Here is a 1,024,729-nt window from a genome sequence, read left to right on the forward strand (position 1 = left end):
TTATTTCTTTGTGTTGTCTGATTGCAGAGGCTAAGGCTTCCAATACTATGTTGAATAACAGTGGTGAGACTGGACATCCCTGTCTTGTTCCTGACCTTAGGGGGAAAGCTCTCAGTTTTTCCCCATTGAGGATGATATTAGCATTGGGCCGTTCATATATGGCTTTTATGATCTCAAGGTATGCTCCTTCTATCCCTACTTTCTTGACGGTTTTTATCAAGAAAGGGTGCTGTATTTTGTCAAATGCTTTCTCTGCATCTATTGAGAGGATCATATGGTTCTTGTCCTTTCTTTTATTGATATGATGAATCATGTTAATTGTTTTGCAGATATTGAACCAACCCTGCATCCCAGGTATAAATCCTGCTTGGTCATGGTGAATAATTTTTTTAATGTATTGTAGGATCTGGTTGGCTAATATCTTGTTGAGGATTTTTGCATCCATGTTCATCAGGGAAATTGGTCTATAGTTCTCCTTTTTAGTAGGGTCTCTGTCTGGTTTTGGAATCAAGGTAATGCTGGCTTCATAGAAAGAGTTTGGAAGTTTTCCTTCCATTTCTATATTTTGGAACAGCTTCAAGAGAATAGGTGTTAAGTCTTCCTTAAATGTTTGGTAGAATTCCCCTGGAAAGCTGTCTGGTCCTGGACTCTTGTTTTTTGGCAGATTTTTGATTACTAATTCGATTTCCTTACTGGTTATGGGTCTGTTCAAATTTTTATTTCTTCCTGTTTGAGTTTTGGTAGCGTATATGTTTCTAGGAATTTGTCCATTTCTTCCAGATTGCCCATTTTATTGGTGTATAATTGCTCATAATATTCTCTTATTATTGTTTTTATTTCTTCTGTGTTGGTTGTGATCTCTCCTCTTTCATTCTTGATTTTATTTATTTGGGTCCTTTCCTTTTTCTTTTTGATCAGACTGGTTAGTGGTTTATCAATTTTGTTAATTCTTTCAAAGGACCAGCTTCTGGTTTCATTGATCTGTTCTACTGGTTTTTTTGGTTTTGATAGCATTAATTTATGCTCTAATCTTTATTATTTCCTGTCTTCTGCTGATTTGGGGTTTTATTTGCTGTTCTTTTTCCAGCTCCTTAAGGCATAAGGTTAGGTTGTGTATCTGAGATCTTTCTTCCTTCTCTAGGAAAGTCTGGATTGCTATATACTTTCCTCTTATGACCGCTTTTGCTGCGTCCCAGAGGTGGCTTTCTTTATCTGACATATTTCACTTAGCATGACACCCTCCAGGTTCATTCTTGTTGTCACACATGGCAAGATTCTTTTCTGCAGCCGAGTAATATTCCATTGCGGTGATATACCGCATCTTCCTTATCCGTTTATCTATTGGTGGACACTTGGGTGGCTGCCAGATCTTGCCTGTTGTAGATTTGTAAATGATGCTGCAACAATTACATTCCCACCGACAGTGCCCTAGCATCCCCTTTTCTCCACATCCTTACCGGTACTTGTTATTTCTTGTCTTTTAAAAAAATATTTTTTATTTTTGAGAGAGAGAGAGTGCACGCGCGAGCAAGGGAATGGGAGGGGCAGAGAGAGAGGAAGACAGAGGATCCGAAGTGGGCTCTGTGATGACAGAGGAGGACCTGACGTGGGGCTCTAACTCACAAACCATGGGATGGTGACTGGAGCCAAAGCCAGACGCTTAACTGACTAAGCCACCCAGGTGCCCCTATTTCTTGTCTTTTTGACATTAGCCATTCTGACAGGTGTGAGGTGATATCTCAGTGTGGATTTGATTTGCATTTTCCTGATGATGAGGGATGTTGAGCATCTTTTCGTGCATCTGCTGGCCATCTGGATGTCTTCTTTGGAAAAATGTCTGTTCAGATCCACTCCCCCCGCCTTTGTTTATGTTTATTTATTATGAGAGACAGAGATTGCAAGAAGGGGAGGGGCAGAGAGAGAGGGAGAATCTTAAGCAGGCTCTGCGCTGTCGGCACAGAGCCGGACACGGAGCTCGAACCCACGAAACTGTGAGATCATGAGCTGAGCCGAAATCAAGAGTCAGGACGCTCAACCGACTGAGCCACCCAGGCACCCCTCCACTGCCCATTTTTTCATTGGTTGCTTTGTTTTGTTTTGTTTTGCTTTGGTGTTGAGTTGTGTAAGTTCTTTATATGTTTTGGATGTTAACTCCTTATCGGATATGTCATTCGCAAAGACCTTCGCCCATTCACCAGGTTGCCTTTGTGTTTCGTTGATGATGTCCTTTGCTGTGCAAAAGCTTTGTATTTCAGTGTAGTCCCAGAACTTTATTTTTTGCTTTTGTTTCCCTTGCCTGAGGAGACAGACCCATAAATATCTTGGTAAGGCCAATGTCCAAGAGATTACTGCACCTGCTTTAAAGATTGTTAAGAGGGTTATATGAGTTTTAAACAATGAAAAGACCTAGATTAGTGCTGGGTGTATAAGAAACACTCAATAAATAATAATAATCAAGTTCTTTTTTTATTGTGATGAACTATACATAACACGATTTACCATTTTATTTATTTATTTATTTATTTATTTATTTATTTTTTAAGAATTTTTTTTAACGTTTGTTTATTTTTGAGACAGAGAGAGACAGAGCATGAATGGGGGAGGGTCAGAGAGAGAGGGAGACACAGAATCCGAAACAGGCTCCAGGCTCTGAGCAGTCAGCACAGAGCCCGACGCAGGGCTCGAACTCACAGACCTCGAGATCGTGACCTGTGCTGAAGTCGGACGCTTAACCGACTGAGCCACCCAGGCGCCCCTACGATTTACCATTTTAAACATTTTTAAGTGTACGTTTCAATGACATTAAGTATAGTCACATTGTTACACAGCCATCACCACCACCATCACAGAAGTTTTGATCCTTCCCAAATGGAAACTCTGTCTCCATTAAATACTAGCTCCCCACCCTCTTCTTCTCCCAGCCTCTGGTAACTACCATCCTGTGAGTTTGACTACTCTTGTTTCTTCGTGTAAGTGGAATCATACAATGTTTGTCCTTTTGTGACTGGCTTTTTTCACTTAACATAATGTCTTCAAAGTTCAGTCGTGTTGTAGCAAGTGTCAGAGTTTTCCTTCCTTTTTAAGGCCAAGTAATATTCCCTTATATACACGCACACACACACGCACACACATGCACCACACTTTGTTTATGCATTCATCTATCAATGGACCCTTGGGTTGTGTCCACCTTTTGGCTATTGTGAATACTGCTGCTGTGAACACACGTGTACAAATGTCTGTTTGAGTTCCTGCTTTCACTTTTGGGTGTATACCCAGAAATGGAACCGCTGAATCATGTAGTAATTCTATGTGCAATTTTTCTGAGGAACCACCATACTGTTTTTCATACCGGCTGCAACATCATTCTCATGGTTTTATATACTACAGGCTGACAAATTCCGGCTTCATGTCTACAGCTTTATGTCTTTTCTGAGCTGTAGAGACATAATTGCCTACATGATCTTGTCAGTGAGATGTCTCACAGGCATCTTGAGATTAAACAAGCCCCAGACTAAACTTTTACCCCACCCCGTTTTGGTAAATGGCAGTAATGAAGCATGTAGTTACTCAAGCTGGAAACCTTCAAGCAGGGCCAGCTTCATAATTTGCCAGACCCGGTGCAAAATGAAGGCATGGAGCCCCAGCTTCCCCTGGGTCTGTCGCCCCATCCCCTGCTGCCTGGAAGGGCTGGCACCCTCTAGGCTGGGATGTGCTCAGTACCCGGATCCAGGGTGGCCGAGAGCCCTCCACCGAGGTCACTGCCAGCCCAATGTGGGGACTGGCATTGCACCAGTCATGCACCTGTGTCGCTGGCCCTGCCTTCGATGGATCCTTGATTCCTGTTTCCCTCACCTTCCACATTCACTTTGTCACCAGGACCCACAAGTCCCACCTCTAAAATAAGGCTCAGTTCGCTGCTTCTCTATCTCTACTGCCATGACCCACGTCCAACCTGCCACCTCCTCTCTCTACTGTCAAACCCCCCAGGTGGTTTCCTTTACTCACATTTGCTCCGTCCACCACATTCCACTTAAGAGCCAGAGTGGTTGTTTCCACAAACAAATAAGTCCACGTGAACTGCCCGGTTTCAGAACACCCGTGGGCTCCTTGCCACAGTTAGAACAAGATGGCAGCTCCTTGCCTTGGCGTGCAAGGGTGCGTGCTGACAGCCTCCCCCTGCTTCCCGAACTTCTTCACAGCCCTGCCCCCTCTTCTGTTGTTTCTCCAGGCACCATGTCCTGCTTTCTACATGAGGAAGGTGCCAAGCCTTTGATGGCCTCAGGGCAGGGTTTCTCAACCTCGGCACTATTGACATTTTGGGTAGTTCTTTGCCTAAGGGTTTGTCCTGTGCAAACTGTAGGATGTTAATTTGCATCCCTGGCTTCTAACCATCAGATGCGAGGAGGACTGCTCCCTGCCACCGCGTTGTGACTACCCAAAAGTCTAGATGTGGCCAAACGTTCCCTGGAGGGCAAACGTCATATTCTTGAGAACACTTCCCTTCAGCCTTGGCGCACTGGCTCTTCCTTCTGTCTAGATCATTGCCCCCACACGCCCCCAACGCTACACTACCTTCCTGCTTCTAGAGCTTTCTTGTCCTTCAGATATCAATTTAATGTCACCCTTTTTATACATTAAAAAAAAATGTTTCTTTTTGACAGAGAGAGAGGGAGGGAGGGAAGAAGGGGGAGGCAGAGGGGGAGGGGCAGAGAGAGAGGGAGACACAGAATCTGAAACAGGCTCCAGGCTCCGAGCTGTCAGCACAGAGCCCCACGCGGGGCTTGAACTGGTGAACCGTGAGTCCTGAGCTGAAGTCTGACGCTTAACCAGCTGGACCACCCAGGCGCCCCTATTGTCACCTTCTCAAGGAAGCCTCCCCTGACCAACCAATATGAAGTGATTTTATCTCTCTCTCTGTCTCTCTGTCTCTGTCTCTTTCTGGTTTAAGTTGTGTAAGCACTCAGCAGTCTCTAATAGCTCTTTTGGGCAGCAAGTCCCGTAGTTTTGTTGAGTGCTGTGTTCCTAACACCTAGTGGGTGCTCAGTACCTATTTGCTGAATGAATGAATGAATTCACTACACTTTGAATCCACTGTCTTACTTGTTAGGCAAGTACTTGTTAGGTCCTTTCCAAGTAGTTCTAGGTCTTCCTCTGCTTTCCTTTTTTGTTAACTTGAAGTAGCATCAACATACAGTGTTCTGTTAGTTTCAGGTGTGTAGTTTCAGCACTCTTAACCCCCTTCACCTATTTCGCCCACCCCTCCACCCACCTCCCCTCTGGCAGCCATCAGTTTGTCTTTAGTTTCCTTTGTTTATATATTTTTTTTATTAAATTCTGCATGTAAGTGAAATCATATGGTATTTGTCTTTCTCTGACTTATTTCACTTAGCCTTATACACTCTAGCTCCCTCCATGTTGTTGCAAATGGCAAGATCTCATTTCTTGTTTCTGGCTGAGTAATATTCCATCACAGACATACACCACACCTTTATCCATGCATCTATTCGTGGACACTCGGGCCGCTTCTGTATCTTGGCTGTTGTGATCGATCTGCTTTCCTTTTTACAGCCTCCACTTTCCCTTTCTCATCCCCATGTCTGCTTCCTGTTATCTTTTTCTCTCTCTTCATCGTACGACAGGTGATATTTCCCTCCATTACTTTGATTCAACATCTTTCACCACAGAAACACAAGCTAGAAAAATAGGACACAGATAAGGTTTTGGTGAAGTTATCCCTAAGGGGCAAGATCTGATGGTAAGGGCTTATTGGACTGTATATGACAGGAGGGTCTCCCAGGACACAGTGGCCCAGGAATTTACTGGAATTGGAAAGGACAGCCCTGGTAGGAACCTTGGTGGCCCTCTTGCTCTCTTTCTTGTCTTTCCTTCTCCTTCATGCTGAGTCTTGGCTTGATTCTTTTTTTTTTTTTTTAATGTTTATTTATTTTTGAGAGAGAGAGTGTGAGCAGGGGAGGGGCAGCAAGAGGGGGGTGGGATAGAGGATCTGAAATGGGCTCTGTGCTGACAGCAGAGAGCCCAATGTGGGCTTGAACTCATGAACCGTGAGATCATGACCTGAGCCAAAGTCGGTCGCTTAACAGACTGAACCACCCAAGTGCCCCAATTCTTTTTTTTTTTTTAATTAATTTATTTATTTTGAGAGAGAGTGTGAGCAGGGGAGGAGCAGAGAAAGAGGGAGAGAGAGAATCCCAAGCAAGCTCCTATCTGGCAGTGCAGCACCCACCTAGATGCAGGAACCTAAAGATCATGACCCGACCCAAAATCAAGGGTCAGATGCCTTTGCTGGTGGGAATGCAAACTGGTGCCGCCACTCTGGAAATCAGTATGGAGGTTCCTCAAAAAATTAAAAATAGAACTACCCAACGGCCCGGCCATTGCACTACAAGGTGTTTATCCAAGGCATGCAGGTGTGCTGTTTCGAAGGGACACATGCACCCCCATGTTTATAGCAGCACTATTGACAATAGCCAAAGTATGAAAAGAACCCAAATGTCTATCGACGGATGAATGGATAAAGAAGATGTGAGATATATATATACACAATGAAGTATTACTCGGCAATCAAAAAGGATGAAATCTTGCCATTTGCAACTATGTGGGTGGAACTAGAGCATGTTATGCTAAGTGAAATAAGTCAGCAGAGAGAGACAAATATATGACTTCACTCATATGTGGAATTTGAGATACAAAACAAATGAACAGAAGGGAAGGGAAGCAAATAAAAACAAGGGGGAGACAAAACATAAGAGACTCTTAGATATAGAGAACAAACTGAGGGTTGCTGGAGGGATTGTGGGAGGAGGATGGGCTAAATGGGGAAGAGGCATTAAGGAGGACACTTGTTGGGATGAGCACCGGGTGTTATATGTAGGGGATGAACCATTGGATTCTACTCCTGAGATCATTATTACACTATATGCTGACTAACTTGGATGTAAATTAAAAAAACCAAAACACAGATGCTTAACCAACTGAGCCTCCCAAGTGCTTGGCTTGATTCTTTATAGACCAATCCCCTAAGCCTCTGTTCATCTGGTGACAAATGTTACTGCCATCAGCATGTAATAGACTGTATTAGTCTGAACTAAAGCATCTTTATCCCAAACTCAAACCACTGGGGAGAAGATTCCTTGGCTCACCCTTGGCTCATTCCTTGGGGTGGGAGTTGTCCTTGCTGAGTGTCTACAGGTGGCCAGGTGCTCTCCAGGTGATGAGGATCCAGGAGACAACAAAACAGACAAATCCTATTGCCACAGAACTTACTTTTTTTTTTTTAATGTTTATTTATTTTTAAGAGAGAGAGAGAGACAGAGCATGAGCAGGCGAAGGGCAGAGAGAGGGGGAGACACAGAATCAGAAGCAGGCTCCAGGCTCTGAGCTGTCAGCACAGAGCCCAACGCAGGGCTCGAGCTCATGAACTGTGAGATCATGACCTGACCCGAAGTCGGATGCTTAACCACCTGAGCCACCCAGACGCCCCAGAACTTACATTTTTATATTCCTTACTTTATGTTTATTACTAGACACCTATCAAGAACCAGCCCCTCACCTTGTTCCCAGGATACAACAGTGAGCAAAATGCACAAACCTAATCACATATGGTGATAAATTCATTCATTCATTTAGTTAATTTTCTAGATTGCTATATGAATGTACCGTAAGGGGGCTTGAACTGGTTGGGGGGCTGGGGAATTTTTTTTAATGTGAATTAAGTTAACTTTATTTTTCAGAACAGTTTTAGATTTACAGAGAAATCGTGAAGATACTACAGACAGTTCTCAGCTGTTCCGCATCCAGTTTCCCCTTTTATTAACATCTTCCATGACTGTGGTACATTTGTCACATGTCATGAACCAATATTGATATATTGTTATTAACTAAAGTCCACGCTGTATTGACATTTCTTTAATTCGTACCTAATGCTCTTTTTCTCTCTCAGGATCCCATCCAGGATATCACATTATGTTCCTTTGTCATATCTCGCTTAGGCTCCTCTTGGTTGTAAAAGTTCCTTAGACTTTTCTTGTTTTTGATAACGTTGACAGTTTTGAGGAGTTCTAGCTAGTTCCATGGATGCATGGGGTTGGTTAGACCAGGGTTATGGTGTCTGGGAGGAAGACCACAGAGGTAAGGTGCCATATTCACCACATCGTATCAAGGGTATATACTGTCGACATGACTGATAATTGTTGATGTTGACCTTGATCACTTGGCCAACGTAGTTCTTGTCAGATTTCTCCAGCATTGGGGTACTTCTCTTCCCTCTTTCTCTTTCCATACTGGAGTCTTTGGAAGGAAGTCACTCTGTAGCCCACAGTTAAAAGGGAGGTTTATGCTTTACCTCCTTGACAGCATTGTTGGCTTTTTAAACATAGCTATAGTGAGGTATAATTTACACACCACAAATTCAGCTGTTTTAAGTGAATAGTTGGATGAATTTTGGTAAATTTATATAATCGTGCCTGAGGGGAATGGTCTTTGAGCTGACATCCAAAAGATGAGGAGAATTTAAGTAAACAAAGGAAGGGAAGGACTGTTCTGGGCGGAGGTAACTACATATACAAGTTTCTCAAGGAACTGTGGAACAGTCACAGAGCTTGGGTTAATCCTGAACCTCCTGGAAAAGGTAGAACATGTCACCATCCTTCGTTTAATATGCTTCATAAATATTTTCTTCAAACATCTAAAAGTCAACAGCACTTTATCGCCTAAATGTATAAACTTTAGTTCTTTGAAACATTTGTCTGTCTAGAAGAGCTCAGCCCCTGATGGTTTATCTAAGGTTTTACTATAACAATAAGTAAATATTAGGGTAGTAAAATGCAGACTGGTCCCCGAGGAGAAGAAAATGTCATAAAATTTCCTTCCCTTTCAGGTCTTGTTTAAACAAGAATGTAAAGTGCGTGTACTATTTCCTTTCCGATAAGCCCTTGATTTATTTCCCGTTGGAACAAACACACCACAACAAAGTGAGAATGAGGAGGTAATTCAGACGTTGAGGAAGAGAAGGGGACTATATTCAGAAATATGTCCCCACACAGACTTAGAATCTGAAGAAACCCAGTTAGCAAAAGCACAAAAAGCCTCTTTCTATGTGTGAAGTAGCTAAGAGGCTCTCTCAGAACTTCACGGGTCACTGAAAATTCCTGGCGTGGAGGAGCATGTTATTAGTCAGGATAGGCAGGGAGCGGTGCGGTAACAAGCAGACCACAGATCTTAGTGGTTTAATAGAATAGGTCGTTGTTTAATGGAGGTCAAATGGCTCTCCAATAATTGACTCAGGGATCTAGGCTTCATTTATCTTGCCATGGTGTCATCTTAAACATATGTCCTCCAAGTTTGCCATGGAAGAGGAAATGTGAGTGTGGTTGATGACCTAGGGAATACTATGATATGGAAATGGTATATATCACTTCTGCCCACATCCGTTCAGGCAGAACCCAGTTACATCACCCCACCCTAAGTGCCCGGGAGGCTGGGAAATGTAGTTCTCTCGTGTCTACAGGAAGGAGAAAATTAAGTGGGTTTTGAGAAATGTATAGTATTTGACACAAGCTCTTAAATTTTTAAGTTTATTTTTTTACTTATTTCGAGAGAGAGATAGAAAGCAAGCAGGGAAGGGGCAGAGAGAGAGAGAGGGAGACAGAATCCCAAGCAGGCTTGCGCTGACAGCGCAGAGCCCGATGCGGGGTTTGAACTCCCCAACCATGAGATCACGACCTGAGCCAAAGTCAAGAGTCGGAAGCTGAGCCACCCAGGTAACCTTAAACTTTTTTTTTATTTGATGCCTTTCAGATGCTAAAGTAATACATGCTTGTTATAGCAAGGGGTATATAAAAGTGGAACTAATTATCTCCCAGTGTCCTATCATCCTATTGGCTCTCACTTCTCTTTGTGTCCTGTCACACCTTTTTCCTTGTTCATATGACTGTATCCCACATGTATGTGTGATGCAGGAGACATGAACTCTGAGAGACACTTCTGAACCGGCTGGTTTCATGATAGTGCTTCTAAAGTTGCTAAGAAACACTTAATGAAATCTTCATCCAAGAGGTACCTCATACTGACAGAGTGAGAATCTGTCAGTATCTTCATCCAAGAGGTACCTCATACTGACAGAGATAGAATTGTGCTGGATTTTAAACTGATGACAACAGATACCACACTTGATCTTAGCCAAAAGGCCAAGAAGTGATTGCTGGATTTTAAAATTGAGTGCTTTTGTTTATGTTTGTCTTGGCTTTCTACAGTTCTTTGGCATTTACTCCTGCCTCTGGGAAGACTTTGCGGGCTCCCCTTGTCACTATTAGAGGCTCCACCTCTGAATGATGCTAGTTGCTGTGCCATCAGAAAGATCTGGGTTCAAATCCTGACTCTGTCTCCTACAATCTCTGGGACTTTGGACAAGTAATAATTAATTAAAATTAAATAATTAACTAAATAATTTAATAAATAATTAATAATAAATAATAATTATAATAATAATTAATAATAAATAATTAATTAAATAATTTAATAAATAATTAAAAAATTTTAATTTTTATTTATTTATTTTTTAATTTTAATTTGTGTGGGAGGAGGAGAGGGTGGGTGAGAGAGAGAGAGAGAGAGAGAGAGAGAGAATCTTAAGCAGGCTTCATGCTCAGCACAGAGCCCAACATGGGGCTCGATCCCATGACCGTGGGGTCATGACCTGAGCTGAAATCAAGAGCCAGATGCTCAACCGACTGAGCCACCTAGGTGCCCCGATAAAGTCTGCTCTTTAATCTTCCAGGTTACTGGGTATCTATGACATCTTAACATCCACAACTAGAGACCAGGGAAACTGGCGTTTAAAATGTGTACAATGTGACCAAGAACCTGGGAAAATCCTCTACAAAACAAAGTACCATAAGATGGGAAAGAAAGGAAGAGAAAATACAGGCTGGAAAATATTAGTGAGCCGAAGAGGATTTGTAGTATTCATTTAGGAAAGAAAGAAGATATATAGGGAAATGAAGATCAGATAACGTAGAAGTTATTAGAAACATGTTGAGACTGATCAGCCTGTTTTGCTAGCAATTTTCCTCTTCATTAGTTATGCATAGCTCCCATCAACAGGGGCAGAGTCCTGCTGTGGCAGACCTTTTTGTTAATGACCCAGTGGAACAAAAGGTTCCCTGGAACCTGGAGGTGTTCCCAGAGGAAGGGATTGGGTCCGCTCAGGGTTTTAAGGTTGTTTTGCTGTTTAATGTAACGGGGTCTAAAAGCATAGAAGCCCGATTAGGGACCATCATCAAATTTTGCCAACGTTGAGAAGGTCGTAGAAATATTGACAGCCACCAAAGTAAATGCGCAAAGATCTTGTTGAAGAATCACTCCATGGACAAAGGACAGGGACCCAAACACGAAAACTTGGGTATTGACACAAATATCCAAAAGAAAAAATGTGCAAAAGAAAAAAAATATCGAAGATTCACCAGTACGTATGGCCAGAAAAACCAGAAATCACTTTAGGTATTTCAAACAAAGAGGGATTTAACACAGAGAATTAAGTCTTAAAGCTGTTGGAAGGGCTGGGAGAGCAAAAAGGTGGAAGGTATTGTTACCCAGAGATCAGAAATGCTGGAAGTTGGGACCTATTCCATGGAGTTCAATTCTGGACGTTGAAAGATACTGATCACCTGCTTATTTAAGAAGAGCTCTGTAGCTTTCTGGTTTTTGCACCTTCCCTAAGTACGGCTTGGGGTAGGATCCCAAGCCTTAACTGTATGCAGTTCTCTGTAGGTGCTCAAGGCTATGGGAGTGATAATGTAGTAACAGCAGGCTATGAGACCTAGTCCATGGTGCCTGAAAACTTTGGCTTGCTAGTCGCCATTTACACGGATAGGCTGGTAAGAATTGCGCGCTTCGTTTTGCCTTTATGATTCAGGCCAGGAGTGTGTTTGCTCTGTATGACTGGCTGACATGTGTAACTTAAGGGATTGTACAGGCTTCCTTTCCCTCTTCGGTGCCTTTCAGAGGGAGAGTAGATCAGTGTTCCAGGTGCAGAGTCTAATGTACTTAACCAGTCTGACAGCTGGGTTGGTGACCATTTTCATGGACTGTTTGTGTCCCTGAGTTTTTGAGAGGAGCATGATGGTGACTTTGTGGAAAGGTATGGTGTGGGAGGCCTTTGGTGGTTCTAGGTAGTTTCCTCATAAGCATCTTTGTTGCAAACATTTTTGCTGTATAACTGACTATAAGTCAGTTTTTCTGTAAAAGACAAAAAAAAAAAACTGGTTTTATAGTTTGTTGGTTTCATCAACTGGTTTTATTTCTTCATTGATGCAGTACTCCCGTTTTTATGGTATATAAATCTTAGCCCTCATAAGGGTCTATACAGTGCTGTGAAGTTTTGAACCCACATTTCCCATAGAACTTTGGACCAGTTATCAGTGGACGTGTGACAATATGTAGAGAACAAACACCAGCGTAGAGGCTTTCACAATGCAATCCAAAGCTCAGGTACAAACATGCATTCTAGTATTTGGAAACCGATACTGCTCTTAATGAAGAAAGACATTTTAGCAAAAGAAGAAAACAGTGTGCCGACAAACTGGGAAACGAATCAACATACCAAAAAAAACCCCAAAAAAACAAAAAACCGAGAGAGAGAAGAAAGCAAGCAAGAAAAGAAGGAAGGAGAGAAAGAAAACGAAAAGAGAAAAAAGAAAAGAAAACAAAAAACCCCAAATATAATAGTTTGAAGGAAAGGCTTCGAAGGCAAGTGCTTAGGTACAGTCCACAAAATAAAATCCGTTATTTGCCCAGGACTGGCGTGAATCTACACACATGTTAAATGTGTTCAAATATTTTGTATTTTGCAATGAAGTCTTCTTAATTTTGTTACACAGGTTCATGTTTCATGAAGTTCTTTTGAACGAAAGACCCGTTCGATTTTCGGTGACTGTCTTTTACGGCACGTTTGCTTTACGGCCGAGCCGGCTGCGAAGATACTCGTCGCAAAGACGCCGGCGGAGGAACGCGCGGCCGCAAGCGGGCCTGAGGTTGACCCTTTCGGGGTCCTGGAGCATCGCGTCCTCTTTCTGCTCCCCCCCTGGGTCGTCCTGTCCTCTTTTGCGTCCTTGGGCCTGTCCTGCCAGCACTGTCCCTCCTGCCGTGGCGGCAAGAGCGGCTCTCGCATACACGCTTCTCCGCCCACAGCTCCACTGCCGTGTAGGCACGCGTTGTGAACCGAGAGCCCAAACAACCCAGCTGATCCGCCATTGGCGGTAGCTCTGTTGGCTGAGGTTGTGGCTCCCGGGAGCAGGTGCTAAGTGCCAGGTTTTTCTGCTCCGAAGCCCCTGCTTGCAGCTCCGGAGGAGGCTTATTGGGGCATTTTCACAGCCATATGTGTCTTTGGCCCTCACCCTTCACCTAAGATCGGAGATAATGTGTCAAAAAACAGATGTCACTGAATCCATTCTCAACGAGCTCTCCAGTCTCCCCAAAGTAGGATCTAGTTCCTAAGCCTGAGAAGTTGGTTTCAGACTCAGTGTGGTACCCAACTTGTTCTGGAATCTAACCCCAGAGCACACTGGGCTGTGTTTTGAGGTTGTTTTTATTTATTTTTTTGAGAGAGAGAGTGTGTGAGCTCGGGAGGAGCGGATAGAGGGAGACACAGAATCCCAAGCAGGGTCCAGGCTCTGAGCTGTCAGTACAGAGCCCGACATGGGGCTGGAATTCACGAACCGCGCGATGACCTGAACCATCCAGGTGCCCCTGTTCTAAACGAATTATTTAGTAGGGTTCTTCCCCCCACCCCCATCCTCTGCGATGCCCCATTTAGTTCTCTCCTTCCCACACTCTGCTGCTGCTAAACACTTAGTCAGCAGGGAGCGTCTCACTGCCGCCTTCCCCTAACCCCAGCCTGCCCAAGGAAGGCGGCATTCTGGCTAGCTTTTTAGCGAATAGGTTCAGGAAGCTTGCAGTCACCTCTCCTGAGTGTGATCGCTGGAAAAGCCAAGACCCAAGAGTCCTGTCAGCTGGTGAAAGGCACACAATTTGTCCCATGCAGAGGGATTTACAGTTTGCAATACATCTTACATCTTCACACACATTATTAATTTGATCCTTACATTTATTATTCTCCACAGGTGATGAAATTGAAACTCCGGGATTAGCGCACTTGTGCCTGGTCACGTAGATGAAAGCTGGGTGAGAAATCTCCATATCTTCAGACTTTGACTTCTAGACCCTTCTCCCTATACCAAACAAGGAACTAATCTATAAAGCTGCAATGAGTGTGGGTATTTACAGCAAATTTGCCCTTCCAAGACCAAAAAAGATGGATTTACCCTTCAGAACCTGGTGAGGAAGGAAAGGAAGAAGATGAGGTGGAAAAAGGAGAGGTTTAAATGAGCCTTGCTTTTCCTGGGCCTTCATTTCATTGGCTCCACTGCTCTGAGAATATTCGGGGAGAGCTGTCAAATAGGTGTGTTTGGGTCTTTGTTCTCTTCCTTGATCTAAGCATTTTGCATCTCTGCTGTAAAAGAGTCTTGTTTATTCTTTTTAAATGTTTATTTATTTTGAGCGAGAATGCTCCCATGAGTGCGAGCAGGGGAGGGGCAGAGAGAGAGGGAGCCCAATTTGGGGCTTTATCTCATGACCCTGAGATCTTGACCTGAGCCGAAATCAATAGTTGGACCCTTAACTATCTGAGCCACCCAGGCACCCCAAGAACCTTGTTTATTTCAATGCGTGATGTGTTCCTATCTCTCAGTCAAATTGGGAGACAGAACGGTCTAGTGGGAAAAAAGACAAAACAAAACTATGGGCTTTGGAGTAATAATAGTAGATGGCCTTTGCTGACTTCTGACTATGTAGTGAGGACAGTTGACGTGTACTAACTTGTAGTAATCCTATAAGTACTACCGATGTTTTATTGTACAGATGGCAAAATGAGGGTTTAGAGAGATCAGATAACTCGACTGAGGTCAGGGGTGCCTGGGTGGCTCGGTTGGGTCAGCACCTGACTCTTGATCTCAGCTCAGGTCTTGATCTCAGGGACATGAGTTTGAACCCATACCGGGCATGGAGCCTACTTTAAAAAAAAAAAAAAAAATGAACTTGCCCGAGGTCACACAGCTAGTAAGTAGGGGGAGTTAAAGAATAGAGCCCGGCAGTGGGACTCCCCCAGAGGGTCACAATATTGCTCAGTCTCTGAGCCGCAAGATCCTCATCTGTAAAATGGGGATAAATACGTATCATGCCAAGTGGTCAAATGAAAGAGAATATATAAAGAATCTGGCAGGTAATAGATACTTAGATATTCGCTGTCATTGTTACCATGTTTGAAGCCTGCCGAACGGTTCCTCTGATTGCAACTGGGGTGTGGACCCTGACAGCATGTAGAGAAATAAACATCTTGGCCTCTCGACAAACAAGCTCTGTGATAATTGGGGAAGTCGCTTAATATCCCTGAACACGTACCTCATTTGTAAAGTGGAGGAGATAATAATAATACTTCTCTATTAGGGTTGTTGTAAGGATCAGATGAGATCACGTGACCATGCCTGGCACACAGAACATGTTCAGTAAATGTTAACTCTTACTATTTATTAAGGGTACGTTTTTTGTAAAGGAAGGCTCTTGTGAATGGTAGTGCTGGGGTTGTGAAAGCAGGGTATGGCGGTGGAGGTCCCCCTCTATTGGAGGGGCTGTTTCAGAACGTTTTCCAAAGGCAGTTAGTGTCTTTTGATTTAAAAACAAATACTAGAAAAAGCAGGTCTGTTCAATATATGATGGAGAGAATAGTGGTTTGGCTCTAAAACCCCCAACAAAGGTACTAGAACATTGTGTAGTTTTATGCTCTAATCTCCCAAACCAGGTTCATCCCTCTGATGCTAAAACTTAGGTATTCTCTCAGAGGAGAAGGCAAGGGAGACTTGAAATGTATTGCTCTTCCCCTGCTGTGACACTCCTGACCCTACACTATATGTCAAGAACTGCAGACCAAACTCCAAAGTCTCCAGGATTCAGGCCTCATGTGGATCTGCCTGTGGGGCTGGTGGGGCTGGTTGGTGCTAGGCCTAGCACCAACCCTGAAGGGCAATTTTCAGCACAGCAGGGCCTCACATCCTCCTCCTGGACACTCCTCAGAGAATTTAGGGTGCTTGGAAACCCACACGGCGGCCCAGCACTGACGCGGGTAGGTGATGATGATATCGGGCTCTCTCTCCTCGAGGGAGAATGCGAAGAGAGACAGGTGGGCCGTGTCAATGTCCTGGGTATTACAAAGCAGCTCCTGCTTGCCTGTAGACATGTGGCCAGGAGACAGGACTAGGGTGAGGCACCTTGCTGGGGCCTTCAGGCCTTCAGAGGTTGGGGTAGCACCTGTCCTTACAGGGAAGCAGAGTTCGGGTTGGAGAAGGTAGTGCATGCCATCTGGCTGTGAGAGGACACACAGATACCCACGAGATGTTCCAGAAAGGATGAGAGGCCTTTGCGGTGGCTGGGTTATCCTACAGTGGCAGGCAGGGTCAGAGCCAGACAACTATTTATGACTTGAATGTGGAATGTCTTGTTTGGGGCCTGTCCTTTGCCAGGAGGCAGAGTCCCCACCCTCCTGGCGAGTGGCCACTCAGAGGCAGAAGAGCTTAAGGCCACCAGTGGGCAGGTGTTACAAGAGATGGCTTCAGGGCTCAGAAAGCTCACCTTGTGAGTGTCCATGTTTGGCTTGGCTCAAAAGAAGGGCGTTCTTTCTGCTCAGTAAACCCCAGATCAAGGGCTCGATATCTAAGGCATGTGTGGCAAAGGTGGCGAGCCATCTGTCTTTCATTAGGTTTCTTGGGGCAGAGCCACGCCTGGCTCACCTTTCTGTCGCCGCTCACGTATGCGGTTTGTAGCCTCGGACTGGATTGGACAACAAGGCCCGAGATCCTTCTTGGCCACATGGGTTGGTCTGTAACCTCCCACCTCCATCCCCTCTGTGCCCTGCTTGAGGACTCCAGTAAGCCCCACCTACCGGTCGCCAAGCACACTAGGGAGTGAAAGGAAGTCCCAGAGAGGTAAGGGAGACAGTTCGAAGCAAGGGAAGAACAGAAGAAGTGGGAGGGAGCGTGCTCAGTGAATGTCAGGTGAGGAAGTGTGGGTACTGACTGCTCCCCTAATTATCAGCCAAGGGACTCAGATTCCTGCTCCCTCTGCCCCCCGGCTACATATGTCTGCCCTGCAAACAGTACCAGCCGGTTAAAGTAACGCAACTGATGGGGAGAAAAACATCCCATAAACATTGTCACCTCCGGGGCTGACATTGCAAGGTCTCCTGAGCTTTGAACCTAGATCTTGTACTTAATCTTTAGAAGGCCAGGGAGAGCACGGGTAGCAGTGGGGAAGGGAGGGCTCTCGATTTTTACCAGCCGTGTTGAACACTGAGTGGATTCTGGACGCCGGGCAGTTTCAGTAAGTCTTCTGTGACCCAGATGTAGCACTCCTGGTCTCTAGAATGGGGCACGCCACCTAAACTGGACAGTCTCTGTCCTCGCAAGCAGGCCTGGCTTCACACAGAACCCCGTGCATGGAGGGGTCCTGCCCTTGATTAATGCTCTGTTGCTGCCTTGTTGAATTTCTTAATTTTTCTCATTTAATCAGTTTTGTTCTAAGATTTAACTTTTACGTTATCTCTACACCCAACTTGGGGCTTGAACTTAACCAGCCCAAGATCAAGACTCGCATGTTCCTCCAACTGAGCCAGCCGGGTGCCCCAATAAATTTTCTCTTGTAAAATGTATATAACATAGCATTATGCCATAATTAAAAATGAAACGTACCATAAAATCTGCCATTTAAAAAAATTCCAGTAGAGTTAACATACAGTGTTATGTTAGTTTCAGGTGTGCAATATAGTGATTCAACAATTCCATACACCACCCGGTGCTCCTCGTGGAAAGTGTACTCTTAATCCCCTTCATCTGTTTCACCCATCCCCCCCCCCCACACACACACACGTATCTCCACTGGTAACCACCAGTCTGTTCTCTATATTTAATAGGCGCGCTATTTGTTTGTGTCGTTTTTTCTTTGTGTCTTTTTTTTTTATATGTTTATTTATTTTGAGAGGGAGTGCAAGCAGGGGAGGAGCAGAGAGAGAGAGAATCCCACACTGTGCAGAGCCTGATGCGGGGCTCGATCTCACAACTATGAGACCATGACCTGAGTTGAAATCAAGAGTCCACGCTTAACTGACTGAGCCACGCAGGCGCCCCCATTTGTTTTGTTGCTTAAATTCCACATATGAGTGAAATCATATGGTATTTGTCTTTCTCTGACTGACTTATTTAACTTAGCATCATACCCTCTTCCTTTTTTTTTTTTTAATGTTTATTTTTAAGAGAGAGAGAGCGTGAGCAGGGGAGGGGCAGAGAGAGAGAGGGAGGCACAGAATCTGAACCAGGCTCCAGGCTCCGAGCTATCAGCACAGAGTCCAACGCGGGGCTTGAACCCATGACCTGTGATATCATAACCTGATCTGAAGTCGGACACCTAAGTCACTGAGTCACCCAGGTGCCTCAGCATCATACTTTCTAGATCCATCCATGTTGCAAATGTCAGGATTTTGTTCTTTTTCATGGCTGAGTAATATTCCTGTGTGTGTGTGTGTGTGTGTGTGTGTGTGTGTGTGCGCGCGCGCGCACACACACATTGGCTATTTTAAAGTGTGCAATCCAGTGGCATTAATTACATTCACAATATTGTGCAACTACCCCCACTATCTATTTCCAAAAGTTTTTCTTCACCCCAGATAAACTCTAAAACCATTAAGTAATTCCCCTCTCCCTTCATTCCCCTCTCCCTTCAGCCCCTGATTACCTCTCATGTGATTTCTGTCTCTGTGAATTTGCCTGTTCTGGATATTTCATGTAAGTGGAATCATACAATACTTGTTCTTTTGTGTCAGGTTATTTCTCTTAATATAATGTTTTAAGGGTTCATCCATGTTGTAGTCTGTGTCAAAACTTTACTCCTTTTTAAAAAAAAATTATTTATTTTTGAGAGAGGGAGAGGGGCTAGAGGGGGGGAAAGGCGGGGGGTGGGGGGTGGGAATCTCAAGCAGACTCCATGCTGTCCGCACAGAGCCTGACTCAGTTCTCAAACTCTCAAACTGTGAGATCCCGATCTGAGCCGAAATCCAGAGTTGCACACTTAACTGACTGGCACCCCGAACTTTATTCCTATTTATGGATGAGTCATATTCCATTGTATGTATGCGCACCACGTTTTGTTGATCCGTTCCTCTCTTGATGGACACTTGGCTTGTTTCCACCTTTCGGCTTTTGCGAATGATGCTGCCTTGAGCGTGGGTGTGCAGATGCGTGTTCGAGTCCCCATTTTCAGTTCTTTGGGTAGTATTGCTGGGTCGTGTGGGAATTCTACGTTTAGCTTTGTGAGGAGCTGTCAAACTCTTTGACATTCGTCGTTTTTGAACAAGGGGCCCTGCATTTGCGTTTCGCACTGGGCTTTTCCAGTCCTGTAGCTGGTCCTCTCTCAGGGCTATTTCAGGGGATATCAAGGTCGAAGACACACGCGAATTACCTCTCCCTTGGGTGGGTCAGCCCTCTATAGCCAGAAATTAGCCACCACACCTATCTCAGAGCCTCTGAACAAACAGGGCTTACTTGTCTGTTTATGTCATACTATGGAAGGAGAATGGTTTATCTACGTCTTCAGCTTGAGGACTGAGACCAGCTCCCACATAGTTTACTTACATCTACATCAACGTGGCTACGACATAGACTACTGTGCAGTCTTCACTAAAGACGTGATTCCACTGTCTTCGCCAATATCATTGTACTGTTCTGGAAACGCTCGCCCAGGAAGATAAAAGTTGCAACCAACTATTGCTTGAGGAACTTCCCCAAACCCCGCTTAAACCGGCTTCGCTTCGAAAGATAGCAGTGAATGACTGTGAACACACCTTGCCGTGCCCACGATCCTGAACTTTTCTGTCGTGAGCCTTATTCAATCCTAATCCACTGGACACTGAAACGCTCACCTTAAATGGGGAATATCCTGACTTCACCTGCCCCACTCGAAGACACCGTCACGACTGCCAAGAAGTGACCTCTCCTATTGCCAATTCTTCTATTGAATATGGGAGCCCATATTCAATAAACTACACTTTTACCTTCCACACTATGCATTTGCTCCAATCCCATTTTTGGAAATTTCAGCCAGCATCCATTCTTCCACTGATGGGTTGAGTGCCTGCTATGTGCTAGGCACCCGTAGACACTAGTTCCGTGACGACTGGGACAGACTCGGCTTTCATTTTTATAGAGCTCACCCCTCCTTGATCCTTAAGTCCCATTCCTGCAGCTAGGGAAAGTGGAGACAAAGGGCCACTTCAACTTGAATTTATTTGAAAATGGAGCTTCTCCAGCAAACAAGCTAGATCTCTGCTTTTTAAATCGGGATGTCTTGACATTGTCGGGGAGGAAAAACTTTGCTTCTACCCTCTTAGGTTCAGTGCCTGGAGGCCTGCAAATTTGGCCAACAAAAAACAGACAAACAGGAGAAAAGGAATACAAATTGTATTAATATCTTACTTGGACAGGAGCTCACAGAAAAAGAAGTGAAACTCGGGTCATTAGACTTGACTTGGGGGCTTGTATACCATCTCTTTCAAAGGAAAGGAGGTTTGTGCTTTAAGGCACCACACACTATGAAATGACTAGGCTACGTATGGGAAGATGAAGGTTTTTTTTAGTAAGGTCTGTTTACACAGACTCATCTCAGTGAGGACTGTCTTGGTGGCAAGAGTCGCTTTCTTCCTAGTGTGGGAGATGGAGACACTTTCACAAAGGGAAGTTGATGTCCTGCTTTTAGGCGGAAAAGAGGAGGGAAGAGAATTCTTCCTGCATTTTGTTGAGTCTCAGATGCCTTCAGCTTAAAATAATCCTTCTGCCAAGGTAGTATGTTTTGGGCTAACATATCCTGATCCCCTTAAACCTTATCTTTACAAGGCCAGGCAGCAAGATGTTCTTAGAATGAGTTTGTTACTCGTAATGATTACTTGTCACTGCTGGGTTCCCTTACCTCTGAGGTACTTCTTGTGTCTGCTGCCACTCCATGCCACTATTGCAGGGACAGAGCCGAGGGCTTGCGAGCCATGAAGTGGCCCGAGCCTCCTCAACACGGCCTCTTTCAAGCCAAGCCTAGCGTCCAGTTGGTGAAATGACCCACAGGAGGCACAGGAGAGCCCCCAGGGGGATATTTCCAGGCTATGCGATCAGCCTGGTCAGTAAGGGGCCCTACCAAAGGCTTCGCCAAGAGCTATGACCTGCCAAACCAGTTTGTAAACCAGCCCCAGCCACTTTGGGGTGACGGTTGCACGTCGTCGGGATGAATGCAAGTCTGGATGCTCAAACAATTCTCTCAATGTTTGGTTTTCTTTTAACTTAAGAAGGGCTTTCACTTTTCTTCCCATTTATCTATTTTTCAGCTGGTTCTTAGATACGCTCCAGCCCGGCCTGTTTATCTCGTGAGCTTCAGAAGGCAAGCCGCCCCCGCCCGCCATGGCTCCTTCCCCGTGTGATTACATCTTTCCTTGGTAATGGGGTTTTGACTGGCCTTTTGTATAATGCTCAGCCACAATGGGACAAGAATATTCTCCCCTTATTTTTATCAGGCGCTTTTATTTCCTGAGCTGTTTTTGTAAGTGTGCTTGTTTCTGGTTTTGCTCCTCGTCTGGAAAGGGGCCCGGGATTCTGGGATAAGATTAGATGCCCTGGTGTGTCAACTGGTCTTTAAAAGAAAGAAGCGAAAGTTGATCACATGCTGAAGCTCAGGGCCAATGCAGAGCTACCTCCCAAGAGACCAATCAATTTCAATTAAGGAGATTAAAAGCCCCGAGCACAGAGAGGCCCGGTCACGGGTTTCTGAATGCCCTGCTCTTCCCGCAGCCTAAAAGCAGCCAGTGGACCCCAGAAGCACTGGGTATTGTCCTCCGGGCCAGTGTCAAGACAGCAGTGAGGGAGCGAATGCGAAAGAAGTGGCCAGCTGAAGGGGCTCGGTGATTCTTCACGGGACCCTGCTGGCATCTGGGGCAGGGCTGACCTCCAGCGTCCTTGACCCCGCCAAGCATCCAGACCCAAATTACTGGCCTAACCCAACCCAGTCCAAACTAACAGCCCCCACAGTTCCCAGGGGCAGAACCACCCCAGGCGCCCAGCAGCCGCGTCCGATGCGCTTTCCGCGTGGAGAGTTGGTCCTCGTGGTCTGTCCACTCCCTTTCTGCTGGGCCATTGCAGAGGCTCTGAGTCTGCTCCCCCCCGCCCCCCCCGACGAGATTCCAGGTTCCCTAACTGCTCGGGCATCCTCGAGCCCACACCACTGCAGGGGAAGGGCACAGGCCAGAGCAGGGGTGCCTAGTGGAGGAGAGGGGCTTTAGCGTGGCACGGGGGCACGGCTGAGCCCACCTCTGCCTTTTACCGGCTCTGCACCGCCCCGGAGTCAGCACGTGACCAAGTTTCTTTTCAAGACCAGTTGCCACACCAGGGCACCCACTTTGCCTCCAGGTACCTAAATGAGCCTCACTTTTCATGTTTATGAAAAAGGAGCTATAGGGGCGCCTGGGTGGCTCAGTCGGTTGCTCGTCCAACTCTGGGTTTCAGCTCAGGTCGTGATTCCAGGGTCGGGGGATTGAGCCCTGGGTCGGGCTCCTGTACTGAGCGTGGAGTCTGCTTGGGATTCTCCCTCTCTCTCTGTTTCTCTCTCCCCATCCCTCTGTCCCTCTCTCCCTCTTTCTCTGTCAAATTAAAAAAAAAAAAAAATGGAACTACCACCTGCCTCTCAGGGTTTGCCGGGCTCACAGGAGGTAATGTGTGCACATCAAGCCCTGACATCCCCAGCCACTGTCCGCGGGCAGGCTTTCTGCTTACAGCGGCACCGGGCAGGTAGGGGAGGTGGGGGTAAAAATCACAGCACCCCAGATCTGGTGACTTTTGTTCAGAAGCCAGTGAATCTGTTAGGATCGGATGAACATGCTCTGTCCACTGTGAATGCTGTGGAAATATCGAGGCTTTGTCACGGGATCGGGGGCGAGTGGCAGGAGAACGGGGTGGGGGGGGAGGCCTGAGGCAGGGGAGTGTGCAGGGATGCAGGGGAGGGGACCGAGGCAGCAGGAGCCAGCACAGGGCAGGAAGGAAGAAGGGTGGGAGGAGCAGGAGGCTGACACAGTTACTTGCTGGGCAGGAAGGAGAAGTGGTCGGGGTGTCAGCTGTGTGCACCGAGCCGCTACAGAGACCCTGTTGAGAGAACTGCAGGGGCCCGAAGCCACTGCTCCCCTGGCTTTCTCTCTGCGGCTTATCTTCTGGCTGCTTTCCTCCCACCGGGCCGGCCCGGAGAGTGAAGGGGGTGGAGGGGAGGCTCTGTCCAGGCCGCGTGGCTGCTCGTCTGGTCACCTAAAGGACAGGGCGGGGCGCTGTCGAAAGCAACTGCATCCAGAAGTATGGGGTCACAGCGCTCCCAGCCCTTGTGGGGTGCATGCACCTGCCCAAGGTCACTTCAGTTCATGGCAGGGCCATCTCCTGTCTTCCTCTCCTGCACCCCCCGGCCTCCTGGGCCTGCTTTCTTCCCTGACCTACTTCTCCCAAGATAATTGAGAAACGAATGACTAAAGCTGCAGGCTCAGGCCTGTTGTGAAAGGTTGGGATGGCTGTTCATCAACGTTAAAACATCTGGACCTTTTTTCTAAAACAAGAAAAATAAGTCTTGTGCAGATTGCGTTGTATCAAGATCGCCTTTTTCTTGATACAAGTTTTTTTTTACAAATGTAGAAAAATGGAACTTACCATTTCTGTCAAAGAGGAACAAACTATTGCAGTATGGAGCTTAAAGGAAGCTTTTAGTTGCCAAGGAAGGAGGCGATGAGCTTCCTGGAGGAAGCCTCGCCTTGAGGTGGGACCAGCTTTATGGGATCCTGAGCCGCCAGCCCTTCCTTCTGGAGACAGAAATCTGTCGGGTGGCCTCCCCATCAGGCAGTAGGAAGGGACTGGGGTGTGATGTGCCCTGGGACCTGCCTTCACACACAGCACCTGTATGGGCGGGGCCGTGTCCTTCGGACGTGGCTTTGTCGTGCCGTGGCCTGGGAACCCAGGCCATTTCTGATAAAGTCCCGAGAGAAGACACACTACCCCTGGAGGTGGCCCCAGACAGCAGGAGCCGGCCTGAGCCACAGCGACTTGGGCTGTCAGTAGCAGAGCCTGGGTCTCGGTCGGTTGGGGCTGTCACAACACACACTGTGACAGAAGAAGCCACTTCCTTCTCAGAGTTGTGGAGGCCGGAAGTCTCAGATCAGTCAAGGTGCTGGCCGATGCAGTTCCTGGTGAGGGTTTTCCTGGCTTGCAGACAGACGCCTTACTGTGTCCTCACTTGGCAGAGAGAGCAAGAGATCTGGTGGCTTTTCCTCTGACAGGGACACTAATCCCATAGTGGGTGCCCCACCCTCATGACCTCATCTCAACCTGATTCCCTCCCAAAGGCCCACCTCCAAGTACCATCAAGTTGAAGGTCAGGGCTTCAGTCTTTAACTGCTCTCTGTGCCTCATCATTACCTTTATGCCTCCTCAGTCGCTTACGCCGACCTCTGGGCTGAGCTTCTTAAACTATCCGTGGGGAAGTTTTCTTATTCGCAATGGGGGAGGATGTGTGGTGAGAAAAATGAAATTATTATATAAAAAAGACATGAAATACAAGCTCATTCCTTTCTTTCTTTTTTGTTTTTATTAGATCCCACTGACCGAGCATTGCTGTTGGGTTGGTGTGGATGCTGCTGAATGCCCACTGTCACTTTCTGTATTCATCTTGGGGAGCAGTAACCCAGCCTGTCGGGGCCTCCTGCACAGACCGCCCTTTGAATGGTACCGTCGGGAGCCCCGTGGGATAGTCTGTCAGCCCCCACGTCAGTGGGACTCTGCCACTTCCAGAGACAGAGACCCAAGATCGGATCCCAGTGAAGAGGCGGGACTCCTCCCAAGGGGACAGAGCAGACTGCTTTACGAGAGCCAAGGGGCCCTCTTTCCCAAAAGCACTGGATGTCAGAACAGAAGGGCTGGGAATCTGAACACGAGTGAAGGTTTCCCAGGAGAAACTCTCCTGGCAAGGCCGCTGGAGAGAGAAAGCTCACCTCAGCCTCCGACCAGTTGACCAAGTGTCAAGTCTTTCATTAAGATTTGCTGACCAAAGAGGAGAGGGACGCAGGTTCCCTCTGTTCCTCCATGGTGTCCAAGCTCAGCATGGGGCTCGGGAGCACCAGACAGCTGGGATGTCTGTGCTCTCTGGGCTGTAGCTCCGTAAGCCTCGCAGGCACGACCCTGGGGCACTGGGCTGTCGGGAGACCAGGGGTCTCTGATTCATCATCAGTAACGCGGCGGCGACAGCCCTGCAGTCGTGGTCATTTGCTGGGGAGGCCCTTACAAGACCCCACAGGATGAGTGGTATAGACAACAGAATTTTCCTTCCTCACCGACCCTTCCCTCCCGGCCTCAGAAGGAACCAGCTCTGCCCACACCTTGACTGCAGATTTCTAGCCGCCACAGCCGTGAGGAAAGAAATTTCACCTGCAGTGAAATGAGGGGTGAGCCTGCGATCCCCCCAGGTTCAGCCTGATTGTAAGCAGATTAAGGCTCAGCGTAGAACTCTTGTGGTGCGGCCTTCTGACGCGGCTGAATGTGGGACTTCGACCGTGTAATCTTTCCAAGTTAAAATGTATTTATAAAGCGCAGATAATAAAAATAACATCTATTTATCTCCCTAGGTGTTCTGAGCCTTCAGTGACGCTGGCAGCGATGATGCATTACAAAACCAAACAAATTAGTCCTCGGGACAGACGACCCGGGGGCAAATCAAGCACCACAACAGAAAAGACAAGCTTTCAAACCAACGAGAGAAGACAAGATTGTAATGCCTTCCTAACAACCTTGCTTTATTGATGCAATGCAAGGAAAACTACATTAGATTCTATTGATTCTCTTTGAGATCTAATAATATGCTCTATTCAGATCTTATTCACATACACTTCCTCCACAGTCTTTCTCAGGAGCTGAAATTGGCCAGTTACAAACAGAATTTGTTCTCCTGTCCTTTGAAATCACAGAAGCGGACGTGTTTTCGAACACAAAAGATACGAAGCTTTCTTTGGGAAACAAAGCATAGTGGGGAAAAATATCTCCCCTCTAAACAAAATTGAAAGCATGCCTTACTTCAGATTTATTTGATTACAGAATCTTCCTCGGGGCTAATCAGTTTTCGAACCCATTCCTATTGGCACCAGTGAGCTAATAAAAAACCCAGAAGGAGAGAAGTATCACAACAACTCAGAGAAACAAGGTTGTTCATTTAAAAAAAAAAAAAAAAGCATTGAATTAATGTTTACACTGCTGAGTCAAATTATTTATATGTATGCTATAGGTTTTGCATCCCCAGAATTTGTTAGCATTCAGAGTATGATAAATTGTACCTGGCTGACTTGTGAAAAATCATCTCGAGAAAGATTTTTTTTTTTTTTCCAGTGGGAAAATATATGGATGACACATGGTGGCTTATTGAAACTGTTCTTTGGGTGAACAGCCAGAACAATTCAGCAGAAGGGAGAGGCGGATTTACAAATTATTATTTTTTATTTTTTGAGAGAGAGAATGAGCAGGGGAGGGGCAGAGGGACAGGCAGAGAGAGAATCCCGAGCAGGCGCCACACCGTCAGCACAGAACCCGATGCAGGGCTCGAACTCACGAACCATGAGATCATGACCTGAGCCGAAACCAGGAGTCAGACGCTCAACTGACCGAGCCCCCCAGGCGCCCCAAGGAGAGGCGGGGTCTTGGATGTCACAGTGGATGATTAAGAATTTTGGCTTTGGGGCAGTGTTGTAATAATGCTCATCAGGTAACTTCTGTACCTCGTCTGCATCTCTACAGTAGGTTGGAAACTCAGGGTTTTCTGCAAATATTCAAAGCAATAAAACACACAGTACTACAGGAGCCCGTCCAGAGTCAAGAATCTAATAAATGTCAGCTTTTGTATCCTTATTATTACAGAGAATCTCTTATTTATATTTCATCTGCAGAAAAATTACAAAAAGGATTAACTATGTTGAAAAAAATAAATAAAAGTAGGTCTCGGGCCTCCTTAACGCCCGCGCCGTGTCAGTTTTAAGAAGGGGTGTTAACACGGGTTAGCAAGCCTGTGGAGAACCCAGAGCCCTCGTGTGTTGCTGGCAGGGAGGTTAAAGGGTGCGGACCCCTTGGAAAACTGGTGGTTCCTTGAAAGTTAAACACGGAGTTTCTATCTGGCCCAGCAGTTCCACTCCTGATTGTATATACACCCAGGGAATTAACAACACGCATCTGTACAAAATTGTATACCGGTGTTCGTTGCCGATTTAGTCACGACAGCCAAAAGATGGAAACAGCTGAGGTATCACCATTGGCTAATGAAAGGATAAATAAAATGTGGTACGGCCACGCAATGGAATGTTATTTGGCAAAAAGCAGCAATGCTAACACTGATACACGCTACAATGTGGATAAACCATCAAAACACTATACCAAGTGAAAGAAGCCATGTGTCACGAAAGCTACCTCTTGGATAATTCCATTAAAAAAAATTGATTGAAAAGCATTTATCACTTACAAATTGCATTTTCTCTTCTTTTTAAAAAGTTATTTGTTTTTTAAGTTATCTCTGCACCCAGTGCGGGGCTCAAGCTCACGACCCAGAGATCAAGAGCCGTATGCTCTTCTGACTGAGCCAGTCAGGTGCCCTTTTCTGATTTTTTATACAATGTTGCTCATTTCAGGTGTATAACATAGTGAGTGACACACTCTTTGCATATGTTCTGAAATGACTACCCCAATAAGTCTAGTCACCATGGATGACTCCGTTTATTTGAAATATCCAGAACAGGCGAATGCGTGGAGACAGAGGTATTAGTGGTTACCTAGGTTGGGTCAGGGAGCAGTAACGGGTGTGACTGCTAATGGGTACAGGGTGTCTTTTTGGAGTGATGAAAATTTTCTGGAATTAGGTAGTGATGGTTGTATGACTTCGTGAATATACTAACACTCACTGAATTGTACACTTTAAAATGGTTAGTTTTATAGTATATGAATTTTTGTTAATGTTTATTTATTTTTGAGAGAGAGAGAATGCAAGCAGGGGAGGTGCAGAGAGAGAGAGAGAGAGAGAGAGAGAGGGAAACACAGAATGGGAAGCAGGCTCCAGGCTCTGAGCTGTCAGCAGAGAGCCCGACACGGGGCTCAAACTCACAGACCGCAAGATCATGACCCGAGCCAAAGTCAGATGTTCAACCAACCGAGCCACCCAGGCACCCCTATGGTATATGAATTTTATCTGGGGAAAAAACTGATGAATGCTTAATGTGTCAGAAGGTAACAAAAATTGCAGCATCCAGAGATAATCACTGCAAATATTTTGATGTAGATCCATCAGACTTAGGCAAATATACATAAAAAATAAAATAAAATGGGGGGCACCTGAGCGGCTCAATCTGTTGAGCATCCGACTTCAGTTCAGGTCATGATCTCACAGTTCGTGGGTTCGAGCCCTGCATCGGGCTCTGCACTGACCGCTCAGAGCCTGGAGCCTGCTTTGGATTCTGTGTCTCGCTCTCTCTCTCTCTGCTCCTTCCCCGCTCATGTTCTCTCTCTCAAAAATAAATAAACATTTAAAAAAATAATAAAATGGGATCATACAGCGCAGGCTGCCGAGTGAACGTTTTATATTACTATCCTCTTAGGAAACTGCCTCGAACCATCGGCGGCTTCTACCTCTCAGTGTCCCCCAATGCCTGGCATTTCCACATTTCTCGTCATGTTCCTGACTTTCAAACTGTTCCTCGGATCATCAGCGTACTTTGAATGCTTTGTCACAACCCGCCCTGTGTTATGAGATGCTCCATTGACACCTATGATTTCAATGGCACCGATTCCGAAATCCCTATTTCTACCTTGACTTCTATCCCATGTACTCGTCCTGCGTCTCCAAATGCCTACTGGAAATTCCCACTGGATATTCATCAGTGACGTTATCATAGGACTAAAATCGAACTCATTAAACTTTTCGATGCCACAGCCTGGCACAGCAGAAGATGGGCGGAGTTCTGAATCTTGAGAGACGAGTTCATGCCCACACTTAACCTTTCTGATTCAAGTCAGGCTTCCTGGAAGTTACGGAAAATGTACTTTGGCTGATTCAGACAGAAAAGGGATGTGAGGAGAGACATGTGGCAGCTTTCCCAACAGGCCGGAAGGAGGAGCCAGCCTGGGAAAGGCAGCAGGCAGTGCGGCGTTCCAGGAGCTAGCAGGTCTTAGGGATGCGAACGGGAGCTGGATACGGGACAGCCCCTGTCCACTCTGCCTAGCCTCGATTTCCTTAAGCCAAGAAAAATGGGGATAATTTGACCACCCACCTCATGGGATTGTAAGGAAGATGGAGCTGGTATTCCGGAACATTCTTTGTAGACCATGAGCCCCTCCACAGGTGTAAGGTTGTTTATACTACAAAGTGAGGTTTTTCCTTCCCATCTCTGTTCTGTTCCTGACCCTTTTTACCTCTGTGCCCACTCAGTGTCCCTCCTCCCACCCCCTCCGTCCGTGGGTGCCCCCTCCCCCTCAGGGCCCCTTTTCCCACCAGCACCTCCAGATCCAAGCCCCGGGGTTTCTTCATCCTTCCTTCACCTTTCTCCCACCTTTCTCTTCCCCTCACCATTGGCACCTTAGAATTCAGGGGCAACGAAGGAAACCAGCCTCTCCCAAGCTTGATTACACATTGGGCTCGCCTGGGGCAGACCTCCCAGGCCTCGTTCTTACACAAGCTTCTCGGGAGAGCACGGCAGGAACGGGCCCGCCCCCAGGAATCTACAAACCGAGTTTCTCTCGCCCAGAGCGCTAGCCCCCAGAAGAGGGTTCCGAATTGAAGCAGGTTTGGAAAACGCCGCATCCGTCTCCCTCGAAAAGAGTCACAATTCAAGAGGTCCTGCAGGTAAGATACCTGTGAAACAGTGCAAATGTCTAAGACCACGAGGTTGCGAAGCTGTCTCGTCCTGTGATCCTGTGATTTATACTAAGAGATACAGATTTGGTCTTGTTTCTGGCACGGAAGTTCCCCAACCCTTGGAATTTCCTAAATGATGAGAGCCACAAAGGTGTCGTTTGTTATGTTAAGGAGGTGACTTTCGGACCCCACCTAAAGTTAGGGCTGGTTGGCAGGGGAACCCACCCTGACCCCCACCCCCACCCCTGGCCACCGCCACTTTGGGTGAAGGGCCAGGAGCTGGAGATTGAGTTCAATCACCAATGGCCAATGAGTTAATCAGCTGTGCCTGTGCAATGAGGCCTCCATGAAAACCCAAAAGGGGGTGATACAGAGGGCTCCCGGGTTGGTGAACAAATGGAGGCTGGGGGAGAGTGGTGCACTCAGAGAGCGCGGAGGCTCCTGGCCTGTGCGTCTCCTCCCTCTGGCCCGTCCTGAGTCCTATCCTTTTATAATGAATTGGTCATCTAGTAAGTAAAATGATTCTGAGTTCTGTGAGCCCCTCAAGCAAATTAACCAACCTGAGGAGGGGGTCACGGGACCCTCAATTACAGCAGGCAGTCAGAAGTGTGGGTGACACTTCTGGGCTGTGACTGTCGTTGGAAGGAGGGGTGAGTGGGGGGTGTGGGGAGCAGTCTTGTAGGACTGAGCTCTTACTCTGGCTCCGATGCTATCGGGATAGAAAGTGTCAGAACTGATGAGTTGTAGGGCCTGCAGCTCGTGTCCCAAGAATTGCTTGTTGGTGTGGCGACACTCCCCCCCCAGTGGAACCCATTTAGTCCCATGACGTCTGTTAAAATTCTGCAAGGAGAATATTCTGAGAAACACATACATTGGGAAACCGTGGCCTATAGAATAAATTTGCCAAGGTTTCTGACCATTTGGCTCCAAGCTTTATCTCCTGTGCCTCTACACACACTTCCAACTGTTGCCAGACTCTCTGCCCTCCGACAGAACAGACTTCTCCTCCTCCTCTTCCTCCTCCTCCTCCTCCTCCTCCTTTTTTGAGAGAGCGTGCAAACAAGCAGGGAAGGAGGGCCAGAGGGAGAGAAAGAGAGGGAATCCTAAGCAGGCTCCACACTCAGCGTGGAGGAGCCTGGCTCAGGGCTCGATCCCACAACCCTGGGATCACGACCCGAGCTGAAATCAAGAGTGGGACACTCAATCGATGGAGGCACCCGGGCGCCCCAACGTAACAGACTGCTAAGCTCCCTGAATGCTGCCCTTTGTCCCGCCGAACCTTCTCCGACCGGCGGCTTTGCCGGTGTGACTGCCGTCCCCGCTCCCTGCCCGTGCACGTACTCCTCCCCTGGCCTCAGCTCAGGTCCCTCTTCCTCCACAAAGACGTCCAACCCCATCTCCACCCTCGGAACTGCTAATTTGGTTGACTGGTACCTCCTTGTGGCCCAAACGCCACGTGGTGCCTTGGGATCTACAGTTCGGAGCTTGAATTACCTCTGTAGTTGTGGGGGTTTATGTTTTGTCTCGTTACCGACCCTTTGCAGGCAGTGACCACGCGGAGGTTCTTTTTGTCTCTCTTCCTGGTGCGGGGCCCTCTGTACAGTAGGTGCCCGGTGCGCAGTTGTTGGCTTGCTTCGGGTCTCTTGGGACTCATGGTTTTTGGATTTTCTCAGGCTGGTGCTGCCGGACCTCCTGGGACATGACGTCGGTCATTCTGGCGGGCAGAGTGCCAGGGCGGAAAGGGGGGACTCTGCTGGCTGACAGGGACCCAGGGAAGCGAGGGACAGGCTGAGCGTGTGGCCCAAGGAGGTGAGTTCTGGTGTGTCAGTCCCCCCTGTGGCCCTCTGGGGGCCGCGGTCTCAACAGCCAAAAAAGAAGGGGCTGGGTTTCAGCCTTGCCCCATCGCGGCACCCTACTGTCCATGTTCCCACCTTGCCCCCGCCCCCCCACGGCCTCTTGGAGACTTTGGCACTTCTAGTTGCTTCTGTAACGCCACCCACTTGTCTCCAGTCAGAATGTGACGCTCTCGCAGGGGAAGCTTCGAATCGGCTCTGATCCATCAGGGGAGCGAGTTCACACATGGGTCTCGTGGCTCACAAGTTGTGGGTAATCCACCTCAGCTCTGAGGGTGGGGGCCTACCGTGTGTCCCGGGGGCTCCAGGGGCTCCCAAACTCCAGCGTGCGGCAGGAGGGTCTGCAGGACTTCCTAAAGCGCGCCCGGGTCCACTCTGGGAGATGTTGCGTGTCTGACAGGTTCCCAGGCGTCATCGGTGCCGCTGGCCTGGGGAGTTCGCGTGTTGAGGACGGTGTTTAGGCATCATCACCTCCTTCTGGCTCCCCCAGCCCTGTCACCTGCGGGCAACCTCTCCCTGCCAGAGTAGGGGGTTCTCCGCGACTCCAGTGACTTCCCTCATTCTGGAGACAGTTTGACTTCCATTTAGTCTCCGCTAATCGCCGTGTGGACGGATGGACAGTGGAGAGAGGGAGGAAACGAGGGACAGAAAGATACCAGAGCTGAGTAAATGGCAGATCCAGTATCAAGACCCTGGTCGCTCTGGTCGCAAACCTCTTTCTTTGAGCCACTCTGTCTGCTATGTTCTCTTGGAAACTTTTTAATACAGAACCTGTTGGCGGCTGAAGACACCGGCCACTTCTCAGCCTCTTTGCTGGCAGGATGTTGGGGATATTTCAGACGAAACGATTCAAGTGAAACACTTAAGGCCTGACACAGAACAAATATCCAACGCCTTCACATGGAAGCTCATCTTAAAGCAAAGGGCTTAGAAGCACGGGCGCTAGGGGCGCCTGGGTCGGTTAAGCGTCCAACTCTGGGTTTTTACTCCGGTCGTGATTGAACAATTCGTGGGTCTGAGCCTCACATCAGGCTCTGTGCTGACAGTGCAGAGCCTGCTTAGGATTCTCTCTCTCTCCTCTCTCTGCCCTCTCTCCTGCTCATGCTCTCTCTCTCTCTCTCTCTCTCCCTCCCTCCCTCCCCCTCCCTCCCCCCGCACCCCACCCCACCCCACTCGTGTGTGCATTCTCTTTCTCTCTCAAAATAAATAAGCGTTAAAAAAAAAAAAAAAAAGCATTGGAAAGGCACATCATATAAGCCCATCTCATCGGGGTTATTCTGAACGCTTCCTGCACCTGAATGTGGGAGTCAGAGTCACAGTCCTGTGTTACTTTTTTTTTTTTTAAGTTTATTTATTTTTGAGAGACAGAGAGAGCATGAGTGGGGGAGGGGCAGAGAGAGAAGGAGACACAGAATCCGAAGCGGGCCCCGGGCTCCGCACCGTCAGCACAGGGCCCGACGCGGGGCTCGAGCTCAGGAACCGCGAGATCGTGACCTGAACGTCATCAGGTCAGATGCTGAACCGACTGAGCCACCCAGGCCCCTCACTGTGTATCAGATCTTGACCAAACCTAGTCCTTAGTTCTGTGAGCTGAAACAAATGATCTCACTTTTTTTCATCTGTTAAGTGGGGATAATGGTAGTATCTACTTCGTAGGACGGTTTTGTGGATTACACGAGTGAAGCTGTTCTTGCAAAGCATCACAACCGTGCCCAGCACGCACCGTGTGCAGGAGGTATTAGCCGGTGCTACACGGGGACTTGACAGCCACAAATCTGTTAGGTGAGCGCAAAACTGCACAGAGTAAGAGCCCTACGAGACAACAGACTCTCATGGCCTCAACCGCTGAAGTTCTTGGCCTCGTTTGCTACGGCAACGCACCCCGTGTTTCATTTTTCTCAGGTAGCCATTCTCCAAATCCCAATGGCCCGCATGGTATTGTTTTTGAACTGATGTGTCAGATGCACTTACACCTCAGATGGGCTTCTCGTTGTCTGGCAGCTAATACATTTTTTATAAAGCATCGTCTCCAGTTTCCTCTCAAGCTACCGAGAGGATACCTTTTCCTGTCACGCTGTTGAGCGGGTTTTTCTCTTTTTCCTTTCAAAGGAGAGCATTAACGTCCAGAGTCCAGTAAGTAGGTTCAACGTACATACCGTTGGAGTAACGAGTTGAAGTTTTCACTGGAGCTTAGGTGACATTTCAGAGGCCTGTATTCCAAGAGGCTACAGTGATATTTCAGGTATTCCTAACAGTATCCAAGGGGGCAGGCAGGACATATTCACAGATACGTAGACCACTGGGCCTTTTCTTTCTTTACCTTTATTTTCCTTTTAGAAAAAGATACCTGTGTACTTTGGAAAACATACGCAAATAATTTCTTAAAATCGCATACAATTCTATCACCCAGAGATAACCACTATAAAAACTTCTCTTTCCTGTCTACGTGTATAAATACTTCTTTTTCAAAATGTGAGTAGGCTGACAATAACACATCATCTGTACCTTTTGATTTTTTGTATTTATTTTGAGAGAGAGAGAGAGAGAGAGCCCGCACGCAAGGGAGGGGCAGAGAGAGAGAGAGAATCCCAAGCAAGCTCCACGCCGGCAGCACAGAGCCCGGCACGGGGCTTAGTCTCACGACTGCGAGATCATGACCTGAGCAGAAACCAAGAGTCAGACGCTCAACCGACTGAGCCGCCCAGGCGCCCTCGTCTGCATCTTTTTAAAGCTGTTGGTAGCTGTAGATATACATATTTTGGAAATGCTGCAACTTGTCTGTGTTTGTAGTTACTCACAGCTACTGTTAGTTCTCACCTTATAACTGTGGTTCTGAAATTAAGTATGAACAGGCCAAACGTACTATTTGACGGCGATTCGCCACTAACATTCCCCTGGGGCCTTAACTATTCTACACTACTAAAAAAAAAAAAACCTTTAAAATAATCTCCCTTCTCATTGCGAAAGCAGCATGTGCCCTAAAGGAAAATTATTTTAGGTAAACAACAGGAAGAACGTTTTAAAGCACCTGTAGTCTCACCGTCCAGAGCCAACTGTCACCAGCACTTCGATGTGTGTTCTCTTAGACTTTTTTTCCTACGAGTTTGTGTATTTGAAAAGAGAAAAGGAGCTCCGACGGTGCCTATTGTTCTGGGACCTGCATTCTTTCCACTGATTGATTGTGGATCTCCAGGCCCAACATTTAAACTGGCTGCGTAGTATTCCGTCTTAAGGGTGTATTGGAATTTAAACTCCTGTTGGACACTGTAAATTGTTTCTTTCTGTTGGTTGGTTTATTTTAACTATGTGTGATGAACACCCTGTGGCTTTGTGGCTCGATCTTTGGGCGAATCTTTATTGCTTTCAGAACAGTTCCTTCAAGCAGAATTGCTGGGTCAAAGGTTTTAAACCAATTTGATTTATGTTGCCAACCGCCCTCAGAAATACTGTACTAATTAACATGTCTATTAGTGGTGTCTAAGTTCCTTTCAATACCAGAAACACTCCTGCTACTTTTCTTTCAAATTCTCTCAATTGTATGAATAACTACAATATTTCAGACTACTCTTGTAATGTGCCTTTCCTGGTTTTTTTTTTTTTTTCTTGGTCTAATTTTAGCATTTTAAGAAATTTATTTTGAGAGAGAGAGACAGCAAGCACATAAGCACGAGCAGGGGTGGGGGCAGAGAGAGGGAGAGAGAGAATCCCAAGCTGGATCCATGCTGTCAGCTCAGCATGGGGCTTGATCCCATGAACCACGAGATCATGACCTGAGCAGAAATCAAGAGTCAGATGCTTAACTGACTGGGCCACCCAGGCGCCCCAATTTTAGCAGTTTAATATTTATTGGCTATTTGATTTATAAGAGTTGGGCATGCGGTAAGTATCGTCTTTCTTAAAAACCGTTTATTCTGCAAATATTTTTCTCATGTTTGTCATTTGCTATTAAATTTTGCAAAACTTTGAAACTATGATTTTACTAGGATCTTCATGTTTGGGAAATCCTTTCCTCAAGCTTAGATAACTATTAATTTACAATTGCCTAGTATTTTTATTATTTGTTTTGCTTAAATCCTTGAAGTATCTGGAATCAATTGCCACATACAGGGTACGGTAGGAGGGTCTAATTTTATTACTAGTTGTTAACAACATCTTTATTGGGATAGAATTCACCTACATAAAATTCATGTGCTATATACTGAATGTTCATGTAGAAGTCTTTGTGTGCACATGTTTTCAGTTCTCTTGGGTATATTCTAGGTCTTACAGTAACTCTATGTTTAACTTGTGGAGGAATTGCCAATCTGTTTTCCAAGGAGCCTGCACCATTTTACATTCCCACGAGCAATGTTTCAGGGGTCCAATTTCTCCACATTCATACAACACTTCTGTTGTCTGTCATTTGATTACAGCCTTCTCTGTGGGTGTGAAGTGGTTTTGATTTGCATTTCCCTAATGACTGTGATGTTGAGCATCTTTTCATATGCTTATCAGCCTATTGGCCATTTATATATCTTTCGAGAAGTCTGTTCAAATCTTTTGCCCATTTTTAAATTGGGTTATCTTTTTATTTTTGAGTTGTGAAACTTTTTATATATTCTAGATACCAATTCTTTATCAGATCTATGTTTTGCAAATCTGTTCGTCCCTTCTGTGAGTTGTCTTTTGGTTTTCTTTGCAGCACAAAAATGTTTCATCTCGGGGCTCCTGGGTGGCCCAGTCAGTTAAGCATCTGACTTGATTTTGACTCAGGTCATGATCTCACGGTTTGTGAGATTGAGCTCCATGTTGGGCTCTGCACTGTCAGTGTGGAACCTGCTTGGGATTCTCTCCCCCCCCAACCCCCACTCCACCATGCATGCTCTCTCTCTAAATAAGTAAATAGAGACTTTAAAAGAAAGCGCTTCATTCTACGATGTTCCACTTATCCACTTTTGTCGCTTGTGCTTTTGGTGTCCTATCCAAGAAACCATTGCTTGACCCAAGAATATGAAGATCTACTTCTCTGTTTTCTTCTTAGAGTTGCATAGTGTTGGCTTTTACATTTAGGGCTATGATGCATTTTGTCAATTTTTTTTTTTTTTAATTTTTTTTTTCAACGTTTATTTATTTTTGGGACAGAGAGAGACAGAGCATGAATGGGGGAGGGGCAGAGAGAGAGGGAGACACAGAATCGGAAACAGGCTCCAGGCTCTGAGCCATCAGCCCAGAGCCCGACGCGGGGCTGGAACTCACGGACCGCGAGATCGTGACCTGGCTGAAGTCGGACGCTTAAACGACTGCGCCACCCAGGCGCCCCATTGTCAATTTTGTTTTTACAAATGGCTGGCCAGTTGTCCTCGACACTATTTACTGGATCATTTTTCCTTTCCCACCAGGTAAAATGGCACTGGTGGAACCAACAGCTAATTGCCCCCAGTAATTCTCTGCAGTAGTAGAAGAGATACATGCCCAAGATGACATTTTCTTCAGGACATCGTTTCCCTCCACCAACTTTTTCCCACCATCCCATAGGCTCAAACAGAAACCTATGCTGGTGAACCACATTAACCACATTAACCACATTAGCATAAACCTATGCTGGTTGACCTCATGGATGTGGATGTCTCCTAGGGGGTGCAGAAGGATAGGACTGGGTTTCTGGATGACCTCATGGAGCAGAGCTACCAACCAACGCTGTGGACCACCCACCCGCTTCTGGGCTGTGATGAGTTAGAGAAAAACATCTGCATGTCATTTGAGCCAGTTTATACTTAGGCCTTTTTGTTACTACCCTTAATATATGCTGTATGTCGATCTAGGCGAGATTTTCCTTAAATTCCCATAATATTTTATTGATCTAAACTACAGCTGCAATTTCTGAAGTTTTATATGTTTAAATGAGGGAACGAGGGGAAGGGAGTAAATCTTTCTCAGTTTCCAAAGCATTTCTTGGCTCTCCTGCGTTCAATCTGTCCAATGAATTCAGACTAATTTTGTCAACTTTCACCACCTCCTCCTTCCCACCTCCAAAGTCACTGGGTCCTTTCCAATCAAAAGTCGTTTCTTGGTCTTTGAGAGTTTGTTCGTTTTCGAAAGTTGTGTGTTGTTACAGTAGCCGAGGCGTGACCAAGGCTCTTGTCACTTAATACGGGCAGCAGCCAGTGTCTAGGGGGTCAGCCCGATGTTAAAGCATGCCCACTCCACCTCCACTGGGAGCCGGTCTCATGAGGACACAGTGAGGGAAAGACCAGCTGTGGGTGTCGCCCACACAACGGACGCGGGTAGGACAAACATGCTCGAACAGCATTTGACGCGAACCATAGACACAAAACCTTCGCCACGAGGGTCAAGGCTGCCCACAGCTGTAGGTCTGTGTTACAGGGAGAGTCGGGGAGAGGAGGGGAAGGAGGCGGCATTGCTTCACGCAGTGAAACACCTCCCTCGGGGACCACGCAGTGTCACAGCATTCATTGCAAGGGGGGACGGGGTCAGCGCGGGAGTCGTTAATTGAGTCGCTCCTGATTTCCCTTATCCGGTGGTTAGAAACACATCTCTTTGGGAGGACGCTTAATTCAGTAACAGATGGAGAAAATGCCGTCCGCTGTACCGTATTCTCTCTTTCTCTGCATTGCGAGAGTACAGCAGAAAGTAGTTTTTCTACCAGAATATGCATTTGGTCCACCACTTCATTGAACCAACTTAGGACGCTCAATTTCCTTTGTAAAATTGATTTTCACTCCACATTCACATCGAGGGCCCTCCACTTTCTGGATCTGTTACGGCATCGTGGTGGAGAGTATGAACAACCGGAAGTCGAGAGAGCTAGTGTCTGAGCAGTTTCTCCACTGCGCGTGCTCCCATCAGCTTCATGTTTGGAAAGTACTTAAAGGAATTATCTAAAGTAGCTGGGTTTCAGAATTTAGGTTTGAAATGTCCCTCAATTTCTCAGCATTAGCAGATAAAAATGGCCAAAAAGAAAAAAAAAAAAAAAGCAATTGAAAAGGCCCTTAAGTATCAAATCTGTTTGTGACATCAGCGTGCTGTCCCGCCCCGGCCTCATTCCTAGACTGTTGTTTGGCTTTTCCACAATGATTCCTTTATGTTCTTTTAACCTCACTGATTACGAAATAGAAATAGAGAATAAATACACACATAGATGTATAAATGTGTGTATACATAATTTAGGGGGATGATCAGTGTCGTACTTCGGAGGTTACAAAGTACAGACATTGTTGATTTGTGTGGATTCAAAGTGTTGTTCTGCATCATTAGAGCTACCAAATTCTCACGGGCCCCCACGCAGCATGTCTTGTGCGGACCTGTTGATGCAGTTTCTCCGACGTTTATGAAGAGTGTCGATACCGGGACAGAGGAAGGGTCCCGGAAGGGCTCATGATCTAGGACTAAGGGACAGAAGAAGGGAGAGGGCAGCACCTGACAGCCCTCGCCTGTCACAGTCCACTCTTGCTCGGGGACAGGGATGTCCTGACAGTGTTTTCACCAGGGTCTGAAATCTTAATGGCCTTACAGATAAGACCCCTGACCTCACGAGGCTTAGATGCCAGTGGAAAGTAGACAGTAAACAGCCATGTCATTAAGCAAGACAATGTCAGAGGGTGGTACGTGAGGAGAAGGGACTGAGCCTGTGACCTGACGGAGACCAGTGGCCGCCCGTGAGCCAAAGGTTAGGAGTCGCTCCCTGCTGATGTTGAGCTGAGACTCGAATTCTGCTGAATGGATGGTGCTTCAAATCTTGATTGCCTCTCGCCTGGGGCAAAGCCCCTGGTCTGAGATTAAGTTCCCTTCTACAGCTCTGGAACACTCTGCACCTTCTGTGCGGCCGTTTGCTCAGGGCTCACACCTTGTGACGGTCCTGGCGAGCCCCATGCCCCAGGGCCCGTGGCTCACTGCTCTACTGGTCCCTAGAACAGCACCAGGCACACCCTCAGTGTCCAACAGACACGTGAATGAATGGAATAACATCTGTACCTGAACTCGACTGCCATTCTTTGAGCGGCCCCTCCCCGTGCTCCCCCCCTGAGCGCACACAACACCCTGGGGCTCCCCAGCCCGAGCCCCCTCCCCTTCTTACGGCTGCACTCCCCTCTGCAGCCCAAGCCAGAGAGTCACCGAGTCCCCTTGGTTCCCTTTCTCACGCTTGGGCATTTGGGGTTCCGTCCTCTAAAGAAGTAAGTAGCCTTGGCTGTTCTAACAGCTTCTTGATGGAATGCCTTGCTTCAGGCTCGCCCCTGTCCAGTAATGTCCGTACTTCTGCCAGACAGGTCAGTACCTTCATATGATGATGATCATATGATGAATCATTCATATGATGACCATTCAGAGATCAAGACCTCTGAGGGTGCCTCAGTGGTCCCCCAACCCCCGGTCCTCCCAGTTTCTTGGGATGGTCTACACAACCTCTCCACTCTTTTCCTCTCTTCCCTGCCAGACTGACCCGACACGGCACCTGCCGCAGTGGGTGTTCAGGAAACGGCTGAGGCTGGGCCTGCGGGAGGGGACACGGCTCTGGTCTCCGGGGACAGGACAGCTCCCTTCCGGTGCAGCCTCCTTTGGTACCCCGGGCCCCCTCACGCTGCACTGGAGGGAGCCCTTTAGGGCTGTCAGTTGGATGACGCCCGAACGTGTGGGATCGAGGGCGTCCTGGCCTTTTGGGAGCACCTCACCGCGCGGCCTCCTCACCAGCCGTCCAGCGGCTTTCTCCTGAAGCGGGAACAGCTCGGGCCTTCCCAAGCGAGGCCCCCAGAGAACCGGCAGACCAGCCGAAGGTGTTCCAGGCCAGGGGTGCTCCAGGCAGGGGGGGCGGCGGCGGGGGGGGGGGGGGGGGGAGTGCTGGGAATGCCTGCGGGGTGGGGGTGGGGCGGGCGCCCAGTGAGGAGCAGCGCCCTCCCGTGTTCAGAGAGGGGACTAAAGCAATTACGTTTTACCAGCCACTTTGCATTAAAGAAGATTGATTTGTCCTTCTGATGTGTTGTTTCCATAGAAGCAGGGCTTAACCTTTTAAGTGAAGATTATAAAGCTACCTAATTCATTTAAAATTAGGCTTCAATTCTATCAGCGCTTAATGCTCAAGTGTTACTGTGGGACTTGAGGCAGACAGTGATCTGACTCCCAGGCGGCGCCTGCGACTTTCTCGATTTGAAGCCGCTCTTCCTGATGGCTATCTAGTTTGTTTCTTTATTTTTAAAAAATTAACTTCCTAAGGAGATACAACTTTCTGCGTAAGACCACCAGAGTATTAATAAATACCTTTTAATTAGTCGTTAGCACTGACTCCATAAACACAGGACTGGCACACAGGCACGGAACACAGGCATGTTCGATTAAAGTAATTTATTGTATTCTTCTGGAACGGACATAAAGAGCATCTTGGGAATTGATAGCACAACACAACATTATACACCATTTTCACAACTAGCCTTGTGTTGAATTTTTTTTTTTTTAAAGAACATAGTAATTTTAAAAAATCTAAATATTTACATATTAATAAAACATATATACAGAAGATTGAGACATTATCCGTAGATATGGAATTTTTCTTTTTACTAAGAAAGCCTATAAAAAGGATTTCTGAATAAAGTCTGAACAGTAGTCACAGTAAGTAAACACAAACACAATTCGAGTGCACGAAATGGGATTTCACTGGTGTGGTTTTGTGAGTACGTGGCTCCCATCTGTGGACGCACTGCACGTATTTGTGAGCTGAACAATCCCTACTCCTCCTCAAGTATCGAAACCTCCAAGCTGTTGCCCCATCTTGGAAGGAAGGGCTTTGGAAGGTTCACGATGTATAATTAACAGATCCCACAGTTGTAAGGTAAATGTTTCTACCTGCATTAGCAATGCACTCATCTAACTGTAATAGAGTGGAAAGGTCACTAATTAATCTTTCCAGTTCCCTTGAGCAGTATTTCCTTCCGAGGGGCAGAGGACAAATTCCCAAACCTAAGCTGCAGGAAAACAAGAGCCCTGGTGTGCAGTGTTCCGTTAGGACCGGTCTCAGGGAAGGGGCTACTCACCGGCCTAAAACGTAAAAGGCTAATAACCCTGGGATGTGGTGGCAACGGTTTCTCGGGACCTTCCTCCCCGCCTCAGGAATAAGACAGGAGACGCACAGACGGGAGAGGGAGCTGTCTAGCGGTCGGGCTGAGTCCATAAGCCGCACCGAGAAGCAGTGTCGCCACATTTCAGGGACGCCTCCAACCGTCTCCCTGCGGTTGATGAGCTGGTCGTCAGTGGACCACCGAGTCGGCCCGGGGGCCCCCTCCTGGCTCAGGTTCAGTGCGATGGGGCGCAAGTGCCTCGGACAGGGCGCCTCTACAGTAACTCTGAGCTCTCCCCCTCTGACTTGGTTCCAGTGCTAGGCAAAGGTAGGTAACGGTCAGCACAACAATTTCTCCCCCTCTGCTTTGGCATTTCTACCGTCCAAGTTTCTTTCCAGCCAACTATTTGGCCTCTGGGTCGAGTGCTAAAGATTTCACGGGAGTTGGCTTTATATAGTGAATGAGGTCTACACGCAGTGTTTGTGAGGAAAACGGCTTAGAGTCACCATCTTTTTGGAGAAGGGAAGCTGGAGGTAAATATTTCTGTACCACAGATACCCACACGGCAAGATAGCGCTTTAGTATAAACCCATATTTTCGTATGTTGGTTTCATATGAAGCGGAAGGCAGGTGTACCGGGAGGGTGAAGTATGTAATTTTAAGGACATTTGTGGCTGGCTGCCACACCACGCCAAGACACTGACGGCTGAGTTTAGGCCATCTGTGAAAACAGTGGTTACGTATCATGTCGGTCACCGGTTACTTTGAGTTTCTTGCCTTTTCATTTTTTTTTTTATGTTTATTTTGGAGAGACAGAGCACGAGCAGGGGAGGGGCAGAGAGAGACAGAGAGACAGAGAGACAGAGAGACAGAGAGAGGGAGACCCAGAATCCAAAGCAGATTCCAGGCTCCGAGCTGTCAGCCCAGAGCCCGACGCGGGGCTCGAACTCACGAACCGTGAGATCGTGACCTGAGCCCAAGTGGGACACTTAACCGACTGGGCCACTCAGGTGCCCCGAGCGTCTCGCCTTTTAACTAGTCATTTTGTCACTGTGTTGATACGACCCACGCGAAAGGTTTTTCTTCCCTAGGAATTCATAGCTCATTTGGGCTTATTCAGTTACAAGTGGCTATTTTTGGAGGAACTGATGTCACAGATGATTTTGTCTAATAGGGCAGAGCTAGCTTATCTCCCCAGTCAACGGTTTCATCTTCCGGGCCGCTGAAGGCCTAATTGACGTTGGCCTTCCCAACTGCTCCCTCAGTGCCGAGAAGAGCTCTTCTCCTGCAGGCCGCGTCTACGCGGCGCACATTAAAATAAATATGCGTCAGAACTCTATATATTCACCTTGAGCTTATGAGGAGAAGAACAGAGAAGAGAGGACTGCCTTTTAGTGAACAACGAACTGACCGGATCATACGCTGGACTTCTAAGAGGGAATGAATGCATGAGTCAACTCTTAAAAACGATTTCTAAAACTCCTAGGGCAAACTGGAGGCTTGATGATCACATACTACAAAGAAAGTAGGTGACGACTTTTCAGGTATGACGGGAAAGATTCACAGAACACCCACACTTGGCAGGAAGTAACCTGAAATGCTACGTGGACCTTTGAGGGGATTCAAACGGGAGAGTCACGTGTGCTCGTGGACACTGTCACTAAAAGGGAAGTCTGGGCAGTGACATCTGGCTCTGTGTCTTCCGTGTTTTCTCTCCTGGTGTCAGATACACTACCTACGACACAGACAAGACAACGAAGGGGGGGGGGGCACTTCTCCAAAGAAGAGCTGCACAGTTTTCTGTGACAGGGCTAGAGGCGAGGGTGCCAGGTGGGGAGAGAACCTGGCCGAGGAAGCCTCGGTTTTCTTTTTCTGTTTTTAATGTTTAGTTGCTTTTTGAGAGACAGAGACAGAGCGCGAGCAGGGGAGAGGCAGAGAGAGAGGGAGACACAGCATCTGAAGCAGGCTCCAGGCTCCAGGCTCAGAGGGATCAGCACAGAGCCCGACGCGGGGCTGGAACTCGGGAACTGTGAGATCGTGACCTGAGCCGAAGTCGGAGGCTTAACTGACGGGGCCACCCAGGCGCCCCGAGGAAGCCTCTGTTTCATATTTAAATCCCTAAGTTCTCAGCCAAGGCTTTAGTTGGTTGTGCTACGCGAGCCGTTTTAGAAATTTGTAATGATGACTTTTACAGGGAAGTCCGTGAACGTGGGTTACTACTGGAGTATGTCCACATATTGTCCAGGAAGAGACAATGGCTACACAAAATACAGTTTACCTGTAACAGAGATCACGATGCAGCTATTAAGGTAACGTGTATGAAGATTTGTGAAAAATGGAAAATGCTCGTTAGGTTAAAAAAAAAAAAAAAACACCCAGAAAACAAAATTTTATCTGTTTGATCTCCAACTGTGTAAATAAATAAATTTAGAGAAAAGTCTGGGGGAAAACACCCAGTAATGGTCGTCTCTGAGTGGTAAAGTTAATTTCTGTTTTCTTCCTTGTACTTTTGTTACTTCTTTGAAAGTATGTAAAAGACTGCCAATTCGTGACAAACACCGCTGGGCTCGGCCTGGGGGGTGGGGGGCTAGCTCTACCCTATTTCCAAATGAGAAGCCCCCTTTGTAAATTTTAGAAAGCACTGCTTCGATTTCACTTGCTCTTTACTGATTTTTTTTTTTTTTTTCCCCCAACACAAAGTGTTCGCCCGTCCCGGGCGCTTTCTCGCGGTTGCCAGAGTGCCCTCCAACACCCGGCCTGCCGCCAGGGACGGGGGGGGGGGGGGGGGGGGGGGGGGGGGCTCCCCGAGGGCGGGCGTTTGTGCCCATGACCCAACAGTGCGGGTTCCCGCGAGCTGCTCACACGCACTTACCGGCAGGGGCGTGAGGGCAAAGAAACGAAGAAAACTACGTTTTTCCGCTGCAAAAGCCGTAGGCGCTCTTGTGGAAGCTAGACAGACGGAAGGCTGCTTGCCTGTAATGGATGGACGCGAATGTCCCTGGACTGCCTGACTGTCCCCCTGACCTGCTCAATCCCAGTTCTTGCAAACGCTTAAGGATTTACGCCCCTCTCCCCGCCCCTCCCCAACACACGTGGGTTTGGGAAGAGGAAAAAGACCTTAAAAAGGTAATAAAGGCGTTGTTAGATCTTTAGAAACAGGACCGACCGCTGCCAGCTCAGATCGAGCAGACCAGGAAAGTCTGGCCGGGGAGTCTCACACGTGCAAGAAGGGTGGACTTCACCTCTGGGGCGGCCTCGTTAGGGCACAGGCGAGGGAAGGGTCCGAAGTGGCGCTGGGTTCAAAGACGCTGCCCAGACCCGGGGTTTTACTTTCGGGCCCATCAAGACACGCTAGTCCCATCACTGACTCCAGTCATTCATTGAGTTTAAACTGCAGGAGGATTTCGGGCAGACTTAACGACGGACATTCTAACGGTGGAGACAGACACGGGAATGGAATCCTAAAGGGATTAGTACATCCATCAGCTCTTAGGATCTTTAAGAAACATGCGGAGAAAAGCTGGCTTTGGCTTAGGTATGAGAAAGCTATGCGGTGTAATGGCTGGAAGTCGAGAGGCCTGGGCTCCGGCCCAGCCACCAACCAGCTGTGAGACCTTGAGAAAGTCATTTAGTGTTTCTGGGCCTCAGGCTTTTTTACCTGTAAAATAAAAGGACTGGATAAAAAGAAGGGATGGGACTAGATGATCTCTAACGTTCCTTCTTTCTCAGATTCCTTGACATTCTTTTCAGTTCCATGAGGTGGTTCTACCATCCCGTGTTCAATTTCCTCATCTGAAACATCTCTCTGCCTCCATCTTCGGACAGGAAAATGCAAAGGTATTATTTCAAGGGGAATGGTTTTCAAGTGATTATAGTAGTACTTTCAATAACAGCAAAAGTCCAGGGTGTCAGAAGACAGTGAGGACGGGCGGCCCAAATGCCCCGGGGCCAGCGGGGCTGGGGCAGCCGGGGGAGGAAGTCTGCCTCCCGAAATGCACAATTTCGTTACTGGTAGTGATACTTCCTGCATCTGCTGGGAGGGGGCCAGGTGTGATAAGAACAAGGCTAACCCGAGTTGTCCTGACAGACGAGGACACGATGGGAAGGAACCATAGAGATCATGCATTTCAATTATCTTAATTCATAAATGTGGAAACAGAGCCCAACAAGGAGACGGCCGTATATGGGAAGAACTTGATATAAGCAGGTCCTTTTTGCACCAGGCGGCTCATTTCATTTGTTTGTCCATCGATCTGTTGCTTAGCTACGCGGTGACCGAGAAGGTTCTGCATCGTTCGCACGGTTGAGCTTCTCATCGTTCTGAGGCTCGCTCACCCGTGTCTGTCCTACCTGCGAGCTCTGCTTTCCTTGCCGTCCCGGGACAAGTGCCATCAAGGAACACGTGACCTAGCCGAGTTCCTACACAGACTGGCTACTGTACTGAGATTTGCCGAATTTTATTTAAAACTTGCCACCCCAAATCTGGAATTGAGCATTTTCACTTAGAGGGTTTTTTGGGGGTGTCTGGGTTTGGTGGGCAGAGAATCTCCAGGTAGTCTCGTGAGGGCAGTCAATAAAGAGCCCCCACAACTACTGAGGGAATAAATTATCATGTGGCAAACCGATCAGATCCCGTCTCTTGGGCTCTCGGGGAGGAACCAACGCAGAGGCAGGAGGCCAGGGTCACAAAGGATGGGAACCTGGAATTATGTCTATGGCTTACCATGTTCTATGCGGCTGATCTGGTTCGGGTTCTAGGAACGTGCACCCGTGCTAGACGGACTGGCTGCTTCAGTCACTCGCTTAAAACACCCGTATTCGTCAGGTGCCCGTTATAAGAAGAGCAATGACTGACTGACTGCCTCTCAAAACCCTTTTGGGGGTGGAGGCGGTGGACGGGGACAGAACGGACATGAATTTCACCACAGAACTGGTGATCCTTGTTCTAAAAAGAAATATCATTTCCTGTTAAAGTACTTTCAACGGCGGCAGGTTTGGGGAGGCACATGTTGTGACACCAAGGTCTTAGGGCTTGCTGTTCTGAGGTTTTTGAGACTAGGAGACAGGGCGCGAGGCAAAAGGAGCCTTTCGTACTCAATGTAAAAATATCTCTGAGCACAAGGCACTGAGAAGCTCTGATTCCTAGGGCCGGGGCCAGGAGCAGTCTGCTCAAGCCTCTGCACCTCTGACGTTACGCACATTTTCAATGCCAGTGTTTTCAGGGGCTGTATTTTCCAGCGCGCGTCGGAAATGGAAATGTGTTTTACCTGTTGGCGGTAGAGAGATGCCGTCCAGTCTCTCATCACCGTCCGCTGCCTCTGCTGGTGGCAAACAGAAAACACAAATCTCGTCAGTTTCGGGGAGCGTGTTGATTTTACGGAATACAGTAATACAATTTAAAAATTCCAGTATGCATACGCTCAACTTTCTTTCCCCTTTTCGGCGTCTGTTGGTTCGCGTTACAGATTTTAGTACCATTATTTAAATCAAACATTGTTTTAAGATAATGATAGGAGGTTTGCTCCTGCATTTTTTTTTTTTTTTTTTTGCTATCTTGTGACCTTATTCTATCAATCATTGACGATTTCAGTTCATTTTCACTTGTTTGCATGGACTTAAAATCTTCGCCCAGAATCCGGGGTGAATTGTTCAAATATGATCTTCAAAGGCACAGAGGTCGGTGAATCGCTGTGGCAGAATTTTCCCCGGTCATCCCCAGAACCACCCTAACCATCCCCGCGAGCGAGGCTCAGGAAATCCTGAGAATCAGCCCTTCTTCGGAGATGACTGGAAATTGGCATCAATTTAGTCATAGAGAAAGTCAGAAGGAATAAGTGTATCTTCAAAAGCTTTGTCACGTCTCCGTTTCAAAATGCAAACCTTTGCTCACGTCTGCTGTGTTTTAATCTCCTTAAGGGTTTTCCAAAGGCAGATCCTCAGTCAGAGAAAACCTTCCGCTACATGTAAAAAAGAAAGCGCTCGTTTGTCTCCTGATAACCGATGGGGCCCGTCAGTCTCTCTGGGCAGATGCTGTGGACAGGTCAGAACATTTCGTTACGGCCAAGTGGAGAATTTCGGCGACTGCTCCCTCCATCCCGGGGCTGGCTTCCTCTCCCGGCCACCTTCCAGCCGCGGCACACGCGCGCGTGGGGCCAGCCACGTGGGGCTGCCCTGTGCCACCGGGCTGTAATGCTGAATTGGTGGGAAGCGAATACCATGCCCCCGTTTTTATCGCTGTGGCTTTGAACACAATCAGGGGGTCGGAGACGTTCAAAGATTTCGACTCCAGTTCGTTCTCTAACACCTTGTCCTCAGATTGCTGCACACCATTGTCTGCTGACCTGCTACGTCCACCGCAAAGAAAATGCCCAGCGGAGACACCACAGTCGAGACCAGCTTGGGCTGGAGAAGCGTGTCTACTCTTCCCCTCTAAAATGATGCTGTAGGTGAATATTTAATAACGTAAGACATTCGACTCAAGCGCTAGGACAGACGGAAAAGATTAAACACTTTAAAATAGGCTTATCGATGAAGTACAGGACATACTAAAATGTTAACAGCGTTCCTCTCTGGATGAGTTGTCTAGGATTTTAAAAAGTCTTCAGTAGGGGCGCCTGGGTGGCGCAGTCGGTGAAGCGTCCGACTTCAGCCAGGTCACGATCTCGCGGTCCGTGAGTTCGAGCCCCGCGTCGGGCTCTGGGCTGATGGCTCAGAGCCTGGAGCCTGTTTCCGATTCTGTGTCTCCCTCTCTCTCTGCCCCTCCCCCGTTCATGCTCTGTCTCTCTCTGTCCCCCAAAAAATAAATAAACGTTGAAAAAAAAAATTAAAAAAAAAAAAGTCTTCAGTAATAATAATAGCAACGACTGCCACCACCGTTTATTAGATGTTTACCGTTTACTGAGCAATTTACGTACATCGCGTCATTTAACTCTTAGAAAACCCTACAAAGGGGTGGGGGGGAGGAGTTGTTTTTATGCCCATTTAAGCAAACGGAACTGGGACAGAGAGAGGCTAAGAGGCTAAGGTAATCTGGAGCGCCCGGCTGGCTTGGTGGGGCGTGCGACTCTGCTTCTCGGGGTTGTGGGTTCGAGCCCCACGCTGGGTATAGAGATTATGAAAAACAATAAATAAACTTAAAAAAAAAAAGAGAGAGAGAGAGAGACTAAGGGAATACAGCCAGTGAGTGACGCCGTCCCAGCTGTGAGTCAGGTCCATGCCTGGGCTCTTAATCTCCCTCTTTGCTGTTAATAATCCAAATGTACATCCCTATGCATCCCTATGAGCTTTTTTTTTTTTTTTTTTTAAATCTTCAACTTCTAGTTCATTTTCTACTTCAGTAACTTTCTCTACTTTACACGTAAAATGACTTTCTATGTAGTTATAACAAAGCCCTTCTCTTTGTAACTCCGTTATCCCCACTTTCATAACCCAGGCCTATGCAATTCTGGGCTTTAGCAAAAACAGAACATATGCATCCGAAAAACAGACAAATTATTATATGTAAATTAGTGTATGTTAGCTGCACGCACGGGGCCAAGTGTCACGGATGAAGAACGTGGCTGTGTTACTGAAATTTAATTATAACATCTGTCTGTAACCACAAGCTCACGGTCTTCCTTCCCCGGTGACAGTCAAGTTGTGAAATTTAGAAAAGATTGAGCAAGTCCAATAAAAATTTAATAGCAGTGACAGTTTTACTCTTAGATCTAACACAAATAAAAAATTGTGATTTCAGCTCTGAGGAAATAATGTAATGAAAATGATAAAAATCCACACCGGGAAAGGAATCATTCCAGTTACAGAAAAAAATTATTACATGTGATGGGAGCCCCAAATGAATTTCTCTTTGGGTTTGCACAACAACCTCTCAAATCTGTATGGAGCACTTCTTCCTAGAGGCAGTTTGGGCTTCCTCGAGCACTGAGTTGATTTGCCCAGTTAGCGTCTGTCCCTAATTCCAGGAATTGAGCCAGATATGATGAATAAGGTTGAAGCTGTGGGAACATCTATGAGACACTGTTTGTTGTTATCGTTTGGACTGAGTAATCAAGACAAAAAACACGAGAGGGAGCAACGTCATTGATGTCGGCCTCTCCGTTCCTATCAGCCTCAGGAAGGAAAGGCAAGTGGCTCTAGTCTCAATCTGCAAGGGTCCCACTTTGAAGCCGCTTGAGGAGATATTAGTGTAATAGAATTTGACAAAATCAGGCAATAGAGCCTATGTGGCCGGTCACTGCTGATAGGCTGACATCTGGTCTAGCTGGGTCTGTACTTCAGGGCTACTTTTGTCCTCCAGCCACCTCCACCTTCTCAGATGCACAAGGAACCTGCCGAAAAGGCAGAGGAGAAGTGCCAAGGCACCAATCACAAATATCTAGGCAGATCAGTGGTCAGACGTGAAAATGTCCCGAATCGAATACGATGATGACCAAAGACCAGGGCGCTCCCGCAGGAAGGGAAGGGTCTATGGTTGGGATCCCGCTGGGCACAGACAGGCACGTGTGTGTGAGATGTGTGTGTCATGTGAATTACTAATACAAATGCTGGATGGTTAAGAAATGTGTTCAGTGGCCAGTCGGTGGGAAAGAGAACCAGGAATGTGGAGGGACGTCCCCACCGTGTGCACGTGTGTTCACTGGGGGGAAGCATGGAAGGGAATGGATTCCAGAGCTCACAGTAATTGGTCTCTGCATCTAGCAGTAGGAAAAACAAAAAAAGGTGTGGTTATGTATAAAAGATAGAGTATGAGGAAACACAGTTGTTTTTAATTTATCAAACACAAATTTATATCAGGATTAACTTTTTTTCCAACCAGCTTTTATACATGGATCTTTCCCTCTCTTTGTTAAAAAATGAATGGTATAGTCCGTTAAGAATCCAACTCCTGACTTTGGCTCAGGTCACGACCTCACGGTTCATGAGTTCAAGCCTCATATTGGGCTCTCTGCTCTCAGCACAGAGCCCGCTTCAGATCCTCTGTCCCCCTCTCTCTGCCCTCCCTTGCTTGTTCTCATTCTCTCTCTCTCAAAATAAATAAACTTAAAAAAAAAAAAAGTATGGTATAGAAACTATACGTCAAAGAGGTTTCCAGAATACCTCACAAAGAGGAAACAAAATTTAAGCCAAATTTCCCATTTTAGTCACGTGGCCCATTTCCAGCGTTAAAAACAATTCAACTGGGTAAATGTGAAGATCGAGTTAGCTTTACCAAGTGATTCATGAATCACGCAGCGTCCCCTCCGGCAGGCAGAAAGGAGCTCCAGCAGACTGAAAGGTTTTAGAAGATGGGACAAGGAAGTCATCAAGAGAAAACACGATTATTTCGGGTAAGGCCACCTTCCTCTGGGACAAACAGAAGATTCCTCAATGACCAGTTCAAACTACATTTCTGGAGGAGGTTGAAAGTGCAGTCTGGTGATGTGACCTAGCACAGGAGACTCCATTTTGGGCCTCTGGTTTTCCTTTTAACACCAGGAAGGCTGTTTCTGTGTGTCTGAGACCAGCCTTCGGCGGTGCACTCCATATATACTCAGTATTCTCTCTACTTTTCATGTCTTCTCCCTTCAGAGGTTTCTCTTCAAACTTAGACTTTTCAGGTCCCCTAGGGACTTGTAATCATCTCCTCAGCGAGAGGCACGTGTTCTGGAGCCCAAAGCCCTCTTCCTTTCTCCGAGGTCACCCTGCGGTACCTGAACCAGTAGACTCCGTACTCTGGATTTGTACACTTCTTTTCCCTCAAGCTCCCAAGTTGTTCCAGGCATGTTTCACATTCCACCCTGTGGAGGAGGCCGACACCAGGCAGCTTCTGTGGACCCTAGGCAGAGGTGCAGGAATATGCGAGCCGACCTCCGGCTACAAGTTTGCGGCATCACTGGGACCGGGGTGTGGAAGAAGCCAAAGGAAGTCGAGTGGCTGGTTCTTGGGGTACTTTGGCCCTTTTCCTCTCTTTTGGGCTCATGGAGTATTAAATTCAGGTCTCATCACTATGGCAAATTTTCGATTTCTTTCAGGCCTGCCTATTTAGCATCTTTGTGTCTTAGGCTTCAACCATTTCCCCTGGCAAATCAACAGGTAAACAAAGTTATTCCGTACCCAAACAGGCAAGATCGCCAAGGCAGATTTTAGGCAACACAAGACCAAATTAATACTTACTAGCAAAGACACCATTCAGGCTTAACAAATGACATTTGATTTGGGATATAAAACTGAGGAGAACACAGCACCCAACATGGCATCAGGGCTCAGTAAGGGGTTAGTTGCTGTGTATCTACTGGGCAGTTATCTTTGTAACACCTGTCATTCAACTGTAAAACAAGGCTTTCACCCCCCAACCCTTTCCTGGAGACTGAAGTCTAAGGAGGCTTACATAATAAAAGGGGGCCTTTGTAAGGCAAGTAAGGCTGAGGCAGCAGACACCTGGAATAGGAAGGGAGGAGGGACCCACTAGCAGGAAGTTACTCTTCCTATGTGTTATTCAGTTAATCTACCCTGAGTGAGGTCAGGCCGCCATGACACATGGCTCTGAACCTTTGGGAGAAGAAGGGGGAAGAGAGGAAAGTGGGAGGGGACTAAGGAGGTGGGGTGTGCACAAGGAAATGAGAAAACGGGCTTGAGAAGGGGAAAGGAAGGGACGCCAAGGACTAAGGGACACCATGTAAGTGGTCACAGGCATCCCCAGGAGTCCTAGGGACCATGTCCCTGGGGACAGAGCTCGGGGATGTTGCCACCCTGTGAATAAATATTTGAATATTTGAATGTCAGGTAAGGTACACATAGAATATTATCCAGGATCTAATGCAACCAGATTGAGCTAAACGATAAGACCTTTTTGTTGTGGATTATCGTCTCTTCTTTTTCATCGACTGATTCGTTGGCTCATTCAGCAAACACTCTTGTGTGTCTGCAATGTGCCACATGCTGTTCTAGACATTTGGGATAGAAACACGACCCCGATGCAGACTCTGCTCTTGAGGGTCTCGTGGTCACTGGAGGAGCCCGGAGTGTCACCCTGGCAGAAGACCAAAGCACTGGGGCCACCAATGAAGGCTCCAGGAGGAAGTAGCCTTTAAGATCTGTGACAAGAGGAGGTGTTGTTTTCTGGACAGAGGGAAAGCATGAGTGTGAGAGCCCAGCATTTCTCAGAGTAAGGAGGCGCTGGTGAGGCGGGCAGGCACAGACCTCTGGCAAGAGAAGTGGGGGAGGAGGGTGGGGCCAGCCTGTCAAGGACCCCGCTTGCCGTGCTGGAGGGGTGTGTAGAAGGGGTTGTGTTTGGGGAAGACAGGAAGCTAGAAGTGTCTAATCAGGGATGGGGCACGAAACAGATGTAATTCTCAAAGAATGAAGTCTAGGGTCTTGGGACATGGCCACATCTAGAGCTGCACACTGGTGAGTCAGCGATGGTGGGACAGTTCAAGTCCCAGATGAGGCTTTAGAATGAGAACAGCACCAGGAATGGAAAGCGAACCACGTGGTTTAGACCGTGGATTAGACCGAAGGAGGAGGAGGAGGCCGTGGATTAGACGGAAGGCAGTGCGGGAGAACCGGGAGGAGAGGCAAAGACAGGGAAACCCCAGAACCCAAGGGAAGAGACTTTTAAGAAGGATGAGATCCGACGGAGTCAAAATCAACATGCAGGTCAAACAGAGTGTTGGTGTAACAGAAGGGGAATCTGATCTCCGTGGTGACTGTAGGAAGAGTGTCTGTAGAGGTGCAGGGCCAGAGGACAAAATGCAATGGGTTCTAAACAGGTCGGGGAAGCCAACTCAGGGAATGCAAGCCCTTTGGGAGGAAATTTGACCAACACCTTCCAGAGAAAGAGACGGTAGCGGTTTTAAGAAATGGCAGGGATAGGGGCTCCTGGGTGGCTCAGTTGGTTAAGACACTGACCCTTGATTTCGGCTCAGGTCATGATCTCACGGTTTGTGGGGTCGAGCCCCACATCAGGGCCTGAGCTGACAGCAAGGAGCCTGCCTGGGATTCTCTGTCTCCCCCTCTCTCTCTACCCCTCCCACACACGTGCTGTCTCTTAAATAAATAAACATTTAAAACATATTTAAAAAAAAGAAATGGTAGGGTTGAAGGAATAGTTCTGCTTTGTTTTGGGCGGCAGAGGGAAGGAGGGGAGGGCATGAACATTTTTTGAGCATTCCGCGTCAGCTCTATATTAGTGGCAAAACTTACATTGTCTGATTCTGACACCGAAAACACCCAAGAGGGTAGGTATTAGCCTTGTTATATATATGGAAAGCCTGAGGCTCAGAGAAGGTCCCAGGAATTTGTAAATGGCAGATGGGAGCTGGGAATTCAGACCTGTTCTCCCCAGTGTACCTCACTGCATTTATTTGCGATGATTTGTAGATTACAAAAAAGAAGGCAGAGAAACGGAGAGAGCTGGGGGAAGGGTGAGGGGATGATTTATCACCCAAGCCCCAAAACCTCTGTGGGTGAAGAGGGCATCAGTAGCAGTTATGCTGGGACAACAGGAGCAGAGGGGGGGCCCCCGCCGGGCACAGAGGGGGCGCTCGGCCCTCTGACTGGGACACGGGGAGGCTCCTGGTGCCGCCGAGCACCAATACAGACGTTTTCAGAGGGCACGCTCGTTTTGTTTATGAAGACATTCCCGTATGACAGATCTGGAACCTCATGACAACTGTGAAGCAGACTTTATTTTTCTGTCTGCGTCGTGAGAGAGACACAGAGGACTGGATGGGTGGAGTGACTTGCCTGAGGTCCGGGCCTGGTAAAGAGCAGAGAGACCGCAGAGCCAGGTCTCTGGACTCTGCTTCACCTTGTTGCCTGCAGGCTACCCAATACGTTTCCACCAATGACAAGAAGCAGTAGTCCACTGCTCTTTATAAAGAGCATCAATTAGTACAAAAGGAAGCAAACGGTTTAAAAAAAAAAAAAAAAGAGGAAGGGAAGATTTTAATTAAAAAAAAAATCCTCTACAGCTAAATATGTGAAGTCCTGATGGCTACTTTACAGAAGCGAGCTGTAAGGTTTTTCACAGTGAAGATGCACTTGGTCCCTTGCGGCCAAGTCTTGCAGCCTCGAGGGCGCTCCCAGCCTGTGCCGGGAGCTCTCCCCCGGGGCGGGCGCTCGCTGACTCAGGCCGCTCACCGCTCTAGTACATTGTGAGTTCACATAAAGGATCTGGTAGAGACACAGGCCCACGCATCTGTGCTGCTGTTCTCCGGGCCTCTGTACCAGCCAGATGTATGACAGTCCCTGTCTGGAGCCCGTCTCCGAAACTGGGCGTTCTCCAGCTACAGAAACACGGAGGCTCTTAGCAGGCCGGGTGTCCTGAGGTTTGATCAGAATTGTTTGCTGTATTTATTTTTTATTCCGAGAGAAGTATTTTGAGACAGGGGAGGGGGGGAGTGCAGAGAGAGGCAGAGAGAGAATCTCAAGCCGACTCCACACTCGAACTCACGAAATGTGATAATGACCTGAGCCGAAATCAAGAGTCAGACGCTTAACGGACTGAGCCACCCAGGTGCCCCTGAATGCTTATTTTAAAAATAGTACCTAGAGGTTTGTGGCCTCCTAGAGATGATTATTCTTACATGATGGCAAAAAACTGGCCTCAAGGGGATTCTTCACTGGTAAATTGGCTGTCATTTGAGGCCTCAAATGACCAAATCCAAATAGTCATAATTCAACTAAAATAATCTCAGAATCCCCAAAGCCAGATTTGAAAAATACACACTTGACTTAATTTGTTTCATGTGGTGTTTCTGATAGGAGGGTTATTGTTATTTTTGTTACCTTAAGCAACTGGTATTTTTTATGAAAGTCATGCAGATCCAAACAAACAAAAGTCAATAGCAAACAGAAGGAAGCCACACAAGAGAGACCCAGTTTCACAGATAAGACACATAAAGCCACAAATAAGATTAGCCATCTCCTTCGTTTATACTGTTAAAATTGAATGGTCTGACAGAATTTTTACTATTTAATCTTCAGGTGAATTTCCAAATTCATTTGCCTAAGACTTTAAAATAGAAACCACAGCACATTAGGTAGAGCTTTTCCTTCAAAAGACAAAAAGACGGTGAAAATACCCTAGAGCAAAGAATTGTATTTTACAACGTCCAAGAGTTCAATTGAGGGCTTTGGCAATTATTTTCTCACGGCTTATTCATACCTGAGCCTCTTTTTAACCTTCTTCTGGCCAGTTTAATTTGATCCTGTAGAATCTGTACCCAGTCTCTCGGGCCAGGAAGTTTATCCACATGATTAGCGGTACAGTATTTTTCTGTGAAGACTGAAAGAAAATGTGAAATAGTGTTAAATACTTCAGCAAATAAAAAAACATGCAGATCTGAAATGGGAATATATCCCAAGAATAAAAAAAAAAAAAAAAAGGGCGTATTTCTAGAAGACGTCAGTTCCGTAGTGCGTGGCTTCAATCCCCACATTACATTCCTTTGGTAAGGACGGAGGTTGGCAGGGGCCCTGGTCATATACAGTGAACTGTGCTTCGGAACGAAACCGGCTATAAAATAGAAGCAGTTCTATGGTACTGCTCTTTCCACTTGCGTATATGTGTCTTATGGGCAGAGAAGAAAACGCTTCCTATGGTTCCACTGGCCCCATGAAAAAATTCAGCAAATGTATTATTACTGTTGTTAAATCTAATCTCATGCAAGATGACACAGAAAGATGGTGTTCTCGTGGTGATTCCTACTAAATCAGTACTCAATAATAATGCAGTTGTGTCTTCTTACGTTTATTTATTTTGAGATAGAGAGAGAGAGAGGGAGGGAGAATCCCAAGCAGGTGCAGAGCCCGGCACGGGGCTTGAACTCACAGTGAGATCATGACCTGAGCCCAAACCAGGAGTCGGGAGTTTAACCGACTGAGCCACCCAGACGCCCCTGTGCAGTGTGTCTTAACGAAAGCCCCCATTTGTACTTTGAGTCAGCCTCCTGCGTGCTGTGCCAGCACCTAGGAGAGCTACCTGGTAAGCACAGAGGGAACTCTGGAGAGAATCGTGTGACAGGACGAGAGGGAGACGGGACAATGGCTTTACGAAAGCTCCACCGTGTGTGGCTGCCCATCTCAGAGCTGCTGTGGACCTTTCTGACTCCCTCCACCGCCGAGCGCCTTCACACCCCGTCTTTGCTACCTGCTGTCTGTAAGGACAAGACCTACACTCACGTTGCCTTCTTGGTATTTAAAGTACTGGTGGTTTTAAAGCTTTAAAGGTTTCTTTTTAAAAAAGAAATGACCGAGGAAAATGTTGACAGATTCAATTACATAAAGCTAATTTTTTTTAAGTTTATTTATTTTTGAGAGAGAGAGAGAGAGAGAGAGAGTGTGTGTGTGAGCAGGGGAGGGGCAGAGAGAGGGAGACATAGAATCCGAGGCAGGCTCCAGGCTCTGAGCTGTCAGCACAGAGCCCGACGCGGGGCTCAAACTCATGAACTATGAGATCATGGCCTGAGCCCAAGTCAGATGCTCAACTGACTGAGCCACCCAGGTGCCCCAAAACTGTAAAATTTCTATAGAATGAAAAAGAAACATTTCCTTGGAATGAGAAAAGCTCGTTGTGCTAAATACGACCAAAAAGGTTCAATATCTACCCCCCGCCCCAAAAGAGTTCGTTCAAATAAAAGAGCAACTTCAAAAGTCTCTACAGATGAACAAGTGTATCTAGGAAAGATGTTCAGAAAACATATAAACCAAAGAACTGCAAAACACACTTTGTCTCTACTAAATTAGAAACACAATGAATGTTAAGCTAATAACACTGCTAAAATGGTGGGGACCCGGCACATTCAAACATTGCTGTTGGCATAAATGGCAGAACCCTTCTGGGAAGTGAGGTGGTCAATACAGAACGAGGGGCTTGATACCTGAGAATCTTGCTCCTAGGAACTTAGCATCAGGAAATCATTTGAAAGAAGGAAGAAGCCCATACACAAGGGTAGCCCATCCAGTTGTGGAGGACGTGGTAAAGAGGGGCAGTGGGGGGTCTAGGTCTGGGAGTGGAAGCAGGCAGGGGCTCTCTGCAGGAAGCCACTGCTGTCCTCTGTGTAAGGGCAGCGAGAGTGAAGGCGGCAGGTGACTGGAATGGTATCTAGAACTGTCATTTCTGGGGAATCCTATGACCCGGTAAATATGGGAGCAAGGGAATGTCTGAGGGGCAAGGCAGGCTGGACTGGGTTTGGTTTGGGCCATGCTGATTTGGGGTGTTGGCGGAGCACCCATGGAGGGGACAGGATTCGGGGAAGGGGTCCAGGCAGAAGATACGGGCCTGGGAGGCACATGATTCTTTTTCTTTTTTAATTTTTTTATTCATTTTGAGACAGAGACAGAGCATGAGCTGGGGAGGGGCAGAGAGAGAGGGAGACACAGAATCCGAAGCAGGCTCCAGGCTCCGAGCTGTCAGCACAGAGCCCGACATGGGGCTCGAACCCACAGACCATGAGATCATGACCTGAGCTGAAGTCGGACACTCAGCCAACTGAGCCACCCAGGCGCCCCGGGAGGCACATATTTCTATGTGGTGATTGAGGCAACAAGAAAGAACGTCGGCCGGTGAGAACACAGCGACGGAACAGCACTGGGTGGGCCGAGTACAGGGCCGGAGGGAACCCCAGCTGGAAGGAGATGAACGCACAAGCTTGGCTTCTGAGGGCCAAGTCGGGGGAACCGGAAGTGAGGTCTCGTAAAGAAGGGCGAGTGGTGCTAAAGAGGACAACAGACAACCGTCTGAAGTGCAAGAGAGGGTCGGGCAGGGCGGTTCTCGCAGTGTCACGGGAGGCCCTCGAGGGAGCGGCAGGGTGGCCACAGATGGCATTCCAGAAAAACCCGGGTTCCGTGGGGGAAGGAAGAGATGAGGGGTTGGAGGGGAAGCTGGGGGAGGGCTGCAGGCTGGGGAGACACGGGCCTGGTTTACAGGCTGAGGGAAGCAGCCAGGATTCTGGGGAAGGCAGGAGGCAGTCACGGGAACCACGGCTGAGGTGGCGGGGTCCAGAAGTGGAGGCTGTCCTTGGACAGGAAGAAGATGCCCCCTCTGAGCCCAGACGGGATGGGGAATGGGGTAGATTTAGAAGTGGCACAGGCTGGGCCAATCACTCCCGAGACTCAGTGGCTCCACAGTGAGGGGTACGGAGAGCGTGGGGAAGGTCCGGAATTGCGTCTGCTAATAAGAAGAATAGGAAGGCAGCCGACTGAGGATGTCAGGACGCCAAGCACAAGAGCAGGCCACGATCCCGTGGCACCTCGCAGCTCCGAGCTGGGTGTGGTACCACCGGATGGCAGGACCGGCCCAGGGTAGGACTCTGCTGGACAGTTCTGGCAGAAGGACAAGGATACAAAGCGCGGGAAGAGGTCAGCTGCAATTAACTACCTCTGCTTTCTTCGCTCCCTGCCTCCCTACACAAATCTGGGAAGGAAGTCAAGCCAGAAAGAGGCTCACACACTTGGAGAAATCTCTGGGGATCGGGGAATGGCCTAGCAGTGGGGTTGGCAAGGAGGTGACAGAGTAAGGGCAACTGAGAGTGTCAGGCTGGAGTAGAAAGCATCAGCAGCGGAGCTCTGTAGGAGAGCGCTAAGGGGCGGTCACCGTGGATGAGGGCCGGGCATGATGTGGCTGGAAGGCCAGGCGGATCTTTCATGGGCACAGTGAAGCCACTCAAGGTGCCAGCAGGACTTGAGAGTGAGGGGAAGGTGCGTAGCTGTGATAAGAGCCTTGATGGACAGGGTCCACCCCAGCCCCAGCTGTGCGGAGGAAGGGTGATGACTGGGAAGTAGAACTAAGGGTCAGGGGTCGGGGGGAGTATCCCCCAGGCCCCCCAGTACATGGCATGTGAACGTGGGCGAGCAGGCGGTCTCCCCTCGGGAGGGATGCAGGGGACGCGATATCCCCGAGGTAGGTGTGATCTTGAATCTCCTCTGCCAGACTGTAGACCACTTCAAAGGTCTTCATTAATCTGGTCTCCCTCAGAGCACTGACCACAGTGTCCCGTACTGAGCAAGAAGTCAATAAATATTTGATGAACAAGCATATTTTCCAGTTTGGTTTCTAATGGCAGCGATTACAAGAGCTCATGAATTTAGACTAATTGGGGAAGAAACGCCTATCTGCATTAGTAGGAAGTTTTAAATTCATAGAATACAGTTAAAGAAACAAGGTTGTATCACATCCAGATGCCCACAGTAGCATTTCCTAACCAGAGAGTTGCCAAAAGGTTCTCGAAGTCCTATTTTAACAAACAGAAGAGAATAATTAATTGCATTTAGCATGCTATTAGTTTATATGAAAATGTGTACCACAAAAATGGTCTTACATATCATCTTGCCAGGTAAACATCTCCCTCCCTGTAATATTATTTGTATAATTCATTTCCATAGTAACCCCTCTTTTCTTAGATTGCGAGATCCATGCATCCAAATTAGCACACACTAGAAAGTAGTGGTTCCAAATTGCAAAGTTGATGTGGATTATGCAGAATGACTCCCAGCAACCACATATGTCAATGTCAACAACCAAGTTTAGGAGAACCAAACGGAAGGCTCTGGAATATTTTCTCCCATTCTGTGAGGGGCTTCTCAGCAGATCTTTCCAATCTAATCTTGGGCCCAAATACCGTCACCCACTAAAATGGCAACAATTTCTGGCTATTTTTTTTTCTTTTTTTCAGTTAAAATTTATCCAGGTACAGGGGTGCCTGGGTGGCTCAGTCGGTTAGGTGTCCGACTTTGGCTCAGATTGTGATCTCGCGGTTCATGGGTTCAAGCCCCGCGTTGGGCTCTGTGCTGATAGCTCAGAGCCCAGAGCCTGCTTCGGATTCTGTGTGTCCCTCTTTCTCTGTCCCTCCCCCACTAGAGCTCTGTCTGTCTGTCTCTCTCTCTCAAAAATAAATAAACATTAAAAAATCAAAATTTATCTGGGTAAAATAAAAAGAAGCCAGAGAGGTCTGTCTCCCAGATCTGTGTCTGAGACCTTTGAAGGCACAGCACTAGGCTTCTCGAAAAATACCTATATAAACAAATATTTCCACTGTGAGTATTACTGACATTCTGTTTTATGGATTACATTCAAACTTAAAAGAGACTTTTAACTTGAATCTGTCTACCGAAGATACAATCCTATACTGTGTAACTTGTGCAGATGAGACCTTAGAACAAGGCCAAAAGATTGTCATTGTATTGATCCGAAAATGCTCAATATGCTATGTGAATAGAGGTATCGAGTAAGCAGAATATATTTTGCTGTCTGAATCTGTAGCGAAAGGTCAAGCTATTATCCTGGTAACAGTTCCATTAGGAGTAATGATGTGAAAAGAGGCATTGCATTAATGCACTGGGTTTCCTACTATGTTAATAGTGGGTCATTAAGAATCATAGAACAATTTGCATTCATCCTTAGAATGCAATAGGTACTAAAAAGAAATTTCCCTCTTCTTCCATTCTAATATATTAAGGAGAAGCAAGGGCTAATTTTAAACAAGTCCAAATAATCCCAACAAGCGGACTAAGGCCAACAATTAAACTAAATAAAAGAGTTAAAGCATCTCCGGTGCTTAATATAATTTGAGGTCCCAAGGTGCAGAGAGTACGTGAAGTCACTAGGGAAATGACAAATGTTCAATCTGATGTGTACATGAAGAATGGCTTTTCTCATACGCTCGTGTTCATTCGAAGCGTGCCCTTTAATTGTATATAAATAATGAATAAGCTAGTGGTGGCTGAGCAGATCCTTCCCTGGGAACGCGGCATTTAATGTAATCATCAATGAACAGGCGGTATATAGTGTGTCTGAATGTGACATGCTGAGAACAGAGGGGATTGGCCGCGTTCCCCAAAGAGCTATCTGTTCACACAATGGTTCCTCGAGGACCCTTAATTTGGATTCTTCTGGCTCCCTTTGCTGGGAGAAACAGAATATGGTGTGGCTTTTTGAAGGAAGTCACTGGATCGCACACTCTGAGAAGCAAGAGGGGACCTACGGAGTTTTAATGTCGCTGTGGAGCCTTCTACCTAGGCTACACCTGGCCGGCAGTGAGAGCCCAACCTCTGCTCTGATGACGCAGTTCTAAGTTACGGTCAAACGGACGAGTGGAAATCAAGGTGGACGTCAAGCAAAACTGAAGGCCGGGGCCTCGCGGGCGCTGCCAATCTCCCAGAGCGTGAGAGGGGCCGGGGACAAGGGTGAGAAAGAGAGCTCCCTGCAGGAGGGTCCTGGGGCTGGGCCGAGGAGTGGGAGCGCTCGGACCAGCCCTCAGGCGGAGGAGACTAGGTTTCCCTGCAGGCTGTGCACCTTCCCCCTGCTCACCTGGGAGCCGCTGGAAGGCCACCGGCACCTTCCTCTTTCCTTTACTCTTTATTCGGTGAAGCCTCCCACGAGCTAAGCACTTTACACATCTATCTCATTTAATGTTTGCCGTAACCTGATGGTGCAGGTATTTTCAATCCTGCATTATAGACACAATCAAGGTACAGGCAGGTTAAACAACCGGCCCCAGACCGCACGGCTCATAGGGATTGTTTTGTGCATAAATTAAACTTTTGTTTTTGCTCTTTCCTTTTTTTTTTTTTAATTTTTTAATGTTTATTCATTTTTGAGAGAGAGAGACACACACACAAAGCGTGAGCAGGGGAGGGGCAGAGAGAGAGGGGGAGACACAGAACTCGAAGCAGGCTCCAGGCTCTGGGTTGTCGGCACAGAGGCTGATGTGGGGCTCGAACCCACGACCCGTGAGATCATGGCCTGAGCAGAAGTTGGATGCTTAACCGACTGAGCCACCCAGGCACCCTAAATTATTTAATTTTTGCTTTAAAGTTATATATGAGCACACAGATCTTGTAAGAGAGTAACGACTGAATTCTAAATATAAGCAAATCAATAGGTAAGTTCAGGCTTCCCTGCGAACGCTGTGAACGCTGGTCTCGCTTTCATTTGCCCAAAACAGAAGCACAGTGGACAGCAGGGCAGAGGGCCAGGTGGGTTGTGAGATCACCTCCCTTCTAGACCAAAGGGGCCGCTGGCCTGAAGCAAGGAAGGGAGAAGGAGACTGGGCCTTGGGTAGGATGGGTCTACAGGTATTTTTGGCTTGGAGACTGATGACTCTGGCCCACTAGGACTCTAATAGAGTATCTTTCCTTTGATGATATTATGGTGCTTCATTTACCAAATTCATGGGGACAGCTGAAATCCACAAGTCATGGGCTTGCTACCCGTTCCAAACCCATTGTGATTTATTGAAGTCACAAGAAGTGTAGAAGTTCAGGTACTAGGAGGGAAAGGGAAAGAGCTAGAAGAAGGGCTGGCTGATGGTGTGGGGTGGGCCGATGCTCCATATCTTGGGGCAGGTGTTCCTGGCCTAGGGACTGGCTCTCCGCCGTGCAGGTTCAAACTCTGATTTGACCAGACCACCCAGGGGTTCACGCCCGAGAAACCAGCTCACGATAACCAGACCTACAAGGGCCTGATGGATAAGCTATGATGCAGCTAATTAATGTGTAAAGGGGGGAGGGGTTGTCTTTCCAGTATCTGAAGCATTTGATGTCACAACCCAGTACTCTCACTTCTTGGAATCAAGATGTTGGAACGAAAAACTATGCAGAAGGTCTGAGTTGAACCAAAGGCAGCTGGATGGTGTGGGGCTGGCCAAGCTCAAGGACGCCTGTGGGAAACGGCCCACCCCAGCCCCCGCTGCCGAACTGGGCAGGGATGTTTCATACCTGTGCTCTCCGCAGCACAGCCTGACCACAGCAGCGATGGGCACCTGACCTAAGGCTAAGCTGCAGATTGCACAAAAGGCTGAGCTCCTCAGAACAGCAAACAATGAGAGGATGAGGGCTTTAGCAATAGTAGGCAAAGCCGAGACCTCCTGGTGTTGAGTGGCCCCGACACACCTTGCAAACCGGAATTGTGGCAGGGGGGAGGCGACAGAAACCGGGCAGAGGAAGCCGGTAAGGAGGAGGACGAAGCAGACTGCAGAGAGAAAGGAGCCAGAGAGAATGAGTGTTACCTGGGAGGAAGGCAGGCAGCGTGCAGGCAGGCTGTTTCTATCCTGCAGGTTCACAAAACAGCTTCTTCCTAAGGCAGCGATAGTAACACTGTGTTTTGAGACCAAAAGAGCCTTCCCGAAGAGAGCATTTTAAACCCCCTGGAGTAGAGCCTGATTCTTAGCCCACCGTCGATTACACGTGAATGACCACCGAACCCTGCTCTTACGATGACAAATTAGACAACCCAGCAAATTAGTAAAAATATATAGCAAGAAAGAAAACAGAGAATACGGAAAGCAAAGAGGTCTTGAAAGCAGCCAGACAGATAGGACGGTTTATCTATAAAAGAACAACGGACTCGGAGCAGACCCACAACAGCAACAAAATCTGGAAGACGGTGGCAGGTTTTCAAGTTGCCCTGCAGAAACAACCCTCAGTCCAGAACAGATTACCCCCCTAGACTCCACGTCCTTCGATACTGAGGGTGCCACAAAGAAACGTCCAGAACAGAAACTGAAATGATACACCACAGAGACCCTCATTCAAAGAATTGCTACAGGCTGTAGCCGAGGAGGAAGAGCTCCAAACACCCACCGGAAGCAGAGGGGAAGGGCGGGAGGGGACACAGGGAGGGAGGACAGGAGCTGTAAGATACTAAGAGCTCGCGCAGTGCTAGACGAATGAAAGCTGGGTAGCGCAGGCTCAGAGGCAGACAAAAGACCAAGTGCAAACAGGTAAAGCGTGAGCTCGGTGTACGACTGAGAGGGGTTGACAATTCGTGTGAACGAAGAGGATGAGGTTAAAATGACTGACTGCCCAGAGAGAAAAGCAAATTAAATCCTTCCCTCACGTTTTAGGCAAAAGTAAATTCCAAGTGGATGAAAAAGATCTGAATATAAAAGATAAAACTTGGGCTGGGACAAAGAAGCAGAGAACACCATTCTATTACGGTCGGGAGAGTTTCTTAAAACGGGCACAGAAGAAACCACAAAGCACAAAGCAGTCCATCTGGCTGTTAAATCGAAACTTTGGTGTGACTGAAGAGGTCACACGCAAAGTTTTCACAGGCTAGAAAGTAAGAGAAAACAAACATCTGTAACACAGGCAACCGACAAAAGAATTCATAGAAGTCAATAAGAATACAACAGCCTAATGGAAAAAACAGGCAAAGGACGGACATTCACAGAGGCAAATAACCAAACGGTAGTAAATATGAAATGATGGTCAACCTTATTAATGATCAGGGAATCCACCACTGAGGCACCATTTGAGACTGGGACAAATTCAAGTTTGTTAACACCACGTGTGGGCAAGAACGAGGAAAAATAGGATCTCTTTTACATTGCTGGTAGATATATAAATGATATGTCACGTCAGAGAGCCATCTGACAACGCTTAATGAGGCTGAAGTTGCTCATACGCTGTGACTCCATTCCGCTCCCTGCGTGTCCCCTGGAGAAACTCCTACATGAGCCACAGGAAACACAAAGGTGACTGTTGCCATAGGCAACTGTGCACAAGAACCACCCTAACTGTCCCTTAGAAAACTGGAGAAAAAAATTGCTTTCTTTGTATGGTTTCGCAGTTAAGATGAAAAAATGAGATTTATAATATACCGAGATGGATAAATCTTGGGGAAAAAAAGGACACAAATTTGCAAAAGTACAGTATGAGGCTGTGTATGTAGGTTCATAAATTCATAAGACCATAGTCAATGGGATTTCCGGACACACACCTAGGCAATAACGTAGAAAAACATAAATGGGAGAGATTCACACCAACTTCAGGTTACTTGGAGCGGGAGGAAGACAGACAGGATATAGAAGGCAGAACGTTTTGATTTTTTAAAAAAATAAAGAAGGTGGGTACGAACTAAATGTAACATCTGTTTTTAATCTCGGTGGGAAGGTGGAGAGAAAATGAATCTTGGAAAATGTCTTCAACACATTCACGATGAAGAGGAATACTATTATTCCCACTTCTGCTAACGGGGACAAATGCCAGCCTATGAAGGAATCAGAAAGTTTCTCCTAGGACAATGCCGTGACATCAATCCTGACCGGACCTCAATCCACTGCTTCCATCCGCTCTCCCTCAGGGTCAGCAGGGAGAAGGCTTCGGCTTGCATGCCTAAAAGCGTCAGTCCATCACCCCCCAGGTCTCGGCTGAGATGTGACATTCCCAGGCAAGTCCCCCACCCCCCCCGTGCCCCGAGTTCGTTAACCCATGGTTTTCAAAATAATAACGCTTAGCGATCACCGAGACGCCGTGCTTGGCAGGGGCAGAGATCACGGCTGTCTCGTGCGTGGCCGGCACAGGTCAGGCAGCAGTTGGTGACAGAATAAACCTGAAAATCATTTTGCTCTGGTCTGTGACTTAACTTGAAAGAAGTCAAGAATTCCTTCGGTAAACGGCCACAGGTCTTGAGATGACCCTGAGCCCTCAAAGTTCATTTCGGATTTCATTTAACAATGAGATTTAGCACAGTCTGTCAACTCAAGTGCCTAAAAATGAAATCTTTAACTCACACGTGAAGAAAATACAGTGAGGCCAACAATAACGTGTTTATTGATGAAATGAGAATATCCTACCGAATTATCTATGCCAGAGACTGTAGGGCAGTCAGCTGGTCGAGGAGAGCGAAACCTGACCATGCTGACCGTCAAATTGTTGGTCCCCTAGTGCCGATCCCTGTGTGGGGCTGTGATTTTCGGTTGGTTGTTGTCATGGAAAGGGCCCTAGCTGTCCAGAAAATTGATTCCCAGTTATATTTATTTAATTCTCTAGGTTTGCTTCTGAGAATCTGGACTAACATGATGGAAGCATGGAATTTCTGAATTTCTGAACTGGGAGAGACTTTAAAAATTAGCCAATCCCCACCTTTTTTTTTTTTTCTCCGAGAGGTCATGTTTCAAGACCTTCATGGCAGAATCAGGAGTAAATCTACACCCACAAGGCTTCTTTTCAGTACCCCCCAACTGGTGGGACTTTGAGGTCTGAGCAATCTTGTTTAATCACAGCGGTTCTCAAAGATTTGAGGCCACGGCAGTCTGGCGGAAAAGAACAATACTCTTGTCTTCCTTTTGCTACAATGGCATCTCTGTCTACAAGAAAGTGCCTTTAGTTGTTTCTCAAATTAAACAAAGTTAATTTTAAATTTACTTCGACTTAAGAGAGCCCTCAGCAGGGCTCATTTATAACACGGCTTGGTGGGAAATATGATTAACACTTTCCCCTGGCTTGCTGCTACAACACATGTTTGTTTAACATGTTTGCTATATTTCAACGGAATAAATTATATCTGCGAGATATTAAGGTCTGGATAATAACAAGTTCTGATGTCATGGTGTTTTACTATTTACTCCCTTTTCTGGGCAAAGAAGAATGTTTCAGAATCACAGATTTATAGAAATGCTACTTGGAAGGCATCTTGGAAATATAGAAGTCACTTACTTTACAGATCAGAGCTGAGAGGATCATCCGTTCAAAGAGTCAGGCGAGTGGCAGAAGGGCCACACGGACACCAGTGCTCCCTCTGCCTGAGCTTGGCCACTCACAGCGCTTCTGTGTCTGTCCGCTCTGCACAGACACGATGAGGAGAAAGTACTGAGTTCTCCTCTCCGTTTTTAAAGCTTGGGTTCCCTGCAGTAGGAACTTTCAAAGTCACTCCGTGAAGTCCAGAGTTCACGCCCTGAGCAGTAAGGCTGGAAGGTGTACTCACAGTCCTAGAGTCCGTTAGGGCACGTTCCAGAAGTTCAGGTACCATCCTGTCCCTCACTACCACTCAGGGACGGCCGAGGTATGAAGACAAGAGCAAGGAGCTAGGAGGGCAGTGGCAGCGACAGGGTCTCGCCTATGAGGATTCGGTCACCAGATCAACCCACTTGCCACCATCCCTGCCCCTCCCCCCCGTGGCTGTCGTGTGGCGGTGTGACCTCAGGGTGATGACACTGGGCGTCAGGACTGGCCCGATGCCTCAGAGCGAGGCTTTTGTTTTCTGTTGTGTTTTAATGGTGACAACTCCCTCCTCATTGAGGTCAGTTATAGGAGAGCTGGGAGCTCATATTTTGAGGCTGTCGAAATAAAAGTTCTCAGAGTTCTCTCTGATACTGTCCTGGAGGCGCCACGGTGCCATGATGCTGAGGGCCACAAAACCACATGGATGGATAAGCATCCTTAGGTATCACGAAGTCTTGAGATGGCCAAAGCAGGAAACGGCTTACCAGGCCTGCTTATGGCTTCCATTATTGGGTTTATTCACATCATGGTCCCGTAATACCATTATTATACTTAACGTTTGGAAGAGAATTACTCTCCGGTGTGAATGGAAGCCTGACCCACTAGTCTCTCCACATTACCTACCATGGAGGCTGCTCTAGGACATTCAGCAACAATCAAGAGTTTTCAGAGCCTCCCCTGTGCAAACTGGGTTTAATATCCGGGATCACCTTGATGCAATCTGGCCGACTGCTGGGTACCACTCGATTTGTCTGTTGGTGTTTCTTTGCATCTTCAGACTTATATTCTGCCTTCTTTGATTTCAGCTGACCTCCTCCAAGTCGTCATGGAGAAGCTGTGTCATTATCCCATTATTCGTGCCCTGTGTCCATCCGATGTAGTGGAGTTGTATTTACATTTTTAAGAAGCCACGTTTTTCAGTGAAAGAAATTGACCGCCTCATTCCTTCTGTCTCTCTTTCCTTTCTTCCTATATTCATTCATCATTAATTATGTGAGTGGCACTGTTTCATGTGACAAGGCATATGCAGAGCAAATACAGAACATGGTCTCTGCCCCACAGGGGCTTGCGGTCTTGTTGAGGAGACAAGATGCCCAAACATAAACAGGATGACCGCGTATCCTGATTTGTTCAGGACGGTTCAAAATGCCCGTTTTCCCGGTGAAATGGTTAAGAGGACCATTTTCACTCTCCAAAGTGTCATGCTTTGGGAAACAAATGACCCTGTCATCTTCCACATAAGCCACGAGTAGCAAAGTGAAGGGTTAAGCCTTGGTAACGTGTGCTCTAGGAATGCAGGGAAAACAGAAATCAGTGCAGGCTGGGACCTGGAGAAAATCTCGCGGTAGAGGTCATGCGAGGTGGCTAGACCATGAAGAGCTGGATTCGTTCAGAGAGAAGGAGCAGAGCATCGCAGCCCTGGGAACACAGCGTAACTCACGGTCCACAAGGAGGACGGGATGCGTGAGAAACAGCGCCAGCACTGGGCTGGTCACCTGGTGGGAGGCAGCGCTCAGACATGTAGTTGCAAGGAGAGAGAAACCCAGTGATGGCGAGTCTGGAAATGGCCGGAGTTTGCACTTGACGTCATGGGCAAAGAGGGGCTGGGTGGGGAAACGTCAGGAAATTTTGTTTTACAAGGTGTTACTTGGTCACATCCTAATACAGCATGCACTCGAGGGGGAAACGCAGGGCGGGAAGGATATTTACAGAGGTTTTTGCAGAGCATCAAGGACGAGGTGATGCCCAGCTGGATTAGGAGGGCGTCAGAGAAGCGGAAGACCAGGGGCGAGGGAGCAAGGACAAAAAGAACCGGCAGGGCTGGGTTAGGAGGGGGATTAGCGGCAAAGGCAAAAAGGCACTGATGAGGATTCCGAGCTTTCAGAGGTAGCAAGCAGAATGTAGGCGCCTCCGGGGAGTTCTGTTAGAAGCCCTGTGCCACCGTTCAGGCTGTGGGGGTAGGAGGGGCACACGTGACTCTTTCAAAAAAAGGCCAGGCCGGGCCCCAAGCCCTGCGATTGAGCTGGAATGTTCTGCGTGTCTTAGTCCCCACCGTCACCGGTCTCACTCGCTCCTGGCTTCTGTGCACATTCCTAATTAGGAGCGGCCCTCACTGAGCTGCACATGGCTAGGCTGATGGTGTGGGCGGTGAGGAAGAGGCGCGGTGGGAGGTACTTAAGGAATACTGGATTTACTCGGTGATCAAAGGAAGGGGTTGAGGAGGGGAGGCTAAGGTTCTGAGAAATACCAGGAGCCGGCCATAGAGAAGCGTCAGAATCGAACCAAGAGCCAGATGCAGGGAAGACAGAGCCTGGAAACGCAGTGTAACGGGAGACTTGAGTGTAGGGGTGCAGCCCCTGGGAAGACTGGGCTGCTTCCCAGAGGCAACACCTCTCTCTTCTAAGGGCGCTGTTAACAGGATAGACACAGCCACGCTTGCTTTCATACAAAGATATGTCTTAAAGGCAGGCAAAATCGATGACAGCGCTCGGTTCAATTTTAAGTGAAGGTCTATGGATTTTCAAGGGGTTTTCTTAATGGAAGCTGACTTATTCTTAGTTTTTTTCTTTTCCTTTGTTGGTTTGTTTGTTTTTTGGGTGGGCTTACCATCAGTCCACAATACTGCAGGGACTGTATGCATTCCATGATCATTTGCATACGCACTTCTAGGGCAGAAATTCAAGTGAGTATCAATTCCTGCGTCTCTCAGATTTTTGAGGCATACCTCATATGAGATCGTAAATGACCATTCATGGAACTGAACTGAAACATTTGCCAGATTATGGGCACCAACTATAGGCCCAGGAGAAAAGTGATGAGGACCATAATTTCACCAATTCTGGACTTCTTATGCAATTCTGCTTCCCCACGATGGGAAAGAAAACAGATGTGGCATTACATTGTGACGCTGGCGGGAGGGGTGGGGAGGCGTCTGAGATCAGCCAATCTGTTGCGGGATCCACGGAAAAAGGAGATGGGCTACACAGAAAACACTGCTTTCTATTTCCGGAGCCCTGGCTGGCCCGTACAGTGCCACTGGGCAAACCGGGAAGGCACCCCTTCCTTGCGACATTCTTACTTGAATCTGCCAGAAAACTGTCATAATAAGTACGCAAGTCGACAATGTCAACAACGGGAAGGGGGTACCCGTAACCCTGTGCAACCCACAATGACACTGGAGTGGCCCTGTTTGTGCTACAGAAACTGATCTCTCTTGACAGGAGGCTGTCTTTGTCAACCCCAGCAGGGGTGTTAAAACGCAGGTTTTGTAAGAATTCGGTGACTGGGAGTCAGAGCTGAATCCTTGCAAGTTAACCTACAACTGGTTCCTGCCCATTACGTGAGAGGCTGGATAAAGACCCCAAAAGCCGTGACCTTCTTAACAGATCTCCCCACACCTCTATTTGTGCCTTACGTGGCAAGCAAAAGGATGTGTAATTTTGAGGAGGGTGAGATTCCTTTTTGAGCTTATGGAAGACCAGGGACAAAGCAGGAACAGACTTTGGACTTGCTGTGGCCCCAATCCCCCAAATTCTGCTTCATCAGGTCCGGGATCTTGCCTTCGGAAGCTCAGGAAGAAGCTTTAAAAAGCAGCTTCTGCTTGACCCCGCCCCCCCTCCGGGGGGGTAAACTGGCGTTCATCCGGGGCCCATTTCGCTGGCGTTTATCTTTATATTCACACAGTTAAATGCTTCCAGGTAAACAAACAGGTTGGTGAGGACTCAAGGCCCATCAACTTGAACAGACTTCAAAGAGTTCTGGAGGCGGAAGGCTTTCACCCATGTTTTATTTAACGTAAACTTCATTAAACCTATTCTGCAGTCAACTTTTTCATCCCTTTGCACGGGACACACTTCCCATCCTGTAAAGTCTGGCTCAGAGTCACCTATTGTGTGAGGCCTTCTCTTCCACGGCTCTCTGTCCTCTGTGCTTTCTCCCTCCATTCAGGAACGGGCACTTTGACGCTCATTTTATTCTGCCTCGTGGCTCACTGTTGATGCGTCTGAAGGTCAGAGGCCGTAAATCACACGTTCCTGGCTCACAGCGGATGGGCACCAAGGTGGGGGCCGTTAACAGAGCTTTCACGCCTGCTGATGATTTCTGCGTGTGCGAGGTCAATGATACTGAGAAGGTTTTAGTTGTTCTCATGACTTATCCAGGCGTGGAGAAGCAGCAAGGACAATGTTTTTTGGTGTCACAATGTTTGGTGAAGAAGCTGGCGAAGTGAGTGCTCTAAACTTGCGGCCCAGGAGACTGGCCGGGAACTTGCCCACAAGGGAGGCCACGCTTTCTTCAAGCCTTTAATAGGGACAACTATACAGCATTTGTTCTGGGATCCAGATGTTCGAGTCGTGCTGAAGTCTGGAAAGGCCTTTCGCCCGCCTTGGTAAACTAGGCAGTTTTTCAGGGAAGTCCTGGTGAGGTACCACAGGCATGTCTGAAACGAGGACCTTGCACAACACAGCCGGCACGAATAACGTCGAACCCCAGAGGTTTAAAAGGATGAGAGGCGTCGACACGCGCTATCGTCTCGCTTGTTCCAGGAGACGAGCGGGGCAGCCTTCAGAAAAAGGGCTGTTCTTAAGGAACAGAGGAAGGAGACGGTTTCCCAGGAGGGCTGTCGTATGTTAGAATCGGCCATCAGCATCAGGAGCTCGATGGCTCGGATTCTCCAAGAGTCATGTCAAACCATCTGCCTTGTTCAAAGGCAGATTCCTGGGACTACCCTACACCTACTGAATCAGTCTCCGAGGGTGGGACCTAGAAATCTGAATTTTGAGCCGACACTTCAGGTAATCCTGATGCACACTAAAATACGAGACCCGCCATGGAAGGGGTTGACCGTTCAGGGCTCTACACATAGAATGGCTAAGATTCAATACCACCTACTTGTCACGGGGCCTCCATAAAGAGTGGGGAAAAATAATCAACAACTGTGTAAGAGTCACAAAGCCGAGAGACGGGCTGTGTGTGTGAGAGAATTATAGACTTGTTACGTATTATTTTGCTGTTATACATTATGCAGCGTATCCTGTTTTAAGCTGATCTGATATGTCAAAATACGAACAGATAAATTAACAAACGGTGATTTATCTTCCAAAAGGATTCTTGCATTAAAGCATTCATCAGTTGGTTTCAACTGCCAAACAGTGCAGCTAAAATTTAATTTACAGGCAACTTTGAAAAATTACTTACGTGCAGCGTGACTTTCAAGCTCTTTCTTTGTGGTCCTGTATGCTGCAAGAGTCTGAGCCGTGACTCTTTTCCTTGGGGAAGGGATCACACTTCTGTTCTCCCTAGCATGATGGGACCGACGATCACTAGCTTCCGGGGAAGACCTGCCTAGAAGCTAGAGAGTAAATTGAGGTAAAGCTACCCTTTTACCCAGAAATTCACTCTGAATGTGCTTTGCGTACACAGTGACTGACTGAGTCGTTTTAGGTGATTAGTATGGTGACTTTCCTAGGGGAATTTATAAAGAATCCAAAATGATGCATTTTGAGATGGAAATTTAAAGTTGGGACACCTTTTCTTTTTTCCTCCCAGATACTCCAAAGCAATGAGCTGTGCTAAACAGTGGCTTTGGAGCCAGACAGGCCTGGGGTTAAATCTCGGCCCTACCACTTCCTGTGTATCTTTAAGTTAAGGAAGCTGACTTGACTTCTCACAGCCTCAGTTTCCTCTCGTGTAAATGAAGAGCACATCACCAGCGCTGTTAGGATATTCAAGCCCAAGCTGACGTTCCCTCTCCCTGGTCTTACAGAAAGTTCTCAGGATACACACAACTTACTGTCAAGAAATGAATGATAGAGTGGACGTAAATTCTACCCCAACCATATTAATTTACATCCCTGTGAGGTCAAACTGAAAACAGAATGGTGACGACGTACAATAAAAATGGAAGGTGACAGTATCGTGACAGGACTCACACAGACCCCACAGGTCCCCAGAGTTGCTGGAATAAGACGCGAGCTTTTGGTGGTCGGCTGGGCAGAGCCTCTTAGGGGGTGATGCTGACTGTGGTCGGGCTCTCTAACCCTGTTAGAGGCACAGTTCAGTTTCTGGAGGAGCACCAACCAAGAGCTCCCTTCCTTCGCAGGGAGGTTCTGACCCCTGCGGACCATCGGCGCTGACTACCCTCCAGGGGAGCCACAGTTTGGGCTGCACACGGGGGTTGCACGGAGTAAACAAAGTAAACTAAGTAAGCAGTCGACCAGGTCTTTCACTTGACAGGTGCACATAATTTCCTTTGAATGCAAGAAGATTCAAGAATCTAGCAGAGTTTGATAGTAATAAAACTTTCTCAACTAATCACTATGAAGCTGAATTAAAAACCCTAACCCGGGTTCTAAAAACCGCTCCACTGCGGGGCGCCTGGGTGGCTCAGTCAGTTAAGCGTCCAACTTGGGCCCGGGTCATGATCTCGCGGTTCATGGGTTCGAGCCCCACGTCGGGCTCTGGGATGACAACTTGGAGCCTGGAGCCTGCTTGGGATTCTGTGTCTCCCTCTCTTTCTGCGCCCCCCCCCCCACCCCCCGCTTTCACTGTGTCTCTCTCTCTTTCAAAAATAAGTAAACATTTAAAAAATTATTACAAATTGCTTCCCTGCAACTATGTCTTCTGAAGAGCACCAGATCCGAGGATTGTATCAGTATTCAAATAACTCTCAATAAGGCACACCGCGTGGTTTCCTGACATCTGATATCAAGAATTAGCTGGTCTTGAGCAGGTGTAGCACGAAGTGAGCACAGCATACCTGGGTACTGACCTCCATTCTACATCCTGGTCATGAAATCACTTCTGAATGAAATTCAAGATACTAAACCATCCTTGGCACTAAAATCTGAGACTCCACTTAATAAGATCGTAAGTTGCTTCTTTCCAGAGTTTGACTCAAAGTGCTCAGGTGATTGTTTCTCATTAAAGACCCTTTCATCATCAATACCTTGCATCGTATTTATAAATGACTTTCTAATGAATTACCAGAAAGTGTTAACTACCATAAAACAGAGGAAAATATGTCAAAAATGTGATCTCTACAAAGAGGCTTATGTTTTATTTTCAAGATACTGTCAGGGGGAATATTAATTATCACTACAAAGAGCTTCGTTAATAATCCCACAAGAAATTCTTCTTCAGTCCATTTCTGTTCTTATTATAAGCGTTTTACAGATTTTTGTTTGTCTCCCCCCGCACTGCTGCTTTAACCAACATAGTGACTTCATTTGAAACAAAGTCAGCATCTGCTGTTATTTTTAGTTCTAATATTTTATAAAATTGACCAGTCTTGTATATTCCGAGTTGCAGGACTTTTGAAACTAATACAGTATTGGTGCACTATCCCCTAAAGGATAGAGGAAGAAAGACAATACTTCATATCTATAAAATTTTGTTAAAGTATGTGGTAGGGGCACCTGGGTGGCTCAGTTGGTTGGGTGTCCGACTCAGGTCGTGATCTCATGGTTCGTGAGCTCGAGTCCCTCATCAGGCTCTGTGCTGACAGCTCAGAGCCTGGAGCCTGCTTCGGATTCTATGTCTCCCTCTCTCTCTGCCCCTCCCCTGCTCACGCTCTGACTCTCTCTCTAAAAAATAAACATTAAAAAAAAATTTTTTTTTAAAGTAAGTGGCAGACACCAATGGTAACATGAGTAGCTTTGCTGCTATTGTGTACAAAGAAACCATTTTATCACTTTCCCAGATTACTCAGATTCAAAAGACTTGGGCTGGGGGAAGTAAATTTCCCCTTTTATCTCTACCAATAAGTAGCAAGAAAAACCGGGTAGAGTAACCTTCAATTACTAGCTGCTTTCAAAACCACTTTATATCGTAATATGTGGGTTAATAAACTTGCAGCTAAAGGAAAAAAATATCAAAGGAATTAAGGAAATTAAGGAAGAAAGTATCAAAGAATTAAGAGAGTTGTACCCAAATTTATACTGAACTTTGGTTCCCCCCCCCCTTTTTTTTTTTGCTTTCATTGGCATTTTATTAAAACTGGGAGAAATTTGGGCGCCTGGGTGGCGCAGTCGGTTAAGCGTCCGACTTCAGCCAGGTCATGATCTCGCGGTCTGTGAGTTCGAGCCCCGCGTCGGGCTCTGGGCTGATGGCTCAGAGCCTGGAGCCTGTTTCCGATTCTGTGTCTCCCTCTCTCTCTGCCCCTCCCCCGTTCATGCTCTGTCTCTCTCTGTCCCAAAAATAAATAAACGTTGAAAAAAAAAAAAATTAAAAAAAAAAAAAAACTGGTTGAAATTTATAACATTTTTGATATCTATCATTTCAGACTGGTTGGGAGAAGACATAAGGATGGGTATTTAGTACCAGAACTATTAGGTCAATGAATTAGGGCCAAAGTCAAAATAAAAAATAAAAACTCACCCAACATGTACTGATGGAAACCCTACTATATGTAAAGCTCTCAGTGAAGCACAAAAGGTAATAAAACATATTTAAGATTACAGCTTGTCCTCAAGATGCTGACAAGAAATTATCAGAATAAATCAGGTAAAGATGTTGGCTGACCAGTATAAACAGAATGTCCTTGTTAAGAAAGACAAATCGGATACTCTACCCATATTGTGAATAAAGATTTTAGGGAAAAAAAAAAAAGTGTAGGAATGTATGCAATAAGTTCTGAAGAGTGGGACTATGGAGGCCTTTTAGCTTTCTATACGTTTTTATGGTTTGGATTTTTTACAAGCAAGTACTATTTTTGTACCCAGGGGGAAAGTCTAGATCAAAATATAGGTTTATGAGTAAATCCTGCAAGGAAACAAGTGAATATACAATATTTGTTGACTTAAGTTGGTGGCTTATGGTTGGGTTTCTGTCCATTTTAAAGTGTTTTTGTTGTTTCAATAGAATTTTAATGCCAGATTTAATTCAACAAAACAGTGTATGGAAAACTTAAGGTCTTCGATTTGAATAATCTGCTTTATTGAGTATGAGGAGCAGAAGCCTTATTATCCTTTCTTAAAAATGTTTATTTATTTTTGAGAGAAAGAGAAAAAGAGAGGGGAGGAATGAGCATGAGCAGGGAAGGGGCAGAGAGAGAGGGAGGCACAGAATCTGAAGCGGGCTCCAGGCTCTGAGCTGTCAGCACGGAGCCTGATGCAGGTCTCGAACTCACGAACCTCGAGATCATGACCTGAGCCGAAGTCGGTCGCTTAACCGACTGAGCCACCCAGATGGCCCACCTTGTTACCATTTTTATTTCTAGCTAAAGAGTAGGGCTGTGAAGGAAATTAAGGCATGTTCTCTATTTCTCTGTGCAATACACTTTTTCAAACTATTGTATGATGTCCAGTCTCAACGGAACATGGCAGAAGCAACCCCTATCACTCTACTTGTAATGACATGTTTCATTACCATCTAGTATTAAGGTAACTCCTCTACTGTCATTTCAAATGGGACACGGTCATTTACAGTTCCCTCATTTCCCAATACTTGCATACTGTTAATACACTGTCCTGAAAAGAAGGAAATTAAAACAATTCCTAGCTACATTTCAATGTGTTTAAAAGCTGCAGCCTAAAAAGCGTCATCAGCCTGACCCTCGTGTTTCTGGAAGGCTCCAAACATATTAAATGGAAATGAGACCCTTCTCAACTTTAGCTGGTCTCAGTTACATCACTGACCATTCTTCAAATTCTGTAATCTTGTTTTTAGTGTCACTTCAGGCTGAATCATCCTTTTCAGAAATGACAGGGATTGTAATGTCTCTGTAGCTTTTCTTATTTCATACAACTCAACTGTCACTTTAAGTGAAAAAACTCTGTTGGAGGATGATAAGTTTTCTGTTACTGAAGGCTTACGTCCTTCCGGCCACCAACAAAGGCTGTTTGGTACTTGCTAACTCTGTTTAGAAAAAATCACAATATTTTGTAAAGTTAATTGTGGGTTTCCAAGTATCCTTAAAGCGCTATTAAATTCATTTACTCATTTTGCAAGATAACAGGAAGCAGAAGTGAGGCAGGAAGGCTCTCTGGGTCCAGTCCCAGCCCACAAGCCACGCGAGGCCGGGACTGAGCAGTGAAGAATCCTTATCAGTGATTCCAGTGTAAATTAAGGCCTGATCCTCAAATTCCACTTTCATGGTAGCTGTGTTCATATTTGAGAATTCATTTACATTAAAAAAAAATAACATTTAAATATTTCTATTACCTGAAATTACATTTATCAGAGTCCTATCCACGGACATTTTAAAGTTAAGAAATAGGTCTATGATGTGGAACTGGATGTAAATGAACTCATACTTGCACCTGCCTGGCTGCTGTGACGCAGTGGAATTCAGGCACCTGCTCATGAGCGCTAAGGGGGGGTGGGGAGACTCATGGTTTTCTCTGCATGTAGCTGGCATGACTGCATACACAACCAGAGGGAGCAGAGCAGGCCAGGGATGGGTGGAGGTACACAGGATCTGCCTTCAGAGTGGGGTCATTGACATTTAAAGTATCTTTAGAAGGGCGCCTGGGTGGCCTAGTCGGTTGAGCATCCAGCTTCAACTCAGGTCATGGTCTTGTGGTTCGTGAGTTCGAGCCCAACATCGGCTCTCTCCTGTCCATGCAGAGTCCACTTCGGATCCTCTGTCCGCCCCTCCTTCCCTCCCCTGCTCATGCTCTGTCTCTCAAAAATAAGTAAAACATTAAAAAAAGTTAATGTTTGTTAAAACTTCCTCACTGAGCCTTATTGGAAAAAAAATGAAATAAATAAATAAATAAATAGTCTTTACAAGCAATGACCTCATAAAGCAACTTCCAAACGTGGGAGAGAACTGTTTTCAAAAAAGCATCAGAGCCTTATTCTTATTTATAACTAACAATTTAGGTCAAAATCATATTCTGGTGAAGTTCTTAGTTAGAAACTACTACGAAGAAAGATACTTTCATGTTAAGAGACAATGAAGAGAAACACTTCTTTTTGGTTCTGCAGCAGATCAAACTGGCTCTGAAATGATGATTTTAACAAGCCAACATCACCCTTGAAATACCAAATTCTAGTGATACTTGGGGTGGTGAGTGTCAGAGGTCATACCGGAAAGCCACACCAGTGGGTGAAAACTGCCAAGGGCAAATTCAATTCGCTTCCAGTTAGCTGAGTACAATTTCAGCTGCGTCTTTATGAAAAGAAGGCAAAGCTCAACCAAGAACCCATAAAATGAAATGATGGAGACCAACCTTTTATTGCACCCACAATATTTTGGTCTAGTCCTTTCCGGTTGTCGTTGAGTCCTCTTTTCCTCTTCCCGTTGGGTAAGGAGTTAGCCAAAGTCTTGTCGTCGAAAAATGCACACACCAGCTTTCTAAACAGAAGGCTTCCTGAGCGAGTGTAGTTTGACAATATAGAGTCCAGCTGTGATTTAGGCATGAACACATCAAAGCCTTCAGCAAGTTGCACTTCTGGCTACCAAAAAGAACATAAATATTTCATTAAAAGCAACATTTGAAGCGTGTGCCTTTGGGCATATGTGCAACAGAAAAACATCACTAGCTACTGAAGTGTCCATACCCTGCATACGATATGGTTTTGGCTTTTGCGTGCCAGTATTTGCGACTTATAAAACCAGTGACTAGTTATTACAAAATACGATGCTCTAATTCCAGCATTAAGTCTCTTCGAAAGCAACGGAGAGGAGCACGCTGAAAATGCATTCTTGTCTCCGAAAACAGTCAAGAGAAAGAGGATCATCACAAACTCCTGTAATTGTAGAGCTACACGGGATGGGAGATTTCTAGGTGGAACACCCTCATTTTTTAAGTGAAGGCACTACGGTCCCAAGAGATGGTAACCAAATGACTTAAAAATAATTTAAACGTGCTCAGTGCATTACACTTTCCAGATTACTTTCCCCAACATTAAATCATTTCATTTGCCTACGGACACAAACATTGGACTGCCCCACAGGCCCATGCCAGTGGTTTCCAGCTGTGGAACTGTATTTTTTTTTCCTCCAGTGAAACCTTATGTAAACTAACCCATAAAATAAATAAAAACAACGAGCAGGTGCCCAAGGTAATTCAATTCCACCTCTCACCACTACTTTTGGGAGAAGAATCTGAAGCTATGTCTCAGAGTGCCACTGGAAAACCGATGCTCTGGTCACATTGCTTCCCCATCAGGGATTTTCCGATTGGGATGTTGAAGCAGAAGACCTGGCAGGCGCCTTTCAACTCGGACTTTAAGTAGTGTGAAATACGCTCAGATAGTAATAATATCTTGTCTGTCAGCACTCGTGGACGCGGATAGCTTGTCTTTTCATTCGGCAGCCCAGCGAACATTTAGAATAAATGCCTTCCCGTGGAGGTGGCCATCCACTCTTTGTCACTGCTATTTATGGGTGTATTTATTATACCGTATAATTAGTTATCAGACTGTGGCCCTTCCTGATGCCTGTAAGTCAGACTCTGTATCGCTCAGGCCTGGCACATCGTAAATACTCAATAAGTTCTTGTTGAATGGGCAGAAGTTCATTAGTCATAATCTAAGCTATTAAGTCATCTGCTATTGATTATGATGATAACTCTAAAACAGTAACATGATGAGATGCACTTGGTAAACTTTGACTAGGAAAAAAGTCAGAAGAACATCTCATTTGTTCTAAGATGTGTTACAAAAGCTTGTTCTTGGATAACCATACTTAATCACTTTGCAAGCCCGGCACTCCTTTGGATTTTTAAAACCATATTACAAACACGAGGATCCGGGATTAGTTTTTCTCCTGGAGAATAGGAACTATCACTTTTGTTTGGCCTCGTGCTTCCCAGAATGCCTAACACACTACAGTCGGAGTAAAGAGGGTTCAGAGGAGGCTGCAAATGATTCTGATGACGTGGGAAGTTTGGGTCCTGCCTTTTCCAAATGCAATTCTCGACTGGATTATCCACCAGGTCGTCTCATTTCTCTGCCTCACGTTGCCTTTCAACTTTTAGTCCCTGGATGTTTGGTAAATATCACCGTAAGGGCAGTGGCGTCAGACTGATTGCTGAGTTTTGGGTCTTGGCAGCTGGTAAAAGTGTGTGTGTGGGGGGGGAGGGGGGGGTGTGGCTGGGAGCCAGAGGCTGCACCGCCAACTCCTGGAAAAGAAGCTGTCACACACCTGAGGCTCAATGCAGGTTTGTTGAATGATTCAATGTGGAAATATCACATTGAGAGACTTTTATCATCATAATCTAAGGGGAAGTTTTTATTCATAACCAGAGTTTTGCTCTGCATATCCTATGGCTGGCTGCATTTAGACCTTATTCTAAATGAATTGATCTCAGATTTTTGCTCCGTGCTCCTATGTATCATTTACAAGCCATTTAAAAAAAAAAAAAAAAAAAAGAGTCCCAATTTCCTTTACAGAAGCAACTATCTGAGGGGCTAGGGTGGTACTGAAGCTTTCAAATTTTCAGGAGTCAAAAGGGGGAAACACCAACTGAACTCGTTCATCTATCTCTGTTGAACTTGGGAAACCATTCAACAGGTGCTTAAAGCTCAGCCACCTGAACTGAGACTCCCAGAACTTGCCCTTGGGACTCACCCTGGAGGACGTGACCCTGGGTTGAGGAATAGTGACCTGAACTAGCCATCAGGCGAAATGAGCCCTCCTTCCTTCACATACTCAGCCTTGTCTATGAACTGTGTTTCCGGCACTTTCCACACTGCATTTATTTGCTTGGCAGTTTGTGCTTTTCATCAGAATGTGTGCTTGTTTGTATTCACGGTGCCAAACGCCCAGTCACTGCCCAATAGCTATTTGTCAGAATACAGAATAAACAAAACACTGTGTAAGAATTCACTCAAAATTCATCCATTTGAAAATAATACTGATTTAGAGACCTTTTATCCCAAAACACAGGAAGTGTGGGTGAACGTCTGCCTCGGGGTGAGGGGTGGGCATCATCGAGGAGGGGACGGGATAGCATTTTATGAGATGCAGTTACTGTTTCTAGCATTTGCTGCGACTCCTAAAACTAAGCATCTGGAGGTTTCTGTGGAGCCCAGAGATTCACTAACGGATAATGGTATCTTGATTTCTGAGAGGCTGTCCTAATGCAGAAGCTGTCAGTGTGTCCTGGTCCGCTTTCTACTGACGGACAAACATTGTTATTTTGAAGTGTTCTCTCCAGATCAAGGAATGTGAGCTCACCCAGTTATGAGCCTCTTACAAAGGAGTCAGTTTTACCAGTTGAGGCAGTAGGAGCAGCGGCAGGAGCAGAGGTGACTAACCTTTGCCCCCTTCCTGGCTGTCCAGTCCTTTCTCATATGCCACCCAGGTGCCCCTGTTCTGTCCTTTCTCATATGCAGATTTCGTAGTAACGGGTGCTAATGCTATGTCTTACAAGGTGCCGCAAAGCAGCAAACTAATTGCTTAAAAAGAGAGGGTAGCTTTATTTTCTGAGACATGAAGAAAACTAATCTCAAACTTTCACTATGAAATTTTTTGATCCCCATTTTATAAAGACAGTGACAGTGTCTTACTACCACGTAACGATCGACAACGTTGTGCATATATTTTTAAAAACAGGTTAAAACTCCATTGTATCATCGAACCCCTTCTTTTTGTTGACTGGCGCTACTTTAAACGAGACCTCTCTGCTTACTAATGATGGCTATGCTAGGAGCCACACTCTTCCAAATGAATTATCATTTTACAAACTAGGCATCCTCTGACAGAATCGCTATTTGACTCCAGCGAAGACAGATGGCTAATACGCTAATTTACGGATTCTGTTGATTCCTGAAGTCACATGATCTTTAAATGATGACATCCAAAGGATGGGGCAGAATTTATGACACTTGGAGGCATCACTTTAAGAGTTAGGAGTCTGAATTCGCACTGTAAATTTGGATTTTCGTGGACATCTTGCTTATTTTCAGGACCGCAGCTACTTAGCACAATAGCCTATCAAATGTTGCCTTTTCCTTATCTAGTGGCATCATATCTTGCACTGGGTAAAGTTCTGAAGGCAAAAACTACATGTAGTCATAATGACTCTTGAAAATGTTCACGGACCCGGGCCTGTGGACGTTAACACTCTTGTTTCTCTTTGCATTTCAGTTGTGGCCTCCCTCTGCTTACTAGAAGTTGGGGTCAAGCTCTAGTTTGAGTGGGGGAATCCCCTAACCAGGTAAATCAAAAGATTTCCCCCTCAGTCCCTATGAGCATATCATGTGATTCCCCTGTATAATCTAAAGGAAAATATGTAAAACAATTTGAAAGAGATCATGTCAAGTAATCACAGAGGCAACATTTCTGATACAGGCTATTTTACATCAGGTATTAACAATGCCGAATGACAGTAAAACATGTTTATAGCTACATGTGGTCATTGGTTAAAGAAGTAAAAAGAACTGTATGAGTATTCATATTGGACATTAGTCTCAGGTTTTCAACCGAAAAGTAATAAATTACATACAGTAGTTTGTATACTCAACTGGCTAACTAGTTAAGTTTAAGACTGGCTCAAGGAAAAAAAAAAACGTGGATGAAGAGTCAGGATTCTGTGGAATCCTAACTGATTTGGGGCTCAATGCACATAACAGAATTTATAAGATGGCTGAAAGATCATGAGGTTAAGTCTTTCTGCTCGTAATACTTCTGTGTATAACGATCCTTTATTATTGTTTACTATTTACTTTGCAGCACGTCAGATGTATTTCTAGGAAAATGAGCTTTAGTTCACGAGATGAAATTTTAAAAAGCCACCAAAACCCCCTCCTAACTGATTTTATTGTGCTCACAAACACGACCTGCTTCTATTTGAGAAAAACTGAAATCATTTCCTAGAACACAGGTCTGCTCCAGGTAGATTTGGCAGGAAGCACCGTTACTATTTATTAAATGCAATGCCCAGAGCACGGCCAGTGAGCTGGGAACCCATGAGAATACCCTGGATGGGAGGGCAGGCTTGGTCTAGCTAGTCTACCTGGAGCTGAGAATCCGTGTTGATGAGGCTCTACATTGGATGTACTATGAACAGAACTGTACTGAAAGGTAGATGCTCTGTATTAAGTAAAAAATGCTCGGGCAGAAGTTCTATCACAAAGTATGTGTAAGCTACATCCTGGCACATATTTAAGGGTGAATCAGATAAAAATTATAGGAAGTCATTAAAGGGCCAATCCTTTGTAGATTTTTTATTTGATAAAATTTTGGTAGAACTAAGTGTTTAATTTTAAAAGACTTTTTTTTTTCATGTTTATTTATTTTTGCGAGAAAGAGAGACAGAACAGTAGCAGGGGAGAGGAGGAGAGAGAGGCAGACACAGAATCGGAAGCAAGCTCCAGGCTCTGAACTGTCAGCACAGAGCCCGACGTGGGGTTCGAACTCATGAACCGTGAGATCATGACCTGAGCCAAAGTCGGACGCTTAACCAACTGAGCCACCCAGGCGCCCCCCTCTCTCTCTATTTTTAATGTTTATTTCTGAAAGAGAGAGAGAGCAGGGGAGGGGCAGAGAGAGAGGGGGACAGAGGATCTGAAGTGGGTTCTGTGCTGTCAGCACACAGCCCGACGCGGGGCTCAAACTCACGAACCACGAGATCATGACCAGAGCCAAAGTCAGATGCATAACTGACCGAGCCACTCAGGCACCCCTAAGTGTTTAATTTTAGAAAATACAACACGATTTGGCTCCTCAAAATTTCTCCATGCTCTTGCATAATAAGATAGTGCAAAGTGTTTCAGAGATGTCTTTAAGCTTCTCCTTCCTCGGGCAGCGAATTAACGACTCTGAGCACTATGGCCTGATTTATGCTCAAGGTATTTGAGCCCAAATGCGTAAGGTGGAAGATCATGGCCACTACTGTCTGGATTCTTCCACCCAACTCCAGTGAGACTGCTGCTCCGAGAAGATGTCCACCTGTGAGAGCCTGTCCTTGACCCTCCAGGCCGCGGGCAGCTCCCGCTGTTCCCGGCTCCCCTGTGGTCTTCCGACAGCCACTCCTAGAGCCCGTGTCCCAGTACAGTGTCCTCACTGCGTACACGTCTCCCTCCCTAAGCTCCTTGCAGGGCAATGACTCCTGCATTCATCTCGGTGCACCCTGGAAAATGGGGATAACAAGGAACATTTGTTCGCTACTTACCATGTGCCAGGCCCTGGGCTAACATGCATGAAGTGGCTTTTCTCATTTCGTCCTCACCCTCTGGAGTGACTATTTTATTATCCCTATTGAGGAGGGGATAGGAGAGTCCCCCTATGACTATTATTATTATTTGCAGATGCAAAAACCAACGCTTGGAGAGGTTAGGTAACTTGTTGAAGGTTATCCAGCCAACTAGTGATGAAGCAAGGATCTGACCCCAAGCAGTCTGTACCAGAACCTACACTCTGAAGCATATGCTGCTTGAAGTTCAATGAGTCAAGGAAGGAATAAACAGGTGCTTGCTCGACTGATTGCCCGCTTTACTGTTTCCCAGCGGATTACATATTTATTGGGCTAAGAAGGTGTTAAGAGAACAGGTTCTGATTTCAGAAGCTACTTCTGTGGAAAGCAACAGTACATTTAATATTAGTTATTTTAAGAAGAATGACATACTCGGGAACCTGGGTGGCTCAGTCGGTTGAGCGTCCAACTTTAGTTCAGGTCATAATCTCCCAGTTCGTGAGCTCGAGCCCCGCATTGGGCTGGCTGCTGTCAGCACAGCGTCTGCTTCAGATCCTCTATCCCCTCTCTCTCTGCCTTCCCTGCCCCTGCTCGTCCTCTCTCAAAAATAAATAAACATTGAAAAAGAAAAAGGAAGAAAAATGACATACCACAAACATCAGTGAACTAATCTTCAGTTGATGGGTCACCATAGATTTATCTTCTGATAACTTCTAAATTTGTGTCATCTAGGATTACTGGGAAATATTCACAGTAATCCTAACAAAGAGAAAAGGGTTTTCTACTCTTAAAAATTGTCATAAATCTGTTTTTAAAAACTGATCGGAGTGTTTCACTAAAGCCAAGAAACAAGCCAAACAAAAAAGCAATGACAATGAAACAAGCGTGGGCCGGGTGTATCTACCCAGAAAAAAACCAAATCACTATTTCCAACCAAGTCAGAAAGAACGGTGATGGCAAAAACTCCCCAGCCGCCTCGTCCGAGTGCCGGTAGACTACTCAGGTTGTGAGCATATGGAGAAAGAAGGGAATACTGGATTTAAATGTGAAATATGGTTCTGGGTTTGGGGCTCCCGCTTTTGCTTCCGTGTCACTGAGGCCTGGGTTTTATTTAATTTAATGTGCTAGTTTTAAATGGGTCAAACAATACTGCCCAAAGTGGAAACATTTCTGGCCACTCTCTTTTTTATACTCACTAGTTACCCATGGGTATTTGTTCATTCATATGTACACTTAAGTTTTATTTAACATTTATGTTTGTCCCTATAAGGTACTTAGCTAGGACTGCCGAAGTTTAAAAAAAGAACCAATATTTATTGAGGGTTTACGTGGACCAGGATCTATTCTAACCGCTTCACACAGATTACTTCAGTTAACTCCTCCAGCAGACCAGTTCTAGGAGGTTCTTTCTTTCTTATCATTATTCCCATTTTATGGAGAGAAAAACTGAGGTGAGGGTTACACAGCTAAGCTTCTGGCTCAGGCAGCCTGACGTCAGAGTTTGCATTCTTCACCATTAACTTCTCCTCCAGAACCTTCCAAGTAAACAGAGTAAACTGCTATGCTCCAACCTTTCAGTTCTCCTCATACAGCCATCATCCTGTGACTGGTTCCTGAGCGTTGGTCACGTGCAGGAACTGAGCTAGACCGGGCACCCGAGTCTGTCACGCGGTGGATGATAAGGGCAACTACACTCGCGGGTGTGAGGACCAGCTCACCTTTCTGGCTGTGACCCTGAGCAGGCTACGCAAGCCCTTTAGGCCACGGGGTCCTCGTCGACAGCACGAGGACAGTAATGCTGCCTCAGAGGCACATTATTTAGCACAGGGTGGCACAGAAATACTATTATCATATGGTCCCTGCCCTGGAGAGACCGCGGTAGACGGAGGGGGAATCACGTGAATAGTTACAAACTAGTTTAGAAGGTTCTATGAAAGAGAACTGCCCAAATTATGTTGGGGCCTGGGGGCTGTGGGAGAGGAAATGGGGGTTAAACTGAAGGGAGGCTTCTGACGAAAGCGGAGTCCTAGGCCTAAAGTTCTGAAAGTTTATTGTGAATATTGTGCTCAATGCAAATGAAGACGTTTTGTCAGTGGCGGACTAGCTCCCGTGTATTGAGTCCCCGCTACGTGCCAGGCTCTGCGGGAGGGGTTTCTCGCGTGCCCTCCATTGTCTAGCGTGAATGCTTCGAAGGCGATGGTGCAGCTGGTTGTGATGGGAGCTCAGTGTTTTTCCACATCTGAGTAGGGGCGGCCACGATGGCTCGGGTGGCGGGTGGTCTGCCCGCAAGGCCCTGCACGGGCCCTACGTGAATTTGTGTGGCAGCGATGCTAAAAGTCACAGTGCAAGGCAGATAACTTACACCGTGAATTAGAATTAATGTGAATGTTTACACATTACAAAGCAACGGGAGCCTAGGTTTTACGTGTCCTCTTCTCGGTGCTTCTGGCTCTAATCTTTCTCCTGTGCTCCAAACATCTAGTGACCGCTTTGCGGTAGCAAACTTGTACTTCCCATCCAGAACTGAAGGCTGCTTCCGCCCTTGCTCTCCCTGCCTCAGTTAAAGAAGCTGCCGCCACCCGGCAACGCACCTGGTTTTCCAAGAGAGAAACGTGGGGGGTGTTTTCTCAGCCACCACGTCCTCTGTGTGGGGACTTCCTAAGTGCCCCATTTCTCTTTCTTCAGGCTCACGGCTCATGTAGACCCTCCCATGCCTGACTGATGGTACTTGTCTTCCTTCTGGTCTCTCTGTCTCTACTACCTCCTCTCCATCTATCTATCACCCACAAGGCAGTTCCCCTTTCCACTCTTTAAAGACACAAGTGTGATTAGTCCTCTACCTGAAACTTGCCATGGCTCCCTAGCACCCACAAGATGAAGGTAGGTCAAGGGCACTGGCATGGCATATTTAGGGCTTTCACTACCTGGCCCCATCCTACCTTTTTATCATCATCGTTGGCAACCGATGCTGGCCAGACAGCTCTTCTAGCAGCACTGGACCACTTGCCCAGTCCTACAGTTTTGGACCTAATCTTCCCACTCCCAATGCTGGGTATTTCCCAGGGCCCATCTTCAAATACACAAATACAGAGTTTCCATCCGCTCATATATATCCTGTGGTATTACATTTTCTCAAGTCCATTTCAGACAGTAATTCCTACAAGATTATTATATATTTTCTGTTTTCTCCTCTGGACTTCTGCCAAAATTTAAAAGGACCATGGCTAAGAAATAATAAAACACTAGAAGGGCACCTAAATTTGGAGGCCTTTAAATCAATGGTTCCATCACCTGAGGGAGTCGATCCACACACCCTTAACCCCCACAACCCCCCTGGCCTGCCCTGCCCTGCCCTGCCCAGGGACTTCAGAAGCTAGACTCACTAATGCTGGTGAACGCAATCTGTGGACAAAACTGCCTTATCCAATGATGGGATTCACTGCACGGTCCTCTAGGTGTGGTTACACTTTCCCTTGAACAGATGAATCAAATGGCCTATCAGTTGGATAATGCAAAGATAATTATCTCTCTGTATTTTTTGCTTTTAGAAGCATGTTATTCTTCAATCAAAGATAATCAGCACCTAACGGAGTTTTCAGGGACAATTCCAAATGTGCTTTGTTAAACTGAACAGCTCTTGTTAGCAAAAATAATCATGAATGAAAAGCGAATAATTTTTATGGGGCATGAAAACAAAATTATGCTGATATTGGTAAAGATAAGAACAACTCTGTTCTACTTCATTAATGTACATAAGGCCTTAATCAGATCTTCTTAAACTTATCTCTGAAGTGTATTTGGAGCTTAAAAAATAAAGGAGAAAGTTTGGTTATTAGCATTAAATTGACCCATTTAGGAGATGATTTATACAACCCAAATGATTGCTCCTGATATATTAATGTCTATCTGAAAAGAATGCTTACAAAATACAAAAAAATGTAAGTATTATGAACACTGCTTAAGGTTCAATGTACTTTGTGTTTTAGAATAATTTACCTATTTCCGAATATATGATTTACCTGGGTTCTGACACCAGGGCCTTCGCGGCAATAATCATTTGATATAAACAAATCAGCTGACTGGCCTGGGGTAGAACGTTATCATCATTAATGACTTTTTTAAAGCTAAGTTTCGAGTCTAGAAGAACATTTTAACATGTGTTCAAAGATAAAAAGTTAGAACCCCTTTAACACCAAGGATTGGATAAGTTCAAATGGTTTTCTAGTCTAAAAAAGTCTCCTCCATTAACTAAAGACCCAGTGTGGAAACGTGCTACCAAACTGTCTTTCTGCGATTTGAAAGGGAGGGCTTTTTAAAAAAGAAAATAGCAGTTATTTTTTATTTAAAGTTTAAAAGGTAGGGCCAAACTCCAATCCCATATAGGCCTGTGGGTGTTCTCGGCAGGATTCTCATCCTATGCAATCTGATAATAATAGATCACTCCCTCTCGTTTATTTTAAGAACTCCCCCAACAAGATGGGGTTCGCATCAACGTACGTAGATAAAGATACTGTGAGGAGAGTTTGCGGTTGCAAAGACGGCACGTTTTTAAAGAAATTCGTTTATGGTCACGTGGATATGAAATGGCAAGCCACAGCAAGATGGGTATCTTAGATGTCATCCAACATCTGGGACCGCAACAACTTTCTGGCTAGGATATTAAAATAGAAAAACCTTTGCAGAGCGTTAACCTATCATTACACGGAGTAAATGGCATGGCGGTTACCACCTAATTAGCAGTGTGGTTTGCCTCTATAAAATAGAATTAGCACTCCTGCTCTTTTTTTTTTATTATTAGTTTGTGTTTCTAGAAAGGTGTGACCTTATCTGTAAGGTTCTGTTCATGTATGCCCATTTACAAAGGATTTAATTATGTTCTTGTAGCTCTCTGCACTGAGGAAATTGAAAACGGCCACTTCAGAATTAAAATGGTAAAGAAATTAGTGAGCAGGTTATTTACTCCATCACCCTCCTTCTCTCAGAGACAAAGAACAGAAACCCGTTCAAATAAATAAGGTAGAAGATTTTCGGGAGAGGAAATTCTAGGCGAGGAAATGATTAACAGTCGTCCTTTCCTCTTTCCCACGCGTCTTTTTGCAAGTTTCTCTAGTTTTCTGGGCCCGGATGAGTTCAGGGGAAAGTGTATTCATACGGCAAAATCCTGAAAGTTATGTCACATTCGTGTCAGCAGCCAGAAAACATCGACTTACATCTGAGGCCGGCGATTCCAGGACAATGCCGAATCCGAGGACGCGGCTGTCCCCGGGGGACGGGTGCTCGGCCGCGGGGGGACCAGACTGCTCAGAGGCCACGGCTGGCTTCTCGGTTCCCAACACGCCGGCCTTCTGTTTCACGGGCAGAGGCTCGACAGTCTTCGGGGGCACTTTTTTCTTTTTATTTCTCTTGCGCGAGGCAGCGGTTCGCTGGGAGCACATGAGGGAAATGGGGGGTTGTTGTCTGTTTTGGGCTCCAGCTGTGAAGAACAAACAAGAAATGGGCTTCAGACACCTGAGTCTCACTGAGGAAGAGTGATCACCCCTCTGTCTACACGGCCCAGAACACTGAGACCGAAATGGAGTTCAGTCCAGAAGGCAGACCAAAGTCCATCCCCCGTGGGGCCTGTAGGTCACCAAATGATGTCTCTGGAGCACTTTGAAGTTCGACACACGGAAAAGCAGCTCAGATAAAACTGTGTCCCTGCCACTTGTGGGCCACACTGACTGCTGCCCCTGTTTCCGTGGAAGAAAGGGCATTCTGAGCTGTAGCAAAACACCTGAGCGTGATTTGACCAGTTGCAGGACATTTTTATATAAGCGGGAATTCAGAACTTGAGGTAAGCCCAACTCAGGAATATTCCGACCGTCCTCCGAGGGAAAGCTCCTCAGCTGTGAGCAGTCTACAGGCACTGCAACTGACCAGGGCTGAGCGATGATGTTCATTTATCAAAGAATCAGTCTGGGATGACCAGGAAGCACGTGGGCAAAAGCCCGCTGGTCATTTATCGGGGCCAGTTGCCCCTTCCTCACGAGCCAGTGCCGTCCGCACGCAGCTACCTCCACGACACCACACTACTGGCTTCTGACCGGGCTCCACGCCATACCTGGGTTTCAGGTAGCTACAAAATAGGAATGATACAATTCTGCGCAAGTCAAGAAGACTAGTAAAATCCAGAAAATCCAGGTGGAGTTCTGGAGATGAAGAGCACTGAGCAAGGACCAAGTACTAGTACTGAACATACACTTAAGGAAACCAAGGATGATAATTCCAGTTTTCACAGATGTACTTTGGCAAGTAGCGTTCGTGAACCACTTAAGAATATTCTGATGGGAAGTGTAATAGAAAAATACGGCATCATTATTTAAATCTTCATGTATCAATATGGCTTACTAAATATGATCATAGGATACGCCTGCCTTTTTACAGAAATAAGCTGAATGAAAACTAAAGATCTTTAAATGCGCATAAATATGGATCATCTCCTATCAGTTTGCAAATAAAGGATATTTATACTTTGAACTTGGTATTTGCATTTCCCAGACTGGCAAGAAATTTATTAGCATCAGAAACTAACTACTTGGGGTGCCTGGCTGGCTGAGTCGGTGGAGGGTGCCACTTCTAAACCCGGGGTTGTAAATTCAAGCCCCACGTTGGGTGTAGAGATTACTTAAAAAAATAAAATAACAAGAAACAAAATACTTGCCTTGCATAGGAGCACTGAAAAGGCTTTTAACCACCTGTATAGTAATTAGTCTAATTCATTGGCGCTTGACCTTGGCTGCATGTTAGAGTCAGCCGGGAGCTTTTAAAAAAAGTCAGTGCCTCGCAGCCTCACCCCAGACTAAGTGAATTGGAATTTGCAGGGGTGGTTCCCCGGCACTGAGTTGTTGTTTTTTTTTTTTTTGAGCTTCTCAAGTGATCCACTGTGCAAGCCTGAGTAGAGAACTTTTCTCTGTTCTCCAGATTTTCACCCAAGGCTAGCCCTCCATGCCCAAGGTTAAATGGACAATGGAAGCAAAATAATAATAATAGTAAGAAGAAGACTCACTATTCTACATTAAAAGTGAAAGTGCTTTTGGTTTAACACAGGCACTATCTGAGTTTTTCTTCTCCGTTTGCAAGTCTAGACACAGTCTCTTGTATCCAGATCGTATCGCTTCATCTTATTCCTTGCCCTTTCTCCCTAAAGTAAAGGCAAAACTTTCTAAATATAATTTAAGTCTAAGTTTTATAGGCAATAAATCTTAAGTAAATCTACCCACACTACACAAATTCTTAAGTTTACGGAAATTAAAGAGTAATAGTTTATCCTTTCTGCTATCCTACAGCTCTGGCATTGCTTACCGCCCTCACCTACAGACGTTCAGAAAGGGAAACACAGTGACAAAGTGGCATTTACCTAATAGATTCCAAAAGGGCTTCCGTCGAGGATTTAGATGGTTGCAATTTGCAGTTTGCCATCTCAGTAGTAAGGAGCTTAAGTAACAAAATAAATCATTACGGTTTCATATGCATATTTTCTTAAGTGCTAACACACTCTTCCTCTGAGAAAAGAACCTGTCCGTCATGAAGGAACCTTTCTTTCTGAGCTCCTTACTTGGGAGATGGTACCTTCTGCCGGGTCAAGGAGAAGACCGGTTACCGTGGAAGAACAGGGGGAGTTGCATGCTCGCTGGCCTGACCAAAATGCTTATTCTTTCCTTGGGCTAAAACCAAATTCAGCACATGAAATTAGATGTTGCTTTTCAGATGGCCTTTTGCAAACCTTACTTTCTTTCATGTGCTCTTGGGTGATGGGTGTGCTTAAGTATTAAGCTTTTTATATCAAAACCACATCATTGAATATTCAAATTTTACTAGAATTCACTAAATGGCACCAGGTACGATTTCTGAGCGATGACCCTCCTGAATCTCTTTACAGGGGAGGGGTGGGGATGCTGGTCACATACGACTGTGCTATTACCTGCTCAAGGAGTTTTCCCTCACCAGAGGAGGCCTTCGTGAAATGATTTATTATTTTCTGTACCTGTGACAAAAAAGTTCCGTGCCCCCGCCCCCATGTGTGGAGATTAGAAACAGCAGCCGCTGTCATGATGCCCCAGCCTTCGAGATGAACGGCTCCTGGTCTCTAGAACAACACCAGAGCCTGGATGGTCCCTTACAGAGCTCATTGCATTTACCAACCCCTTCTATTTTGAAAACAGTCCTGTGAATTAGGTATTAATGCTCCAGCTACACATGAGAAATTGGAGCGCAGAGAGGTTACACAGCTTCCCGAGGAGAGCCGGGACTCGGACCCCACCCTGTGGACTCACTGTGACAACAAGAGAGGCGTCACGTAAATAAAGAAGACGAGATGTGAGGGGTCCCTGAGCTTCCACATCCTGAATATTTATCCAGGAGACAAGCCACAGGCGGGAGCTCGGAGTGCTCATGCTCCTAAATGTCTCCGCCAGGAGAGCCCACGCTCCCGAGAGGGCCCCCCCCCCCCCGGCACTTAGACAACAGTGCGTGGCTTCCCTACTGTCACACAGCGGCCCCAGAAGGGGTGGGACGGGCGTGGGGGTTGCCGACCAGCACACAGCCCCCACACAGAGCACTTCAGGAGGTGAAGGTGAGTCAGCCTCACTTTCTTTCCTGATGTGAACTTCCTTGTCGACTCACAGTAGGGAAGGGAGCTGGAGAATGATGCCCACCTTCAAGTACGACTGTTTGAAAATTCAAATAACTGACACTTGTGAAGTCCTAGGAGACGAGGGCATGAACGATGTGGAGCACACGTACATCGGCACGTGAGTAGCACGGTTAGCAGTAACAAATCTGCTAGATTTGCTAAAGGAAAAATGCGTTGTAGAAAAAGCTGAGAAGACGGACACTTGGAAAAGCATGGCGAGACAGCGAGGCGGGAAGAGCTCACCACCAAAAACAAAACAAACATCCTGACGGAAGATGTCAGATACGCATCCGTACCTGCCTGAATTTGCATTAATTTCCGCATGGTCCTGAGTTCTTGGAGGATGGCCTGCAACGTTGACTGGCAGTTACAAGTACAGCAGTTTGATCCACCTGACGAATTCACTGCTGGAAGTTCTCCTGAGCATCAAAGAAAAGAATGGCATACTCCGAATGTCAACACCAAAATTATAAAGAGGGAAAAATACTGAGAACATACTGAGGGTTGATGGGGGGGGGGGTGGTGGGAGGGAGGGGAAAGTGGGTGATGGGCACGGAGGAGGGCACCTGTGGGATGAGCACTGGGTGTTGTATGGAAACCAATTTGAAGATAAATTATTAAAAAAAAAAAAAAAGAAGGCATATTGACAGCATTTTGAAGCATGTAAGGAAAACGTATCCAATAACTGTTACCACCTAAATGCTGGGGTCTGACTTTACCTAAATTATCCAGGCTTCTGCACTGTAAGGTGCCTGGCGGCTCATGGGGCGGGAGGTGGAGTCTGCCTGACTGTGCGCCCACGATGCGCTGTGGGCAGGCCTCCCTAGTGCCAAACTAGTGCATCTCAGGTCACACCCCCATAAAAATTCACTAGAAACACACACTATGTTGCACGGAAACACCAGCTCTGAGAACAAGCCTTCCAAAAAAAAAAACCTGGTCGCTGCATGTTATAAACGTTCACCTTAAAAATTAAATGTGTCTGTGGGGTGCCTGGGGTTGAGCGGCCAACTTTAGCTCATTTCATGATCTCACGGTTCGCGGGTTCGAGCCCCGCGTCGGGCTCTGTGCTGACAGCTGGGAGCCTGGAGCCTGCTTCTGATTCTGTGTCTCCCCCTCTCTCTGCCCCTCCCCGCTCACGCTCTCTCTCTCTCTTTCTCTCAAAAATGAATAAACATTAAAAAAAAATTAAATGTGTCAAACTATTAAAAATAGTTTTGTAGTATTAAGCACGTTTTCCCAAGTTAGGAACTGTCACCACATTAAAACTGTGAGAGTACTCTCTGGGGGTGGTATGCGTGGGGCGGGGAAAAGCCGGGGGAGCAGGGTGTCTATGGGAGGACGTATTTGAACTTGGTGGGTTATAGGGTGTTGGGCTGCTGGCTGTTCTCCAGCTCAATCTTCATGCACCTTTTTTTCCATTCCCCTATCCTACATTTCCCTCACTTAACTCTCTTTATCTCTGTTTAAATTTAGTTATCTTTTCCTTAATAAAACGATCCTATTTAGGTAAACACAGATTGTCCCATTGTCCTTGGAACACGATGGAACATTTGGAAAGTTGCTCTTTCCGCAGCGTTCCCTCCAGCATCTGTGTCCAATCCGACCACTGTGACTGCTGTCGGAGGTGCAGGGGGAAAGTTCTAAGGCACTGATCCAATTATACCTGTTGTTATACACTACAGGTAATTTTAATCCCACCGTATGCATTATTTGTGGACGCTGTAAAAAAAAAATTCACGGCAAAACCATGGCATACATACGGATAACTTAATGCCTAGAGGAATGCAATTATTTACATCCAAAGTTGTAGCAAACTGAGATGTTACAGCTTTAAAACTGCAAATAATTTCAATGGAATTCTAAGTAGTCACAGTTCTATGTGATGGGTTTCTACTGGAAATAATGCAAACGACAAACGCAAAAATCTATTTTCAAACCAACCTGGGGGAACTTAGGTTTGTAACTTTTAACGTACGACAAACGCAAAAATCTATTTTCAAACTAACCTGGGGGAACTTAGGTTTGTAACTTTTAACGTTAATAACATTTTCCAGAGTGAATCCACCATGCCTGCTGTGGACTGGAAAACAGAACGCTCTGTTCACCCACAACTGACTGATGTGGCGTTTATTTAGCCTCATACACACCTAGGGGTGTTCTGTTTCTCTTACTGTTTCTTCCACGGCAGTCAAATTAGGAGGGCCTTAGAGAATATTCCTAGTCACTATTCTCAGTGCTGTCTTTATCATTTTTAGAGGACAAAACCAACCGTTTCCAACTTGTTATAAATCATTTTCTAATTTTAAGGAGAACTGACTTTTCATTTTCATGGAGGAGTCTTTCAAGAGCCATGTCCCCTAACCTGGAAGCGTGCCAGCAGGTGAACCTGATCCTGGCTTATGCAATATTGAGAGAAAGAGAAGACGCCATACATCTCTTGGGGTCCCTCATCGGCAGTGTCTCGGGATGGCTTTTTATGCCTGAACTGGTTACTGCAAATTGTGTTAAAAAAAATCAAAACAATTCTCTTCTTCTTGAAGGAATAGCGAACGTGGGAGAAAAATCCTTAACTTTTCAAGGAAACTGAAAATGCAGTCTTGCTTTTTCCTTGTTCTCTTTGCGAAGACTACAGATCTGCGCATCCATATGTTAATTTATGGAGCAAGTAACTGGGTGGTAAGTTAACACGTCCAGAAAAATATCAATTCTTTTCCCTTAAGGGAAAAATTGCCATTTTTTTTTTCCCTGAACAATTAGGAACTTAAATTAAGGAAATGTAACTCTAAAAGGGTAATTTTCAGCCCTAATTGAAGCAAGTCTTACGACATGGATCATCCGGTTCAGTTACTGGGATGTGAGGTTAAAGCAAAGGTATCACTAGTCACTAGGATGCTGGGACAGGTGTCTCCCACCCCCTTCTTCTGACAATGCAGAAAAGCGAATAAAGCAAGAGGATGTACTAATGACATACCGTATGACCAGAAGCTTCTTTTGATGACAAAGTGAGCTCCTTCTGCCCTAATGTTGGTCTTTCATGGCAATAATATCTGTATGTTGGCAAATGATAGCTTTCACCTCTCGAGGAGCTAAAATCTCTACGAAGAAACCGTCACTTCTAATATAAAGCCTCAGTCTCTCTTATTTCTCAATTCCAGTTTTTACTCTTTTAGTGTAACTCAGCTAAGGCAGGTGACTAGGGGAGGCTTTAATGTACTGAACTCAAAAACCATGCTGAATATTTTGGGGCACCTGGGTGGCTCAGTTGGTTAAGCATCTTACTCTTGGTTTTGGCTCAGGTCAAGATCCCATGGTTCATGAGATCAAGCCCTGTGTCCAGCTAGCTCTGTGCTGACAGCATGGAGCCTGCTTGGGATTCTCTCTATTCCTCTTCTGCTTCTGCACGCATGCGTGCGTGCTCTCTCTCAAAATAAATACACTTAAATTAAAAAAAAACAACAACCCACGATGAATATTTAGAAATATAAAACATTTGGACAGCCCTCTCCTCCCCTGGCCCCGAGCATTCTCAATGTCTGATAAACCATACCGTTGGAGCTCCCAGTGGTGTGGGGCTGACTCTGGAAGGTTCTAGAGCGGGTGCCATACTGCCCTGAGAACTGCCCGCTGGAGGGTGGTAACTCGTTCCACGCACCACGTGAAGAAGGGTGGAGGCTCTGGGGGGCCTCAGCAGTGGAGTTCAAGCGCGGAGGCCAGACTGAATCCAAATCCTGGGGTTCTTCTTTTAATTTTTCTCCTTCCTTGCCGACACGCTGATAGATCCTCCCAGTGCTGTCATTCAGTAATCTTCTCATTCCTGTAATTTGTTTTTTAATTTCCATGCTTTCGTTTCCTAATGGTAACAGGGCCAAAGAGATCACTGTGCATGAGCAGAAAAAATAATCCACTACTAAAAAAAACCACGCCCCTTCTTTGGAAATGGGAATGATTACTGAGTCTAGATGCAAGCTTCTAGAAACTTAATCTATAAAAATTAAAGGCAAGAAAATGGCTAGCACCATTGGCAGAGGTCACACCAGTAAGACACTGTCAGTGGGGGCATCACCTTCAGACATGACAATGTAGGAGCACAGACACATCCAAGACATGGGAGGAGGGCTTTGTCCTTCTCTGGCCCTGACTCACCGTGGGGAGACACCCCTGGAACTATGTCTCCCTGGACGGACCTGCCCAGACCACTGCCACCTCCACTTTGTAACTACAGGCACAAGAGAACCCCACCTCACCTTTGTTGTTGTTTTTTTTTCACTGTGGTTAAAAAACACGTAACATAAAATTTACCATCTTAATTGTTTTTAAGGGCACCATTCAGTTAATGCTATTTGCACTGTTGTGCAACAGACCTCCAGAACCTTTACATTAAGTAAGATCCCTTTTCCATAAGGGGATTTTTTTTTTTTTTGAACTAAGGTATCTCTGTACTGCACTAGGGGTACTTAATAAATATTATTTAAAGATAACTCTCGGGGCGCCTGGGTGGCGCAGTCGGTTAAGCGTCCGACTTCAGCCAGGTCACGATCTCACGGTCCGTGAGTTCGAGCCCCGCGTCAGGCTCTGGGCTGATGGCTCAGAGCCTGGGGCCTGTTTCCGATTCTGTCTCCCTCTCTCTCTCTCTGCCCCTCCCCCGTTCATGCTCTGTCTCTCTCTGTCCCAAAAATAGATGAACGTTGAAAAAAAAAAAATTAAAAAAAAAAAAAAAGATAACTCTCAAATTATACAGACGTAAAATATTTTCTGTAAATAATGACATTACAGGATGTTATTAGGAGCTTTTTTGAACATCTTATCTTACTAAACTGTGCATCAGCTGGTATCTTCACAAAGACTGAGAAAAGGGGATTTTTTTTTTTTTTTTACCTCTAATCTGGGTGTTAAAAGCCTCTCACAGTCACTCTATTAAATGCTTGAAATTTAAACTATGATAAAAAGAAAAGGCTCTTTCTACATAGCTCCTGCAAATAAATACAGCACATTTAATATAAATGATGTTTTAATGCACTTAGCATCGTATAAGCCAGGTTTCTCTGTAGAATTCGTAACTACACAATGAATCTAGGTATTTTTGTGTTGCCTGGTTAGGTATTTAGCTAATTAATGTATGGATACATTACTGACTATAAAGAAACTTTTATATACTGTTTTGAAATAAGTATCCCCAATTTTCAAAAAGGTAATAAAAATATTAATTCTGCCTTTGATATCCAACATGGGTGAACACAGAAATGACACAGATTTCCAAATTTACAGTATTGTTATGTGTTGGTATATGCTTGAGGAGAGGAGAGGAGAAATATTTTCATTTGTAATAAGACTCTTTTCATATCAAACACCTGTGAAAATTACAATACAGAAACACTAAGTGATACTCCAGATTTTATGGGAATGGATGACTAAGCACAATTTAAATAATGCAGAGCCAGCAAAACTTGTGACCTCCTCAGGATGTGCAGGGAGCAGGGTGTGTCTGAAGGGCTCCCGGAGGAATTCGGAAGGAAATGTACAGGCAAACTGGTGTCAGTTTCAGCACCCAAACACATAACTTTCCTGGCTAGTGAACAGCACCATCTGGGCAAGAAGCTTCTTTCCTGTGGGGTTTTTACCCTCCATTTTCTAGAGCAGGGAAGTCGTGCACGCATCACAGGCTGCAGCACACTGATCGTAGCTGGCAATGCTGGTGGCTGCCACTCCCCTCCCTCCTGGCGCCCGGGCAAGAGCCGCGCCGACTCGGCCGCGTTCTGCCTGGGTCTTGAGTCCGTGCCAGCTTACTTCTCCACACAGACCCTGACACTTGAAGCAAAAGGGATGCTGTCTTTTCAAAGCTTCCACCTCTGCTCTGGAGACGGAGCTCTATGACGATCAAGTGCTGTCTTTAGGGGGAGAAAGAAAGTCACAGGATTCTGGAAGTTTCTAAAAGCAAATCTGCTTTGTTGCAACCTTAGTTTCTCGGTTCTGAAAATTACCAGAATGAACATACGATTTCGAGTTTCACATACGTTCTATGTTTGTGTGGAGGACCAGAAGCTTATGCCGCAGGGTGAGTCCAGGGGAAGAGGTGAGACTTTAAAGGGTGCCTCTGGGTGTGGGCTGTCCCAGCAAACGTTTAGAAACATGTCTTCCAAAGTCAAAACAAAACCCGACCAAATGACAAATCAGGAGCTGGCAGGGCCCAAGGAGGAAATCACGGTGCTGCGAAGGAGGCCAAGGCAGACCCGACTGACCTCACTCAGGACACGGTGCACGGTGTCCTTCTAAAGCACAGAATAGAGTCAGGTGCAGAAGTCAGAGCTGTAAAAGTCAACGAGAGGACAGTGGAGAGACTGGGGAAGGTGGAGGAAGGGGTGACCTAAGAGGCTTTCAGAGGCGACGGGCTGGGCATCCCTAGAGGACAACCTGACGTGTACAAACGGTCTCAGGGTAACCACTGGGAACTGTCCCTCCTTTGGCCAATGAAGCAGGGAGCAGCCCTGACCATCCCCCCTGGGGAAGAGTCCTGAAGCCTCATTGCACCTGCAGGCGACGATGGGCTTCGGCAGAGAGAGGGGAAACGCTGCCTTGCACGTTGGGGGCGGATGGAGCAGAGGGTCAGAAATGAGACCTGAAGGCCAAACGCAGGAATGGCATAAGAAGCTGGGTGAGCGCGCATACACTGGGATGGACTGGGTGCCCAACACAGGCAAGCGGGACGAGCCGGCTGAGGCTCAAGCAGCAGATGCTGGTGTGGTCCAGCGGACAGGCCTGGGCTGGACTCCCCTCAGCTGGACTGACCTGCTGCTTAACAGGAGACAAGTCACCCACGGGCCCCCCGACTTTGGCCTCCTGAATCACAAAAGGAAGGTCTGAAGGGGGACGCACAGCAGCACCGAGGGGCGATGTGGGATGTTCACAGAGTACCTGATGCCTCTAAGGTCACAAGTACCCTTCTCAGAACCGGCGGGCTTCTTCTGTCCTCACATGGGGCCCACTGTTTTTTGTTCTTTTTTTTTTAACTGAGGGGGTGCATGCAGTTCTTTGACTTGAAATGGTGGGAAGTGTGTAAGATTGAGATTGGAAGTGTTAGTTGACGTCTACTTGTCCTTCCAGTTGGAATCAGTCAGCATCTTTTCCATGTATAAGGCTGGGAAAAGGAAGCTCCCAGGAGCCACAGGCTAGTTCCAGAGCATGATTCTATAAGGAAACGTGTACCATTTCCTGATTTCTTTCCAAATCTATGTCTTTACTTATACTCAACTCCAAGAGGCTGAACGTTTTTAGGAAAGACAGACAAAAAGAAATCTTACTAAAAGGTAAAACAACCTTAACTGAAATCCTTTTGAGAGTCTGGACAGGTCTACAACTGCAGGCTGAATTCTATCTTTGGCTAAATTTCAAGGCTCTACCAGATCATGTGTCTTTACATAACACATACAGATACATGCACAATATGCACAATAATACATACAGAATAAGTCCTCATACATGAACTCTCTTAACTTGGCCAGAACTCTCTTAACTTGTATATCCTCTTAACTAAGGATATACAACACAGACCATCACGGTCTGGGATGATAAAAGATGGTGATATATAAACATATAGCGAGAGACTGTATGTGAACATGTCAGGTCTATCTAGAAACGTCTTACGACGAAGATTCATGAAACAATCATATCTTTGCCCTACAAATGTACTGGTGTTGATGTAGAGTAGGTATTCCATAAAACTTTTTTTTTTAAGTTTATTTATTTTGAAAGAGTAAGTGCACTGCAGAGGGGCAGAGAGGGAGAGAGAGAGCAGGAGACAGAGAATCCCAAGCAGGCTCCATGCTGTCAGTGCAGAACCTGGTGTGGGGCTTGATCTCACAAACCATGAGATCACGACCTGAGCCAAGATCAAGAGTAGGACACTCAACTGACTGAGCCACCCCGGCCGGCGCCCCTCCAGAAAACTTTCTTAAGTGAAGGCAAGAAATGGCTTATCCAAACCAGAATGAATCCGGGAGAATTAAATGTGATATTAAGGTTATAAGCAAACAGCGTGTTAATAGAGCGGAGTAAAAAGTAGAATAAAATTGCTCAACAAGCATTTAGCAAACACCTCATGGGCTCAAGAGGTATAAAGATCAGCCAGTACAAATTCGAAGGTAGCCCCTGTCCAAATGTGTCAACATTTCTTACCCAAATCCCTTTAGATCGATTGGCTGTACTGAAAAATGATCCTGATTTTTCTTGGACTGTTGGCTGACTCCAAACTGTTAACTGTGCACCCTGGGATGCCAGGGCGCAAAGTGCCCTACTATTCGATGACCCTGCTTCCTCCTATAGCTGAAGACCTTCCCTGAGGGTCCTGCTTTCCCTGTAGCCACCAGGTGAAAGCTGGGCATTCCCCATTCCCTTGGGGCTGGGGATGGTGGCTCCCCAAAATGTCATGCTTCCGGCCCCAGGAGAAAGCTCACTGTTGTTTGAGTTGATGTCACAGAGCTCTGGCATCTTCCCCCTTCTTCCTGAACAGCAGTTCTGTGTGCCAGGAGTTCAAGCTCTCTGTGGGGAAGGACAGGTGATGGAGCTGAAATGGACACTGAGGTCATCCCATTATGGGCCACACATGCCAGGCGAAGGAAGAATAATTTTACACTGGAGATACTGGGCTATTACTCTGGGCAATTTTAGATTCATTATCTCTTTCAACACAGAGCTATCTATTAGAAAAACAATTCTGGCAAAACTGTGGTGAGCTGTGGTGTGGGGAGAGAAAACCAGTTACGGTGTCGTTGCTAAAGGCTGGGGGAAGGACTGAGGGGGTGCGGCTGGAGAGAGACACTTAAGGAACTTCACCAGACGGACCTGGTGAGGGACTGGATGTGGGGCCAGGGGCGAGGGTGGTGAACAAGAAGGGTGCGTGAAAGATAAAGCCACGGTTTCTGGCTTGGATACTAACACCGGGCAGAGTTAGAGAAAAAGGTTGCTGCGGAGTCAGGTTATAATGAGCCTAGTTCTGACAAAGAAGATCCAGATAATAAGCAGGCAAGCGGGGCTGCAGCCCCGTGGTACATGAAGCTGACCCCAGAACTGTTCTACTACTGGCAGTAGTTGGCCCTCTGGACTGGGTAAGCCCCTGGGGATCACTAACAAGTCAGGGGCTAGAAGGACACCCTATACAGAGATGCCAGATTTCCTATCAACCTATCGTGCAAAGGGTGCAACCCACCCCCCCCCCCGCCCCCTTTCAACATTAAAAGAACCCTGAGCTCATTTGTTTCCGAGACAGCAAAGTGGGTCACCCCATCCCTCCTAGGCTCCCTACCACGGGGCAAGCGGCAGTCGCCTTGGTCAGAACTGAGTCACCTCCAACCCACCCCGCCACCCCCCCCCCCCCCAACATCCAGTCCACCGCCAAGGTGCCACACCCGGTCACGTGCCGCAACAGGGCAGAATCTTCACGAACCGAACCGAGGGGCACTTTCCCCACCGTATTCAGTACCGGTCGACTTTCATTACAGTATCGTGTCCAGTTCTGTACTGTTTTAAAGAGGCCGTCGAGAATCTTTAGGAGATCGTGAAAAGTCAACAGGAAAGATTCAAGGGACGAGGACAGGCTACACAGGTTGGGTGTTTCACCGAGAAATAAGTTTATGGTTACTGGGTGACTGGTCTTCACCTCTACTATGGGTTGGTGTGGGGGAGGGACACAGTTCTTCATCCCAGGAGACTGGGCAACACATGGTCTTAAAGGACCCCCGCAGTCAGTCCGTAAACACCAACAACACAGCAGAGCAGCGTCCGAGAACACGTGCCCCGGCAGTGACAAGAATACTTTTCTCTCTGGGATGACGAAAAAGTTCTGGAAACAGTGGTGGTGGTTGCACGGCATTGAATATACTTACAAAGAAGAATGCTTTCAAGCAATGCTTTGCATTTTTCAGGTAACGACATGTTAAAGTAGGAAAAAGTTGAGGGCATCGGTTGAGAAATACTAAGGGGCTCAGGCTTTGTACCAGACAGTCTAAACATCTCCTCTCAAATCCTAGTAGAAGCAGCGTGCAGCCATGTCGTAGAAAAGACGCGCCCACCGCCGGCAAGATGACAGCGGTGACAGGAAGAGCAGGAAGGGGGGACAGGGTCCTTCCCACCAGCGCTACAGCTCTCGACGAACGGGGCTCAGAGTGAAGGAATGTGAAGCAGACTCTGTGCTCTGAGGCCTGAGGTTGGCACCCTCCTCCCAAGGCCATACTGACGTGCAGATGCTATCAAGGTCCCACCTGGCCACCCTCAGGGACAAGAGCCATGTTTACAAGCGACACGCAAGGCTGAGATTCTAACTCAGCAAAAATGGTCTGAAAATGCATTAGTTTATAGAACAGAGCACTGGTTTCCAAGGGCGTCCTTTTCTCTAATGCAACCTTCAGCGAAACCCCAATAAATAAAGCAGGGCAAAGCGTGTGGAGGAGAGTGTGCCAGAACCCACATTCCTGAGCCAGTCCCTGGAGTGCATTCAGGAACTCCAAGGGCAGCACACAACATATTCTAAATGCCACCGAGATGGAAAGAGGCAAAGAGTGGCTACGGAATCATGTAACTGGTTGAATCAAATACTATGATAAGAAGTATCTCAACTGTGTACATGTTGGCACAGGTTCGAGGACCCTGTTAAACTGGAAGTTATAGGTGGAAAATAATTTAGCAGCTCAGTGTATACACGGCATTCTCATTTAAAGGGCAGCTGAGTTCCTTTCAAGTCCGTTTAGATAACATCAGGTTCATTCATCCATTCAATAAATATTTATTGTACTAGTGAATATGAGACACTGTGTGCGTAAAAAGAGGAAGAGAAGTATAAGCTACAGTCTCTCCCCTTGAGGAGTGCACAGTCCAGCAGTGGAGACACAGGACTGTACGGGCAGTTCTAAGGGTATGATGTCGCTCTGCTGATGAATGGCAGGCTTACCCAGTGCGAACACCTGCTGCCAGGGTGGGAGGCTGGGGCTCTTTCTGTCCAAGGCTGAGCATGCGAGGCCAGGACAAGCACCAAGAGAGAATGCCATGGATCTGAGCTGGAAAATAGGCCTTCAAAGCAAAAAGAGCTCGAGACGCCTATTAAAGGCCAAACGAGCAAAGATACACCAGGAAATGAATCAAGGACTCGAGATTCAAAATGGGCCATAAAAAAGAATGAGATCGTGCTGTTGGCATCAACACGGATGGACCCAGAGGGTATCGTGTTAAGTGAAAGAAGTCAGAGAAAGATAGATAGCATATGATTTCACTTCTATGTGGAACACATATAACACAAACAAAACTGAAACATACTCTTAAATACATAGAACTGGTGGTTGCCAGAGAGGAGGGGAGTTGGGAGACACAGGTAAAGGGGATTAAGAGGTACAAACATCCAGGGGCACCTGGGTGGCTCAGTCAGTTAAGCGTCTGGACTTTGGCTCAGGTCATGATCCCTCCGCTGGCGAGTTCGAGCCCTGCATCGCAGAGCCCGCTTTGGATCCTCCTCTCTCTGCCCCTCCCCCACTCTCTCTGTCTTTGTCTCTCTCTCAAAAATAAATCACCATAACGAAAGAGGTACAAACGTCCGGTCACGAAAGTACAGCCTAGGGAATAGAGTCAATAATACTGTCGGGTGACAGATGGGGACTACGCTTACCAGGGTGAACCCTGAGTCACGTACCCAGTTGTCAGCTCGCTATGGTGGTACACCCGAAACTAACATAATGTTGTATGTCAACCATACTTCAAAAAAATAGAATCCATTGGAAAGCTGTAAAAAATGGGTTGTCAAGCTGCTTCTCAAAGGTGTCCTCAAAGAACACCTACAAGGAGAATAAACACCTACAAGCAGTTCGAGGGCAAAGTCCCCAAGGGAACAATCTTCTTTGATGTCTTCATGTTTTACCTTAAAAAATAAATGCCAGTATTATACTTTGCTCTCCACCCACCAAGATGTGCAGATTCCCGCAGCCCGTGGAACACCACCGGGTCCCAGTTACAGTCTGCAGTTGAAAATGCACTGGCCAGCGGGAGGAGTGGCTGGCCCATTACAGAAGGCAAAGGGCTTAGCTTTTTCAGTCAGGCTTTTGAATGGCCCCAGCTACACTTTCTAGGAGAACATCTATAGTGTCTGTGACTGAACTGACAAAACAGACAAAATCAAGAGGATGTGTGATAAATGCCTTGGACGTTGTGTAAATGACAAGTGTTCAGGAATTGGGAGGAAGAGATTTTTTTAATGTTTATTTCTTTCAGAGAGAGAGAGAGAGAGAGAATATGAATCTCAAGCAGGTTCCACAACATCATCCCAGAGCCCTATGTGGGGCTTGAAGTCACAGACTGCAAAATCATGACCTGAGACAAAATCAAGAGTCAGACACTTAGCTGACTGAGCCACCCAGGTGCCCTGAAAGGAAGAGATCATTTTAAACTGAGAGGATTATGGCCAGTTTCACGAAGACGGTGAGATGTGAGGTGGTCAGTTAAAGATGACCAGCATTTCCACGGGCACTTTTGGGAAGAGAAAAGAGTTGGAAAAGCATTGAACCAAGTCTAAAGGCAGAGAAAAACACAAGGGGCAATGGTAAATAAGCTAACTTGGAGTTAAGGCACTGAGTGGGTAGAGTGAACAACAGAAGGGCCTTGGATGGTTTTACTTTGTCCTGCAAATGACAGGAAGTCAACAAAGGTTTTCCGTGAAACAGTGACATGTAACAAAGCTGAAGTTCCTCGACCAATTCAAAGAGTGGGCCTGCTTCTTTCTCCCCGAATGTTCTTATATCACAGAAAATAAAATTTTATAATAAATATAACGTGGCTGCCCAACTGAATATTCCTTGGATAAGTAATTCTAGCCATCATGAAGTGAGTAGGTCAGAAGCCACCACTCTAAGCAATGTTCAAGAGTAACTGAGCCAAAGAGTTAAAATCCCAAATACAAGGGAGAGGTCTTGTGAATCAACGAGGAAGACAAATACTAAGAATAAAAAACAAGGCAAAGGACACGGCCATGTAATTCACAAGAGAAATAGTTTAAATTCCTTTATCTCCATAATTATTAGTATAATGGAAATTAAATACTGCGAAATTATTTGTCTATTAATTTGGCAAAGGCTATAGATTCATAAAACCCATTTTTTTGGTGAAGGGATAGAGTTACAGTCACTCTCATATGCTGTTGGTAGGGACCTTTTCTGGAGGGAAGTTCAGCAATTCAGCTTCCAGGAATTTATCCTACAGAGACATCCCAACAAGTACCAAGGACACAAGTACAAGGCTATTCACTGCAGCAGCATCCTACTGGTGAAACACTGGGAACAGTCCAAACATTTATCAATGGAGCACTAGATAAATGAATCATGGCATGTCGGTATAATGAAATTATGGCGTATGTTTACGTATCTGTAAAGAATGAAATGACCCTTTTATAGTCATTTAGAGGTTACATGCCAGACAAACTGTAAACTCATGATGGCTGACATCACGGTGACTTCCTTCACTACTTTACAACGAGGGTCTACTGCCTACCTCAAACTAGCCACTCGATTCTTGTGGAATAAATGGGGACTCAGTTATGTAAAAAAGTTACAAAGCCTTATATTACATAGCACGATCCCATATTTCTTTCATTGTAATACACACACACACACACACACACACACACACACACACACCCCTCTATTGTTAACAATGGTTGTTACTAGAGAGTATGAAAGGGACAGGATGCTTTCCTTTTTACTTTATACCTCATTTGCACCTTTATAAATTTTAACTTTAAGAGTGGTTCTGAGGGGCAACTGGGCGGCGCAGTCCGTTAAGCGTCTGCCTCTTGATTTCAGCTCAGGACACGGTCTCACGATTGTGAGATGGAGCCCCTCGCTGGGTTCTGTGCTGGGGGTGGAGCCTGCTTGGAATTCTCTCTCTCTCTCTCTCTCTCTCTCTCTCTCTCTCTCTCTCTCTCCCCCCCTCTCTTCCCTCCCCTGCATTCGCTCGTGCTCTCTCACTCTCTCAAAAAATAAAACTTAAAAAAAAAACAAAAAAAAATTATTTTTTTTTTTGGAAGAAAAAGATGACCTAAAAGAATTATGTACAATCTTCTCCCTGTGGCACTGGACGCAAAAACATCTTCTGTAATGTCACCCAGGAAAGACGAAGTTGGATGGGAACGAGTGATAGATAGGTGGCTAGGGAGAGCAGTGAAAGCAAGTCAAAGGAAAGACGGTGCTGGGTGTGGTCTGTTTTGCAACCCTTGGTGTACAGGCCTAAGATTACCTTCTGTTGAAGCTTATAGAAGCCGTGCATTTTTTGTTTTTATTAGTTAATTTATTTATTTTTATTTTTTTATTCTGTAAGTTTATTTATTTATTTAAGTAATCTCTATACCTGACGCAGGGTTCCAGCTCATGAGCCCCGAGATCAACAGTCCCGTGCTCTTCCGACTGAGCCAGCCAGGCACCCCAAGCCGTGTGTTTTTTTTAAAAAGTAATTTGGCAGCAGGCAGGGGTAAAAGTGTTACAGCCACCATTTACAGAGCACTCACTATGTACCAGGCCCTCTGGCAAACGCTCTGCCAATTTTTAATCCTGATAACAAACTAAGAGGTTCAAATGCTGCTGAACACATTCCACCCAAGAGAAAACAGGGACTTTGAGACTGGAGAGTTACACCAGGTGGGTCAGGCTCCAAGGTCCTCGAGCTACTCTCCGGAGGCGCTCAAGGAACGGGCTGACGGGCAGGACAGAGGCCATTCACACAACAGTCCAGCTGCGTGGTATCCAGGAAGCGGTCAGGACACACACTCCGTGCTGTCTGAACCAGCTGGCATCTTAACCACCCGGCTATGTTAACACACGTGGTAGAAACAGTGAAATCACGGCCCCAAACGATCCGCGGATTCCAACTTAGTTGCACTGTTTCTAACTAATAAGGCTCAGATATTTCTTTTTACTCTGGCAGCATGGTTCACGTGAACCTGTTAGTTCTACCAAAGCCACATATTAACACTTAGAAGACATGAAGTAAGAATTTATTTACGTTCATGATTCTGTGAAACATATAGCAAAGGTCTTCGAATACAGGTAATTCACATAGGTAAAATACAAGACTGTAGGTTAAGAGCAGCTCCCATATGCCTCTGGTAGTATAACCAACGTCTTGCCTTCATTCAGCAAGAGAGAAAATGTTCATAACTCACTGCCTGGAAAGAGACGATCCTTCTCGTTATAACTTGAAATGCTGACCCTCTGCTCTCCTGCACAGAAAACTTCTAGAAGAATACTATACAGAGGTGCAAATCTCCCCTAACCGAGCTGTTTATTTGCATATCTACATCTTGGATCAGCTAAGTATGAACTTGATTAAGTACTCGCTGTATTACATTTCTTCAGCCATTTAAAAATTTTAAATATTCCAAGTTAAGGGCGCCTGGGTGGCTCAGGCGGTTGAGTGTCCGACTCTTGATTTCGGCTCAGGTCACGATCTCATGGTTTGTGGGATCGAGCCCCATGTCAGGGATTGGGATTCTCTCTCTCTCTCTCTCTCTCTCTCTCTCTCTGCCCCTCCCCTGCTCGTGCTCTCTCTCTCAAAATAAATACATTTAAAAATATATTCCAAGTTAAATATACATGCCATTGTACGGTTTCATCTTCAATGTAAATAGTGTTACTGACAACGAAGAATGGGTCACATTCACAGCACCTTTTTCTTCCAAGGATTTCAGGGAACTCCGATAACTCTGGGTCCAAAAGCACTTAGAGACTGGCAGTCTTTCCTGAGTCAGACTAAAGACAACTCTCTAGGGGTAAGACAAACGCAGCTTAGGTCAATGGGTTCCAAACTTTTTTGACCATAGTTCACAGCAAGAAATATATTTTTCATGATGATTTCACGCACACACACACACACACACACATACACGTATACTACATATATAACTAAAAAGTTTCACGAATTTATCCTTCCTGCATGCAATGCATTCTGACATTTTCTTTTCCACTCTGTCTTTGTTATTATTATTATTACCACTATTGCTCATGCGGGTGACAATCTGCTAAATTGATCTCCTGACCCATTTACAGGTCACAACCACTGGTGTGAAAAGCACTGCCTTAAATGTCTAACGTTTTCAGGATGCTGCCCGAACAGCCTTCTCACTCCCCACACACCTTCTGGATCCCCCGATCCTCTCTCCTGGCCCCAGTGACCATCTGTATGTGAGGACTCCAGCCCTGATCCCACTTCAGGGCTCCAGACCCACATACCCAATAGCCCCACTTGTGCATTTCAAAAGCAACCTTAGTATCATGTCCCCAAACTGTATTTAATGATGACCATCCCTGAGCCTTACTAACAGCATCCACCCTGCCGTACAAGCCAGAAAGTTGGGGCTCCTCTCTCTCCTCGCCCTCCCAAAGCCAGTTAATCATAGAGTCCTGATTATTGTGACTTCCAAATCACTTCTGAACCCTCTCATTTCTCTCCACACCCACCGCCCGCCCCCCGCTTCCATTATCACTTGATGGGGCTACTGCCAAAAGCCTCCAGTGTTGAGCCCCTCCCTCCAAACCCTCTTCACCCCGAAGCCAGGGCGATCTCCAAACACACAAACCTCATCACGTGACACAGCTCAGTGGAATGCCAACCACCTCCGATGCAGCCCGGCTCTGCATCTGGCCTTCCTTGCCCATTTCTCCACCTTAGCCCTTGCCATGTTCCCTACCCCCCCCCCCCGACCCCCCTTATTCTAAACTGGTGGCTCTTGGGTGTGGCTGCATGCACATTAGACAACTTTCTCAAAGGACCAGTGCCCAGGCCTCACTTCAGGACAATTAAATACCAACCCAGCTGGTGGGTGTAATGGAAAGCCAGAGGCCCTCTGCTTTAGCTGGAAGGAAAGTCTGGAAGCACTCACTTCCTGGCCTTCATACCTCCTCAGCCCCATCTCCTACTGAAATGTCATCTCCTCAAGGATCATAGTCCCTAACCCCCCTGGGCCTGGTGAGGCCCCTCTTTATGTTCCCATAGAACCCTTCATCCCCCTGGTCGCTACCTCCTGAGCTTTAAAATCTCTTAGCCTAACCCTAATGGCTACTCGATAAAGACCTACAAAACAAATACAAGAATTCAGCAAATTCTAAGCATCAGTTATGCCAAGAAGTTGGGATAGGCTGAAGAAACACTACAGTTGAGGAAGGCTGAAAAAACACTACTGACAATGGGTAAGACGTAAACCAAATCTGTGACATCCTGGAAAGAGATTCTCGTTTCCATGGTGTAGGGCTGGCAAACAGAGGCAAACACTTGGTGCCTAAATTCAATCGTGCCTTCTTCTGAAAGCTTTCCCAAAGGCACATATCTCATCCTCGTCGTCTTCCTAGCTCATCAGAGATGATAGACAGCGACTCATTTTCCCCATTTAGCAAAGGATGAGAGTAAGTTGCTTGCCCACATGACCAAAGTAGACCAGAGGAAGACGAATCAGCTCTGGGCCCGTCTGTGTTGCTCAAGGCACCAGGCTCTCTCCTGTAGAGTGGTTAAGGCAAACACACCTGCAACAACTCCTTTCCAACCATATTTCACACAAGGCTTATTAAGGGACCCATTAAAGTCTTGCTAGTAATTGAAAAAATTATATATGTGCAATGAGAATGAGTTAACGTTAACAGAAGAACCTTAACTTTTGCATCTCCTGACTTTTTAACTTTTAGCTTGTACCTTAACCTTGCATTTTTGTGAGGTTCTTTACATTTTCCCTGGAGGTGTAAAGTCATATTTGAGATATAATTCCATTAGCCATACAAGCAACTTCAGAGGCTATTATGTGGCATCAACTTTTTCTGTAAAAATAAATTGTTAAGGATATTATTCCTGGAACAGAATAAATTCTTGGAATTACTGAGTAACTTATGTACCGTACCACTGTTCCAAGAACACATTACTTATTTTATCATGACAAAGTAAAGTTATTAATCTTCCGGCTTCCATTTCAACAATGAGAAATGCCGTGAGATGTACAGACACCTGCATTACATTTCAGTTCAACTTTATATCATCCATAAACATCTCTGTGTTGGACACCTCATCCAAACAAATGCTCACAGAACACTCCATGTACCATTCGATTTTATGAAACTATAAAAGTTCCTTGCTGTTAATTACAGAGACAAATGTCTCATCACACATTTGGTTACCAGATCGCATAATTAGTTTTCCCCATTAACCTTTCAGATATAAAATTTGATTTCTGAGTAAAAAAAACATTGTAAAACCCTTGCAGTTCAAATGGTATAGTATATTTGTACGTGCTTGAAAAAAAATGCAAAACTAAGAAAACAATTTTATGGATTCTTATTTACTAGGATACTCATTGTCTGCAATGCTGAAAGGAAATCTGTCTAAACTTCTTAATGATTTTAAAATATATGATCGAGTATGCATGTAAGAAGCTGTCCTTTGCATAGAAAGGAGGCTCAGGAACCTGGCCGTGAATGGATGTGCTCGCTCTGGGTATGGCGATGTGGCTGGCTGGGTCCACCCCAACCCCTCGTTTCTGCCCCCCTTCACAAGGGCATCTGGGAGACAGCTGGGGAGGGAAGGGCGTCCAGCCTATAGCAATGCAATCGTTTTTCTCGGCTCAAAGCTAACTGACCCCACAACTGTGGACTGCAGAAGACGATGCTCTAACTCACATGTGTAGGGGGCATTTCTGATGGTCACAATGGCTGGGGGGGGGGGGTTGCTCCTGACATCCATGTACATTTGTCCCACCCACACTCAGACCTCTTGTAACATGTGGGACAGTCCTGCACAAGAAGACGTTCTCCCCTCAACAGACTGTCCCGCTCACATCAGATGATAACTACACTTTTAACATGTTCCAAACAGGGGACTCTTTCCTTTATTCAGAAACAGTTGTTGTGAAATCTACTCCGTGTCAGGTACCGGGCACCAGGAACACGGTGGATGGAGCCTTGCCTGCAGGAATTCAAAATGAGACTTGAGCAATGAAGGCTCAAACAGCCCGGGTGGCAGACACTGTTCCCGGCAGAGCCCAGCAGGGCAGACGCCAGGCCCATGTGCGGCCGTATCCAGAGATGCCCGCACAGTGCGGTGTTATATGCAAGGCCCTGGAGGCCAGGGGCTAGAATACACACAAAGGCACAGTGGTGCGTCCTCTTTCGGGGTTAAACTTGAAGAGGGGGACCTGCCATTAACCTAATAAAAAAGAAAAAAAAAAACAAATGAAAAATATAGCTTCGATAGCCAGTGCTGACAAATTTTACGCCTGGTATGTGAGGTCCAGTTAGGTACGAAGAAGGATGTGTAAATTTTCACCCTTTGAAGCCAGGGCAGGACTTAGAGGTAAAAGAGTTGGGTAATAAAGTTTCAAAATGGCTGATTCCACCACTTTATTTATTTCTTTAAAAATGTTTTTTTAGTGTTTATTTTTAAGAGAGAGAGAGACAGAGCATGAGTGGGAGAGGGGCAGAGAGAGAGGGAGACACAGAATCTGAAGCAGGCTCCAGGCTCTGAGCTGTCAGCACAGAGCCCGACGTGGGGCTCAAACTCAGAGACTGCAAGATCATGACCTGAGCCGAAGTCGGACACTCAACCGAGTGAGCCACCCAGGCGCCCCCACTTTATTTTGAATTTCAAGTGGACATCTTATTCACTCCCTGAGCATGTACTTATGTGACCATCGTGGGGCTGGGCAGTGGGGACACGGAGATGATTCTCAGGGAGTTTACACCCCAGTGCGGGGAGAGAGAGAGAGAGAGAAGAGAAGAGAAGAGAAGAGAAGAGAAGAGAAGAGAAGAGAGACAAGCAAACTGGCTTTGCTGTGATAGCACCCAGCCCTGGATGCTGTGGAAGGAGAGGTGAGGGGAATCAGGGAAGGATGCCTGGAGGAAGCTGCATCAACTTGGGAGTCTTCAGGGATAAGAGAGAGCCACGGACAGAAGAGGGAGGATGGTTCAAGTGTGAAATTCCAAGCAGAGGAGGTGGTATGTGCAGCCACCCGGGTGACAAAGTGCCTAGCCTCAAAGGCAAGGACAGAATCCTGCTGCACGGACGAAAGTGGTGTGGCATGGCCGAAGCCTGGGAGGTGGAAGGAAAGCCTCAGCTGCGAGCCCAAGGAGGCAGGTGGCAGTTCGTGCAAAGTCTCATCCATCAGGCCTAAGAGTCTCAGTCCTACCTAGGAAGCCACAGACGGTGAAGAGGTTCAGGCAGGCAGGCCCTGGAGCCGCACGGGGCCCCTGGGCGAATCCCTGCCGGCGTGGGCGTCTGCTCCCTCCTGGCCCACCACCCCCTGCTTCTGCACACACATTCCAGTCTAGGTGGCGTTCTCTCCAGTAATCTGTGACTTGTAAGAATAACAGAGTTGCTTTGTAAATGTCCTAGGTCTATTTTTAACTTGGAGATGCAAAACACACTGTTCCAAAATCTTTATTTTATCTTATAGATAGCCATGTTATTCTCTTCCAAAAGTAAAAATCCATATTCCCATGGGAACCAGAGAGGCTAAATTGTTAATACGTCTCCTTAGAGTCTGTCCTTCGTGGAGGGTTTTTTGTTTTGTGTTTTTCTTTTTTTTTTTAATGATTTGGTCACGATCAGAGTAGGAACAGCAAACCATCAAAACGTATCATGCATTTCGCTCACTCCTGAGCCACACCAAGTCTTGATGGGAAACGGAAAGAGGCAACTTTTTCTCAAGACACGGGCCTAGGGGAGCAGGCCCGGCTTGAGTGTTCCCTCATAGCGGCACAAGCCTGTTGCTGAATGCACAGTTTGCTATTTTTCTGAAACTTAGGTCGGTAAACTTGCTTCCCACGGAGCTGGACAACCAGACCTGCCAAAGTCAGTTGATAAACAGGTCAATACTATCTCAAGCGCCTCTAGAAAGCTGTGCCCACGTTACAGCACAATACCGAGCCAACAGAGCATATACTATTTTTCAGTTTTGGTTTTTAACATGTCGCTGGCTTTCCTAGGTGAGGTCCTCTCCTTTTTGGTCTTTTCTAGATGTGAAGGAAAACAAAAAGATTTCAAGTTCTATCTCACACATCAACATCAGAAGTCCCAAGTTTCCGTGCTGCTTTAATGTATGATAAAAGATTCTTCTGGTTAAATGAGGAATATTTTAGTTTGGCTCGCTAAATGTCTCCAAAATCTCAACAGTGTGGTGTGAGTATATATATTTTAAAGTTTACTTATTTCTTTTGAATAAATAAGAGAGAGAAAGAGGACATGAGCAAACATGAGCGGAGGAGGGGCAGAGAGAGGGAAAGAGAGAATCCCAAGCAGGCTCCCTGCTGTCAGCACAGAGCTCGACTCGGGGCTCAATCTCACAAACCATGAGATCACGACCCGAGCCGATATCAAGAGTCGGATGCTTAACCTACTCTTGGCGCCCCCACAGTGATATATTTTAAAGCAAGTCTTCAGAGTTCTGTACGACATTGTCCAACATACTCACACGTTTAGATACTTGAGTACCTGTCATCTGGGTTCCTACTATGAACACAACACCGTGCTGGGTGCTTCAAAGGATACAAAAAAGAATCCAGGTCACCCTTGCTCTGTCATCTTACAATTTACATGAGGAGAGACAGTGCGAATAAACAACCACAATTCAGTGTGGTAACTGTTCAGGTTTGGGGGCGACAGGGGTGTCTGCAGGTTGACCTGGAGCGCCATAAAGCTGGGTACAAAACAAGTATTAGGCAGTATGTGGCAAATGCTAGATGACATTATTTAGTGCTAAGGTGTTCAGAAGAACAGAACTTCTATTTCAGGAGAAGAGGATAATAAAAATAAGAATACAGCATTTTCTACTCTGAAAAAGTGTTTTATCATATAGGATTTCCAAGACGCTGAAGGGGAGCCTACTGGGGAAGTCAGGGCCAACATTCCTATTCAACTATGGAAGATAAAGAAAGCCTCTCAAGAGTTTCGTGCAAGGTGCTATTAACCGTTAGCCTGAGATTCAAACCAAGGTTTTCTGACTTCAAACCTGAGTTCTCTCTATTGTGCTATACGAACTGAGAAGGCCTCCAGGCCTAGGTAATGTTGGAATTGGGCTTCAGAAACCGATAGGCGATAGGCTGGTGATAGATGGGGTCTGGAAACGGGCTAACACGTGGGAGGGCCTGGAACGGAAGGGATGGTGAAGAGCCCACACACAGACAGGGAAAGGCGCCCCAGGAAGTTAATGCTAAGAGACCAGTCTGATGCAGGCCAATATTTTCAGTAGGAAGAAGAGGGAGAAAAGACTGGAAAGGTGAGCTAGAAGCTAGAAGCAGAGAGCGAACAGCAGAGGGAGGAGGCGAGGGGCCCCGGCTTTCTCAGAGACCACACCGCAGAGCAGAAATACCGCGGGAGCCGGGTCCACGGCCAAGCTCTCGTCTGCGAACTCTCTGACCTTGAGCAAACTGACATTTCCAAAGGCCTGTATTTTTCATTTAAAAATGGAAATAACAATACTTCTCCAGTTTGGGAAAGTGCCCAGCGTACAGCAGATGTTCAACCAACTTTACTTCCTTTCTTCCCAAGTGGGTCCCAGGCTCTGCCCACCCCTCCCTTCTACCGACGGTGCCCCCTCTCATGTCTTGAGCCCCACTCTGTCGGTGGGGGGGGGGGGGTTGGCGGGGAGAGGATGAGCAGTCACACACTAAGATGAGCCCGTGTGGGCAGAACGGCACAGGTAGGCAGGACCGCAGGCAGCCCCCACGTGGTGAGAGAGGGCAGAGCTGGACATCAGGAACCCGGGTTTTAAAGCACGCTCAACTACTAACTACGGTATAACCTCGCGTGAGTCACTTTCACCTCCGAGCTCGGCTTCCTGTCTGAATGACGGATGGAACACCTGCCTCACACTGTGGTTGTGATGTTGGCTAAATGACCAATCCAAGAGTGTGACGGGCCTGACTGCAGACGCCTCCCGAACTTTAGGCAGCGAGTAGCATCGAAGCGGTCTACTGCTGCGCCTAGGGGTACAGAAGCACACTCACACGTGCGCTCATATTCAAGGGAGCCGTCGGTGGTCAAGAGCCTCAGAGGCTCTCTCGGCTTTGACTTTGCTTGGATTTGTGAAGCCGTTTGTGCACCTACAGGATAAGGATAAGCAGATCTACTTTTAGTGCTGTAGGAAGCCTTAGAAACCACTTTTACGTGGTGGCAAGGGCACCCTAAAAGCTGTGCGGAGTCCCGCAGACGTGGGGCATGTTGCATGGCGCCCTGCCATTACACGCCAAGTTCTTAGCATAGTGCCCTGCACGCAGCAGCCTCTCCAAAAATGACACCTGCTGTTATCGGCTCTATTTCTAACCCCAAGAAACACTCAGGTCTGCTGGGCCCTTCATTTTATTTGAGGTTGTTTCTCACTCATGCAACTCTAGCCACAGATGAGGTGAAAACATCGGGGCCCCCCTCCCTGTTGGAAAGAAACAGGACCCGGGTGGGACCCAGGCCGCCCCCCCCCCCATTTCACACATGCACCTGCTCACTTCTCCAGGGAGGAGACTTCCATTGTCGTTAGAGGCTAACTCCCTAACCTGGAAAAGTGGGTAGGGATTGTTCGAGTGTGTCACCTTTGAAAAGACTGGGGACCCTGGTGGGGGCAGCTGTCATCAACAAAGTCACTGAAAAAAAGATTTAAAAATTCAGAGATCTCAGGGGCACCTGGGTGGCTCGGTTGGTTAAGTGTCTGACTTGATTTTGGCTCAGGTCATGATCTCACAGTTCATGAGTTTGAGCCCCGTGTCGGGCTCTGTGCTGTGAGCTTGGAATTCTCTGTCCCTCTCTCTCTGCCCCTCCCCTGCTTGCTCACTCTCTCTCTCTCAAAATAAATAAAATAAACATTTTAAAAATTCAGAGATCTTGACCGTGCTCATCTGGCATGGCTACTATACCCTGTGGTTCATCTTCTGAAAGCTGTATAACTTAGTGTCAAAAGGAACAACAACAACAACAAAAAACAAACAAAAAAAAAAAAACAAAGAACCAGAGAGGACCAAGAGGGCCAGGGCCTGACCCCATAATTGGAGCTCAATAAATATTTGTTGAATGAATAAATGAAAGAGAGTGAACACCTGAAAAACAGACATGTTTCAAATTTATATATTATAATGGTAAATCCAAAAGAAAATCCAATGTAGAAAAAGAGATTTCATTAAATGTTTCCTTTAAAGCTATGAGTAATAAACTCACTGTCTCATTAAAATACTTGCCAAAAGTGCTTTGCTACCAGCTAAGGTCTCCTGATAATCCTTGAATTGTCTGGCCCAACACGACAGAGGGAAAAGATCTTTGGACAGAAGACGTGGGTTTCTGCCAGGTTCCACTATTTATGAGCAAGTCACTTCACTCTGAGCCTCAGTTCCCTCCTCTAGGTAATGGGAGTAGGAACATGTGCCCCAGTGACCTCACAGGACTACTGTAAAAACCACAGGATGACAGATGTGAAAACACTTTTCAAACTACATGTGTGACCTTCACTTAACGTCTGGGTCTTGTGACACTTAGCCCCTTCTTCACCTCCCCTCTGCCTATCCAAATCTTCCCCAAGTTCAAGGTCCAGCCCTTCCAGAGCTCTCCACTTGACCTTGCGTTTGATCCGTCCCTTCCAACGCCGCTTTTGCTCGTTGCCCTAACGGATCACATCTGCCAATGAATCATCGTTCACACGGAGAGGCATGCGGTGGGGTGTTTCCAGCACATGGAGACGTGCGCTGGGATCCCGGCTATGGCACTTGCTACTTGAGAGGCCTCTGGCAGGCTATCAAACACCTAAGTCTCATGTACAAAACAGGGATGATAACGACTCTGGCAGATTTGCTGTGAGAAGTAAATGAGAAAATTCATGTGAGGTACTCAACACAATACTGGTGCACGCACAAAGTGTCCAAACTGTTATTATTGAATACTGCTCCTTGATGGTGTTCTCAATTTGTCCTATCTCCCCAAATGTCTTGGTCCTATCCATTTCCCACCCCTGTTCCAGAAAAGTGCTGAGTACACAGTATTTTCTTAAAAAAGACATCTGTTGGACTGATTAAAACGAGTTGCTGTTCCTCTCCAAACAGGTGCTCAAATTTTTATTGTAGGCCCACCGCAGCCAGCTGGGCCACATCAATGTCCACAGGGCAAAATACCCTCGTCTGGCCCTATTATCACATTGACACTGTGTGTGTGAGTCGCAAAGCACTCAGCCAAGCCATTCACACCAGTGAGCTACCCTGCCTCACTCGTGGGCTTCCTTAGTCAACAGCCTGAATATATTCCAAGGAAATAGATTTCATGTGGGAACTCTGCCAAAACTTGGAGCGCTCCCCTTCCCGGAGATATGAACTTTAATCTTATAGGTGCAGATAGCCCTAGGGATTATACCTACGTCTGAACACAGAAAATCCTACACAGCATCTCGGGGCCACGTTTTAGGACTGCATTATAGGTGAAACAGTTCTTCTGGTGTCCTGCTAACAAAGTCCCTTGGGCGTCAGAAACTTCACACAGAAATCTGCACCCTAGCGAGTAGTGTTATGGGAAGACTCTAGCAATTTACAAAAACAAACATGATGTAAAGCTATGTTTTGAGAAGAGTACCTACAAACTCCTAATGCCTATGTCTTATAACATCCTCAACAACCAAATTCTTAAGTTCATAAGCTGTCGGTAACTATTTCCAATCGCTCTCATTTGCTTTTCCACTTTTTAAAAAAAAAAAAATGGACCCAGAAATCACAAAATAAAATTGGTCTTTGGGAACCATATCACACTTTTCCCAGGATGAGCGAAAGATTGAGAAGTCACCCAGGTACACGTTTCCACTGTTCAAACTTTTGTCTCTTGATGTCTGAGGCCTTCTTGCCTAGTAACTTGGAAAGCTGATCCCCACCCTGGGCTTTCGCTGATGTTCTCTTATCTTCCTGGACTCGAGCTGGGAAAAATGAAAGCAGCGATGTCTGCCCCCTTCAAGAGTGTACAGTTTACCGAATTCTGACCACTCGCATCTTCCTCCTCTTCATCCCCCACTTTCTCACACCCAGAATTACTGTTTTCCAAATACACAGCACAAAGGGGGAAAAAGGCCTGCTTTGTTGGACGTTAACTGAACCAAGGACATGATGTTACATTTTGACGATAAATGTAAATTTTCTACTAATAGGCAAATTCCTCATTTCAAATGGCTAAGTCGAGTGGTACTTAGATACAGAATTCCAACTAATAAGGTTAGGGAATGGAAAGTACAGAATTCCAACTCATTAAGTTTAAGGAACTAAAGAGAGTACAATCCAAGAATATTCTCCTTCTGGGTCATGGCATTTCACTTGACTATTAACTTTTTGGTTTTTAGTCCTCTTAACAGTAAACAGGTGGTGAGTGTAGTTTTTGGCCTCAGTAATATTCTCCCCTAGGATGGAAAGATCTATGCGCCTTCAGTGGTTGCATATGTAAGACGTGCTGATACTCCCCTCCGATTTTACCTCCATCAAGTATCCATCTGATTTCTCAGTCCTTTGGCAACCCACCCTTTCTCTTCCTCAAAGCAAAAAAAGAGAGATCTCAGTGACAGAATACTACGCCATCTGGCTTTCACGTTGTTCGGCTTTTCAGTACCCCTCACACTGGGTCTGAACAGCAATCCTACTTCCTTCTGCTCTCAATTCTCACCAGAGGTCTGGCAAGTCTGGCCTCGGCTTTTCATCACTCTCGCCCCGACGGTCTCCCATTTTCTGCTCCCTTCTTGTGCGGCACCCGCTCTCAACCTACTTCTGGGGTGGTGAAGGTGTTTGCGATGGGCAAGGCTGAAGCCACAAGCCACCATTTGCTCTCCGCTCTTACTTAAGGGGGACTGCAACTCTTAGTGGCAAAATCTGAAGTTGTTTAATTTTTGGTTCGTGGTCTGCAACTGACAAGCTGCACATGCCAGGTCCTTCACGTATGGTATCTGTAGCAAACGCTGCACTTGGAAAGAGTGGCAATGTTTTGGACTCCCTGCTCATTCACCAGGCGGCCACCCTCGTCCGATGGGTCTCACAGGCGCTGCTTTGGCTCCGTTTGACCCTGAGGTGAGCTGGCAACGAGGATGGTAAAGACAAAGCATGGCTAGTCTCTCTGACCAAAAACATTGGTGTGAAATGCCCACAAATCCAGGAAGGGGAGAGCTGGAGCTATCAAGAGGTGGTTGGGCGGACAATCGCACTTTGATGTTCCTTACGCTTTTTTGACTGTAGATTTAATTTAATTTTGTCATGGCAGGATTAGCAACCAGGCCACAGAGGTGAAGGGACATTATAATAAGACAGCATATTAATCCTCTATCCCACCCAAGGCAGAAGCAAAACCAAACAAATAGCGGCTTCCTGGAAATTGAATTTCTGTTATCCAGATGTCAAAGATGTAATACCCCAATTACACAAACTATTGCCAGTGAAGCATGCCAGCGAATATGCAATGGAAATGGGGTGAGCACAGAGCGACAAAACTGCTCAGTCAGCATCTGGCTCTGGGAGTGAGCGATAATTAGCACTGTGTGTAGACACTAATAAACATTTATGTCTGAAATTACAACTTTTAGCAATGTTAATAAGGGATATATTGGCAATCTGTAAAATAAAAGGTCTTGAAAAGAATGTCATACATTAAGCAATGGCAGACATTTCCCGTTCTGGCACAATCTTTTTTTTTTTTTTTTTTTTCCCTTCCCCCTAATTGCAAATGGCCACACTGTTTTGCTGAGAAATTAATTGACATAGGAACCTACCTAAATAAATGGGTTGTGTTTCTTTGGCCTCCCCATTAACATCGTTGCTGAATTCTGAGATCTTATATACCTCATGGTGATAATCTGGGATGAGAAAACAACCAAAAATTACAATTCTAATGGCGAGCAAGATATGAATAAGCAATAAAGACGAGACTCTCGTTATAGAGAAGATGTATAATCTATACTTTAATTTATAAACATAATTTCCAAGAACTCAGTTAGTCACGGAATTCATAGTCTTTAGTAATCCCTAAAACTTTGCTTACTCTGAAAAAGTACGCAAACTTGACCTATTACTTTGACTTTAGAAAACGGCTTTGCTGATCACATAGTTTTCCCAGTAAATTTGGCCCACAGATGCCAATTACTAGGCCTCTTTTCTTTCAAATGACAAGCATGTTTATAAGGAAAAGAAAAACCTTGCCCAATCATAGGCCGGGAGGGCGGGGGTGATTCCAAAATTATCTCCACAACCCATTTCCATGAGTACAGTATATCAACAGCATGCTTTAGGGTAACCCGACACTCTGTTTTCTCAGTTTACCCAGAAAAATACCAGCCTTTAAGCAGCTTACAGGAAAGCACACACGAAAAAACTGATTTGTTATTTCAAACATAGTATAGCTTAGATAAGAAAGCAAGATTCTCATCTTTCACACAAGTGAATCTTTTGCATTCAGCTATGGCACTTTAATATGCAATAGTTTATTTTCTAAAAACGCACCTGCAGAGCAGAGAGAAGAATCAGACCCGTAATTTAAAGAAAGAAAAAAAAAAAAAGGAAAAAGAAAAACTTGCTTCGTCAGGCAAACTTTAAAATACAGTACTTTAAGAGCTTCTTTCTTTTCTACAGAGGCTCCTGTACTTGCCAATGGTCTATTTCTGAAAAGTAGGATCGTTTAGGTAAGAAAATAGAGGTTCCTTCTTAAAAGCTATTCCTTTTTGGTTTTGTTTTCTTTGGTGGCTTGAGACCTGACAGGACAAGGTCTACAAAACCACTCTCACTTTTCAGATAGACTAGTTAAGTTCCCTGAGGTCATAAATAAGGAAAGCAGCCTACCTTCCCGAATGAATCAATAGACCAACAGGCCGGTCACATATGGAGATTTTTAAAGTACAAATGACTGAGTAATCAACACGGAAACAGAGGGAAGAGCCAAATATTTTGAATACGTAAAACTATGTCAGGCCTCTTTCATGAAGCAGTATCCAAACTAAATCAGGGAAAACAGGTATGAGGCGATCTTCAAAATGTCTACAATCAAACCATTTTCAGGCTTGCCGAAAACAGGCTTTATTGAATCTACATCATAGGTAGCTCAGCTTAGCTTGAAAAGCTCTATTACTTGGAATTGCCCTCTAATGTTCATCAGCTCACATGTGACTTCCCCAGGTTGGTCGCCTTGCTCTCTCTACTCTGATGCCAGTGCTCTCTCTACTCTGATGCCAGTGCTAGATAAAACAACAGAGGAAAAAAGGGACACGTTCTGTGGTTTGCTTTTGACCTCAAGTTGATTCAAAGAAGATTATTTAAGCAAGGTGGTTCTCAACTCAATATCGGGACCCGGGACGTTAGGACGAAAAAAGTCACCTGCCTCTAATTTAAGGTGACACAATGCATTTGGATAGACATATTTTTATGTCCGCTCTTAAGTTCTCAGCGTTTTTTTAAAAAGTCCTATCAGGAAAATGAAGGCTCTGACAAGTAACCGAACATAGACAAGACGGTTCAACTTTCCCCTTGCCCCATAAAACATTCCTAAGCCCGAAGACCGTGATGTACACCTGTTAAATCGTCAGGAACCGGCTGGATATATATATATATATATTTTTTTAAGGATACTTTTCTGACCGATAAGTGATCTATTCCAAAACACCTTTCCAACCCAAATAACGTCTCTAGAAAAGACGCTGGAGGTCAGCAATTCTCATTTTGGGCTCGTGCACCTCATGAGCTTCTTTCTGGTTCTTAACAGAACCACCACCTTTTTTGCTTCTGTTTGGGGGGGAAGAAAGCAAACCCACAACCATTGGTCGGGATTCGTGTGTGCACGGCCTGACGGAGCGGCAGCTCTCCCCCACCCCCCAACCTAGCCACAGGAGTGGAATACCAAAGAAGGCTCTCGGCTCCCCAAGTGTCATTGTTTGCTAATTTCCTGATGTGCCCTCCGACTTGTTTACGCTGAATAGCATCCTGCCTCCCCCCGCACAACTTTGCCCGCCGCGCGGCGTGTGCGGCCGCGGCCCCCCCTCCACCGCGGGAGGGGACTCGGGGGTCCCGGAAGCCCGGACCCCTGGAGTGGGACGCGCGGCCGCGGCGCGGGGCGGCGGGCCGGGCGCGGGGCTGTTTACGCGGCGCCAAGTCCTCCCTCCGCCGCCCGCACGCCCCCCGCCCGGCCCGGCGCGGCCCGCCGCTTACCTCGGCTCACCAGTTTGAAGCTCTGGGATTTCCTGCTCCTCTTCCTCTCGGAGAACTCCATGGTGCTGGCAGGAGGCAGGAGGCAGGGGCTGCGGCCGGGGGGCGGCCGGCGGGCGGAGGGAGCGGCGGCCGAGGCGGCGGCGGCGGCGGCGGCGCTGGCTCTTGTCACCCGGCAGCGGGAGCGCCAGGACCAAGGTCCGCGTCTTGAATCCGCAGGGGGAGGCAGAGGCAAGGGAAAAACCACCTCGAGCCCACTCGGGGGCTGCGGCTCGCGGGGTCGGCAGGAGGCGCTTTCCCGGGAGAAGTTGCCCCCGCCTGGCCGCCGCCGCCGCCCGGTCCCCTCAGCACGCCCCCCGACCCCTTCTCATTCCCGGGCTCTGTGCCTCGCGCAGCCGGAGCCGAACTTTCCGTTGGGGAGCGAGTTGGGGGCGGGGAGGGCGCGGCGCGGCGGGCCGGGTGCTGCCGGCGCCCTGCGCGCTGGCCGCGGGCCGGCCTGGGCGCTGCTCCGGACGCGGCGGCGGCGGCGGCGGCGGCGGCGGCGAGCGCGGCCCCGGGGACGCGGCGGGCGGGCCGAGGGCGGCGGCGGCGGCGGCAGCGGGGTGCGAGCCGGGTCGGGGCGCTGACCGCCCCCGCGGGAGGAGGGGCGCCGGGGAGGAGGCGGCGCCGCCGGGACCCCGGGGCCACCTGCTGGTGGAGCGCGGCCGCCGCCATCCCCGGGGGCCCCGGCCGCCGCCACCCACCGGCCTGGCCGCGCGGCGCCCCGAGGAGGAGCCGGAGGCCGCGGCGCAGCGCCCTCGGCCCGGCCGGCCGGCCTTCCCGCGGGGACGGCGGGCCCTGCCTGGCACGGGGGGTCGGGGGGTCGGGGCGCCGCTGTTCGGGGCCCGGCTCTCGGCCCCGAGCTCGTCTGCCTCTCGCCGCCGCCGCCCCCCCCCGGGGCCGAGCTTGCTGTACGTGGTGCGGGGTGTCGGGGACCCTCCGGCGAGCCCACTCCTTGCCTTGAGATCCAGGAGGTCGGAGAGCCACACTCATGGGCTCTATGCAAGTTTTAGGAAACACACACACACACACACACACACACACACACGGGCACACACACACACACACACACACACACACACACACACACACACACACAACTTACCCCTCTGCGCTCTGCAAGGAAACGAAGAGATCTGAGAATTTACCGGTGAGAAGAGTACAGGAGAGAGTGAGCTTCAATTCTTTACATCAGTACAAAGGGGTTTGTAGGAAGATCCGGAGTTATATTCAAGGAGACAACTTGGAATGTGGGGCTTGGAGAGGGTGGACGGAGTGAGGGGCGCAACGTCAGTGGGTGCTTGTGTCTCTGCTGACTCTTAGGCAAGGAATGGTCAAGGCAGGCGCAGGGGACTCTGCGACTTGGTGTAATCGTGCCAAAATAATCGACAGCAACAGAATGCTTTTATTACTTTTATATAATCTTCCCTGGGGAGCTAAGAGCACGCCATTTCTTTCTCACAACATCCTTAGGGTGGGAATGCAAGAGAATTTTACACCACGTGGGAATGGCCGTACAGGACTGCGAGCTGACGTCCTTGAAGGTGCCTCACCAAACTGATGGTTCCTAGACCTAAATAAAAAGAGAATAGAGAAATGGACGACCCATCCAGCACCGTGGCAAATTCAGATGGCCCCAAAAGAGTGGAGAGGAGTATGAGAAAAGGGTATGTTGGTAAATATGACAAGTTTCACCCTGGGGTCTCTCTCAGATAAGGAGACAGCCATCTGGGTCCACTCTTATTTAGCTGGGATACACAGAATAGGACAACTTGGAGGAAGGGAGAAATTGGAGGCAGCTAGCATACACACGCCAGGAAACAAAACCAAGGCACAAGGTCATTAATTAAATAGTGGAAGCAGGGCCTGGTACACATTCTGAGGTCTTAGGTGGTATGCATCAAGTGAGGCAGCTGGTTATACCTGGCCAGGTTCAAGGAGAAATGTTCATGCAGGTCACTAAAGTAAACTCTTAAACAGAAGTTCTTAACCTATTTTGGTCCCTGCCTCCTTGGAGATTATGTTCAAAGCTCAGGGTCCTTTTCCCAGAGAGTATGTGTAGGACAAACAAAATTTTGTGGAGTTTTCTTGGGGTACTTGGACCCATTGGAGCTCCAAAAGGTGGCAAAAGAGACTAAAGTGATAATAGGGATTAAATCAACTGTGCTATTTGGTTCTCTTCCATTTCCCCCCTCCTCTTTCTTTCTTTACAACAGGCAGTAGGAGCACCTGGGTGGCTGAGTCTGTTAAGTGTGTGACTTTGACTCAGGTCATGATCTCATGGGCTGTGGGTTCAAGCCCCACAGCAGGTTCTGTGCTGACAGCTAGGAGCCTGGAGCCTGCTTCCGATTCTATGTCTCCCTCTCTCTCTGCCCCTCCCCCACTCACACTTTGTCTCTCTCACTCTCAAAGATAGATAAACATTAAAAAAAAGTTAAAAGAAAACAGGCAGTAAACATCTGAAGATGTTTTGAATGTTTCTAAGGAAACAAGCACTCCATTTTGTTTCCTTTCTTTTTTGTGATGTCTATTATTATGTATAAATTATTAAAAAAATGTTTATGTTCATTTATATTTGAGAGAAAGAGAGCCAGAGTGCAAGCACAGAGTGAAGGAGACAGAGGATCTGAAGCAGGCTCCATGCTGTCAGTGCAGAGCCCGATGAGGGACTTGAGCCCGCGAACTGTGAGATCATGACCTGAGCTAAAGTCGAACACTTAAACAACTGAGCCACACAGGCACCCCTGTGAAGTCTAAATGTTAGTCCAAAAGCCACAAGGTTGTGTACTACACTGGTTGAGGAGCTTTTAGGATGCTTCCTGCCTTGGAGCATAAAATGAGATTTTATTATGCTCAAACTGTGGTGAGACCATTGAAAGTGCCACCAAGAAGCAAATCCCTAGGGGAGAGATGAACAACTTTGCATTTTTGGTTAGAATGGAAATATAAATTCCGTTTACTGAAGAAAATATTTTTAATCAAGGATGAAATTTTTTAAAGTAATAATGTTTTTAAATAACATTCATTTTCCTTGACCCCTTTCTCCTGGCTCAACAAAGATGGTCTGTGAGTGAGTGGTCTACAGAGGCCAGAGGTCAGACCTGTCCTGTTAACGTCTAGAGAAAATCAATACTTTTTTATTCTTATTCATCACAGGGTGCAAATCACCATGCTTTACATAGCAAAATGTATATAGGTAAAGATTAACGATGACATTTAATAAAAAAGATTGCTTTAAGCAGTAGGTCTCTGTGTTAGTTTGCTTGAGCTTCCATAACAAAATACAGTTGACTGTGAATCACAATTTATTTTCTCACTGTTCTGAAGATTACAAGTCCCAGATGAAGGTCTGGCAGGCTCGGTTCCTGGTGGGAGCTCTCTTCCTGGCTTGTACACGGCTGCCTTCTCACAGTGTCCTCCCTGTTGCAGAGAGAGAGAGAGAGAGAGAGAGAGAGAGAGAATTCTGATCTCTTCCTCTTCTTTTTTTTTTATGTTTATTTTTTTTGAGAGGAAGAGAGAGCGTGCAAGCAGGGGAGAAGCAGAGAGAGAGGGAGACAGAGAATCCCAGGCAGGCTCCACGCCACCAGCATGGAGCCGGACTCTGCCTCCAGCTCATGAACTGTGAGATCACGACCTGAGCCGAAATCCAGAGTTGATCACCCAACCAACTGAGCCGCCCGGGTGCCCCTCTTCTTCTTCTTATAAGGAGTCTAATCCCATCATCAGTACCCTGTCCTCATGACCTCTTCTAAACCTAATTACCTCCTCCCAAAGTCCTGCCCTCTAAGTACCATCATATTGGGGGGTAGGGCTTCGGCCTGTGAATTTGGGAGAACACAATTCAATTCATAGCAGTATCATTTTTGCTTGATTGAATATAGCTTTTGGGTTAGGGTATCCTGGAAAGTCATGTTGGAGATCTGTTAAGGTCCTTTCTCTGCCTCAACGGTACAAAGCCCCCAAACGTTTTAGAACTGCAGGTTTACGTATTATTTAAGGTTCACGGAAAACCAGTAAATGTTCTGTGACTTCATGGAGGTCAAACCTCATATAACCATCCTAAAACTCAGTTGATTATAAAGATTAAACATAGATTATAATCTTTGACAAAGACAGGTAGTTTGGCCGGAAAACATTTAAGCAATCTTAATCCTAATTCTTAAAACCCTTTCGAAAACTCTGTTTTGAGATGAAAATTTCCATCTTTCTTTAGATCCCTGCTGTCCAATAGAAATATAATGCAAGCCTTACATAGAATTTAAAGTTTTCTATAAGCCATATTAAAAATACTAAAAATAAACAGGTTAAATTCATTGTAATATATTTTCTTTAACCCAGTGCATTAAAAATAATACCATTTTGACATGTAATCAATATGAACATTAATGAGATATTTTACGTTCTTTGTTTGGTACAAAATTTTGAAAATGGTGTGTATATTATACTTGGAGGGCAGATCACTTCAAATAAGCCAAATTTCAAGTGCTCAATAGCCACATGTGGCTAGTGGCTACCTCACTGGACAGCTCTGATTTAGAGGAACTATGATTTGAACCATGCTATTTATATCCATACAGATGATTGCAACATTGTTTGTTTTATTAATAACTTTCAAAAAAGGAGATAAGCAGGATGGTATTATTGGATTTAAAACTTTATAAATCTTTGCTTGGAGTGTCTGGAATTGAAAATCCTGTCCTAGGTAGATTCTGGAATCTTTCAGGAAGCTTTAATAAAGATAAATATTGACTTTTCAATTTAATGACAATTCTCCATCAGAAAGGTCATGGAAAGAATGGGCAACCCTGCTTTGGTCCCAATTTATCAATTTGTTTTTGGCCTAACTCATAGTTCCTCTTTCATTTACTTTATGGGTTTTAGTTTTTACATTTTATTTTATTCTTTTACTTATTTATTTATTTATTTATTTATTTATTTATTTATTTATTTATTTATTTATTTTAGTGCTTTATTTTTGAGAGAGACAGAGAGACAGAGAGACAGAGAATCCAATGCAGGCTCCAGACTCTGAGCTGCCAGCACAGAGCCCGATGTGGGGCTTGAACTCATGAACCGCGAGATCATGACCTGAAGTCAGACGCTTAACCGACTGAGCCATCCAGGCACCCCTAGTTATTGTATTTTAAAGGAAAGGAAGAAGTATCTCTAAGAGATTACTTAAGTGAAAATGAGATCTTAGAACACTCCACGAATACTACCTTATATTTATATAGGACTTCTCTTATAGGAGTGCAAAGATATTTATACATTGTCTAATTCTCTGAATTGCTGTATGAGGCTGGTAGATACTGCTATTCCAATTTTGCAAATGAGGAAAATCCTAAGACTAATTTTTAGTGCAACTTGGGGATGGTATACTGGTTTTCTGACAATCTTGAATGTGGTGCATTAACCTTGCTACATTTCTGTCATTTCTTTAAAATAAATACTTAATGTTCTTTTTTTTTTTTTGAGATCTAACTTATATGCAGTAAAGAATATAAATCTGAAGCATACACCTCAATCAGTTTCTTTTATTTTGATATACATCCATGTAAATTCCCTGCCCCAGATTAAGATACAGAACATTTCCAGCCCACCAGCATGCTCCCTGTGGTCCCTCCCAGCAGATAACCCCTGCCCCCCGGGAAACCACAGTTCCAAAACCACAGCTCAATTTGTACCTGTTCTTGAACTTCATATAGATGGGATCGTAGTGTATGCTATCTTGGGTCAGGTTTCTTTTGGTCAACTTTACATCTGCGAGATTCATTCATATTGGGTGTAGTGGCAGTTCTGTCTTCCATTGCCGTGTATAAACCTACCAGAATATTTTTTACCCATTCTGTTAATGGATATTCTTGTACATTTTTTTTTCTTTTTTTAACTGAAGTATATTGACATGCAGTGTTCCATCAGTTTCCGGTGTACAGTATGATGATTTAACAGTTCTGTACATTACTCAGTGTGCGTAGGATAAGTGGGCTCTTAATCCCTTTTATCTGTTTCATCTTTTCCCCGACCCATCCCTCCTCTGACAGCCACCAATTTGTTCTGTTTTTAAGATTCTGTTCTTTTATTTGTCACTTTTCCCCCCTCTGTTTTGTTTTAAAATAGTTTTTTTTAAGCGTACTTATTTTGGGAGAGAGAGGGAGAGAGAGAATCCCAAGCAGGCTCCACGCTGTCAGCACAGAGCCTGACATGGAGCTTAATCCCATGACCTGTGAGATCATGACTTGAGTCTAAATCAAGAGTCCATGCTTAACCGGCTCAGCCACCCAGGTGCCCCTGTTTGTTTTGTTTTTTAAATTCCATATATGAGTGAAATTATATGCTATTTGTCTTTCTCTGACTGACTTATTTCACTTAGCATTATACCATCTAGATCCATCTATGTTATTGTAAATGGCAAGATCTCAATTTTTTATGGCCGAGTAATATTCCATTGTATATCTATACCACATCTTCTTTATCCTTTCGTCTGTGGATGGACACCTGGGTTGCCTCTGTATCTTGGCTGTTGTAAATGCTGCAATGAGCATAGGGGTGCATATGTCCTTTCAAATTATTACTTTCATTTTCTTTGGGTGAATACCCAGTAGTGGAATTACTGGATTATATGGTAATTCTATTTTTAATGTCCTGAGGAACCTCCATGCCATTTTCCACACTGCACCAATTTTCATTCCCACCAATGGTTCATAAGGGTTCCTTTTTTTCCACATCCTCGCCAATACTTGTTTTTCTTTCTTTCTTTCTTTCTTTCTTTCTTTCTTTCTTTCTTTCTTTCTTTCTTTCTTTCTTTCTTCTTCTTCTTCTTCTTCTTCTTCTTCTTCTTCTTCTTCTTCTTCTTCTTTGAGAGAGAGAGAGAGAGAAAGAGAAAGAGAGAATCTCAAGCAGACTCCATGTTCAGCATGAACCTGATGCGGGGCTCTGTCCCACAACCCTGGGATCATAACTGGAGCCAAAATCAAGAGTTGGGTGCTCAACCCACTGGGCCACCCAAGCGTCCCACTTCTGTTTTTGATTCTGACCATTCTGACCGGTGTTAAGTGATATCATGTTGTGGTTTTGATTTGCATTTCCCTGATGGTGAGTGATGATGAGCATCTTTTCATGTGTCTGTTGGCCATCTGGATGACTTGTTTGGAAAAATGTCTATTCAGTTCCTGTGTCCATTTTTAAATTGGATTATTACTATTATTATTACTATTATTATTATTATTTGGTGTTGAGTTGTATTAATTCTTCATGTATTTTGGATATTAACCCCTTATTAGATATATCATTTGCAGATATTTTCTCCCATTCAGTATGTTGCTGACCGTTTGATAGATGGTTTCCTTTGCTGTGCAAAAACCTTTTATTTTAGTATAGTACCAATAATTTAATTTTGCTTTTGTTTTCCTTGCCTGGGGAGATCTATCTAGAAAAACGTTGCTAAGGCCAATGCCAAAAAGATTACTGCCTATGTTTTCTTCTAGGAGTCTATGGTCTCAGGTCTCAATTTAGGTCTTTAATCCATTTTGAGTTTATTTTGCATATGGTACAAGAAAGTGGTCCAGTTTCAATCTTTTGTATGTAGCTGTCCAGTTTTCCCAACACCATTTTGTGCAGAGACTGTCTTTTCCTTGTTATATATTCTTCCTTCTTTGTCATAGATTAATTGACCATAAAAGCATGGGTTTGTTTCTGGGCTCTCTGTTCTGTTCTCTTGATCTATGTGTCTGTTTTTATGCCAGTACCTTACAGTTTTGATTATGACAGCTTTGTAGTATTTCTTAAAATCTGGGATTGTGATAACCCAGCTTTGTCCTTAAGATTGTTTTGGCCATTTGGAATCTTTTGTGGTTCCACACAAGTTTTAGTATTATTTGTTCTAATTCTGTGAAAAATGCTATTGGTATTTTGATAGGGATTGCATTGAATCTGTAGATTGCTTTGGGTAACATGGGCATTTGAACTATATTAATTCTTCCCATCCATGAGCATGGACTATCTTTCCATTTGTTTGTGTCGTCTGTAGTTTCTTTCATCAGTGTTTTGTAGTTTTCAAAATACAAATCTTTCCTCATTTTTCCTTCATTAAGTTTGTCCCTAGGTATTTTATTCTGTTTGATATAATTATAAATGGAATTATTTTCGTAATTTCTCTTTCTGCTTTGTTATTAGTGTATAGAAACACAACATATTTTTGTATATCGGTTTTGTATCCTGCAACTGTGGAATTTATTTATTGTTTTGAATAGTTTTTTGGTGGAGTCTTTAGGGTTTTATATGTACAGTATAACGTCATCTGCAAATAGTGCTGTTTAACTTCTTCTTTACCAATTCCGATGTCTTTTTATTTCTTTTTCTTGTTTAATTGCTGTGGTTAGGACTTCCAGTACTATGTCGAATAAAAGTGAAGGGAATGGACATTCTTGTTCTTGTTCTTTATCTTAAAGGTTTTAATGTTGAGTATGATGTTAGCTGTGAGTTTTTCAAATATGGCCTCAGCATAATGATTCAACGTTCCCTTGAAATCCACTTTTTTGAGCATTTTCATCATAAATGGATGTTGAATTTTGTCAAATTGCTTTTTCCACACCCATCATGATGATCATATGATTTTTGTCCTTCATTTTTTAAAATGTAGAATGTCAGGTTGATTGACTTACACGTACTTAACCATCCTTGCATCCCCAGAATAAATTCCACTTGAACATGGTGGATGATCCTCTTAAAGTATTGTTGAATGTAGTTTGGTAATATTTTGTTGAAGATTTTTGCATCTATGTTCATCAGGGATATTGGCCTATAGTTTTCTTTTTTCTAGTGTCTTTGGATTTGGGCATCAGGGTAATGCTGGCCTTGTAGAATGTATTTGGGAGCTTTCCTTCCCCTTCTATTTTTTAGAATAGTTTGAAGAGCATAGGAATTCAGTCTTCTTTAAATTTATCTGTGAAAACAGCTGGTCCTGGACTTTTGTTTCTTGAGAGTTTTGTGGTTACCAGTTCAATTTCATTACTAGTAATTGAGCTATTCAGATTTTTCTATTTCTCCCTTATTCAGTTTTGGAAGATCTTATGTTTCTATGTAGCTCGTGTTTTCATTCTCAATGGTCTTAACATCCTTCGTTTTTAATGAAGCTAATTTCATAAAACTTTATGTCATGTTTAGATATTATTTTCTATCTGTATAAACTTTTTTTAAACTTGAATTTGTCAGTATATTAATTTCCTGAGGCTGCTGTAAGACATTACAACAAACTTGGTGACTTAACACAGTAGAATTTGGTCTCTCTGGAGGCCAGGAGTTGGGCATCAGTAATTCTGGGCTATTGTCAAGGTGTCATCAGGGCTGTGTTCCCTACAGAGTCTCTAGAGGAGAATCTGTTCATTGCCGCTTTCTGTGCCTTTCCTCTTCCAGCTTCTGGAGGCTACTTGCATTCGTTGACTTGTGGCCACATCATTCCCATCTCTGCCTTTGGCTTCACAACCTTTTTTCCTCTCCGTGTGTGAAGTCTCTCTCTACCTCTCTTTTCTAAGGACTTTTATGATGGCATTTAGGGGCCACCCTGATTTTCCAGGATAACTCCCTCTCTCCCCTTAATGTAATCATATCTGCGAAGATCCCTTTTTCCTCTAAGGTTATGTTCACAGGCCTCAAGGGTTTGGACACGGATCTTTTGGAGATCCACCATTCAGTCTCACAGTCAAACTGACTCCAGTGTAATGAAACCCCAAGGTAAGATAGTGACCTTATAGACAAAGTTCTGGCTGGGAGCTGGAAGACTTGAGTGTGACCGCTTGTGCAAAATTTTACTGTCTGTGGGCCTCAGTTTCCTTACCTATGAGAACAATAACATATGCCTTTTCAACTCTACAGAGTTGTCTAGTCGTGGAATTCTGCACGTAAAAGGGTTTTGAGCTATTAAGATTTAGGGTCGTGTAGTATTAATCCGTGTCGTACCAGAGGAGACGTGATTCCGTGTCTGGCCCTTGTAATTGCAGTTCTCATATCTGTATCCTCAGAGGTGTCCGGGCTGTGGGCGGAGTTAACCTGGATTCTCTCCCCAAATTGGAGACAGTGTAGTATCAGAGTTTGGAGCGTATCCTCTGGTTTCAGACTTGCTGCGTTTGAAGCCCAGCCTGATCGCTTCCCCGTGGTACAATCTGGAGCTCTTTGGGGTCTGAAATAATAGAGTACTGTCCCAGCGCTCTATCCAGGCACAATTGAACCTAAAGAATTGTCAAGTAGTGGAAGGAGGTTAGCTACTTAAAGGAGTAAAAGGCGTGTAAGGGATCCACAAGGCGCACCCACCACATCTTGGCTGAGGAGAGGGGACAATAAAGGAACTGAGGACCCGGCCGGGAGTCAGTCCTCTCCAGAGAAGCCGCGGGGACCTCGGGAACATGCAGCCTGCTGGTGGGAAAGGATTTTCCAGAAGGTAGCGCCATTCTGCAGAAGCAGCTATCTGTGAGGACGGTGTGGCCCCGGGGTACAGCTGGGGACTCGCCCAAAGCTGGCTTCTGGTTTCCCTTGCTGCCTAACAAACACGGAGGGCCAGGGCCTGTCAGGGAGGACCATCCTGGGGCTGCTGCCTAACATTCGGCCAGTCCCAGCTCACAAAGCCGGGCAAAGGAGGGTGGGTCTGGAGCTGAGAAACCAAACATTGATAACCGGCAGTTATTTACTCCCTTACACTGTGTGTTCTTCACCTGGGAGCTGGGGGGAATCGTTGTGCCCCCCACATAGAATTATCGTAGAAAGTAATGAATTCACGCAGGCGAGCGCTCAGACGAGCGGCTGGCACAGCCTCGGTCAGTTGTTCCTCCGGGATCTTATTTCTCAGGTCCGAGTCATGAGCTGACACGGAGGGACAAAGACGATGTGGCCCCTGCCCTCACAGGGCCTCCCCTTTAGTTTGAGGCTGGTCAGATTTGAGATACTTCCTAGTTTATATTTTAAGGAATAACACTGTCTCAAAGCCTACCTCCAAGAATTTTAAAAACTTCTTCCCATAGTAGAACAATTTTTTTTTTTTTTTTCTGGAGCTTTTTCAGCAGGGACATATGCGTGCTATTTTTCTGTCTGACTCTGTGAATGAAGAAATCGGTGCCAAATCAGCGACTTCCTTGATCCGATACTTAACTGGCTGCCGTGGGTCCGGCAGTGTCCTAGGCACAGGGGATATAGATGCAAACAAGGCACAACCAAAGGTTTCTGTCCGCGTGGAGCTTAGATTGCTAGGTGGGGGCTGGAGGCGACAGGCAGTAAGCAAACTAAATAAAACTACGGTCCAAGTGGTAAACACTCTGGTGAAAATTAAAACCGGGAACAGGGACCAACTCGATTCTTCTTCTCAAGTCTCACTCCTCGAGAGGAATTGTGTGCGTCTGTGGTTTGGTGCCAGTCCCTGGTCCATTCTTCGGTTCCGTATCATTGGTAGAAACTAGAAACCCGAGGAGCCCAGGAAAGCCTGTGCCGGGACAGTTTGGGGTTAAATGTGAGTTGGGTTCTTTGTGCCAATCTTCTCTCCATACCGAAGACAGGCGCCCTTCTTCAGTCCATTCAGGCTCGTCGTACCGAGTTTCACAAACACTCTGTGGGCAACGAAGCCCTCTCCCTCAGTTCTCTCTTACCTGCCAGACTGGTGGTGATGATGTCTGGTGAGTTGCTGAACCCCGTCTTTTTCACTTTATGTCTGAATGGCAACATCTCCTTAAATCTGAGTAAGCCCTCTGTGTTAAGTTCTTTTTTTTTTTTTTTTAGAAAATTTTAACACATTTTTTTAAAGTTTATTTACTTATTTTGAGAGAGAGAGAGAGAGAGAGCACGAGTAGGGGAGGGGCAGACAGGGAGGGAGAGAGAGGCCAAGGCAGCATAGAGCCCGCTGCGGGGCTCGAACTCACCAACTGTGAGATCATGACCTGAGCCAAAATCAAGAGTCGGACGCTTAACCAACGGAGCCACCCAGGCGCCGCTCTGTGTTAAATCCTTTAAAAAAAAATCTTTTCTCTTTTGAATATTCATGGGAATGGCTGCTCTCCAACCTATGAATTGAAAGTAAAAGTTTTGGACTAATCTCTTCCATTTAATTCCCCCGCCGCAGAGACTTCAGAAACAGGTCTGAAAATTATAGGAACCACAAATTTAAAAAGTGTTAGTTTGATATGTCTGAAATTAATGCTTTAATTTATTCACCACAGAATGTCTTCACACATCGCTGTTTTGTGTAATTTATACCATATACTGTCTACTCAAGTTAATGTGTGAAGCATGGTTAAATTACGCCTAAAAAGGAATATGAAAACTATCTACAATATGGTGACGGGAAAAGGGCCTAAGTAGGAGCAATGGGGCAAAATTTAAATAAGACAAATTGAAATAGAAGCTTCAGAAAAACTGTCAGGTGTCTTAAGATGTGCCTAACTAGAACACGCTCCTCAGAAAAGACTTTAAAACATCCAGAGAAGTCTACTGGGAAAGGGGCAGACAAAGTTCTCGAAAATATTTCTATAGGGAACACGTAACTGTACATGTGGCCTAAAAAATGGACTAGATAACCTAATAGGCTTTTGCGTGTCTCGTACCTTCAGCTTTCAGTGTTTGGTTAATCTTGTCAAAGTAGGTTTGGGATAAAGATCAAATGAACAATTGTAGAGAAGAGGGAGATGTATTTTTTCAGTATTATTTCATTTGTTCTTTTCACCAAAGTGTATGGCATGCTGACAGGACTGTCATCCATTTTCTTATGGCTAATTTAAGGCTGGTAAAGGGTGCCAGGCCCATAGCTCGGGAGGCCGCCATTTGCCCTACACTCCCCTGACCTTGTGCTCAGCCTCATTCTCTGAGGGAGAGAACCAGAAAGGCAGGATGCTCTCTCTGTGATGTGGTGTTGTTTTGTTTTTGAGGTTAATAATACAATACTAATGAGCATTTTTGAATGTTAGCAATTTGGAGATTGCATTCGTTAATTCCCTGAAACTCCTCCTTATGTGCAAAGCCCTTCTGGGTTTTAGGCTCCGTAGAAAATCAAGATCTCTGGGAGACTGCTCCTGCCTTTAGTGAGAGTACAGTTTGGTAAGCTGCTAAAATGAGAAACAGCTGCTGTCTTTTTCATTTTTTAATGTTTATTTGTCTTTGAGAGAGAGAGAGAGAGAGAGACAGAGAGACAGAGCACGAGCAGGGGAGGGGCAGAGAGAGAGGGAGATACAGAATCTGAAGCAGGCTCTAGGCTCCGAGCTGTCAGCGCAGAACCGGACGTGGGGCTTGAACTCATGAACCACGAGATCATGACCTGAGCCGGAGTCAGAAGCGTAACCGACTGAGCCACCCAGGCTCCTCAAAAGAGCTGCTGTCTTTACATGGGCCATCACTTCTAAAACAGTGAATGCTCAATGGGAAATGGAATTCAGACAGGTGAGTGATGAGGGGCTGGGGAGAAGGGGTGTGCAGGAAGAGATCACCAGGTTGAGTGGGAATAAGTTTATTTCCCCCTGTGATTATTTAATGGCCTTGTTTTTACTCTCCCATTAATCAAGGTTCTCCAGAGAAACAGAATCGATGGGAGATAGGTATAGGTATAGATATAGATATAGATATAGATATAGATATAGATATAGATATAGATATAGATATAGATATAGATATAGATAGATAAAGAGATTCCTTTAGGGAATTGGCTCACATGATTGCAGGTGGTAAGGAGTCCCAAAATCTGATTCTGCAAGCTTGACACCCAGGAAGGCCAGTGGTGTAGTTCAGTCCGAGTCTGAAGGCTGGAGAACCAGATGGGCTAATGGTGTCCATCTCAGTCCAAGGGCAGGAGGGCACTGATGTCCCAGCTCAGGCAGGCAGGGAGGAAGCAAAAGGGGAGAATTCCTCCTTCCTCTGCCTTTTTGTTTTCTTTGGACCTTGAATGGTTGGGGTAATGCTCACCCACATTGGGGAGGGCGATCTGCTTTACTGGGGCCACCAACTCACCTGCTAATCTCGTTGCAAACACCCTCACAGATGCACCCAGAAATAACATTTACTTTGAGCTCCCCATGTCCCAGTCAGGTTGACACATAAAATTAACCATCACAACTCTTAAGTCGTATTTCAGCGTAAGTTTTCAGTCGTGAATAGCATAAGTTTTAGGCTTCCTTAGAGGAGACACCTGTTGCTGTCTAAGCCTTCACTTGAGCCTCATCCTGTTTCACACACTGAAGGGCTTCTCTCTCCTTGTTCCCCTGCTCTGTTCTCCCGGAAGCTCTGCTGTCACATGGGCTGAATCTCCTTGACCCCATCCCCCATGAGTCCCCCACTGTACAGGCACAGGAAGAGGTTCTGTACTCCCCACCTCCTGGGCTGCTGCTGTCTTGAACTAGCACAGACCCAGTCCAGCCCGATGGGGCCAACCAAGGGTCTTTCATTGCCTCTGCAGAATCCTGGATTGTTAAAACTTTGTTAAGAATGCTTGCGTGAGGGGTGCCTAGGTGGCTCAGTTGGTTAAGTATCTGACTCTTGGTTTTGGCTCAGGTCATGATCTCATGGTTTGTGAGTTTGAGCCCTGTGTGGGTCTCTGCACTAACAGTGTGGAATCAGGGCGCCTGGGTGGCTCAGTCGGTTGAGCGTCTGACTTCGGCTCGGGTCACAATCTCACAGTTTCTGAGTTCGAGCCCCATGTCGGGCTCTGTGCTGACAGCTCAGAGCCTGGAGCCTGCTTCGGATTCTGTGTCTCCCTCTGTCTCTGCCCCTTCTCTGCTCATGCTCTGTCTCTCTCTGTCTCAAAAATAAATAAACGTCAAAAAAAAATTTATAACAGTGCGGAATCTGCTTGGGATTCTCTCTGTCTGTGTCTCTCTGCCTCTCCCTCCCTCTTGCTCTCTCTCAAATAAATAAATAAATAAATAAATAAATAAATAAATAAATACACAAACATTTTAAAACATTGTGTACAAAAAAAAAAAAAAGAAGAATGCTTGAATGAGATCTGTCTTTTGGGGGAAATGTAGTTTTTAAAAAAGCAAAGCAAGACAAATAAAATTGGATGTCAGCTATAAAACTTAAGTGATCTGGTACATCTTCTGGTTTCATAATTTGATTGTTAGTAATTAATAATCCATGTAAATACATTATACAACTCTAGTAATTTTTACTAATTTCATTGAAGTCATTGCTAATGACATTTTAAATAAGATGTAAATCTATGTATACAATTCTAGTAATTTTTACTAATTTGATTGAAGTTGTTTATAATTACCTTTTAAATAAGATGTAAATATATTCCATGTTTGCTTTGAAAGTAATGACCCACCCCCATGCTGCAATAGTTTCAGTCTCTGAAGAATTAGTCTGAGACTCCTTTTCCTTTTCTTAAGAGGATGAGCAGGACTGAAGGTAGGCACATGAGAATAAGCCAGTTTAGACAGTGTTTATCACTGAAAGTGTTTACTTTTCGACTCGGTCTACAGTAGCGTTTTGCAAGACAAAAACATCATGAGCTTTTGAGCACTTTGGTTGACGCCTACCCTTCACCCCTCAGTTTTCCAGGTCAGCATGGTTCTCTTTTACCATAGTGTCTTTGATCTATTTGTCTTCTCAGTTCGGTAATGCAGATTTCTTTCAGATTTTTAAACAAAAATGTTCCTGCAAGCAATTTGCCTTGAAATTCCCATCTCCCTTCCAGAAACGGAGAAAAGGCTGTGCACTCCTCTGTGCAAGCTGAGCTGACAAATAAATTGTTACCTGGCTACAGCGTCGTGTACACTGTGAGGACAAGCTGACTTGGTTTCTATGTCTAGTACATCAACAAAACATTTCTAGCTACTTAAGCATCTTACTACTCCAGATTGCCTCTGCCTGATCCTGCTGTTTTCAGAGAATGCCTTTCTTCCTACCCCCCCACCTTTTTTAATATTCTGATGTTTTAGGTACATTTTTAGTGGGCAATTCAAGAGAAAGTGTATACCTAAGAATTCTCATTTTTAAGCCTAAGATATTCACTTGTGGTTGATATTCTCCTCACTGATTGTCCTAAATTAGGGTTACCAGATCTCCAGAGAAAAGTCAAACAGGACCACCCAGTTAAATTTGAACTTCACATAAAGAATGAATACTTTTTTTTTCAAGTGTAAGTATACCCCATGCAATATTTGGGACATATTTATACTAAGTAATTATTCTTTATGTGAAATTCAGACTTAATTCAGTGTACTGTATTAAAAATCTTTTTAACTTATTTTTGAGAGAGAGAGACAGAGACAGAGACAGAGACAGTGTGAGTAGGGGAGGGGCAGAGAAAGGGAGACACAGAATCTGAAACAGGCTCCAGGCTCTGAGCTGTCAGTACAGAGCCTGACATGGGGCTCAGACTCACAAACTGTGAGATCATGACCCGAGCCGAAATGAGATGCTTAACCGACTGAGCCACCCAGGTGCCCCTAGTGTACTGTATTTTATTTGGCCACCTTATCATACATGGGAATTTCTGCTTTGCAGTTTCTCTACCCTCCAATCCCCAGTGTTTCTTTTGGGGTTCAGAGTCCAAAGAGAGGGAGAGGGAGTAGGGATATAGGAATGGATCCTTGACTTTCATTATCAGGTCTTTGGCAGTTTCTGGGGCTTTCACTCCCTTTTAAACCTAGAAAAGTGGTACTTAGGTATCAGGTAAAAGGAGAGGGACCCCAGGAATAATGTAGCTCCAGGGATGAGGTAGCTTCTTATGACGCTGTTTACGCATCCATTTAAATCAATACCAAGTTATCCAGACCCCAGCGGGCCTGCAGCAGTATATACCAGTGAATATGTGGTCCTTGAACTGTTCATCTAGAGTCTATAGTCAGGTCATGTTGTACTTTATGCTGTCCTGACAGTTTATCTGGTTGAGATCACTCATCACACGACTGCTATTTAGTGAAATGGAATTCTGCTTGTAAGACATTGGTATGACAAGGAAAAAATTCATATTTCAGGATTCACAGCTTCTTCTCCCCTTCCTCACCTTGAAAAAGAGAGTTTCTTTTTACCTGTGCTGTGTCCCTGGTCCTAGGATTGCACAGGACCAGATTAATGCATGAGAAAGGGAATCAAATGCAGCCAAGGCCAGTTCATTTGATCTCAGGAAGCAGTATGGTGAGAAAAGAACAGATAGGGAAGATAAGAGTGGTAGGCAGAAAAAGAACAGAGGGGTATGTGTGTGGAAGGGGTCATAGGGGAAAGAGCGAAAGGGGGGGATTTTAGATGGAAAGGAGGTCTGGAGGGAGTGTTCCTGCCCTGCTCTGTGAGATACCAGAGAGGAGAAAGAAAAGATTTTCAGGAAGCTGTGCTGTGTGTTGTAGGATTCGTCACCCTCTTGGCATTTTTTGAGAGACCGTGGTTAATATTATATTTATCTAATGACTCTTACTTTCTCAGAGATTTCCTCTGGATGGGAATTATCCTGAAATACACCTACATGCAACCTAGCTTACGCAATTTACACAACATGAGGCAGAAGGAAAAAGCAGGGCAGTAAGGATCCATTAAATTCCAATCAGACACCTATTTTGGCAGCAAAACTGTAAAACTAGTACCTCACTTATTTCATCATTACAACATTCCCCGGGAAGAGCTAAAACGGTTATTCCCAATACGAACACTAAAACATAAATTGACGTTGTCTGTTCATGTCTTTATGACGTTATGGATTTTCTCTCTACCTTCCTCCCTTTCCCTCACATAGTTACGTACACGTGTGACATGACATACATGTGACATAGGATCGTGAGATAAATACACTTTTATTTTTGTCATGCAAGGTAGAAGTTACATCCCAAATTACTGTTTTTTTTTTCCTCCCAAAGTTGTCGATACGGATGCTACAGTCTTTGCATCTGTGAGTCATTGTCTCAGATTGCATTACATTTGAACATTGCATTGTTCAAAACCATTGGGATCTCCTGTTGTGGCATAACCTTCAGAGTTTTGTCAAGTTACTTCGAACATCTTCAGTGATGGAAAACCTTCATCCTTAACGATGTATTTAACTTCTGGAAACAGCCAAGGATTATTTGGAACATGCCTTGATGGATAAAACATGTAATGATAATAGATTACACTTCTGGATAAAAACAAGATAGGAAAATTGATGACGCTTTTCGTATAGCTCATAAACTGAAAATAATTATAAAAAATAAGGTATTCTGAGTTATTTTTGAGCAATGGATTGTGTTGAATAAAAGAGTAGTCTACTGAAAAACTATCTCAAAATAATCATTTGTTTGCAACTGTGTTACTTTATTTGTTCATTCATCTCTTCCTTCAACATTAATTCAGTAGACACGCCATGAGGACCTACCCTATCTTAAATGGTACCTCTGAAAAGAAAACTTTGTTCTTGTCCCAAAGAACTTCTATTTCTATAGAGAAAAAGATATACAAGCATGATTTTAGTATGCAGATCTTATCTGAAACCTTTGATGGGTTTTAGAATTCAGAATATTCCACATTTTTACAAAGTAAATAGGATAAGAGGCCAGTCACTATAGCTGTAGAACATTACCCAAAATTTTGTGCCTTAAAACAACAAAAACATTTGTCTTTCTCATGAATCTACATTTAGATTCATGGCTTGGCATGAATCAAGCCTTGGCATTCGAGGCTTGGTATCAGCTGATCTTTGCTCCATTCAGCCAACAGTGGGGGGCACTTGAGTGCTGAGGACAGGCGTCAACTACCCCCTCATGTCTGGTAGTTGATGCTGGTTGGTGGTTAATAATGGCTGGTGGTTGAGACCTTGGCTGGGGTTGTGGGCTAGAACAGTTTCGGGTGGCTTCACTGTGGCTGAGCTTCCTCACAACATGGTGGCTGAGTTCAAAGGGCAAGCATTTTGGGGGAGAAGGGAAAATAGGCAGAAGCCATATCACCTTTGATGACCTAGCCTTGGAAGTCAAGCCATGTCACTTCCACCACTTTTATTCATAAAAGCACTCCCATTTTCAAGGGGGAGAGGAAATAGACTTCCCCTCTTGATAAGTAGTAAAAGTTCTAGAATAACTTCTGGGATGAGAAATGCTGCTGTAGCCATTTTTGGAATAGTGCATATACTCTAGGTGTGTGTACCCTGTGTTCCAGACCATTATCAGTGCTGTCTGAGGCTTCACTGTGCGATGAAACCCATGAATAGTTCGGCAACAAAATGAATGAATATTAAAGTGGACTAAACTGAGATTATTTAAAAAATTTTTTCAATGTTTATTTATTTTTGACAGACAGAGAGTGACAGAGTGTGAGTAGGGAAGGGGCAGAGAGAGAGGGAGACACAGAATTCACAGCAGGCTCCAGGCTCTGAGCTGTCAGCACAGAGCCTGACGTGGGGCTCAAACCCACGAACCGTGAGATCATGACCTGGGCCAAAGTCGGACGCCCAACTGACTGAGCCACCCAGGCACCCCTAAATTGAGATTATAAATATAGATAGTTCAATTCAGGTTCTGTCAACAAATGGGTTTCCAAAAAATATTTCCCTTTTAAGAGATTTCTGGATTTTAGACTTTCTAGTAAGTGGTTTTTGAGTTGTAATATAATTTGTGCTGATGGAGGCGATAGGCATTTACAACACATGTTGAAGAAGAGACTGTAGGAGAACTAGAGGAGAAAGAGATCTTTACAGAACAGGTAACTGAAAGTGGATTCTTTAGGAAGGGTGTTCCAAATCAAAGAAATGCCAACAGAATGGAGATCTGAGTGTGGAGAAAAGCAAGATTCAAAAATAGGTAGAATATATACATGAGAGAGTTTTAGGGGCCAGATCAGCAAGAGTCTTGGATGCCATATTACGGAATTTGGATTTTAGCCTGTAGAGACAATATGAAGCCAATTAGGGATTGTAAGCAGGAGAGGTACATGATCATATTTGTCCTTCAGAATGATTATTTTGGTGACAAATCGTAGATTGAGGGGTATGAGGATCTCATTCACTCAGGACACTCTTCAGTAGGCAGCTAGAATTTATGATTGCCTGAAATGAGAGCAAGGAAGAGGGGTGCCTGGGTGGCTCAGTAGGTTAAGCATCCAACTCTTCTTTTTTCTTTTTTGTTTAAATTTATTCTCAGAGAGACAGAGAGACAGAGAGAGCACATGTGTGCAGGGGAGGGGCAGAGAGAGAGGAGAGAGAGAATTCCAAGCAGGCACTATGCTATCAGTGTAGAGCCCAACACGGGGTTTCATCCCACAACTGTGAGATCATGACCTGAGCCAAGATCAAGACCCAGGCGCCCCAAGCATCTGACTCTTGATTTCGGCTCAGGTCATGTAATCACAGTTGTGAGACCCTCTTAAGCCCTGCTGAAGATTCTCTCTCCCCCTCTGTCTCTGTCCCTCTCCAGCTCTCTCTCTCTCTCAAAAGGAAAAAAAAAAAAACTTTAAAAAAAGGAGCAAGGGAGAACTGTTGAATTTAGCCGCCATTTCCTTTTGTGCTAGGATCAGAGTTAATCAAGAAAACTGTGATGTGGAGATGGAGAGGCGTTGTCAGATTGACTCTTTTCTAATTAATTTTTTATCCAAGTAGTGTATATGTCTTCTTTACGATATAAAATAGCACAAGGCATAGAATAAAAACCAATGTGCACGGTACCACGTCTCATTACCTCCAGTCTTACTCCTTAAAGGCTACCACTTTCCCCCCTTTTAAATGGTTTCTTCTGGGATTTACTTCTATGTTCTAAATAAGGTACTGTGTCTGTGGAAAGTAACAAAATAAACCAATTGAAAATGACTTAAATAATACCACTGATTCTCACAACAGGAAGTCCAGACTGGACAGGCTTCAGACACCATGTTTGCTTCCATCTCAGTTGACTTCTCATCATGATCACGAGATCAATGCTTCTGTTACAACAGTCACATGAAAAAAAATCCAATGTAAGAAGAGGCACTATTCTTCTGGTGAGTCTTTGTGTGTGTGTGTGTGTGTGTGTGTGTGTGTGTGTGTGTGTGGTGTTCTTGTTTTCGTTTTTGTTTATCAGCAAATAAATTTTTTTCCAGAAGCTCCAAAGCTCTCTGCCCCTCCCGTGCTTTTGGATAATTTGGGTTGGGTCATATGCCCCGTGTTGGATTATCTTTGGTCAGCTTGGCATTACCACCACCCCTTCTATGGTCTCCTTTGCTTTGGAGAGAAGCCAGGCACTACATTCCTCTTTATTGTATGGTTTTAGCCTAGAGCGTATTCATGAGAGGCATCCTTGAGACAAAATGATGGAGAGATCATTATTCTTCAGTCAGTTGCAGCCAGAATTGTGAACAGGTGTGATACTCCTAGAGACATTTTTTTGGGGGGGTGGGGGTGGGGATAAGCCATCAATTCCCTGTATTAAAGTCATTTATAGCTAGACTGCAAAGAGGAACTTCTGTTTTCTGGACTGATATGTGACCCTTCCTGAGCATAGCACTGATGCAAGGGAAATGAATTACAGCACTGACATAAGACAAATCAGGATTTAGATATGATTTCAGTATGGAGCACAATGGTAATATGGAGGAAATTTGACTTCTAGTAATGGCAGGGTAGCTTGGTCAGGATAATCTTCCTACAGGCGAGCATGATAGAGTCTGGATGGGAATATTAAAAACCAACTATCTGAAGACATTCAGCAGGAACTAAAAGCAGGTGGATATTGGAGAGGAGTCTGCCCTTAAAATATGGGAACTACACAAATGTGATTTTTGGCTTTGCAGTTTATGTTCAGAGTTGTTCACCAATCCGTTAGGTGGCTCAGAATGAAGTTGTATTACTGAATAATTCAGCTGAATTACTGAATACTAGTGTCAGAGTATAGAATTCAGGACTGGAAGAGCAGCTGGGCAGCTAGAAGGGGAATCCTAGAAAAGAGGAGGTCATGGAGGTGGTACACCCCAAATTTGCATATAAACTCTTCTCAAATTCATGTCCAGCCACTGAAATATGCATCAGTGGGAGAGACCACATAGAGTACAGAGAAAAAGTGACCATTAGGAGCGGGAAGAATTGAGCAGAGATTTCAGCTTACACCCAAAACAGAGGAGACAGACCTAGGAGTTTGAGTCTAGCCAATTTAATTCCTTACTAGAAGAGAAATCACACTCTTCTGAGCAGTATAACAGAATCACAAATGTCTACAATGTATAATTCTTAATGTCTAGTATACAGTAAAATTGCCCAAATGTACAAAGAGATAGAAAATATGACCCATATGCAAGAAGAAGGAAAAAACAATCAGAGAAAACCGAACCTTTGGTGGTCCTTAGTAGACAGAAACTTTAAAGCAGCTATTATAGATACGCTCAAAGACTTATAGGAAAACGTAGTCTTAATGAATGAACAGATGGAGAAACAGCAGCAAAATAGAAGGAATGAAAAGCTCCCATTTTACTCTGTTTAGGCTGCTGTAACAAAAACACCATAGACTGAGTGGCTTCAGTAAACATTGATTTCTCACAGTTTTGGAAGTCTGGGAAGTCCCAAGATCAAGGCACCAACAGATTTGGTCTCTGGTGACGTTCTGCTAACTGGTTCCTAGGTGGCCATCTTCTCACTGTGTACTCTCATGGCAGAAGGAATAAGGGCACTCTCCGGGGCCTCTTTTACAAGAGGGGCACGAATGGGGGCACTAATCCCATTCACAGAGACTCCACCTCATGACCTCGTTACCTCCCAGAGGCACCACCTCCTAACACCATCACATTTGGGGTTAAGTTTTCAACATGTGAGTGGGGGGAGAGACACAAACATTCAGTCTATAGCCGACTCAAATGAAAATTCTAGGTGGAAAATAATGGCAACCAAAATGAAACATTTACTAGCTTTGCTTAATGGCATATTGGAGATTGGCACAAGAGTCCATGAATTTGAAAGCAGGTAAATGGGAATTATCCAAATTCAAGAAAAGGGAGAAAAGAAGAAATGCGAGTAGATTCTTAGAGAGCTATAGTTTCTGATATATAAGCAATCTGATACATGTGATTTGGAATACTAGAAGGAACCAAGAGAATAGGGAAGAAAAAATTTGGAAGAAATAATGGCTGAAAACTTACCGATTTAGTAAAAACACTAATGGGTCCAAGGTGAGTGAACCGCAAGCAGAATAAATACTAAACCAACCAAACAAAAAACAACAAATAACATTAGGCACATGACAGACTGTTGGAATCCAAAGATAAAGAGACAAGAGCCTGGAGAAAAAAAAAAAAAAGCCTGTGTATCACTTGGAGAGAAACAATAAGACAAATGATGGCAGACTTCTCATCAGAAGCAGCACACCCAGATCACATCAGTGGAAGGATTGCCCCAGTTGAGAGGAGTGTCGTCAGTGGAGTACCTTCAGTTTTCAGCCCCTTTCAAGATTGCCTCAACTGTAGAGCACTGACTCACTTAAGATCTTGCTTTTTCCTGGGAAACCTATAGCCAGCAATTGATCGATCAGTGCCCGAGCTGACCATCTTGGCCCAGTGCAAGACAAATCTGAAGGGCCATTCTTGCTCTAGCTCCCCCAGGGCATCGGTCGAGGCTGTCAGAGGATGTGCCTCACAGCTCAGTTTTTCCTTCTGACTACTCTCGCTTCCTTCTCCTTCCTACAGGTTTTGATACCCAGGGGACTCCTTAGGAAGCATTCTGCTGGCTAAATTTCAGCTCAGAGCCTACCTCCTCGGAAACCCAACCCATGACAACAACTGAATAATACCTTTAAGTGCCGAAATAAGTAGAACTGTCAACCCAGCATTCTATATGCCGCAAAATTGTCTTTCAAAAATGAAGAAAAATAAAGATATTTTCAGGCGGATGAACGCTAAGAATGTGTATGTTGTGCCATAAGAAGGACTGAAGAAATTCTTCCAGTGGGAGATGAATCACACCAGACAATAACCTGGACGCAAGGGGAAGAATGAAAAGCACGGGAAGTAGTAAATATTTGGATGAATATAAGGGAAGGTACACAGTTTCTTCCCCCTTTTTTTTTTTTTAGATTTTATTTTTAAGTAATCTGTATACCCAAAGTGGGGCTCGAACACAAAACCCTGAGATCAAGAGTCGCGTGCTCCACCAATTGAGCCAGCCAGCTGTGCCACGTACACATTTTCTTAATTTCTTGAAAAAAATCACGTGATTGTACAATACAACCTATAACACTGTATTGGGTTTGTAACATAAGTAGATGTAATAGATATGGCAAAAATCTCCCAAAGTTGGGAGAAGGGTAAATAAAACTATAATATTAGAAGGTTACTGTATTTTATGTGAAGTAGAACAATATAAACTCTAAGTAGCTTGGGATAACTTAAAGAGGCATATTGGAGGCTTTGGAGTAACCACCAAAATTATGAAAGATATACAGTTAAAAAGCCAACAGAGAAATAAAAATGGAATGCCATAAAGTATTCAGATCACCCAAAAGAAGGCAAGAAGGGAGGAAAAAAGAATGAAGTAGACAAATAGAAAACAAACGGGAAAAATGTATATTAATGATAATGGCGGCTCGTTTTCTTATTGTCAGAGAAGGGAGTTACAAATGTAGAAGCAAGAATGAACCAGTGGTGTTGGAATTACCCATATAAGTAATACATAAATATGGATGTAATATGCGTATGTATGTATATACATACATACCTGTGTTTATGTCTGTGAATCTCTCTATTTATGTGGATATCCATAGATATCCATAGATGCACACAACCATATGATTTCTAGCTGTGACCACTGACAAGGTTTGAAAGCATCAACCAAGAGCATATTTAGAGGTCCAATCTTGATTTCTGAAAACCCTTCTCAATGTAAAAGAACCAAGGCTTTTTGGAGAAGTGACTGACTTGAGGACTGGGGTAGGGAATGTACAGGATAAGCCTGGAACATTTTGTGCCCCAAAGTAAGGAAGTCCCCAAGGAATGATGGGGATCTGTCAAAGGCTGCAGAATCTGGCTTGACTGGGCTTTCACTGGGGAAATCTGGAAGAATATGACTTCAAAGTAAATAATGGTAACAAACTGTAAGCCACTGAATAAAACAAGAATCCATGAGTCCACATCCGCTCTAAGTAAATATGTGAATAAATTGCAAGTTAGATGATAAACACACCTACATAGTCTTAAATTACCCCTTGTAAAGCACTTATTGATTACAAAGGGAAAACGTAACTTGATAGTGGAGAAGCCTGGCAGACACCCTCTTAATCAAATGAGCCAGAACAACATCACTAGTAACAGGACAAATTGAAATCAGAACCACCTTCTAGAACACAATGAGAAGAACACACAAAACATCGCTTCTGTGAGAACTCCTGCCAAAGATTCATAAGCTGAGTCTAATCACAAAGAAACATCAGACAAATTGAAGGGCATAGTACAAAATAAGTGTTCTGTTAATCTTTAGAATTGTCAAGGTCACGAAAAGACCAAGGAACTATTCCAGATAGAAAGAAACAAAAGAAAAGTGACAAATAAATGTAATGTATTAGCCTGGTCCGGCTCCTTTTGCTATTAAGATTGTTACTAGAGCAATTGGTGAAACTTAAATGAGGTAGAAGGATTAAATGGTAGTAAGGTGTTAATGTTAATTTCCTCACTTTGATGATGGCGTTGTGATTATGCAGGAGAATATCCTTATCTTTAGGAAATAGACACTAAAGTATTAACAGGATGTTAGCAACTTCTCTCAGCTGGTTTGGGGGGGGGGGTGGAAGTACTTTGCACTGTACCCACAACTGTTCTGTAAGTTTGAGATTGTTTCCAAAATAAACAAATACCCACTGAGGAAGAAAACCCACAAGATATCGTTAGAATGGCTAAAATAAATACAAAAGGATGATAGAAATGTCGAGAGGAGGATACGAAGCCACCAGAATGCTCATAAATTGCTAGTGTAATGTAAAATTACAAAATCACTTTGGGAAAGCTTTGGTAGTTTCTTATAAACTTACCCTTCCTTGGAGCTAGCAGTCCCTCTCCTAGGTATGTACCCAAGAGAAATGAAAATGTATGCCCACGTGGATACTTGGATGGGAATACTTACAGCAGTTGTCTTCCTAATAGCCAAAATCTGGAACAAAATATGTATCAGTAGGAAAATGGATTTAAAATTTTTGATTTAGGGGCCCCTGGGTGGCTCAGTCGGTTAAGGATCTGACTTTGGCTCAGGTCATGATCTCACAGTTCAAGTGAGTTCGAGCCCCGCGTTGGGCTCTGTGCTGACAGTGCTCAGCCTGCTTACGATTTTTTCTCTCTGCCTCTCTCTCTCTGCCCCTTCCCCACTTGTACTCTCGCTCTCAAAATAAATAAATTAATTAAAAAAAATTTTGAATAATCATATAATGTAGTGTTACTCAGTAATCAAAATGTACTATTTATTTATTTATTTTTTTTAATATTTTTTTTCAACATTTATTTATCTTTGGGACAGAGAGAGACAGAGCATGAACGGGGGAGGGGCAGAGAGAGAGGGAGACACAGAATCGGAAACAGGCTCCAGGCTCTGAGCCATCAGCCCAGAGCCCGACGCGGGGCTCGAACTCACGGACTGCGAGATCGTGACCTGGCTGAAGTCGGACACTTAACCGACTGTGCCACCCAGGCGCCCCTCAAAATGTACTATTTAAAAAAAATTTTATGTTTGCTTTTGAGAGAGAGTGCAAGCAGGGGAGGGGCGGGGGGCGGGGACCAGAGGATCTGAAGTGGGCTCTGCACTGACAGCAGAAAGCCCAATGTGAGGCTCGAACTCATGAACTAGGAGATCTTGACCTGAGCTGAGGTTGGATGCTTAACTGACTTAGCAACATGGGTGCCCAAAAATGTGCTATTTATACATGTAACAGTATGGGTCAATTACATAGAACATTATGCTGAGTGAACAAAATTAGAGTACATAATGCATGATTCCATTTATATGAAGTTTTAGAGGAGGGAGAACTAATCTATGATGGAAAAAACTCAGAACAGTTACTGCCTCTGACAGTGCTGGGATTAACTGGTAAGGGATACTGGGGATATTTCTGGGGTATGTAGATGTTCTACATCTTGATGGAGTGTGGGTTACACAGGTGTATCAGTCTAAACTGTAGACTGTTTACATAGACAATCCTAAGGAATCCACAAAAAAAGATAAGAATTTAGCAAGGTTACATACAATATAATTTATATATATATTATATATATAAATTTAATATACAAAAATCAATTTTAATTTTATATACTAGCAGCAAACAATTGGAAATGAAATTAAAACAAATTTTTTTAAGGTTTATTTATTTTTGAGAGAGAGGAGAGAGTGATCAGGAGAGAGGCAGAGAGAGATAGAGAGAGAGGGAGAGAGAGAATCCCAAGCAGGCTCCACACTGTCAGCGCAGAGCCAAAAGTGGGGCTCAAACTTTCGGAATGTGAGATCATGACCCGAGCCGAAATCAAAAGTCGGACACTCAACCGACTCAGCCACCCAGTTGCCCCGGAAATGAAAATTTTAAATTCCATTTACAGTAATGTCAAATTTACAACATTTAGGAAGAATTTAGCAAAAGATATCCAAGACACCTATCCTGGAAACTACAAAATACCTTTGAGAAAAAAAAAAAACAATGAAAATATCTCAAGAAATGCAGGCAGATACCATATTGAAGAATTGGAAGACCCAATATTGCCAATATATTACTCTTCCCCAAATTGATTTCAATCCCACCAGGCTGTGTGTGTGTGTGTGTGTGTAGAAATTGAGTAGCCAATTATATTTAGGTAGAATTGCAAAGGACCTAAGATATTCAAAGCAATCTTGGAAAAGAACATTAGAGGAGATCCTCAGCTAGTGATCATGGGCTGTCCTTTTACCTATAGAAATAAGAGATTAAAAAAATAATTAAAAGTTTAATGTGTATGAATAGGGCTTGTTGTCTGGCGGGCTTTACTGTAGGATAATTGACAGGCACAAAGTTGTTTTATTGGACAACCACCAAATGCAAATGTTTCTGCACGTTTCTCCAGGAGAATAGGGGTGGGTGAGGGGTGCTGGTGTGGTACAGTGGTGGTTGGTGGCAGAAGCTTGCGAGATGACAGTGGGAAAGGGGACCTTGGATGATACCATTTACCGTGCAGACTTTATTGCAAAAATGTTTCAGGGACAGTTCTTCACCGCCTTCCTCTACAATGTTTAGTGTCCGTGTCCAGAGTGTAGGGTTAAACTTCTCACCCTTTCTGTGGGCTGGTAAAGGGTACCCAACTTTTTGAAGTATGGGAGAGACTGTCTATAGACACTTTAATCCCATTGTCACATCCACTTTTTGTCTTATTTGGTGCCTCTACTGTCCAGGCCTTCCCAGGGTTCTTTTAGGTGAATCAGATTGCTTCCTGTTGGCATGCTATTGCCGACAAGCCTGGTTGGGTTTTCTTAAGCTTTCTCCTGTCTGCTAGGAAAATCTCCATTCCACCATCTGTTTTCCATTTTCCAAAATTTCATTGATAATACTTATCTGTTGTTTCCTTCCTTTTCCCTCTCTCTTTCTCTCTCTCTCTCTCTGTCTCTCTTTGTCCCTTTTTGTGGTTTTGCATTTTTAAATTCTTTACTATCATTTTTGTTTGGTTTCAGGAGTCAGCAGGTAAAAATACTTTAGTTTGATCTTTAGTTTAATCTACCATGAAAAACTGGAAATCCTTCCGTGCTTTCCTAAAAGGTAGTGTGATTTGGAGCTGTAGAAAGTGCAGGGTAGGGTATCACAGCTGGAGAGAGAGACCGCAGATGGGGAGAGGAGACAAATACAAAAGATATCTAGATGTCATTTTTTAACCCAGTCCTGTTACTTTATATTCTTGAATCTATAGTCCCAATTAGCATGACTATTTAATCATTCTGCTATGCAAAGGATGTAAAAAAAATTTTTTTTCTGCACAAACCCGTGTGGATTTTTATAAAATAATGTGTTTCACTGCTGCTCAAAAATCAATTCCTCCTTGACAAAATATTAGCAAATCAAATCAAACAATGCATAAAAAATTATACACCACAACCAAGTGGGATTTGTTCCGATTATACAAGGCTAGTTAAACATTTGAAATCAATTAATGTAATCCATCACATCAATAGGCTAAAGAAGAAAAATCATATGATCGTATCAATAGTTTCGGAAAAATAAATGGACAAAACCTGACCCTTATTCATGGTATAAACTCTCAAAAAACTAGGAATGGGGGGGAATTTCCTTGAGTTGATAAAGAAATGTCTATTTAAAAAAACCTACAGTTAACATCATACTTAATGATGAGAAACAAAGTACTTTCCCACTTGATTGGGAACGTGACTGGAATGTACTGTCTCAACACTCCTATTCAACGTCATGCTTGAAGTCATATCTAATGAAATAAGACAAGAAAAGGGGGAAAACATAAACAGACTAAGAAGGAAGAAATAAAATAGTCTTTGCAGACGACATGACCGTCTTTGTAGAAAATCCCAAAGAATCAACAACAACAAAAAGATACCTTGCAATTGGTCATAGCAAGGTTGCAGGATGCAAGGTTACCTGACAAAAGTCAATTGCCTCTTTATGTACCAGCAACAAGCAAGTGGAATTTAAAATTAAAAACTTAATACCATTTACATTAACACCAACATTGAGATAGAGACCAAAGCAGATCTAAGTTATGGAGAGATATTCCATGCACATGGGTAGGAAGGCTCAATATGTCAAGAGGTCAATTCTTTCTTTTTTTTTTTTTTTTAACGATTTTTTATTTATTTTTTGAGACAGAGACAGAGCATGAACGGGGGAGGGTCAGAGAGAGAGGGAGACACAGAATTGGAAGCAAGCTCCAGGCTCTAAGCCATCAGCCCAGAGCCTGACGCGGGGTTCGAACTCACGGACCGCGAGATCGTGACCTGGCTGAAGTCGGACGCTTAACCGACTGCGCCACCCAGGCACCCCAAGAGGTCAATTCTTTCTAACTTGATTTATAGATCGAATGCAATCCTAATCCAAGAATAGAGAGCCCAGAAATAGACCCACACAAAAATAGTCAAGTCCTCTTCCATAAAGGAGCAAAAGGCAACTTAATGGAAAAATAATAGTCTTTTCACCAAATGGTGCTGGAACAGCTGGATATCCACATGCAAAAAAATGAATCTATACAGTTTTCACAAAAAGTAACTCAAAATAAACATAAGCCTGAATATACAAAACTCCTAGAAGATAAAATAGAAAATCTAAGTGACTTTGGTTTTGGTGATGACTTTTCAGATAAAGCATCGAAAGCATGATCCATGAAAGAAAAAACTGATAAGAGGGACTTCATTAAAATTTTAAAAACTTCTGCTCTGCAAAGGACACTGTTCAGAGAATGAAATAATCCAGAAATTGAGAGGAAAATCTTTGCAAAGTATATATCTGATAATGCACTGATATCCACAATATATAAAAGACTCTTAAAAGTCAACAATAAGAAAACAACTCAAATTTTTTTTAATGAACAAAAGATCTGAACAGTCACGTTACCAAAGAAGATATAGAAATGGCCAGTGATTATATGAAGAGGTGTTGAACATCATATATAGAAAAGAACTGCAAATTAAGACAACAACGAGATACTACTATACATCTGTTAGAATGGCAAAATCCAAAACACTGACAACACCAAATGCTACTGAGTATGTGGAGCAAGGGGAACTCATTCATTGTTGGGGGGAAAACAAAACGATACAGTGAGTTTGGAAGACAATTTAGCAGCTCTTTTTTGCTTTTTGTTTTTGTTTGCTTGTTTGGTTTGTATTTTTTACAAAACCTTACCATATGATTCAGCAAGTCATGTTCCTTGGTATTTTCTCAAATGAGTTGAAAATTTACCATTCACACAAAAATCTGCACGCAAATGTTTATAGCAGCTTTATACAAAATTGCCAAAACTTGGAGGCAAACAAGATGTCCTTCACTGAGGGAATGGATAAATAGACTGTGGTACGTCCAGACAATGGAATATTAGTCAGCGATGAAAAACTCATGAGCTATCAAGCCATGAAAAGACATGGAGGAAATGTAACTGTATGTTGCCAATCTGAAAGACTGAAAGACTGGAAACTGAAAGAAGCCAGTCTGAAAAAGCTTCACAGTGAGTGATTCCAAATATGCAACAGTCTTGGAAAGGCGAAACTATGGACAGAACAATACCAGTTGTTTCCAGGGACGAGAAGGTGGGAGGGAGGGAGGGAGGGAGGAAGAGGTGGAACACAAGGGATTCTTAGGACAGTGAAACTATGATACTGTAACGGTGGATACATGCCATCATACATTTGACAAAACTCACAGAATATACAACACAAAGTGTGAGCCCAACTGTACATTTGGACTTCAGATAATCATAATGTATCAATATTGGCTCATCAGTTCTGGCAAATGCACTCTACCAATGCAGGATGTTAATAATGGGGGGAAACCAGGTGGGGAAGAGAGGGTATCTAGGAATTGTGTGCTTTCCGCGCATTTTTCTGTAAACCTAAAACCGCTCCAAGAAAGAATGTCTCATATATGTATATATATATATACATATAGAGAGAGAGAGAGTTTTGTTTTTTTTAAGTAAATTACACTCAACATGGAGTCTTGACTGCAGATCAAAAAAAAGAATGTCATATATTTATAAGTATATATATAAATATAGTAAACAATATAATATATACGTATACATATAATAAATATAAATATATACATATAAATAAATATAAATATAACAAATACATAAATATAAATATATATGACATGTATTTATACATATAATATACTTTTATATATGTCATAAAATATTGTCCAAATATAGTTTTTATGTATATGTCATGTATATTTATATATATAAAATATAGTTTTGTTTTGTCCGTTTAAGTAAACTACACCCAGCATGGAGTCCTGACTGCCAGATCAAGAGTCACATGCTCTACTTCATGAACCAGCCAGGCGCCCCAGTCTATTATTTACAAAAAAGAAAGAGAAAGAAAAGGGAGGATATTTAAAAAGCCAAGTCCATGAGGAAAGAGCTGTAGTGACAGAAGGGGTGTCTACACATGTGTGTGGCTTCATGGAAGCTCATTTCATCACGCACTTAAGATCTATACGTTCAACGGCAAGTAAATTTTACCTCGGTAAAAAAATCAACTCTATATTATTACCTGTTCTTAATTTGGCTGATACAACACTGAAGAGTTTAAAGGAAGCAGGACTCAGCTGTACGTAAGTGTTGTTGACCTTGGAAAGATGCTGCCGTGTCACGAAGAGGTGGAGAATGGCTCTCTCAAATGCATTTCCTTGCGCAGCTAGTCTTTCAGATTAGCTAATATGTAGAGGGAACAATCCTAGCTCCATATTTCATTCTTCCATGGCTTTTTTTTTTTTTTTTTGATGCCTGATTATATCTTTTCGTTCAGATTTAGTCAGAGGGGAAATGCCACCTGAGGTCTGAGCGCACATGTGACAGAAATCCTGGGAGAGAAGCACCGTCGTGAACTTGTTCTTGAAGGAAGTGAAGGGTCTGCATAGGCCGAGAAATTGGGATTCGTGGCAGCAGGAGTGGCCATGATCTAGGGATGAGTGCTAGCGAGCAAGAAAGAGGCAGAGCTGACCGGACTCTGCAAGAGGAGGGTTGTATTTAGGATCCATGAGAAATAACTACTTAAACATAAGAATGAGAAATTGGGGGCTGGTCACATAATCTTGGAATAATTGGGAGAAGATGCATTTATCTTTCTCCCATACTCAGGAGTTGGGTGGCCTGGATTCGTTTCAGGGGCAGTAACAATTCATTTTATATCGGCCGGGCCATGGCACCCAGTCGTTTGGTCCAGCACCAGTTTAGAGGTGGTTTGTTCTGTGAGACTAGCATTTAAGTCAGCAGAGTTTTGAGTAAAGCAGGTACCCTCTGTAATGTTTGGGCCTCATCCAATCAGATGAGGGCCTTAAGAGAGACTGGCTGAGGTTCCCCAAATTCTACCCCCAGGCTGCCTTTGCATCGACTGCAGCATCAGCTCTTCCCGGGGTCCAGCCTGTTGGCCTGCCTGCAGCTTTTGGACTTGCCAGCCTCCATGAGCCATTTCCTGAAAATAAATCTCTCTGTGTATTTATTTAGGCTGCTGTTCTGCTTCTTTGGAGAACCGCTCTGGCCAATACAATGGCTAATAGTCCAGTTCCAGCTCTGAATTCCTCTTGCCTCCTTCTTGCCCTCAACCCAAATCGGCTTCCAGCTAATTCTTAATGTGTGGAAAAATAGGCAATTTATGTTAAGGTGTTGTTGACGTGAAGTGGATAGGGCATTGTAGTGCCTTTTAAACAACCATAATACCTTCAGGCCAAAAGAGAGGAGTGCTAAAAGGTTAGCGGATTGTACCATACATATGCATCGGTTATCTGTACACAGGTATGTGTTTTTACTAATTTGGGTTTTGGTTGGAGTCGCTTTCTGGAGGTCAGTCTCTGCCAGCTGTGGATGGTCGGCGCTTGCAACGGCAGGCTGTCTTCACAGTCTGGTAATAGATTTTCTCAGTCCACGGGTGGTACGTTAAGAACCCAGGTCCCCTAGTTCCAGACGCAGTCTGCTGCTGTCAACCAGACATCTAATGCGGTGATCTCCCCCGCCCCCCCCCCCCCCCAAACCTGATTGCCTACAAGCCTGCCTGCTTCTTGCAGACACAGCCTTCCCTACCGTCCCTTACAAGGGCCCGGTTTATACAACTGGGACTCTCCCCTGGTTCCTTGTTTGCACTGTAGTAATCTGGTACTTCTGGAACCATGCCACAAACCAAGACCTATTTGGCTGGGCTCTGATCCCCTGCCCAATGTATGCTGGTTCCTATGCCCCAGGGTGTCTGACGCCGCTCACTCCACTAAGTCTTGTTCAACCTGGATAAACTTCTCTTGAACTTTGATTTCTGGTTCCACTTGACTGTGTGTTACCACCCCTCGGTGACCATCAGTGCCGTGTCCTTACTGAGTAAGATCTTCTGAGTGGGTCCAACTTTAACTGGACCCAAGTTTTCCTCGCTGCAGTGGACGCTGACATGCGTTTAGGGACCCAGTATTGTTCCTGTGTTGCTACATCGTGAATCTAGTCCCATCGTCTCCAGTTAATTTCCTGGTTTCTTCTGGTTAGCCTTTGGGGGCCCAACACGCTTCACATTTTGGTCTGTAAGTAATCCAATCACACCACATGGAAGACAGGCAAATACAGATTCTTAAGTAAGAAAGTGACATGATGAAAATGGTATTTTAGGGAATTTAATCTCTTAGCGTTACTCAGGATAGATTGGAAGAAGGGGAGACTGGCTAACATGTTAACCTATTAATTGAGGAATGTGATGCTTAAGTGGCATAGAGTGGTAGTGAATATAAGAAGAAGTAAAGAATCTAAACACTCTATGCCAATAAAATTTTATTTGCATAAAGATGTTCACTGCAGAATAATTTACAATAGCAAAAACTTGCAATGGCCTAAATATCCAACAGCAGGAAATGATTTGGGCAAATTTTGTTATAGACCGCTTCATGAAATGTTACAAAGCTAACTAAATAAATTGTTAAGAAGGTTATTAATCAAAATGGAAAAGTGCGTATGATGAAATATTAAAGAAAAAAAGGCAGGATCCTGGAAATGCAGGGTAGAGCCACTGTGGAAAACAATATGGAGGTTCCTCAAAAAATGAAAAATAGAATTACCAGGGCACCTGGGTGGCTCAGTTGTTTGAGCATCTGACTTTGGCGTAGGTCATGATCTCATGGTTCATGAGTTTGAGCCCTCCATCAGGCTCACTGCTGTCAGCACAGAGCCCACTTTAGACTCTCTCTCCCCTTCTCTCTCTCTCTCTGCCCCTCCCCTGCTCACGCTCTCTCTCTCTCTCTCTCTTTCTCTCTCTCTCTCTCAAAAACAAATAAAATATAAAAAAAGAAAAAAAGAAAATTACCATGTGAACCAGCAATTCCACTACTAGGTACTTGCCCTAAGAATCACAAAACACTAATTTGAAAAGGTATTTGTACCTCTATGTTTATTGCATTATTTACAATAGCCAAATTATAGAAGCAGCCCACGTGTCCATCAATAGGTGAATGGATAAAGAAGATGTGGTAAATATACACAATAAATACTACTCAGCTATAAAAAAGAATGAGATCTTGCCATTTGCAGCAGCATGGATGGAGCTAGAAGGTATGATGCTAAGTGAAAGAAGTCAGTCCGAGAAAGACAAATACCGTATGATTCCACTCACGTGGAATCTAAGAAACAAAACAAATGAACAACAAAAAAGAGACAAACCAGAGAATGTAGTAGAACAAACTGAGGGTTACCAGAGGGGAGGTGGGTGGAGGGATGGGTGAAAAAAGTGAAGGGGGTTAAGAGCTCCCTTTACGAGGACTGAGTAATGCATAGAATTGTTGAATCAGTGTATCGTACACCTGAAACTAATATAACGTTGTATGTTAATTATGCAGGGTATAAAATAGGCACACAATTATTACAAAATCTGAATATGCATATAAAATATGTGTAAAAGTTGTATGAAATGGTAACAATGATTGTGGTGGAGGTGGACTTATGTATGCTTTCATTTTCTCTGTTTTCCAAATTTCTATAACATGGTTATATTAGTTTTAAAGATTCTGGGATTCCAGCCTCCTACTGAGGCTAATTCTTTCTCTGATTTAAATGATTATTTTGACACATTTATTGGTGTTCTCATGTCTCCTACGTCCTGGAATGAGCCTTGAGTGAGGATAAAGCCAGCCACTTTGAAAAAGTCATCGTTTTGTTACCAAAAGCAGGTTTGGCCATTGATGAAAAATAAAAACAAAGAAGCAACAACAACAAAAACATCTTTTTCCAGGCACTTCAAGAAATACCTGTTTACTGGAAATAATTGGATTTATATTGATTTCTAGCATAGCTGGGCTTTCTACCTTGAGGCGGTGCTAACTTAGTTGGTAAGATCATGCACTTTGAAGTAAGGCAGAAATGGGTTCAAATTCTAGGTCCTCTGCTCATAGCTGTGGGACTGTGGGCAAGTTACATAATCGTGCCATGTCTTCATTGGCTCAGAGGGTGATGTTACTGACCTTTGGAGATGGGAGGGTTGTTGAAGCAAGGCCAAGTTGAGCCATCACTCAACTTTACCAAGTTGCTGCTGAGGGAGAAGGGCCTTGGCCCCTGAATGGATCCTGTAACCCCCACATCCTCCATTCAGGGGAGGTCAGGGCAGGACTGTGCTCAAAAACCTTATGTCTTTTGACACAATGGGCTCTAAAATACCATCTGCATTAATGATTCTCCTGGGACTGTTTGGAAGTCACCATGCTCTAGTGCCCAGATATTCTTAGGCAGCTACAGAATTTATTGAGGATAATAATTTCCAGAGGAGGCTGTGGAGGTGGCACTCTTTGTACACCTTAACGGTGGCAAAGATGAACAGATAAGTGAGTAGTCCACAAATAACCCCTGAATTTATATATAATAGCTCTCTGAACACATCTCCCCTGAATGCCCCCTTTGGTGGTATTTATTGCTTTACCACCACCTCTTCCGGCTATTATCCTGAACCTCTGTGAGCCCAGCTACTGGTCAAATCTATGTCGTAGCTCGGGCTGCTCAGCCTACAGGACACCCTCTAGCATCACAAGGGACATTATAATAAAGGCCATAGTCAATAACTACCAAATAGCAAGGTGAATGATTCAGATGGGAGATGTCCTGCCTGTCCTTCTACTGCCCTCCTCATCTGTCCTTGTCATAGAGTCTGGACCCCTTTGTAATGACAAAGTTCATAACTCTGGTTGCCTCCCATATTCAGTTCCCCTATTTATACATTTCTACCTCCAATTTTAGCACCTGTTCTCTATTCCATACTCTGAAAGATTCATCCCAGCAATCGTACATGGGCCCCCAAAGAAGTGATTAGTGAGGATGTTGTAGAATAGTTCAAGAACTATTCCAAGAATAGTTCCAACTTTGGCCCAGTAGGAAGGGCTCAGATCGAAGGATGCTCAAAGGATATTCCTACACACCCCAGAGAGCAACTCCATTTCCATCAAGAATCCCAGATGGGCAACTCTGGGGCTATCCTGTTTGATGGAAGGGACCTTTTGGAAGAGATTAACCTGACTTTGTGTCCTTAAACTGGCCAGGCACCCCTAACACATGAGTCCAATTCTCAATGTAAATGAATTCCTACTCTGACGCATTGTGCACAGCCAAATATTATTTCATGATTGCAGTCTGCTTGAGGAAAATATTTCTAATGCCTTTGGCTCTTGATCCCTTGCCCTACCTCCTGTTTATAGGCATATACTTGTCCCTCTGATCTCATGCTTGGTGCTGTCCTATGGGCATGAACTTCTTGTTTCTCTTTACAACAACTTTCACTTACCCTTAGGATTACCTCTGCTTCTACCTCTCTGAGTCAACACTTTTGCCTGGCCCAGCCCTCCCCCCATAACACCTGACATTACCGTCTCATGGCAGGTATTTTCACCCTAGCCCTGTTAATAGGAACCACACATAAGAAATTAACATATCAATCTACCGCCCTACTGTAAGGACTATAGTTTTATAGCCATTTTCACCCCTTTTACCCTGCAAAGCCCCAATCTAGTAACCCTCAGGGGCAAGGTTTATAGAGAGCAGAGTCAGAAACTAGTCAAGTGCGAACACTTTAAGACAGAGTACAGCAAAAAGAAGTGTGAAGAGCAACTAGAAAGCTGTAAATAATATATTCATCTGACTGTCTTGCTCATGGACTCTGATCTCTGCACTTTGTTACCTATGTTACTTCTCTATCTGTCCCTGACTCTAACCTGTTTCCTCTTGGCTGGATCCATGAATTTGCTGGATCCATGAATAAGCTCTTGGCTTACCTCTTCTACTTAACATTCCGCCTGTCCTCCACCCTGCCTGCCCAGTGTGGAATGATTAGGTTCTCCTCCGCCAGCTGCTACACTTTTCATTGTTTTGGGGTCTAGCGCTAATTGAGCACCTCACCAGAACTGACCAGAAGCAATGCTCCTGAGCACCCCAAATCCATCCCATGGACAACAGATACCTTCGAATAGGGTTAATACCCCCTAGAGGGAATTTAGAAGTCAGGTGGTTACGTGATAGGGAGAGGGGATGAGGAAGTGGGAAAGGGTAAAAATGCCAGGGAAGCGCTATGGAGGGAGAGGAAGAATAGTAGGGCTGTTCAAGTAACATTTGGGGGATAAAACATTTGAAAGAATGAAGACAAATGGGGGTGCCTGGGTGGCTCAGTTGCTTAAGCGTCCAACTCTTGATTTTAGTTCAGGTCATGATCTCATCGTTTGTGGGATAGAGCCCTGTGTTAGCCTCTGTGCTGACAGCATGGAGTCTACTTGGGGTTCTCTCTCTCTCTCTCTCTCTCTCTGCCCCTGTCCGCTTGTGTTCTCTCTCAAAATAAATACATAAACTGGAATTCCATGAGAACAAAAGTAAAGTATGTAGAGGTGAGAGCCGAATACAGGAAAAGAAAATAAGTGTGATAGAGAGGAGGTACATGGCAGGAGTGAGGGCTGCGATGGTGAGATACAGGGCCAATCCAAGGTGAAATGATAAGAGTGGGCAACTAAAACACCTAGCAGAGGACTCCCATTAAAGGGCACTGTCATAGTTCTTCTCTTCAAGAAAGGGATATTCTAAAGTTAGTTTTTTTAGTAACCTCTATACCCAACGTGGGGCTCGAACTCATGACCCCAAGATCAAGAGCCACATGCTCTTCCAACAGAACCAGGCAGGCACCCCAAGAAAGGGATATTCTAAAAGATGGTTTAAATAAGTACAAAAATAACTACAACAAGGCGGGCTATTAGCCACAAGAAAAGTACAAATAAAGGGTATGGGGATCCAGAAAAAAGGATGCCATGACAGTCAACACTTAGTGCTATGCCTTGTATGGAGTACGTACTCAACAGAACCGTTTCAGGAGAAAAGCTGACATTGGAAAGGGTACACATGTGCTTTTCAAATTGCATAGCTGATATTTAATTCTTTACTAGTGATTCTCAACACTGGATACACGTAAGAATCCCTTGGGAAACTCTTAGAATGACCAATGTCCGGACCCCACATTCAGAGATTCTGATGTAATGGGTCTGGGGTCAAGCCTGGGCATTAGTGTTTTTCTGAAGCTTCCAGATGATTCTAATGAGCAGCCAGGATTGAGAAACCTCTAGTATTTGTGTATGTCTTTTTCTTTTGAAAGGTTGACAGCCATAGTATCCAAGGGGAGAAACACAACTTTGGGAAATAGGAAGTACAGATTCTAGATTTAGCATGAGTGCCCATTTATACATCTTGGACAATGTCATCAATACAGTAACAACTCGTATATAAACTCAGGGTAATACATCGTTTCTGTCCCTTGTTTCTCTCAGGAATTTGGAAAATTAAACATGGGGACTTTTTAGTAGGAAGTTACTAAGTAAATACATTTAATCACTACATTTTATCCAGGGAGATGGGCTAAATGGGTGAGAGGCATTAAGGAGGTGAGCATTGGGTGTTATATGTAAGTAATGAATCACTAAATGATTTCTATTCCTGAAATCAGTGTTATACTATATGTTAACTAACTTGGATTTAAATTTGAATAAATAAATAGAAATTAAAAATGAGATATAATTGACAAATAACATCAGTTTCAGGAGTATGTTACTTTGGATAACAAAAACCTATTATGATTAAGAGTCTATTCATAATAATAAATTTATGCATTTTGACATCCATCATCTCATTTGTTTCTCTCCAAATCTTTGCCAGTGAAGTATTATTTTTATTTTGCAACTGACTGACCTACAGGCACACCTCCTTATGTGACAAAGCCATTTTCGATTTTTCTTTCTTCAGTCTTAAGTATCTTTTTAAGTCATTGTTGACACTGTATATTTTATGATGAGTCAGTAGTATTGGTTTTAATGTAAAGAGTAAAAACCTCTGGCCCTGTGCTCGATCAATTGCCTAACTGGCAGGAGGACGAAACAGAAATAAATATATTGAGGAAGATCAGTAAGAATCAGGAGGAATTGGCATTTACTACTGGCCATCGCTAAACGAATTAGTAAGACATAACGAACAGTAGCGAACAAGACACTTTTCAGATTTTAGCATCATAACTGCTAAACAAATGTTGAAAGAATGAATAAGTGAATGGATGCATTTTCAGATAGTTATGGAGGGGCACCTGGGTGTCTCAATCAGTTAAGTATCTGACTCTTGATTTCAGCTCAGGTCATGATTTCACAGTTTGTGAGTTTGAGCCCCATATCGGGCGCTGCGTTGGCAGTGAGGAGCCTGTTTGGGATTCTCTCTCTCCTTCTCTTTCTGCCTCTACCTTACTCTCTCTCTCTCTCTTTCAAAAAAAATAAAATATTTACGAAAATGACCATAATGGTAACGTAAAAGCATTGAGTACTTACATATGCCTGGCCCTGTTTTTAGCCTTTAATTCTTTTGAACCAACACACCAATTCTTTCAGGTAGGTATTACTATTATTCCCCATTTTCCAGATGAAGAAATTGAAGTCCAGAAGGATTAAGTAATTAAAGTACTGAGCCTCTGTTCCCTAGTCCACTAGCAGCACAGTAACAAGGTCCCTAGTTACTGAATTTCACAGTGCACTTAGCTGACCCCGCTCTTCCTTGAGTAAGCCAGGCCCAAGTCCATTATATCTGTCTTTTCTGTTTGTGATGCCACCTGCTGGAGAGGCGACCTGCTCTTGTTACCTTGCCCGACCACTATCTCTTCCAGCCACTTCTAGTAGTGACTTCCTGTTCCGAAGTCTGTTGGCACCGTTTGCCAGGGTATCCCCTTGGCCTTAACCGGGGACAGAAATAGGCGGCAACAGGGCTGATGATTCCATACGTGACATGGAGACTCCGGCCCAGGACGTGGCTTCCAGTCTTGATTCTGCCGTGGCTCCCATCTCTGCTATCTTACCCTTGTCAGCCACAGCAGAACCCTGTGCGTCCACTGCCCAGCCATTCTGCAGTTTATGGACTCTGTGGAAGCCATCAATTCTGAGGTTCACCATTACAAGAAATTTACCACTAAGAAAAAGAAACACACCCAATTTTAATGGCATGGTGTCAGCAACTAAAAGGTGATGCGTCCCTGTTTCAGAGAAGTTAAAATGTGTATATATATGTTAAAAAAAGAGCATCTTAAAATTGATGAAATACACCATATAAATGTGTTTTGATAGATTTTTCTAACACTTGGGGGCTGTTTGTAGCCAGCTTTTCTCATGACCACTGCCATTGCCAACTCACAATGTTTGTCCCTCCTTTTGGGTGCTGTGGACCGTAGCAGCTATTGTCACAAATAGGGCCTTCCTCCAAATACTGGTGAAGTGTGTATACTTTTGGGTGTGGTGATTCAGACAAGAGAAAAGAATGGTAGTGAATGTTAAGTGCGGTCGGAGTGTGGAATATATCAGATGATAGGGAGTTTAGGGAGGTTCTAGAAGTGTCTCTTCTACCTTTTCATGATATGTAATATTTCCATCCTCCCCCCCGCCCCCAACTCCAGAAATTTCTTCCTGCCCCTTTGTATTCAATTGTCAGCCCAAACCCCAGCTCCTGGCAATCACTGATATGCTTTCTATCACTATTGTTTTAACTGTTTAAGAATTCATGTGCATGGGCACCTGGGTGGCTCAGTCTGTTAAGCGTCCAACTTCGGCTCAGGTCATGATCTCACAGTTGGTGAGTTTGAGCCCCGCATCCAGCTCTGTGTTGACAGCTCAGAGCCTGGAGTTAGAGCCTGGAGCCTGCTTCCGATTCTGTGTCTCCCTCTCTCTCTGCCCCTCCTACACTCATGCTCTATCTCTCTCCCTCTCAAAAATAAGTAAACATTAAAAAATTTTTTTAAAAATTCATGTGGATGGAATCATGCAGTATTATGGTATTTTGTGTCCAGGATATTTCACCTAGCACAATGTTTTATAACTTTTGCATGTTGTTGCTTGTCTTAGCTATTTGTTCCTTTTTTATTGCAGAATAGTACTCCTTTGGATTGTACCACAATTTATTCATCCGTTTATTCGTTGGTATACACTTGGGTTCTTTCTCCAACCGAATGGGGAACCATTCAGTCTTTCACCATTTAATATGATATTAGCTGTAGTTTTTTTGTAAATGCTCTTTTTCCAAGTTTGCTGTCTTTTGGCTTTGGGTGTTGGATTTTGTCAAATGCTTTTTTTCTCTTTGTCAATTAAGTCACATGCTTTTTCTTCTTTAGCTGAATGGTATGGTGGATTATATTGATTGATTCCTGGATGTTGAAACACAGCCTTACATAGCACTTCATTAAGGTACGTGATTCTGTTTACACATTGTTGAGTTCCATTTACCAACATTTTGTTAAGGAATTTTGTGTCTGAAGTTTATGAGAGATACTGGTTTATTATTTTCTTTTTCTGTACTGTCTTTGGTTTTGGTATCAGGGGAATGCTGGCCTCATAAAATGAGGTGGGAAGCTTTCCTTCCTTTTCCATTTCTGGCAGAAACTGTCCCAAATTTGTGATAATGCTTCTTTAAATATTTGGTAACTTCTCCAGTGAATCTATCAAGGCCTGCAGATTTCTGCATTTTTATGTCTTGTGTTTTAATTTTCATTCAGTTTGAAATACTTAAAAAAATTTTTTTGTATGTTTTCATTTTATTTTTGAGAGAGAGACAGAGAGTGAGTGGGGAGGGGCAGAGAGAGAGGGAGACATAGAATCTGAAGTGGGCTCCAGGCTCCGAGCTGTCGGCGCGGAGCCTGATGTGGGGCTCGAGCTCACAGACTGTGAGATTGTGACCTGAGGCGAAGTCGGATGCTTAACCAACTGAGCCTCCCCAGCGCCCCTGAAATACTTTCTAATTTCCCTTGTGATTTCTTCTCTGACTCTATGAGTTATTTATAAGTGTATTTAATTTCCAGTATTTGAGGATTTTGCTAGTTATTTTTCTGTTACTGATTCCTACTTTAGTTTGTTATCAGAAAATATACATTGTATGGTTTTAATTGTTTTGAATTTATTCAGACATGTTTAATGTCCCAGAATATGATCTGTCTTAGTGCATATTCCAAATGGACTTTAAAAGAGCACGTGTATAGGGGTATCTATCTGGCTCTCTTGGTAGAGCGTGTGACTCTTGATCTCAGGGCCATGAGTTCAAGCCCCATGTTGGGTGTAGAGCTCACGTGAAAAATTAAGTCAAAGAGCATGTATGCATTCTGAAGCATTCAGGCTACAGCATTCTCTAAATTTTGATTGGCTCATGTTAGTTGGGTAATGTTCAAGCCTCTTGTATTCGTACTGATTTTCTGTCCACTTACTCTATCAATTACTGATAGTAATATAGGGAAATCTCTACCTACAATTGTTGACTTGTTTACTTTTCAATTCTAACAGTTTTTGCTTATGTATTTTGATGCTATGTTATTAGATACATGTACATTTAGGATTGTATGTCGTCTCAATACTTCAACATCTTTATCATTATAAAATATCCCTCTTTCTCCTTAATAATATTCCCTATTCCAAAGTTTACTTTGTCTGATGTTAATATAGCCATTCCCAATTTCTTTTTATTAGTGGTGGCATGCATGTATCCTTTCACCTTTAACTTATTTGTGTTTTTATACTTAAACTAGGATTCTTGTGCACATCATATAATTGGGCCTTGGGTTTTTTTTTAAGTCCACCTGATAATCTCTACTTTTCAAGTATGCTGTTTAGGCAATTTATATTTAATGCAATTATTGATGTAAATAGTCTGTTGCCTTCCTTTTACTTATTTATTTTCTTTTCAGATTTTCATTTATATTCTAGGTAGATAACATACAATGCAACACTGGTTTCTGGAGTAGAATTCAGTGATTCATCACTTACATACAGTACCCAGTGCTCATGATAACAAGTGTCCTCCTAATACCATCACCCACCTAGACCATTCCCCACCTCCCTCCCTCCAGCAACCCTCCGTTTGTTCTCTACCTTTAAGAGTCTCTTGTGGTTTGTTTCCCTCGTTCTTTTTTCTTTTTCTTTCCCCCCCTCCCATATGTTCATCTGTTTTGTTTCTTAAATTCCGCGTATGAGTGAAATCGTATGGTATTTGTCTTTCTCTGACTGACTTGTTTTGTTTAGCATAATACACTCTAGCTCCATCCATGTCATTGCAAATGGCAAGCGTTCATTCTTTTTGGTGGCTGAGTAATATTCCATTGTATATATATATATACCCCACATCTTCCTCATCCATTCATCAGTCAATGGACATTTGGGCTCTTTCCATAGTTTGGCCATTGTTGATAATGCTACTGTAAACATTGGGGTGCAGGTACCTCTTTGAATCAGCATTTTTGTATCCGTTGGATAAGTCCCTAGTAGTGCAATTGCTGGATCGTAGGGTAGCTCTATTTTTAACTTTCTGACAAACTTCCATACTGTTCTCCAGAGTGGCTGCACCAGTTTGCATTCCCACCAACAGAGCAAGAAGGTTCCCCTTTCTCTGCATCCTCGCCAACACTTGCTATTTATTGTGTTGTTCATTTTAGCCATTCTGACAGGTGGGAGGTGGGATCTCAACATGGTTTTGATTGATATTTTCCTGATGATGAGTTGAGCATCTTTTCATGTGTCTGTTAGCCTTCGGGATGTCTTCTTTGGAAAAATGTCTATTCATGTCTTCTGCCCATTTCTTAACTGGATAATTTATTTTTGGGGTGTTGAGTTTGATGAGTTCTTTATAGATTTTGGATACTAATCCTTTATCAGATATGTCATTTGCAAATATCTTCTCCCATTCCGTCAGTTGCCTTTTAGGTTTGTTGATTGTTTCCTTCACTGTGCAGAAGCTTTTTTTTTATCTTGATGAGGTCCCCGTAGTTCATTTTTGCTTTTGTTTCTCTGTTGCCTTTTTTTAAAGAGATGTTAAAAAATTAGGAAACATCTTTTATATTTTATCCACACGTTCAGCATTTCTGTACTATTCTTAGTTCTTTTGCTTTATTTTTCTTCCATTTGAAGAACTTCAGCATTTCTTGTAGTGCAGGCTTGCTGATAAATCTTTTCAACATTTTTTTTTTGTCGAAAAATAATCTTTAGTTCATTTCCATTTTTAATAGATACTGTTGCTGAGTGTAGAATTCTAGGCTGGCAGTTTTTTCCTTCAATACTTTAAAAATGTTATTCCTTTGTCTTCTAGCTTGTGTGATTTCTAACAGGAACTCTGCAGTCATTCTTTTCTTTGCTCTTTATGTAATGACTTCTGGGAGGGCAGCTTTAAAATATTCCTTTATCACTGTGTCTCACTTGATTATGTTGGGCTTTGGTGTGGTTTTCTCCTGGGTTCATGAGCTTCTTGGATCTGTGTGATTTCTAGTCTTCATCAAATTTAGAAACATTCTGCCCATTGTTTCTTGAAATATCCAGCCCCCCCCCCCTCACCTATGACTTCCTGAGGCCCCAATTACAGATAGGCTAGACTGCTTGATATTGTTCTACTGGTCACTCATGCTGTGTATACTTTTTTGTTAATTTAAGATATTGTGTTTTTCATCTCTAGAAGTTCCATTTGGGTCTTGTTTTCTTCCATTTCTCTTTTTATTATGTTTATGTTTTCCTCTGGATTCTTGAGTATCTAGAAGTTATTTATAATTGCTGGTTTAGAAGCTCTCCCATTTCATCATCTCTGTCATTTCTAGGTGATTTTATATTGATTGGTTTTTCTCCTGGATATGGATTATGTTTTCTGCATGTCTGGCAATTGTGTTTGGATCTCAGGATGCTGGATTTTTATGCTGTTGGGTGTGGGATTTTGTTGTATTCCTTCAAAAATACAAGCCTTTGATCTGACGGGCAGTTAAGTTACTTAGAATTAGTTTGGTCCTTTTGAGGCTTGCTATTCTGCTGTGTTAGGGTAAATCAAAGCAGTCTTCAGTCTAGGATAATTTAGGCACACAACTTGTGTGATTCCTTTCTGAAGATTTTATTCTATGTCTGGAAAATGTCCATTCCTGTGTAGACTCTGGGCATTGCATGGCCCACTGCTTTATGGTGCTTCTTACTCAGTCTTGGGAGTTTCATCCAAACATATGCAGATCAGGGGCACCTGGGTGGCTCAGTTGGTTAAGCGTCTGACTGCGGATTAGGTCATGATCTCCTACTCTGTGAGTTCGAGCCCCACATTGGGATTTGGGCTGACGGCTCAGAGCCTGGAGCCTGCTTCGGATTCTGTGTCTCCCTTTCTCTCGGCCCCTCCCCCACTCACACACTCTCTTTCTCTAAAAGTAAACATTAAAAAAAAATTTTTTTTTAAATCCAAACATATGCAGATCAGGATTTGATCTGCCAATGATTTGAAGGGTCCCCTCTGCAGATCTCTCGAGCTCTCCCCCTGGACACCTCTCTCGTCTCTGGTGCTCTGCCCCACGAATGTAGCTTCCTCAATCTGCCAGCACTTTTTCCTGATCTCAGCGAGACAACTTGGCCCTGTTTAGGTTTCCTGTACCTGTGCTGTATCCTGGAAACTGTCTCCAGGTAATAATCCAGGGCTAGGGCTCACCTCATTTGTCTTCCTTCTCTTAGGAATCAGAGCCTGATTGTAGTCTGTTGTCCAATGTCTGAAAAACAGTTTAGTTTACAACTGCTTTTCTAGTTGTTTATGGTGGGACAGCAGTCCCTAGAGCAGTAAGTTCTTCAGGCCCAAAGCAACGATCTCCTATGCTTTTTCACCATTTTCGTGACCATTATTGGAAACGTCTATTTCCACGTGATCTTTAAGATAATTATCTCCCATTATGAAACCCCGCTCTGTGAAAATTATAAGTGAAACATGGAATTTATATATTACCTTTCAAAAGTTGACATTGGCGCTGAATTTACAAAGGCAATAGCGAGGTTGCTGGTGTGTTGGTAGGAATCGAACGAGGTCATTAAATTGCACAGGGAGTCATATTCTACATCCCCATGTGGTCACACACACAGAAGTCAGTTTCACTTAAAAATGTTCTTAAAAAGGGGCACCTGGGTGGCTCAGTTGGTTAAGTGTCTGACGTGATTTCAGCTCAGGTCATGATCTCGCCGTTTGTGGGTTCGAGGCCCGCATCAGGCTCTGTGCTAAGAGCTCAGAGCCTGGAGTCTGCTTCAGATTCTCTGTCTCCCTCTCTCTCTCTGCCCCTCCCCCACTCTCACTCTGTCTCTCTCTCTCTCAAAAATAAATAAAGATTGAAAAAATTAAAAAAAAAAAAAGAATAACCAATGGTCAAATACAGTTATTCAGATTTGGGTATTCAGATTTGGATATTTGGCAGATGTTTACTTGCAAATCAACAAAGTGAGCCTGTCGCCTAGAGAAAACAAAGGGCAATATTTGTTGCTAGTGATAAAATATGAGCTTTCAGTAAAAATTAGCATTTTACAATTAGTAAATTGTGTCTGCCACCATGAGCTTAATAGCTTCCCAATAATTAAAAGGCTTTTCTGATGAGATGGAGGGGTGATATTAATGGATGTGGTTTTAAAAATATTGTGTAGTAAAGAGTGTCAACATTTGGAAGGTTCACCTGAATCAGTGAACTAATATTTTCCAAATGACCAATGCATGATGTTACAAAATTATGCACAACTAAAAGATACATTCAAACTTCAAGATGGGCCAATGGATTTTAATGTAAAGGAGTATGAAAAGTTTATCAATATGGTTTTTGATGAATTCCACACTGCAACTAACTTTTGGGAAACTACCACCTGTTGGGGTGTCTGGGTGGCTCAGTCGGTTAAGCATCTGATTTTGGCTCAGGTCATGACTCGGGGTTCGTGAGCGCACTCTGTACCCACAGCTCAGAGCCTGGAGCCTGCTTCACATTCTGTGTCTTCCTCTCCCTCTCTCCGCCCCTCCCCTGCTTGTGCTCTCTCTCTCTCTCTGTCACAAAAATGGATAAACATTAAAAAAAAAAAAGAAAACTACCACTTGTCGTGTTTGGGTGTACCATCAAAGAAGAATGTCCACAATTATCTGATAAAGACACTCTTCTTGGGGCACCTGGCTGGCTCAGTCAGTAGAGCATGTGTCTCTTGATCCGGAGGTCATGAGTTCAAACCCCACGTTGGGTGTAGAGCTTACTTAAAAAAAATAATAAAGATATTCACGTTTCCACCTACATATCTGTGTGAGAACAGACTTTCTTCATGTAGTTCGAATAAAATAAGATATTATAACAGATTGAATGCAGAAGCAGATATGAGAATCTGGATTTCTTTTTTTACTTAGGACAGACATCAAAGAGGCTGACACTAAAAAAAAAAAAAAAAAAAAGGAGGGGCGCCAGGTGGCTCAGTTGATTGACAGTCCGACTCTTGGTTTTGGCTCAGGTTGTGATGTCATGGTCGTGGGATCATGCCCTGCTTTGGGCTCCTCCCTGGCGGGCTCCATGCCGGTGTGGAGCCTGCTTGGGATTCTCTCTCTCTCTCTCTCTCTCTCTCTCTCTGTCTCTCTGTCTCTCTCTCTCTCTCCCACTGCCTCTCCCCTGCTCTCTCTGTCTCTAAAAAAAAAAAAAGGGGGGGGGATGTACAATAATGTAAAAGATGCCATTCTTCACTTAAAATTTTTTGAAAATATTTTTCACAAAATGATTTATATGAATATGTCATCTTTTTCAATGAGTTTTTTTTCCTGTTTATTTTTTTTTATTTTTTTTTCAACGTTTTTATTTATTTTTGGTACAGAGACAGAGCATGAACGGGGGAGGGGCAGAGAGAGAGGGAGACACAGAATCGGAAACAGGCTCCAGGCTCTGAGCCATCAGCCCAGAGCCCGACGCGGGGCTCGAACTCACGGACCGCGAGATCGTGACCTGGCTGAAGTCGGACGCTCAACCGACTGCGCCACCCAGGCGCCCCTTTTTTCCTGTTTTAATCTCTAGTATGGTATTGATAGGTCTAACTTATGTAAACAAAGCCTTTCTGAGGTCCTCAAGAATTTTTAAGAATAGAGAGGGGCTCTGAGCCAGAAAGTTTGAATTTCTGTTCTTTAAAGATCACATGCAACGGACACATCAGGATCTGGTGCTTTTTAAATTAAAAAAATTTTTTTAATTGGAAAAGTTAAAATTAAAAAAAATTTTTTTAATGTTTTTATTATTTTTTAAATATAATTTATTGTCAAATCGGCTAACATACAGTGTATACAGTGTGTTCTTGGTTTTGGGGGTAGATTCCTGTGGTTCATCCCTTACATACAACACCCAGGGCTCATCCCAACAAGTGCCCTCCTCAAAATGTTTTTATTTTTGAGAGAGAGAGAGAGAGAGAGAGGCAGAGCACGAGTGGGGGAGGGGCAGAGAGAAAGGGAGACACAGAATCTGAAACGGGCTCCGGGCCCTGAGCTGTCACCACAGATCCCGATGCGGGGCTCGAACCCACGAATGTGAGATCATGACCTGAGCCAAAGTCAGATGCTTAACTGACTGAGCCACCCCGGTGCCCTGGTTCTAGTGCTTTTTGAATGGGGAATCTATAGTCCCCTTTTCTTTCTCTCTGCTGCAATTGCTTATTTCTGTTTTTTACTTTGGGCAGAACAAATTTGGTAGCTTAAGTTTTTGTTGAGAAATCGTATCTTTTGGGTTTTTGGATTTATTACCATCGTGTCGCAGGTGGAATTTCTCATATTTCCTTCAGTGCTTTTTGTATCCTAGGTTAATTCTCCTTTCTTATTCCTGGTCTTGAATTTTTTTTCTCCTCAGCCCTCTATTTCATTTGTTGTCCGCACCCCACTAAGGAAACAGTGCCAAGAGAATACGCAGGGAGAGCACAGCGGACAAGAAGCAACCGGGAAGAAGGGAAGGGGGCTGACGGGGTGTATGGACTGTGCCCTCTCGTGTGATCTCGGCACAAATTCGAGACAGAGACATCCGTGGGCATTGCCAGCGGGTCTCCCAGCCTGGGCTTCACAGCGCCATGGGTATTCGTAGCCCAGTCAGGATCTCAGCCCTTCCTCCTAAACTTTAGCATCCTGAAATTCAGGTTTGCTTGTGTTGCCAGGTTTGGGTCAGGCTCTGGAGTGACTGGCTAACCATATTTATGAAAATGACTCCTGTAAAAACTGGAATGCCGGGTTAATAGTCTCCTAACAAATGAACCAAAATACCTGTGCCTACGGATCAACGCATTTCTTTCTTCCGCATACAAGTGTTCGTGGTTTCCTAGAGACTGTTCTTGGAGATGCAGCTGGGAGGGAACGAGCAGCGTTTGGCAGATCTCCTGTGACCCCATCGAGAGCTCTGCAGTGAGAAGGACCCTTTGAGATACTCTAAATCGAGGCAACCGAGCTGAGCCTTGGAATCTCCCGTGTCCGTGGGTTGCTCGGTCTTTGGGTATGGACGCCCTGCTGGGAGGGCCTGGAGCCTTGGCTGAGCCCCATAGCCCCAGGCTGTGCCCGGGGGTGGGGGGGGTGGGGGGTGGGCTGTAGCTGTGCGCCCCCTATTTCCAGCAGATGGGCGACAGGTGCCTTGGCCCTGAAGAGAGTTTCTGGGTAGAGCACCACAGCACTCACTACAAACACATTGCTTGTAAGATACATCCTGAATTCAGAAACGTGAAACGTGAAGAAAGTGCACCTTTGCAGGGTAGAAATACCGTATAAGGATTCAGTAGTGTTTGTTTGTTTGTTTGTTTGTTTTGGTATGGAGGAGCAAGCTGGACTTGTGGAAGAATTCTCGTAGAGAATTGGAACTCCAGAGGGTCTCAGGGACTGTTTTCCACTATCTGTCATTCACGGGTCTTTTTGCAAATCTATTTTACTCTTCCTTCTTGATAGCACAGCCTTCTTTGCTAAACAGTTTAGCCACGCCCCCGTAGGACGTGGATGATGGCCCGTACTGTGCTGGTGAATGCTTCAAAATTGTCTCTCTGGAGGAAGAGAAGTGTGCACATGTATTCATGTAATTTTTACTGATCTAGGGGATGCGGAGGACACAATTTTAGGTAATGATGAGCTATACAGCACTCTTAGTGTAAAGCCCATATAGCCCGTTGAATCTCACCGAATGCTTTCATTGATTTCTGTAGAACTCTTGCCTCCCCAGCCAGTCTGTGGGTATAAAGGATGAGCGAGTCTAGCTCTGACATGAATGCTGGTTGATATTTTATTTATTTATTTTTAAATATTTTAATGCTTTTTTGTTGTTGTTTGTTTTTTGTTTCTGAGTGACAGAGGACAGAGCATGAGCAGGGGAGGGGCAGAGAGAGAGGGAGACCCAGAACCCGAAGCAGGCCCCAGGCTCTGAGCTGTCAGCACAGAGCCCGATTCAGGGCTCGAACCCACAAACCGTGAGATCATGACCTGAGCCAAAGTTGGATGCCCAACCAACTGAGCCACCCAGGCACCCCTAGATTATGTAGCTTTTTAAAAAGTTACGTTCTATCCGTTAGGACAGCAACAAAAAACCCCAGGTCATTCTGATTACTTTGGTATTTCTTCCACCCTTCAGAAATGACAAATAATCTTTTTTTTGGAAGAGTTACTCCACCAGAGCAAGTCTCATCCATCTTAGGTTGGTTTTCACTACCTCTTCCCATAGACAATGACCAGTCTCTCCTTTCTTCCTTTTCTAAGTTTTATTTTATTTATTTTTTTAGTAACACCTACACACAACGTAGGGCTTGAGTTCACGACCTCGAGATCGCAGTGCAGAGCTCACAGAAGACACTTATGAAGATTTATGAAGATTTACACAATTATGGAGATTTACACAAATGTTTTTTTGTCCAGTCGTTTGCTTTCTTTTAACGGCATTATTTACAATTTATCATACATAATTTCTAAAGTAGATATGCTAGAAAAATGTGCAATGAATGTCAATAATTAAAATATGACTGCTCTCTGGATATTTTCTCCACATTATGGAATTTGTGTCAAATTATGGCATGAAGAAGAAAAGAAGAATCACCAGTGGTTACTCTTGACTGATAACAACCTGACATTTTGATATGTTTCCTGCCAGTCATTTTTTTCTAGGTATATATGCTTTTCTATCCAAAAAGAGACCATATGCTATATTTCTAGTTTTATTAGTTTACTTTTTTTTTTTTTTTTTAATTTTTTTTTTTTCAACATTTATTTATTTTTGGGACAGAGAGAGACAGAGTATGAACGGGGGAGGGGCAGAGAGAGAGGGAGACACAGAATCGGAAACAGGCTCCAGGCTCTGAGCCATCAGCCCAGAGCCCGACGCGGGGCTCGAACTCACGGACCGCGAGATCGTGACCTGGCTGAAGTCGGACGCTTAACCGACTGCGCCACCCAGGCGCCCCTACTTTTTTTTTTTTTTACAAAGCATTATATCACAAGCATTCTCATATAAATGAATGTTTTGTGAAACCTGGTTTTTAATGTTCCATATTATTGCATTGTATGTGTGAACTACAACTTATTTAACCATTCCCCTGTTTAAGATATTTGGGTTGCTTCTAATATTTCACTTTTTAAATAACTGCTGTTATGGAATGGGATGCATATTCCGAAAATGGACATGTTCTCCCTTAGAGTTTTTTTCCCCTTCTCTATTGAAAATCTTACTTGTCAGGTTTTTAATTTTTTTTCACGTTTATTTATTTATTGTTGAGAGAAAGAGAGACAGAGCATTAGCAGGGCCAGAGCAGAGAGAGAGGGAGACAGAATCTGAAGCAGGCTCCAGGCTCTGAGCTGTCAGCACAGAGCCCCCTGTGGGGCTCGAACCCACAAGCTGTGCGATCATGACCTGAGCCAAAGTCAGACACTTAACTGACTGAGCCAACAGGGTGCCCCAAAAAGCTTACTTGTCAGTTTGCTTGTTCAAGTACACATCTCTCACTGTTCCATCTCAAGCTTTTATCAGGATGTAGTGCACATGTTTACAGAAACATCAAAATCAGTGAAAGTCTAAAATGTAAAAGCCTGTTTATGGTAGCTAGTTTTTTCTCTGGTTTAACACTTAACTGTCTCCTATTGGCCAGCTAACCCTTTGCTGTCAACTTCCGTTACTGTTACAGTCATCTCTGTCTGTCCTTCATTCAGATTTTTGTATAATAATCCCTAAAACAGGAAAGTGCTAACAAATTATTTGCTTAGTGAATTAAAAGTGACTCAGGAAATAGATATCCATATAAGAGTGTTGTCATGTTTATTAGTTCAAGGACCCTTTTTCTGTAAAATATTTTAAGCTTTTAAAAGCCCTAAAAATTAGCAAAGCCTCTTAGGTCAGAGAGTCAGTTAACTTCCTATTGTCGATCTATTTCTGGTAAAACCAACATACACATGTATACAAAACTTTGTAAACTGAACAATTCTCTACCATCTTTATTTTTATAAATCATCTTACCTAGTATGCTTGATGGAACTGAATGATATTTCTTTCCTTTTTGAGTAGGAAAAACTAACATGTCAAATATTTTCAGTTATGACTTAACTAGAATTTCAAAAACAGCTTCAATGGCATAGAACCAAAGATAAGTGCTTTGTAAACAATTCTTAGGGTCTTTTTAAATTAAAACCTTATGGGTGCCTGGGTGGCGAAGTCGGTTAAGCATCCAACTTTGGTTCAGGTCATGATCTCACAGTTCGTGGGTTTGAGCCCCACGTTGGGCTCTGTGCTGACAGCTCAGAGCCTGGAGCCTGCTTCGGATTCTGGGTCTCCCTCTCTCTCTCTGCTCCTCCTCCGCTCACGCTCTGTCTCTCTTTCTCAAAAATAAAAATAAAACATCAAAAAATTATAAACATAAAATTAAAATCTTAGATATAATTTTTCTCCACAATTTAATTTTTCTTCTTGGGTTGGACTTAAAAAACACGCAACTATTTCTGATTACATCTCCAATCATATCACTGAAAATCTTGATTGCTGAGCACATGACCATAAAAATGATCTGAGTTAGCTTAGGGTAAATGTTCAATTATGACCAAGGTATGTAAGCAATCTAGAACTGAGGAAGAAGAGACATTTACTTCCAAAACGACTTAAATGGATGTAGTTGCTTAACTTTACAGGAAATTTAGCGGGCTGGCAATGAACCCTGCCCTTTTATTCTGTACTTATGAGCTAATTGTATTGTTCAGGTTTTTCCCACTCTAGTGCATTCATATTGGTGAGCAGGTAACTTGGAACTCTGATGTGAACTTCTGGTATAATGAGTGAAGATCTGGCCCTAGTTAACTTAATTGAAATGTTCTACGAGGAGGCTTTTGCACCTGAACTAGCAAGTACAAGCAGGTGTGATAACTTCTCATTAAAAATGCGCCACGACTCGGGTTTCAGCCCGCTTTCAATTCTACTAGCATAAACGGCAGGCGCGCTTCCGGAGGGCGCCGCCAGGGGGTGCAAATCCAAGCGGCTTCGTCAACAACAGGGGCCCTGGAGCGCTTCCTTCCGTCCTCTCGCTCACCTCAGCTTCCGCCGGAAGTGGTTCCTGTCAGTCGTCCTCCGGCGTTTGAGCTTGTTTGTGTTGGTTCGCGGCGCCTGGCCGAGTGAAGCTCGGACGGAGGAGCTGGAGAGGGAAGCTCGAGCGTAAACCCGGGCGGCGAGATGGACGTTCTGAAATCGGAGATCCTCCGGAAGCGGCAGCTGGTGGAGGACAGGAACCTGCTGGTGGTGAGGATCCTCGGGGGTCGTGGGGCTTTGGCGATCGAAGACGCGTGTGTGTGTTGGGGGGGGGGGGGCGGTAAAGGGGTCCTGGTGGGGATGGAGCTTAACGAGAGCCCGCCAGTACCCCGGAGCGGCCCCTTTAGACCCACCCCTCGACACCTCCCTGGGGTGACTGAGGAAGTGGGGAGTTGCAGCAAACCCCCCACATTTTGGCAAATTTCCCCCCAGCTGTCCCTTATTCCTCAAAGCTTCCGTATCTGCCCCTTTTGTCCACTCTGATCTGTCCGAGTTCTGCGAACGTGCCCCAGTCCTTGTGCCCAGCTGGAACTGAGAAAGGGCAGGTCCAGAATTATTTAATAAAAATCTTTGACTCCGTCTTGCTACTAAAACCTGGGTTTTTATTACCTTCCCCAGCCTCCTTCTCCCAACGCATAACAAAAGTCTGTTGGCCAGCTCTTCGCCGATGGGACGGCTAAAAGCGATGTGGGCGAGACAGTGGAATAAAGGGAGAACGAGGAAAATTACTTCCTTAACTTGATCTTCATTGCTTTGTTGCGTAACTAACTAGACCAGCTGTTCTCAAAGCCGTGGGCCTCGAGAACCCTTTACACGTTTCCAAATTGTTGAGGATCACGAAGGGCTTTTGATTACGTGTTTATCGATGTTTACCGCATTAGAAGTCAAAGCTGAGAAGTTTTTCTTTTTTACTGTAGTTGACGTACAAAATTATATTAGTTTCAGGTGTATAACAGATTCGGCAATTACAAACGTTAGGAAATGCCATCGCAGTAAGTGTAGTTAACATCTGTCACCATACAAAGGTGTTCAGATATTACTGACCAGGGGCGCCTGGGTGGCTCAGTCGGTTGAGCCTCTGACCTAGGCTCAGGTTATGATCTCACAGTTCGTGAGTTCAAGCCCCACATCCCGCTCTGTGCGGACAGCCTGGACCCTGCTTCGCATTCTCTGTGTCCCTCTCTGCCCCTTCCCCGCTGTTGTTTTATCTCTCTCTCTCAAAAATATACATTAGAAAATACGATTGACTATATTCCCAGTGCTGTACTTTTTATCTCCATTTCTAATCAGTCTTATAACCGGTCGTTTGTATCTCTTAGTCTCCTTCTCTGCGCATCCTCACCGCCTCCGCAATCACCAGTTCTCTGTATTTATTAGTCTCTATTTTGTCTGTTCCTTTTATTTTTTTAGGTTCCACATACAAGTGAGATCATATGGTATTTGTCTTTCTCTAACTTCAACTAGTGTAGTACCTTCTAGATCTACCCATGTTGTCACAAATGGCAAGATTGCATTCTTTTTTGATATGCAGCTATGTAATTTTATATAGAACCTGTTGATTTATAGTCCTTATCTTTCTGCATCTTGGTGTCCCACAGTAGTTTTCACATTTTTCACGGCCCCAGTCACAGTAAGAAATTTTTGTATTTTGCTGTGATACGTATTTGGAAAAAGTTTCATGAAAACGCTTCTTACCTTAACTACATGTGATTTATTTTTTAAACTTTTTTTAAAGTTTACTTTTTTATTTTGAGAGAGAGAAAATCCCAAGCAGGCGCCAGGCTGTCTGCACAGAGCCCAATGTGGGGCTCAAACTCACAAACCGTGAGATCATGACTTGAGCCAAAACCAAGAGTCAGACGCTTAACTGACTGAGCCACCCAGGTGCCCCTAGGTGTGATTCTATCATGTGTTTTATTTTAATTCGTTCTGTTTGATTAAAAAAAAATACTGGTTGGGGATCAGTGAATTGTTTCCATTACCTTATCTGTTGCTGGAAAACACCTGTCTGTGCTACATTGTTCTTCCAGAAGAGGCGTCTCAGTTTGGTCTTTTCAAGTGATGTTGCAGGTTTTTATTGTTAGTCTGATAGTTGAAATAGTAAATGCTTCCTGTGAGTGCCTCTTTGTTAGATTAGAGAAACTCCAAAAAACAGCCTCCTGTTACCTGTCCTACATGTTCTGCCTGCTGTGACTACTCAGGTAAGCGTAGGCCCTGCGTGGCTCTAATACCCGTGCTTTGGAGTCCTGGTGTTGGTGAGTCTTCATTAATTTTTTTTTTTTTTTTTTTTTTTTAGTATTTATTTACTTTTGAGGGAGACAGAGTGTGAGCAGGGGAGGCGTAGTGCAGAGAGAGAGAGAGGAAGACAAAGAATCCGAAACAGGCTCCAGGCTCTGAGCTGTCAGCACAGAGCCTGACTCAGGGCTTGAACTCATGAACCGCGACATCATGACCTGAGCTGAAGGTGGATGCTTAACTGACCTCTGGTGAATCTTGATTTAACACAGAGCTTCATTTATGTGGAAAACACTTTGCAGCAGTTTTAGTTGTAGTTATGAAGATGGGCTTTGTGTAGACTTCTGGCTTTGTTCCCCACCCCCCCCCCCCAATATATTATTGAATGTTTTCTCTATGTGTGACATTATACTCTGCCACAGAGAATTAAAGAAAAAGTAATGCTTGATTCTGTAAGGAACATACATTCAGTTTCACAGAAAATAAGCCACCAGGCAAGATATTCCTCACCTTTTCTCCTGTTAAAATGGATGCAGCACCAGTTAAGACTTGGGTCCGACCTCCCACCTGCACACTGGATCCCAGGTCCTGTTTTTTAGCATCGTGGACCTTAATGTCACGTCCCGTTTCTTCCTGTGCCTTTAGTCTGCTGACTTATTCCCACCAGCACTGAAACATCCTGATGTCTCTTCCATCTTTAAGAAAAAGGTTTTTTTGTTTTTGGGTTTTTTTTTTTTTTATAACCAAGCTTCTTAAAATGAATTGTAATTCCTACACTCTTCCTTGACATGATGCAGACTGGTTCCTGCCCCGACAACTATACTGAATCTATTCTAATCAGGGACTATAGTGCCCTCCACGTTTTCCTGACCTCAACAGCACGTGACACTTTTGACCTGGCTCCTTTCTACATAAGCCCCTCTGCCTCTCCTCCTGTTGATGATAGTACTCGAAGGATCTTGGACTTAAAAAGGTTACGAATTAGTGGGGCGCCCGGCTGGCTTGGTGGGTGAGGCATGCAGATCTTGGTCTCGGGGATGTGGATTTGAGTCTTAGGTTGGGTGTAGAGATTACTTAACAATAAAATCTTAAAAAACAAACAACCCCCCCCCCCCAAAAAAAAAAAACAAAACAAAACTAGTAATTTCTGTGCTGGTGAAAATCTGTGCCCATTACACTCCAGCCCCAGGTCGTTTCGGCCCTACTGAATCTTTTTGCATTTTTTCACTGCTTTGAACTTGGCTTTATGGTTACTTATCCTTTTCTTTGTAGTAGTTTTCTATAATTCTCTTCAGCTTCTATTTACTGGTCAGTGAGTAGCCTTTGAAGGTGTTTTTTTTTTGTTTTTGTTTTGTTTTTTTATTTAAAGTGCAGCTCAAAAACAGTGCGGTAGGGATTTTGCTGTCACGTTGATAGCATCCATATTTTGACATCTTTAGAGTAGATTCTTTTTCCAACATTTTACTATGAAAATTTTCAAATGTACAGAAAACTCAAAAATAATTGCACAGTAAACACTCATGGCTACCACCTAGATTCCACAGTGAAACCTGCATTAACATTTTACTGTATTTGCTTTATCATGTAATTGTGCATTCATTAATTCATCTGACATTTCAGAAACTACTTTAGAGGGCTTGTAGCAGTCAGCTTTTTAGATTCAGTGATAGGCTATTTTAGTAGTTTCTCCACAGTTTGATGAAGGGGCACCCAGAAGCTAAGTATTTATTATTTCAGCCGTCATAGATTAACCCTGAAAAGTTGGGACACCGCATGAAGCGACCAAAGATGAGGTAGCTCTTCTGGAACTATATAGACAAGCGTTTTTCAGCTGCAGATGGGGTAATGAAAACAATTTAACGATCTTAATATATTTCACGTTAAGTTGCAGACATTGGTACACTTTACCCCTAAACAATTTGGCGTGCTTATCATTAACCAGAGTTCATTATTTATTCTTTTTGTGTGTATGCACAAATTCATATATTAAGAAATACACGAATCAATGCATTTTGATACGTGCCCATGCCTGTGTAATGCCATCTGTATCAAGACACAGAATACTACCTCGTTCCATCTTCCAGTCATGCCCTGGGCCCACAGAAGCCCCCACCGTTCAGATTTCTTTCCACCATTGGGTAGTCCTTCCTGCTTTAGAACTTCACGTAAGTTCTAAATCATACTGTGTGCTCTTTTGTTTTCCACTGTCTTTAATCATAACGTTTTGAGTTGGTTGCCTCTTTCTGCTGAATAGTATTCCGTTGTGTAAATAGACCCAGTTCTTTTGATGTTGGCACTGGAGCTGTTTCCACGATTTTGCTCTTAAGGTGAAAGCAGCTGCGAAACTTCATGTAGAAGTCACGGGTTTTCATTCCTCTTAGGAAGATGCCGGGGAGTGGGATTGCTAGGTCGTAGCGTAAGTCTGTGTTTTTCTGAAAAGCCACCAGTCGTTTTTCCAAAGTGCTTGGACCATGTTTTCCATCCACCAGCAAAGACCATTCAGATGCCCTCTGTTCTGGTCAGCAGTTCGTGTTATCCGTCTTCTTACGTCCAGCAATTCTGGACGATGTGTCTAGACACCGCAGGGTGGCTTTAATTTGCATCTGTCTGATAATGATTTTAAGTACTTCTCGTGTGTTTTTTGACCATTTCTATCCCTCTTCTATCCCTCTTCTAAAGTGTTAGAATTGCTTGCGTATTTTTTAATTGGGTTGATGGGTTTTTGTTTTTTTTTTTTCTTACTGTGTTGAAGGAATTCTTCATATACCATGGATGCCAGGCCTTTGTCAGATATGTTTTGTGAATATTTTCTCCAAGACTATGGGCTTTTTATTCATTTTCTTAACAGCGTTTTTGATGAGCAGGGGCTTTGAGTTTTGATAAAGCCCAATTTATCAGTTTTTTTGCGTGTGTCTCTTGGTCTGTGTTGTTCTGCCTGGGAATGTAAACGAGTACAGTCATAGGTGGAAAAAAGTTGGGCAGTTTCTTAAAAGTTCAGCGTACCTCCATTGTACACTCCAGTCACCCTAGGCTTTTACTCAAGAGCGTAAGGTGTTCTCCTAGGTTTTAAAAGCTTTGTTTTTATTTAATAAACAGAGTTCTAAACAATTCTGAATCCTTTTTTTTGTGTGTGAGATAGAGGTGTGGTTTGCTGCATTCCCGGTGGGTATCCAGTCCCACACCGTTTACTGAAAATAAGTTTCCCTTTGGATGGTTTTAGTGTCTTCAGAAATCAAATAATTGTGTTGTGTGGCGCCATTCTGGGTGCTCACTTCTGTTCATGTGAACTCTCTGTTGATCCTTAGGCCAGTGCCACGCAGTCTTTTTTTTTTTAACATTTATTTATTATTGAGAGAGAGACACTGAGCATGAGCAGGGAAGGGGCAGAGAGAGGGGGAGACACAGAATGCGAAACAGGCTCCAGGCTCTGAGCTGTCATCGGAGAGCCTGATGCAGAGCTCCAGCTCGCGGACCGTGAGATCATGACCTGAGCTGAAGTCGGACGCTCAACCGACCGAGCCACCCAGGCGCCCCCACAGTCTTTTGATTCCTATAGCTTTATGGTGCGTTTTAAGGTCTGGCAAGGTAAAAACTACCATCAATACTACTAGTTTTTCTTTTTCCTTTTTTCCTCCTCCTCTTCTTAGTCTCTGGCTGTGATACTTTATTTTGGAGCAGCTTTATTGAGGTGTAATTGACATACAGTAAACTAGAATATACAGTTGGGTGCATTTTGACATGAGTATACACCTGTGAAACTTTCACCCCAGTGAGGATAGTAAACATGCCCATCTCACCCCAGAGTTTCTTTTTGCCTCCTGGTCATCCTGCCTTCCTGCCCCTCCCTGCACCCCAAAACCACCCTGCTCACAGGCACCCACTGATATGCTTTCTCTTACTTTAAATTAGTTGCCATTTTCTAGAGTCTTGTGTGAATGGAATCATTCAGTATGTTTTCGGTCTTGTTTATCTTCTTTCATTCAGCCTAATCTTGAGATTCATTCTTGTGGTTCTGTGTATTGGTACTTAATTATTTTTTACACTGAACAACATTCCACCATTGAATGGGTATACCCGGTTTGTTTATTCATTAAACTATTGGAAGACCTTAGGGTTGTTGGCAGTTTTGGGCTGTTAAAATAGAGCTACTATGAACACTGGCGTATGGGCTTCTATATGGACATAATGCTTTCATTTCTCAAGAGAAGGCCAAGGAGTGGGATGGTTGGGTCATGGAGTAGGATGTTTAACTGTTTTTTTTTTTTTCAAGAGGTTCTGTTAGATTGGGTGTTATTTCTTGCATACAGTTTTATAAAATTTAATGTTTTATAGTATATACAATTATGAAACATTTCATCTGTGCAAAGCATATTTTTGTGTAGATTTCTGCTTGGGATGTTATCAGTGGTAAAATACAGCCAACAGGGATTCGTTACCACTTCATAGTTCTTTCATTTTGAAAAGCGTTGTGTCTTTTTTTTTTTTTTCCCCTTTTGATGAGGACTTCTAAGATTTACTTTCATCAATTTTCAAATATATAATACAGTATTTTTATTTATTTATTTTGAGAGAGAGAGAGAGAGAGAGTGAGTGTGTGAGTGTACAAGTGGGGGAGGGCCAGCGAGAGAGGGAGAGAATCCCAAGCAAGCTCCATGCCACTGATGTGGAGCCTGATGCAGGCTTGAACCCACGAACTGTGAGATCATGACCTAAGCCAAAATCAAGTGTCGGGTGCTTAACTGACTGAGCCACCCAGGTACCCCTATAATACAGTATTATTAACTATAGTCACTATGCTGTACATTATATCTCTTTGAGTTCATTATTTTATAACTGGAAGTTTGTACCTTTTGATCGTCACCCAAGCCCCCTAACCCCTCAACCTCTGCCTCTGTGTACCTATGAGTTTGGTTTATTGTTAAAATTCCTCATATAAGTGAGATCATACATTATCTTTCTTCTAACTTACTTCACTTAGTGTAATACCCTTGGGATCCATCCATGTTGTTGTAAAAGTCAGGATTTTATTTTTTATGGCTGAATAATACTCCATTTTGTGTGTGTGTGTGTGTGTGTGTGTGTGTGAGAGAGAGAGAGAGAGAGAGAGAGAGAGAGAGGGATTTTTTAATCTATTCATTTATCAATGGACAAGTTTTTTCCATACCTTAGCTATTGAAAATATTGCTAAAATGAATGTGAGGGTGCATATATCTTTTCCAAATAGTGTTTTCATTTTCTTGGGATAAATACCCAGAAGTGCAGTTGCTGAATGATATGGTGCTTCTCTTTGTAAGTTTTGGAGGAGCCTCCACACCATTTTCCACAGTGGCTGTACCAGTATACGTTCCCGCCAACAGTGCACAAGGGTTCCTTTTTCCCCACATCCTCACCAGCACTTGTTATTTCTTGTCTTTTTTTGATAATAGCATTCTGACAGGTGTGAGGTGCTATCTCTTGGTTTTGGTTTGCATTTCCCTGATGATGAGTGATGTTGATTAGCATTTTTTTCATGTATCTGTTGGCCATCTGTACATCTTCTTTGGAAGAATGTCTATTCAGACCCTCTGCTCATTTTTAAAGTTGGATTATTTCTTTTTATGCTATTTAGTTGTATGGGTTCGTTGTATATTTTGGATATTAACCCTTTATCATGTATGTGATTTGCAAATATCTTTTATTTTGTGGATTGTCTTTTTGTTGATGGTTTTGTTACTTGGCAGAAGCTTTGTCGTTTGATGTAGTCTCACTTGCTAGTTTCACTTTTGTTGCCTTTGGTTTTGGAGTCGGACCGAAAAACTCGTCAAGACTGATGTCAAAGAGCTTACTGCTGGTGTTTTCTTCTAGGAGTTTTCTAGGTCTTAAATTCAACTCTTTAATCTATTTTGAATTACTTTTTGTGTATGGTTTAAGATTGTAGTGTAAATTCTTTGGCATGTGGCACTCAGTTTTCCCAGCACCATTTTTTGAACAGACAACCTTTTCCTGTAAATGTTTGGCTCCCTTGTACATTAATGGGTTTTACATGCATGGATTTATTTCAGGGCTCTCTATTTTGCATTCATCTATGTGCCTGTTTTTATGCCACTCCCATACTGTCTGGATTACTGTAGCTTTGTATCATAGTTCTAGATGCAGGTGCTTGATGCCTCCTGCTTTGTTCTTTATCAAAATTATGTTAGCTGTTGGGGTCTTTTGGGGTTCCATACAAAGTTTAGGATTGTTCTATTTTTGTGAAAAATGCCGTTGGAATTTTGATAGGGATTGGATTGAATTTATAGATTGCTTTGAATAGTAGGGACATTTTCACAGTACAGGCATACCTTGGAGCTTTTGCGGGTTTTGTTCCAGACCACTGCAGTAAAGCAAATATTGGAATAAAGTGAGTCAGATGAGGTTTTTCGTTTCCCAGTGCATATCAAAATTATGTTTGCACTGTACTATTAAGTGTGCAGTAGCATTAGGTCTATGAAAATAAAACAACTTAAAAATATTTTATTGGTAAAATATGCTAACCAGCATCTACACTTTTGGTGAGTTGTAATCACTGATCTCAGATACCATAGCAAAAATAATAAAAATGAAAAAGTTTGAAGTATTGCTAGAATTAGCAAAATAGGGCACAGACACAAAGTACACAAATGCCGTTGAACAAATGGTGCCAATAGACTTGCTCAATGGAGGGTTGCCACAGATCTTCAGTTTGTAAAAGATGGAGTATTCGTGAAGTGCAATAAAGTGAAGGTCAATGAAACGACGTATACCTGTAACTAGTTCCTGCAGTCCAGGGGCATGGACCATCTTTGCATTTATTTGTGTCTTCAGTTTCTTTCATCACTGTCTTAAGAGTTTTCAGTATACAGCTCTTTTATTTACCTCCTTGGTTAAATTTATTCTTAGGTAGTTTATTCATTTTGATGTTGTTGTAAATGGGATTGTTTTCTTAATTCCTCTTTCTCATACTTTGTTATTAGTGCATAGAAACGGCGTTTTTTGTGCATTGATTTTTGTATCCTGCAGGTTTACTGAATTTATACTGAATTCATTTCTGACATCTTTTTGGTGCAGTCTTTAGGGTTTTCTGTGTATAATATGTCATCAGCAAATATTGACGGTTTTACCTCTTCATTTTGGAATTTTCTTGGATGGGTTGCTGTGGCTACGACTTCTAATACTATGTTGAATAAAAATGGTGAGAGTTGACATCCTTGTCTTGTTTCTGACCTTAAAGGAAAAGCTTTCAACTTTTCACCACTGAATATGATGTTATGTGTGGGCTTGTCATATTTGCCCTTTTTATGTTGGTATGTTCCCTCTATACCACTTGGACAGTTTTTATCATAAATGGATGTTGAGTTTTGTCAAATGCTTTTTCTGCATCTATTGAGATGGTCATAAGATTTTTTCCCTCCATTTTGTTAATGTGGTGTATCACATTGATTTGTGGGCATTGAATGAGCCTTGCATCCCTGAAATAAATCCCACTTGTCATGGTGTATGATTCTTTTAATAAATTGTTGAATTCAGTTCATTAATACTTTGTTGAGATTTTTTTCATCTATATGCATCAGGAGTATTAGCCAGTAGTTTTCTTTCCTTGTGGGATCATTGTGTGGTTTTGGTATCAGGGTAATGTTGGCCTTAAAATGAGTTTGGAAATGTTTCCTGCTCTATTTTTTTTTTTTTTTTTTTGGAAGTGTTTGTAAAGGATGAGTTCAGTTCTTTGACTGTTTGGTAGGATTCACCAGTGAAGCCATCTTGTCCTGGAGTTCTGTTTTTTGGGAGGACTTGGATTACTGATTGAATCTCCTTACTAGTAATTTGAAATTTTCTATTCCTTCATAATTCAGACTTGGAAAGTTGTAGATTTCTAGGAATTTACCCATTTCTTCTAGGTTGTCCAGTTTGTTGGTGTATAATCATTCATAGTAGTCTCTTAGGATATTTTGTGTTTCTGTGGTATCATTGTAATGTCTCTTCTTTCATTTATGATTTTATTTGCACACTTTTTTTTTACTTGATAAATGTTGCTGAAGGTTTGTCAATTTTCGGAAAAAAAAAACAAAAACACAAAAACAAAACAAAACAAAAACCCAAAACCCAAAACAGCTCTGAGTTTAATTGATCTCTTTTTAGTCTCAGTTTCATTTATTTTTGCTCTGGTATTTGTTAATTCCTTCCCTCTACAAACTTTGGGCTTCATTTGTTCTTTTTCTCAGTCCTTGAGGTGTGAAGTTAGGTTGTTTTGAGATTTTTCTTGTTTTCTGAGGTAAGCATTTATTGATAGGAGTTCCCCTCTTAGAACTACTTTTGCTGCATCCCATACATTTTGGTAAGTTGTGCTTCGATTTTTATTTATTTGAAGGTGTTTTTTGATTTCTCCTTTGGTTTCATTGACTCATTGTTTGTTCAGTAACATGTTTTCTTTTTGTAATTGATGTTTAGTTTCATATCATAGTGGTTGGAAGAGATGGTTGATGCGATTTCATTCTTAAATTTATCAAGACTTGATCTGTGGCCTCATTCATGCTTTGTCCTGGAGAATGTTCCATGTGCACTCGAGAAGAATGTCTGTTCTGCTGCTTTTTTCTTTCCTTTTTTAATGTTTATATATTTTTGAAGGTGAAAAAGAGAGACAGAGCATGAGCAGGGGAGGGGCAGAGAGAGGGAGACACAGCATCCCAAGCAGGCTCCAGGCTCTTGCTGTCAGCACAGAGCCCGACGTGGGGCTTGAACCCACAAACTGTGAAATCCTGACCTGAGCCTAAGTCTGACACTTAACTGACTGAGCCACCCAAGCAACCCCCTTCTGCTGCCTTTGGATGGAATATTCTGCATACATCTGTTAAGTATGTCTATTCTAACATGTCATTTAAGGCATTGTTTCCTTATTATTTTTTTCTATGTGGATGATCTATCCATTGATGTAGCATTGTGTCTCTTTAAATTGTGTGTGTGTGTGTGTGTGTATCCTCCCATATGGTATATTACTTGAGGGATTTTAAGGCTTATTTTCATAATTCAGCAAGGTGTTAACCTTGCCACATACTTTGATCTCATGTATAGTATCTTTGCATATTCAGGCTGTATATTTCTATTTGTTGGCTTTCCAGTGTGTTTTTTTTTTACAACTCTTGATGATGTTTCTGTCTCATTTATCTAAACACTAAAAACCTTAACATGATTGAGGAATGATGATTCTAAATTAATGAAATGCTGACAGTCATGGGTGAATGTTTTAAATTTTGATTTTCCTTTATTAGTGTTGGCAGACATTTCAGGTGGTACAGTAGATACGCTTCTGCACTTTAGACCTATGGAACTCAGTTTTATCTTCCAGAAAGTACAACGTAGAGTCCAAGGATAACATTTGTAAAGCAGCATGTAGGAATTAGGTTCTGACTTAAAAAGGAGAAGTACTTTTGTATGCCCTTTGCAGGTTGTCTTTAAAATCAGGGAGAAAGGTTAGGTGCTGGAAAAAAAAAAAAAGTTAGGTGCTTTAGGAGAGAATCTAAAGAAATTTAACCATCAGTCCATATGCTGTCTTAAAATGTGTACCACCCACTTTTATTTAGACTTTTGTGTTTGTAGGTCTTTATTCATTCTGTAGTGAATTCAACAAACTTAGAGCTTGAGAATTGTGAATACAGTTAGAAAGGAAAGCAGATTTGTGAAATGAATGAACAAGCCCTAAAATCTGATCATGGCCACGTTTCTCGATAGCTCTGTAACTTTGGGCAAGTCGTCTAACCCGCCTGAGTTACCTGTAAAGGGGCTGAATCACTGATTCTCAAGTTTTAATGCTGTACAATTTTAATTGTCATCAGTGTGTCCCCAGCACTTTGTATTTCAAAGTGCATTTTCAGTGTGCTTTATAAAACAATGTTTTACAATTAGAGAAGTTTTAGTTGCTCTTTTAAACTCTTCTGTTTTACTAAATATAAGGTATCTAAAGATGACATTTGAAACATGGTAGGGAACCTTTTGTTTTAGACACCCTTTGATGTCATGAAATAAAGGGTCATGTAGTACAAAGCAAAATATTTTTATTTTTCTCATTATAATTCTAAAATGAGAAGCAAATTTAACAATTTTATCATTAATAATTCATTCAAATGATTCAAAATTCCAAACCTACTGAAGAGTACAATAAAGTTTCCGTCTAACCCTTGTCTCCAGGCCGCCCAATTCCCCTCCTCCACAGCAGCTAACAGTTAATTCATGCACGTGAAACACACGTGGAAAAGGATCCAAGTGGGTGTATAGTTTTTCTTCCTCTTCTTCAATATAATGTAGCATAGTAGATCTCTTCTGCACTTGATTTTTTTCATTTATCACAATATAAAATCAACTTAATGTTTAAAACTTGTTTAACAGAACTTGACAAAATTTTGAAATAGTAAAGGGAGAAACTGCCGTTACTAAAATGGAAGATGCTGGAAATAAAATCATTAGGGACAGTAATGCCTTAATATGTTTAAATAAATTGAAAAATCTAAGTGAAGTAAGTGACTAAAAGATAATATTAAAAATACAAGAATTAGAAAATCTGAACAAATGAGTAAATGAGGAAGAAATAAGAAAAGTCATGTGACAGCCAAGAGGGTAGCTATTGAAGGAGGAGTTAGCAGTTGAACTGAAGACTGCCTAAGATCAGTCACAGAAGATTCTTTGCATTTGCTCTGTGGACATTGTTGATGACCTCAGGATTTTTCACTGGAGCAGTAAGAACGGAGGCCAAGTTGTGGCAGGGCTGCAAAGAGAACTGGAAGTGAGGACGTGGGTACAGAGGAGAGAAAACATGTTCGTGTAGTTCTGTTGTAAATGACACTTAGCATCCTATCTCGTGCAGAGCAAGGAATATTTACGGTTGGAGTCTTGAGCATATTTAAGTGGTAATGGCCAGGAGCCCAGTACAGAGGGAAAAGGTGCAGATGCTGAAGAGAAAATAGTAATGGGTGATGAGAAGTCCCTGAGGAAGGCGGGAGGAATTGAGAAGCGGGGTGCATCTGGAAGGGACTGGCCTTAGGCAGGAGGAAGACTTCCTCTTTGCTTCCGAAGGGAAGAAAGGCTTGGTGCTGGGCGGACTTCCTGTTCCATGGCTTCCGTCTTCTCTGTAACAGAGTGGCTGAGTCATTTGCTGAAAATAAGGGGAGAGAGGATGGGAGAAGAGGTTTAAGTGAGGGGAGAATATGTACTGGTCAGTGTAGAGAATATATTGGAGAAAAAAACTAAATAGATCGGTGGGTGGCATTGAGGCCCAAGTGGTTTCCCAACATTGCCCAGCACCCTGGGTGCAGGCATGGAGAAGGCCAGCAAGGGGGTTCTACTCGGCCCCGGATTGTCACTTCTTGATATCAGGACCCCTTTGTGTACTTAATTGTTGGCTCCGGGGAGCTTTTTGTTTACGTAGGATATGTTTATTGATAATTACTCTCTTAGAAATTAAAACTGGGAAATTTAAAAATACATTCTATATTTACTTGTATTTCATACGATAATTAGCCCATATGTGTTAACATAAATGTTTGTGTGAAAACTGTATTGCGAAACAAAGAAATTTAGCGAGAAGATTGACGTCATTTTAAAGTTTTGCAATTCTCTTTAATCCCTGGCATATTAGAAGGCAGTTGAGTTGTTCCGTTTCTCCATTCAGCCTGTTGTGACGTGTTGTTTTTGTTCAAGTATATGAAGAAACTTCATCCTCAAACAGGTATTTGGAAAAGGTGTAGTATTTTAATAGCCTTTCAAATAATTGTGGATATTCTTTGATGCTGTACCAAAACTACACAATTGGTAAGTTTCTTAAAGATTAGAGTTTGGATTCTGACCCATATCAGTGAACTTTTTTTTTTTTTTAAGATTTTATTTATAAATAATCTCTACACCCAGGTTGGGGCTTGAAGTTAGAACCCTGAGATCAAGAGTTGCACACTCCACCAATGAGCCAGCCAGGTGCCCATCAATGAACTTTTTTGTATATTACAATTTATTGATCTATTTTCCAGATCTTTTCTGAACTATTCTGCTTGTAGATCTTTTGCCTATGCATAATCTTGAAACTTGTTGATTTTGTACTGTCATGGTTTGCTGAGCTACATAGGTCTTCTACATGTTATGTTCTTGAAATGATACATATCACCACTGATTGACCAGAAAAACCTTTTAGCATTGGGAAACCATCAAGTTCACAGTGATGGCTGCAAGTTTACCACCATTCTGATCTTTGCTTGAAGGATGGAATTTTATCATTGGCAACAAATATTACTCTTGTCCTTTCAGTAATGGGCTTGCTTTGTTCGGTTTTGAGAAAATGTCTGCCAAATAGGAGACAGCTATCATAGTTCATTACGTAGCAGAACTGCTTGTATGTTTGATTTCATCCTACCATATATAAAAAGATAATAATACTCAGGGGTTGAGATTTAGTGGAATTGTACTGTATAGTGATACTGAAGAGGAGTGCCTGGCTGGCTCAGTCGGTGGAGCATGGAACTCTTGGGGTTGTGAGTTCGAGCCCCATGTTGGGTGGAGAGCTTACTTAAAAATAAAATCTTTTTTTTAAAAAGTTTCTGAATAGACACTGGTGTTATTATTTTTTCTGCATGTGCTTGCTGGGAAGAAGACGGTGAACTCTGAGATGTAAATAAAAATAATTTTTATTTATGCTGAGGTTCCAGTGGCTTTCCTCACCTTGGCTTTTGTACCATCAGTGAAAGTGAAAGTGTGAGCACAGTGAAAATGGAGCACATAACCTCTTAGTATTATTATGATAATGTGTTTGACCTTTTAGAACCCCTGACAAGTTCTTTAGGACCCCTGGAGGTCCATGAACTACCTTTGGACAATTGATACTCTAGGCTAAGATTTTGTTGGGTATAGTCAATGGAATTGAGATGTGGTACTAAAAGATACTGTAAAGATTGGACCACAGACTGAGGCTTGGAGAGTCCTTTACTTCTTCTGAGAGGATACGAGTATGTGCTTGTCAACTTGTTTACGTGACATAAGACAGTTAATGCTTCGTGGTCATAAGAAACAGTTGATGCTGAGATAAGATTTGGGGAGTGAAGAACTGTAGCTTGCAATACTGGATCCGTTCAAAGACTTGAAGGACCTGAGTTCTAGTTGTGCATGTTACTTACAAGGCTCAGTAAGTTGTGGGGGTGTCGCCTGCCCTTTCCAACTCTCTGCTCTCTCACCTCTAAACTGGGATTAGTATTATTTTGCTCCCACCTTTCTCAGGGTAGCTTTGATGTTTGCATGATGCAATCAGTTCCTTACCCCAGGTCATAACCTTCAGCTTTGCATCTGTAAAGCTGTTCGTTTGTGGTGGATGAGTCAGTAAATGTTCGTTGAGTTAATGAACTTTAACAAAACTGTTGATCCTGAGGATTCTAAACATACACAAAAATGGAATTATAGGATGAACCTCCATCTATCCGTGTCTCGTGCTCTTTTATAAACAAGATAGGATCACACCCAACAAAATTACATTTGGGTCCTTAATACCATTAATATCCTCTCACGTTCAAATGTTCCCAGTTGAATTAAAATATGTACATAGACATTTTTACAGTTGGTTTGTTCAAATCAGATCCACACAGAATCCACTTGCTTGTTAACTTTGTTAACTACGACTCTTGGTTTCTTTTAATCAAGAACATTTTCATTCTCCCCCATTTTTTATGCCAGTAACTTGTTAGAAAAACTGGCTACCTTGATAAACATCCCAGTATTTGCTTCCCAGTGATGGTGTTTCGCTTATTTCCCGATTCCCTACGTTTCTAATAAACTGTAAATTAGACCTAAATGGTTAGATTCACTTGCAGCTTTTTGGCAAGAATACTTAGTATATGTGCTGTATACTTCCTGTGTGTATCACAGGGGAGACACACAATGTTTTCCTGATGCCAGGCTTGATCAGGGCATTCAAGTGTAGCAGTCTAATCTGCCCGTTGTTCACCATCAACCTTTCTTGTCATGGTCCTGGCATCCATGATCATGGCCGGAGTGAATGAGCTTGGGAACTATGAGGTACTGAAATACATGTATGGAGGTACCTTTGAGGTACCCTTATAATTACTACTAATAAAGTAGGGCAGTATCTTTATCTGAGCTAAGTCATTACTAGAATAATATCCAAATGGCACAACTGTAGACGGAACAATGTCCAAATTAGGGAATGTAGATTTAACAGCAAGAATGATTTTGTATATAGTATAGAAAGAACTTTTTTTTTTCTCCTACAGACTTAGAGCTGGTCTCATAACATTGAATCATATAAAACAAATAACTTTAAACGGTCTTGCTAGTTGCTAATAAAGACTCTCACACCATTTTATGTCTAGATTGAGAATTAATATGATTTTAAGAATTGATCAGTACAAATATAATTAATTGGTACAGAAAGATTCCAAGTGACAAAAAGATTTTGGACACACCCTAGGAGCTCTCTGGGTAATGGCAGTTAAGATGTCAGATAACAGTTAACCATAATCTTTGATTGTTTCTGTTGGAAGAAAATAATTAAAGCATCCTGTTTTTTGTAGTTCCTAATGAATTCATTTATAGAAATTATCATTGAACCTAAACATTGGGGAATTAAATGAAAACAACGTGAACATTTGGAAAATATTGTTGGTTTCTTCTCTTTGCTGGATATGCCTGTTAAAATGATACTGCAAGAAAAAGACTTCATATTTAGAGCAGATAGAAGGCAGATGGCATGTCGAGGGATTCAGTATAACATATCCGGCTTTACCATGCTCTTGATAAACTCAAGTGTTGGTAGGTTGCCTACGGAACATGAAATTTTACCCAGGGACCTATTAACGTACTTCTTTCTTCAATAGGAAAATAAAAAGTATTTCAAGCGTAGTGAACTTGCCAAAAAAGAAGAGGAAGCGTATTTTGAAAGATGTGGCTACAAGGTAGGTCTCTCTGCTTTTGTGTTAAGTCGTATATTTCTGAGTTTAAATTTATATAGCTGTTGTTAAAGTGACAAAATTATTGATCTCTGTTCAATTTATCAATGTTATACGTTAGCCTATAAATGAGAAGCCATCGGGAGAGGTAGGAGCTTTTTGCTTTTTTCTTTCTTTTTTTTTAAATCTTGAATTCAGGCAAATACATGCATGCCTTCTGGCTTGGAATGGTTTGGCTTTTGTGGACAGCATGAAGTGGCTTGAGATCAAAGCTTGAATTTTGTTTCTTTGAATTTTTTGGGTCTGATTCTGCCTCATCTTCATCTCCACCAACCACCAGCTCCTCCCCCCACCTCTCCCAATAAAAGTCCATTTTAAAGGGTTTCAAAACATTTTACTCATTCGACCACAACCGAGGTGGTAGCACCTTGTGGTATTTCCCCACTTGCACTGGAATATTTTAAGCCACTGTTTTTATGTTTGCATTGTTAATAGTTCCTTTTGGCCCCAAGTACCTCTGCCTGAGGCAGAATGCCATGAAACACTGTGCTTTTGTGTGATAAGGTCTAGTGTGTAGAGAATGTATAGAAATATTAGAAACGAATGAGTGGCCTGGAGGACTGTCTGTTTTAGAGGCATGACTCAGAGTGTCCTTGAGGTTACCCTATTATTATCCTATCCAAGTCTTCTCCTAGTTGAATAACATATTGGGGTTTTTATTGGGAGGGGTTAAATGTTATGAGGTGAAGTTGAGGTTTAAATCGTTTTAAAAGAAGACTGTATCTAGTTTAATACTTTCTTAAACAAGACCGAGAAATTGTGTTGAAATACTTGTGCCAAATCCTAAATTTGACAGTAACTTTTTGCTTGTGAACCATGTGTATAATATAATACTCTTGTGCATGTAATGGGGAAAGTCTGGAGATCAATTTATCTGGCATAGCATTTATAAAAGGAAGCATGAGGAATGCGAATGGTATGTATATGCATTTGGTTTTATTTCATAGTGTGGGCAGGGGGCAGGTATTGGAAATGTAGTTTTATGTTTCTGATGGATGTCTAAAATACAAAAGTTTGCATTTTTATTTTGATGTTTTCCATAAATGTATTGATTTCATTCGCTTTTAGCTTAGGAAAAATAAAATACATTTTATGTAAATAGCCAGCGAATGGATACCAGGACAGAAGAATTCTCATCTTTTCTTGTCCATTGTTGTCTAACTCACACTTGGTCTGGAATGCGAATCGTTTACCATGGATTTAGTCTGCTGACTTGTTGCTTTCCCAGATGCCTAAATTTGAACCTTTTCAACGTTTTGGTCAAGTAGGAAAAGAATTAAAACCAGGCGGTTTTGCTTTGTTTACATTGCTTCAGTTATAGGTCAGTACTTTTTTGCTTCTGTAGAGAAAAGCACTAAAGCAGAGGAACTACCGTAGAGACACTGCTGGTGGCATTGGGTCCAGCGGACAGAATGTAACTGGCATTCTGTAATTAAGAGTGCTTGTCATCCCGAGAGTTGTGGAGAAATGCCTGTTTTTATGCTTAAAGAGAAGGCACAGGCTTTTCTTTCTAAATCGTGTTTAATATTTCCTTTTTGGTAGTAATGAAAATGCAGCATGTATCACTTCCATTCTCTTATGAAAACTGGGTTCCATTTTTAAGGCTTGATGCCGATTTTGTTTGTGAAAATACAGGAGTTGATTTTTGTACCTCAGTTTTCTGTCAGCACTGTTAACATTAACATAACAGTTAGCCATGAACTATAGAATCAGAAATGATAGCATTTTTAACCATTATAGCCTTCTTAATGGAATGTGAGTATTTCTTTAATGTTGGCCTTCTATTTTTTATTTTTTTTTAAATCTTTTGGCATTTGAAATTAGTCCCATGATCAGGTGGGAAACCATGTTCCAGTATCTTTTTACAGACTACACCTTGGGGCTTACGAATTGTTGAACTTAATTTCCCTAAACTGTGAGCTGGACAGCAGACTCAATACGTGAAAAGATCCCTCCCTCCCCACCCCGCAGGTTCATACATACAAGAATGTCCATTCTTGGGAGCGGGGGTGCGGGGGTGCGGGGGTGGGGTATGAGTAGAAAGGTGCTGTTGTGCTGTTATTTCCCCCCAAGGTTCAGAGCTCGGTCTGTTGGCAAATTGTGTGTAGCTTTGGGAGTATTTCCATACATCCAGCAGTGGTCTCGGTGCTCTTGGAATCCTCCCTTTCAAAAAGGAGGGTAGGAAAAAGCAGGGGCTTGTGGCTTCACAGATTTCTTAGAAAACACTTTTTTTTGTTGTTTGTTTATTTCATTAAAACCCAGAACAAGGATCAAACAACCCTATGAGGTGGTCTTCTCAAAGAGGAGAAGCAAGTTGATGGTTTTTAAGAAAAGAGTTTAACTTGTTTCGAGTCTAGGGAGAAACGAGCCTAAATTTCAGCCCTTGTAAGTTTTAGATTTTGGAAATCATTATACATCTGTCGCTTTTCAGTAGCAAGAGTGCTATCTCCTTGTGTGTGTGCTTGCTGGCTGTGTCCCTGAGACGGCGAAGTTTGATGAGTTCTCAAATGCAGGCACATTTATTAGGAGTTCCTCAGTGGAACATTTAGAAAACCTCCAATATTTAAAACCTGTTTATTTCCATGAGCAGTTAATGCATAGAATGATCAGTACTAGCTGTATTATACTGTAAAAGCTGAATTTGATTTCTTTTGGCTATTAATATAGATACAGCCAAAAGAGGAGAACCAGAAACCATTAACTTCTTCGAATCCTGTGTTAGAACTTGAACTTGCAGAGGAAAAGTTACCCATGACTCTTTCTAGGCAAGAGGTAAGTTTATGTATGAGTGTTTCATGAAAAAAAGAAAAACCTCCAGAGCATTTGCATTTCTTTCCATTTCTTTCCAGTAAGTTTTATGTCATTATTGCCTACATAACGTGACCTACTGGATTAAAATACTGTGCAGTATTCATGAAGTTCTAAATCTTTGCTTTTCTTGTTATTCTTGAACTTTTAAAAGAATATATGTTTCTAAACTTTAGAAACTAAACACATTGTTCTAAATAAGTGTATACATTCTAAGTAATTATACTTAAGTTACTTGTCTAAATTATTTTACTTTATTTATTTTTAGTTTTTTAAATGTTTATTTATTTGGAGAGAGGGGAGGAGAGTGCAAGCAGGAGAGGAACAGAGAGAAAGGGAGAGAGAGACTCCCAGCCTGCGCTAATGGTGCAGAGCCTGATGTGGGGCTCGATCTCATGAACCATGAGATCATGACCTGAGCCGAAATCAGGAGTCAGGCACTTAACCGACTGAGCCACCCAGGCACCCCTAAATTGTTTTAAAAATACTGTTTTATAACTTTCTCTGAATATGTCTTAATAGGTCAGAACACAGAGATCTGTATAATTTTTTATGACTACATAATTTCCCATAATATTTTTAAAGCCAGTTATTCTTTTAAAAACCAAATAGTAATGGTCCTTTAGATTGCTTTAGCACATCCCTCTTAGAAATCATACTAAGATGAGCATCCTTCTACAGATGGCGTTGCGTGCATGCTAACGTATGGTTATTTCTTTTGGAAGATTTGTGAGAAGCATGGTTTCTGCAGTCTGTTGAGTAAAGACTGAACGTTTCTACGACTTGGGGTACATAGGACCGCCAGGCTGTGTAGACAGGTTATGCTACTTGGTGCTCTCAGCTACAGTGCTTTTTAGACTCTAGTCAGGACCAACTGTTCTTTTTCTTAAAAAGCCAAAAACAACAACAAAAAAAATCTCAAGAAAGTCATGTGACATAAAGAATTCAAACTATATAGAGCGATACAAAACAAAAATGAACTATGAGCAAAAGGAAACTTACAGAGGAAAGGATGATCTGACTCTAAAAGCTGTCATGTGAAAATTAGGTGAAAGGAACTTGGAATACCTAGCCCCAAGAGAAGAACATTGGGGACATAAAAGAAAAAAAATCCATTGACAGTAGCTGTAATTTTGGAAAAGAATTTAGTGTTCTTGTGGTTGCATAAAGTAGAACTAAGGCATATTGGTAGAATTCTGAGGGAGGGTGGTTTTAGTTTATTTTGAGAAGTAAAACATATGTGAAAGTATGTGTCCAAAATTGGGACGGCCTGTTTCATGACGAGGTGTGATCCCTGGCATTTGTCCGACGGGCCTGGCAGAGGTGTTTTGATAGTCATGTCTGCCTTGATTGGAGATAGCGTTGGATGGCCTCTTAAGCATCTTTTTAATACGAAGCTTTGGTTAATTCAGTGGGAGCCCTACCAATGGTTTCTGTGCCACTATTTATGTTTCCAGATAAAATTCTTTCTTGTTACTTGGGAACAATTTTGGATCAACCTTTATTTTTCACAATTAAAATGTATTTTTTTCTTATGAGATGCAACATGGATACAAAGAGTGTATAAAACATGCGTGTGCAATATAATGGGTGATGACAAAACAAAACCCAGGTAACGATCACCCAGGTCAAGAAACAGTATTTCCAGCCCCTCAAAAGCCTTACCGGCGCCCTGCCCTGATCCTAACTCCCATCTCTTCTGAGGGTAAGTTTTTGGTTTTTAATGTGGCATTACAGTGCTGACTCCAGGCTCTGGTCAGTGAGTTCTTGGATGACTCTAGACTTTATTTTCCTTCTGTATTTAAAAGTTACCACTCCCTCCCATCTTCATGCTTTTCTTATGTATTCTGTCTGTATTTAAAAGTTACCACTCCCTCCCATCTTCATGCTTTTCTTATGTATTCTGTTATCCAGATGGAGCCTTTGCCGAAACAGCCAAAGTACGCAAAACACGTTAGAGATTTTCAGATGTGACAGTAACTCACTAGATCTGTTCACGGAAAATTGAAGAAAAAATAAGGACAACTGACTTTCTATTTCAATTTTGAAATAATGTATTTGGTAACCTAAAGGAGGAATTATTATTACTAAAAACATAGGGATTACTATTATTACTGATTTTTTTACTAGGTTATCAGAAGATTGAGAGAAAGAGGAGAACCAATCAGACTATTTGGAGAAACTGATTATGATGCATTTCAGCGTTTAAGAAAAATAGAGATCCTCACACCAGAAGTTAACAAGGTAAGAAGTCAGGACAAAACTCGGAGAATATCACTGTACCACATAAACTAGAATAGTATGGGGTTTGAGCCCTTGCGTTGTTCTAGGCAAAAATGGAACAATGAAGTTGCCAGATTACTGCTGCTGAAGTAAATCTTTAACGTTTAATTTTTAAAAAAGCACCCGTCTAATTTAATTAAAAGCACCTATCTTAATTAACGGCACCTATCTTAAGCATACAGCTCAGTGCATTTTGACGAATTCTTTTAAGCATGTAACCACCACCCTTATGAAGATGCACAGTGTTTTTCTCACACAGGAAAGTCACCTAGTGCCCCTTCTTAGCCAGTCCTCCTATTCCATCTCCTCCATGTGTGCACAACCACCTTTGAAAATTCTATCACAGTAGGTTAATTTTGCTTGTTCGACTATGTCATGTAGATGGAGTCATGAGAGCATGTCTGGCTTCTTACGCTGAGGATAGTTTTTAGATTCGTCGTTGTTACTGCAGAAATCAGTATTTTGTCATTGGTGATGGTCTTCATTTGTCTGAATATACCACCATTTGTGTCCAAATTCGGGCTGCTCTGACTAGTCTTTTTTTTTTTTTTTTTTGAGAGAAAGCACGCTTGCGCGCCCAAGTTGGGGAGGGGCATAGACAGAAAAAGAGAGCATCCCAGGCAGGCTCAGCACTGAGCAGTGTGGGACTCAATCCCATGAACTGACATCATGACCTGAGCCGAGATCAAAAGTTGGACACTTACTCAACTGAGCCACCCAGGCACCTGCACAAGTCTTTTTTGGGTCTGTGTTATTTCTCTTGAGTAAATAAAGGTTACATCTCTTGGTAAATACCTGAAGTAGAAGGGCTGAATAGTAAGAGTAAATGTATGATTAAGTTCTTTAGAAATGCCAAGTATTTCCAAATGTCCTCAGCCTTTTTTATTGTAAGTGTTTTAAATTGTAACCATTCTCGTAGGTGTAGTAGTATTTCAGTATTTAATTGTGGTTCTATTTATAGCTCCCTGGTAACTAAAGGTAATGAACATCTTTTCATAGACTTACAGCCCGTATATTTCTCTGTGCAGTATGTGTAAAAATCTTTTGTTCATGTTTTAATTAGGTTGCTGGCCTTCTTATTTTTGAATTCTAGGAGTTCTTTATATATTCCTGAATACAAGTTCTTTGTCAGATATACAGATACATGTTTTATGACTATTTTCTGCTAGTTTTTGGCTTACCTATTCTCTTCATGGTGTCTTTTGATGGGCAGAAGTTTCAAATTTTGATGGAATCCACTTCTTTTTTATGGTTGCTGCTTTTGGTGTTTTGCTTAAGAAATATTTGCCTATCCCATGGTTTTGGAGAGATACGCTTCTGTATTTTGTCTAAAAGGTTAATAGGGTTAGCTTTTACACATAGGGCTCTGATAAGCATATGGTTTGTCTTGGTGAATATTCCATGGACTTTTGAAAAGAGTGCATTTTATACGCTGGGTAAATGTCAGTTACCCAGTGGTAGTATTGTTCAGCTCTTCTGTGGCCTTACTAACTAATCTGCTCTGTCAGTTACTGAGGGATAGCTGGGGTGACCTATGGCTATGTAACAGATCACCCCAAAACTTAGTAGCTTCCAACAGTTTATTATTGTAAAATCTTTCTCGGTCCTATATGACTAACAAACCATCCTGAAACTTAGTAACTTAATTAATGATATCTCACAATTCTGTAGTTTGGGGGTACACTGGGCAGTTATTTGCTTGTGTTCTTGCATGGGGTTGCAGTCAGATGAGGGCCGACTGTGGTCATGTGAAGGATCCCCTGGACGGACCTCCCAACTACATGGTATCTTAAAGGTCCTTCCATGTGGTAGGATGTGTCCAAATTTCCTTCCTTTTTAAGGCTGAGTAATACTGTGTTGCGTGTATGGATCCCATTGTTTTTATCCATTCGGCTACAGTGGACATTTGAGTTGTTTCTACCTTTTGGCAGTGAATACTGCTGCTGGCTTTGAACATAGGTTTACAAATACCTGTTTAGGTTCCTGCTTTCACTTCTGTGTACATACCCAGATGTGGGATTGGTGGATTATGTAGCGATTCTGTGTTTTAACTTTTTTCTTTTCAAGCATAAATGAATTTAAAAAATTTTCTTCAGTTGTGTTTAATGTTCACAACAATCTTTTAAAAATTCTCAGTCCTTTTGAAAACCTTAACTTAGGGGCACCTGGGTGGCTCAGTTGGCTGAGCATCCAACTCTTGATTCTGGCTCAGGTCATGATCCCAGGGTCGTGGGATCGAGCCCCGCATCAGGCTCCATGCTGAGTGTGGAGCTGGCTTGACATTCTCTATCCCTCTGTCCCTCTCCCCTCTTCTTGTCTGTATGTGCACCTTCCGTCTCTAAAACAAAAGCTTAAAGTCTTAGACTGGTTTTTGTGATGCTTCATTTCACCAATATTTATTTCTCTTCTATATCCAGAGTCTCCTTCCTTGTTTGAAGGTAGTATTAAAATATTAATGTGAACTATGAAATTATTATGTGATTTAATTTTTCTACTAGTCATACTTAATTACTTGAAAATTTTTCTAGTTATTAGTATTTATTACAACCTGCTGTATTAAAAAAAATTTTTTTTAAATGTTTATTCTGAGAGAGTGAGCACGAGCAGGGAAGGGGAGGGGAGGGGCAGAGAGAGAGAGAGGAAGAGAGAGAGAATCCCAAGCATGCTCTGTGATGACGGCGGGGCTTGAATTCACAAACCATGAGATTATGACCTGAGCCGAAAACAAGAGTTGGACGCTTAACTCTCTGAGCCACGCAGGGTGTCCCCAACCTGTTGTATTTTAATCTTGCTCAAGCTTGTCCCAGATGCTACAGAGTTTATTAGTACATTTTTTAAAACAAATTGAGGTATGATGGATGTATTAGTTTCAGGTATACAGCTTAGTGATTTGATATTTGTGTATATTGTAAAATGATCACCGCAGTAAGTCTGGTTAATATCTGTCACCATACATAGTTAAAAATGTTTTTCTTGTGTTGAGGACTTTTAAGCTCTACTCTTGACAACTTTTAAATATGCAATACCAGGGGCCCCTGGGTGGCTCAGTCGGTTAAGCGTCCGACTTTGGCTCAGGTCATGGGCTCACAGTTCTTGAGTTCGATACCCGTATCGGACTCTGTGCTGACATCTCGGAGCCTACTTTGGATCCTCTGTCTTCCTTTCTCTCTGCCCTTCTCCTGCTCCTGCTCTTTCTCTCTCAAACATAAGTAAACCATTTAAATATGCAGTGTGGTATTAACTGTAGTCCCTGTGCTGTGGCACCCCATCCTTGTGCACTAACTGGAAGACTATTTTAAGCTGATAACAACTTAAGTGTGATTGAATTTTAAAGCTTTACATTTTTACCACTGTCTGCCACATCTTAGGTTTTTTGATATCATATTTTACATGTTCTTACCTTGTAAATCCTTTAATTCTTGTAGTTACAGTTTTACTGCTTTTGTCTTGAAATCTTCCTACTAGCTTTGTAAAGTGACCTACTACCTTTATAATATACATATTTACCTATTTCAGTGAGATTTATACTTTCGTACGGTGTTACTAATTAGCACTCTTTTCTGCTTAAAGAAGACCCCTTAACATTCCTTGTAGGGCTGGTCCAGAGGTGATGAACTTCTTTAGTTTTGCTTGTCTGCAAGACTCTTTCTGCAATTCTGAATGATAACTTCCTGGTAGAGTATTCTTGTTCGGAAGTTTTTCCTTCTGCCACTTCGAATATATCGTGCCGCCCCCTTTGTTCTGCAAATCTGCTAAAAAATCTGCCGATAGTCTTATGGGGGTTCCTTTATACACAACAGGTGGTTTTTCTTTTGCTGCTTTTAACATTCTCTCCTTGCCTTTCTTTACCTTTTGACATTTCAATTAGAATGTGTCTTGGCGTGGGTACGTGTCACTTTCTGAGGTTCTCGCCATACCATTTTCCACAGCAGCTGCACCATTTTACATTTCCAGCCACGAAGGGTTCCGTCGTTCCACATCCTGGCCAGTATTTAATGCTTACTGTTATTTTTGATCATGGCCATTCTGTCGGGTTGAAGTGTTATTTTACTGTGGTTTTGATTCGCATTTCCCTAATGAGTAGTAATGTTAAACATCTTTTTGTTTGCTTATTGGCCTTCTGTGTGTGGTCTTCTTTTTTAATTTATTTTTATTTTTTTGGATGTAGTCTTCTATTTAAGACCTTTGGCCATTTTTAATGAGGTAGGGTTTGTTGTTGTTAAATTGTAGGAGTTCTTGATATATTTTGGATATTAGTCATTATCATATTAGTAATTTACAAGTACTTCTCCCATTCCATGGGTTATCTTTTCACTCTGGTGATAGTATCTTTGCAGAAAAGTTTTCATGTTTGATGAAGTCCAGTGTACCTATTTTTTTTTTTTTTGGCCTGTGCTTTTGATGTTGTATCCAAGGGATGATTGCCAAATCCAGTATCATGAAGCTTTTCCCATGTGTTGTCTTATAAGAGTTTTACAGTTTTAACTATTACGTTTATGTCTTGGATCCATTTGTGTATGTGTGTTTTAAGAGTTTTATCATTTTTTTTTTTAATTTTAACTTGTTTTATTTTTTAAAATTTGCATCCAAATTAGTTAGCATATAGTACAACAATGATTTCAGGAGTAGATTCCTTAGTGCCCCTTACCCGTTTAGCCACCCCCCCCAAACCCCTCCCATAACCCTTAGTTTGTTCTCCATATTTATGAGTCTCTTCTGTTTTGTTCCCCTCCCTGTTTTTATATTATTTTTGTTCCCCTTCCCTTATGTTCCTCTGTTTTGTCTCTTAAAGTCCTCATAGGAGTGAAGTCATGATTTTTGTCTTTCTCTGACTAATATCACTTAGTATAATACTCTCCAGTTCATCCATGTAGTTGTAAATGGCAAGATTTCATTCTTTTTGGTTGCCGAGTAATGCTCCATTGTACATATATATAAATACACACACACACACACACACACACACCCCCACATCTTTATCCATTCATCCATCGATGGACATTTGGGCTCTTTCCATACTTTGGCTGTTGTCGATAGTGCTACTATAAAATTGGGGTGCATGTGTCCCTTTGAAACAGCACACCTGTATCCCTTGGATAAATGCCTAGTAGTGCAGTTGCTGGGTCGTAGGGTAGTTCTATTTTTAGTTTTCTGAGGAACCTCCATACTGTTTTCCAGAGTGGCTGTACCAGCTTGCATTCCCATCTTTGATCAGTTTTGAGTTAATTTTTTTTTAATGTTTACTTTTGAGAGAGACAGAGTGTGAATGGGGGAGGACAGAGAGAAAAGGAGACACAGAATCTGAAGCAGGCTCCAGGCTCTGCGCTGTCAGCGCAGAGCCCAGCACAGGGCTCGAACTCACGAACCATGGGATTGTGACCTGAGCTGAAGTGAGACGCTTAACTTACTGAGCCACCCCGGGCACTCCTTTTTTGAATTTTTATGTGTGGTGTAAGGTATTGGGTCCAGCTTTAAGGCTTCTGTTTTTATCGAGTGGTCACAAACTGGATGTGAATAGAATGTGGAATTTGCTGATTTATTAGAAACCTAGTAAAAGCCCAGGATATAGATGAGATACTAGTTGACATTGCTGAATGTTCCAGGAATTCAGAATAGTTGTGGTAAGGCTAGACATTTTAAGTCAACTGGAAAAATGGGTTGAGGACTCACTTTCACTAGACCTCACTAGAAAATTAAAGCATTTGTGAGTATTCTCATTTGCATTTGTCACACATACACTTTATTTTTCTGACCAGAGGAGCTGTTGTGCATACATTCTTTCAGATTTAAATATGTTCATGATAATTAACTTTGGACACCGAGGATAGCTGTGTAATAAATTGAAATCTTACTTGAGTCCCTAATTTTACTAAGCTCTTAACTACTTGTGGAGGAAGAAAATGACTTGGACTTAGTGAAAAATCAAAAGTGAAATATTGGTGAGATTTCATAGGAGGTGTAATTTTTCACCCTTCTCAGGGATTGAGAAATGATCTGAAAGCAGCTTTGGATAAGATCGACCAGCAATACCTCAATGAGCTTGTTGGTGGCCAGGAACCTGGAGAGGAAGACACACAGAATGACTTGAAAGTTCATGAAGAAAACACCACAATCGAGGAGTTAGAGGTAATCTCTACGCCCACCTGTCTTCATTCCCTGGCATACCTTCCATTCCCTGGAGAAGATTCCTGAGGTCATCGGGTTGCTCACTTCGGAGCACAAAGGCACAAAGGCCCATTTGAAATTTCATGCTTTTACTTATCACTCCCTTTTTCCTCAATGTCCACTCACATTATCCTACTTCCTGCCTTCAAAAGTAATCATTTGGCTATGTTTGACACGCATCCTTGTATCTGTTGGTGGTCTTGTAAAGCCAGTAGTGTTTTGTATGCTTGTGTTTTGAATACTCATAAATGATACTATACTGTGAAACTAATTTTTTTTTACTCTTCTTTTTCCACTTAGAACTGTTTTTAAGATCCACCCTTGATGTTGCACGTATATCTAAACCTTTGAATTAACTGCTGCGTAGCATTTCGTACTCGGTGGCATTCACTGCCTTGTACTTTTTGCTTCCTCCTGAGAGCTGGCTTGCTCTGGCTCCCTAGTACCACAGACAGCTTTGTGAGGAGCAGTCTTGCACATACCCCTGTGGACTCAGAGGCAGGGTTGCTGGGTTAGAAATGTTTCACTTGTCCAGTACTGTCAGGCTGCTCCCTAGAACGCCCGTACCGGTCTACACCCGCATCAGCAGTGTGTGCGTGCCCTTTGTTCCCACATCCCTGCCGGCACTTGGCAGTATCTTGCTTTCTCATTTTTTGCCACTGTGATGAATATGGTGTGATACGTGTAATCTTAATTGAAAAGCAGTGTTGTACTATCTCAATATCTAGCTCAAGCTAAAATTATGGCTTAGTTTAAAGCTTTAACTGCTTAATAAAACACAAACTGTTATTTTTCTGTTTCCTTTCATTCTTGGCTGCCCTCTGCATGAGTAAGATCATAGTTCTGGTAATTGTGCCCTTTCTCCCCCTTACTTATCTATGCACCCTAAATCTGACAGAAAAAATTAGTGTGAGTAACCAGTTCTGAGCTTGTTTTTTTTCTGAAATAGCTTTATTATGAAAATCACTTATTATACAGCTTACCCATCTAAAATGTTCGGTTCACTGATTTTTAGTATATTCGCAGGTTGATGGAACCATCATCACAATCTAATTCTAGAACATTGTTTTCCTAGAAAGAAATCTCCGTTCCATTAGTAGTCAGTCCTCAAAGCCCCATCTTTTGTCTTTTGGTTCATAAAAGATGACCTACTCTCTCTAAATTTAAATGGCAGGGTGTATTTTCTTTTTCATTTTTTTAAGTTTATTTTGAGAGAGTGTGTGTGTGCACCAGAGGGGCGGAGAGAGGGAATCCCAAGCGGCACAGAGCCTGACACAGGGCTCGATCTCACGAACCATGAGATCATGATCTGAGCCGAAAGCAAGTTTTGTTTTTTATCTAGAAATTCCTTAGTTTTTTTTTTTTTTTTTTTTTTTTGTAAACAGCAGTTAGTTTCTGTAATAAAGATCCGTGTTCAACTCACGTTGATAACACATATTCCGTCGTTGCTCTTTACGAATGACCGGAAGCATTCTGTTTTCTGCAGGCATTGGGAGAGTCTTTAGGAAAAGGGGATGATCATAAAGACATGGACATCATTACCAAATTCCTTAAGGTACGTGTTTTTGGGCTACAATGGAGGGACGTGTCGGTTGGTTACGAACTGTTCTTTAATTTTTGGACCATATTTAAGGGTCAAGGACTGGAGAGGGAATCCCTCGTTAAACGTGTTTTGTATGTACCTGGTTTCCAACACTGCCGTGCACTTGGGTAGAGAGGTTAGTCTGAGGGGATGTATGTGTACTTTCACTGTGGCACTTTAAAACTGACTTATCATAAACACACAGAAAAGAATCACAGCGGTGGAACGAACGAGAAGTTCGGGGAGTTTAAGATTTTTAAAACACTCCAGGAGGGAGTGCAGTGAGGGGCTTGTTCCAGAAGCTCTTACAAGTGGTGATGGCAGCAAGGAGAGGAAGGAGGTGGGAAGACCTTGGCAGTGGAAAAAAAAGCAAACACATCAGCAACCTTTCAGAGACTGCTTGTTTTCTCAGTTCTGCAGATAGCTGCGTATTCCCGCTATGGTTAGCTCCATCCGTCTCTGGCCGTGGGATTTCTTGCTTTCCTGGGGTAGGTAGAGTGTGTGCAAATGTCAGATTCATTTTAGCACTCATTCACAAACTATGTTCATGCCGAGAGATTTAAACACGAGAAGTGCTTTTACTTGTGTTTACTGTTTAAATACAGTGTATTAGTCATCAGGATTCTCAGTCTGTTGAGATGGCATGGAATTAGATAGGGCTTGGGAGCTGGCATGAGCTGGAATTTCCTCTTGGGAGTGACCACCTCTCCTCTCCGGACAGAGGATGAGCATAGGTGATGCCCCTGGGGTGGTAGGTCTTCCTCCACCTTCCCTGGTTATCTGCCTCTAGAAAGGGTGCTCTTTGCATTTAAACCCAAGGGGCACTAGGTCTACTTTCCAGGGCTGGGAGAGGGGAGGGGGGACGAGTCATAGTTGATTTATTTTCTTTTTCCTTCCTTCTCCTTCAGTCAGGTGATTTAGTGGGAATATCTAATTGAATCTCCTCTTTCCTGCAAAAGTAGAAAGTCCAAACAGAGGCATACCCCATGTTATAGTGCTTGGCTTTATTGGGCTTTGCAGATAATGCGTTTTGGCTTGTTGGTTTATTTTACAAATTGATGGGTCTGTGACAGCTGTGCTTCGAGCCCGTGTACTGGCATCGTTTTTTCCCAGGAGCGTTTGTTTACTTTGTGTCTCTGTGTCACATTTTGGTGATGCTTGCAATATTTCAAACTTTTTCATCATTATTACATTTGTGATGGTGAATCGTGATCAGTGGTTAGGATGTGAAAGCACAGATGATGGTTAGCATGTTTTAGCAATAAAGTATGTTTAAATGAAGCTACATACATTGTTTTTTAGACACAATGCTGTTGTACGCTTAAGAGACTACATTATAGTGTAAACAGAACTTCTATATGCACTAGAAAACTAAAAAAATTCATTGGGCTCTTGGGATATTTGCTTTTTAATGCGATGGTCTGCAACCAAACCCGCGGTATCTCTGGGATGTGCCTGTGTTGCACCAACATATTTGGAAGATTGATTAAGTATCATAGCACATATGCCATTATGGCAAATAAGTCTCGGTGGGCTCAATTTTATATAATAGAAATACGAGTAAAAGTTTATTTCTGTGGAAATATTTCTGTGAGATATGATAGTTGGTTTTTTGTTTTTTTGAGAGAAATTATCATTGAACTAGGAATATATATAATACACACACACACACACAGAGAACAGGGAAGTTTGTGACTTGCCAGAGGCACTGCAAAATATACCTGACACAATAAACAGAAATAATTCATTAATTAAACGGTAATTGATGATATTTTAATTAGTCAAGAAACATACTCTAAAGATGGTAATATGTTGTTCCGTATTTTAGAGAACATTTAAACTTTTTGAACCACTGGGTGGCATCGTAGTCTAAATTTGCCCATTCTTTCGACAGTTTCTCCTTGGGGTTTGGGCTAAAGAACTGAATGCCAGAGAAGATTACGTGAAGCGCAGTGTGCAGGGTAAACTGAACAGTGCCACTCAAAAACAGACTGAGTCCTATCTCAGACCCCTTTTCAGAAAGCTTCGGAAAAGGGTAAGGTTCCTTGGAAAATGCTTCTATTAACTGATTTTTAAAAAAACAATCTGTAAAGAGTAAATGCAATCTTGAACTATACACAGTAGCTTCCAAAAATAGTGATGATGTTTTTTCTTTTCCAGAATCTTCCTGCTGATATTAAAGAATCCATAACAGATATTATTAAGTTCATGTTGCAGAGAGAATATGTAAAGGTACGTTACCATGCTGTGCATCAAAATCATGGTATGAGCCTGTCTAGGTTGTGTGTGTGGATTATGTTTATTTAGCGTGGGAGTATTTTACATAGGAGCCTTAAGAGTAAATGCGAGTAAACGTGAAATGAATTAGTAGTGACAAAATCTTTTATTCTCTACTGTATTGTCAGCTTTATTTTTAGACATTGATAATAAACTTTCTGACTACACTGGTTTTTTAGTCATTTTTAAGGTAGGTGTAAAGATTCTTCGGAGCATGAACTGGATATAGGCAGTGTTCATTTCATGAATGGGATTGGATTTCAAAGATTGTTCAAGATTATGGCTTGGAACAAATTTTCCCATAGAAACAATGTTATGTAGATTAGTTTCCCAGGCCAGCTATAAAAGCCTACTTAATCCGTAATATAGCTAAAGTATTGTACTAATGATACAATGGAATTTAACCACCCTTTATACTTCTATGAGAAAATGTTCCAAGTAAGGCCGCCAGAATTCACCTCTCCCATTTCAGAACAGCAACAATAGCAGACCCCTTGTTAGGGACGACTTTACCCCTTGTCCCGGTGTCTTTCCTCCTGAATGGGCTCCAGGAGGTGGCGACAGGGAGAAAGCGCTCTTGTGGCCCGGAGTTCCTGGAGCCGACTTCAGAAAGGCAAGTGGAAGGCCGTCAGCTGGCGGAGGGGAGCACAAAGAGAGCGGCCTGCTGTACCAGTAGTGGGGATTGGATGCGTGCCCCTGCTTCTGGGCCATAAGCAGAGTCTGAAGCAGAAGCTTCTCGTGGCGGTGCCTCCTGAGTGTGGGAGTAGGGAATTTCAGCGTGACGGTTCCAGCGGCTGTTCCAGAGCAGTAGGTGGGGCTCTGCCAGAGAAGTGGGAACGGCCGGGCTTACCCCTGTGCTCTGACCATCTCTTCCCAAACACAGGGCCGGCTGGCACCTGTGGGTACTGCAGCCTCATGCTGATGAGGCCCCGTAGTGATTTTACTCCTTCTGTTGGAGAGCCAGCTGGTTTTATGGAAGGAAATGTTTTTGGGTTTTATGTCTATCGGTTTTATTCTTGGATAGTTTCTGTTGGTTGCATGGTGCTTACTAAGGATAGTTGCCTTGGAATGGGTAGATGAGGTCACCATCACTGCGGGAAGAAACCACTTGTCTACTAGTGAGCGTGCCTTCCCTCTTGTTACTTTTTGCATTTGCATATTTGAGAATCAGGTGAAAGTTCATTTTGCGTAGAGTGTAGAAGAACCAAGAAACTTGAATAACCTATTTGGACAATTTTCTTTAGACATTTGGGGTAACTAAATACTGGAAATTCTATCAGTTAATATCCAGTGTTAAAATTTGTACAATTCAGAATCAGTGATATAAGTATGTAATGGGCTTTTAAAAATTAAGCTTTCTGGGGCGCCTGGGTGGCGCAGTCGGTTAAGCGTCCGACTTCAGCCAGGTCACGATCTCGTGGTCCGTGAGTTCGAGCCCCGCGTCATGCTCTGGGCTGATGGCTCAGAGCCTGGAGCCTGTTTCCGATTCTGTGTCTCCCTCTCTCTCTGCCCCTCCCCCGTTCATGCTCTGTCTCTCTCTGTCCCAAAAATAAATAAACGTTGAAAAAAATAAAAATAAAAAAAAATAAAAATTAAGCTTTCTAAAACTACTGAGTAGAGCAAATTCAAATTTAGGGTAGCAAATGAACTTCTAGTTAGTCTGTTGGTAGGCTAATTTTTTTTTTTCTTTTAAATCAGCTCTACATATCATGCACATAGGTATTGGATTTTTAAAATTAGAATATCTTTGAGACCTGACTGGTAAGCGTCTCTGAAACCCTCGGGGTCTTGGAGAATTTACTTGATTTCTCTTTTGGTTTTCTCCTTTTTTTCCCCTCACAGGTAGCCGGGCTTGGTTTAGAAAAAGAGCCATTTGTCTTCATTGGTTTCTGTCTTTATGTTTTGTAGCTTTTATTTTAAGGTTCTTGGCAGGTGGGAGGTTCTGAGGGGCCAAAGTGAAACGATCTCATCCTTAAACTATTCGACTCGAGGGTTAGTATTTAATCTCTGTTTATACATCTGCTGTGGACCCTGTGTGATAGTCCCAGCTCACGGAGCCCCCGCTGCTTTCAGAGGTCTGTGCTGCTGTGCAGGGAGTGGATACAGTTGCAGGTTGGATTATGAAAAACCACTTAACCTCCATCTTCTTTGTGACCACCTGTGGAGAAGACTGGGTCTAAAGGTGACTCAAACTGGAGTTGGTGTCAGTGCATCAAAAAACCTACCTGGTAATTCCAGATCTGAAATGTATTAATTTCCAGTGCACAAAGGTTGCAAAGGCATGTTTGTCTTTTTACTCACAGGATTAGCTTTGGTTTCTGTTTTTCCAGGACATTTGTGGTCCTGGGAAGGGCAATCGGTCACCTCATATTTGAATTTCTTTTGTTTGAATAATGGGAATGGTAATACTTTTTTTTTTTTTTTTTCAACGTTTATTTATTTTTGGGACAGAGAGAGACAGAGCATGAACGGGGGAGGGGCAGAGAGAGAGGGAGACACAGAATCGGAAACAGGCTCCAGGCTCTGAGCCATCAGCCCAGAGCCTGACGCGGGGCTCGAACTCACGGACCGCGAGATCGTGACCTGGCTGAAGTCAGACGCCTAACCGACTGCGCCACCCAGGCGCCCCTGGTAATACTTTCAACATGCTCAGGACATGGATGAAGATTATGTCATAAAGGGCTGTGAAATACTTTAAAAATATGGACCAACCCAGTATTTTTGCTTTTCTGATCTCTTTCTTTTTAGGCTAATGATGCTTATCTTCAGATGGCCATTGGAAATGCCCCTTGGCCCATAGGGGTCACTATGGTTGGTATCCATGCCAGAACTGGTAGAGAAAAGATCTTTTCTAAGCACGTTGCACATGTTTTAAACGATGAAACACAGCGGAAATATATTCAGGTAAGCAGTTGGGAGGGAATGAAATTGCTCTGGAGGTTAACATGCTCCAATTCCCAAATCGTAAATTTTGAGAGCAGGAGAAAAATTCTAGCAAATTGGACATAGCACGATAGGACACAAGTCCGCTTTTCCTAAGTACTTGTATTTAAGACCTCTTCACTGCATAAAATGGAGCCCTTGTAAGTTTCATACATAACACAAGACAGGGTGAGGGGTTGTACTTTAATTACCATAGCACTGAAATAATGCTACTTCATTTGGTTTTGGGAGTTTAGTGAAGAAGGACAAATTTAGACTGTTTAGCAGTAAATCTCATTTTGTCACTTCCCAGCTAGATTTAACATCTACAGGGTTAAAAAGAAGGAGTGAATAGTAAAAATTTGGGCTTAATGAATGTAATTATTTGTCAGTAACATTTAGACAGAAACAGATCTCAAATGTTGATAGTTTATTTTCGTACAGTCCTATATGCCTCATATAAACTTGTTTGCATTATTGTTGGGCAAAACTTTTTTTCTTAGTGGGGAAAAAAGTCAACTGTTACGCAGCTTTTGCCAAATTGTCAAAAGTCCCAGATTGTGTCTGTATAATGACTTATGCCGGATGTTACTTCTGAAGCTTGAAGATGATACTGGGGAAGTTCACTTAAAATGTAAAATCCACTTAAAATGCATAACGTGCTTTCAGATTTTGTGCCAGGGAACAATTATTACCATATTCATGAATTATCTTGCTATGTGATTTCAGTTCCAAGTGCTAAAGATTAACTTGTGTGTCATGCTTTATGCCTTATTCATATATATTAGCATTTTCAAATAGGAGTTCAACCTGACTCCCTAATATGAATTGTAGAATTTATAGAGTCCAAAAATAACTTGTTGAAATTCAAAGACCTTTCCATTTTTTAATAATAACCAGTGACTGTATTGAAAGCAAAAAGCTTTTATGGGGGGGGGGGAAGTCATTTGGCTTTAACAATAAAAAAATTGCCAGTTGTTAAATGTGTTAATTGTGTTCAACTGTACCATAGCCAGAGCCATAGTGTGTATAACTACATAAATTGTCTCAAAGGCAGTATTTTGTTTCTCAGCAGTGGTGTCATTTCTACTTCCCCACAAACTGATTTTATCCCTAAAATCCATCCAGTAGTTTTTAAGATTTCTGATGTATTTTTGGAAGCTATATAATGACCTTTTTCCCTTCCTTTGGTCTTCGTTTTTAATTGTTCCATTCCCATTTAAAAAATCCTCCTTTTTTTCCCCAAGATGATTAGGGAAAATTGGTAAACATACTGAGAACTTCAGGAAGGTGTCTGACTTAAACCCAATAATATTGTTGTGGACAGATGTAAATATGGTAATACAGTCAGGTGCATTCCTACCTAGCTGGTTGAGTGTGGGAAGCCGTGGAGTACTGAATAGATCCATGTCTGTTGGGTGGATGCTGGTGAGATGTCATGGGGTCTTAGTCATCTCAAACTGTCCTGTTAAACATTTTAATGACTGGTTTGGTTGACTATACTGAGAGGTTTATTTATTGGATTTATGGACAGCAAGAAACAAGAAAGAGTAGGGTGTGTGTTAAGGTGGAGAAGATGTTGGCATTCCAGAAGTTCTTGAAAGACTGAAGAAAAGAACAGATTCTAAAAAAATAATATTTAACAAGGATGACCGTAAAAAAATCTGGATCCAATGACCTATTGCTTGAGTATACAATCTGAACAATGTATACGAGAAAGGATTGGGGAATTTAGTAGGCTGTAGGTGCAATTGAATGAGTAGTATAATATGACTGCTACAAAGTGTAATGATAGCTTGTATTTCATCATTAGACATAATGTAGTGTAGGTTCCAGAAGTCAGGAACATAGTTCTCTGTTATATACCCGATCTAGAACAGTACCTCAGTCGTGGGTGCTCAATAAATATTTGCTGCCTGAATGAATACCATATGGGACAAGAGATGTGAAAATGCTCCTTTTTTACTCCTTGAAGGAGACCGTTGGAGGGGATCTGAGCACAAGAGCTGTGGATAATAGAGTAGCTCTCTGGTGGGATGGGGAGTAAACTTGGCCTGTAGTTTAGGACCGGGTAAGGTATAGGAAGGAAGGAGGACCTTTCTAATGAGTGTAAGGAAACAATAGTTCTCTTTTTATTGAACTTTTATTTTGAAATAATTACAGATAGACTCACAAGAAGTTGCAAAAAATAGTACAGAGAAGCTTTTTAACAGGCACAATTGCCCTGAGACAGGAGTAGGGCCACTGGGAAGATGTGAGGGAGATCCCTACCACTTGATGTTTGCAAGCATCAAGTTAACTCTTGCTCTTTTTTCCCTAATGTTTATTCATTTTTTTTTTTTTTAAGTTTATTTACTTTAAGAGAGAGTGAGCAAGCAGGGGAGGAGCTGAGAGAGAGAGAGAGAGAGAGAGAGGATCCCAAGCAGGCTCCACACTGTCAGTGCAGAGCCCAGTGTGGGGCTTGGGTCCATGAACCCTGAGGTCATGACCTGAGCTGAAACCAGGAGTCAGATGCTTAATGGACTGAGCCACCCAGGTGCCCCAAATGTTTATTTTTGAGAGAGAGAATAAGTGGGGGAGGGGCAAAGAGAGAGGGGGATAGAGCATTCGACGCGGGCTCTGCCCTGATAGCAGTGAGCCCGATGCGGGGCTTGAATTCACAAACCATGAGGTTGTGACCTGAGCTGACGTTGGACACTCGACTGAGCCACCCGGGCGCCCCAGCTCTTGCCCTTGTTGGCCCTTTGATGTCTTTGATTCTTCTCTGTCATTTCCCTTGAGGCCACTGCTTAAACCTAAGGTTGCAAACCCACATGCCCATGACAGGTAGTAAGTGAGCTGAGTGTTAAACACCTGACCCTCTGACATTTGTTCTCCTACTTTTCATACGGACACAGATAGAAGCATTGTTTCATTTTGTCTCGACCCTGACATGTCAGGGGACGGTGCAAGCTAGTGTGAGGTGTCAGCCGATGCTCGCTCCCGGTGCTGCTGGAGTCCCTTCAACTCACGGTTCCCTTGTAGGAATATGGGTCAGTGTCCCATCTTCCTCTCTTTTTAATTAATTTTTTATATGTGCCAAAGATCTTACTTTTTTCCAAGATATTGTGTGCTTCTATTTTTTAAAATATTGGCACCAAATTTAAAAAGTTAGCATTGTGTTTGGACAAACAAAACTGCTGATTTTTGATGTCTTAAGATAAACCTATGGTGCTAAACAGCTCGAGGCCAAAGAATGCTGCCCGTCCCTCCAACCCCCAGTGGCGGAGTTTTATGAAATTCTTGATTGTGATGAGCTGAGTGGTTTGCTAAGCTGTCTTTTGAATCTCCCTCCTCGTTACTTTGGTGTTGAGGTGGGGTTGATTTAGAATATCTTTTTTTTTTTTTTTTTAATGGACTATCCTTAAAAAAGGGATACATTAAGTATATTAAAGTCAGGGGTTGACAAACTTCATCTTAAAAGATAGTAAATATTTTAGGCTTTGCATTTCCTAGGTCTCCATTGGAACTGTTGAACCCTGCAGGCTGTAGTGGGAAAGAAACGGGTGGCCTGCGGACCGTAGTTTGCTGACCTCTGGTGACTACCTAGCCCAGAGATATTCTATGTTAAGGTATTTGCTGAGTAGGTAATTGTGGACGTCATTTAATAGGGTCAGTATTTCTTTTTAAACTGAGCTATGATAAACCTAAATGCGTGAGGTGTACCAAACTTAATTGTACAGTCCAGTGATTCCTGATATATGTAATTTTTTATCTAGACAGGAGAACAAGGTGGAGATACAGAATGTTTCTAGTGGGACCCCAAAAGTTTGTTCATGCCTTTTCCCAGCCCAAATTCTCTTCCCATCAGAAGTGACCATTTTTTGGACTTGTGTTACTATCGGTTAACTTTGCCTGTTTTTGGACATCATGTAATGGAATCTAGGATGTATGGAAAAATTATTTTTGTATTTAGACATCCCGGTGAGAAATATGTGTGTTAGGAAGTATGGTTGAAAACAATTCAGGGGGCTATTTTATAGTACCGGGATTTCATCTTTGGGTTTTCTGGCAAACCTCTATAGAATTTAAACTGCGAAAGTTGTTTGAAGTGTTCTCTTGCTCACAAAAATTAAACACACCACAGGGAGGGTGTTTTCACCGTGCAGATCAAAGAAAAGTTGTATAGTTTATTAGCTGGTCTCAAATCTGAGGTTAGATTCAAATTGGTGGTAGTAACTTTAAGAACTTTGTTTGTTCTGCCAAATGCAGATGTAACCTTTGGCCCAGATTTGAGTAAAGCTTCTTGTATACAGATTATAGGAGGCTCTTGGTTATTTAGAGACCTTATAATTCAGTCATTTAAAGACCTCTCTTGAAAAGGTTCATATCTTGGGCATGCTTGTCCGTAAAGAAGAGAAGGAAGAAAGGCTGAAATTGTCATCAGGCGGCTCTGCTCTGCAGGCTCACTTGCCATGTTTCCTTGCCTTGGCCTGTGGCCCAGAAACCTGGCTTTTGTCAGCGACATTGACAGTCTCCCTTGCTTTTTGGCTTCCATTGGGTTGGTAGTGAGAGAGGCTCGAAGGCATTTTGTAGGTGGGAGAAGAACAGGTCAGAAGTATTGATGTCCCTGGCTTCCTCCCCGTGGGGTCAGTGAGGGCTGATGGCACCCCCTCCCCAAGGCCATGTCTTCTCTCAGGAGGCCATCTCCATACAGTTACTTCTGGGTTTCGGTAACTACAGCCCTTCTTGCCCCTTCAGAGCACAGGCTGGCTACAGCTTCCCAGTAGTGCTAGTTTGGGGACACTCTGCTGTCTCTTGTTGGGCCCAAGTCCTGCCCATGCCTTTGCAAAATTGTTGGAATTACTGCCATCACATGTTCAAGTTTGATCGTGCTCTTTGTTTCCTGATGATAGTGTCCCGAATACACGTAGATTAATTGATCTGTGTACTGTATTATAACACAGATTTCTTTGGTGATTAGATGATGAAGGAATAATACTCCTTCCAAATACTTTTCATGAGGTTTCACTGTTATGAAAGGCAAATGTCCTGTAATCTTCTCTGGTGAGTTGTTGTCAGTAATCCAGATTAGTAAATTCCCTAGCAAAGACATCATGTCAACATTTTCTGTCAATTAGTTCAATCTATATTTCAGGTTCTGGGTATGTTTCGCCTACACTAGGATTTGCCAGATTTATTTGCTCATGGAATATTTGTGAATTTAAATCATGTGTTGCCGAAAATGGTATAGCAGAAACTTGCATTACTGCACTGAGTGGCACAACTTGATCTGTATGTCGAGTATACAGTATCACGGTTAGCTGCTAAACATTCCCTATGCGTCCCTATGCAAATTATACGTCACACTTGTGGGCCGTGTGGCTTCATGCTACCTCCTGGTGTTCTTGGCTGTGCTAAACCGTTTCTTAAAGGCAAGTTATCTCATGATAACAAACTGTTTACCCATGTAGTACTCTCTGCTGTATTACATTTTTAGAGAAAAATATGGCTAGCATTTATCAATCATACACATCACCTTTTAATATCATGGAATGCCAGTGTTCAGTAGAAACACATTTTGGGGAATGCTGATCTAAGCTGTGTGTGTTTCGTTTCAACTGGCAGCTTCACTGATAACAAATATTTAACTTGGGGTATTACATCGTCTGTTTCTTAACTACATGCATGAAAAAAAGTCAGATTGCCTCGTCCCCTGAAAGCCTGGTAATCAAATAAAGGAAATCTTTGCCCAAATCGGTCCTTTGGTATAAATTTTCACCTAACTTAGCTAAGCGGGCAAATGCTGTTTTCAGAATGGGATTATCACTGGTCATTGTACTCTGTTGTTACTTTCTGTGAAATGATGAATGAGCCTGTGAACTGGAAATACATTCTCTTCCAGAAAAGAAGCATCCAGACAGGTGAGAAAGAGAGCAGCTCTGTTCTTACTGTAAACTATAAAGGCACAGTCAGTCAGTCCCAGGTTACCACTTGTCTCTAAAGTTCCATTGAGTTCTGCAGATACTGGAAATTTTTATACTTTTAGCACTTGCAGTGGGACTTTTCATCATCCCAAGTAGTGAGATCCAGATGAGTTACTTAAAAGGCTAGCATGAGTTATTTAGATGAATGCAATTTTAATGGTGTTCTTGTGTGAAAAGAATTCCGGTAAACAGTTTTTGAAGGATTGGTTTTTTTATGCTTAACTATGGGTGTTACTTGAAATTGTAGAGATTAACTTTTAATCATTAAGTACACATTTTTTTGAACATCACACTTGAGGTCAAATGAGTATTCCTTCAGTCCAAAGTCAGGATTCGTTTTTAACTTAATTTTCTCATGTAAATTCATTCCTTTATTAGAACTTGGGCAGTTCGTTGCTAGAATTTTAAGTAGCTAGGTGGAAAATGGCACTCATCCCTTACTCTTGACATTTTCGGGCTGTATCACTAAGTGGATCTGTGCTTTCATTTTCAAGGCTTTGTTCTTACAGTGTAGAATAGTGACAGGGACAGAAATAATTTCATGAAGTGTCTTCTCTGTACATCGTACAAAGATTACTTAAAAGCAACGACATTAAGTCCTAGTAACTAATGAGAGTTTGTAAAAGAAAAGGCAAATCCAGCTAAAGAATTGTGATTGTAGTTTGGTTTGGTTTTAGAAAATTATTATTTTCTGCAATAAAAAAATTGCTAATTTTTTAGTGGATGCACATTGATATAATAATCGTTCATTGATTTATCTGGGTGTAAACTTTCATTTTGCAGGATTCCTATCCTGTATCACATGCAGGTACTCCATACTGTACCTATATTGGAGATATATATACATATATATATTTATCTTTTAATGTTTTATTTCATTTTGAGAGAGAGTATGAATGAGCGGGGGAGGGGCAGAGAGAGAGGGGGCAGAGAATCTGAAGCAGGCTCTGTGTGGACAGCAGCAAGCCTGATATGGGGCTCGAACTCGCAAACTGTGAGGTCTTGACCCGAGCTGGAGTTGGACCCACAACAGACTGAGCCTCCCAGATGCCTCTATATTTGATATTTTTATACTTTATCTATAATATTCTATAATGCTTTAGATTTTTAAACATTGTGAAATCTATATAAAATCTACCATATTAATCATTTGTAAGTGTATAGTCCATTAATTTGTGTAGATATTTTCCTAGAAACATACTGATTTAAAAAAAACCAGTTTGGTTGAATTTGTTTGGGGGGGGAGTTATTAAGGAACCATTAATACAAACTCTGTAGAATCTGGAAAGGTCAAGATGTGGGGCTGTTTGGCACTTCTAAAAGTCCAGTCTATGGGATGGGGCTAAAAACAAGGAATAGTGGCTGAGAATTAGGATATGTAATCCAGAGGTTCCTTCTGCCTTGCCCACGTGGGCCCTACTGCCCTTCTCCTCTAGCAGAAGACAAGTTAACCTTCTGAGGGATTTGTACTATTCAGGAAGGTTGACCTGCCATGGTGAAAACAGGATGCTGAAGTGAAAGCCTCTGTATTAACAGTATGAGACCTGTAGTTCCTCCTCTCCCTGGGTTCCTGTGATGCTGGAAGCCTGCTCAGGAATTTAGAGGATTCTTCTCTGTGAACTGACTCAAGAGAACAGAGAAAATACTAACATTTAGTATTTCTCCAGTGACAAAACGAGATTGCTGCCGTATTGTACCCACATGAAGTTCTGTTTTTGACCAGCCCTGCCCATTCAGGGACTTTCCCTTAGCTCTCCAGTGCCTTGTTCATAAATACAAATGTTTACCAAGGACCTTCAGACCTTTAGAGGAAGTTTACAGTGTGAAAGAGACCAAATTAGAAAACACATAGAAACACATAGAAAAAAAGGAATTCAGAGATAGAGCTGTAGTATAAAGAACAGGAAAAAACAAAAACAAAAACCCTTCAATTAAAAGCTTAATATCTTTAGGTAAGGCTGTAACCATGAAGTAAGATTATGCCACAAAGAAAAGTCAGAATCAGAATGACCTCTCAGAAATCAAACATTACAGCAGAAATGTAAAAGTTAGAAGGATAAGAGAACGAGGGAATCAGTCTAGAGGATCACACTATTCAGATTCCAGGAAAAAGTGAACAGAGAAATTCAGAGAAATCTGAGTAATAATAGCAAATGAATAGGAAAGATCTCCCATCAAGGCCTAACACAGTAAAACCCCGGAAGGCTAACGATAAAGAAAAGACTTTAAATGCTTCTGGAGAAAAGAAACAGGTGGTTTACAAAGATTCGGGAATTAAAAAGCTGTTGCCCTTCTCATTAGCAGTACTGGAAGCTGCGAGACCGTGAAACAATACCTGGGTAACAGAAGGAAAATAATTTTCAACTCAGTCATATTCCTGTCTAAACTGGCAATTAAGTGTGAAGATAGGCTAAAGAAATTTTCAGATGAGTCTCAGAATGTTTTAAAAATGTGGCCTCTCAAATGCCCTTCCTTGGAATCATTATAACTAACATTTATTTAGTACCTACTGTGTGCTTCACTTCACTTGAGAGCAATAATATGAGGTTGATGGGATAATTTCTGTTTTACAAGTGGGGAAACGGGGCCATGGAGAAGTTAGTTCCCAAGGCCACACAGCTAGTAAGTGTTGGAGTTCGGATTTGAACGTGGGTAATCCTCACTCCACTGTGTTGGATTGCCTCTACTTGAGGATGTGCTCCACCAAGATGAGGGAGGGAGATAAAAAAGATCCAGGAAACCAGACCCAGCACAGGATTGGGGTGGAAGGAACTGCCCGGGTGAAGGGGAAGGCATGCTCTAGGAAGGTCACAGTGCAAAGAGATCTGGAACTCATTTGTTCTAGGTTGGAACACCTAGAGGGCTCCAGGAGAAAAATGGAACAGATGTATTACCTGTTGTGTTCAGTCATTTTGAGTGTAGTTTCACTGTGGAAGAGTGAAATGGTGATACCTACATAAACAGGCAAAAAGATAGGGAAAGATATGAAAGGACATACTGTCATAGTATACTCTGTGGCTCTGCTTTGAACAACATTTGGGTAGACATCTGCAGTAAATCCTTAATATTGCATTCACTAGTAATTGTATTTGGGGAAGATAGGAAAGAGAAATTGTGTGTATGTGTGTGTGTGTGTGTGTGTCTGTCTGTCTGTGAGGGGCCAGTGCGTGTGGTTTAAGGATTAACCGTCCAGACAGAAAAAGTCAAGCACTGTCAGTATAGTGTTTAGAAAGATGGCAGTAAATACCGAAAGAAACACTTAAGAGATTTGAAATGATTATCTCTGGGGTGCTGGAATGGGGGATTGGAAAGGGTGAGGCAGAGGACTGCCATTTTTAAGTAATATGTGACTTTAAGAAAATAATGATACATATACAAAACAAGGAGTTATTGCTGAGTCCATATCCTGTGTGTTGGCAAACCTTGATGGTTCTACATTCACAGTGTATCTGCAGTCTGTTCCCTTCTCACCACTGTCACTGCTGCCACCTGGGGTCGGCCACCGAAGTCTCTTGTTTGGATTATTGCAGCGTCTCCTGCCTGGGCTCAGAGCTCCTACCCTTGCCCTTCCCCTTTTTTTCCTTTTAAGATTTTATTTTTGAGTAACCTCTACACCCAACACAGGGCTCGAACTCACGACCCTGAGATCAAGAGCTGCATGCTCCACTGACTGAGCCAGCCAGGCGCCCCGTGTCTTTGCCCCTCTTCAGTATCTGCACAGCACCCAGAGTGATCCATTAAAGTATGAATCGGATTATGGCGCTGTCTTGCTCACAGCTCTGCAGTGGTTCCCCGGTTCCTATGGAGTTAAAGCCAGAGTCCTTCTGGCCACGCCCCATATGCACACATGCCTCTTCCCTGCTTTGTTTTTCTCCAGAGCATTTATCATAATCTCACATGAGGTGGTTTACATATTCGTTTTGTTTCTTGTCTGCGTTCCCTCATTGGAATATAATCTCAATGTGTGGGATTTTTTTCTGCTTTGTTCCCTGTGTTCTCTCAGCCTGGAACAGTGCTTGGCACCCTGTCGGTATTGAAAAAAGATTTATTAAATATATGTATTGCTTACATGGAAATAAAAATGATATTTAATAGCACCAGTTTTTAAGAAGCTCTGTGCAGTAAGCTAAAGTAAGCAGCTCATTGTCTTACTGGCTTAAGCATCCTCAGGTAATTTGAAACTGAAATCCTGAGGGATCTGGTTGAAAAGATTTGTTTCCATTTGGAAAATAACCATATGCTGTCCTGACATTACACCCCTTTAAAAATTTGTGCCGCATCCTATCAATCCTTATTGCAAAAATATATTGTAATGTTTCGTGGTAACTATTTATGACTCACACTGTTGAATTTCACAACCTTGTGGCAGCTAAGATTTCAGACAGGATACTGGTATTTATTTTTAAATCCTAGAATCTGTTTAGTGGGGTTAAATAAGCATCACAAATATCTTCTATAAGGAGCAAACAGCCAAGTTTCCATTTCTGACAAGAAAAACTACCTCCAGCAGTCCTAACACCAGTCTGCCTTTCATTTGCTCATAATAATTCTTGCCATGTTTCGTGGCTGACTGAGTCTATTTGGATTTCATCAGGGTGTTCTTTCTTAGCCTTCTCTCTTCTCACCTATTTGTTCGGAAAAGTTAAGATGCCAGATTAGTGCTATCACATCTATTTCCATGGCTACAAATCACAATTCTGCATACACATGATGAGAATTCCCAGCAGGAGAAGCTGGACTGTGAGAGGTAATGGTCTTTATCCTAAAGCAAGTACCTGGTTAGCACAGGGGACAACGATGAGAAGACGTAAACGCGGAGCAGAGCGAATCCCATGGTCTGTCTGTGCACCGCCTGCAGGTGCCGTCTTGGATATTGGCTGAAAGATACCTTCCAGACTCCTGGTTTTTAAGTCCCAGAATGTGGACGCTCTTTGAATCTACAGAAGGACCTTGAGTAAAACGTTTGAAAATCATGATTCTCTGATGTCGCATCTGATCGATTATAGTTCACTTCATAGAAGGGAGTTACATTGATTGGTGTTGTCTAGTTACTGTGGCCCTGAAGAGATTTTGCAGGGACTTTTTGTTGTTACTGCTTGTTTCGCTTTGCTTTTGGTGATGTCCCTGAGCTTGAACTTTGTTTGCATACTTACGTGATTACAGAGTAGGAGTTGTAAATGCTTGATGTTTTAGAGCCCTCTTACATCACCGTACGTTTCTAGGCACTGTTTTGCCCTTTCTCCTCAGACTGCCAGGGACGCCCTGTTGTGATTGTGTTGTGTAATGATAGCCACACGTTGCTTTTCCTGCTAGCCATGAAGCCCTGTCTCGTTGTGAGAGCTGATGATATTTCATCATGTCATTTTGAGGAAAGAAAATGAACCCTGAGAGAAAACTGGTTAAGTATCAGGCAGTGTGCTGTATACACTTCCATATTCAATATCGATAGAGCTCTGACCATAGTCTGCCTTTGGCCTGTGATAGGATCTCATTGTTCTTGTTAGTCTGGTAGGAACTGGGTGGTTTCAGTTCTTGTGAACCCAGGGTGAGAAACCTTAACATAATTTGTGCCAAAAGTTGCCTTGTGAGTCATTAAAATTAAGCACTGCTATTCTTGGTGGTGGTGGTTTATATAGAGAATTCAATAAAACATTGGACAGAGCACCTCCTTGTAAGCAAGGAAGTTTATAGACTGGTAGGTGAAAGAGTTAATAGGATTCATTGCTGGTTTGCAAAGCTCTTCCCGGAATTGTTCCAGAAACTGGAGAGGTCTGTCGTGGCATGTTGCAGGTTTCTGTTCTTGTCCCTCCGCCGTGTGTGAACTTGGGTCATGACTTAGTGATTGCTCAGTGGTGGATGAGAAAGCTAAGAGGAATGACTAAAAACCAGATGCCAGCCAAGGATGTTGAAAGATCACAGATTGAAGGATGAGCTGAAAGAGACCAAATCAGTTTTCATAGTGACAGTTCTTGTCATCCATTTAAAGTCACTGCAGAGTTACTAGCTGGTTGAGAACTGGCCTAACTGCAGAAGAGATAGAAGGCACTTGAAATTTGTGAGGTCCTGGCAATTCTGTGTATCGTAGTTGCCTGAAGAGAATCAAAGCATGGTAGCCGACGCCAGAACAGGGTCAGTGCAGGAGTACCTCTGCTGAATTCCGAAGGATTGGCCAAGTCATGTGTGGGATTTGTATTCTGTTTTTTCGATGATATTAGAATGTTTTTATCGGCGTGCCTGCATAGCTCAGTTGGTTGAGTGTCTGACTCTTGGTTTCAGCTCGGGTCATGACCTCAGGGTCATGGGATCGAGCCCCATGTTGGGCTCCGTGCTGTGTGTGGAGACTGCTTAAGGTTCTCTCTCCCTCTCCCTCTCTTCCTCCCCCTCCCTCTCTTCCTCCCCCACTTCTCACTCTCTCTCTAAAAAAAAAATCTTAAATGCTTTTATCATGTAATATTTGGTATACACAAAAGAATACATGTAATACATAAGTTATGAAATAATATCTAAAGGCCTTATTCCTAGCTTAAGAACTAGATCGTTGACTCTGTTTCCCTCCTCTACCCCAGACGTAATTGTTACCCTGAATTTGTTTGTTGTTGCCTTGCTTTTTCAAAAGTAATTCCACCACGCTCTGTGTATATTTATAAGCAGTACCTTCTGTTTAACAGTTTTTCAGTTTCATTAAAATGACATTTGCCGCTTGCTTTTCATATTCAACGTTGTTTCTAAGGTGTATGTGTATCAGTTCTCAACCAGAATCCCTCATCGACACCGTTCCCTCAGGCAGCACAGAAGATGACTTGTGACTCTTTTCTCATTTGTCACAAGGAACGTACATACGCAGGACTTGTTAGATACAAAGGAGAGCTGCTGTCTCAGTACGTACAGTGGGCGCTTGAGCTGGGCTTACCTCTGCGGTGGAAACTGCTGGAGTTCTGGCTAGTTCATTTTTACTCTTGTCACATGTTCCTTTGGTGGCCATACTAGACCGTATTCACACATTCTCCTCTTGCGGACATTTGGGTTTCCAGTGCTCTGTTGTTACTACGAGCAGGTCTGTCGTGAAGGTGTTGTGCTTCTCTTGGGTGCACGTGAGCAAACATTTCTCTGCGTGTGCATCTGAGTGGTCTTGCTGGGGGCTGCTACACTGGAGTGGAGACACTGGTAAACCAGTGGGTACTGAGAAGGGCAATTAAGAATACTAGTTCATAACCAGTCCTTATTTTCCTTATTTGCTTAGGGTTTGAAGAGGTTAATGACCATCTGCCAGAAGCACTTCCCTACAGATCCATCAAAATGTGTGGAGTACAATGCGCTGTGAAATCTGTGTGTGGCGTATAAGTGACGAGAAACTGAAGTGAGCATGGGACGGACTTCTGGAATTACCAACAGGAATGAGGGAAGAAGAAAAAAGGAGTTTCTTGAGTTTGAGATCTACCTAATGCAGTCCTCTTGGTTTTAAGAAGCAGCGTTGGCTCTCATATCACATCTGGCTGCAAACTGATTTTTGTGTCATTTACTTTAATCAAAAAAATAAGTTCTGAAGACTTTTCCTCGTAATTTAAATGTGTAGACAACTGTCACAGAAGGGGGTTTAAAATGACTTTTCCACTCTAAACCTGAGAGTTGGCAGGTGATTATAAAGGAACATTTGAGGATGGACTTAATTATTTCTGTAAAATATGGTAATTTTCACATTGTCTTTTATGTAGTATTTATAAAAGATATTTTTATATATTTCAATGAAAGTATGGAACCATTTAATGAAACTTTATAGTCCTTAAATGTTGCTGAACTTTTGCCATCTTGCAGTAGAATTTGAATGTAAATGTTATCACTGTAGAGTGTTGTTTTCTGGCATTTCAAGGCTTTTGCCTCGTAAGGAGTGTAAATCTTAATGTTCGTCATCACTTGGGACAGATAGAATTAATAGGAAATAGAAGTTTGAAAAAGATGGTATCCCAACAGGAGTTTAAATTACATAAACCCAGTGCATCAAGGTTCAAGGTGGGGAAATGGATTGTCAAGCCAGCCAAGGATGGGGACATTTTGATGCCCCTGGTTCTTCCCAGAATAGGCCCGCCTGCCTGTGTCGCCCGCGGTGGACTGCGTGCGGCTCCCAGCTGCCAGCTGCCCGGCAGAGGAGCGGGATTCCGGGACCCTTGTTACTGCCCGAGTCCTAGGTCACGGGTCTGATTTTCCTCAGATGAGGACTTCTGAAGCTCACGGTGTCCTACCCAGATCATGGTGACGAATGGCTATATAGGCCCGGGAAGTCGAGAGGACTCCGTTCCCGGAGGAAGGTGGGTGAAGGGAACACACCTGACTTGGTGGAGTGGTGCCATCGGACGGCAGCCAGGCTGGGGCTCCCAAGCCACAACTTCCAAGCTGGAAATTCCAGCGCTCCGCCCCCCGAGCGCGCCACCGTGGGCGAGTTAACTTCATGTTCTCAGCCTCATTTTCCCTGTCTGCAGTGGTAGTTACTAAGCGTGGTATGTACCTCGGAGCGCCGTTGTGCTAAAGTCAAATAAAACGCTTAGCGCACTGTCTGGTGAATGAGACCTCCGTGAATATTGGTCGTTGCGTCCGGGTCGTTAGCGTGTAGCCAGAGTAGCTTTCGCGAGGCCTGCGTTGAGAGGCCGCGTGTGCTCACAGAAGGGTGGCGGCAGTAATGGTGGTGGGAGCAGCAGCAGCCTTCGTAGCGGACGCGTTGGTTAAGGCTCTGTGGCTTAGGCCTCCGTCCGGGCTCTGGGACCGCGCCCACCTTCCGCGCGTGCTCAGTTGAAAAGGTGAGAGGATGCCGTAGGAGCCAGGGTCGGCGGAGCAGTAGAAGCGTGTAGATGCACACAGATGCGCGGTCCCCTCCTCTGGCCCCTTTGGGAAGGCTTGAAAGCCACTCCTGGTCGCCAGTGTATAGCCGTGCCTATCTGATTGTGTCTGCTGGATTTTTGCACAGGGGGGCTGAAGCCCACTGCCCTGATTGAATCAGGCTTACTCCCTACCCCACTCCCCACTTTGGAAACCATTTCTTACGATCAAATTAATTAGAACTTACGGGAGCTTACTCTAGAGCAGATGACAGACAGACTCTCAAAACATAGGACGCTAGTCTAGACTTCAGTTGTATCGTGTTGGGTAGGGCCTGTTGATAAATAGTGTTGCATGAACACTCCCCAGATTACTTTTCTTTATTCACGTCAGGCCACAGCACGGTAGTCCCTTAATTTCACCTTGTCTTCCCATTTGCTGTTAACATTTCCACATAAGGAAGAAACCGTATCATGTGACACCAGTACCTTCTAAAATTGATCAGTATGGGTGGAAGGCTTGAAAAAAAAAATGGTGACATTCTACAGTCTCGTGAATATTAACCATTTGGGGCCTGGGTAGAGGGAAGCAGGTTCATAGAAAAGTTTTCCATTTCCCTGAAATTAAAGGTCTTCTGGTAAGTGCAAATAATCATGTGGCTCTACAGAATAGTGACCTCCCGCATTCTCCAAATCATGAAAGTTTTAGTTCAGATACTACATATTCTGGTTTTAGCTGTTTTTAAAACGATAAAGGCATCCTTTGAAAATCAATCATAGTCCTGAAGTAACTGTCCTTTCCCTTTCCTCATTATTGCCGGCCTAGATTCCTGTCAAAGGAGTTCTGTCTCTCTGGATTCAAATTTAATAAAATGCTGGCTTTCTCTCAGAAGTATTACTGCGTTTCTTGGGAATGTTCTTGCCAACTGTAAAGACCAAGCAGTGTTTTTCAGCATTGCAACACAGAGCCTGTGGCAGTCGGGAAGGCAGGGCTCTGCTTTCGGTCTTTGGGGAAAGTTAGGAAAATAGAGTTGAGGCCAAACATGATTGAGAGAGAATGAGGATGGTCCAGATCTCCAAAGAAGAAGGGGGAGGCCCCAAGAGACCAGGGCTAAGGAAGGCAGCTGTCCCTGGTCACAGAGCTTAGGGATTTGCTGCAGGCTCTGAACTCAGTGGGAATTTGGAGGAATAGGAAATAGAGGATTGATGGCAGGGCTTCTTAGCGTTAAGTGCTTCCTTCTGGTGACTTCTGGACCTGCTCTCACACTTCAGGTTGCCTTGGGTTTTGACCTCAGTAAATACTTTAGAAATACAACTGTCTTTTTATTTGAAAGAAACGAATAATTTATTCTGAGAGGAAGCAGCTTAGAAAAGACCACAGCAAAGTGTTTCGGAGTCTTTGGTAGATTCGGATTTGGGGATTCCTATCGCTGGCTCCTTTTCAGCCACACAGTCACCCCTCTTAATGCTTCTTAACGTGGAAGGTGGAAGGTGGGAGAACTTCGGGGGGCAGTTCGAGTGAAAGGGGAGCATTAAGTTTCAGTGCGGCTGTTTCCTTTGAATCTTGAAGATGTGCCTCCCCGGGGATACTCCCATGAAGCCCCTCGCGGACTAGAAATGCACGGTATGGAATCATACCGCGAGTCTTGAACTATAAGCACTTTCTCACGGCATATTTATGTAAGAGTTTCCAGCTGTCCAGAGCGTCAGGAGCCAGCTTCGGTCCCCCGAGGGTCGCTATGGGAACACTGTTATGGCAACTGGTTTTCATCACAGACTCCGCAGCTCGATTGGCTGAATTATAACCAGACGCCAGTACTTCGATGGTTAACGGTATCCTTAAAGTCTTCTGAAATTTAAAAATAAGTTCTGGTGGTGGGGAATACCCAGGGGGACTGCAGTGCGGCTGGCGGCAGCCATGCGGTGTGAGCTGACCCATTCAAGATTTCGGAGCCATGCTCGTTAAAAAAAAAAAAAAAAAAAAAGTTTTTTACATTTACCAAAACAGTCTACTATAAAAGCTTTGATGACTTATTTTTCCCCATTGTGAACTCCAGGGTCCTTTGTACAACTTGCTTGATCGTGATTACTCTATTGAAGCAGGCCGCTTGGTTTTGTGGAGTCTCTCCTCCCCACTTTCAGGCACCAGCTTTGAAATAATAGCCTTCTCGGCTTTTCCTCACAGCATTCAGGCTTGGCACGAACTTTCACCGTGGAGAGCAGCTAAGAAGTTTGGAGCTTCTTTGAGTATTGTCAGTGACCCTGATCAGAAGCGTTCACCAAGCTTCTGCCAGCAGTGGGCGAGTGTCATTTGCACAGCCCGCCCCCCTCCCCCTCCGCCTCCCCCGCCCCCCCCCCCCACTCCCGTGCCTTTCTGAACTCCCAGGTTGACAGCTCGCCCAAACCAAAGTGCCTTTCCTCTCCAACTGCTCTTCCTTAAGCGCTTGGGAGAAATTGCCAACCATTAGCATTGCAGTCTGAGCCTGGCTTAGAGTTTCTGTCGTCCTGTGAGGTAGGACAGTTAAAACTTGGAACTTTCCCGACCACCACTCAGAGTAAACCGTACAAGCACATAGGTACCTAAATGCATATATATAATTGAAACAAAAGCACTTACAGAGTCTTCTCTTGTATTTCTTTTAAAAACGTGGTGGTGACCCTAAACTGGTTGACAAACCCATTAATAATGCCTTGTGACTGGCAGTTTGAAAACCACCGATTAAAAGGAAGTATCAGTTAAGGAAGAAAATGAGCTGGCAGATGAATTCAGAGCAAAGGGACTCTAATTTTAAAAAGTGTTTTAACCCAGAACTGCTCATGTATAGATAATTTGGATTTAAGAGCATAGTTATGCTGGTTTAACATAATAACAATACATTATTAAACATATTTAGGAAAATTTTTAGAAAGTTTTTTAAATATGGAGGTGTAGAGATCACACTCTGCGTTCAAAGTTAATGTGAAGCATAGCAGAATTTAGAACCTTTTAAATGCTAAATCCTTCTGAAGCGGTAATTCTTAGATTTCAAATGAAGAGTCTGCCCACCAAGGGGAGAAAAACCACAACACTGCGTGTGATTGCAGTGTGGATAGATGACCACCTTATGCTGGCTGTCCGTTGTGTGAAGCAAGGTTAAACAAGGTATAAAATAACTGAGAACCCAGAGGTGGGGTTGGGGTAGAGAAAGATGCAGAGTCTAGTATGCATCAAATATCTGTTGAGGGTTTGCTTTAGCCCTTATTTATTTTTAATTGAAATTCAAGTTAGTTAACGTACAGTGTAGTATTGGTTTCTGGAATAGAACCCAGTGATTCATCACTTACCTATAAAACCCACTGCTCATCCCGACAAGCGCCCTCCTCTTAATCCCCATCGCCCGTTTAGCCCATCCTCCCACCCACCTCCCCTCCAGCAACCCTCAGGTGGTTCTCTGTATTTAAGAGTCTCTGAGGGTTTGCCTCCCTCTTCTCTGTTTTTATCTTATTTTTCCTTCCCTTCCCTTTGTTTATCTGTTTTGTTTCTTAAATTCCACATGTGAGTGAAATCATACGGTGATTTGTCTTTCTCTGACTACTTTCACTTAGCGTACTATCATCTAGTTCCATCCATGTTGCAAATGGCGAGATTTCATTCTTTTTGATCACTGAGTAATATTCCTGTGTGTGTGTGTGTGTGTGTGTGTGTGTGTGTGTGTGTGTGTGTACGTGTGTATGTGTGTGTGTATAGAACACATCTTTTTCCATTCACCAGTCAATGGACATTTGAGCTCTTTCCATATTTTGGTTATTTTATTTATTTATTTATTTACTTACTTACTTATTTATTTATTTTGAGAGAGACAGTGTGAGTGGGGAGGGGAAGAGAGAGAGACAGAGAGAGAGAGAGAGAATCTCCAGCAGGCTCTGCACCTCAGCATGGAGCCTGACTTGGGGCTTGAACTCAGGAAAGTTAGGATCATGAACTGAGCTGAAACCAAGAGTCAGATGCTTAACTGAACCACCCAGGTGCCCCTTGGCTATTGCTGATAGCACTGCTCTAAACATTGGGGTGCATGTGCCCCTTCAAATTAGCATTTTTGTATCCCTTGGATAAATTCCTAGTAGTGCAGTTGCTGGGTTGTAGGGTAGGTGTATTTTTAACTTCTTGAGGAACCTCCATACAGCTTTCCAGAGCGGCTGCACCAGTTTGCATTCCCACCAATAGTGCAAAAGGGTTCCCCTTTCTCCACATCCCCACCAACATCTGTTGTTTCCTCGATCGTTAATTTTAGCCATTGTGACAGGTGTGAGGTGGTATCTCAGTGTGGTTTTGATTTGTATTTCCCTGATGAGGAGTGACGTTAAGCATCTTTTCATGTGCCTGTTGGCCGTCTGGATGTCTTCTTTGGAAAAGTGTCTGTTCATATCTTCTGTCCCTTTCTTCACTGGATTATTTGTTTTTTGGGTGTTGAGTTTGATAAGTTCTTGATAGATTTTGGATACTAACCCTTTATCTGATATGTCATTTGCAAATATCTTCTCCTAATCCATTGGTTGCCTTTTAGTTTTATTGACTGTTTCCTTTGCTGCTCAGCCCTTTAAAGATTATTTCCCTAGACTCAGGGCTAGATTGCATTTCTTTTAATGTAAATTTTTAAGCAAAGTATAACACAAAGAAAAAGGTACAAATCAAGAGAGTACCATATCATGGTAAGTCTTTCAATGTGAGCATCTCCCAAAGTAATTAGCACCTAAGTCAGGAAAGATTATGTTATTAACACCCCAGAAATCTCATGCCCCCTTCTAGTCCCAACCATGGTCCTAGCATCTAACATCATTAAAACAAAATAAAACAAAACAAAACAAAAACCCTCTACTGCTACATAATATACATACCTTAAAATTTAAAGTATATGGTGGATTTAGAATGTTCAGAGGTGTGGGACCATCACTAACCTAAGTTCAGAACATTCCATCACCCCCAGAAGAAACTCTATACCCATTAGCAGTCACTCCCCACATTGGTTAGTTTTGCCTGTTTGTTAATTTGCTCATCTATAAATGGACTCAGTATATTTGACTTACTTTATGTTTGATTTCTCTCTTTTTTTTTAATATTTGAGAGATGCAGCATGTGTGTGAGCTGAGGAGGGGAAGAGAGAGAGGGTCAGAGAGGATCCCAAGCAGTCTCCGTGATGTCAGTGTTCAGCCCGATGTGGGGCTCGATCCCACAGACCGTGAGATCAGGACCTGAGCTGAAATCAAGAGTTTGATGCTTGGGGCGCCGGGGTGGCTCAGTGGGTTAAGTGTCCAACTTTCACTTCGGTCATGATTTTGTGGTTCGTGGTTTCGAGCCCTGTGTCGGGTTCAGTGCTGACAGCTCAGAGCCTGGAGCCTGCTTTGGATTCGTGTCTCCCTCTCTCGTGTGCACGCTCTCTCTCTCTCTCTCTCTCAAAAATAAATTGAAAAAAGAGTTGGATGCTTAACCAACTGAGCCACCCAGGTGCCCCTGTTTCTTACAGTTTCTAATCCTCATTCTCATTGTGTATGGTTCTGGTTTGTTCATTCGCATTGCTGCATCCCATGATTTATTTATTTTACTGTTGTTAGACATTTGAGTTGGTTCTAATTGTAGGAATGTTGGGTATGCATCTTTTGGTGAATATGGGTATACACCACGGTGTGAAATGTCTGGGACATATGTACATACTCAGTTGTACAGGATACTGTCAAGGAATTTTCCAAAGGACTTGTACCCTTGACACTCCCACGAGCAGGATTTGAAAGTTCCAGGTCCTCCACATCCTGGCTACACATGATATATCCTGTCATTCTTGTTTTAGCCCCACTGGTGGATTAAAATGGTATTGTAGGGGCGCCTGGGTGGCGCAGTCGGTTAAGCGTCCGACTTCAGCCAGGTCACGATCTCGCGGTCCGTGAGTTCGAGCCCCGCGTCGGGCTCTGGGCTGATGGCTCAGAGCCTGGAGCCTGTTTCCGATTCTGTGTCTCCCTCTCTCTCTGCCCCTCCCCCGTTCATGCTCTGTCTCTCTCTGTCCCAAAAATAAATAAAAACGTTGAAAAAAAAAATTAAAAAAAAAATAGCATTGTATTGTGGCTTTAATTTGCCTTTCCCTGATGACAGATAAAGCTGAGCATCATTTTTACGTGCTTACTGGCCATTTGGACATTCTCTTTTGTGAAGTTTCCATTCAAGATTTTACTTTTGTCCATTTCTTCTATTGAATTGCCTGCCTTTTTCTTACTGATTTCCATTTCTTTGTTCTGGCTATGAGTCCTTTGTTAGATGTATGTATTACAAATACTTCTCCCACTCTGTGGCTTGCCTCTGTGCTAGGTTACTTTTTATGCGAAGGGGAAATAATTTTATAACTAGCTCAGATGTTAACATAATCTTTGTTGGCTGTCTTTGCCAGATTTTATATAAATCATATGTGTCAGTCTTCTTGCAATTTTTTCTCTTGATGGATGATGTCATCATATTGGTGTGCCTGAAGAGTATAGGATTTGAGAGAGAGAGGAAATCTAGTGAGTTTTTGTATTTTTGTTAAACTTTAGTTTTATTAGATTATTATTTAAGACTTGGCTATTTTTCTTTTCCTTTGCTGTGCAAGTTAAGATGCGTCTCTGTGTGGTGTAGACACTGCGGGTTGCTTACCCTGCTTTCATTCTCCTCTCTCTGCTAATAGAAGCTTCATTTGTTCAGAGCTGCAGTGTGCGTAATTAAAGCTACTTGCTGATTTATGACTGTTTGAAATTAGGGTTGCTTATGTGACATGTTCTGCCAGTAGCCCATGTAGGAGAGGTCTGTTGGGTGGGAATTCCAGGAAAGCTGTTGCTTTTCTAAGAGAAAGAAACAGACTTAGCCGGCAGACATCTTCTGCCCGTCCTGTATTCCTTTCTGGAAAGTGTTCCTGAGTCTCCGAGGCTTTGCCACCGTCCTGCAATCATGACGATGAGAGATAGGCGCTAAAGATAGCAGAGTTGGTCGTGGGTGGTGTCGTGGGGTCAAAGTATAAGCCTTGGGCTGCTTTCTTAGGTTGTCCAGAGAAAGACCGATAGGAGATGGAGATCTATTTATATTTACGCAGGCTGAAAAGTTCCATGATTTGCTGTCTGCAGCTAGAGACCTGGGAGAGCTGATGGTAGAAATTCAGGTCTGAGTCCAAATGCTTGAGACCCTGGAAAGCCAATGGTGTAAGTTCTAGTCTGACGAAAGGAGAAGACCAATACCCTAGTTCAACAAGTGGGGCTGAGAGAGGGAGCATGTGTGAGCATGCTCCCCCATGCCTTCAACTGATTGGACAAGACCCACCCACACTTCAAGGAGCCATCTGCTTTACTCACTCCAGTGATTCAGACATTAATCTCCTCCAGAATAATGTGGGGTTTTTTTTCCCCCCAAGTTTATTTATTTTGAGAGACAGTGCGAGTGCTAGAGGGGCAGAGAGAGAGAGGGAGACAGAGAATCCCAAGTCGAGCGTGGAGCCTGAGGAGGGGCTCAAAGTCACGAAACCATGAGATAATGACCTGAGCTGAAACCAAGAGTCAGACACTTAACTGACTGAGCCACCCAGGTGCCTGCATCCAGAATAATGTTGAACCAGACATCTGGGCACCCTGTGTACCAGCCACGTTGACACAGTTACGCATCACAGCGGTCTTCCTCGTGGCCTCTTGTTTTATGAGAGGAGTATGGGGTAATTTCCTGGTTCAGGGTGTTCCCACATGTGTTGCTGAATTCAGCCCCTAAGAAATACAGACGTTACTCAGATTTCTTGGCTTACAAAATCAAGACTTGTGGCAGGTATGTGACGGTGCTCTAGGGGTGCGCCTGCCTGAGCTGCAGTAAGGTGGGGCTTTGCCACATCCTGCTAAGACAGAAATGCACCTGCGTTCCTGTGCGTGAGTCTGTGGATGTGGGCCCCCGGTCATCTCAGTTGCAGAGAAGCCCTTCATCCAACTGATGTTAAAGGCAGTTCAGAGACCACCGGGTGCTGGAGACCCAGAGGAGTGCTTCTGGCCCGGAGGGGCACTTCTGTCACCCGGCTTATTAGACGGAAGCATCTAGCTCTGGTCTCTCTCTGGTGTTTATCCCCAGGTCTTTGTTAGAGTAACAAACGGCTTTGAGAGGGAAAAGTCCTAAATATTTGTTACTGATGTGAAAGATACTTGAGAAGGTACGTGCTTGTGCCGTCGTTATGTGGGGCAAAATCAGCTTTGATTCCCATTAGGAGTCTGGGACTCACATTATGCCCACGTGGGCCTAAAAGGTACTTGTGGCTTTTTGTCCTTTATACAGTTTTTTAATAATTTTTTTTTTAATGTTTATTTTTGAGAGAGAGAGAGCATGAGCAGGGCCACCTAATTGCTGAAGGAGGAATGGTTCCGTTTGGCAGTTTTCCACGCTTGGAGAACCAGCCCTCGGAGATCACGGCATCGTAGGCTTGTGCCGCCTCTTCTGGGGCCTGAATCCCGGCTCTGCGGGTCCCGCCAGGTGCCTGGGGCGCCCACTGGGTCCTCTCCTTGAAGGGTTGACTCCCTGCTCCACAGGGCACCTCCTTCATGCTTCTAGGTCTTAACCTTCCCCCCGCCTTTGTTTCCCTGCCCTGAGTGGTAGCTACCACTGACCGAGCCTGCTTTCTTATTAGCACCTTCTAGTGTGTTCTAGAATGTACTTTTTATTTTCTCCCTCCGTCCACTCACCATAGAATAGAAATCTCTGCGGGCCAGGGATTCCACACCTCTGGTTTGCTGCAGACGTGAGGTGAGAAGGAATGAGCCGATGGTCCTCCAGGGGTGATTGCAAGACTTTTGGATGATCCCAAGATTTTTGCCCGAGCCCTGGACGGTTGGAGTTGCCTGTGGCTGAGCCGAGGAAGGAGACAGTGGAGCAGGTTTGGAGGGGGAAGGTAGGAGCGTGAGCTCTGGCCATGCTAGCATGTTAGATCATCTCCAGGTGGAGACGTTGACAGGAAGATGTCCAAGCTCGGGGACACGGGGATAAACACAGGTGTCGTCAGCCCCTACACGACACTTAAAACCGTGAGAGCAGAGGCCAGCTACCGGAAGAGTGGGGGACGGTGAAGGGGAGAGAACAGAGCCGGGAAGGGCCGATGCCGGGGCGCCAGGGAGATGAAAACTACCGAGGAGGTTGGAAACCGGAGCCCCGACTGACTGTCGTGAGCAGGAAAACCCGGGAGTTCGCCGTGTGCTGGCATTCCAGAGAAGGACGCGAGGGGACCCACTGTGTCGTGTGGCCGGTAAGTCATGTAAGATGAGAACAGAGAATTAACCGTTGTATTTGGCACTGTGGGAGCCGTCCTTGACCTCGGCAGGAATGAACCGTTGCATTTGGGACTGTAGGGAGTCATCCTTGACCTCGACAGGAGTGGTTTTGGTTGAGTGGGGGAAACAGAAGGTTGATGGCAGCGGGTTTCATAGAAAACGGATGAACGAATGAAAGTCCAAAGGAACGCACTTGGTTGTAGGGATAATAGTTGATGGAGAGAAAAATGGGTTTCTGATTAAAAAAGATCTTGGTGCAACTGTAAATGTATGCGTTCTGTCAACTCACTGGTTAGTCTCCTGCGTTGCAAGCCAGGCCTTTCAGATCCTATCTGAAGAGGCAGTGGCTGGGCTGGGGAGGCTTCGCGCAAGGCCGAGAGGGGGAGCAGGGTTTCCCCCCTTCTCTGCCGCGTCTTCCACCGGCCGGCCCCTCGGACCAGGCCGGCAGGGAGATCCCGTTAGACACACCTCGATTTCTCCTCCTCTGGACTCCTTTTCAACTCTTCCTTCCGTCTGCTTACTGCTGGGCTACCTCGTTTCCCCTCGCGCAGTGCTTGTGTGCCTGTGTCTCATCTGTGTGCGTGTGAGCTGGAGAAGAGCTGGATTCCTCCCCGACGTGCAGTGAAGGGCCTCTGCTCGCCCTCACCGGCGGTTCTCCGACGCTCGCTTTAGAGAGAACCTTAGGCGTGAGCTTTTTTGAACTGGCATTTTGGGAGGAAGCGGCCGCGGCCCTGGCTAGTTTTAATGCTTTCTACTGGGATTTGTGGATGTTTGTGTTCTAGTAACCAACATAATAGCTGTTTGGAATTGCTTTGTTAGCACTGTGAAAGGGGAGTGTGCGCGTGTGTGGTGTCAAAGGTGGGGAGAAGCAGGAAAAGAAATGTTCAAGTCCTGTCTTCCTGCGTGCCAGTTGCTTTCGTGGGATGGTCAGAGCTGAATGACAAGATGCTGAATTTATTTCCCGAGCCGTGACCTGTGTACATGTAAAAGACTTACAGAATATCTCTGTTTGTTTGTTTGACGTTAGTGATGATTATCTCGAGATACAGAGGCCCTGGTTGCTTTCCCAAGGAAGGGCTTAGGAAGTGTCAAATGTCCTCATGGGCTCGCCTCTGACGTGCTTCATTCGCCTCCTCTGGGGATTGTTTTCATTTCTGGCAGGCGTTAGCTCGCTCTGGTGGCAAATGCTTCAGCAAGAGCTTTCCGTCCAGGGGGTGTTCTTGGCCTCCGGGCTCAGCGTCTCCTGCTGGTGAAGAGACGCACATCGGGTCAGGGGACCAGGGATGCAAGGGCAGTGTGGTCTCTACGAAAGTCGTCGGCCAGTTGCCATTGTGTCCTTCAGCAGGGGGCTGGCTCTTTGCGCCTGCAGGCCCAACTGGCTGCTGCCTCGGTGACGTGATGTGGACGGTGGTGACGGAGCGAGAGCTGTGGTGTGAGTGCAGGGCCAACAGCAGTGCTGGTGAAGAGCCCGAGCATCCTGCCTGCCTCCCCGATGGGTCCTGTGCCTCCTCCACAGACCCAGGGACCACAGAGAGACTAAGGATGGCCCAAAGCCCGGATTGCCTCAGCGTTGGTTCCGCCATTCTGGGGGGACAGGACCCAGGCCTGGCATTTGCTGCGTATGGGTAACTACTTGTAAGGAACAGTGAGACACGTGCTAACGTAGCAAGCATCCTGCCAGAGACTGACCTCTAACGTCCAATCCTTTTTGGTGGTAGGAGCACATCATTGAGAATATGTCATCTTTGTATAACTAACAAGGCAATTAGAGAAAGGGAGACTTAGCCTCTACGACACAAACTGAGCTCTTCTGTATCTAGCAAGACCGTGAGGGTATCAGCTTTAGATTGATTAAAAAAAAAAAAAAAAAAAAAAAAATCCGAGGAGGACAAATGCACCTGAATTACAGATTTCCGGAGCCTGTTGAAGCACGGACCACTTAGAAACAAAATCTCTGAGAGGCAGCCAAGATCTTTTCATTTTGAAAATGCTTTAATAAGTGTTGACAACACTGTTTTGCAAAATGTAAAGGTACTATACAAATTCTTAATACAAAAAGAATAAATTAAAAGCAGATTTCTTTTTAATTCTGCAACTTTGTCTACAACATACATCCTTTTCATTGATTACAGTTGAACAGAATCCAGTAAAATCATTTTACATGCTCTACAGTCAGTTTCAGGAGCAACCTAATCCTTTCTCCCCATTATTAAACTAGAGTCCATTTTGCACAACGTGTAATAAACTATTGACATTAATGTATATGTAAAACTTTACACCTAGTGAACTAAGCAGTAACTGGTCATCTGATAGCACCTGGAGGGGGGGTTGCTATATTTAGAACTAACACTGAATGAAAACAAATCGGAATTTTAACAGTTTCAACACTCACTGCATATAATAAAACAAAACAAAACAAAAAATCCACCTGTCTCACAACAAAGTCTGATGTAGGTGTTCCCAACAGTCTTCAGGCTAAACAGGCAATTTCTTACACGTATCCCAAGAATCCAGTAGGGGCTTATATCAGACCAGGGGCTTTATATTCCATCTTACTTTGTTTTTAAAGAAATCGGGATCTGGGAAGAGCTTGCAAGTGCTTGTACAAAACAGCTATTGTTTCCCACCACACTGGTCATGAATCATGTCGGTCTCAAAGGACTAACAGTATGTACATTTTGTAGTAACTGAACGCAGCTCAACAGTAAAACCTGTTTGACTTAATCTCTGTCTTTACTACCAGACTATAATGGTGTTTGTCTGAACTGGATTTCCCTCCCACCCCGTTCCTCGCTGCCTCCTGAATCCAAAACCCAAGCGTTGAGGAAGAATTTTCGTCTCTCATTCCTCGTAAACCCAACTGGGCTCAAAGCATGATCCGATGGACGTCAGACCAGATTTGAAACTACGGTACGTGCCGGTCACCCCGCAGCCACGTAACCTTGTCACCTCCTCGGTTTCTCTCTTGACTTGCCCTGCTGCACACAGTTCAGTTTGATTATCTGTGTGTCACTGGAGAGAAAGAAAGATGGCCCGGTGCAGAATATTCTGAATGGGGAAGGAAGAAAACCTGCGGGCTGTAGCTCTGATTGATCATCAAAATAAGGGCCACGAAAACCCCATCCCCTCCCTCCCCACGATCACTTCATGGCATTGCAACCAGTTTTGTTTCTCCTGCAGGGTTTCCCCAGAGGTTTTGTGAGGATGTCCCTTTCTCCAGCTGTTACCACCACAGAGCTGGTGTGCACGGAGAGGGGACACCGGGCCCTCAGTTGCCCAGAGCGGTCCCAGCCTCAGTGGGACCCCACAGTGCTTTCCAAGCTACCGCAGAAGGAGAGCACTGCCACTGAATTCATTGTAGTGTCCATCCTACCCTCCTGGTCTGGTAGAGTCTCTCATTACTCTCGGATTACACATACATAAAAAAAACAAAGATTTTTCTTTTTACGCTAAAGCTAACTGTGGTTCTGTTTGCCCACAAAATTACCCCACCCCGGCTCCTGTCCCTGGCTGTCAAAATGCCTTTGCAATAGGAAGTCATTACAAGTGAGAAAAAGCGTCCCCTCCCCCGCACCCCCCCCCCCCACCTGTGCCGGTAAGCACAGCGTACCCCCTCTGTGGAGACCGTGTTTGTGCCATTTGGAATAACCCAACGAAGAGTGTGCGCTCATTATTATAAAAGTATTTTTGAGGCCTTTGAAGATAGATGGCTTTCCGGTTGTGTATTAAGCAGAGCTCAAAACACATGTAAACGTGCAGCTCCCACACACCTTTTCTCTCTCTTCTTTCTTCCTCTCTTGGTGTCTGCAGACGAATGCGGGTACATCAAGGTAGCTGCCGAGGCTGTAGGCGTACGGGCCCTCTGGGAGCCGGGACTTTCTCCCCCCCACCCCTGCTCCGCCTAAGAGACACGGGATAAAAATCTAAGGGCATAGTTGGGTTCTTTGAATAAGTGACACATTGGTAGCCGGGTGCCGAGAGAAGTCGAAGTCGGGTCTGAGCTCTTTGTCACACAAGTGCTAACAAATAGAAAATGAGCCACAACGGTTAGAACACTCGAATGGATGGCCATGTGCTTTTCCCTTGGTTTCCCGTAAAAAAGAAAAACGTAACACCTTGTGCAAAACAGGACACGCTTTTACTGGTGGTTTGAATGAGAGAGAAGCGCTTGGCGATCACCACCTTCCATCTCCTACAGATCCCAAAAGAAAAGCAGCTTTGTGTGGTGGGTCGGAAGGGAAGCCCCGCCTCCCCCTCCCCCACTCCCGCACAGACCAGGCGGACCTGCTCTTCCCCGTCCACACTCCCAGGGATCTGGGGCAGCAGCTGGGTTAGCCCTCCGGGCTCTGGCCTGAGACAGTGGGTGGGACGGTGGGAGAGAGGGACAGAGAGGGGGAAACCATTTACGTGTGGTGGGCTTGCACTTGTGATGAGTAGGAGCCGTTGAGAATTTAAAAGGTTTCACTGCAGAAAGAATGTCTTCCCCTTGGCCCCTTTTTTGTTTTTTTATTTTTAATTTTTTTTTTTTTTTTTTTTTTTTTAATCTTTGGCAGCATAGAACTGATTGTGATCCTCGGATGCATCTCTGACATGTTAAGCTTCCTTTTTCATTCTCCCCCTCCCCCGACAGCCACTCCCCCCTCCCCCCCCCCCCCCCCCCCCCGGGACTATTTCAAGTGTCAACGGAGTCCCATATTCCCCCGCGCGAGCGAGCGAGGCATCATCTTCACCGAGTGCAGGCCGACCATAGCTTCATCGTCTTTCTGGATCACCCTGTACTCGAGTCCCCTTTCCTGTTCTCTTCCAATGCCACCTGTCCACAGGAGTTTGATGTCCGTTACCTTCCCTGATGGCTCCCGGCCTGGGGGCTGTCACGGCAGGGGGAAGCCACCAAGGTGCCGTTGAGGATTGGCGCCTGGCTCTCCGTGGGCGAGAGAGCCAGAGGACACACAGTGGGACCGGAACCTTCCAGAATGTCTCCTCAGTCAGGTTTTTGAGGGTGAAGGGAATGCGGAGACGGGAGAAAAAAAGTGCTGAGGGCCGAAGCTGGTGCAGGGTGACAGTGCGTCTGGGTAAGGCAAATGAGAGGCAGTGAGGTGATCTCTGAATGGCGTTGAGGCGGTCAGATTGAGGCCAGCTGGCTCACACGAGGGTCCCGGGCTTAGCTTTTTCCTGCCCGTACCACTGGACGTCGGCTAGTTCTGGATAGAGGGAGGAATCCAGGAAACAGCTATCAGCGTAACTCCTGCAGGGAAGGCAAGGAGAGGGGGTGGTTAGGGGAGAGCGAGGTTTAGGAGTTCAGGAGTTCGTGCTCAGTTCGGTGGGGGCTGATCCTGACGGGTCGTCCTCCCTGTGCATGAGGAACTGGGCCTAATTCGGTGCCGAGTATGGACGAGGTGCTCACAAATGGGGGAAAAAATGCACACCGAGGAGACCGAAGCCTTGAACGCCCGTGATGGGGCAAAAGGGAGCAGTGGTTCTGAAACTGGGCTGCGTGCCAGAATCACCTGGGAACTCTCAAGGGTACTCCTGTTCGGGTCCTGCCCTCAAGATGCCGGTTTAGCGGGTCTAGGGGGAGCCTGCACCGTGGGAGCTTCCAAAGCTCCCCAGAGCTGGATTCCACGGGATTCTTCCTCCCGCAGCACAGCTGCTTCGGTTCTGCTCCAGGAGGCCACAGGTGTAACCATGGGTTTTTATTCTATCGGAGAAGCACGTTCAAAATGTCAGGCTTCCCGATCGTGAAACACGTGGTATTTTGAAAGTGGTTTAAACAGTCTTTGAATCAGTGCTCTTTACTTTTTATTTTCAGAGAGAGACCTTGCAAGCGGGGGAAGGGCAGAGACAGAGAATCCCAAACAGGCTCCGTCCTGCCAGCGCAGGGCCTGACGCTGGGCTCGATCCTGTCCTACCAACGGGGAGATCATGACCTGAGCTGAAACCAAGCATTGGACGCCTGACTGACTGAGCCACCCAGGCGTTCCCCATCGGTGCTGTTTAAGTAACATGCATTGTTTTCTGATTATCAAAATGCGTGGAAAACACATAGGCAACTAAACTGAAAACAAAACACTTCTTAAAAAGTTGTCATGTAGGTTGAGAAGTAATTTTTACATATAGTTACACAGATGTACTAAAGCTGACAATCATTTCTAGGAAAAATAGCCCCTCTCTCATCCCAAACTGGCTCCTTCGGGGCAAGATAAAGGTCACACTTCATGTCCATGAACATGGCCAAGGGGTAGCATTGCTAGGCGGGTGCCCAGAGGCTGGCTCAGCGACTGGGAACAGCCCCTGCAGCCTGAGAAGGTGAAGGCCTCTACTCAACCCCCATCCCCCACCCCCCCCCCCCCGCCCACCGGCCCAGTGCTGGCTGGCATGGCTCAACTCTGTACTCTGTTCAGAAACGGCACAAAGGGGCCTGGTGTCGCCTGTGTGCTCTTTCCTTTTTCTTAGCGTAACTCGTAGTACCTTCTGGGATGTTTGTACGGACTCCTACAGGGATGGAACTGTGGGCCTTGACCCTCCAGCTGCGGAAGCCACATTCCTGTGAATGATGTTGGTCTGTGATGCCCGGTTAGTAGCTCTGTGTTTTTACTGCTGGATCTTCGAGGTTGACACCCCATCTTGGGGTAGAAATCTCTCTTTGGAAACACCACGAGGATTCTGCATATGTGGCGGAAGCTGATTTCCTCCCCTGCTGCTGGTGCTGCTTTATGGGTGGGGATGTGTGAAGAGACCCTAATCCAACACGGTGCAGGGAGCAGTGAGTTTAAAGAGCAGCCCCATGAGCCAGTTCGTAAGAATCAACAGTTGAACCCATTTTTCTGTTCAATTCGCTGACCTCTCTAGGAACAAAGAGCTGAAGTCATTGCGGATTTTGTAAATGTTTCTCATCGGGCTTTTGAAACACTGAAAGGGGCACCTGGGTGGCTCAGTGGGTTAAGCATTTGACTCTTGATTTCGGCTCAGGTCGTGATCTCATGGTTTGATAGGGTCCTGAGGAGGGCTGTGGGGAGCCTGCTTGGGATTCTGTCCCACCCTCTCTCTGCCCCTCCCCTGCTCTCTCTCAAGAGAAACCAACTTAAAAAAAAAAAACAAAACAAAAAAAAACCATGAAAGTTGGAAAACTCAAAGCATCTGTGGCTCACTGTGGCCTTTAATGAGAGTCCTGGGCCCGGAAAGCCTGAAATAGTGGGGTTAATGCCGCTTTCAGAAGCAAAAGTGCCATCCAGGCCCTTAGGATGCTGGCCACAGAGATCTGTTCCGATATTTAAGTGGTAAAGGGCTAACTCGATCGCACCCATCCTGCAAACTCCCTCTCCAAGCTGACAACACGGACTCTCGCCATGGTGCCTGAGGGACTGAGAAAGTGTTTCCGGGAAAAGGTGGCCCACAGGGGGCATATAGTGTTTTTTGGGGGACGGTCCCTCCCTAACGTTCGTCCTGGTGGTGCCCTCCACTCTCCCCAGGGTGGGCAAGCGGGCCAAGTCAAATCTACCCACCAGTGTCACTGGTTCAAAGCAGGGCAGAGGCCCAAGCCAGGCCACGTGGCCCTCACCCCCGGAGGATGGGTTTCCTCCTGAGAAGGCAGTTCTTGGTGGGAGCAGGAAGCAGAAGGGGAGCTAGAGAACCAGAGAGCTCCAGCTCCCTGTTGCCCAGAAGCACGAGACAGGCATGAGCCTGTAAAACGCATCCGTTTCTAAAAGAACAGCTGGATCCAAACTGTGTTTCTGGAAGTTGGAATAAATTCAGGTTACCTGCTCAGCCAGCCAGACAGAAGACATTTGCCTTAATCCTAAGGAGCCTCCCCCCTAGCTTTTTGCTCCTGGCAAGAATGACCTCCCTGAAGTTTGCACGTCAAAGAACTGGGCTTCGGGATAGTTCCAGGAGGAGACCAGACAGAGCATTTCCATCTCAAAGACACAGGGGAAGAAGGCAAGTTTCTCCAAGAAGGATTTTGTTTCTTAAATCCTGATCTTTTAAAATATCTGCAAAGCTTTTGGAGATGAATAGGGGGGGTTGGGGATTGGTAAGAAACGATGGGGTGGGCTGGGAACTGCTTCCAGAGCTGTGTTACTGTTCCTGTAGAGCCTGGGTTTGTAAGACGGGGGACTCTTGTCTTTACTTCCTCAAGGAGTGTGGTTGCAACTTGACTGAATAAAGTCAACAAGCTTTAAAATTTTAAATGTAAAATTTACTCAGTTGAATTTTGTTTGACAGTTTGGTGGCGGCCGTGGGATCCAAAGAGGACTTCAGCCAGCTTCAGGGACAAGAAACAGAGACCTGGTACCTGCAAACCCCTTGAGTTCTCTTTGTCACCATCTCTGAGGGCCCTGGGTAAGTACCTCTCGGTTTCGAGCTCTGCCCTCTTGGCCTTAAGCTCCCCATCGAATCGGCTGCCCAGTCCAGCGGTAACATTCGGTTTGGACTCCCAGGAGGTGCCGGGCGAGTCCTCAGCCCTTGCTTACTCTGCAACCCCAGTCCAGGGCCTAGCCGCTCAGCCTGAGCTGGCAGGTGGTTCCACCTGGAACCTGAGTCCCCAGCCCTCGGCTAGCCCGCGGCGCCCACCGTTGACGTGCGCTCGTTCAGCCCACAGTTGTGTGCTGGGAACCACGGGTGGTGCGCACGTAAGGCCTTGTCCCGGCCAGTCCGCAGTATCCTCTCCTTGCTCAGTGTGGGTCTGTGAGCGTGCACATGAGGTAAAGGAATAATAAATCTGTTGTTAATGGGCAGCTCAGGAACCAGAGCTGGAAAGTCGGTGGGCACCTAAAGGCTGTTAGAGCACGTGGCCACCCAACTCGATGACCGTTAGAAGCTGGTTACGGAATGGGCTAGATGGACACTAGGTCACCCGCCAACCTCAAGGAAATTTCCACCCAGTGAGGTACACGGTGGAACACCGCAAGATTCCCAGCCCAGCGGTACGTCCCTCTTAACTGTCAACTTGTCTCTGACAAACCTAAGGCTTAGGCCACGAAATGAGATCCTCCGGTTCCAAAGAATTGAGTGCGCCCCCGTCCGGCACAACTGCTTTTATGTCTAAGAAGCAGGTCCCAGAAGCTGTACGTGACTACAAAGATGGCAAGATGTTCATAAAGCAAGCTAGAATCACCAGGGCTGTTGTGTGAAAGGATTTCAGCCTAAAACGAAACCGGAGGAAATGAAACGGAGAAGCTCATGCCTGTGTCCTCAGGAGAAGGGAACTGAAAACTGGACCGATTTCCTGGAAGGGCCTGATTTACGGGAGACTGAGACTTCTCTCCGGCAGAGTGAACATCTGCCCAGAATGGCTCCTGTGAGCTCCTCAAGCCAGTGAACTTACTGTTGGATCACAGACGCTGCCAGGAGAGACCGCCTTCTCCAAAGTACAAGACCACTGTGTAAGGATAAGGCGCGGACAGACGAGCAAGTTTCACAGCAGCTCACTTGCCACCCACGAGACGATTCCGTGCAACAAGGGACACCAGGTCATAGGTCAGACAAGTAGGGCAAAGGCTGTCCTCCATGAAGAGGACGTTTCCCACGAAAGGCACACTGTCGAACAAAACCCAAGTCCGCACCCTAAGTATTCGGCACTCTTGGGAAGACTCTAAAGATGGGATCCCCGGCATCTCAATGCTCTAAGGGTGACCCTCACCCCAAAACCCCAGTGGTTTTATGCTAAAAAAAGTTACGGTCTCTCATGCACACGGACTGGCAGTATTGAAGACAACTTGGAATTGCAGTGGTCATTACAAGGAATGTTCCAGTTAGACAAGTTCCCTCATTTAAGAAGTGCACTCGAATGCAAGGGTTCCCAAATGAAACAGACAGAACGGGTTACCTATTTCAGTCAGCATGCAGAAGCCTCCAGAAGGCTTCAAGATTCCCAAACTGCTTCATTGAAAGACTGATTGCAAAAGGGTAATGAAAAGTTAAAGACCCAAGAGGTACCTAAAATGAGACCATATGACTGCTGGGACTCCTGGAACTCCCCTTTATCCTCCTCTACACCCGAATACTCATAGTATTAATCCTCTGTCTGAATGGTCTTTCCACCCGGAAGAGACGATATGACCACACTCACACCAGTCTGTCAAAGGAGGGCCCCCATACAGGCCCCTCACAGGATTGACGGGACTCTGAGGGATTCTCTTGTAACCACTACCAGTCATTCCTGGAGCAGCTAAGGGGAAACTAAAATTAAAGGGACCCCTTGTCAAGTTCTGGCAGATGCACAACTTACACTCTGTACTTTGAACCCCACTTGGTCCAGAGCCCACAGATGGGAATCCTGGAAAAAGAAGGGCGAGAATCCTTACCTGAGTTTGCTCTCCCAAGTTACTGTGGCCCACTCAAGAGAGGAAGGTAAGATTTCACGTCCCTTCCTTCCCAATTCCAGACCCACAGCTTACTGACCCTTTCCCTCCCAGGGGCAGCTGTTGCCTTCCTGTGTCCTGGGGGCTTGGCTTGGCAACCATCGCGTTGGGAACCCCAGTGTGTGGTCAGGCAGAAATGCCGGTTGAACTCCATTTCCGGTTGGGGTTCCAATGCTTACTGCCAGTGCTTGGGAATTGGGCTGTCTTTGTTCTGGTCATCTTTGGGAGTGGCTCTAGATCTCGAGAGTAGTGTTCTTTGTGCCCTCTCTGAGGACACCTTGTGTGTCCACGGCGTTGTTCCATACTACCAGGAATATTTACGGTTTGAGCTCAAACCTGACAAGACACGATTTTAAGTAGCTCTTTGGTCAGAAGTTGGCCAAACTGAAAGTGCATAGTCACCATCAGAGCCTAATGACAATTTCTTTGGGAACTTTCTCCTCTAGGCCAAAATTAAACTATGTACCCAGAGGTAAAGAAAAACATTCTGAAGCATTACTAGAACAAGCCAGAGACAAAGGTGTAAATGTAGAACATTGTGAATCGTTTAATTTCCATCCTAGTTGAAGATCTCCTTGATATAAAGAAGCAAACCAAAGATAATGTAGCTGGATGGGTGGGTTGGCCTGTGTTGCAACCCAATTTCCTGAGGAATTAAAAACAGGGGTCCCTGTCTTAGAACAAATCAAGTCTTGATCAGAACAAAGGTAGCTGTAGTAGCAATGCAAATCCCACTTACCATTTTTACCAATTTCCAAACCTTCTCCATTCATTTCAAAAGGCCTACAGGTATTTTAAGAGATCTGGATTTAAGAAACAAAGCTCTTCTTGGGAATGTTCTACTTGCAGGAACTTCGTTGATAGGTCCTCTCTTTGAAATGCAAACTTCAGGGAGGTCATTTGTATCAGACAGGGGTTGGGGTGGGGGGTGGAAAGGCTATTTGGAACTTAGGCCAATGAACATCTTAAATGTCTTCGCTACAGATGCTTTGGCTGTCTCAGCAGGTAACCTGAAATTATTCCAACTGTTCTGTTAGTAATGAATGAGTTTTGCATGATCATACTTGTCTCGTGGCTAAAATTTAAAACAAAAGCGATTAGGATCTCTATCCATCTACGTGTCTAGGGATCTATGTTGTAAATGTGTGACATTTTTCTGGCTCTGGGCGGTATTGCTAAACTTAACTTGTAAAAGAGTTTTAATTAATTTGCTTAAAGAGAAGTACTTATTAAATGACGTATTCTAAAACTGTCACAAATAGAAAAACAACACACATATTTTTCAAGTTCATGTGACCTAGGATAAATCCTCAGTAAATAAAGGCTCAGGTTTGTAGGTTTAATTAAAATAGTAATGTCTTCAGAGTTATCAGCATTAAATATAATGTAGAAAACAACTTTTATTCTACCCGTGTTTACTAGTTATTTAAATTCGTGTCATCTCTGTTACAAAATTTGTTAGCCAGAAAGATAACTTAAGATGTTGGCCAGCTGTTTAAGGTCTTGAGAAATTTTCATGACTAACATAAACATAATCGTTAAGAACAAGTGAACAGATGCATATTGGTCAGTCTAGATGTTTTTCACTGAATAGAAGCTTTTTTTGTCAACAAACTGCCAGCTTTGTAGCAAAAAAATTATATGCAGACATCATCCCTACATGTGGCACCTCCCCCTGTTTTGCACAGTGACCTTGGAAGTCATTTTCCTGGCCACGTAGTCCTTTCTCCACCCCAGAGGTGGCTTTGCCGTATCGTCCTCAAACTCCGGGACTAGTAGAAAAGACTAACAGCATCACTCAAACCCTATTAGGAAAATTCTGTGCCACTTGGGAATTTTCCTGGACCAAGGTGCAGTCACTGGTCCTTTTGAGTCTAAAGATTGATGTGACTCTTACTGCTTCCCCCCACCCTCCTGTGCCTTGGAGGACTCGTGGTCCGCTAAACCTCTGAACTGCCTTTCTGCTCGGAAGGGACTACATGACCATAGCCAAAAGTCTGCCCAGTTACTGGCCTCAAACGTGGGCCTCTGTACGAGTCCTTCTCAGAGCTGACGGAACTCAGGGCTTTTCTGGGAACCTGCTACCTATTACTCTATTAAACAGCCAATGGGAAACTAAAATTGAAATTTATGGAAAGCCTTGCCCTGGTCTGGTAGCCAGCAGGGCCGTACGCTCCGCTTGCTTAGGAGGACCCTGCAGGGGAGGTCCTGGTGAAGTGGCAGAAGCGGGCAAAGGGTGGGGATCCTCACCAGAGGCACCTTTCCTCAGTCTCTGCTGTGCCCATTTGAGAGACGACTGTGAGATTTCATATTCCCTTCCTTGCCTTATCTAGACCTATTACTCCCCAGGGATACCTGTATTCCTTTTGGCCGTCTTTGGGAATGGCCGTGCATCTCAGGAGGGGAGTATGCTTTGCACCCTCTTTGAGGATGCCTTTGCATCCATGGGGTTCATACTGCCAGGAATATTGAGTGTCCCACCTGAAACAGGACAGGACATAGGAAAGGATTTGTAAAATAGCTCTGTGGTCAGATGTTGGTTACATTGGAAGCTGACATTCACAGCCTGACAGAAACTTTCTTTTAGATCTTCCCCCTTAGACTAAATGGAACTACGTACCCAGAGGGAAAGAAGAACATCACAAAGATCAGCAGCTCTAAATTAGTAGAAACCTAACGATTTCCATCTTAGAGAAAGATCTCCCTGAGATAAAGAAGCTGAATATAACATAACAGGATGGGTGGGTGAGACTGTGAGGTCACTCAGGCTACAACCCAATTCTGAGAAATTAAAAACTGTTCTCTTGGGGTGCCTGGGTGGCTCAGATTGTTAAGTGTCTGACTACTGATTTTGGCGCAGGTCACGATCTCACAGTTGGTGAGTTCAAGCCCCACATTGGACTCTGTGCTGATAGCATGGAGCCTGGCTGGGATTCTCTGTCTCTCTCTGTCCCTCCCTACTCGTGCTCTCCCTCAAAAATAAATAAATGTTAAAAACAAACACCTGTTGTCTAGCAACTCAAGTCTTTGCAAGAACAGAAATGTAGCAATTCAAATGGAAGCAATTCAAAGCCCACCTATCATTTTTACCAATCCCCAAACCTCCCCTTATCCATCTCAAAAGGCTTGTGGGTATTGTAAAATTCTGGCCTTAGGGTAACAATATTCCTTCTTCACCGAACTTGTGTTCTTTCTCTGTGCTGTAGAGATGGAAGGGTTATGTTTGGTTTTCTCTAGGAACCAAAGTTGTTCTCATCAGAAGGGAAAAACTGTGGGAGAGTGGTGTTCTCCAAGGTGGAAAATGTTGTCTTCACAAGTATCAGTGAAAAGTTGAAGTCCCCTTGACTCACCCTTTTACCAGAAGCATGATGTGAATGTGATCCTCTTATAAATGGGTGAGTTTTACAGTATTTCACCTGTCTCGTGGCTAAAAATTTCACACGTAAGTTTTAAGATCTTTGTAAGTGTATGTGTGCCTGTGATACACGTGGGATCTTCTCTGCCTCTGGATGGTACTAACAAAATGAATTGGTCAAGAGCTCTATTTATTTGGCTCAAAGACAAACAAGGGCTATACAGATGAGGTACACTCTAAGAAGAATACATGCTAGCCCAAATGTTTCTCAAGTTCATGTGGTCTAGGGTAATCTTCGGGAAATGAAAGCTAATTTCAGTTGCTTAGTTTCATTACAATAGGTGTGTCTTTAGAATTACCAGCGTGAAATACAAGACTCCTTTACTTCCTAGGCTAACTAAAAGTCAAATAAGCTCATGTTGTCTATTACGGAATTGGCCACAAAAGGATCATTTATAAGATGACAGCTGTCTAAGGCTCATGAGATGTTAGGAGTTATCTAAAAATTAAGAACAAGAAAATTAAACAGAAGGATGATAAAGGTTCATAAATGAACTTTTCAACAATAGTTATGCTTATGGGTCAGTCTGCTTAAGAAATAGTCTCCAGGGGTCGCCAGGTGGCTCAGTTGGTTGAGCGTGTGATGTGATTTTGGCTCAGGTCGTGATCTCACTGTTGTGAGATGGAGTCCTGTGTCGGGCTCCGTTCCAGGCGCAGATCCTGCTGGAGATTCTCGCTTTCTCCCTCTGCCCCTCTCCCCTGTGCTCTCTTTCTCTCTTAAGTTTGCAAAATCTTTTTAGTCACTTGAAGCCTGAAAATTTATAGTGAGCTAAATTAAGGATGGACTTTCACTGACTCATTTCCAAATAAAATACTAAAGTGTTCATTACTGGACACAGATTTATCCACTTTTCACTTCCTTTTACAGAGGCCATAAAGATATTTGGGCCTATTAGTACACCTGTTTGAGGCCATATGGAAAAGTTTACTATGAAGAAGAATTTACTTCTAGAAATCATGAAGTGTATTTATAAGTTTGCAAATCTACAGAACGTTAGTGTAAGAGACCATTCACGATTGCTAATAGTTTTTACTAGAAATTAAGAATTCTAAGTGTTAAGAATTTTCATCAATATATGTAATTAAAATTACTTATAAACAATAAAAAGAAACAAGTGTGGATGAAAAGTAGGCAAGTGAAGCAAAATGACTGGTTGCTCTTAGCCAACTTGACCACATTCTCAAATTACTTCCCAAGATTCTTTTTTCTACAAACCACCTACCAATTTTTTGTTCCATGGAACAAAATCTGAACGGATCTAAAAAACTGGTAGGTGGTTTGTGGAAAAGGAATCTTGCGAAGGGAATTTGATATGTGGTCAAGTTGGCTAAGATGGGAATGGATTTAAGTTTTTTAATGAGGGGTTTTTTTTAAATGTTACTTTTTGAGAGGGAGAGAGACAGAGTGCAAGTGGGGGAGGGGCAGAGAGAGAGACACACACACAGAATCCGCAGCAGGCTCCAAGCTGTCAGCACAGAGCGTGATGCGGGGCTTGAACTCCTGAACCGTGAGATCATGACCTGAGCTGAAGTCGGACACTTAACTGACCGAGCCACCCCGGTGCCCCAATGCGTTTTATCATCCAAAGCACACGGGTGCAAAAATAGAATTTGGTTTTCTCTTGAAAGGACTAAGTCTTCTTGGACATTTGGTCTGATTTTGATAAGCAACTGTAAAAGATTTACCTTTCAAGTAATCGGCCTGGACAGCCAAGATTTTGTGTTGTAGCAGAGTCATTTATCGTGCTTCATGTGGTCTTTATGAAGTCGTCCATTCCATAAGAAAACCCAGTCTTCTCACTAGTAAAAGAGCTAAGCTTTGTTCACAACTCTGTCACTTTGTCTATTTGCCTTTATCTACCTAACCAAAGTGACAGGATGTTAATGAAGTATTCTTTCATAATGATCTGTGATCCTATTTAGTCCTGTGTTCAAACCTGTTGATATTTAGACAGTTTCTCGTAACCAGATTCTCAAGGGTGTCCTCCTGACCTTAAGGTAACTTTGAGATTTCCCTAGAAATTTGAGATTTTCCTAGAGTGTCCCTGGGAAATCCCAAAGGATTTGTCTCTCACCTTAACAAAAGATGCTATAGTAATTAGGTTTATTTGCTGTGTTAAACTACATGGGAAGCATTGTCAAATACGTGATAAAAACCTTATTAGATTATTTGTATGGATCATGTTATTAGCATAAACAGTCTAAAATTGTATGAAGTGTCTAGAAATCTGATATGTCCTGGTATCTAGTTATTATCTTTAAATTGTGTGTATCACAGAAGTAACCAGGTTTCCTCATCAATTCCGTTATAGTGAACTACAATCGGAACTTTAGCATTTTGTCATTTACAGACCCTTGATTGTTTTACTCTGATGATTCTGCAAAACCGACACGCATGGAAAGAACCCTACCAAGAACTCTGGACCGCTGACATTCCTGCCAAATTAGAAGGTGTTGAACCCGGGGTGCCTATGTCACAACTGGGGAAGGCTCCAACTGACTTTGGGTCCGGTACAAAAGCCGGAGACCTCAAACTCAAATGGGCCAGCAAGAGAGGTCGACTGCTTCTTCCCAAGATGGGGGGTAAGAAAGTTTCTTTCCTCGTTCGCTTTCTGATCCTCTTTTACCTAAGTCTTACTCCCTGAAGGGTCTTCAAGATTTTGTCCACCATTTTCCTTGCCCTGCCCGGAAAAGCTAATGTGCTTGTTCACATAGCTCAGGCCACTGCAGAGAGAAAGGTGATCTAACCTCCAGAAGACTGGATTTCCCATGGTGCTTGTGATCCCATAGTTCTGCCCGTCACAAACTTCTGCCTCATTCCCACTGCTTCGGTTTCTCCGGGCCAAACCCAGCCCCTTCTCCGTCATGCCACCGTCCCCGGTTAAGAACCTCTGACCCAGGGGACTTGGCATCCAGGCTCTATCCAAAGACAGGGACACAAGGGAAGGGTAACCAAATAAAACCACCTGTGGGGTCTACAGCCCCTCAAGTTTTACTGGCCTCCACGGTGGTGCTCTTGGGAGTCCCAAGCCTTAAATAGGAATTAGCATGAAGGATTCACATTCAAAGTTTGCTTCCCTTGACAGAACCCCTAGACAGGAGTAAGTCCAAATGAGGCTACAATTAGGAACCTCTCCTGCACTCCTGAAGATGTTGCAGAATCCGTTGCTAAAGCAATAGCCACCTACCAGTAATTCCTAGGATAGATGCTTCTGGGGGAGCTGACACGCGGCTACACCAGATCACTACACAAGCCAGCTGACTTAAAGCGACTCCTTCAGTGGGGTCTTCCTTTGGTTTGGGTCTTGGGGACCACGGCTCCCAAGTGCACTCGAGGGGCGCCTGGGGGGGCTCCGTTGGTTGAGCGTCCGACTTCTGCTGGGGTCATGATCTCACAGTTTGTGAGTTCGAGCCCCGGGTCGGGCTCTGTGCCGGCAGCTCAGAGTCTGCTTCGGATTCTGTGTCCTGCTCTCTCTCTCCCCCACTCACGTGCACTCTCTCTCAAAAATAAACGTTAAAAAAATTTTTTTAAACGCGCACTCTAGACAGTGGGCATGATCCTGCTACAATGACAGTCGTCTCTCTACCTTTTTTTTTCCTCAAAAGGTTTCGATCCATGTTCGCAGCCATTAACCACCTAGCAAATAATCCCCCTAAGAACAGAACTTCAGAAAAGGAACAAAGAGAATGACCAACGGAAAGAACGAACCTGATGTCATGACCCGTGAATACCACACAGACATTTGGCAAAAGACCACGGGAACACCCGAGCTTTAGAGGGAAGCGGCCCCAATGCCTTAAGTTGTGATCCCATCTCTCAGGCTGAGAATCGGATCAAAAGGAGGGACATGTTGAAAACAAGAAAATAGGCCCCAAATGGAGTCACTCACGCTAAGGTCCACGTCACAGAACAGACTTCACCGAACTCCGGCTCTCTCAGAAATGGAGTCTTAAACCAGTCAGGGCATCTGCCTGACAGACCCCTGCCATTCCCTAAAGGAAAGTGACTTGGCCATATCCAAACGATTCTTGTCTAGTGGAGCCTCCTTGTTACCTCTCCCTCCTGGCTATAAAAGTCTCATTGTGCCTAGTTCCTCTGAGCTCCTTTCTTCTGCTAGACAAGAGGCTGCTTCATTCATAAATTGACGAATAAAGCCAACAGAATCTTTCAGATTGCCTCAGCGCAATGTTGTTTGCTTTCTTAACACCATCTCCCTCTCCAAGGCTAAGCCCCTGTTTTCCTAATCCCCTATCTGCCACCTCGGAACTGTTCCTTACCTCATCCTACCTTACCTTGTAGGTGGAAGTCTGGCTCCTTATCTACAGCAACATGGTGGTTACCAAACAAACGCCCTGCTTGTTCGTGCATCTGTGTTTTTGCCCCTGCAATGGCCCGTCTCCGGGTCCCTCCACCCCAGGCCGTGGAGGTGGAGGCCAGGTTCAAGAGGTATGGCCCTGGAGCCAGGGTCCTCCCCGCCCCTTGGAACTCTGGTCTCCAGCATGGTTCCTGGAACATAGGATTTTAATTTTCTGGTTACATAAGCTTACAACTTTTTATCCACTTCTGAATGGTATCCTTATCTTTTTAGTTGACCTTGGCAATGCTATTTAAATTTCAACATCTTGTCTGCCAGTTAGATTCTGGTCCCTGGTAACCAGACCCAGACAAGGTAGCACGGGTTTTATGGCCACCATGGCAGTGCTGTGCAAACTGGAACGTGCCTTGGATTGACCCAGGGGTCTCGCTGAAATGCAGACTCAAATTCAGTAGGCCCAGGAGTCCAGATTTCCAACGAGCTCCCAAGTAGTGAGGACGGTGATGCTTATCTAGGGACATTTTGGACAGCAGGCCATGTGGCCGAGTATACATCTGTCCCTCAGGAATGCAGGATGAAAGCAGGGGTGACGTGCAGGTGACTGGATCAACTCAGTCTGGTTTAGGTGCTTTGCCGTGTAAACTGTAGGACGCTCCTCTTTTCCTGGACATTGACCATGACACCAGTAAAAGCTTCTGCAAGTATCTGCGTACACAGAGTCTGGGAAGGGCTACGACACACAGTGGGGTCTTTTCTGGGAAGTAGCAGTGGGAATATCTAACATCTCATGTCAAAACATATAAACATAGAGTTCCCCAGGTACCTAGAAATAAGACATAAGAATAACGCCTTCCACACCATTCAGAAGCTGCTTCTAGAAATTACGATGCGGACAAGGGCGACACATGCAGCACATGTGAGATCACACACTCGTGAGCAGCGGGGGGGGGGAGAGGGGGAGGGCGGGGAGAACCGAACACCCCCTTACAATACCTCTAGTCATCAGTGCTTTGGTGAGTTGGAGACTCAGACCCATCCATAATGGGTGAGTTTTCTGTTGCTTCTCTGAACAAAGGAAAGCAGAAGGAGGAAGAGAAGAGAGGTCATGTTAAAGAGAGGAACTGACACAGACATGATTAGTAGCTTATTAATACATTGCAAAGATCAGTCGACTATACACCCAAGCGTTAGTGACAAATAACAGAACTCACGCAGAACTTTCAGGCCCCAAGAGTGACTCAAAGGCCTCCTCTTTGGTTTTGTTCGGAAGGCGGGCTTTGGCACTTTGTACCCATTTCTCCTTTTCCTATCACGTCACAGAGAACAGTCGCTGGCTGTTTACGACCGTCCACCTCCTCAATCTGATAAACGTTTACTTCAAGGACCCAAACAGCTTGGTTTCCAATTTGTCCAGCCTCCTCACTAGCTCTTTGTGGTGGAACACAGGCGGGTTTCAAGGCCAGCTCAAGGGCGTTCACTCCTTTCAGGCCTGCCCTCCCGCAAATAACAGTCATATGATCAGATTAGAGGAGACTGGGCAGGATTCAGAAAATGTGGACCATCCCGACGAAGACCCTGAAACGGGAAGTTCCTTATTTGGGTGAAATGGCTGGGCCGCTGGAGATACCAAGGTACACAAGGTCTGGCGTACTTTCTTCTATGAATTTAATCTCCGTGCCACTCTGGGGCCTGAGGCCTTGCAGGAGCTGCCCGACCACGCGTGACGGACCTGACCTGTGGATGGTGTGGGAGGGAGGGTCATAACGGCCTGTAATAAGGACGGAGAGGGTAGCTGCCGCCCCAAAGACCAAGAAATGGGAGTGGACACAGACCACCGTGGTTGGGACTATGGGTTCTCCTGACTCAAAAGGAGGAAGAGGCATCACGGGCTACAGTTGAGGGACTGTCAGACTTGAGCAGACATCAGAATCCCCTGGAGGCCTTGTCAAAACACAATGCCCTGACCACACCCCTCCCCCCACCCCCCCAACCTTGTCTCATTTAGTAAGTCATGGATGGGCCGGAGCGTCTGCATTTGTAACAAGATCCTAAACCACACATGCTCGAGCTGCCGGTCCGAGGGCAGCACTCTCAGAACCACTGGCCGGTGGAAGAGGACAGGACTCCGGAGGCCAGAGAACGCAGCTTCGCTCAGCTGTGGGACTCCGGGCAGAGCACCTACTCTCTCTGAGCCTCATCACTGCAACTAAGAGATCGGCTCTTTCCCTCGCAAGGTTGCAGTGAAGAATATATGAAACTTACGAATGTCAGAAAAAGCTCCCAGCCTTTGAGTACACCGCAGGCACTCAACACACATCAGCTCCCCTTTCCCTTCTGTCAAATACTAAGGCCCTGTAAAGCCTGGTTTAAAGTCACCCCGGAGAAATTTACAGAGACAAAAACGTCTGCCAGGCACGGGAGCCCGAATGCAGCCAGTGGAGCCCATTCTGGTCCTGTTGTTGTCCTATGATTCAACTCCCAGACGGCCGTCAACTTTTTCCAGGCTTCCCCACGGGCCCTCCAGCAAAGTAGAAACTGAATAGAGCCCGATCAAGGGATCCCTCACCCCTTGACCCAGCGGGCACGGACAGAACCTAACAGCCAGTCCGAGGGGACGTGTGAGGACCAACAGAAGAGGCAGGGATCGTGAGGAAAGTGATTTACGTGTATCCACTGGACGTCAGGGGTCAGAACATCTAACCGTCCACGAGACTAGAATGCTCTATGCCTACGCTGGCAGCTATAAAAGGAACGGAATTTTGGTTTCATTACTTTGCTGTGCGTCCCTTCTTAAAGATCTCAGGGAACCTGCACCTGATCCCCTTGGTTTGTGGGTTAAGAGCAAGCAGCTGGAGCCAGGACAGAGAAGGGCTCGGAGCCTCAGGCCCTTTTCCTTCAGATGCGTCCTGATTCTAAGGTGGGGGCAGGGCGAGAAGCAAGAGTAGCTCAAGTCCCCTCCCCCCTTCCTGCCCCGCCCCCTGAAGTCCGCCTCATAGAATCTGAACACAAATCAAACGCCGCGTGGAATTCTGCCCAAAGGAGTGCCCTTTGACTTCCGGCACCCACCTTCCCCAGGTTCCTGGGACCACCGCCAGGGTGAAAAGAGAGCCCAGAGAACTGGCCCGTCTACAGGGACAGGGACAGGGACGGAAAGGAGCCAGGTGGGAGGTAACAGCGTTCACGCAGCTGCTTTGGGAAGGAAGGGGTTTCCCAGGAACAAACGCTCACGTTTTTGGTGGGTACACCCTTCTGTCAATGAGGATCTTGTGTTTAGGACATCCTTCCTAACTGATGAGGAAAGCTGATCATTCTAGAGGCTGGAAGAAGGGGGCAGAAGGTCTGAACAGGGGACTCACCCAGTCTGCCAGGTTAGGATGTGGTGGGGACTGCTTGGGGGCGTCACTCCAATTTCACTCGACGGCGTTGAGCTTCTCTGGCTTTGAGGTAAGGCAGCTGCGGAGGGGTGATGCAGAAAAGGGGGGGTCAGACAGGTCCAGTGAAGGAGCTTCTTTCCAGAGATGCTGGGTATGACCCCGTGGCAGGGTCACAGTGGGGGCGATCCCCTCCCCCCGACTTTTGGCCAATTTGGTCTTCTCCAAAGTATCTTTCTCATTAAACTTCAGATACAGCTTCTTAGACCTTCGAAATATGTTTAGAACTTCTAAAATATGCTCTCAAAGAGTTACCTCATCACCAGGCAAGTGCTACATTTTTGACAGAAGGGAAACACTCCTGGTTCCTTGTTCCTGTCAGACTGCTAGTGCTTTGAACAGTTACAGAGGCTCATGTTTTTTAAATGATGCGAGCAACGCACTCACTCGTTCTTTCTCCAAACCCTCCTGCGAAGTCCCGGGCGAGTTTCACTGGGCTCATTTTATAGATGAAGGAGGAACACGGAGAAGGTTCTAGGACCTCCAAGTCCATGGTTTCTTTCATGATTGCCTGAATCACTTTTGTTCTCCTCTCTGGCACCTGTCATTTGGCCAATGTGCCGCCATAATAAACGAATGAGTCGCTGGGGACACGGGGCATAGAATGCGGGAGCCATGAGGCCTGGTGCACCCAGCCAGCCGGCCGGTCCCTCCTCTTTGTCCCATTCATTCCAAGGCCCAAGAATCCCCTCCTGTCCCCCAAAGGTGAACCCCATTTTCTGTCCTTCCCGAGCTTTATCCTTACTTAACTCTTTCCCATCACAAGTCAGATCCTGACTTGGAATCCCTTCTGTGTGCTGATCACTCTCATTTTATTCTTCTATTTTATTTTATTTTATTTTATTTATTTAAAAAAAAAATTTTTTTTTTCAACGTTTATTTATTTTTGGGACAGAGAGAGACAGAGCATGAACGGGGGAGGGGCAGAGAGAGAGGGAGACACAGAGTCGGAAACAGGCTCCAGGCTCTGAGCCATCAGCCCAGAGCCTGACGCGGGGCTCGAACTCACGGACCGCGAGATCGTGACCTGGCTGAAGTCGGACGCTTAACCGACTGCGCCACCCAGGCGCCCCTATTTTATTTTTTTTAACGTTTATTTATTTTTGAGACAGAGAGAGACAGAGCATGAACAGGGGAGGGGCAGAGAGAGGGAGACACAGAATCTGAAACAGGCTCCAGGCTCCGAGCTGTCAGCACAGAGCCCGACGCGGGGCTTGAACTCACGGACCGTGAGATCATGACCTGAGCCGAAGTCCGATGCTTAACCGACCAAGCCACCCAGGCGCCCCATTATTCTTCTATTTTAAAAAATCATTTTAGGGGCGCCTGGGTGGCGCAGTCGGTTAAGCGTCCGATTTCAGCCAGGTCACGATCTTGCGGTCCGTGAGTTCAAGCCCCGCGTCGGGCTCTGGGCTGATGGCTCAGAGCCTGGAGCCTGTTTCCGATTCTGTGTCTCCCTCTCTCTCTGCCCCTCCCCCGTTCATACTCTGTCTCTCTCTGTCCCAAAAATAAATAAACGTTGAAAAAAAAAAAATAAATAAAAAATAAAAAATCATTTTATTACATCTCAGCTGCCTCCCTTTTCTTTCCCTGTAGTCTGTCTAAGCAGAGCCTCCTGCCTGCTCACCCCCCCGCCCCCTGCACCCCGCCCCAAGCGTGCTGCGAGCCCTGCGGTCACTGCTGAGCACTGGGGGTGGCTGTCACCGCTGTTCTTTCCCAGAGAAGCTACTAGCTTCTGAAGCAAAGGGTGGTGTTTGTGTTTTCCGTTTTTACTTTTTTATGTTCTGGCACTGCTCAATGCTCTGAGTACAAGGAAAAAAGGGAGCCCCTAATTACGAAAGCTTTAAAGGTGTAGCATCGAGGTACTCAAAGCACTTTATAAAAATTCTTTTGGTCACCGCCTAACATCCCTGACATGGGAACCCAGGAGCAGTTGGGACTTTAACCCCCCCTTCCCCCCTCCCCCCCACCAGTCGGTCCCACCCAGGGGACACGGCCCAGCTCCAAGGCTCCAGGATGGAAGGCCATGCCTGGAACAAGTGTCCCCCTGGAAGGGGCCACTCGGGTCTGTAACGTACTAGTGTCTCTTCACCAGGGTAAAGGTGCACCTTTGGAACAAACGCCGAGCCACGTCGGCACGGGGCTTCTCTGATGTCTGTCCTTACAAGAAGCCCCCGGAGAGAGGGTTCGCATCTCTACCTAGGATGCTGAACCGGGGACGACTTGGCCCAGCCTGCTGGGGAGGGTCGAAGGCTCTGAGATCTCTGTCCCCCAAAGCCAGGGCTGGGACGGGAGTGCGTGAAGGAGAGGGGACCCGAAGGCCCCCAGTCTCAGCCGTCTGACAGCCCAGGTTTCTGGAACTAACGATCTCAGAATGTCCGGAGCCCTGCCTACCCCCCCCCCCACCCCGCTCACCTGACGTGGCCTTGCACATCTGGGGCATCCTGGTGACCCTGCTGTGCGCCACGAAGGTGCTCTGGGAGGAGGTGCTGTACTGGGAGCCGCTGTCCGAGGAGGTGGAGCTGGTGTGCGACAGGCGGCTGTGCTCCTTGTGCGAGGCCGTGGAGCGCTGGTACCACAGGCGCAGCTCGTCCGAGACGGCGGCGCGGCCCGCGCCCTTGTCGTGGGCGCCCTCGCGGCCCAGCGACGGAGTCCGCAGGATCTGCGAGCGCGACGGCGTCAGGCGGCCCGCGTCGCCCTCGTCGCCGCCGCGCCAGCTCTCCCGGAACAGGCCGCCCGCCGTGTACGAGTTGGACGTCTTGAACTGCGCCTTGACGCTGTAGTGGCCCTCCTGGTCGCTCTCCAGGCTGCGCACCACCACGGGCGTGGCGCCGCCCTCGATGTACAGCGGGTACTCCTTGATGCGGTACTGCGAGCTGGGCTGGCTCTGGCTGTGCAGGTAGACGCCGTGCGCGCCGCCGCCGCGCGCCGCCAGGTTGGGCATGCTGCCCGAGTTCGCGGCGCCCAGCGCGCCCGCCGCCCGCTGCCGCTGCCGCTGCCGCGCGCGCGCCTTCGACGGCGAGTCCTCGGCCAGCGTGGAGTAGTTGGCGTTCATCTGCGCCGGGTAGTAGTGCTCCGAGCTCGAGTGGCTGGTGCAGGAGGAGCAGTCGTCCATGGGGTCGGAGCCGTTGCTGCTACGAGTCCGCGGGGTGTAGAAGTCGGGGCTCCCCGTGTCGTTCTCCGAGCCCAGGAGCTTGCCCTGGGACTCCAAGCTGGAGCTCCGGTGCCTAAAGTGCAGGGCGAGGCTGTGCAGCCGCGTGGGGCTGAGGTCCACCGACCTGCGGGGAGACGGCGGGCGGGTGGGCGGGTGCGTGGGTGGGGGTGCCCCGGGGAGGGGCGCCTGGGGGGCGGGGTGGGCGCAGGCTCTGCGCTGGTGGGACCCAGGCAAGGACAGAACCCGCCGTCCAGAGCCGCCGGCGAACCGCACCGAGGAGAGCTGGGTGGGAGCAGGGTGGCCCTGGGAGTCCCGCCGGGCGAAGCCAAGGGGCCGGAGGGACCGCAGATCCCCCGACTGGATGCTCGAGTACGCGCGGGGGCGGGACAGCGGACGGCACCCACAGAAAGGTGGCCTCTGGAAAGGCACCCTAATAGCCTGGTTTTTTTTTTTTTTTTAAACGGCGCAAAAGGATTCTATAGATGCAAAGAGAACCAGGAGAATCCGTGCCATCAGATGAAATGCCCACTCTTTGAAGAGCAAGAGAAAGGCCGACGTAGCGCACTTCACAGGGTTCAACCAGATACTGTTAGGAAACCCACGTAGGTTCCCATCCGCCCGGAACTCTCAACTGGGCGGCCGGAGCAGCTAACACTTAAACCTGACGGCTGCACACACTCCTCATGCCACTACTTTGTCTATGATCCACTCTGCTTCGGAGTCCACACTGTAAACATCCATCAGTGTCACAGGGGTGGACAATGCTAGGACACATGTGACATTCAGGGCGGCCCCACTGGCCAAGTACAGGAGGAGGTGAGTTCCTGTTCTGCCACTCAGGGTAGAACATGAAGTCCCCACCGAGCGGCTCTTCGGGGCTCAGGCCTCACTTTCCTCTCCACGGTCTCGGTCATCTGCTCCGGCCATTCTAGCCCCCGGGGGACATGCTAAGTGCAGGCCTGGCCCTGGGGCTCTGACCTTGCTGTTCTCGGATGTATCCTCAGAACTGGCTACCCCATCCATTCAGGTCTCTACGCAAACGTCACCTTATTAGAGAGAACTGCCCTGATGCTTTCACGTAACGGTCACTCTTGCCTTTCACTATGTAGCCCCCCGTCCATTTTTCTTAGTGCGTATCACCACGGGACAGACCTTTTTCTTTCTTGCCACTCTCCCCTACTAGAACGTCAGTCCGTTGAGAGCTGGAGTGTGGTTTCTTTCGTTCACTGTTCTGTCCCTACGGTTGTACCTGGTGCATACAGGCAAGTGACAAGTATGCTACCTGAAAGAATGAATCAGTCTTGCCTGGCGAGCTCCAACTTATCCTATATAAACCCATCCTTGGAGCCACAGTCCCTACGCAATCAGTTTTTGATCAAATCAAATGATGGCTTTGGTTGTGCCTCTTTTCAGAAAATGCAGGAGTGATTCACGCTTCACTTCTGCCAGTTCCTTTTCCTCTTCAATGAATTTACACCCTGAGACATTAAAAAGTCCAGGCCTCAGCGGGAAGACACATAAAGACTAGAGAATAAATATCACCCCCTATCAGTGCAAGGTCGTTCCGTTTCCAGCATGTTCCCTGATCTGGATAGCCTCTCCTGCCTCCATTTTGATTAGGAAAGCTCCCTCTGTGAGGCGTCTGGATGCCTCAGTCGGTAGAGCATGTGGCTCTCGATCTCGGGGTCGTGAGTTCGAGCCCCACTTTCGGTGTAGAGATTGCTTAAATAAACAAACTTTAAAAAAATTAAAAAAGAGAGGAAACTCCCTCCATGCCCACTGTTTCCAGAAGCCTGGAGATTTCCCAGATGACTCCCGGATGTAGACCCTGGGATACGAACGGGTCTCGTAGCTAACGGGGGCTCACCACTGCCGTCCCGGATTCTTCTTCCCGCTTTGCATTAACGAGAACCTGCCTCACTGGTTCCGGCCTGACCCCAGTTTACCAGTTCTTTGGGCCAGTTTTGGGGGGGCATCGCCCAGGTTAACAAAGGGAGGTCTGGTCTAGGGACGGAGGTGGCCCAAAGGCCTGGTACACTCACCTCGTGGAATGAACATAGTGGGGACTCCGGACCCGCAGGTCTGGTGTGGACGGCATGCTGGACTGGGAGTTCCAGTGAGGGAGGCTGCGGATGGGGCTGTTCTGGAGGGAGCTACTGCCCCCGCCTGCTTCTGCACAGCTGCCCGTGCTGGGGAATCGCTTGTGACTGCTGCAAACCAGAGGATGCCAGGCTGGTCACGGCCACACACGACCGCACCTCTTCCCGGGGAGCTGCCCGGCCGCGGACCCCAGCCTGGGTGTCGGGAAAGCTCGCCTGGGTCTGCCCGCCCCCACCCCAGATTCCTATTCTGGCTCTCAGCCTTCGCCCCAGTTGTGTGTGTGGGGGGTCCTCGGCCCCAACCTGCACCACAGTGTGAAACCAAGACCCTAGTGAGGGCGCCTGGCTGGCTCAGTCAGAAGAGCATGTGACTCTTGATCTCAGGGTTGTGAGTTCAAGCCCCCCAGTGGATGGAGAGATTACTTAGAAAATAAAAATCTTCAAAAAAAAGAAAAAAAAAAAAAAGAAAAGAAAGAAACCCTCATCAGCCTTGTGCATAACAGGCAGTGGACTGTTCTGTGAAGTCCCTGCCCTCAGCCACAGTTTCTGTTTTCCAGCGGACAAATATTTACCTGTCTGGGCAGCCACTGGGAGCTTTAAAGGGTGTAATTAAAGGAAATGAGAAAAACAGAGAAACAGACCAAAATGCCTTCCAAAAATCTCTCTGCAGTATCAGCTGAGTAATGAGCTGATAATGCACGGCTAAGATTACAGCTGTCTGGCCCTGGAATCCTGTTGGGTGATGCTGTAGGGTTCTGAACCACTTTGGGATTCCTGGGAGTAGACTCTCTCTTGCCTTTTCAGAAGGGCGCTGCCTAAGCCTCCCTCGTTAATTTCCGTGTCATTTCACAACATTAAGACCATCTGCCAAGACACTGTGAGCCCCAAACCCCCATTCCCTTTTGCACGACCAATCTGCACCTTGACAGGGTCAGCAGCAGAGGGCGCTGCGAGCGCAGCACTGTTTTAAGGCCGCCCCAGGAGGGAGGGAATAAGCTGGTGCGGATTCTGAAACTTGTGGGTGCTATTTGGGACAGCCCTTTGTTTTTTCCCACGAGCTCATGTGATCTCCCCGACCCAGCTCACCTGGAATGGCCGTGGGAGGAACGTTTCTTGACCTTCTCATAAGGCTCATCTAAAGAGGACTCACTCCACATTTTGGGCTTTATGGGGGATTTGTCGTAGTCGCTGCCGTGATAGTGCATCTGCCGGAGTCCCTCCAGGGACTGGGGAGGAGGGGGCCTGTTGTGTGACGGTGGTCGAGGAGGGAGTCCCTTGTGAGGAGACTGTAAGGGGGACAGTGTGCTGGTGACCTGAGAGTCTTCTGCACAGAGATGGAGAGAGACGAACTGAGCAAAGGTCCCTCCCACCGACCCAGACAGATCCTCCCACCCCCACACACAGCCGCCCCCCCCTCTGCAATCCAGACAAGCGTCCGCTCAATGACCACATTCCACCCCCGCCCCCCACAATCCAGACAGGCGTCCGTCCAGGCAACGAGCGCACCCCATGGCTTCCCCAGTTGCCGAGACAAGTCAAACCAGAATGAACCAAACCTAAACTTCAAGCAGCAGCCTTCAATGGGGAGAGAAGTTTCACTTTTGATTAGCTACAGATGGAGTAAAGCCTGAGTGCCAATAAATCCCAACAGCAAATGATTGCTTCATACCAAAGAGCAAAACATAGTCATTAACATGTTGTAAAGTTTTCATTCAATAGACCTTAAGCGTCTAATTTGGTCTGGGGGAGTTTCAGCTCCAGGAGGGTCCTGTTGTGTTTGCTTCTATCACCTCAGTGCCTGGAATGATGCTCAATAAATACTTGTTAGGAAAAAAAAATGAAAAAGTTATGTATGTTGCGCGCGTCATTATCTGTTGGCGGTTCTAGGGATCTACTCTCTCTGCTTTTCTTTGATTCCAGGCTGAGTGGGGAATGTGGTCTGAAAGCCCTAGGAAGACTCTGGAACTTCCTAAGCACGGAGGGGTCAGGATGAAAATCCTGTGTGAGAGCTAGTCAACCGTCAGGGTTCCGAGTGGGCAAGGCTGGGAGAGAGACGAGGCAGGGGTTAAGGAAGATAATCAGGGGGGACAACTGGGGGGGGTGAGGGAACAGCAGTGAGCAGGGGGGGAGGGGGGGGAATACTCAGTGCTCATTGTGAAGGCAGAGGGCCGGGTCTGAAGGGAAAAAATACACAGAAGCAAACCCCAAAAGCTCCAACCACCTTTCACTTGGCCCCGCAGTCCATTTACAATTCGTATTCTTATCCAAAGCCTAATTCTCCATCCCCCAACCTCGAAACCCAGCATCTATTATGCGCCCGCCCCTCAAATCAGTAAAGCAAAGAGCCCCTAGGAGGGGCAAGCCTGCAATGGTCCAACTGAGGCGATGATGCCCCTTAGGGGGTCCAGAACACAGGAGGAAACTAGTCGCCATCCATGCACCCACGTTAGCCAACAACAACACGTACCTCCCCCAACTCTTGTCTTACAAAGGAATCTCACTCAATTGTTGTTCCCTCGTCTGGAGAGACTGAAGTCCACAGAGGCCAAAACCAGGGCCAGATCGCTCGTACTCAAAGCCCCTCCCCCTGCTCCCCCGCAGCCTGGCTTCCTCCCCACCCGCAGAACGATGCTGACGACAAAAATATTATGACCTGATTGCTAACAGCAGGGCCAAGACCATTGGGTAAATAACCTGCCAGCCTTTCCCCACATCAATAGCAATTATTTTCATCCTTGCAATTCCCATCATGACTATGTGTCGGGCAGACCTTTTAAGGTTTTCTGTCTCAACAGCCACTCAGCACTGCCCACCTGAGGTTTTCCTAAAGGGCAGAAAAATTAACTGCCACTTAATAGATTTCCATATCGTCAATGTCCTCGCCTTCCAAGTTTTGATTTAAACCCACAGGAACGTTCTCAGAGATGGTCCCGTGCCTCGAATTCTTTCTACCCCTGTGTGTGGTGGTGGTGTGGGCGTGGGGGATCAGTTCTGTTTTTCTAAGAATTTCCCAAGAAAATATCCTGATAACCGCTGGGTTTTCAGAGGTCAATGGCGAACAGGAAGACAATTTCAAGGCCTGACCAGGAATCTAAAGGGACATCTTCTCTTTGGTTTTCAAGATTTCTCAGGAAGGTATGGAAGGGTTTTCTTCCTGCTACTCCCAGGCTTTCCTAGTGGGCTTCAATCTTAGACTTGTGATCCAACCAAAGACCATGTCTTTCCTCCAGAAACTATGAATACTCAAAAGGAAACTGCACATGGTGTTTGGTTAAAATTGTGGGGCGCCTGGGTGGCTCTGTTGGTCAAGCATTCAACTTCGGCTCAGTCATCATCTCACGGTTCTGTGAGTTCCAGCCCCGCATCAGGCTCTCTGCTGTCAGCGTGGAGCCCGCTTCGGATGCTGTCTCCCTCTCTCTGCGCTTCCCTACCTCGCGCACGCGTGTTCGCTCTCAAAAATAGACACTAAAAATTTTTTTTTTAAATGCGGTTTTGGCAACTATAAAACAGAACACCGTTCATGGACCTCACCTCCTACCTCTGGGCCATGGGAAATACCGAAGTTCCTACAGACCCGAGCTGACGCGGTGCCCACCTACCCCCAAATGGGTGAGTGCTGCGAACCAGGGACTGGCGGGGCACCCTGCTGTCACCTCAGCCTGGCTCTGGTCTTCCCACCGGGCTGTGCCAGACTGCATACAGCTTAATCCCCGTTAATCTGTGTCCGAGTTCTGAAGCAGGAAACGGGCAACCTACCATCCTCTAGCACAAGGGCATCTGAGAGGGAGCTGTCTTCGCTGGCAATATTTCCATCTGAGAAGAGAAAGAGCGAGAGTCCATGAGTTCAGCCCATCCCTTAGACCAAGACCTACTTGTAAAAATCATACGTCTGCGACCGTCCCACATCCTCCTCTTTCTAATCAGAAAGAACACAGGGAGTACAATCAAAATGCTGTTTGGTAGGGGCGCCTGGGTGGCGCAGTCGGTTGGGCGTCTGACTTCAGCCAGGTCACGATCTCGCGGTCCGGGAGTTCGAGCCCCGCGTCGGGCTCTGGGCTGATGGCTCAGAGCCTGGAGCCTGTTTCCCATTCTGTGTCTCCCCCTCTCTCTGCCCCTCCCCCGTTCATGCTCTGTCTCTCTCTGTCCCAAAAATAAATAAACGTTGAAAAAAAAAAATTTAAAAAAAAAAACAAAATGCTGTTTGGCATTTCCTTTGACAGTCCCTGGGGTGGGTCATTAGCTCATCCCTCGCTCCTGACAGTCTTTGTGTATCTGTCCTGTGCCAGTCTTTGTGTATCTGCACTCTCGTTTCACTGGACCCTGCCGTGCCGAGCAGCTGAATATCCAGGATAAAGGCTGCCCGGCCTGGTTAAGCCACATCGTTGTCCCGGCCAGATCTCAGGGCGTGTTCCAACCCAACCAAAGGCAGTGAACTGCTATGTATTTGGTACATGCGAAACTAGCTAAGGACTTGGCTTTGGTCTTGTGGCAATAAATGTCTTCTCCGTAAACTTAAGTCGTTAGTGGTGAACGCAGGCTGCTAACTATAGCTTCTATCTCTCCAAAGCTTATTTTTATAGATACTAGTTAACCGTGAGAACGTGCCCAAGAGGGAGCCAGTAAAATAGTCCTCCCCTCTTAACATCTGGGGAAACTGAGGCCACCGAGGGGGAGTGGTTTGTCTGGAGTTGCTCTGTTCAAAACGAGCAAAGGTCCCAGTCTGAAGTTCCAAGTTTAGTGTTTTAGCTCTTGAAATAAAACACCAGGGGTGCCTGTGTGGCTCAGTCAATTAAACGTCTGAGTTTGGCTCAGGTCATGATCTCACGGTTCGTGGGTTTGAGCCCCGGGTCAAGCTCTGTGCTGACAGCTCGGAGCCTGGAGCCTGCTTCCGATTCTGTGTCTCCCTCTCTCCCTGCCCCTGCCCCACTCATGCCCTGTCTCTCTTGCTCTCGGAAAATGTTAAAAAAAAGAAAAGAAAAGAAATAAAACACCAGACTAAGGAACTAAGAAGAACTGTAATTATTCCTCTAATTCAAGTGTGGCAGAAACATTTTGAGGCGGTGGCAAAATAAAGTATATTCTTGAGCACTTAAAAATAATGGCTGCAAATTTGCATGGGACCATGTGCTGCTGGGACAGATACTTGTTTAAATGTGAATTCTGTTGTCAGCGCCCACAGAACCGCCTGGGCCGGGCAGGCCGGGAACCACGCTCTTCTGGGGCCGACCAGTGACAGGTCTGTCCCTGTGGTACCCCTCCCAAACTTGGCTCTGGTGACCGTGCTGGAGGTTTCTGCAGAGCTGGGCCTCCCCAAGGAGGTCTCACAGAGGCCTCAGACGGAGAAAGACTGGCTGACTGCAGCTCTGTTAAGACGTGGGCAAGCAAGTGACAAAGTCTTGGCCAAGGCCAACAGGGCAGGATGGGGAAAGATGGTTATTCCAAATTTCCTAGAAGAAAGGATTTTTTTTTTTTTTACGGTCTCTTGTTTTTCTAAACTACGAAGTTATTTTATTTGTATTGTTTGGTGGGATGGGGGCAACTGGGGGGCAGAGGCCCAGGTAGAGCCTTGCTTCCCTCGTTTGCCCACATTTTAAGGTTACACAATTGTGCTCTACGTACGTTATAAGTACATATGATTTATACGTATGTAATTGTGGTAAAATATACACGCCGTAAAATGTACTGTTTTAACCGTTTTTAGCTGAACAGGTCAGTGCTGTTAAGTATATTTACACTACTGTGCAACCATCACCATTCCTTGAACTTTTTCATTTTTCCTAACAAAACCTGTACCCATGAAACACTAACTCCCCATTCCGCCTCCCCCTCCAGCCCCTGGTCACCTCTATCCCACTTTCTATCTTCCCGAAGAAGTATTTTCAACACGCGTAAACCATGAAGGAGTATCTGACGTAGGTTTCAAAGAGTTTGCTGACATAGGAAAGAAGGATTAAAACAGTTTGGGGGACTCAACGGCCGTGGGTGGATTCGGGGGGGTTTCTTTCTAGCATTTGCCAAATGTAATCACCCGAGCTTCTAAACCCTCCTGAGCAGGAGTTGTGACCTCAGGACCCTAGACAATCAGAGTGGGGTGGCCCAGTCCTCCCGGGGTTCGGCTTTGGGACAGGGGGGGCCCTTGGAGACAGCCCGTCTGTGGAGGACACAGGCTCGGCGGGGGTGCTGGCTCGCAGCGGACCCCAGCCACCCTCTTTCCTTCCAGACACGGGCAGGGTGATCAGGTCCCCGAGGACGTCAGAACCTGGGCAGGCACGGTTAGCTGAGCCTAGCTCCCGGTGAGGGCCGATGAGAGCCTGTAGCTCATGGCCGCTGGCTCTCCCAGAGCACAGCGGACAGGGATCCGGACGGCTCGGTTTGTGGGATCCTCTTGTGTGGACCTGAACACGCTGTGTTGTTCCTATCTGGTTACCGGGCCTTATGAGCTTCACTTTACGGACCAAAAATAAGGCACGGGGGGTTAAACAGCTTGCGCGGGTCATGCAGGGAGCCAGCTGTGGACCCGCTCTCGGGGCTGGTGCTGGTGCCAGTGTCCAGGGGCCCCTGTGGGGAGCGGGCTTAGTTAGCACTGACCGGCGATGATCAGCGAAGCCCTCTGCGTGGGTTTCTTCCCAGACTTGATGCGGTTCTCGTTGATGGCATTCTCGATCTCCTGCAGCTTCCTCAGTGCGTTCAGATAAGAGGTTTTCCTTTGTTTCTTCAGTTTTTTGCTGACGTTGGGGTCACTGGCGAGGCGGCGGGCGGCCTCTGTAATCTGGGATTGAATGGCAAATTCCCGTTCCAGGCGTTCCAGCTCGGCCTCCTGTGGGAGGGAGACACGGGCTTACACTCAGTGGGACGCGGGGCAGGGGGACCCCGCCTCCCCACCCCTGCCCCAGGGCCAGCGAGCCCTACTCTTTGGGAGACACGGATCCCAGGAAATCAGCAAGGCCCGGGGCCTAGCCCCAACCTCGCCTGACCCTGCAATGGCCCTTCTCCTAAAACCTCTGGCAGCTAGTGCCCGGGGCACCCCCACTTTCGAGACTCTTGGCTCCCGTTACATTTAGGAGACAAGTGTCGGTCTCTCCACTGGTGGCATCATTGAGAAGCAGATTCCCCTGCCGCAGGCGGGGGGGCCACCTGCCTTGGTTACCACCATCCCCACTGCAAGGTTCGCGGACACCAAGCCCTCGTGGAAATTCGGAGCCTGTGTGGTTGGTGCTTCTCACCATCCCGGGCAGGGGGTACAGTGGGTTCACCAACAGGAGCTCACACGTGTGTGACTCCCCATCCTCCCACTCGTGCCCTCTGTCTCTCGTATTTTGAGCTCTCTGTGCTGGGACGTACCCCGCTCACCGGGATCTCTCTTGGAAGCCCTTCGTGCCAGCTCCGGCCGTGCCCACACCTGCTTGTTCTCAGCAGCTCTGGGCTGGGAGGCGCGGACAGGGGGGCGCAGCAGCCCTGCTTCGGGGCGCTCTCCTTCCTCCCCTGGGGCACCTCCCTCCGGCCTACCGGCTGTGGCTGCCAGAAAACAGCCTGGCGGACGCAGCGGCTGAACGGGGATGGCGTGCTCCCCGCCGCCTCTCCGCTGCTCGGCAGAGGGGTGTTCAAGTACCTGCCCGCGAGGCCTGGGGAGGCCACACGTGCATCCTGCCCCAGGCGATCCGCAGCCTTGCAAAAACGTGACAGGAAGCGACCTAATCACGTGGGAACCCATCACCACGTCTGTCGGGATGGACAGATCTCTCCAGCTCAGGGCCGGATAAAAAGGGCTCGCCTGTGGGAGGCACGCACCAGGCCGACAGCCTCCCTCCAACACAGAACTCTTAGCCGGATTCATTTCCTGTTGAGGGGGGTGGGGCCCAGGAGGGAGGAGGAGGTGAAGATTACACAGAACTGTTCAGGAGATTGATAAACTCCTTCCGGTTCCTTCCAGGGCTGGCTGCGCTTTTTCCCCCGGAGGGAGAAGAATATGGAAATGCATTCCCGCCCGGGGTCTTGAAACAAACAAGTCACCGAGGACAAAGGCTGTTCTGTGCGGGTAACTCCTGCTAGCAGCTGCTCCCGGGTGGTTAGGAGAGCCCTGGCCCGAGACCCGCCCCAGTGTGGGAGCCCAGGACGCACTCTCGCCCCTTCAGCAGAGACGAGCACAGAGCCGCGGCGCTGCCTGTCCAGATGGCAGCCTGCTGTGTGAACGGGGAGCCAAGTGCGTGGCTGCCTGCTGCGTGAACAGGGAAGCCAAGTATGTTCCCAGGAGAGACAGAGGCAGGACGGAGCTGGGGGTGGGAGAGCTCTTCGCTTCCTAGAATAGCTCTGTGCATGTTCGTGCCAACTTGGGGGTCCTTCCTTTCACTGATTCTGGACTGATCTATGCAGGGACAGGTAAGAAAGACAGGGCTGCACATGAGCTTCTCAGGAAAGGACAGTCCTCTCTTCCTGGACAGTGTGAGGGAGCCACTGGTGAGAAGGCCCTCGGGGCTGCGGGAAGAACAACGGTGCACTCGCTAAGGTGGGGTCTGCTCTTGTAAGTTTAGTGCCAGGCGTCTGTCCGGCCTAAGGGCACGGCAGTTCCTCAGGCAATCCTGCCGACAGCCGGGTTTGAAAAATGCCCAACCAGGTGATCTCCTGAATCCCACCCACCCTCACCCCCGTCCTGACCCTGATAAAATCCAGGGCCCACCCAAAGCCATGCATCTCCGCTGTTTCCTCTCTGCTCAGCAACTCTTGGTCGCTGAGCACGATTAAGCAGGTGTTAAGTAGCAAGTTAAGTGTTTCTCAGGCTCAGAGATGTAAGGATTGGGAAGTTCATCTTCTGGAAGAGCAGCTTGTGATGTGGATGAAGCTTCTGATGTGTCCACCAGTCCCCCGGGGACCCGCCAGTGCCAATCTCAGACTGATCCCCTGCTGGCGGCTGCAGGGCACTTGTGTCCCCTCGGGATTCACCCTCACACTCACCCACCGCGGGTGTGATATAAGAATGTGAGCTCCCGCCAATCACTTTTTAGAGTCTGTGCATTTAAACACATACGCGGCATTCCCTCCTCCATTGGCTTTGATGCCTGTTCTTTTAAGCCCTCTGTTCAAGAGCATTTTCATCAGTAGCTTCATTCAGAATAAATCTGGGAAGGCATTTCCTGGACATGGCCTTGAGGCCTAAAGGTTCGCCTGGCCTTGAATCTCTCTTGGTCTGAGGCTGGATAGCTTATTAACCGGAGGGAGACCCAAGACCCTCCCCCCGCCCCCCTCCCCAGTCCTGACCTCTCCAGCCCCAGCCCCCCACCAACGTTTAGTGCCAAAGAGGATGAAAAAGCAAAGCTTCAGTGGGTCCCCTAAAAGCAGACGAGTGACATTAGGAGGGCCCAGCATCTTGCTGAAAGTCTGGTAGCACTTTTCGCAGCAAGGTGAAGTTAAGGCCACCGAGGGCAGACCCTGCTGTCTTTCCCCCCGACAACGGGGTGCCTGCACCCGTTTGCTTCTCTGGTGGTTTTCTTCCACATTGTGCTGGGCTCCCAGTAACAAAGGGTCGGGAGGTCCTTAAAAAGACAGGCCCACGTGTGTGCTGCTGGGATGTTCTCCCAAGCTTAACGTAGCCACTTGTGACAGGCCTATCATGTTCCACACACAACTTCCACAGAAATCAAAATGCTTACTGAGAAGTCTGCGTGGTGCCCTGTCTTCCTTACCTGTCCCTGCATAGATCAGTCCAGAATCAGTGAAAGGAACGACCCCCAAGTTGGCACGAACATGCACAGAGCTATTCTAGGAAGGAAGAGCTCTCCCACCCCCAGCTCCGTCCTGCCTCTGTCTCTCCTGGGAGCACACCTGGCTTCCCTGTGCACACAGCAGGCAGCCACGCACTTGGCTCCCCGTTCACAGAGGAGCAAGGTAACCAATCCTAGGGAGGGGAGCCCCTCACTGACTAACCAGCTAGCTTAAAAGGTGAGATACCCCGGAGCAAAAGGGAAAAGGCATCTGGCAGCAGGGGGAATGAAGGAACGGTTACAGAAAGTCTGGAAGCCCTAACACGTGGGACAAATATGGCTGACGTGGCAGAATCCAACAACATCAAGGACACACCTCTCCTTTGGGCAGGATTTTCTGTTCATCCAGTTTGAAGGCCGTCCCGATTCTTCTGCGAACGATGGGTGGTTCCTCCCCCGGGTCCAAGGGATACTCAACGGGCAGTTTGCCTGTCAACTCCTGCGTACGTGTAAGAGCAGGAGAGAGAAGAGAAATCAGAGGAAGGCACGCGCTTGAGTTCCAGGATGCACGTGTGCACACACACGCACACTTTGGTACATAGATTCCGTGCACAGATTCGAAACAGTCGCCTTTAGTGACACACCTAAGAGCTCCTGAAACGCAATTTCATGTCTCAGAAAAACTATAAGAACAGTCCTTTCTTTACAGAACCGATGTGCTTTGGGGCGCCTGGGTGGCTCAGTCGGTTGAGCATCCAACTCTTGATTTTGGCTCAGGTCACGATCCCAGCGTCATGGGCTCAAGACCAGCTTTAGGCTCTGCATTGGGATTCTCTCTCTCCCCCCCACCCCCCACCTCTGGACCTCCCTCGCTCGCACTTTCTCTAAAAAAAAAAAACCCAAAAAACAAAAAACCCCAAAACAAACCCAAACAAACCAAAACCAAAACCAAAAAATCAATAGAAACGGATTTCTAGAGTTTCAATAGAAACTGAAACTTTAATCTATGTTACTGTCAAGGGCATTAAAAAAGATCTGTTGTGTGTTCTCAGCTCTAGAAATCTAACTGTGTGAGTATGAGGACACTGAATTTAGTTGACAGATCACCACAGTGACAATGATCCTGGCTGATGCTGAGGTCTGTGGATGATTCAGGATTAGAACTAGGCTCCATTGTAGGGATGACGTCTGGGAATAAAGATCAGATTTGAGTCAGTGGCTACTCCACTGGTAGAGCCAGGGCATCAACAGCACGGGGTCACTTCCAGGGACCAGGGGAACGTGGGACGGCCACTGTGCATCTCCACTGCACAGGGTCTGCTTCCAGGCAAAGCCCAGCCCCGGGTTGCCAGGCGTCAGTCCATGTCTACAGGGCACAGAGACTCCAGGGGCCACTCTGATAAGAAGAGCTCGGCTGTCCGTCTGCACAAAGAGCTTTTGTGCAGGCAGCCCAGTACGAGTGGCCGGTGGGTGGGACAGCCCCAGACGTGGGACCCCAGGTGTTGACCCACCTTTTTTTTTTTTTTAATTTTTAAATAATGTTTCTTTTGAGAGAGGGACCACAAGCAGGGGACAGGCAGAGAGAGAGGGAGACACAGCATATGAATCAGGCCCCAGGCTCTGAGATGTTGGCACAGAGCCCGACGCGGGGCCTGGACCCACAAACCATGAGATCATGACCTGAGCCAAAGTCAGATGCTCAACCGACTGAGCCGCCCAGGCATCTGGACCCACTTTCTATAGGAGGACTGATCTGGCCTTTCCCCACTGCTATATGTGTGTGTGCATACACTGGAGTGTATGTGTGTGCACTGGGTGTGTGTGTACTGGTGTGTGTGTGTGCACTAGGCTGTGGATGTGGATGCACTGGGGTGTGTGTGCGACTAGGGTGTGTGCGTGTGTGTGTGTGTGTGTGTGTGTGAATGTATAAGCACAGGCAGCTCCCTCTCCTGGGTCTCTTTCCTTCTGTGTTCAGGCGACCAGGAAATGAACTCTTGGACTTTTAACTCCTCACTGTAAGCGTTTCACAACATAATGGCCAACTACTGAGTATGAAATGCTCTGCGATTTTCTTCCCTGTTTTCTAAAACAGGGAACGTAGTTCAAATGTCTCCAAAGTAGTTTTGTGTTTATTCTGCAACATTTTTATCTGCCTCCCTAAAAGCCTGTCTATAAATAACACAATACACTGGGGGTTTTGTATTCTTAGGACTTTCGTTTTTTTACCTCGAAACTTAGAAAAAGGAGGGGAACGTGATTTAACCTGGCCATTTTGACTTAGAACCCCAAAGTGTCTGTGGCTTTGCACCAAACTGGATTCAAAAATGAGGCTACTGATTTCCCACCATGCCCTTGAAGGCGTTTGAGTCAAGCCCTTCATTCTCCGTGACTCGTCTGATTTCACATGGAAACAGACCCGCACGGGGCAGGGGCGCTTTAACGAGCTGAGCTCTGGTGGAGGGGTCGGCCTGGTTCCTTCTTCTCTTACGTTGCTTACATCCTGCCGCACTGCACGGCATTCGGGCCGCCTGGCGCCCCAGCGGACAAACGGGGCTCCTCGAGATGGAGCTGAGGGCGTGTGGTGTGTGTGACACAGACAAAGAGTGGGGCAGTTACCGAGAAAGTTCTCCCGCCCCTTCGCTGCGGGGGCGTCGGGAGACTGGCTGAGCAAGCAGAGAAGCAATCTGTTTCCTGAGAGGTTATTTCTTCCACCCAACTTGTTTGCTGGTGTCAACACTCTAAGAAGCGGGAGCTCGGTTTCCCTTATTTTGCTTTTATTTTAAGAGAGACAGTGAGATCTTTATAATGCATGCTAACCTTGCCCTGACAGGCTTCTCCAATTTTCGGATGCTGATTCCCTGCTGGGTTTAGGGACGTTTCCTTTACTAAAAACAAAACAAGGCTTTACAAATTATTAAATGCAGACAGACACCCAAGCCCGTATTTTTTCATTGCTTTTAGCACAGTCTCTATAAAAAGGTTGCTAATGCTAAGACTATCAGGGAGCAGATCCCCTGGCCGGGCCGGCTGCTCTCCAAAGCTTTGCAGTGGATTTGTGCTCATGTGGGTCGGCTTCGAGCAGGCTCGGGTTTAAATCAAGCCAGCGCGCAATTAAGCCAAGATGAAAAGTAATGTGATCTCATTCTATAGCCCCTTGTTTCACTCTTCCTGCGACAAGGCACTGGGGCTGGGAGGGGAGGGGAGGACACTTGTCAGCTCAGGAACCTCTTTTGCTTCCCATTCCGAACTGTTTCACCAACAGAGCTCTCTGTATAAGGTTAAGCCGAGCACGGTCGCCCTCCCCAGGGTGCCCGCATCCATGTGTGTGCGTACACGCCCCCCCCCCCCCCACGCACAGTAATGAATTAAACAACCAACTTTTCTGGGGTGCCCGGGTGGCTCAGTTGGGTAAGTGTTCGACTTCGGCTCAGGTCATGATCTCACGGTTCGTGGGTTCGAGCTCCGGGTCAGGCTCTGTGCTGACAGCTCGAAGCCCGGAGCCTGCTTCGGATCCTGGGTCTCCCTCTCTCTGCCCCCTCCCCGACTCGTGCTCTCTCTCTCTCTCGAAAATAAGTAAATGTTAAACAAATACAGACAGTGGGGGGGGGAGGGGGGCGCGGGGCACAGGGCCAAAATCCCAAGGAAACTCGAGCCTGGTGTATAGAGAGAGGCTTGAGGAAGCATTGCTTTCCATACAATTTAAAAATCTCACCAGGCTAAGACTCCATTTAAAGAAAAAGTGAAAGAGGGGCGCCTGGGTGGCGCAGTCGGTTAAGCGTCCGACTTCAGCCAGGTCACGATCTCGCGGTCCGTGAGTTCGAGCCCCGCGTCGGGCTCTGGGCTGATGGCTCAGAGCCTGGAGCCTGTTTCCGATTCTGTGTCTCCCTCTCTCTCTGCCCCTCCCCCGTTCATGCTCTGTCTCTCTCTGTCCCAAAAATAAAAATAAACGTTGAAAAAAAAAAATTAAAAAAAAAAGAAAAAGTGAAAGAAACACCAGATCATGAGTTTTAAAGGGGGTCGTATATCAAGTGAAACCTTGGTTTCCTCGCTGATCTCCACCGAGGTCTCTCAATAGGGTTTCCCGAGATAAATGTGGAATATAATCAAGAGAAACACGCGCCACCACGGCCATGAACTCAGGCACAGAAATCTTAGTTCCATGGTGGCAAGCCAGTCTATCCATTGAGCGAGTATCACAGGAGGAGACGCCTTATCAACTACGGTGCACCGAGTACTTACACGGGACTGCCATTACGGTCATTTGGGTTCCAGTGGGGTCCCCTTTAGGATTCGGGCAGAGCCACTTTAATTGCTGTCCTAGTGGTTCGTTAAGGCCCACTCCTGTTCGTCACAGAGCACTGGCGGGGCTGTGAGTGTCCCCCATCTGTGGTCCAGGAGAGGTCCCGCCTCCCTCTTATGCTGTCCGTGTGATGCCCAGCTTTGCCTTTTCTAACTAGGCGAGGACAGAGGAGGACACGCACGCACAAAACGCGAACTGCTTACAGCTTCTCGAAGGCAGAGCTTTTTCAGTTCCTCCAGCCGCTGGCGGAGAGTTTCTTCCAGAGCTTCCTGCCTGGACTTCAAGGCGGCCAGCATGTCTTTCTTGGCCGACTGAGAGCTATCGGATTCCTGAGAACCTGTCAATAAACAGTGGGGTTAGTAGAGCACATCTGGACCGCGGAGAACCTCCCTGGAGCCCATACTGGGGAGGTGGGTCTCGCCCAGGAATCATGGGAGGGGGACATAAAACAGGTGTCGCTGAGTCCCAGGTGCGAGGAGCCAATTCTTGGCCCTCAGTGGAGTTTACAGCTGCCCAGAGGACTGGCAGGAAAATTTACACCCCTGAAAAAGAAGTTTCTCTTGCTTGATTATCTCAAGATATGTGGTATATACCTGTCTTAATTCACTAGCGTGTTCTGATAGCCTTTACACAGTGAAGGGGGAAGTTTAGTCCAAGCCAGGCATTTGAATACACACCTTTAATTTCCTTTCTTCCCTTTAAAAAGTTCAAAGAGGTTGGATGTTTCTCATAAAAAACTTGAAAATCGAGACATGTACAAAAGTAGTCTGTAAGTAAGTCCCCCAGAGATAACCACCGTTACGCTTTTTTTCTTTTGACCTTTTTATCTCAGTGCATAGATTTCAAGAGTAAAATTTGATTTGCATTATATATTTTTCAACGTAATACTGGATCACGAGCACCATCCCTCCTGATGAAAGTTATACGTATTTTAACCACGCAGGGTGGAAGTATCTGCGTGACGATTCAAGCAGGAGACAGCTAGATATGAACTCTTGGTGGAAGGCAAACTGTGAACCAAACTCGAAAGGAAAATAAGCTAGAATGCCAACCGGAGGAATGTAGGTTGGACCAAAAAAACACTTTCCGGGCCACAGTCTTTGCATTCTGAAGCGGGTTTCCAGCAGTGAAGCTATTCTGCATTTCTACCTTGGTGGGTTCCAACAAGGCCCACCGACGCCCTGGGAATGGAGAAGCTCGTAATTACTTTGCTTCTCATGCCCACAGAGACGGACAGGTGTTATCAGGTATGCGCACCAGGGGCTTGGATGACGATGCCATTTGCGAGAGCATCAAACAACGCCGAATACCTAGGGGTAAGTCTAGTGAAAGATGTGCGAGATCTCTACAGTGAAACTCTACCCTGCGGAGGAACGATGAAGAGGTCTACCATGGTCATGGATTGGAAGCCTGATGTAAAGATGTCAGTGCTCCAGGAATTAAACAAGACAATCTTTGCAATCCCAGTAAAAGTTCCAGCGGGATTTTCTGGGGAGAGGTGGGTAGGAATTGTATTTCCATATGCAACATTTTGGGATAATTCAGCGATCAGATGACAGATGTGAGAACAATGCAACTGAAATCGCTAGACTCAACTGTTCTCTTCCAAGGGTAAAGAAAGCATCTCAGAATCCTAAGTCTAGAAAGGTCTTTCATGCCTTTGTGTCAAAAGCTCTGCTATACTCACATCATCCCTCTAAATACACTATTCTACTTTCTTACTTAGTCTTTCAGCAAGAAACCCCATTTTTACCCCCTCGGTTACCCCTCAGTTACCATGCAGGTAGATTCCTATAACCCTAATACTCAAAAAGTCTTATGGCTGAGTACATTTTGACTCCAACTTGGGCTTTTTACTTTTCTCCCCCACCCCATCGTAGCTTGAAACAGAGACGATCTCTCACGGCAGGAATGTACCACCTTTCTGCCTCCACAGTAGCTAATAAATATGAGCTGGAACAAACACACACATAAATGTCATCAGCCATAAACTTGGATGCTATAATTAAAGTGTAGTTCAGCCTGGTAAAGAGAACTCGTACCTGTAAGCACCTAGAAGTTACAGAGCCTGCCTTCCAAATTTTCAGTAATTTTTGCAGCTCTTCCCCAGGTTTCGTCATGCTCAGCTGCAGGACTCCAAGTTCAATCGGAAACCCAAACAAAGAGCCTTGAATCTTACTAAGGCTCCCATTTCCTCATGGTTGTCAGACATTAAGCTGTTACACTCACGCAACGCATCGCTGGGACAATAGCGCAGTCTCCCCTTCTGATACGGCTCAGGTTTTCTTACCTCTGGAGGTCAATTACCCTGCGCTCGTCAGTACTCAGCTACCTCTAGGGTACACCCGCCCAAGGGAGCACAGCTCAGTCGCCCGGCATCTTAATCTGGTTCTCGTGGCGACAGTCACCAATCACAATGGAAGACACGGGGACACCTAATGGGCTTCCCTCTGCTCCATCATCTAAAGCTTAGTAACGATGTGAAGTAAAGGTTGGAAAGAAGTCAGACTTCAGATTTAAAAAAAAAAAAAAACAGGCCTAGGGCGCCTGGGTGGCTCAGTCGGTTAAGCGTCCGTCTTCGGCTCAGGTTGTGATCTCACGGTTCATGGGTTCGAGCCCCGCGTCAGGCTCTGTGCTGACAGCTCAGAGCCTGGAGCCTGCCTCGGATTCTGTGTCTCCCTCTCTCTCTCTGCCCCTCCCTGGCTCACGCTCTGTCTCTGTCTCTCAAGAATAAATAAATGTAAAAAATAAATTAAAAAAACAGGTCCGGGGAAACCTGGACCCAATTAGATTAAGGATTTCTAGCTCCAGTGAAAAATTCACTGTTTTCCCTTTCACCCCTGCCTAACCCCTCGATAGGAAATGATGATTTCTTTAGTCTGAGGATTCAGTGTGTCCAAGGATGGCAGAAATCACAGGAACGTTGGACTCTGGGAGACAAAGTACAACATGTTTGGATGATCTGGTCTCTCAGCTTTGGTGCTGAATTACAGGGCTCATTAGCGCCACTTAAATTATTATTATTTATTATAATTAGTCCAAATACCAAACCCACATAAGACAGAGTGGATGGCTCAAGAGGCCCTTATCTTTATCTGAAACCACCAACACTGGCTGGCTCTGTTTCCTGCCTTTTTTCTGAAAATTGCCTTACGAGGACTACACCAAGTAAAAGTTTTACAAAGTAACTGAGCTGGCCCTGGACTGGCCATGCAGATTTTTTTTTTTTAGCGGTAACTGGATGGTGAGTAGACAGTAAAACAGATCTGGCTTTGATGGGCTCTAAACCACGCATGAGTTGTGTGACCTTGGGCAAATGACCCGCCCTCCTTAATCTGTTGTAAAGACTAAATGAGACCACGCACATACAGCACTTATCACTGTGCCCGGAAAAGGTAAGTCCTCAAGATCTCGGGTAGATTTAACAGGAGTGAAACACACAGTAGAACTAGAAAGAAAGAGACCATTGAAACTACCTCCTCCTTCTTGCTCAAGAAAAGACCTCACTCTGCAATTCAGCATACAAAGGCAGTATTTTCAAACTGTTTCTTGAGCCCCTGAGTCTGTAAATTATGCTTCTGGAGCCACTGCACATGGGGGTGGGAACACGGTCAAGGAAATTCCGGGGTTCAGGGGCCCCACTCCAGGCTCCTTGGGCCAGGGAGTTCTGTATTTATCTGTTTTATGCATTTGAAAAGAGGCTCCCAGGGCATGTTTCTTTAAAGGAAACCCTTGGGGAAGGGTTCTGAGCCTGTGGGGCTGTTACCCGGAACCAGGCAAACATGGCCACCACAAGATGAAGTGGCCAAGTGCCCAGCGGCAAGGGTACCCAAGTAACAGTACCACAGAGGGAAGCTCAGGGGCATCAGGAGAAGGAGCCCCAGGTCTCTGTGATGCCGAGGGGCTTCTTACCCCCTCCACAGGTGCCCTTGGGCATTCCCTGTCATGGGGGACACATACGAGGGAGGCCAGCAAGAGAGCCTCGAATGGGGAGGGATTCACGGATTCACTCTTACTCTCAAGTCAGAGAATGACTCCGGAAGAAAGGAAGAAATTCAATCAGGGAAGGGCCTCGGGAGGTCAACGGGAGTCTTACAACAGAAAGGTTCATGAATAAAGGATGATTCTAGATGGAGAAATCATTGACCTGATGAAAGATACACAAGTTCTCTGTTGCTCTGATTTACCCATTGCTGGTTATCTAAACACCTATACGCCTTTGCAAATGGATCACTCTGAGGTTGCTAGTTTCGCCTTTTGGAAGCTATAAAGAAGTAAAGCTGCTATCTTTCAGAAGGGCAGTGATGGACAAGGAAGGACCTGGGTTTCCATCACGTGTCTGCTATGAAACGGTGTCAGACCTCGGGGTCACTAACTTCTTGGAGCCATCATGTCCCCATCCAGAAGATGACCAACTAACCAACCTCCAAGATGGCTCCAAACACGGGGAATTTATTACTTAACAAACAGCTTACTTAAGTACCTCCCTCTTGTCTCCTTCAGTCCTTTCCTCAATTGTCACAAAAGTCACCTTACACACAGTGTCAACCTCCCTCCTCTTGACCAGCCCCACCTCCGGATAAGACAAACACTGGGCCAACTCTGGTCCCACGCTCAGTTACTGGAAGGGAACGTCTCATTATCAACCAGTGCTGAAAGGGCCGGGTTACCTCTCCATCTTATCGACAGACCAAAGCACACGTGTGTAAGTTTGGATGCTAAAAAAGCAGTTACTCTGAGCCATCTTTGGGATCAATGAAGCAGGAGGGTGGTTGGAACCATCCGAGAAGAGCAAGGTTTCAAACTTTATGGGTCGACAAAACAGTAGCCAAGTGCTACTTGGAAAGGGCTGTCCACACACATGATGAATCCGTACGGGAGCAAAAAAGAAAGCGGTGGTGACGGGAGTGTGTTTTGAAAGAGACAAGTAATTCGTTAACACCCGGTTGTCCAAAGTTTGAAGCAGCACCACGCTTCTGGAAGGGGTGAGGTGAATATTCTTCAGAAAACACACCCAGAAGACAGAAGTAGAAGAAGACGCAAGTCTACAAACCAGTGGGTGAGTCAGCAGGTCTGGGCTCGTGTCCCAGCTCTGCGACGCACTAGCCGCCGGGCCTTGGCAACGTGACACAAGGCCTCTCAGCCTCCGATTCCTCCCCTAAGATACAGGAACGGAAAGGGGACCTTCTTCACAAGTTGGGGGGAACCAATGAGAGAATGCCTCAGATATGCTGAGAGAGCTTAGAACACAACAGATGCTACGTGAGCATTAGTTTTTGTACTCAACAGTGTTCCTGGCCTTCATGGGGAGTTGGCACGCCAACTGGACAAGAGGAAGGCTAGTTAGCGGGTAGGCAAGAGGCGGGCAAGGCTGGTGGGAGGCAGGTACTACCACTGCCCTGTCCGTCAGGACACTGGGGGGGTGGGGGTGAGGGGTGGGGAGGGAACCAGGGAGGGAGTGGCTTTTCACAGACTCCTGACAGAAGTTTCCCCTGTGCTACAGTTCACACAACCCTCACCAAAACATCATCCCCGTTTTCGCAGAAGAGGTCACTAGGACGTAGGGAGGCAGGGCTGGGATTCCAGCTGGGTGGCTCTGTTTGGTCCGCCTCACACCCGGAAGGAAACGGTAGGGGCGCGGGAACTTTCCGTCTCGCTCACTGCCGGGCTGCGGCAGTAGGAGAACCGTGCGGTGTGCCATCCTATCTGCCTTTCACCCCTAGACTCTTTCCACATCCCGCGTGGATTAAAACGCAGGCCGCAGGAAGGGGGAGAAGGAACCGAGGGGTTCTTCGGGTGAGCCACTGAACAACAAGCATCGGGGAGCAAGGCGGGGGTGGTGGTGGAGGAGACAGGTGATTCGATGTCACCTGAGGCCCGACCCTCAGAGAGCACGGGGTGGGGTGGGTGGTGAAAAGCTGCCCATGAGGAAGAGGCCGGAGATCAGCAAGGCCACCTGAAGGAGAGAGGGAACGCATACGGGAGGGAGCCCTCACCTCAGGGCCAGCTAGGTAATCCACCCAGGAAGCTATCACCTCCAGTCTAATCAGCTGAGATGCTCTCTGTGCTCCACTGCCAGCCAATCCGATCAGCGCCCCAGGGAGCCTTCCTGGTTATCGCTGTCAACTGTATGTTTGCAGGAGACTAGACTGAAAACACAATCTTTCGGGTTGGGCTATTTATTATTTTTTATTTATTTATTTATTTATTTAAAAAAAATTTTTTTTTTTAACGTTTTATTTATTTTTGAGACAGAGAGAGACAGAGCATGAACGGGGGAGGGGCAGAGAGAGAGGGAGACACAGAATCGGAAACAGGCTCCAGGCTCTGAGCCATCAGCCCAGAGCCTGACGCGGGGCTCGAACTCACAGACCGCGAGATCGTGACCTGGCTGAAGTCGGACGCCTAACCGACTGCGCCACCCAGGCGCCCCTATTTATTTATTTTTTAACGTTTGTTTACTTTTGATAGAGACAGAGCACAAGTGGGGGAGGGGCAGAGAGAGAAGGAGACCCAGAATCCGAAGCAGGCTCCAGGCTCCGAGCTGTCAGCCCAGAGCCCGACGCGGGGCTTGAACTCCAAAACCGCGAGATCATGACCTGAGCCCAAGCCGGACGCTTAACCGACTGAGCCACCCAGGCGCCCCTTGGCTCTTTACTATTATGTTTCAACCTGAATCCAAAGAATTTTGATAGAAACAGGTCACTAATAACTTAGGGATTAATTTAGGTGGGGGAAGAGGGAAAAACCGGACCTCACAGAGGACCATTCCCATCCATCCAGCCACAGCCAGAGAACCTGCCTGATGCGTTCAAGGCCAGAAAGTCGCTTTTGGTGCCTATCTGGGAATCTTCTGAGGGCGTTACTGATACCATGGGACCAGCGCCGCAGATGTTCCTGGCAGAGATGTGGTAAAAACCTGTCCCACGGCTCTGGAGGAACAGCCTCCCTCACTTTCTTACTTTCCAGCCGGGGGGGGGACACCTCACCCGGTGGGCAGCCAGTTGCCTGGGGCAGGATGTGGGGGCGGGGAACACCAGCTCCCCTCCAGCCGGCAAACACATGCACGGATATCCTCGTTCAGCTGCGAGGGAGAATTTGCTCCAATCTTTCCAAAGACCCTGGGCCACTCGGCACCGGATGTGAGTAACCATCCCCTGAAGAACACATTGTCAGGAACCGTGGCTCATCTCTTTTTTACACAGATGGGAACCTGACTAAGAGCCCCCTGGTCTCGGGAGACAGAAGGGGTGCTTTCCTCTTTGAAAAGAGGGGAAATTTGAAACAGTCCCCCCAGGAAGAAAGAAATCTGTTATCCTAAAAGGAAGGGAAGGAAAGGACAATCTGTCTTGTTTCAGTCTTCAAGGAAAAAGAAAATGAAGAAGCTTATTCCCAGCCGATCTGTTAAAAGCGGCAAGGCAAAGTTTTGGCTGACACCTCGGGAACAAATATGAGGGAGAGGTCTCAACTCTTCCTCGTGACGAACAGACAGGCATTTTCCTTATGAGTCCTCAGTTAGGAGTTCCTAACACAAAAGATGTCCTGAGAGGCCATGGGAAATGCCGTCACGCTGCAGATTTTTCGGGTTAAACGTGTGATCTCTGGAGACCATCTCCAAGAATTAAATGGGGTTTTTAATGTGAAAAACATATGCCTGGACAACTTCTCATCGGGCTCAGCAATTATAGTCCACCTGAACGAGTAGTGGAATGGAAGCACCTGGGTGGAGGGTAGGGATCTCTGCGACAGTTTTACCGTGTGGCCGTTTCACTGCTCAGGGGCACTTTCGACAATGGGTGGAGAGGACAAATATAACGGGGGAGGGGGGCTGAATAGGTGACTATAAAAATTAGCAGCAGTATCTAATAAAAATATTAAGTTCGATATCCGTTTCAAACTACTGTTTATGGGTAACTCACACGGTTCCCCCTTTCTCTTATATTGTGAAATGAGGGGCTTGATCTTTCCAGCTCCCAGACTCTAATTCCGCGGCGGCATCGAAAGTGCTGGGCTGAATGGGAACACAGCGATGCCTATGAGGGACCACAGGGATATTTATTTTCCAATGTTTAAAATTTCAGCGCTGGAGAGGAGCGTGCTTAGGTTATACGTGCTTAGTCTGCTCGGGTTCTCTTTACTCTTTACTATTCTTTTGGTACTAATACCCAAGGGCAGAAAGAGATCACTGTAAATGACTTACTCAGGCTCTTTTCCCCTAACAGGCGGGGAGAAAGGGACAACCGGTCTCCCTCCTTTCTCAGCTTTGACTCCGGCCCATCCCGCTCAAGCAAAGCCCAGACCCAGCCATCCCACAGCACAGGTGTCACCCCTCACTGGTTGCCCCGTCCGGCGTGAGCACACCCTGGCAGAACCCCAGTCCTCCGGCAGGGCCTGTGTGGCTGTGCCCGCCTGCAGAGCACGGAGGTTATGACCCAAATTAAAGCCCCTGGAATCCTCCAAAAGGAGGCAGGGAGCTGCTACCAGAGACCTTTAAGAGGCTGGAGAGAGACACAGGGAGGAGACAGAGTGAGAGCAAGAAAGAAAGGAAGAAAACAAACAAGAAAAAAAAAAAAAAAAAAACGCACACAAACCAAAAGACAATGTGATTTGTACCGGCGCGAGGCAATGTGTGTTGACCTGAATACAGCCGTGACCGTAAAGCTGGCTGACGCCTATCAGATCAGCTCTCTGTAGGGAGAGATGTCAGATAGCTGGCATCCTCATTGTTACATTAGTTATTAATAAACTTCCTGACAATGGAAGGAAGTGCCAGCACTCAGAGAATGAGAATGTGAGAACGGGTGAGTAATGCCTGTGGACGGATCCCAGGCAAAGCGAGGGCCCCGCGCTTTGCACATGTTTTCCCCCAGAACGGCGAGTGTCAGAGCTGGGGCATGATCGCAGGCGGCAGGGTTTGCCCCGGTGCTGTTTGTTTAAACCAAAGATCCCTCACCACATGCTTCGCAATCCTGCTGATCACAACGACAAAGAGGACTCAACTGCCAACTCATTAATCACCCAGCCGGGCTCCTATTTATAGACACAGCACATCCTTTTGTTTTGTAGCAAACGCGCGGCTTATGCCCCTGTATTTTCAGTCAAGAAGCCAGTGCCAGTCTCCTTGTTTCATCTCAGAGGGGACACACAGTACCATCTTTTTGTCCGGGTGGTTAACGAGACAAGCCACGTGGGCCTGCAGAACACAAGGTATTTCCCAAGCTGTGCACCATTTTCTTTAAAAAGGCTGGGAGTCGTCCGAGCGGCTCTGTCAGTTAAGCGTCTGACTTCCGATCAGGTCATGATCTCACGGTTCACGAGTTCAAGCCCCACATTAGGCTCTGTGCTGACAGCTCAGAACCTGGAGCCTGTTTGGGATGCTGTGTCTCCCTCTCTCTCTCTGTGCCTCCCCCACTCACACTCTGTCCCTCTCAAAAATAAATAAATATTCAAAAAAAAATTTTTTAAAGGCTGAGAGCACGGGGTGCCCGGGTGGCTCAACTGGTTGAACGTCTGACCTCATCTCAGGACACGAGCTCACGGTTTGTGAGTTCGAGCCCCATGTTGGGATCTGTGGTGACAGCTCAGAGCCTGGAATCTGCTTCGGATTCTGGGTCTCCTTCTCACCCTGCCCCTCCCCCACCTTGTGCACAGCATACCCTCTCTCTTTCTCTCTTTCTCAAAAAAAAAAAAAAAAAAAAAAAAAGGTTGAGGGCAAAACCAGGTCTCACTTAGCCCCTACATGCCCCACTGACATCAGAATTGTTCCGTGCTGGCAAGTCGTCCCAACAATGCTTAGGACAAGCCTACGCGCTCTCCCACTTTTGGACGAGCTATGGAAAGGCTGTGCGTGTTCAGCTACCAGGACAAGTACAGCTGTTGTTTTCTTTGTTTTTTGTTTGGTTATTACATGTTCTGTCCCTCTCCAATCTTTTCTGAGATACCAAGAAATGGGGGAAGGGAAGAGAGGAACAAACCCCTTTGAAGTCCCGCAAAAAAGATGCCAGGTGCTTTTTTTTGAACGCTGAAAACATCATAACCGAGTGGTTTGAATTCATAGTTGTCCTCTGTAACTCTGTCTGAGCCTCTGCAAACGAGTTACCTGAAGCACCAATGAGCAAAAGCAATGGAGGAGAGGTGTTGGCGAATCTGGAGGGAATCCGCAGGCTCCCCCAGGACGGAGTGAAGAGTGCCTGCAGCAGTCAGGCAGGGGGTTTACGAAGCGTCCAGCCACGCACGGCGTGTGACGAGGCCAAGATGGCACTCGGCTCGTGGAGGGCAGGGGGAGCGGGTCTGTCGGCCTGGCTTGGCAGCCTGAGCTGCCTCGACATCCCTTCTTGCAGCGGGACTCTGCGAAGACCTCACCATCTCTCAGCTGATGTATTCTGGGGACAAGGGTCCTCACATCCTTTTTGAGCCTGGTCCCCAGGGCCTTTCCGCAAATGAATTTGGGATATGGGTTCTATAACCTTCCTACAGTGTGAACTGCATTTGGTGTCCTAACACGTATATTCCTTTTATTCCAACACAGGTCTTGCCTCCTGGGCTTGGATGGTTCACTACCTCTAAGGATCTCTCCTGGGGACAGGGGCCTATAGATCTTATGTAAGAGAGTCCTATGTATCATCACTGAAGAATTTGGGGTGGGGGGCTTAGCACTAAGCCTTAATAAATCATTTCAACTATGTGGACTTTTTTTTTTTTTTTTTTTTTTTTTAATGCTAGCCCTGTGGCTCAGGGCATTAGCAAATGTAGACTTCCAACTTCTTTAATAAATAGCAATGACACAGCTTTGTTTCTTTAGCAACTCATACCTCAGATGCCAAGTACTGGACGTCAGTAATTTTAAAGGTATTTACATGCCTTTAAATAGGAAAACAGCCTTCAAAGTTACTAACAGCTTGGAAACATTTTCTCTGTTAACGTCAATAAACAGTATCAAACACTTTGAGGAGAGGGGCTCTAGCTTTCTAAGTGTTGTGCATTGCACCAAGCAAGGTTTGGGAGCTAACCAAGCTAACCATTGGGAAAGAGCTCATCCCACAACAATATTACAGTGTTACAAGGGTCAGCTACACCACAATTTGGGCATAGATAAGAGTGAAACAGTGGATAGAAGACAGCAAGGATGAACAGTATTTGACAAATTTAATCTTTCAAGGTCTGAGGCCAGTAGATAAAAGTGATACAGTACATTCCGAAGGAGAGTATCAGTGGCGGGCATGTGACAGTTCTAGGCAAGGCCCAAGAAACCATGAGCTCCAGGAACACAGATGATTCTAGGGGCACCTGGGTGGCTCAGTCGGTTAAACATCTGACTTCGGCACAGGTCATGATCTTGAAGTTCATGGGTTTGAGCCCCGTGTCAGGCTCTATGCTGACAGCTCAGAGCCTGGAGCCTGCTTCGGATTCTGTGTCTCCCCTGCTCTCTGCCCCTCCCCCACTCACGTGCAGTCTCCCCAAAATGAATAAACATCAAAAAACTTTTTAAAAAAGGAACATAGATGATCCTTAAAATGGACCACATGCAAGATTTTTACTACTATATTTCAGATTTTAATTTCAATAATCCTATACCACTGACATTGGTTTTGGCAAGGATTTTTTGGATCTAATGCCAAAATCAAAGGTACCCGAAGTAAAAATGAACAAGGGGGATTATAGCAAACTAAAAAGCTTTTGCACAGTAAAGGAAACCATCAACACAACAAAAAGGCAACCTCCTGAATGGGGGAAGATATTTGCAAGTCATATAACTGATAAGGGGTTAATATCCAAAATACATAAAGAACTCCTACAACTCACCAGCAAAGAACCCACACAACCCAATTCACAAATGGGCAGAGGATCGGAACACACATTTTCCCAAAGACATGCAAATGGCCGACAAACACATGAAAAGATACTCAACGTCACTCGTCACTCGCCAGGGAATGCAAATCAAAACCACAGTGAGAAACCACCTCACACCTGTCACAACGGCCAGAGTCAAAAAGACAAGAAACAACCAGTGTTGGCAACTGTGGAAAAAAAGGAACTCTCGTGCACTGCTGGTGGCAATGCCAATGGGTGCGGTCACTGTGGGGAACAGTATGGAGGTTCTTCCAAAATTTAAAAATAGAGCTACCATATGATCCGGTAATCCCAGTACTGGGTATTTATCTGGAGAGAATGAAAACCCTAACTCAAAAAGATAGACCTCTCCCTACATCCACGGCAGCGTTATTTACAACAAAATATGGCAACAACCCGTCCATGAAGGGATCAAGAAGATGTGGCATATCCGTACAATGGAATATCATTCAGCCTTAAAAAACGAAATCTCACTTTTTTGGGATAACCCAGATGGACCTTGGGGGCACTGAGTTAGGCGGAGGATGTCAGAGAAACAAGTATCGTATAATCTCACTTATATGTGGAACTTAAAAAAAAAAAAACAACACAAAAAACCCAGAACTGAATCTCATAGATACAGAGAGCAGGTTGGTGGTTGACAGAGGCTGGGGTTCAGAAGGTACGTGTTTCTAGTTATAAGTCATGGAAATGTAATGTTACAAACATTTTTTTTTGTTTTTTTTGTTTTTTTATTCAACGTTTATTTATTTTTGGGACAGAGGGAGACAGAGCATGAACGGGGGAGGGGCAGAGAGAGAGAGGGAGACACAGAATCGGAAACAGGCTCCAGGCTCTGAGCCATCAGCCCAGAGCCCGACGCGGGGCTCGAACTCACGGACCGCGAGATCGTGACCTGGCTGAAGTCGGACGCTTAACCGACTGCGCCACCCAGGCGCCCCAAAACATTTTTTTTTGAATCGTGCTTGGCGTACCTACTGGATGTCAGGCCCTGAGCTAGAAGTAGAAAAAAGGATTTTCAAATGAGGACTCAGTTCTCAAAATGTTTTTAAGAAATATTTATTAGAGCCCCCCACCTTTTTTTTTTTTTTTTTTTTTTTTTTTTTTTAAAGCAGGAGGCAATAGGTGAAGGAGGGAAACTAACTGGTCAAATGGGATACTGGATTAGACACATTGTATTTTTTAAATGAGAAGTAGAATGTAGTGTCTGGCAAGTGTAATAAAAAGAGTGTTTAAAATCAGGGCTGTCCTACAGGAGCAAGGCCCCATCCATCTGGGGGAACACATTTCTAAGGAGTTCTCGAGAAACAGGCAAGAGGTCACTGTAGGACAAAAAGAAACTAGTGGGAAACTGGCCAGCTGGGAGTTTTTGGAAGACAAAGAGAGAGCAGGCGGGAATCCAAGTCGGGGAGGGGCAGAGACAGAATCCCAAGCAGGTTCTGCACTATCCGTGCAGAGCCTGACCCGGGGCTCGAACCTATGAACCATGAGATCATGACCTGAGTTGAGACCAAGACTCAGATATTTAACCGAATGAGCCACCCAGGTGCCCCCCGGCTGTGGAGTTTTTTAAGCCAAGGGCTGGACGCCCTCACTGTGGGTGACGGGAAACACCCCCTTCCAAGTGGGGCTGCTGAGGGCTGGTCTCAGCTTGAGGGCATCTCTTCCCGCACAAGACAGAGGGGCAGCGATCAGCAGCCCCAGGGGGAAACGATGACCAGATCTGTGGACATCAGAAATTCCCTTTGTTAACTCATGGCCTATATTCTTTCCTTTTTGGAGTCTCTCCCTCCACTGTCTTCTTAAGTCACAGGAGGGAGGTGTCCCCACGGACCCTCAGCCTCAGCATGACATCAAGCACACTTCTTCAGGCTCCAGCTGGCAGGGCTGGGCAGAGTTTGACGCGCTGCCTGATCTGGTCCTGGGGCACGGCTCATACCTCCCGGTCTCATCCTCTCCCACCTTCCCCTCGCACAGCGGTGTGGCAGAGGGCGGGCAGGAAAAGGGCAGAGGAGTCAGTGCCCACGAACGGAGTCCCTCTGCAAGTGGGGAGGGCGAGGTCTTTGCGTCAGGAGCTCCCAAGTAGACTCCCTGACATGAAGTTATCACACATTTGAAAGTCACTTTTGTATCTTGGGGTAAAGATGCTTTATTTGCTACTGTACTATTTTGTTCTATTGTGCTGGTGGCAGGGACACAGCTGAATTGCTTTCTCATCTGCAAAATCTGGATCTCATCTGCTGATGACGGAGTGATGTCAGTTCTAGGTCAGGAGATTTGGGGCTCCCGGGCACAACCTGATCTGTGGCTGCAGTTACGTTACCGCCGCGGTGTCCCCACAGGCTCACAGATATGAGCGGCCAGAGAACGGCCCAAGACACAGGTCCGAAAGCGGGGATACCTGGGTTCTGTGTTCCAAAGCCACACCATCACCTCAGGCTTCTATCTCTTCTTCAGCAGGAAGAGTGGCTCTCAACGTGTGGTCCCCAGATCAGCCGCATCGGCATCTCTTAGGGATTTGTTAAAAATACAAATTCTCAGGCTCACCCCCGACCTACAGAATCAGACACCCTGGGACTGGAGCTCAGCTCTCTGTGTTTGAACTGCCTTCCACGTGGTTCTGATGCGCGTCGAAGTTTGAGAACTGAGCTGGAAGAATCCACTGTCCTTCTGGATAGTACCGTGCCAAATTCGCACAGTACCCGGCTTTCCAAATGGCTAAGAAACCACAGCAGGGATGCACACCTCACGAAGCCTGAGGGATGGGTGGGGCTCATCTGTGGCTGGATGAGGACGACCTTGGGCAGATAAATCCAGGCTCAAAGCAGAGACTCTGGATTTTACCAGGGGTTAGAAGGGTCTTGAGCACAAACACAGGAGCTGACTATGGCTTTGCCCTTTGCCACTCAGCAGGGGATTGAGAGTGGCCATAATTTGAGATGTGGGTCTCAGGTTTTGTAGGACCTTCTCTTAGATACAAGACAGCAGCATTTTCTACAGCTTTCACCGTAAAGCTGAAGGCCTCAGAAATTATCGTCATTTGCCTCGTTGTACTGCTGAAAACATTTAGAAGAATCTGAGGCAGGGAGGGGTTTATGGTAAACCTATGGTGGCAGAGGTAGAGCCAGGCTTTGTGGGGCATGAAGCTTAGATAATTTTAGTGGATTTACGGAAAATAATGCAATTATTTACAACAGCCGAGATATGGAAGAACCTAGGTGCCCACTAATAGAGGACACTTAGGATTGATAAGATGGATAGAGAAGATGTGGTGTGTGTGTGTGTGTGTGTGTGTGTACATCACACAACAGACACACACACAATGGAATATTACACAGCCATAAAAAAGAATGAGATCTTGCCATTTACAACAACACGGATGGACCTGGGTATTATGGTAAGTCAAAGAAATCAGACAGAGAAAGACAAATACCGTATGATTTCACCTCTTTGTGGAATCTACCAAACAAACGAATCAACAAACAACAAGCAGAAATAGACTGAGGGGCGCCTGGATGGCTTCAGTCAGTTAAGCCTCTGACATCAGCTCAGGTCATGATCTCATGTCTGTGAGTCTGAGCCCCTCGTCTGGCTCTGGGCTGACAGCTCAGAGCCTGGAGCCTGCTTTGGATTCTGTGTCTCCCTCTCTCTCTGCCCCTCCCCTGCTCATGCTCTGTCTCTCTCTCAAAAATAAATGAACATTACAAAAAAAAAAGAAAGAAAGAAACAGACCCATTAATACAGAGAACCGGTGATTGTCAGAGGGGAGGGGGAAGGGCAAAATGGGAGAAGGAGGGTGGGAGACACAGGCTCCCAGGGATGGAATGAGTAAGTCACGGGGAAGAAAGGTACAGCTTAGAGAATACAGTCAGTGACACCTTAACAGAGCTGCATGGTGACAGCTGGTAGCTACACTTGAGGTGAGCGCAAGAGATGGTGAAATCGCCACGTTACATACCTGAAACTAACATACACTTATGTGGCCTGCACTTCAAGATTAAAAAAAAAAAAAAGAATGCAAAACGTACTATGTTCACAAAACCACATGCCATGAGGACACGTGGCTGGGCCCTCCCAAACCCTCTGAAAGGCCTGGCCAGCGCGGGCCCCTGAGCTGAAGCTCCACCAGCCCCCCAGTAAATGGGCCTCTCGGTCCGGAAGGGGCACATCCTCCCCCTGGTCCTCTGGGTCGAGGCTCTGACTGGACTCTGCCGGCCTGGAGGCCGCCCAGACCCCTTCAGCTTCTTGCCCTTCTCCGTTTCCTCTTACTGCTGTTGTGTGCAGTCCTTAGACCGGGCTGTGGAAAGACCCTGGTGAACCAAGGAGTTGGTTCTTAGAAGGACATCGCTTTTCACGGCTCATTCTTATTTGTTTCTCTTTAAGACTATCTTCACTTCCAGTCTTTTACAAGCCTGGAAGCACCAGGTGCAAAGACAAACAACGAAATAACGACAGGGGAAGGTATAGTAAAGGGGAACTGTGGCCAGGGGGAGAAGAATCTAGACAAAGCTGATGGAGGGAGGAGCCGAGATGTGGGCAGGCAGGATGCCTCTGTGAACCCATGAGCTCCGGCTGGCGTCCCCATCAGCAGGGTTCCAAGGAAGCAAGAGCAGCAGAGAAGTTATGGCTGAGTGTGATGGAGGGACAGCAGCACTGGGCATGGCGGGGTGGTGGGGGGGCAGGGGGCAGGCTCAGTAAACAGCATCAGTGGGGGTGGGCACCAAAGAGAGAGGGATGCACTAGAACAGAGGTGACACTAGGGACGCAATATTTACAGACAACTCCTAGAATGTTAGGGCAGGAAGAAATCTTTTTTTTTTTTAATTTTTTTTTTTTCAACGTTTATTTATTTTGGGGACAGAGAGAGACAGAGCATGAACGGGGGAGGGGCAGAGAGAGAGGGAGACACAGAATTGGAAACAGGCTCCAGGCTCTGAGCCATCAGCCCAGAGCCCGACGCGGGGCTCGAACTCACGGACCGCGAGATCGTGACCTGGCTGAAGTCGGACGCTTAACCGACTGCGCCACCCAGGCGCCCCATGGGCAGGAAGAAATCTTAAAGAAAAAAAAAAGGAAGGAAGAAAGAAAGAAAAAATGACTCTGGAAGATGAGGGAGGGGAAAGACTTGTTGCTTTCCTTCGAGGCTCCAAGGCAAGAGTACACTGTCCCCAAGAACAATCAGGCTTTGATCCTGTGGCCTGGGGAGGGACCTGCATTCAACGTCTCCGAACAATGACCCCCTCCCTCCCGCTCCCTGCGCTCAGCAAACCTCCGCCTCTTCCTGTCACCGCGGCCAACGGCGTCCCTACTCTGACCATCAGCCGGTCCGAATTCACACGCAGAGCCAGTCTGTCCCTCTCGCATCCAGTGACAAAATGACTTGCCCAGGGCTCTTAGAAACACACTTGGAATCAGACCCTGGGACTCCCAGTTGCAAAAGGTGCTCGACACTACGTGGCATTCTGTGACAGCAAGACTCTCCGAAGGCCTGGAGTTTCTGGCCTTCCAGAGTCCTGAGGAGTTCGCCTGAGAGCAGGGCGGAGGGTCGCTCAGCACCACCAGCCTGCCTTCAGCCCCCCTCCTTGGTAGAATTCTCCTTTAAGGGCACACAAGCGTGCCCCACCCCGTCCTTGGACTTGACGCTCCTGACCGTCGGCCATCGGCATTCAGAAGGCTCTGGAGGGTGCCCAAGAGGCTTCTGCGGCCGACGGTCCATCCCACGCTGCCTGGTTCTGCTGCTTCGGATCTCCCCCCACCCTGTGGCACTCTGGGCGGTTTTCTCAGATTCCCGTTTGGCTCAAAACCTCAGTCTCACAACCCGAGCCAGCTCCCGGCGAGCCTGCCAAGCTGCCTCCTCCACGGCTGCCACTGGCCGGCCTTGCCCGGAGCCTCGCTGGGCTGGGCGCCGCGCCTGGGCGAGCCTCCTCCACGCTCCCCTCGAGGCCCTGCCGTACCTGATGACAGGAGGCTCCCGCTGCTGCCGCTGATGATCTTCCCTTTGCTCCCCATGTTGGCCAGCTTGGAGGTCTTCAGCGTGCCGGTCTCGGTCAGGTCGATGGCGATCTCGCTCAGGCTGCGCGCGGCATGGATTTTAGACTAGAACGGAAAAGACAACCGGGCTGTGAAGAGGCGTTCACCTCTGGTGGAGCACGGCTACCGCTCGCCGGCTTGGGGTCCCGAAAGGTAGCACAGGGACTCGTTTCCTGGCTTCCAGCATTCTTTAAAATTTTTTTTTCAACGTTTATTTATTTTTTGGGGGACAGAGAGAGACAGAGCATGAACGGGGGAGGGGCAGAGAGAGAGGGAGACACAGAATCAGAAGCAGGCTCCAGGCTCTGAGCCATCAGCCCAGAGCCCGACGCGGGGCTCGAACTCACGGACCGCGAGATCGTGACCTGGCTGAAGTCGGACGCTTAACCGACTGCACCACCCAGGCGCCCCCTGGCTTCCAGCATTCTTAACGTTTGTGTTCCTCGGCCCCATCCCCGACCACTGACGCTCCCCGCGTGAGGTGGCTTTAGAGCACACACGAGGGATGACGTTTCCCAAGCTCTGTCTTCCACAGGCTGTGCCGTGCAGTGCCTAGTGCAGGGGCTTTGACGCCACACAGACCCGGTCAGAGTCCTGTGCGGGGAACGTTCCTTAATCTCACCAAACCTCTTTATTCCCAGCTTATACAACGGGACGAACACCGCCCGCCTTTGCAGGTTCTGTTAGGGGCAAAGGACAGCAGGCACGTGAAGGCTGCCTGAGGCCGTGCCCGGGAACCCAGCTCTCGATAAAAGAGTACTGACTTCATTCTGTGTTTGCTTAAAAAAAAAATTTCTTTTTTACATTTATTTTTGAGAAACAGAGTGAGACAAAGCGTGAGCAGGGGAGGGGCAGAGAGAGAGGGAGACACAGAATCGGAAGCAGGCTCTGGGCTCCAAGCTGTCAGCACAGAGCCCGACGCGGGGCTCGAACCCATGAACCACGACATACCTAACTGTCCTCTCCAAAGTCTAGATTTTAGTTAACGCTCCACTCCACTGTGCTTATTAATTGGCCCGACTTGGCTAAACGTAACAGGTTGGAATAATTAGAAGAGAAATCTGTAATCATAATTACATTCCTAAAAGTAACTGTTTTTCATTTAAACGGCCTTTTTTAGCTACTGCCTGCGGTCAGTGAAAATGGGGTGTGCATTTTCTACACGTGTTTGATCTTTTTTTTTCCTTCTTCAGGAAATCAGTTGTTGTGATAGTACGTCAGGCAACATGCTTTACTCACAGCACGAGCCTAACAAAAACAGTATCAATGCTGGGAGAACCCATACGTGTGCTGAGGTTTCTTTCCACGGCCGTCGGCTACAGCACATAAGCCGATGGGTTTTCGAACTCGGTTTGGAACTTGGTTTTTTGGTCACTTAACGTGCATTTGCCCAACCACCCCCTCCGTGTGAGACCAAGTCTGTCCACCAACCGGAGAAGCCAGCAGAGGCAGATGTGGGGGCTGTGGAGGGGTCGGTAGACATCATCCATTCTTCCTTATTGACATTCTCTACCCGAGTCCCCTGCGCTGTCCAGCAAAGGCTATCACCCCGTGCCTTCGCCCTTCCTCTGGCCTCCATACTGACGCGGACGCTGACGTCCATGCCTTCCGAGAGCTGAGCACTTTCCTCTTGTTAGAAGAGGAGAGTCTGAGGGACCAAGGAAACGCAGGAGTCTTGCGGTTTGCCAGGTATGAAGCATCATCCCATCGGTCCTTCCTTGACTGAGGTCTCCTTTCTGTCCTCAACTCCTGTCCCCGCATTCAGAACCAGGCCACCTCCCTCAGGTCAGGGCCTCCTTGCTGATGACCTAATCGCGGCCACCAGGACCCCGCAGTGCTCCGGCTTGCAGCAGAAGCAGGAAGCACCTTTCACTTCACACGGACAAGGCAGGCATGTCCACAGGGTATATTTGGTTGAGCTTTACCCTCTGAGCAAGCCGAGGAAGCACACCCATCACCGTCTTTAGCAGCCCTCTCCACGAACGCCCACGCTTTAATAAAAAGAGCTGAGGACGCTTGCAGTTATGTAATGACTCACGGAGACGCGGACCAACTCAGCATGATGCGAAGGGGCCCAGAGTCTCAAGTCAGAAAGATCTGGACTGGAATCTTGGCCCTGGCCAGGTAACCATTGTTTGACCATGATCTTCAACCTGGCTGAGGCTCAGATCCCTGTTTATAAAATGAAGCTCTTAAAACCCATGTGGTGGAGTTGTGATAAGGACTCAATTAGATAGTATACATAAAGGCCACTGGAATGGAAATTGGAACGGGATACAAATCATGACCTGGAGGCAATTTGCTAAATGAGGGGAGATTGATGGTTCAACCTGGGATTCGGGGGATCTCATTAACCACATGCCAGACCTATCCCCACCCACCTCCAATCCTGCCACTGATCAGTGTCAGAGGCAAAAACCAAAATATGGAAAAGGGAGCATCAGATATCCTTTCCCAAGGGAGATCAGATTCTTAGAAGCTTTAGGAAATTGTTGGCTTCTCTCTGAATGGAAATACCACAATGACTAAACAGACCCAGTGGAGAGAGCACACACTAAGAGGAATGAGTACGGATTGGGAGATTGTATTCTGGCAAAGTCAAGTCTTTGGGACATCCCAGAAGAGCCTCCAAAATTCTGGACATCCTACTTTGGGGGCCTTGCCCCACCAAGTTTTATTACTGATATCCCACAAGAAAGGTTTAATGGTCCCCTACCAAGCTTTCACCCTGCTTTTGATCTAGATGGAATGAAGAACAGAGGACAGATTAGAAAAAAAACAAAACTCTTGGGGCACCTGGGTGGCTCAGTCGGTTAAGCATCCGACTTCTGCTCAGGTCATGATCTCGCGGTCCGTGAGTTCGAGCCCCGCGTCGAGCTCTGTGCTGACCGCTCAGAGCCTGGAGCCTGTTTCAGATTCTGTGTCTCCCTGTCTCTCTGACCCTCCCCCGTTCATGCTGTCTCTCCCTGTCTCAAAAATAAATAAATGTTGGGGCGCCTGGGTGCTCGGTTGGTTAAGCGTCCGACTTCGGTTCGGGTCATGATCTCAAGGTCTGTGAGTTCAAGCCCCGCGTCAGGCTCTATGCTGGCCACTCAGAGCCTGGGGCCTGTTTCGGATTCTGTGTCTCCCTCTCTCTCTGCTCCTCCCCTGTTCATGCTCTGTCTCTCTCTGTCTCAAAAATAAATAAACGTTAAAAAAAATTTTTTTTAAATGTTAAAAAAAAATTAAAAAAAAAGAAAAAAAAAGAAAAAAACAAAACCCAACGACTGAGGAGGAGGAACCATGTCCAGACTAGAGGGCAACTTGACGAGTCCCTGCTTGGAGTTCAGAGGCATAGGGTCTAATGTTTACGCTCCACAATCTGAACTTTCAAGTATCTTCCTCTGATATCTACAAGACAGTCCTCAGCTCTGGGCTTCAGAGGTTGCCAGGATCCAGAAAAGACAACATTCCTCATCTTGGGGGTTGGCACACAGAAGTTACCAGGCGTGGCTGGTCCCTGTACAGCCTCTCATTCTGAATGAGCCATACGAAACCAAGCAACATGGGCTCTTTCTGCTCCGTCTCTGGAGATAGAGGGAGCATGTGTGTGTGTGCACGTGCGAGAGATGTTCTTACATGATTTGCACAAGGACCCTGAAAGAAGAAAATACCAGCACCAGGGAAGAACCGGAGACTTCTTGGCCACCCTCCCCTGCTGACTCAAACCACTAGACCACGCTTGTCTCCGGGGCTGATAAGCATCACTTGGGAAGCCTGGGCTTTGCAGAAGCACTTCGGAGAAAGGATTGGCTGGCCCGGCCCGACTCACTAGGGTGTGAAGCAATGGCCAGTGTGCCAGCCAACACAGGCTGCTCAGAAATATTTGGAAACTCGTCCCAGGCGTGTCAGCCGTCACTCACCGGAGATCGTTCTGCCCACCGGAGACGGATCACATCACCCTTGTACAGAGAACGGCATTCCAGAAATGAAAGGTGGTGTAATTCCGGAGGGGAATTTTATCATCTCTGATTTAATCTGGGAAACTTTTAGAGAATTTAACCTTTACACAAGTGTTGGCCAGGGGATACTGTGTTGGATTAACGACGATAATGATAAAAATACCAATCTCCAAAAGTGGTTTCACACGCATTGTGTCATGGGGCCAATCAATAATTTCCGTGAGTAATTTCCTTCCTTGTTCTCTCATTGGGGAGGCAAAGCAGGTACAATGAGACACTTGCCTAGGGTCAGAGATCTGGGAATGGAGTCCCTGGACCTCCTTGTGGAGTTTATTCCTCACCTGCCACTGTGGGTTGAGGACTTGGTTCCTACGAGAAACGGGAGGGCTCTGGAGCATCTGTGAGCGAGCAGAGCTGACTGGGGGGAAAGTTCTCCCGCTCCCGGGCCAACATGTACTTCCTTCCGTCCCCCAGGGGTCACTGAGATGGACAGCTGAAATTCCCCTATTGTGTGGGCACCTGATTTGGCCTTTTAAAGGATACTTGCTGCTAATAAATGAACCTTGAGACTAACTTTTTCCACTTTACTTGTTGCTTCAGAGGGCTGACCTGTTAGCCTGGCAAAGAAGCCTTCTCCAAATGCAGAGGAAGACCATCTTTGACAGGGGGAATGAAGAACCCTAAGAACCGGCCTCTTGGGGCACCTCGTGGAGGGGGGTTCAGTTGTTTAAGCGTCTGACTCTTGATTTCAGCTCAGGCCATGATCTCTCCATTCGGGGGATTGAGCCCCGTGCTGGGCTCTGTACTGACTGTGCAGAGCCTGCTTGGGATTCTCTCTCTGCCCCTTCCCTGCTCAGGTGTGCACTCCGTCTCTTTAAAATAAACAAACATTAAAAAAAGAAAAAAGAAAAAAAAAAAGAACCTGCCTCTTGAGTTACTCAAGAGACCCTCAATGCAAAAAACCAGCACAGGGTAGAACAACTCAAACAGCTAATGTACTAACCTCAGGGTGAAATACACTTTGTCTTTTCTCCTTTCAAAATTGTGCTACTGGTGTGTGTGGGGGGTCTGCCCCCAAGAGGCATCAGTGGTGGGGTTCAGGAGGGTTGCCAAGGTCTCCACCCCTCACCACCCATTCCCGAACAACGCAGAGGATGGAATCAATGTTTTAAGGTTCTGACCTCGAACTCTTGCAGCCAGAGGGCATAATGCGGACACCCACCCACTGTCTCAAGCTAAAGCATGAGTCAAAATGCTTTGGCCCGGTTTCTTTTGATCTAATTGGGCTTCAAATCCCTGTGCCAATGTCCATCATCACCAGGAAAGCTGTGGAATGCTCCCATTATGCCTAACAACAACAAAAAACACTACTCTGTGCCCATTCACCCCAGAAAATGACCAAAAAAGGGGTCAGGAAGACTTCGCAGAGGAGAAAAACGTGTTATGAAGGACAAAGTGACAGCCTGGCAGGAAGGGCCCTGATTTGAAACTGATTTATGAGCTGAGAGATTGTTTCCTTTTCTCCTATTTTCTTACTATCTTTCTCCTCCCTCCCACTTGGCCCCAGGTCGCTCCGGCTACTCCTCCGCCCATGCCAGGGAAAGAACAACGCCACCCAGACAGGAAGTAAGACAGAAGAGGAAGCCGTCAGGATCCGAGAGGGCTCCGATCTGCTGAATCTTGGGCCCAGCAAGGCCAGAGTCCAGCCACCTCCACACCCACGGAGGACCCACATGATGGGACAAAACGTCCCAGGGGCCAAGGCTGGATCTCCCTCGATAGTTCTGAATCGCCTCTGCCAAGCCAGCAGGATTCTGGAAAGGGGCAAGACCCGTCTAGATGGGGCTCTTGACCAGAGGGCTAATGAAGGAGAATGGCTTGTGGAGGTAAGGCAGGGCAGCATGGCAGGCAGAGGCGGGAGAGGAAGAGGGGGCCGAGTGTTGATAGAAGCTGTGTGTGAACCAAGGAGACGTCACTCTCCCACCCGCCAGAAAATGCACCTGTGTGTCCGCACTGGGGCTGGGTCAAACCTCCCTCGGAGGATGGCTGTTTACCAAGGCCTGAGGCTCCAGGTCTACTTTAGGGAAATGGCTGGGTGGTTTTTTTTTTTTTTTTTTTTTTTTAATGTTTCCAGTTTTTTTTTTTTTTTTTTTTTTTTTTTTTAAAGGAACTGGCAGTTGGAAAAGCCTGGAGGGTTTTCACAGCAATTATCCTAAACAGTTAGATGGTGTCTATTAATTGCAAACGGGTTGTTTTTTTTTTTTTTTTTCTCTCTCTCAAAAAGGAAACAATATGCCACTGTTGAAACACCATAAAGGGCTTGACAGCTCGTTCCTAGGAGAGGTTTCTGAAGTTCAAAAGCACGCTTGGAATTCCTCAAAAGGGCCCTACCTGGCTGCAGTAAAGGGCCAGAGCCCCTGACCACGGCACGGGACGTACCCTCTGGAAGAGCCTGTCTCCTTCCTCCCTCCTGTAACTCTGCAAGGCAGGTCTGTACCTGTGCACCTCTCGGGGCAGGGGACACGGTGCCGCCCCCACCCATCGAATTCCTGAGCCCTAAATTAGGAGACCCAGACTCAGGCCCTAGTGCAACCCTCAGGCAAGCTTCCCTCTTGGTAGAAAGGTCTGGTCTTTGCAAAGTGCCTCCCAGTCCCTGACTTACCTTACTCTGCTTTCTGTCCAGATAGAACTGGTGCTGGCTAATGGCCATAGCCCAGATGGACTTGATCAATGCTGGACATGCGTACCATGTATGTACCGCGATGCCACTGTGTCCAAACGTCCTCCTGGTCACTGAAGCCCTGTGACAGCAAGAATCAGAAGGTTCAGGCATGTTTATGATGAGGGACTCCACTGATGCGTTGACAGCTTTTACCAGGAACCCCGTGGGAACTAAACGCCCTGGCATAAAGGGGACATATGAACACACATGCCAGCATGTACACACACACACACACACACTTAGGAAACTACATAGCAAAGTCCAGCTTTTCAATGTAATCAAAATTATATATATATATAAGGCGTACAACAGGATTTGATGTACACAGTGAAATGATTCCTACGGTCAAGCTAATGATCATTCTTCACATAGTTGTGTCACAAGAGCACTGGAGATCTACTCTTAGCTCACGTCCATTATTCAGTGCACATCATTAACTACAGTCCTCATGCTCTACCTTCGATCTGTAGGCTTATTTGTCCTACCCAACTGCAGCTTTGTACCTCTGACTGATACTCCCTACTTCCTCCCTTCCCTGGCCCAGGTAACCACCCTTCCAGTCTATGCTTCCACTTTTTTTTTTTTTTTAATGTTTATTCATGTTTGAGAGAGAGAGCATAAGCAGGGGTAAAGCAGAGAAGAGAGAGGACAGAGGATCTGAAGCGGGCTCTGCACAGACAGCAGCGAGCCTGACACGGGGCTCGAACTCACGAACCGTGAGATCAGGACCTGAGCTCAAGTGGGACATTCAACCCACCGAGCCACCCAGGAGCCCCTACTATTGGACTTTTGGGATTCCATATATTCGTGAGATCACCCAGTTCTTTCCTTTCTGTGTCTGGCTTATTTCACTTGAACATAATGTCCTCCGGGTATATCCACATTGTTGCAAATGGCAGGGCTTCATGCTTTCCCGTGGCTGAATAATATTCCCTTGTATTTATACACACACACCACAATTTCTGTATCCTTTCATCCCTCAATGAACACTTAGGTTATGTCCATATTTTGGCTATCACGAATAATGCTAATCTTTTGATTTACTGGCTCCTTAGGGTTCAGAATCCATTCAAGCTTCTGTCTTGTCTGGGATAAGATGGGTCATTCTAGGTCACTGGATGGCCCTTTTTGAGCTTCAGCTCTTGGCATTGGGCCAACACAAACTTCAGGAACAGGAAGAGCCTTTGACAATGTCCTTTAGTAAACAGCAGGCACTGCTGCCTATGGTGAAGGATAAGTCAATTCTGTTCTAATCACCACCACCACAGGCCACAGCCTGTGGGAAGTCCCGAAGGAGTCCAGACTTCTTACACTGCTCTAACTCCGTGTTCCTTGAGAGAGTGGTTATCAATCTCAAATTTATTCACAGGGCAGACAGGGTATACAGAATCAGGAGAGGGAAGGCAGAATGGAGTCGAGCCAATCTTCTCCACTACCCCCCCCTCCACACACGTTTATGTAGGAGATAGGGCCTATCTGTGTATGGAGTAGACAGAGGCAATTAGACTTTAAAAATAAAACACGAGGGGCCCATGGATGGCTTAGTCGGTTAAGCGTCCAGTTTGGGCTCAGGTCATGATCTCACGGTTCGTGAGTTCGAGTCCCCCCACCAGGCTCTCTGCTGTCAACACAGAGCCAATTTTGGATCCTCTGTCCCTCTCTCTCCCTGCCCCTCCCCCGTGCTCTCTTTCTCTCTCAAAATAAACACTAAAAAAACCAAACCAAAACAAAATAAAAGTGGGAAACATGGGTCCCAAAGGAATTCACATCAATGGTGCAGGGAGGGGAAAAAAAAGGGTTATAGGATGCTTCCAGTGAAGTGTGTCCCTTAGGCAGATGGTTTGGCAAATGAAATCTGAGAACATGTGTTTGCATGCACGTGTGTGTGTGTGGGTGTGTGCAAGGCAAGGTGCTGGGGTGGGGCCTGGGGTTCCCCACGGGAACATAAGAAAAAAGCGTGTTCTCAAGTTTAAGGTGTCTAATTTGGAAGATTTTCCCTGCAAGACAATTTAGAGCTGCTCCCATCATGGAAAAGGAGCCGGTGACAGAGTGGGGAGGAATGCCCCACAGATCCCTGTAGAAATAAGAAGAAACCATGATGGGAACCTTCCACTTCGGCTTCTATGCCAATGGCTGCTCCTGGGACCCAGTACGATCCTTTCTCCCAGAAAAGCGGAGTTAGAAAGGATGAGGGACTGGAGGCATGTCTGAGTGCAAGCACGAGAGTGGCAGGGGCCAAATGCTCATGTGTTTCAGGGAAGGCAGGGGAGGAAGGGTCCAGGAGGCTCGCCAGGTCTGGGAGGTGCTATACAAACAGCACATCAGACCTGGAGTTTTCTCCTGCTCCATTATTAACATATCTCTTCTCCGCATCTCTCCCTTCAGGCTCTTCCCACCACACTGACTTTTCTGTTTTGCCTAAACCTTAGAAACGGAGTATTTGCCAAGAACCAGAGAACCAATGTGGGTATCGAGCTGGGGGTGCGTGTCCGGGAGCACACGTCGTGCGTCCCCTTCTGTGGTCCACGCTGGGCCCATCGACTCAGGACGCGCCCTCTGCCTGGGGTGATCCCCGCTCCCTGTCTGGGTCCCACCCTCTTCACCGCAGGATTCTTTTCCTTACTTGCCATCCCAACCCTTCACCTCTGGCTCCTTCCTGGCTGGGACCTCCTCAATGCAGAGTCCATCAGACTCCTGTTCCCTGCTCCAAATACCTGTGGCAACAGCAGCGGGCGAGGCATTTAAGATAAGGAGCGCCCTGTGGGCCCTGGGAAGACCATTTGCTGTCCTAGGAGGCAGGAGGCGGCTGAGAGCCTTGGCTCTGCCATGAAACCCAGTAGCTAACAACCCATGGCAATCCCCTAGGTTTGCACCGGTGTCCATCTGGAAAAGGGGTCCTTAAAGCTGCAGTCAGCTTGGGTTTCCAACTCTGACATCAGCGTAGACACCTCCCTGGCCACCCCCTCCCTGCCTGCCTCTAGGGTGGAGGACGGCTGTTTCTTTCCAGGAGAGGTGATCACACTCCTGCTTCCAATGCCTCCCTTCCCTCCGCTCTCTTAAGAACCTGAGAGGTTCAGCTCAGAACCTCTCCTGACCAGGCTGGCTTCTCCACTCTCAACATTTAGGGCCTGTGCCATTCAGCACTCAATTGCCAGTATTTTGTATAGAGCGGAGTGGTAATGCCTGGGAGTCTTAGAGCCAGACTCCCCGGGTTCAAGTCCTTCCTCCACCACTTACCGGATTTTTGTAACCTAGACCAGGTTATTTTGTTTCTTTTGTGCCTCAGTTTACCACAGGTACAACAGGAAACTAGTAATACCCATTTCCTGGGTTTACAGTGAGGACACTACGAGATAATGTGTCCAAGTCTTTAGAACAGTGCCTGCCCATAAACAAGAAATACCCAGTTCTCTTGCCTTTCTCCCCAGCCGTGCTAACCTTTCTGGACACTGCCTCAGGGCCAAGGACCTCTTTCTGTAGCCCAGAATGTCTGAAACAGGCTAAAAGCCCCTGATAATTATGTGTGAGGTTTGGACCCTTTGCTTTATCTTGGGCCTTAGGAAAGGGAGGGGAATTTAGTATTGTATCACGGACAGGGTGACAACCAGGGAAAACACACACGCACAGATGTGTCCGAGGTGCGTGAGTTAGCAAAATTCCCAACAGAGGACAGGCATGGACAGTGTGCACAGCCCCTTAGATGACCCAGTCCCTAGTTTTTGTCCTGTCGGACAGCCCCTCTCTGCATGGGACCCACTGTGGCAACATTCGGTTCACTCTTTTCAGACACAGAAGAGCGAGGGGGGAGAGAACCTAAGACTGGTCTGATACAGTTCACCCGGAAAAGCAGCAGCGAGTTCCTTCTTGGGGGGAGGCCTGTTCTCAGCGTCTGTCCCTCCCCCACGTGGCCTGCTCGGCAGAGGCAGGGTCCGGGGGACACTTCGCATCACCTGACTGTGCAGACTGGCTAAGATGTTCTCCATCTGCTAGTCTCATGGAGAAGGTGGGGGCATGGGCTGAGCTGCTTCCCTCCGAGGGAGTGGCTGCTTCAGGCAGATTACACGGTGGGGCGGAGAGACATTTTCCCCCTGCTGGTTTATCGCTGGTGGCAGGGGCTGAGACACAGCACAAGCTCAGCCCTCTGACTTGGGTGTGGGGGGAGGGGGGTGGGTGGCAGCGTCTCGTTCTGAGAACTGTCTGGGCGCAAAGTGGCCCGTTTTGGGTGCTCAGAAGCCATGTGCGAGTGGAGCCGGGGCCAACTCCTCTTTGGCTGGCCAAGGCTGGGGTAGCTATCGCTGGTGCCCAAAAGCCCAGTTTGCACCTTTACAGAGTCTGACCTTTCCACCGTCTTCCTGGAGACCCCTTCTTGTAAACCCATCTTGGGACCTATTAAAAGCAATTTATCCTTGGGTGTCAGGCCTGCTTTTGGGGAATTCTGGGCTGCCTCGAAGTCCGGCACTGCCAGCAGACAAAGAGAGGAAGAGCGGCCGGTACGTGCTGCCCGAGAACCTTCCACGCAGGGGTTTGCTGCATTCCAAACGGGGACCCTATTGTTTGGCATCTGACTTTGAGAGCACTGATTTTTCTCCACTGGTGCTCCCTGGGACACAACGTGGGGTGGGGAGAATCAGAACTGTGTTTCCTTCACATCCACCCACCACACTGACACCCTGAAACCACAGCTCGTGGAGTCAATTAACACAGCTCCCTTGGGTACAAATCCCTTTTGGTGCTATCTTCCCAGAAACACTCTCAGAAGCTCTGAACGAGCCATCCATCCCCTCTTCCCTTGGCAAGACCTCTCTAGAAGGACCCAGCCCACTGCCCCGTGTAATGTGGTGCGGGTTACCGAGTGTCACCCACCTTCCCTAAAACGCCCCGGCACGAGCAGGGACAACTCCGCACGTATGCACACCGCACACGTGCAGCCAGGTGCCACGGTGACCCAACTGCCAATTTCTCTCACGCGTGCGCACGCACACCCAGCGCACACTCGAATCCACCGCATCCATCAACACGTTGAGCACAAAACAAAGCTTCGCTGTCAGCTGTGACGATACTCCCCGCGGTCAACCGTCCCCTCCCCCCCTCCCCCAAATGAACAATGACAGCACAAAAATCGTCAGCTCAATAACACGCCGGGTGGACCACGCGCTCCCGGAAGGAAAGGACTCTTCTAGCTTACCTGCGGGGGTCATGAACTTCCACGGAAAACTTCTTTTCTCTGAAATACAGGTTTTCCAACTGCCTCCATTGGAAGATCTGGGCAGAAAACAATGCGGTTTACGTTCAGAAGCGGTTGGCTCCGGGCGGGCGGTAGTCCTCTCTTTGCTGAACTTCTACAGCTGGCAGCTTCCTTATCAACGCTGAGACCACACAGTTTGCACCTCCTCCGTCTCTTGCTACACACCCCCGCACGCTCGCGCGCGCGCGCACACACACACACACACACACACACACACACACACACACAGAGGCTGCTCTCCAAATTCAAAAGTGGTTAACGTGGGTGTGGATTTTCCTGCAGGTTTCTCAACAGGAACAAAACAAGTTCTTTTCAAGTTGTTCCCCTCTGCTTTGCCCTTTGTTGCGGGATCCACGACCCTTCCGGCGCCGCAGACTTTTCCCTCCACGGGGAGGGGGGCCGAGCGCGAGCGCTGGGAGGGAGGGCTGCGGAGGGAGAGCAGGGGAGCTCTCACAGGGGAGCGGGGGCCATCTGCGCGCGGCGCCGAGCTGAGCCTTCTCCCTCCAGTGCTGAAATGGGAAGGCGGTCAAATTCCCAGCCTCCCATCGGGACTTCACTTCCTGCCCACTAATGTGTAAGAGCTCGGACTCGCCCTGGTGAGTCGGCTCCGGGAAGCTTCTCTGCGAAGGGCGGGGGCCGCTGGAACCTTATTTCAGGGGTAGGCGACTCGACTCGAGATAAGGAGACGAGCCTGTCAAGCCCCTGCTGCTTCCCGCGGCACAAAGAAACTCCAGAGTCCCGCTGCCGGCGGGAGGCCGCAGCCAGCGGCCCGCGGTCACGGCCAAGGGAGAGGCCAAGTACAGTTAGGGCAGTTTTGAAAAGTGGGAGGGAGAGAGCGCCCGCCGCTGCCCTCAGGCCCTGGCGGGCACGACTCCGCTCCTTCCACCGGAGAGGAGGGGGCCCTGTTAACTAAGCAGCGGACTACAGGGTCTGGGAGTAATTAGGGCAGCACTGTTCTGGAAGGCGTTCCTTTCATCAGGAGAAAAAGTGAACGGTGGACCGTGTCACAAGAGGTTAAAGTTACGCGCACACGCATTTATATTTATGTTATTGATGCTTACATTCGATGCCTCTACTGCAGCTGCTTCTATACATTTAGAAGTTGAGTGGATTTTGCCCACAGAAGGGTAGATCAGGAATCCTGGGAGTGGCTGATTCCTCCCTGGGGTCGTCCCTTTGCCCAATGCATGGAGGCCTAGGTTTTTTAGGGTCTCACCCTCCACCTAGCGTCCTCTGAGTCTGAGCCGGGGCTCCTGATGCTCCCTGACGTGCTCACATTTTCTCCTCCTTAAAAATGTGACAGCAATTTCCCAGTGCTCCCTCAGCCCTGCCTCCCCAGACCCAGACACACCAGCTAGTCAGGGCTTGGCCAAAGGACTCCACCCCTTTGTCAGACTGGGCTGGGGGAAAAAAAAAAAAAAAAAAAAAAGGTTTCTAGAATGGCCGCATTCTTTTCTCTCCACCACCTGCACTGCCGAACTGTACCATTATTTTGTGTGCATGATAGGGAGGAGGGCCTCTCCTCTTACCACTCTTTGGTCCACAGCTCAAAGAACATGTCACTCTGAAGCCCAAGGAAAACCGTACGTCTTTTTCCCTTAGTGTCAGTTCAAGCGAGTAGAGAGACATTTCAAGGAAAGCAAGTGACCCAGAGCCCTACCTTGACTCAGACAGCTTCGCGTGAGGTCACAGAGGAAAAGGCACCCAAGTAGAGCCCATTATTCAAGTCACAGATCTGAGTCTCACTCTGCTATTGGATGCTCTGCTAACAAGCTCGGCGAAACACCTGAAGTTCCTCTCTGCCCACCCTCCCCCTGCCTTCCCGTTGTTCAACATTTATAGACATCCCGCCTGAACTTAGCCAGAGGATTCAAAAGCACCAGAACTCACAGATCCCGGACACGGACCTCCTGATCTGGAGCTAGTACACAGGACAAAGTGGCCAGGCATACACGCCTGGGGTCTGAGTGCATCTGTATGCATACGGGGGCCCCTACGTCCAAGCCGTCTGACCCTACGCAAATGACAGCATTTCCTTTAGCCTCAGTCTCCCCGTCTGTAAAATGGTAATAATCCCCCTCTAAGGTAGAGACAACAGATCCTTGGCACGGTGGTGGCACAAAGTGCTCCGTGAACTTAGACCTTAGTGAGATTCCCTTAGTGGTCTTACTTCTCCCGACTCCTGGCAAGTAACAGAGAATAACCAAGATAATTTTTTTCTTAAATTTCCTAACTCCAGAGCTGACATGGGGGCGTCAGGAAATAAAATGTGGTTATTCACGTGCTGGAAATCTTTGAGGAAGTGTACAGAATTCTCCCCCGTCTCATCCCTCTCCTCTGAAAACTGGGGCGGATGACAGACGGCAGTTCGCTAAGGGGGACCCCCGACCCCTGCACTGCACCCACCTTGGCCACGGCTGGCTTCATGCGTGCGTGATACGCGCGCACAAAGGCCCTGTGCTTGATGTGACGTTCTGCTCAGTCTCACTAGATTCTGATCAAGGGGCCCTGTAGATCGTATCGCTGGTCCCAGTCTTGAGTCCTGGCTGGTGCTCGGGCCACAGGCTCTGTCCTGGACAGCCCTTGGGGGCAACGTGCCCACTGTGCATCGGACGGGCAGACCTCCAGGGGCTTTCTCCTCTTGGTCAAGAGAAAAGAAAGCAAACTTGGTGCTTTTGAACACCCTACCCAGCCCTTTCAGTGGAAGCCCCTTTCCACTGGGTGGCAAACCCCAGAGCCGATGCTTGGAGGCTCTGGTTCCCTCCTCGCTCCCACTCCTTGAGAAGCAGAAGGCAAACAGAGCCTCCCCAGAGAGGCTTCCAGACACTGCTGTTGCGGAGGGCCTTGCCTCTGTCCATGCTGCCAACTGGCCCAAACGTAACCCTCCGGGCTTGGATGGGGTCCCTCTGTCCCCCTGCTCCTGGCACTGACCCTGGTAGCCTGGCCCCAGCATCTCTCTAGGATGTTGGACATTTGTAGACCTCTCCTAACAGGGGGCAGAGCAGAAGTTTTCCCTCAGGTCGGCTCTAAGCAGAGTGTGTGTTTGCAAACGAAACTCTGGGAAGGGAGGGTGAGAGGGAGTTGAATGAATGCAGCTTTTTTTTTAGGACCGAATCGCACTGGGACACTAGCAGGGTCCCGGGAACCGAAAAGGAGGTGCTCGTGTGGAAAGACGAGCCCGGACTTTTTCGTCTCATGCACGGCACATGGGAAGGGTTGGGGGCCAGGGTATGAGGGCAGCTAAACGTCTCCCCTGTGAATTCAGGCAGATGCTGGCCACTAGGGCCTACATCGCTTGCTGTAAATGCACCGTCCCTTCAGGGACGGCTGGGCGTTTCTGGCCCCAGGCCCCTGTGCCCCGCAGCTTCGAGGCCAGCCTGCTAAACCCTCTACGCTAAGGCTCCCGGAGTACCAGCAGCAAGCAGACAGAAGATGCTCAACCTTGCCTCCTCTTTGTCAACAGGGTGCACCGGACTCCAATGTGCTGGTTTTGGAGGCAGCCCCAGATCGTCAGTGTCACTTCAGGAGAGCCTCTCTGGCTTGGTGCAGCCATCATAACCCAGCTACCAGTGACAGCTGTCGATGTGCTTTGCAAATCCACATACAGACGCGTCACACACACGGGACGATCATTACGGCTTAGCTAGTTCCCTTAGGGTTTTGCAGGACTTCTACGGCCAATTAGGCCCACGCAGCTAATTAAAAGCTAGCATGCTGGTTTATCAATAATCAAAGGATTTATAAATTAATACATATTAAATCAAGGCCTCTCTAAGGTACCTCCTCTGGGCATCTTTCAAGTTCTACAAACATGCCTTCTTTGATCTTTTAGCATTCCCCAAGAAGAATGAGCCCGAAACTTACTTCTTGGGGAAAGGGAGGCCCAGAGAAATTAGGGGAACTGCCTCAGGCCACACAGCAAGTCAGCGAGGGAACCAGAAACCCGAGTCAAGGGCACCTGGCCCATTACTCTGTGCTCCTTTCCACACGGACCCACCAATTAGCGGGAAGAGCTTTGACTCACTAATGGCTGGTTAACTTTATGAGAATTATTTTTACAAATGAGCGGCGACGTCACTGTAAGGAGAAAGTACAAAACCAAATCTTTCTAGTTCCACACAATGGCTTTTCGTTCCCTTTCTGCTGTAAACGATAACAAGTATTACTTCTGGATTCTTCTGGTTTTCTGTACGGCGATGCCTCAGTGCTTTGAGGCTTCCAAGTAAGGACTAACCAACGACAAGAAGCATGATTAAGAACAGCATCAATAACGGGGCTTGTCCTGAAAACCAGAACTTAGAAAAACGGTCCAGAAGTGGTCGGAGACAGGATCTATCACCACGGTGGGGAAACGTGGCTGGTACTACATGTCGACTGGTCGATTTTGAGCCAGACATGGGATTCCCAAGTGACCATGGGTCCTCCACGTCCACTTTCTGGACCTCGCTATTGTAATGGGGGAAACAGGAGATGGGAAACACTAACGGGGAGCAAACACGAGTGGCTAATAAATAACCGTGGTTGAGCAAGAGGTTGCACTATACACACTTAATGAGCCGACCTGGGTAGCTGGATCCTATTAGCTGGTCTGAGGGATTCTCACATCCTGTGTATCGCTGAAGGTCAAGGCAGAAAAGGGCTGATGTCCGCCCCCATGCCATGTTCCTTGTGAGTGGGGGAAGGTACGGTGGGGACACGTGTTCACTGAGTGCCGGAACAGCACACGGGGTGGTGGGCAAGCTCTTGGAATGATGCGGAAATAAAGGCCGAACAGGAAGCTCGCTTTAGTGGCTCTGATTCTTGACGAGGACTTCAGGGAGCCTATCTTCCTCCTGTCCCTGAGGCTGAGTCACCAAGCCTCATCATGACCTCTGAGTAACTTCCTGCTGCTTCTGGGGGGGGGGGGGGGGGGGGGGGTGGGTAATATACAGAATCCCAGCAGACATCTGGTCCAGGCTCCTCCTTCCACAGATAGAGCAAACCCCGTGGAGAGAGGTCAGGGAATTGGCAGAGGTTAAACAAGTAACTGATGTTGGGACCCATCCCGTGACTGGGCTGTCCTAGGGTCTTTCTAACCTACCACGAAGGCCTGACGACGAGCGAGAACAAATTGTTGCCAAGCCAGTGGGTAAGGGAAGGACCGCTTCTTCAAAGGCCCCTGGCAACCTCAAGATCCTGTATGCTTTCCAAACACCAGCAAAGAGTGCTCTTATAAAGAGAATTAGACTCATAGCCAGGAATAATCTCCAAGCTCAGAATGAAACATACGAATTAGAAAACTCACTTCCTTGTTTCATTTCTGCAGTGTTCACCTTCTAGAAACAGGGCTGTCACTCCCAACTTCGTGGGTTGACACCATATGCCAGGATTTATTTTTTTTCTACCAGCAGTTGCATAAGCATTCAATCTATTTTCCTTGATACTTAAAGAAGAAAGAAGCAAGTCCCTGGGGCTGTGGGTCACATCTAATCCCTACCCCCTTTCCAATCTTTGAAACAGTGGGGTCTACTTTGTTTCAGTTCATCACTTTTAGGGGCAGGGACTCTGGCTTGGAAGTCAAGAGGCCTCGGTGATCATCTTGACTCTATATACCCCCCCTGCATCTTAGGCTCCTTTTTCGTAAAAAGAGGCGTGTATGCGCACGCACGGGCATTCCTACATCCTTAGGCATGTGTTGAAGGCCGGCACTGGAAATCCAAGGAGTGTCAGTCATCCTGCCCCTTGTTGGAGTTTAAAAATAAAACTGCTGGTCTTAAACACTTCCTACTTCTAGGAGACCATCCAGAATAATACTGATTAAAAGAATGGTTTTCAAAGCCACACGGTCCACCACTTACTGGTTGCACATTCCGCCAATGTAATTTCTTTGGGTCTTAGTTTCCTCATCTTTCAAATACTATGACTAACAAGCTTTTTTTTTTTTTTCCCCCATAGAGCTATTGTATTAATAGATATAAAGTGCTTAAAATGGTGCCCAGCACATGGCACTCAAAAAATAGCAGCTATCATGATGTTCTCTCCCCTCCACCATTTACACACCAGGACACCTATTAGCCCCAAGTACAGGTTACATAGTTTTTCAAATAATATGGCTACTATGGTACCATGGGCATTCTTAACAATGTTTTCTCTTCCTTGGATTTTCCCCAATGCAAGCGTAAGCCTAACCTGGGCTCTTGCCCATTGCATTTCAGTTGATGTTGGCTGTTCCCTTAGGGCTCCTTGGCTCCAATTATTAACCAGCCAATTCCCACCCAGGTCCACTGCAATTCTGACCAGAGTCAGCTCTGACCGTTCACCTACTACAATCTCTCATCTCCCAACATTAACCCTGGGAAGAAAGCATCCTACTATAATACCGCTCAGTATTACACTGAATGGGCTATGCTGGGAAGCAAATCAGACCCCCCAAAATAGGCAAGCCACGTTCACAGATCATCAGCTTACCAAGTGAAGAGGAGTACGTCCTTTGTCACCTGCACCGAAGGAGGGCTCCCTGGCATCTATTTTCTCCCCAAAGGGCCACATACCCAGCAAGGAAAACAATGGCTAATTTTTCTCAGCAGCCAGACCTAATGGAATCAAGATGTTGCTCCGGCTGGCTGCCTACTCCTTGCTGTCAGACTACACAAGCTCTAAATTGATTTGGTTAATTCAGCGACAGATGCTCAGAGCACCAGGCCTTGACCCTTTAATGGATGACCTCTCTTTAACCCATCAGAAACCTCTTAGCTTCCTTTGGCTTCAGAATCATCACTTGGGCAAAAGAGATAGAGGGTCAAGAAGTCCTTCACAGGCCCAGAGAAACAGGCCACTTTTACTCCCTCCCTCCCTCCCCCCCCCCCACTGGACTTCATTTCCTTTTATTGTTCTCCCTGGAGGGCATCTCTATTTTCTTGTGGGGACTTTGGTCTTTCTTACAGAAAGATCTTACCACGAAGTATGGCAAACGTAGGAACTTTAAAGAGAAGCTGAAAGGGTCTTTCCCTTGTCCTTGACCTCCTGAGGTAAGCTCCTCCCTCCTCAGAGTGCCTCTGAGGAATGCACAAAGGTTAGTCCTGAATGGAGAAGCTGGCCAGGCCAGCCATCTGGGTCTAGCTTTGCCTTTTTCTTTTTCTTTTTTTAAAGTAGTGAACACTGTGGTCCAGTTTTGTGCAGCTCGACCTTGCGAGCTCCAGGCTTTCCTTTACAGAAACCTTGAAGGCTGAGGGTGGGGGTCGGATGGGAGGTTGGATTAAATAGGAGGTGGGGATTCAGGAGCACATCTGTCCCAGTGAGCCCAGGGTGATCTGTCGAAGTGCTGAATTGCCATACTGCATACCCGAAACTAATACTCCCTTGTGCTACCTGCAATTAAAATGGAAACTCAAAAAAAGTGAAACAACCTTCAAGGCTCCTCACACCTGCCACGACTTACGTCCATGGGATGCTTCACAGAGGGAACTAATTGGAGACATTTGGCACATCTGGAGGGAAAATTATGATGGGCCGTTTTCACCCGGAATGGCAAGGATTTCCCTCTTTGGACCGCTGTGAAGGGTTTTTGTTTGGATTACCTTGGAGAGCAGACTTTGGGGGAAAACCTGTATTTTTCATTTTGGGGGGGGGAGGGGAAGGGTGGCAGTTATCCATCCTTTACGGCTGGTGGCTCTGTCCAGGGGCACAGCATCACCGTAACACCTCGTTTCTCTGGTGGAGGCCATCCGACTCCGAGGAAGATGAGGACAGGATGGTGAACAGGTTGGCAAGCAGTTCTCCATAGAAAAACAGGTATAGACTCCTCGCTAAAACCTGGTTTAATCAAGCTTAAAACAAAACAAAAAAACCTAACAGGACAATCCTCTACCGTAAAAAAAAAAAAAAACAAAAGAAATTAGTAAGGCAGCAAGGGTTCCTTGGGAATAACTACTTAAGAGCAGCTTGTGTAGACTTTAAAACACCTAGTGCCTCAAGAATTGGCCGGTCCCCTGGGAGCAAGGTCTCGCAGACCTGTGGTTTCTGTGGGTGCCATGGGAGAGGCCGGCCGCCTGCTGCTAGGACCTCAGGTGTGAGCTCCGGGCACTCCCGGCTCGAAGGGGCTTAGAGCTGCGGCCGATGGGCACCGGACCAGGGGGCTGGCAGCCTGCTTCTCAAGCCAGGCTGCAGCAGAGGATACTTGTGGTCTAGCGGGCTGCCCTTGCAGGGGGGACGGCAGCCAGCAGAGGTGGGGAGGCCGGGACTGCCCCACTTCAGACTGTCTGCTGGGGGGTCCGGCCCCTCCCCTGGGCGGTCATCCCTGCAGCTGGGGCCCCGCTGGACTTTGGGGACCTCTCCCTCTGGATCTTCTTGCTGGAGAGGTTTTGTTTCCGTGCCACACTGTTCCTTCCCAGAAAGAAGGGGGAAGAGAGGATGTTTCCAGAAGGACTGGTCCTATTTACAACTCTGCTTTTCTACCCTCTTCCTTGATTGGACAGGTCAGTTTGGACAACTGTAAATTTGGGGGAGTAAGGGTGGGGGAGCAGAGGAGGAAACCCATACTTGGACTCAGCAGCCTGCTGTAATCCAGGCTTTCTTCCCAGAGCTCTCCCCACCCCCAGCCTGGGCTAGTTCCCCCGGACATCCACATACGTACTTCTGCCAAGGCAATGGCCATCCTGTACTTCAACTGTTTTTTTTTTTCTGCTTAAAGGTCCTCCCTACCAGACTAGGAGCCTCCTGAAGTTACTTTCCTGGCACCTACAGCAATTCCCAGGGGGTACTAGGCACTCAACAATGATCTGCTGAGAAAAGTGCTTAGGAAGTAGGCATCATGGCAGCAAAGTTCAGAGAGGTTAAGTCACTTTCTTGAAGTCACACAGGTGATCAATGATGGGAGCTGGTATCTGAATGCTTATCCACCGCACAAAATTCAGTCAACGTCCACATCATGAAGAACCCCGGCGGCGGGGGTTAACGAGTAAATCTCTCAGCTGCAAGGGATATGGCAACAGGGAAGTGGTAGGGCCAGCCCAAGAGCCACAGCCCAGGAACCACAGCCTTCTGGCAGCCGTGGTCTGAACTAAACTCTATCCCACAGGGAACGGGGTTGGGGGAAGTCTATGGTCCCAAGCTGGAATTCTCCAGACCTGGAGGGACTCCCACAGCTCCTTCTGCCTACAAAGTGCCTCGGCTGGCTTCAGGCTCTTCGGGAGGCTTCACGCGAGGCAGGGCTCACATGGAGCCCCAGGGAGCTGGGGCTGAGGGCCTCGCCAAGCGGTTCTCTCTGGCTGGGCCGGCATTGGGTGTACCACAGGCTCACAGTTTCAGGAAGGTGAGGTTAACCTGGGTTCCCCCTTAGAATCATGCTCGTTCACGAAGACAAAATCTCCCCGAGCTCCCTCATGTGTGCCTGGCTCAGCACAAACCACCTGGTAGGTTTCCCAAGACAAAAACATGGTGACCGGAGCCGACAAGCAGGGTTTCCCAGCCTAACGCTTCCTGCTTCGGAGAAAGAAAAGGTGTCCAGACTAGCCAGTCTGTACCACGGCCCGCAGCACCCCAGCGACGGCACTCCTGATGTCCAGTGACTGTTAGCTTTGTGGCTCTTTTTGGTCCAAGAGACAAAAATAAAAATAAAAATAAAAATAAATAAGTAAATCAAAGGACAGTCCAGATGGAAAGAACTATTTATGCTTTTCATCTTCCCAACAACAAACCTGCGCTGTGAAAAGCGCCGGGGCCTCCGGCCTCCCTTCCCCTTGCTTATAAAGGGCTCACTCTCACCGGAACGCTCAAACCCTTCCTTACAGGAGCGACGTACTTATGCTTGTGGCCACTGCACACGTCCACGTGGAGACAGCCTCACAACTGGTGGTGCCACACAAGCTAATATTCAGCTGTTTTTATTCATGTCGCAACTACTTATGGGGTATCTACTGTGTGTCAGGCACTGTGCTGAGCAGCAGATCTAGGTACGTAGGTATATAAGAGAATCCATACATTTTTGTGGGGCAGGGGGCGGGCAGGCAACTACCTAAGAAAACCATGCAGTTAGGAAGTCAAAGGAAAACAGGTTCCAAGGACAAACAGAAGATAGGACATGGGTTGCCACCGTCGATAAGGTGGTTGGGGAAAGCATCGCTGAAGGGACAACTGAGTCTTTTCAGGAGGAAACTGGGGGCAAAGCCATACGCCTTATGAGGGAATAGAGCAGATGCAAAGACCCAAAGGCACCACTTGTGGGTGTGGGTTTGCTAAATGAATGCAGGAAATGTTGAAGGAAGCCTCAGAAGACAATGGGGTAGTCTTCAGCCAAAGAGGAACAAAGTCCCGATCCAGGCAACAACAGGAATGGCCTTGGCCAACCTTCTAAGTGGATGAAGCCAGACTCCAAGAACACAGATTCTAAGATTCTACTCACATGAAATGTCTGGAAGAGGCAAATCCAGAGACCGAAAGCAGGCTGAGGGTGCCCAGGGCTTGGGGGAAGAGATGGGCAGCCACCGAGAGCTCCCGGGGGGTTCTGACTGGCAAATCTTCGCCTGGGTTAACCATGAATCACAAGACGCTCTTTAGTTACAACAAACTACCTGAAAGGAGCCACTGCTTGAAAGGAGCCAGGCATCCAGGATAAAAGCCCCCTCAACACACCCCCCTAGTGGTGTTCCTTCACCCTATAAAGCATCCCTCACCCGTTGGAAGGTCCTCTGACCAGGCCCCTCCCCTCGGATCTGCTGTGTTGGCCTCTATGCATGATACCTGATCTCCCCTTGCCTGACAGCTCTGGGTGGAGGCATCTCCGGGGGAATGTTCTCCTCCGCTGCGGGGTGACCTGTAGTCTCTCCCGGAGAGGGCTGGTGAGAAATCTGGTCAGTGATCTGTTTTTTTTTTTTATGGGGTTTCACACCCCACAGCTGCAAGCATAAAGTCAAGGCTGTACTTAAAGACCTACATGTGTGCACGCACGTAGGGGCAATTCTCTCAGCTGGGGCCCCTAATGCCTATCACCGAGAAGAGCTGGGTTTTGGTTTCCAGGTGAACAAGAGGCCTGGAGAGACGGGCATCCACAGCCCCTTTGGCTCTTTGCCCTCCTAATAAAAGGCCCGAACAGGAACATTCAGCACAAGGAGGCTAAGTCTGCTGTCATCCGGGGGGAGTCCATGGGCCACATCTGATGGCAGGAACTACTTCCTAGAACGATTACAGGGATTGGTGAGGAGACTTGTAAAGCCTCATGTAGCCGTCAGAAACACCTGCTGGTGATGCTGGAAAGAACTGGGTGGTTAAATGGTCCAGCATTTCACTGGCCAGGGCTCTCTGGAGTCTCCCCAACTTGGCTCAACACAAGTTTGTGATGAGCTGTGCTCTGTGGGCAGAACCGTGTACGGAATATGAAAGTGGAAACATTGGCTGAGACCAATGGGTAGTAAGCAGACCACCCAGGAATAGAGGCCAAAAAACGGGTAAAGAACAGACTCGACGGGCCAGCACACGCCTTGCTTTGCTGCGACAGACCTGGTCGGTCTGATGTCATGGTGTGACTGCTCACGAGGGCCGTCTTCCACTGTCTGAAGCGTCCTGGTTTTGATACTAAAACCCCATGGTCACGGAAATACAAACACTCGATGATTCTACTTCCACGAAGTTCCCAGAGCCGTCCAACTCACAGAAACACGAAGCAGAACCCTGGGTCCCAGGGGCTGGGGGTGAGGGGGGAGCGTGTGTGTACGTGCAGGTGGTTGACTAGGGCGGGGACAGAGTTTCAGGCGTGAAAAAGTTCTGGAGATTGGCTGTACAACCATGTGGATATTCTTAATACCAACAAACTGGACACGGACGAATGGTTCCGGTGGTAAATTCTATGTGTGTTTTATCGCAGTTAAAACAATTAAAAAATGTTTAAGCCTCATAGTTGAGATAACCCCCAAACCCCTCACCCTCAATTGGGGTATAAAATGTCTGGCAAGGTGGAAACTGAGGCAGGATTTTAGGGGGAGAGAGAGGTGTTGTGAGCCTCCCCCCTACCTGGGGAGGGAAGTGGAGGGTGTCTGCAGCAAACTTACTGGAGACCGTGCTCACTAGGGTCAGCCTCAAGGGGACTCTGGCCTGTCTAGCTGGGCGTTTATTTGTGTGTTTTAAATACCTAATGGTTGTGTTTGACCCCTACTCTCCATGCCATCAACCTGGCGGTTGATATGGCCTCCCTTGTGCTGTCACACGTGCCCGCCCGCTTCAGGAGGACAAGAAGCCTGAGACCAGGCACTGCTGTGGGAAGTAACTGAGCCCGAGGAGAACTCACGCATCACAAAAGGGACAGGCGTGTCACGGAGGGAGAACAGCTCATCTCATCAGGCCCACCTCAGGCTCTGTCTAAAGTGGACAACAGTCAAAGACAGCTAGGGGTTCACCTGCTTAGAAATGGGCACCTTCAGCGCCTCGGTAGCTCAGTCCGCTTAGCGTCCGACTTCGGCTCAGGTCATGATCTCACGGTCCGTGAGTTCGAGCCCCGCGTCGAGCTCTGTGCTGACCGCTCAGAGCCTGGAGCCTGTTTCAGATTCTGTGTCTCCCTGTCTCTCTGACCCTCCCCCGTTCATGCTGTCTCTCCCTGCCTCAAAAATAAATAAATGTTGGGGCGCCTGGGTGGCTCGGTTGGTAAAGCCCCATGTCAGGCTCTGTGCTGACAGCTCCGAGCCTGGAGCCTGCTTCCGATTCTGTGTCTCCTTCTCTCTCTCTGCCCCTCCCCTGCTCGTGCTCTGTCTCTGTCTGTCTCTCTCTCAAAAATAAACATTAAAAATTTTTTTTTAGGGGCGCCTGGGTGGCTCAGTCCGCTGGGCGTCAGACTTTGGCTCAGGTCATGATCTCGCAGTTTGTGGGTTCAAGCCCCATGTCAGGCTCTGTGCTGCCAGCTCAGAGCCTGGATCCTGCTTCCGATTCTGTGTCTCCTCTGTCTGCCCCTCCCGTGCTCATGTTCGGTGTCTCTCCCTCTTTGTCTCTTTCTCTCTCAAAAATAAATAAACATTAAAAAAAATTTTTTTTAAATGGACATTTTCTCGCTCTACCCCTTTTTTGAGCAAATGTTCTTTGTCGTTTCTCCTTTTGTTAGTTGCTCCTTTGGGGCTTTACAATTGAGGGTGCCTCTCGTTTCACGCTCCTTAACTGTTTCTAGGTTGTCTCCACCTCAAGAGTCCTGATCGGCTGTATCAACTGCCTTGCTGCTGAGGCAACGTAGGCCCAGGGAAAGGACTTGCGGTGCAGTGCTGGAATCAGGACTGAGGGGTCATGACCATCAGACCAGATATCTTACCACTACAGATAAGGGTAGGAGGTGGGCACAGGAACGTGGCACCAAAGGGTTAGGCCAGGCCTGGAGGCTGATCCCTGAAACCAGTACCCCAGGGCCCTTCGGGTGGGATCTTCAGGGCCAAGTGCACCCCCCTCCAAGAGGTACCTCCAAGCAGATCACCCCAGGAGAGATTTGCACCTGCGTCTCCTAAAGGAATAACTACATTTCTCTCCTTCTGCCCCTCTGCAGAGAAACTGCTCTCCCATGACAGCTTCTGTCTGAGGATTATCTACCTGGATGGCACAGTGCTTTTACCTTCTGCTCCCAGACCTCCTCTTCAAAAGTGACAGTCTGACGGCAGCGTGAATATTGTGGGGACAGTTTTAACAAGAATGCCACAAGATACAGATTGGTGTCCTTGGCGTTTTGGATAACTCAGGACAAGGTTCCAGAACGGCCTTCATGGCACTTGTGGGAACGGAAGGACCTTGGGTTCCCAGATCCTACGACCAAGAAAAAAAAAATCCGTCCTCTTCACAAAGAGATACTGTTTTCTCTTCCCGGCAATTCTGGCTCTCCTGCTCAGCATAAAAGAGATGAACGATATTCGCTATGTCAAGGGCAACAGCGTTTTGAGACAGAAAATAAAACTCTGAGATGGAAACGTTCAAGATGGAGAAAATCAGACGAGGGCTCCTGGTTCCAAGTCTCCATCTCACGGACATAAAAAGAGAGGCACACGGCGAATGGGTGGCCACACAACTTCCCTGAAAATGCTGGGAGTGAGTGAATTAATAGCATCCACATTCTTTGTTGGTGGAGATTTTGAGATTTGCTGTGGACCACTGGCTTACAAAGATTTTTTTTTTTTTTTTTTTTAAATAGAGCTGCCCCAGGGGGGAGTTTGACTTTAACTCTGACGAGACTATCTTCACAACTAACCACGAGGTAGAATCACAAAGAAAGTTCCCTGTGACCTGTCTGTGGAGCAGTAGTCTGCAAACCACGTGCGGCATCCGAACCTCTTGAGGGCTTGTGAAAACAACGCGAGTCCCAACCTCTGAGGGTCTGAGTCCCCACGTCTCCAGTGGAGACGTGGAGTGTGCATTTTGGTCATGTCCCCAGGTGATGTGGATGCTGCTGGTCCACGGCCACGCTCTGAGAACCATGCCGTAAAAGCTACAGGGCTGGGGTGCCTGGAGCTCAGTGGGTTTAAGCGTCTGACTTCGGCTCAGGTCATGATCTCGCAGTTCATGAGTTCGAGCCCCGTGTCGGGCTCTGTGCTGACCGTGCAGAGCCTGCTTGGGATTCTGGCTCTCTCCTCTCTCTCTGCCCCTCTCCCGTTCATACACACTCTCTCTCAAAAATAAATATTAAAAAACAAAGAAAGCCACGGTGCCACAGGGAGCGGCCTCTCCCACTGGGGCTGTAGAACTTACCCCCTCTCCGGGAATCGCCCTCCGCTGTGGGGAGCCACCTCGCCCAAGTCCAGGACCCCTTCTCTGTGGGTCACCTACATCTAGTGATTGGTGGATGCTGGGGCTTAGCCTCCGCCCCCGGTCCCCTGGTGAGGGCTCTGATGGCCCCTCCCCAAGCTACAGAGCTTCCTCCCACTGCCTCCTAGCTCAGCTCCCCTCTCTGCGTGCTCCTTCCCCTTCCCCACCGGCCTTAATCCTGGAAGTTACTTCCTGCGGATTCTCCCCTGCTTCCCAGGGGTTTGATGTGCCACCTCCTACAGGGAACGTCACCTCCTTGGAGAGACCACTCCTGACCATCCATTCCTCCACTCTTCCTTGCTCTGACTTCTTGTCTTCCTAGAACTGAATACTCTGATGCCGTATATTGTAGACGGACTTAACACCATCTCCTCACCCTCCTCCCCGCTGGGCTGTAAGCTCCGTGAGAGCGAGGCCTCTTTGGTTCGCTGTGACATGTGTAGGGCCCAGAGCAGTGCTGGGCCCACAAGAGGCACCTCTCAAAGGGGGACCATTTTTGGGGGAGGATTTCAGACTTCACACCCTCTACTGACGTTCTAAAGCGCGGTGCTTTCTGGTGACTGCAATTCTTGTACAGGAGGAGAGCCTGGGATTCCCATTCCAGACAGAGAATTCAGCCACACCCGGTAATGGTGCTTCGGGAACAGGACGTCTCGTACTGATGTTCTGGGAAGGGCATCTCAACTTTCTTACACTGTAATTGCTTTCTTTCCCCCTTTTCCTTGGGGACTTAAAGATGCTAACTCACCCCCACCCCCATTTCCCCTCGCAGGCCCCTCTTGCTGACCCGTGGCCGGCGTCTGTCACCCACAGCCCCTGCACCACCCTTCTGGGTCTGCATGGAGGGAGACCTGTGGACTGGAGGGGGCAACCGGCGGGGGCCCTCTGACCCAACAGTGTGAAAGAGCAAAGGCGGCAAAATGCTAAGAACGCTCAGTGCATCAAGTGGGGTTCTCCCTCCACCCCCCCTGCCCCGGGGGCGGTGCACAGGGTGTGGTTTCTAAGAGGGATCCTGACAGTGGAATGAGGGAGGTGCCCACCCAGGGCCTGCCAAGGCAGAGGGCTCAGCAGCCCGACAACGAGTCAAGTGCGTCCAAACAGAAGCAGAACAGTAAGTCGGCAGGGCACTTAATGGAGTGCTTAGTACTGAATAATTGAAGCCGGCTGACTCTGCTGGGACGCAGTTCATAGTTAATGGAATATTTCCTGTAAATATCATTTTCTCTTCCTGTCTCATCATCAAAAATCTTTACTAATCTGGTGAGGTGACAGTAATGCATCAATTCCCTGAGCTAAAGCCCCTGCTTCCGAAATGCTCTCGGGAACCACAGGAAGCTACACGCCTGCCCAGGGGGACAGGGGGCAGACCACTGACTCTGGTTCCTTCTCCTAATGTCTCAGAGGGGACCCCGCAGTGCTCCTAATTGTGCGCCTAAGTGTACATAAAGGCGCCCCTAATTGCATATCAAATAAATAAGTAAATGCTGTCTGCTGAATATGTAATAAGGAGCTCACTGGCATTCCTCCCCGGGGGTGGATTTCAGTAGATGGGGGCTGGCCAGTGGGCTGCAGCCATACAGGATGATTAACAGATATTGCAGACTCTTTCTAGGGAGGTTTCTGGAATCACGTGTTTCGTACTCTTTGTCCCCTAACGCTTACAGCCTCAGCCCTCAGGAGGGATCACTTGCACCTTCTTGGCGCCCCATTCGGAAAGCCTTTTCTCCGGTAATTTACGATGGCTCCTGACGCTTCCACGGGGCCAGAGCGTCCACAGGTCTTCAGAGTGCAAACTGCAGCGGTGTGGCAGTTCCTGAGTGGCTCAGTGTGGCCCTGGTGGGAACAGAGTCCTGAGCGTGGGATCACGTCCCAACACCTCTGGTCCTCATGCTTCAGGGAAGGGACACATTGTCCCAGAGCTCCAGCTTTCGGACTTTCTCGGCTTTGCTCTAAGGAATGCAAGGTCCTCCTCTAAAAGAGAGAACCCTACGTGACAGGTTTCATCCAGCCTGAGCATCTCTGCCCGGCGTGATGCTGCTTCTGCCGGTGTTAATAACCAATGCCTCCTCAAATCTGTCGTTTAATTTTCATTCCAACGTTCCCAAGGAGGAAAGAGGAAAACCTCTTGCCTGTGCCGGTGCAGGTGTCTGAAAGCCACGGGGCAGCTGATCCGCGGCACATCACCACCCACAGTCCCTTTGCGCCGCTGGAACTCAGCTCACGTCTCTTTGGCCATAAACGCAAACTAAGATGAAACTCGAGATTCACCCCGGGTGCCCCAGTGCTGAGCCGACAAGGCTGCATTATTCCCTGAGGCCGGCAGGACGGCCACTTCGGAAATCGAGAACCTCTTACTTAGGCCAGGCAGGGCTCCCCTCGCACACAAGCACGCGCACGCCACCCTGGGATGTGGTAGCTAGGAGAAAATGGGATAGCATCATCTCGGCAGCCGCAAGATTTTATCTTCCGACTGCCGGGACCCTCCTTCCCCTCTTCTCACCAGTGCCAAACCCACAAAGTCAGACGCGTGGACGCTGCTGCTCCCGAACTCACGGGCTACGTTCTCAACTGTGCGCACAAGCTGTCCAACCACAGCGGTGGAAGCAAGACAGGTGAGCTGAGGGAGCCGAGAGGGAGGTTGCAAAGTGTGACACGGTATTTTAGTAAAAACATCTCGGGGTTCAGGAGTGGGGAGGCAGACCCAGGGTGAGAGGGAACTCGTCACTGGGTTAACGGGAGGAACGGAAGGATATGATGAGAGCTGGTGGCAGGATATTTAAGAGCTTATAACAGGGGCGCCTGAGTGGCTCAGACTGTTAAATGTCCGACTTGTGATTTTGGCTCAGGTCACGATCTCAAGGTTTGTGGGTTCAAGCCCTGCACTGGGCTCTGTGCTGACACTGCAGAGCCTGCCTGGGATTCTCTGCCTCCCTCTCTCTCTCTCTGCCCTTCCCTACTCATGCTCTCTCTTTCAAAAATAAACATTAAAAAAAATGGGGCGCCTGGGTGGCTCAGTCGGTGAAGCGTCCGACTTCAGCTCAGGTCACGATCTCACGGTCCGTGAGTTCGAGCCCCGCGTCGGGCTCTGGGCTGATGGCTCAGAGCCTGGAGCCTGCTTCTGATTCTGTGTCTCCCTCTCTCTCTGCCCCTCCCCCGTTCATGCTCTGTCTCTCTCTGTCTCAAAAATAAATAAACGTTAAAAAAAAAATAAAAAAAAAACAAACTCATATATGCAAGCAAGGGTCCATGTTCTGGGGCATGTGAATGAATTATAAATTTCTATTTTGATTTAGTTCCATTTTGATTTTTTTGAGCTTTTTTGGGGAGGTGCACACTATTTTTCTGCACATGTAGTTCTAAAACATTTCTGAAGTTGGCCTTGAGCTTCTGAACGTAGACAAAAGCCAAAACACGGTTTTCGGGTGTCCCCACGTGTGTACCTCTTCCCGACACGTGTGCCCAGAGGACAAAGAAGCTGGTTTTCTTCTGACAAACAGCAGCAGCTTCTTCTGCAAGCTGGAGCCCATCTGTTTAGAAAGTGCGGGGAGCAGGTAGGAGCGTGTGACTAGGCAAGGACCGAAACGTTTTCTCTACTCCACCTGGGAGGTAACCTGTGCTTCACATCCCCCAAAGCCACCGGGGCTTCAGAGTGCCAACCAGAATGGCAAAGTGCACCCAACCAGGCACACCCTGGAACAAGCTAGGGTCCTGCCCATTTCTGGGCAGCAATCAGCTAGGGCTCCCGGCCTTTTAATTTTTTTTTTAGTGGATCATATGGAAACGCTTGAGTGGATTCTCGCAGGACGGCTGCTGAGCGCCTCTGGCTGTGCTGATGCAGAGCCCAGGATGCCTCCAGGCCCTCCAGGGGAAACGCAGCAGGCTCACCCTGTCACTGCCTCTACTTGAATGTTGGCTTCCAGAATGCTGGTTCCATGTGACACGGCTGCTGGAACTGGGTCAGAGTGTCAGGCAGGGCCTCTGCCTGGGCTGAAGCTACAGCCGGTGCTGCAGAAGGGCCTCCAGATGAGGTGGGGGGGGAGGGGGTTCCTGAGTGGCGCTGGGGGCCCACCGCGGTGGTGCTGCGCCTGGCCCCTGAACAAGAGTAGCGGTGCTGCTGGAGGGCCGCCCTCGCGGGGAGCTGGCCCAGCCTGGCGCCTGTGCCTCGGGGCACCGCAGCTCACTGCCTCACTGCCAGATACACCTGCAGGGCCGGGCCGACCGTCCCCAAGCTCAGAAAGGAAGCCCAGATGGCCGTGCTGGTCCTCAACTCCAGCTGCACGTAGGACCGGTCTACGAGGCCTTCTAGATGGGCAACGGGAGGGTCAGAGGCGGGGGGCAGTGCAACAAGGTGACTGTGGCCCATGCATGTTCAGACAGTTTCGTGTCAGTTTCCAGTATTCGACTGAGACCAAGAATCACGGGCCTGGAGCCCTGGAGACAGACTCTGGGCACTTGACGCCTGCCCCTGCTGCCGGGCCCCAACTACGGCTCCGGCTTGGGTCAGGTTTCCCTGCAGACCTCACCCCACGTCTTTGCAGATATGGACGCTCGTCAGGCTAACGAAACGCGGGCCTCTCTTCCTGTCACGGGCCTTGCAGAGGCCCGTTCTGATTTCACGTTCAGACTGCACATTAACATCTTAGAGAGGGCTCCCCAAATCACATAAGGTTCGGGTCCCACCTCCGTCTCACAGAGAAGGTCACGCATGGTTGGGGAACGGAGGTCTGCTCACAGCGTGCCAAGGGTCTGTCCCTTTCCTCTGCCCGTTCGGTCTCTGGGTCAGTTATGCTTGGGAAATTCCTGACACTCTGGATCTCCAACCGAACCCCCAGCAGCACTCCAGATGTGCCATCACGCCTCCAACTCTGCACGTCCCACACTGCCCTCCTTACATCCTCTCACACGCCTCCCTCTGGCTGGGACGCATCTCGGATTCCCCTGCTCCGACCGCCACCCTCGCGCCTCCTACAACTGGTCAGTCCCACCTACCTTCTCACCATCTCTTCTGTGTCCCCCTCTCCACCCCTATGACTGAAGCCAAGCCTGAGGCCCCCGCCAGCTCTGGCCCAGGCTCCTGTGAGGATGCCCCGGTTTTCGACTCGGGTCCTGATTTTCTCCAGCTCCTCGTGCACACGCTACCAGAGCGATGCTTCTAAGACAGTGAGACTCCTATACGGCCTGACTCCTTTAATGCCCTCACCGACCCTCTCTTCGAGCACTTGGGAACACCAACGGCGCAATTATCACCCGCCTCGCTCCCTGAGGGGCCCGGCCAGGCCTCAGACTCATGACAAACCTCAGCACCGTCCCCTCTGCTGGGCACAGAGCAAGTACGCAACAAACGTTTTTCTGAGCGAATGAATGGTGCGCGGGGACTCCGATGGCTTGGCTTGCCCTTCAATTAGTAGGAGACTCAAGAAGCCCGACTCCGTCCTCAGAGGCCACAGAAGCATCAGTTGTTTCCAATAACAACTCAGTCTGAGTACAGCCAATACCCTGAATAAATTTACCACCTTTTAACATTTTTCTTTGGCTGACCTGCATAACACATGAGAGTAAATTCTCTCATTCAATGGCTGATCACTGCCCGCCCTCCCCCTCCCCCCGCCCGTAGCATGTACTTCTCCTGATCCTGAAGACTGCTGCGCAGTCCGACAGGGATAGTTACAATTTACGGAGCGTCTGGGACATGGTGGGTGCACCAGGGACACGGTGCCCCGATCTGTCAAGTGCTATCCCATTAATTCCGCAATCTTCATGAGTATCTCAATTAGAGAAATAAAGCAGGCGTAAGCATATTAATAAATTAAAACCTGAACGCCGATGAATGCTTGTGAGCCTGTCTTTCCGACGCGCACAGGGAAAGCAGAATTCAACTGCTGCATTTTGACAAACCCTGGTCACTCTCTGTGGTGCACATTGGCCTGGATCTTCCACCAGCATAGGTGATCAAAGGCCCGAGGGATCGTGACCAGGGTTTTGTCCAAGGATCTAGGAGGGTTCATGGCTCTTGTGAGCAGGAGAAAAAGGCCAGGCAGGTTGAAAGGAGAGGACGAGGGATGTCAAAAGAGAGAGGGAGGGAAAAGTGAATGCAAGAAGAAAAAAAAAAAAAAACAAAGAAGCTTACAAAAGGCCATGTGGAAAAGGGGCAGAGGGAAAACAGGAAGAAACAGACAGTGTGGAAGAAGCATAGACCCCGTGACCGAGGAAAACGGAGAGTAAAAATAACTCAGGGTCTAACTCATGCCTTGCAGTGTTTAAGGAGAAACCCAAGAGGTTTTGGATTTAGCCACGAAACAGTGTGCCCCTGGACAGGCAGGTTCCTACTGAATTGTCCCGAGGGAGAAGTCCCCCCTCACTGGCTCTCGATCTTTTCTTTGAACTTGACTGACTTACTGATCAATTGAGTGAAAATCCTCCCCAGCATGGGGCCATTTTTTTTTTTCCCCTATCATTTTAATAAAGAAGCTGGCTAAGGGCAGATGTTCAGCGGATAGTCTACGATAAGCTCGGATACGTAGTATGGATTTCAGTGCTGTTCATGGATAAAGAAGCTTGGAAAGCAATCTGGAATGACATAATGGACCAATACTGGTTTCTCCCTCCTAAAGCAAGTGTGGTTTTGATAGACTTTTAATATGTATTTCGGGGTTTGAACTGCAAACCGTCTCTCCATTATTCTCTGCCAGAGGATCTGAATGACAGCTCTGGCCCAGAGATATTTTTCCATTATAATTTTTCAATTTGTTCTGGTCTGAAAAATGTGTGTAAATGAAAACAGAGAAAATTCAAGCACTGTGCCCCTTTCAAACACTCTGGTTTGTATTTACAATGACTCTGCAGACCCTGTCCTGCTTCCCTTGTTTTTTGGCAGATGACCTTATTTTTTCCAGATTTCTGATCACTTCTAATATGCCATAAAACATTTACTGGATTTGCAGGAATGCCTCTAACTCTTCTTTATTTTTCACCCTGTTTTGACCTACAATTTCTTCTTTTAGCTCCCCAGCATCCAAAACAAAACAAAACAAAACAAAACAAAACAAAACAAAACAAAGCAAGGGGCGTCTGGGTGGCTCAGTCAGTTAAATGTCCGACTTCGGCTCAGGTCATGATCCCACGGCTCGTGAGCTTGAGCCCTGTGTCAGGCTCTGTGCTGACAGCTCAGAGCCTGGGGCCTGCTTCACATTCTGTGTATCCCTCTCTCTCTGCCCCTCCCCTGCTCATGCTCTTTCTTTCTCAAAAATAAACATTAAACAAAATGTTTAAAACAAACAAAACAAAAAACACAAAGAAACACATAAAGCAGCTTTGTAAAAGCTCAGATTGGCCTCAAGATTGAAGAGAGGAGTTCTCTCCCTTTCCCAAGTACACGAAGCCCCCGCCCCCCGCCCCCACTAGGAAATTAACAAATAGGACAGTCCTTCAAAGCCCTTTTGCCAATCTGCTTTGGGAGAGCTGGCCCAGTCTCCTTACCTTAAATAATTATAACAGCTCAGGTTTCCCTAGTGACCGGGAAAAAAAATATTTACCCGGGAACTCAGACTGGATTACTGTGGAGTAATTTGTATACACTCCAATTAGCTGGGGATTGGTGAACCTGGAGGCCCTGAGGCTGCATCGTGTAATATTTTTACTCACTTCTCTCTGAGAGCCGGACACCCACAGAGGAGACCATGCTTACCTTCCTCGGCTTCACTTTATCGTGGTAGTCATACTGGAAGATTCCTTTGTAGCTCAGTCCCAGCCACCACGGTATCCCCTGCTTGTCCTAGGACATCGAAAGGAGTATGGGTAAATACAGGGCCAGAGAACACACCCAGGGACGGAGAGAAGGCCTCTGGGCTCGTCCGATGACAAAGGACAACGTAAATCCCTTGAGATGGATGGAGCCCACCTCCTACTTTTCACTTAACAGACGTGCCCCCTCATCAGACTGTGCTCAGTTATGTGAACCAGTGCCTTGGAGCATGCCCTGGGGTGGGGACCCAGCTCTGTTCCCAGCCAGCAGCACGCTGCGGTGCTTCCCCCTTTCTGAGTAGGTAGCGAAGGCTTGTTCTTTGTCCTCCTTGTAAGGCTTTGGGTTTCAAGAGAATCCGAGAGATGCTGAGAATTCTCATAAAACGACCTTCTGAGCAGATAAACGGTCATCGACTGTCACAGCTAGAAGGGACCATGAACACCATGGAAGGGGACTCCTCTAAAAAACTTTTTTTTTTTTTAAGATTTAATTGTTTTTAGAGAAGTCTGAGGTTCACAGCAAAATGGAGAGGTACGTACAGAGGTTCCCCATACCCTCCCACCCCCCCACATGCAGAACCTCCTCCACTATCAACCTCCCCCACCGGAGGGGAACACTCATTACACCTTGACGAACCTACACGGATACATCATGGTTACCCCAAGTCCAGAGTTTACATTAGAGTTCATTCTCGGTGGTGAACTCTGTGAGTTTGGACAAATACATAATGATGTGTACCTACCATGATGATAATATACAGAGTGGTAGCCTCACTGCCCTAAAAATCCTCTGGACTGCCTCTTCACCCCTTCTTCTCCCCCCTCCCAGGTTCTGGAAGCCAGTTTTGCCTCTTCCAGAATGTCATCTAGTTGGAATCATACAGTATGTAGCCTTCGGCTTGGCTTCTTGCACTCGGTAACACACATTTAAGAGTCCTCCGATTTAAATTAAAAAAATTAATGTTTATTTTTGAGAGAGAGAGAGAGAGAGAGAGCGAAAAAGAGAAAGAGACAGACAGTGGGGAGTGGGGGCAGAGAGAGAAGGAGACACAGAATCCGAAGGGGGCTCCAGGCTCTGAGCTGTCAGCACAGAGCCTAAAGCGGGGCTCGAACCCACGGACCGTGAGATCACGACTTGAGCCGAAGTCGGATGCTCAACCGACTGAGCCACCCAGGCACCCCAAGATTCCTCCAATTTTAACGACCAAGAAATCAAAGCAAACGGTTGGTCCTGCTCTACTCAGGGCCCGCCCCCCAGCCCTCCAGCAGACCAATGGCAGTGCAGGGTGGGCGGGGGCCACCCTGCAGTCCTGCTCTCCTTAAAAGATCAGCTGGATCTTGTGGCTCGTGCCATCTTGGACAAAGTAGCAAAATCAAGGCCCAGACCTTCTGGGAACCGAATCAGAAACACCAAGCCCCTCTGCTCACTCCTTTAATAGAGATCCCTTGCCACCAGATTGTAAAGTGTGATCCTACATCCAAGGAGGAGGGGTCTGAGCTGTTAACTAAAGGTCCCGAAAGCTAGGAGCTGACACAGGGCATCCCCAGCAGCCTTCCCCTAGATTTGTCCTAACTGCCGCACCTGCGAATAACCGCGGACCCCATTGTCTCGACAACTCGAAATTGGCTTCACGGTTTTTAAATCCTCACGAGTTATTTGAAGGTAAGCACAAAGAGAAAAGGGCAGAGAGACACGTTTTGAATTTTTAGAAGGTTCAGGGTATGCAATTCCCTAAGATAGTCTTTTAAAGGTATAAAAAGCTCTGTCCCTGGAAAGTGTCTGTGTGTCCTACATCAGTCTCTGAGAGCGACACAGGAGGGGACTCAGTGCCGCGACAGCTTTGGGTGTCACCACACCAGAGAATACGGCAGCTGTGAAATTGGGAGGCCACCGACTGACAGTCGTTTGGGCTTGCGTGGGTACGTGTGCTCTGTCTCCACCTGAGAAGGAGAGCCCTGGCTTCAGCCTGGAGGTCCCAAGAGGTCAACACACAAGCACTTCCGGCACTCTGGAAATCACAAGGTCTGTTTCTGGTCTCTCGCAAACTGCAGAAAAGCACGTTCCTGAAGTTTTATTGTAAGGCAGAAAGCATATATGTATCAGAGGCTCCCTTACTGTCAAACTCCAGGGCTGATGAAGAGATGGGACACGGGTTTACGCAAGTAAAAGACTGGATGACGTCCCCGCGCAGAGACATCCACTCTATCCATGACAATCTCTCTCGGCAGTCTAACATCTGTCTTCCAACAGATGTCTGTCTGTCCAACAGACAGTCTTCCAACAGACTTCCGTCGGGGGGGGGGGGGGGGCCGGAGGGGTGAATTTCAGAATCTCTATTTTCAGTATGAGCGATGGAAGTGAGCTCAAATTATGAACACACAGCAGATGAGAGAGCCTAGTCCAGGGGATTTCTTGTCCCTATTCTTGGGCACAGCCCCCTTTGCTGCACGTCCCCACAGAATATTCCCACAACGGAGAGGAGTTTCTATGAAATGCGTCTTGTAACAACTATTGTTGGATCCCAAGATTTCCTTCATGGTAACCAGATGGCGAAGGGGATGTAGGCTCTACAACCCTTGCTGGCTGTGTGTGGAACGCTGGCAGCCAGCGCAGGGAATTTTGAGCCTCAGGTCATATCATAAAGTGTCCAATTTCCTTTGGGGGAGCCGACTGCCCACTGACTTCAATGGGCACATCTCAAGGTGCCACCTCATAGAGAGCTGGTCTCCACAGTGGATTCACCTTCCTCGAGTGGGACAGGAGACGCTAAAAAGGCCAGGGGATACTCCTCATGACAGACTTACAGCTCAGGCTTGAGAACTTCTGGGCAGGAATGGCTGGGACAGTTTTAAGAGTTCCATGAATGATGGAGAAGAGGGATTAAGGCTTCCCTCGGTGGGGAGAGCTTTGGTAGGACATCAGGAAGAATTTAACCATGTCAGGCTTAACCTGAGCTGACAGTCGGTTAAGCATCTGACTTGGGCCCACATCATAATCTCACAGTTCGTGAGTGGGAGCCCCGCGTTGGGCCCTGTGCTGACAGCTCGGAGCATGGAGCCTGCTTCGGATTCTGTGTCTCCCTCTCTCTCTGCTCCTCCCCCACGCTCTCTCTGTGTCTCTCAAAAATTAATAAACATTAAAAAAAAGACCTTAGCTGAGCTGCTGGGTAGGGCTGGGGTTCCCGTGTGTGCCTCATAACCAGGCTCCGCAAATACAGTTCCAACATTCATTCCCATCACGGAAGGGGGACATGCAACTACCCAATTCAATTCTCAATAAACACTTATTTAGTCAATATTTACCGAGTATCTACTATGTGCCAGGCACTGACAGGGCTCCAGGAATGAAAAAAGGAATGCAACACACTGTCCTGGCCATGAGAAGGCTGCACTTTAGCGGAAGATACAGGCCACGAAACATACAAAGTGCTGTGCGAGCCAAAATGAGTGACACAAAGATAAACGTAGCAGAGAGTACGTTCTAGTCCAAGGGAATTAAAAATACAGCTGGATGGAAACACGGGGAGAGAAACTGGGAAACGGGCAAGCGAATCTCAGGGTGGCTGGTTGAACTGTCTTGCATTCAGAAATGTTTTCATTTCAGCTGGACTTTGGGCAAGGACTTAATCTTTCCATGTTGGGGTCAATTAAAGAAGGGAAATTATCCTGTCTCATCACAGATAAGGGCACACGGGCATGTCATTATCTATTATTTCAAGGAAGGGATCCCAGTCTGGAGCATTACGGTAAAATCAAGAAAAATTGAGCATAGGGTTCATGTTCCATGGGACTTGCCATCACAACATTTAAGAAGACACATCTTGTCTTCTTAAACAGCCATGTACTTAATTTGTCAGCCTCTAAGGCCGGCCCTCCTCCTCCAAAATTGCCTGTGTGGCATTTGACCACCAAGAAAAACATTGCTGATTCTGCCTAAGGTTTTTGTTCTCCACAGTTCACTGCCTTCAGAGGGAATCGTCCTACTGAGAGGCTCTGCGGTCCTGACATCCCAGGATTCTTCTGAGAATCAAAGGAAGAAGGGACTCATTATACCCACTTTGCATGAGAGAACATGAGTTTTGGAAAGTGACTGCATCAAGTCTTCCGACGTGGGGGAATGTTCCAGCGCCCCAACCCTCCTCAGCACACAATCATCTCGACCAAGTCCTCTATCATGCCTATCCGTCCCCACCCCCCAAAATCTTCAGTAAGATTAAAAAGGAAAAACTGAGAAGTGTTTCTGTTTTTTTTTAGGGCAGGCTTGGTACTTACTTTCACTGCATAATAGTGAACCCCGTAGGTTGGGAGAGACTCCACGATGCTCATGTAGCTGGGAAGAGAGAACACACACACACAGGTGGTTATTCGGCAGGTCTGGAATCAGAGACATATTTATGTGTGCGTGTGTGTGTGTGACAAAGCTCTCAGAGTGATTATTTACCTGAAAATTGAAACTGAACCCTCGTCGCCCCCCCGGGAGTTATGTGTCTTTGCGAACAGAACTGAACAACCCTGCCACATGCTATATGAACACACACAAACACAGCCTCGTGGGCACTGGGAGAGGCCACTTACTTTACAATTGCTTGACCTCTGGTCTGGCCGTTCAGTTTCTTGTAGTGCTCAATGACTCGGTCCTCACTAGAATTGCAACACAAAGATGGTGTTACGTACGGTCCCTAGGTCAACGGTCAGCACCCTGCTGACGGAGAACCTTCTTCCGAACCTGAGCAACGTCCTGAGAAGTTCCAAGGAGCCAACAGCTCCTGGAGAAAGGATTTGTCCTGAAGTGGCATTTCTGAACTCAGCCTACGTGAGGTGTTTTGGGCTACAGTTTTACTTGGGGTCAGCTCCCTGCAAGAAATGCTACCATGGCAGATGAGGAAGAAGCAGTGAGCATGTGTCTCCCTGGAGAGGGACACAGAGCCGGGGACAAGAAGAGGCCGGCTGGCTGGGGGTCAGGGGGGACGCTGTGGCAGAATGCCCGCATTTTCCTCGTCGTCTGCATCCCCTGGATCCTGTCTGCACACGGCCTCACAGGGGAGGGCAGGCACTGACCTCAATAGAATGCCCACGTCTTCCCTATCATGAATTAGTGGTCAGTGTTGAGGGCTCCCAAGGAGGATGGAAAGTTCTGGAATTTGGGCCTGGCTAACACAATCCATGAGGCAATCCAAGGCCCAGAGAAGCCCTGGGAAACAATGAGGCAGCTACCAGAAGTGAGATGGGAATGCCACAATGTCCTGAAATCTCAGCTCTAAAACAGCAAGAGACTGGCTTGTGCCTTGGGAGACACCCGCCAGCCAAACCCCTCTTTGACAGGGTGGGGGGCACGAAGGGACTCTCTGAGAAGGGACTCTGGTGCCCAGACAGCCATGGCAGCTGAAGCACAGAGCCAACCTGGGGAGTCACAGGGAAAGCACATCCCACTTGCAGAGGAGTCAAGTCCAAAAGGCCCGGCCTCCGTGACCTGGCCACACCGCCAGGAGCCTCATTCCTCCACCTTCTCCCCACCCCTTTCTCACCCCAGGCCCGTGGGCTTCATGACAGGAGGCAATGAAGGAGGGATGAACCCTCAAGACCTCCTTGGCTGGCCTTCGTTATTTATTATGAATTTGGTATTCCAGAGTTGATCTAAAGCCTTATTTGCCAACTTTTTTTTTTCTTTAGGAAAAAAAGAAAGGCCATTTCTGAGGGCCATGTGTTCTGTAGGTTCAGTAACTACCACGTGGGGGTAATTTATTGACTTTCCGATCGCTCTCTGAATCTTCAACGGCTGTCTCTTCATTTTAGTATTCCGAAATCTGGTGTACGTGAAGATTACCTGACTTGACAAGAAAGCACTTTTCTAAACACCCCCAACAGGAACTGGCTAGCTCCAAGGAAGCTTCCTTTGGCCGGAGAGTCGTTTCGGTGGTTCCTGGACACCTGTTCGGAGAAGGGCAGATGCCCCTTTCTCCTTGGCTCCCAGACAACCCCTCCGCTTTGAGTGTGACAGAGCCCTTCTCCTGAGCGAAGTCTCCAGCAGCGTCGTGTTCGGGCTGGGCCCCCCACCTCACCAGACCTTCAGAGCGAGACCTTCAGGGTCTGCTCTTCTGTCTCCCTGCCCACCCCTTCAATCAGCGGCTGGGTTGGGCGTGTTTCCTAGCACAGGGTTTCGAATTTTGTGAGGTCAACCTGTGGATCCAGGGGTAAGCAACTCAGGGGCGACAGGAGCCAATTTCCTTCCCAGTTTGGGGAGAGAAGGTCCCCGGGCGGCGAAGGCGAGATAAAAATCAATGTAGGGCTGTAGCTGCGAACACAGTCGAGGCTCACACAAACACTGGTTAAAGTCAGAAACGCCGTCAGGCAGCTGTTCAGCTGTTTGCCAACCAAATGGCTTCTCAGGGCTTGACAGCTGCAGGAATCTGCCACCCCTCGTTTCTCTGTACCTCCTGATGACCCAGGCCATCTGTGAGACCACGGTATGCAGCTTCTCCTTCCCCAGCTCTCCCCGCTCTGAAACACCATGGACCCAGCACGCGCCATGCTGACTGAGAACCCACTCTGCTCCCTGCCCCCCTCCTCCTTCCTCTGGAATTTACAGATAGCCCAAGGGCACTGGGCTCTGTGGACAGTTTCCCAGCTACCCTGGATCTCTGGTAGGGAGTTATCGATGGGATAACTGTAAAAAAGGCACCAGCCACAGAATCCCAAAACACTATTTGGAGGACACTGTGTTACATAAAGGAGGAAGACAGATGATTCCGGCTGACTGTGCCTAGCCACGTCATTCTGGGAGATCATCTCTCTGCAGGCAGCGGCCCAGAAAACCCACGGGGATGGAGGTATGGTTCCCTGTCTGGCAGGAGCCATCGCCTGCACTGGTCAGTGATTTTGGAGTAAAGATAGATGCCCCTGCATACCCTGTAGGGGTGGTTTGGCCGGGGGGGGGGGTGCCCAGCATTTGCAAGCTAGGCCCTTGAGAGAATCCAGGTCAGGGCCCTGCTACTGCTCTGTTCTATGGCCCTGGGCGTGTAATTCTAACCGTCTGCATCACCTGTCCCCCCGATAGGGAAATCCCATGGAATAGAAGTCCAAGCTGGTTACACGCTTGGGGAAAATTAGTAGAAAGCATTACTGCACGATTACTCAGCATTATGATGTACCTTTCACTACATGCTAATTGCATTATGTGACTTCTTACTTCTGCTCTTGCTTACAGTCTGGATCCAGTAGGTATGGTTAATTCCGCTTTATGGGTGGGAAATTGAGGCGGCAGAGAAGTAACTGAAGCTTCCCGTGCTATTCAGAGACATGGCTGGGATTCTAAACCCCGCGGCTTTGCTCTCTAAGCTGTGATGCCTTTCCCGACTAGTGTGGACGGGCTCCCTATGGCTTAGTCCAGCCTAAGGGTTGTCTGCTGCATCCGTGAAGCCTAGCGAGAGCGGGAGAGCCTGGAAGAAGGGCAAATATCCGTCGCCCTTCAGGGACGATCAGGGCAACATGAGGCTGTGGGCAACCTGATAGAGACTGTGGTGTCAGAGCAAGTGAAAGTCTCTTCCACCGACAAGGGGTCATGGTTAATCGTAGAGACGCGTGATGATGCTGTGGCCGAGGAAAGTCTACGGACACGCAAGTCTGTCTCCGGTCTATGGAGCACGAATAGCATTTATCCCTTCCTGAAGTCTTTGCTTTTTAGAAATCCAAATGAGTAGGTTGGAATATCGAGACCGACTTCAACCAGCCAACTGCAGTGAATAAGGCATTTTTTCGGCAATGCACCAACAAGATGGGCCATGCGGCTGGCGTGTCTGTGCATAGGCTGGGCTGTGCTCCCTGAGGGCACCTGTTTCAAAAATCTCACTTCCTCCATTCCGTGTCTTCCCCGTGAGTACACACAGGGGCACGGGTGCCACTGGGTCCAAGTGAGGCCCAGGGAAAGCGCTGGCCGGGCCCCAGAGATTGGAGGGGTGTCGGTAAAGACGAAGCTGTTCATATGAACACAAAAGACGAGAGCGACATGAAGGAAGACATTTCTGTATTAGAAGTAACATGTGAGCGTGGAACAGACTGTGGAGATCACGAAAGAGAGAAAGAGAGAGAGACACACACACAGAGACTGAGAAGGAGCTGGTAAGCATAGGGTGTACATGGCGGGAAACAAATGAATGAGGAGGTCGCTGAGGGATGGTTTAGATTAAAAGCAACTCTGACCCCAGAAAACCCAGCCCCCGCCTGGCAAATTCATCCCCTTGGTGCAGGAACTACTTGTCTCCAGAACTATATTCTCGTGTCTCTCTTTCACCATTGGTTTCCCCAATACAAACAGCTGGTGGGGGAGGGGGACACGGACGATGAGGCCCAGGGGACACGGGGGACCGGGGAGAGGGCGGCACGGCTCCATGAGCGAGGGGACAGGAGCGTCGTCTGTTGGTGTGCACAGGTGCAGGCCGCCAAGCTGGCAGCATGGGAGCGGACACACGCACGGGTGAGTCTGCAGGTGAGACAGATTCTGTCCCTGGGGGGGCAGGTTAGGATTCTATAAAGCCACCATGCATTCACCTCCATGTTTGTGCAGGACATGCAGCAAAAAACCAGCTCAGAGAGACGAGATGGTGGGGGACGGGGGGTGCCAGCACCCCGGGGGCAGGGGGGCTCTCTGCCCCTGGGACTCAGCGTCTCATTTCTGCTCCCGCTGCCCCATCACTTGGTCTCTTGAGGGGAAACGACCTGTGACCCAGAGTTGAACCCGCTAATGCCGTGTGTATCACCACCCACCCTAACCCAGCCATTGGAATCTCTGGGAGCCACCTGAATAACTGAACCACTAGTGTGCTGCCTGCAAAAGTGTCCAGACGAGACGAAATGTTAGCAATCCAGACGTTGCACAAAGCAGATTCAAGAGGTGTTTACAAGCGTCGCATGTTACAGTTTATCAGGACTGACCTGCGACTTTTGTTTTATTATTACTGCTTTTGTTGTTGTTGTTAATAAAAGCACTCATTGCTTGTTGCAAAGGACTCAGAAGGAACACGAGGGCCATGGCAGTGCACTCCTCCTGGGTCTGTGGTGAGGGCCACCCGGGGACACAGGCCCCACCCGATCGCGACCAGAACCACAATCCAGGACCCTTTCGCGCGCCTGTTTTGTTCGGAATCAGTAATCCAGGGCCTGACGGATGAACTAGGGTGTAATGTTCCACGGCGGCCAAATCAGGAGATAAGAAACATTGTGGGAAAATCAAAGAATCAATCTCTCTCTTCTGCAAATGAAAAAAAAAAAAAAAAACCCGCAGTTCTCCCACATCTCCAAACCTCACACATCCTGTCATCAAATGACAGGGATTCCAGAATGAAACTCGAGCAGCACTTGAAAGGGTCTCCAAGGAGGCAAAGCCTCCAAAGTGAAATTTTAGACGTTTTTTTTTTTTTTTTTCCTTAAGAGAAAGAAAATAGAAAATGGCAAACCGTGCCACTTAAATACATGCTGAAAATGCTTTGGCCAAGACCTAAGCCGCTTCTACAAGTTGCAGTGGGGCCGGCTGGGGTCCTGGTGCCCTGGCCCCTAGTGCCCCGGGAGGGCTCGCTCCTGATGGGTGCGCCGAGGGGGTGCGGCTTACCAGTAGGCCAGGGAGGGGTGCTCCTTCAGGGCTTGAGTGGGGAGCGCCGGCAGCTTCTTTAAGTCACTCCTCACCACCTCATTGCTGGAAGACAGGGAGGGCACACAGACAATGCCAAGGAATGGTTCACCCTCCGAGAAAACCACCGCACTGTGTGATCCGCCCCGCCCGGCCCCGGCAGCCTCAGCCGAGACCCCACATCTGTTCCCTTTTAATGAAAACTGGACGGGGGAGGGGGGTAGGAAGGGGTGCTCCCTTTTAATTGATTGATTTAATATAGAGGAAAGAGAACACACGAGGTGCAGAGCCCAGAAGGCCTCTCCTCTGGGGCACAGAACAGGTCAGGGCATCGTGCTCACAGATGGCCCGTATGTGGAGCGGGGCACACGCCCAGGGCCCCTGAGCAGCACAAATCTGGGAAGAGAAGGGTCAACGGTGTCTGTGGGAGAAGCTCCTGGGGTCCCATCACGGGCTCTGGGGGCCCCAACGGGCAACCTGACTGCTTCTCCTTGAGATCTGTTTCCCTCAAGAACACACAATGCTGGTTTTCTCTGCTTGGATCGTCTGCACACTGGAGACTGTTGTCCAAAATATGAGAAAAAAAAAAAAAAACCTTCTGCTTTTGGGCCACCTGGGTGGCTCAGTTGGTTAAGCATCAGGCTTTGGCTCGGGTCACGATCGCACAGTTCTTGAGTTCGAGCCCCAGCATCGGCTCGCTGCTGTCAGTGCGGAGTCCGCTTCAGATCCTCTGTCTCCCTCTCTCTGTGCCCCTCCCCTGCTCGTTTCTCTCTCCCTCTCTCCAAAATAAAGATCAAAAAAGAAAGAAAGAAAGAAAGAAAGAAAGAAAGAAAGAAAGAAAGAAAGAAGAAAGAAAGAAAGAAAGAAAGAAAGAAAGAAAGAAAGAAATGACAAGACCTGGAAATGACTCCAAGAGTGGGAAGTGGATTATCTGGTCCTAGACGCAGGTCCCGGCACCAGAAATTCTGTTCCCCGCCCCCCACCCCCCCAACCAGCTCCCATGTTGTCAGGTTAGAAGGACACTTAAAACTCCCCTAGTTGTAACCAGGCTTCTTCAGAGGCTTGACTCCTCTCTGCACCCTCAACAGACCTGCATCCCCGCTGGGCCAGGGCACTGGGGTCTGCACGCACTCTTCACCTCCAGAGGCAATTACTGGCCTCCTCCTTGGGATGGCTTTGGCCTTTAGAGCAGCTCACGGCCCCTGCCCCGCTGGCAAGGGCTCACCCCGTGGAGCCTGCCTTGGTCCACAGTTCTAACCAAGGCCACAGTAGCAGCTTCTGTGCTCCTCGCACAGAGCAAGGCAGATGCTGGCCCCTGGGAGGCTGAGCGATAACATCAAGACAGCAAGGAGACAGGAGCTCAGGACGTACATGTGAAGGAAGGACAGAAGGGCAGCAGAGTCACAGATGGGGAGCTCCTGAGGCAGCTGGACAGCAGACACCCCGACATCCACGCTGCAGACTGGAGGATGTGCCCTTTGGGAGAACCCACCCACCCGGAAATGCTGCCCCGGGCAACGGATCACAGCAGCTACCCTTTGCATACCAAGTGCCAGTGGGCAAACCGTTCCAGGACTTTCGGTTCGGTTCATTTATGTGGTGACAGAGAAACACACGGGGGGGGGGGGGACTGGGTGGGGACACAGCTGCTCTCCGGGTGCTTTCCAAGTGGACTGAGAAATGGTGTCAGTGGTGTTTCTGAACAGCCGACCAGAAGAACAGCTCAACGTGTTACCATATGATGCAACAAATCCAAGTACTACAGCAGCTGTCACCTACGTGGTTAGGCAAGGATTTATCAATTAATCGTTAAAAAGTTGAAGGCATTTGGGGAGCCCCTACTAGACAGGGGAAAACAGTGTAGGGGGCTCCAAAAAAGATAAGGCACAGTCTTTATCCAAGAGGTGCTTGCGAGTTAGCGGGGCGGCATGAGCGCGAACAGAAAGATAACTGATTAAGGGCAGTGGTCGATCACGTTGATTCAAACAACGCGTTCGATAGCTCAGAGGAAAGAGAGCCCCTGTGAGCTCTGGTGGAAGCAGCAGCTTTGGGGCAGGGCCTGGGTGGAGAAAAGAAATAGGAGTATCATTTTCACGGAGTTCACACGTACCCAGTAGGCAACGGCCAGCCACTGGGGGTTTTCAAATGGGTGAGCCCTCTGTGTTTGGGAAAATTCAGTTCCCAAGCAGGGTTTGGAATTTTTACTCGCATCCTATTAAGGCATCGTTCAAGCAAATATTCAGTTCACCGAACACCTGAGAGCCCTTGGGGATGAATTTCTGGATCTCGCCTCCCCTGTTTCACCACAGGAACCCTGAGAACAGGGCTTCGATTCACTGATCATCAGCGGCACCTTACCTATCAAAAGCTACTCACTCTTGTGGGATGAACTTGTGCTGGCCGAAGCCGCGGGGGGAGCAAATTCAGCTGAAGCTGGAGTTTGGGTTTTCTCACACTCATCACATTTAGAGTATATTTGGGGAAGGAGGAAGGTAAAGGAGGAAGGGATCGTCTTACGCACCAAACACTAGTTTGTTGGCAAACAAGTTTCCCCGATGACCATCGCAGGCTTGATTTCCTGGCGGGAGCCTGCCGTGGCTTCTCCAGCTCTCCCCCAGGGCAAGGTCACACGGACAGATACAACAAGAAATCACGAAGGCGTGAAGCCCGTCCAAATCCATTACATTCTGGAAGGGATCCATGGCTCTTAATCCTTCCCACAGGACAGCTATGTAGAAATGTTTTATTTGCCTTTCTGCTGTCTGTAAACATCTGTGCTAACTTAGAGGTGGTCAGCCCAGTGAAATGATCTGGCCCCACTCTGTGGCCGCGTATCGGACAGCTGCCCTGATGGCAGACCCGGTCGCTGCATCTCCAGAGGCGTGGGAAGCTACGACCTAATGAACGTCCTAGAAGTCCCCAGTTTCCTCTTTCAGGGTCATCGACTGAGACATTCCCCCCCAGAGTTCAGTGCACTTGATAAATGCCGATGTATAAGACAGCCTAAAATGGTTCATGTTCCATTTTTAGAAAAAGAAAAAAGGCCCCTTGGAGAGTCATTTGCTACACTGCGAATCAACCCAAAGTCTTCTCATTTTTAACATTCACCAGATTTTATTCCAAACTTTTGGGAAGTGGACTCTCAGTGTTGCTCTGGTCTTTGATTTAGGGGGATTTTTGAGATGATGTGTCTCTCTCCTACCACCTACACTGCTTATCATATCTGGGACATTCAAATGATCTACTAAGAACACATTCTAAGATTTCTAGCAATATATCAAACAAGGAATTTGCTGCAAATAACAGCAACATCAGATTTAACCATAAAGCGAAGGAAGACACCATAAAGCGAAGGAAGCAAAAATCAAATTTGATCAGAGGATTAGCAAAATCCACATGGGTTTGTTTCCCTTTAAAAAAACGAGGAAACACTTTTTCAGAAGATTCTCCTTAGGTTCAATGAGATGTCCATAATTTGTAGGACAAATCTGGGACACAGAGAAAATGCTTAGTGCAGCAGAATTCTTCCTGAACCCAGTGGTTTCGATGCACACGGCACTAAAACACAAAAGAGCGCTAAGCCCAGAAAGTCAAACCAGCGTAACAAGGAGGATTGTCCTGCAATTCAGGCAAGGCAACGTGATGCCTTTTCACTAACACTAATGCCTCTGCGTTTTATAAAGCTATCGTGCAGGTCAAGTTCCCCAGGGAGAGGGATTTCCTAAGTAAAAGAGCCCTACAGGTCCTCATTATCCGTAATTCCCAAATCCAAAAAGCTCTAAGAAACAGACATTTCTGTAACACCCTTGGTGGCAATCCTAACCTTTTTATAGGAGGCAACATTGGACCTTTCTCTGCCCCACTTGGTGCAAATATCCATGTTCTGGTGATGCAGGCACAGTAAGAGGTTAGGTTCCAGGACAGTGCCCCAGACACTATCACGGCGTTCAGGAACACCCTGAATCGCCCCCGTCTAAAATCTACAAATTTCAGAATTCAGAAACATCACCGACACCCTCAAGTTTCAGACCTACACTGTGGATCTGTACGACTTTATTCAATGGTACAATGAATCTAGAAAACTCTAAGATTAATAAGGCAAGTTGTATATTTTTTTCTTCTTTGCTGATCTTTAAAAACCACGCAGGAAACAATTTCTTTCCTTTTCCTTCCTCCCTGTTTTTTTGTTTGTTTGTTTGTTTGAACCAAGTTTAAGTCCTGGTTACAACAAAGAAAATGAGGTGCTTGCCTATATTCTCCCAATCACATGCTTTTTTTAGAAGTGTGTAGGGAGGGCTGGAAAAGCTCGTAGCTGGGATGTTGCCTGTAACACTTCTCCTATCGTTGTGTGAACATTTGCAGACACTGGCAACCTGAGGACCCACCGAGACTTCTCCAGCATGGGATTCTGGATTCTGGGTCTGGATCATGGATAAACAGGCTACCCTCCATGGAGGGGGAACTTGCCAACATTTATGAATTGTGTGCCTTTATTTTCTGATGCTAACTACCAATTTATCTGAGTACAGATTTCTTTCTTGACGAGTGAGTTTGGCTTCCTAGGGTGATGCAAAACGTTTTGTGAGTTTCTAACATAGCTGGGAACTTGCAAAATTCGAAACACGTTTTTAAACATTTTAGAAGTCTACAATTGAAGACAGTAATTACATGCAAACGAAACAAGCAGCAGCAACTGATTAACTTTCTACATCTCCCTTAGACTGGGAATCTTAATTTTGAAAAACTGACATAGTGTTATAGCCACGAGCCTTTCCGCTATTCACAAGGTCAACTTGAAATACCATATTGCTATTAAATAAATGCTTCACAAAGAGGCAGCTGTCATAATACAAAATCTCCTCCTTACTTTATAGCTAAACGATTCCCACAGGACTTGAAGGATATCGTCCTACAAAATCCCCTGTCTGAATATTTTCCTATGCTCAGAAAATGTGAATTACACACTTGAAAAGCTCAGGAAAATGGAATTTTGTGCATAAAACAACGATTTCTGTAACAATTTATAACTTTTCCACTTGAACATTTTGTTTCAAATTTTCACAGATTTTGTTCCTTTTCAAAAGGTCTTGTGGGCGTGAAACATTCCAGCTGCTTCTCGCTCAAAGTCCTTTCTTAAATCATGGGAAAACCATCACATACCCCTTCTCTCTCTCTCTCTCTCCCTCTCTCTTTTTGTGTGTGAAATAACATACGAGAATTACATACGTTTAAATTATTCCCACAAAAACTCTCCTTTGGGCTGACACATGTGTTTTAAGCTTAACAGAGGACTTTTCTACTAAGTTTCCAATAGGGACATTCGCAATTTGGGGTATTAAAGATGCAATTCAAACTGGTAAAGATACCAGTTCTATTCTAAATGTTCACTATTCCAAACCCCACTGTCTGAGTATTTCTTACTCTACCTAAGACTCTCAGCAAATCTATTTTGCTTACTATACGATCACCGCCAACTAGTTTCTCTCAAGACACCAATTAAAAAGTTGTAGGAAACAGGGCACCCTGGGGTGGCTCAGTCGGTTAAGTGTCTGACTCTTGGTTTCGGCTCAGGTCATGATCTCACAGTTTCATGAGTTCAAGCCCCACATCGGGCTCTGCACTGGGCAGTACGGAGCCTGCTTGAGATTCTCTCTCTGCCCCTCCCTCCCTCACTCCATTTCAAAAAGCATTAAATAATAATCATTATTATTATTTTAAGAGATAGAATTAGAAACCTGCAGGTTGATAAATCAGGACACAGCAAAATTTCTTGCATACCACTGAACTCCGCTGGGCTAATACTCTCTCACTTGGACCTGTGTTTAAGTTTGTGCAGATGTCACATAAACTGAACCCTAAGTACTCAGTCACAGCGTCGCTTCTTTTTCTGTGGCCGCTGTGTTTATTTTGGAACAGACAGAGCCTGCAAATGGAGGTTTTCCTTCCCCTGCCTCTCAGGCACATGGCAGTCTCTGAACAGGTAAGCACCACGTGGCCCACGGACCTTTACATGAAATGCTCTTAACACCAGTCTTTTTCAGGTGCTGTTTGCTTACTGGTCCTGAGAAATGTTTTGCTGGTAGAATCCTGTTTTAATGATTAGCGTCAGCGCACCCGGTCCTCTATAACAAAGATATTTCCAGGGCCCAAGGGACGGCCCAGAGTAACAGAGCTTTACCGATCTGGTTTCAATTAAATCCTGTTAACGAAAAAATTCTATAGAACAGATGTGTTTTACTGGTCCCTGTTAATGTTTGGACGGTTCTTTATACCAAAGGTAGTGTGACTCAGGCATTTATGTGTGCTGCTTGGCATAAAGCGTTTTTCTTTAAATCAGTTCACTGATTTGGCAAAAAGTTTAAAATGATCTTTTCCCCCTCTTTTGGTGGCACCCTTCTGAGAGTATCAAAAGGGTGGACAGAAAGTAAAGTGTGAGGTGATTCTCAACATCAGGAAGAGAGACTGGCTATGAGGGTTTTCAGTTAAGGTCCCCTTAGAGAAAAAAACGAAAAATCAAGTTCTTGTGTACAATGTAGCAATAAGTCTTCTGTGACATTAATACGTAACTGGGGCGCCTGGGAGGCTCAGTCGGCCAAGCGTCCAACTTTGACTCAGGTCATGATCTCAACAGCTTGTGAGTTCGAGTCCCGCGTCGGGCTCTGTGCCGACAGCTCTGAGCCCAGAGCCTGCTTCGGATTCTGCGTCTCCCTCTCTCTCTGCCCCTCCCCCACTCGCACTCTGTCTCTGTCTCTCTCTCAAAACTAAATAACACATTAAAAAAATTAAATTACAATGTAACCATACAATTTGGATATCCTGTTCAGTTGATTAAACGAGGTGTTCCTGCACTGACCTTTTCGAGGAAGAGAATCTTATTTTTTTCTATAATAACCCAAGGCTTTTCCCTTTAAATTTTTAAAACAGGAAATGTCAGTGTTCAGCACTCAAGCCACTGCAGTGTTTCTGATGCATAAAGTATGGATAAATCACGGAAAATGTGTGTTAGCTGACGAGTGTCCAGGAGGGACGATCGAATGAGAACTTTCTGTTTTTAAACCGTGTGGATCCTTTTCAACCTAATATTTGCCTCTAGAGCTGGCAAGGATAGCAGGTCTTAGGCTATTCGATTGTTTTTAAACAGAAATGCCAACTCTACGTTTCCTGATTGTGGAAGGACATCCATTTTTGTACACACGAAGACACCAGGAAGTGAAGAACGATTATCGTGCTGTGCTAAGGAAAATAATACAAGTGAGAAAATATTATTTTTCGATAAGGCTATTTCCCAAACCTTTAATGAGGGCTCACAAATCTGTCCACAATATGTTAGACTATGACATAGATTTCTTCCTGCCCCGGACAATACTTCTTATCGATCTCTATGTACCCCAGCCATTTCTTCTCAGCAACGCCCAACCCGACATCTCACGGTAAAGTCCAAGAAGATAAAGTGAGCATTTCCATTCACAGGAAAGAAAAGGGGAGCTTGGTAAGAATAAGCCTCCAGGGGTCTGCTGGGCAAGACTGAGTCCAAAAGCAGAAACAGAAGAGCCTGGGAGGGGCAGGAAGAAGAAGAATCATGATTCTGTGTTGTCTGTATACAGTTCTCCTTCTGGTAAAGTACATTAGCACTTTTGACTTCTCCCTTGTCCTTATACTTCAAGGAAACTGCTCCCATAATTTTTAGATGTGTAATATTCATTCCACTGAAATGTAGTTGTGTATGTTCCCTGACATGTAAATCTACAGAATAGTCACATCTAGAGCAAAACAGCCTTTCAGGAAGTTCGATTCGGTACCCTCTGGCTATGAAAAGGTTACTTTGTCTTTTGTGGGCGACCATTAGTTAAAAAGGTTCTTTAATCCTCTAGATTCTAGAATATCCTAGACTTAAGCCCTGGACCATGCCGCAGTGTTCTGTGCGATCGAAGCGGACCTCTCATTTTATTGATGCTGTTCAGGAAAACATATTCTATTGACGGGTATGTATGCAAGTCAAAGCCTTTCAGTTAAATGTAATGCACAGAAGTTAATGCACAGTCCTGCATGAATTATTATTAATAGACCGAACGTAACTCTACAATACTAAACTTCTCAGACTAGGACACCTAAAACGCCTAATGTTCAGCCACCAAACTAAATGTGCTCAACATTAATGCTTTGGGGATTTCCCTGGGTATAGATGGGAAAAGGCACCAACAAGGAATTTAGAATGACCTTCTCTTATTCCAAAACGCCAGGCCACTCTTGCACACAGACCGTGGGCCTGCTGCAGATGACAGGTGTTGATCAGGGCACTGCACGGAACAGATCACCTCCACCTTCCGCGACGGGAGGTCTACCCTGGCACATAGAGTGACCTTTGGGATAAGGTGTCTGACCTCTCCCTCCCGTGAAGGCTGTTTCTCTCCCCAGACAGCTGGGGACAAACAAACTGAGAGGCAGCACTTTGACAAATGAAGCTAAACCAGGATCCTTTGTTTCTCTGAGCCCCATGAGCTAGCATTCCACAGGCTCATTAAGGGACCATGAATTACTGGGAGGCCAGGCCTACAACTTCCTCCTCCCTGGCAATCCCTGAGGCCAAACGTTCCCAGGATCTGTGGGGTCAGACGACTTCACAGTTCACGTTCCATCCTGTCAGGGTACTCTCAAAAATAAATAATATCTACAGCGGAGTTCGGGGCTGGTCGAAGAAAAGGGGGGAAGAGTATCTTTGGAGAATCGATTGCACCTGGGGTTGTTAAACTATTTTTCAAGGGATCAGAAGTCTTTGTAAGATATAAAGCTGCATTTATCAAAACCCCCAAATTCCAATACCAAATGAAGGGCATAAAAAAGTAACAACTGCAAAAAAAAAAAAAAAAAAAAAACCCAAAAAACAAAAAAACAAAACAAAAAAAACCCAAACATAGTTTCTATATCCTCAAAATGTTTCATTCAACAGATTCACTGAATGGTTACTGGCCACCTATAATGTTTAAGGTCTCCTGCTAAGGCTGTAAAAAAGCCTTAATTAAAAAAAAAATTGACTACCTCTGCTTTATAGCAAGAACTTGGGAAGCCTAAACACAAGGGGCCTGGAGGTCTCCTTATGCAAATATTCAAACTGGGCTGAAGGGACTAATTTTAGAATCAGGGGTAAGCACACTGCAACCCACCAGCCCTCTGCTGGTTTTTGTATGGCCCATGAGCTAAGAATGGCTTTTATATTCTTTAAATGGTTAGAAAACAAACAATTCAAAAGAACAGTATTTCAGGATACAAGAAAATGTATATAAAATTCAAATTTCCAAGTCTATAAATAAAGTTTTATTGGAACACTGTTATACTCCTTTATTTACCTGTTGTCTACGGCTTCTTTTGCACTTACAAAGGGAGAGCTGAGTAATTACAGCAGAGACTCTATAGCCTGCAAAACCCAAGATTATTTACCATCTGGCCCTTTACAGAAAATGTTGGCTTACCCCCCCACCTTTTTTTTTTTTTTAACATTTACTTATTTTTGAGAAACAGAGAGAGACAAAGCACAAACAGGGGAGGGGCAGAGAGAGAGGGAGACACAGAATCCAAAGCAGGCTCCAGGCTCTGAGCTGTCAGCACGGAGCCCGACGTGGGGCTCGAACCCACGAACCGCGAGATCATGACCTGAGCTGAAGTCAGATGCTTAACTGACTGAGCCACCCAGGCACCCCAAACTGACCCTTGTTTTAAATCATAAACTAGGTTTTTTGCTTTTGCTGAGATATCGGAATGAGAACGTACACCTCAGGCTTTGTTAGAAAGCTTTAGATATGCACATGGAGACCAAAGAGAAAACAGCGAAGGCTTCACAAACCAGGCCGCATGAACTTGACAAATCTAGACAAGTACAGGTAAGCCACCAACTGAAGTAGTTTAGATCAAATCTGCCAAAGCATGAGAAAACATACAAGTCCCATCATGGAGTAGAGTCAGGATTTGTGTTTCTTTAAAAAAATTTTTTTTAACGTTTATCTATATTTGAGAGAGAGAGAGAGAGAGAGCGAGCAGGGGAGGGGCATAGAGAGGGAGACACAGAATCTGAAGCAGGCTCCAGGCTCTGAGCTGTCAGCACAGAGCCCAGCGCGGGGCTCAAACTCACGGACCGTGAGATCATGACCTGAGCCGAAGGTGGATGGATACTCAACCAACTGAACCACTCAGGCACCCCAGATGTTAGAATCTTCTAATAAAGATTTAAAAACAAAAAAAAAAAGTTTAATGTTTATTTATTTTTGAAAGAGAGAGAGAGACAGAGTGCAAGCAGGGGAGGGGCAAAGAGAGAGGGAGATACAGAATCCGAAGTAGGCTCCAGGCTCTGAGCTGTCAGCACAGAGCCCGACGTGGAGCTCGAACTCACAAACCGTGAGATCATGACCTGAGCCGAAGTCGGACGCTCAACTGACTGGGCCACCCAGGCGCCCCAGTGTTTCTTAATTTTAATACCAATTTTGCTTATTTCCTATTGAGGAGTCAGAATGCTATGCCCAGACACTGTTTTCTTGTACATTTAGACCTTGATTCTAAAATATGGGCTATCCCAGACATCTCTCGGGGAGTTCAAGAAAGCAGAGTGCCTGGAATAATGTCTGTCTTTGAGCAGACAGTCCTGTTGGTGGATGTCTACAACTCCCTACTCTGAGGGCTCCACTAACGATCATGAGAAAATGAGAGGCGATTCAACCACGCTGGTCAATGGGCAAAGCTTCAGGAAATGAACGGCACTGAGAAGCTGGCAGTTCCACAAGTTAATAACCAGCGCACAGTGTCCCCGGTGGTTAAGTGTTTACATTCTCTCCAATGGAATATCTAGCGAGGGAAGAAAAGTAGAAGTGGGGAACCGAGATACTTTCATGAAGGAAATCTCCCTATGGGATAGCATTTTGTCCTTTGGAGGGGCAGGAGACTAAAACGGAGAGAGAGAAAAAATGTCCACATTGCGGGATAATCTAAAGCCCTGTTCACACCAGAGTGGTGACTTCAGGCTCTAGGTTCCACCTGACAAACCTCACTAGTGGCCATGTGTGACAGTGGGTGCTGATCTCTGCTTTAGTGATCTCTAGGCTTTTCATTTAGTACAGAATATCCTCCTTGCTGTTACTATGTTTCCTCTGCCCGATACATCTGTTTCAATTGACAAGTTGAGAGGTGGCCCTCATCATTAATACATACATATATATATATATATATATATATATATATATATATATATACACACACACACACACATATATATGTATATATATATATATTTTTTAATTTTTAAAATAATTTTGTTTAACATTTATTTACTTTTGAGAGAGACAGAGCGTGAGCAGGGGAGGGGCAGAGACAGAGGGAGACACAGAATCCAAAGCAGGCTCCAGGCTCTGAGCTGTCAGCACAGAGCCCGACAGCGGGCTCGAACTCACAAACCGCAAAAGCATGACCTGAGCCGAAGTCAGCCACCCAACCGACTGAGCCATCCAGGCACTCTTCGTTAATATCTAACATAAAAGCACTGCCCTCCTACAAAGTATAGAAAGAATAGTTTCTTTTAATAAAGATTAACAGAGCACAGTAAGAAAACAAATCCTTTTGTAAACTCACCTAGAAAAATCTCCCTTTGCCTCCTGTAGAAGAAAAAATTGAACGTCAATGAAACATTCCTGTACAGTGTTCCAGACTTTTAAATACATTCCACGGTCATGACCACTCCTCTACTGAGTAAGCTCAGCTTACTACTGCTGCTGTCCTATCTGCTATAGGAAGACAATGGGGAAAGGACCATGCATTTGCCACATGAATATGAGACACAAAATTAAACTGTAGAAAGTTATACACAAAGAAAGTGATTCATAACAACAAAATGCAAGTTTCTACCTCTGGACCCTGGTCTACCTTTTTCTGGATTGAGGATTCCGGATCTGAACATGTGTCTGGGTAGAACTGCTTAGTGTCTTATGTTACTTGTTTTGTATTGTGGGCTCTTTCCTGGTCATCCTAAGGAGGGGCCATGGAACCTTCAAGGAATCTTGAATATAACAGTTGTTTAAGAAATCTTTGTGGAAGAAATAAATGAATGCCGTCCTTCTAATTCATCTTGCCAGCGTTACTAAAACTGTCATTGCTGCCGATTTTCATTAATACCTCTTTACCCATAAGTGAAAGGCCTTTCCTTTCCTTGTCTTTCCATAGGATGTGCAATGATTCTCTTGGCAGTTAAATCTTGCTATTTACTGGGCTTTCTCCAGAGTGGGGGAGGGCACTAACTCTGAAGAAAAGGGAGTTACTGAACGATCCTTGTTTCCCCCAGGCTCAAGTGATACACACAATTTTCCTTTGCAGAGAGACCCTGTCTTAAAATTCTGGAATGCCAGAAGCCTCTATTGACTGCCATGGTGTAGCTCCTTCCTATTAGTGTCATAAATAATTAAGATGACAAATAGGTAGTGAATAAGGCAGCCTGCTGGGTGTGCTCAATCTTACTCCCGTCTCTACTGCGTATGGCTCTGGGACAGCCAGATGAGGACAGGACAACTCACCTGTAAAATATAGGAGGCTAATTCAAACACCACTTCACTGTCAACATCGATCAGCTCCTAGACGGACAAACCAAAAAGAAAGGTAAGTTTGGTCCTTTAACAGGATTTCTTTAGGACATCTCCTAAAAAAAGACCCGCTCTCTTTTTTCTCAGCTGTTTCCCAGAATCTCAAACGCTCAGAGAGTATCTCTGTGCCGAATTGCTTGGCCCTAAATGATTCCCGACATTCTATTCACAGCTTTTAGCCAGAGGCAGACCCCAGTGGTCCTGGATCTCCCCAGTCACCTCAAAGCTTTAAATCTTGATGAGAAATTAGGGAAATGTTACACATCTGTGAATCTGATTCATCAGTGGCGTAAGGTTACTTGATAACCAATGGTGATTTCTTGGTGAACTTGACTTTGGGACCAGGAGTAAGGCTTTATGGAAAAGAAAAAAGTCATAATGGGATTGTGACTCTTTAAAGTTAAATAAAAATTAAAAATACAGTTTCCCATTACAATGCCCTCATTGCTTTTATGCACTCAACAGTTCGATGCAGCGGCTGGCTACCATGGGGTCAGAGCAGGTACGGACCACTTTTGTCCTTGTAGAAAGTTCTACTGGCCAGCACTGCCACAGAGTCTAAGTTTAAAAATGGTTTTTTCCTATTACTTCTTCCCCTAAATATTTAATCATGATCTAAGGATATGGTCTTAAAAGCATATAAACCTGTCCTTGGTTTTTGAAAAAAATCTCATATATGTATTTTTCAATATGCATATAGTTCATATCCATTTTCTAAACAGCTTTTTGAGGTGTAACTGATACTCAGAAAAAATTGCACATTTAAGGCACACAATTTGATGACGTTGGACGTATGCAAACGTTGTGACCCCATCACTATGGTCAAGGTAATAAACATCCGTCGTCTCCAAGCCCAGTCCTCTCTGCTTTCACTGAGAACAGAAATCCAGAAATGTCAAGGGACTCTCCCCAAGTCACAAGGCCTTAGCGGCCGTGAGGAGACCAGAAACAATCCCCCAACCTCTTGTCCGGCAAGGGACCTCCCTGAGTGCGTGAGTGCCCCCGAGTCAACAGGGACTCAGGAGGTATCAGCTGGTGCTTGTCAGAATGGCTACCATTAAAAAGACAAGAAATAGCACGTGTTGGAGAGCAGGTGGAGAAGAGGGAACCCTCGTGCACTGGGGGTGGGGGGGTGAGCATAAACTGATACAGCCACTGTGGAAAACAGAATGAAGGTTCCTCAAAAATTTAAAAATAGAACTATCGCAGATCATGTGATCCAGAAATTCCACTTCTGGCGACGGGTCCAAGGGAAATGAAACCAACTCAAAAAGATGTCTGCACGCCTTGTTCGCTGCAGCAGCCAGTTGTAAACATGGACACAGCCTGTGTCCATCAATGGGTGAATGGATAAAGAAAACGTTGTATAAGCACTGGGCATGGTACGTAAGTGATGAACCACTAAGTTCTTCCCTTGACACCAGTGTTACACTATATGTTAACTAACTAGAAATTTATTTTATTTATTTGCTAACTAGAATTTAAATAAAATTTTGAAAACAAAAGTGTGGTGTGTGTGTGTGTGTGTGTGTGTAATGGAATATTACTCAGCCATAAAAAAGAATGAAATCTTACCATTTGTCACAATATAGATAGATCTTGAGGGCATTATGCTAAGTGAGGTAAGTCAGACAGAGAAAGACAAGTACTGAATGATAGTGCTGATACACAGAATGTAAAAGAAAGAAAGAAAATTCAAATTCGTAGATACAGAGAACAGACCGATTGTTGCCGGCGGTGGGGGGGGGGAGGGGGAAGGTGAAAGGGGCCAAAAAGTAAAAGCTTTCAGTTTATAGAATAAATAAATCCTGAGGATATAATGTACAGCATTGTGACTATAGTTATTGTAGATTTGAAGGTTGCTAAGAGGTATAGTTAATGTATATTTGAAGGTTGCTAAGAGAAGCAGATCTTGGAACTTCTCAACACAAGGAAATAAATGTCTATGTGGACGGACGGTAATGTACAAATATCGGGCCTTTATGTTGTACACGTGAAACTAATACAATATTATGTGTCCATTACATTTCGACTAAAAAAAGTAAGGACTCGGTGTCAGCCAACATATTCTTGGAACCACATCTATCACTGAAGTTAGCCAAAACTAGAGTTATTTTTCACTCGAATTATAAACCGAACTCTGATTCATGGATTTTCTAATGAGTTTCTTTTGTGGTCCACAACTGGACCCTGGAATTCAAAACAATGCGCTCGAGCAAGCCTGTATCTTTCGAGGGAGGGATATCATTCGGGCTCTTTCAAAAGGCTTAGTGATTTCAAAGACGGATAATAATATTTGCCACCGAACGACCTTACAAGTGTGGGCTAAGAGAACCAAGGAGACCATATGGAAGGATCGGACACAATAATTCTTTATGCTTAACCAGCTGAGAGAGCTTTACGGCCGCTGTAATTGATATAGACTGTCAGGGTCGGGATACAGAGGAATGTGTGGAATTGCCGTTCTGGGATTACCAGATCCCATCAGAATGTAAATCATTTAACAATGTATAAATGATTTAACAGAAACACTGTCCAGGGTTTCCACAGCGGACCGCTTCCACATGCGCTACGTTCCTTTCCATTCCCACCGACCGACTTCCTGCACGCTCACGGGCGCTGGCCCCCGCACGCTCTGTGTGCTCTCCTGTCAAACATTTACACCCGTGTGGCAGCTAATGGTCGATGGTGGGCTAATCGTTAACATTCGAGGAGAGGCTTATCTAGCGTGCGACTCAAAACCAGCCATCAGGAACAGCCCTTTTAAGTGTGAACACAAGCTTTTAGTTCACGATGTGACTCATCCGCTAAATGAAAATGTACCCATAGGGGGAAGAAGGGGAGAGAAGGCAGAGGAAGGTCTTTCTTTGGCAATCCAGAGGTGCGATCCTTCTGCTCAGGCAGAGAAAATAAACTGAGCGAGACCACAGAGAGGGCGGGCGCAAACCACACGCTCCCCTGGGGTGCAGGGTTTTCCCTAGAAGAGGACGACAGGGGAAAGGAGGAGAGCACCTGCTTCACCTACTACTGAACGACGTGTCCGGCTTTCTCTGATCTTTTGCAGAATGCCCCGGAAAGACAAAACGTGACCGCCCGCAGGTGTGCGCGTGTGTGCTCAGAGCAGGGCTGGGGAGGATGGCCCGCTTCCTCCCACTCCGCGTTGTTTTATCCCAGGTGACTCAGGAGCTCAAAGGAAGAGGCCCGGGGTCATGTATCAGCAGCGTCACGGTTCACGATATTCTCAGAAAGATTTCCATCCGTGGGTCTCCAAGAGTTCCAAGTAAATAGCTCCACGAGAACCCCGGGCGGCAGGTGTGAGGTTCTCCAAAAGTGCTGACAACTGGAGGACCTCTTCACGACCCCCGTGCTCCAAGGGGCTTGGTGGGGGTCTTTACGCAACCCTGGATCTTAACGAAAAGCATTCCTCTGTCGTCGGCCATGACAGAAATTCCAACTTTCGTGTGAGATTAATACGCTCAATGTAACAGAAAACGTGACTAACAACCACATGGTAGGCTGATAAGATTCAAGGGAGGACGATCCATTGCCAGGTCCATCCAGAACAATCTGCAGGGCTCGCCCACCACTACCACCTCTCTCCTCACCACAAAATGGCTGAGGAGTTTGGTTCTTGCCACCCTCCTTAAGATCACTTCTACTCTCACTAGAAAGTTCCAGGTTCTAGTTCCAACCCCCCACCCCCATCAGCTCCGGGACACTGAAGAAATCACTGGATCTCCTCCCGTTTTGTTTTCCTCCGTAGAAGGGGGCTAATGACTTCTTTTCCAATTATTTTACTGAGTTTGGTGAGGAAATGGAGGGTGATTTAGAAACCCTGAGACACACTGCAAATATCCTGTCTATAGGATTTATTGGGGCTCACTGGTGCTTACAATCTGACCCCCACAACGTTGCCTCTGTGCTTCAGCGTTGTTCAGCATTCACGGGAATCTTTAGTAAGACGTATTTTTCTAACGAGAAGAGAACATTATGCAAATGTGTCTCCATGTGTGTGTCTATCACCCAAGTGGTCCCGATGCCACATCCGGCCTCCCTGTGCCTGTGTAAGCACCCCCGCTCATTGCACAACTCATAATGGCTGCATGATGACGCCCCAGGCAAACAGGGGCTGGGGTGCAGGAAGGGACTGACGTGGTCTTGCACAACCGTCTTCCTTAGCCCTTTGCCAGTTTTTCATCAGTCAAGTTCCCTCCTGTTTGGCTAATGACCCACTGGGGTATGGGCCATTCATGCTGGGCCACCGTGCTCTGACTCTGTGGCACAGTGATTCCTTCTGCTTCTGGCCCGTATCGTGACCCCGGGGAGTCTCTCTTAGAGGTCACGAGAACCACCAAGATGGTGAGCCAGAGTGAAATTTGTCTCTAGAATTGAAAACGAAAAGTCCCTCTCTGTCCTTCTTTCCTTCCACCCCCTGTCATAGGAACACACACACGACACCTACCATCATCAAGTGAAAAGACAAGGAAGGGCTGGGATTCTGTAAGTCTGAGACTAATACTTATGTTGCTTCCTTTGTCCTGTGGGGCCTGACTGCGGGCTTTGTTTCTCTCATCTTCAGACAAGACGATACGATCTGTTCATTAGCAAAGCTCTTTGAAGATCTTGGATAAAGACCACTTACTTCAATTTCAACAAGAGTGATGGTGTTTAGCCCTACATAGCAAAGGCACCCCAAGGATGATTATTTAAATTTTAATAATTTGTGAAGCTCCCAGACCTATGTGGCCAGCTCAGAGAAGAAGGCAGGGCAAGACCGGCAGCCCACATAAAGCAGGAATTTTAAGTTTCTTTAGACACGATCCGCTCTCAGTGGGTACATGTAGGCATCAGACTTGACCATTTCACAGGAGCTATGCAAATCCTTGCTCCCTGGGATTGGAAAGTAACTGATGAAAAACAATTTACTGAGCATTGTGTATGTGCCTAGTTTAGTGACAGTCATGGAAGGTGACCATAAAAACTCACTCTGAAGAATGCTCGTGCCAATTTGTCCTCCAGCCCAAAGAGTCCCACTGCAGCCCACCTGTAGATACAGATGATGGGTTGCTTCTTTGGCGATCACTGGCGGACAAGATAAGGGTTGAGAACAAGCACTTTGGCGTGACAATCATATTTAAGAGTGGATAGTCAATCCCGTATTATCAATCGGAATCCTTCTTTTTTAAAAATTAAAAAAGACGCTGACATTTTGTATCCTAGCACTTGTGGCTGGCAAGACTTTCAAAAATTATTGTGGTGATGACCTCTTGACAGCAATTTCCCTTCAGCAGTGGAGAGAAGGCAGGATTCTATCCTGCAGCCTGAAGGCAGGGCAAAAGCTGAGATCAGAATCCACAGTCACCCCATCACTCCCATTGGGTATGACAAGTCCACTGTCTCCCATGGGGCTGGTCGATGGGCCTCTTCGGTTTGGCAGAGGAAGCCACATCCAAAGAGAGAGAAGACTGGAAAGAAAGCTTGGCAGGAGAGCTCTGCTTTCCTGCGTGATTTTCCACACAACATCAAGGTAGACTTCCCATGGGAGTTTTCCACAAAAAAAGGCACGCATTTGTAAGTGAGTTTTATCTATCCCCTGGTCATCAATTTCCTTTCCATCATCTACCTGTAATCGTGGCGACTTAAAACACATGAGAAATGCTGTTGAAGCACGTGGCTATGTGGGGTGTCAGTGACCCCCACTCTGTACCTCCTCCTGTTCCCCTTAAAGTTCACAATTAGAACCCTGCTCTCTCATGACCATATTTTAATCCTCTGCTACTTGGATTGATTCTGACTGTATTTTCCTGCTATTTTTGTAGAAAATAGGGGGACCGTAAAGTGCAAAGCAAAAGGAAGTGAGAGAGAAACCCACAGCGTCAGGCCGTCAGCCTCCCGGTGAAGAAAGAGTGGAAGGCAGGAAGGTGGGGCTCCTCATTTGGGGAAAATGACAAAGAGAACAAAACAAAACAAAACACCTTGCCTCACTTTTCTGCTATTAAAGAGATCAGAGGTTTGTTCTCTGGAGAAGACGCACAGGAAGCTGCAATGAGGTCCACCCAAAGTGCCAGGATTAGAAGGGAATCTGTACCCCAACTGGAGGTGTTTTCTCCCCGATCCTGGAGGTGGGGGACACACGCAGGCAGGAAGTGGAGGACCAGACAGGAAGTAGAGACCAGACAGGAAGTAGAGGATGAGCACTCAGACAGGAAGTGGGAAGATTCTCCCCTGGAGAGAATAAGGAGCCACGAGACAGGTCATCCAAACGCTGCCATTCAGGCTTCCTACTCAAAGAACCAGTCTGCCACTGGATCGCTCCACAGGGACATCCACCAGCAGACCACCTCCACCTGGGTGCCTCACTCTTACCTACAGATGGACGGACCACAACCAACAGTCAACTGAAGAAAGTCTCCAATATGAAAGACAGAGACCAAAATAAATACACGGGGGGGGGGGTCAGGGGGGGGGGAAGAGCTAAAAAGAAACAGAAACGTCACAGAATATGCATAATTGACGTTGAAACAAAAGGAGTTCAAAAATACTAAAGGATAATATAATTAAAATATATATATACATAAAGATCAGATAATATGAAGTCTTAGAAATTAGAAACATAGTATCAAAAGTTAAAAAGCCAATAGAGGCTCAAGATAATACTGATCAAATCTTCTAGAAAGTAGAATAAAAAGACAGAGATGGAAAATAAGAGCTGCAAGGTATCAAAGCAGGAGGCTTTGCCCAGCATCTGATTAGCAAGAGTTCCACAAGGAGAGCACAGAGAAAAGAGGAGACACCATCAAAAAAATAATACAGAAAAATCTCCCAGAATTAAAGAATACCAGTCTCCAGACTAAAAGTGCCCATCGAATACACAGCATTGTGGATTTACAAGGACCCATTTCAGGGCATAACATCCTAAAATTTCGGAGGAAGAGGAATAAAGAGGCAATCCTAAAAGATACCATCGGTGATGGTGGGAGAGGGAGAGGGTCCACATACAACGTATAGCACAGCAGACTTCCCCAGAGCAAACTCTGAAGCAACACCTTTGATATTCTGAGAGATGTGTTCATTTCCATATCCACTCAAACTATCAGTCAGATATAGCAGTAGAAGAGAGACTTTCTCAGATACGCAAGGACCCGAACACTGTACTTCCTATATGCACTTTCCCTGGATTTACTGGAGGATGTTCTCCAGTGAAACAGTGGCATAAAAGAAAACACAGGAAGACTTGGAATCCAGGAAACAGAGGACCCACTCCAGAGCTGAGTGGCGAACAGACAGGATGGGTAAGGGGGTCCTGTGCTGGGGGCTGTGGATGAGGCCAGGTCCAGACTGGAGTCAGAGGATGGAAGGTGACAGGGAGGTCCCAGGAAGCAACAGCAAAAATGCAACTCAAGAGAGGAATGGATGAATCACCCGAAGCACTTGGAAATTAATGTGGGCATGCATCGGGAATCCGGAGGAGCTCTTGGGAAAAAAAATGATGGGTACATAGAAACTAAACAAGTAACAGCAAGGCAGTTATTACCTTTAGGTAAGACACGTGGTTGTCTAAAAAAGGGAATCACAACCATAGAATGCTACCTGGATTAGTCATAATAATGTAATGCTAACGGCTGTAGCTTTTACCCAGAACTGTGCTTACCGCCATTTTGGGAAAATGGGGAATGAGAAAGTGTGGGTGGTTGTATATGACACCTTAATCTTCACCTGTCCCAATTGGAATTCAATAAATCCAAAATGGATAAATCAAGGAATAATGCCTCGTGCCAACTTACTTAGACATAGGCAAAAAAACAGAAGGAACGGCTAAAATTGTTGAAGGTGGTGGGCTTTTTTTCATCATAAGTCTCTTATTTAAAGCCATTCAAAGCCAGTAGGTTGGGCGTCCGACTTCAGCTCAGGTCATGATCTCACAGTTTGTGGGTTCGAGCCCCGCGTTGGGGCTCTGCGCTGACAGCTCAGAGACTGCAGCCTGCTTCAGATTCTGTGTCTCCCCCTCTCTCTGCCCCTCCCCTGCTTGTGCTCTGTCTCTGTCTCTCAAAAATAAATAAACGTTAAAAAAAATTTTAAAGCCACTTGACTTTAATTTTTTTTAACATTTTTTATTTCTTGAGAGACAGAGACAGAATGAGAGTGGGGGAGGGGCAGAGAGAGAGAGAGAGAGAGAGAGAGAGAGAGGACAGAATCCAAGGCAGGCTCCAGGTTTATTTATCTGAACAATTGAGATTTCTGGTACCCTGCAGGGATCATTCCCTAAGACACAGGGAGGGAGGTAATACCAATCTTGCTCTGGGTGAACCGAAGCCCCCGTCTATCAGCATCGCACTATGTCTATCAGCATCTGGCACCGCCCTCCGGGCTCCTCCAGGCCTCCAAAGTGCCGGAGGCGGCATCGAGGGGCACACAGGAACTCTCAGCCAAGATGAACAACCCGCGTCTGGGTTCAAGTGAACAGTGCCACCACAGCGGGAGCTAGCTCATCACGTGCCTGGCCCAGTGCTGACCAACTACACTCCAGCTTCGTCTCACTTTGGCTTCCCAACAAGGGGGTGGGTCGGGGCCTTTAATGTCCTTGTTCAACCGAAGAGGAGAATTCAGCCTGGGGACGCCACAGAAGGCACGCACGTTCACTGCATTCACTGCGGGGCACAGCTAGGACGGGAACCCAGGCGTGCGGGGCTCCAGATCGCAACTCCCAGTGACACTCTGTGCGGGGCCTTCCCCCCACGTTTGCATAGTTACAAGTGTGCAAAACTGGCCGTCCTGTCTGTTCCACCACTTCTGGTCCTTGGTCCTTGAGTAAGTCGCTTAACCTCCCGGACATCAGTTTTCTTTCTCTGGAAAGCTAAAGATTCTGGGTCTATCTCACCCAGGAGGCTCACATAAGATGATACGTGTGAACATTTCAAATAAGCCTGAAGTGGGGGCGCCTGGGTGGCGCAGTCGGTTAAGCGTCCGACTTCAGCCAGGTCACGATCTCGCGGTCGGTGAGTTCGAGCCCCGCGTCGGGCTCTGGGCTGATGGCTCAGAGCCTGGAGCCTGTTTCCGATTCTGTGTCTCCCTCTCTCTCTGCCCCTCCCCCGTTCATGCTCTGTCTCTCTCTGTCCCCCCAAAAAAAATAAATAAACGTTGAAAAAAAAAAAATTAAAAAAAAAATCAAATAAATAAGCCCGAAGTGCCAATTTCTGCAAACGAAAATATTATTTCTGATGGACGGGAGGGAGACAGGTGGTCTTGTGACCCTACTTGGTCTCTGACAGAAACTTCAGGGAAGCCAGGCTCCAGTCCAGATCCTGAGAAGAGACAGCTGGGGTTCTGGATGGCAGAGAGCCGCCCAGGCGATAGGCTGGGGGACGCTGCGGGTGCCTTGGCCCCAAACGTGGCTGCACTGTTACCCCCACCTGAAGAACCTGGGGATTTGGTCTCCCGTTCTATTTTCCATTGATCCCAGAGTCTTCGAGCAGCATGGTATTCATAAGCACTGCAGCCTTCCGCTCCAGCTAAGCATCTGTATCTGGACTGAATCGAACACCTCCGAGAGAGAAACTTGCTCACCTTTACCCAGGTGTCTGTACAAGCACGGTCTGGGGCCAATTTTCCCGCCGGGTGGAACCGAGGACATCAGTTCCGGGGACTGGTGCTTCCAGACATTCACTGCCCCAGGGTGCCACCTGGTGGACGATGCTCAACTTTGTATTCCTGAACTTTCTCCGAGGGCCTTCCCGTTCATTAAACAAAAACCCTCAGAGACTCTCTCAGTCTGTAAGCTACCTGAGGCCGGTATTATTATTTCCACGCCTTAATGAGAAAACGGGCTTAGAGAAAGGAAGGAATTTGCAAGTTCCTGGACCTGCGGTTACTGTCTTTTTCCTCCATTCAGCGAAACCCCCAAATACTGTAGTCCGAGCGGTCTGGGCTTGAGCCAGTTTAAGTCCTGGCTCAGCAACTGTCACCAAGTGAGGTCCTTTCACACGACTGAATTTGATCCTTACCAGGCCCTCCATCACTGTGGACACCTGCATTTAGAGGGACTATTCTGTGCAATGAACGTGCTGACGTATTTCTAGAAGAAAAACGGATGGCTGATATACCAATCCAACTTGTGTGTGTGTGTGCGTGTGTCTGTGTGTGTGTGTTTTAATGTTCGGCGAGTTGTTGCAATCCCCCCAGATAGGGTTTGGTTAGACATGAAAACACAGGCGGTAGGATCTCCTCAGACTTCTCTGAGGACGGCCATTGAGCACTTTACGATGAGTGCACTTAGCTTTGAAGTTCTCTGTGGCTGCCAGGGCATTCTCCACTCTCGGGAGAGCCTGCCCTCTGGGGCTCAGGGCAGCCCAGCGGTTGGGCCCCACGATCTGGAGTCAGGCTGCCAGCTTCGGGCCCCCCAGCCAATGTTGCCATTTGGCAGATACGCGACCTCGGGCGAATCTCCTAACTTCCCTGTGCCTTGCCTTCCTCACAGGGAAAACCTGGCTAGAAAGTAGTATTCGCCTCAAAGAGTTGTGAAGGTTCAGCCGCACGACTTACAGAAAGCCCTCAGCACCCAGCATGCCACGGTGCGATATTCTTAAATATCAGCTTTCTCTGTGGTGGTTAACGAGCTGGCCTGAGGTGGTGCCCTGAAGGCTTCCTTCATGAGCACCAGTGTGGGTGTTCAAATACGTTCTCCCAGGAGAGGCTCTCAAGGTGTTCTGCAAGCCTCCTTCCCGAGGGAGGGGGTGTGTGCTAGAAATGTGTGTGGGCATTTTGGGTTATCCAATGAAAGGAAAACACTACAAGCATGTGAACTTGATGCAGGGCGAGGGACTGTCCTACCCAATTAAGAACTGTCCCCTGACTGGCGCCTGGGTGGCTCAGTTGGTTAAGAATCCGACTTCGGCTCAGGTCATGATCTCATGGTTCGTGGGTTCGAGCCCTGCATTGGGCTCCATGCTGACAGCTCGGAGCCTGGAGCCCGCTTCGGATTCTGTGTCTCCCCCTCTCTCTCTGCCCCTCCCCCGCTCATGCTCTGTCTCTCTCAAGAACAAATAAACTTAAAAAAAAATTAGAAAACAATATTACAAAGAAAGAACTGTCCCTTGAACAGCCATGTTTCTAAAGAAGATGTACAAATGGTCAACAAGCATCTGAAAAGATGCGCAGCATCTTTAGGGAATCATTAGGGAAATGCAAATCAAAATCACAATGAGATACTGGCTAACACCCAGCAGGGTGGCTATTATTAAAACCCCCCCCACAAAATAACAAGTGTTGGTGAGGAAGTGGAGAAACTGGGACCTTTATGCACCGTCGGTGGGAGTACAAATATGGTGCCGTCACTGTGGAAAACAATATGGCAGCTCCTCAAAAAATGAAACGTACAATGACCATGTGGACCCAGCAGTTCCACTTTTGGGTACACACCCGAAAAAACTAAAAGCAGGGACTTGAAGAGATATTTACAGGCCCGTGTTCACAGCAGCATTAAACACAATAGCCCAAAGGTGTAAGCAACCCAAGTGTCCATTGACGGATGAATGGATGAACAATATGTGGTCTATACGTACAACGGAATATTATTCAGCCTTAGACAGAAAGGGAATTCTGACCTGGACTATAACGTGGATAAACCTTGAGGTCCTACTGCTGTGTGAAATGCACCAGTCACAGAAGAACAAACACTATAGGATCCTCTTATGTGATGTCCCTAGAGTAGTCCAATTCATAGAGACAGAAAGTAGGATGGTGATGGCCAGGGGCTGGGGGGATGGGTAGATCAGGGAGTGAGCGTTTAGTGGCGACGGCGTTTCAGTTTTGCAAGATGCAAAGAGTTCTGGAGACGGATGGAGGCGATGGTTGCACGGCACTGTAAGTGGACTTAATATCACTGAACTGCATGCTTACCAGTAATTACAATGATAAATTCTATGTGTATTTTAGCATCCTTAAAAAAAAAAATCTGTCCAGCCTAAAGTGCCAATTGATGCAAATTGCATCACTGAGAGACGTTGCCAGAACATCTAAAAATGGTCAATATGCATGCATTTGGTTATAAGCAGCCCACTCATCCTTCGGAGACCGATCCGCGTGGACCCTGTGCATCTGCCCTCCCCGTCCACGTCTCCCCTTTGTCTCAGTTGCCAGGTTGAGGGACGAAGGCACACCTCCAAGGAGCCAAAGAGTGACAAGATCCGGACGAGTCCCGTTATTAAACAGATAGTATTACTTTCATGACGTTCTTATTTATTTATACTAATTCACTTATAAATGACGTCTACTAATCAATACAATCACATCGGGGCGGCGACTTGGGATTGCCAGCTCCAAACGCTACTCTCAGATTTCAGGGGAAAGCTGAATGGGAAGAAAAAGTTCTTACCTTGTAGATACAGGACTTAGCATTCAGGAAGAAGAGCTCAATGGTGGCATTATCCTTTAGGTACGAGATGCTTTCTATGTAGAACCTGAAAGACAAGACTGCAAGTGAACCACAGAAGCAGCAACTGAGATCGACTGTTTTCTGAGCTACAGGATTGGATGTGAGGACCAGAACTCCCAATCCCTATGGAAAAGAAAAAGGTGTGATCAGTTTTCCCATGGTTCCTTTCTGAAAGAAAGCAGAGTGTTTCAAGCCCCCTTCTAGTACCTTAGGACAGCTGTCTGCCAACCTTCACCATGGTTCAAGGACCTGGGACAGCCATCAGCTTCCGAGAGTACGGATTAAATCTGACCACCTACTTTCTTTTTCCTGACCCGCCTTCCAATTTTTTAAATAATATTGTTTGTTTTCAGGGCACCTGGGTGGCTCAGTCAGTTGAGCATCTGACTCTTGATTTCGGTTCAGGTCACGATCCCAGGGTCATGGGACTGAGCTCTGCATCGGGCTCCACGCTGAGCATGGAATCTGCTTATAACTCTCTCTCTCTCCCTCTACCCGCCTGCCCCTCTCCTCTCCGTGCGATCTCTCTCTCTCTCTAAAATAATTTTTAAAAATCAATTAAAAAATATTATTTGTTTTCAACGTATTTTTTTTTGTGCTAATCACTGTTGAGTTGGATTTCTTAAAGATAATTTCTTCTGCTCAGTTGAAGAAGGGGGGCCCTACTTCTCTCTGAAATGGTTACACTATGTTTCCCCAAAGGCGGTGAGGTGTGGTTTGATTTCTGTGTATCCCGAGAGCTGAGGCAAGGGTTGGGAACACTCTGATGTTAATGCACATTAAGCCAAATGAGATTGAATTTTTATCCAGATGAAGCTTATAGATTTTTTTCACGATGAAACATGCTGGAATTATTTATACATTTACTACACCTTTACACATCGACTTTGGAGTGCATTAAATTACTTAATTAGATAAGGCACTTGTATTTGTCTCAGGACCAGCTGCGTGCAGGGAATAGCTGTTGTGGTCACGGAGGCGGGGGACAGAATGCAGAGCCTTGCAGGGGAACAGGACCCGCGTGGGGGTGACCGCTCCTGTGGGGCACTGGATCCTTGCCTCCTGGAAACAGGGGCTACCCCGAGATGGCAGAAGGCAAAAGGAGAAGACAAGTGCTATGTTCGAGAACAGCGTTACAATGTGATGGAAAGAAACCTGGGGAGGAAATCAAGAGACCAGTGACCTGGGCCCAGCACTGTAGGATTTAGGGCAGATCCCATAATCTCTCTGGGCTTCTGCGTTCCAGACTGTGATGGAAGACAGCAGGACCCAGTCAGTGGTTCTCCACCCAAGAAGTCTACCGCGGTCAGATGCTGGAAACTCCTCCAGATTCCCACAACAGCCAAAAGCACAAACCAACACCGTACGAGGCAAACAAAACCCATCCCTAGGCAAGGACGAGCCCACAGCCCACCAGTTGGCAACCTCTTGTCTGTGGACTAATAATGCCTACTACCGTTTTTCCAACACGTGCAGAGATTGCCATGATTAACACCAGGCCGATCACTTTGGTTTGTGAGTGATTCCAGAGTAACTTCTGATATTAGCGGATACGTTCAATCAGTATTAATACGATGATCACCAAGTGAGAGTCTATAAAATGTTTGGAGAGGACAGTATGGCCCCCATTCTTGCAAAGCCTGGGAATGAGTAGGCTGGAGGGTTTCTACCACCTGCTCTCTCCCTGAAAGAAAAAAAAAAGAAGAAGAAGAGGAAAAAAAAGAAAAAAAAAAAAAAAAAAAAGAAAGCACCTTGCCTCCTGCTTTTGGAGCAGGTATTTGAGGTCATGGAGGTCTCGGCAAAGGGTCTGCTGCGGCCTGGGAGGAGGGCAAACTTTTGCTTCTCCACTAGCAGAGACTTGAAATGAAGCAGCAAACTCTAAGTCTTTCTTAATTTTATTTTATTTTATTTTATTTTATTTTATTTTATTTTATTTTATTTTATTTTATTTTATTTTATTTTAATTTATTTTTATTTCAGAGAGAGAGCACATGTGTGCAAGCAGGGGAGAGGGGCAGAGGGAGAGACAGACAGAATCCCAAGCAGGCTCCACACTGAGCACAGAGCCCGATGTGGGGGCTCGATCCCACGACCCCCGGATCATGACCGGAGCCGACATCAAGAGTCTGGGCGTTCAACTGATTGAGCCACTCAGGCGTCCCACAAACTCTATGTCTTAAAGCAAAATAAGTTAAATTTGATTTAATAAAAAAAAAAAAAATCCACATTTGTTGTGAAGGGTCAACAGCAAAATTAGAAGAAAGGAAGGAAGGAAGGAAGGAAGGAAAGGGAGAGGGGAGGAAGGGAGGGAGGCCAATTTGCAGGCATGGCACGTTACAGAAGAATCTTGTTTTGTTCAAGCTACCCACTCTCACCCCAGAAAGCACTGCCCTCCACACCCCAACCCACCCCTGCTCCCTTCTGCCCTCACTCCAGAACACCTTGTTTTCAGGGACTCCGCAGACGCCCTCGGGGAAGGGCTCCACCTCTGCTCATGGTGCTGCTGTAGGCCGTACTTTTCTGTTCCCTCGGGCGTCTTCTTTCTAGGCTACTACTGCCTCCTGGAGAGCCAGGCCCCAGTCCCACTCGTTTTTTTTTTTTTTTTTTTTTTTTTTTTTTTGCATCTCCGGCACTAATACAGCGCCTGGCACACACACAGGGGCTTAGTAAGTAAGTGTGGGCCAAAGACCCTGCTTTCAAGTTCACTTCTCCCCACTCGCAGATGAGTGGAGTTTCCAGGACGGGACAGTGAGCTGGGCAATGAACAATGAAGGCCCTCAGAAATAACCAATTCCTGGGAGTCTGGAAATCCACCCCCCACCCCCAGGGGGCACTGACATTCCACCCCAGGCCTTGCCCCTCTGCCCTTTGCTCACTGACACCATGGGAAGTTGTACAAGCAAGCTGCTGATCACCTTGAATCTTAAAGTCAGAACAGCAGCAGAAGTTTCTTGAGTCTGACAGTGAGTGACCTTAGACCTGCCGTAATAATTGTGAGTCTAAATCGATGGGGTCTGAAAGAACGTAATTTCCGACAAAATGCCTTATGTCTTTATTGCTTTTGTTTTACTTCTTGAGAACTAAGGAGTGAAGACATTCACTAACTGCCCCCCCCAACCCCGACAATTTTCTCCTCAAGAGTGTATGAGAAAAACACAACGCTCCCCCCCGACCCACCCCGCTCTCTCTAGCAACGGAAAGTGGAGAGGAGAGGGCCAATCCTGTTCTCTGCGACAGCATTCGTTTGTGCCGAGTTCTCCGCTGTCTGGCTGTACAAGGGGCAGGAAGGCAGAGGAAATAACGATATACTCTGAGATGAGGAAAATAAACCACCTCCTCTTGACAGAAACTGGAAAGCAGCTTCCTGTTAACCTTTATCACCGAGAAACAGCCTGGAAAGCACTGTGAGCCCCGGGCCTGTCATATTATTATTCCGTAACCCTGGATATTCGACTCATCCTGAACTTGCCATCTGTGCTAGGGAAGCCTTGCGAGTCAAAATGCCCAGAGGAAAACAGACCTCGGACATCTCAATCCAGGCTCAGGGCAAACTGCGGGAGCACAGGGAGAAGAAACTTCTGGGGAAGCAGGAAACACTGATGGTTTGGGATTTTTTTTTTTTTTTTTTTTAAACCAGTTGTGTTTCTTTTGATTTTCAGGAGAGATCCTCCTTTCTGGCAGTAGGTGGCGATGTTGCATTTCTTTAACTACCAGTGCGGGGAATTGTTGGGGGGGGGGGGGTGTTTCCTTCAAGACTTGGTTCACAAAGAAAATTCCGGGTCTCTGGGTAAACCTAGGGAACTGAAGGCTTCCTTATAGATTTGACAGGGTCTCCGCAGACAATTCCAAGCCTGGCTCTGTATTAACCATAGGTTTTTGGTGCTCAGACTTCTGGGACCTTGGTGGCTCTGGAGGGACAGCCCCTCCCGGGGTTGACCGGTTCCTAGAGATGCGAGCTCACCTTTCAGACCAATCCGCGCTCACACACCCTTCCTGCTCCTCTGTGGGGTGCTCACACCCCAGGGCACTAAGCTCCTGCCCTAATCACCCCAGGGCCAGGGCCAGACAACTCTGGACAGCCCCCAGGCCCCAAAGCCCACTGAAATTATTCCAAGTAGCCAGTGCTAAACCTGCTTACCCTGCCTCACCCATTCCTTCCTGGAGAAACCACAAAACAAAGGCTCTTGCCACCCCCACCCCCCCACTCCCCCTGCCTCCTGACCAGCGCTGGCTCTCCCTGTGCGGCCCTGCAGTCCTGTCTGGTGTGGCCTGCTCCCCCCTCTTGGGAACTGTGAACAGCAAACTATCTTTCCAATGGCCGTCTTCCTTCCTCCACCCCTGATGTGCCGGCCTCACTGTATCTGAGTAATAATAAAACTTACACATGAAAACGTGTTCTTCAGCACATTTAGCAGTACTGAATCTTAGGTCTTTTTTTTTGAGTCAAAGGGCCAACCTTTGATGAGTCTGTTCCCCGAATTCCGTAAGCAACGTCACACCCAACCTGGCCCAGAAGATGCCGACCTGAGCTGTTTCATCGGAGGGTCTGAACTAGGATAAATGTGTGCTATGCTATTCTGTGTTTGGGCACACACAATAATCAAGAGGTTCTGAAGCCTTGGGGAGTCTTGTCCCCTTTAACATGTGGACGCCTCAGACCGTGGCGGCTTGAATGGGGTCCAACCACAGGATCTCAGTCAGGTTTCCTCCTCTGCCCGCCCCATCCCCAGCTCCTCCTCTTCCCTCTCACATCCTCCCTTTGGCACTTGGGAATCACCGAATATTTACAGCAAGTGTTAGTTAAATGGACCACTGATTTCATTTCCTGACACACACACAAATGTCACATTTGGAATGCTGACTTTTAGTAGCAAAAAGGAGCGATCACAATGAAAAGGATAATTGATACTGTTGTGAGTTTCTGGGGCCAAATATCTCTGATATTTAGGATCTGAACAGGTCTAAAATCTCAACTGGGGCGGGGAGGGGGGGGGCGCTTCCTTAAAGACCTGATCTAGCAAGTTCTGCTTAGCAGGCACCTCATTTTAGATCCATACCATCATTGTTACTATGGTGACAAGAAACAGGAGTTGCTTGTCTCAACCAGCCAGGAAAGACACCAACCATCAGGCCATAAACTTGGCTGTAAAATCCCCTCTCCCAGATTCAAGCTTCCTGGGACCGTCTCTCTCTCTCTCTCTCTCTCTCTCTCTCTCTCTCTCTCTCTCTCTCTCGTGCTCAGTTCAGTTTATTGTTTGTGAAACTCGGTTTGAGGAGACAAACCTAATCTCGGTTTATTTTCCTACAAACAGCGTGGGTGATCGGAGTTGCAGGGACGCTAGGGTGAAGAATACACAATTAAAAAAAAAACAGCCCAGACACGGAGTAATCATTCTGAGCACAAACGTGTTCCCACAAAAATACAGGGAGATTTCCTTGGGTGTGTAGGGATATTTTTCCTATAACTTTTCTTGGCCTATTTCTTAAGCTTGCCTGGTGAATACGGTCAGAGGCTCATTGTTCTCAAATCTGCGGAGCTTGTCTCATGGTCCTAACCACTGGTCTGTAGTTGAATGTTGAATATGACATTGTTGACATTGTTGAATGACGGCAACATGATAACGGGAGGCCAGGAAAATTCTGAGTAGGGAGTCAGATGAGAATTCTGGAAAGATATTCAGTGGTAATGCATACGAGACCGGAAGGGGCCGCCACCAGGAGAGGTTTAGTGGTGGGTATGAGACCTATTTAAGACACAGAAGTGAGAGGAATTTGTGAATAAAGGAAGGCAAGGACGCCGGTGAGAGTGAGGAGTTTCCCGCCGGGTGTTGGTGAAGCCAATTACACAGACGAGGAGGTGCCATGGAAACAGGAGTGAGTTTGGGGTCACACAGATGAAGACGTCATCGATTCAGGCAGAGGAGCACCCATGGAATCTGGGGCCTAGACACCTCCCAGTGACCATGGCGGTGGGAGCCACCAGCCGAGAAGCCAGTGGACGTGGAGACAGCAGACAAGGGCAGACCCATCCTTCCGGACCTTTGCTGTGGACAGGAGTGGAAGTAAGGGGGCCGTAGCTGACGGAGGATGCAAGTCAGGGAGGGTATTTTGTCAGGGGAAAGAGTCAAGGTCATGGGCACATGCGGACCTGCCGGCCTCGGATGCTGGGATAAGGGTCCGTCTTCCTCCGAGGGGGTGCGCGTGCGGGAGCGTGTCCGCAGTGGGTGAGGAAGGAGGCCGCAAAGATGGCGGATACAAGTAAGTAAGGGAGCAGGAAGTCGACGAAGCTCCCTTGGCCCGGCTTTTGTTTCCTCCACAAAATCACAGGCCAAGTCGCCTTCTTGGAGCCAAGGGGTGAGGGGGAGCTTCTGGTTTGGAGTCTGTGGCAAGAAGAAAAGCCATAGAGCGCAACGTAGAGGGCCCTGCGCAGGCACAAGTGACAGAAACAGTGCCGGTCTGTGTGAGGCTGGTCACAAGCAATCTTGCACCAACTTGCAGTTGTGTGGTCCCCCTCCCCAGACCACACTCAGCAGCTCAGGGGTAGAGATAAAAGACACATGGGACTGAACCGATCCCCCCCCCCCCCCACTTTGTGCATGTGCACACGAGGGCGTGCATGCGTGTGTGTGTGTGTGTGCACGAGACCAGCAGCAAAGGGAGGTCCCGGACGAGGGAGAGGTTGCAGTGGTGCATAACAGGGTTTGGGCTGAACTGGCAGGGATGAGGACAGGCAGGGCGGCGAGGGCCTGGGCATGTGGGGAAATTGCTGTGCAGGTGCACGAGGGGAGGGGCTAGTCTGCTTCGCTCATCACTCTACCCTCAGCTCCTAAGACAGCGCCCACGACAGCGTAAGTGCCGGGTGGGCATCCGTGCCCCAGTAACTGAACCCACTGCCAACGGTCGGCGTGCGGCACGGCGTCCCCAAGGGGGGAAGCTCACTCCCTCTCCGCAGCTGGAATGAGAGTGGGTTTTGGCCCTCCTGGCCCCACAGCGATGCGGCTCAGGGTGCCACTGGGACTGTGGCGTCCTCTTTACAGGGGAGGAAAGAGCACAGTGCAGGACAGAACGCCTTCCCCCGGGAGCTCGCCGTGGTGAGCAAATGGCAGGAGTTTCTCAAGCGGGACGAAGGGCACACATCTCAGCTTCGGCAAACTCCTGTTTTACCGGCTACGATGCCCCTTCCTCCGTCAATGTGGAGATTCCAGCCCACCACCAACCCGCTACTGGCCGACGTCTTCCCGTCACCCTGCCACGGACACTCGGGAGTTCAGCAGGGCTAGATCCGCAATGTCAGGGCTGCTCTCTGCGCCCTCTCACCCAGCGGGGGTGCGTCCAGCTCGGACGCCATCTGTGCAGATGGAACCTGGTTCCGAAGCCCCAGCCAAGTGTGGAACGCGAGGTGGACCAAGGTCATTGATCCTGACCCCGGGGCCTGTGGCTCTGATAGACTCTCTGATAAGCAATCACGGAGTTGCTTCTCCCGTGTGGAGAGAGAGGCAGCGTGGTGTGTGTGTGTGGGGGGGGGGAGGGCCCCAGGTTTGGAGTCAGACCTAAGTGCACAGAGCTGATAACTGACCAGCCATGTTGGGAGGGAGAATCAGCACGTTGAACCCTACCTCCCCGTCTTTAGGAGTAATAACACTCATGGGCTGTGAAGATGCACCGTCATCCAGAATAACGCATAGGTGTTTAATAATGGACACTTCTCCTCCCTCTGACCTTTTTCCTTCTTAGGTAATTATTAAGGCTCAGAAGCCCCGGTGATCAGCACTCCTGGCGATCTGACGGAGGAGGACAAGGGTCGAGGTCCTTTCTAGGCTAAATCGCGGGTCAATGAAGGCGGATTCTTAGTCCTCTGTCCTGCCATTCTGAGACCCTATAGCAGCAGGATACCAGCTTCAGGCCCTGCCAGGAGGACATGCTCAGAGGATGAAGCAGAATTCTCTGAGTTCAAATTCACGTTATTTAATCCATTTGGGTCTCAGTTTTCACAATCGGTTGAACGGAGGTGATAATTCCGCCCTTTCTCTCACAGATGTTTTAAATATGCATTACAGCAAAAGAACATATAATTGCCAAATAATAAGCCATGCTGGGATGGCGGCCCAAACTGAGATCCCCAGTGGTGCAGGGTTAATATTTCCACTGGATGAATTCCTAAATCTTGGCTTACTTTTCCGTGGTCTTTTATTGGGTGCTTTTATTTTTTTTCCAAGAAGGCTGACGGAAGACGTATTCTAGAGATGTAATCAATAGATGTTTAAACAAAAGGAGAAAGGCCAGGAGTGGCTGGAGAGATCGCTCGCAGGCAGGCACGCGTACTGACATGTACTGACGGCTGGGGCTCCAGCGGGCGCACTCTTGTTGAGAAAGGTCAGTGCGCGCACACAGGGAAATCGCCCAGCTGGACATGAGCCCCTTTATGGACTCCGGCATAGTCCAAGGTCTGAGTCTTTTATGAGGATAATTTTTCATATCACTCCTTTGGAGAAGATAGCCTGTGGGCACCCCTGGAAAGGCACCGAGTCCTAAGCTGGGAATCCTTCCCAGGCATCCAAGTATAAATGCGCAATTCACCTGCAGGAGGGAACCCCGCCTCCTCTCTTGGAGGAAACAGACTGTTGGTGTTTTGCTGCTATGTTGCTGAGCTAGCGGAAAAGTGGGGCCTCCGGATAGCGGGGTCTGGGAGCCAGGATCTTCTGGGACTGGTGCCAAGGTGACAGCCACCCCGGGAGGTGGCTGCAATAGTTCGAGCGACAGGCAATGGGGAACTGAGTTTGGGTAATAAAGAGGAGAGGACAGGACGGGGGACGGAAGCAGCAGCGGGGGATTAACGCACAGAAGAATTTGAGGAACAGGAAAGACTTCAAGGTTAAAGCCTATAGGACTGAATGGAAGACGAGGTCACAGCCGCGAGGCACCACGGAAGGCCTGGGGAGGTCAAGATGATGAGTTTGGCTTTGGACCTGCTGAGTTTGAAGCCCTCGGGTGGCCAAGAAGTACCTGGACATAGACAGCGGAGGCTCTCCACAAAAAGCAGCTTTTGTGCTGAGCCGTAGAAGGAGCTCAGCCTGCGGGCAGCATTCTGCTCGGGGTCTGCCCCTAAATGGGGACTTGGAGAGCTTTTTCCCGGGAGTGTTCTGCCAGGTGCCTGCTGCGGTCAAGTAGGAAAATGGGTCCGTTCTTGGTTCTCGGTAGGGTCAGCACGGAATCTAGCTCCGTGGCTCTCCTGTGTGCAGCTGGTTTCACAGACAGAAGTCAGCCTGGAGAGCCCAGGTATCCTCAGTGACAAACGTGTCACTTGGGCAATCTCATGGCGCCCCAAGCTCTCCTCCAAGGATCAGTTCCCCAAACCCACCGATAACTCAGCTCATGACAGACCCTTCCAAAAAAGAGCTATATGCAACCAGCCCAGGATTCTCTCTTCCTGGTTAATGTTGGGGAAAAGCGGCGGAAAGGAGGAGAGATCCTGATATATGGCCAGGGTACTCACCCACCTTCGATTACAGGTGAATGAAACGCTTAAATTCAACTGAGCTTTGCCTGATGCTGCCTCCCCTTCGGGTGGCACTGTTACTGTTACTCGTCCCTTTATCTGAGAAAATGTGGGCCACCATCAAATAGACTGTGACATCAAGAGCACGCCCATCAGTAATGGAAACGGCCAAGATTCGCTGTGATATGTTTGCAGCTATTAAACAAATGAAAAGGGCATTAAACCCAAGTTTATTTTAGTTTATTTTATTTTTTTTTAATTTTTTTTTTCAACGTTTATTTATTTTTGGGACAGAGAGAGACAGAGCATGAACGGGGGAGGGGCAGAGAGAGAGGGAGACACAGAATCGGAAGCAGGCTCCAGGCTCTGAGCCATCAGCCCAGAGCCCGACGCGGGGCTCGAACTCCCGGACCGCGAGATCGTGACCTGGCTGAAGTCGGACGCTTAACCGACTGCGCCACCCAGGCGCCCCTAAACCCAAGTTTAAATGTGCTCCCCCCGCTGAGGTAGAGATACATATTCCCGCCTGTTAAACGGGCCCTTTAACTCTTATTTAGGCTCTCCGATGCCTTCTGCAGTATCGGGAGAGCTATGTCTGAAAGGGCATCCCTGACCATGCTCTTGAGGAAGAACTGACCCGTGAACCGTTTGTGTCCTGCTCTTGAACTTCTGTGAACGTATTTTATAGGAACGGGGTAGATGTACTGGGCAGGAGTGTTAAGTATTCACTGGAAGATGGAGACATTCGAGATTAAATGCGTCTCACATTTAAGTGATTATACGCAGTGAAGGTTCTGCACAGAAACTGCCTGGTGGCTCCAAGGACTGGGTGCTCTTGCTGGATTTGGACGCTCAGATCCCGGCTCTGCCCTTGGACCTGTGATAACGCCCCCTCTCTGACTTGCCAAAACCTTCTGCAAATGAAGGTGAGAAGTCCAGCTGACCTCCTAAGACATTTGCAAATGTTGGGGTGCCCAGAAGGCTTGGTCAGTTAAGCGTCCTACTTCAGCGCAGGTCATGATCTCACTGTTCGTGGGTTCAAGTCCTGCATCAGGTGAGCTCAAGCCCCACCTCGGGGGAGCATGAGCCCTGCTTCCCTCTCTCTCTCTCTCTCTTTCTCTCTCTCTCTGCTCTCTCTGCCCCTCGTGGGATTCTCTTTCCCTCTCTCTCTTCGGCCTTGCTCACCTGTGCCTTCTCTGTCTCTCTCAAAAAAAGACGTTTGCAAATGTTAACCATGAGAAGCAAATTATATTCTCTGCAGTCCCCAAATAAAACTTACAATAGATTAGCGAACAGAAAATGCCCATTGTTTCTGGTAATTTATCAGGCCATATCTTCCCTTCCCGGGGAAGGCACTGAGCGGCTGCATTTCAACTATTCCTACTTGGGATAAACTAGGCAAGTTTCAAGAGGCCAGGTGCCACATGTGATAAAAGGAAAGAAGAGACAGACATTTGTGATGTCGCTCCAATGACTACTGCCAAAAACAATAATAATCTAAGGGTGTGTGGTTATAGGAGGCTCAGTTTCGTGTAAGATATATGCCCCCTCCCCCACAAAAAAAAGCAAAAAAAAAAAAAAAAAGGCTCTTATCTTCATTCCACACAAGCATCCCAGCACAAGAGCACAAACACGTGTGTTCGTGCACAGACACTGACATGCCTTGGACACTCATGCCCTGTGGTCACATCTCCTGGGAATGCAGCTATACCGGGACCTCTGTCGTTGGCAATGGACCAGGACTTGATTCCCCTTTCTTGTAACCATGTTGCCCTCCCAGACTTTTCTGGACAAAGGAAAAAAGAAGCAAAAGGTTGGGGATGAACACCTACCTGACACAGAAGTACAAAACCACTGGTCCCGACTTTTTGGGGAAGTCGTGTTCCAATACTCTTCGATCTAGTTGAAGCCAGTTTAAGTGTCCCCTGAGGAGGAGAGAGACAAATTGGTTAGGACTTTGGAGTCTGCAGAAGCTTCTTGTGACACAGGTGTGTGTGCCTTAGAACGACCGGATCACAGATCAATGCAGACCTTCACCTCCCTCCCAAGTTCTCAATATTTGGAGAACCTTCAGGAATTATCTGGGAAGTACTGAGTCAGCAGCAGATACTGTGTGACATGAAGGAAGGGAACGGCAATCAGAAAGTCGGGGATCGCGACCGGCTATCCATTTCCTTGCTGGTGCTGAAATGAAGATGTAATCATTCTCTCTCTCTCTCTCTCTGTCTCTCTCTCTTTCGTTCTGAATTCCCTTATGTAACAACACCACACTCCTCAGTGCTTTCTTTCCCGAAGGACTCAAAACCCACGTTAGAAAACGTGAGCAAACTTCACAATATCTTGCTAGAAGTAGAACGGGGTGAGAATTGAATCACAGGCCATTTCTTTAAAAATGAGGGGCGCCTGGGTGGCTCAGTGAGTTAAGCCTCTGACTCTCGGTTTCGATGCAGGTCATGATCTAGTGGTTTCACGTTCAAGCCCCACGTCGGGCTCTGTGCTGACAGCACAGAGTCTGCTTGGGATTCTCTTTCCCTCTCTCTCTGCCTCTCCCCTGCTCACGCTGTCTCTGTCTCTCCAAAAATTATTAAATAAGCTTTAAAAAGAAATGAAACTTACACCCACCATATGACATTCTGATCCTAGGTATTTACCTGAGAGAAAGGAAAGCTATACCCACGCCAAGACCTTCACAGACAGATGCACAGACACTTTATGTGCAACAGCTCAAAACTGGGAATAACCCAAATGGAAACCAACAGGGGAATGAGCATCACATAGTTACAGAACGGAATACTCTGCCCCAATAAAGACAGTGAGCTGTTGACATACAGCAGCATGGATGAATCTCAAAATAATGACGCTGGGTGGAAGACGCCACATAAAAGGATTTTATGTCTTTATAAAACTCCAGGAGGTGCAAACCGATCTCCAGTGACAGACGGTGCATCGCTGGTTGCCCGGGAGGTGGGAGGGAGGGCTCTTAGGGGGGCAAGAGGAAACTTTTGGGAATGACGGACACGTTCACTATCTTGATGTGATGGTTTCATGGGTGCAGCCACATGTCAAAACTTATCAAACTGTACTCTTTAACGTGTGTTTACTGCATGTCAATTATACCTCGTTAAAGCCATTTTAAACAGCGAACCACAGAGACATCTGATGACACACAAATGGAGTCGCTTGTGTGCTTCTTCCTTCTCTCTCTCTCTCCCTTTCGTCTTCCTGTTTGTAACTATTAATTAATCACCTTCTCTGAAAAAGGGACTGCAGATGCAGCAGTGAACCAAATAGACACGATCCCTTTTCCCCTCACGATTATATTCTCGTAGGGAGACAGACAACCGCTATTCCAATTAATTGCAGAATTACTAATCGGGATGGTATTAGGACCCAACACCTACGGTACAAGGATCATGAGTAATGAGAACATGTAAGGACCTGATGGAGTCTGGGATCTTAGAAGCACTGCCTGGCGTTTCAGTGAGATTTGAAAAACAGTAAGCCTCAACTTAGCGAAGAGAAGGGGAATCATGTTCCAAGCAGTGCGGCCAGCACGTGCAAAGGCCCTGAGGTGGGAACAAATCTGACGTGTTGGGGTCCTGTGAGGAGAAAGGGATGAGGGAAGGGCCTGGGAGGCCCCGCTGAGGACAGTGGGCTTTGCAGAGTGAGGCAACGCCACAGAGCACATATGAGCAGAGGGGTCCACCTTTTCCTCCCCTCTCATGACCCAATCTCAGTGTACCAGCCTGGAGGACAGCGCCCTATAATCACAGTTACTCAGGAAGCTCGTGTTGAATAGACCCAACTGATGCACAAAACCTCCTCAAGGTGCCTGATGCTGTGGAACACGTTTATGATACACGCGCATGTGTGAAAGGCTGGACTCACTCCGTGGATAAAGTGAGACAAACGTTGCCTGACTCAGGGCATTAAAATGTTCGCTCTTCCAAGCTTCTGCTTGCTTCCAACAAATGCAAGGCGGGCAACACGCCAGAGGTTTCCACCTCCATTCAGGCTGCACCTTTTGCACAAAATCCCTCTCTCAATGAAGCCCATGGCCGTGGCTCGAGAGAGGGCATTTGAATCTGCTTCTGAAGAGCGTCCACCTGGGGAACTCTGGCTCTTTTCCCTCCTAAGGATCTCCACCTAGAAAAACATTTTCTTTTTCTCCCATTACCTTTACCTTTCGGTTTTGGTTACTCTTCTCTGAGTAAGGACAGAAAATAATGGGGGGAAAGTTTCTGAAACCAAATGACTATATCGACTTCTTCCAGAAAGGTGGAATAAATTCCCATCCGACTAGAACATGGGATCTGGAAACAGAAGGCCTGGGTGCCAAGGTCATACCTGAGATGCAGATAATGCCCCACGGGGTCATGTTGTTTCAAACCTCTGTGCCTTAGCTCATATTGCTTCCTCTGTAGAATGTCCTTCCCTTCCTTCCTCACCAAGTGAAGGCTGACCCACCCTTCAAGACCCAGCCTTCCTGTGTCCTCCCCCTGAAAACCTTCCTTGACCCACCTTCCCACACCACACACCAGCCTGAGCTGAGCTCCCCTCTGGAGGACCCATCCCGGGCATACAAGCTGCTGTATTTTCCACACCCCACGGAACTTTCTCTGAGTATGCTATCTCCCAATAGGCCTTTTACATCTGAAAAACAGAGACCTACCTCATAAGGTAGAAATATGTATGTAGAAGGTGTTAACACAAATATTACCCCTAATAATTGGTTCATAAGTTACAGCCACTCTCTTCCTGCCTCTGAAAGTGTCTAAAATCTCCCAGAATCTTCTCTTTAGGCTCAGTCTCCTGCAAACATGCTATATGCATGTTCTATATTATGACTCTCATTATGCTGTTTCTCCTCATTGGAATAGTCTCTCCATCCTCATTATCCAAACACTAGCCACTGTTCAAGGCTGAGTTCTGGTCTTTCAGAGAAGTTTCCCTTCGTTGCTTCAATCTGGGGTTTCTTTCAAACTTCTCCAGGGTTCTGTTCATGTCATCTACAAAGCATTCAGCGCACTCTTAAGCAATTATGTAAAATATATAAACCTTACCTCTAAGGGGTAAGTTTTCAACCCTTAAAAAAAAAAGTCATCCCCACCACCTAGCACAGTGCCTGACAAGTATTAGGTGCTCAAAGGCAGGTGCTCCTCGATGGGATGACTGCCACCAAAATGGGTTTGTGCCTGCAACTCAGTTTACAAAGGTGACCTAGAGGCAACGCAGAGGTGAACGCCGCTGAAAACCAAGCTGAATGTTATCCAGAGCTCCCCTGGCAATGAGAGGCACACCAGGCCACGCAGGCCCACGGCAGGGCGGGGGGCGGGGGGGGAGGCCCCCGTGTTGGTTATGAGGCAGACAAGGAATAAGGAGAACTCAGAGCCTTACTGGGGTTTCCATGGGAAAGGCAAGACAGGGCAGGCGGAATGGCTTCGGGTTGGCTGGTTTCAATGATCCTGGCAGGCTCTGAGGCATCGGGGCTGTCCCCAGCCGTCTGGTCCCGGGCCCTGAACTAATTAAGGGCAGGGGCAGTCTTGGCTCAGCGTGCGAGAGTTCTATAAAGAAGCTGGTTCACAGGGCTAGGCTCTGGGTCACAGGGGAGGTGCCAACAGCTTTGGCTGTTTGGCTCTGGAACGTCTGGATGCCAAACTAGCAGAGAATCTGAGAAAAATGAGAAGAGCGATCCACCCGCCGCCCAGGCAGAGTTAAATTTTAATCTCTTGCTTGACAACAATCTGTGATCGAGGGTCTGGCAGGAGCCATCTTTTTAAACAAGACCAATCCACAGCCCAGCCCAATGGCCCAACGTTACTGATCACACGGGCTGCCGGGGATTCGACTTGGGTCTCAGGGGGAACGAAGGATTCACCCGGTGAAGAGCCCCCAAGTGGGGACGCCGTCCATGAGGAGACACAGACGCGGGTGTTACTTGGATACGACTCTTGAGGCTGCTACCTGCCCTTCATCTGTGTGAAGAGAAGACAACTGAGGAAGAGATTCCCTCTCTAATTTCATTCCTCCCATTACATTTTTTTAAGTTTATTTATTTTGAAGAGAGCAAGTGCACAAGGAGGGGGGTAGGGGGGAGAGGGAGAGAGAGAGAATCCCAAGCGGGCTCTGTGCTGAGAGCATGGGGTCCCCGAGAGGGGGCTCGAACTCACAAACCATGAGATCATGACCTGAGCCCAAACCAAGAGTCAAGACACTTAACTGACTGAGTGACTGAGCCACCCAGGCGGCCTCACATTAAATATTTTTTTAAAGAATGGCGGTTTATTTAATTGGAAATTCCTTTCTTTGCAGCCATATATTGATTTCACAGTTACCAAGCAATTAAATAGCTAGAAAGTAAGAAAACGGTCAGGAAGCAGAGAGAACCAGAAGGCCAGAATCCACCCAAATTGAATAGCCAGCCTCTGAGGAGAAATGAACTCCTTTTCTCCATTTCTTCTACTTGAACTCCTCAACCCACAACTGAGGGATGTGTGGTCTGACGCACACCCATGCGGAGTTCTGATAACCACGGACAGGTGGAGGTCCCCGCACAGGAGCCCTGGGACCCTAGGTGGAAGAAAGCCGGCCCACTCCATTCTAAGGGCCTGCAAAAATCTCCTCACTGCAAGCTGCTTACAAAGGCAAGACTAAAGGCACAGGTGACTCACCCAAGGTCCCTTATGGTAACTGCCTGATATCTGGGCAGAAGCTAACAGACGGATTAAAACGTAAACTGGAAACTCCAGGCCGCCATTTTGGGTTTGTGAACATAGTTTCTGCTCAAATATGGTTCAAAGTCACATCTGCTACAGCCACCAGTACCAAGGACTCCTCACCGTGCAGGACGTTTCACTGCCTAGGTGACACCCCACCGTCTCGGCACCAAGTCCCTTCCTCAAATATTTCTTTTCTCTTGAAGTCAGGGTGACATGGGGAACAAATAGGTCAAAGGACCATTTTCTCTATTCAGTTTAATTAAGAGATGTCTGATAGCTTGGTTTTCATTATTCCCATTGATTTTTCATTTGAGAATGCGCATCAGAGCATTTATCAATAGCAAAGCAAAAAAAATAAAAAAAAAAAATGCCCAGCAGACACTCAGAGTATTTATGTTACTGCTTGGCTGATAACTATCTTTAAAGCTGAGCAAGACAACACTCATTTGGTTTATGGTGGCAGAAGGTCAAACCGTTGGGTCAGTAATAAATATGCAACGGCTTCCGGGCAACGGAAATTGGGTGCATTCATTTAACACACTACTCTTAGCTTCTACATATAATACAAATGGATTTTTGGTAGGAGGGTTGACACCTTCAATAGAGATGGCCCTAAGGAGGGCTTTGTTTATAGAGTGCTACTGGAGGGTGGAGGTGTGTGCAAAGTCCCTCTGAGCTGATGGCTTTTTGGACCCCCAGGAAGAACAATATGCTGTGCCTTTGGGAGGTCTTTATTGTAGACAGGTCATTTCCCATGGGATGAGCTTCCAAAGAAGGCCAACGGCAAGAGCATGAAATTCTTACAGACCTCACTGGATGGGGGGGAGTGGGCAGAGCTCTCTTCAAACGGAAGAATGTTGAGCTAGTTCGTATCCTTTGTCGGAAATATGTGTTCTCATCGAGGACAGCTCAGGGCGAATGGTTTAGCTAGAAACTCTCAAGCAGTGGCCTTCAAGTGTGTGAGTGAGTGTGTGTGTGTGTGTGAGAGAGAGAGAGAGAGAGACAGAGAGACAGAAATTAAGATGCGCATCAAGAAAAACATGAGTAAATAATGAGCTGTTCAGTCCCTGACTTTATGGCTTTGATTTTTTTTTTTTTTTTTTTTATTTACGGAGGAAGTGTTTGCTATACTATGTTGTCTTAAGTCTCTTCCAAATTTTCTTTTATAGCACCTCCTACATTATATGTGACGATTTACCTCCTAAACTAAAAATACAAGCCCTACAAGAGGTCAAGGCTAGTCATTTCTGTATTTCCAGTGCTTAACAGTGGATGCTAAACAAACACTGGTTCAAGAACGACTACGTCAGCGTCACATATGCCCCATCGATCAATATGGTTGTCGGTGGGAGACTGTCATCCACGTATAGACTATTGCTCCTGCCCTAAACAGTCTCCACAGTTGAATTTACTGTTCGCCTACCTCCAGGATCTGAGCTCCACCATAGGGCTCACACTGGGAATGAAAAGGTCAGGAGGAAGCATGGATCCCTAAGTCCTCCTCAGATCGCCCCATTCTTTTTTATTTAACTCAGCTGCACACAGGAAGAGTTCTAAAGCCCTTCTCTGGCCACTAAATAGAAGGTAGTGTGTTTTGCCATATGTCTGATGTCTACACGGGCTATCGCCAAGGTAGCGATGAGCGCTGAATGCAGGTTCCCAGGAGGAGCAGTTACGACCCAAGCACAGAAGTCCTGGCACTGATTTTTCTCCCCAGTCTCCTGGGACAGAGCATTTAATGAATGGGAATTTGCAAACCTATTTGTAAAATTACTTTCCCAGAGCTGTATCTTCCTGCAATTGAAAAGCTGCTTTCCTGCTTTATTTTTATGATTATTTTATTTAGAAAGAGAGAGACAGAGACAGAGAACAAGTTGGGGAGGGGCAGAGAGAGAGAGAGAGAGAGAGAGAGAGAGGGAGACACAGAATCCGAAGCAGGCTCCAGGCTCTGGGCTATCAGCACAGACCCTGACGTGGGGCTCGAACTCGTGAACCGTGAGATCATGACCCGAGCTGAAGTTGGACGCCTAACCGACTGAGCCACCCAGGCGTCCCCTCTATTTTAAAATTGTAGATAAGCTTGAGAGCGAATGCTCATCAGCTAGACCCTTCTCAGATGCCTCCGCCAATGCCAGTAACAACAGTTAAGAACTCAAGGACACCGCAGAGCACAGGAGTGTCCCCACTGTCCCAGCACTGAGACCACCGATGCATTTCCAGTCGGACGCTTTAGACCTAAATTATTTGGGCAATCAGACTATGCAAATAGTACCAATCAATGATGTGATCAATTGAAACATAGCATGTTGTTAAAAAAAAAAAAATCCTTAATTGGTTCTTATGCTAGGATTCTGGCTTCATGGTGTCTGTGAACCCTCTAAAATTTAAGCATAAATTATTATGTGTATAAACTTTGGTGGAGGCAATGGAATGTAACTTGTTAACAAATTTCAAAGGGGGTCTGTGATTAAATAAGAGGCTGAGAACTAGTCATTTTCTTAATTGGTATGTGAAAATACATTCTAGCCGTACCTGGCTTTTAAAATGTGCAATGATGACTAAAAACATGTTTCCTTCCCCCTCAGCTTTCTAAATACTACCTCAAGGTTTTCAGGACGCGAACACTCATTTACTGCAGCTGACACACCATTCTTAATATTTATCAGAGGAGATTCAAATTAAAATTTAAATATACTCTGAAAATCACTCCTTCAGCTTGGGGTATGCTTGACCATTTCTGTGAAAGAGGCTCAAAGTTGTTTTTTAAAATATAGTATCATTGTTTTTGTAAGTATGCGCTGTCCTCACTGTGGGGCTTGAACTCACGAAACCAAGATCATGAGTCACAGGCTCTAACTACCGAGCCAGCCAGGCATCCCTAGGATAAAAGTTATTTGGAGCTTTTGATGATGGGATCCTCTGTCACCAATTTACAATGTAAAAGTTAACCAAAAACATTAAACACTTGGGTGGTAAGGATGTTGGCATATGTCCAAAATCACAGAATTGCACGCGTGAAATATATACAGTTCTTTGTATACCAATTATACCTCAACAAGACTATTTTTCTATAAAAAGGAACTCAAACAGAGGAAACAAAATGCTGATGGAAAACAGATCAGATAACTAAAAACACGGCTTTACTGATTTAAATTATGTAACCCAGAACCACGGGCTCTGAAAGCAAAAACAAAACACCAAACAAAACTTGGGTGTTAAAACAGCAAGGAAATAAGTCAAAAATAAAATGTATAAAGAACATTCTTGAAATGATGGTGCCAATGACTGATAAATGAACATTTCAGTTATACCATACGTGCTCATGGAAACACTACATCTGAATGAGTTTATTCTTAAACGTTAGGTTTCCTGAGTCTCCCCGGGACGGAGAGAGCCTGTAATTGTGTAGGTCCCTGGCGTGTGTCATGACATAATTGGTCATATGTGGCCCCAGATATTCAAAGTGTGAGTGAACTCGGCTTCTCTTCTTGGATAATAGGAGGAAGCAGAGAAAATTCACACCAACTTTCCTGTCTTTCTAGAACAGGGGTTTTCAAGCTTGGCAACTTTAAATAATCAATGGCAGAGCTTTGAAAGATCTTGATGCTCAGGCCACAGCCGGACCAATTAAATCAGAATATGGGGTGGGGGGCCAGGCACCGGGATTTTATAAAATGTCCTGTTAGGCGCCAGTGTGCAGTTAAAGCTGAGAACTTAGACTCTAGCAAAACATAATTATTTTAAGACCAAATTGAGGCTGGGCTCTTAGGTTGTTTCAGAATCTTTTAAAGGCTGCCAAAATGTCATTGTTTGGATCACCAGCATTCAGGCCATTTACAGATGACCATGGATAACTCTCTGTAATAGTCATTAAAAAATAAAAGGTGTGTTGGGGGTGGGGGAGGCGTGCCTGGGTGGCTCAGTTGGTTAAGCATCTGACTCTTGATCTCAGGTCTTGAACTCGGGGTCGTGAGTTCAAGCCCCACATTAGGCTCCATCGTAGGTGTGGAGCCTACTTAAAACAAACAAACAAACAAACAAACAAACAAACAAACAAACAGTAAAATAAAATAAAAGGGGACTAAAGGCGACTGGGTCCTGGAACAGAAAGAAAAAAGGGCATTGGTGCAAACTGGTAAAATTTAAATGAAGTCTATAGTTTAGTACCAATAACAATAGTATACTAACACCAATGGTAATCTCTTCGTTTTGAGAAATGTTAACACAGTTGGTAAGCTATTAACATTTGGGGAAGCTGGGTGAAGGGTATACGGGAACTCTGTGCTCACTTTGCCAACTCTTGTGAGCCTAATTCTTTCAAAATAAAAAAGTTAGAGTTGGATTAGAAGAGGACAAGGCGAAGCTAGTACTAACACTGCACAAGTGCGGATTAGCTGACAATATTAAATATCTGTTGGCACAAAGTCGTGCCCTGTGGACTTAGGCACCTCATTAAAGGATACAACTTATGGTGTGAGAAAAGCTTAGAGAAACTTCCAATCTCCTGTCTTCATTTTGCTTTTATGTAGCTCTTCTCCAGCCCCATCCAGATCCTACAAAATGTCATCAGCAGCAGTTAATGTTAAAGGGCTCAGGGGCAACATATGACCTACAAGTCGTATATTCTACCGTAAGGAATCATGATAGGGCCCGTGGTACCTTGCACTGGGTACAGAACTGTATGGCCCATAAGCACTTCCCAAATGTTAGTCTTGCCGGGTTTGCATTAGGAAATATGCAAACCCACGGAGTATACCATGGGCTGTAATAAAAGATAAAACTTCAATTTCATTTTGTTATAAGAGACACGGTGTGCACCTGCATAAATCTTTCTCACGCACACACACACACTCCACATCAGAGTACACACCCACAATTCAGACACACGCTTTATTATAAAGAGCCTGTGTTAGTCTGGAAGCGCCCAGAGTGAGGCATATGACCTCATATGACCACCAACGAGGCCGGGTCTCAGCCACAGGCACTACGTTCTGGTGGTAGCTGACCTCTTTCCTACCAGGAAAAAGGACAAAAGTTCCGATAATGAATGAGGACATCAGCCGCCATCTGTTGGCCCCAGGTGTTGCCAGGCCACAGCTGACTATGCCCTGAGTCAGGGCTATTCTTTTGTTTCTGTCTCCTTGTCCCGGTCCCTCGGGGGCCCCTGTTCTTGATTTTCATGGGGCCCCTGGCACTGGCCGACTCCCAGTGAGTCAGGCCCACCTGGCAGCTACGGTCCTCGCCCACCGAGCTCCTGCCAGCTGCCTCCCACTCCTACACTCGCTGGATGGGCCCTCCTACCTGGCCTCGGGTGAAGGGGATGGTGACAGCTACGCTCTGCCTTGCCCATGCCAGAGGATGGCTCACATCCTCCCCAGGACTGCCTCCGATCCCATCACTCAAGGGGAGCAGGACACTTTCTGCCAGCCTGGCCTCACACTTACACACGCAGGGGCACACTCACGCTTTCCTGGCCAGCCCAGAGAACCAGGAACGCGAAGTCCCACAACAGACGGGCCGTTTGATGGGCCAAGTGCACTGCTCTGTTGGCTCCCACTGTCCTGTCGGCACCGCGCGGCTTCGTGCTGTCCTCTCTCTCGGGAGGAGGGTGACTTTCTACCTTCCTTCCAGCCCATGCTGTTCAGGCAGTGATGTGCAACATTCAACAGGAGTATTTCCTCCTCGTTGGCCTGGCACGCCATGCTCATACTATGATTCTTGTTTATTCAAAAGGGAAGTCTAATTGGGACTCATGGAGAGTTCACGGATGTTTTAACAAGAGTAAACATACTTGGGCGATGTGAACAATGGGATATGATTAATTGGAACTTCCGGTTTCCTTCTAATTAGTGAAATGCATGAAAAGCAATTTAGAGGGTTTCACAGTGATTCTCAGGAAAAGGGGCAGAAAACATCTGCATTTGTGATAGTGGACGCTCTCGGTGTGTATTTGTTTTAAAGGATTTGTTTTCTTACCGGGCTGGCTCCTTCCCACCAGAGCCCTCCAGCTCCCAGCCGGGCTTACTGGTCCTACTTCCAGGCCCAGTGATCATTCTAGACCAGGACTAACACTCCGGCTTTCCTTCCTGCTCAGTTCCCTACGGGCTCCAGGAGACAGGCTGACCTGGCTCCGCCCGGCTTTCCTGAGGACCGTGTAGCTCTGCTCCCCACGCCTGCAACCTGCTCACACCTCTGCCTGAAATGCTGCCAGTGTGGAAGGCAAACGTTCCAGTTCAGTCCAAGATGGTCCCAGTTTATGTGCCCTTTGACTCACGCTGTCCGATTCAGGTAATAAATCAGATGGCCAGCTCCTGAGGCTAAATGTCCCCATGTGCAGACACAGCTGATGACCTATGCTCATCCCAACGTGGACGCCTCCTGTCCCGGCTTCTGAACTTGTCTGGCCTTGATGGCACCATCTTGATTGGTGGGGCCTTCCCTGTACTGTCTTGTCCAGTGACTCACCTAACCCTTATCTGCCAGGATTCTAGGAAATCATCTCTGTAATTCCAAATATTCGGAGGAGAGAGAGAGAGAGAGAGAGAGAGAGAGAGAGAGTGTGTGTGTGTGTGTGTGTGTACACAAAGGGGAAGAAGATCATGAACCATTTCCTTTTTTGCATCTTCTCTAGGAATCTGTGCCGGTACTCTCTTTTGCAAAGAGTACATTAAGAAGGAAATTGAAATGTTAGTAAAGATATTTCCTACTTGTGTTGCAAAATGCCACTTTACAGAGCCAAATTGAAAACCACTGAAAACAAATGTACTTCTCACCAGAGGGATGATACGAATTTTCGATTTTTATATTCGACTTCAGCCGAGACAGTGAAACTGCACAGATACTTTTCATTTGAATTTATCATCAAATTCATTTCCTGTTATTGTTACTCTAACACTGGAGAGAAAATATTGAATTTCCAGAAGTTTTCATTTAACTTTAATAGGAAACAAACCCATTTGAATCCCCTTTAGAAAAAATACACAATTCAGTTCTGAACACGAACCTGCTTGACTGTGAGAACTAGTTTACCTAATAATTTTATATTAGCATCACCCTAATTATATCCTTTGGCCATTCCAGGCATGATCACAAGGTCTTTGAAATTTGGATGATGAACTTGGACTGACCCCATACCGCGGGACCCAAGTGGCCTGCGAGCAGATTCCGCTGTTGACAGCTGGGACTTTCCCTGTAGGATCCGAGGGCTCGGGGTAGCACTTACGTCTCATCTGTGAAGGCTATTCCGAAGTATTCCTTTTCCTTCAGGTTGAAGTGCGATGCCACGAGGTCCAGGAGCTCCTTGGCCAAAAGCTTGGGCTGGAGGGAGAATGAGATGGAAAAGGGACGAGTGAGTAGAGGTGACTCATCCTCAGACACACAATCTCAGGTTGATGTAATTTTTTAAATGGAATGTCTCAAAGCTCAAGGACATCAATGCAAGTGATTTTTTTAATGATTTATTTATTTTTGAGAGAGAGAGAGAGAGACAGAGCATGGGAAGGGGCAGAGGGAGAGGGAGACTGAACCTGAAGCAGGCTCCAGGCTCCAAGCTGTCAGCACAGAGCTGGATGCAGGGCTCAAACTCACAGACGGTGAGATCATGACCTGAGCCGAAGTTGGATGCTCAACCGACTGAGCCACCCAGGCGCCTCTATGCTCCACGATTTTATTTATTTTTTATTAAAAAATTTTTTTTAATGTTTATTCATTTTTGAGAGACAGAGAGAGACACAGCATGAGCGGGGAAGGGGCAGAGAGAGGGAGACCAAGAATCCGAAGCAGGCTCCAGGCTCTGAGCTGTCTGCACAGAGCCCAACGTGGGGCTCGAACTCATGGACTGCGAGATCATGACCCGAGCCGAAGTCGGATGCTCAACCGACTGAGCCACCCAGGCGCCCCTATGCTCCACAATTTTAAATCCAAACAATAAAAGTACCCTCCCTCCAGGAATGTAAAAATTAAGGTCAAAGAACCTGGGGAGTAGAATTGAAGAAAAATTACAAACTCACCCTCCAGCTGCCTTTCCAAAGGAGAAGTCTTTAGATGAGAGTGTTTTTATCATAAACTCTTTCTTTTTTTTTTTTTAATTTTTTTTTTTTAATTTATTTTTGGGACAGAGAGAGACAGAGCATGAACGGGGGAGGGGCAGAGAGAGAGGGAGACACAGAATCGGAAACAGGCTCCAGGCTCTGAGCCATCAGCCCAGAGCCTGACGCGGGGCTCGAACTCACGGACCGCGAGATCGTGACCCGGCTGAAGTCGGACGCTTAACCGACGGCGCCACCCAGGCGCCCCTATCATAAACTCTTTCTTTAACATCTCTGTCAACTGGGGCTCCTGGGTGATTCAGTCGATTAAGCACCGACTCTTGGTTTCAGTTCAGGTCATGACCTCACAGTTTCTGAGTTCGAGCTTTGCATCCGGCTCTGTGCTGACAGCACGGAGCCTGCTTGGGATTCTCTCTCCCCTACTCTCTGCCCCTTCCCCTGCTTGGTACCTCTCTCTCAAATAAGTAAACATTTTAACAAGTTTAAAAAAGCAAATAAACAACCCTGCCAATCCAAAAGAGCATGCCAGAACTTTCGGCATGAAAATACTGTAGACGCTGTACGGTCAATACATCGTTCCCCTTGGTCAACTGTGGTCGAGATGACCTCAGAGCGCCAGACTGTGAGGTGGGGGCAGAGGAGGGAAAGGCCATCTGAAGGAGACATGTGGCTAATGGGAGTAGTTATTTCTAAATCAGCTTCCAGATCAGGTATCTGCAAAGCCATGGTCCTTCTGACAATTACTGCACTCCAACCATACATGCTGGGTCTCCAATCAGAGTGAAACCAAAGACTCCAGAAGAGAAAACCTTGTGTTTTTTTCTTTGTGTGTATACACGTGTGGGCATTTATGCCCATCGATACACCTTCCCGAGTATATTTCCCACGCTACTGGTTACTTGGCTGAGTTTCTCTGCCGGAGATGCACAAGGGACATGTCAATCAAGAGTCACCTGACAGTTTCAGCTCTTATTTCACTTTTTAAAGAAAGTTTATTTTGAAAGAGAGAGGGAGAAGGGGGAGGGTGGGGCAGAGAGAGAATGACAGAGAGAATCCCAAGCAGGCTGCATCAGCGCAGAGCCTGACATGGACCCTCATCCCACAAACAGCGAGATCACGATCTGAGCCAAAATCAAGAGTCGGACACCTAACCGACTGAGCCACCCAAGCGCCTTCTTGCTTCACTTTTTGAGTGTTGCTATGAACCGTACCGAATTCACATGTGGAAGTTCTAATTCCCACTGGGGTGGTATTTGGGGGTGGCCCCTCTGGGAGGGTAACTAGGGTTAGGTGAAGTCATGAGGGTGGGACGGTCATGAATGGGATCAGAGACCTCATGAGAAGAGGCATCAGAGAGACTGCTCTCGCTCTCCCTCCCCACCACGTGAGGACACAGGGCCAAGGCGGCCGAGGCGGCCGTCTACAAGCCACGAAGAGAGCCCTCATGAGAACTCAACCAGGTTGGCACCCTGGTCTCGAACTTCCAGCCTCCAGAGTGTGAGAAAATAAATTTCTGTTGTTTAAGCTCCCCCAGTCTGTGGTGTTTTGTTACGGCAGCCCAAACTGATGAATACAGGTACACTTCCTTTAATTCGGCAAACGTACTGACCATCTCACACGAGCCGGGCACTAACCAATCCTGCAGGGCACAGAGAAACGAGTAGCACGCAGCACCTGCCGATAAGGAGTGCTTACCAGGGGCACAGAGTATGAGCTGCTATGCATTTCAAAGAGCCAAAGCAGATGGCTTCCCTTTGCTGTCTCCCTCCTGGGCTCACAGGGTGGCAGCCTGTGGGCCTCAGTGACCATCAATTTACCGATGAAAGCGCCTGGGAATGACAGGGCTCGTGAAGGTACAGGCTGTTGCCAGCACCAGGGGGTCCCCGGCCACCCAGATACAGAGCATGTGATGCACAGGCCATGCCTGAATTTGGAAGATACTACGGCAGATTTTTTAATTGCTGGGCGCCATACTTTATCGGTCCAAATGACTGCCATTCCTTTCAAAGCAGTCACGGGATTTCTATGACGCCTGCTAATGCTCACAACATTTTTGATAATCTTTCGGGATGCCTGTGAAGCCCGTGTCACATATGGAAAAGCATCCTGACTGGTGAGAAATCTCTTTGCACTCAGAATGGAGTTTTTTCTAAGTGGCAAAAGTCACTTAAAGTCAAGTGCTGTGAGTGGGACAGAGGTGGGGGAGGTGAGCATGCTGGGTCACACTGGTCTTACAATATGGGGTGATTATTGTGGGTTCTTGGGGGTTATGGGGAGGTTTCTGGCCCAAACTTGGAAATGACAGGAGCAGTAGTTCCTTCCCTTTGAGAGTTAAACGTGAAAGCCAACATCTCAACGGAATTGATCAGAGACACGGAAACTGACCCAGGAAGCGAAAGAATTACTCTCAGGGCTGGTATGGTTTTTTCTAGAACATGATTAAGTGTAGTAATCATTCTATGGAAGGGGCGGGGTAAGTGGAAGGTGTGTGTGGGGAGGGGAATGCAGGGGGAAGGAAACGTGGTCTTAGCCAACAGGCCTTGAATATTGAGGCCCCGGAAGTAAGGCCGTTTACATGGCGGACGTGGAGGCCTGGAGTTACTCTAGCTGACCATACGAAATGCTCATCCATGTAACTCTCCTTCTAACGCCACTCCTTCTGAAGAATTCACTGAGGCAATGCTGAGTCCTAGATATGGCGCTGAGTAACTCTCCCATATGACCTCCTTACCATCTAGCATAAGAGTCTATCATTCCTTTTGCCAATGGAGATCCTGAGACTTGGAGAGATCAGGCAGGCCGTCCTGGGTCTCACAGCAAAGCCAGGGTTCCAGACAAAGTCAGGCCAGACTCAAGGGCCGTGTGCATCACGTCTCTGCCATCTTGCCTCTGCTGACTCAGTTCTCGGGTGAGAAGTCGAAGGCCCCTGTGCCCTGAGGGCCCTGTGTGGGTGAGGGTGATATCACTCACCTGAAGCCAGTACACTCACACTATGGATTTACACGTCGGTACTTTGAACTCGGGTAACGTGAATCTTCCCCCGAGGATGAACCATCATGTTTCTGAGTCGGCAAAGCTTAAGAACGGACTTGACATGCTGAAGAAATCACCAGCGTAATGGATGCCATTCTAGGAGCCTCGTGACGGACTTGGGGCTGCTCTGTGGTGACACAGCCCTGTGATTTACCCTGTAACCACAACCCTGTCCGCAGTTAAGAAAACGAATTTTCTCGGCGAGTCGTAAACTGAAGGCAACCACCAGGCTCTAGCCGCACCACCAGAATAACCTCTATCGCCTCCAACTACCTCTTTTAAAGAACCGTATGCATATCTTGCTTAAAAAGTGAAAAGGGTGAGTCCCGTTACTTTTATACAAAGGCTATCAGAGGTCCTATGTGTCATGCTCTGTGAAAAGCCTAAATTTATTAGCCACAGTTTACGAAGAGGGAAATAAAGGCACTGAAGGGGAAGATAACAGATCCCAGAAGATGTGGAGGGGACAGCTCCTGAATCTGAGGCTCCTGTGGAAGCCACACTCTCTTCCTCCACTGTCACGGTGACCGGCGACACGGCCGCATTGGTGAGAAGGAAGACTCCGGCCCCACAGGCCTGATGGATGCGTAGTGTGAGCGGGAAACAAACCGCACCATTAAGCCCCTGTGACATCTGGGGCTGTGTGTCATCCCAGCATAACCCAGCCTACCCTGATTGATTCAGGCAGCGTGTCAATTACTCTCTAATTCTCTGTATGGTTGGTTTAAAAACCACTTAAGGCTTCAGCTCTGTGATTTCCTGATCTTGCAACCTGAGACAATATCCCACCTCGACACCATGATGATTAATGTGCTACATGGTTCCGAACATTTCTTAAACTCGTTTAGAGAAAGTTGCTTGGCAAGCACAAAGCTTTGGGCCATGATGTACTTGGAAGGGATGTTTACAGAAGCCTTGCTGATTGCACTTTGCTGGTTACTTGCGCTGTAAACATTCGTGGGGCTTTGCAGGGGCCAGGCGGGGAGCGAAGACAGAAAGGCAGCCGGTGGCCCAGTCGAGCCCTACAGGACATACCGGGCAAGCTGTGCGCATGTCAGGTCAGAAGCCGGCCGCTCTGGGTCACGGGGGTGTCCTGGCCTGATGAGGTCAGTGCATTTAGGTCTGGCTTCCTCCCAGTCTGTAATTAACTATGCTCACTCGAGAGCTTCCCCCTTTGCATTTTCTTTTTCTCCTCAGGTTCTTTTTTCATTTGTCCTTCTACGTTTTTATTCCTCCTTATGCATGACAAATGGAACCTCTTTGTAAATGTCCCTCTCAAAATGTGCTGTCTGATGGAGCTGCTCATGATGTTAGCAAGATGGCCTTTCTGGGGCTTAGAAGCCTGGGTTTCGGTCACATTCTTCAGGGGAAAAGGCAGGGTAGCTCTTTGGCATTGTGGTCTCACTCTGCCTCCCCGGTCTGAGTTCCGCAGGGCTCTGGACTATTCCGGTGGCAAATGTGCTCAGACCCGGCACACGGGGGCTTCCAGAATGAGCCGTGCCTAATTACTGGTCCGCCTTCCAACATGGGACACGATCAAAGAACACTTCCTGCGGATGCAGGGCTCTGAAGTGCTGTAGGCATGTCCCCAAGACGATGATCCTTCCAGGTGACCTCTGTGAGCCACCCTGGCACAACCCAGAGAGAGGAATTGGATGATCGGTGGTACCCTGTCTCCTCTCCGATTTTCCCCACAATATTTCACCATCGCTCACATTTTATACTGTCTCTTTAAACTCAACACGACTACATCCCAGACAGACGCTCGCGGACAAACTACAATCTCTCTGAGCGTATCTTCGTCTCCAAAATCACCAGCAAGATCCAGGAACTGGATTCCTGCCCTAAAACATTCACCTTGATGTCATTATTAAAAGTAGTTTCTTTCTTCTCTAAAAAAAACCACCCCACCTTCTCCAGGTCTATGCACCTATTCTGCAAAGCTTTACAGCCATTCTGTACCCCCACCTTGATCTCTCAAATCCAGTCCGTTTCTAAGTTGCCTAGCCTCTCTGCGCCTCAGTTTCCTCAGCTGCAAAATGGGGATGGTGACTGTACCCACGTCCCAGGACTGTTCTGAGGATTAAATGAATTCGCTTCGATCTACACAAAGTACGTAGGCAGTGCCTGGCACCAAGTGAGTGTCCTGTATGTTCATTATTATTTCAGACCCTCATTACCTCACCTATGAATTATTATAATAACCTTCTAAATGGTGTCAGTTGCGGAATGCCAGCCTGGTATTTCAGGCCACCCTTTGACTCTAGATCCAATTTATCTATGCAAACTCACTCTACCCAGTTCCCTATAAAAGAACTCACTTCTGTGCAATCTTCTTGTATTGGTGTAAGGGAAACGCCAATCTCATTTTGACTTCCTAACTTTCGCCCACACCATCCTCTCTCCTCCCCCTCCCCATGTAAATTTATCCTGTTCGAGGCCCACTTCTTCCAGGAGGCCCTCCCTGACCACACCACCGCCAAATGGTCTCTTTTCCCTCCGGATTTCTGTAACATTTGCCAGGCGTACCTCAATCACCCTTGGCACGCAGGCTCTCGTGCTGCGGTGAATTTAAGGTAATTTGCAAAGTTTCCAATTGTGGGAAAATACTCATAAAACCTACCCTCTGCACAACTTGTAGGTACCCGGTTCAACACTGTGAAGCATAATCAGTAGGTGAACGTATTGGACACGTACAATATATCAGGCATACTGTTACACAGCCCATCTCCACAACATCGTCCTCTTGCAAACAGAAACTCTGTTCCCATTAAACAACAACTCCCCACCCCTCCTCCCCTAGCCCCTTGCAGCCACCATTCTGTTTTCCGTTGCTACCGTCTGACTGCTCTAGGTTCCTCATATAGGGGTGATTATACGGTATTTATCCTTTTGTGTCTGGCTTTTCTTCCTTAGCGTAATATTGTCAAGGTTCATCCCTGTTATAGCAGGTGGCAGAATATCCTTCCTTCTCGAGGCGAAGTAACATTCCACTGTACGGAGAGGCCACGTTTTGCTCATCCGTTCACGTGTTGATGGACACTTGGGCTGCCTCCATGTTTTGGCTGTTGTCAATAACGCCGTGTGAACACAGTGGATTTTGTGTGACGGGATTTGTTGCACCCTATAACGGGCAGAAGGGTGGCCCGCAAAAGGTACGCCCGCCCCCTAATCTCTGGGAACATGTATTACCCTACATCCCAAAAGAGGTAACTCGCGAGAGGGAAAGTTTATCCCGAATTATCCGGTGACCCTGAATGAATGACATGGATCCTTCTAGGGCAGAGGCAGAGGGAGTTTTGACACAGGGACACACACACCATAGACGGTCACGTGGAGAAGGCAAGACTGGAGTGACAAAGCCACGTGTCAAGGAAGGCTGGAAACCACTAGCAGGTTGGAGACGCAAGGAACGGGTTTTCCCCTCAAGCCTCTGGAGGAAGGCACAGCCTGGCCAACAGACTGACTTCAGCTCTGCCTTCCAGAACTGCAAGAGAACACGTCCCTGTAATTTCTTCCCTGCAGTTTGTTTATTTTGAGCGAGCGCGCACGAGTGGGGGAGGGACACACAGAGCGGGAGGGAGAGTGTGTTTCTGTAATTTGTTTCCGAGTTCGTTTATTTTGAGAGGGAGAATCCCAAGCAGGCACTGTGTTGTCGAGCCCAGCACAGGGCTCGAACTCCAGAACAGTAAGATCATGACCTGAGGCAAAATCAGGAGTTGGACTCTCAACCGACCGAGCCACCCAGATGCCTGCTTCTCCGATTTTAAGCCACCGAGTTTGTGGGTGGTTTGTGATGGCAGCCTTGAGAAACTAACACACATGCTCGGACTGAAACCCCAAAAATCTGGTATCCCCCATAGTGCCTGACATACAGTTCCCGACAGCAGGAAACTCTACCCCGGGTAGCTGGTTGAGGCTTGAGTAAAAGGGATCTTTGATCAGTATCTGAGTTCTCTCTTCATAATAGTGTTGACTTTCCAGGCAAGGAAGCCATACCCACAAGTCCAGGTGGGGAAGCCTCTGTCTCAGAGCCGCCCCTGGGTCAGTCAATGGCACAGTGGGTTTCAACTCAGGGGACTCTCCCCTCGAGCCCTTGCCTGTCATGGGGGCATCGCATAGATCCTAAATCAAGGGCATTGCCACTTCTGAATGAATTGCATTAAGAAGAAGGAAAACATCACACGGCTCCCATCTGTGCTTGGGGGGCAACCAAGGCCGTAGGGCCCCAAGACTGACCCCTCCCTTGCTTTCCTCCCCAAGGCCATTTAGGACAATCCACTTCTCGTGCTGTGTGCACAGGGACCACTGGGTGGCCAGCAGCATTGCTGGCCGGGCCCCCATGAAACAGCGATTCCCTGCCCGGCAGTGGCCGTGGCTGGGCAGGCGGCAAAAGGTGCGGGAAGAAACGCAGTCACTCTGCCTTTTCTTTCCAAGTTCTCTGGAAACCTAGAGGGAGGGAGGGGTGCAGAAGGGCAGCTCCAAACACAGACGTCTGAGTCTGCAGCCTCTTTGAAGCCCTGCCTGTTACTGTGTTTCCCCAGCAGCTGGGAGCCTGTCTCTTGCCCTCCCCCTGCCCCTGGGGGCTCTGTAATAAGCAGGGCCAGTGCTCATCGGCTGCCCATTATTCCTGGGGAGGGGGCGCCGGTGATGGAGAGAAAGAATGAGGTCATTCTGCACGGGGACAAGGGTCTGGCGGCCCTCCCCTTCCCGGCCACCCTCTAGATGCTCCGGCTGATTAGCTGGGGAGGCCGGCTTCCTTCCTGCCCTCTGAGCATGGCCCTGGGGTCTGTGACGGGGGCAAATGGAGGCCACCTCCTCTCTGCAGGCTCATGTGAAGAAGCATGGGTTCTGGGGCTTTCCGGGCCCGTGGGATAGGTAGCAGGGGTCCCGAAGTTAAGTTGGTCCTGCCAGGGAGAGCATCTCTATGGAGAGGTCCCCATCCGGCCAGAGGACCCGAGACAAACTGCTGTATTTGCAGCTGAGGAATGGCCGGCAGCGGCCACGGCCACCATTAGGCGCTTCTGTTTAAGGGTGTGGCCCCTGTCCCACAGCTGTACTAGGTGCTTTACACAAACTGATGGATCAGCCCTCACCAGAAGCCTGGGGAGAGCATGCCGGATGCAGGAGGGAGCTGGGGGGGGGGGGGGTGTTGCAGAAGTAACTGGCAAACACACACTAGTGACTGGCAGATCTCAGCCGAACAGCAAGATCACCCTGGAATGCTCGATCCTATAAAGAGCTGGGCAGACCAAGCACCCACTTAACTTCCAGGGGAGGAAACGAAGGCGCAGCGGGTGCGGACCTACAAGGACGAGGGAGGTCCCTTAACTACCAGCACAGGTAGGGCTGGGGTCCGAGCACCCACCGCAGCCCCTGGGCCCTTCTCTGGTTCTGTGTAAGCAGGGACCATGCGGGTTGTTTGAGAAAGGGCCACAAAGTTCTGGAGCAGAAAACACAAAAGTGACAAGGGGTGTCCCGGCAGGCAGAAGGCGGTCATTTGCACACAATCTGCTAAGGTCCAGGTTTCCTGGCCTCTCCCCGGCTCTCCCTCCTGCTGCTCCCCACCCCCTACCCTGTTCGTCAGCACCATCATTTTCTGCAGGCCTCCTCCTGCTGGGTTCTGGGCTGCAAGCTGCACTTATATCGTCCAATTCAATCTTCAAAACAATCCTGCAGTGGTTTCTGAATGAGGACACGGGGGGCTTATGAGTGTTAGCATGCCCAAGGTCATAACCCCCCCCAAGGGCAACAGGGCATAGGAAAGGCGTGAGTCTGGGAGCGACTCCAAAGCTTTGGCTTTAAAGACTGGGTACAGATCCAGCAAGTAACATAAACAGTGCAATCAGGAGGGGACCGAAGCTGCTTTTTCTAGATGCAATAGGATTTTGCCTGACTTTAAGTTCCTGGAGGGCAGGGATCAGGTTTCAGGAAATATCATAGCCCTGCAACCTAGCACCGTGCCTGACACACAGCAGGTGCCTAATAAAGGTTTCTCACCGGCAGACTGGGATACACTAAAGGGTCCCGTAGTTGAGTGTTACAGCAGCCTCACAGGGAAGCAGACCACAGGCCAGGATGACATCCACCAGCTCTCTCAAGCACAGGACCGCCGGGCAGAGACTGTGTGTGGCTGTGCTGAGTGACGTGGGGCCAGATGCCACGTGCTCGGATGCGACAGAGTCGCCCGGTTTCGACAGGATGCCACGATGCGTACTTTGGCAACGTGACTCATAAGCCCAAGAAGAGATGTGTCGTGTCTGCACTCCTCACCCCTATTTCAGTGCACCTCTCCTCCTACGGACTTACTCCCTGACACCAGCTACAGTCACAATCTCACAACCGGCTCCTTGAATGGCTTCCCTCCCCCTCCTCCCCGTCGTCTCTCCTGCCGACAGACAGACTTTGCCATTTAGCCTAGAGACGGGGACTCCCGGGGACAGCCCTTTTGGGTTCCTGAGCAATTCCTGAAGACTATTCTTTCTACTACGCTATTGTAGCCCCTTGTTCTCTTCCTCTTATTGCCACATGGCTTCTTCCCACATTTTGCTAAGATACAGCTTGATCTCAGGTTCAGAAAAGTTGGGGTTGGTATCAGCCTGGGACGCAGAGGTTTTCTCATCCGTGCATTTGAATGATGCCCAATGGGAAGGCTTTGACAGGCGTGCATAATTACTGCTCCTCCAGAAATGCAAAGTGCTTTTGCCAGCCGGCTGGGTAGCCTGCTTTATTCAGGATCTGCTCCCCCTGGGACCCTGGGCAGGCGGGCAGGTGTTCATTAGGGAGAGCCTGCTGATTAACACAGTAGCCCCCAGACGCCAGCCCGCTCACGGCAATGTCACAAGGACACTGCCACCCTTGCAGGGTGGCTCTCCTCGGCAGCCTCTTTGCATTAATGAAATAATAACTGTTTCGCTGAGGTAAAAGCACAGACACACAACAGTCAACGTGGCTCCATTGGATAAGGCTGCCAAGTGAATTCTGAGATATTTCTAGCAAAGATGGGGACACTGAGGTTCCCGGGATTCAAGCTTCCCCTTCCACAGGCATCACGTCTACCACTTCTAATTTGCTCCTGTAAAAAAAACCCAAACAAACAAACAAACAAACACAAAAACCTGCTCTGCAACCCCATTATAACCCTGTCTGGTCCTCCAGTGAGTAATACATCACGATTTCGGATGTGAACTGCTCATACACTCACTGGGAGCTGAAGTGTGTTCTTCAGGATCAAACCGGAAGATGAGTTCCTTTTCCAGGTGGCGAAATGGCCCCAGGACCCATTCAAACTGGAGGTCTTCAAGGCATGGCACGCTGACCCATTCTCTTTGCTTGGTGCTCAGGGAAGAGTGGAGAAGAACACCGTTCAAGAGCATCTTGAAACTGCATCTTTGAAATGGGCTCTGTGTGGAACGTACGGGGGCCACGATGCTTCAGGCCAGCCTCAGTCAGTCCCTCCGTCAATTTTATGGTCAGCGGCAGCTAGGAGCTCTTAGGAGCGTCACTTGCGAAGGCACCGTGTGGCCACAGAGCAGAGAGCAGTTGTAAAGGTGGAGCCATTTGCACGGATCGGTAGGTTGATCTGTTAACCTTTCCAGTGTAATGCAGAGAAGAGGCGTCCTCTGCCTGGAGCGTGGCTGGTGTTCAGACGATGTGGCCTGCCTTCTAGTGTGACAGTGGTGGGAGTGGGGAGGTCGTGAGGGTGTAAGGTTCACGTGTTCCTTTGTGAAATCTGAGCCGTGGACTTAGAGTCAGGCCACAGGGCTCGGAAAGACAATTCTACCCGGCGTGTATGCTGCTCAACCTTTACTGTTGCTTTGAGACCCTGGGACAACAATATTGAGGCTTGGAGTTGTTGTGAGAATCAATATCGGATCATTCATACAGTGCCTGGTGCGTGGAAGGTGCTCGATAAAAGTAGGCTCCCCTTTTCTCCTTTGATCAGTAACTGAATCCCCATAAAAATCACAGAGCCTCTCACTGCTTTGCCAAGGACCCACTCTGATCAGAATCTCAACCCTCTCTGGATTGAGCTGTCATATCCTCTATCTCAGGAGCCACGACTGGACCGTCACTACGCAGTGAGGAGAACAGAAAGCAGACGACCTCCCTTGGAATTCAACTTGTTTGGGCAGACTTGCCCTCCACAGCATGCCTTCTCCGCTCCCAGAGGTCTGCTCAGTAACAGCCCCCACCTCCATGCACCGGAGGACCTTACCTGCTCACACCTGTCCCTGCCTCCCGCCCCTTCAGTTACCAGCTACAAGAGACAGGAGCCTCGCTCCGGCTCCAGGGAGATGCCCGGAGACATGTCACTGGCCTGCCAATGTTTGTCAGCATTTTAATTTGGAAGTTCCCCGAGCCTCCTCCCTGTGGATCCTTCCCCCGTTTCTCCTGCAAACTGCTGGCAGGTACATGCTGGGGAGATACACCGTGCTCTGCTGGGGACGTCATTTCCAGTATGATTAGAAAGGCACTCTCCCTGGGTGGGGTAGGAGTGACGGAGACATGCAGGTACCGCTGTCCCGGGAGGCGAAGGGGGGAAGATCAACTTTGCTGAAAAATATTTATTCCCGAAGAGCGGTTTCATTAAAGTCGGATGGGCAACGATGCCAAAGGCCCCGCCCCCCCTCCCCTCGTCATGCTAATTAAGCGGATGAGAACAGACGATGTGCCGCAGGGTCCAGAGAAAAAGTGTGCGTTCATAATATCCTCCTTCTTGGATCAAAAATATTATCTTACTATTTGCCACTCCCGCCCCCGACCACTTCCAGATTTGGAGGAGGCTTATAACATTTTAAATGGCCTAAAATAGGGGGATTAAGAACATATTGTAGGGGCGCCTGGGTGGCGCAGTCGATTAAGCGTCCGACTTCAGCCAGGTCACGATCTCGCGGTCCGGGAGTTCGAGCCCCGCGTCAGGCTCTGGGCTGATGGCTCAGAGCCTGGAGCCTGTTTCCGATTCTGTGTCTCCCTCTCTCTCTGCCCCTTCCCCGTTCATGCTCTGTCTCTCTCTGTCCCAAAAATAAATAAACGTTGAAAAAAAAAATTTTTTTAAAAAAAGAACATATTGTAAGACAGAGGCCACGGGAGGGTCGGACACGGGAGATAAACTAATTCCTGCCACCGTCCCAGACTGTATGTACCAGGCTACGCAGGGCAAGTTCGTTAGCAGGCTGAGGGGGCAGGCTAAGTGCACGCACACTCCCTTTCCTGGAAGGTGCATCAGAGAAGGAACCTGTCGTACGATTCCATGCGCGAGGGCCAGGAGATAACGTGTCTTCTACCCAGTTTCCAGGAACGAAAGAGACGTAGCTCATGTGAGATGTTTCATACGCTAGCCCCTGACAAAGCCCAGGACGCAGACGCTAGGCACCATTTTTGCTGCTTGGAGCAGACGTTAAGACCGTTTCTCAAGACCGGATGGTATATTCTGGGGAGCGGTCTTAGACATTTTCCTAAGAGAACGTGGCCAGAAATTTTGGAGGCCATATTTTATTAGGTTTTAAACCCACGCTTATGTCAGACGTGAGCAGTCTGGCATGGACATTCTGTCTCGATTCTACAGCCAAGCCACATAAGAACGGTGAAGTCAGTCCCAATTCAGGCAAAGCAAAACAGCCTCCTGCAGACCGATAAGACGAGAGGAAGGAATCATGTTCAAAAAATCACATTCAGAAAAGTGAAAGCAGGTGAACGGAGCCAAGTGCCCTTGGATCTGAGCGGGATGGACTGGAGGGGCTGGCAGTCGGCCAGGAGGCAGGGAATGGCCTGGGTCCACCCTTCCTCTTGGGCGGGTCTATAGGCACGCCCCGAGGAGATGGCCCAGGGGAGGCCCCGCCACCGGAAGGGTAGGTGGGAGAGCGGGAGGGAGAAGGGGGTCTCTTTGCCCCCAGCAGCTTTCTGCTCTTTACGTCCGGGCTCACCCCTGCACATCTGCTCCCACAGCCTCCATGCCTCTTCTGCTTTCTCCACGACCCAAACCGCCTCTCATTCGGGACCCTGCGCCGTGATCCCTGTGCAGACAGCTGCCTTCAGCTCACCCCCTGTCTGGTGCCTGTCTGGTGCCCTGGCATCTCCATGGCTGGTGCAACTCGCGGAGGTACACATGCCTCTCGTGACGCACTTGCCCCACGACATTCTCACTGTTGTTCACAGTCTATTTCTTTCCAAGAATGACCACACCTTGGGAGCAAGAACAGTGTCGTATGTTCATTTCTATTACGTTTGGCCCCAGTGGGCAGTGGACGGAGTTCATGTGGCTCATCCATCCATGGATGGATTCAAGAATCCATTGGGGCGCCTGGGTGGCTTGATCGGTTAAGCGTCCGACTTCGGCTCAGGTCACGATCTCACTGTTCGTGAGTTCGAGCCCCGCGTCAGGCTCTGTGCTGACCAGCTCAGAGCCTGGAGCCTATTTCAGATTCTGTGTCTCCCTCTCTCTCTGCCCCTCCCCTGTTCATGCTCTGTCTCTCTCTGTCTCAAAAATAAATAAACGTTAAAAAAAAAATTAAAAAAAAATAAAAAAGAAAAAGAGAATCCATGAATGAGTGAACAGTGAGGCAGGGACACAGGGTTCGAGCGACAGAAGTCTTCAGACTGATAAAAAACAGCATTCCCCTGGGCTCTATTCCCAGGTCAACGCCCCCTCAATCGCCACAGAGGCATGGGTGAGCTTATCTCTTCTCCTGGTTCTAAGGCCCACCAAATTCAAGTGCATGCCAAAGTCAGGGGCACCAACAATTGCTGGGGTCTCTACTAGTTCATGAGGGCTCTTCCAGAGAAGGTCCAGCTTAGGGACCTGTCAGCCCCAAGCACCCTTTCTAAGTAGAGCTCAGCAAATGGGGGAGGTCTGGCAGAGGGAATGAAGAAAGCCAGGACGAAGGCGCACATCCCAGCCTGATTTTGTCACCTGCCTGTCTCTTCATGTCAAAATCGTTTCATCAAAGTAAATCAGCGGCCTGGCAGGGCCATCTGCAACGTCTCACTTGAAGACTGCTGTGAGATGATGCACGTGTGGGGCGGGGGACCCTCTGACCCCTCCCATCGCTGGTGTCTGGGCCCAGCACTGGCTCATCTGGGGTTCTGCCCGTGCGCCCCTCCAGCTCGTCCTCACATTCTCCTTCCCAGAGCAGTCAATACACTTTACGTTCATAATAGCTTGTCAGTCCAGAGAGAGAGAAATCATCACAGGCTGTGACCCCGTAGCGACAAGTGTCACTGGTTGCTAGGCAGGGTGCCCTCTGGGCAGGGAGCTGTCACTCCTGGACCCCCTTTCCTTCACTTCTAGGAGGGAAGGGTCAGACGACGGCCCAGGTCACCAGCACAAAGGGAGATTTTGTTGTCTGTGCTGCTGCCTTTCAAGGCCTCCCTGAAAGTCCCCACCGAAGAAATCAAGGATTCAACTTGGCAGCAGTAGGAGGTGGAAAAAAAAGATAATGCAAATATAACATATCTTCCTCCCAGAGCCTCTCTAAAGTCATGTCGTAGTCGAATGAGTCCTGGGTTGAGAGCAGAGTTCCAGGAGCTTGTCCCGACTCTGCTGGCCACGTAATTCCGTGGTTCGAAGTGCAGAGGGTTTGGGATACGCAGGTGGCTTCCCACTTCTGCATTTCACCTATTCCTGTCCCTGCAGGACCAGCTGTTCCATCTAACGCCTTATAAGAGGCCAGAAGGAGCGTCTCACCCCGTGAGCTCATGTTCAGGGTCGTACGGAGTACGAGTGTGTGCGTATGCACACATGTGCATGCACACTTGACCTCGGTCTCATGACTTTTCATTTCTAAAAATTAATCCAGACCTACATCCTTCCACATGACATGTCTCAGCTGGACACAAACGCAGGAGAAAGGTGAGACCCTCGTGTTCAGTCTCTGCCGGGTTTTTAGACAGACATGATTTCTCTGTCCCTCAGTAGAGCTCCCCTGGACGACACTGGCCCCACGAGCTGCCAGCTGGAGTCCTGGGCATCAACCGGGACCTTAAGGACCCAGGATCACCCAGGTTAATACACAAGAGGGGTCTGGGGTCAGACACCTGGATTGGAATCGTGGCTTGTGAACTGTTGTGGGATCGTGGCCAAGTGGCTTAATTTCTCAGCTTTTAGCTTCCTTTCTGTAGAATGGGTTTAACACCACTGGTCTTATGAATGTTGTAAAGTTGGAGACGACAGTATGTGCCAAAGGTCAGTCAGTCCTCGACACACGGTTATGACAGAATGCCTGCTAACTTCTCTCTGCAGTTCTCCTGCCACACCCCAACTTCCGTCAACACCTCATCTCAGGTTAGCCTCCTTTGGGTAGGAGCTGTCATGCCCAGGAAACACACGGGTGTTCACCGGGGCTGACGTACACGGGAGGGTCCCCGCGTCTGCATGGATGCACAGAATTCACCAAGCCCACTATCAGGACCTTCCTGGCTGAGCCCGAGAGAAGTCTCCTCTTGGTTCATAATCTTCAAGACTTTCACTTCCTCGGAGAGTGGAAGGAAAAATAAAACAGAGCAAAAGCAAAAACAAAGCCTTGCCCTGATTTACATCTAGTGCAGGTGAGGGGAACCAGTTCTCCCACTAGGCCGCCTGCATGGCGAGCCGGGACCCTGCACTCCCTCCCTGCACACTTTCAACGGCTCCCTTTGGGGATACATCCCAGGCAGGCCTTTCAAACTACTTGATTAAAATGCCCTCAAGGGCTCTCCATCGTACTCCCCAAATCTGTCCCCCAAACAGAACCTGGTGCTTTGTGCACAGTTGGAGGCTCCAGAACGGGAAGCAGGAGGTGTGGGCAGAAATGTCACCTGGGATGTTGTTCTAAATTAGACATTTCCAGCCCCGGCTGCACATGAGGGCCCTCCGGGGAAGCCTGAAAAGCCAGAGCCACCTGAGCCCCACCCGAGAGGCTGACTGACTGGGTCTAGGAGGAGCCCAGGAACCAGCTGATTCTTTTTTTTTTTTTTTTTAATTTTTTTTTTTCAACGTTTATTTATTTTTGGGACAGAGAGAGACAGAGCATGAACGGGGGAGGGTCAGAGAGAGAGGGAGACACAGAATCAGAAACAGGCTCCAGGCTCCGAGCCATCAGCCCAGAGCCCAACGCGGGGCTCAAACTCACGGACCGCGAGATCGTGACCTGGCTGAAGTCGGACGCTTAACCGACTGCGCCACCCAGGCGCCCCTAACCAGCTGATTCTTATGTGCCACTGGGATTGTGATTCTCAGGGCAGAAACACTGAGTCGGAGGCGGGAGCTGATCTGCAGTGTTATCCGAATTCTGACACCTTTCAGTGTATAGGCTGCCTTCACATATATGCTCCCCTGATGCGGTGGTAGTGTCCGTGGAGCACCTGCTGTGTGCTGGGCAGTTTGCGACAGGAGCTCACAGGCAAGCAGTCCCCAGCTCCCAACACTTGTGGGGCCCCCGCCACAGGCCACGTGATTGAGAGCCCCGATTCCGGAGCTTTGGGGCCTCGGGCAAGTTCAATGAAACTCACTGATAAATAACAGCACAATTCATCCTCCTGTCATGACGGTCAAGAGCCTGATAACGGGTAAAGCCTTACAAGGGCATCTGGCATCTAATACGGTCATGAGAAGTGCTCGGTGATAAACACATTATTGCAGTTAATCTCAACAACCCCAAGAGACAAGCGCTATGGTTACTGTTATTCCTATAGCAAAGGTCACATGGCCATCACGTGGTACCTGGGGCTTCAAACCCAGGCAGGCAAAGTCTAGATCCCACGCATCTAACCATGAGGCCAGAGCTCTGCACTTCTGGTGCTGTTTGTGGGGAAGAAGTAATTAAGCAAAACCCAAAGAACCACCCACTACGTGTAACACAATGTGTTAGGGCTATCGCAGAAGCAGGCCTGACATAATTCCACAAAGGCTGGTTGGGTGAACGATAACGTACTGTAAGTGTGTAGGGCCCACACAGGAGGGGCCTACAAGGGAAGAAAATGGACCCCTGAGCCCTATCACAGGTTGGGATTTGATTCTACAGGTTTAGGGGCACGACACAATCAGATGTGATCACTACAATTATGAGGAACTGAAGAAAAACAGAACTGTCCCAGAGACTGAGGCACCACGGCTAGACGGATCACCCCAGATCACAGAGCCAGCAAGGGGCAGAGTCCAAGTTCAAACCTGGCAGAAAGGCTGCTGAGCCGTCTCAAGCACAGTATGATACCGCTTCCTGTCGGTGGGGAATGTTTAAGACATCTCTACTTCCATTCCAATGAGAAGCTGTAATTTAATGCCCTGGGGGGTACCCTAAATGCCCTAGCAATCTGTCTCGGCGACCAGTAGGCCGGGTGGTATGCCATGGCCAAGGTCTGAGGTTCCAGCTGGTAGAACATTCCAGAAAGCCAGAGGGCACTGCCCTAAGCAGAACCCACGAAGAATCCGTTGTGCTTTCTGGAGGGAGAGGAAGCATGAACAGAGGAAGCAGAGAAGGGAGAAGCTTCTGACCCCAACTTTCCTGACCTCCCCTGTTCTAGAAGCTCCTCCTGGCCACTCTGCTTTCCTGGGAGTTGGTTCAACCACAGGAGAAGCAGAGCTCTCCTGTGGATCTCCGGTCTTTCTCCAGGGAGCACCCTCAGGGCAGTCGGCTGATCTGGCCACTCTCAGGGGGCAGATCTGGAGGAAAGATGGTCCGAACACCAACCATAGGGCCTCAGAGCCCCTGGGGAACCACCACCTCCTGTTCTGTTTTTGAATATCAAGAGGGCCAGAGAATGTGACGCGGGGTCGCTCTTGAAGCCTATTATTAGTGCTTAGGAAAGCGTGTTTCACAGGTGGTATTAAGCTCCTCTTTCTTTCTTCTTTCCCCTGAAGAGGTGGTGATATGAAATTCTTCGGAGAGAATTAACACACGCCCTAAGAATTCCCTCACCGAGAAGGCTGGGACTACCCAAATGCTTTCCAAGAAGCCCGTGAACTCTTTCCGTTTTTATTGCGGTAACACATACCACAAAATCTACCATCTTGACCATTTTTAAGTGTCGGGTACATTCACAATGTCATGCAACCAATCTCCAGAACTCTTTTCATTCAGTGACAACGGAACTCTGTACGTATTAGACAAGCGGTCAAGTATATTTGAAGGAAAATTAAACTGCGTTGTTTTAAAACTGGGGGGGGGGGTGGTGGTGGTAAGGTCTAAAGAAGGGGGGGTGAAGCAGACACACCTGGAGGTCGTTTTCCATACTGTTAATTCAGAATTCTATCATTTATTCCTTTTCTACTGCCTCATCCTTCACGCCAACATTTCACAGCCACAACGTAGTAAAAACGTAAGAAAGAAAGATTCTCAATAAACGTGAAAGGCCAGTTGTGCAGAAAATACACTAATTCCCACCAAGAATCTGACCTTCAGGGTCTGACTTTCTTTGTAGCCTGTGATACATTAGGAACAACGGATTCCCTTATTTTATGCTGTAGAAACTGAATCCGAAAACGAAAATCCCATTTCCTCCTGGCCTAAACTGGTGTCACTCGAAGCAGCATACTTGCTAGTTCTTTGTGCATACCAGACTCTTTCAACGTTTTTTAAAATTTATTTTTGAGAGAGTGCAAGTGGGGGAGGGGCAGAGAGAGAGGGGCACGGAGGATCTGAAGCGGGCTCTGCGCTGACAGCTGAGAGCTCGATGTGGGGCTTCAACTCATGAGCCGCGAGATCATGACCTGAGCTGAAGTCGGGCACTCAACCAACTGAGCCACCCACGGGCCCTGTTTGTCTTTCAATTTTAATTTTTTTTTTTAATGTTTATTTTTGAGACAGAGAGAGAGACAGAGCATGAGAGGGGGAGGGGCAGAGAGAGAGGGAGACACAAAATCTGAAGCAGGCTCCAGGCTCTGAGCTGTCAGCACAGAGACCAATGTGGGGCTTGAACTCACAAACCGCGAGGTCATGACCTGAGTCAAAACCAAGAGTTGGACGCTTAACAGACTGAGCCACCCAGGCACCCCTGTCTTTCAATTTTAACTGACACAGACCTGGGCAGAAGATCTGACTCAGTTTACTTTTACCCATTTCTCTGTGAATAGATCAAAACCCTGACAATGGAACGGCAAGCCACAGGAGCAAATTTAGAGAATCTGCACAGAGTGAGATGCCAGGATCCGTAACAGAAAGGGTACATGGCATGAGGCTAAGGTTATATACATGACTTGGCTGACGTCTGTCAACAAAACCACAGAACGTGAACAAAGCTCTAAGGACTCTTCGTGCATCGCGCTCAATTCACGAAGAAGGATGTCCAAGCTCTCCAACGTGGGGCGTAACCTTTTAGGATTGGATTTCAGACAACGGCCTTTGTGTGTCAGAGGCACGAATAAGGTGGGTCCGTCTGGAATAAAAGTTTCATAACTCAACATTTTAAAAGTAACAGAACCTTGGTGGGGCGCCTGGGTGGCTCAGTCAGTCACACGTCCAACTCTTAATTTCTGCTCAGGTCATCATCTCAGGCTTCTGGGATTGAGCCCTGCGTTACGCTCTGTGCTGAATGTGGGGCCTGCTTGGGATTCTCTCCCTCTCGCTCTGCCCCTCCCACCTCCTCAAAAAAAACCCCAACTAACAGAACCTTGGTAATTTTTATTTTTTTTTCTTGTCTGTACACCCGGACGGCATGAGTGGGGACAGGTGGAGGGATCCAGTAAACAGCAGCTCAGATTCTTGCACTGACATTTGCTCTCATGTCCACCCCCCAACACCCCCCTACCCCCCACCCCCACCCCTCACTGTCTGTGCTCTCCTTCAGCCTTTATTTTAGGTTTGGTTCCTGCTGAAATGCCCCAATCCTAGGACTCTTCCTGCCTGTCTTCCTGGCCCAGTGCCAATGAAGAAGTGAAACCCTCCCCTGTGCTGAGTGTGCTCTAGAACCCAGATTCCAAGTGAGCAATGGTTCACTCCTCACCTCTGAGTCCCCACACACTTCTCAAGACCAGGCCAGTGCCCCGTGTTGCATTCATGACCCAGAACACCCTGGCTCAGAGTCTGGGGGTAAAGGTGTGAACGAAAAAAAAAAAAAAAAAAGGCTTCCCTTTCCTTCACAGAGCCCCTAAAAATTCCTAACGTGGTTTCCAAAGAGTCCACAAGCAGCCTGTGACAGACTGCTGGCCCAGCCATCCAGGGACTGCACTGTGGGGGCTGGGGGCCAACAGCTGCTTCAAGAAGGGCTACTGGGGCACCCGGGGGGGTCAGTGGTTAAGCAGCCGACTTCGGCTTGGGTCATGATCTCACGGTGAGTTCAAGCCCCACGTCGGGCTCTGGACTGCCAGCTCAGAGCCTGGAGCCTGCCTCGAATTCTGTGTCTCCCTCTCTCTCTGCCCCTCTCCTGCTCCCGTTCTCTCTCTCTCTCTCTCTCTCTCTCTCAAAAATAAATGAAGATGAAAAAAAAAAAATTAAAAAAAAAAGAAGGGCTACTGAGTGCCTGTGGGTGTTGGGTGGGCCCAGGGGAGACATACCTGTTGGCTGTGGTTCCAAGAATGTATACGTATGTCAAAATAATCAGATTATGCACTTTAAGTATGTGCATTCTGATACATGTTCCCTTACGCCTCAATAAAGCCGTTAAAGATACTTACAGACCTCACTTTTAAACAGAAAGATGGTACACGATTCATGGTAAAAGTTAACCACGGTGAACAGTCCCTCCCCCAGCCCCGACCTCCAAGCCCCCGGTTCTAGGGATTTTTCGGCCAGATGCTCGGACCCAAACACGGGCCCTGGGTGCTTACACGTCAAACCCAAAGCGGACGCACATCAGGAGGAAGTTCTCCTCACTGAGGATGTGGAAGCTGGACAGAAAAACACCAAGCGTTGAGGTGACAGAGCCAACTGTCTGAAGAAACCAGTCTCCGGACGCAAATTAGTTTAGTCTTCCTTAAAATATAACTCTGCCTGCAGACGTGAGCTCAATCCGCCGGCCTCGTCTCCAGCAAGAAAAATGGGGAGTTATCAAACCCCTTGCCCCCGAGGCTCCTTTCGGCTCCTCCAAGTATTCAGTTTTGAGGAGTCAGAGGGTACCAGAATTTGAAAGCTCGACATGGAAAAGAAAACTGCAAAGACGGACTTCATTCCCCAGGGCATACAGAAGACTGAATTGATGTGCCTGAAATTTCTGGTCTGGAGAACAGTCTTCAGGGTTACAAAGAACATCACCAGAGAAAGGAACGGGGCCACAGGAGGTGAACGGGGACCAGAGACGGGCCCAAGTTAACGCACGACATACTTGCAGGAAGGCTATTAAGGGGAGGAGGGAGGTTTAAATGAGATCCAGGGAGAGCCAAATGGCTTTTTAAACCGACAGGGTTAACATTCTCCTCTCGACTACACAGACCTCACTCTTACCTCTCAAATTCTTGTCTGCTCAGCTTTTTTCCTTAGTCCCGCTTTGGCAAAGGGACTCACAGGCAATCAGATCTTTTTTTGTGATGGCCATGTGCACAGAGCACCGACAGTCACAGCATGGTCTGTCTCAGACCAAAGAGTCAGGCTGCAAGGAGGCCTGAGGTGGAGGTCATCGGAACGAACTCAAAAGAAACATACGGTCTCTCTCTTGTCCAAAGGCACTCGCTCGGCACAGCAGCAAATATAATGAGTGAGAGCAGGGCTCTGGTGCCAGACAAGCCGTTCCTCCCTTCCTGAAGCTGTGTGACCTTCAGCAATTTGCTTAACTCTTTGTGACTCAGTTTCCCCAACACTGGAACAGAGATCAGAACGGCTGTCCCCGGGGCGCCTGGGTGGCGCGGTCGGTTGAGCGTCCGACCTTGGCTCCGGTCATGATCTCACGGTTCGTGAGTCTGAGCCCCACATCGGGCTCTCTGCTGTCAGGGTGGAGCCCGCTTTGGACCCTCTGTTCCCCCCTCTCACTCTCTCTGCCCCTCCCCTGCTTGTTCTCTCTCTCTCAAATAAACAAAAACTTAAAGAAAAAAAAAGAACAGTTGTTCCCAGAGCTGTCATAAAGAATCAGTAAAAACACGCAAGTGTATCTAGCAGTGTGCCTGGCATATAAATACGCACAATGTTATATACAGTTACATACTGTATATATTGTTGTTATTTTTATTTATTGATTCAACGATGGGCTGGCACTACACAGCTCAGTAGAAAATTAAGAATTTTTCTTTAAGGAACGGGTCTTGTATTTCTTATATGTAAGGCCTTATATTTTATATTTCTTGGAGGGAAACGCTTATGACATTCACCTGACATTTTCGTGGCCCTGTCTTCCTAAAGGGTTCAAAACAGCTTTTTGTCATTTCCTTGATCTTGATAGCTTCTGGGGAAGTGAAAAAAGGTAGTAGAGAAGTCAACATTTTTTTTTTTTTTTGGTGGGGAAAACTGAGGCAGGGAAAGGCCAAGGGTCTTGTTCAAATTTTTTTTTTCTTAATGTTTTTTAATTCATTTTTGAGACAGAGAGAGACAGAGCATGAGCAGGGAAGGGGCAGAGAGAGAGGGAGACACAGAATCGGAATCAGGCTCCAGGCTCTGAGCCATCAGCACAGAGCCCGATGCGGGGCTTGAACTCACAGACTGTGAGATCATGACCTGAGCTGAAGTCGGACACTCAACCGACTGGGCCACCCAGGCACCCCCAAGGGTCTTGTTCAGAGCATCACATCAGCACCTGCTGACGCTGAGACAGGACAGATGTAGCATTTCCCAGCACGTTAGACACAAAGTCCTGGGAAGACCAGCTAACCACCAGCCTCCACAGGCAAATGTGCCCATATCTCAGACGGGAAGGCACTGTAAGGCATTTCTCATACTTACAGACACAGAACCCTCTCCTCACAGAGAACTTCTGGGCCTCGTGTTCCATGGAGCCCATCTTTGGGAATGCCAGTTCAGGGAATGGTTTCCTCATGAGGGTGGGCTTTTGAAAGGACCATCCAAAGTTAGAAATACAAGTTTAGACCAACCAACCTGCCTCCTTTCTCTCTCCCTTAATATGGTCACTGAGCTAGAAAGAAACTTCTCTGGAAGCACACTGGGCTGAGCCCAGCAGGGACCAAGGGCCCTGACACTCGGATTCTGGAGTCCCAACTGGGCTCTGAATCACTGCTTCCCCATGTCGCACACCAAGAATCCAAGAATCCCAGCCAAGATTCTTGACCTTGTGTAATGACACTGTTCAGAGATTTCCACAGATCAGAATGCCAGCAGTGGGGAATGTGGACAGTTACAAAGGATCAGAGGGTCACGTTTTCAGCCACAGGGCTTTGTCCAACAGTAGGTCAAAACGGGCAGCTTCTGATTTTTTTATCTTCTTGGGCAATGTTCTTCAGTGTCACCCCCGACGATGGCATAACATACACGTCCACCTACCTGGTGCTCCCGCTCCGACACTGTAACCCTGCGTTTGCCAGCAAGACGCGATGAGTGTGGCGCGACCGTAACTTCCTGCCGTCTTCCCTTCAAATCCGCACCCTACGCTCTTCTGCTAGGTGTCCACGGCAATCCCCCGATGGGACTCTGGAGCCGCCGGGCGTCTTCCGTCCGCTTCCTCACTCTCCACTCTGCCTCATTGTGTGACAACACCAGAGCAGTCACGAATTTGTCTCCAGCCTCCACAATAACCCACTGAGGGAGCACCTTTAAAGAGGGGTGGACGAGGAAAGCAGGCTGCAGGCCGCCAGAACTCATCCTTTCTGTGAAAGACAGGGCGGGACCCCACTCTTGAAACCATCAGGGGAAACCTCTCTGAATTGCAGGGTACCATTGTGGTCTGCTCTCCGAAACCCCTCTCTTCCTGCTTCGCTTCCTGGTTTGTCGTGCTGTTTCCTCTCTGAATTGTTTTCTGCATATCTGATGGTACTGGGATGATATTCTCCACGTTATAGTCTTCATGTCTCCCTTACTACACCATCCAAAATACTGACCCTGCCCATGACACCGAATGAAGCCATCTACCGATGTAACACATAAACACAACGATTAACGTAGGTAGCTTTAGGGCCCGACTGCAAGAAAACTGCCCTAAAGACATTTTGAGGAGAGGTCACCACGTTATGTAGTTATCCATCTGGACAGGAGACTAAGGAAATTATAGTCCTGAGGAAATACCTTTTAAATGACCCTCCTCCGTGGTAATCTCAGCCACCAGGCTTCCTGTCCTAAAATGCCCACTGAGATGAATCTGAGGAAGTCTGTAGATGTAGGCGAAAAGCTCTAAGGTTTGCAGTGAGGTCCCAGATAATCTGGCTTTGGGCACGGTTAGCAGTCTTCTCTTTTCTTTGTCCTTTAAGCGAATAGAACACGGGGGTCAAGATTAAGGTACGTGTGCTTTCCCAGATGGCAGTGTCAAAGCAGCTGGCTCAATGCTCATCAAACCCAGGCCATCGCGGCTCCCGGCATACGGTGCCCCGGCCCGCAAGGGGAAGGACGGGAAGGCAGGCGCAGGAGCAATCGCACATGTTTTACGGTGACTGAGATCAGGAAGTAGCAGACACAGTCACCGGAGCAATGGGTCAGGTCCCAGCTGGCATGGGCTGAGCCAGCTCCGACTCCCTCTGGGAAACGCCCAGCCTGAGAACAAGAACCAGCAAGAGAGAACCAGCCTCATGAAACATTCCCTTCGCAGGGGACAAACCAGGGTTTCGTCCCAGGCACCACACCAGGGTGTCCCTGTAGGAACGATGACATCAGGCCTGCTGTAGCCCCTCAGGACGGCTGTGGTGGGCAGCTGTCCACACTCCACGGCGTTCATGCCTCACAACTGCCCTTCGAAGAAAGAATCATCACCTTTTATTTTCTTTTTACTTAGTTCCCTAAAAAAAAAAAAATGTTGGATTCCAAGGCTTAAAGAGGTCAAAATCACCGTTTTGAACTGAATTCTGTCTCCCAGATTTCTATGTTGAAGCCCTCATCCTCAACGTTGATTGTCTTTAAAGAGGTGAATTACATTTAAATGAGATTGTAAGGGTGGGGCCCTAATCCAGCAGGAATGGGGTCCTTATAAGAAGTAACATGGGACGCCTGGGTGGCTCAGAGGGTTCAGAGTCCAACTTCGGCTCAGGTCATGATCTCATGGTTCATGGGTTTGAGCCCTGCGTCAGGCTCTGCCCTGACAGCTCAGAGCCTGGAGCCTGCTTCACATTCTGTCTCTCTCTCTCTCTCTCTCTCTCTCTCTGTCCCGCCCCTGCTCACAGACTGTCTGACTGTCTTTCTCTCTCAAAAATAAATAAACATTAAAAAAAGAAGAGGAAGAGACAGCAAAGATGCACTCACACAGAGAAAACGCCATGTGAAGAAACACAAAGATGGCCATCTGCAAGCCAAGGAAGAGAGATCTTAGGAAAAACCAATCCTGCCTCCAGAGCCGGGAAAAAATAAATTCCTATCGTTTAAGGCACCCAACCTATGGGTATTTCATTATGGCAGCCTCAGCAACTAACAGAGTTACACAGTGAAAAAGTGTTCTGATGCCAAAGTTCATGGGTGGGGCAGTAGAGACTTCATACATTAACTTCGTCTTGTTTCGGCAGTCTCAGAACAAGCCTTCAGATTGTGGACGCCGGCCGTGTTAACTATTTTATTCCTGATTCCTGGGAGGTAGACTCTATATCCTTGGAATTTCCCCCAGTAATGGGAGTGTCTTTGATATTCACAAGCCCCTGGATCACACCTGACTTTATGCTAGTGGGATGACTCAGACTGGGGCTAGTCACTCCCTAGAGACTGGGTTCAATCACATGGCCAATGATTCAGCCAACTATGTTTATGTAATTGTTGGTGGGACCGTAAAGCCACTGTGGAAAACAGCATGGAGGTGCCTCCAAAAATTAAAAATTGAACTCCTGTCTGATCCAGCAATCCCATTCCTGAGTACATACCCAAAGGAAATGAAAACAGGGTATTAAAGAAGTATCTGCACTACCACGTTTATGACAGCAGTATTCACAATAACTAAGACATGGAAACAACCTAAGTGTTGGTCAATGGATGAACGGATAAAGAAGATGTTTATATACGCAATAAAATAGGACTCAGTTGTGAATAAGTAGGAAATCCGGCCATTTGCAATAGTGTGGGTAGATCTTGAGGGCATTATGCTAAGTAAGAAAAGCCAGACAAAGACAAATATTGTATGTTCTCACTTCCATGGAGAGTCTAAAAAAAGCCAAATTCATAGAAACAGACAGTAGAATAGTGGTTAACAGAAGCTGCAGAGTAGGGGTCCTGGGGAAGATGTTGTTAAAAGATAACAACTTACAACCAGAAGATGAGTAAGTTCTGGGCATCTAATATACAGCATGATGACTGGAGTAAATAATATTGTATTATATGCTTCAAAAATCTACTGCTAAGTGCGTGGACCCTAAATATTCTCATCAGACACACAAAAAGGACATGGTAAGTCTGTGATGTGACAGAGGTGTTAGGTAACATTACAGTGGTCATCGTACTGCAATTACGTAAGTCTATCAAATCAATGCCTTGTATACCTTAGACTTACACAGTGTTGTATGTCAAGTATATTTCAGTAAAAAAAAAATGCCTAGTAATGAAACCCTAATTTAAAACTCTGTATATTGAGGCTCGGTGGAGCTTCCTGGTTGGTAAGCACATCGATGTGCCAGGAGGGTGGTGCATCCATGGGGAGAGAGCACGGATGCTGTGCATTTGGGACCCTTCCAGACCTCACTCACCCTTCGTGTCTCCTCAGTGCTGGGTCTGGGTTTGTACTCTTTATGCCAAAACTGCATAACCATAACGATCATGCTTTCCTGAGTTTTGTGAGTCAGTCTAGTGAATTATCAAACTGGGGGGGGGGGAGGGTCATGAGAACTCCCAAACTTGCAGCCAGCTGGTCAGAAGTGCAGGGAGCGTGGGGATCCTTGAACTTGCAGCTGGCCCCTGGAGAGAGGGCATCTCGTTGGGAATGTGCGGTCTGTGCTAAAGCTGCACCCCATCCTCTCCTATCCATTCCCTTGGCATGTAGTGCTGTGTCGCCTTGCGATTTCACAACCAAAGGCTTTGGCTACCACTGTGCAGTTGAACATATGTAGACAGGGGTGTTTGGAGGCCAATGGGCAATGAACCCAAAGGTCGGCTGAATTTCAGGAATTCAAATAACCACCCCAAGAAGAATCCTCAGTGAGCCTATGCCTCATTCCTATGTTCCTCCTTCTCTTTTTCTGAGTATCAGCTAGTTCAATACCATTGGATTCACTGAAAAATAATTTGGTTGTTCCTTCGGTCACAAGTAAGTGAGGACAGAGGCCGTAAATGGAAGAAAGGAGAAGTTTTAATTTGATAGCTATTCATTCATTTGTTCCTCTGTTCAACGTTGGTCAACTTTCCGACGAAAGCAGCCACCACTTATGGAGCACCCATGACGAGGGTACTTGCTATTATCCACATTTCTCATCACAGTCTCGCTAGGTAGTTATTATAATTCCCATTTTAGCAACGAGAAAGCTGAAATTGATACAGGTAAATATTTTCCAAGGCCACATACCACCCATATGAGAAAAGAGAGCCAGGATTTCAACCTGGATCTGATTTTATCCCAAGTATGAGCTTTATCACATCGTTGCCCCCCAAGCCCCTGTACATCCTGTCCATAAGTCAGTGGTACAACACAAAACATAAGATTCATACATGTAAACTTTTCATAAATTTTAATGTATCCTATCTAAAAGACTGTTTTTTTACATTCTGCTTTCCCATTCTTTTTTTTTTTTTAAACGTTTATTTATTTTTGAGACAGAGAGAGACAGAGCATGAACGGAGAGGGTCAGAGAGAGGGAGACACAGAATCTGAAACAGGCTTCAGGCTCTGAGCTGTCAGCACAGAGCCCGATGCGGGGCTCGAACTCACAGACCATGAGATCATGACCTGAGCCGAAGTCAGACGCTTAACCGACTGAGCCACCCAGGTGCCCCTCCCAATTCTTTTTGGTGTGTGTGTGTGTGTGTCTGTGTGTGTGTTTTATATATACCAGTGAAGGTAAAAGCAGTGTGTGATATTTTTTAATACCCTTATTTGGCAAAAAAAACAACCTTCCAGCCCTACTTTTCCTTTATCTTTAAAGTTTCTGATCCCTTAAATGCCAAAGTCAGGGGACTACTGCATCACAGGGGCCCTAGCTGTGAGCCACAGAGGAAAGCTCCAGAAAAATGAGTCTCAATATTACTGCCTCAGGGGCACCTGAGTGGCTCAGTCGGTTGAGCATCTGACTTCGGCTCAGGTCACGATCCCGCGGTTCGTGAGTTCGAGCCCCGTGTCAGGCTCTGTGCTGATGGCTCAGAGCCTGGAACTTGGCTTCAGATCCTGTGTCTCCCTTTCTGCCCGTGCCCCTCCCCACCTTGTGCTCTGTCTCTGTCTCTCCAAAATGAATAAATGTTAAAAAAAAAAACAACTAAAAACTAAAAAAGAAAAAAATACTGCCTCAAAATACAGTGTGCTGGGAAAGCTCCAGGGGCTGACCACAGTGGATCAGATTCTGGCTCTGTTCGCGGCGGAGCCAGAGAAGTTGTCTTTCTAACATGTTCTTGACGGATGCTGATGCTGCCAATCCGGGACCACACTGGGAGAGTCACTGAGTTAAATTAAGCCAATCACATGAATCCTACCCCTGCCATCAGTGACTGGTCCAGGCGGCAGAATGAACCAACTGTGGTCTGGGGTGAAACACTGAAGTGAGGGACAGGGAAGGCCATCTGGGAAGGTTCTTCCCCCATGAGAAAAAGAGTTAATGAGAAGAGCAACACCCTTTCCCGCTTTCCAACACTGTTGTCTAAAGATGCGGCAGCCAGTCTGTGACCCGTGTAACCATGGCTGGGCGGGACGCAAATCAAGGAGCCTGCAGATTTTCCCCAGAAGTGACTACATTTAACTTTACTGCACTCACCCAAAGTGAAGATGAATGGGATGATTAGGATTTTTCTTCATGCTTTTTTTTTTAATGTTTATTTATTTTTGAGAGCCAGAGCATGAGCAGGGGAGGGGCAGAGAGAGAGGGAGACACAGAATCCGAAGCAGGCTCCAGGCTCTGAGCTGTCAGCACAGAGCCCAACGTGGGGCTCGAACCCACAGACGCGAGATCATGACCTAAGCCGAAGTCGAACCCTTAATTGACTGAGCCATCCAGGCGCCCCTCTTCATGCTTAGAGACACTTGGAGAGGACACTGCTGCTGACCTAGGGTTACGTGGCAGTGCTATTCCCTAATATTTACACACTGTGAGTGTGTGTGCACACGCAAGTGTGTAGGTGCATATGTATCTGACAGAGCCAACCAAATGCTGAAGGCATTCTGATATGACAGTGTTCACTAGGACAGATACTGTTTTATTAATCATCAAAAGGGGGGTGATGGGGCACCTGGGTGGCTCATTGGGTTGAGCATCAGATTCTTGGTTTTGGCTCAGGTCGTGATCTCAGGGTTCATGAGTGTGAGTCCAGACCCTGCATTGGACTCTGTGCTGACGGTGTGGAGCCTGCTTGGGATTCGCTCACCCTCTCTCCCTGCCTCTCCCCCGCTTGTGCCTCTTCTCTCTCTCTCCCCCTCTCTCTCTCAAAATAAATAAACGTTAAAAAAAAAAAAAAAGGCAGGTGAGAAGGCAGTGGTTTCCCCATATCTCTCTGGCTCTTGCAGACATGTGGTGAAATGATATGGAAAATCGAGGTAATCTGCAGGATCCGGGCAGTTCTAACATACCTTTGTATAAGTGCAATGGTATTTTCTGTTATTTTATAAATCACGAACGCTATTGTAAGGAAGGAAGGCTACAGTAAAGGAAGGCTAACAAAAGATTTTTATAATACCGACACATGGCTCACTTTAATGCTGTAATATATCTTAGGCTCTATCAACAATTTAAAATTGAAAGAATCATTGTCCTGATCTATTGCCTCCCTCAAAGGACTCTGCCTGGGATTTTGAAATCTTCTTCCCTTATAGAAGAAAATGCTGACCCATTTTGAACTGACAGTCAGGCATTTCCAGAGCCATAAGGTTCGCCCAAGTATCATCAAAGACTGCTCGGATCCAGCAGTGGGGAGGGGACGTGTTCTTCTGAGCCTCACAGAGTCGCCCCGAATACATCTAAATGCCCCAAAGCATCCATCTCACTGTGCACTCCAAAATCTGGCTAGCAGGCCACAATCTCTGTAAAGGATACAACCCCTAACGTGGAAACAAGAATTAATATGTGAACTTGTGAGTAGCTGAGTTTGTGAGTAATGGGCTGGGAAACCAATCACTAACTTGTTTACAAAGGAAAGAATTTGCCCTCTGGTTTTACCTTGCCACATATCACAGCCAATATGATCCATCCGTATATAATTGTGCTTCAGCGTCGTTTTAAGGTAAAGCTCTAAGGATAGGGTCACTTCTAAGATACTGGGCTGCAACCATCAAAAACATTTTTTTCTATCTTCTGTCCAAGAATGGTAAGTGATTAGCATGCTTTGACATAATCGGAGGTCCAAACCGAATTCACGGAGCTAGATGGTTATCTGTACTCTGCATGAATGCACGTCCATATATATCCTGCCTGCCCTCATCTGACCTTGTCGTGAGTTACGTGTGACATTGGAAGGATCAACACTGCTAACCAGTGTTTATGAAAACATCAGGGGATGATGTGCAGGGGAGCCTGGAAGATGGAGCAGTTAAGACATCTGATAGACAGTCAACCCATCGCGGTCACGTAAACTTGCACTGAACTCTACAAATACACCACAGAGCCCTGCACAGAGTCGTAATGAACACCAAAGTATTAGGAATAACAACACAGGAAATTCTGCAGCGTTTCCCCAAAAGGCTGAGGTGGTCGATGTTCCCATTTTACCAGTGAGCTAGCAGAGGCACGTGGCTTGTCCAGGTGACCATAGCGACTAAGTAGTCTAGGCTGGGCACCTGTTGCCAGGCTCACACAGTGCCTATGAGGTGCCAGGAAGTCTTCTAAGCATTTTTACATGTTCTAATCTTTGATTCCCAACCACAACGCTATGATACCAACAGGATCAATTTACAGATCCCCTTACAGCAGGAAGACTGAAGGCCATTATCCTTCCCAGGTCACAGATAGAGAAACCGAAGTTCACAGAGGTTGTGCAATTGGCCAAGGTTATGGAGCTCCTGAGATGTGGAGTCAGGAACCTCACGGCCTGGGCCGAGTTTGAATTTTGGTCAGGATGTGAAGCCAGACTGTCCGGCTCCAAAGCCTGTGCTCCCAAAGCACTGAACCGGCTCTTCCTTGGAGTCATAGGGCCTGACTTTGAGTCAGATCTCTACCGTTCACTAGCTGTGCCACTTTGAACAAGTTACTTAACTTCTCTGTGCCTCCATTTCTTCATCTGCAAAATGAGAACGGTGACAGTCACCCTCCTCCTTGAGTCGTGAAGGGGACTACGAGCTGATGACTCAGCATACATAAAGCACCGAGAACAGAGTCTGGTATAGAAAGAAAGTGCTCAACTAGCTAATGTGATGATTAATCACTAAGCTATGAAGTTTCTCCTAGCATTCGAAAGATGTTTATGTAATTAAAATTTGATTTACACTTAACCGTTCAGGAATGCATTCATTTGCATAAAGCCCAAAGAAGAGTTCTATTTTCCGTCATCTGCTTTCTACCTAGAGGAGTGATTTCCAAGCCCTGAAGGGTCTATGGACACCGCTTGGGTCAGTCACTATAAGAGATGATGGACAGCAGGTGGGATCCAGACCTTCTCCACCTATACGGACTGGACGGAGGGTTCTGCAAGTAAGAGACGTTTGCGAACCACCGGTTTTAAGGACTACTGCGGGGTCACGTGGTTGCTTCTGTCTACGCCCACGGTTCTAATTCCACACAACTGTAAAATTCAGGACGCCCGCTCTGCTGGGCGGAGACTCGCAACTATGACCCCCTCGGGCACACCCAGAGAGGGGGCAGCGAGGGGCAGAACCACACTCTCCACGACTTTAACATACTGCCCTTGTAAGAAGGACACGTCCGATTACGGAAGGCTGGCAGGGGCCAACAGAGGAATTCAAACAGAATGAATGGATGGCTTTTGAGCCACCAGAAAGAGCAGATCTGGGCTCCTTAACGAGGGAGGACAGGGTGCGGCTGGTACATGTGCACCAGGAGGCGGCTGTCCCCAGTACAGGAGGTAGCCCCTTTCGGGAAGAGGAACCCCCAACCCCGGGTTTGTAAAAAGTCCTACGGCCTGAATCATGTCTTGCCTCTAGACTTGACCTCGTGCCCCAAGGGGAGGCGCTCGGATCTACACAGCACAGTAGCAGATGAACAACTGAGGTTTACCAAATGAGCAAGTATTTGAACTGAGCAATGTGCCAAACACCAATCTGTGAGTTATGGATGAAAAACAAAAAACACCCAGATTTGCTAATTCCCAGATTCCTGTGACGCCATCGCTTCCAGATGGCCGGTTTTCTCGTTGGTGCCACACAGTTCTGAGGGGTGTGTGCACATATGCGTGTTTTTATGTGTGTCTTCCCTGCCCCCTGCAAACAAAACCACTCCCATTTTGCTGAGCTGGGTTGTGTGGTAAGTTTCAATCCCCCCCAACCTTGGCCCCACCCTTCTTATCCCTCAGGAGCAGAGAGGCAAAACTAGGAGCCCAGGGTGGACAAGCTATCTCCTGAGGTTCCTTATCTGCCTACACTCCAACTGGGCTACTTTGGAGAATATGTGGAAAATGATTCTGTAAAGGGATCGAGGAAAACAAAAAAAATAACTCGGCAGTGACACCAAAGCAAAAACATAAAATCAACTTTCTGGAGGGTCATTCCTGGAAGGCATGGAGAAGCACTGCCTTCCTCTCCCTTTCCTTATTCTCCATCCCATTTGGGGTGAACCACAGGAAACTGTCCTTTGTGTAGAACAAAGTCGGCCCCAAATTGGCCATTTCAAACGATTCCCGTGAACACTTTTTAAAACTGGTTGAAATTAGCATCAAGGGAGAGTGGGGGTGGGGGTGTTGGAGGAAGTGGGGGAGGGGAGCAAAGGGGTTGTTGCCTGGCAACCAGAGCCTGGACCCCGACAGCCCCAGACGACCTCTTCTTACCCTGTGCCTGGCTGAGCTGTCTGGTCCAGGAGCCGCGTGCGCCTGTGTGTTGGGGGCGGGGTCCCCGGATGATTGCATCAATCTGCCCGATCCTGACACTCCTCCCTCCATCACTGCCCCTCAGGGAGACGGGAGATTCTCTTTTGTTCTCAACCCGAGCCCAGCTCACCAGTTTCTCAGTTATTGCCCAGAGGGAGACTCTTAGCTGGGTGTGTCCCCCAAGGGTATGTTTTACTGGCTATTTCTTCCTCCGTGCAATGAAATGAACTTCTGATTACATGCAGACTCAGCCTTGCGGTCTCTGCCTCTCGTCTATACCTTAACATCAATTTGCTTCATCATGTGCCTTTAAAATGTTACCTATTACCAGCCACCCCCCGGGGGCTGGAAACACATCTGTTTGGCTCACTTGGTAGAGTACCCCGTTCTGCAAAGACGAGACTAATAAATGAGGATGGCAATCGTGGTGAAGTGTGAGGTCAGCCAAAGCTGTGCTGATCGACACCCTTCTGGCTCTTTTTTTTTTTTTTTTTTTTTTTTTTTTTTGAGGTGGCCTGGTGGTCTGGGAGGTCCCGGACAGAAGGTTTCTAACACTGAGGCCCTCAGTCGGCTTGCAGCTCCTGTACATGGCTTCCCACTCCTGGCTGAGACCATACCTCCTGGTGAATTCGGCCCAGACAGGAACAGATGGCATGCCGCTTCATGCTTCAGTGCACGGGCCAGCAAGCAAATCGGACCACCCTTCTCAGCTGAGCAGATATGGATTCAACTCTCTATTTTTTCTCCCTTCTCTTGGCAACACGTGCTTTGGGGGAATTCCTGGTTTGCTTGGTAGAAAACCGTCCCTTGCATTTTTTTTTTTTTTAACAGAAGAACATCCTTAACCACAGACGGAGCTGAGAATGCAGTGTGAGGGTGTGCACGTGGAGGTGTGCACACACGTAGAGAACCCAAGTCTGTTTGTCTGTTCTTTGCAGCACTAGTAGGGTACCAGACGTTGTTATGTTTTTTTTTTTTTTTAAGCTCATTATAGGCCGGGAAATTTCCTTTACCCTCTATGCTGCTTTACTCAGGGCCCATATTAACTTACTCAACTTCTAAGCGGGAATATCACCAGCGTGACTTGTCAGGAGAAAAATGATGAGCAGGTTTAATCCACTGCTGCTTGTCCCTTCCACACCTGATACCCCGAGGCTGATGCCTGATGTGGAAATCCTGGACTGCATGTGTCACATGCTCAGATCTCCACCAGACAGACTAGGAACTTAGCTCACAGAAATGAAACGACCCGGGGAAGCCCATCTTCGGTTCTAGACTTGGGATGGGGGCTGAAGCCTTTAATTCTAGCTGTTTCTACACTTGATCTTAGCCAAAAGGCCGAGAAGCGATAATTCCAGTTGTTTCTGATGCCGGTGCTGGGGGCCAGCATAGCGGCCATGTTACAGGTGAACTATACCGTGTCCCAGGTCTGTATTATGTAGACTTCTCACAGCGCAATGAAATGAAAACAGGATGCAGCATCAGAAGAGCTGTGCTCAAGCTGTACGCATGACTACATGACCTCAAGTGAATTAATTAACCTTCCTGAATTTCTGTTTCCTTATTAGCTGAGTTAGTGCCGGCTTCACACAGTCAACGTAGGCGCGCCTGGGTGGCTTGGTCGGTTAAGCGTCTGACTTCAGCTCAGATCATGATTTCGCCGTTCCTGAGTTCGAGCCTGATGTCTCCCTCTCTCTCTCTGCCTCTCCCCTACTGACGCTCTATCTCTCTCTCTCGAAAATAAACATTAAAAAAATCAATACACAGTCAATATAAAAATTAAATGAGATGTGCCCCAGTGATACCCCAAAAGGAACTGTAAAATGTGCTCATTCCTGGGGAGGACATCCGGTATGAAATCTGGGCAGCCCTAAACAATTTGATTGTGCCCACAATCTTCTCTCTAATGATCTTCTCTCTACCCTTTAGCGGTACCCTGTCCAACAGAAATACCATGTCAGCCACAAATGTGAAGCCAGTATGAAATAAGATTTTTTTAGGAGTCCTATTAAACAAGGTTTGATTAACTTTAATTACATATTTTCTCTAACCTAATTAAGATACCCCCAAGTAGTTCATTTTTTTTTAATGTTTGTTTATTTTTGAGAGAGAGAGCAAGTGGGGGAGGGGCAGAGAGAGAGGGAGACACAGAATCTGAAGCAGGCTCCAGGCTCCGAGCTGTCAGCACAGAGCCTGACGCGGGGCTCAAACCCGTGAACCGTGAGATGGTGACCTGAGCTGAAGCCAGATGCTTAACCGAATGAGCCACCCAGGCGCCCCCCAAATAGTTCATTTTCAACATGGAATCATCAATATAAAAACCATTAATAAGATTTTTTCGCTTTTTTCCTTTGGTTTCCACACGAAGCCTTCCAAATCTGGTGTGTATTTTACATCACATCTCGGTTTGGGCCGCCCACATTTCGAACACTGCATTTCACTACACAGCACAGCTTTAGATCCTTCCTGATGTTTCTGTCCCACCAGCTTTCTCAGAACTGGGGACACCGTGTAATGTACAACCAGAACCCAGCTACTATCTTTCATTCTCCTGGAAAAAAAAAAGAAAAAGAAAAACAACAACGGGCTCCACTTCTCAGAGTCACAGGACACTCTGTTCCTCTATTTTAACAGAAGTGGATGGTCAGCAAAGTGCCGCCCAAGGCTCCCGAGAGACTGGGTCAGAGGGAGAGACGCGGCAATCCTGGAATGCCGCCTGACATCCCGGGGCAGCTTCCTGAACAGAACACAAAGAGGGTTCACGGCGGCAGGGTCGTGGGGCTGGAGAGGAATCCGATTCGTAAAGCTCTACCATCCGAGGGAAGAATTGCAGCCAACAGAGCATAACTTCGACTCGTCTACAGCACCGGGCACAGCCCAGAGACAAGTACGAGGCACGTGTCTGTTGTTCTTGTCCCGGCCTGCCTTCCTGTAGGACAGGCGGCCGCGTCATGTCCTAAGCCTCAGGAGAACCTAATAAGGCACGGCCACACCTCAGCCATTCCAATCTAGTGAAAATCTATTCTATTTTTAAGAAACGCAAGAGAAAGAATCCGGAATCTTCCTTATTAACCGCTTCCAGTCCCCCAACTATTGACCCTCACTGTCAGGAAATTCTCCTGGGTCTTATTTAAATGATTCTCGCTAAGGCTAAAGCACAGTTCCCTTTCTTTGCTTTCAAAATGCTCCCCTACCTAGGCAGAATAAAAAAATGAAGAAAGTAATTTTAAACGAATAACCACCTGGAGATAGGATTTGAGAATGTTACTTTAATACAAAACACTCGTGACGCCCTCTTATCCGGCTACAGAAGGATCAGGAAGAGGCTGATAGAGAGACATACTTGAGGGCGGCCTCCCTCATTCTGACGCAGGCTTTTCCGACTACATTTCTAACTGGTTGAAACAATTTTGGCTGACAGAGCAAATGACAGGGTCTTCAGGTTGGACGGGAGGGTGATCTGGCTGGAAACCTGTCACACGACGACGACCAAGGTTGGAGGCTTGGTTTTGTCTCTTGAAAGCCCACATCATCGTTCCGGCTGTCCTTAAGTGGAATTTAAGGACTTACGGAGTCACACGGTAATGCTGTGGGGGCCGCTGGCCGTGGATTTCAAGATGCACCTTTCAAACATTAAATCCGAGCGTGTGCACTCCGGACCTTTGCCCTTTCGCCTGTAGGGGTACTGAGGGATTTACTCAGGGCAATCAGGGATTTGGCAGCACAGATTCTGCTCAGTAATCCCAAAAGGGCTTTATTATTTTTTTTTTAACGTTTTATTTATTTTTGAGACAGAGAGAGACAGAGCATGAACGGGGGAGGGGCAGAGAGAGAGGGAGACACAGAATCGGAAGCAGGCTGCAGGCTCTGAGCCATCAGCACAGAGCCCGATGCGGGGCTCGAACTCACAGACTGTGAGATCATGACCTGAGCCAAAGTTGGACGCTCAGCCGACTGAGCCACCCAGGCACCCCCCAAAGGGCTTTAGAAGAAGCATTAAATGTTGGGATTATGGCCATTTTGTTATAACCCAAAGAAGGGAAATGCTATCGTCACAGGGGCCAGGTCCACACCGCTGCAGGAAATGATCTGTGAGGGTGCCCGGTTATCAGAATCCTTCTGGTCGGACGCAGGTCTTGTTCGTTGTTGGTTCCACGTCGTTTAACGCTTCTCTCGTGCCGTCGAAGTTCTGTGAGATGTAGCCTTCGTGTGTCTCTAACTCTAACAGCGGCTGAGAAACCAGACCTCCCATCTCTGCAGCTACCTACTGATTTTATTCGACCAGCCGCTCTTGTGTAAACCTGCACATGCTTCCCCGTGGGGGATAAACATTTCCCCCACACCTGCCTCTCCATGTAACAGACCCTGGAGGGTACACGTCGTCGTCGGCAACACTCGCCCCTCCCCAGACCCACAACTCCAGGTCACAAGACTGAGAAGGGCCATTTCCTCATCTGAGCCTTGTCACAAACACTCTGAAACTGGTCTTCAAACCAACAACACCAAACCCTTCGGCCCTCAATGTACTTGGGTGACTGAAGTATAAAGGAATCTGCAAGGGCATCACTCTGTGGAGTTAGCAATATCAAAAAGAGAATTATGGGATCCAAGCGTTTTATTCTACCAAAAACTTAGCGTGGGTCCAAACAAACTCAACAATATGGGATTCCCTTTAGAAAGGATTTTGTCAAAAGAACATAACCCTGAGCAAGAGAACTTTGTGGAAGAGAAAGAAAAGTCATATTTAACTTGGTGTTTGCACACTTCCTTTTTTTTTTTTTTTATGTATCGTTTTTTTTTGTGTGTGTGTGCTAAACTAAATCCTCTGCCAAGCCATTGGTTCCATGCCAAAAAGTCCTTTGGGGAAATAATACCAGGGCATTTTAGGATTAGCCCATTCTTTCATTCCACAAGGATCTGTTCAGTGGCATTTCTGCCGGGTGCTGGGGATACACAGCGATCTTGACACGGACTCAGCCCTCAAACTGTGGGCGGCTCTGGGCAACAGAGTAAACAGGCAATGACCGCGAGCTGTGACACTGAATTGTGGCAGTGCTCGAAGAGGGGACCCACAGGGGAGGAGACACAGCCAAGAACAAGACTTGGGGGGGGCAGGGGGTAGGGCCAAGAGGTTGGGGGAAAAGTATCTTCTAAGCCATGAACTGGAGGCTTAACAGAAACCAGCAGGGCACAGGGGGTGCGGGCGTGGGAGGGAGAGTTCTAGCAAGAGGAAGTAACATGTGACGTGTGTTCCCAAGGGGATGGGCAGAGTGTAACTTCTCACCATCTGGATTGTGAAGGGCTCAGGATGGCCCTTCCTAAACTGTGCACAGCAGTAACTAAATATCTTTTCTGTGACTCAAGTTCACTTCCAGTGCCCTGGTTTACATCCTCCCAGGGCAGGCTGGCCAACAGATCATAACTTCACTGCCACTTGAGGCCTCATTTCCTGTTTCAGACAGTGGCTGTTTTCCACACCTCTAAACGCTGATTTAAAAAAAAAAAAAGCATCTAAAACACACAAGGCCACTCCCCTACAAATTCTTCATGCTGATTCTTAACAGTTGAAAGCTCCAAATACTTTGTTAGTGATTTTGCTAACGGAGATCTAACTCACTTTACACTTCCTGTATGCTGGCTCACCTCACCCCCCACATCCAAACCACAAGTCTGACTCTTAATAAGGCCATAAATCTTGGAATCTAGCCTAGGACATAATCCCAAACACGGGACAGCTCTATACACACGGGTAAATTAATGACGGCATTTGCCGGTAACAGCGGAAAAACCATAAAACAAACAAACAGAAAACCTTAAACGTACCCAAATGAGTGAACGGTTAGATAATGACGGTATATCCATTTCTGGAATTTCTGTTAATATTAACAAAGATGAAAACTTATAGCAACCTGGAAAATGCCAGTGAAAGACGTTAGGTGGAAAAATAAAATATACAGAACTACACACACAATGATGACAACCTTGCAAGAAACAGAACTACAAAAAATGCTGGAAAGGAATTTGCTGAAATGAGACTAATAGGGGAATTAGTGTGTGGTGATTATGAGCTTTTTCCTATTTTCTACGTTTCCTACATTGCATTTGTAATGCCTTTATAATTTAAATCTAATTAAAAGTATTAATTCCTTGGGGCGTCGGAGTGGCTCAGTTGGTTGAGTGTCCTACTTCGGCTCAGGTCATGATCTCACAGCTTGTGGGTTCGAGCCCCGCGTCAGGCTCTGTGCTGACAGCTCAGAGCCTGGAGCCTGCTTCGGATTCTGTCTCCCTCTCTCTGCCCCTCCCCCAGTCGCGCTCTGTCTCAGTCTCTCAAAGTTGAATAAATGTTAAAAAACAAAAAAATGGTATTAGGGGCACCTGAGTGGCTCAGTCGGTTAAGTGTCTGACTTCAGCTCAGGTCATGATCTCATAGTTCACGGGTTCAAGTCCTGCATGGGGCTCTGTGCTGACAGCTCAGAGCCTGGAGCCTGCTTCGGATTCTGTGTCTCCCTCTCTCTCTGCCCCTCCCCTGCTCACATTCTGTCTGTCTCTCTCTTTCTCTCAAAAATAAATAAATATCAAAAAAAATTTTTTTTAAAGCATTAATTCCTTTAAGTTAGCAACCGGAACATTTCCAAATCCAAGCGGGACGTACGAGGGAGCATGAGGTGAGGGTATTTGTACGTGAATCTTCCATTGCAACAGAACCAGTTCCCGCAGTGGAAGAGCATGCAGGCACCATTTCAACGTACTGACGAACTACAGCTCATTTGGCAAAACGTTCTGGGTAATGAGGAGCACTGCCCTGAGAGTCTGACAGACATCTGAGAATGTCGAGTGCATACAGTGATAAAAGTTGGGAGTCGAACAACAGATGTAAGTTCTTTAAATCAAGTTGGGCAGCTTCATGAGTCTTTAGGGTTCTCAGTGAAACAGTGATTTTTTGTTTTCCACAGTAAGCTTAACAAGACCGGGGTCTCTGATTCTAATACTGCTCTGACTTCTCGGACCCTGATGTGTGCTCAGTTTGGAGATGGAGTGATTGATTTCCTGCGGGTCAAGGGACACGTAGATGTTCCAGGGTGATGTGATGTTGACCCACGGGAGGGAGGTGACTTGGCCCTGGGAGGGAAGACAGAGCCAGGAGAATGCTCCTCTTCCCCCACACTTACAAAAGCTTAGCTCGAAAACAGCCAATGGTTCCCTATCCCTCTCTGAGCAGGGAAGACGACCAAATCTGTTTTAGCGGCCGCGAGACTTATTTGTGTTATATTACAGCGAACTCCTTCAAGTACAAACAGCTAATGGCAGTTGTGGAATTTCCTTTTCTAGGGACGTGCAACAGGAGGTCAGATATACATCTGGCCTTGAATGCCTGAGGCGCGGTGTACAAAGAAACAGAACGAACGAAAATAGCACTCACACACAAAAATACCAGGGTGCGCCGTCCCTCTCTCAGACACTCTGAGATACCGATTTAAAACCCGTTTATAAATGGATGACGGGCATCTGGGGTGCCTGGGTGGCTCAGTCGGTTGAGCGTCCGACTTCGGCTCAGGTCATGATCTCGCGGTTCGTGAGTTCGAGCCCCGCGTCGGGCTCTGTGCTGACAGCTGGGGGCCCGGAGCCTGTTTCAGATTCTGTGTCTCCCTCTCTCTGACCCTCCCCCATTCATGCTCTGTCTCTCTCTGTCTCAAAAATAAATAAACGTTAAAAAAAATTTTTTTAAAAAAACAAATGGGTGACGGGCATCAAGGAGGGCACTCATTACGATGAGCACTGGGTGTCGCATATAAGCGACGAACCACAGGAATCTCGCCCCGAAGCCAAGAGCACACTGTACATGCTGTGTGTTAGCTAACGTGACAATAAATTGTGTTAAAAACTAAAATAAAACCCGTTTACATATTCCCCCACCCATCGGCTGAATCGGAGACTGAACCACATCAGCCCCGGAAGAAGTTCAGAACGTTGGCCAAGAGCCACTTACCTGTACTAAGAGTTCCAGCTTCCTGTCATCCAGAAGATGTACTTGACATCGACGGCCCTCCGTCATCTACGAAGAAAGACAAACGATGGTCACTGAGAGTCTAACAGCCTGACAGATGGTTAACAGGCGCCCTATGCTGGACCACACCAGGCACAGCGCTCTGGGCAAATCTTGCAGAAGCGGCAGGAGGGGTTCCTTCCTTCCTTCCCTCCTTCCTTTAAAATCACTCAGGGAGCACTTTCTATGTGCCAGGCACTATCCTGGGAGCTGGGTGTCCAAGAGCACCCAAGACAAGGTCCCTGCCCTCATGGAGCTTACGTTCTTACGGGGGAGATATAAAATAAATCAGCAAATACATTCACAACCTGATACCAGGTGGTGAGAAGTGTTCCGCGCTTTAATCATTCTTCCGTTCAGTAATTGTATCACCACGCATCAGGGGCAGATTTCAGTATCCCGTCTCTGCCACCTCTCCTGTCCCCCTGACTGTCCCCCTTACCGAGCACACGGGAGCAGACGACCACCTCGCGCACAACTGCCTTTGATGTCTGTGAAGCTTCCTTCTCCACAGGATAATCGTTTAGTACCCTAGTCCCTACACTGCTTTCAACTGTGATAGAAGAACGCGGGAAGCTAAATGCTCACAGGTAAGCCTGAGCCCCGACCCTTGCGCCTTTCATAACTATCACCACTGGCCCTGTAATAGAAAGAACGTCCAGGCAAGCAAGAGGAGACCCATGCCGGGTCCTGGCCCCCCGGGTCCATTCGTCTCTGCAGCCCCGTCTCCTATACAAAAGCGACTGGGCTGGTACCAACGGAGTTTCACCAGAGCTTTAATAACTGGCTTTCTGGAAGGAAGAAGCCTTAATTTGTAGCATCTGCTAGAGCCCTGGCATCCCTCTCAAAGGAAATCCTTTGAAGAATGAGGCTCCTTCTAGATGTCAGCGGGCCACCGCTCTAACCAAAACTTCTCTCTCTGCACTCCAGATATCTTCACGGTGTCTGATCTCCAGTTACTGTCCACACGACAACACGGATGGTATTTCCCACACACACAGTAGACTTAAATAATTCCAGGAGCACGGATGGTAGTGAAGTCTGGTCAAATAACAGGAAATTTCCCTTCCATTAGTGACAGGTTTTGCGTATTTATTACCTTTGTTTTTAATATAACATACTTGACTCTAAATTTATATAATTTAATGTCAATAATGGCTATGTTTTATACCCCTGGCACGCAGAATTCCCGGAAACGTACCTACTGGCTGTTACAACGGGTAAGAGCAAGTTCCAACACTGCTGTCTGGACCAGAAGACCCAGAAGGGTCCTTCCAAGCCCTCGTATTTGTATATGACTCTGCAGCCCCCGCTGAAGCCACCTTCTTTTTGCCCAGTGAGCAGCTGCTTCATGCAGACCCAAGGGCAGGCCTGGCCTTATCTCCCTGCACAGCTATCGTGGTCCCTTCTCAAGAGTGCTTTCTCCAGGAAAGATGGGAGAGATAGCATCTTCTGGCTCAACAGGGATTATTCTCTAACCATCAGCATGTCCCAAACTGGTTTGTACTCCCATGAGAAAAGTCTCCTTCGCCAGAAGGAGGGTGACTTCCTCACCCACCAAGCTACCATCAACTCAGATTTCCTTAGTTATGGGATCTTAACCAAAACAACAGGCTCTGCCTGCATGGGACCCAAATAAAGTCTCTTGAATGGGAGTTACAGTAATGACTCAGCAGTCCCCAGCTCTTAGAAAAATCATCACGAGAAACTTCACACGCCCATAAGCACTCCAACAGAGGTTAAAGGACGGTACAAACGGAGGAGAACTTCAGTCCAGAGGTTTGCCATTTTGCACATAAAAGCCAAAGCAGGCAGCCATGGGCATGAGGTGGCTCTGTGAAAAGTCCTTATTCGTTCTTGGAACTCTTAACGTTAGGTGTTAATCGCCTTAAAAGGAGAATGGGCTCCAATCCCATTAGAAACCACTAACTGCACACAGTAGGCATCCCAGCTGGCTGACTTCATTTAAAAAAACCCGTTAGCTTCAAAAAATAGACAAATGGGACTACATCATAATAAAAAGCCTCTGCCCGGCAAAGGAAACCATCAACCAAATGAAAAGTCAACCCTCTGAATGGAAGACAATTACTTGCCAGTCACATATCTGGCAAGGTGTTAATATATAAAGAACTCTTAGGACTCAGCAGCAAAACTGCAAACAATCCTATTATAAAATGGGCAGACGGTCTGAAGGGGCATTTTTCCAAAGAAGACCTACACATGGCCAGCAGACACATGGTAAGATGCCCAACATCACTCATCGTCAGGGAAATACAAATCACAACCACAGTGAGATACCCCTCACACCTGTTAGAGTGACTAGTATCAAAAAGACAAGAAACAACAAGTGTTGATGACGATGCAGAGAAGAGGGAACCTTCGTGGATGGCTGGTGGGAACGCAGCCTGGTGCAGCCCCTGTGGAAAACGGTATGGAGGTTCCTCCAAAAATTAAAAATAGAACTACCCCACGATACAGTCATTCCACTTCCGGGTATTTATCCAGAGAAGATGAGAACACGAATTCGAGAAGATAAATGTATCCCCCTTTTCCCTGCATCATTATTTACAGCAGAGAAGGCACAGAGGCAACCTACGTGTCCACTGGTGGATAAATGGATAAAGAACACGTGGTACGTATATTCAGCGGAGTATCGTTCAGCTAGAAGAAAGAAGGAAACCTTGCCATTTGTGACAATACGGATGGACATTGAGGGCATCAGGCTAAGTGAAATAAGTCGGAGAAAGACAAATGACCTCACTTATATATGGAATTTACACAAACGAACAAAAAAAGAAACAGATTCATGAACACAGAGAACCTACTGGTAGTTGTAGAGCTGGGGGGGGAGGGGCGTCAGGAGGTTGGGGGGAATTGGTGAAGTGGGTCCAAACGTCAAAAGGTACAAAGTCCCAGCAATTCAGTTCTTAATAGGAAGACCCCAAGGTTAACACAGAGGAGGTTCAAGGAAGAAAAAGTGTACAACCATCCAGCACATTATTTTGAAATTCCTTTAAAGACATTATAGGCTTCAGAAAATTCTCTGAAGGGTGGGGGACACAGGAGAATTTTTATAAAGGAAACCTGCCTGTCCCTATAGAACCTTCAGAACACAAAGTGTTTTTTTAATGGTTATTTATTTTTCAGAGAGAGAAAGAGAGCAGGGGAGGGGCAGAGGGATAGGGAGACAGAGAATCCCAAGCAGGCCCCTTGCTGTCAACACCGAGCCCGATGTGGGGGCTCGAACTCATAAACTGTGAGATCACGACTTGAGCTGAAACCAAGAGTCAGATGCTCAGCCAACTGAGCTAGCCAGGTGTCCCTAAAACACAACGTTTGGAGCTTTGTTTTATCATAAAAGCTAAGGACATAAACGCGTTCTTGACTTACTTATCCACATTTCAACAAAATTGATACAAACAAAGGGAAATTAGAATCGCCGAGATATCAAATAAAGGTGGGTTGTTTGTTTTCTTTCTTGTTTTTTAGAGAGAGAGAGAAAGCACAAGCATGGGAGAGGTGCAAAGGGAAAGGGAGGGAGACAATCTTCAGTAGGCTCCATGCACAGCACAGAGCCCCACGAAGGGCTCGATCCCACAACCCTGGGATCATGACCTGAAAAGGAATCAAGACTCAGAGGCTCAACTGACTAAGCCACCCGGGCTCCCCTCAAATGAAGGTTTAATTGCAACACCAAAGAGGCCGTATATCATTTTCTCAGAATTATTTCGAAGCACGGCAAAGTGTGATGTGACACTGAGCTCACACCCACACATAAAAGTTTTACTGTGCGGCTCTCATTTTCATCTGAAAGATAAAATCCTCATTCCGTTAAAGAATCTCACCTTATCTACTCAGCAGTTGAAGGAATTAACTACCCCTGGAGAGGTGACGCTCTACTGAATTTTTCCAAATTCATTCTTCTCTTCCAAAGAGCCTCCATTTTCAGGCCTGGGGAATTTATGACCACGCACCCTGTGTTACCAGGGAATTTACACGCTGCCTCCCTTTGGGAAGGCAAAATGTCCCTGGGTGGTAGGGGCAGGGGGGGAACGCAGCCCAGAGAACTGAGTCCAAACAGAAACCCAACTTTGAATCATCGTGATTTTGAAAGTATGCCTGTCTTTTGATGGCACTGATGGGGCTTTTTTTTTTTTTTTTTTTTTTCCTCAAAAGGGGGATGGTTTGTTGTTCCGGACTGAAGGAAGACGGGCCCGTCCTGTTCTCATCAGTTCAGAAAAGGTTCACCATCCTGGGCGTGTGCGGGAAAGAGTGGACATCTGCAGCTTTGTCTGCCTTGCCAGGCCTACTCAAGTTTTCTTTTGAAACTGAACAATTGTAAAATAATAGTGCTTTGCTTGTTTTCATTTTCAGCTGCTCAGACACAATTGGGAGCCTTGGCGTCCCTCTCAGAGGAAATCCTTTCGGAGAACACGGCTTCTTGTAGATGTCAGCTGGCCGTTACCCCAACATAAATCGTCTTGCCACAAATACAATTCTACACCAAGCAGAGGCCTGCCAAATGCACCGTGATGCTCAAGGATATATAGAAAAGCGTTACTTTGGAAGCCGGGTGTCCACGCTGTTGATCCAACTCTGCGGTTAAGACACACACGGAATCAGGAGGACTGTGCATAAACAGAGACGTGCATTTACGACGCTAGCTTAGGTGAGCAGAGCCGAAAATGAAACGGTATGTGTAGTTTAAAGGCAGCCTATAAAATCATCGCGCGTGTGGACAGGAATCGAGAGGCCAACATAAAAATAGTTGGTGTGCTAGGGTAATAAGCGTACGGGCAGTTTCCTCCCAAACCATCCAAATATGACTGACTTTTTTTTTTTTTTTTCAGTTAAAACAAATGTAAAAACAAGAAACTTTATCTAGAAAAACAAAATCACGGTGTTTGAGGTTAGCCAGAGGAAATGGGTCCTGAGAAGCTTCTTTCTCAACGAATCGGTTCTAGATCGCCTGTGTTTTTTAATGTATCGAATCACATTCGTGAGTTTACAAATGAGAATTGTAACGGTCACACGGGTTGGGTCGGAATACTGAAGACGAACAACCCAGCACATCCTCTCTCTGCAGGTGGAATGAAAAAAAATGGCGACCAGAAGTTACTAGGCTTCGCATTATGACTCTTTTCTCTACACATCACCTTTCCCTTTCCCATCACCACTCCCTCCTGCTCTCCCTCCTCCCTCTCCTGTTTTTGTCCCTTGCCAAATAATTTACGCACTGTGGTACACACGAAGGGAGGAAGCACTCTGAAGAAATAACCCGAGTTCGGGGCTCAGCCGGTTGAGCGTCGGGACTTGGGCTCAGGTCATGATCTTGCGGTCTGTGAGTTCGAGCCCCGCGTCGGGCTCTGTGCTGAGCGCTCAGAGCCTGGAGCCTGTTTCCGATTCTGTGCCTCCCTCTTTCTCTACCTCTCCCCCGCTCATGCTCTCTTAATGTCTCAAAAATAAACATTAAAAAAAAAAAATTAAAGAAATAACCCGAGTTCCACTGTCTATGACATTTTCATAGAAACCTAACGCAGGTGTACAAATGGTTACAGGGGTCACTGATTCTGAGCTTGGAAACGCACGTGGCTTTCAAAAATAAAAACTAAAAAGCATTTCATTAGCACGTGTGACCATTACATTTCCTGAGGCACATTTATAGCGAGACTGATCCTGAGGCACCCGGCAGTTGGGTGAGGGCAGGGTGGGCACAGGGGAGGGGAGGCAGCATTCACAGCCGGCAAAAATACCTTTGAACCTTGCTTCCCCACGCCCACTTGGTTGGTCTCTGGGCCCAGTAAGTTATCGTGTTGCGACTCCTATTCGTTTTAGAGACAGTGACTTTCTCAGGCAATAAAATGAGAAATATTAAAGACTCAGGGCGCCTGGGTGGCTCAGTCAGTTAAGCCTCCAACTTCGGCTCAGGTCATGATCTCACGGCTCGTGGGTTCGAGCCCCATGTCGGGCTCTGTGCTGACAGCTCGGAGCCTGGAGCCTGCTTCGGATTCTGTGTCTCCCCTCTCTCGCTGCCCCTCCCCTGCTCATGCTCTGTCTCGCTCTTTCTCAAAATGAATAAACATTAAAAAAAAAAAAAAAGAAATATTAAAGACTCACTAGGATTGTATAAAGTGAAGAATTCACATTTCCAAAACATCTTCATTTAGGAAAGTTATCGATACTGCTCCCCCCTCCAAAATCCTAAAATCCTATCCTTTAAAATTTTATCATCATGTAGAAAATTCGGATTTCAAAAGCATGCAAGCCAAGGCCCCAACACAGAGACAAGCCTCCTGTCCTAGCCTGGTCCGTTAGACCACAGAGCATCCCAAGGCTGCCACATGGGGGGTGTGCTACCCAACGCCTCACAATCCGCCCTTTGACCTGGGCCGGTCTGTGGCTCAGAAGGAAATTCCAGAGACATGACTACAATGTCCCAGCACAACTCACTGTTGGAGCGTCTGCTCTTGGGGTCAGCTCCACACGTCACATCCCTCCCTCGTTCTTCTGAGAGCTTCCTCTCGGACTGACGAAGCCCCAGCGACCCGGCTCAGGTGCCAGAAAGTCACAGGATCACAAAATCTCAACGATCCCAACACTGTCACCTCCAAGAGACGAACGAAGGCGATACTTTCACGGCGGCCTCAAGAAACGCAGCTCACCGCGAACACGCAGACAGAAAGGACTTGGGGCAAATTAAAATTTGTGGAAAATACGCATACATTTGCTGATGCTCACACTTAACCTGTAGCATGGAAATCCCAGAGACAATAAATTGTTATAATGTAATATTATAATATCAAAACAGGCCTGGGGAGCCTCTGCCCATAATCTTTAAAGATTAAGGGTATTTTACCCAGCTTTATCATCCATAATCTCCTCTCCCCCATCTCAAACCTACCTTTTCTGTCTTTACGTGACATCATATTAAAATAACACAGCAGTGGAAGGAGACACAAGGTGACAAACACCAGAAGTCTGATTCAGAGAGAATGACCTTGTCCCTGTTTTGCCCCCTGTCCTCTGGCAAACTGTTTCACCTCCGCCTTGACCACAAGGTGGACCGAAGAGAAAGACACACACAGGCGTGTCCTTGAGACTCTTGGCTGCAGAATCCAGTTGTAACCTCTAACACCCAGATGAAAGTGATTAGCGAGGGGCTCTATTACAAACAAATTCACATGGCGATGCGACGGATTATGAAAGCTCAACTAGCCTTGCATTCTTCCAAGCTCAACCTCCCACACGTTTGCGTTTGATGAGGGCACAAGCTGGTCCAATGCTTTACCAGAGGACATCTGTAAAGCATGTTTTTTAAGAGTCTTTTTTTTTTTAATGTTTATTTATTTTGAGAGAGAGAGCAAGCACGAGTGGGGCAGGGGCAGAGGGAGAGCAGAGAGGGTCTGAAGCAGGCTCTAAGTCGACAGCACAGAGCCTGACGTGGGGCTCGAACTCATGAACCGTGAGATCATGACCTGAGCCGAAGTCAGACACTTAACCGACTGAGCCCCCAGGCGTCCCTGTAAAGCCTGTTTTAAGGCCACAGTTGCTCAGATCCTGCTTCTGCCTTCAGCAAAAGGAATGGGGTTTTCTCCGCGGGAAAACAAGTCGTGGTGCTGTGGGTGCGCTTAGGGCTTGAGGGCAGCACAGGGCCGCTCGCTGCTCTGGGGTAGACGGTGCGAACCCGGACTCTGCCACCCAGACGACCAGCGTCGCGTGTGATGGAGCCACAAGTCCTACAGGACAAGCCATCCCCATTCTCCCCAGGTGGTGCTGCAGGGCAGAGGCTCAGGAAGCACTAACATTCTCTGGGTCTGACGTTTAGAAGACGAGGAAGTGGACCCAGACAGTTAAGCAGTGAGGGCAGACAGGAAGCTCCAATGCTGGGCTTGGTGATCCTGGTGAAGAGGAACTCTGACCCAGAGTGAAGCTGTGGGCTGTGGAGAAGGAGGGAGGGAGGAGGGAAGGAGGGAAGGAACGAGGGAGGAGGGAAGGAGGGAGGGAAGGAGGGGGGAGGGAGAGAGGGAGGAGGAAAGGAGGGAGGGAAAGAGGGAGGAGGGAAGGAGGGAGGGAAGGAGGGGGAGGGAAAGAGGGAGGAGGGAAGGAGGGAGGAGAGAAGGGGGGAGGGAAGGGGGGAGGAGTGAAGGGGGAGGGAAGGGGGGAGGGAGAGAAGGAGGAGGAAAGGAAGGAGGGAAAGAGGGAGGAGGGGGGGAGGGAAGGAAGGAGGGAGGAGGGAAGGAAGGAGGGAAGGAGGGAGGGAAGGAGGGGGTAGGGAAGGAGGGGGTAGGGAAGGAGGGGGGAGGGAGAGAGGGAGGAGGAAAGGAGAGAGGGAAAGAGGGAGGAGGGGAGGGGGGAGGGAAGGAGGGGGGAAGGAGAGAGGGAGGAGGGAGGGAAAGAGGGAGGAGGAAAGGAGGGAGGGAAGGAGGGGGAGGGAAAGAGAGAGGAGGGAAGGAGAGAGGAAGGAAGGGGGGAGGGAAGGAGGGGAGAGGGAGAGAGGGAGGAGGGAAGGAGGGAGGGAAAGAGGGAGGAGGGAAAGAGGGAGGAGGAGAGGAGGAGAGGAGGGAGGGAAGGAGGGGGGAGGGAAAGAGAGAGGGGGGAAGGAGGGAGGGGGGAGGAGGGAGGGAAGGAGGGGGGAGGGAAAGAGGGAGGGAAGGAGGGAGGAGGGAAGGAGGGGGGAGGGAAAGAGGGAGGGGGGAAGGAGGGAGGAGGGAAGGAGGGAAGGAGGGGAGGAGGGAAGGAGGGAAGGAGGGAGGAGGGAAGGAGGGAGGAGGGAAGGAGGGAGGAGGAAGGAGGGAGGGAAAGAGGGAGGAGGGGAGGAGGGAGGGAAGGAGGGGGAAGGGGGGAGGGGAGGAGGGAGGGAAGGAGGGGGAAGGGAGTGAGGGAGGGAAGGAGGGGGAAGGGAAGGAGGGACGAGGGAAGGAGGGGGAAGGGAAGGAGGGAGGGAAGGGGGGAGGAGGAAAAGAGGGAGGAGGGAAGGGGGAGGGAGGGAGGAGGGAAGCAAGGAAAGAGGGAAGGGTACTCTTCCCACCTTCCAACAAAACACTGCAATTGGAGGACAAGCTATTGACGTGGAGGCCGGTAGTCGCAGACTTGGAGAGACAAGGTCCCGTCGGCGCGACCGACGGGCCAGAGCGGGACAGACCATCCCCCTCGTCTGTCTGAGGCCAACCCCTCTGATAGACGGTCAGGAGGAGATGGACACCGGGAGCCCGGAATGCACGGGCCCCGCGGTTAGGCCCTGCACTGCAGGTCCCCAGCTGGCGAGCAGGGCGGAAAGCTGGCTTCGGTTCCCTTCGGCGCAGGGGAGGCGTCCGGCGTCCCGGAGGGCAGCAGGCCTTTCTGCGTTCCCCTCCCACCGATGCCTCGAGAGCGGTAAGCGGACTGTCCGCAGGCTGGTGCTTTCTGCCAGACCCAGGGTCCCGGACGCCCCGCGCACACACGGAGACTTGATCCTACCCGCCCTGGGCTGTGATTACTGCCATTCCCATTAGTATTTGCAGAGGGGGCGGGAAGGGTCCAGAGCCTACTCCCGACAGAGGAAAGGAGCTGGGGGTCCCGGGCTGAGCCAGCTGCCAAGACACCGCGATGACAAAGAGCCACGGTCACACTTCTTACCAGTGACCCCTGGCTGGAGGGAGAGACGGACATTGGCTTTTGCTCATTCTTCCAGACCCAGCTCTGCGGACGCTCGTGCTTTCCCCTCGCCCACCCCGTCCGGCCGCTGCCCCAGGCCTGAGGCACTGTGTCCCCCCCCCGTCACTCTGCCCGGTCTACTCCCCGGGGCTCATGGAGGACGGGAGGCTGGCTCGGAGCCTGACTGCGTGGGTTTGTGTTTTACGCCGGCTTCACCACAGGCGAGCCGGGGGCGACCCGCTGTGTCACTGTGTCACTGTGTCACTGAACCAGCCCGTGTCTCATTCCCTCAACGTGACTGAGACAGTCATGGTGCCACCCCCGAGGGGCTGCTGTGAGGAATAACTAAGTTAATGCAGGTCATTCCTAACGTTTGGGGCGTAGGAGGCTCTCCATCAGTATGACCTTTAGAAGTTTCCAGTAGGGAAATGCGAGGCCTCTCTGAGCAGGACACAGTGAACCTCCCCACCCAACTCCAGGATGGCCCAGGTGAGGCTGAGGCTTTCTGTCCACTCACACAAGAAGTTTGATACTCGGCAGGGTGGGTTAGGATACTGGCGTGGACAGCTGTCCCCTGCGCTGAGCAGAGCTCTGTGGCGGCCCTGGCTATATGCGGAGGGGACACTTCATCCAGACAGGGGCCCTGGATGGCCAGTCCTTCTCCCCAGCGGAAGCGTCTCCCACAGCCATCCTGCGCTAGCTGGCAATCGCCAACAGGAGAGCTGACGTGAGGAACTCTGGAGTTGGCCTAAAAAAGGACGTTCGGGAAAGTCAGCACACGCCACGTGCATCAATACTGGCCGGACAACACACGCCATCAGGCCGCAGTCTGCAGCGTTCACGGAGGAGACGAAGGTTCTTGCACCTGTTTCTCTGGGCAGGTGCGGGGTGTTACTCTTACGCACCATTCCCAGCACAGGTGTCCATGCAGACGTCCTCTCTGTGCGGCCGAGCGAGGTATTAACCCCGAAGAAACAAAAGATGCAAAGAAGCAGTAAGAACCTACCTACCCAGCTAACATCCCACCGTAAGTTAAGGACAGACGCCAAGAAAATCACAGGGGTTCTGTGTCATGTTGCATTTGGCTCTTGTATCTTAGCGGCGGAGTCTTGGGGTAGGATGGAGATGCTTCTCCCGAAGCAAGAGTCAAATAACTATAGTTCTTTCACTTTGATGACCGTGCTGAGAATCTTTACAGTAGAAAAGGAGGGCTGACGAGTCAGACAGGGACCCCGGACACGAGGAAAACAGTTGTTAAAAGTTCGGAAAAACAACAACGAAAAGGTTGACTCTGTGGAGCTAAAAGGATGTAGAATGGAGACTTAACAAGTAACAATTTCATGACATAATAAAAATGAAATTGGAGTGGGGCGCCTGGGTGGCTCGGTCGGTTAAGCATCCGACTTCAGCTCAGGTCACGATCTCGCGGTCCAGGAGTTCGAGCCCCGCGTCGGGCTCTGGGCTGATGGCTCAGAGCCTGGAGCCTGCTTCCCATTCTGTGTCTCCCTCTCTCTCTGCCCCTCCCCCGTTCATGCTCTGTCTCTCTCTGTCTCAAAAAATAAATAAATGTTAAAAAAAAATTAAAAAAAAAATGAAATTGGAGGAAAGCATGAAGATGCAGACATCCAAAGAACACAACGTATCCACAAAGAGAACTCCCGAGATTTGGGTACAACATATACAATGTGTCAAGGGGGCGCAGGGCAACTTTATATCCTGTAAAAACAGGAGGAATATTTTCAGTGTGTCACAAACGGACAGAGGCGGAGAACCCAAGTTGACATGTGAAAGAAGGAAAGCCTAAGAACAATCAAAGAGCCTTCAAAGATATGTTGGAAGCAAGACGAGGGGGGAAAGTAGTGTTTTCATTGTCTGCAGCCAATGGATTTTGTTCCAAGACGAGCCGCTGAACAACTTACTACCCAGTTCTGGGTTCCTTTCAACCTTCTCAAGCAAGGAGGGAAATGGTGGGGCTAGCTAATACAACATAAACTAACTGCACCTCTGGCCCTGAAATAAATTCCACATGGTTCATAAAGGTAATGTTAAAAATAGGTGATTTATTTACGAAGGCTTTCTGAGCATGAAAGCAATGCGTGAGCTCCAAGGGAAAAATGTATATATTAGACTAAAACACGTCATTTAAAAAAAGAGAAGTAATTGTACTTCGCAAACACCCTGAGCAAAAGAAAAAGCAACCGCAATGGGGCACCTGGGTGACTCGGTCAGTTAAGCGTCCGACTTCGGCTCAGGTCACAATCTCACGGTTCGTGGGTTCGAGCCCCGCGTCGGGCTCTGTGCTGAAAGCTCGGAGCCTGGATCCTGCTTCTGATTCTGTGTCTCCCTCTCTCTCTGCCCCAACCCTGCTCACGCTGTCTCTCTCTGTCTCTCAAAAATAAATAAATGTAAAAGAAAGCAAGAAAGAGAGAGAGAAAGAAAGAAAAAGCAACTGCAAACTTTGGGGAGAGGGTGATGGCAACTATAATGAGGGGTTAATATATTAAAGATAAAATTATTTCATTAGTAGATAATTACAACGTAATGCGAAGGTTACTAGTACCCTATGGGAAAGAAAATTAAGCTGCCCATGGCTAAAGAGTTCATATGCTATGGCTGGGTAATTTCTCTTCTAAAGAGATGTGTCTCCTTCTCCAGGAAGCTGGAGAGTAATCTAGTGACCCATGCTCATGAGATTAGAGAGGCAGGGTTAAAGGGTGATGTGGGATAATGTCTACCACAGCTTGTGTTCATTCAGCCAGTGTTTATGGTACAGAATTATGTGCAGGGCATCTTATTAGATATATGATGATGCGCACGATTTTGTTCCTATGTTTATTGAGCTTCTCTGTCCCACGAGGAAATACCGAAGTTCCCCGGTGAGTACGGTGTAATCTGTGTGACAACAGGGTGGGCGTCAGATGTTCTGGGCACAGGTTGGGAGGGACCGTCACTCCCATCTGGGGGGGACTGGGCAATACTCAGGTGAGCAAGTAACATGTGAGCAACGGGACGTCTTGCAGAGGCAGCCTGATGTCAGGAGGCCTGGAATGGGAGAGAAGGGGGTGCATTCTGGAAACGTGGACCGTGCAGAAGAGGTGAAAGCAGAGAGTGGTGGGTGGACAGGGAGAGAGGAGAAAGCCATTCATTTATGCTGACAAAAGGGAGGAGCAACCATACCCTCAATGGCCTGAGGGTGGCTCCATCACTGATGAAATAGTAAGGAGCCCCTGAACATCGTGTTCAAATCGATTTAACCCTAACTGACGCAGAAATGAGGGAATCTGCAGTGTTGAGGCTCAGTGCCGCAGAAGATACACATGCACTTGGAAAACGGTAAGGAAATACTAGATATCAGCTGTCTTTCTCAATATCTGCATTATCCCCCCATGACTTACAACCGGACGAAGAAAGTGTGCTGACCAAAGTTACAGCTCACAGGGAGGTGTAGACGGTACCTTCAAAATCTAAAACAGCTGGGATCGCATCATTCACAGTTTGGGGGTCTGATTCTTAGTTCACACGCTAGAAGCACAACATCCTGAGTAATGGAATTAAACCCTCCCACACGCCGCCACGGTTAAGCCATTTCTGGGAACCTACGTTCACTGTGGGCGCCATATTTTACATGGGAAACGAAGGAAAGCAGAGCAAGGCAAAGAATAGTAACCAGATTGGGTAAAGATCTGGAAATGAGGTCTTCTCAGGAAAACTAAATGCCAGCCTATACGACAAAGATTCTAGTGGAAAGGCTGCACTATAATCTATGGCCCAGGCCAAGACATGCTAGTGAGGGAAGAGGGAGGGTGTCGATGCCATGGAGACAACAGGTATAAATTCGGGGCGCCTGGGGGGCTCCGTCGGTTAAGTGTCCGACTTCGGCTCAGGTCATGATCTCCTGGTTCATAAGTTTGAGCCCCACACTGGGCCCTGTGCAGACAGCTCAGAGCCTGGAGCCTGCTTCAGATTCTGTCTCCCTCTCTCTCTGCCCTCCCCCACTCACGCTTTGTCTCTCTCTCCCTCTCTCTCTCTCTCTCTCTCTGAAAAATGAAGAAACCCTAAAAAAAAAAAGAAAAAACACAAAACCAGGTATAAATTCAACGGGGCATGCCTGGATGTAGAGACTTGCTAATTTAATGATTTCATGCTAATATGATGATTAAATTTAATGATTTAGTAAGGAGCCTGAAGAACTTTGCTTGGGTGGGCAGAAATGGAATCAACGAGCAGAAAAGTTCCAGGAGACACATCTGAATTCAACAGAAGGGAGAACTTTCAAACAGACCGTCACTGCTCAAAATGGAATGGGTGGCCCCGTCATCACCGCATGAGATCAGGAAGGGGCCGGAAGACCTTTAGCCAGGGACGTTGTAGAAAGGATTACTGACCTCCGGGGGGGTGGGAGGTGGGACAGAAACACCCTAAGGTATGTCACAGGTACCTGTGCACACCTACAGACAAGAATTTAAAAAGAAAATTCGTTTCCGATAACTCATGTATTATAACACTTCCTGCCACAATATTACATTCGATGAACCAAATATTGGCAACATCCACTCCCGGCTTCACGAGTTTTTTGAAAAACCACACTACCGACTGGCAGGCACAAACACACTCTGCTTTTTTTTCCTACCCATGTCCTTCGTGCAAACGTGCAGGCCAATGTCCTGTGTTTAAAATACAAGGCTGTGTGCAGTGGCTACATGCCTGGTTTTGTATCCATGCACTTGGTGACCAAGAACTTCAATGACATTTTCTTGGTAACATGATGAATTTGCCTACATGCTCTAACGTCTAATTCAATCTGTGATTTTAAATTACAGATTTTTTTCCCCCAATTTTTCCTTATTGTGATTATACTGTGATTAGCGGGATGAGACAACACGATTTACGACTATGGGTCTTACGAATCACATTTTTGCCGTACGCATTCTGTTGACATTAAAATGATACTATACGTGTGACTGACACAGAATGACAAGACTGTCCGAACAGGCGCTCAGCACCTATTTTTATACGAATTCATAAACATATATTCACATAACATATATCCTTACGTATTTCAAGGGCAACCCCAAAATACAGGTACTATACAACTTACTCTGCCTTCAGTGAGACCGGTTTTGATACGCCTGTTCTGTAGACACAGAGCCCAGAACCCAGGCTGAGGAACACATGCACTCTTTGTAGCGCGTATGAGCTATAGGGCCACGTGTCAAATGACCGTGGCCATCACCGGTAGCTGGGGCGTCTTGCCACACAATTTGGAGGCGGGTTTTCCTTCGCTTAAACAATGCCCTTTGTTAATGACAGGCAAGCTCTCCGTTATCCCCGGGGATGTAGGGGACGGAAGCGCGATTTGGAGACCACCTGTAAGACACTGCAATTCTATTCTTAGGTCTTTGGAATTCCCCTCTTAGGGGACTCTTGCGGCACAGGGGGAGAAGGCCACCTAAGAAAGGGACATGGCCACCTGCTTTCACAGAACCTCCAGGGGACACGAAGCAGCCACTCGCGCCTGTCATGCTTGAGTCCAGGGGCCCAGGGCTCAGACGTCAAGTCCTCCAGGCTTGGAAGGAAGCATTCCAGCCCAACAGCTGGCCCTTTTGAGATTCATGCTCAGATCAGACCAAAATTGCAGAAGCATCGCAGCAGAGCACATTGAAAGGCCGTGGATGACCCCGTCTGGAAAGCCACAGTCCCGCAGTGGGGGAGGGGGTCCCAGCTCCCGGAGATAACAGCAAGCCTTCACCACCACCCCCCCCACACCCCCTGCCTGCCCAGATGCCCCAATAAAGAGCTGAGTGAGGGGAGAGCTGAGGAGCTCTGCTTGCTTTCACGGAAGTTTTTGCAGCTACCTTTGACATCTCGACCGGGCAGGCGATCCGGGCTGGAGGCTGCGGCCTGGATATTTACATAACGGACTTGTCTGGAAAGGACTGTGCTGGAGACGCCTGGCAGAGACTCCTCGCACTCCTCGAGCTCGAGCTGCACTGGCGGCTCCCTTCCTCCGTTCATCTTGTCAGAGGTTTCAACACTGCCTGGCTGCCCCACGAACCACCCCAGACCCTGCTGGAGACCTGCTCGTGGGGCTCCTCATTCTGCTGCCCCAGCACCGTGCACAGGACAAGTTTCCAGAACCACTGTACTCCTTCCCCATTTAAAACTGGGGGTGGGCGTAAGGCCGGGAAAGGAAGGGAAGGGGGGGCGGGGGAGGGAGGGAGGGGAGAGGATTCCAAAACCAAAGAGGAATTCCGCACCCCCCCCCTTCCTTTTCACCCACGGTCCCACAAGTCTCTCAGTGGAAAAGCTGTCACAGGAAATGCAAAGCCTTAAAATGCAATGGCCGTTTGGCAAATGGTAGATCTAAAAATATCCAGGGTGCATATCATTAGTGAGTAGTTACAGAAGTGAAGACGTTATGTGTATCTGCTAGTCAAATCAAAAGTTCTAATTGGACACAGAAACAATTTCTCAGGGCTTTCGGCAGGAGGTAATTATTGTGTTGACTACACACAGAAAATAAGGACAGAGCCGAGCCTGCTGTTTGGGCGGCTTCACGAAAGAAGGAACGAGGGACATGTTTTCTGCCTGTATCACGACGGATCAAAAGATGGCAGGGCTCCTGATCGTTCCTCTTTCCTGATTTAACCAGCAGTCCCGGTAGGTCAAGTGGCCTACATACGTCATTTCAAACCCTCTGGACACCAAACTTGAGTGTACTTTCAGCAAACACTTTAGAAAAGGCCTTGAAATGAGTTTGTGATTGGAGAACTGTGCAGGGAGTCTGGATGCTACAACAGAACAAATACAGGAGGCCGGGGGAGCGATTACATCTTAGATCCTTCACACTTCCCAGCATGGAGCTTTAAACACACAAGAGTCTCAGTAAACGTGACTGAGTGGAAGCAGGGAATTACAATTCTGGATCATGGTGATGGCTTCATATGACAAAACTTATCAAACAAGGGGGGGCAAGGTCGGTTAAGCACCCGACTCTTGATTTCGGTTCAGACCAGGATCTCATGGATCATGGGATCGAGCCCCACATTGGGCTCCAAGCTGACAGCACAGAGCCTGCTTGGGATTCTCTCTCTCTCTCTGCCCCTTCTCCGCTTGTGCATACACACACTCTCTCTCTGTCAAAATAAATTTAAAAAGTTAAAAAAGATGGACACCTGGGTGGCTCAGTCGGCTAAGCATCTGACGTCGGCTCAGGTCATGATACCGCGGTTCGTGAGTTCGAGTCCCGCGTCGGGCTCTGCGCTGACCGCTCGGAGCCTGGAGCCTGCTTCGGATTCTGTGTCTCCCTCGCTCTCTGCCCCTCCCCTGCTCATGCTCTGTCTCTGTCTCTCTCTTCCAAAAATAAATAAACATTAAAATACTTAGAAAAACAAAAAACAAAAACAAAACCTTACCCAATAGGACCCTTTAAATGTGTGTTTATTGTATGCCCGTGGCCCATCAATAAATGTGATTACAGTGTGAGGCTTAGAGATACTCCTCTCACACATCAAAATAGAGACAGACCCTCAGGAGGACGTGGAAAATTCCAGCTGAAGCAACACACCATAACAGAGTTCTTCACACCTTAAGGAATGACTTCATTTTTCAGAACTTATATTCTTTTCTTTTGAAGTTTGGTGCTTATGGTTTTTCCTCAGATCTCGTCTTATTCAGGACTGAGGCCTGGCATCATCTCACATCATCTCTAGGTGGCTGAGCCCCACGTCACTGGGCTTCCTCCTTCCGCAGGCTTATCTAGGATTCTGTATAAACCTGCCCACTCAACGTCGCCGTGTGGCGATCTGGAAGGCACCTCAAACTCCGCGTGTGCCAAACAGGACTGCTGACTTATCCTCCTCCCTGACCCACCCCCACCCACGGCTTTCCCGTCATGTACCAGCAACTCCAGCACCAAGCTCTGCTCCTTGGGCCCCAGTAGTGGACTTCTGTCTTGCATCCCACATCCTACCCCCAACCCACCAGAAAATGTCATTGGTTCTCTCTAAAATACCCAGACACTGAACACTTCATCATCATTTATCACCTGCCCGATTCTTGTAACTGCCACTCATCTGGCACCTCCTGTGTCACCTCTGCTTGGCCTTGCAGTCTGGTCCCCACACAGCACCATAAAACTATCCCTGTGCAGCCCCGGTGGGGCCGTGGTGCTCCCCAGATCTGCCCTCTCCGATGCCCCCCTGCCCCCGGTCGGAAGCTTTCGAGGCCCCACGTGATTCCGACTCTGTGCCTCCTTCACTCAGCCTGCTCTTCAACAGTCATCTCCTTACCGTTCCCTCCATGTCACTCTTTCCTCTCGGGGCCTTTGACGAGCTCCCACACCTGCCTAGAATGCCTCCCTCAGACACTCCTGTGGCTCCAGAACTATAGGAAATAAATGTCTGTAGTTTATAAGCCACCCAGTCTACGGTATTTTTCTGGCAGCCCAACCAGACTGACACAGTGCGTGAGAGTTAGCGTAAGAACAGAAGTTTAAGAGGGGTGGCTGGGTGGCCCAGTCGGTTGAGCATCCGGCTTCGGCTCAGGTCGTGATCTCACGGTTCGTGAGTTCAAGCCCCGCGTCGGCTCTGTGCTGACAGCTCGGAGCCTGGAGCCTGCTTCGGATTCTTTGTCTCCCTCTCTCTCTGCCCCTCCTCAGCTCACTCTCTCTTTCTCAAAAATAAATACGCATTGGGGCACCCGGGTGGCTCAGTCGGTTGAGCGTCCGACTTCGGCTCAGGTCGTGATCTCACCGTTCGTGAGTTTGAGCCCCGCATTGGGCTCTGTGCTGACGGCTCAGAGCCTGGAGCCTACTTCGGATTCTGTGTCTCCCTTTCTCTCTGCCCCTCCTCAGCTCACGCTCTCTTTCTCAAAAATAAACACGCATTGGGGCACCCGGGTGGCTCAGTCGGTTGAGCGTCCGACTTCGGCTAAGGTCGTGATCTCACGGTTCGTGAGTTCGAGCCCTGCATCGGGCTCTGTGCTGATGGCTCAGAGCCTGGAGCCTGCTTCCGATTCTGTGTCTCCCTCTCTCTCTGCCCCTTCCCTGCTCATGCTCTGTCTCTCTCTGTCTCAAAAATAAATAAAAACATTAAGAAAAAAAAAATAAAAAAAATACGCATCAAAAAAAAAAAGAACAGAAGTTTAAGGAACAAGGAGCTTCCAGGCTGTGGCGGGTCCTTCTGGTCCATGTGAAGCCCTGTGATTTAAAGGAAATGCAGGCGGGAGGGGGCAACAAGGGTGGGGAGGTGATGTGTGGGTGCTGCAGACACAGGCACACATGCACCAAGCTAGGAAGGTGGGGAAGGGGTATGCTGTGACGATCTTGTGATAACCCAGGAACAAAAGGGGAGATGCTGAACTACAAGTGGGCACCTCACCCCAAAAGAACCTGGGGAGGAAACAGCTGAGCAAGGCGCTGGAGAAACTTACTGTTAAAGGCTTGAAGAGCTTAGGGGCGCCTGGGTGGCGCAGTCGGTTAAGCGTCCGACTTCAGCCAGGTCACGATCTCGCGGTCCGTGAGTTCGAGCCCCGCGTCAGGCTCTGGGCCGATGGCTCAGAGCCTGGAGCCTGTTTCCGATTCTGTGTCTCCCTCTCTCTCTGCCCCTCCCCCGTTCATGCTCTGTCTCTCTCTGCCCCAAAAATAAATAAACGTTGAAAAAAAAATTTTTAAAAAATAATAAAAATTAAAAAAAAAATAAAATAAAATAAAGGCTTGAAGAGCTTAATACTAGTAATGCATCAAAGAGGAAGAGTGAGGCAGACTAGTGACTCATTTATCACAGGACAATGGTTGCCGAGCCTCGGAGGAGGAGGCAGAGACCGGTGGTCCAACAACCACCGGTAAGAGGGGAAACTGAGCAGGGCCTTCGCGAACTCTGGAAGCTCCTTTAAGGAGTCAGACTTAGGGGAAAGTGATCAACAGCCAAAGGGAGAATCAGCGTCTCAGTGAGGGTCTCAGGACAAGGGCAGGATCGCTTACTCATCAGCAGGGAAACGGCAGGGACATAAGCGTCCTCGCTCCCGTCCACCTGTGCTACATGCAAATAAGCACGTGGGCTCAAACACCGACTTTTCTCTATTTCCGTTCGACAAATGAAAACAACAGTATAAAACTGACAGTTCAGGGGCGCCTGGGTGGCTCAGTCGGTTAAGCATCCAACTTCGGCTCAGGTCATGATCTCGTGGTTCGTGAGTTCAAGCCCCACGTCAGGCTCTGTGCTGACAGCTCGGAGCCTGGAGCCTGCTTCGGATTCTCTGTCTCCCTCTCTCTCTGGCCCTCCCCTACTTGCTGTCTCTCTCTCTCTACCTCTCAAAATTAAACAAACATTAAAAACAATTTTTAAAAAAAAACCTTACAGCTTACGGGATTTTTCAGTCGGGTTTTGTCAGTTCCCTAAGAGTGTGGTCAGTTATGGTGGCAAGAAGAAAAGAAGAGTCTAGCTGTATAAGAGACAAAACAAAACACTATGGTTGTGGATATTATTCTTTGAGTATTTGGATATCCCTCCCAAGTTCGAAGTTCTAGATCTCTGTGTCTAAAGAGGCACAAAACCTCTATCGACTAAATTACAACCTTAGGAACAGGATGGCAGACACACTAAATTGTGGTGGGTTACAGAATCCCTATTTTCCACCACAAAGAAAGAAGGAACCACAAACAAATGCCAGCCTGTTTTCTGGCTCACTCCACCTTGTCGAGGCAAACTATTCCCATAAGCTGTCCCTGAGGGTTCACCTAAAATATATCCTTGTCCTGGATCTGGCTATAATGTTCTATAAATAATACCTCCCTTGTTTTTATATTTATTGAATGCTCTTATTCTGCTGCCTGTTTAATCTGTCTCCAGAAGATGGACCATCTCTCATTCTGATTTATTTTATTTAACACCAAGAAGGTTATTAAGTGCTTAAATAATTTCTGATGGGTATTATGCAAATTGGTATGTTGATTTCTCAGGCTACCAAGGAACGCCCCGTATTTGCAGAGTCCCGGGGTTGTGGGTGCCGAGAGAAAAACTCCCACCAGCATGTGGTACACCTCAGGTTCTAGGCTTCTTTCTGCCATTAACGCCCTGCATTAATTACCTGAGTGCTACATCAATAAGTAAACAGCAGCTGAAAATCTTCCTAATTAATGGCAATGAATGGGAAGTAATCAAAGACCGTCACACAGTGATCCGGATTTTTGCCTTTGTTGTGTAGAAAAAGACGGCATTACCACCGACTGACATAACCTTTGGAATTCTTGTTTTGATTCTCCTAGTTTTCTTTCTCAAGATAAAAGCCCTTTCCGATCATTTTTGAAAACTGAAGAATTCAAATCCGCTTTCTGCTTTTTGGTGTAAAGGAAGAATCATCCCTCTTCTCTTCCTTCCCCTCCCCCAACATTAACAGTTCCAGGACCTTCCTGTGACACAAGCAAGTCAAACTGGGGCGGGGGCGGGGCGAGCAGGGGGAAGGATACAAAGACAAAATCACTTCTCTTAAGAGAGTCATATTTTTGTGCTAGTCGTTTCATAGATACTGTTTCATGGGTTCCTCTGAATGGAACTTTTCTTGTCAGTAAGAAAACTGCAGCTCAGAGAGATTCAGTCATTCACCCAAGGCCTCATGGCTAGCAGGTGGCAGAAACAGAAGTCACAGCCACGCTGGATAACGCCACGGTTCCTCTCTCTGGCCACCATGCCTCCGTGCATCGTCTAAATCCTTGTCAGGCGACGGGGCCTCTAGTCTTAGCACTGTATCTGGAAACATCTCCTCATCTGTTAAAGTAATCGATATGCCCCTTCTCATTCCTAGAACTCCATCTCTCGGAAATCTTTGACCTGACTGATAAGCCCCAAATCTCACATGTGCGTGGTTCACAGCCTGCCCTGCACATTCAGGGTGACGTCAGCCCCTGCTGGGTTGCAGGGTTCGAGGCCTCTGCCCTCAGGCTGGGACCTACAGGCTACATCTGTGGTACTGGTCACTCTGTAGTTACTCTGTTACAAAACACTCAACCATCCCAATAAAAGGGGATTGAGAATGCAGAACACTGCTCTCCACTGTGTTCAGCTCCACTCTGGTTCTTGTCCTTACCCTCCCCTCTCTTCTGCGCATGCGTGCTCTGTCTCTGAGCCACAGAGAAATGAGTATCTGATACTTGGGGGGGAGGGGGCATCCAGTGGGAGCGGAGAGATGGGTAAGTGAGCACCGCATTCCCCAGCTCGGTCTGTAGGTAGACTGCCCAGCTCCAGATGGTTCCACACTATTTGGTTTCCTAGTTTGGGTTTGTTGCATCTATATACTTGTTCACAGGCATGTGGTGAGAGCATAATTGTGCATTTTATGGTTATGAATGGCACAGCCTGGCAAAGCTCCGACCATCATTTCCATTCGCTGTCATGCATTATCAATCTAATTCCCCATTACACGCTTTTTTTTTTTTTCACGCATTCCTCATACAGCAAGGACAAAGAAAGGCGAAAGCCGTGTAAAGGAGACTGAGTCACCAGAACAGGCTAGTTTTGATGGAAACTATGGAGTTATAGCCTGAGGTTTGGGGGGGAGAGCTTCTGGCTCATTTGAAGTGAAAATTATCATTAAAAGGTTTAGGGTTTTGCATCAGTACCAAGACTTCTAGCCCTAAGGTTGGCAAGGCATTACCAACTGTGAAAGAGGGGCCACACCACGGTGCAGACTAAGACAAGGTTAGACACAGGATGACCCAACAGGGTACATTTCACTTTAGACCAGTGGGCTTTCTAGGTTTCTAAGGATGCCTAACTGTCTCCATGTGGGAGCACAGTATGGTAAATTCCCTCAGTGATTTACTTAATCCAGGAGGACCCACTGAGTGCCCATGATGATCAGGGACTTAAACGCCATGAGCATATGTGAACATAAAGTATACAGTAACCATGGACAGGCAAATGACTACTAATAAGAGGGAAGCTGGAAAACACGTGTGAATGTTGTCAGAGTTCAGGGGGACGAGTGTGCATGGACAGATAATCTCGACCGCGGACTAGTTTCTTCTTGTACTGCATCATGGAATGGCCGGAGTTTAAAACAAAAAACCAGAAACCACCACAGATAGAGACCTGCCTGCCTAACACGCTAGATCCTAGATAACGCACGTCCAAATGAGACTTAGCTCTGCCTGTATGTACTCACGCAGTTCCAAACGGGGCTACCACCTTGATTTTTATTTGGTTATTTTCCTTGATTATTATTTGGTAGTAACGAGGCCACTGAGCTGAACCAGATCCCCTATTCCTTTGCATTCTTCACATTCTTTCCAATAACCATGGTCTTTATTCTTGGTAGTCATTTCCATCTTCAAAGAGAAGAGCATTTCTCTTTGGGGGAAAATACCTAATTTCCACTGATACAATTAAGAACTGAACACACACACACAGACACACACACACACAGACATACTTCCTCTCTAGCACCCCAAATAGGCATTAGTGCAGTTCATTCAAAGAGGCCACCGCTCTGCTCATGTGAGAGGACGAGAGGCATAATGATGGGTATTTTTAAGATGGTGCTTTTAGTGGTGGAACCGACTGCCATAAATGTAAGGGTGTGGTTGAATCACTCCTTATAAGAGAAAGACACGCTGATCTCTCGGGACAGAGGAAAGGGTGGGAAATGATGGATTTAGGGAACCAGAAGGAAACTGCTGGGGAGAGAATGTTTGATAAGCCAGATTTATGCTGATTCAAAAACTTCTTACAGGACAGAGTAGTGAAACCAGCAACTCTGCATGTGCAGCAGGGGAGCCTGAAGCCCAGAGCTCCAACAGCTACTGAACCAGCCTCTGAGATCAGAGATCTTGGGAAAAACAAAAACAGAAAATACCAGCAGGGTACTGGGGTCTGATTAGGGCTCAAGAGAACACCACCAGGTAAAAGACTCAAATCCCACCATTCCCCTGACAGTGGCCAGGTTTCCCCGATTCAAGTCTCTGCTTGTGCTTATTGTAGGACAAGTTCAAGTACCTCTGTATCCCGTGCAAGCAGTGGAATGATGCGGTTACTAACACTTCAACTCCAAAGTCCTCTTTTGTCCCATTCGTTACATTTCAGAGGGAAATGGAAATGGGCGGCAAAGAATCGGAAGCGGGAGGGTGGAGTAAACGGATACCCACAGCGTCCGGGGAGGTCACGAGGGAATGGGAGCCTGCAGCATCTTTGGCTCAAGGGGAATCCAGTTTTTGGAAGTCAGACTGAATAACCATTGGAAGATCTTTAACGCAAGGGCTTATGTCCCCGTGAGGTCTCAGAAACCACTTCTCATCGAGGTGCTGGGATCTTTCGCTATGCATAAACCTAAAGAGAGAATTTCTGCCACAACTTTTATTGACACATTGGGTGACGTCTAAGAGGTAAAAGATGGGAATGAAAGCCATCCCTGAATCCAGACCTATCCATTCTGATACTGTACACAGAGTGAATTAAAATAATTTCAAGAGCTATTTAACTATGATCAGGTCTATTTCTCATTTTGACCTATTAAACTAGAAATGCTCCAGAAACCGCACTGTTCCTTCTGATTTATTTGTTTATAGAGAGCACGAGCAGGGGAGGGGCAGAGAGAAAGGCTGAGAGAGACAACCCCAAGCAGGCGCCACACTGTCCGAGCAGAGCCCAACGCAGGGCTCGAACCCACAAACTGTGAGATCATGACCTGAGCTGAAACCGAGAGTCGGATGCTCCACTGACTGAGCCACCCCAGGCGCCTTTGTACTGATCCTTCTTTTAAAATAAATAAATGGTAAGTATTTACGTACGCAAAATTATCTAAGAACAAAAGCTTTAGGTTGGAAAGTGCCCCCTCGGTTTTTCTGTCATTCAGTGTGTCAGGCTACACGCAACCCTTAGAACAGATAAGCACACAAGCACGTGAGTAGAAGTGTAAGTAAGTGTTCTACTTACCCACATGCGCGCGTCAAGAACGAGAACACAAGTTGGAACGCAGATGCAGGGAAGTCCAGAGTGATCTCCCGTGAAGGAGGTCTCACCCGCCCCACACTTACTAAAGCCACGGGTCCCCAACAGGCCCCCTCAGTGCAAGGTTTCCTGGACCCTTCATCTATCTCATCACAGACCAGCCACACCTTCCCCTCCGCTCAGCCAGGCTGCTGAGAGAGCCCCTTCCCGCACAAACGCTGGCACACCCACTTGTGTATCCAGCCTTTTCCCAAGTTCCAGACCCAAGCAAGGACTCATTCCTCTTGGTTTTTTCTTCGACCTGAGGCTGTAACCTCGCTGCTCCCCCCACACCGAGCACTGTACATGTCTGCCACGCATGCCTCGCGGGTTATGAAATCAGCGACTCCCTGAACCTCAAGGGGCCTCAGTTTCCCCAGCGACAGGATAATGCTAATGGCACCAGCCACCTGCCAGGCCATCAGGGGACTCGGCAATAGCACCTGCACGTGACAAAGAGGCCCCGTACCATAAATAACAAGCCTTATTAATAAAATTAGTTCAAGACGAGTGCCAAAGAGAAGACGGCAACAGCAGCGGCTGATAACACACGCTTGGTCAGAACAAAAGAGGGTGCAGGGATTTTCTGATCCTCACTTCTACAAACTGTGCTTCCCTCTGACACAAGAGGAACTGAAACGGTCTTTCTCTTTCTTTTCTAAAGGGTTACTCCCGCCCACACAACTTTTTGCCCGTCAGGTGAAACTTCTTTCCAAGTTCTCAGGGTGCAACATTCTGTTCACGGGCAGGACAGTATACTATTGATTTCAAAGCATGTCCAAATACTGCTTCCAATTAAATGGACTGTAGCGGTTTAACCTCTCAGGACCAAATGGATTCCAATCTATCTGTTGCATGACCCTCATTTCCGTTGTGCCTTCAATAAATCCAGATTTCATTTGCGGCAGGATGGTTCCGTCGGCCAACAGAAGTGGCTCATCCCCTGATCACTCTGGGTTGCAGGAGATGCGTGGCACCTGGAGACTCAAAATCGGATTTCTGCTGATCCGAAGGTTTGGGCTACTGGCCGGGGCCAAATCAGACTCCACAGAAATGGGGTCAAATGCTACGAAGGACCACGAAGTGATGCAAAGACCAGAAACAAAACAGTGAAGCGTGGGTCCTCCCTGTCTCCCTAACGCCCACTTTTGTCGTACGTTTTCAAGATGGCACACAGAGCTAAATGCCAGTGAATATGAGGTATTTTTTTGCATCCCATCCCTGAGGTGCTTCCCCGGAGTCGGCCGTGGCTTCCCTGGATGAAGTCAGAAGTTCGCTCCTGGCTCTCCGGCTGGGAAAGCACAAGACTTGGATGCTGAGCAGGAAGGACTGTGCAAGCGGCTGCCTAAAGCCCAATCAGGTGAACGCAGATCAAGTCGGCCTGACCAGGTGTCTAAAAATGCCTCGGTGACCCTGCCTCACCACGGAAGAGCTCAGGTTTAGAAACGTGCCTGTCCGAGGTGCTCTGAGAATCCCTTTCATGAGAAGCTGCGAGGACTCAAAGGGAAAGAAGCCAGAGCAGCGGTAGTGGCCTCTGTTGGGATGTTCCATTCATAGGGGAGAAAGCGCCTCATCCATTCATGGTGGGGTCAGGGAGTCCTTCACCGGCGTCGGGTCGCCGTTCTCAGCAAGCTGAGCTTCCGGCAGCCTGGCATGGCCGCATCATTCAGAATGAATGTCTATTAGGAAACCACCGCCAGAGCTATTATTAGAAGGGCCATCCCTCGGAAATTTTGCAGAATTTGCTTGAATCTGCTGAGCGGTTACTCTGCTAACGAGCTACTGGAGAAAGACACCGAGTTCCGGCTCACACAGGGGCAGCCCACACCGCTTTCAAAGCGCAGGACTGGTTCACCTCTCCCAAACGCGACAGGGACCAACGTCCGGGCATCTGTCTGCACTACCGAGGCAATGCCGTTTGGTCGTTTATAAATGACCGCGTCCTAAAGAAGGTTTCCTCCAGTTCTCCTCCCCCTTTCTCTATGCATCAAACTTGCTGCAGCCATTTGGAATGGAAAAGGGCAGTCAATTTCAGCACGATCATCTGCCCGCCTCCTGCCACCCTCGGGCACCCCAAGCACAGGACTCCCCTGTCACTTCCATAAAAACGGTTTTTCTTTAAAAAAAAAAAAAAAAAAAATCCCACCCAGGTCTGCTTACAGCAACGTCCTTTCCTTTCTCCCCGGGTAAATTCAGACAGTGTAAGGTGGAGATGCCGGAGAAAGTGTATGGGGGGAGGGGGCCGGCAGCAGAAGGGAGTGTGGTAGGTGCCGCACGTGGGGTGTGCATTGAAAAAAATGTCACATCCGCGACCTCGGAGACTCCACGCTCCCAGGGAAGAAGTGTCATGTCCCTTTCACCGGCCCCAGCATTTAAAAACGGACACCGAAGCGCTGCAGAATCCCTCCCGGCAGTCGCGGCTGGGAAACAAAGACGCGTTACCTTTTATTTGCTGCGCTTCGCCCGGAGCCCAGGAACTCGAGGTTTGCAGCGGCGGATCCACCGGAACCGGCGTCCCATTCGCCCCGGGTGCGCAGGCCCGTGGCCTAGCCGGCGGCATCCGCGCCCGGCGCCTCCGCCTCCTCCGCGGCGCCCGCAGCCGCCCCGCCGGGTCCCGGCGCGCCCCCGCCGCCCCCGCCGCCCCGCCGCCGCCTCCGCCCCGGCCCCCGCCGCCCCGCCCCCGCCGCGGGTCCGCCGTCAGCCCATCGCCCGCTCGCGCCTCTCGCGCCGAGCCTGGCCGCGCGCCAGGGCGCACCGCCGCCGGCCCGCCCCCCGCCCGCGCCCGGCCCGCCGCATGCTGCGGGGCGCCCTGCCCGCCTCCACGTCCCGCGCCACGCCCCCCACGGCCCCCACCCCCACCCCTGCGCGCTGCCCCCTCCCCGCCCCCCGCCCCGGCGCGGCCGGCGAGGGCAGGCGGGCCGCGGGGAGGTGCGGAGGGCGGGCCCCGGCGAGTCCCGCGCCGCCCGCGCCCGGACAACAATGAGCGCCCGCGCCCCTGCGCTCGCCCCGGGAGCCGGCCGAGCCCCGCGTCCCCTCGCCGCTGCGCGCGCGGCCGGGACGAAGTTAGGTCCGGAATGCGGCCGCAACCCGGGAGAGGCCGTGCGGAGCGAGGCGTGCGAGAGGCAGCGCAGGGATGCCGAAACGGAGGGCCCCCCGCCTCCCCGACAAACCCCAGCAGATCCACCGCGGGAAGCCCCCTCCTACCCTGGGAGCCGCCGGCGGAGGCCACCTGGGCCGAACTGGGCTGAAGGTGCGGCGCTTAGCCCTCCGCGTCGTCCAATTGTTATCTCCCTCAACTCTTTGGAAATGGAAGTTGCTGCGAGATAACCTCGTCTTGGGGGCTATTGTCAAGGATTCGCAACAATTACCGGGGAAAGGGAGACCTGCATTTCAAGAGACCTGGGGGAGGGAAACGGGCTGGCGCGTTGTCTTTCCAAAAAAAGAGAAACAAACTCAGGGAATATCCCTACCGAGAACAATAACTCATTTCACATTATATGTCTAAATGTTTACTGCTTCAGCAGCTCAATTTGCCCTAGACACATTTTTTTCACGAATTGTCAAAACATGGTTTGATTATAAAATAAAGGGAGAGGCAGACAAGAGCACCCGCTTATTGTGGGTGGGAAAGCCAGCTTGTCTCAGGGGTAAAATCTTTCTCTAGAACTCAGTCATCGCTCGAAATCCCAACATCTCTCCCTGCCTCCCTCCCTCCATCCATCCTTCCATCCATCCATCCCTCCCTCCCTCCCTCCTTCCCTCCCTCCATCCATCCATCTCTCCCTCCCTCCCTCCTTCCCTCCATCCATCCACCCCCAGCCTCTATCCATCCATCCCTCCCTCCTTCAAGGGAGAGATTGCTTCCCTTTCCACCATCACTGAAGGACCTATTAGATCTGGCACCATTATTTCCATGATAGCAGCAGGAGCAAAGACTTAAACATTCGAAATAAAAAGAAACATTGCATACTCCATCATCCCAATAATTGAAAGTTAAGTCTTTCCAGACACAGTTCATAGATTCTCTAAAGATCTCAGGCGAAAATTTCTGGCAGTTTGGGAGGTGTTGACTTCGGCCAACAGAAGGGAATCTCTGTATACGGGTAGCATTGCACAAAAAGGTGAGCCTGTGATAAAGAATACCTAACTTGTTTCAGCCTGTTGTGGTCACATCTCCTGACCGCGGGACTTGACTTGATCTTCTGAATCTGAGTCAGGGGAGGCCATATTTGAATGGGATGTTTCTGTACTTTTGACTGCATCGGCTAGTGAACGGACGACAGAGGAGGTGTTCAGACCCTTCTCTTGGGGTATTTGGTTCCCATCCTTAGAAAGAGTCGTTGGATTGTTTCTACTATCTACCTGATGCTTTTCCACCTTGGCCAGGGGAGTTGTTAATATATCCTGAACTGCACTCGTCTCTGGCAAATCCTCTTTCCCCGTCTTAACTGCAGAGCTTCCCTCCTCCCAGCACAAGCCAGAAACAGGGAGAGAGGGGTCTTTAACTCCTTTCTTTCTCTCCTTCCTCACCTTCAAGTTACCACTAAGCCTGTCCTCATAAATGGCTCTGGAAAGGTCCTCGAGAGCAGCCCCTTGTCTGACTTGTTCCAACAATGCCTGGTGATGTTAATCTTTGCCAAATGAATAACCCCAGTCCCAGCCTCATCCGTCCCCGTCGCCTTTCACTGGAAGGTCTCTGCAGCCTCCTGACTGGCCTGCCCTCTTGTCCCTCAAATGCATTCTCCACACCAGCTCAACTCCCCCTAGAACTCGGATCTGATCACAGGACTTCTTTGTTTCAGCCCGTTCAGGGCTTCCCTGGTTCTTAGGGATAGAGTCTACACTTCTTCAGATGGCCAGAATGTCGCGAGCACCGGGCCCTCCTGATCCATCCGGCCGTACCTCTCGCCACCAGACCCCACCAGGGGCCATCTCACCCTCTACCCTCAGCTACATAACCCTCCTGCACATACCCTCTGTTCCAGATTCTCCCTCATTCCCTTGTTACCTGGCAACCAGTGACCTCCAAAACATGTCAGATCAGGTCAAAATCTCTGTGAATAAGCATGTTGGTGGCTTCTCATTGCTACTGAAACCATCACGTTATCACGTTATTCTCCTGCCCCCGCCCCACCCTGTGCTTTGCCACACAGGGCCACATTTCTGCCCTTGAAAGATTCTTCTCTTTTAAGTTTATTTATTTATTTTGAAAGAGAGTGTGCGAGTGGGGGAGGGCCAGAGAGAGGGGGAGAGAGACAGAATCCCAAGCAGGCTCTGTGCTGTTAGCGTGGATCTGGACATGGGGCTTGAACCCATGAACCGGGAGATCACGGCCTGAGCCGAAACCAAGAGTGGGACGCTTAACCGAACAAGCCACTCAAGTGCCCCTACTCCTGGAAGATTCTTTCTTTTCTTGGCTTTTGCATTTCTTGTTCCTTCTGCCGGAAATACTCATCCACTCTCCCAGCCCCACTCTTTGCATAGCTGGCTCCTTGCCATCCTTCAGGTTTTAGTTCAAACGCTGCTGCCTCCTAGATAACCTTTTCTGATCACCACCCACCCCACCGCCCTGCCCGCCCGCCCGCACCGGACCCACCAAGTAGCCTTTGTATCATTATTCTGTTTATTTTCTTCTTAGCACTTAACCACAATGTGTAGAGAGAGCCCTGTGTTAAGAGCTCAGACTGCCTGGGCTTGGATCTTGCCTTGGCCACCTGCTAGCTGTGTAGCCTCAGGCAAGTTTCATAACCTCTCTGTGCCTATTTTCTCATCTATGAAATGAGGATAATAAAGGTTGTTCTGAGCATCAAATGAATCAATGTCTGTAAAACATCTAGGACAGGGTCTGACTGTTTAAGCATAAGCCCCGGGAGGGTCTTCGTGTGTTTTATTCTCACTCTGGATCTCTTTACCCACCATGCCTTATATGTTTGGGGCCCAGACTAAGAATGGATACACATTTAGGGAAGAAAACTTTTATTTGAAGAATCTAAGTCCCCAGAGAAACAGGCCATGGTAAAACTTGATGAATGAGATAAAATTCAAACTTAAATCATCTGGAAGTTAATGGCAATGTGAAGGTAATGTATTCTCTGTTTCACCAGTGGTGATCCTTGGAGTTGATGGATGACCAGCTTTGCCAGTCAGAATTCCGTAATGGTTTGTTTTCCAAAGCGCAGCTGATGCCGCCACCAAGAATTCAGGCAGTTACTTGCAAAGGCATAAAGAATCAAAGGATCTTTGCAAAGTGTTGAGGCATCAGCCAGCCCTAACATGCAGTCTTGATGAAAGAATACAGTGTTTCCATTTTCAGCCTGAGTTTAATACTTTTTGAAGAGTCTAATTTGAAAAGAAGAAAAAGAAACGTGGCTGGCTGGTTTCTGGACATTTGCTTTTGTGTTTCCTTTCACTGCTGGAGAAGATTCAGAAAGGAGGAGAAATACATTTCCTTTTGTCCCTCTGGAGGGCAAGCAGGATTTTGCGACTTGAATTATCTGGGGTTCCCCTTGCCTCTTAAACAGAGTTAGGGAGGCTCATTTTGAAGAGTCAACTTCTCAAAGAGCGGAGAGGTGCTCCGAGGCTTGGAAATGGGGGGTGGAGATGGGTGGTATTACCCCCAGAAGAGGGAAAGGAGTGACATCTGTATGTATGGAGAGGCCCGTGCAATGTCTATGTAGTGCCTCAAGAGGGCGCCAGACATCTGACGGGGCAGCATGTGGACAATGGGTGGGGGTACTAAGTTCTAAGAGGTGCATCTTTGGCATAGTAAAGGGTCTTGGGGTTTGGCCCGCCGGAGGGATGGAGCCTTTGGTTTTAAAATGGACCTTTAAAATGGATCTGTGGCAACTATGTTGGATTGATAAACAAGAGACCCTTTCCTGGTTTAAGGTACAACGTGAGCTGGGGAGAGGAGAGGAGTGAATTCCTGCCACCAACGTGAGTGGGGGATGTAGTCAGATTTCATCGGGTTTAGAGAAGTAAATTAATGTCATGTTTTTTATGCCCAACGTTGCAGAGCAAAAATTAAAGCTGCTACATGAGTGAAAAGTACCAGGTTCTTAACTCTGGGATCTGAAGTCACAGCTTTCCTAAACAAGTTCTGGGCAGTATGCAGGCCATTAGCAGAAGGTTCTTCAGCTAGCATCTTGGCCGGACTACCACTACTGGCGAAGAAAGATGGCCCCCACCCCTACCTTTGTGTAACTGCCTCGCTGGGGACAAACACCAAGTGTCTGAGTCCGAGAGTGGGTCTCAGCCTGGGTTACGTAATCCCTTCCAGGAGCATGGATAGCCCTGGGCTCCAGCTTCGAAGGCCCATTGGGACCTTGAACGAGTCTCTTAACTCTTTGGTGCCCGTTTCTTCACCTTTACAACAGGCCTCACGATATCTATCTCCAGCCTTATGACGAGTATGGGTTCGACACATGCTGAGGATTTTCAAAACCATCCAACTGATAACGATATCTTACATTATTACAAATACGTACTCTGTGCCAGGCACAGTGCCATGAACTTTCCAAGCATTCATAAATTTGATCATCCCAAGATTCCTATGAGGTGAAAGTTATTTTTATTCCCCTTCTACAGATGAGGCACCTGGGGGGTTAAAAAGGTTAAGTAACTTGCTGAAGCAGCTCTGTTAATCAGATTTGAACCCAAAGTCATCCTTTTGTGGCTCAGAGCCCTTATCTTTCATGTTTCACTCCCACCTGTATATTGGAGATCGCAATGAACAAGGCCGCCAGCTTACTTTACATACACTATTAATTATGGATTGAATCACAGTCGGAGCTGGGTGGCACCTGGAAATGAGGGTAGTATGTACCTCTACATTAGTTCCTAACCTGCCCCATATGGACAAAGACTTACATTTCATTTGTATATTTCCAGAGAATAGCACTGGTGTCTTTTCCTTTCATACTCCAACCAGACTTTAAGGATAGAGCAAGACCCCTCTGGGGCAGGTTAAAGTGCTTGACTGATTACAAAAATTTTTTTTTACTGCTTATTTGTTTTTGAGAGAGAGTACAAATGGGGGAGGGACAGAGAGAGAGAGAGAGACAGACAGAATCTGAAGCAGGCTCTGGGCTCTGAGCTGTCAGCACAGAGCCCGATGCTGGGCTCGAACCCGTGAACCATGAGATCATGACCTGAGCCAAAGTTGGACACTTAACCAACTGAGCCACCCAGGCACCCCAAAATGCTTGACTGATTTTAAGGGAACCCTGTTTTATTTTTATACCCAATCCTTTTTTCTCCTCCATCCCAGGTCAATTAAAGGCCAATTCTGAACCACTTCAATCCAAAGGAATTCCATCTCCGCTCATGGCTTTGACAACAAGTACTGAAAATTATGTTTCCCTGGGGGACACGAAGACATCATCTACTGGCTGTGTTTTATTTCATTATTTTTTTTTAAATAGCGATTATCATTTTTAATAGCTATGTTTTATAATCTTGTTATGTTCTCGTTACATTAGGTTATTGCTTATTATTTTTTTCCTGGTTGGGAAACACGGTTTTGACTGCCTTAACTCATGGCAACAAAAACCCAGGGCAATTCTCTCTGAAACACGGACGAGAATCAATCAAAACATCACAAGCTAATTATCGTAATTGTGAAGTCCTGGGAGCAACTGTATTGCAGTGAGTGCCACAGTATAAACCCGGTATACATTAGCAGCAGGCTCAAGTACATAGGTTAGCTCTCTCGCCAAACCCGTTCTGTGTATTTACTCAGAAATGCGTATTAATAACCATAGTTATCACTTCGTTGGCACATACCAAGCCCCAGAACTGATTATGCGCTTTACATATAACTCATTTAATCTTCTCACAGTCCCTATGAGGTTGGTACTATTGTCAACCCCATTTAGGACAAAGGAAATTAAGGCACAGACAGGTTTTATAACCCACCTCAGGTCCCGCACCTGATAAGTAGGACACAGTCTCCTGACTTCACAGTTGGCGTATTTAACGCTCATTCATCTCAACCTGCTAATGGTCAGGTCCTTGGAGACGTCGGATTCCTTATGGTGCCCGAAGCCAGTGTCCGTCAGCTGGAACTCAATCCTTGTAATCTATTGTCATAATAACGAGGCCCATTGCCTCATCACAAAAGGTAGTCAGGACAGAAATATTTGTGAGATTGAATGGGAAAAAAGTTCAGCACGCGTTGTGTGTTCAGTCGTAACTTCTAATAGTGTGGTGGCTTCTGTGCAGGTGACATCAATCAATCAATCTCTCAGGCAAGCAATAAGAACGTATTGAAATGATGAGTTGGTGTGGGAGGAAGAGGCCCGGGATTTATGAGAACACAGGCCCCCCGTGTCCCAGGGAGAAGAAGGCAAGTCGGTTTCTTAGAGTTGGGATGGGGCTGGAGGCGGTCATGCTGGTGATATGATGATTTCTTCTGCCACTGAAACCAAATCTGACCTGCCCCCAAATTAGCAGGGCAGAGAATCGTCAGAATTCACGTTATGAATTTGGGGAGTTCAGTGTAGCAAATTTCTAGAGTTCTGGCTCACCAAATAGAAAGCAAGTAGAAGCTGGTTAGGCTATTTGTTGAAATGAGGATTGGACACACGCAACTAGATTCGATACACATAAAGACAGAAATGCGTCTGGAAAACAAAGAAAGGCTGACAATGCCTGTACACAGAGAGCGTTGAAAGCTATGGAAATTGATGGGGTCATCTAGGAAGATTGTCCAGGAAAGTGGGGAAAGAGGAGGGCTGTGGACCCAGCTCTGAGATAGCGGTTCTCAGACTTACACCGGCATCAGGATCACCTGGATGCTTGGTCTCAGTTTCCCCCCAGAGTTTCGGCTTTATACGCCTGTGTAGGGGGGGTGGGGATGTGAGTATTTGCATTTCTTTTTTTTTAATTTTTTTTTCAACGTTTATTTATTTTTGGGACAGAGAGAGACAGAGCATGGACGGGGGAGGGGCAGAGAGAGAGGGAGACACAGAATCAGAAACAGGCTCCAGGCTCTGAGCCGTCAGCCCAGAGCCCGACGCGGGGCTCGAACTCACGGACCGCGAGATCGTGACCTGGCTGAAGTCGGACGCTTAACCGACTGCGCCACCCAGGCACCCCTGAGTATTTGCATTTCTAACGCATTCCCGGGTTGTTAATTCTGCTGGTCAGCTGAATGGATACCCCTATTCCATTTGGGCCTTGACTTTGCTCCAGGCATCCTAGCCTCCAGGCTGTAGTCCCTACTCTTCGGGCTCTCTAGCCCCAGGGTCTTTGTACTTCCCTAGGCCTGGACCGCACTTCCCCAGATACCAGGAGGAATTAAACCAGCATCTTTTTCAGATCCTTGCTCAAATGTTACCTTATTAGTGAGATCTTTCCTGACCATCTTTTCTTTTCAGTAGAGAGGAATAGAAGAAGTTTTTGTTTTTTATAACTGTATCACTCACTTCTTTATTTTCTAATTTATATTTTAATGCTTATTTATTTTGGAGAAAGAGAGATAAAGCATGAGCAGGGGAGGGCAGAGAGAGGGAGACACAGAATCTGAAGGCGGCTCCAGGCTCTGAGCTGTCAGCACGGAGTCTGGTGTGGGTCTGGAACCCATGAACCATGAGATCATGACCTGAGCCGAAGTCTGACAGTTACCTGACGGAGCCGCCCAGGAGCCCCTCACTCAATTCTTTAAATGCTCCAAATGACGGTGATCTATGCCCATCTTCCTTAAAAACAACCACTCCTCCCATCAGCCCTCCTGCTCCTGCCCCTCCCCCGATCCCTTCCCTGTTATATTTTTCTCTATTGTCCTTATCACCTTCTAACAAGACTATATACAACTTATTCACCTACATGCTTTGTTTATTACCTGACCCTCCCAGGAGACCAGGGATTTACGTCTGTTTTGTTTATTGCTGACTCTTCTGAGCCTAGAACAGTCCCTGGCCCGTATTTAATGCTCAATAAACATTCATTGAATGAATGAATAAAATGAATGAATGAACATTGTCAGACGTGGAATTGTGGATGTAAGAATTTAGTTCTGACGGATACCCTTCCTAACTGGTTACCTCCCTAATCAAACTGGAATTGTTCCATTCTGAAAAAATCTGCTTTCGCACCAGGGGTAAAACACCAGGGGTACAGCTCCTGACTTGGTATGTCTTCATCGTAGGCACCGGTTGGGGCTGGGACGCGGGAGGCCACCTCCCTGTCTTCCTTTCGCTGACCACCCCCTCCTGCCTGTGCAGCCCCCCCACTCACTCTCCCCTGCTCGCCACGTCCCACCCCTGAGAAGCACTTGCTCAGGTCCCCATTTTGGTCCTATTGCACCTGTGCACAGAAGGCCTCCCTCCCCTCCCTTCACCTGCCACCCCTCAGTCTCCCACACTCGCTCTGCAGGGAGCCTTCGCCGAGGCCCCGCTCCCTTGCCCCAGGAGAGCCTACTTGTATCTGCGCATACATAACACTTCATCATCTACATTTCCGCACATGCCTGTGTTTGTCACCCTGCTGGGGATTCTTCACAGGTAGACATCACGGCAATGCTGTCTCTGTTTTTGTTTCACGAACTGTATTTCACTCCAGGTCGCCTGCATGGATTAATCCGAACAGGGTGTGTTTAATTTTGCTTTATCGCTTTCCTTTGGCCAAGCATTGTGATAATTACCCAATAGGTTTTTATAATTAAATCCACCCTGCTAATCTAAAAAACAGGAGAAGAGCCTGTGATGGTAGAAAACAGCATCTGACCGGTGTGGATCAGCGATTCCGTATCGTTGTCTTCCTCAAGGCGGCCTAAATGACGGCCAGTCTGAAACCGTAAGTAGGCTCGGCCTCCCACATGTGAGCCCGGGGCCAACATCCAAGCCCAGCTTTTGTGGAACACCTGTGATATGTTCTAAAGATCCCTGTGTCTGTGGAGGCCTAATAAAAACACTAATCCAGCACATGTCATTTCTCTCTTACGATGGTTGTCCTTCCATCTCTCCGTTGAGTGTCCACTCAGTCTAAATTGCTCTGGTGTTGGCTGGTGGAAGCCCCACGCTCTTCCTTTATACTCTTTGACCCTCTGGGAGGTGGGGGTGGGGGTGGGGGGCTGTGTTCTTCAGAAGATCTCCCAGGTCTTTGCCCCATTCCTACTGCTTTCTGCCCCTCAAAATTCCAAAACAAAGCAAATAAACATTAGGGTCTGAACAGCTGATCCTGAGGAGGAGCCAGGATGTCTAAGGACGATTTTGGTCTTAAGGGGGGTACAAGCGAGGAGACACGGTGGAGAGAAAGGAAAGTATCGTTCGGATCTTCAGAGGATGCCCCCCTGGGCCCTTTACCCAGAAAATTCCCTTGTGGCGCCTGGGTGGCTCAGTCGGTTAAGCGTCCGACTTCGGCTCAGGTCATGATCTCGTGATGCGCGGGTTCGAGCCCCGCATCGGGCTCGAGCCCCGCATCGGGCTCTGGGCTGACGGCTCAGAGCCTGGAGCCTGCTTCGGATTCTGTGTCTCCCTCTCTCTCTACTCCCCCCCCCCCCACTTGTGCTCTCTCTCGCTCGCTCTCTCAAAAATAAACATAAAAAATTAAAAAAAAAAAAAAGAAAAAATTCCCTCACACACGGTTATCACCTCACCTGGGACCAGCTGCCCATCCTCGCCATTACTGTCATCACCGCTCTCGTTTACTGAGTGGTGCCGAGCACGTCACACACATACTCTGCAGTCCTTGCGGTAACACGGCACAGTGGGTATTGTTAAATCCCATTGTACAGAGCCAGAACTCGAGGCTCGGAAACATTGAGTAACTTGCCAGAAGTCCACACCCAGAAAGAGGCAGATGTGAATCTGAGTCTGTCTCCAAGGCCTCCAGTGTGTTCTGTCCACTGAGGCTTAATTTCGAGCAAAAGCAGAAATTGCTCATTGAAGGGTTCCCAGGAAGAAGCGTCTCGGGACTGCTTTCTGGAGGGGTGGATGGATGGAGGGGAGGAAGGAAAGGGAAGCAGGAAGCACCGACGACAACATTCAGCAATGTGACATTTTGCCGATCGCCACGCCGCACTGACCCTGGCCATCAAAATCGTCTGCACCCAAGCAGAGCTCTGCAGATGCATGGAGGTATTCGTTCTCCAGTGGGACCAAGTCCAATGATGGGGCATAACTGAGTCACTGTCAGCTCCCAGTTTGCCAACCCGACATGACCCTTGGTATGTACTTTTACAACAGCTACGTAAGGAATCTATTTTCACCATGATCCTTGTGGTTCATACAATCACATCTCCGATTCTGCTCCCCATCCCGGTAGGGCTTGGAACAGGTCAGTCTGAGTCTTTGGGCAGGGGCTTCCTTATCCACCTAGCAAGTTGGGACTGGAGTTATGATCCATTTTCCCACCCAAAGATGCTGAGAGCAGCAGGGTTGGGGTTAGGAGTGTAGACTGTGGCACTACACGGCGTGGATTTGAACCGCAAATCGACAACTTACTAGTTGTGTGGCCTTAGGCTAACGAGTTCTAAACTCTCAGGTTCCCCCTCATAGGTCTGCTACGAAGGTCGCACTGCATAATGTATGTGAAATTTTCGGCACAGAGCATGTGTTTAATAAAACATATGCTATTAGTATTCTTACTTGCTTTCTCTGCGTCATCTAAGAGCATGAAATCTGGCAGCTTTCGTGTCTGTATAACGCCCCTTTGCCCACCACGTTAGATGTTGATTCTTGGTTTGAGCCCTCTACCTAAGTGTGGTGAGCTTTAATGAGATCCCAGGTGAGCTAAGCCCTGTAAATAAATCAGAGGAAATGTTCTTGCCCTAAATAACTGTGTCCTGAATTCCATTCCTTTCCTCTGGGTACCCTGCGTGCCCTCTCCTGGTAGAGTGCTCACCTTGCTCATCTGTGACTAACCTAAGAAGGATTCAAGTTCATTTCAGTGGCCCGCAACTTTGGTCACCTACTGAGGGTATATGGTTTGCGTTAAATGGATGCCCGTAGGAATGATGACCCGTCACAGCATTTACTCCTGGAGCATCCCTCCATTTCGTCCTCAGATGTGGGGGATAGCATATCAACAACCACATGTGAACTTCTGGCTCCTTCTGCCTGCTCAGACCCTTGAAGCCCCAGGTCACCCAGCAACGCTGAAGCGACACAGAGCCTCCCCAATTTTATTTGCGTCTTAGGAATCTAAATTCAATTTCATTTCATGTAAGAAGAATTTCGTAAGCTTGTTCGATCTCCAGTTCAATGGCAAGTCCAGTGGGGGTTCCAGATTAGACTGAAACAAAATGCCCTGCCCGGTCCCTCCTGGAACACTTTCAGTGCCTGCCTGGCTGTGGTCTTACTCGTTATTCACAGTAACGCTCTGAGGGTCCTAGGCTTCTGGAAGCACTTTGGCTGCACGGATGAGGAAACAGGTGCTCAGGAGCTCCTGGCCAGCCTCAGGGCTCCCAACGAATTTGTGGGACATCTAGATTCTCACACTAGATAATGAGCACAGCACATCAGTATTTGTCACCTACCGGGACCTGCACAAGGTTGTTGCTAGATCATATTGAAACGCTCATAAGTTACTTCCTACTCTACTGAGTTCCTCATAATACAAAGGTACCTGGAATTCTTTTTCGTTGGATTTTGCTGTCCTTCTTCAGAAAGTATGTCAAATAATAAAACACAGAAGCATTCAGGAAAGTACAGAAAATGTATTAGAGTACTGAATAACTATCCAGAAAGACTGAACATTTGGCCCTCTGTGCTTTAGCCTTTCTATTTTTTTATTGAGATATGATTGATGTATAACATTGTGTGGGTTGGGGGTGTACAATGTGTTGATTTGATACATTTATATTTTTGCAATTGGATTACCACCGTAACTCCTCTATCGTGTCACATAATTATTATTATTTTTTTTTTGTGGTGAAAATAGTTGAGATCTAGTCTCTTAGCAACTTTGAAATTTATAATATGATATTGTTCACTGTAATCACTATGCCGTGTCTTAGATCTCCAGAACTTACTTGTTTACGAATTGCAAGTTGGTGCCCTCTTCTCCTACCTGCCAGACTCTGATAATCACCCGTCCACTCAGTTTTTATGAGTTTGGGTTCTTTAGATTCCAGGTGTAAGAGATATCATACAGTATTTGTCTTTATCCGATTTATCTCACTTAGCATAATGCCCTCAAGGTCCACCCACGTTGTTCCAAATGCAGACTGACTTTCCTACTGAAAGAGAGGGAAGGAGAGAAGGGGGGAGGGAGGAAGGGAAGGAGAGAGGGAGAGAGAAAGCCACACCTCTCAATTTTTCTCTTTCCCTCCCCAGAGGCTGAGGCTCTCCTAAAGCTGCCGTATATCATTCCGCGATTGGTTTGTCCTTTCATGGTGAAATGAATGCAGCCATGAACAGTATATACTATTCTGTGTGTCTTCAAACCTTACAGAAATGCAACCAAACAGATTTATTCTTTCACAGCTTATTTTTCATGCAACATAATGTTTTTGAGATTTATCAACATTGACACATTTAGATTTAGTCCATCCATTTGACTCTATTGTACAAATATAGACCACAAATGACTTCTCTCTCTCTTCCTGAGGAGCAAACTACTAAGAGCTCACTGTTACAGTGGGCCAGAACCTTCACTCTTGCTGTTTCTTCTGCCTCACACGGTTGCTTCCCAGTTACTCATTCAACAACACCCTCACAATTAACTCCCTCATTCCTTCTGAGTTTTATCCAACGGTCACTAGGATTGCCAGAGAAAATACGGGACATCCAGTTAAATTTGAACTTCAGGTAAACAGTGAGTAAGTGTGTGTGATATAAGAAATGTCCCGAATATTGTATGGGGCATGCTTATTATTCTTAAAGAAAATTCACTCATTATCTGAAATTCAAGTTTAAGGAGGGGGGTGTGTGTCTTGTATTTTTACTTGCTGAATCAAGCAGTCCCAATTGTCATGAGGCTGTCTCTGTCTGTCCCATTAATGTTTTTAATCCCCTCCCAGTGCTTCCTAATCTCTTTGTTTTATTTTTCCCCATAGCACTTATCACCAATTTCCCTGCCATATGTTTTCCTCACTGAGTTGGCTTACTTCACATCCTCCTCCTCTAGAACAGAAGCCCCCCTGAAGGTAGAGTTTTTGTTTGTTTTGCCCTCTGTTGTATCTGTCATCCCTAGAATAGTACATAGGACCCAGTATATGCTCAGTGAATATCTGCTGGCTGATGGATAAATGAAAGAATCCAAAGATCACGTACATCACCTTAGCACCTGTCTGAGAACTTCTCTAGGGTAAACACTTGGGAATGGTATTGCTTTTGTAGGGGAGGGGTCTTTACCAGGTATTGCCAAACTTCTCTTCAAAGCGATGGAACTAATTTTCATTCCCATCACCAATGTATCAAAATCCCCATTTCCCCCGTGTTCTCTTGCTTGCTACCTCTCTCCCTCTCCCTTTCTCTTTGAAAACCCAGTATTTTTAATTTTGTAGCAATAGTTAAAAACCAGCCTGGAAACATAAAATACCCACCAGTGAATTATAGCTAGTTGAGTTCATAACAGTAATCGTTCATCTGAAAGGTGTCAGATGTCCTTAGGTGCTTATTTAAAAGATGGGTTAGTTGCGGGGCGCCTGAATGGCCCGGTCGGTTGGGTGTCTGACTTCAACTCAGGTCATGATCTCATGGTTTGTGGGTTCGAGCCCCGCGTAGGGCTCTGTCCTGACAGCTCAGAGCCTGGAGCCTGCTTTGGATTCTGTGTCTCCCTCTCTCTCTGCCCCTCCCCCACTCTTACTCTGTGTCTCTCTCCTTCGAAAATAAATAAACATTAAAATTGTTTTTTTCAAGATGGGTTACTTATTGTGGATGTGAAAACACTCCTAAACCCTGGTATCTCTCGTGTAAGGAAAACAAAAATTGCACAAACCCATCACTACTGCAGTGACATTGAAAAGGCCATTATACAAATTTTGAAGGAAAACCACCTTAAGGTTATTATTTTTCAACTAAAAAGGAGGAAGTCTTGGCCAGTACTAAGCAAAGCTACGAATGTTTTTTCCTGCACATGGTAAGATTCCTTCTACAAAAAGGAAGTTCTACAAATGAATGCAAAGAGTTGATGGGGAACAATAAGCCTTTTGTAATCGTAAATTCGTTTCCTGTTACGAAAGCCATCAAGATGAGGGTAAAATAAAGAAGAATACACTCGTCTTCACTGAAAGCCTTAGGTAGCCAAGAATTTAAGAGATTGACTACTGGACCAGAGACACTCCCATCTGCAAGAAGATGCATTTTTTTTGACACCTCCATATGCCGAAGGCTAAAAATCGCTCCATGGTTTGGTAGCATCCCAGGGAATTGTTAGGGATTATGCTGGCGTAGCACGTAAAGCAGGTGAGAAATTGTTGCTCTTTGTATACCCGCATATGTATGCACATCCGTGTCCTCAAAATGCTAAGGCACCAAAACAAAGAAGGGAAACTCTCTGGACCCGGAAACTGACAGCTTTAGTTTTCTTCACTTTTCTTTAACACAGTTCATTTTTCCAAGATGGACAGGCACAATTTAAATACTTCCCATTTTCGATTTTCCTGTATTTTTTTCCTGATGGTAAATAATTTAAATTCAGCAAATAGAGGCTTTATATCCTGGAAAGGAATGCAAAATTTTTAAGGAATGTGAGACAAGCAATGAGACTAGAAAGAAGCATCCTTCAATAACCAGTGTTGTTGAGAACGGGGAGAAATTGGAACCCTCGCACGTTGCTGGTGGGAACGTAAAATGGTGCAGCTACTTTGGAAAACAGTCGGATATATCCCCAGTGTGAATCAAAGAGTGACCATATGACTCACTCTTAGGTGTATATCCAAGAGAATTGGAAACATACATCACACAAAAACTTGCCTGTGAACGTTCACAGCAACATTAGTCATAATAGGCAAAAGTGGAAATAACCTAAATGTCCCTCAACTGGTGAATGGATGGATCAACAAAATGTGGTCCATCCATACTGTGGAATATTATTCAGCCATTGGAAGGAATTAAGGACTGGACAGCTACACGTGAAAGAATGGACCACCTTCTCACACCATACACAAAATAACTCAAAATGGTTTAAAGACCCAATGTGACACCTGAAACCATAAAACTCCTAAAAGAAAACATAGGCAGTAATCTCTCGGACATCAGCCTTTGCAACATATTTACAGATCTATGGCCTCAGACAAGGGAAATGAAAGATGTTGCACAATGAAGGAAACAATCAGCAAAACAAAAAGGCAACCTACCGAATGGGAAAAGACATTTGCAAATGATAGATCTGATAAGGGGTTAGCATATGTACGTGCGTATGTATGTATATAAACTGACACAACTCAACACCAAAAAAAAACAATCTGATTATAAGATGGGCAGACTATCTGAATCGATGTTTTTTCAAAGAAGACATAAAGATGGCCAACAGACACAGGAAACAATGCCCGACATCACTAAATTATCAGGGAAATGCAAATCAAAACCACAATGAGATGTCACCTCACACCTGTCAGAATGGCTCCTATAAGAAAGACAAGAAATAACTAGGGTTGGCAAGGATGTGGAGAAAATGGAAACTTTGTCCACCATTGTAGATTGGTGTAGCCACTTCGGGCAACAGGTTCCTTAAAAAACTAAAAAGAGAGATACAATAGTATCAGTACTTCCAATACTGGGTGTTTATCCAAAGAAAAGGAAAGCACTAATTCAAAAAGATACATACCTCCTTGTGTTTATGGCAGCATTATTTACAAGAGCCAAGATGCGGAAGCAGCCCAAGTGTCGGTCAATTGATGAATGCCTACCGAAGATGCGGCGCGCGCGCGCGCGCACACACACACACTGGAATATTACTCAGCCACAAAAAAGAATGAAATCTTGCCATTTGCAACAACATGGGTGGACCTAGAGGATATTATGCTAAATGAAATAAGCCAGTCAGAGAAAGATAAATACCATCTGATTTCACTTGTATGTTGAATCTAAAAAGCAAGTGAATAAATAGACAAACAGATACACACCCCCCAAAATCAGCAGACTCTTAAATTTTTTTTAAGTTTATTTGGAAAGAGCGAGAAAGAGAGAGCATGCGGGTCAACAGGGAAGGGACAGAGAGAGGGAGGGAGAGAATCCCAAGCAGGCTCTATGCTGTCATCACAAGGCCTGATGTGGAACTCGGTACCACAGACGGTGAGATCATAACCTGAACTGAAACCAAGAGTCAGACACTTAACTGACTGAGCCTCCCAGGAGCCCCCCATTTTTTTTCTAAAAATTTTTCCCCCAAAACTAAGCATACTCTTACATAGAAAAAAACTGGTGGTTGCCAGAGGGGAAGTGGGTAGGGAGGACGGCCAAAGTAGATAAAAGGATTAAGGAGTACATACTTTCAGTTATAAAATAAGTGACAGAGATGAAAAGGACAGCAATGGGCATAGAGTCAACACTATTATAATAACATCGTATGGTGAGAGCGACTACACTTAACCGCGATCACTGAATAATATACAAAGTTGTCGAATCAGCGTGTTGTACCCCTGAAACTAATATAATATTGTATGTTAATTTTATTTCAATAAAAAAATAAAGTAAGGACAAAAGGGCAAAAAAAAAAGAAAAGGAATTAAGGACTGATCTATGATACAGCACGGATGAGCCTTGAACACATTATGCTGAATGAAAGAAATTAGTTACAAAAGATGATGTATTGTAGGATTCCATTTATGCGAAATGTCTGAAATAGATAAATCTACCTATAAAGAAAATAAACTAGTGGTTGCTGAGGGTTAAGGTGATGGGGCTATCGTGGGGTGGGGAGGGTGATACTTAAAGACTATAGGGTTTCTTTTTGGGAACAACAAAAATGTTCTAAAACTGATGACGGTGACAGTTGCATTATTCTTTGAGTATACTAAACATCACTGAATTGCACACCTTCATGGGTGAATCACAAGGTGTGTGAATAATAAGCATTCTGGGGGCTCCTGAGTGGCTCAGTTGGTTCAGTGCCCAACTTCGGCTCAGGTCATGATCTCACGGTTTGCGAGTTTGAGCCCCGTGTTGGGCTCTGGGCTGACAGCTCAGAGCCTGGAGCCTGCTTTTGATTCTGTATTTCCCTCTCTCTGTCTGTACCTCCCCAGCTCATCCCCGGCCCCCTCTCAAAAATAAATAAATAAACTTAAAAAAAAAAACAAAACCCAAAACATCCCGACTGTTCCCAGGCTCTGGTTCATGTCTTTGGTCTTCTCTGCCTTTAGGATCATTGGTACTGGAGGTTTCTATTATCCTAACAAAAAGTCTGGATACAACCTTCTCAAGTACACGATCCCTGTTGCTTCACCTAACAAACATTTACCGAGATCTTACCAATCAGACACTATTTTTATTTTAATTTAATTTTAATTTCTTTAATGTTTATTTCTGAAAGAGGGAGAGACAGAGCCTGAGCAGGAGAGGGGCAGAGAGAGAGGGAGACACAGAACCCAAAGCAGGCTCCAGGCTCTGAGCCGTCAGCCCGAAGCCCGACACGGGGCTCGAACCCATGAACCACGAGATCATGACCTGAGCCGAAGTCTGATGCTCAACCGACTGAGCCACCAGGGGACAGACACTATTTTTAGGACTATGGATAGAGTTAGTGAACAAAACACATCCCCCCAAATTCTCTGTATGCGTGCACCTGAATTTTGACAACAGGCTTAGCGGGAGCCTAACATGTCATGTGGTGGACCCCAAAGCTGCGCGATATTAGCATACAAAATAAATCGCAGTGTTCTTGACAAGGGTGTTCACGGGACTGATACATTCAGAACATAAATGAATTGCTGTGTTCAGTTCCACGGGCTACGTTTTAAGATGAATGTTTGCAAATTTCACCATGTCAAGAGGAGAGCCATCAGGACGGAGAAGCCCTCAGGACGGAGAAGCCCTCAGGGTCAACTTCACTGGTTGAAGGGGTGGTGACGTTTGGTCCCAGAAGGGACAGCTCCAGGAGAAGGAAGGTGGGTGGGAGGCAGCTTCCTGGAGGGCAGTTCTCGGGGAGGTCCTGTGTGTTGAGGGCTGAGGAGGGGACAGACTTTACAGTGACCCTAGGGACGACTCAGCGTTGCTAATCCAGGGGATGGCTTCCTCATGAGTGGCGGGCAAGTGTCCTGCCACCGGAAGGGTCCCTGCAGAGGCTGGGCACCCTCTGTGAACAGGAGTGGTAGGACGCCCTGCCCCTGGACGGGGGTCGCTGGACTCCTGACATCCCTCTGGACCTTGGAGTCTGGGAGTAAGACCCCAGCAACCAACAGCTCCAGCTGGGCGGCTGGCTCGGGCACTGGGGGTTCCCAGCACTAGGAATTTGTATTCAACATTGTCTGAACCTGAGCACCGCTGAAGCATGGACTTTAAGAGGTAACCCGTATCTGGAATGGTGCTGGCTGCAAGTAAACTAGAAACGCAAATCTCTCCAAAACAGAAGCGTGTGCCCACCCTCTGTGGCTGCCTGACCGGCTTGACCCATTTATACGTGAGCCCTGGGCTCCTTGATGAAGCTTTATCCCGTCCCCCTCCTCCTGTGGACTCTTTCGGGAAGCCCGTCCCCGCTCTGCCCTCTGAACTGCCTACTCCAATCTGCCTGGTCACCACTGGTGACCGTTCGCTCTGGTTTTCTCTTCTGCCTTCTCTCTTGGGTTTCCGGACAGTGCCTCACTGCCTCCGTCCAGCCCCTCTGCCTCACTGCTCCTCTGGCTCCACACCTGCTCCTGGGGGGCAGCTCTGCCCACCCCACTCTGGGTTTTGTGGCTTGTAGCCCAAGTCAAGGCCTTTATGCCCCCGAGGGAAGGGCCAGTGGAGGTGCATTTGGCCCCTACTAGCCCCATGATAGTGTCATCTATGGACACTAAGTGCCAGACATAAAACGGTTTATAGCTCATTTAGCCCCCATAATGACATTTCTGAGCAGGTCTTATGCCCATTTTACAGAAGAGGAACCTGAGGTTCAAAGGCTAAGTAACTTGCTCCCTCCTTCCATGAGCAGGGGACTAGAATCCTATCCTGCATCTGCTTCCCAAATCCCCACTTTTCTCCAGTTTTGAGTCAGCACCTTACGAAAACGATACCAGATTTTCAGTAAATGTTTGTTGACTGTTCTTTTTTGTCCACTTGCTTGTCTTTAGGAGACGAAGAAAAACCTATTCCCCTCATTTTCGAACAACGGTAACAACACCAACAACAACAAAAACCAGGCCATGATCTCACGGCTTTTACGTAAACAGTGGATGAGCACGTTTAACCTGAAAGCTCTGTGCTTGACAGATTTACTTGGAGGTTTTATACTTGGATAAACTCTAGGTAGGAAAAAAAAAAAAATGGTCTCTGTGGGCTTACTGGCATTTTGGCTCTCAGAACTTAATTTATGAACGAAACTAAAAAAGTTTCTGGGATAGCAGGGGTGGCTCGTACTTCCTGACGCGGACTCGGATCGCCAGGATGCAGCTTCAGTGTGACGACTAACACGTTGGGCGACGGCCGAGTTGACAAGCGTATACAGCACCAGACGCGGCAGGGACGGCAGCTCCCAGCTAGTGCGTCGTGCAAGATTTATTGATTTTATTATATTTTAAAATTTAATTGAATGTTTTATTTCAGAGAGAGAGAGAGAGAGAGAGAGCGCACAAGCAAGGGAGGGTGGCAGAGGGAGAGGGAGAGAATCCCAAGCAGGCTCAATGTTCAGCATGGAACCGGACACGGGGCTCGATCCCATGACCCTGGGATCATGACCCAAGTTGCAAGTAAGAGTCGGAGGCTCGGCCATCTGAGCCACCCAGGCGCCCCTGAAGATTTATAAGTACAGGACGGGGGAGGAGGGTTATGCCCAGATTGTGGGGAGAGTTTTCAGTTTTACCGAACTCTGTTCTCTTGTTGTATATTAATACTCTTTACAGATTTCCTTTAATGATATTCCCCCTAGGGAGAAAACAAACCGAACCCAGAAACTGTAAACGTCAAGTTCTGTGAAACAGCATCTCTGAGGAGTACACAAACACCCCGTTGCAGGCTTCCTTAACCCCCTCGGCCAGGAGTAACGGGGACGGGCACTCTGTCCACATGGCCGGGCGGAGAGGACGAGAGATCCCAGCCAGCGCCAGACAACACCGCTCACTGCGCAGATGGTGAAGTTCTTCCGTCCCTCAGTTTTATCATCAATGTAGTGGGCACTCGGGAGATCTCACAAGGCTGCAGACACGTTCAAACCAGGTCCGTGTGTGGGAGTCCATAGTGAACTCTAACACATGGCGAAAAGTGGTTCCTATGACTCTAGTCAACAGAGCCTTGCCACTTCTCACTTCCTAACACGACGTGTATTTTCCTTATTCGCCCGTTGGCTGTTTCCCCACATTAGATGATTTCCACGAAGACGTGGTTTTCGTCTGCTTTGTTCTCTGTTGTATCCCAGAGCCTTGAACAATGCCTGGCACGTATGAGGCTCAATACATCCTTGTTGCATGAATGAAGGTCAGATTATATTTCTAGTCTAAATAACCCCTACGCCATCCCCCAGCTCTGATATTTCGAATAAGCTGTCACAAGATGATAGTTTTAGGAACTTGAGCTTTGGAAGTAGGATTTAAGAGTGGTTTAGTCATGTCTTTTTTTTTACTCACTTAATCGCTTAAAAAAAATATTTTATTAGTTTTTTAAGTAATCTCTATACCCAACGTGGGGCTCAGACCGACAACCCCGAGATCAAGAGTCTGACTGAGTCAGCCAGGTGCCCCTACTTAACTGATCTGGGGGTAGACAGTGAAGGAACCATGCTAAGTGTGGGCCATGAATAATAATCAAGAATACTGTAAAAGAAAGCAAAATGGGTTTTGTAAAAAAAAAAAAAAAGATTTCAAATACATGTTGAGATGACATTTTCCCCCTAATTCCCAGGGATCATTCTATATGATGTCTTTACAGCCCATTTATAGACATCTTTGCATTTAGTGGCTTCTTTTTAGATTTGAGAGGTTTTAATTCCCAGAGTGACAGCTGGTTGGATGCTGAGGGGAAGATACTATATTCTCTGGTCTTTTCCATACTCGCTTCTAAAATAGGGCAATTACTGTAGCTATATGGTTTAAAAGATAACCCTAGTGAGTGTGGTTGAGGTGCAAGAAAGACCCTCAGCAGAAAGGGTTAAAAAGAAAATCCCTGGTCTAATGTGATGACTTTTTTTGTTTATTTATTTCAAGACAGAGAGCGTGTGCGTGCATGCACGAAGGGGAGGGGCAGAGAGAGAATCCCAAGCAGGTTCCGCGCTGTCTGCTAGAGCCGGACATGGGGTTCCATCTCACACACGGTTCCATCTCACACACGGTGAGATCATGACCTGAGCCCAAATAGGAGTCGGACACTTAACCAACTGAGCCACCCAGGCGCCCCTAATGTGCTGCCTTTCAAGTGGACCAGTTGTCTGTGACTTTGTGTATCCTGCAGCTGGGTGTGGGAAGATGTTCATTCATTATTGTACTAATGACTTAATAAGTAACTAGACGCCTGTATTTTCCAATTGTATGCCCCACTTTATTTCTGGGCAGTGACGGAACAAACGGTTTGAAAGGAAGGGTCCAAGAGGGAAAGAAAACGTAGAAACAGCTCAGAACTTTTAGAAACATGTTTGTGGTACACATATTTCAAAGAATAACACATTACCACTGGATTTAGAGTATGGAAAATGTTCACAACGACACATAGACGCACGAAAAAAAGCGCCAAAGACGTTAAAAAAAAGTCACAACTCAGCGGAAGAAGACCTGTTTTGAAATCCCAGGTAATTTTTTAAAACTTTGGATCGAAACTCTGCTCCTACATGAACATCCGGCCTGACTTATAAAACACGATAGGGACCATGAAAGAAGCCAATGAAGACCCTAGAAACTTCCCCCCACTGTCCCACCTCTGTCCTCTCTCTCTCTCTGAGAGGGAGCAGGATTTGTGACGCAGTAAAGAGTCCGCACCAACTGAAGAAAGCCTTTAAGACTTAAAGCAACTACACAATTTTACCAAATCTTTATGAAACCACTTAGATGAAGACAAAAGACAATCAGGCCTGTTAGCATTTCTCTAACACTCAGGGATTTTTGTGATGGAAGCAAAACTGTAGCCATTGCCAGAATGCGATCCTTTCCGTCCAAAACGTTCAGGCATCGTTAGGACAATCCTGCAATGCTTGTCCTCAAGGCTAAGGTGAGGTTTCACGCCTGCAAAGCCTCCCTCATACCCTGCCCACCCCCCCCCCAACCCACTCCTGCCTGACTCTTTAGAGAGCATTGAACTCTTTCATCCAGAATGCAGACCTTCAAGGTGATTATAGGATTTCTTTACAGGACAGAGGAATCTACAATACAATATATCCTCTGGTTGCATCACATTTGAACACATTCTCAGAACATGAATTTTAACAGCGTAGATGTGTATTGAAAAGCCACCATACCTAAGTATTTCCCTCACATTCGGGGGGGGGGGGAGTCAGAAATTCAACCTTGGGTTCTCCCATGAGAGCATTCTGTTTCAGCCAAGTGCCCTTCATTATCATTCCAAAGTTTTGTTTTGTTTTGTTTTGATTTTTTTTTTTGCACATTTTTTTTTTTTTTGTGGGAGCCTGGGAGCCCACTTTTATATTCAATGCGTAGCTCTCTTCTTATCTTTTTAATCCCCCTGGAGCTTTTAGAATGGGACCAGGTAGGTACAGGTGCTTTAGTAGCAGAGCAGTAAAGAACGTTTGATAAGTTCTTATATGGGCTGAACTGTGTATCCCCCCTCCCTCCGCCCCTCACCCCATTAGTGTACTGAAGCTCGAGCCCTCAAGGTGTCAGTTTTAGGAGGTGGCGCCTTTGGGAGGAGATTAGGTTTAGGTGAGGTCATGAAGGCAGGACCCCCATGATGGGATTAGCGTCCTTATGAGAAGAGACACCAGAGCTGTCTCTGCCTTATGAGGACATAGGAAGAAGGCAGCCACCTGCAAGCCAGGAGACCAACAAAATCTGCCAGCACCTTGATCTCTGACTTCCCCACCTCCAGACCTGTGAGAATAAATGTCCAGTGTTTAATTCACCGATTCTGTGGCATTTTGTTGTAGTAGCTCCCACTGGGTAAGACAGTGACAATTCATCTGTCTACCTCTGATGCTGGTGATATGCATAGAGCCAACAATTAAGGTACCACGAAAGCAAGCAGGTGGGTCTTTAAGATCAAGGTCAGTCCAGGGGCTCCTGGGTGGCTCAGTCAGTTAAGTGTCTGTTGGTTTCTGCTCAGGTCGTGATCTCACAGTTTTGTGAGTTCGAGCCCCGCATCAGGCTCTGTGCTGACGGTGTGGAGTCTGCTTGGGATTCTCTGTCTCCCTCTCTCTCTGTCCCTCCCCGACCTGAGCTGGCTCTATGTCTCTCAAAAAGATCGATGTCACCCGTGTATTATAACGAATATTAAAGAATCTTACAAAGCCAGAAAATGTGTTTGTGTCTAGGTGGTCTAACCCTTTTATTTAATAGAAGAAAATAAATCCCAGAGAGTGTAAGTGACTTGCATTGTGTCACCCACAAGTTAGTACAAGGGGTACAGAGACGGTTGCCTATTGTGTGGGATGAGAGAAGATCACTTTCTATCCATAAGGTAAGAATGCTCTGCTTGGAAAATAGAAAGCCCTCATTTTCCTCCTACATAGACTCAAAGTAGTGAGGACGATTCCTGTTTTATTACTCTAATGACGAGTTCCCGCCAAATCACCAAAATACGAGATGCAATTAGAATCACCCGAGGCCAGGTAAAAATTATTTAGAAACCAACAAGTTCTGTGCTTTGTAATTTTTTTCTCCTCTCTCTGGGACATAGTAGACCTGAATCATTACAACGAGACATGTGACAGAAACGTTGACTATTTCTGCCATGTCTGTCTATTTATGACTTCTTCAAACTACAGTATTTGTCAGCAATAAATAGACTGTATTCAAACAGCAGGACTGATTTGCTATTCAGTATTAGAACCAACTGGGAGTAGTTCATTCTTTGGTTAAATTATGCTCGTAAAAAGTGAGAAAATGGGAGGAAAGAAATGCACTCCATCTATAATGACGACCTAGGGTAACCACGTATTTTCTCGAGAGAAATAACAGGGAATAAATGCCTTGGGCACAAAATAAATAGCCTGGTGTAAGGCTCTAGAGTGGGAGGTCAACTGGAGTGAAGATTTCCAGGGGCAGTTTTATGAAAAATGTCCACCTGTTGGAATTTCGGAAGCATCCACACGCGTTTCCTTGAAGGTGATACTTAACCAAATCAGGGCTTCGCTCTCACCTCGGGGGAGACGAGACGTACATGTTAACAGATGGAAATAGACATAAATACAGTGCACATGTAAATACATGGCTTTCTTCTTCGGGCATTAGCAAAGCCCAAGGCCAAGTTAAAATCTGAAGGAACTCAATGCACCCAGCCGCCAGACAGGTGTTCCTGAATGTGGACGTTCTGCTTCCAAACTATCGGTACCATGGCTACAGATTTGGGCTCTGCGGGCTGGCCAGGCCCTAATTCTGAGGAAAGAGAAGATGCTCACACACACACACACTCATGCACACACACAAACACAGACACACACATGCATGCAAATCCAGACCAGGTGTGTTAGTTCCACATCACACACCCCATGGCGTGCTTTGGATCTCATCAGCCAACGTCCCAACCTGCTTAGACTGTAAGAATGTATTTTCTTTTCGCTAAAGCAAGTATATCACACCTCATACTGAGTTCAAGGTCTGCTAAAAATCAGATTCTTTTTTTTTTTTTTTGCCCTCTGAACTGCTGTACAGGTAGATCTTGTCCATCTTATGCATAAGCAGCTGATTTTGAATTTATTTCATCTTATGGGCACTAATTGGTCCTGAAAGAGTTCTCCGGAATTCATTGATTTTAAAGAAATTGTATTCACAAGGAAGGCTTTGCAGTGGGCACTGCCATTTAGCTGGGTTGTCAGAGAGAAGAAATGTTTTTATTCATTTATTTAAAAAAAATGTTTGTTTATATTTAAGAGAGATGGTGCACGAGCAGGGGAGGGGCAAAGAGAGACAGACACAGAATCTGAAGCAGGCTCCAGGCTCTGAGCTGTCAGCACAGAGCCCGATGCGGGGCTCGAACCCATGAACCATGAGATCATGACCTGAGCCGAAGTCTGACGCTCAACCGACTGAGCCACCCAGGCGCCCCAAGAAGAAAGGTTTTTAGATCTGGATTCTATTATTTTCCCTGCTTTGTATTCTTCGCAAGTCTAAGGAACATGCTTTCTCTTTGGGCCAGTCAGGAAATGACTGAAAACAACTTGGGATTCTCGTCCAGGCAGCCATCACAGCAACCCTATAAAATTATGACCAGATCAGGGGTGCCTGGGTGGCTCAGTCGGTTAAGCATCTGACTTTGGCTCAGGTCATGATCTCGTGGTCCGTGAGTTTGACCCCCAAGTTGGGCTCTGTGCTGACAGCTAGGAGCCTGGACCCTGCTTCGGATTTTGTGTCTCCCTCTCTCTCTGCCCCTCCCCACTCATGCTTTCTCTCTCTCTCTCTCTCTCTCTCTCTCTCTCTCTCTCTCTGTCAAAAATAAACATTAAAAAAAATCAAATAAATGAATAAAAATAAATAAACATTAAAACCATAATCAGATCATATTATGCCACAGTTCAAATCCCTCCAAGACTTCCCAGCTAATGAAGAGGGAAATTCGAAGTGCATACACCAGCCTAAACACAAATACCAGCATTCGGAATACCTTCTCCGGGCTCTGGTGCCTCTCTCCCCACTTCCCTCTCTCTCTGTCCCTTCCTTCCAGGCACTAGACTAGCTATGCTCCCACCTCCAGGCCATCGCCTTCCATTACCTCTGCCTGGAACTCTCTTCCCCAAACATAGCTCTTGGGTAACATAGGACTTCTCTCAGAGGAGATATTCTTGATGACCCAGTGTAAATAAAATTCCTTCCCCAGCCTTTACTCTCTATCCCCCTAGACTGCCTTCGTTTTCTTTATGGCATTACCCATCATCTGACACAATATTGATTTATTTTCTATCTACCCGGGGCCCTTTCCCAATGGAACTTCAGGAGAGAGTACAGACATGTTTTGTTCTCTGCCTTATCCCCAGTGTTCGAGGAGCATGCAGAACAGACAGGGTTGTCAAGAGCCATTTATTAAGAGAATGACTTAATAGGGAACGCAGTGGGAGTATTTCTTCATGGGACACAGGCTGCCTGGTGAGCAACTGGCAAGGCTCTGTGGCCACTTGGAGAGATGGCTGGGGTGGCTGGGACCGACCTCATCACTGGTCAGGATTTAGAGTCAGCCACTGCGCCAGTGATGGGCCTTGGATGGGACCACTGGGCTAAGAGAGAGAGAGAGGAGTACAGACACCACATGAAGAATTTCTTCTAATGGCAATTTTTACAGTCAGTCAGAAGCGGTTGTATGTTTATTTTTGTTCATAACTCAATCTCATTGATCTGATCGCTTCCCACTCTTGTTTATTCAGACCATTTTCCTGGAAAGTTAATTTGAACAAGAGGAAGAATGTCAATGTTTTGTTTTGTTTTGTTTTTTTTAGCTCTTAGCTTCTCTGTCTTTATTCAAACACATTTTCAGTGCTGTTTAATGAAATGGTCCATTGTCATGAAACGTTTGTGTGTGTGTTTGTTTGTTCATAGAAAGGTTTCCTTCACCTCATGCTACAGAGATCTGAAAACCATGGTAATGGAATATATTCAGTTTTGATCTGTTTCTGCTTTTGGTATTGGACATTAACTGGGAATTATGTGAAGAAAAGACCAGAGGAGAAAGTGAGGCTGTATATTGGGAAATGTTGAACCTGCACGGTCACACTGTGAACACAGATCCCCAGGGAGCCAGGGAAAACCCCCTTCCTGAGGTCACGTGCAGCCAGACTGGTCCAGATACTTGAGATTTTACTGTAGGGAATAATGCTGTGTGGACTGCTTAGGACGCAGGGAAAGGGTGGGGTGAATGTGATCTAATAGGCGGCTCCTTTTCGTGATGGGTCTTCATTAATGCCAAGGCAATACCCAAAGCACTTCTAGCCCACAGGAAACTAAAAGAACAAAAAAAGGCAACACAATGGCAGTGGCAAAAATCAGCCAGCAATCCCGAAGTGAAAGGTAAAGATCAGAAGCCTGAATATTTGTAGGTTTCTTAGCGTATCTCTTCCAAACACCATCGTAAAGCACGGTATTTCCTCTGTGGCCCACCGATCGCTGTTGACACAGTTTTGACTGCAGCAGGAAAAGGGGAGGTCTGTCTCCCTCAGAGCCCACTGACTGTCCTCATCTGCTTCGGCAGTTTCCTTACATGGGCAAATGGGAAAAATGTGCTCAGTGTCAGAATGTACAAGGACACACAGAATGAAGGGAATAAAGACGCCCAGAGGCACCACCACTGATGCTTTTGGAGCGGAGAAATAAATAGCTGCCCCAGGGTCACTCCGGGAATTTCTATCTTGATTCCCACTTACTGGGTCTTCCGCCTTTCCAAAGAAGGTAACTTGGTAAAATTATCCCAAGTCCAGAGTGCAACATACATCTCTAAGATTTCTATTTAGATTTAAGCCCAATGTCAATGTTTTCCTCCCAGCGTATAAAAACCATCTACTCGGAAAGACCAAGTGGAAAATTTTCCTAGAACTTGGACATCTTAGCCCATTCAGGACTAACACAGGATAATAACAGGATATCACAGACTGAGTGGCTTACGAACAACAGAAACTTACTTCTCACCGTTCTGGAGACTAGAAGTCCAAGATCAGGCTGCCCGCATAGTTGGGTCCTGGTGAGACCCATCTTCCGGGCTGCAGGCAGCCAACTTCTCGCTGCGCCCTCACATGGCAGAAGGGGCTGGGAACTTCCTGGGGTCCCTTTGATGAGGGCACTAATCCTGTTCACAAGGGTTCCCCCCCTTATGACCTAACACCTTCCCCAAACCCCGCCTTCTAGTACCATCACTCTGGGAACCTAGGTTTCCATGTAAGAATTTTGAGGGAAACTCGAACGTTCAGACCATAACACTAACCTTACCCTAAATTTGTGTCTGCCCGTGACTTTCCGCTTGAATTTTTACAGCATACTGAGTCATATGCTGGTATCCGAGCTTTCTCCTATCACTCAAAAAGTAAAAACTTTGAATTTCGGTGGGGTTCAGTTGGGTTCTTCTTTTTATCTCCTCTACGGGGAGCAGCGACATAATTTAAACACAGCCAAGAAATGTCCTCCGCAGCAGGAAAGGATCAGGAAGAGAGAGTGTAGTTATTTCCATTTGGCGGTCTTCTTTTAAAAGTGAAGGTAACACGATCATAATGCAGAGACTATAAATTCTATCCATGTGGCCAGATTGTCAGTACAAAAAAGAAGCCTGTAATTTCATAACAACATATGGAAAGTGAACACCATTTGATCTTTAAATTTTAAAGTAGTTGGCAGTGCTGGAAATTCAAGAAACTTAAGTCCTTTGGGAACATGTGCGTTAAGGCGGAGATCCTAAGAGATGAAATTCTTTTTTTTTTTTTTTTTTTGCCTGGCATCATTTTTAGAGTCCATTTTAAGAATTCGACTGAATTTTATTCGGGATTTAAAATTATCGCTCAGTGATCTATTTTAAAAAGTAGAAGTTCAGCTGGAAGGAGAAGGAGGGTTATACTTAACATATACAAGTACGGCGTTCACAAGTAAGCTGCTTTCACAACTGAGTTTTTCTCTTCTACTTAGAGGGGGAAAAATCTTGAACCGTGAATTCTAATCAATGAAAATCAAACTATCTGTCCAAGTATTGGAATTGGCGTTTCTATCTTGGGTCGAGGCAGATGATCTAGATGCCCCCCCCCTTTTTTTTTTAACTTGTGGAATTAAAAAAATGAAGACTGTTCCTAGAACATTAGCAGTGTTTTTGTGTGTTTTTTGTTTTTTTGTTTTTGTTTTTTTTAGTGGCTCCAATTCATTTGTTTTTACGTTCAGTGATAAATGGGGATTGTATATTCCCCTGAATAGGCTGTTCTGTGATTTCTCCAGCACTGAGGCTGGCCAAGGCCACCCTGAGGCCATGTTGGAGTCCTCAGAGGGGGGACTTCTGGGGAGGACGCACCATCACCCTTCAGTCCACCCAGGCGTGAAGAGCCAACTGGACACTCAGCCGGCACCGAGGGGGTACAAGCCATGAAGGACTTTGTCCACTTTCCCTTCCTCCTGCCTTTTCAGACACGTGCCACAAAATGACGAGAAGCCGTAGGGCCACTCACAGGAACGGCACACGGAAGTTTTAATCGAGCCTCTGGTTTGTTCCAAACGTGATCGAGCACTCGGTGGCGGTTAGAAATTGGTCCGAGAGCAGCTGGCCCTGCCTGGGCTCCTTCTCTTCCTTTTGCCGCTTGACATACAACATGTAGACTGGCCGTGATCATACAGTGACAGTGACGGCCCACGCTTTACGGTTTGTCCAGTTTTGTTCTCTTCCATTCGGAAGGATCAGCAGCCGGTCTGACGGACTTCCTCACGCGTTCTCCACGACGGGCTCTTGCCGAAGACCATCCTTAGCTCCGGGGACAGGCGTCCACCCTGGAGGCCCTCGGTGGGGGGAGCCCATCCACGTCTGCGGTCGCCCGGTCACAGGAGCGATGCCCCTTCAAGGTTTGCAGAGGCCAAGTCTGGAGGGAAGAAGTGTCACTTCCAGAGTGAAGAGCCCTTGATGAACGTGAAAACTGCAGTCTCCTTTGGAAGGGGGGCCTGGCACAGGTGACATAACAGCTGGCACTTAGCCTGCTTCTGCCGCCTCAACAAAGAGAGGGGAGAAGAGCAGAGCTCTCCCAAGCTGGAAGATATGGGTGCTACGGGGTTCACTCCCAAGTGGGAATTTACACAAACCTTTAATATTTAGATTGGCTGTAAGGTTCGGGCGCCTGGGTGACTCAGTCGGTTAAGGGTCCAACTTCGGCTCAGGTCATGATTTCACGGCTCGTGGGTTCCAGCCCCGCGTCGGACTCTGTGTGGACGGCTCGGAGCCTGGAGCCTGCTTCGGATTCTGTGTCTCCCTCTCTCCCTGCCCCTCCCCTGCTCATGCTCTGTCTCTCTGTCTCTCTCAAAAATAAAGAAACAATAAAGAAAAAAATTTTTTTAAATAAATAAATTGGCAGTAAGGTTTAGGACAGTGGCAAGATCCGGGGTCAGCCTTTGCGGGTTTGAGTCTTGGCCATGCTACATACTGGCTGTATGATGGGGCAAATTAAGTTAAATACTCTGTGCCTTGGTTTTCTCATCTATTAAATGGGGACAACATCTACCTCATGAGGCTGTCGTGAGGATTCCATGAGATATTCCATGAAAACCACACAGACCAGGGCCTGGTACCTAATAAGCCTGCAATGCATATTAGCCATAATGACTATAATTACTACTATTCCATGCCAGGACGCACAGGGGGAATTAATCCGTTTTGGGTTTTTTTTCCCCCCAAGACAAATACTTTGAATACCTGGGAAGAAGAGTTTCGCAAGACAGGGAAGTATCTCAGACCTAGTAAGAACACGGGGAGGACTTGAGACATCAAGCGCAGAACTACGTGTTGATGGAGGCCTTCCAGCTGAAATTCCAGGAGGCTAAGTCGGGTGGCCAAGGGGCCACCTCCGGTACTCATTCTAGCCTGCCTCAATCAAAGACAGGCCGCCGGATCTGGAGGCTCGGGCAGCGCTGGCTGAGAACTGTAATGAAGAGGTGCTGAGTGACAAGAGCGTAGGCTTCTGCCACGATCCGACTGTTCCGTTAAGCGTCGGATAATGCTGGTCTATGCTAGATAAGCCACAGGGGTCACTTGTCCGATGTGAGCCTTCCAAAGAATGAGAAGAGGAAGCCAGCTGGTGCCTGTGGAGGCTGGTGAAGCTGCCTGTGGATTGTTTTTCAGCGAGGGACGGTGTTTCCTATGGGGTACGAGACGATTCTCCCTAATCTACTCTAAAATCCAGTCACAAGCAAAGAGATGCACTGCCAGACATTTCCAAAAGGGCTGGGGGGAAAGAGGCAGCTAAGGGGACTGCAGCTTTAGGGGATAATGCTGTTTGAGCGAAAGAACACTTAACTAGAGACGTCACAGTGCAGAGTTAATAATAAGGAAAATGGGCCCTTTGATTGCCACAGAACCCCAGAGCTGTAGTCCTCACCTGAATAATACTGTCCTGGGAAACCCTTCTAAAATTTTTACCTTGGACCCAAGGTGTGATGGGGCCTTGCAGAGGTCAGTGGGGAGAGGGGGTTGGAGAGAATTCAGTTCATCGACGTGTTGCCAGCAAAGGGGACCGACTCTGGGCAGGCTGGGGAGGGGCTCCGGCCCCACAGCTCAATCACAGCCAAGGCAGGACCAGAATCCGGAGCACTTGACCTCACACTCCGGGACTTTCATACAACCTCTTGTCCCCACGTGGCCCTTCAGGACCAGGATGGCTCCAGCCAACTGTGAGCCTCATCCCAGGACTGACCAAATCCATTCTCCCTCCCCACTTCTGTGCATCGTTGCACCCTTAGGATCCTTGACGATGACCTTGCTTACTGATTAATTCCTCCGCCCCCCTCACGTTTCAGAGCCTAGACTTCGCCACGTGGTTCCCTGGGGGTGTTGGTGGGGACGCTCCTTTTCCTGTGCTTCTAAAGCCCCCATCATGCCTCCATCACCACACATCTCTCCCCTGATATAACTGCCTGTGCTTGAGGGAGAAAAAAAAAAAGCAGTGACACAGAAACATAAAGACCCAGAGTCAAGAGACCATGAAGCAAACCCTTGTGCACCATTGGTAGGGATGCAAATTGGCACAGCCACTATGGAAAACGGTACGGAGAGTCTTCAAAAAATTACAAATAGACCTATTTGTAGATCCAGCTATTCCACCTCTAGGTATTTATTCAAAGAAAAGGAAAACGCTGACTAAAATAGATGTCCGCACCCCCCTGATTCACCGAAGCACTATTTGCAACAGCCAAGATATGGAAACTACCTGAATGTCCACTGACATATGAAAGGATAAAGAAAATGTGGTATATGTGGTGAGGGGTGTTCGCCAGACTCATTGTGGTGGTTATTCTGCAATGTATACAGATTGGAATCGTTACGTTGTACACCCGAAACTGACATGCTGTATGTCAATTCTATCTCGGCTTAAAAAATGAAGCAAATGGCTTCTTCTCCCCGTAGAACTGTAGACATGTGGTCCCTAACTCAAACTAGATTGCCCCTTTGGAAAACCTTTTTGGTGGGTTTCCCCCAACCAACTCTAAGTTTGGTAAAAGCACCAACCTGGTCCCTCTCCTGTTGCCTTTGGTTCTTTTCCTGGGCACACAGAAGGTGCTCAGTACATGTTTGTTCACTGCAAGTTGAATGAAGACATTCATTACAACTAATGAGAATCGATCCTGTCCTCCTTATATCTTCTCTTCTTCAAGTTAAACATCTCTATTTTTTCTGATCCCGTGGTTTCCAGAAACTTCATCACCTGAAAGCCTCTTCCAGGCAAACTACAGGTTCTTAAAGCTTTGCTTAACTGGTGGCTCTGTCTGATTCATCCCTCCTGTGAGCTGGTTGGTCCCCGTGTTTCTAGGAACAAGGCTTAAGATTGCATTGGCTCCCTTAACTGTTGGGTATCACTTTTGGCTCATCTGAACATATATTCATCCAAGCCCACCATGTATTTTTAGAAAGGACTGTTCTAAAGAACTTACAGCCTATCTGAAGGAATTAAGAACAACACATAAAATGGTAGTGGCATACATATTGCAATACTAAAAAAAAAAAAAAAGTAATTGATTTTATTTGCTGTAATTAAAAAACCATTTTGACTACATTTAGAAGAGCGAGGGGCTTCTAAATTATACACATCCTACAAGTCATACTCCAGACATAACTGGGAGGCACTAATCCAGAGCACAGGAACCAGATGTTCCCCTATTTTTTAAAGTCAGATTATTTCTGAAAGTCTGATTGGTCCACATTTAAATTTTTAAACCCTTCCAGGTTTTCAATGTAAGGAGAAGTTTTGTTGTTGGCTGATATTTTCATTTATCATGGCCAATGTATGTTGCCTGTCTCCTGTGTCTGTTTCCCTGGTGGCACTCGGGGCCCGGGTAGAAAGGATCTGGCATCCCCAAGGACCTGGGCAACAGATGAGGTGGTGAAGGAGGGGGAGGCAGGTGGAGAAGCAGATGGGGAGGAGAAGCTCATTTCTGTGGACCATCAGGCAAGCCCAACCCTGGGAGTAACTGAGCAAAATATAGAAACATCACCAGTGCAACTGTGTGGGGAAATACTGCATCCTTGACAGCTCGATAACTATTATGCAGAAAATAGCAACAGCCAGAATCATCCGGGGTTGTAAAGAGACATTAAAAACCGTTATGAATGAAGATCTAAAAAGACGTGATCAAAAAAAGCACTATAGGATTTGGCAAGCACCTGTATGTGAGGTTAATTAAATTTTCACACTTTGGAAAAAATATAGGAGTTTTATGCCTGCAAACCATTGACGATGACAAAATCGAGGGAGGTGAGAAATGTCAAAGGGGGCCTGAGGAAGGCTGGGAAGAGCTTAGTTTGAGGGATGCATTTATTTTATTTTAGTATATCTAAATCTAATGACTGCTACAACAAGGAACAGATTCTAGCAGGGTGTAGTGATCTAGTTTCTAATCCTGTGAGCCAGCAGAAAGAACAGAGAGAACTTACTTGTTTCAACATGAGGACATCAGAATTTGGAGAAAAGTCTGAATTCTTTCCCTCCACAAAGATGCAGGGGGCCACTTGATTCATTTAATTGCTGGATAAACAGGATTGATTTTATAGCTGAAAGAACAGGGTTTTAAAAGTGTCCCTGCCAGCCGCTTTAAAACTTTTTTTTTTTTTTTAATTGGAGACGTTGACTGTTCTTTAATGTGCAATGACCAACGACAGAGGGAAACACACTTTGTGGGCAATCCCACTTACATCTGTGTCGGTAAATACTGACGCTTCCTTGGAGTAAATGCTTCCCGCTACACTCTTGCTGAAATAAAACGGTCAGCCGCTTTGCTGTCAATACTTGGAGAACATTAAAAAAAAATTTTTTTTTAATGTGTATTTATTTTTGAGAGAGAGAGAGACAGAGCGTGAGTGGGGGAGGAGCAGAGAGAGAGGGAGACGCAGAGAATCTGAAGCAGGCTCCAGGCTCTGAGCCGTCAGCACAGAGCCCGACATGGGGCTCGAACTCACAGACCATGAGATCATGACCTGAGCCAACGCGGGGCTCGAACGCACAAACCGGGAGATCATGACCTGAGCCAAAGTTAAGATGCTCAACCGACTGAGCCACCCAGGTGCCTCTATACTTACAGAACATTTTTACATCACATCAGCTTAGAATGTTAAATGGTAGTTCTGTTTCCTTCCAGGTAAACCAAAAGTGGACCACAGGACAGTTAACTTGTAAGAAATTTACTATCAGATTCTGAGGAAATTGAAGACCAGGAGGGATGCCTGGCAACCGATGATATTCAAGAAAATCCCAGGGCGATCCACAAACAGGGTGCTAAGTAGAATAGTTTCATATAAAGTGTGCCATATTTTGGAGTCGCCTGGGTGGCTCAGTTGGTGAGGCTTCGCTCACGATCTCACGGTTAGTGAGTTCGAGTCCTGTGTGGGGGTCTGCCCTTGCAGTGTGGGGCCGGCTTTGGATTCTCTGTCTCCCTCTGCCTCTGCCCCTCCCCTGCTTGCACTCTCTCTCTCAAAAATAAACAAAATAAACATTAAAAAAAAAAAAGGGTGCCATATTTTGTACAGAATGGGTAGAAGCCAGTTTATCATCTCTGATAATTATTTTCCAGTGGTGAGGCAGAGCCAGGTCCAGTCAGTGGACACGAGTGACTGGGAGCCCTCCCAGCTACCCTTCCCCGTCCCGCCAGGAGCTATATTGCCATCCTGCCACGGATCTCCTGGTTGGTGATTCTCACACCAGCCACAGCTGCTTAGCTACTGCCGTCCTTCTTACAGACCAGAAACTGAGGCTCAGGAAGGACCGCAAGGTCCCTAGAGGTATGCATCTTTTCAGTGGGAAAAAACACGACTCGAGCCCAAGTCTGTCTGCCGCTGGGATCCACATGCGTCCCCTGGTACCAGGTTGTTCTGACAAAGACGTTTCCCTCTTCTCTGCCCCTGTGACCCACCATGGAAGATCTGTGCGAATGAGGGGAAATGTGTTCGCACAAAAAGTAGTTCCTTAGACTCTCCTTTGTTCAAGCCGCTGGGTCAGACGTTGTGAACAAAACATAAGGAGATGGCTGTAATTCCTTTCCTGAAGGTGCTACACACAAGTAACTATAAGGCAGGTGCACACATCCATCCAGGAAAGCGTCATGGAGGGATCAGCGTACGAGCCTAGTGGAAAGTCAAGAGTTTCGGGATTCCTTAGTTCAGGCAGGACAGTAGTCACCGTTTGAAATCACCAAGGGGTGGTGGGATGGCAAGAAGGGCCCAGAGCTAGAGTCTGAGGCCCCAGTGGGGTTCATTGGGTAGACTGGGCTGGCTCTCCCTTGCAAGTGAGGGGATGAGCCCAAGACGCACGGGTTGCTTTGAGTCCCAAAGATCTAAGAGTCTCCGTTCTACTTTGAATAACAAAAAAGAACCTTTCTCATGTTGCTATGCTTTCATCACTTAAGCAGCACGCTCGTGTGTTAACGAAGCTTTTTCGCTGAAATGAATTGTTTTGACGTTGCTTTGTGCTGTATCTGATCCGTTTCATAAACACTGCCGAGGTCCCTGTCGCCAATGACGAGACAGGCACCGACAGCATTTTTGGCGGGACCAGCTGAAGGAGGCCTTGGTTCTCAGCGAGAGGGGAAGACTCCTGCCAGCAAAAGAGAAGCCGAGAAAGCCCTCCAGGGGTGATAACGTTTGCAAACCTTTCGGCGACGAACCCCCCTCACTCTTTGGAAAGCATCAAATGCCTGCCATTCCCAGAAGCGACACGGTCTTTGGAGAGAGGAAAGAATAACACTCATTTCGATAACAGCAGACCTCAGGCGGGTTGTAAAGGAGTTCCTCCTCTGATCACAGAGGAGCTTCCAGCAAGATCTGAAATAATTGACCCCGTGGAGAATGCACGAAGTGAAGCAGAAAGGGAAGAGGTGAAACAACAGTTGGCCGATACACTGAAGGACAACGTCACGTTCACGCTTTCAACAATGAAAGCCAACACTACGACCCCTCCCCCACAATCCAGTGCCGAGCCTTTCAATGTCCTGCTTGTGTTTAGGGTGTTGTTCCTTTACTTGTGGTCACGGGCAAGGCGGTGGCTTTGAGGTTTAGACCTGCTTGGAGTTGACCAGCAAACCGTCAGGCTCTTTTACACTCAATGCTGCTTTTTGGTTAAGTGCGGTAGCGATATTCATTATCTCGTGTGAGCCATATCCCAAGGCCCTGTGGGCATCAGTGTTCGTAAATTAATATTTATGATGAAGATTAATAAAACGGGATGGGAAAAAAGGGGACTCAAAATTAAAATTTAAAAAGCTCTTCAATCTGTGAATCCATTTCCAGTGAAAGGGAAGGCTTGAACAAAGGAGAGTCTAAGGAACTGTTTCTTGTGCAAACAGTTAGGGCCACGCGTGTTCTGGAACATTTATCAGTAGGCAAATCTCTTAATTGTAGCCATTATATTATGTTATGAACGATCCACTAATCTCTCAATTTTATTCTCCACTGTTGTCCATTTAAGCACATTCTTTTTTTCCCCCTTGTATGCCTCGTTTGTCAGTTAAAGAAGGAAAAAAAAAAGCCTCTTGTGAACTAATTTCCTTTTCCTTCATAGTCTTGTCTACTCACACGAGTTTCTATTAAATGAGAAAGAAACCAAACAAAAAGTTTGAAAACAGGCTTTAAGGAAATTCCATTCTGTTTACCTGTCCTTGCCTCAACCACCCACTTCAGAAGGCCTTCTAATTTTTAAAGATTTTCAGAGCAGCACTGAAAATATGTCGTCAGCAACTACCCTCTGTATTAGCAGGTTTTCCTTGCGTTCAAAAATCACTCCTGTTGTGGTTTTAAGGTACCACTTTTTGCTCTGTTCCTAGAAAGTCTCAACAAATGAGGGGTGCCTGGGTGGCTCAGTTGGTGAAGCATCTGACTCATGATTTCAGCTCAAGTCATGATCTCAAGTCAAGCCCCTTATCGGGCACAGTGCTGACAATACAGAGCTTGCTGGGATTCTCTCTCTCTCTCTCTCTCTCTCCCTTTCTAGCTGTTCCTCCCCTGCTCGTGTGCGCTCTCTCTCAAAATAAATAAACTTTAAGAAAAACTAACAAAAAAAAGAAAGTCTCAATAAATCATGATAACATATTCAGACGGCATGAGTTTAGGTTAAGTCTTGGCCAAGTTTTGTACTGGCTGTAGCAGAGCTAACGGTGACTCTCAACAGGGAGTGTGTGGGGGGAGGGGCAAGATATTGCCCTTCCCCTCTAGGGGACATCTGGCAAAATCTAGAGACTTAAAAACATTTTTTTAAATATTTACTTATTTTTGGATAGAGACAGAGAGAGAGAGACACACACACACAGAATCCGAAGCAGGCTCCAGGCTCTGAGCTGTCAGCACAGAGCCCAACGTGGGGCTCAAACCCGCGAACCGTGAGATCACGACCCGAGCCGAGGTCGGAAGCTCAACTGACTGAGCCACCCAGGTGCCCCTCTGGAGACATTTCTAATTTCTACAACTTGACAGGGGCTATGGCATCTGGCAGGTAAGGGCCAGAGGCCCAGTTTGCTCCTAACAGCCTCTGCCACAAGGAATGATCCGGACCAAAATGCCCATAGCGCCAGGATTGAGAAACCGCGGGTTAGGAGTAGGTGGTAGCCCGTGCGAGAAGGCAAGCCCCCTGGAACAGCTGTGGGGAATTCAACCCCAGTGTGGGCTGTATGGTTCCAATTGTTCAGAGTCTCGTGGGATTAATCAATGTAGAGTGAGATTAGGGAGAGCAACCGCCCTGGAGATCACTAGAGGTTTGGAAAATTATTAACCACATGATTTGAGTTACATTTTGGACTTATTTTCTATTTTATCATGAGATTACCAACCTGATTCGTCTCTATTTTTCATCAGGTAAAAGCTGTAATTCATTATCTGGGAATTTGAATTTTTCGGGAACCATTTTGGCTTGGCCAGCTTAACTGTCAGCCTTTTGATAGGTTTCCCCGGCATAATGAGTGTGATTTATCTCTAATACAAACTTCTGGCTGGTTAGTCCCTGGCTCTGACTTTAGAAATGGCCACATTCGGGGCGAGTTGTACTTTCCCAACATTAATGTGGGAGAGCGTGAATGTTTTTTTTTCCTCTCCAGAAAAATGCCTATGTGTCAAATGTCAACAGTATAAAAGTATTCCTAATTTCATAGCAGGCATGACTAAATACAGAATGGAACACAACTCTGAGGGCTTTGTGGCGTCAAGAACAACAAGAATAATCTATGGGGGCTGCAAAGTGACTGTCTTGCCTGACAACTTCCAAATGTGCACATGTCTTTGCAACAGGATGGCCACGAGGGAAGCCGATATAGAGCCCATGTTCAATCAGATTTCCCATCCGGGCAGCAAAAAGCTTCTCCCGTCTCATCATCTTGGTTGGGAAAGAAGGTCCAATGTCCCTGACAGTGAGTTGAAGTACTTGGTAAATTGTAGAGGGTAACACGCTTGTTCCGATTCATCAACGTGTTAATTTCCAAAGCGTTAAATAAAAAGCAAACCAGGCAGCTCTTTGACTGAAATAAATATGGGAAAGCGACCTGATCCCTGCTGAAGTCCTGTCCACTGCAAGCCATTCGGCCCAATGAGTTAGAAAGAGAGAGATGTTACTACCACTCCTGTTTGCTTGATGAAACTAAAGGAGTTTGTGCAATAGCCTTCCTTCCCTGGAGAGTCTGACACTGTTTCACTCAGAGCTGTGTCAATTGAGGCCAAGGTCATGGGTGGACTCCTCCCATGGGCAGCCAGCTTCTTCAAGTCCTGTGACCAAAGCCAGCCCTCCCAGCCTTCCCTAGATGTCCATTTAAGAATATTGCAAACTGCTGTAGTTGGAAGGGGCAAGAATGTGGGATCACTCCTACTGGTCCATTTCCAAGAAAGGGCGTCTTTCAGGGTAACATTGATTTCACAGTCAAAAGATAGGAGTCTTTAAATTTAACATGGTGCCATATATGTCATCATATCTTGTTCCATTAAAAAAAATTATGTCCTTGTGTTAAAATTAGATTTCTGTGAAATGTCCATTTATTGGCCTGGGAACATTTCTCTTTCTCAGTCTTGATGCTGTGGGTCTGGAGGACGAAGGGCTCAATCTCTGCCTCTTCACACTGTATTAACTCTCTGATCTGGTGGATAAGAGGGACCGAGGGATGGAGGGTGACGTGAGCAGTGATGGGAACAGAATGCAGACAGGGGAAGGGTCCGACAGGTGCCATGGGAGAAGAGAGTCCTGAGGGGGACTATCCATTTTGCCTCCCCAAGAGCCTGACCTGGGTACCTTATCCACAGACTCATGGAAGGTTATAGCTCAGGGTAGCTGTGGGCCACAGTGGTTAAGTGTGTCAATGATTACACAGCCAGCCAGTGGCCAAGTTGTGATCGGTCCTCTATTCTACACCACCACTGACTACAAAATGAGGGAGCAAGATGGACCCATAGGGACAATGGAGAAGGAGACCAAAGACTGGAAATTCCAGTGTCCAAGAACCGTGGGATTCAAAGGAGCCCAATTTTATTGAATACAGAGTATGGATGGAAAAGTAAACATATAGCCTTGCTTTCTCAAAAAAAAAAAAAAAAATGGCATATTAAGGATACGAAGGCTCGAAAACCAAAACAAAATTAAACTATAGGATGAGGGAAGAATTTCAGGTGATGGACTCTTGACAGGTTATCTAGGGGAGCTTCTCTGTTACCTAGAAGCTCAAGTTGGTAGAACTGTAGCAAAGATTTGTGGCCGTCCTTTGAGGGAAGGTGTCCACAACCTCCTCATGGCTCCCGGAATAGAGTGCGCCCTCTTCTAATATACTGGTAGGATCAGTTTTTCCCTGGCCTGGAATCTCCCTGTTTCTGAGAGGTTCCCACATGAGGCAGACCAATGGTGATGTCAAAAAAGGGTTGAAGTCTTCCAGAGCCATGACTCTAGCTTGCCGCTCAAGGGGGTCCCCTGTAGACACCAGACCCTGTTCCAGACCCACCAGAAACCCTGTACTCAAGATAGAGACCAGAGAGGTCACGGGAAGGCCAGGCGGGGGCCCAGCTTGCCCAGTACGCACCCTTAGCTCGCTGCTCAGGTGAGCTGTCCGTGGAGCCTGAAGAGCCAAAGGCAGGGGCCTGGGATCTCCAGGCCAACAGTGTGACCTCCGTTCTGGGTGGTGGTAAATTTTCATCATGACATCTCTGTGATGGAGGAACCCTATCCTTTCTGATGTGTGTGTGTGTGGCCCTCTCCGAAAACTGCTCTGTGACAGGGGAAATGATTCAGAAAGTTTCTGATGTGGCCACAAATGAAACTGGGGAAGGCTCATTAAAGGCACTAATGAGTTGTCCCTTTCGTTCCCGGGGCTCTCTTGACTCCTCTGACACCGTTGTTGCAAAGCTGGAGCCCTGCGCTCCTCGCGGGAAAGCAGACTCATTCTACGAACTCTGTGAACGAAGGTAGCATTCTAGTCTGAAGGGCAAGTCCATCCCGAAGGCACCTGAAAAAAGATCATGGAGCTAAGGCTACCGAGACTTCGCAGGGATGGCTGAGAGCTGGCCTGGATTTCTGTTATTAGAAGAGTGGACAGTGGACAGTGCCTGTGTCCCCCGCCCCCCAAATTCATACGTTAAAACCTAATCCCCAAGGTGATCATGGTGTTGGAGGTGGGGCCTTTGGGGGCTGATTAGGTCATGAGGGTGGAATCCTCCAGAATGGGATTAGGACTGTTATGGAAGAGATCCCAGAGAGCCTCCGTGGGCCTCCCACTGTGTGAGGACCCAGAAAGAAGTGTTCTATGAGCCAGGAAGGCGGCTCTCACCAGACATTAAATCGAATCCGCAGACATCTTGATCTTGGACTTCCCGGCCTCCAGAAGTGTGAGAAGTGAATTTCTGTTGTTAGTAAGATACTTAGGCTATGGTATTTGGTTATAGCAGCTCGAACGGACCAAGACATATGGTTTGAATGTTTCTGACCAAGATGCCTAGAAAAGGTGTGAATGAATAGTTTCACACCAATTTTACGAAGATCTCTAAATTTTGTGCAAAAACTACCTTCTTCCCAGATGGCAAAGAAGTAGTTAAGAAAGCTGTGTCTCCTGTTCTTCTCTTCCTTGAAAGAAACAAGATGTGTTGTGGTTTATGTCATAAAATATCTGATCATACCGGGAGGGGGGGTGGTGAATTTCATGAATTGTAAAAGGCTGTTCAGTCATTCTAAAACTATGGGTTATATGTTTCATATGGAAAATTTCTCTAATACTTGTTAATAACTGCGCTTTTTTTCACATGGCAAAACGTCCGGAAGAAAGGCACAAAAGCCAACCATCGCTCTTGATCAATATAATTTGGTGGGAAACGGACCTATGTCAAAAGTAATGTTTTATGCATAACCATAAATCCAATTATTTGCATTCTTTTTGGAGAATACAAAAGCCGACCATCTGTGTTTAAAAATGCCTGATACGGAAGGAGGTTGGCATTTCTGGGTTAAACCACCATTGGAAGTCTGCCTCAGAATGGGCTGGAGCAGGGGGTCCTGCTAAGGTGGGAAGAAAGCACATTCCCTCTGGCAGTGAGGGGGTCTGGTCATAAATGACTTGGGCCATACGTGAGAACTCACCTAAAGACAATAAAACGAAAGAGAACTAAAGAGCTGGAGAGACCAGAAGAGGCCATCCGTCCAGGACCTCCCTTCCATCAGGTGAGCGTTGAAACCACTAGGGTGGTCTGTTTATTCTTGGGGATCTTTTATGGGATGGGACCACACACCCCTTAGGGTCTTGACAGAGCGTGACGCTATTTGGTCTGCCTAATGTTCAAGGTGTTTTCCCCAGCATTAGACAGAAAACCCCTACTGAGATATGGGTATCCCCATATGCCTAGTGAGGGGGGCTGGGGAGGCCCCAGGCTGTGCGTGCTAACACCAAACTTAGAACCAACAGGCAAGGTACGGAGTGAGGTAGATAAGGGAGTAAAAGAAAGCCATTTCTCAGGTGGGTCTGGTGAAAACTGACAAGCCCATCTCTTAAATACTTTCTCTTCAGTAAAATGTTTATCTGTTGCCTTGGGATGATGAGGTCTGTGTGGTTGGTTTCCTCTCAAACGTAGATCCGGCTGCTTGATTTGGTCAGGCCATTTTTTTGTTTGTTTTTTAAAAGCACTGGTGAATTTTTAATAGGTTTCTTTCTTCTCTTTCCCTCCTACAGCAGACCTGGGAAAGGAGCTTGAAACCAGAATGCTATCAAATCCTTTACGAAACATTTGGGGCTAATTACCCTTGCTGGAAGTCTCAGGGTTTTTTTTTTTTTTTCATTGCCCCTCCCCTTTCATTTTAATGGAACCCAGTTCAAGTCTCATAAATGCTTAAATATGTAGTCGTAAAGTTTGAGCTGTCTCACGGGCACCGCTGTCTGCAAATCTTCCAGGCAGGGCTCTGCGGAGGTTCAAATTTGAACCGGTTTCCGCCTCTCCGACAGTGCGTTATATACACTGAGCCGGGAGACTCGACATGCTCCGCGTGACACGTCATTTCATGAAGGTCTCCCGACTCCATAGCCAGGGTCGCCCCTGGAAGTCTCACCCCTCCCCCCAACATTTAAACAGGGAGGGGAACTGTGCATTTGGCTGTCGTTTCCCACCCCCACCCCCCCCCATCCAGTTCTATCACCACTAACTAGATCTTTCCTTGCTCATTATTTCTTTGCTCATTATTTCCTTGCTCATTACTCCAGGTTTTGAGAAAGAAGCCAGACCAGGCCAGGGTCAGACATTCCAGGTTCCCCTTTATCTGGCTGAAACCAAAGCCATAAATCACACAGCCTCTAGGATTTACCTTCTCCTCTCTCAGAGCAACAGTGCTAAGTGATTAAAGGGGGTGAAAAGCAGGACTGCCGGGTGCAGATCATTTTGGGCCCCACAACTGTGAGTTGGGACGGAACAGGGCCAGAGAAAGGATCCGATGTTCTCCTAACTCTGTTTGCTTCTAACCCTGCCTAAGCCAGCATGCCTGACCATGGAGGTGGGGTGGGGGGCGGGGTGGGGAGACTGGAGGAGGGGCGGCCAGGGAAATCACAGGCCCACAAATCCTTCCTGAACCTCAGAGGTATAAGAACAAACTTTCTAGGTGGGCCCTTCCCTGAACGCAGGAGACCGTATCTGATGCGCTGAAGGTCTGAGCCTGGAACCGGGCAGCTGACATGTGCTGGTTACCCAGAATCCCCTGCTCTCTCTTGTCAGGAGTCAGGGGCTGGGGTGGTTTTCAGGAGAGGAAAGTGGTTTTCTAACCACAGCAAAGATTTCAGGGTGCTCCTGTGTAACGGTCACTTGTTTATGTACCTCATGCAATTGTCCTAATCACACAGATGTGTCTGTCACTCACCGAACGCATTTTCAGGTCTGTCGTGTCACTCTACAAACTCTAGCGGCCGCTGATTCACTTCTGAGTGGCGCTTAACTGTGGGAATTGGATCCGAACTTTCTTTTTTCTCGTCTTTTCTTTCACACCCTCCAATTTCCACTTCTCTTCTCTTATACCCTCCTCCCAGTCAGGCAGTAAAAGTAATCAGTGGGTTAAAAATCAGCAGGGACAGCCTGTCGTGGTTATAGGTAAAGGGCTACGGCAAGCAAAACTCTGGAGATAATAAACACAACGTACAACGCCGAGGGTGAACCCTAAGGTGAACTGTGGACTTTGGGGGATCGTGATGTGCCGCGTGCCTTGACCTTTGGGAACAGATGTACCATCTGGTGGGGATGTCAATGATGAGAAGGGCAGAGGTATATGGGATATCTCTGTAGCTTCCTCTCAATTTTGTGGTGAACCTGAAAGTGCTCTAAAAAGATAAAGCCTTCCAAAAATTGCATATGGAAGGACCGGCCAAGTAGATGATCTGCCAAACGAGTGGTGTGTTTAGTCAGTCATTGTGTCCATCTTGGCACTGTGGGTCTGTTCAGGATTTTCAGAAATGCCTCCCTGGGTAGTTTATTCTTCATGCCATCGAGGGTCAACAAGGGTAACTCTGGACTGGCCTTTTCAAGTAGTCAGGCCTGTGCACATGCACTCAGGTGCAAGGTACTTAGGAGAATGTTCCGGGGCTTTCTCGTTACCGTGCAACCAAATATCATTCCCATTGAATGGCCTTGTCACAGACCAACGCTGTCTGGTGATGCAGTTAAAATGTCATTCTTCAAACCTGTTTTATACATTGGGAGTTTAGCATATGATTCCACATTAAAAAAAAAAAAAAATAAGAGTGTTCGGCTGCTAAGATGCTTGGCCCTGAAATAGGCAGACAGGAATCACTAAAGATACTAATACTTGACCAGACAAGGGGCATAACCCGTGATGGGTGAGACAAACTGAAGGTGAGAGCAGTAGGATGAATGTGGGAGAAGGAGTTTGGGGCAAAATGAGCAGGTGGTTCAAAGGTACAGGCTGAGGGAAAAAGGTCTGAACAAGATGGCAGGTGGTGGAGATGGGGAGAAGGTACCAGCAGAATTGATAAGCCTATGGAAAGAGACGATTTTTAAAAGTTAAGACACAGGGGCGTCTGGTGGCTCGGTTGGTTAAGCGTCCAACTCTTGGTTTTGGCTCCGATCATGGTCTCACGGTTCATGGGTTTGAGCCCCACGTGGGGCTCTGTACTGACAGAGAGGAGCCTGCTTGAGAGTCTCTCTCTCTCCCCCTCTGTCTGCCCCTTCCCTGCTCGTGCTCTTTCTCTCTCTTCCAAAATAAACAAACTTAAAAAAAAAAGTTGAAATACAAAGAATTTATTTGATCAAACACCTTAGGACATTTGCCATAGATGCATACCCTAAAGTATGGCTATTTGCCGGGCATTGGGAACTGGAATTTGCTCATTTTTAGGACTAGTTAAATCTTACATTGAAGAATCCCAAACCTGGAATCAAATGATCTCCCATCACTATGTAGCCACTCTCAAAGGCCTTTCGAGTTCCAGATTGATTAACTCAGGAAAGGCAGGTCTGCCACGGGGCCCAGGGTAAAAGCTGTGGGCCCTGGTATGGGGCAGGTTATGAGAAGAGCTATTATATGCTCTAAATGAGAGGCTTTCTGCTTGTATTTTCTAAAACTTAATTTTTTTAGGTACGGGTTTGCTTACTTACGCAGCAATTCTGCTCACATGGGAATTAGCATATGACCTCAAGTTGAGTTTTCTTTGTGCGCTCATCCGTCCGGTTTGGAAAATGCAGCATGGGTCCTAGGAGCTCACATCTAGGGGCTAGACTCAATCAAAAGGAACTCTGGGAATAGTTTGTGGTTGCGGCTTCGCAAAATGAGGACCAGAATCGATGCTGCCAAGATTTCTCAAGGCTTCAAACATGCTTCAATTTTCTAAGGCCTTTTAGGATATACAAAGCAATTTCACAAACTTGCGATTCTCACACCAACCCTGTTAGATAGATTGCACAAATCTCTATTTTGTAGATAAGGACGCTGAGGCCCAGCGTTGGGTAAGTGACAGCTAACAAATGTTACCAAGCTGATAACTAAACCGAGGTGCGATGCTGCGATTTATAATAAGAAATGTATATTTGGCTTTCGTCCCTGTTCCTGGCACAGGGCTCCTAAAACCGTAGGCATTTCCTAAGTGGAAAAAGTGGGAAAAGGTGTCTCTCGCTCTTCATAACAAACCTTTTCCAATCACATCTGACTTTATGTTAATGGAGTGACTTTTGGAAAGTCCCTAAGGTTGGGGGCAGTAGCCAAGAGAACCAACCATGTGATTACGGGGGAGAAACTTCCCAGGCTCGCCCCCATCCCTCCAGGGCCAGAAGAGAAGCTGGAGGTTGAAATCAGTCTCCGATGGCCGATGATTTAATCAACATGCCTCCGTAATGAAACCTCCCTGAAAACACCCAAAAGGTTTTGAGAGCTTCGGGTTGGTGACCACGTGGGGATTCGGGGAGAATGGTGTACCCAGAGAGTAGGGACACCCTCTCCCCTTTCCCCATGCCTCGCCCTATGCATCTCTTCTATCCAGCTGTCCCTGAGTTATATCCGTCTATAAAAAAAATTTTTTTAATGTTTATTTATTTTTGAGAGAGAAAGAGACAGAGCACGAGTGGGGGAGGGGCAGAGACAGAGAGGGAGACACAGAATCCAAAGCAGGCTCCAGGCCCTGAGCTGTCAGCACAGAGCCCGACGCGGGGCTCAAACTTGGGAACGGTGAGATCATGACCTGAGCCGAAGCTGGACGCTCAACCGACTGAGCCACCCAGGCGCCCTGAGTTACACCCGTTTATAGTAAGCCAGTGATCTGCGAAGTGAAACATTTCTCTGAGTTCTGTGAGCCGCTCTAGCAGATTAATGGGACCTGAGGAGGGGCTGCCGGGAACCTCTGATCTGCAGCCGGTTGGTCAGAAGCAGAGGTGACTGCCGCGACTGGAAGCTGACTTCTGAAGCAGGGGTGAGGGGTGGTCTCGTAGGACTGAGCCTTCAACCTGTGGGATCTGACACTATCTCCAGGCAGACAACTCTGAACCAGCGAAACTGTCACTCAGCTGGTGGCACAGATTTGCTTCGCGTGTCACACACCTGGTATCAGAAGGGCAGCAGTGTAGACCCACTGAGGGCAGAGGAGAAACCAGAGTGCCTTCCTTTCACACCAGATTTTCCGACTCCAGGCTGCACCCTATAAACCACTGAGGTCCCCGCGTCGGGCTCTGGGCTGATGGCTCAGAGCCTGGAGCCTGTTTCCGATTCTGTGTCTCCCTCTCTCTCTGCCCCTCCCCCGTTCATGCTCTGTCTGTCTCTCTCTCTGTCCCAAAAATAAATAAAACGTTGGGAAAAAAAAATTTATATAAACCACTGAGGTTTCTCGGCGTTTTGTTTCAGAAGCGACGGCTACAGAGTGCTGACATCCACATCTGGGTGTTTTTCTCGGTGGCATCCGTGAAATAAGATGGTAGTCAGTCTCCGTATCATCAAGAGTCAACCCTCCCCGTGAGAGATCGCGGCCTCTCAGACAACGTTCCTTTAATGAGCGGTGGTGTTGACCTTGCAACGTGCAGACCATTTCCCCAGGAAAATCTTCGGGGTGGACGCCGTGTGACCTTATCCTGTGTGAGGAATTCTCCTCCACCCACAGCTGGTCCTGTGGAGGTGGAAAACATGCACACGCCCTAAAATCTTGTCCCCGATGAGTGGCTTTGGGGGAATGCTGAATTCCCAGGCAGGCGGAGACAGAAGAGAAAGGGACACTTGCCGTCGTGGTTCTGGCTAACTTTGACTGAAGTTTCAGTGTGATGTTATTTCTGGCATCATTTTGATTAGTGACTCAAAGACTGGTGTTTAACTTGGGGAGAGACCGTTTCTTAACACATTGCATTTCTGTCTTCTCTTACCTCCTTCGCTACAATTCAGCTAATTCAGTGCTGGGTTTACCTAGTGCTGGGGAGGGGATAGGAGAACAGGTGAGATCTGATCTTTCCACTTGAGAGGGCTACGGTAGGAGCTATAAGACATTATGTAAATAATGCCATTCCAAGACAGAATAATAACGGTAAGAGAATTGCCGAAGGATGTAGGAATTTCACGTTTCACGGAGAAATCTACCTTACCATCCACTCTTTCTTCTACTCTCCCCTTTGCTCACCACCCTCTAGCCTTGTTTTCTTCCTAGAGCAGGGCACGTTTGTTTCTGCCTCAGGACCTTTCCACTTGCTCTTCCTCTGCACCCTGTCCTTCCTCTAAAACTTTGCTTGCCTCATTCTTTTTCATCGTTTGGGTCTCAGCTCGGATGTCCTTATGTCAGGAAGTCCCTCCTGATGACCTTACCTTACTTATGTGTTTGGTTATTGTCTCTCTTTCCAATAGAATGGAAACGCCCATATATATTTGGGCGTTGTGAATAAACTCTGCTGGTAAACATGCCGATGCTCAAGACACACTGAGATTCAAAGGCGGTACAGTTAGCCCTTGAACTATGCAGAAGTTAGGGGTGCCAACCTCTCACACAGTCAAAAATCCGTGTATAACTCCGGACTCCCCCAAAACTTTACCAATAGCCTACCGTTGACTGGAAGGCTTACTGATAACATAAACAGTCGATTAACACCTATTCTGTGTGTCACCTGTATTATCTACTGTATTCTTACAACGAAATAAAGCTACAGAAAAGAAAATGTTAAGAAAATCATAAGACAGAGAAAATACACTGAGAGTACTGTATTTCTTGAAAAAAAAAATCCACATGTAAACTGACCCCTGCAGTTCAAATTCATGTTATTCAAGGGTTAACTGGATACAGAGAGAAGAGAACAAGACTGAGAGTGGAACTTGGGGTTTATCTATTTAGGGTGGAATGAGGAGCAAAAGAAACCAGCAAGGGAAGCTGAGAAGGGAGAAGAGTAGGACAGCACAGGGAGAGAGAGGCCAAGGGTGCTGGGCGCCTCCGAGTGGGAGGCTGATCAAAGCTAGAGAGACATGGAGGAGGTTGGGAAAGCGGGATCGGCTGTGACAGGTGAGTGGCCACTGGTGGCTTCTGAGGGAAGCGGGGGCAGTAAGGGCAGAGGCCAAGATCACAAGGACTTACGGAAGGGGGCGGTGCGGATGCTCCAGGGATAGACATTACACCCGCCCATTGGCGGGCAAGGAGGGAGAGAGTTACTGTACCACCTTGGGGCCGCAACAGCTTGTGACAGCTTGCTTTGGGGATAGATGGGAAGGTTGGAGGTTGAGGGCAGGCCCAGAGGAAACCTCAGAGGGGAAACACAATGAAGAGAGCAGCGGGAGTTTTTACAGAGAAAACTGCCGGGAGATGTGGGAGAAGGAGGGGCGGAGGACCCGGAGGAAGGGTCAGGGCCAGGCTGGGGGGGGGGGGGGGGGGGCGGCTGGTCAACAAGAACACTGAAGATGGCCAGGAATTGTGACCTAAAATCTTGCAGAGAAGTGGTAGGTGAGACTGTTCCCTTTGAGTTTCCAAGTGTGGGAATTCTTTTCTTAAGATGTTCTTTAAGATTTTTCACCTTGAATTAGAAGGGCCTTGTTTCAGGGCCAATTAAATCAGGTTTAACGAACATCTCCAAGATGAAGGAAACGTGATTTTCCCCCACAACATATGTGGCTTTTCACCCCCTCTTTGTTTTTATTTTTTATTTCTTTTATTTTGCAGGTAACATATGCTCTTTGTCAAAAGTAAAATTGGAGGGCACTTGGGTGGCTCAGTTGGTTGAGCGCCTGACTCTTGACTTGAGCTCAGGTCATGATCAGAGGGTTGTGGGATCAAGCCCCACATCCGGCTCTGGCCTGGGCATGGAATCTGCTTCAGATTCTCTGTCTCTCTCTCTCTCTCTCTGTCTTTCCCGCTGCCCCTCCCCTGCTGGCATGTATGTGCCCACCTGCACTCTCTCTCTCTCTCAAAAAAAAGAGCAAAATTGGAAAACACATAAAAGTGAAAGGATCTTAAAATGTATCTGTATTTTAGGGCACCTGGGGGGCTCAGTCGGTTGAGCGTCCAACTTCGGCTCAGGTCACGATCTCACGGTCCGTGAGTTCGAGCCCCGCGTCAGACGCCTGGAGCCTGCTTTGGGTTCTGTGTCTCCCCCTTTCTCCGCTCCTCCCCCTCTCATGCTCTGTCACTCTCTCTCAAAAGTAAATAAACATTAAAAAAAATGTACCTGTATTTCTACTGCCCAGAAATAACTGCTCTAATACAGCGTGGTGGCGAAGGGCATGAGTTCCAGAAGCACCTGCCATGCATGGCTCAAATCTGGCTCTATCACTTTCTGCTGAGGGACAGTTGCAAATTACATGAACTGTAAAGCTTTAGTGCCTTCCCGCGTAAGATAGAAATGGTGGTAACAGTCCCTGCCCTCCCTGCCCAGTAGGGCTCTTGTGAAGATGATGTATAATGTCTCCAGAACAAAGTGGAGACATTTGTACCTCCAAAGTGTCCACTTGGGTGATAGTGGAACCTTCCACCTGACTCTTTGAACATGCAGATGTTCTGTCCCTCGTGGAGGGGGGTTGCTTTATCTGAGTACTTACGTATCCTGCTTTTGTTCCCACATGCCGTTACCTCGTGAACACCCTCCCGCAACATTTCCAACATTTCCTCTGTTATCCTAAGGGGAGCCACGGCACGATGCCCCCCGGGATCGAAAGACCTGCTTGCTGTCATGACCTGGCCGTATCAACTGTTTCCACCCTTTGTAAAATTGAAGAACTCTGCCCATCATAATCACACAGGCTCACTTTACAGAGAATCATCACAGGGCAGCGGCCAGCCCTCATGCTTTCTACACATAAACAAAAGAGAAGCAGAACGAATGACCCGGCACCGTGCCAGGATGTCATGGAAGAAACAGCCCCAGTTGTGCCCCGTGTACTGTTCTCCACCCAGGTCTGCCGCTTCTTTTTTGCTTTGGGCTGTGTTTGCTCAGCAAACAATAAAAGGAGAGTCCCCTTTCCAATCCGAGTTTCCGACAGGGCTCAGTGGTGTTGGCGGTTCAAGTCACGGGGAAGGGACGTAGCACGAGCGATATGGCCCCAGAACTACCGCAGCCCTTCTGGACGCTGGCTTCGCCGTCTCAGGGCGACATTTCCTCAACCCCACCTGCTGGCAGCCGACGGGACTGTTGGGGTCACCAGCAAAGCCCCTCCACGGTAGCACCTTGAGGATACATCACAGACCTGCAGGCTTCCGTCTAAACCCTGCGCTGACCCCTCTCAGAGTGCCTGCGTGAAATGCCGGGTCTGCATACAAACCTGACCCCGTCGTACCCCTTTTAATTCGCGATCCTTCGGGCCATTGGTAGGCTAGAAAGAATCAGCCAATTGTCTTTGAAAGCAATTTGAATGTTCTTCTAATAAAGGACACGGACTTTAATTCTTTGAGCCACGGACACAATTTTCTTTCTTGGACAGACCCCATTTATCAAGTGCCACAGGATCGTAACAAAGCATACATCATATTCAATCGTGTGAGGTAGTCCTCCAACCCTGTTTTAATAATTCTGCTCTTAAATGCCATTTAACGGGGGATCGATCCATCGTACTCTTAACCCAAGTTACGGAGGTATAAATGCACAGGGAAGGATCTGGAGGCTGGTGAGGCTGACATTACAGCCGGGGTGGAGAAGGTTCTCTCCGGCTCAACTTCTCTGCGTTCTGCAGATGAGTGCTGTTACCAGCCCGCGGGTGTTTGCACAGGGCGAGGAGCTCACCCTTGAAATCTGGGGTTGCAGCCCCTTCCTTGGTTCGAAACACATTGCAATGCCAGAGGTGGTGCCCGATTTGCCAACGTGGAGCCCGTGCCCTGCCGGGGTCTACGTTGTTCTGGAATTTCTAGCGTATTAAAGGGCCCATAGAGAAACTGGGTTCCATATGTGCAGATACCCAGCCCTCCGGAAAAGCACAGGGGAGGGGAAGGAGGGGGGTTGGGTCATGACGGCGGCTCAGGGGATGGCGGTGTGGTCGTGGATTGGCCAGTAGTCAGTGCCAGGTGGGGGAGAAGGACATTGTTCTCACACATGCGCGCAGAACGTTTCTCTCTTTGCCAGGCTCCCCCACTCTTGGTTTGAAACTGGTAATGCGTGTGAAACATATCAAGGTGGTTTGTAGTTAAGCGCTTTCAAATTCCTGTCCAAAGCTGCTGCACAGGGCCTTCCAAGCAAGGCCACATTTTCAGGAGTGCTTAATGATGAATGAAGAACTGGTAATAACCTGCTACCGTTTACTGAGCACCTTGTATGTGCTCGACACTGTGCCGAGTGCTTTGGGTAGGCTCTCTTATTCTCAAAACAATCGTATCAGACAGTGATTTTCAACCCGCTTCCATTTTATAGGAGAGGAAACTGAGGCTCAGGATGACTAAATAGCTTGCCAGATTCATGCAACAGGTGCATGGTGGACCTGTATTTGGTGGAGACAGGTAAGGTGACCCTGGATCAGTCTGATCCCGAAGTCCCTGCTCATCTCAGATGCGCCATGATGCTGATTGAAAATTACCATCCGCTCGCCCCATGTTCCTTGCAGCGTTGTTTACAACAGCCAAGGCGTGAAAACAATCTGATTGGCCATCAATGGATAAACGAATAAAGAAGTCCTAGTATACACACACAATGGAATATTATCCAACCATAAAAAGAAGGAAATCTTGCCTCTTTTGACAACACGGATGGACGCTGAGAGCATCATGCTAAATGACATAGGTCAGACAGAGAAAGGCACGTGCTGTATGATCTCGCTTATATGAGGAACCAAAACCAAACCACACAAAAAGCAAACTCATAGAAAAACAGTTCAGACTTGCGGTTACCAGAGGCAGCGGGTAGGGGGCGGGGGAATTGGAGGAAGATGGTCAAAAGGTACAAACTTCCAGTTATAAGATGAATCAGTCCTGGAGATTTAGTGTACAACCTGAGGACTACAGCTAACACTGCTATATGGTATATAGAAAAGTGGTTAAGAAAATAAATCCCAAGAAGGAAAAAACATTTTTTTCCTTCCTTCTCCTCTCTTCCCTTCCTTCCTCCCTTCCTTCTCTCTCCTTGCCTCGCCTCGCCTCACCTCGTCGCCCCTCCCTTCCCTTCCCCTCCCCTCTCCTCTTTCTTCTCCTTCTTTTTCCTTCCTTCCTTCCTTCCTTCCTTCCTTCCTTCCTTCTTTCCTTCCTTCCTCCCTTCCTTCTCTCTCCTCGCCTCGCCTCGCCTCGCCTCGTCTCCCCTCCCCTCCCCTCCCCTCCCCTCCCCTCCCCTCCCCTATCCTCTCCCTTTCTTCTCCTTCTTTTTCCTTCCTTCCTTCCTGCCTGCCTGCCTGCCTGCTTTGTGCTTCCTTCCTTCTTCTGTATCTGTGAGATGATGGATATTAACCAAACTTAACTGTGGGAATCCTCTCACAATATATAGAAGTCAAATCACGATGGTATACATCTTAAACTGATACAGTGCTGTATGTTAATTATATCTCAATAAAACGGGGAAAAGATAAAATTCCTGGCTAGGAAAAAGAAAATAATTGTGAATGTATGACTATGTACTTTTCCCAGCGGCGCAGAAAATTGTGAACTGATTTGGCAGTGAGTTTTAAGACGCAAATGAACGGACATGAATGTGTGACGAGCCTGAGCAACTTGGAGAACAGCACAGGGTCGGATGACAAAAAAAAAACAAGCGAACTCCTCCCGAGTCTTGGCCCTTGGCGCATGCCCGGGAGGGGCAGAAAACAGGAGATCTTGAGCATTTTTGGAAACTGAGATTCACCAAGAGTTCTACATTCGGTTGTTATCCTCCCTCCCGCCTGCACACTGGGCACCTCCTCCGGGCCTGAGAACCGAGCGCGTGTCCAGAACATTCTTGTTCAATCGCTGGCCTGGAAAGTTGTGAAAAGAGTCAGCAGACCCTGAACCAGAGGGTAACCCAGACGGTTTGTAAACGACAAGACCAGCCCTCGGGAGCGGAGGGCTCTGACTCTGTGCAGGTGTGTGTGTGCAAAGGCCAGTCTGTCTTGAAGCTGAAAGATCAAACAAAGAAGCAGGTAACTGTGACAGGCTCTACTGCCCCACTACTGATGGTTATGGGTCCCACCGCTGCTTTTTGGTTTCTACTTTCTCACAAGCAGAGTCCAAAGAAAAAGGAGGTTGTGCAAGCCCTCCTTTGCTGGGAACGCACAGTGTCTCCTTTGGAGAATCTAGCTGAGAATTGGGAAACCCTGGTGTTATTTCTGGCTGCAATATTAATTCATCGGGTTGAGAAAAGCATGAGCTTTTCTCTGCTTTCAGTTCCACATTCCATTCATTCCTATTTGCCCCCCTTCCCACCCCCACCCCTACTACAAGCCACTGAGAAGGTTGATCATATATGGTAACTGTGGATACATTGTATATTTCCTTCCCTTTGCTTGCACCGTTTTCCTGTTTGGAAACCCTCCCCTAAACTGCAGCCAGATACATCCTGTCTTTTCTTCACCTTCCTCCTTGAATCCTGCTCTGAGCCCCTCTGAAATCCAACAATGTGTGCCCTCTGACCTTCCCGTGGCCTCTTTTGCCTCCTGCCACGCATTGCCAGTTACCTCTTCCCCGCTTGCCCAACCGATTTACCTACCCAGTTGCGAGTTGCAGCAAATATCTTATCCTACTCTTTTGTGTCTCTCCCTCAATCTCAGCACACCGAGGGCATGGGACTCAATGCACGGTTGTGGATTGAAACGTAAAACAGCAATGTTAACAGCACCTTTTATTGAATGCTTATTGTCCACCAGAACAAGGCTAAGGGCTGTCCGATGCAATTTGTCCCTCGTTACAACATTTTGGGGTCTTGTTTATGCTTACTTTACAGGGGAGGGAACTGAAGTTCATGAACTAGTTAATGACCACAGAATTAACTGGTGGCTGAACTGAGATTCAGTCCTGGAGCTGTAGGGTCCCATTAGCAGTCCACTACATTGCCGCCACAACCCCACCCCCCCCACCCCGTCAAGAAATACTTGATTGATGGAAACAATGATACAATGTGAATCTGTGATTCACAGGGCCCTGGAAATAGTAAGCAGGCAACTAAAACAGAAGGAAGAGACAATGTGAGGTTCCGTGCAAAGAGCGCTACAGGCAGCAGACTCTCATACCGGATCCACGTGTAGACCACACTGCCGAGTGCTTCACACCCCGAACTCTGAACTCAAACTGCCTGGGTTTAAATCTTGGCCCCACAACTCCCCAGCTGCTTGATCTTGATCCTGACTTGAAGCTTCCTCGTGCATCTCATTGGACAATAATGGTACCTCCCTCGCTCGGTTGCCTTGAGGATTCGACATAGATACGTGAGAAGTGCACCTCTAAATCGATGTCAACTATCATCACCAAGAACCTCTTAGACCGAGCGATAAAATCTAAGCGTAAAGGTGGAAGTTGGGTATTTCACAGGGATTTTTGGGGGCGGGGGTGGTGCGAAAGAACTGTTTTTATCCTTCAATCCCTAACACCACAAAGAAACTGCAGACAGGTACTTTTAGAAGAGAGAGAAAGGCAACCCCAAAAAACTGGGTCTTAAGGATTACCAAATATGCCGCTGCCATGCCGACCGGAAATTCGTCACGACGGAGGTCAGAGTCGACACTGAAACGACGGCGAGGGACAAAGGTGGGCACGAGGAAGGACCTCCTGCTGGAACGTGGTTGACACTGTGTATGTGAACTGGTGTTTTTTGTAATTACTAAACCCAGTGATGGAGAGAGAGCCGGTGCAAATCTGGTCACGAGCTAGGTGACCTTGGACTGGGTGACCTAAGCTCCATTTCTTATCTGTGAAATGCGGTCATCAGAGCGGCCACCTCACGGGATCCTTGGGAGAATTAATGTGTACGTAAAGGACTTGGAACCAAAGAAACACCTTTAATTTAGTTTACTTTTTATAGTTGTAACCAGTCTAGACAAGTAGTTCCCTCGGGTGGTTAAGATATAGCCTTGGCAGAGCCAAGGGCTTGCTCTAGACTACCTTAACAAGATTCCCTAGCATCCCAGGTATTTTACTCCCTAGAGTGGATTAAATATGGGAATTTTATTAGACAGCTTTGGCTGGAATTCTCAGAATCCCCTCTCGGCAACTTCCTCCCTGCAATGGTCTAATGAGGTCTATCAAAATTCAGAAGCTGTGACTTTTTTTTTTTTTCTTTTAAGATCTGATGTGACCAGGTGATATGCTCTGAACATCCTGCAGAGAGAGACCTTTTAGAGGAAGGCCGGCTTGCGTGGCAATAGTTGAGCCCATTTTTCCAAGGCTTTACCTAAGGCTTCATGGGCGTGGGAGGCCAACCAAATATAACATCAGTTGCTTCAAGGAGGCCACACCAACCTCATCCACGTCCCCATTCCGACCCCACCCCCTCCCCTCCCGGCACACAGCGAGAGCTGGCATTTTGTGCCCTGTGTGCTGGCATGCCTGGATCAGAGCCCTCAAAAGAGGTATCAGCTGCAATTTGCCCCCTGGGTGGAATACAACAAGCATTTCCTCTTGCTCAGAAAATGCTTGGGGGTGCCCTGAGCTCTTGGCCAAGAGAGAAAACAAACAGCAGGTTATTTGGCCCAGACCAGTAGACGCTGTGGAAAAGCCACAGCGGCTGTCCCAGAACAGGGAAATCACAACCATAATGCTCCCTTAGGGAAACACAAACAAAGCCGAGTGGGGTGGGAGAACGCAGCCCCTGAGCTTAGATCCAGGCTCCCCAGGGAGGAGAGAACAGAGGCCCCTTCAGATTCCTAGGAACCACTACCCTGTGACTTCCATTCAGCTCCAAGTCCCCAGCAGCATCTGCTACCTAAAACACCAAACTGCCTCCTTATAAGCTTGGGTTGCATCAGCTTGTTTATTTCCTAACAGAACTGTCAAAAGACTTCCTTTAACTTCCCCTGGAAACATAAAGGAAACTCACGAACAACTATCCTAAACATACTTTGGAAATTGAGGATTTTGTTTGCCTGCTTCGAAAAATTAAGAAAGATTGTTTTACATCCCTACTCACTTCTCAGACGAGGTGATACGAAATGATGGGATATCTTTAATTTTGCTTTTGTTGGGTAGGAGATGAATACGCTGATAATAATGGTTGAATATTTATTGAGCTCTTACGATTTATCAGGCAGGGTCTAAGTATTTTATATATAATGTCTCATTCAGGAGTTTTTATTTCTGTTTTATAGAGGGGACTTGGTCTGAAAATTGGGACTTAAAGCCTAATTCACTGACTCCAGGGGACATGCCCTTCACCCAGGCTAAGCTGACCCTCTGTGATCGGTGGGCCAGCTGCCCACCCACCTGTTCTTGCCAGTATCCCTGTTGGGGAGGTCATGTGACTGTTCCGGCCAACGGGATGCGAATACAAGGGAAGACCACCATTGCCACATCTGACGCACAAAAAAGCGTGATGGGAGTTTCCCTTCTCCGTCTTCTTCTGGCAAATGAAGAGACCACTGGGCTGCTAGAGGAGGTCAAAGTCACAAGATGACCCTGAGTGATCCCCTGGAAGGCTGTCTACCAACCAGAACATTGTCGGACTTACTGTGAGAAATAAATTTCTGTCATGTTAAGTCCCTTAGATTTCCAAGGCATCTGTTGCAGAAGCCCAAGTTACTTTCACTGATGTGCCCTATGATAAAAACGAATCGGTTGTTCACAGTTAAAAGTTATTGTTAGTGGAAGAACGGCCACATAGTTCTAAAGGGTATGTTTTCTCTCAATCTGCAGGGTGTGCTACCGTATCAAGGAAATTCTCCTCTAACTACATGATAGGGACCATGTACCCTGTTTCCATCTTCCAAAGGGAGTCGGCATGACATGAAAATGATCAGATTGCACAATCATTTACTGGGAACCCATCTGGTGTGGGAATGAGCTCATACCCTTGGGAAAGAAGCAAATTTCCAGCTGAGGCTGGTTGGTGAGGCTCCCCAAATAGGCCAGCTGGTTTTCAGAAGGTCCAAGGGTGGGGTAGGACAACGCTTAGTGAAAAGCATCCAGTGACCACACAGGTCCAGCAGCACAGTCACCCCGATTGTAAATGATAATAAAACACGTTGCACTTATTAAATAAGGGCACGTGATCGTTAAGCATCACAAATCCAGTATCCTTGTCCTCCTGTCTGCTGCAGCAACTCTGGGTCAGTAGGTAATGTGATTCCTGCACATGCCTAGTGTGATTTCCCCCTCTTACCCCTTTGCCTTGTTGACCCCACTTGTCTCTAAGATCTCTGCTCATGTGTTGCCTCTTCAAGAACACTTCCTGAACAACTGAGAACAGCCAAGTTCCCCTGTGGTGTACCCTCTTAGACCACCAGGTACCTTGTCCTCAAAGCGTTGACCCATGATTGTAAATTCACGTGAGTTTGTATAATTATTGTATTAGCACTAGTGGAGGAATGAATGTCAGATCTCCACCGTTGGAACATAACCTTTATAAGAATATGGAGTCATGTTTGGTTTTTTTCACCATCCCGTCTCCAGAACACAGCCAATACTTAACGCATAGTAGGTGCTCGCTCATTATTTGTTAGAGGAATGAGCAGACACATCAGTGAATGAGCGAATCTGTACTTAATTATTAGGGAAGCTGAGGCAGACATACGCCATACCCAGAATCACTGTAAAAGCTAGAAATGTAACTTGGAATACCAACCGACTCTGTTGAAGAGACTACTCAGAATCAACCCGAATTTGCATAGCGGGGCATCTCCCCGGAGCAAACATCTAGCATCGCTTCTGAGATCCTTCCCTACAGGAGGCCAGCCACAAGCTTCCCTGGGCCTTACTTATAAGCCTTACTTATGACACCTTCCAGTGGTGTGGAGAATCAAAAAGAAGGGAGAGCATTTGAAAATACTGGGTAAGGGGCACCCTGGTGGTTCAGTTGGTTAAGCATCCGACTTATCATGAGATCAGGTCATGATCTCATGATTCGTGAGTTCGAGCCCCGCATCAGGCTCTGTGCTGACAGCTCAGAGCCTGGAGCCTGCTTCAAATTCTATGTCTCCCTCTCTCTCTGCTCCTCCTCTGCTCATGCTCTGTCTCTCTCTCTCCTTCAAAAATAAATAAGAACACTAAAGCAATTTTTTTTGAAAGTACTGGGTAAACTATAAAAAGATAAGCATGTGTAGTTTTCTTGAAGTTAAGAAGTGTGAGCAATTCTCTCTCCATTGATGAGATCTTGAAAAGATACCAGTTTGGGAAGAATAGGACATTGTGAGGATATTAGGCAAAAACTCTCCATATAGTTCAATGTCTTTTTTTTTTTTCATGGCAATGGCAGAGAAATTAGATCCCCCATGGACCCTATCAGCCCCAAACCCAAGAGACACCCAAACAAATGTACGATTCAAGGGAAAACAGGCTACTCCCCATTCAGTGGGATTACTATCTGCAGGCCTTACCTAAGTAGGATTTAGGAGCTCCTCCAAAGGGAGTCTGAGATTGGTCCAAAGCTGAAATTCTGAGTTGATTTCCACAGAGCTTTGAAAGTAGATTCGCATGTGTTAGAAGGAACTGACCCAAAGGGAGACATGCTTGATGTTGTAACCGACAGCTTTTTAAACCTCCAAAGTATTACTTTCTTACTGGAACCAAAGAAAATGCCTTCCAGGACGATGAAAACACACCCCATGTCAGACTCAAAAAATATTTTAAGAACAAAGTAAAAACTGAGCTCTTACATTCTTTGCAAACACTGTCCACATCAAAGAAGCATTGGAAAACGCAAGAAAGGGAGTTTTGCTCCTGGTCTGATTGCAAAGACGTGCTTCCGTGTCCATATAAGAACGAACCGTTGCAAAAGACGGGGTGCGTGACATTCAAGCACCGGTGGAAATGCAAACACGTCATCCTTTACTGACAAGACACCAGCCAAAGAGTGGCAGAAAAGGTTAAAGCACAGAAATGTGCAGATCTGACAAAAGTTAGAAAGGCGTATGATAAATTAGCTAATTGTTCTTCTTGGTGCGAGCCTTTTTTTTTTTTCCTCCTTTACCCATAACACATGTTATAGATCACTGGAGGAAAGGCTAAGCCCCACGCCATATGTAGGCATTAAATAATACAAAGGGCACAGCCCTTTGAAAACATACATTGCCATAACACAATGATGAAAGGGGAAAAGCAAAAATAGCAAATTGAGAATCAAAGCCTCACTTTCCACATGTGGAAACGTTTGCTGGAATCATGGCAAGATCCACTGGCCCCAGATTGGTTGTATTAGTTGTTTCAGAAGATACGAATGAATCACTGGAACCCCGATCTCATTTTAGAGGACTTGCTCGTCATTAGGAGAATGTGGCACTGACATCACTATAACTAATCATGCAGACAGATGGCAAAGTAGAACCTTCAAACTGTTCAATTTCTAGAACCTCTCAGCTTCAGAAACACAATCTGTCCTAGGAAGAAAACACAGGAACCTCTCTCTCTGACCACTAGTGCTATCCCAGGATGGTAGGGCCCTTGCATGGATTAGCTCGCTAACCACGGTGTGTGTGTGTGTGTGTGTGTGTGTGTGTGTGTGTGTGTGTGTCCGGAGCCTTGTGGCCCCGGCTCCCAGCCACAAAGAGCTGGGGGGCGGTGGGGGGTGGGGAGATGGAACTGGAACATGTAATTTAAAAAGGACTCTTCCCCGATTCCTGGCACTTGGGTGGTCACTAGAGCCACTCGTCCCTATTTCCTCCCAGAAGCAGTGGTGCTGGGTGAACACGGATGATGTGAAAACCATGGAACAGACCACACTTCTCGCAGGAAGGTGGGAATGTGCCCTGGGCCATTTTCCTAGTCCTGCTTTCTCTGACGCAGCTTCTATCCCCAAATCAGGAGGACCAGGTATGTTGCCGCTTTTGTGCTTTGTTCGGCGGGCCTTAGAAAATAAAAAGCAGAAACCGAGCTGACAGCCGTCATGAAGGGTGCAGTTTCTGCAAATAGACCAAAAATAAAAAGATAAAAACATTTCTAAAAACCGATGACATCCAACTTAGAAAAATAAAATCACAATCTAAAACAGGCTCACATATGCCTTGCATATGTGATCCACATCTCTGGGGCCAGAAGCAATTTATGGCATGGTAATAATTCAGGTTGTTGGTCTTATTTATTTTATTTTTCCTATAATTCATACTGCACGACCAGGGGGGGAATGGGAGGTGGCTGGGAGGGCACAGAAGGGCATTCGTCGTGAAGCTTAAACTCCAGGGCTCTTCACTTCCTGGGGTCTCTCCCAGGTCACCAGGACTATTCCCAGCAACATGTGCACACGCCCGTCTTTGCACAAGCAACTTATTTTCATCGTCACCAGTTATGACTCACGGCTCTTTCCACACTCATTTCTAGCTATGAAAAGATAGAGGTGAGAGGTACCGGTGTAGAAATGGATTCCGGCCAGGTTCCTGACCCCTGGGTGCCGACGCCTTGTGTTGTCCACATCAGTCCAGAGAGAGACCTTATGTGGATGTTACTACATGTTATAGCACTTGGCTATGAGGTACGTGAACTCCGTCCACACGGGAGAAATAATATTTAAAATGCTAGAAGTCAGGAGTGGCTGGGTGGCTCAGTCGGTTGAGCGTCCAACGCTTCATCTCCTCTTAGGTCATGATCCGAGGGTCATGAGATGAAGCCCCGTGTGGGGCTCCTCACTGGGTGTGGAGCCTGCTTAAGATTGTGTCTCTCCCTCTCCCCATGGGTGCTCTCTTTCTCAAAAAACAAAACAACAGCACACAAACAAAAAATGCTAGGAGACAGAAGCTAGTCTGTGGAGAAACCTTCCGACCATCAGACCGGTAAAATTATAAGTGAAGAGTTAGTTTCTCATAACCCCTAATAAAAGTGGAAGATGTCCCCCCCGGCAGGAGTATGTTCATACTATACAATATACACAATTACAAAAGCATCCTATAATTTTTTTTCCTTATCAGAGGAAGTAGAAGATAATCGAATTTTCCCACCATTCCTGTGTTTCGAGGGCACACGCGTGTGCTTTTACTATAAGCAACAAGTATGTTTGGTAACAGATCCTATGGAAAGGAAGCTTGGCAGAAGGCTTTCCAAATTTGACGGCCGTCTGAAAAACTTGCACGCTCTTTCCCACGATGAGTTATGGCCCAGAAAGAAACCTTTCTAACCCAACAGTGATGAAGGGACCCATTGTGATCAGCCGTGCTGGAGGAAGACAGACTTACTGCCTCGTGAAAAAGAGATCAAAGACTGGGCAGTCCGAAGGTGCAGGGCAAAGAAGGAAGACAGAGAGGTGTCAGGCAGTTCGTTAGTGGACGTGCCTTTTCTCTGGATTTCGTGATGCTTACGGTATTTGCCAGCTCTCCAACATTTGTCATGTGCTGTGATTTTCCTTTCTTCGGCTCGGGTCACCATCTCACGGCGTGTGGGTTCGAGCCCCACATCTGGCTCCCCGCTGACAGTGTGGAGCCTGCTTGGGAGCTCTCTCTCCCTCGCTCTCTGCCCCTCCCCCGCTCGCTCTCTCTGTCTCTCTCAAAATGAATAAACTTAAAAAAAATTTTTTTTAGTAAAAAAGAAAAGAAAAGAAACGAAAATCTTCCCAGTTGAATCTAAAGGTCACTCAGAGATTGACAGCCATCACTTTAGCCAATGGGGAGACTGTGAGCCATGAAACCATGACCATGAAACAATAGAAAAAATATATATATTGGTCTCTGCGCCCGGTTCCTGCCATAGACCTCCTAAAACCCTTGTAATTTTCCTAAGTGATTAGAGTGCAAGGAACATCTTCTGATCTAATAGTTGGTCTTTGACCCTGGTTCCTGACGCAGAGCTCCTAAATCCGCTGGAATTTCCTGGGTGGTAGCAGGCCGTCTTTTGTTTTAATGAGGCGCCTCTGGGTGGGCTCCCGGATGGGGGCTGGTCACCAGAAAGACCAAGCCATAAATAGAAGCTTGGAATTTTCGGCCCCACCCTCCGTCCTCCCAGAAGGGGAGAGGGGCTGGAAATGGCGTTGATACTTGATCATGCCTTCATGATGAAGCCTCCATAAACGTCCCCAAAGTACTGGGTTCAGAGAGCTTCCAGGCTGGCGAACACAGCTAGCTGCCGGGAAGGCGGTACAACCCAAACTCCAAGGGGACAGGAGCCCAGGATCCTCCCAGATCCCGCCCTGCGTTATCTCTTCATCTGGCTGTCCATCTATATCCTTTGTCACGTCCTTTCTCATATAATAAACTGGTAAACGTAAGAAGTGTTTCTCTGAGTTCTGTGAGCTGTTCTAGCAATGATGGCGTCCAAGAATGGGGTCAGGGGAACCTCTGATTTGTAGCCGAGTGGGACAGAAGTCGTGGGTAACGGGGGACCTACCACTTGCGACTGGTGTCTCGGGGGGGGAGCTCTTGTGGGTCTGAGCTCCTAACCTGTCTGCACCCCAGTTGCTTGGTGTGGAAAACCCCACACCTGATGCCCAAAGTGCCCTGAGTGTGGAAGCAGTGTGTGAATAGAGGAGAACACGTAGTTTCCCCGGTTAACTAAACAAAACATACAGGAATGGCCATTAGTCACCCCTTATCCCTAATACATAAAGGCACTCGTGATGAATTTTTCCCAAGATAAAGACCAGAAGGAATACAGTATATTGAAAAACAGTCTGTCCCCCTCGTACATGCTTTCGTGTGTACCCCTCCCTTCCGCAAACGTGCTCTCACTCAATCCGGGCACCGCTTTGAACTGTCACCCCCTCTCTATATGGCGGGAAGCAAAGGCTAGGACAGAGACAAGGTTTTCTGGTAACGTCTTCCCTGACCAAAGTTAGTTTCTCCCTTCTCTTCCCTTGAAGACTCTACTAGTCGAAATGCAATTATTTGCTTTTTCAACTCTTCCCCAGGAGACTGTGAGCTCTCGAGGAGATGCCAGTCTTTGGTGTTAAATGTCCCTTCAAGCCAATCCTGCTTGCCAGCGTGAGTGGGGGTTGGGAGCAGGTAAAATCGCCAGGGGACGGCAGGTCCGCTCTGGAACTACTCAGACCACCCCTGGTCCGGCCAGCCCCTTTCGGCTTTGGGCAGCCCTCCTCCTCACCTTGGCCCCGCAGGCTGCGAACTGGCCAACTTGGCCCCCGGGGTCAGTGAACTGGTTCAGGCCGGCATTCCTGGCGGCTTCCCGGCTGCACCTGTGGGCACTACCTGCCGGCCGTGGACAAGGCCGTGCGGGCTACAGGCGTCTGCCCCTGGGCCGACCAGCCCGGCTCAGCCAGAGACAGGGGGCGAGCAGGAGAGGGCCAGAGAGAGAGGGAGACAGAGAATCCGAATCAGGCTCCGGGCTCTGAGCTGTCAGCACAGAGCTCAATGTGGGGCTCGAACCCACAAACTACGAGATCACGACCTGAGCCGAAGTTGGACGCTTTACTGATTGAGCCACCCAGGCACCCCGAGAGTCTTAGTTTTTATGTAACTCGATGAGACACAAGAGAAGACAGACAAGAGGTAAAGTGGGAGATGGAGGTGGGGAACCAGGACCCCCAAACTCACGTGCAATCAGAGCAACAACTAAGAAGACGGAACTTTCCTGACTCGGGAATTCTACCAAACGCCAACCAGGGGTTCAGGAAAAGCTTCAAATGGACAAACCACCCACGTGACTGCTCCCGGGAGACTTTTCCCAGCCTTCTTTCAGATTCACAACTCATCATTTGGAAATGCCACGTACATTTCTCAGATTGCTGTCAGATTCGCTCTCAAGTTCCTTTCATGATCTATTACAGATAGATTTGCCGCCTGTGGTAAAACTCCGGGTATGGGCCCTTCAAACACAAGCATTCTGGAAAATTTCTGCCTGAACCGTCTTCAGACCGTTGGCCAATGGGGTGATGAAAAACCAAGGGTGAGAATCCTGGAGGGCTGTGTCCCCTCTGTGAAGTCAACACAGGGCTCCTGGGCACGTCTTGCAAGGAGATGTCCCCTCAGTGAGTCCAGACATTCCATGGGGAGGGGTGGGGGAGGGGTGGCCACCCGGCCCTGCACTGTTTGGCCATTGCAGCTCATTAAGGGATCATATGCCACCAAGTGACACCTAAAAATACAAAGACCAGCTGTGTGTCCTTGGTGCCGAGGGGTGTGATGAGCCAGCTGACGGAGACAGCAAAACCACTCAAGTCGGCTTAGTGAGGGAAACTAGGTTGTGAAAACCATCAACGGAGGAAGAGCTCGTGTATCACTGCCTTTTCGAGAAACAGTCAGGGGAAGAGCTCCCCCTTGCCACTTGCCACTCTGCCTTTGCGCCCCCTCCCCCCCTCCCCCTGTGGGTCTGCGTCCTTCCTCACAGTCTGGACTGGGGAAGTCCCCGTAGCAAGTGGGGACTTTGGCTTCATGGCACCAGTCTGGGTGGACAGATGAGGAAAGCAGGCCCTGTCATCTCCCTGTGAAGGGCTCTGCACCTCTGGCCAGTGGACTCAGAGGGCCACCCTCCTGCAGAAGACACTCTGTCTTGAGAAAAAGCGGCTGTTTATGGATGTCTGACTTTGGAAGCTGCTGGGGAAGCCACCACAGGGCGGGGAGGTGAGGACAGAGACTCAGTACCGTTCCTCGGTGTTCTTCCCTCCTTGCCTCCTGTCCCACGGCCACATGCTCCCTACCAGCTGGTCACCACCCCCAACACCCAGATGCACACACATACACACACACACAGACACACACACACAGATACACATCTTTTGAGAAAAACAGCATCTCTTGGGTAAGAGGAACATGAACTCATGGAAAGGGCATCCTTGTCTTTACAGCCGGAAAAACCTTGCTTTAAATCACAGGATTCTGGGGGTGCCTGGGCGGCTCAGTTGGTTAAGCATCCGACTCTTGGTTTCGGCTCAGATCGTTGTCTCACGGATCATGAGATTGAGCCCCAGGTCGGGCTCTGCGCTGACTGTGCAGGGCCTGCTTGGGATTCTCTCTGCCCCTTCCTTTCTCTCTCTCTCTTGCTCTCTCTCTCTCTCAAAATAAATACATCAATAAACTTTAAAATAAACTTAAACAAAATCACAGGACTCTGTCATCTACTAACAGTAACCTCTGAATTTCAATAACCTCATCTCAAAATGGTGACTGAAGTACCAACTACATCAGGCTGTTTGGAAAACTGAACCGCTTACAAAGCACCTCACGGTGCCTGGCTCCTGGAAGACGGTGTTCCATTAATGTTAGCCGCGCCCACATTATTACAACACACTTTACGGTCCTAAAAACGTGACAGCAGCTTATACCCCTTCCCCACCATCCCCCACTGATTTCTTCGGCTGCAAAGAAATGTGAGAGGAGCTTCCGGTCCCACCTGGTAGACGGCCCTGGAGATGCACCATGGCTTCAGCATCAGCTGCAGGACCCGAAGGTGTCCCCCTCGACACGTCCTCAGCGCTTGGGAAGTCAGGCCCCGAACCAGACGGCCCCGGCTACATAGCAGGTCCTCTGAGCCAAGCGGCCCTCCAGCCATGCCAGCCCCAGGCCCCGCCTTTACCCCTCTGGTCCCAGGCCCCCACATCCAGGGCTGTGTTCTTTTAGCAAAGCAAAGTTCAAATGTCACCGAGATTTAATCAGGCAAGGGAAAAATGCGGTCAAAATAACTCTTGCTTCCTCTGCCCCAATCTCCTCTCCTCCTACCTTCCCTCTACCCTCACTAATCTGCAGGGACTGTTTTCCCTCAAGGATTAGCAAATGGCTCATAAATCGAAACGTTTTCTCCCTGGCTCTGGGAACTCACCAGGGACAAGGTAAAAATAGGCCTCACCCTGCAGATAATCGCACGCCATCCCTCCCTGTCCGTGGGCTGCTGGGGACGTAGAGCCAGGTTTGGGGGCAGGTCGAACCAGAAAGTAGGGAACGGCGTAAGCCCAGAGTCATCCCCGTGCTCTCGTGGTTTCGAGATTCCGTCCAGGGTGAGAAGCAGAGAAGCAAAGGAGAAAGAGCTCGGGTCTCCCCTGCCAACATTCCCAAGGCATTCCATCTATCCTCTTAACTCTTTAAAACTCAGAGAACCAAAGAGCGTCTGCGTTGGCGAAGCAAAACGTCCAGTTTTACATCAACACCGGAGAGATTGCGCTTTCTGTGGGCACTTGGCAAAAACCCAGGCATTTTGTTTGGCAATTTCCCAAGTTTACGTTAGGATTAAAAGGGCTGTAAGAAAACTTATCTATCAGATTTAATATCAACGTCTGTGATTTTGGAGGAAAGTAGATAAAGGAGGCAAAGTCAACATATCTCATTTCTCCCCGTAACGGGTCATTTTCTGCCAACGTTCTTGTGACACTACCACGCGTTGGATAAGCCCTATGAAGACCTTAGCCGGAGGAAAGGCATCCACTTAAACAGGGTACAGCTACTTGCCATGTTGATTAAGTTTTTTGAGTTTGGATCATTTTTAACCTTGTTTCAGAAGGGCATCTGTACCCTAATTCAATAGGTTATAGGCCAAAAGGTGAGATCCAAAGTGGGGAGGGCAGACAAGGTGTAGGGGAAGACTGAGTCACAACACAAGAAAAGGGGCATGTTTAGTCTTGACACAATTTTGATTGCATGGCCCCGAAGAACTGTGGTGGCCACCACGGCACATTTTTCCTCCTGTACATTCTTTCCATTGATTAACTGATTGATTATCTTGTCTCTTTAATTCAAAACTTAAGTGTCGTCAGAAAAGTAGTCAAGCTCAGCTCACTAACCTACTGGACCATCCTGGAGTCGGACGTACTTGAGTTTGAATTTGGCCCTACCGCTTACTGTGTGACCTTAGACAAGTTAATTAACTTCTCTGACTTATTTCTTTATCTGTAAGATGAGCATCATACTGAGCCCACGGGGTTGTTGTGAGGATTAAATGAGATGATATACTTAGAGTGGATAACACAGGCTGTGGCATGAAGCTGATTTTAATTTTTTTTTTTTTTTTTTAGCACTTACCATGATCACGTAAATCAAGGACACACCTAGCCCTGATCATACCAACCTCTTGTGATCATTTCAAAGTTGGTGTTTGTCTAAATCATCTTCTCTTAATCCCTTTTCCTTTGGTTAGGGATAGATGCATTCATTCATTTAATTAATACGTGAAGAGCACTTTCATTTAAACCCTTCTTTGATGAGTTTCATCATCTTCCTACGAGTAATGGTTCTAGGGTAAAACATTATGCATGATTTGATTCCTGTATTTTTAAGAAAATTTTTTAGGCCTATCTATTGTTGAGACAGGGAGAAACAGAGCATGAGTGGGGGAGGGGAAGAGAGAGAGAGAGGGAGACACAGCATCTGAAGCAGGCTCCAGGCTCCGAGCTGTCAGCACAGAGCCCGACGTGGGGCTCGAACTCACGGACTGTGAGATCATGACCTGACCTGAAGTCAGACGCTTAACCGACTGAGCCACCCAGGCGCCCCTCATTCCTGTGTATTATTCCTTCATTTTCACATACCCCGTCGTCAAAGGTAAGGGGATACTGACTAAGGAATCTTGTTTTTCTACCAACAGTCCATCCGCAGAGATTGTTTTATCGAGACAGAGAGGGAGAGAGAGAGAAAGGGAGGAAGAAAGAAAAAGAAAGAGAAAAAAAGCAAAACTAAAAATCAAATAGTATGTGGAAAATGATTGCTCCATTAACATTAGTTAACCACCTTGGAATTCTCAAGAAAAAACAAAGGCAAACGACATCATAGTTAGCGTTTGCCTGTCCCTAAGCTCATACTCTCCATCCTCTGGGGGTTTTGGCTGTGAACCAGGCTCTTATCCAAAGCATGTAATTATGGAATAGATAGGGACAGTTTTAAAGGCACTGTTTTGCTCTGTGATTAAACAATGCGACTTTAAACATTTTTTTCAAGTTAAATATATATTTAGCTTATGGTCTGGGAATCTTTGAAGTACAAAGGTGCCATAATGAGCTTTTAAAAACATGCCTGGATAAAAACATATTAATGCCTGAGAACGGCGAGACTTAAACTGGCCTGAAATCTTTCTCACTCAGAGGACGGAGATGTCCTCTGTGGAGCCTGGTAATTTCAGCAGATGTGCTGGTGGGGGACACTGATGACCCCTTTCGCTGGCCTGGTGTCTTCAGCTGTATCTGCTTCTGCCCTAGATTCGAGGTCGATAATTCAGACTTTGACAGGCAGCTTCCCCAACGGCCTCTGAGAGGCTGCGCGGGCAGATAGCACCGTTGCCATTGACCGCGGAGCCCCGTGCTTTTAAAAGGATTTCGAACGAATGCTCAAAGCAATTAGATACAAATGTGTCTGCCTCTGTGTGCATGTCTGTGTGTCCACGTGTGTATGTATATCTGTGTGTCCTTCTGTTTGTCTGCCTGCGTGTGCATCTGGAGCAGAAAATTATAGGGCAGAGGGTGGCAGTCACCTGCCCAGACCACGTGAATATCGTGACAGACCAGGGACATGACCTCAGGGCTCACCAGTCAAAAGAGGAAACTGCGTTTGTCCTGCTGACTCCACCTCTTTTTAACCACGTTCTTTATTCTTTCTTTGAAAATAATAGAAAGTCGGGGTTTCCTGGGCAGTTTACCACTTAGACAGTTACTCACAGAACTTTAAAGAATGATCGGTCAGTGTCGTCGTGGGTGTGTGTCTACGGGGTGAGGAACAGCATCTGAGATCCCAGGAAGATGTCATTAAGAGCGACTACAGAATCACCCCTCCTTTCAGGAGACTTTTTGCTAATGTTTGGGGGTGGAAAGAGTCTGAGGATTGAGTCAGTTGGCAGGATTGGGTTAGCTGCTGAGTGTTGGCCTCTTGTATGCCCTTGGGGGACATCACAAGCGAAAGCCAAAGTCTTGGTCCTGTGGTTCCATATTTGGGAAGGGACCGAGGCTGGAAGGTCTAAATCAGGTGCTGACCGTGGGAAGGAGGTGGGCATAGTGAAGCCAGGAGTTCCCGCCCAGGGCGAAGGCAGGAGGGGCAGGTGGGGCCCTTGCACCACACACGGGGCCACCGCAGGGCACTGACCTCGATGTCTCCCCCACCCCTCCCAGCTGCTCCCCACCTGGTTCAGCCGTTCATCACCATCCCTGCGTCCAGGAGTTTCCGTCCCTGCTTTCAGACTCTCGTTCGCTGTATTCGCAAAGACGGAGGAATTCTTTGCAAAGCAATAAATGCCTTTGCCTGACTCTAGAGATATTTTCGGACACAATTACCGCCTTGAGAAGAACTCGGAAAAACTCTAAGTTGAAAGTAATACGCGGCACAATTAGGAACAAAATCTGCAAACACGTTAGAGATACAGGAAATTGTGTGCACACGGAGAAACATATCTATAGCAGCCCAAGAAATGTATTCAGAAATGAATTCTAATGGAACCCGTCTTAATTATTCAGTGATTATTTGCTGCCACCTATTTTAGAAAATGTCAGCCGTCGGATTGACTGGAGGAGTCCAACGCTCTGTGTCAGGTCAAAGTCAGCTGCTGGGAGGCACAGACAGCGCTTTTTAAAAAGATTATCTTGGAAACGTTTTGTTGTATCTTACAGAATTTGAAGGTCAAGGGTAGTTTCTCCCACATCAAACCCGGTCCAGTGGAGCTCCAATACGAAGACATTTCAACCAGAATTAAGGCCTTACTCCAAGCAGATCGTTTTCTTGGAAGAGCAAGGATCAATGGACAAGGGACTCCAAAGTGAACCTGAGAAGGTGCTGGAAGATAAGGTTTTTTGTAATTTAATTTATTCTTAAGTTTCTTTATTTATTTTAAAGAGACAGAGACGGCGTGACTGGGGGAGGGGCAGAGAGGGAGGGAGAGAGAGAGAGCGGAGCCTGCCGTGGGGCTTGGACCCAGGAAGCCGCGAGATCATGACCTGAGCCAGAACCGTGAGTCAGACGCTTGACCGACAGAGCCGCCCAGGTGCCCCAGGAGGTGTTGGAAAATAAACGAGTCTGCAACAGTGAGGGGGAAGCTGGGGTATGTTCAGACACACTCATCCACCATACTTCCAGGTTGCACAGAAAGCCGATTTTCTTTTGGGTTTTGCAATTGACACTTCTGTGCCACGTGTGGGCCATTTCAGTTCTCCGCTACTAGCTGGCGTTTTAATTCTCCGTTCGCCTCCTGGCTTCCAACACGGGACTCAAACTTAGGCTTAAATTTGTTGCACATTTTGTTCTTTCCTTCCACCGAATGCTTTTGTTATTAAATCCCCATGTGTAAACCGAAATACTGGTCTGGGGCAGAGCTTTATTCTGTAAACGAAGGCGGCCCCTACTTCTTTGTTGGTATTCTTAAAAAACCCGACACTTCGTTAAGATGTAATTTATGTCCACAGTCGCCACCCATGTAAGCTGTGTTTTTTTTTTTAGTGTATTCCCAGGGCCATGCAACCATCGCCACCCTCGAATTTTAGAACTTTCTCATCACCCCAAAACGAAAGCCGGTACCCATGAGCTAGCACTACCACTCCTCACTCCTCCCTCCCACCCCCAGCCTCTTCCCGAAAATGTTCTAGAAGCGCGATCTCTGCGACCGGCTTCTTTCACTTAGCGTAATGCATTCAAGGTTCATTCACGCTGAAGCACGTTCCACAGTTCCCTTCTTTCTCTTGGTGAATACAGTTCCATCGTCCAGACAGCTCACACACATTTTATTTGTCCATTCACCCACGGCGGTGGGGGGGGGCATTTCGGTTGTTCCCACTTGCGTGCTATTGGGCACACAGAGCACTGTGGACACTCACGCACATGTGTCCGTGGAGATGTATGTTTTTCGGTTCTCTCGGGCAGACACCCTAGGCGTGGAATTGTGGGATCATATGGCAACTCTGTGCGTAACCTTCCGAGGAACCGCCAAGCTGTTTTCAACAGTGGCCGCACCGTCTTGCATTCCCTCCAGCGGTGCTGGAAGGCTCTAGTTTTTCCACATCCTCGCCAACCATCTTGCTGCCTGTCTTTGTGACTAGATCCAACCTAGTGGGCATGAGGTGGTCATGTTCTTGCTTTCCTAGTCACATTCTGTGACATGCCTTTGAGTGCAGGGAGGGCAGCAGCACGTGGGAAGGGTGTCTCCCAGGGGCTGGCTGCCAGCCCCCCTGACCGAGCCCGCAGAGGGACTCTGGGGAAACGGGGGCGGAGGACACCAGAAAGCCCAGAATTTCCTCCTCCTTCTGAGACCGCTCCCTCCACCTTGCCTTCCTTCCGATCCTGACCCTCTCACGCCCACCATCGGGGCAAAAGTCCAAGCCCTATTGGATGTTCCCATTTGTCTATCTCTCATCCCAGCGCCAGCTCTTTGGGAAAAGGATATTTAGAAATAGCACTTGTATGGTTAAGCGAGTGGGCGATGTGCTAAACCCAAACCCAAACAATGTTTTGAAATCGAGGGGCGTTTCAGGGCCGCTCGCTAACATATTTGATCCCATATTTGGGTCTGGAAGATGTCCCAGCTCTGACAAAGAGTCATCGCTGCATCATTCCTCAACCTGAGAACCCAAGAGGCCCATTTATATAAAAGCGAGGGACCTCACCCCGTTCATTTGGGAGAATAATTTTTTTTAAAAAAACTCTTGGCCGTGTGTATAAAAATATTTTGCATCCCTGGGAAAGTAGAAGGGAGACAGGAGCTGCCCTCTGGCTCAGGCACTTCCAGAGCAGTATGCCAAGAGCTATGTTTAGAATACTCCCCTTCACGCTCCACCAACCATTCTACAAGTGGTCCTGAGGCCCGAAAAGTGATGTCATCCCATCAATTACTGTGGTCACGAAAGCAAGTTCTCATATACATGCCAGGCCCCCAACAGAAATACAATCAGGGCCGTCTGAATTCCATCAGTCCAGGCCCTGAATGAGAAATGAAATGCTCTCAGCTCCTCTTTTCTTGATCTCTTATTATTTGGTTTCCATGAACTTAGTGGCCAAGGATGATTTTTGAGCATATATTTTGCGAGCATGTGTTTATGAGATCATGGCTTTCTGGGAACAAAACAAAACAAAACAAGACAACAGATGCTTTGCTTTGCTTAGGAGTCAAGAACCACTCGGAAGAACACAGGTTTGGGGCCGGTCGGGGGGTGAAGTTATAAGGTTGGGGATCCTGGTCCCACAAAAAGGAGGGTGTGCCTGCTTGAGAACCGCTTCTGCGTCCTCTCACAGAGGAAGACGTGTTAATTCTCACAGGACGTTTGTTGACAGATCATCCACACTTTCCCTCCACGTGGGAACAGGGAAGACACTAGAAAACTTGTGTCTAGAGGTGTGAAGAGGTTGGAGGATGAGCGAGCAGGGAGGAAGTTAACTAGACACAAAGGAAGGCAAGTAAAACTGATTAAGAGGTAAACCGGGGTAAGAACACTAGTTTTTACCTAGGGCTTACATTCATCCTAGCCCTTGACACAACTGTGGCTATTGCATTGTTTATAATACTGCGTTACTTATATTAGGAGCTTTTTAAGAAAATGTGTTGTTCATTTCCAGTAAAGTCCATTTCCTCACTAAAATTCCTTCTCATTTGGCAATCTTTTTAGAAAGTCCTTAGCACTTGAACTTAATACAAATGTAATGACTATGGCATGAATGAAAATGTGTATTTTAGAGAAAAGCGTGGGCTTGTGGCTTTTCCTGCTGCTCTTGGGTGACATGACTTCCTAAAGTCTACCCGGTAGATGAATTTCCCTGACAGGAAGTTCTGTTATGCTTGTCGTGGCTTCTCAAGGAGCAGGCATATCGGGGCACGCCTCCGTCCCCTTTCTTACTCAGTAATGAAGACATGACACACTATGACAAAGGCAATGCGGGAGGCTTGATGAATGGGAATGAAATGGTCTTCCTAATGTAGGTGGGGTCAATGCAGCTCTTGTGGGTCAGAGGCAATTTTGGTGAGCTAACGACTTTGGGAAGCCATTTTGAAGGCTACATTTTTCTCTCACTTCCTTAGAATGCTTTTCTCCGGTGGGTGGCGGGGAGGGGAGTGGGGACAAGAAAGCAGAGATGCAAAAGATGTCTGGCAATGCCAAGAACCCAGCCGGGAGACTGTCTGCTGACCACCACATTGTCCCAACCCCAGTGCTCTGTGTCATCAGTATCACTGAGTCCGGAGGTCAGGACTTCAACAAGCCTAGAGCTACGCCTGATTCTAGAGACCATAGTCTAACACGACGGTGGCAGAAAATCCCTTTTATACCAGTCCATCCCATTGGCTACAGCTAAGAAAAGTTCTCTCACGGAAAAGCATCCATAACAATGACAGAAAATCCCAAAATGCGTAAAACAAAGCAAAAAGCAACCATGAGTTCTTTACTTGAGTTGGTCAGTGGGGACTGGATTAATCCATCCATTCGACTTTGGTATTACACATTCCAAGGGAGCCAAAAGGCAAGTCCTTTGATATATATTCAAAGTTAGGTCTGTTTCAGGATAATAAACTTATCGACGTGGTAAGTTGCCTACACTACCTTGGAAGAATTTAATAGTCTACTTTTCTCGTTAAGATCTCTAGAAATAAAAGTGTTCACATGGAGGGCTACTTTCTGGAACCATTTAAAGCAGCCTGACTATAGGTAGCACGATCTTTTCTGCCTCCGTGGCTGACCGAGGAGAGTAGAGGTGGGTTAGGAATTAGCAACAGAGCTTGGGAAAAACTAAGAGCTATACTGGGGATGTTTGAGGTCTAGCCTAATCATGGCTAGGAAATCAGGGCAGTGGTCACAGATAGAGTCATCCAGGATTTAATCAAAATGTCTGTGAATAATGAATCCAGAGTTGGAGTGGACCAGGAGGCCAGAAACTACACGGAGAGAGAGCAAACCAAAAGATAGGCAGCAAGGCAAGCCGGCGGGTGTGTGGGGGGCGTGGCTCATGGCTGGATGGAACACTGAAGGAGAACAAAGCAGGCCGGACCCAAAGTGCAGGTGGACAGGTGAGGAAGGAGGGAGAGCCTGCCAGGTACTTGTATCAACCACTTAAAATGCTCTGTTTGGATCTCTTTGATGTCCCGCCAATCTTGGACCCTCTAAGGGCAATATTTACTGAACCCAGAGCTCGGGGTGACCCTGAATTTTGCATAAGAGTTCCTTTTCCTCCCTCAGCAAGCCTCCAATTGGTGAACCAGGGAAGCCGCCGGTGAAAAGAAACGGAACGCCTTTTAACGATTCAAGAGAAGAAATGTAACTACACCCACGCAGGCCATGAAAGCATCTGAAAATCTGTAAGGAAAACCAGCGTAGACGTCATTGTTTGGTTTGTCATGAACACTATAACGCGATGAATTTTTTTTTTTTCCTCCTTTTCAAAAAGAAAAACTCTTGGTGTGTTAGAATTTGGGGTAAATTTCCACTACAGAAGAAGGGAATTGGATCCGGGTATCGGTTATTCCCTGCCCCCCCCCCCCCCAATGCAGAAACAGAGGTGATCATTTAAGATTCAGCTGGGAGGGGACGTGGAGAGCTCAGCACCTTCTGTTAGTGTCTCTTAATAAACCCAAGACAACAGCCTCATTGTACAGCAGCTGGGACCGGGCTTCTCGTTAATTAAGCACCGGTAACAGGCAGGTCTGAGCTCTCCTTGGTGAGTCTGACCACAATTAAGGGGCCTGAGGCACTCTCTCTGGGGAGCACTCCGCGTCCTCCACCGGAACTCAGCACGGAGCTCAAAACGCGAAGACCAGAGCAGCCGGCGGGGCAGAGGTTTTGTGAAACTGAACATGTGTTCGGAGCACAGGCCCCGGCTGATAACCCCCTCCTCACTTCCGGTGTGATGCATGGAAGCTTTTACCTGTGGGGTTTCACACCGCCCAGCCTCCACATCTCAGACATTTATTGATTGTTTTATTATGGTATCGTATTATTATGGTCAGGTGGGGCTCCTTCCATTTTGCAAAACTAACCCCCTGCACCCTTTAAACGCCGACTCTCCCTTCTTCCCACCCCCAGCTCCTGGCACCCACCATTCGACTTGCTCTCCCTGAATTTGCTCTGGGTGCCTCGTATGAGTGGAGACACAGTATTTGTCTTTTCACGTTGGGCTGATTTCGCTTAGCCTAGTGTCTTCAAGGTTCACTCCTGTTGTAGCAAGTGTCAGAACTTGCTTCCTTTTTTTTTTTTTTTTTTTTTAAGTTTATTTATTTTGAGAGAGAGAGAGAGAGAGAGAGAGAGCGAGCAGGGGAGGGGCAGAGAGAGAAAGAGAGAGAGTATCCCAAGCAGGCTCTACACTGTCAGCACCAACCACCCCACCCCACCCTGTGGGGCTCCAACTCACAAACTGTGAGATCAAGACCTGAGCAGAGATTAAGAGTTGGATGCTGAACCCACTGAGCCATGCACGTGCCCCAGAATTTGCCTCCTTTTTAAGGCTGAACAACATGCCACTGTATGGACAGGCCACGTTTTGTTTATCCGCTCGTCCGTCGACGGACATGATGGTCGTTTCCACCTTTTGGTTGTTCTGAAATAGTGCTTCTGTGAACACGGGTGTGCAAACACGTGACTGAGTGTCTGCTTTCGTTTCTTTTGGGTGTTTACCCAGAAGTGGAATGGCTGGGTCATGTGGTGATTCTGTTTCATTTTTTGAGGAACTGTCATTCCATTCCATGCTAACGTTACCCTTTTTCCTTTTTCTTTTTCTCTCTTTTTTTAATTTCAGAGAGAGGGAGCGAGTGAGTGTGAGTAGGGGAGACGGGCAGAGGGAGAGAGAGCGAATCCCAAGCAGGCTCCACGCTCAGTGCAGAGCCCGACGTGGGGCTCTATCTCAAGACCATGACCTGGGCAGAAATCAAGAGTCGGACACTGAACCGACCGGGCCACCCGGGTGCTGCCCCCCTATTTAATCTTTTCCACTTACTGCTTCTGCCCTGTCCAGTTCCTAGGCAGGAACTTTCCTGAGGCAGGCCAGGAGTTCGCCCACAGACAGACACCCAGCTGCTGACATCTAGGGTTTGTTTGTCCCGGTGAATCCTGCTCGTTAGGTGGCCCTGGGGTAAACCTACGCTTCTCTGCACACGGGAGCCTCGGCTAGCCCTGACATTTACAGCGTCGGCTGGGCTTGTATCCTCATTCCTGGGCTGGACCTAGGGCCCAGCTCTGAAGTCTAGCCCGTGTCATTTGGTGCTAAGGCACCTTGCATGGCCCTCACAGTTCTCCCCTCCTGGACACACAGCTCTGGCCATTCTCCCTGTCGTGGCCCATGGGGCCTTACGTGGACAGGCAGGCAGGTTCCTCTGCTGATGGCTGGGGACAGGGAAGGAGATCAGGAATGGCTGGTACGTGCTGAGCAAACCACACTGGTCTCAGGTGTTTGGGGGTGAGTGGCTACAGGCTGCTTGAGGCTGTGGCCACATATAAATTACCCTGAACCTAGGTTAGTGGGTATGAGGTAGGGTCAGGCGTTAGGGCATGGAAAGCTACCAGACAGTGAGCCATCGGGACCCTTCCTGAATTGAAGAAGGGCCCCCAACTGGGAGCAGGGTTAGGACGGGCAAGGCAGGGCGTTAGGACCCCAGCGCTAGCAGCTTCCAGCGTTTGTGGGAAAGCAGGCGCAAGTCAGGGTCAAGGGCATGAACCCACGGGTTTGGCCCCGGGGGTTAGGAATAACCCCGACCCGGGTACATGTGGGTCCCTGGCACCCCCTAAGCCCTCGGGAGCCAGGCTTCAGAGCCAGTAGACTCTGCCCCCCGGGGCAGGTCGGCCTCTGGCACTCCGCCAGTCACCATCAGTGCCGCTTGAGGAGCGAAGGGTGGCAGTTTTCACACCTGTGGCTGGGGTGGGGGGCTCGAGAGGAGGCATGTGACGGGATGCTGCCCACCGGCTCTCAGTGAAGCCCCTCCCCAGCCCCATGGTGCCCATGGATGACAGCGAAGCCACCGGGGGCTTTGGACATCTCCGTTGCCTGGCATGGCGACTTTGCAGATCCTATAGACTGCAGGCGCCCCTTCCCGGGGAATCAGCATTTCAGCTGAGTTAGCGCCCTCTCCTACCTGGTCCCTCCTTTCCCACTAGCTAACAATGGTGGTCAACCCTGGATGCTCGTTAAGAGTCACCAGGGAAGCTTTTAGGCAATGTTTTTACTTGGGCCCCACCCTTAAGGATTCCATTTTTAGCGGTCTGGGGGAGGGACTTGGTATTGCTATTTTTAAAAAAGCATGCCAGAGGTTCTAACTCGCAGCCCGGCTCTGAGGTCTCTGTCCTGCAGACATGAGTGCCTTTGTCATGCAGTTACTGGCTCTCACATGTTAGCCCGCATCAGAATGACCCAGAGGGTTTGTTAAAACACAGATCTCGGGGCCTCATCCCAGTTTTTGACTTCAGTAGATGGGGTTAAGGCCTGGGCAACTCTGTTTGTTTCTTTGTTTCTTTCCTTCTTTTCTTTTTTTAACTTTTTAAATGTTTGTTTATTTTTGAGAGACAGAGCATGAGCAGGGGAGGGGCAGAGAGAGGGAGACACAGAATCGAAAGCAGGCTTCAGGCTCTGAGCTGTCAGCCCAGGGCCCCATGGGGGGCTTGAACCCCTGAACTGGGAGATCACGCCCTGAATCGAAGGCGGACGCTTAACCGACGAAGCCCCCCAGGTTCCCCTGGGCGCCTGCATTTCTAACAGAGTCGCTGGTAAGGCTGCGACCACACTTTGAGAGCCACTCATCTAGGCCGGCAACTCTCACATCTAGGCCCTCAATTCTCACATTTACGGTGCTTGAGCGAAACGGAGGGTAGGTGCGCAAGTCACTGTGTCGACTGTTTACGTCTGCATTCTCCCACAGCCTCTTCAAAAGCCCTGTGCTCGCCTCCAACCCTTGCGGGAAGGAACATTCCCGTGGAGCAGCCGGTCCCTGGCAGGGGCTCATAAATGACCTTTTCCCCACACATGATGGAAAATCAACACTTAAGGACCGTCCACCCAACCACTCCTCTCCCATCCTTCCTTGAAACAATAATGAAATAGTTAAAAGAAATGTTTTGGTAAAAGAAATAGAATTTTGCCTCCCATCCTGAGGACCGCGTACTGACTCGAAAAGCCGGGATATTAGGAACGCGTGTTTGTTTCTAAATTAAAAGGATTTCTTAGCGATGTGATCTTTTCAGTACTTGGGTTCCCCAAAGGCAGGGATGAAGCAGCCATACTGAGACCCTGAATCACTCGCTCCTTTGTCCTTGTGGCTGGGAGGCCAGAACGTTCAGAGGTTATGATCTGCAGTCAACAAAGAGCATTTCGACTCTTGTTTTAGAAATGAGTGAGTCATATTCGGGTCATTTTCTTGTCTATTTCTTGTCCATCTGCCCTCTCTCTCCACCCTCCCCTGCCCGCGAGGAAACCGCAGGCGACATGCCTGATCTTCTCTATCTCAAAGCACAAACAACACAAATGTTGCTGATCTCGGAACCCGACTTCCTGTGAAGGAGGATATCCTACAATTTAATCGAGCAAGATTTCTAAGCAAAGCAGAAAGTCAAACGATTTCAGAGTTTGCTTCCCACCTACAATTAACGAGGCTACAGCTGTAAAGGAAGAGGGAAAATAATTAAATCACTCCAAGGCAGGAACACTCGATATCATCTGTGGCTGAAAAAGAAACACTTGATTTTTTTTTTTTTTAAGGAGCTCTACATTTAATAGAAAGCAAACATTGAGATATGATAGAAAATGAAAAATATCCAATCAGACAATAGATAAAGGCTGGTGTCTCAGGCCTACTTACTTTTATTTACTACTTGTACAAAACAGAGAGGGGAGTGAATTACTCTCTTTCCGACCTAAAGGCCATGATCTGCCTTCCATCTGTGCAGAGGGCTTTTTTTGGATCACGCACAACCCAGAAACATTCCCTTTTGGTCATGCGAGGGTTACAGATTTTTTAAGACCTAAGACCGTCTCAGGTCTGTAGGGCTTCCAAATTTGGCAGATGTGAGATTCTCATCGCGGACTCTTTGACCTTGGGAGGATGTTAAGGAAGGAGAGACTATTTCGGAGGGGATTGTGTTTTAAGTGTCCACCATGTACGAGGAAGGAATGCTTCTTGGCAAGGGACACCTCAACGCGCTTATGTTCCTTCCTTTGTCTCTTACAACCTCCTGCACTGGGAGAATTTCATTTCCTGTTGAGCAGGCTGGACACTCGCTGATCTTGCCCACGTGTTTGTACCAAATGGTCACAGCAAAGGTAATAGATAGGCATGGGAACAGTTAAGGAGACAGATAGGTGATAGATGACACCTGAAATAAAGAAGAGAAAGGAGAATAATCTATGTCCGTGCGCATCGATTAAGACACTTGAGAATCTTGTTACTCAAAGTGTCCTGCAGGGAGCATGTTAGAAATGCAGATTCTCAGGCCCTGCCCCAGACCTGCAGGATGGGAATCTGCGTGTGGCAAGATTCCCAGGTAATCCCTCATACGCTGAAGTGTGAGAAGCCCTGCCTTAGAACACAAGAGCCTAGAACTGAGCACAGTGGGTAGAAACGTCGGAAATAGGTTAACATTGCTCTGGTGAGGCAGGGGTGAGGGATCTCAGTCTCCCCCCCCCCCCGCCTCCGTGCCCTGGTGGCACCTCCCCCCACCCCACCTCTGGGCGGAGGCTGCTTCTGCCTCTCTGGGGGCGGCAAAGACTCTCAGGGTGGTTACCCTAACCCCTACTGGCTTAGAGAGCACAGACCCCCACTTAGAGTCTTCTGGACATGTGAGCCCTGGCATATTATGGATGCTTAAGCCATATCAGAGGATCATAAACAACTGATTTAAAATGTGTTTAAATGTTTATTTACTTTTGAGAGAGAGAGATTGATAGAGTGTGAGCAGGGGAGGGGGAGAGAGAGAGAGAGAGAGAGAGAGAGAGAGAGAGGGAGACACAGAATCCGAAGCAGGCTCCAGGCTCCAAGCTGTCAGCACAGAGCCCGATGCGGGGCTCGAACTCATGAACCCTGAGACCATGACCTGAGCCAAAGTTGGACGCTCAACCGACTGAGCCACCCAGGCGCCCCAACAACTGATTTTAAAGCAAGATTATGTGCAGAAGTTGAACTCCAAAAATTCCACAGGAGGACCCAGGAGGAGAAATCAAGGAAAGCAGGGGGATGAGCAAACCTAATATGAGAGGGAGACAAGAAAGAAAAGGACAGAAAAATGAAAGTGTCTTCTATAGTTAGGACTGCCACATGAAAATACAGGACACCCAGTTACATTTGAATTTCAGGCAAACAACATGAGACATACTTAAAGGACAATTGGTTGAAGTTCAGACTGAACAGAGCATCCTGTATTTTCATTTGCCGAAATCTGGTAATCCTGGTTCCTCCCTCAAGGACACTTTTCTCAGCAGCTTGGTCCCCAAGAGTCTCTGTCTAGTTTAGACCCCCCAGTCGGATTTCCTCATCAGAGATTTCTGGATTCGAATCCCGGATCTGCCACTGCTGGCTGTGTGACCCTGGGCCTTCATCGCTCTGTTCTGTTCTCCTCTTCTGTGAAATGGGGATTCACATGAACACCTGCTCATTGCAGAAATACCCTTTACATCGTTGTCTATGAGGTCAAAGTCTCCTGGGTCTCAGCAACTTTCTGTCTGACTTTGCTCCTAGTCATTTTCTTGGAGACCTGAGATTGAGGTGGAGAGGTGGGTGAGGGTGAGGATGATGTACGTAGTGCCTGGAAACCCATAGAAGGAGGCACTCTCCCCTCCTTCCCCAGGGGCCTGGCCGTCGCGTCTATCTGGTCAGTGCATTTCCTTCCTCTGGTTCCCAGAGGGCCGTGTCTGGGGATGTGCTGGGGAAGGAGGGAGGAGAATGTGTCACTTGATATTTGCTCCTTGACCCCGGCTGACCCGCTTAATTCACTGCAGAATGGAAGGAAGGACACTTGGCCTTAAATCTGAGCAATCAGGGAGCGAGACCTTGCTTCCTCGACACTTAGCTGAGCAACGGGAGATCCGGCAGCCTGGCAAAGCAGACAACCCCCAGAGCAGGGACATCTTCTATCTCAAGGGCAGAGATTCTCAGGATCCCAGCATTTGGGCATGTGTTCTTTCTTCCTCTCAGAGTGAACCTGACCCACCAGTGAAACCTGGTTGTCCCTCAGCTTTTATTACCATCTTCCTTCCCATGAACTGCAAGATCCGAGACTAGATTCTGGTAATTGACTGTCCTTAAACGTGAAACAAAACAAGAAAGCCAAGGTACGTGGAAATGCATGGGGCTCAAAATTTCCCCGGAGGAGATCCTGGAGCCAGGTTCTGCGGTAGATTAGGACTCTGAATCCCTAATGGAATCGAACAGTTATCCCGAACTGCTATCCGAATGCTGTGGTTTCCCTAAAGCAGAGTTCTTGGCTTTACTATTCTTCCTGGCACGGACCCATCGCCTGTAGCAGCGAATCTTTCCCAGGAAGCTATTGTTATTTGTGCATCTGATAGTTCACAGTGGAGCGCACTGACAGCAAAATTTAGAAAGAGAAAGAAAAAAGAGGCGTAGGGTGAAAAGGACAAACACAGAGGCTCCCAACATCCTGGTGGGAACGGCAAAGCAGAAACTGCCTCTTTTTTGGCCCTTCGCACAGGGAGTTAGCACTCCAGAGAAAAGCCATTGTTAGGTGCAGCCGTGGCTCGTAGGGAAGGGTGGGCATCAGACAGGGAGATTCCCAGTGGGAACTTGCACCTTCTGACCCTCCACGGGGGATACCCATCTATAGCTTATTCTCTGTTCTCCCCAAGAACACCCCTTCAACTGCCACCAAGGGGGTGCGTGAAGTCACCATGTACACACAACTCACAATGGGGTGAAATGGATCAGCTCTGTTTTGTCAGGGCTGAACGTTCCGAGTGAATTCGCTCCCTTCTGGGAAAAAGAGCTGCCTTGTTCAGAGCACGATGTTCCCATGTCTCAGCTTACCTTTAAAGCATTTCTCATACACCTGTCGGGATCATTAGTTCTGCCAAGGGAAGGGGAGTAGCAGACTTTGTTCTATTTTTTCACTCTCAGTGGACTGTGTTTCCATTGTGTTGGTTTCCCTTTGAGAAAGGAACACAAACAGGAGGGAAACTTCCAGGATTCTATGCTGCTTGGCGGGGGCGAACAATAGAGGCATGTAAATAAAGACATGGAACATAGGAGTAAACTAGGAAATGAAGAATAATATAGAATAGGAAAAAAAAAAACCCCAAAGAACTGCTTAAAAGGATGCGGTCAAGGGGAGAAGGCATCTGGAATGAGCTACCCCATTGGGTTACCTGGCAGCAAAAGTGAAAAAGGTAAGCACAGTGAGTCATACGCATACTACTTGTCATCTCCTAAGAGGAATGAACAGGGTAGAATTTATATGGGGGATCCTGAAAAACATAAGGAACGGTATCTTTATTTAAAACAAAATTTTTTCAATGTTTACTTATTTTTGAGAGAGAGAGGGAGGTGCAGAGAGGGAGACACAGAATCTGAAGCAGGCTCCAGGCTCCGAGCCCGACGTGGGGCTCAAACTCATGAGCTGTGAGATCACGACCTGAGCCAAAGTCAGCCACCCAACTGACTGAGCCACCCAGGAGCCCCAGGAACAGTGTCTTTAACTGTCATTTTGAAAAAGGCTTAGAAGCATTTTCTCCCATGTTTCTTTTGTTGGCTTTCTGATCAGGGTGGTCCCTTGGCCCCGTCGCCCTGTGCCCAGGCACGCTGTTGGCTTTCTGATCAAGGTGGTCCGTTGGCCCCGTCGCCCTGTGCCCAGGCACACCACAGATATAGAAGGGTTACCTGCAGCTCCTGCTTAGCTAGCGTCTGCTTTCAATCTATATCTCTAATTTCTCTGGTCTCCATCTGACGGCTTCATTCCAACATTTCCCAGCTCAAACACTTTCAGACGCGTGCCCCATTAACCTGTCTGTGGGGCTCGTTTCAGAGACCACGGCCACCAGCAAACTCTCTTATCTGGCTCTGACTTTATATTCTGTAACTCCTGGCCACTCTACTCCATCTCCTGCCTGAGACCCACGTCATCGCTTGGCCCGGGTTCAGGCCCAGAATGGGTTGCTGCTGATCTAAAAAAGAGGATGCAAACATCAGTCCTCAGTAAAGATGAATTAAATCTGAACTCAAAATATTCTCTGCAGGGACACCTGGTGGCTCAGTCGGTTGAGCGTCCAACTCTTGATTTCAGCTCAGGCCATGATCCCAGGGTCGTGGGATCGAGCCCCCGTGTCGGGCTCTGTGCTGAATGTGGAGCCTGCTTGGGATTCTCTCTCTCTCCCTCTGACCCTCCCTAACTCACTCTCACACGTACACATTCTCTGTCTCTCAAAAAGTACTCTCTGCAGGCAGTTGAGAAAATGCGGTCTGGGTGTATTGATCTTTGATTATTTAACTTCCTAAAGATATAGCATAAAGGAATTAAAGTAATGAATAGCTAACATGTACATTGATCTGTGTCTCCTGCACATCGGATGTCCCTGGGAAGCCTTTGGCCTGGTGCTAGAAGGCAGTCAGTTCCCTTGCCATTTCAGGGAAGAGGCAGAAATACAGATATTCTGAGATTAAAATGAAAGAGACACATCTCTGCTGCAAACAGGACAAGGGAGGGTGCTCTTCAGAAGGGACAGGGACAAGGTGTGACCTGTAGCCTCCCCCAGCTGGAGCCCTCTTCCACCTGGGAAGATCAAGGCTTCCAATGGAAAGAGCCAATGCTTTCATCAGGAAAGGGGCTGTGACTCCGTTCAGGCTCTTGCTCGAGGACTTGGCCGAGACCCCAGAATTCCCTTCCATCGAGCATGAAAGAGGTGATTTAGAACGAAAAGGTTTGAGTTGGGCTGTTCCCAGTCAACCACCTTGATCATAAAAGAAGCTCACTTTGGTTCTCATGTGGCTGGTTCTGAGCGGGACCATAGACCGCTGGTCCGTAAATAGGAGTTAGCAGCAAACTGTGCCTCTCGGTGGTGGAGTGATTGCTTCGTTGGATGAAATTGTTCGACCTGGTTCGCTTTAACGTGGGGGAACATCTGCCAAAAGCAGAAGAACGTGGCTGATGCTCAGCTGACCTCTCAGGCAATAACTGAACTATAGCTTCCGTTGTTTTCAAGTTCTGTTCCCCGTGCCGGGTACTAAAATTATTGCTCTCAGCAAAGAGGAGGCTGTCTTCCTACTTCCTGTAGCTGGAGACAGGCATTCGGTTTATTGAAATGCTTTTTAGAATTTGCATTTAACCTGTCAAGAGTTTCTTTTCTTTTTTCTTTTTTAAAGGAATTCCGATTTAGCAGTAGGACTATGATGCCAGCTGGAAGGCCTGACGATCTATTCCAAGATTAATTTTTTTTTTTTTGTATTGAGATGTCTCCTTTTTATGAAATTGAAGACTGGGGAGAGAGAATGCATAGATATGTAGGTTGGGGTGGTACTCATCTTATTGGAGAAATCGAAAACTGGCATCTTGTGGGCCAAATGTAGGCCACAAATGTGCTTCGTTTGGCATGCATTGTTTTTCTTTAAGCTTGGCTTGGTTGCCAGCATATGAAAATTGAGATATTTCAGGGGCGTGTGGGTGGCTCAGTTGGTTAAGCCTCTGACTCTTGATCTCGGCTCAGGTCATGATCTTTCCGTTCACGAAACTCAGCCCCGTGTCCGTTCTGCACTGACAGTGTGGAGCCTGCTTGGGATTCTTTCTCTCTCTCTCTCTCTCTCTCTCTGCCCTTCCCCTGTTCTCCCTCTCTGTCTCAAAATAAATAAATAAACTTTCTTTAAAAATTGAGATATTTTATCTCTCTCTCTCTCTCTCTCTCTCTCACTCACACACACACACACACTCTCCCTTGCTTAGAAGAAAACCACACAAAGATTTTTATGGAAAGGTCAGAAGATACAGAACCAGCAACCCCAGTCTCCCCGAGCAGAGCTACGTAATACTGGCCCCATTTGCTAGGGCACAACTTTCCTCGTTGTGCTACATTTATTCGCCTGCCCGGCTGGTATCTGCATTTGCCTGGATGGGGCCTTATTTGAGAGGACAGTGGATGCGAAAGAGACATTCCAGGATTAACGGAAGGATTACGTCCCAAGGGTACCATCAGAAATAGACACTGGCTGTTGAAAATAACCACTCTCTGATTGGTGAGTCTCAGAATGGACAGGAAAAGTCTTGGCCTGTGCATGACACATGTTTCTCTCATGCCACCTTAAGGCCATTTCATTGAAGGAAAAAAGGAAGCCACAAGGTCTCAAAGATACTTCCATTTGCTGTTCGGCATGTTGGTTCAGTACTGTCCAGAGGGGACCGCAGAACACACATCTAAAAGGACGGTTTTAGAAGTAAAGGGCAGTTAAGATGCTCTGAGGATGGACTCTGTGATTGAACCAAATGCCACAGGACATTGGTATCGTCCCCTGGAGGTGAAGTTGAATGGGATTGCACATGGCCTGGGGAGCCTGGCTTCTGCCCTGTGGGCACTGGTCCCTGGGAGACTGTTGTTGAAGGCAATCGTGTGAGTATATCGCTCTGTGTGGCTGGGTTCAAATCACTGAGTGTTTTCAGGAGATTTTTTTTTCTCCTTTGTAGCTCCTCTCCCTGAACGCTCTGCTATTTGAAAACTCAGAGCTGGGGCCCAGCAGGATGAAGGGCTCGCTCTCCTTCAGTACTAGGTTGACATCTTAACAACAGGGGTACTAGGACCTGGTACCCACATTGCTGCCTACATGGAGGGACTTGGCCACGCAATGCAGCCCTGTGAAAGCAGGGGTGTTACTGCACGTGTCCGGGGAAAGCATGCTCAGGGCCCCTGGCAACTGAGTTTATCCACACCCAGGCCCACCAGTTCCGCTCCGGAAACAAAACAGCCTTATTCACCACCATCAGCCGAGAACAGTGGGAGGGACCCACCACACGTCTGCTGTAAAAACCTTTCTTTCACTCGTTCAAATTGGATGTGCCTCCTAGAAGGGGAGAATGGGAGGGAGGGGGAAGGGGACTCTATGTGGGGACTGGGTGAACACTCATGGGATCTGCATGAAGGACTATGTGCAGATGGCTAGTGGCTGTTACTTTCCTTCGAGCCAACCGGGAGATAAGAGTACGATTTTCTTCTACGAGGACAACGCGAAAACTCAGTGAAATAGAACCCTGGTGTCAGAGACATGATTTCTGCCAGTTCAGTTCAGATCCATTTGCTTTATACAGACCAGGTCTGAGGCCCTAAATTCAGAGCTCATATGAGAACTTGCTCATTCCGGTCATTTGGTGGCTGGCTCGACCCTAAACTATACTTTCTTTTTTTTTTTTTTTTTTCCAACGTTTATTTATTTTTGGGACAGAGAGAGACAGAGCATGAATGGGGAGGGGCAGAGAGAGAGGGAGACACAGAATCGGAAACAGGCTCCAGGCCCTGAGCCATCAGCCCAGATCCTGACGCGGGGCTCGAACTCATGGACCGCGAGATCGTGACCTGGCTGAAGTCGGATGCTCAACTGACTGCGCCACCCAGGCGCCCCAATACTTTCTAAATATATTCTGGGACTTGGCTGGGTTATGAGGCCCTGACACATGATTACATCAATCCATGGCTTGTAAAAAAAAAAATTTCCGAGGCAAAGCAAAACAACAGAAAAGAAGTTTTCTTCGGCTAGATCCCAGGGAAGCTAAAGCTTTGAGGCAGAGGGGCAAGCTTTTGACACACGTGACCAGCAAAAGATATTGAAATTTTTCACCTTCTCTCTTTTTTTTTTTTTTTTTTTTTTTTTTTTTGGCGGGACAAGCTGTAAGGGACAAGCACAGCTCCCCTTTCCTGATATAGTGGTTTAAGCGGGGGGGAGGGGACGTCAAGTAGGAACACTGTGTTTCTAGGGTGCCACCAGGAGGAAGATTCACTACTGGCCTTGGCTGTCATAATTTTCACCTCATTATTTCCCCATCATGGTCTCTACCTGCTGTGTCCAGGATTGGCCTTTGAGCAAAAATTATCCTAAGAATCTCTCTTTTTCCTGTCTGCATTATTTTCCCTTTTCCTAGGCTGCGTTCTCCTGTCTTCCTCACTGGCGCCTATATTTCTGGAAAACGATCTGCAGTTTCTCACACTGTAGTGCGTAATTATATGCCCCAGAGGTTCAGATTGAGTATGTCTGGGGTGGAGACCGCGTATCTGTGATTTAGAGAACACCCAGCAATTCTGATGCGGGCCGTTTGCACCCAAGAGTTTTGATAACAGTGCAGTCAGATGACTTCCTAGCCCTTATCTTCCTTGGCTATCAGCAGCAGTGGGCAGCCCCACTTTCCCTTCTGAGAATTTCTCTTCAATTCTCTTTCTACCTCACTGGCTGCTCCTTCCTAGTCTTCTTTGCTTGGAACTGACTTCTAAACTTCAGAGTGGCCACGGGTCCAGTCCTTGGACGTTTCCCAGGTTTTAGCTACTGGTTCTGTGACTTGAAACACCATCCACCAGTGGATGTTTTTCTAGAAGAAAAAGAAGCCCAGATGTGTAGTGTTTGCTGATTTTCCTGGTGCAGTTCTCCCACTAGGGACTCCTCTCAAGCTGCCACATGTCACCACTGCCTGGAGAGGTGGGAAGAGACGTGGGCACAATCAGCACTCAGGAGCCTGGACAAGCTAGCCTCAGGGCGCCTGGTTTACCTCTGTAGCCTGGAGCTCTCACTTGCCCATGAAACTTATATTCTTAATGTCTTCCATTTGAATGTGAATCATCTCAAGTTCACCTCATCCAAAGGGAGCTCTCGGGTCTCCCTCACCTCTGCTGTCACTCCCATTCAGCCCCTTGGCAACGTCTCCAACATTAGGGTCAACTCCAGGCTACAGCTGCTCAGGGGTCAGTCTTGACCCCTGTCTTCTTTCCTCACTCTCTCCCTGATCCATCAGCCAATCCTGACAGCCCTACCTTCCAGGTAAATCCAGAATCCGTTCATTTCTTATCGCTCATCACCGGCAGAGTATCTTCTGGTCTAAACCATCACCATTTCTTGTCAGGATTATTGCACTACTGCCCTAATGAGCCACCCAGTTCTCTATCAGCCTACTATTCCTTCAAAACATACCAGCTAGTGTCATTCTTTGGTCCCCAAACCACTGGTCTTCTTCTGCTACACTCAGAGTAAAACCCCCAAGTCTTTATCATGGCCCACACAGCCCTCTGTCACCGGGGCTCCTAACACTTCCTGACCACGGCTCTGTTCCGGGTACCCTCTCCCCTCACTCTGCTCTGGCTCCTGCTGTCCCCTGACCCCCAGCCTTACTAGTTTCCCAGCCCATCAGGGATGCCCTGGCATTGCACATCTTGTGTTCCTGGTGGTTTCTCTCACCAGGCACATTCCCTCCCCAGAGGGCTCTATGGCTCACCTCCTTTCTCCCGCATGTCTCTTCTCAAACATCTTTACCGAGAGCCACAGCACAGAAAAATGCAGCACCCCCATCTCCCCTCACTTTTTATACTGCCCTATTTTCTCTTAGAAGACTTCACATCACTTACGAGACTTTGCTATATCCCCTGGGTCTAGACCTCTGCCTGGCATGTAGTAGGTACTAAATAAAAATCTGTGGGATTAATGAACAGTGGGTCAGATCCTAGGCATTCCATTCCTTGGGGTATTTGGATTTTGAGACTGATTTGATTGACCTCGGACCGAATTTTCCAGAAATGATCAATATACTTTTAAGACTTACTGGTTTTCCTGATTCATGTTCCAAGAGAGGTAATAGAGAGGGACCCTTTGGAAGCATTATCCATGTGGAAATGTGACCTTGGCATTTTTTAGAAAAGTCAGGAAGCACTAGAGGAAAATGATCAGAGGCGTATTTATGGACTATCTCAAAATACTCATCTACAGATTCTGACTGGGAAGGGAAAGGGCCTGCCCACACACTCAAAAGGGTTAATCGTGTAGTAGAATTTCAGTAAGTTTTTCCTGAGCAAGTTCTCTCCCAAGAAGGACTAGCATCCTAAAACAAGTCACCTATTAGGGCTAACAATGACACAAATGTTCATCGGCATAACAAAGGCAGGCACTTTGCAACCCTATCCTTTGGGTGACAATTCTATTTGATTCAAGGTCTGAGTGTTTGACCATGAAGACATTCTTTTTATGTCACAGTCATTCAATTAATGTTTATTTGTCCAATATACACGCCAGGCACTGTTCTAGGTTCTGGAGCTTAGTAGAAAAACTGACCAAGTCCTTTGAAGCAGTTAGCTATTGAGCCACCAGAAAGGAAAAGAAAAAGAAAGAAAGAAAGAAAGAAAGAAAAATCCACAGATGTGGCTTCTCCACTCCCAGGTAGGAAAACAAAGACCCAGGGCCATAACTTCTTCCCCATTGTTTTATACACATGAGATAACAGTGTTCTCAGAGGTGCATTGATGAATCAATACAAATAAAAGCTCACTGTTTGTAACTGTGTGTTCCAAGAAGCTCTTATGTCACACAGGTGGAGAGTATTCGCTTTGCTAGTGCAATTTGTAAGAGATCTGTTTTCAAAACACCTACAGAAAGTGTCCTGAAATTACATGATTGATTTTGTGGACATAGCTGCAATACAGCAGGTTGGAAAACTCGGAGGGCGCTTTGTCTGTGCTCCAGTGGTGGGGGGAGTTCTGCAGGGCTAGCTGGATGGGGTGTTTCTGATCTCTAAATTGTCTGGAAGTCCTGCATGAAACTAGCCGCTGTGACTTCAGAACGTTGTGTTTAATTACCCAGAAAGTGGCCTCAAAGTGCTGAGCGCTGCCCAAGATGTCCCAGCAATATGGACCCAACTTGCAAAGGGTTTAAATGATTTTTTTTCCCCGTTGAGAATAGCACTTTTGAGTAAAAATCCAACACAATCAACTCTATTATTTTTTTCACGTGAAGACACCAGAAAGCATAGAAACTAGCTAACTTCCATTAAGCTCCACCTTACTCGGACGACCCATGTTGTCCATAATCTTACTTCAATGTGGCTGTACATTAGAACTTCCTGGGGCTTAAATACCGATGCCGGGACCCCTCTCTAGAGATTCTGATAAGCGCTGATCTGGGGGACAGCCTGGGCATTGGGACTTTTTAAAGCTCCTCGGAAGCTTCCCATGTGAAACCAAGGTTGAAAAGTGCCGTTTTAGGATGAGTCATGGCACTTGACCCACGACATCGGGGAGAGAGAGTCCTGAGAGAGTCAGGACTTGGAGGCACGCGGTCTAGAGAGAGAAACCATCGCTTGGTTTCACGTTCAGCTGGATAATGCCATTTGGTGTAAGATGAAGCTCCTGGGGGTCCCGACCATTTGTATCGAGGTTTCCTGTCCTGTTTTCCACACTAGCCCAAGGAATAAAACCTCCAGATTGGTACCAGGAAGGACAGCCTTTCCACGGTGCGAGCTCATTCTGGCCAAGACGTGAAGTCATGGGTTTAACTGGACATAAGCGACTATAAGAAATAAAATACACGTCAGTTCACCAAGTTTGGGTCACTTAAAACGGCACGGGACTAGCCAATATGGGGAAAATGGCCTTTAACGCGGCCTGGGAACCAGAGCGTTGGAGTCCCCGAGAGGCCATGTTCTTCTCCAAAGAGGGGTATATTTATAGAAAGAACAAAACCTTGATGCAGGATGAGGGGTTGGATAATAATATGTGTGAATACACTGATGTGTCTGAACAGTTTCTTGGCTGTCTGCTTTCAATGGTAATAAATATCCACGAAAAGCCGTCTGCTATATGTGTTTCTGGTAAAGTCTCGCACTTCCCTGCATGAATACATTCAGAATGTAAGCACCACACGCTGGACTATAGACACTCTGTTGTATTCTGAATTCTTAAGTTATGCGGCTTAGCAGCTGTGATAATGTAATGGTTTGCAAAATAATAGACTGGCAATACGTCAACCTGAAATAACACATCAAATAATGAATAATGTGGGTGCGAAGAGGTTTAATTTATACCGTGTTAAAAATACTGCTCCAGAAATATCACACCATTTCAGTCTTTCCGAGCCAAAAAAAAAAAAAAAAAAAAAAAAAAAAAAAAAAAAAAAAATCCTTTTACTTAAATATTCAAATAATTGTGGTAGAAGAGAATGTTTTCTTGTTTCTTTTTTTTCCCCCCTCACCAATAAAAATGTCAAATTTACATCACTCTGCGAAGAGACATGTGAGATGAGTCTGGTCAGTTGTTCACACACACGCTTTGTTCTACTCTTAGAGTTTAGAGCATTTGTCTCCTTAGTTTGTGTCAACGTGTAAGAGTGAACACACTTCCCATCAGCAATAATTGGGCTTGGGGTAACTTCATGTGAAAAAGGAGGCTGTTTCTGTTTACATCTTAATTCTTCTCTTCCTCCCAAATTTTCTCACTGAGGGAAGTTTACAAGAGCTTTCAGATTTCATTTATTTGCTCATCTAGTGAATATCACACTCGTTTTGTGCACCAGAGGCCAAGATGTGCTCCCTGCGTCAGGGAGATCATCATCATGTGGAGATTTGACATCATGGAAATAAGATGGAAACAGGGGCATCCAATGCAGTGTGATCTGGGGTGCTATGAGGAAAATGCAGAGGGCTGGGGGAGCCCAAAGCCAAGAGTACTTATTCAGACTTGGGGAAGGGGCAGGGTTTCTGAAAAGCCTTCCTAAGGGTGTTACTTTTAGACCGAAGGATATGACTTGGAAGTTAAGGAGGTAGAGGGAGGAGGCAGTGTGTGTCAGGCGGACCAAAGCATGTGCAAAGGCCCTGAGGCAAGGGAGCTCATGGTAGTTGGGGGAACCACAGATATGTTCAGTGTGGTTGGAGTCTAACATGCTCAGGGTAAATTAGGGGAAGAGCTGAGGCTAGGGAGGGCGGTGGGGTCCTAACCATGAAGGCCTTGTCATTACATCGAGGCATTTATCTAAGTACTTATCTTGAAGTAGGGAACCACTTAAGGGTTTTAAGTAAACCAGTGACTTGACCAAGCCTATGTTTTAGAAAGATCACACTGCTGTAACACAGAACGCGGACTTTGGGGGCATAAGAAGGGCAACTGTTTGAAAGTGAAAGATGACAGTGGCCTGAGCCCAGGGAAGGGAGGTGGCAGGGAGGGTGCCTGAATTCTGCTCTGGGTGTCTTGGTAGCCGGTGGACTGGAGGGGGAGCGGGATTGTAAGATGACCAATTCCATTTTGGACATGTTGAATTTGAGGTGTTGGGACATCCAGGAGAACAGAGATGTCCACTCCTTCTCAGGATATGTGGGGCTGAGCGGTAGAGAAGATAAATCAATGGGAAGGTGAGCGTCCGTAATAAATGCACACCCTGAGACAGCTCGGGCCCGGCCACAGAAAGCTTTAGCCGACTTATTCTTGGGGTTTGGAACTAGAAGGAAAGGTAATATCTGACATGAAACCATTTTCTCATAGTGTAGGGTCATAGTAGATTCATAAAAACATTGTCCCCTCTCCAAGGCAAACTCCCAGGAGAAAGGTCCACATCTGCTGTTCCCTTCACTCATTTACATGCGACACTCTTAACACTCTTTAGAATTTTCCATGAAATTCATTTTTACCTCTGGAGTCACAACATCTGGCTCTGGAAGGAAGAGACCCTATAGAGGGATACGGGCTTGTACAAGTTTAGGTACTTGGTGTTTGCATGCAGCGAATTGGAAACATTCTGTTTTCTATGTGTCTTGCATAAAATTGGGAGTCCAGGGCAAGTTATCACCAGGAAATACTGTCTGTCTTGGCTTTATTGAGTGACTATCCTTAAAGGACTTCTCCAGATAATAGCGAGGTGTGCCCAAGACTGTGTGTGTGTGCAAAAGCCACCAGTTATTAAAAATACAAGCCACTGTTCCTCCACTCAAAGATAAGCAAACTTTAAAAATACCCTATCATTGGGGTATGATTTCATGGTTCGTGAGTTGGAGCCCCACATCTGGCTCTCTGCTGTCAGCTTAAAAAATTTTTTTTTAATGTTTATTTATTTTTGAGACAGAGAGAGACAGAGCATGAACGGGGGAGGTTCAGAGAGAGGGGAAGACACAGAATCCGAAGAAGGCTCCAGGCTCTGAGCTGTCAGCACAGAGCCCGGCGCGGGGCTCGAACTCACGGACCGTGAGATCGTGACCTGAGCCGAAGTTGGACGCTTCACCGACTGAGCCACCCAGGCACCCCATCTGCTGTCACCTTAGAGCCTGCTTGGGATCCTCTGTCTCCCTCTCTCTCTGCCCCCTCCCCCTCTGGTTCTCTCGCTCTCAAAATAAATAAACTTAAAAAAAATACCCTATCATTAATGATGGCTTTCTACATGTGAGGTTATTGTGTTAGGTCCTTACATAAGGAAATTATCTGTAATCCTTAATAACTGCCCTCAAGGGTGGATACTGCGGATGTAGAAACTAAGAATGTGGAGAAAGCCTGGTCACACGGCCAAGGTCACACAATTAGCAACAGATGAGGCTCTCAGTTTTGGGGACCGTGTGACTGCCAGCCCTGCCCTTTCACCCCACCTGGCTCCTTCCAGTAGCACCTAATTTGTCTTCATTTCTTGTTTTGTAGCTAAATTAGTGCCCTGTGACGTCAAAGCTTGTAACTATTTTGTTATATGAACCCGGATCCCAAATCTCCCCTGTCTTACCAAGCAAAGCATCTTGTATTTCTGATGTTTTTCCTGCCCTGCCTAGCACGGTGATGGGCTCCTGGCCCGAGTGAGTGCTTTGGAAATCAGGATTTGATGAATGTCTAGATAGCACAGTTCAAAGGTGCATTTTGTTTTCCAAAAAAATGTTTCCTGTTGGAGCAACTGTGTAATTGTGCGTACAGCCGGCCCCGGGGATCACGATCTATTCTCCCTGCCCGTGAGTCTTCTATATTCCCTTTCATGCAAAGTACTGGTGACAGGTTGGTGATCACCCTTTGCTCAGGGCCAGGCTGCAATGTTGAGGCTCCCCCAGAGAGCAAAGGTAAAGGGACGAGAACCCAATGGCAGGGACAGAAGATACTGCGTCCCTAGACATGGGACCTACTCTGTGGTTGGTTGACTGTATGTTCCTGGGCAGAAGATTAAACCTCTCTACGTCATGGCTTCCCTGCTCCTACAGGACAAGGGCAATGACCCCCATTCTCTGTGTCTCCCCAGCAACTCCGGATCACACTATGAAGTAACGAATATAAAAACGCACTGGAGTAAAGACGGTACAGACTTGCGAGGCCTTAAGATCATTACGCATCACAAGACAATGGAAACCCACCTGAATGCCTGTCACCCTCTAGGCTGCTGGTAGACCTGGGAAAGGTGCTGTTGCTTTCAAGTCAAGGCGTCCCCTGAAAAGAGTGCTGGTCCCCAGTGTCTGCCCTTAACAGCAGATGCCATTTCTCACTTTTCCTGCCCTCCTTTTACATAAATGTTTGACTCTGATTATGAAAATGGTCATAAAGCTGACAACAGGGTGAAACGTCCAGTTGGAATTCACACATTCACCATACATTGCAATCAGTGTCATTCTCCCTTACAGGGGAGGGTGACACGGGGGGGGGGGCTCATAAGGAGTGCAAGGGTTCTCTTCCTGTGAGCCATGGTGTCCCGGTCCCGTTTCTTCACATCTAGCAACCAAGACGAATAGGCTACCTGATGGTCCGGTGAGGTGTCTGCTTCTCCTACGGGCCCAGCAGCTTGCAGATCTAAGATCGCGTCACTGGTATGAGCCCACAAGTGGAAAATAGGTCTGTGTGTTTTGAATGTAAGTATGTACCAACACATACGACCATGTTTTATGTATGATGCTATGTTCATAGTCTGTCGGTTTTTCTTAAATTGGTAAACAGTGAATAACAGAAGTGGTAACTCCATACGTTCGGATTTATTAACCACCCATGATCTATCAAGCATCCGTCTGGAGATTCTAATGGTTAAATAGAAGTTACCAGGTTACTATGGATTTTTTTTTGTGCCCATGCCCAGATAACTCTCTCCTTACTGTGACCAGGTTCTACAACTCCAGCGTGTACAATTCGCATTTCTAAATGATTAGTTGTGAACAGAACATCTTACATCAACTTATCGTAAAAGTCAAAATATTTTCCACAGAACCTAAAGTCATATTCAGTATAAGCCGTAAGTATTAGTCTTAGGTTCTAGAGCTATTGGGATAGAAGGGAGCATACAGGAGGCACTGACTGTATATTAGCTGGTGACTCTGTTATTGAGCACAAGAGATATGTCTCAAAATAAAGACCTACACACAATCAGAATAGGAAGTGAAGGGTTTTTTTTCATCAGTACTCAAATGGCAGAAAGAACGCAACTCATCACGAGTCAGGAAATCAAGTCCACCTGAAAGTCTAGATAGACCCTCATATATTTTTTTAACACTTCAACTGCGTTTCCCTTAAATGAAAAAAGAAAATCACTGAGTTGTAAGCATTCCAGCCAAAACAGGTTCCTCGAATTCAACCCTGTTCCCCTTCGTAAGATACAGCAGGTTGCTTATCTCCCAAGAGAGCTTTTGTGATGCTATTTGCCTATGGCTTTTCCACTGCACTTTAGTCTAGGACATCTAAGTAGACTCCTCAGCTCATGGAGAGGAATGCCATGATTCCAACAGGAGCTTCTGGGTTTCCAAAACCCACAAAGCATTCCACCCCCTGCGGGGATGTAGGCATTTTGTCCCTGCACCGAGCCCAACATCCCGAGGACAGCTAGCTTTGCGTTAACCTTAGTCATCCCCCACACTGCATTAGTCACTCCAAAGAAGGACAAATCCTTATTATTTCACAGGATCATCTCTGCCAGGGGCTACCATAAAGTAAGCATGTTTCAGAAAATTAACAGAGTAGTTTTGAGCCGAAACCCGTAGTATTAAAAAAAAAAATCCAAAATGATGGCAAGGTATTTGAAACAACAACAACACGACAGAGGACGGTTTGCATCAATGGGGGTGGGGGGCATAATTCAAACCCTCCAGGCATCAAAGCTCCTTAACATCATCAGCGCCTCCTTTGAAGACTCCGTCACCCCACGGAGGAAATTTGCAGCTATGCGACTAATGGATCTGTTTGTAGCCCCTGCCCTTCTCCCCAGGAGCTCACTTCTTCTCTCCCCATCCCAAAGGGCAGTCAGTCCCCACCCCATCTCTTTCCCTCCTATCTCATCTCTGACAGCACCTCCCCCCCCCATGCACAGCACAGATTTACTGCAAATTTCTCATCAGTTATCTGTTAAGAAAAAAAATTTACACATCATAGAGTGTTCTACCTTCCCAGGAATTCAGAATTCTCAGGAAAACAGGGCTACCAGAAGGGATGTTGTGTACAATGCAAACAAACATCTCCCTTTCTTTGGAGCAATTGCTCGATGCAAAACAAGCCGCCCGCCACGTTGCTTACCCTCTCCACGCTGCGTCTTCTCAGAGATCCATACGGAATTTTCAGTAAAAGTCTTTGAGATCTATTCGGAGCCACTGCAGCCTGAACCACCATGGTGTTGGAGCCGTGTGAGCAAGTGTGTGTGTGTGTGTGTGTGTGTGTGTGTGTGTGTGTGTGTGTGTGAGTGTGTGTGCTCCCAGCAAAGTGAGAGACAAGGCTTCCTCAAAACTAAGTTATGGTCTCCTGGAGGTTTCCCAAATATCAAATAACCAAAAGAGTTTTTTCTTTCGACTGTATGAGTCAAGATGTGGTTCGTAGGGAGGCGGGGGGATGGGGGAGCAGAAAAATAGCCCAAGTTCTGTAACTTCAGCCTGCCTTCAGCAGCGCGGATTTAGCTGCCTCTTGTCTGTCCCTGCCTGTCAGTCCCCTCGGTGAGACTGCATGTCCCAGAAGTTGGCAAGCGACGCCTCTGGGGAGAGTGATCCAGAAATGTCAACTTTGCTTCTCGTGGCTACGGACGGTAACCAGGTCAGTGGTCTAATCAAAGCTCCATCAGACGTAGTATTCATTCCATCACGTGACTCCAAAGCCCCTCGGCCGTACAGTAGGTCACATGCTCCCCTTAAAAAGACTATTTGGAATATCACCATCTGGTGCGGAGATTAATGTGAAATCCTGCATTCTGATTTCACTCTTTTCCGAGCACAGGAAAAATGTTTGCAGACCAGTGACATAACGCACTGGGGACCTGGGGAATCCCTCTTCACAGTCGTAAATTACACATAAGACCCTGAGCATCAGATGTGCATATCTGGTTTTTCTCTCTCGCTTTCCAATGCATAGAAAATAAACGTGGGAGTGCAATTAATTTATATATGTGGATGTAGTCCGCAAAGATAGAGTGTGAGTGAAGGAAAAAATGTTGGTATCATATGGTTCCGATGAATCAAATCAAATACACCAGACAGACTCGCATTTGGCACGTCTTCGTTTAAATGTTTGTGTCATAGGACATTTATTTTTACGCATGCCAGTTAACATGAAGCAGTTAGGTTTGATTTTACAAGGCTCTGAAAAGGACTAGATTCAGATTCATCCCTCATATTTCCTATTCTTTTCAGAAAACAGCGTATGATTCCAGATCAGACAGCCCTATGAAGGACGGTACACGTGATCTAAAATGTTAACTTTTCTGTAATATTTTGTAATTGATATATTCTTCATCTATGGCTACCTCTCTCTGCTCCCTGCACCCCCCCCCCAATCTGCTTATTTCTCCAGCAGAAAAATTAACGATAAATAAAAACAAGTCAGGGGCTTCCTGAATTGGAGGTATTTTTGTTTTCTTGTTGTTAATGTATTTCTACATCCACTGGTCCTCTCTGCGCTGGGTTTTCAGAAAGGGATGCCATTTCCTTTGTAGTAATCCGTGCTTTTTGGTGTTAGCCTGATATCACTTACGTGCTTTGGGATCTGGCTTTTATTTATTCTCTGCAGGCCAGTTTATTGCAAACCATGGAAAAGAAAGTTCTGTTTATTCAAAGACTCTAATAGGGAGTGGGGTGGGGTGCGAGGCGAAGAAGCAAAGGTTTACACTGCTGGAAAATGAACCAGGAAAGCCTCTCCGAGGTGGGTGCTGGTGGGGGCGGGGTGGGACCGACGGAAGCAGGGCCTGGTCACCCAGTGCAGACACGCATTAAGAGGCAGTTAAAGAAAGCATCAAGTTGATGTGGGAAATTCCAAATATACAACAATCGGGCTTTGTTCGTAATGGGTTCCATATGTGCATCGGAGAGCCAGGGAAAGGGTGAGAGAGAAGGCGAGCGAGGAGGAGAGACGGGAAGGAAGTTACTCGGCCCGGCTTGCGGAGCGGCCTCTGCAAGGAGGTGGTTTAGATTTACCTTTTTCCCTCTTTCTCACCTCCTTCCTGCACTGCCTGGTTTCAAACCTGGCTTCAAACTATCTGGGGATGGAAATAAATCCGGAATGGTATCCAATCATTTGGCCAAAGGCATCCGGTTTCCTTGATAAAACCACACTGGACGACGTAAGGGTTTTGAATGAAGGACAGGCACATTTTCAAAAACACTTATCTGTCCAGAGTCCCGGGATGTCTTCCTTCCAGGGCAGTTTGAGTGGGGGGCCAGGGAAAGGGGGGGGGGGCGGGGGGTGGCGCTGGATCAGAACAGCTGAGAGAGAAGTCACTGTCTCTCTCCTGACCCAGGCCGGGGTGTAGCCTCTGGGAGCTGAATTTATTTATATTTGACTAAATGCAACTTCCTGTTTCCCAGGGGTATTAATGAGTGTTTCGCTGACGAGTTAAGGCCTCATGGCATAGTTCAGATCATAAAGGACACTTTGATGAGCTAAGTGCAAATAAAACAAAAACATATGCATTTGATTAAGGTTAAAATACATATAGAAGAGAATGTTAATGGAAACAAAAATAACCCTGAGCCAGACTCCCACACATTTGAGCCCCATACGCTCTACCCCCCAGGGGGGCGAGGTGCAGGATCCTTTCCCATATCAGCCCCAGGGCCTTCTCCCAGCTAATGGGGACGAGGAGGTGTCTCCGGAGCTTTCCCCAGCCCCCACAGAGTAACTAGCCACCTTCACAGACAGATCTGAAGGCTCTCAAAGGTCAGCTTGTCCAAAAATACAAGCTGATAGTTTTGCTGTGGGGAGTTAAGATTTATACATTTAGAACTAACTGCTGAGACGAAAGCATTTAATTGCAGGAAGCCATTGTTAAAACACAAATATGTTTCCCAGGAAGGATGTGCACTCATACCTTTGCAGATAGGACCACTTTAGGAGGGGTGAGGGGAACTCACATTTACTGAGTGCCTAGCCTAGGTTACCCAAGGCTATCTCGATGGCAGAAATGAGTTTCACGGTCCATATTTCACAGGTGATGAAACTGGGGCTCAGAGAGGTTTGATAACTTAACCAATGTAACGCAGCTAGAACTGTCAGATACAAGATGAAACCAGAGTCAAGCTGTTTCGTATCAGGGCCTGACTTGATCCATTACACTCTCACATAACACGAGGACTCTATTAGATTACAGCAGGTTAGAAATTCAAAAAGGAGATATATCCATGGGACCCAAGAGAGATAAGGGAAAATTCCCTGTCTTTGAGAAAGAGAGAATTTAGGGGCACCTGGGTGGCTCAGTTGGTGAAGCCTCTGACTTTGGCTCAGGTCATGATCTCGCGGTTCGTGGGTTAGAGCCCCGCATTGGGCTCGCTGTAGTTAGAGCAGAGCCTGCTTCAGATCCTCTGTCCCCCTCTCTGCCCCTCCCATGCACGCACACTCACTCTCTCTCTCTCTCTCCCTCAAAAGTAAATAAACATTAAAAAAAGAAAGAGAGAGAATTTAAGTACAGGAAATGGCATTTGAAGGAGCAGTTCTCGAGTCTCTGGTCCCTTGGTGAGCAGCAAGGAGGAGCACAGAAGCTCACAGGGGCTGTGCAGGTAGCCCAGTGGGAGCCAACACAGTCCCTGGCCTGGGGGTAAAGGGACGAGCCAGATTACCAGCACCCAGGGCCAGGGTCACCTTGCAGAGGCTGGAACCCTGTGGACCCACTGGGTGAGACCTGATCACTGCTGAAGCCATGGGCCAAGGTGGAGTAGGGAAGGCCCTGGTCTTCCCCTCCTCCGTTCCAGCCTACCCTCCCCAGCCTCCATGCGCTGATGACAGTTGACAGGGAGCCTTGGAAACAGCCATAGGGGTGGGGGACGGAAAGAGAAGGAAGAGATCTGAGGGTAAACCAGGATCGGCACTGAGGCCAGAGACGGGGGACCAAAGGACTGGGACATGGTGAATAAGGAGTAACTAAAAGAAAACAGAAAAGCAAGGGGAGAACGTTTGGAATAGCACACGACTTGGAGAAAGCACGTTTTTGCCAGGATGGCGGGCACAGAGGTTCCCCGCACATCCGGGGCACAGGGTGATGGCCCATGGGACAGATGGGGAGGATGCCATGGGGGTGCGGTGTCAGTGAACCCGGGGACATGGGGTGGAGAAGACACACTTCTGTTCTAGAGCCTCTGAAGCCCCTGCTTTGGATGCCTCTTGGAGCAGAGCACTGAAGGTGGGTAGAGTGGGGTTTTGTTTGTTTATTTTGAACACTTCCTCCTCATCTCAGTGAGAATTGTTTACATTCAAACTCTGGAATGAAAATGCATGGGGATCGATTGAACCATATTTCTGGAAAATCAATGGTCTTGACGCACCGACGTAAGATGTATCAGATCAAATGGGTGTTGTTGGTCACCGATAGCAGGGGGGTGAACGGGGGGCGGGGGGCTTGGGGATAACGGCCTGTCGGAGAGAAAGCATTCGACAACACGGAGATAGTGGGAGGCAGCCGTGGAAGAGGGGAGACTCCACCGGCTGGGTGTGCGCGTGGGCGCCATGGCCACTCGCGGATCAGCCCAGCGGCCATGGGGGAGGGGCAGAGAACAAGAGGGAGGCCAGGGAAAGAGATCTTAAACGACTAAGTGGAAGAAACACGTCACTTACACCAGGGAACCGCAGCGTGAAGGAGGCAGGGTCTTCAAAGACCCCACCAGGAACTCCGTCCACAGGATAAGAGCTGGGTTTAGAGGCCAGGCCAGTCCCACAGAGAGACTACGGATGCAGTAGAGGCAGCTCGGTGAGCAGGGCTCGTGCAGAGGGACAGGGACGAGGAATCCACGGTAGCCCTGAGCCAGGAGAGGGAACACTGGCTTTGAATGAAGTTTGGGGTTAATTGCTGTCGTGCAAACCAGGTGGGAGGATAACCGGGATGAGACTGAGCCAAAGACACACATGAAGAATTCCTCAGCAATCTGGAACATTCCTGGAGCCTGGGTGAGGGGAGTTTGGGAGGGAAGCCCTGTCTTTCTTCAACGCTCCGTCACCATTCCCGTTAGCTCCTGACTCAGCCAACCTGGGTCATTCATGTCACGTCTTATTAGAGTAAGCTATGGCTGAGGTGACGCGAACAGAAGTGCTACCCACATCCATAATTTTCTGTTTGAAAAGAGGCCGGAATTTAGGCCAAATATGAAACCTAATATCCCCAAGAGCAGGAGGAAGATATCAAGCAACACAGTTATCACCAGACCTCAAAGGGCCAAGGCCGGCGAGACTATTCACAGGTCACACAGGGAGGATGGTTGAGGGGCCTCTTGGTTTTAATGCAGGTTTGGCCTGATGCAGGACACTAGTGGCAGTGTCCATTTTTGGACAGTCTCTTCTTCCTCGTGTGGCATCTGGAGGAAACTGTAGGGACAATTGTAGCCAGGGGGGTGGGCAGATAAAATTTTCTTTGCTTCTTGCCTTTCCGTCCTTCCCTTCCTTCTTCCTTCCTTCCTTCCTTCTTCCTTCCTCCTTCCTTCCTTCCTTCCTTCCTTCCTTCCTTCCTTCCTTCCTTCCTTCCTTCTTCCCTCCCTCCCTCCTTCCTTCCTTCCTTCCTTCCTTCCTTCCTTCCTTCCTTCCTTCCTTCCTTCTTTCCTTCCTTCCTTCCTTCCTTCCTTCCTTCCTTCCTTCCTTCCTTCCTTCCCCTCTGTCTCTCTCCTCCCTCCTTCCTTCCCCTCTGTCTCTCTCTAACTTCCCTTGCCTATTTAGGCTACATTCTGGGCTTTATTGAATAGTCTGCCTCCATGACCAGCCAGGCAAAGAAAATAAAAGGAATTTGAACCGAATTGTTCAGTTTGGCTCCTAATTACCGTTGCTGGTAGAGGTCTGGTGGGCCGGGATGAGTCTACTAATTGCTTCTGATATGACATTGTCTGTGCTCTCCTTGTATTCCACGCCAAGCTCTATGATATTGGCTTTGCCCCCGTCTAAACCAATTTTTAAAACATCCTTCTATTGCTTACACGGCATCATTCATTCAGCACTAATTTTACTGAGGGTCTAATAGAATAATGGCAACCCCGTTTCAAGGCACAGTCTGCTGCAGGCACCATTCTAAAAGCTTTTAGATGTATTAATTCTTTAATTCTCGTAACGTCTTGTCAAATGGGCACTTTGCCTTTTCCCTACATGAAGATGAAGACACTGAGGCCCAGAGACATGAAGTCACCTGGCCCAGGTCACACCGAAAGAGGCTTCGGGGTTCATTAACTGCTGGACTCTGCTAGATGCCTGCTATGGATCAGGTGCTGCTCCAAGAAGGGAGGACACAAGGGAACTTCTGCTTTCTGGAAGCATTTGTTTTTGTTCCTCATGCTTAGTTCCCCCCTGTGATGAGGTATTCATAGTGAAACCTGGAAGTTTGCTGAAGAGCTACCCAATAGGATAAAATGCAGTCTGTCCAAGTTCTTTGGAAATGGTACACACACACACACACACACACACACACACACACACACACACACAATTTCCACTCTCACTTTGGTACACTGTTTCCTGTTGCTTCAACATAACAGCCTTCCTGGATCTCACCATCTACCTCTCTGCCTCTTCATACATATTCTCCTAGGACATACATGTTTCATCCATCTGAATTCCTTAAAGGTCACACAGCTTAGCCACATATACTGGGTGGTAAAGAGGCTTCTTTTTAGACCTTTGAGAATGCCCTGTTCGGTAGGTTTCATCGGGGTAACTAGGAGTAGAGAATTAATTTGCCCAGAAGAAGACCCCCCCAACCCCATTCCCCATCAACTCAAAAATACACATCCGGTCACAAAGGAACCCAGACCTTACATTCTTCCAGGGTAGGGGAGAAAATACAGCATTTGCTGCTTGGAAACCTCCTGTGCTAACCAGGGATCCAAGAATCTCACTCAATCTTGATGGCAATGATCAAGCTGTAGGGAATGTCAAGTAGAAAATACGAACGGCCTGTGCGGAGGATTAGTCTAGATTCTGTCTTAGCACCCTTTGCTTCATGGGCACCAAATACCAGCTCATCAGCCTGCTGGCGGGATTATTCAACTCTTCACCCAGAGAAGGAGGGAGCAGGCAGAGATCCAGCTTGCAAGCAGCAGACGAATTTCATTCCTCCACATAAAAGTCCTTCACATCTGCCCTGGATATGATTTGCCCCCATCAGAGCTCCACTTGCCCTTCCCAGCATGAGGCTAAGTCAGGCAATCAATGGCTGTAGCCTGGGATAATGGCTATTCTGCATGGTGGTAATGGCTTATTGCATGTGCTATTCGAAGTGATGTCATGTCCAGGTCCTGAAGAATCGATAAGATTGCCAGGATGCCTGTGTGATTAATCGGGTAATAAGCTGACCCGTGTGGGGCTGGCTGTGTGGATTGGCTTGCGAGACCGTTTTGCAAAGCTCTTTTTCATGGGCTATCTATCCATGTGGATGGATTTTGATAACTAGCATTGATTTGCCATTTTTATGAAGTGCCGTTTGCACAGGGTAAACTGTGTAATTGCACCCAGAATGGCAAAATAAATAATGTTCTTATCTATGGTATTGACGACCCAGGATTAGCTGAATATATATAGTACACCTCTAAACAGAGTCAATGGATGTTGGCTTTTGACTTTTACGAGGCGCAGCTCTCAAATTTCAGGTGTCTTAGATAAGCATTGGGTGGCAAATGATCAACTTTTAAATCTGCTACTAATTTCCATGCTACCTTTTTTTCCAGGAGAAGTTTAATATGATTTTCTTTAATAGGAGAATGGTTACCTTGTTTTAAGTAATCCCTCTGGTGTTGCAAAGGACAGTGGCTTGCTTTGGGGCCGTGAGATTGCTTTCTGTCCTGTGCCCAGGACAGTGTCACTCCCAAGGGCAGGCGCCCAATTGCCCATGGTTCTCTGGGATAACCCACCTGGTCTGTATTTTACCAACGTGGGAAAGGAAAGCACTTGATCTGTTTAAAGATGGGTGCTGAGAAACCTCCCATCATAAGAATAGGGTTTATCTTGAGTGTGTCCTAGATGGTTCCTAACATCCCATAGGTCAAAATGCAAAAGGGATACACAGTAGACGATCAAGGCCAGAATGGGCAAAATACCTACCATGGACACGTGCTAAGATGTGAACGAAGATGCATAGGGGACTCTCACTGTTACTGTACTGGGCGTACTTCATTCTCTTTGAATTCTAAACCCTGATAGCACGAATGCAGATAATAGACGTGTGAAAATTAAGTGACATAGTGGAATCACGTGTGGGAATAAAGGCGGTAAGAAATGACAGTGGAGCCGGATTCTGACATGCAGGTTATAGAAAAATAGATTTTAGAACTTATCCGTGAGCAACAGGAGTCATTACAAGCTACTTCTTGCAAGGAAGTGACACCATCTAGCCTGAACTTCTTGAGCTTGAGTGGTAAAGGCTGAGTGGTAGGATGGAGAGCCCAGGTGTATCAGAAGCCAAGAGAACAGTTGCAAGGTTATTGCCATCGTCCAAGCGAGAGGTGATGGAGCCCAGAACCAGGACAGCAGTGCAAGGCTGAATACAAGATACTGGGGAAAAATAAATGGTAGAGGGAGGCATACAGTGATCCTCTATCATGATGGAGTAGAGGAAGGATGGTCCTATTAGCCAAGTACCCAGAAGGAGGACCAGGTTTGGGGAGATGATAATGAGTAGTTCTGGACACACAGAGCTCCTGGTGCCCGAACATTTTGACCTGGAACGTAAGAGGGGAGTCGGACCTAGAAATGTTGCTTCGGATTCCAACTGCAGACAAGTAACCACTAGTCAAGTTATTAGTTAAGTGTGAGGGCAGGCATTCAAGAACACAAAATTTACTTCTTCTCACACACCTCTTCTCAAGAGTTTACTGGAAGATAGTCTCCAGTAAAAGAAAGTTAAGCCTGCAAGGGGGGGGGGTGGTATTTGAAGTATTCCAAGTAAAGGAGAATGAATCCTAGGAGAGCTGACAGAGGGGTTTCTCAGAATAATGAAAAGAGGAGCCCCAAGAACACAGTTGTGCTAGGGACTCAGAGAGGAGCTCGCCCAAAAGCAGGAGCATGGAGGAGCCCCGGAAGGAGGTCTCAAAACAAACAAACAAACAAACAAACAAAAAAACGCATGGATTGAGTATCTGATGAGTGCACCAAATTGAGAGCAGATACAAAGCTCCTTAAAGATTAAAGATCTTAGAGAAAAATGACTAATAGGTGCACAGAAAATCAAGCAAACAATGAAACAAGGCAATTACTGCCACCTGGAAAAACAGAAAGTTGTAAAATCCAGGAGATGTGATCATAATACACACCATTTCTCCCGTGTAAACAATACATTGGCCATCGTAATAAAACTGAATTTTGATTGAAACCGTGGTATAGATATGTTGGTAAAGGTGGACGGAGAGAGACAAGTATTTGTAGGGATGTGGAGGAAGCTTTCAAGTAAGTTAAAGCCTCATCTTACAAAGGATGTTCCCGGGGAGAGGACCCGGAGATGGGGAGAAAGGGTCTGAAGCCTGGTGCTTTTCTTTATAAGCCTTCTAGTCCCTCTTCACCTTTAAAATGTTATGAACATTGCCATGCACATGTATCATTTTGATAAAAATGAGAACTGAGTTGGAAACACAGGAGCAACGTTCCGGGCACTGTGAACAGGTAAGGACTGGGAGCAGTGGGTGGCGTTAGGGGGTCACTGATGGCCTTGAGAAAGTGTGTGCAGCTCTCTGGCAGCAGAAGGGAGAGCTGGAGCCGCCTGGCCTCCTTCTGGATGGACCGATTCGAGTCTTGATACTGGGTTATTCGATCTGACAAGTAATGTTTCAGGAGACCTGCTTGATTTCCTCCGTTTTCCTTTCCTTCGGTGTACGTTTCAGAGCTCTTGGTCTATGGATCTGCTATGGAAATGGCTACTGAATGAGAAGCCTCCAAACCACCTTGAAAAGAACCTTAAATCCTCTGACACAAGATGAGGACACAAGGACGAAAGGAAGGAAGACAAATACGTCAGTAAGGGCATTGCCACCAATTCTGGAGATTCTCCTGGAGAGGGGCATTCATGCACTTTGACTGGACCTTCTGTGTTCTTCACTTTGCTGTGATATTGTGTGTGTGTGTTTGCATGAATACACTCATGTACACACTCATGTATGTTATTTCCTCTCGTGAACCCAACAGCACTGTAGCGGCTACAGGAGCCCCAGAGTGGTGACAACTAATTATGAAACACCAGGTCTGATATGTCCCTTTTATCGTATCTTGCAGAAGCCTTGCATTCCCACAAAATCCCCCAGTGGGCCTTTGTAATCCTGGAAAGGAAGTGTCAATCTGGAAACAGCTGTTCTTCAGAGAGTGGGATGACATCCTGATGAGCATACTATGAGCAACAGAGGAAACCTAAGGCTGATGGGACTGTGATGCAAATATTTTTTCTAGACAATTAGACTCACATGAGAAAGCCTATATTCCTTAGCAGTGCTGAGAGGAGAGTTAGTGACCTATGAATGACAAGTCCTCAAGCCCCATGGGATGTTGGACACTTTTCTCTGGTTCTCTCCTGGGAGGTGGTTCTGGAAAGGCAGCCCAGAGTCACCTTGCTCAGAGGCCCTACCCAGGAAAACCCTGCTGGAAAGCAGAAGAAGCCTGTCCCCAGGGCTCCACGCCCCTATTGGCTGCAGAGCTCAGGACCGGGTACCTCTTGCCATTTTGGGAGAAGTCAGGAGAAATGGCCACAGATTGATGAAGTCAAGGCCAGGAGTAAATGCTGTGATTCACAGAACCAAAACCCCTGATAATTCCAGGGAGAGTGTTGGGTGGGAGTGGTAAGAGTGAACATAGGAGTAAAGAAACAGAAAATGACTTATTGTACTTTGGGGATTGAAACAGATGCCTTTATAGGGGAAGGCAAAGGGAAGATGCGGATTAACCCATGAGCACCTCCTTTGCATCAGGCATGGCCCCGGGCACTTGCTCTAAATTACCTCTTTGAGATCTTCACTACGATCCTGTAAGCTGGGTAGAATTAGCTGTATTTTATTGATAAGGAAATCAAAGCTCAGAAAGATTAAATGCTTGCTAGCCTGCTGACAGTCACACAAGTAGGAAGTGGCGCTGAGCTGGGACTGAGACCCAAGCTCATGCAACTTTAAAGCTCATTTTCAATATTCTCTAGGGATGTATAAATGGAAATACATCAGAGGATCCTGCCCTTCTTAACAAGGCTTGCCCTCAGGAGAAACTATTTTATGAAAGCCTAAACAATGGGGAAGGGAAGCCTTCCTGGGGAGCCTCCTGGGGAAGGGAAATACACAACTGCAGCCGGAGCTAGGTTTCCAAGTGAGGGAAGGAAAAGGCCCAACTTCAGCCCCTCCACCTATCCTGTCTCACCTAGGGGAGGAAAAAAAAACTTGAAAAACACTGGTGAAGATGAAGTCCCGAAGGCTCACTAAAAGACTGAGAACGAGCAAAGGACTATACAATGCCTCTCCTCCCATACCTTACCCCCACATTACTAAAGGCCTATTTCCCATAGTTCCTTTCATACAATACATCATGTCCACCTTGAAATTACAAGGCATACTAAAAGGCAAAAAAAAAAAAAAAAAAAAAAACCAATTTGAAGAGACTGAACAGGCACGAAAAACAGAGTGAGATATGGCAGGAATTTGAATTATCAGACCAGGAACTAAAAAAAAGTCAACTAAAATTTATATCCTAAGGGCTTTAATGGAAAAAGTTGGCAATATGGAAGAACAGATGGAAATGAAAACAGAGAGATGGGAATTCTAAGGATTCAAAAGAAATTCTAGAGATCAGGAACTGTGAGAGAAAAGAAGAGTGACTTGATAGGTTTACTAGTATACTGGACACAGATGAAGAAAGAATCTCTGAGCTTGATGATAAGAACATAGTAACAAATAGAGTTAAATGTTAATCTAACAATATCAATGATCACTTTAAATGTCAATAGTCCAAATATACAGCTTAAAAGACAGATATTATCAGAGTGGATCAAAACACAGGACCAAACTATATGTTTTCCATAAGAAACCCAAAGACACATATAGGTAGAAAGCAAAGGGATGGAGAAAGGTATACTATGCTAATACTAATCAAAAGAAAGTAGGAATAGCTATATTAATTTCAGACTCAGCAGACTTCAAGTAAAACTATCAGGAATAAAGGGGGTATTACATAATGATAAATGGGCCAATTCTCCAAGAAGACATAACAATTCTTAACATATATGCTCCTAATAACAGAGTGTCACAATATGTGAGACAAAAACTGATAGAACTGCAAGAAGAAAAAGATAAAGCTATTAGTATAGTTGGACATGTCAATATTGTCCTGTCAGAAATGGACAGATCCGGCAGGCCCAAATTCAGGAAGGACAAAGTTGAACTCAACCACACCATCAAACAACTGAATATGATGGACATCTATAGACTATTTCATCCAACAAAAGCAGAATACATATTCTTCTCAAGCTCACATGGATCTTTCACCAAGATAAACCATTTCCTGGGACATAAAACACATCTTAACAAATTTAAAAGATTAAAAGTCATATGATGTCTTCTCTCTGACCACAATGGAATTAAACTAGAAATCAATAACAAAAAAGATAGAGTATACTTGAATATTAAACACCATAGTTCTAAATAACACATGGATCGCATAAGAAATCTAGAAAGAAATTTTTAAAAGTTTTTTGAACTAAATGAAACTGAAAACACAGCTTATCAAAATTTGTGGAGTGCAGTGAAAGAAGTTTTCAGTGGGAAATTTATAGCATTAAATGCATAAATTAGAAGAGAAATCTAAAAATCAGTAATACAAGCTTCCCATTAAGGAATGTAGAAAAAAGAAGAGCAAATTGAATCTAAAGTAAGCAGAAAGAAAAAAAAAATAAAAATTAGAGCAAAAATCAATGAAAGTAAAAATAGGATATTAATAGCGAAAGTCAATAAAATCAAAAGCTGGTCCTTTGAAAAGATCAATAAAAGCAATAAATGTTTAGCTAGGATAATTTAAAAAAAGAGAGAAGACACAAATTACTACTATCAGATGTGAAAGAGGAGACGTCCTTTGGACATTAAAAAGATAATAAATGAACACTATGAACAACTCTGTGCCCACAAATTTGATAACCCAAATGAAACGGATCCATTCCTTGAAAGACAATCTGCCAAAACTCACATAAGAAGAAACAGAACCAATAATCGATAACTTTGCAAAACAGAAAGCCCTAGGCCCAGATAGGTACAATGCTAAACTCTGTGAAACATTTATGGAAGAAATTATACTAATCTTCCACAATATTTTCCAGAAGACAGAAGTAAATACTTCCTAATTCATTTTATGAGGTCAGCATTGCTCTAATATCAAAACCAGACAAACACATTACTAGAAAACTACAGACTGATATATGTCATGAACACAGATGCAAAAATTCTCAACAAAATATTAGCAAACTGAGTACAACAATGTATAAAAAGGATAAAAAGTGAGATTTGTTCCAGGTATACAAGGTTGTTTCAACATTAAAAATCAACTAATGAAACAAAAATGCAATGAAAAAAATCCTAAAGAAGAAAACTCACACAATCATATCAATAGATGTAGAGAAAATATTTGACAAAATCCAACACCCATTCATGATAAAAGCTCTCAATAATCTAGGAAATAGAGAACTTTCCCAACTTAAGGATATCCTCAAAAAGCCTTCAGCTAAACACCATACTTAATGGTGAGAAACTTGGGAGTTTCCCCATTAAGATCAGGAACAAGGCAACGATGTCTTTCTCGTCATTGCTTTCCGATACCATATTGGGATCCTAGTTAATGCAATAAGACAAGAAAAAGAAATAAAATGTATACAGATTGAGAAAGAACATACAACATATAAAGCTGTCTTGGTTCATAGATGACATGATTGTTAATATAGAAAATCTGAAAAAATTAACAAAAATACTCCTGGAACTAATAAGTGATTATAGAAAGGTTATATAATACAAGGTTAATATACAAAAGTCAGTTGCTTTCCTATATACGGCAATGAACAAGTGCAATTTGAAATTAAAAATATGTTACCATTTACATTAGCACTCCCAAAGTGAATTACTTAGGTATAGAAAGTTCTAACAAAATATGCACAAAATCTATATGAGGAACATGAGAAAACTTTGATGAAAGATATCAAAGAAGATCTAAATAATTGGAGAAAAATTCCATGTCCATGGATGGGAAGACTTGATATTATCTAAATGTCAATTTTTCTCAAATTTATCTATAGATTAACACAATCTCAGTCAAAATCCCAGAAAGTTATTTTGTAGATATGAACAAACTGATTCTGAAGCTTATATGGAGAGGCGAAAGATCCAGATTAATTAATTCAATATTGATGGTAAAAAAGTTGGAGAAAGCTGATACCACTCAACTTCCAAGACTTACTATAAAGCTACTTTAGTTAAGACAGTATGATACTGGTGCAAGAATAGATAAATAGATCAATGAAACAGAATAGAGAGCCCAGAAACAAACCTACATAAATAAAATAAACTGATCTTTGGCAAAGGAGAAAAGGTAGTACAATGGAGAAAAACAATCTTTCAAACAATCAGTTCTGGAACAACTGAACATTCACATGCCAAAAAAAAAAAAAAAAAAAAAAAAAGAATCTAGACATCAGACTTGATAGCATTTACAAAAATTAACTCAAAATGGATTGCAGACTTAAATGTAAAACACAAAACAATAAAACTCCTACAAGATCTAGATGACCTTGGATGTGGTGATACCTTTTTAGACATAACACCAAGGCAAGATCCATGAAAGACATAATTGATGAGCTGGACTTCATGAAAATGAAAAACTACTCTGCAAAGAACTGCCAGGAGAATGAGACGAGCCATAGACTGGGAGAAAATATTTGTAAAAGATGTATCTGACAGGTGACCGATATCCCAGAGAGACAAAGAACTCTTAAAACTCAGCTGTGAGGAAACAAACAACCGGTTTAAAAAGTGGACCAAAGACCTTAACACACATCACCAAAGAAGATATACAGATGGAAAGTAAGCGTATGAAGAAGATGTTCATGTGATATGTCATTGAGCGATGGCAAGTTAAGACAACAATGAAATACCACTAGACATCTATTAGAATGGCCCAAATCCAAAACACTGATGACACCAAATGCTGGCAAGGATACGGAGCAATGGGAGCGCTTGTCAATTGCCGATGGGAAGGCAAAACAGCATAACCACTTTGGAAGATACTTTGGTCATTTCTTGCAAAACTAAACACTTACCATACAATCCAGGAATTGAACTCCTTGGTGTTTACTCAAATGAATTGAAACCTATGTCCACACGAAAACCTACACACAGATGTTTATAGCCATTTATTCCTAATTGCTAAAACTTGGAAGCAACCAAGATATCTTCAGTAGGTTAATGAATAAATAAACGTTGGCACATCCAAACAACAACCTATTATTAAGCACTAAAAAGAAATGAGCTATCAGGCCACGAGAAGGCTCGGAGGAAACTTACATGCATATCGTTAAATGAAAGAAACCAATCTGAAAAGGCCACATACTGTATGAGCCTAATTATATGGAATTCTGGAAAAGGCAAAATAGGAAAGGAGACAGTAAAGAGATCAGTGGTTGCCAGGCAGGAGGGAGGGGGGAGGGATCAATGGAGCAAAGTGGATTTCTAGGGCAGTGAAGCCATCTTACATGATTCTGCAATGGTGGATACACGTCACATATTAGTCACCCATAGTCAACCCATAGAATGTATAGCACCAATAGTGAACCATAATGTAAACTACTGAGTGACAATGATGTGTCAGTCTAGGTTCCTTGATGGTGATAAACGTATCGCTATAGTGTGGGATGTTGTGAGTGTGTGGGAACCGGAGTACAGGGGAAATCTCTTTACTTTTTGCTCAATTTGGCTGTGAACCTCAAATTAGTCTGAACAATATTTTTCAGCAATTAATAAAATAGAGTATACAGAGGCTGATCTGGAGATGATAAGTGGTAGGATGAACTGGAGGGAAATAATAGATATAGGAGAATAATTAGATGGTTAGTCCAAGCGAGAGGTACTAAGGACCTAAACTGGGCCCATGAAATTAAGGGTTGTATTTACAGAAAAGGGTGGAGTATGTGATCCCATTCCCTTCTAGGGGAGAGTATATCTAGGAACACGCAAACAAGATTATTGGAAGTAATTGGAAAAGTGTGTGTGTGTTGGGGGGAGGGGCAGCTAAGGACAGAAAGGGACTACATTAACGACTTGGTGGTATTTAAATAAAACAACTTCTTGATTAATTTTTCCCTGAGGTGACCAAGCTCACACTCACCCTTTGGTATGCCACACACAGACCACCCCCCAGACAAGACCCTACGGCCACCACCATGGCAGACCATGGTGGTTGGGCAGAGGGTATCAGCTGGCAAAGAAACTTCCCATCCTGCGGCTCAGTCTCTACGTATACTTCAGAAAATAGCGATGCTGGCCATGAACCTCCCGTCACTGGAAATCCAGAAGGTCGCTCTCCTTTCTTGACACATTCCTCCTGAAGGCATAACTTCCTGATCCTCTAGTCAGAATGAATGCGAGGTATTGGGACCCCAGTATCCAGCCTGCAAAGGGTGATTCCCTTCGGGAATCCTGCCAGTATAATGTTGCCTCAATTAGATGACAGATTATAAATTAATAAAGAAAAGAAACCCCAGACTCTCACGTCTGCCAAAACACACCATTCCCTGTGAGGTTCCTGAAAGGGACTTAGTGATGTATAGTGAAAGGGCCAACCCCCCACAGCCTTTTCCAGATTCGAGACACAGACTGGCTGGTCCTCAAAATGTACCACCACCGCCTTTCCCAGGGGAGCGCCAGTGTTGTTCTTGGAAGGAGAACACTTTTCTTTCAGCTGTATTACCCCCTGCATGCTTCACACAGTCTGTAGCTCCCTACGCCCCCATCAGTAATACAAAACAGACCTATCACCAACAGAAAACCCCGAGAAAAGAGTAAGAATGACCGTGGTTGGTTTGGGGGTAGAAATGATGTTTAGGTTGCTACGGATGATGGGGGCTTTCAAAGATTGTGTTTCTAAAACCATCACAGGAATAGAAGTATCCTTGTCAGCTGCTGCTGCTTTAAAAAACCAGTCACTCAAACAGCCTTATCCCATAAAATCAATTCCTGAGGAAGTCTTAGTAACCTAATCCCTAGGAGAGTGGACAAGATCGAGACACCGGTGCTCTGGACAGAGTGATGTTTTCTCTCTCTCCCACCCTCTGCACGCTCCATGGGAAAAATACAGTATGTTGAGCCCACCCTCTCCTTTGTTTTCTGGAATGATCACTTCACTTCACAAACACATCTAAGTCTCCCCGGGAGTACCTACTGTGGCTGCTTCTGTCTCTTTGGGCAGGTGTTTTCTATTCCTTCAACCCATTCATTCAGACGTCTGGACATTACTTGTTCTGAGAAGCCATTTCTCCGCTCTGTCATCCATACAGACCATTCCGCGCCACTCAGGCATTTAGCCACTTTATGGTTTTCTTCCCCCGAGGCACACGAGCGAGAAATAAAGACGCTGTGTGAGAACTGGACAACTGTGGAATAGAATCCTATTCAGCAACGGGGACAGAGTCGTAAAGACGCTGGGGGTGGCAGAGGAGGACCCATTGTGCGGAATAAATGAAAGCCTCTACTTACAAACACATCCATGAGCAGGTGCTCCAGCGTCACTTCAAAGTCTTCCAGTTTGGCGGCTAGAGTCATAACGAATGCTCCGATTTGCGCTCAGGCCTCGGGGGGTGGCCCCAACCTGCACACTCCTCAGCTCAGAAAACACGGCCGGTGTCAAATTTAGGCACAGGCGGAATGGGCACTAGTGGGACGCGGAACAGAGCATCGCAGACCGCGCCGATGCAGCTCTGTAGCCAGAGAGCTTCAAGGGTTAAAAAGAAAAAATCTGCACTAATGGCACTAGGGGACCACCCTGGGTGCAAAGTGATGTCACCAGGTAAAGAATCCAGCCACCGCCTGCTCTTCGCAAGCTTCCTGGTCTGAGGTGCTGCGTGAAACCCCAAAAATGGGCGAAAGAGAAGGCGCCGGGGGGATGATGCCAGGCAGCAGCGAGAGAATGGAGGAAGCCGTCTGACTCTGATATTTATAGGGCCACATGTTTTTGACTCTAGCCCATTTCTCAGTTCATTTCTGACCTTTCATAAATGGCCAAGCACACTGGAGTGTATTGTAGAGCGGGGGCAGTGGGTCCCACAGAAGTTGGCTGTGACCAATGCTGGGGCAATTCACACAGACACGCCATCAATAGTTCTTTGTGAAAAACCCATCAGACCTTGTTCTGTACACGACGACAGAAAAGCACATAGTCTTGTGAAAAACAAGGAAACGAAAGTTGTGGGGGTACTAAATTTTTCCTCAGAATATTATTAGATCCTTACACTCTCCCCCGTCCTCTGTCCTCCCCACCCCCTCTCTTGCAAGAGTAGATAAACATCAAGGAAAAAAATTTAATCTCTTGTGTCAACTCCTCAAGCTTCTGCCAGTAAAGAACATCCACTATATCTTGCAAATGTCATTTCTCCATTTTGGCCTTCAAAGTCTGACATTTTTTTTTTCTTGCCTAAAAGATTTTAACATTGTGGTAAAACGCACATAACGTAAAATTCACCATCTTCACTGCATTTATGTGTCAAGTTCAGTACTGTTAAGTACATTCACATTGCTGTAGGACCAATCTCCGATCTCATCTTACAAAACTGAAACTCTGTGCCCATTAGACAAATCGCCGTCACCCCCCTTCTTCCCAGCCCCTGGCACCCACCATTCCATTTTCCGTCTCTATGGATTTGACTACTCTCGGTACCTCATATAAGTGAGATTATACAGTACGGAGTTTGTACCCAGTCCTTTTGTGTCTGGCTTCTTTCACTTAGCATGTCTTCAAGGTTCGCCTATGTTGTAGCCTATGTAAGAATTTCTTTCCCTTATAAGGCTGAAATCTTATATCCTAAGAAAGACTCCTGGTTTGGACAATTTTTCAGGCCTGGGAAAATCTCTCAGGAACACTTGGCTGTCAAGTCTTTAGTGGCCATTCCTGCTGTGACGTCCTAACCCAGACAGCCTTGGTCTGCAAGTGAGTTCTGTCCTGTCCCCTAAACAAGCCGAATGATCCATGGAGAGTCTAGTCTCTGACTCCACACAGAATGTGACCACTTAACAGTCAATACTGATGGCAGAGAAGAGGGTGCCCCGGGTGGAGTTGAGGAATTACAAGAAGTCTCTGCTCTACAATAAAACTTTCCCCACTTTCTGTTGGCAGAGCTCTGGTCTCAAGTGGGAACAATCGAAACTCTCCAATTTAGGATCTTTCCATGAATTTCCATTTTCCCAAAGGAGATACAGACCCCCTTGAGTCAGCATTTAACATTTAAACAAAGCAACCACAAAGTAAAGGACAAAGGAAAAAAGTTGATAAAAAGCATCATACTATTTCTAAAGCGGATTTGGAATCTGTCGGTAGTTTAGCTTGACAGTTGGTCATAAATTGTACGTAAATGTTCTCTGAGTTACGGTTTCAATTCTGTTTTGGGGTCTCTCATGGAGGAATTCGAGTGGCTTCATGACAGGCATCTCTGTTTAGGCAACGGCACCAGGGAGGGGGAGGCGATGCTGTGATGAATGGCTCCAATAGCCAAGAATGTACAGAAAATATATTTCCTGGATGGGTGAACTCATATTCACAGAACTTCCTATCAGCTAATGTGTTTACCATGTCTGCAACTGGTACAGTGAGTTGAGCAACCAATGTCAGCAACAAAGACTCAGCACAAGCTGACTTCTTGCCATGGAGCTGCCATCTTTTGTTAAAACTAGGGCCATCCGGAAGATACTAAAAAAGGCTAGGTGCCTTCTCTCACCAGGTGAGAGCACTGGGCAAACAATCAGCTATATGACCAGGAGACCATTGGGGAAGACAGGTGTAGACATACAATGCAGTATGGTCTGGTCTCCCAGCAATCACAGGAGAGCTTTCAAGGTCAGGTTTTCTGTAGCCCCCCTCTTTATGAGTGGAATTTGGGCAAAGTGTTTCAAATATCTGGAATTTTGTAAAAGGTATACTTGCTTCTTTCATTAATTTTCTTCCTGGCATGGACAAGGGATCAACCAATGGAGAGCAGTTAATGTTTTTCACTCAAGGCAGGCAGTCTCCCAGCCCCAGTGGATGAGTTTACGTGTTTTTTAAGGAGCAGGCAGTGGCTTCTCAAGAATATAAACAGCAGACTTCAGGGACAAGAAGCTGTGCTTAATTTGAGCCATGTGAGTGGTTAGTATTCTTGAACGAGGGCTCTGAGGAGGATTTGTTGAGAATACCCTGATTTTAGGAACAAATCACTTTCACAGTTTCAAAGAGGAGAGACTGACCAAAAGGGAGTGAGCATGAAGAGAATAAGGAAATCGGTATCGGGTTGTGGATATCACCCGTAAGAAACAATTATTATGAGTTCCAGCATTAGTGGATGATATCAGCCATGTGGGGTAGGTGGGTACTCTAGACACAGAGGACCACACCACTCTTCAGGTGGGTGGGCCGGGGGACTGTTCATATGGTGCTATAAGCAAGTTCACTACTGTCAATGCTTATGAGAAGCTGGTGAAGGATGGCTTTGGTACCTGAAGGGGAGATTTTTTGAAGCAACTATCGTCTCTCTATATAAGGTGTATTTTTGTTAATGATGGAGTTTTACTGATGCTAATATCAACTCTGAACATTTATGTGTTCATTTATTCATGCATCCTTTCTACAAACACTTAATCAGCACCAGGGCCAGAGAGTGGGGTGATGAGTGCTAGTGCTGGCGGGAAGATAAAGACACAGTTCTCTCTTCGAGACCTTAGAGTCTTGAGAAGACACGGCAAGATGTGCTGGCGTAATTCTATACTATTCTTTTCTGAGGCTATGAGAGAAGAGTATACTTCCTTGTCAGGTGCACTTATTCTGGGACTTGGATGTGCAGGAGAGCTTGGTGATAAAGGGAGAAAAGAGAGTGTCACCCCCACCCTATGGAAAAGGCAAGGGCAAGAATAAGTGAGGTGTAGAGTACCCCTTCAGATGGATTTATAGCAATAAGTGGCAGGGGCACGGCCAGGGGCAGTGATGGATGCTAGGGGTCTGAGCCCAAAGACCGAATTGCATTTGACAAGGTGGGAACCAAGATCTCAAGATTCTCAACACAGGATTATGACACCATCCCACAGACATGCCTTGGATGGTACAAATCTCATTTGGAAAAAAAAAAAATACCTTGAGCAGTTGATCAAAGCTTCTTGGCCACCTGAGAAGGACCTGACATGCACCACTGTCCCGGGGCTCCCCAAGTGAGAACAAGGAGTCAGCAATACACCTGATATGGGAGGCAAATGCTAGAATTTGTTCTGCCACTTGAATAAAAACATTGGTGCATAGGGTTGTAAATTTCGAGTTTCTTTCAGTTTGAATCTTCAGTGACCATCTTCTTCTTCTCCCCTGGCTATGAACCCCCCCCCCCCCCACCAGCAGGGCTCAACATTTTGGTGATAGAAGTCAATAAAGGGAAAGTTTTTGGAAAGTGGGAATTTGGCCGAATTCCTTGTACAGTCTTTTAGATAGGCACCCCTCAGACTCCCCAGGGGAGCTGTGGGCAAACCATCTTTCTAGAGAGTACCGTGTTTTCTGCAGCCCTGAAAACAAACTGTCTCCTTCAAAAGCATGAGTCTTTATGGAGGCGAGCGCTGTGGTTCAACCAGATCACAGTCCAATTCATATCAAACAATCTATTACATACAATGACGAGCAAGCCCAAGGCAATAGGTAATTGAATAGGCAAAAATGTTTTTCCGGGAAGGTCCCTCTCTCCACCCTAGAGCAATGATTTTCTATTCAGTAAAACCATTTCATTTAAAGGTCAGGCACAAAGGAGTAGATCAGACCCCCATCCGGTTGATCAGAATTGGTCACTGAGATAACCTAGACACCATTTTAGTGCCTCGACTGGCGAATCTAAGCAGAAATTTGGTCCAACAATGAATTAATTACTAAGATTTTTTTAAAAGCAAAATCACGGGCTTTTATTTTGATCGCTCAATTATGTCCCCCAGTTTCTAGGGCAAAAAAACCCCGACAATATGTGTAAATGTGACTCATATCAATGTCTTATCGATGTACTTCTATGTCAAGCTTCTGCCTCACCTTAAAACCAGAAACAGAGGATTTTTAAAGAGATTATGCTTGTTTAAGTAAACGAGACTCTCTTGATGGCCCTACAGACAGCTGCCTGTCTGGGTCTAGTTATAAAGGCTCGCCTGTCTGCTCGAGCTGTCTCTCGGAGGACAGACGTGTTAATTTAAAGGTTTGTCTCTATAGGGCCCCTGGCAGGCTGGCACAGCAGCGGCTCAGGGCAATGGTATCAGCAGACCACGCTCTCAGGGTCTGTTCATCCTTCTCGTGTTGGCGTCAGACGGTTAACACAACCAACCTTGTCTTCCCCGTTCACAATGCATTTTCGATTTTGACAGCCTGACAAGTACAAAGGCTCTATTCCTCTACATCTGTCTCCCCCCCCTCAACCCCAATCTGCCCGTCTCCCCCCACCCGCATCCCCTGCCTGGTCACAACGATGAATTTGAAGACTTTCAAAATGAACAGGCAGTGAAATTCGTGTCAGGCACATGCAGGAGTGCCTTGGGTTTATGATGCAGAGAAACACATAATGACTCGCTTGATCGCTCAGTCTCGCCACCTGTCACTTGCTCTACAACTTGGAGTAACAGAAGCTTGAGGAGGTTCCGAAATCAGCACCAGTGGGGCACATTGGGGAGACGCCAAAGCAACCCCCTCAGCTCTTCCATCTGTGTTTTCTCAGCCACCTCACTTTCTGGAGTTCAGAGGCAGTTTTGGAGACACAGATCTTTACCACATTCTCCCAAATCTTTTATGGATGTTTTCAATGACCCTTTCTCCTCTGTAAAAGTTGCACAGGATTTAAAGCCTTCTGTGCCTTCCATGCATTCCTTGTCTGGAATGAGAAGCTGTGAGCACAGGGACCATGAGATACTAGTTGCTAGGGACTGAGTGTTTATGTCCTCCCCAAACTCACAGCTCTCTCCCCAGAGAGCTCCCTCGCCCCTTCCTTCCGCCATATGAGGTCAGAGCTAGAAGGAGGTTGTCTATAAACCAAGAAGTGAGAAGACTATGAAGCAGGAAATGGGTCCTCACTAGAGGCTGAACTGGCCAGCGCCTTGACCTCGGACATCCTCTAGAAGCCTCTAGAACCATGAGAAGTAAATTTCTGTTGCTCAGAAGCTACCAGTCTGTGGTATATTGTTAAAGCCGTCTGAACCCACGAAGACACTACCATTATAGATATTACATGAATGAGAAGTTGGCTCGGTTATGTCATTGCCCAAACAAGTGAGTCTGCTGGTGGTAAGAGAATATCCCAGGGAGAACCACTGTCCACTTTAAGTAACTCTGACTTGGACTGGGTTTTCTCTCCCCAAAAGCCTTTCTTGTGTTGCCTTAGAATGATGAATGACTCTTAATGCTTTCAGTCAATGGCCTTTTGTTATGACTCTTGTATAATGTCCCTTACTGCCCTCGAGTGAAATCATGGATACTATAACCTACCTACACATGTTATTTAAAAAATACCAACGCAACTCTGCTATGTAAACAAGCAATAGGATGAAAGTAATCGATAAAGAAATAACACAGAGCACTACACGTAAATGTCTTTGTATGATGCCACTACTCCAGGAAACGTGGTGAACGTTCTCACTGGAGATTCAACAGACCCAAACCCAAACTGACATCAGCCTGCTCCCCGAGATGTCGGTGTGGTGGTCTGCCTCCCACCACCTCCCCGCCCTGGTCTGTTGTTGGAGGACAGCCTCCCTGGGCTTGACAGTGATAACAGGAGAGAGGAGAAATCTGGAAGTAAGGAAACGCAGCTGTGTGTGTTTGAGCAGAAGAGAATAGTGTCTGGGATTCATGCACATTCTGATCAGTCTTAGTAACTTAGCAGCCTCTCGTTCCAGACCAACTCAAGAGTGATTTGAGCGGCTGTAATTGCTACCAGACAGGCCTGGGATGGAACTGAATGTCTCCTCATCTCCAGCATATTCTTGAGATATTATGTCCCTGATTAGCAGGAGCTATCTAGTGTAACTTGAACATTTTTCCATTTGGACCCTAGGGCTCTCCACTGCGGACAGGCCAGGGGTCTATGGCACTTGGGCTTGACTTTGCATTTTTACTTTTCCCAGGTGCTCATCAGAATCCACCTGCTGTATTGTGCATGTCCTGGCCTTACTCAAGCCGCAGAGGAAATGGGCACTCAGCCAGCTGTGGCAGGCTAGCATCACGCAAGTGAGGCTCTCTGGGAGTTCATAGGTCATCAGAATCCGGAGAGGCTGGCTCCTGGCTGGACTCCATCCGTCCTTTGGCAGGACCCTGTGTTTTCCACATATCATCTCCAGAACTTGGAAGAGCGTTCCTGGTACAGCTGGTCAAGGAATGGCAATGACAGGATGGCTGTTGACCTTGTACTCTCATGCAATTAATATAGTCCCATCATGGAGAAAAACGAAGCTTCCACAAAACAAGACAAATATTTTTGTTAGAGGTACTCGGAAGGGGATGGATGCTGGGCTTTGGGTGGCCTCTACCCACACCTCACAGCTCTAATCAAGGTTAGCTAGAGCGCTGACCCAGACAAGAGAAGGAGGTAAAATGACCTGAATTTATCTCTCAATGGCAGGACCGCTCCAGAGACCAGGCTCTGACATCCTCACTCAGGCACCCTTGAAGAGAAGAGGGTTTGTTTCTTCACAGGTTCTCTGACATTTCTGCAAAAACTAAAGTTCCTGGGGTGATTTTGTAATAGGGAGATGAGCTGGCTAAGGCAGGTGGATGGAGGAACTCTTCACCGATCTTCCTGAGCCTCAGAAAGGAGTCCAAAACATTCAGGTGTCTTAGAGTCTACTTCTTTTCTGAATCCCATTTCATGCTACACTGTGCACTGATAAGAGTGGAGTGAACTCTTGTCCTAAAAATGGTGTGGGGAAAAGCCCACGGGTCACATCAAGACAACAAGGCATTAAAGTATGGAAACTTGAGTAGCAGTTGCTCTGTTGAGTAAACTGTGTATTAACTATGATACATAAATATGAAAATTTCCACTTGCTACACGACTTGTCCCAAGTTAGTAGGGCTGCCTCCATAATTAATATTGCTTCTCTCACTTTTTACATGAGGACTTTTGGCTTAAGATGGAGAGTGAATGACCTAAGAGCTTATCCCATTGGATAAGCCAGGATTTGCTGTAACTAGGTTTCCATGTGGCTACCAGTGGGCTGGCTGATTGGAACTGGAAGTAAGAGGCACAGTGAGGACAGGGAGGTATTCTCAATGTCAAGTCTGTACTTCTTCCTGCACAGGGAGGCTGTCCCAGCACAGCTGAGGCAGGAGTGACACTGGGGTCCCCAGTCTCTATACTTTAGGCTCTCAGCCTCTTTGGCTCAGTTTCCGCATGGGTCCAATTCCAGGTAGAGACTAGACAAAGGTTTCTAGATGTTGGGCATTATGGAACAGTACAATTTGCACATCAAGTTAAATATTGGGAGGACCAAGCTAGGGTTGTCAATATACTAAGTTGGGGCATTAAAAAATAAAAAAAAGTAACAAAAACAAGCCAATTATCTTAGTGGGTTAAGCGTTGACTCTTGATTTCTGCTCAGGTCATGATCTCATGGATCATGAGTTTGAGCCCCACACCGGGCTCTGCGTTGTCAATGCGGAGCCTGCTTGGGATTCTCTCTCTCCCACTCTCTCTGCCCCTCCCCCCACTCGTGCACATGCCCGCATGTGCACGTGCACAAGCTCTCTTTCTCTCTCTCAAAATAAATAAATGTTAAAAAAATCCCAAGCCAATTATCATCTGCTGTCAACATGATTATATTAAAGAAAAGACATTTCAACACACAGCAAAAATGGAAGAGATATCATCTCAAATTTTAAAATGGAAGTCAGCTGGATGTCTGTTGTCTGTGTGTATTTTCTGCTGTGCCACAGGGACTTTATTTCAGGCCTGTGCAGATCAGGGACTGGAGCCTGGAACCACAGAAGGGGAGGGTCCTCAGCTGCAATTCAGCTCTATGCCTGTCATTTTATCCCAAGTTTTCAGGGTATTCTCACTACTACTTGCCACTAAAACAGACCGAAGACACTCAGGAATGAGCTGGTGGTGAATCATGGGAGGCAGAACCATGTGACTTACCCCTCCCCAACTCTCTTACCATTGAGAATAACACCGGGGAGGCAGACGGGAAAGCCTAAATGAACACTCTGCCTTCACTCTGAGAGGCGTGGAGAAGGGATGAAGCCAGACCAAGGGAGAGGACAGTAATGCTTATATCACTTCTTGGTCAACACACCTCCTTGCAGGCTTATTCTGGAACCAGCAAGGTTCTCTGGGAGCTACAAGCCTCACCTTGATGAAGACTTTTCTCTAAGCAAGCGCCTGAGAAGGAGCAACCTGGTTTCCGTCTACAGAACGAGACCCTCTTTTTGGAAACTCGTTTTGTTAGTGGTTTTGAATAGGTAGTGTATGCAGATGATACAACATTACAAACTAACAGGAGAGTACCGATAAATAGTCTCTTTTATACCTCTGACTTATGGCCACTCAGTTCCTACTAGAGGCAACCACCTTTATTATTTCTGGAGATGTTCCAATCAGATTCAGGCACAAAATATTACCATTTGGGTATGTGATATGTATATATGTAATCAATACCACAAATATTCACAACTGTAAATAGTACTTCATTGTCTGGAAGGTTTCATTTAACCTATTCCCTATGGATGGGTATTTGAATGGTTGCTAAGGCAACGCGAACATGCAGTTTGCCCACATGCCAACATATTTGTAAGATAGACTTCTAGAAGTGGAATTGCTGGCTCGAAGGTCATATACATTTTTTATAAAACCGATACCGTAAATTTTATTCTCTATAGAGTTTGTACCAATTTATATTCCCACAAAATAGAGAGTGCCTGATTCCTGACACCCTCAGCCACAGGGGTGACGTGAATCTTGTAATGTGAAAGACGGCATCACATTTTATTTCAACTTAAAATCTCCGTTAGTAAGTGAAAATATTGTTCACACCAATGCCCTCATACTCATTCCCTGTTTTAAACCAAGGCTTCATCGATCCAAATGGGTCCAGCTGTGTCTCATAAACATTCCAGTAATGGGCATACACTAATGATTAGCAACAAGATGTTCGACCCATCTACCCACTGAAGTCCACATTCAAAGGCAATTTAAGAGAATCTCTATTAATGGTTCCCTTATGCATCTCTGGATTACATACCCCAAAACACACCTGTTAGGATGAATGAAAATTAAAACCACACTAAGCAAGAACAAAGGGTAATTCATCCAAATAGTCCTCTTCGGCCTTGAGAAGGGATATCAAAGCAGTGGAAAGGTTGAATCTTGACAGACTTTGGACCATGACACCTGATCAGATGTGGACTGTACAAAATTGGTATCAGTTGTCAGCCACTCAATTTCAAACCTACAAAACTCTGAAGCTAATCTCATAGAGGATCAGCAGTGTAGGCAATAAAGGTCCTCAGAATTTCCACTGTGTGCCAAGATATACGAGCGTCAACACCTCGAAGCATGGCTGCAGGTTGCCCGTGACTTTGTTGCGCAGACTTGTTACCCGTGACTTTTATTGGCAAGGCTCATCCTACTGCCTCACTAAATTTATGATGGGCCTCTATTTTTTTTTTTTTAATTTTTTTTTCAACGTTTATTTACTTTTTTGGGGACAGAGAGAGACAGAGCATGAACGGGGGAGGGGCAGAGAGAGAGGGAGACACAGAATCGGAAACAGGCTCCAGGCTCTGAGCCATCAGCCCAGAGCCTGACGCGGGGCTCGAACTCACGGACCGCAAGATTGTGACCTGGCTGAAATCGGATGCTCAACCGACTGCGCCACCCAGGCGCCCCAGATGGGCCTCTATTTTACTCCGTCACTAATCTCTGCTTAGGTTTTCACTTACTCTCAAGGTTATGAGCTGTGTTTGGACAAAACGATAATAATACTGACCTTCAGGATACCATTTCTTGAGCATTTTTGAAAGGGGCAGTGTAGACACCACTGATTTCTTGGATATGTAAGAAATCATTCGAGAATAGAGGCCAACAAACAAAATAGTTAATTTAATTCATTTAACTTCATTTAAGCACATTCAATATTTACCAACCTTGTTTTCTATTGAATTGGCATTGAGGCTGTTGCGATTTTTGTCATAATACTGCAAGCACTGAGCTATTAATCCTGTGGCTGGAAATGTGTAGACTCGTGAATCGTTAGGCTAGTTTATAGAATATGACCCGCACTTAGACCACTCACTCCTCTTGTTGTTTAATAATATCCTTTTTCTCACGAGGGGGTCGAAATTGTGTATATGACAGGTGAAGCAGGTCTTTCACAATTAAGAATTTGCATTTCTAATTTCTTTTTTTTTTTTTTTAAGTTTTTTTAAATGTCTGTTGAGAGACAGAGTGTGAACAGAGGAGGGGCAGAGAGAGAGGGAGACACAGAATCCGAAGCAGGCTTCAGGCTCTGAGCCATGAGCACAGAGCCCGACGCAGGGCTTGAACTCACAAACCGCAAGATCGTGACCTGAGCTGAAGTTGGATGCTTAACTGACTGAGCCACCCAGGTGCCCCCGCATTTCTAATTTCTAAGTAAGGTGTTACTGCTTGCTCCCTTGCTTATCCATCATCTATTATCTGTGTATCTCCTTCCCTCCCTATCACTCATCTAGTCTCTGCACCAGGCACTATTTCAAATGCCTTACAGATATGAACTTATTTAATTCCTACAGTAGCCTCACCAGGTGGCTATCATTTTTCCGTCCCATTTCACAGACGGGGAAAATCAGGAACAGAGCGGTTAAGTCACTCAGTCACAGTCACGCAGCAGTTCAGTGGTGCAGTCTGGACGTGAGCTCAAGTCTCCTGGCCCCAGAATCCATGATACGACCATACACTGGGCCTGTGTGTGTACGATATTCTAGATTTGTGAGCAATCGCACGTCCCCTGTCACTGAGGGAAAATCATTCTTCTATTGAACGAAACAGAGAGAGCTCTCGTGAGGAAGCAGAGCTGGCTAAAAAGTGTGTGAGGTGGGGGGCGGGTTTACTGGAAAATATCTGGTTCCCATTTACAAGATGCTCTTAAGAGCTTCTCCATTGTGTCATGGAGAGATTCAATAATGGCACCAAAGGAATTTAGTTGAAGTGAGTGTTGGAGCAAAGAACACACAGTGATGTAATTCTTGAAGTTGGGGGAGGAGTGTCACATTCATGTGAGACTGGGGTCAAGGGAACAGCCTCCGGGCCTTGGCCTCAGTTGGCCTGTCTGCCTAAGGCCAGCGCGGATCCAGTGGCCCCGGGGTCAGATATTCTATCTCCAGGTCCCTGATCTTGCTTTCATCCTTGGTTAAGAGGACTGTGGACTCCTCAGACACCACACATGAACTCGGGCGTCTCCTTTCGCTCTCCGCAAACGTGCGTCTTCCCAGGCACTGACTGAGGTCAGCGGGAGACGGAGCTCAGCCCTGCGGTGGCCACAGCGTCCCGTCTTCCTCGTGCAGGTGTTTCCTGTAACGAGGTGCTGACGGGAAGGGGGCTGACGCAGAAATGCCCAGAGTTGAGGGGGCAGGAATGGCTAGGTGTCTTACCAACAAGCCTGTAGAAACACACTTCTCTGGGCTTCGAAGAAGCACGCACCAGGCATTCAGAGTGGAATCACTGTTTTGCTTCCTCTTAATTAAAAGAATTATATGACTCCCTTGCGAAGAAGCAAAATGACTTATTTTATCATAATTAAGCTTTTCGAACAGCAACTTGCAGTGCTTTGAAAAAGTCATGGCGTCTGTGGAGTTATACTCGATTCCTTTTTTTGTTTTGTTTTGTTTTCATGCTGAAATTGGGCAATTAGAACACATCTTCTTTCTCCAAATGAAACAGAGCTCTTTCTGTCCTTCAAATTCTTCAGAGCCTAACAGCTTCCTTGCGACGGTTTCCAAAAAGCCTTTCTTCTTATGACATTCTTCGAGAAGCCCTGCTGTGTTGTAGCACTTCCAAAATTCCAACATTTTATTTACAGATGAAAGTTCCATCCTTACAATTTGGACTAATTCAAAGTCCTTCTGTCTGTTTTATCAATTAGTTTTCTGCACCCCAAGGGAAACACAGCATAGTGTTCACACCTGAGCTATTTTGTTAAACAAGACGTACAATTAGGAACATTTGCAAATAAGTTCCATATCTAGGCATGCACGCAAAAGAAACGTGTCCACGTGGGCACCAAAAGATATGCCCAGGGATTTTCACAACAGTATTACCCATAATCGCTCCAGAATGAAAACAATCCAGATGCCCATCAGAGGCCAAAGAGAAAAATACATAGTTTATTCACGTCGGAGAATCATATACTGGAATAAAATATATCAATAAAAATGAATTAACCTCCGTTGCATTCAAGAACATGGGTAAATCTTTTATTTTTGAGTGACGGAAGCTAGACACAAAATGGTACGCATAGTGTGGCTATATTCACATAGAGTTCGAAAGCACTGAAAATCTTAAATGTATAGAGACAGGATAAGACTCGGAAAACCTTTATTGATTGATTGATTGATTGATTGATTTTTGTATTTATATAAGTATTTATTTATTAATTATTATGTTTATTTATTAATTTTGAGAGAGACACACAGAGACAGTGTGAGCATGAGGTAGAGAGAGAGAGGGAGAGAGAGAGAATTCCAGGTAGGATCTGCCCTGTCAACGCAGAGCCCAATGTGGGGCTTTGGCTCATGAAACCAAGATCATGATCCGAGCTGAAACTAAGAGTTGGATGCTCAACTGAATGAACCACCCAGGCACCCCTTTTTATTTATTTTTTAAAAGTTTATTTATTTATTTTGAGAGAGCAGAGGGGCAGAGAGAGAGAGAAGGAGAGAGAGAATCCTAAGCAGGCTCTACACTGTTGGTGCAGAGCCCCATGTGAGGCTCAACCCCATGAACTGTGAGCTCACAGCCTGAGCTGAAATCAAGTGTCAGAGGCTTGGCTGACTGAGCCACCCAGGTGCCCCAGAAAAGTTTTTTAAAAAGGATACTTCTACTTGCAACGTGTTACCATGTTATCTATGTATTAAAAAGAATGTTTTCTTTAAAAAATTTTTTTTAATGTTTACTTACTTTTGAGAGAGAGAGAGAGAGCGTGCGTGGAGGGGAGGGGCAGAGAGAGAGGGAGACAGAATCCGCAGCAGGCTCCAGGCTCTGAGCTGTCATCACAGAGCCTGATGCGGGGCTCAAACTCAAGGTGAGATCATAACCTGAGCCAAAGTCAAGAGTCAGACGCCCAACCAACTGAGCCACCCAGGCGCCCCTATTCCATGTTATTTTGCGAAGAAATTCTAAAATTTGCTGTGCTGTGGGGATATAAAGTTAATACTCAAAGGAATTGCCCTAGAACGTACACTTATAGTTTAGCAAAGGCTTAAATCACGAGCTTTATCCACACAACTATTTTTTCCTTCCCTCTTCCACCTCAGTTCCTGCCCACTGGCTTCCTGAAGTCTCCCATTGTCTCCTGCATCCCTGTCTTCCTGTCTGAGGTGCAGTCGAGCTGTTCTCCCAATTCCGTCATCTGCCTTCCCTACACGTCCCCTCACCACCTGGGATTTTACCCACTCTGATGACAGTTTCTCTACCTCTTTCTGCTGCGTCGTTCCTAAATCCCCACTCCTCACTCTAACTCCTGTCCAGCCCTCCAGCCTCGAACACCCAGCTGCCTGGACAGCCACAGATGGCTACATCTTTTGCCAGAATTACCCAATAAAACATAACATCTAACTAATTTCTCACTCAACTGCCTGTGGCTTTCTGCCTGGTTATTTGGGTTGATGGTACCAGCACTCACTCAGGTCCCTAGTCCCCCATCTCTGGGTCACCTCGAACTTCCCTCCTCCCCGTTTCCAATAGGTCACCCAACCAAACCATCTCCAGTCTCCGTCTCCGGTGTTGTTAGCATCTTGGGCCTTCGTGGTTTCATCGGCTGCGTTGGGCTCCTCACTGATCTCCCTATCACAAGTCTCTTCCCATGCTAATTCTTCCTACTTTTGGCTACTTGACTGTGTCGAGTCGTGTCCCCCCTCAAGTTCATGTCCACCAGGTTCCCGTGAATGTGACCTCATTTGGAGACAGAGTCATTACAGACGTGTGTCAAGTCAAAATCATCCCGTAGTAGGGCGAGCCCTAAATCCAATACCATTGGTGTCCTTATTAGAAGAAGCAAATTTGACAGGGAGACATTGTCACACTTGAGAAGGCAGAGACAGAGATTGGAGTGGTGTGTCCAAGCTCAGGAATACTGAACATTGCCAACAAACAGCAGCCACAAAAGAGCCACACGACAGATTTCCCCCAAGAGCCTTCAGAGGGAGCACGGCCTTGCCGACATCCGGATTTCAGAGACCTCCAGCCTCCACAAGTGTCGGAGAATAAATTTGTGTTGTCTGAAGCCACCCAGTTATGTACTTTGTTATGACGGTCTTAGTAAAGAAATAAAGCCGCCACCACAGCCTTCATAAAATACTGCTTTTAACCACGATACATCTCTGTTCCAGGATTTTCAATGCCTCCCTCGTGTGTACTAGGTTGATTTAAGTGATTAATCTAGGTTAATTTAAGTGATGCCTTTACCACTCAGTCCTGCCGTTATAACTTCATGTGAGTTCTGCTACAGAATCTGGTAGCTTCCTCTCTTCCCAGCACCCACCTGCCTTTTCCACGTCATGTGCACAACATCTGATGGCACTTCTCCCTTTGACTTCCTCCTGTAGAAATTGTGCTACTTTTTCAAGGCGTTCAAATGCCACTATCTTCATAAAGCATTCCTCAGCGAGGTGTGTGTATTCCCTCTTTTTAAAAATTTTATTTATGTTGAGAGAGAGAATATGCATGAGTGTGAGCAGGGGCGAGGCAGAGAGAGAGGGAGAGAGAGAATCCCAAGCAGGCTCCATGCTATCAGTGCAGAGCCCGATACGGGGCTCGATCCCACAAACCATGAGATCGTAACCTGAGCTGAAACCAAGAGTCAGACACTTAACCGACTGAGCCACCCAGGGGCCCCTGTTCCCTTTGTTAACATCCACAGTTAGCACCTCTCTTATATACAGATTGCATTTTGCTTGTCTTATGGTGATTCCTGTATTTTATAAAGTTTGTTTTTTTTTTTTAATTTTTTTTATTTCAACGTTTATTTATTTTTGGGACAGAGAGAGACAGAGCATGAACGGGGGAGGGGCAGAGAGAGAGGGAGACACAGAATCGGAAACAGGCTCCAGGCTCTGAGCCATCAGCCCAGAGCCCGACGCGGGGCTCGAACTCACGGACTGCGAGATCGTGACCTGGCTGAAGTCGGACGCTTAACCGACTGCGCCACCCAGGCGCCCCATGTATTTTAAACAAATGTATTATGAAATGTTTATGGCATAAATATAAAAAAATGCTATTTAGCTAATTGGATCGCTGAAACATACTTTCAAGTTCACTAACCAAATACTGTACATCTTTTGGATCACTAGCTCTGACATATCCTGGCATGCACACAAATTATGACTCACTTCCCTTGACACATTTGTTGAAATAATTAAAATATTTGCTTAAGACACAATCAGACTTTACGATCTCTACGGCTCTATAGTCATTGCACTGATTGGGAGTTGTAACACTTTCCTCCGCATAAAACAGTGGGGTGAAAGCTTGTGAATGGACTACAAAGGCACTATTTTCTTCTTCTCTGTTTGGCTAAAGGAATGTTTTGAGCCCATTATTTTTTTTTTAATGTTTCTTTATTTTTGAGAGAGAGACAGAGCATGAGTAGAGGAGGGGCAGAGAGACAGGGAGACCCAGAATCCGAAGCAGGCTCCAGGTTCTGAGCTGTCAGCACAGAGCCCAACGTGGGGCTTGAACTCACAGACAGTGAGATCACGACCTGAGCCAAAGTCAGACTCTTAACCAACTGTGCCACCCAGGCGCTCCTTAACATACTATTAAAAAGACACAGGGCACCTGTTGGGATGAGCGCTGAGTGTTGTATGGAAACCAATTTGACAATAAATTTCATATTAAAAAAAATAAAAGTAACAACAAAAAATAAAAATGAAAAGACACAGGGCAACATACAGAGCTGTTTTGTAACTTTTTTTGAGAAAAGTGTTTTCCCAGATCAATGGAGTGCAAAGGGCTTAATTTTTAAGAAAACACAAGGCAGAACTATTCTACTACTTGTTAATGCCAAGGTAGAGGTCATTTTCAGCCTTACTGGTTTCTCTGGTGATCTTATTCCTGGCCCCCTGGCCTTTCTGATTCCTGACTTGAGAGAGGTAATCATTTCTCTTTGCTCAGGGCCATGATCAGGCCCTGACCTTCGTGCTCACAGCTAGAATGCTTTAATGAACGGGATTTCAGTATCCTGCCTGGTTTTGCCCACACTGGGGAAAGGAGTGATTTTGTGGCTGCCCTAATGAGGGAAATCCCACAAAGTGGTAACTGCCACTGTCGTGAAGCACGTTCATCAGGGTTGCCTGCTGAAGATTATCTGGAGAAGGGAAAGAGTGATGTCTTCATAGACTGTGGAGTTACATCCTGGGACTAGGCTACCCATATTCCTTCCAATTTGTCAAGAGATGTAGTGGTTGGACTTCCATCTCCAACATCACTCTCAGAATATTGTGGGACAACCAACCATCTGTGAGGCATAGTGATGTCTTGATATGAACAGAATTTTGATGACTTACATTAACATTTTAATTCCATTAAATAGGATCCATTGGGTAGGGAATAGATTCTTCATGGTGGAACTGTGTCATTGCAAATTGTTTTGTTTCGGCTTCTTCATCCTTTGCAATCTTGTTTTTATTGTTGCCCTTGCCTCGTGGAAACAATGGGAAGAAGAGCTCCTTAGTTCCTTGGGAGGGCAGATTGCCCACAGATGCTGATGCGCTTTGGCTGTGGTAGACCAGCATCTCACAGCCAAGTCCCCAAGTGGTATCACTGTCTTGGAGGTAAAAGAAGTTCTTTATATGCTCATCTACTGGCTATTTTTCTTGTCGTTTGATGGGAATGTAACGTTTACCCTCAAGGAGCTCTGTAAGAATTGGCCTTTGTGGAGATTTCTGGAGTGGCAGCTAAATGGGTCTGCAGGATGCAAAAGGTCCAGACTTGGCACACTGCAGACCACACCAGAAGTTGGCCCACAGCTAGACATCCCATCCATCTAGGACAAAGGGGCAAGTTGTCTTCTGGAGCCCAAGCCCGAGGTGACTCACGTGGCACTGGCTTTGCAAATGGTTGGGAAGGAAAGAGGATCTTAAAGCTAGAGTCACACTGTAACCACTGCCTGGGTCTAAGATTGACCACTTGAAGGCTTTTGGAGCATCTCCCTTTAAAGGTTGTTGATTCAATGTTGGTCATCTTTCAGGGATCTTTCCCTTGAGAAGCCTTGGCTTCAAGAGGACTGGGAAGCCTCAAAGACTGTAAATAAAATGTGGGTCAGTATATGTACAGGAAAGAAAGAGTTCGCATTTCAGCCTTTCAAACTGGAGCGTGGTCAGCTTCAGTCATTTCAGATGCCAGACAGTCAAGGGGGTTGATGTGAACTCTGCATCATCTTTCAGACTCAGTCTTTAATCAGCTGATTATCAGTTCATGGGGAAGTGAATTTTTTTTTTAATTTTTTAATGTTTATTTAATTTTGAGAGAGATAGAGAGACAGAGCACGAGTGGGAGAGGGGCAGAGAGAGGGAGACAGAGAATCTGAAGCAGGCTCCAGGCTCTGAGCTGACAGCTCAGAGCCTGATGTGGGGCTTGAACTCCCAAACTGGGAGAGCATGACCTGAGCCAAAGTCGGATGTTCAACCAACTGAGCCACCCAGGTGCCCCAGTGGGGAAATGAATTTAAACACTCTTGTCTACTCCTCTCCTGGCTGTGCCCTGAAAACCTAAAGAGGAACCCTGCTGTGTTAGTGCCCAACAACACAGAAAGCAAAACTGACTATAACATGAAATGTGAAACTTTAGGGATGAAAAGTACTTTCTGTCTTAGAAATGTCTCCTTTGAGGAATTTCCACGTCCAAGAAGTAGAGGGGAATGTGGTTCTGGGCTTTTAATACCAGTGAGTGGCAAGGTAGCTGCATGAACTTGGAAGAGGCTCTAGAGTGATGCAGAACAGTTAGAAATGGGGCATTGCTGCCTCCCCACTGTGGGGCCCATGACAGACCCCTGAAGTCAACCCTCAGCTTCCTTCTCCACCAGTGGGGACAACAGTAGACACCACATAGAGCTCTTCTGACCACTTAATGAAAAATGTATAAGGCATTTAGCACACAGTCTACCACACAATCACTCTATAAATGATAGACATTATTTCTGTTTTCTTTCTCACTTAGATCCTGAGATAATGGGAAGGAGGGAAGTAGAGATCTCACAGAAGAGGAAGACGTTAGGGGAAACTGAGGAAGAGGGTATGGGTGGACACGAGTCAGTAGCCCATGGCCTTGGATCAGCATAAAGAATGAACCTGCCTACCAAGGTATGACTAGGATGGCTGCCGCTTCCCTGAAAGTCCCAGCCAGCTCCAGGACTGGAAAGCTCCCTGTAGACATTCAAGCCAGAGCCAGCATGGCTGGGACTGGAATGGATTTGGATGGTGAAGCACGAACTTGGGACAGTGTGGCTGGTGAGCTGTGAGACCGCCTTATTCCTGGCATTTGCCTCTTAATAGCACAATCCTCCCATTTTGCGTGACTGGCTTTTTGGGAAACTCCCCACTTATTACATTATGGCAGAGTTTTACAGTGATAAGAACAAGAGGAATTTTTATTCACAGAACGGGACTCTCTGGTTGTTATGAAGACAAAAATATTTCTCTCCTTCTGGCCCTGTGTCACCAGCTAGACCCCAAGACCTGAGTTTTACTGCTCACCTGCTTGGACCCACCAACCTTTGTCCCACAATTTCCCTTAAGCTCTCTTTTCCAGCTTGTCTCCTAACTCGGGCAAAGGACCCTCTGGGTATAATATCCCATGATAGAAATTGAAACTACCCCTCGAGCAATAACAACTGCCCAACTCTCATGACCCAGACCACCCCAGACCAGCTTGAGCTAACCCCCTGACTCACACCTGCATGATGGACCATGGAGTGACCTCTGGAATGACTGACAATTACCTTTACCTCATTAGACACTAAAATCTCTGCCCAAGGAAGAGCACAAACCTCGTTTACATAACATACAATGTATGCATAGGCATGTTTCCATAAGGCACATGCATGATCTTAGACCCGCCTGTACATACGATTCAAATCTTCCCTATTTGAATAGTCCTCCTGACTCTGAAGAGAAGGAATCCATTCCCCCTTGCTCAAGGAGTCACAGCTTTGGAAGTTATTCCCCGTGATTTCCATATTTGCTGCAAATGAAGTTTCCTTTGTGTCACAACTCACCTCGTAGAGTTTCTACCTTTGACTCACTAAAGGAGCAAACTCACAGTAGTTCGGTTACACCTGCATATTTCCATTCAGGGTACCTCCACTTTTTCAAGTACGCTCAGACAGGTGACAGGAGCTGACCTGAACAACAAAATCCTTTCCTCCAAGAATGTGGAAACCCCCCTTCTGCTTCAAAAAGCAGACGACCATGGCTCCCAGGGTTTACGTGGGGGAACGACCTGGGGCTCACAGAATCCTGTGAAAAGAAGCTGGTCTCTCTGAGAAAGGAGTGTTTGTCTTGCCCAGGGCTGCATTCCTGATGGACTGATGTGCCGGTTTAATTTGTACCTGAGACCCTTCTCGTACTCCTTTCAAGTACAGAAGTTCAAAGATAGTAAATGGAGCAGTTAAGCTGTTTAGAATCACAGATGTGCACTGGAGAGTTTGGGGTGAGGAGATAACTGTCCTCATAAGTAAGCAGTTTATGCTGAAGTGTGTAGTTTCACACGGGACAGAGTCTTCAAACTAAGTTGAGGACAGGAAGGGGAAGAAACGTGCTGGCAAGCATTCTAGAACTTTAAGAACCAAAGGTGGACTCTGGCCTTTTACAACTAGATCCCCCAGTGCGGTTGTTGGAGCATTACGAAAGAGGTCAAACTATTTCCTTCCACTCCTCATAATTCGTAGTGGTCTAAATCTTTTTTCCTCTCAGGTTTCCTTTGAGGTTGTTGGATTTATCTTTTTCCTTTTTTTTTTTTTTTTAAGTTGGGCCTTGTTGGAGCATCTGGATGGCTCCGTCGGCTAGGCATCCAACTCTTGATTTTGGCTCAGGTCATGGTCTCACGGTTCATGGGCTAGAGTCCTGCATCCAGCTGGGTGCTGATAGCATGGAGCCTGCTTGTGATTCTCTCTCTCTCTCTCTCTCTCTCTCTGCTCCTCCCCAATCTGCATGTGTGCACACATGCACTCTCTCTCTCTCTCAAAAAAACAAAATAAACTTAAAAAAAATAAATTAAGTTGGGTCTCGTGGTGCAACGATTTTGTCAAACACAAGGACGTATTTTGCTCTTGTGCGTTGGCCATGGTTTCACAGTTGTCCTTCCACCTGCTCAGCACACCTCTGTGTAGCCCAGACTCTCACGCCAACAAGGGTTTACTGAGCACCTACTATGTGGAGACAAAAGAGTCCTGGTTTTATTTTTTTTAATGTCTATTATTTATTTTTTCAGAGAGAAAGAGAGAGAATGAGCAGAGAAGGGGCAGACAGAGAGGGAGACACAGAATCCGAAGAGGCACCAGGCTCTGAGCTGTCAGCACAGAGCCTGATACGGGGCTTGAACTCATGAGCCCTGAGACCATGACCTGAGCCAAAGTCTGAGGCTTAACCGACTGAGCCATGCAGGTGCCACCAAAGAGTCCTGGTTTTGAGCATAGGCTTTGTCTTCACCACTTACAAACTGCCTAGTGTCAGGCACCACTTTACAACTCCTCTCTGCCTCAGTTTTCTCACCCGTAAAGTGGAATTAAGGGTATGCATCCCACCGAGTTGCGGTGAAGATGAGATGAATTAATGCACGTAAAACACTCAGAACATGTATCAAAGGCACATTCAGCAGAAAGTGCTGTCATGGACTGACGTGCCCTTGTGCCAGGCGCTGCTGCCCTGAGCACTTAACTTATTCATAAGTTATGAATTAACTTATTTAATTCCTCCAAGAGCCCTGTGAGGTGGGTACTATCCTACTCTTTTATGGATGATGAAACTAAGGCTCAGACGTTTGACACACTAACAGAAATGATCGAAGTATCGTCAGGGACATAAGAAAATATAAATTAGTATTGTGGTATAGTAAAAAGATAAATATTTGGTTTTAGTCCTTGCTTCCTGACACAGAGCTTCTAAGACCTTTGTACTCTTTTGTATGCTGACGAAATGATTCACTGGGAAGGAGGGTCTGAGGACCCTACAGCTAAAGGAAGGGGCTGATCTCCAGAAAGTTCAAGCCCCACTAGAAGGGATGGAACTTTAAGCCCTGCCCCCTGACCTCTGGGGAGGGGAGATGGGCTGAAGATTGAGTTCAGTCACCAAGGCGAGTGATTTAGTTGCATTCATGGCTACATAACGAAACCTTGCTAAACAGTTCAACAGTGGGGTTCAGTGAGCTTCTGGGCTGGCCAACACCTCCAGGTGCTGGGTGGGTACCGACCTGTATTCTCTCTCTCCCAAGCCTTACACTGTGCACCTCTTCCATTTGGCTGTTCTTGAGTTACATCCTTTGTAATAAACCAGTAGACATGGCAAAGTGTTTTTCTGAGTTCTATGAGTTGTTGTAGCAAATTATCAAACTTGAGGAGGGCATCATATGACCCCTTGGTTTATAGCCAGTTGGGCAGAAATATGGAAGGCCTGGGGCCCGTGACTGGTACCTGAGGTGAGGGCCGTCTATGGGACTGAGGACTTTAACTTGTGGGATCTGACACTAACTCCAGGTAGTTAGTGGCAGAATTGAATTGAGTTTTTGGACACCTAGCTGGTGTTTGAGAATCAAGAGTTGAGAAGTATTGGTCTGACTCAAAGCTCTTGTGTACAGGTGTCCTCTCTTTCTCTCTTTTTATTTTTATTTATTTATTTTTACTGTTTATTTATTTTTGAGAGAGAGAGAGAGAGAGAGCACAAGCCGGGGAGGGGTAGAGAGAGAAGGAGACACAGAATCCATCTGAAGCAGGCTCTAGACTCTGAGCCGTCAGCACAGAGCCCGACGCAGGGCTTGAACTCACAGACTGCCAGATCGTGGCCTGAGCCAAAGTCGGATGCTCAACCGACTGAGCCACCCAGGCGCCCCTCTTGTTCTCTTTTTGACCTGGATCTTCATCTGTCCCACTCTGGAAGGATTCTCCTTGCTGAACATCACACAGCCATCCTTATCTCTGCAGTCCCATGACCAGGTCACGTGTGCCTACCCGGTGGCCATATTATCTCTACTGTGTCTTGTGTGTCCCTGTGAGGACTCAGCCCTATCTGAACGCATTTGGGAGGATCCACAGCGTAGCCCTGCCCAGTGTCCCTGAGTGGGTACCTCTTGCCACCAGCTCTAGAGGAGGAGAGAGTCAAGTGCTACACAAGATTGAGGTCTAGCATTTGGAGGGTGGGCCAAGTGTGAGGATAGCAAGTCTGCTGCTCAGCCTGTCCTGGTGCCTCTATCCCAAAGACTCCTGCGTGGGTCCCAGAGTGGGAAGCTGGGAATGAAAGACAGTCAGAACTCAAAAGGCAGTTTTCCTCAAACTTCCTTGGTTGACACCAGCCTGGGGATCAGCCAGAGAGGCTTTCTCACAGTGGGGCTTGGCACTGTGGGAGGGGAGTGGCACCAAAACTTTCAGTGGATGCACGGGGGGGTGTGGGTTGGCACAGGGCAGTGGCAGCTTGGTGAAGCCTCGGCGGCCTTGGCAATGCAATTTCTCCAGGGGGAGGGCCCAGAGCAGGGCAGGAAGGAAAGAGTCGCCAGGTAGTTGCTGAGAGAAACATTTCACTTGCACATTGACTAGTGCCTCCCACCCGAGTCATGTCCTTGGGACTTCAGAATAAGAGCTTATTTGGAAATAGAGTTGTTACAGATGTATTTAGTTAAGATGAGGTCACGCTAGGGTGAGCCCTTAATCCAACATGGCTGGTGTCCCTGTAAGAAGAGAAGAAGAGGCTCAGAGACAGACACGCAGAGGGGAACAGGCCACGTGAGGATGGCGGTTGAGACTGGAGAGATCTACAAACCAAGGAGCACCGAGCATTTCTGGTCACCATCAGGGGCTCGGAGGGAGGGAGGCACGGGACAGACTCTCCCTCAGAGCCACCGGAAAGAATCATGATGACACCTTGGGTTTGGACTTCCAGGCTTCAGAACCATGAGAGAGACAGGTCTGCTGTTTTAAGCCACCCACCCGTGGGGATTTGTCACGACAGCTTTCGGAAACTAATACGCACAACTTAAATCTCTTCCTGGCCACTCCCAAAGTACATGGGGGAAACGTTTTGAAGGATTCCTGTAGAGACTGTGGAGCAGGAACCACATGAAGACTGTTTTTGGATTCTTTGATTTTTGGTTTCTCTCTCAGGCTAATAACAGCTATGAGGGAAAGGAGGTCATGTAACTCTATCTCTCTCCACGGTGGCAAACAGAGACCCATGACCACTGATGGCAGAGTATGGCTGAGGAGCTGCATTCAAGGAGGACCAGATCACTATGAGTAATTCTGGACCTGCCTGAGTGACACCCTGTGAAATGTGAGGATCTTGGGGCCAAGACTATTCAGGAAGCACCTTGCACAGCCTGGAAATCATGTAAATCATATGGCTTTGTTATCAGCAGAGCTCAGCCCTGAAAATCTCCCCCTGGCTGGAAATTGGAATGCTCTTCTTTTCCATGTCCCTTATGTCCCTAAAATTCTACTTCAAATGTATCTTTCCCATGATCCTCAGCTTACTATCCTCATCCAACACAGGCAACTCCTTTCTTCTAGTTAGTCTTAGTGTCTTAGTCTCTTCCAGTCTTAGTCTTAGTCTCTTTCAGTTGTTATAACACAAATACAATAGACTGGGTGGCTTAAAACAAGAGAAAATTATTGCACAGCTCTGGAGGCAGGGAGGTCTGAGATCAGGGTGCCAGGATGACAGTTCCAGCGAGGGCTCTCATCCAGATGCAGCCTTCTCCTTAGCTTTGCATGGCAGAGAGAAGACGGGGAAGCCAGTGCTCTTGTGACTCATGAGGGCACAAATCCCCTTCAAAAGGGAGATACCCTCATGACCTCATTTAGCCCCAATTCCCTCCCAAAGGCCCTACCTCCTAATCCCATCATATTGGGGGTTAGTTTCAGCATATGAATTTGGGGGGGGGGGACATAGCATTCAGTCTTTGAGTGCTTACTTTTAAGTTGTTGGTTTTTCACCCCCACAGCCTAGGATTCACCACCTTTGAATTCTAAGCAAGGTTACATTTGCTTTTGATACCCAAATTATTATGCAATCAGCCTGCCTCCATCAAAAAGACCGCTGCTGTTTGTGAGCACTTCCTGAAGCACAGGTCTTCAGTTTGCTCTGGGGCAAACGGCTCTGGTCCCTAGGCTGTGGCCCTTCCATCAACTGCTATGCTCCTGCCATCTCCTCTGTTCCTGGTGGCCCTGGAGAAATGGTCTCTCCGGGTCTGGCCACTGCTACCCTAATTCTAGCTTTGAGACAGGGGACGCTGCTCTCTCTTGCCTGTATAACTCTGTCCTAAGAATGGAGACACGCCTTGCCCTAATTTCCCAAACCACAACTGAGACAAAGCTTAAACTCCTGTAAGGTCTTGTTGAAGATTCAGCAACAGCCCAAAGAAAGACTTAAAATTGCTCTACAAGTGTAGACCCATCCTGGAGTTGGCTACACAGCCAGCATCCCACCCAGTGTCTGGAGAGTCTTCAACGCGTGAGGGAGGCTGCCCAGTTCTCTCCAGACTTCATTGTCCGGAAAAACGACCTTCTTGGATCCCATGAGAGGGAGTATTTCCCTCTAACCGTCATCTCAAAGTCCACTTGGCTGTGTCTTCAATTTCTGCCTCTTCCCAGGAAGGTAAGGAGCAAGAGTACTGATTGACTCCGGAGAAAAACTCACCTCCGGCCACAAAAGTACCATCTGATCCTCTGTCCCCAGCAAGTCAACCACGCTCACTTTGCTAATAAATGAATTAATACATCAGTGCTCCATTTTCTTCCAAGGAAGATGCGAGAAACTCAAGTTATCAGGTTGCATCATGAACAGGCATTAGTGGCCCTGTTCTTGGCAGATGCAATGTTTATCTTGAGGTCTGTATGATCTGCGTCCCCATCTAGATAATAAGATTTTCTAAGAATCTTAGAGATTCTCTAATAGACAGAAAGGGCTGTATTCCCTTTCTCCTGACTTTTCTATCCCCTCCATCCCTATGCTGTTCCAGCCACACCCACACCCACACCCAAGACCTAAAATCCTGAATTGTGTATACACAGCAGGCACTCAATGATCCCCAGATTATTCGCTTTGTCACAAAGCTTCTGATACAACAACTGAAGGATTAAAAAGACTGTAAATAATGCCTGCTTTCATTCTGAAGAGACTTGTTCCTTTCAGCTTTTACATGCCAAACTCATTAGTTTCTTTTAAATGGAAAAAATAAAAATTAAAAATATTTTATCCCAGCATTTCTGCAGTACCAGTCTCTGTCCCAATTCCCAATTCCCCAGACCTCCCCCTCCCAACCCCCCCACCCCCCGCCGTGTGCATGGCGTCACTAATTCAGGATTGGCTTTCTAAGCTGCTACTCACACATCATACACCCTATCCAAACCCACATTCCCTGGGAGACCTCCCCACCATCTGCGGCCCCGTTCATTCAGCCACAAATACTCATGCATTTCACATGCAAGCGAAGCTCTTTGCTGCTGCTTCTTTGTCTCCTCTAGGGAGAGAAAAGGACTTGTGTTCTTGCCTTCTTGAGTCCTTGCTTTCTGCCCCTCATGCACTCAACAGAGAAAGAAAAGGTATTGCGTAGGGGATATTTGGGAAAACAGTCAACAGTTCCCAACCTTTCCCCAAGTAGCAAGTGAGTTTTTTATGGTTCTACGTAGCCCTGCCAGGTCTGGCAGTTGATGTTTCGTCACAAAACCTGGAAGCCATAGGTAGACTGACACGTTCTGCCTCTCTTTGGGCTTGCCATACTGGAGAAGCAGCAGACAATAGAAACCTAAGAATCTTCTTCAGTCAGGCTTAGGGGAAGAGGCCTCAAAGCGCTTTGCACTTAATGCATTTTGCTTTGGAGTCCGTGGAAGTTATGCAATGTACTGTTATCCATACGGACCCTAGACTCCTAGGTTATTTGCCTCTCAGATGAGGCAACATAAGCAGAAAACATACTGGTGCTTTACTTTTCAGATTCCAAGGAGTACAGTGAAGTTCTTAATTAAATGAAAGCAATGAAAGACAGTTTGGTTTTTGCTTTTGTTTTTTTCCTCCTCAGCATCATCTGAATATAGTATCTTCCTCACATGTCATCTCCACCTTCAAGCTGGATTTACGAGACTATGTCATGTTGACAAGCATGAGAAAATAATAAATGTCAGGCTCTGGGGCTATTTGGTACGATTTCTTTAATTTGAGAAATTTCAAGGAAAGGGAGACATGAATCAAACAAGACAAAAGGCAAGGTATGTGGTCTTGCCTGAAACAAGGCAAGTTTGAAACCAAAGGACCCCTTTCCCACTGTGTTTATTTATACTCTTGCTCTCATTTGACGCATTAAAGTTTTTAGAATTAAAGTCAAGTTCCCTTGACTGTGTCGGTTTGCTTGATAGTTTATTAAACAAATAAACTCACCCAGAAATAAAAGAGTATTTGATCACGGAAGTACTATCTAGTTACAAATGAAACGATCCGTTCACCTTTGTTTAGGTCTTAAGTTAAGCTCAGCATAAATGGGTGTATTTTCTGGTTCCATTGATGGATGGAAGAGAAGACAAATGAGCTTGGTTGAAGGGAGAGGTAGGGTAGGTTCCTCTTTCCAAACACACCCTGTCCCCAAATGCTAGCTGCTGCTGCTTCTTTTCTCAAGCCCCAGGGATGAGAAAGACAGATTTGGCTATGTTCATACTGAATTCACCCATCACATAGAATTCACTGGCTTAGGGTCAATCTGAAGTGTGAACTTAACGTGCGTTTTGCTCTTTTTAAAGGACAAATTGCACATAGATGAATGCAGTTTGAAACGCACGCTTTGAAATCTCCATTTCTCATCTTAAGAATCTTTTCCCCATTTATCATTTACGTTCCACTGTCGAACTGGATCGATAAAACATTGGCAGAAAAAGAAGAGTCTGAGTGAGAAAACATGCAAAGACCAATTTTTTTTTTTTGACATTCTATGTTGCTATTCATATCCAGGACTTTCCATTTCCTATAGCATAGTTTAAACTGGAGGGAAAAAATGATTACATTTCCTCAGAAGGATAAATATAGACATCCACTGTTGACTGAGAACCCAATCTAGGTGAGCATTGCATAGTTTCTCTTAGTCCTTTCTCTACGCCCCACATGACCAGAAGGGTACAGCCTGGCTGGAAAACGGCAGACCTCTCAGCATGACAGTCTTCAAGGAGAGCATGCAGCCTTTTGGTGAAGCCACTTGCCACAGAGCTCTCTGCGAATGCAGAGTCTCCAAGGACCGGCCTGGTGGCGCACATTTATACCCTCCCACCAGCTAAGCCACAGATCCAAACGCAACGTGCGGCGCTCAGAGGCCACATGTGGAGTTTGAGATTGCCATCATCATGTATAATGCCTACCCTCGCTTTAGAAGGTGGGTGGGAGCAGTGGAAAAAATGCCCCGGTCAAACTAAAAATATTTCTTGTAGTCAAGGCAATAATGATGGATTTGGATATAATTGAGGAGGAAGCAAAAACCAAAATGCAATGCATATCAACTTTCCGATCATTATGGTTAAAAAAAACAATGAAAAAGCGAAGAGCTTATTTCAAATCCTATCAGGACAGAAAGAGCAAACCTGGCCGAAATATAATTATGTTTTCTGAAAGTCATTGCAGAGTCTGATGTTTGTGTGTAGATGAAACCATGTGGCTATTGTTTCGTCTAGAGTTCCAATGCACTACTCCAAAACAACAATGAGAAGCTAGAGGCGGAATTTCTTGGAAGCTATCCCTCTCTTTATTCAGTTGGGTGGTTCAAGAATGGAAGGTCCCCGCGAGCACCCCAAAATTGTTTTCCATCCTTAGTCTATTGTCAGGATCTGAAACGGTCTGAGATCCAGGGAGGATATCCCATGGATACTAAAAATAGCTTTAACGTATTTTGCACTTACTAGGAGTCAGGCACCACCCTAAAGACTTTATATGTATCAATCTGTTTAATAGTTACAGCAACTCTAGGCATGGTGAGGTTAAGTTAGTAGCCCAAGTTTACCCAATTGGTAAGTGTTGGGAGAAGGATTCCAACCTATGCAGTGTGGTTCCAAAGTCTATACCTTTAACCCTATGATACCCTCCCTCCAAGTTTAAGCATTATTATGCCCTCCCTCTGTGCCAGACTCTGAGCATTTTACATGAATTCACTCAACTATGACATCAATTCTATGAGAATAGGTACTATTATTATTATCTTATTTTGCACAAGAGAAAACTGAGGCAATGGGGCTTACCCAAGTCTTGTGCTCAAGGTCCTATGAGGTCACAGCTTTTTATAAGTGGACAACTTGGGAATCAAACCAATCACTCTTGGTCTAGTACCTGTACTTTTCAGTAATAGGCGTGTGCATGATTATAGACAAACACTGGGTCTAATTCATCTCTGTTTCTACTTTCAACCACAAGCAAGGTGCTTTTACTGGTTATGAAAAAAAGCCAGTAAATATTGGTTGAATGCTTCATTAAATTTTTTTTTTAATCTTTATTTTTGAGAGCGAGAGACAAAGTGCGAGCGGGGGAGGAACAGAGAGAGAGGGCGACACAGAATCGGAAGCAGGCTCCTGGCTCTGAGCTGTGAGCACAGTACGACGCAGGGCTCGAACTCATGAACCATGAGATCATGAGCTGAGCCGAAGTCGGACGCTCAAGTGACTGAGCCACCCAGGCGTCCCCGAATGCTTCATTTTAAATACTGGTGTATACAAATAGTTTTCGTGTGGGAATTAGCATGTTATAAAGATGGCATTCTCCAGTTAGCGGGGAGAAGATGAATTACTTAGTCAATGTTTGCTGGGACAGATGGCTAGCCACTTAAAAGAAGAAATAGTAAAAGAAAACACAGGTGAATGTGTTTTGATCTTTGTGTCGGCATGGACTTCTAAGCCTAATAACAAAGCCAGAAACCATAAAGGAAAGCTTGATAAATTTGACTACGTAAAAATAAAAAATTCTGTATGGCAAAATTCACTGTAAATAATGTTAATAAGCAGATAGCCAATTAGTAGAACAATTAGCAGCATCGAAGATTCTAATGCACAGGACTTACTTTTCCTAATGTACCCAGAGCACTACAAACCAATAGGAAAAAACATCTGAACAAAAGGCAGAGGATATAATCAGGCAGTTTCATAAAAGAGCCCAAAACAGCCAGTAACTATACAAGGAGACATTCAATAAGCAGATAAATTAATATAAAAACAAAGTATCTTTTTTTATGTATTATCAGATTTACAAAAGGCAGAAAACCAGGCACTGATGGTGACAATATAGTGGATACAATCTTTCCAGAGACTATGTTGTCAGTATCCTCCTTATCCCTAGACTTTTCTTAGCTAACACATTAGGTGTCCAGCCAATTCTGGCTATGGGATACAAGAGGGGATGTGCTCGGAGCTGCTGGGAAACAGTGTCCTTGTGATAAAAAGGGATGTACAGGAGGAAATACCCTGCTTTTTCGTACCGGTATTGTCGTGTGATGCCTGGAACTCTGATGCCATTTTGTAACCATGAGGGATAAGCTTGAGAACTGGGCCAATACATTGAAGGTACCAGATGAACGAGACGGAAAAATTTGTATTGTGGTGACATTGCCGAGTTAGTCTCTTACCCCTAGAATGTCCCAACTGCCAAACTTGGTGTCAGGTAACTTACTCAATTCCTTATGTTTTTACTTCTTTAATTGGCTCTCCTACATTTTGTAACTGAAAGAATCCTGATAAAATGAATCTTGTCTATATGCTTTGAACCCAAACTGTAATTTCTAGATCTTCATCCCAAAGCATCACTAGACAAGTACAAAGAGATGTACATACAACATTCTATAAGCAATGAGAAACTCAGAAACCACTTAAATGCCCTTCAAAGAGAAACTAGCTAAATACACAATTAAATAGCTCACTTTTACAAAGTGAAAAAAAAGATGATGTGGATCTATATTTACATACAAAAAAATGTTATTCGAGACATATTATTCAGGGGGAAAATCAGGTTACAAAAGAGCATATATCGGGAAGAGATCATTTATTTAAGATAATGTGTATCTGATTAAGGAGATGTGTAGAAGGATATTCACCAAACTGAGGGTGAGGGTAGGGTTGTTAAGCCATAGAGGCATAGAAAATGACTCTCCCAGAGCAAACACAGGCAGAGTCTGATAGACCAATGCTGCTGGGAAAGTGAGTGTCAGCCATTGGACTTCAAGTATTTTTTACCAATGGCAAGGCTGTCTCTAAGATGGGGGGGGGGGTGGCGGGGGGCGGGGGATAAGAATAAGGCATTGTAATTGTGGCCAAGGAACTTCAAATATTTCTGGTCTCACTGGCAAGGCTTCCTCTTGTGAGATGGTGCGTCCATCAAGGCAGGTGTCCTCTGTTTCTGTGCGGGTGCCTTCAGCCGCGAGTTACAGAATCCTCAACTCTAAGTAGTGAGGAAATGATGATCTCGCCTAACTCAAGTCCTGCGTCAGAGTGGACTTGCGGTGCGACTGACTCATCAGAGACCCAGCGTTCTTCATCCTTCTTCTCTGCTGTCCGCAGTGCGGGCTTCCTGCTCAGCGTGGAGGCAAGAAAGACACCATCCAGAGGAAGAAGGGAGGCAAGTCCTCCTCCAGCATCCCAGTAGAGTTCCCTCTTATCCCATTAGCCACATTCCCTCTGCCGCACTGGGACTAAGCTGCTTACGATAAGGGTAATGTTGCTCTAGCCCAACTACATCTTCCATCAGAACTGAGGTTGGTTTGGCTTTTCCTGGGTGGCGGGTACCTGAACAGGATGTTAAGAAAAATGTAGGGCAGGTATTTGGGTTACGGGTGGGCACTCTACAGTGTCCACTGACTCATTGCCGTGGTCCTTAGTTTCTTTCTCCAGCTTCCTTGTTTTAATCCCCAGTGGTTTTGTCTACAGGGGCACGATGTGCTGATCTTTCAGGCATCGCATGTTTCCTGTTTCTTGGAAAGTGCTTCTTACGCTAACTTTAATTATAAAGTGCTTCTTATGATAACTTTAATTAATTACATATAACTTCTTTCGATAACTTACGTCTTAGTTATTATTTAATGAAGCACTTGCCATGTGCCAGACACGATTTTAAGAGCTTCACACATACGAAGGAGAGAACGTACTTATTTGGCAGATGTACTTGTTTTTGAACTTATTTTTCCATTCCAAGTAATCAATCTAAAATTATAAAAATGCAGAGGCGTCTGGGTGGCTCAGTCGGTTAAGCATCCGACCTCGGCTCAGGTCATGAGCTTGCGGTTCATGAGTTCGAGCCCGGCAACAGGCACTGGGGCTGGCAGCTCAGAGCCTGGAGCCTGTTTCGGATTCTGTGTCTCCCTCTCTCTGCCCCTCCCCCCACTCATGCTCTGTCTGTCTCTCTCTCAAAAATGAATGTTAAAAAAATAAAAATAAATAAAATTATAAAAATGCATTAAAATTAACAGCACCTTGGTGCCCACCTCAGTCTCCTGGGTGCTGTGATTAACGTGTGCTTATGTCTCCAGCCTCATTTACTCTGGGAATTGACAAAAGTCAATCTCTGACTCTTCAAAGCAGAGGCAAGATCCAGATGCTTCTTCTGGCTTTAGTCTTGATTTGCCTCATCAAACTGAGTCAGAGATTCACTATGTTATTTATAAAGTTATTCTTTCAACGACACTATTAGGTTGATTACATTATCTTGGGAGATTTTACAGATATGGCAACTGAGGCTCATAAAGTTCTAGTAACATATCCAAAATTAAAGATAACAAAAGCCAAAATTCTTTCCGCTAGGCTCCTTTTTCTCTAAAAAAAAAAAGGGGGGGGGGCTTATGTTATATGCTTTAATTGCATATCCTTAATTTAGCAGTAAACTCCTTAACTGTTCTTTTGAAACTTACCAGGCTTCAACCAAATGCTGAGCAGGTAGTTATATCTTAATAATTACCTGGCCGTTATCCAATCGAACTAGGGTAAACAGGGGATCGCCGCTTTAAACCACACAATCTTGTGTGTGAATTGAGCTGACTCCCAGCTGGGATGCATTCTCCTGCCGGTGCATTCCAAACGACTTAGAATTTCCTATCTGTCTCAGTACAAAAGACACTATAGTCAAAACACGAGAAGTGAGTCTACTTGCTATATATGTGTCATTGAAAAATTGCCCCACAGGTTTTTAGCTCACTAAAACAATTAAGAATCATTAAGAATCAGAAATAGAAATTGTACGGCTTCCACAGGACTTTGGGGGGAAACGAGTGATTCGAAAGCTTAAGATCAGCAGTGTATCAACCAGGGATTTGAAAAATCAAGTCATGTTCTTTCTGCTGCTTAAGTCAATACGAGGGGTAAAGATTTTGCAATCAGAGGCTCACTGGCAATTTTGCTGGGAAGTGTTCAACAATGGAATGCCACTTAATCCCTCCAGCTGGATGGGAGCGGTGGCCCAACAGTACTGAGTGTGTCTTCCTCATAAAATATGACTCAGAAGCATTTACAGAGCTGAGATATTGAGGCCCTAAAAATAGTTTATTTTTATATTGGTGTTTTCCCTCACTACAGCCTCCGGGAAAGAATGCAAGTGTTCACAGTTCCACTTTCCCTTTCATAGTGCTTGTAAATTACATGCCGTGTCGGCCACTTGCAGCCTTCCCAGAAATCCTTATTGTAAAACAGCGTCCTGTGAAGACTGCCATCTGAGTGCCTAATTCCTGCACCCGACATTGCCATGGCCACCGGAGGGGAAGGCTTTGCTTTGAGCCTTTGGAAAACAATAAATGCTTCTTCTCGGGAAACTATGATTGCTTCTGCATGAACTTTTAAAGGCACTTTCCTGGTGCCCGTCACTGTGGTGCTCTGATGAACTTCAGGGATCAGGATATTACGCTTTTTTTTTTTTTTTTTTTTTTTTTGAACACCAAAGAAATGGATCATTCATGGACAGAGTGGCTGGCTGAGGCAATTTTAGATGGCAAAACTGTGTTGATAATAACATATGGTAATGAAGCCACCACACGTTTGCCTGATACCATACCGTTTTTTTTTTTAGGTTTGTTTATTTATTTTGAGAGAGACAAAGACAATGCATGTGGGGGAGGGGTGTAGAGAGAGGGAGAAAGAAAGAGAGAGAATCCCTCGGCGGGACTCGAATCTACCAAACTGTGAGATCATGAGCCGAAACCAAGAGTCAGACGCTTAGCCACACCATTTCTAACCATTTTCATAGCACTGCCTACTTTCAGTGGTAGAGAGAGTGTGCTCAGCCCTAGCCCCATGATTTTGGCTCATAGGGTCCTTGTTCACATGCATCACTGATTCATTGTTTATTTTTTTATTGATGTTCTACCAATAGCAGAAGGAGGCACATGGAGAATAGTGGCCTTGCCTCATTCAGTTGAACTTCATTTTTCTAGTTCACATTTGAAGTACTGTCTGAGTGGAGACCTCTGTGCAGCCTCTATCTCCATTTCCCACTGAAATATGTAAGTCACAGAAAATAAGAACTCCCTCAAGTACCCCAAGCAGAAACATGAAGAAACAGAATCTGGAAGAAATTTCCACCATCAGAAAGGCTGTTGGAATTAAGATAAACTAAACGGTAGCCTAGCCACGCTTACTTTTATGAAATGAAGAAGCCCTACCCCCATGAAAAAAAGATAGGAACACATCATTCCTCCTTATTTGCATGTCCCCCTGGCTCAGACTCAGGGCCTGGATAGAGCATGAAAAGGACTAGAGTACTCTCTTCTACACGGAATAATTTAAAGGTGACCAGAGTCCTAGCCCTTAATTGTCCCTAACATAATTATACTGGCATGAGCATCCTAGGACTTCTAGGAAATACCAAAGGCAGAAATGTGAAGTGGAAGGAATGTGGGACACGTGTGTACGTGGTGAGGGAGGTTGGGACAGGGACAGAGACTGGTGACAGTTCAGTGCCTTCTGGGAGGTGTCGCCTTTGGACACGAAGCATGATGGGTGGAGACTGGTAGACATACGTAAGGAGAGAATGTTCAGAAATACCGTACCGATTCAGAGTTGCAGAGACCCGGGCAACTGAGGAGGAGACCCAACTTGGTACAGAAGAGCTCCATTAGGAATTGGGTGGGATTTCTTGCACCTCAAACTGCTGCTCTTATTGGAGATCAGAATGGGGGACTGGCCTCCCTGCAAGGACGGTTGAGCCAAAGCCACATACCTCCTCCGCTGAAGGCAACTGGGGAACCCACCTGTGTGCTCAGGGTATGGGTAAGTGCGTGTCTATTTCCTGAGCGCCTTAAGATCAGGAAACTGGCTGATGGTAGCTCAGGTAGGCACTTGGTATCTGGTAAAGAAATAGGAGAATGCTCTGGATCTGGAGATAGAGGATGAGTAAAGAGGATAAAAATTACACGTATGTGTGTCAGAAGTGTAGAGAGAACGATACGAAAAGCGCACAGAAGTACAATAGGGAGCAACCGCCATCTGAGGGATTCAGAGGTACAGCCGGTGTCTGTGTGCTGCATGCTGAAGTCATGGCAAAAAAGCTCACAAAAGACTAAGAAGAACAAAGTATATTGGCGAATGACACGGAATCCACAATGACAACTAGTATGAAGAAAGTTTATGTAGTAAATAACCCAGCATAAAAATACATAAAGCAAAAACCATTGAAAATACGAAGAGAAATTGGGAGAAACAGGACTGTTGTTGTTATAAGACACTTAAATGCACATCTTTCAGCCTATGATCAAATAGGCAAAATCAAACAGTACCATGGAAGGATGTTGACGATCATAGAGCGGTACAAACAGATGTACATCTAACCTCCTATCCTTCAGGGAATTAACCTGGGAATTAACCAATTAATTAATCAACCAGGGGATTAATTCTTTTCAGGAGCCCATACAAAAACGTGTGATATAGTAAATCACATAGAAAATCTCAGTACATCTCTCATGGAAGTTCGTACATTTTTAAACAATAATCACCAGGAGAGGGTAGAAAAAGAAAAACTAAAACTCTATAAAACAAGACAGAAAGAACAAAAGCTAACCATGGGAAAATCAGCCTGTTTATGAAAGCAGAAATAGGAAGTAACACAAATGTATCAGCTCCCTGGCCCGCTGCCTTATTAGTAACATCGGCATGAACACACGCCCACGTGTATAGACACAGAGTCAACTCACTACTAGTCATAGTGGTCGCGGGGCCGGGGCCAATTCTAGGTATCAAAACTCATAACTAACAAAGCAAGATTTAACTTGTACTGGGAAAGTTTCCTTCCACTCCAAATATGCCCCGACCAGGTGTCAGTTCATCTGAAATTCTACCATTAGAAACTCACTCTAATACATTAAGCAATGTGCTTTCTAGGATCGTCTTTCAGAGAGGAGGTACTGAATGTAGTCATTAACACCCCAGCAGGAGTTTCAGGTATTATAAAGTGTATTTTTTCCACGTTCGGGCCCCAGGGAGGAGTGAAGTTTCTGCTGGTGTCAGTGGAAGGAACCGCGTGTCATTTCCCTGATGGTTTTTCCCGGTTGATTGTAGGCCAACTATCTGAGCGAAATGTTTGAGAGAGCGAACCGGTTATGATCAAGAACAAATAATACATATCAGATCTCCAATATTTATTTGTTTTCCTGTGATTTATCATTCAAGTGTGATACAGAAAAATGTGGTTCAACAAAAATTTGATTAATTCGAATACGTTTATAGTTTTACATATCCATACATTTATATATAATCTAGTACATTTCTGTATTACTGTATCTTATTCATTATGTGTATATTGAGAGCTGACTTTGAGCTGTGCTAAGTAGCTGTACTTGGAGTTCTTAATCTTGGGATCTAAAAATGGTTACGGAGGGTGGGAGGGGGCTTGTCCTTTCTTTACCATTGAAAATTGAAAAGAATTACATGGTACAGAAACAAAAATACCTTACATTTGATATCACTTCCATATGTGTGAGTTCAAAATTCTCACACACACATTGTCATAGCCTGCTGGGTAGCAGCTGAACTCAGGATTTTTACATATTAGAATGTTAATTTTATTAGGGCTAATTGAAATTATTTCCTGGATTCCCCCCACCCCTCCCAGGCTAAGCGAGGCAAAGGAAGCTGTCTTATTTACTCTGTTCTCCTTCTTAAAAATATCCCGAATGATTTGTGGGTATATTAGTCTCTCATGTCAATGCGCTAGGCTTTTGTTCTCTGTCTATTGTCGCTGTTTCCAATTACCTTCTTCCCCCCCCCCCCCCCAACCTCTACTCCCACTCCCTATTCCTGCCTCCAGGGTAGTAGGAAAGTAGATTTGCTGATTTGCTTTTCAGTACTGTTGGGGAAATGTCATTTGCTCACTCTGTTATATTCTCAAGAGTGTTAGGTAGTTTGGCTAAGTCAATGTTGAACTTAGGTCATGTGAGTTTTATTCCTTGGTCTGCTACTAATTCACATGGTAAGAGACTGTAAGTTATTGAACTGCCATGCCTTGGTATGTGCTGCTATGAAATTAAGATAAGATTGCAAAAACCATTGGCCGTGGTACGTGTAATTCAAATGACTGATCTCTATTAGTGTAATGGGTTCTCTGGGGCACAAGTGCTTAGTTTAGAGACGACTCGCTGAAGTTCTCTGCAAAAGCTCGTGTGCATATATGTGTTTTCTTGGGAGAGAGTTCTTAAATTTCCTCAGGGTTCAGGAGAGCCTGTATGCCTTGGAACCTTGGGGCAGCTGTTCAAAAACACCGGTCTTGGGAGCCATGAAGAATTTTCATTGGCCCGTGATGAAATGTGAAAAATAAGAACAGGTGTAAGGGAGTTTCCACATAGCTAAAAATGTACTCGATGTTAAAAATTGCCTTTCCTTTTAAAGGCGTGTGTTTTCTAATTTGTTGGTGTTTAACACTATTGTTATGGTCATGTTAATGTAGGGTAGCCCCCCGCCGCCCCCACCGCCACCTGTGCCCCGGTGACTTCCCTTGGCAAAATTTAAGTTAGCTTCAAAAAACTTTTTAATACTTTCATGGCCCATGAAACCGAATGTTTGGGAATTACAGATTTTAGAGGGGATTGTCCTGGCCCTTTGTCTTCCCTTCTAACTTTTGCTGTCTATCTTTGGCTCCTTTGAGAATAATCTTAGTCAAGTTATCACTGGACTGCCTCTAGGGCCAGACTGTTCAGTACCATCGACAGTCATCAGCCTTGCGGGACAAACAGGTCTTCATCTTAGGTGTCATTGAAGGGTGACTCTCACGCACAACACAGTTCATCTGGACGTTTCTTCCCCTCACTCCTCATGTCGAGCTGAACTGCTCAGTTTCTTTCCCTCAGCTCTGGGAACTCCCCTCGGCATTCCGCACCTGCTTCTGAGCATGGGGCCGCGTCCCACACCTTGCTCCTCCCTGGGGACCCTCCACCTTGGCCAGACCCCCCAGGATGGGTGAGCCAGCATCCACCTCCTTTCCATCACCTCCTCCCCCAAGCAACCTTTCTGGAACTTTGGAAGATAAAATCCATCTTGCAACAGAAGTTCCAGTTCAAAGAAGTGAGACTTGAAAGTGACAGCTATAAACTACATTCCTCATTCTTAATCTCTCATTTTATTTGTCCCCCCCCCCCACCTCCAGTCTCTATCTTCTACCAACATTTTGTTAGCATTATAGAAGAGCGGCTCATTGGAGAAGAATGGGATGAAAGCACAACATGTGGTCAGAGAGGGAACGTCTTGAAGAGAGGCACAGAAGTGAAGATCCCGTCTTCAGTATAAGCAAGAATGGACCTGGTAACAGAGTGCAATCCATGTGAGGCTTCCGAAGCACCGGACGACTCGTCTACCCCAGGGCTCTGAAGTGCCTTTGAACTGCTATCCCTGTTGTAGTGCTGTATCTGGGTTCATTCACTTATTCAACAACTGTCTATTGAATGCGTGCTGTGTACTAGACACTGCGAGGCACTGAGGATGCCACAATGAACGGATGCAGATATGGTTTCTGCAAACACGGGCAGCTCGTACTGATACTGAATCCGCAGGATTAGGGAGCAGGGTACGCTTTAAGATCAATGAGTTAGATGCGCTGCCCAAGGAAGTTTCCTCCGCTTCTTAAAAGGAAATGCAAGGATTCCAGACCAAGAGTGATGCATCTAATCAAAGGCAACTGAAGAGTTGCAAGACAAGATCCATACCAGCGAATCTTTAGTAATTATTCTCTAGAAAAAAGGCATAGGCTAAGGTCACCGATGTACCAGAGCAAATACTCCTTTCTAAGGAAAGGATCCCCGGACATTTGTGTCTTCCTCAGTTTCTTGATGTGCCTTTCTGCTGCTCCCGGTGGCCATTCCACAGGTGAGAACATTTAGACCTCAGGTTCTCAGAAGGTAGTCAAGGGCAAATATAAATCCAGGGCTGATTTAGTGCCCCCTGAAACATGTGTACTCCATGCCACATTCAGAAAGGGAAACAACTCTCTAAGAGGCCAAAATTACATCAAGCTGACATCTGAGCTGGCTGGGGAGGAAGTCTATTTAATGCAGATGACCTTTAAACAAAGTTCATATTAACACTGGCCACTGTGTAAATCCTGCTTTTTTAGCTGAAAGTTAAGTTCACCCTTCATACATCACGCCCATGTTACCAAAACACAGAAGAAAACTTTGGTTTAGGACAAATTACACGAAACATATTTCAATGGAAAAATTTTCTTTGTAAATGATCCAGTAGTTTTCTATTATCAGAGGAAACAAAATGTAACACCCAAGTTATTACTGCCCCTAAACTCTGTGGTTAGGAGGTAAGGTGACTGGAACTTGGGTGCCCTTGGTGCCTTAGGATATGGGTGGTAATGGGGCGGAGAAGATGACCAAACACACGTGTGGGGAGATTAGGACTTCTTCAAGCACTGAGTGAAGGAGGGTAAGACTGGGTGAGAGCACCGAGAGATGGGGACACTGGGGTACCAGGTCCAGGGAGAGTACCAGGAGATGATGGACACTGGATGGGTCCACTGGGAGCTGGTGGCTGGGGTGAGAGGAAGAGGGGGGAAAAAGGGTGCCGGGAAGAACTCCTCTCCCAAGCAAGGCTGCTTCTCTTAGTTTTGTGGCTTTGCCACAAAGCACAAAAGACTGTGACCAACATCTAATAACTTCTAAATAAAAGCGGATGTTTACACCTGAAATTCTACCCATCAGACACTGGCTTATGCCAACAACTTCCTCCACAAAATGAAAATTCTCTTGGGAAGTTCTGAGTCAACTGACCATTCATTCTCTACAATGAATGTTTAATAAGACTAATTTCTTTGGGGGTATCTAGTTGAGATCAGCTGAACAACAAGAGTATGATGGTCAAGTAGATAAGAAGAGGCAAGGCAATTTGGGTTAAGGAGACACTGGGCCTTGGGAAGTCAGACGTACAGGATAATGTCCACAGAGTGCCCAGTGAAGGAGGCACTAGGAAGAACGAGCCAAATATAATAACTGTGGCTATGTAATTTTTGGCATCGTGTAGAATTCACGTAACCCTAACTCTTCTAAGTTGTAAGCATTCTTTGGAAAATGAAAACTCTCAAATATTTTTAAGATTTAAATTCTGTGAGTTGAAGTCACCTCTGGCTTTCTAAAGCCGAGTATAGTCTGAGCCTCAGTACTGTTACCCCATCCTGCGATCATCCCCGTTTGCTGTCCCAGATCTGCGAAGCTCTAATTTTCGGCAAGAAGTAGGCATTTGACAGCACTAGAAGCAACCCCACAGCCATCATCACAAAGGATCATTTATCAGTTATTTGGGGAAAGGGGAGGATTTTATTTTATTTTATTTTTTGTAGAAGAGAGGAAACTACGCTAATAAGCTTTTTGTCTGTACTCATTCCTCACTGAGACCCCGTATCAGCGTGTCTCAGTTTGTTACATATTTACCCTTAAAGGAAAATGAGGTGAGATGGAGATATTTGAGTCATGAAAGTAATAAAACATGCTTCTGGAAAATAGCTTTTCCACCCTTCCCCAACCCTGCACCCCCCACTTATGAGAGTTGTTTCTTCAGTGCAAGTCTTGGGAAAGTATAGCTAGGGATACGGATTACTAGGAAAATATATACCTATGTTTATAATTTATGTGAAGGGAAAGAGAGAAAGAGCCAAAGGGAAAAACGATGAAAGAAAAATAGCATAGTATTAGACAAAGAGAAAAGAAACAAGGACAATGCCTGCTCTTTGAGGACACTCTGTCATCTGCACCCACACCAGCTGCCCAGGCCACTCAAGGGTGCCCCCATTTCTTGACTCAGATGTTGGTACTAGGCAGTACCTTCTATTTACTTGCCTTGCTTGGGGATCTTGCTGATTGGTACACTTCTCACATTTCATTTAATAGACTGGGAATGGGGGTGATATGCCTACTGGAACTGAGGGAAGGGCTGTCAGGAGATTGATGGGATAAAGTCTGAAAGCATCTTGGTATAACAGGAGGTGTTCTAAGAACGAAGAAACTAAACCCATTGGGTTCTTTGCAAGAAATGTAACAGTCTTCAAGGTCCCGGGCGATTCACTTGACTTGCCCATCATCTTTGCATGGTTGGTTTTGAGGTTGTGTGACTGAAACTAAACACAAAAGACCTTGAGTATTCTCTCCAAGCCAATACATAACTGGGGCCTGAGGTCAGATATTCCATGGCTGGTATCCATGATGGGAAAGATCTTGCATGAAGGCCAATGCGGTTGGTGGTGTCTTGGCTTGCCCAAGGGCCATTGGAGGAGGAGGTGGAGCAAGGGGAAGTTCAGGGAAAGGAGTAAGCCATCTTCTTGGGTGCTTCATGATGCTGTTAGAACCACCCAACCGGGCAAGTTGCAGTCCCTGAAAACTCAGATTCTGGAAGACTGAAAGTTGCCCTGTACAAGTTGGGTCATGAAAAAGCTCCTTTTACATTTTGGGTAGTTAGTACCATGGCATCATCAGACTTAGGTGATTAGCAGAATGTGGTCAAGGTGAATCATGAGGGTACAGGTTACAGAACAGGGCCTCAGTGGAAAGAGCAAAGCAGGGAGCAGTGAAAGGGGGTTGGGAGGGCATATGTCTCAAGGGTGTGCCAACTGCCCTTTGACCTAGTTTCTGTGCTCCAATCTTCCATGTGTCCGGGAACCGAGGGTCAGATCCAGGCAGTGCAAATGTGTAAGACCTGGGTCTTCAACAAAACGAATCATCAGCTGTCTCATGGCTGGAATGTTAGATATACACAGATGAGAAAAAGCGAAGGCAACCAAAACCAATGGCTGAGAAGACATCACAGCCATTGTGAGAGCTATAAAGTGCTGTGTGGAGAGACAGCATTTCTGTGTCCTGATACACTGCCCCTGGAAAGTAATGCTTTCTGAGTCCATGCCTAATGAACACACAGGAGAGGAAAGGCTCAGCCAGCAAGGGGTTGGATTGATCTGCATACATGTTTGGTTATAAAACCAGTTCCTTCCCCTTAGAAATGTATTCAGTCCCTACAGATTCTGGGGAAGCACCCGAGAATGAGTCCGTCTGCTTACATGCAGTTACACACAGCTGGTTTGGAGGGACCGCATCGGGGGAGCGGAGGAGACCCACACAGGGCAGGCAGGAGGGGGTTTTATGGAGGAAACACTGGTAGGCTCTGGGTAACCACCTGGGACAGGGAATGGAAGGCTGTGTAAGAGAAAAGCTTGCAGGTCTTGACTTCTAGGGACTTAGCTGGCTTACTCTGGATCCTATAGAAGCTTATACTGTAACAAATCCTGCAGACAGGTAGAGGAGAGTCTCGAGAATTAGGTGACAGTCTGCATATTCCATAGAAGATAGTCAGAGAAAGATGCCCTTAATAAACGGCAAAAAAAGCTACAGTAACCAGAGCCAACTTCTAGCTACTATAACGCGGCCAAGAAAAGGTTCTGCAAGGTCACCAGCAGGGACTAGATGTGGCTTATTTAAATCACGCTCACATTTGCAAGCAAACAATAAATGGTCTACAACTCTCAAAAATGCTTTCTCCTCTCCGGTATGAAATCTTGCTCATGTGATTATTTTACCATACTGGGAAGAGGGGAGGCAAGAAGGGGGAAGAAACGTTATTTCCTTTGCACCTAATCAATCGAGGCACATATTAAATACTTTTACATCCATTATCAGATTGAACAACACCATGCGTTACTTATTATCAATTCTATTTTTCAAGTTAAGAAAGGCCTAAAGAGTTTATGTGGTTTTCCCGAGCCACTAAGCACAGAGATGGGGGCGGGGGGAGGGCCTGGGTGGCTCAGTCAGGCGACCATCTCTTGACTTCAGCCCAGGTCACCATCTCATGGTTGTGAGATGGAATCCTGTGTCCAGCTCCCTGCTGGGTGCAGAGCCTACTTGGGAGTCTCTCTCTCCCTCTCTCCCTGCCCCTCCCCCCTCTCAAAAACAAAAAAGAAAAAAACCCAAGAAACAAAAACCACAAAGAAACCAACAAACAACCCCCCCCAACACACACACACAAAAACCAAAAACAAAGAACAGAGACAGAATCGGAACCCGTGTCTACTGCTTCCAACGCCATCGCTCCTCCTAGTACAGCGCGTTGCTTCTCTAAACCAACAGTGAAAAAGGAGATGTTAGCCCAACGTGGGCTGAAATATTTTCTCTAGGAATGAGTGAAGCTTCACCGGCTATGTATGATGCAAATTCTTTTTTTTATTTTTCTAATTAAAAAAAAATTTTTTAATGTTTCTTTATCTTTGAGACAGAGACAGAGCGTGAGCGGGGGAGGGGCAGAGAGAGAGGGAGATGCAGAATCTGAAACAGGTTCCGGGCTCTGAGCTGTCAGCACAGAGCCCCATGCGGGGCTCGAACCCACGAACTGTGAGATCATGACCTGAGCCGAGGTCGGACGCTCGACCGACGGAGCCACCCAGGCGCCCCTGTGTGATGCAAATCCTTAAATGTCGTCTATATACATTTGTGTGCGTGCGTGTGCGTGTAGGTAGTATGTGTGCACATATATATTAATGTTTAATGGAATATATATCGGATATATATATTCCAGTAAATAAATTAATACATACATATGCCGTTAGATATATATTTATATTTTATTAGATAACAAGCCTGCATTAGCGATGCTCTTGTATTGTTATAAAGACAGAGAGTGGGACTCCCCCAACTTACAGGGAAAGGCTGTGTGCCTGCGTGTTTGTGTCTGTTTGCTGATAAATGCACGTTGGGCAGGATTTGGTCTAAGACTTGTTTTCCTTTTCGTACACCATCTATCTCTAGCCACAGGAGGGCACTAATACTTATTAGAAGAATCTGACTCTAGCTGAGCGGCTACCTGGTCTTGAGACCACCTGCCACTGCTGAGCCGATGACTGTGAGACCAGCCCACCAGGCACAGCCATCCACCCAGTGTGGGTCTAACCCAGCAGCTGTGTCATGGAAAGCTGCCTATGAATCCCTGCCACTCCCTCCCAGTCTCCCCGCGTGCTTACTAAGGACCTGGGACGTCTTGAGCTCGGCCAAGGAAAGAAACGTGCTGGGGTCTGCTTTGTTATCGCCAGGCTTCTTAAGCCAAAAGGTGGAGGGCTGGAAACACATCACTGTTTGTTTGGGGGGAGATAAAGCATCAATGTGGCTAAAGTCCACCAGCTTGCCTTTGCCCACACTTGTCCGTACTTTCCCCCTCAGAATCAATCACCTCATTCATTTCTCCGCGCGTCCCTTCCACACACATTCCCGGAACGTGACAACTCGCCCTGGAAGGCAAAGCTGAAGACAGTGCGGGCCCTGTCCTCCCTGTGCGCTCAGGTAAGGGAGCAGAGGGGGCACCAAGAGTGACGGGCGAGAGGCAGGGGCTGAGCGAGGTGTGCCCCGCGCAGGGGGCAGGGAGCAACCCCGGGCTTGCGGAAAAGGCAGTTCCACATTCGACCCTCTTGCCGGGCAGCCTGGGTCTAGGAGCACTTCGCAGCTCCCACGAGGGCCCGCCCAGTGTCACTCAAACACGGAGAGAAGCGAGGAGACGCCAGGAATCCCAGGTACTGCCATGCGCTTAGGTCGGCACTGCAACGGACCGAAAACTGTGCTGCGCCCCAGGACGGTCCATGAGACTTGAAACATATGCTGCACGAGCTGTACTCCGGGCCCCAAACTGTTGTTCCTATTCCAGACTCTTCTCACTTACTGGGGCAGAAGATGTGACCCTGGTCGGCTGGAAGGCAGGCCTTTCCTCCGCCTCTGGATGGCTGTGACCTCTGAGCTTTGACTTCCTCATTTGTCACGTGAGGATAGGAATAGTAATAGTGATATTCATGCCTCGTCCACTGACCTCTCCCGGTTGTTATGAGGCTCGGAGGGGATAATGCATGTGAAGGTGCTTTGTAAACTCTAAACCGCGCCCGAAGGATTTGCAGTGATGATGATTCGTATTGGCAAAATGTCAATTTCTGCAACCCCTTCCACCTGAATGGGGAGCCTTTTCCTTGCCCTGCTATTAGGAGGTCACGCAGGTCAATTCGGAGAGGTTCTTTGCAACGTGGGAGTTTGGTGCGCACCTCGCGGGGAGCAATCCATTTGGAGCCAGCGCTTCTGAAGGTTTGATGAGCGCAAAGGTTTGATGAGCGCCTTAAGTTTTAGAAGCAAACACAAGGCGAAGCAGACCCGTTTGAGTTGAGGTTTACGTCTACTGGTCAGAGGATTTTAAAATCACATAATAGATTTTATCTCCTGAAATGCCCAGAAATAGTCCGTTCTCACCGAGGGACAATATCTCACATAGTCCTGTCGCTGGTTGGAGGCGATACACGTGTCACGTGGCTGAGTGTGCACCTGTGCCCTCGCCCACATGTGATCAGGGAGTAGGGTAGGGAAGGGGGAAGGGGCGGAAGGGTGTATAAAATGAACCCAGTTGTGCAAAATATAACACGATGGTGACAGCCCCAATCCACCTGACAATCACTCTGGCTTCGAGGATTAATGACCCTTGTCATTAGATTTCAGAGGCAGACAGCATCTCATTGCAGGGGACCACTTCCTTGAGTGAATAATTCCAATAAACAGCAGCCGAGGTTCATCTTGTTTGTTTCGCGGGACCCTGAGGAAATAACAGCCCTGTCTGTAGCATTCTCGGGGTCTTTTTTTGGAATCCTGAGGATAGAAAGGAGCCAGAGGGTCACTCTGCTTTGTCCCTTGTATTCAGGCAAGACTGCCCCCAAACCCAACCAAATGGTGTGGGAATGACCTTGATAGGCTGTGAGAACAAGTTCAAGGCTTTAAAACCCGGGCTCTGAGAAGTCTTCCTACTGTATGTGGAATCTTACATGTGTCTTACATTTAGTCAGGGGCAATGGGGCTCATTTACAGTGGCACACTTTAGAAAGCTGCCTTTTCTCCCCCTCCAGAGGACATACAGGCAATGCCTCGGGTGACCTAAGGCCGGAGTGGAAACTGCCTCACTCAACATTCATTGAGCACCTATTATGTGCAAAGTGCTCTTTGAGACATGCTGCATTTTACAGTGTTTGCCGTGTTTTCTCACAGGACCCTCACAGCCACGTTCTGTGTTAGGGCGCGGTGGGGGTTGTGACCCCTAACCGATGGATGAAGAAACTGATGCTCAAACAAGTTACGTGAGTTACTCAAAGACAGCAGAAGTCAAACTCAGGCCTTCTAGCTCCCAACCCGCGTCTCCTGTTCCACCACATCAACCTCTTGCCACTCTGAGCTGTCATCCCTCTCCGTGGAGATGGGCGGGTCGGCATTCAGCCTCTTCCGGCTGGCTGCTTCTTAAAGCTCCGTATTCTGGATGAGTCCTAAGAAGGCTTCCCAGGAACGAGGAAGGAAGACTGCCTCTAGGTCTTGAAGAATTTCGTCATCCTGGAGGGCCAGGAAAAGACCCCTCAGTTTCCTTCTCATTGACCCCAGCAATCAAGCACTACAGCCCTCATGTGGCGCAGAGGTTAAGGGTGGATCCTCACAGGTGGTTCAAGTTCCAACTCCGCCCCTCGCCACCTATGGAGGTAAACTTCCTGTGTTTCACCTGCTCCGTCTGCACACTGGTGATGATGAGAGCAAACACCCTATGGGGTCAACATGAAGACTACACACCCAGTGCCTCGGAAGCACTTAAAATGGGGGTCAGAGTCCAGGAAGCATTCCGTACACGTGAGGCATATTTATAATTCAAAAATGCAAGGAAAGTAAATGAGGTGAAAATGAAAGTGGTTTCTAGTATTTCCATTAATGAAAATTATGGTTCCCGCTTCCATCACCTTTTTTTTTTTTTTTTTTAAACATCCGGCACTACTTTTCAGGTAACCAAGCCGAAACAGTAATGCTATGTAATGAAGTGGGTGAAATACACAGAGCCTTTAGACAACATATTTACTGGCCAGAGAGTAACAAGCTTGCTTCTGTGCATCCTTTGGTCCCTTGAACACCTATGACACTCAGAGAGATGGTGTGATACTCTGTGATATTCGTGTTGCAACTTGAACATTGCCTCCTTCCCCTGCACCGTCCCAGGGAGAGACATTTATTTCCAAATAATGCCCTTTTGTTGCCACTGTCACATTCTTTAATTTGGTCCTTACATACCAACTGAGGTTTTTATGATGTTCTGCATTCCCCTCTCTTTTCCTCCATATTTTCCCAGCCTGTGGACACGCGAACTAGTTCCTATGCATGGATTAGTCTAGAAAGGCACCCCCCCCACCCACCCACAATGTCCTAAGCCCTCCAGGAGTTCACACCCTCTTGGGCCTCACGGGAACAGAAATTTGACAAGCAGGGGGTGTCCTGTGTTGGTGCCTCACCCTTTCCTCCCGCCATGTTGGCACCAGGGCCAAGGCGATGGGTCCCTCCTGGGCTGGGGGTTGTTAGCCAACACTCTCCTGGACCAGATGACCTTTTGGATCGGGGGGGCATGGCTTGCGATGATTAAAGGCCACAGGAAGCAACGTGTGCAAGGCCCTCATTTTGCAAGTGAAGAAACCGAAGCCTGGAGGGGGCACATCCTGTCGGCAAGAGGCTGAGTTCGGAAAAGGACCTGAGGATCCTTAGTCGGACCCCTTCAGCCCCTTATGTGGTCTTTCGGATCATTTGCCAGGCTTAGTCATCAGCATGAGGGGCTGATCTCAAGGAGATAGATGCGACGAGTCAAAGAGAGGCTTGGAGAAAGAGGCACTTCATCTGAAGTGTGGAGCCTAAGGCTCAGACGCGGGTGAGGGTGAGTCGTTATCTCTGGAAGGGGAGACAGCCAGCGTCATCCTAACAAAATCACAGCACTTCGCTGCTTTTATAGCATGATCACTCATTTTATAATAATAGCCCATAAATTAATAAATGCCATTAAGTTTATGGGCTTCTCCTAGTCAGAGTTCTTTTTAGCTGTCAATTAAATTTTTAATAAACTCTCCATGACTCGTAAAACCACAGTAGTCAATTTTTGGTCTGTGCTGAACTGCCATTCCTTTTTTTTTTTATTAAAAAATTTTTTTAATGTTTATTTCTGAGCGATAGAGAGAGACAAGGGTGAGTGGGAGAGGGGCAGAAAGAGGGAGACACAGAAGCAGAAGCAGGCTCCAGGCTCTGAGCGCTCAGCACAGAGCCTGATGCGGGGCTCGAAGCCACGAACCATGAGATCATGACCTGAGCCGAAGTCGGATGCTTAATGGACTGAGCCACCCAGGTGCCCCTGAAGAGCCATTTCTGATATCGACTTCCTTCTGTACGTGTGTGTTCGCGGAAGGTGGAAGGGCCAATAACAAGACAGAAATTAGGCCACGAGACATTTGTCAGCTTACTGTGGTAGGCGCCTGGATGAAGGCTGATGTGCCTCCCCGGGGGCCCGGGTGCTCGCCCAGCTGGATAGCTCGGGTGAAGAACAGACAGCAAAGCTTTTGAGGGCCTCTGAAGCAGAATTGGGTGGGAACCATGGCTGACCAGCAAGTGATTTCTCATCTAAAAATGAGGCTCTGCAGACCCTATGGGGGCTGACTGAGGATAAAAGGAGCAAAAGTTCAATAGCAAGCTCTATGTCATGGAGACTATAAATGCAATAATACGATAATAATCACAGTAAGTGACTATTGTATACAGGGTGTTTTCTACCTTGCAAGGCAGTGTGCCACATGCTAGACATTCTTTATTGATTTCAATCCCTACAGTACTCTTAGGAGGCAAGCATCATTCTCCTTGGGCTTAGAGAGGACGGGTAACTTGTTTGGGGTGACACAACTAGCTTAGTGTGGCAGGCTCAGACTTCCAGGGCTGGTCACCTGGCTCCGCTCATGTTGGTGCACTGCCCTAGACCATTCACAACATGTAATTTTCACTAAGGCATATCCGTCTTATTTCCGACCACACGTTGGAAAGATTTTCTACTAATTGTTAAAAACACAGATGCAATCCAGCATATTTTTATTAATCTTCCAGGCACGGATTCTCCAAAAGATGTGCAATCTCTACTGATAGCCAGTGTTTAAGAGGTTTCCTACAGAAGTTAGCCTTTCTTTCCCAAGAGTGATTATAGAAGCCCTATAGACTTGGAGGGTGGGAGATAAAGGGTGGGGAGGCAGTGGGGGATCCTGGAAACTGCTTATTCAAGGAGGGACTAGAACTCCTAATGGCATTTGGAATAGATTTCTCATGAGCCACTCAAATTGGAAAAGATTATAGAGTCCTTTGAATCCAACATCCTTACTGTACAGAATGGGGTTCTATAGCTTAAGGAGTTTGAGTACCGTGTCCACTGTTATCGACTAGTTGGTGACAGAGCTGGGTTAGTTACTCTAACCCACAATGCTCCTTCCTCCAGGCCGCACTATCTCTTGGGCTAAGAGGTACAGCCTGTGGCTCACTGCTCTGGCATTTATTTCACTGTGACCCGAGCTGCAGACAGGTGGGGCTAAGGCTGGGTGAGGCAGAGGCATCTGAAACTCAAGTGCATTTGACTTGGTCTTTATGGGCACTGTTAAAATACAGATAGAGTAGCTTAGCAGCCCAAAAGCTAACTCTTCAAGTCTTCTCTCCCAGGGCATTTTCAGACCTACCAATGATCATGACAGGTAGTCACTAATTTGGGTCGGTTTGGTTGTGAATTTACTACAGCCACCTGCAAAGGTCTGACAAAGATGGAAACAAATAGATTTGTCAAGAATGTTCACTATTATATCCCAGAACCTAGCAGGATATCTTGTATATAGCATGACTGATAAATATTTGTTGAACAAGAGAGGTATTAATATTTCAATTTACTTGGTTCTCAGAAGCTAAAGCCAGTAACTTGTTCTGCATCATATCTATCTAAGACATAAGGCGAAAATTTGAAGTTACATGTGTCTGTCTGCAAAGTCCCTATCCCAACCACCGTGCAACCCTACATTCTAGGGTGGGGCTGTCACACATTAGTGGGCTGAATATACAGCCCACTATATACACAAGGCTGTTTGAAAGATCGTTAATAGCAGCTGACATTTTGAGCCCTTACTCTGTCCCTGGAATAGTTATTTAATTCTTTCCTCTTACCAACTTATCTAGTAGGTCATTGCATTCCAGAGATGAGGAAAAAAATCTCTTGGAAGCACAGAGAGATTAGGTGACTGGCACTGGTCCCTGAGTTGGTAAGGTACGGAGCTAACTGTTATGCTACAGAGCGCTTGTGTTCAGCCATCAGGCTCTATAAAAGGGCGAATAAGGAGCGAGAGTGGAGTGTGATGGGCTGCAATGGTGTCCGTTGGGTTCTGTCTTTGCATAAAAGGAACTGGGTCCCCGGGCACCTCCACATGAGGAGAAGGCCGACAAAGAGGCCCCTCCAGATGTGGCTTCCGTCTGGGGACAAACCAGGGTGGGGGGAGCTAAGCTAGGAAGTCACAGAGGAGTAGCCCAGTGTCTCTAATTGCCCGCATTACTGCTACCATTTTGTGCTCACCAGTGGACGAGGAGACATTTCGAGGAGATTCCTTTCTTAGCTGCAATTTCTTTGCTTGAGGCAGCAAAGCAGGCAGGCAATTGCAAAAGACATAAATAAAACGAAAACTCAGTATAAGCCCACACTATGACATCAATAACTGTGTTAAGTATCTTCTCCCCTCCTTTGCCCAGCTGAAACGGAAGGTAAAGAAAACTTTACCGGTAAAGAAGCAGATCACCAAGTTGCTAAAGAAATATTTCCATGAGTCAAGCCTCGGAGCTAATAAAGCCTCATTTACGAGAGGTTACGCCTAGAGAAAAGCAGTCCAGGGGCCCATGTTTCAGACCTCACGGACTTGTAGGCAGTGCATACACAGTGTGAGTTGACAACGTTAAAACCGTCCCGTAAAATGTCTGTAGCCATAACTGCTGCTTCTGCTGTCATGCGGGAAAGGAAAAAAGGTACAGGCACAGAAGGTTTTTTAGGTGTTCCCTCGTAATAGTCATATTTTTTATTTTGTACGTCTTACGATTTTTTAATATTTAATTTGAGAGAGACGGAGACAGAGAGAGAATCCCAAGCAGGCTCCGCGCTGTCAGCACAGAGCCCGACATGGGGCTCGAGCTCATGAACTGTGCGATCGTGACCTGAGCTGAAACCAAGAGTTGGACGCTCAACTGACTGAGCCACTCAGGCGCCCCTCTGATGAAGTTTTGACGTCTTGGTGCCTTGTGGCTATGAGGACAGACTGCTTCTCCCAGGATAAGCTAATTCCTAGAGATAGCAAGCGATTGGCCTGCAGGTACACCTCGGTAGGTAAACAGATCAGTTCAGAGTCCACACCCCTAGCCGCCTCCTTTTATCAGCCTCTTGCAGGCGAGCACACTCTTGCCCTACCCTAAATCAGCCCGGGGCCAGGCAGAGGACAACTGGGGATCACCTCTATTGCCCAGAACCCGCCCCAAATTAGTTAGTGTTCAATCCTAAACCTGTCCAGCTGCTAACCCTGAGTTGTCTGTTGTTTCCTGTGAAAAACCACAATAAAGGCTTTGGCTCATGCTTTCTCCTGGCTCCTTCTGCCTCCTGGCCAACCTTGGGTGGCCCTGCATGGTGCCCTGGGTGGCCCTGCATGGTGCCCAATGCCCCCTCCTCTGGGGAACTGTGAGTCACAAAGTTCCTTTTCAATGGCAATGATCTCCCAAAGTTGGCCTCCCTGAACCTGAATGAAAACAAGATCCCAGGTACATTTCGAAATGCCTCCTTAAACTAAAAAGCAGAATCAATCCTCCTCCTTTGTCTTAAGGGAATCACTCCCCCATCTGTTTGTACAAAAGCATTGGTTGCGTGCTCGTGCTCTGAAAACCTCCTCACATCATAGGTTACCTCACGCCATTATAGGACAGTGGAAAAGTGGTTGAATTCAAACTACTTATTAGCTGTGCAACTTTGTGCGAGTTATTACCTCTAAGTCTCTGTCTTCTCACCGTAAATGCTGGTGTGAACTTCCGTCTCGTAGGGGTGGGGTTACTACAGATGAGGTATACGGACAACCCAGGAGACTCTTTGGATTCCAGTTAGTTCTATATGAAGCGTGGCTTTTAACAGTTCTTGTTTTCTCCAACCAATGGTCCTGGTACAACTTCCTGACCTCCCCTGGGTGAGGCTCTGACACCACAGGGAATATATGCTCCCTTATCATAAATTCTTTCTGCCGCGGAGAGATCACAGACGTCTCAGCAGCTCATATTTGGTGAGCTTGCCTTGCAACCCAATGCCCACGGGTATGCTGGGAAAGGAAGACCATCTCACACATTGGGTACCGCCCCGCGCCAGCGAGAGAGCTCAGCCTGCAGAACAGGGTGGGAACTTGGGGGTGGCTATCTTCCCATCTGTTCGTTTGTGCTCCCTGTCCTGTGAAAACCTCCTCTCGGTGAGATTGGTGCAGTCGTGATTTTGGGGATGGACCATCTGCCTGGTCCCCAACGTGATTCATGAACTTGGAGGGATTTGCATTAACCGTTCCTTTCAGCAGGAGGAATTATCAATTCAATTCACAGCTGTGAGGATCTGAATCTTTTTCATACTGTAGCCGGCATGCGTGGACTCTGGCTTTTTTTAAAATTTTTTTTGGATTAGCATTGAAACATTTTTTTTTTCCCCAAAATCCTCTGCTTTCAACTTTAATGTGATTGGCAATAATCCTTGCATATCTATGTCTTTTAAGAAACCTCTGTCATATTTAAAGGCATGTATTTTCACTCTAGATATATATTTCTCTAGTAAATGTATAATTCAGTATACATATAAAATAAATGAAAGTGATACACGTTTCTATTTAACTCCTTAGATATAAAACTAATTAGGTAGCTTGGGGATTATAGTATACTGGTTAATTTAATTATCTGTTTAACTAAAGGTTAGACAGAAGGCTCATTTTCGTTGTTTCCACCATGCTAGAAAAAAAAAAAAAAATCTTTCAAATGTGCCAGGCTGCTTTTCCTGCCTTGGTGGACTGAACATTTGATGAATCTTTGATAATTCAGCTTCTGATGGTGCTTCAGATTCACTAATATAAACCTCAACTCTGCCAGTACAAAATATTTAAATCAATTTTTATGTATTCTAAACAAAGTTTAGAAAAAATTATTTTAAAAAATTCTTCATAATTTACCTTTTTTTTAAAAAAAGTTGGTTTATTTATTTATTTTTTTATAATGATTTTTTTTTTCAACGTTTATTTTTTATTTTTGGGACAGAGAGAGACAGAGCATGAACAGGGGAGGGGCAGAGAGAGAGGGAGGTTTATTTATTTTTGAGGGAGAGACAGAGCGAGCAGTGGAGGGGCAGAGAGAGGGAGAGACAGAATCCCAAGCAGGCTCAGCATTGTCAGAACGGAGCCTGACACGGGGCTCAAACTTGCGAACCGTGAGATCATGACCTGAGCAGAAACCAAGAATTGGCTGCTCAACCTACTGAGCCACCCCGGCGTCCCTCTTCGTAGTTTACTTTTTAATGATTTTCATTATACTTTCTACAAATGGAAAGAAATTTGGGAGAATCTGTTTGGGCTAAAAAGTATTTTATCATAAACTGCCTCCCCTTCCCCTTCAGCCGAAGGGGAAATGGCTGTTTCCAACACTGACCTAACGGATTTGCCATTTTTTTCAGGGTCCTATTGTGGGCAAAGTTTGTGGCCCTCCATAACCAGCCAACAGTTGCAGCAAAAGCCTATCTTGACAATCTTTTATGTGTAAAACCCCTATGAGTTTATTTATATGATGTGTACTTTCTTAGAATTATGAGTGGTCACCATGGTGTAAAGAAACACCCCTGAGTGGACTGATTCTTGGTCTTCTGTCTGACTTTAGAAGCTCCCTGGGCCTGCATCCAGCACTACCCAGCAGGATAAACGATTTCACCGCCCTCCACCTTGGCTTCCTGCTTTCTTGGGTCATCTTGAGGTCCCCCCAACTACAGAACGCTGGAATTGCATGGCACATTATACTAGTGGGATGTGTGTATGTGTGTGCATACACGTGCACGGGCGATGACCAAACATCCCGGTTTGCCCAGAACTGCGAAGCATTCCCAGGACTTGGGACTTTTACTGGGACCGTTGGGAAAGTTCTCGTCCCAACTGGGACAAGGTGGCCACTTAGTGGGGAGTGGGTGTGTGGCATGTGCTGTGTGAGAGCACAGGCACTGATTTATACGATGTGCTATTGATGGCCTTTGACTTGGGGGGCTGAGGTGTGGAAGAAAAGAGCTACGGGTAAAGTGCCAGCATATGACCTGTCATGTGACGTTACTCATTATCACTATCTTTCTCAAGCATTTCCACAATTTCTTTCTCATATTCACAGCAATTCTGTGTGTGAGGCAGAAGCTCTTCGACTCGAGAAGGCTTAATGACTTTGTCGGTGCTGTAGGTCCTGGTGGAATCCAGAGAGAAAAGCAAACCTTCTAACTTGGAAGATGACTGCGATTTAAAGAGCCTATATGCAGCGTAGATTTCAAAGTAATTCGCAATCGATAATTAATCTAAACAACAGTGCTGTGTGTGCTACACTGTTAAACAGAAGAGGAAACAGAAAGGAGACTAAGCAAATTCCCATCGAAGGCTCGTGATGCAGTGGCGTCTGCTGGATGGTAAACAGTAAATGCTGGTAGGGGCTGCCTGTCACTCACAAGAGACAGAAGTGCATTCCTTTACTTTCATGGTATCTGGAAGGATAATTGTAAAGTAGAACCCAAAACAAGCATGTGTAAACCAAACATGGCCTTGACATTCAGGACATTGCCTCCCACCTGCTCACACATCTCTAAGCCCAGAGCTCAGACCCATCTATTCTGCCGCTAGGAAGCATGCCATGACTAGCTCTAAACCTTATGAAAGTTATAGCTAAGTTTCCACTCATTTGTCTTCCCAAAGCAAGGCTAATTCCAGTAGAACTTTTTTTGGTATTTATTTCCATGTATTGGACCCTGTGTCCTACATCCATCCATCCATCCATCCATCCATCCATCCATCCATCTATCTTTCTGTCTGTGCATCTATCCATCTGTCTCTTTATGATCTATGTACATATGTATGTGTCTATCTATCGTCATCTATCTGCCTGCCTATCTATATGTTTATCCATATACATATCAGTCTGACTACCTATCATCTATATATCTATTCCTTGTTGACCCTTGATAAGCATGATGGCTCTTGAAAGTCTGGGGAAGGATGGGGTCTGCCTTGCACATTGGAATCCCCTCTATCGATCGTTTGCATTGGCACCAGTATCCTGCGTGATGGGAAGAGCCCTGTCCTGACAAGCCCTCCAGGAGTTCAGGTGGTCTTTGGAACACAGTGACGGAAGAAAAGTTCACAAAGAATGTCCACGTAATTTCCTCTCATTAGCCCTTCTCTTCTTAGCTTTACGTCTTCTTTCATACGACAGTTTTCTGAATATTTGAAGATGTTTTCCTGCCTAGACTTTTCTGGCCTGGCTAACCACTGCTGGTCCCTCCAATGCCTTCTGATCTAAGTACACATTCCAGATTGCCCATGCTTCTCCTGGAGGGCAGTGACAGGAACTGCTCATGACTCCAGAGATGGCTGAGTGAGCTTGGACTCAGACAGCACTGCTGCTTATAGAGTTCAAAAAATTATAGTTCCAGGAGGGGAGCTAAAGTCTGTATCATGTTCTTGATAGTTTGAGCTGTGTGTTGGCTCAAGGGGAGTGTATTTTTGGCTAAGTCTTCTGTGCCTTTTCCCCAGTTTCCTACACACCCGGGTGGTTAGCTTTTCTCTCTTGGGCTCACCCACTGCTCCAGCTCCTGTGGTCCTTTTGGTTGGTCATTCTGTCATCAAGAGATTCTCCATTGTCCAGGCTTTGACTCATCTACCCACTGGTATTGCCCCACTGAGGAGTGGTCCTATGAGCGTGTGAGCTAATCACTGTGAAAGCTGCCACTGAAACCAGCACGTGTAAAACCACAGAGAGGAGTGACCCCGTTCCCAACATGCTGGGTGGGAAGCCGAGGAATAACAGACATGATGCTCATTGGCCAAAAAGGAAACAGTTACCGAGCATTTGCTATGTGGAAAGTTCCAGGTCGGCACTTTATAGGAATCCACTCACTCAATCCTCACATCAACCCTATGAAATAGGTACTATTGTCCCCAGCGTAGCAGACCCCTCTGCTGGTGCCCACACCCAGCCTCTGTGGGCTTTGCTGCTAACAGCTGGCACCCGCTGTCTGCTTCAGAGGGTTGCCCTCGGGCTGCCAGAGTTGTTTTGCCAAAGAGAGAGAGCCAGAGGTGCACAGAAATTTAAGTCCACCCTGCCACCATTGCAATGATCCGAATGCTGCCAGGGTACGCAGGCCTGGGTCCCTTTCCTCAAGAGAGGGTGAGCTCAGAGATGCAATTTACACTCCAGGGCTCCCCGGAGGATCAGGCTGAATTGGGGACTCCACGTGAAGTCTAACCCTCAATCGTCTTCTACGCCTACCCATCCTGCTTACCTACTCCTTGCTAGCTTTTCCTGGGAGCACTTCCTTAATTAATCACTTTCACTAGGATCCTTGGTTCAGGGTCTGCTTCTGGGAAGCCCAACCGAGAACTCAGTTTTGTACACGAGGAAATGGAGGCAGAGGGAGGGTGGGTCACAGTGCCAGTTTGCACAGCGGGGATGCGGGAAAGCAGGGGACGTGGGTCCAGGAGTTGGGGGGCGGTGGGATGGGCTCTGATGATGAGTCTCCTGCTAGCTTGTCTGGAAAGGGCGAAAAGGGAGGGCAGGGGTGAAGCTGGGAGGTGTTGGGAAAAGCCTATAAGATAAAGCTCATTTATGAGGGAGCCGGTGGCTCTCGACCAGCAACTTCAAAGCCTCTTTCTTGGAAAGTCCCCAGCATTTGAAGTCCATTTACTTCCCCAGCTGGTTTTACTGTCACAAAGGTTGTTCCCAACTCTACCTATTTTTCCCACAGGCCCTTGGCAATGGCTCTCTGGAGGCTCTGTGTCCACGGGGAGAGACGAGTGAGCGGTGTGACTGCCTCGGGCCGACTCCCCACCTGTTACTCGTTCTTCTCCCCATCGGACCGGCCGGACAGCCCCATGCGCGCACGTATCAGCCCAGTTCCCGGAAAGCATGGCTGCTCCAACGCTGAACTGTCACCTCTTACAGAGAAAACAAAGACCCTCTCCCCCCAACCTTCCAGCCGGTAAGCTGGGAACAGGGCCAGCCCCATTTTATGTTTTCCATAAGTTTCCAAACATGTTCATTTCGGCAGCAGCTTTTGTGGTGATTATCTCATTAGGGTCTTGGCCTCACAACACTTTTTTTATGATGGGTTGAAAAGAGTTTATCCTCTGCAGCTTTAAAAAGTAAAAAACAAAACAAAGAAAAACCAGGTGATAGTTTTACTGGAAATTTTTCACTTGTGGGAAAATATCTACTTGGCCTCTTGAGAGGTGCCATCGCCCACAGTTTGGATTTCTGGGAGGGGACTGGCCCAGCTCCACGGGGCCGGAGCTCACGGACGGCGCAGATGTTCAGGTAATTTCCAGACCTTGTTTTGTTCCATCCGTCCTCTTTAGGAGCCCAGGATTAAACCTCATGAGCCAACAAGCTCCTGATTGCTTGCTATAAATTGCACGGATTTTTCATGGAACTGGAATAAATCTTGCTCTGTCCTGACAGAGGAGGGCTGCCATTCTCTAGGCGAGGGGGGAACAGTCGAAATGGCTCTAGAATGGATGGCAGAACTGTGATTGTATAACCCAAACAGCTAGCATAAATAGTAAAACTCGGCTGCGGGCACAGATGGCTGCTGGGGGCGTGTTTATAGCAGGGGCCCAGAAATAGCTATAAAGGAGAAGCCTCTCGAGTAGTAACAGACAGCTCTTCCAGGGGGCACGCCATCGAGGAGGTATTCTTCCTCCTGCCCGAAGTCCCGGAGGCCTGAGGGCCCACCGTCACCCAGGAGAGAAAATGCGCTATGTTCACAGAGCGCACAAAATTCATACCTCGGGTACTCTGTGCCGCACAGATATGACAGGAAGTGGAAACAGCAAAGGAAGTGGTGAGATTATCAGGAGCCTAATTAGGGAATTTTGTGCTGGGCACTGCAGACTTGCAGAGAGAGAGCCTGAGGACGCTGCAATCAGCACGATAACCGGCATCAGCAAGGGGCTACTGTGCAAGGACCGGAGCAAGACCTGGGCAGGAAATGTAGAATCAGGCCAAGGAGAGGGGGTCAGGGCCCAAATCAGGATGCGCCAACCCAGCCACTCTGTGCTAAAGTCTTCACCAACTGCCCAGAAAGTAGGTTATTAGTTAATGCTGGAATCATACTTCAATTAGGCTTGGGTATTGGGTTTTTTGTTTTTTCTGTATTTGTAACTTTATGAACTGTGCCAAGTGCTTCTTTATAGCATGGGTTCAGTACCTTTGCAATAAATCATTTTGTCATTGTTTCAAATCCTTGAGTTCCCGGTTTTACTAAAGAGAAGTACCCAAATTAAGTAACAAGGAAATCACCACCCTTGGGTTCTGACCCCATAGATTAGCAAAACATGAAATGACACCAAATGTATCAGAATTTCGAGGCAGGAGACTTCCAGAAAATGAGGGAAGAAGTTTAGACTCCTAAAAGTCTTCTTAAAAGGATATCCTTACATACTTAATTTCTTAAGTAATTTCATCTTTTAAAAATGCATTCAAAAGCAGTCAGGGGTTCCCGAGGGGCTCAGTTGGTTAAGCATCCGACTTTGGCTCAGGTCATGGTCTTCTGGTTCATGAGTTTGAGTCCCGGGTCGGGCTCTGTGCTGACAGCTCAGAGCCTGGGGGCTGCTTCAGATTCTGTGTCTCCCTCTCTCTCTGCCCGTCCCCTGCTCACATTCGGTCTGTCTCTCTCTCAAATATAAATATTAAAAAAAATTTAAAAAACCCAATCAGCTGATGTGTATGTATGTACATACATAGTATCCACTAGAAAAGGTATCTTGCATACAGCGTTCAAAAAAAATGCTACCATAACTTGATTTTAGACAAAACAGCTGCATGAAAACATCGCACTGTGCATGTTAAAATTTTTTCTTTCTTTTTTTTTTTTTTTCTGAAGAGCATCTTTTCCTGAGCTGGTTTTTCCAGCCGTAGTTCCCCTATTGGGAGATTTTTCTATGTCTACCTCATTCCAATGAGGTCATCAAAGTGTCCCATCTCAGTTTCAGATCAAACTCTCTCAGTAGCTGAAGAGGAACTTGGCCTCTACTTATTTGCTTTCCAGCTACTATATCGCTAAGATATTCAATGCGTGTCTTTAAGTCCCCATCTGGAATCGCCATTGTTATTCACACTCACTTACAAGATAATTAACACAGGATCGGGAGCACAGCTCTTCTAGGAGGGACAGCTGTCCCCTGCACCAGTAAACTCAGCCTCAGACGATTTCATTTTCTAGCCGGGGAGAGCCTGTCTTCTGCTCGCCACCGCGTCGGGATCTCTTGATCTCCTCCACAATTAAAAGCTAAGGCAGGGTGATTTTAAACTCCTGACACATTCATCTGTCTTACAGCAAGTTAATCAGGCAGAACTTGGCCCACAGTTTCACACCCCAAGACACCCAGGTCCCTCATGTGTGCTCCGTGTTGTATTTGCTGTTGGGGCAGCAGTCTGTGCAGACCCAGGAAGACAGAGGCTAGCTGAATATTCAGCACTGTGATTCTTGATCGCGTTGAATAAAGGTGGCTCCAACCTGCCCGTGGACAGCTGCTGAGAGAGTTTTACCTGCAGGTGACACCGGACAGTTTGATGACCTCAGGCACAGCCCGTCACAGTCCAGTTTTCTCCAACGGGACTGGGAGGGACTGAGGCCCAGGAAAGCATCTTCCTGCAAACGTGGGCAGGATGGCAACAGACTTGGCAGGCCCGCTCTAGCTCTCCGATGACAGGGACTGTGGCTTACGTCCACTGTCTCTCTTGCACCCAGCTCGGAGCCTAGCTCACAGTATGAGTCGTTGAGTGCAAACCTCAGCAAAGCTGGAGTTTTTAATGATAACCCTCACTTATCATTGAAGTAGAACTTCAATAGAAGTGAGAAGTTCAATAGAAGTTCATAGAACTCACTGTTCCTAGTTCAATGTGGAATCGTGTGGTTCCTCAACAGCTCAGTGGAGGACGCTACTGGGGTCCACGAACGATATTGAGCAATCAGAGGTGTGCAGCTGGCATGGGGGAGGGAGTCTGTTATCAGACAGTGGGGTCCTGGGACCAGCTGGGCTACAATGGTGGTAGCACTTTACCTTGGAGGGTATCTGGCAAGAGCAAGGTGGGACCAGAGGGTGTCAACCGGTTACCAGGATGGGGGCTCAGGTCTAGGGAATGGCAGAGACCCCTGTTTGGAGAGGCAGCCAGAAGTCAGGAGAGACTGAGAGCTGGAGCCCTCCAGCTCTGAGAGACTCCAGCCCTGAGAGCTGGGGTATGAGATCGGCGTTAGAAGCGCAACATGACAGACACGTTGTCGCTGTGTCCAAGAGTGTTTGCTGGAGACAGAGCTCCTGGCACCACTTCCATTAAGGTCCTGGGGCCGGGGCCCGGGACATGCCGTGGACAGGGAGAAGTGGGGAAGGGGGGTGGGCAACGTGACGATGTGACAGTGTCTGCACTCCTGATCCCCGCGAGGTCAACTCTCAGCTGCAGGCAAGACTCAGCAGTTTACAGAACTTGATTTACCTTTTTCACTTGACTACTACAACTGTTTTCCTCCCCTCTGAACAAAGTGCATTAAGGTTAAAAACCAGGCAGCATATAAATAAACTAATTGACAGCATAGGCGCTCAGATTTTAGTGTCCTTTCATAAATTTGAAGTATTAGAGTCTTCCCAAAGCAGAGGCCATGTAGACCCCAGGCTTTACCTGCTTAGAAAAGTGACCCTGGGTTTAAAAGGGTGGAAGGAGGGTCCTTCTTGATTGAGAAAGGGAGATGACATTTATAGAGAGAAATTAATCAAAGAACAATGACAGTTACTCTTTGAAGTCGTCATGAGACGGATCCACTCATGCACCCACTCACACTTACACACACTCACACACACACACACACAAAGTTGGGTCTGAATGAGTAGGACCTGGTTGTAACCACTATTTTCTGCAAAGGAAATATGTTTATAGGCCATAATAAAATGTCTCTGGTTTCGACGATATGACGAATACAACCAGGATAGAAGTGATCGGCAGAGCGTTCGGAAGAGGTGTGACAATAAATCTTGCATTTCATCTTTTAGTGAAAACAAGGTGTTTCCTTAGGCTGCAGTTAGTTATTAGGAAGGCGCATCTGAGCCCACAGATCGAGGAGGGATTAATTCGCTGTTCGATATCCTGGAATGTTCAACTGCACTTGCCTCTGAATGCCTTTCAAGAGCTGTCCTCTTTTCCCTCCTGCTCACTGCCACCTAGTGAATTTACAAGGGAAAGAAACCAAGGCTGGAAAGGAAACGGCTTTATGGGGGGCCTTCTAGTGCAGATTTTAATGCGTATTGGAGTACGAAGGTGAAGGCTCTTGCCAAGTGGCCACGGCTGAGGTAATGAAGTCAACCCACCAGAGGAGAACACATAAATGAACGGTCCAGCGGAGGCTTCTGAAAAGTGCGGGTTGAAGTCAGCAAGCCATGACAACACAGGGCTTCTGATCAGGACAGTCTGGCTCGGACAGAATCAATCTGTTCCTCTGATTGCCCCTTGGTTGACCCCAAATGCAGGGCATGTGGCGCTGCCCACCCGTGCAGATGTTAGGTGCTGGGTGTAGGCAAAGGGGTTTTGGATGTCTGTGCAGAAGCTCCAGTGGGCAAATGAGGCATTGAAACTATGTGAACGAGGCCCCCTGGGGGGACAATCACAGAAGTGAAGGAGATGTAATGAGAATGGAAATGTCATCATGTGCAGCTTCCCCCCATCCTCAACTCTGTCTTTGGCCAGCCTTCCCTCACTGGGAACACGGAGGCTGTGATCTCGTGAATCGAGAGCAGGCCAGGGTAACCTCCTACGCCCCAAACCCAGACTCAGTCGGTGCTTCCTCCTCCATCACTCCACACACAAGACACCAGGAGAGAGGCGGGCACGGGGCTGACGTAGTGAGCGCTGCATGGCCCCATCTGGCCATCTTGGAAAAATGCCACCTCTTCCTGAATCTACCTGGTTGCTCCCTATGTGGGAGCCTTCAGCCCTGCCCAGTGTCTGCGTACATGCAGGAGAAGTGGGTTGCTCAGGTTCAGGGAGTAACACCTGTGCTGGTCCCTGGAAAGAAACACTAAAGAACTGCAGCGGATACTGCCATTGGAGTGTGTGTGTGTGTGTGTGTGCGCGCGTGTGTGTATACGTGCACGTGGGTGTGCATGGTTGTATATGTGTGCTTGCGCGTGCATGTGCGTATGTATGTGCACGTATGTATGTGAACACTAATGGGATAATGACACTGAGTCATTTATTGTCTTGTACAAGGGCGAGTTTTATTTTTTTATTAAAAAATGTTTATTTTGAGACAGAGAGAGAGAGAGAGAATGAGCAGGGGAGGGGCAGAGAGAGAGAGAGAGAGAGAGAGAGAGAATCTCAAGCAGGCTACACGTTGTCACTGTCAGCAGACAGAGCCTGGAGCAGGGCTCAAACCCACGAACTGTGAGATCATGACCTGAGCTGAAACCAAGAGCCGGATGCTTAACCAACGGAGCCACTCAGGTGCCCCTGAAGGGTGAGTTTTAATGACTATGAGAGTTGACAAGAGAGTAAGGCTGTTTGGCTCAGAAACTAAGAAAAAGAACCCAATGGGTTTAAGAATTAAATGAGACCAAAATGAAACTTCCAGATTTATGTGTTCACTTAGGTGATCGCTGACCATGCAACTCATGACATCCGTTCCCCAGGCGTCCTCCAGAGAAAATCTTGTCTCCCTAGGAACTGGTTCACATTTTAAAGATTCCACCTGTAACTGAGTGCTTCCTGGCAGCCACCACTTCACACTTAAAGGGATTTGCCCCACTGAAAAAAATGGCGAGATCATTTGGCATGGGGCCATTCACTGATTTGATGATATTTGTATTGTAATTACAACGGTCAATTGAAATGGAATGCTTACACTGTCCGTGGGGACATAAGCTATTAACAGAGCAATGTCTAAAGAGCCTAAATGTGTTGCAGGAGGCACTCAGGTTGAGTTATCTTACATACGCACTTGTAAACATAATCTCAATGTTAGTACTTTGCAGTCTATGGGCCAGTGTTGTTCACTGGATCCATTTCTCCATTTCATCGTTCCTATCCCACCTGGTGGATCAAATCCTTATTTAATACGAAGGAATGAAACGAAGACCACATGTGTAGGTGTTAGCCCATACATGGTGTGGCACATAATTAAGCATAGCTAACCTGCTTTCCAAACAATAACCAACTTTTCTAGAGCTTAATAACACCGGACCTCTTCCAGAGGTTGGTGGTCCCATCACAGGGCAAGATCAAAGTACACGAATGCAATGGCCAGAGCACCAGTTCTCCATGGATCAATAAAACCGAGAGAACAGGAAGATTTGGGGAGTAAAAATGACAAACTAGAACACTCTAGCACTGCCGTGAATTTGGATCATCTGTGTCCAATTGAGAGTCGCTGTAAAAATAACCCACACCATCCTGTTCTTGGGGAAAAAATAGTGCCAATCCTTAATTAGTTCTTTCCCTAGCAGCAATTACGTAGAGGGACTCTGTGATCTCCAAATCCCACTAGATGTATGTAGGGAGTTGACTTAGAAATCTTCTGGGCACTCTGGGAAAAATTACTTTTTAACCCAACTTTTCAAATAAGCTCTTAAATATTAGACATTTCCCTCCAAAGTAACAAAAGATAATTCACTTAAAAAGAATAAGTTTTAAGCAACTCATTTTGTGTGGGACTCACTCTGCCCATGAAAAGAGGCAGGTCTGGATTCTGCTGTCCAGGGATTGGGGACCCAGGGGGGACGCATTGGTCTGAGCCAAATAGGTAGTAAAACAGAAACATAACAGCAACACACAATTTACCACTCATCCAATGGAGGTCATTAGCAACACACCATGGTACCTACCACAGATTCTTTATGGGTTAGAAGAAATGTTAGGAATGCAACTTTGGAAAAATCTTAATTGCTTAAAAAGAGAGCCTAATGAAATTTCAAAAACTCCTCCATTCTGATTCTCTGCAGTCTTCTGTTCTCTGGTTGACAGGAAGGACTAAGGCAGTAAGGAACATTAATTATTATAAAGACAATGAAGCAGCTACTATTTATTGAGCACTAACTATGGGCTAGGCAACTCGATTATAATTCCTTTGTGATTCATCTCTTTGTGATTCATCTCTATAATTAGTCCTCATTTTTATAATATCCTTTAAGATAATACCACTGCAATGAATTGAATGTTTATATTCCCCCCAAATTCATGTATTTGAAATCCTAACCCCCAAGTAGATGGTACTAGGAGGTGGGACCTTTGGGAAGTAATTAGATCACAAGGGTAGAATCCTTATGAGTGGGATTTGTGATGTTATCAAAGGGATCCCAGAGAGCTCACATGCCCTCTCTCTGCCATGAAAGGATGAATGAGAAGTTGGTAGTCTGTATCATGGAGGGTGCTTCTCACTAGAACCCAACCGTGCTGGCATTCTGATCTTAGACCTCCAGGCTCCAGAACTGGCAGAAGCCTCTGTTGTTTATAAGCCACTCAGTCTATGGTATTTTGTTACAGCAGCTCGAACTAGCTAAGGCAATCATTATCTCTGCTTTACAAAGGAAGAAGGTTAATGTCCAAGGCTAACCAATTAATACACAACAGAACGGAGATTCCAACTTTGAACTATACAATCTCAGAGTCAGTGCCCTTGATTGAAAAAGCTATGGATATATTATATTTTAGATATTTCATTACGTATATAAAATTTCTTTTCTATTCCCATTTTCCTAGTGCAGGAAACCCACAATGGATAGTCTTTAAACTGGTTACCTTTGGCTCCTGACTTCTATCTCTGCTCCAATAAATCTATTGCCCAAAGCTGCCACTAGTAATGTTCTTAAAAATGCAAATCATATCACTCTCTCCAATATCCAAAAGCTCTCCATGGCTCCCTTCGCTTGACTAATAAAGTAAAAACTTCTGAATTTGGTCTTCAAGAATCTGAAGCTTCTGATTTTGATCTCCCTGATCCAGCCCCACGCCCTATTTGCATCTCTCATATCCATCTGAACACTTTTGTTCAATGTACAAAACATCTAAGACTTCTGTGCATGTTCTGGCCCCCAGTGTGGCTTGTCTTCTGCTGGGCAGTAGGGCACAGTGGGCATGAATACGAGCCCTGGAGTTGAACTCTGCCTCCTACCAGCTGTGTGACCTCGGACTAGTTGTGTAACATCTCTAAACCTTGCTTCCTTCATCTGAAAACCTGCATTGTTGAAGCATCACATGAAAGAACAGATGCATTGTACTCAGCAGAGTTAAGTATCCAGTATCCAGCACACTCTATCTGGTAAATGGAAGCCATTTTTTTCCTCCTTGGGAAGTTCTCTGCCCTTTCTTACTTAGATCTGCGTTTCAGGGGGTACCTCGCTCTAGCTCCATGAAGTGTCATGCTCCATTCATGTCAGATTCGTGACCTGACTTTTGGCTTAAGCCCCAAACCCACATCGATGGTTCAGCTTTCCCTTGGTCTTCCAAATGGCATCCAGTAAAACAGTCTGTATAGTCTAAATTTACAGGGCAGGGCCAGTAGAGACGTCAGAGGCAAAAGAGGGTAAAAAGCAGAAAGTTGCATAACAATTATGATCAAAATAGCTAATATTACACGATGCGTCAGGCCCTGCTTTAGGTGATGTAGATGTATGTACTTCAAAAATCTTCAAAAGATTGGTATACTTTTTATTAGCCCTCTTTTGTAGATAGGGCATGGTAAAGGTCAGAGAAAGTATGTAACTTTTAAGTGACAGAGCCTGATTTGAGCCAAGGCAACCGGGCTTCTCCTCCATCCATTGTCTGGCTCTCCCTTCAATTCCCCATCGCTGCCATTTACGCAGACTCTCAGGTTATCACCCCACAGGTGCCAGCCTTGGGTCCTGGTTTTATAGTCAGCTCAGCCTTTCATCTGAACTCATGAATTTAAAACCACTTAATGCATGTGGCAAGGGAAACACTTCATTTGCCATCACTTTTTTGTTTGAAGTAACATCCGTGTCGGAGCTTCCGAGAATTCATTAGAAACCTTCAGGTGTGGCCAGAGCTTGTGAGAAATGCTGGACACTTGGGGAGAAATGCTGACCAAAATTCCCTGCTGCACGTATTTCCAGATTGTTCTGTCATTATCTGCAAGGACAGGCTGGGTCTGGGTTTGGGGAACCTGAGATGGGGAGGTTTCAGGACAAGATATTTTAAGAAGACTGCCCTACCATATATTTTGCCTCCCTAAAAATCAGAATAAATGAAATAACTCACTTTTTCTATATGCAGTGACCACCTAAGATCTGGGATGTTTGATTTCAAATACTTACCGGGTCTCACGATCTGCCACAGTTTTGAATCAACATGAGAAAAATCTAAATCTCTCTAAGATTTTGAAGTTGAAATTATTGAAGATTTTTCTTTTGCTGGAAATAGAGCATATTTTTTTTCTTTTATTGATCCTACACTTTACAGACTTTCTAAAAATCAGAAAAAAAAATTTCTAAGGGAGAATCAGTCATTTGTACATTATTATAGAACTCTGAAGTACAAGTGTGGGGTGTTGGATCTGGTTTTTTAACTCTGGGCTATATAACTTTTATTTTTTAATTAATTTTCTTTTTATTTTAGAGAGAGAGGGAGAGACAGATGAAATGTGCATGCGATAGCGGGGAAGGGGCAGAGGGACAGAGAAAATCTTAAGCAGGCTCCATAATCAGCATGGCGCCCCCACACAGGTATCAGTCCCCTGACCCTGGGACCATGACTTGAGCCGAAATGAAGAGTTGGATGTTGGACCGACTGAGCCACCTAGATACCCTGTGGGCCGTGTAACTTTGGGCAAGTCTTTAAGCATCTCAGAGCCCAAGTTTCTGGATCTTCATTATGTGATCCGGACAGGGCAGTGGGGTTTAGACTCTTGACCCCAAATTCTAGGGGTTCCTGCAAGAGCTTCTGACTTTCCTTCTCCCTCCCCCACCCCCCTGATATCCACCCAGGTTTCTACTAAAACAGCTCTGCTAGGGTTGCTGGGGTGGCTTAGTCGGTTAAGCTTCTGACTTTGGCTCAGTTCACGATCTTATGGTTTTTGAGTTCGAGCCCAGCGCCAGGCTCTGTGCTGACAACTTACAGCCTGGAGGCTGCTTCAGATTTTACATATTGGTCTCTCTCTCTTCCCCTCCCCCACTCATGTCCTCTCTCTCTTTCTCTCTCTCTCTCAAAAATAAATATACATTAAAAAAATTTAAACACCGCTCTGCCAGATCTGCTCAATGTTTCACCTAGTAAGAATCCCCGTAACGTTACTGTTAAAAAATATTCCACTTAAAAGCCAAAATGTTCGAAAATCTCTGGGCTATGTGACAGCTTGGTGAAGCTAGATTGCTTCTCACTGGTGATTTTATAATCCTGTTGGCCGCGCGAGATCTCTGGCAGGCTATAGGCTCGCCCAGAACTTCCCACCTTGATCCTCCTTGGGGGCAATGAAATCAGGGGAATGGGCCCGCAATCATTAATCTTGCTGAAACGCTTCCCAGGTTTTTCTTCAAAGTCACTTGCCACACAGTTAGTCTTATGAGAAGGTAAAAATAAAGGCCTATGCAATCAGCTACTCAAAAGATCCTTCCTCAGATCCTTACCGGTGACTAAAACTCCAATGAAATCCATTTACACTTGATTCCAAGTGAGGTGTGAATTGGTTTCAGCAGATCATTTTGAGACAGGTTAAGACAGGAAATAGTGACCAGGGATTGAAGGGGAAAGGACTTCCGGTGAAGGGGTTCAGGGGACACCAGGGAGGCATTTTTCCCACTTGATGTCCTATTCATACCTGCACCTGCTCAGCACGGCTGCAATCCCCTTGCTTGAGAATTTCTACTTACAAGACTTAAGCCTGACCTCTAAGGCGAACACAGCATAGCACACTCTCCCTGAGAATAATGCCCACAAACTATTCACAGAGCAAATCACAGAAGTATATTCTCTTCCTCTTCCCTTCTTCATCAAGGTCATTTTATCTTATTTAAAGTGTATCTCCCACCGGATACTGGATGACCATCATCTCTCAACTATTTCTAGAATGAATGAGAAAATCAAGCTGCTTTTACTGGATGGACCAATCCATGCACTCACACGTTTTTAGGGAACAGAAGATGCAGGTTTCCTCCCAGTTCAGCATATTTGGGGGGAAAAATGCAAAAGAGCTCAGAAAAAGCAATGGGGAAGTCCACCAAGGGGAAGATTCTTTGATGAGTGACAGACCGAAGGTCCTGCACTAGGCTTCAGAAATAAACATTCACAGCATGTTGTTTAATCTCTCTCGAGAGAAGGGCTGAATCATTCCCTGCTCATTTCTTATTAACCAAGCTTTTGATTCCATGGGTATGTCAGGGCACCCTGACCAGGATTATCAAGACCCAGTTGAACCTCACATAATGCTTAAGACATCAGCCTACCGTATTACAATCCACAGCTTTAAAAACCTTGGAAATTAAGAGACTTTACATGGAAAAGGATGCCTCAGAGAAGATTTCCCTCAGCTACACTGTCTTCTGTAAGTTTTCTAAATTTTATACCCACCAGATACCTGAAGTTCAAAAGCTTACTCAATTGGATTTGGCTTCTAGTACAATATTGTTAAGTCTTAGAAAGAGACAGAAAAGGTTTTGCAGAATTGTATTCTTGGAGAGAGCGGGGCTTGGGTGTTCCCATTCGGCATGTAGCCCTTAAATAGATCTGACAGCTCAATTTTCCAATATGATATGCGGGAAATATGAAATTAGCTCCCAATTATAGCCGGTACAATGATTATGTGCACGGAGGTTTCACGCGGGGCAACTTGTCCTTATTTTCCTGAAGCCTTATTTTCTAAAATTCCAAACACAGCCTTGAGAAAATCAAGAGCTTTTTTAAAAAAGTTAGGGTGTGGGGCATGCTAGGATTTACTCTTTGTTCTCTTCGGGTGTCTTGTATATCGGCATTTATAACATCCGCTTCTCCTTTATGCAGGTGATTTGGCCAACAGCGGGCTCCACCCCAGAAGGGTTGGAAAATGCACTGTTGACCCCAAGATGCTTTCTGCCTTTCTGACAAAGGTGCATTTTAGTCAGACCAGCAAAGGAGCCCATCCAAAAGGGCAGGCAAAGGCATTCTCATGCAGGTATGTTCTGTGACTATGCTTTGCCACTTAGTGGGATGCCAAGGACAGTCTTCTCCGTCGGCCTTCTCCCTCTTCTCCCTTACAGCAGTTGGGAATACAGAGGGGATGCTTCAATCTCAAGGACGCTTTTTGGGTCATGAGGTGATGCGGTGAGGATGATGGGACAGTGAAATACAAGAGGCCTGGGTCCCTGCTGACCATGGAGCCTGCGAGCCAGTCCTGGATTGCCCACGTGCAGATGGGTGTTTCATGAAAGAGAAATAAAGATCTGTCCCGTTTCAGCCGCTATTAGTAACCCTGGTAGACCTTACTTTTCTATTATAGGCAGCTGAATGCCAACCTAACTGCTATAATTAGCGTCTTTCCAATGTCAGGTTCCAGTTAGTACACAATTGATAAATTAAGGCAGCACCTCTGGGCAGGGGTGGCGGGGGGGAGGCTTACCATGTCTGACCACTCTTTGGGCCAGGATTTTCATTGGAATGGTTAGCAGGTAAACAACTATTTATTTTCCTTCCTTCCTTCCTCCCTCCCATCCTTCCTTTCTTCCTTCTTCCTTTCCTTCTTCTCCCGGCCCAGGGCCCAAGTCTGTGCAGGTACCCCAATCTGGCATGTGCAGAAGAGTGAAAGGAGATATAAAGCCAAGAGACTTTCTCTGACCACTCTTGGGCCACGGGACGGTCTCAATACTGAGAATTATGAGGTTGGAGCATTTGAAACTGCCTTTAGCCAACTTCTGCTGACCCATGAAGCTGGCAACCCCATGTGGTTCAGCTTACTACTCTGGCTCTCACTGTCTGCTTCTCTCCTGTGAGCGGTAAAACAAAATCATCTCACACCATCCTATCAGAACAGCGATCTTTAAAAATTCTCCAAGTGGCCTATGCTGTAGGAGCAGGGCTGAGAAAGGTGTCCTTAGATTACATCTCAAGGGAGGACGACCAAGCATTCTTAGGGTTTAACGGACCTGACCTCGGTGATACCAAGCCCTTCCCCATAACTTCTGGCGCCCTCCCTGTGGGGTGTTCCTCCCATCGTTCCGGATCTTCACATGACTCACTCCCTCTCATCTTCACAGTCTCAGCTTGAATGTCCCACTTACCCCCCACTGAGCCTGGCCCGTGAGAAATGGGGCATACCAAGAGCTAAGAGTGTTCTTAAGAGCATTTTTACAGTTACCTCTTTTCCTTGGGCCTCCTTTTTAAAAATGTTTATTTATTTTTGAGAGAGAGAGAGAGAGAGAGAGAGAGAGAGAGCTCATGCATGCAAGCAGGGGAGGGGCAGAGAGAGAATCCCAAGCAGGCTCTGTGCTGCCAGTGCAGAGCCTGATGTGGGGCTCGATCTCGCAAACTGCAACATCATGACCTGAGCCGAAATTGAGAGTCAGACGCTTAACCGACTGAGCCACCCAGGTGCCCCACCTTGGGTCTTCTTTTAAAACAATTTTTTTTCCAGCTCTATTGAGATATAGCTGACATATAACATCATGTAAGTTTAAGATGTACAGTGGGATGATTTGATACACTTATGTACTGCAAAATGTTTGCCACTAAATACACACACACACACACACACACACACACACACACACACACATATATATATATATATATATATATATATATATATATATAGCCTACCCTTTACATCACGTAGTTCCTGTTTTGTAGTTACGGTAACAACATGGATGCCCTACTCTCATTGCAAACGTCAAGTATATAATACATATTGTTAACCATAGTCACCGTGCTATACATGGGATCCCCAGAACTTAGTCATCTTATAACTGGAAATTTGTTCCCTGCAACAGCCCCTTACCCCACCCCAAGCCTCTGGGAACCACCATTCTACTCTGTTGCTATGAATTCGACATTTTTAGAATCTACATAAGAGGGAAATCATACAGGATTTGCCTCTCTCGGGCTTATTTCACTTGGCCTAACTCCCTGAAGTTCTGTTCATGTTGTTACAAATGGCAGGCTCTCCTTTTTGTCACTGCTGAATAGTATTCCGTTGTGTGTCTACACCACGACTTCTTTATCCATTTGCCCCTCAGTGGACACTAGGTTGTTTCCACGTCTTGGCTACTGTGATTAATGCAATGAACATGGGGGTGCAGATAACTTCTTGAGAAAGTGAATTCATCTTTTTCGGATGCGTACCCAGAAGGGGGATTGCTGGGTCAAATGGTAGGTAGTTCTATGTTTATTTTTTGAAGGAATTCCATACCGTTTCTATAGTGGTGGCACCAATTTATATTTCTACCAAGTGCAAGATGCTTCAAGCTTCACAGCCTCCAGACTAGTAGGTATTCATGTCCTTTCTGAATTGAATAGGAAATATGGGCTGAGAAAATGCTAGCTCAGTAAAAGCATCTCAGAAAACACCTTGGAGGCCATAACAATGGGTGAGATATTACACCCTGCACAGGCTGGGGAGGATTCATTCATTGATTCTTTCATCCAGTCAACTCGTTAGCAGGGCATAAGGTCTAGTTTGGCTCACTGTGTTATGGAAGTTGCAAACAAAGTGAAAGATCTGTAAATGAGGAGAAGGACGTAACAAAAGGATGGGAAATTAGTATTTATTAGGAAAGGCAAATGGAATTATACTCGTCTCTTCTGGAGAAAGTAAAACCAGGAGGTGTCCCGTTACTGTTTTCAAGTTCACTTAAAATTGAACACGTTCTGTTGCTGGAAAACAGAACACATAACCAAGTGTGTTTCCTCTTGTGTGTAAGCTGCCAGAAAAACTTGTAGCAAGATTCCTCGACAAGTGGTGCAAACTGCTCATGTAGGTACATAAAGGTCTTCACTGTTTTTAATTCTTTCTCTTTAAGTTTTTAGTGTTTATTCACTCATTTTGAGAAGGAGAGAGAGAGAGACAGCTTGAGCAGGGGAGGAGCAGAAAGACAGGGAGAGAGAGAATCTCAGGCAGGCTCCACACTGACGGCACAGAGTCCAAGGCAAGGTTTGAACCCACAAACCGTGAGATCATGACCCGAGCTGAAATCGAGAGTTGGATGCTCAATGACTGAGCCACCCGGGTGCCCCTTCACTATTGTGAATTCTTACAAATGGCCTCTCTTCTATTCTTAAATGTTCAACCCATGAGCGACTGAAAGTCTCATCAAAGGTAGATGTGGTGGGGCTGTCAGCATGGAGCCTGGTTGGGATTCTCTCTCTCCCCTCTCTCTGCCCCTCCCCCTGCCCCTCCCCCCACCCCCCCCCCCGTCTCAAAATAAATAAATAAACATTAAAAAGAAAGATGTGGTAAGGAAAAATAAAAACAACTATGCACAAACACTGCTTTCAAATGTATAAGCAGGATTTTATGAGAAGGCTGCTAAGATTTTTCAATCTAGCTTAAAAGGCCAAATAAGAAGAAATGGCTTTATAAAAAGAATGGAAATAATTCACTTGAAAGGAAGAGAAAAATGTCCTTCGCCCATGATCAAACACGGAAACGAGGTGGTGAAGATGTCAGTGACATTCTTATCTTTGAGAACAGCAAATGTGAGAGATTTTATAAACTGTAAAGTGATCTGTAAGGTTCCCCTCTTTTTTATTATTCAAGAAGAGAAAACAGAAATATACATTCTGGACAACTGAAATGTGCATCTATTTTTTTTTTAATTTTTTTTTTCAACGTTTATTCATTTTTGGGACAGAGAGAGACAAAGCATGAACGGGGGAGGGGCAGAGAGAGAGGGAAACACAGAATCGGAAACAGGCTCTAGGCTCTGAGCTATCAGCCCAGAGCCCGACGCGGGGCTCGAACTCACGGACCGCGAGATCGTGACCTGGCTGAAGTCGGACGCCTAACCGACTGCGCCACCCAGGCGCCCCTCTACTTTTTTTTTTTTAAGGCAAGGTTGGAAGACCTTCCAAGGAAGGGCTCATCAGTTACCTGAACTACACCGAAGCAGATTTCTCACTTATTTTGAAAAACACCTATGAATCTCTGTTATTCTGAAAATCAATACATAGGCAAAAAATTTTTTTTGCCATTGTCGCAACGATTTTAATCTGCCAAACATACATCTTAGAATTCTCATAAGCAGTTACTTTTTTCTGTTTGATGGTTAATGAAAAAAAAAATCGTGGTAAAATACACATACCATAAAATTTGCCATCCTATTTTTAAATATACAGTTCAGTAGTGTTAAGTACATTCACATGGTTGTGCAACCAATCCCTAGAACTATTTTTATCTTGCAAACCTGAAACTCCATACACGTTAAACACCAACTCCCCATTTCTCTGTCCCACGGCCACCATTCTGCTTTCTGTCCCTGTGAGTTTGACTATTCTGGCAACCTCAGGTACGAGAAATCATATAGTATTTGTCTTTTGGCGACTGCGTTATTTCACTGAGCATAATACCCTCCAGGTGCAGAAGCAATATTTTAACTCTTATTTACTTCTGTTTTAACAAGATCACAGGCCTCTAGGCTGTGGGGTTCCCTGAGGCGTGGATCCATTGAGAATGATGATAGGATATACCACGCTGTGATCTGGCTCGTGATTTTGTTGCTGCCACGAGATAGTTAGGAAATGCACACGTGTCCGATGTCCAGCTCAGGGACTGCTCTGGTTTACATAGCCTTTCCTCCAAGACAAGGGTTACTTACAAAGCATGGCTGCCCCTTCCCTGAATGGATCCCTAAGCTTGAAAGGCTATGTTTGGGTCTACTATAGGAAATATCAGAGTATAGAGATCACTAATAAAATCGATCTATTAATTAATTAGGTCATCCGTAGAAGGCATCTTTACTGAGCATGGTAGGTATCTACCACAGGCAAAGCCATTACGTCAGGTACCAAAAAGAATAAGGCATGATCCTTGCACTGAGAAACTGGAAATCTCATTGAGAGAGAGGTAAACACAATAAAAAAACATCAGGTATATGTTGTAGAGTGAATATTTGCTTCTCCCCCCCCCCCCAAATTCACACATTAGATCCTACCCTTACGGAGATGGCATGAGGAGGTGGGCCTTTGGAGGTGATTAAGCCATAAAGGTGGAGCCCTCATGAATGAGATGAGTGACCTTGTAAAAGAGACCCTGAGAGCTCCCCTGCCTGCACTCCAGCCACTTGGGGACACAGCAGAAAGATGGCTGTGTATGAGCCAGGAAGAAGGTCCTCACCAGATACCAAATCTGCCTGCACTTTGATCTTGGACTCCCAGCCTCCAGGACTGTGAGGAGTAACTTTCTGTTGTTTATAAGCTGCCCAGGTGCTTGTGTTCTGTTACAGCAGCCTAAATGGACACAGACAGTTTATAGTAGTGGCATAAGAGATTGTCTCAGGGTTCTACAGCTAATTGACAGGTTGATGACTAAAAATGAATCGCTCTGTGCTCTGGGGAAGGAGGACGTCCTGCAGGCAGGCAGAGCTGAGACCGGGGCTGCCACGAAGCCCCTGACACACTGTAGGTGTTCAATGATTACTGAAGGCAGGAAGGAAGGTTAGGATTTGAAAAGGCAAAGAGAATGATGTAAGAGGTTTGTGGCCTGGGGACCGGCGTGAGCAAATGCTCTGTGTGGGAAAGCTCATGAATTATCCGAGAAACACTAAGCAGACGGGTTTTGTCAGAAGGAAGGGGACAGCCATGGAGGTGCCTGAGACCAAGGCTGGATAGGAGGATGTGGGCCCTGTGGGGGAGGGCTTGGGGCAAGCCAAATCTGTTCTTGAATTTAATTATCTAAGTAATTAGGAGCTAGGAAGATCGGCGAACAGGAATAACATGATTAATGTGGCATTTTAGCAGAATTAATCTGTCAGGTGTTTGTGATGGATTAGGGCAGGGAAAAGGGTGGAAGACAGAGACGTTAAGAACCTTTGCCGTGGTCTAGTTGTGGCCATGTCTGCGTTTCTTCTCAGTCAACGTCAAAAGAATGAGATGGCCTTGAAGAGATAACTATGACTCTCCTGGGACTGCACCATCGCTATACTTTGGGTTAGGCTTACAGGAAGGAAATGATTAAACTTTATTTCTTTCCAAATCCAAAAGGATATCTTATTTTGCACCTTCTATCTCCACCTTCATTCAATGTGTGTAATTATTATAATTAGGGAGACATACAAAGGGGTTATTAAGTAGTGGGTCTGTGTAAGTGCGTGCTAATTGTGAAATACACACCAAGAGGGAGGCCATGGATGGCCTGTCGTGGCGGAGGGGAGGCGGAGGGGGAGAGGAGCTCCCATATCCGTATAGATTTGTACTTATCCCTTTTAATGACACCTATGTTCGGCAATACGTTCAGGGAAAACCAGCTCAAAGGGTGCCGTGAGGGAGGTGCATTGATTTTCATCCCATTTGCCATCATTATTGAATAAAATGTTCCTATAAAAATATGTGCCTTTTAAAAAAAAATACAACTATACATAAGAAACCCATTTTCAGAAATCATTTGTTGCCTTTTCTTCAAATGATCCAAATCAAAGACTAATTAGTAAAGCCCTCATTAGAAATTTTATATACACACACACACACACACACACACGCTAGTTTTTCCTCTTTTTCAGCAGGTTTCTATAATTGAAGAAATCGCCCTTCTTTCTTAGCTGAATAGTCTGGAAGTCAGACGTCCTTGACCTCTGGGGTCAAGAAGGTCTGTTCTTCTGTGCCCCACATAGCCCCCAACTCATCCTATCTCCAAGGATGCTGAGGGCTACTATGGGTTAGCCAGACTCCAGAGTGTGGACTGGGCTACAGTCTCAGCAGGTGGTGCCTTCAAAGGTACAGCATGCTTGGGTATGGTGTCCTTGGGACAAGTTGTCTTGTCCCCGTGGCTTCTCTGAAAGTTAACCCCTGCCCATTGCCTACTGTGTGTCCTAACAAAGATTCAGCTCCCCTCAGCCTTGGGGAGATTTGTTCCCCTTTCTCCCTCTTTCTTTGCTTCGGCTCTTCTCTCTGTGAGTGAGCTCTGGGCTGCCATAAGCCGGGTCCCGCTCTCCGAGATGGAGGTCAGATTTTGAGAGCATTTTCCGGACTGGCTTCCATCCGACACCACTCACAGCAGCCTGGCTTGAGTACAAGAGTCCTCTGAGGCAGGTGACTCAGCTTACTAGAGCTCTGCAGTGGGACAGGAGAGCACAGCCCCGCTGGCAGTGACATATTCCTTCTTTGTCCTTGGCTCTCTGTGCATATCTTTTCCTAGAGACGCTCATTCGGAGGTGTGGTTGGGTAAATCTGAGTTCCCCAGCCAAGTACTATCTTGACCTTGCCCCAGTTGCTTGTAACTTTCCACATATGGCATTATCCTAGATACTCCTTAACCTCACTTTTCAGAGCTCACTTCTCTGGAAACACACACACCTCAAACACAGCCGGGGACTAGTGATAAGAACCAACAGAAGTAGCCTAAATCCGTGCTCCAAAGACTGTGTCTACAGGGGAACTCCTCAAGCCCTTGCTTGGAACTGGTTTATTCTTATTTTTAGATGCAATTCTAAACAGCCCATTTTTGTTTCCTTAGTCCTTATCTATTTATAACCTGTTATTTAGCGAAACAGACCCACAAAGAGCAGAAGGAATGACCACGGACAACGAGCAAGCAGCCAGAGGAATGTTTCCAAGCGGGAACAACGGTCATAGGACTATCAGCTGGAAGAAAGGATAACCACATACTTCTTTGCGTCAACTAAAATTTTTGAGAAATATAAGAGGTAAGAAAGCGGGAAGGAAATCTGAGTATACAGAGTCAAGCCCCCTTCAGAGAGTCTCTGAATGCCATAGATCCACTGGCCGCTGTCTGGGCTTACCAGCGCCCCCTGGAAGCTGCCACGATTAGCACAGGACCCGTGATGTCATCTGCACACTGATGCCTTAGGAAGACCTCTGAGAGCACTGGTCAGAAGGCACGAAGGAACTACGGAAGGAGAACGAGTGGGTGCAGAGTGAGATGATAAATAATCACCTACCTACCTGCCTGTGAGAGTCTTCACGTGTACTTGACTCATGCACTCACCCACCCGGCAAACATCTTAGACCACCTTGTATGTCCCAGGAATCGTGCTGGGTTCTGGGGCTACAGTATGAGAACCTGTCTCCGGGAGGCTTATCGTCTACAGCAGCTCCGTCTGGAAATCCAGGGTGCAGTTTTTACTTAAAGCCCCTTAGTTCAGATGAAGTACTTTGCAGTGTACCTCAGCTGTGCGTGAGTGGCTGCTGTGACGAATGGCACACACAGGCCTGGGCGTAGCTGGCTATGCCTTGATCGCTGCATATGCAAAGATCCCAACCCGTTTTTGACTGGTCTGTTTGTAGCTTACCTTGCAGCCCTCATAAAGTCACAAACTACGTAGGAAAAATCACAAATAATTACTATTTTACCTAGTTAGATGTACTGTGGTGAACCTTCCAGTCCTCCTACCACAGACTAAGGTGTTGCTTCTATGACTGTTCTCTCCTCTACCACACCCACAGAAATCAATATAAAATTCCCCCGAACCCCAGCCCACTGTCTATCGGCATCTCTGGCTATACCATAGTCTCTTAAAAAAAAAAAAAAGGAAATACCTTGCCCACAACAGACACTCAATAAATATCTTCGAATGAAAGACTGAAGAAATTATTTTGTGAATGTTATCCGCACTTATCGATTTCAAAGCACCAGGAAAATGGCACCAGTAATCAGAATCACTTTAGATCTCGGAGACTTGGCTGTTTGTCTCCCCAGGCGAGCACCGCTTTCGTGCATGTAAATGCAGGGGTTGGTTATGAAAATTTCATGCCCTGCCTCATTGCTCTGTCCTATTAGGAAGCAGAGCCGACACAGGAAAGCAGGGACATGTTTCACCCCAGAAACGTGTGCGGCATCCATCAGGAAGACCCAAAACACTGCCGCGACAGCTTGCTTTTCGCCTCAGATTCAAGGTAAGGATGCACATCGCGGGTGGTTTTTGCATGCCCGTTTCTCTGTGAAGATCAAATTGGACCCACTGGAACCGGTGGGCTGAACACACTTCATCAGGAGTTACACCCCCTGTGTGTTCCATCACCGCTGAAAGCGCATGTTGAGAATTACCCCAATAACAGGATCCACACCGCTGTGATGCTGTGAGAAGCCCCAGTGGCAGATGGGTAAAAGGGAGCCTCAGATGGCGGGATCCTGAGACAGAAGGAAACCTGGGGGTCCTCGAACCCATCTTCCTCACCGTGCAAAAGCCCCATTTACTGCAGCCTTGTAAACAAGCAGTAAACAAAGGCCATCTCCTAAAAACATTTGTCCAGCTCGCCCTTCCCCCATAAATATGAGGGTGAACTCAGACCAGCGCCTGGCACGATTTATAGCCACCTGCCGTAAATTATTCCCGGTCTTTAGAAGGTAGGTAGTGGCTATTGGCCAAGCCGACCTAAGCCACCTCAGGAACGTGGATGCAATTGCTCTCACATTAGATCCGACTTCATGCCAAAGTTTCCTCGGGCTCCCTTCTTTATTCTGGTTTTGGTTAAAAGCATGGCCCTGGGGCCATCAGGAGAGTGCGCCCGGCAGACCCCCTACAGCCAAGAGCACAGATGATGGGGGGCCGTCTGCTGGGCCGTCGAAGTCCCTTGCTGCGCGTGCGCTGAGGCCTCACCTCGTGCAGGCTGTTCCCTGCCAGTGACAGAGTGCAGGGCAGACACTAACAGGGACCCGTTGCTGGGTGACACTGTACTGTCTTACAGCCAGTCTGGGCGCCAGTGCTCACCGTGGCTTAGGCACTGCATGTCTGCAAAACAGTTCAGGATGCTTCCACCCAAACTGAACGGCAGACATTTTCGTCTCACAGTTTTGGGGGCTGAAAGCCTGAGATCAGGATGCCAGCATGGCCGGGTGAGGAGCCTCTTCCGGGTCACGGACTTCTCCTTGTAGTCCCACATGGTGGACGGGGCTAGGGGTCACTCAGGAGACTCATTTATAAGGTACTAATCCCACACATGAGGGCTCTCTACCCTCTTGACTCAATTACCTCCCAAAGGCTCCACCTTCTACTATCCTTACACAGGGAGAATTTTAGCATATGAATTTTGAACAGGGGGAGGGGGGGACATAAACATTCAGACCACCGCGTGCCCTCCCCTTCACTCAAGGTCAGACTTACTTTGCCTTTGGAGAAGGGCTCTCTAAGTCTCTCGAAGTTTCTCCCTATCTCCTTTCACGCGGGTAATTCCCCTAATAAAATCCTTGCTGGGGCGCCTGGGTGGCTTAGTCGGTTAAGCGGCCGACTTCGGCTCAGGTCATGATCTCGCGGTCCGTGAGTTCGAGCCCCGTGTCGGGCTCTGTGCTGACAGCTCAGAGCCTGGAGCCTGTTTCAGATTCTGTGTCTCCCTCTCTCTGACCCTCCCCCGTTCATGCTCTGTCTCTCTCTGTCTCAAAAATAAATAAACGTTAAAAAAAAAAATCCTCGCTATGTAACCCGGTCTTGGCATCTGCTTCTTACAAGGCCTAGACTCACGTGGGCTCCTTTCTGGCGCCCCAAGAGAAGTCATGAGTCCATTATAAGGCAGGGCCTGAACAGGGCCTTGCACACAGAAGGCCCGTAAGCCATATTGGCTGAATGAATGAATGAATGAAAGACACTTACACTCAAAGGAGGTAGCCCTAGCTATGAAGATGAATCTTTTTATGACATTGTCCCAGTGACACTCTGCTGGCTTCCTTATTGTGGGGGCCACTGCCCCCACACCTGAGGAAGCAGAAGTCCCATTTTCTGAAGGTGATGGGAACTTCTTCTCATGCCATGGGGGCTGCAGTGACTCTGGGTGTCTGAGACTCTAACTTAGAATTTAAGCAGCCTACTTGGTTGAGCTCTATGTTCTCAGGGCATCAGGCAAGGAGCACCTCCCTTCTACCCAGTGGGGCCAGAGAAAGGAGATCCCGTCAAGAAGCCAGCATTGCCAAGTAAAGGCTGAAGTTAATGGAAAGCAAGACAGGCTGGTCATCCTGGAGAAGGGGAGGATGGAAGGAAATACAGGAGAGTTTGAGGAGGTAGCAGCTATCTGAGAATCGTGTGAACACCTATGGATGCCGTGGAGACCTTGACTCATCCCCAACATCCTTGTGACTCACGGGAGCACACGAGGGTAAGCCGGAAGTCTAGGACAGCTGCGATGCGTCTCCTTGGCTGCAGATGTGTGATCTGTCTAGAATCTGGGGTGAGGACAGACGCCCCAAATACTCAAGCAGTTAGTGGTGAGTGCGGTTCCTTGAGATGAGAGCATAAGGAGAGCTAGCAAATTCTCTAAGCACTTAAACTTTGAGCACCTGCTACACCACAATCTCTGGATCTAGGACCCAGGAACGTGAATTTTAACACGCATCCAAGAAATTATTGGCCCTCGATATAGTCTACGTGATGCTATAGGTGGTGATCTTGAGAGAGATAAGGCCCCTTTGGGGCAGCAAACCAAAAAAGGAGAGAGACTGCAAAGAGAAAAGTAACCAAAAGAACTTGCACCGTGAGTCAAATAGAATCAAAACTCCTAGGTCCTTCTTCCTCGGAACGCCCAGAGCGTTGGAGGCCACCAGCGCCTGTTAGCAGGGAGGCAGGAGGAAGGACCGCAGATGTTTACAAGCTAAGACTTTGGGGAGGTGGCTGGAGGGTTGGACAATGGGCCCATTGTCAGAATCTGACAGCGTTAACTGCCTGTTGTGGATAATGTTCTAAGCCACCCCAGTGTGGATATATTTAAGCCTCATTTCACCCCACAGAAGCATGAAAGAGAAAAAGCCCAACAACTAACCTCCTTCCTGTTTGGGGCATGCCCACCGGATGAGTCTTGGTGGGCCAGAGGTAATTTCCCACTACAAAAGCTGAAAATCCATGGCACTCACTGGCCTTCCCAGCCTCCTGTTGTTGGGTGTGGACCCCGGACCTGGGCATGTGCAGGGACCTCCGACCTGGAGTCAGGCGCTGGGGTCGAGGAGTCCTGGGCACCAAGAGGCATCCCTAGCGGCACCACAGTGGCAGAGCGTGTGGCCCTGGGGAAACCTAGGGAGGATGTATGGTACCCAGGGTTAGCATCTCTGGGGTGCAAGCTGCAGGATCCGGGCTTGGCGCGAAGGCAGCGGTCCCCTCAAGGGACTCGTCTGGTGGTGGGATTTGGGGCTTCTTTCCCGTAACCCTGAAACCCAGCGATCCTCTGGCTGGGTTCTCTGGAAATTCTCCAACCTCCTGAGTGACCTCGCTTTTAACAAGCTTCCTTCTTGCAGATGTGTTTCTGTAGCCAGGAACTAAGTACCCCAGCCAACTGAGTGGTCTTTTCTTGCAGGAGGTCTTGGTTTCCAGTTGGGCGTGCTGCTCAGGGAGGTGGCCGTGAGAGGGCTCGGGGACACAGGTGCTGACTGCCAGCAGCCAGGGCAAGGCCGTGAGGGCTGTGACAGACGTGACAGAGGAGGGCTCATTCTCACCCCCGCTGACACCAGGGTTATAGGCTTCTCTGCAGGACCATCTTTCGGAGAGGAAGGGAAGATCCTTTGCAACAAGACTTGATCCTGCAATGGTAGCACCTGCACTCTGCGGGGGACAGTTGTCAGCGAGGGCAGGGCTCTGGGTCCCTTGGGTGGGACTGCACCCCGGGGAACTTCCTCGCTGGTGCATTTGCTGTGAAGCAGTTTTCAGGACCCACAGGGGGAGGAGGTGGGACGGAGCACGCTTCCCTGACACGCAGATTTTGCATTCCCTTGCCCAAAATGCTCATCAGGAAGAGGCTGGGCCAGTGACAGTGATGCTTGTTGTGATATATCGGCAGCGCTTCTGAAGCAGATCAGGGAGCGGTGGCGAGGTTACCCCCACGCTAGGCTTCAAATCAACCTGTCTCTTTTACATTCGGCACGTCCTGTGATTAATGGGGGTTCGTCGCCCAACAAATGAGGGGAGGCGACATCGCGTGGGCCGCTCTCTGTTCTGATTAAGTTATTAATCACGCCTTAATTATGAAGGACAGAACTTTGTCCCCTGTCCCACGGCCCTTCTAAGGGACATATTTTGGGCTGACAGTTTGGTGGAGGGTATAGCTTCCGGCTTTTCAGAAAGCCCAGCACTACCCAAGGTTCGGAGGAAGCGTGAAATCTGCATATCCCTCTTTAGGTAATGAGGTCCCCGGGGCAAGGCAGGTGACAGCTGTTCCAGGAATATAAAATGCGGGGTAATTTAAAGCAGCTTGCACCTCCATTCTTGCAGGGTTACGACGGGCATCTCAGTGAGGAACTCACGGGAAGGTGTGTATTCTCTTCTAGGCGCCTGGGCACCAGGGTACCATGTACGTGTGTGGACAGAACTATCTGCATCCTTTCTTTCCAAGCACGGGCCAGACCATGGGTCCACTTTTCCCCCATGTCCCAGGAGATGGGCCACTGAGCCACTTTGAATTGTATTCCTGCCTATCCCTTATCGTGCTCTGATCCCAGCCCTCAGCCGGATGATATCTTTGCCTCCCGAAACGAACACCCCCTGCCATCTCACGCAGGGGCTTGCTCTGCAGGCTCGAGGTTTCCAACTGCACTCTGCCTGCTTTATTCCTCCTGTCTGTCTAAGCTCAGGTCAGGGTTACTTCCTCCAGGAAGCCTTCCCTGATGTCCCCACCTGATGCTCATTCCCTCTCCTACGTTCTCAGAGCCCTGCTGCGTATTAATAACCCACAGTCTCCAGTCACCGCCCTGCTCATCCTCCTCTCTGGACACGGGGCTCCTTTGTGAAGGGGAACAATTTTACTCCCCCTTTTACTCCAAGTTCCTCCACATAACAGGCATTAACAAATGCTTGTTGAGTGAAGAAAAGAATGAATGGGTGAATACATGACTCTAATTCGTTATTCAGTATTATGTTGAGTGGATAAACGAACAGCTGAGAGCTAAAAGTTTCCAGGGAGCGGTGGTGGAGACACCGAACAGTTTTCCTGAGCCCCACAGCGAGGCCACGTTTTCCACCTTCCCTCGCAGGTAGAGGTGGCCGCGGAGGGTGAGGGGGAAGTAACAGACATCACTTCTGGTTCGCCGGGGGCGCAGAGCCCTCCCCACTCACCTGATTTTACACGAACCAGAAGTAAGTGCCCAGGACATCATGTCACGGAAACTTAGTTTATCTGTCACGGCAGCTAGTGCTACCTTAGTGGATCCACACCTCTTCTCCAAGGACTGTGTCTCCTGGCTGATGCCCCTTCATCTGACACTGGGGAAGGTCACTTTCCTCCCTCCCCCTATCTTGGAAGCCGTGGGACTGGCGAGCCGTTTCGGTGATGCGATCTCACTCCGCTAGAGCTTAGGTCAGGGCTTCTCAGCCTCTAACGCGCACACACATCATGTGGGGATCTGAGGAAAGCACGGATTCGGACTCGGGAGGTCTGGGAGAGTCTGCCGCTCTAACAAGCCCGCAAGGTGTCTGTTCACAGACCACACGCTGAAGAGCAAGAATTTGGTTCAGCTACCGTCTCACGCTCCCCAGAGAGAATACCACCTGCAGGTGTGACAAGGCAAGGCTAGCCCGCTCGGTGCCTTCATTCCGGGTATTCGGGGGGGACGACGGGACTCGATGCTCGTAATGGTATCTACCTTATAAGGTGGTCATAAGCACTACGTTAATGCGTGCAAAGTGTGTTCCTGGCACAGGATGGGTCTCTGTCAGGGGTAGCTGCCGCTGTTACATGATTAGCACGTGCGCGTGTGGACTTCAGAGGGAGAGTGACCAGGTTCCGATCCTCGCTCATCTACCTACCTACCAGCTCTGTTCCTGGGCAGATTACTTGACCTAGTCTCTAACCTTCGTGGTCTCCATTTGCCGAATGGAAATAACCATTCCTGCTTCATAGGGATGCCGCGGCATTCAGTGAGAAAATGCAGAGAAAGCATTGCACGATTCAACGGTAGCTAATGCTAAAATCGAGTAAAAGCACGCTTGACCTGGGGCAGATTTCAGCATTGCTCTTGCCCTGTCCCCCGCAGCAGGCAGGCAGCTGGGGCTGCAGCGTCTCTGGTCTGCGGAGCAGCGGTGGGTCCGTGGCACCCTGTTCGTGGGCGCCGCCACGAGCGTAGGCTTGCCCCGGACCCCCAGCTCTGCTCCAGAAGAGGCCGCTAGGCTGTTGGGAGCTGAAGTTTAAGTATCTGTTGTTGTTCCTACACCTCGTGTGGCATGTTTTCTCCTCCTCATGCTCAGCGCTCACTGACGTTTGCTTGTGTTAGGTGGCCCTGTTGACTTTCAGACTGGCCATTTGATTTGCAACTTGCCATACGACCCATTTACTCTGCCAGTGTGCCTTAGGAGGGCATGGAGTTCTATCAAATGCCACGGCGGGGGCGGGGTATCGGGCAAATATTTGACCCAAAGACCACCAACCCACACCGGTATCCCCCAGCGACCCGGACGAAGCCAGTCTCTGGAGTTTCATGGTAAAACTGTGTCCTGCGCAGATGTTACAAATGCCCTCACCCAAGAGACTCCGAGGCCTCTCTACTCAAGCAGAGCAGTGTGGTCCAGTCAGATCAGACTCCGGAGAGACAGAATCTAAGTTCCAACTTCTCTGAAAACTCCTTTTGTGACCTTAGATATGGTAATTATTACAATGCATAGGTGCTGAACACCTGCTCTGTGCCAGGTACCGTGACGGTTGCTTGACCTGTGGTTCCCACCACAGCCCAGCAAGGTGGGCGGTAACATCCCCATTTCGCGGAGGAGAACACGGAGTCTCAGGTGGAGTGAAACGTCCTAAGAGGCAGTAAGCAACCCGAGCAGGATTGAACCCAGGGGTACCTGATCACCAACAGGACTCTATCCAATACCAGCATGTTCCTGTCCTGGCTCCCTTTTCCCCACCCGTGAAACGGCAGGTGTGGAGAGGGTATAATTCTCCGTCGCCTCTGGGTGAGTCCTTCCCTGGTGGTCACAGTAGGACCTGTGAGACTCTGAAGACAACTAGAGACCATATTAGAAGGAGAGAGAGGAAGAGAAGAAACGCAGCTTGTTTTGTAACATCAGATTTTCAGAGCAGGGGAGCATGAAGCCCGAGGTGGGGCTGTTTCCAGCTTTCCTTTTACAAATGAGGTTGAAGAAAGTAAAGTTAATGAAGCAACGCAGCTCCGACCAGGGCTGCGGCAGGAAGTAATCAAGCCCGGGACCGCGGGACGGTTGCCATGATATTCCAACGCGGGCACCGTGATCACCATCTATGAATATTCCCTCCCTTGATTGATGGCCGGTTGCCTCGCTTTTCTTGTAAGCACATGTGATAACAATATTAAACAATTACAAGTAATGTCGCCCAGCTGCTTCTTCACTGCCTCTGGAATATTCTTTTAGATCTGCCCAAATAATTGGAAACCTATTAACCAGGATGGCGGGAGCAGATGCCCCTACCTTTCAAAGACAAAAGGGTAACAAGTCCCCTCCTTCCAGGACACTCAGAGATGCCATCACCCTGCCCAACAGCCCGAGGCTTGCAAAGATTCAAATGCATCTTGAAGAAGCTTGCTGGATGAACTCTTTAAACAGGCAGCCACCGGAGGCATGATCAGGAGCAAGGGTTACTGGCGAGGCGGGCTTTGTCGGCTCCGAGGGTAGAAGGCAACTTTCCCACCAAAGTGAGACTATCTGATCTTCACAAATGCTGCAGGCCAGTTAAATCCACCGAATTATTTATCCACCACTTATTAGGGACACAACAATCATTTGCCACGGGAATGCAATCTCACACACGCACAACCAGGCACACTTTCGTGCGTTGCGCGAAAGTCTGGTCTGCACGGCTCTCAGTTTGTCCAACGTTTTCCATCACGATGACTGGGGCCGCCAGCCAGAGGTCCGAGCTGGGAAATGAGAATTCTTCCCTAAGACTGTCTTCTTCCTCATCCGATGTCCCTAAACATCATTGAATCCTATTCACTTTTATCCACTAAATATCTCCCCCTTTTTTCCAAAACCTGCTAGCACGACATCGGCTACAAGACGGTCACCAGCTGCTGGGGCAACCAGTAGCCTTGTTCACCTACGAGAATATGTCCTCTCCTTTGGTCTGCTTGGGCAGCTGAGGCCATGGGCCACCCCTGGGCCAACAGCAATTGCCACACGGTGGTGGAATAATCACAATCTCTCTCTAGAACAGGGGGTTGCTCAGATGTCTGAACAAAATGTGGGTTTTACAGGAAGGGGAAAGAGGAGAAAGCTTTCTTCTTTTTTTTTTTAACGTATATTTATTTTTGAGAGAGAGAGAGGGAGACAGCTGGGGAGGGGCAGAGAGAGAGGGAGACAGAAGATCCCAAGTGGGCTCTGCACTGGGAGCACAGAGCCTTATGCGAGGCTCGAACTCACGAACCATGAGATCGTAACCCGAACCAAAATCTGGAGTCAGGCGCTTAGCTGACTGAGCCACCCAGGCGCCCCAAGGAGAAAGCTTTCTTGGGGAAGAAACCAAGAGCAATTTGCCTCAGGGAAAAGGCACCATAGGAGAATAACTCATAATTCGTCATTTGCCATATTATAGATTTACTGTAGTTCGTGAGTTCCGAAGCACTACACAAAGCTATCATTTGTTCACCTGACAAGTATTTAAGTGGCAGGCACTAGGGACACAAGAGTGAACAAAAATCCACAGAGCTCCTTCCCTCACAGAGCCTGGGGTTGAACCAGGAGGGCTGAAAGGATCCTATAATAAGGGAAAGGGCAGCTGGGCGACCGGGAGGAGACCCATGTGCACACATAGGAGGAGCCTAGGGAAGCAGGGTTGCCTCGGCCGGGAGAGCGTCAGAAAGGCTGCCCTGAATAGGGGGCACTTGAGCTGAGACTGAGAAGGTAACGAGGCAGGGGGTAAAGCTGACCCGAGAGGGTGGCCCATGAGTGGAGTGAAGGGAAACCCTAGGGTCTCCAAATTACTGTTGAGCTGCTGCATTTACCAGTGATGGTTCTTGTATAACTTTTGGGCTTCTTGTTTTGTGAGGTTATACGTTTCCTGTTTGTTTAAGCCCACTTGGGTTGGGGTCTGCTGCAGCCAAAAGCAGACACTGAGCTCACCACCCTGTGAGGTAAAGAGGAGACTTCACCACGCTCTGGGGAAGCTAACGACAAGGAAGGTTTTCCAGCACCCGGATAAGAGCCCTAGCATGTGCGTTTGAGGATGGCTTCCACAGCCAGACCACGCAGATTCATTTCCTGGCTTTGGGACGGCGTCCTCTCTGTGCCTCAGTTTTCTCATCTGTAAAATAGGATAATAATAGCATCTGCCTCCGTCTCCAAGACCCTTCACAATTGGACCAACTGCCTCCCTTTTCAGCCTTTACTCCGAACCCACTTTCCCGTGCCCTCTGCTAGCTCCTACCTGGGTCACCCATGATTCCCTCCACTGGCTCATGTTTTTCTCTGCCTTTGCTCAAGGCATTTTCTCTCCCCAGAATAACTGTCGTCCACCTCCTATTGAAATCCAACCCATCCATCCCCAAACTGATTCAAATTCCACCTCCGAAAGCCTTCCTCAATTACCCCTAGCCATCTCTGCTCCCTCCAGCCTCCCTACTATGCACTGGGTCAGGTTTCCTGTCATTTCTCGTCTCTCGCTTTCTTGGGGGTTATAGGCACATGTGATTCTTCCCTCTGCTTAAATGTGATGTTATGGAAGGCAAGGGCCCTGTGCATCATCGTCATCTCCCCCCAGATCCCAGGCGCTCGAATCTGATGCCAATTGTGGTATGTTTTCCCTGTGAAAATAAAATAAATTTGCTGGTTTGTACCCGGCTCTACATATCGTAGCTGAACCAATCCAGCCCCTAAGGTATTCTGCCTCCCAACTCAGTGTCCCAAACATTACTGCAGATGAGTCCCCCAGTTTGTGATGAGAAAAAGGCAGGCAGTGGCTCTGGAGCCGGTCAAGGACTACACACATGTTAATTACTACCGTCATCATCATCATCCCTACCTCTGTGGCTGGCACGGTCTCCACCACTCCTGGCCTGACCCCATCTCCAGTGTGACCCAACGCCCTCTTGGCCTCATTTCTCACCTGCCCTGCATTCCTCGTCACTGGACTGTGAGCAGTGGATAAAGATCAGATGTGAAAAGTGACTGGTACATGAATGGAAACTACACTGCTCATTTTCTAGCTGAGAAAAGTAAGCTTCGTCCGAAGGTGCACCGCGCCCCCTGCTCCCCACCCCCCACGACACCAAGTTCCCTCCCCGCCTTGGCCTGGCCTCTGCAAACCCGGGCTGTGCCTGATGGGGCTGGACTTTCCACCGATAGCAGCCCCATCCCACTCTGTCTTTTGCCACCACTGCGAATGGTGGTGAAGCATCTTATAGTATATCTAGTTAATGACTCAAAGGAAACCAAAGTATAGAGGCATTTTTTTTTTCTTTGATCATTTGATTTCAATCGGGAGAAAACAAACAAACAAAAACAGTTCCTCCGAGAACCTCTGGGTTGCTCACTGATTAAAAATCACGGCTGGTTTCCAACAATGCCATTATTATTCCTCCATGTGTGTGAACTGTAGAACACAATTTAGAACCAGAAATTTAAAAGCTAGCCTGAGGGCACAGAGAGGGTCAATACCAGAGTGGAATCAGCACTCAGGACAAAAGGCTGACTGTAGACAGCGCCCTGCTAGGAAGGAGGTTCCCAGGCGACCCATCTGCTGGGCAGGAGGCCAGGCCCCTGGAAACAGAGGCATCGGCACACTACCAGCCTGGGAGGGAGGGCCACTTCTAACATGTCTGCGGGTGGAGCCACGTGTGGATCTCCCTGTCTAGTCGACCCTGTGTCGTGCTGCCCGACTGCCCTCTTCCTGTTACCTCTTCTGTCAGCCCTCCTGGCAAATATCTGAAATATAAGACAGGAAGTCTCTACCGGTGGGTGATATTAACAGCTTTAATTAACATTAAACAACAGGAAGTCAGTGGTTGATATTTGAAGTTGGCAAACGTCTTTGCAACAATGCTGCCAAATTTTCCATCTTGCGGGCACCTGGTAGCTGGCTTTTCTGTGGCTGAAGCTTTGGAGAGACTTTCCGTCTAGCTCCTTCCATGTTGCAGCTCGCCTTCTCGGTTCTCACGGCTCCCGGGGATGGTCGGGGGGGGGGGGGGGGGGCGGTGCTTTGTCCTCACTGCCAACCTCCCTGTGCTGGGCTCCAACCACTGCTTCGGGGCTGCTTCGGGGCTCGTGGACCTGCCCTGCTTGCTTTCAAGCCTTAGTCATCTTCTCCCCCGTGCCCCGGGCGACGGCCACAGATGCACATGACGTTTTGCGGCTGCTAACATTTCTTTCTGCCCTGCCCCCCCCAGATACCTCCCATTTTTGTCTTTGCTATATTCAGAGGCCTTCTTTGCTCCATTCAACCAGAGTCCTCTCTCTGTGACACATGCCACAGTCAATAGTTCCACATCTCCTCCTTGGGGTTTGCCGCAATGTTTGGTCTGTGAACACTTGCAGGTGATACTATCAGATGCACGACTAACACACGACTCTAGTTTCTCATTCGCACTGGAAAAGCGGGGCGACGATCACACATCTGAATATTGAATATGAGCTGCACAGCTTAGACAGAGGCGTTGCTACCTATCCGCACACACACGTTTGTTAATATGTGTGTATTTATTTGACATCGGAAATAAGGCTTTCTATACGTTTATCTCGAAACCCCTAACTTCCGGCTCCTGCCAGGTCCTGAAGCCTGTGTGGCCTGGGATTAATTCTAAATTTTAAATTCTAATTTCTAAATTCCCCAATGGGCCATTCAACTTGTGACCCAGGCTGGGGCTGCAGCTCCCATCCAGGTGTGATTCACCGTGCTGGAATCTCGCCTCGGTCTGTACGCCTGGCACCTGATGAAAGGGCAGCACTGGCTCCTTTAGAAAAGGTCACCTGCGCCAGGGAGCCTTAAATTCTTGCGTACCAGGTCCACGGCTCTCCTCTAATTGGCCCTGTTACACCATAAGCACCTACCCGCGGCTGTACTATGCAAGTTGCCCACGCACATCCCCAAATTACACTTTTGCTAGAACAAAGGAAACAGTGAATTGCAGAGTTCACAAATTTCTCCTCTAATTGTGCCACACCCGGAACACCAGAACTGACAAAACCACCAGAGAGACGAGAGGCTCAGGTGACGTGGAGGCACCGAGGGACTTCCAGAGCGGGTCGAAGTTGAAAGCCGAGAAGGAGAGCTGACCTCTTGCTGTTGGGCCAATTAGCCCAAAGTACCGTCCCCCAGACGCCCCGCTGCCTCCTCTGTCTGGTGTCTTTCCTGGGTCACGCTGGCTCACAACTCAGCCTTGGGGATGCAATCCAGTTAAGTGTGACTGTTTGAAAGGACACGGATCCAAAGCATCAAGTGAACAGACAGTGTCACTTAGTTAAGTGTCTGTGGCTCAGCTGTGTGGCTGCTTTGGCTCCTGTAACAGATGTCTAAGACTTTCATCTGAAGTTCCTGACCCATTGTCAGTCCATTACAAGAAATCTGGGCACTGATAAGAATGCACTGGAAAATCTTGGCTCAGGAGATAGAGGCAAACAAGACACAGCACCACGAGATGGATGGGATCCTTTTCCGCACTTTACTCAGCCAGGAGGGCTCATTCTTCCTCCTCAGCAAGGTCTGCAAAATGCCTCGAGGGCTGGGAGCAGGGCCATTGAAACCACAGACCTCTGTCCTATCCCTTTCTCCCCTGAAATGACCCCTTCACTCTCGATCAAAACACCCCGCCTCCATTCTCCCGGCGGAAGACCCCCCTGCTTCTCTGGCAGTGACCCTCTGGTCTGCAGGCACAGGCAATTTCCAATTTCGTTTCCCTGACCAATGGGGCATAAAACTCAAACACACAGTCGGGGCGGGGGAGGGCTCCCAGAGAGCCACGCATTTCAAGTTGTCAACCAAATAGACCGAGAAATATTGAGGGAAAAGGAGGACGGAGCAAGTGTGCTGTGGCTAGCGGAGGTTGTCAAGGGTTCACGGGAACTGCCAGCAGGCAGCGTTCCCCTCATAATGTCTTTGACCGTGCTGTGGTTGTGGCCGGCCACGCTGGACCCTGTTTGCTACGAGCCTCCCCACGGGCGCTCGGGAAGTTTCTGAGGCTCTCGTCACAGAAAGGAGGGAGGACAAAAGCTGGTGCGCTGGGCTGAATGTTTGCATCTCCCTCAAATTCCTATGTTGAATGGTATTTGGAGATGGGCCTTTGGGGAGATGGTTAGGGTAAGGTGAGGTGAGGTCACGAGGCTAGGACCCCTGTGATGGGAATCGATGTCCTTATAAAAAGAGGAAGAGACACAAAATTCCACCTCATTCCTCTGCCTTCCTCCCTCCTTCCTCCTTTGTATGCAGGAGCTAAGGAGAGGCCATGTGAGGACATAACGAGAAGGCAGTTGACTCACCATGACACTGACTCTGCCCGCACCTTGATTGGGGTCCTCCCAGCGTCAAGAACCGTGAGAAATAAATGTGTGTTGTTCAAACTTCCCTTTCTGTGATCATTGTGTCGTAGCAGCCTGATCGCAGGCAGCCGGGTTTTGAGTCTTTCCCACCACCCGCCATTCCTCTCTTCTAAAACCTTCCATTTGATGTGGGGAGTTTTCTCTGCACCTGGCAGGTGGGCGGGCAGTGGCTGCCTGGTGAGCCGAGGAGAAGGACACACCAGAGCCGTCACAGCCGTCGTGGGGCTCAGTCGCAGGCCCGACCATAAGGGGGCCCCGTTGTGGGAAGCCCCAAGTGAGGCTCACCGACCGCCAGCCTGGTCCTGCTCTCTGTGAGTCTTCCTCATGGATGGAGGGAAACTGGCTTTATTCTGCCCCAGGCACAGTCTCACCCTGATGTGACCTACTGAACAGGAGTTGAGCTCTGATCATAGTCTCAAGAAGATTCAACAATGTACAAGTATTTTCTTGTAGCATTAGACCTCTAAAGACAGGGCAACCCCCCTGGTTAGCTAATTCATAAAGAGCCTCTTTAATCCTCATGCCTTGATCGGTGAGAACAGAATAAATGGGCGGAAAAGTCACTGAAATTTGAGTAAGTTCATTCTTACCAAACTTGAGAAGATGTGGTTCAAGATTCTGGCCATGGAAGGAACAGCGCTGCTGACATAAGCGACTTCGATTCAGCATACCTACCACAGAGTCAACCGATGTCGAGTTAGCAGGAAAAGAGGAGGTCTTGCCAAGGGGTCCTGGGGACGATGTTATTTGGGGCCAAGCAAATGCCACTTTCTGAGAGTCCATAGGCTTTTAAGTATAAAGCCAGCGTATGAAAATAAGTCAATAATGGAACAGTTTAATTCTAGGTGACAAAGCAATGTTTGAGAATGTACAAAGGGCGAGGGCATCTGGCCATATGTTTTCAAAGCATTTGTCTCTCTCACACCGGGGCAGCAGTCTATAGATGCTTGGCCATCTCAACAAGAAATAGGACCATGGGTCACATAGGGAGAGTCTGATGGCCATGGCTGGGCCACTTCATGTTGGGCTTCTTTTGGCATTTTCTCTTTGTCTTTCTTTGTTCCTTTTCTGTTATAAGACATGTGTTTCATAAGATGTCTTGACATGTCTTTGGGATGACACTTGGAAAGCATGAAGAAATGGGCGGATGGACCATCACGTGAATGGAAAGATGAATGGGTTGGAGATAATGCTGGAGATTTAGGCGGTGAGGGAAAGAGTGCACACTGGCTGGCTGCTGACGAGGGAGGTCAAAGAAAAACTAGGAGGCCAACTGAGGCTGAGGACTCAATTAAGGTTAGAGAAAACGGTCACAAACCCTGTGGTGGCAAGGCCCAGAACATGTTACCTTTGACAACTGTGCAAAAAGGAAATAAAGAAGATTTGAGGTGCCATTATTTAAAATTATTTATTTTGAGAGAGAGGGAGAGAGAGAGAGAGGGAGCGGGCGAGGGCCAGAGATGGAGGGAGAGAGAGAATCCCAAGCAGACTCTATGCTGTCAGCACAGGAGGGGCTTTTTTTTTTTTTTAACTAGAGGCTATAAAGGTAATCTGCCACTCTATTTCCATGGAAATTTGTTTTTGCAAAATAAGAAAACAAGCATTCTGTATATCAGTATTAAACCGAAAATTTGGCTTTCAGATTCACCTTTTCAAGTTCTCAGAGGTATGGGGCCAAGGGATAAATTCCAAATGGTAAGTCATTATGACTATACCCTGGGTCCCTGCACCCCTTCCCTCAACTCTGATTCCTTAGTTATCAAGGTCGGCCCTGAGCCTCTCACTGCCCTCTCTAGCCAGGCTACTCAAGACTTTCCTATCATCTCATTGTTAATTAATCCCTAGGAAATGGTGCGTTTCTAGCATTCATAATTAGCACCAGGCATTTTGCAGGAGCGTGAGATTGAGAGACAAGGAGGCACCGCTAAGTGAAACAATGCTGAATCACAGCAAAATTCCAGGGGGGACGCGTGTCTCGTCCACCTCCCTGCCAGGCAATAGGTCGTGACTGGTGTCACTCTCCTGCCCCCTCAACTATCCGCACTTGCCCATTATGGCAGCGCAACAAGAGCTGTGTCATCAGGTGAAGTCACGGAGGGCCTTGCTATCCTGAGCTCCCGAAAGCCAGCAGACATGGGCGAATTTTCATCACGTGCCTCCTACAGGGAGGGTCTCCCTACTTCAGCTTTGTTTCCCTCTCACGGGAAGAGAGCAGGTATAATTTAGACCCTAAGTCATTAAAAATCAATCATCTTCTGCTGCAGGAACATCTCCCCCTCCCCGGTGGAAGGATGCATTCCAACTCTGAAACGAGATTCACAGTCTACGTGCAGGAACGGTGAGCCGTTCGAGCCGGGTTTATGATTCTGTCTGGGAATGTGTGGCTTTTGAAGCGATGAAAAGTGGCAAAAAGATGTTGGGTTTGGCTGAACGGAAGCTTTGAGTTGGTCTGGTGTCTTTCTCTCTTTCTTCCTCTCCCAGGGAAACTGCCACGCTTTGAATTTTGCCTCGCGACTGGAGAGCGAGCAGCGCACGCTGATTTCGACATCAAGAAGTTGTTTGCCTAATAGGAGTGAACTGATTGAAGTTGAGTAGAGATGAGTAGAGAGGCGTGATAAAAATTCATGCTGCGTAGCCCAGGAAAATCTGCTTCCACTGAAGATAAACACCTCTGAGATGCGGTTCCCTGTTCCCTGCACCTCCTTACCCCCGGCTTCCTTGCCTAGCCTTGATCATCTCTCTTCTCATTAGCTGCCAACTGCTTATGTATTTCTTTCTCACCTCTGAATATGCAAGGATGCCCTGCTGCCCCTCTCTCCATTCTTTAATTTAATTTTAATTCTGTCTGATCACATTTGCATACCTGTCTCTTTTCCTTCTCTTATGAGATGGAATTATTTAAGCCCCAAGTGCTTTTTCTCTGGGACGCACTTTGGGGCTGGGCACACTCCAAAATACTTTGAAGAAAGCCGCTCTGCACTCTGCACTGGTAAGCAAGCATGGGCAAGCTCTTCCCAAGAAGAAGCTAGTTGTTATGCACAAAGGCCACCTCAGCATCCTGGCAGGGAAGCCAAAAGACTAAAAGCGGTCAAACATATTTACTTGAAGGGAATGGAAAACGGCTCATCAAGTTTTCAACTAGCTCTGGAGCCTGAAGGAATCAAAACCAAGCTTGTTCATTCATTCCCAAACTTTTGTTGATCACTGTCTACGTGCCTAGCTCCGTGTTAGATGTTTAAAACACTGAGGTGACCAAGATGCATGCGCCTTTGATCTCCAAGATTTCACAATATGGCGGCTACGTAGGACAAAGCAGCTGAATACAACTATGTCCAGTAGAAAAGAATCTCTATAGTTTTTTAAGGGGCTCATCTTCTCCCTAACGTAATGGTCTATTTCCAGTAATGCAGTCAATGTTTGATGGCAATACTAGCAAAATAAATAAATTCAGCTTGCTTTCCTAATTTCCCAATGCTACTGAGAGGATCAACCAGTAGAAAATTGGAGACCTAGTAATTTCCACCTACCTACTAGCATCCATGATATTCAGCTAGTACAACCACCATGGCTATACTGGTTGTTAAAATACTGACACACTTCCCAAGCCATGACCTTGAGCCCCAGAGCCTGAACTGCCATAGTGTCCTTGTGTCCTTAGCCTGGACTGCCGAACCCCCCTGCCCCTGCTCTGGGACCTCTGAACCTTCCTGTGATCCAGATGGCTAGGGCCTCTAGAATCTGGCTCCAATGTTATGAACAGCAATCATTCTGGGGCACCTGAGTGGCTCAGTTGGTAAGCATCCGACTCTTCATTTCAGCTCAGGTCATGATCTCATGGTTCATGAGTTCAAGGCCCACATCAGGCTCAGGCACCAATGTGGAGCCTGCTTGGTATTCTCTCTCTCCCCCTCTCTCTCTGCCCCTCTCCAGCTCTCTCTCTCTCTTTCTCTCTCTCTTTATCTCAAATAAAGAATTAAACATTTAAAAGAAAACCAGCAATCATTCTGAGTAGCAAATACCTATATCCTATTGGTTGTTAGACATTTTTATAATCACCCTGTTTATATATTATTATACACAAATAGCAGAAACAGGAATGGATATTTATGTCAAATAAAGCCAATGGCTGTTTGGAAATTGGCAAAGTGCAAGGGTAACAATACTAGGAAGTTGGAGATACATGGTCATGAAATAAGCAGCACCGTAAAAGCATCACTTGCTCTGCAGAGTATGTGTCCAAGTCAACTATCATTCTGTTTCTTTTTTTTTTTTTAATTTTTTTTTTAACGTTTATTTATTTTTGAGACAGAGAGAGACAGAGCATGAACAGGGGAGGGGCAGAGAGAGAGGGAAACACAGAATCTGAAACAGGCTCCAGGCTCTGAGCTGTCAGCACAGAGCCCGACACGGGGCTCGAACTCACGGACCGTGAGATCATGACCTGAGCCGAAGTCGGACGCTTAACCGACCGAGCCACCCAGGCGCCCCTATCATTCTGTTTCTTAAATGGTACATATTAAAGGTCGCTGAAGTGATGGACTAGGCATTGCTCTTATCTCTACTGACCGAGAAAGTTAATAAATTCTATCAAATATATGTTTCTCGCAAGACACAATGTCATTCTTGTTCTTGGCCATCGGTGTTGACTCAGCCCTTCCGGAAACCCCTCAAATACTGATCTCTGTGACTTTCCTACACAGGCTGTATGTGCTTCACTCCTTGTATGTGCTCACACACTGCTGAAAAAACTATGACACCCTATGACGGAAAGATAGCTTTTTACAAATATATTATTTATTTTCCTTATTATTCATATTAAATTGTATGCCTCTATATTTTGAAGGATACCTACATCCAAAGCTCCAGAATAGCATCAAGAACTTTTCAACAAGGATTTAAGAAGCTACCCTACATCAGGGTGTGTTTGGAGCGCTTTGTAAATGTTATTTAATACCCACCACAACCTGCTGAGATGGGCATTAACTTCCCCATTATCTTTTAGGGGGACCTGAGAGATGACAATTTTATGTCTCCTTTATACTTGACCTCTGAAGCCGGGCATCACCCCCCTCGCCTTAAAACTCTTCCCTTCCTTCCTCAGTACCACCCCTGGTTCCTCTTCTCTCTGAGCATTTATTCTGGGTTCCTTTTCTGAAGGAAAAAGTGCCGGTGGCCCCAGAGTTTTCTCCTTAGACCTTACCTTGCTGTGGGTTCATCTCTCTCCCGTTCCTCAAACATTTATGGGAAACCTCACCCTCATTAAATATAAATATATAATCATGCCATGGAGCTACTCATCATCCTTCAGTTCTCCCATTTTCCACAGAGGAAGGCCTGAGCTCCTCGGCGAGGTAGGTAGTTCGTCACGATCCCTCTCAGAGAGAGCAGGGGCCCAGTGGTGGTCTGGCTTGGGGTGTGGTTTTCCTGGGGCCAGGATCGGGCAAAATGACACTGGCCAGCACTTGCCCAATGACAACAGAGCCACAACTTACAAAGGGCAATGGGAGAAGCCGTGACTGTCCCAAAGAAGCATCCGTCCGAAAGGGAGCGGGCACTGGCAAGAAGACACGCTCCAGGGGGACGGAAAATGTCAAAGAGACGGAGTCTGGACACGTTTTCTGAGCTCAAGAGGCAGTGGTCATCTGATATTTGATCAGGAGCCTGGAGGCCTAGGGATGGGCAGAAGAGGAGCCTTTAACAGTCTCCCTTAGAAGACACAAGGAAAGGTATGAATATCTAGTGAGCTCCAAGTAGATGCCAACTGTCGCACGAACCACTTCAGGTAATGCATGCATTCTCACAGCGGCTGTGAGGTAAGCATTTTTATCATCATGTGATAAGTAAGAAAAAGAGGCCCAGAGGGCAGGGCACCCAAGCCCTTTTACCATAGGACCCTGTGCTATCAACTTTATCTCCCATTTCTTCCTGTAAAACCAACCATCACCCAGTGTTCTCCCTCGGGGGACTCATCCCGAAACATGCTGAACGTTTACTCACTGCTCTGCCTTTGCCCCGTCTGTGATGGTTAATTTTATGTGTCAACTTGACTGGTCCATGGGGTGCCCAGATATTTGGTCAAATATTATCCTGAGTGTGTCTGCGAGAGTGTTTTTGGATGAAATGAACATTAAAATTGGTAGACTGAGTAAGGCAGATTGCTCTCCTGAATGTGGGTGGGCCTTATCCAATCAGTTGAAGGCCTGACTAGAACAAAGGGCTGACATTCCCTGGAATGAGAGGAAATTCTTCCTGGTTGACTCCCTTACGATTGGGACATCAGCTTTTTCCCCTGCAACTGGAACAGTGGCAATTCCTGAGTCCCAAGCCTGCCAGCCTTTGGCCTAGAACTTACAGCACTGATTCTCCTGGTTCTCAGACCTTCAGACTTGAGCTAGAACTACACCATTGGCTCTCCTGGGTCTCCAGCTTGCTGACTCACCTTACAGATCTTGGGGCTTGTCAGCCTCCGTAATTGGACAAGCCAATTCCTTATAATAAATCCTTTTATCTATCTACCTATCTACCTATCTATCTATCTATCTATCTATCTATCTACAAAAGTATATATGTGTGTGTGTGTGTATGCTATATATATGCATATATAGCATACACACACACACACACACACACACACACACACACACATCCTACTGGTTCTGTTTCCTTGGAGAACCCTAACACGTGAGCTGCTCCTCTTACCCATAATCCCTTCCTCCACACCTCTATCCTTGTCCCATCTACTTAGTGAAATCCCCTTTCTCCATGAAGGAACACCTCTGAGGTTACCTTTCCTGTGAAGCCTCACCTGTGGTCCTCCCAGCCCTCCTCCTACTCCTCTCACCCACAGGCAAGATTAATTCCTTCCCTCCTCTCCACTTTCACACGGAGTTTGCTTGCTTCTATTTTCTTCTCTCTCTACCTTTTTCTCACCATGTGGTCTTTGTGCTTTACAGTTTGGTGGGTGTGTGGTCCCACAATATTTCCAGCTCTGGAAATATGTCTCTGGACCCTCTGATGCCCGACATAGTGACTGAATTGAATAAAGATTGGTTGAGTGAAAAATCTCACTTCCCTTGAAACATCACAAAATATGTATTGGCAGTAATAGGCTCTATCGTCACAAAGGAAGGTCCAGGCAAAAAGCAGGGATCGAGGGGCGCCTGGGTGACTCAGATGGTTAAGCCTCTGTCTCTTGATCTCAGCTCAGGTCATGATCTCACGGTTTGTGCGTTTGATCTCTACATCAGGCTCCATGCTGACAGCACAGAGCCTGCTTGGGATCTTCTCTCTCCCTCTCTCTCTGCCCCTCCCCTCCCCTCGTGCTCTCTCTCTCTCTCTCTCTCAAAATAAATAAACTTTTTTTTAAAAGCAGGGTTCAAGTGAATGCTTTTACTAGGATCGCTAATATGTGATAAAAGCCCTATTATAGATGAAGAGAGTACCAGAAACCGAAAAAATATTTTTTTAAACAAAGGTGCAACTAACAGAAAAGATTTTTTTTTGTCAGAAACTTCCAACTTTCTCATCTTTAACCCCTGGAGGAGGCTTCCTCTCTGTCATGCAATACTGGTTATTCAAGTGTGTGCATCATTTATATACATGTTCTGGTGACATTCTCTAAATTGTTGAGCACAGGTTTCCTAAGTGGAGTGTACTCTCTGCTATTAAGGGAAACTGTCAAGCAATTTAAGCAGAAAATGTGACCTCGTAAAATGCTGACCCTTCAGAAGCTGTCATCTCATGGTGACTGCTTCTCAGAGTACAAATACTGTCAAAAACCCATCATATACCCTAAGAGAATTGAAAGAAGCAGAAGGAGGAAATGCATCCTTCACTGGAAATCTGATTCTAGGATACGGGTTTGAAGAGTTTGCATACAATATGTTCCCCTCCCCCAAACTAATGTTTGAATCGTAACTAGCATCCGGGACTTTCCAAACCTGCCAGAGACTTTGAGAGATGATGTAATCCAACAGCCGCCTTTACAGATGAGGGAAACTGAGAACAGGGTCAGAAGCTCTTCAAGCCAGAGAATATTTCAGTGGGTAGAATAACAGCCCAAGCATTATAGATATCTGACCGTGGGTCTGCCCGCCGTATCTAACTGCCAAGGTCTTGTTGTTGGTGTAATAAAAATGGTGCACGAAGATGAAACATATGTATCACTTTTGGTAAATGAGGACAAAGAGTGAGGGCTTAAAAGAGCTGGAATAAAAGGCCCCACATTAAAAAGATGCTGAAATGTGGAACAACATAACTGAGTGGAAGAGGAGGTCCCTACATGCCCCTGGGGAGGACTCAAGTCCTCCCCCCCTCATCAAGTCCTGCCCCCCCTCATCTAGTCCTCCCCACGAGCTGGCTGATACTCAAAACTTCCTCCTTGGAAGTTCATTCATTTGACTTGAGGTTGTGTTAAGATGCAAACCAGCACTGCTCCTGGGAGCTACAGCACAATCAGTCATGGTCACCAGTGCCTTCCTTTGGAGAGAAGGGTCGGGGTCTCCCCTGTGAGCTGGTTCTGAGGCAGGGAGGGGAGGAGGGAAGAGGGGAAGCAGGTGTCTAATAACCCCATGAGTTCTTTCTTATTTCTCTTGTTCCTGTCTGTGTGCGTGTGTGTTTTTTTAATTTATTGTGTGTTCAGGTGAATCTTTTAAACAGCACAGACAATTATCTTTGCTCCGCATCATACACAATTTACATTCCCCAAATTGAAAAGCACAAAACCCTGATGGGTTTCTGCTCTAAACCACCCCAGTGGCAATAGATGTGTCTTTACAGCATTTTTTCTCTCTGCTGTCGGCGGCATTATCATAAGTTTGGTAATATCATCAGTGCATGTGTGTCACTCAAAGGGTATCATCATGCTGGGGCGCCATGTGGGAATTTGTTCCAGTGGATAGAATGGCCACTTATGAGCCTGAAAAAGGGAGCTTGGTTTCCCAAGCCGTGGGCGGAACAGGTTGTAGCTTCAGAAAGAGAAAAACCTACAGCCTGTTTCCTCTTGTGTTTGGCTCCGGGGATAAGTAGTGAAGAACACGGAATGAGCTGGTGAAATGGCAGAGGAGACGGGTACAAGAGGCAGGAATGGCCGGATGAAGACTCAGACATGGAAACTAACATAGATGTTGTACTTGACTAAACTGCAGTCGCCCTCCTCTAGGCCTTGACATCCAGGGTGGGTCTTCATGCCCTCTGTGGAGGACATCACCCTGCATGGTGTCTGCATCGCCCAGTTGGAGGGAGCAAGAATCCGGTCAAGCTGGTTTAGACAGAACCCCACCCTCCCTATCTGATCAAATTTCTCATCCCTCTCCACCCCCAGGTGATGTCTGATAACCCTGGCCCCCCATGCCTGTACCTTCTCTTAGTAATTTCCCACCCACTGACCCCCACCCTGCCCCTTGGCTCTCGAGCCTCACTTGCCCGTGCCATATTCACAATGGAGCCCCGTTCCATTTTCCCTGGGTCTCTTTTCCCCTATTGCCTTAGGTCTTAATAAAAACATGTATTTACTGCTTTTTTTTTTTTTTAATTTTTTTTTTCAACGTTTATTTATTTTTGGGACAGAGAGAGACAGAGCATGAACGGGGGAGGGGCAGAGAGAGAGGGAGACACAGAATCGGAAACAGGCTCCAGGCTCTGAGCCATCAGCCCAGAGCCTGACGCGGGGCTCGAACTCACGGACCGCGAGATCGTGACCTGGCCGAAGTCGGATGCTTAACCGACTGCGCCACCCAGGCGCCCCTATATTTACTGCTTTAACTACCGTCCGACCCTAAAAGTTTCTTTGAACCATGCAGGGTTGTTCCTTCATTTTACTGAGGCCTGGAGAAACTGTTGGTGGTTGGTTGGATTTTGGTGGCGGAGAAGGGAAGGGAACCCAAGGTCCCCGCCAGGTTCATTTCTGGGGTGACTTGGGGAACGGTGTTCACCGTGGACAGATATCAGCTTACACTGAAACAGAAAGACAGCAAATACGTGTGTCCAAAAACAACAGGAAGAAGCATAAAGATCACGCTTTGGAAGAGGATGGCAACCATAGAACCGAACTTCTCAGTAAGCAAGAAAGCCATGGGGCACTAGAATTCGGATCGAATTGTATCACTGATTTACTGAGTTGCTCCGGAAGAGTCACTTAATTAACCTCCCCCAGATCCAACTCATCATTCTCTTCTTTAGATCAAGATAATGTATACAATTAACTAATGTTCCTGGAGTTAAAAAATGAATTCTATTTACAGGTCACGGAGGGACTGTGTCCAGTTCTGAGCACTGCTCTGAGACGTTGTCCCCCAGGTTCAGGGGGAGGGTGCCAGCAATAATAACACTCACTCGTCTTGTGTTAGGCCCTCTTTTACGTACACAAGTGATTAGTACGTTACGACAAGGCTATTTTTCAGATCCAGTTACTAGTTTAGTAGTTTATTAGTGTAGCAATTGTATCTGCAAAATGTGTCTATACTCCTACCATGTGTGGAAACTGAAGCCCAGAGAGGTCAGATAACATACCCAGGGTCACAGAGCTGATGGTTGGCAGAACTGGGATTTGAACTTCTGCTGCCTGGGCCCGGAACACAGGCTCTCCGTCTGTCACTATGCTGCCCTGAGACACAAAAACTGATCCAAAACACTGGGGATTGTGTTCACCTTCCGTAGAGGCAAGGACTTAAGGTCTCTGACACAGGATTAGTAGCGTTTTCATTTTGGAATAAGAGTGGGCTTATTCTGTACGGAGTCTAATAAAATAGGATCAGTGGCTTTGGGGCACTTGAAAGCAGATTTCAGACAAAACTGAGAATATTTTCCCAACAATAAGATGTAGAAACAAGACAATCATCTCAACAGGTGTGGTGGTTAAGAGCTCTGCTATCTGGTGGCGTGACCTAGCGCCTCAGCTTTTGTGCCTCATTTGCCTCCTCTCAGGAATGTGGCTAGGCGCGGGACCTATGTCTGAGAGCTGTTGTAAGGACCGAGTTGACAATAAGGAGGGTGTAAAGGTACTATGTTGACTGTGGCGGCTAGACAATCACGTGACAGCAATGATACAGGGAGAGAAAGATTCCTACAAAGTGTGGAAAGGAGTCAGGGTGCGCATTTCTTAAGATCTGTGAGTCCAGTAACCTCAGGATACACTGCAATTCAATGCAACACACAGCAAAACAATGTCTTACATATGATCAGCGCCCTATTCAGTACCGCTGTTGACTCCTATCATGGCCGTTATCCACATATGATGATGGGGTCACTATACCTGAGAATCCTGAAAATCTAGGGAGTAGCTGGCCCACATTGACTGGTCCTTAACCTCGCAGAACGCTTACTGATACCATTTATGACACAGTAAGACACTGTGTTAGATGTAATCTAGTCGCCAGCTACCTGCCTGCGTGCCCGACTTTCCCTGAGGCTGAACGTCAGCATCCGGCCATGTCTCAAACATTTTTGAATCACCTGGAACACCTCACACTGGCCAGGCACATGGCCAGGAAAAAAGTGAGTAGATTGATGAGGTGAAAATAAATATGCGGTTTGGTGATCCGTTAGAGCAAATCAGAGGGTAAGAGCTAAAGGTAATGCTAAATCACAGTAAATATAATCACTTATTTGCTTCAGAACCTTTTCAGGTTTGCAATTTCTGTTTTTATTTCATAAGCACGTGTACACATGTCTTTATTGTAAGTGGCTTCAACACGTTTTTGGACACAGGTATAAATTATAAATAAATAAACAAAATGCCAAATAGGCCATTTCATTGAAAGATGGTCTGGATTTTGCACATTAGGGAGCCCTGGGACTTATTATCTTTGGAAAAGATACAATTTGTCTTTCCTCATGCCAACTTGTGGCTGAAGGATGACTTATGAGCCAGGGTAGGTGAGAGTCTATAGGACAGGTAGGGGGTGAGACAGCCTAGGGCCAACTTCTGGAGCAGGGGGTGGGGGGTGGGGGTGTCACTGTGTTCCAGAAGTGAGTCATTTGGCCATTTGGAGATGTTGGGGCCAAACCACACAGACCAGAGAGCCAGAGCTCAGTGCTAACATTGTGGGCTCTTTACCCACATTGTCTGGGTTCACATTCTGGCTCCTCCCATGTAATCTTGGGACAGTTACTTAATTTTTCTGTGTCTGTTTTCTGGTCTGTAAAGGAGTCGATGGCCTAAATAGTTCCTTCCTCAAGGTGTTTAAGTAAAATTTAATTCTAATAAGTTCTCAGAAACCCTATCTGGAACAGTGCATACTCTCAATCACATTGGGTATTATCATTCCCTTAAGAAGTACACCTTATATAAATGTGTATTGTGCTAGTGGCACAATGTTACAGAGAAGGTGTTGAAGAAACTCAGACCACCATGCATTTGATGAGCACACATGCAGTGTTTACCATTCTGGAGTCCAGGAGATGTAGTCAGATAATTGAAGAAAATAAAATATTGTAACTGCCCTTCCTCAATGAGCTCCGCGAGTTTACACGTCATGATTGTTTTATACAAATTACCATCTTTCAACATAGTTGACCGAAGCTCACGGTCAAGAGTTAACCATGGCTTCAACCGGGAATTTTCCTTTACAAACAATGAATGGACAAAGGAGACATGCTCAGAGAGGTTAAGAATCAAGAGGAAACCTTTTTCTTTTTTTGTTTTTTTAAGAAGTAAGGGGGGGAAGAAAAGAAAAAAAATTTAAGAAATAAGGAAAATAACCTTGCGCTCCCCTGTTTCTGTGAGGACTTCTAGATCCGGGAATGTTTGACTAAGATCTGGGTCAAGATCTTAAAGTGTTAATGTGTTTCCTACATTATTAGAGGTTCACACTAAGAGTTTACTTCTCACATACATAGCCAGACATACGCAAATGCTCACATGCTTGTAATTACAACCAAGCTATAATATGGGATTACATACATATCACTGAAAATAAACCTAAATCACACACCAAAGCACACAAAGACAAAATATTGATAAAGATGATTCTAGAAACCCATAAACATCATAAGCAGGTCAAAAGCTAAGTTCTTAAAACTTACCAAGCTGCACGTCTTTATAGCTTAAATGTGCCCTTTCACAGACCATTGCGTTCACAGAAAACTCACATCCCAGAGGAATTTCAATTGAAAAATAAGGCAGAATATTTATCGGGCAACTGGATGCCTCCCATAAGATGTGTAGTATTTCAATATTAATTATGCCAGAGGCACAAAAATATCCAGTGGGTTTAATCTACGTGTCTTTTAAATATTCCCCCTCATCACCTTAAATATGGAGTCAGCTCCGTTTCCTACCCTCAGGAATGGCAGAGGAAGAAGGCATGTGCAGATGGTTAGCTTACATGCTTCCAGTCCCCAAGCGACATCCCATCCTAGCCAGCTCTCTTTCATTGAGGTCCTAGGTCCATACTGTTGACCATAAAAAGAAGTAGATGAAGGAGCAGAGGCTCCCAAAACATTTAATACGTGGCCTCCGCTGGTAAAAACCAACACCTGTGACCTAATGACAGAGCGTAGTATCAGCTTTATTGTCAGAGGATAACTAGGCTGGGATTTTCATTTACCCTGCAAAGCTGAAGTAGACACATTCCTAGTTCATTTGTACACTTGCTTAATTTATTGCATGTGAATGGGGCAAGACTGTATTCATGTCCAGCCAGCAGACCTGTTTTTACTCCTTCCACCCTACCCCTGCTTTGGCCTCATCGACAGCTCCAAAAGCTTTCGCCAAGAACATTTTCTTTATTAATTAAAGACTGGGGGGCTCAGCCAGCGATTTCTTTTTTCCTTTCCCCGCACATGTTCACCCTCTTACATCTCATGCCTCGGAGAGCTATGGCACTCTATCACAGGTGGTTTCCTAGGAGATGTGCTCACAGCCAGGACCCCACACTACGCATTTCCATTTTCCTCCCCACCTCCTCTCCTAATAAGCTTGAGCTAGTGAAACAAGGTGAAACTACATCAGCACTTTTAAAAATTACTCTACAAATTACTCCACTGATTTCATACTCATTCATGGGGAAAAAAATGTAATTGCAGACTATGGGCTTTTTTTAGACAAGTCTCAGTGTAGAATCATACCTAGTATCCTAAGTAGAGGATTTGTCACAGGCGCAGGGATTTTACAGGCCGTTCAGAGGACTAAGACTGAGGTTACTGAAATACCTTGACTTCCCAGTCCTAAGCTCCAGGGGTGGCTCTGGTGGTTTATTTGGTAGCATACATCTTGTGTCCACTGCAGGAGAACCAATATCTGATTGAAGGAACAGAACCTTCAATCTGTAGTGAGAATAGCGCACCCCTCCTTCCACCCCCAGGGTGCATTTCTTGGAAATGCTATAGGCTAATTTTTGGACGTGTTTAATTCATTTCTTTTCTCGTATGTTCCTTTCCTTCGCTAGAAAGGCAGAAGGCCCTTGTGCTCCTCACTGAAGGAATGTTTCCACCCCAGGCCAAAGGCAGAGGTTCCTCAAACCAAGCTCACTGAAAAGCTGTTGTCGGGAATCCCAGTGGGGATCAGAGATGGGGTGGGACTTTGAGCAGTATGAAGGGAAGGCTACGTAATGCATTTATGCTGTCTCTCAATGCACTAGGACTTGCCAGAAAATAAATCAATATGTAGCTAAACCAGGATATATTCATGTACTCTCATTAGAGAAGTCTAAAGATAGTATCTGGCTAGCATCTGGGTTGTGTCTATCAAGGGGACACCTGAGGACAAAGGTTCTCCTTCTGGACCCCCTTTATTAAGCATCATCTGCATTTGAGAATGGAGAGAAGAGGGAATCCAGTCTGGGAAGGGGTAAAGGTCAGGTGGTTCCATGCTCCATGAGCAATAGAGATCTTTACCCTACTCTCTGGCAGAGCCCCAGGAAGGAGACATGATCCAAGGGAAAAATGTTAGCAAGGGCCTGCTGGGAATGCTGGACCTTGAGCACTAAGGGTCCAGACCATGGCAAAGATTTCTGGGCCCCACACAAGGAAGGAAAGCAGAGCACTAGCCCACTTCTCCCATGCAGGCTTGACAGTGGGCAGTCAGTGGTGTCACGATGGATGGGAATGGCAAGGTCTGTACCCATTTTCCAGGCACTGCATGAGAAGAGTAATGAGATCGAGACTGAAATCCCCACCCATCCAGAGGGGTGAAGACTTAGGCTCAAATTAACTCCATTTAAGGAATAGAGAAATAGACATTCTCTCACACCTGTTTGTAGATAGACTGAGATTCGCATGTGCTATAAAGATGCTAATGTTTGTACGTGTGTCCTTTTTTTAAAATGTTTATTTTTGAGAGAGAGAGAGAGAGAGAAAGAGACAGAGTACAAGTGGGGGAGGAGCAGAGAGAGAGAGAGGGAGACACAGAATCCGAAGCAGGCTTCAGGCTCTGAGCTGTCAACACAGAGCCTGACGTGGGGCTTGAACCCACGAACCACGAGATCATGACCTGAGCTGAAGTCGGACGCTTAGCTGACTGAGCCACCCAGGTGCCCCTTGTATGTGTCTCCTGAAAGACTTTTCTGATGAAGCCAGAAGACAGGGATGGTATGGACCACATGTGAGCGTTGGTCCTCACCTTCTGCACTCATGGCAGACATTCTTAATCAAATCATCATACTTTTCATTGTAAATTAAGTACACACACACACACACACACACACACACTCACTCAATAAAATTAACCTTACACACACACAGATGGAGTCACAGGAACTTCAACACAGGGCTTCAGGCAGCCACAGCAACCACTCGGAACTATTCCAGAACAGGAATCCTATTTGCCTTTCCTTCCACAGGGTGAGGCCACGTCAGCATGTAGAAGGTAGTCATTCATAAAGGTGGTTCCCAGCGTTAGTCATCTGAGAGGAGTGGAGGGTCATTAGACATGAAAACAGAGTTTGGGGGGCATGACTTCACGTTCGAGTTTCTCTCCCCTTCCACTAGCTCCGTGTCATAGGGAAGTACATTCCCAGGCTTGTTTGCTTTCCCAGTGGGAAGTGGTGAGGAAAGGCTGGAGGAAGACACCTTTCTCTCTGCTTCCTGTAGTGCTGCCTCCCTTGGGGGCTGTCGCTTCCTCCAGGAGCTCAGCCCCTGCCAGGAAGTCCCTGCCGTGAGGCTGACTCCTGACAGATGGCAGGTAACCCCCACTCCCTCCTGTGTCCCTACAGCCTTCTGGGGGATAGTGAGCCCCTGCTGTCACTTCACCAACCCCCTGCTGGGTCTCTTAGCTCTCCCAGCACCTGGGTCACCGATTCCCTGTCTGAAATGATCTGTGTTTGAAATTCTTGACTGGAGCCTGACTGAAACAGGAAATGACCCCAGATAGGCAGGGTAGACACGTTCTCTCTTGACTTCAAGCACTAGGGTACGGATGTCAAGAGCTTCTATCAGCTCTGTAAGAAGTGCAGGGCGGTGAAGAAGGAGGGCCTCTGAGAAAGAGAAGGGCAAAGAGTAGACCGCAGGCGGGCCGGAAGCTGGAGATGGAAAAATCACCCCTCCTAATAGAGATCACCATTGCAATTCTGTCTGCCTCCCTTTGCCGTCACTGAGACTTCAGAAAGTCAGATGGGACGATGCCAGCTGGGTCTCAGCTGTACCGCGAGGCTTGATTTCACTTCAGAAATGTGCGGACCTCTTTCGAGGGCAGCCTACTCCCGGGCTTCGAGTGCTGGCTTAACTTATTTTTATTGTAATTTTACTTACTTAAATGTGTACAGCCAGAAAAAAAAATCCATTTGTGCTCAAGTTCTTACATAACTATTAAATCAAATTTGTAAATTAAATATATACATATGTGAAAAATCAACATGAACACAATTGATTTAACCTGATGTGTGTGTGTGTGTAATCTGATGATATGTATGTACGTGTATATATAGATATATATGTCTTCTCTTTTTTTTTTTTACTGACACTAAACTGAATACGTTTCTGACTCCCATGCAGTAGGTTCTTTTGAGTGTGGCATGCCTATATTACCACGTGCTGGATAAGGAGTCAATTCTACTATCGTTTTCTTCCAGCTCAAACCTCTGCACAAACTTGAATAATCCAAGGTGATGCCCTTGGCCTACATTTGTCAGAACCACATCATTTATTACAAAGTAAATCTCTGCTCTTCCCTCATTAGCCTGAAAGAAATATGGTGGACAGTGCAATCATGGGCCAGTGCCCAGCTGTGAGGTGGTCATCAGATGCTGCACACTTCTCTCCTACCCTTTGTGTTTTGAAGATTATTGTGTTAAAACCACAAAATAAAAATTCTTATAAAGGCCCCCTGAGAAACAGTACTAGGAATATTGTCCCTGAGGCCAGCCTAGTAGTGGTAGCAATAATCATGAATGATCCCACGGAAGAAAGACCACAAGGGAAGGGAAGGAAAGGGAAGCTCGAGGAATTAGCTGCCGTCCCTTTCCACGTGGAGATTCTCCTTTGTGTGACAGCCTTAAAAGATGTGGGCTTGGTTTTAGTAATAGTCTAAGAGGTTTTCTTATGGTTTTATGAAGTTTGCATGAGGAAAATAAAATCAGGTGATCCCTGATCTGGCCATATTGATGGATGCCATCCATTAATTAATTAATACATCAATTAATGACATATATCGATGTCATGAGCATCTCGATAATGCAGTGAGCATCAGGGAAGACGCTGAGACATTGGAATGATACTGAAAGTATGTGTTTGTGGCACCTGGGTGGCCTAGTCAGTTAAACGTCAGACTCTCGGTCTCAGCTCAGGGCATGATCTCATGGTTGTGAGATCAAGTTCTGTATTGAACTCTGTGCTTACAGCACGGAGCCGGCTTGGGATTCTCTCTCTCCCTTTCTCTCTCTCTCTCTCTCTCTCTCTCTCTCTCTGTGCCCCTCCTCCACTTGTGTGCCCTCTCTCAAAATAAACTGAAAAAAAAAAAGTAAGTACATGTTTGAGTGGAATGATAGTGAATAGAGGTTTTGGAAGGAAGTGACCAAATTCACTCTTACTTTCATTCTCAGGATGTGATACAAGTGTAATAAATGCTCTGTGTGTAGACAGGACACTCACACTGCTCATTTTCTGGCATCCTTAATTGTGCACAGATACATATACCACAGAAGACAGAATTGTAGCACAGGGAAGTAAGACAAGTTTTAATAGTCATGGTCCCTGGAGAGCAATTTGGTCAATGTCAGGAGGCTCACACCTCACAGTCCAGCTGTCCCCCTCCCAGGTGGAGACTCTGGGGAAACACGTCTAAGAGGAGACACGTATAAGAATGGACACGGCAATATTGTTTGTAATGATTGGAGAGAGAGAGAGAGAGAGAGGTGTTTACCCACAAGAGGACAGATATATGACTGACAGTATATTAATGCTCTGTTGTGCTCAAGCAATTCCCCTGGGAGGAAAATGCATGAACTACAACTATGTACATTCATGCTGGTGACGCTCCCCCACACAAACTGATGAGTGAAAAGAACTAGTTGCAGAAGATTCATACACTTAGAATACAAACACACAGGCACAAAATATTTGTAATAAAAATATAAAGAAGAGTATGAGATGATAAATTCAGGATAGATACTATCTCTGGGAGGGAAGTGGGGGGTGTGATTGTGGAAGGTACACAGGGGCTTCAACTCCATCAGCAGTTTTATTTCTTACACTGACTGATGTGTATATATATATGTATATACACATATACACATATACATATATATACACACACATATACATACATGTATATATACACACATACACATATATACATATATATACACACACATAACATATATACATATATATACAAACACATATAACATATATACATATATACACACACACGCATACACACACACACACACACACATATATATACGCACATACACACACACACACACACACATATATATATTGGTCTGTATTCTTTATGTGTTTTTGTGTACGTGAAATAAGTCATGATAAAGAAAACATCTTAATGAATCAGTCATCTCACATAAAACACAACTCTGCTTGGAAAAAACTTTAATGGAAACTTTGAAGCTTCCATAGACTCCTAGACATGCCTGGAACAAAGCTTGTAAACCTGAGCTCAAGCCTTGCCTGATGACCTCATTGGCTTTCTCCATCAAAAAGGCTTATTTACCCTCTTGTTATTCTATCAAGGCTCTCTATGTGAAAACATTAGTCTGGAAAGTAAAAGAAACTTTGCAGCAATCTGGATAAGTGTTTTTCTTGAAGCAAATGTGCCCATGTTAAAGGAGTTGCTGTTATTGTTCTTGGCGGTTCATTTGTTTGATAGAGAAAAGGCTTCCAGGAGCAGAGCGAAGGAACATGTATATTTTCATCTGACAGAACTTACCACCCTTTGGGAGCCTTGGGGTTCAGGTCTGAAAGCTATAGCAAAGTCTAAACTGAATCTAAAACCAAGTTGGAAAAAAAAACTCCCCTGGGGTTCTTGAAAGAGTTTCCATACATCACACTCATGTCATAAGGGAGCATAGGACAACTGTTCCAACACTGTGGGACATGGGTCTTGCGTAGAGTCTTTGGGCCTTCTCCATGGCTCCTTGTCTACCTCTGCATCCAAGTGGAACCTAAAACCTACTGCCATCTGGCCCATCCTTCATTCCTCTTCCAGAGGAACTTTGGCATCTGTATATCATAATCAGAATACCAAAACTACAAGATAAATTTGGGAGGCATTTGGTGTAGTAAAAGGAGGGAGTGTGAGATATTTGGCCAAATAAGGGTTCAGACCCTGCCTTTATCCCCTTTGTGGCCGCGGAACTTCCTTGGGAAAGTTACCTGACTTTTTTTGACCCTCAGTTTTCTCAGCATTACAATGGAGATGAAAACACTTAATTCGTGCACTAATCACAGTGGCTGGAACTCGGCAGATGACATCATTGTCCCCATCATTCTGAAGCCCAGCCAACACCAGCATCTACACACAACTCCTGCTACAGGTGAGCCCTGGTGCTCTGGCTGAGGTGAAGGCCACTTGATCCTATGCAACCGGAACCCACACATCTGTAGATGAATATTAGCCTTCTATGGCACGGCACGCACAGGACATGAGGCCAATATTTAATGAATGAAATGTTAACTCTGCATTAAGCCAAACTTGCCATTTACATGGGACAAGCCTAAGGGCTTAATCCTTAGATGATGGTTTTGCCTTTTGAACAGTCATCCAGTGAACACTGTGTGAACGATCTGTTGTAGCATGTGCAATGCGTGTACAGGAGGTAATGGACGTGGCAGTGGAGACACAGGAAAAAGAGACATGAGTCTGCCCCTCAGGTCGGGGAAGGATTCATGGAAGAAGAGACACTTGAATCAGCTCTTAGAGACTATGGAGTTTCCAGGCAGAGAAGGAGGAGAGCAGAATCCAGACGCAATACGCAGGACATCCAAAGGCACAGAGGCCAGGCAAGCCATGGGTTGTTGATGAAGCATCAGTAATGCTAGAGCATAACATCCCAGAAGGTGGTGGTAGCAGCAGAGATGGAATTGGGAGGCAGGGACCAATCAAGAAGGACCTGAGCGTCATACTAAGGGTAGAACTTTCTTCTCTGGCAATGGGAGCGGCTAGGGGAGAATTCTGCAAAGCAAAATTACATGACTAGGTTTGTGTTTTGGAACAGGGGCTCTATCAGCCATGAGTTGATGGATTGGAGGGGGTGAGTCTTGCTGGGAGACCAGAGGCCCAGCCAGGAGATTATGGGAAGAATCCAGTCCGAAGATGGCCACATGCACCAACACTGTGATCATGTGGATGAAGGGGAAGGGGAAGGCACAAGATAGAGTGAAGAGAGGAAATAACATGACATGGAAACTGAAGACATATGAAGAGTCAGGGACAAGGGGAGGGGTGTACAGACCCAGGTGTCTGGCGTGGGCCTGGAGAGAGGGGTCTGTCACTCAGTGAGTTAATGGATCCAGAAAGAGGAGTAGCTTCTGGGGCATAACAAGGAGTCCAGGCTTAGAGTAAGTTAAATACGTCTCTGGGATATATCCCAGAGGGATATATCTCCTCTTATAACAGGGGCTGTTGAACACAACAACAAAAGCCAACAGGGACTCGGGTGTGTAGTCATGAAACTTGAGAGAGGTGTAGGCCAGGGGTGGAGAGTCTGGAGGCCTCACATAACAGTGGTCAGCAAGGCCAAGAACTTGGACCTTGTTATCTGAGGAGAGTGGAAGGAAATGCTCCCTCAGCTCACAATACCTTTACACAGAGTGCCTTGGTATCTGCAGCAACTAGTTCAGAAAATCCCTACGGGAATGCAACTAAAGGAGAAAAAGCTCTGAAACAATACGTGGAATGGAAGAGAGAGAGAGATTGAGAAACACTCAAGACCAGTGTTAAATTGACTGGGAAGAAAGTGTGGAAAACAACCAAGTTAACTGCTTAGAACAGCTCCGTTCCCCTGTATCCACATGTGCCCTCTGACCTGACCCTGTGTCTCTCCTGCACAATGGAAGCACTGAGCTAATTCATTCTTTGTGTGTGATCATCAGCTTTCACTGCAGAGGTCAAAGCGCTCGGGGTATTCATCTGACCAAATATGCTTGTACCAGAGGTCCCGGGCTGTGCCAAAATCCCAACTACAAAATAGCACTGGGGAGAGACTACATGGTCAAAATAAGTTATTAGGAGAGTGATAGCAATTTACCAGTATTAGACAAATCCCAGCTTTATGGCTTCTTTGGTTGTACCAATAAATCAGGTAGAGCTGGCCTATCTAACATGGTAGCCAACTAACCATGTGTTTCTACTGAGCACTTGAAATGTAGCCAGTCTGAATTGAGACATGCTCTAAGGGCAACACGCACACCAGACTTTGAAGACAGTCTGAAAAAAAAAGAACACAGAATATCTCACTCATATTTTTTATATTGATTACATGAGGAGATGATAATAATGGATACATTGGCTACATAAAATATATTATTAAAATTACATATGCCAGTGTCTTTTAACTTTTTCAATGTGGCTACTAGAAAAATTAAAATTATACATGTGGCTCCCATTGTGATTTGAATTCTATTTCGACTGGCCAACACTGAGTTCTAGAACCTAAATAATCTTTACTCCTTAGCATATACTAGGCATGTTGTAGGCACATACTAGGCTTCATTGTTTTACTTATTCCCCAAATTGAAAACAAAGCAATTTAGAGTAAATGTTCATCTCTTTCCAATCTACCAATGAGAAACCTTCCCAAGAGCTCTGTCTGAGAAGTATTCATGCTTTACTCAAACTATAAAGTAAAGACTTGCTTTATAGGTTGTAGGGTAATATCTAAATCCTGCGCTGTTCCTATCACATACACTGGTATTGGAATCAACTTCAGAATCATCGATTTTGGAAGTGAATGACAGCTACACAAACATGCACACACACACACACACACACATACACACTCCATGTGTGAGTGTGCACATGCATGTGCACTAAATACGAATCTTTCACCAAAAATTGGTAGAGACTACAGAATAGTAGAAAGTACTTGGGGTTATTTTAGTTCTCAAAGTTAATTGTCGGAGTAAGGACTTTGGTCTTTATATAATTTCATAGTCCTAAACTGGCTTCCCTAGTGTTAAGTACAGTGTTTTACTTTGAAATCTGAGGAGAAATGACTACACTTCGGTTTCCCATTTAGGAAATATGTCCGAGTTCACGCTCTTTGTTTAAGATAAAGTAGACCTTCCAAGACTAAATAGGATCCTCCTTCAGGCATTTTTATCCCTTTGAAGACACTCAGTTATTACCATTAAGGTAATTCCCTCTTAATATCAATGCGGAGTTAATTTACCCAATTGCTATCATCTTCTTGTATTAAAAGCATCACATTTAGTGAAAAGGAATGTGGCCTTTGGAAAAATCATTTTCTCCTGCTTGTAGCTCCTAGAGTGTGCATCCCCGCCTTGTTTTCAAGAGAAAGTGATTGGGTTGCTTTGTCTTATTTGTGGACCCTTCAACACTTTTCCTTTTGTTTGTACAATGGTGACAGAAGGAAGCATTTATTGCCTGACACTCGATATGAGCAGTTAATAAATCCCCACTGGATGAAAAAGTAAATGAGATAGAAGAACTGCTGTGATGACTTTTCCCTTCCCAACAGCTTGGCTGCTCAGAGTTCTCTTCCTCCCCTGCTTGGGATGTAGCAAACAGATCTGACCAGAGCATGAAGGGAATTACCACGAACTAATCAACTCCTCAATTTTTTTAGCCATCGGAAATCCTCAAAAATCCTCACGTCCTTCCCTCCCCTCCCTCAGTCATGTTATGCTTCACTCACCACACTCCTATCCCTTTTTAATTATACAACATGAGGTCGGTGGCTTAGGGGCTCTCATCCATCTTCTTTTTACTAACTGAGTATCTCCCCCTGTAAGTACAGCTTGGTCTCCCAGCCCCTGGGAGTGGCCACCTGGGGTCCCTTTGATGAAGCCAGTGGCCCATGTATCTTCTCACTCCACAGGGCCATCCAGACGGCTTTCAACATGACTTCATAAAATCTTCTAGGTCAACAGGATTTTTTGTTGACACATGACAGAAAGGGCTTTGAACCAACCATGGCTTTGAAAGCCCAACAGTGGCCAGGCTGGCACTTGTGGTCTGTTCCCGGTTCTTTTATCTATCTGCTGGGGTGTGGAACAAGCCTTGCATCCTGAATTTACCCAGGCCTAGTCTTAGAGGCCCAAAATTTCATTGTTGGACAAAGTATGAGCTCTTCCATCTGGAGAAGCCAAGAAGAGGCACCCTGGTGCCTGTGCCTTTTCCAGGTCCTCTTCTCCCAGGTAGATTATAACTATGATAGTGAAGATCACATGAGATGATGTGTATTCAACTTTGCAAGACCCAAAGCACCAAAGGAAGATTGTTCTTTTACTCAGATGTCAGTTAAGAGATGGCCAAACCAAGGACCAAAAGAGAAAAGTAATTTTCTTAAGGTCCTGGAGAGGAAATCTTTGGCTTAGGCTGAGTCTACAATCCTTTCTTCTAAACCTTCTACCTACCATAATTATTTGTCATGAAAGGCTTTATTATAATGAGAGCTGATTCATGCCACAGAGGCATCTGTTTTATTCTGAGCTGGGTCTGCACCTGGACAGGTGAGGACCCAACTTCACAGGGGTCTTGCAGGAGGAGGAGCTCTCTCTCTGTGTCTCAGCTGACAGCATCATCTTGAAGATAGATGCCCTGCCTTCCCTACTTGGACTCATGACTGTGACAATTCATTCCAAACATTTGTCATTCAACTTATATTTCTGCATATATCCATTTATGGATTTGCTCATACATTCATACTAGTAATAGCTAACTTTTATTGTGGTGTGCCAAGACCTCAGAGGCATTAACACACTTACTTCTTCCAACAACACTTAATAGAGATCCTATTATTGTATGCCATTTTACACATGAAGAAACTGAGGCCCAGAAAAGTTATACCCCAGGAAGTGACAGAGCTAGGGTTTGAACCTGGGCAGTCTGTAGTCTGATTCAAACAAGGCTATGGTGCCTCGCACATCTCCTTTTCCAGACTCACCAAACAAATGGTCCTATAGTCCCTACCTTCCTTGGCACGGTTCACAGATGCCTTGCAAGGGGTTGTTTGAAAATGAATCAAGTTGTTTCCTGTTTGTATGCAACTGAGGTCAGTGGTTCAATAAATGCATTACAGTAGCTCTTTGTAAAGTAATCTGATGCGTGTCTCATAAACCTATTTCTGGTTATTGGCTTTATGGTAAAAATTCATGGCGCCATAAAAACATGGGATGTCTTAAAGGCTTCTGGCTTCTGAAGTTGGATCATCCTTAGCCGTCTCAGAGGTCTCCAGATTAGAAACCATATCAACCTTCCTCAGGAAAACATTTTGATGTCAAGAAACGGTGCATTGAATTTAATCTAAACCTGTCATGCACCAGCTCCTGAAGGTTTCCTCTTATTTAAGCCTCCATTAAGATAAAGGATAGCCTGTCATTAGCCCGTGAATAATCTTGTGGATATTTAAAATGTTTGAAAGAAATTGTCAAGCTCTCCTTAGTCTTCCCTGCTCAGGTGCTACCATTCTGGAGGCCTTAATGATTTCTAGTTCACAGAGCTCTGTGAAAGGGAGAGTCCAATATTTTATCAGAATCCACATATCAAGTAGACAGAACACAGTGGATCATTTCAGGCAGTACTCTCCATGGAGTTCTGGCAAAATTTCAAGCAGATTTAGCATAATTCTAAGCGACTTTAAGGGTTTCAGGTACTGTCTGATAATTGGCTTAAGGAACCAGAGAACCAATGATTATACTCTTTTGATTCTTTCTTTTGCTATCTATATTGTCTGTAATTTTAGAATTTTTACATCTTACATCTATATCGAATGTACTTCCAAAATTGCAGTAGGGTGAAGAAGGATAAATCTTGAACTGACTGTAGCTGCGTGTGGCACTTACTGTGAGTACACGAGAGCTGGACTCACAGGACACTATTCTGATGTTCATGCCAAATGCTGATTCTTTATTCTCTCGGCTTTCGTTTCCCTGGAAATGTCCCTTTCATGAAAAAAGGATGATCCTGGAGTGCCTGGGTGGCTCAGTTGGTTAAGCATCCGACTTCGGCTCCAGTCATGATTTCACGTTTCATGGGTTCGAGCCCCACATCGGGCTCTGTGCTCATGGCTCAGAGCCTAGAAGCTGCTTCAGATTCTGTGTCTCCCTCGCTCTCTGCCCCTCCTCCACTCATGCACACTCTGTCTCTCTCTCTTTCAAAAATAAACATTAAAAAAAATTTTTTAAAGGGATGATCCTTTTAGAAAGACTTCCTTTAGAAAAACTACTTTATGCCACAAATCTGAAGTCATTCCTTCAAAAAAGGTCACTGACATGCAATTAATGACACAATGTCTTTGCAGCAGAAATAAGGGAAGTTTGGACAGATGAAAAGCATCTTCTCTGGGGGCGCCTGGGTGGCTCAGTCAGTTGGGCATTCAACTTTGCCAAGATCAGGTCATAATCTCGCGGTTCGTGAGTTCGAGCCCCGCATCTGGCTCTGTGCTGACAGCTCAGAGCCTGGAGCCTGCTTTGGATTCTGTCTCCCTCTCTGTCTTCCCCTCCCCCATTCATGCTCGCTCTCTCTCTCTCTCTCTCTCTCAAAAATAAAAATAAACAGTAAAAAAATTTTTTTTAACAATTTAAAGAAAAGCATCTTCTCTGGGGGGTTAGCTAATCGTAAATGGAGAGCAGATATTAAAGACAATAGTATCACAATATACTAAAAAGCCTAGTCAGCACACACAATGGTTACTGAGTTGTCAAGTTAAACTTGGTAAATTTAACACTGCAGCCTTTCTAGAGAGGTTACTTTAGGTCCACTCCCTATTTCCTGTGTAAGCATTTGATTAAAAAACAAGATCCTAGCATTTACAACAACATGGATGGACTTGGAGGACATTATGCTAAGTGAAAAGAAGTCAGAAAGAGAACCACAAATCCTGCATGATCTCATTTACACGCAGAGTCTAAAAAGTTAAAAACGAACCAAAAAACCACACTCCTAAAGAAAGGGATCCCGTTTGTGGTTGCCAGAGGCGAGGATGGGGGTGAGGGTGAGGGAACTGGAGACAGGTGGTCAAAAGGTGCAAACTTCCGGCTGTAACATCAGGTGGCCCTACGACGGAAGGTATGCGTGGCGACCGCAGCTAACTCTCCCATGTGGTATATTTGAAAGCTGCTAAGAGCGTAAATCCTAAAAGTTCTCACCACAAGGAAAGAGACTTTTTTTTTTTTTTTTTTTTGGTAACTACAGGAGGAGATGGATGTTAAATAAACTCATGTGGCGTTGTATACCTGAACCTGGTACAGTGCTGCATGTCAGTCATATCTCAAGAAAACAGAAAGATAAAAAGATGGACGTCCAACCGAGACATCCCCGGCCCCCCCCCCCCCCCGCCCCGTCCTCCCTCTCTTCTTGCAGTGTGGTGGAGAAGGATGAATTCGCACCTGATGCTGCGGCTGACCCAGAACCTACTCCGTGCAAAGTACAGACTCGTCTGGACTGCGCGTGGCCCAAGCTGGGCGTTCACTGCCGATGCCCCAGCAGGCACCGGCAAGCAGGATTCGCGAGGGGCCGAAAATGAGGGCAATGGTTTTGGCGGCCTCGTGCACTTGGAGGCCATGCACGGAGGATTAAAGAGAATCGTGAAGGTTGGAGGATTAAAACTCGAATCAGAAAAGGACACGTTTTAAAACGTGCACAAAGAATGATTAATTATCAAATTCTTTCCTTTACCCTCCTAGGAGAAATGACTCAATCAGCGACTCTCTCTCTCTCTTTTTTTTCTTTTTCTTTCCCCCTGCCTCTGCAAACATCATTTGTTATGGTTAGAATCCTGAGGCCTGTGTCACGGCCTGCCAGGAGGCCAGTCAGAAGTATATCCATCAGCCTAGAGCCTCTCTACGTTGCATTATATATAAAAGAATAAGTACAGTGCCCAAGCGAATCCAGCCGAGAGCCAAAAGCTACGCTCAGCCCGTGTATCACTGACAACACACGGCCTGGGCCACGCGGAGGCCAGCTGCTGTCCTGTCTGTTTCTAGGTACATCGAGTGTGGCCACCACCCAGGAGACGGCGTGTGCCCAGGTGCCCCCTCTGCAACCACCTTCATTTTCACACTCGTGAACATTTTTCCACCCCGTTTTGCCACTTCCAGTTAATCTCATGCATATTTATGTACCAATTATGCAAATCCCCAGATAAAAATGCATTAAGCACCCATGATTTAGACTGGTTAAGTCTATTACATGGCATAATGAAATTACTGCATGATGTCCAATTTACCTCAACACTTGCTTTAAACTGTCAGTAAGTTATTAAGTCCCCACAACACAGCAAAATTTAGCCCTGGGAGGCTTTCTTTGTCCAGCCCATCATGATACCCTGAAATCAGAAACTTCAAGCTGAAGCCTTACGAAAGGGGGAGAATATTCCAGAATAGGCTTAATGAGGCATAATGTGGGATAAGGTTTAAAAATGACAACACATTGCCACTGATATAAGTCTTTGGGTAAATTTTTGAGAAACATTGGGTAACTTCAACAACACGGGACATAGCAATTTAGAAACTAAAGCCGAGTCTCACCGAGGGATCTCATTTCACAGTCAGGTCTTGTTTCCTAAGTATGATGATTCTGTAGGTGACCAAATTCAAGTGTAACTTGAATCTTCAATATGGAAATATAAATTTCCAGCGTCAGAAATAAGGAGATTAAAGAATTCCCAGAAACAATTTAACACACACACACACACACACACACACACACACACACACACACAGCTTGAAGTCTAAAAATTAAAGGGTTTGAATGAGACTCAGTTTGCTATCTAGAGATTTTATGTTTGAAGTTTGGTGGGACCCAAACCCCCATAGTTTCATTGTTCATTAGGTGACGTGATGGTTAAGGAACAAGCTGTGATGTGAATTAAATGATAAATATAATATACGAGCAGTCTGACCCCTGATATCTATTTTTCCCCTATCACAGCATGCCATTTTCATGGGCCCACTGTGTGATTTATACAGTGTCTGGGTCCTGATTCATTTGCATAGGGAACTGCCTTCCAAGTCTAGCAGAGTTGTACTCACCTAAGGTTATGAGCTCAGATCCACTGATCTGATGGGAGCATGAAACTGCACGATACCAGGACAGGAGGTCTGAGGCAGCAGTTTCAAAAGCTAGCCAAATAAACAGATTATCACGCCATCCCCTAAGGCATCCATACCCTACCCTGTCAATAAAGGGCGCCATTTGCCATTCTCTTTGCAGCGGTAGAACATAAATGAACTGGTACCTGCCGTTTCCACAGCCCCTTGGATTGCGACATGCTGCCTGCACCCATCACGACTCGGCTCCGTGCTCAGGGAGTGCAAACAGGTCACTGAGGGGATCTCACCGGAGATCAGCCAGCCAGCCAGCCAGCCGGAGGGCTGGAATTAGAACCTCTGCTAACAAACTCTCTTGGGGTGATCCTTCTAATGAGTGACTATCAGACAACTGGGAGATCACAAATTCTCCCAAAGGATGGGATGCTTTCATGCTTAAGACCCTAGTTTTAACATCCTCTTATGACATCGTGGTCGTGCTCATTAACTAGCAGGAAAAAAAAACTGCTCAACAAAAGAGTCTATTTGTGTTGGAACCACTGAACGGAGCATCAAAGAGATGAGGTAAATCAAAGCCTTACTCTATTGGCTGTAACTATTCTGTGTGGTTATATAGCCAATTTCCCCCTGATATTTTTGGAAATTTCTGAATAAAGAAAGTACTATTTTTAGCGTTATTTAGAACTTTTGGCCCACCCATGTAGAGTTCTCTGTGGATGCAGCAAATACCACACAGACTCCCCATCATCTGAGCTTTTAATGGAAAGCCCCAGCTCCAAGGCATCTCGAGTGAAAAAGCAAACTCCAGCCAAGGAGAACAAGTTCCCAGAGCCTCCAGGAGATTGTAAGCAGCTCCCTGGGCGCACCCTTAAATGTTACAGGACCAAGTTCTGACCAAGATGTCAGGCGAGTCCGGTGCTCTGGGCTCTTTTCTGCAGGTCTGGGAGCTCTCCGAGAACACACTGGCTTCCAGAATGCATTAACCTACTTTCCACAGAGGATTCCCTGACCCTCTTGCTCTGAAGAAGAGGAGGAGGAAAGAGGGTATTTCCAGTAAGAGCTGGGCACGCTCTGCTTTAAACGTGTTACTCCTCCTGCTACACACAGCAATGCCGCCAGAGAAATTGGTACTTCCTGCAACGAACAGCTCCCGGGGCTGCACAGCCTCCAAGAAGAGTGATTGGAAATCCTGCTAAAATATGGCTGTCTAATCAAGCGAGAGGGGAACTCATTTACCAGGATTCCCATTGTCCGCACTGACAGATGGTTCTCTCCCCCCTGCTTTCCCCTTCCCACTGCCTTTGAGGCTAGCCTATTCTTTCAGAGATCCAGCCTAATTCTGAAAGAAGACAAAAGCTCAGTGAGCCTCCCATTCACAGAGGCTCCGGGCACCTCAGCTGCCTTTTTTTTTTTTTTTTTTTTTTTTTTCAACATCCAAGCAGAATCAAAAGAAATCGAGATTCACTCTCCTTACCTTGGTCCTCATCGGAGACAGGAGCCCTTCCATTTTGGCGGAATCCTCATGCCAGTTGCTGTCCTCTCCAAGTTACTCTCTATGTGTGCTGTCCTTAAGCATCCCAAACGAAAAGAGCCATGCGGGGAGTCCTGGTCTCTCCCCTCTCCCGGGCGGTGCCTCTGCACCGTCACCCTGTCTAACTTGAATCTCCAGTGCCTGGAAAGCACTGTTCCTAGAGCAGCCCGCTCGCTTCCTCGCCCTCTTCCCTCTCTTGCTTCTCTCTCTCCCGAGCTCTCTCCTCCCTCCCTTTCCTCCCTCTCTTTCCATAATCTGCCTAGAGCTCTCTGTGTACCGTGCTCACTTGACAAATGATCCCTGTCTTAGGTACCGCATTTGAGCCAAGAAAAGTGATCTGAACCAAACCACAGGGGCGGCTCACCCAGGAAAGGAGGCGAGGGGGGCTGAGCTCTGCCCGGGCATCCTGGGCTCCCGAGCTCAGCTGTGCAGTCGCTCTCTCTAGAGCTGACAGCTGAAGGCACTGCTTTGGTTCTCCATTCATTTCTCTTTTAAGGAACAGGACGCTGAGAGCAGTGGATCCAGGTGTCACCACTACTCAGCTGTTTTTCTGAAAGCTGAAAAAGAAATCTCACCTCTCGGATATTTCTAAATGCTCATTTGTTTAGCCCAGTTGTTGACACAGCATCTGGATAGTTAACTGGATTTTTTTTTCCTGTCTGACCAGATGTTTAAGAGCATATAAGCAAAGCCTCTTCTTAGGAAAAGTTTCAACACTGATTTATAGACTCAGTTCCTAACAGCGGAGCATAAAATAATAAGCACGTGTAGCTCTCCAGGACTCCAGATAAACCAGGATTGACTCTCTCATTCGGCATTGCCAGTCACTTGTAAAAAGTAGCCAGTGAGAAAATACTGCCAAGACTTGGGTCAGGGCATAATGAAGTTGAAAAGAGATTTTTTTTGAACTTTCTTATGTTTAAGGAGTTTTCTATATGAAAATAATTCAACATCTCTACTTCAGCAGGTGACTCCTTAATTGTAGCTAAGAACATCTATACCATTATAAGGGATTTCACATTATATAATGTGACACACACAGACCATATGTGAACTCACCGATGATATTTAAGGCTGACATCCTGTGTCCTTTGTTCCTTGGATGGCACTTGTCCCTCTCTCTATCTGCCACGACTCCCAAGACATCTTGAAGATGGGGCCATCTATGCTGGTTCTCCAGATGGTGTCCTAGGATGGTCCATTACTCTAGTTCTTAATCCTCGATTACCTCAAGTTTTTTTCTAGTTCATTCATCTGTATCCAAGGAACTTCAGATTCTACACCAACTACATTACACTGATTCATTTCCTTGGCTAGTCCCCAGTTCTCTATTCTTAACGTTTTCCCCCTATTATCTTAGGTGCATGTCTACAACCTCATTCACACTTAACCAGGCGCTTACCTCCTCTGACCAGAGTCTTAACATCCTGACAAATCCTCAATGGCTCCAACCTACTGAAAGTAATACTCTGTCTTCATATAAAATATCTTTGCCATTTCTGGGGGCCTCTGGACCTCATTATCTCTTGCTATTGGCTTAACCATGACGTTTTCTTACACAGTATCCTAGTGTTTGGGGTCCCTTAGTCTTTTGTTTTATTCATTCAATCATTCAATAAGGAGATATAATGCACCTACTGTGTGCCAGGAGGTTTTAGTTTCAGGTTATAGAGTGGAGAGTAAGGTAGAGAAAGCTCTTACCCCCATGCCCTTATACTGTTTGCTACAAAACTCAGCCAACTCACCAAGCCCTTTGATCTGTCATCTCATTTTTTACTTCGACCTCTACCCATGATATTGTGTTTCTCTAGAGGATTGCAAACCCTACTAGGAGACTGTCCCTTCCACTAGAGCTTTGCTTTCTTTTGGCCCTCTTCCTAACTGGGTACCCATTATCAACTTTCTTTGAGGCGACTAAAAACTAATTTATTCACAAGGATTACATTCCTTCACTGCCATCTTTAATTTTATTTCCTCTCCTCTTCCTCAGCCCTCCCTCTATCTTCTCAAAGACTTTATTTTGGGGTTGGGGGAGGAAATCACTCTTTGTATGTTCAAGGTATCATTCCTCCTCTGCCTGACTTACTAGCCGCAGATATTCGGACAGGCTTTTTACCCTGGCCGTTGTAGAGCCATCACTCATCCCATGTGCCATGTTCAGGTTTCATCTGTTTGATTGCTCCTGATTTGAACAAGATATATCTGTTACTTGCTTACTTTTGGCAACTCTTTCCTGAGCCATTCTATTCTGGTCTTTGTCCCTTCCTAGTCCCAGAGACCCTCTCACCAGAATTATCAATCAGAATCACTCCTCTAGAGTTTTCTCCTTGACCTTTTTTGTCTGTGGCACAACGGATCACCCCCTGCTGCTTGTCAGTCTGACCCTAAACTTTAGTTATAGGGGTAGAACAGACTGGGATGGTGTCAAGGTTAAAAAAAAAAATCAGACTAATTACATGTGTAAGACTGGTTGTTTTCTGACAAACTCTAAACATAGCTTCCGGAACCAAAACTACTTTCCAAAGCTAGGGGAAGGGCCTTTAGCAAGGAATTGCGAATATCCTATATCATCACACCATATAAGGAAGGTTTAGCTTTTCTGGTTGTTTACATTCCAGCCCCCAGCCCCTGGAGTCTGGGTTTGTTCATCGTGTTTTTATAGTGGTCTGCAAGGTCCCTGACTAAAGCAACCCCCTGGGAATCAACAGTATTCAGAATCATATTAGGATCTTGAAATGATGCTGATGGTGATGATCAAGATGAAGGTAGCAACAGGTGCCTTGTCCCAGGCACTGCACTCAGAGATTTTCATGGATTAGCTCCTCCTATGAAGGAGGTACCATTCTTCTGGCTATTTTGCAGAAGCTTTGGTTAATTTGCACACAATGGACCTGTATTTAGCTCCAGGAGGCCACACATAGTGAGAATGCTATTTCCTTCTCATCTCCACCAACATACAAAGACTTAAATGCATATTTCATCATCTATTCTTTACTAGTCAGGGGCTTCAAATTAAGCATTTGAAAGTGTATTATTTTAGGCCATCATGTTAACTTTCTGTTTCTCGTTCATTGACTTGTTCACAGAACCAATATCCATTGGCCATCCATCTCAAGCCAGGTACCATGGAAGACACGTATCAAGCACAAGTCTTGCATTTATTAAAGCTATTTGTAAAGTGGAACGTGCCAGTCAATTTGTTACTAGCATCTCCAAGTCCTTTAACTACTGAGTACTCCACGTCTTACACCTAAAGTAGTTAGACTTATTTAGCGCTGGGAGGGGGCAGGAGGAGAGGTGGTAGTTGCAGGAGGGCTTATGAAATAGTCTAAGTTAGGCAACAGACGTACCGTGTCAATGAAAATAATCATCGGATCGTTAGGTGTCCTAACACCATGGAGAATGATCGCTGTTGCCAAAACAGTCAGAAACGGGAACCCCCATTCACCGATCTACATCCCAGGTTCCCTTATGTAGGGGTGCTCTCTGCTTGCAACTTCATGTTTTAAGAGAGTTCCTTCAGCTTCAAAAAGGGCAGAATTTACAATCTGGGATTAACTCAGCCTTGGAAGAAAAAGTCAATGAATATCAAATATACAGAAACTGGTGAAATATCAATTAAGTGTGTACCACAGGGAAAGGGAGTCTTAGCTGCAATCCAACTCAGCAAATTCCCACTGGGTGGTGAGGGCTTCTGACCTACAGAGGGAGTGTCCCTGTTCCAAGCAACCTCTTTTAGCAAATCTCCTTGCATTTGAGCCATTCTTCTTCCCCATTTTGATGTTCAAAAAAAGGAGAGGAGAAATGGATGGATGGATGGATGACCTTTATAATAAACCTCTCTAGACCAGGAGCACTTGGAAATGTCACAAAGGCCATTAGATAGGACATGGTCAGAGGCTCAGATTTCCCATCTCTCCTGCATGAAAACATTGACCCTTTCTTCCTCACATCTTCACCATCTTCAAGGTTAATTTCTTTAGGCCCCTTGTAGTCTCTGGGGACCACAGCCAGTTGCACAATTAAGGTTCATTATCTGAGGATTGGGTTGCCTTGCTTCATAAATGGTTTTCGATTCATTAAGGTAAGAGGATTGTGACCTGACAACCACTTAGGTCTTTTCCTCTGTGACTCATCACTCTTTAGTTCCTACTGGGAAACATCTTCATTAAGACTTAGGCTCTGGGGTGATAAAGGATAGAAAAGACCTTATTCCTGGATTGGTTCCAGGTATCTTGGGCAGCACTAAGGGAGTTATTTAGCTGAGGCTATAAATCTCCTCCTGCTTTCAACCCCCCCGGCCTCTGCCCCTCACCTTGAGCCACATGTATTGGTTTTGCTTCATACTGTAACTGCCAAAACAGATCACGGAGAAAATTTTCGCTTACTACACGCTAAACTAAAGTGCTCAATGAAAGTTGTGATTTAATTTCTAAGCGCTTGAATTTGTTTTACCTGTGTAAGGATAAGCATTCTATACGTTATTGAAAAACAGAGATTTTACAGTGACCGGCATTTTTGAAAGGGTGCTCACATGTGTTATCTTTTTAAAACTTCAGAATAATTCTGTTAGGTGTGTGTGGCAGGTATTAATTTCCATTTTGCAAGAGTAGGGAGATGAATAGGAAGAAAATAATGTTTGCTGAGCACCAGCTTTGTTCCAGCCGTGACCTTTAAAGCACCATCTCATTTCATTTTCAAAGGTATGTTATGATATGTTATTATAATAATATTATTATTCCCATCTAACAGATGCAAGGACTGAGATTGAGAGAATTAGTGTTGTGGTAGGTTGCATCATGTAGCCTCAGTTATTCATGCATTTTGTCATCTGTCCACTTGCCATTCAGACTTGGTCATGCACTCTTTTTCTCACTTTTCTCTGGGTATGGCTATGTGACTTCCCTTGACTGATGGACTGGATGTTAACAAATATGGTACAAACAGAAGCTTAAAGATGTTCCTGGGTAGGACATAGGAATTATGTCCTGCTGTTTCCTGGAGGAGGATGAAAGAAATCCAACCCACAGACTTGGGAGCAAGCTCAGCCAACATCAGCTGAGCCCAGGATAGATCAGTAAAACTCTGCAAACTTGTGAACACCCAACATCTACCGCTGTGTGGTACCCGGTGGTATGTTTGTTATGCAACTAATGGATATCATAACTAATCCAAGACCAGAGTTCCTAAGTGGTCACACAGGAACCAGAACCTGACACAGGAAGACTTAGAACTCCACATATGTCAAGATTTCCTACTCTACTGCAGCTCTGAGAGCAAGTCATGTAGAGTGATGGAAATACTTAATGGTTATTCAAGTATTTCCCAGAGCTCCACATCAGAATCTGAGCTTCCAGACATACAGACTGGCACTTTCATGTTACAAAACACCAAGTATAAGACCTACGGCATTTCATTCCCCGTGTTTCTTCTTCCCTTACTTTCATCCGAAAATGGTGGACGACTAGGGGAAGAGTGGTGTTAGGTTCTATGTCTTGGTTGATCAGTCATCTTGTCTTTATGATCTTTCAGATTCTCTGTCCCATTTTCTAAAGCACAAGTGATTGCCTAAAGTTATCAGCAATCAGTACAGCAGTTAATTGGATTCTAGCCCTGGGAGACTTCCTTAGCAGCTCTTGTCTTTCTGAAAAAGTGCTGTACGGTGGGAAGAATAAACCTGCCTCTTTTTTTGCATTATTGTGCACGCTTGAGCTGGAAATGGGTCTCTACCTACCCCTGTGTTTTATGAAGAAGTATGAGGAACAGAGTGACATTACTTTGCAAAGGGTTTGGAAAGAGGTATTTCCATTGCTTGCTTGCTTTCAGGGTTTCTGGTTTAAGCGCTTTTGTGAAGAGGGAGGCAACCAACAGCTGCCCTGGCCTCAGATCATTACTCCAGTGTTTGCTTAGGAGACCTCTGGGAGCAGAGATAAGGAAAAAGCTGAGAGGAGCATGCAGGCGGAAGCGCTGAGGAAGCTGCTGGCACTTTCCTTCCTTCCCATCCCTGTAGAGCCGGAATCGCTCGGATGCTCCTCTAATCTTCTCCACCCACCTTCCCTCAAAGAGGGCATCCAGTTAGCATTTTATAAGGTCTCCTGTTTCTGCTGGAAATAAGGCAGTACGGTGCTAAAGGGTGTCATGAACGGGGAACATTTTTTTCTTGAGATCTCCCTCAAAATGTTCAGGAAGGTCAGGCTACAGACAAGTCCCTTTCAAAAACTGGCTTGCAATTGTTTATCGAAGCGTGCGTTTGGATGGGATAAGAATGACAGCGATCCAAAGAGATGGGAATCCAAGCAGTTTCTGCTTCTGAGACTTGTTGGAACCCTGAAGCTGTGTAAACAGAACGAGAACTTTTTTCTCTAAAGGGCCAATCCTGCAAGCTGGGGGTGTGATTGTGGCCATCTTGTATAACCCTCTCCATCTTATATCCTAAAAGCACATCATTAACCACTGAGCTCATCTAGGCTTGGCACTGGGGTGCTGTGGGGTTCTTTCAAGCCACACATATGTGTTAAGACATGTCTCAGTCCATTCGGTCTGCTATAACAGAAATGCCATAGGCTGGGGGGGCTTATAAACAACAGACATTTATTTCTTACAGTTCTGGAGGCCGGGAAGTCCAAGATCAAGGCATCAACAGATTCAGTGTCTGGTGAAGACCTGCTTCCAGGTCCACAGACAGCCTCCTTCTCCCGGTCTCCTCACGTGGCAGAAAGGGAAAGGAAGCTCTTTGGGGCCTTTTTAAGGACACTAATCCCATCATGAAGACTCCACTCTCATGACCTAATCACCTTCCAAAGACCCACCTCCCAATACTATCACACTGAGGATTAGGTTTCAATATATGAATTTCGGGAGACACAAACATTCAGTCTATAGAAAGAACCCACTGGATGTCAGGCCCAGTCAGAGGCTCTGCCCTGAGGTTGTTACCAAGGTAATGAATGTGGGTGATGGCTCTTGAAAAATTCCAAGGATTGGAGATGAAAATCCCAATTTGGGGAGGGAGAACTAGCACAGAGGGTTGGACCACAAAGTGGAACCAAAGGTGGAAGGAAGGACAATTCACCCGGCATTCTGGATGAAGGCTTCCTAGAGGGGGCTACTCTTGTGGCTTCACGGCTATCTAGAGAAGATCACTATGTTGGGGCCACTAAGATGGCAGGATGGGCGTGCTGAAGTATGGGTTTGAAGAGTGGATTTCAGGCCAAGAAAGAAACACATGCCAAGGAAATCTGGGGGCCGAAAGTAGCATGATATGTGAGGGCAGAGGTAAGAACTCTGAGGTGTGCAGAGTGCTGATAACAATCTCCAGGTTGTAGGATCTCTGACGCTATTTTTCTTAATTTAAAACTTAATTTATACCTCTCCTCCTTTGAAAAAAATCTACACAACATGCAGAAATAATAGGCATAATTCACTTTAGACTGTCAGTGTTCTTAAGAAAAGTTGCATGTTAATTTATTAAAATTCCACGGGAAGTTCTTTTATATTACGAAGCCTCATTCTTTTAAGTTATCTAATATCACAAGTTGAAGTGCGCCTACCTGAACCATACTTGCTTGTCTCTTTAATTGACAGTAGTGGGATTACTTAAGAGTGGAATTATGTTGAGAATGTGACCTTTCAAACAATAAATGTGCCTCAATGTGCATTATTTTCATAGCTCTGAGGGGTTTTTCAGATCAATTCTGCATCTTAAATTTCATTGGCCAGTTTTGACCTGAGGCACAAAGGAAAATAATTGCTAACCTCAGTTTCTTTCTGTGTTAAAATCATGAAGTTAATGGTAGATATTGATGGGCCTCTTTTATCCAAAAACCTGGAAGCATGCTCTGTTTTGCAAACGATATCTTAACCTTGATATCCAAGTATGTGCCTTAGAAGCAGAACTGTTTTTTCTCACAAATGGAAAAAGAGGCACCAGTGCCTGAGGTCACAAAGTCATTGACTTTTGGATCAATCGGACGTGAGGAATATTTCTGCCTCAATTCTAATAAAACATGATTTTTCTGATTCAGAACCTCTGCCTGCACCTGAGAAACCAAATTCTGAATGCGAACAGTATTGACTTTAAACATAATGGCAATTAATCACACGAACCAAGAGAAATGATGAGGTATGAAACACAGCTGCAGAAAAAAAGATTTTGCTTGAAAACTTTGCTATGGTTTCCAAGCGTGGTCACGGAATGATCACCCAGCCATGGTCAAGGGAAAGGAAATGGAGCAGATCGTCAAAACTCTTCTACCTGAACTCATTTTCTCTATCTAGCTTATGGAATGATCTTGATGATCTTTCCTGGCTTCTCAAGGCCAGCTTTCTAGTCTATTAAATGTAAAATGGGAAAATCGCTAGTTCCCACATGTTCCAAAACCTTCCTGAAAAAAAAATGGTACTTTCTTTCCAATTTAAGTGCATTCATTTGCTCAACAAAGATTCAAGATCTCGGTGCAAGGCACCGTGCCCAGCTCCCAAGGGGCAGTCTGAATATTCATAGAAGCACATGCCCAGGCTGGACAAGACACAACTTCTTTTTCACCTCAATGAAATAAATATCTCCTGAAGCTTCTGTCCAAAGAAACTCAGACGTATGGCACACAGGCTATGTGTCAGAATAGAGAGGAGAGAAGTTTGGTGAGTAAAGCCACATTTTTTTAAAGGAAATGCTGGCTTTCCTTGCTGTATCCTCATGCATGGATGGCCAGGATGTAACCCTGCGGGCATAGTGGAGCACAAACAAACATGACCACTAAAGTAGTGTGGGGTGTCTCCCTTTCATGTCTGAATATGTTTACATAGTTACACAACCAGAGAGCTTGGAATGAAAGAAAACAATGCCCAGGAGAGAGGAATGCTTTGAATCTGGGTCGCTGGACCTTGATTTCACTTCTTCTTTGTTAAACCAACCTGGGTCTATTGCACATTTTGGCCATCCTTTGCCAGAGTCTGTGTCTGGACAGGTCTTTCTTAGGCAGTTATCTCCGCAAGAACATTCCACCCACCTTTTCCTACGATGTGTATTATATGGTGTAGCCCAAAGCCACTATGGGGTCGAATCTGCATGTCTGCTTCAAGAAGCCTAGAAGATGCTGTTTGCGTAAGGCTCTTGCTTCCTGGGAGACCCTGGAAGAAGGACTTAGAGATGGATTCTTTTCTTTTTTTCATTTAGTTCTAGACCTCCACATGAGAGATGCTTGTGACTTAACCTCAACATCTGTAGGGTGTTCTTGGGGAAAGAGGGATCATCCTCAGCAGAAGGAGAGGTACTAAAGATCAGAACCCCACAACGAAAGGAAAAACCCAAAACCCTGGCAAGCCCCAGCACTATGTGCAGCCTTCCTGACCCTCCTGAGGACTTAGGGTTAAGTCCACCAAAACAGAACTAGAACACTAAAACCTCAAGGACCTATTGTGGCAGGACAAAAAAAAAAAAAAAAAGGCTCCATGTATGCAGAGGGAATGTACCTCATGCGTAAGAAGGTACAAGGGTAACAGCATTATAGGTGAAGGTAATCATAGCCACATAGCTATGGCATTGATGTTGCAGCACATATCCATAATACGCTTGCCAGAAGAGTGATAGGGTGGCCCTGGAACCAGAGTTGGACGTGCGTATGACTGGCAGCAGAACCAGGACTTGGCAGCCACATGGAGTATCTCCAGTGGCCACATGACAGCAAGGCAATTCTAGAGGGATGTGGTGGTGGCTGACAGGAGAGAAGGCTGGTACCAGTCAAAACAACAGGGAGGTGAAATCCAGCCTAGTCTTGGAAGGCACGGGCTGAGCTGGGCTAGACCCAGCAGAAGCAGGACTGGCCAGGTTCTGTGTGGAGTGGGACAGGATAGGAACAGCAGTGAGGCACAGATAGCCTCAGCAGTGGCTCCAAAACAGCAACGGGCAAAAGTAAAGCCAGAGCAGAGTTATCTGGGTCAATGGATAGGAGGTCAGTCAGAGCACTGGCCGCACAGAATCCATGGTCAATGGAGCAGTGGAGTAGGTAGGAGTGTGTGCTGGGCCCACGTGATCATGTAAGGAAACACGATGGTCTGAAAACCCTGCTGCTCTTTTATTCAATGTCACCCACGTGTGACCCACAGGAATAGACCGTGCATCTTCTTTCCTCTTAATGATATTCATAGCCTCCTAAGAGAGGAAAGGGTTACTCAGCCTGAGGCTGCAGCTGTTGGGTTGAGCCCAGGAGTTTTGACCAGAGGATTCAGAAAGGGAGCTGTGGCCTTCACCTGGTCAAGGTGGCCCTGGATAAAAGTTTTACCCTCAAAGACTAATTTACAAAAAAGAAACAGCTTATATTCTATTAATACAATGATGCTACTTCTCAAAGGCATGGTAAGCCTAACTCCATGATATAAAAGCAAAGGATACTGGAATGGAATTCTATATCAAGTGTTTTATCCACTCATTTCACAGATGGGTATTGAGTCCCAGGGAGCTCAGTGAATCTCTTTAGATTACACAAGTCCTTAGAAAAAATCCGATACTCCTCTTACTCCAACATACTGTCTATTATATGCCCTTTGTAAATAAAGGTATTTTGTTTAGACCAGGCTAACAAATGCTGATAGAATGACCTGGAAACTCTCTGTAGACATCTGCTTTGACCTGCATCCAACCATTTCTCTGCTCACCCTCAGTGTATGTGGGGAAAAGGCCAGCCAAGTGTGGTGGGCAGAAGAGTTGGAGGGGACTTGGGCCCATTACAGGAAGTAGTCAAGAACACTTGCTGAATGACCTATTTGGGGGTTAGCAATAGACAACTTGGTTTTTATTTGAGTCCGTAATTTGCTAGGGAAAAAGAAAGATAAAACAAAGAGGAAGGGAGCTAAATCGAAACATATGATGCATACTCCCCTAGGGCACTGGCTGGAAAATGAAAGCCAGGTATGATTCTGCCCAGTAAGGAGGCAGAAAGTAGTTTCTGGTGGTGGCCAATCTCTCTACTGCTTGAAGAGGGAGGATGATGTGTGCCATTGGCCTCATGGGCTGTATGGTCATGGGCTCCCCATTGCCCACAAGGAAGGTGAGGGGATATGTATCCCATAATGCGAATTTTCATGTCTAATACCTTCCAGGAAAGATACCCCCACATGCTTGTAGTTCCCTCAAATTTTATACATCCCAGCACCTTCTTTCTCCCAAACGAGATCCCTCTCCAGACTTTCCAAACACTGTCATCAACAGTACTAATTCTTACGGCCAATGTTATCCACATCCTTGTCTGCTGCCTCTCCTCATGTGCCAAGTTCCCACTGCCTGATGCCTGGGCTGTGTCAGTGGTCTCTTGGTTGCTTTGGCCAGTGTTTCTTTCTTAAACTGTACAATTGCGTGCATAGCAGTCCCTACTAAGAAATGTACAATGGCTCCCCACTACACGACAGTGAAGTCCAAACTCCTTAATTTGGCTTTCAGAGGCATCCACCACCCTTTTTCCTACTTACCTCCCCTCCTGCCAAACACATTGTTCAATCATTCCCACTTGGAAGCTACCATTCCCACCTTCCCACATTGTTATAAATGTTTATTTATGTTGAGGGAGAGGGAGAGAGAGAATCCTAAGCAGGCTCTACACTGTCAGCACAGAGCCCAATGCAGGGCTCAATCTCACAAACCATGAGATCATGACCTGAGCTTAAATCAAGAGTCAGACACTTAATGGACTGAGCCACCCAGGTGCCCCCCACCTTCCCACATTTACTCCCTTATCAAGAATTTCCCCTTTAATCAATGATATCAAGTGATAAAGAGCCCAATACCCACAACTTTGTAAGTACTCCATAAATATTAAATGCTCCTTTCAAAGTCCACATCTACTCCTCTTCCTACAAGAAGCTTCTCCTCCTCAATCCAATCTGCTTCTCTTCTGTAATGGCTATTGGACATCTAGTTTAGGTTATCTTTTATTGTTATCTTGTAACCTTCACCTCATTGTAACCCTCAAGCACAGGCTATCAGAGCTCTGTGTTTCCATCAGTATGTATAGCATCCTGTCCCATAGATAGTAAGAGCTTAATCCCTCACATTGATGATACTGTGGCATCACCAGAATGTGGTCCTTAGCTCCAAACATGCTTACATCACTGGCTCACCTTTTAACCACCATGCAGCAAAATTCCAGAAATGCAAGACTTTTAGATGAAGAAAGGGATAAGAGGAGGAAGGTGAACATGTATTTATTGGCTACCTTCTTATACAAGGTACCATTTTTTTGGTTCTTTTATGAATGTCCTCCCATATAAAGAAAAAATAATATAAAGGAATGAATTGATTCTGCCAGGATAACAAATGTTGCTGTCATCACTTAGGCCTAGAACCCATAAATTTCCAATGCCCACTGAAAAACAGCCAACATCAAGGTTAGTTTAGATGGATCTTAACCTGATGCTCAGTACTGAGAACGGTAGTACAAATGTTGGGAACTTAAGTCGGCCTCAAACACTTATAAGTTTAATGAGAGCTCCGGAGAGATTTCTATCTGTCTTACTTATGCTTGCAAGCTTCGTGGTGTTCTCTCTGGTTCTAAGTGAGGCCACGTAGCACCTTGATACTTCTCATACATAAACCCAGGGCAGCTGGGGTTCTCTTGACATGACAACACCTTCCAAACAGGTTTGAAAAAACTTGTCTAAATTTTTAAAATTTTATTTTAGGGGGAAGGGATGGAGAGAGAGAGAGAGAGAGAGAGAGAAGAAGAAGAAGAAGAAGAAGAAGAAGAAGAAGAAGAAGAAGAAGAAGAAAGAGAGAGAGAGAGAGAGAGAGAGAGAGAGAGAGAGAGAGAGAGAAAGAGAATCCTAAGCAGACTTCATGCTTAGCATGGAGCCCATTGCGGGGCTCAATCCCACAACACTGGGATCATGACCTAAGCCAAAATCAAGAGTCGGAAACTCAACCAACTGATCCACTCAAGTGCCCCAAAACTTGTCTAAATGTTTTATAGATAGTACCTTTTGAGTAAGAAAAGGGTCATCACTTTGGTCATCACTCCGCTTTCACAGATGGTAAAAATGAGGTACAGATCACTACAGTGACAGCCTTTCATGACACACTATTGTGGCCTGGCTCTCGCGGGCTAGGCTGCCACTCACCCTAGGGTGAAAATGGTACAATTTTCATGGCTAATGACCACCACTCATATATTGGTGGCAACTTCTAAGACAATTGGGCATCACAGTAGGAGAAGGGACTTTTATCCAGATGGATATGCAATTCCTGAAACAATAATACTGTTGATATAGAGCTGTGGCTCATCAAGGCAAGTAGAAGGGCCAACTGGCAGGAAAAAAACAGTCACAAGATGGCTCTTGTTTGTAAGGCTCAGAACCAATGGGAATGGAAGTCCTTCATCGTGGCCCCTGGTCTCTGTGTCACTAATTAGAAAATACAACCAACTGCTTCTCTATGCTTCCTATGCAGCAGTACATGAGGCATCATGTGACTACACAGAACAAAAAGTAGCATCAGGCTGTTGCTATGGAAACCTAAGGACCATCTGAATTGCTATGGCATCATAAAAGCAAAATTCCAATCATCAGCCTTTAACCACAGGGCTGTTGAAATCTACCTCATATTTTTAGAATGTGTGACATTTAACACACTGATGAGTATTTCCAGCTTCAGAATACATTCCCCGCTTTCATATTTAGATGGGATTTTTCAGTTCAACTGACGGGAATTTTTTTTTTCTTCTAGGAAATGTGCCGTCTCCTTAAGAGAGAGTGCAGCTCTTTATACACATTATTTCCTAGATGTCGCTTCAGTCGTGTATCTTATTTTCTCTTGACTCTATAATTAAAATTATATTCTCATTGGCTGCCTATCTCCTCTTCCACCAGACTCTCCCTAGTTGTATGTTTCATGTCCCTAGTGGAAACGTCATCTAGGTCTTAATCCCCACTGGTTTTAACCGATCACACTTTAAGCCTTAGCTGCTAATAATGAACTGTTCTGAGTCCCAGCCAGAGGGGCACGGCTGCTTCCCTGGTGATTATCTCTCAGGTTGCCATCCCCTTATCATTCAAGGTGATCCCCATTTACTGACTTTTCCAGGCTTTGTATAAAATCTTTTTCTGGATCTGGAATCGTAGGTATGTCATTTCCACTTTCCCCTAGGAGAATTGCTAACAGTATTTGGTTTAACTCTGTATACTCCACACTTTGGATATATGTGTCTACACGCACACACATGCTCACTAATACATTGTTTATCTTGTTTAAAGAGGTTAAAAGAGCTTAATCGGCCGTGAAAGACGACTCTTATAACCTAGTTAGCTTAGAAGAAGGAAAAAGGGAAATTCTGAATATAGAGTCGGGAAATACAAATTCTGCTCAAGGAAAGCTGTTAAGTTAGTACACTGTTGTGTGACAAGTGTCCTCCACATCTATTTTGTTCACCCAGCACCAGCCTCTTCACACCTTTGGGTTTCTGTTAAGAGCCTTCTCCTTTGAACCCCTTTGCTTAAGAGAGTTTCAGGCTCTCTTAGACTTATTTATTTTCTTCCCTTCTTTAAACCTCTCCAAAGAAATGCCTTCTTGTTTTCTCCACAGTATTAGATAAGTTCCAGCACACTGGTGAGCGTGGCACTACCAAGGTGTGACTTTCATCTGTGAATTTCCAGGAACTGACGTCTCTGCCATTGTGTTACTGAATTTAAAAGCATAATGAATTCCTAGAAAGAGCGTTTCAGCATTTTTGAGTCACCTTTTTCTTCCAGGGGTCACCAGACTCTTCCAGAGGATGATTTATTTATTCACTACTACATCTATAATCTTCCCCCCCCCCCAAAAAAAAACAAAAAACACTGCACTTGTCAGGTCTGTGTATGGAGCAATGTGAGCTAAACATATTTGCACAGAGAGCAATGCCACAAAAAGAGAGAAAGAGTAACAGCCTGATTTGTTGATTCCTACTTCAAGGACTGCACCGTGCCCTTGTCAATATCTAGGTCAAGTTAAATACTGTGTTCAGAAATTCTACTCTGGGGCAACCATGGCTAATTTTGTTTGGCGTTTGAATACAATTTCTGGCGATCGTTAGCTGGTGAAGAACACGCTCTTGCTTCAGATGACTTTTAAACATGTTTCTATTGTCTACAAACCAATGGACTGTACTCTACCTTGGTTTTTCCTGAAAGGTTGGCTCTCAGTCAATCAATCAGCCAATCAAGAATAATGCACCAAGGGATGTGCCTTGCATCGATAACTATGCTGTGGGGCAATGAGAGAGCCCTTACTGATACTTTTACTTAATTGTTCCAGGTCTGCAGACCTTCTGTTATCAATGAGACACCAAACTCCCAAGAAACAAAAATGGCACCGTGCCTTGCCATTTAACTTGCATATGTCTCTTATCATGTTCCAACTCTGACATAACCACTGAGGGGGTGAATGCATAGGAATGCGTGCAGAACCAGACCCAGGTGAGTCTCCAAAAAGCATACAAATTTGTTGGGCAGGGAAGAAACGAGAAGTCATAATAAGTAGAAGATGGCCTATGACATGGGACAAGATGTTGTAGCAGACACCAGAAGTGCTATAAGAATGCAGAGACACATAAGTTAAAGAGGAGAATGCGTGGGGGAAAACCTCATGGCTCCCCAGAGATGTGGTTTGGGATTTTCCAAATAGGCAGAATCAGAGACAGGGGCAGAGACCAAACAGTGAAAGACAGAGTGGGTGACCTCACAGGGTAATTTATGCAGGGCAAGAGTGATAGAAGATAGTTCTTGCTTAGATACCATTGCGCATGGGTACTGCTCGTCAGAAATTGTCACCTAGATCTCTGTGTATCTAGTTTGCCTGGTCAGCAATAATTCAAGAGCTTCTTTAAATCTGAGGCTTTATAAAGGCATAAGGATTCATGGGGAAAAAAAACCCTGAATACCACGAAATGAACAATAGAAACCTTGTTAATCAATTTTCTTAAGTATAGCACATAAGCAATAAACTAAAAAGTACACATACATGTATATATACTATAGACATATGTGAAATGACATGCTGATGTAGTCATAGTTAGATTGCTATTCATGTCTTTTTTAATGTTTATTTATTTATTTGAGAGAGAGAGCACGAGCAGGAGAGAGGCAGAGAGAGAGGGAGACACAGAATCTGAAGCCGGCTCCAGGCTCTGAGCTATCAGCACAGAGCCTGACGTGGTCTTGAACTCACGAACTGTGAGATCATGACCTGAGCCGAAGTCCAGCGCTCAACCAAATGAGCCACCCAGGCGCCCCGCATAGTTTTTTGAACAAACATGTATGCTTAGAAATATTGCTATGAAGTTCTGCTGTCAACCCCAGACTTCTCTTACGAAGCCACTGGCACATTTCTCAGTTTGGTGAGACTGAGGGAAATGTATTGTTGCTTTCCGGGGCCTCTTTGTTCTGTTCCCCAATTTTTCTGTTGTGGATGTTGAACACATGGAGTGTCCGCTCCTGCCCATGTCCCATACTTATCTGAAATTTCCCCCATGTAAAGGTGGATATGCACACGCTATGGAAATTCCCATTCTTCCTCTACGCCTTGAAGATGACACTCTAAGAAATAGAATTTTTGTGAGTTAGATTTATATGACTAGCTATACACGTTGGTAAAGCACAAACATGTACAGACCCCGGGGAAGTTCATGCCCTCCATCACGCACTCTGAAAAATCATCTGCTGCTGCCTGCTGATGCCCAGGGAAGGCTCCTGCCCTCTCTGGTCATGCAAAGACACGTGTGCGTGTGTGCGTGTGTGGTGTGTGTGTGTGTGCGTGTGTGTGTGTGTGTGTGTGTGTGTGTGTGTGTGTGTGTGTTGGGTGGGTAAGGGGAAACACTGAAGACCCTGAATTTTTACAGGAAGAAAATTACTTTCAGGATACGGACCTTTACAAACATCCTCTCCCATTATTCACAAAGGAACGATTGATTACTCCCATTTCACACGAGTCCATCCTCCTGCTCAACCCTCACCTCCACCCCTGCCACATGCCCCAACCTCACAGTTTGCTGTTAGACTGATCCAGGATCATTTAGGTATGTGCGTAATGCCACATCTCGCCATTTAGATTTTCTTCTTCTTATTGAGGTGAAATTCACATAACATAAAATGAACCATTTTAAAGGGAACAGTTCAGTGACGTTTCATACATTCATAATGTTGTGCAGTCACCATTGTTCTCTAGTTCCAAAACTGTCGTCACCATAAAAGAAAATGGTGCAACTCAATAACAAAAATTGATTAAGAAATGGGCAGAGGATCGAAGTAGACATTTTTCCCAAGGAAGACACACAAATGGCCAACACATACGTGAAAAGGTGCTCAACATCACTAATCAGCACAAAAATGCAAATCAAAGCCACAATGAGATGTCACCTCCTACCTACTAGCATGGCTGTTATTAAAAAGACAAGAAATAGCAAGGCAAGAATTGGGAAAAAGAGAAACCCTCATGCACTGGTGGGAATGTAAATGAGGGCGACTAACCGTGGAAAACAGTACGGAGGTTCCTCACCAAATTAAAAATAGAAACACCATGTGCTGTAGCAATTCCACTTATGGATATGTATCCAAGGAAAATGAAAACACTAACTTGAAAAGGGATCTGCCCTCCCGTATTCACTGCAGCGTCATTTCTAATAGCCGAGACACCACGGGAACAAGCTAAGTGTCCATCGGTGGACGAAGGGGTACAGAAAACATGGTATCTTTCTGTTTGCGACAACATGGATGGACCTAGAGGGCATTATGCTAAGTGAAATAAGTCAGACAGAGAAAGATAAATACCGCAGGATCTTACTTCTACGTGGAATCTAAACAAACAAATAAACAAAGCCAAACTCACAGATACAGACAACAGATTGGTGGCTGCTAGAGTTGGGGGGTGGGGGAGGGGGGAGAGGTGAGTGAAATGGATGAAAAGGGTCAAAGGCACTAACTTCCAGCTATAAAATAAGTAAGTCATGAGGATGTCATGTACAGCGTGGTGACCATGGTCAATAAAACCGCACTGCATATTCGAAAGTGGCCAAGAGAGTAGCTCTTCAAAGTTCTCATCCCAAGAGAAAAAAGGTTGTAACTACATGTGAGGGATGTTAACTGAACTGATTGTGATCATTTTGCAATACATAAAAATACCGAATCGTTACGTTGCATACCTGAAACTAACATAATGTTATACGTCAATTGTATCTCAATAAAAAAACAAGGCCTATATTGAAAAATTACAGTCATGGGAAAACACAGCATAACAGTTGTGACCTCATCAGCGCTTATTAATTTCTTTTCCTTTAAGCCTAGACATAAAGAAAAAGGGGATTCCTAACCATTAAAATAAAAAAAAGGAAATGTTGTACCCAATAAGCAGCTGCTCCCCTATACCTCTAGCCCCTGGCAAGTACCATCCTACGTTGTCTCGAAAAGGTCACTCATTCTGGCATTTCATATAAATGGGACCATGTGACATGTGACCCTTTTCCATCTAGCTTCTTTGTCATAACAAAAATTTTTTAAAGCAATCTTTATTTTTTTAGGCTTATTTATTTTGAAAGCGAGAGAGAGAGAGAAAGCGAGCGAGCATGTGCATGAATAAGGGAGAGGCAGAGAGAGAAAGAATCCTAAGCAGGCTCTGCACTGTCAGTCCAGAGCCCAATGCAGGGCTCAGTCTCAAAAACTGTGAGATCATGACCTGAGCTGAAATCAAGAGCCAGTCACTTAACCGACTGAGCCACCCAGGCGCCCCACAAAACGTTTTTGATGTTCATCCACATTGCAGCATGCATCGGCACTCTATTCCTTTTTATGAACGGTATCCATGATATGTATATACCATAATTTGTTTATACAATCAGCAGTTGACATGTGAGTTGTTTCTGGCTTTTGACTACGGTGAACAGTGCTGCTATAAATATGCATGTGTATATATTTGTTGGAATACCTGTTTTCAGTTTTGGGGGGTATATATCGGCGCGTGGAATTGCAGGGTCCTAGGGTAATTCTACGCTTCACTTTTTGAGGAACCCCCCAATTATTCTCAACAAGACTGCACCAACAGCCACATTTAAGCTGGAAAATATTGAGAACCCCGGAAAATCTTACGTAGATTTCTCAAGCTGCTCTCTGACCCATCCTATCCCCTAGCAGGTATCCGGGGGACAGAACCGGCTATGTGTGCTTCCTGACAAGAGTGACAGGTTTTGGGGCGCCTGGGTGGCTCAGTCGGTTGAGTGTCTGACTTCAGCTCAGGACATGATCTCACGGTCTGTGAGTACAAGCCCCGCGTCGGGCTGTGTGCTGACAGCTCAGAGCCTGGAGCCTGCTTTGGATCCTGTGTCTCCTTCTCTCTCTGCCCCTCCCTGTCATGCTCTCTCTCTCTCTCTCTCTCTGTGTGTGTCAAAAATAAATAAACATTAAAAAAAATTAAGAAAAAAAAGAGTGACAGGTTTCATCTCCTCCAGGAATACAGGCACCTGTAAGCAGAGACCACGAGTAGGTAAAAAGAGAAATACAAGAGGTCAATGAATGCGTCGCAAAGTCAACCAAAGCTTCAAGAATGACCTTGCCTTTGATGTATAGAAATTACCCTGAGAAAGTCGCCCAAGATACCATAAATATTTATATTCAAAGAAATTATTATGAAATTATTTTCACAGTGAACATTTAAATGTCCAATCTGTAAGAAAATGTAATTCTATCATGGCACACACAATCAACTTTTAAACAATATTTTATCTGAGTAAGTGTTCACGATAGGCTATTCACTGAAGAAACAGTTAATCACAACTGCATAATATGATGTCAAGTTATAAAAATGATGCTATAGATTTATATACAAACACATATGTGTGTGTTTGTGTGTGTCTGTGTATGAGTGTATGTGTCTCTCTCCATATGTGTCTGAAAAACAGAAGGAAATGCGCCAAAATATTTACAATGCGATCCTCTGTGATTATGATTGTCATTTTCATGTTTATCTCCATTTTCCAAATTTCCTACCATGAAAAATTCTATGACAAAACAAACAAATAACAAAGCACGGAGATGATTTCCTAATATCCACTTGTTTCTTCAGTGTTTCATCCATCTCTACCCTTCTTCATTCATTCATCAACCACATATTGAGCTCTTTTTCTCCCCACAGAGTTGGGCTGGGCAATGTGGGAGGGATGGTGGAAAAAAAACAAGGAGGGTTCTTACTTTTAGGAACTTTTTATTTCTTTTATTTTTTAATTTTTATTTTTTGAGTGAGAGTGCACAGGTGTGCAAACTGGGGAGGGGCGAGGAGGGGGGGAGATAGAGAATCTCAAGCAGCCTCCACACTGTGAGCACAGAACCCAACATGGGGCTCAATCTCACGGCCATGAGATCACGGCCTGAGCCAAAATCAAGAGTCTGACACTTCAACAACTAAGACAACACCCAGGTGCCCCAACCATATCTGGTTTTGAAGAGGAGTATCCCATCTCTTCTTTAGATGCTTCCAAAGCATTAAACAGCCGTCTCTCTGCTTAGTTTTATTTTTCCTTCATTCCCTAAGAGTGAAATAGCAATTCTTATTCTCAGGGCAGGTTTAAATAGAGCAATGAGAATTATTAGTAGTATCTGTTATTTATTTCTTCCAAACATCAAAAATAATCTACCATATTCCCTTGACATCCCTTTTTATGTAGGCTAGATGTCCTAATTTTTATTTTTGCCTGAGTGGAAAAACCCAGAGGGGTTAAGGATATTGCCTATTATAATCCAGTAAATTAGAAACAGAGCAAGACCAGGAAACCAAATCTTCAAAATCTGGCCCAGCATTTCAGTGAGATTTGAAAAGAAAAACATACCTAGGAGAGAAGCCTCTCTTTGTGAGATAGTAAATCTTTCTCACAAAAGTAAAACGTCTCCCCTGTGCTCCCTTGCATAAAAAATCAGTTACCATCAGTAAATAGCAGAGGGGCTCAGGGCTGCAGTTACAGACTGAAAACTACCTGTAAAAATTATTTCCCTAAGGTTCCCCATTTATTCTGTTCTCTCCTCAGGTAATAAATAAACTTGCTCAGTTTTAAACATGGAGTCTGACTCTTCCGGCCGTGCGATCTCCAGGGGTTCCTCTGTTGCAGGCAGATTCAAGCTGGGGCCAGTCAATTCCTTACACAACTGCCAGGGAGGGAGCTGGTAGTATTTTCTGAGGGTGTATCCAATTATAAACATAAAGCAGCAGCTCCTGGGATTAGGTACACCCTCTAACACACGTACAGCCCAGGACAAGTGACCCAGAGGAAGGCAGCCATCGTCTACACTGTCATAGGTTCTGGTGCCCACATTCAACACATACAAACCAAGAATCGGAACCAAGTTGTTATTTTCCACTTTGCAACACCAAAATTTTTCATTCAGCATAATCAGGGAGCAGCTACTTTGTCTCTTTATTAGCTTTGTGTGAAAGATCAGTAGAGAGGCAGAGATTCAATGAAGACTTTCCCAAGGAATACAAGTCAATCAAAATGGCAGAAACTACAAAAACATGTTCTGACTCTAATGTTAAAACCCTTCCAGCATGCCAACGAGCAAGCATATGCACCCGCATGTGTACACACACACACACACACACACACACACACACACGAGGCACATGCACAAACCTAAGGGAAATATGGCAGGGATCTCATTAGTAGAAACCGGGGATAACTGGGGTCAACTGAGATTCTGGGGTCAACCAGAAATTAACATCAACTCAGACTTGACCTACTCAAATATGACCTACCCTCCAAGAACTGATCCCAGAGTCACCTACTGGACTGGCCTTCAGCCATGGACTCAATAGCCCAAACTTTCAGAATTCTAGATAAGTTGTCAAACACTAAAATGCACCTATTTTGTGCTCTGGGGCACATGACAAACGTGGAAGTTTTGAATAAAAAGCTAAAATTCAATTTAAACCAAAATCTGAAGGCTCTATTTTTATAAAAGAACAAAAGGAAATCACGTGCAAACCAAAACAATATCTCATAAAATACATCATAGATACGTAGAGACATTGACCTCAGTGGAGTTGGCAGATACGTGGCACAGTAGAGCCTACAGTGACTTCTTCTGGTCTTTATTTGGTGTTTGATTAGAAATGCCTTTCTTTTTTTTTTTTTTTTTTTTTAAATTTTTTTTCCAACGTTCATTTATTTTTGGGACAGAGAGAGACAGAGCATGAACGGGGGAGGGGCAGAGAGAGAGGGAGACACAGAATCGGAAACAGGCTCCAGGCTCTGAGCCATCAGCCCAGAGCCCGACGCGGGGCTCGAACTCACGGACCGCGAGATCGTGACCTGGCTGAAGTCGGACGTTTAACCGACTGCGCCACCCAGGCGCCCCTAGAAATGCCTTTCTTAATGTAAATTGCTGACCCAGAGAAATCTCTCAACACATGTGAACTATTATTGTGATTAGCAATGCTAACTATGGTAACTTGAATTCAAATACCAAGTGGGAGGCAATTCGCCCCCATCCTCCGTGTCCAGCTCTAATTGCCTAAATGGGGTGGGCAACGTTCTTGTCTAGGGGAGACATGATGTCGAGGGACGACAAGGCCAGACAGCAAAGGCAGGCAACCCTGTGGAGGGTGAGTTGATGCGATCTCAGCAGTTTGCCAGCCCAGGCGCCATGACTTGGAAACCAACTAATGGGAGGATCCTAGCATGGCCACTACTGTCATTAATGGTCTCAGCCTGAGACAAGACCCAGAATGGTCCCCATGGACATTTAAGTCAATTCAGAAATCTGCCACCAGGTGGCGCCACAACAAGAATGGGCCCAAGAGCCCAACTCAGAAGCTCCCTGCAGTCTGGCCGCTCCCTTGTTCAATTCGTTAACCTCACAACTAAGGAACCTCGTATTTTATACAATGGACAAATTGGGACCCCATTTGTTGTGTTATGGCTATTGTGTTATGATAATTTTTAAGGGTGAAAGGAGACACTATAATAACGGAGCAAAAGATAAACCAACACTATTCAGGGCAAGTAGGATACACAGCCTAGTTATGGCAAGGTTTATATTATTATTAGTTTATAGCATTACATTGCTTTATTTTTATATTTTTAGTATTTTGCAGTGAGAGAAGCAGCAAGTGATGCTGAGTAGAAGAGAGAAAGAAGGGGTGCCCCCCAGGGCCCATACCTGTCTAGGGCCATGGTACTGCTTTAAAGGTATTTGTAATACATGTAAACTAAAATGCCGACTTCATGCTGATGCCTGAGTGTCTATAGTTTACTAATCCTAGAAAATGAGCATATCGGGTACACAAGCTTTGAGGAACAAATAGTCCCAAACTATTTTTTTAGCTTATTTTTGAGAGAGAGAGAGAGAGAGAATATGAATGAGGAAGGAACAGAGAGAGAGGGGGACAGCAGATCCAAAGTGGGCTCCGTGCTGACAGCAGAGAGCCCGATGAGGGGCTCGAACTCACAAACAATGAGATCGTGACCTGAGCTGAAATCACGATGCTTGACGGACTGAACTACCCAGGTGGCCCTAACCTAGTCTTACCAATGACAGTCACCCTGCTTTACACGGGCTCCTCAAGACCTTATTCATCTTACAGCAGAAAGGCTGTGTCCCCTTTTACTCCTTCTATCTCCCCCACCCCGTGGCAACCACTTTTCTACTCTGTTTCTCTGAGTTTGACTCCTATGTGTTTTTCTTTTTGTTACTCCCACATGTAAATGAGACCACCCAGTATTTGTGCTTGTCTGGCTTATTTCACTAATTTTCTTACTTCAGACAATTCTCTATTCTTGTAGTCTTGTTTCTTTTAATTTACTCTTATCTCATTCCAATTTTTAAAATTTTAACCTTAACTTTTCGCTTTTTATTATCTTTCAATGATGTGAAGAAAAGACACTTTATTTTGACAGAAAAAATATATTGTGTAAACTTCTTCCGCCTTCTAGGGGAGAGAATGATCACTTAAAAAAATTTTTTTTAATGTTTATTTCTGAGAGAGTGAGCGAGCGAGCATGAGCGGGGGAGGAACAGAGAGGGAGACACAGAATCGGAAGCAGGCTCCAGGCTCTGAGCTGTCAGCACAGAGCCTGATCGGGGCTCAAACTCGTGAACTATGAGATCATGACCTGAGCTGAAGTCAGACGCTTAACCGACTGAGCCACCCAGGCGCCCCAAGAGAATGATCATTTAAAAAAAAATTTTTTTTAATGTTTTATTTAATTTTGAGACAGAGAGAGCCAGAGCATGAGCGGGGAAGGGGCAGAGAGAGAGGGGGAGACACATAATCGGAAGCAGGCTCCAGGCTCTGAGCTGTCAGCACAGAGCCCGACCCGGGGCTCAAACTCACAAACCGCGAGATCATGACCTGAGCTAAAGTCGGACGCTAAACCGACTGAGCCACCCAGGCACCCCAGTGATCATTTTTATTTGCAGAGCAATGGTGAGGGGGAGGTAAGATCTGAGAGCAGGTAACTCGGTGCGGCTCGCTCTAGAAAGAAGAGGCAGCTGTAGAAGGGGTCAGGGAGAAGGACTGGTGGAAAGACAGGGAGATTTCCAGGGGATTGATCCTGGTGGAAAGGAATCACTCAGTGCTGACCAGTCTGCAATGTAAGTCTCTTCTCAGAACCACAGACCGACCCCTCAAAATCTGTACGATTCACCAGGCCAGTAATTAACCTCTTGTTTCTCAGTTTCAAACCCACCCTTCCAGACACTTCTTCCTGATGCTTGGGCTAGTTCCCAGTTCAGCCTGGCCTTCCACTTCTCTGTGGGGCTCTGAGTGCAGCAGCCACCAGAGAAAACCTGCAAAGGGGGAGGGGGAGAAGGACTCATTTCTTACTGTCTGCCTCTTGCCCTGTCTACATCACTGCAGCCCGGCTGGGTCCACCTGCCACAGCATTTGGGTCCAGCAACAGGAGTAGCTGAATCTGCTTTCCAGGCTTTCCAGCACCGGCGAAAGGAGCCTTGTGATGACAAGCCCAGAGACACCAGTGCCCGCTCCACAGAGACGGAGGTCCTGGCGCCCAGATATCCTGGCACCACAGGGCCCCCCCGCTTAGAGGTCTAAGTTTCAGCTCCATAGGGCTCTGCCTCCAACCTTCTCAGACTCACTGATCCCAGCTCCTCTGCCCAGGGAGAGGTAACTGCGTCCTCATCGATCTCTTGATTTCCCCTCTTTGCCCTCTGAGCTACCCAGTTAACAATTCTTTATATCAAATTCTCACTGGTAGAATAAGTAGCCTGGGTTCTGTCCTCTGAGTGGACCAGGACTGATATATTTATTAGCATATGAAAAGCACATTTTCTTCTGGAGGGAAGGCTTTGGGATTGGGCTTGGGGGAGGAAAACGTACAGGCATCTCAGAGGCTGACAGTTTGAGTCATCCTCATCATGCCCACCCCTTCGATTACCTCTCATTTCCACTCCCTTAAAATTTATTTTTCGGGGCGCCTGGATGGCCCATTCGGTTAAGCATCTGACTCTGTCATGACCTCACGGGTCGGGGGTCCAAGCCCCGCGTCGGGCTCTGTGCTGACAGCTCAGAGCCTGGAGCCTGCTTCGGATCCTGTGTCTGCCTCCCTTTACCCCTCCCCTGCTCTTTCTCTGTCTCTCTCTGTCTCTGAAAAACGAATAAGCCTTAAAAAAGTTTTTTTTTTATTTATCATAATGTCCAGCAAAAAGTGTGGTCCTAGAGGAGGGAAGCTTCTCACCAAAGCGAGGAAGCTGCCGTTTTTCTCTTCAGCTGCTCCTGAAACCACCCTGAGAAACGAGGGGGCCCCTGATCAAGACCCACCCACCCCCAGAGCTGCGATTCTCTCCACACAGGTGTCACAGGGCATTACTGCAACGGGCTTGTTTCCCGACACCTCACCCTAACTGCTCCGCGTAGGGGGACCTGATGTTTTTGAAATCCAGGGGGAGCCACTGGACTTTGGAAACCAGGTCAGTGGCTGGACACAAGGCAGTGGTGGGCGGGCGCGGACAGCCGGGAGTGGACTTCGTGGCGGTCCAGGGCCTGACTTTGGTGAGGAAGCAGAGGGCGGTGGTGCCCCTTGGATGCGCGAAGGCAGAGGAATGTGCTCCGATGTGTCTGTGTGATGACAGCTGTCCTCCTCCCAAGCACCCGGTGGGTTCTGACCATACACTCACTGTGCAGCTTATGACTGGGTATGTCTCCCTTTGCAGTGGCCACTGGATAGTTTAGAGCCAAATCTGGGCCTGATACTTCCGTGGCCTGTGGAAGGGTGGTGGCATGCTAAACATTCACATGTCAACTGCCTTGCTTTCCTTTTTTTTTTTTTTTTTTTTTAATTTTTTAAAGTTTATTTATTTGAGAGAGAGTGAGCAGGGGAGGGGCAGAGAGAGAGAGAGAGGGAGAGAGAGAATCCCAAGCAGGCTCCATGCTGAAGGCAAGGCTCCAACCCAAGATCTCCATGAGATCATGACCTGAGCTGAAACCAAGAGTCAGACGCTGAACTGACTGAACCACCCAGGCGTCACGTCCCTTGCTTTCCTTTTAACGCCATTTCTTCCCTTTTTAAAAATTTAAGTTTGTGCTGCGGCATGTAAACATTTTTAAAACGAATCGAGCAACCAGGTGTTTGAATATGTGACGCCATGTAAAAGAAGCTGGCAAGTGACATCATTATTTTCTCATTTTCCGTCTCAAAATCTGGTAGGGATGGGCTCTCCTAAAAGGAGCCTAATTATAGTACACAGGCCTGTGTTCCTGTGGTTGGCACAGAATGTTTTTGCAATATCACACGCACAACAGGGGGCACCCAATAAACATCTGACTCAAGATAACACTAGATTCTGGAAAGAATCTACATCCTAGAAGCGATGGTGTTAGTGAGTCAACAGTAACAACACCAAGTGGTCCCTTCCACTCTTCAGTCACATAAAGAACAGATATTAAGGGGCGCCTGGGTGGCGCAGTCGGTTAAGCGTCCGACTTCAGCCAGGTCACGATCTCGCGGTCCGTGAGTTCAAGCCCCGCGTCGGGCTCTGGGCTGTGGAGCCTGTTTCCGATTCTGTGTCTCCCTCTCTCTCTGCACCTCCCCCATTCATGCTCTGTCTCTCTCTGTCCCAAAAATAAATAAACGTTGAAAAAAAAATTAAAAAAAAAAAAAAAAAGAACAGATATTAACTCAGCTCATTTACTTCTATTTCCTTACAGTCTTGATCATTCGGATTGTGAACCAGTAAGGGCTTCCCACAGGCGTCACATGCCTTGTCTATCAACTTGCCATTTGGCTCTGTTCCACCATCGTTAGAAACCTTTGCAATTTTCCCCTTTCTTCTGTGTTTGCATTTACCGGGGAGGAGAAGTGGATGAAAAATCTCTTGTTGGCAATGGGGAAGCGAGTGTTACACTTTGGACAGTCAACTTTCTCATGTAACCAGGTGCCTTTGCTTTGAAAAATTACTGGAAAGAGGAAACGGAGGTTCCTGGGAAGACATCACTAAGTCCATCCGGAAATAACGATTCATTAGGAAACTGAGGCTTCAGGTAGGAGTGGAAATGCTAAATGATCTTACATCAAGATGAGCTGCCAGAGTCAGGGTTCAACCTTTTCCCCCCAACTGTAAAATGAGTCAACGAGGCCCCACTTGGCCAAGGAACAGGGAAGATAAACCACATCTGGGGCCTTTGGGTTCCTTTTACGGGGCCTTCTTTTTCCTTCATAAAGTTGCATTTTTATATTTGTCTGTGTGGGCACATCACAGAAGCTGTCATACTTGATCAGCGCCTGGAGAGAAAGATGAAAACGTCACGCTCACATCTGTGCAGCTGGGATGAACAGGGAGAAATCGAGAAGATTAAGCAGAGAGCTTTCATGCCCGAGATAACCCAGCTGTGTGAAAAATCAAGTCTATTGAACACGAAAGCACTGAACCACCAAAATAACTGCTTTAAAACCAGGAAGGAAGGGAATAAATGCCCCAGCAAAGCACAGACAGTGACGCAGACCCGGCTGCATTTCAAACAAACTCATGACCGTCTCTCCACCCCTGTGATGTGTCTCAGACTCAGCCGTTCTATTTCAGTCCTGTTCCCCTGGTTCTTCTTTTTTGAATAGATGGCAACACCTTACTTCCTTGCGGCTGGATTAAGTTGAAAGTTTTCTGAATACAGGATTCGGGCTTTCAACGTGGTTAGCCATAAAACTAAAAAGCTTTTTTCATTGTTTGTAACCTCTGTGCTACCCAACGTGGCAGCCAACAGCCACGGGTGACCGTTTCTATTAAAATTAATCAAGATGAAATAAAATCAAGGATTCAGCTGCTCAGATGCACCAGCCACATTTTAGGTACTCAACAGCCGCACGTGACGAGCGGCTACCAGACTAGCCAGTGTGGAGACAACGTGCCCATCACTGCAGAAAGTCCTCCAGGAAATGGGGCTCCCCTTCCAGAATGCAATTTATTCGATTCCTATGAGCTTTCTGACCCTCCGAGGATTGGCTCTACCTGCTTCCTGGTAGAGTTCCTGATATTCCTACCGATGTGGGCTCAGATGCCAGAAAATCCTCGGGGCTTAGGTGACTCAGGTTACGTAGAAACTGTTCAGTCCTGCAGGCTATGAGGCCTCTGTTTTGTGGGACACAAAAGGGAAACCTCTCTTCCTAATCTTTATAGCAGCTTCCCACAGTCACTGTGATGGCTACAAGTGTGCGTCAACCTGACTAGGTCTTGGGGTGCCCTGATTACACGTTGCTGCGGGATGTGTCTGTGAGGGCGTCTGCAAATGAGACTGGCCTTTGAATGGGTGAAGTCAGGCAAGCAGGTGACCCTCCCCAGTGTGAGTGGGCTTCATCCAATCCATCCAGGGCCTGAAGAGAACGGAAGGTGGAGGAAGGAAGCATTCACCCCTCTTTTCCCTGCCTCCCTGCATGAGCTGGGGCATCTCATCTCACCTTCTGCCCTTGAAGAGGGAGTTACACCATCAGCTCCCATCAGGCCCTTAGACTCAACCTGAATCGCACCACCAGCTTTCCTGGGTATCCAGCACGCAGACGCGGATCATGGGAGTGCGCAGACTCCCTAATCACGTGAGCTAGTTCCAACCCCCCAGACATGAAACACAGGCAGACCGCTCCTCCGGGAAAGGGCCCAGGCTCCAGGCACAAGCACCAGCTAACGCTTAGTGGTTGGAGGGTTCACACTTCCAGTCTTGGAAGTGCAACAAAGATAATGCCAAGGATACACAGGTAAGAGTAATGAGCGAGTACTGGGGGCCACCGAGCCTCCAGCACCCTTCCCTGGGAGACAGCCATGTGTCACATCTGGTCTGGTCTGCATGGCTTGGATCTACTCTGAGATTATTAACGATGCAAATGACTAACCCCAGAACTTGTCACTCCTTCAGACTCTTATTTCTTGCCTCAATTTTTTTTTTTTTTGAGAGAGAGAGAGAGAGAGAGAGAGAGCGTGTGTGCATGTGAGCAGGGGAGGGGCAGAGAGAGAGAGAATCCCAAGCAGCCTCCGTGCTGTCAGTGCAGAGCCCGATGCGGGGCTCAAACTCAATGCACTGTGAGATCATGACCTGCGCCAAAATCAAGAGTCAGAAGCTTAACCAACTGAGCCACCCAGCTGCCCCTTGCCACGATTTATACTGTAATCTGGAGGGAGTGGGTTCAGAGAGATAAAAGCTGGCTCTCGGCTGGTTTTCCCAGAGAGCAGCCCTTGCGACAGTGATCAGTCTGCTTCTCTATTTGAGGTACAGCATGTCTAGCTACTGCTAACAGAAGCCCAGCAATTGAGTGGTTGTTTGACTATTCTCGAGGCGAAATATTCAGAACAATCTAACAGACTTGTGGGCACACACACACACACACACACACACACACGTTCTCATAACCTTTTCAACAGGGAAGTTCACATTTTTTCTTCCCTCCCAGCAACACACTGACAACCATCCAGCATTTAAATTGGGGGAAAAAAGAATTAAAAGGAGAACCCACCATGTATGTTTAAAACGAAAAAGACTGCAGCTGTTTCCTCCATACTAGAGGCCTGTGGTTTGAATTTTAATATATTTCCAACAACTGCATGCTTGGTTGCCCCCCTGTTTCTTTTTTCTGTCTCTTATTTGTAAGCCCAAATGTTTCTTATTAAAGAGCTATTTCAAGACCCAATCTTTATTTTTTTTCTTAAAAATCAATGTTATTTTATTTTATTATTTTTTTAAATATAATTTATTGTCAAGTTAGCTAACATACAGTGTATACAGTGTAGTCTTGGCTTTGGGAGTAGATTCCCCTGATTCATCGCTCACATACAACACCCAGTGCTCATCCCAACAAGTGCCCTCCTCAGTGCCCATCACCCATTTTCCCTGCCACCCCTGGGCCCCCACCCCTCATCAACCCTCAGTTTGAAACGCAATCATTAAAAGGAGAAATAAAAATCTTTAAATTGCATAAAACACTGGAGGTAAGATCAACAGATTCATGTTCCACTGATGGGAATACAAAATGGTCCAATATTTCTAGGAGGCAATTTCATCCAGACCAATCAATGGTTTTAAAATGGCTCCCAACCTTTGACCTAATATGTTTTATTTTGGGGGAACTAAAGAACCAGTCAGACATCCCACCAAAAGTTATGTGCTGGGATGTTCATGACGGTGTTACTTTTGAGGCTGAAAGCTAGAGAGGGGACCAAAAATGTTCAAGAGAGATATGGTGACATGAACCATATATGTACACTCTGGAATGTTATGAAACCATTAAAGATCAGGCTTTTAAAGAAAACTTAATATCATGAAAGCTGCTCATGTTACTATGTTACATAATGGAATATACATTATAGTAGGTAACATAACAGGATAGAAAAGAATATATATTATATACATGTTATATTAACATAATAACATGTATAATATGTAACATAATATACACCTGCATATGAAATGTGAACTCACTGGAGGCCCCAGTCTCCTTACCTGTAAACTGCTATTAATTATGGTACCTTTTCACCTTAGGTTTTCTGTAAGGGTTCAATGAAACAATCCTGTAAATTCTTAGCACAGTGTTTAACACAGGCAGGAGAGCCATGTATGTTAGCTATCGTCATTATATGTGACAAAACACACATTCACACACACACACACACACACACACACACACACACACACGAGCGAGAATCTAGTTAGCAATACACAGAGTATCAGTAGACAATGAGATTACTAGTGATTTTTATTTCCTTCCTATTTCCTTCTTTAAACTGTTTGCATTTCCAGGGTAACAAAATGAGCATATATTACATTTGTAGTCTGAAGAAGATAGTATGAACCTCGCTGTAATATAATAAAATACTTGTTGAAATACCACATGCTGTATTGGAGAGGTCACAGGTGAGGGTTCTGGCCATAGCTGCTGAAGGAAGAAAATTTGATCAGGCTGCCCATGGCTCTTGGCCTACCTTGGGTCTCTGATCAGGGATGTCACCCCCATACCAGAGAATTTCATTAACATGCTCACAGACCCGCACACACACCCATTCATGTTCACACTTGTTCACTGTCACTTTACCTGCTGCACGGATGCTAGTTAATCCCAACAGCCTGACAGCCTACAGCTTGTTCTGATACATCCCACCGGGGGGCTGGAGAAGGGGTGCCTCTGTGATGCTCGCTTGTCTCTCCCCCTTCTCCTACCCCAGCCTCTGTTTTCCCAGGGGGCCCATCAGGCCTACAGGCTGGAATATAGGGGCCAGAAAACCCTGGTCATCCCTGAATCCAGAATGTTCCTCTTACAAGTAGAAAACTGAGGCCTAGGGTAGGGCTGACATTCAGCCAGCACATAGAGAATCTGCCAAATTGGAGTTAAAATACTAAGTTCTCCCAGGGTGGATGGAAAAGAGTCAGTGGCTTGACTGCCCCACCCTCTGCTGCAGCACCTTCCCCAGCAGCCCCAGATCCCCCTAAATCAAAGAACTAGGAAGCTGAGGAGAAGACCTCAGGACCCTGTATCAGGACCATGAACAGGAGCATCTGCTCTGCGAGCCAGTGCCTGTGCTGGTGGCCGAACCCTCGCCCTCTCTCCCCCATCATGGGGGCAGGAGATTCTGGGCCATCTGCAGGGAACGGTACTGTGACTGTGGTCAGCTGCCACTTGTGGCCCCAGGCTCTCCCTTTAGAAATAGGGACACCGCCCTATGACCTCCCAGCTCTCAACGGTAAAAATTTAAGATCTTCTTAAAGGAAAAAAAAAAGGATGCAAAAACAAATGACTTAATATATGAGGCCACATGAATATCTCTTTAGCTGAAAAAACTGCATGAAACGTCAGACTAAAGTTGCAGTTCTTATTCAGTCCCTACCTAGCGAGCCCACAGAAAGCAAAGCTATTTATTTCCATTGGTCATCCTCCAGTATGCGAGAAAGGATGACAAATGACCCACTTGTACCTTTTGTGTTGATACTTCCATAGTAGGACTTCACGGAATGCAGGATTAAGACCTGGGTGGGTGACTATAGGAAAAATGGACTCAATGCCCAGATTCCAGGCTTAAAGGTTGTGTATGCAGGTGGTGGTGGAGGAGGGGCTATTGTGTACCTTTTATTAAAGTTATTACTTGTTGGGGCGCCTGGGTGGCTCAGTCGGTTGAGCGTCCGACTTCAGCTCAGGTCACGATCTCACCGACCGTGAGTTCGAGCCCCGCGTCGGGCTCTGGGCTGATGGCTCAGAGCTTGGAGCCTGCTTCCGATTCTGTGTCTCCCTCTCTCTCTGCCCCTCCCCTGTTCATGCTCTGTCTCTCTCTGTCTCAAAAATAAATAAATGTTAAAAAAAAATTTTAAAGTTATTACTTGTTATTTTGGGTAAGAGCACAGGCTCTGAACCCAGACCTTCTGGACTTCGATTCTGCCTTTACTAGTTGTGACTGTGTGACCTTGTATAGTGACTTAACCTTTCTGGGTCTATTTCTTTATGTATAAAATGGGGATAATAATAATACCTACATCAAAAGATTGTGAAAAGGATTAAATGCTCAAAAGAAATCCCAGGCATAGTAAGGACCTGATAAATTTTCTATGTTTAATATTATTAATGTATGTTTTCCTGTAACAGTGCTCATCTCTGATTCAGTGAAATGTCCTACTCAGAAAAGGCACAGATTGGGACGCTGGCCTCTTTCTGTTCACATTCTTCTGTCCTGTCCCCTGTTCCTAGATCTTTGGAAGATCCGTGTTAGTGAGATAGTAAAGGGTAATGTGTACCAACAAGTTGCATTTCTCCCACCTTCCCCATCCTGAGGTCTTCAATATTTAGAAAGTTCAATGTTCAATATTCTTGACACTCTGGAGTGGGGGATTCCCTCATGGAAGTTCTGTGAGGGGTGGGTGGGAGAAGAAGTTAGGCAGGAGGCACTTGTTGTACATGTAGAAAGCAGTCACTTGCTAACCTCACAGGTAATTACATTAAAGGCAAATTATTTGATCCAAGCATAACACTAAAAGTCATCAATCACAAGGAAAGAGAGATAAAGAAGAAAAAAGGAAGACACATATCAGTAATTATTTTTTTTAAGTTTATTTATTTTGAGAGAGAGAGAAAGACAGCACATGAGCAGGGGAGGGACAGAGAGAGAGAGGGAGAGAGAGAGAATCCCAAGAAGGTCCCACAGTGCCAACGTAAAGCCCGATGTGGGGCTGAACTCATCAACTGTGAGATCATGGCCGGAATTGAAGTCAAGAGCTGGATGCTTAACCAACGTGAGCCACCTAGGCGTCCCTCAGTAATTACTTTAAATGTAAATGGTCGACATGTGCCAATCAAAAGACACAGGTGACTGAATGGATTAAAAAAACAAGACTCATCTATATGCTGCTTACAAGAGACTCACTTCAGACCTAAAGACACATTTAGACTGAAGGTGAAGGATGGAAAGATATTCCATGCAAAAGGAAGCAAAAAAGAGAGAGAGAGAGAGAGAGAGAGAGAAAGAAAACTGGGGTGGCAGTACTTGTATCAGACAAAACAGATGTTAAGACAAAGAATGTAACATGAATCAAAGAAGGGCATTACGTAATGGTAAAGAGAACAATCCAACAAGAGTTGGATTACATATGTGTGTAATATATATTATATAATATGTGTTTTATTAATATACAATATAATTATTATTAGATATGATATACAGAGAATACAGAAATACAAAAAGGAAGCTGGAAAATCACAATTCTGTGGATGCTAAACAACATGGTCCTAAACAGACAATGGGCCAATAAAGAAATCAAAGAAGAAATTAAAAAAAAAATATGGAGACAAATGAAAATGAAAACATAGTGGTCCAAAATCTTTGGGACACAGCAAAAGCAGTTCTAAACAGGGAGATTATAGCAATATAGGCCCACCCCGAGAAACAAGAAAAGTCTCAAATAAGCAATCTCATATCCTGCCTAAAGTAACTAACAAAAGAAGAAGAAATAAAGCCCAAGGTTAGTAGAAGGAAGGAAATAATAAAGATCAGAGCAGAAATAAATAAAACAGAGCCTAAAAAGACAATAGAAAAAAATCAATGAAACCAATAGATAGTTATTTGGAAAGGTAGCCAAAATTGATAAGCCTTTAGCCAGACTCATCAAGGAAAAAAGAGGACTCAAATAAATAAATAAAACCAGAAATGAAAGAAAAGAAGTAACAACTGACACCACAGAAATACAAAAGATTCTAAGAGAATAGTATTAAAAATACATGCAAACTAACTGGACAACCTAGAAAAACTGGATACATTTCTAGAAACACAAAATCTTCCAAAACTGAATTGGGAAGAAATAGAAATGTGAACAGACAAATTACTAGTAACAAAATTGAACTGGTAATCAAAAAACTCCCAATGAACAGAAGACCAGGACCAGGTGGATTCACGAGTAAATTCTACCAAATATTTAAAGATTTAATACCTATTCTCCTCAAATTATTCCAAAAAATAGAAGATGAAGGAAATCTTTTGAACTTCATTCTACAAGGCCAGCTTTAGCCTGGTAGCAAAACCAGATAAAGAAACTACAAGCAAAGCAAACTATAGGCTAATATCCCTGATAAACACAGATGCAAAAATCCTCAACAACATATTAGTAAATAAAATTTGACATTACATTAAAGGGATCATTTACCATGACCAAGTGGGATTTATTCCAGAGATAGAATGATAGGTCAATATCTGCAAATCAATCAATGTGATATATCACATTAATAAAATGAAGGGTAAAAACCATATGATCATCTCAACAGATGCAGAAAAAGCATTTGACAAGATTCAACATACATTCATTTTAAAAACTTTCAACAAAATGGGTTTAGAGGGAATGTACCTCAACATCATAAGGGCATATATGACAAACCCACAGCTAACATCATCCTCAATCAGGAACAAGACAAGGATGTCTACACTTGCCACTTTTATTCAACATAATAATGGAAATCATAGCGACTGCATTCAGACAAGGAAGGAAGGAAGGAAGGAAGGAAGGAAGGAAGGAAGGAAGGAAGGAAGGAAGGGGCGGGCAATGGAGGGAGGGGAAGGAAGGAAAGGAAGAAAGAAAGGGCATGCAAATGGGTAAGGAAAAAGTAAAACTGACAGTATTTGCAGATGACATGATACAGTATATAGAAAACTCTAAAGACTCCACCTAAAAGCTATTAGAATAAAAAGTTCAGTAAAGTTGCAGGATACAAAATTAATGTACAAAACTTTGTTGTATTTATATATAGTAATAACAAAATAACAGAAGGAGAAATTAAGAAATTTATCTCATTTACAATTGCATCAAAAAGAATAAACTACCTAGGAATACATTTAACCAAGGAGATGAAAGACATGTACTCTGAAAACTATAAAATATTGATAAGAGAAATTGAAGATAATACCAACAAATGGAAAAATATATCATGCTCATGGATTGGAAAAACGAAAATTATTAAAATGTCCATACTACTCAAAGCAATCTACAGATTCATCATGATCTCTACCAAAATACCAGAACTATTTTTTACAAAACTAGAACAAATAATCCAAAAATTTGTATAGAAGCTCAAATGACTTTGAATAGCCAAAGCAATCTTGAGAAAGAACAAAGCTGGAGGTATCACAATCTCATATCTCAAGACATACTACAAAGCTATAGTAATCCAAACAGGACAGTACTGGTCCAAAAATAGACAACATAGGTCAATGGATAGAGAACCCAGAAATAAACCCACACTTCTATAGTCCATTAATCTAAAACAAAGACAAGAATGCTTAACAGGGAACAGACAGTCTCTTCAATAAATGGTGCTGGGAAAACTGGGCAGCTACATGTAAAAAAATGAAACTGGACCAGTTTTGTACACCATACACAATATTAAACTCAAAATGGATTAAGGACCTAAATGTGAGACCTGAAATCCTAAGACTCCTAACTGAAAACATAGGCAGTAACCTCATGGACATCAGCCTTAGTGATATTTTTCTAGATATGTCTCCTTAGACAAGTGAAACAAAAGCAACAATAAACAGTTGGGACTACACCAAAATAAAAAGCTTTGGACAGTGAAGGAAACTATCAACAAAACAAAAAGGCAGCCTAGTGAATGGGAGAAGATACTTGCAAATGATATATCTGCTATGAAGTTAATATCCAAAATATATAAGGACTTTGCAATTCAACAAAAAACAACAAAATAAGCCAATTAAAAAAATGACCAGAGGACCTAAATAGACATTTTTCTTAGGAAGACATACAGATGGTCAACAGATACATGAAAAGATGCTCAACATCACTCATCAAGGAAATGCAAATCAAAACCTTAACAATCACCTCACACCTGTCAAAACGGCAAGTATCAAAAAGACAAGAAATAAAAAGCTTTAGTGAGGAAAAGGAACTCTCGTGGACTGTTGGTGGGAATGTAAATCGGCACAGTCACTGGGGAAAACAGTATGGAGATTCCTCAAAAAATTAAAAATAGAAATACTATATAATCCAGTTATTCTACTACTGGGTATTTACCCAAAGAAAATGAAAACACTAATTCAAAAATATATATACACCCGTATGTTTATTGCAGCATTATTTACGATAGCCACTATATGGAAACAACCCATGTCCATGGATAGATGAATGGATAAAGATGTGGAGTGTGTGTGTGTGTGTGTGTGTGTGTGTGTGTGTGTACATACATACAATATATACATACACAATGGAATATTACCCAGCCATAAAAAAGAGTGAGATCTTGCCATTTGTGACAATATGATGGATGTAGAGGGTATTATACTAAGTAAAATAAGTCAGAAAGAAAAGGACAAATGCCATATGATTTCACTTATAAGTGGAATCTAAAAACCAAAACAAACACAAAACAGAAACAGAATCATAAATACGGAGAACTGGTGGTTGCCAGAACAGTGGGGGCAGAGGAATGGGGGCTGACATAGGTGAAGGGAATTAAGAGGTACAAACTTCCAGTTATAAAATAAATAAATCACAAGGATGAAAAGTGCAGCATAGAGAATATAGTCAATAATGTTGTCATAACATTGTTTACTGAAAAATGGTAACTACCTTTATCATGGTGAGTATAGAATGATGCATAGAATCATTTAATCACTATGTCATACACCTGAAACTAATATAACATTGTATGTCAATTATACTTCAATAGGGGTGCCTGGGTGGCGCAGTCGGTTAAGCGTCCGACTTCAGCCAGGTCACGATCTTGCGGTCCGTGAGTTCAAGCCCCGCGTCAGGCTCTGGGCTGATGGCTCAGAGCCTGGAGCCTGTTTCCGATTCTGTGTCTCCTTCTCTCTCTGCCCCTCCCCCGTTCATGCTCTGTCTCTCTCTGTCCCAAAAATAAATAAAAACGTTGAAAACAAAAAATTTAAAAAAAAATTAAAAAAAATTATACTTCAATAAAAAAAGAAAGCAAATTATTTTCCATGATAATTTGATCCCTTGGTGCCTTTAAAAAATTTTTTTAATGTTTATTCATTTTTAAGAGAGAGAGAGTGAGCCAAGGAGGGGCAGAGACAAAGGGAGACACGGAATCCAAAACGGGCTCCAGGCTCTGAGCTGTCAGCACAGAGCCCAACATGGGGCTTGAACCCGCAAACCATGAGGTCATGCCTCCTTATTATGGCTGAAGTCAGACACTTAACCAACTGAGCCACCCAGGTGCCCCGATTCCTTGGTGCCTTTTAACACTCTTGCAGTGGGTTGAATGGTGGTCCCTCAAAAGGTATGTCTACCTGGAAACTGTGAATGTGTCCTTATTTGGAAAAAGAGTCTTTGCAGATATAATGAAGTTCAACATTTTCAGAGGAGATGATCCTGGATTAGAGTGGACCCTGAATCCAATGACAAGTGTCCTTGTAAGAGAAGAGTGAGGGAGAGGAGGAGGAGGAGGAAGCCATGTGAAGACAGAGTCAGAGACGGGTCTGATGTGGTCCCAGGCCAAGGAGAACATGGAGCCACCAGAAGCTGGAAGAGTCAAGGAAGGATTTGTCCCTTGAACATCCAAAAGGAACCAAGCTTGCACACAACTTGGTTCTGAATGGGATCAAACTATGTTCCTCCAAAATATACTGCTTTGGCATACAGACTATTTTGAGCTGGAGGCAATCAAGAAATCGCAGATGCAGGAAAAGCTCTCTACTCTTCCCCTCCTTCTGCATAAGAGTAGAGTATAAATTTCCCTTTGTGGAAGTGTCCTCCTTCCTCTCCCCTGTACCAGGAATAGGAGACAACTCTTATCACTGAAGATAGCACCAACTTGAATCTTCACACACACCTTATAAATAAATAATCCTTATCTTCCATTAGTTTCTCTCCATATATTTACTTTCTCACAATTACTGCCCCTTAAGATCCTAAACACTTCTCCTTCGCCCTGTCATTTCTTCACAAATTTATCATTCTTTGTTAAAGTAGTATACAAGCTTTCGGGCCTAACCCCCTTCTATGGGTTTTCATTTCCTTTTCTATGAGACCCCGGCATACAGATAAATGTTAAAATGTTAATATTGAATAAAATTGTTATGTTAATGTGACTTTTGTTACTTTAATTTACAGGGTGGAGGAAACCTAACAGGGTGGAGGAAAAACTTTTTCCTCCCCTACAGTTTCATACTCTGGCCTCCAGACCCATGAGAGAATAAATTTAAGACACCAAGCTTGTGAAAATCTGTTCTCGTCTTAGCAAATACAGCCCCTAAACTCCAGACATGCTGAATTTTCACCCCTGAACGTGCCAGGGGATGTCCTGCCTCCTTATTACGTGCTCATATTCAGCAGCAGTGTCCTTAACTACCATTTACTGAGCATTCACCACGTGCTGACTTAAGTGCGAGAGAAATGTGGATGGTGAAGTCAGGGTCCCAGCTCCTCAGCAAGTCTGTAGGTCTCCAACAGCATGGACAGCACTTATGTTGGGTCTTGAAGTATTGTTATTCATATTCCAGGGAAGTGTTATTATACAGGGGAGAGAAAAACAGGAATTTTATCTTGGAAGAACTGGGTTCCTGGGGTACCTTGGTGGCTCAGTTGGTTAAGCATCCAACTTTGGCCTGGGGTTTGAGTCATAGTCCGTGGGTTCAAGCCCCACAGCACTGACAGCTCAGAGACTGGAGCCTGCTTCAGATTCTGTGTCTCCCTCTCCCTCTCTCTGCCCCTGCCCTGCTCATGCGCGCACACACACTCTCTCTCTCTCTCAAAAATAAATAATTATTTTTTTTAAAAAAAGAAGAACTGGGTTCCTATTCCAGCCACACTTCCCTGGCTCATCAGTCCTCGTGAAATAAATTAATTTGTAATGTGTGAGAACATGAATAATATCAATAGCTAATTTTCAGCAGCAGCTTACATTGTGCCAAATCTACTCTGAGTACTTTGGTCGTTTAATCCTTTATTTAAACAACCCAGAGGCAGGTACTGTCATAAACCCTACTGGACAGGGGAGGGAACACAGAAGCTTGGAAAAATAAGATAACTCACTCGGAGTTCCAGAACTAGTATTCAGACCAGGTAGATCCACGTGGCAAATCTGGGATTCGAACTGACACAGTCTGGTTGGGGGCTACCCCTCTTAATCACTATGTTCTTAGTTACTGTGTTATTACAATAGCCCCCTAAGTCATCAGTCTCCATTTCACAGACAAAGAAACCAAGGTTCATAGATATTTCTACAGCACTCCAGAAATAACCAGACCAAATTATGCAGATTACTTATAAAGGATTACTGACTTTTTCTCTTAAATCCCCCTTCTCTCCCCTGCCACGATAAGTTCTGTGGAGGCAAAGATTGTATTTTACTTATCTTGGGTCCCCCTGAAGATTTACCAACTGTCCCCTAGAGAGAGCAAATGACAACTGAGTGTCTGGATGGGCCAGGCTGGATCATAATGAATTTTGGTGTTCCCTAAACCACAAAGTGTTTAGAGCTGGGATTTAACACTTAAGTAAGAACCACAGAATGAGTCAGATTAAGTGAATGAAAAACTGTCAGACATTAGGACATATTATAATCCAATTTCCTAATGGAAGTTGTAGACAGACTGCCCTGGGAGAGATTTAAATTTAAAGTGCCTAAAAGCCTCACTTCTATATCTCAGTGATGCCTTAGCACGGAGAAACAGACTGCCGGATTTTCCTCATCTCTAGTGGAAACCCATGTGGTATAAGTAAGCAGAATCAAGCTCCAAAATGACACCTAGGATATAAATAGACATCCCCTCTGAAAGCTTCCAGACAGTAAGTCTTTGTCTGGGCTGAAGAAGTACCCCAGGACAGCTCCAAATTGGCCCTTCTCCTGCAGGAGGAGAAAGGGGGTGGGCCCTTCTCTGAAGTATATCACCCCCTCGCCTTCCCTAGGGGACCCCCACTAACAAGCAGCGCTCAGCAGTGCCCACACCAAAATTCAGAGGCGCAGAGGTCTTTGAATTAGCAGCCCAGGAAGGAACGCCTTTGGGAGAATATTAATTATAAGCGACAGCGCGTCGTTACCCTTTAGCGTCTCTAGACCCTCCTGCTTCTAGCGAGAGATGGGCTGGCCCCAGCTGTCCTTGTAGCTTCGCCTAAATGCCCCCCATGCCCACACTGCCACCTTATCAGAGAAGACGGGGGCTGTATCAGATGTCTGCTCTGAGATCCCAGCATCCAGCGATTGTATTTCCCCCTTAATGGAAGCACAGATCTGCATTCCTGATACTGAAAATCATTTAGTCCCTGTGATGCCAAGCTGCCAGCTCAGCCAGATCTTCTACTCTGGACGCTGGAGACCAGGAAGAGAAATATATCTGTGCGCCCTTACAGCACATGGAGATGCTTTGAAACCAGAGTAGGAGAGCAGAATGATTCTTGGGAATTTTGTGACAGACACTTGTCATGGGCAACACGGTGAGCTGTTTTTAGAGAAGGTGTTTCAAAATTTGAAAACTGGAATGGTCTTAATGCTCCTTGAGTCAATGGCACAGTGCTTTATGGTCACCGAGGGAGAGATGCCAGAAGGCTTTGCTCAGGAGCGTGTTTTTCACGATGGCCCGGATACATGCCTTTGACTTTGTTGCCTCGAGGAAGAAAGTGGAGTTGATTTCCCCCACGGCCTCAGCGTCCTCAGAGGGATTGCTCAGGGCAAACCAAGGGCTGGATGTACAATCTCAGGGTGGATTAGAGCCCTAGTGTTTAAAATAGTGAACAGTTATTTCATACTCACTGCTACAGACTCAGTGCTTGTATATGCCAACCCTCCACCCCAAATTCACATTGAAACCTCATCCCCGAGGTGATGGTGTTAGGAGGTGAAACTTTTGGGAGGTGAAGAAGATAGAGCCCTCAGTGATGGGATTAGTGCTCTTATAAAAGAGACTGCACAGAGCGCCCCCTTCCCTTCAGCTATATCAGGACTCAGGAGAAGACATCTGTTCATGGACCAGAAGCTGAATCTACTGGTGCCTTGGTCTTGGTCTCGCCAGCCTTCAGAACTAGTGAAAAGTGACCGCTGTTTACGCCCCCCCAGCCAGTGGTATTTCTGTTATGGCAGCTGGAATGAACCAAGTCACTTCCTACAGACCAAGTGCTCTGATAATTGCTTTATAAACATGATTTCATTTAAGGTTCACAAGAATCCTGTTAGGTAGGTGCTACCATTATCTTTGAGCTCAGAGAGGTTAAGTAACTTCCCTAAGATCACACAGACAATAGAGCCAGTACTCAAGCCCTAGTGGAGGTTTTAGTGATGCCAAGGATTCCTGAAGTGCCCATCTTTGAAGTGATGTCTTACAGATCCGACCTGACCTCCCTGAGGGGTGTCCTGGGGCTAAGGTGGTCGACTCAAACAGAAACACACCCAGGGAACAGGAGAGCCAGAAGGAGTCAAAGCACCCCAACCCACCACGACTTCATGTTCTCTGCCTCTATAAATCCTGCCTTATGTCTTCCTCTCCGGGAGGTGGTCATCAGAGCCTACGGGAATGGCTGGCACCTGCTAGAGATGTGCAGCGCCCAACCTGCACAACCCTACTGAGAGGCCCTGAATTTGGGTTTTTAAAGTGTGATTCAAACTCATGTCTGCTATGAAGTGTTCCCTGATTGCCCTTTGGAGATGATGGGGGGGCAGTGATGGTACCTAAGGGGCTGGGCGGGAAGTTAGTGGACACTGAATCTAGCTTCCACTCTGCTACGTATAAGCTGAGTGACCCTACACAAATCATTTGCCCTTTCTGGACCTCGGTTTTTTCTCTGCAAAATAAGGGAGTGGGACTCAGAAGGCCTAAATTTCCTGCTAGCTCCAAAATTTTATAACGTGTCACTTTTGAACTCAAAATATTTGTAACTTAGTGCTTAATATACATTATCTCATACAGCATTATTATTTCCATTATCTCCATTTCTATCATATTTCTAATATCTCCATTTCCTATTTGTTTATATTTATTTATTCCAACTAATAATTTATTCCAATTATTTCCAACATCCCCATTTCTATCATATTTCTCTAAAGAGTGTGCACTTCTTAGAGGTAGGGTCTCCCTAGATTCTCAATCAATATTTCATTAATTTTTGATGTTCAGAGTTCCACGGCCCACAGATAACCTTCTACTTGACATCTTTCCCCTGGTCTGCAAGTCCATTGTCATCGTACCAGCCGGACAGAACCAAAACTGTAGCATTCTGGGAGAAACAGAAAGGAAGGAAACCAACTGTGATTTTTAAAAATCTTCCTTGTACTGTGCCTAAGTGTAAACAAAGAATTACCTAAGTAATAGCCCCTTGCTAATTTACACATTAATATCATAATTTGTACGACTGAATCACACCAGTAAAGTTAACAGGCATGTAATGAAAAGCACACTATCCCAATTTTTTGCGGTTTGTTATTGTGGCTGAATTAGGGCAAGAATGGTGAACTGGGCCATTTAATTAGATTAAAGACAAAACAGTGTGAAGTTTAAAAATGCCAACAGTTGGACAGTTGACATGTCATGATAGCAGCCAGTCAGGTTGGAAAAAGGTAGATGCCATCAACTCTAAAGCCAATGTCTTAATGTTAATGGAAAAATTCATGGAAAATAAATAACCTTCGGGGACTCAAAAGTTATTTTAAATTCCATGTGTACACTTAAGGGAAAAACAAGCCAGGCCCTAAAATAATTAAAGCCATCAATATGAACTACTCAGGTTTGAAAGGGACCTATATTTCTTACTCATAAAAAATGAAATAATGTGCAATTTGGTTTCTTGGCCTTCTGTTGCTTGAATTGCAGAGCATTGTTCAAAAGTTAATTTAACACCAGAATATAATTATTAAGACTATAGAATGCCTAATCTTAGCCCCTGCGTTAAAGAACGATTCTCTTTTTTTATGGTAATTTTTTAACTTCGTAAACCAAAAGTACAAAAGTGATTTTCAGACAGTGTTTCTCCTTTTGCTTTCCCTCTTTTAGAGAAAATGAGCATTACATGGAAAGAAAAGAAAATTTAATAAAATTGAGTATAATAATACAATTCCCCACAGGATACTACGGCAAGGTGTTCAGCTGTTTCTCCCACTCAGGTTGAAAGCTTTTCTTAGAGGTTCTATTTGAAGAGCTTGGGTGGGAAGCTTGAAAGAATAGTACAAACATGTGAGTGAAAGTCTGTATTAACAAATCAGTCGGGAAATCCACCAAGTTTTACCAAAGAACGAGGAAAGCCTACTGTGAAATTAACCATTTCACACTTTTTAAGAAGTTAGTCATGGGAGTGTGGCTGCTACTTTCCATGCCTCCCAGCTGCCTTGTATCCTCTGCTAGAAAGCCTTACTTACGCTCCTGAGCAGGCCATTCCATTTTCTTCTTGGAAGAAAAAAAAAATGCTTTGATTTGTTTTCCTTTTTAAAATCCTGTTTTGCTAACATTGCAATCCCCATCAGGAAAAGAAGTTCAACCATGCTTTCTGACGGTGACACCTGAGACCATGTTTGCAGCTTTTGGACTTGAACTCTTAGGTTTGGGTTTAGGAAAGCCCACCAGCTTCCCATACAGTGTGGTTATTCAAAATTCCTTCCGAGATGGTGAGATTTGCTGAAATAGCACTCATCCCATCCTTACTACCATTCGCGATGGAATCAATTCCAAACATAATCAAATGCAGTTCGATTTTCTCTCCTCTCTTCCTAAACACCCCAACATTTTAGGGCTCTTTCCTTGTTTCTTTAATCTTCTCAAGATCAATGCCACAGGAATCTCACTCCCAATTCCAAGTAGGGATATTGCCTGGGTTTGCTCAAAAGTCGAATGGGCTTTTTTTTTTTTTCTTTCTTTTTAAATATCTTTGGTCAGGGGTGTTTGGGCAGCTCAGTTGGTTAAACGTCCAACTTCAGCTCAGGTCATGATCTCATGGCTCGTGGGTTCGAGCCCCGTGTTGGGGTCTGTGCTGACAGCTCAGAGCCCGGAGTCTGCTTTGGATTCTGTGTCTCCCTCTCTCTCTGCCCCTCCTCCACTAGCACTATCTCTCTCTCTCTTTCAAAGATAAATAAACATTGAAAAAAAATTTAATAAAAAAATAACTATCTTTGGTCATAGGAAGAGGATGCTTCAAGTTTTTGAAAGAAGATGCAAACTGTCAGTCTTGCGCCAGTCACCTCTTCGCCCACAAGTCCCACTCCATGGTGAGATTATGATATCCTGGAGACAGGGATCAGATCCTTAAACAGCTGACACCCGAACCTCCAAAAAATAAAATCAGTTGCCAACATGAACTCTTAATTTCACTATGGGGAGGACAAGGTGAGTGTGGCTTTCAAGGAAGTGGCATTCACAATTAGTCGTGACCCCCATTTTCCAATTTTCCCCTTTTTCCAACTTCCCATCCTCCCTTCAGTTCTTTCCCATAAATTTCCTAGGTGACTGAAGTGTGTCTGAGACATACTGCCGGGACTGCCAGGATCACGGGAGTGTGCTCATCTCTTCCTGAGATGTGGTCCACATGATTTACTCGAGTGTTTCCTTCACTGGCTCACTTTTCTGTCATCATGCTGGGTGCAAGCTTCTTTTCTGATTCAACATTTTGCTATACAGGATAAGTTTTCAAAAGGAATATACACTCTCTTTAACAGACGATTTTATTTTTTTTTTTTACGTTTATTTATTTATTTTTAGAGAGAGAGAACACACAGGAGGGGCAGAGAAAGAGAGGGAGAGAGAGAACCCCAAGGAGGCTCTGTGCTGTTAGCACAGAGCCTGATGCAGGGAGTGAGATCATGACCTGAGCCAAAACCAAGAGTCGGATGCTTAACTGAGTGAGCCACCCAGGTGCCCCAAGTCCCCCATCTGTAGCCTAGGAAACAGACCTTCAACAGGAGAGCTCAGATGATTTTAATAGATTTAAAACAAAATAGTCTCAAATACCCCTCAGTAGAGGACCCCGTGGCTCCCACTCTGGAGCCCCCAGCAGGACGGCTGGGTGGTGGTCTGCAGGAGAGTGCCTGGTCCCAGTGGCCCTGAGGCTGAACTCCAACTGCTCTCTGCGGGCCAGGCCCCCTCTCCTGGCACAGACTCCCTCCACCTGCAGGAAGGACCACCTTTTGAAAATTCTCGAAAAGGGGCTTTGTGGACACACAGGGAGTCCTCCAAAATCAGGGTCATTTATCCCTACTGTCTCCCTTTCTTCTTCAATCTACATCCAATCATTTCCCAACTCCATGATGATTCCGCTTGTTGAACTGGTGTGAAATACAGGTGGAGACTTTCCTAAACATTACGTACACTGGTCCTCTTTTTATCCCCATGCTCTTTCACACCAACAGAGAATTTGATTGATTATTGAGCTAATTTTTTCTTTCACCCAGTAGGCAGAGTTGCTTTGAGAGTTCATTAACTGCCCCAGATTAGAACTCAAAACTGCAGAGTCACCATCCTCAGGATTAACCCCCTGGGTTTTGGTCATCATTACAGGCATTATCCCCACCACCAAGATCATAATTCTTTACATTTGTATAAGATTTGAGACTTCTTTTGTATACAGAATCTCACGCCATCTCACACAATCGACCTGAGTTGTGATAGGTCATAGGGCTGGATTAAGATGAATCTTAGCTATGGAGTTGCTCATGATGGAAAGGAGAATAAGAAAGGGGGCAGGAAAATAGAAGGTGAGAAGGAGTGGAAAAGAAAGCAAGAGAAAGCCAGACATATGGGGCTCAGACCATGTGACCAAGAGAACTAGAAACAGGGGTGCTTGGCTGGCTCAGTTGGTAGAGCATGTGACTCGTGATCTGAGTTATAAATTCAAGTCCCATGATGCACATAGACACTACTTCCAAAAGAGAGAGAGAATGAGAAACAGAATAATAAAGACATCCCAAAGGCCGTTTGGCATTGTCTGGGTACTAAGGTGTGTTCTCTTAGTGACCGGGGGCACCTTGGGCTGGGACAGGGTGGGGACGCCCTTTGTGGGAGGAACCATTCTTCACTGTTCAAGGACACCTCTGTCCTCTCTGCCCAATGCTTGTGATGAGGCCCAGCATGTCCTGGAACATATATCCCCAAGGATGTGTGTGAAATTTGCTAATCCACCATATTCCACAAATATTTACCGAGCACATATTATACACCGGCACGTTCTAATCCTTCCGCTAAATCTGCAAAGTAGGTATTACTAGTCCTATTTGTATTTGGATATCACTCTTCTTAGTCACTGAGGAAACTGTGGTCCAAAGATGGTAAGACATCTATCTGAGACCACAGGAGTAGGTCATGGCCAACCCAGGGTTCTGTCAAGTCTCATGCTACAAATTTTTGCTCCTTCTACTGATTTGTGCCACCCCATGGAATCCTGACTGCCTCCACTAACTGTTCTGTTTTGTGTTTTAAGACCCAAGGAGCAAGCTGCTAAGCCAAATGGAATATTCGGACAGGGGCTCTGAGAACTTCAGAAGTGCTGACAGAAAGTGGGCAAGCACTCATTTCAGGAGCAACCCCTGAGTGCAGGAGGAGGAAATCCAGTTTGGGCCAGAGCCTGAATTTTTTAGATTAGTCACAGCAGTCCTTCCTAATATACAAGTGCCTGCAGTTGAGAGCAACAAAAGTACTTTTCCCTTTATTTCAAGACAAGAGGTGAAATGTAGGAATTCTTGCAATAAATTTTTATATGATCTGTTATGAACCTCACCACAGAGACCATCTGTGAAGCAAGAGACAGCTTTTCTAGCCGGCACAGCCGCTGTCCTTGATGACCACCTGGTCCTGAAAATCCTGGACACGGACTGGAGCGAGGGGCAGGAAAGCTGAGGACAGCCATCCTGAAAGACAAGGGATCGTGCAGCCAATGGTCGCAAGACTCAGGCGGTGTGGAAGCAAGGCGCTGACCAGGTTCCCGGATGGAACAGAGCCGAGGCGAAGCTGGTCCCAGGCTGCGGTGCTGGTGAGGCCCTGCCGACCCGTGGGGCCTTCTATGCTCTTGACTAGACCGTCACCACTGTGGGGGCTCGGCTCAGGGCCTGGCCTGTGCAGTCAGGGGTAACTTCTTAAGCATAGGATTGGGGGGCTCACCAGCAGGACCCAAGTGGGGTATTTTGGTGGCAGTGGAGGCCTTTCAAAGTCTGGAGAACTGTGGATGAGAAGGCCTGGGGAATTCAACGGAATGCCACAGAGAAAGCGCTGTGTGGGCACAGGGCAGGCCCTGGACAGCATGATCCATGCACCTGACTCCCAACACCCTCCTTTCTTCAAAACCAAGTCAGTTGGCTGTGGCCCTAAAGTCATTCACCCCTGGGGCGCCTGGGTGGCTCAGTCGGTTAAGCATCCGACTCCTGATTTCGGCTCAGGTCATGACCCCCAGGTTGGTGAGTTGGAGCCCGGCATGGGGCTCTGCACAGACAGCATGGATCCTGCTTGCGATTCTCTCTCTCCCTCTCTCTCTCTCAAAATAAATAAACGTGAAAAAATTAAAAAGAAAATCGTTCACCCTGAATAAGATGAGTGGAAAACCCTCACCGTATCTGTCTTCCTTAATTTGTGGAGTCTTGATGTCATGGTGTTATTTCCGAACTCCTCTGTAATACTGGAGGGGACCCAGTTAGCCCCTGAGTAGTGAGGCCCAGGTTCATGCTGCAAGACAACAGGCTTGGAAACGATGGCTGTTTCTCTCCAAGGTAGGTAATTACTTTTTGTGGGTTTTGCTGTCCCTGCTTCCTGAGAGAGAGAATGATTGTTGCCTTGCCCCCTAACACATACCAAACCATATGTGCCCAATGTCTCAATTTTAGTTCATCAGTGAAGTATGAAATTATTTTTAAATGACGTATCTTTCGATATTCAAACGAGAATCAATCTGGCAAGGAAAATTACATGATGCTAATTATTCTTTGTGCATATAAATCAGCTGTGAAATCATCCGAAACTCCTGTGTGTTTGGGTTCTTTTCTAGCAGCGTAGAATAATTATCAACAAATCTCAGTAAGCTGCACTTAGCAAAGGTCTCATTATTCAGCGTGAGCACAGCTTTGCTGGGTGCTCCCTGGCATGCAAAGTACCTACTTCAGCTTACACACCTAAAAAGGTATGCAATGGTTGTCCGGTTGCCAAATAATCAGGAATATGTCTGGAGAGAAGATAGGAGAATCTGATTTGATTAGAGGGAGAAGAGAGAAACTAAGTCATCTGCAACAGCAGATATTCTGAACAGAGGGGCGCCTGGGTGGCTCAGTCGGTTAAGCATCCGACTTCGGCTCAGGTCACGATCCCACGGTTCATGACTTCGAGCTCCGTGTCGGACTCTGTGCTGACAGCTCAGAGCCTGGAACCTCCTTTGGATTCTGTGTCTCCTTCTCGCTGCCCCTCCCCCCCAAAATAAATAAACATCAAAAAAAATTTAAAATAAAGAGAACAGATACTTGAAAATTAGAAGAGCCTTCTTACAGTGACGTCAAAATGTGATGCTCATCACAAGTGACCCCTTCCCATTCAACTTGTGCTATGCCCCACCCACCCTCCAGCCCCCACTGCAGAATTAGACCGTGATATTGAAATAGGTACGTCCGGGAGTAGAAGAGGTTCATCACTGAAGTGAAAGCATTGTGAGAAGATAAACAGTATTGCTTCTAGGTTGCACTGCTGGCTGTTGGGGACTGCAATGGGGCTTCAAAGTTAATAAACTAGCGGGAACCATTGGTCTGGGGATTTTCACTTCCTCTGAGATGAAGTGATGCGTCACATTTCCCAGGGGATCCAGCCACCTGCTCAGTAAGGTCAGCATAACACCCTGTCCTAAACACCTCCTTTTCTCCACGGGTACAAGGGATACTTGGGCCCCCACTGTTAGGCATGAGGAGACCCATTTGTCCTTCCTGTAAACTGAGGCTGGAGCCCACATCCATGCTCGCCTCTGGGAGGAGTTGCTCTCTGGAAGACAAGACTGCACTGCCATTGGTTCCAATGCATTTTCTTTGGGGTTCTTGGAGAAATGTTGAAAAGAGACAAATGTGAGCTATGGACAGAGGCGGGTGTGGCCAGGAGGGGACACTGTGGCAACCCTCTAACTCCCCGTTGTTGAACTCTCCTCTTCAACCCCACAGGCACCTGTGCCATGGACTCCCTCCCTGCCATTAACTCATTCCTGCTAAGGGGCTCGTTGAAAAGATTTTAGGGGATTCTTCTCTAAGACGGATCACGTACAGCAGGGGGCTTGGTCCCGCACCCCCTCAGGTTGCTCCCTGTGGAAAGCTGGCACTGTACTCAGGTGACATCCACTATCCGTTGTTCTGCTCAAGAAGAAGTGTCGCCATCGCATTCCTGCTCTGGTCCCTCTGACGGAAAGGGATCACCCTTCTCTTTCCAATCCATGGCTCCCCCAAAGTATGCAGAAAGCCAACTCCACAGGAAAAGCAATGTCTTATGAAGTCAAGGTCCTGGTTTCCGAATGTGTGGCCCACGCCTACTGCCCCATCGTCCAATGGGCTTCTCAACACACCCTCATTCTTCTGCAACATCTTACGGCTCTCTGAGAACACCCGCCACCGTGCGACTGCTGCATACGTGTCCGCCTCCCCAGCAGATCAGGGGCCCTTTGGGAACAGGACTGTGTTTCATTTCACTTGGTCTTTCTCCCCTCACCTCCACCCCTACTCAGACCAATAAGGAGGATTTGGGGGTGTAGCCAATGCAAATGCCAGTTCATATATGTCAGAGGAAACATTTTTGACTGAAAATTGCACCCTGACTACATTTTGAAATCTTTTTTTCCTGAGAAGAGCTGCATCGTGCAAGCAAACCTGCCTGGATAAATCCCAGCTCTCAGGTTCGCCCATCCAGGGCCCCACCCAGATCACCATCCAGAAGCAGCTAAAGACGAAAGAGAGGATACGTAAAAGAGATTCGTGTTTATCTCTGTAGAACATACGACTTTGGATGACAGAGTGTGTTAACAGGAGAGAACTGATTAATCTCTCTCTCTCTCTCTCTCTCTCTGTCTCTCTCTCTCAAAAATAAATAAACATTTAAAAAGAACACCAGAGGGGCGCCTGGGTGGCGCAGTCGGTTGAGCGTCCGACTTCAGCCAGGTCACGATCTCGCGGCCCGTGAGTTCGAGCCCCGCGTCGGGCTCTGGGCTGATGGCTCAGAGCCTGGAGCCTGTTTCCGATTCTGTGTCTCCCTCTCTCTCTGCCCCTCCCCCGTTCATACTCTGTCTCTCTCTGTCCCAAAAATAAATAAACGTTGAAAAAAAATAAATAAATAAATAAATAAATAAATAAAAAGAACACCAGAGGGGTGCCTGGGTGGCTCAGTAGGTTTAGCACCCGACTTCGGCTCAGGTCATGATCTCACGGTTCATGGGTTCAAGCCCCACACCGGGCTCTGTGCCGACAGCTCGGAGCCTGGAGCCTGCTTTGGATTCTGTGTCTCATTCTCACTCTGCTCCTCCCACAGCTGTGCTCTGTCTCTCTCTGTCTCTCAAAAATAAATAAATGTAAAAAAATATTTAAGTGAAGGGAAAGTATTCAAAAGGTCTCAAAGAAATCAAACAACAAACCTCAAATAAATGTGCACTGCCCTCCCCATTGTGATACCATATCATCTGAAGTATAAAAAATCCTAAAAGCAGAGGTACCCGCATAGTAAGAGAGTCAGCTGACTCCAGAGAAGCTTGGCTTTCTTGTTAGAATTAGAGGGAAGAGTGAACCATTACATACAAGACAGTTAATAATACTTCACAAATTGACACCTACAAAAATTTGCTGAAAAATATTTATCCTGAAATAATCATTACCAAAATCATTGTTCTGAAACTATTATGTCCATACCTACTTAAAAAATTTAAATGAGAGGGGCGCCTGCGTGGCCCAGTCAGTTAAGCGTCTGACTTTTGATTTCTGCTCAGGTCATGATTTCATGGTTCATGGGTTCAGGCCTCACATGGGGCTCTGTGCTGACAGTGTGGAGCCTGCGTGGGACATTTCTCTCTCTCTCTCTCTCTCTCTCTCTCTCTCTCTCTCTCAAAAATAAATAACCGTTAAAAAATTAAAAAAAATTTTTTTCAATGTTTGTTTTTGAGAGACAGAAAGAGAGCGTAAGCAGGGGAGAGGCAGAGAGAGAGAGAGAGGGAGAAATAGAATCTGAAGTAGGTTTCAAGCTTCCAGCTATCAGCCTGAGCCAGACGTGGGACTGGATGCGGGTCTGGAACCCATGAACCATGAGATCATGACCCGAGCTCAAGTTGGACGCTTAACTGGCCAAGCCACCCAGGTGTCCCTAAACAAATTTTAAATGAGAGCCACAGCAAGTTCTCATCTCCAACCCCTACTCCCACCCCCCATGGCCAAGCATGTAGAAACAAGGGGAAAGAAACTTTAAAATTAACATGTGATGGATGAAAGCAAAGAGATGCAGGGTTATTTCAAAGAAAGCGAGTTGGTCCTAGGGCGTTTAATCTGATTGGAGATATTCATATTCCAAAGACAAATCGTGTGTTCATGAAAATGGAGTGGATCATGTATGGAAGCCAGGGAAGTTGTAGAAATGAAAGTTGGCCCCCCAAGCAGTGTCCAGGGTGGAGGGCAGCCAGCGGATGTGGCTGGGGGTGCATGGGCTGCAGACCAGCCGACCATCCCCTCTTGATGATGGGGAGCCCCACGTCAGGCGACTGGAACCTGACCTCATTATTAATTAAAGTCATTAAACTAACCCCCTTGTTCTGAGTCCGTGCTACCAAACAACCTTCTGAGAATTTGTTTCCCACTGTAGCGGTTTTGTAAATGATAGAAGAGGCTGGTTAGGCAGAGGGCGTATCTGTTCCATCTGCCAGTTCCATTTATTATAAATTAATCATTGGGTATTTGAGGGCTAGCTGTGGTCTCTCTAAGCTTTGTGAGTTTGAGTCACAATTTCTGGTCTGTTCTGGGACAGTCCTAAAGGGGGTAATTCCTTAACCTGAGGGGTAGCCAAGGCTGGCCTACTTGATACCCTGATCTTGCTACAAACTCTATGTGTGTTAATTCCCACAAGCAAATATTGTAAATTTTTTAATGTTTATTCATTTTTTGAGAAACAGAGAGAGACAGAACATGAGTGGGGGAGGGGCAGAGAGAGAGGGGGTACACAGAATCTGAGCTGTCAGCACAGAGCCCGACATGGGGCTCGAACTCACCAACTGTGAGATCATGACCTGAGCCGAAGTCAGACGCTCAACCGATTGAGCCACCCAGGCACCCTCCTGCAAGCAAATATTTTAAAGCAACACATAACAGAGCCTTTCTCATCTACTTGATGTGTGGGGAAGTGTCCAGAACCAAGGTGACGGTAGGGCTTACTTTCAGTTCACCCCCCCCGCCACAGGTTTTCCCTGACGTACACCCCCAAGGTGCCAGTTCCTGCCTACATGCAATGACTCTTGAACCTGGAACTCCGTTTCTGCTGTCTCTCCTGAGCCTTGATCGTTCAGTGGCCAGCTAAAGCTCTCAGCGTGGAGATCCGACAACTGCCCCAAAGCCAACATGTCAAAACTGAGTCACTACCATCCGCCATGGTGGGCTTCTGCTCCTTTGTTCTTGCTTAAAACCACTTAGAGAGAAGTACCCACGTATTCAAGCTTAAAACCCGAGTAGCCATCTGTATGGGTTGCCTAGGGCAGCTGCGACACAAAAAGTAGCCCAAACCAGGTGGCTTAAACAACAGAAATGTATTGTGTCAAAGTTCTGGAGGCTCTAAGTCCACGACCAAGGTGCGGGCAGGGTTGGCTCCTTCTGAGGGCTTCTAGGGAAGCGTGTGTCTCAGGCCTCTCTCCCTGGCTCGTAAGGACTGTCTTTTCCCTGTGTCTTCACTGTCCCTCCTCTATGCCTGTGTCCAAACTTCCCCCCTGTATAAGAACATCATGGGTTAGGATTTCACATATGAATTTAAGGGGAAGATAATTCAACCCATAAGAAAATCCTAATTCCCTGCCCCCACCTCAAAGCTGTTGCCCAGTCCTGCGGACCCTAAGCAACTCTCCATCACTGCCACTGCTCTCTTCTAGGCCCCCCGGTTTGCTTTCCTGCCCTCCTGCTCCCCCAACCCAGACCCCTAATCTACTCCTCACCCCTAGACTGAGAGGTCTTTCTCTAAAGCACTCGCTATTATTGCCTTTAAGGCTCTTTAGTGGTGCTGCCCTCGCCCTCGGTATAAAGTTAAAATTCCCTATCAGAGTTTTTAAGGACTTTTAAGGTCTGGGACCTCTTACCCAGCCTCATTGCCAGACTGCTCCCTACCCAGGGCTGCGCACCCAGCAAGAGTGGTCCATCTCTGCCTCTATTTTTCTCTCATCTCCTGGCCTTTGAACACGCTCTCCCCCCAGCCTAGAACACTTGGCTCCTCTCTTCCACCCTTTTAACTTCTGCACATCCATTAGCTCTGTGCTTGGCTATTCCTCACACCACGGCTGTGGGAAGTGTCCTCCTTGCGAATTCTCAAGACTTCCTTCCTTCACTAATCACAAAGTACTGAAATGGTCCACGTATTTGTCCACATTCTCCACAGACTATAAACTTCCTGATGGGCTTGACTCCACTTACTTGGCACACGATTGCATCCCTGGAGAGCCTCGCACATTCCTGGCTGATAGCAAGGTATTAAAGAGCATTGCCAGATATTTGTGGAAACTAACAACTTTCTGGGGCGACTGGGTGGCTCGGTCGGTTGAGCGTGCAACTTTGGCTCAGGTCACGATCTCACGGTTGATGAGTTCGAGCCCCGGGTCGGGCTCTGTGCTGACAGCTCAGAGCCTGGAGCCTGCTTCGGGTTGTGTGTCTCCCTCTCTCTCTGCCCCACCCCCCCTCAAAAACAAATAAAGATTAAAAAATATTTTAAAAAGAAAAGAACAGCTCTTTTTTTCTAACAAAGCTTTCTGACCAAAAATTTTAGTCAGATCAGATTTTAATTGAATCAATTTAGATTCGAAGTAGACAATAAGGTTGGAAGACTTCTGTGGTTTCAGTTGCAAAACTCCAGGCCTAGTAATTCAAATCCCATTTATATCCTCACAGACAGTATACGTGACAATATGCTCACATGGGTGCAGTGACCATATGTCCCCATTTGATTGGGACCGCCCAGTTTAAGCCTATTGTTCCAAGCATAATTATTAATGACACGCCTGGTCATTCTTACAAGCACACTGCTTCGGATGATTAATTATATGGTCACCTACTCATAAACCAGTTTACAAATGTTTCATTTTATAGATGACAAACAGTGTGTTCCTAACTCTGCTTTCTTAGGGGAAAATAAACAGCTATGGTCCAAAATACGAATGAGATTTGTTTGAGAAAATGGGGTTTAAAAACAAAGGGATGATAGTAACTCAGATTCCTAAGACACAGACTTTTGCCATAAAGCAAACAATGAGACACGTTTGAGTCAACCTGCGATCAAGCTGACAGGGAATTCAGGTGTTGGGAGTAATGAAGTTAAAGCAGGTTAGGTCTTAGATTAATTAATATGAACCACTAATGTCTGAGTTTGGGGGGGGGGGAGTTGTTGTTGTTTTAGTCATTGAGAAATATATCCAAATAATTGCTTATATTAAGATACATTATGCTCAAATCCTCACAGTTCAAAAGCAGAAATCTGGACAGGAATGCAGGTCTATTTTCTAGAACTCCCTTATCAGATTGCCTGAGATTGCTTTACGATTCAGTTTCAAGTGCTGAGTATGCCACAGCATCAGTTTAACATAAGCATGTAATAGAAGCATGAAAATACACCCCACAGCCCAATACAGGCACTATTCACGTGGATTTTCCTTGTCTTTGTTCTCCTGCATATTAGCAATGTTGGGGAAATGTCTTAATGATAAAAATGAACCTTTTTAATGAGGGGAGGGTAGACTAGATTTACTTCCAGGATAAAATTACTTTGTCATCTTTTGATGAACACGACTCAAATTTAAATGCATATTCAGAAAGGTATGTTCTAATAGAGGTAATAAAGTAAAGACTCACTGCATAAGCATCAACACAGGTTTTAAACATATTAAAGCCAAGTTGGTTACATCAGTAGATGTGGGGGTGAGGGGTTGCATGCACGTGTCTACACCACCATTTAAACTTGTGCTATTTGAAATATTGCACTTCTTTAGGGGCACCTGGGTGGCTCCATCTGTTAAGGGGTTAAGCAGCTGACTTTGGCTCAGGTCATGATCTCACGGTCTGTGGGTTCAAGCCCCATGTTGGGCTCTGTGCTGGCAGCTCGGAGCCTGGAGCCTGCTTCAGATTCTGTCTCCCTCTCTCTCTGCCCATCCCCTGCTCACACTCTGTATCTCTCTCTCTCAAAAATAAATAAACATTAAAAAAATTTTAGAAATACTGCACTTCTTTAGGTGCTACCATTTTTTAAACAGTTTATTTATGTATTTTGAGAGAGAGAGACAGAAAGTGTACATGTGGGAGCGGCAGAGAGAAAGGGAAAGACAAAATCCCGAGCAGGCTCCCTGTTGTCAGCACAAAGCCTGACGTGGGGCTCAATCCCACGAACCATTAGATCATGACCTGAGTTGGATGCTTAACCAACTGAGCCACCCAGGCGCCCCTAAGTGGTACTATTTTTAAAATTAAAATCAGGTATGGAAATATGGCAACCAGAGAAACTGATATATTCTTATAAACTGAATTCAAATATCTTGTTTTTCTCAGGCCAACAACGTAGGGCTGTCCTAGAAAATGCTAAATACACACATACACCAACACACACATCGTTATTTCAAAAAACCGAGTGACTGAATGTCAGCGGGTTCTATCTAAAGCACAAAACTAAGATTCCAACTCCCCAGAGCTCCTACGTCGAAACGGAACTGAACTCTCTTACCTTCTAGCTCGCCTGTCCTCCCTACATGGGGTCATTCTGCCCCCTATCAAGACTTGAACTGTCCTATGAACTATAAAAGTTGAGTTCGTGCCCTTTGAGAATTGGTGGAAAATCCAATTTGCTTCATTCTACCGCCGTCTACAGAGACAGGCTGATCTAATTGTCAGACAGGTTTCAGATCCCACGTGCTCAGGGAGTTTCTTGTAAATGCAGTCACTGCCCGACTTTCTGATGGCAGCAGGGCGTACCCAACCCTGAATAAGCACAAGCAAAGACAAGGAGATCTGTATAATCCACAGAAGGTCCATTACAATTGATCATTTGATAAACTAGAAACGCGGGGCTCTCTTCTTCCAGGCATCATGGGACACAAACACCGAACGTAGGGACTCTTTTGCCTGCTGTCCTCGCCGAGAAATGGTTAAGAACTTCAAATCTGTGTTCTGTAGACCGGGGTCTAACACTCAGTTCCACCAACGATAATCTGTCCCCAAGCAAATTTCCTTAGCTGTTCTAGGACTTAGTCTCTCTGTTCATAAATCAGGAATAAACCCTGGATATAAATCACAAAGGTCCTGGCATCCATTGGTGCTCAATAAATATTAGTTATTATTACCGTTGTTTCTGTTGTGGCTACTATTATTTCTATTTATAAGAGTGAGTACTGGCACTCCTAAACCCAGGTCATAATTTTGAGTTGTATGGATAGATTGGAAGAGGAGGGAAAAAAAATACAGGCTTCGTGATAAGCCACATTGGCAATCCAACCCAGTTCTGACACGTACTAGTCAGGCAATCCTCTGCCATTTTCTTTTTTTTTTTTTTTTTAACTTTAAAAAAAAATTTTTTTTTTAATGTTTATTTATTTTTGAGACAGAGAGAGACAGAGCATGAACGGGGGAGGGGCAGAGAGAGAGGGAGACACAGAATCAGAAGCAGGCTCCAGGCTCTGAGCCATCAGCCCAGAGCCCGACGCGGGGCTCGAACTCACGGACCGCAAGATCGTGACCTGAGCCTAAGTCGGATGCTCAACCGACTGAGCCACCCAGGCGCCCCATCCTCTGCCATTTTCTTAACCTCTCTGAGACTCAGTTTCCTTCTCTGTAAAACGGGGATAATACCTACCTCACAGGATAATTGTGAATTAAAGGTAATCTAAAGAAAGGTGGTTGTGACAATGAGAGCAAATACTCAGGAAATGGTTGTTACTGCTAGTATGAGTCTTCTACGTCCAACAAAGCCTCAAAATATCCGTCCTCAAAACCATCTGATTTCATGGCATTCCTCTCACATAACACACGATTGTCATGGGCACTTTTGTGACCCTAGTCCGTTCAGGGCAGGAGGCAAGAGCTTTGCAAATTCACAAGAACAGACTAGAAGGGAATGAAAACAGCTGGAGGAGACCCACTGGCTTTGCTTTCCTTGCAAAAGAGGGCGCTTGACACAGGCAGAGGCAGAGGGAGCCGCAAATCGCCACACACTCGTGCAGTTGATTGGTTTTGCAATTTGAAGAGCTCAAGTCAGAATCAGAACCCATTTCAGGTTTTCGTTCATCATTCAAAGGCTGGAAAGATGTTGTTGAAAGTAAGTCTTGAGAAAGAAATCCCAAGCTCATGGCAGCGAAATCTACAGGATTCCCTCCTGAGACTAAGCACAGAGCACTTGGTGCCCTCGCTATGCTCAGAAACAGACAAGCGGATAAATGAAATGCATCTTTCTCATCTGAGCCCTTGACATAGCATCTCTGAAGATACGCGTCTAGTATATTGATTGCCAGTTTGCTAGGACTTCGGAGAAGGGGGAAAAATTCAGCACTGGTTGGAGCAAACCACCGCAATCCTAGGTTTCTGGGTGGGTTTGTGTCTGTCCCTGGTAAAACGTCTGTAAGTTCTGAGGCAGCTCGTCCCCCTGATCAGAACATCAGAGACTGGTTGTGTTATACCTGTGTTCACATAAAATTCTTATCAGCGATTTCCTCCTGTCGCCTGGTCCTCTGGAGCTTTCGGAGCAAGCTCAGGGCTAATGCGAATTAGGCACGAGGGAATCCCTCATAGGCGGCAACGAGCCCATGTCTGAGCCTGTCTCAGACCTACTGGCCTGGGAAGGAGCCACCGGGGGCTGGGCTCGGGCATTCTGGAGGCACCTTTGATGCCAAGGCAGGTCTGTGTGGCTGCAGACTGTGAATGTAGGATGTGCACCACAGTCAAAAGGGCCCTCATCTTGTTCTAGAAACATAACTCAATAACTGAACCTTGATGCTAAAGACCACTGCTTTCTTTTTTTTTTTAATTTTTTAAAAAATTAAAAAAAAATTTTTTTGAGACAGAGACAGAGTGCGAGTGAGGGAGGGACAGAGAGAGGGAGGGAGACACAGGATCTGAAGCAGGCTCCAGGCTCTGTGCTGACAGCTCAGAGCCCAAAATGGGGCTCGAACTCACAGCGGGGAGATCATGACCTGAGCTGAAGTCTGACACTTAACTGACTGAGCCACCCAGGCAACCTCAGGACTACTACTTTCTTATTAAGACAGCTGGAACGTTCAGCCAAGAGCAGCCAGGGAAATGTCTCCACGCTGGGCATTTACATCATCTTTTTTGTTTTTTTTTTTAATGTTTATTTATGTTTGAGAGAGAGAGAGAGAACGAGAGAGGGCTTGAGAGAGGGGAAGGGGCTGAGAGGGAGACAGAGGATCTGAAATGTGCTCTGTGGTGACAGCAGATAGTCTGATGCAGGGCTCAGACTCACAAACTGTGAGATCATGACCTGAGCCGAAGGTGGACGCTTAACCGACTGAGCCACCCAGGTGCCCCATATCTTCTTTCACGATCAAATTTTGCAGCCTTCATGGTCCCACATTTGCTAACGGCCCTCACGGCTCCATGTTAGGTTTAATTTCTGTGTTCCAGGCAGAGCCCATGGATTTTAGGGAATATTCAGCATCTTGCCAAACCAGCTCCAAGCTCAGGCTTTAAAGCATGTACCTTCATCCACTGTCCTTTTGCAGCTCTGTTTTCTCTTTCTTCCTTCGCTACTGTAGAAACACACGCAGGAGTGGGAGGTGTATTCCCCTCGGCAGTCCGTCCACCTGAGGGTGTGCTCGCCGCAGTGACGTTTTCTGGGTCTACACAGCTTCTGTGGGAGGGATTTCTGGGCAGCAGAAGCTGTCTTTTGGCACCAACCCCATCTTCCCATACACGCCCATCTCTGCATTGCTAGGAAGTGCTTTACTTTACAGCTACTTCCTGTCCCACACCAACGTCAACACCTGCACATTTGTTTCTTCCGTGGGGTTTTGTTACTGAATGTTTCCTACGCCTGTAAACACGTGTATGACGGGCTCAGCCACTGTGCCATTGGGAAGCTTCCTCCCAACCACTGTCTGGTCCGCCTGGGACTGCCGTGTTGTGGCAAAGATCACAGAAGTGAATGGGGAATCCCAGAGTGCGGCAGGATATATTCTGCCCTTGGGACCATGTGCTGGGTTTGCCATCTGGTAGGAAAAGAAATGATTCTGGGTGAATGTGCAAGCACTCTATAGCCTGAGCACAGATTGCAGTCCTTGTTCCAAACTATATTCACCCCTGTCTCTTCCGAGAATCAGGCTGCAAAGCTAACCTTTCACACTTAAAGACACAACAGCTCAGGACAAAAGAGAGAGTATCTGAGTCTCACCCAGAATCCCGTAGAGCCAGAAAGGAGGTAAAACAGAAAGAAGGCCACCTAGTCTCATGCGTGCCTATCTTCCACAAGGTCTCCCTGAATCTTTCTTTCATATTCTTTAGATTTTCTAAAAGGAAAGGTCTTCCTGCTCTACTTGCCTTCGATCTGATGGTAGAGAGAAGCAAAGGAGAACCCTTTTCCTTAGTCCCATTCCACTCTGAGCCTCCCCCCTCTGTTGATAGATCTTCAGGGGAACATTTTTTTCTCCTGGGCAGAACACCCATCGGTAAAATATGGCCTCAATTTCTCAGAAGCATCAGTGAGAGGTCATGGTTGTCACCCAAGGAAGCAATTCTGGGTGATTCTAGCAAAAAAAAAAAAAGCATTATTGGAAAGATATGGGGAGTGCGCTGAACTGAGAGGGGGGCGTGGAGGACCAGAGTCAGAGAATGCACAAGAGCTACGGGTGTAGCAGAGAAGGCAGCCAAGGTCTCCCATTTCGGTCAGTTAGGACAGCTGGCCCCATACCCCCGCATGCCTGATGCCGCCTCCGAAGCCCGAAGCACCCCCAAAAACCTCTAACTGTCCCTGTGTTGGTGCCTTGACTCTGCAGATGCGAAGAAGCAGGCAGGGACAGCGGGTGGCCAGGTCTGGGTCACACACCTGCCCCTAGCTGCCAAAGAGCAAGGAGAGGAAACATCTGTCCCTACTTTGCTTCCATCCTGGGCAGTGGGACCCTGTCTTACACACCGGGTGGGACATTCCACTAAATGGGCCAGGAGCTCAGATGATAGCCAACTAACCAAGAGATGAACAATCCAAGAGGGAGACATTCAGAACAGATGATACTCAACAATTCGGAAAGTCTGCAGAAGAATAGGGGAGTAGCTAGTGGGGTCCAGGATAGACTTCTTCAGCTACCTTTCCCACCCTGGGCCAGCCTGCTGTTGAAGAGACAGACAAGACAAGAGCTCCAGAGCCCTGAGGGGTGGGAGAGTGAGTGGGGTTGGCGGCAGAGGGCAGAGACCTCTTACAAGGAGAGGCTGGAAAGCAGGGAGGAACCCTGAAGTCCACGGCTTAGGTCCTAGCCAGGGATGTACCTACCTAAGAATTGCTTAGAGGATGGTAATTATTTCCCGGGTTTCCTTCCAGTTAGGGTAACCAACAGTCCCAGTTTGTCCTGAAGGGGTTCCCTAGAAGGTGGGAATTTCCAGGCAAATTGGGATGAGCGGGTCACCCGGCTGTCCTGGATCTCTGAGGGAAATTCCAAGCGGAAGCAGAGCAAATAGGCAGTGGCAGGGGCTGGGATAGAGGCAGAGGACAGCCATCGGCCACCTCCTGCAGTGGCCACGGTATTCTGACAGAGGTGAAGTAGAAGCAATCCTTCAGAGGCTCCTCTTTCCAGGAGCAAACTCAGGAGAGGACTGAGGAAACACCATGCCTGCTGGGCCTGGGAGTGATCTTTGTAGCAAAGTGTCCCGCGGCAGCAGAATTATTGTGTCTGGTTCGTGGTGGGTGACTAAACTTTAGGTACTGAGGTTACTGTGCTTGGGAACACCTTGGCCTCTTCCCACACTGAAGAGGAACCCTGAGTTCTGAGGGGGGCTCTCCTGCTACGCAGAGTTGTTTCAGGGGGCAGACGCACCAGAAATACCTAGCTAACGCTGAATGCTGGAGTGCCTGGCTGAGCCTCCTTTCTTTACGAGCTACCTTCCCTAGATTACTGCCCCCAGGCTATGCTCTGGACAGCATGGATATGCTGATGATTACCCAAATATTTTTATCCACCTCAGACCTTTCCCCTAAGCTGGGCTCATACATCTGACTACGTGAATAATTGCCACTTGGAAGTCTAACAGGCATCTTAAACCAACACAGAGCTCTTGATCGGATACCCTCCTTACTCTTCTAAACCTGCTTCTCTGTCTTGGTAAGGAAAATAAAGAAGGACCACAGGGAATTGCAAATCCCAAGTATTACTACAACGCTTCGTATCTGGGGCCTACCGTGAGGTAGGATTGTTTGTTTTTAAACTCTATTTTATTGTCGGAAGAACACTTACTATGAGATTTACCCGCTAATCAAACTTTTTAATGTATGATACATAATTGCTGACAACAGGTACAATCCTGTACAGATTTCTAGAGCTTTTTTTATCTTGCTTGACTGAAACCATACTGGTTGATTGGTAACTCGTTTCTCCATCCCCCCCAGCAATGGGGAACACAATTCCACCACTGAGGCTACGGATTCGACTACGTTAGACACCTTATTTAAGTGGAATCATGCAGTATTTGTCTTTCCGTGACCGGCTTATTTCACTTAGCATAATGTCCTCAAAGCTCATCCACGTTGTTGCACCTTGCAGAACTTCCTTCCTTTTTAAGGCTGAATAATACTCCACTGTATGTGTGTGTGTGTGTGTGTGTGTGTATGTACACATGTACATATGTACACACACATACTACATTTTCTTCATCCAGTCTTCTGTCAACGGACATTTGGATTGTTTCTACATCTCCGCCATTGTGAACGGTGTTGCAATGAACATAGGAGTGGAGCCCTAACCCATTTAAAACTTGGAGCCTTCACAGGCTTTAGCGATACCCACCGATCATAATGTGACATCAACTGCCTCAATGACTCACCTCACACCTTTCTTACCTCACTGGGCGGCAAAGACCACGAGGTGTCCTTCCGTCATTAGGAGGAGTACATATCAAATGCACACAGTGAGAGGAGCTACGGTGAAAGTGACAAGAGACCATCCGTGTGTGTTAAATCACTGCGGAGCTTGGCTACTGTGCTATAACTGCGCTCAGTGTGGTTTGCCCTGAAGAGAATCCGTGAAAAGATTTAGATGCTAAGTAGAGAGTCATAATATTTCCAAATTTAAATTTTCAGATATTTTTAGAAGATGCATAGGACATAGCCACCAAAATTCCTCAAGATTCCATCATTCACTTTCATAATGCTAATTGTGCCTTTTGCACTAAATAAAGAAAAAATATTCTTTCTGCCTAGTGAATTAGAGGGAGCGGGAACTTACTTTTTAAAGTTTATTACTTAGTGCATTGATAAATTATTGATGGCATTTGTTTCGTATATTGACATGTTTTTGATAGGCAGTGTTTACACCGCAGGTCAAACCTCCAGGAATGCACAATTTAGGGCTTCCTTAGCTTTCGGGAAAGGCTGGAGCTCCTCATTCTGAACTTAACTAGTTAAGAACTCTAATGCTCACACATAAATAAATGACATGTTCCTCTACTAGAAAAATATTCCACCCAGTGGTTTTTGCTTTCTGGTAATTTGGTAACTGTAGTATTTAATTACTAACAAGGTTACGGTGACTCAGACCAGCTATTTTGGGTCTCCGAAACCTCAACTAGGGTGTGATGAAAAGAACACGTCCACTCGCAAGCTAGTCGTGTATCCCCGGTTTTGAGCATGCTGCGGGCTGAGCACTGGGGCAGGTACCGAGATGCTGTGGTTGGAGACACTGTCGTCATGGCGCTCTGTAGAGAACGCAGACAAACCACACGCAAGGAAGGGCTGTGGCAGGTCAAGTGCAGGGCAGCACAAGGGCACAGAGGCACCCGTCCGAGTCTTAGGGGAGGAGAAGTCAGCGCAGGCTTCCTGGAGGAAGTGACCTTTAGGCTAAGACCTGAAGGAAAAGAGGAGTGTGCCAGGCAGAAGCGGGCTGGAGGCAGAGGGGGGATGGGATTGGTCAGGTGGAAGGAGCAGCAGCCTGAGGGGGTGGAAGTTACTTAGCGAGCAGGACTCTTGTACCTTTCTTCCCTGTTTCTCCCATCCATCCTCCCCACCTCCTAAAAATTAATCACTAACACTTGTTTCATTCCCTTTGGTTTTCTGTGCACGTTCCTACGTACGTATCCAGCTTTGTGCCTACAACAATCCCAGAGGGTATACACACCCATCTTTACGACCATAGCTCCTTTTTCACAAATGAGGACCCGAGGCCCGGGGAACTTAAGAGGCTTGCTCACATCCACACAGCAGATGGGAAAAAAAGCCTGAACTCAAACCCAGAAGTTCTTTTTTTTTAAATTTTTTTAATGTTTATTTATTTTTGAGAGACAGAGTGAGTAGGGGAGGGGCAGAGAGAGAAGGAGACACAGAATCCCAAGCAGGTTCCAGGCTCTGAGCTGTCAGCGCAGAGCCCAGCGTGGGGCTTGAACTCACGAACCGTGAGATCGTGACCTGAGCCGACGTTGGACGCCCAGCCGACTGAGCCACCCAGGTGCCCCTCAAACCTGGAAGTTCCAACCCTACATCCCATGTGCATCCCATATGAGTGATGATGGAGAGCCCAGCCAGGGGGAGGTGCCCGGATCTGGGGGCTCAGCCTTCCCTGAGCCTCCACTGGCCCTTGTTGGCCTTCCACACAGAGCTCTGTGGTGGGATTTCAGGGGTGGGGTAGGGTGGGTGGGTGAAGATCTTTTCCATTCTGCGCGAACCCAGGAAAAGGAATGGACTGTATGGAAGCCAAAAGGGCCCTGAGCAGTGTTCCAGTACCTCCTGCATTTGGACAGGCCCGCAGTTAGGGGACAGCAAATCCAAAAGGACCCAGACCACTTGGTTCCACGGAAGACAAACCCATTTAACAACCACAGCAAAAACCAGTCTTCCTTTTGCCCAGTTGAATTTTGAATTCTAATAAATTTTTTTCATTTTCCTCAAATTCACAAAATGAGAAGCTTTGAATGTTAAACTGGCACCTTCCTAAGGATATGACTTTTGTCCTTCCTGGTTACAAAAGCTCTATGGTGAGGGGCACCTGGGTGGCTCAGTCAGTTTAGTGTCCAACTTTGGCTCAGGTCATGATCTCGTGGTCCATGGGTTTGAGTCCCACGTTGGACTCTGTGCTGACAGCTCAGAGCCTGGAGCCTGCTTGGGATTCTGTGTCTCCCTCTCTCTCTGCCCACCCCCCCACCCTTTGCACTCTATCTCTCAAAAATATTTATTTTTAATGAATAAATTAAGTTAAAAACAATTTTTTAAAGCTTTCTGTTGGTGTGAGAGCTTCTTCTGTTAAAGGACTACAAAGCTTTCTTAGCTTGGGTTTTCCCTGAATACAAGGTATGAGCAACTTATCTGAGAGGAAATCTTAAGAATTAGCAGTGAGAGGGCAGGCAAGTGAAACAGAAGGAAGGAAAGTAAAAAGCAAAAAACAAACAAAAAAACCCCAAACAACAACCAAAAAACAAAAGCAACAAAACAAACCAACAAAAAAAAAAACACCCCAGTGTTTATGATTAAGCTGATTACCACTATGGAAAGAACAGCTCAGGCTCATGGGGGACCCTCTGAGGAGCCTAGTAGAGGGTCTCCCAAAACTGTCCTCTTAGAGACCAGAACCTGGGGCATCTATCCACTGACTCCCACCTCCATTCCTTGAGGGTGGCCTCCAAGGGTGTGACTTTTCCTACTTCAAGGTCAGGTCAAGGTCAGGAGGCTTCTGGGGGAAATCCTACAGGTTGAAACAGAGAGAAAACAAAGTTTTGTGCTTAAAGTGAGTTTATGGGCATATGTAGGCACTGTCCCCACAGCTGCACTGAAGGCCGATGAGACACAGGGATATGGGCACAAGCATTGCCCCAGTAAGTCAAGACTCTAGGATGTGGGATTTGAGGGCAGAAGACACGCATGAGGCCCTGTGCCTTATAGTTTTTAGGTTGACCCATTTAATCAGGGACAAGTCACAGATTTTGAGGATCAATTTCTCTCTGGAGAGAAAGAGGAAGGAAAGAGTCCCAGCCCTCTGTGTGACAGAGGGCTGTTGCTGGGATCAAAAAGGATACCGTGTTGGGCAAATGCTATTCATTATGTTGACCACTGCCGGTCCCTTCTGGGAATCCATTATCTGCTCTGGGTCTGTGAGCATCGGACACCATGAGGTTCTGCTAAGGTTACTGGTGAGGGTCCCTCTGAGCTACTCCTAGCAGTGGGGCAGGTGTGGCCTTGGTTTCATCTGCTTTAGGAGCATTCGTTCCGTTCTCCGGCTGTGTCGTTCCAGCATCCTGGGGTAGGTCTGTGCCATGGACACCTGCCTTTCAGTCGAGTGTCTTTAATGGGACAGGCAAGCAGGAATCACCACTCCCCGCATGCAAATAACACTCAATTCTTCCTGCTAGAGTTCTGCCTTAAGATCTTCTTTCCCAGGAATTTACAGCAGAAAATAAGGCTGTCATCTATTGCAAATTTGCCATGTGTCAGGCATTGTACTGAAGGCCTTACATACCTTGTGCCATCTAATCGTGTTTGTATACCGTATGCATGTAATACATAACTATTACCCTAAATTTATGGGAGAAAAGAGTGCTCATCTAAATTTAAACACTTGCCCAGGGTGCCTAGGTGGCTCAGTTGGTTAAGCGTCCGACTTGGGCTCAGGTCATGATCTCGCGATTTGTGAGGTCAAGCCCTGTGTCAGGCTCTGTGCTAACCACTCAGAGCCTGGAGCCCGCTTGGAATTCTGTGCCTCCCTCTCTCCTGCCCCTGCCCCACTCACACTCTGTATCTCTCTCTCTCTCAAAAATGAATAAGCTTCAAAAAAATTTTTTTACATACATACATACAACTTGCCCAAAGTGGCTCAGCAGCAAGAAGGAGCAACAGGAAATGAATTCAGATTTGATCCCAGAGCCAGAGGCGGAGGCTTGAAACACTATGTGATAGTCTGTCCCAAAGTCAGATCATTACCCACTTTATTTCTCCCATGGGGAAATAATAACATACTCTCACCCATCACTTTGCCAAAGGACTTTTATATATCTATAGCTTTTCCCCTCTTCTTTTCTGAGCAAAATGTACATTTTTTTATTCACTGATTTATTTCTACTCTTCCCTCCTGGTGACCTATAAAAATGTCTTCAAAAATGCGATTCTAACACTGAGAACACAGGAAGGCAGGTACAACATTTCACCCTGAAGCTACTGTCATTTTAATTATCTGGCACATTCATAGAAAAATCTCCAGGAGATGCTTTTTTTTCTTTTCATTGGTGGTAACATAGCTGGACCATTTAAGAGTTGAAGCGTCGAGAGCAGGGATGCTATTTGGTAGTGGAACACTACAGGCATTAATAAATTTATGCACCACCTTAATGTGCTATCATTAAAAATGGCTTTTTAATTGGAAAAAAGGAAAAGAAAAAGTCTCGTTGAGAATTGCTCCTTTAAAGCTGATAAAAGTAGGGCGGGTGGGGTCAGGCAGGTTTCTATTGGTCTGCAGTGTAACTACTCCAACCACGTGAATCCCAGCCCAAGCTGGGATTGCACAGACTGGCCACAGGGATAGAGAGTAGAAAAAAAAAGATGATGTTCCAAGCAGTCGCTCAACTCAAAGAGTGGCGTGCTTACCTGGAAACACCCGCTCAGGCTCTGACTGGGTGGAGCTCATCCCTTCCATGAACGGTGGTGCTGTGCTAGAATGCATGTGATACCTTCACACGAGGAACTAGTCTTGAGCAGGGGCCCTTTGCGCCTCAGAAAGTGAATTACATCATGAGATATTTGATGATCTATAAATCAAATCATGTCATGATTTAGAGAAGGCTCCAAATATATCCTTACTTGGGCTGTCCATTGATAATATAGGGTAGGTGTTGATTTTTACCAGAGTTACAATCCTAATACGGACAGAGCAACAATATCGTCATGATTTCTTGCCCACTCCCCCTCCCCATCCCTTCCAAGCCTCCCCCAGCAGAGGCAGGATGGTCACACAGTAAATCTAATACTGTCATACAACTGATGCCGTGTTGGCAGTCACAGTCAGAAACCACACAGGATGAGATATCAGTCGCACGACAACTATGTCTGATTTCTCAGACCTTTCCCAGATGCTTTCCGTTCCCAGTGTGTGTATGATATTTCTATCATGTGGCACAGTCAGTGTGTGTCAGGCCTTTCCCTAAACAAGACTGCTGGTGTATGATGATAAATAGTGCCATGATCAGCAGTGATTCCCTCCCCTCCACATGCTGGCAAAGGTCTCCTAGCAACTGTTGTTAGGGGCAACACCAGCGTGTTTAGTTTAATGCCGGGCAACAGGACAGCTTTGGTCTCCTGAGGGAGGTTCAAGTTTATGCCCTGGAGATTAGAACCCCATCATAAATCCATACCAGTTATAACCCCCCTCGTGCTTGCATAAGACTTAACCATTATTACAAAATTTGCCGATTTAACAAGATCAAAATGGTCATTCTGAGCATATCACACCTTCCACACAGGCAATGGAAAAAAGGTTCCTATCTGATTCTTACAACCAGGTAACAGCTTGGCCTCATTCCCTTTCCTGCTTAATATTCACAATGTTGACTTCACAGTGGTGTCCAAACTGTGAAGCCTGGTATAAAAATAAAAGGTAAAAAAAGAAGAAAAAAGTCCTTTATTAAGCCCCCACTGGGATGCTTTTTTCTCTTAATGCATTTCAAAACGGAAAAAAAAAAAAAAAAAAAAAAAAGAACAACTCTGCATTCAGATGCATGTCTGTGTTTGTGGATTACACCACCCCCTACTGATTGATCCTCCTAATGGCTCAGCATTTTGCAAATGAGGAGACAGTTACCCCAGTTTCATTGGCTATTAATTCAGTCTACATAGATTTCTGCTGGTTTAATTAGCACAGAATATCTCCCACCAAAAGATGTGCTTTCAAAGTATATGATAAAAGAGCCCTAAAAAAGAGCCTATATTAAAAGCAGCCTATAATAAAACGGCCAGATAATATAAACTTTAATTCCATGTCACCATATTTATAAAATAGGCAGTCAGTCCCCATTCAAAGAAAAAAGAATATATCAAACAAAACTCTCCTTTGACCTGAGCTCTTTGTACTGAACAACTCCATAGCGACTCAGTTGGAACTATCTGAACCTGTCATTCGAAAGAACTACTAGGCTTTTTGCTACTGTCAGCGGTTTTAGGACAACCTTTAGATTTAGGCGAGGCTGATTATTCAACAATAATTAAGATTCCTACTTAGCATAAGAGAGATTGCAATTATGAGTTTGTTTTTAAGTCTCGGTTTTTAAAAAGTCTTCCATTCCCAAGAGTGGAAATACAAAAAAATTGCAATGGTTTGAAGGACCCTATCAGTTCAGATACTTACATTCAGAGTTTATATGATTTACATTAAAATTACTTTATTCCTCAGCAGTGATCGTAATCGCCTTCTACAGAGTACTGGAGGGGATTTGTTTCTCCTTTCAAAAAAAAAAATCAATGGAGAATTAAACAGGGGTGGTATGAGGAACAGAAGTTGCAAAAATAAAATAAAATCACAGAGCTACTGACACTTGTAGGTGCATCTCTGCCCGTTTCCATGGGAAGACGGCTTCCTGAGGACTCCGGGAGCACCCATGTAGGATTCTGGCTGACTTAGGAAGCAAGGCCATAGTTGGAAAGTCTTTGGCTCCCTAAGTTTGCTTCAACACCACGCTGCTCGTCTTGGAATGCTAGTAAGCACACAGGTAGGAGGGGGCTGCTACATGCCAAGACAATGCTGGTGGAGAAGAGCCTGACTCTAGAAGGGACGATCAGAAAGAAGCCTGGAGAACTTGTTGCTTTATCTGTTCTCTTATTCCTTAAGGCATCTGTACCTCTCCTCACAGGCTAAACACACAATCTTAGGAAATTAAAACCCCCTCAGGTTTGGGGACCTGAGAGATGTGGAGAAAACCGCCACCATTTCAAAAGCGAAAGGGACAGAGAATACTGAGAAAACGGGGGAGGAACTCCACTGGTGATATTTATTATCATTCGGAGTCATGGGGAGCGGACCGGGTGGAGGAGACCATCTGTAGATTTCACTATACTGCCCAAGCGTTTTTATTCCAGTATAACAGCATGTAGTCAGACACATCTAGTACACCTAAGAATCAGACACTAACCAAACATCAAATACATTCCCCAGATTAATTTTACTCCCACAAATCTCTAAGGGGCTGCATTTCTATATTAGCTTTTGCAAATATTTATTACGTGTCCTTGCTAAGGATGTTGGAGAAATTCAGTGATAGATAGCCCATAGGTACAGGTAGTATATTAACGGTAATAAAAAAATGACAAAAGTCCAATAAAGATGTACAAAGGATAACTTGCATGTTCATGTGTCCTTTTTAAGGATTTACACCTAAGCCTCTAGCCCATGACCTCTGAACAAAATTACCAACTAAAACAAGGATAAAGAGGCAATAAATGCCAAATTAAGTCGTGATAGACGGGATGCAAGAGGGGACCCTGTCCTTTGTACGATAATGTGAGAAAAGCAACTCATGTTCCCAAGCCCTTCATGGAGAGGCCAGCCAGGGAGCAAAGAGTAAAAGGGACATTGTCAGTGGGAAGGTGAAGTGGCACGCAATATTGCAAACAATACGTCACCTCCTCAAAAAATTAAAAATAGAAAGACCATAGGCTCCAGCAATTCTCCTTAAGGATATATACACCCAAAAGAATCAAAAGCAAGGAACCGAGCAGATGTTTGTACACCTGGGCTTCAACTACATGAAGTTCCAAGCACAATTCTCTCTGGTTCACCATGCCAGCTCTCGGGGGAACTTGTCATAGGGGGTCCTGGTCCATAAGGGCCTTATGTCATCTCAATCTTCGTTGTTTTATTAGTACGAGAAAAGCCCCATCCCAGTAATGCCTTCCCAGGGTCACAGATTAGCAACTCTGACTGGAGGCAGAAGGAGGGTTTTACTTTCTTAGACTATCTTTGGGAGCGAACTTTCTGGCTCCTACAGGGACTGTGTCTCTTGCACCTTCTTTTGGGACACTCTTATGTCTGTGGCTAAGCTGTAAAAGGCTTATTGGACTGAGTTGCTATAGAGATTAATATGTTACTCATCAATGGCCAGATGATGGATCCTTTGAATTGGCTATACTTAAAAGAAAAAAAATATCAGGCAGTCCCATCCTAAACAATTGTCCTATTGGTACCTATGGAAACACCAAGTTAAAAAGTGGACACAAAGGAATATAATGGCCAGCCTTAGGGATTCCCTTAACAAAATGAAAGGGCGGAAATCAGACTTACAACAAAAAATTAAAATCCAATATAAACTCCTCTTCTCAAAATCTGGCCCCATCTGCCTGTTTCAACTTCCCTTTCCCTGTGAGATTTACACAGAACACTCCAGCCTAATCTCCAGTGTCACAGTATACACTATGCTCATGTAAATGTTGTAAGTCGGGAAGTGAATTTAGCAGAAACACCCCAGACAGGGGGTAGGGCTCATTTTGCTGCTCGATGTAACTCTCCCAACTTTCCAGAGCTCTATAATCAGGCTCGGGCAGCTTCAGGCCTTCTTATACAATGTCCCTGGCAGATGTACCTTACTTAGATTCCCCACTGCAAAGAACTCAGGCCTCCTGGACAGCAGCACATCTTATAAATTATAAAGTCTTTTTACTTCCACTTTCAGAAGATCCTACCGAAGTTAGGAGTTAAAAGGATTAGTGGCCATTCACAACCCCACTCAGAGGGACCTAGATTGGCTATCAAGGGGTATTGTTCCCATCCATGAGTATATGGTAGTTATCAGGTAAGCCAGCCGGCCCCCTTGAAAAAACCGTGTTTTCTCACAGAGAAAACAGAGGGCCATAATCTCTCCCAGGCCCTCATACAAATGACCAGGAAAGATCTCTAAGCTGGAGGCTCATGTTCAGGGGCAAACAGAAGCCATGGCAGAGGTTCCCCCCTAAGCTGAACTGGTCCAAGGTTGGAATGTACATTCAAACAGAAGACTTGTGTTAAACACTTTATACATACTTTAAAGACATAATGCATTAGGGGTGCCTGGGTAGCTCAGTCGGTTAGGTGTCTGACTTCGGCGCAGGTCCTGATCTCATGGTCTATGGGTTTGAGCCCCGTGTCGGGCTCTGCTTCAGATCCTCTGCCTCGCTCTCTCTGCCCCCTCCTCTGTCATGCTCTTGCTGTCTCTCTCAAAAATAAATAAACTTAAAAAAAAAAAAAAGACATAATGCATTAAATCCCACAGTTCTAGAACACACACACATACACACACACACACACACACACACACACACACACACACAAATCTTTTGATTTCCATACTTGTTGGAAATCTTCCTGGGATACAGAAGCAAATTAAAGGAAGTGTAGTTGGATGGGCCGGTCAGCCTTTGGATATCATTCGGGCTACAACTCAATTTTGGTGGGGGGGGAACAGGAAATAACCAATTTCTACAAAACCAGAAATGTGACTCTAGAGGCAATTCGCATCTCGTCTATCCTCACCAGTCCCCTTAACTTCACGTATGCATCTGAACATGCTTGTTGATACTGGGATATTAACAACAGAATTGTCCTGAAGCTAAGAAAAAAGGTAACATTTAAATCACTCTAGACCTCTGATAAAAGGAAAATAGTCCCTTTATAAAAAACATCTTGGAGAAAACTTGGACACTTTCTCTGTGCCTTTTTAATGTAGATTTTCAAACTCCCCTTTCTAGGACCAAGGAGCCATTCTTTGAAATACAAACTTTGGAGGGGCACCTGGGTGGCTCAGTTGGTTAAGCATCTGACTTCGGCTCAGGTCATGATTTCATGGTTCACGTGTTTGAACCCTGCATTGAGCTCTGTGCTGACAGCTCAGAGCCTGGAGCCTGCTTTGGACTCTGTGTCTCTCTCTCTCTCTCTCTGCCCCTCCCCCCACCTGTATTCTGTCTCTTTCTCTCCCAAAAATAAGTAGAACATTAAAAAACAAATATTGGGGCACCTGGGTGGCTCAGTCGGTTAAGCGGCCGACTTCGGCTCAGGTCATGATCTTGCGGTCTGTGAGTTCAAGCCCCACGTCAAGCTCTGTGCTGACAGCTCAGAGCCTGGAGCTTGTTTCGGATTCTGTGTCTCCCTCTCTCTGACCCTCCCCCGTTCATGCTCTGTCTCTCTCTGTCTCAAAGATAAATAAACGTTAAAAAAAAAATTAAAAAAAAAACACACAAATATTGAAATGCAAACTTTGGAGACATTATTTCCTTCAGGGGGAAAAGCAAGGAGGGAGGGTAGTATTTGGAAATGGGGCTTCGGCCATTTCAACAGGTAAACTTAACTTATTCCAACTGCCAAGATAAAATTTGGATATGACTATTCTCTTGTAAACTGGTGAGTTTTGTGTTGTTGCGTCTGACTCATGGCTAAAATGTTAAGGCAGTGGCTATGGGGGTCTCGGTTTGCCAAAATTAATTTGCAAAAGGGCTCTATTTAATTGGCTTAAAAACAAGTAAGTACTTATATAAGAATTGGATATTACAAAATTTCCAGAAATATAAACCCAAATGTTTTTCAAATCCACACAATCTGGGATAATCTTTGGTAAATAAAAACTGGTGGAAGTTTGTTAATTAAAATAGGTATGCCTTCAGCGTTATCAACACTGATTATAATTCAGATACATAAGCACCTGGGTTTGCTAATCAACTTCATGTCATCTCTCTTATGGATCCGTCAGCAAAATGGGATGATGGCTGACTTTGTCTCGTGTCTCATGAAGCTTCATGGGTAATCGAAACATAACTGTTCCAAGCACATGATTTAGATGTAAGTGGGACAAGAATTTTTAGGTAAACTTTTTTAGCAAATTATGTTTTTATGAAATGTGTACTTAAAATAGTTTCTCAAATCTTTTTGGTAACTTGAAACCTTAAAGTTTTGCTAAGTTAAATAAAGTGATAGAAAGTTTGATGAAGGAGGTGGAATATGTGTGATATTCCTTGGACACTCCTGGCCGCCCAAGAACAAAGGAAAGGGGTTTAAGCGCTTGCCACGGTAATACGGGAAACTAAGGCAAATGAAACATTAAATTCCCTTACTGCCTACAGCCCACGGGCAAATCCTTGAGACCCGCAGAGTGACCTCCCTCTAGGAGCTCAGCGGCCTGGATGATGACACTTGTCTAGGGGCAAAAGGGAATCTTGGCTTAACATTATCCTCACCCCCCAGGATCCTGAAAGTCTACTTTAACATATAAAAATTCCTTTGGAGACTTCCTTTATCTCAACTCCCCCAAGATATATGCTGGCAATCATGCCCCAAGCTTATGGGCCCCTGATGTACATGTGAAGGGTCTCATGACCGAGGTTTTACTAAACAGTAATAAATGACATTTTCCTAACAGCAGCTAGCCCCTCAAGGTCCTGGAAACCTTGCTTCCAAAATTCCTTAGAAATGTACTCTATCCCTAACCCCCTCCCAACCTGAAGATATATAAACAGTTACCTGTCATGACCCCAGTGAAGCTCTTTCTGCCCATGGGGGTCCTGTCCCAGTGCTTTAATAAAAACACCTTTTTGCACCAAAGACATCTTCAAGACTTCTTTCTTGGCTGTCAGCTCCGAATCCCCTCACCATCAGCCCCAAACCCCATCAAAATTCATTGAGTATCTAGATCATTTCCAAATAAGACACTGAAACATTAATTACTGAACATAGCCTTATGGATTTGGGCCTTCTTATTGCAGAAAACTAAAGATAAATTTGGGTCTATTTGTAAGCATGTCTTGTGCCACATTAAAGGATGGAGATATGAAGAAACGTGTTTCCAGAAATTATGAGATATATTCATAAACCTTCAATCTACAGAATTGTGGTGTAACAGTTCTAAGGGATAAGTATTCCAATTAATATGTGATTAGAGCTACCAAAAATAGTAAGGGAAAGAATTGTGTATGTAAAGGGGATAGAAGTATGTTTCTAGACAAAGAAAAGATATGAAATAAGGAAATGGATTTTTGTTAAGAGAAAAGAAAGCACGTGTGTCCTAAAGTACAATTTGTTATTTCAAAATGGGAAAGGTGGAAATAAAGGAAAAAATCAAATAAGTTGGGAAAAAAGAGCATCTTACCCTGTGTGGTCAAGTTGGCTAAAACTGAGTGTATTACAAGGGTTATAAAATTAAGCTTTAAAATCAGTAGCGTACTTACATAACTATAATAATTTTCTTTCACCTGCAAAAAGAACAAAGTTTCCTTGTACCACTGGTCTGCCCTTGATAATAATATATTATAAAATATTTTTCTTTACTTCTTAAGTAATCTGTCTAGAAAACAAAACTTTTGTGTTTTACTAAAGTAATTTCCTGGGCTTCCTGTTGACATCATCTGATCTTTGATTATTTAAAAGAACTGAGTCTTCTCAATATTAAAAGGGCTAGATTTTACTTATGACTATGTAACCTTTTGTATTTGCCTTTGAAATATTTTATTGCCACTTTGATTAAATAGATAACTGAGGATTGTCTCATAATCATCTGTGATCCTTATTTAGCCAAGTATCCAAGCCTTTCGACATTCGACAAACATCCCCAAATCAAATTCTAAATGAAGTCTGTTTGACCTGGAACTAACTTTGAGATCTGCCAGATGGGTCCCTAGAACACTGCAAAATATTTGTTCTTTCTCCTTCTAACAATACAATAATTGGACTTATTTGATATGTTAAATCATGTGGCAAGCAATGTCAAATAAACGATGATAAACATTCTTAGGTTATATTGTATGGGTAAGTGTTATTAATAAAAGTGTTCCAGAAATTGTATAAAGTGCCTAGAAACCTGATATGTCCTGAAATGTTATCCCTTGTAATTCTAGTTACTATCTTGAAATGTTGTACATTACAGAAATAACCAAATTTCCTTGTCAGCCATATTATAGTGAATTCTCATCAGATCTTTAATCATGGCCATTGTTAAGTCTTTTAGCATTTAGTTATTGCTTTACTCTGATGTTTTTGCAAAAGTGTTTGATCTTTAGTGACACTCAAAGAAAGAATTCCAAGTACAGGTTTCTGATCACTTTAAGATCATACCATTGAACTCTGTAAAAACTTATGAAGCCAATGAAAAAACTGGATTCATAAATCTGTTAACGAAAGATCAACAAGAATTAATTAAATGGGACCAAATGGATGATTATAGTTTTATAGTTTTTATGACTTTTTGTTTTAAAACGTTGCTGCTTCTTTAATGTTTTGTTTTTCCAGATGTAAAGAACACTTTTCTCTTTTTTTTCTGAAGCTAATTATGACTGACAGCCATTCGTTAAAGTGTACTTATGTGAACAGAGATGAAATAATTTTTCTCCCTACCTGATCCCTACAGAATTTGGAAACTCTTAGTGAGTGTGTAATCTTATTTCAATATATTTATTTGCATAAGTTCAGGAAGAATCTGTTCTCCTTGTAACAAGACACAACTGGAAATATTGGTTAAACTGCCACTGATATAATATGACTGGTATGTTATATGTGACAATAATGTACATAAATTCAGATATGCCAGACAACTTTAAGGAACTAAGATGGACTTTTTAGAGCCAATAAAGCCTCTTAGAAAAAATAAATCCTAGTACTTGCTTATAGGATTCCTATCAGCCTAACCAGGCGAATAAGGTGAGTAAGAATGGTGACTTCCTGGCAGGTGCAAGAATCTCAGGATATTGCGGGTCTCGGAAAAAAGAGGAATTCACCAAAATCTATAGGTGTTGCAGGGAAAGTCTGCAACTTTCCCTGGCTTGGCTTCCTAGACTCGAGAGACTTTTTAAGTTCATTTGTTAATTTTGAGGGGAGGGGGCAGAGAGAGAGAGACAGAGAGAGAGGGAGAGAGAACCTCCCTCCATGCTGCCAACACAGAGCTCAATGCGGGACTTCATCTCACAAACCGTGACATCACGACCTGAGCAGAAATCAAGAGTCAAGACGTTTAACCAACTAAGCCACCCAGGCGCCCCTCGAGAGACTTTTAAAAGTTCAATTTGTGATTCCTTCTGAAAAGTTCCAGCAAAGCAGATTTAAAAGAGCCTATATGATCAATCACTATTCTTGCTGCAATCACTATTCTATTATTCTAGAAATAATCCGGCCAAACTTACAGAAACTAGGCTTACTTTGTAAACATATTAGTTTTAATTCTGCCAGGGACACCTGGTAGGAATGAGGGTGGTTATAGAGAGAAAAAAATGTTCCAACAGCAACTACAATACCCACGTATGGATATTAGATTCAAGTTCTCTTAATTGTGTTTGAGGTTTTACTGTTTACCTATAGACTGGACTGGATCCTCAGTTCTCTTGGTTTCCTCATCTAGCTACAAATCTCCAAACTAACATTTCCAATTTGATTAGGAATCCTTTGACTAGGAATCACTGACAACTAAAACTACTTTTTTTTCCTGAAGCCCCGTAAACTGAAGCTAGATGACGCAATACAAACCTCAAAGAAAATCTGAAGCCACAATCGCTCACTTGAGCCAATCTTCTGCACACCTGCTCCTGGATGGGCCACTCATGAACTTTACTGGTGTACCCAAAAATATCACCAGAGACGTTCAAACTGCAAACCAGGAAAATCCGTCAGATTGCCACTGCCTGACCCCACGCCATCTAAAGATGCCTCGAGCCTGACATCTAGAAATCTTGACCGGCAGCTCCTGGGACTCAAAACTTCATTTTTCTTTTGTTCCTATAGAAACGTCTCTTATTAATTACTTGGTCGCTTGCACAATATAAGCCTAACTTTGGGAGCCCTACTGAATCACCGCTTCTTGAAATGAGACACTGCTTCCTGAAATGGGACTGAAGGGGGGAAGAATTTGTCGCCCTAAAATTTGTGCGTCTTCGGCATGAGGATTACTGTGACCTGAAGGCGATCAAACCCCAGCAGATGCAGGAAAGGCTCTTTTCCTACCCCTCACATGTCTAAATTTACATTAGAAAGGTGTTCTGTCCCGGGAAGAAAGTGATTAGCAGAGATAGCTTTACCTAAGAACCATGTCTGCATATCCTCTGGCTTCCTGTGAATGGCCTTCCTCCTCTTTATATCCCTAGACCCCTATCTGTTTCCTTGGCTCAGAGTGTTATATGAGCCTCAATCACCTATCTGCCCTTTGGCTCTCGTATTTTTACTGGGCTCCCATAGGTATAAAAACGTATTTTTCTACTGTTAATCTGTCTTATGTCAATTTGATTATTAGACTAGCCAAAGAACCTAGAATGGAAGAAGGGAAAAATTCTCCTTCCCTACAAGATGGATGGTGGTGATGGTTGCACAGCAGTGTGAATGTAATTAATGTGACTGAACTAATTACTTACAAATGGTTATGATGGTAAATTTCATGTTTTGAGCACTTTACCACAGTTTTTTTTTTTTTTTTTAAACGGGGGAAAGGGAAAAGTTGGTACTGAGACTGCAATCTAAGTATAATCAGGTCAGTGACAAAAGTAGCGTCAAACATCAATCTCAAGTAAAATCTCAAATAAAAAAATGACCATCTCTGAACTTCACCTCCATTCCTGTGACACACAAACACTGACAAAATTCCACGCACACATAAAGTGAGAAGTATGGGTAGACATACTATATGAGGTGTAAATATTTGCAGTTATAAACCGTTAAAAGGGAAAGTAAACTGTTACTGTGGTTTATTTAGCCTAGGCTATTTTTGCTATAAAACAAAACAAATAGACAACCTGACGCTGAACTGAGCACCTTACATATATAATCTCTAATCCTACAATGACCCTGCAAGGAGATATTATGCCTCCATTTTTCAGGTGAAGCAGTTAAGGCTAAAACACCACAGACTTATGATTCTCTTTCACTGTAATGTAATGTTCCTTTAATATTCATGCCTCATTTGACCAATAAGAACCATTATGAGTCATTTTCTGGAACCCCTCAGTGGCTCTAATGTTCTTTCTCCTTAAGATTAAAGAAACAAGGGACGCCTGAGTGGCTCAGTCGGTGCTGACAGCTCAGAGCCTGGAGCCTCCTTCGGATTCTGTGCCTCCCTCTCTGTCTGCCTCTCTCCCGCTCACACTCTGTCTCTGTCTCTCTCTCTCAGAAAAAAAAAAAAAAAAAAAGATTAAAGAAACGATTTCTCTGCCTCACTTTATTAACATCTAAATAAGTACTATCTTTCCAGAAGAACAGTCTTTGGTACGCAGAGACCTTCCTAGCTCTTACACGCTTTTACAGGATCTTGCACAAAAGGTTCAGCATCGTAGTACCCAAGGTGTAACATGAGGGCGATGATAACCCCTGTGCTCATTCTCATGACAAGTTTGTCAAAGACGATGCACAAGAGCTTAGGTTGTGTCCTGAGGAGGAAGTTAAGTCATGAGCCTTTCTTAGGCTCATAGGGTCAGGAGTAGTGGTGCTGGAGGAGGGTGGGGGGCTGAGGTATGGAGGCTGATCAGCCCAGGGACAACACCTTGGGCACTGGAGTCAGAAAGCTTTCTTGGGTCCCCACACGAAACATCATTTTCATGAGTTTAAAAAAAAAATTACTTTTGGAAACAGGCAACAGTACATGGTGAAACCTTACCCTAAACCAAATGATAAAAGTAAGTCAAGTTTGCCTCCTGGTCTCCCCTCCCCCACCCCCCTCTATGGGTGCTCGTGCAGAGTTGGCATCTGCTATCTGACCCCCCCCCCATAACGTGAGCTGGTGTTAAATGAGCATGCGCTATGGGCCAGGCAGAGGGCCGAGCACCTCATCAAGGTCACGTTTGCATTCTCACGCAACGTTACGAGTTAGATAACCAATTAAGACTGCCCAGATGTAAGGAGACCCATCTTACCCAACGAAAAGACCCTCTGAATACCACTTGTTATCCAGTTAACTACATAAACTCTTAGGACAGGAGCTAAAATAAATATGACTTATAAAATTTAATTTATTAATTCAGTCACGCATACCTATTTAAAATCACATCCTATTTGAATTATACATTACTGTAGAGATATTGCTTTTTTCTGGTCTTACGAATCATTACATAATTTATTCACCAACGTGTTCTTTTTCTCTACAGCCACATTTGGCGTCCTTCAGTTCATCTTTCTCCTGACTGGTCACTTTCATTTCCATCTCAGTTGTATGAGAGGTAGCACACTGTCACTGGAAATTTTATCCCAAGCCACGAATACCCATTAATATAACATTAGGACAGTTGTTCCAGTTACTCAAACCATAAGTGTCTATTCACGAGCTCTGCAATGTAGTCATTCACCTCCGTGCCTTTTACAGGAATCCTCAGAAGGTTTGCTTACAATGGATCCAATATTTGCATTCAGGAGGTCATTTTCCCAGAAACGATTGCTAAATCTGGGTTCGATTCACTTGCCTCCTTTCTGGTTCCTGCTTCTGTCGTGAAGCTTCTGTAAGCATCCTAAACCAGCACTGATTGAACTCATGTCAGGCCAACGTATTTTCTTTAGACAACACCGTGCTTTTTTCCGTTAAAGTAAACAAGACAGTATCCCAAAATGTGAGACACTCTGTAAGGATTACAATATGTGGATATGCTTTCTTTTCTTTTTCTTTTTTTTTAATGTTTATTTATTTTTGAGAGAGAGAGGGACAGAGCGTGAGCAGGGAAGGGCAGAGAGAGGGAGGGAGACACAGAATCTGAAGCAGGCTCTAGGCTCTGAGCTGTCAGCACAAAGCTCCATGCGGAACTCAAACTCATAAACCGGGAGATCGTAACTTGAGCTGAATTCGGACGCCCAACCAACTGAGACACCCAGGCACCCCAGATATTCTTTCTTTTCTAAGGGGTGATTTTGGTAAAAGCCCCTGTACCTTTGGTCCATTTTATATAACATCGTTAATCCCATTTTACAGATCATGAAACAGGTTCGGAAGTGAAAGTAACTTTGCTAAGATCAAAGACTTAGTGTCTGAATAACATGTGGCTGGGACTGCAGGCTAGGGGGCCATCTGTTGAACCACCGACTGCACTGCCCATGGTCTCCCCAGTATGGCCCCTGACCTCCTGTCCACTTTCTGCAGCTAATTCCCCTTCCAGAAATTCCCAGCGGCTTTCAGAATCCATGCCAATTCTCACTTCTTCCTCTGACCCCATCATTTCACTTACAGGAAATAATCAGAAATATTCACAATGATTCAGCCTAAGGAAATTGTGATAGCATTACTTTTAAGGGAAAAAAATTTGGAAACACACTGAACATCCACAATGAGCAACGTGTCTAACTAGATGCTCACAGTGAAATGCTAAGCAGCCTTGTTTACTGTTCATGAAATAGTGGAAAAAAATAAGTTGTATAATAGGATTCTAGTTTCATCTTTTTAAACAGTATATATACATCAAAGAGGACTGAAAGGAAGAACAACATGTTAACTTGGTTAACTGGTGGGGGATGGAATCAAATGAGATGGCTATTTTATTTCTATTTTTCTGTTTTATACCCTCTCCTCCAAAACATTATGCCTCCTCCAAAAGAATAAGTCCAACAGTGAGAATTAGGCAGCAAAGAGAGAGGAAATGTGTCCACATGGAATGACAAGAGAAAAACCCGGGTGAAAATGGTGTCTTAGTTCATAAACTGTTGCCTACACCACTTTCACAAAGGTGTTGCCCTGCCAAAGGATTTTCCAATTAAGGGGAAAAGATTAAGCTTGTAATCCTGGGAAGTTATCAAGTCCAAAATCTGTTTGGTCTCTCTATTACAACTGCACAGGTATAAAAGCCTGTCTTACAGAATCAACTAAGTGTACAAACGACTTGGCCATATGTCAGACCCTCGGCCATGGCCAAAAATCAAGCGAGCTCTCCTAGAGAATTAGCCAGTGCTCTTTTAACTCAGCCCCTGGCTCAGGCATGTACTAGGTGGGAAGTAACAGATTTAGCAAAAATGGCACATTCTCTAGCCTTGGGGAGTCCACTAATCCAGCAAAAGACATGTTGATGAAGACATGGACACAGTGAGCAGAACAGGAATGAGCACTCTTTGGGGGAGGCCCAAAAGTCACAGCCGGTCACTTGCTGGTATCTGGGAGTAATGTCCAGTACCTGGAGAGCTAATGGAGTAATGACTGAAAAAGGTAATAGGGGTCCAATTTGTATTCATTGGCAGGTAGAAACAAGACTGTCTTTTAGAAAGTTACCATTCTACACCCCTGCCACATGATTTCTGGCTATGTTTAAAAACTGGCCTCTTTCAAGAGATCATAATGCCCAACGAGAACAAACAACAACAACAAAAACAACATGTACACAACTCATATGTAAACTCTGTGGTGGGCAGCATCTAAGATGGCCCTGAATGATTCTCAGCTCTTGGTATTTACTCCCTAGGATAACTCCCTCTCTGTAAGAGTGGGGTGGACTTACTGATTTATTTCGAATAAATAGGATCCAGAGGAAGTGATGGCACATCACAACTGAGATTCAATTCTAAGATTGTGGCTTCTATCTTAAGCATCTTCTCACTCACTCTCTCTCTCTCTCTCTCTCTCTCTCTCTCTCTCTCTTTCTTTACTCTGAGGAAACCCAACTGTCATGTCACAAGGAAAATCTGTTGAGGCCATGTGGTGAGGGATCCAGGCCTGCAAAAACCAAGTGAGGGAGCTTGAAAGCAAACATCCCCCCAGTCGAGCCTTCAGATGAGAGCACAGCCCCAGTCAACAGCTACAGTCTCTTGAGAGATCCTGAACCACAGGCATCCAGGTGAGCTTCTCCCAGACCTTCTAACCAACAGATACTGAGAGATATTAAGTGTCTGGTGTTTTAAGCCGTTCAATTCTGGGGTAATGCGTTACATGGATTAGTTATCTACATAACTAATACAGACTCCAAATAGAACTTCCAAAAAGAGCTTCCAGGTGGTATTAATGAGCTTTGAAATATGATTCACTGAGTTCTTATGTGGACTCTGGATCCATATTCCTGGGAGTTCATACCCCAGTTCCACCATTTACTGGCATGTAACTATAGGCAGATTATTTAACCTCACTGTCCCTCAATTTCCTGGTGAAATGGGAATAATAATACCACCTAGTTCAAAGGATAAAGATCAAGTGACTGTGTGTGTGTGTGGTGGGGGGGGGGGCACTTACAATGGTGACTGGCAAAGAGTAAGTGATATATACATGCTTATTATTATGACTATTAAAACATATAATAAAAAATGAGACATCAGTATCATACCCTGTAATTTTTAATTTTTATTTCTTTTATATTTTATTTTGACAAAACTTCAGATTTACACAAAAGCATCAAGAATAGGAAAAAAGAATGATCAGAAACTCTTCCAGATTCCTCAGATGTTAGCATTTTGTTCTATTTGCTTTAGCCTTCTCTTTCATATTTTTTTCAGACTGACTTAAAGAAAAATGCATCCCTAAATACTCCAGTGTGTCTTCAAGAAACAAAGAATTTTCTTACATAACCACAGGAAATCATCAAAATGGAGCAATGAACATTGAAGCGACATGATCATCTACTCCACAGATCTTGAGGTTTCCCTTTTGTCTATTGTTCCAATAACATCCTTTATACCAAAAGAAGATCCCAGATCATGTGCTGAATTCAGTTGTCATGTCTCTTTAGTCTCTATAATCTATAACAGCTTCTGATTCTTCTTTTTGTTGTTGTATTTTATGACACTGATATTTTTGAAGAATAAAGGCTAGTTATTTTAGAGAATATTCCTCAGTTTGAGTTTGTCCAGTTTCCTCAAAATGAGATTCAAGTTACACCGTCTGGCAAGAACATTCCATAAGTGATGCTGAGTTGTCAGGGCATGATATCAGGCGGACCTACTGTTGACCAGTGCCATTTCTGGCAATGTTAGCTTTGATCATTGGTTAATACGATGCCTGCCAGGTAACTCTAATGTTACTATTTTACTGTTTGTAACAAAAAGTATAGTCTGAGACTACATGAATATCCCTTCATTACTCAAACTTTGATCCACGATGCTAAAACCAATGAACACTATCCTGGTTGGCAGATGGCGTTTTTCTAATTCCTTAACTTGTTTTACATTTATTAGTTAACATCCTACTATAAGGAAAACCCATTCCCTGCTTCCTCACTTACTTGTTTATTCCTTTATTTATATCAGTGTTGACTCATGGGTTCTTACCTTATTAATCTTTTACTATCCATAATTTTTATTAAAACCAAATATAAATCTGAAGAGTCTAAGTCAAATAGATTCCTTTGACAACATTGATGAGCCAGGAAAAGATATGCTCATCTCTAAAAGACACAGGTATATTTTCTCTTATTAAAGCAGAGATTCAGCTCATGTTAAAATTTTTTCATTGTCTTTGCCTATGCTCTGGTCAATGTTATTACTACTGAAGACTGAGAAACTGGGTTGGCATTATTATTAATCATTCCTGCAAAACATGACAGCAAGGAACATTCAAGATAAATAGTGGGCATCTCTTCTAAGAACTTAAGAAACCAGGTTCAACCCCAATATTTTTTCAGCAATTAGGCAAAGAATTTCAACACAACTTTACCTTTTCATATAGATTTTTGTACAAGTATAATCAACATTGAGAATGGACTGAATTTATAGGGTGCAAAACGGGAAAATAATTTTTTAAACTACCACCTTTAAAAAATTCTAATTTCTCTTTCCCAGCCCCGAACAGATCTGAAGCTTTGTGCATTCTTTCTGGTGTCCGAAGAACCTCATTAAGCACTTGAATCTCTCATTCAATTTAAAGCTTCTTTCATAGGGCGCCTGGGTGGCTCAGTCTGTTAAGCATCTGACTCTTCATTTTGGCTTAGGTCATGATCTCATGGTTGTGAGACAAGCCCCAAGTTGGGGTCGAGCTATACCCTGCGGAGCCTGCTTAAGATTCTCTCTGTCCCTCTCCCTTTGCTCCTTCTCAAATCACACACTCACGCACACACTCTCTCTCTGTCTCTTAAAAAAAAAAAAAAAGCTTCTTCCCAGCTCAGAATAAACACATGAACATCCCTGACCTGCAGAAGGTGAGAGAGAATGGTGGTCTTTTCCTTATCATGCTGCTCATTGTTCTTTGTTCCCTCAACCCACACAGGACAAAGGATGGGATGGGAGGTAGGGTGGGGAGCTGGATTAAGTAAGCCAAATCTTACTCGACTGGTAATGTAATTTAGCTATGTGTCCTCAGTGGGGCAGCTCTTTCTTTTTCTCCCTCTCTCACCAGATGCTTCTGTGGGTCCATTTAAGAGGGCCCATTTCAGGCACCTCCAGCTTACAGTTTCCCTTCTCAGGTAATGCAATTTCTCATTAACCCCTCATGATGAGGCTCCTCTGTTGACTTCTGTAGCACACAATGACTCAAGAAAAGATTCAGTGTTTCTGCCCCTAAGTGCTGGTGAAACCACTTTCCACCAGTCAGCCCTTCTTTGAGCTCTAATCATAATTTCACCATTAGACCTTCTTCCAGGAACATCCATGCAACAACATGGTACCTTTCTGCTACCTTGACTCCAGGGAACCAAAGTCAATTTCTTCCAGAAACTCATCATACACGACCTGGGGTACACCTACAGGTCTTTCCAGTTCAGAATGCATTTAATGAGGATGTTATGTCACCTTCTTCTCCCAGAAGACAACCCCACCCTCTACAAATGACTCTTTGGAAGTGCCCTTCACTTGGTCTGGGGTGGAAGAAGGACATCCCTCTCAGGAGGGCAAACACTGGACAACCTGACAACTCTCTTCAAAGAAATGCTGACTCCTTTACCATCTGAATCCTGCTTTCTCATATACAGGCTTGAAGTGGGATCTGGCTAGGGTAGAAGGACCAGTTTCAGGCCCTTGTTTTCCTGTAAATATCATCAAAGGGGCCAAAAGGAAAACAAAACAAAACAAAACAAACAAACAAACAAACAAACAAACAAAAAACAGAGTTTAAATTCTGGATGCCAAAAGGGGATAAAAGTAATTTTTAAAATTACAGAATTAATACAAGGAGTTTTAGTAAGCACTTTTTTTAGGATATGAGGGCTCTTGTCACCTTATTTGTCTGATACATGCTATAAAATAAATGCTTTGTGAACTGTATTTTTCCACAGTGCCAAATACATTTTATAAGAATGGTAGAGCCTAAGTTTCAAGGGGGAAGGGCAGGTGGGTGAGGAAGGGCTTGTACAAATGTTTAAGAAACTTTCCTTTTTCTATGAAGGCCTCTTGATGGAGGATCCCAATCTATAGAACACTAGTTTCCAAAGACTCACTTCATTTGCCTCCAAACTTCTTAACTTTCTATTAAGAATGGCAGCCGGGGGCACCTGGGTGGCTCAGTGGGTTGAGCATCCGACTTCGGCTCAGGTCATGATCTCACGGTTTGTGGGTTTGAGCCCCACGTTGGGGTCTGTGCTGACAGCTCAGGGCCGGCATCCTGCTTCGGATTCTGTGTCTCCCTCTCCCTCTGCCCCTCCCCCACTCACGCTCTGTCTCTCTCTCTCTCTCTCTCTCTCTCTCTGAAAAATAAATAACATTAAACAATTTTTAAAAAATGGCATCTGGCTTGGAGCCCAAGAAGCAAGCTTCCCTGGCTTTCCACTGAGAAACCTACGTATAGGAAAAGAAAAAAAGAGCTTATGACCATTTCAAAATTAGAAGCGGCCATCGACTTGTCGCTAAAATCTAGGAAATATTTCCATTATCTGCAGAGAGTATGAAAATGTTAGCAAACGAACCAAGCCGTCCTCCTAAAGTTGGGAGGACGACTCTTCCTGCTTCTCCCATTGTCTGCTTCCTCTATTTATAATTCTGAGATAAGCTGAAAGCTGAGCAGTCTTCTCTATTGCCTAATTGCTACTTCCTAAAGTAGGCATAATTGTGCTTGTACCAGATCTCTTCCACACGACTGGCCAGAGCTATCCTCAGCAAAACAAATCAGGCATCGAAACTGGTATTGGGACACTGCATCAAAGTAGGATGTCCAAAAGGAGATGCAGGTGAGGACACAAGAGCCCGGGTAGTATCGCTTACAGGAAGTTGTACATTTCAATGCACCACCATGTTGAAAATTTCAGGGAGCAAAGCAGCAAAGGCAGGAGACAATCGGACTAGCAGAATAACACTCCCCCGACAATAGGAATCTAGTTATGAGTGGAAGACACAAACCTGTCCTCAAATTGCAGATCTGAAAAGGAGCTCAGTCCAGCCATCAGAAAACAATAATCGAAGGAGCCAAAAGGGAAAAATAAAAAAAACAAACCCACAGGGTTTAAATTCTGGATGCCAAAAGGGGATAAAAGTAATTTTTTAAATTACCGAATTAATACAAGTAGTTTTCGTAAGCAACCATATTGAATATAAATTTACCAAAAGTATTTATGTGCCTACATATCAGCAGAAACTGGTTAGGAAAATAAAACAAGAAAAATAAAGGCTCTACAAATAATAAGAAGCAGTAAGTGGAAAATATCTAGGAATGATGCTAATAAGAACATGTACTAGAAACCCACATGAGGAAAACTATAAAGCTTTAATGAAAGATAGCAAAGACTTAGGTAAAAGAAGGCATATTTCTCCATGACATGACCAAAATTGAAAAAGTGACAGTTCGCCTAAAAATTATGTTTTGGTACAATGCTAGGCCACTAGAAACTGCAATGGACTTCAAACTTTTTGAACAAATTATTTTGAAGTTTATCATGAAGAATAAGCAGGAAAAATTAAAGGGATGAGAGACCTTCCTTAATAATCAGTAAAGCAAATTGTAACATTACGATTAGCCTAGCCCAAATCTCAAAAAAAAGTAATAGAGCAAAGTGGCCCCATATATATGTTTACAAAAACTTAGAGGAAGCATCAAAGAGGGTATGAGATGAATTATCTCACAAGTGGAAATGGCTATTTTAAGTATATGTGATCATATATATGCATTTACATGACATTATGTATGTATCTTTAGAATTTAAAACACAAAATAAATACTAAGAGGGGAAGGAAGGAAACTGGTTATGGGGGGGGTGGAAACTTACAGTGCAATCAACTACCATATTTGAAAATTTACTCCAGATTTTAAGGTTCAATGACTTAACAAACTGGAATAAAACAGAGGTTAATGTTTAAACTGATCTCAAGATGAGCAAGGGTTTTAAAGTATAGTGCAATCACAAAAATGGTCAATGGATTTTCAGCAAAAATACCAAAGTAATTTGGTACTGAGTTAAAGTCAAGTCTAGCAAAAACCTCAGAAAGTAACCTTATTTGGAAATAGGGCCTTTGAAGGCACAATTAGTTATGTTAAGATGAGTTCATATAGAATAAGGTGGCTCCTCCAATATGACTGGTGTCCTTATAAGAAGAGAAAACACACACACACACACACACACACACACACAGGAAAGACAGCCATGTGAATATGGATAAAGAAATTGACCACCACAAGCCAAGGAACTCTAAGGGTTTCCAGCAACCAGAAGAGGCCAGGAAGAGGAATGAAGGATCCACCCCTGGAGTCTCCAGAGAGAGCATAGCACTGCCAACACCTTGATTTTGAACTTCTAACTTCTAGAACTATAAGGAAAAAATGTGTTGTTTTAAGCCACCAGTTTGTGGTAATTTGTTAATGGCAGCCTTAGGGCCCTAATATGTTGGTAAAAAAGAAATCTTTTTCAGTGGGTAAAAGGAAACCATTTCAACAAATGGTTACCAGAAATACTGGATATCCAAGTGGAAAAAGAAATAAAACTTGACCCTTACTTTAAACTATATACGAACATTAACTCAAAATCCACTTAACAAAGATGAAAATAGTAGTCACCATGGGTTTGTAAAAGGTTTCTAAAGTAGGACACAAAAAGCACAGATTATTAAAAAAGAAGTCAATCAATTTGATTTCACCAAAATTTAAAAGTTATACTCTTCAAAAAACATGTTACAAAATAAAAAGCAAGCCACAGGCTGGAGAGAAAATATTTTTAAAACACATATGACAAAGGGATTTTATCTAAAACATATAAGGACTCTCAAAATTCAATAATAGAACAAACAAAAAAATCCACAAATAATCGTAACTGACATTTCACCAAGGAAGATAAAAGAATGGCAACAAACACATGAAAAGGTGTTCAGTATCCTTACTTACTAGGAAAAGTCAAATTAAATCCCAATGAAATATCACCACACATCCACTAGAATTGCTAAAATTTAAAAGGTTGCCCATACCAAGTGCTGCTGGTGATATGGAACAACCAGAACCCTCCTACATTGCTGATGGCAATGTAAAATGTTGCAATCACTTTGGAAAAGCTTGGCAGTTTCTTAAAAAGTTACACCTACACCCACCATGTGACCCAGTCATTCTGTACCAAGGTATTTACTTAAGAGAAATGAAAGCACACGTTCACACAAAGACTTGAACAGACGTGTTCACAGCAGCTTTTGTAGATATTTGTAATACGTGTAATACATGAAACAACCCACAGGTCCATCCATGGGTGAAAAAACAAGTAAATTGTGGTATGACCGATCATACAGTGAAATGCTACTCAGCAATAAAAGGAAATGAAATATTGATACATGCAACAGCATAGTGAATTTCAAATAATTATGTTGAGCCCAAGAAGCTGTATGAAAAAAGACATATTGTATGAATCCATTTATAGAAAATTCTAGACAGTGTAAACTGAGATATAGTGATAGAGAGCAGAGCAGATGTTACTGGGGACAGGGAGAGGGAATTGAGAAAGGAATTGTGAGGGGCACAAGGAAACTGCTAGGAATGATGGATATGTCCATGATCTTGACTATGACTATGGTGATATATACTTTAAATATGTGCAGCTTACTGTACATGCATTTTACTTCAGTAACCCTTTGGAAAAGAACAGAACCATAAAAAAAAGTAAAAGGCAAAGAATAAGGTGGAATATTTTCAATAACAGTGATATATAATTGTTAATGTACCAAATGTATAAAACGGCCTTACAAATAAATAAGAACAGATAAATGAATTAAAAAGTCAAAAGTATAAACAAACCATTCACAACTGAAAAATATATAATTTTTTGATAATTAATAATAATGTTTAAAACAATAATTTACCTGCCAATTCTCATTTATAAAATGGCATTTTTTAAATTCAAAGATTAATGCTGGTATTGATAAACTAAGATAAGCATTCATATTCCAGCAATCAATGGAAATATAATTGGAAAAACTTTTCAGAGAAGCCATTTGCCAATATCATTAAAATCTTCATATCTCTGGGTGTTGCAACCTGAAGTCATTTTAATTTTTTCCTTTATAATTTCCTCTGTTTACATTTTTAACAGAAACCACAATTTTTTTTAATCAGAGAAAATATTCACAAGAGGGAAAATATGTGAATTAGCTTCATTGCGCGAATGCACAATGCACATGCACGAAGGGTAGATTGTACCTTCCTTTTGAAGCGGTTAAGACCAGCTACTGACTCCCTATTGACTGCTTATTTCCCATGGTCATTGTCACCAGGGGATCACTGTCACCAGGGGATCTCTGTCACCACGGGATCCCTTTTTCACATGGCTCATAAAATGGACACCACAATGACAACCACGGTGCCCCAGCCCCATGGCTCCAGCTTATTCCTTCCTATATGCATCAACCTCTTTGCAGTCTTAAATCTCTAAGGAAATTAATACTAGCTTCTCAAGAAAAAATTAATCTCTAAGGATCTTTATGTCCATGGATGGGGGGGAAAAAAGCAGCCATGCTTTTTCCTCTTGGCAGCTAAGCCAGACTTAAAGGGCAAACTGTCACTGACATCACGCAGAAAGAGGAACATAGGGGACTGAATGAAGGGGGTCTAAGATGTAGCAGACCTCAGCAGATCACGGAAGGCCCTAAATTCCAGGCTGCCATGATCCAACTTCCAACTACTGCTCTCTCTCCTTTCTATACTATGTGGAGTCCCACTTGCTTTCAGAGCAATCCAAGTGTTGAATGGAGATCTATGTATCTTTGAGTAAACTAATAAAGGAGTTTAAGTCCCCACAAAGCAGACCATCTAGCAGAAGGAGACCGTCCAGTCTGCAAATACTGACACCAAACAGTGACTGTGTCAAGGGGTCAAGCTGCAGAACAGCTGCAACAACATAGACAAGGCATGAAATGTACTCTTGGGCTCACAGTTCACACACTGATCCAATCAGAGGATTATCGGTTGTCCTAAATACTCATTAAATCATAAGTAAGGAGGGTTTTCTTTCATGGCCTGACATCTTAATGACCGTGTTGAATCATTTTTTTAAGATTAGAACACTAAAGCCAGAATGATTACCATTCAAGGCGCAGGCTGGTCTTAACCGCTTCAAATTGGCCACCCCAGGCTACCTCCAATCAATTGGTGGAACCGATGAAAACATTCGCAGCAATGCTCACAAACTTCCCCTTTGTTCTTGAGAGACATACACAGCAATAGTGAAACATGGATTTTGTCAAAGCAAACTCGTTTCTGGACCATAAAAATACAATTTTTTTTTTTAATGAGTATGGGTGAAAACCTAGACATCTCCCCAAGTAACAAAGAAAATCAGTCAGAATGTTGGATTCCAAGTAGAGCTGTAGGATAAAGTTTGGTTCTGCCATTAAGTTTTGGGGGTATCTCGTTCATCTCTCTATGCCTCAGTTTTCACACTGGTAAAAGAAGTGTGTTGCAGTAGATGACCTCTAAAAGCATTATGCCTAACCATCTGCTGAGAATCCTCATACAAGATGGCAGCTCGTCAGTAGAAACCTGGCAATGGAAGACTAGAGCTTAGTCTTGAGCCATAAAAGTGGTCCATGGTCTCTTTGTTCTAGATAGTGTCCACAGCCTTTCCTTCCTTAGGGCAATGTGCCTTATGACCCAGCCTTGGAAGTAGAGGCTACATGGAATCATGATTTAAGGGGGCATCAAAACATATTGGTTAAATACTTGGAAACATTATCCTAATTACCTTTGCTCATAAGCTTGTTTATGGATTCCTTACACGTGACAGGCTAAATGCATATTTGGTGAGTGACTTAATGAATGAACATACGAAACGAGAATTCCGTGGACCACCTTTTAGCTAACTTTATCGCTCTTGCCTATGTGGGCATCAGCAGAAAACAAACGAGAGAACAGATATTGAAAAGTGAACAACAGATCTTTAGTAAGCCTTACTAATAGATATGTAGTAATTACCAGTGAGCATTACCAGACCATTCTTAAAAGAACATAGTGATACATAGGGAACAAGTGACAGAGTCTTTAAAGCACAATCCTGGGATAAAGACCCCTGCCATTTGAATCAACTGTTTATGTTTCATGACACTGGCCCCTATTAACAGATAGTGTTGATGGCTAGCTGGGGCTCCAAATGTGTAACCAACTCCTCCAAAAGAACCCAACCCAGTAAATGTTTATGTCTATTTGAGATACAGGGAAAGATTCATTTTGGAACCAAAAAGTGAAAAAGGATTTTTGGTACCATTGGGCAAGGTAGGAAGGAAAGGAGGGCCAGAGTTTGATGAAGGTAGCATGACATCTGTTGCCCATCAATGTGTGTCCTAGTGAGGAGCTAGGATCCGGAAGGAGATTGCTGGTTTGAATTCTTACCGCATCATCTGTTAGTTGGGTAACCATGGGAAAGTGATGCTGTCTGGGCTTCAGCTTCATCATATGTAAAACAGGTGCTAATAATCCAACCTTATAGGGTTACTGCACAGATTAAATGATATCAAGTTGCCAGGCACTTAACATTGCCTGATGTAGGGGAACCTGGGTGGCTCAGTCAGTTAAGTGTCCGACTTAAGCTCAGGGTGTGATCTCACAGTTTGTGAGTTCAAGCCCCACGTCAGGCTCTGTGCTGACATCTCAGAGCCTGGAGCCTGCTTCAGATTCTGTGTCTCCCTCTCTCTGTGTGTGCCTCCCCTGCTTGTGCTCTGTCTCAAAAGTAAATGGATAAACATTAAAAAAAATTTTTTTAAGTGCCTGGTGTAGGGTAAGAGCTCAGTAAGTGGTGGCTGTTACAATGACCAGCCTCTTGGATTGAGTCTGAACCCATATGGTCAGGAAAAGGAGAGCTAGAGGTTTTCAGCAGAGACTTAATGAGAGTCTGAGTGAGGGGCTGAGCCAGAAACAGACCCAAGTAGTCAAGAAAAACTTCATAAAATCGTAGGCATAGCAAGCCCAGAAGATAAATGGTTTCTGTGCAGGAGGCATCCATTCTCTCCAGATCTGCAGAGAAACTGACCATGCTACAGCACCTTGAAAAGTGGAAGCCTGGGAGGCATCCAGAAATCATAGTCTTAGTATTATTAATAATAGCATGCAGTTTCTGAGCACTTCTTGCCTGTCAGGACTCATGTGAGTTATGTGGACTGACTTATTTTAGCATGGAGACTCACTTTCCCTTGAGGGGCAGGGGCAGGGATGAGGCTGCTCCAAGCAGCTCTGAGGCCAGCAGCCTTGGGCACGTGGGAGCAGGGAGGGACTGATAGCTTTGTAAGATCATGGGAGACGCTTCCCTGGAGAAACTCCCAGACTGTCTTGGAGGCATGATCAAGGGAAGCTAACTCCAGGTGCAAAGCTGGTAGAAACCCGTGCCTTCATACTGTGGGTATCAAAAAGGGGTGGCTGGTGCGCACTAATCTGAGGCGGGTATATGCCCCGCTATCTGCATCGCTCACCCCGACTGTCAAAAAGCATGGATTTATCTTGATGGCTAAGGCACCAACACACAGGCCACACTCAGTTCCTCGAAGGGAACTGAGACCATGTCATAACCACATGAAGTCGTCACCTATATTTGATTCCTGACCCCACCTCTGCATTTCTGTTTGGAGTGTGGTTCTTAATTACTTTTGTTTACTTAACAAACACGTGTGTCTGTGTAGCACCGACTGTGTGTCACGTGATTTGAAACGTTTTAGAAATGTTAACTTGTTTAATCTTTACAAACAATTGCAGGGGGTGCTACTGTTCCGATGCCCTTTTTATAGACTGGAAAAGTGAGGTAAAGAAGTTAAGTAGATACAGGGTAAGAGACAGAGCAAGGGTTCAAACCCAGAGAGTCTGACTTCCAAGTCCACATCCTTAGCCCCTGCCACCATGGACTTCCCCATCTCAGGGGATGGAGAGGAGGTATTTCTTTGTAAATATTATTCTCCATCTAGTAGCTCCAGATTTGGTAGAAGAATAAAAAGAAACAAAACAGGCTGGAAGCTCGAAGGGAACAGACATCCCCAAGGCACCATGAAGTGCCTGTCTGACATTCCAGTCACTTAAGAGCAAATCGTTTTCTGGTGATTACGTATCCCCCAGTCACTGGCCTGGAGAGTGATTAGACAATGCTATGGTAGGTGCCCAGAGTGGATTTTGCTGCAAAGTTGACTGTCACACTGCGTCCCTCTTCTCTCCCCATCCAGGTAGTCCTGAACTGAAAAAAAAAAATGACCTCCTGGCCAAGGGAAGCTCACCTCTTCCCTTTCGAGGGCTCAGATCGAAGCTGCCACCTTCCATCACTGAAGCAGCTGTCAGAGAAGCAGCTTCCTGCCAGCTGCCTTTTCTAGATGGTTTCCCTTCCAAGGAGCATGCCATCGCAATGCCACCCTGTGCAGTGAGGGGAAGCCTGAGCTCTCGTCCCAGCTCCGCTGACCATTGGGTGTGTGGCCTTGGGTAAATCATTTAACGCCTCTGCACCTTAGTCCCTCCCAGCTCTAACCTGAGGGGAAGAGCCAGGAAGGAGCTTTGTTCCCAACATTATGTAGTTACTAAGGAACTTTTAAAACTCAGTTTGCTGGGTTCTTTTTGCCCACTTGTATCCAAAGCAAAGTAACCAAAAGGCTCCAGTCCAGCTGGGGAAAGGCAGCCCCTCGCACTCTTCCCCTCGTCACCTTCATGACCCCCTCAACCTGCCGTTGCCACTCTACTTCTCTCTGTCTCTGGACACCTCTTTCTTTTTTTTTTATTTAATTTTTTTTTTCTTCAACGTTTTATTTATTTTTGGGACAGAGAGAGACAGAGCATGAACGGGGGAGGGGCAGAGAGAGAGGGAGACACAGAATCGGAAACAGGCTCCAGGCTCTGAGCCATCAGCCCAGAGCCCGACGCGGGGCTCGAACTCACGGACCGCGAGATCGTGACCTGGCTGAAGTCGGACGCTTAACCGACTGCGCCACCCAGGCGCCCCTTTGGACACCTCTTTCTATCGTTCCTCAGCATACTTCCCCTATCTCCCCACACTTCCAAAACTTCAAGAGTAGTCTTTGATTCCTAGGTGGAAAGACTTTGGGGGAAAATCTACCTTTATAAGGCAGAGCCACAAAACACATATCGTATCTCAGTCCGTGGCTTTCTCCAAACTTCACTATGAAAAGCTAGGCTGGGAAATTGCTTTCTGCTCCCTACCTACTGTGCTGATCTCTTCTCCTGGCCCCCACCACTAAGCAACCCTGGGCAAATTGTGTCATTCTTCGAGTTCTGGTTCTGTAAAATGGGGTTAAAATAATACCTACTGTATTCAATTGTTGTGTTAAAATTTCAGTGCCCGGCACAGCGTAAGTTCTCAGTAATTATTATGTATAAATATTAGTAATGATATTTTGTATAATGAGGCTTATCCAGAAGGCTCTGGAAGGCCAGTATGTAGGGGGCTGTCGGCAGGGCCAGACAGGCACAAACAGGCGGGAGCGGAGCGCTTTTCCTCAGAGAGCTAAAGTGCCCTCACCTCGTTCTGCTCAGACCCTCGCCAGAGCTCAGGATTTAAAACTACACAAAAGGCTCCTGGGTGGTGAGCAGCAGAGAGAATTTGGAATGAGCCTTTTCTCTTTCTTTGAGGGGTTGAGAGACAAACGGTAATGCTCCAGTGACAGGGAAAAAATTACAGACAGAATGTCACAAACCCAGGGGTGGTCGTGAGGGGCCACAGACCACTGTGTTATTTAATAAGGATCTCAGGTGTGCTAATAAGCATCGTGGTGAGGAAGCCCCTACCCTAAAGAACATTTTCCTTCACTAGTTAATTAAACAGGTCGGCATACTGAATAGCTTTCCAATTCATCAGGAAAACCAGAGGGCGAGCCATAGAAGAAGGAAGCTGCAAATCCAGTCCACGCTGCGCTCATTCTGTCAGTCAGAGCCAGCGAGAGGGGTAAATAAATCAGCACAGTGTTCCTCTGGCCTGGAGCCCCGTCTCACCCTTGCTCAGAAAGTTCCTTGCAGGACAAATGGCCTGGAGGGGACTGTGTACTCATTTCTAATGGCAGTGTTAAAGGACAGAGAGCCATAAAGTTTGGGCCGACTTGATTTGAGGAAGCAGAACAATGATATCCACTCTTAGGAGTTGGCTTGACAGCCCCACGGCCCAGCTTGGTTCCCCCGCCCCAACTCTGGCCCCATCCGAGCAAAGCTGCTCCTTGGCAGATTTAAGGCCCCTGCACAAAAACAGAGCACACGGCCTTGACCTTAGCCAGTTCGGGAGGAGGTGAGGGCAGGCCGCATAAATCACTCATGAAGCCACTGGACAGGCTGGCTAAGAATCACCCAACATTTCCACCTTCTTCCTTTGTTTCACAAACAAACAAACAAACAAAAAATTCAGTAAGCGGATCCATTCCACGTGCTTTGGAACCTCAAAATATCCAGGTTGTTCACTGCAAATCTCCCTTACCCTTCACCAGAACGTCATCCCTGCCCTCACTGGTTTCTGAGTCTCCTGAATCTGTTCTTGTACCACACGCCATCTGCCCACTGCCCTGGAGGAGGCTGCTGGGTCCGACGTGAAAGCACCAATGCCAATGGTACGACCTTTGGATGCCAGAGGCGGCTGAGTTCCTATGTTGTGTGTAGGCAGGATGGGGATAATGTTCAAGGAGGCCCGTAGAGTCATCAGCAGAGCTTTATGACACTTAACGTCCACCGTGACTCACGCCTACCCTTGAAAAGGGCTACAGACTGAACCTTTTGGTCCCCACAAAACTCACAGCTTGAGACCTAACCCCCAAAGTGATGGTATTAGGAGGTGTGGCCTTTGGGGAGCTGCTTAAGAAATGAAGGTGGATGGCGCCTTCATGAATGGGACCAGCGCCTTTATAAAAGAGACCCCAGAGAGCTCCTTCACCACTTCTGCCACGTAAGGACACGTGAGAAGACGCCATCTATGAATCTAGACCTTTCTTTGCCAGACAAACCTGTCAGTGTCTTGATGTTGGGCTTCCCGGCCTCCTGAACTGTGCGAAATAAATGTCTCTTGTTTATAAGCCACCCGCTCTGTGGTACTTTGTTATACAGCAGCGTGTACGGACTGAGACAATAAGCAAATCTCAAATCTGACTTAGACACTCCAGCAGCAAGGTCGGCTGTCAGGAAAGACAACCCAGAGAAGGTACACGGAGGTGGACTGGAGCCGGGGAAAAAGCAGGCAGCAGACGTCAGAAGGAAGAAACTGGTCAAAACAGCGCCAAGCTCTTCTCTCCTGAGCGAGCATCATGCTAGCCACAAAGAGCTGCTGCATTAATTACAGGTCTCCTTGCTAAAGATTCACTCCTGGAATATCTAAGGAAACTAATGAGCACAATCACAGCACCTCTCAGGAACTTTTCACCTGCCAAGCACTTTACAAGATGAGCTCATTAATCCACATCGCCCTCCTGTGAAGCTGGTAATTATTATTATGCCCAGTTCAGAGATGGGGTAACTGAGCAGAGAGGAAGCTACTGCCTGGAGCCCCTGGGCACAGCGAAGTCGTTCCTGTTACGCACAGCAGAGCACAGGTCTTCGAGCTGCATTGTCCCTGTCTTTCCTTTCAGCCCAGCCTCTCACTGATACGAGGCTCCCTGAATCGGGGTGGAAAATACTTGAGCTGGATCTTCGTGTCATGCAATTACTGATCAATTCCCCGTAAAATAGTCATTACCAGGGGGGAAAAAGTTACTCTCTTATAGCTGACATATTGCTAGACTCTTGCAAATGACCGATGCACATTCAAAACAATGAATTATTAATCGAATCAGCAGACGAATGCTTCGATATTTCAAACATTACAGCACACACTGCACTCAGTGCTAACTTAGTTTTAAAAAAATAACGTGGATGCCCCTTCCATTTTGTTGTAATGTTACTTAACCTGAATATAGGCAATTCCTATAAAATTGAAATACCTGTTGTTCCGTATTTCCCCCACCTCTAACTTTTGCATCCTGTAAATTTCATTGGCACAAAGAAAGAACTAACCCCTTAATACTGTAATCCACCAACATTATCCTGAGTCCTGGAAAAGAAAGGAGCCTTTTGCCCATTAATGGCTCTGAACTTACTCTGTAGCCGATTCTTCTGTTGGAGAAAACAGGCGTACTGCCCCCTGGTTCCCAGAGCATAGCAGGCATCCCTTAGTGGGTAGGAAAACTTAAAGTGGTAGGAAACCTCTGATGAACCACTGTGCAACTTCCCAGGGTGTCCATTCTTGTCAAGGATTCGGAGGTGGAAGCTAAGTAAATTATCTGGTAAGTAATTTAAAATATTGATTTTCTAATAAAATAAGCAAGGCCATATAATGGAGTACACTCAAACACAAGACCTTAAACAAACATCAAGCTCGTGGCCCACCTTCAGCTGGCTCAGTGCCTTGAGATGCTTGGGAGATACAGTAGCAGGGGTGCCCTGTGGGTCTAACGACCACATCACATCTATGTCCAACTGTGAGGAGATCTGAGCCAGCACTAGAGGGAATCGTGGGAAGGCTCAGGGTTAGAGTTAGAGGCCCATTGATCAAAGGCGCCACTTAGTGTAGACATCACTGCCTGTGGCCTCAACCATGGATGTCAAGGCTCTGGGTAGCAGAGATAAGTTGGATATACGTCAGGAAGAAAACAGGAGGGAGGCCACCTAGATACATCTTGGGGAGCCGGGGGTGGTGCTCCTGATGCCAGGCCTTCCGTAATCCAGTGTGATGGTGCTTCTGAAAGCATGTGGCTAGGAATCCAGATTCTGGGCAGGTGGGTCTGGGTTCCAGTCCCCCCTCCATCACCTCTTAACCACTTAACATCCCCAGGCTTTCAGTTTCTTCATCCCTATAACATTTCATGGGCTGGTGGTGAGGAGTAAATGACATACTCCACACAAAATGTTTGGTGCGCCTGATCCCTAATATTCCTAAAATAACCATAAACCATTATGATTTCTAAACTTTAAAGTGAGCTAAAAATTATAACAAGATATATTAATCTTCATTGTTGCTTTCCTTTAAAAAGATTTCTCGTTCAGTGTCCTTAGTTTAAGGTTATGCCTGACTGATCAGATGATATTTCATCCTTAGGTGTAGCTGTAGGACCACAGTAATCTTTTTTTTAAAGTTTCCAAGGGCAAACTTTTGTTAACTATAAGGTTCCGGGGGGTTGGATTTATGCTATATTCAGAAAAACCCATCACTTATTACATTGAAAAATTTTTAAATAAATCATACAAACTTTGGAACAAAGGACCCAAATATGTGAAAAGGAGAAGCCAGAAAGAATAAATATGAATATAAATTTTTTTGAACACTCAGTGCAGTCTAGGGGTAGAAAAGCAAAGCTGATTATCCGATAGTGATTTCTGATAATCCTTGAGTGGCCCATTAGCAAGACACTAAGGATTTGGTGACCGTTCTAAGTGATAGGATATGGCTATGGAATTCTAAGAAGCAGGCTTATTTCACATCTACCTATCAAAACCCCAAAACAGTCCCCGCCAGATAGATTTTGAATGTGACTTTACATGTGTGTGCCAGAGCAGCCAAGAAGAAAAAGAGAATCATTCATCATAAATCCCACCTGAAGCTGCCCCCCCCCCCACAACCTCTACCCATGTTGAGGCAAAGGCGTCTCTAAATGCCCCAAAGCCATTATAATGACAGTTTGTTGAGTTGACCTATGTCTATTTCTCCTATTATCTCAACAGAAGTTATTCATTCACCCCCCAAGAAAGGCGAACCATGATGAATAACAGACCTTATAACATATAGTAATTGAATGAATGATCAAGATGTCAATGGGAAGACAGCCGCAGTTTGTGGGAGGGAGACGTGGACGGGAGGTTATGATATGCTCTGAAAATACAGAAGAACCCAAGTGTGTCTGGACATCTCACCCCATGTCTACTGCAACAAAAGTCTTAAGACTTGCAAGCAAAGAAGATAAACTTCAGATGGCCGATAAAAATACCGCTGGGTCACTGGAACCAGGGACTTGTATTAGCTGCAGGCTTTGAGCAGGGTTCTTGGCACTATTGACATTGGAGGTTGATTCTTTGCACTAAAGGGGCAGTTCTGTATTGTTGCATTTTTAGCAGCATCCTTGTCTACTGGGAGGATGTCAGCAGCAACTCCCCCCGAGTTGTGACAAGCAAAAGTCTCTCCAGACATTGCCAAATGTCCTCTGTTGGGGTCAGGGGGGTGGGATCGGTAGGAGACAAAATAGCCCCAAATGGAAAACCACTGCTTATCATGTCCCAAAAGTAGTTTCTCTTGAAGTCAGATAGACTGGGGAGGGGCCTTAAGATAATTAATAATATTTTCTGGTACAATGCCATTGGACTACTGAATGAAATGATCCCATTTTGGCTTCATCTGAAGCGTAGAACTCCGTGTGTGTGTGTGTGTGTGTGTGTGCGCGCGCGCGCGCGCGTTTAAGGCTATGTTCCTCAAAAGATTAACGACATAAATAGAATACATTCACACAAGAGAAAAAATGGGGAAGGAAAAAAATCATTTCTGTACTTGAAGGTACACATTAGTTGAACTGCCTTTATTTTCTTTCTTATCGTGAAGAGACTCCAAGAAACATAATTGCAAATATTGTCAAAAGCTAATTACACTATTATAAATTATATCCTTTTACTACTCTCTGGGGAACACTAAGAATTTTAGGGTGAATAGATGTGCATAAATGTTCATGTTGTAGCCAATATACAATTTATATCATCTAGCTAGTATTAAATATAATGAATTCCCACACTGTGCCATGGAAGTAATCAAGAACAGAACTACTTCTCCTTTGGAATTCCTAAGAAGCTTTTAAGTTTTAGTGTTGCTAGCACTGTGCATTGACAAAACAAGTTTTATTTGAGAGACTCGATGCCTGGGGCAGGCAGATAGATGTAGTGAACAGAGTCAGAACAAAAGCACACAGAGAAGACATAACTGGCTAGAATTCTACAAAGCAAGTCTACGGCTGAAGAGAGAAAGAGAGGTTAAAAAAGGTAAGAAGTCAAGACCTTAAGATTTTTTAAATTATTATTTTATGTAACACATGTCTCTTCCACACAAATGGAGCTCTGTGTGCACTGTGGTTCTCGTGAACATGTCTGGAGGTTTAAAAGAAGGAAGAGAAGGAAAAACACAGCTCAAAGTTGTATCTTCATATATTGTCTCATTTCATCCCTATAATATCCCTGGGAAGTGTATGTTATTGACCCATTTTCAAGATGAGGAAAACAGAGGCTCAGTAAGTAACTTGTCCAATGTCAAGTGACAAAACAAAGATGCCATAGCCCAAGCTCAGCTCCGTTGAGTTTTAAGGTCCTCCTCTTCCTCATAAGCCGCTTAAAGTAACCTCCATGGCCAAAATACCTCTTTTCATTTTGAGAATGGACTACTCTCTCCATTTTCTTTCAACGTCTGGCAATTCCACCAATGAGGAGTTTATTTAAGTTAACAAATAACCTCTTTTAAAACTCCAAATAATTTAGGTTCAGTGTTTATAAATCATGTATGCGTTGGCATAAATAAATAGGAGCCAATGAACACATTTTTAGAATTTACATTTAATCCTGGCTCGTCAGTTTATTAGCTGTGTATCTTGGCGAATGTCACTTAGCCTCACGGAGATTCAAATGCTTCATAACATAATAGTCATTTGTGGCCTAGCCTAGACACCTAATCACTACATGGGATCATTTTATACTAAATAATGCCCTCTGGATTCTAAAAAGCAGATTTACAAATGTTAGAATGCAACCTCACATGAAATAGAGGATCCTTGTGTTTGCGTGTGTTTTAAGTATCTAACTCATATCTAGCCATCCATCAGCAGCAGAATGTCTGGGTTTCGTAATTCGTACAATGACACCTACTCCACCTACATTATCACAATTCTGAAAGGAACATCAAATGGGATAGCACGTGTCAAAGTGCTTCAGAAAATGATCAGAAAGGTGCCGTTTTTACCATTGTTGTTGCTTAAATGTGCTTGTGTGTTTTCAGCTAAAAACAGAAAAAATAATTACTGTGTTACCTATGTGTTTTGATTTGTTTGGCTTTGTGCTTTAAGTCTAAAATATAACTATCAATTTATGGCATAGCAGTAAATTAAGAAAACATGACACTTGTCAATCAAAACAGCACGCAGCAAAGGGCAGTTGCTCGCAACGTTATAGGTCACCTGTACTGCCCACAATACCACACACAACAGATCACTGAACATGATTTCTTTTTGCAGAAGTCTTCATCTAATCAGCGGACACCTTTGGACTCTCTTCATCCATAATGCTTCAGCCCTAGATCCATTTATTTTCTGCAAATAGGCCTAAAACGTTGCAAATGTAATATACTGTAAGACTCCCTCGATTCATTTACTTTTTCATTCATCTTCATAAAAAAAAAATACAGCGATGAAATTGCTATAGTTCTTCATGCGCTACCTACCTGCCAAGGGCTTCAACAAACTAGTGAAGATTAACTAATATTTGGAGAAAACCACTTAAAGTCTGAGATACTTGATGCATTATGGAATCTACACGACATCCCTAGGGAAATGCAAAGCTTGGTGGCTCTTCATTTGCAATTCATGTGCAGGCACAAGATAGAGGAAATGTTCTGCCCAAGCTAAGCCAACAGCCAACAAAAGCCAGTCAGCATTTCCTGTGATGTCAAACCACCCAGGGAGCCAAGGCTAGTTTTTTAGTTTCTACACAGTGTGTGCTAATCCCCAGTTTATAAAAGTTCCAAATGAGATAGCAATTGCCTTTAAAAATAGCCCCATCCTTGAAGCAACCGTGAGGTAATAGTTGTACACTAAGCGTGTCCCTTGCGAGAAAGGGACAAGTAGTCAGTAACGAAACTAGGGTTTGAGTAAAAGAATTAGGGAGCAAGAGAGGGGAAATGTCAAATAAACTCCTTTCTCTTTGTGTTTAGATGGTTATACGCTGAGCTGTGAAGTCAAGCTACGATAGCTCTGTGGATGCCATTGGTGGGGCCAGGCCGAGGCTGGGTGATGGCTCTTCCTGAAGGACCGAAGAATGGGTGGACAGTGTCACTAATGCCACATTAATTGCAAACTCACTAAAGAACACGTTTGAAGCAGCAACCACACCATAGTTCGGTGGGACTAGAGACTGGCTGCTTTATGAGATTTAAAATCTTTCATGGTTGGGACACCTGGGTGGCTCAGTCGGTTAAGCAGCTGACTTTGGCTCAGGTAATGATCTCACAGTTCATGGGTTCAAGCCCCACATCGGGCTCTGTGCTGACAGCTCAGAGCCTGGAGCCTGCTTCGGATTCTGTGTCTTCCTCGCTCTATGCCCCTCCCTCCCTCCCTCTCTCTCTCTCTCTCTCTCTCTCAAAAAATGAACATTAAAAAAAATTTATTTTAAATAAAGTCTTCCACAGTTTTATTACTTTCCTACTGCTGCTGTAATAAATTACTACAGACTTAGTAACTTCGAAAGCCCAAGTTTATTACCTTATGGTTCCATAGATCAGAAGTCTGACATGGGTCTCAAGGGGCTAAAATCAAGCTGTTGGCAGGGCTGTGTTCCTTTCTGGGGGCTCTAGGTGAGAATCTGTTTCCTTGCTTTTTCCAGTTTCTAGAGGCTTTCAGTTTCTTGGCTCATGTTTCTTTCCTCCACCTTCAAAGCCAGCAAAGAGGCATCTTTCTGACCCAATTCTGTTGTCACATCTCTTTTTCAGACCCAGGAAAAGTTTTCCACTTCTAAGGATTAGAGGTTAGATGGAGTCCATGGAGATAATATAGAATACTCTCTCCATCTCAAGGTCCTTAACCTTCATCATATTTGAAAAGTCCTTTTTTGCCACGTAAGCTGTCAACACAAAGCCCAATGCAGGGCTCAAACTCACGAACTGCGAGATCATGAACTGAGCTGAAGTTGGTGCTTAACCAACTGAGCCACACAGGCCTCCCAACTTTATTCTTAAAAGTCACATCATCTTACAATAATGGATTTGGGATATTTTTGCTTTACGCATTGTTTCATTTAATGATCAACATCTGTAAAAATTTTTAGCTGAGAGGGCAGTGAGGCATTTTCCTGATTTTCTCGGACACGATCTGCATTCTTTAAAATGTTCTTTATAAGTGGTTAACTGGGCTAAAATTCAACCGTTATGCTCTGGAAACTGCAGAGTAGCCAACATCATGGCATTACTAACCAGTGGAACTCTTATGGTTATTACATAATAATTAGCTTAATTAGTACATTTATAATTAATTTTAATAATAATGAAATGTAATTAATAATTAAAATGTTTTATTTGTTATTTTACCCAACCTGCTTGGCAGAAAAGTCATAAAGAGTCCTACTATAATGATGAGGTTAGGATGAGCTATGCTATGGCAACTAATAAATCTTGGTATCCCAAAAACAAACCCACAGCTAATAAAATAAAGATTTATCTTTTCCTCATGCAGAGCCCAGTGTAGTTCAGTTAACCTTACCGCCTCATGTAGCTATGCCATCAGGAAAGTAGTGTTGCCAAGGTTGGTATAGGCAGGAGGAGAGACACAAATAAGGCATCCCTGCTCTCAAGTATCTCAGCTAGAAAGCGACACACGTCACTTCCTCTCATAAGCCACTGGCCAGACATAGTCATATGACTCTGACTGGACCTCAGAAGAGGCTGGAAATAGAAGAGAATGTGATCTGTGGTTGAACAACCAAGCCACCCTCTGTTCTAACACCTCTACTAGTGTTCTGCCATTTTGCAGTTCTGGAGTTTTTTGAAGGTATGTCTAAGACAGGGTCCCTCAAGGTTGTCTAATACGACTAATTTCTATTAAAGTCATGGCAAGTGCAGTGACTGACACTTCAAATCCACTACATTTGTCTTTCCCTGAATGATTTGCCTTTAGGATGGTCAATAATGTTGACTCACTCAAAGCTTACACATCACAAAGGGGCCTGAATGCCACTTTCCCAGGTGTTTGAAGTTAATATTTTAATCAATGTGACTTGCAAATATTTTACTCAAAAAGACATCTTAGGCTCTGGAACACCCGTCAATTGCTTTTTCAAAGCAGGCAATGGACTCCCAGGCAATGGACTCACCAATTTTGCCACATTAGAGAACCACGATGTGACATTCCACAGCCAGATGAAGAAATGCCAGTTCTCCAGGTTAAGCATTCCCTGTTATTATCCTTTTGATCCATGTTCAAGTTTTCAATCTTTGTCTGTTAGTTATAACACTTGCTTCCCAGAAAATTGAACAAAATTATTTTTGCAAGTGAAAAAGTAAAATAGGTGATATAAAATTTATCAGCTCATATAAGCTTGTGACTTTGAGTGAATGAACTGAGTGGTCCTCCCTGCTCACACTTTGAAATTAAAACAGAGCCTACATTAAAGGCAAAAGGGAATTCCTGCCTTTTTATTGTCTCTTCCAAATGCCAACACTAGACACAGAAACGGTAAGAGTCATGGAGTGACCTAATCTCCATATACCTTTGTCTCGGGGTGGTGAGAGTCAACTCCACAAAGGGTGCCATGTGCTCTGGAGGAATGGGAATGGGGACTCTGGGTACCTTGATAAAATCTCTAGATTCAAGATTCAGACTCTCCCATAAAATCTGAGATTTATTCAGTTATTCAATAAACGTTGTAGAGCCCTTACTATTGCCCTTGCACTGTACTGAAATATGTTATACAAAAATGGCCAAGAAAGACATCATCCTGGCTTTTCAGCATGAGGGTCTAGTGAACAGAAGGGTGAGGGAAATGAAGAAAGGAAGAAACAAACTCCTGTAAAATAACTGTGGATACTTCTGATTGCCGTGGAGAAAGGAAACAGGGTACGAATGCAGACAATAGCAGAGGGGAGTCCTGTGCATAAACGAGGAGCAGCCCCTGTAGATGGCACGGACGGAGGGCTGGTGTCCTGCTCTACATTCAGAGCCAGGGGAAGTGTCAGCTGGCCTGCCATCTCAGACCACAGCCGCCACAAGGGTGAGCAGTCTTCTAGAGGGGATGGCGGAGCTTGAGGACCACCTTTCTGCCCCATCTCTTTTCAGATTACGAACACCACTATTCTTGAGGACTGACCTCAGCTCTAAGCACTTCACATGGGTGAATTCATTTTACAGACAAGCAAATGGTGCCAAGTCATTCTACCCTGTCTCCAGGAAGGGTGGGTCTGACTTCCCAGGTGCCAGGCTCTCTGCCCCATCCCAGGCACATGGAGACTATCAAGGAAACCTCTTGAGGATCATGGACCTCCCAGACTCACAATCAGGTCATAGCAACTAGACTGACTAAAAACTAGTTAATACTAATTCCAAAATCTCAGTCCCTCACAATAGGAGAGACTATCTCAAGACCACTGAAAGATAATAAAATCCACTTAAATTTAACAAGGGAAGTATCAAAATGCACAGTGTTATATGGCATCGATGGACAAAATTTATTGGAAGCGTGTACAGCAATATTGCCTTTTCTTTTTAGCCAAAATATGCAAACACAACTTGTATTTTCATAAGCAACCACATGGTTGTTGGCTATTTGAATATGCTGAGCCTATGCAAAGATGTTAGGCGATGCAAAGATGAGGAATATAGAAAGGACAAAACGAAAAAAGAAAAATGTCCAAGAGCTGAGAATCAAGCCAATTTACCTTTTCAGGTGGTATTTTTTTTAATGTTTATTTATCTGTTTTGAGGGAGACTGTGCACAGGCACGTGCAAGAGCAGGGGAGGGGCAGAGAGAGAGGGAGGGAGAGAGAATCCCAAGCAGGCTCCACGCAGTCGCCACAGAGCCCAACACAGGGCTCAATCTCACAAAGTGGGAGATCATGACCCAAGCTGAAATCAAGAGTCAAGACACTTAACCGACTGAGCTACCCAGGGGCTCCTCAGGTGATATTTCTTAAATTGGTTCAGTGGATTCTGAAGCTTTTGCCTTTTCTTATAGACAAGTACACTGCCATTCAATGATAAAGTTGGTTAAATGCTAATACCTCAGTATTTAAGTAAAATGTTGTCTTTCCCACCAGGAGTCCACCCTTGCTCTCCAAAAATACAAAATGGCAGAGTATATCAAGAGACCCTGGCTCTGGCCTTGGCCCTGGCTCGTATGCAGCCAAGTCACATAACCTCTAGGGGATAGTTTTTCCCCAGCAGAAACCAGTATTTTATATTAGTTAACCTGCAAGGACCCTCGGAGCTCTACTGTTCGTGCCTCGGTGTCATGAGTATTCAAACGGTGCCTGAAACAGCGGCCATCCAAGGATGCTGTGCACCCTGAGAGCTGGAGAATAGTGAGACAGAAGTAAAATGTGACCAGCTTTATAATCCGGCCCAGTTGGACTCAACTTGGACACTTCCTCTGAGGAGCCTTCCCAAGACCCCCACAAAGAGCCACTTGGCGCAAACCTCACCTCCTCTTTTGCTTTCCTCCCCATCCCTTGGGAAACCCATTCAAGGAGAGCTCCCTTCAGAATCGCTCAATGAGAAGGCCCCAGCCTTCTGGCTTTTCAGCTCAGGAACTCTGTGCCCCATTTTCAAGGTCCAGTTTGCCACTTTGGCCCCCTGCCTCTGGCTCCCATTCCTGCCCAGCAAAGTTTGAAGTTGTGTAAAATCGTGTGAAGAATGCTGGCCCCCATGTCACAGGCTCCCTTGGGCAGGAGGACAAGGCGAGAATGTGCACATCCCCAGAGCCAGAGAGAGCTTTATTTATTTTTTTTGTTTGTGTGTATGCTTCTCTCTGGTTTTAAGCTTCAACCTTCCCTTCTGACGTAATCAGCAGGGTGCCTGCCACCTTCGTTCTTCCTGCCACAGCTCCCTCATCTGCACTGGGGCACCATGCCCTGCCTTCCCAGACCAGCTGAGGGCCTCAGAAGGCTTGGCAGTCGTCAGGAATGAAGGTCAGACTCTAATCTGAGAGCCGGGAAGAAGAAAGAAAAGAGGCAAATGAGGAAGAAAGCCCTACCCACATGCCCTTACCATCTTCTCCATTTGGTTCCCCTTCTGGTCTCCCCTCCCCACATGCCAAACTGCCTACTGAGGACACTCTGGGCTGAGTCACAAGTTCTCTGCCTGCAGGGAAGGGAGCTCCAGCCCAGCAGGGCCCAGGCACAGGAAAGCTCAGGCTTTCTCTGACTTGTCAAGGTCATTTCTTCACAGCGGCCTGAGTTCCACTCTATGAACGCTGCCATTTGGTAGCAAACTTGGCAGTTTAAATTCAACACCAAGGGAGCGTATCATGACTTGCCAGTTTCCCAATGGCACCCAATCACCCCAGTGCATGTTCCTCAGCAAATACCTGGCCCGTCGGCCCACCTGGCCTCCACCAACAGGGCCCTCTGCCATAATGCCAATCATCTTTTGTGATAGTCTCACGGCAGGGACCTCTTTGACAGGCTGCGGCCCTACATTTCAAATGAGTCATGAGGCTCTCAGAGTTTGAAATTGGGGATCCCCTGAGCAGAGGTCTTACCCTGTTGGATCCCCATTCTCGGGTCACATTAGTTACTGAGTTCAAGGGATGAAGATTAAAAGCGCTCTTTATAGGGACTTAACAAAGAAGGCCAAACTAACTTATTTATAGATTTCCTTTTCCCCTTTACCCCGTTCCTCTAACTTACCAATAGTCTCCCAAATCAAGATTTAATTCCTCCACCATACTACTCCCCCCAACGCCCAAAGAGACTCCACAATCCCCAGTGGGCGGCTAAGGCTCAGCTCTGAATACAGCTTCAAGTGCGCAAAGTAATTCCCCACCCCCACCCCCCGCAAATATTTTGAAAACACTTATCTAAGGTCACCATAATCCAACATGAAAACCCAACAATCTCCCCACATTCACAGAACACTCGAGAACACACAGAATGTTAGCCATTCCTCCAAACAGCTTCGAAAACATTTATTCTTACAACCTTTTTTTTTTGAAAGAAATAAGTAGGCCAGACTCCATTTTCTTAGAAATAGAAATGAAACCCCAAAGTGGTGGCACATATCAAGAGGTTCTCCGGATAAGAGGGGAAAAGAATCCTGCCCGCCCTGGCCTCGGGGTTTTCCCGACTGACCATGTGGAAGAGGCCGTGTAGTCATTATTGTTCAAGGAGCTTTGTGGTTGGCCAAATAAAGCCATTGATTCCATCCTGTCTTACAGATGTTACAGGACATTGATAGCTAGAGGGATGGAGTTCCGGGGGGGGGGGGGGCGGGAATCTTTATTTTCTGCTTTTGTATTTGATTTTGTGTTCTTGGGATGAATTGTATGGGTTTCTTTTCCCCAGCTAATCACAGCTGTGCTGCCATAACTCTCCCTTTTCCCTCTAGTCTTTGGTTTCCTTCCTTCATCAGCGGGGTGGGGGGTTGGTGCAGAGAGGCAGGGGCACCTGGCAGGGTTGGAGCCATTACAGGGTATGCTGACCACCTGACCTGGGCTCCATCACAGCATATGTCTGTGGGCATTGAGAAAGTGGGGGGAAGGTTCAACCCAAACTCATCGTCCAAGTTAACCATTCCCTTGAGGAAGTGGGATTTTTCAACTTTTAAAAAACTTAGGCAAAGGATCTGAATTTACTGCTTACAATGTTATTTCCTCGTACTTCCAAGAGGGACAGTTACACATCTGATCAGACAGAATTCCCTCCGACATGATTTCGAATCACAAGACCAGGACATTCCAAACTCAGAGCAGGAGCTCAGATGTGGATGATAATAATGGGCGCCTACTTACGATATGCTAGAGTTTACATGCCTTGTCTCACAACACCACCAAGATAGACAGTCTGTTATTTTCCCCATTGTGAAGAAATTGAGGGTGAAAAAACAAAGTAACTTGTTCAAGTTGACATCATCTTCCAACCCAGGTCTGTCTGACTGAAGCCCACACTCATAACCGTTACATGCCCTTGCTACCTAGTGCACATCCCACACTTCACAAATGAAGACAGTGAGGCCCAGAGAGGTGCCATTTTTCCATACCACCATGTTAAGTAGCGGTAGAGTGCCTATGCCACCTCAGGGCTCCTGACAACTCTTTGCCTATCTTGAGTAGAATCTGACCCATGCAGGACATAATTGGTCACTTATATCTTAAGGACAATACTGCCAGGGGTTGAGAATGCAACATGGTGGTGGGGCAAAGCGGACAGGGGTAGGGAGGGGTAAGGAGGGAGCTGTCCACCTTCCCTATCACCTCAGTTTGGTGGGAAGGATCATGGAGACCCCTTGCCGGTGGGCCGGCTTTTTTCCTCCCTGACTTTGGTCATACACGTTATGGAATTCCTGGTCTCTCAGACCTACCAAGGTCACTACGTGATTTACACGTATAACAACATGATCCAAATTTACATAAATCAATTTTTTAAAATTAAATACAATAATCATTCCTAAACAGACTCCAGTGACAAAGAGCTCTAGCTTTAGCTTTTAAAGCAAGCGACTAGATCCATCCTTCCTTTCCGTCGTGCCAGATTTTGCTCCCAGGGAGGCATTTCAAAAATATCTAGGGCCATGTGTCAAGCTTCTGAAAGTCCCCAGGTATGTGAATTTTGAAAAAGATTAAAGGCAATCATGTGTCATTTGGGAACCACTGAGTAAGTAATTAAAAGTTGCGGACTCCCTGGGGCACCTGGTTGGCTCAGTCACTTGAGCGTCTGACTTTGGTTCAGGTCACGATCTCCCAGTTTGTGGGTTTGAAACCGCCTTGGGCTCTGTGCTGTCAGTATAGAACCGGCTTTGGATCCACTGTCCCCCCCCCTTCCCCGCCCACCCCCTGCATTCCTTCTAATAACCAAGTTCAATTTACTTTTGAAAAATTTTATTTTTCTTATGGGCTCACCTGTGTCCCTTCAAATTCGTATGTTGTCCTAACCCACTCTCCATTTCCTCAGAATGGGACCGTATTTGGAGATAAGGTCTTTAAGGAGGTAATTATATTGCAACGACATCATGAGGATGGGCCCTATTTCAGTATGGCTGACATCCTTTTAAGAAGAGGAGATTAAGACACAGAGGGAAGACCTGGAGAAGAAACAAGGGGGGAGAGAGTCATCTATATGCCAAGGAGAGAGTCCTGAGGAGAAACAACCCTGCCACACTTTGGTCTTGGATCACCAGCTTCCAGTTCAGTGACAAAAGGAATTTCTGTTCTTTAAGCACCACTACGTCTGTGGTACCTTATTATGGGAGCCCAAATATAACTATGGTAAAATACAACAGAAAAATTACCATTTTAATCATTAAAAAAAAGTTTTTAGAGAAGAGAAAGCACACAGAAAGTCGGGGGGGGGGGGGCGGACAGAGGAAGAGAGAGAGAATCTCAAGCAGGCTCACGCTCACCATGGTGCCCAAAGCAGGGCTCCATCCCATGACCCTGAGATGGGGAGCTGAGCTGAAATCAAGAGTTGGATGCTTAGCCAACTGAGCCACCCAGGCGCCCAGTCATTTTAATCCTTTTTAAGTGTACAGTTCAGGGGCATTAAACGCATTCACACTGTTGTGTAGACATCTCCAGAACTTTTTCGTCTTCCCAACTGAAACTCTGTATCCATGAAGCACTAACTTCCTTTTCTGATCCGTTTTTAACCTTATGCAATGAGACCGTCTGCCTGTTCCAAGCCAGCACAACCTCTTCCCACGCCTACAATGGGAAACTCACATGGGGACATGTAGGGACAGGTTAGTCAATAAATTAAAGGCAATATATGTGAGGATATTTATCAGAAGCAGGCGAGTGCCCTTTGGAAAGGTATTGGGGCTTGATCCAGACACTGATCCCAAGTAGCTCATGGCCTTCCCAGTCAACTCTCCTGCTTGCAGACAAGATAAACTAGCAATTGTGACTCATCTATCCTTCCAGAAGGCTCAGTAGTCTGCAGACAAGTACTCTAATAAAATGAGTAATCGTCTTTGCTTTCGCCATAAGGAAGCACAACTCAGCAGATTAAATAAAGGTAGGGGAGACAGGGAAACTAATGCATTCTAATACAGCCCTGTCATGGGCTTCCAGGCAAATCCTCTTTGGTTACTCCCAATGTTAGATGGAGTTGAATGGAAGCAACCAGAATCCAAATAAGTATGGAGAGTTTCCAGAACAAAGTGTAGAAATAAACTATATAAAGAAATAGAGAAATTGAAGGGCTCTGATGGGAGGTCACTTACAGATTTATAACTGGAAAGGTACATGATGAGAACACATCTGAAAAGGGATATGTACACGTTGGTTCACCCTTTGATCGATCACTCAGCGGTGCTGAGAATCAGGGTCCTCGGAACAAAAATTTGTATACGTGGTCTCCTCCCTTCCATCCACTGCTCTCTAACAGCAACTATTACACAGACTGGTGGGTCCTCCTTCCCTTCCTTAGGAGACACAGCTTGCCTTAGCCACACCCGGATAGAGCAGTTTCTTGGGGTTTGAGCTAACATCAAAGTACATCTCTTCAGAAGGCAATGTGTAAGCTCATGTCCAAGTAACATTGCCACTGGACACTTACAGCTGTGTTTTCAAAAGATGTTATTGTCTCTTGTGAGTTTCAGTTGGGAGCCTTCAGCCCAAACTCACAAATTTGAAGGGATTATCAAATAGCATCATCAGCAAAGAGCAGAACATGCTAAACATCATTCACAAGCTTCTCCCACTAAAATTCTCAGATTCATCTCCCAACCTCAGATCTGGATTCCAAGTAGGAGCTGACTTTAACTTAGAAAGATTTCAGAATTCGAATGGCTTCAAATCGGGATGACTTCTGCCAACGTCTGCGACTGTTAAAGCAGCAGAGCTCAAATTGGTAATAGCCAAAAAGTTGATTGTTGAAAGGAAGTAAGACTAGATATAAAAGAAATTATATAGTACATCTAATTACAGACTTAGGGTATTGCTTTAGCCTACATATCCATAGTAACCATGGTAAAGATGAAAAGGACTGAATTTTTTTTAAAAACCAAACACATAGACTAGAAAAAAAATCCAAGAAGGGAAACTTTTTGGATTGGCCCCCTGTATGGGTATTCAAAACCTTAAGTATTTCTTTTCGCTTGTGTTCACATTCATTTACTCACCACCTCATAACTACGGGGATTCTTTTGGCTGTATGTGGTGTTGACCTTCACGTACTTATTTATGATATGTGTTGTTTCAACAACTTTATTTTGTGATTCTTCCTCATAGGTCTGAATCTGAGCTCTAATTTTTTTTTTTAATTTTTTTTTCAACGTTTATTTATTTTTGGGACAGAGAGAGACAGAGCATGAACAGGGGAGGGGCAGAGAGAGAGGGAGACACAGAATCGGAAACAGGCTCCAGGCTCTGAGCCATCAGCCCAGAGCCTGACGCGGGGCTCGAACCCACGGACCGCGAGATCGTGACCTGGCTGAAGTCGGACGCTTAACCGACTGCGCCACCCAGGCGCCCCTGAGCTCTAATTTTAAAACAGGCAGGTATAGGCTTTGGAATCAGAACAGTGAGCAGTTCTAGGCAAATTTTTTAACCTCTGTAGTAATAACTAAAAATAGCTATACTTCATTGAGCATTGTGCCAAGGTCAATTAATCCCTCCACAACCCTTTGGTAAGTATACAATTATTACTCCCAATTCTGTGATGACGACACTGATACTTGGCGGGGTTAAGTAACTTGCACGTGGTCAAATAGCTAGTGAGGAGCTCCCGTCTAAACCTGAAAAGTCCAACTATATTCCTTGACCTCTCTGAATCTTAGCTATCTCAACTGTGAAATACGAGCAAAATGACTCAGCTCATAGAATTGTTGTAAACTTTGAAAGATATTGTATACATAACCCATACCACAGAGGCTGGCACAAATTAGGTACCCAATAAATATTAAGTTGCTAATATTGTACACCTTTCTACTTACTTGAACCTAATGTAGGCATGCCAAATAACAATTGTATTTCTAAAAAAAAATTTATTTGTTTATTTTGAGAGAGAGAGAGAGAGAGAGAGAGAGAGAAAATCTCAAGCAGGCTCTGTGCTGTCAGCATAGAGCCTCACGCCAGGCTCAATCTCACGAACCATGAGATCATGACCCGAGCCAAAATCAAGAGTCAGATGTTTAACTGACTGAGCTACCCAGGTATCCCCCCCATAACAATTTTAGATAATGATGGTGGTAACTGGATAGATAGCAACAAAAAAACCAATGATAAAAGACTGTTGCAGAGTTAAATATGTTAGGATCTCTCAGCGATAAAATATGTGTGGTGACTGCAAACCTTGTATGGTGCTATAGGTACCTGTTTGGTACTTACTCTATGTACTTGTGTGATGGTACTTTATCTCCAGTCCTCATTCCTCCCTCCTCTTCCTGGAAAACTCCTACTCATCCTTGAAAGCCCATCTCAAATGCTTTTTCTTCTGGAGTCTTCTCTTCCACCCACAGGAGGGAACTGATCTCTCCTCTGTATTACTACAGAACCCCACTAGATGGTACTCTAGAGCAGAGACTACACCTTGGGAAATCTTGCTACCAAGGTCCAACATGGGACCTGATTGATATACAGAAGGTGCACAATAATTATTTGCTGAAGGAACACGTTGTACTGATTTTAAATTCCTAATAACCTGAATATCTAAGGTAGTGTAAAATGGGGTTTAAAATGTAAGTATTTCAAAATCTAGTATTCATTAGACTTTCCACATTAGAACAACAGATGCCATTTCACAGGAGACCTACAGCCAAGGGTCAGACTTGGAGTAGTTAACAAAGCAAACTGCAGACCCTCAGAGAGAATCCACCCACCGGGGCTCCCCTGCCTCACCTGCCTAGTTTCTTTCTTTCTTTATTTTTTTTAATTTGTAAAGGTTTAATTATTTTGAGAGAGACAGAGCACGAGCAGGAGAGGGGCAGAGAGAGAGGGAGACACAGAGGCCGAAGCAGGCTCCAGGCTCTGAGCTGTCAGCACAGAGTCCGACGTGGGGCTGGAACTCACAAGCCAGGAGATCATTGCCTGAGCTGAAGCTGGACGCTCAACCGGCTGAACCACCCAGGTGCCCCTCACCTGCCTAGTTTCTACATTCACATTGTTGGGTCTGAGCCCAGTTCTTGTCTTTCCAAAGCCCTTTCTGGGTTCAGAGTTGCACTGGGGCTCCAAGCACTGCACTTTTGCTGCTGCCACGTTTCTAGACGTGAGAAAGGATGTGGGTGGTAAACATTAGTTTGAACAGCAAGGTCCAACTGGGGCACCTCCGGAGAACATGGGAGGCCTTGAGGTGGGCTCTCCCTTTACCCTGAAGGTAGTTTTACAAGGTTTCACTAGGGAAACACTGCCCACGCATGGTGGCACATGGGAAGCGGATCCCAGGTTATATCGTTGATCCCATTTCTGCCTTGGTATAGTGGAAAAAGGGTAGTTACAGAGTAACACTGGTCCGTCCCCTAGTTCTACACCACGCTAACCAACTTACTCAACTTTTTTGGCCATCTGTAAAATGGGGTAATAATACACCTTCAGGCTATCAGGAGTATAATAGAAAGCACTTCACATGAAGCACCTACTACAGGGCACAGCACTGAGTGCGCTCAATAAATAGTAAAGTTCCCTTTCTGTTCCTCCAACACCAGCTTCTCCTCTAAAGTCATCTAACTCTCATCTCGTGGCTTAAGATCACGGATCGGTGCCAGCTGATTGGCAATCAGTCAAACAGTCCCCATTTGCCTCAGGAACCAGTAAACTAATCAAATGATGATGATGTTTTGGTCTGAATACTGTGGGTTTGGAAATACTAGTTTCCTACAAATCTAATCAAAACTGAAAAATGGTGGATCCGTGAAAGGACTCTAGAGTTCCTAAAATAAAACCGTGCAGCCCAGCAAGGGGATCATTAGAATTCTCCTCGTACATGAGGGTGCTAATTTAAGATCAGAAATTGCCCTTCTGTAGTTTGCTTTTCAAAGCGTCGGCATTGTCCTCAAAGCCCCGGCTCTCCCTGGACTCGATACATGGACTTGTACGTGGCTGGCTGAGAAAAGGAATTGCAAACGCTCAGTTCTCCCCTCCTCCTCTCGGCATTGTGAAACAGTCGAAAAGAGGAAGAAAGGATATCATAGCCTTGGCTTATCCTCATTCAACCACTTCCTAACTACCCCTTAAATGAAATCACGGGCTGGAGCCCTATGATCTTCAACAATATCGTCCAATCTCCAGGCTGAACGAGCCACAGAAACTCAGAGTCTTGCCATTATAGGATTCGTGCTCAAACTGCATTATTCATATTCATGATGCTCTCTCTTAAGTAACAGCTTGAGAAAAAAAGGTGCCAGGAAAACCAAAATTTTTATGATGGGGAAAGAGCTACGCAAAGAGAAACCCAACTCTCCACTCCCCAGTGACGCTGTGCATCTAACAGCACCCGGAAGTCAAGCAGCTGCATTTTCCAGCACAAGATCAGGAGCATGCCTGCCTCAACGCCACCAAGTCACTTGCATTGTTGCAAATGGGCTGTATGGAGGCCACAATCTATCCCCAGCACGGAGAACACGGATAGCCTTCAATCTGCTCAGAGTACGAACGAACCCATCAAGACCTCAGCTGGGTTTGGAAGTGGGGACGAGGCCAAAGGAGGTGGTGGGAGTGACCCAGTCCACACGGGAAGTTTGCCAAGGGCCGTAAAGGGACAAGCAGCTGGTTGCTGGCACTGGTGGGGACAGTGAAAGAATTGAAATGGTGGAGGTCCCACTGTTGCTGTTACGCAATAGGAACAGCACGTTTTCATTCTCACAAACTGTATCTCAAGTTGCCTGTAGGGTTCTCTTCTGTGATAAAATTGCAAAGCAGGCAAAGTTTACCTTCTAGTTTCACCTACCAGTAACCCAGTCTTTCTTCTTGCTGTCATCTTATTCTTTCACATGACTCCTTTGCCACCCATTCATGTCCCCAGATGGCCATCAGGTCACCCCTGCTGAGGGATAGCCTGGTCATTATGATGTCCCTCTTCTGGGATTCTTTGCAAAGTGCGTGTGTTTGTATCGACAGTGATCCCACTGCTAGAATCACAGCTTTCTCATATGTATTGCTCCAGCCTACAAGGTCTTAAAAGGGGAAGGCTCTGATTCCTTCCTTTTTATATCCCCTGATCTTAGCATTGGTTACGGCACTTAGTAGTTACTGAATGTATCTTTTAAAAACAATTGAATAAACCGGTAAGATACTAGTTGATAACACCTTCACTATATTTCCTCTTAGACATATAAGCATGTTTAAAGAGTCTAAAAAGGTTCACAACACCTCTGGGATCTCAAGAGTGAGCTGTTGGTCAGTGGGGGCAGGATACCCCCACTGAACCCTTCTTAGACCCAATTCTATTGGTAGACACCAACAACTTTTATAAATAAGACAGTCACTGTCATCAAAGTATTTGTCCTTTCATTAATGAGGAAACAAGGTCCCTCTTCATACATGCCCTCGTCCCTGTCTTGCTACATACTGCCCACCCTGATGAAGCAGTGTTCTTGACCTTCTTAAGGCTTTCCATGCTGCCAGTTCTTGGGGTTTCCTTTGCAAAGACCTGGCAACTGGGAAGAATGGTAAATTTCAGGTTTGAGAGAAACAGGGTAAGGTGATAATTGCTTAATGTCAGAAATGACGGAATAACTCTTCTCCAAGTGCCATAAAAATTAACCACAGGAATTCTCCCTACACTCCCATGGAGAAGCCAAATGTTTATCTTCCATTTTCAGAGGTAGCTGATTCTTGAGATGAAATGACTTTCACCAGTGAAGAAGTCGGGATGATCAGGCTGTTCCCAAGAAGAAAGACTTATGCCAAACCACACCCTTCATCAAACTTTTCATACTCACTATTACTTTTCTCAAGAAATGTATGCCCTGAAGTGTTTAAACAAGTACTTAAGTACAGAGGTATTCATAGCAAAGCTCAAAGTCCAACTTCCCAATAGTGAAGCAGTAGGATATCCCATTATTCCCAAAAAGAAATTACAGAATTTTATCTTAAAGTCAAACTCCAGCCATCTTGGAATATACTGGTATGGTTTTCCTAGAGTTTGGGGGAGAAGGGAGGAGTGGGGGACAGGTTTGCTCTATCTAAATTGCAATTTTGCATACAAGAAGGAATAAATACAGTTTTACACTGGGAACTTGGACTTTCCACAGTCTAAGCAAGCCATCACCTCGTCTTAATTATACCCCAATAAATGGAGAAAAATAGAGGGTTGGTGTGGAAGGAGGATAGTCTTGCATGGTTCCATCTTGTAGCATCTTGGGCAAGGTACTCAACTTCTTTGAAACTCATTTCCTCATCTTTAAAATGGGAATGACGATAACCCCTGGGGTCTTGGGTTCCAAAACGTGTAAAATATATGAAAAATTCCTAGTGCAGTGCCTGGCACACAGGAACACAATAAAAGGTATCTATTACTACTAGTGAAATTGAGTTTTGGCTCCATAACAATCAACTGATGCTTTAGGGATGTGAGATTTATCCACAGCAAGTTGGGAAGAAAAATAAATGAGAAAACCCAGATTGAGATCTTTTACACTCAACTGTTACTTCCTCTGAGACTTAAAGAGAAGGAAGATGCAAATTAAATCAGGGAGTTTCTTGCTATTTTCAACTTGTATCAAGATAGTAAGAATGAAGAACATAGATGCTTTTCTCCTGGACATAGATTCAGAATAATAATAATAATAATAATAATAATAATAATAATAATAAATTAAATATTACAATTATAATATTCAGAATAAAAATATAACAAATCATAAGATATACAAATTACACATATTTGGGTTTTTTAATTTTTTTTAATGTTTATTTATTTTTGAGAGAGACAGAGACAGAGTGTGAGCAGTGGTGGGGCAGAGAGAGAGACAGACACAGAATCTTAAGCAGGATCCAGGCTCTCAACTGTCAGCACAGAGCCCAATGCGGGGCTCAAACTCACAGCTGCGAGATCATGACCTGAGCCGAAGTTGGAGGCTTAACTGACTGAGCCACCCAGGCGCCCCCAAATTATACATATTTGTAATACCATCTACAATTTTTAATGAAGTCTCTAGTGTTTTACAAATGAGGAAACTGAAAATGAGAAGGAAACTAGTGTTTATTCAATTAAAATCTGGTGGCTAACAACACCATTGAGACATGGGCTTCATTATTAAAAAAAAAAAAAAATAAGCAAGATGGAGACTTCAATGTAAGTTTCCTGACTCAAGGTTCAGATCTTTCTACTACCCTGCAATGCATTGAAAAGGCTACCCATCATGTTCTCTTGGTTGCATGTCAGGGATGCAAGGTTGGCTTAAAGGACTAATGCAACTCACACCATTAACAACTTAAAGAATAAATACTATCTGATCATCTCTATAGATGCAAAATAATAATAATTCTACAAAATTTGACATGCATTCATGATAAAAATAATATTAGCAAATTTGGAATAAAAAAGAATTTCATTTCCCTGATAAAGTTTACCTACACAAAAATCTTCAGGAAATGATATATTTAAAGGTGAACTGTTAAAAGTACTCTGTTACACTGTTAAGAGCAGGAACAAACCAAGAATTCCCACTATAACTACTCTACTGGAATTGCTAATTAACACAGTAAGAATAAAAAATACACACACACACACACACACACACACACATATATACTATACACGCCCTCCCCCACACACACACGAGTTGGAATTTTAAAAAACCTATCATTTACCACTGATATAAAACTCAGAAGAATCCACAGATAAATGATTAATCGATGACTAATAAAGATTAATAAAAGATGAACTTAATGTATTAAATTTAATAATTTTAAAATGCTATTTGTTAAAGCTACCGTCTCAGAAGTTACACACATGTACACATTTCTCAGGAATAAATCTAACTAAATATGTATGGCTGCTTTATAAAGAAAATTAGATTTTTTTTCCTTTTTACTTTTTTCCTCTTTATTTCACCCATCTTCCCACGTACCTTTCCTTTGGCAACCACCAGCCTGTTCTCTGTATTTTTTTTTTTTTTTTGAAAAAAATTTTTTCAACCTTTATTTATTTTTGGGACAGAGAGAGACAGAGCATGAACGGGGGAGGGGCAGAGAGAGAGGGAGATACAGAATTGGAAACAGGCTCCAGGCTCTGAGCCATCAGCCCAGAGCCTGACGCGGGGCTCGAACTCACGGACCGCGAGATCGTGACCTGGCTGAAGTCAGACGCTTAATCGACTGCACCACCCAGGCGCCCCTCCTGTTCTCTGTATTTAAGAGTGTTCTTCACATTTGTCTTTTTCTTTGTTCATTTTATTTTCTTTCCTAAATTCCACATATGAATGAAATCATACGGTATTTGTCTTTGTCTGTCTGGATTATCTCACTTAGCATTATACCCTCTGGGTCCATCCGAAAATGAGACATTTTTAATGAAAGACTTCAGAGACTTAAATAAATGGAGGTCTAAATAATTCATGGATAAGAAGACTGGAGTAGTAAAAATGTTAATCTTCCCCAAATTGACCCAAGTGTTCAATGTAATACTATTGAAAATACCAAAAGGCATATTTTATGGAACCAGAGGAGCCGATTCCGCAAGTTATGTGGAAACATCAAGGGCCAGGAATAACCAGGATGTTCCAGAAGAACAACTTGGAAGGAGGACGGGTCTTGCAGATATCATACTTGCCATGAAGATATAGTAATGAGACAGTAAGATATTGGCACTGGTGTGAAACAGGCCAAGAGAATGGAACAGAATGCACAGAAGCATGTCTGAGCATATATGGAGATTTATCACAGAATGGCACTGAAGGACAGGTGGAGAAAGGATACACAATTCAATAAATGATGCAGGAACATCATCATTCCACATGAAAAAAAAGTAAACTGCAAACCTTCCTCACACGCTACACAAAAATAAGCCCCTGACAGATTTTATTAAACTCCATAGGGAAAATGATAAAACCTTTAGAAGAAACAGCACATCTAGGTTCTTAAATAGCACACCAATGGGGAATACGTAACAGATTTATAAATTTGCGTACGTTAGAATCAAGAATCTCTGTTCACTAAAAGCTATTATCTAAAGAAGAGCGAAAATATCAGCCGCCAAAGAGATATCACACTTAGCCCTGACAAAGGATAAGTATTAGGAGTATGTAACAAACTGACAAAAGGTAAGAAGCAAAAGACAATCGACAGAAAATGTGCAAAAGACAATAGGCATTTTACAGAAGAAGAAATGCAAAAAGCCAACGAACAAAAATGCCCTATTTCACTGACAATAAGGCATAATAATAAAAATCATGTCACACTACCAGGTTGGTAATTCTAAGAGTTGAGGAAGATACAGAAAACAAACAAACAAACAAAAACAAAAAACCAGGTAATGCTTATCTACTGCTGGTTAGAGGTTAAATTACCGTAACCTCATGGGAAGCATTTTGCATTACATATGTTGTGTTTATCCCAAGCCCCAGCAATTCCATTCCTTGATATATTCCCTGCAGAAACTCTTGCAAGCATGCACTGGGAAATATACTCAAGAATATTCATCCAGCAGTGTCATACAGGCTGAAGTCCAGAAATGGCCCAGAGGTGTTCTGCAACAGTCCAATGAATCAACTGTGGCCGGTTTGGAATTGAACATTGTATCAATGTGAAGGAAACTCAAATCAAAGAAGAAAGTCAGAGGGGCACCTGGGTCACCCAGTCTGTTAAGTCACCCAGTCCGTTAAGTTTCCGACTTCGGCTCAGGCCACGATCTCGTGGTTTGTGAGTTCGAGCCCCGCGTCGGGCTCTCTGCTGTCAGCCCGAAGCCTGCTCTGGATCTTCTGTCCCCCCTGCTCTCTGCCTTTTCTCACCCTCAAAAATAAACAAACATTAATAAAAGGGGGAAAGCCAGAGACGAATACATGCAGGATTATTCCATCTAAAGAAAATTCAAACGCAAGCAAAAATGAATGTATACTTGGGAATAGCTACACAGAACAACTACCAAGGAAAGCCATGGAATGAATAACATAAAAGTGCAGGCAGGTTCATACCTCCAGGTGGGGCGGGAGAGGGTCCGGTCAAGGACAGTCAAGGACGGTCAAGGACAGGCACCCAGGACTTCTAAATGCTGCCATTTTGCTTCCCACTCGGACTGGTAGATACATTGATGTTTATTTTATTCTTCTTCTTTAAGCTACATGCATGTTTTTTAAATGTTTTTTTAAGTTTTTATTTATTTATTATTGAGAGAGAGAGAACACAAACTGGGGAGAGGCAGAGAGAGAGGGAGACACAGAATCTGAAGCAGGCTCCAGGCTCTGAGCTGTCAGCACAGAGCCCGACGCAGGGCTCAAACCCACAGACCATGAGATCATGACCTGAGCCGAAGTCAGACACCCAACCGAGCCACCCAGGCGCCTCTAGACGTGTGTTTTATGTAGTCTTTTACATGTATGATCTAATACCTACTTTTTAATAAAAGGAATAGGCATGCTTTGGTTTAAGCCATCGGCAATGCTAAAAATCAGGGCTTTGAAAACCAGATGTCCAAATGGCCTAGTGGGGACTAATAAAAAAAAAAATGTATTAGGTATCCTCTACATCGGCTAGATAAAATAATAAGGCCATGCCGCTGGTTCTGCGATAAATGCAATATCTCTGCAAAGTACTGCAATCCATAGTTCACTGACCCTTGATACAGGCATGATTACCATGCTTCCCTCATGCGTAACATACACTGGCCCCAAACCCAGTCAGATTCAAAAGGACAAACCCAGCGAAATTGAGGCCTTTAGTATCTTTCAAAGAAGAAGAAGAAAGTCTAATAAAGACATAAAGGCTTTTTCTCTACAACAGTGAACGCGTTCTGCATTGCGTTAACCTGCTGACACGGTTTGTAATGGCATAGAAAGGTCACCAAAGCCTAAATCTGCCAGGCGAGATTCTTCCCACAATCTTCTCAAAAACATAAGCTTTATTAAATATCAGCTCTCATCTTATTTCCAAAAAGGCCATCTAAAGGTTACTGTGGGCGCAGGTGTGCCGAGCCCGGCTATTATTGTGTCCTTCATTTGCATCGCATCTGCCCTCTGAATCATTCAGGGTGTCACATTCATCTTCTATCTACCCTGGCAACATGGGGGTGGGGGGAGCCGGGTTCCCTGCTTTTGGCAAATGGGGAAATAGAGTCCCACGCAAAGCGCTTTTGGTCATGAAATTATTCTCTCTTGAAGACAGTAATTCCAACGAGGGTCGGGCTCTATAAACTCGGGCTTTGGGACAAAATGACATGGGTGGAACAGTTGAAGAAAGGGCAGCATCAACATGGCGTGCCCCATCCACATACCCCAGGGACCGAGCCCTGAGCAGGAGGTGTGCGAAATCTGCCCTGGGACTTCCCACCTGCCTCTGAGCGATGCCCTGGTTTACCAGGAAGATTCATTCTCGTTGCTGAAACACCTCACTTCCGCTGAGGCTCTCTCTCTCTTTCTCTCTCTCTCTCTCGCACTCACTGGGAAGCTCTGATTTTTCTAGAAAGTCAAGGGATTAAAAAAAAAACCAGAAGAAGAAAGTATAAGCTGATTTTGTTTCTGCTTTGCTTTTCGGGTGCAAAGAAGAGGCTCCTCGTGGTGCCTCTGACCCCATATATTACTCGAACTTTCCATTTCGGCTCCTGCTGCCTCAGCCTCTTCGTGCTTCCCGATCCCAGACCAGGGAATGTGCTGCACCCAGCTCACGTTTTGTGGCGGACCAATCAGAGTCACATGTCACGGGTAGTGTCTGGACTCTCGGCTCCCCCTGTCAGTGGGGCCAGGGAGAGAGGAGTGGGAAGGGCATATAAAATGTGGCTGCGACAGAGGCCACGAATGGACAGCTCTCCCTTAGGAGTCTGGGAGAGGGAGGTGGTGGGCAGGGATACAGACATCTTCACTTAATTCCTGGGGTATTTTTATGTTTATTTATTTATTTTGAGAGAGAGAGCGTGTGCTTGAGTGGCGATGAGCAGAGAAAGGACAGAGAATCCCAAGCAGGCTCTGTGCTGCCAGCACAGAGCCCGACACAGGGCTTGAACCCACCGACCTGAAGATCATGACCTGAGCTGAAATCATGACACTTAACCCACTGAGCCACCCAGGCGCCCCTAGTTTAATTCATGTTTTATTCTTTATTTATTTATTTATTATTTTTTTTAATGTTTATTTATTTTTGAGACAGAGAGAGACAGAGCATGAGCAGGGAAGGGGCAGAAAAAGAGGGAGACACAGAATGTGAAGCAGGTTCCAGGCTCTGAGCTGTCAGCACAGAGCCCGACGCGGGGCGCGAACTCACGGACTGTGAGATCATGACCTGAGCCGAAGTCGGACGCTTCACTGACTGAGCCACCCAGGCGCCCCCATGTTTTAAAGAATAAAGTTTAGGGGCGCCTGGGTGGCGCAGTCGGTGAAGCGTCCGACTTCAGCCAGGTCACGATCTCGCGGTCCGTGAGTTCAAGCCCCGCATCAGGCTCTGGGCTGATGGCTCAGAGCCTGGAGCCTGTTTCTGATTCTGTGTCTCCCTCTCTCTCTGCCCCTCCCCCGTTCATGCTCTGTCTCTCTCTGTCCCAAAAATAAATAAACGTTGAAAAAAAAAAATTAAAAAAAAAAAAAAAGAATAAAATTTACTGCTCAGTATGAAGAGCCTCTGCATATATTAAAATATACAAAAATTCAATAGCTTTCAAAAAGCTATCTCAAAAATAATTTCGGAAAATGAGATAAAAATGAGATAATTTTGGGGTGTCTAGGTGGCTCAGTCAAACATCTGACTCTTGATTTCGGCTCAGGTCATGATATCAGGGTCATGAGTTCAAGCTCCACGATGGGCTCTGTGCTGACAACGCAGGGCCTGCTTGGGATTCTCTCTCTCTCTCCGTCTCTCTCTGCCCCTCCTCTGCTCACACGTTCTCTCTCTCTCTCTTTCTCTCTCTCAAAATAAATAAACATTTCTTAAAAGGTAGAAAAAAATGGGATACAACAGTCTAAATTAGGTCAAAATATAAACAAAAGGAAATGATACTTTTGGAAGTGCGGTGGCATGGTAACAGTTCTCTTTGCCCAAGCACTTCATTAAAAATTTTTTTTTCCAATTACTATTTCTACTTTTAATTACTTGACAAGAAGTCTCTTTCTAAGGGAAGATGCAAAACTGAGTCGCCTGGCACGGCGGCGGACCTGCTGCGGTCACACCTCACCTCCCGCTCCCGCCAGGAAAATGGTGCCGAGAGGGAGTAGTGGGTGATGAATATACAACGTCATGAGCACTTGGCAGATGAGAATATTTCCTGTAAAGACCTGGAGCCAAAGCAATAAAATCCTGCCCTCACCTGACAAGGTTGTTCACAGGCAGGAACACGCAGATGCAAAAACAGGGGCCAGTGTTCGGGACAAAGAGCTCATGCTTGACCCCCTGCTCCAAGATGGGGGCGGGGGGTGTGCAACGTGCCCTGTGACCCACAATAGGAACTCACTGCTCCCCCGCATCCCACTTGCCAACTGCTCAGAAAGGCTTTCCTGTCCCTGCCTCGTCAGGCCTCCGGCGCTGTCCTCCCGGAGATCATGGTTCTCATCCCCACACCTTCGTCATCAGCCCCCATCTGCCCTCGGGTTTCAGCGAGATCATCTCCCCGCTATGTCTGTACCACTCAGATGCTCTCAGACGCACCAACGAGACGGGTTGGTACCTGTGGCGGCTTATTGATACAAAACGCTCATGTGGAAACCAAATGAGAAGGAGACCATGTGCCTCCTGCCCAAAGAGGATGAACGATGAATTCTGTTTACTTTCTCGTTTACTTTCTGGAGAGGCACTACCGTTAATTACACGCACTCTTGTCCCTGCCTCGGCCCCCTGTTGGACATCTCTCCATCATGGCATCTTCCTTCCTTGCAGCGTTGTCTTCATTCCCGCCCCAGAGAGGAGCAGCAAGGGGGAAGACGGCCAATGAAACTTCTCACTCCCCACTTATCTTCTTGTCCCGAATTAGTGGTGGACACATGGAGCCCGCATACCCCCTTCCTCCATTCTGCGCCATGGCAGACATCGCTGGTCGATCACAGAGCTCCCTCTCTCCTTCTCCCCCTCCCTCCCTCGCTCCCTCTTTCCTTGCTTAGACAACTTCATAGCACTTCCCATCACAGTGCTGCAGGCATCCAGGAACCAGTGAACAGAAACAGCCCACAAGATAAAACCTGCTTATCATCTCCCCCTTAACCCCACCAACTACAGTTCTGCCAGACACAGAGAACCCCAGCTCTCCATATGCTTTTCAGATGCTCTTTCTCTAAATTCTTTTTAAAAAAGGTAAAGAAGACATAAAGAACCCGCATATCACCCAGGCCTCCATTTTAAGAAATCATACTCATGGGGCGTCTGGGTGGCTCGGTCGGTTGGGCATCTGACTTCTGCTCAGGTCATGACCTCGCAGTCCTTGAGTTCGAGCCCCGCATCAGGCTCTGTGCTGACAGCTCAGAGCCTGGAGCCTGCTTCAGATTCCGTGCCTTCTGTGATCCTCCCCTGCTTGCACTCTGTCTCTCTCTCTCAAAAATAAATAAAGATTTATAAAAAAAAAAATTAAAAAAATAAGGCACTAAGAGGTGTCGGGTGTTACAGGGTACCCAGGGGAGAAAGATCCCTCTACCATACACTCTACTAAAGCGTATCACCTCTATCTTCCATCCGTATTCCTAAAGCTCTAATCAGACCACTCCATCCAGCAGGACAGGATTAAAGCCCAGGAGGGAGGCAGCCCCAGAAGGGGGCCAACGCCAGCATGGAATGGAGGTATTTGTATCAGGCCCTTAAGAGTTGAAAGGGTAAGATCTTGGCATCAGTGCTGGATAAACCAGCAAGTGGCAGTATCTGTCTGGTTTCCTCATCTGTGAACTAAGGGAAATAAACAGGATCAGGAACTGAGGTAGCCCAACGACCAAATCCAGCCCAGCACCTGTTTTTGTAAAGTTTTATCAGAACGCAGCCATATTCAGTCGCTTACAATATTATCTGATCGTTTTCACGCCCCCAGGACAGAGTGAAACGGCTGCAAGAGGAAATTGATGTTCCACAAAGCCATAAACACTTTAGGTTTCATGGGATGTAGTATTTCTGTTCGGCTCATTTTTATGGTTTCTATTTCTTCATTAAACTTCTCGTTTTATTTCAGGCCTCATTTTCCTGATTTCATCTTGTTGTGTGTCTCTTGCCTGCAGGTGACAGTGGACAGGGACCGATAGGTTGAGGAAATACAGGCCAACCCCGTACTATATCATAACACCCAAGCTCAGATGCCTACATGAATGAGACAAATCACACAAATCAGTGAAATGCACCAAATTTAAGGAAAATCACTGCAAACGCTTGGATTTGTGTTAGTGAGCTTTATAGAGAAAAGCACTTCAGAAATTCGGGAGGACCCGCCCAACAAAGGCATATAGATGGAGGAGCCATGGTCGGGAGCAAAGTGTGGGAGGGGAGGACATTCAGCCGAGGCATGGCGGCCAGGTGGGACTGTACTGGGAAGTGTGCAATTCCAAGACTAACCAAGGCGGAGCCTCTGAGTTATTCAAAGGACGAATGGTGTTCTGAGATCGATACTATGGTGGCATCATCAAAGGTATTTGGGAAAAGGGGGGTTCCCTCTGGGATAACCTGCTGTTTCCATTTGCTGAGGACTAAGGAGTTTCCCTGGTCACAGGACTTTTGGTGGTTAAACTAGGACAGGGGAAATGGGGAAATGGACATCTCCTCAGTCTTGAAGAGGTAAGGAGACCTGTCTGGAGGCTATGCCTGTAGTCCCAACACAAGGTGACCAGACTCCTAAACTAAGAAATCTTCAATCTGTTACATAGTGAGAGACAACTTCTTGGCAGTTTCCATGGAAAGGAATGGCCTCCTCTTTTCTGCGTATGCCTGGTTCCGGGTACATTCTCGCCAGAACCTTCTGGCAGGAAATTCTAATCCTGAAGGACTACACCCGCTTAGTGGCAGGAATGTGGGCAGATGGCTGGCCAACGGAGGAGCTACTGGGCAGGGGCCTGTAAGGAAGAGGAGGGAAATTTGCACTGTTGCTAATAATAAAGGCTCCCACTAAGAAAGCATTTGCTGTGGCTCAGTACTTCACTTAATATTTATAACAACCCACACAAACTAAGTATTATTTTCACCCCACCTTGCAACTGAGGAAGCCGAATAGCTGACTTGCCTGAAGTCACACAGCTACTAAGTGTGGGAGCCAGAGTTTAAGTCGAGGGTCATCCTAACCCCTAGTCCTGCAGCATGCCTTACCTCCCACACCCTAGTCGTCACCTCCTCTGTCCTTTGAGGGGGGTCCTGGCCATAAGCAACAATGCCCACCCCCTGGGAATGAAATGAGCTATCTCAGACAAGAATTGTCAACCACCAGAAAAGAGCCAGTGGCCTGAAGGGAATGAAGAGGAGAGCCACATGAATAATTAAGGGCTGAGAAGGATTGATCTGTCAGGAAAGATTAGAAGAATTCGATATGCATAGTTTGGCGGAGACTGAGGGAGGGAGAGGCCGGGGGCCGGGCGGAGCAAGAAAGCAAAGTCATTTCAGAATAGATGGGCTTTCTACTCGACGGCCCTAGAAAGCAGAGCTGAGAGGAAGCCATGAGAAACAGGAAGCACAAGGGGAAGGTTCTAGAGTGATCTTCGGAGGAACAAATTTTGCCCCAGAATCCAGAGAGGAACCTGGTCTAGTACCCATGTTGTATATCTAGTCCAGAAAGACCTCCTTGACCAGAGTCAGTGAAAGTGTGACTTTCCAAATGGAAAGCATTTCCTTAGCCAAGTTATATTCAAGGTCTTTCCTGTGTCTCTCCAGCCTCCTGATCTTCCCGGGCCTTTCCCATCTGGAATAGAACGGCTTTATTCCATCTACCATCAATTCTCAATTCCTCATGAGAAAGCAGGCTTGGGGGCATGGAGGGCTAACATCAGCACCCACTTTGCCAGGCCCGATGTCAAGCACTGCATAAAACTTCAGCCCTTTAATTACTTTATGTCACATTATGTGCTTAGCCAGTCTGAAAGTATTTTTTTTTTAATTTTTTTCAACGTTTATTTATTTTTGGGACAGAGAGAGACAGAGCATGAATGGGGGAGGGTCAGAGAGAGAGAGGGAGACACAGAATCGGAAACAGGCTCCAGGCTCTGAGCCATCAGCCCAGAGCCCGACGCAGGGCTCGAACTCACGGACCGTGAGATCGTGACCTGGCTGAAGTCGGACGCTTAACCGACTGCGCCACCCAGGCGCCCCTGAAAGTATTTCTTTTTAACTCAGGCTCAAACGATACTTAATTGTTTCTCATGTCATTTTAAGAGCCCAGCACTGTGCTAAAGGCTGGCCCTGTACTGGGGACCAAGGCAAGCTTGATTCCTGCCCTCATGGGATGTATAATCTGATTAGAAAGACAGGTACTCATGTGATACGTGCTCACGTCAAGCATGGTGTGAGATACTATAAAGGAAAAGGTGTTTATCAGATCATCAAACAAAAGGATACCTCAATCTGAGGAGAAGGAAAGTCTTCCCTGAAGAAAAGATGGGGAAACTTAGGCCTGGATGTTAGGTAGGAGGTGAGGTGCCGTGTAGTGAAGAATTACCCTTACCCAAAGAGTGGTCTTGCCTTTGCCCTCGGCTCCTGGGAAGTCATCTCCAGGTCCTGGACAGTCACGCTTGGTACAAGTGCCTTTGTTTGCCTGGGGGCTTTGACCGATGGACAGTCCAGCAGTATGATTATGATGGGAGCCATGGGCCACCCTTCATTAGTTCTACCTCTGGAAGCATTGGAGACTAAAGGTCAACCAATGGAAGCATGTGACCGCACTCCTCCAGTAAAACCTCTCAAGACCAATGGCTCAGGCGATCTTCCCTAGCTGGCAATACTCAGTGCATATTATCAAACATCAACACCAAGAGAGTAACACCGTCCTAACTCCATGGAAAGGACAACAGAACATGATCCAGCAATCACACTTCTGGACATACAGCCAAAAGAATTGAAATCAGGATCTGACAGCGATACTGGCACTCCTGTGTTTATGGCAGCGTTAATCACAATGGCCAAGATATGAAAACAACCTAAACGTCCATTAATGAACGTATGGCTAAAGAATATGTGAGATATATTTCATACGCACACCCACAGGAATATTATTCAGCCATGAGAAAGAAGGAAATTTTGCCATTTAAGACAAGGGGGATGAATCTCGAGGGCATTACGCTAAGTGAGATAACTCAGACAAAGACAAATACTGTGCGATATTACTCACACTTTGTGGAATCAACAAAAACCATCCTCAGAAAAACAGAATTGAGTGGTGGTTACCAGGGGCTGGGAAGTGGGAGAAAAGGGGGGATGTTGGTTAAATGGTACAAACTTCCAGTCCCAAGATGAACAAGTTTTGGGGAGCTGATGTACAGCATGGGGTTTATAGCTAATAAAACTGTATTACACACTTGAAAGTTGCTAAGAGACTAGATCTTAAATGTTCTCATCACAAAAAAGAAATGTAATGGTGCAAAAGGACGCAAGTGTTTGCAAACTTTATGGTGGTAATCATTTTGCAATGAATACAAAGGTATCAAATCGACACCTTGAACTTACGGCTATGTTATCTGCCGACTAAATCTCAATAAAATGGGGCACCTGAGTGGCTCAGTCGGTTAAGCGTCTGCCTTGGGCTCTGGTCTTGATCTCGCAGTCCATGAGTTCGAGCCCTGTGTCGAGTTCTGTGCTGACAGCTCGGAGCCTGGAGCCTGCTTCAGATTCTGTGTCTCCCTCTCTCTCTGCCTCTCCCCTGCCCGTGCTCACTCTCTCTCTCTCTCAAAAATAAATAAACATGAAAAAAAATTTTTAAAGCTCAATGAAGTTGGGGGCTGGGGGGAGGGGAGACCATAATGAAAGCTCCACATCTGGTATGTTTCCTGGCCTCTGCCCTACGAATGTCTTCCCTGGGCTGGTCTTCAGCTTTATCCTCTCACTGAAATAAACCCGAACTATAAGTCAGAGTTTGCAGTGAGTTCTCTAAGTCCTACTATAGAATTCTCGAAACCGAGTGCCGTTTGGGGAACACTTTGAACTTGCAATTCCTGTCAGAATTGGGATGGCCTGTGGTGGGGACTGTCCCTCTCCCAAGTGCCCAAAGAGGCAAAGTCCCCTAGGCAGAGGGCAGAGTGTGAGACAGAGGTCTCCTCTTAGTAGCCGTAATTGTTTTCCGTGTATACCCCCAGGCCTCACTCTCACTCAACTATATTGACTACTATAAAAAACACCCAGTGCCTAGTGAATCCTATCATCTTTTGAAAATATTTTCTTCTTCCTACAATCTTAAGACTAATTGATACAACCACGCTCAATGCATAGTTCTTATTTTCCCGTAAGAAATCATTTCCATGTGTTCCAACATCATGGTGGGATTTAGAAATGCTAAATTCACAGTAGATCAGAAAAGATTTATGGGCAGTAAAATCAATGAGGTAATTCAAAAGGGGGAGGAATTGAGCCAATGATTTAAAAAATGGCAACTAGAAATTGCCTGCAGAGGTAGGAGGTAGAACCCTGAATGATTGGGTATCGGCTGGCAGAATTCACCACGTAGCAAAACCAGGGCATCAACTGATCCAGGGAGGCCTGTTAGGAAAGGCTTGTGAGAGAAAAGTAATTTGCAGGAGTGTTTTCCAAACAAAAATAGGGAAACAAGACTGCCAGGTGGCTGCGTCAGAGGCCAGGCGGCTACAGAAGAGAGCTTGCCTAGGAGGTAAAGATTTGACTTTCACACAAGGGCTTCTGATGATCCTTCTTAGGCCCCTTCATGGGTTCTCATCCTCTCCCAATTTTTCTTCTTGCTGGAAGCCTACTCTAGCTTGGCCACCAGAGGCCAAACTAGCTGGCTTAGGGGGTGGGGGTGGGGACAAGTCGTAACCATCAAAAAACCAAACTTCTATGTTATGCAGAGTCAACCTGGATTGAGCAAAGGGGCCACGGAGTAAAACCTGACTGTATGTAATGTATTCCCTGAGATCGTCTCTGTATTTTGACTTTATTCAAAAACAGCATAATGGTTAAGAACACGGGCTCTGGAGTCAGACTCTAGTCCCAACTGTACCAGGCACCTTGACCAAATTACTGCATTACTTCGTGCCTCCAGCATGTACCGGATAACAAGAGGGTTTCGTGAGGCCCGAATTATTTAACACGTACGGACGTCTACTTAGAACAGCACTTAGCACATATTCACTATTCAATAAATGGTCAAGCCGTGATTACACAATACCCCGTGGCAACCCAATTAGAATCTCAGGGTACTGGCAATTTTTTTTTTTCAACGTTTATTTATTTTTGGGACAGAGAGAGACAGAGCATGAACGGGGGAGGGGCAGAGAGAGAGGGAGACACAGAATCGGAAACAGGCTCCAGGCTCTGAGCCATCTGCCCAGAGCCTGACGCGGGGCTCGAACTCCCGGACCGCGAGATCGTGACCTGGCTGAAGTCGGACGCTTAACCGACTGCGCCACCCAGGCGCCCCAACTGGCAATGTTTTAACATCTTCCTCCAACCCTGTGATTCTCACGCAAAACCGGGGTTGAGAACCACTGCTCTCAGAGTCTACGCAACTGCTTCTCACATGTTAGCGGGCACAGGAATCACCGGGGTTCTTGTTGAAACGCAGATTCCTACTCGGTAGGTCACGGTGAGACCCAAGATTCTGCATTTCTCGGAAGCTCCCAGGCGCTGATGCTGCTGTTGGTCAGTGGACTGTGGATGCTTGGGCCTGGGAACACGGGGAGCGCTCGGAGAGAAACCCGAAGCGGGCGCACAGTAACGGCAACTTGACTACTGGGTCCTTGGACTGGGAAGGGTGCCTCGACAGGCAGCGTTGATAGTCAGAATGCAAAGGCCTAAGACTTAAAAGTCAAAAGGTAGAGGGACTAGGTGTGCGGCCAACAGAAGCCATTTTCCCTCCCCCTTCCCTGGCAGCCATCATTCTACGAATGTGACTCTTCGAGGTCCTTGCACAGAGGTGGCAAACTACAATACTCGTCTCATTTCACATAGCACAATGTCCTCAAGGCTTATCCGTGTCAGAGCACATGCTAGAATTTCCTTAGGGGATGGACTAGTGTCCCCCTGTATGCTCAGACCGCGTTCCGTTTGCCCATTCTTCCGTCAGTAACACTTATGTTACGCCCGCCTTCTGGCTGTTGTGAATAAGCTGCTGTGAACATGAGTGTGAGAGCATCTCCTCGAGACCCTGCTTTCAACTCTTCGGGGCATATTCCCACAAACGGAATTGCTGGATTACATGTAATTCTGTGTTTAGTGTTTAGGGGAACCGCCACACTGTTTCCCACAGCAGGTGCACCATTTTACCCCCCACCCGCAAGGCTTCCAATTATTCCTTGGAATAACACTTGTTATTTTCTGTCTTTCTTTTTTAATAGTAGCCATTCTAATGAATGCGAGGTCTTATCTCCTTGTGGTTTTGACCTGCATTTCTTTAACGATTAGTGATCTTGACAGCAGTGGCTTTAATAAAAATGGATAATCTCACTCTCAGCATTTATAGGCAGCCTCTCATTATTTACCACTCACGGGTGGGAATCCTAGCTTCCAGCTGGGCGAAGACTGCCATCAATGAAGGAGACGTGGCATTTTTCTCCTGTGGCCTCAGAACGTGTCGAGTCCAGCTACCAGAGTGCCTGCTCTGTTCATGGGTGCTGTGAACCCACGGTTCACTCTCCGTGTCCCACCAGATCCCCTCCTCCATCACTGCTACCTGCTTAAAACCTCTGCCTAAGGATTTTGTGCCCGGCAGCGGGAGAATGCTCTTTCCCCACAGAGGACATTAGAAGTGCAGAAGAATGAATGACCCCAGAACGGCCCCCCACCACTGACAAATGGAGAGCTAGATCAATACCCCCAGCTGCCTCTCCCAGCCTTGGGATAAGTGCCCTCCACACTGCCTCCAAGAGTTTCCCCACTGAGTGGCAGATGCCTATTGTGGAAACTGGTTTGAGGATGCCTCCCTTTCCGGCTGCCTTTCCTTCCCTGCCTTCTTTCCCAGCTTCCCTGCAAGTTATTTCCTCAAATTGCCTCCTAAATAAACAACCTGCCCTCCCGTCCTTGCCTCAGGGGCTGTTTCTGGGAGAACTCAAATCAATGAAGGCAATATTGTATCTCCTTCAGCTACAAATACTTAAACGCAGCACCTGGCTAGTCTTGGTGTGAAAAAAAGCGAAGAAGAGTCCATTCTTTCTCTTTCATCAATCGACCAGGTTCCATTTTTTACATTTCCCCAAAATATGCATGTGTCTGAAGGAGATTCATATGTCCCACTTACCTCTAATAGTAAAATACTCCAAAGTAGCACCCTGCACCCTGGAAATTGCTGCAAAATAGCAGAGCAGTTTGCATATTTAAGTAATAAAGTTTGTACTTTGACCTATTACAACTATTTATGGCCCGAGTATAACAATGTAGCGTGTATTAGAATTCACATACACCTCATACCAAGGAAACGTCTTCATAGAGTTTAATCCTAGTAATAAGGTAATACATTTAGTAATCATGGAATCTTGAATGCCAGATGTTCTCTCTGCTGGGTTCCCCTTGGTGCTTAGCTATACCTTCATAAATATCTGGTTCGTAACCGTTACACAGAGAATGAGACTGTGGAAAGTTAACTGTTATATGAGACACATAAAGGTTTTTCCTGATGGGAATTAAATGCACGTTTTAAAGCAGGAGAGTGAAAATTAAAATGAGCCAAGTTCAAAATGAAAAAGAGGGAGAGAAGGCGGGAAATATCTGCTCCCGACACTGAGCTATCCTTGTGGGGAAAAAGCAAACGTTTACCCAAGTGAAACCCAGTGGCTGCTCTAACTGGGAGACAGAAATAGTAATCAGTTAATGCTTCTAATGTAGCAAACAGTTGAGTAAATGGAGATGAAATCAGAAAGATCCAACATTACCTTTCAAGGTTATGGCCATTATAATAGCAGGCAATGCTAATACCCAACCAATTCCGAATTTCAAAATGGGGGTACACAGGATCAGAGGCATCTGCTCATTTTCTCCATGGAAAAGAGTTAAGGGAGTCTGTTCTAGTATTTTTAATACAAATCCCTAACTTGAACCTAAGCCCTTACATGGGAATGCACAGGTTACAAAAAACAAGCAATATAGAGGTAACAACTCGGTAAACATTCAATAGAGTCTTGCCTGGCTGAAGGTCCACTGGTTAAAATTTTTATTTTCAATTTCTCCAGCTCTTGAAAAGGCAAAATGATTTATCCATAATTCAAAAGTCATGTACTTTATACATGTGAAACTCTGAACCCAAAGCAATTTCAGGGTGTGTAGGTGGGGGCATAGGATGGAGAAGGGTAGGGGAACCAGGGAGAGTGACCAACATTTAGCAAAATCATAACCCTTTGAAGAAAACATTTTTAACTTCTAATAAGACCCTACTCCTATGACTAAGGTAGGAGCCAGGAAAAAACAAAATAGCTTAAAGGTGATTGTGTTGGTAAGAGGTAAAATAGTTTTATTAGGTACAAACTCATTAACACTTATTAGCCATTAACATGGTTTATTGATTTTCTTTGTTAGTTTCTGACTTCTAACATTCCACTTTGATAAAATATTTGCATCCATAAGGTGCCTGGATGGCTCAGTCTGTTGAGCATCTGACTCTTGATTTTAGCTCAGGTCAACCATCTCGAGGTTTGTGGGATTGAGTCCCATGTTGGGCTCTGAGCTGACATCACAGAGCCTGCTTGGGATTCTCTCTTTCTCTCCCTCCCTCTCTCTCTCTCTCTCTCTCTCTCTCTGCCCCTCCCCCGTTCACACACAGTGTCTCTCAAAAATAAATAAATAAACATTTGAAAAACACATTTGCAGAGCACCTGGGTGGCTCCATGAGTTAAGTGTCTGACTTCAGCTCAGGACATGATCTCACAGTTTGTGAGTTTGAGCTCCGCGTCAGGCTCTGTGCTGACAGCTCGGAGCCTGGAGCCTGCTTCAGATTCTGTGTCTTCCTCTCTCTCTGCCCCTCCCCCACTCATACTCTGTCTCTCAAAAATACACAAACATTAAAAATTTAAAAAAAAAAAAGACCACAGTTGCATCCATTTGTCAGTAGAAACAAAATGTGCTTTAAAAAAAAAAAAAAAAAACAACTACAAATTTGAATCCAACAATGAATCAGAGACAATTCTACAAAGATGAAAAATCAACACATCAGAAAGGGGTTGGGCCTTGCATGGCTATGTTAACCAGTTGTTAGGGACTGAATGCTTATGTCTCCCCAATTTAAAAGTCAAGACCCTAACCCCCAAAGCGACTATCTCTGAAGATGGGGCTTCCATGGAAGTTATTAAGGTGAAATGAGGTTGGAAGGGTGGGCCCCTCATCTGATGGGATTAGTATAAGAAGAGGAGACTCCAAGAGCCTTCTTACTCTCTCCCAGCCATGTGAAGACAACACAGTGAGAAGTCACCATCTGCAAGCCAGGAAGAAAGTTCTCACCAGAAACCCAACTGCCTGGCACTTTGATCTTGGACTTTGAGCTTCCAGAAGTGTGAATGATAAATTTCTGTCGGTCAAGCCCCCGAAGTCTGTGATACTTTGTTATGACAGCCTGAACTAATATACCCATCGAGGAAAATGGCCCCCAATGAGAAATCATTCTCCCCAAAAATGAGCCATGGAGAGTAAAAGAACATGAGTATGAGACACCTGCCATTTGTTCTGGCTTGAGGTGGTCACTAGGGTCATTGACACAGTGCTTTTGAAATCTACCTTCAAAAACAAATGCTAATCTTCTGTTTCTTCTCCTTCTAATTCCATACCTTCCAGAGCCAGAACTAAACACCCCACCCTTTGTCCTTCCTGTGGAGGTGCGAAGACACCTCTTTGCCCTGTTCCATCTGCATTGATAACTTGAGAAGAAAACCCAAAGGGAACAAACAAAAGTGATCCCTTCCCAGAGTGACAACTTGTGTGGCAGGGACCAGTGACTTTACAGAGGTTCTTTCAAAAATGAGGAGACAATATGGGAGAAATCCCACAGACATTTTTTGTTTAGCAACTTTTATTTGCCTTCCCAAACTCCAGAGAACATAAAGAGTTAGTCCTCATGGAGCCTTAACTTAGGGGCATACTGTCTGGGTAAGAAAGACATATTGGCCCACAACTGCGTCTTACAACTAACTCTAATTCTGGTTCCTAGCTCTTCGTGGGAGTCCTGACTCCAATTCCTCACTTCTCTATACAGGATTCTTTACAAAACACAAGCTGAAAGTCAGCGGCAAAACCTGTGTTAGAAAGTATCTAAGATGCATCCGACAATTTCTCCTTGGACAATCGACAGACTTGGACACAAATAATAAAGGGGAAAAAATGATTTTTCAGGGCTCTGAAGCTCAGTCTTTCAAACAAAGGAGATCTTGCTCAATGAAATTTCGTTTTCTAATCATTTAGCCACGGTTAAATGCAACTATTTTTGAAGAGCATTTCAAAGTCTATTGATGGACAAATTGTACTATTGATTGGAACCGACTGTAAACTCCAAGTTTCTCACCCAAATCCCTTTAATTGGCCGTGAGTGGCACTCTTTTACATGACTTTAGGAAGAGAAAGGAGAGAAATGTGCCAAGGATAACTCACACAAAGAAAATTTACATCCTGTCTTTGTTTCCCTTTCTCTGGCATAGATACTGTGGGGTTTTTTGTTTTTTGGGTTTTTTTCCTTGAGGAAAGTAGTGAGAATGTGAACAGCAGTCTGGATGTTTCTTGTTCTGTTACCATAATTAGAAAGCAGGATAAAATTATGCAGGAGCAGATTGAGGAGGAAATGTAGCTCAGCTTTTATATGAAATTGCTACCTCTTTTTTTAAATTCAAAGGTTCTCTCTCTCTGCACGTATCTTTCATGTTTGAGGAGTGACTACTTCTTTTAAGTTGATTTTCAGGTGGAACAACAAGCAGACTCTTTGAAAACGTTCAAGTGCTGATGGGAAGTGTGTTCATGACCACTGCCACCACTGTTACGAAATATTGGTGCCATTCCAGTGGACAGGGACAAGAGACCACCACCCCTTAATTAGAGGATACTGACAAGATCAGGGTGGGATTCAAGAAACCAGATAAATTGTTTTCACATAAACTGAAAATATGACCTTAGATCAATTATCCTAGAAGACGTCCTCTCACCGCTAACATCTGGAAGAATGGCAAAAACGCATTCAGCCGATGCGCACTTTTTATGTACCTGAGGAGCTATTCAAGGACTCACTATTATTTCCCCCCTGACATTCCCTTTTTCTTCCATTCCCTTCTTCCTTAAAAAAAAAAGTGCTTTAGGGGCGCCTGGGTGGCGCAGTCGGTTAAGCGTCCGACTTCAGCCAGGTCACGATCTCGCGGTCCGGGAGTTCGAGCCCCGCGTCAGGCTCTGGGCTGGTGGCTCAGAGCCTGGAGTCTGTTTCTGATTCTGTGTCTCCCTCTCTCTCTGCCCCTCCCCCGTTCATGCTCTGTCTCTCTCTGTCCCAAAAATAAATAAACGTTGAAAAAAAAAAAAGTGCTTTAGCCAGCCTATATTCAAACCACAGCCAGTTCACAGATAAGCACGTTAGGGTACAGAGAATTTCTCAACGTATGTGATTCTTGGGCTACCTGAAACACAATCATCTGGAGTGGTTTCTAAAAATCTCACATTTCTGGAGCCACACCAGATCCAGAGAATTAGAATCTCAGAGGTTAAGGTCCTGAAAATTGAATTTTAAACAAACTCCCAACGGGGTTCTCAGGTCGTCTCAAGGTCTGAGAACCTCCAAAGCAGGGTAAAATCTACTGTCCTTAGAGTATTGCTGAGTGGGCATTCGGAAGTCCAACCACCCTGGCCTTTCTTTCCAGTTCCATACTTTCCAGTATGGAACTTTCCAGTTCCAGTTCCAACAGAGGTTACACTGCTTTCACTACTCAGGTTACTTCTGTCTTTCAGAACCGTCGTGATCATTTCCCCACTGACTGGCTCACTGCTATCTTCTCACCCTGGTAAACTCCCTTGCTCACGAATCTGTAGTAGATTGTGATGTGTTACAAATTCAGATACTCAAATTCAAATATTCATGTCTTACTGAAACAAACTCTCCAGCCCAGAATTCAAAGACTGATTTCTGGCCTGATTTCCTAACTTTCCCTGCACTCCATGTATCTAGCGTCGCCGAATGATGGATTCCTCTTGCCAGTGATGTGTCCACATCCTTCCTTTTGCTCTGGCTCACCTCTCGGTGGGACACCCCCTCCCCAGCCCCTCTTCCTCCAGCCTGCAAGCTGAACGCCAACGTGTCCTCGGATGTCAACCTGAGTCCCCCAACAAGCCAGGATGCTTCCTTTTTGAACCTCTGCAGCATTTTGTTCATACCTGTCCTGGCCTCTCACCTTATTTGGCCTCATCCTTTCTTGCACTCAACTTGCCCACCCTGTCCTGAATGAAGGAGATCTCTTACCAGCTTTTTCCTCCCCTATAGCACCCAGCATGGGGTGTGAACACGGCAGACCCCCCACTAATATTTATTGGATTGTTTAACAGACTCATCCCTCACCCTCTTCATGATCACCAAGACCGGTGCTTACTGGCTTTGAAATTTCTGAGCTCCGTCCCCGTCAGTGCATTGCTACAATGGCACCTGAAATACTGTCTGGGCTCCCCACCCATGCTCCAACTCCAATCCCTTCCTCCCATCACTGCCCATGAAGAAAGGTTTCTTGAGTATCTGTCCAGGTCCTGGAAAATAGCTGTCTTAGGCTCTCGAGACTGGGCAAACTTAAATAAATTCACAAAACTTGGGAACATAAGAAAGATGGCGTTTTACACGTGGGACACTGAGAAGGGTTCACCTCCAATGTGAGAGCCCACGGAGCAGGAGCCCTTTTAATTCTACAGAGCTCTTCGGCGTATACTCACTACCTGTCTTCCTCCCCGCAAATGTTCCTTCCTGTACATCACACACATTTTCCACTCTTTCCTATACTCTTCCCACCAGGCATGGCCCTTTGTCACGTGGCCCCACCCCCTCCACCCAACCTTGCTTCAGGTGTCTCCCCCACAGGCTCTCCCTCTGCCAGTTCTTACCTACTTCCATTTGTTCATGGTGGCACCTTAAACTGCCCCCCTGCTTTTCTATTTCTCCCTCCTGCCCCTCAAAACCAAGCCAACACCCACGTTTCTTAGAATCCCTGACAGCTCTCATTCTGGGGGTTTTGTATTGCCATAAAAGAATAGGTAAATTATACAGTGGAGCACTTAGATACTCCTTTTTTATTTGGCCTTTAACCATTCAAGTTTTATAGGTTGATTTCTCCATCTGACTGTAAGGTCGTTGAAAGTAGGGACGGTTTTCTTAGACGGCACTCCTTAGCGTTAGACAGTTATGAGGACTCAATATATACAAACTGGGTTTAAATCCCAACCTCAGATGTCTGCTTAGTAAACGCACAAGTTGGTTTCTTTGTGCTTTACGTCAAAAGTAATGTAATATGTGAGAAGCGCAATAAACCATTTTCTCAGTGCAAGTAAATAAAAGAGGGGGGAGCAATCTGAAGAAGGGAATGAAATTTGGGTATAATTCTTGGGATATAAAATTAAAAGGCCATCTGCCTTTGAAATGCAGCAGATGCGTAATTGATATTCACTGCTCATTTGCCACTTGAATTTTGCAGACATTTAATGCTGCAATTGTTTATACAGTAAGACTCTAAATACCCTTTAGAGAATAGTTTACTTTTCCTCCAATACTTCTATTCCCTACCAGCATATAAGAATTGGTTCTTATATTCCTAGAGCTTCGGAAGTAGAATTTTTTTTAATGTTTTATGTATTTTTGAGACAGAGAGAGACAGAGCATGAGCAGGGGAGGGACAGAGAGAGAGGGAGATACAGAATCCGAAGCAGGCTCCAGGCTCTGAGCCGTCAGCACAGAGCCCGACATGGGGCTCGAACCCACGAACCGCGAGATCATGACATGAGCCCAAGTCGGACGCTTAAGTGACTGAGCCACCCAGGCACCCCCAAGGAAGTAGAATTTTTAAAAACAAATTTACAACATGGCTTTTTGGAGACAGTAATACAACAGTATCTGTAAAAATCGTAAATGGCATCCTCTTGATTCAGCACTCTCTACCTAGGGATAGATAGATCCTATGTATGGTATACTCAAGCCATCTACAAAACGATGGAGACACGTGGATGATCACTGCAGGGCTGTTTGTAAATACAGAACACTGAAAATAGCCTCATGTTCATCAGTGCAAGATTGATTAACCAATTATGAGTCGTTCAGACAATATAATATTGTACAACCTTTAAAAAGGATGAGGTAGCACTATAGGGATTGACAAGGAAGGATGGTGCAGATACATACAGACTTTCTGGAAGGATACACGAGAGTCTAAAGGAGTAAGGAACTAGGGAGCACATACGTATATAACATGTAAAAGTATCTCTATTTTTAAAAACCAGCCAAAAAAATTAATTTGCAAATAAAACAGTGTTAGTGGTCGGAAGGATTGGGAATGAAAAATCGCACGGCTAGATATCTACCAAGAGCTTCAAAAACATCTTCGCCATATTGCCGGTTTGTTCAAATAACCATGATTGGGGAGGCACCTGGGTGGCTCAGTCAGTTAAGCATCTGACTCTTGGTTTTGGCTCAGGTCACTCTCCCATGGTCTGTGAGTTCAAGCCCCTCATTGGGCTCCGCATTTACAATGCAGAGCCAGCCTGGGATTCTCTCTGTCTCTCTCTGTCTCTCTCTCTCTCCCCCCACTCCTCTGCATTCTCTGTCTCTCAAAATAAATAAACTTAAAAAAAATTACCCATGATTGAGATTCTGGTATTTATTAAAAAGACACAATGGTTATCCCTTCCCTCCTCCCTTCCCTGTTGTTCCATTGTCCTGAGTGGGTTGAGTGCCCTCTTCTGTGCTCCAGTTGTAGATAATGTAGGTTGTCTGTGCAGCAACCACACTCCCTTCTTCCTTCCTTCTTATGTGGGGTAGTAAGAATTGACCCAATTTCAAGCTTCAGTGGTAGATGCAGATACATCAAGCCAAGCACGGTGATTCCATGCCTCTTGGCTAATGACTAGTTCAAGATCTCATGCTTAAGCCAGTAAGTGCTTGGCTTTCCTATGGAGATGACCTGAGTTGACCGATTCAAAAAGAAAGGAAGAAATCATGGTTCCTATTTTAAGGAAAGACTCTTCTCTCCCCCCCAGGCTTGAACAAGGAAGTTGCCAATGGCAGTGAACTTGTGACCACGTGAGGGAAGCCATCCTGAAGACATAGCCCACAGATAATAACAGAGCCAAAAGACTTAAGGGGACTGAGGGTGAATGTGGAACCAGAGGCAGATCCTAGAATTGGCTTCCCCTCTGGACTCAGTATGAACTAAAGAATTTCCCTATCTTAAAGCCTGTTTGAGCAGGCATTTTACTTATTATGGGAGTCATTACAAACCACCCACCTCTGTCTCCCACTTGAACTGCTCATCCCTGCCTTTTTCTCTACTCCCATTGGTTCACCACTACTTCAAGCCCACGTTACTGCTGGCCTGGCCGACCTCCGTATCTTCCTACCCGGTTTCCTCTCCTCAGGTCATCCCTTCTTTGAATCCATTCTCCATATTACCTCTAGAGTGGTATTTCCACATCTCAACTCTGAACGTGTCATTTTTTGCTTCAAATCATCGATGCCTATTAGTAAAGTTTACTAATTTTACTCAAGTCAAGTCCAAACTCCTTATCATTTATTCGGAAAATAGTTTGTGTCTACCCCTAGCCAGGATTTTTGCCTCTTCTCCTCCATTCCCTTTTGCCTTCCCCATTCAAAAATGTTACATAGTTGTTGGAACATGCAACTCTTCTGTTTGCCTTTGTGTAGGCTCTTTCCAGGACCTGGGACTCCCCACCACCATCATCCACCTATCCACCTCTAATCTTTCAAAACTCACCTGAAACATCAGTGCCACGTGGTGGTTCCTGTTCTATGCTCTTCAACTCCATAGCACATTGATGATTTCTTTGTCATAACATTTATCTCAGTACATTTGAATTGTTTTTCTAATGGCCTTTCCAATTACACTCTAAAGTTCTTGAGATCAATGACCAGGTGGTATTTACACATATGCCCACAGATCCTCAGTGCTCACCATAATGTCTCTCTGATTGTAGTCCTCCATTAATGATTTTTTTTAAAAAGAAGAAGAGGGGAGAGGAGGGCAGGGAAGCTTCAAATTTGTTCTGCCCTTGGTACTTCATGCCTTTGGAGTGTGTATTAAAAAGGCTGCCTTGTTCAGTAATCGTGGGGAATGGAGAGGAAACAAATAACACTTGATACAGGTAATGTTCATGTTCCCAATTCCAGCAGCATATGGCAGTAGTTGTAATGGCCTAACATAAAGCATTCCCAGACAATATTAATGACCAACTAGGTTAATGACCGAAGACTAAGCCTCGGGCCATGAACACATTCTCCTTGTCATTAATCCCTACAAAACGGCCTCAGCTATGTTCATTACAGCTCAATTATGTTCACACTCCTCATGAGGAAAGAAAGCACTTCAGTCCTAATACCAAGCTATGTCCCTCCTTTTGCTTTGACACATGGGCAATAAAGATACAAAACAAATTATGAGTTCAAACACTAAGCATGGAAAAGAGGCAACACTATGGGAACTACTACTATGATTAGTCCCAATCATCAGTGGGGACTAAATCAGAGAACTTTGGAGGTCACAGAGAAGGCAGATGAAGATGTTCCTGATTCATACTTTCTCTGGGTATTCTTTGAAGGCATAACAGAGAAATGCTAAACGTGTGGTTCTCTCTAAATGCTTAGAGTTTGGATAAACATCTAAAAACTCAAAGGTAACTTTCTGCCAGTAAGAAAAAAAATTTTTTAAATGGACTTCTGATACCAACGTAATATTCAATCAATAGTTATGGAATGCTTCCTCTGAGCAAAATTCCATTGCCAAGTTGTGAGTAATTAAGACCCTCAAAGACCACGAAATTAAATTGCATAGAATGAACGCTCGTTGTGGTGGTTTTAAACATGTCACAAACCATGTTAACTCCCTTTCACCAAGAGGTGGAGTCTATATCCTCTCCCTTCCAATGCAGCCTCAGTGACTTGTTTGTAACCAAAAAAAAATGCAGCGGAAGTGAGTCCGTGTGACTTCCGAGGCTAGCTCAAAAAACGTGATACATTTCCACCTTATGAGCTTAGATACTCAATTTGAGGCCCTGAGCTACACATAAACAGTCCAGTGACCTTGAAGCAGCCATGTTGTGAGGAAACTCAGGTCATGTGGAGTTTTCCTACAAGAATGCTGTGGTCAAAAAACCAGCTGCGGTCCAGCGGATGGCAACACCCAGTGCCAGACAAGTGAGTGGAGATGCCTCCTCCGGGAGATTTCAGACTTTAGCTGTTGAGTCACCCCAGACTTTCACTCATCCCAGGTGAGGCTCCAGACATTATAGAGCAAAAATAAGCCATTACCACGGCCACCTGTTGGAACTCGTGACCCACAGAATTGGTGAGCATAACAGAATGGTTGTTTTAAGTCACAGAATGTGGAGTAGTTGCTACGTAGCAGTAAGTAGTGAGCAGAACACACACACACGCGATACATCTAGTTGCATCATAGGGGTGGTGACAGTGGGCATGTGCACAATCTCAGCTCACCTGTGCCCTACAGCAATCTGGGAGAAGCAGTCATCTAATGGAACTGCATTTAACCCGCATCTAGTACATTCTGAGGCTGCTTTGCTTGGGTGGCTCAGTCGGTTAAGCATCCGACTCTTGATTTCCGCTCAGGTCATAATCTCGTGGTTTGTGAGTTCAAGCCCTGCATCGGGTTTTGTGCTGGCAGTGAGGGGCTTGCTTGGGATTCTCTCTCTGCCCCTCTGGTGCTAATACTTTCTCTCTTTCTCTCAAAATACACAAACTTAAAAAAGTTCTGAGGTTGCTTCAATTAGACCACGTGGTACATTTAATCTGAGGAAAATTAATGCCAAAGTCAAGGTAACACTGACCTGGTACAAATGTGGCCTGTATCACAAGATAATATGAACTTTTTCTGATCATGGATTCTAAATCTCCCCCTGCCCAAGTGTGGCTTTCTGGTCTTTTCCCTCTACGATCTTTCTTCTGGATTCCTGTGCTTCTAGTCTCATTCCCAGATCTGCCTCTCTGAATCAAATCACTGACCTAAGTGCCTACGATATCTAACTGCCCATCAGCCATCTCTGCTGGGAAATCCCATTATTTCCTCCACACCTTCAACTGGATGGTCTTAAGCTAAGTGCAGCCCTTTTCTTCTGCAAATGTATTTCTGGCTCTGAAGTTGTTCCTGGCACCACTTCCTGACGCTCCAGATCCAACACTCTGTAGTCCTGGCTGACTGCTCCCTGTGCGTGGGTCCTACCATCCATCTATCCTATGGTCCTGATGATGCTGCCTTCAGAATGTCCCTTGAACTCATCCATGTTCCACTTTTCCCATAGTCACCACCATGCTGCCTCTTCATTCTCCACCAGAGTTCATGCATTTGATATTTTTAATGTTTATTCATTTGTGAGAGAGAGAGAGAGGGAGAGAGGGAGGGAGGGAGGGAGGGAGGGAGGGAGAGAGAGAGAGAGAGAGAGAGAGAAAGGCAGAGAGAGAGGGGGACAGAGGATCCAAAGCGGGCTCTGTGCTGAGAGCAGAGAACCCAATGCAGGGCTCAAACTCATGAACTGTGAGATCATGACTTGAGCTGAAGTTGGACACTTAACCAGCTGAGCCACCCAGGCGCCCCCAAGCATGTGATTCTAAATAGGTGTTCTCCCCCCTGTCTCCCCTACATACCACCACCAAATTAAACTTCCCAACCCTTACACCGGCTAAGTCAGTCCCCATGCGAGAACACAGGCCCCTCAATGCCTGTGGCTCCAATACAGGTGCTCATGGTAGCATCTGCAATGTCTTCCCCCATCTGGTCCCAACGTGCTCCAAAAGCTTTCCTCCTCCTCCTCCACAAGGCAAATCCTCTCCTACCAATCCCTCCTCCCCTACCTCTGCCCTCATGGGATCTCTATCATCTACCACAGTGGTTCATAATCCTCTCCTCCTGAATCTCCCTGATCTCTTTTTTCTTTTCCCAGAAAGATACTCCGTCCCTTCTCTCCCTCATCAAAAATAAACACGCCCCAATCTCACCTCTAAGAATTTATCTGAAGCAAATGAAAACAGGATCTCTAAGAGGTATCTATATCCTCATGTTCATTGCTGCATTAGTCACAATAACCAAGACATTGGCTAACCACAACAACCTACCTAAGACATTGGCCAACCGAGGCGATCTAACTTTCCATGTATGGATGAATGGATAAAGCAGATGTGATACACACACACACACACACACACACACACACACACACACACACACACTGGGATATTATTCAGCCACAAGGAAGAAGGAATTTCTGCCATTTATGACAACTGGGATGAATCTCGAGAGCATTACCCTAAGTGAAGTAAGTCAGACAGAGAAAGACAAATACAGTATGGCATCACTTAAATGTGGAGTCTTAAAAGCTAAACCTACAGAAAATAGTACAATGTCAGTTATCAGGGGCTGGGGGTGGGGTCAATGGAGATTATTGGTAAAGGTACAAACTTATAGTTGGAAGATGAGTAAGTTCTGGAGATCTAATATACAGCATGGTGACTATAGCTAATGATGCTGTATTATACACTTGAAAGTTGCTGAGAGAGATTTTAGATTTTCTTAGCACAACAAAAAAAAAATAAGTATGTGCTTGATGGAAGTGTTAGCTAATGCTAAGTGGTAATCATAATGCAATATATCAGTGTAACAAATCAATATGCTGAACACCTTAAACTTACACAAAGTATATGTCAATCATATCTCAATAAAGGGGGAAAAAACTGCATCCTCTTCCTCCACGACCCCGTCATAACTAGATCTCTAGGTCGCCCTCCCCTACCCCTCCCAGACCACTTCTCTGAATTCCTTCCCACGCACTGTTGGTACTGTGGCCCATAAGGTGGCACCATTTCCTCTCACGAGGTTGTGAGGTGTTACCTCAACGTATTCTGTAATTGTATTTCTTTGTGATATAGAAGCTCTGGAACAAGACTCGTGTGTTTTCCTCACCTCGACTTCCTCCCCAAAGCCTGGTCCTGTGCTAAACTGCCAGAAGTGATGGATCAATACTTTAATTCACTGAATATATGGAGAACAGTGCAAGGTGTTGGGACCAGATAAATTCCTTCAGGTTCTATGGCTTTTACCTTGATTGGAATGTCTTGCCCACAACTTTCCACCACTGCCTCCTTCTTGCCAATCACCTTTTAGCTTCCTCAGAAGGCTCCCTTGATCACCCACTCTAAAGCTATCACCCAACCACGGTTTCCCTACCGTCATTTTCAATTTGCTCTAGAGCAATTATCACTCCCTGATATTTCTATGTATTTTCAATGCATTTATTTTTTTAACCTCTCCCTGGGTAAGCTCAAGGACAACAAAAACCTTGTCTGTCTTGTTCACTTCACTGTATCCCTCATGTTAAAATAGTGTCCAAAAGACAGTAGGCACTCAATAAATATGTGTTGGATGAATGGATGAGAAATACTCCATATTGTTGATGTACTCCTACTCTGTTAAGGAAAACAGATACAAAAGTCAAATATCATATGGCAGTGTTATCAATAAGTGAAATGATAGAAAATATAAATATAAATGAAGTACAAGAAGAAGTGAGGAAGGTAGAAAGAGCCATAGTGCAAGTAGTGGAAAGAGCACACTCACAGGTGCACAGGCTTGAGCCAGCATGTTATTTATGGGGAGCAGGAAGAGCCAACGCGGCCAGGGCACCAATTCTGAGGGGTGGTGGCGGGAACAGTGGGAGTGAGACTGGACAGGGAGGCAGAGGTTGGAGCTTGAAGTAACTAATATGGTTTGTTATAAAGCTTGACCACTTTGTAGTGCATACGGACATCAAGTTGTATTGTCGTATATCTGAAACTTCTATATTGTTTATACCAATTTTACCTCGATTAAAAAATAAAAAGCTTGAGCTTTATTCCAGGTATAATCAAGTATAATCAGAGGATTTTAGACCTTCGTTTTAGAAGAAAATCCTAGATCTAATTACTAGAGAAATCAGAATCATTTTATAAATATCACTCCGGAAAATGTATGTACAGAAGATTAGACATAGTGAAAACAGAGTAGAAACAGAGACCCAGGCGGGTGAGATTATAAACTTGACAGTCAGTGGGAGGGATAAGGGAGGAGGGGCCAGATCACAGAGAAATGAGGGAGCAGAGGCAAAAGAACCTGGAGATAACTGAACAAGGTAGATGAGGGAGGAGGAGGAGTCAACAATGAATTCTGGGGTGACAGGCAAAATGGTCCTACCACCAATGGAAGTAAGACATGTAGACCAGGAGGAAGGTCACCGTTCCTCTTTAGGGTGAAGTGAATTTGAGGCACCCATGGGACAAACAGGAGGGTCAATCTGATAAGCATCTGGATTGGCAGTCATGAGAAACTTGGGAGCAAGGCCTGAGCCAAAGCCATGACTAGAAGGTCATGAATGTACAGACAAGAGTTAAAACCATGGGCATGCATGACATTGCTTGGGGAGTGGGACTGGATCTACGACTCAGGAAAGTGCTTCTCCAGGTCTGGAAAGTGAGACTAAAATTTCAATATCCAGGGTTATAAAAAGCACTCATTACTATAGGCCAATGTTACCTTGACACTGGAATTTAGTCTTCTAACTCTGTATGTACCCCATGGTTTCAGTCAATCACGTTTCCAGGACCTATGATTATGGCCAGGCCAAAATACCATATGTTCCATGTGACTTCACATTTTGGCATAGAATTCAGTGAGATACTGCTACCTGCACCAGTAACATATGGTCTCCAAATGACTATTAAACTTTGCAAAGCAGCCACACAATTAATTTTTAGCAGAGATCCACTAATAGCCACCCAATCATGTATAGCAAGCCTGGATGGCACGCATTTTGCATTTGCCAGAGAGAACATATTGCAGACCATATTTTAGTCATCTTCCCTTAGAGGGTAAGAAAATTTTGTTAGTTATTCAAGACAGGAATGCAAATTTAAATGTGCTCATGACAGGAGCAGTTCACCTGATCCTAGGTCCATCTGTTTTCCAGAACAACTGGCTGGTTGTCCAACGTGGTCCCTGATTTCAGAAACTGGAATGCAGACAGGCTTGGGCAACTTCTTTTAGATGGACTCTGGCTCATGCAGGAGTCCAGTGAGATGAGTTGGGGGGGATGGTAGTTCCATATCATTTTAATATAAAGAAACAACTGCTAATACTTACTGTGTATTTACTTTGACCCAGGAACAATGCTAAGTACTTTACCTGCATATCTCATTGAATTATCCCAAGTATTACATGCTAGCTACTATTATCCCATTTTACAGATGGTGAGACCTTTTCAAACAAGCATAAGCTATTTAGACAATTGGGCTTTTCCACTTACATTCATTTTGAGGAAAACTGAACCAATGATTTAGGGTTCACTGATGCTTTACCCACCCCCTCCCCGACCCCCGACTGGTTTTATAGGAGTCTTATAATGGTACACAAGTTGCAAAGACCACTGTAATGAGTACGTATTGTTTTTACTTTGGTAGTATCCCTTCCTCCTTCCTAGTAAAAGAGCTCTTCTTCTTCTGGAACCTGCCATTCTCACTCCATGTGATTCAGGTGAACTTATCAGTCAAGTGACCCAACTCCTTTCTCCCCACAGGTCTAGACACAGATGCCAACATGCTTGGTCAGAGAACCAGTGATTGGCCAGGGGCAAAACCTATTACCCAACAGGGCCTAATGGATGTTGAGAAATGACCTCATAAGGAAAGTCCCACTTATTTATCTGGGCCCACCAGCTCTGTGAACAAGTTATCCCGGATTTGCTGAGAGAAAGAATCTGCTAGAGCCTAAAGTTAACACAGAGCAAAGTAGAATAAAGACATAGAGAGAAACAGAGAAACAGGGTCTGGACTCTGTCACCCAAAGTCCTCAGTCCAGCTTTTCCTGGAACCACTTCATTCCTTGGAACGAGTCAGTACGTTTCATCAGTCAATACATTTCCCTTCTTTCTTAATGCTGGTGTGAGTGAACTCTGTCCCTTAAAACCAGAAAGACATAAAATGAAATAAAAAATACGGTCAGCAAAAACTTATCTGAGAGAGGCAGTATGACTCACTGATTTTAAATTTCACCCTCTGAGAGAGAGAAATCTGTACACTAAACACTAACTACAAAAATTATTAGTATCAAGATTTCAAACATACCCATTAGGAAATTCCATTTTAGAAGGTGGATAATTGAGTTTAAGAAGGATTTTAGCTACTGACTTAGATATAATGTTACAGAAACATTTTCTAGGCATGTTTTGATAATCATCCTATTTTATTTTCATTTTTTAAATGCTTATTTATTTTTGACAGACAGAGACAGAGTGAGCAGGAGAGGGTCAGAGAGAGGGAGACACAGAATCTGAAGCAGGCTCCAGGCTCTGAGCTGTCAGCACAAAGCCCGACACAGGGTTCAAACCCACAAACCGTGAGATCATGACCTGAGGTGACGTCAGACGCTTAACTGACTGAGCCACCCAGGCTCCCCCACAATCATCCTACTTTAAATAAACCAGAAAGATAAATGACACTAAGAACACTACCCACTATAGACCTGAATATCTAGGACCCCTGCCCTGGGCCCCAAGCTTACACGGCCCCACTCTGTGCACAGTGCTTCGGGTGGCTATGCTCTCTTACCACGTAATTATTATTCTTTAAATTTCTATAAAGGGGTCAAATTACCTTTTCAAATGTATTGGTTAATCGTTATGGAAACCATCACAATTAGCCAAGTCTTCTTGGGCGAGCTGTTTAGCGTCTCTGGATCTTAGTTTTACCATATAATAGAAAGATACAGTACCTGTCCTGACAACAGGCACAAAAGCACTTTGAAAATTAAAAGGGTTATTATTATTACTCAAGAGCAAGATTTCTTAGGACAGACTTTAATTTTATCCTATGCCTTTTGCCTTTCGCAATCTGGAGAAAATCCACGGTCTTTTTTTTGTTTTTTAAGTTTACTTATTTATTTTGAGAGAAGGGGCACTAGCAGGGAAGGTGCAGAGAGAGAGAGGGAGAGTGAGAATCCCAGCAGGCTCCATGGTATCCACACAGAACCCAATGTGGCGCTCACTCTCACAAACCATGAGATCCTGACCTGAGCCGAAACCAAGAGTTTGACACTTAATCGACTGAGCCACCCAGGTGCCCCAGAAAATCCATGGTCTATTAGAAATTCCAAATAGAGACTTGTCACAGGTCAAATTCAGAGGAAAATTATGTTACAGTTATAGAACTAGGACCTTGGTCATACCCCTAACCTGCCTTTCTGGCCACCGAAGCCTTTGTCACCTCTAGGAACTCTGTCCAAACCAGTCTACTTTCTATCTCCCAACAGCCTGGACTCTACCCTAATTCATTCAGTCTTCTCACCTCAGATTTACCCTCCTCTATTCTTCAACATGTTACTTAAACTTAAACCAGTTTTCCCATTCTAATAGTCAGTGGTACATCTTTTCAATTAATTTTTAAGTTCACTAAAGCCACGGACTGGCTTGTATTCTCCCTGTACAGAGTAGATACTCAGCAAATATTGGTTGGTTAACTAAAAAAGAAAATTTCCAAAGGAGGAAACTATCTGAGGAAAGACGAATCCATAATAAAATGAAATGAACTAGAGAGATGAAGTTTTACAAGAGCAGGTTATCAGCTAGAATCTATTCAAACAGACCAGAGAGCTAGTCTATTCAAGAGAATCCCAGAAATCTGAAATCAAATTTTTAGAAATACAAAGACTCTTCAAGATAATCTAATTCACATCTTTCATTCACTGAGAATAGTCACCCACTAATTTCTCTGACTTACGAATTGAAGTTTTTGCATATTTAATTTTCCTATCACAAAAACTTGACTTTTGGCAATTTTCTTACAAACAATGTGCAAGAGAATGGAACCTCAAAAACGTGGAAAATCTCTTATGGATATAAAAATATTTTTTTGTGCTAGAGTAAAAGCAGATGTCTGGAGCCAGATGTATGATCACCTTTTATTTTAAATTGCAATATGGAAAAGAATGCAGATAAACAAGACGATAGAACTACTCACCTTAAAATGTGAAAAACGCAGAATGGCTCAGATACGAGGCGCCCTTGATGGGCTAAATCCAAAGTGTTAGAAGATCCTGGTGGTGAAGTTCTCGACCTTTGACATGACATCAAAGTCAGCCCTGGCTTGAGAGTCAGAGGACCCTGATCGTGAGACTTTGCCCTATCACTTTCAGTCGTGGGACCACTGACAGTTTCTCAAATTCTGATTACCAAATAAGTTTGTCTTAAAACTAGGATTGTTGAAGGGATTGAGATAATACAGGTGAAGATGCTTTGCAGAAAATCGTAATTTGCACTATAGCCTAGCTAGCTAACTTACATTAAAATATTTTTATCTGAGCTTTCAGAATCTAAGAGCCAAAATATCCTAATACCACCTCTGTAGCCCCATGGCTATCCATCTCTATGCTGTCATTAGAGAAATGATCAACAAATCTTTGGCCCTAGCACATTCCAGCCTTTAAAGGGTTCCCCAAACTCATGTGATTTCAGCAAATGACACATAGCCAAGAGCTTCCTGCTCTATAATTAGTGACATCCTGCTGGAGGCTCCCAACAGTGTCTTTTCTTGCTTCCCAAAATTTCTGCAAAAATGAAGGAGGTGGGCTTTTCAATGGCATGTGGTCTTCACCACCAGTATCTGTCCTCTGAGTCCACCCTTCGTTGTTTGAGGACCTCCGTGTGGCATAGATGATCATCACCACCCCCCCCCCATACTAACTCTTCATTGAAAGAATCAGTGAAATGCACTCACCTCAAGGCAGTCAGCACATGCTTACAACCCAGGACCCCTTCCAGAGGCTCTAAACCCAGCACCAGCTTGGAAAAGTCACCTTTGGTACTTTTCAAAGGTCACCTGCTCTAGTCCGGTAGAATAAATCAGGCTCCCCTGGGGGGTAGGTCTCCAGACAACAGAGTGTGAACAAATGCAAATGATCACCCCTTCCAGTAAATAACACAAAACACTTCTTCTGGCATAAAAGCCATATGGTTGGGAACAAATTCTACCATCTAAAAGCAGCACTGCCCATATCCTAGGGTACAACTAAGACATAATGCTGAATAAAGCGTTACAGTTGCCCATCAAGGACCTCTATTCTAGACGCTATTCCTAGAGGTCTTATGTTATGTTTAACAGAGCTTAAAGGGACCCTACAGAGGACCATGACCCCCTCAGAAAGCAAATGACGCAACTAAGGCACAGAAAAAGGAAGCGACATATCCAGGACCGCCCAGGGAGTGGCACAGCTGGGAACAGAACGTAGGGCTCTCCAATTCCAGATCTGGTGCCACTTTGCAGAACCAAATAAATGTATTCTGCCCTGAATCATGTCGAGTCTACACGGAGTATAACCTCTGACTGCGTCCTTATCCAAAACCAAGGGGTGTGGCCAGTCGCTCCCCCCCCCCACCCCGGTTCCCTGCAGCCCAATGACTCGATACCACGAAATTGCAGAACTCCCATCAAGCCATCTGATATTGACCTCCCCCCAAACGGGGTGCTTATGAGCTCTGGCCTTTATACTATGCTACCCTCCTCAGTTAGCAGAGGCACTCCATAAATACTGAGAACTGATTGGCTGCTTGAGTAGCTAACAAATAATAATGTTTACAGCTTCCTTCCAGAACTCACGGCCAAAGCAACTCTGCTAAATGGCCTCCTTTCCTCCTCTCTTCCTCAGTGACTTGCTTATATACATTTTGAGACTCATCCTGCAATAGTTGGGAAGCAATTATGTTGAGGTTTCTTCTTAACAATGAAAAAAGGAACAAAGTCCATAGGGGAAAATTCCCCCTGAACCGGTTGTGAACAGGAAAACACACCTGACTATGGTTACACATGGTGCTCCAAGGTTGTCTAATCTAACGGCCCATTGTGATGTCAAGAGCCACTTCCCCCGGCTTCTGAGGGAGACACACATGCAGTCCTTTAATCCGGGCAGGAGGTGAGTGCTAGGGAGAGATCTGAGGGCAGAGGCCGCTGACACAGAGGATAAAGTCTGAGCCACGGAGACCTCCCGGACAGCAACCGTAATATTTGGGAGCACCAGGAACAGAACCTCAGTGCGTATGTCTCAGAAGCAGCTGGACCAGCATGTCGAGGGGATTTTTCCTTAGGGCTCCCAGTAAAACAGGAGCACGCCCGAATGCTCAGAAGCATGGAGAAGAAATCAGGACAGAAATGTGGAGGCAAACAGGCCCAGCTCTCCCTACAGCTGATTTTTAAGAACACATTTCTTCCCTATTTTAACATAATGCAAGATTTATTTCTGTCAAGCAATACTAGATTATATGCACACGCCTACCTGAACAGGAGCCTATGTGCCCTTATTTTTTTGCACATGACTCAGACTCCGGTTTCCCAGAGTCTCTTGGTCCTCAGAGACACTGCCACTGTATCACCTGTCAGTCAGAAATCCTCAGATCCTAACCATCCACGTATGTGACCATTGGACATATCAATGGTCAGTATCATTGGATACAGTATCATTGGACAATACAAGTATAAGGAAGGGAGAGGAGACCAGGGTAATTTCTCCAGAAAACAACTTTAATTCTTTTGACTACTTCTCTTGCAGTGGAATTGGAAGTCAGCAGAAGATCCCAGGCGTTTCAAATGGCTCTGGGGCCGAAACGACATTTGAGGCGAAAAAGAACCATGATCTCCGTCCCTCTTAACTTGACCCAGCTCATTGCTCAAGAGGCAGGCTCCCCACTGGCTCCTCTTCCAACTGCTCTTAACAAACTCATCAGGCCTCACAAAGCTGTATTTCCCCCTCTCAGTCAGAAAACACAGATCAATATACTCAGCAGAAGCACTTATGCTTTGTCCGTAAAAATCTCCTGTGTAACTATTAGAAACATTCACACGCGGAGCCTGATGCGGGCTATTTCCGTCAGCATTACCCTGGCATGTGAGCTAGTCAGCGAGGAGAAGGGGGGCAACACGACAGCGAAAGCAAACTTGAATCTAGAGCCTAGCCCGAAGTCAATCAGGTTAAAACAAGGTGACGCCACTGTCCCTGTATTGCTTAGACAGGCTAAGAGCGGAGGCCTTCTTAACATGATGTAAATCACAGAGAGGCTTAAAGGAGGTCAGTGGTCTACACTCGGGCAAGGGCCTGGACAAGGCCTGCCAGAGTCTCCCCTGCAGTCACAGTTGGGAGGTGGCTCTGCAGCCCCAGTGTTAAAAAGGCCACAGACAACCTCCTTGGCCACTTCCCCGGGGAAATCGGAGTAAACACGTGGGCACCTAGAAAGAAGATCCTATTCAATTGTTCCGTGGGCAAAAAAATTCCACAGTTGCTATGAGATGACAGAAAAACAAATCAACAAACAGGATCACCTCAACTTAGATGCAAAAGGCAGCGGGGGAGGGGAGGGGAGGGGAGGGAGGGGGAAGGATGCTGAGGAGCCAGGGGGAGGCGTCGGTGGGAATCTATTTCCAGGGGCTCTTAGCACCTGTTTGCAAGCATCTCTCTCAAAATAGCATTAAGCAACAAGTTTCTAAAATGGCAAATCTAGGGCTTCTCTTCCCTGAGAGTGCTTTGTCATGGCTGATGCTCTCACCCAAGAAATCATTTGCAACAAGCCTGCGGGATAAAGCGGAGCGATTTTTAGCATGTCTGCAGCACTGCAGCGGCAGCCCACGGTGCGGGAGGGTAAGGCTGGAGCTGGGCGCTGCCCGGGCCCCACCTCCTCCCGGAGCACTCACCATCAGCAGGCTGAGAGCAGAGTCGGGCACCAGCTGCACAGCCATGGTCTCCGATTCCCATGCACAGTCAGTTTGCCTGGGCCCTGGGTGACTGCGAAGCATCCACAAATACCTACAGCAAACCAGCCAGAAATCCAGACTCAGGGCGCAAAAGGCTCAGAATGAAGACAGGCCACATTTCATATGGGGCGGAGGGCGGGGGGGCGGTCAGGCGGATATTGGGAAGAAAGGGTGGGAACAGTGCTTAAGGATTTAAAAAAAAAAAAAAAAACAAGAATGAAAATAGGAAGCTGCAGGTTATTTAAAGGTGAGCCCTCCCTAGCTTCACCAAGCTGCATGAGCACAGAAACCACATCAAACACAAATATGAAAGCTGGGAACACAGAATTTTTAACTGATACCTTAGCCTAGGCAGCAGCAACTCTTAACTCATAATTAAAATAAAACATATTCCCTATTGCAGATAAATCAACCAACCCGATCACCACCACTACCCCCAGCCCCCCCCCCCCCCCCCCCCCCCCCCGCCAAACTCCCACCCCACAATCTCTCAGCAATTCTGCTGCATAAACATGCTGAATGTCACTACCTACCGCTTGCAATCTGGTCAGTATCTTCTCTTCCTGCAGAAAGGTGTGTCCCTTTTGCAAAAATCAAGTATCTGGGAGTGAGAGAGCCGAGCCTGACCAAAAGCACCAGGCAGTTACTGGAGATCAGCAAATGCCCTCATCACCACCGAGTAATAAGTCAGTTATGCAATGACCCCTCCACCATCCTTAAATCTACTTTCCCTCTCCAAGTGGACTGGCCAGCTTAGTTCCCCGTGGGGCTAACATACTTACAAGGAACATGTAATTACACTGCCTGTTCTGTTAGCGTTCTGATCTCCCAGGCTGTACCACATGTACGAAGCAGACAGGCACCCTCTACCTCTCTCCCTCCCTTCCTCCCGCCCTTCCTCCCTCCCTTCCTTTCCCTCCCATCTCTCCACCAGGCTGCCTGTTAGGAATTTTGAAGGAGCCTCTCTAGCTCACAGAGGTACAGGAGGCTAATTTGTAGTAAGAGACACTGCTTAAGACAATAAGGCAAATTAGCCTTGAAAATCATATCATGCAGCATTTTCCTTGGAAGATGTCAATGGCAAAAAAAAAAAAAAAAAAAAAAAGAAAGAAAGAAAGCCTGCCCAGTCTTGTTATATAATGAGAGGCTGAAAAGGCTTCTCAGAGTCAAAGATTTGAGAAAATTAAAACACTTTTTTTTTTTTTATGAGCAACGTCAAGCTTCTATGTCTTATTGAGTCTAATTATTCATCTACACATGGCAATTACTAATACTTCTAGTAACAGTTTTCACGTTCTCTTTCAATTTCTTCCTTCACTCACCTGCTGTAAGGACTCCAAAAATTCCTTGCAATTAACTGGACGCTGTGAAATGTAAGAGAAACCAACTTTGTAAATAAGAAACCAGGGGGGAGGAAATACATCACTTTTACGTGTTCCTATGGACAACTATATCTGTGGTCCCTATATCGTTCATATTTTAAAAGCATTTATTTCATTATCACAAAATGCTCAACAATATTCATTGAATGAATTAGAAGATCCCTCTCTAATTGTTTATCCTGTGGCCCAATGCGGCTAAAGCTTTATTCCATGGTGTCTGATTGGACTCTAATGCCCTTGACCTCAGGAACCTCTGAGAATCTTTGTACTGTCAGGTGCTTGGAGATTCACAGCATGACCGGAGTCATGTGAACGTGACCTTGCACTGAGCTGTGGGAATAGTCTAGAGTTGCTGGTGGGTTTCACAAAAGAATTTTTGATTATCACAATAATTCATTATTTGATTACAATAATTTAAAGAACATATCTATAGCATTACCTTAACCTTGCAGGTAGGTTTCTAAATGTATTCAAATGATAACTGCCGAGTGCCTAGTGTATACAGTACTCTATGATAAGCTTTGTAGAAGATGCAAAGCTAAATCATGGCCCTTGCCCTCAAGGAGCTTTTTATCTGACAGATACAATGATATCCAACAATCATCTACGATACATGACAATATGTGATAAATGCTGGAAAGTGACTTAAAAACAATTAGTTTGGGGGGCCCCTGGATGGCGCAGTCGGTGAGCATCTGACTTCAGCTCAGGTCATGATCTCACAGTTCATGAGTTCGAGCCTTACATCTGGCTCACTGTTGACAGTGCAGAGCCCGCTTCAGATCCTCTCTCTCTCTCTCTCTCTCTCTCTCTCGCTCTCTCTGCTCCTCCCCCATTTCCTTCCAAAAAGAAATAAAACATTTAAAAAATAATTTTAAAAATGTTTTAAAAATAGTTTGGGCCGCGCAGAGTAGGGAGAGTATACTTTTGGCTTCAAGAACATAGCAGTTTTTAAGCTGGAACTTGAGGAATAAGGAGAATGTCTTTCTTATGACCTGTGTTTTATAATTCTACACGGACCATGAGCTTGTAAAACACAGAAAGCACAGGGAGAAATTAATACTGTGCTACTGCAGCTGGTGGGTGTGGTGGGGAGGGGAAGGTGTGCCCATCGAGGGCCCAGCAGGAGCCTTTGCAGGCCCAGGGGTACAGGACGCGCTCGGGTTGCACAGGCAGGCCTGGGAGACTTGACCTCAACTGCTGGTGCCAGGCGTCAGCATAACTGCCTTTCTTTCTCCCTACTTTGCTTGGAAAACCTCATGCTGGAAAGAATACAATCCTGCCACATGCAGCAACGTGGATGGAACTGGAAGGTATTATGCTAAGTGAAGTAAGTCAGTCAGAGAAGGACAGATATCCTATGTGTTCGCTCATGTGGATCTTGAGAAACTGAACAGAAGACCCTGGGGGAGGGGAAGGGGGAAAAAACAGTTACAAACAGAGGGGGGGTGGGGAGGCAAACCACAAGAGACTCCTGAATACAGAGACCAAACTGACGGTGGATGGGGGGGGGGTGGGGAAGTGGGTGATGCGCAGGGAGGCGGGCACTTGTTGGGATGAGCACTGGGTGTTGTAGGGAAGCCAGTTTGACAATAAATTATATTTAAAAAGAAAAAAACCAAAAAACGTCATGCTGAACCTCTGCCCAGCTTCTTTAGGAAAAGAGTCTGCGGCCGACCTCGGGAAGACATGACTGGGAGGCGCTCTATCAGGGCGGCGAGAGAGAAGGAGCTGGGAAGGCAGGGCCCGGAGGGGCGAGCAGAGGTACAGTGCTGCCCGCTGAGCTGCGCAGTCAGGGGGAAAGGCTTCGGACGGGCACGGAGCTGCATGCCTTGGCACAGTCCGTCAGGGAGAGAGGGCCTCGCTAGCCTGTTCCTGTCTCCGTCTTGTTGGTCAGATTGACCCCGTCGGGCATGAAGTCCCTTGCGCTTCAGAGAAACACCTGCTACTACGCGGAATCGCGGGAAATTCAGAAAGGCCTGGCGTCTGGACCAGAAATGGAAGGAGGCGCCACAGACTCGGTGGGTCAGTCAGACAGGGCGCTGGCTTCTGAGGCTCCATCCTCGGCGGCTGTTCCCAAAGCCAGCCCACACCCTGGAGAGGTCTGCAGGGGCGCGCAGCGCTAGGAGCTGAAAAGTCAGCGGCGGCCGTAGGCCCCACCCAGCAAATAGCTAAACCCGGGGGAGGAGTGGGGGGGGGGGAACAGGAGAATCTGGGGGGTGGATGGACTGAGTGTGGTCAAAGTGTGTAGGCTTACACACTTCCCAATGTCTGAGGTTACACCCCCCATGAAATATTCCCTGGCTTTTCCACTTGAGTACTCTATTTGCTTTGTTTAGACAACTTCTAAGTTGCTGCTTTTTTTTTTTTTTTAAATAACAGCCATTCACTTTGCTCTAGTATCCCCGTCCTAGAGAGTGAGAAACCTGACATCAGACCTACTGTCAGCTGCCTCTGTGCCCCCGTGCGGCTCTGAGCACGGAGCTCAGACAGCGGTGGGTACTCAGTCCTATCAATGGGCACGAGGGGAGGTGCTGAAATGTGAAGGACACAGAGCAAGGGGGCCAGGGCAGCGTCCCAGGGCTGGGGGCTGCCGCTAGAACACAGGGAGTTGGTGAGAAGTAAGCATCTGACAGAGAACGAGGGAGCCCCGGGATTCCAGGGACGAGGGTGGCTCCACAAAGATGCCTGGAGCCTTTAGTAGAGTTAGAGACAAGGAAGTCCAAGTGCAAAGGATCACAGAGCAGCATGTGAGGAAAAGGAGTTAATTAGTATAAAATAGACTCGTACCTTAATCAAAAAAAAAAAAAAAAAAAAGTGAGATAGGAGTTCCCTAGGTCTTTTCAAAACCTTGTTCAAAAGCAATCCAGATCATAGAAGGGGGCATGCAGGACAGCAAGCAGTCCTTTCCTCCAAGGAAGGAAATTCCATCCTTGGCTGGTGTTACCTCTCAAGACACGTAATCCTTTTCAGTGTAGTTGCTCAACCAAGGGACAGTGCAATGTCACAGCTATCAAAAGCCATTACCTGAATGAATGAATGAATGAATGAATGAATGAATGAAATTAAACTTCCTCTGTATTTACTATGAAGCTGTTGTGAAGACACGATCACCGGATGACTCAAAATTTCCACCAGAACTCAGTACAAGAAAAGTGTCTGTGCCTCCTGAGGTGGCCTGTGTGATGGCTGGTGTTGTCCTCGGGCTCCCTGCTGAGGCATTTGACTCTTAGGAACTAGAATGTCTACTGTGTCATTGATTTACTCTGTGCCCCGAGCAAATACCATGAGGGTGAGGTAAAAATCAAACTCGCCTTCTGTTAAGTTGCACACAGTAGGCATTCTGTAACTGTTATTCCCTAGAAGTCTCTTTTTCATTCTGATAATGAAAATAACAGAACTAATCACAGTTGTCACATTTGGCTGCCAGAATACCCACAGCACATTATCATAGTTGGCATTATTACTTCCTTGGTTTTTCTCAACCTTGTTTTCCCTTCTAATTCATAATGTATTAGTCTTATTTAGTAGGCCTTTTTGTCAGTAAGCCATCTGAAATTCTTTTTTGGAAAGAGGTAGAACATAAATCATTCTTTAATGCATAAACTGCTTTCAAATAAATTTGGCACACTATGAAATATTTCGCAGCTACTAAAATGGCAATTAGGAAAACCATTGAGGAAATATGGAAACTTTCTGAGCTACAATGTTTGTTTGACCATAAAATGATACATATACTTTAATGGCAACCATGTAAATATTTGTATTTAAGAGAACAGGAAGGAACTTTTGCTTTCCACCAAGATGGAGTAACTGGGTAAAGTTTACCCTGAAAACAACAACAACAACAACAACAACAACAACAAAATGGGCAAAATATCTGAACCAATACTTTTCAAGACACAGGACATAGGACAACAAAGGACAAAGATAAGACTTACAATAATCCCAGGTTATTGAATTCAGAGTGTTTCCAGGCCACAGAACAGAGAAGGAAACGCAGGTAGAATCAAGCAGATTCCCAGAGGTGCCCGGGTGGCTCAGCAAGTTAAGTGTCTGACTCTTGGTTTTACTTTAGGTCAGGATCTTGCAGGTTGTAGGTTCGAGCCCCACGTCAGGCTCTGCACTGACAGCTTGGGGCCTGCTAGGGATTCTCTCTACTTCCCTCTCTGCCCCTCCCCTGCTTGCTCCCTCTTTCTCTCTCTCAAAATAATTCGTTGATTAATTTAAAAGCATTTTTAAAAGTGTATTCTCTAAATTAAGAAGAACCGAGAGTCAGGGGAAGACAAAGATGGATAGAATTCACAGGGCAGAACACCAGAGAGGACAGTGGTACAGAGAGAGAGACAGACAGAGTATCAGAGGTCTGTAAAAAGGCCCCCTCTGAGCATTTTGTTGGGTCTAATCACCATATGCACAGGAGGAAACCGTCCAAAGTTGGGGAAAGAACCATCTAAAATAATTAGAAAGGTTGGTGATTGGGGCTCACACAAGGCTAGAAATAGCACCTGTTCAAACCAGCCAGACAGGAAAGCCTCACAGATTCACGGTGCATTAGATGGGATGCTCAGAAGGTTCTTGCCTTGGGAGTGAGAAATAATTAGCCCTAGACTGATCACTCCCGTAAGTCTGCCTAACAAATTTGAAAATCAAGACCCGAAAGGATCAAACTGTTTCCAAGTAACTTAACTGTGTTCCAAAACAATGTTAAAAAACATTTATCAAAACACAAAAATGCAAAAAGGTAAAATTTACAATGTCTGGCACCTAAAAAATATTATTGGGTATGGAAAGAAGTAGGACAATATGACCACTAAGTAGAAGACAAGTCACTCAGGGCGCCTGGGTGGCTCAGTCATTTGAGTGTCCGACTTGATTTCAGCTCAGGTCTTGATCTCAAGGTCATGAGTTCAAGCCCTGTGTTGTGCTCCATGAAAAGAAGAAGAAGACGGTGACAAAACAATCAAAATCATCCAGGACTAACACAGATTTTAGAGTCAGGAGAAAAAAAACACATTAAAACAGTTATGATAGGGGCACCTGGGTGGCTCAATTGGTTAAGTGTCCAACTGTTAATTTCAGCTCAGGTCATGACCTTGTGGTTCATGAATTCTGAGCCAGAAATACAGAGCCTCCTTGGGATTCTCTCTCTCCCTGTCCCTACCCCTCCCCTGCTCATGCTCTCTCTCAAAATAAATAAATAAAACTTTTAAAAAAAAATTTAAAAGTTATTATCATTTTATACGTTATTCAAAAAGTCAGGTAGAGATAGGAAAGATATAAAAAGGAACCGATCTGAGCTTCCAGAGATTTAAAAATTACAATATTGAAAGGAAAAACAAAGCCACATTTGTTGGAATTAATGGAGGTTAGACATTATAGGAGAAAAACTTAGTGAATCTGAAAACATAAAAACTATTCCAAATGAACGCAGCTTAAAAATGTTTTATAAACAAAAACCAAAAACAAAACCACCTGTGAGTAGTGGAACAAGTTCAAGCAGCCGAATGTCCATGTAACTTGTATCCCTGAAGAAAGAGACACAAATATATGGGAAGAATTAAAGACCAAAATTTCCTCAAATAATATAGTGAACAAATTCTAAGCATGAAGAAAGCTACACCAAGGGACATCAAATACAAATTGCTCAGTATCAGTGATAAAGAGAATAATTCGAAAACAATCAGAGGCAGACAGATGTATCTATCATACACAGAGGGACAAAGATAAGGATGACAACAGATTCCTGGCTGGGATGAATGAAAACCAGAGGACAGTGGAGCGACATCCTTTAAAAAACTTAAAGGATGGGGCGTCTGGTTGGTTCAGTCGGTTAAGTGTCTGACTTCAGCTCAGGTCATGATCTCGCAGTTCATGAGTTCGAGCCCTGCGTTGGGACCTGTGCTGACAGCTTGGAGCCTGGAGCCTGCTTCGGATTCTGTGTCTCCCTCTCTCTCTGCTCCTCTCCCATGTGCACACTATCGCTTTCTCTCTCAAAAATAAATAAACATTAAAAAAATTTTTTTAATCAAAATTTTAAAGGAAAAACTATCATCCATTTCGGATTCCACATTCAACAAAAATATCTTCTAAAAATAAAAGCAAGATAAAGACTTTTTTGGACATGCAAAGTAAATAAAATGAAAACAGATCGGAAAGGAAGGAGAAAAACTTCCCACGCAGAAAACTCCAGCCCCAGGAAGCTTCAGTGATGAGTCCTAGTAAATATTCAAGGAAGAAATAATACCAATTCTCCATAAATTCTTTGAGAAACGGAAGAGGAAGAAATGTCTCTGAACTCATTTCATGAAGCCAGCATAAATATCAAAGAGAATATTAAAAAAAGAAAACTATAGATCATCACCCCCCATGAATGAAAATACAGAAATTCTAAACAAAAAAATTATAGAAAATAAAATCTAACAATATATTTAAAAAGTAATGCACTATGACCAGCCAGGCATTAGGAATATATGGTTGGTTTAATATTCTAAAAACAACCAGTGGAATTCACCATATTAACAAACTAAAAAAAGAAAAACCACACCATCAACACAAAAGACACATAAAAAGCAGTTGTCAAAATTCAACATCTCTTCCTGACTTTTAGAAACTTTCAAGCAACTAGGAATAGAAGAGAACTTTCTCAGTCTAATAAAGAGCATCTACAGGGGCACCTGGGTGGCTCAGTTGGTTGAGCGTCCAACTTTGGCTCATGTCATGATCCCACGGTTCCTAAGTTCAAGCCCCTTGTTGGGCTCTGTGCTGACAGCCCAAAGCCTGGAGCCTGCTTCTGATTCTATGTCTCCATCTCTCTCTGCCCCTCCCCCACTCGTGCTCGGGCTCTCTCTCTCTCTCTCTCAAAAAAAAAAAAAATATATATATATATATAAATATTTTTAAAATTTTTGAAAAAGAGCATCTACAACAAATTACAGCTATTACCATACTTAATGTGGAAGACTGAACACTTTCCCTCTAAGATCAGGAACAAGACAAAGTTATCTACTCTCAGGACCTCTCTTCAACATGGTAAGGGAGATTCTAGACAGTCCAATAGGACAAGTCGGGGGGGGGGGGGGAAATCTAGTCATATGGGAAAAGAAAAAGTGGTTTTTTTCACATCCAACATGATTTTTCGTGTAGAAAATCTGACGGAATCTACGAACAAGCTACTAGGATAAGAAAGTTGAGTCAAGTTGAAGGATACAAGGCCAATATTCAAAAATCTATGGTATTCCTATATGCCAACAACAGTAAGACATTTAAATTAAAAGTCCAACTAACAATAGCATCAGACCATATGAAATTCTTAGAGAAAAATCTGACCAAGATGCAAAAGAACTGTACGCTGAAAAGGACAAAGCACCGCCAGGAGTAAGCAGAGACTTAAATGGAGAGACAGACGGGGCTTATGGGTCAGAAAACTCCGTGTTCTTAAGACACCCATTCTCAGGGCGCCTGGGTGGCACCTGCATGGCTCAGTCGGTTGAGCGTACAACTCTTGGTTTCAACTCAGGTCATGATCTCACGGTTCTTGGGTTCAAGCCCCGCGTTGGGCTCCATGTTGACAGTGCAAAGCCTGCTTGAGACTCTCTCTTCCTCCTTCTCTGCTCCTCCTGTGTGCGTTCTCTCTCTCCAAAACAAATAAATAAACTTAAAAAAAAAAAAAACAGATGTCCCTTCTCACCAAACTGATTCATAGATTCAACAGAATTCCAACCCATGTCCCTTCTGGCTTTTATTGCAGAAATCAGCAAGCTAATTCTAAAGTGATATGGAAATGCAAAGGACACAGAATAGCCAAAACAATTTCAAAAAAGAAAAATAGCTTTGGAGAACTAACTCTGCCTAACTTAGAGATTTACTAGCAACTTACAGTAGTAAAAACAGTGTAGTAGAAAGGCAAGTGGTTCAACAAAACCAACAGAGAATCCAGAAAGAGAGCCATACATAGATGGACAACTAATTTTTGACAAAGGTGCAAAGGCAATTCGCTGGAGACAGAATAGTCTTTTTAAGAAATGATGGTGGGATAAGAGAATATGCACATGCAAAAGAATTAACTTCAATGCATTCCTTGCAACATACACAATATTTAACTCAAAATATATCACAGACCTAATCACAAGACCTAAAACTCTAAGATCAGTAGATGAAAACATGGGAGAGAAAAATCCTTGTGACTTTTGGTAGAGCAAAAATGTCTTAGATGTGGCACCCAAATCACAACTGATAGAAGAATAGATCAATAAACTGGGCTTCGTTAAAACTTCTGCTATTTGGAAGATACCCTTAAGAGAGTAAACACACAACCCACTCGAGGTGCCTGGGTGGCTCAGTTGGTTGAACATACCACTTTGACTCAGGTCATGATCTCATGGTCCATGGGTTTGAGCCCGGAGTGGGGCTCTGTGCTGACAGCCTAGAGCCTGGAGCTTGTTTTGGATTCTGTGTCCCCCCCTCTCTCTGCCCCTTCCCCTGTTTGCACTCTGTCTCTCTCTCTCAAAAATAAATAAATGTTAAAAAAAAAAAACATTAAATAGCAGCAAATATTGGCAAAGCATGTTTGGTACAGGTGCTATAGCCAGGACATATAAAAAGCTTCTTAGGGGCACCTGGGTGGCTCAGTTGGTTAAGCACCTAACTTCAGCTCAGGTCATGATCTCACAGTTTGGGAGTTCGAGCCCTGTGTCAGGCTCTGTGCTGACAGCCCAGAGCCTGGAACCTGCTTCGGATTCTGTGTCTCCTTCTCTCTCTGTCCCTCCCCCACTCATTCTCTGTCTTCCTCTCTCTCTCAAAAATAAACATTAAAAACTTTTTTTAAAAAAAGCTTCTTCATTCTCAATACTAAGGACACAGCCCAATGAAAACTGTGCAAATGATTTGAATAAGCACTTCACAGAATATATATGTATGGCAAATAATACAAAAAGGCACCTGGCATCAGTCATTAGGAAGATTCAAGTTAACATCATAATGAGACAACACACCTATTACACGGCTACAATTAAAAAGACTGGCCCCACCAAGTTTTAGGCAGCATGTGGTGATCTGGCGGTAACGTAAAATAGAACACATGCTTTGGAAAACAGTTTGGCAGTTTCTTATAAAGTTAAACACACATCTACCTCCCGAGCCAGCCGTCCTAGGAGAAATGAAAGCCTAGGTTCATATAAAGACTTGAACGTGACTGTTCACGGCAGATTTATTTGTAATAAGTCAAAACCTGGAAACTTAAATGTCCATCAGTGGGCGAATGTCTGAACAAATTGTAGAGCCCTATGATGAAATCCTATTCAGCAATTAAAATGAAGGAATTGGTGACACATATTACAACATGGATGAGCTCAGGGACATTACGCTAAGTGGAGGGGGAGGGGGGGCAGATGCAAGGACCACATATTTTGTATTCCATTTATAAGAAACATCCGAAAAGGGCAAACCTCTAGAGACAGAACGTACATCAGTGACTGCCTGTATGACGCGGCTGCAAAGGGGCACAAAGCGTATTCTAGAACTGGATGGTGATGACGAGGTGCACTCTTCTATAAATGTAATTACTAAAACTAACTGTATACCTAAAAATAGGTGAATTTTATTGTATGTAAGTTATACCTTACTGCATGGAAAAAAAACCTGGGGTTTTTGAAAGAGAAGGCATGAACTAGCGACATAGGCAACAACATGGATGAATCTCAAAATCATTAAAGTGAGTCAAAGAGTCAGGAAGAAGGGCTTACCATGGGGCAAAAGGAGACCTGGGGGTGACGAGTACGTCTGTCATCTTCCTTATGGTCGTGGTTTCATGGATATACACAAGTGCCAAAACTTATCACACGGTGTGCTTTAAATATGTGCAGGTTATTCTATGTTAACTTTGTGTCAATAAAGCTGGTTTTTCAGGCTCACAGATGGTATGATACTTACCAAAAAAATAAATTCCATTAGCGGGTGGAATTGAGTGATTTTTCCCCATTTCAAATTTTTGACTTCCCCTTCTATTGTATTTTCAATAATTAAAATAGCAATGTTTGTAGAAATCCTTTATTACCCAAAGAAGAAAAGCACAGCCTGAGGAGCCATTAGGGTGGGGAGAAGATGTTGTTTTTTTGTTGCTGGCGAGGGCAGAAGAGCCTGGGTGTACCTTAAGGCACAAAACAAGACACCAGCAAGGAGATGAAAAGACAGAAGGATTCTACAAACACCAAAGGAGTGGGGAAGGGGGTCCAGGCGGAGGGGTTATTTTTCACAGGGAAGCGGGGAGCTTATTCCCGTGAGATGAGAAGGAAGGAAAGGGGAAAATGCAGAGAAATGTCACGCAGGTGTGGAGCAGCAGAAACAGATACTATAATCTGCTAAGGAGGGCGCAAAGCACCTTCTTTCAAGGGTCTTGATCTCAGTAGATGCTCTTCATGTTCCCGTCCCTCTCCCGTGTTTCTCCACACAACACAAAGCCCTGGAAGCTGCTGGGTCGTCGACAGCAGACCTCTGGACGGTAGATCCACCGCTGCCTCCCCTGGGGCCCCCCACCCAGGGTTACAGATGTCTCTCACTAGCAGACACACTGTCCTCAGCTATAAAGCAGGGCACCGAGTCCACTGCAATCCTGTGTTGTGCCTAGGGGACCTGCTCCCCGCAGCCTTCCTCTGACACATCCTTGCTGGGGTAGCTGAATCCACATAACTGGCTAGTTTCTCTGTCTTCTGCTGAGCAGTCCAGTTCCACAACATTCCAATCCTGTCCCCAACTCTAAGTCACATGCTACCACACACAGAAGAGCAGCCTAGGTCACCTTTCCCAGCCTCACCCATGGCCAGGATTCCTTCACTCCAAGGACCCTCAAAATAAAGGTGATTCCGCCCACCCCAGTTCCCAAATGAAACATGCAACATGCTTAAGGAAGTCAAACCACAGGAAACGGGCCAATGGGTACATTTCCTGGAACCTCCTAATACTCCCAATTAATCCATTAATCTATGTAGGTGTTTCTACTCATTCTTTCTTTACGTAAATTAAATCCCAAATTCCTTCACCTAGCTTAACTACCTTTCTCGACAGCCTCTCCCACCTTTAACCACAGGTAAACGCTTTCTAGTATTTGGATCAGGGTCAAAATTTTGTGTTCTGGCTCTTTTTCCCTATGATCTTTTTTTCTGATAATATATTTCTAATTTCCCATCTCAGACTCAATCCACAGTCTCGCGGAAGATTACTAAACTATAGGTTACATCATCACTCTCCAAGTGTCGAACATTTATTTGGTTTCCAGTTATTATCACAGGTAATACACTATAACTACTATACAACTATACTAAGTATAATAATACTTAGATTATTTTCATGCAAAAGCATCCCCATCATGAAATTCTTAGAATTAAGCTTACTTGAATGCTGCCTAAAATACTGCCCAATGAAGAAATGAACCCATCGACAGGGTCTTATCTACTGCATGAGGCACCTTCACTTTAAGATTTATTGGCATGTCCCTCTGATATGGGATCATTTAATGTGTGTGTAATTTACTTTGGAACTAATTTAATTTCTATTTATCTCCTTATAAAAGATGTTACATATTTTTCTTGTATGTGGCTTGTTTATATACATACACAGATATATATATATATATATATGTTATATATATACACACAAACATACATATCTATGCCTATTTGAGATTTGGTGCTAATTTTAGAGATTTTAGAAGCTCTTTATATATTACACATACTGAATTTCTATGTGTTGCAGTGAAATATTGTTTTATTAGGTGCCTGGGTGGCTCATTCGGTTAAGTGTCTGACTCTGGATTTCAGCTCAGGTCATGATCTTGCAGTTTGTGAGATCAAGCCCCGCATCAAGCTCCATGCTGATGGTGCAGAGCCTGCTTGGGATTCTCCCTCTTCCTCTCTCTCTGACCATCCCCAACTCTCTCTCACCTCTCTCAAAAATAAATAAAAACTTTTAAAAATATTGTTTTATGAGCTCTTTATATATTCTCTATATTAAAGTTCTATCTATTGTTGTAAGTTATTAGTCACAGAGAAAAGAGAACCCTTTTGCACTGTTGGTGGAAATGCAAACTGGTGTAGCCACTCTGGAAAACAGTATGGAGGTGCCTCAAAAAATTAAAAATAGAACTACCCTACGACACAGAGACTGCACTACTAGGTATTTATTCAAAGGATACAAAAATGCTGATTCAAAGGGGCACATGCACCCCAATGTTTATAGTAGTGTTATCAACAATAGCCAAATTATGGAAAGAGCTCATACGTCCATCAACTGATGAATGGATAAAGATGTGGTTTATATACGTAATGGAATAAACTCGGTGATGAAAAAACAACGAAATCTTATCATTTACAGAAACGTGGATGGAACTAGTGTGCATTATGCTAAATGCAATAAGTCAGTCAGAGAAAGACATATATCTGATTTCACTCATGCGTGGAGTTTAAGAAACAAAACAGATGAACATAGGGGAGGAGAAGGAAAAATAAGATAAAATCAGAGAAGGAGGTAAACCCTAAGAGACTCTTAAATACAGAGAACAAACTGGGGGTTGCCGGAGGGGAGGTGGGTGGGGGGATCGGCTAAATGGGTGACGGGCATTAAGGAGGGCATGTGTTGAGATGAGCACTGGGTGTTGTAAGTGACGGATCACTGGGTTCTACTCCTGAAACCAAGACTACACTGTATGTTAACTAACTTGAATTTAAATAAATAAATAAAAGGGGTGCCTGGGTGACTCAGTTAAGCATCTCACCCTTCATTTTGGCTCACGTCATGAATCAGGGCTTGTGGGTTCAAGCCCCACGGGATTCTCTCCCTGTCTCTCTGCCTCTCCACTGCTCATGCTCGAGCTCTCTCTCGCTCTCTCAAATAAATACACGTTTAAAATAAATAAATAAATGAATAAATAAATAAATAAATAAATAATAAAAAATATCAGTAACTCTAGGGGCGCCTGGGTGGCGCAGTCGGTTAAGCGTCGACTTCAGCCAGGTCACGATCTCGTGGTCCGTGAGTTCGAGCCCCGCGTCGGGCTCTGGGCTGATGGCTCAGAGCCTGGAGCCTGTTTCCGATTCTGTGTCTCCCTCTCTCTCTGCCCCTCCCCCGTTCATGCTCTGTCTCTCTCTGTCCCAAAAATAAATAAATAAACGTTGAAAAAAAAAATTTAAAAAAAAATCAGTAACTCTAAAGAACATTTCTGCCAATACTTAAAAATGTTTTCTTTATTTTGCTATTTTATTTGTAATTTATTTTAGTTGTACAGATGTTTGAATTTTATTTAAATACCTTTGCACATCTTCATAACTTCTTTAAAAATCTAAAATGGTTTCCCTCAAACTATCTCTTTGTATATAGTTTCATTTTCTGTTTTGATTTTTTGAGGTAAATTTGGTTTTTGCCGCATTGAAATGAAATTACTCTAGCAGCATGTCTAAAATAATTAGATTCTCTATAATTCTATTATACTCATTTGCCATATATTATGTTTTCAGGTGTACTTAAAATTATTTATGCATGCTCTATTTTATTTCAATGGTCTACATATCCAGTGTTACGCTGGCTCAGTTTGTTTTTTTAAACAGTCTGTTTTGCAAGATAGTTATTATTCCTTCATTAACACTTTAATATTATTGTCTATCTTTCCAAGTATTCTGTAGAATCAATTATTTTGAATTTTGTATAATGCCAATGACCTCACTGGTATCTTAACTGAAGTTGTGTTAAAACTGCAAATTAAACCAGAAACAATTTCCACTTATATTTATTGTTCCTCCCCAGGAGTAGGATATATTTTCTATATATTCAAGCCTTTTTCCACCATTAAAATTTTGTAGTTTTTTTTCTTTTTTGGATTGGTGCTATACGCCCTTACACAAGTTTAATTAACATATAATTCAATGTTGTGGCTGTCATAAATTAAAAGGCTTTTGACTATTTTATTTTTAGCTAGATAATAAAGGCATCTGAGACGGGGATTGATTTGTGTTATTCTATCTTTTGACCAGCAGTTTTTCTCCACTGTTCTATTATCTCTAATAGCTTCTGGTTGATTATTTTAGCTCTTCTAGGTGTATAATCATAGTTTCCTAATGGAGTTCCCTTTAAAGCTCATTTCTTTTTTGTACTTTATTACATGGACAAGAAAATATAAATCTCTACAAAATACTCCTTGTGACAGCCACTCCATCCTTCCTGCTGCTGATGATGAAAAGTTCACACCACATTTGGTCAGTCAGCACAACCTGCTGACTCTACCTTCAAGATACTTCCAGAATCCCACTGCTTCTCAACATCTCTGCTCCACTATCCTCTCTCACATGGATTGTTATTACAGTGGCCTCCTAATCACAACCCCAAAGAGCAGCCAGAGTGACCTCAGAACTTAGGTTAGAAATTCTAACACCTCTGCTCAAAACTCTCCAAGGGCCCAATATTTCTCACGAAGCCCTGTATGGTCTGTCCCTTCTACTCATCTAACCTACTCTGCTCATTAACTTTTTCCCAGCTATAGTAGACTCTACTATTCATTAAATATATCGGATATGCTTCTGCCTCAGGGCCTTTGCACTTGCTGCTGTGGATACCTAGAAATCTCTTCCCTGGGTATTTGCACCTTTCACCCCCTCATATCCTCCAGGTGTTTGCTTAAATTTCAGATCCTGAGGGAGGCCTCTCCTGACTCCCTCATTTAAAAACATATCCCCCTCTCCTGTGCTCCCTAAGCTTTTCCTGCTTTATTTATCTCCATTGCACTTTTCACCATCTGACATTACCTATGTGTGCTGATTTTTCATCTCCCTACCCATATCCTTCCCACTCCACCCTGCTTACCACCAAACTAAAATATAAGATTCACAGTGCAAAGATTCCTAGATGTTTTACCCATTACTGTATCCCCAGTATTAGGAGGGAGATGCTCAATAAAAAAATTGTACTGAATGAAAGCACACCTATGTTTTGCATCAATTTGAAGATAAATCACTCTGAAAATATCTAAATTCAGTATTATTTTTACCTATGATAATAAATGGAAGTTTTTTTTATCATAGTTTGGATGAATAATTTTATTCCTTTGTTTTCAGAACTTTGATTAGGAATCGGTACTGAATTTTACTAAAGACTTCATCAGACAGGTGTAATTTTATATAGCATGCCATCCCACACACAGTTAATGCATTTTGGTAAATATTTCTCCTTTGAAGAATTAAATGAAATTAATCTCTAGGGATATTCCTAAAAATAACGAATATATTGTTCAACTGAACTTATTGCCTTTTCATGGATGCAGACCAATGGTTCATCCACCAGAGAGCAAAGAGGAAATTCTAATGATTCAGCCAGCATGAAAAATAACCAAGATGAGGACGAAGTGCTTTGCTGACATATTTCAAATTGACCCCTGTGAATATGTCTTATTGTCTGTGTACGTAACGTTGATTAATGCCTATGTCTGGGTTACTTGATGGGAGTTGCAGTTATCAACAACTAGTTTTATGCAGTTTAGTTCAGTCATATTACATAGCCCATGAGTTATCATTTCGTTTAACCTCCTTGATTACCTGACTCTTTTGTCAACATCTGGCAGTTTCCTTATTCCCCACTATTTCCCACAAATAGCCCCGCAAGTAAGAAGCAGAATGTAACTTCCAATTCTAACATATGTATCTGTAATGACAGCACAGAGAAGTGTTCGACTATTTTAATGAATAAATTACATTAAACTTTGTCTTTCAGTGGTAAAAATCTGGTATTCACTGCAGAATAAAATACTATAGAACTCAGAATACTTAGAAATATTTTTGAGCTGTTTTTATACTTGCAAATATTAAAAAATTCAGTGAAATCTTAACCTGGTTAGAAATTCAAATATTGTATCAATTTTAGATAGTTTTGGTTCATTCCCTGTCCATTCAGTCTCTCACTATACAAGATTAATATGGTGGCCATAATTTGTTTCAGGTAAAAGCAGTGTTCCTGACATGGGACACAGAAATAAATTTCTTTATCATCTTTCAAATATGCAATGGAAATTTGCCATTTAAAAGAGTACTCTACCCAGCAAAGGAAACTATCAACAAAACAAAAAGGCAACTCACAGAATGGGAAAAGATATTTGTAAATGATGTATCTGGTAAGGGGGTAATATCTAAAATATGTTTTAAAAAAACCCTCAACACCAAATAAAACCAAGTAGTCCAACTGAAAATGGGCAGAAGACCTGAATAGATGTTTCTCCAAAGAAGAAATGCAGATGGCCAAGAGACACATGAAAAGATGTTCAACATCCCTCCTCATCAGGGAAATGCAGTTCAAAACTACAGTCACCTTACAGCTGTCAAAATGGGTAAAATAAAAAACATAAAACATTAAGTGTTGGCAAGGATGTAACGAAAAAGCAGCTCGTGGGCAATGCTGATAGAAATGCAAACTGGCGCAGCCACTATGGAAAACATTATGGAGGTTCCTCAGAAATTAAAAATAAAGGTACCCTAAGACCCAGTAGTTTGATTACTGGGTATTAACCCAAAGAAAATGAAAATAGAAATTCAAAAATATACAAGCACCCTATATTTATTGCAGCATTGTTTACAACAGCCAAGATAGAGAAGCAACCCAAGGGTCCATCCATAGATCAATGGATAAAGAAAATGTACACACACACACACACACACACACAAGACTATTACTCAGCCACAAAAAAGAATGAAATCTTGCCATTTGCAACAACATGGATGGACTTAGAGAGTATAATACTAAGCAAAATAAGTCAAAGAAACACAAATACCATGAGTTCACTCATATGTAGAATTTAAGAAACACAATAAGCGAACAGATTAAAAACAAGACAAAAAAAAAAAAAAAAACAGACTCATAAGTACAGAGAACAAACTGGTGGTTGCCAGAGGGGAGGTCGGGGGGAGGTGTGTGAAATAGCTGAAGGGGATTAAGAGTACATTTATCTGGGGGCGTCTGGGTGGCTCAGTCGGTTAAGCATCCGACTTCAGCTCAGGTCACGATCTCACGGTCCGCGAGTTCGAGCCCCGCGTCGGGCTCTGGGCTGATGGCTCAGAGCCTGGAGCCTGCTTCCGATTCTGTGTCTCCCTCTCTCTCTGCCCCTCCCCCGTTCATGCTGTGTCTCTGTCTCAAAAATAAATAAACGTTAAAAAAAAAATTAAAAAAAAAAGAGTACATTTATCTGTATGAGCACTGAGTAATGTATAGAATTGTTGAATCGTTATATTGTTGTGCACCTAAAACCAAGATAACATTGATTTTAAGTAATTAATTTTTAAAAAGTGCTATGCCTAACCAACACTATCTCAGCCATGTGAGCAAGGTTAATATCAACAGTGCTAAGTCAGACTGATACAATGTACCCTTCATACCATGTGATGAAAATGACGCTTGAAATAAAGGGTCTTCCTCCCCAAAACCTAATAACTCAAGGCTACTCATGAGAAAAGCACTAGACAAATCCCACACGAGGGACATTCTAAAGAACACCTGACCAGTGTTCCTTAAAACTGCTCAAGTCGGGGCACCTGGGTGGCTCAGTCGCTTCAGCGTCCAACTCTGGATTTTGGCTCAGGTTATGAACCCAGGGTTGTGGGATCGAGCCCCACATCTGGCTCCACACTGAGCATGGAACCTGCTTGAGAGATTGTTCCTCTCTCCCTCTGCCCCTCTCCCCTGTTTGCATACTCTCTCTCTTTAAAACAAAACTGTTAAAGTCATTGAAAATAAGGGAAGTCTCCAAAAATAAAAAAAAAAAATTGTCATAGCCAAAAGGAGCCTAAGAAGACGTGACAATCAAATGTAATGTGGTTCCCTGAATGAGAGCCTGCAGCAGAAAAGGGTCATTAGGTAAAAATGAAGGGACTCTGAATGAAGTATGGACCTCAGTTAAAACTATGTATCAATATCGAAGCACCTGGGTGGTATCCAACGTCTGCTCAGGTCATGATCTCGGGGTTTGTGAGTTCCAGCCCAGCACCGGGCTCTGTGCTGACAGCTCAGAGCCTGGAGCCTGCTTCGGATTCTGGGTCTCCTTCTCTCTCTGCCCCTCTCCAGCTTGTGCTCTCGTTCGCTCGCTCTCTCTCTCTGTCTCTCTCAAAAATAAACGTTAAAATAAAATTAAAAAAAAAGAAACTATGTATCAATATTGATTTTGGCAACTGCACTATACTAATGTAAGACATTAATAATTCGGGGAAACTGCATGTGGGATAGTAAGAGAATTCTCTGTACTATCTTCTCCATTTGTCTCTAAATCTAAAACTTTCCTAAAAATAAAAGGTCCATTTTTTTAAAACTTTTTAAAATGTTTATTTATTTTTGAGACAGAGAGACAGAGCATGAATGGGGAGGGTCAGAGAGAGACAGAGACACAGAATCTGAAACAGGCTCCAGGCTCTGAGCTGTCAGCAAAGAGCCCAACACGGGGCTTGAACTCATGGACCGTGAGATCACGACCTGAACCAAAGTCGGACACTTAACCGACTGAGCCACCCCGGTGCCCCTACAAGGCTTGTAATTTTATTTTATTTATTTATTTATTTTAAGATATTTTTTTTTAATCTTTATTTATTTTTGAGAGAGACAGAGACAGAACATGAGCAGGGGAGGGGCAGAGAGAGAAGGAGACACAGAATCCGAAGCAGGCTCCAGGCTCTGAGCTGTCAGCAAAGAGCCCAATGCGGGGCTTGAACTCACGGACCGCGAGATCGTGACCTGAGCCAAGGTCGGAAGCTCAACCGGCTAAGCCACCCAGGCTCCCCTAAAAGGTTTATTTTAAAAAAGAGATTTGTGAACATGGCTAAAACGTAGGCAAATATATTATTATTGTGATGTGTTTTCATAATTGATGCTGAAAAGAGTTCCAAACCTGTCTGTAAAAATTCAAATTCAAGTAAGATATTTTACAGATATGTGGTAATGTGGATTGAGGTATTCTTTTCCTCCTGTGTTCTGTGAAGATACCTAAGTAATCTTTGGCTTGAATAACTTAGACGATTATCTTCCTATCCACGTTGGCTATATTTGTGAAAGGAGCCTCCCTTCATAAAAATCCAAACAAAGAAGATAGCAACACTGGTTGTCACCGGTAAGTGGGATGGTAAATAAATAACAGATATGTATCCCACTTTAAAAAAAAAAAAACCAGAATGAAAAATATTTTTTCACAAGTGAGGATCTCTTTGTAAGATATATGACCGGGAACAGGTGTCAGCCTGGCTAGTAATAACCGCAAAGGTCACAGAGCTCTGGCCCTAAGCGCACAGTTGCAAACAGGGCATCAGCCAGCAGGAAAAATCCCTGCGACTTGACAACAAATGATCAATCCATCACCTTCCCGTGGGAACTAACAGGGTTGGGCCCTATCGGGTCAACAAGCTGAAGACAACCACAGCATGCCCTTGGCACTCTGTCCCTTCTCCCCGAGCTAATGTCAAGACAGAAAAGTCAAGCCAAGAGCTGCAAGCAGAGACAATTTTGAGTTTATAAAGTCAGCATTACTACGAAGTTAAGACAAACCCTAACCTGCAATTCTCTGTGTCTGTATCTTTCAGGATCGACTTCTGATTTTCCACAGGAGAACTGAAACCAAACATTCCCTAGCAACGTATTTTAATGTAAAAGAGGGAGCAAAGGGGGTTTGGGAATGAGTCTCGGGAGTTATTTCCAAAGGTCTAGCTTCCATGACCATGAGCAAACCACCGCTGACTTACTCTTTAAATGTTTTCATATTTTGAATATTCACCGATGTAAAAAGACAGCAACATTACATTTTCATAGGAATATACTAAATATGATATTTCTATGAAAGTTCTCAGGAAGAAGTTTACTTAAGAATAATGAAAATATTGGGGCGCCTGGGTGGCTCAGTCAGTTAAGCATCTGACTCTTGATTTCAGCTCATGTCACGATCTCACAGCTTTTGAGTTCAAGCCCCACATCAGGCTCTGTGCTGACAGTGTGGAGCCTGCTTGGGATTCGCTCTCTCCCTCTGTCTCTGTCCCTCCACTCCCCGCTCTCTATGTCTCTCTCAAAATAAATAAACACTTACAAGTGTTTAAAAAAGAAGACTGAAAATCTTAGGGGGGAAACTAGTTAATGAATTACTGAGTGCAATATAGGGAAATTTTCTATTGCAGAATATGTTTTTAAACAAAACCATTCCAGTAATATAGAAATTAACCGAAAAATATAAATAATCCAAGGGAAAAGAGTACAAAGCAGCTCTCCTCCTTTTCCCCTAAAGTGTCACAATGTCTTAGGAAATGGTTACCTTTATGTGTATGACTTCCAAGTATTCTCACTTGCTTTTCCCCACGTTAAGTCCTGTCTTGGTGATTTCTCCCATGGATGCACATGGGCAGGTCCAGTATTAATATAGAATTTAAATACTGTGTTTCTGCTTGAGAAATAGTGAAACCAGCTGTTGAGCACCTCCTCTCGGTTGTTCACAAGAAGGGCCTCAGGGACCCTGAACCTGCCCCAAGGCCAGAACAAAAGACAGCTGAGGAGACAACAGGAAGGCGAGGGAAGTAGGTTCACACCCTACTTTAGCGAGAAGAAGAGCTTTAAGAGAATGAATTAAACAATGTCCAGTAAATGCCCCCTTCCTCCGTTAGGTTTCCCAAATGGAAACATACATGCAACCTAATTAGACCCCTAAAAAATGCAGAGAAGGTCCAACATGAAATCATTAACACCAGATGCCCAAAAGGTCAGTATCTAGATAGTAAATATCAGACCCCTATAGCCAATTATGGTGAAACGGTCTTCATCATGCAGTTAGGTTAAATATTAACGGTCCAATACACCATTTGTTCACACAGAATGAGAGAAAATACATCAGTATTGAGGGCTCCACTTTGGTTACCAGAATTTTGTCCATTTAGTTAGCTGATGGGGGTGGGTGTTGAGGATGTGAATGGAATGTGATGAAGACGGATGAATTTTTTATAGTATCTATCCACCTCTCTCATTTTCCATCAAAGTGACCAGGTTAAGTCTCATTATGTCCCAATTATCTGCTCATCAGGGCCCTATACGGTCACTCCCAGGTTCACACAGTTTCTAAAGAAGATGAGCATTTCTTTCAGCAAAGAGACAGGACTGCCAAGTCTCCAAAATCTGTTCCAAGAATTTCATTTACATACTGGGTCGTGCAACTTCTTCTTCCTGGGAACACCGCAGCCCCTCTGCCTGGGGAGAGGAGCGGAGAGGTCTGGGCAAGGGGCATCTGTCAGTCAGGTGGGGTCCTGGCTCACTGCCCGGGGAGGAGTCCCTTGTCACAGCTTTGAACAGCAGGCAGGAGCCAGGACCGCTGAGTCATCAATCCTGGTGGTACTAGGGACATTTAAACAGCATTCTTTTTGCTGCTGCAGTAACCAGTGCTGAGCTGCAGACCCCTTCTTATTCCCACGGTCTAAATGCAACTCCTTAACCCAAACATAAAAAGAAATACTGGCCTGAAGGCCCAGAACTACTGATGGCCTGGTAGACTTTTGGCAAGGGGCTTCTAAGGAATAAACAATATAACTGATTTTTCTTTTTTGATTCACCCCTTTTTGTTGGTATGGATTCCTGTAGTGACAGGGAAATTCTAAGGGCACATACAGTGGGCAGAAATAAAAGGGACTGAAGTGTCTTCAATGGGATTAGAACCAATGACCTGAAATGAAAGCTATCTGTAAGGCTGCATGACTTCCCCAGGGTCTTAGGTGGTCAGTACACTGACATTTTAGGATGAGGACAAGTTTAAGAGGCAGGGGCAGCAAGAAGGAACCCTCGCACGGAATACACAAAGGTTCTGAAAGGAAGAGACGGGGCCCCTACAGCAAAAGGGAAGCAGTGGGTCAAGCTGAGAACTCGACATGTCCGACTGCCTAATGACACCTCTGTGCCTGGACTCAGAGGCCCAGAAAACACAGCGAGGTCGCACAAAACTCCATCCGAGAAGGCCAGCTTTCAAATGTCAAGGCGCGTGTTCACAAGTTTATATTCCATTTGTGACTGTAAAATCAACCCTAAGCCAAGTCTGCTGAGCACACTGTGTCCCCTGAGCTCTGGTGACCCTCTGACCCTTCGATTCCATGGTTGGCCATATCCCTCCACAGGCGATCAGCATCAGGACCCCTGAGGATGTTCTCTCCCTGGGCACTCCTCACTCCTTCCCTGACCGCCCTCCATCACAACTGCATTTATATCCTCTTGAAGCACATGTCCTCCTTTGCCATAGTTATTTGTTACCAGGCCTATGGAGCCCACCAAGCTGTTTACCTTTAGCAGAACCAAGGCTTCTGCATCATTTGCTCCCCGGCCGTTCCCTGAAGACGTTCATGCTCAACAAAGGCTTGCAAAATTTATAAACACATGAAAAAGTGGGCAACACAAAATTCAGAAGAATCGCCTCTAAGAGAATTTCAATCTCTGTGATGCCTGAGTGTAATGAAAAAGAACTTTTTGAACCTAGAATTCTTCTCCTGGGGGGCCTCATCAACTTCTGCAGACATGCATAAATTTATAAGCATCCTTTGAAAGGTACTCGAGGGACACACACCCCAAAGGAACTTACGTTAGTTAGTCTTTGCTTCCTGGAACACAAAACATAAACGTAACTAATTTTCTCTCTTTTACGCTAAAATTTGACATTTTATGATTCATAACCGTAAGTCATAAAACAGTATTCTTTGTCTCCTCCCAATACAAACATGAATTTTCAGCAATTCAAGAAATTTCTCAATTCTGTCTCCTGATTACCAGAATTATTACTAATTCCTTATGACAATAAGCTCTTCTCAGCTCAACTTTGCTTACTCTGCCATTGCGCCCTTTTGTACTCTCATGATTCTTGTGTCAATGTCGAGTCCTAACCTGTTACCATTAAGTTATTATAGACGGTGGTTTCAATTCCTTTTCTTCAAAAAACAAATCAGAGAAAATTATTGCTATTTGTCTGAAGTTTAATAAATGCAAATCAATGCAAAGAAAAGATTTGTCTTCCATTTTCTTCTGTTGATTACACATAAATGGGTTCTTATTCATAATGAAGTTTTAACATATGGACATATTCTCTACTTAAGCACGGACATAACAGAGATTGACAGATTATAGACAAACAAATACACATGATTGGAAGAGAGGGTGCACATGTATTTAAATTTTTATAGAGTATATATATATTTCTGCATATTGCATACATTATATTGCATATTATATATATTAAATTGTATACTGTATATTACATAAGGAAAAAATTCCAATCAAGCTTGGAAATGTTCTTACAAGTGGTGAGATAGGACTTGGGGATGAAAAAGAGTAGAAGAACCACACATTTACTAGAGAGAGATTACCTAGTCAGAGAGAGAGAGATTGGGGAGGGTGGGGCATCTGGGTGGCTCAGTGGGTAAAGCATCTGACTTCGGCTCAGGTCATGATCTCATGCTTGTGAGTTCAAGCCCCATGTCGGGCTCTGTGCTGACAACTCAGAGCCTGGAGCCTGCTTCCAATTCTGTGCCCCTCTCTTGCTCTGCTCCTCCCCGGCTCGTGCTCTGTCTCTCTATCAATAATAATAATAATAGTAATAATAATAAAAACATTAAAAAAAAAAGGGTTGGGGAGGGAACTATAATAAGCTCTGTAGTAAGATGACGAGTAATGACAAACAGGCACTAAGAGGGAAGTCAGAGAAAAACAGTGAGTAGGAGTCTTAATTATGCTGACTAAAATCATTAAAGTTCAGTGCCAGTGAATTAGTAGGAATCCGTTTATTGTAGATATTATGTCATTCATTTTTCTAGCAGTTTCAAGAGAAATACAGTTTATATACAACGACGTACTCAATTATGAATATAGTTCATTTGCATACAGAGAAACCCCTTATAGCTTAGTAAATTATATTCATGACAATTAAATATGGAGAGAGAGGGAGGGAGGGAGAAAGAAAGGGTAAGGGTAGGGAGGAGATCCCACAGACACACACTGTAGGTTTAGATCCGTTCTGTCAGAAGATATAGAAAGAAATATTACAGGAAAGAGAAATGAACTATTTTTTATATTCTTTTGGTTTTGTACTGACAATTTCCCACAATAAAATAATGAATTTTCTCACCACTCCATCATTTAGGAACACAGTCCCAAGGTGTTTGAACCCTAGAAATCAAGATTTATCATTTGGGAAGAGTTAACAAACTTGTTTATTTTTTTAATTTTGAAAAAAAAATTTTAATGTTCATTTATTTTTGAGAGACAGAGAGAGAGACAGAGCATGAGTGGGGGAGGGGCAGAGAGCAAGGAAGACACAAATCTGAAGCAGGCTTCAGGCTCCCAGCTGTCAGCACAGAGCCTGAAGCGGGGCTTAAATTCCCTAACTGTGAGATCATGACTTGAGCCAAAGTCACATGCCTAGCCAACTGAGACACCCAGGTGCCCCTATTTTTTTAATTAAAAAAAATGTTTATTTATTATTGAGAGAGTGGGCACAAGCAGGGGAGGGGCAGAGAGAGAAGCAGACTCTGCGTTGACAGCAACGAGCCCAGTGCAGGGCTCGAACTCACGAACCACAAGATCATGACCGACTGAGCCACCCAGGCAACCTGCAGACTTGTTTTGTTTTTAAATGTAGGTTAAGGTACATTTAGAATGTAGGGTAAGGTTGCCTAGGTAATAGAGGGGACTTGTCCAGAAAGAAAAGAGCTCTAAAGACTGGAAGAGAGGGAACTGCCCCCAACTCAGTCTTGATTTCCCAAGAAAGGAAGGCGGGGAAGAAGCACAAAAGACAGCACCTTGCGTAAGTGATGGGAATGTGCCCTCTGTCCCCAGGCAGCGCCCTGGAGACAGGGTGGCGGAGAGGCTGGACATCAAAGCCACAACATTACCAGCTGCAGCTACGGACAAGCCAGCGGTGGCTGGGGAGACCTCTGGGAGGAGCTCCCTGCAGCTCTCCCAGGGCCGCTGGCTGGAGACAAGGGCAGCAAAGGCACCAGGTAGCACACATAACCATGGCAACAATGGTGTCGCTATCAGGGTGCTTTGGTCACAAGCCACAAAAGCAACACTGGCGATTTAAAAAAAGATAAAGGGTGTCTCACACAATCAAAGAGAAAAGTGAAAAACCAGGTCTCTCGAAGGATAGAAATCAAGGCAGTTCGGGGTACGCAGATAACCATTCTCCGTGGGACTCCGCTATTAGGACTCTTTTGTTCTACCTATTTTCTGTTCAGATGTTGAGTGTTTGCCTCCCATTCAAACTTCCAGAACACTGAGCGTGATTGGCTCAGTGGGTTCAATGCCTACGCTCTTTGGCCAAGGAAAAGCAGGACAGTTAGTTGACAATCCCACCCATCTCTCTGATGGAGAGTCATTTCCCAAATAAACACAATAGGCTATTTGCTAAAAGAAGGCGGCATGCTGGCAAAACCACAGGTGTCCACTACGGATGGGGCCCTGTGATCCAAGGAAAAGGCCCCTTCCGGTTTTTGCCATAGTCACATAGAGCCAGGATTTAAAAAAAATAATAATAACATTTCTTTCTTTTTGAGTGATGGAGAGAGACAGAGCATGAGTGGGGGAGGGGCAGACAGAGAGGGAGACACAGAATCTGAAGCAGGTTCCAGGCTGTGAGCTGTCAGCACAGAGCCCTACGTGGGCTCAAACCTACAAACTCCAAGATCATGACCCAAGCCGAAGCTGGATGTTTAACAGAATGAGCCACCGAGGCATCCCAGAGCCAGGATTTTTCTATGACCCACTGTCATATGGGGAGCCTCCTAATGACTGGTGTTTGCTTTGTGACCTACTGTAATAACGGCATACGGAGCCAGTTTTCTCTTGATTTAGAAAAATAAAGCAATGAGACATTTCTCAGATCCAAGAGAGTGGGCTATATTCACTTCTACTATAGCTGCTGGTGACTTTCCATTTCTCCACATCCACTTGGCACCCTTCATTGACACCCCAGAAAGCTAACCTATGTGGGCTGCATATGGATTCCCTTGCCTTCTGGTTTCTGGCTGCATTAGGTCAATGAGGGGTTAAAGGTTGCAAGGCAGGAAGAATGAGGTCAAGGTATGGCTCCCCAGTCCCTCCCTGCTCGGTGGCCATGGAGTGGCTGTGTCTCCAAATTGAAGGTCGCGTCTCTGCACCGACCCCTCCCCTTACGACTGTTCTTCCCAGGATCTCAGATGGTTCCCTCCCCTTGTCCCTTCAGAGGCCAAAATAGCTTCAACTCACCCAAGGGGGCTTCACCATCTCCTGTGACCCCTGTACCACATACACTTTATAAAAAGGGGCGTCCGGGCGGCTCAGTCGGTTGAGTGTCAGACTCTTGATTTCAGCTCAGCTCACAACATCACGGTTCATGAGTTCATGCCCCGCACTGGGCTCTGTGAGCTGACCGTGCAGAATCTGCTTGGGATTCTCTTCTCTGCCTCTCTCTCTCGCTGTCTCTGCCTCCCTCTCGCTTGATCTAGCTCTCTCTCTCTTAAAAGAAATAAATAAACTTAAAAAAATTTGAATAAGGTAAAAAGTCCCTTTAATTAACTCTCTACAATTTTTCCACTGGAATATTCCATCTGTTTCCTGCAGGACCCTGACTGATACAAACAGTAACCTCGATTCAGGTTGAGGAATCAGGAAAGTAATAGCCAGGGTGATTCAGTCCATCATACCCTGTTGTCCAAAGCAAGGGCCAGGGCCTCCTTCTCCCAAGATTAAATATGGTCTGAGCAGCTGCAGCAGCAAATTTATATTCGGCGGAGAGCTCAGAAAAGATGGGAGCGAGCTTTCAGTGAAGCACGTTATTCTTCAGGACAGCACGGGGCCAAGAGTCACAAGAGCCCTAGAAAACCCACCTCTGTACCTTACACCAAAGCAACCCAAGTACAGGGTCAGCTTCTCTGCCATTTTCCCACCTGAAGAGCCGGGAAAGATGGCAGCGGGGTCTGGGCCCTACCACCACCTTCTCCTCCTCGTCCTCACCAGATCACACGGATGCCCATCACCAGAGGCCATGCACACAGCATTGGCGGCCGCGGCTGTGCTGATCATCTTGGAAGGCGTGGGCCCCGATCGCCATAATGGGAGGGAGTGGCCAGACCACACACATGACGTATGTGTGAGTGCGGACCAGTGCCAATTAGCAGCATGTGTTGTTGATCCTGTTTCACAAGCGCCCGACAGTCAGCTGCACCAGGGGAGCGGAAAACGTATCGCCCATCAGAGGTACATGTAGAGGCAGAATGCCATGCATGTGGTGCTATCCTGAGAGCTGCAGCCAGTCCCAGGAATAGAACCGGGAGAACAAAAGTGAGGGCAAAGAGAAGTGGTGCCCGGAGGTTCCGAGAGCCGCCGTCTGCCTCTAACGTGTTGGGAAGACGGACAAAGCGGCTGTCTGGTGGCTTCCCCTGTGGACGGGAAAATAGCTACCCTACATGGTCAGAGCTTTTGAAACCAGAGTACGAATGCCACCTTCACAAAGGGTTAAATCTCAAAACCCGGGACTACCAGAGGGCGAGGACTAAGAGGTAGGCAGGATTCCACCATACGCCAAACAAGAAACTCCAGACAAGTGCTGAGATGCCGTCTCTCCCAATTGACCTGGGAGGTTTTCTCTTCCTGACACCAGCCAAGGCAGTCAAGAAGCGCCCTCCCCCCAGCAGATGCCACAAGCTGGCTCGCTCGACACTCAGTCCTGCTTCCTTTCGCGCCTTCCTGCATCACAGAGACTCAAATGTCAAAAACTGCATTTCCCAGACCCTCCCGCATCCAGGTAAAGGAGGTCTGGACCCTCAACGTATCTTTTTAGAGGACACAATTTAATCCACGCCGGTCCTTTTTCCTTTGTAAGGGAGGATTACGGTTCACTCCAAAGCCTTACTGGAATGGCTGTGTAGTCTGTGGTCGCTGAGTTAATTGAGTTGAAAAACATTTCAACCTTCACTCAGTAGAATGTGTCCGGTGTCTCAATTTATCCTTTTGTTGCCTTTGAAACAACTCGGATGTTCCCAAGCCCCTATGGTATGCCAGAACTCTACATTCAAAACTAAAAACTATGATACTGAGAGAATATAAAGGAAAATGAATCAGGGAGCATGCTATGTTCGTGAACTATAGGATGTGATATTATAAACATCATTTTTTCCCCTAAGGAGTCTATAGATTTAATGCAATTCCAAACAAAAGCCCAGAATTTTCTTTTCTGTTTCAGAATCTGACAAGCTGATCCTAAAATCGTTAATGTAAATACAAAAGGCCAAAAAGAGCAAAAGCCATCTTGAAGAAGGTAGATAAAGCTTCCTAACTTCCACCCCTGGACATTAAGACCTATTTGAAGCTATGGTAATGAAGATAACATAAGAATAGAAGAAATCCAAGAATAGAAAAACCAACCAATGGAGCAGAAGGTCGAGACAGAGCCTTATATAGACAGCCCCATGAAAACATTCTCATGACCTCAAACAGGCAAAGATTTCTTAAATAAGACACAAAAGAAACAAACTAAAGGAAGAATTGATAAATTGGACTGTAGTAAAATTAAGAAATTCTGCTCATCAAATTTACTGTATAGAGAGTAAAAAGACAGGGGCACCTGGGTGGCTCAGTCGTTAAGCATCTGACTTTGGTTCAGGTCATGATCTCACAGTCTGTGGGTTCGAGCCCCGTGTCGGGCTCTGTGCTGACAGCTCAGAGCCTGGAGCCTGCTTCTGATTCTGTGTCTCCCTCTCTCTCTCTGCCCCTCCCTCGCTCGCATTCTCTCTCTCTCTCTCTCTCTCTCTCTCAAAAATAAACATTTTTAAAAACTTTTGTAGGGGCGCCTGGGTGGCTCAGTCGGTTGAGCGTCCGACTTCGGCTCAGGTCATGATCTCACAGTCTGTGAGTTCAGGCCCCGCGTCGGGCTCTGTGCTGACAGCTCAGAGCCTGGAGCCTGCTTCCGATTCTGTGTGTCTCCCTCTCTCTCTGCTCCTCCCCAGTTCATGCTCTGTCTCTCTCTGTCTCAAAAATAAATAAACGTTATGGGGCGCCTGGGTGGCGCAGTCGGTTAAGCGTCCGACTTCAGCCAGGTCACGATCTCGCGGCCCGTGAGTTCGAGCCCCGCGTCAGGCTCTGGGCTGACGGCTCAGAGCCTGGAGCCTGTTTCCGATTCTGTGTCTCCCTCTCTCTCTGCCCCTCCCCCGTTCATGCTCTGTCTCTCTCTGTCCCAAAAATAAATAAACGTTGAAAAAAATAAATAAATAAAAAAATAAATAAATAAATAAATAAACGTTAAAAAAATTAAAAAAAAAATTTTGTAAAGGGGCGCCTGAGTGGCTCAGTCGGTTAAGCGTCCGACTTCGGCTCAGGTCATGATCTCACGGTCTGTGGGTTCGAGCCCCGTGTTGGGCTCTGTGCTGACAGCTCACAGCCTGGAGCCTGCTTCGGATTCTGTGTCTCCCTCTCTCTCTGACCCTCCCCCGTTCATGCTCTGTCTCTCTCTGTCTCAAAAATAAATAAACATTAAAAAAAAATTAAAAAAAAAATTTTTTTGTAAAGAGGTAAAAGACAATTCACAGAGAGAAGTTATTTCCCATACATGTCTGTGTCAAATGATTCATTCCAGAACATATAAAGGATTCTTACTAATCAGTAAGAAAATGACAGATAAGGGGCACCTGGGTGGCTCAGTTGGTTGAGCATCCAATTCTTTTGGCTTAGGTCGTGACCTTGTGGTTTGTGAGATCAAGCCCTGCATTGGGCTCTGGCTGGTGGTGCAGAGCCTGAATGGGATTCTCTGTCTCCCTCTCTCTGTCTGTCTCTCTCTGTCTCTCAATCTCTCTCTTTCTGAAAAATAAATAAAAAAGAAAAAGATGACCTTGTAGAAAAGCTGGCAAAGACTAGATACCAATGCTTCACAAAAGAGAAATTCCAAATGGCTAGAAATGTACTGAAAGTGTTCACTATCAGATGTCCAGGAAATGCAAATGAAAGCTACATCGTGATGTCATTACACACCCACCAAAATGGCTAAAACAAGAAAAACGGGCAATATTAAGAAGTGACAACAACTCTGAGCAAGTGAATCCCTTGCACCCTGCTGAAGACGATGTAAATTCAAACAGCCATATGGAAAACCATTTCAGAGTATCTACTAAGTTGAACACACAACAAAAACACTCCTGGGAGGCTAGTAATAACTCGAGACCTTGATCTAGGTGTTGACTTTAGGACAATTCATGAGCTGAATAACTTTGCTACGTGTACTTTCCTTTACAAATATTCCCTCCGAAAAGTTTTTTTTTTTCCTCAATAGCCCTCTCGGATACTGCCAAGCAAAAGCCCCTAAACTTGGAGGACCTAACTGGATGGTCACGAGGACTTCGGAGCCTAGAGACATTATCCCAGGTGTCCCAATTTGGGTGTCCCAAGAAGCAGATCCTGCGTCAGGGATATTTAGCAAGTGGGCCCAGGGAACACTGATAAAGGAATAGGGAAGTGAGACAGAGAAGGGAAGGAAGGCTATAAAGGACCCAGTATCAAACAAGTTCTCACTAAGATCAACCAAAGCTTGTTCCAGAGAATACTTGGAGAGACAGTGAGGGGCAAGAGAGCCAGTGTTTTCTCACCAACTCCCATTTGTCATGGGTTCAGAGATACCCACCCCCCCCCCCAGCCCAGTAATTCTTGGACATTTCTGCCTTGCCCTGAAAGGAGGTTGAGTGTGTGCCCAAGACCAGGAAGAAGTTCAGACAGAACGTGGAGGCAGCCTTTGCTGTATGAAGGAATGCCAAGGGATATGGGGGCTTCACTACGAGTGTCTGCTTCAGTCTAGCATTTACATCATTCAGATCCATTCAAACCACAAGTTAAGTTGCCGGTGTCCTTAAGATGGTGGCCACCTACAATTAAAAACAACAAAAGAGGGTTTCGACGTGAGGGTCAGTGGGACAAGAGGCAACATCATCGCAGTTGGTGTCAAAGCAAATTAACTTTCATCTTCTCCCTGTTCCACCACCTGTTCTAGATGCCTCTCATCCTTGGGCAGCATTTCAGCTGCTCCAGTCTGCTTGCGTGGGGGGGAAGCCCCGGCCTTCATCCCTACAGGGATCTGAGCCCCTGGGCACAGTGCCTTTGTCAGGCTGTGCTTGTCACAATTGTCTGTTTATAGTAATCACCAATTATGAGGCACCGAGAGATACCTGGTGAACCCTCTGGGTTCCAGACACACCCTTCCCTGCCCCCTTATGTCAGAACAACCCTATCTCCTCTTGATAATCAGGGTCAAGGTCACTCGTACAGTAAGTCCTTTGCCTGCGGGACAATTGGCAGGAGGGGCCCCAAATGACCAGGAGGGAGCCATACCTTTAGTTTTAGTAGTATCCTTTCCAGGCGTGCTCTAGAAGAATCTCCTTACCCTCAAAAGAGCCTGAAGTTGTGGGACTAGGAAGGAAATTCCCCAGTAGGTCACGGAGATTGACAGAGAGGGGCTAATTCTACATCCAGTCCTGATTCTATCTTCCAAGGACAGAGCATCATATAATAACCATTGGTTCAAAGTACATACTACATCTTGAAAGAAATCTCCCCAAACCCGCAGGGTGCGATCTCCAGGCTGGTACCTTAGCTGTCACTTCAAAGGACCACACCAAAATTCGGGCTGGCAGTCTCTGGCAGATTCAGGACAGCAGGACCAGTGGATCCTGGGTCACTTCCTTTGCAATAAAATCGGTCCTTCATTCTAAGGTTACTCAAGATCCCAAGACAGTTCACCAGACACTGAGGAAGCCCTTGGAGAAATGTAATGTCTGAGGCACCACAGGCAGAAAAGGCAAACACATATCTAGAATATATGTCCACAGCAACCCAGAAGAAGTGATGACTGTATTCTAGAAAAATATATGTTATAAAGGATAAAAAAAAAAAAGGCTGTGGAAATGTTCTAGATGCAACAGACTAAAGAGGCATGCCAATAAACACAACACTTGATCATAGACAGGATCCTGTATTGGAAGGGGCATGAACTATAAAGGCCAATATTGGGATAATTGAGAAAACTGGAATACAGATGGTAGGATAGATGCGAAGATTGTATCAATGTCAAATCTACTGAGGTCAACTGTACAGTTTTGTGGAGACGATTTTTATTCTTAGCAAACACATACTCAAGTATTTAAGGGTACATGGCAGTGACATAAACAGCCTATTCTCAGATGATTCAGGAAAAAATCATATTATGAACACAGAGAGGAGGGGAGGGGCAGAGAGAGGCACAGACAAAGCAAGTGCCAACCAATAGGTGAATCAGAGTCCAGAACATACGGGTGTTTTCTGGACTTTTTTTTTTTTTTGCATCTACTTTGTAAGTTCAAAATTATTACCAACTCAGAGATGGGTTAAGCCCTACTTGAGTTTAGGAAAACAGACCGTCACAGAGAACTTTCTACACTCCATGTCTGGGGAATACAAGTGTGACAAAGTCCTGGCCACCATCCTTCAGGAACCTCTCAGTCTAGCGCAGAGGGAGAAACAGCCCCCGATTCGGGAGAGTTTGTCTCAGTGAAGCTTGCATTCATCTAGGACCGAAATTTCTCCCTCATTCATAGCAACGGACACTACCCCTCTCCCGTCTTATCAGCTCCTTCTTACTGGCCTCACCTCCTCTTGAATCATCCCTGTCACAACTTACTACACGTGGCCACCTTTCCACACCCGACTAATTGGATTTGTCTTTATTGCGGTCATTACCAAGAGGTCACTGGAAACCGAATAAATCAACACGTTCTGATTTGCAACTTCCACCTGCAACTTACAGCAGTGTTTTACAAACCAACTCTGAAATTCATGCCCCTGTCAGGCCTCCAAGAATGAAGCCTTTCTCTCCATGGATTCACAGCAAGTGACGTGACTGGGCGTGAAACCTGAAACAGGCACTTGTCCGAAAGGATTGTTTGCTTTAAAATGGGGTTCGCCACAGTCAGGTCGTGGGCGCTGAGCTTCCCTCTAGAAGTTAAGTTGTAACTCAGTTTGCAAACAGCATGTTTACCAGGAGGGTAGCCTTTTCCTTCAGCAGAGGTGGGCCTCAGGACTGGCCTCCCCACCTGGAGGCTGGGTTCAAAGCCATCTGGATCTCACAGGGGCTCATCACTGCCAGCGAAGCCTGAACTCTGCAGACTCCATCGTCCTCTGTTGCATTTTCTTTTTCATTTTTTTAAATGTTTTATTATTTATTTTTGAGAGAGAGAGAGACAGAGCATGAGCAGGGGCGGGGCAGAGAAAGAGGGAGGCACAGAACTTGAAACAGGCTCCAGGCTCTGAGCTGTCGGCACAGAGCCCGATGGGGGCTCCAACTCAGGAATGGTGAGACCGTGACCTGAACCGAAGTCTGACGCTTCACTGAGCCGCCCAGGTGCCCCTGTTGCATTTTCTTAAAGAAATAACGTTCACTAGCATCCCCATCTGGTACAACACATCATGACTGTCTCCTACTGTCCAAATGTTTTGTCCTCCAGCTTGCAGATGCGGACTGGGGGACTGCTCAGCCTCCATAATCATGAGAGCGAGCTCCCATAAGAAGTGTCTCTGTACAAATCTCTATATATTGTCCCGGTTCTTTCTCTGGAGAGCCCGAATGACCCAGGCAGCCCCAAGTATTGTGCGTCGGATGCTCTGCTTTCGGCAACGGCTGGGTCTCTGCTGCTGTTTTGTCAGGACCCACCCAGGCTGTGACAGACCACAAGCATGGCGGCACAACAGCAGTCCCCACCACAGTGACTGTCACAGAGCTGCAGCTCCTGGTTCCAAGACGACGATTACTACTACTGCTACTACCACTACTGTTACTACCGTTGCTACTGTTACTGCTGTTGCTGTTACTGCTGTTGCTAGTGTTACTACTGCTACTATTACTACTGTTACTACCATTGCTACTGTTATTACTGTTACTGCTGTTGCTAGTGTTACTACTGTTACTGCTGTTGCTTGTGCTACTACTGTTACTACTATTACTAGTGTTGCTAGTGTTACTACTGTTACTGCTGTTGCTAGTGTTAGTACTGCTGTTACTACTGTTACTACTATTGCTACTATTGCTACTGTTACTATTACTGTTGTTACTGCTATTACTACTGTTACTACCATTGCTACCGTTATTACTGTTACTGCTGTTGCTAGTGTTACTACTGTTACTGCTGTTACTGCTGTTACTACTGTTGCTTGTGTTACTACTGTTACTACCATTACTACTGTTGCTATTACTTCTGTTACTACTGTTGCTTGTGTTACTACTGTTACTACTACTACTAGTGTTGCTAGTGTTACTACTGTTGCTAGTGTTACTACCGCTACTATTACTACTGTTACTACCATTGCTACTGTTACTGCTGTTACTACTGTTGCTACTGCTACTTTACTACTGTTACTACTATTGCTACTATTGCTACTATTACTATTACTACTGTTACTACTATGGCTGGAGAGCTGCCATATCCCAGACAATGTCCGAGCACTCTGCAAACACATCCATTCAAACTCTATGCTATCAACCCACGTTCCCCAACATTTTCATTTCATTTCAGGGCAGGACCCCTCTGCACACCTTCAAAATAACTGAGGGCCCCAGAGAGCTTTTGTTTATGTGGAGTTTCCATAATAGAACTGAAAACAGAGAAATTTTTTAAAATGGCTACTGAGTATTTTCCATAGTAGAACTTCAAACTGAGACCATTTTTTTAAAAAAATAGCTACTTATTAATTTATTTAAAATAATGAAAATTTTCCATTATCCCAATGACTGTATTTTTCGATGCAAATATATCTCAGTGAAAACAGTGGTACAGCTTTACATTTTTTTACAAAAACTCTTAAATGTCTGGCTTAAAAGGAGACAGCTAAATTCTCCTACCCGCTTCTGCATTCTGGCCGTTGCCATACCACACATCATGGAGCTTTTCTGGAAAACTTCACCATATACTCATGGGAGAAAGATACTAAAAAAGGCAAATATGTCCTAGTATCACTGTAAAGAATAGTTTTGTATAGGGGCGCCTGGGTGGCTCAGTCCAGTTAAGCGTCTGACTTCAGCTCAGGTCGTGATCTCACAGTTCGTGAGTTCGAGCCCCACGTCGGGCTCTGTGCTGACAGCTCAGAGCCTGGAGCCTGCTTCAGATTCTGTGTCTCGCTCTCTCTCTGCCCCTTCCCTGCTTGAGCTCTGTCTCTCTCTCTCTCAAAAATTAACAAGCCTTAAAAAAAAAAAAAAAGAATAGTTTTTCCAGAGGACGTATACTAAAAATTCTTGGATTGTTGCCAAGACTCACCAGCTAATTAGTGTAACATGACTTCTACACAGTAATGCTAGTTATTATCATTATGTCTGTTTTCTAGATAAAGAAACTGAGACAGAGAGGTTGAACAGTTTGCTAAAGGTCATAATGATAGAAAGTAGGTCATAATGCAAGTATCAAACTAATTTCGTCAGAATTTGAATCCAAGCCTTAACTCCAGGGCGTTCTAGGTGTTTTCCATCCCTGCTCTTTTTCTCCACCATCAGGTGCCAATGTGAAGGCAAGAGAATGGAGCTGAGGGAGGATGTTCTTCAAAAGAAGGACCCCGGAGAAGGGTGAATTGCTAGCACCTCGTCTAATGTAACTAAGTGACAAATGGATTAATATGAGTCTGAAGACGCGCTTCCCCACAAAGGCTGGTATCGCACATCAATCTTAGGAAGCTCAAACTAGAAGATCTTTGATGTAACACCACCCCCTGATGAAACAGATGAGTCAGCGGAAACCCATGGAAACTGCTGTTTACGTCAGATTTCCCCAAGCATGGCTTCCAAATGAGATACTTAAAATAAGTTACGCATGCTTTCTACTTATTTTCTTCTCCTTCAACCCCTGGTAGTTGCCCAAGGAGCGACCAAGAGCCCCACTGAGCCTGCAGGGCCGGGAGAGCATCACACAAGGGAAACTTTCGCCTCTCTGGCAGCCATGGGTGGCTTCTACTGTCCTCACGGTACGTTCTCCCCTTCAGTCTTCATCGCTCTCTCTCCTGGTCTCCCTTGCTGATCTTTCCTTTCTAGTCCTCTTCGTGGAAACCCACGGAACTTCAACCATATGTCTGATGACCCCAAGTCTCCATCTGTAGTCTCAAATGCCCCATGAGCTTTGGACATGTGACCGCAGAATGCCTGCACGTTTTTCCTCCGTTCTTCCACACACACACACACACACACACACACCTACTTGTGACCAAAACACGTCTCTCATTAAACACTCAGTTATCAAGGGGTAAAGAATTTTACCTTTTCAACAGCTTTCAAATCTGGCCAGAGGCCCGGATGATCTTCTAATTCAAGACTTCCTCACTCACATGAACCATCACAGTAGACTTCTAACCGGCCCCTTGCCTCCAATCACGTCCTTATTTAACGAAGGAACAGGCACAGGCTCAGGGAACAAAAGCCTACACCCTTGTCCTCCTTCACGTCACATCCATCGTGGTCTAGTCTAAGCCCTTTTTGGCCTGAGGTAGTAGAGGAAACTGGTTATGTGGATGGGTTTTAAAGACAAATCCCTGTCCTGGTCACTGACTATAGAAACCACAGAAAGCTAACTCACCAGTACTTTGGTTTCCTCTGTTAGAAAACCGAAGAGTGACTCCTAACTCACAAGGTGACTTCCAGAATTAAATCTAGAAACAGTACGTTATAGAGCACATAGTTAAGTACTCAACAAAAGGCCATCTTTATTACTCGCTACTTAAAACCCTGCAAGAGCAGGCCACCCCAACCGAAAGTCCCTGGAGCTCCCTGGGATGGCATTCAAGGCCTGCCCCACCTGTGTCCTCAGCCTCGTCACTGTCTGCGTCTGCCACAATCACAGTCCCCACCCGACCCTATGGCTCTCGTAATGAATCTCTCTTCTTAGAATGCTCAGCTCACCTTTCCCGTGTGTGTTCTCTCTCCCCAGTGCCCTGGGTGCTCTTCCTGTGTGGCACTGACCCTGAGTGCCCAGGCTGAAACACAGTGGAAAGATCACACGTGCCTACATTGTCTGCTTGGTAAAGGGCTGCTGCCCCAGGACCACCAAGTACCCCCTCCCCACCGCCCCAAGCTCCCTCTCCCCACGATGCTCCTAAGCTGGAGAGTGGTGAAGGAGGGGACTGCCCTCGTGACAATTCTTGCACACAGGCGACCAGATGTCCTCAGGACTCCAGGTACGACCCCCTAAGGCCCCTGTAACCACACTGCAGGAAGGGGTTTAATCCATCTGCAAACCCAGCCCCGAGGCCGTCCTGGTGCCTCAGCAGCACTGGTCAAAACCTGAGCTCTGTGGACTGGCCACGCTCTCCTCCTCCGTGTAGGGAGCTGGGAGTTGGCTCCTGGAGCCCAGGGCAGACTAGGAAAGGGGGCCTGCAGGTGTCCGGAGGTCTCATGGGGCGGCTCATCACTCCGGCTCCTCCCCTCCCTTCCTGAAGGGGGAGGACCCTTCCGGCAGGACTGACAGCTGCTTCCCGTCAACTGAGCCCTCAGGAGGTGGCACCCACACAGCCAGGCCACCGAGCTGAACAGGCCGAGCCCCTCGTCATCAGTCATAAATAGAAATAAAAGCCATCATCTGGTGCCGAGCACTCTTGGTCTCATCCAATCTACATAATGCCGCCTCCAGGCCGGTCGGCACAGTCCGTTTTAATGCAGCTCAGTCCACTATTTTAGGGACAGATGGAGGTATCTGCTGTTTTCAAATTAGTCTCCAGGGCCGTTCTGAAGTCATCAAATCTTTCCCTGCCCAAACTCCTACACCTTAATGTTGAAATATTTCCTGTTTTACCACGTCCAGGAAACAGCCGGTGTCCCCTGAACAGAGTCCGTTTCCAGCCAGTGGTCTGCCCTCCAGCCTGGCTGGTCAGCTCTGCTCCTTCCTCCTTCTACGAAACACTGTCGGAGCCCCTGGCCAATGGTGGAGGGCCCCACGGCTGGCCGGTTTTAGTGTTCACGACTGCTGTTCCCCGTGGGCACCCTGCAGGTGCCGGGGGAATACTCAGGGACGGTGTCATAGGCAAGCGGACTGCTACTTGCCAGGCTTCGGCTACAGCACCGCGGAGAGGAAAGGGCTTTGGTGCCAGACAGACCAGAGTTCAAATCCTAGGCCTGTTGTTGACCACCTGTGTGACCTCAGGCAATCTACGTAATCCTCTCTGAATTCCAGTTTCCGTTTCAGCAAAAACTGACCTAACTCTACCCATCTCACAGCCTCTTTGGTATAAAGATGAAATGAGATGCCCTATATATAAAGTGCCCGGCACATAATAGGCCTTGGATAAATCTCCCGTTCCAGGAATCCTTCCCTTCAATTACAGTGGCATTAACTGGTATCATTAACATATGACTGAGAGGGTCAGACTCTTACTCAAACTGAGTCTCTTGGTGCATGCTGCTTAGTCAATCGGTGATGTAGATGAGGCCTAGACACCAACCGCCTCCTAAAACATAAGAATTCGTGGCCATGCAAACTCTCCCCCTCCCTCTTGACTGTAGGGTGACCTAGCTCCTCCACTATAGTTGGAAACCTTCACATCCACCAGAAAGATTCTGCTTGAGGTCTGCCACATATGGTTGCACAGGCTGTGCACTGCACAATTAAGGAAGGGCATTCATACAAAAAAACTATGTGAATAGTATCTCTGGGTGAATAGTACCTCTGGAATTTTGATCCATGGATCCCCGGAATTTTCCAAGAGGAGAGGGATACACCTTCTCTTCTTAGGTAGAGCCAACAAGAGGGAGAGATACTTCACACTGGCAGCCAGGTGTGATGCTGCAGAGAGCTGACTCGCATGCTGGCCTCCAAAAACAAAGTAGACATTGAGTGGCTTCAGATAGCTACTCAGCTAGGCAAGGGCCACATTGTAACCACCCAGTTAGTGAACAACTATGAAAACTCTACTCTGAGGGACTGTGATAGACTGTTGCAACCTCCCTGTCCCTCTGCCTTTAGGCACCTGCTCTCGCCCTGGCTCTGGGTTTGGCCACGGGACTTGCTTTAGGTGATAGGACAGTAGAAAAACGTGACAAAGGCAACGACTAGAAACCGCTAATGCTGCACTGGTACCCTCGGGCCTTTGCGACCAGTCTGTTAGCAAGCCCAGCCCAGCCCGAAGGATCAGATACCATGTGGAAAGGGACCCCAGTCGACCAGCAGTCCAAGGGAGGGTTGTAACAAAGCCACCCCCACCCCCGGCTGGCCCTCCAGCTAACCACAGACACATGTGTGAACCCTGCTGAGTTCAGCATAGCCCAGCCTGGACCAGAATCACCCGACTCGCTGAGCGTGAGTTGCCTGCCTGCAAAGTGATGAACTCAATAAGCAGTTATTGTTTTAAGTCAATAAGCTTTAGGGTAGCTTGTTAGGCAGCAAAAGCTAACTGAGACAGGTACATGGTGGGTTCGGCAGAGGACCTCCTGGGACAAATGAGAGAAGAAAGAAATTCCAGAGCCCGTAATCCAGTTGGGGAGTTAAGATCTGTGCAGGTCAAGAGGCACACTGGATTACAGCCAAGAGTCAAACGAGGGTGAAGCTCTCAGCGAAGGAGAAACGAATTGTCCTCAAGATTCGCCACTTTGTCAACCCAGCCGACATTGCCCGTGTGTTTTACAGGGTCAGGCGCTGCCCTGAGGGCAAACGTCGTGTGGAGCCCTGTCCTACCACCACATCTTCTAGGTCAGGGCAGCGCCGTCACCCCCGTTTGCGGGTGAGGTTAAGCAACGCCCAAATTCGCACAGGAGGAAAGCACAGAGCCAGAGTTTAACCCCAGGCAGCCGCACTCCAGGACCCACAGTCTGCATCCATAGTTGCCCTAAATTCAGGGGCAAGGCACGCAAAATCCCACATGCGCCTTCCAAGGCCATTCTGGTAGCCTGCCTGTCAGCTGTGAGACACGTGCATCCAGGAGCCGCCCTGTCATCACGTAACGAATACTTTAAACTCATCTCACTCTTCCTGCTGATGAGAGTAAATGCCAAATCCCCTTTTGCGGCACCAATTCTGGGGGCGGCAGGTAAGGAGAGGCACCGGATGGGAGCCCAGTGTCTGGAGGTGACAGTAGCCAGGTGGTGGTGGAGGTGGGGGGGGGGGGGGACAATGCTTCCATCATCCGAGGATGGGGAAAAGATAGCAGTAGCATTAACATAAGAGGTAAGAGGCAAGTGCTTTGACACGGGCCTGTTGGCCTTCAGGGCAAACAAGGAAAAGGAAATCAAACCAAAGTCTTTCCTTCACAAATCTCTGCACAACTAGCAAAATCATTTCACATGTGTTATCTTTAATCTGGGGACAAAACTAGATCTGATTTCTGCTTCTGTCTGTGCTCTGCGGGAAATACAATTTTACTTCTCCATACCTATAAATAGAGAAGGTAAACATAATTCACTCACATGGCTTTTGGAGGGGAGGGTGTGCATACTGATGAGCCGATGTTTCACATGTGCTCGGAGACTCTCAAGAACGAAAGACCAGACACACAAGAGCAGTCAATACTTAGTGGGCAGTTACAAGTGCCAAGAATGATGCTATTTGCTCTTCCTACATTCTGTCGGGCGATCCTCTCAACAGGCTGTGAAGAAGGGACTACGAGTTTCCTCATCTTAAAGATGGGAAAGTGGGACTTACTGAGAACAAATAGCTTATCTGATGTCACACAGCTGGTCACTTTCAGCCATTCTGTAATATGGGCTTGATTGAAACACATGGTACCAAGCCTGAACGAGTGGGTTTTTGATGATTCCAAAACCAAAACCATGTACCAAACAGATAGGAAGGATAAGGAGATATCCACTCAAAACCATTGCACAGACTGGAAATATTCACAGGCTAACCTCGGGGTTCCTAGCTTGAGATAGAGCTGGTCAAGAGAAGTTAGATATTGAGAAACACAGTCCCAGACCACTGAGGATAACACACAGTGAAAACGTAAAACCCAAATTAACTGCTATTGGATTTGCCTGTGTGGAACAGCAACAAAAAAAAAAACCCTCTTTTTTTCTAGTGTTTATTTATTTTTCAGAGACAGAGAGAGAGAGAGAGAGAACGCACATAAGCAGGAGGGAGGCAGAGAGAGAGAATCCCAAGCAGGCTCTGCACTGTCAGTACAGAGCCTGAAACGGGGCTCAAACTTACCAACGGTGAGATCATGACCTGAGCCGAAACGGAGAGTCAGATGCTTAACCGATTGAGCCACTCAGGGGCCCCAGAACAAAAACTCTTGTTGTGACTTATACTACGTCATAAATTTATTTCTCCCTTACATAAACATAGGCACTTAAGTCTCACTGCTCTACTCACTTACACATGTGTTTTCCATCGGGTCCAAGATAGATGCCAGAGTCTAGCCATTGTATTTGCATCCCAGCCATCAGGAAGAAGGAAAGGAAGAAAAAGGAGGGAAACTTCCTGGAAGTTTCACACATCACTTTCACTTATATCCCATCGGCCAGGACTTACTCACACGGATTCATTCGCAGAGGAGGAGAGGTAATATCATTTATTCCAAGAGGCCATGTGCTAGGCAAAGATGGGAGACGGGAGAAAGGAAGAAAGACTTTGGTAGCACGCTAAGCACTGTCTGTCACAGAATGACCAATCAGGGCCTTTAAGCGCGGGTCACTCCTCTCCTGTCTTTGACATCCCACCAACCCCACGTCAACAACTAGCAGCCACTCCTCTGAGCACCACGCATCTGGTACTTTCCCCTCCTGTGGCTACAAGTACAATGTGTTGTCACCAGCTGTTCATTCACCCGCCCCCTCCGCTAGGCACACACACTTCCGGGCAGCTCTCTGATCATCTCTCCCTCTGGAGCCCCCCGTCCCAGCCCCTGCCAGCCACAGATTGGTGTTCAAAATTTATGTGATTATCACAACTCTTTGCACCTCCCAAGGCCATTGTCGGAAGCCTGTCAAAGAAAGACGAGAAAGAAAAGAAAAGAAAAGAAAAGAAAAGAAAAGAAAAGAAAAGAAAAGAAAAGAAAAGAAAAGAAAAGAAAAGCCAAGCCTAAAGAAGGTTATCTTCTGTGCATTGAAAAAAAGTATCTTTTCTAAGGAAACAGACCATCAAGACAGCCGGGGCAGATGAGATCACTGTCAGTGGAATGATATGTCACACTCACAGTGGACCACAGGAAGCACCAGGTGTGAAAACTCACTCTGGCTTTGCTCTTTTTACAAACACAGTGCATCTGAACCCAGTGATTTTCTTGGCATTTACAAAAAAAGGCCATTTCTGCCTGGGGTTCGTACCAGTACAAAGCTTTTAGTGGAGCTACAGACAAAATGACAAAGTCCCCACACTGGAGGCACTTTCGTGGAAACGTTCAATGCAGCCACACATGCCACTCCGGGAGCTCTGAACACATCTCAGCACATCACATTGCTGGGCCATCCGTGGATTGGGGTCCCTGGGTGCGAAGGGACAGGAGCTGCCTCTCTGGACCTCAGCAAATGTGCTGGGGCGAGGCTGTGGCCCACGTCCACCAGCATTTGCCCAACATATACCGTCTGTGAGCCCAGAGCCCCCATCACCCATTCGAACGAGCACAGACACCCCCAGCTCAAACACCCTCCTGACAAAAGCTGGTCGTCAGGGAGCATATATATATTTAGTAGCATGTTCAAGGTCACAAAAAGACCAAAGACAAACATGTGTCGAGGTCTAGAAAGACCTAAGAAGAGGGGAACCTGGGTGGCTCAGTCGGTTGAGTGTCCAACCTCGGCTCAAGTCATGATCTCATTGTCTGTGAGTTTGAGCCCCGTGTCAGGCTCTGTGCTGACAGCTCAGAGCCTGGAGCCTGCTTCTGATTCTGTGTCTCCCTCTCTCTCTGCCCCTCCCCTGCTCATGCTATCTCAAAAATAAACAAACATTAAAAAAAAAAAAAGATGTCAAGATAGTCAGTGCCTCCAACTCTGCCACAAATAAGCCTTAAACCTGTAAACTTGGGGGCTGTGGCCTTAGTGAGCAAACACAGGGGACATTTTCCTCTCCGGCTACTTGTACCATTCTGTCCTACTTGGCTTATAATGTGCATCAAGGCCCAGATGACAGTCACTTATGAAACATCTCATTTCCATGGTGACCTAACTGCTGATACTGTCACAAACAATACACATTATATAATGAAATACATTTAGATATATAAATATACTTCTATATACACACACAGGGGTAGAGCTACATACGGTCTACGCACTCATGCTCATGTAAAATATACACACATATATTATTTTGTGTGCCTTCAATGCTGATCACTGCATGGTTTTTCTAGAAAGTGCAAGGCTGGGGGCGCCTGGGTGGCTTAGTCGGTTAAGTGTCCGACTTCGGCTCAGGTCATGATCTCACGGTCCGTGGGTTCGAGCCCTGCATCGGGCTCTGTGCTGACAGCTCAGAGCCTGGAGCCTGTTTCAGATTCTGTGTCTCCCTCTTTCTCTGACCCTCCCCTGTTCATGCTCTCTCTCTGTCTCAAAAATAAATAAATGTAAAAAAAAAATTAGAAAGTGCAAGGCTGTAACATACTAAACTCTATCTCTCCTCCTAGGTACACTTTCCCTTCAGGGCATAGTCCTGTAGTAAAAAGGGGGTGAGAAAATGACAAGAGCTGTTAACACAACTGTGACGCCCCTGAGATGATGCTGGTCGCGGAAGCACCAATAAGCAGTTCAGGGTCTGCAGCTGGAGTAGGAGGAACCGAGGACTGGAGGTCCCAATCCTCAGTTCCAGTTCTTTCTCCCTCCCCTGGCAGCCCAGAGACGTGTGGAGGTGCGTCCCTCTCGGTGACACAGCCCGTTTCCTGGGCTGATCACGAGAGTAATCAGACTGATTGCTAGACGCAGTCTGATGTCTTTGCACGACGTGCACGTCTCATCAAAGCTGAAGCAGCCTAGCCTCCCCAGCAACGTAGGAACAAGGAAAGAGGGGGCCACAAGAAGATGATTCTAGGGGCGCCTGCGCAGCTCGGTCGGTTCAGCATCCAACTGTCGATTTCAGTTCAGGTCGTGATCTCACGGTTCACAATCTCGAGTCCTGCATCAGGCTCTGGGCTGACAGCTCAGAGCCTCCTTGGGATTCTGTCTCCCTCTCTCCGCACCCGCCCCCACTCACTGTCTCTCAAAAATAAACACTAAAATAAAAAGATGATGATTCTATGGGCTCTGATGATATTCCAGATCAAAGTTGCCTGAAGCCTAGAACACCAGGGAACTTCCCAACTGCCTTCCTCCGAAGGTTCCGGGATACGAGCCAAATTAATAGTCCGATCTGAACGGTTATTTGGACTAGGTCTCTGGAACCCGGTCTGAGTTCAGATTTTGCTGTCTGCTCTGACCCTAGTTTAGAGAAAGGACGGAATTGATGGTAAAAGCCTAGGTCTGTTTCACAATATAGATAGCCAGCCACTCCCCAGCTCCTACCACAGTTGTGGTTACTGAACTATTTACAGTCATCTGATCCGTGGCCTCAGGAAGCTTGAAGTGCCACTATCCATGTCAGCCATTTCCTGCATTCTCCAAGCTAGGGATGCCAGAGCTAAAGTTCTGCACACTTAAGTCCGGGTCCCCAACCATCGGGTTGCAAATCCCCGGCTCGGTCTCAGCACCCACTCTGACTGACTGTGTCAGCACGTTTGATCCTCTCCTTCCGGAAGTCCTTTCTTTTCAGGCCTTTTTGAGTGCTGTCTGCCCAGGATTCCCCTCCTACCTGACTGACTGGTCCTTTGGAGGGATCCTCCTCTCCGAGCCTCTCCCTGTGACGCATTCCTGTTCAGCCCTATAGTCTGAATGAAACCATCTACAGACAGGGGCCCTCCAATTCCTACCCCACACCTCGCTTCTGGGCAACAGGCTCACAGCCCAGCTTTGCCCCTTGGATGTCTCCACCTGGACAGCCCAGGGGCCTCTCAGACTTCAGTCGTTCTACATGGCACAATGAGTATCTGAGCCTTACCCAGATGTCCCATTGTAGGAAATGCCACACCCTCCACTCAAACCTACTTAAGCTCAACCTCAGGGTGGGGTGGGGGGGTTATTCCCGGGCCCCTCTCTACCCCAAACTGCACACTGAATTCAGCAACAAGCCCAGTCAACTCTGCCTCGAGAACATGTCCCCGCCTCATCCATTCCCCCCTGCATTGCGACTACCAGCCTAATGCAAGCCACCAACCCGTCTGCTCTGAACGGCCTCTTCCTCCCCACTGAGCCCCCTGTTCTGATTCCCACCTTCCTTAAGTGCATTCTCCCCTCAGTGAGACAGCAATGTTCTCGCAGTGCAAACCAGCTCTCTCTTCTGCTTACCCCCTTCGGTGGCCCCCAGGCGCTGCAAGAATAAAGCTAACATTCACGAGCATGTTGAGGGCTCTGCGATCCGAGCCTGCCTCCTGTCCGATGTCCCCGCTTTCTGCCCTGCTCCAGCACAAACCCATATCCTCCCAGGCTCTCTAGATTTCCAGTGTCTTCTTTCTGAGTGCCTCTTCCACTGGTTCTTTGCCAGCGGACCACGGCTCAGTTTTGGACACAGCATCACCTTATCAGAAAGGCCTGTCCCGGCCACCCTGGGTGACATGCTACCTCACATTGCCCTGTTAATCCGTGCTCTTCACGGATTATCTGGCTTGTTTGTGACTTATTGGTGGCCTGCCTCCTGTACCCAGTGTCTACTCCGTCAGAGGGAGTCCTGTTTCCCTCCTTTACTGCTCTATCCATGCCTAGCACGGTGCCTGGCTCATAGTAGGTGCTCAATAATTATTTGTTGAGTGACTGATGTCAGGCACCTAAAAAAAACAAACAAAAAAACCCCACCCAGGTCTTTTGTTCTTCCTCCTCACACTACATGGTGGGCATTTCTTTCAATAAATTCTCCTAGTATCTCATTAAATGGTGCTTTATTCACGCAGTGAAGATAAATGGGATGGTTTACTCTTGAGGGTACATTATAACAGAGCCATTAACAGTTATTAATTATATACCACTTGGCCCCCTTTCATGGCCCCGGGAGGCCCCAGGAGAGCATCTGTCACACCCCAGATGGGCATCCCCACTTACAGCCAAAGTGGCAACGTGAAATGAGCCCTCCTACCAAGTCACATGGACAAGCCCCACAAAACAGAAAACACCCCTAAAATGGTCTCTATCTCCCTGAACCGGCCTTGACCTGGGCAGCCTGGAGCGTCTCCTTGTGGCTCCCCGGGGACGCAGCATGTGCTGCCCTCTTACGGTTTGGGGCTCCTACCCCACTCTTTGGCTCCTACCTCACAAGGTTCCCAGCGGCCCCTCTCCCCCTCTCACCTGTGCTTTCTGACGCTCTCATTTCTGCCCCGTCCCTGATGCAGGCTCTCCCTAGCCCTCACCCGGCTGCCCACCCTGCCTCTCGTACCTCATTCACGTGCATCCAGAATTACCTTCCTAAAGGACAAAGGACACCTCTTCCCTCACCTCGGTCAGTTTAATATGTGTCGAGCGAGGTGCAGTGGATGTCAAGGAGGAATCAGAGACGGCCCTGTCTTCAAGGACGACAGTGTGACGAGTGCTGCTGGCTGCCCCAGTCTTTCTCAGGCAGCCCCTGCTCAGTTATCCAGCCTGGTTTCTGGCCACACAACCCACCTGAGCCACTCCGTTTGCTCTGCCCCTCACTCCCTGTGTCCCTAAAGCCTCCATGCAAACCCCATCTTGTGACTGTTACCAACCTTTTTTTTTTTTTGCAAGTGTACTTATTTGAGTGAGACATGGCACAAGCAGGGGAGCATCAGAGAGGGAGAGAATCCCAAGCAGGTTCTGCACCATCAGCACAGAGCCCAATGTGGGGCTCGAACCCACGAACCGCAAGCTCATGACCTGAGCCAAAACCAAGAGTCGGACGTTTAACCGACCGAGCCACCCAGGCACCCCGGTGTACCAACCTTTCAATCCGGGCTAAGTCCCCTTCCTTCTCTGATGTCCGGTGGTTCCTCAACTTAATGCTGCTGAAGGTGTTTTCTGGTTGCTTCCATTGTGCATTTTATTTAAATCGCGTGTTTTCTTACCTGTCTGCCCCACTCTGTGATGCGTCTGGAGGGCAAGTCTGTATTTGAATCCCCTGTCTCCCCGGGGGGCTTCCACAGGGCCTGGCAGGAGGAAAGCCTCAGTAAGAAGCGTACTCAGTAAATGAGCCACAGGTCTACGGAGCGCAGGAGGACGGGATTCCTCGCCTTAGTTATTAGGTCGGCCCCGTAGCCGCGGCTGGAGCCCCTCAGTTACTTAAAGCATGTGCCCCATCCGGAGAGCTCCCCTGCTCCCTGCTTGGGTCGAAAACACCACTGCTCAAGCTCTCCAAACCACTACTCGGAGGCCTGCCTTCAGTGATGAAAGGCACCGGATCCCCATGCTGGGCTCATCAATTCTACAGCAGGTGAACCTTTCCAACGTGATGCTATTTAACTCCAAGAGAAACATGTGTTCCCTAGAAACCTGCTCCACCCAGGGGTGCATGCTGGGAGACCCTCACCGTGGCAGGACTGGCATTAGGGGAGGCGGACTCCCCCATGAGCGCGCCAAAGACAGCCTCGAGCTCCCCTCAAGCTTCCGCTGGGGGTTTTTGGATACAACATTCTACGGTTCTCTTAACCCTGTAGTTTCCGAGGAAACAGGCCTGAGTCTGCACCTCAGCCCAGGCTGATGTGAATTTCTTTACCCACAGTCCTACTTTGCTTTGAGCCCATCAAAACCCCGGGTTGCTTGAATTTTAGCTGAATCCTACCATTTCCCCAAGTCTTATTATAACCTCCCCACTTCCTTTGTGTGATGAGGTCCTCCTTGGACCCCCTGGAGCAACCCCCCCGGCCTCATCGTCAGCAAATCTCACTGTGAGCTACACATTTTTCCCTGGTGATCTTTAGCTTAATTATTTCCGACATTCCAGGGAAAGCAATCCCTGAAAGTACACAGGAATATCGCAGAAGGTGAAGCATTCCCTCGGTACAGGAGACAGGATGCAAGACTTATTATATACAATATTTTATTGTAATATACCAGGGGGGGTTGGAGTCTGCGTGAAAGTCCAGTTCCCCCGCTTACTAGTAAGCAGGGTGTTGCTCAAGTTGTCAGGTGTCTGTTACCTTGATTCTGGGGTGTTGTGGGGATTCAGTGAGATAATGCCACAGAAATGCCTCTTACGGTGCCTGTCCTATATTAACCACCCGATAATGTTAGCTATTCCTATTTGTAAACTAGACATGGATATGGACTGTGAAATGGAAAAAAAAAATCATGAAAAAATAAAAATAGCAGCTCTGCTCAGGTTGTAGGATTTGGATGGTTTTCTTTTGTATTCCATCTTGTTTTCCTTTTCTTCTGCCGTTTCCTCTTTCTCCTGGGCACACCGCTAAACCACAGGCCTGCTGCTTCTGCAGATTTCCCGTCACAGTGAACGCAACCGTGTGGCTCCAGCCAAAACACCTGCGGTCAGGTGTGGTCCTCTCTCTCCTGCCTCACATCTAAATGAGTAAATCCTGTTGGCTCTTCCGTCAGAACGCCACTATTTGTCGCCAGCTTCACCCCTTCATTCTGATGCACTTGACCATCACCCTTGCCTTAGTTACTGAAACTGCACCCTGACTGGCCTTCCTGCTTCCCCCACCACTCCACTACTGCGCACGCTCCATTCAGCAGACATGAAGAGCCTTTCAATGTATAGATCCTACTGCGCCCCTCGTCTGCTCAAAACCCTCCAATGACACGCCCCTCACCACAATCTTTATGACGGCTTACACGGTCCTACACAATCTGACCCTGGTTACCTCTCTGAATTTCTCTCTCTTCACACCGGCCACACTGGCTTCTTAGCTCTTCTCTGAAATACCATGGGTGCTCTACCTCAGGGCCTTTGCACATGCCGTTCCTTCTTCCTCCAGATTTCCACATGGCTCACTCCCTTCCTTCAAATCTATGCCCAAATGCCACCTTCTCAGAGATGTCTCCCTGACCATAGTGCGCACACACACACACACACACACAAATGGCAAGTTCTCCCACCCCCACTACACCCTATCTCCAGTCTACTTTTTTCCTTCATAGCCTCTATTGCCATTGGACATACAACATATTTAACTTTCTTTTTGTTTATTTCTTATCCCTGCCACTAGAAAAAAGGTCCCATGTCATCAGGGGCTTTGTTTTGGTCACTGCTGTATCTCCAGCACATAAAACAAAGTGAACATAAAATAGACGTTCAATTAATACTTTTAATGAGTTGTATGCAGGAAATCAAGGTGTTTATGGGTGTTAGTTAATTGCCATGTGCTCCTGAGTAACAGAGACAATATTCTTTTTCTTTATGATCACATGAAACAATAGAAAGAATGATTTATCTCCCAGCCACATCAGGACCAGGGACTTTTCAGCTGCTGCTTCTGCACAAAACAGCAATGGTCTTTAACGAATCCCCAGAGGTCATGGGCTCACATGTCTGTGTTCACACGCACACACACCCTGCCATACCATAGTCTGTAGACAAAAAGCTCGCAAGAGGGGGTAGGCAGTCTATTCCCAGGCCACAGCGAGCAGCAGCTACAATTAGTGCTATTTTAAGAACTCTATATCAGTTTGCTCCATGACCCTGAAGAGCTGTGCTTAGTGTCTTCGTGCAGAGACTCTCAAAGAACAGGCCCAGATGAGCAGCAGGAGCCGCGTCTCCTGGGAACTTGCTGGAAATGTGAATTCTTGAGCCCACTTCGGTCCCGCTGCCTCGGAAGTTTTGGGGGATTGGGCCGGGCCCTCCAGGTTTTACCAGGCCCTCCAGGTGCTTCTGACGCACTAAAGTTTGAGAACCGCTGCCTTAGTGGGTAAACAGGAGCATATGAGAAGAACAAAACGTGTAAAAAGCATGTAAAATTGTCAAGGGCCATGTTAAGTCTAATGTCGCGTTCTGACTTGAATGTATCAGGCTGTATGAAAGTAGCATCGGGAGGTGAGGGGAACTGGCTCTCAGGAGAGCAGAAACCCTATCGCCTCCCCCTCACTGATCTCTTACCCCCACCCAGCTGTTCCCGTCGGGCTGGTGTGCAATGAATTCACAGTGTCACCAGCTTCCCAAGGAACCGGCATTTCTGCCGTATCACAGCAACCACTATCACTGCCTGTACTAATTGGCCTGCCCTTGTCGGGTCCTTTAAGAATCACAGGGACCAAAGGGGCCCTGGAAATTAAATCGCCTTTCACAGGCTCAGAGCTGTCTCAGACCCACCCCCACCCCATTCCAGCCTCAGCATATGGGAAATATGGGACACCATGGGAGCGGCATGGAAATATAGGCCATTGCCGAAGTTTGTGGGAGGAAAAACAGAACCCAGGCCTTCTGCTCTAGTTCCACTACATTTTTAGCTCATAGTGAACAGGGACTTTTGTGGTTAATGATGTCATCAGCATCCACCCACACCGCTTCTGGACCCGGGAGCCAATGCTGCTGAAGAATGTCACACAATCGCCCCGAGTAAGGTGTAGGTTCTTCCTAAAATGTCACTCCTTGCTTGACATCCACAATGCCTTCCTACTGCACTTAGAATAAAATCCTTAACTCCTCAACAATAACAAAACAACCCAGTTCAAAAATCAGCAAGGGGGGTGGGGGCGCCTGGGTGGCTCAGTTGGTTAAGCATCTGACTCCGGCTCAGGTCGTGATCTCAGGGTTCGTGAGTTCGAGCCCTGCGTCAGGCTCTGTGCTGACGGCTCAGAGCCTGGAGCCTGCTTCAGATTCTGTGTCTCCTCCCCCTTTGCCCCTGCCCTGCTCATGCTCAGTCTCTGTCTCTCAAAAACAAATAAACATTAAAAAAGAAAAAGAAATCAGCCAGGGAGATAAATAGACATTTCTCCAGAGAATATACACAAATGGTCAATAAGCATGTGAAAAGATGCTCAGCGTCACTAATCATTAGAGAAATGCAAATCAGAACCATGGTACGATACCACTCCACACCCATTACTATGGTTATTATTATTTAAAAAAAAACACATTGTAAATGTTGGTGAGAAATTGGACCGTTTGTACATTGCTGGTGAGAATATCAAATGGTACAGCCATTATGGAAAACAGTATGGTGGTTCCTCAAAAAATTAAACATGGGATTACAATATGACCCACCAATTATTCATAATATACACCCACAATAATTGAAAGCAGGGATGCAAACACATATCGGTAACACCACTGTTCAAAGCAGCATCGAACAAAAAGGTGGAAACAACTCAAATATCCATTGACAGATGAGAAATGGATAAACAAAATGTGGTATATGCATATAATGGAATATTACTCATTTGTAAAAAGGAATGAAATCCTGATACACAGTACAACACAGATTAACCCTGAAGACATCATGCTGAGTGTAACAAGCCAGACACAGAAGGACAAATACCGCATGATTCCTCTTATGCAAGTTTCCTAAAGTAGTCGCATTCATAAATAAAGAAGGTAAACCAGTGGTTACCAGAACTTGGGAGGAGGAATGGGGAGTTAGTGCTTAATGGATAGAGTCTCGGTGTGGGAAGATGAGAAAGTTCCAGAGATAGATGGTGGTGATGGTTGCACAACAATGTGAACGTACTTCATGCCACCAAACTGTATACTTAAAAATGGTTAAAATGATAAATTTGACATCATGAATATTTCACCACAATAAAAAGTTTTAAAGCCTGACATCCTCTCCTAATTGGACCTCTGCCCATTTCTTCACCACTGTCTCACACCACTCTCTCCCTGCTCCCCATGCTTCAGCCACTCCATTCTTATTTCAGCTCCTCAAACATGCCGAGCTCTTTCTTGCCTCAGAGTCTTTGCATGTATCTTTTCTTCTGTCAAGAATGTTCTTCCCACAATTCTTTGCAGCTATAAGTTCTTCTATTCCTTTGAATCCATGGTGGAAACTTGCTAGAGGTTCAGCAAGCTGCTTCACCTTCCTCTGGGGGGCAGAGGGAGACTTTACTTCCCAGCCTCCCTTGCAGCTGGATGTGTCAGATGATGGAGGGCACAAAAAGCAGCCATCATTTACGGGCTTACCACCCCCTCTGAGGAAACCACACTGCAGAGGAGCACGGTGACCTCTGACAGGTGTGTTGAAAACTGAGGAGCCACAAGATGGAAGGGGCCAGGGTCCCTGAATCACTGCAGGGAAGAGTCACCTGCTGATTAAATCATTTGGATTTTATGTGAATGAATAAAAAAAAAGTCTCTGAGCCATTACATAATCTGGATTATTCCTCTTATGGTTAAAACACTAATCTTTATTCTCAGGGGTATTCTCTGTCCCAACGACAGAAAGCTTTACCCCTCCACCATTCTCTGGATCACCGTGTTGTTTCTTGTCCTCTTTTTGCATTTTGTAATTTATTTATTCATTTTAACACAGTGATGTTGGCATGTCTCTCCCACTAGATATGCAAACTGTGCATCTGGATTGTTACCCTAGTTCCCGCTGCCTAATACAGCAGGACACAATAGCACAACCTGCACGAATGAACAAAGGTCTCAATTCCAGCCTAGATGTCAGTGGCACTTGTCCCTTCTGTCAGACTCTCCTCTGCACTCATGCCATTTTACAGAACGTGTCTTCACCAGTCCTCTCCTTGATGGTCATCCCTTAATGGCGAACCGTTTAACACGCTGTTTCATAACGCTGCAGCTCGTGGCCCAGCTGTCTGTCCCCCTCACACTGAATTTGTCCACGCGTGTATCTGCATTCCCAGTGCCTAGCATGTAGGAGGCAGTCAACAAAAGGATGTGAGACTGATTTAATCTCAAGGCAGAGGCAGAGCACAGAATGCAGCATTTGCAAAGTTTGGCCTATTCCTCGTCTAGACGAGTTTCATGAGTCACCGCACCCCGGGGATGGAGCGTAGTCTGGAAAGAGCCCCGGCGGGGGGAGCAGGAGACATGGGCTCAGAGCCCACTTAGTCTCTAGCTCACTGTATACCTTCTGGCAACTCACCTTATCTCTCCCAGACTCAATCTCTTATCTGTAAAAAAAGAAAAAAAAAAAGGGGGGGGGGAGGATTTGGGCTAAACAGCATTGAAAGACTTTTAATTTTAAAATGACATTATTTAAATCCGGGAAGCCAAAGAAGAAATCGAGAACAATGCTCTGTGCAAAGTCAGAAGCCACTAACCACATGCGGTGATGCAGTGCTTGAAATGGGGTTGGTCCAGAATGAAATATGTGGTACGTATGAAATGCACACTGGATTTCAAAGATTTAGTATAGGGGTAAAAAAGTAAATATCTCAATAATTTTTATATTGATTACAGGTAGAAATGATAATATTTTAGATGTAAATTTAATATACCTTCAAGACTAATTGTACACACTTCTTTGTACTTCGTTTTTTTTTTTAATTTTTTTAAATGTTTACTCATTTTTTTTTTAATTTTTTTTTCAACGTTTATTCATTTATTTTTGGGACAGAGAGAGACAGAGCATGAACGGGGGAGGGGCAGAGAGAGAGGGAGACACAGAATCGGAAACAGGCTCCAGGCTCTGAGCTGTCAGCCCAGAGCCCGACGCGGGGCTCGAACTCACGGACCGCGAGATCGTGACCTGGCTGAAGTCAAACGCTTAACCGACTGCGCCACCCAGGCGCCCCAAATGTTTACTCATTTTTGAGAGAGAGGGAGAGAGAGCATGAGCGGAGGAGCAGAAAGAGAGAGAGAGAGAGGGAGACATAGAATCCGAAGCAGGCTCAAGGCTCCGAGCTGCCAGCACGGAGCCCAATGTGGGGCTTGAACCCACAAACCGTGGGATCATGACCTGAGCCAAAGTCAGATGATTAACCAACTGAGCTACCCAGGTGTCCCTGTACTTCTGTAAATGTCATTACTAGAAATTTTTGAACACATGTGACTTGCATTGCAGACTGCACCATTCTGTGCCATCGTTTATACTGTAATCCAGCTACATAATCCAAACTAAATGCATAGATCATTGTTTCTACATCCTTTCTTGAGTTTTCCAGATTCATTGTCAAACAAATCCAAAAGAGGTGTACCAAAGTATAGGTATCTGTAATGGGACTCCATTATAAATGTGTGCCCATGTAGACAGTACCCAGTTCTGTTTCATAACCGGTCTAAGTCAAAACTATTAGTGAAAAGGAAAACACCTGAAGCAATGGAAAAACTGTAAGGCTGACACAACCCTGATGTGGACCGTGAATGATCCCAGAAAAAAGGATACCTTTTCTAGACAGTGGGTAGCCCTACTTGCTCTCAGAGTCCCAGATGGAATACCTGTGTTAGGGGAAAGCGAGGAGAATATTGACCTTGTGTTTCACTGATTTCAGCAAGGACCAAAGTCTGAGCTGAGCTGAAGGCTGGGACCGGGGAGAATTACAGAAAAGAGGAAACAGTGATAAGAAGTGTGGGTAAAGGGGCGCCTGGGTGGCGCAGTCGGTTGAGCATCCGACTTCAGCCAGGTCACGATCTCGCGGTCCGTGAGTTCGAGCCCCGCGTCGGGCTCTGGGCTGATGGCTCGGAGCCTGGAGCCTGTTTCCGATTCTGTATCTCCCTCTCTCTCTGCCCCTCCCCCGTTCATGCTCTGTCTCTCTCTGTCCCAAAAATAAATAAACGTTAAAAAAAAAAAAAAAAAAAAAAAGAAGTGTGGGTAAAAATAAGTGTTCATATGAGAAATGAGAAATTTGAGGGAAGCCTTGTCCATATTTTTGCTTCTGTATCCCCAAGGTGCCTGGTTCATATTGGGCACTCAGTAAACATCTGCTAAAGGAAAAACATGTCCAAGAAGTTTGTTATAATTATGAAATAGGTACAAGACTTAGTTATCCACTTGTTTCTGAAAAGAACACTGGGTCTATAGAAGTGTCAGGGCCAAGAGGAGCAGACAACTGAGAGAAACGGCCAAGATCATGGAAGTTTTGTCCTCATTTTGTCTGCAATAGCTTGAGAGGTGGGCCAAAAAGCCTGTGAGTGGAAATTAGGGCCAAAATCCCACCTGGCATGAAAGGGAAGGGAAGCCCCCTAGGTGCAGTCATAACTAAAAAAGAGAGGAGAGAAAAACTCCAGGAGTTTAATTTAAAAGAAAAGCCAACACTGATGGTGAAATTTCCCAAAGGCAAATTAAAGAACAAAGTCCTTCCCGCACCAGGTCTAAGTTGGGTCAGTTCACAAATGAGACTCTCAGGTATTTCTTTGATCTTCTTTTCCAAGGCCGCTTGGACAGCTCTCGCCCATAACTTCTCAATCCACGCAGTATTGTGATCTAAAACCCATTTACCGCACTTCCCGGTGACCGTGTTGACACCACACAGCTAATCTCCAGGAATTGCCATGTTGAGGACAGACAAGGCACCAACGGTGACATCTACCACTCATCTACTCCACTTCTACCAGAACCTTCTTGCCCAAAGACACCAGAGGAGTGGGCATAAGAAGATACATGTCAAAAAACCCTCAGCAAACAGCTTATTTTCTCCTCAGATCTACAATCCCAATTGTTCTGCTGGCGGCATTAGTAGGCCACTTCTCTTGTCCTAAATAAATAAATAAGCTTTGCAGAAATGAACAGATGGAGGAAAATTTCAAAGCAGCATGTGGGCGTTTCAGGCTCAAATCCCATTAACAGATAGCAGGATTTATAGCAGCAGCTCCCACACAGAGCTTTGGAAATTTTAAACTTGTGTGTAATAGACTGGGCCCCTCCTCCCCCAAATTGTCTGCGTTGAATTCAGAGACATGATGTTCCCTCACTTGGGTTGAGCCCCTTTCTCCAAGCTAAAGAATTCACGTTGCCACTCATGAAGTACACGTTAGGAGCACAATGGTGGGAAAGGGACCCACCGTGGGCAGCACCAGGTGGCATCATTTACTCTCCTTCTTTGTTCTTTCTCTTCCAGGAGAGTCATCCGATTTCTGGAGGCGTGGCGGGTGGATTGGGGTACATTGGAACCTGACTCAAAGGAATGAATACTACAAGCATGGGGGCTGTCAGGAGCCCAAAGCACATGGTTGCTGTATTTCAACAAAACAGGGAAACATAGACCCAAGTTGACATCAAAATATTGAGGCACCACCTAGCACTCTACCTAGCAAAAGCATCAACACGGTTAAATGTAGGAGTGCTGGCAACACTGACTCCGTCTCTGGTCCACCATCGTGTTGTCCCCTCTAGCATATAGATGGTGCCACTTTAGATACCTATCCTGTGGCCCCACCAACCATGCCCCTCATTCCATAAAAGCTGGGGATTAAGGTCCAGACTGGGCAGAGAATAGCTGTGTAGTACAGTCTGGATCGTCTGTCTGCCCATCTCTGTCAATAAGTTAACCTGAATAAAACCATGTACATGGCATGGAGTAGCTTGTTTTGTTTTTCAGTATCAAAGTGCCCTCTCAGTCTGGGAGATACATTACTGACCTTCCTCCACCTTCTAACAGTTAAGAGACCACCCAGGAAGCAAAGCGAGGGGATCACTCCAAGATCATCAGAAAAGAACCCTGGTAGGCACTCGGAAGTAGATGGAGCAGACCCCAGGGATCCCTGGCTGGCACAGGAAGGATGTGTGGACTGTGTTCACAGAGGGAGCTGTTGAGCAGAAGCTGTTGTTAATAAAACCCATTCTTGTTTCATGTCCCCCTCGGAGGGCTATAGGAGCAGAAACCTGAATTGCCTTAGGGTAGAAAGGAAGGCTCCTCGTTAATTCATTGACCTGTTCGGAAACTTAGGATACTTGGGGATAAAAAAAAATCCATAATGGTCATGATTCAAAGTTGAAGAAAGCCTGTAAGATTTCCTTCTAGCCTCATAGTTTCACGTGTGTCCCTTGGAATGATTGGCTCCCGAAATGCCAAGCGAAACAGTGTTATGGCCGACTCAGGAGGCCACGAGGGCATAGTAACAAGAGTCGGGGTTCCAGGCACGTCTGCTTTTACACCCAGCAAAACCAGCATCCAGGCTACATACTGATACACAGAGGGTTCCATCCTATTTCAGGTTAAACTTCCTCAAGGAAACTTTCCCTGACTCCAGTCTCCCTGCTAGATGTTCCTAGAGCACCCCGGTTCTTCCTTAGGGCATTTTACCTACCAGTAATCATGCATTTAATTAGCTGCCATTATGTACTTAATGTCTGTCCTTCCTGCTAGACTGTGAGTTCCGTGAGACTGTAAAAATGCCTATTTTTCTCATCCTGTATCCCTAGAGCTTAAAAAATATATGTCAACCAACTCTGTACTAACAGCCAAGAATAGTGTAGGCATTATTTCTTAAATAAAGAACTGAATGAATAAATGAATAAATCAATAGCATTTCATTAAAGGGGGGGATGATTTACGAGGTTTCTTCAAATAGGGAAGCACTTTGTGTGAAAAGATATAGCACAAACCCCTAGTCCTAGACCATGGGATCCAAAAAATGTTAACAGAATTTGGTGGGCTGGTTCAGGTCACTGACCTTGACATGTTTCAATAAGAAGCCTCGGGTGAAGGTGGTGAGTCAAAAACTCAACTTCAACGTTTGTCAAATGCATACTTCTCCAATTTAGTGTATCTTCAGCAGCTCAGGGTAAGCAAAGGCTATCTTGATATGTTTTGCTGAACTGGATTCATCAGGGAAATTAAGATATCAGCTTCTAGCAATGATCACTTTTGGGTTTAGTAAGCCTGATGGGTATTGGTCGAGAATTCAGGATGCACACCGCACTGTATAAATGACGTTGAGTCCCGAGGACCACAGGAGTCCTCGAAGGAATTCATTCCACACCAGCACACATACACACTATTTACTAGGCTATATTTATGCTAAAAGGTCTAGAACATGGTAGTCCTAAAGATGTTAGCTGATTATAGCAAATGCCCTATATTCATCATGTAACCTTGGCTTCCTGCTGTATTCTGGGTAAAATCAATCAGAGTTCCAGTTGGATGTAGACAGACAATTGACCTATCCGCAAATATTAAACTCACTGGGTTTCAGTGAGGCTGTTGTGTCTGATTTAACAGGAAGTATATGCATCTCCTTAGTCACCCACGTCTGCTCGATGGCAGTCATAAAACCAGGTATCAGTGTCTTGGGTTCTGATTGGTAGAATGCATCCTATAAATACAGTACTCTCATGTAAGCTTAAGAGCAAAGTTTGACAGTCCTCATCTTAAACCATGTAAACTCTCCTATATCCTCCTATCATCCAGGAGAGAGGAGTACCCCCAAGAAAATCTAGACTTCCCACCTGTCTTGAGGTGACAGGCTACCTGTGAAATAATGAGCATTTATGATTGTGGACATAAACAAGATATTATTTTACTTATACAGTTGCCTCTCAAGGAGGAAATTCTGGACTCAAGGAGGTCGATTCTGAAATATTTTCCTTTTTTTTTTTAACCTTTATTTATTTTTGAGAGAGAGGAAGACAGAGTGCAAGCGGAGTAGGAACAGAGAGATAGGGAGACACAACATCCAAGGCAGGCTCCAGGCTCTGAGCTGTCAGCACAGAGCCCGATGTGGGGCTCGAACTCACCAACCGTGAGATCATGACCTGAGCCAAAGTCGGACGCCCAACCAACTGAGACACCCAGTAGCCCCTGAAATATTTTTCTGACCAGCGAGAGAACTTACGTAGTTTATATTATTGTGGCCGGTAAAACCAGAGAAGTTTAGTTACTAGTGATTAAGTGAAATTTCCTATGACAGAGTTTATAAGTTTAAAGGAACAAACCAAGTTTCCTTTAACAATTATCTTTCAACTTTGAAGTTTATGCAGGCTGATGATTTTAGGTTTCAACCTTGGATGATAATGATCCAAAAATAAATAATCTCTGAAGGAAAAGCCAGATCTCACCTAAAGGAGTCTATGCCCTTCATTCATCAAAATTTAGGAAGAACCATCTTTATATCTACAAGAGTCAGAGCATGTGAAAATTTAAACTAAAAGACAAGATTTCTTCCCTTGACTGAGGGTCATTGGTCCATTGTATTTTAAGAACCACCAGATACAAGCATTGCTTGATTCAATCTTTCTTATCTTGCTGAGAAATGGAATTGCTTAGCCCTGCACTTTGAATTCTTGAACCAGTTTTATCAATAAAGTTCATTCCATTTCAAGTTTTGACCCCATCAAAGCCATCACAACCTTATTTCTTATTCTTACAACTTTATTTCTATGTCTTCTAGTTTTAACCAAGACTGAAATGATGCAATTTTAAGTTGATCTTTTTTTTCCACAGGCTAGTTTTAATTTAATTTGAGGAAATAATGGAGACATGATATTTACACCCTAAGGGCTCTAGAACAGTTTGTACCTGCTATTTTTAAAAAGAGCTGCAACATTGTATTTTCCACTAATTAACCTGCATAGCATGACTTTCTGGAAAAGTCTTGCTTGACTTTCATGTGGCATCAGGAAAGCTGAGGAAGGAGGCTAAGTGTCCAGCAATGATCTAGGGAATGCTTTGTTGGGCAGTGCAGGGATAGTAGGGAAAAGGAAAATATATTGAAAAGTATCAGGCTGTGTTTTACACTCAGAAGAAAATTGTATAAGAAAGGATCCCTGGAACCCAATCAATACACTGCTGTGTTGGCTGGATGGCTTCCTGTCTCTCTCCAGGAGAGCAGTATTCTGATGATCATTTTCCATCAAAATGTCCTGATTTTCCATCATTCTGTTCATTCACAGTGCCAAGCCTAGCAATGTATATGAACTTAGCCTCCTTCTCTTTACCCTCTCTTATCGATGTCCCTTCTCCTCATTCCTCACACCACTCAGATGTCTCATGCTATCGTTTTCCCTCTTTCATCCTTCCAACAAAATCTAATCTCAGGAAGTGATCGGATAAACTCATGCACATTTAGGTAGATATGCCTGAAAGCAGATGAACTGGTCACCCCCCACCAGGTGCCCTTGCTCTTTGATCAAAGAACAGGTTTAGGTTAAAAGAACGATCCTCTGCTGGTCAAATTCAGGAGTCCTTGATATATGGTGGCCAGGAATGGACATCCTGGTGACTCTGGCACCACGCGTCAGGAGGCCCCATACTCTATCATCCTCATGTTGACTTGTCTGGTATCCATTTCCCTCACCAGCCAAATTCACAGTGTTATTAGTTACATCAGCTTTGAAGTTCCCTCTAAGATCCCGAAGACTCCAAGTTCTGGCATCATAGAAGAAGGACAGCAAGAAAAATCAGCTTCCTAAGTTTCCTGGATTCTAATCATGGCATAATCAGTCGCAGAACTGATGACGTCAATGGTTCCCTCCCTTTCTGGAGAAGAGTGGAAAGAAAGCACGGGCCTGGGGAAAGTGATTGTAAAAAGAAAAGTGTTGAGGTCTTACAAAATGTGGTTGTCATCTTCAAGGCCAGGGGTCAGGAAGGAAGGAAGGAAAGAAGGAATCATTTGAGTACTTAAATCTGCATCAACAAGACAGTGATAAAAATGAGGCTATGACCACAAGCAGCAGGCTTAACTGACCCATCTGCTGGGCTCTCCATCCCAATCAGCAGCTGTTCTAATTCAGTGGCTGGCGGTCTACCACCAAGCTCACGCGATGATGTGCCAGGCCCACAGCTGCACAGCTGATGATGTCACGCCAGGAGCTGGCCAGCCACCTCCCCTGCTGTGGAACACTGCCTACAGCAGGCTGAGCGAGGCTGGCAAGGCCGGCCAGCCAGCTGTATCTGATGTCGCTGCTGTGGATGGAGCCCACCTTCCTTTTGCCTCCACCCATCGAGTCTGGGCTTCAAAAGAAATGAAGATACAAATTCAAACAGTGCAAAAACGAGAGGATTTAGCACCGTGTCTTGCGCCATGCAAAGAGGGGACTTTCTCGTAGGAGAGTCCTGAAGGTTCGATGAAAAACGTTTGGTTCATTTTCATGAAAACATGAAGCTTCCTTTCTTTAGGTACGATATGTAAGCGGAGGTTACTTTGTTTCTAGTAGCTGGTACCAGGCAAACACGTGAAAGAAAGTTAGTAATAAACACATTTGAGCCCATTTTCTTTTAAAACTTTAAAACAGACCATCCTTGTGGATGTATTCTGGGCTTAACTTCCCTTGGCCAACTATTGTGTTATCAGAAACACATCAGAAATAATGGCCTCCCACCCCCGGCTCTCACTTACTTGATAATTACCAAAAGGGGAATTTCTGAATGAAGTTCCAGTCACTTATTCAGTCCTAACAAGTGAAGGGACTTTACCAGGGCAGCACATTCCCACGCACTACCTCATCTGATCTCAGAAAGCTTGTGATGAAGGCAGGAGAGATGAGTTTAAGTCCCACGATACACAGAAACAACAATAAATGCTCTGTGGTTACCTCAAAATCACAGTTACCAACTTACCAACTTAACAAAACTAGATTTATAACACAGGTTATCTCACTCTCTCTCCAGAACCATCCACCACACCAAGCTGCTTCCCCAAGAATTTTTCAATCTGGCAGAACGTAAAAGAAATGCAAAAAAAAAAAAATAATAATAATAATAACTAAGACAAATCTTTGAAATATGCCTCATGAACAGTACAGTTAATAGAAGCCAAAGGACATCAGAAGAAACACAGCCAGTGGAAGGCTGAAATCACACAAGAAGAATTCACAAAGGACACAGAACATAAGTTGGGACTTGAAAATGTGTAGAATTAAGTAGAGCTGGAGACAAGTAGAGAATTCTGGTGTGCAAGAAGGCAATGAGAGCGGTTTCAAGCTGGTAAGGAACCACTTGGCCAGTCCAGTCATAAAGAACAATTTGTAGGAGAATAAAGTGAGGAGGGTCAGATAGCAAAGGCCTTGTAGAAAATGGGGTGTCATGGGGGCGCCTGGGTGGCGCAGTCGGTTAGGCGTCCGACTTCAGCCAGGTCACGATCTCGCGGTCCATGAGTTTGAGCCCCGCGTCGGGCTCTGGGCTGATGGCTCAGAGCCTGGAGCCTGTTTCCGATTCTGTGTCTCCCTCTCTCTCTGCCCCTCCCCCGTTCATGCTCTGTCTCTCTCTGTCCCAAAAATAAATAAACGTTGAAAAAAAAAATTAAAAAAAAAAAAAAGAAAGAAAATGGGGAGTCGCAAAGCATTTTCAACAGGGGAAAGGTATAGAGTCTATAGAGACATTCTGACCCATTGGAAGTCCCATATTATTGTCTGGAAACTCCTTGATTCTATGGCTTATGAAACAAAATCAGGGACAGAGGGGACTGAGCTGTGGACAGCACCTAGACATTTCCCACTCAAGTCTAGCACAAGATGATGAGGTTGTGAGGTAAGGTAGAGGTGGTAGAAAGGAAAAGACAAGATGGGTGACAAGGTGCACTGAGAAGTGACAGTCATCAGGTTTTGGTAATGGATTATATATGGGAGTCAAAGCGACTGACATCAATGTTGCCCTGGTTCTAGCCCCTGCTCCACCGCTGATTATCAGTGTGACTTTGGATAAGGTCAAGAAAGGTTTTGTGAGCCATCAATAATCCTGTGGACTCATGGATTTTCCTATCCCACTAAATTTCCGTTTAGCCACAATTCTTGACCCACAACACCTTCACTCAGCTGACATGTTTCGCTTTCATCAACATGGGGTTGATGGAGAACTTGTGAAATGCTGTTACCTTGGTTGAAATGAGAAAACTAAAGTTACTGTTAATAGCTATTTAGCACCCATATTTAGGCACTGTGTGCTACCTTGCATAATCTAATCAACTGCTGCCTTTCTCTCCCCAGTCTATCAGTGCCTCCGAGTCTCACTTCCTCTCTACTGGTCTCAACTCTATGGTTGGTCACCTGAGCTCTTCTCTCTTTCACTCAGTTCTTCTTCACCCAGCGCCTCTTGCCTACTTCCCCGCCAAACCCTCATCCTTGCATAGGTACCATGTTCTACCTTCTCTGCTTCTAAGCACAAAGGGTAACAGTTAAGAAGAATGAAGATTGGACAGTGTGTCTACCATCTCATGATCCTCACCTGAAGAAGGTCCTTAGCTTGGCCAATCAGTCCTTTACTTGTTGGCTCACTTCCTTTCCCCTCAGTTAACAGTTCCAAAGGACAGCCCTGTTCACTAATAAGCTTGTCAATACCCACTCACATCCTCCTCCTCCAGAACTCTCCATTTTGACTCTTACTGTACATCTTCTCCCAGTTCAGTCCTCTGACTCTGTTTCTGTCATTCACAGGCTCCTCTGCCCGCACAACAGGAATATATGTTCCAAGACCCCGAGTGGATGCCTAAAACCACAGGTAGTACCGAACCCTATCTGTACTATTTTTTTCCCTATACATACAAACCTATGATAAAGTTTAACTGATAAATTAGGCACAGTAAGAGATTAACAACAATAATAATAAAATAGGACAATTATAACAACATGCCATTATAAAAGTTATGTGAATGTGATCTCTGTCTGAAAATACCTTATTTACTGTACTCCCTCTTCTTTTTGTAATGATGTGAGAAGACAAAATGTCTATGTGATGAGATGAAGTGAGGTGAAAGACACAGGTATCGTGACACAGCATGAAGCTACTACTGACCTTTTGACATCAGAGGGAGGATCATCTGCTTCTGGAATGTGGTTGACTGCAGGAACTAAAACTGTGGACAGCAAAACCATGGATTAAGGGAGACAATGTAGAAAATCTGAATGGACTAATTACTAGTAAGGAGATTGAATCAGTCATCAAAAACTCCCAACAAATAAAAGTCAAGGACCAGGCGGCTTCACTGGTGAATTCTACCAAACATTCAAAAAAGATTTAATACCTATTCTTCTCAAACTCTTGCAAAAAAAAAAAAAAACAACTGATGGGAGATCTTGCTTCTAACCTAATTTTACAAGGATAGAATTAACCCAACACCAGAACTAAACACAGATATTACAGAAAAAGAAAATTACAGGTTAATGTCCTTGATTAACATAGATGTAAAAATCCTCAACCAAATATTAGCAAACTTAATTCAACAGTACTTTAAAAAGATCATACACCAGGATTAAGTGGGATTCATTCCAGGGATGCAATGATGGTTCAATATCCACAAATCAATCAACATGATATACCACATTAATAAATAAAAGACAAAAGTCATATAATTATCCCAATGCATGAAAAAAAGCATTTGCCAAAAATCAACATCGATTTTTGATTTAAAAAAAAAAAACCCTTGGGGCGCCTGGGTGGCACAGTCGGTTGAGCGTCCGACTTCAGCCAGGTCACGATCTCGTGGTCCGGGAGTTCGAGCCCCACATCTGGCTCTGGGCTGATGGCTCAGAGCCTGGAGCCTGTTTCCGATTCTGTGTCTCCCTCTCTCTCTGCCCCTCCCCCGTTCATGCTCTGTCTCTCTCTGTCCCAAAAATAAATAAACGTTGAAAAAAAAATTTAAAAAAAAATAATAAATAAATAAAAAATAAAAAAAAAAAAAACCCTTAACAAAGTGGATAGAGAAGGAATGTACCTCAACATAATAAAGGCCATATATAACACGTAGCTAATATCATACTCAATGGCGAAAAGCTAAAAGTTTTTTCTCTAAGATCAGATAAGAAAACGATGCCCACTCTCCCCACTTTTATTCAGTATACTATTAGAAGTCCTAGCCACAGAAATTAAGCAAGACAAAAAAATAAAAGCCATCCAAATTAGAAAGGAAGAGATAAAACTTTTCAGTATTTGCAGATGGTATGATACTATATATAGAAAACCCTAAAGACTCTACACACACACACACAAAACTGTTAGAATAAGTGAATTCAGTAAAGTTTCAGGATACAAAATTAATATACACAAATCTGTTTCATTTCTATATGCTAATAATGAATTATCAGAAAGAGAAATTAAGAAAACAATTCCATCTACATTTGCATCAAAAAGAATAAAATACATAGGAATAAATTTAGCCAAGAAGGTAAAAACCTGTACCCTGAAAACTATCAAGATATTGATGAAAGAAATTGAACACAATACAAATAAGTTGAAAGATATTCCATACTCAACAGTTGTCACTGTTGGTGGGAATGTAAATTGGTGCAGCCACTGGGAAAAACAGTATGGAGATTTCTCAACAAGCTAAAAATAGAACCACCATACAATCCAGCTATTCCACTTCTGGGTATCTACCCCAAGGAAATGAAAACCCTTATTGGACAAGATATATGCACCCTCATGTTCACTGCTACATTATTTGCAATAGCCAAAATATGGACACAACCTGTGTCTATCAGTAGATGAATGGATAAAAAGATGAAATACGCACACACACACACACACACACACACACACACACACACACACATGCAATGGAATTCTACTCAGCCATAAAAAAGAATGCAATCTTGCCATTTGTGACGATATGGATGGATCTTGTGGGTACCATGCTAGTTGAAATAAGTCAGACAGGGGCGCCTGGGTGGCTCAGTCGGTTGAGCGTCCGACTTCGGCTCAGGTCGTGATCTCACTGTCAGTGAGTTCGAGCCCCGCGTCGGGCTCTGGGCTGATGGCTCAGAGCCTGGAGCCTGCTTCCATTCTGTGTCTCCCCCTCTCTCTGCCCCTCCCCCGTTCATGCTCTGTCTCTCTCTGTCTCAAAAATAAATAAAACGTTAAAAAAAATTAAAAAAAAAAAGAAATAAGTCAGACAGAAAGACACATACCACATGTTTTTCCTTATGCTCGTGACCTAAAAAACAAAACAAGCAAAACAAAATAAAACCCAGATGTACAGGAAACAGATTGTGGTTGTCAGAAGGGAGAAAGGTTGTGGGAGGTAGAGTGTGAAATGGGTGAAGGGGATCAAGAAGTAGAAATTTCCAGGTATAAAATGAAGACGTCATGGGAATGTAATGTATACAATAGAGAAAATAGTCAATAATATTGTATTGACTTTGTATGGTGACAGATGGTAACTAGACTTACTGGTCTGATCATTTTGCAGCATCTACAAAGGTCAAAACAATATGCTGTATACCTGAAACTAACGTAATTTTTTATACTTCAATGACAAAAGTAGGTGTTTGTTTTGTCCTCAACTTGCTCTTATCTTCAAATGATTTAATCTACTCCCATTGTGTGAGCTTATTTGGAAATAGCATCTTTGCAGAGGTGATTAGTTAAGATGAGATCATAGGGAGTTGGCATGGGAGAGGCTTAAATACTATATGACTGGTGTCCTTATAACAGAAGGATAAGAAACAGATACAGATGTAGAGGAGAAGGCCATGAGAGGGAGATTGAAGGGATGATTCTACAAGTCAGGGGACACCACAGATTGTAGGTAAACACCAGAAGCTAGCATAGAAGCATGGAACAAGTTCTCTCTAGAGCTTTTGGTAAGAACCAATCCTGATGATTTGGGGGTCCTAGCCTCCAGAACCATGAAAGAATAAATTTCAGTTGTTTTAAGTCACCCAGGTTATGGTTCTTTGTTACAGCAGTTCTAAGAAAGGAATGTAGATGTTAGTAACTCACAAAGCTATTATCACCACCTTAGTTCTCTCCCCAAGCCCCAAACTCATGTTTCCAACTCATGTTTGTTTTCACCTGGCTCCTTCAACCTGAATGTCCTATATGTGGACATCCCCAGCAGAAATCAGGATCTTCCTGTCAAAATCTGCTCTTCTCTCTACTCCTCATCCATTCAGTGCCACCACCATTATTCCTGTCACCCAGGCTGGAGATATGGAAGGCAATTTTTAAATATACTTTTTCCTCACAGTATTTAGTAGATAAATTCAGGTCTTCATTATCTTTTGACTGAGTTTCTACAAAATCCCCCTTGTCTGATCTCCTGCCCCCATTCTTGCCCCCCCCCATTCAGTCTCTTCTGCAATAGTCAAGAGTGTCCTGTACAAAGTAAGTCTGACTCTACATTGCTTATAATAGTCAAGAACCCTCAAGGATATCCTATAGGATAAGCATCATGCTCTATAATTAGCAGAGCAAGGCTCTTCATAATCTGCCCTCCTTACTTCTGGGGACTCCGTGAACTCTCCCTGTACCCCTCTCTGTACTGCAAGGAGCCTGTATTGACTCTAGGTCCCTATATTTGTTGACTTGCCCCTGTGCCTTTGCTCATGCAGTTGGTTGCTCATGAACCTTTTGTGTTCAACTTGATTCCTTCATTGAGATTTGACTCACTGTCACTTCCCTCAGGAAGCCTGAAAGGACATAACCACTCAACCCTTCTCTTTTCTGTACCCCCACCCCACCCCTCTCTAAACTTATAATACTTTGAAAACAGCTCAAGCTTTGGACTTATTATATTGCTTTATAATTTTTTAATTTTATGTCTATTCCTCTCCAGACTAATGGCTCCACAAGGACAGAAACAATGTCTTTTTTCAACTCTCTATCTCTGGCATATGGCACACAATAAAGCTGGGGACTAGGTATGTCATCAATTCATGTTTGCTGAATGAATAAATGAATGAATGAGGGCCCAACTTATTTACCAGTCACAATACGTGTTTCATTTTGATCAGCCAAGTGAAGTTTTTCCAATCACATCATCTCTCTCTACCATTTTCCATCCCTTTAAGTACCAGACTATGGTGGGTTAGTACAAAGTTCAATCAAAGTCAAGTCTATGGGTTGGATCTCTTCCAGCTTTGTTCCATTTCCAGTGCCCAGATATCACCCCAACCAGTTGAATGGTGGCCCCCAAAAGGGTATGTCCATGTTCTAGAATTGTGAGCGTGAATATGACCTTATTTGGGGAAAAGGGTTTGTGCAGACATAATTAAGCTGAGCATGTCACAATAAAATCACAGAGGAAATAAGTCCTGGGTTATCCAGGTAGGTCCTAAATCCAATGACAAATGTCTTTATAAGAGATATACACAGGATAGTCACATGGAGAACAGAAGGCCATGAGAAGATGGAAAGAGAATTTGGAGTGATGTGGGAGCAAACCAAGGAATTTTGGAACCGCCAGAAAATGGAAGAGGCAAGGAAGGAGCCTTCAGAGGGAGCACAGCCCAGCTGTCCCCATTACTATGGACTCCTAGCTTCCAGAACTATCAGTGAATAAATGTCTCTTGTTTTAACCCACCAACTTTGCTGTAATTTCTTAGGACAGCCCTAAGAGACTAATTTAAGATGGCACAGGCCGGGGCGCCTGGGTGGCTCAGTCGATTAAATGTCCAACTTCGGCTCAGATCATGATCTTGCAGTCTGTGGGTTTGAACCTGTGTCGGGCTCTGTGCTGCCAGCTCAGAGCCTGGAGCCTGCTTCCAATTCTGTGTCTCCCTCTCTTTCTGTGCCCCTCTCCCATTCACACTCTGTCTCTGTCTCTCTCTCTCTTTCAAAATTAAATAAACATTAAAAATTAAAAAAAAAGATAGCACAGGCTATCTTAAATATTTCAAAGAGAACATCGGAGAACCCAGGCTACAGAAATACCGGCTACCCTTGGTGGCTAGGGAGTCCCCAATCCTGGAAAAACAATTAGAGAAAATGTTGAGTCAATAATAAAAGTTATTTTTATTAGCACAACAGAACAGAATAGTTTATATTTATTGAGCTCTTATCCAGTACCAGGCACTGATTGAACCATTTCACACCTAGAATTCATTTAGTCTTCTCGACAATCCTATGAGGTAGCTGGTGATATTATCTCCATTATACAGACAAGCAAACTGAGCTCAGAGAGGTTCACTCACTTGCCCAAGTTCTCACAGAAGTGAGCAACAGAGGACACTCGGCCACATCTTTGCATCAAGTATAAAGAAATGCCAGGGAGAGAACATTCTCTCTGAGTTGGAGGGCCTGGTTCTCATCTCAGATGTCCTTGGGCAGGCTTCCCAGCCTCTCTGAGCTAGGCTGAAACTCTGGCCCATCTCCCTGATTCTGACATTCGGGGGTCTCCCAAATCTGTTCTAGTTCTGAAATGTTATGATTTGCAAACCAGGTTTTTCCTATTAACAGTGATTTGCTTTTACATTTGCACAATGCCCTCCTGCCAGAATCTGGACACCTGGTCTGCTTTGCCACTCAGGGAAAATAACCAGAAATGCAAAAGAATCAGCAATTTTCCAAGCCATACGGAGGGGAGGGGAGAAATGTACCTCACATTTTAAAATGTCCTTCTTCCGCTGCAGCCAGGCCTCACTGACAAAGCCCTAGGATTGCCAGGAAACCAAGCTGCCTCTCATTCTTATATTTAAATTTAATTTAACCGTAGCATTACCCTGCATGTCAACAGTTCAGGACAAATTGATGGATTCTAGTTTAACCATTTAGCTGTGCCAGTGGTAATACATTCAATCATGCATTAAATTAAAAATGACACTTGGAAATATGTATATCCTGGGCCTCGGTTCTATGCACCAAATAGGAAAAGATTTAAAATGCTGTCTCGTAGAGGATTACCACTGAAGAAGCATGAATCTCATTACTTCAGGCTGCATGGAACACATTTGCAAAGCTCTGTTTCAAAGGCTCTCTGATGGTAGCAGCTTGGTTGTCTGGCTGGCTGAACATGCCATTTCCTTCCCATAGGAGAAAACTCAGCTGCTGCCAAAGCAAAGATGTTGTCAGTGTCCCCCACCTCCTCACACCCACCGTGATTCCTGGGCAGCCATCCATGGCTCCTGTGTCACCTGTCCGTGCTATCCTCTCCCCCCAGTACTGCAGTCCTACCGTTCACAGACATTAACGAACTCGGCCACAAACACACGTAACTAGAAAATAACAGCAGCTACCATTTATTAAGTGCCTACTATGTGCTAGTCACTTTGTCATTCAACAGCACGACAAAGTAGGTATTATTTGCTTGTTTGAACATATATAAAAATTGATGCTCAGAGAGCGTAAGGTGCATTCTGCAAGGTCACACAGCGCTTAATGGCAACATCAGCATTCCAGTTCTGTCTATTCTAATTTCAGTGCCCAGGCTCTTAATCATGGGCAGCACTGCTATTTAAATCACCATTCCTAAAAATGTGCAATTAAACAAGCTTCTGTTCACCTTTTGTACCCATCCATGAGCCCAGATGAGCCTAGGGTACAGGCTAGGTAAGAACCGCAGAGCAAAGAACATGGACTTGAGATTCTCCCGCTCTGTTTGCTGTGCCATTTCCCTCTGGGGGTGGCAAGCCTACACTCCTAGACTTTGGAGTCTTTATGGGCAAGGACCAGACATTTGTCTCCTGTGCCCAAAGCTCTGCCACATGCCCGGCAAAGAGCAGGTGCACACAGCTAAGTGTTGGGCTACCGTGACTTGGGCACCGGGAAAAGAAGGAAGAGAAGGAGGGGCACCACCACGGTAAACAGGAGAAGGTGGGCAGGGGACCTGCCTATCAGAGGACCACAATCATCAGAAATTTAATGGTGAGAGAGAAAAGGCACATTTCCAGTAGTAGAAAAGCATTTTTCCTGAAAGGTAAAGTAGCTATTACCAGAACGATGGCAGCCTTCAATTCTTTCATTTTCCCGAAGTTTATTTTTTACTTTGAATCACACACACACACACACACAGCATGCCTAACAGCAAATTTTCTCAATCTTAAGTACACACTTGGGTCCACAAGTAGGCAAAAGAGAGTACAGAGAGCAAAGGTAAGGACAGATGATCTAAACTCCAACTTGAGTTGTTACTGGGTCACTGAATCACTCAATTCCGTCTGCCTGTTTCTCCACATGGCCACACTGCTGTCACCATGGCAAAATACAAATAAACCTTATTGCTTCATAAGAAGTTCAGTCACAGAACCCAATTAAGTCCGCTGTTCCTGAAACAATCTGATCTTCCAGGAAATGAACACAGATCAAGTCCGAAGACTTCTGTCACCCGACTCCACTTCTGTGCGTTTGTCTCCTATTATGTGTGCTCTACCCTGCTTTCGTCTCCTGCTGATGGGCTGGCAAGCTCTATTCCCAGCAGAAGCCACACAGACACCCAGTTTTCCATTTATTTAGCACACACCCTACTGAGAAATGCCCATTAGCGGGAGCTTTACCATGACCTAACCTTGCACAGTTCTAGGTTGAGCTGGCATTGGCTGTGAGGGGACAGCCGCAGGATGAGGCTGAAATTAACCTGATTGCAGCAGTTGGCTTCTGAGTGTGTTTGCATCTGCTGTCTTAATGGACTGCGAGGGCTGCCAGGTTGTCTTCCAGAACCTGCCGTCAATGTCGAAGGACACAGGCAGACAGCCCAACAGGAGCCTGGATGCTACCCTTGGTTGGTTATCCCACTCTGTCAGGCATGTCTATCTGGAAGAGTTTGGCTTCTTTTTATTTGAAAAATAAAAGAACCCTTTTTTTAATTTTTCAAAAAATTTTTTAATGTTTATTTATTTTTGAGAGAGAGACAGAGTGCGAGTGGGGGAGGAGCAGAGAGAGAGGGAGACACAGAATCCAAAGCAGGCTCCAGGCTCTGAGCTGTCAGCACAGAGCCCGACGCAGGGCTCAAACCCACAAACCATGAGATCGTGACCTGAGCTGAAGTTGGATGCTCAACAGACTGAGCCACCCAGTCGCCCCTAAAAATAAAGAAACTCATAAATATGGGCTGAGTTGGTTCAATCAGAACAAAACTAAACATTTCCATCAGCTTTGTTTCCTGGGGATCATGTTAGTATCTTATCCTCTGTAGGAAAGCAGCCTCTTCCACAGAAGGAACTCCCCACTACAGAGCTCATTAAAGCCTCCTCATGAGAGCACTTGACCACCAACAGGGGTTCTGTCTGATCAAATTGAAACTGCACATTCTTGGGGCACCTGGGTGGCTCAGTCGGTTAAGATTCCACCTCTTGATTTAGACTTGGGTCATGATTGTACGGTTCATGAGATCAAGCCCTGCATCTGGCTCGCTCTCTCTCTCTCTCTGAAAAATAAAACAAACATTTAAAAAAAGAAACTGCACAGCCTTGGTTTCTTAAAGCTGCAGCTGTTATATTCAAAAGAAAAAGAAAAGCAATAGCTATTGTTTATTGAATATTAACTATATTCCAAGCCTTATAATAAATACTTTAAGTAGCCCTATAATTGTCCCCATATTACAGGTGAGACTTTGCCAGGGTTGCATAGCTAGGAATAGAGGAGTAGAGCCGGAATTCAAACACAGGTCATTTGACTCCAGGCATGGTCCTTCCTGGATGGTTCCTGTAAGGGAAACAGCTTCTAGTCTCAGAAACCAAACAAAGTGGTAGAAAGTCTGGAGAGGTGGGTGCTCTTCTGAATCTCACTCTGCTACTCCACTAACTTCCAGCCTTTTCAACGTTAGAATCCCTTTGTGGTTCTCCAAAAAATACATGGTCATCACTATATTCTTCGTACACAGTGAATAAGGCAAAAAGCTACGATAAATTTAATAATGTTTATAAACAAGTTTGTATCTGATTTCTTACAACAAAATCCATGAATCTCACATATGTACATAAGTCATTATTATCCAGGCAACTCACAACGCTTAGGGCACATAAGGATTCTTGGATCCCTTAAGCTAATTTAGAAAGCCACAGACAGCACTGATTTCTAACAGCGCTCCTTGTCTCATGGGTGCCCAAAATAGATGGTGGAAGGATAGAGACACATTCTGGCTTAAAAATAACTACTCAACAACAATAACAAATGAAACACATTTAAATGTTTAAATAAAGGGGTAATTTAAGGAGACACTGAATTTCCTGTCAATGTTCTCTTCTTAGGATCTGGCACAAAGTCGGCCTGCAGGAGAATTAGAGGTTCTGGGCTAGGAGAGGAAGTATCCCTTTAGAGAGTTTCTAGAGCCTTAAAGAAAGGACGCTACGTCTGAAATGAGCTCTCTCCCTCACCTGGACAGAATGCCCAGGACTACCCACTGATGGCCTGGGGTCAACCTGGATGCTGTTCTATTGTTATGCCTTGTTGTCTTTTGCTAGGATACCAGGATCTGGTCTAGCAGATGAGGTCACCCTCATCGTGTCACCACACTGCGGCAGAAAATCTCGAATCGATACATCCCTTCTTTTGGATCCAATCTGCCATGGCTCGGATCTAACAAAAAGCAAAGAAGCTTCTTTCAAATTGTCATTATTCTCTTGATGGAATGGCTTTACTTTCCCAGTTTCTCAGGCTCAGATGGCTGTGGGGAGGACAGGCCATCTACCCCCCACACAGCTGCCTGAGCACAAAGACACAAGATCCAGTGGCCTTCCCACTGTCCAGTATTTTGAATTCCCTTATTTTAAGATGTGTTTTGAGTAATTCCTGGCATCAAAAGAATCGCTACCTTCCAAGCAATACATGAATCACTGGGAGGCTCACCCTCTGCTGGAGGTGTAATTATTCTGAAATCAATATGGGCAAGTGAGTGCGTTCTGAATGTTTTTGACGAAAGGTCTAGAATTTAATTCCATATTATTGCCAATGACGCTTATCCCAGGGATAGGAGGCTAGCAAAGGCGTCCGTGGCCAGCCTCCATCTAGTCATGCACCTGTGTTCAGAGAGGGTTCCTTCTACAGAGTCTGATACACCAGTCCACAAATCATGCGAACTCAAAGAACCTTACCTGCTAAGTAGACACCCGGGAAAGCATTTCTGGCCCTATCGCTTCTCACCTCCAATTCTCACACAGCAGAAGTGCAGCTCAGATTTTGAGTTCTATCTCAGCAATGTAACCCAGGTCCCAGTAAACTCTAGACTTGCCATGGCACTCATTTACTGAGGTCCTGAGAAAGACCTCAGGATGATCACAGAAAGGACTCTGATTCTGGGTGACTCTACTAAGTCCTTTTCTCCTGAGCAGTTTTATAGCAGGCTTTGACTTCTGAATCTTCACAAACTCCCTGCGAGACTTAGAATAATAACATTCTTATGTCTGTTGTTTTTTTTTTTTTTTTTTTTTTTTTTTGCTTAGGGAGATCTAAGAGATTTTTAAGCCCCTTGAGTTCAAACAAGCCAGTCGCAGCAAAGCTACACCTAAATTGGCATTTTGTCCCTCACCTTTTCTGCTGAACATCTCATGGGAGAGACTTGTGATCGGGCCCCAGATGGAAGGAATTGAGAATGCGATCCTGAACCCAAAGGCTGTTTAGGGTGGGAGGAAAGGGGTGAGGTCTTGGGGTCAGCCCACTGGACATGGGGTATGGGATACGAGCTGTCAGCACTTGGTTAACTTAAGCAGACTTGCTAAGTTTTGAGTACCTTGCCTGCAATTGAGATTAAATGGCATCATCACTAGACAGTTGTTATAAAGATTAAATACATTAAGGATGGAACCAATGGGCTTTTGCCCTCCAACATGGATCTAGCTTACAGCAGAGCTAGTCTCCTGTCACTTTGATTTAACAATTCTTACGTAGTCCTGTCCCTCACTGTATAACTTTGGATCAGGGTCACAATGAAAGAAGAATAACCAGATAGGAATTTCTATCCTTGTTTTTCTCTCAAACATTTAAGGCAGGTCAAAAAATTAGTCCATCTACTCTTAATAGGCTACCAAATCTCCCAAGATTCAATCTTCTTTCACACTAACCGAATAACCCCTCCTGCTCCCTTTTCTGCCCCCAGTTCCCTTGTTCCTCCATAAAAATTGCCTCTATTCCCACCACCTCCAAGAAATATTTTCACGGGAACCTCTGCATGTGGCTTTCGTCCTTTTCTTCCTCGGAAAAGCAGGGTTGGAAAAGGTCAGGGAGTTGTGAACTCCCACACATTAATAACATTTAAACCATCTTAGAGAATTAAAACAAGATGCTTTATTTTCTCAAGTATCATCCTGGTATTATATATAGTTTTTAAATTTCCCAGGAGTTTATATAAAACATGTTATATGGTCCATAAATTGTGATATTAGCCCTTGGATGGCATGGGAAACACCGTAATTTTTTCCTGGCCATCAAAATCATAACTAGTGTCACAGCCAACGCAGTGCATTTTACAACACTCTCTGGATTTTTTTCATTCCAATTCTTATTTATATTTTAACAGTCATTTGACCAAGGACTCCTTTTCCATCTTAACTGGAAACATATTTTCCACTCTTCATATGGCCGTGCTGAACTTTATAAAACAAAAATATTTGTGACTCAACATACCAACACCACAGGGAACAAGCTTGAAGACTAAAAATATCACAGAAAATTTAGATTTGTTCATTATGTTAATTGGCAAGGGAGATGATGGCAATAGTCACAGGTGTGTGTAAACAGCACCCCCCCCCAGTTTTTTTTTCAATAAAAACCAATAACCTACTGCTATTTTTAAATTCTAAAATTAAATGGAAGAAATGTCTTGACCTAAATTTTCTGGTGCCCAGACCCTCTCATTTGGCTTCTTGCTGCGCGTTGTTCCCATATGTTGCTTATTTCCTTGATTTCTACCTTTACACCACTCTTGTGAATGCTTCTCACCTCCCTGTCCTTCACCCCATCCAAGGTCTTCAACCCATCTGACTTCCTGTGGGTGACTATCTTTCTCTTCTCTCTGTCTGCCCCTTTGGTCTCGTCCCCTCTAGTGACCCCTATGTCCCTAGCATATTCCCACGAGATTTAAGGTAAAACAGATACTAAAAACAGAAATATAAACCGTAGCTACATTTTCACCTAAAATTCTTTGCTAAAAACACTAAAACTTTAAGTGGAGACGCTCCTAGGCAGAAAACCCACTTCTCTGCGCTACAAAGCGAGAAAGTTACTGCTTTGAGTTGAGATGAAGACAAAAAGAGGTTAAGCCAAGGTGAAGAATTTGTCACTGCCAGAATTCCCGGTGTCAGCCAAGAGGGTGGAGAACCAGCCATGAAGGATGTGGAGTGTCAGGCTCTGGTTTGTCCTAGCTTTGTCCTTGAAGCAGTGTCACTTGTCCAGGCAGCAGCTTATCTCGCAGAATTAAATCATCTTCAGTACCAACACATTTGTTATTCTCGCTCCGTTTCCCTTCGGCCATCGGGCAAAAATGGTACAACCATCCCACCCTACCTTCGGCTGAGCCACCTTCAGCAGGGGGGTCGCCGGGAGTGAGTAGCAAATCGGGATGGCTCCTTACCAGCAAGAGCAATCAGCCACACCATCACACAGGTGCCAGCCTGTGTCCGAAAAACACAGATGTCCTTGGAAATAAAACCATGGAGAAACAACAACCAGAGATTTTTTTTTTCAGAGTCAGGGGATGATGGACCATGAAAAAAGATGTATTCTCCTTGTGGATTTCAATTTTCTAATTCAAAACAAACTGTAAATAATTTTATGACAGATTTCAGAATATCTGAAGTTCTCGGATAATGGAGGTTTGTGATTTTTTTTGTCATCACAGTTCTATTCTAAACTACACATCATTTTAAGTAAATAAATAACTTGGTTATTACACCTATGACAGGTGAACTGCTACTGGCCTCTGAGTCTCCCTCAGACATCCTGTGGGTGTGTTCTGATTACAGCAGAACTCAGAAACACAGTTTTTTTTGTTTTTTTTTTAATTTTTTTTAACGTTTATTTATTTTTGAGACAAAGAGAGACAGAGCATGAAGGGGGGAGGGGCAGAGAGAGAGGGAGACACAGAATCGGAAACAGGCTCCAGGCTCTGAGCCATCAGCCCAGAGCCCGACACGGGGCTCGAACTCACAGACCGCGAGATCGTGACCTGAGCTGAAGTCGGTCGCTTCACCGACTGAGCCACCCAGGCGCCCCAGAGACACAGTTTTTAATCAAGAGCATTTGGAGTGCCTATCTGTTCCCTTTGCTACAATTAAAGGCCTGGGAACAATCCCCACTGACAGCAATTATTCCCCCTGTTCAGGTAATTTCAGGGCCGAGCAGACATTTGAGATGCCATGTCTTCCTTCGGATTTCTCCCAAATGACCTGACTTACTCAAAGAGTGAGGATTTTCTCAGATTCTGTGCCCTCCTGTTGAAAAGCTTATGACTAGAAATTTTTTTAATTACTTTATTTTTTAAAAAATTGTGCTTGAGGGCACCTGGGTGGTTCAGTTGGCTAAGCGTCCAACTTTGGATCAAGTCACGATCTCGCGATTCGTGAGTTCGGGTCTCACGTCGGGCTCTGTGCTGACAGCTCAGAGACTGGAGCCTGCTTCTGATGCTGTGTCTCCCTCTCTCTCTGCCCCTCTCCCACTTGCACTCTGTGTCTCTCTTTTTTTCTCTCTCTCTCTCTCAAAAATAAACATTAAAAAAAATTAAAAAATAATAAAATAAAATAAAAAATTGTGCTTATAATAAAATAGAAAAATGTTAAATTCAAAATGTATATACCAGACAGTTGTCTCAGATTTTCTCAGACAATGCACACATTGACCCCAAAATATTACAACAAATGGAATTTATAGGGACTGTTAACAGAAAAAGCTGTTGTCTTTACTCCTGTCAGATCTCAGTGTGTGTCTACTGTGCCATTAAGACTCAGAGCCCTGGGGCGCCGGGGTTGCTCAGTCAGTTAAGCATCTGACTTTGGCTCAGGTCGTGATCTCATGGTTCGCAAGTTCGAGCCCCACATCAGGCTGTCTGCTGTCAGCACAGAGGCTGCTTTGGATTCTCTGTCTCCCTCTCTCTCTGCCCTCCCCTGCTTGTGCTTGCTCATGCGGTCTCTCTCTCTCTCTCTCTCTCTCTCTCTCTCTCTCTCTCTCTCTCAAAAATAAAATAAACATTAAAAAAAAAAAGATTCAGAGCACTCAGGAGCCTGCTGGTTACCTATGGAAGTGCATCAGGGATCACAACAGTACCTATCTCATAGGATCAGGGAGAGGAATCACTGTGTAATTATATACACAAGAGCTCAGAATAATGACCAGCACCTACTAAGCACTGCATGAGTAGTCGTTATTGTCTTGTTGGAACCACAAAGCTCCACAGCTCAGTATCCCCTACTCACACTCCCAGCTCAGGCATAAGCCCTAGAAATCTGTATTACAGAGAAGCTGGTTTACTCCACCCCCAGGGTCACCTGGCCTTGGCTTATTCTTCCAACTAAATGCTTATTGAAGGCAGTCTGATCTGGGTTTAAATTTCGGCCTTCTTGCTCCATATTCGGAGCCCAGTTCATCTGTTAAAGGAGGACACGACCTGCCTCATAAGGCTCTTTCGAGCTTGTGAGTCAATGTGTGCAAAGATTAGGGTGCAATGCTTGGTATCTCACAGGTGCTTTGTAAATGGCAAATGATAGCATTATTATCATTACGATTTCTAAAGCTAAAGATGGCACTTAGTTTAATGGGAGTTCTTTTGTTTCCCTGATTTCCTCCCCCTGATCTTGCACAGAGGGCATTTGAGAGAAGGCTGTGAGAACTTTCCTACTCTTCCCTAGAGGAAGCAGCCAGTGAGAACTCCTCTTTGAAACAGATAAAGCTCTGTAGGAAGGTGAGGTGTGTGTGGTGACTGTAGTTTCCCGGTCTGAGTCCTGGCAGGTTCACAAGAGCCTTGTAGAGTACCCTTGGGGAATGAACAGCTCGCTAAATGCAACAGTGCCAATGCACAGTAGTGGGAGAATCAAAACAACTACCCAAGTTCAGGCCGCGCTCTGTGTATTACTACGCATTCCCCAAACCAAAACTACCACTCCCAGCTACACCCAGAATAACCTGAAGTCTAGCAAAATAAATTGTACCAGGTGAAGTGCCCTTGGGAAATTACTTTCTATCTAAGTGTCAGCTTACCTTGTGTGGGCTTCATTTGACTTAATTATTTGATTTATGAATGGTCAATGTTATTGACCGTCTAACTGCCCATAAACCCTTCCACTTAATAAAACAGTGGGCTATTATTAGCCCGCTCTAGTTCAATAAACAAGCATTGAAGGGGAGCAGTATCTGTGGGCACAACTAACATGAGGCAGCCAGACTACCCCGGCCGCATGAGCTATCTCCCAGAAAGGGTGAAGATTTCACTGTGGATCTATAGGTGCCTCATCTGAATTTACATAAAGAAATGACTGCGTGATTGGACTCTTAGTTCCTCTAAATAGCAGCGAACATTTGAAAGCTTCAAGAACACTGCTGAAAATGTTACCAGGTTTATATACACATCTGTAAAAAGAGTATATTCATCTTATGAGCTACTCAATGTCCCAGCACCAAGCCAAATACTACAACAGAAGTAATCTACTCACGCGGTGCCAGATTTCCTGCTCCTGTAAATAAAGCATGGTAAATACAGAACACAAGGAAAAGAAAGCCGCTGGGGACGCAAGAGTATTCAGTCCCCACGAAGGAGATTAGGGGTTCCTTAGGCGGTCATCTCGGCATGAGCTCAAGGTCCGTGTGTTTTCCCCCTTTGAAAGTTTACTGGGCTCACATCCTACAAAAAGAGGTAACTCTGGGTCATCATCATAATGAAAGTCTCCCCTGCTCTGTTAGGTTTCTACACTCCCATTCCTTCCACTAAAATCAAACCAAAACCTAGGAGTCCTCATTTTACGTACATACAACAAAAATCAGAGTTTAATAACTTGTCGCTTGCTGCCTCCGTACAGACTGCGAGTTCGGTCTTGCAATATAAGAGCACATTAAAAATTCTAAGTTTCTCAATTTCTAACTCTAAAATCCTAAAAATTCACATCTAAAATTCTAAAAAAATCTAAAACATTCTTCACTGGAAGTGATGCCTGAGACTTGTTTATGAAACCCACGACAGCGTGCAAACAGAAACTCGGTTCTGCCTCACTCAGCACAGGGTCCTGAAGAAAGCCGCTAGCAAATGGCAGGGTGAGAGTGTCCAGTCACACTGCACTCACTACTCGTGGTGGCAAATCCTTGTTCTGTTCTTTTTTTATTCACATGTCTCCCACAAGCCCCTGAGTCTGTATGGGTACCTAGGAGGGCTAGAAAGAGGCTGGGAAGGGGCCAGATCTTAGTGAACATCCTGGCTAGGCCAGGACCACTCCAGTAAGATGGGCTCCATGCCAAGGCAGAATTGACATAGAAGTATCACAGCCACCTGAGAAAACCTGGTAACCTGAAAGCCATTGACAGACACAGGAAACTGAGAATCTCTGAGTATTTTGTTTCCTTTTGCTGAATATTTACAAATTTTATTATTTGTGACATTGTTTGTGAATTGATCCAATACTCTTGGGGCAATGATATTCACTGTTTTGTATGGATTATCAGTTAAACACATAATTTGTACCCTAATTTGGGTTTTGAGGTATTACATGGTTGCTAATCATGAAAAAACTGAGGAAAAAATTGCAATGCATGTGACCTATAACACAAAACTTACATAACAGGAAGAGGAGGAGGACGGTATCAGACATGTGTGGGTGATGACATCTATAAACTTCCCACGTTGTCATAAGAAATACAGATTCCTGAAAGTGCTTGGAAGATGGTCTTTTTACATTTAGCTATGCAATACTTTAATTTACTGAAACATAAATGAAACCTTCAAGTAACGGGAATGTTGCTCATTCCACTTCTGAATGGAAGGGTAAATGAAAACAAAGCTCATATCAGGGACTTACTTTATAACATTTATTCTGTACTACCCAGAAGTACATGTACGTCATACACATTCCACATATCCAGAACTGTCAACTCTGTAAGATGGTCAGTCTTCAAATATTAAATGAGTGCTAGAACAGATCCCTTTGACTTCCCAGGATGTGACACCTTGCCAGAGCATTTTAATTAATCATGACCTTTATGACCAAAGAAAGCCATGAGTACATGTATGCTCAGCGATGATCCACTGAACTCCACAGGCAGATCTAAAAAGTAATAACCCTATAAATGTCTAGTTCAATAAATGTCCTATAGCTTAATCAACATGGAGACAGAAACTCATCATCAGATACTAAAAGTGGTAGGCAAAAGCTTAATGAGAAACATGACATTTATAGAAGTCTCATGGTATCTCCCAGAAATTATTTATTCACTACAGAGGGAGCAAAAGTAACATTCAAGGGAGCAACCTCACCTTAACAAGCGAGCAAAATGACCATCACCAAAATTGGGACAAAAAGGCATGTGCCTTCTGATACAATGCACCAGGAGGGTCTCAACGTCACTTCTGTGCTATTCCTGCCGAAACGCAGAACCCAAATCTAGTCATGAAGAGATAGAAACAAGCCAAATAGAGAGACATTCTATCAAATAAATGACCTCTATTTTTCAAAAATGTCATAATCAAGAAGAAAAAGACAGGCTGAGAAACTATTAGATTATAGAAAAAGAAGCTAGCACAAATAAAGGCCATCTTTGTCCTTGGATCGTCAGATCCCATGCCAGGGGAAGAAAATGGTTATAAAGGACATTATTGCCACTAATGAAAAATTTGAGTATGTTTGGACTATGGACTAAATAACATTATATAAATGGTAAATTTCCTGATATTGATAATGTATGATTATGTAACAGAATATTCACATTTTAAGGAAATGCAGACTGAAGTATTTAGGGATAAAAGAGGATGGTGTTTCCAACTTTTTCTCGTGTAATTAAAAAAATGTGCACACGGCTAGCAATTTACCCAAGGGATACAGGAGTACTGATGCATAGGGGCACTTGTACCCCAATGTCTATAGCAGCACTCTCAACAATAGCCAAATTATGGAAAGAGCCTAAATGTCCATCAACTGATGAATGGATAAAGAAATTGTGGTTTATATACACAATGGAGTACTACGTGGCAATGAGAAAGAATGAAATATGGCCCTTTGTAGCAACGTGGACGGAAATGGAGAGTGTGATGCTAAGTGAAATAAGCCGTACAGGGAAAGACAGATACCATATGGTTTCACTCTTATGTGGATCCTGAGAAACTTAACAGGAACCCATGGGGGAGGGGAAGGAAAAAAAAAAAAAAAGAGAGAGGTTAGAGTGGGAGAGAGCCAAAGCATAAGAGACTCTTAAAAAATGAGAACAAACTGAGGGCTGATGGGGGGTGGGAGGGAGGGGAGGGTGGGTGATGGGTATTGAAGAGGGCATCTTTTGGGATGAGCACTGGGTATTGAATGGAAACCAATTTGACAATAAATTTCATATATTTAAAAAAATAAATAAAATAAATACTAAATAAAGAAAATAAATAATATAAATAAATAAATGTGCACATGTGCATGCATGGAGAGAGAGAGTCAAAGAAGGAATAGGTAAACTGGAAATAATTAGTGATTTCAGGCAAAGGGTATTCAGAAATTCCATGCACTATTCTTGAAACTTATCTCTAAGTTTGAAATGTTATGAAAATAGTGTCAAGGAAGAAGTCACAGCTAAAAACCAATTATATCCACAAATATTTATAGGTGTCACAGTATGCCCACTGGATGAAATTTTAAATTTTCCCTAATGTGCTCTATCTCCTTTAGAGGACACTACACATCATCTGAAAGATGTGTAGAATCACTAAGTGGACACTCTTAGCCATGTCAGTGTAGGGTAACACTTCTCCAGGCTTCTCCAAGAGGCCACGATGTGGACAGACCTAAGGGGACAGGATGGACTAAACACCTACTAGACGAAAGCACAAAGAACTGTTCCAGAGAGGTTATAGAATATCAAATGTCTTGTTATTCAAATTAAATGTCTCGTTCAAATACGTTTGGAAAATACCCTCAAAACAATAATGTAGCCCATATCTTTACAATGTGAATCCCTAAGCTGCCTTCACATAACTTGTAAAAATATAGCTTACAACAAAATGTCTCTGCAGTAGCACTGACATTTTGTTCAAATGCCGAGTTGTAACATACTTTTCCCAAAGTCAGAAAAAGCACAGCTAAAATCTTCATCTTCAAATTCATTCACTCATTTAGTCAATGAGCTGGTATAATCACCTAGCGAGTGGTCAGTAGACAAAGGCTCTTGAAACTCTCTTTCCCATTACCTGGCTGAAGATGCATTTACCGGCTCTCTGACAGACTTGTCAGACTCACACACCCCAGTCATGCTCCCTGATCACCCCACCGCCCTCCCAAACTGCTCCTCTTCTGTCTTTCCCATCTCAGTAAACAGCAATGTCATTTTTCTAGTTGTTCAGGCCCAAACCTAGGACACAGCCTTGACTCCTCTCTTCTTCTCACACCCAGCACTTAAGCCAAGAACAAATTCCCTCCTTTCTGCCTTGAAAATATATTTCAAATCTAACCATTTCACACCTCCTCCATTTCTACCTCTCAGAACTGAGTACCAGCAAATCCCACCTGGATTATTAAAATAACATCTACTGGGGCGCCTGGGTGGCTCAGTCGGTTAAGTGGCCAACTTCGGCTCGGGTCGTGATCTTGCGGTCCGTGAGTTCGAGCCCCGCGCCGGGCTCTGTGCTGACAGCTCAGAGCCTGGAGCCTGTTTCGGATTCTGTGTCTCCCTCTGTCTCTGCTCCTCCCCTATTCATGCTCTGTCTCTCTCTGTCTCAAAAATAAATAAATGTTAAAAAAAATTTAAAAAAAATAAATAAAATAAAATAAAATAAAATAAAATAACATCTACCTGTTCTTCCAGATTTTACCCTTGCCCCCCACATTCTGTACTCACACAGAGGACAGGATGATCTGTTTTATTTTTTTTAATTTTTTTAATGTTTATTTTTGAGAGAGACAATGAGTGAGCAGGGGAGGGGTAGAGAGAGAAGGAGACATAGAATCTGAAGCAGGCTCCAGGCTCTGAGCTGCCAGCACAGAGCCCCATGCGAGGTTCAAATTCACAAACTGCGAGATCATGACCTGAGCAGAAGTCGGACACTTTACCGACTGAGCCACCCAGGCACCCCCCAGAATGATCTGTTTTAAAAAGAAGGTCAGTGCTTTAGTCTGCCAGGGCTGCCATAACAAAGTACCACCATCTACAGAGCTTAAACAACAGGAATTTATTTCTCAAAGTTCTGGAGGCAGAACATCCAAGATCAAGGTGCAGGCTAGATTGGTTTCCCCTGAGGCCTCTCTCCTTGGCTTGCATATGGCCGTCTTCTCCCTGTGTCTTCACATCACCTTTCCTCTGTGTGTATCTGTGCCCTAATCTCTTCTTCTTGTAAGGATACCAGTCATACTGAACCAGGGTCCATGCCTATAACGTGATTTTACGTAAATTAACTCTTTAAAGGCCCTAGCTCCAAATACAGCCACATTCTGTGACTGGAGGGCTAGGAACTTTAACAAATGAATTTCAAGAGGACACAACTCAGCCCTTAAGAGCCAGTCTACACACTCCTCTGCAAGTCTTCAGTGGCTTCCCTGACCACTCGGCACAAAAGCCAAAGTCCCTAGCACGACCTACAAGTCCTATGGGATATGACCCCAAGATCCCTTTGAACTCAGTCTCACCCTTGCTCACTGGCCTGCTGCCACACTGGCCTTCTTGTTGCTCCTATGACATGCCAAGCACACCCCACCTCAAGGTCTTTGCGTGGCTGCCCCTCCTGCCAGGATCTATCTTTCCCCAGATATCCACATGCTCTTTATTTCCTCCAGGTCTCTGAACAAATGTCACTTTACCAAGGTGAGGCCCTCCCTGACCACTCTACATGATATAGCAAACAACCCTCAATACGTCCTACCCCTTCTTTATTTTCTCTGTAGACTGCCCACCACCTGACATTGTTTGCATTTATTCATTTATTGGCTCCTAATCTCTTCCTCCACTCAAATGCAAGTTTCTTCAGGCAGCAATGAGTCCAGCTTGTTGACCGCTGTACCTCTAGCACTTAGGGTACTGCCCAACTCTGAGTAGGCACTTGGTAAATATTTGTTGTGCAACTGAATAAACTCACTTACTGTATTGGCTTGCATTACGCTTTGGGAGAAATATAAAAACAACTAGCACGTTCCTGCTTTCAAGTAGAAGACTTTATAGTCTTGAGTGTTAAGAAATCACTGATTACTTACCGGGTTTGTTTTTTTTTGTTTTTTTTTTTTAACGTCAAGAACTACAGAGGGAAAAGCAAAATTCTCTTTAGTTTTGCAAAGTAACTGAAGAGTATTTTCTAGCCTATGTGTTTTCTTGAGACATCTAACAAGTTCTCTGACAGCATGTACTTCTTTATTAGTTTATGAGCCATAGAAGAGACATTTAAAAAATAATTACGCCTGGTGAATGGTGTAATTGTCGCTCACTATCAAACTACATCTGCCACAAAACATGTCACTGCTCTAAGGGTATTTTTAGGTCTCCTTTTTTTTTTAAACTATAAATATGTACAACTCAAATGGCATCCGCCCACTCTTATTAATTCTGCCTGAATAATTCCTGTTTACGCCACTGGTTCCAAAGTTTAATCTCTCTAAAGGGATCTCCATGGGCCCAAAGGGAGCTGTGTGAAAGACCCTAATAGGTTGTATCACTTCATTCAATGCTATTTAGTGGCAGCAAAAGCTGAAAGTCTGAAGTGGAAAGGAAACCCTTAATTCTACCCCTAATTATTATGATTCAGTAAAAGCTCTGACATTTGATTTGCTCTGTATACTGGGGACTCTTGCTGTCTTCCACCATTCACAATCAGCATGCGAGGAAGGCACTCTGCAGTAATGAGCTGAACTCCTGGACTGACAAAAGCCATTCTCTAGGCCCCACACTCTACCTCCAGCCAAAGTAATCTCCCCACTTGTCAGGCCATTTCAGCCCCCAAGCCTTGCCCAGGACGGTTCTGCTACATTGAAGCCTCTTGCTTGCCTACCTGCTCAGCTAACTCCCAATCTTTTTCTCCTTTCTCTGGGCTTCCATGGCACTTAACTCCAACCTGAATATTAGCATTAATTAGCATTGTATCAGTGGGGTTAGGCTAGGTTATGCTACACTAACAATGAACTCTGAAAACCTTGGGTATTGTATAAGCAGAAATTTATTTACCACTCAAGCAAAGCCTATTCAGGTAATAGCAGGGTACTGGTCCACCACACAAACTCAGAGATCCTGGCTAAGAAATGATGAGTCACTTTGGTCCTGCCTAACTGCAAGAGAGTGGGTATGCCCAGGAAAAGATATGGATAAGCATTACAAGTCTGACTGAAGTAGGGCGCCTGGGTGGCTCAGCCAGTTAAGTGTCCGACTTCGGCTCAGGTCATGATCTCATGGCTTGTGAGTTTGAGCCCTGTGCTGACAGCTCGGAGCCTGGAGCCTGCTTCATGTTCTATGTCTCCCTCTCTCTCTGCCCCTCCCCTGCTCATGCTGTCTCTCTCTGTCTCTCAAAAATAAATAAACATTTAAAAAATAATTTTAAAAAACAAGTCTAACTAACGTTAATTTTTATGTACTCCAGTCATGGTAAATGTCTCCAGTAACAGAGTGTGAGCATCTTAATTGGAGGAATCATAATTCTTCATCTCACTGCTATATCCCCAGTTCTGAAAACAGTACCTATAACCTAGAAGGTACTCCATAAATATTGAATAAATTAATGAATAATTTATACTAATTAAGATCAATAGCGTGGGGCTGAGGAAGAGCTCAGTCTCTCCAAAAGCACATGGCCACTCCATATCAGAAAGAAATCAAGGTTTGTTAGGAGAGTGAAGGAGACAAAATGCCTGTGAAGGAAGCACCCGTGTTGACTCCAGCCCTTCATAAATACTTGTTGATTGAGTAAATGATTCAAAGGATGAGCGGGTAGACAGGTGGGGGAGTGTAAGGGTGAATGAATGGTTAGGCAGACCCAGCCCCATTGCCATTGACCCTACTCTTGCTCATTATCATCAAATTACAATGGTCGCTGTAATGAACATCACTGTCTACAATCTTTTTTTCTCCCTCTCAATATATTCTCTATATTGACGTCAGAGTCATCCTTCTAAAATTCAGATTTAATCATGACATCACCCTAATTTTCTTTTAAAAATGAGTCCAGGGCACCTGGGTGGCTCAGTTGGTTGAGTGTCCAACTCTTGATGTTGGCTCAGGTCCTGATCCTGGGGTCATGGGATCGAGCCCTCCATCAGACTCCATGCTAAATATGGAGCCTGCTTAGAATTCTCTGCCTCTCTCTCTCTCTCTCTCTGTCTCCCTCTCCTCTCTTTCCCTTTCCCCCAATCACATGCACTTTCTCTCTGAAAAAACAAAGCAAAATTTTAAAAATAAGCCAGCGATTCCAGCATTTAATAAAAGAAAAATACCCAAAGTCCTTCCTATAATATTCAAGATTCTTTACAATTGCACCTCTACCATCCATCATCCTCCCTGACTCTACCATCCATTGTCCTCCCACACAGACCAAGTAAGCTTTGTCCATACTAGATTGTTTGTTATTCCCTGTAAAGGATGTGCATCTTCACATCTCTGATTCTCTGCTCATCCCTTTTCCTATCACGGGAGCCTAAGTCAACTCGTATTTCCTTCGTGAAAACTTCCCAGAAAAATTCACCACTCCTTCTGTTTTCTCCCATTACACCTGGATTATACTTTAAAAAAAAATACTGCAGTTAAGATAATAAGCCTTGTATTTGGATTACACATAAAAGCTGAAAAAAGGACATGCTAGTTGTGTATGTGAAACTATTAGACAGTGGTTTCTTGACAGCAAGGACCATATCTGATTCTCTTGATTAAGACACTGTATTCTGCATTGTAAACACTCCATCACTCATTCTTCATTCAAAAAATACTACTGGGTGCCAATTATGTGCCAGGCACTGAAGAAGACAATAACATTTCAGAAAATAAACTAAATCTTGAGTAGAGTTCCACACACCCAGAGCCCTTTTGTCATTTTCACATAGTACACAATGCCATGTGATGGTTATACCATTAATCTAATGGCGTCATAATTGTGAATTCAGTGTCTTGTCCAGATGCCTAGAGGACTCTTGATACACAATCTTAAAAGAGTGAAACAGAGCCCCTCTTTGTGAAATACCTCCCTGATAATATCTTCATTCATTTCTCAGAGGATTAGATTGCCACTCTCTGAATTTTATGAAAGTTTCTATTGGCCAACCTGACCTTTTGGATATGAACTTGCACTGGTTAGAAGATGCAGAAGCTGGGCTCTCTGTTGCTGTGCGTTTATTTGCTGCACACAACCCCATTACTCCAGACGAAATGTTTGCAATGTTTTTAAGATGATCCTTAATCTTTTCAATGGCCACATAAAATTGCTCTTGTGCACACTGGGCTTTCATTTTATTTCTTTGTAAGGCATTGATAGAGAAAAATGTGAATGCTTTCAAACCGCTTCTATTTTCTTCACGGTATAGAAGTTGGGTGTCGAAACATACACTGCATTTCCTCCCCATGGATTTAATAGCACAGAGCCGGCACTCACTATAAACCATCCATTCTCCCTTCAGACCAGGCCCCGAAACTCCCATTAAAGTTAATGGAGACAATTATGCCCACAAACCAAAGGGAAAATCAACCCCTTCATTTGTAAATTAGCCTGATTCCAGTAGATTTTCTATGTCAAGCCAAGAAAGAAAACATGAAAACATGTCAATCATGACCTTCTATTTAATTGTCTGAAATAAATGTTCATCTGGGAAGTCTCCCATTCCCTCCAGGAAGGAAAAAAGAGCAAACTCAACAGCTCTTTGGGACATTAGTCTGTGAACTTGTCAACTATTTCCTTCCCAAGCCTTTTTGGTAAATGGTAAATGGCTGTCTGTTGATTGCTTTGGAGACCCCATAAATCTATATAGATCAAGCCCCACTTTCTACAAGCCATTTCCTATGGAGATAGATTGGTTAGCTTTCACTGGTGCCAATTGTTTATTAGAAAGAGTGAAAGTGGACATCTCTTTCAAGATTGTTTTTAAAAAACTGAAAGGTGTGTTTCCCCTTTCCAAAAACAACTGTGTCTAACTTCAGTTCTCACATATGAAAGTCATAAGTTGACTTCCTATGATAGGGCTGAAATATCCAAGAATACTGGCCCAGAATAGTACATATAATTAAGTAAACTTTGGAGTGTGTTTCTTTCTGGTAAATATACTCAGCAAGCTTTTAGTCATCATTTAGATATAGGGACTGCAGGGAAACTTCTGATACAACAGTCAAGACTCACTAATTAGCATTCCGAACAGTGTACAAGTAACTCCACTGTTGGGTATTTACCCAAAGAAAATGAACGCACTAATTTGAAAAGATATATGCACCCCTATGTCTTTCTGCAGCATTATTTACATCAGCCAAGATATGGAAACAACTCAAGTGTCCATCCATAGATGTATAATAAAGAAGATGTGGCATATATACACAATGGAATATTACTCAACTATAAAAAATGAGATATTGCCATTTGCAATAACATGGATGGACCTAGAGGGTACAACGCTAAGTGAAGTAAGTCAGTCAGAGAAAGACAAATACCATATAATTTCACTCATATGTGGGATTTAAGAAACAGAACAAATAAAAAAAGGAAAAAAAAAAGGCCTCTTAAACACAGAGAACAAACTGGCAGTTGCCAGAGGAGAGGTAGATGGGGAACAGGTGAAATAGATAAAGGGTATTAAAGAGCACACTTAACTAGATGCGTAATGTATAGAATTGTTGAATCACTCTATTGTACACCTAAAACTAATATCACACTGCATGTTAATTATACTCAATTTTAAAAAAGAGTTTCACCTGCCCATTTTGCCCTTTGAGTACAACTAATATATTTCAAAAGTGAAATCAGCTGTGGAGATCTAGGTCTACCTACAGACAGCAGGAGCCCATGCATTTCCCCTGGGACATTCCGTCTTCCTCTTCCTACAGCTGGCCTTGGCCCCTCTCCTGCATCACAGCAACTTAGGGCATAATGCACAGGTCCGTGCATTTTATTCTGTTTGGGCACTTTACCTTCACTAAGAGGTGCTGCCCCAAGTTGGTAAAGGTGCTATAGCTGCTTGGTCCTGAGAGCCAGTGTTCCCAGTGGGTCAACTAAGAAAGTTATATCCTCTTGTTCTCATAATTCTCTTCTTTACACTTCAAAAAAAAAAAAAAAGTTTTAAGGGTGCTTCGTGGTTCAGTTGGTTGAGAATCTGACTCTTGATTTCGGCTCAGATCATGATCACAAGATTGTGGGATCAAGCCCCACATCGGACTCCACACTGAGCTTGGAGCCTGCTTAAGATTCTCTCTCACTCTCTCTCTCTTTCCCTCTTGCCCTCTCTTGCCCATTCATTCTAGTTATCTCTCTCAAAAAAATTTTTTAAAAAGTTCAAATCACATATTAAAACTATAAGAGATAATTTATAAAATGATATATGTGGGGCACCTGGGTGGCGCAGTCGGTTAAGCGTCCGACTTCAGCCAGGTCACGATCTCACGGTCCGTGAGTTCGAGCCCCGCGTCGGGCTCTGAGCTGATGGCTCAGAGCCTGGAGCCTGTTTCCGATTCTGTGTTTCCCTCTCTCTCTGCCCCTCCCCCATTCATGCTCTGTCTCTCTCTGTCCCAAAAATAAATAAACGTTGAAAAAAAAATTAAAAAAAAAAATGATATATGTAATATCTTTCCTAAAGATACACAATTGGAATGAAATTTAAGGGAAAAAAGACTTTCAAAATGCAGTAAAAATGATCACAGCATTATTTACACTAATGAGAAATGGTGTCTGTCATTTTCACCAGTGATGTCCAATGCCTGTGTAAAGTTTATTATAGTCGTTAAATATTTATTAATGAATGGCAAATAAATTATGATAATTTCCTAGTTTCAAACTTTAAGAAGTATAATGCTCCAATGATGCTGGCAGTCAGATGGTAGTTTCCTTAGCAGGGATAAAGTATAGACTGGGAGCAGGCATCTTGGTTGATGCTGGAGGTATTGATCTGGGTAGTAGTTACATGGAAATACACACACTATATGTACAAAAATTCATCCAGATGAATGCTTCAGATTAGTATTACATTTTATGTGTATCTATAATATCCTCAGTTTTAAAAAAAGCAAATGATTATAGCATTATGCTTCTGATCTCTGTGAAAATCTTTGTTCTCCATTCAGAAGACTCTTTGCTACTGTTTCAGGGGGATCCTTTATTCTTGAACCTATTTATCGATTTGATTAGTTTTTACATATTGGTCCTATTTCCCACTAGTTCCTCCATAACATGATTGATAATTCCCTGATAACTGTTTGAACTTGTTTTGTTTTTCTGGGGAGGGGGGAAACAGTTTAAAGCTTCAAAATAAAAACCTAAAAGAACATCAGTACATAAATTTTCAAGCACATTTAGATATGTTACAACAGATTTCTTAAAAACAATATAAAGTTGGGGTCAACTGGATGGCTCAGTCAGTCAAATGTCCAACTCTTGACTTTGGCTCAGGTCATGATCTCACAGGTTCATGAGTTCAAGCCCCAAGTCAGGCTCCTTAGAGCCTGCTTGGGATTTTCTCTTTTCTCTTTCCATCTCTCTCTGCCTCTTCGCCCCCTCCCCCTCAAGATACACACACACACACACACACACACACACACACACACACACACACACACACATATATAAAGTTGGTCATCATTCAGTGTTTTTGGAATCATAAAACATCTAATTAAGGAAACACCAGTTTGTTTGTCTCCAGTTTGCAATACTGATGGGCCCTTTTTCCAAGCAACTTTCCCCTCTTCCTAGAGAGCATCCAACAAGCTCACAGCATAGTTATTAAGGGAATAAACTAATCAGGAAAGATGTCCCATTAGCCATGTGACTTAAAACTCGTCACTTAGCCCCTTCATTAGGTTTCATTTTTCTCTTAAAACAACCAGGGACTACCATTAGGTCTATAAGGTAACAATTGACTCTATCTTTCTATATTTCAATGAAAGAAGAATTTTAATTGTATTAGAAGCACTTCTGAAGTCTTCAATTTGATTTAAGGGAATAATAACTAGAAAAACAGACATTTAAAACTTTTTGTCTATGTAAAAATGGTTTCACTTTTATTCCTAATTCAGTGATGGCAATGATAGTTGTCTCATGTGATTAACATTCAACAAATATTAGAAGCAAAGAACTTTACTGTTTTTTAAATTGCACCAAATTGAATAAACCTCGCTGGATCTCAATAAATATTAATTAATGTCCTTGGAGCTATTAAAATTAATTAACATCTCCAGTGCCCCAGAGTTTATGCATCACTACAAAGTAAGTGGCTTATCTCCATTTTAAAACTCTGCACTATCTCTAAAATTTTCTTAAAGTTTATGATTTGACTACCTTTGACATTATAAGTTAAATATTAATATTCTGACCAAGCTAGGTGAAAACCCAGAAAAAGTCAAAATGAAGACTAAAACTCAGCTTTGAACCTGCTTTATGATCATAAAGGGCCAGAAATAAAGGAAGCACATCAGGTTAAGCTTCTCTACTTCTATGCTAATCTGCTGGCAGGATTAGTTTAGTTGCTTTAGAAGAATAATGAGCTCAAGATAATGTCTTAACCTGAAGCTGGAATTTACTAATATTGACTAAGTGTCACCATGAACTACATGGACTTATGTTGCTGAGCCAAAGACACCCACCATTCATTCCCCATCAATAGCCCCTTCTTAAAGAATCTGCCTCACTGCAGCTTAGAAGATGCCACTCCACTCACCACCACCATTTGGACTGGGAAAGGCAGAACCTGATCTATGGCCATCAGCTCCTCCCACACCACAAAGGCATGTGCAACTGACAAACAGAGCTTGAATCAGTCACATGGTGTTGGAACTAACATTCATGTCAAGTTAGACCCACCAAAGTTACTGTCTTAGTTCCCTGGGGCTTCTACCACAGAACATTATAGGCTGTGTAGCTTACAAACAACTGAAACTCATTTCGCACCGTTCTGGAGGCTGGCAGTCTAAGACAGAGATGCTGGCAGATTCGGTGTCTGGTGAGAGCCACTGGTTCATAGACAGCCTTCTCACATCACGTGCTGGAAGGGGTAGGGGAGCTCTCTACTATCTGTTTTCCAAGGGCACTAATTCCATGCAAGAGTATCATCCACATGACCTCATCATCTCCCAATACCTAATCATCACCTCTCAAGACCTCATCTCCTAATACCATCTCATTGGAGGTTAGGTCTCAACACATGAATATTGTGGGGACCCATTCAGTCTATTGCAGCTATGGAGGGCATAAACTAGGAGGCTGGATGAGAAAGAAGGTTAACAAAGCAGGGACCATAGGAGATACAGAGATAAGATGATTAAAAGTGCCCTCAGGGTGCCTGGGTGGCTCAGTAGATTAAATGTCCAACTCTTGATTTCAGCTCAGGTCTTGACCTTAGGGTCGTGAGTTCAAGCTCCCTGTTGGGCTCCACATTGGGTGTGGAGCCTACTTTAAAAACAAACAAACAAAAAAATGTCTTCTACATATTTCCAAATGACCCCAGGGTGGCAGGAGAAGGCTGCCCATGGATCTTGACCTTTGATAAATTGGCTCCCATTCATTGCAATGAAACAATTCCTAATAAAGATGGTGGCTAATAAATATAAGAAGAGCAGAATCATTTTAATCCCTCCCCAAAGCACTCAACTCAATAATATGAGTTATCTATCTCAGAAAGCAAACCTGATGCTCTTTGCTTCATCAGGCATGATGATTGGAAATGAAACCTAAGATATTATCCTCCTAGTCTTGTACAAAATCCTGCACTGAACGCGGGTGATGACAACTGAAATCAACAGGCAGGTGGTAAAGTTAGCATTTGATAAAGGGCACAGTAAGAGACACTAAGAAGAAAGCGGGCCTTGGTCTAAGGATGGGGGATAGGAACAGCAGCCCTGGAAGTTCATGACCTCAGAAACATAGGGTGAATGCACCTTTGTAGCCCATCCTGAAATACCAAGGCTCAGAGCATCACTGAAAGCTGACACTGTGAGCACTGGCTGGTCCAGGCGCCAGTTAGAAGATGTTATACAAGGGATGCCTGGGTGACACAGTCAGTTAAGGATCCGACTTCAGCTCAGGTCATGATCTCACGGTTCATGAGTTTGAGGCCCTCATCGGACTCTGCGCTAACAGCTCAGAGCCTGGAGCCTGCTTCAGATTATGTGTCTCCCTTTCTCTCTGCCCCTCCCTGTCCCTGTCTCTCTCTCTCTCTCTCTCTCTCTCTCTCTCTCTCTCTCTCTCTCTCTTTCTCTCTCTCTCTCTCTCTCTCCCTCTCTCAAAAATAAATTAAAAAAAAAAAAGAAGATAAGAGACAAGTAAAAGCAAGTAATGCTTCATAACACGATGTCCATAAGAACTGTGGTCCCAATAGAAATATAGTTTAGAAACAAAGAATTGTGCACTTGTCCTTCCCACTTCCACCTAGGATGCTCTCCTCCCAGGTGAGCACCAGGGGTTCACTCACCTTCATCACGCTGTGTGGAAACTCCACGTCTCTGGAGGTCCCTCAGATCGGCCCATTTAAAACGGCACCTTCAGGTGGCACCTGGCTGGCTCAGTAGCACACTGTGGACTCTTGACCTCGGGGTCATGAGTTCAAGACCCACGTCGGGTGTAGAGACAACTTAAAAATAAAATAAAATGGCACCTTCACTCAGAACTTAACTGCCCTTCAATGTGGTGACTAGGAGGGTCCCAAACTCACTTTGTCTCACAGACACACCAAATCTACAACTGTCTGCAGAACAATTTTCTCAGAAAAATAACCCAGCGACTAGCTGGGTGACTCCCACATGGAAGCAAGTGGGAGAGGCAGGGACTTGGGGATACGAGCTAGCCCTAAACCTCTCAGTCACAGAGATGACGGCTTGGAGGGGAGGATTACAAGAGAAGAGTGCGTGGAGAACCTAGGAAGGGGAGTTGAGAAAATGTGAGAATTATCTGGCCCAGAGATGTTAAAGAATCAGAGAGCTCTCCCCTGAACAGAAGTTAAATAATCTTCGCCTTTCTTCTTTTTTCCCTCTCTCAATTTTTTCTTAACCGTGGTAAATACACCTAACATGAAATGTGCTATTTTCACCTTTTTAGGTGTACATGTCAGTGGCATTAGGCATATCCAAATGGTTGGACAACCATGACCACCATTCATCTCCAGAGCGGTTTTTTAATCTTCCCAAGTGTAACCCTGTACTCGTAAAACAACTCCCTCCTTCAACCACCAGCCACCGCCATTCTACATTATGTCTCTGTGAATCTGACCACTCTAGGTACTTCATACACGTGGACTCACTATTTTTCCTTTTGGGACTGGCTTATTTCACGTCTCACAAGGTCTACAAGGCTCATCTGTACCACAGCCTGTATCACAAGTCCACCACTTTTGCAGGCTGAATAATATTCAATTGTATGTATTCACCACATTTTGTTTATCTATTCATCTGCGGACACCTGGATGCTTCTACCTTTTGGCTATTGTCATAATGCTGCTGTGAACATGAGTACACAAATATTTTTAACTTCTTTTGGTATTTACCCTCTGTTTTTTGTTTTTAAAGCCTATAGGTTCACGTTCAAGACTTGTGATGAATTCTACTGGCAGGAAAAGATCAATCAGACTTTGAACCAATGGTTAATCCTTCCCCTTTCACATGGTAGTGATGTTTCAACGTTTATTTATTTTTTTGGGACAGAGAGAGACAGAGCATGAACGGGGGAGGGGCAGAGAGAGAGGGAGACACAGAATCGGAAACAGGCTCCAGGCTCTGAGCCATCAGCCCAGAGCCTGACGCGGGGTTCGAACTCACGGACCGCGAGATCGTGACCTGGCTGAAGTCAGACGCTCAACCGACTGCGCCACCCAGGCGCCCCGGTAGTGATGTTTCACTCATGTAGGGACTTAATGGCTGCATCAGAGTGCCTGGGTGGCTCAGTCAGTTGAGTGTCTGACCAGCGCAAGTTATGATCTCACGGTTCATGGGTTCAAGCCCCACATCGGGCTCTGTGCTGACAGCTCAGAGCCTGAAACCTGGTTCAGATTCACTCTCCCTCTCGCATTGCCCCCCTCCCACTCACACTCTGTCTCTCTCTCTCAAAATAAATAAACATTAAAAAAAATCCTTTTTGAGGGGCCAAGATGGCGGAACAGTAGGGAAGTTGTTTTTACGTCTCTTGTCCTTTAAATGCAGCCAGATCCACACTAAACCATCCTGCACATCTAGAAAACTAATTTGAGCATTAACACAACAATCTGAAAAACCTGAGCCACAGAACTCGGCAGGTACGTGGCCCAGGGAGGTGAACTGGGGGAGAGAGAAGCCACAGAGGGCAGGGAGCTGTTTTTGCTTGTGGAGAGAGGATGGAGATGGGGGGAGAATACGGGAAAAGCAGCTCAAGAGAAAGTGGAAAAGTGGAAACAGCCACAGGGACTGAATAAAAAAGGGAGAAAGGAGAAAGGAGAGGGTTTAAATTCCATTAAGCCTCTATAAACAGGGGAGCACAGGGTCTGCAACTCCACAGTTCCATACCCGGTGGTGCTCTGGTGGGAAGGGTGAATCCCCAGGAGCAGAGTGAAGCCCGGGTGGTCCCGGACACGGGGAGAGGCACACGGGGAGAGGAGGCTCCCCTGTTGGGAGGACATCTGGTAGAGGCTGTGCAGCCACCCCACAGGCAAAGTTCTCAGCGGACCTGGGAGAACAACCACATTCTCTGGCACTGGAACAAGGTCCTTAAGGGGGAAGCCTGGCACCAGATATGTGCTGTGATTTTCCATAAACCCTGAAACACTGCTGCTACAAGATGGCTAAACTTTTTCTGAGCTGGGCCAGCACCCAGCTGCAGTCTCTGGCATTGGCAGCAGCGTGGTCCTTTGAATGTTCCTGGGGGCAGGCAAGCACCAGGCCATTGCTCGGTAAGACCCTCCCCCAGGTCTGAGTGGGTCAAAGCCACAATCACTCAGAAGTGAGGGGTCGGGAAACAAAACCACGTTTGAGATAAAACTCTGGACGGAGGTGCCACCTGGCAGCCTGATGGCTTGGTCACAGACAGTGTAGAAGAAGAGAGTGAGAAGAAGCCAGAGACAAAGTAGGGGTGCTCAACTGCCAGTCGTGGAGAGCACACAGTTCCACTACTAGAGACTGGGTAGCCGGGTGACGCCATTTTCACCCCACCCGCGCACAGGTGTACATGCCTACAAGCACCACAGCAATCCACCCCAGTAAGTTGAGCAGTGCCATCTAGTGGAGAACGGAGCCATTACACTAAGCCCCACCCAACTGTGCCAATAGCTCTCTTGACAAATACAAGTCTCTCTTCCTACTTAGTTTACAGATTATAAAGTGCTTCATAGCTTGACTTCTCCAGAAAACCAGATGTAATTTCAATTGTACTTCATTCTGTTTGCTGCTCCTTTTATTCAACTTTTTTTCTTTTTCATTTCTTTTCTTACTCTTGAATACAGAAAGAGAAAGACTATTTTTGTTTTCCATTTTTATTAAAAAGCTTTTTCTTTAATTTTTTTCTACTATATTTTTTCCTTTTTTGTAAATTTTTAAATTCTATTTTACTTTCATCATTTAATTTTATTCTATTTTATTGTATTAATTTTTTTAACTTTTCAGTTTCCTTTTTTCCTTTTTTCTTTTTTTTAATTTTCTTATCTTTCCATTTATCTCTATCAGCTTTTTTCAACAACCAGACCAAAACACACCTAGGATCTAACATCCTTTATTTTATTTCTTTGTGTTGTTTTTAATTTAAAATTTTTTTTTTAGTTTATTAATTCCTTTTCTTCCTCCAAAATGATAAAATGAAGGAATTCACCCCAAAAGAAAGAACAAGAAGAAGTGACAGCTAGGGACTTAATCAACACAGATACAAGCAAGATGTCTGAACCAGAATTTAGAATCACAATAATAAGAATTGAAATAAGAATTGAAAATAGATTAGAATCCCTTTTTGTGGATTTAAGAAGTAAAAGGTAGTCAGGATGAAATAAAGAATGCTATAACTGAGCTGCAATCTCAAATGGATGCCATGGTGGCAAGGATGGATGAGGCAGAGCAGCGATTCAGCAATATTGAGGACAAAATTATGGAGAATAATCAAGCAGAAAAAAAGAGGGAGACTAAGGCAAAAGAGCACCAATTTAAGAATTAAAGAACTCAGTGACTCATTAAAAAGGAAAAAACATCTGAATCATAGGGGTCCCAGAAGATGAAGAGAGAGAAAAGGGGCACAAAAATTTATGTGAGCAAATCACAGCAGAAAACTTTCCTAACCTGGGGAAAGACACAGACATCAAAATCCAGGAAGCACAGAGGACTCCCATTAGATTAAAAAAAAACTGGCCATCAACGAGGCATATCATAGTCAAATTCACAAAATACTCAGGCAAGGAAAGAATCATGAAAGCAGCAAGGGAGAAAAAAGTCCTTAACCTACAAGGGAAGACAGATCAGGTTCACAGCAGACCTACCCACAGAAACTTGGCAGGACAGAAAGGAGTGGCAGGATACATTCAATGTGCTGAATCAGAAAAATATGCAGCCAAGAATGCTATATCCAGCAAGGCTGTCATTAAAATAGGAGAGATAAAAAGTTTCCCAGACAAACAAAAATTAAAGGCGTTCATGACCACTAAACCAGCCCTGCAAGAAATTTTATGGGGGTCTCTTCTGAGGGGAGAAAAGAAAAAAGAAAAAAAATACCAAAAACAACAAAGACTAGAAAGGACCAGAGAAGAGAAAGAACCAGAAAACTCCAACTCTACAGGCAACATCATGGTAATAAATTCATATCTTTTGGTACTCACTCTAAACATCAATGGTCTAAACACTTCAATCAAAAGACACAGGGTAACAGAACGGATAACAAAAAACAAGATCCATCTATATGTTGTTTACAAGAGACCCATTTTAGACCGAAAGATACCTTCAGATTGAAAATAAGGGGATGGAGAACCATCTATTATGCTAGTGGTCACCAAAAGAAAGCCACAATAACCATACTTATATCAGACAATCTAGAGTTTAAAATAAAGACTCTAACAAGAGACAAAGAGGGCATTATATCATAATTAAGGGGTCTATCAGCAAAGAAGACCGAACAGTTGTAAACATTTATGATCCAAATGTGGCAGTACCCAAGTATATAAATCACTTAATCACAAACATAAAGAAACTCATTGATAATGATACCATAATAGTAGGGAACTTCAACACCCCACTTACAACAATGGATGGATCATCTAAACAGAAAATCAACTAGGAAACAATGCCTTTGAATGACACACTGGACCGGATGGACTTAAGAGATATATTCAAAACATTTCATCCTAAAGCAGCAGAATACACATTCTTCTTGAGTGCACATGAAATATTCTCCAGAATAGATAACATACTAAGACACAAATCAGCCCTCAACTAGTACAAACAGATCGAGATCATACCATGCATATTTTCAGACTACAACACTATGAAACTTGAAATAAACCACAAGAAAAAAATTTGGAAAGGTAACAAATACTTGGAGACTAAAGAACATCCTATAATGAATGAATGGGCCAAGCAAGAAGTTAAAGAGGAAATTGAAAAGTACATGGAAGCCAATGAAAATGATAACACCACAACCCAAAAACTCTCAGAGGCAGCAAAGGTGGTGGTAATAAGAGTGACGTATATAGCAATCAGGCCTTCCTAAAGAAGGAAGGAAGTTCTCCAATACACAACCTAACCTTACACCTTAAAGAACTGGAAAAAGAACAGCAAATAAAACCTAAAACCAGCAGAAGACAGGAAATAATAAACATTAGAACAGAAATTAATGCTATCGAAACCAAACCAAACCAAAACAAAATAAAACAAACAAAACAAAAACCAGTAGAACAGATCAATGAAACCAGAAGCTGGTTCTTTGAAAGAATTAACAAAATTGATAAACCATAGCCAGTTTGATCAAAAGGAAAAAGGAAAGGACCCAAACAAATAAAATCAAGAATGAAAGAGGAGAGATCATAACCAGCACTGCAGAAATACAAACAATAAGAGAATATTATGAGCAATTATATGCCAATAAAATGGGCAATCTGGAAGAAATGGACACATTCCTAGAAACATATAAACTACCAAAAGTGAAACAGGAACAAATGGAAAATTTGAACAGACCCAAAACCAATAAAGAAATCAAATTAGTAATCAAAAATCTCCCAAAAAACAAGAGTCCAGGGCCAGATGGCTTTCCAGGGAATTCTACCAAACATTTCAAGAAGAGTTAACACCTATTGTCTTGAAGGTGTTCCAAAAAATAGAAATGGAAGGAAAACTTCCAAACTCTTTCTATGAGGCCAGCATTACCTTGATTCCAAAATCAGACAAAGACCCTACTAAAAAGGAGAACTACAGACCACTTTCCCTGATGAACAAGGAAGCAAAAATCCTCAACAAAATACTAGCAAACCAGATTCAACAATACATTAAAAAAATTATTCACCACGACCAAGTGGGGTTTATACCTGGGATGCAGGGCTGGTTCAATACCTGCAAAATAATCAATGTGAGTCATCACATTAATAAAAGAAAGGACAAGAACCACATGATCCTCTCAATAGATGCAGAGAAAGCATTTGACAAAATACAGCATCCTTTCTTGATAAAAACCCTCAAGAGAGTAGGGATGGAAGGATCATACCTCAAGATCATAAAAGCCATATATGAATGACCCAATGCTAATGTCATCCTCAATGGGGAAAAACTGAGAGCTTTCCCCCTAAGGCCAGGAAGAAGACAGGGATGTCCAGTCTTGCCACTGTTATTCAACATAGTATTGGAAGTCTTAGCCTCAGCAATCAAACAACAGGAAGAAATAAAAGGCATCCAAATTGGCCAGGAGGAGGTCAAATTGTCACTCTTTGCAGATGACATGATACTCAATACGGAAAACCCAAAAGATTCCACCAAAAAACTTCTAGAACTGATTCATTAATTCAGCAAAGTTGCAGGATATAAAATCAATGCAAAGACATCTGTTGCATTCCTATACACCAACAATGAAGCAACAGAAATAGAAATCAAGGAATCAATCCCATTTATAATTGCACCAAAAACCATAAAATACCTAGGATAACTAAAGAGGTGAAAAATCTATACACTGAAAACTATAGAAGGCTAATGAAAGAAATTGAAGACACAAAAAAATGGGAAAATATTCCATGTTCCTGGACTGGAAGAACAAACATTGTTAAAATGTCGATATTACCCAAAGCAATCTACATATTCAACGTAATACCTATCAAAATCACACCAGCATTCTTCACAGAGCCAGAACAAACAATCCTAAATTGGTATGGAACCAGAAAAGACCCAGAATAGCCAAAGCAATCTTGAAAAAGAAAACCGAAGTTGGAGGCACCACACTCACAGACTTCAAGCTGTATTACAAAGCTGTAACCATCAAGACAGTATGGTACTGGCACAAAAACAGACACTCAGATCAATGGAACAGAATAGAGAATCCAGAAATGGACCCACAAACGTGTGGCCAACTAATCTTTGACAAAGCAAGAAAGAATACCCAATGGAATAAAGACAGTCTCTTCAGCAAATGATGTTGGGAAAACTGGACAGCGACTTGCAGAAAGATGAATCTGGACCACTTTCTTACACCATACACAAAAATAAACTCAAAATTCATGAAAGACCTAAATGTAAGGTCATCAAAACCCTTGAGAAGAAAGCAGGCAAAAACCTCTTTGACCTCAGCTGCAGCAACTTCTTACTCAACACGTCTCTGAAGGCAAGGGAAACCAAAGCAAAAATGAACTATTGGGACCTCATCAAAATAAAAATTTTCTGCACAGTGAAGGAAACAATCAGCAAAACTAAAAGGCAACCAACGGAATGGGAGAAGACATTTGCAAATGACATATCAGATAAAGGGTTAGTATCCAAAATCTATAAAAACTTATCAAACTCAACACCCAAAAAACAAATAATATAGTGAAGAAATGTGCAAAAGACATGAATAGACATTTCTCCAAAGACATCCAGATGGCCAACCGACACATGAAAAAACGCTCCACATCACTCATCATCAGGCAAATACAAATCAAAACCACAATGAGATACCACCTCATACCTGTCACAACGGCTAACATTAACAACTCAGGCAATAAGAGATGTTGGTGAGGATGCAGAGAAAGAGGATCTCTTTTGCATTGTTGGTGGGAATGCAAACTGGTGATGCCACTCTGGAAAACAGTATGGAGGTTCCTCAAAAAAACTAAAAATAGAACTACCCTATGACCCAGCAATTGCACTACTAGGCATATCCAAGGGATACATGTGTGCTGTTTCGAAGGGACACATGCACCCCCATGTTTATAGCAGATAAACAATAGCCAAAGTATGTAAGGGGCCACTCATCAATGGATGAATGGATAAAGATATGGTATATATACAATGGAGTATTATTTGGCAATTAAAAAGAATCTTGCCATTTGTCACTATGTGGATGGAACTGGAGGCTATTATGCTAAGTGAAATTAGTCACAGAAAGACAAATATCATATGACTTCACTCATATGAGGAATTTAAGAGACAAAACAGATGAACATAAGGGAAGGGAAGCAAAAATAATGTAACAGGGAAGGGGACAAAACACAAGGGACTCTTAAATATGGAGAACAAACGAGGGTTACTGGAGGGGTTGTGGGACAGGGGATGGGCTAAATGGGTAAGGGGCATTACGGAATCTACTCCCGAAATCATTGTTGCACCATGTGCTAACTAACTCAGATGGAAATTAAACAATAAATAAATAAATAAATAAATAAATAAATAAATAAATAAATAAGAAAAAAATTTTTGCACTTCCCTGCTGATGTGTGATGTGGAGCATCTTTTCCTATGCCTATTTGCTAACTGTGTATCTTCTTTGGTGACGTGTCTGTTAAGGTCTTTGACCCATGTTTTAACTGTTTTTTTGTTTTGTTTTGTTTTCTTATTGTTGAGTTTTAAGAGTTCTTTGCATATTTTGGGCAACATTCCTTCATCAGATAAGCCTTTTGCAAATATTTTCTCCCAATCTGTGTTTTGTCTTCTCATTCTTTTGACATTGTCTTTTCAAAAGCAGTTTTACATTTTAATAAAATCTAACTTATCATTAAAAAAAAAAAAGCTTTTTTTAAATGTTGGCTGCATCAACAGATGAGGCCCAGAGCCTTGGCGATTTAACAGAATAAAGGACCACTGCAGGTTGCCAGGGACTCTTTTTCACCTGGTGACTCAGGGATTAAGGATTCTGCTATTTTGTAGTGCTGCCATCTCAACAGTGGACAAGGTCACTGTACTAGGGAAAAAAAGGGATCATCCTGACTGTCCTAGCCCTGACACAGTCCGTTGACCAGAACTAGTCATACGGCCCAGCCTAACTGCAAACTGTTCTAAGAAACATACAGGAATAATGAAGTAATTAGTAAGCAGTGGCCACAAGTACTTGGGCTTGGCTCATCAACACTACATCATAGAGACCCATTAAAAGAGAAAATGAACGGGAAGAGCCTTTTCCTTGATTTTTTTAGAGAGAGAGTGTGAGCATGAGCAGAGGGGAGGGGGAGATGGAGAAAGAGAGAATCCCAAGCAGGCTCTGCACTGTCAGTGCAGAGCTCGATGCAGAGCTTGAACACACAAACCATGAAATCATGACCTAAGCAGAGATCAAGAGGCTCATGCTTAACCAAATGAGTCACCCAGGCTTCCAGTTATGCTCCAGTTGAGCTCTTAACAGTCCTGTAATTTTTTCTGGATTTCAAAACCTCCTATTTGGGAAAATAAATGAAAAGGCTGAGAATGGAGTTGCAACCAAAAGATGGAAAGAAATCTCATCCCCAAAGCCACGTCAATTACATGATAGTGTTTGTATGTTGCTTCAGGAACCAGTGTCCATCTTGGTACAAAGTATGAAGTAGGCTGATTCAGACATGAGTGGACATGTATCAGAAAAAAATAACTGGGCCCTGGTGAAAAATAAAATATACTTCCAAAGCCTCAATCCCTTCTTTACTGCACTTTCCTATAAATAATTATGATTCAAATAGTTATGTTTCATTAATAATTGTAACATTTTCCAAAGCTATTATGTGCTTGGTCCAGAGACCACTTTGCTGCTTCTAGTCATCTGCAGCAGAGGGAGATTTTTTCCTTTGAGGATTTCTTTTTTTAACTGGGATGAGGGCAAAAAGGGACTAAGGTAGGTAGTGAAGCGTAGCTTTCATCCTTGGGGAGAAGTCATGGCTTCTCTAAGTGTCCCCCATCCATTCCTAATGATAGTCATTCAACAAATTTTTCTCGAGTACCCATCAAGCTGATAGATCACATCAGCGATCAAAACAGACAAACAGCCCTGTTCTCCAGGAGCTTCCATTCTGGAGGAAATTATAAAGTTTTATTTTAGACTCCTTTTGATTATTCAACCTACTTCTGTTTAGCAGAAAATTTTGCCATAGTGTTGAGGATCACAAAAGGGTTTTCAAATTTTTTCTGGCACGTACTTAGAAATCACCACTAGCAGTTCACCTGAGTTTCTACTCATGCTATTAAAAGCATTGTATTCGTACCAGAAATGTAAAATGAGAGAGTTTTCTGTGGTAAGGAACTATGCTAAGAAGCGTGAGGGGATATAAACATATGTATAAGACATCTGCAAACGTACCCTTTGGTGTTTACACCCACACCATGGTTTCAAAGGAAAATACTGTCATCTCTATGTTACAATAGCTGGGCCACGTCATACCATCAACAGCACCTCCACTAAATTGCAGAGAGTGGTGCTTGTGGTTCAGATGTGTGCACGATGGGAACCAAAATGGGAATCAAAGAGCAAATGGCAATCTTGGTGGCAGTTTGGATGGAGGAACATTTAAGCCTACTCTTGAGAATCAAGGTCCTACGAGAGTGAAGACCCACCCAAGGTCACCAAAAATCCAGAGACAGAAATGAAATGCATACTTCCTGTGGCATCTGATCATCTGAGGCCAGATATAATTCTATTTAGATCCATCATTGAGAACTATGCTCTATGACAAAAGGCAGTCCTGGTGGAGGTGACAGGGTTATCTTGGTTTACATGCAGTGCAAGTCAGCCAGAGCTAAAGAGAGTGGCCATGTTTTTGCAGGAAGTGACAGAGTTTGTGCTGGAGGTGAAAGCAGGTGAGCATGAAGTCAGACACCCTGGTTAACTGAAAACGGCCACTTTTTGAGTCCCAAACCACATTCCACAACTTCTTATTTTCAGTTATGTGGCATAATCTTCAATTTTCTATTTTTGTATTTCTTCTAAGTTTTAATTCCAGTGTATTAACATACAGTGTTATATTCGCTTCAGATGCACAATATAATAACTCAGCACTTCCATACATTACCTGGCGCTCATCACAAGTGTGCCAATCCCCATCACCTACTTCACCCATCCCCCCCCCACCTCTCCTCTGGTAACCTTCAGTTTGTTCTCTCCAATTAGGAGTCTGTTTCTTGATTTCTCTTTCCCTCTCTCTCTCCTCTCTCCTCTCTTTCTCTCTGTCTTTTATTTTTTCCATTTGTTTTGTTTCTTAAATTCCACATATGAGTGAAATCATATGGTATTTGTCTTTGACTGACTGATTTTGCTTAGCGTTATACCCTCTAGTTCCATCCATGTTGTTGCAAATGGCAAGATTTCATTTTTTATGGCTGAATAATATTCCATTGTATATGTATGTATACCACATCTTTGTTATCTGTTCATTGATCGATGGACACTTGGGCTGCTTCCATATCTTGGCTCTCGTAAATAATGCTGATATGAACATCGGGGTGCATGTATCCCTTTGAAATAGGGCTCCTGTATTCTTTGGATAAATACCCAGTAGTGTGATACTTGCATCATAAGATAGTTCTATTTTCAACTTTTTGAAGAACCTCCATACTGTTTTCCACAGTGGCTGCACTGGTTTGCATTTCCACCAGCAGCACCCAAGCATGCCTTTTTCTCTAATCTTAATTTTCTATTTTTAATGTTAGCAAAAAGGAGTTGAGAATGCATCTGTGAACTTCTGAGGTTTTTCTAGACTTCAAAGGGCCTTAAGAATAATATTTCAATGAGTTAGGAATAAATGACTCAGAAACACGGATTGACTTTAATTTAATATCACAGTTTAACACAAAGTGCATTAAAATAGTTGGCCGTACTCTGTGCTCTAGGGTAGCCAAACGTCTGGCAAAATTATGGCAGCATGAACAACACCGGTCTCCTCCTGTACCAGCCTGTGTTCATATGCAACTCTCTCTGTTTTTGCCTTTCATGCTGCCGGCAACACATGCTAGACTTCAAGTACCTTTTAAGGAATAATAGCCAACGGCTTGGAGGACCCCTACTTCCATTTCCCTGGAAGAATTGGGATTCCCGCCAAGATGCTGTGTTCAGCAAATATGAACAAACAGAGCAAAGTCCACTGTGTTCTCAGCCTCATTGAGGGAGTGCGTTTTAGAGTGTTTCACTTAATTCCAGCTTTCTGCTTCTCTGAGAAACAGATCAGGGCAGCTGGTGACAGGATCAGCTCCATCATTTGAGGAGCTCAGAGTAAAATAAACACGCAAGTCCCTTGTTCAATAAGCATGAAGAGTTTCAAGATGGCGAAAGAAAGCATTAAAAGAACGATGAGGAGCGTGGCCGTGAAGCCAGCCCTGCAGGGTGGTGATGCACTGAGACGTTTTCTCCCTTCACATTTCTTATTGCAAATGAAAATAAGACGGAAGAATATTCAGTGCAAACTCAGATTAATAATGAAGCATGACATGAGCTGATGATTTAAGGATTTGAATTTCCCAAGCACTGTTAACTATAATCAAGTGATGGGACCAGGTATCACCAAGGATTTCAAATGGCGTCATAGCAAGAGTGAAAAGAACTGAAGTTGCAAGTGAAACCAACCGGGTTCGAATTAGCAAAAAGGAAAGCAGTTCTGGGAAAGCTTATGGTTCTTCAGGACCTTGTGCTTTTCCTTCAGGGACTCTGAGGAAAGCCACTGATGCAAGGAAAGGAAGTTCTCTAGCACCGTTTTATGACAACAGCAAGGAATGCCAAATAGCTCTGGGATGCTTAACATGTGGGAAAATCTCTGCTTCTGAAATTTCTTAAAATGTTTTCTTTAATTATTTAGAGAGAGAGTGTGTGAGTGGGGGTGAGGGACAGAGAGAGAGAGAGAAAGAGAATCTTAAGCAGGCTTCATGTTCAGTAGAGCCCAATAACATGGGGCTCAGTCCCATGACCGTGGGATCATGACCTGAGCTGAAATCAAGAGTTGGACGCTCAACCGACTGAACCACCCTGGTGCCCTTCTTCTGCAATTTTTAATTTTATCATACTCCTTATTCTCTATTCTTCCCTCATCATTTCCAGAGAGCAACAAATACACAAAGTAACAACTTGGGCACAGAGAAGTCACCTTATAACAATCCCTTGTAAGAACGGTTTTGGAGAATCATAGAAGGTAAATGCAGGCATTACCCATAAGCATGTCTTTTTTTTTTTTTTTTTTTTTTTTTTTTTCAACGTTTATTTATTTTTGGGACAGAGAGAGACAGAGCATGAACGGGGGAGGGGCAGAGAGAGAGGGAGACACAGAATCGGAAACAGGCTCCAGGCTCTGAGCCATCAGCCCAGAGCCTGACGCGGGGCTCGAACTCACAGACCACGAGATCGTGACCTGGCTGAAGTCGGACGCTTAACCGACTGCGCCACCCAGGCGCCCCCATAAGCATGTCTTTAAAAATAGTCTGAACACAGCATAAGTTTATGTATTTGTTTTTGAAAAACAAATCTTTTTTATCCTGTCGATGAAAAATTGAGCAGTAATGTACAGCACGAAAGGTAAGCCCCTTAGTTATTTCACTCTCCCCATTTATAGGAGCCGTTTATATCTTTCCTGTTTTTCTGTAAGATTGGTCATATCACAAAGAACATTTTATAAGTTCCATAGTTTTCAGTTTCTCATTAGTCTTTTTTGTTTGTTTGCCTGTGGTGTCTATTAAGACTTGCTTTCAAACGAAAAAAGAAACAAAACAGAATCTGTTTTACATTCTTTACACACAGTTCTCGCTCATTTTAAAAGAGAGTTGATGCTATTTTTTTTTTTTAGCTAGGCAGCATGAGGTTGGTTGTTAAGAATTCCATTGTACCATGTGTTTCATTGTATTTATTTGTGAAGACGGATGAATCTGTTTTTGCGCGTATATCAAAGAATTATCAAGAAATAAGTAACCAGTGCTTCAGGTATCGCAGATAACAAATGTTCATTCAATAAGCAAACTAGAAAAATTCAATATGCCAAAGGCTGGGCTTTAGATAAAATGTCGATTTAATTCTATTCAACAAACATTCATTAAATATCTATGAGCTGCCTTTACCAACATAGGTACCGCAGATCCGAAGATGAATTTGATTTGACCTAGGCCTTGTGCTACTTTGCTATAATTATAGGCATAAAATAGGGGCTCCTGGGTGGCTGTCGGTTGAGCATCCGACTTCGGCTCAGGTCATGATCTCAGCTCGTGAGTTCGAGCCCCGTGTCAGGCTCTGTGCTGACAGCTCAGAGCCTGGAGCCTGCTTCGGATTCTGTGTCTCCCTCTCTCTCTCTGCCCCTAACTCACTTGCATTCTGTCTCTGTCTGTCTCAAAAATAAATAAACATTAAAAAAAATTTTTTTAATTATAGACATAAAATAGCCAAACACTGCAGGCTGAATGAAATACTAGAAAGAAAGAGGCCTGTGCTGCCATAGCAGACCCGATGACTTAATAAGTCTTTCATTTCAAACCTATGCCATTTCATAAATAGCAAAGCAGTGTGTAACAATTCAAGGACTTTATTCCCTCCATAGACTCCACTAGGGGACACTTCTTGGCAGACTGGAAAGTATTTCAAACAACATAATCTACACTTGTCAGATCGAGGGAGCAAGGGCCATGGGAGGACACGTTTATTTCCCTTGACTTTCTTCTCCAGAGATTTTTTTCAATTCTTTGCAAATTTGCAAGATTTGGTAGCTGGTGGCTGACCTCAGAGCAACAGCAATGAATTAGGCAAATTTGGCTGTGAGCACCATGGGGACATCTTCCTTAGACTTAAACCGTCCCATTAAACCCTCGAAGTTCGAAGTGAGAGCCGAGTCAGGGAAGTTGAGGATGTCTATCAGTTGCTACAAAGAAAAACTTAAGTTGGAAGTAAACACTGTGTCTGAGCTAATCTTCATTGCTTTATATTTTAATAAAGTTAGGGGACATTAATAGAGACTTTCTTCATCACCACGGAATCTACTGCGTTTGAAGGCATGTTGGCAAAGTTGGAGGCAGGAGGGATGTAGGAGGAGGGACGGGATCAATGGGGGGGCCTGTGGGGGGGTAGGGAGTGTGGGCACATGGGTGTGTGTAGGTGGTGTGGGGGGAGTGGAGGGGTACACCTGTGTCTTGGGGAAAGGAGGGAGAAAAGCAAGGCAGAGAGAGAGAGAGAGAGAGAGGGCAGTGATGCCTAGACCTAGAGGCAAGCTGAGAAGATGGCAAAGTTGAAAGAAGTGAGTGTGCAGACTGTTTAGTTCTATTCCTTCGTGCTCAGTGTCTCTCCTACATCCTTCCTCTGGCCTTGCTTAACCCCCAGGGTGGAGTCTGCACTGATCAGGCTTGAGTAGAGTGAATGGAGAAGAAAGCATATGACTTGCCATCTTAGTCGGGTTAGGCTGTCATAACAAGTCCCACAGATGGGGTGGCTTAAAAAATACACATTTATTTCTCACAGTTCTGGAGGCTGTTAAGTCCAAGGTCAAGGTGCAAGTTGATTCAGTTCCTGGGGAGGGCTCTCATCTGGGCTTACAGACAGCAACTTTCTCCTGTCTGCACGTGGCCTTCTCTCAGTGCTGACCCACCATGGGTGCCCATCCTCATGACCTCATCTAACCTTAATTATTGCCAAAGGCCCCACCTCCCAATACCATTACATTGGGGGTTAAGGCTTCAACACATGAAATTGGGAGGGACACATTCAACCCATAACACTTGGCTTCTGCCTTCTACTATATTTTTCCATCATCCTCAGACTCCTGGACCTTTTCGATTATCTGGACTTACCTGGAAACATAATATCAACCTTACCCTTCCACAAAGTACTAGTGTTCCCCTGACTATTTCTAGGACACTTTCAGTGAGTAAAGAGAGAAACCAACTAGAGCTGGCTTAACCTAAAAAATCTTACAATTTTGTAAACTATACCTCAATAAAGCTAAAAAAAATATTGACAATAATTTAAATAACTAACTAAATAAATAAATGTAAGCATCCTCTTTTTTTCCTTGCATAAATTATTTTATTTATTATTATAATTAGATCTTCACAGAGTTGTCTTCTCACTGTCTGTGTTTGGTTAACATGAAATTAAATTAAAGTTAGTTGCCGAGGGAACAATAATTATATATTTGCTTTAACAGAAATAAAAGAATATGTGTCTTAAAATGCAAGATCGTTATATAGCCTTTCACCATGCACTTTACAGTATAAAAAATTTTCATTTCAAAAGTGAAAATTACTTGCACTGTTTGAACTTTAAGGATCGGAAAGTTTAAGTGAAATATCAGCTCCTTAACGAAAAAGCAAATTGATCTAGGATATGTCTCCCCTGCAAGAGGGAATTTAGATTACAATTAACACAAAAATCATGTACCAGTCTTCTGCAGGAGATTCTTCAGCATACCTTACTCAAAATCCCAGTAGGCTGAATCTAAAACTCAACTTCATACCATTAAAAAAACAACTCAAAATGAATCAAAGACCAAAATGTAAAATCTCAAATATAAAACTTACTGAAGAAAACATAGGAAAAACCTACTTGTGAACTTTGGTCAAAAAAATGAAAAGATTTCTCAGGTAGGGCACAGAAACATAAACCATCAAAGAACTACAGGATAATTTGATTTAATAAGTTAAATTTTTTTTTTTTTTAATTTTAAGTAGGTTTCACACCCAGTGTTGGGTTCAAACTCACAACCCTGAGATCAAGAGTCACATATTCTACTGACTGAGCCAGCCAGGTCCCCCAATAAATCAAAATTTAATATTTTTACTCTTTAAAAGACACTATTAGAAAATAAAAAGGCAAGTCATATCCTGGAGAAAATAAATATATGCAAAAAATATATCCGATAAAGGACTTTTAATGGAATATATAATGAACTTTTACAATGCAATGAGAAAAATCAACTAGTAAAAAACAATATAGGCAAAAGATGAGAACAAATACTTCACAGCCTTAAGAATGGCCAACAGCCCGGGGCGCCTGGGTGGCGCAGTCGGTTAAGCGTCCGACTTCAGCCAGGTCACGATCTCGCGGTCCATGAGTTTGAGCCCCGCGTCAGGCTCTGGGCTGATGGCTCAGAGCCTGGAGCCTATTTCCGATTCTGTGTCTCCCTCTCTCTCTGCCCCTCCCCCGTTCATGCTCTGTCTCTCTCTGTCCCAAAAGTAAATAAACGTTGATTTAAAAAAAAAAAAAAAAAGAATGGCCAACAGCCCAAAGAGGGGGAAAAATGTTCTACATCTCAAGTCATTGAGGAAATGCACATTAAAACACAAGAAGGTACCACAACATGGCCATTAGAATGGCAAAAATCTTTAAAAACTGACAATATTTTTACTGGTGAGGATGCAGACAACCTGAAATTCTCATTCTTTGCTGTTGAGAAATCACTTTACATGCCCACTTTGGAAAACACAGTTGACAGGGTTTAATTAAGGTAAATATACACCTGTCATACAACCTAGAAAACCTCCTTCTAGCTATTCACCTAAAACATGACAATGTATTCCACACAAAGTCTCTTATACAATGTTGATAGCTATTTTATTCACAATAGCCTCCCAGATTGGAGACAACTCAGACATCCGTCATGGTGTTAATGAACAAATAGTGATGTATCCATACAATGAAATCCTACTCAGCAGTGAAAAGGCATGAACTACTGAGCCATACAACAACATGGGGAAATCCTGAGAGCATCACGCAAAGTACAAAAAGCTCAGATACTCAAGACTATAATATTATTCCATTTATATTTAGTTCTAGAAAAAAATACAGAGACAGCAGATCAGCAGCTGCCAGAGGCTGGGGAGGAGGGGAGGAATTGAGTACAAAGACCCATGGAGGCACTTTTTGGGGTGCTAGAAACATTCTGTATCTTGAATGGGGTGGTAGTTCATGCTTATATACATTTGCGAAGACTCATCTAAGTATACACTTAAAATGGGTGAATTTTTATTATACGTAAATCACAGCTCAATAAAGCCCATGGCGCACACATGCAATGTAATAAGTACATGTGCAAAACAAAAGCAAAAGAATACACATTATGTTGTTTAGAAAGGTTGCCTATGAGAAAATGAGGCAAATGGGAGTGGGGAAATGGAAGTAAAAATAACAGAAAAACAGAAAGGGTGGCGGGAAGAGAGGTAGATAATAGAAGAGTTTGCATGAACCAATAATAATATATATTATTAATTATATATTAATTTATATTATATGTAATAATTATGTATCATTTAATTATATGTTAATTAAATATATAAAAATTATATATATGTGTATATATGTGTGTGTATACATACACACACACACATATATATGTATGTACATATGTATATATATATATACATATATATATGTATATATATATATATAAGCCTAGGCGTGCTATTGCAGATCATGGAAACAAAATGGATTATTCAAAAATGGTGGTAGAACATCTGTTATCCATTTAGGGAATAACATTTGACCTATTCTTCACAATATACACAAAAATTAATCCCAGGTAGAATAGAGAATTAACTGTAATGAACACAGTTCCATAGCTTTAGGCGGGGAAGGCATTCTGGCTCAATATGCAAAAAGGACAAACCATAAAATGAACACTGACAATGCTGACATTCTAATTAAGATGATCTCTTTATCAAACAACAGTCTAAAGGTATTAAACATCAAACCACAAGCCAGAGGATATGCAGTATAACTGACAATTAGTGCTCAGCATCTATAAAAGAACCATATAGGGGCACCTGGGTGGCTCAGTCAGTTAAGGGTCCTACTTCAGCTCAGGTCATGATCTCACGTCTGGCGGGTTTGAGCCCCACGTCGGGCTCTGTGCTGACAGCTCAGAGCCTGGAGCCTGCTTTGGATTCTGTGTTTCCCTCTCTTTCTCTGCCCCCCCCCCCTCTCTCTCTCTCTCTCTCTCTCAAAAATAAACATTAAAAAATTTTTAAAAAAGGACTATGTAAACTATATAACAGCATCTATAAAGAAGTGACACAATATTAACAAAGAGAGAACAGAAACATGGACAAAATTATGAACATTTTCCCAGTAATGAAAACAGAAACGATCAATGCTTGAGCATGCAAAAGTACTCAACTTAAATAGTAATCTAGGAAATATAATTAGAAACAATATGAATACCAATGTATTACACACACACACACCCCAACCAAACATTTTAAAAGTTACAGAATATCAAGTGTTGGCAGGTTTGGAGAGCAATGGAAACTTTTATACCCTGCTAGGGTGTAAATTGTTATATTTGGGGAGGCAATTTGACATTATTCGGTAAAGCTGGAGAGGCACACGCTGTATGCTCCTGTGATTAATTCTACTCCTAGGCAATCTACTCTAGAGAAACTCTGGCACGGGAGCACCAGGGAGCCTGGTCAAGAATGCTCCTAATAGAGCTATTTGTAATTCAAATGCACACAACAAAACAAAGAAACTAGAATCAATGTCCTTCCAAAGGAAAATGGGTAAATAAATGGTGGCCCCTTCATTCTATGGAATATAGACCAGTTAAAATTAACTAATTACAATTACATACATAAATAAGTTTTTTTAAGAATGCATCTATGAAACATGAAATGCAAAAAAGGCAGTCACCAAAGAATGAAAACAGTAGGACACTATTCATAAAATGGTCAAAAATACAAAAATGAAGCCATTTAGTCTAGGGATTCATACTTAGTAAAACTGTAATCAAAAGCAAGGGAATGGTGAACACAAACATTAAAATAGTATTTATTGCTAGGGGCTAACACAGAGGAATATGATCATAGAGTTCTCATAATGCTCCTTTAAAAAAATTTTTTTTATGTTTATATATTTTTCAGAAAGAGAGAGAGAGATGCACAGAGTGTGATTAGGGGAGGGGCAGAAAGAGGGAGACACAGAATCCAAAGCAGGCTCCACGCTCTGAGCTGTCACCACAAGAGTCTGATGTGGGGTTCAAACCCACAAAGCACGAGACCATGACCTGAGCTGAAATCAAATGCTTAACTGACTGAGCCACCCAGGCACCCCGAGTTCTCATAATATTCTCAAACTGGACGATGGGTATATAGTTATTAATCATCCTTCACATCTTAAACATAGATACAGAAAATCTTTTTTTATGTTTAAACTATATCACACTTTTTATTTTATTTAACGTTTATTTATTTTTGGGAGAAAGAGAGACAGAGCACCAGCAGGGAGGGGGAGAGAGTGGGAGACAGAATCCAAAGCAGGCTCCAGACTCTGAGTTGTCAGCACAGAGCCTGATGAGGGACTCGAATTTGTGAACCATGAGATCATGACCTGAGCTGAAGTTGGACACTCAACTGACTGAGCCACCCAGGTGCCCCATCACAATAACTTTTAAATTAGCAAACAAAAATATTTTTTGAAATGAAGGAGGAAATGAATAGCCATGGAATTTAGATGGATCAGAAAAGTTTCACTTCTGTACCAAGCCTACCTTCAGAACATTTTGTTACAAAGTGCTATGGGGCTTGGGGCTTTTTCTGTAGACAACTTTTAATTTCTCATAGTCTCAACCTTGGCTTTAGGGCTCTTGGCTGCAGGCAGGAGAAAAGCCCAATATTTCCCCTCGTTGACATTTTCTTTTAATCAAAATATATATTTTACGTCTCCTTATAAGAGCAGACCCTGTGTGGGCGCCCCTTTGGGTTGGAAAAGCAGTTTATTTCTCAACGGCAAACAGATTTGTCAGCCATTCCTACAGCACAAATGTCAGGGTGCCCATGTGGAAAGAAAGAGGGGAAAGGGGAGATGGCTGCAATATTCATTTGATGATCCTCTTTAATTATTGATATGCTGAAGACCCAAATGTATACAGACTTCTTTTTCAATAATGTGTGCTATGGAAAAAAAAAAAAATCCTTGTAGCCTACTCTGTCATTACACAGAAACCATCCATTTAGACGTGCTCTGAACTCTTTCTTCCAGAAACAGCAATAACTATTTTGTCCGTTGTTTCTACAACCACGAGAAAAAGGAAATGTATATGTAATGGCATACTGTATGTAAATTATTTTGAATATATAAAGGGATAGCTATGTGAGCTATTCCCAATTATTATTCCCCCTATCCCCCGGGTAAAATAGTGAGGCCAACCCCAAGGCAAGTGAGTTGCCATAGGTTAGACATTGCTTCAGGGTTAGAAACGTATGTACAAGTCTCCTTCCAGATCTGAAGCTGAAAAAGTAATCTTTAAAAACAAAATAAAGCAAGCCCCAGAACTCTTTGTGCATTAAAGTCTTGCAAATTGTTAACAAATCCAACAGAAGTTGAGCGACCCTGGCTGGAGTGTAGAGGATTCGGGGACTGTTAGCTCCGTCCCTGCCCTGACAAAGGGGGACCGATGGCCACACCTGGAGACTCCTCCTGACCTTGAAGGTTGCTGAAAGTGAGGGGGAGGCCTAAGTCGGGGGATCCCCTGGCAATCGGGTCCCAAATGTTATGATGTTCTGTTGTTCCCAAACACGCAGTCACTATCTTCAAGGCTGGGTGGCTGAGTCAGGGCAGAGTCCAGGGTCTGACCACCTGGAGCGGTGCCTGGCAGAGTGGGCACTCCGTGATTATCCACCGTGAACAAACAAACCAGCCAATGAATGAGTATTGACGGAGCAGCGCTACCTTCCCCACTCCCCCACGTGGCACCTAAGCCCTGGACCCTCTCATAGCCAGTCTGCAGTGTTTACACCGGGTGAATGAACGTGAAAGCAGGACGCCCCATATGTCTTTTCACACTGTGGTGTGGAAGCAGGTGTCCCCGCATTGGAGGACGCTTTCCTTCACGGATGCTGAATGTGTTCGTTCGCTTGTGGTACCTTATGGCTACCACCTCCTCCCGTGTCAGAGCTTTGAGTGACGGCTCCCAGAGCCTTGGGAGGGACGAGGGAGGCTGGTGCTGCTGGCCCACGACCCCCACCGGCTTGCGGGGGGTGAGCGAAGGTTCTGCTCTCGACTGGAATAGGTCAGTGAGGCTGGGCATGAGTGCAGGGACGTGTGGACAGGAGCTGGCTTTAAAGCCACAGTAATTGACAGAGAGATCTAGTCATGGGCTGGATGAGAGAGGGGACAACAGGGGAGGAAGCAGGCAGGACAGGGAGAGAGGCTCAGGAGGAGGAGAGAAGAGGAACGATAAAAGGGAGGGGGGTGTCTGTCTCCCTTTGATCATGCTGAAGACGCCACCTGGGCTGTGGTTCAAACGCTGAGCTAGGAAAGGATGTTGACATCTTTTAAGTTCATTCCAGCCCCGGAAGCTGCCTCACTGCAGAAATTCATGTCACTTGTCTCTCTGCTGCCTTTAAATTCACTACTTGCGCTGGTTGCCTTCCCCTGCCTTGAATCTTAACACTCTACCTCCAGTACACATATGCGCACACACGTACACACAGGCACACGCATACTCACACATGCACACATACACAAGACATACAAAAACACATATACACACACAAATACACATGCGTGCATACGTGCAAGAAAACACATGCATACATGGGTCACACATTAATGCATGCACACGCACAAACATACACATAATACGTGTACATGCATGTACAAACACACACATAATCCCTCAAGCACATACACTTACCCACATACGTGAACACACACACACACACACACACACACACACACACACACACAAAGAGATACACAAATAGGTGCATACGCACATACTGTGATATTTAATGCTCAATCACACTTCATTCCAGTAAAGGAAACAGAAGAGAAAGCCAAATGCAGAGGAGTTTCTGGATCTGATATCCCAACCACATGAATAGAAATGGGTCCTTTTGATTCAGCTGAGACCTCCCTGGAAGAGCGTGTGGGAAATCTGTTTCAGGAAGGAACAAGTCTTTGTGAGCCTCCCAAGTGGACCAGTCCTGCCTGGCTCGTCCAGCGGAGTCTCCCCCTCAGACATGGAGGGCCCAGCCCACCCAGCAGGACAAGGACAAAGGAGCTTTCTAAAGTCACATGTCAAGGACTTGTGGCCTTAGCTTCCTTGCCTGGAAGGCACACCCTTCCAGGTTGAGAGAGGTCAGCTAACCAATCTTCAGGCCAGCTCAGCATTTTGGTTTACAGTCAATACTGGTTATTCAGAGTGGGTATGCTCTAGAAAGTCACCTGACCTCTGAATTAGTGAATACTAATTCATTGCCTCTAGGGGAAGTATGTGTGTGTCTATACCTACATCTCACAGAGATTATAATCTTACATCCTAAAAACAATTCATCCTGGTAGATTCTATTTTCTCTGCTTTACAAAAAGAGAAAATGAGGTTCAGAGTGTTAAATGACTTGCCTGAGGCCATCCCGTTAGCTGGGATTTGAATTCTATCCACGGGAGTTCCAACATCTGAAACTCCTCCTTCGGGCATTCCTCATTCACAATAGAGACACTCTGGTTTTCTGTTGCTATTTTTAATGTTTATTGATTTATTTTGAGAGTGAGCAGGTGAGGGGCAGAGAGAGAGAGGGAGAAACAGAATCCCAAGTAGGTTCCATGATGTCAGAGTGGAGCCTGACTCAGGGCTCGAAGTCATGAACCACGAGATCATGACCAGAGCCGAAACCAAGAGTTGAACGCTTAACCAACTGAGCCACCCAGGTGCCTTGAGATGCTCTTTGGAAGCCTCTGGTGATGGAGCAAGCAGGACGGCTCCTGAGAGAAAGCAAGGATCCCACTCTTCTTCTAAAGGGTGCTGGTCACATGGGCTATGGCATGGCCTCTTTCCGTTTTAGGAAGACTAAGGAAACAGGCTGAGAGGCATGGGGAGCCTGGGTGACTCAGTCAGTTAAGTGTCTGACTCTTGATTTCAGCTCAGGTCGTGATCTCACAGTTCGTGGGTTCAAGTCCCACATTGGCTTCTTCACTGACAGTGCGGAGCCCCCTTGGGATTCTTCCTCCCTCTCTCTCTGCCCCTCCCCTGCTTTCTCTCTCTCTCTCTCTCTCTCTCTCTCTCTGTCTCTCAAAATAAATAAATAAACTTAAAAAATAAACTTAAAAAAGTAAAAGGCTTTATGAGCAAAGACATGGTAAGCTGGAATTGAAAGGAATTATGGGGGAATTAGTGAGTAGCTGACAGGGCACCTCAGATCACAAAGTGGCCCAATGCACCCCAACTAAATGAGGGCAGAGAAAACTCTAGCCACCAGCAAGCCTGGGCCTGGGGAGCATGCCCATGACTAAATCTCCTCACTTTGTGGAGAGAATTGTCAACAGGCCTGCTCAGGGTGGAGAATCTAAGGGACAGAAGGAGGAAGGGGTTTGCCCACACAACAATTCCGCCTTCGTTCCTCAGGTTCCTCTGAGATCAGGCAGGGATCAGACATACCTCCCTTCGAGCAGCACTTCCTGGGCTGGTTCCTTCTTCAAGGGAAATGTTGTGAACTGAATGCTTGTGTCCCATCAAATTCATAGGTAGAAGCCCTAACTCCCAGTGTGGGGGTATTTGGAACTGGGGTCTTTGGGAGAAAATACGTTTAGATGTGGTCACAAGGGTGAGGCCCCCACGATGGGGTAAATGCCCCTATGAGAAGAGGATTTCCCTCTCTCCTCACACACAAAGAAGAGGTCATGTGAGCCTGCGGCATACAAGATGGCGGCCATCTACAGGCCAAGAAGCAGGCCTTCGCCAGCTACATCTGCCCACACACTGACCTTGGATGTCTAGCCTCCAGGGCCATGAGGAAAAACTGTCTGTTTCTGAAGCCTCCCAATCTGTGGTATTTTGTTATAATAGCCTGAGCTGACTAAGACAGGGACCTCTCTGCCATCTGGAAACCAAGGATTCTCCCTACAAGGCACAGTCTGACCGACCACTCAAAACATACACCTTAAGGTTTTAAATCCACAGGTGTTTAACAAAACATTCCTTTCAGTGTTACACCTTCAGCTCTAGCACCACAGAGGACACGTGTGGGCACACGACACATATTTGTTGAATGAATGCAATAAAGAGAGGCGTTTAACGTCACCAGTTCTCCTAAGACACAACAGTTGGGATGTTTATGGTCATTAGCTCCAAAACTAGATCCCAAGTGAGTGCAGAAAAATAAAAAAAATACGGTCACTGTCACTTTGATGACTGCCATTGTGCCCCCCAAATTGGATCCCCTCTTAGATTTGACACATGGCCCATATCAATACGTGGTACCTCAGAGAGAAGGAAAACCCAGCAGCTTTGCCTCACCTGTGATGGAAAGGTAAAGTACCCAAAGGACCCCGGCTATGAAAATTACATTTTAATCTTCATTGCATAATTAATTCAGAGTCAATTATTTCTCTGTCCAGAAGAGTGAATGTATTCTTCGAAACCCTACAGTGGAAAAGCATTCATGACATGCCCTTTTACTTCTAACAAAAGATAATTTGCACATGCTCTTTCCTTGGGAGAATATCGTTTAAACTAGAATAAGCTTCCTTAAAAAAAATTAAAAAGGAAATGAAAGAAAGAAAATTAATGAGACATTCAGAAAAAAAAAACATCACTGGAAGATTCCCCCATCCATGCCAGAATCATCATATCCATAGGAACTACGCTCAGAGTATCATTATTATACCCCCTACACCTGTCACTATTTAAAATTTAGAAGACTTAATAAAAATCACTCATCAGATGCTCATAGCAGTCACCATGGGCTGAGTTTCCATCCACATCTGTGAGTCTCAGATGGGAGACGGTCCCGTAAGGCCGCAGAGGCCACATTGGTTTATTCATCGCACGGGTCTCTTGAAGGGAAGGTACTATTTCCTTCATGTGATTATGGTCAGCTGCCTTTGGTGCCACATTTATTCAGTCTGCAGAGCCTGACTGTGAAACAGAACTGCCTATGGAATATATGTCCTTCTTACTCCAATGTCCGAAGTGTTAAAAGAAAATTGCTGACTTTGTGGATGTAAAACATTGGCCTAGGAGTATGTGATGTTGAAATACGGCTTTGGAAAACTATACCGCTAAAGGAAAATTACATCCTGACTCCACATGGCCAAGGATGGCAGAGTAAGAACCAGCAAATGATTATCCTTAGAGCAACAAGGAACCATAACCCTGCTGTCCACGTGGTTATACTCATTTACACTTTTCAGATTGTTCTCCAATTCCACCTCCACCACCAGGCCCAAGCTACCACCCCCCTCACCTGGGCTGTACAGGAGGCTCTCACTGACCACCCCACTCCCCATCAGGGTCCAAATTAGGTGAGGCAGGTGCTCACCTTGGATGCAAAACATACTGAAAAATGCGGAGATCAGGATAAATTCTATTTCAGGGCAACAGTTTTTAAAAATCTAATTTAGGGGGCGCCTGGTGGCTTAGTCGGTTGAGAGTGTGACTCTTGATTTTGGCTTAGGTCGTGATCACGGTTCGTGGGATCGAGCCCCGTGTCGGCCTGTGTGCTGACAATGTGAAGCCTACTTGGGATTCTCTCTCTCCCTCTCTCTCTCTCTGCCCCTCCCCCGTGCCCTCTCTCTCTCTCTCTCAAAATAAATAAACATTTTTTAAAAATCACATGTATTCATGATGAACAAAATACGAGAATTATAAATAAAGACATAACAGTGCCACACGAAGTCATACTGGAAGCCAGGGCAGAAGGAAAAATATTCACCTCTATCCACAGGTTTTTATGGAAAAGTGTCAATAGTAATGTTTATCAGAACATTAATGTAGTTGAAAATATTGAAACACTGGAAAGTTAGAGGAATTAAAACTTGCAATGCTATTTAAAGTTTAACTATTTTACTTCTACCCCAAACAGAATTTATTATCACTTTAGCTTTCTAGATATATTGGAAGTGAACACATCTGTAGTATTTTCCAAATCTACTTCTCTGTTCATTTTCTTTTCTGTCGGGAGTTGTAAGCGACACCAAATGGGAGAAAGTGACTTTTAAAGAGCGTTCCGTGAATGTTAAATTTTAGAAAAGATATCAATAAATTTTCCAAATATTTCTATCTAAAATAATCATGTGAATTTTAGCACACCCACTTGCCCACTTCTCAACATTTTGCAACTGCTATAATGTCCTGAAAACCTAATCATTAAAAAATATATAAAAAAAATTTATATATATATATATATATATATATATATATATATATATATAAACATGTATATCAGAGCAACATTTTCCCTTTTGCCTCAGGCCTCAGTATGGCTCAGGGTGGCACCGTTGGATCCTATCTTTACTTAAAATTTGTGGGACGCCTGGGTGGCTCAGTCGGTTAAGCATCCGACTTAGGTCACGATCTCACGGTTTGTGAGTATGAGCCCCACCATCAGGCTCTCTGCGGTCAGCACAGAACCTGCTTTGGATCCTTTGTCTCCCTGTCTGTTCCTTCCCTGCTTGCACTCTCTCTCTTCAAAAATAAACATTAAAAAAATTACAATTTGTATACATTGCACATCCTGGGTTTTGGGGAGCATTAATTTTGAGTTTTGAAATTATTGCATCAAAATGTCATTGATCCTGATGACTGAGCTTTTTGTACCTCCTTACGTTTTGCACCTGAGGCAGGCCCCTCACTCACCTCACCCAAATCCCAGCCCTCCCCAGCCACACCACTCTCCAAAGAGCAGAAAGATGGAATCTCTCAAAATTAAGTAAGAGCACAGTATTCCTATGCTTAAAACCTCACACCAGGTTCCCTGTGTGCTTGGAATGAAATCTAGACCCCTTACCCAGGACTACAAGAGCCTGCACAAGTGAGCCCCTGGCTCCCATCTCTCTCTCCAACTCTACTTCCGTCCTCTCATCACTGTCCAGATTTGCTTCCACTGCTGTGCACACACCAGGTTCTCTGCTTCAAGACCCGTGCCCATGACTTCCCCTCCCTGGGAACTTTCCCCCATTCCTTCACATGGTTACATCCTCCTCATCCTTTTAATCCACATATAAATGTCCTCTCCTCACAGAAAGCTTCCACACTCACCTTGTCTAAAATAAGTCTCCTTTACTAAAGTCAGCCCCCACATAAGTCCATTTTATGTGTCAACTTGGCTAGGGTATGGTGCCTAGCTGTTTGGTCCATCGCCTGTCTAGATGTTGCCGTGATGGTATTTTTTTTAGATACAAGTAACATTAGCAATCAATTAACTTTAAGTAAAGCAAATTACTCTCCCTGGTGTGGTGAGCCTCATCTAATCAGTTGAAGGCCTCAAGAGCAAAGACTAAGGATCTCCAGAAAAGAAAGAATTCTGACACAAGACTGTAACATAGGAATCCTGCCTGAGTTTCCAGCATGCTGACCTGCTCTGTGGATTCTGGATTTGCTAGCCTCTATAATCCCATGACCCAATTCCTGACAATCCCTCTCTCAATAGTATATATATTATACATCTATATCTAACATATATATGAAGGGCATAAATATGTTCTCTCTCTCCCTCTCTCCTCCCTCCCTTCACATATAACATATATATAGAATATTATACATAGGGGCACCTGGGTGGCTCAGGTCAAGATCTCGCAGTCTGTGGATTCGAGCCCTGCATCGGGCTCTGTGCTGACAGCTCAGAGCCTGGAGCCTGCTTTGGATTCTGTGTCTCCCTCTCTCTCTGCCCCTCCCCTGCTGGCACTCTGTCTCTCTATGTCTCTCAAAAGTACATAAACATTAAAAAAATTTTTAAATAGAATATCATATATATTATAATATTTATATATTATCCATAATATATTATAAATTATATTATTTATATAAGGCATTCATATATTTATATGATATAATATTTTGACTATAATACAGTATATTATACTACAGAAATACATTATATATATGTTCTTTGGAGAACCTTGACTAATATACTCACCCTCTCATGTCTCTTTGGTTTTTCACAGGACTTAAATATTTCATAAACATATAATTAAGGTGTTCATTGGTTTCAGCTGTGTATTTGTTAGTTTCCTTGATGTTTTGATGTTGTGTCTCCCCTGTGAGACTATAACCCTTTGCGGACGGGTTTCATGTCTGTCCTGTCCAGCTCGGAATCCCCAGGTCCTTGCACAGTTCGTGGCACAGAGAAGCAGGAAGAACCTGGTGCCACAGGCCAGGGCTCCAAGGACAGGCCCCCTCCCTGGGGTGGGGAGGAGGGATGAGTAAGAAAAGGAAGCCCTGTGGCTCCAGGTAACGTATGAAATCAGTGTCCAGGCACAGAGACCTGGAGGGGCCAGCCCCCAGAGAATCAAAGAGAGGCAGGATCCAAACAAGAAAAAATTACAGTCATGGGGACTAGCAGGGCAGATCACTGGATGCTGATCCCCAGAACGCTGGAGCCACCGAACTGCTGGGATAATCTCCCAACCGGTGTCCCTGATGCTCCTCTTGCCCACTGGTGCCTTCTCCAGCCATCAGACGTGGTGAGCCGGCTTAACACCCTGGATCCTGTCACTGCCCTGCCGAAGGCCCTCCCAAGGCTCTCCATCTGGCAGGGTAAAATTCAGATTCCTTACCCTCAGGGCCCGGCGCCATCTGACTCCCATAAGCCTGGCTCCCACATGACCACACCCATCCTGCTCCAGCCCCACCTGCTTTCCCGTAGGGCCCCCGGTCCCCAGGCAAGGTCTGGCCTCGGGTCCCCACCGAGAACACCCTCCCTGCAGATATGCCCACGTTCTCTGCTCCCCCATTCCCCTCAGGTCTCTGCTCACACGTGGCCTTATCAGAGAGCCCCGCCTGACCTCCCTGTAGAAAGTGCCAGTCTTCCATGACTCCGTCTCCCGTGAGAACGCTATGTGTCCTAAGAGTACTTCCTGTAGCCTTCACATATCCCTCACTCGTCCATCTCTCCCACTAGAACGTACAAGGAGGGAGCGTCTTGCTCACTCACGTACCCCAGCATATAGCACGTGTCTGCCACATCGTAGAGGCCGCATGGCTGCACCTTCCTGCGGGCAAATCCCAGAGGCTGGGGGCTGGACGGAGATGACACTTATAGTATATCTGGGATTACACTTAAGTCAGCTAACCATTAGTTAGGGACTAGTGGAGAACAAGGTAGAAACTAGAACATGGGAAAGGTTCCTGGGTCTAGAAGCAGAGGAATGAAGAGCACCATTGGAAAAGCTCCACTGTGACCCTCTGTCTCCATCCCCAAAGGATGAGGACAAAATCCACCCCGCACAGGGCACCCCACGCTGCCAGCTCCCCTCCTGTCAGGCACTCGCCACAGGCCAGGAACCAATGTGCCAGGTGGCATGGGGAGCAAAGTTCTGAGCAGAGCAATGGGGCTCCTCAGACGTCATCACACAGGCCTTCCCCGGTGTGGCCAGGCCTCTCCGCCCAGCTCTGCAAGCTCCCAGCTCCCCCTTGGTCATTTCTAGCTGGATAAATGTCGTTAAAGAAAAGGAAGCAGAGTACAAAATGTGGTCGCTCTAACTTTTACTTTCTTCTTTTCATTCCCATTGACAGCCTGAGATTTTGTCAAGCAGGAGTGAGAGAAGTCAGGTCGTGCCTACCCTGAAGTCGTGAGCAATCCTGCACTCTCGGGCCCTAACATTTGTAAAGCTTGTGAGACTGTGGCTAAGATAGCACCAGGGTGGTTTCCTGGGAAATGTGCTGTGCGCCCTGCCCCCCAGGGATGAAAAGCAACAAAGACTGAGCTGACATCATTCCTTTCCTGAGAGTATGCTTATTTTCTCTGTCAATCTGAAGGTCAGACTTGGCTGATAGGCATGGAGGAAAATGAAGCCATGGTATTTTGAGGATCTGGAACGCATCAGAACTGGGATCAACCAGGGAGATGGCTGGCTTTGGCCTCACACTTTCCGTTTTTGCTATCCTGGGTTGTTATCTGATACACCTTCTTCAAGAAATACAAGGATGAAAAAGGACCCAAGCCCTACCAGAAATTTCCCTTCCCACTTAAAGCAGATCTGCCAAAGACATAAGCATCAAGATACTGTCATCAAGAATGGCATTTCACTGGGTTTAATTTTAAGGCAGAAAACAAAACCCCAACAATAACACTTGAAATTCAGAATGAAAGAAGGGAAGTTATTTCAGGTAGGTAATGAAATGGATTTTCTGTCTTGGCGCTGGGGTGATGGTGGTGTCACGGATTTGTTGCATTGTCCTCCCCAGCTGCTGTTCTGGGTTTCAGAGGAGGCAGAGGGACCCATCTGCTCCCAACTCTGCTCTTGGCCTTGTGGGAGAAAAGGGAGGTGACAAGAGAGTGAGGAATTATTGGGACAGGACCTGGGAGAGGGTAGAGGTCCAGGGACATCAGCTGGTATTTAGGGCTGATTTCCCCTAGAAGTATTTGCCAACTTCTATGGCCATCGCTGAAAGACTGAGCATTGCTTTTGACGGAGAAAAAGGGCTGGGATCCAGAGTCTGACAATAGGGACGTCCTGGTGAATGCCCTCTCTAGGGTCAGGGCTGTAAAAGGCTCCAGCTTCAGAGCAAAATAATGTGGAGACACAGGAGGCCCTTTGAGTCATCTGAACGATCCCAATCCCTGAAATCATATGGAGAAACTCTCAGATGGTTCATGTCACCCATCCTAGTGGCAAAGAAAGATACAATCCCTCTTGGCCTCACAGTATTTCTGCGAACAAGTCTAAATTCACAATCAGAAATAACCCAGCACAGATAATGATGAGGCAACATGAATAAAAATGAGCAGAAACAACAAACAAGAGAAGCAGACCTACAGGATTCTAGACAGTGGAGTTACCAGACACAGACTTTAGGATAAAACCTTTCAAGGGGAGAAACAAGACTGAGAATTTCAACAGAGAAGGCAAAACTGTTTGAGACGTAAAAGGAAAAAATTAAAATTAAAGAATTAAAACCTGCAATAACTTAAATTGAAAACTCAAAGAACGTAACAGCAGATGGGGTAGGTGAAGCAAGAATTAAAAATTACACGTAGCTGACAACAAAAGTTCCAGAATGAAACACAGAGAAGGACAAAAAATACAGGAAGAAAAAAAGCAAAGGTAGGAAACATACAGGTTGCTGGGTAATGGTCTATAGCCATGTAAGTGGAGTCTCAGAATGAGATTGGAAAGAAAATGGAGAGAAGAAATATTTGGGTAAAACTGTCTCAAACTAATAAAAGATATGGGGCCACAAATTTCAAGCCCTGCAAATTCCAAACAAGAGGATGGAAGGAAGGAAGGAACGCTCGCCTGGGTACATATTGGTAAAACTACTTTAAAACACTATATAAAAATTAAAATCTTAAAATCAGTCTGAAAAGAAGGGCAAATTATCTTTAAAGGAGCAATAATTAGACGGGAAAGAAAAAGAAAAGTAAGGTAGAAAACAAAGAAATGAAAAGGCTGCCAACTCTGTCCAGTGGAAGCATCCATCGAGAAGGGGAAGAAAGACACTTCCCTGCCAAAAAAAAGCAGAGAACTCACCCCGAGCAGGCATGCACTATGAGAGACACTGAGAGCGTTCTCCGGGCAGAAGAAAAGTTATCCCAGATAAAGTTCACTGTTGTAGGAAGAAATGAGGCAGGTTGAAAAGGGTAAATCTGGGACACCTGGGTGGCTTGGTCGGTTAAGCGTCCGATTTCAGCTCAGGTCATGATCTCGTGGTTTGTGAGTTCAAAGCCTGCATCGGGCTCTGTGCTGACAGCTTGGAGCCCGGAGCCTGCTTCAGATTCTGTGTCTCCTTCTCTCTCTGCCCACCACCCCCCCCCCCAACACTCTGTATCTCTCTCCTTCAAAAACAGACATTAAAAAAAGTTTTTTTAAGAGAAGGGTAAATCTGTGAGTAAATATGAGTAACTTTTGACAAGTTATAAACCCAAAAAAAAGTTTTGTGGGATAGAAAATAGAGAACTCGGGGCGCCTGGGTGGCGTAGTCGGTTAAGCGTCCGACTTCAGCCAGGTCACGATCTCGCGGTCCGTGAGTTCGAGCCCCGCGTCGGGCTCTGGGCTGATGGCTCAGAGCCTGGAGCCTGTTTCCGATTCTGTGTCTCCCTCTCTCGCTGCCCCTCTCCCGTTCATGCTCTGTCTCTCTCTGTCCCAAAAATAAATAAACGTTGAAAAAAAAATTAAAAAAAAAAAAAAGAAAATAGAGAACTCATATAGGCTACCATGATCACCTATAAGCTGGAAAATGTTATAAGGACCTTGTCTTACCCAAAGAAAGGTAAAAGCACCAAATATTAATTAGGCTTTGAGAAGTCAAAGATTATGTTGTAAAACCTAAAATAAGCACCAAAACGATAATAAAAAGTATGAAACAAAGAATGTCACTGTTCATGCTAATGGCAGGATGTTTTCTAAGCATCTTCCCTAAGGAATTTTCCTGAAATCCAAGCAGAGGTCAATGTACAAACGTGTTCACTGAAGTGATTATGAAAAACGTTGGATCAAATGTTCAGTGATAGAAGTCTCTGGGATGGATGATGATACAGCCATTTAACATGATGCCCTCAAGTAATATTTAATGGCACTGAAGAGACGCTGTACATATAACAGTAAGTAAAAATAGCAGAAATAAACATTGTCAGGAGAGCATGACCAACCAAATTCAGTTTCTAAAGTACACATACATGCACAGAGAAGACACTATTAAAAAAACTTTTGGGGCGCCTGGGTGGCGCAGTCGGTTAAGCGTCCGACTTCAGCCAGGTCACGATCTCCAGGTCCGTGAGTTCGAGCCCCGCGTCGGGCTCTGGGCTGATGGCTCGGAGCCTGGAGCCTGTTTCCAATTCTGTGTCTCCCTCTCTCTCTGCCCCTCCCCCATTCATGCTGTGTCTCTCTCTGTCCCAAAAATAAATAAACGTTGAAAAAAAAAATTTAAAAAAAAAAAAAAAAAAAAAAAAAAACAATAAATACAGCTATTGTCCCTAGTGGTGAAATCACTAGTGATTTTTACTTTATTATTTTTACTGATTTTCTGCCATAGTGTATATTACTTTTATCATTAGTAAAAAGGTTTTTTTTATTTTTTTTTAATGTTTTTATTTATTTTTGAGACAGAGAGAGAGACAAAGCATGAGCAGGGAAGGGGCAGAGAGAGAAGGAGACACAGAATCGGAAGCAGGCTCCAGGCTCTGAGCCATCAGCCCAGAGCCTGACGCGGGGCTCGAACTCACGAACGGTGAGATCGTGACCTGAGCTGAAGTCGGACGCTCAACTGACTGAGCCACCCAGGCGCCCCTGTAAAAAGTTCTTAACAAGCAATAAACTGATTGGTTTCCTTTAAAAATAAAAGGCATTCAGATACCTCTTCCTCTTAGACAAAAGGGAACTCAGGCAGGATATGTGAAAATAATATAGCTTTCTCCCATTTTGGCTTTTTCAAGCCTTTTTAATAAATTAGGGGTATCCAATAGCAACTATAGCTTTTACCCAAGTAGCTCTCTTTACATGTATATTTAGTCAATTTTGTACATTCACTCAAAGCCTCACCCTTCTTTTTAATACCTTTTTTTTTTTTTTTTTTTTTGCTTCTTATACTTTAGGTGAACACAGAAAAAATAAAATAGCTATTTATTGGTATATTGGGATTCTGGGTGCTTATTTTTTCAAATCCCTGTTACTGCTATTGTAACATGGTTCATGAGATTTTTTTTTTTTTTAATCTCAGCTCAGTTGAGTGGCTCCATGGTCACCTCTGGAAAGGTTAAGTGCTGTCTTCCCTAAGCTCCCATCAATCATGCTCTCAGAGAGAGATCTTTGGAACTGCAAGTGTGGCTCACTAGGACCAGCCATCTGTGACCTGGACTGGTGTCCTTCATGGCTCGTGAAAATCAACAGTATGTCATGAAGTCATCCTGGAAGAAGACAGACCATGTGTGCTGAAACCCTGGAATGGGGCCCAAACTTTAGAAGGGAGCATCGGTCTGCTTTGGTACTAACGTCTTCTCCATTTTCAAGCCCTGCTGCAAGTTCATTTCCAGGGCAGGTCACTGAAGATTAGGAGAAAGATGCCCTGGAAGGGCTCAGAGGTTTTTCTTAACTTCCTGGATTTTTTTTTTCTCAATTTCCCTATCCATAATTAAAAAAAAAAAAAAAAAAAAAAAAGGACCATTATCTGAAGTTAGATACGTAAACAAAATTGATTTAAAAGCATTAAAAATCAGGGGCGCCTGGGTGGCTCAGTCAGTTAAGCCTCCAACTTTGGCTCAGGTCATGATCTTGCAGTTCCTGAGTTCAAGCCCCATGTCAGGTCAGGTTCTGTGCTGACAGTTTGGAGGCTGCTTCGGATTCTGTGTCTCCCTTGCTCCCTGCCCCTCCCCTACTCGTGCTGCATGCCTGTTCTCTCTCTCTCTCTCTCTCTCTCTCTCTCTCTCTCTCTCTCTCTCAAAAATAAATAATAAACATTAATATTCTTTAAAAAATAGAAGCAATAAAAATCAGAATATGCCAAACAGGCATCCTTCTGTCCTCATTGTTCCCCCGAACAGCCAGCAGGAATGTCATTCCTGTGATTGTTCACAGTGGCTTTCCTAGGACACAGCATTCCTAACAGAGCCAGTTAGAGATCAAAGAGAACGAGTGGTGTCCACTACCTATTGGACAGACAGAGCAACGTAGCCAGGGTCAAGGTCTCACAAAATGGTCAAGCATGCCCTGGGAGCCAGCCTGGAGAGGTGCTATAGTGCCCCACTTTTCACATGGCTCCTTCCTCCACCTCCCAAGAAGGGATTCATGGGTAACCATGAAAACCTTCACAAAAGAACTACAAATATTTCATTAAAAAGAAAATGTATGCAGGTCCCAGCTTGATCTGGGGTTTATATTTGTTGAACCTATATGGTGACCTGGCAAGACAGACGCACTATTTGCACTGGGTACTGAAGCGTTTCCAGGGAGAGAATTCATTCTGGAGTGGGGGGGGTGGGGGGGAGAAGGAGCCAGGCATGGAAAGCAAGGGTTCTAGGAGGGGCACACTGGCTCTTACTTGGGTCTGAGGGAGAAAGAAGGCTACAAGTAAAACCAGATAGCCTTTTTCATTAATATCTTTGTAAACCTTTATGTTGCAAGCATTATAGATTAAAGACACACACACACACACACACACACACACACACACACACACCACACAATAACAAAGAGAGAGGTGTTGGTTCTAGCCTGTCTTGCCACAGACCACCACACAGCTTTGGCACCAGGAGGGTCCCAGGAATTAGGGGCAGTACCCAGGAAAAGATGTGATGGTAACAAAGGAAGACCATAATGCCCAGCAAAAATAGTAGGACCTCAGATGCACCCAGGAGGACACTGCATGCCCAGAACAGAGACGGTATCCAAGGAGCAGACTTAATCCAAGGGCAAGTATGGCACACCCCAGGGAGAAGGGGAGAACCTTGCACTGAAATGGAGGTCAGTGTGGGCGGGGGGAGCAGAGGGGCAAGAGGGCATCGGTAGGAGATAATAAAATCTGAGTTATGCCTTATAATGTGACCCCATTAGACACACAGGCTGGTGAAGCTCAGGGAAATGCAGGCTATGAGACTATCTGAGGCTGTAATTATCAGCCCATTTATTTTCACTGGTGACAGGGACAGAAGTGCAGTAATTGGACGAGAGTCGCACAAAGACTCAGACAAATTGTGTTCCACTCTCTTCCATATTTTACAGGGAACACTTACAAACAGATGAACTCTGGAACAGACTACGGCTCGTTACTTTTGACAGGTTGTGCCAGAAAACATGTATCGCCAAGTGATTCATCACCATTTATACCCAGATCATAAATCTTTATTTTCCAAAAGCTGTGCTTTGGATCCAGGGCGGACCATAGTGTTTATTCTTTTTTGTGGGCAAGTCGGAAGAATAGCCTCTTGACGTCTTTCCCTATGGATTTTATCGTTTCTCTGGGAACCATTTTATGTACTTTCTTGGGACTTGTTTCCCAGCCAACTAAAAAAAAAAAAAAAAAATACAGTTGCTATAATCACGGAAAGATTTTTCACAAGTTGGTTTTCAAATACCTTTGGGGTGACTGTTGGCTTGACACCCTGCTAAACTATAGTGCCTTGGTTCATCTATTACACAGAGTTAGAAACTGCCTAAGCCAGAAATAAACTTTCTGAAATTACTAGGGAAGTGGAATTACTATTTTTAAAACCTTATTTTTTTAAGAAAAATTTTTAAGACCATAAATTATCATAAGACCATAAAGGGAAAGAAATGAACTTCAGTTTATCACTTACCAGCTATCAGGCCCTTCATAGGAATGAAATAAGCCTCATTTAATCCTCCTGAAAACCCTACCAAGGGGTCATTGTCACAGCACTAAGGTTCTTTTCTCCATAGCTAGAGATCTCTGGGGTCCTAGGGTAATTTAAAGATTGAGACCAATCTGGCCCCAAGTGTTCCACGGAGATTTTGTTGATATGATGTCCCCAACACACACACACACACACACACACACACACACACACACACACACTCCCAAGCCAGTGGCAAAGCCCTGTACATTTGTTTTGAAAATGCTTTTTTTTTTAAGTTTAGTCATTTGTTTTGAGAGACAGAGAGAGAGAGCAAGGGAGGGGAGGGGAAGGGAGGGGCAGAGAGAGAAGGAGAGAAAGAATCCCAAGCACACAGGGCTCAATCTCATGACCCTGAGATCATGACCTGACCCCAAATCAAGAGTCGGACACTTAACCAACTGAGCCACCCAGGCGCCCCTCAATTTTAATTCTAAAACATTCCTCAAATCTCTCCCTTCTCCCTTTGCCATGACCGGACTCATGATTATCTTGTCTGTCCCAAGAGTCTACCCTCCTTTCAGCTCTGTGTGTTAGACCCATATTCTTTCCCGTGGGAGCCAGCCTCCAAGATGGCATCCCAATGATCCAGACCTCCCAGTATTCACATGCTTACCAAACCCTTCTCATGCTGAATTGGAGCTGGCCCTGTGTGACCCCTTGACTAAAGGAGTACTAACAATGACCTCTAAGACCGGGTTGTAAAAGGTCTTGCAGCATCTTCTCCCTCAATTTCTTGAATCCCAGACCCAGCAAGTAAGTAAGGAGTCAGCCATCCTGAAGCAGCCAGTAATGGAAAGGCACATAGGGAGAGAGCCAATGAAGAGAGAGATCCTGGACGGCCTCAGCTGTTCTAGTCATCCCTGCTGATGCCCCAGATGTTGTGAAGCACAAATGAGTCGTCTCTACTGACTTCTGTCCAAACGGTAGACACATGACTGTTACAGGCTACATTGTGTTCTCCCCAAATTCACAGGTGGAATCCCCAAATCCCAGTACCTCAAAATATGCCTGTATTTTGGGGCATCTGGTGCCTCAGCCAGTTAAGTGTCCAACTTTGGCTCAGGTCATGGTCTCGCAGTTCATGAGTTTGAGCCCCATGTCAGGCTCTGTGCTGACAGCTCAGAGCCTGAAGCCTGCTTCAGATTCTATGTCTCCCTCGCTCTCTGCCTCTCCCTGGCTCATGCTGTCTCTCTCTCTTTCTCTCTTTCCCTCTCAAAAATAAACATTAAAAAAAAAAGAATATGCCTGTATTTGGAGACAGGGCCTTTAAAGAGGTTGTTAAGTTAACATGAGGCCATTGTGGTGGACCCTAATTCAGTATGACTAGTGTCCTTATACGGAGAGGAGATTAAGACATTGACAAGTAGAGAGGGGACTGGCCATGTGAGGATACAGGGAAAAGATGGCCACTGAAGAGCCAGGGAGAGCAGCCTCAGAAGAAACCAACCCTGCCTACGCCTTGATCTCTGACTTCCAGCCTCAAGAACCACACACATAAAAAAAATGTCTTCGTTTCACCCACCAGTCTGCAGTACTTTGTTATGGCCGCCCAGCACACCAGTATAGTGGTGATACATGAATATTTTTGTTTTAAGCTACTAAAGTTTTTGGCGTAATTTGCAACATAGCAATTTATAACCAGAATACCCTAATCTCTCAGAAATGATTTTTTTTTAATTTTAGAAAGAGAGAGAGAGAGAGAGAGAGTGTGTGCACGAGTGGGGGAGGGGCAAAGGGAAACAGAGAATCCGAAGCAGCCTTCATGTTCAACCTTGAGCCAGACGTGGGGCTCGATCCTACCACTCTGAGATCATGATGTGAGCCAAAATCAAAAGTCGGACACTCAACCAACTGAGCCACCCAGGAGCCCTAGAAATACTAATTTTCCAATTACCGGCACAGTAGAGGCTCTATGATTCCAAAATATAAGCATTCCATATAGAAAGAGTTTGTAATGTTTTGAAGCCAACATTCTCCTTACTGAGGCTTAATTGTTGCTCTGCTATAATCCCAGTGAGGGGAGAGTATGGTGGGCTTTTCCAGCACCTGCCAAACACACAGCTCAGAAGCAAGGGAAGCTGTGAGGGAGAACCCTGCCTTGGGATTCCAGCCTTCCAGCCTGCAGGAAAATGGAGAAGTTAATTGCCAGGCTATAAAAACGCAATGACTGTTAGGTCCCTCAATGTGCTATCATCGATTAGCAACATGACAACAGCAGAATTAGGGGAAACAAATGTGCTTTACAGCCTCCTAGCTGAAACTCTGCAAAAGGTTAATTGGATTCCATTTCAGAATCTGCACACCTCATAGGAGGTTGTACGTGTTCATAACCAAACAAGGTACAAGATGCTGGGAAAATCCAGCTCGTTCTGGATCCAAGGTTGCACCTTTCCCCTCCCTAAATTAATCAGAATGCCACTGTCACATTTGGAGCTTTCTTTCCCCAAAGTTTCAAGCCATTAGCAATTCACAGGTGTTCTTGCTCACTGATTTGGAAATCACAGAGGCCCCTGAGTTGTGTCTCTGTAGGGAAAATAAAAACAGTAAGGAGTCAGCAAAAGAATTTCCTGAGTTATTTCACTACTGTAGGAGGGCCCAGGGTTGCCAATAACATGTGAAACACATTAACTTCCTCCCAGTTTGTGGCCAGGTCACAGCCAGCTAACAGACTCTGCCAAGACCCCAAGCAGAATTCCAGGGTGGCAAACTAACACGTCTATAATCTGACACACAGCCTTTGAAACTCAGGCGTCAGAAATGTAACGTCATTCCCAATGAGAGGCTGTGTCTGTGGCGTCACCCCCACCCTGACCCTTTGTAATTTGGTTGGCCACACTCCAGGCAAAGGGGTTTGGCTTCAAGGGGGTTCTAAAATCCACTCGCAGACCCTCAGCATTCTCTTGATGTAGCCTGGTTTGAAAGTAGTCAAGAATCTCTCTGGAACAAGCCAGGGCACTGGTGATATACTGGCACACCTCAGAGATGCCGCGGGTTCGGTTCCAGACCACCCCGGTAAAGCAAGTGTCGCAATAAAGAAAGTCAAATGAAGTTTTTGCTTTTCCAGTGCATAAAAAAATTTATGTTTACACTATACTGTAGTTTATTAATTGCGCGATAGCACTGTGTCTAAAAAAACAATGCACGTACCTTAATGTCCAAAATATTGTTAAAAAAATGTTAGCCATCATCCAAGCTTTCAGTGAGGGATTAGTAATCACTAATCACAGATCACCATAACAAGTGTAATCATGAAAAAGTTTGAAATGTTGTGAGAATTACTAAAATGTGACACAGAGACACAAACAGAGCAAATACTGTTGGGAAAATGGCACCAGTAAACTTGCACAATGCAGGGTTGCACAATGCCATAAACCTTCCGTTTGTGAAAGAACACAGAATCTGTGTCAGGGAGCAAAAATTCCTGTCCCCCTTCAAGGTCCTTCTAGCTGGACTAAGAATCAAATTGGCACAGATTAACAGGAGAACATCAAATTTAATAGCATACATAAGGCACAAAGGAGTGCAGGGCGGGGGGTGGGGGGTACCTCCTGGGTGGCTCAGTCGGTGAAACATCCAACTCTTGATTTTGGCTCAGATCTCACCATAGGTGGGTTCAAGCCCCGTGTCAGGATCCGCGCTGACAGCACGGAACCTGCTTGGGATTCTGCTTGGGATTCTGCATTGGGCTTGCTGTTGTCAATGTAGAACCCCTTCTGGATCCTCTGTCCCCTTCTCTTTCTCCGTCTGTCTCTCTCTCTCTCTCTCTCTGTCTCTCTCTCTCTCTGCCCTTCACTCCCTCCTCAAAACAAATAAATAAACTTAAAAAAAATAGTATACATTCGGGGAATCCACATAGACATGGAAACTTCAAAGACAGGTAAAATGAGATATATAAACTCTTCTGATCTAAGGGGAAGGAAATAGGGGCCTGGGACTTTAAAGGGAAGAAATGCAATTCATAAGTAGTTGAAAAGAGCAAGTGTTTGGCAAACGAATGTTTGCTGGGCCACTCACAACCCATGGGACAAAGAGAGGACTTAGATCAGCGGCCATGCTAGGCTTCTCCCTGCCCAGCATACCTGGTTTCTATCAAAATGTCGCTATCTATGGTGATCGCTCTCTTCCTGGAGCAGGTCCTCTAAATTGTTTTTAGGCAGTTGTGGGGGAAGAGTTTTTCCTGAATCTGCTGGGTTTTGATTGCTTTTTAACTCAAAATAACCTTCATGCCAAAGTGGCTCATCTTGGGGTGACCCTCCCTTGCCACTACATCTGCAAAGTGCAGTAAAATGAGTTTTGCCTGGATACAGAATTGCATTGAAAAGTTGTATAATTTTCTAACACTTCCCACCCCTTCTCAACTCTCCATCAGAAGAAAGCTCGCCTTGACCAAATATTTGCTGGTTTGTATTTCCTTAGTGGCACGTATCGTGCCAAGCCCAAAGCCACCGGATTTGGCAAAAATCTTTAAGAACTCAGCCACCGGATGTGGTTAGATCAGTCATGGGATATTCCCTGGTCCTGAGTTGGGAAGGCTTGAGGTCAGGGAGCACTGAACATAGAACCAGAAAAGAATGGAGACCCTGAGATCACCTTTAGACCTGGACAGTCAGGGTCCAGGCCCTGAGACAGGGGACCACAAGGCTGAGAGGATATCACCCCATCAGCGACCATAGCTCCTCGCAACTTCTAGGCCCCAGAATTCCATGATCAGATTGCCCAGAGCCCACATGTAGGGCTGCCACTAACTTCTTCCCCAGTTCTGGGCTCTGCAGGGTAGCCCGCACTGCCCGTGTGCATCACCGGGGACACAGTGCCAAGGGGCATGTGCACGCAGGGAAAGGGGGGTGAAGGCCCCTTGTGGTACAGATAGAGAAGGGGGCGGCCTCTTTCCCAGGCCTGCAGTGGTGCAACTGGGAGATCATACAAAGTCAGTCCTGAAAAAGCTGTGTTTGCTTTAGCAACAAGGAGGCTCCAGGGAACCCTTCCTTCTTCACCTTTGCCTTCTCTTCCTTACTGACTCCATCAGCACTGGGACAAAAACCTGAAACTTAATTTTCTTCTTTCCTTGAAAGTCGTCTTTCTAGTCTTTACTTTATAATGTAAGTTCCAACGTGTCCCGTCGTTTCAAAGCAGTGTTTATCCTTTTTGTGTGCTCCTCTACGGGTTTCTTGTTATGAGTCATTGATCCTTGGTGGAAAGAATAAGGATTCTTTCCTTGATTCTCCTCTGCAGCACATACAGTTGTCTGTCAGTAAAGAAGGTGCAGGGGCAGTTGGGTGGCTCAGTCAGTTAAGCGTCTGACTTCGGCTCAGGCCCCGATCTCACGGTTTGTAGGTTCGAGCCCCTCGTCAGATTCTGTGTTGACAACTCGGAGCCTGGAGCCTCCTTCAGATTCTGTGTCTCCCTCTCTCTCTGCCCCTACCCATCCCTCCCCCTCTCTCTCAAAAATGAATAAACATTTCAAACAACATTTTTTTTTTAATAATGAAGTGTTCCATGGCTGTGAGGAGCCCTGACTCTTAAGGTGTGAAACCAGCCCTGGATAAGGCACAGCCTGAGCTATGAGACCCTGGCAACCCTTGAGTTTATTCCTATATCCTTCCTGTCTGAGAAAGTTAACTTGTATGTTGGGACCCACAAAATGGAGCTTTCCTTCCCTCACCCGCCACCCAAGTGGGCTGGCTCACATCACAAACCTAAACCTAAGTCAGCTTTCACTTATGGGAAACACCTGTCAAGGAAAGCTAACATACACCAGTCTCACTCCTGTGACTCAGCTTTTGGCTAGCTCACCTTGCTGTAGAAGATAGGACCTGCTAACCTGTCATGCCCTTTCCTAACACTTCATACAACTTGTTCTTGCCCCGAACCCCTCAGCAAGCATGTTCTGTTGTTCGTGAGGCACTGTACTCCCCCATCCATGGACTGTTTTGCCTTGAATAAAGGACATCAAACTCATTACTAATTGTCTTAGTCTTGTCATTGGACAGTTTTGGTGACAAGATGGGTCTCAGAAACGGCTGCTGAAGTTCCCAGGGACCGCTCTTAGATACAGGTGAAGGTACCTACAAAGCCCTTTTGATTCTCTGCCTTTTAGGCTGCTTTCCAGGATCTCCCAAAAGCTTCTCTCAGATCGAGCTCTGTTTAATTTGTATTCTGAGCTCCTTGAGTTTGTCTTAATCCCTCCAACTCCAGATTTTCCAGGTGAGACGTAGTGAACTCACAACATTGGGTTTGTGTTGAATCTCATTTACCAGGTAAATGCCTTCAAGAGGTCCTCACAGATCTCAGAAACTGTGCGCAGGCAGCCACAAACAGTAAATCTAGTTGAATTAGAGAGGATTCTTTCAACACGGAAAATCGTGGATACCCCTCAGTCTAAGAAAACAAGATGGCAGCCATCAGAGGACTCACAGAGACTTGAGGCTAAGATCACAGCATAAACTGTTGGGGGACTTGGAGAAATAAATTTAGAGGAGAAATCTGGACATTTTTGACCATGTCAAAATCTAAGTAGGCCTAAGTCAGGACTATTAATAGCCACGAGGGCATCCACCACTATAAAGAAATCTTCTTGTGAAAGAAATAATAGATCTATTGCTCATGGGAGTCTGACAGCCACAGCTGCAGAATTGGTGGGCATGGGTCAACAACTTAAAAGCTGTTAGAGTGTTTGCCACCTAACTTTAAGGTCTCTGTGCTAGAATAAATTGCTCATGAAATGGGTTACATTGACAGTAGGTTACCTGCCAATCTCAAGAAAGTCTTTGTGCAACAGGGTACACTCTAAAACACCACAAAATCCCTAACTCAAGGGCACATCCCCTTACGTATTAAATTGGCTCCAAGAGACCCAAGGCTTGGCTAAAGAAATGAGGTCCCCAAGTTTCAAAGAATTAAATGTGTCACCTTTGAGCACAACTGCTTATTTTATGTATAAGAACTGTGGTCCTGGAAGTTGTACAGATCTACAAAATGCAAAATCTTAGCAGAATTACAATGGCTATTATGGGGAATGTTCTAATTAGACACGTTCATTTCAGAAGTACATTTAAAACCTACTGAATGGGAGGAAATATTTGCAAATCATACATCTGATAAGGGTTAATATCTAAAATATATAAAGAAACCATACAACTCAATATTAAAAAAATAAATAATCCCAATAAAAATGGGCAGAAGAGGGGCACCTGGGAAGCTCAGTTGGTTAAGCATCCGACTTCAGCTCAGGTCATGATCTCATGGTCCGTGGGTTCAAGCCCCACATCGGGCTCTGTGCTGACAGCTCAGAGCCCGGAGCCTGCTCCGGATTCTGTGTCTCCCTCTCTCTCTGCACCTCCCCCAGTCGCACTCTGTCTCTCTGTCTCTCTCTCAAACGAACATTAAAAAATTTTTTTTTAAATGAGAAGATCTGAATAGATGTTATTCAAAAAAACAAAATGAAACAAAAACAAAACATCCAGATGGCCATCAGGCATTTGAAAAGATGACCATCAAGGAAATGCAAATCAAAACCACAATGAGGTATCACCTCACACCCGTTAGAATGGCTGTTCTCAAAAAGACAAGAAATAAGTGTTGGCAAGGATGTAGAGAAGGGGAAACCCTTATGCACTGCTGGTGGGGATGTAAATTGGTGCAGCCACTATGGAAACAGTATGGAGGTGCCTCAACAAATTAAAAATAGAATTACCATACGACCCAGCAATTTCACTTCTGGGTATTTATGCAAAGAAAACAAAGACACCAAGTCAAAAAGATATATGCACCCCCATGTTCACTGCAGCATTATTTATGATAGCCAAACATGGAAATAACTTAAGTGTCCATCAGTGGATAAGTGGATAAAGAAAATGTGGTATATATACACAGTATTTTGAATATTACATAATATATAAATATTATTCAATATATATTGAATATTATTTAGCCATAAAAAGAGAATGAGATTTTGCCATTTGCAACAACATGAATGGACCTTGAAGGCATTATGCTAAATGAAATAAGTCAGACAAATACCATATGATCTCCCTTATATGTAGAATCTTAAAAAAAAGAAAAAGAAAAAACAAGTTCATAAACACAGAGAACAGATCACTGGCTGCCAGAGGCAGGAATCAGGGATGGAATAGGTGAAGAGTACAAACTTCCCAGTTATAAAATAAGTAAGTGATGGGCATGTAATGTACAGCATGGCAACTATAGTTAATAATACTGTATCGCATATTCGAAAGTTCCTAAAAGAGTAGATCTTAAAAGTTCCCATTACAAAAAAAAATTTTTGTAACTATGTACGATGACAGATGCTAAGTAGATGTATTGTGGTGATAATTTTGCTGTGTATCCAAATACTGAATAACTATGTTGTACACCCGAAATTAATACAATATTATATGTCAATTATACCCCAATTTTTTAAAAAGGGCAGTGGTGGTTATACTCAGACACCAGCTGCCTTTTGGCAATAAAGACATTCTGGCCCCGCTGGTCTGAGTGGGTTGAAGTCAAAATACTGCTCGGTTTTTGGTTGTTTCCTGCTTTGTAGATTGATTCACTTCATTCTACTTTCTTAAAATTTTCCTCCTACCATTTTTCAAAAAGGAGAAATAAAATATTCTGTGAGATTTCTACTCTGCTTTCTTTTTTCTCTTTTCTTCTCTTTCCATCTGTATATTTATCTTTTATTTTGACACTGACATTGTCCAGTGCCTCATCGGTTTACATCGTCACTTTATTCACTAAAAAGGTTTTCTACCTTTTTTCAAGAATACCAATGAAATTAACCTAACTTATTCTCTTAAATAATTCTACTTAGCTTAGGGATGTTTTCAAATTAAAATAAAAATTTTCTTAATAGTGATGCTGAGACAGAGAGAATGAATCAGAGAGTGGCCAGTGATTTAAAAAACTTATCCATTGAGGATCCGACTTCGGCCCGGGTCATAAGCCTGCGCTTTGTGGGTTCGAGCCCCATGTGGGGCTCCGTGCTGATGGGCTCAGAGCCTGGAGCCTGTTTCAGGTTCTGTGTCTCCCTTCCCTCTGCCCCTCCCCCATTCTGTTGCTCTATCTCCCAAAAATAAACATTAAAAATAAATAAATAAATAAATAAATAAATAAATAAACATTAAAAAATAAAACAAAAAACTTAATCTATCTTTTGCTGAAAGTAGTAGAAAGAAACTTGGTTCAGAAAGAATCTGAATGTATAAAAGAATCCACACAAATAGCTGTCAAGTCATTCTTGCTCAGTGTAGAGCAATTTCCTAGAGATCAGGAGACCTAGTTCTTAATTTTGATCTTAGTTCTATCCTTTGAAGCCTTCTAACCCAGTTGACTATATGGACTTAGAGAATCCATCGAACCATCCTGGGGCTCAATTTCCCTATCTATAAAAGGAGACATTGGATACAGAGTAAAATCCTCTCAGGTTGTCAAATCCTAAATTAGGTCTTTACATTATTTTTCATGGCCTGAAACATGACCTTGATTACCTTTTTAATTTGATGGAAGAATGTAAAGTTTTGCTGTGATTAGTTTTGTATGGGGGGAAATGGCCCCTTAAGTACTGGGGAAAAATTACAAATTGTTCCCAAATCAACAACAGGATGGGGTACCTATTTTAGTTGGCATGAAGAAGTTTCCAAAAGGCTTCAAAATTCCAAAATAGCTTCATGGAAAAACTCATTGCAAAAAGCTAATGAAAAATTAAAGACACAAGAGGTATCTAAAACCAAAGACCATAAGGCCGATGTGACTCCCAACTCCCCTTTATCCTCCTTTGCCTGAGTACTTACAGACTACTAATCCTCTATCTCAACTGTCTTTCTACTCTGCAGAGACTACATGACTGTAGTTAGAAGTCTGCCCAGTTAGTGGTCTTACAGGCACCCCATATCTACACTCAATGGAGGGGCCCCATAAGAGCCCTTCTCAGACTGAGAGGACTCCAAGGGATTCTCTTTTAACTGCTACCAGTTATTCCCTTACACAGCCAAGGGGAAACTCAAATTAAAACTCATGGAAAACCTTGCCAAATTCTGGTAGATACCAGGGCCACACTCTCCGCTCTATCCCCCACTTGCTCCAGACCTTATAGGCGAGATCCTGGGAAAACTGGCAGAAGTGGGCAAAGGGTGAGAATCCTTACGAGAGCCAGCTCTCTCAAACCTCTGCTGTACCCAGTGAAGAGGAAGGTAAAATTTCACATCCCTTCCCTTCCAAATTCAGACCCACTGGTTATTGATCCTTTCTCTCCCAGGAACACTGTTGCCTTCTGGTTTGTCTCGTGTTGTGTCCTGAGAACTTGGCTTGGCAAACATCACGTTGGGGGCTCCAAATACAAGACCAGACAAAAATGTGGGTCACAGCCCGCCTGCGGCTAGATTTTGCCAAACAGAAATGTGGATTTTTCTCCATTTGTGGCTGGCGTCCTCTCAACTCTTTCTGGTTCTTGGGGGAATTGTCTAAATCTTTCTTTCTTCAGGTGATCTTGGGCAGTGTCTCTGGATCTCGAGAAGGTACGAACTTGTGCACCCTCTCTGAGGATGCCTCTTGCATCCAACGGGTTGTTCAATACTGCCAGAAATATTGACATTTGTTTTGGGTGAAACCTGACAAGATATTTGAAAGGATTTTTAAATAGCTCTATGGTCAGAAATTGGCCAGATTGAAAGCTGATAATCAGAGCCTAATAGGAACTTTTTTTACATCTTCTTCCCCTAAGCTAAATTAAGCTATGTACTCACCCAGAAGGAAAAAAAAAGACAAACCAAAAACCAAAAAACAAAACAAAATGAAAACAACATTCCAAAGACAAACAGCTCTAAATCGAGAACATAGTAATGTTTTGATTTCCATCTTACTTGAAGATCTTCTCTCTGATATAAAGAAGCAAACTAAAGATAAAATGTGGAGTCGGTGGGTCCACCTGTGATGTCACTCAGATGACAACCCAATCCTGAGAAATTAAAAATAACTGTCCTTATCTTACTGCATCACCTTAGGATTAAAATTCAGCTCATTCAAAGCCCACCTATGCTTTTTACCAATCCCCAAACCTCCCCAATTCATCTCTAAAGGCTTGGAGATATTATAAAATTCTGAGTTTAGGAAACAAAATCCTTCTTGGAGGGGCTTGTGTTATTTCCCTGTGCCTTTGAGATGTAAATCTTCTACCCAGTTTTCTCCAGGAACTGAGGACCATCTTTTTGAAATGCAAACTTCAGGGAGGTAATTCTTATGGGAAGGAAAAAAGAGAAGAAAAGGAAAAGGCAATTTGGAAACTTGGCAAATGAAAAATCCTTATAAAGTTGAAGCCATCTGAGCAAATAAGCTTAATTTATTCTATTTGCTAGGAACACAATTTGGATCCAACCATTGTTTTATAAATTAGTGAGTTTTACATTATCGTACCTGTCTCAGGGTTAAAATTTTAAAACAAGGCTATCAGATCTATTTTCATTTGCCTACTTATGTATGTCTATGTATGTGTGTTATAAGCATGTGATTTTTCTTCTACCCGGTATTGTCAAAGTTAATTTGCAAAGAATTCTATTTGATTAGCTTAAAGAAATTAAACATTTGTATAAATTAAGTATACACTTAGGGCACCAGGGTGGCTTAGTCAGTTAAGCTCAGGTCTTGGTCTCAGAGTCATGAGTTCAAGCCCCACATTGGGCTCCACAGTGGGCATGAAGCCTACTTAAAAAAAAAAAAAAAATCAAGTATACTCTTAGAAATGTAGAAACTAATGCCAATGTTCAAGTTCACATGCTCTAGTATAATCTTCAATAAATAAGAGCTAGTTTGTTAGTTTAATTAAAACAGGCATGTCTTTAGAGCTATCAATATTAAATACAATCCTGCATGATACTTTTATTGTAGGTTAACTAACAATCAAATAAGTTCATGTTATCTCTGTTACAAAATTTGTCAGCAAGAAAGATGAGTTAAAGTGTTTAGCTGTTTAATGTCTCATGAGTCCTTCATGAGTAATCTAAACATAACTGTTAAGAACAAGTAAATCAAATAGATATAAGTAAGATACAAAGTTTGTAAACTTTTCAGCAATAATTATGCTCTTGGGATGTCTACTTTAAAAATATGGTAACTTGAAACCTTAAAGTTATACTGAAATAAATAATTTAAAAAAATTTTTTTAATGTTTGTTTATTTTTGAGAGAGACAAAGAGAGACAGAGCCTGAGCAGGGGTAGGGCAGAAAGAGAGGGAGACACAGAATCTGAAGCAGGCTCCAGGCTATGAGCTGTCAGCACAAAGCCCAATGTGGGGTTCAAACTCACGAACACCAAGATCATGACCTGAGTCGAAGTTGGACGCTTAACCGACTGAGCCACCCAGGCACCTCTATACTGAAATAAGTTAAATAATGAATATTCATTGAATATCTAGATCATTTCCACATAAGATAAAATACTGAAACATTAATTACAAAACATAGGTTTATCCACTTTTTGGTTTCCTTTTACAGAGGAACTAAAGATATTTGAGTCTATTCATAAACATGTTTTACGCCACATTGAAAAATTTACTACAAGAATGTACTTCTAGAAATTTTATATATATCAATTTGCCAATCCACAGAATTGTAGTTTGACAGTCTACAAGTGCTTACTTTCTGGTTTTCGCTAGAAATTAATGATTCTAAGGGTTAAGAGTTCTCATCAGTATATGTAATTAAAACTACTAGAAAAAATAAAGTTATCAACTTTATGCAAGGAAAGTAAGATGTGTTTTTGGTAAGAAAATGTCTGAGGTATGGGTATGTGTTTTTTTGTTAAGGGGAAAAGAGAGCAATTTTGTGCTAAAGTAAAATTACTGATCCAGAATGAGAAAAAGAAGGGAAAATGAAGACAAACTTGAATGGATATTAAAAATAAACTGTAAAGTATTTACGAGAAAGGAATCTTGGGAAAGGAACGCTAGGTGTGGCTAAGCTGGCTAAGGTTGGAATGGATTTATTTAAGTTTTTAAAAACGAGTTTAATATAAAAAGTACACCGGAACAAAATTAGAATTTGGTTTTCTCTCTGTTAAAAGGACAAAGTTCTTGAATTATTGAACTATTGAACTATTGGTCTGTTCTGCATAAGAGATTGTGAAAGTTTTGTTTTTTTTTTAACCTTTTGAGTAATCTACTTGGACAACAAAGATTTTGTGTCTTAGCAAAATAATTCACTGGGCTTCCTATTGTCTTTCTTAGGTAGGATTACTTAACAAAACCCAATCTTCTCAATATTAAAGGAGCTGAGTTTTGTTCAACACTATGTAACCTTCTGTATTTGCCTCTAACATCTTCTACTGTCACTTTGATTAAATAGGCAATTAAGTATTACTTTCTAATGATCTGTTATCCTATTTAGTCAAATGTTCAAACCTTCTGCCATTTGATAGCTTCGCCAAACCAAATTCTGAATGGAGTCTTTCGACCTCAAAGTAACTTTGAGATATCCCAGAGAGTCCCTGGAAAATGTCAAAGGATTTGCCTCTCACCTTGTAAAGGAGAGATGTCAAACTAATTAAATTTATTTGGTATGTTAAATTTCATTGGTAGCATTGTCAAATAAGAAGTGATGATAAACTTTAGGTTACATGCGTTTGGATATATGTTCCTAATATGGGTATTCCAAAAATTGGTTAAAGTCTAGAAATTTGTCAATATTCTTACTGTCCAACTATTACCCTAAATTATTGTATGCCACAGAAATAACTACACTTCCTTATCAAATGAATTCCCTCAGATTTTTTTTTTAATTTTTTTTTCAACGTTTATTTATTTTTGGGACAGAGAGAGACAGAGCATGAACAGGGGAGGGGCAGAGAGAGAGGGAGACACAGAATCCGAAACAGGCTCCAGGCTCTGAGCCATCAGCCCAGAGCCCGATGCGGGGCTCGAACTCACGGACCGCGAGATCGTGACCTGGCTGAAGTCGGACGCTTAACCGACTGCGCCACCCAGGCGCCCCTCCCTCAGATTTTTTTAAATAAAGTTTACCTTTTTTTAAGCATATTTATTTCTTTTGAGAGAGAGTGTGTGTGTAGGAACGGCAGAGAGACAGGAAGAGAGAGAATCCCAAGCAGGCTCCATGCTGTCAGCCTAGAGCCTGATGCAGGACTCAATCTCACGAATCATGAGATCATGATCTGAGTTTAAATCAAGAGTTGGCCACTTAACTGACCGAGACACCCATGTGCCCCATCTCCCTCAGATTTTTAACCATGGGCATTTTTAAGTCATTTGTCATTTACAGACAGTTATTGTTTCACTGTAATGCTTTTGCAAAAGTGACATTCATGGAAAGAACGCTACCAAGAGCTCCTGAACCCTGACTCCCTGCCAAATTACAAGACGTTGAAACTTAGGTACATATTTCGCAGCTGAAGAAGGCCCACGTGACACCGGGTCTGGTGCAAACACTGGAGGGGACCTCAAAATCAGGCTCACTAGGATGAGAATCCTCTGGAATCACAAAGTAGCCTCCTTCCACCCAAGACATTAGAACAAGCATCCTGGTCCTTTCCCCTCTCATCACAAAACCCCTTCTCCTTTTGGTATCTGCTTTGTTGTTCTTTCTCCTTCCACTACCTGGAAAATTAATGCTGTCATCCACATTTCTGGAGCTCACAGAGAGGGGGAAACCTATCTGCTTGATGGGTTTGCCACCAAACACCCCGGTCAGTCCATAATGCTGGTGATCCTGTTGTTCTGCCTGTTACACACTTTTGTCTGATTTCCAATGGCTGTTTTCCTGGTCCACACCAAGCCCGCTCTCTATAGTGTCAGACCCCCCAACCCTGTCCCCTGTAAGTGAATGCCCCTGCTTCCAGTTAAAAACTCCGAACTTGAGAGACTTCCCATCCCATCTCTGTAACAGAAAGAGAAACTGGTACAATGCCGTCTTGTGGCCTATAGACCCTTCGATCGGACTTGCCTCCAGGGCCTGTAATCTTTCCAGTTCAGAGCGTCGGCTGGTTGCCATGCACTCTGCTGTTTCAACAGCCTCCACCATGGGACACTTTTAGGCACTGTGCTCCTCCTGGGCTTACCTTTATCTGTGGAGGACTACCTCCCCCCCACCTCCCATTGATGGGCAGCTCGATGTTTAAATAGATGGAAATGGTTGGAAGGTTGGTCCACAACCAAACCTTCGTGATGGGCTACACTTCTCAACCCATTTCCAGACTCAAATGGGAATTGCCAGGAGGCATTCATGGTTCAAAATTCACTTCCTTTGGCAGATCCCTACTACCCTGGCTCAGAGTAAGTATCTATGAGGCTATGAGTAGGAACCTCTCCTCAACTCTTGAAGGTATTGTGGAATCTCTTGCTGCAGTAATAGCTGTCCAACAAAAATCCCTAAACTCTCTGGCCAGAGTTGTCTTTGACAATAGGATAGCCTTTGACTGTCTTGTAGCTGAGCAAAGGGGTGTCTGTGCTGTGGCCAACACGTCTGACTGCACTTGGAGTAACACATCTGGGGAGGTTGCGAGTCCACTAAATGAGATCACTGGATAGGCCGTTTGGCTTACAAAAGCGACTCCTTCAGGGGCGCCTGGGTGACTCAGTCGGTTGAGCGGCCGACTTCAGCTCGGGTCATGATCTCGCGGTCCGTGAGTTCGAGCTCCGCGTCGGGCTCTGTGCTGACAGCTCAGAGCCTGGAGCCTGTTTCGGATTCTGTGTCTCCCTCTCTCTGACCCTCCCCGTTCATGCTCTGTCTCTGTCTCAAAAATAAATAAATGTTAAAAAAAAAATTTAAAAAAAACAAACCAAAAAAACCCCAAAAGCGACTCCTTCAACAGGGGCCTTTCTTTGATCTATTTGATCTAAATTAGTTTGGGTCACAGGCACTGTGGCTTCAGAATACCCTCCAAACATTGGCTATTATCCTGTTTATGGTCATTCGAATAGTCTCCCTGATACGCTGTGTTCTCTCAAAAGTTTTATATGCATATGTGCAGCCACTGGTGACCAGACAAATGATCTCCCTTCACCTAGCATGCCAAAAACAAGATGAAGAAAATGGTCACTTAAAGGACAGAGACCTTGATATCCGAACCCATGATTTCCAGTTGGGGATCCAACCCGACTCCAACATCAACAAGAAGTGATAGCTCAGAGCGGCACTAATATCTTAAATTTTGATCAATACTCTCAAAGGGGGGAATTGATACAGTTAATTTCATATACTGGAACCCACAAAATAGAGGCCACCCCAGTGGCCTGGCCCACATGGCAAATCTAAACCCAAGTGAGCCTGGCTTACAGAAAACAGCTGTCAAGGACAGCTGATGTACAACAATCACAATCCTCTATCACAGCTTTAGCTAGCTCACCTTCTGCTGGCCAGGACCTGCTAGCCTTAAGAGGAAATCCCTGACCTCCTAGTCTATCATGCCCTGTTTCCACATGGCCTCTTCTAAGACTCTAAAACTTGCTCTGGTCCACAATCCCTCGGGAAGATCAATACTCTCAAAGGGGAGAATGGATACGGTTACCGGGAAGAGTGTGCTACCGCTTGTGAGGTTCCATTCTCCTCCATCCATGTTTTCCCTTGAGTAAGGATGCCCAAGTCGTTATCACACTGTCCTAGTTTTGTCATTTGCCATGCCACTATGAGGGACGGGGGAACACCGTTCCTTGCTTATATGCCACTGTGATAATTCAGTGTAAAACTAGCAACCAAACCCAGATTGCCTCCCAGATGGGGATGAGTTAAAAAGAGCTGAATAAAGTCACATGGCTAATTCAAGAGCCAGATATAAATAGAATAAAATTAAACTGGGCCTAGGATTTGGGGGCAGAAAATAGTACTTTTCTTGTGGGTCCGCCAGAGCCTCGGCAACGCAGGCCTGATGTGTAAGATCTAATTTGCGATGCCACAAAGAATTTACTGGTTCAAATTTCCTCTGCTCCTCACTTTTTGTTCCAAGCCAGAAGCCACCGAAGTTGGCAAGGATCCTCGGAAGGGCCACTGGATCATATGCAGAGAGGGACCTCTAGTGTTGAGCTACTTTTCTGCTACCCAGCAGGACTAGATCTACTTGCGGATTTATCTATTTATCTAGGATTATCACAATACTGTCTCTCGGAGCAAGCCTGGCTTTAAAGGTTTAATATAAGTGTTTGTCTTTCACTTCCGGGATAACTTTAAGAAATGTAATAATGACAGAATATAAGTGGTAACATACAATATTAAGGAAAGCCTTAAGCAACCAAACGCTATTTATTAAGGGCCTATTAAATCTTCATGCCTGGGATTGAAACTAAAAGTGATTTCGAGAAGTCTAAGACCTAAGAAGTCAACAAAAATACCAATAGCAAGTAAGTCCCAAATGAATATTAAGTGCATATCTTTCACTTATATGCTCAAAAAACATTTATGGAATAAATCCCATGTTCCAGGCACTCGATCGGGCTCCAAACTACAGACAGGGAAGATATAGTCTCTATTCTCAGGGACCAACAGATAATCAGGGCAAGGGGGCACATGGCACCTAGGACTGAACCGTATGAAAAAATGGCAGCGCTTCTAGCTAGCGCTTCAAGATCGACGGGAAGCCCATCCCGCTTGCCGCTGGTTGTCATTCGTTGTTTCACTCCACTACCTTGCTGAGCATCTTCTGTTATTGGGCACTAGGTCCTGCACAGAGGCCTCCAAGGCAAGCAAGACATGGCCTGAACGCCTCAGAAACTCGTAGTCTTGTGGGGGAAGGAGACAGGAAGGCCACCACCCACTATCCCATGAAATACATGCCACCAGAGAGCTACGCCCAGGGCTCCAGCACAATGGAGGGAACGAATGGCCGGGTCTGAGCCAAGGATTCAGAGGAGGTCACCTATGGGTTGTACCTGAATGATGAATGGTGGTGCCGGAAGCGGACAAAGGCAGGGAGGGAGGAAGAGGGGGCCACGCTGGGGGAAGGCTGGCATCTACAAGCACCACTACAAATGGCTCCGTGTGATCAGAATCCAGCTCAGGAGTCTGCGGTCTCTCTTAAAGGCAAGTGAGAACTACAGAATTACAGGGGGACCAATACAGAGGGCCCCATGGAGAGATCTGGAAAACTTTTTCCAGAGGTCTACGTGGTAAGATTTTCACTGTTTAAATAAAAACTATGAAAGATGGATTGGGGGGACACAAGATAGCCCAGTTTGCATTGATCACAATTACAAACTGTTCAGGGATTCTTCAATTCGATTTTGGGGAATTTGGCCTGAGAAGATTTCCAGTCAATTTTGTTTAGGCTAAAATTTCTTCCCATTATTCTCTGGAATTAACGGCAATAGCAGTGATTGTAAATGCAATTATTTATTGTGCATTTAGAATATGCAAGGCCTGGCACTGAGAACCTTTATCTGAGAACCCACATGACAGAGGCTCCCATTTCACAGATGAAGAAACTGCAGTTTCCTGAAAGCAGGTAATTAGCTAAAATTCATAATGCCACCAAGTAGGTAGGAGCTCTTGGATTTTTGGGATTCCCAAGTCCATATTTTTAACCATATACAGTCTTCCCCCTTTTTAGTCATTAATCAAGGCCCCTTGTTGATGATGTACCCCTTTTGCTAAAATCTATGTAATTGCGTTATTTTCCCCAGATATTGCCACTAGACATGGTGGGGGAGGGTTCAAGCAGTATCTTTGTTGCCAACATGTTAAATGCAGTCTGGAAAGCGTTAAGGGCTGGGGGCGGAGTGTTACCCGTCTGAATAGGCTGAGCACAAACCAGAAGAACATAAGAAGGCAACGTTAAGGCTGAACTGCAGGCAAAACTTGTATTGTGGGAATCTTTCCATCCTCCCTGATGATAGCCCATCTGTTAACATCACATCTGGTTTTGGTGCCAACAGGGGGCGATCAACCAAGAGGGAATTATGGACTGTTCCAATGAGAGGTGGGATTTTCCTGTAACAGAGCTTTCATTAAAACTACCCTTTAGGCTAGTCTTTTTTTTTTTTTTTAATGTTTATTTATTTTTGAGAACGAGAGAGAGAAACAAAGTGCAAGTGGAGGAGGGGCAGAGAGAGAGGGAGACACAGAATCTGAAGCAGGCTCTAGGCTCTGAGCTGTCAGCACACAAACTGTGAGATCATGACCTGAGCCAAAGTCAGATGTTTAACCAACTGAGCCACCCAGTTGCCCCTAAGCTAGTCTTAACGTATAGCCCTATTTGGCTCTAATACGGCATCATCAGAGATCAATAACATATCCTGGAAGTCATTCTGAGAGCCAGGGCAGACTCTGGCTTCTTGACATTAACCCAAGACTCTGAATTACTAATGGAAAAAGGAGGAATTCTGGGAGAAGCCATCAGCATGTTTATCACTTCTCTCCCTCAGTACCAGCTTCCCTTCACAATTGGAAGCCTCTCGATGTCTGCTATCTGTGTCCTGAAATGCTGCTTCCAGGCTGAAGATGTCCAGAGAGATTCTGACAACATCGAGCACTTCCACCGATTTCTGTATTACCTCCAGAAGTCAATAGAAAAGTGAGGACCGATTCTTGCCCTACTCGATAAGCGTTCTGGATAGAAGTGCTTATACTGAGGTCAGAGAGCAAAATTCTATGATGACATTCTATTACTTCCCAACCAAAACAATTTCTTCTTTATTCCTTCTCTCTGCCTCTTCTGCTCCCTCCTTCCTCCTTCACAACCATTATTGTTCCTGGCTTATGTCTCTCTCCTGGAGGACTGTGGTGCCTGCAGGTTGCTGACAGGATGGCTGACTGCTGTTCTGGAAGGCCGGCCTGCCGTGTGCCGCATGCACAGCCCTCTTTAGGACCTTCCTTCCTACTTGAACACTTCTTGGTACTTAAATTCTACATCTAGCAATTATCTTCCACCTTGAACAGTCGGTTTCCACTTGAACAGGCAGCTGGAGGTAGTCAAAGCATAACTTAAATAATCGTTTACTATTGTAAAGCTTCCTTTCATCCATAGTCTCACCATTAATCACACTGGAAAATAATAGAATGGTAAAGAGTGATGGCTGGTATTAATAAAATCATGTCGGCCGAGGACAGAACCAGCCAAACATAGCCATTGGGAACTGCTCTATCGCCTTATTATCCCTGACTGATTGTCCAGCTGGCAGATCCGAGCTACGTGCTCACAGACAAAAGGTTATACTCAGAGGAACACCACAGACACCAGGAAGACTGGCGGCGGGGTTTAGACCTCTGACGTGGTGACATCTCTGGGCTCTGTAACTCAGTGTCACAGAGGGCTGATTTGTTAACCACAATGTCGATGCATTATTATGCAGTGAAATGCAAGATACTTTTTTTATCCAGAAATGGAAAACTACTAAAACTATAAGGCAAGCTGTTGTGTGAATGTGATATTACGGAAAGGGAAGTGGGGACTGCGGTCCAGCCAACCCAGATGGACTAGTCGCCCTCCTCCACGATCACAGATCCTTATATTCACAAATGTGGATGGAGTACGTCCGTGTGCCAGGTACTGTTCTGGGTGCTAGGGATAGAGAAGTTGGTAAACAAAGTCCCTGCCCTTTTGGAGTTTATACCTATTGACAGGAAAGGCAAAAGCAAACAGATAAATATATACTATGTCAAGGAGTGATAAGTGCTAAGAAATAAAAATAAAGCAAGGAAGGAGACAGAGGGTAAAAATAAAGCAAGGAAGGAGAGAGAGGATAAAAGTACTCAAAAACTATCTCTCCAAGGAGGGCATATCTGAACAGAGAAGTGAATGAAGAGGAAATAAGCTATGTAAGCACATGGCGGAAAGGTCAGCCCAGCAGAGGGAAGAGTCGTGCAAAGGCCCTGGGGAAGCACGGTTGGTGTGCTCAAAAGACTGGGCTTTGTTTCTTAACAAACATATTGTACCAGACTTGGTACACCCCACTGAGTGCTGCGACCCTCAAAGTAAGCAGAATACACTCCATATAACAAGGTTGCCCAACTGCACCTTACATCTTCAGATGGCCATTCACATCCCCTTCCTCTCAAACTCCTATTGAAATGACCAGAGGGCATAAAAATTAGCAAAGAACAGAGTGCTGGGAAATAGCCAAGCGGACCATCAGCAGGCCAGAAACTTTGGGAGCACTGTGGAGAGGTGTGGGGCAGATGGGGCAGGACCCACGGAAAAACAAATCCGGGCTGAGGGACCGTGAGTCAGCACCTGCAGAGGGAAGCCTGGTTGAGACCAGAAGCCCTTCCTCAACACAGCCCGCAAAGTCCTCCAGCTCAGAGCTGCCCGGGACAAGACGGTGCCAAAGGGACATTTGACGGGGGATAGACAGAAACACAGCTGTGATTGCACGGGCGCCGGGTCCACACCGTCAGCTTCATGCAGGGCCCACAGCTCGCCGGGCGAGGGAGGATTTGCTGGGCAGAATACCAACATGGATGGGGGACCAGAGAGCCAGAGTATGCGGTCCCCAAGGGGGAGCCATGTGCGTTACAGCGTGCACAGGACGGAAAGGTGATGATAATGTCTTTGCTTCTTTGAGTTAAGGCCTTCCGGATTTCCCACCACTAGCAACATCCGGACACCTCCCAAGGGGCGGGGGAGGGGGGGGGTTGTGAAGCGGGGGAGGGGGGCCGGGCGCTGGGAAGAGATGAACCAGGTTTTGCAAACTCCTTTCCTTTGCTACCTGCAAGCTTTCTCAGATGAAGGGGTCTCGCCCCCAGAGCATCACCCTGCCAGCACCCACTCCCGAGGAGGAGCCCTAAGGGATGTCCCCTGCAGTCCCCTCCTCTTCCCTCACCACACCCAGGACTGGCCTGTCCCTCTCCCTTAACGGGGGAATTCGCCTTTGCCCTGCTAGGAGGGGTCATGCTATTCTTGCCTGCCGGTTGTGTTTTCAATTTATATTTTCCCAGTATTTTCCTTTTACTTTCCTAACATACACTGGATTCATTAAGTTTTCCTTTATTCTTTTCTGTACTTTTCTTTGAAGTTCTACATTCTATTTCTATTCCACTAGCTTTACTTCAATTTTTAACTAACTCAACCGGCATTTTTCCAGCAACATCAATAATTGAATAGTATCTATAACCTCTCTCTTCTACTCAAACAAGATGAGATGTTCACAACTGCTTATACTCCCTCATCTTCTTTTTAAAGTTTATTTATTTATTTTGAGAGAAAAGAAAATGGGGGAGGGGGAGAGAGAGAGGGGGAGAGAGAAGCAAGCTCCACACTGTCAGCACCGAGCCCAAGACCTGGTTCAAACTCATGAACCATGAGATCGTGAGGGGAACCCAAATCAAGAGTCAGAAGCTTAACCGACTGAGCCACCCGGGCACCCCTACGTCCTCCTTGTCTTAATGGCCCCTGGCCCTTAAGCTTTGTTGAAATCATGTGGACTTTTAGTTTTAATATTATAAATATTATTGGTAGGCCTTTTCTGTACTGTTTTTTCCTTTATTTCTAATAGACTTTTTTTTAAAGTTTATTTTATTTTGAGAGAGAGAGAGTGCGTGAGCAGGAGAGGGGCAGAGAGAGAGAGAGAGAGAGAGAATCCCAAGCAGGCTCCATGCTGTTAGTGTGGAGCCTGACGTGGGGCTCAATCTCATGAACTGTGAGATCGTGACCTGAACTCAGATCAAGAGTCACACACTCAAACTGACTGAGGCACCCAGGTACCCCAAATAGACTTTATTTTTTTAGAGCAGTTTTAGTGTCACAGGAAAATTGAGGGTTACATTCAGAGAGTTCCCATATGCCCCCTGCCCCCACACATACGCAGCCTCCCCCATTATCAGCGTAACCCACCAGAGTGGGGCATCTGTGACAACGGATGGACCCACATTGACGCAGTATTAGTTTACCTCAAGGTCACCCATGGTATATTGTGCTCTGTGGGTCTGGACAATTGTATAATGACATGAATCCACCATTGCAGTGTCCTTAGAGTAGTTTCACTGCCTAAATATCCTCTGTGCTCTGCCTATTCATACCTTCCGACACCGTGCCAACCTCTGGCAACTACCGATCCTTCACTCTCTCCATAGTCTGCCTTTCCCAGAATGTGATACAGTAGGAATGATAAAGTAGGTAGACTTTTCAGATGGCTTCCTTCACTTGGTAATATGCATGTTCAGTTTCTTCTGTGTCTTCTCATGGCTTGATAGGTCATTTCTCTTTAGCACTGCGTAATATTACACTGTGTGGATGTACCACAGTTTATTTACCCATTCACCTACCCATTCACCTAGTCCGAGGAGAGTGTGTGAGGGCCCTCCTCTGGGCTGCACACTTTTGTCTGCCTCACGTGGCAGAAAAACATAGAAAGCTGAGTGGGGTTTCCTTACAAGGGCACTAATCCCATCCATGAGTGCTCCCCGTGGCCCCACCTGCTGATCCCATCCCCCTTGGGCATTGGGGTTCCCATATATGAATCTGGGGGAGACACAAATACTCAGACTACAACAGTGTTAAACCTCACAACTACATTAACAGCTATTATTTAAATATAACTTCAAGTATTAATAGTTTCACTGGTCACGGTAGCATTTCTTTCCCTTTTCTGAGTTTATTCACTTAATCCACAAATACTGAATGCCTCGGACACACGCTACACGGAGATCTAGTGATAACAAGGGGACAATGTCTCTGTCTTTCATAGAGCTTACATGCCAGCGAGAGCCTTAAATTATTTTGAGTTTGGCTGGAGTATAGCCTTAAGTAAGTTTGCTTTTTCAGTTGTTCTTCCCGGCACAGTCTTCCGCTGGCAGGAAGCAAGGCTCTTTCGAGCTCTAGGTCTTGGTTCAAAGGCCACCTTCTCAGCGAGCACATCCACATCCACACCATTGAAACCTGCACACCACTCCCTGCATCACCCCCTGTTGTCCTCCCCTGCACGACGCATCTGACACACAAAATATCTTATTTCAGCTGAGGCAGCATGAATTTCAGGGCACACTATATGTTGTGTGCCATTAAGACTTGCCAGTGAGTCATGGCCTTAACGTGAGGTCGAAACTCTCAAGTTTCCTTTAGCAATTTAGAGGTTTTAAGAGACTTTTCCTGCCTTTGGTTGAATTCCTTGGCATGTGACAGTCCATCCTTCTGCAAATATAGCTCACTAATAAGATGTGACACAGCTTCTTCCACTTGGGGGTACCCCCCACTTTCTTACTGTGTCAAAACACTGCTGGCTGTTTATTAGAAAATATGGAATTGTGATCATTCTCCAAGAATGAGTATTTGCTTCTTGGTGTTCATACCTTTCTGGGTGCATGATAATATTTTGTTTTAATGCGCAATTATCATAGAATCTTTCTTGAAGACATTTTATGTTATTTTATGTATTTTATACTTTTATTTTATCTTTATAATGTTTTATTTTTTGAGAGAGAACGCAAGAAAGGGAGGGGCAGAGAAAGAGTGGGTTAGAAGATCCAAAGTAGGTTCCATGCTGACAGACTGACAGCAGCGAGCCCGACATGGGGCTCGAACCCACGAACCGTGAGATCATGACCTGAGCTGAAGTCAGACGCTTAACTGACTGACTGGGCCACCCAGGTGCCCCTGAAGACATTTTAATGTCTTTGTTTGTTTGTTTGTTTGTTTGTTTATTGAGAGAGAGAGAGACAGGGTACAAGTGTGGGAGGAGGAGAGAGAGACAAAGACACAAAATCTGAAGCAGGCTCCAGGCTCTGAGCTGTCAGCACAGAGCCCGACGTGGGGCTCGAACCCATGAATGGTGACATCATGACCTGAGCTGAAGTCTGATGCTTAACCGACTGAGCCACCCCGGTGACCCCCTGAAGACATTTTAAATGGTGCATTAAGTCCTACACATACAAACAACATGCACACCTGAACTGAAGTAGCAACCATATGAACAGCTATCCACGGGCTTGCACATTCACAGGCAATGACAAATACGTAAAGGCAGAGCTGCCTGGCCAACAGAAATTCCAGCGTACCAGTGATTGTAGAAGGCATCTCAACTTCAGAACTGCTTAAGGGAAACTCTGTATTTCCCAGAATCAACAATAACAAAGTACGGGAATTTACTCGCTTTGGCTATTACACGCTCCCTCTGCTAGTTTGCAAGCTCCATAAAGACAAAGAATTTGTCTGTCTACCGATATGTCAATACCTGTGCTGCTCCACAGAGCCCATGGGACCAAGATCCAATTGCATCAGTGAGTAACGTTCCTAGAGTATGCAGCCAGTGAGCCTTCTTCCCTCCCTCTCTGATCAGAACCTGGCCCAGAGCAGACACTCAAATGTTTGTGAAGTGAATGTAGAAATGAAGCAGGATTTGAGTCTAGATCTTCGTACTTGGAAAACTATGACCTCCCACAGCCTCCGGGCTGCTCAGCACTTCACTCAGGCGTGAAATGCCCTTGCATGGTCACATTCACTGCGGCGTGCTCCCTGAACCTCTAGCTGGCTTGAAGCCATTTTCCAATAAAAGGGGAAGCTGTGACTGGCACATGTCATGCAAAAGATGACAGGTGATTTTCTAGGCTGAGGTGGCGTTTTTATCAAATGCTTGTAGAATCAAGATTCAGAAGATTTGGCCACAACACTCTTGTCTTTATGAATCAAAACAGGAGCATGAAATGGGGCGCCTGGGTGGCTCAGTCGGCTGGGCGTCCGACTTGGGATCAGGTCATGATCTCGCAGTTCACGAGTTCAAGCCCCTCACAGGGCTTCGTGCTGGCAGCTCAGAGCCTGGAGCCTGTTTTGGATTCTGTGTCTCCCTCTCTCTCTGCCCCTTCCCTGCTCATACTATCTCTCTCTCTCTCTCTCAGAAATAAACATTAAAAAAAAATAAAAAACAAAAAGCAAGAGCATGAGAGAAGGAAGGAAATGAAGGAAAGGAAGGAAAGGAGGGAGGGAGGGGGCAGGGGAGAAGGCTCACCTGCCATATATTCTAGGAAGTTTACTTACTGATGCAATTGGACCTTGGTCCCGTGGGCTCTGTGGAGCAGCACAGGTCTTGATTCCTGGGCACTTGGATGTTTGAGAGGCCAAAGAGGTTCTCAGGCAGCCCAAGAGGAGCCACAGCCCTCAGCGGGAGGCAGGAGCCAGGCAGGAAATATATATATATATTTCACACTGACTATTCATTGGCTTAAATTCCGATTTTCCTGTGTTTATTAAGGAAATCTATGGTTGAAACATGATGAGTGACCTCTATAGGCAGGCGCTTGTTTGTTTGTTTGTTTGTTTGCTTCCTTGTTTTTTTCCTCATGACATGGGAATCTCGCTTTTACAACCATCAAGGGGAAGTTTCGAGGTTTAATACTCTTCGGACCTAATGCAAGGTTTTGGAGCCTAACAGTACAGGATATGTCTTTACATTACCTTCATAGGCCATCCCCACTCACCCATTATATTTGCATTTCATTTAATAAACCCATTTTAGGGGAAAAGATATGTGCTGTGCTGCTCCGCATTAACTAGCACAACTCCACTTTTCATTTCTGATACAGAAATGACTCAGAATCCTGAGCCCTGAAGATCTTAATACCATAAACTCAAGCGAAGGGTTTTTACAACCTTCGTGCTTGGTGCAAGAGAAAATTGTTACTTTTTTTTCTTTTTCATTCAAAATTCACAGAATGGCAAGCTGGAAAACAAGTCTCTCTCTAAAAAAAAAACAAAAGGTTTATTTACTTATTTTGAGAGAGAAAGAGTGTAAGCAGGGGAGAGACAGAGAAAGAGAGAGAGAGAAAGAATCCCAAGCAGGCTCTGCACTGTCAGCATGGAACCCAACGTGGGGCTCGATCCCATGAACCTGGAGATCATGACCTGAGTTCCTTTATGCATGGAACTGACTGAATTAAGACGTTGCCACATGGATTTTATCTCCCCAAATGATGTACACTGAGGGCCCTTTGCCACGTTTCTACTAGGAACATCCAAAGTTCACCCTCAAAGAACAAAGGAGGCTCCAACTTTGAATGGCCACATGGTCCAGTGCCTCATTGCTCTTGTAGGCAGAAAAGTCTCTTGAACACTTAAACTGAGACATGGAAATAGATGTTAGGGCCAAAAGAAATTACAATGGATAAAGAGAGGGTAATAAGCAATTATTAGGCATGGCCTTCCTCCCCTTCACTTCTGTTTGTTTCATTTTTATAGGGATCTGGTGTTTCCAGAAAATTCCAAGTGAACTTTCCTAGAAGGAAGTGCTTGCACTGCTCTCTCAGCCTCACAACAGGGGGCCAGTAAAAGAGGGATGAGGGGTCTTAGGTTTGCAATGACAAACATCAAAGGCCAGTATATTTGCTACAGATTTATTACAAGCGGTGCCAGGGCTATCGATTTTTAAAAACTAAAAGGTGAAGCAAATCTAATCTGAATCCCTTTGCTGCAATACTGGTGTGCCCATACTGTCTCCCCTCTCTCCTTGGAACAGTAACATTGCATTTCTGCCACTGTGTGCGGGCAGTGGCTAGAACCCACTGGGAATCCTGGGTGACAGGCGAGACATGATTACAGAGCAGCGGACAACGCCCTGCTCAGAGATGAAACGAGATCCTTGCCTTTGGGGCCGTCGTTTGGGGAAAGCCTCCTGGTTGGCTCCTTTGCACTACCCTGGTCTCCTTCTCCTTCCCAGACATGTTAGTGTCCACTTCCTAGATCGCTGAGGCTCTTCTTATAACACCAATCATAAGGCTTCACTGAAAATTCACCCTTTAAAAAAAATTCAATGTGAAATACTTCCTCCTGTGGAAGAGTGTATAAAACCCATGCCTACTCAATAAATAACGATAAAGCAAACACTCATACAACCATGACCCAGGTTATGAAGTCGAATCAGAACATCAGAAACACTCACAAACTCCCAGCATCCTCTCCCTGAGGCATCCTTTTTCCCAACCAGAGAGGTATGTGAAGTGACTGCTTCCTGATTTTTAAGAGTCCTTTATTCCCTTTTAGCGCGTCACCATTCACTAGCTTTTGCCACACAATAGTCTCGTTTCGCCTCCACCTGTACTTTGTATGAAAAGAGCCACGCTGTATGCATTCTTTTGTGAAAAATTCTTTTGCCTAGCATCGTTGGCGAGGCTCGTCCCTGTTAATGAATGTACTTGTAGTTCACTTATTTTTACTGCTGTATAGAATTTCACCTCATGATTGTATCACAATTTATTCATCCAATGGCAATACACATTGGGCATGTATTCATTTGGGGGCTATTATGAACATTTTTGTATTTGGCTCCTGGTACCCATGTACAGGAAAGTTTCTCATAGATACATATGGGGCCGGCAAAAGTCTAAAATACCTCTTGGGACACCTGCATCGCTCAGTTGGTTGAGCGTCCAGACTCTGGATCTCAGCTCAGGTCATGATCTCGTGGTTGGTGAGATCGAGCCCCAGCTCGGGCTCTGTGCTGGCAGCCCACAGCCTGCTTGGGATTGTCTCTCTCTCTCCCTCTCACTCTGCCTATCTGTCTCAAAATAAATAAATAAAACATTAAAAAAAAATCCCTCCCAAGATTTCCCACCCTATTCCCTGAGACTGGGACTGTCAGGAGATAGTACGCCCGTGATTATGTTAAGTTACATGACAAAAGAGATTCTGCATATGTAGTTAAGGTTCCTAAGGACTTGTCTCTGCATTAATCAAAAGGCAGTCACCCCCGGGTGACTAACCTAACCAAATAGACCTTTCAAGTGTTTAAAGCAGAGTTTTCTCCAGCTGCTTGCTGAAGGAGAAGTCAGAGAAATTCAAAGCAGGACATGGTGTGCTCTTAGAGGGCTCTAAAACCTGCGAGTGGACCCTCCCACCGCTGACGGCAAACAGGAAACGAGATCTCAGGGCTACAACCACAGAGAACTGAATCCTGCCAACAACCTGAATGAGCGTGGAAGTGGATTCTTCCCCAAGACTCCAGACAACAGCCCAGCCCAGCTGACACCTTCGCTTTGGCCTCGCGAGAGCTTTAAGCAGAGAAACCAGCCCGGCCCATCAGACTCCTGACCTACAGAGCGGTGAGCTACTAAGTGTGTGATATTTTAAGCTGCGATCTATTTGTGGTGGTTTTTGTTATGCAGCACTGCAAAACTAATACACGTCCACACCAGTGAAGTTCTTAGGTCCTAGAGTGGGCACCTGCATGGTGTTACAAAGCAATAGCCTCTGTTTTCCAAACTGCAGCAGCAAAACTCACTCCCACTCTGGTATACAGTAGTTTTCTGGTTGCTCCACAGTCTTGCCAAACGTGATGTTGTCAGTCACTTAAAATTCCAAATCTAGTATGCGTGCAATGGCATTACACTATGGTTTTAACTGCATTTATAATTACTAAGGAGGCTGACTGTCCTTCATGTTTTCTGGCAGCCGACTTTTCCTTGATTTGTGCAATATTTGTTCACAGCTTTAATGCAATTTTCTTCTGAGTTCTTTGTCTTTTCTTTAAAAAAAAAAATTATTTTTAACGTTTATATTTTTGAGAGACAAAGAGCAAGCGGAGGAAGGGCAGAGAGAGGGAGACAAAGAATCCGAAGCAGTCTTTGAGCCGTCAGCACGAGCCCAGCGTGGGGCCCGAACCCACGAACCATGAGATCACGACCTGAGCCAGTCAGATGCTTAACCGACTGAGCCACCTAGGTGCCACATGTCTTCTTATTAATTCATAAGATAGCCTTATATATGCTGAATGTGAGCCCTTCGTCAATTATTATTTCCCAAATATGTTTTTTACAATTTTTGTCTTAAGAACCATGTCACCATTCTAGAGTCCTGAAAATATTCTTTTATAAATGCTTTAAACTGTTGCTTTCATATTGCGGCTCTTTAATCCACCAGGAATTGATTTTTGTGTATGGTATGATGTAGAATCCAATTTTATTTTTCCCACCTGGATAAATAATTGTTTCGGCAACATTTATTAAAATGTCAATCCTTCCCCCTCCAGGTTTGTAAATCAGCTATCTTGTATGACCAATGACAATATCTGTTGCAGTTATGTTTTTTGGAACCCATTCTGTTCTGTTGTTCTATTTTTTTTTTTAATTTCTACATCCATACCACATAATCACACAATCTTAGTTATTACATTTGACTTTTGAACAATGTAGGGATTAGGGGCGTCATTGAAAATCCATGCATAACTTTTTTTCCCAAAAAAACTTAACTATTAATAACCTACTGTTGGCTGGAAGCCTTACCGGTCACATCAACAGTCAATTAATATTTTACATGATATATCTATTATACACTGTATTCTTATAATAAAGCAAGCCAGAGAAAAGAAAATGTCATTAAGAACATCTTAAGGAAGAGAAAATACATTTGCAGTTCTGTACTGTATCCAAAAAAATCCACGTATAAGTGGACCTCTGCAGTTCAAACCTGCGTTGTTCAGGGGTCAGCTGTCTAGTTTATCCTTTGTCTCGGTATCTGCCTTGGTAAGAGCCATCCTAGGATGACCTCTTCGCCTTGGTTACAATTGGCTCTTTATTCTTACATATAAATATTGAGTCTGCTTATTGAATTATACAAACACACACATGTGTGCGCACGCACACACACACACACACACACACACACACACACCTATTGAGATTACTTTGAGAATCAAAGATCACTCAACAGTGATCAAAGTGATCAAAGATCAACAGTGATCTTTGCTGAGAATCAGTTAGGCATCTGACTCTTGATTTCGGCTCACATCATGATCTCACAGTTCATGGGATCAAGCCCCACGTTGGGCTCCATGCTGACAGTGTGGAGCCTGCAAGGGATTCAAAATAAATAAATAAACTTAACAACAAATTTTAAAGCACATATTATTGAAGAGTATTTTGGTTTTTTAAGGTGATATTTCCCCCATAATTACAAATTATTTCATATAAAGCAATTTTTATTAGCAACCAAATGAACAGGCAGAAGAAAACCTTGGGCTTGCTAGACTTTGAGTCTGGAATTGTTGCACAGGAAGGTCAGAAGATTCATGAGACAGATGTGCCCAGAAATGAGGGGGGTGGCTACCAAAGGAAGAGGAAGACAGTCTTTTTTAGAGAATGAGAGACATAGTTTCTGATGTCACAGAGGATATAAATCTGTTTGTCACCCTAAAGAAAGAAGATTTCAGGTTTCATCTACCTACTTCGTCTTCCCCAAAAGAGCAAACCGGCCACGGTTAGGGAGTCATCTCTTTTAACTTAACTCTGGCAACACTGTGCTCCTCCATTCTTCTCTACATTTATCAGATTTTAAACTGCATGAGCAATTTACATTCATATTTCTCTGCAATGCCTCCAATTTTACTATAAGTTAGACCAGCTCTAATTTATAGGCAAGGAAATTGATTTTCAAAATCAATTAAGTAACTCTCAGTAATGAGGCTGCACAGCCAAGACCTGAACATAAGAACCAGAGGACTGCAAGAGACTTCAGAAATAATGTTGAGACTCCTTCGTTCTGCTGAGAAGGTTAATGAAATTCTGCCTCAGTGAGAGGCAGGGCTCCAGCCAGAACCAAGTACCTGACTCCAAGCCAGGTCCCTTCCATTTCCTGGCAAGGTTTTCCCCCCAAGGAGTCACTTCACTGAAGTTTCTTGAAGCTCTGCAGGGAAGGTCAGGCTTGCTTTTCTGCCAGGTCTTCATAGGGACAGTTTCAAATCTCTTTCTCAGTAAGTAATGGGAATAATTCCCCATGTAGTGACCCCTGGTTAGAAGGGTAGAAGTAATCCTTAGTTGGTGTAGAATGTGGACTAAAATCAAAAAGAACGTGCTCAGAAACAAGTGAACATTTTATATTCTAAATCTGTTTACAGGTTATAAAGAAATTTTCAAAGCGTGTGCTGACTTACGGCATTTTACATTTTCAGAGCACTTTCTCCTGTGCTGTTTGTTCCTTTACTCCAATTTAGCAAAACCTCCACGGTGCCTGGGTGGCTTAGTGGGTGAAGCATCCAACTTCAGTTGAGGTCACGATCTCACAGTTCACGGGTTCGATCCCCACGTCCAGCTCTGTGCAGACAGCTCAGAGCCTGGAGCCTGCTTGGGATTCTGTGTGTGTCCCTCTCTCTCTCTCTGCCCCTCCTCCACTCACGCTCTCTCTCAAAATAAGTAAATAACGCTGCCTCTCTCTCAAAATAAGTAAATAAATAATTAAAAAAAAAAAAAGATACTTGCACTGCATCAAGGGAAGCAGACATAGACACGACCTCTGCCTACCTGAGGGCAGGACGCATGCAGTGACCCCTCCAGGGCTGGGGGTGGCAGAGCTGGAGCAGAGTACAGATGTTAGAAGCAGCCTGGTGGCCAGGATATGTGAGCCGGGTCATGAGCAATGAGTGAGACTCGACCAGGTGGCAATGGAAAAGCAAGCACCTTTCCACTCTTGCAGAGGCAGGAAGTAACGTGGCGGCGTGTGTGACATAGGAGTGGCTTAAGGGCATGGGCTCTCCAGGCAGGTGGACCTGGGTTTCAGTTGGCGGGGCTGCTGTTTCGTGGCCGCGTGACCTCAGGCATGTTCTTTCGCCTCTCTCTGCCTCAGTTTCCCCACAGACGAACGGGGGGTAACAACAGGGCTGCCGCGAAAGTTAGCAGATGCCACACCAGGCAGAAGAGCGGACACACGGTGAAGATCAGCTGCCGTTACTTCAGAAAGCCGCCGATAGCCGGAGGAAGCCCGCCGGTGCGACTGCAGCGCTAGCTTCCGCGACAGGGAAATTGCACTTTGATCGCACGGCAGCCCCGCCTTACCTATGGTTTCGCTTTCTGCAGCTTCAGTTACCCCAGGTCAACCAGGTCCGAAAGCAGATCGCCTCCCTTCGGAATTGTCGGAAGGCCGAGCGGAGCCTCGGGCTGTCACAGTGCCTATGTCCCTCCCCCAGCTCTCCAGGCTTCATCTCATCACGTGGGCATTTAGCCATCTCCCATCGCCACAAGAAGGGTGAGTATGGCACCATGCGATATTCGGAGAGAGACCCATTCACAGAAGTGTTATTACTGTGTGTTGTTATGACTGTTCTATTTTATCACTGATTATTGCTGTTCATCTCTTACTGTGCTTAATTTACAAATTAAACGTTATCGTAGGTAGGTGTGTATAGGAAAAAAAACATTGAACATAAATAGAAAACAGAACTAGCCTCAGACAGTGCCGAGCCCTATATATAGGCCGGGTACTGTCTGAGGCTATTTATACTGGACTCTGCACGGTCTGCGGTCTCAGATTCCCACCGGGGATCCTGGAACATGTCCCCACAGATAAGGGGTGACCGCTCTTATGGCCAGAGAGATTTCTGAGCAAGGCAGGAATATGCTCAGGTTCGGGTTTCCGGAGAGAACTCTTACTATGAAAGGGCGAAGACGTGAGCAGAGAATGGAGGAAGAGAGCCTTGGATGAGTCCACGTGGGGAAAGGTGTGGCTGCTCACTTCCCGTGCGCGTCGACTTCCTCCCCGCATCGCCAGCTCCCAGCGGGCAGCGCCTCCCTTCCTTGCCCACCTGGGGATCCAGGGCTGAAGGCAGCCTTTTGCACGGCGGATCCCCGGCTGGGAGGAGCGAGGGGGTGAAGCTGTGATCCTCATAATACGGGCCACATCTGGTCAGTCCATTTCCCGGATGGGGAAAACTGAACATCAGGAGGCTCCGTGACCCGCCCCCTGCCACTCCAGCACTGGAGCTGGAAAACCCGGCATATCGAACTGAGGGGGGGGGGGGGGGGGGGGACTGGTTTACATTTGGTTCACCTGAGACCAAGAACAGATTAAGGTTCCGGAAAAAAAAAAATTCTGAGCCCAACAGGGCAAATGATAATAAAAATAACAAAGGAATTCATGAAGTACAATGCTAATTTAAAAATTTTTAAAGTTCTACTGACGCACACTAGGTGGCAGCATCTTGCATTGTTTTCAGGACAGTAAGAGCAACTTTACTGCTATTTGGAGGGGCTGTATAGACAGAGTCAAGGGTTTGAATTTATTTTATTTAAGCCTCTCAACCACTCAATACTGTACATTAAAATATACTAGCAAAAAGGAGTTAATCTGAGTTGCAGAAGCCTGACGTCACCGACCTTCCTACTGGAAAGAGGTTCCATTTGGCTGCCTTGCCTCGTCACTAAAGCAGCCCCTCAGAGGAAGCCTTAACTCCTACAAGCCTTTAAATTAGAGGTTCATCTGAGTTAAGAAGGTGTGGCTGCGAGAATGGTCCGGCAATACTACCGGCCGCCTTCCTTCCTGGCCCCTGACATCTGCTGAGCCGGGCTGACCTAGGGCACACAAGAGACAGCTGATGCCAGCCAGTACCCAAGCTGCCTCTCTCCAGGACCTGTTGTTTCATGGCGAGTATTTATTGAGCACCTACTCTACACCAAGCATTATGCCCCAAACACCAGCCTCCAACCCTTCAAGTGCCTTTACCTCCACACCACCCACTTCCGTTCACACTCCTGTTCCTGGCGCCTCAGGGCTCCTGCTCAGCCTCCCCAGGCCTGACTGCTCATGGCCTGGCCAAGAGGGGTTGTCCTGACTGTTCCCCGTGCTTGAGAATGCACCAAGAGGCCTCCGCTCTGCAGTAGTTAAATGTGTTGGATCTCTCCAGGTACTGACATGTTGGAACTTTGACAGATCTAAACTGTTTGGCATTTTAAAGGTTAGTGCTAGAGGCTTTTAGAGGAGGAACTCGGGACAGGTAGGTATGGCTAGAAATCCTACTATGCCTAGGAGGGTCTTGTAAGGAACATCGCCTTGGCCGCGGATCTTGATTCTGTAGGCAACACAGCCCCTCAGCAATTCTACCCCACATAGGTCTCTGATGACTGAGCCTCCACTTACTCAAACCTCAGCAACACAACACACAGATAACAAACATAAACAAAGAAGGGCAACAGTAACAATCGCTAATGTTAACTTTGCATGGATGATCTTCTTTAACTGCTACAGAAACTCACGGACTCAAGTACATTCATTACCCCATTTTTCAGATGAGGTGCTATGCTAGAGAATTAATTTTCCCAGGATCACAGAGCTAGAAGGTGGTGGGGCTAAAACTTAAACCACAGCCTGCACACCTAACCTTACTCTATAGCCCAATTTTTCCAAAACTTCAAAGCAACATCCAATATAAACTCCATCAAACACTGGTTATGGAGAGCAGCCCCTCCCCTGGGACGGACGTGCACGCACACACACGCGCGCGCGTGCGCACACACACACACACACACACACAGCCCTTCTAGTGAAGGCGGCCAGCTCCAAATACCTCCTGCTTCATGCTGTCAGCCAGTGAGAATTAGTCCAACAATTAGTGGCAAGCTGGGGAAAGGAAGTCACAGAGAACCGGGAGTTGGCTGTTGCTTTTGGCTCATGGCATTTTGCTCTTACATAAGCAAATAATTGTGTTCCTATGGGGACCCAGACAAGGCCATGGTACTTCCTTGTGACACCTGAATTTGAACTTGCTTCACACTTATAAAAATGTATGTGCATTTTCATGGCTCCTACACTTTCCGTAGCCACTCTCATCAAGGTCAACATAGGGGAGTCTCCTTGCATGTGGGGGACTCTCTTGTTTACTGGTAGAGTCTTCTTCCCAAGAATATAAGCTCAAGAGGGGCGCCTGGGTGGCGCAGTTGGTTAAGCGTCCGACTTCAGCCAGGTCACGATCTCGCGGTCCGTGAGTTCGAGCCCCGCGTCGGGCTCTGGGCTGATGGCTCGGAGCCTGGAGCCTGTTTCCGATTCTGTGTCTCCCTCTCTCTCTGCCCCTCCCCCGTTCATGCTCTGTCTCTCTCTGTCCCAAAAATAAATAAACGTTGAAAAAAAAATTTTTTTTAAAAAAAGAATATAAGCTCAAGAATGGGGACTCTGTTCTGGTCCCGTATGATCTTCATCCTGACTGGCACACACAGTGGGTGCTCAATAAATGTGAGTCGACACAAAATGAAGTGTGAGAACACACTAGGGAGAGGAGACAGTGGCCTCGGGAAAGAATGAGTCTTCTCTGGAACACACATGTTGGCAAAAGCTACCACGTGCAGAGTAAGATAGGAGGAAAACTAAACACTGCAGAAAAGGCCAGCACCGTTTGGCTAAATACAACATTGGCAAGAGGCCTCCAGATCCTGCATAAGAAACGTGGGCCATTAGGGGCACCTGGGTGGCTCAGCCAGTTGAGCGTCCGACTTCGGCCCAGGTCATGATCTCGCCGTCCGTGGGTTCTAGCCCCGCATCTGTGCTGACAGCTCGGAGCCCAGAGCCTGTTTCAGATTCTGTGTCTCCCTCTCTCTCTGACCCTCCTCTGTTCATGCTCTTTCTCTCTGTCTCAAAAAATAAATAAACATTAGAAACATGGGCCATTATAGAAAATAAGGTAAAGAAAGTAGTCACCACAGAAAGTTGATTCATTAGAGCCTCAAGGTTCCAGGTTCGCAAAAAAAAGACTTCACCTGGCTAAATAATTCATGAGCAGCAGTCAAGATATCTCTTGTGCCTTGCTTTGCAGTAAGAAGGGACAGATTGCAGGGAGAGTCAGGAGGAGGGGGCAGAGACACAATGAGTTGTATTGGGAATGAGGACAGGAGACTTATTTTTGAAGACTAATAATAGCTTGTCGATAAGTGTAAATAAATAGCTTACATTTGGGTTTATCTAAGCCCTGATTATAGATTCAGCCCCCTTGTTCCCAAACATATGTGGAAGCCCGAGGGCAATCACTGCACTCCGACTGGCACCAGTCAGACTCCTCCAGGGCCTTCCTGACTGTCCGGTCGCTTCCGGTTGGCTAGATCTGTTGGCTGGACACACCCTGTGGACTCACTCACGCTTTCTGGGCTCCTGCAGCCCTGCTGGGCCTTCGGAGCACTCACCCCGGCTGTCAGAAAGGCAGGGACCGGACATGATTTTGCTCAGCATTGTATCCCCCATGTGGAACCTTGTGATAAAAGGGACCAACAGCTCCGACAGGAAATGCACCTTTCACTGGAGCTCCACTCACTGCTGTGGACCCACTTCAGGTACGGCGGGTGGGGGTGACGGTGGGGGGCCCAGCCTGCCAGGTGGTGGGTATTAAGCATGCCTCAGCGACCCACACGGTGCTTCAGATTTCATGAAGAAAGAAGACCTAAACGCACCCACAGCCTAACCCCGAGCACTCCGGGAAGGTCTTCAGAAATAAATAAGGAGGACGAGCCAAGATGGCAGAACAGCATGGAACTTTTTGTGTGTGTCTCGCGTCCATGAAATACAGCCACGTCAATAACGAACCATCCTGCACACCTAGAAAACTGATCTGAGGATTAACACAACAGCCTGCACAACCTGAACCACAGAACCCAGCAGGTACGAAGCACGGAGAAGTGAACTGGGGTAGAGAGAAGCCACGGAGGGCAGGGAGCAGCTTTTGCAAGCGGAGAGAGGACGGAGACTGGGAAGGAGGGGAGAATACGGGAAAACACCCCCGCCCAAAGCAGCTGGAGAGAAAGTAGAAAAGTGGAAACAGCCGCAGGGGCTGAACTAGAAAGGGAGAAAGGAGAGGGTTTAAATCCCATTAAGACTCTATTAACAGGGGGAGCGCAGAGTCAGAAACTCTGCAGCTGATACCTGGCGGTGCTCTGGTGGGAAGGGCGAATCCCCAGGAGCAGCGTGACGTCCAGGCTTCAGGCCACCCGGGGAGAGGTGGCTCCCCTGCTGGGAGGACATCTGGAAGAGGCTGTGTCGCTCCCTCAAAGGCAAAGGCTCCAGTGGACCCGGGAGAACAACCACATTCGCTGGTTCTGGGGCAAGGTCCTTAAAGGTGAAGCCTGGTGCCAGATGTGTGTTGTGATTTGCCCCAATCCCTGAAACACCGCTGCTCACAATAGCGTGAACCTTTTCTGGGGTGGGCTGGCACCAGTCTCTGGGCGTGGGCAGAAGCACGGTCCCGCGAACATCCCTGGGTGCAGCCGGCACGGGCCATAGCTCGGTGAGACCCTCCCACAGAGGGGTGGAATGGGTCAAAGCCACAGTCCCTCAGAGATAAGGGGTCGGGAAAAACAGCCGCATCTGAGAGAAAAGTCAAGAGGGAGGTGCCGCCTGGGGCTTGGTCACAGACGGTGTAAAAGTGGGGAGTGGATGGAAGCCGGAAACAAAGGACCGGTGCGCGATTGCTGATCCGGGAGAACAGGATTCTAATACTACAGACCGGATAGCTGGGTGAAGCCATTTTCACCAATTCCGCGCATGCGCATACGCACCAACAAGCGCCACAGCAATCCACCCTAGTAGGCTCGCAGCGCCATCTAGTGGAGAACGGGGCCATTACACTAAGCCCCGCCAGACTAGGCCAACCTCGCGCTTCAGGAACACGAGTCTTTCCTCCTACTTAGTTTGTGGACTATAAAGGGCTTCATAGTTTGACTTCTAGGGGAAAACGAAGTAATTTCAATCGTATTTCAGTCTGTTCGCTGGTCCATCTATTCAACTTTCTGTTTCTTTTCTGTTTTCTGTTTCTTGAATACAGAAAAAAAAATTATTTTTATTTTCAATTTTTATTAAAAATATTTTTCGTCAATTTTTTCTACTATATTTTTTACTTTTTTGTAAAATTTTCAAATTCTATTTTACTGCCATCATTTCATATTATTGTACTTCAGGGTATTCATTTTTTCACATTTTCAAACGATTTCCTTCCCCCCCTCTTTTTTCTCTAACAAGCCCCTTTCAACACCACCAAAACACACCTAGGATCTAGCATCATTTATTTGATTTGTGTATGTATGTGTGTGTGTGTTGTTTTTTTTAATTTTAATTTTGACTTTTTTAATTTTAATTTTTTTTACCTCATTGATTCTTCTTCTCCCCTCAAAATGATGAAACAAAGGAATTTACCCCAAAAGAAAAAGCAGGAAGAAACGACAGCCAGGGACTTAACCGACACAGATACAAGCAAGATGTCTGAACCAGAATTTAGAATCACAATAAGAAAACTAGCTGGAGTCGAAAATAGATGAGAATACCTTTCTGAGGAGATAAAAGAAGTAAAAGGTAGTCAGGATGAAATAAAAAATGCTATAACTGACCTGTAATCACGGATGGATCCTGTGGTGGCAAGGACGGATGAGGCATAACAGAATCAGCGATATAGAGGACAGACTTATAGAGAATAATGAAGCAGAAAAAAAGAGGGAGTCTAAGGCAAAAAAGCATTATTTAAGAATTAGAGAAATCAGTGACTCATTAAAAGGAACAACATCAGAATCATAGGGGTCCCAGAAGAGAAAGAGAGAGAAATAGGGGTAGAAGGGTTGTGTAAGCAAATCATAGCAGAAAACTTTCCTAACCTGGGGAAAGACACAGGCATCAAAATCCAGGAAGCACAGAGGACCCCCATTAGATTCAACAAAAACTGACCACCAACAAGGCATACCATAGTCAAATTCACAAAATACTCAGGCAAGGAAAGAATCATGAAAGCAGCAAGGGAGAAAAAAGTCCTTAACCTACAAGGGAAGACAGATCAGGTTCACAGCAAACCTATCCACAGAAACTTGGCAGGCCAGAAAGGAGTGGTGGGATATATTCAGTGTGCTGAATCAGAAAAATATGCAGCCAAGAATGCTTTATCCAGCAAAGCTGTCATTCAAAATAGAAGGAGAGATTAAAAGTTTCCCAGGCAAACAAAAATTAGAGGAGTTCTTAACCACTAAACCAGCCCTGCAAGAAATTTTAAGGGGTACTCTTTGAGGGAAGAAAAGATGAATAAATAAATAAATAGATACATAGATAGATAGATAGATAGATAGATAGATAAATGCCAAAAGCAACAAAGACTAGAAAGGACCAGAGAACACCACCAGAAACTCTAACTCTACAAGCAACATAATGGCAATACATATCTTTCAGTGCTCACTCTAAATGTCAATGGACTAAATGCTCCAATCAAAAGACATAGGGTAAGAGAATGGATAAGAAAACAAGATCCACCTATACGCTGTTTGCAGGAGACCCACTTTAGACCTAAAGACAACTTCAGATTCAAAGTAAGGGGATGGAGAACCATCTATCATGCTAATTGTTGACAAAAGAAAGCCAGAGTAGCCATACTTCTATCAGACAATCTAGACTTTAAAGACTGTAACAAGAGATGAAGAAGGGCATTATATCATAATTAAGGGGTCTATCCACCAAGAAGACCTAACAATTGTAAACATTTATGTGCCAAATGTGGCAGCACCCAAGTATATAAATCAATCACAAACATAAAGAGACCCACTGATAATAATACCATAATAGTAGGTTACTTCAATACCCCACTTACAACAATGGACAGATCATCTAATCAGAAAATCAACTAGGAAACAATGCGTTTGAATGACACACTGGACCGGATGAACATTTCATCCTAAAGCAGCAGAATATACATTCTTCTCCAGTGCACATGGAACGTTCTCTAGAATAGACCACACACTAGGACACAAATCAGCCCTCAATAAGTACAAAAAGATCAATATCGTACTGAGCATATTTTCAGACCACAACGCTATGAAACTCGAAATCAACCACAAGAAAAAATTGGGAAAGGTAACAAATACTTGGAGACTAAAGAACATCCTAGTAAAGAATGAATGGGCTAACCAAGAAGTTAAAGAGGAAATTGGAAAGTACATGGAAGTCAATGAAAATGATAACACCACAGCCCAAAACCTCTGGGACACAGCAGAGGTGGTCATAAGAGGAAAGTATATAGCAATCCAGGCCTTCCTAAAGAAGGAAGAAAGGTCTCTGATACACAACCTAACCTTATACCTTAAAGAACTGGAAAAAGAACAGCAAATATAACCTAAAACCAGCAGAAGACAGGAAATAATATAGATTAGAGCAGAAATTAATGCTGTAGAAACCAAAAACAAACAAACAAA

The 1,024,729-nt window shown here is 45.5% G+C and overlaps 3 protein-coding genes, 8 long non-coding RNA genes and 1 pseudogene across 36 annotated transcripts in view; 9 read left to right on the forward strand and 3 right to left on the reverse strand.

The window, feature by feature from the left end:
- LOC123590938 overlaps nt 1-28,880 on the forward strand; it is an 83,561-nt gene extending 54,681 nt beyond the window's left edge. For 2 of the 4 annotated variants that reach the window (XR_006709040.1, XR_006709041.1), the window contains 3 exons: nt 21,485-21,592; nt 24,772-24,902; nt 25,799-26,380. This is a non-coding gene — a long non-coding RNA (uncharacterized LOC123590938). Of the gene's footprint in view, nt 1-16,023; nt 16,193-21,484; nt 21,593-24,771; nt 24,903-25,798; nt 26,381-28,798 lie in introns of those variants that run through there. The other 2 variants (XR_006709043.1, XR_006709042.1) reach the window with 2 other exon arrangements.
- On the reverse strand, nt 10,070-10,217 carry LOC123592366 (annotated as a pseudogene).
- Nucleotides 28,881-41,225: 12,345 nt separating the features above from the next.
- BEND7 (BEN domain containing 7) lies at nt 41,226-124,083 on the reverse strand. 10 transcript variants are annotated; one of them, XM_045464708.1, is made up of 10 exons: nt 123,599-124,083; nt 121,167-121,250; nt 96,963-97,265; nt 93,709-93,831; nt 89,952-90,214; nt 78,829-79,054; nt 56,097-56,216; nt 47,218-47,271; nt 44,823-44,923; nt 41,226-42,267 (listed from the first exon to the last, which is right to left on the reverse strand). In XM_045464708.1, the coding sequence occupies exons 3-10, from the start codon at nt 97,252-97,254 to the stop codon at nt 41,923-41,925; spliced, it is 1,524 nt and encodes a 507-aa protein (XP_045320664.1). In that variant the 5' UTR covers nt 97,255-97,265; nt 121,167-121,250; nt 123,599-124,083; the 3' UTR covers nt 41,226-41,922. The 10 variants fall into 10 exon arrangements, with proteins under 10 accessions (XP_045320664.1, XP_045320663.1, XP_045320661.1 ...); XM_045464707.1 differs by having other exon boundaries at nt 97,068-97,265; nt 123,589-123,696; XM_045464705.1 differs by having other exon boundaries at nt 47,218-47,268; nt 123,589-123,696.
- A 41,789-nt stretch (nt 124,084-165,872) lies between these two features.
- Nucleotides 165,873-227,786, forward strand: PRPF18 (pre-mRNA processing factor 18). 3 transcript variants are annotated; one of them, XM_045464714.1, is made up of 11 exons: nt 177,670-178,222; nt 195,100-195,177; nt 195,293-195,319; nt 197,899-198,003; nt 200,170-200,283; nt 206,302-206,448; nt 207,974-208,042; nt 209,964-210,104; nt 210,230-210,301; nt 213,095-213,250; nt 226,475-227,786. In XM_045464714.1, the coding sequence occupies exons 1-11, from the start codon at nt 178,157-178,159 to the stop codon at nt 226,553-226,555; spliced, it is 1,056 nt and encodes a 351-aa protein (XP_045320670.1). In that variant the 5' UTR covers nt 177,670-178,156; the 3' UTR covers nt 226,556-227,786. The 3 variants fall into 3 exon arrangements, with proteins under 3 accessions (XP_045320672.1, XP_045320670.1, XP_045320671.1); XM_045464716.1 differs by lacking the exons at nt 177,670-178,222; nt 195,293-195,319 and adding an exon at nt 165,873-165,923; XM_045464715.1 differs by lacking the exon at nt 195,293-195,319 and having other exon boundaries at nt 178,001-178,222.
- A 9,189-nt stretch (nt 227,787-236,975) lies between these two features.
- On the forward strand, nt 236,976-240,786 carry LOC123591021. Its single transcript, XR_006709078.1, has 2 exons — nt 236,976-237,301; nt 240,070-240,786. It is a non-coding gene; the product is annotated as an uncharacterized LOC123591021 (long non-coding RNA).
- FRMD4A (FERM domain containing 4A) lies at nt 239,298-852,129 on the reverse strand. 12 transcript variants are annotated; one of them, XM_045464721.1, is made up of 24 exons: nt 851,872-852,129; nt 851,279-851,390; nt 430,376-430,441; nt 388,456-388,550; nt 376,347-376,439; nt 364,959-365,043; nt 352,523-352,579; nt 351,588-351,610; nt 339,960-340,043; nt 334,934-334,999; nt 334,631-334,688; nt 330,303-330,389; nt 307,823-307,899; nt 302,578-302,716; nt 295,899-296,040; nt 278,298-278,431; nt 274,171-274,293; nt 270,688-270,916; nt 267,856-267,912; nt 265,186-265,423; nt 264,043-264,210; nt 261,262-262,124; nt 258,772-258,868; nt 239,298-242,571 (listed from the first exon to the last, which is right to left on the reverse strand). In XM_045464721.1, the coding sequence occupies exons 2-24, from the start codon at nt 851,378-851,380 to the stop codon at nt 242,469-242,471; spliced, it is 3,186 nt and encodes a 1,061-aa protein (XP_045320677.1). In that variant the 5' UTR covers nt 851,381-851,390; nt 851,872-852,129; the 3' UTR covers nt 239,298-242,468. The 12 variants fall into 12 exon arrangements, with proteins under 12 accessions (XP_045320677.1, XP_045320681.1, XP_045320679.1 ...); XM_045464724.1 differs by lacking the exons at nt 851,279-851,390; nt 851,872-852,129 and adding exons at nt 256,409-256,480; nt 554,995-555,483 and having other exon boundaries at nt 242,386-242,571; XM_045464719.1 differs by lacking the exons at nt 851,279-851,390; nt 851,872-852,129 and adding exons at nt 256,409-256,480; nt 524,537-524,767 and having other exon boundaries at nt 242,386-242,571.
- Nucleotides 245,552-255,276, forward strand: LOC123591017. Its single transcript, XR_006709074.1, has 5 exons — nt 245,552-245,663; nt 247,582-247,673; nt 250,922-251,079; nt 253,451-253,682; nt 254,706-255,276. It is a non-coding gene; the product is annotated as an uncharacterized LOC123591017 (long non-coding RNA).
- On the forward strand, nt 627,286-647,174 carry LOC123591022. Its single transcript, XR_006709079.1, has 3 exons — nt 627,286-627,297; nt 639,618-639,623; nt 646,412-647,174. It is a non-coding gene; the product is annotated as an uncharacterized LOC123591022 (long non-coding RNA).
- Nucleotides 647,219-650,198, forward strand: LOC123591023. Its single transcript, XR_006709080.1, has 2 exons — nt 647,219-647,460; nt 649,772-650,198. It is a non-coding gene; the product is annotated as an uncharacterized LOC123591023 (long non-coding RNA).
- LOC123591019 lies at nt 706,538-718,037 on the forward strand. The gene is made up of 3 exons (XR_006709076.1): nt 706,538-707,029; nt 710,088-710,248; nt 717,903-718,037. It is a non-coding gene; the product is annotated as an uncharacterized LOC123591019 (long non-coding RNA).
- LOC123591020 lies at nt 761,876-773,250 on the forward strand. The gene is made up of 3 exons (XR_006709077.1): nt 761,876-763,557; nt 771,291-771,424; nt 772,483-773,250. It is a non-coding gene; the product is annotated as an uncharacterized LOC123591020 (long non-coding RNA).
- On the forward strand, nt 848,977-850,386 carry LOC123591018. Its single transcript, XR_006709075.1, has 2 exons — nt 848,977-850,028; nt 850,143-850,386. It is a non-coding gene; the product is annotated as an uncharacterized LOC123591018 (long non-coding RNA).
- Nucleotides 852,130-1,024,729: the final 172,600 nt, after the last annotated feature.

This window comes from Leopardus geoffroyi, chromosome B4, assembly GCF_018350155.1.
Source record: "Leopardus geoffroyi isolate Oge1 chromosome B4, O.geoffroyi_Oge1_pat1.0, whole genome shotgun sequence".
Lineage (NCBI taxonomy): Eukaryota > Metazoa > Chordata > Mammalia > Carnivora > Felidae > Leopardus > Leopardus geoffroyi.

Coding starts and splice junctions, on each gene's coding strand:
- BEND7 (XM_045464704.1), bottom strand. CDS start 123,649: ATGGAGTTCTCCGAGAGGAAGAGGAGCAGGAAATCCCAGAGCTTCAAA. Junction 44,924..47,217: donor CATCTCTCTACCGCCAACAG/GTAAAACACATT, acceptor CATCCATTACAG/GCAAGCAGCCTTCCGTCTGT. Junction 42,268..44,822: donor TTGCCCTCACGCCCCTGCCG/GTAAGTGCGTGT, acceptor ACCTTTGCCTAG/CACTGGAACCAAGTCAGAGG.
- PRPF18 (XM_045464714.1), top strand. CDS start 178,157: ATGGACGTTCTGAAATCGGAGATCCTCCGGAAGCGGCAGCTGGTGGAG. Junction 195,178..195,292: donor TTGAAAGATGTGGCTACAAG/GTAGGTCTCTCT, acceptor GTTATACGTTAG/CCTATAAATGAGAAGCCATC. Junction 195,320..197,898: donor ATGAGAAGCCATCGGGAGAG/GTAGGAGCTTTT, acceptor CTATTAATATAG/ATACAGCCAAAAGAGGAGAA.
- FRMD4A (XM_045464717.1), bottom strand. CDS start 524,752: ATGGAATGCCTTGGGAATGTTGGCAGGGGAGACCCGAGCTCTTTCTCC. Junction 334,689..334,933: donor AGAGGTCAAGCAATTGTAAA/GTAAGTGGCCTC, acceptor CTCTCTTCCCAG/CTACATGAGCATCGTGGAGT. Junction 278,432..295,898: donor CGGGAGCCTCCTGTCATCAG/GTACGGCAGGGC, acceptor GTTTATTGACAG/GTTCTCAGGAATCCGATAGC.